A 1,153,433-nucleotide genomic window follows, 5' to 3' on the forward strand; every position below is an offset into this window, starting at 1 on the left:
GTTTAACGTGAAATGAAAGGGCTCATGAAAATGTTTAGGATAGATATAGAGTTGCCAACTTGAAAGGTTAAAAAGTAGTGGCTCTAAGCAATGAGGTTTAGTTATTTCCCTCGGGAGAATTCCATGCACCACGCTGACAGGACGTTGCTGCTGATGTTCAGTCTAAATATTAATGTGCTCCCATTGCTTCTTGTCCTACATCCCCGTGATACTCTACGTTACTCCTGCGTGTCTATACCTTTTTAATATGTGCACTGTTTTCTACTCTCATGGCTTTATTTCTCCAGTGATCAAAATACTTGGCCTTCTGTTCTGGACAGAATGTCCAAAAGAGAGGATGTTTGCAAAACCAAGTGTTTTCAAAGCTACTTCTAGAACATTTATTGTCTGACAGTTGGCAAATGCGAACACACAAAAATCCTGCTCCTCCTGTCCTCTAAAGAATGAATGGAACCTAACGAAGCAAGGAGACTATCTTAACTATGGTTAAAGGCTATAACAATAGGCAGATTTTCACCATCATTGTTGAATAAAATACCATGATGTACTTCTCTTAGGGTATAGCTTAATTGATTTTCCTCATTCAAAGATGTGAATTGGAATAATCGTGAAAAGTGTGAATCCTTGAACATATACCAGGCTTTTTCATTAGCAAGCTTCTGCATGTCCTTCTAAGTTCTATATTACTAAAAACTCATGTCATAAAGACAACTATCCGTGGATGTCTGCACTTGCGTGAGTCAGTAAATTGTTTATTTTCTCAGTGGGAGTTCACTCAGGACACTGAGGAGCTATTTCCTCCTAATTAGTTCCCCAGATTCCTCCTATAAAAAAAAAATCTTAGGCTTCAAGGAGTCTGTTTGGGTCATTATTTTCTTGATAAATGTACTCGCCACCACTCCAGATTTCCCAGAAGGGATGCTGCAGGGTAGAAGAATGTTGTGTTACACGTTATGTTCCATGATTGGTTCAAATTACTCAATTTACCCAGTATTTTCAAAAAACAATCCTAAATCATCAGTCAGCCACATCCTAATTTCAGTGCTGATGCCAGACAGTCATTTTTCCTCAGAGCATCACCGAATAAGCTCTCCTCAGCTTGTTTCATACTTTGATGAACTAGATGGCTGTGGGGACTGGTACTGAGGTTTGAGACCTTTCATTTGAGATGTTGCTAGTTGTTTTCATCGTGGATAGCTTTGCATGAAAGGAGTGGGCAATGCTGATTTTATATGTACTAGGCAAAGATTATTCACTTTTAAAATTTACCAGCATACTTTACCAAACTACTCTAAGGCGTCATCTTGTCAGATATGTATGCTACACAAGGTGTTTTATCTTGGCTAGTCTTTGATGGGAACCCACAATTAAACCTAAGATAGTGTAGAAAGAAGATGTCATTATATAGCAGGTGCTAAGGAGACAAGCAGCATTGTTTTGGTCTTTAGATCAACAAATACTTCACCTCTATGGTTCAGTATTGTGAAGCACAGCTTGGCGTTTTCATTTATTCTATAGGCCCTCATTCAGTCTAAGTTTTAGGCTGCTCGAAACAGGTAGGCTGAGCTCAATTCCCCAGCCTAAACTGCACCTCAATACCTGGATTCTGTATGGGCCTTTAGAGGCACGTAGGCAGTTGGGTAGACTAGGCCCTATGAGTTAAGTAAAATTACAGATGTACAACACTGGACCATAGCAGGTGTATTGAAATGCTCACTGCAGATATACTCATATTTACATCCATGCCAGCCGTACAGCAAAATATTTACAAAACAAATGGTTGTCAAGTGCTATGGAGCTGATTTTGCAGCAGCAGTGCTCATCACGTGTTTCTGTCACCGAGGACTGCTTAACCTGCAGGTGGCTGTGGAAGGAGGCAAATACCCCCTTGGGATAACTCATCCTTATACTAGGGCCACTGCAACACCTATGCTGCAAACAAATGTCTGTTGTAGTACCAAAGCCCCTCTTTAATCTGCATCATTTTGAAAAGTTAATATTCCCAAAGCAATAAGAAAATAAGAATAATTTTTGCTTTTATTTGGATTTATTATTTTGGGACATTTGCTTGACCAGGGCCTGATTAAAGGCCTGCAGATAGAATAGAAATGCACCTTTCCATTGATAGAAAATGCACCTTTCTTACTTCTGTGATTATGAAAATAGCTTACAGACATGCCTCTTATGCCTGCAATCATAAGATATGCAACCCTTTCTTGCAAAGTCTCTGAACTACATATGTGCAACACAAACCCAGCATGATTGTAAACACTGAGAACATTTTAGAATAAAGAAAACAGGGAGCTGAGGAAAACAGACACAGTGCAATTTGTATTTAATATTAAGAATTGAATTACAACCATTAGATGCCTTGTTATATTTTTCCTCTGCTAGAAACAAACTGAAGCAGCAGCAATGCCCAGCTCAGCCACGTCGGAAATGCAGCCACACTGACTGCACCCTCTACTGGCTGCTGTACAGATGATTTTGATTTTCTCTCACTATAGGAGAAATCCTAGAATAATAACATTTGCCAGCAAAAATGTTATGGTATCACTATTAAAAGTAATAGGAAATGTTGGTGTCCAAAGAAAGGAAGTGAAAGGTGTGAGAAATAGAAAAACAATGAATTCCTGAATCTGCAGAAACTCGGTGGAGAGAACCACTGTGCTTAGCTTCTCCAGCGAGGGGATGCTGAAGTTTGCCACAGGTTAAGCAGTATGGCGCTTGTTGTGAATGCCAGGCACGTTGTTCATTAAATTCTGCAAATGCCAGATGTGGAAAAAGGTGGCATTCTGCAACCAAAACTTTCTAGAAAGTTGCAAATTAAATTCAAAGTCATGTCTTTCTGGAGGTGGGATTCAGCTTAGCATCAGGTATGTTATTACAAAGTATTTGAACAGATTTCACTTTTAGATGTTTCTAGAAGATTTTGTTTAAAGAACAATTAAGATTTCAAAGTCCATGCAGAGTGCATGACCATAGTATATGAGGACTCTATATTCTCCGGGGTTATGATATTCATTAAATAATAGGCTTCTCCAGTGCTATAGCTCTTTTGCCTTTTCTTCCTTTTTCTTACTCCCTCTTCTCTTTCTTTTCCTGTATGTAGTTAATGTTCAGTGCAGGATGCAGTTTTGGAGACACAGTCTTCCTTTTGTAGAACAAAAAGTGGAATGTTTGGGTAAACCCCCTCTCCTCGCAACTTTATGCCTCGCTTTTGACGGGGATAGACTGTTCTTCACAGTAGTCAGTCTGCCTAAAAGGATGGCAGCTCAGGCACCCTGAGGTTCTAGTTTGTCTGTTGTGGCAGACACAGGTATCCAAAGATATTTCACACAGAGTAAGTGGTGCCCTTTCTGTTTTCTAGAGGGACTTGTCAGCTGGGTGCTGTAGATCCTCTGCTATCGCGCGTCTGGCTAGAGATGCAATGGCACATGATCTAACGCGCACCTATTATATAGCTAAAACAAAACCTTTCAAAATATGTGATGGTCTGACACTAAATAATTAAAATGGCTAGATTATACAATAATGCTAATAGTGTGCTCTAAATAATGACTTGTTGATACTAAAGTGAGATTTTCAGAAACCATGAGCTGCCTCCCGTCTACTTTCTTGAAGGTAATTGTATTCAAAAAGATTGGTGCCCTCCTAGTACCTGCAAAAAATAACTGCCCTTCAGGTTCCTTAGTTTAGGACCTCTTTAGGTCTCTCTGCTTTGGAAGTTCTTGGCAAATTGTTTACTCTCTGCTTTGTCTGTTCTTGCCTATACATCGAGACCGTGTGATTTGTCATTGCATAGTGAATCAGGCTCCAGAAATCATGAGCTTTAAAACATATGAAGATAAGCAGGTGAATGTATTACCGTTTGTATGATAGTATCGTAGTAAAAATACCGTATCCTGGATTTCCCATCACTTCTGAGGCTGATTAGTGTATAGAAAATGCAGGAATATTTCTTTTATAGAATGCTTTTTGTTAATTCAGTACTTTCTAATGCGGATGAGAGGAGAACTTCATAAACTCGTTGTATGGGCTCATCTACAACACCGTTCGTCCCGCACAACCCTCCTCAGAGCCTGGCCTCTTTCAGAGGCCTCTCAGTGCCCCGCAGCAACGCGGCCGCGGCGCTGCACCTGCAGACCACGGCTCCTGCCGGCACCAGACAGCTGGGCTGGCAGGGGCGGCCCGGCTCCCGCGCGGAGCGATGCTCTGCCGTGTGCTTGCTCCCCGGCCTGAGACTCCCCTCCATCCTCCTCTGCCGGGGGAGATGGTCTCTGCCTCGGAAAAATGGATTAGGGAGAGAGAAAAAAAGAGTAGGAGAGAGAAGACTGTTTGCTCAAGGCCTCCCACGAGTCACGGGCAAAGCCCCTGACTCCGAATCCGGCACCCAAGTACCAGACGGCCCCAGCCTCTTTTGAATGCAGCTCACGTAAAACAGGTTGAAAGTGGTTCACTGCTTTTTAAGAGCGTTTTCAATTTGCATTTTTTGCAGATATTTTTCGGTTGTCAGGAATTAACTGGGACACCGTGAGTTTTAATTAATGAGATCAGGTTATTTGGTGCATATAAAGAAATTTTTTTAAGAAATATCTCACAATGTTTGACTCTGTTGGCCAGTCGCCCTAATGACAGCCAGGCTAATTATACCGGTCACTGAGTTATCAGTGCAATTGTAACTGGAGGCAAGCAGACTCCAATCAAGCAAGAGAAACTGGAAGTAAAATAATGACATATTTCACAATCATCTTATTACTGACTCATTTAAATAAGGATCTAAAATGTTTTATCAGTGCTGAGAGAGCATCAAGATTTCAACAAGTCTTAATTCACAAAACTTGAAGCTTTCCTGGCTTATGGAAACTGGCTGGTGAAGAAGTAAAAGATGTTCCTCTGTAAATGCATGCAGAAAACAATTTACTCTTTTTACTCGCAAATGCTAACAACCCAGCCTACCTTTTTTATTTTCCTGCTGAGGGCAGCTATTAGGAGACAATCAAAATTCTCTGATAAGGCTCTTCTAACTTCCATCTCATTATGCCAGAGGTGAAGATGGTCCCTAGTTCTCTGTCATGTAGTTACTGAGTCAAAAAGAATAAAACCTGTGTGTAATACTTACGTAATGTAATGTAAAAACTGCATGTAATACTTACTTCTTTAGGAAATGTCCCAGTATGCTTTAAAATTCAAAGAAGGAGTATATAATATGTACCCTTTTCAACTATAGATTTAAACTAATTTAATTAAAAAACTAGAAATGGGTTGGCTTTCACACAGTGTAGCCAGAAAATTGTTTACATAAATGATTTCTGTAATCAAAAAATAGCTTCTAGCCCCATACTTTCCTATATCTGGTCACTGCAAAACAAGGTATTAATAGATTCTGTCTCCAAAGAGTAACTGAAATTTTGGAAAGGGACAGAGTCATAAAACTCCTCTAGACTAAAAGTATTTGCAGTCCTATAAACAAGGAAATGGATTTTATAATTAATTCAGAAATCCCTGGCAAGCGCAGCAGAAACATGCAGTGTGTTGTAATCTACTGATTAAGTTCCAGGAAGAACATTGGCAATGGCTTTCTTTATCAATATTAGTCCTTCAACAGCACCCAGAAGAAACTGAAATGCGGAATCCCAGAACAACCGCGGGTGGAAAGCGCTGGGCTCTTCCAAGGATCTGGTCGAGACAAGGCAACGTTCGGAGATGACTGAGCCTGTAGGAACAGGGTTTGTGTCGTCTTTGTGTCCTATCTCTTGTTTTCTCTTCTTGTGTCCTCAGGAGCTGTGTTTTAGAAACTCAATACTCTAACAAAAATTGCTGGAGAAAAGTTTAGGCTGAATGAGCATCTGAAACCTTCCAGCAAAGCTTTTAATCCAGTAGGATTCGACTTCACAGAATGCTTTGCCATCCAGGAGACCATTGGTCATGGCTGTTAATTAAATGAAAATGCAAAATAAATCTACAGCGCAGAGATACAACATAGCCAATTAAATATTCTGGTACAAGGTGTTAATGATAAAAAGCTAATGTCACAGAGGACAATCTGTATGATGTCAGAATACAAATCCTACCAGATGACAAAATGTATGATTCCTATCACAGGCTAGCGGGAAAAGAACGGCTGACCCTGACCACTGAATCCATGAATTGCAGTAGAGGAAGCAGTAAGGAAGTCAGGGACATGAGCCTGCATTTGGGGACTTTTTCTGGAAGAGAGTGAATGCAGCTGAAGTTGTTACTCCTAGACAAAGTGCATCTTACTTTCTTGACTGTGATATTTTCACTGCATATGGAAGTCGGGCCATTCCTGAGTGATAGAGTTTTTTGCCATACAAGCAAAGCGTGAGCATCACTAAATTTGGCCGCTTTGTTATTAAAGAACAGTATTAAAGAAAATAAAACATAAGCAAGTAATAACGAGTGCTTGAAGTGACTGAAGGACCATCTGGCCCCTCTATCCTCACGAAGAGTCTTCAATGACTAAACTGTGAGAAAGGACTGCATTAAGTGACTCTCTTCTTGGTAGGGTTGAACCAAATTAACGGCAATAGCTAAGCAGTTATGGCTAACTAAAGCATGTTATAGACAGGCATTATACTTTCATTAAAGATCTGGCAACCTAGAGAATATAAATTGTCAGATTTAAGATTACTTACCCTAAACAAGTTTGATGAAATCGAAGAAAATATTTAATGAAGTTACTTGCAAGAAACCTTTAATGAGCTATCTTGAGACAAGCAAATTAATGTTGTATATATCTAAATAATCCCACCTTTTCTACCTATGAGGAAGGTTAATTTTTTTCTTGAAAAATACAGTCTGAACAAGTCTATGTTTAAAAAAAATAAATTAGTATCTTAAGATACATCTTTCAATATCTCATTAAACCTGTGTCAGATAAAAACCAAATTCTTACTGGTAATGCTTCAGATCCTTCGTATACTTCAGATGTGTATTTTACCTTGGTTTGCTAGTTGGCAGTTTCTTTTTTTCTTTTTAGCTTTTCAATGTACATTTTGCTCTTTTTAGTGGTTAGGTACTTAGATGAGGGTTGTATGAAGTGCTTAATGCTCTTCTTAAACCTGAGAGAATGGAGCAGAGAACGGAGGAAAGAGTTAAATTTCAGAGTATTGGAAGACACTGGACTTTGACATTTCCATGGATTCTCAGTCCATGGAAATCTTTATCTCTCTCTTTCTGTTGCTATAATAAGCAAAAATAATACATCTCGGTCAGGACTCCACTGAACTAAACAATGTTGTCCTTTTAACTAGCTTTGCATTTCTTTAATTTTAATAAAATTTAAGCTCATTAGCATGCAACATATTAAAGCATATTTCGCACAGTTGATTGACTACAAGCTCTTCCTCCTCTTCTCTCTCAAAGGAGTTCAAACACTCTTAAACATACGTACATACTTACATATAAAAACATAAATAAATGCCTGAATAGGCCACTTAGGTCTTTAAAGCAAGGACGTATTGGATGTAGACCCTGAGTCAGTGTCAGACGTTATACTGATAGCGCAGTAGTACCAGGCGTAAGGCACGTAGATGTGTGTTCAGGCACAGCTAGCACCATCGCATCCCAGCACCCGAGCAGTTCGCCGTGCGCTGTGCTCTCGCTCCCGGCCCCGTGTCTCCCTCCCCAGAGCTGCCCAGGTCTCGGCTCCATTTACAGAGGGAGGGAAGAGCCGGTGCTCCTCTCTGCCCCGCGAGGTCTCGGGTGAGAGGGGAGCTGGTCTGCTGGTGGGGCCCATGGCCGGAGGGAGCAGGGAGAAGCCTTGATGCCCGGAGGAGGGGAATAGAGTGAAAGACAGCGGCAAATTTAAGGAAAGGGATCCCACTGGAGACTGGGCAGAGGGGAAAGTAATGATATATATAAACTGATATCACGTAACACTGCTGTGAAAAGGAAATGCAGAAAATGTTAATGTGGTTGGAGAACAACTTGCCATTTTCAGGCAGACTAAGATGGGTCAGGATCAGGTGGAGGCACGGTGGCCAAAGTACTAAATTTGTAGTAAAAACTGCAGAAAACAAAATGGAAATTACCAGCCCCCCCAAAGGTGTCATAAAGGGAAAAATGGGTAGATCTTTTTTATATAGTTAGCATGGGACAGTACCGTGCTCAAATGGTTCTTCCTACCTCTCTTACAGTGGCTAATTACAGGCAAGTTTCTAAGTGCACCCTGGTATTCGGGGTGCTCACTGAAAGAGCAGCTGTATCCTGGTATCTGGCTATTCTTTCCTGGGAGCACACTAATGGGATGTTTACGCTATGGTCTGGGGAACCCAGGGAACTACAGACATCCTCCTTCGGGGAGTGGGAGGAAAACTGCCCGCAGCTGGATTCCAATGGCTCATCAAGTGGCTCATAAGGGTGTATTTATTTCATGTCAATATTATTTCTTAGATTTCAGTGCCAGAAAAACCAACTCAAAGAAAAGGCTCTTACGCAGATGGACAGTGGCAGAGTAACTCACTGGCTATTGCCCTCTTTGGTGGTAGATTTTAGGCTATTGGTTGTTCCTTGGCTGGAGACAAGTGGTTGGTATTCATAGATGACCTGTGTATGCAGATTTTCTTTCTGGGCTTGAAACCTTTTTCCTTCCCTTGAGAAGAACATAAAAACATGCTCAGGATTGCTCAGTCAGCAAAAACTATGCTCTGCTTTTTTCCCTCTTATTTTTGAGAGCCTTATGCTTTCAGCAGCAGTGAAAGAGTTAAATTTCAGAGTGTAGGAGGACACCAGATTTAGAAAATTAATCTGGGAATATTGTAATTATTGATACTTACCAGGTAAAAAAATGTGTCCAGAGCAGAATTATTCCAGCCCACAGAAATGTCACAGAATCAGCTGCTGCTGTTTGCTGCCAGTCTTGCCACGGACACCCACACCCGGAGCTCAGTCGGGGTTAGAGACCTAAATAGCTTGGAGCATCCGGAACTGGCCCTGATGCCAGCGGGATGTGCGCTCAGGTGAGAAGTGTAACAGCTGATCACATTTTTGGGCACCTTCAGACCCTGCCTGAGGCCACATGCTTGGAGACATGAGTGGGTGTGCTCTGCCTGATTAGTGTCAATATTTTAAGGCGAGGTAGATGTTAACACAACAAAATACAGATTTCTAACACAAACGTGAAGGGGAGTCGCTCCTAAAGCAACACGAGATGTTAACGAGCCCTCTACAAGCGGCTTAACTCAGGATGCTTCCCATCTTTTAGTGCGTGGTTGTGGCTGTCCTTAGAAATGAAAGGTCCTGTCCGAATTTGAAGGACTATTTGCCTTCCGATGGGGTCTTCCCTTTCCCCCGCGTACGCAGGACCGTCACCCTTCCTTCTCTCCCGCGGTCCCAGCACCCGTGCAGGCCAGCGTTTGGAGGATACCGGAGAATATTTTTTTCTCCGTTTACACCAGAAAGTAGGCAACAAAAATCGTAAAAAAGAAAAAAATATCCAAGAAGCAGCACTGGGGGGGGGGGGGAGGGACGGTCACATGCCTCACGCCCGGGCAGCGAGGCCGGTGTCGCTCGCCGCGTTACCGCCGAGCCCCGCGGGTGCCCGCCCGCCTCCCACCTCCGCGCAGCCCCCGCGGCGGCGGCTCTGCCCCGGGGCGCAGCGGAGCGGAGGGGGCCGCGGCCGGGGGGGGGGGGGGCTGCCGCGGCCCGCGCTGTTCGCCGCGCCGCCGCTGGGGGTATCTTTGTACCATTTTTCATCCGGCAGCAATTCGGAGTGGAAACGTGCGATGGGGGAAAAGCGGGGTGCTCGGCGCTCGCCGCCAGCCGCGCAGCCGGGATCCGGGAAGGATTAACCCCCACCACCACCACCACCACCCCCCCGGCCCCAGCCCCAGCCCCGCGCGGGGCAGCCGCCGCTCCGCAGCCGCGCAGCCGGCGAGGGGCGCAGGCGGGCGGCGGGCAGCGGCGGGAGGATCAGCGGAGCGCGGCCGCGCAGAAGTAGCGCCGGGCGATCGCGCTTCCCTCGCCTGATGCTCGGATTGCAATGGAGGCGGCTCGGCGCCGGCGGCGGTGAATTCCGGATGGGCATCTCCAGCCCCCCCCCGCCCCGCTCTGAGGGGACAAACACAAAACCCGACCCGACTGGGAAGCGTCCGGGGCGCCGCTGAGGAACCGGGAGCTCCGCGTCTGCCGGGCAGAGCCGGCGGCGGCGGCGGGTCCGGAGAACTGCGGCTTCGGCTGTGGCTGCGCGCAGCGGCCGCCGACTGGTAAATACTTTGCTGCGCTCCGCGCTGGGGGCTGCGGTGCGGGGCCGAGCCCAGCCCAGCCCGAGCCCAGCCCGAGCCCAGCCCTGCCCGAGCCGGGGTGGCGCTGGCCCGAGCCCTGGGGCCGGGGTGAGGGCTGAGCCCGTGTGTGTGTGTGTGTGTGTGTGTGTAGGTGTGCAAGTGGCCGAGGCAGCGGGTCGGGGTGCTGTGCCCGGCCGCGGGCTCCGTGCGGCTGCGGCTTGCGAGCCCGAGCGGTGCCCGGGGGGAGCCGGAGGCAGGCGAAGGCAGGGACCGCGCCGGTGCTGCTGCCGCGGGGGGAGAGATGTGCAGGGCGGTTTGCACACACACACACACACACACACGCTGCATCTGTCCCCAGCGCGGCTGCATCCCGCCGCCGGCTCCCCCCTGCCCCGCGGCAGGCGCTGCCCGCCCGCCCGCCCGCAGCCTGCGCGAACTGCCCCCCCGCAGCAGCGAGGTCACCGCCTGCTCCCCCTGCCCGGGACCCAGCCCCGGGCTGCGCCTCGGATGCAGCCGCGCAGCGGTGCCTCCCGCTCGGCTGCCATGCCTGACGGAGGGCTTTTTCCTTTTTTTTTCTTGCTTTCTTCAGACATCTTCTTGCTTGGGTGTTAAGTAGTTTTTTTTTCCTGACGATTGCACTAGAGCCTCATCTTTACGTGCTGAAGGAAAATCGATTTTCAGCAGGTTTAATTAAAATTAATCAGGCAAATTACTTAATATTAATTGACTTATAATTAAAGACAGAAAGTTACCTTGGAATCAGGAGAAAGGATATCATCTCAAATCATTTTAAGGATGCCTATGATTCCAGAGCAATTACATTAAAATAATTGTTTAAATAAAACAAAACAGAGCTTGATTAAAGTGTGGTGTTCTTGCTGCTGCAGGTAGCACGATCTGGACAAGCCATTTTCTGCCCTAAATTTCCTCATCTTTTTAAGCAATATCTTTTTAGTTTGACACTGTTTTTGTTTTCTGGAAGGCTACTTGGTTTCAGCTTTAGCAACTATGGCATGAAAAAATCCACTAGTATAAAATGGAAATGCATCTTATAGATACTATAAATACCAAAGTGAATGTTTTCAGGACATTCAGATGTTCTGTGAATTTGAAATGAAGCAGGCTTTTTTTAACAGTATAAGTGTAAAAAAATTATTTTAGCAAATATTTTTTCCACCACTGCTTTCCACTGTGGCAATATTTGCATTTATACAGAGCCTTAGTGGCCACCAAACTGTACTGGTAAATTCACAGATAATTCATATTTGAAAACATTTATTTGTGGCCATGCTGAAAACAACTTTTTCTGGGTCCCTGAACACCTGGTGTTTTTTTTTTGTTTTTTTTTTTGTTTTTTTTTTAACAGTAGCAGCATTTCTGATGCATCTACAGATTATTATTATTATTGGAAGGAGCAAAACTGTAAGCTTTGAGAACTTTTTTCCTACTTTTTTTCCCCCCTGGGCTGGCTTAATTGAAGCAAAGGATACTTAGGAAATTGCATGTGCTTTACTACAGGTAGCTGGCAGGTGAAAGACCCGTGTATGCTATAAATAGACACTCCAAAATACAAGCGATTATTCAGGGCCGTGATTTTCAAAGACGCTGATCTCCCCTGACTGCACGGGGACCTACGCAGGCTCGCCAGCCGTAGCGAGCAGCCCCTTCTGCATCTTTGAAATCTGATTTGCAGATTGGGAGCCGAAAGCCCAGTAGCCATGTTTGGAAATGCCGGTTGGGTTATCCGTGTGTGTGTGTGTGTGCGTGTGCGTGACGCAGGGCTGGGGACGGCTACTTCTGAGTTACTTGTGACAGATGTCTCGGGCCCCAGCAGCAGGCTCCAGCAACGCTGCAAAGGGAGTTTTGCAGTGAACAGTCAGGGGAAGGCAGCTCCATGCGAGGAAATCCCCGTTATTCTGTATCCCATGCGGACAGCACGCAGGCTGTGGGAAGGAAAAGGAGGCTGACGATAATCATGCTAAGCGTGCTGGGAAGCAGGATTTGGCCCAACACCTCTGCTCTGTGATTAGCTGAAGTAGCAAAGAAAGCCACCAGAGACTGTGCAGGCTGCTAAGACAGTAAGTTGTGTAGAAGTGAACAGAAGAGCGGGCCTGGTACAGCTTTGGTTATCTTACCCTTTTTATAGAGTGGATTAAGAAAAGAATATCCCAGCTATTGATAATTAAACATCCCTAGCAGAGTGGGTCTGCTCTGGAGTATGTGGCTGGAGGTGGAGCAGTCTGCTGAGGAGGGTTATTTAAAGACCGCGTTAGGGCTGTAGGCAGATAAACTGATGTGCAAATGAATGGAGGATTTAAACATGGTAATGGTGGTAGTTTTATTTTTTTATCAGTTTGCATATTTAATGTCCACTGACATATACACAAGCACACACCATTATGCTGTTCAAATGGGGTCTTGGGAAAAGAGAAAAAAGCCAAAGCTTAGATATGGTCTCAGTTTGTAATGGGTTGGCATGCCTTTATTAAAAGCAAATATACATTCCTTACTAATAGAGATGTAGAGCTGTACTACAGACCCTTGGGCTAGCTTTGAATTATTTGTGTGATGTTGTATTTATTATGTTTTTAATCACACGAAAAAGAAGCTATTTAAAAATTAAATAGTGAAAAAAGAAGGGGAAAAAGAGACAGGCACTCTCTGAAAGCAGATAATGAGAAGATAACACTTTGCCAGGGATTCAGTGGCAACCTTTGCAGGAGATTTCTTTTAATAAAGGATGGGCATTAATAAATCTGATCCAGTAAACAGTGCCATTTCTGATCAGTCACAGATATTCAGCCAGGGCAAGTACAACAGGTAATGATAAAAAATAGGTCCTGACTGATGGATAAATGCTATTATAGAGCGTATTTCCATTACTGTAGCCCTGTTTCTGCATTCTGGAGGAACGTATGCATTTTGAATGGGCTTCCTGCTACTTCCCCGTGGCAGAAGAGTTTGTATGGAAGGGAGGCAGCTGAGGGATGGAAAAACAGGAGCTGATGAGGAAACTTCATCAAGCAGTGCGTAGTGACAGCATACCCTGTAGCTTTAATGACAAACGATGACATTAAATTCCCCAGAATGACTATCAAATTATCACAGTCACAAGGAGGAATTGCACTGACTTCTTAGTGACTCAGGTCCACATCTCCACCTGCCTCTGAAGACACCACGTGTTTTCCAACCGACTTTGCTTTTGTAATTATTCATTGCTAACTAATGATGGGCGGCTGCATAGTACTCAGAGATAAAAAGTGACTAGTTGGCTACTACTGCCATGATCACATTTTTCTGTGCGCTCTAACATGCCGCTTTTCACTAGGAAAAAAGGTGGTGTAAAGGGAGATCATCGGTGTGAAGCATGGGACACGTTGGCTGGTGTACACGTGGTTATGGTAATCAAGCCACGGAAAGGTCTGGGCTGCATACATCTGTCCAAAGTGTTTTTCCCATTGCTGTGGGCGAATGAAAAATGAGGCCATTAAAAGGAAAGTGGTTGGAGTCCCCTTCCCCCCTTTGGTGATTTCTTCTGTTTTGTCCTCTGACATTTCCTGCACAGTCTGTTTCGGGGCTGCCTTTGGGTAGTTCCTTACTGAGTTTCCATTGATGCTTGGCTGGGTCTCTTGCAGGATGTTAAGGGAGAAAGTACTGCTTTAGAATTAGCTACACGTGATTGTAAAACCATAAAAAATGATCAAGGATACTTTAAAAATATTGTATTTCAAGTGACTCATATCCCTTTAACCAAGCAGAGAACTAAATGGGCAATTTAAAAATACATTTTCTGAAGCTACTCCGTCACATCCTGCCTGGAGATGCCATTAGTCCACTTGTTGAACTGGCTCTGGCAATTTAATGAGAATACATTTATGTTGTATTCTGTGCTTTTGTTTAGTCCCATCTTCTCTAAAGCTTTCTGCTTCAATATCTGAACTTAAAATCATTCTTTGTATATAGCTTTAACTCCTTCCTTCCCAACCTCCTCCTCCGGTTTCCAAAAACAAACAAACAAACCCCAAAAACCTGAAAGGGGATAAGTGTTTTTTATGCAAATAGCGTTAGAAATATTCATGGGGAGAAAACGACAACTTACTTAAGGGAAATATCTGTATATAGACATGCTGAATATTTTTAGTTCTTCAAACCAGTATAAAACAGGCATCGTGGGCTGGACCTTTTCTTTCTTCAGCCGGCTTCACAAGGATGTGTTACTTCTGTGGGGACTCGGGCCCTGAGACTGTTGTCAGGAGACGGGTTAGGGAACACTTCCCAGCGCTGTCACCGTGGCCAATATGACCAGGACGTGATCGCAGGGAGACCTGAGACTCGTTGCTATGACTTCAATAAATATCTTTCTCACAGATAGTGGTGGAAAAGGAAAACAGGACATGGAGCTGAGTAATAGAAGCTAGACGTGAAGTCAGATGGAAAGAGTAAATCTCTGCAGACATTTAATGGTGTTATATTCTAAGCTTTTGGGAAATTTTATTTGAATTTTTTTTACAACAGTAAATATAGTCCGTGCTATATCTTATTTCTATTTCATGTGAGAGGAAAATTTCCCATCTATGGCGTGACACTTTACTGCTACCATTACTGCAGACTTTATAGATCAGAGATGTGTCAGCATGTTAGCTTTAGCTGTAATGCTTTTTTTGTGTGAAACCTTATGGGCCTTGCAGCCGCTTCCTCATACTGACACTCATAAAACGTTCAAGTTCTCATATTTATTATTTAATTTGCTTCCTATATAAAGCAACAGAGCACTTCAATACATGAATGTGAAGCCAAAAATGACAGGCAGGCGTGAATGGGCCTAATGAGTTTTAATAATGCACATATTAGAAACTGCTAAAGGAAGTTTAATTAAGAAAAACAAGTTAAGCATGAAATTCATTTTGGAAGAAACACAAGTAAAGTCACAGCTACAGAAACGCCGCGTCACCAGAGATGGGATGGCAAGGGGGCAGCTCCATGCAATGCCAACGTCTCCCTCCAGACGCAGCATACGCTCTGCGGTTCTCCACGCGTGGAAACGCCATTCGAGAGCACTTTTGAACTTGAGTTAAAAGTGTCAGGCTTGTGATTAAGAAATTATATTTATACCTCTGTGTTTTTCATAATGAGCTGGAATTTGATCTCAATTACGCTGATGCAGTTGAGAGCAGAATCTGATCCAGTAAGATAAACATTTCCTCTTTTCTGTGCCACATGGAAATTGTTTTTTTTTTTTTTTTTTTTTTTTTTAGTTCATCAGACTGAAGAGCTAGGTATTGATCTAACTTCACAACAAGGGTTTTGCATGCTTTGGAAGTGTTATTGTATGGTATTCAGATAAAACAATCCAAAGACAGAATCTGAGTTCATTGAAGCATCTGTGTTTTCAGAGTAATCTCTCAAGAAATGGTAATAATTGTATTTTAGCTTTGTATCTTGAATGCCTAATGCTCATAGATAGGAAAATCCAAAAACTGATATCTTATGAATCTGATACAAAAGTTTGGGCTACGTGATGAACTTGTGTTACAGATAGTATTATCATTGATAGTACTACTATTATATCAAAGGTAGTGAGCAAAGTCCAGTTTACATGTCTCACAAGATTAGCCCCAGTGAAACAAGGGTTGGCCACAAATGCCTATCAGGTCATGAACTTCGTTACTAGTTTTAGTGCTGAATTTTTCACCTACTAGAGGCAGTAGAGGAACACCTAGTTTCGGTGGCTTCTGTGTGAGTTCTGGTATACTCTGCAGTAGTGATCAGGTGGGCAGCCTGCGCATGCTTCCCAAAGTGCTAATCCAAGAAAGTTACATTCGTGTACGTTTATGGCATGCACAACGCAGATTTCAATACTGAAGATCTCAGATGAGGAACACTTGGGATGTCTTTTTCTCCAGTTTGACCTGTGATTAACAAGAGTTCAGTTAATTTCTAGAGTAGGTCAGAAAATCTTCGTGTCCTGAAGCACACTACTGCTGTCCACAGAATCGCCATCTGATCAAGTAGCTGAACAGTTACAGTCCTCAAAAGTGAATATAATATGTGGTCCATTTAAGAGTTAACCATAAGCTGCTAAAAGGAATAAAGGTTCACTTCAGTGCCCATTATATTCCAAGCCAGTGCATCTGTCATTTTTAATTTAAATCTGTATTACTTAGCTGTCTAAAACTTTACACGTAAGTGACAGAGTTACCCATTCTTTCTGTTATGGGTAAAATCACCATTTTGTTACCTACTTACTGTGCAAAATGTCAGACAGCTAAAGTCCACATTAGAAAATTGCAGCCAACCCCTGGTAATATAAACAATTACTTAAGCTAAGAAGTAGAACTGTTTTAAGAAAATGATTTATTGATATGAGTAAATGGAAGATAATAAGACTTAAGTGACCCTCCTCTTGTCATAGATTTAATTTATGTCTAATTCAAAAATAGCTTAATAGAAAATTATGATAAGAAGTCTTGCTATTTTGGCAAACTAAGATGCAGAAATTATTTAAAGGGATCTTTTGATCATGAAAATACCAATTAATAATGAGTTAGCGTTAGTGGATATATCCACTAATTGGGAAGAACAAAAATATAGTGAGGCTGAAAAATGCATGACTATTTAAACATGAGTCTTATCTCATCCACTCAATTTAATTTAACTTCCCATTAATATATGTTTCACTGTGTTGGATAGTCTATTTATATTTATATATACATGTATATATACATGTGTGTGTATATATACACTTTTATATCTTTTACTAATTTGTTTGTAGGGTTTTGTTTACAAAACATAATTTTAAATAGAGGCAAATGTGAGAATTGCATTGGGTAATCAGAACCTTTGGTCTGTGAGTGATACAATTACACAGCTTAGAGCATTTGGAAATCCTCACCACTATGGCTGTTTGCTGACCTGTGTAGCATAACGCTTGTAATCCCCTACTCATGTTGGGTGGGACTGTGACCCCATCAACATAGCTTCTTATTCGTAGTATAATACTATCTAATACCTTTGTCAGCAATCTCAGAAAATCTCAGAAAAGGTTGTGCATTTCAATAGGTTTGGATTTGTAGCAGCTTCGTGAAGCTCACAGGCCCATAGCTGCTGTCAGGTTGAGCGACAGCGGCACGCAGAAGCTAGCCGTGCTCCACCAGGCCTGGACCTTTCTTGGTGTACCTTGTCAAGACTGTAGTCTCTCCTTACTGTCTCCTACACCTGTTTTTAAAACGCAAATAATTCATTTCTTGAATTAAACACATGTAATTCCCTTAGAGTCACCAGGTATTTATGGAAGTACCCAACAGCAGGATCTGCTTCAAAATCTTCACTACTACATAGAGAAAATATGACGTAATTGATAGAAAACTTCCCTTTGCTAACTTGACATGTGAAAGAGGAGGTGGGAAATTCTAGGAATATCTCTTGAGGATTTGTCTGATCGTATTTATAGTTGGTATGCCACGCTGATCCAGTGTTTGCCCTGTGCTGTAGTCTTTCCCTTAGTGACTTCTGCTCTTCTGGCCACCTTCCTCTTTGGGGTCATAGCATATCTGAGCATTTAGATTTCCTTTTGGTGACATGAACCGTCTTCAGGCTTTTAGTTCAAAGTAGAGATGGTTGCAGGTAAAAATCGATGTAAATGTAGTTGGTTCTGCAGAATAGCATTTGTGTTTTGCAATGAAGTGGCATTGTGCAGCTCTCAAAACACAATCACTTTCTATGAATATTTGTGCAATTGGGATTTACTAGCAAAATTGATGGGGAAAAAAATTTTTAAGCTTGAATATCAAATCACAGAGCGCATCTTCAGCTAAAAAGAAAAGTGCCGGTGGTACAAAGCTATCATAATAATGCCTTTATGTGTACAAAAGCTGGCATACGGCCAGAAGCTTTGGGTCCCAGCGAAAGTTGTATTACTGTGTTGGAGCTATTGCAGGTGGTACAGTTTAAGATATCCCTTAAGATTTGAAACTATGTGAAAGAGTAACAGCGAGGAGTTTGGCCGTTGCAGCCTGCCGCAGATCTGACCCGTTGTGGAATGCCCTGTGTCATTGGGAATGCAGAGAGGCTTCGAAGCTCTCTCGGCCTGTTACCTCCTCAGCATGCGAAATGCCTCTCGAAGGTATTTGAGAAGCTGAGCTGTAAGGTAATTTAAATTCAGAAAAGAAGATAATAAAATAATGGATGAAATAGAAAAAAACGCCATATAATATCGACTGTTCTAAAGACCATGAAAGACTTTATCAAATACATTTTACAGTAGAATTCGTTTGCGTGACCACAGGGAACAGTTGTGATCCTCACATCTAGGCTATAATAAAATCTGAAAATGCTTCTCCTCCTCCTCAGATTCGCGATATTCTGATGCTGACACCTTATACTTTGCCCCAAATCGCTTGCCATTACTCTTCAGTTTATCCTCCTGCCCGTCTCTGTGATCATTCCTGCTCCTGTTTATTGCTTCTCTCTTTCTTCCTCTCTGTCTCCACTGGTTCCTGGTCAGTCATTTCAAGTCCAGACACCAGGGGAAAGTCCTGTGCAGAGTACGTGCTGGAGGACTGAGGAAGCCTTTTTCCAACACTGATGCTGAACGTAAGACATGCTCCAGGCAGGCGTCCCCACTTGCCTTTGCGCCTGGCGCTGGAAATAAAGTTCTGGCATGAGAGTCCCAAAAGATTTGAATAATCTCCATCTCCTTATTTTTATGAGTTTCTGTCCTTAATGTTATAGCTTCAGGGCAGCCAACATTGGGCACAGCTATCTCACCTCTTTAAGTCTCAAAAACAAACTGTTGCTTAACCATTAAAAAAGGAAGGTTTGTGGGGAAGAAGGAAAAAAAACCCAAAATTCAAGTTACGAATACCATGCAAGTCTGTTGATTTCAATGCTGGAAGTGCTTTACAATTTACTGCCTCTTATAGCCTATAAATCTATTGGCTGAAGCTAGCTAGTACCCAAGAGTTAATTAATCAAAATAGCCAAACTTGGTATTGAGTTATATTCCTATCATTTTAGCTTCCTGTGTTTGTCTTAGAATAAAACCTTATTAAATGAGTGACAATGTAGAATGTTTAATCGCAACAGAGCTGTTCAGCTGTTAGGTACAGCATCCAATGTACAGGCTTAAAACTACAGCCCAGCTGGAGGATTTGCTTTAAATTTACATATATAATATAGTTAGTTCAGGATAAGTTACAAGTAGCCCCAGTCTCACAATCTAAGATCTCTGTTGCTGATAAACTCACGTGATTTGTAATGTAATTGTCAAAACTTACCATTTTAGGTATTCTCTTAGAATAGAAGAACAGGTCTGAGACTTTTGGGGGGAAGAGGGCTAAAGGAATTGTTAGCAGTGTCTTGGTAGTTTTCTACATTCAATAGACTCAGCAGCCTGAAATGAAGAAGGACACTATTGTTTGGCACAGCTATGTTGAATTTGGTTTCTTCCCAGACCTTCCCCAGACCAGGTAAATTAGCAGGGTAGCTACTGAGATTAAGTTCATGCTGTTTAGAAGTGGAGAGAGCATAGAATTTGAGAAAGAACGCAGAATGCACTTTTCCACTGCTCACCGAAAAAAAAAAAAAAAAGAATGGATTTTAAGACCTAATGGAAAAGATTAAAATGTATGGCGGTTTTTGAATGCCACTAAGGTGTAAGCTTGCATCTTTCCATGACCTCCTACTGTACTGCAACTTACAGCAGCAAAGTTGTACCAGGTGCGTTCTGCTTTCGCACCAGTCTGTATACTGTCTTTACTGTTTCTCAAGAAATACCTTCCTGCCTGCAAAATCTGAAATGCAACAAAGCGACGATCTTCCGAGAGGCAATTGTCTGGATGCCATTCCGTGCAAGTTTATTAAACTGAATGTAAACACATTAACTTTGGGGAATTATTTTCTCTGACTAAATTGGTGTGTTTCTAGCAAATGCTGAGAATCTGAAGCCCAAGAATGAAGAATATAAGACTGTTTGATAGTGCAGTTTCGCAGCAAAGGTGTTAGAATTAGCAGAGAAAGAGAGGGAGAGAGAATTGTGGCAAAGCTTCATCTATCTCCTTATTGCCTCCTGAGATAGATTGTTCGGAGCTAAAGGAACGCTAGACATGAACCAAATCTCCTGCTGTCCTATATAGCTTTTACAATCTCCTTTTTAATAACCCAAACTGCAGGGTAGTCTGACTATTAGACAAGCCATTCTTTTGAATTCTCTCTACAATGTGTATAGACATGATAAAAAAACAATTCTCATTAAAGCTGCCAATGCTGTTTCAAAAGCAGGTGGTTTAAAATGTTTCCTATACAAAGCAAAACACATTTCTTGTGCATTACAGACTGCTTAATAGGGAGCATAAGATTACACTGCTACACTGTGGATAGCACTGCATTTTAAATAATAGGATATTGTAAACTGTGTTGTAAATATGTTTAACAGGAATATAGAAGATGTAATGATATGCACTGAGCAATTTTCAGAAGTGCTGGAACAGCCTTGGATGACAACCTTTGAACTGAACTAGTTGAAAACAGAATCTGGAATTTGAGATTATATAGTCTCTGATCCTAACCGATTATTTTTCTAGGAGACTGTTCAGTCAGTATGTGGATATATGAAAGATAAAGTTTTTACTGTCTTATGGGAGCATTTGTTGTTTATACTGTAAATTAAGGCTGGTAGGAATTGAGTGCATTCATAGTGCATTCTCATTTTTCACTGCTTTTGGTAGTTTATAAAGAGTGCGGGATTGGTCTGAAATAGGAGTTGTGATATACAAGTCCATCCCTAACCTGCCTGTTCATATGCCTTTTCAAATCAGTTTTGAAAAACACATTGAAATTCAGTCATGCTCCTATGCAAATGATGAGTTTGCCATTCATGTCCACGGGAGCAGAATCTGGTCCTTCACTGCTGTTCTGAACATTTCACTCTGCCAAGATTCAGGTGTTTTTCATTAGCTATCAGAAATTTATGAGGTAAGAAGACTATAAAAAGCACAGTAATTCAGCTTATCCTTACAAAGATATTCCAGTTGCTTCAATGTTTGAATCAGACGTTCTATTTGAAAATGGGCAAATCTTTCTTTGTGGTATAATCTGCTTTTAGTAAAATAAATTGCGTCTGAGCATTCAGTATGCCTGTCTTAATTTCACTGTGTCTAGTGCTCTAAGAAATAATTACATTCTTTCTGATAAACCGACTTCTGCAAACAAGGTCAAAATTGATTATGGGCTGATGAAGTTAAATAAAATATAAGATAAACACTTAAATAATGTGACCTGGCAGCAGATTTTTATTCTGAAAAAGGTGAATTTTAAAAACGCATTTTTTGGACACCTCTTTCTTCTGAAAATCTCTGTAAATTCAGTGGGCGACATTACAGATAATCCAGTAATCAGAGCTTCACCCACCATCCCATGGAACCATGAACTAGTACAATTTTACTTACCTGACTCTAGCAACTATTAATGTATGTACATACCTTGTAAAACATCTAGTTATCACTCTGCTCATATTAGCTCTTTCATACTAATGATTTATTTTCATTTTCTCCAGGATATAGACCTGCAGCTAACTGGATTTGATTTATAAGAGGGGATTCTACAGTAAATGGCCGCTCGCTTCATATTGCTGCTATGGAGAACAGCATTGTCAATAGGATGTAGTCTGATAAATAGTGCTGAGTGAAGATGCAGCTTCAATAAGTGTGAAATCAATGGAAGATACTTACCGCGTGAAAAGCCTTTTGAGATTTTTCTGACAGGCTCCTATTTAGGAAACTTGATCTCTTTCCTTTGGTCGCCCTGTTTTTACGCCAGTGGATACAAATAAGATCGCTTCACTGTAGTTACACAACTAATGTGGGACCATGGCCTTTCCAAGATCCGTGTGGCTGAACTGTGTATGGAGAGCGATGGTAGTCCGCCTGTTGCACATGGGATTGAATGCCACTTTTGCTCTTTGTACACTTGGATTTTTGCTTCACGCTGCAGCTGTGTCCTCCCAAAAATTGGATGATACCAACCCCGTGGTGACCACCAACTTTGGCAAGATAAGAGGGATTAAGAAGGAACTTAATAATGAAATTTTGGGGCCTGTTATTCAGTTTCTTGGGGTTCCATATGCTGCCCCTCCAACAGGGGAGCGCCGCTTCCAGCCTCCTGAGCCTCCGTCTCCCTGGGCAGATATCAAAAATACCACTCAGTTTGCTCCAGTGTGTCCCCAGAACATTATAGAAGGCAGGTTGCCTGAAGTCATGCTTCCCGTGTGGTTTACTAATAACTTGGATGTAGTTTCCACCTATGTACAAGATCAGAATGAAGACTGCCTCTATTTAAATATCTATGTCCCAACCGAGGATGGTGAGTTAATACAAGGCGAAACAGGGAGATCTTTTTATTTTCCTGTTCTAAGTTCTAACAATATTAATTCATGTTTACTGGTAGCATGCATGGCTTTCCGTGTTTGCATGCCAGCATTTTATATGTATGCATGCTGCTTTTCTGTGTGTGCATCTGTCTGTTATTTTATTTTTCTGTCTATACTCATTGGTTTTCTCCCACAGCACGTGTATTTTAGGTCAAAGTTGGTATCTAATTCTCATTGCCACCCGCTGACTTCTGGGAAGATGCATCAACATCTTATCCATTGCATGTGCAGGCACAACAAGTTGAGAATCTTCCGCACCTAATAAAGCAGGCCATATTTAAGTTAGATAGCGGTGTTGCATGCTCCTACTGTCTGTGATGGAGCTCCATGTTATTTTCTAGTCTTCTATTCATTTTTCAGTCAAAAGAATATCCAAGGAATGTGCCAGAAAACCCGGCAAGAAAATTTGTAGAAAAGGAGGTATGTATAAAGTGGACAAAAAAAAAATGGGGGAAAAATCAAAACCTTGCAAAGGAAGAACAAATAACACGGCTGAAAGAGGCTGATTTACTGATGTTATGAAGTGAACAGTTAGGGAGTCTCTTGACCTTATAAAGCCAAAAAGAGGTTTAAAGAGAGGACCAGGTAAAGCAGATGAGAAGATAACATTTATGAAGCCTGAACTCGGTTGCATCTGATTGTTTCTCTTTCACCGTCTAATGCTGACTCTGTTGACAGCTTTCATCCTGTGTCTTGGCCTCGCGGTTTAGAGGAGAGTCGCTCGTATGTAGATATAATATATCATATATGCATGCACAGAAGGTGGCCCTGGCACAGCTGCCACTGAAGGGGCTGGCAGACCTCCACAGCCCTATATGCCGTGGTGTAGCGTAAAGGTGATTGCATTTACCGCTAAGAAGAACTGAAAAGCTAAGTTGACGTCCTCCATGATACATTATGTTCTTGGAACGGTGTTAACTTTCCTGGAACGTATGTATGAAACACTTCTTTCTTTTCTTTACACATTTTAAAAAGTGAGGGCTGGTTTCCTTTGTTGTGTGATTACGGCTTTCTTTATAAAGCCAGAAGTCTCTTAATACGAGCGCTGGGAAATGTTAACATGTTGTGACATGATACTTTTGGAATTTGGCTGCTTTGGAAACTTGGGAAACTTGGCTTCTAATGTTTCCGTGTTTTGTGGGTAGTATGGGAGAATTTGCAGATTTCTTTGTGAACATTTGCAAATTCCTAAAGCCATTGATACGCAGTATAGAAGCTGTATTTTGGTACTCATTTAAAGCCGGTATTTGGTAATAAAGTACTAATTTTGTACTACTTTACACATTTGTTTTACATTAGTTTCTTTAAAACAATATCTTATTTAATTGCTGGACTACCTTTAAATCTAGAATACTTTCTAGGGTAAACAAAGAGCAGTGTGGAAATACACAGTTGTCTATTAGCTATAATTGATATTTTTAATATCAGTTGCCTATATGTCCCTGATATTCCAGAACAAATACATTTTAGGAAAGTGTCATAGCACAAAATTGTTCAGAGTTGGACAAAATTAAACTCTGTAAACTCAAATTAGGTTTCTAACACCGCATTTAGGCATCTAGATAAAAGTGGCCGTATTTTCCAAAGTTTTTGCTCATACAGCTCCTACTGACTGTTAATTTTAGCTAATGTTTAATTATTAATTCCTAATTGTAGTTGCTCAACGTATGTTTATTTAGATGTCTAAATCTACTTTCAGTAACTTAAATTAAGGAAATTTGTTTTTAAAGGGTTGGCTTTGAGTCAATTTTTAATGTTTCCTATTGAGGATTTTTTGCACAATACTGTAAAAATGACATTGTTTTCTAGTTGAATTCCCAAAGTTGGAAACAAAGATCATCAGTGTGCTGTGAGCAACGTCACTTCTTCATACACATCATTCAAGTTAGAATAACTGCTGTCATTTATATGCATTCAATTAATGTGCAGCGCTGCAGCAGTTATTACGCAGTTCATCAAGCATGTGTAATCAGCTGAGCAACTTTCACTTCCTATCACCCAGACGCTGATTCACAGAGTCATAAATAAAGATGCAGATCTCCATCATCGTTCTCAGAAGGAAGCTTTTCCTATTAGAGAGTAGAAAGAAAAAAATCGGAAAAACAGCCAAAATAAAGGCAGGGAGAGCCTAGTAGCTGAGGAGAGTCATGCGTATTGTCTTGTGAGTCTACAGGAGTATTAAGAGAGAGTTACTTGAAATTCAGTAGTTACCTTTCCAGTTGAATTCATTATCTACTGCACCGTACAGGAAAAAGCAGCAGAATATACCTTTTCCCTTTGATGAGGGCAGACAACTCCTGAAGGCCTTCTGCTTGGGCAGTTGCCATAGCTGTAGTAATCCTTGTTCTCAGGGTAACTCACTCTCTGCCCCGCTGTCCCTGCCCCAGGTTGTGCCTGGGCGGCATGGCCTCCGCACCGAGGAGCAGAGAGGAGATCCTATTGCACAACAAGGCTGCAATAGGTAAGTGGCACCTTAGCAGCAACACCAGCTTGGAAATAGCGTTAGCGTTGTGTGAGGAAGAAGAAGGAAGAAGAAATAGCCACTCTTTTACTGGTTTTAGGTTGTACTCGTTACCGTCAGTTAATAATGAAAATTTCTGAAAAGAGAAAATACAAAAATGGACAGGTAGAGTTTTGCACCATCTGTTTAATTAATAAAGAGTATATAAGTGCATGATAAAAGGTATGTAAATGCAGTGACTGAACCACCAACAATACAGTTTTATATTGTTTAATGCTTTCTTGTTACATGAAGTAGATCTTATTAGATAAATCAGTAGCACCGTTTAGTTGAGGCACAGAAGAAAAGTCAAAATTTTAAAGCATAGGAAGTAATCTGATGAATATAGATATGGAAATGAAGGCAATTTTATCTCCAAGTCATGTTAGACGTTATAGCAGGAATTGTAACCGTTACCATGTGTTGGTGCGACGGTGATATGCACGCTGCAGAGACTACAAAACGTTGGGATGGCAACGGGGTGAAATAGGAACAAGGCAAGACAGCATCCTTCTTGTTAAACATGGTTACTTATATTTCAGTATAATTTACTGATTTAACAATGAGTACATGAAAGTCTGAGGTTACTAATTGTGTGTTATGGATATGCATACAGCTAAAACCCCCTCTATTTTCTAGGGTTGGTTTTAGGAAATCTATAGAAAGGCATCGCATTAAGCCTTCCCTGAGAACTGCTTCTGCCGTTCTAAATTTTCACAGACCCTAGGTTACATCCTAGATAACACCCTTTTACCAACCAATATTTTTTATATCCTCGATCATGCGGTAATTTCCTGAAAGCATGTCAAACATTTGCATCATTTCTAGGAAATTCCTGAAGACTTTTGCACTCTATTTGGTGTTTCAGATCTCCACTTTACTTTTATAGACCCAGCATGAAAATTTTACTTCTGTTTCAGAGTGACAGGGTAACTCATTATCTTTTAGGAGGAGCGTACATCCTCCTTAGCTGCATGCCTATATTTTGTTTAATATTGTATATCCAGTTCTTCACCTTGTAACAGAGATTACAACATGAACAGCCACTTTAAAAGCTAATGACAGTTATATAAATAATGTTTGAAAATCATCACTAATGTGACCACTAAAAGAAACTCCAGCTATTCTGTGTTCTGCACTTTGGTGTGATAGTATGCTTTTCGTTATGAGCCTGTACAAAAGCCTTCATGTTGCCTGAAGGTATCTGTATTCGAAGATGTGGAAGTGTGGTTTTCATAGAGAATATAATTTCTGCTGCATGTGATGGAACTGAGCCCATACAATTTTGGATAGATGAGTATTTCTAGGAGAATTGCGAGTGGAATAAGGAGAAAAATCTCTTGTTCCTTGCTTGTATATATCAACTGTTTGGGAATTACCAATGGCTGAGAGACTGCGCAACAGAGATTTCTTCATGGGTGGACTGTGTTTTTTAGTCTAGCTGGTCTGGACTGGTGCACTGAATACATTTTAAATGCAGAGAATCATGATCCAAACTACCTCATTTGAGAGTGTACAAGTAGGCAGCTCTATTAATATTTATGTCTGCTAATGAGCTGCTTGATTTTCAGAGAGCACAACTCCCATCACCATACTTTTGGGGGTATGGCAGTAGACAGTAATGTATATACATACGTACAAATACACTCATGGAAGTGAAATACAAATTATAGTGATATAAACTCATCCTGCATTGAAAAGTCAGTTTTCAATAGAGAATACCTTGCACCAACTGTGATTCATAAGCGCTGCCGATAACTTCAAGGCTTTTAAACTTAGCAGTATGAAACATTTTGTAGACATCTAAGTAGAATTGATAAGAGCCTAGTTAAGCCTGTTCCCCTTTGTTTCTATCAGATGTTTCTTCCAGTGCAGTTTAATTACCTCAGAAATGTCTAATTTATCAAATTTTGGAAAAAGAGAAATTTTACCCAGGGAAGAGCTGCTCTTCAGGTTCTTTGATTAGTTCCCATTGCTACATACTCTTCCTTAAATAAAAATTGGCACTGGCTTAGCTAAAGTTGTATACAATGAATGCTCTGCATTCTTCAGGATTCTTCATAGATCAGTGAGACAACCTTTTGATAGTCCTGGACTAAATCTTGAGAAAGGCAGAATGACTCCTTCAGCTGGTTCCCACATTAGATAACTTCAGCAGCATCTGAGGACCCATCCGCTATAGTGAGAAATGCACATCAGCCTCACCTGGTTTGTCCTTTTGAAAGGTCAGATTGAATGAACAGGAAAGGGCAAAAAGAACATCTTGGGATCCCTACCTGAAGGCTAGTCATACCTATCTCCTTCTTACCCCACTTTTATTTACTTCTTGTCTGGAAAAAAAAAATGTCTACGTATGCTTCTCTACACATTTGATCTTATAGTAGCCTCTCAGAATATTTTTCAAACTTATATTTTGCCCTTTTGTCATACAATGTAGAAATAGGTTTTCTTTATTTCTTTTATATAACCCTTTCTTTAGAACTGTTAGTGTTTTTTCTCATGTAATCTAAAAATCCCTTCCCAGAAAAGGAAAAAATAACTCTCAGAGGTGATTTTTTTTTTTTTTTTTGCGTATGTGCAATATGTGCAGTTCCTATAGACTTTTTAAATGAACTTATTTCTGCACACCTTTTTACAACTCCTAAAGTCAACTAGAAAAGTACAGGCTTAGAACTGGTAAAATTTGTATTTCCCCAGCAAAATTTGTCAATTGGTTGTCAGATTCTTTTATTCTAAATATCTAATGTAGAAAATATACCAAAGTAATTGGCTTGTAGATATCATACTGTTAGAAAATGATTGAGATATTCTTTCTCCATAAAGACATATTAATGTTTATATAAATGAGAAGTATGAAGTCTAAAATGTGAGCCTCTCTCACTGTGGGCCCAGCTATGTCAAGTTATTTTGCATTTCCAGTGAGCTAAGGACACACATTTGCAGACCATTACCAGAGCTTGGGGCAACTTGATTGTGAGTGTCCCGGCTCACTGAGATCACAGTGCGTATCGTAATTGGGCCACTGTGAAAATTCATAAGCTATTATTTATGTCTGGAGTATATTTGTGTCAGTAGATGCCTGTATACATTTAAAATTCTGCCTCTATTTGCCCCCGTTGGCTGCTGGCTGAAGAGCTCTGAAACTCATTCTGATCTCCTCAGGCCAAAATTCATTCCCGCAGTATCAGCAGGCACAAATCTAGTCCATGATCCCAAACTCTAGTGCCACGTACTAAGAAGCGAGGATTGTTCTATTTTTCTACTGCAAGTACTGTTTGTTCCTGGTGCTCATTCCTCGGATACCACAGCAGCATTTCCTATTGTACCAGTAATACATGGAAGAAGATAATGAAGCAAACATTGTCTTGTACAGACCTTTTCATCCTTTCACAATCTAAAGCTGTTAGTGTCAGTTAGCAGCATTTTTCAAAGATGTGCAGTAGGTTTATGTCATATTTGAAATAACATAAAATGCTTTAACTCTGATGTATTTTCTATGGCCCTCTGTCTGGGCGAGTCAATGCTTGACAATAGAAGACTTTGCAGACTGCATTTTAGGACTCCAATCATCTTTAATGCGATCAACACTGGTCAAAGTCCTCTCTAAATGTCTGACTATTTTTTTTGCTCGGGCTGTAAGCTTCTGCTGACCGTGCAGTCACCGGGCTGTCCTTGCTTTGTTCATGCACCTTGACAGAGCTTGTAACTCTAACAAGTCTTAAATTCTGGTCCAGTTCCATTCATTGTCCTTTATTTTACGGCATACTTTTCATTTTCTACATCCTCCCACACATAAGCTCTAAAATAGTAGTGCTACCCAGATAACACTAAGTCAAATAGAGCTGTTTTGTGCTTCTTCCCCTTTCCTTTCTCGATTTGGACCAGTTGTACGGAGGAAACAACCATGATGTGTGTTTTTTTTTTTTAATCTGCTTTTTCCTAATTTATCACTTAAAGACAGATTGGATGAAGTATTAGAAAAAATAGCTATAGAAGTATATGTGTACTTTTTCAGAAGGAACATTTCAGTAACTAATACGACTTTTGGATAACTAGGATTTTCTGCTTTCTTTTTTTTGTCATTTTTTTCCTTCGCTGTATTATTGTTATTCTTTTGCTTTTCTCTGTGTTCATGCTCTTCATTTCTTTGTTTCCTTGTAATACACAGGGATACAAACATTCTTAGTATTTGCATATTTTTTTAAGCTTGAAACATGGTGCCTACATGTGTCAAGGCATTCTTAAAGATCATCTCAATTACAGTGTTAATAATCCGCTTAAAACTTGAATATTGCTCCAGTATCATTTTACATTTTTTTCAAATTCTTTTCACATATAATTCTTTAGCCCTCTTCATTTTTACTTGCTTTATGTTGTCAAACTTACATGCCTTACTCCTCCTTGCACCGATTTATTTTTTCTCCACTTTGATATGTATAGTATTATTAATTACACTCTGCATTCAGAGCCCCACTGCTTTAATGAGCTTAAAATAAATGAGATTTGTTTTTGGAACGTCAAATCACATCCTTCTGGTTTAATATTAAAATCTGTTATTTTATTTTTTCATGCTTGTAATAATGAAGTTTTATCCTGAAAAGCAGCAGCACTGAGCAAGGCAAGAGAAGTGGGACAAAGCTGACTTTAAAGCCACGTCTGTACATGCCTTCTAACACCTTGCAGGGACCAGCGTGGTCCCTGGCTTAAGTCAGAGCCACCCCAGGGCTGCTTTAAGTGAATCCGGAGATTCCTGCGGATCGCTTGCTGGTTGCGGGACATGTGGAAGCTGCATCGTGGCAGGTGCTGGAGCTGGTTTTCCCTTCCACGTGTTTTTCATGGTATCAGACTCGAGCAGCAACAGCAAATCATGTTGCTAATTCCTCTGCTGTGGGAACTCTTTTCTTAATCATACTAATAATACAGTAAATTCACAGTAAGTTCAGTCTTAGGTATGTGACAGGAAGGAAATTATCTGGCTGATTAACTTCTCGTTCTTCAGCTGTTTAAAGGTCAGGAAGTCCTTCACCGTTGCCTTGTCTGAACACTGAGGGGGACCAAGGGGGAATAAGCCTTTGGGTGGTTTTTTTGTTGTGTTTTCTTATGCAATGGACAGTAGATCCCACCAAAAAGACACGTATTGGGAGAAGATCATGGGCAGCATCGCGGGTGAGCGCCGTAGCAGCTGGGCCGCCGCGCCGTGCCCTGGAGGAAGGCTGGCATCCCCTCGCAGCTGCCAGGAGCGTGGCACAGGCACTTTTCCCCCAAATATTTAGCGGTCCAGAACCTGCCTCCTCTTACTGCGGAGGAATCGCAACACGGTTTTATGCATTTGTAAGTGCTATCCACATTTTTTTCTCTCAATGATAATTCACAGTCCAGTCTCGTGTGAGATGCTGAGTTGTCGCAGGATTATTAGGTTGTATTAACTTCGGTGGTTTTGGATCAGGCCCCACAGGGGCAAAGTACTGAGGTCTCTTAGTATGATTTAATATTTGTTTAAATAACTTCTTTAGCCTTATATTATTTTATAATGTGTGGAAGAATCATTTTATCATACTTGCATAGAGAAACTAGTAAGATGAAATCTGTAGGAGAGAGACAGTCATTTAATATTTGTATTTGTTTTCTGGCAAGCTTCCATTTATTAAATTTCACCCTTTTTGTAAAGGCCTTCTTTAATTATTAGGTGAAAATCAGGTATTTATGTAATTATCATAATTATATCTACACATCTGGTGTACTTGCAATTATTTCATTAAAATTGTAATTATTATACAGTTATAGGGGATAATGATGTCCTTTTACCATGTTGCAGAAGCCCTAATTAAACTGTGGCATAAATGAATTGGAAGTGATTTTGAAGTTTTGAATATTGTTTTATCAGAAGTGATTCATCCGCATTATGAACTGGCAGTCAAACCCCTCCAAAGTTATTTTGAGAAAAGATCTCTCAGAGCTCATGGAAGAGGATTTGTCTCCATTGCCTGTCATTACTTTCTGTTCTCTATATTCTCACACCTAAAAACTGTCTGTAGATTTTTTTAATGGAAAGGTATATTATGTAAGAAGAAGATTGCATGGCTTGCTGAATCTTTCTAGAAGGCTCAGCCTAGAGCAAAATAGGATCTACATGAAAGAACGTCCTGTACTCAACCACCCTTCTCCTTCTGCAGGAAGGGAGAAACCAACAGCTGGTCCAGGACTATGGAGGTTTTCATTAGGTGCTGAGTTTTAATGGAGGGCCAAATTAGTGAAATTCAAGGGGCTGGGGATAGAGAGAGAAAGTTCCTCTTGCAGCACAGGTCCATATGATGCTCCAGGCCCAGGCAGCGCATTAAGCAGGACAGACACAGAGGAGCCCTCCCCTAGAGCAGGTGGGAGATGAAAGGCAAGCATTACAGGTATCAGAATTTACCAAAACCTGAAGATCGTGGATTTTTCCTCCTCTATTGTGTTAATGTCCTGTAGGATAGTGATGAACTCTCATCTTTCCCTTGACTTAATTTTACAAGTCATTGAAAATGAGCTAAAAGCATATGTATTTTTTTGGCTTATTTTATCATTCTGTTACTTTAAAGCTAATATAGATTGTTCCTAACCAATGGATGTATTGCAGTGCAGCTGTGGCCTGATTATCAACCATGCAGCCATCCTACCATGACACCTGCCGTAATTTTCTTTCTAAAGACAATACCCCTCCATCTGACTGTGCTCTGGACAGAGCTACATATGAACCAGCTGGAGAGGCTGAAGGTCTTTCTTGCACCTGGTTGCTCATCTCCCATCTCCAGCTTCTCCTCCAATCTTTGCTCCCAGTTTTGTTAGCAGAATGATCCATGCAAATTCTTCCTATTTACGTCAGATGAGTTAGATGAACCTTCTATTTAATTCACTAAATTTATATCAGCTGACCTAATCAGTGCAAAACTGATTAGGAAGACCTTGGGGGATCTGCTGTACTGCTGAATTTTGAGGTTATTGCTGTCCTGTAAAAGGATGGCGACAGACCTCCAAGAGGTGGGATATTTTGGAGGCAGCTATGCTGCCTTGCATCGCACTGGGCTGTGGAAGGACAGTGTGCCCAGGGCCTGGAGGAGGCTGCCTGGTTGCACCGAGTTGTGTCGCGGTTCCCTGCTGAGGTAGCTGGTATGAGAACTGACTTATGCAAATATTTGTTGCTGTTTTTTAAGGACTTGCTGCCCTTTCAACAGAAACCAAGCACCCTCGTTGCTGTCAGGTGGCATTCCAGTGCCCTGGCAGGGTATTTTCTAGTCTTTGCCAGCACTTCTCTTTGCTTTTTAGTACACTCTTCTCTAATATATTACTATTAGTGTAGTGAACATGCAAATCAAATGTACTCTGAACCAGTGAGAGTTTAGCCTCTAAGAGCTGGTATTCCCAAAGTAATGGTCTTGGTTAAAAGGTTGACCCAGTGGTAAGGAAATAAGAAAGGTGCATTTGTGTGCATATACATTTATATGTATACAGTCATACTCGTAAGCAGATTTGAAAGATCAGAGGAGGGCTAGATCAGTTTGTCATGTTTCATTTCAAAATTAATATTAATTTATATGTTTTCGTATGGATATGAATTTATTTTAAAGTGCTAAGAAGATATAGGATTTTCTTTTTTTAATCTGAATTTAGTTGCTGAAGGCCAGATCTAAGATACTAGGGAAGATTTTACACACCTACCTACTCTGAGACCACTTCTATTAACGATGGTGCCCCATGATCTATATATAGCACTTTGGATCTATGAAGTATTACTGCATATAACTTTATATGACTGCTGTAGAGGTAGGTTTATTTCGGGAAATTTCACAGGAAATCATCAGGCTGTAAACCTAGATTTCAAAATCTTAGTCCTTTGCCTGTTTCTCCATGCTGAGCTCGCATGAAGCAGCCCTTTATATGAATCAATTAACCACTGCAGCATGTGGAACGGCGAGGAGAATTGAGTTTGTGTTCTACACTTCTCAGTCGTTAACCGAGACGTTCGTTAATGGCAAATGGATTACTTACGCTCTAAACAGTAACTTTTGAAACAAAAAATAATTGCTATACTTAGGCGCTGAAGCACCTGCAATCTCTTTTATATGAAGTCTGTAGATTGAGTCTCATATAAAGTAAGAAAGAAAAAAAAGGTGCCTCGATTGTCTTTTTTTTTAAAGTGCCATGAAGCTCTTGGTTTACTGGCAATTCTTGCAATGTTTCAGTTGCAATTCTTTAAGTATTGAAGGTATTATCTGTCCAAAAGCACATTATTATACCGGATCTTAGGAAACGTGTGCTTGAGTTTCATAGAGATGCGGGCGATGCTGAAGAGGCTGCAGTGAAAGCCCCCCATGCTGAAGCTGGGTCTGCGAGCAGCCATTCCTCCCTTCCCCTTCTGCGTGCGTCACACGATGCGTCCTTCACACGTGGGAAAGAGCGTCGCCCCTCGGACTGTGAAACAGGCTGATTTTGTTTCTTTTTCGGACGTTGCTTTGGAAGATGGCTACTAAAACGTGGTTGGCATGAACGGGAGGTTCACGTGCAGCGGTGAGCGTGGAGGCAGAGGAGGGGCCGAAAGAAGCGGGAAGGGGCTTTGAGCGAGCCGAAGGCTCCCGACGCGTGCCGAAGCAGGTGTGCGCTGCAAGGCAGGGCCCAAACTAAGCACGCGAGTGGGATTTAAATGCTTTTCCCCTTGAGGCGAAATAAGAGGAAGGCAGCTTAGAAGTCCACCCTGCAATTTTAAGCAGGAAAAATGATTTTTCTCTCCAGAGTCTGCAAACTTATTAGTTGTTGTTTTTCAGCCCAGAGGTTTGACACGCTAAACTACAAGCTAATTTGGCTGAGTATCAGCACAACAAGGAGCAGGCAAATGAAAGAGGAAGAAACAGATGATTTACTAGAAATGCTCCATATTCCTTACGTGTTTGACAGTTGCGCTGTCCAAGTGGTCTGACTGTCGCAACCTTCTGCGCAGTACTTGGGCATCTATCGTAGGACCTCTCAAAAAATACATCTGACCTAAGGCACAGCAAAAACTAGCCCTTGATATTGCTTGATTAAAAAATAGATAAAGTCAGCAGTAGGTCAGATTTTGGCCCGTTGTTTGAATTATGAATATTCTTCTAAATGCTGTCACTTCCTTAAAGAAATACAGCGGTTTCTTTGAATTTTAAGTGACTTTGGATTGAAATTCTGTGTGAGTGATTATCTGGCTCAGTGAATGCTGTTATTATTAGCAATTTTGGGTGTTAACTTCTTCATTCCTGAAGTCTCTCTAGCTAAATGCAGTGTGCCATTGCACTGGCACTCAGGAACTAAGAAGGTTAAGAAGCCATTGAAACACATTCAGGAAATGTCATAGTTTTCAGGCTGATGAAGTGCTAGCTTGGAAGAGAATGAAGAAACTATAATAATAATTACCTTTACTTTGCGCTTGCAAAGGAGACAGTTTGAAGGAGAGCAGGCCATAGACAGGAGCTCACTTTTGGTTCTGGCCCCATTAGTCATGTCACATCTCCTCATTGCTCCTGTAACCCCAGAGATGTGCTGTGTAAGTGGAGTTTGGTTGCAAAGGGGAGATTGACAAAAAGCCAGATCTCCCTTTGAAGTCATTCTGGACCTCGCTAGCCTTTTCCCCTTCCTTCACTCCTCCCATAGCCCAGCCGCATCTGGCCCTCTCCCTCTTGTGAACTCGTGTGACTCTATTTCAAGTATAGATTCATTTATTAAATCTGGAGATAAAGTATAGATCTGTTCCACTGATCAGATGCTAGAGTGATTAGAGCCATTGAAGTACTTGGAGAGATCAATTAGATTAGATCATCAAATCATTATAAGCAAACTTTTAAAGACAAAGCAATGGAAAGTAATCCCATGTCACTGTATGTCTTTAAAGAATAGTTATACTTTGTTTGCTTGCGTGTTTTTTTTATGTGAGTGACACCCACGGTGGTAGGAGCCTTGGCTTCAGAACTGAGCTTCAGGGCAGAGTCTATACGTAGCGAAATTCTCTGTATGATGCTGTTCATAGGATAAAATGCATTATTGCATGTTTTCTAGGTGAAAAATACATGGATTCTTTTTTCTTTGAGCAGTCGGGCTTGTTATTAGTCCCTTGAGGGAACTAATTTGCAATCTCTGGGGTTAGGCGGGGGGACCTGTTCTCCCACCATCCTTCATCATCCCTGTTATCTCATTCTCTATAAGTTATTTTGACTGTGTAATCTTATTTTGACTACTTCTGTTGCATAAGCACAGTATTATGAACCAACACTAGCTAATTCGGATAAATGCGATTATTCCTCTAGATACTTGTTTTCAGGGTTCCTGTAAAAATGGTTGTGCAGTATATAATAGTCCACTGTGTCCGTCCTATGTCTTGAAGTAGTTTTTTCTGCAGCCTGTTGTGTAATTTCTTTTGTGTGTGTGCATATATAGATATATATATAAGCCTTTCTTTATACATATATTTTAGTAAGTACTGCAGCCAATGCTAATATACTGTTTTCAAGAGAGAATTGGCAGAATAATATACATCAAAGGCAACAATTAGCGAATTTTCATTTGACTTGTTCAGCCTATTAGGTTGTTAAATTTTGCATAGAAAATCATTAGCATGTTTAATTTGGGAAGGAAGCTCTTGGAAGAGGAGTTGTGGACGTAAATCAATCAATGAGGAGGCTGTCATAAAGTATTACAACAGCAGCTAGCACTCGGGAATATAATGAAATATTTTCCCATGTTATTAATTGTAAATGCAAAGAACTGAAAAAGATTGTGGGATTATCACCGATTTAGGAGTTACAAAGCCAGCAGAAGCTTCATCGTAATAGTGTCAAAATCTAGAACAAGATTGTATCCAAATCTTTTCTTATTGAACACTTTTATAGAAGTGTAGTTTTAAGATTGCAGTATTTCTACTGTTTTTTAAATGAAGGTGAAGGACAGCATAATCTGGTCTGAGATGACAGAGTCCGTGGTGTTTAGGTAAGGTCCAGGTTAAGAAGGCCTTATTCCTCTGTGTGAGCTAGACTAGTAGGGTGAAAAGTTTGGAATCCTTTTTTCCCCCAAAAAGTGAGTTCAAGAAATTCATCCCTGTTGCATCATATGTGACGTTGCAACTGTTATGAGTTTTACTTGCTGCTTAGGAATTAGCTGAAGTTGAAAAAGTGGGAAAAAATGCACTTTACAGGGCTGGGTTTCTTTTTTTAGTCATCTTTAATGGGAGCATGTGACTTGACATCCTGGTAGTTTAGAAATAGTTATCTGGTATTAAATACATCCAAGAAGGTTTGGATTTTGACCAATAAAAGTCAAAGAGGAAAGGTCAGAAATCAACACTAAAATAGAACAAATATTAGCTAAAGATTTTGTCATGTAGCAGCTAATCAGGGCTTTTGTGTGCCCTGCTGTGCCAATATCTATTCTGAAGCTAGTCATTATGTCTCTTCTAAAGAAGAACTAATTTTGAAGACTTCACTGCACTAAAATCAAGTAATTTACTGCCCTCGACAATTATTTTTTGCAGTGGTTTTATGATGTTTTGTCTGATTAAGCATTCAGTGCTAGACATGTTAGCTTCTGGTTTTGTCCCTGCACTTTTCAGGTTCAAATTTATTTGAGTGCGGTTACTATTCTTTGGTGCTGGGGCACTTGACTGCCTTCATCAACTGGGATATTTAGCTGCAAAGCTGACGTAAGCATTGGGATTATATTATTGATAACTGTGAAAGCACAAATCTCTGCAGAAGTCCTTTCCGTTGTGCTCTGGTGGAAGCACCTGTACCTGTTTGCACTCGGGGGATAAATTCTTGGCTGCATCCAAGTCAACCTTCATTTGAATTTTGCAATTAATGAGACCAAGCCCAAAGCTCCAGATCTAGAAGATAAACAGACTTAGGTTTAGAGGTAGATACTTCTAGAGGTTAGAGGTAGAAACATTTTGATGTTTTGTAGAAGATTTTGAAAATTGTGCCTGAGAGGGTTCAAAAATATTTCTGCCTTTTTTTTCCTCCATTTTTATTTTCTCTAAGTAGTTGTATAGCTGTCTTGTACCACAGCCTCCCCTATAGTAACAAACCGCTTTTACCTTTCTCCATATATTTTCTTGGTTTTCTCATACCGTACAGTCATTATTCTGTCTGATTTGTGCTTATTTCATGTTTCCATCCACTTCTCCTGCATCCTTTTCTTTTTAGAAACACCATGTCTTTAAGGCTGAAAAATCATGAGCTATTCATTTGCCACAATCTCCTTTAAAATCTTCCTTTATACTGAAGATGGAGAATCTGGGACAAAAGAGTGGACTCCTGCGAACAGAGCTCGTGCAGGGCTGAAATTAAAACATCCCATTCTTTTTATCACATGATTATATCTTGAGCCAGGCTGTTTATGATGCTCCTGGGCTGCTTTTATGGTTCACGTAGCTGGAGCAATGCTTCTTGTCTTTAATTCCTACGCAACTTAATCCTGATCTTTCCTAAGTGAAAGTATTTGTCAGTCAGCTACCCCCTATAGGGTGAGAATCAAAACTTATCTTAGCCCATGAAATATTTTCTGCCTCCCACTTGACTTGCTGCCTTGCAGCTTCCAAATACAGGGAAAGAAAGGATTGCTGCAGCTTTTATTAATTATTTACGTGCTGTTATCAAACATTCCTAGAGTGCTGTAAATTTACAGGCTTTAGTGCAAACTTAGAGAAAACAAGTTCCCTGCTCTGGAGAATTTACAGTGAAGAAAAGACAACAGAGGTGAAGATATAGAGCCGGTGGATGTAGTAAAGCCGCGCAGAGTGCAGGAGTCTGGGTAAGGCGGCACTGCCGTGGTGCCCGGCAGGGAGGAGCGGGAGAGCAGGAGCGCTCGCGTGCGTGCACAGAGTGCAGGAAGAGGAGAAAGAGGCAGCAGTAAAAGCCAGTAACAAATTACGCGCGGGGATTACAAGGAAAGCAAAAGGATTGACCTGATTTGTGTGTTTACCACTCAGTGTCTTAGCGGTGCTCTTTCGGCGACCGCATATAATCATTTAACTCAATGGGTGGCAGAAGCAAGAGCATGTTTCACATCGGGACCTATATGATCAGACAGGTCGCTTGCTCCCATGGCTAGCTCGCCTCTGAGCTGGCTAGTAGTTTCCTAAAATCATATGAAACAATGGAAAATGGCCCATTCAGAGGGATTAGCAGCACATTCAGCCCCTAAGGCAAGGCCACCTTTGGTCCAGCGATGGTAGCCCCTGGATTTCCATCCGTCCCAGAGGCGATGGAGTGGTGGCACGCTGCAAAGTGCTGCATCGGTTGCACTCTGAAGCTGTTCTTGAGCTTGTGTAAAAGCATTATCGTTTTCATCTTTATTAATAAGATTTTAATTTTAGATATATGAAAGGATGAGCACAAGGAATAAAGCTGCGTATAAACAATGCAGAGTAACCAGAGGTGAATAGGCTACATTTTGCTTACAGAAACCCACTAATGCTGACATTATTTCCTGGTGTCGTGTATTGTATGGTACTGTACGGAGACTGTGGTACGATTGCTGCAATGGAGATCACATGAATTAAGGGATTATCATATGGTAGAATACATGATGAAATAATTGGCAATAGCAAAGGGGGGAAAAAAAATACAAGTCCCTGGCTAGCAGAAGCGCTGCCTGGGTGAGATGCTGTCTCACCTTGTTCTGCTCAGAGCAAAGAGCTGCTCTAACCACATGCTCAGGCATCATTTCTTTTCTATCAAATATTGTTCATCCTACTAAGGAGCTGCACCTATACATTCAGAGACTCAGTCTGCACTTATTTAAGGCCCTCACTTAAGGGTGCTCCTAATTTTAAGCAGGTGAGAAGTTGATTAACCTGGGGATTATTGACGTGCAGTTCAAGATAGCCGTTAATTTAAAGACTTGTCTGATGGCAGTGCTGTCACTGACTACCGCGAGAGCTGGATTCGTCCCCTTTGCTGAAACTGGAGGGATGATTGCTAAGGACCCTAAAGCCTCTTGATGTTGCTTTGATAGTTTAAAGTGGCTGTAAAATGTCTGTAAGTCTAGTTATAATGTTGTTATAGCATAGGCATAATTACCCTCACTTTAGGAATTCTGAGCAAGCCACATATTTGTGTGTTCTTTACTTTCACCCTGGATAGTTAGAGCGAAAGAGACATTGCCCATAGTGCTGTTGTCCTTCTCCACCTGGAGTTGCATTTATTTGCTCATTTACTGTAATTTTCTTTTCACTAACTTTAAGAGGGGATATTTTAAAATACATGAGTGGAGTGTGTGTGTCTAGTCTGTGGACAAAAAGATCAGCCAAAAGCTATACAAGTGAATAAATGCATAATCACCAACCTCGTACTTGCCTGTTATAACAAAATAGCACTAAAGAACAGAACATTTGACTGTAATGTAGGTTGCAGTTACTTTGCTGCCAGGGAAGCAATGCTCTTGAGACTGTCATCTATTGCAACTTGAGGGATTGCTAATTGCTTTTATGAAAGCACAAACTTCAATTATATTTTTAGTGTGTCACCTGTACAGCTTTATATTTGCATGTGTTTAGAAAGGCGTTCGTGTTATGCTGGGGGAAAAAAAAAAAGTAGGAAACAATCCCGTCAAAACTGCATTCACGTTTGAGTCATAGTGTTAAACATGCCCAAGCTACAGAACAAACTGTATTGTACCTATCGTGCTCTCAGCTCGGAGGAGTGGGAAAAATGCAGCGTTTCAGTGGCTGCGAGCGCTGCCCACCCCTCCGGCGGGTTTGCACCCGGCGCCGACGAAACGCCGCTGCCCATAGCAAGCGCTGATCAGTTGTTAGCGGCGTTTGGTGCGAGACTTCACAGATGCGGTGAGGCGGCCCGGAGCGCTGACTGTTCACGCAGATGCTAACGCTTAGCAGTTTTAGTGGAAGAACCAAAGTCCCTGATAACTGACTTTGAAAGTGGAGCGGGCCTTAGCAGCACACCTGGGTTTCACCTTGAGCAGTGGAGAAATTCAGATTTGGATCCAAACTGTCTGCCCTGAGCCAATACCTCCTTCAAAGAAGAGAGAAAAACGACTTTTATGCCTTTCTTGGAGTCATCATGTCATTTGTTCTGGCAGCAGATGTGACAAAATCATTGTGCTTCAAGTTTTCTATGTTATCTTAGCGACCCAAAATTTTTAAAAGGAGGTTTAGGCTGTGTGGAGTGCAGTGGCAACTGAATTAATTCCAGTGTTTCTGTGAGCATGACTTTTCAATATCCATATTCATTTTATGGTCCGTGGTAAGCAGGGATGAACTGCTTTATTATTCTGCTCCTTTTAGTGAATCAGAGTAATTCCTTCTGGTAATAAAACAGAGACCTGAATTAGCAAAAGTCTGATCCCTAATTGACCTTATCTTGCTGCCAGTCTGATGTAATCCAGATTCTGATGTGATCTTGCCCTCGTTTCTTGTGAATAGTGAAAGAACTCTCATTGATTAAAAATTCAGCTTTCTAAAAAGCTATGTAACTTAGAAGGGCTAGGTATTAACAGCAGAGTGGCCATCGGGCATTTTCCTCTTCAGGAATATTTTGTAGAGGTTTTTGCAATTAAAATTATTTGTGTTTTTTGAATAGAATATGTTGCTGCTTTCTCTGTGCATTTTTGGATACGTCTGTGTGTCTGCATGGACTGGTGAAAGTCTGCTCCTAGTGCCAGAGAGCCGCTGAAGGACTCTGGTACCTGGCATTTTCCGGAGGCAGATGTAGATTTTCCTTTCCTCTTACCATTTTCAAGCAGTAAGCAAAAAGCTGTGTTATATTTTTAACAAAATGGTGTTCAGATTAAATAATTATAAGACCGACTTGTAGTAACCTACTGATAACTTTGTGCTTGGGAGTTACCTTGTAGTAGCTGAAGTCGTTGGTAAAATAGTAGTACGGAATACATATGTTCTATATTAAAGAAGTATTGTTAGTTGAAATTAATCTTAATTTTTAGATTTTGTAAATCGAGGTAATACAAAATCAAAGCTCAGAGTATGTTTTAGGGGTTTTAAATACTATTAACTTTTATTAAACTACAAATCTCTAGATTTCTGTATTTCAAATGCCCTGTCACGCTCCAACAAAGGATTGTCTGAGACTAAAATTGACTTGCGTCCAACTGAAATCAAAGCGAACTGATTTCTTCCTTTTCGTTGCTCGGGCTGACAGAAACGCATAAAGTAAACAAGCGAGACAAAAAATTAAATCAGCTTTGAAAAGCCCTTGCTACTCTAACATGTTGGATGGTTTTAGGAATAAAGATATCCAAAATTCTTTTTGGCACAATTTCACCATTAGTTGTCGCAGTTTTTACTGCTGGTAGTGCAAACAAGGACGCTGTGGCAACACAAATACAAGGTTTTTTTTAATCTCTCTCTCGCTCATGTATACATATATCTTTTAGAAGGAAAAAACCAGCTATTAACTGTATGATTTTATTATCGTAATTTGAGATATGCTGGCCCAAGTGCCTCATACAAACATGAAAAAGTAATTATACCTATGATGGGGGAGAAAGATTAAAAAATGGACCATGGCTTTTTTCATGTGTATTAAAATGCTAAACCTCTCAACAGTTTTTATCTTAACTTTCTTTTTGCTTGTCTTGGGCATAAGGGAGTATTTGATTTAGCTAATCCTGGAGCTCTGCTTTTTTGGGGTCAGGAAAAAACACCTTGGTTCCCTTCATCCAGGCGCTACCTTTACTTAGGAGAATAGGAGTGACACCCTATGCTCTTCTTAGCGTTCTTCCATTCAGAACCTAAAATTAATCATCTCAAAGACAGAGAGTTAAAATTCCTCATTTTTCCGGACTTCTTTAGAGTTCTCCCAGCCCACATCTCTAATGTGAAAAACAAGAAGAAACTCTGCTTTGGAAACCTGAGTGACTTTTTTTTTTTTTTCCCCTCACTCCACACATAACAGGGGACAAAATGACACAATCCTTCAGTTTCTTTTCTTTTCTGGTCATTAAACTGGCTCAGCCTCTTTGTATTTCTTTTTGGAATGAGAATTTCGGTCATAAATCACAGCAGGGAAAGTAATGGCAGAAGTTGTAAAAAAAAAAAAATAAAATTGTCTTTTAAAATGGAATAACTGACAGAAGCTGAAGTGTTGGTAGCAGCAAACCGCAATGTAAAGTTAAAGACTAGAGCAGAAGGTAGTCTGCGCCTTTGAACAATAACCATAAATATTTACACTTCCAAAATAATTAATCTTTCATGATACATGACATTCATGGAACATACTGTGTGGATACTGCATGTCTCTATTTTTAAAAATAAGAAAGAGCAACACCTTGAATCCCAGAGTGCTTTGTGAACAAGCATACAGGAGTCATCAGCCTCTCCGAAGCAGTTCCTGCTCAAATGAAATGTGGCAGCTGTTTAATAACGCATAGCAACCATGGTGGAGCCCAAAGTGGCAACGGGTACATCTGCGAGAATCGAGTTTTCAGGATGTTGGGTGTGAACATGGGACTTTGGGCATGTCCTGGAGCGGTCACTGTGTTCCTGATGGGCACCCCAGGCTCAGGAGGTGCGTGGTGGCAGGTCCACCATCGCTTCTGGCTGTATCTGTGTCACTGGACCTTCTGTGGCCATCAGCGAGGGGTAGTGTTAGTGTCCGTGAGTATCGTTTGCATTCCCATCATGACACATGGCGGCTGCTTTTTCTTAAGTTTGAACCATTTAAAATCATCTGTGCTGGTCTCAGCTTCAGGATGGATTTTGTTGGAAAAGTTCAGGGAAGAGCTCTTAGCTGTTTGTCAAAGTAAGATTAAGAGAAATGCATCATTTTGTCATGCAAAGAAAGTTGTTGCCTGAGGACCTATGTCCCTCCGTGCTCTGAAGCAGGTATGGGGCAGGAGGTGAATGTGTGATTATAGGCAGTCATTTATATTTGCATAATAGGCCAAACTAGATCAGTTTAACTTAATTCTGGTGTTTCCTAACCTCTGAGTCTTTGACTTAGGAGCCTTAATGTTATTTCAGTAGAGTTTCTAGAGAGTAATACAGATGAAGAGTCCCCATAGGTCCTGTAAATCTCATAACCACATGGAAAAGCTCACAGGAGAAGCTTTTGAGAAAGAACAGGAAAATACGTGTTCATACAGAAATGAGGAAATGTCGTCTTTATGGTAGCTTTAAGAAGAACTCCTGTAGGCTATCACAAAGAGGGCAAAATCTTCATCCCTTTGAAATCAAAGCAATTTAGTTAAGAGTTTATGTGATTAGCACAGAGAAGAGACCTGCCTGCAGTACAGGCAGAAGCCAATTTCTGAAAGAACCATTACGGTGACATAATTCACAATTAAATTCTGTAGATTTTTATAGTAATAATCAATAGGATGCTACCATGTTTCTCATGGCAGAAAATTCACTTCATAACTATACTTATTTGCATTATTTATAATCCAAAGCCATCGTTCAAACTTTCTTTCTGAAAAATTTTATCGTTTTCGTATGTTAACTGTTGCCGAATGATCGCGTGCGTTCACTTGAATTCTGTTGTGTCCTACTGGAGAAAATGTAGTTACATTTTCTTATGGATTGTATTAACACTGGATTAAGAAAGCAGCAATAAGAATTATCTACTTGATCTTCCACAATTAAGCATTAGTCTAGTTTAAAGCTTTACCGTACCAGACAGTACAACAGTGCAAGCTCTAATTAGCATTGTAGCTAATGCATAAATTGGTGTCCATATGAAATAAACATGCCAAGGAGCATAATACATGTATTATTTTAATGCTTGTGGGGATTTTGTTGTGATATTAATTATAATTTGGGATGCCAAAAGATTTATATAGATATCCTTCTTATTAATCAAGTCAAAATACACTAATAAATTGATTTTCCTCCCCCTTCCCAGTTCTTAGAATAGGAAATCAGAAATGCTGCCCTCATCCTGCCCACTATATGAGACTTTAGAAAAAATACCATGAGCAATTTAAATTTGCCTCTTTTTCCTAAATTTTTGGATTCACTTTTCATGGTTTTCAGCAGTCACAAAGCTTAGAAATACATTAACTGAAAGTTTCATGTAGCCTTTGGCTTCCGAAGCTGGTGCTTACGGGATGACGCCAAGCATGGGGAGGCTGGTGACTTAAAACCACGTGAGCACCAGTGTCAGTGTGAAAGTGGTCGTCAGTCGCTGCCGTGACACGGCCCTCGCTTCTCCTGGACCCGTGATGGTGGTTCCAGCCTCCCCCGGGATTGAAACAGGAGGAAAAGGTGGATGCGCTTTTCCTTGAGGGCATTTTTAGATGGATCCTTCCATTTTCCGGACTCGCCTCTATGCAGCGGGGAAGCCCTCTGCTAGAGGGAGTCCGGGGGTATCTGCTGGGTGTTACTGCCGCAGCCCGTGAGTAGACAGATTTAATGTGGTAAATACTTCTCTGTTACCTTAATGAAAGCCATAGTTCCCCGTATCGCAGATTTTATTACAGGAGCATCCCCTTTGCTTGTGAAATCTCCTTCCCGTCCTCCTCTCGCTCCCTTTCTTCCCTTCCCCCCAGCAAAAAGCACATCATACAGTAGCAAAAACAGCAGCGCAATTTCCAGTACAGAACTGTACAAGGAAGAAAGGAGGTTAAAAGCCCTTAAAACATATGGCGCGCTTTGGTTTAATAGGAAGTAGGAGGCAATCTCCACAGGGATGCAGCATGGGTTTTGAAGCATTTGTTTCCCAAATACCTTTTTATGATTTTTTGCAACGCAGACACGCAGTAAGTGAAGGTAACTGGAATACGCGCCGTGGTGTAATATATGCCTTCGGTAAACGTGACAGTGATGAGTTTGGAGGAAGGAGGAGGTGGTAACAAAAACAAAGACAAAAAGTGCTGTAAGGGCTGCAGAAATTAAATGCAGGTGCCATTTAGGGTATTGCTGGAGGACCTGCTGATATTGTTTACCTCCCTGCTGAGGTAGAAATCTTTCTCCGCTAAAAGCCTTCACAAGAGCGCTGAGGATATCCCCGTGCAGCAGTGTATTACAGGACACACGTTTGAGAGGAAAACTGTTAAAGCCACCTCTTAGTTTTATTGAATTATTACTGCTCTGAGCAAAAATATACTTCAGGAAAAACCCAGCTGTTAAATGTAGCCCTTTTGGAGGGAGCGCGTTTCCTTCAGCGTGGCATTTAAAATGTATTTATCCCAAAATCAAACAGTGCAAGCTGCAGTACTGGGTGTAAGGAACGGATTAAAGATCGGGATTACTTCTCTTGTAAGGCCTGGCTGTGAGTGCAGTTCTTCAGCGCTTCAGACAGATCCAGGCAAATTTGTTGTTGTTGCTCGCTGTGGCTGTGGCCTCCCCTCATTTCTCTTGCTCCTGAGGGGTCTGCTCTTTCCAGTAAGCACCAAAATGCAGGACTCCTTGGCGTCTCCTCCCGGATCTCCCAGGAATATTAGCCATGCACACAAGGATGCATCATGCGTAGGTCATCTCAAGGACAGCCGGCTGCGGCTGACACTGCTCCGCAGTTCGGCTGACTCGGAGCAGCAATAAAGCGAGCCGAGGACCTCGGCTGTTTTGAGCCTGCTCCTCGTTGCATGGTGCAGACGTCTGTGACAGATGTCAGCCAGATGACTCAGAGGTTGGTAAAGGTTAGTTTGTAGTGCTGCGGGGACACCTGGCAAGCGGCTGAATCAGAGGTTATAGATGATGGAGTAGCTTATTTCCATTTCTTTTCTACCTCCTTCTCTCTCTCTCTCTTTCTCTTTCTTTCTCTCTCCCTCTCTCTCAGGATGAAGTGCGTATTATCGATGCCAAGGCAGGATAATAGAGCCTTGAGCATCCTGTGGTAGTTAGTGGAGCACTTTGGCAATTTATTTTTCTTTTATTATAAAAGAAAAGGACTCCAATTTCCCTATGCTTGCTCTGTCTGTACACAGCTTCTGCCCTTAGGATACAAAGGTAGAAAATGGAGTATGTTCCTATTAAAAAAAGAAAAAAAGGGGGTAAAAAAAGGTAGGAATTGTAAGCATTGTCTAGAAGCCCTCACAATATTGTGACTGCTGTGGCAGGTGAATAATGAGCCACTATGCCGGGCTTCCAGCTAAATGGGGCTTTGTCCTGTCTGCGCTGCCGAGCCGTCCAGAAGAATGCCGAGCAGTTTTCCAGTATACAATGAATCACTCAGTGAGGCCAAATGACACTCTCCGAACACTTGTCCTAGATATTACAGCTGTTGAAGGAAGCTGCTTATGAAACAAGGGTAGGCTCAGTCCCATCGTGACCTTACAGTTTCTGCGCCGTAGCAAATAGTTGGGGTAATTCTCTGCAGAAATAGCAGCGTTGCTTTTAAACCCATAGAGCTCTGCAAATGAAGTTACTGAAGTGTTAGAAAGATTTTATTTGGGGGCCTGATCTGGGAGGATGCAAGCAGTGTGATAACCATTTTGGGAGAGTGCACAAACTTCATGAGTGATGTAGGTATTTCATTCATAAATTTGTCAAAACATGGGGAAGAGATGCCAAAAAAGGGAAGGTAACTCTCTCCCCAGCTGGGAAACGTGTGACAACTGTAGCACACTTGGTGAAAAGGACTTTTGCTTAGATGCTCAGCTACTAGTACAGAGGGAGCTGTATGTGTATGTAGGAATAGAAGTGGGAATTCAGGAAGTTTTGCGAAGTAAAACAGTAAGTTTGAGTTATGCAAATGTAAAAATCATCTTCTCACTCTACTTACTGTGTGAAAGAGTTCTAGCTGTTGTTGCTTGACCCCTAGTAGGGTGATGAAATACCATAATCGAGCTATTATCGCTGTTCTTACAGCTCCCGTGAACAGTTGCATAAGCTGTATTTTTCGTGGCTCTGTATAAGCTCTCAGGATGGTCTGGGAGCAGCGTACGTTCCCTCTTATGACAGGGGCATTAGCTGAATGGGAATATTTTATCATAAATTATATTTGCTTTCAATTTCCATCCATTTTTTCCCTGAAAATTTCTGTACGCTTTAAAAGTAGAAATAGTCATAAATAAGCTCATATTGCAGCTAGATTTGGAAAACAGATTTAATTTGAACACTCACCACTGCTGCGTCTACTTCTTTACTTTGTGGATAATCAGTTTCTTGATATTGGTAACTCGTATTATGAAAGTTCACTTTCGTTTAAATCAGTTTATGTCAGGACGTACTATGTCACACTGATTCACAATATTTACATACCTGGAAAAGTCAGAAAACAGGTTTTGCTTGTACACAGCCTTGTTCATGAATAAATGTTTACTTGCAAAACAGTATTAACATACCCTTCTTAGGCAGACAGCTTTTGGAGAAAGAACAAAATAAATGCCATATGTGTATGATGTTGGGTCTCTGCTAACCAGATGTGAGCAGTTTCTCATAGTTAGAAATTATTGCATGTATCATTAGCTGGCTGAGGTCTTGCACTTTTTTCTCCTCTCAGAGATGTAAACATAGGATATCCAGCAAATCCTGTCCATGCTTTGGTTATATCGTAATCTGTCACCGAACTGTTTTTGGGTTTTGTAACAAACAAGAGTTGAATATGAATTTGCTGAGATCAGGAAGCCCGACTGGGATAAATCACATAGGGGCACACACAGTGTTAGCCGGGAAAAATACACGTGCACACACAGAATTGCTGTAGATTATTTACTCTAGTGTGTAAATAAGTGTGCATTTAAAAGCACTTCTGGTGAATACCTTGTGTGCTATATAACATGGAAACTCTGCACCTGCGCATCCATTAGGAAAACGGGGAAACCTGATGCTTGGGGTGCCGACTTCCCCCCCCCCCCCCGGGGTTTGGGGTGTCCTGCCTGGCCCCCAGCCGCTGCTCCAGGAGGATGTAGACATCCCGGAGGTCCTGTGTCAGGCTCTGAGCAGGTCTTCAACATCCCGCGGCACCTCCAAGGCGCAGGGTGTCTGTATGTAGGCAGCGGATCCCATCGCCAGAATCGCAGTGTTTCGGGAGCTGGGCAATCTGGTAGCGAAGCGTTTGCTCCTTCTGCCCTCGATGCCGTGAGATAGAGAAAGTATCGCCTGCGAAATGTCGGGAAATTCTTCTCCCTTATCTCGGTCCCCTCCTGTGAGGCAATCAGGATCCTTCTGAGACATTTCAGGTTGACTCCGTTGCTCTTTTAGCACCGTATTGCAATAGCTTCATTACAGTCGATGGAACTATGCCGTTGAGTAACTATGCGGCAATGGGAGAAAAGCTCAATATGGCTGTAATAAAAGGCCCAATTTTGTCATCTTTACATGCACAGAATTCCCATTGAGTTCAGTGTAAAAGGAAACAAGAAAATCAGGCCTAATGTGGTCTGTCTAAATATAGTTCTATCTGACATGTTTGACTTTTATTTTTAGAACAAATTCACTTTTAAAGAAAAGTACAGAAATATAGGAACATTTATTCATTTATATATAGGGGAAAAGTGAAATCACTTCTGTTCTTCTGATCGAGTGCCAGAACATTATATTGTGCCTGCCAAACCCACGTATGTAGCTTGGCCTTCGAAGTAGTCAGCAAAGCTTTAAATGAATAAAAGACATAACAAAAGCCTTGTTTGAAGTATAGCAGGAGAATGTTGGTGGTTGGAACTAGCTTTAAGGATATCAGACTTTATTCACCTTTTAGGTTATATTTAAAAGATTCAGATGAGAGAGAGTTAAATTTTGGCCCGAAATGAATAAGGTTATTGTAACTTTTTTTATGTTACAGGAAGTATGGCATGTACTACACATGTATTTGCAATGTCCAAGAATTGGCACTGGAAAGACTCCAAGTTTCATTGTGCCTAAACTAAAGCAACAGTTTACAATTGTTGTTTTGTGATTCCCCCCCCCCCCCCATTTGTGCTGAACGCAACGATAAAATAGATCTGCAGAAAATCTTCCTCTAACAAGAACGGCAATGTAAAAATAAAACACCAGATGGCACCCGGGAGCATTACTGAGCGTGCTGCAACCTGAGCCTGCACTGAAAATGGTACTGGAATAGGTTTCAAACGAATAAAGGAAATGTCTCCTCTTGCGAATGTTGAGCACGTTTATCTCTCGTTTCCCTTATGTTTCTTGCAATACTTGAAGTCTTCTAGAAGAGTCTTGCATATTTTACAAAATAATTCTATTTGGTATTATAAAAACCCCATATATTTCTGATCTTATAACTATATAAAAATCAATAAATTTCTATTAAAAATGTCAGGCTACAAAGTGAAACATTGCAGAGACAGACTGAGTAACTTCTTTGGCACAACACAGAATATTTGTTTTGAAAACAACTTGGGCCAGGATTGAGATGAGCTGCTTCCATTTAATGACTCTTGGATTGTGCCTGTCTACTATGAACATCCTGTCCAAGCGAAGGGACAGGGTTAATAGATCATTCACGTCATAAAAAGGATTCTTTAATGATATCCTTGTATTTTCAAAATCTGATCGTATTCCTTCTCGATTATGTAGTTGTTTCATAGATATTCTATAGGCTAAACCTGCCAATTCCTCTGCAGTGCTTTTGAAACAAGCTGAAATCTATATTTCTTTAATAATATAGATTCTAGTACTTTCCAAGGAAAAATGCAGTTTAAAAATGTGATGTGTTACTTTAAAATATATATTTTAATTTTTAATTAAAAGCTCTTGTAAAAAGTAAACGATGAAACAGAATTGCCATTGCATAATTCATAAATGCATTATTTCCATAATTATAGCACAATTTTTATATGCCTTGCACTTCATATCATGTTTATGATATTTATATCATTTAACATATTGATTTATTTTGCTGGAATAACCAAACTCCCTACTCTTTTATTTGACAGACAGAGAGAAATCTTTCAATTGGTTTAGGGTTTGGGTGCTGTTCTTGAATTACAAACTGGAAGAGCAAAATTTGTTTTGGTATACATTTGAAAATAAATACAACCACAGTAATGTGTCTGATGCCGGCTCAGATCCTGCTCTTCCACAGATTCTGAGAGTTGAGGGAAAATGGGACCTGGCACCAAACTCCTTCCCTCATGCCTCAGCCTTATCCATTGCTAGAAGTGAGAATGTCTGTAAATTGAAAGCGATCACTGATAAAAGACTATATATATGTTTTAAAAATAATATATTTGTATGTATGAATTCACATCTTTCCATAAAGTTCAAAACATAGGTTCAAAAATGTCCACATGGATCATTACCTTTTCATAACAACCGGTTGTCCAAGGCCTATGCACTATAATATAGAGAGAAATGACTATCTCCGTTATGTGAGGACTGATTTTCTTTTTCCAGTGAGGAAAGCTTGTAGTATATGTGTTGTCTTTGATTTCTGACGGTTCATGAGGAGTAGTGCTGTATTCCAGAAGGCACAGCACACAAGCCCTGGGCGAGGGGGATAGCCATATGGGGATGGATTAGGAAGATGTCACCTTCCTAGAAGTGTGAGGGCTAAATTCTTCTGGGATCACTTGGAGTGATCTTAGATGCGTTTGAATGCATCCGAGACAACGTTTAGCCCATGGAACTTTGTATTCTTGCCAAGGGAGCGGTAATGCATGTGGATGAGACCTGTAGTTCAAATGAGGAGGCATCATTCAATAAGCGGGCCTCTGAATTGAATTTAAAGTCTGGGTACCATTCTTGTTTTCCAGTGCTTTTGGTCTACTTCATGACTTTTGGAAGGTCATTTTTAATCTCAGTTTCTCCTACTCTTTACTAGTTCAAACACTTTGTAAAATCTGCAGGGGAAATGACGTGTGCGCGCAGTATCGGACCTATTTTAGTGCGGCATAATAATTGTACTGCCAATGTTTTATCTAATGATACATGCTGAATGTCAACCCGCTGTGAAAGATTCTAGTTTTCATTATTGTCCCAGTAAATTGGCCTGTAGTTTGTACCAGAGTTAACACGTGATCCAGTTTACCTTCAAAACAGTAAAAAGCTTCTTAGATTCTTCAGAGGAGCATATCAGAGCAAAGCTGTAGTTTGCTCACATTATTCACAAATAACCTACAGTTTTTCTGAAATAGGAGAACAATCACTTGACCCAGGAGGACCTCAGCGGGAAGGAATAATATGGCCGTTGCCTGGATGTTCTAAGTTAATTGAATGAGAACAAGTTTCCTATAAGTAATTTAGTAGTTGCCAATAGTATTGGACTGAGCTTCTTGCTTTCCCGGTGAATCTGCATGCAAAAAAGCAGTGAGAGCTTCCTCACACAGCCTTCACTGTGTCCCCTGCTACATTCACCTCCAAGGATTTTTCCATTATCGTGCTTCTACCTTTTTATTAAAACACCAACAGCATTGCTTTTTTATGGTGGTGTTTTTGATGGAGACATCTATCAAATACAAAGCAGCTTCGGGCCATGTTCCTGTTTTACACGAACCGCTGGATAACTGATGGCATCTACTTTAAATCACTGCACATGCCATTGCAAGTTCTTGAACCACCCATTTGCCTAATGGCTGTGTTGCTTACGAGAACTTAGATAGAAAATAGGGTTTTTTTTTTTTTCCCCCTCAAAATAATGCTGAAGCAATTTGATGTTCTAAGTTGCCTGAATGCTGAAAGTACCATTAGACCCTTTTGGCACGTGAAAGCAGAGCAATGGGAAAGCTACTTTAGAAAATCACATACAAAATGTATTCAGAAGGGTTTTTTTCAAATAAAAAGGTACTGCAAAAAGGTGTACTTCTTATATATTGAACTAATAAGTAGTTCAGTAAATCCTTTGCAAACTTGTCAAAATGTCATATCCAGGTACTGGATTGGAAAATTAGTAACTGCTGAAGTGTGTGAGTGTTTAAAGGTGTCACTGTATGTGGCAGACTGGTGGATTTTAGCTTCTGGCTTAAAGGAGAGATGTTAATCATTATAGCTGATATTTAAAATGTCAGAAAACCTTAGCACGAAGATAAAAGATTTAATAGGAGACTCTGCTTTGTCATGTTGCCTCATAGACCAGAAGGAAAATCAGCACCTGTTCCTTTTTTTTTTTTTTTTAATCCAGTGACACTGTAATAGCTCAAGTGGTATCACAAAAGCACATGAACTAGCAGAGCGTGGGGCTGTGAGGTGGAGAAATGGGTTAGCTCTTGACGTGTAGCTCCCTTTTCTCGTATTTCTGTTGTAGCTCCTGTGCTCTGTCCTAGCAGTGTCTGGGGGCTTTGCACCCAACGGTACTGAGGGGGAAGCATGGCTGGAGTAAGGGAGCCACAGCTTATCGTTTCCATCCTCACCTGCTACTCTTCTCTTCTTCTTTGGCTTTGGATGAGTCTTTGAAAAAATATGGGAAATTTTCTTCTTTCACAGCAAGTTTCTTGGCAAGGACTGTGACTACCTCTGCTTAATGGTTTCTAAGACAGTACTAGGTAAGCAAAGCTGCAGAATTATTTTACTCCCACAGCCACTGCTTTCAACCTGCTTAGTGAGAGCAGTCTTAGTGCTTGGAATAGTCCAGAAAGGGAGAAGGGAGAAAGCTCATCTAAGAGGGTTTATTTTTTTGGTTTGTGGGGTTTTTTTTCTTTTCAAAAACAGCCGGAAAAATGCAGTCAAGTAGCCTGAGCCTTAAATTATTTTAATCTGAGCACAGAGGCTCTGCTCTGCCAGGTTAATTCTGCTCATTTTTGTAAAATTAAGCAAGTCAGATGTTAAATTCTCAGCTTTGATATTAGCTGGCACAACCTGCTGTTCAGGGACACCTGAGGGATGGTATTTGTTAAACACTTCACAGATAGAAAATGATCCCTAAGTATTGAAAAATATGACCATATTACCCTGCCCAGAAAACAGCAGAATTACATTTTGTGTAAACATAATTTTTATATTGGTTTAACTATTTCAATTAGGGCTGTTTCTTTTCTACCGAATTTATTCAACAGCGCAAATGTAGTTATTACCAGATGAAGTTATACTGATCCACATTTTTCATTTTTTAAAGATGACAGGGTTCAGTGAAAGTGTTTTGTCTCCTGAGTGTTTTAATGTGCTAGTAAATAGACTAAAAGACAAGATTTTTGCTTTTGGCAAGGTAACGTAGAGCCTTTGTGCTTGGTGTTCCAGCCTTGAAAAGAGAATGGGAGAAGACTGATGTCTTGATGAATGCTGATTGACACTTATCTTGCCACATTTTTCTATGAAACAAGCTACTCTTCCTAAAAACAGTAATGAAGTTTCAGGGCTGTTATCTTGGTGTCACTCTGAAGAACGTTTTGAATCTCAGCCCTTGTTCTAGGAGGTCCGAGTGGGTAGATACCTTCCAGTAGGCTGGGTGGTTTTGGTGGGTCTCTGATGGCCTGTGAAGTCAGTGCAAGGTCATCTTGGTGCCGTTTTTGTTGGTCTGTGCTCCACATTTGTGCAAGTCTACAGCTCAAATTGTTGTTAGTTAATGACTTTATTGGCAGCTTCAGGGAAGAGATAGTGAACGATCCCTGGATGCGGTCTCTGAATATCTCTGTTAAGCTGGGGCCCATTGACATAGCAGTATTTCTTTCTGAACTTATTCCATAAGCCAAAAGCTTTGATAAACCAGGAAAATAATCTGATACTTTTACCAGGCAATGCACTTAGGTTTATTTTACCCAGAGGAAGTAGCAATATTTCTACAAATGTATTTTCAGGTATGTTTTAAGCCTATTCCACTTGACCCTAAAAAAAGGCAGTTGTTTTGATGACTTCAAGTCAGAGATGTTTCTAGTTGGCTTTCCCCATTCCTTTCAGACAGCAGACCCTTCTACTTTCCTTCTTGTTGTAAGTGGCTGTTTTTATCTCTCTCGAGTTGCACCTCTTTGTACCTCTGGTAAGCTGTCACTTTACTGCGGGAAGAGACAGCGAGGCTGAGCACCTTGGTCTCGGCGCTCGTTCCCGAAGGGCTGCGTGTAAGTGATGCGCTGCCCGGCGTCTTCTGTCACCCACCGGCTCAGGCGTCACCTCGCCGATGCTCTGCGTTGTGACAAGCCACGGTGAGACTGAAACCTGAGGTTGCTTCCGAGCCCAGGTTAAGTGTGCTGCACTCGCAGCTGCTGTCTCCCTGGGACGTTATTACAGCCTATGTGCTGTGGGAGATTTTTGCTTTGTTTTTTCTTTGTTTTTTTTTTAAACATGATGTAAAGGAGATAAAAGGCATATGTTTCATTACAAAATTGTCCACTTTGAGCAATGGCTTAGTGCTCAACCGTATAAAATTACATGTAAATGTGTTTAGCTTTGCTGCCATATTCATGTGTGTTGCTTCCCATTGCTTGCTCAGAGTAGAAGAACCTTGGCATTATTCTTCTTCTGACAATGTGCTTCCTCTCACTTTCTTCATTCCCCTTAGCCTCCTCTTTTTTTCTTTCCCCTAGTCATCCCCCATATTACTTTCCCACTAGTTGAGAAGATGGATAGTTCCAGAGCAGAGGGTATAATATTTATACTATGAAATTATCTTTACCAGCAAGTTTAATGAAAGATCTACCACATCCCACTAATTCTTCACAAGCTATCACACATTGGAAAATAGAGCCCAGGCCAGAAGAGGAGGTCAACAAGCGATAAAGGGCTGGGCATATGGTTGGCAATATACTGAGAGCAAAGGATTCTTTTCTGTAATATGGGGAAAAATGTTGAATAAATAGGAACACATAAAAGAAAGAGATCTTTTTCTTCTCTCAGTGATGACAGTGGATGCTCTTGCTATGAGTTGTATTTCCCAAAGACAGGAAAATGAAGTAAAGGCAATTTCTGCATGAGTTTCATCAGGATCAAAACATTGCCTATAATTTTTTGATGTCTAAGACAATTTTGACGAGTATAAACCTGACAGTCAGTGGTCAGAACACATTTAATACATCTTTCATGTGCTGAAGATAGTAGGTCTCAGGTCTCCCTGGGGTAATATGATGTAAAAGATATTTATGGCGCTAGACCATTTATTTATTACGCACAGACCATTAGCTCTCTCTAGAAGCTAGACTTTAAAGACCCGTGTGAAAGGAACACACTCTTGAGATGTCCATAATATGCTGCCATTCTTCATTTTCTTGATGCAGTTTTCTGTGGCTGTCCTGCTGATCACGTGATGTACAATTAAGAGAAGACCTCAGAAAGTCATAACTCTGAAAAACAGATCTTATTATTTTTCACTAAATATTTTGAGAGTTTCGTTACTTAAGTAAAGTGTGGGGATGAAATCTTAAATATAAAAATGATTTGTTGTAGTCAGTTTTGACAAACAGTATTCTCTGGTGTTTCAGTGTTTTTAAAAAATTGGCACAGAAAAATGAAATGCTAACTATCTTTAGGGAGCTTTTTTGTATTCTTTCTGTCTCTGTTTTCCAATTTTAATAAGGCACCTTTACAAAAAAAAAAAAGGAATAATGAAGCAATATATAAACAACGTTACAAAGACAGTCTATTCTCATTAGGTCTATCACCCTACTATTTTATAGATAGTTTTTTTTTATATTCTGAAGATAAGTTTTGGATTAAATGCCAAGGAACTATAGAATGATACATATTAATGGAGAATTAATGTCACATACCAAATTGTGTTGCCATTTGAATCATACATCATGCAGTTCGGTGCCAGCAGATTTAACAATCATGTCAGCCGTTGTTATTAGATCATCTAAAGGGTCATCTTCCTATCTGAGCTGGGTAGTCTAATAGCTTAGAGCATGCACACTGTAAAAGATAATTTGTGGGATCTCTGGTGATCTTCTCAATTGAGAATCAATTACAGTAAGTTGCTGTTAATGTGACAATAGCTATAGACAAAGTGAGACACACTTGACAGTTACTAATTACAGCAGGCAGCCAAAAGAGCTCTGTAGAGATACGAGGACAGAAATGGCTAAATTAGTAAACTGTGTTGACACACTAGCTCAATATTTTTTAATATGCGAGCATAGCATATTCCCAGGTCTAGTGAACCTGACAGGCGTGGGTTACTGACATTTTATGAAAATGAAACAGAGAATATGATTTTTGTACAATTAGAGTAGCTCAAAAGTAATTATCCTAGCAAAATGGAATAAGCAAGCTGTCCCAGTAGGGGAAGCTTCCACTTGTCTGTGCTGGAGCCTGAGTTCAAAAGCAACCTCCAGCTGGAAGCTCTTAGACATGGGGATGCCCCCCAGATAGGGCTCCTGTTCCTTAACCAGCGTAAACGTGGGCTTCTGTCCCACTCCCTCGCTCCTCGCAGTCCCCAGTGGGATTTCTACATCATTTCACTTTAAAGCAGGAGTTGGAGAGATGTAAAACTGGGGTGATTCTGCCCTGCTGTATCTGCTGGTGGAGCCCAAGCTCCCTTGGCGTATGCCCTTCTTCGGGACAGCGTCCAAGAACAGACCGTATTCGGATGCCTTGGGTGGAGGCAGGGAGCTTTATTTCGTTGGGTTTTTTTGCTCCTCTTGTGATCTCGTATGAGAAGTGCCAAATGATCTTGTCGTGTTCGGGGTGATGCAGCGTGTGTTTCATTTGGAAGCGTGTATGCCCACAGGAGGCCTGACTGGTGCCTTGCAAGATGGATCTCGACAAAAACCTGACCCAGCTACGCGACTGTTTTGAAACCGAATCCTGTATGAAAATCCCAGGATATCGTATCTTCTGATTTGCCAGAACAATTGTGAATATTTTTTTTTAAAAATAACTCTGCGATTTTATGAGTGGGAACTTGTTATCCTTTACCACATCGTGAAATTTCCCTTCACTTTCTTTGCAAGCATTTTTTACAGCCTTGGACTTCTAATTGGGAAAATTGGGACTTCTGTAATGCCAGTGCTGTATTTCAGCCAATGGAGGAGTCTGACACAGCACTGAGGTCAGCACTTTCTGTCGTGTTTATCACACTGTTTTCAACCTCAGGTTGTGCTGAAATCTTTCTCCTTTTTCCTGTGGTCAGCCCTGCCAAATCACATCTGCTTTCTCCTTTGCAACCTCCCTGGAGTCTGACCGTGCCTCACTTTCCATTTCTGTGCACTTATTCCCTCAGAATGACATAAAAACGTTGCTCATTCTCTGTCTTGACCTTTTTCTCCCCTTGGCAAGCCTTCTGGCTTCTCCCTCTACCATCGCACCCAAGTCTCCTGCGAGCAGGGCTGGGACCCCGCAGTGCCTGCAGGCAGACCATGCCCATCCCTCCTGGATCGAACGTGATCACGGATTTCTCCCCATCTGCTTTATGAACTCCCAAGCTTGTCATTTTTTTATATTGTATCCCATTCCGGCACGCTGTGTGAATGCGGAGTATCATGGGGCTAATGCCTTTTTCTGCCTCTTAAATAATAGCTAAGGCTTATCATAAGGTTTATCACAAACTGGCAGCCTGTGCCTGAAGTCACACATTTCATCAACTTTTTTTATTGCTAAATTATTGACCAAATGCTCTCTTGTCTAACTGAGCATGAATTAGCAGCACAGATATATTTAGCTCTCAGCATTGCATAGGCTCTTGAAAAGTATTTCCTCACTACACAGGTAATTTTTTTTATTTAAATTATGCATTGCTTTTCCTAGGTGGAATCAGAGGGCTGCTAAATGAACTATACCAACAAGAAGGGAAGGCAGAGACCAGTAATGTTAATAAAAATGGTCTCCAGCCAAACAGTGTATGTGAACTTAAGCCGAGGGTTGAATCACAGATTCACAGTTTGTAAGATCAGAAGGAAACATCATAATCTAATTTGATTTTCTGTCCACAGATCTTCTTCACCCAATCAATTCTGTGATAAAAATCTTCTGCTTCTAACCTAGGTAGACCCAAGATGTTAGGCTGTGTTGCTTTTAGACTTAAGACTGAAATTTTTGTGTTCTAGATTCTATAATCTCTGAGGAAATAGAAAATATTTCACTATCTGAGTGGTGGATTGTTCAAAATCGTTCAAATGATGGTAGTTTGAACACTGTTATAAGCTTGAAATGTGAGAAATCCCAGAAGAAGCAGATTAAGGTGGAAAGCAGAGGGCAGAGCACCTGACATGGAATTTGCCTTTTTCCCTTCTGCTGAAGCGAAAGCAAGCTAAAAATCTCAACATGCACAATGATTTCTCCCTTAAATATGAGTCTGAGGGACTTATACTGCATGTGTCTCCATTTCCCCCCAACTGGATTTATGTAAAATGCCTTTTGCTTTCTATTTTGATGTAAAGAACTCTTGCTATGTGTTTCCATTCTTCCCTGAAATACAAAATAATCTGTACATTTCTTTAAGTATATGTTGCTGTGGAGGCCTAAAATAGTTTTTCCATATGAAGGTTTCCCCTCGCATTGAGGCAGCTCTGACTGTGGTGTGCTCTGACATTTTCCCCTCGCTGTAGACTGCTCCGCATCTCTAAAGGCAGTGAGCCATTCTGGTCCTGATGTGACACGACATGACAGGAAATTCCACCGAATAAAGGAAATTATACACTAGAGATGTGCTGAACTGACTGAAAACAATTTGGACACCAGGGGCTATGGAAGGTGCTGAGAAGGTTGGGAGAAATGACATTTTCTTCTGGATTTTATTTAAAGTGTTTTGATGTACACCTTGGTGTGGAGCAAGGAGTGCGAGTTCCTCTTTGAGCTGTACCCCTTCAGACCCGCTTTCTGGAGGATTTGCACATGCATGAGAGTGAGCTAAGTTAATAAGGTCCCTATAATTGATAACAATTCTTTATGATTTTGACTTATATAAAGGTATTGGAAAAGATACTGTGGAAAATTGTGTATCCTTATTTTCAAAGTGCGTTTTAGTGCATAATATTTGCTCAGAACAGAATGGGTGATGGAAGGCGCCCAGGTTTAAAGTCACTCTCATAATCAAGCAACTGTTCTGCTTACTGCAAGCAATCACATGCAGGGATTGCAAAACAAATCCTACGTCAAATGCACAGCAGGTGATCAATGGAAAGCATTTGTTAAGGCTAATTGTGCTTCATATAGTGATCAAGAATTTCCTGCGCATAAATCTAGCAATGGAAGACACAGTTTATGTGGAAAAAAAGCTTAAATGGATCCAGAGAAAAGGTGAAGACGTCTAGTAAACAAATTGAGCATTATTTGTCATTCATGTCCTCCAATGTTCACAATAAAGAAATTTGGCTTGATTCTTCTTTCGCTTTTACCTTTTTTAAATCATTGTACCTCAGCTTCTTTTGTGAGGTACTTCTGATTTGTGAGACAAAATTAGTGTCGATAAATTACGATTACCATTTTGCCTGAACAGTAACAAAACATACTTTTTTTTTATAATGTGCCTTTAAGAATGTAAGCTGTGTGGATGTGCTGCTGGCAATGAGTAATGATTCATATCATCGCAGTGAAGACTCGTTTGTCTGTCTCATCTTGTCATGTAAATGTTTTAAAAAAACATGGAACAGATAATACGGCAATCTGGCAGCAATCTACGATAAAGTCGGTGAGTCAAAGGGTTCTGCGTGAGAAGAGGGCATTTACGTAAAGAGTGTGCTTTCCCTGATGCCATTTCGATGATAGATGTTGTAGCATCATTGGCTTTTGTGAAGCTCAACAATCTTACACCCGCTGGCAGTTGGTCAGTGCTATTGGGAAAAGCAGTGAAAAGCACGGGATGAAGATATCTTTTTTTTTTTGAGTAGTCTTGCTTCTTGCAATAGTATGCTCAAAGTCCCCAGAATAATATAAATTGTTAGAATAATAATATAAATTGTTGGAATAATAATATAAATTGTTAGAATAATAATAGAATAAATAGAATAATAAAAATTTATAACTATATAGAATAGAGTAATATGAATTTTTCAGGTAACACCTGAAGAACGTCATTTGAGTCTTCTGTTGACACCTTGTTCAGAAAAAAATTTCAGTCAAGCATTTAAGCAACCACAGATCTAGCTTAGCGATTTGGGAGAATCAGACTAAAGCTGAGCTTAATTAATATGCTTGAGATTTCTGCCTTGCTTTCACAGAAATCAGATATGACTATTAGCAGGTCAGTGAAATTCCTCCCTTGTAAGTCAGATATTGTAATCAGTTCTACCTTTGTTTGCCTGCATCTATTGGCAGAAAACTGTCCATAGTAATTCTGGGTTTACACCAGGATTTGGCCTGCCAATCTTACTAGGGCTCCTGAGTTTGATGAGAGAAATCCAGTTTCCAAGAATCTGTCAGTGCCTGTTCAGGTTGCCTACTATTACCTATTAATTTGATGTTTAGATGTAGATTACAGTACTTCTTAGAATGTCCGCATCACGTGAAATCCAGTATAACCTGAAAATTAAAATATACTATTAGTTGGATGTTCTTCAGTAATGCGCAGATTTTAATCGCATTTCTGTGGAAAAGTACACACTGAAATATTTGTCTCAATAGAAATATAAAGTAGACTGCAACTTTGAATGCACTCCAAAGCAGATAGATAGGAGATGTTCTTGGAAAATAAAGATACTACAGTTTATGCATATTGGGCATGTATTTCAGCATATGCATATTAAGCTGATCAGTACCTGGCAGCTCTCCTTAGGATATTTATAGAGAGATTTTCAAAGGCATGGGCAAGGTGCTTAAGGAGCTGGCCCAAAAGACCTATTTAAAACAATGTATTGTCTCTTGTAGTCGTCAATGCCAGATGCTTCATGGGATAACAGAGCTTTCTGTAGTTGGACTGGACTGTCACTGATGGGTCGGTCAAATTCATGTTTCGCACATGACTAACTTTACACCTCACTCTGTGATAACAAGAAGCCACTGTAATTTATGTAGCCATTTTAAGTTTTTCTAATCGGAATTATCAAAATCTCTTTTAATAAGTCTCCTTAACAATTTTGTGTGGAAAGTATAATGTACAGAAACATATATTCCCAAAACGTAGTGATACACTTTGATTTCATTGTTCGTGTTTCTGGTTTTACTTGCAGTTGGAGAGCCTCAAATTCTGTGAAGTTGGTAAAAATAATTCTGCCCTGTATGTGGCTTTTTAACAGTGCCGTGCATCTTTTTGCTCCCACGCGGCATTCTGTGAAGCGATCTGCTAGTTCTGGACAGGATTATCTGCTTTTGCAAATTAGAAACCAGATCCAGCCATCCACAAATGAGAGATTTTTGAGCATCTTTAAAAGGGGAGACACCCACAAAAGAGAGAGCTGTTGGGCTGTGTGTACGTGTGTGTGTATGTGTGCGTATGTGTAGTATATGCATACATAAAGCTAAGAAGATTGCTCTAAAGAGATATTTGCATCCTTTTGAAGAGATCTGAAGTATCAGGCAGAGAGCAGTGTAGATGGATATATATTTTATGGTAGGAAACAAATCTGCATTATCAACTGCATAATAATCTGTAGAATATACGTGACTAATTTCACTGAAAACTCTGAAAGCACAGTCCACATGATAAACATTTTCCTTATTGTAAATTAGGTATTACAACTCTTTTTTCTGAGATTACAACTTTTTTTTCTCCCCTGTAGGTCTCATTAGCTTGGTACATGTAATTCATCTATGGACACATTTTCTTTCTTTTCTTTCTTTCTTTTCTTTTTTCTTTTTTCTTTTTTTTTTTTTTTTTTTGAAGAGAAAGGACTTTTCTTGCATCTTCTCCAGGGCTATAGGGAGGAAATATATGTTGCAAAGAAATGATAGAACAAAGGATACATATCCCTCGCAAGTTCAGTGAATAATTTTTCTGTGGCCAGTTCTGAGTACTATGTAAAGGTAATATTTAACATTTTTGTTGTCATTGGAATGTTATTTTCTTTACTTAAAGATTAAGTGATATTTTTCTCTTTTCTGGTCATCCTGTATAGAAGTATAATGCTACTTGTTGTTGGTTTTGCTAAGAGCTAGCCCTTGTCAGGTACTCAGTTCATCCTCTCGAAGCACTTGATTCTTTTGTCCCAAGTTCCTTTGATCACATGTTCTGCTGAATTTTAATGTAGGGCAGCATATGTATACAGCTCGTATTTAAGGGGTTCTCAGTAGCACCTAGCTCATGAAACACTGTCCTCAAGCTCTTTGGAATTACTTTGCTGTATAAATAAAACAAAAGGAATAAGCCTAAATGCCAATATTAATTCACAGTGTAGTTTAGCATCTGATATTAAGTGGTAAGTGCTACCAGTGAATCTATGGAGACGGTATCATACTTTGTAGGCTAAGTACCTTTAAGTAGCAGAGGGTCTTTCAACATAATCAGTAGAGAATATTGAGCCTGGCCAGAAATATGGGATTTGTCATTAAATTTAGAGGCTTCTTTAGCTCTGTGAGTGTAATCATGTGTGCAGAAGACTAATTGTTAATGGCATAGGCTTGATTGTTCTTAGCTTTCCTTTGTTTTAAATGGACTGGTCTGCTTTGTGAGAAATAATTAGGTTTTATAGTTCTACCTGCATTAAGTCTTGTTGATAATCTTACGGTTTTACCAATTCAGATCAAGAAAGCAGTTAGCTGCAGTGATGGTGTTTTGTCTTAAATCACCCACAATGCTGTGGTTTTTCCTCCTTTTTCCTTTATATTCTTTTTTCTTTCCTTGTGACAATAATAGATATAGGTTCTGTAAACTGTAATGAGACAATTTCAGTAATTAATAAATGAAAAACATTTGGGTTTGCAACACGTCTGTTTAGAAGCATAGGTTTTCCTGTTGGCACATGCTTTAATGATTTGTAGCACAGTTCACTTGCGCCTTTGGAAACAGAAAATGCAAAGCCTCAAGGCAATGAGAAAGTGTAATGTAACCATATACAATTTCCAGGGATTTACAAGCTCAGTGTTTGACCATGTTTTTTTGGTTGGATGGCTTATGATTGTATTTAGGGATTAATTAGCTTTCTGGTAGTTGTTCATGTAGAGGACAGATTTGCTTCTCTGTAACAAGGGCCTTCCACTGTTTTGAAGTCTCTAGTGCAGCCCCTCTCACATGTTCTTCAAGCTTAGCAAATCTCAGAATTAGTATAAGCTGAGGTTTTGTGTGACAGCAAGGGACTGTAGGTCAGTGATATTTAATAGATGTATTGCTTGTAGCTTCAGACGGGACCTTGGCTTTTTTGACATAAGTACCAAGTCTCACCATGTTGACTAATATATCTTGGAATGATTTTAGAGTGAGATTCTTATTTTGAGTGCTCGGTAGGGAAAAATAACAATATGACTGAGAAGTCACTGTGAGATGCATTTCTCTGTGTACAGGGTGGAAGCATATATATCTTTTGTTCAGGTCGGCATTTCGTGTTTCCAGACTTGTCTCCCACGGGTCGCCAAGGATGTCTGTGTCATTGCTGCGGGGTGTGCATGCTCCACAAGTTGCCGGTGCCCTCTCTCTAGGATGGTTCTAAAACACTGGGAAAATGCTTAATATAAGACATTTTTCTTTCTTGTAGTAAGGCAAATTCTTTAAGAATTTTTAATCGTTCACCCTATAGTAGTTGGTCCTGACATTGCTCTAACAATATACAAGTATGTTCACCAGTTCTTGAGTAAATTTTAATTTTAGAAGTATTTTCATCCTAGAGAAAGAACAACTACAAAGGGGTTGTTCAGCTGTTAGACTTGAGGGAAGCTTCGCCCTGCTGTAATGTTTGTAGTGTACCACAGATCGACATCTATTTACAAACACCTGCATTAAGTTGTAGAACGAGATGGGGAACATTAAAACATCAGAACTATAGCCAATTATTAAAAATTACTGGGTTCAATCATCCGAAGTAGAGAGTCTATGCAATATAGGACCCTAAGTGCATAGGAGTGCTTTTAAAAATGTCCTGCCCAGCCCAAATAGGCTCATGGTTATTTTTCCAGTTAAGTCCCTGTGTTCCCAAAGTGCTGCTTTGTCTGTACAACAGATGCAGCCTATTTCAAACTTAAGCCTCTTTGGGATCCTCAAGAAAGGCGATGCTTTGCCTGCATCTCTTCAGCAATCCTATTCAGCTGAAGCACGCTGAGGTGGTTGATGTGATGGCTGCACAGAATATAATGGCCAAATCGGCTTTCTTTAAAAGCACAGTTAGAGTGGGGCTTCTGAAGTTCATGCAGTATTTCAGTAGATAGAGCAGTCATCCAGGCTTGTGAGACTGGAATTCTGCTCTTTACAGCCTCCGGGAGCTCGAATTCGACCTTTAATCTCCCGTTGGAGCGGTGCCTTAGGTGTTCAGGATTGCGAGCATTGCCCGTTCCTTGTTAAATCTCTGACATGCTGCGAAAAAACCCTCAAGGTTCTTGGACTGAACAGACACAGTATGTCTGTAGTTCAGTCATTGAGGCATTCACCTCGGTTAGCAGAGATCTAGGTCCAACTCTTAATCCAAGTAAGGTCGCCGTTAGAAGAAATCAGCAATGTAAAATCTATGAGCAATCCCCAGAAAAGGGATCAGAACCCAAATCCCTCTTCCTCGCTGGATGTAAATAGATGTTTGAACCCCCAGATTGCAGATTATTCTGCTCCTCTTTGGTTCCAGCTCATCTTGAAGTCTTTTCCGTGCAGTCACACAGTGTAGAGGATGCTTCTGGCTGAGAGCAAGTGGTTGGAGCATTATAGAAAAGGGTAAAAGATGTGAGCTTGAACCCTTTCATGCTAAGAATGGTGTGGAACACATCTCTTTTCCTCAGTAGCGTATAAAAGAAAAGTGACACTTATTGCTTCTTTCCCATTATGCTTTTTTATAGGATTGACACTCGTTCTTTTTTTTTTTTTTTTTTTTTTTTTTTTAAAGAATGATTTAGGTGCATAAATGTAGTGATAGAGGATTATTTTGGGACTGGCTGTAGCAATTTAAGAAGTAACCACTACACTGCCTTTTTGTGTTGTTACCTTTTCCCTGTGAGTGATTACTGTCTCCAAAGCAGACATTTTTAGTCCCTGTTGATCCAGAGTCAGTCAGGTTAGCCTGAACCAGCATTAAAGGTGATTTAAGCTAATCTGTTTGACTTGTTATTGAACTGGAATTGAAACATTCACCCAGTCTGATAATGTGCCTCTGCTTTGTGAATGGCAGCATCTAACAGAGAAGTATAATAAGGACACGGCAGAGCATTAACTTCTAAACTCTCTCAGCCAGCTGCCCGGGAGCCAGTCTGTAAGCTCCCTAAGTCAAAGAGGATGCGAATTCCTGCCTGATGCCGGCAGCCCTGAGCAAGGTGCCCCAGCCCCGCGGGGAGGTGTGATTTATGGTGCTCTTCTCTCTTCCACGTTCCCCAGTAGCCAGCGTACTGCATTGGCTATGGTGCATCGCTCCAAGTGCCTAATTTCCTCACATATGCTATCAAAAAATACCTATTTGAAAGCCGCAGGATGCAGTTAAGAAGTCAGGTACTTAAATGTTAGGTATATGCATGGCCAGAGTGGATGCGCCTGGGTGTGTTTGTGTATTCAGATCTGCATGGCTTTTTTTCCCATTGACTGCATTTGTCCTACAGTATTTAGTGAAAACAATGAGAAAAAAAAATGACCAAACAAATAGGGTTGTTTTATCCCACCAGTATGATAGAATAGTTAAATTAATGGCTAAATCTAATTAGCAAATGAAAAATTACAGCTTGTCTGCTGCCAATACTAAAGCCAATGGACTGTGAGATAGAGCTATGGTTACACTCCAAAATTATCTCACCATTGTTGAATCTTAAGGTGGCTTTGCTGCCTGCTCTCGGAAATAAAATAATCCGAGCAATTATGCTTAGTAATTTGTGAGTGGTTTGAAATGTAGTGGCTTTTACTATAATAAATGGATTATCGTATGTTGACAAAGTAGAAGTTTAATTAACAGTGACAGATAAAGCTCTTACATTTAGAAGCTGTTTATATTAAAAATTACCTGATAAAAGGGTTTCTTTAGCGTTCTAAGTACTCAGTTGTGCATTACCATCTTGATCTGCTACCATATGTATTCATCATTGCCTGGACGTTGTTTGGAATCACTGCAAGTTTTTCTGAGACATTAGACTGTCATAATAACTGATAGATCAATGGCTTGATTTACATATTCATTACGGAGAAACTGCTTGTTTGCATCAACATAACTTACAGTTTTATGCGTTCTTTGTCTAAAGTTAATTTGAAAATATTAATTTTCCAGTGACAGCTCGGTGCTCTTCCTGTTTAATCACTTAATTTCCCTTCCACCTGAGACTGACATTGAGTGAAATGAATGAGAAATGATAATTTCAAGATGCCATTGTCCTTATTGACTAAAAGCAAACACACAGCCCAAGAGAGGTCGGGGTAGTACAAAATATATCAATCACAGAAGCAGAAGTTAATGACTGCTTTATAAACAGGGAAAAGCATCTTTTCTTTAGCAATATTTTTCTCTAGGGTCCTAATTTTCTTAAAATTAAAGATTAATTTTTTAGAAAACATCATTGTAAAAAAGGGGGGGAAAAGTGTCATCTGTCAGAATCAGAAATACCATTTCACTGTGCGTATCTTGTTCTCAGCATCATATTCAGCATCATCTGGATTACACTGCGTCTTAATCCTTCAGTGACTGGAAGTTGCAGGGAGGCAATATTGATGGATCCCAGGGAAAATAGTCACTGAAGTACTTTCACGGATAAAAAAAAGTGATGGCATTTCTCTTTATTTGTTAATTCCCTAGTTTTCGTTGATGTTATCCTTCTCTGTAATTCAAGATAGTGAAGATGCCCAAAGGAATACAAATCAGTGAAGAAGATGGAAATCGATGGCAGGGAGTGGTTTATGGCTTTCCATGTTGTTGCACTTTGTATGATGAGGGGACGAAGTAGGGAGGAAAAAAAAGAGGAGGTAAAATGAGACAGTAAGAAACTGGAGACCGTAAAAGGCAAGAAAGAGCAATGCACAGGAACAGAACCAGAGTGCGTGCCCAAAGGACAGTAGTCTTGGCAGAGTTAGTAGTTAAATCAAAATATCAGAAGCGCTAGCAGGCACTTAACCCTTAGGTAACATGCTCAGACCTTTTAGCAACGAGAAAAGATATATAAAGTCATCTTGAACTTCCTTCCCTGCTTGTGTCTTTTCAGATTCCTGTTATCAAGACTAGTTCTTATTGTGTTTGCTGGTGGTATGCATCCAGTCTTGCTTTAAAATAATGCTTTTATCTGCCCGTTGCATCCTACATCAACACTGGAAGCTCAGCCCGTTGCCTAAGGGTTTCTCCATCGAGATCTCTTACCTCTTCCTGGCTGAGCGGCATGTAGCGTTACTGCTGCTAGTGAGGATTATAATGATGTGAACTGACTACCTACTTTGTTTGGTAAATGGACTTTAAGAATGAAAATGAGATTTTTTTTGTTTTCGTCTGCCATCAGTTTAGCACATCCATCAGCCGTGTGCTGATGGAGACAGTGGACATGATTTTAGCCTCCAGCCTGTTACTAACTTTAGTTTCGTAAAGGTTCAACCTAGTTCACTTACTTGGCTTGCCTCTGCTGCATGACTAAAGATATAAGAGAAAAATGCTTAGCATTCCAGCATCTGTTAATTTAGCTATTTAAAGTACAAATGAATCAGAGGAAAGGTTTTTAAATCGTTTTATTGGAGGATTTCCTCCACTCCGTGCTTGTGTGCTTGTGTTTCTATATTGAAAATGATTTAAATTATTTTAAAAATTCAAGTTACAAAGCAGCCATTAGAAAACGCTTTTGGGTCAACAATTATCCAAACTCCGATAATCCAGCACTGTGCTCCGGAGCGCCTGCGAGTACCGTCTCGGTTCTTCCCGTTAGATCAAACCCCACAGGCTGCTTAAAATCGTCGTATGTCACGGATGCCATCCAGGCAGCCAGAGCCTCCATGGAAACACACTGCCTCGGTAGTTTGTCGGCACTAAAGCAAATTTAATTGAAGTCGTTTTGGTGGTATTGCAGGACATAAAATTGGAGTTGTTCCTTATTCTTATTACGTATTTAAAAATATTAGCTTAAAGTACTCCCTAATAGTTTCTTACAATTTTGCTTTGGTTTTAAAAAAACAATATCGTTGAGTGTCATTTGAGGAAAAATCCTGTGGTAACTAGAGTAGCTACAGAGATTTTCACTTACCAGTCTACGCGTTCACTGGCTTTTCATTTATATCTTTCTTTTAAAATGAACTTGTATTACAAGATGAAGTAGATGCATCTTCTGTTCAGGCTTCCCTTCATGTTCTCAAGAATTTGTTGTTCCTTTGGGTGATTTTGCTGTTAGCTTTCTGCTATTTTTTTTAAAAAATGTTGCTCCGTACTGTGAGAACAGGGATGCGTGCCACACTTGCATTCCCCTTTTCCCCCAGTCTGACCAATTTCTCCAAGTACATATGTGATGTGAATATTTCTTTTTATTTTGGATATGGATATGTCATTTGCATTTGTGTGTGTGTACATGAACACCTACTCCTGCATATGCATATATATATTATTATGGTTTCATATTTACGTAAAACCAGAACCCTGCACTTTAACATCACCCGGGAGTACAAACACGCGACACAGCACAGGGCACCTCGGCTGTGCCCTGATGGAAGTTGTAGAAGTTGAGGAAATTGCAGCATACAAACTTTCAAAGTTAATGTTACCGAACTGCACGTATTTGGTGAATATTTCATAATAATCAGGATTTCCACAGTAAGCCACATAAACTTATTATGAACGTTGGTGGATTAAAAAAAAAAAATCAAACTTGCAGTGAAGCCAAACTGATGTTGCTAATACAAAATTGTAAATGTTTGGGGCTAAATTCAGGGGACATGTGAATAACAGCTGGCGACAGCCAAGTCTCTTCAAAATTTACTAATGCATTTTCGAGCGCGTTTTCAATTAGCTGAATATCACAGCTGCCTCCGACACCTCAGGACGTCGGCGTTCGCTTCGCTCCCATGCTGGGAGGCCGGAGGGCTTGTCTGTCGCGGGGAAGGGAAACCAACGGGAAGCTCGAAGGCAAGGGAGCTGATTGCCTTTTTGTTTCCTCCCATTCCTCCTCCTTTCTGGACATACAAATGACATGCAAAAGGATTTGCATGAGAAAATGTATGCAGATAATTTGGGCTTCTGTTTACGTCAATGTTAAATTTGACCCGTTACAACTTACAGTTGCAATTTAAATCTTGAATTAATGCGGCTGCTAGCATCTATTTGATTTTTTAATAAAATAAAACAAGTAGGAAAGAGATGTTTCCTGCATTTGTGACTTGGTGTACAAATGCTTCCATGGAGGTTTGGAGGTAGATACCTCACTAGGGTGAGCAGGACTGGAAGACAGAGCAGTGGATCTGATTGCCCAGTTTGTTCTGCAGTTGGAAGCCTGGGAGAGGGCAGGGCCCTGAAAAAAAATAACCCCAAACCCCAGCTTACTACCTCAGTTGCCAAGTAAGAAATTTGTAGAAGCACTGAAATACAGGATATGGTCCTCTTTGTAGCAGAATTATTAAGTTAGCTATACTTTACTTCTGTTGTAAAGATACCCAGTACCTATTTTTACTTTATTGTATTTACAGCGTGCAGTTATGATTGCCTTTAAAAAGCTGTGGGGTGTGAAATAGAAATATATATTTTTTTACATTAAAGCGTTCAGAATTGCTTTTCATGAGGAGTCTGTCAGTGGTGCTAGATAATATTGAAGTCAGCATGAAGTTGTTATGCTAAGAATTTACTTTTCATTCATTTTCCTTGCATTTATATTTGAGACCTTGATAAAGGTTGAGAGTTTAGAGGTGACTGATACAATTATGAATGCAGTGACTGTATAGTTAATTGGCAGCACTTTGAATAAAGGTACCATTTATAAATTATTCATTGATATGTATTTCATGATTAATAGGTGGAGCTCTGTTCTTCAGCTCATTGAAGAGCATATTCAAATTGTGTTAGTAAATTCTTAACAGATGCTGCTCTAACAAATTGTTATAAAACACATTATAATGTGTAGATATTATCAAAGCAATATATATCACTTCACTGTTATTCAGTGTCACTGTTTTCTTATATCATTTCTTGCATCAGTGTAACACTGAATAAAGTACACAGACACGGGCATGTTTCTCCCTTTTGCTGTCTGCTCCTGTAGTCGTCCAGTGAGTAGGTATGTAGCTATCAAGGGTAGCGAATTAACCTCCTATGACTCTCTGAAAACATGAAAACGTTTGCAGTTCAAATGGTTACGTAACGCTCATATATTAACCTCATATATTTGATCTTCTGAAGGGTCACACAGATTACTGACCTACACAGGGCCTTGCAGCCCGTGCACAAGCCCCTTGCAACTGCCCCGCGGTTTCCCTTGAGATTGCAATGTTGGAGATTTAGTTTCAAAACAGTTTTAGAGTTATAGAGGCAAGAAGGGCTTGGTTGAGGATACAGGGAGCACAGGCAGCTCCCTAGAAAAGCAAAATTCAAGTTGCCTGTGGAAAAACGAGTAGGGGACGGGTGTGGAGAAAGTTTCAATGTGCTGCAGACCCAAAAGCAAAGCCTCTTGATGTGGTTTGGCAATGGTTGCTGTTTTGGGGATTTTGGCTCTTTGATGTCCAGCCTTGCTGCCAGACACTGCTGCATTTGCAGTGAGGGAATTTGTATCATCAACCTCCACAACAAAAAAAAGGATGTTTACACAAGAAGCCTCTTCCAGAACAGCCTATGCAAAAAGCAGCATACCTGGAGTCAAATTTTCCCAGTATTTCTCCTCTTAGCTTTCAAACGCGTTGCAGGCTTGCTAAACTCATCGTTGGAGGCAAACTTCCTGAGATCCAGCGTGTCCCGAAAGAAGTCAGTCTGTGCCACAGCAACAAGCATAAGACTTGCCAGCGTGTTTCCACAACCACTGTAAAAAATAGTCCTCCTGACACAACTATCAAAATTCATGGATTCTCCCTCACACTCTGCCTATCTCAGACTGTGTTGTCCTTCAGCCTGTGCACCGAATGTCCTTGGGGAAACGGCGGGTGAAAGCAAACAACCCTGTGCATTAAAATGAGTTCGCCCAGACAATTGATGAAAAACGTATTTTTTTCCCCAAACAACCACTCTTTTTTCTAGCCTCTCAGGCTATCCTCAGGGGAGGCCTGCAAAATACCTTTAAGAGGCTATCTGGGGAGCAAAAATTCACGGGTCGACTGGATGCTAAAACCAGGAACTCAGCAGAGGTTTTGTCGCACCTGCTAATTCTCATTGCTCCCTTCCCATTAAGTCCTGTCGTTCTCCAGGCAACAAATTCCCATCTCTTTCCTCTTTTCCATTGAACTAATGTCTGGAGCACCTTGATTTAGCCCCTTCTGTGAATACTGACCATCTCTGCCCTTGAACTCTCTAAGTAACATCCATTGAACATGAAGTTTTTCTCAGCTGTGTTTAGCTTGAAGGTTGCTGCTAACAAAACTGAAGAAGACAAGCTTTTGAGTCTCATTTTTTTTTCTCCAAACCATATTAGTTGCTCTAATAAAACTTTCCTTACAGACTTGACTTCACCTCTGTTCTGAGATGATCCCAGCTAGAGCAACAACACTATTACAGAAGGGAAGGTGAACTGTGAGCTGTTTTTGCCACTTTTTATGGCACCTTGGTGTGCACGCACGTACGCGCACACACATATATAGATATGCATCTGTACGCATGTACATACATATGTACATCCAGACAGGGCTCGAATGGAAATTTAGCCATTCCTGTGCATGTAGCTGTCATGTCTGATAAGTGCTAGTTTTGCTGTTGTGAGAGCATGGGTATAGCGTGTGGTCAAATACAGGACACCTTGAACTGTGAGAACATCTTTTTTTGTTCAGAAACAGGAGAAGAGTGCTTAGAGAATGAGGGAAGTTCTGCGTACGGGTCGCACAGTCACGGTCTGCTCCAAACGCTCCAGCTGCTGGCTGGAAACCTGAGTGTCCGTGCTGTGACTCAGCATCTGCGTTTCACAGCTTGTAATTCCCCGCACGATTTTGATATTTCTTTAAAATAATGGTTAGTTGCACAACAATCTGGTAAGTGACTTTTCCAACACAACAGCTAAATGTAAATTGCGAAAATGTAAGCGAAAAGTTGTTAAATAATTTATAGTAGTAAATAATGAGGTTTCATAGCAAATTTTTCTGGAAAATATTTTTATAAGCAATAGGTTAAAAATCCCTTTGGAATATTCAGATGCCTGAACATAGAGTATTTTTAAATTATATTTATTTAGACTATATTTATTTCTTGTTTCTTAAAAGCAATGTCTGATATACTTGTTATACAAAAGATAATGGCAATATGGCTCACTGTAGCCTATTGGACTTTGGTTGAATCCAAGACAGTAAATGCTACTTAAAGGAAATAGGTATATGTCAAATTGGGGCTAACACTTAGCCTCCAAAAAATCCAGTTTCCTTAAACAGTCTTGGCATTTACATGGGAAAACACACTGCGTATGGGTGGGAAGCTTCCTAAATAACTTAAGGATTCCTCTAAAGTCGCTCACTGGCGTTCATTTAAAAGAGTGTGTGAGTGGAAAACTATTGCTGAAATAGTAGCTCTAAGGGGGTTTTATTTTTCAGCAACTTCTAGAGCTCTGTTTACAAGGAAAAATGGTTGTTTTTTTTTTCTGCCTAAATGCCTTGCAAAACGAATGAGGGATTTGCAGCAAACTGGGTCCTTTTCTCCTCTCACATCGTCACCAGTAATAAACTTGGTAGAGCCTGAGCAGTGCTGTGACTTCCTCCCGAGCATCCCTGTTACCCGCGGTCCCAGCTCCTGGCCCCCGGCCGGTGCCGGTGACTGCTGCTGCGGCTGATTAGGGGTCAGCACACAAATACCTTGGTCTGCACGTGGCTGCCTCAGCTGTAGCACGAAGAGAAAGGCGCAGGGGAAAATTTTGCACCTTTTCCTAAATTTTTAGGGATGCCCATGCTCTAGTTCTCTAAAATAACAGCCCTGAGCTTTGCAGCGCTTCTGAGCCTGTCAGTAAGAAATGTGTCTCCACCTCCACTTTATTTCATGTTTCCCCTGCGCTGTCTTGCCTGGAAATACTCAGCCCTCTCTAATCAGGAGAGGAGGAAATTGTTGTTTTAATGAGGAAGAATATGAATTCTACCGTTGACGAATGTAAAGTTTTTCCAAGAGCTTTATAAGAAGGACATGAGAATAATTCAGTTTGGGCTATTTGTTAATCATCTTTTATAATTAGGAATTTTTGCTTGTTCTGTCCTTTGCCTGTCTGCAACTCCCAGCTGAGTAATTGCCACGTATCTTTAAAAGGATATCCTAGCAACCAAAACATGGGGAAGGCAATAAATGAGAAAGACTACAGTCCAGCAGTTTATTTTAGCAGACGTTAATCAGTGAAACTGCAGCTTCGATCGCAGAGCCTGAATTCATTTCTCGTATTTGATTTTCCCTCCAGCTACTCTTACAAGTTACTTTTTATTAAATGACTTCTGATGAGCAGATGGCTTTAGCCTTCTCTCAGTCCCGTCCCATCACTGCATTGCTGTGAACTGTAGATTAAACAAAACATACTCTGTCTAAAGTAAATTCGAGCAAAGTAATTTTATTTTTTGATGCTGTACTATCTCTTGTACTTACCAAATACCTTCATTCATTAGCAAAACTTAATGTAATTTAGGCTGAAGTGTTAATTTTATCTGTGTCTAGATAGCCTATGAGAGGTTTCTAGAAAACTGAAAATATCAATATCGCTAGCAACAAAGAAGTTATGAAGTCCTTTTCTTTTTCCAGCACTGAAAGGCACAGTCTATTATCTCTGGTACTCTCTTACCTACTTTCCTTCTCAAAGGAATTGCATCTTTTGCTTCATATGTTTGATAGAGGCATAAGCTAGCAGAAATAGTCAGCTGAGCCTGGGTTTTGAGGGGACTTAGGGCTTGGGGGTTTTTGTTCGTTTGTTTGCTTTTGCATTAGTTGATCAAACTTCATGGTAACCTGCCACTTTGAGGTGGTTCTTCTAATTCTTTCACTAGATCAACCAGCAAGACATTTTTTTATCCCAGTGCAAGGTGATTGATAAAAGTGGTCTCTACTTGGATAAGAAATGAAAAGTCTTACAGACAAAATATACAGGCTTTGGAGTCTGTATTATCACTTGTGTGAAGCAGCAGTACTGATGAACACAGTCAATTGAAAAGAATGAATTTGTGAGCCAGCAATAAATGGTATAAGGCGGTCTTCTACCCTGAACCTACAGGAAGCTGTTAGGAGATGAAGAAAATTATGCTTAGAAAAATGTAGGTCTTAACTGGTCTTGTTAGGAGAGTTTCTCAGGAACAGATTTTGCATGCTGCTTTTCAGAATTAAATTATGCTCAAGAGAGGGAGGAAAAAGAAGTATTTGCCAAATAGGTGTCAAGTATGATCACTGAAATTCTTTGTATCTTGTTCCAAGTACATAAACAAGAATCTCCTGTGCATGTTTTTAAGGAAGCTTTCAAAGTAGGACACCTGAGCCCTGGAGGGGACAACTCCAGAATGACACCTGAGCAGTGGAGGAGAGGGTGGAGAAGGTTCATCATACTCATGCTACGGAGGAAAACAAGTGGTAGTCTGCTTGCTGGAGTTACCCACTAGAGCTCAGCCTTGGCTTTTGGTGGTTGTCCTCCAGGGATCGTTCTGGAGGATCTCCACTGGTGCAACACTGCGGCTAGGACGTGCAGTTCCCCAGCCCACTACTTAGGAAGGTCAACTTTCTTTTGCAGTGGTCCAAACAAGGAGAAAACAGCTTCAGGCTAGAGGAATGCAGAGATTTGTCGTGGATGGTGTGGGAGCACAAGTGTCAGTGTTTTCTTTCAGTGTTTCCTCCTTTGCATAGTCACAATCTGGTGTCAAAGAAATGTCACAGGATCCTCTCCTGCTCCATTTGTTGTTGCTCCTACTCACTGCCCTCTCATCTTTTTGCCTATAGCTGCACTTTGCATTTCTTCCACCTTTCTCTTCTGCTGTCGCAATTTCTCCTCTTTGTTTCTTGCCCCTCTCAGCATAGATACATTTATTCTCTCATTCACCTTTTTGTGTTTGGTTCATATTCTACTTTTATTCTCCACGTTTTTCCCCTTACCTGTGAATTTGTCTGACTCGTTTTTATATCCTTCTATTTTCTGGCCCTAAGTTGAGACAGCTGCCATCTGACTTTTCTTTTGTGTGATGTATCTTTTTTACCCCATTCTTATTTTCTCCAGTGTGTGAAACGCACTGAACTGTGGAGTTGCCAAGAACCATCACACAATGAGGAAGAGATAAAAGTATCAAACTACAAGAATATACTTAAGCTCTGTGTGCTGCAACAGACAGGACAGTCTCCCTGTAGTACAGCATACTGTATAAATTTAAGACTAATTATGATATACGTTGCTTGTCCATTCTTGCTTTCTCAGGCTTACGGTCTCATTTCACCTGTGAGCAGTGCCCTTTCTCTGAATAACCTTGTGCTGTAGGCATACCTTTTTTATTTCTGAACATCTTTATCAGCTGTAGGACAGCCCTGGAAAAGAAAAAAGGTAAGTTAAAAGAATCGAACAATACGAGGCTTGAAAACGAAGCCAATAACATAAAGTTTCTAGTAGTTTTTGTATTGTAAAATTTGGCTTTGGGGAAATGTTAGCAGTAATGGGTTGGTAGATATTTATCCTCATCAAAGAGGTGCTTTCTGTTTTGAGTAACTATTTACATAAATGTATGCCTAAAACAATTTTTTTAGAGTTTGCACAATCCCTATTGCATTCATTCATCCCTGTTTCATTTCTGCCATTGCACTTCACTATCTGCTTTCTAACTGATTCAGGAAGAGCAACACACACCAGTGAAACCACCATCTGCATCGTTCCAAAAATGTTACGGATCTTCTGTTACTGAAAAATGGAGGGAGGGCTCTCCAGTAACAGTACAGTTTTGGATTAAAAAAAGAGTAGTATTAGAACTACACATTTTGCATGAAAAGTTGTATTGCCCTAGTATTGCCTAAAAGATGCAAGGGAAGTTTGAAATTAATAGCAGCTAATGTAGCATAACAGAATAGGAAGTAAGATTTATTGCATAGATCAGGCTTACTCCTCTTTGTTTCTTTCCATATGAAAACAGAAATTCTATAAATGTGCTAAGGAAACTAGTAGTATTCTTTAAATAAAATAGTCATTTTTCTTTTTTTTAATTTTTAGGTATATAGGGAAACAGGTACTCCAGTCATTCAGTATATGATAACATATAGGAACTTTAAAAATAGGTAAAACTTCCTACATAACTATTGGGAATGTGCATTTGAAAAGAACAATTGTGCAATGTTTGCAGGCATAATATGAGTTAGGAGAGCAAAATTCTGGGCTTCAGACTGTTTGACCCAATTCCATTCTCTTCTGTTTGGGATGTTTTATCCTGTCCTCATCACTGCTGCCTTCATTTCCTGAAAAGCAGTAAGCAGTGTGACCAGCATTTGTCAGGTAGGAGTATCTCTTTGTGGACAAACTTGATGGGATTTTAAGATATTAAGATAATTTTGTCATTTTTTTTCTCTGCTATCGTATGTCTCTGTTTTTTGAATGCACTCTCAAACAGATGCGTCTTCCAGAAAAAAAAAAAAAAAAAAAAGCCAGTAGTGAGATGTGAAGCATTTCTTAGATGCTGTGAATGTTCACAGCCTTGCTTCAGCCTTGAGGAACAGTCTGTGCCCTGCAGAGATGTATTCTGGAATGGACTTCTTGGCCACAGCCTTCATCTCAGGCTTTCAGGTGACCTGTTAGATACTCTGGACTTACACTGCTGTTAAACAGTTGGGAGGTGACAAAAGCATGCCTAGCTGCGAGCAGGTTACTGCTCTTCAGAAGAAGGACTAGCCCCAGCTGGAGATGATAGAAAATGTTACTTGCAGAAATAAACTGAGAAGCTGTGCCAAACTGAGCATCAGGGAGGAATCCTGGAGGACTCCGAAGTAGAATAAATTGACTGTCTTGCAGGTCTGTGCAGAATGATGTCCCTCTCGCTTGGGTTCGGTTTCAATTACCTGTTCTTCTACAAACTCATCACTGCCGATGTGGTCCCAGAAAACCCAAATATTTATTTTCTTGACTGTGCTGTCTGACTGTATGACTTGTCCATATAAGGCACCTCTAAAAATCACATCATTTGAAAATCACTCTTCTCCCATTTGGGGAAAGACTGGTGCTTAATTCATAAGCATGCTGCTCAGAAGTTGCTGCAAAACACAGTTAAATGAAGAGGAGTGGAAGTACTTGCTATGCTCCATTTGCTTGGAACAACTGCATCTCATTTACAGGAGAGCCCATAGTTTTGCAGGAGTTGAATTCAGACAACTCAGCCTTTCAGGTCTTTGAGAATAATGCAGTAGACAGTACTCTTCATTTAGTCATCTCAGAAGCATTTTGTGATTACCTGAAGTTTTAAGAGACTGGGCTCAAAAACTCAGTTTTCTCAGGATTAAGCAAAGCCATCTCCTTGAATATTTGTCAGGCTGCGTGCCACCACTCTCTCTGCTTCTCTGCAACTTTCACCCTGGTCAAAAGATGTAACACATCTTTTAAACTCTTGGTCAATTTATCAGTTTACTTCTTCTGAGAGGTGCAGCAGATATATTTGAAATTGTTGTCTCCTCCACAGCACAAGCTACAACTGAACTTCACTCTTCTACTGTTGGGTTGCTTTCTAGATTCACTCTGTGCAGCCCATTAAAAACTGTTTGTCGACAACAAAAATGATAGGAAGACTGAAGAAGCTTGTAAGTCTGTTTGTAGCGTTCAGAGTGGTAGTACATGCTTCTTCTTGGTGTGCATATTGGCAGGATCATCATGGATATAGCCAGTGCAACAGGTGTTCTCATTTCCAGAAGAAAATGCTCTCTTTCATTCCTGTATGTAGCTCCTGACTCCTTTATGGAAGTCTGCAGGGAAGAAGAATTTACATTAATAGATACAGCAGCAGTATTGGACCTTTAGCTATGAACTCTAGAAACAACAAAAAAAAACCCCTTTCAGCTGGTTTAAGTGTCTGAAGAAGCTGAAACTTGAACTCGACTATCATGTTCTGAAATAACAAAATGCAAATCTGCAAACAGCTTCTTACAAGTCTTTCTTTGGAAGTTGATACCCTGGGTCCTTATTTATTCTTTAAACTGTACAAGCTAGGAACATAAGCTGTGTAGGTGTTAAGAAAAAAAACAGATTACATTACAAAGCGAGATGCACACTGTTTGAATGCATCAATAATTCCATTTTTCTCCTGTTTTTACAGCAGCCCTGAGAAAGATGCAAATGCATTCGGATTTCTTCTGTTTATGACAGATGTACATTAATATAAAACTTTTTTTAATGCACACATGGACAAACCAGATTTTATACAGAAATAATTGGGCTAATTAAAATTGAGTGAATGTTTTAATCGCTTTTTTTTTAATACAACAACATATTTTCCACCTGTATCAGCTCTATGCCTTATTCATTTAAAGATACTGGAAAGAGAGCAAAATGGCTGACTGTATTAAATCAGGGGAACTAAAATTTCTCCAACCATTTAATATTATTTTTTGTGTGTGTTAAAATACACCCCGTTCAAACAACATGGTTTTGTCATAACCTTTTCCCCATGTCTTCTTCTACATACAAAGTCAGTTTTCAATGTGCACATGCATGAGCATAATTTGAGGATAATGACAACCTTGGCAAATGCACTGAAATTTAATTTTGCTGATTAATAATGAACAATTCATTTTTAGTATGAACAATTACTTGTCAATTAATTTCACATTCTTATGCAGATCATAGCTAGTTAGCTTACCTTGTGTTCTTCCTTGGGATCAAGTGAATTATGCGTTCACTTTCATAAAATGGAAAATTCACCTTCTGCAATTGCGTTATAAATGAAAATAGATTCTCCCCCTTAAGAACAGATTTTTGTTCTTTTTTGTCTTGCTGCTCTTAGTGACTGGTACCGGATTCATGGCATGTTCAAAACATCTATTGATTTCAAGGAATACTGTATCAGATGCTCATTTATATGTGCTATCATCCGCCTTCTTCTCTTACAAAGTGACTCTTCTTGCTCATCTTTTCAATTTGTACAGTATCCTTCCTTGCATCAGTGTTACCCAACTAACACTTCACAGCTTGCCATACTTTGTTTCTGTCCGTTCTATTCCACTAACAGCATTATGCTTCATATTCTTTCAATATTTATTGCTAATAATGATTACCTGAGTCCTGCTGTACGTGTGGGAGCTTTCCGGCTCTGATTAGTGACTTTTCAACTGTGTGTTGTGAATCATGTTATTAGTGTTAAATAAATGTAAGCAAAATGGAATTATTATATTTAACTTGGGCTTACTTCTCATGAAAACCAAGGTTTTTTTCTTCGCCACAGCAGGGATGTATGGAGAGTTTGCTCAGCTTGCTTGGGTTGAATACTGGTCTGTTGGAGTCAGTGGAAGTTTGCCGTTCTCTTCTGCAGGGCCGTAACTTCCATTGCTGCTTCCACCCCCTTCTCTTTTCAAATAAATTATCAGTATGATTCAACTCCGGCATGGTCCCAGCAAACCCTCGCTTCTGCTTTCTTCTCTTTCCTCACATCTTGCTCTTCTCTCCCTCTCCAAAAGCCGCCGTAAGCGTTCCTGCTCTGTGTTGCTGTCCACATCAGGAGACTCTCAGCCTGTTTCCAACTTGCCATCAAATTTTGCAAGACCAGAGTTTCAGTGATCAGTATGTGGCTTTGCGTTTTATGCCTCTGGCTTTAGGGAGGTGCTAAAGTATTTAAGAAATGCCACGAAGAGAGTAAATGCAACTAAACAGCTTTGGAAGTTGCACTGAACTTTAAAATATTGCCGAAGTTTGCATGGAGTCCTTTGAAGATGCAAAAAGGCCTCAGATCTCCTGCAGAGGGAAGATACTTACTCAGACCTTCTGTAAAGTTTCAGTCCTTTAGTTCAGATTTACACAGATTCCTTCAGACTCCTGTCTCCACCACTGTGCATTGAATATCCTTTCATTAAAATGTAAAATGCGATGTCTGTTGCCCATCTTGGAGAGACAGGAAAAGACGACAAACTAAAATAAAATACATTCTTCCACTGAGAGGAGAAAAAATAAACAAATAGCAAGAAATTGTGCTCCAGACTGCCATCGTAGCTCAGAATTTCTGCTTGGATGAAAGGGAGTTTCATATATCGAACCTCTGTATGAAACACTTCAGGCATGAGACTACATCAGGGCAGTGCATGGATGATGAAAAAGCAAGATCGTGGCAGTCCGTGCAAAGCGAAGACATGCGGCACCTTGTCTGAGAAGTGCTGCACGAACAAGGACTGCTTCTTTGGGGAACTTTGGAAGAAACTGTACATTTCATATCATAGGGGCTTTTTTTTGTTTTGTTTTAACTTTTATGAACTTCATTTACATTTTAGTACTGATGTCATATGTATGAAAAATTTTCCACCACTAACTGCTTCTCTATGGAACTGATACTATCTCCTGGAGTGTTTTTACAAAGAAATCTTATAAAAGAATCTTCACTTTTTCCATTTTAATACACCAAATCTCAGGAGATATTAAATTCATGTCGCTGGGAGGTTGATGTGTTCCTTGCATAATTTAACCAGCGATATTACTCGTCAGCCTTCTTAAAGGAATAACAGTTTCAAAGCTCTTTTTCTTGTTCTCCGTTCTGTGATGTGGGGCTTTTCTACATCCTTTGCAAGTTAAATAAAAAACCTTGAGTCTTGAAACAACACTGCTTTTGCAGCACGAACTAGAAAAGAAGAGATGAAAGTAAAGGTTGTACATGGGCTTTCAATGCATGAAGTTACTGAAAAGAAAAATGCATAGTGATCGAAGAAATCAGTTTTTCTGATGATTTTCCTTTTTTATTTAGTGCACGTTTATAAAAATAAGTATACAAAAATGAAAGATGATAGGTAAGAATTTAACTATCACACTTTTCTGTTAATCGTTCCTGTTTTTTAGCTAACCCTTACTAAATTAACTTTGTGGCAGGACTCAAGGCAGTACAAATTCTTTCTGAGAATCTGAAAAGCTATAATCAGCTACCTGACAGTGTCCTTTCTCTACCATGCTCAACAGAGTATCCCTGAAACCAAAAATACTTTTATATTTATTTATATTTTTGATCCACTTCTAGTGGACACAGCAGGAGTGTATGGAGCTCTCTGTGCCAGAGCTTATGCATTCAGCCCTCTGTGTGGATTTTGTGCATTTATCTGTATTTGAGAGACAGAGACTAGAAGGTATTATGCTGTGAGATGAATAATCTGCTTAAATGGTAAAGTACCAGTAAGCGGTATTGAAAGCAATGAATGCGTTTCTTTGATGGCCATTTCCTATGTGGCCTGAATAATCTCGCTAAGGACGGGCAGTATGGCATTTTAGGCTCAAAGGAAATTTCTTCTCATTTTGCAGGGGGAGTTTGTCAGATGTGACATGACAGTACTTTTCTATGTAATTGAATGGGCTATTTGACGCTGACAACTTGGTGAACTATTTTTCGAAACGGAGTTTTCCATTCTTGTTTTGAGGCAGAGAAAGTTGTAGACAGATAACGCTCTCAGAAACCTGTCAGCTCTATATTGAAGAAACTAGTATTGACTGTGGTTTATGTCAGTATTGAGGTGTCTATGGGAGCTGCTGTTTGAGGTTTAATTTTTATTTTTATGCTTAACTTATGGCAAAGACATGTTTATTCTAAGATAGTTTTCAAACTAAGGCTTACAAATAGGGCAGAAAAACATTTAAGGTGGGGTTTGAATGCTGGAGGAGTTACTGGCCCAGCAAAATATTCCATGTGTAGAAACTGCAGGAGAAAATGTAGAGATGGCTTTGAAAAAAAGGTTAAACTTGGCATCATGGTTGAGTCAAGGAAATGGGTCATGATGCAACAGCAAATTAGGGCCCTGATTCTCTGCTGAAAGCAATCACTCCTGCTCCATTGAGAATAATTGAGCTTTGTTGATTTGTATCAGCTGAAAATCTGCCCCCAGGGCTTGTTCTTCTCCTGCTCTGTGCTATAAACCAGGAAGGATTGCACCAAGGTCCCTGGTGCTGCACTGGCATAGATGATTCCTGAACCAGGATCTCTGGTGGAGCTGGTAAAGTTACGGGTGCTACAGAGCATAGCGGTAAGAAGCTTGTGCCTGATCCCTTGAAGAATGGGGAGCAGTAAGCACATTAATAAAGCCTGAGCTAACTGGAAGGAGTCATACCAGACTTTCAGATAAATAAGTGTAACTTCAAACTTTTTTATATTTAGTATACTAGATTTTTGTGTGCTTTCCAGACCTTCACAAAAATGTTATGTAAGCACTAAATATTAGTGCTGCTGCTAGAGATGTTAACAAGCACAAGTGTTTAATGCAAGTGAATAGCATTTTTTGTTCTTCATCACTTGACTTAGCTTTGCTACTCTTTTGCATGACTAAGTTTGCAATTGTGTGCCTTTAAGTGTGTCTCAGTAGTCTGAACAGTGATGAAGGTGCTATTGTAAGGAACATGTGGGTGTACTCATCCACAGGAACATTTTAAAAATATATATATACACCAGATGGTGTAATGAGGTGTGTTTCAAAGGCAAAATATTTGCTCTTTGGAAGTGTCTCACAGTTAAGGATAAATTTCATCTTTGAAAAAGGCGGTTTTGCGGTTTCTAGAAAGAATCTGATTATTGAGAGAAGGGGAAGGAACCCAACAGGAACATGGGTATTTTATAGCTCATTTTTGGGGCCCTCTGCATTTTCAAGAAAATCTCTTAAAGTGCCTATTTAAGACTTGGAGGCTGTTTGAAAGGTAGTCTCCCATCAGGACAGTTTCTGTCCGTTGTTTCTGCACGTACAGTGTTGCGTTTGGCCATCTATCTTCCTTCCAATTTAGTAGGCAGTTCAGATTCCCCTCTTGTATTCCTCACAACACTGAAAAACATTGTGTATGAAGCTATATGACTGTATGTTTTTCCTAAATTACTGGTAAAAGCATTATAAAGTAGTATTGGGCCATCAGACCTCGGAGCAGCACCTCCGGTCTGCGATGAATACCGAACAGTAACTTCTGGAGTTGTCAGCCTGGCATCGTGGTATACTCAGCTAGTGCATTTAAATGTGCCACTTTAATTCTGGGTAGTGCTGGTTTTTTTATTAGAACATCGTGTGCTTCAACATTAAATGTTTCAGAGAGCTTATTTTGTCAACTAAAGCTGATAACAACATCTTGGAGAAGACTTAAAAATATGTTTATAGAACCAAGGTGAACAACATGACATTTTTCTCTTCTAATTCCTTATGTCTTTGGTCCCTTGGCAGTCAATAGCTGTTTTGCTCAGGATTAAAATGAGCCTAATGAGTTACAGGTACAGAGTTCATTTGGTTTACTCTTTAAAACTTTTCACCCAAACAGTTTCTTTTATTACTCCTCTGGAATTTCTGTACTATTCCAAGATGTATTTGAAATCACCTAGTTCTTGTATAAGATCTGGATGAAAGTTCTTGCTTATTTTAAAATCCACCATTAGCAGATGTCTAGTTTTCTTTAGGTAATGTAGGGATAAAATCCACACTAAATTAACTCTGTAAAGTATCCAGATATCTGCTATTTTTCTAGATATCAGCAGGAATACTTGCTGAATGCTTGTGTTTTCCTGCATCTTTTCTGATATCTTAAAAATCCTGATGTAGTAATGGATGCATGCTTCACTGATAGATTCAATTTCCTTATTATTCTGCCTTACTCTTTCTGCCATGCTTTTTTTTTTCTATTTGTGCTTTCATCTGTCTTTTAAATTTCAGTTTTTATTCAGTGCAGTCAGCTTTTTTTCCTCTTACACTTTTAGAGAGTAATGTTTTTTTCTTTTCTTTTCTTTTTTTTTTCCTGGATGTCTTTTCAAGTAAAGCACTCTTCTTCTATAATCATGAAATTATAGGGTTTTCTTTTTTTTTTCTTTTTTTTTTTTTTTTTTTTTTTTTCCCCCCCAGAACAATGAAGAAGTCCCAGTTATCATGGATGTTTATGTATGTGTCTTGTTGGGAATGAGTTGTGTCTGTACATAGCAAACATAACCAGTGATCATTTGCATCTTTAAAGACATTTAATAGTGGCGGCGTAAGATAACGAGGATATATCCTCCAGACTGATGTCACCTTGGATAATGCCTTTTTCTTCTCTTTATCGTAGCTGTGAAATCCTGCTCTTTGATCTAATCTGGTACTTGGTAACAAGCCTTAATGATTAGTGCTGTCAGGTATAGCTGCAATCTGTTGCAGGGCCTGGACTTCTGATAGCCAAATAATTTGGAGCAGTAGCGCTTTCCCTCTGCATCCCTTGTTAGGTGCTCTGTTCTTCCTGGCTGGAAGTGTTTAGAGGCTTTAAACCCTCCAGTCATACGAATCCTCCCACCAGATCTTGATAATTCTGATTATGTCTAATTTTGCCTCCTGTATAAACTTTTAAATATTCCTCTTGTTTGTGTGTGGACTTCTAGCATTGGCGTACGGACAGCTGATGACTTTGTTTTCCTTGCGTCCCTTGATAATGTGATTCATTAAGCAGTGACGCCTGCAATACGAGCTCTACTTTTGACTGTTAGGACTTCATTTAACCTCTCAATGTCCTTGCCTTTTACAGAAAGACTAATACTCTCCTGATTTGTGTAACCAGTCGGTCACCCGGAGGATGACATTTTCCCCTGCTGGGGTGTGGATAATCTCCAGATAAAACTTTTCCAGTTGCTGCAAGGTGATGCGAAATCTCACAGCGCCCAAAGGGGTGGCAGTGGCCCTGCATAGGTGCTCCGGGCTCCCCCTTCCCACAGAAACTGGCAATTTTTGGATATTCCTTGTATCCGCTATTGTTATTGGGGTCTGGTATATCCCGTTTCTTTGCTGTCTGCTCTGCATGGGAGATTCCTGCTGGTGTGGCATAGCCTGACTGCTTCCTCTCTTTAGCCTAGCAATTTTTGATTGTTTTATGGAAAACTACAGTTAAATAATGCAAGCATCTATTCCATTTTTCCCCATTTCAAATTTATTTTTTGATATAATTCATTTAGGTAACTTTTTTTAGGTAACTATAAAGCTTTGTGTATCTTTTCTACAGGCCCAGGAATATTACCAAGAAAACAATACATTAAAACTATATAGAATTTATTCTCAGTACATAGAAGGAAAATGTTTGTTATTATAACTGGGAAAAGCATTTGGCCCATACCCTGCTATACGTTAAATTGGGATAGCTCCTTCAGCGTATGTCATAAATCTGTTGATGGTGTTTCTTTGAAAAGGAATTACTGCTTTAGTCAGATGCTAATCTCCCATCATATTTTATTATCTTTCTTATTTACACTGCTACTTGGATTATAAAAAGCAGTTAAATAGCGTGAATTAGCAGTTTGTCAAATCTAAGTTTCGGGGTGAGCAGGCTCCTGCTCAGGCTTCTCCATCCCTTTGCAAGACGTTTTGTTTTAATGACGGCTGGTAAACAGCGAACAAGCAAAAACTCCGCCGAGCCAGACCCTCCCGCGCCGTGCCTTTGTCGGGGACAAATTTTTCCAGCCAAGTTATAAATCCCTGGAAATAGGCGTGAGGGATGGAAGGGGTGCGGCGAGCTGACGCTCTGGCGCGGCTCACCCGGCATGGTGCTCATGCCGGAGGGGAGCTTCCCCGGCAGCTTCCGCGGCCGCTCCGATTGCCTCCCACATCACGTCTCGGGCGGCAGTGGCGGTGCTTTCGCCCGCGCTCGGTTGCCAGGGATACACGGGCATCGCGAGCCCACCGTGCCGTTGCACTCCGAGGCCGGGCTCCAAAGTGCTGCAGAGAGCCTATTTTCTTTTCCCTGTATGTATTTGTAGGAGGATACATAGAACAGAATAGCCGGAGCCGTAATACGAGGCAACCGTGGGAAAAAAGTCTTTTTTTGCTCTCTCTCCGTGCCGTGGGTGCCGCTCGAGCTGTGTGAGCCGGCAGCGTGCAGGAAGCGGCTGAGCTGAAGCAAAAGGATGACTTGTGTTATTTTATGGCTTTCTGTGCTTTTTTTCCTTGGGTGAAATGGAAAAAGGGGAAGGAAGCGGTTGCTTCAAGTTGGATGAATCGCTCTGCCCTGTGTCTGTGTTAACAAAGAGTTAAACGCTGGGAGTGTTTCAACATGTTTTAGTTCGTATTTAGAGATTATAAAGAGTGGAAAAATATGTTGGTGTTATTTTACCAAAGTGTTTGCATTTGCTGGCAGAGGGTCTGTGTTGATGTCATTCCAGTGGACCCTGTGGGTTCCCCTTTCCCCCCTCTCCCCCGTTAGCAGTGGTTTTGCTTAGAAAACAGAGCTGCTTTGGAGATGGCCTCCAGCCCCCGGGAGGATGAACCGGCTGTTTCAAAACACGTGTTTTCTCTCTAGCTGCTATATTGCAAGTTTTTTGTGCTGACAGGAGAGAACCTTTTTACCACTGGCGGTGGTAAAGCTTTTGAAATGCTGAAAGTTAAGTTAGTGGTGGTCTTTTTTTTTTTTTTTTTTTTTTTTTTTTTTTTTTTTTTTTTTTTTTTTTTTTTTTTTTTTTTTTTTGCTTAACTCAAGCCCATGCTGCCTGTGCATCTAGGAGCCCATGGCAGGAGATAGTTTCCATGAGCCTTATAGCTGCTATGCTGCACCGAGCCCCAGCGGTGCCCTTCTCTGGTTTTGACCCTCTCTTCCCCTCGTCTTCCAGGTACGGAGGCTTTTGCTGGGAAGAAGTTCCTCGTCCCTGTTTAATGGCTTTGGTGATGATTTCTGTTTCTGCCCTGGCACCCTGTGGGGGGAGGATTCCCCATCTCTTTCTCTCTGCTTGGGATCAGCCCCAATAATTCACAGCTCCAGCAGTGCAATTTTACAGTAAAGTAAAATACTGTCAGGTCAAAACCCATGGCTGCACTCGGTGCTGGCTTTTGTGAGTTTGTCTTTGAAGTCCCACAAGCCTTGGATTTAGCCATATAGTGAAGACATGGAATGAATGATTATTTTCCGTCTAGAAAGTAAAGAGGATGCCACGATTTATTTTGGTGAATGAGAGAAGCGAGTGCTGCCTTTTAGCGTTTTCTGTGCTTTGAGGTAGATCTGCAGTACAGTAAGTTCAAAACAGGCTTCTGAGCATATCGTGCTCATCTGCTTGTTTAAAAATGGATCCCGTCTCCTGCCTACGCAGACGATGGAAGTATCGTCATGGAAGTTTTAATGCAGGCTAGCTCCGGAGGCAGAGCCGAGGCGGCGGGTGATGCTCTGGAGCAGACCTCCTCCAGGAACACTATCTTGGAGCTTTCTACTGTGGGTTGTGTAGGTGATCTACAAGATCAGTCTGGTATCACACCCTCACGTTTTGGTGCAGAGTCCTTCGATGTATAGCCTGTGTGTAGAGCATAGCAATGCTGTGGCTGTTGTTAACATACTTACGTCTGAGGAACATCATAAAAGACATTTTTCAATAGCTGGAGGGTTTAGCATAGATGAGGCAGAGATGGAAATAAATGGTTAACGTTTAATATCTGTAGATATTAATATCATGATGTCCGTGTGATGTCTTTTATGTGATAGTGATCTCAATAGGTAGTAATCTCGATCTCTCTTTTTTATGAAACAGCCACTTCATTTCACGTATTGCTTTCACTTACACACCTGAACCTACTGTGTAGTTTTGCGAGCGATTATAAGCATGCTTATATTGTTTGGCAATTCCTTGTGTTTATACTTCTTGAAGGAAAATAGAACAGGAAAGTCTAGGCAAGTAGCAACACTTAGTGCAAAGCAGCAGTATGGAAGAGGCATACCTATATACCTCCCCTGAGCTGCTGCTGCTGTCTCGGTAGGGAAAAGAGAACAACTGCCAGCTACAAGTGAAGAGGCAGAAATTAGAGCAACTGCTGAAAAATCACTGAAATTAAGGACCTGCTCGTTTAGTGTGATTGGAGCATGTAAATATTAACTCCAATGATGACAACATGTAAATTGGAGTGCTCAATAAAATTTGAGCACATGAAACTGAAGTGCCACAACCTGCTTTATTGATCATTTTTAGTCATCTGCATTTAATTTGCCACACTATTTACATATGCCCTCCTGTAGGTAGTTTATAGCAGCATTTCCATAAGAAGTCACCAGTGTTCCAAAATTCAAACATATAGGTACATATAAACAAAATAAACATGTGGGCAAGAAGTTGTCTAGAGCTGGGAGCTAATTAGGATCATGGTTTTTTTCTTTTATTTAACTATTTCTGCAACACTCTCTAGCTTTGCAGAGAAGACAACAGGATAATTTGCATGAAAAGCATGAAAGCAACAGGATAATTACAATATAACGTTAAGAGTTTCTGGCATACTTGACTATCATTTACTAATCAACCTGGATAATAACTATAGACAAATATTGATGTCTGGTAACAGCTCAGTTTTATAGCAAACTCCTGAACCAGCTGAAAAAGAGCTCCTGTAGGGTTTAAGCTGCAGTGAATTTGTGAACCTAAATGAAAACTGATTTAGGAGCAAGCATCTGTTTTGTTACATCCTCAAAATAGATTTAGGAATCTTCATAGGCCTGTACTTTTTGGTGGTGAGCTTTGCATTTCATTTTATTCTTTCTGACAATTTGTAGGCATGCTAGACCTTTTGGTCCCTAAAATCTCCCTTAAAAAGTAGAATGGTTTTAATTTATGTTTTGTCTTCAATACAAGGGTTCAGCAAACAAAAAGCAAAAATACCACAGAAGTGGATCAACGAAAATGAGAACGTTTCCTAGCACACTCAAAGGGTAGCGTTTTCAACTGATTCTCTGTTCTTCTTGCCAGAAGTCTGTTTTTTCTAATGCTTCTAGATCAGAAACACTGGTATTGAAGTTTCAAGTTTTCAATGCTATTTCAACAATATTTCAATATTTCAACAGTGTTATCTCCCTGATTAACATATCCCTACTTCTATAAAGTATGAGCAGAAGTGTATAGTGGATTGTCTCTGGCATGATCAGCAGCTGTCAGTAATATAAAATCTTTTCTCCCATTTTTAACACTTAAAAATCTTTATAGAGAGGAATATCTCCAAGAAAAATAAATCCTAGCCAAATGAAGGGGAAGTAGCCTGGCTTCTCCTAATGCCAGTTCCATGCTGGTCATCTGGCTTATCCCTTGGACTGTTGTAGCAGTGCTTGTCTTAAATACCTTAATGTTTCTTGATATATCTTAAATAATTCCTGACTATAGAGCAAAGGGTTTTTTGGCGAACATATTTCTAACAGAATTTTCCGATGTCCTGTACAAAAAGGCATGTTGTGAGGAAACCAAAGAAACATTTCTGTTTCTTTACATCTCGATGTGCTGAATGCATCTAAGTACAACTAGATGGTGGTGAGTCTGCCAATTCACAGCATATCTGCTGATGCTCTCTGGAAGCAGGGCAGGGTACTTGGGTGGCTTTCCTTGCTATCCTGCTCTTGATAAAGTCCTTGCCTTCCCGAATTGTTAATAGCGAAATTATGCAATTTTGTAGGATCCCAAAAAGAAAGGAGTTGTGGACCCGGGTGGGATTGATGACCGTATCCTGGCAGGAGGCTGCGAGGGCAGCGCACCTGGGTAGCGGGGTCTCCGGCGGGCAAGGGGGCACGGCGTGGCAGAGCAGGTTCTGCGACAGCTGACGAGCTTTGCTTACATTAGCTGCCGATTTAATAAAAGCCAGGCGGAGTCGTGGGGACCTCCTGTCACTTTGTCAAAGCCCCTGCGCAAGAGGAACTCTGCACGGGGAGGGAAACATTTCTTGCAAATCCATAATTAAATGTCAGGCTGCAGAGTGGGCAGAGCTATAGAAAATATAAATGACTCTTCGGGCAAGAAGCACTGAGGAATGTGTTTTATAGACTTCTGGAAAAACCACTTACTGTTGATGAAATGTGTGCTGGACCCTATCATTTTGTAAATATTTTTTCACCATCATAATGTTAAATGACAATGTAATAACTTGTATCCAACAATCTTAATAGTTATTGCTCTTTTTTTTAACTGAGTCCTCTAATATATAGAAATGTATTTCTTGCTATATCTCAGGACCAAATGTGTTAAAAACCCTTCAACATCGTGGCAAACAATGAGAATTCTTTGGCTTTTCCCATTCTAATATTACGGACTTTGAAAACCGGCTTGATCAGAGGTTTGTCATGAGAAGACACTCTGTTCTGCGCTACAGAAGCACTTGGTTATTGCAAAATAAACCATCTGTGTCATATAAACACCTAATGAAAGTGAGGGACAAAATAAGACAAATCACAGATGCACCCGATCTTTAAAGCTGCTTTAAGCAGCTGGGAAGAGCTTTGTGCAATTCGGGATGAGAGCGATAGGATCTTAGGCTCCCGGATACTGATAAGCTATGTGAAAATAATGACGTGGGAGACTTCGGGGCCCATCGCCTTTTTCTTTCTGACGATGCTGGAGCAAAAGCAGCAGCTGCTAAACCATACTTCTCTTAATATTGGGGGGAAAAAAAAATCTGAAAGCAAAAAACAAGTCAAAACCTTCACATATTCCCAACAAGTCTGAAGTCCTGAGCTGTGGGACTGTAATACCACTTCTGGTCACTGACTGCAGGTGTTGAGTCTCTGGCGTTTGTCTTTACCTTGACAGTTAGTACTGCCACGTTAGTATGGTGTGCCCACTGCTGTGTACCCTAAAACCGATCAATTAAATTGTTTGGAAGGGAAGGATGGAGGAGATTAAATATTCTGAAAAATTAGAAAACTGAAGGAGAGAATGATGGAGCTAAAGAAGGAAGAGAATGGGAAGGCACATAGGAAAAGTGGGGGCCACAGCAAATGAAAGGCTAAAGGGGTGAAGGTCAGTAGGATAGGATGGGGAAAAGGAAAACAGTGAGACTAGAAAGGAGTGGCAGGACAGAAGAAGATACGGAAGAGGCTGTGGAGGTAAGGGCAATGGAAAGGGAAGGTGTATGAGGAAGGCTAACACATAGAAGTGGGGGAAAAGCAAGCTGAAGAAAGAAAGAGAGTAAGGTGGAGTTAGAAAGGGCTCAGTATCTAATCCCTCAAGAGTCCAGCATACAGCCCCATGGTATTGGCAAAGCTCTTTATCTCATCTCTTATGTTTCTCTTTAAGTGCTAATGAGTCCTTCGAAAAGGCAAGGACTTTTCTGTGGTCACCTTTTCTGGTTCAAGGGAGTGTGCTCGGTCGCAGCCAGCGTGGGGAGTTGCCTGTATTGCCAGAGTATCCGTGTGACTTCTGAGTGTGGGTTAATGGCATCATTGTACAGCCTGATGTGCTGGTCTCTATCGATATCCGCTCAGCTTTTGTATCCGTAACCAAGGGATAGAGGGGCAGACATTGAAAAAGTCTCTAAAACTACATTATTATCCATGTCTGTGCTGGTGCAAGGTAGCTTCCTGAAATAAATCTTGTCAGAAAATAACATCAAATATTCATTTGGCCATTTATCTTCCAAAAATTTAACAGCTAAAACCACTACAACGGGCTCTGATGAGCTCCCTGTTCAGTGGAGGCTTAATAGCTACGTTTCTTGCATAGCATTGGAATTTCAGCATCTGCTCTTTAGACCAGCAGGATGGCCTGGATTTGCAGTTTACTTTAAAATGCCAAATAAGATCTGTCCAAGACAGAGGTTCTGTGTTACAAAATTTTTAACATAGAAAAGCTTGCCTGCCTTTGATGGGATGTAGGAATTGTAAACAGTCCTTCCCTTAATTTGCAACAAAGGCATTCAGAATGAGAGACATTAAAATACTTAATTGGAGAAATCTACAGGCTGTTATCAAAACTGTACACTTGTTTTTGTTGTGAAGCTATATATGTGCACAAAGATCCTTTGACACAGAACTGATTACAGAACTGCGATCCTGGGCTGCCTCCTTTGAGGAGTCCGATGACCCAGGCTAATTGGCAAGGCTGGATTTAATAATTCTGTGTGTTTGGTACATTTGTGAGTGCTTGTCTTATGCATAACTTTGGGAAGTGGCATGTGAGCAAATATGCTTTACTTTAGTACTAGGATGTTGACAGTTGCTTTCCGAGGTCTAAAATTTATTTTTCTCATTAATGTTTTATGTTGATATTAATATTTAAAACATATCAGCTAACAAGATTAGGTTGAATGAAGAGAATACAAAATGTGTTGTGTAATCAGTCAAGACAAATGGTTTAATTTTTCCCAGCTTAAGCTTCTTCCATTAAACCGTGTTATTCTGTCATGCTGCCATGCTTAGATTAGTTATTTTAATGTTAAATTTTGTCTGCTTTTCATATGTGAGATTAAGTAAAAAAATAAATGTATTTAGCATTTAATTGGATTCTTTCACTTAGTTAAATAGCTATTCCAGTGTATGTTCAATAATAGTTAGATGTATTGCAGGTGGAATTATATATCCCTTCTTCCATGGAAGAAGATGATTTGTCTAAGATTAATGTATCTTATTTCACCAGATACCTATCTAGTGCTCAGAACATCTACCACAGTTAAAACACTCAGCTAAAAACTTCTTCACATCTGGCTGTTGGGTAACAGAAATTCCTTGCTCCAAATCCTTTCATAAGTAAGAATACAATGGCCATAGCCTGCACCAGATTTGGAAGCTTTATCAGAGCTTCCTTCCATCACTCTTCTGTCAGTCTTTTTAAAGACCTGATCCAAAGGTCACTGAAGTCAATGAAAAGACTCCTATTGACTTCAGTGGGGTTGGTTTACTTCCCAAATGCCAATGAATGAATGTGGGCTTTGCAAGATGCCTGGAGAATTTTAAAAATCCTGGGAAAGATGAAAACATGTTGCAGAATCTTTCTCAGCAGCGCAGTCTCATGAGTTCAATTCCTGTTTATATCAAAGGAGCTCCAACTTTGCTTTCTCAGTTAACCCTGTGTAGTTTTTCTCATTTCAGCTGGAAAAATGATTGACAGAAACAATCAAGAACTGTTCATCACCTACCTTCATTTTGGTTTAGCTGTGACCTAAAAGCAAGAGGGGATTTACACTCATGACCTTCGATTATTGCATAGTGTAACGTAGAAACCCAGCTAACCGCCACAAGGCAGAGCTTCAGTGGCAGGAAACAGTTGTGGAGGGTTTTAGTGTGTTTTTTTTTTTCCTTTTTTAGACTTTGAACTGTATTTGCTAGGAGTTGCTTTTATGTCTGGCTCACAGAATGATTTCTGGAGAGAGAAACAGTCTTTGCCTTTGCAAGATCTTAGGTTGCATAGTTGCTTAGCGGAGGTTACCAGCAGACTTCCAAACATCTCTCACCTCTTAAGAGGTTGTACAGTGTCCTTTCCAGCCTCTCCCATCCTTCAAATTTTTGAGTTCAAGAGCAACTTTAAAGGCACTTCATGTGAACACTGAACTTTTGGGAAGAATCACCTCTATGATTATTATCCCACATGCAACACAGAATGAACATTGATCCCAACAGTTTTACTCACTGAGACGTGTTGAAACCACCATCGCTGCTACGTGGGAAGCTTTGGGTTGTAGCCAACTGCAGAACACCTACCTACTCAGGGACTTGTTGCAAATTGATGATGAAGATGGGCAACGCCATCCCTTTGCAAAGCGACGAAATGCAATGATCGTTCTTGGGCATCATCTCTTGGGAGGGTGCTGATAGATTTCCCTGGGTTGCTTGTCCTCACTGCAAAGCCACCTATAAATCCCTCTGGATCGCTTGTTCCAACAAGGAAGGGTTAGTAAATCCCCGCATGCCCCTTTCTCCACCATGACTTTGCCTAGAGCTGTCTGCGAGCCGCCTTTCCCACTCTGCCCTGCGCGGATATAGCAAGTGCTGAGACTGGTGGCGTGGGGTAAGGGGAGCTTCCTGGCAGGCAAAGCTGTAGCAGCGCGGCTGGAGGATGTAGGGCACAGGGATACATCCCTGTGTACTTAACCGAACAGTGATGAGTATGTTCTATCCTAAACTTAATATAACGTTGGTAAGATTAGATATCTGTGGATACAAAGTGTTCACTACAGTAAAGCTAGTTTTTAATATCAATTACCCAATTTAAATGTTATCCAAGACTGTAAATGTTTATCCAAGAAAACTTGCCAAACGGTATTGCTTTATTTAGAGGCTCATGTTAGCATCACAAATCCCTTCTTCTGATTTTTTTTTTTTTTTTTTTTTTTTTTGGAAGTCTTATGTATTTTCCTTCTCTTGAATTAGTTTCAGACAGTATATCAGGATACTAGTAACTATTATTTGTAAAAAATTTTGAATTTTAGAAGCTTTGGTAAATGATACTTTGGTGTGTTGTGAAAGAATAAGACCTAATTTTCTGTTATTCTTCAAAGAAAAATAAAGCACTCATGGGTATGACAGTACTTAGGGTGATGCTAGCTGTGCTTTTCAGAGCTGTCACAGTCCATTACACCGCGCTCCCTCTGTGGCATGTTAAGCATTCATAAATGTTTGCCAGATATTTTAGAGATTTTCCTAATTCCGGTTTATGTTTAGGTGCTTGATGGGCTGAGGGGTGTTGTGTAAAAGCTCGTTGCAGGCTGTTAGATTGCTGTTGCGGCATTCACAGCATCCAGGGAAACTTGCTGTCCTGAGATAGACTGTTAATCGAGCCTGGACGTGCCGCAGTCCTCGGGTAATTCAGTGAGCTAACGCTGGCCAGAGAAAGCTCAATTTTGGATCTCTTTCCTTGCGCGGTTGTGACAGGTCAGAATTCATGGGAGGGCTGGGAGGACATCGCGGCTTCATCAGGCGCTTTAATGAATTCCCCAAACATTGCCGACTTGCCACCGTGTGATGGATGAGTTTGTTCCCCCTCGCTGCTCGCCCTAATCTCGAGGACGCGTCAGCCCGAGCTGAGCTGTCTCCATTCAGGAATACCCGACCACGTGTTCGGGAGCTCCCCGGGCCTCCGTGGTGATCCAGGCCGTTCAGGATTGCTCGTGTAACATCGCTGCGTGGAGCAGGGGCTCCCCGAGGGTGCCGGGCTCGGCCGGCGAGAAGGGGTGAGCTGTGCTGCCTTCGCGGGAGTGGTGGTGGTAAAAAGGGCACGGTTTTAGGAAGGCTGCTTGCTGGCCTCAGCTGAACACGTACCAAAAGCCACTGTTTTAAATGTTGTGTTGCGCCCGTCTGTAGGGATTCCTCTACTGTCCTCTTCCCCAAAATATTTCCTACTTAAAAAAGCATTTAGCAAAACAACTAATGTCTGACACATTTGGCTAGTGTCCTTCCCTACCCTATCTGAGAAAGCAGAAATTGGTTATGCAGTAACATGTTTTGCTTTGTTTTATCTTGTCTTTAATGCATGCTTGTGGTCACTCTCGTATGTCTGAAGAGACCTAATAGTTTAGGGCTACTCTGCATTTTCAGTAGCAGTTTAAGAGTTTTGTGATGGTCGCTAGGTCCTGTGCGAGCCTGTTCCATAGTCTCATAGTTTTCTTTTCAATATAGCATTTGAAAATGACTTATAAAATTACACAGATGTAATTGCAATTTAATTTTGTACCCGAGCAGTAAGACCTAGCAGTAGACTCCAGCTGCGGTGCCAGGGCAGACAGGTGAATGTCGGCTGGAGTTCAGGGAGCTAAATTAGCATAAGGTGAACATCTAGAATTTGATTTTTTTCCTAAATAATGAATAAGATTTTGGAGTGTGACCTGTTGGGCTTATATGTATGAAGTATAGGGTAACAGCAGTTGCCCGCGAAGTGCAGAGTACTGTGTTTCTGTTTGTTGTAATTTGTTGTCTTTGTGTTTTTGAGTGCTAAAGGCCTGGAATTACAGTTGTCACCACAGCCAGAGACGGGTATATAGTGGAAAAAGCTTTTCAAATAATGGTTTGAAAAACACTTGTTTTCATCAGCTGTAATTAGCTACTGAAAATTAGACCCTCTGAAGAAAAAAGGCATTTATAGTGTCTGTAGAGGGGGGGAAAAAGTCCCAGCCAGTCACAGTATTCTCTAAAAGACATTCAGACATTTGTGTAGGATAAATACACTGTATACTAGCACAGGCAATGGGTAAATTGGATGTGTTTTCATGTTGCTTTGGTTTTAACAGCAAGTCTAGGATGTGGTTGGCGTGATTGCTTGTGTAACATGGATGGTCTTCATGCTCATGATGTGGCAGCCGTGAGAAGCACTGTGAATTAGAATATGCAAGGAGATACTCAGAATTTAACTGGAGAATATTTTATCATTTCCAACCCTATTAACTGCATTTTGCAATTTACTGTCTATGAAACAAAATCGTCTGTACGTCTACTGAAAAGCAAAATGATCCAGTCTAACTACTTCCAGTACTGTGTATGGTGGGAAAACCTGGAAGAGTTAAAAGCAGGGACAGACCGTATGACTGCATTATGGCCTAGGATCTTTATGGTCAAAAATGATATCACACGCAGATTCGTTTTCATAGTAATTCAAATGGTGAGGGGTATGCTTTGCCTCAGATGCAAATACACCTTGACATGCAGTTCATTCGCCATCTGGGTAAGACTTTTATGGAAAATACTGGAAGCATCAGTTCATTTACTGATTATTTTTTAAATGGCTTCAGACTCTGTATATGCAGCACTAGTTCATTGAACTCTTGTCAGCACAAATATGTAAGACAATTGTTCCAATAGCATTCAATTATTACAATTACAACCTTATTATATTGCATCAGCTTTTTGCTCTTTGCAGTTAATAAATAGCATTCAAGGCTTGTTTATTTTTTTTCCTGTGGCAGTGAAAGTATTGCCTTATTTAAGAAAAAGAAAAGCAAGAGCAGAAAGCATATAAAATATGCAGAGAAAAGGCCATTGAGAAATTTTAGTGATGTGGTAAAATGAAATGAGGGCTCATTTGCTTCTGCATAGCTTTTCAAAGCTTGACTCTGTATTTAGGATTTGTGACTGCTATCAATTTACCATAACTTCTCCTGTTATAGAGTCATAAAAAAAGAAATCCATGACTAGTAGGAGAATACTTTAGGAAATGAAAGCCACTGTTTTTAGTTCATTGCTTTATTTCTTCATTCTTTCCTTCTTTTCCTTGCAAGTTTATGAAGTGATATATAGTCACTAAAATACTAGTTTATTTTGTTGGCAATTCTAGTCAATGATTTCTTCCATCAGCTGATGTAGTAGGAAAAAGCAGGTATGATTTTTGCATGGGCAGCCTTTCCTCAGGTCAAAGTAACAGCAAACTCCATCCTAAGTAGAAGTTGGAAAGAACTTCTTTTGGTTTACTTTAGTGGTATTAATCAGTTATACCAAATTATAAATTTTTATATTCAGCACCTGGCCTGCCAGGCCTAATAAAAGATTTTAGCTGTCTTTATAAACCTTGCACTCCTAACATCTGATCCTTACAGGCATAACACTCCCTGTTTTAGCTGAGCATCCAAAACTGCAGCTGCCTGTCTGAAATACTGCTGCAATTCCAGGCCGCTGCTCTCATACGTAGAAAACATCTTGTGCAGTCTCGGGGCTCCCACAAGAGCTCATGTTCACGTTGGTAACGGTGAGTAACCTTACGCCAACAGTTTCTGGATCCTGTCTCATCTCTGCTGTGCTTCTAACACTGCGTAACAGTCTGGAGCGCAAAATATACATAGAATATATGCAAGTATAATGCGCAAGTATTGCTCCTAAGACTTTTGCTTGATCAGAGCTAGAGGAAAAAGCTTAAGAGAAAAGATATAAAATATTATAATGAGCCCAGTTGTAAGCTAACTCAGAATTTATCTTCAAGCTACACCTAACCAAATAAATGCAAGTCCAGCTATTTCAGAACAGAAACATGAGTGAGACACTTTAGTAGCATTTATTTCCTTCACTAATTTTTCAGGTCTTGGGTCTCTGAAGCCTACAGAGATGAGCTTGTATCTTTGTATCACAAATACTCTGAATGGTTTACACTGCAGCACACATATCAAGTTTTAGAAGTTGAATGAATATCTCTTAAAAAGAGAACACAGCCCGGTAAAGCCGGATGGTATGTCATGACTGTATTTATTACCTGATCGTCCTAGAGGAAGGAACAAATTTCTGCCAGGACCATGTCATGGTTGTCACTGGTGCAAGCGTTTGCTGAGGAAGAGCCTGAGGTTAGATTTGCCGTAAATCAGGTGGGATAGGTAAAATAAGTCGCTGCCACGCAAGTGCACAGACATCACGGAGAAATATGTTTGTGTGTCTGTGTATTACACATGCAGACACATGCATGTGCACATTCACACATGTACAGTCTTATTTTTTAACCGGAGTGGCTCGTTCCTATTAGAATGAAGACATCTGAAAGTAATCTGACTGAATATATTCCTGACATTAAACGCTTCCGCAGTGTTTTGTGGAAATAGGATAGAATCGTAAGGAAGAATAGTAATGAGCTTATGTATTTATCCTATGTGAATGAAGGGATGAGTGTCACAAGTGATCTGTCACTCTGCCTGCTCTGAGTTAAGGAGCCTTTCCCCTCAGGTACCTTTATCCTCACTGTGCTGTGGGCGAGGCTGTAAAACACCCTGGTGAATATTGTACTGGGAGGGGTCCTGCGCGGTTGCGGTCCCATCACGTAGCGTAGGAGTGTGGATCCCACTGAACAAGATTGGTGGGGAGGCTACGGACCTTCTAGCATCCTCCAGGAGATCCACGCTGGCTCGCAGCACCACAGCGGTGCTGTGGGGAGCAAGTGGAAGAGGGTATTTCACTGTTGTGAAACTTCTGCCTGCTTTCATGATAGCAGTGTTTCCCATATAACATATCCTTTGCATTATGCATCAGGGCACGTGGTTCTAAGCTGTGAGATGCTTGTCTTTACAGATTGGCTTGAAGTCCATTTTTGGATGGTTTTGCAAGCGCTATGAGACAAAATACACAACTAATTTTAGGCGGAAGCCTTGGAGCATCTTAATCTGAAAGGGGAAATGAGATTTTGAAAAACATTTCAACATGAATGGGATCAATATCTTCTTTGTGTTTTAAATGCAAGAGAATGAAGCTGATTTTCATTAACTGTGAATAAACATGGATAAAATCCTGTATCTTATTAATAGCTCAGTCCCATATCTGCTCTTCTTCTTGATTTTTAGTAGTGCTGTTCAGATGAGTATAAGGCCTATAAGAAAAGTCTTTGACACTTCACTCAAATAAAATTCTCACGCTGACTCTGACTTCTGTTTCGGCAAGGATGGAAACACTTGTCCCTGTTTTCTGTAACATTCATTGTAATAGTCTTAGTGCATATTATCATTATAACAAGCAATGAGAATCAATGCTGCTTATTAATGTAATATTGCACATTAATGAGCCATGTTCCTGTATCATGTAGAAGGCTATATCCTTGAGATGTATTTAAATAAATAACATTAAGAAGAAAGAAACCTTCAAATAACTAAAGGTTTTAACTTAAGTCCCTAAAAATCAATGAAAATGGAAGCTAAATCTCTTGCTTATCTGTTAATTCAGCACTATGCCTTCTCTGGGTCAGTGTTATAGCACATGTGGGACAAAATATCCTTGAATGATTTGGTACAAGATTCCTGTGATAGACAGACATAGGGAGATAAGGAAAGATAGGCTGATAGGTCCAAGCAGTAACAACTTAAGCTGCAGTACTGATCTATGTTACATCTCCCACAAATTTTGAGGTTATATAGCTTTTTAATTTCGTTTCTCTCTGCTCTCTGCCTTCTTCTAATACTGTTCTTCCTTTACCTTTACGTTTCTTCCACCTTTATGAATGCTGTGGTGCAGAAGTGGATTTTACTTTCTCAATGTATTTATGGTCACTGCAAACTCCTCCGGGGTGAACCCAAGCTGAAGTCCTCTGTGGAAATAGTCCTGTCTCCTGTAATCATAAGTGTCATCCCCGAGGTTGACAGCTTCAGAGTTTCTGGGGAGCGTTATTCTCGTGGGATGTTACTGTTGTGAAGAGGGGCACTCCCACAGGTATTTTAAATCAGTTCCGTAAAGGGCCTTGAAGTGTAACAGCAAGACCTTGAATTTGACCGAATATTCTGTGGGGAATCGGCGTAGAGCAGGAAAGAGAGGGATGATGTATTGTCATGTGCGGGTACAACGAAAGAATTAAATAGCGGCGTTTTGAGATGACTGAAGCTTTTCGTTCACATACAAAAAAACCCCTGCATGGTTTAACCAAGGCATCACAGAAACACCATGTCTTTTTTGGCTGGCAATATTGTGTGTACCTTTGTTCTTCAGCGTAGGTCCATGCCCACCCCCTGTATAATAGGTGTAACTTTCCACTGCAAAGGTATTAATTTTGCAATGAAGCCTACCTTGAGCTTTGCTTGGTGGGTGCTTATTGCCTCCAGGAGCCCTACGGAGTGGGAGGTGTTTGGTGTGTATGATGTTATGCTTTTGGTACGTGTCACCTTGACGGTTTCTTAGGTGTTCTGGTGCTGTTAGTGCTTCTTGCTAAATCCTGTTTTAGATTATTTGGTTTTTGTCACTTAATTGTGGTTTCAACTTACTGTGGAGTTTGTACACAGTGACTTTTTTGTGTGTGAAAAGCGTGCTAGAGGGAACTATGTCTTTGTATTTAAAGTTATATGTTTCTTAATTAAATATTTTATAAATAATACATCAAAGGATTCATGGTGAGGTGCTGGGAAAGAAAGAAGCAATTGAATAAAAGTATGGCTGATCATTTAATACCAGGAGGACAGACAAAAGGCTTCCCTAGTAAAATTTGTGTCATGAACCTGAATCTCTAGCCACAGTGATTACAGATGAAATGTCCCTATCCTGGGCAGCCAACTTACTCATGGAATAGATACTTTTTCACTGCACAAAACTTGTATTGTTTGTGTTATATTCTCAGGTACCTGCCCTGAACTGCTCTGTGCAGCTGGAAGTGTCCCAGGGCATCCAATTGCTCATAGCAATGATTTTGGTGATTCAAAATGAGGTTCATGGGGTCTCTGATCTCAAAGTGGCATTTAGAAACCTTCAGGGGCAGTGAGGAAGCAGCATGCTCTTATGCCCCCCCAAGAAGTTTGGTCTACCTTGGAAGATTCTCCTGAAAAAGTCAGTTTCGGTGATTGGCCTCGCGGGTGAATTCCTGATTTGGCAGCTACGTCAAAAAGCCGCCCTTGAACGTTCATGTTCTGCTTGTCTGTCTCTGCACCGATATTGTCAGCCCTCGTTTGTGCCCACAGGGCGTCGGGGTCACCTTCACGCCTGGTAGGGAGCGGGCAAGCCGAGATGGGCTGCTCCTCTTTATCGGAGAAGCACAGGAGAATTTGTCTTTTGGGGACCGTGGCGAAATTGCGAATAGCTGTGAGAGGATTATTTGTTCCGAGGGGTTTAGCTCGCCTCGTCATTGCAAAGCGTGTGGATTACTACCTTGCAGCAAGCAGGGCTGCGGTGTTAGATTATGTCCCAGCAGGATCAACAGGCACGCTGTAGTTACCCCGTGCGTGCCGAAGAGTTCTGCTGTGTGCTGGGAGATGGGTTACGGAGAACATCCAGGCAAGAGCCGCATTTAACTCAGCAGTGAAGAGAAATCCTATAAGCATGAGGCACTTGGATAAATGAACACTAAGCAAGTAGAACTGGACTTTTTTTTTGCTATTTTAGGAATAGCTTCAGCGAAACTGACTTCTATAATCTGAACGTCTAGCTCAAAAAGGTGAAAACAAACCAAAGGAGAGGAATAAGAATTTATAGTTAGATTATCTTATTTCTTTAGGCAACCAGTATTGGTAATCCATTAACATTTTGGTCTCATTGAAAGTTTCTGCACTGCCTTTTTGACAGAGATGTCAAAAGCAACTCTAAACACGCTCTAAAATCACAAGGAGTTATTACAGGAAAAGCAGAAGCATCTTTGTGATAGATTTAAAAGACTAAGCATAGCACTTATTTTCTTTATTCTTTAAAATACATGTACTTACTTCTTGATGATATATAAAATCACCCAAGATGCAAAGCATAGACACAACTTTTCAAAAATCCTTGGAAAGGACTTTCAAAATCAGCTTAAAGGATAAGATTGGGGGAAGGGGGGGAAGGAAGTGGTCGTACAACATTGTGGTCCCCATAGAGACCCTTTGTTTGAAGATCACTTACCAACCGTAATGATAAATTGAAAGTTAATCATCAATCGCTGGGATAAAGTGTTCTGAACCGCAATGATAAAGACCTGGATTTAATTTGCAGTATCTCGATTCCTCTTCTTATCCCTCTGTACTTAGCCTTTCAGAGAAAGTGGCAAACAATTCTCCCATGAACTCTTGCAAAAGCGGGATTATGATGTTTAGGACTGGGACTTCAAAAGGGAGAAGAGGACGTGAAGATTAATCAAAGAGGTTTCCCAAGAGGGACAGCTGACAGCAAAGACTCCTAGACCAAAAGGCAGAACCAAGCTCATGAATTTTGTTGAGACTTGGCATGCTGTGGTACCAAGACCTGAAAATAAAGATAAAAGAATGCTCTATTGACGTACTAATAAAAAGTAATTGACTACAAAAAGAAGAGCGGTCTGTCTGCTGCGGCCAGCACAATGTTCAGATTAAAAACAAGTGAGGAGAACCGTATTGGAAGGATGGTTGGCAGGAAACCTGACTTTTAGTAGAATTTTCTATTAAACTGGAGGTAAGGTTTTTGCTCAGAACATAAGAGATGTTTGTAAGATGGTTTCAAAAAGAGATCGGCAGGGGAGTCTGCAAAGATTGACGTGGAAACAGAAAGATGAGGTGTAGGAAGAATGCAAGGTGATTTGCATGACAGGAGCCTGAAGAAAGGCATTTCAGCACATTTCAAAGGAGTCTCACCCTTAGCAGGTATGAGTGTCAGTTGTAATATTTGAAAGGAGTATGCTGGGCTCATGATTAGGCCCTGCAGCAGCAGCTTAACTTGCCTTGACAGGGTATGGGAAACAAAGGAGAGAAATTCATTCCTTTTGGATACATTCCTTTTTTTCCACACAGTTAATTTCCAGGAAAGCTGGAAGGTTTGCTTTTATTTGTCTTCACTGTGGTGGCACATAGTGACTCAAAAAACATTACTACAGCTTCTCCTCAGCAAGCCTTGTGAAATGCTCCTCCGTATCTTTTATTCAGTACTCTTTCTTCAGTTAGCTGGAGAAAATGAAAGCTTTCTTCTTTCAGGCCTTGCCAAAAGCCTGTGAATGTCAGTGAAGGGAGCCTGCCGGGACTGAAGTCGGGGGGACTGAAGTCTGGATGAGAGGCGAGTGTCCCACCGACGGTAGCATCAGCACCGCTTCTGCAACTGAGTTTGGAGAGCTCTTATTTAGACACAGGTACAGGCCACTTTCTAGGGATACGCTTTTTTTCCCTCAGTATAGCTGACATATTAAGCTTAAGTTATAGTTTTTAGCAGAACAAAGTCTCTGCAGGCTCCTCAAAATGAAAGATAGAAATGACCTGCAAGACTGCAGGAACAAGACCAACACGCACAATATTGTCCCCGGTGGAAGATGCAACAGATGACAAATACATCCTGTGCTTTGTCTTAGCCGAGGAGTCTGCAGCTCCACGTAAGGGATATTGCCGTACTATGTCACAGTTAAATGACTGAAAATCTATTTGAAAAAATGGTACAATATAGAGGACAAAAGTGAGAAGGCAGAGAATACATGTGTTTGATTCACGCTTGTAGCTAAGTCAGCTGCCGCCTGCGGAAGAGGGCTCGACAGGGATGTTACGGCTGCAGATCTTCCACACTTGCCCAGCAGAGGTTATCTGTGTTAACGGGTTTTATTCCCGCAGAGTGAAATTACTCTGTGCTGAGTAGTTGTGACTAATACCGAGTGGGAAGGCATTATTGTGACCTCTGAAGGAAGATGAAGCAGCATGAGTAGCGTTTGGATGTTTACCTTTCCAGTGTTTTAACAATTTCCCATTTGGGGAAAGGAAAAAGAAACCTAGAGTCCTTTCAGTATTTCCACAATTGTAAAAAGAGCCATAGAAATGAAGCCGCACAGAGTAAGAAAGCAATTAACAGCAGAAAAAGAGATAAAGGGTATCCACGTCCAGTGGATGTAAAAAATCTAATTTTTCTCTGAGAATCTTTATAATAGAGAGGTTAAATTATTAGATTTCATAAGAAACCATTTAGGCTGTCATTTCTTGCTGAGGTCCATTCTTGCATTTCTGCGTTAATCGTAGAGTTACTTTTCTCAAGGTCACCAAAAAATGCAGAAAATGTCAAAGCTTAGTGCAGATGACTGGAAAAAAAGATGCATGCTGTTGCTTGGCGTGGGAGGAAACAACTTAGTAGAAACAGGAATAAGAAATAATATACTGTGGAATAACAGTTGCATTAAGTTACTGATAAGATAAAGATGTTGACCATTTTCCCCAGAAACATGACCGCCGAAGACCGATCGCTAAAGACTAGAGTATCCCCACATCTTAGCAAAATTATATAGAAATAAACAGTACACTGTTAACCTTCTTCAAGGATTTTGGCAAATCAGACAGATGGTGGATAAAATGCAACCTGTTTCTCAGTGCTCAAAGTGTGTGCAGGATTGGTGAGGAGGAATGCGCAATGAGATGAGAGACGAGATATTTTTAAACCAGTTCTGCCACAGACTCTTTATGCAACCTCAAGCAAACTATTTAATCACTTGCTTGTTTTTCCACTTGCATGGAAGTGCAAAGACATCTCTACTTCACTGGTGAGTTGTGATTGTAAATTCATTCATGTATGTGAAATACTCAGATACTCATGAGTGTTGCAAGAAGAGTAATAAACGCAGTAAATGCTGGAAGTGGAGAGAAGTGACGGAAAAGTGGAACTCCCTTCTGTGCCCCTTTAAATTTCCCACGTTGGTTCCCACTCAAATCTCAGAAGCTTGTGAATCTATATAACTCTGAAAATTGTAATTAATGTTAACTTTGCACAGTAGCTGAACCTTTGACTTGCTTTTCCTTCTGCTCAGCCTTTAGAAGCTGCACAAAGCTCCTATTTCTGGCCATGGTGCAGGAGAATTGTTTGTTGCCTGAAGTCAAGCCTAGGTTCAGTCTTTAAATTCAGTGCTTCTGCAGTGGGTGCTCCTGTTTCTCTGTTGTTATCGTGCCGTGCCTGAACCTGGGGTTTGATCTCAAACAGTTCACTGGCATAACAGTTTATTTTCTTGTCTCTGTTAGATATCTGTTCAGTTTCCTGTTTTCTAAAGTCAAAAATTAATTTTAGCACAGTTGTATCATGTCTTACATTCACAGAAATGAATCATTTCAGTTACCATCTGTTGCATATCTCGAATCTTTGCATTATGCTCCTTCTAATCTCATAGCCAAAAATGTATGTATTACTCCAAATACTATTTCATTATATGTTTAGCAGGACCTGCCAGGTAATGTTAAATTTATTCTCCCCTTAGAAAATACATGATAGACATAGGTCTTCAAGTGTAATATTTTTGAAATTTCTGTAGAGAAGGTTTTTTCCTGCCTTTGACATTATGTGTAGATTTACTGAGATTAACTACAGAATTGCTTTCAATTGATTTCTATTTCAAAATTTAGAATGATGACTCACAAAGTGCATAGCTTGATATTTTTAAGAAAAGGCTTTCTCTTGTAATGAATTTACATGCAGATTTTTTAAAACCCTTGTTTGTTGCAATGCTGTGTGTGCTGTGTTTGCAGAATTTATCAAATATTCATGGGGTAATGGGCTGTGCTCTTGCAAGCGTGAATCCTTTCTGTTGCCTGTGCAGCAGAAGAGCAGGGGAACTCGCATAGCCTGCTGCCCTCATTTGTGCTAAGATCTGCATTAGCAGGTCAGGCTTTCCAGTCCCATAGGATTTTTTTACATGGGTAATATCTCTAGAACATGCTTCGTTCTTGTTTTCAAATATCAGCAAGGATTCCAAAGTCATCCCTACACTTAAAGGCTGTGCTGTTCATCCTAATAACACTGAAAAAAAGAGATAAGGCAACATGTTCTTGATGAGGAAACATTTGCTGTACTATGTACCTGATAGGCAGCTGCTATTTCTCTGTAACAATTTAAATTTTCAGGAGTTCAGTTCACTGTTTCAGTATAAGAATCTCGGCGAATGCTGGCCATCTTTATAAATATATATATGTGTGTGTGTGTATTTTTTTCTTCTTTCTGAGAAAACAGCACATAACCACGTGGCATACATTCCTCAGCTTTCTTTCAAATAATCCTCTAATACAGCCAGGAACGTGTGGAGCCTCTCTGGTACCTCTTAGCCTGAAGGAGGCTCTCCTTTTACACTAAATCAAATTGTATATAAAGGACGTTACAGCCTTAGTCTTACCCTTAACAAAGGGAATAGGAAAATCCCATTTTAACCTTACTTATCCTTCTGCTGGAATAACTGTAGGAAACATGCAGCCAGGAGAAGTCAATCCCCCTTTTCCCCTGTAGACCTCGTGCCACTGCCTAGGGAAAGGATAAGCCTCATCCAACGCACTCTCCTCTGCAAACATCCTCTTATTTCCATCTCTTCTTCCTTACTCCTCTTGTCACCCTCCATTAATCCCTTTCATCCTCAAAAGCCAAGTGAAACCTACATCTGAAGTTACTCTTATCCTTTAACTCTTCTAAAATAAAATGCTGCAGCTGCTTCTGAAAAATGCTTTATATATTTGTATGAGTGCCTGTGTTATTTCTAAAAAGATCTCAGGCATCTATGAGAGCTCTGTAAACTAGTTATTTTTAATGGCAAAATGTTGACCTAGGGTCTGTGCGTGTTTCAGGAAACATGGCCAAGCAGAAACTCATCCCTTTGCAAAAGGTTACCAAGGCTTGTAAAACACCTAAGTTCCACTTAGGCTTGTAAAGTAGAGCACAGCTGCAACTTAATTTTTTAATATGGGCCTTGTCCTGGCTTCCTGGCTTGATTTTCTTTTTTTTAGAAATTACTGCATTTGCTTTCAGTCATTTGGAGGCATTTCATATAACCAGGGAGTCATGGTTTACTAAAATGGATCTAGAGTTCAAAAAAAATCTGCAGTGTAAGTGTTATCTTTATCATGTTGAGGTTTCAATACAACAGCTAGCTGCCTCACTCCTTTCTGGATGTGATCACCAGCCAAAACATAAAACTTCATTTAAAAATTCTGTAATTCTCCTTGATTATATCAGTTGTTACTATTAACAAGTAAGGAGACAAAATCTGCAGCACATTCCTGATAGTCATCTTGATGTGGTTTTTAACTTTTAAAAAAAGAGAACAGATTTCAAATGTTGCTGGAGTAACAAGTTTCCCCTTCACAGATACTAATTAAGCCTTTGACTAATTTACTTACTTTACTGCTAGATGTAGGCATTTTTAATGTGTTAATTGTGATGGTGATTTTATTCTCACATTTGCATATTGAAAGAGCTTACTATAGTATCACACTGCTGGAAAAAAAGGAAGGATGAATGATTTTATAAAACTTGCAGCATGCTAATTTATGTCTGTTAGTATGTCCTGAAGTGAAATTAGCTGTTGGGGAATTTTTTTCTTGGTTGTCTGCCATTCTGCTGCCCTCAGCTTCCTTAAGCTCTGGTCCTGCAAAATATTCAGGTAAAAATGGCATGGTTAAGGTGTGAGCAATTCCTACAGCTTTAATTACACTAATGTTTCAGAAAATTCTACACAAAGCTTTAGGCACCATAACACAGAGTTAGTAATCTAATTGAAAAGCACCAGCGTTGTTAAAATAATAATTAAAAACAATCAGCCAGCAGCTATCTACAGAAAATCTCTCTCTCTTAAAACACACTCTGAGACTCCTGAATTCGCGCTGAGTAAATATCTTTTGAAGATCCCGTCCGCTTTAGTGGGATGAATCCAGCGCTACTCAAAGGAGCTACTTATGTGTTTGAAGCTACTCAAATGCTTAAATGCTTTTCCAGATTATTGCCATAGCCTTGATTTCCAATCTTGACAACGTCTCTCCTGCTTAGGTACAGGAGGTGGTTTTTGTTTCATTACCTTGCTTTCTACAAGAAAGCAAAATGGGCTTCTTTGAGTCTGAGCAATGATAATTGTACTATTTTGAAAAGTTTCACTTTTGTTCATAAATTAAAGAAAAAGGTAAAAATCAATAGGTTTAAAAGCAGCTTGCAGATGGCATATCTAAGCATGCTTTTTCTCTTTATTTTCAACACTTCAGCATGTTATATTGGCAAATAAGTAGTATGTGATCGTTATGGCTTAGTATGGCTTCAGTGTTCTGTCTAGTGTGTTTTAGGAGCCGTGATTTGCCTTTAATTACCGCCTCAACTTCTTTTCCTATTCACTGTTAGTCACCTAATGAGAGTTCATTTGATTAGCTTAAATTAATGCTATCAACTGATGTGTTTGCAGATTTGAGCTTGAAACGTTGTGTTTCAGGCAATGCGCTGTGCTAAGTATTCAAAGATTTTTGTTAGGGAAAATTACTTTGGATGGAGGATGTCTTTACGCAAAATGTCCTCCTCTGCTCACACTGGAATCGAGGAAACCCAAAGGTTGTTGATGCTGCTAGAATTGCTTTGTACAACTTCCCTCAAAACAGAAGTTGAGAGGGAAACCCGATAAGCAAGGTTGTCCTACCAAGTACTGATTCATTAGGTAATCACCTGTTATTCGTTATTTAAGGCACAGATGCAGTCACGTTGTAGGTGCATATCTGAGGACGACTAACCTCCTTGCGCTTTCTTTCCATCTCTTCTGTCTCCACTGAGACTGGACATCCCTGTCCGCTCTGGGCGCATGACCCGGCAGACGCACATCTGCAGGACATTAAGGACAGAGCAGCCGGGAGGGAGCCTGCTGCAGGCGCCAGAGCCATTCCCATAGTTCATGGCCGAGCCCGTGCCGGGGTGTCTGGCTTTAATGGAGATAGCGTTTCCTCTCGGAGGAGGCTGTCAGTGCCCGCACCATGGGGGCTGTAGTCTGCAAAACAGGTAAAACTCTGAGAAAGGCTCTATTTCATTCAGTATTTGTACTCTTGACTTGGTATCTCACTTCTGGACTTCATCAGCCAAAAGCATGAAAGCAGTGAGGAAGATGGGAGCTGCGAGCTTCGGCATTGGTTCTCCAGGGGAGCTGTTCATGTGTTTAAGTTTGATTTCTATGAAACACAGCTTGCAGGACTAGTCTCTGCTAATGAATTTAGATATATATCTTGCAGACAGACATTTCATTGTGACTCATCAAGTAAATCATATTCATTTTCCAAATTAGTACTGTATGCATATCAAATATGTACTTTCCAGACAGCTGTGGTCCGATAAATATAATTTTCTTTTTAAGAAAATTGAAATTCAAAGTTAAGATGAAATATTGAAGTAAATTTTTAGCTAAAGGAGATTGGAACTTGTTTTTCCAGTGAGAAATTCTAGCAGTGAGGTATGTAATAATTTTTTGGCCCGAGCAAGTAGTTTTAACAGCGGAGCTGTAAATGGAGCCTGTTGCTACCTAAGGATTTCTAAAGATTTTGTTCTCTATTCATTGGTCCCAGTAATGAACAGTGATGTCAGAACTTCACTGGTTTTTGTTGATTTTTGGGAGGAGGATCTTAGGAGCCTGTAACTCAAGCTTGAAACCCAGAATAGACTCTGCGGTTTATTATTTGACATAACAGATATGACAGATGCAACTAGTTGGAAGACGTTAAAGGTTCAGTGAATTTTGCATATGACAAGTACATATTCGAATCACCCATCTGTGCTTTCAATAACGTGCACTAATATTCAAGACAATAGTATATTAGACACATTATATAGACATAATGCTACATAGTGTGTTCCCTTTAATGAGAGTTTATAAATCCAGTTCTTCCTGCCTGCATGAAATGGGCTCCACGCAGAAATCAACAACAATTTGGCTAGTTTTAAAATTCGGTTAAACACCCCATTTGCTTCCCAGATTCTTATTATCTGCAAAATTATTTGGAGGTCCTTGTATTCATCACATCACCTGCCTGTCAGTTTGCAGGTAGACTTTCTGGTCGGCTTACCAGAGTAGAAAACATTTTGTTTCAGTTGCCTGTGGTCTTGAAGTAACTCACAGGCTGGTGGTTGCTAAATGCATATCTGGAAACAGAAATGAGGCCCAAGAGGGGTTTGTATTCTACAAAAAAGGTAGAACTGCAAGAAGGTCTTTATTACATTCGATATTTATAGTCCTGATTTACGGTTAAAAAAAATTCAGCTGGTTGAGTTTTGAAGCAGTTAAACTGAGACTAAGCTGTCAAGTAAACACAATATGCAGTCTATTACTAAAGCAAGAGAATGAGTTGTTTGTTCTAAGAAGATGATTACAAGAGAAGGGATAAGCTGTTTTGGGAAAAGCAAGAACAAGCCTGAAGATATGATTGTGTCAAGAAACGAAATTGAAATTCTTACTGGGTTTCATGTAAGGGATGTGCACTTTCTTCTTTTTTCTTTTCTTCCTCCTTTCTTGCCTGCCTCTTTCTCATTCCTTCGTGGGGTGGGATTCAGCTCCAGATTAAGACACCTAGATGCAGGAGTGAACAGGGAGCTGCCCGTGTGTGAGCTTGCTCCCTGACCTCCCTGTACTGTTTGAGATGTTGTCCCTAACATCCAGCACACCTACACGTACAGGTGTCTACGCTGGGGTGTGACAGATTGTTCTGGTGGCAACACCGACTGTGTCATCTCCATGGCTTGTGTACAGATGGATTTTAGACACCTAGCTCACATGTGGACACCTACGTTTAGGTGTCCTTCTGGCTTAAAGCCTATAATTTACAAACTTCTAGCTCTTCCCCTTGACTTTAGATATCCCACTGTGGAGCTTAGGTCACAAATGAAATGCCAGTGCGCTCTGACTTAATCACGTTATGGCGTTAAGTACTTGCTTTCAGCAAGTGGTACCAAAGGAAGATATCGGCCCAAAGAATGGCACCTTAATTGTGACAGTGCCAAGGATGATATATGTAATTGCAATGTAAGTTAGTTCTTGAGGAATTTTGAGCTAGCTAATGTCATTAAAAACAACAGAGACTTGGCAGCCCGTGGTTTAGTCCTACCTCTGCAACAGAATTATGACCATCGCTGAGGTCTGAACTTTAATCTACTCCATCTCAAATTACTCAATCGACTAGAGTACAGCTAGCTCATGTGTGATTTGCCCTGATATCAATTAGATAGCTATTGCTGGGAGGAAAGCTACTATAATCGATGGTTCCAGTTACCAAACACTAAAACCATGGTCTGCTAGAAGTCTGGAAAACTTGGAGGTTGGTTTTATTCTTCTGGTGTGTCATGGGTTGGGACAAAGTCAGAGATTAAGCTGAAAGGCTGCAAAGAAGGGAAAGGCAAAGGCAGAGTCTTGCAACTCTTTGGGAAGGGATTTCAAACGGAGCACGCAGCACGCGAACTTTCTGAACTTTGTGCAAAAACACAGTGAATCATAATCTTATATATACATAGTTTTAATTTACAAATTATACCCATTGTGAAATTGTTTCTACTACTTTACGTCAAAGACATAAATCAGCTCTGCTTTTTAACTGTTTCTGACAAAATAAAACAGATCATTAAATGCCTTCTGTTGAATGAAGCAGTCCATCCATGCTTTCTCTATATGGGAGTCTGATTACGTCTATAAACATTATTTCAAAAAAAAAAAAAAGTGTAAGATCACTTAACAGTGATAAAAGAATAGCACTGATCTATCAAAATGTTTTGTTACAATGAAAAGACTTACTGAATATCACTGTGCAGTGATCCTGACCAGCATATTTTCCAGGAAACTTAATTTCACCAATAAAAAAAATAAACAATTTTATTATTTATTTTAGGGAGTTACTATGAGTAATAGGATCCTTTTCTTTTGCTTTGAGAGTACTTTTTCTGCATCCAGTCTTTGTCCTATATATCCAAATTATGCACAGAAAATCCAAGAAGAGAATTATAAATGTCACTTTAGCAAAGCAGAAGTCATGTGTGACCATATATATTTCTAAAACTTTCTGCTCCATCTAAATCACAAAGTTAAGGTACGTTTAGCATATACCCTCATGGTTACAGCTATGTCTGAAGACAGAAGGTAAAAGCCAGAGTCTGTTGAGGTTAATGAGATTGTTCCCATTGTGGACATTAAATACTTACTATGCATTTATGGCTTAGTTAATAATCCCATAGACAATGAGCCAAAATGCATTCATCTAATTTTACCAGAGCTTTATTGATTCCATAATGCTACTGAACCAATAATTTTTTTAAAGGAAAACTGTAACTTTAAAATTTTGCCTTCCTCCTACTTTCCTCCTGCTGCAGTAATGGCCATTCTCACTTAGTGATCCTGAAGTGAAAACCAAGCCTGAGACTGTGCTGCTGGTGGGTCCCTGAGCATCTGTGCTCTCCTTCACTGCTCCTCAGGAATAACATTTGCTTTCCCTGTTTGTTTGGTACTTTGACAGTCTGAAGTACTTTTCTGTTGCCAGGAGTTTGTTCTGCCCCGCAGGCTGGAGCTTGGATTATCAGCGGTGTTTTTCCTCTAACTTTGGTTGACTTGAGAAAGGGTTGTAAGGACTGTTTTCTTGCTTGTTTTCAAAAAAACTCCTGTAGAAGTGTTTACTCTTGAAACAGCAAATATTTAGTTGTATCAGGGACTATACCATAAGATAAATTATCGCTAAAGATATGAAGTGATTAAGTCACTAACTTAATGATGTTGTATGTGTAGTTGTTATGAAATGCCTTACTTAATTACTGGTTTTATTATCAGAGGGACCTATGAATGAAACCCCAGGCCATCACTTGAACTTGTTCACACTGTTTATGTTAGGACATGAAAGTATGTTTTACCCAATTAGGATCGGCCTTAAGAAAAGAAAGATATCTCATTATAAAAATCCTGAAACTGTCGAAAAAATCGATACTGCGATCATAAGTAGACTTCTTGGGGGGGGGGGGAGAAAGAAATTGAGGTGAGAATACCTTTTGTCAAATGCTGAGGAACCCTGTGCTTTTATCTGGTGTGCATTGTGTTGCTTTCCTCGGGAGGGTATTGTCATTGTCAGCAGATAAAGAATTAGAAATGTTATATTATCCCTAAACTGTCACCTCTCACCTAGATGACTTTGGTGAAAATGGGAGCACAGGCTGCTCTGACATTTTGCTCTTAAATTTGCTATGCTTTTCCAAGTAATATATTGTAGACTCAGGCTTGACATTTTGTAAATCTATTCTATTTTATTGATCATTTCCTGTTTACCAACTTCTGTGTTAAGATAATCAATTATTAAATAGAAAGCAGGAAGGGAAAGTTTCTACTGTGAGAGTTTTGAGCCTTCTGTCCTTATATCAGAGCCCACTGTAGCCGTGTAAATATACGGTCCCAGGTATCAGCTCCTGTCTGCGACTTCTGCTGTACTAGAAGTGATGGGCTGATTGCCTTTCATGCTCCGCTCAGTATAAGGACTTCAGCTGTCCATTTGGGAATCCTTAATATTGCATGCAGAACAAGTCAACTGTAGTTTCAAAACAAGAACTACGCTGCTATTGAAAACATGTCAAAATGAAAATATTTTTCTTTATGACAAGTATTTGATCCTGCTAATCCTAAAGTGCCGGCTGTATTGTTCTTGTTTTGTGACTGCTCCATTGCAGAGGTGTTTTGAGTTTTCCTGCCTAAAATTAAGCTTTGCTAAAAATACAGTATGTAAATATGAGAAAATATGTGAGGCAAGGAAACTTGCACTTTTCTTCTGACAGCTTCTTAAATAAATGCTCTCCCCTCAGTTCTCCCATCACTGTTTCTCAGAGCTGTGCACTTTGATTCTGTCAAAAGGTGTGGTAAGGAGAGCAGACATAATTACATTTCTAAAAACCAGGGACCAATTAAAGCATCTTTTCAGGAAGCCTTGAAAGCTTTGGATAGTGGAGAAACATGTGAGTTGAAGTATCTTTACTTTTTTTTAAGGTCCAGATAAATGGAAAGACTGTAGTTCTGAACATTAGGTTATGAGTATCAGTATTTTTTTTTAATTTTCTTTTATGCATTTCTGTTGATAGTTCAGTAATGCTCAGAGCTTCAGATCTGTAGGAGAAACATCTCTGTGTTAAAATGAGACAGAGGAAGATTTGAGATTCTGTCTGTATATGTAGCCATATATAGCAGAAAGAAAAGCATCCACATTTACCATCCTGGAAGAAACTCCTTGGATGTTCAAAAATGTTTCAGCATGTCTCTATATGCAAATAGATAGAAGAGAAGCAGAGTATCGGATTTTGAGGTGTTATTGCTGCCCTTGAGCTCACTTGAGACAAAACTGGGTAGGAGAGCAAGAACAAGGAAACCCCGTGCCGTAGGTACCAGAGTCAGCATCAGATCATTGGGGATTTCTGGCCACTGCTGAAGACCTTTTGGTTTACATATTTTTTTTTATGAACTCAAAGGTATGAGAGAAATTGGATTTCTAAATACTGCACAGGTAACAGTGGTGCAATGCATTATATAGAGCTGAAAAGCATGTGGCTTAAGGCCAGATGACATGGAGCACACTGGGGAAAGGGGCAGGAGAACTTATTTCATTCCGAATTCTATATGGAAATATTATGCACAATTAACTTGATTTTCTCTGCAATGTTCAATTACATGGTTACATGAAGAGCATTTTACTCCGCTATTTAGGATATGAAACTGGGTCTCAGGAGAGCTGCACTGTACGCTCAGCTGTGCCATAAACAAACTATATAGCTGCTGCAAACACAGCCTCTGCAGTTAATAGAATTAGTTGGGGATAAGGCTTTTCCAGCAGAGGGAAGACTGACAACGCTTGTCCCTAGCAAATGTTATCGCTTGTGCAAGGATCCCGCAGTTATCCTAGCCCGTCAAGGCTGTTCTGGACTGCTTACTCCTTCTCAGAGATGTAAACATCAGAGATGTAATTTATTTGACAAATCATTGGTTTGGGCTAAATCTTTTCCATTTCAGGTCTGAGAACACAAGGGGATAATGAAATAAAAGCTCAAATAAGATAAATTTTTTAAGTATGGTTTTAATCATATTTTGGTATTTGAGGCAAGTGGTAGCAGAGGATGCATTCCCACAACGTATTGTTGTTGATAAGCTTCCTACTTGCATCTGAAAAAAACACAAAAAGCAACACAAAAACAGCAGCAAAGAGTCCAAACTTTACCAGTTTTACCTAAATTGATGGTGGTTTTTCAGTCGTTAGTGTCTCTTCATATATCCTTATGCTGTAAAAGCATCCTTCACTTGCTGCATCCTGACTTGCCTTGCCATTACAGCAGCAGTATAGAGACCTTTGCAAAGATGGTGGAGATTGGTATTGATAGATAGATGGCAGTTATAAGTCTTCCCTTTGGAATTTGAAATTTGGACCTTTAAATTACAAGTTTTCAGCTCTAGTGCGTGAGCTAAATATGATCACTTTTTAGGCATGTAGCCTAAAAAGTGGCTGTATTTTCCTTAAAAATAGGAAGCAATTTCACTATGAGAGTTGCAGAACATGAATTTAGCATTTTGTTTTTATGTATGCAAATAGACTAAAAGGTGATGCATTTAGAGAAAATTTAATTTAATCAATGACAGATCTTTGATAATATGTTCAAGAGAGTGAAATTTTATTTATTGATTAGATTTATCCACCGAATAACTGAGGGAAGTTTTACCAGGCAGAAATTTGGCACACTCAGTCCTGCTTAACTTTAATACCTGAGTTGACCTCCTCGCCTAGATGCAAATAGGAGCAGCAACTCTGTTAATGTTAGTGGATCTGTCTTTATACTATCAGGAGATTTAGCCTGTTGATTTCAGAGAACTTACTCGGATGCTTAAAGTTAAGCACGCGCGTAAGTCACGCTTCATTAGGACCTGCAGCATAGTCATTACCTGTGGAGAGAGGGAATTGATTCATGATCTTGCATTTCAGGTGGTGGAACAGCTGTGTAATGTTGCATTGAATTCATTATGGTTGTGTGTCACCCTGCAATATGAGTATCTGTAAAACAACATGAATTATTAATACAAGCAAAATGTTAAGAGCTCCATGGACTTGTGATATAGGCAAGTGAGGTGGCACTAGAGAGGTAAATGGTAATGATCAGTGCCCTGGAGCAGCTTACACATCTCATTCTTCATGTCTGCCACCTCCGAGGCCGTGTACTCCAACTGCTGGTTTTTCCTTGAATGCATGGGTTTTATTTTTCTCTGTCAATATTGGCCAGGAGAGTCCTGGTCCACTTGAAGCATCCTTTCTCAGCTCATGGGAGGGACGGCCCACCACCCTTCCTGTCAATGGGAAGGAAGTAAATGCGTGTCTTCCTCTCCCCTCTCCAATGCAGCTTTTTTCCAATGGGTAGGACAGAAGTCAGGACCTTGAATGATTATCAGACCGTTGACTCTTTCCTTCCACGGAATTGCTTCCTCCTTGTAGCACGTATAGTCTGTGCAATAAGTTATGTTTCCATTACGAGCTCGTGAGGCTGAGCAGACAGCTCGTATGGGATATTAGCTTTGTGTCGTGTGAAAAGTACCCACGCTGTCTTTGAACCTGTCCTGACAAATCTCGCTCGCGCGAGTGGTACCGCTGGGTCGACCCTGCGGGCAGGACACTGCCAAGGCACGTGATGCAGCCGGGCATCCCGGGGGATTGGGCAGGTGAGCTCCAGGCACCTGGGGGCCGGGCTCGTCTGCTGTGCGGCTGGGCTCCCGGACGTGCTGCCCGGCCCGGCACGCTGTCCTTGTCCTGCCTGCTTTTCTAGCAGTGCCGCATGGCCCCGTGCAAGGCAGCTCCCATAACCGAAAGCCTTCTAAAAGGGGAACGGGGTTTATAGGGAGGCCCGTTGCAAAGGGAATGGGGTTTATAGAGAGCCTGCAAGCAGGCTTCACTTGGTCTTCTCTCTGTAGGACACGTGAACATAAAGCGCCTTAGCCCCTGCGAATACCCTGAATTTTCAGGCCGCACGTAAAACAGGAGGGAGCAGAGGAGCGAAACCCTGTTCCCACTCTCCGATTCTCATCTCGCTTAAATTCATATAAATCTTGCGTTCAGCAAGGAAGCTCCTTTGGGTTTCAGAGAAATCAAGATCCAGCCAGCGTGATTGATCTTGTCAACAGAGAGGTCCAGGATTAGCCGTTCTTCTGCGTGACACTTCAGCGGTGTGTTGGTACAAGAGACACAGCAGGAGCTGGTCTTGAAGCGTCGGGATGGCTCCTCTAGTGACAAAGTAGTTATAGATGGAAATTTTCAAAGAAAGTTGGCAACCCTTTTGTGCTTTGTGCCTGTCATTCACGCGCCAATGCAAATTTGATTTACTTGCAGCTCTAATGACAGTCCTTGATTGTCATCACAAATCGGGTAGTAAGAGGTGAAATTGCTGAGATTTGTGCTGTCATTTGCTTTTAAAACACGCGTGCAAATGTTATCATCGCAAAGAGAAGACCACCAGGGCTTAGCCCTGCTCCTGTGCCCTACTAGTGAGCAGCGTATGCAAATAAAAGGAATTTACAGGGGAGCAATAACAAGGAAAGAAGCACAAATGTGGTGAAAGCAAGCCAGTGACAAGGAAAAATACAAAGTAGATTTTGTCTGTTGCAACAAAGTGTGGTAATAGAAAGAGGTATTTTTTCAGTTAAGTGTTTCTTAAGACCCAGCTGCCATTTGTACCTTCTGAGTATCTCCTCTGTAAGGAATTCTAGTTCCTTTCTTTCCGCTGCCAGCTTTCTAATTTTTAAATGAAAGAAGATGATTTTATAAAATTATTCATCAGATGACTATTGTGCTGCATCTTTCCAATTTGTCATTACACTTATAAGAGAAACTATTATATGGTTATATTTTAATTTCAGCATATAAGATTTAGATTTTAGAATTTTCTTCACCGACAATGTTGAGGTCTGAAGATTGTTAATTATAACTCATCATTAATTTCTTTTAAATTAAAAACATGAAATAGGTACAACATGTTATTGTGCTTCAGCTAACATCTGCTAGGCTGATAATTCAGCACAGATTTTTCTAACTGGAGAGTCTGTATTGCATAAAAATGATAATTGAAATAACAGAGGATTGGTTATTTCACATTTGAACCTCAGAAGGTAGTGCCTATAAAGGTAATTTCACTTTAATGCTCAGTTAAAAATGGAACTATTAAGGAAGAAATAGCAATGGATGGATGGAGGTTTATCTAGGTTTAAAGGTAAATCCATAATTGTATTTAACATGTGTGCACCAACAGATTCCACAGTGTTGCAACCCATTTAGTGAATTATCCTAATACCTGTATTATTGCAGTATTTTGCCTTAATCTCACCTCTTTCCCTTTACGGAACAGACGACTTAACTCAAAGAATGACTATTAGTATGGTGATTTGTTTTAAATTACTTGATCCGTGGAGTCTACCTAACCTAATGTAAGGGGTCCTTTTTCTTTCCCACTTTTTTCATTACCAAAAGAGAACATTTGGCCAAAACAATAGATGAAAACATAAGCACAGATTTATTACGTGTAGAGGATTTGTACTGTTGTGTTATAAAATGGTGTCAACTTGCAGTATGACTCTTTTAATGATGAATAGGTTTCCCAGGCCAAAAAGCTAATGACATCCGCAGCTTCCCTGCCTCCCACACACACGTGCTGCAAAAGGTCACAGATAATTTCTGCCGAACCGAGACCCCAAAGAGAGAATTTATAATCGGCTTTAATGTATTTGGGAACTAAAGTATGTTAGTCCAGCATCAGAGAGGACGATAAAAAACAGTATTAATATGGCTGGACTTCAATTATTTCAGAGCACATAATTACTCTTCAGCTAACTGAACAAGAAGCATGATATTTCGCTCCTTTTGAGCAAGGAAAGCCACCTACAGACATAAAGGGGTCAGTTATGGAGATGTTAAAACGCATTTTGTTACCTCCTTAGCAGCAATTGCCATACAAATAGAGCGAGTATTTGAATAATACTTTCAATAATGTGAGAACTGTTCTCAAATTAAATGAGTAGCGTGTTCATAAGGAGCTCCTCCTGCACTCAGCTTTCCTTTCGCTTCTACAGTGAGACTGTTCACTGCGTTTCGGAGACATAAGGTGCAGTAATCGCTTTTCCTTCTTTTCCAGCTGACATAGGGGTCTGCTTTCCCATTAGCATTAATGAGAGTTATAGGCACGCAGCACTGGGAGACTAGACCTTATAGAGCCTCTTGATAAACTAAACTATCATTGGTTTGCATCAGTGTTTTAGAGGCTTCAGTCCCCCCCCCCCCGCCTTTTTTTACGTTATTTATGGTGCTTGCTTACTCTGCTGATATTTAATATTTCTTTATTGTATAAACTTTAGCTAAAATTTAGGCTAGCACAGTAAGGCAACGTATCTGTTTTGAAGACTAGCATCTTTAAGATAATAAAACAATCTTTTCTTAATGGATGGCTGTTTTTGTAGTTGGAACAGACAAAGAATGGAAGGAAACAGTGAACCTTCACCGAGTGTGAAGAGAAACTACAGTGAAACAACAGGGGAAAGTAATTGTGGACAAAAGATACTTTTTTAGTAGTCATAATTCTGGAAAATGTGTGCCCCCCACCTTTTTTTCTCTGGTTCCTAGTCTACCATGTCTTAATATCAGAATTTTCAAATTTAGTTTCTGGCACCTGAGAAGAATCTTAAAAATTAGGGAAAAATCCTAAAGAAACAAATAGTGAATAAACCAATAGGGCTAAAGAAATAATTCTAATTGAGGGATACATTTAACTTACAAAATCATAAACTTTCTGTAGAATATCAATTCAAACTTGCAGAAAATAACCAAGAACTATAACTGCTACACAATTCCAGTCCTGATTTATTTTTACTTAGAAAGGTTACTGGTGTTGCATTTTGTTGGATATTTCCGTAAGTTTTTATTCTGTTAAACTGGTAGTGATTTCAGCATGTTGCTTCCTGTGAAAGAGCACAAGACTTCAATCTTTACTTATGATCCTGCAAACACACCAGTAATATTTAGTCAATGAAGTCTGTTATCCACAGAATCAGAAGCAAAAACCATTCCTTACTGGTTTAGAGTGAGATTTATTGCTGAAACAGGGGGAAGCCTCATCCAGAGCTTCTCTAATACCACTTCCATGATTTTGGAGAACCTCTTCAGTAGCTAGACATGAAATGGGCAACATGCAGCACAAACTCACAGCTCTGCCGCTGCTTTGAGACTTTAAGGTTATACCACTCTGTGTTGCCAAACGCTGTTTTAGACAGCCACGTGCATGATAATTCTTGAGCTGATGTTTCTTCTAGGGATTGCAGAAGGATTTACAAATACAAATTAAGTTTCACTGCATACCTGCATGTATTGGAAAGGTATAGCTAATAGGTGAGTAGTTCTGCACCTGGTGTTTGAGGACTGAGCTGCGTTCTGGTTTCTAGATCTCGTACGTCATTGTAAATGCAGGAAGCTGTTATTCAGGGCTACAAAATTTGCCCAGAGCATTTGGTTTATGGTCCTCTAGGTTAGCTGCTGCTGAAACGTAAGGAACGTGGTCCGTCATATTCGCAGATTGGAGTAAACTCAGGGCAGAGGTGATGTCTCACGTCCCTCTTGGCAGAACACCTGCGTGGTGCCTGGTGGGACTGCTGCCTGGCTCCATCAGGGATGAGTCCTCCTGCTTCGGGCATCTGGCCAGTGCAGCCCCCTTACTGCAAAATAAATATACATCTGTGTAAGAAAGCACGTTTAATCTATGACAGCTTGAAAACAGTCCAGATAGTCCCTTTGCCAAAAGGTGTCTGTATATAATGTGTATTGCTGTGTGATTATAGGGAAGATGGTTCAATCTCTGACTTTCAGAGAAACTCACAAGGACATAAATACCAGAATTACCCAGGCTGTTTTTAAGCACCACCTCCAGTAATGCTACACCATAGTGTAAAATCATGTATGGTACAGAATCAGCCGTGTGTTGAGATGTTTGATGCACTGTATGACTGTTGTTGAGATCTGGAACTATGACCTATATGAAACACCACACAAAGGCCATCTATTAGAAAAATACATGTAACATTAATTTTCTTGGTTCCATCCTAGAAAAGAAATTGTCCCTCTCTGTGCTACTTTAGAGAAGTGTATGCCATTTGCCTTTGCAGATGCTACTTTGTTCTCTTCTGGAGATTTTTTTTTTTTTAATTTTAAGGCTTCAAGATTCCATTAAAATGTGTACATATATATAATTTTGGCTGTGTCTGGCTAGCTATGGTTATTAAATGCATAGCTTAGAATTTTAACATCTTTCTTCCTGTGCACTGTGCTGAAAACCCACCATGAAATTATTGTTATTACTATGCATATGTCTTTTGCTTTTCTAGCTATATGTGTTCTTTTTCAGAAGCAAAGTTGCTGTGGTGTGAGAATGATGGGCAGCGAGTCATTTCAATACGTGCATTCAGATAGGGCCACGTTACCCAGCTATCATATATTGTGAAGATTACATTCAGGGCTCCTTATAGGAAAAGCTACTGCATTCACCGAGGTTCTGTGCTAAACAACTCTCTGCAGTTGTGACTATAAAACACGCTTGTTTAATTTCTGATGTAGAATTCCAGTTTTATGTGTTTACAATGAGTTTAAAACTACACTCCTCACTTGATGTAGTAATTAAGGTATTCAGCTGCGGTTTTCAGTAATATGGTCCAGTTCCTAAATTTACAACCCTCCTGGGTTATTTGTGTTTCTCAGATCCATGCACCTGGTACAAACATCTTCTGAATTTTTTTTAAATGCTCCAAATACCTAGTACTCTGCTTAGAAACTCTACATTTAATGTTGAATGACTAATATCTTGTAAAATAACAGAATTAGATAGAGCTTTTAAAATACAAATGTTTTAATACTCCTTCATGGTGCTTTAGAGTTAACGCATGTCATTTGCCTGCATCTACTGCAGATATCAACACACACTGTTCATCTCTTTTTTGTTGTTGTTTTTGTCTATTGTTACTTTATGCATGAGAAGGTTCTTGTTTTCTGCTCTGTGCTTGGCTGGCTTTTCTTTTTTTCTTAGTCCTGTGTTTGTACTGATTGCTTTTTTGCATGCAAATTACAGAATGTCATGGAAATGAGAAAGCTCTGAAAAAAAGGGAAAGATAATGCTGAGTTCCAACTCTCTTTTATTTGTGCGTAAGTGTGTAAAATATATGACAAAAATATTTTCAGTATGACCTTTGACTTTCCTTCTGGAGTATATTTTTATTACTCACTAAAGGAGCAGGCATTTTTCCCACTGGAAAATGTGATGAATCTATTAATACTTGTTAATAATATAGGTGCTGGGCATGGAAGAATTTTGTCTTGCAATCCATTTACGGAAAATGGAATTATGATACTGTCTGTCCTGCCCTAGCTAAGACTGAAATTCCATGCTCAATGCAACTTTTGTATACTTTGGGTGAAACCCTAGTCCCATTGAAATCAATGGCAAAATTGTTGCCTTCATTTGGTCTAGGACTTCACTCTTGTTTCTAGTTTACTTATTTCATGTTTCTTTACAAATATCTCAGCAGGTAGTCAAAGGTTTTAAGGGAAACTACAGTTCTATTTAAAACAGAATGTAATGAGTGTGTCAAAGAAAAAGAAAAAAGAAAAAAATCTAAAGCCAAACCCATGCTTATCTTTATAAAGCATGAGCTTAAATGGTTGAACTTAGAAATGTGAATTAGCATTTCACAGAAATTTTCTTTTAACCAACTGTCGAGACACTTATTAGCTACCTTATTGCATCAAATGCAAAAGAGAATTTGGCAGTCTTTGTCTCTGCTATTTCTAGTAACAAAACGCAATTAAATTAAGTGGATAAATATGGTTTGTCGTGGGTATGCTTTTAGTAAACAAAGCTTTGATTCTTCATTTAAAAACAATATAGCACTGGGCACTATTTGATTCTCGTGCTAGATGTTTCTAACAGCCATACCCCCTAGGGAAGGTTTTGCTGTAATGTTTGAAAAACATGACTTAAAGTTGGTTGTTATAAGCTAAGATTTCCCTCCCTGCAAATGTTTTTCTTGAAACATCCATGGGAATTTAATATTCACTGTTTTTTTCCTCAGTCTTGTATATTCTTGAATTGTCTTTTTTTCCTCCATTTTCTCCGTTCTTAATCCTAGGTCCCCTTACAAAGAAACAGACAGATGATTTAGGTGATAATGACGGTGCTGAAGATGAAGGTATTTTTTGCCGCCAAACTGATTTGCATGACAAGGATCCCTGAAAATCTTTTTTCTCCCCTCTTTTTTTGACTTCTTGTCTTCTTTTGAAGAGTTTTTTTTTAATTCCCATTTTTGATGTGTTTTGTCTTCTTGCTTGTTGTTATACATATATATATATATTTTTAATTTTTTAAAAGAAAGAATGTTGTTAAGTTCTACGTTTTTAAGCAAAACAGTAACAATATTTAAAGAGGAGGGTTTTTTGTTTTCTTGAAATGGACTTTTGATATGTTGCATCCCACCTTTTGACTGAATTTTGTCCATACTCTTTGAACTAACACTCTTTTAAAGTTTCTCTGTACACCTTTTTGCATGTTTTCTAACCCTATGTATTTCACCAAGTACAAAGATGTTTCTTTTTTTCACCAACTGATCTCAGTTTGATAAACATATAAACTGTTGTGTTTATAAAAGGGAAAATAGAAAAACTCTTAGAAAGTGTCTCTTAAGCAACCGAATTTCCCCAGATACAAAACCTTCTCCCCTTACATTGCCATGAACAAATACGAATAAATGTCAGACTCGGGCACCATCCTGTGACCGTGGACGCAGCCCTGGCGTGGTGGTCTCAGGTGGTGGGGCTCTGTGCAGCACCTTCGACTTCAGTGGAGCTAAACTGGTGTCACCCAAACGAATCTGGCCCGGTCTCTTTTCTACAGCACCGGCACGTAAAGATGCCCATCTGCTTGTGCTGATCCTTAGAAAACACTACTAACCAGTAAAACCTAAAGTTTGAAATGTCGAGCATGTTATTTTATGAATTACGTTCATTAATCATATAAACTATGCAGATTTGATCTTTTTTTTTCCCCCAGAGCAATGGAAAAGATCACATGGAGCTCACATGAGTGGTCTCGTCCCTTCAGGCTGATATGTTTCAAAATTCTGAATCTTAAACACATAGTTTATATATTTTATGGTCAATGAGTAAATCAAATTGCTATATAAGACTGTTTGAGTTGCTACTTGCTTCTCTGTTAATATATGTTTTTTTGGCAGATATTAAGAGAAAGCTTAACTTGTAAACCGTAAGGCTCATAATTAATTTTCGTCATACAGTACACTAACTGCTTTAGTCAAACAGAAAGTTGCGGTCTTACCCTGAAAGAGGTAGTAAGACAAATATGAGCATTTAACTATTTAACTAATATCTGAGCATCGAGTTTACAAATAAGCCCATGAATTTTTATACTTATTAATCTTGACCCTCTCCTAAATGTGAAAATTAAGCATTTTAATGAAAGCTGACCAGTTGGTTCAATATTTGAAAGAAGATCAAATTGAAAAACTTCTTTGAAAGCTGTCATACTGTTCAGGGATGAGTAGAGAGATGGTGTTAATCACAGATCTACTTAGTTTTATGAGGCCAAGTCATTTTTAAACATTAGTTCATGAGAAAAATACAGCAAAGGACATTTTTGTGTATTCCCTAAGACCCGTGATATTGAATTAGCCACTATAAAACTAAGTCTGACTTGTTTTAACAATCTTTTAAGGAACAGTTTGAAATCTGGGTTATTCATCCAGCAGACCTTAATGGCTCTCCTAATTTGCTGTATAATTGCCAAGACAGATGCTAATGGCTTAACATTTGTTGAGTCAGTTGCTGCTTAGACACGTTCAGAAGAGACTACTCAGAGAGTTTGCTAAAATTCAGTGGAGAGCGGTTGCTATCAGAAAGCAGTTTAGCATGTAGCGGCAGGTGAGAGCAGTGATCTCCGTCCTAGAAGGACAAGTGTCCATGTCATAAACCCCCCCGGTCTCCCACGTTGACAGCTGTTGTAGAGAGAAAGGACTGTAAGGACACAGCAGTGAAACTCGAAGGGAAAAAAATGCATTTACAACATTAATAAATCTCTGTAATTTGTAGGCCTGGGTTTAATTCTCTCTGGCATACAGGTGACAGTTTTGTTCTCCTTCTCTGCGCCAGCAGAAGAATGCAGGCAGTAATTAGACTTTCCTGCTTCTGAGAGTCACAGAGAGACAGGACAAATTTAAATTTTTATGATCAGTAGACACTGTGAAGGCTGCTTAAAGGTCTGCAGGATTAGTAGAAACCCCGTATGCTGACCGGGATCAGACAACCTGCATTTTGTGACCTGTCCTCCTCCTGTGAAGCTCTCACCTGCTCTAACCACGGGCAGAATTGAAGAGCTGAAAAACTTCGAGTCGTATGTATTTGGTGTAGGTGCAGGCAAAGAGCCAGGTAAAGGAAAAAGCCATCTCAGCTGTCAAGGTTTCTGCTAACCTGTCCATCAACCCCACCATCTTTCGACTGCCCTCTTTCGCAGTATGAGATAGCTTTTAGTCCATACAGATTCTGCAAATGAAAACATAAAACAAACATCAAACTGAATGAATTATGCAGCTAAATACTAGGGATAGCGAGCTGTATATGGTGAGAAAGGACTGCCTCCTGTGAGTGCAGCATCCATGCTACATAAATAGATGTCCACAAATTCCTGAAGTGCCCAGGACGCGCGCTATGCTGCTTTAGAAATTCAAAGCTCCCACTTTTATTCCATATAATATCCCTTGCCTGAAGAAAGATCTTCCACAGCAGCTGTCTGGCTCAGAAGGTATTCTGTATCGTGTCACTCAAACATCAGACTCTGATTACAAGATTTCATTTTAAAACACTGTCCAATAATCCTACTCCCCTGTGCTACATGCCACTGCCATAGCACTGCGGTCCCAACCTTGCCAGCCCAGCAACCGGAGTCAGTAATCAAACTCGGATCTCTGGCATGCGCTGCAACCAGTAGCCCAGGGTTAATTAGATCATTTTTCATTTTTGTTTTCAAAAGACCCAAAGGCAGTAGTGCACATTACAAGCTAATGATCTGCAAATTTGCAGTTTAAAAAATGAAGGTGTTTTCAATTTCCATGAGTGCAAAATGTGCGCAAAGTCAGAAAATATATAGATGTCTTCCCCCCCCCCCCCCCCCAAGTCTGTTGGAAGACTTGTTTTTGTGCAACCCTTTGGGGTCTACACTTGAAAATTACTTTCCTATTTTCCGAATTGAACTACCTGAGCAGGGAACAAAAGCAGAGTGGTGCAAAAGCAGCTGCAACCAGTGAGCATTAGACTTTCCTTTCTTATAGCAGCGATGGATTTGCCTATTTGCTGACATACAGCTAAGCAATATCTAGTGTAGATGCAAAATTTAATTTCAGGTGGCTCAGCAGACAAATAAGCTGCCTCTTCCCCATATGTGCACACAGTCCAGACACCAGGCTTGGTTTAAAAATTAAAATCTTTTAGGATTTTTATTGAAGTCCTAATTCTTTTAAGTTAATTTCTAAGGTCATTTAATTTGGATATAGCAAAAACTGTGACTTGTTATGCACCCTTAGTTCCTGTATGCTAAAAACCTGAGCGTGACTTAAATAATATGCAACACATCATTAATCAGCGGATGTACTCACTGCTCAGAACCGGGTTTCCGGGTAGTTAGTGCTGTGCGACACATCCATGAAGGACTGCTCACAGCCAGGTCCTTCTCATCCACCGTTCTGTCATACACACCTCACCTAGCACATCAATCTGCCGGGCTTGGATCCTTACGTAGCTCCCAGTGCTATCTGAGCATCTCCGTTTTTAATGTATTCAGTCTCCTAACATCCCTCTGAGCTAGAGGAAAGCTATTATTCCATTTTTAGCAGTGAGGAGCTCAGACACAAAGTGTGAGGAATGCAGACACCACGGCCGCAGTAAAGCAAGGAACAGAAAGCATATGCCTTGGGGCTGGGGCCCCGCGCTGTAATTTCTGGCTATTTCTACTCTTTCCTTCTCCACCCCGATCTTTTCTGAGAATTAGGACAATCAACAGATGTTGCTGTTTGCTCACAGGCTGTTACTGTGTGATCACGCTGATCATTTAGTCCGATGCTCTATTTTATATGGACCGTTGGACTTCCTTGAATGTTTGAAATTCAATGAACCAGAGCACGTTTAAAATGAAAACAAACAAAATCCAATTTTGAATTTTAAATTGCTAATGATGCAGAATCCACCTGCAAATCCCTTCTCATGTTTAACAGACTGTACTTCCATGGGTGCAAGCGAGGAAGCACATTTCAGAACTGAGGATCTTCTCCAGAAAACCCTATCACTTGATTAGTATTAAAATAGAACGCTAACTTTAGCATTTCATCTGTTTTCAGCTGTCATGGTAAGAAATGGGGAGAGAAACAATCTTTCAATTTGGCACTAGTTGTACATTTTTGGACATCAGAGGTCAGTAAACAGCAGAACACATTTGTCTACCTCACACAGCAACCACATGCTCCAGCCTTAATTATAGCTTCTAACGAGTTCCAGCCAGGCTGGAGCAACACAACTGTTGCCACTTAGGATGGAGTCACTGACTGATACGCACAGACGTGTATTCCCATGTTTGCTGTTCATACTGTCGCCCGTTCACGTTAGGCTATGCTTCCAACTCCCAAGCAGTACAAATTCCAATTTCATTTGCAGATTAAATCTTTCAGTTTATATTTTCCCTTTAGACTGAGAACTTTAGTTCAGATTGTGATGAATTTTTACAGTGATGATGTTAACACTTGAAAACATGCATAATAAAAATTCTGACACACCTTTAATTTAAGCACCTCTTTGGGCTCCATTAGACTTATATCACTACCAAGTATTGCTCATACAGTGGAGAGCCTCTCAGCTTTTGCTGACATACTCATATGTCATGAATATGACATATGTTCATATTTTAATAATTTAAAATTACTGCCTCCTTGGCTGCTGAGGTCCCACTCTAATTATAACCTACTCCAGATGCTTTCCTGTAAAAGCCTGACCAAATTCTATCACTTTGTGTTTTATTATTTTATACTTATATTTATATACTTTTATATAGTCCTCCATCAGGATCTCAAAGCCCTTTCTCTCAGAGAAGGGTAGCCAAGTGTTCAGGAGTGCACAAAATGATCCACTGGTTTGACAGATACAAAAAAAAAAGGAGATAATTCTGTTTAGTTGAAACTTGGTGGGAGCTGACTGTATTTTAAATAAATGAAACTTGGCCAAAACTTCCCTGCTACTCCCAAGAGAAGTTCAGTAGGCACTTCAGTAGTTTCAGGACATATGGCTTTATATTGCATGTAAAAATTATGGAATTAATGGAAATACTAGCCTTGATAAGGGCACTGACTTATTAAAATAGCAGTGCATATATGAGATTTGAACTGAAAGGTCAAATACATTAAGAAGTGATTAAGAGAGCTGCACTGATTGTTACCATGCTCTACTTAAATGCTTTAGGAAGAAAGATTATGGAATATCTACACTTTTGTCCGTATAATGTTCTATGTAAGGAACACATATTTTAGAGTAACCAATCTAAGAAGTTTTCTACTGTTTCAGTGATGTTTCGTGTTCAAAAAACAAAATTGACTCAATATTCAACATCAAAACGTCACAATTTTCTATAGCATCAAAGCCATTTGGAAAAGCACTGCTCGCGACAACGGTGCTAAACTGATTATATTTTTGTGCTAAGTTGTCTCTAGGTAGGCTTTCTTCCTTCCCTGTTTTGGTTGTTCCCTGCAAATTACGCTTGTTAAGTCACATGGCCAATTCACATCAGCTTCAAATGACTGAAGCTGTAATTATGTTTTGTTATATATGACAATTGTGGCTGGTAGTCACAGTCAGACTTGGTTCCCTGTTGCGTGATGTAACAAATGCAGAATAAAAGACAGCCCTATTCCTAAATTGCCTGAAATGTAATTAAGATCAGACATAAAAAGTAGATGCAACAAACATTAGAAAGGTACAGAGCCGAGGAGATGATGGAAACCATAACAAGAAAGATCACGTATATGCCATATAAATATGATCTGCTATACAGTAAGGCCTATTTAGTTGTTATGAACCAGCAATTTAAAATCAAACAAATCACAGTACTCAAAACTTGCGTGTGAATTAAACAGAACAGAGAGAGTTGAATCTGAGAAGGATTTTGAACAGCACAATCTCATGCATATGCCTCTGAAATTGTTCATGTTTCTACTTTTTTAATTAAACCCACACTTAATAAAAGATAATCAAAATAAGTACACAACTAAAATCAGTATGTAGATCTACACGTCTTGGCAGAAATGGCACATTTGTGCCCCTGCTCTTCAGGCCTATTCAGAATGAGCTACTTACATGAATAAACTATTCATCAGCGTGAGAAAATGTTACTACAGTTTAGGGAGAGCACTCCAGCACATGAGCACAAAGCACTGATACTAGACTGACGGTTGAAAATGAAACAAATTATCAAATCATTTAGGGTCAGATTTTGAAAAGTAGTTAGAAGGAGCTGAGTGCGAAAATCTAATTTATTTTCTTTGGGAGCTGACACTTAACTCCAGTAAATGCCTTTGAAAAACACATCTTACTATCACTTTTTTACCAATACAGTATTTCACCTCGCAGAGCATTATCTAGCACTTTCTCCATTTTAATTTAGAAGGATGACAGAGTTACTGTCTTTCAAGCAGGAAAAAATCCTTGATTATGGTGTCATTTTTCGCTATGGTCTACTTTTTTGCTATTTTCATTCAATTTTATTATTTCTAGTTAATAACCTGCACTGTAGTTAAACAGCCCTCTCCCAGCTGTATATCTGCACCTTTCCAATATTCCTAGCAGTAGACCTCACGTCTGTTGATAGGAAACCACTGACTGTAAGGCTGGACTCCAAAATGCAGCTATCTCTATTCTTTTTCTTTTCCAGATAAAGTTATGCTTCATAGGGAGATCTCCATAGCTTCCGTATAATCCGTAGCACAAAGTGGCACTAGCTTTCGCTGAATTTTGCATGACTCTGCGATAACCTCGCCGAGGTCTCCGGGAATAGATTACAGCCGCGACACAGAGAAGCACCACCTTTCTTCTGTGGAAGGGGTTTCTCTTACGACTGATGCCTTTGGCAAAGCGGCGTAGGGAAAAGTCATACTGCATCTCATCTGATCTGACATGGCACAAAGGCAAAGCTGAAAAACGGTCTTTATTTATCTGGCTATAATCCCGACAAGTCTATTATTAATAGGAAATAACAAAAGTATAATATAGACAGAATTTAGTCAGAGAATCACTTCTTTATATGACAGATTTTACTCATGAATGTGTGTTTCTTTTCTCAGATAGATAAAAGACACCCATTCTTTTCTAAATATCCCAATCTTATTTTCCAGATAAACAGACCAGTACTACCAACATTTCATTACTGTTCACAGTTGGTGCTCTGTAATTCTATATAATTTTAATTAAAGAAGAATTCTGAGACAGTCTCCCCCTGTGCTACCTCCAAGCATACAATTAACTGTGTACAATTTCTGCTGGGAACAGTCACACAGTGATTTCAGATTAATAATTTATTATTGCTTCCATATTTGTATCCAAAAAAAAAGCCAATGATGCATAGACTATGAACAAACCATCCACTGAAAACAGTATATGAATTTGAGAAGACTTTTTTCCACGGTGCAGGTTTTAAACCTTGGGAGCTCATAATTCTGTCCTATGGAAAATGAAGATAAATAATCTCCTTAGCTTTACACCCTGAAAATTGCACGTTGGAAAGCCCTCAGTGTACGCTTGAGCGAGGAAAGCAATACAAGCAATTTCATGCACAACCTTTCATCATCCTTTTGCTCTTGAATAAGATTGTTCTAGTACTCCCAATACTGAAGATCCAGTTTCTGATCCCCACTGTTCTGGCATTTTCTTCAAATTAGAAGCAATATCAAAATAATAATTGCAGCTGGCTTTCTATAAACAGACACATCTGTGCTGTTCTTTCTCACCAAATACAGAAAGCAAGGTTTTAGTTTAACTGCCCTCACCTAGTCATCTTCAGAGTGCTTCAGAAATGTTGCAAACACCATTACGGAGAGCTTACCTGAAAGCGGCTGAACTAAGAGTCCTCCAAATCAAAGGAATAAACAATACATCTGAGCTTTCTAGCACTGAAGTGGGTGTTCAAGGGAAGTCACTTCAATACTGCCATACTGATAAAAAAACCTTCTTCAAACCCGAATATTCAGTACAGTTCCCAGCTGTGTCAGGCAGTGGAAAGTAGTCAGACACCTAGTAAATTAGATCGAAATATAAACAAATCCAGACATAAAGTAAAAGTTTAAAGCTACCTCTTGGCTGATTTCTTTCCACCCCAACAAAAAGAGTGTTTTAACCTTTACCTCCACAGCAGCCCCCAGTTACCTGCCTGCTGCTTCCTAAGGAATTGATAGCTGGGGAGGACTTTGGGAGGACTTCTGCTCACAAGGAGCTCACAATTTGCACTCAGCTTAGACATCCAACATTTTGTCAAGAGTAGATGTATCCATTTGCAAATCTGACTATTTAGGGAGATACACAAATAAATGTCTTTACTAAAAAATAACAAAAAGCAGTATGTCCTGTTTCTCATTTTGTTGTCTGAGGGAACAGTGGAGCTTCTAGAGAGATTTTTAAATGGATGTGAAGAGATACTTGAGTTCAGTGTCACTTTTTTTTTTGAAGCTGCCTATTGGTTTGAGTGCTGGGAAGGGATTTAGAAGCATCGCTGCAGGCAGCTATTTTTGCAGGTAGAGCACACAGCCCCTTTCACAACTCTAGTAAAATAAGAAGCACCCACTCTCCTTAAACTTCAGGCTACCCTGGTTACAAAATAATATCCATTTGAGATCTAAGCATTAAACAGCTTCAAAGTCATTTATCCATCCTTTTTATAAAGTAGTGATCATATTGGATCAAAGAGCATGTCAACAACTTACATAGGAGGACAAATCTTATTTAGCTTAATTAAGTGAAATGCCTTTAGCTGTGTGCACAGAGATGGGCTGAGCTTTTCAGAAGTGTTCAGGCTTTGCCTAAATGAGGTCACACTGACATTAGTAGCTATTTTATGTCAAATTCATCAGGAACAGAATCAGACTGCTGACCCATTGCGTTTGAGCAATCATGTTACTATTTCAATTTTTTTTCTGCTTTTTTGAGGCCAAAAAAAAAAGTGTTTCAAAAATATGAAAGTCAGTTACAAACAAGCTAGCAAGCCACCAGAAGACACGGATGCCCAACACCCTCATTTCTTTATTTAATAAATGTTGCTTGAGAAACACTTCAAGAAAAATAACCCTACTAAAAAGAAAATTAAAATATTGCATGTATCCTTTTTGGTACTTTCTCGAGATAAAATGTGTCTTAATATTTTTTCCAGACATTCGGGACAGTGGGGGACCTAAGCCTGTGATGGTGTATATTCACGGAGGGTCCTACATGGAAGGCACTGGAAATTTATATGATGGCAGTGTTCTAGCAAGTTATGGGAATGTGATAGTCATCACAGTCAACTATCGCCTTGGGGTACTTGGTAAGAAGCTTTCAGCTTTCCATTAATCCCTGCTATCTGCAATGCAATTCATGTTACGCATGAGAATGTATTTTAAAAAAAAGGGGTTTTTTTTTGGTTTTCTTTGATTTACGAATCTATTTTGTCAAATGAAAGGGTTGTATTTTGGGGATGCTATAAAGGCATTGCAAGTATTACCTGGCAGAACCTGCTGTTCTGCTCTGCATTTGGTGATGTGAAACAGGTGTTCCCGTTGCCGAGTTGTTGAGACAGAAGGGTTCGTTTTCCTGTGAGTAACATGGTGATGCTTTACTTCATAGATAGGTAAATGAGGTTTAATGTTAACTCACAGATAACAGGGTTTTATGTTGGTAGAAAGAGATTGTTTTCTGAATTACCATGATTTTCCATACTGCAAGAAAGCAAAGAAGGTTATAACAAAATTGATTATTAAGAGTTGTTGTTTTTACCTGTTTGAGTTTCATTGTTATTTTAGAAAGTGTTGCAGGTATAATTCAAATGTCTCTGGTATTTGTTTCTAAGGCCAAACTAGAGCATGAATGAAGAGTTAACTTTGATTGTTTTAGCTTAGGTGAATAGCATATGCTGATGTTGTTGGTAGACTTGAGTGGTATCTCTCCGGTAGCTTGTATTTCCTAAAAGATTACGTTTTGCTATTTGTTCAGCGTAGTCCTGTTTATGATAAGTTTCATAGCTCTCGCGACAATGATACACTTGTTTCTGTTTTCTTCTGCACATTGTGTTGAAATGTTGCATGCTGAAACTCGGGAAAGTGGGAATTCAATGCTGGAATATTATGGAATTCAGTACAACGATTCAGAACACCTACATGGGTACAAAGGTGTTACCTGTACCCTGTTGCATGGCTTGGGGAACCGGTTGTCCTTCACAGCAGCGAGTCAGCTCTGAAGACCAGGGAGCTCTGTTTCCAATTTGCGGGCATTAGCAATGGCTGGTGTTTTGGTTTTCTTATGTGTGGTCATTTTATTTCAGCAGTGTTCTGTTTCTGTGTGTTTTGAATTCAATTAGCATGATCCCCAAATTCACCGGTTCTGGTTTGCTTGTCTGGGTAATTTGCATCTATCATCAGTTTTGTTTTTATTAAAAATCCAATGGATTTGACTTCTTATTGGAATGGATTTTGACTTAGATCTTGAGATTTAGTCTATTGTAGTTGTGTTTTACCTGGGGCTGAATCATTTCCAAAGCGATCGTAACTGTTTTTTGGTGGAGTTTATCTCATTGGGATCCAGTTGGAAGTTTCGTTTGTGATGTACTTCTTTCAGCAAGGAAATCCTGATATTTTGTTTGCTTCTCTCCCTCCTCCTGTCTATCAATTTATAGACTGACCTCAAGTCCTAAGCACGTGTTAGTGTAGCAGTTAATATGTGCCTCTAATCAATATTTTATTTTTTTATTTTTAATATTTTTATATTTTATTTTGTCCAGCGATACAGTATCCATTATGTGAAAATATTGTTTATTTGTGCAAATTACTGAGGCTGATTCCTAAATGTTCTTGTAGTTGCAGTGTTTGGAAGTGCAAGTTGCTTGAAAGATGAAAATTAATTCACCTTGGTTGATGATAATGGCTTTTTCACTTGTAATTTTAACACTGATCCCTGAGGTAACCAACTGGCAATATCTTACTGACCTTGGGAGCATTTCATTTGTACTCGTGCTTTTGTGGTCCTTTGGACTGTGTGGTCTTTACAGAGCCTCAAGGGGCAAAGAACTAATTTTCGTTTGAGTGGGACCTATTATAGTAATACCTCTAAAACTCACAGCAGAAACCAGTGATTGCTATGAATACCTGAAATTACTTTCAAGTCAACTTTTGTAAAATAATCCTGTATCAGGCTGGTAGGGTTTTTTCAGTAAAATAAATGCACCTTTTAACGGTATGTAACATTCATTCATGTATTTTATATCTGGTACAATGCCTATCTGTCATAAACTAAATAAATAATGATGACATATCGCTAAATAGGCAGTGCAGAAACACGCTAGTAATCAAATCCGAGAATTTGCACACTTTGCATTTTTTTTTCTGCCTTTCCACATTATGTTTCCTGGTCTTAGGATAACCATGTAAGAGATATGGTGTCCTCAAAACAAGAGTTTTGCGTAATCATAGTAGACACAACTCTTCCTTTTGCTGTTTTGAAAGTGTTGTTGAGCCCCGTGCAGCAGAACATTGCCCTTTGCCATCACATTGGATGTTGTGGTTGTGCAAACACATAGCCAAGAAATTCTCAGCCTCCTTTACTTGAATCACATCACAGAAGGTGAGAGGTTGTGCTTCGCTGGCTGTTGCCGGTGGGAGAATGAGATCTCACTTTACTGCTGTGTAAAACGCCTGAGTGTACAGGGAGACATAATACAGGGATTTTTTTCCACATGAGAAGATGTAAGGGACAACCTAAGGCTTATCTTCTCACTTTCCTACGAGCTTTGTTGCTCTGGGTTTCTTGTATCCGTCTCTGTGGATGTATATCTTAATATAGGCAATCTGTGCATGTCCTAGGAGCTTTGCCACTGTTTTACCAAGATTCACACTGTGAAATTTCTTAGCAAGAAGGCCAGTTAAATAAATGTTTAGAGTTGCAATAGAAACTTCTTCATCGAGACCAATAGTGATGGCGAGCAAGGATCTGCTGCGATGTTAGATTCTTTGCAATGCTCTTCTAAGTCAACAGTAAAAGGCTTTTAGTGCAATGGAGGTTGTTTTTCTGTCCTGAGCTGAGACACTCATTGTCCTATAGATTTGCTTTTGCAACTCTGGTTGAGGACCTTCATTTCATGGAGATGCTTGACTTCTAACTAAAATGTTAGAAATCACTTAAATGTATTCGATAAAGAGGAAACAAAGAAAAAAATGAAAGAAGTATGGAGAAACTGCACTTAAGCCAAAAAAAGAAAAAGCCAATTTCCTAGCACAACTTTGTCTTTGTCTGAAACATGTCTGAGAATGAGAGATGACAATATATTGAAATGAAAAATGAGTCAGAATGATTTTGGAGTAGCTGCCCATTTCAGGAGCCTAATTCCATTGTAATTGACTGGAAGGTATTGTCTTGTTTTGTTTTCTTCTACTTCTAAGTAGAATAGAATAAAATCACAGATTTTTTTCACTCCTTTCAAATTAGATCTGAATTTTTCAGTGTTGCTCTGATTTGTCATGACTGATCCTTATTTTGGTAATTATTTATTTTGTATTCTTCCCAGTGGATAGGTGGTTTTAGGTTTTTTTTTTTTTTTTTTGGTCTTACTCTTCTCCTTATTTTGCCATGGTGGTTATAATTCTTTTTATACTAAAAGTATTAAACAGAGGATATCTTGCAAACGTGTTTCAAACTCATCTAGGTAATTTAGATATTGCCATTTCAAAAATTGCTTCATGGTAGATTAAAACAGTTTTAGTCAATTGCATAAAGATATTTTGCTGTATTAGTGTCCTGTGTCATGTAAGCATTTTATCATGCTTTATTCTGCAACCTGAGGTTGAGTTGTATTTCCTCCTGAGAGTAGGCCTCTTCCCTTTATGAGGGCTAACCATTGCCCATTAATGTCCTAGTGACTATTCAGTTTAAGTAACGGTGGCATAAGAAGGTTTAAGTTATTTAGACATCAGAGAAGATAAAAAATACAGTAAGATTCTTTTTTCCTATATTGCTTAGACTGTGGAGTTTTCTTTTATAGTTCACAATTTAATATCCAGTAAAACTGGGAAAATGTTTGATCATTAGCGTCCATGACAAGCACATCCATTATCTTTTTATGATACCTTAAAGGTACTGTCAGGAGATGGCATTTTATTCTGGCTTTGCTGTACCACCAAAGGGTCTCTGATGAGCCTTCTTCTATTCTCCATTTCCTAATATGTTTGAGTAAAAATGATAGATGAGTATAAGATTATATATTATTGCCTAATTAAAAGTACATTAGATTGAAAGTAAAGATGGGAAATTAATAGCAAAACACATCAAAATGCTGCAGTCAAAAATCGTTCATTTAAGCTTTCCAAACTGGGAGAACATTCAGGGAATATAATTCATAAACACTCTAGAGGACCCTTGACAGCTGCGTAACCAGTCTCCTTTAGATATATAAACATGAAGTTGTTGATAAATGAAATTTTAGCATTTTGAGGTTACGCTGTAGGGAAAGCATCCAGAAGGTGCTATCTGAAGACCACCGTATCCTTGGGTATCGCTGTTTCCTGGTCTGAAGCTCTCCAAGTGAACTTCATGCTGGATAAATTCAAGAGGTTAAGGTAGTGGGTGCACTGCAGTTATCTATTACCTCTGGCGAAGTACTTCCCAGGTCTGATTTACAGATGCCGACAATTCTAAAGCTGTGTTAGACAACTCTTACTTAATGTAGTAAGTAACCTCGGGACCACCAGTTCACAGGAGACTCGAGCGCAGCTCACCTAGATTTAGTGTCCTTGTTTCACGGGTCTGTTAAGAGAATTAGCATTCGGACCTCCGTCCTGCTGCAATTAGTGACATTTTACTGGCTTTTCTGTGCGGTAGTGCCAGCCAAAGGGAGGCACGTCCGCAGCGGAGCAGGCAGAGGGAGATTGCCCCACTTGAATCTGCATCATCAAAATGACAAAACGGACTTCCAGTCAATAACCTATTGTTTACTGTATACGTTTAAAGGGTCAACTGCAGTGCACAGCAGGCAAGATATTTATGAAATGGGAACCTTGAATATATAGTGCACTTTTAAAATGAACCGTTTCTTTTCTATTTGTGCTTTTTCTAGCACAGCAAATTGACATTATCCATCTGTTTAGATAGATGGATACACACCCGCTTCTCTGTTTTCTAGGGCACAAAGACATCGTTTTGTTTACCATTGAGCAGGTTTCTATCTTGGTACAGGTACACTTTAAATAACAGCTTTATTCCAATGTTTGTGACTAGATTTATTTTTTGGTAAACAGAAAAATAACAAATAACAAACTTAAAAACTGCTTGTTTTGGCATAAGAGTAATTTGTGTCATTTCCGTAGAGAGAAATTACTTTTTGGTAAGATAAATTCCTCGATCAATATTTAATCATATAATAAACTCTGCTATTTGGCAAAACTGAAATACTTTATCTTTGAGAGCATAATAAACTTCAACTTGATAATATATGCAAAACAGAAAAGAGATATTCAGTGCAGGCAAATTACAGACGTCTTATTGCCTCAGGAAAAAAAAAACAAAACAAAATCTTTGACCTTATTATCTTGGATGAAGTAATTTACAATTCTTGTCACCTAGTCATGGCTAGCTACCTTCACGTGCCTGTATGGAAGATGTGACCAAATTACTTTTTCACCATCACTGATCCATGTGCAGAACTTCTAATCTGCAATATTACAAATGTTAAGGGTATACAACATAATCTGTACCATACACTGTAGAGTATCCTTAGTCCTTGGTTGCATCGTGATGGGAGACCTGCCAGGAAGCCAGGCTTGTCCCCTTGCTTTTAAGCAGACAGATTTTAGGCTGCTTTACCTTCACCAGGTGCCAGAAAGGATCTGTTGGATGTCTTACCGCAAGCCGAGAGGTGGGGATGAATTAGGAATTTTATGCAATGTGTATATCAGTAAGGGCGCTTCCAACACTGAAATAATCCTCTGAGTTTCCAATATTCAGATTTACAGCCAAGGCAGAAGGTCATGAAGAAGTGCACTAGAGCTCAGCACCTGGGCCAGATCTGCCGCTGCCCGTGGTCTTGGTGGGCCAGGCACGCTTCGCTCGGGAGTTTTACGCTGCTCTGTCTTCTCTGACCTCTGGTTAACACCCATAAAGAAGCAAATGGAGATTCATTTGACACTTCTGATAGTAGGAGCAGGACAAGTAGATAGTATATTTCTGGATTTCCAGTTCACTGTATTTAATTATGTACATTAAAATAGTCCCAAGTTTTCTGAAGCTTAAATATAGAACTTCTGTGTACTGCGAGGCTCTGGAAGAAATGAGGTAACTTGACAGTGATTTCTCTTGCAAACGCTGCTTTCATTTTTTTTAACACATTTCAAATGTATAAAATTGCTCAAGTTTTGTGGTTTTTTTCGTGTGCAAAGTCGTATACATACAGAGGTACTAGCTTAAATACTGACCCGGTATGTCTTTGATGTAATACCCCGTGATACTTTTGCATCAATTTAACAAGAGCTATATTTTACAGGTTGTAACAGTCCTTTTTAATAGTTCAAGAGAGTAATACGAACACTAGATTTAAAGGACCCAAAACTCTCTTGGCAGCAGTACAGGCAAGAGAGGGTCCTAAATCTTTTCTTCCATTTAATGGGCGATCCATGTGTAAATGTCTGCCTTATTCAGCCAATGTAGAAAATTGTGCAGTAAAATGTAGCAATTTGCATTACTTTCCAACTGAGAATAAATAGGAGACCGAGTTGTTTGATATGCTGATATCTTACACCCCATGATGTACTGGCAAACAAATGCCATTTTCATGAAAATTGAATCGGAATACATTAATACATGACAAACTGCTAGAGCCTATGAAGGGCTAAAGCAAATGATGTGTATTGGTTGCCATCCCTTATTAAGCAAAGTATGAGAATTGCCTTCAAGCAAAAAAATAATAAATACCAACATCTTTGTAGAAGTATTTTGAGTATCTATCTTTTGTGTTGTGCATGTTGTAAGCTAAATGTACTTTTGAAAAAAAAAAAAGATTATTTATGTATCTTAACTAAGAATTTGAAAGGTCTTCCCCATTTTGCAGGGGTTTATTGTTGCTCAAAATGAGAAGCAAGACAGAAATTGTACTTATGGGGGTTTTTCATTGTTCTGCAGTAATTTTTCACTGTGTATGTGTCAAGGTTCTTAGGAGATAAAATGAACAAGGTGAGGCAGCCTTGGTCTCAGAGATTGGCTCCACATTCAAGAATGAAGTCTGTAGTACAGAAGTACAAAATGTACAGAGAAAAGAGGCATAGTGCCATATAGTTCCAAATCACTTCAAAAAAAGGAAAGTCAAACATATCCTTAACCTATTTTCCATATTTAGGTTCTAATGTTCCAGGAATTTGGTAAGCATGTCACTGATTTCAACCAGAAACAAATGGACAAATTAGGTTCTTTGGAAAAAAAATGTTTGTTTCCATCTCTACTTGTAGCTAAAATACTTTGGACATTAGTTTATTTGCTTCTATACCTGATTCCCCAAAACTACTATAAAGCAGATCTAAAATTTTGCTTTCAGCTTTAGCAACATATTGTAGCTCAACTGAAAATGGTTTAGCACTTCATCTGTATGGCTTTATTAAAGCATTGAGACACAAAAGGGTGTACTTTATGCAGCCATTAATGCATGCCCCATGTGTGTTGTGAGGCATGAGGCCAAAGGCCCTGTGCTTTCAGCTACCCGTGAACCATATTAATGACCCTGTAAAATATGCTCCTGAGCATCCTAATACCATTATAATTACTCACTTTATTATTACATGCCTCTTTGAAAAAAGTTCTCTAAATATTTCCCTTTCCCTTTCATATAGTCTTTAAATAGAAGAATAATTTATGGTAGACTGAAATGGAAATGTTCACAACAGTAAGAGTATTAACTTTCTTTTCACCATTTCTTTTTGGTAGCATAAAATTTTCTCTCCTAACACTTGAAGGGCTTGCACATCCTGTGTGTTAAAAGTTTACACACCCTTTTATCATGAAGTTTCTCCTGCTACCGTAATTAATAGCTCTTTGGATGCAGATTGCTAGGATTTTGTTTCTCATTAGCAACTTGAATTTATATGAAAAAGAGACCTTAAAATGGAAACTTACTTACTATTTCATACATTTTCTTTTTAATAGAAAAGGAAAGAGAAAGAATTCACTTGGTAACTGCTAATATAGTTCTTTTCTAGTATGTTTTTTTCCAGCTGCAGCTGTACTTTACAAATGTTGTTGATAGACAGCATGATACTACCTGTGTTTTCTAGCAACCAGAAAACTCAGAGTTCGAAATAGTGCCTGAATTCTGTCTTTGCAATTCTCTCTAACCTAAATGTTCTTGAAGTGATGATCACAATTTGAAATTTAAGGCTGCATTCTTAAACAATTTTAAAATAAGGCATATATTTCTGGGTTTTCTCCATATGCACATAATGTTGGTTTTGCATCCTTTGAAAGTTCTACATAGTTTTTGGCTGGTTTCTTTTCATGAATATTTCATAGGGAGTGTTTTGATCTCTGGTTCAAATTCATTCATGGCAGCAGATGTTTTTGTTGTAAACAAGTTCCTTTGGAAACCAGTGTGTGCAAACAAATTTACAAAAAGGTGTATATTCAGTAGGTGTGGTGGAACCAACAATTTTGAAAAAATATTAACTAGAATAAATGCTCAGTTTTAATCTTTTTTTTTTAATACTTGCACCAAATATCAAAAACAAATAGCCTTGCTTGGCTATAGTGTATTAAAACTGTAGCAGAGGGGCAGAGATAGTATGGATAATCTTAAGGAAGTGGAAAAAGCCCTCCTCCCTATTCTCAGCTTTCTGCAGATCATGCTTGCTTGTAAACCACTTCTAGTTCCAGGTTCAGAGTGGTTACCAGTGCCTGCCATTACCCATCATTACGAGCTCCTCACCCTTGGGAGAACCTTATCCATTTTTACTAAGACAAACCACAAACAGGTAACGAAGAAGCAGCTGTGATAACATGCTGTGTCCGTCCGTAGGAGAACTACCTGGGGCAGTGGCTGTGAAGGAGACGGGTGTTTTGTTTCTGATACCAACAGCTCCAAGAAAAAGTGGGGCTTCCCCCGCGCCCCACACCATTATTCCAGTTATTGTAAGCACCTTTGTAACCTACCACTATGGAAATCATCATAACCTTCCAGTGTGACTCTGGCACAATATTCAATATTGCAGTAGCAGTATGTGGGTCTTTATTTTTGTATGACTTTCTTATAGCCCTCAACAAAACAATTTTGAAAAATGTGCCCAGGTAGGTGTATGCCCCATTAATGATTGAATTCTGGCATTTAGATGATGGAAATAGATAAGTGAAGTTCCTTTCCCAAACCATACAGAGGAGAGCTTTTGTCATGAGCCATGCACTTTTAATTTATACAAGCGCTTAGTCAGTCTTTTGGTGCTAAAACTTTTGAGTCCTTTAAAAGCTTTTTTTATCACATTCTCTGTGGTTCCTCAGTGTATCGTCCCTGGAGATCTGCAGGAGTTAGGTAAAGATAATCAATCTCACTCTGAAAGAAACAAAATTACTTGTGACGATCAATGTGTGCTAATAGTTACTTGTTGTTAAAGTCATCCTGCAAAGTTGCAGAACCCAGCAGAAACATATTCAGAACATGGTTCTTAACTTCTCTCTGCCAACTAAGCAATATGCAGGAAGCCAAAAGCAATGAAAACAAGCATATGAAAGGCTCTGGCTTTCACTAGCTTCAATTTAAGTTTATATAGAATGAGGAAGATTTTTTCCCCAAAAAGATATCTACACAGGAAACTAAGAAAACTGGCATTACGGATCAGTTTCTTTGAGAAAATATCCCTGGAACAAGTGGTTTTGTTTTGTTTTGTTTTTCTTTTCTTTTTTTTCCCCTCTTCTCGAAGCTGAATTTACTACGGGTATTCACAAAAGATACCTAAAAATGAAAACAGACACCTATTGGAATTTATGCAGCAGTCTGAGCTGTTTGGAAGCTAAACTCAAAGTTAAAGCCGTGAGAGCCAGGCACCTACTGTACCAAGGTGCTGTACTGGGTGGGCTGGTTCAGTTGCCCACACGTGTCTAAGAGCGCTGGAGCTGCCCTGGGGTACTACATCCAGCCTCCACCCGCTGCTGCGGAAGGGTGCCGTGGGGGTGTCTTGCAATCGTCTTGCACTCAGCTTGCACAAATAGCTCCCGGGAGCCAGACTCTTCTCAGTGGTACCCAGGGAAGTAACAAGAGGCAATGGGCACTGATTATACAGGAAATTCCACTTAAATGTAAGAAAAAAAATTACTGTGAGGATGGTCAAACCCTGGAACAGGCTATGGAGTCTCCATCCTTGGAGATATTTAAATCCCAGCAGGACCAGGTCCTAAGCAACCTGCCCTAGTTAAGCCTTCCATTACCTCATGTGGTTGGGTTACACGGTCTCCCGAGGTGCTTTCCGACCCCAATGATTCTGGGATCTGAAGGCACAGGGATGGGATACTCAGGACTATGAGGGAACAGATGATTTGTTCCCTAGACATCTACCTGATCTTCAGCCTCCTGCCTATCTTCTTAAACCTGTCTCTCAACAGACTGGACTCTAATGAAAATGAATTAGCCCATTTTAAGTACTTCAGACAAGATGCTTCTCTGCAAAGCAATAACTGTGGTACTTCCTTTTTTGACATGAGTAGATGTATCACCTATTTTGACTTGTTATGGCTTCAGACATATAAGTACTATGGCTCAGAGGCACAGAAAGGATTACTGCCTATTTTACTGTCACAGTAGCGTTTGACAGCTCTGACAGTCGGGCAATGAATCTGTTTCCTTCTGTGAACTGTAGAGTGGGTTATGTCCAAAGCAGAGGTGGAGAACCTTTTTCACACTGAATACTAAGCCTTTCAGACTCTTTCGGTGAACCCTGCCTATTATTACCTATAAATTAAATGTTAGGAGATGAAGAATCACATGGTCACAGGCTATAGCATGTGAAGTCTTAAGCTGCAGCTTTTTCAACTGAAAATTGAATTTGCTATAAGGGAGCTGTTCCTGATTTTGGGGAGTCCTAAAGACTGTCTGCAAGAAGTTACAAAGGAGTGAAAGACTACTTTTTTCCCTTCGTTTTCATCATGCCCAGATGTTTCCTCTATGTCTTTTCACGCATCTCACTGCTCCTTTTTCCACACAGTTCTGCAATTCCTGAGCACATATTTTTCACATCTCTTGACACATATTGAAAAATCACATGTTGATGAACACCAATTTCTTAACTAAAATCTGCCCACGCCATGGGTGAATACATCACTTAAGGTTTTAGAAATTTCACTAATGTACCCTACTTTTTGGAAGCTGATCACGCACTAAAAGCAGCAAAAGGGGAAAAAAATAAATTGCCAATTACAGTTAATAGCTTTCTGAATTTGACATGTATAAAGCACATTGAAGGCGCTTTTAATAGCCGCTTCTTGGTAAATTTAAGTAGTGAAATGCTTTGGAATGAAGGAGTTGCAAAAAGCAGGTTAAATGTCCTGTGCTTAACAACTTGCAGAATTTAGAAGGCTGTTTTCAAGACATCTTTGGGGATTTCTCTCTAAGAATACACCTGAGAAGTGGTTTTGTTTTCTTTTCCCTTAAAAGAGTGTGTCTACATATATCTGGTATCTTTCACTTCCTTAAAAAATGTCTCCCTAGAATAATGTTAGTTTGAAAAGGACACAAAAAAGAGAAGCAATGCTAGTGATAGACCTCATTATTTCATTAAGTGTTTTCATTAATATTTATTAGCTTTTTTGGTATAAATATTGCTAAGGTGAATCAAATGAACACACTGAAATATATTTTTCTGCTAAGCTGAAAAATGATGCTGTGCATTAATCACTTACTTTTCAGAAAGAGTATAATGGTAGTTTTAATGAGGGAAGAATGTCAAGAAAAGCAAGGAACCTGTTAATATTATGTTAAGTCAAGAAATAAAGAATACTCGCCAAAACAGGGCTTTCTGAACAGTCCTTATATTTGTATTTTTCAGTGCTGTGTACAGCACATCAAGTACAGATGAAAGGTTAAGAGAGTAATAAACAAAGGCTGGGATGTGATTTTGATGGGTAGGCTGCACTTTGATCTTCAGGCTATAAAACAATGCTACCTGGGTCAGCGCTAGCACTCGGCTTGACAAACAATCAGTTGTTTGCTGCAGTATAAAATTCACAATTCCTTATTTTATGCCATGAGGGGGGAAAACTCTTGTGCAATACCAAAGCAGGGAAAGGGAGAATGGAAGTGTTTTATCATTTTGTGTAATTAAACTTGTTCATGAAATATTTTCTTCAAAACACTATGAGCATTAAAACATGTTCCTCTAAAAATGGCATTGTATCAAGTACTGAACAACACTGATGATCTTGAAAATCCTGTAATAATATATGAAGTTATTGAAAACCAGGAATGAAATTGAGGATTATGTGATAATTTAAAAAAAAAGCTTCTTTTATAGATAAAATTACATTTATTACATTGCAACCCACTCTTCTCTGTTATAGTTTCCATTTTCTGCTACACACTCATCCCTTTGGAAAGATTTCTACTTCTTTTTAACTTTATTACTTCCACTTACGCTTCCAAAGCACAACTAATTGCTACCAGGTCAGATTAGGACTTCACACCCGTGCAAAGGAGTAAGAGTCCCTTTCTGCCCTCTGTTAAGTCACCCAGACCCTGAGCAGAGGGGAGTAGGAAGGTGTCCTCCACAGAAGCCAGGTAAGCAAAAAAGCCAAAGAGGCTTCTTCTGGAAATGAATGAGAATGCTTTATTTCCATGAAGAAATCGCATCTCTGCTCTACGCCACTACTTGCAGACCAGAGTAAAGCCAAATAACGGTGATTACTAATGCACTGGTTGCAGCAGGTAGATTATTTACTTGTACATATGATTTGGGCTTGCTAGTGCCAAAAGGAGTTGGGGAGCATGGGTGATTGCCAGGGAGAGCTGACATCTGACGCTGAGCCATTTGCGCCTCACTCCTTGTCCGGGGCAACGCTCATCCAGCCCCTCAGCAACGTAAGGCTCATCCCTCATCAACGTAGAGCTCGCTGTCGCAGTCCAGGCCGCGTGGATAACCTACACCTTCTCCTTTGATAACTCCCCAGTAAGATCTTTCCAAGATTCCTTTACACCAAATTTTTCTCTTGCTTACATGGTACAACTACAAAGACATGTCGGTGACACTGTGATGGGTTCACGTCACTCTGAGCAAAGGGACAATTTGGGACAGAAGGAAGAATATCTCATGATACACAGAAAGTACAGCAGAAAATCTAGACCCATAGAAAAGTTTAATATTCCTTCTCTTTTTGTATACCTGGCCTTCAGCTGCTAAAATAGTTTTTGTGATTTTACAACTTCTCTTTATTTCTGTGGTTCCTGATCAGCTAAAAATATGAGTAGTTCTACTGATTGCAGTTAGATTGCTTACATGTATAAAATTAATATATAATAGATGTTTATAGAATCTGCGCCTTGTAGAACACACTGAAGAAAATAATGAAAGCTTGTTCTTAAGCAAACTGGAAAAAATAAATAATTTTTCTGCTTTCAATCTCTCAGTGCAGGAAAAAAGTGTGCTTTCAAATTTAACCATATTTCTTTTATATGTCAATTACAAAACAAGCATTAATAATTCTGAAGCATTTATAGCAAAATTAATTTCCTGTTCTTGAGTTTAATAAAGCCTTTATAGTATTTTACAGGACAACATTCAAAATGGTCTGTATTTATAAAAAAAGAAACTGATAATTTGAAACAAAGGTTTTTTTTCCAGTTGAAAGCTACACCAATACAGATTTTTTTTTTCATGTATAAGATAGTTGTAAGATTTTTAGGTACTGTCAGTAGATATATCACAAACATGCAGATTGATTTTAAAAGTATGCCTGTATCTTTTAATGATGGCATTGATTCTAGCAAATCTCAGGCAATAAAAAACTCTTTAATTTTAACTGTGTTGGATCAAGCCCCATATTTGTAATGTGATGTAACTGTCCACTGCATTCATGACATCTGGCAATATAATTCTTGCAAAATAGTATCTTGATCATAAGGAAAGCGCTAGGTTATAATTTTCAGTGTAGGAGTAACCATCAGGTAATGCCTAGTCAGGAGCAAAAAAACTGTTCATAGGATTCACCCAGTCAAAATGAGCAAATTAAAAGTCAGAATGTATATTTATTTATATTTATGTAAATGCTACATTGCTCCTGTCATGGTGATGTTCACCTGAAGTTGAAACAAGCTGTTGTTACTGACAGGAGACTTCCATTTCAATCTGTTAGAGGTTGAGGGATATGCATATTTATTCCACAATTTTTCCCCAGAGATTGCCACCACTGAAAATTTGGCTAGCACAAAAGAACTGATACCATAAGTTTGAGCTGGCATCTCGTATCATAGCATTGTGACAAGCAGTTTTGGCTTGATGTATCTGGAAAAAACATTTTTAAGGCCCTTTACATTTGGAATCTCAGCAGAAGAGACAATTCTGGAAATACCCAGACTTTTAAAACTCTCTCTAGACTTCATAAATGCCATGCATATCGTTTAGCCCTCTGTTAATTACATTGGGCCGATTCATTAGTGACTTCCTCTTTTGGATCGTTACAGAGGTGGGTTGTGGTTTTGGCTCTGAGCGCTCCTATGCTGTCTGTAGGTACTGCCCAGATGTTTGGGGTGCAAGAAGCAGATGACTATACCACATCCTATGGTACGTTTTCATCTTGATTGCATTTGTTTTGTTTCTCAGCCAGTGAGCATTGGCCTCGCTGCCTGTCTGTACACAGCGGAGTGGAAACCATGAGGGGAATGATTATTACTTGCTTCTTGCTTGTTCTACACTGAATAGCAGGTAGCAGTGGCATTTCCTTTCCCTTGATCCCCCGGCTTACGCTCAGCACTTTACACTAGCGAGTGCGTAATACTTAAAGCTATTGCAGCACAGAGTGCCCTCGGAGACTCGATTCGAGGATTTCATGTCAAGGAGTTTGAGTGCTGTGCTGAACCGTGTGACACGTAGGGAAGTTAATAAAGGACCAGTGTAGATCTGAAAGCCACGCTATGCTGCATCCTTGCATTTGGAGGAGTAGTGCAAGGCAAATCTTAGAATGCAGCATTATCATCCATTTATTTTCTAGGAGGTTGTGTTCAATTTCTTGTCCTTCATATAAAGAAGCTTAATTCCAAGTGAAACTAAATCAAATATCATAGCCAGGCTTTTAATTTTCCCCCCAAATGACTCACCTAAGCCTTTAGACAGTAAATAATGACGTCTGAAAAATGATGACCATGTTGATAAGTGTTACTAACCAGTTTAACCTGTTGGTCACTGGGGTGCACGTTTTTATAGGGTAAATATTTTTTGCTACTTCTTGCTGGTAAATGCTTTCAGACTATAAATTTGTATATGTTCTGCATTAATAGAAAATGGTAAAATCAAATATGTACTTGAAATTGTTTTTCCAGACAGTCCTGTTGCTCAGGACATTGAGTATAGTACTCAATATTATTTGCAGAAACCACCTATGCCAATATTTCTATTTTTGTTTCAGAGAATAATTAAATTGTAATGCCTACAGCTATCTCAAATAGTATCAGTAAAGTAAGTTGCCAAAGTGAAATATGTCACTGCATGAGGGATGGCACAGGGAAAATAATAGAACAGTAATATCTGAGTTATTCTTCTAATCGGCTTAGGTTCATTGTTGGTTTTAGTAGCCAAGTTATATGGTTTCTAGAGCTGTAGTGGAGAGAAAAACAGAGGGAAGTGAATGTAACAGGGATGTGTACAGATAATGCCAAATGGCATGCCTGATTTGATATCAGTGTTTTGAGTTTAAGAATATGGTGTTTCTCTCAATACCTCTTTTTCTTCCTGTCATCTCGAGGATTTTGCAGCTCTCCTTTTTGATGACTTGTGCATCTAAAAGAAAGGTTCTCCCACCCCCATCACCATTAGTTCGGTAGATCTAGGTGTCATCTGCCTAACAGCGTAATGAGCAGTAATAGCTCATAATGACCATAATGAGGACTAACAGCTGAACATGTCAAATATACTGGAAAAAAAGAATAGTTCCCTATGGGACTCCAGCCTCCTAAAAGTGGATTTGCACAGTGCTGCTCTAGATAGCAGTGAACTGCTGAACTGCAGTGCAACCACAGCCTGTTCCAAAAAATCCTTTGGAGAGGAAGCCAGCTTATAAGTCACATTTTTTGACATTATATTCATTATAAAGTGAGACTTCTCAGAGGACTTTGAAATAAAACAGTTATTTGAGTTTCCAGCCAAACATGAAGGGCAAGTTCTTTTTAACAGGGCACAAATACAAGAGAAATCTAACCCTGGCCACAAGGCAGCATACTAATTTGGCTCCAGATAAAGGTGGAACAGAATTTTATGAGAAGATTTGGGGCATTTAAGATCAGCTGTGTCCCAATATGTTACCTTTTCACCCTACATCTATAGCACAACCAGGTCTTAGGAGTAGCTGCAATCAGAGAGGCTGCATGCCCTTCCCACTACAGTGTCTGCAGTTACAGGTGTCCCAAATTAATTCACTTGATTTGCCTTGCACAAAAGTTCACTGATTTTGCAGTTCTCATATTTCAGACCTTTGCAAAAAGACCTGTTGTAGTTTTTTTCCTTTATTTTACTGATCCATTACACTAAAAGACCTTCTGGATTTACCTGGAAATCTACACAGGTACAGATATCATTGGGTGATACTGGATGGTCCTCTATGTGAGGAATAGTAACAATAATACTATTTTATTATAAAATGGTCTTTTTTACTTCTATACAGAATCAGCTACATTTTGATCCATTCTATTCCAATTTTTCTGTTTTACTCCTTGTGTTACTTTCCGACTTACACATCATTAGTCTTCTTCCTACTGAAATGTTTTAATTTAACCGGTCTTTCAGCAGAGTTTCAAATGAATCCATGTCTAGTCTGAATGTCACTGGCTATGGTAATTTTTTGTAATAATTTATTTTGCTTTGGTGTGTGAGACTTTGAAACTACAATGCAGTGCCTGATTTCGAGTCCCTTAATGAACAGAGTCAGCAAAATTTTAGGGAAAAAAAATGAGATCTGTTATCAAATGTTTCCTCAAGCAGATTTTAGGCATGCAACATGTTACTGCAGTAATGGCATTGCCTAGAACTGCTGCAGTTTTCTTTAGCTCAAGGCAATAGCTAAAGTATTCATCAACATTTTAAGTATGTGAATGTTTTTCTCAGTAAGTGGTCGAGTTTGTTTCACCTCAATTAATTGCATGCATGTGGATATGTTTACCACATCAAGGCCTAAGAGTTTAAGAGTATCAACATCTATCAGACAAAGAACAGGAAAATGTAAGGGAATATAAAATGCTCTTTCAATACACAGAGCAATGTCACTGAGACCTGATGGTATTCAGTGAATACTGAGTCAAGCTTTTGACTGCACCAGCTAAATATAAACCATGCATAACAGCAGACTACATAGATTTCTGCAAACATTTTCTAGGAAACCTATTTCAGGGGAACTTTTTCGAGGAATATCTCTCTGTAATGATTCCTAATGGGAAAAATTGTGACTGATGCCATAACTTATTGGTTTAGCTGGTATGTTAGAGAAGAAATCAGAAACTTCTCTAAAAACTTAAAATTATTTGCTGTAATCACTGTATTTGCAATGTTATTCATATTAGATCATAGAAGTAGTCTTGCAATAATGACACAGTGTAATTCCTCTGTGCCTACTGCAAAAAAGGTGTGTATTTGTGTTTATGTGTTTGTATATTACTGCATGTGCATACATATATAGGCAGACATATATGCTATTTTTTCATTTATTATGCAGCAATATTTGGCATATACTTGAGGTATCACATCACTTTATAAAACATATTTAAACTTCATGATTTCCCTGTAAAATAGGTATGACACCTCTGTGTCAGGGAACATACAGGAAAAGAGGTTTTCCAGATATCCAACCCTGGGTCAATGGGAAGCAAAGGTGATAATCCCACCTAATAATCTAATTACAATTGAAAACACTGGGAAAAAATAGCAATCTGACAGACTGATCAGCATTCCACTAGTTCAGATATCTCATATGCTACTGTTGCAAATCTCTAAGTTTATGAAAGGATAAAACATAATTGCAGGAAATGGGCAATTTTTAAGAAAAAGATTTCAAGTCTTTCAGAGAGGGAAGTCTTTTAGAATTGTATTTAATTTATAATTAAATGCAGTATTTTTCTGCAGAAGTATAGGTCCCTCCAGAATATAAAAAAGGGACAAGTACTTTAAGTAAAATTATCTATAATTAGAGGAGCCAAACATTTGATGTGACATTTTTTCTATCTTTTTCTTTGACTTCACAGATAACCATCTGCTTTAGAGCAATTTTTCACACACTGTTGATTCTGACCAGGAAAGGATTTCTTTTAATAGCATCCTATTTTTGAAACTTGCACGGACTAGGAATGTATAAAAGTGAAAAATGCTTTAACAACTTAGTAAAAATAGATGAAGTATATTCCTACCTGAAATCAAGTTGTGTTTTGCTTCCATAAAAGCTTTGTGAAAATCTATGGGAATTATACTCAAGTAAAAAAATGTATCCCACAGTAACTAGAGACCAAAGTCTCTGAAATTCCAGTATCTTCTGTGTTATTGCTAACGGACAAGTGTCAAAAGAAAAAAAAACAACAATCAGATATTGGACTTTTCTTCATCTCCAGGTCCTAATTAGAGCATGTCAACATGAAATGTGAAAGCTAAGACTATTTTTTTCACTTTCTAACTGTTGTTAAATCACATGTAAATCATGCAAGTCCAAAGCACTTGACTGTGTAAAGATCACTATAGATGATATTCTTTGCCTTTCTTTACTCAGAATATGTCTACATGCAAATAGTGGTTCCGTGTGTCTTTAAAATCTATTAACCTGTAAATTTGGATAATCAAGGGCAAGTCCTAATGAGAGCTGTGAAAGTCACCAATGTTCTGGTGATTTTCTCATACTTTCCCATTTTCCAGCCTCAGGTCTGCCTATTTCCCTGAGGAACTTAATGGGGAAACCAGCTTTCCAACTATTTTTAGGTTGTCCTATGCAAGTGCACTAGTGACACCTGATCTAACTGCATCACTTGATCTAAGAGCCACTGTCCAAAGATTCTTGCTGTAAATAAAATCCTTTTTACAGGTGTTTGCTCACCAGAATGGAAAACTTCCAACTCTGAGCAAGGTTTTGCTGTGTTTTTAAAGAGAGAGGAGAATAAAAATATCAAATTAAATCCTGAATGCAGTCAGCTGCAAAGAATGCTCTGTGGACCAGGTGAAACAGAAATTAAATGCAAAGGAAGATGAGTCAGTTATGCCTTGAAAATAGAACTGAACAGCTTTTGATTAGGAAAGCAGAGATGGTGTACTGTTGTCCATTTCTATAACTGATTATTACATAGATCATTTCACATCTTCTAATTATATGTAATTTGTGAGACGTTTGTCTTGGTACACTGGTACTGGTACCCAGCTAAAAAAAATCTTGTTACTCTATTATCTGTAGTGTCCTAATAACTTTTACAGGTGCTTCCATTTGACTTTCCATCTTAAACTGAAGCAGAAGGAGCCATTAAGGTGATCTTCTTCTTCTATTGTTAATATTCACCTTTTTTGAGGCAGAAAATTAGAAACTGTATTAAATATATGAACATTATACATTCGTGTTCAGTGTATGAGCATTTTTATGCTGACCTTGTTCATTGTGAGACAAAAGCCTAATTTGTGTTTGCAAGTTAGAGTACAGACTGGGAGGATTTGGGGGGAGGCAGAGTTGGTTTTGGATTTTTGTTTGTTTTGTTTTTGCCTCTGGCTTTTGCTTCCCAAGACAGTGCTAAGCTATGCAGGCAGAAGGGATAACTTTTCTCCTGACTCATAAAAATTCTTGAGAAAATCATTCTTTTTTTTGCTTTTACAATGGCACGGAATACACCAAATACTGGTTTTTTTCCATGGGTTTTGCTTTCTTTTCCTTCAGGGAAAATTACTAATAGACTCTGTTTATTTCTAGTCCGTCCTGTATTTGTTCCTCTTTGAGATGAGTTTTTAGCAATTTCTGTAAGAACAACATATGAAGAATGGCAGAAAGTATTTTTACTGCAGCTCCATGGTTATAATTGGGAAAAGGTGGGAATACAATAGTGTGTGTCATTTAAACAGTTTGGGCAGTTTGGCTGTGTACTGCTAGCCAATTCCCCTTGTGGGTGTGAATACTGTGTACATCCAAGTGAGACCCCAAATGTCTTTTTGATTTTAAGGCAAGTATTTGCCTCCCTCTTGTGTCTTACCTTCTATTTGGAACTATATTTTAAGGAGCTCCAATGGAGGATCCTTGACTGAAGTCTTACACCCTTGAAATATGTCCATGACGTTAAGCTGTCCATGACAGTACGCTACCTCCCCGGGCTGAGCTAGCAAGCACTAAGCTGCCTGGCAAGGGCAGCTTCCTGCCGATCTACCTAGGAAGACCTGAAAAACTCGGCTCCCTGCACAGGGTGTTCCAGCCAGCTCCACTTACTGCAGCTTTCCAGCCCATTTTTTATGGCATCTCGCCAGCTTCGGTGGAGACCAGGGAATCCTCAGATGGCTATTGAGTGAATGACTCAGGCTTCCACTTTCCGCCGTAATTAAATGGAAGTTTATTGCCTCGCTCCATGTTGTTTCTTTGAGAAGCCCAGCTTAGGTGTCGTAATAAGGGTGGTTAATTGCTTTGTGCCAGTCCGTGAGAGAGAGGACCTGATTTAACTGGTCCCTTCTGGCCTTGAAAAGACGAGTATAGGTATTTGCAGGCACCTAACTTGGAATTTGGCCTTGCCAAAAGTGAGCTGGCGCAAATCCTTCACACCCCAACTGCTTCTACAGTCTCTCCCCATCTTTCCTCCAAAAATTTCAGATTTTTCTCTCTTGCATACAGACCTGCCCAGTTTCATGAGCTGATCGTAAGCCTCACTTGACCTCTACAGACATATAATTGTACGTTTATCCCCATCTCATGGCCTGATAGATGTTTCCCACTCTATTTTCATTTTTTAGAGAACTGTCTCTATTTAACCTGAAGGAAGTAGAAAACTTTTGTCTTTGCAGCCTGGGCTTCATCTTCAGGTTGTTGCACATCTCTCTTGCTTTTTCTAGTCTGAAAATTTTACTGCACTTACTGTCTTGAATACTCTATATGTTATGTAAGATCTAAATGAAGGCCTTTAAAGGAAAAATGGATATTCATATTTAGATTTAAAAGACCAAAAGAATTATGCTAAAAAATCCAACAGGTATTTGCTTCCTTAAAGCACATTAAGATCAAGGATACCTAGTTTTCGCACTATAAACTCACAGTTCTCCTTCCAAACCCCCCCCCAAATAAAATCCCAGATTCCCAGCCAACCATGGTTCTGCATAATTCAGTCAAAGCTGGATTTGTTAGAAGAATGTACGGTCCCATAATTACATCAATAATTAGGAAGATAATTTTATTGGTATATTTGCATATATGATTACATTTTTAATGAGATATAATTTCTGCTGAATAGTACATAATAGCATATTTGCATAACTTGTTTTTATTAAAACCACTTGTTTGTATATCTTTCTTTCTTTCTTTCTATTTTTAATGAATAAAGAGGTTTTGTGGAAAAAACTTGTTGCCAAAATATCTCTCTTTTCCACTCTGAAAGAAATTAGCATTTTAGAGTGCAGTAAAAATTAAAAAGAAATTTGCGTGAGAGTGACTTATAAACAGTCATATAAACATATTCCATTATTTTTGATCCACATGCCTTTAATATAGAAATCAGTATTACAGAATGCACCAAGGTCTGATGATCCCTTTAAGTAGCCAAGGCTTTCTTCCATTTTATCCAGCTTCCTATCGTTAAAATAATGATCACCAAATGTAATTCATCAACATCTCCCATGAAAGGAGTCTTGAATATAAATATTTTGTTTAACACAGGACTATACTGTTTCATATTAAAAAAAAAAAAAAGAAAAAAAAAAAAGGTATCCACTGGAGTGAAGTTCTTCTCTCACTCTCCCTCCACTCAGGTTCTCTAAGAAGGCTCAGGAGACTCAGTACCAGAGACTCAGGATGCTGCTGGTACAGCATTTAATATCAAACATGAAAAGAAGAACAGTTTCTGTAATGTAGGAGAAAGGAATCAGAATGGGTTGGTTTAGTTTCCTATCAACTTCTTGTTTAAAAAAGATGGTGACTTAGTTTCTTGTTTTGTAGAATGGAAAACTGCTACTTATTATATTTGTTACAGAGCTGTCATCATTCATTAATGTTCATAAAGTGTTTCAAGATCTTTAGAGAGCTATATCCTGTAAATGAATAATCATTCACTCCAGAAAACCAAAGGTATTAGTATTAATAATAATTATTATTCCTTTTATATTTATTGTTACCCAAATTGAAAAGATGTATACTGTTCTTCTCTTCATTTAAAACAAAACAAAACGGTTAGTTTTTACACTTGCACTCTAACAACTGTATAAGGTAAGACTGCTTGCAGTTTCTCTTTTCAGAATATATCCATAAATTCAAGTAGGAGAAAAACATTGTTATTTCTTGTTCTGGGATCTTTATTACACCAAATAACAATAGCCTTGGATTTAACTATTATATTTGCTACAAAAACTGAGCCTCTGTCAAGCATTTGATTTGATTTGTTTTGTTCAAATACTGCCATTTAAATAGGTATTCAGTGCATTCTGCTTCCCATTTTCAACCTTGCTGTTTATTAAAATGGGCCATGATTTTTATCACTGGTTATCCTACTGTAAACACACTACTTTAATTTCCAAAGGCATCTTCCTTCTGGAGTACTGTGGTAATCCTCAACCCACACATTATTGATTTTCATTTCCTTTTGAATGTCAATTTTAAACCTTTAAGTATTGAGGCCAAATTAATTTTTTATATGAGGCTCATTCATCATATGGAGTAAATTGTCTAGAATAGGTCGTTTATGTAGTGCTGGATATTATGCTAGAACACTCTATCTCTGAAAAAAATGCCTTCCCTCTTGGCTTGATTCCTACTCTAATAGTGTATTAGAAATAGTTTAGGCAAGATTAAGACAGGCCCTTTGACAAAACCTTGGGGAGCAGACAAGCATGACCTGTAATAGATATTAATTGTTAGAGATTATGTTAACTTCAGGATGCCTATTTATGGATTTGAATATTCTGCTTATGGAAGGTATTGAGTTAAAAGCCCTGGAGAATGGCTATTTTTTCTCAGACTGGTTCCTAATCAAGAAATCACAGTGAAAGCTTCCATAAAGTATCCCCGCACAGAGAAGCAAACTGATTTTGACAGATCACATTTAAAGGGAAAATGTATTTAAGACCAAAAAAAACCCTCTCGCAAACATGCTTGCTTTCCATCAGTGCCAGTTGTGGTAGTATATCTGCAAAATGGACACTGAGGCAAACTAGGGAAGATCACTAGTACAGGTTTATACAGCTAGCTGATGATCACAACCAATGGGTCGTGCACTCATTTAGCTAGCCAGGCACTAGACAGGGAGATTTGGTAGATTTTATTCGATAATGCATATTAGCAGCAATGCTGCACTACTAAACTATGGCATACGAGGAAAATTTGAAACTGGGAAAATACAAATACTGTGTGACTACTTATTGACTTGGTTTCCAGAGAAAACAAACATTTCTTTAGTGTCCTTCAAAGGTTTCTTCTTCACTTGCTATTAACAGAAGTTTAGTACAGATTTTATTTTTATCAAGTTTGTCCTGTAAAATCCAATTGTTTTCTCCTCATGGGCCACCAGTTGGATAATACAATAACTTAAGAAGTATATGGTAAGGAAATAAATCCCTAGTTAGTTACATTTAGAAATAAGGTACTCTAAAGTTTGCACATCAGAGATCAGAAGGTGCTAAAACAAACACAGTATCTGGCTGTACAGTGGGTCTGAATTTGGAGTTGAAACTACTGTGGAGCCAGTTTGCTGTTGTGCAATTTTCTATTAATTTAATGCACTGTTCTGTTCACCCAAGAAATGGCTTTGAATGTCTGTTTTAAACTCTTCTGTCCAATGAGGTCATGTAGCTGGTGTTGAAAGACAGGTGTACGGAAGACTTGTCCCAATCCCAAACTTTTGGTTGTTGCTATTGTTAGTTTATTTGTTGTTGTTGTTGCAGTTTATATGTTGTTTTGTGGTTTATTTTTTATTTGAAACTTCTGTTTATTTGAAACCAACGTAACTGGGACTGTTGTGCTATTCTAAAACAATCAACTGACCTCTGTCGTCGTCTGTGGGCTCCATATCTCTCAGCCTAAACAAATGAAAAGCTCTGATGGACTCAAGCCAAAAGGAATAATGCAGGGAGAATGTAATAGTAGGTGAGTATCGCTGTAATAACTAATATCATCCTTAACACACTGCAATTAGACTACATTACTGGTGTACATTATTTAAAGCAAAAGAGATGAGAATATAAGGTACAGGTCATTTTCGTAGTCTTTCTGAGAAGTACAAGGGAAGGATGCTAGACAGCCATATTTTATAATTTTTATATAGACACAGAGAATTTGAGTATTAGTCAAGAATCCCACTACGCCCCTGCTTTTAGTTGTGAACGTAACTGGAAAAATCATCCTTGTCTCTTAGTTCTAAAAATGAGATACAAGCATTAGTTAATAAATTTGTTGCAGTTCATTGCTGTGACAGCTAATAGATGTACATATTGGCAATTTGCTTAGTAGATTATCATTTACTGTCACTTTTTTAATTAGAATGTGATTTTCCATTGTCTTTAATCTGTTTGCATTACAGATGACAATTTTCTTTTCCTTTAGGGTAATCCCTTACTACCAAAAAAATAATTTTACCCAAACTGTTACATCAAGAGAAAAAAATGCAAATTGTAAGCATTTCAAATCCCAGTATTTGGAAGCTCTTTAAGAGCCGCATCATATTATGAGACATTGATCTATCATAGTTCTTCTTGCAACACTCATTTCAACCGGAACCATGTTTCACACCAATTACAAAATAGACTCTGTAATTGCTTTGACTCGCCAGATTTCAGTCATAATGATAGATAGGTATCTATCATAGGAGAACATTTATTTTACTAGTTGGAGGAATATTTCTGGGAGATACAGTACAGCTTGTTTCTCCTAGCAGTTCAAAAGTTTGCAACACTGGCCCATCACACAAGACTGTCCTCCAACTGGGGATGCCTTAGTTTTTGGATGGTCAGCTTGAAACAACACAGCTGTGATTTTTGGAAATGCTCTCTTACCGTAGTTTCAACTGAAGTCAACACAAGTAAAAAGTGCAGATTTATGCTAAAAGCAGCTCTTTTTCCTTGATTAGCTTTGTCCTGTCATAGCAGGGAATCGTGAATCTTGAATGTATAAGCTCGCCATGCTCAGTACCATTCAATGAGCATTCATTTAGCACAATCCAATGAATACTTCTTAATTCCTCTATTTGTGGTTTCCTGTGCAGACAACTGAACTCAGTTAAGGAAACAGAAAGCCCAGTGCAAAACCTGAACACGGACTGAGTGCAGAACCTGAAAAATCCAGAAGATCCTATGAGGCACTAACAACATGAGTAACGTTACAGTTCTTCACGCTGGTAACTTTGCTGCTCTAGAAAGATCAGTTCACAACTGAAAACAAAGTTGTCCTTTTCTCACAGTCTTTTGGATTTGGACATAGAAGTAAAACAAAACAAAACAACCCTAACAAATACCTGCAGCACTTATAAATGCATCAGTAAGAGCCATAGGCAAGGGGTTTATACGGAAAACCCACAGCATCTTCTGCTTACATGCATAGCATGGTACAAAGGTAGAAGCCCTCACCTGTACCAGCTGGAATAGCAGAGACGCCCCTTGGGAAGAAAACCATATAAAAGAAAGCAAAACTCATTCCACCACATTGTTTTGACATAAACAGCTTTCTCGCACAAGATTAATGTTCAGTTTTTCCCCAAATGACTTCAGGTAGATATTGCTAGCTTTAAGACAGTATGTGCCAGCATGTGTCTTACTTTCAAGAGTTTATAAAGTATTCTGAGTTACAGATAGCAATGTTCCATATCTTCACAAAGAGAGCATTTAGAAAACAAAGGGAAAAGAATTGAATATTCTCTGTTTATGCTTAACTTAATGGACTCTAGCTTAGATAGGCCCCAAGGAATGTGGTGTAGTGAAAATAGCACATTATAAAAGAGATAATCATCTGAAGAAATGTCAGATGGCGATTCAATGGAAGAGGGAAAAACAAGGCCACAGATTATCTCACTTTCCTCTCTAGATACTTTGGGATGTGAAGCTGGGAGCTAAGCTGGCCCTCTCAAAGGTTGTGGCAAGCAATAGAAAATATTTTCCTATTGAAAAAGGCAGTCATTTTCTTAAATTTTCCTTCACTGTCTTGATTTCTCCCTGTTTTTAGGTGATCCACCTTTGAGTAAAAGTAAAAGTAGCTTCTTAGGAAGGTTTTGTTTGGTATTACAGATTTGCCTCTTTTACAACAAAGTACTGCAAATGGTAAATACTTTGGCAGAATAATACTTAATGTGACATTATACAACTCAGAAAATTCATTCAAAAAGTGGAAAATATGGAAATATATAAGCTGCTCTTGGCAAAACCAATCCCTGCTCTTCTGCCCACCTCCTCAAATGTCTGTGTTTGCTGTCCTGGAGAACTTATATCTAGTAATTATAGCCATATTGCACAACAGAGACCATGAACAAAGACATCCTTTGGGCTAAACTCTAATCTCATTTTCCACATGCTTATAATTTTTTTATCGAGAGGAGTTTCACATTTTAATAGTGATGAATTTCAACTATATAACACTTACTACAATGTATTGATACACCTACTAGAGCTTACCAGGAATGTTTTTTTTTTTTTTTTTAATTGCAATATATTTACTTTGTCAAAAATCTATAACAGTTATACTCATTAACAGTTGAGCAGAAATAATAAAAAAGTGGATACAAAGGGAGCTACTAGCAATTTCTAACAAGATGAGCTGAATTTCAGCAGCATGCATAAACAAACCTAAGTCTCACTTGGATGAGTAATATTACATTTTCATAATTTTGCTTGTTAATTATGCTAGCATTATGAAGGCTTTTAACCACTGTGATTGAAACAGTTTCAGAATCTTGCCATTACTACAATTAGGACTTAAGGCAGAGAAGGCTGAAAAATCACAAATGGGGAGAACAGTTTAAATTCTGCCATGCACTGAACAGAACTGAGGAACTATCTTGGAAATCAAACTCTTTCCTCAGAATATCCAGTCACTTTGTTTATTGTTTTACCCTTGCACTACTGCCATCATTTCTGCCATGCTATTAATATGAAAATATATATAAAAACTAAATTGTTCACTTTATGCACCTGAATAATCCCAATTGACATCCTTACCTTACTTAGGAATTTCATTGTTTTGATTTAGTGAAGCCTTTTTTAGTGGAAAATCTGCTTTAAATACTAAATTCTAGTGTTCTTCATTCATCCCCTTAAACTAGTTTCTCGTAAAGCTCATTTATTTAAACAACAGGGTTATTTTAAGCATGATAGCGGGATGGGAGGTATGAGTTGTAGCCCTCGCTTGACCAAAGACTTGTTCTATTTTATTCTCATCCCTCCTTGCTATCTTGCCTTGTAACCTTGGTTAAGTCCATTAACCTTTTTATGAAGCACTTCCTATGTGTTGTCTTTTCAGATTTAGGTGTTAAGAACAGGCATGTACGCACAGTATGTAGCACAATGGGGCCCTTAATGTTCCTGCAGTCGAAATGGCAAATAATTGAAGTAACCTATCAACAGCCAATAAGCCAATGCAGAGCTACCCAATGATCCATGCCATTTAATTTTCAACCTAGTTAATGTTATAATTATTTTCCTCCCCCTTTTCTGCTTGGTGTTGTGACTGTATACATGGGGATACTCAGCTTGCTTTCTGCATCAGGCCTGCTCTCCGCTCTAGCACAGTTTGAACACAGGACATAGGTGAGCTGGGACTTGATCTGAACAAGGTAAAAGACATTCCCCAGAAGTGCTTCACATCTATGACCATTGAATTATATGTGTTTCCTCTTGTTGGGTATTGGGCACTGTCCTTTTCAAAAAAGTTAAAAATCACTGAAGCGCTGTTGTATCCTTGAATACAACTGTGAATCGTGTGGCCATTTGAAAGAGCAAACATGATCTTTCTGTGTTACAAATGTCCTTGCTCCTATGTCCTAAGTGGTTGTCTCCATCTCCTCTAATGATCCATCAGAGCAAAAATTTGATAAACTTCCTATTTTTATCAGATTTTTTGATGAAACCAAGTTTTTTCATGTTTTTGAGTGACTGCATTTTAATTAAGAATTTTATACTCTCTTAATCTTCTTGTTTTAGAATTATGTTTCGTTGACTTTTGTTAGCTTTTATGCTATTAACTATTTTTGATAGTAATATTCATAACACAAACCTCTATTTTAAATTCATTACTTCTTCCATTCATTATCTTATCTCTGTATGTATGTCTTTTTTTAAAAGTGTAAATAAAAATTCATGAAAGATAAGTCAAAAAAATATTTAAAGAAATGCATTGCTGGATTTGCTTTTCTTTCTTAAATTGCTTTATTAGGTGATTTAATATTGTAATAGTTACGGATAGATTTGCTTTCTCCTTGCTTGAACATGTGCTATTTCCTTTAAATAGTTCACCTTTTTATTAAACTAGAGAGAGAACTGCCCATATGTTACAGTGCTGGATAAAGATAATGTCCACTTTGAAACTGTGGGATTTGTCTCATTTTTCCAGTATCCTAACATGATTTTTCAGCTTTTATTAACATGATGTAAATCCCAATTTTATTTGCACAAGAAGGGCCAGATATCTTCTTGAGGTTACTTAATACACAGAGTCCAGAGTAAGCTTTTAAATCCAGTCTTATCATCTCTTTTATAGCACTGTTTATTTCTACCAAAGTTCATAAATCGCTGCTTGAAACTTCCATTGTTTATATGCATATCTGCACCTTTCAATGTAAATTAGCATCTCCCCAATCGAAGCAATCTCTTTGAAATGGTGGCTTACTTAAATGATTTGAGAATATAGCCTCAAACCTTTTATGTGCTTTTTCTGTTGAATAGGAACAGGTTCCTCCCTGATGCTTCCCCCCCAGAAATACTTGGATAACTTGCAGCTAGCGGATTTAATTTGCAAAAATAGCATATATGGATACATTGCTTGGTGATGTTTAAAACTGATTATTTCTCTCAGTTTGCAGCCTGGAAGATTTTTGGGAAAATGTTTAGCAACTTTTGAATGGTTAATACTATTTCGATGTTTGAATCTCTGTTTTTCATATCTGACACATCTGTATTTTGAAGGACAGATTCCCTTGTACGATCCCTATACTTACAGCTTGACAGTGACTAAAACTATGGAATAAGTATGGAGGACTATGTAGCAATGTGGTCTGTGTTTGTCTTATATAAGTTGTTCTTTCCACAGAATTATTATCCTATGATGGGCCTAAAGTAAAAGAAATTCAAGTCAACTGACCATATGGGTGGGTTGACAATATGATTGAACTTAAAAAAAATCACATCTCGTAGGTCCTAAAGAAAAACCCACAAACCATTCCTAGGTCTGTTCACTGTAAGTTGAAAGCCATTCTTCTAAGAGGAAGCCCTACTGTTAGTCTTTTCATCAAATTATAAATTCGTTAGGAATGTTGTTTTGATAGCTTCCTTCTTCATTCCAGCTCTGTCCATTCCTAAGGACAAAAAGAACATTAAATCCTATTTTTGTCTTTAAGTAAAATGTATCCAGAGCCCGTAAGGTTCCTCAGGCCCAGCGGCAATGACCCTCCGTGCAGTACTCCCAGAGGTTTGGGGTGAGCTGCTGTGGCCGCAGGGCATATACCAAGACAGTTCCTTGTCCTACTGAAAGCCCTGCAGCTTGCTCCTAGGACTTTGGTCTTTTACTGCAGTATGCATTAAATTTTAGCAAACAAATAGAAGTTCTTCAACCTGCTTACTGCGTTAATATTTCATCAGGTTTTTCCCTCATAAATATAGACATAGTCTAAACACGGAGCAAATATAAAACTAGGTACTCAGCGGGTACAATATTCTGCCCAAGTCCGTGAACTAGGCTGCTTTACGGTACCTGGGCTTCCTCTGTAACCTCTACTACTTTATGGTACTATACAGCACACTGTTAAAGTCAATGCTGATCTCTGGTTGCAATGCACCCTGTTTTTTTTCACAGAATTTTTTTGTATTTACTTGATTGAATTGAAATACAACAAACCACTGTTTAGCAAGTCATACTGATAATAAGGTATGTAGCAGTTTCATGTAGAATAATCTACTATCCTGTCATCACATTATGGTTTGTATGGAAATACAAGAGCAAACCTGAAGGTCTGACTGGGCTTCCAAGTCCTTCCACTTCATGATTAAGGACTATATGAAAATGTTGCACCCTCGCTAGGGCTAGTGGCACAGCCTGCCTATTGGCATGCCAATATATTTATACCTGATGTCTTCTATGGCAACACCTGGTGGGTTTTTCAAAATACAAAAACAAAGTATTTGTTGGGTTCTTTTGCCTTTTCATCAGTATTATGATAAACTATACTAAATCATTATATCAATGTTAGGATTCCTTTCATCCCTAACATACTTCAACATTTTCTCTCAATCTAATCAAATCTGTCAACCCTTGATTTTCCCTATGCTTTTCGTTTCCATTGCTAGTTTCCTCGAGTTCCTACCTATAGGTTTATACTCATTACTGAGAATGCCCCTTTTCCTTCCCATTTGCTGTAATATCTTTTTACATAGTTTAAATAGCTGCATTCAGTTTTGCTTTAAAACATGCTGTATTGCTTTGTTGTCAGTTTTTAGAGAGTTGTGTTTGCTGATTACCAGTTTCCAGTTTTGAGCATTTAGGAGAATGTTCTTAAGCGGTTCACAATTATAATTCATGATTTTCCATTTAAATTGAGCATCTACTAAACCATTCTCAATTATTCATTTTTTTCTGCTTAGCTGTTTCTCCCAAGCGATTTGGTTCATAATTATTTTCAGCTTTATGGAATTAGTCCTTTTAAAAAAGTAGGAATGTATAATATGCTCTGAACTTTATTCTGTTTGCTTATAACAAAATACATTAGGCCATAGTCACTGGAAATTAAGTCACCATGAATTTTTTGTTCTCTTCATTTGTGAAGACCAGGTCTGAGGCCATGGTTATATGCATCTGTAAAAATGATCTGGCATAAAAATTATTTCTTTAAATGGGTTTCTTTCTCTTTTTGCAAGCAGAATTATTTCACATATGCAGTTCAGATATCTAACTACAGGAACAGATGTATTGCCCTAACTCAGAAGCAGTAAATCTTCTTCAGAAAGGTGTCAGTGCAGCTCGGGCTGAGAAGGAGAAAGCAGATGCAGGACGGAGGTGGTAACCTTTCATATCAGATATGCTTTCCTCAGAATAGTAACATGCAACCATAGCCTACTATAGAATTCCCTCATGTTAGATACACATTTTTGAGGTAGGTTTTCTCCTACAATTTCCAAACTTCTATTTTATTTCCAGCAGAAGGAGGCTTTCAGGATTTGACCTTAGAATTTAACTCTCATGATTATACGACTGTTTCTGTACATACCACAGTTAGGTGTTAACATACCCCTTCATCATGTCCCCTAGGGTGTTTGATGCTATGTAGCAGATACCAACAGGGAATTGCATCTTCTGTTCAGCTATAGTGTGCATCCATAAGCATTCCAGATCTTTGGTTTCCATCACCTAGTGTCCCTTACTCAAACAGAACTTACTTTTTTAATCAGCTCTCCTATGCTAAAAGACTTACGTGATCACACTATTGCATGTGTTTCTGACTGACTCCTTCCAAATACCTTCTAAATCCTGTTGGCCAATTCCAACCAAATTTGGCATATAAATGGCCATCTCAGAGACAATTGGTTTCCTGCAAGTTGGGCTCCTGTAGGCTAGGATAGTTTTCCAGGTAGAAGGAGACTTACAAGTGCCCTGTCTATAGGAAAGGCTTATTAGATGACAGTGGGGGATAAAGCTGTATTACAGACAGATCTGTAAGAGACCAGGCTTCATTAGTTACACTCACATAATTATTGCTGACACAGAATATTATTCTCCCTCCCCACTGCCATTCAGTTCTCTCTAAAGGGTGATTTTAACATTGCCTTTCCAATCTTATTTTTCCCACTAAGTTTCAGTGATGTCAGCCAGGTTACTTTTGTGTTCATTAAGGGGCAATAGTTCCTCTTTATTTCTCAGGCACCTAGCAGTGGTATGAAACAATTAAGAAATGTCTTCTTTCCACATTCTGTAAAATCTTGAACATATTCTGTTCTCAAGGTCTTACTTAGTCCTAAATGAATGCTCCTTTTTGCTTTTTATTCCCAATTGTTATTTTTTAGAGAATTTTCTAACTCCAGCCAGCCCATTGGCTTTCTGTTGAGCACTCATCCCTGTAGATCCCACTAACTGGTGTGTCCCTGGTATCTGGGAGTCCAGGTTTTAGTATGTGCTAGTACTGTGCATGCGTTCTGTATACTTTTGCCCCTGCTATAGTGAGGATGTGAAAGGTTTAGTGGACCCAGTTCCTTTTCAGTGCCCTTAGTGAGATATTTGTATTCTGCTCTTTTCTTACAGTTTTGTTGGTGAAGGTCTTATCTAAGTTGAAATTAGGCAGTGCTGGGAGGTTTAGGGGTTTTTTTTCCTTGAAAAAAAAGGTCTCATGTAAATCTCTTTGGAGTTAAATTCAGTGGAGAGTCATGCTGGGCTAGCACAGAAACCAGGAGGAGTACAACTGTGTTAGTGCAACTCTCTGTCTGGGTTAAGTAGCTTTGCCAAACAGCAGGGCATAGGAGCCTGATCAGAGGACTGTGCTAATTCAGTTAAATCCTTTTCCATTTTGGAAATGTCACATTTAAAGCTACTGTATTTCTGTGTAGTGCTGTATTTTGTCATGCAGACATACCCTGATAAATCTTTCAACTGTAAGGTCTGTGGTCTGTTCACTGATGAAACCACATTTTTCCCCCTCTAAACCATCCAGATAGCACTGTACAGAATAACATACAAAGTGAGGAACCCAGACCCAGTATCTCTGCTTTTAGCAGATGACTGTTATGTACATACATACGTGAAGGAAAGTATAATACAATGACATGTTTTTTGAGATTTCTGATCTTTACATTTTTCTAGCCCCAGAAATAACATGCAGAGTATGACTTCAGTTTCTGAAACCACAAAGAACGTATCTTTATCCTCTGCTTTTAGCATTCTTGTATTTTTGCTGAGTTGCAGTTTGTTCAGTTTTTAGAGAACTGAACAGGGCAGATTGCTGCCTTTTGTTTTCACCTGGACTATTTTCTCTTCTGTATGCCCAACAACTGTTCATGTAAACATGTAAAAGGAGGGAACAGAAATCTACATAGATCTGTATGTCCTGCGATTAAGACAGCTAATCCAAATGTTGAGCTTCTCATATTTTGCTATTCCTAAATTACCTCCTGGACAATTTGTTTTTGTATAGTTGGAAAAGTGCTGAAGTCCCTGGTTTAATCTCCCAGTGAACACTTTGAGGGAGAAATGGTTCTTATTATAGCTTCTACTCAAATCCCTAGTTCAAGTGTATAATCATAGCAAGTATTTGTGTCGGTTCTCTGCATGTGTGTAACGTAATAGCAAGTGAAAATCAGATACTGTTGGTTTTTACTTTCTGAAGCCCACAGAAGCAAAGGGATTTATTTTTCTTAATTGTGTAATTAAATAGGATGTTCACTATGAAAAGCTGAGTATTCCAAATAGTTTTAGTAGCTTAGCAAGTTCTTGGAAGACCTCTGAGTTGATGTGAATAGAGTCAAACAGAGAGGAAACTTTGTTTAACAAAATGCAGCTTGGATGGTCTTTAAAAACTAATTAACTAAATGGATTGATGTTGGGGTCACTGGAACAGATGAACATAGCAGTTGTGAGTGTTGCCCTCCTGCCACTCTTATTCTTGCAAAGCAAGAGCTTGTGATTTTTTTCTAAAATAGAGATAATTTGATGAAAATCAGTCTTCCAAACCCCAAAACACTGTCTGCTTATTTTACAACATGCCACTACCGAGTTTGCATAAACTACAGAAAGGTCGTCTACCTTTGTTCCCACCTACTTAAGCAGCATAGATGTAACTTTGGAAATGATTCTGGGGGTGGTTTGGTCAGGGCTCAGAAGCTATTAGTAAGCAGCGCTTCTGCAGAATTGATTCTTGAAGATACATCTGGAAGATTAGATTTAAAAAATGATACTGAAACAATCCTCTGGATGTGGAGAGACTGAGATCTAATAATGAATGGACAAGATAATACTCAGGGAGTGTTAAAGAGAAGAAAGTACTGAGGAACTGAATGATTACTTTGTGAACCCAGATCAGACTGATGCATTCCTTGGGGATTGTGCATGTTTCCTGGAGTGCAGGGATGCACTTCCCTTAGGAAGATGCTGCAGTTTGAATTGCAAATGACTAAAGCCACTATTCTTCAATGTATGCACAGCCACACACATGCACACACACTATAAATAAATAAATATATATATATAAAAGCAAGCAATGTGTTATAGTGAAAAAAGTAAAGCATCTCACTTCTCCTTTTACATGCCTTTTTACCTCGGTTTTATCCGTAAGCTTATTTAAAGTCTTTTGTTCTCTCTTGTGACATTTTTATTTCCTGGATGCCTGGCATTGCTTTTATTACTAGCAGCCTAGACTCCCTTCTTTCTTTGCCTTTTTCTTATTTTTACTTTTATTCTTTCATTCTTTCTTTCTGTTATTTAATCAGCTCTTCTTTCTTGTCTCTCCTCTCATACTTTGCTTTTTGAGCTGCTGGCTACAAATACAAGACTGAAAGGGCAAATCAATTAAAAGAAATGCCAGTAGCTTTATGACTCTTCAAGGAAAGAATAAAGAGTTGTTGCCAGTCCTCTCGGTCCAGTTATGTCACCTGGGAGGCTGACAGTTCATCTGCACAAATATACTTTCTACTTCCCCTCACTGGAGGAGCTAATGGTGTCAGGAAGCTTCTAGGACATACCCCACTCAACCTGAGAACCAAATAAACCCTTAACTCCTGCAAAAGATTATCCAGTAAATAATCTTAATCAAGGGATTTATTTATCTTTTTTGTTTGCCCTCCCTGTATTTTGGTTTCACGTAGTTAAAATGAGCCTGCAGTAAATTCTTTTTTTCTAAATCCAGCAGAGGAAAGCTTTGTCTTTAGTTTTTCCAAGATGCCCCTAGCGAAGCTGCTCCATGTAGGACAGTACCTACTTTGCGGAAATAATGCTCTTTTTTTTTTGTGTTTTCCCTGTATTTACTGGTGCTCAGGGCTAAAGCCTTAGGCCGTTCTTTTGGATTTTTACTCTTTGAATGTCTCTTTCAACTTCATCTGTTGTTTCCTGTAGGGCCTTTGATGACTTGTGCATCAAAACTGCAGGTGAAAAGCTTCAGAGACTGAAAAGTGAGGTCTGCTTTTTGTTGCATGGGATTTTTACAAAATTGCCAATTAAAAAAAACCTCAATCAAAACTGTTCAGTTTCAGAGTTCAGTTTCAAAATATATATATATATTTATATATAAAGCTGGTTCAGAAAAAAATATGTATTATATATATAGGTGCTTTCTCCATTGCAGTGTATGACCTTGTAACATGACATATGGAAATGAACGTGCTATGAATTACTGGTCTTACACTGTAAACACAGTGAGTTTACTGGTTTCAGTTCCAGTATGGCTCTATATTTTGCAAGGGATTTTAAAGAGCAAGAGCATTTTTCTTCTTTAGACACCTATCCTGCCAGATTTTATTATGTGCCTACAGATCTGTACTATTATGATACTGTGAATATACTATGAACTGTTACTTATCAGAGCTGAAAGCCCCAAAACTTTCCTTGAGCAGGGCTAGTATTTGCCCTAGGTGCTTTTTCCAGCCATTCTACAGAAGCATGAATACACTGCAGAAACTGAAGTAGTTTTTCATTTAGAAAATAACTTGCTATATAGATTTCAGTAGCGTGGAGCATTTAACCACAGCCCCAAACTGAATGTTTCATGAGCCCCTGGCCTCCTTAGTGAGACTGGCAGTGTATTTTGCAATAAGGTTCCGCACCTCATTATGTGCCAGGTATATCAAAAACAGTCTTTCTGCTTGATATTTTATAGCAATCATTTTTTTTAGATTGGCAAATCTTCAGGCAGAAAGAAGGAAAACCTAGACAACTTTCCTGTAATTGTTGTTTCTTATTGCAGGAGGGGATTATACATAGTGCAACAATGTTGAAGGTAAACTTATTACTAGATGCTCTGCTAAGAGTTCTAGCAAGCTCTTGCCTATAATCTATCAACTATAAGGCCACAGTAATGTTCTATGAATGTAACACAGTTTCAATTTAAAAAAATCTGTTGTTGGAATCATAGACAGAGATGGAGGAATTCATTATAAAGATGTAAACATGTAACTAAAAATGCAATCCTACCTACTACTGTTATTCTGAAAGAAGCAGACATAACCCAATATTGATGTTCAGACTGTTGCACCTAACAAAACAAGTTTCTTTTTGAAGCAGCTGATTAATGAAACTGGAAGTAACTTTGGGGAGAAAATTGATGACATTTCCCACAGGAAATTAAAGTAGCAACATAAGCAAGTTATGAATACTCCATTTATGTAGAATTAATGAAAGATAATGCTCTGGTAATTACAGTAATATGATCATATTTAATTTGAAAGATAGAATGAGCTTCCAATCCATGATCTTTATACCTTGGTATGTTGTTTGGAAACAGACCTCATTTTAATTAGTGGTAAACATATATAAATTTTCCTGCGTCAAAGCAGAACACATTTAGGACCATCTTCACAAAACAAGGATTATGTCACTTGTTTTTTCAGGACTGTATCAGTTTGATACCAAACATATTTTGGTAGCAGGAATCATACAAACATACATAAAACATATGTATTCCTCCCATCATTGTTGCATTATGCAATTGTAAATGTTTTATTTAAATCTTCCTTTCTACCACATTACTTCATTAGCTTTTCCAAGCTTCTAGTTTACCTAGCTCTTGCTGATACAAGGAAGTTCCTGGGCCTCACACAATAATCTAAGCTAGTCTTCTAGGAAAAGGTAATATTAATTAACTGGTGGTATCTCCTCATTATGTAATTAACTCTATGACTGAAAGGAGCAGCACCTTTTTTAATCCCATGCATATTATCAGCCACTAGGGGACATCGAAGAGTAATTCAACCTGTGCTTTCCAGTCCCTAGGGCTGGGACTTAACCTTCATTGCTCTTCTATTTTAGCCTTCATTCGCACAGATATCTGACACCCCAGAACTGCTTCCAAGCTTGCACCTTCCACAGGCATAACATGGCATTATCAGCTGAGCCGGCGGCACAGCTCTAATTGGTCCCGACGACTTGCAACATCCCAATTAAGTGTCACAATGAAAGCAGCAATTTTAGCTTGTTTAATAACAGACTTCAAGGAAGCAAGTCTTTGCCTCAAAGGTTCTTTTAATAAATGTGAAGGAAAACATGAGAGAAGAAAAAGCTAAACAGAAGTATAGTTACTCTTTTGCAGGTGATCAAATGGCAGAACTGTTAGCTTAAAAATGAAGATTTTAATACTTGAAGAGAGTCTCTGCAGAGTGAGAGTCACACACACAGCCTACATATGCCTTCACATACCGGTGATGTTTGTGTGCACACTTACCTAATATACATGCCTTGTTTTTTAAAAAAATACCTGAAACAACAATTTTATATTTATTTATAACTGGTTGTTGAAAGTCTGTCCTGGACTGCATCACAAAACTCTTCAGATGAATTGGGGTTTTATTACATGGCTGAGGAGGGTGGAAAATGACGAAAGTAACAACTTTGAAAGACAAGAACAATTTTTTTCTAAAATTTAAGTTCTCACTATCTTCTCACAACTAGGGCCTACTTATTCTAATGTACAGATAGGTCTGTTGTGCACACTAGTACCTCTCTTACAAGATGCATTTGCAATTAACTGGAGAATTTACATAATGTGGTAGCAAGAATAAAATTTTTTTTTAATTAACTACTTCTCGGTAGTGATTATTTCATGTCGACACACACCTTCCTAAGAGATAGCGCTGCTCTTCTTTCCATGATAATAATCCTTAATTACTTTATACAGCTGAATACGGATATACAGATGCATAGCAACATTAGATCAAGAGAAAGCATTAAAAACCTTCTCTATAAAATAGTGACTTTCTAATGGGTGGTACTGGAGAGATTAGAGAACATGACAGTAAGAAGAGTGCATAATTTACAGTGCAGTAAATCAGCAAGTAGATCTTTGCCTGAGTGCAGTATGACAGGATGTGTCAAGCTATCTTAGCAGGCATCTTTCCTTCCTGATCTCACTTTCTATATAACTGCAGTATAAACTCAGGCATAACTGGCTCCTTTTATAGAAAATGTTGACAAAAAAGTCAAGAATACACCTTGGAAGTCAGGATGTGTGTCCCCAGCTTTTGCTGCTGTATATCATAAAATCTAATGGTGTGAATATGAAGTCCTAAGCAAGACATTTCAAGTGGCCTCAATTTCTTTAGAGATTTTTTTTGTTTGCCTGCCAAGAAATAAAAGGTGCTGTCCAATCTTCCATTGGCTTTTGCTTTCAAATTCAAGCCATTTTATAATGGTGCTGTGGTAGTTTCTTGAGTTTGAATCTTAGGGTCTGCTACTGTAGGTGCTGGTAAATTAGATAAATGAACAAACATAATACTAGGAAGGGACCTTTATAACAGATTTGCTGCTAAAAGCATCATTGATAAGGAGCAACTTGTAAAAACTGAAATAGCTGTTCAGTGTGAGTCTGTATAATATGAGAAGCTTCTATTTAGTGAGCTTTAGAATCAAAATGCATGCATATATCCTCCTTCAAAGAATCAAGTCCCAGTGTTACAAACCAGAAAGTATCCTGGGAAGGGGATAACTGGGCACTGCAATTGCTGCAGGTGCAAAGTTAGAAGGGAGGAGCAAAAGGGGAGGAGTAGGGACAATTAGGAAGGGAGGGTATCTCCATCCCTGCTTTTAGTAGGGGTCTTCCTTTAGTTAAAGTTGCCTGAGGTATTTCAGCTAGACCCACCTCATCAAAAGAAGGTAAATCTGATATGGGACTGTTGTATGGTAGAGGGCTTCTTTGCTGTTTTTTTCTAATGGTTTTACTGGTGGTAAACTGGTTTACTAGTGGTAAATAGTTAAAAGACACTTTTTGTTAATAAATTGAAATTGGGACCTGTAGCAGTTCGGCCTTTATCTCCAAATTAGTAATATCACTTACCCTTAGACTGTAGTATAGATAAGCAGGCCCATTCTGCTTGAATATATCAAATGTTTTATAGGTTGTAATAAGCTACCTTATAGGGGTTAAGTGGTGGGTAAATTTAGGAAGGTCACACAAAATGGGGTGACTATAACTTCTGAAAACGAAAGAAACCTCAAGTTGATCTGCCAGGAAACTGAGATGATAGTAAGAACAGGAGTGTGTAGAAGGGTGGTAGTGAGATCAATAGTATGTAGGTTCTGTTTACAGCAGCAATGAAAATTATTTGGTTTGTGGATGATTGTCTACTATAAAGACTGCTGAACAACCAGCATGCATGGTATATGTAAGCATGGGGACAGGTAGTTTACTTTGAACTATATACATGCAACAGAGTTTACCAACATGGAATGCTGATGTAAGTGCTTGTGCTCAAGTCAGCTGTGCCAAGTGGCCTTAAACAGCTATGGTCAGCAGGTGGGGATTTCCTCATCTGCCCTATTCTTCATGCATTAAATTAAGGGTGCTCGGATATCAGGTTGTGGTCTGGGAAGGCATATAATTACTCAAGGTTCAGCTACTGCCAGTTATGTACTAGTAGGAATTTATGTGATTGGTGATAGAAGTTAGAGCTGGTCTTCTGCTTCCTTTACTTCTGCCAGGACCCTCATAATTAGGAGTTTGCTGTTATCCCTGGAATTCAGGTACCATGTACAATCAAGGCCTGATGTAAGATGTAAATGTTTAAGGCTTTATTATGTTCAGTCTTTTTTTTTTCTTTAATTACCTGCTCTGTGGCATGAGTTGCTGTGTTTCATGTTGGTATTTCAGCAATTTTAACACTAGACTGTTATGGTACTTAAGAGAAACAAACACTATTTAATTGCTTTGCCCTTTCCTATACTGAATTTAGAAGCATTGCCTTGAAAAAAGGGAGAGTGGTGCTTTATTTATTTATTTACAAAAATCATTTAAAGGCTGATCTTTCATGTTTGTCTACACTTAAAATTACTTCCTAGTTGTAAAATGTGTGTGTGATTGTATTTATAGTGGAAATATTGACAAATGTTCAGCAAATTACAGTAGTAGACATTCAAAATACTTAAGCAAAACACTGTCCTGATGCCTCACTGATTAGAGCCACTTCTTCAGCATCCTGGTACTGGTAAGCATTATGATAATACTGCTAGCTGATACATTTCCATCAAATACAATAAGCTGTGGATGTGATATTTTTAAACAGCCTTCTCCAAGCATGGAGTATCTGGGGGAAAGAAAGTACCTCTCAACATAGGATCTTTTCTAGGTACTAGTCTGTAGAAAGATGGGATTTTAAGGGGAAACTTGCGATCCATAAGTCTGTATAATGTCTAGGGCTACTCTCGGAACATAGTGTGCTTGTCTGCAACAGGAGGATCTAAATGCTTGCACTGATTTTTGGAGCAAGAAAGACTGAAGAGAAAATAGACTTTTCCTGGGACAGTCATGCTAGCTGTCCCTTAGATAAATTGTTTTTACAATATGTTTTTAACTTTAGCACCTGTTTTCTAATTGCATGCCTTTAGGCTATTGAAAGTTTTTTCCTGTGTTGGCCTGAGATTTTGACCATTTATCTCTGTTGCTGTTATTAGAATGTGCATGATTTATGTTCTCTTTGCTTAGGAGAGGAATTGGACAACATTGCTTAATAGAGTAAATGTGTTATCACATTATAATATCCGCTTGTGAATGTAAAAGGTATACATCAGCACTGGTATGGATGGAGAAGGCGAGATACACAATAAATATTTTACAGCAAGGAAGTTGTGTTTACAGAACTGTATAAGCTTCAGGGATTTCATGCTATAAGAGTGGTAATAGATCCTTGGTGCACGTACCACTCAAATTTGTAATCAATATAAGCAGAGTGCTGTGGCATTCTTGCATCTATTAGATTGAGTCATTCTAGGCAATCAGATTTACATTTATAAAAGCCTCTTGTTCTGTGCTATACTGTCTAAAGCTAATGTAAAACGCAAAGGACTGCGCAGTCTTCTGAAATTGAATGATCCCTCACCTTGTTCAGCCAGCTACACGTGATGTTTTCAGCAAGAGCTCTTATTCCAAGTATATGAGTTGGCAGCTTGAGAGCCTCAAGGCACTGAGCAGTACAAGAGCCATTAGTGGATTTGCATATTCATCCATTACCATGGAGCCAAGAGCCAGAATACGTCACGTGAAAGGAGGTATAGAGTCATATTCCCACTAAAGAGCTTGATCAAAGAGCAAGTAATCTTTGAGAACTGGTAGCATAATTCTTAATTATGCCATTAAACATTCACAGTAGTCCACAACTGCAGTTGCTCTCCTTCAAATATCCAAACAAAGTGTGAACTAAGGGGGTCTACATGTTTACAGTGAGCCAGCATAGGATTTTAGCTGTAATCTCTGGGTGTTTTGGCAGAGCAGGCAAAGCTATTTTTGCCATCCTGAGGCTGAGCAGCTCCACATCATTCTCTCAGGGGAACAGCTAGGGAACTGAGCTTGCTGCAGGGGAGTAGTTGAGGGCAGATGCTTTGCAAGGGGATTCTTGCATCCTGACAAAAATCTTTGCCCTAAACACCTCAACCTGCAATCAAAAAAAGCATAGCTCTCCAGAACTACATGTGGCTGCTTTGCCCACTTCTATGTGTGCTGCAAAGCTACAAATTTGCCTCAAGCTGGTCTCTTGAGGTCTGGCAGAGATGCTTCAAAAATTGCTACACCTGCACCAGTCTCAGCCACAGATTATAATGCCATACCATACTTGGGGTTTGGGGAGGGGGAGAGGAGCTAGATCCTGTGGCTACCAGTCCTGGCACAGATTAGACTTGGGTCCCTCCCCCCACTGCATGGTATTGTACTGCATTTGTGCAATGAGCACATCCAAGTAGGGTGAGATTGGTAGCTCTAAAGCACGAAGTTGTTGACTAGAATTTTTCTAGGACAGTTTGTCAATTACATGAACTAAGTGATGATGTTTGAAAGCAACACAACTTCTGGCATAAAAATGAAATGTTGTGAAAAACTTAATCTTGTCCCTTGTTCTCTGAGGATCCAAAACAGTCTTTACATCTGCTGTCTGCAGAGGTCCCATAAGGATCGCTGGCCTTCACAGCCAAGAAGGCTGCTCTGCATCTGTTCTGAGAGGCTAGATCCCTTTGAAGACATTAACTCTGTCTGCTTTAACGAAGGCAGGTCAGCCAGAATACTGACTTTCACCTTCTCTGCAGCTTACTAATTGTATATCTGCCCTGTAGATGTTAAGGGAATTTCCTTAGACAGTTTAGTAAGATGCATGTCTTTTGTCCCAAGAGTGTACATAAATAACAGTGGACAGTCAGCAGTGTCCACTCTGCATAGAGATTCTGTTTTCTGTGTAAGCTTTCTTTTTTTTCCCCTCTGAATAGCTTGTGAAGAGCTGTTTTACTCATTAGTTGAGAGAGACTTTAATTTGATACCTGCTCTGAGAGGAGTAACTTTTATCCAGTAAATCTGATTTGGAATCTTCACCGTCACACTAAGTGCATACATAGCCGATACATAATATGGATCATAATATATGTCATCACAGAATGGTTGGGGTTGGAAGGGACCTCTGGAGATCTAGTCCAACCCCCCTGCTCAGCAGGGTCACCTAAAGCATGTGGCCCAGGACCCTGTCCAGACAGCTTCTGAATATCTCCAAGGATGGAGACTCCACAACCTTGCTGGGCAACCTGTTCCAGGGCTCAGTCACCCTCACAGTAAAAAAAAAAGTTTTCCCTTAGGTTCACATGGAACTTCTTGTGGTTCAGTTCATGCCTGTTGCCTCTCGTCCTGTCAGTGGGCACCACTGAAAAGAGTCTGGCCCTGTCCTCTCTACGCCCTCCATCCAGATATTTATGCACATTGATAAGATCCCCTCTCAGTCTTCTCTTGTCCAGGCTAAACATTCCCAGCGCTCTCAGCCTTTTCTCGTATGAGAGATGCTCTAGTCCCTTAATCAGCTTAGTGGCCCCTTGCTGGGGAGCCCAGGACTGGACACAGCACTCCAGGTGTGGCCTCACCAGGGCTGAGGAGAGGGGAGGAGCACCTCCCTCGACCTGCTGGCAACGCTCTTCCCAATGCAGCCCAGGGTAGCATTGGCCTTCTCTGCCACAAGGACACATTACTGGTTCATGGTCAACTTGTTGTCCACCAGGACTCCCAAGTCCTTCTCCACAGAGCTGCTTTCCAGCATTTCAGCCCCCAGCCCGTGTGTGGGGTTATTCCTCCCCAGGGGCAGGGCTCTGCACTCCCCTGTATTGAACTGCATGAGGTTCCCCTCTGCCCATCTCTCCAGCCTGTCGAGGTCCCTCTGAATGGCAGCACAGCCCTCTGGGGTATCAGCCACTCCTCCCAGTTTGGTATCATCAGCAAACTTGCTGAGGGTGCACTCTGTCCCCTCATCCAGGTCTTTGATGGATAAGTTGAATGATACTGGACCCAGTATTGACCCCTGGGGCACCCTGCTAGTTTCAGGCCTCCAACTAGACTTTGTGCCACTGATGACAACCCTCTGAGCCCTGCCATTCAGCCAGTTTTCAGTCCACCTCGCTATCTGCTCATCTAGCCCATACTTCATCAGCTTGCCTGTGAGGATGTTACGGGAGACAGTGTCGAAAGCCTTGCTGAAGTCAAGGGAGACAACATCCACTACTCTCCTCTCATTTAACCAGCTGGTCATCCCATCATAGAAGGCTATCAGGTTGGTGAAGCATGACTTTTTCCCTTTGTGAATCCATGCTGACTACTCCTGATCACTTTCTTGTCCTTCATGAGCTTGGAAAAAGTATTCAGGATTAGCCGCTCCATCACCTTTCCAGGAAACAAGGTGAGGCTGACTGGCCTATAGTTCCCTGGGTCCTCCTCTGTAGCCCCCTGGATCCTCTTGCTCTTCTGCAAAGTTGTGTACAAGGCAGGAGTCTATTAAATGAAAACAAGATGGTATCAGACAACTCTATTATAAAGCAAGTCAGTTTTGATTATTTTCTTCAAGTTGTTATAGGATGGTGACATCATCTTAGAAAAATCTTCCTCTTTATTTAAGACATTAATTTAAAAAAAAATCATATTGTTATTAATTACATTGATTATGGGGCCTCTGTTGTATGGACACAATACTAAACAATTGCTTCTCAGAAAGGCTGTGACTTTTAAAAATGCAAAAACATGAGGGAGGAAAAAGATTAAATATCATGTTCATTCTAATCAAGCTGACAGTTTGGGGTATTTCCAAAATCTTTGCTTAAAAACAGAAGATTTATAGGGAATGATAAGCAGGACGGGAAAGGGACTTCAAAGACAGATTATGTGACAGGAGATAGGGAAGAGAGAGAAAGAATAGCATTCATTGCAGGGGGGAAAAAAGCTAAGATGAAAAGGCTACCAGAAGTGCGGCTCAGAGAAGATAGGATCCTACAGTATGCATTCCTAAATTACTAAGTCTTAATCAATAGAGTCAGGACTAAAGGAACTGGTACTTTGCCTTCTTTAATGTCAAAGTAGATTTTTCTAAAGAATGTGAACACAATTAGTCTGTCAAATAACTTAAATTGTCTCAAAACAGTCTTAGAGGGGGCAATGAATCTGCAGCTGCTTTGTGTAAGAGTGAACACTGCTTTTACGTAAATGTAATTTTAATGAAGACATGAGTTGAATAAAAGTAGAATTATTCCACAACATCAGACACCATCCGGATCTGAATACTCTGCAAGGTTTGGCGTACCAGTTTCATAACAGAAGTCATAAGAGTCTATATATAACCATGGAAGCTAGCAATTTATTTCTGGCTAATGTATACTCACATTGAATAAAATAACAAATAAATTTCATTTAAATTTATTTTAAAATATCTATACTTCTTCCACCTGTGGTAAGTCCAGTACACAGTTGGAACATGACTTCTAAAAGCCGTTTAACTATTTAACAGCTAACATAGTATTTTATCTTTGGCATCTCACGATTGGCACACACACAAAAAAAGGATGACTTTTGTCTAAAATGTATACTTCCTAAATGGTGCTGAGACCCACAGGAGAAAGTATCACAAGCCCTAAAACTCCCCTGAACAAGTTGCATAGGTATTAATTTAGATCTCTTGATGACAGACTGGTTTAATAAGAGAAACTGCATCTACCTGTATTTGCTTCTGGATGCAACAGCAGTAGTGGCAGGTTTAACTCCATATATGGAGGAAAAAAACAACTTGGAATTTTCACTCAGTGTAGAATTACTTTGCTTTTATAGCTAATGCTGCATTCACATGCCTTTAGCTCATCAATCCAAGTGACCTGATACCTGGTTATAGAGGAGGGGAAAAAGATATGTACAGGAAAGTTTCCCTATCTTTACTAATTGCTGCGTTCAGAGAGTCTAGTATCTTCCTTATAGCTTGCATGACTTAGCTGGTATGGAGAGCCTTTTAATCGAAGACCTGAGTATCTGTAAGAAGAAAGCTGGTCTGACAAATTTTACCACTACCTACACTAAAGCCATAACAATTTGCAGGGGCATTTCAGGTCTCGAAGGTGGGAGATACTGAATGCGTCCAAGTTCCAGCGAGTCAGTGGGTGTATGAATTCCCTAACGTGCTGCAGGATCAAATGAGAACAGGTTAAGACGCAAGTAACAGTGAGTCAAATAATTAAATTGCTTTCTTTTATATTGGAAATAAGTCTCACAGGAAGCTTGCAATTGAAGTAGCAGCAAGGATATCTCATACTACAAATGAATTAACTTATGGGTTTCTACCTAGAAAGATCTTCAGAAAAGAAGTGAAAAAGTTAGGTTTTGGGTGGTGGGAGGGAGGAAGGCCAAATTAGAGCAAACTGTGTGAATGTTATGAAAGTTATCCTTTAAAAAAGAACACAGTAGAAATGTATTAGTCTACAAGAAATAACTGTTTAGGCCACTACAACTGGTGTTGCTTCCCCTTGAAGCTTTAAATTTAGCAGTTTACATCAGCTATCAACTAATACAATAACTAGACCTAAAATAAACCCGTGTTAACTTCTCCTGCGCTACAGTCTCAAACAAGGACCCATGCCTCATCAGACAGCACAGAGAAAATCTGTTTAAAAATGAAACTGCCCTCCGGATACTTTGGCAATCCCTAATCCCAGTGGCGGGAAGCATTTATCTCCTCCCAGTACTTGGGAATAAGATGCAGCTGATTTTGCGGGCGGAGACAGACACGCCCAGGCAGGTATCCCCTGAAATGGGGATGCGGAGGGGATTTTAGGTGCCGCTTTCCGAAGGGCGGGAAAGCCTGCAGGCAAGGCGGGCACCGAGGGGAGGCCGCGTGAGCGCCCGCGGTCGCTATGGCAACGGCCGTTACCGGCGGGTAGGTGACGCGGGCCCCGCCCGCTGCCCCTGTTGTCGCCGCTGCTCCTCCCGTGCCCCCCGCCCCGCTGTATTTCTTCCACAAAGCGCTAATATTTATTCTCACTTCTAAAATGTGTTCTGCTGTTTACTAAGTAAGAACATCAGCTACGCTGATAAGTCCATAAAGTGTAAATATTTAGTTATAAACCACATTTTTTATCATTATTAATCCAGGACTTTTTTTGGGGGGGGGGGGGGGATCCAAAACATAGTACCACACTTCTTCCTAAGAGAGAAAGTGTAAGAACAGTGTTAATCTTCTGGAGACTTTTTTTTTTTTTTTAGTTTAAACTGCCAAATGTAAAAATTAATGAGGTGTGGACTGTAGGAAGATGCAAGCTTTAGCATCCGTCTATCAACAGTTTAAATATGGGAAAGGAAAATAATTTACTCGACTATTATTTGATTGTGTGTTTTATTGGTTCATAGCTTGGTTTTGAGAGGCACTTAGTAGGTTGAAGAAAGAGGGCACTTAATATCTGGCAAGACCAGCCCATGTGTCGCAATCTCTCAAACATTGCTAGTTTTCAAGGACAAAAATCAAAACGAAATATTGCTACTGATTTTTTTTTCCAAGTTACAGCAAAAAGAAAATGAAGTTAGCAAGGCAAGCATGTGTAAAGAGGTTCAGTGGCCCAAAATATAAGCGCTTGCAGTACAAATTTTGCATGACAGCAGAAATTGTTTGCTTACTCTGAAGTTGAATTTGGTTTGGTATTATCAATAGAGTTCAGACCCAAATGGGAATACAGATTTAGAATCTGAATGTTAAGGAGGCTTTGATTTTTTTCTTCTGTTTCTACCCAAAAGGCAAAATCCTGTATGCCTGTTTGAAACTTTCAAAGGAAAAGAATATTTCTAACAAGGGTACTTGTGTTTTTAACATGCAATAAGAATTGTTCCACTTTTTCATTCTTCCCCTCCAGAACTTTGTAATACTCCTGAAAAATGTTGGAACTACTGGTTTTGCCTTTTTTTATTAATACATGAAGCACATTATTAATCTTCATATTGCACCAAAACCCTCAATCTTAATTAACTTCTTTAAGGAAGGACTTCATTCTGTGCCCATTGACATTAATTAAGAAGTTCCACTGGCTTTAGTTATTAGACGCTGTATTTGCTTGGGGCTAGATTCACCCTGGGGAGAGCTGCAGAATTAGCCGTCAAAATATCTTCCACCTTTTTCGGCAATACGGATGCTCCATTCGGGACTGCCAGGAGCCCTCTACCTACATGGCACCCAGAGCCCAGTCTGCTGAGGGGCCTCTTTTGAGGGGCTGGTGGCTCTGCCACCCCGTAGTGGCCAGAGTTGTTGCTTGGGAAACTGAAGACTGTGGTTTAGCAGCCCTCTCAGTGTGATGGGGCTCAAACCCCTATGTCCTGCCTCCCAGCAGAGGTCTCTGGCCTGTGGTCCCTGCTTACCAAGCCTGCCCAGGCTCATGGGCAGGAGCAGCTGCTCCCAAGAACCAGCGCCAGGTCTGTGTAGCTCCCTGCACTGCAGCAATCAGAAAGGCATCAGAGTTGGACTTTCCAGCCCACTGAAGTCCACACTGTACACATCTGCTGTACCACAGCTTTTTCTCTTTCTCCATGTTGCCATCTACCATTATAGTGGTTGGCAGGATCTGCAGAGCTGTTGAGCCTGGAGTGTGGGACCCTGTGGGGCTGTGTGCAGGTGGGGAATGTGTTTTGCGCAGGCAGAAGGAAGCAAGGAAGATGAGTCTGGCTTAATTGTTGTGACGTTTAGCTGGGAATGGCCAGTTCTGTGTTTCAGTCATCGTTTACTGTTGTGTATTTTGGATTAGAAAGTCATTGGACAAAATCCAAAAATAATCCTGGCAACAAGGACCATAGCCTGTAGCCTGCTTGTTGAGATGGGAACAGTTTTGTACAGGAGGAGATCAAGTTGCTGCCTCCAGAGTCCTGTGGCCAGGAGGATGGTGTGGTGTGTTTTCATGTCTTACCTCCTCCCCCCCAACAGTAGAAGAGGTGTAGGTATTTTAAAATAGCTAGTGTTAAGTTCAAATAGATCTTTTTTTGTGGCTATGTCTCCAAATCAAAGCATACTGCATCTTGAATCATGTACCCTGCCTAAATACTTAGAAAGATATAGTCTTGAAAGGCTAGTGGCATAGGTATGCCGCTTTGCATGGGAAAGTGTGGTCACTCTTTTATTATCCTTTTTCTTTCGTAGTAGTAGAGGGGAATTTTGCCTTGCCACGCTAAGAAACTGCAAACTTTGTGCATGCGTGTTTGTGTATACATGTATAAATAAGTTTAATTTTGAGAAAAGAACAAAGCAATCTCTGTCCTCATTGGGAGCTTACTAAAGGAAACTGGGATTCCAGTTGCACTCTTAAGTTTGCCTATATGATAATATAAATAAATATCTAGCCTAGGCAGCAGCAATAATTGTTCCGTACGTCTGTCCAGTTACTGTTTTGTGCTGCATAACACACTCAGACACAATTTTTTCCCATTACAGTGCAAATCCACGCTTTAGTCTGGCAATTTTCTTGAACTGTTGCATAAGCAATACTGGCGTAGCTATATGGATTACAAATACGTATGTAAAATTTTTTTTGAAGTGTACCTATGTGATGGCTGTTGTGGAAAATACTAAGACTTTGTATACTGCATATGGTTGATGACATAGCTTTATTAAAACTGAAATAATTGTACTTTTATTGTTTATTTCCTTTATTGATTAGCAGATTGGCTGTTCTTAAGGTAATGCCAAAAGAATTGAGCAAGAGGGAAGAATAAAGTCAAAGCCTGTGCTATTTTTGTCTAATATTAATCAAATGCATTTGGAATACAAATAGTAGACCTTGCTTCACTTACCCACTTTATGCTGATGTAATTCCATCAAATTTTGAGGAGTTTCTTCTCATTTACACCAGTGTGAGTAAAGAGAAAAATCAGGTCTTGCATCTCTAGCAAAATGCAATTTGTTTGCCAGAAAGGATGGATAAAATGTAGATATCACACAGGCAGTATGCCTCTAGCTGCTGTGTTTACCACAGACAGCTCAAAGAGAATTATTTAATCCTTGTTTGCTTAGTAACTTCTGATAAATAATTCAGGAACGTATGGCCTAAAGTTTTTTTGTTTTTTTGTTTTTTTGTTTTTTTTTGTAAGGCAGTGCCTGAGGGAGAAACACAATTCTGTTCCAGTTTTAACAAGGAACCAGGAACCCCAGCAGAGTTGTTAGAGCTGTATTCAAGCTCTTCGGATGTGTTTTAGTCTAAAAGGTACAGTGAAATGCACAAGAGGACTTCAAGATATTTCAGGGGGAGTTGTCACAAGAGGAAATATACCTCTGTGCAATGCAAGTACTGTGTGTTTATAGTGAGAGAGGTAACTAGGAAGCTGGAAGACAGCTCTTTAGTAACGGGTCTTAATAGTGTAATCCATTAAAACAACTGTCTAGAGAACAGTGTCTCAAAGACACTTTTTTTTTTTTTTTGCCTTATTGCAACAAGATGCTTAATACAGTCTTGCTAACAGTAAGTGCTTAAAATTAGCTTCTCTTTTCCCCCTTCTCTGGTTCTCTCTATCATGTTAAAAAGATCCTGATTAAGCAATGAAAATGGTATCATTAGCTTTGGCTACTTTTTTCCTTCATGCTTTGTATTTATGGGAAGTTATTTATTTATGGGATCAAAACAATTCTGTTGAAGACAAATTCAAGCTATTATGTTGGTTGTCAGATGGATACTCTTGGATACTCTTATTACTTGCATCCATTTACTGCAGTGGGGTTTGCTCTGAGTGAATATGTTGCTAAATATGAATAAGAAGGCTGAATCTGGTCCTTATACCCTTGATTTGGAAGAAAATTAAGTAATTGTAATTGGTGGCAACCTAAGGATTATTGTCTTAATTAAAAACTACTTGTTCCCACTCTGTCAAGGCTTTTGATATCCATACCTCCAGTGCCATATGCAAACCTTGTACTACTACTAATGAACAACTGCTTGTTTAGATTTAGAGCAGAATCCTGTTTGTTCTCCTCCAATTCTCTGACCTGAATTTTGTTTGGTTTGCATTGTAGGAGTGTTTGAGATGAAGATGCTCTTTCAGCAACCCTGTACTTGCTTTTCTTTATCAAATATAAAGAAAACAGTAAAGATGACGCTGGCTTTTATGCATCCTTCTGTTAGGAAAGTCAGTCTGGAACAACTGGAATGATTTACCTAACACTTTCCATATCTTAGCAAGTGCAACAGGATGGTAATTTCTAGACTGTTGTATTCTGTACATGATTCTGATTTAGATTTCAGTTGTTACATTAAAAATAGATATTTGTGAAGAGGGAAGAACAATAACATATGCTAAGGGAAATTTCATAAAAAGACAAAATATTGTTTCTATGCCCTTGGTACATAACTTGTATAGAAATTCTTGGAGTATGGATTTTTGATAGAAATGTATAGAAATTAAATCTCTAATATTATGTAGAAAAAAATGAATTATCAATGAAGTTTTATTGGTTAAGTAGAAAGAAAGAATCTTAAAAATATTATATATAATCTGATGCACATAAATGCCCTAGATTTTGGGGGGGGTTATGTATATTATGGTGCCTGATTTTAATGGACTTGTGGAAGTAAGGAATTTGGAAAGGAATTACTTATCGGTGCAGAAAGCTCATAAATGGGGGGGAAAAAAGAGCAAATTTGGCAGAAGGACAAAGTGAAATGTGGATGCAATATTTGTTGAAACATTTTGCCAGGCTCTCCCAGGCAGGCTGTTAAAGTGCAAGTATAGATGACAGCTGTGTATCTCCAGGTGAGGCTGATTTCTGTTTGAAAATCTGGTTTTGTTCTATGTAGGTGATTCTGCTGTTTGAATTCCAATAAGGAGAAGCAGGACTGGCATGATAGTTTATGTTCAGTTTCTCCCTGTGTATTTATCAACAGAATTCCCATTGAGACTCTTTTTTGACACTGTTTCCTGGAAAATCCTTTGGTATCTCATGCTGTGCTGCTTTCAAACCTGAGGTGTAACAATACTCTTTTAATATCTCCATCTGTTGATGCAAGAAGATCAATGCTGTAAAACTGTGTATTAATTTAAACCTCCGTGTATCATATTTTTATTATGTCTTTCTGGTGTTGTAGAGGCAGTTTGATATAGGATCCAGTTATACCTATAAACAGTCCCATTCCTTTGGGATTTTTCTGCAGCATTCAGTAAGATACTATACCTGTGCATACCTTCAAGTATTATAGTACCACTGAGCTTGGGAATTAGATGGCTCTAAGCACCTTTATGAACTAGAACATATGTGAGGAATGCACATTGCCAGAGTTGCTTAGCTCTTGTTTTTATTTACAGAAAGTGTGTTTTTTCTGAAGAAAGTACAGCCTTGATGACTTGGAAACTAGATTGTATCTCAAAGAGCGTGAACTTTAAGAACCCAGTGCTTGGCTTCATGTGTGTAGTTACACTGGCAGCAATGACATTGATACCATGCTTAAGTATGTAAGTAAATGTTCACAATATCAAGACCTCATTTTATGAGAGGTAACCCAATATCAGGAAAGTATGGGATAATAGTTACAATGTGACAATAATCTGTTTGGGCATGGAGCCTTAAAGATGGTCTAGTTCAAAGAGATTTTTTTTATATGGTACTTAATTTCAAAGTGGAGTTCTGGTTTTAACACTCTTTGCAGTTTGCAATTTCACCATCCATGACCCAGGTACTGAGCTGGTCTGAGATCATGTGTTGGTACATGTTTTGATAGCTCACCATTTTCATTTGCTGATTCACCTGTATGTTTTAACTGTGACTTGGAAAACGTGACAGATGCATCAAGTATAGATCTGTATTGTGTGTGAGGGCTTGGGTGCCCGAATGTGAGTCACCTTGTGTTTACATATTGCCAAGTATTTAGAGCCACACAGACTTGCACCACTTTGAGTGCAAAATGAACCATGTTTACTTAAACTTTTCATTTTTCTTTGCATTAGCCACAAGCTAAGAATGGGCATGTAGCCAGTTACTCTGTGACTCAAGTGACATACAATAGCTTGCTTGTGTCCGAGTCTGCAATGCTGAAGTCATCACCCACAGATCAGAGCAATGCTCTTGTACACAAATGTGTATCTCGCATTAGGAAGGACAAGTAAACTTTTGGAGAAATTCTAAGTACACTGGAATAACTGGGGTAGTTTGTTTAAACATTAAAATTTAAAGTTCTTCAATGAATGATTATAATGCACAAGTACTCTGAAGCCTCATTCTGATACAGGCAAGGAAATGATGTGGTCTGCAAGATCCAGCTGTTGCACTTAGCGAATAGATCTCTCTCCCTCTCTCCCTCTGAGAGTAAATTTTGTCTTCCCCATATGGCAGAAAATTCTGAAGTAGCAAGAGTTAAAGCTCTTCTGAACTGTGAGCTTCCACATTAAACCTTGATTACAATTTGAAAGTCAGATTATATTGTATCATTTGCATCAGAAGTGTTTCTAGAACTGACAAATGATAATGCCCGGTTGTTCTTGATTCCAAGTGAGAATTCTTTGCATCTACTCTTGTGAACTTTCTACCTAGCAGGTTATACTAAAGGCTTTCTCTCCCTTAGTGCAACCACAAGTGTGACACACACATCTCACCCTTCAGAAAAGATTTGTATATATGGCTTAACATAGCTAAGCTTGTAACTTTAAAAAAAAACAAAAAAAAAACCAAAAAAAAAAAAAACCAGTTACAAGATCTTCTGTAGTATTTCTGTATTACAGGCAGCTTCGATCTGTTGATAGAGACAATTCTACTTGGAGGAAATAAATGTACCTAAGCAGAGACTACAAAGTGTGTGAGGATGAAGCTCTGTTTGATACTATGGAAGTTTTCATACCCTTTTCACATCTTTTGCTACTCTAGGAAACAATCAAAAAACCACAAAAACTCAAATGTAAGGGCACAGGTAAATTACTCTTGCATTTTGCATAGTGATTGTTTTTGTAAAACTGCTGAAGAAGTCAGGAAAGTCTAGGTTTAAACAAGGGTTTCTTTTCATGGGTGAACAGCGACAGTTTTCCAGACACACAAGGAATTTGCTAGAGGCAGAAGGTAAAGCTTCCCTTGTCTTTTTCAAATAGTTTGAAGATGCTGAATGAGAGGGGAATGTTCTACGTTTATGTGTATACAATTTATAGCTGAATAAAACTTAGAGAGAGTGAGATAAGGTCTAGATTTCTAGGCCAATCCTGTATCTGTTAAAACCTCTAAGTGCAAAGACAGCATGTCAGAACACTTTTATTGAAACAAAGAGCAAAACTGTGAAGATGAGGATGCGCCATAGAACTTTGCACTCTTTCCTCCTCCTCTCCCTCGCCTTCCCCCCCCCAGTTTGTTTGGCTGCTCTGCTTGGATTCATCTTGGTTAAGTTCATGTTTCACTGTAGCTGGTTACAGTGAGGAGCCTGTTCCTTATTCACTGATTAGTTACACAGCTGTGTGCCAAGTGTCTGGTGGGTCATTTGTCCATTTTAGAATAAATTAATTCTGTATTCTCCGAATATTGATAGTTGTGAATTTGCCTTTAAATAAAAAATAGATCTGTTTACCCCTACTTTGACAAGTGAAAAGGTCAAATAAATGTAAAGAGGAATATAGATGCTCTTCGTTTTCCCTGATTGCAGTGGAATAGCTTCTTTAAGTGATTACTGACATGTGGGAGAAAGGTAGCGAGTTTCTGGACCTGACAGACGATTGACAAGCTGGCCTTCCATTGCTGCTTGTGTGCATCACCACCATTGGGATCAATGGTTCTAATCACTACTTGTAGAAGAAAAAAACCCCTCATAATTAATGTTTAACGGATTGTTTAGAGTTATAGTGAGGACCTTGTCTTGTGATTGCTTATGCAAGTGGGCAATTTTGTTCATGCAGATTGAACTTGGTGACTTCAGGGAGACTGCTCACAGTGGCTTGCACACTTGAGGCTGCCATGTGCAAAGTCTGGCTGCTGGAAGTTTTTTAATTATCCATTTTTTAATTAAATATTGCATCTCAAAAATATAAATTATATATTTCTCCAGAGCCAAAGGAAAAATAGTTGAAGTGACTTGGATAAAGGTGCTGGAATTGCAAGAGGAACTGTCATCTTATTTTCTAAGTGACATCAATTTGTGTGGCTAACATTTTAGTAATAAAAAGCAAAATGTAAATCTGTAGCCTGCTGTGAAGGGAAGTCTACAGTTTCAGTGAACACTGCAGGATCTACTCATACATATTCATTAAACAGTGCCTTACTGAAAATGAAATTTAAGTACTTAAGGTAATGGAATAAAAGTGGTTGAGAAGCTATTTCAGACATGTTCGGAAACAGGATAGAAAAGAGATAAAATAAGTAGGATAAAGTTTATGACTTTTTTTTTCCAACTTAGGTGGGAAAAAAGAAGTATAGGGTTAATGGCACTGAAATGTCTTGCCCCACAGCTGGGGGAGCCAAACTAGTTTCTGATGAAACATTGTTGAACCTTAGTCTGCTTGGGCCTTATATTCAATTATATCCTTCCATATCATGATGTCAGGTTTTTACTTCTCTGCATGGAGAACAGTATGAAAAGTATTGCATCTTTCATTCAGAGACTGAAAGCGTGTCGTCATCGTCGTCGTTCCCCCCCCCCCCCCCCCCCCCCAGCACACACAGGAAAAAAAGTTGCTTTTACTTTTTACTTAAGACCTACAGGAAAAATGGTACAAGAACAGGATGAATAAAATAGGCACTACTGCAGTTGGAAATGGTTTTCGGTCTTCCGTTTACCCACACAACACTAATTATGCCTCTTCAAACCATTGCTCTGTACTCCAAGATGGGTGGTACATACTCACAGGAGGAACCTTCCTCCATTATTCTGTGACTGGCCAATATGAAAGTTCAGCTTCTGTGAGTTGAGCTGCTCCTGCATCAGCTCCCTCAAATCAGTGGTAGTTTTGTGGCCCTCGCACCTATCTGGAGATACTTTACCAAGGTAGGCAGATTAGGAGTTTGGTGGCTCTAGTCTCACCATGTGACCAGTGGAAAAAGCATGAGCCCCATTCCCCTGGGGCCGCTGTAAGTCTTTCTAGCGACCATGCAGGGAGACACAGCAAGTGTGCTCCTGTCTTCGGTGTCTCTCTAAATGGCTCAGTGTGTTGAAAGTGGCCGTTAGTGCCTGTAGGTATAACACACACATTGTATCTCAGGGAATGCTGCACATCTAACCAGATGGCATTTCTGAAAGTTTTGACAGGATCCTGAGTTAGCCACAGCTTTGAAATGTAACTGTCAGTGCTGTTTCCTTAAAATAAGTGTGCTGACAGATAATACTGGGTTTCTAATCTCTAGAGCTTTGTTTTATTGGACAGGGTAGATTTTGACATCAGGGGAACTCTGATCTGCAGGATGAGATAGATTCAAATAAAAGATTAGAAAAGAAAACTTCTTTCCTGAACAGTGTCCTTGAATGAGGAGATTTTTCTCTCTCCTGCTTTTTCAAATCCAGCAGTTTTCAGTGGCTCTGTGGGTTGCAGAATCTCTGTGAAATTTGTGTTCCCGGATAAACGTGCATGTTTGTCCCCCAAGAGCTGACTGTAGTTCTGCTCCCTGCTCACCTTGTGAATCCCAAGGCTGTAGGCTATTGGCGTCTCACTTGCTCTTCCTGCTCCATTTTGCACTCCAGAGGTTCTCCAAGCTGAGAAATCTCTTCTAGCAAGAGTGCAATAACTAGAAAAAGTTTTAAAAGGGCAGCTGGTTTCACACAGTGTGATATACAGCTGCATTTTTCATAAATTATAGCAGACTCCTCTTGAGGAACTGACAGGTTAGGTGTCCGAGCAGCTCCTTAGGTAAACTGAGGTGTGGACACTCGGAACAGTCAGGGTTGGTTTGGACTGAATCAGCTGAATCAGCCTTGTGGATGTTTTTGTCCTGTTTCTGCACATGCTGCAAGAGGGATTCCTGCCAGAACTGGATCTCTCTTAGAAGAAAATATTTAGGCGAAATCCGTGTGGTTAAATTGAGTAGACTTGCCCTGTTTGACTTGAATGATACCTTGGTAGCTGAAAAAACTTGTGGAGTGAGAGTGGCTCCAATGCTATCCTTTGAGTTAGCTTTGCTGTAGTCTGTCACATTAAACCCATTTCTCATGTCTTTGGGGCTTGTTTCCTCCCTATTCAGGAAAACGTTGTTCATACCTTATCAAGAAGTTATTGTGGAAATAGTCATGAAAAGGTTAATCTTCCATATTGTTAAATAATAGCATATGGAGTTTATTGTATATTAAACCATCATGGCCCTTTATTTGACACGAGCTATGAGTAAATAATACATGTTTCCATACCATATAACTCTTCTTAATTATTTAAGAGCCTGTGTTGGCTAAAAACATTAAGCACATCTAATTAAAGTTGTCATGCAAGGCAATTTAATTTTTAGGTTAAAAAAAAAACTTAAACATGTTACTGTATTTACTGTCATTTTTAAATAATTGCCAAGAAGGAGAGAGATGAAGGCTTTTAAAAACATTAATTAAAAAAAGAAGTAAATTCTTTATATTTACACAGTATCTCTCATCAAAAGTGCAGTCACAAGGATCCTCTCCTGATGGCTGGCCTTAATTCCTTTCAAACATTGTGTAAGAATCTCTGAACTCAACAGACTTGCAGTATCATCACTGGGAGGACCACCAAGTTCAGTTTCTATTTAAAACTCGTTTACCGCTTTGCTCCTGAGCTGTGGCAAGGGGAGGGCACAAGGTCTGCAAACTGGGGGCAAATATGACAAAGCCCTGATGGCAGCTTTTGCTGTTTTTGCTATTGCTGCTGCTGTGGTTTCTCAGGCAGAGCGACTTCATGTCCACAGCAGCCGTAGGAAGGAGCACGGAAGGGGGTAGGAGGAAGTCCTGAGGGAGTGGAGGAGCAGCTCCTGGTAGGCAATATCCAAATAACATTCTTGAGTTCTGATGGCAGTCATCTCGGAAGTGTCATACAGCACCTTTGTGCACCAGTGTGTTATGCTCCATATTCCAGAACACTATTTAGATATTAAAACAAAGTTTTAATTTTTGTAAACCATTTCTCTAACAGTCTTCTGTTTTCATCTGTTAGTGTTCTGTGAAAACTGTGAATATCATTAAATAGGCACTTTCCTTAGTATTACTGCAGACCTTTGCAAAACAAACATCTATAGCTTTATAAGTTATGTATTTCATGCCAAATTCTCAAAAAAAAAAAAAAAAAAAAAAAAAAAAGGTGGGGGGTGGAAGAGGGGAGAACCTGTGAAAATACATAGGCTAGGACATATGTTTGGAATTACAGATGCAGCAGGTGAGTGCTTAGTTACTAGTCTATGCTCAAAATTATTGTATCAATCAATTTTGACTACCCTCTGGAATTCTGACCCTATGATTTCAAAATGAAGAGTTGCAGATGTTGAAATTAATAGAATAAGTTAATGCAGATACCAGCCATAATCTGTTCCATGCTCTTTCCCACCCCAGCTTCCTAAAAATAAAGGGTTTTTTGAAGTTTTCTTGTGGTTATTGATTTATCTGCAGAGCTGTCATTGTAGCTTACTTGTAGTTGATTGTAGCTAAAGTTTCTAAATTGTCATTCTCAGCTGAAGAGGTACCACAAGATTGAAGAAATGACCTTTACAGTGTAATAACATCCTTTAGCCGTCAGGAATTAGTGTATTGCATCTATCATTCTTTCAGGCCTTAAGGTATGTGCCTAGTGCTGTTGTGCCATTCCTGTAATAATGTTACAGCCTGGAGAGAGATGATTCTTCCTCCTCGGTGCAGTTATCGCTGAAATTGGTACTCTTGTTTCAGCATGATGTTATTACCGTTGTGTGTTATGTAGACAGTAGAATAATAAAATGGATTTTTGAACTAGCTATATAGTTTTATTGACTTGACTTTATCAGGTTGGTTCACTGAAGTTCTTGCTTTAGCCTAATTGTTTCCTTGTGATATTTGGTAACTCAAATTCAGATTATGTTGTTTAGATTAAGCAAGAAAGTTGAAGACTTGAATTTAGGCTGAGGTTTTACACACATAATTAAAACATGATACAGACTTTCTACACTCAGGATATCTTGTTACTCAAGAAACTTAAGTGTCTGTTGAAAAGAGAAATATGTATTTCCTGGCTCAAAGAACAGTTAGTTGTTTCTAACAATGCACTTGCAAAACTTCATGCTGCAGCAAATAAAAAGGAATTTACTTTTCTAAGCAGTTGTAAATGACGAGGCTTTTTACCGCATACATTGTAAATTGGTGCGGATAATAGAAAATAATGATTCACAGTGCAAACTTCAAAGTGCCTCATTTAGGCTTCTGAGTTTAAAGTAAAGAGGGTTTAGCATTTGCAAATGGATATGTTTGTGTAGATGATCTTTTAAGTTCATTAAGGTGCCCAAAGCCTTAGGATGATCTTGACAGCCCTGTGATTGTTAGTTGCTCCTTAATAGAGGTGAAATGTTGGCAAGGAATACTGAAACGAACGTTCCCAGTAGTCATTACTACTGTCTCACGGGGGAAAGCACTATTAAAATCAGGACTAATTTTGTGGGGAAGGAAGTAGCAGAATGCCACAAGCTCTGACTATAATTGGAAGAGAAACTAGAAAATACGTATCAATGTTTGTCATGAATGACCAGCTGAAACAAGTTTGAATGTGCTTTTCTAGACCATTCTAGCATGTTAGTTCAGTTCATAATAGCACATATTCTATGGGTTAATGCTAGCACAAAAGGATGAGGTAACACTTCCTAAGACACAGACTGTTGCTGGGCTTTGTGAAAACACATGGTAAAAATGTCTAATGCTATTGTGCAAGAAAAAGGGAGAATTCTACTCCCTGTACTTGTAAGGTGCCAACTGCATCGTCTTCAGGGCACTGTCCATGTGTAGGTAGACCCACTGTGCCCTTACCCACTTGTTATTTTCCCACATCAGTTATATAGCCTTATTTATAAGAATTCTTAAATATAGTATTGTCATCTTTGTAATAGTTGTGCCCACTCACTGCTTCTGTACTCTTGGGTGTGTTGTAGGAAGTGTTATATCTCTAGCTAAGTAGGATTTTAAGGCTCACTTATTGCCTCTTAGAGATCCCTGTCGTACTAGTCACCTCCATTACCATCTCCACAGCTAACTGCTAAAGTCTGAATTTAAATCAAAACTTGTTAAATGCTTGAGTGATTTTTACATCAGATTTCAGAGCCAAAGAGTTGTATATCATAGAATTTAGGACACTCTTTTTTTAAAAGGGTATCAGCCTGCTCTTTCACTTCACAGTGACTTTTCAATAACTTATTTAATCTTTGAGTTGAAGGAAGAGAATGATGAGCAAACGCAATAAAATACATGTATAGATCCATTGTGCTGAACAGTCAGAAGCAGTCAGAAACATCAGATGACAGTCTTACTCTCAGCTAAAGTTAAATTCAAGTCAGTGTTAAAATGTCCATAATGTGTTTTTTTTTATTTGAATCAGAAATTTGGTTGTTATCTAGTTTGAGAACATGCCCAGTTTGTTTGTGTGGGGTATCAATATGTGTGGGGTATCAATAGCCTTTTGAACAAAGAAAGAGTGAGTCACCCTCAAACTGGAGGAGAATGACAATGGGCAAATGCAGATAAATAATAAGCAGAAGTCAGAGGGCAGCTATCCCATTGACAGTAATATTATGCTTCTCTTTGCATAAAAGAATAACAATACAATTCTAAGGTTAGACCAGCCACATTTTCTTTCCAGAGAAAAGTCTTAATGGGTCTTGGAGAACTGATCAAAACAAATACAACTTGTTCCCCTCAGGACGGCGTTGGTAAGAGTGAAAACTTCCTCCTTGTTGCCTACTACATTGCAAAATCGTTTCTATTACTGCTAGAGATGAGGCACCCACTTGGCTAAGAGAAACTGAACTCCAAGCTCTAAGGCTTCTCAAAAAAAAAAAAAAAAAAAAAAAAAAAAAAAAAGTGCAGAATGTATTGTTTTGCTCAATACTGCTCAACTCCTGTTTCATTGGGAAACTGGCCTTGGGGAAAAAATGTCAAATGTCTCTCTGATTCTAGAAATGCTGCTTTGCATGAGTTTTCCAGAAAGCAACTTCTAAAAGCCATCAAATTCCTGAGTTGAAGGATGAGCTTTACCTCCAGTCAATTCAGTCTCCCTGCATTCGTTCAGTCTGTTTTTTCTTCTGGCCACTTGATGCTGCCGCATGGAAGAGCTCCAAAAGTTCTGAAAAAGGAGTTTGGCCAGAATATGCTGCTTTAGCAGCTCCCTTTCATTTCTAATGTTGCATTTCATCAGTGTGAAAACCTGTAGCTGTTGCAGCTATTAAAAGTGTAGCTGTTAGAGCCATTCTCTGTAAAATGGCTTGGTACATCTGTAAAACAAACAAACCCCCAAACTCTAATAATAACTAAACCTTTTTCCTTTTAAAAGTCTAGGCAAGCAATAACAAGGCAGGACTTAGTTTTGATCATATCAAAATTTTAGTCAGGGGAATATATTAGGCCTTACATGTGAAATTTGAATCTAATATTAATGTTTTATGTTCATAAGTGAATAGTAATTTACAAGATGTGCTAACTCTCTGCATGGTGGTTTTCTTCCTTTGACTATTTAAAGAATGAAACTAAGTAGCTCTTAGTATGTTCCTATCCATTTATCTCTCTGGCTAAAATCATTCATTGATCACTAATCACTGGTAATTGTTTGCACACAACAGTGTTCACATATAGCATGCAGCATATTGAGGATTATCGCTACGATAGGAACTAATCAATGAAAGCTGCTCGTAATGCTTTTAATGAGGTGACAGAGAAAGGCTTTTTTTTTGTTTACTGCAGCAATAGATTTGTCAAAACAGACGTAGATATTCACAGCCAGCAGGAAAATGGTTTTCGGCATTAGATCCCAGACACCATTTTTCTCTTTCTCTATAATAATATTAAAGTTGAAAAACGATTATTCTGGTCCCCCTTTATTAAGCAAGCTATTACAAAGCAAGGGAAGGATTTCTGCACCTTCAATTTTCCACCTAATAATAGTAAAATATATCCACTGTTGCCTTGACAATATTAATGCTATTTTTTTTAATGCCTAAAGCAACAAGCTTTGCCAGCTTCCTTGCCAGCTTGAAACAAATTGTGGTTTTATATTTTAATATTAAGACAAGGTTTTTTACTGGTTTTTGCTGTGATTAGTTAATTCACAGACGTGATATTTACCAGTGTAATAGGCATATAAGTTAACTAAATCTTCACAATAACCCTTGAATTATTCCTGATAATAGCAATATTTTGCCCTGAGACACAGTTATTAACCCTAGAACTTCAAGATACCTTAAAATAAACACATTGGGGAATATTAGTCAGGTAGACAGAGTTAATGCTATTGGCTTGCATTTTATCTGGTTTATCATGACTTGTTTCTGGTGTAAAAGCTTCAGGCATGTGGACACGGATATTTTTGGAGGTGCTGCGTTCCCAAAGGGGGGGTGTGTGTGGTGTGTTTGTGGGTATATTTTTATAACAGTGAATGTTCAGCACCCCTGAAAAATAGATGAGAATTTAGTCGTTGGAATGTGTTCAGTTTCACAATCAGAAGTGGGATGCAAAAGTAGTGCTCTGCAGGCACCTGCTCTGACTGGCAGACTGACAGACAGGCTCCCTGCTCGCTCTCCCCAGAGAGTCTGGAATCTGCTTCCTCGGGGAATGGCGAGGAAGCAACTAAACTGTGCTGAGTTCCAAATTCAGTGCACGCGCTGTTGCATAAGTTTAATTATTTTTAAAAACATTGAATGGTCTTCATTGCTAGATCCTTTAGGTAATTTTTTTTATTTATTCTGAAAATATTCCAAATGCAAAGGAAAGCTAGAACTTCTTAGATTATGCAGATTCAAAAAGACTTAGGGGACATCTATAATATTTGCATGTTGGATAGCTTGGTGTGCTGCCCCAGTTATCTGGAGCTTGATCACTGTGTGTAATCATAATTTGTTCATAAAACTACCCAGGCCTGTCAGCACACTGCCTGAAATTAAGCTGCTTCTGCTTGTGCAGAGCTTATGAAAAATTGAATGGCAGTTCATTTTCACAAAACATGACAAACATAAAAGAAATTATGAATTAATTTTAAACCCTGCTTAGCAGAGTCTTATCAGTTTGATGGAATCCTTTGTCTTACAGAAGTCTGGCGTCAGAGCTGATATGCTTAATTAGTATCAAGCATCTCAAAATGTCTGTGATTGACAGGTTAGATCACTTGGTGTCCTCCCCCAATCTCCCCCTGAATTGCAGTTTGGAGTATAACTGTTTAGTTAGGGAAGCTGACTAATGTAACTTTCACACCTTCGCATCAAATTAAACATGCAAAAATGGAATTGCAATTGCAGATGAAGCAAAGACTGGTAAAACCCATGAAATCAAAGATAAAACTATATGTGCTGCTGTTCATTCTCTAAATTTGAGATTACTGTGCTCTGGTCTGGGAACATCCCTCATCTGAATGTGAACATAATATACTCCCGTCTACCACTTGGAGGAATTAACCCATTCAGCACATGCAATCAAGAGCTACAGACTGGGTACAAAACATATCCTGTAAGCACCTCGGATGATATAGAGATTAAACATTCTTTCTTTTATCCAAGACTTCTTCCTGGATGTGAAGGGTGCCTAGTATCAGTAGGATCTGAAAACAGTAGGAACCTCATACAGTTAACTTCAGAATTATTCTTTCCAGAAGTGTAATTGGTGACACTGGTACACAAATAAGAATTTAGACTAAGTCTCAAGCTTTGATTAAAATGTATTGATAGGCTCTGCTTAATTGGGCGGGGGGGGGGAAAGTAGAATAATAACATTTAAGAATGTTAGAATTGTCTGATTCTCTTTTCCTTACACTGATGTGACCTGTTAAATTGTAGAACAAATTTCAAATCATCTTTAAATGTGTCTAACTTCTGCATATTTTAGCAATGTCCATAGAGAAAGGTAGGTATTGAGAAGTATTGCATAAAGTTATGTTAATAGACATAAGGGTGTGTGGGGGTGTTCTTTGTTTGTTTGGGTTTTTTTTTTTTTAACTGAAGTTTAGCTTAAATCTAGCCATGTAGCAGTCAAACTATAGTGGAGAAGAACTGAGTTTGTGATGCCAAACTTGAATGAGGAGCAGACTTTTACATGGGATTGCTTTGATAATAGCAATGGCCTACTTCATGCGTGTGGATTTTCTTTTTTTAAAAAACCTACAAAGAGAGGGGACAAGAATGAAGTAATTACCCTCAAGTATTTGAAAGGAACAACAAGGTAGTTTTTTTTCTTCTCTTAAACCCCAGGAGCCTGATTTCCCACTTTTTTCCCTCCCTTTGCTTCCATTCTCCAAAACTCTCCTGGCACTGGGAACCTTTCATATCAGCTTATGTGTAAATGGTCATACTTAATACATCTGTACTGAGAGTCAGGACTTTGAACTGACAGTATAATAGTTATAATTATGCTGAGGATTATGGTGAGAAGATAGTAACATCTCTCAAGTTGTTCTGAGGCTGAGCTTCTGTTGAACCATTCCATGACTTTCATGGATATCCCACTTGCAATGTGCTTTGGATATTGCAGTTCCACTTACTGTGGTCTCAACATTCCTGCTGGGGGAATAGTGTATTGCAGTTAACAGACTTCTCTGCATTGCAAGATGCTCTTTCATCCTCCTTGTAGGCACTTTATATGCTTTGTCCATATTGGGATGTATATTTCTTGCTCTCCAAAGTGAGACTACTGTATAGCGGAGGAGCACAATCTATTTCAGGAAAGCTAGATTCTGTTACCAGAAGAATGTTTTTATGTTGGTAGCTGTGTTCTCCCTTGAGAACACTTGGCTTAACTCTGAACTCAGTTGTCACTGCTAGTCCTCATTTCTCATCATTTCTAGAATTGCTGTACTGTAAAAGTCATTTCTGAAATATCATTACAGATTAAGACAAAGCTTTTTCTTTTTCTATTATACAGCTGAGAGCGCTTTGGTATGTCTAAGAAACACGTTAGTGTCAGGGGAAAAAATGTTTTCACTTACCTTACATTTCAGATTTAATAGCTACTAAAAGTATTTACTCATTATGTAGCTACAAGCATAAAAAGCCTATCAAATATGTATCATTGGTAATGAGCATACTGCTTATTTTTTAAATGACAAGAAATGTAGCTAATGAGGCACAACTTGGCAAATCACTAGAAAGTGCCTAGTTCTTCAGTCCATGTGCTCAGTATTACAAACTGTGAGTCACTCCTTCCTCATCTTAGGAAGTTAAACATCAGGGTTTGGGTTTCCTAGGCCAGTGCAGGGATGGATCTTGCAGGTGTCTTTATCTTTGAAAACTTGCTACTTCTTTTTTTTAACCTTCATACATTAAAAAGTAGAAGAGCCTTATGATAGCATGAACATCTTATTTTGTAACAATGTGTGTGAAAACTCTAACTTCTGTTCTCTGTGCATCCGAGATAAATACTTGTTAGATTCCCGAGGGCATTGTACCGTGGAAGCTTTATGCTTAAGCACGGAAGCACATTCTAGTGAAACTGTGCCTAGGCTTAAACTTGAATGTTTGTATGGCAAAGATCTCAGACTTGATGATTTTACTTCTGAGGAGGATGCTAGGTCTTTAATGCCTGACATCATGTAAATTCCCTTTTAAAGGACAGTGTCTTTTTCACTTCCAGTGGAGCATCAGCCAAGCAGTGAGAGGCTGCCATCAGCATCATGCCCTCTGTACTGTGGAATTCTGTCATCCGAGGGCTCTCCATCTGAGCTGGATGGAGATGGTCAAATCCAATCCTCTCCTGCTGAAAAAAGGCCTGTATTTGCAGGCTGCCTCAATTCTCTAGAAACATCTTACTAAAAGTGTTTTCTTTTACTGCTTTTTAGCAAATGGCATGTTTCAGAATAGTATTTCGCACTCTAAAATGGTCAGTCTGATATTTACTATGATTTTGTATGATCTTGAGTGGCTTGTGATTAAAGGGAAGTTGGGAGCTTTGTTAAGGCACTTGGCAATTTTCAAGTGGTTTGAGTGTCAGAGTGGTGGAGTGACTCTGTGTACCTCTGATGCAGTAAACCCCTAATGAGTAGAGCCTTCTCAGTCACTATATGCAGTTCAACCTTTTAAGGAAAAATAGGGAATTTGGCACAGGCTTTATGTCCAGCTATGAAAACTAGGGTCTCCAGTGCTTCCTGGAGTTCCTTTTATGCCTTTTATCGCTATTGGACATTGACCAGAAGGTGTGATAAACTAAACTTTCTCTCAGATTATTGACTTTGATGTCTGAGTCCTATTCCTACTAAGCTAAGTGTGCTTAACTTACAGTCCTATAAATATCTGCCAGTCTTGGCCTCAGCGGGAACATTTTCTTCCAATCTCTAAACAGGCAATTTGTCCTAAAAACGGAGCTTCTGTAATAAACAACAGGGAGTAGAAGAGGGCAGGACAATTGCACAGAGCAAAAGACTTTGAAGCACCTGGCAAATATTTGGCTCTGCAGTTCTTCCCACAGGAATGTAATCAGTTCCCTTTTCCCACCATCTGGAAGGCAAAGTGTGTTTGCCAGAAGAGCAACTTGCTCTGCAGTCCCCATCCTGTCTTCCTTCTGTGTTGTGTGGGTTGTCTCTCAATCTCTCTCTCTCTCTCTCTCTCTCTCTCTCTCTCTCTCTCTCTCTCTTTTTCTTTTTGTCCCTGCTTGCTGCCCCCTCCTCCCCCCCAAAAGGGGCATTTCCTTCCTTTATCACTTTACAGGCTGATCTTGAATCCCATACGAGGAAGTAGATGGAGGTGGGAGTATTGCAGGATGGATAGTCCTCATTTTGGTATAGAAAACATGGAAACAAATTACGTTCTGCTTAAGCTTTTTCCTGATTTGAGAGCATGACATGTGTTGACCTGTGGAAAATAATGTTTGATCTTGGCTTTGAGATGAAGCTGTGCTTTTTGTTACTTCAAATCGTACTTGAAATCTGCTTCCAAATGACTTGGTGGAATTCCATGGGGACAGCTGAAACACAATGTGCTACAATAGCATATGTGTGTTTAACTATCATCCCTTACCCAGAACGTCCCTGTAATGAAATTTGTGATTACATTTGATCACACTTGCTAGCTAATGTCATACTTGAAGCCTGGTGTCCTCCCTTCCTTTTTCTTAATATGGTTAAAGTTCTGAAGGTGGTTGGTTTATAGATTTTATGGATTGATGGAGTATTGTAAACATGCAGACAACTTTAAGATTGTATCTTCTGGCCTTTTGCCAGAAGATGCAATTTTTTTAATATAAACTTTTTTTCTATAAAAAGCACAGCTTTTTATATAAGTGGCAAATTCTCATTTCCTAACAGTAGTTCTCCAAGTTTGTTAGAAGCATGTTTGAATGCTTCTGCTTATGATGCAGGTGCAGAGTTGCGTGATGCAGTATCATGCAATCTAGAGACTGCATGATGTGATTGCAAGAAATCTCCACTCCTGCGTGCATGATGGGAAACTGGGAGGGGCCATGGAGGATGGTTAAACTTGCTCGTGGTTTGGACTTGGCCTCACCCTGAAGTGGGTGGTCATGTGGTTACCTTCTACTGCCCAAGCTGGCTAAGTGAATGGAAGGGATGAGGTAAAGAGGGTGAAAGTTTATGGGACTGACGCTGTGAATGGTGATGTCGGTGATACTACTACAGTAGCTCTGTTAGGAGCAAGCCTTCCTGTTAATCGCACTGTAGCAAACTTAATTTTTTGAAAGTGATTTAATGACACTTAATTAAATTTTCCCCATAGTAATAATGCATGCATCTTTAATAATCATAAGAACTTCTTCCTTTGCTTGTTCTTTGTCTTGAACAATTCTTTCTTAATGAGTTGTCGTATATAGTAAGTATGTGTTAATCAACAGTTGTTCAGATACACAAAATCATGGTAAAATATTAATATTGCAAAGTCAGTCTTTTTTGGAAGAAGAAAATGTCCTTAGCTCAAAGCTAAGCTTGACTGAAGCAATCTGATTCCAGCTTGTCCTTTAATCCATAAATAATGGATTTTAAAAACAGAAGGACTGCTGTGAATTAAGAGCAAGAAATAATCAAAGATCCAAACTGTAAATAAAATATTGCATAGAACTGCTAATCCAAGGTTGATTCTGGGAATTCTAGTCTGGTCTTCCTTCTTCTGTTACCCTTCTGTATTTTGAACTGAATTATTGGTAAGTGCCAGCAAGTCCATAAGGAAAATTACTCATTTCAGTGTAGTAGTGAAGAGCCAACTCATTTCTGTTTGGCCTGTCTACCTAAGAAATGGACAGGTAACTTATCTTTGTATCTTCTTATTTTTAACATTCCCACCTAATAAGGAAGATAGCGGGGGGTACTTTTGAGAGAGGACTAGAGATCAGATAAGAGTAAGATCAATAGATACTCAATTTGCCAAGCCTAGACTGGCTGAATCTTGAAGTCTAATACCGAGATCCCAAAGTCAGCACAACCTGTCAGGGATGTTGTTGGTTTAGGTGGCAATTAGTCTTCTACAAAGAGCAGTAGAGGGGAACTGAAGGCCATTTGGCTTAACTGATTATTCTGTAGTTTGAGATGGTCCAAGTAAGTATCCAAGCTGCAATGTCCTGAAGTTCCCCCTCATTAGTTCTAAATGTAGTTTTTATAAATCAAGTCTGCCTGAGCATGTTATTTTGGTTTGGCACGCTTCTCTTAGTACTGCATCAAGGAAGGTTAAGAGATGAAACTGAGACATTTTTGGGCAGTCTGTGGGATGCAAGTCATGAGCACCTTACCAGTGTGTTACAGCTGTCACCTTTTTTCAAACACCATCCTGAAAACCAAATAAACAACACTCCTTTGAACTTGCTTCCTTCCTGCTGGTTGCTCAAAATCTCATTTAAGCTACATATCATGTCTCCTGGTTTGGCTCTTTTTACAAAAGAGGAATGGGAAATTACTGCAGAATCAGTAACAGCCCAGCACAAGAGCTGGCTTAATGATGATGCTAAAGAGGTGCTGATCATACCTATTTTTAGGAACACCCCACCGTGCCTATCTTCCTGGTGCAGGTGTTGTGATGGTAAAATGGACCTCTGCCTCCTGCTAAGCAGCCAGGCTCTGTCTTTCAGAGATCGCTTGTGGCCTGCTAGTGTTAGGACATGGCAGAGGAAAGCCGGGTCAAAGCAATGAAGATCTTCTCCCATACTATTCTTCATACAGTGATACAAGAGAAATGTAAGGAGATAGTGGTACGTGCAGTCCAAGCCGCACGTTTGTCAGTGGCTTTCCCCCTTGTTCACACACCTTCATACATAGCTTTACCTCTTGGCTCCCCCTGGAGTTCTGAGCTAGTGGGGGGTTGGTATTCGGAGAGCCCTGGCCAGTACCGACCTGCAGTCGCAAAGAGCCCAGACCCCCTAGCTCCAGCCTCCCCTGGTGTGGTATTTGTATACCGAATGTGCTCTCTTACTCAATCCAAATAGATCTATTTTTCTGTTTTGCTGCTTTCTCTTTGCAAGTCATAATTTTGTGGATTAATGGCATTTCTGAAGCAGTCAGATAACTGCAAATAGATAATGAATTAGAAATGATGCTTAAACTAGGCTTTTTCCATAATAACAACAATAATAAAAATTGGGTCAAATAATTGCTAGTAAAGTGACACTGGTGATTGAAAATTTGCTCGTACGCAAAGCCTTTAAAGTGCTCAGCTGTATATTTTTTAGAAGAGGAGAAACTTTGAGGAGCTGTTCTTGCTTAAGGACTTGCTAAGTATATATCTTAATTTGGTTTAAAAAAAGTTAAATACAAAAACAATAACTTTGTATAAGTCATACTCTTAAGTAACCAATATATCATGGATAGATTAGTTATTTGGAGTTAGACTTCTGGCTTCCTTCTTAGTTTAAAAAAAAAACTTTCAGTGGTATATTTCAGAATTTACATGTTTGTCTTCATTGAAGTAACTCTACCTGAAAAGTTTTTAAGGGAGTTTCTGCTGCAGAAATATGAAGAGCAGCAACAAGAGGAGGGGAAATAACAGAAATTACCACAGTAGATTTAAGGTTGCATTGGAGATTTAAAGTTAGCAGAGGCAACAGCATTAATCATGTCCTGCATTACTGCATCAATTACCTGGTTCACTGTGCCCTCAAAGAAAGAGGTCTAATAAATTGTCTTTTGCTGTTGGAGAATATTAGCCATATGTTTATAGGAGACTTTCATTTGCAGAGATATGAAATGATGTTTGACCCAAGTGCTTGTTAAATATGAACGAATGAAAAAATGTATCTATCCACAATCTTTTGAGAGCCTTTTCAGAAAAAAACTTCAGTTAAATCATTTGGTGTCTCTAGATATTTTTTCATTATATTAAAAAAAAAAATCTGTATTTTGTGGTATAAGAAATACATGCATATTCTAAAAGTTAAGCCAAGCAAGTAGGATTTCCTGTTTTCTATGCCTGTTGGGTTCAGGTTGAGACAGGAAATTCAAAGTGTGCACTCTAAAATATTAATGCCTTGGTTGCTACATGTCATTTTAAAAATGTAGCAATGAAGCTGGTGACCAGATCCGGGAGGCTTACAAAGGAGAGCAAAATTTAGTCATTTGAATTTATTGTAACCTATTAACTTGTTGTTGCAATAATTTGAGATAAGGGACAATTTTTTTCTAAAGATATCTTAATGCATTGAACCTTTGTGAGTGTTTGCAGGTCTATGTTAGGAGGAAAGTGTGCTGAAGAATGGTGCACTTTTTCAGTGTGTCTGTTTGGCACTTATGTAGGAAAAATTCAGTCCTGACTAGTGCTTCTGGGTGCTACTGGAATGCAAATCTTAAAACCTGGTCTGATGCCATAGCCTGATCCATACAATATAATATGCAATTATATTACAGTTTCTGGTCTTTTCATTTGAGTAAAAATTGTAATTATAAATCAGAGTAACAGAGTTTTCCCACTGGAAAATATACATATTCCTAAAATAGCTTTCCATATTCCAGTCAGTCCCAAGAATTATCATCAAGCAATTTGATTAAAAGAGTCAGAGCTGTGCTACTGGCAGTTTGCTCCATTTTGGTCGAGCCTTTATTAAAATTCCAATTAAAAATCACCAAGAGCAAGGCTGCTGTTTGTGCTACTTGTCCTGGCCGGTGGAAAGTTTTTGCTTGTTAATTATATTTGAGTATTGCTGTGTAGTAAACCTTGTAGCACTAAGGCCAGAAAGGTATACAAACAGGATTAGGGCCCTGGGGCTCCTGGATAAATTCTTGTTAGTTTCTATAACAGTATTTGGGCATAGATTTTTGTGTGCATCTCCACACACAAGCACACGCATATGGGTGGCTATATTTAGCAGGAATTTGTGTCCTTTCATATATTAAAGGATTAAAATAGCAATAAACTCTGTCTCGGTAGCCACTTACATGTGTTTGAGTTGTTTGCAAAGGATATTCTGACATTGGATGTCCCTATAAACATTAATGAAGTCAGGCTGTATTTTCCTGAGATTCTTACAAAATTAATATTGGACGAAGTTGTGTGTGAAGTATTGTAATGGAGGAGCAATGTGACTATAAATTTTAGAAGCTGTAAATATTGCATAAGGTTTGCAGCCAGTGGATACGGTTAACAAATGCATGTTAGTGGCTGGCTGGAGATAAAGCATTTGAGCGGCTAGTCAGAGGGACAACTGTGATCCTAAGAAGGGCTATCAGATGTGTTTCTAATCTTGCTTCCATGAAGCCAAAGGGATTATGAGAATAATTATAGCCTGTTAGAGTTTGCTCATTAGAATATTCATACAATGACAATAATATTAAACTTGCATCTTTTTGTTTAGCAAGTATACAGCATTTCATATGGGAACTTGAATAATTTTCTATCACTGCTTAGGAAGATGCATCTGCTTTGAGATCAGATTTATTTAATTGTTTCCTCCAATTTGTGTTTTGGCATGAACTCAGTTGTCCACAGTAGTCCCGAATGGCCCCGTTTTCACTGGTCCCAGCCCTGGAGAGCTTGTTGGATAGCTTAGCGGCAGCATGCTGCTAGTACGACCAGCCTTTACAAAGGAACCTCTGATGTTTTGGCCCCTGCCTCCTTCCCGCTAAAGGGCAGTATGGGCTGGATATTGACTCCTCAGAAGGAGCATCATCCTCGGGGGCAGAACAGCTCTGCTTCTGCCAGCCAAGCTGAGCCTGCCCCTAGGGAAGGGGTACATGGACACTGTTGGTGTCGGTTCTAATCCGGGCTGTGACTAAATGCATAATTCCCTTGATGGCTTTAATGAAGTTAACAGCAGTTACTTACCATTATACGCAGCGTTTGCTGTAGGTGACAATGGTAAGATTTGCTGAATTCACAGGTTTATGAAGTGTAGCACTAAAACAGCTTAAGGCTCCATCAGTTCTAGTTCTTCCATTAAGCATAGCTGCAATCTGCAGAATGAATATGGATGGCATCAGAGAAGGTTATGCTAATTAGTTTAGTTGAAGTCATTCCGTGGATCAGATTGTGTAAATTAGTATTTTTAATTCTAATGGGAGGAACAATTGAATGTAACTCTAAAATCAGAGCATCATAAAAAGATATTGCTCACATGGAAATGCGGCTGTATATGATAACAGTAATGAACGGTGTACAAGATATTTAGAATATCACCTTATAGGGAGATATACATGAAACTAAAACCTGAAAGATTAGATCTACTCTGTATATCTAGGTATATATATTTGGTGTCCTACTGTAGAAGTAAAATGTTGTAGCTATTCATGTGTATAGTACAAGAACCTGAGTGTTATGTCTCAAATTTTTAGAAATTAAATTTTGGCATTTTAGCTTTGAAATTAGGACTTCCAGGATGATGCAGAACCAATTGTTTCAAGCCTTTTTTTTTTTTTCTTTTTTTTTTTTTTCCTATTTCACTATAGGTGCTCTGCTCAGTTGAGCAAGTCTTTCTATCTGTGCAATTAAAAGTACCATGCATATCTTTGCCTCTACGATATTTATATACTCTGCTTTTTTCACAGTGACATGTGGAAGCCCCAGGTTAACTTTGCTCCACAGAGAAGCTTTTTTTCCTTTCATTTAATGCTACATTCATGTATATTTTCCTTAGAGGTATTTTGAAGTTCCCAGGCATCTCTTGCACAGTATCTGGGAAAAATCAGAAAGTCCTTTTCTTTTTCTCTCAAACTCTGTCTCTCGCTGTCTTTTTTTTTTTCCTCTCTCTTTTCTCTCTAGGAAACCCATTAATCACTGAAATCGCAAGAAATTTTATCCAAGGAAAAAGTTTATCTTTCTAGATAAACTTTGAAACTTTTCTTTAATCTTTCTAAAATATTTGAGTCACACTGATGATGATCAGTATCTATAGATGACAAATTACAATAAGGACTTCTTACTCTGAAGAGAATTTAAATGTAGGAATGGAACAAATACACTTAAATTAAATGGACAATTCTAGTGTGGTGTGTGTGTGTGTGCGGGGATGTTTATGACTCTTATGTGTCTCATCAGAGTGCCAAGGGACCTAAACATGCATCAAGAACCACTGTTATAAAAAGCTTAAAGTCCAAGCCATAAGATAGCAAGTGTACTAGGATATATCTGAATATCATTGAAGACATGATTGCAGGATATTTAGATGTGCATAGATCATGGAAAAACACTGTGACAGTTCAAATGAATTAGTTAAGCAATTTGTACTCCACCATCACTGAACTGCTACCTATACTAGTTATATTAAAGCTGGTTCAGGTATGTCAGTGGTAGCCCAGATAGACTGTAAGTTCACTGAAGGAAGTAATTTCAAGTAGAACCTGAAATGTCACTCAGACAAAACTTCATTTGCAGAAGAGATTAGCCAAAGATAACCATAAAGTGGTTGAGGATACAACCCTGAGGAGCCGCAGAGAGAAGCCTCTGGAGAGCCACAGAAAGAGGGTTTGGACTGGCAGGAAGAGAACTGTGGCAGAACAGAATAAAGGAAGGAAAAGACTTTAAGCCCTTACTATATTTAAGTGTGCTATCGTTTAATCATTGTAATAGGTAATGCAAAAACATATATGTAGGCCCTAACAGTACTGGGGGCTTAGTAAGTAAATCTGTAATCCTCAGAGGACTTTTGCACTGTATAACCTCTTGTTGAGCCAGTTACTCTCATGAATGTTTTGTAGATAAGATGCATAAGATCTGGTGAATTCAGAAGAGGGCTTTTAAATAGAATTTCAACCTTCAGCAAGGCCTTCCACTCAGGTACTGTACCTTTAAACCTTGAACACTTGGTATGATTCACCTTATAGGCATAGCTTAAGGAATTTATTGGACTGAATATTTCAAAAGCAGCCTAATGCAAGAAGGCTTTAGCTGTCTAAAACAATGTGATAGCCCTGGTGAACTTTGATTTTTATCTTGAGTTTTTGACACAGGTATCACCATGGCTTAAACTGCTGTTTTAAGGGCAGAGGCTGTAAGTGTATATGTCTTCTTTGTGCTAATGTTTGTGAAGATGAACATCTGTTAGACTGCACAGGTTATGTCTGTTAACCTGACATATAAACGTTTATGAAAGGCAACCCAGTAGGATTTTTTTCATCAAAGACTAAAAGGTTTGTCTGCTTTTTCTCTTTGACTTGGTAAAGAGCTTGCTTGGATTCGGTTTCTAATTAAACTTCTTTTATATTGGGATGTTTGTTTCACAGGGAGATTATTTGCAGTAATGCATCATGGATAAACAGACTACAGCAAACCACAGATGAATCTGTCACTAATTCTGGCATTATCAATCACTTTTTAAGCTAATGCACAAAATCTCTGAAGACAAACATTTAACTCTATTCAGTGTGATACTGTATTCAACTGTTGATAAAGAGGTTTTTTAATGATTTTGGATATGTCACGCTCCACTTAGATTTCTCTAGCATTTCCATTGATAAATACTGAGGCATAACTGTCATTTGCATGAATGGAAGCTGTAATTATAAATGTACTTATGGCCTATACTGAAGTCAGACTGTAAAGAGGGATGTTTGCTCATGTAGAAACATAAATAACAGTTAGTGTTCACTCTTCAACATGGAAATTATATTCCAGACCGCTCGAAACACATTTTGTTTTTTAAATAGTAAGAGGAGGCTGAATTTTAATATTTACTATGCTGCAGTTAAATTGTTGATCGTACTGTATAAGTTTGGCAAGAGTAGTGTATCCATTTACCAAACGTGAGAAACAAGTGTGAGAACAGGCTTGGCAAATTTACGGTTTAAACAATAATGAAGGCCTGCCCCACTGGAGAGGACTGATAGAGTCTAGAAAGACGCTGTTGTCCTCAAAACCATGAAGTAACTTTTGAGCTAATCCAAAATTGGAAAAGGTGGAAGGGATTGGAAGCCAGGGTAGAAATTCTTTAGGGATGACCAGCCAGAAGAAAGGGTCTCAGGTCTCCATTTCAACAGTGGGAAGTCTCTAATAGGTTTAGAGACTTGCAACCTGCTAAGGGTTTTGCCTTCAGAAGTGGAACTTGAGTGCTTTCGTGTAAATTAGAAAATGTTCCAAATGTAGCTGATCTGAGTATAAAAATGTACAAATACACAATAATAAATGCACTAAATGGAATCTTAAGTTGGCAAGGAAGCACTCAATTTCCATTCAAATTTTAATCATTCAGTAGGAAATATTGACGCTTATAGCAGCCACCAAAATACATAGGCATTTGGGAGGTGGTGAGATGCTTAGCGATGGCTTAATTTGGACACTGGATCAGTTCCTAATCGTGGAAGATTTACTACCCAAAAGAACAGCTGTACCATGATGTGTTCCCAAGTGAAGGTGTGGAGATGTATTAGCTGCTTGTTTTGTTGGCATTATTTGAGGAGCTTAGACTGAAGCAGCCCTTTAGCTAGCCCAGAGGCTTCTGAAATACCTTGAGGCCGTATGGATTTGAGAAATGTGTATCCCTTTCCTTTAGTTACTGTAGATGTTGGAGTGCCTGAGAGCTCCAGCCATAGTCTTAATGATACTATGAACAGTACAGAGACTGAACTAAGATATTTCTCAAAGATTTTACAATCTAAACTTCTTCCTTCTCAAGTGCCTCATAAATGTTATTCCAATGAACAAAACGGATCATTTGATAAAACTGCTGAGTAATGCCATCAAAATAAGGCAATTGTCCAATGAAAAGTGTATTTCTCGAGTTTGAAATGAGCAAAATAGTGTCTCTGGTGGAATCTTCATTTTTTATTTTCAGTATTGATTTTTAATATTATTTACTTCAAAACAGTGTTTTGTAAGTACTGTATGAGTTTGTCATCTATGCAGTCACAGTAGATGCAATTTCCAGGCTCCTTTTAAAAACATACTAGTACCTGCTTTGATTTCTGTGATGTACATGCTGTAGATGAACTGTAACAAAATTTGTTAAGTGAGTAACGTGGAGGATCTATTTTATAGCCAGATGGTGTACTTCATATTCTGTATACTAAAGTTGGCACTGTGGGTAATTTATTGCAACAAAACACATGAATTATGCATAGTCATTCTCCACAGCCAATAACTAAAAAAGCTTTTTTTGACTCGCTAGGTTTTCAGCTAAATACTGTAAACAAAGGTCACATAGAGATTTGTTGTTTGACCATGCTTCAAGTTGTTGTCAGCATTGGGATTAATATCTTTCAGTTTTTATACTGCTGCTAAAACATATTTTAACCAAAATGAAGTATAGGCATTCTTTCAAGTAATTTAAAAATGAACGGTCCATTTGCTATTGGGTGACAACTGAATTTAGTTTCCGTTCCAGTGTTAAATAGCATTCCCCCTTTTTAATGACAATTGAAGTTGTTAAAATTGCTTGAAACACAAAGCGACAAAACTGCATCATATTTTTGCTGGTATTGCCTTACGTAACAAAAATTACATTGTAACTTTTATGTTATTTAACTTTATAGTTATCTTTGGTGCTGAAAATCTTTGGAGTAAATGCAATGCTCACAACCAGAAAATAGATTCGAGGCCTTTTTAATTAGGGTCAAAGGACTGAATTACTCTGAATTATTGGACCACAAAGTCCTACTGGAATCCCTTGTGCCATTCTCTGCAAAGTTCTCCCCAGAAGTTGTTGCTAGGAAACAGCATCAAGTGTGTAGCTGCTGGAGAGCAGCTTCTCCTTTACCCTCTGTGACAAGTTCAAAACTGAAAAGAAAATACTGTGTTTTACCAATATTTTCAACAGGTATCTATGTGCTTATGTTTTTTTGAAGAATAGTCAGAGATGTGACGGATGTCGTATAGGTGGATGAAATGCAGCCCATTGGAAGCATAGAGGACATACTGTCACTTAAGCTTAAAAAGCAGCTCTTCACTTACTTTTATGATTCAGATTGTTGGAACAATTCCTCAAAACTAAAAGTTATGTTTCCAGTTTCCAAATCCATTCTAATTGGTTTGATGCATGAATTAGCAGAATAATTGATTGACACCAAGATCAGTAAGCAAACAGTGAGCTAAAAGAATCAGATTAATGAAAACATGTGGTAATTACAACTGTGAAAAAACAACTCAGAATTTATAATGTTGCCTGGGGGCAAATAATCAAAAGTGTTATCAATGAACAATTAGTGTTAATAACAATCTCCTCCTATGTATAGGATTACCATGCATAGTTGCAGATGTGTTTTAAATGAAAGATTTATTGCAAGTTTCCTGCCTAAAATGTGCGACGTGTTAAGAACATTGTTTGTGATAACAAATAAAATCAAAGCAATTCCTGCAGAATGCTTCATGGCAGAAGATCAAAGTTTATGTATGCTTTTCATTTACATTCTAAAAAAGATTAATTTCATGCCCTTCATTACATTATATTAATCGTTTTCCCTAGTATGTGTGTTATTAATGAATATTCTTATAAGGACTGTCAAAATACTGGTTTGTTAATAATTGAAGTAAAAAAACTTTTATGGCTATGAAAACCTCTACATATCGTAACAGCATCAAAAAGTCATGTGTGACAAAATGAAAGTAGGAAATGCCTACTGCATAAAATTTAAAAATCGGTCCCTGAGGGCGGGTAGTTCTGAAGAGCCAGTGTTTTGGGGAGTGCAGCTCTTTATCTCTCTAAAATCCCCTTTCCTCCAGCACAGCAGCAGAGGGGTCCAAGACCTGTTCAGAAACATAATGAGAGCCTCAGAAAGCTGTGGTATGGAACAGTACTGCAAGAAAATCTTGAGGAAGAAGGAAATAATGATGGCTACATGGTTGCCATTTTAATAACAAATTCTGCTGTTAATTATTCTCCAAATGCATTTTTGAAAAGCTGTAGTTTATTCACTCTCTTTTAAAGTTTCTGTAATTGCAAAACAAAAGTTAAAAAGTTTTGTATGTTCCTAGGCAAATAATGTGATATTTCATGTGTTTGTGCAAAGCTTACTCCTACAGCTTTCAGAAGAAGCAAATTATCCTAGCCTTGCCTTTACCATAGTTTAGATGCCTAGAAGCTTACAGGCCGTGATTCTCCAACTTCCAGATCTCACTTGCCCTTTGAACATATGCAAAATGATGTGAAACAAAAATCCAGCATTCACTTCAGCAAGACTAATTTCTTCTCTGAGTGCTGGAATCTTTACCAAAACCACACTTGAGCTTGAACCCTCCTGCACCAGCTTCTGGGTACGCATTGGCAACGATGTTGAACAGGGTTTTTACTAGGGAAGGCTTTGGAGTAAGGCAACCAAAACAGTGCTTTCATGAAATTACTTTAACATGTAAATGGAAGTGAACAGTCAAGATAAAGATCAGGGAGAGAAGAGGAAGCTTACAGAGTTTAAAAATTGCTTAAAACTCACATGCTTCATTAATGATTGTACCTGCTCATCACAGTTTTGTGTTTGTGTAAGTGTATGCACAGACTTTGGAAGTAAATCTCCTTTGGAAGAGGCAGTTGTATTTTTAGTACAATGATCAGCTACAGCCAAAAATAATAGGTTTTACTTGATAAGCATGCAAGATAGAACTAGACACTGCCTTGCCCAAAATGTATAGTTTCTTTTGTTTTTAAGTGAATGGCCCAAGTAGGGTGAAAACCCCAAGTGTCAGTCTCTCTCTCGCGCTCTCTCGCTCTCTCTCGCTCTCTCTTTCCCCCTTCCCACCCCCCCTTCCTTCCAAGTGCCTGGAAGAAGTGTTCCTTGGGTCATTTGACAAATTGTTGTTTCAGCCTATTGTACTTTCCTACAAAATAACAAATTTCTGCTTCCATAGAAATTTAAATTCTACATTTTAAAGAGAACTTTTCTGGCTTTCAAGATTCTGTTGGAAAATTTCTGTTGAAATACCACTGTTGATAATACAGTTGTTTACTCTACTGGCAACATGATTAATCCTCACTTTTAATGGTAGTTACAGCAATATTCACTTCCTCAGAATAATGTCATTAAGATTTAAACAAGGAATTAGTAAACAACTCTCAGCTGTTGTGCAAAACATTTGTGTAGTAATGCATATTCATGAATATTTCATACAGTAACACTTTTATTAATTTGGTTTTTGCAGAGAAACAACTAAATGATGTTTGGCAAATAATACAGTTTTTCATGGCTGGTGTCAGTGATATATGAATCTCTTTATGCGTACTGTCTCATTGAGCATCATAAAAAAGCTGATTTACAGAAGCTTTATGTGTCATTGAGGTAAATGGTTTTTCATGTGTGTTCTATATGTAAAAGGACTAAAGAATCAAGGTCAAAGAATTATAGAAAAAGAACCTAGAGAGGTTAACTTGTTCATTCCTTTTCCCAAACATAGCAACAATTCCTAAACTGTGTAATCTCTTCTTGATTTCAAATAGTGGAGATATCAAAAGTCTGAGGCAGTCTATTCTTATGATTAATTGTCCATACCATGAAAAAGCTTTTTTCCTACTCTCTAACATATAAAGATCCAACTTGGAGTTGGCACTGTTTTGAGGGGATTGGACCAGAGGACTTCCAGAAGAGCATAAAAATCACAGAACCATTTAGGTTTGTGTATACCAGAATTTCTAGCTCTGCAATTCAAGACCATTGCTATTTATCCTATATACATGCTAGATATATTATTCCCTTTATCTTTGCAGCCACCTCTTACACATTTAATGCCAGTGCTCTAGGTCCCCTTGGTCTGATACTATTTTCACTGTAAATTCCTGGAATTCTTTTATGTTGTATTTTACAAACTTGTGGTCCACCTAATCCACCACCTTTCTTGGAGTATTCATAGTTGGTTTGGGTATGCTTTATTGTAGGCCTTATTGGTAATCAGTAGGACAGAAGGCTTAGTTTGTGTCTAATATACAAAATATTATGTATATAATCCATTATAATACCTATTTTTTTCTGTAACAGTATGATACAGCTGAGGGATGTTCAGCTTATAATCTATTACAATTCCAAGATTTTTTTTCTTCGAGAAGATGGCTACACAACCAGCTGCTATGCATCTTGCATTTGCACAGCTGGTTATTCCTGCTGAAAGTATAAAGACTTGTGACTTACCCTAGAATCATGTTCTTTCACTTCCTGAGACCTGTACTGTATTTCCTTGTCTTGATTAAAAAATGTAAAGTATGACTGAGTGAACAGCATTTCTGAAGTCAAAATATGAAGTTACTACTTCCCATCTCACCTGCAAGATGCAATTATCTTATTTGAACTGAAATAACATTGATCCATGTCATGGTTCCAAGTGCTTTTAGGTAGTTTGATCATTTTGATTCCTAGAAAATAAAGTCAAGCAGTTTAAGGTTCCTTGATTTTTCTCTTTTCCACTTTCTAGAAAAAGCAAGTGAGTAGGTTTACTGAACACTGAATGTGTCCAGAAACTTTATGCATCCTCCAAGTTTTGAGAGGGTGTGGATTCAGTGAGGTGCTAAACACTGTCATATCTCTCAAGCAAGTTCAGCTAAAAAAATGTTTAAAACCATATCTATAAATGAATTGTTGATCTGGCATAAAATTATACAGCTGACATAACAGGGTTTATATTTTTTTCAAGCAAGCTGGACATGCATGCAGGCACCTTTTAAGACTTCAGTAGAGTATCAGCCTTGAGGGGAAATGGGAATGTTTTACTAGTGAATTTAATTTAGGTATAACTAGATTTTGTGGGGTGGTCAATAAGCAGAACCTGTTAGTCAGACCAGTGAGGGCAGCTTCAGTCTTAATTTTGGTGCTAATTTAATTTAGTGCTACTCCAATGAACTTCTAGAAGGAAGAAAGCTGTTCCTTAAGCTTTTTCTGCTTAATGCCCGCTTAACTAGCGGAACTATTAACCTTCTCTTGTAAGAAATCAGATTTGATTTTTTTCATCACAATAATTTGATAGAACAATTCCACTTTTCATGCTGAGAATACAGGCTAGGCTTCACTGATGTTTACAAAATCCTGTAAAGTTTTTTTTAATGGACTTGGGCAGGGGGGAGAACTTTAGCTTGGCTCTTTACATACATGAGAGCCCCTAAAAGAGGGGAGTAATATGAAAGAGGAATAATGTGCTCAAGTTGGAATATCTTTAAAGAAAGTGTGTGGTGGGTTTTTTTGTTTATTTGTGTTTTAAGAAGTTGTTTGCATCCCGAGCTGGGAAAATACAAACTCTTCTCAAGCCAGGGAATGACCTGGATTGTATGTTTTATACCTCTTAACGTACGGCAGATCCTTACACACCCACCTATGCATATTGATTTAGTAAAATGGTTTTGCAGGCTGATACAAATCAATATTTGAGTTGAAGTTCAATCATGTTTTTTATGCTTAACAGCCCAATACAACTTTCTTCCATCAATTTGTTTAATGACTTTTTTACCCTAATACTTTGATATCCATCCAGTTATTGGTAGTGTCTCTGTCTAACAAAATCTGTGAATTGTTCTTACTTAGTCATTAACTAAGCTGTTTAAGTGTTAGTTGATGATTTTGTTGATGCATGATTTGTTTTGCTTAACCTAGTTAAACCATTTCTATACTGTTGTGTGCAGCCATATACATGAGGCTTTAAGCGAACTCTGGAGAGGGTATGTGCTTAGGAAGCATTTTCCTGTGCACTCTGCTCAGGAACGGATTATGAATTTGGGACTGGATCAGGTTAGAAGTCAAGATCTTTGATTTTTGTTCCTTTTCCAGTGACTCACTTTCTTCTCCTCTTTTGCCTTCATTTAACTACTCAATGAAAACATTGAATATAATTGTCAAGTGTTTTTCAGAATTTTTAATTAAAATATAGAGCAATCCTGGAATCATAACACCTGTACTACTATAGGGGAGTGTTTTTAATAAGAAAAAAAAATGCATCCAATTATGCTATTTGATGATCTTTATGCCTTGCCTCTATGGCAACTTTCCATATAGAATTTAAAGGCCTCAGGATTGTTTACCAACGAAAAATATTAAGAGTTACTATTAAACTTGTACCAGCTTTACTTCAACCCATTAACTCTAGCAAAGTCCTCTTACAATTCATCGATGTTCATGCTCTTGAAATACTTGTATATGGTAATTGTGCCTTCATTTAGTCTTTATATAGTCAAGCTATACATATTATTTCCTATAATCTTTCTTCATAAGTTATTTTCTCCATGCTCATAATTACTTCTTTTGCAGTTCTCTTTTGCCTTACAATTTGTTAGTCTTTTCCTTGTGCATAAGCAGCTGGAACTAAACGCATTCTTCGTGATGCAATTATGCTAGTGTTTTATAAATAGAGAATAGCACCTTTTTAATTCATCATGTGATGCTGCATCTTTTCAAGCAATCATTTGCGAAGAAAAAATATTCATATGCAGTTATAGCATATTGTTGTAGACAGCTTGGATTTAGAGTATTTATCTTCCTTCCCAGTGAGAAAAGTGCTTTGATTTTTTTTTCCCCACATTTGTTAAAAAAGTGAGGCAATTAAAATGAATAATTATAAAGTTTAACAGAACAAGAAGATCTCCAATCCCCATGGATAAGTGTAACCCCTCCCCCTCCCCCAGCTCTTGTTAAAGTATGTAAATAAGCAAAGGACATCCTGCAGCCACTTTCATTAGCTTTTGGTATCACCAGGAAAATCTGAACATTGTTAAAATGTGTGACCTATATACGGTGGAAAGGTAGCTTTTCAGTTGTCATGGATGGAAAGCTTGAGTTTTGTGGCAGCTATACCTTAAAGACCTTATTAATAATCCCAAATGAAAGGATTTATGGGCAGTTGCCTGTTGTGAAATTCAGATGACAAAGTCAGGGTCCTGATTGCCACCTCCAACTTGGAGCAACTGTGTGCTACATACATGTGCTGTCTATAGTATCGCTGGAATGAAGCCCGAATTAGTTAAGGTGAGTCATAATCAGCACTGTGGGCTAGAGAAACCAGCCTATCACACCTGCTTTTTTTCTTTTTTCTTTTTTCTTTTTTTTCCCCTCCTTCTTCTAAGTTTGTTTTTTGGAAATTGTGTTGTATTTTCCTGAGCTCTGTCGCAGTATCTTTTGGTCAGTAGATGGAGTAGCAGGTTATAAACTTGTCACTTTTCCCATGTGGCGTAGCTTTGACGCTTACTTGGGTCGATAATGTAAAATTTTAGTTTAGACATATTTAATTTATATTAATAAATTCAGACCAAATCCAGTGGGCTTTAAGCATGTGACTAGTTATTTTTAAATTTAGTATATAATATGAGTGGTATTGGACATAAATTAGTAAATGACCAGTCCCGTAAGCAAACTTGGATAAAGTGAATGTTTGCGAGTGTTTAACTGATTACACCAGAGTGTTTAACTGAAATGGAAACAGATTTATTGAGTTTTTTTGGAGAGTCATTCTAAAAGTAACTCAAATTAGAAACCATTGCTACTTGCATAAATTGTATCAAATTCTGCATGTAGTTACACCAAAATAAATTCAGATTTCCTTTCGTGTACATACAGCTATTAGCCGTGTATGCCAGTAAAACTCTGCAGGAAAGGAAGTTAGCTAACATACTGAAGAGCACTGTAGAAAGATGATCCTTCAATACATGCTGCTTGATTGAATCTTAAAGTATATGAAAAGGCCCTTATGCTAATCTCAAGCATGAACTCAAGAACTAGCAAGTCAGTTTAGTAATTAAGAATCATATACATTATTTAGAATCTATTTAAATTCAGTGTCTTTGCATTGCTAATTAATGTTTTGCCCAACACCAGCCACGTCTATGGTGAGTTGGCATCCACCCCTGAGTGGAAGGAGCATATGCAATACTGCTTATAAGGCATGCAATATATTCAATGGAGTTAAATTCTCTTTGAGCTGTTACAGAGCAAAAGCTGGTACTCGGGCTGCTTTAGGCTGTAGAGGCTACTTTGGCTCCTAGAAGACCTGGGAGTATTTATTTTTTCTCTCAGAAGGGGAGGGGGGTGTAGATGAATGATGTGATGTGACTTCGGAGGGGGCTTTCTTTTTTGTGAGTCTTGGCTCAGAGGAAGGTTTTCCTAGGCAGACTTGCATGCTAGTTGTCTTGGCCATATTGACCAATTCTTTCTGTTTTGTTTCTGTGTAATGCCTAGAATATCAATTTATATATTCAGACCAGTAATTTATTGGACTACATGCAGTAGATATTCCACTGTATTCTGGATGAAGCACAAAAGCTTTGAAAATCTCTTGAAAGTATCTTATACACAAGATATAAATAGCTTAAATAGCTCTTCCTCTGGTATTTACAGCATAATGCAGAATGCAAAACCATTTTCAATATGTGCGCCTTACCTTTTTTTCAAATACAGCTGAAAAATATAGGCATATATCAGTAAATCTGCCTATTGTATGCAGCACATGTTCTTATGAACTGATATTCTTCCTGTAATACAATATAGTTACAAATTCTCCTCTGACAAATTTTGAATACCTTCTGAATTGCTTATTAGTTAAATGGTTTATGGTTGGTGAAACACAATTAAAAAGTTGAATCTGTGTGAGCTAAGGTTTTGCTTCATCAATATTTCCAGTTTTCTGAATGAAAATTTATGAATTTATTGATGATTTATTGTCTCTTTGGAAAATTCATTTTGTGCCAGTAGAGCATTACAAAAGTCACCAGATCCAGCTTTTATTGAAATGAATCACAATTTTCTATTTGATTCAAGTCAAAATGGTACTGGTTCTAAAATATTAAAATGCAAGATCTATTACTGCCTCCCACCTTTTAAGCGAAAGAAAATTACAGGGGACTTTACAGCAATTTTTGTGACGTGGTGGGATAATCAAAATTTAAAGCTTCAAGGTCAAATATACTTTCATGGGTGACTCAATTACTGCTCAGTTTGATGGCAGTAGAGGAACAAGGGTGCTTGAGCTTTAAGATTGCTGGGTTTTCATTATATAACTGGAGCATATTAACAGGAAACTGTTAAATACAATTTATGTGTGAATAACCCAATTGGTAGGCACATTGGCTCCATTGTGTGAGGGATTAAATAAATGTAATACTTTCACATTATTATTCACTGAATAGAATTTTTTTTTATTAAGTTTTGGTAAAAATGTGCATAGCTATATTGTCAAAGTGACATGTCTGTTTGTGACATGTCTGTTTCCTTAAAAATTAAGGCTATTCTGAAAAAATTGTGCTCTAAAATTTATAATGCTAGTAGTTGAATTTGGGAGTTTTCTTTTTCTTTTGCATATTCCATTTTCACTTGCTTTCTTCTGAGCAGTCTGTATGCTTGTAATTTTGATCCTCTTATATGTCTCAACAGCCACACAATTTATAAGTCCTTGGTAAATACTTCCGTAAATCTTTAAGTGTTCATTTATAAACCATGGAAATTTGTGTCATTTTACAGCTGAATAGATGCATAAATATGAACTCTAGTGCCAGTTTAAAATATTCTCACCGCCATGCCAGAAGGTCATCACTGGTTTTACATTTGATGTCATAGCCATTTTCAGAAATCAAGAGTCTAAATTACCTTTATTTCAGCTTATGCCAATGTACTCTGCCTTTCTTCTGTTTGTCAGTCTGTAATTTACAGCTGCATTTGTCACCTCTGTTTCTGGCCCAGGAGCTTTGCTAAATATACTTACACAGAGTAAATGAAACGGTGTCTGAATTGTCCTTCTTTCTTTCAGTGGGTTGGCAGAAACACTCTTTCTAGCTGGATGACTTTCTCCAGCAAATTGTTTGCCGTAGTTGTTAATCTTATTTTGTTGTCATTGTCATTTGAGAATCCTAACATGAGATACTGCATTTTAATTCCCTTGGAGAAAAACATGCAAATATATTGTAATGAATGCAAGTTTTGAAATAGTCCTGCTAATGTAAAAATACGCTCAAATTACTGGTGAAAGTTTAGCCCAATCAAACAAAATATTAGCTATAAAAAGTAGTTATTAAGGTAGTGCTCTGTTCTGGACACTGTACTGTACATGAGGCTTTTCCATCAACTGCTGTGTAGGCATAGGCACCAGGTCAACACCATGCAGCTTCTCAAACAGTGGCTGGGATCATCCAGTTACTGTGTGTCCTTCTCCTCCTGATCTTGCTGATCACGTGCTGTGAAGCTTCGGGCAGAAACCTCTCCTTGGCTTGGTTGACTTGCTGTTACTGGCTTTACACCAGATTCGGATGCAGGTCCATATCTAGCAATTCTGAAGGCTGTTATCATCCTTATGCCTGACAGATGTATTGCCCTACTTGACATCTAACAACAATTCATCATTAGCATTTTAGTGGAATTTAAGCCATAAATGTGAAACAGCATTCTCAGAGCATTACTGGAGAAAATGCTGTGTTCGTTCTCCTTCAGTTTTGGAAGTAAGAGCATAGACATATAATCCAGCATTGTTTAAAACAAGTTTAAAAATCAGAGAGAGGCTTAATATCTGTAATCAGATCTTCAAGTTGTTTCTTCCTAATTATCTGGTATTTTATTACTTTCTAATGCTGTATATGCTATATCTGAATATAGCATATATATGTTCTTGAATTATCTAGACAACAGAATTCAATGTGAATGGATTTGTTTTACATTTATTTGAAGATTCTAATAATGGTTAATACCTACAATTCTCTTGTAAAAGAATAATTTCAGTAAATAAGCCCTTAAAAAGGATCAGAAAAATATCATGCATGTTTTTCCTTATAATGTATTTCCTCAGAAAGCATAGAAGGAAGGGCACTACAAAAAAAATCACTAAGGAGAATAAAATAAAATAACCTAGAGGACAGACATTCACCATCATCAACATATTTATGATTTTTCAATATTTCACATCCTCAGTCAGCAAAATACCTAACAGCCGTGTCCACGCTGAATTGATAGGAGGTCACGTGAGAGCATTCTTGAAGGTAAAAACTATTATGAGGTTTCCTGCTGAATTAGGTCCATGTCTTTGAACAAAAGATTTACTGATTCTTTCTATTTTTTTTATGGCAAAGTATTATCTAAGTTGGCAGGCAGCAAATGAGGAAAGGGAGCTTGCATAGGTATACGTTTCTCTTTGAAGGCCTCCATGCTGAGGCAGGACTAACACTTTGGTAAATGAGCTGTCATTTCTCTCCCTTCTGCAGTCTGCAAAGCTAGTAATCTTTAAACCATATTGGTCCTCCCTTGCACTCTCCAAGTGCAAAGGGACGAGATGGCAAAAATTTGAAACAGAAATAAAAGCATTAAGCAGATATTTCATTAAGTCTAATGTTAGATAGGTCTTCTAGATGTAATATTTTGGCAATGCTTCACTCTTTACTTAATGGATGCCAAGCATTTTAGCCTCTGCCTAGTCACCGCTAATAAAAACAACAGAACTTCAAATGCTTTCCATATTCTTTTATTGGGTTGAGAAATAAAAGCCTCATAGCTTTGTTTACTTCCTTCCAGTTTCTTTGCTGTTGTTTTTGCTGGACTGTGGTCGGTAAGAAAAGTGCTTGTGTAGACTGGATATGTGTGAACACTGGCATGGGACAAAATCCAAGATATATTTATCTTCCAGAAAGCATCAAGCTAAAGCCAAGATTCAACTGAGTAACTTCTTTCCCTTCAGGAAAATTAACATGTGCCTTCTGCAAGTTTCCTTCCAAGGGATTTCTGCAGCATTCCGCTGGCACATAGTTACTGAAATTATCCCTGGTATAATTTACACGTGGATTCAAACAACATAAGTTTAAAGGTACCCTTTCTCATCAATCAGTTATCCAAATTGCAAAGCCACTGTGCATAATTTGAGTCAATTAGCAACTTAATAGTTTGCAATTATCTTTATTGTTGCTTCCCTGTGTAAGGAATGTTGGAGGAAGCAAAATTTGTATAGTTTTATATCTATATGAAAATCTAAGTATTTTGTCATGAGACCACTGCAAAATGTGATTTGACTTGGAATTACTTCCGGTATCTGCCAAAAAAACTTTTGGTAGATAGAGCAAATATTTTGTTCCCTTTTAAAGGCTGTTATGAATTTCTTTTTAAACTTTTACAGATTGTTTTTAAAAATGTGTATTTCCAGATGTGATAGTTAATGCTGTAATTCTGATTAATTATGTCAATACAGATGTCTGTTTCATGGAATATTCTTCCAAAAGTTGCAATTAGATCTGCTTTAGCAAGGAAATCTATTACAGTATCTATTAGAGGAAGTCTGTATAAATATGTAATGGATTCATTTTACATTAGCATCCATGCCATATTCTAATACAAGTGCTAATTTGAATGCTTCAGTTGATTTTAAGTTACTGTGAATGTGCTACAGTAGTGTCTTTCACCTTAATCTTCAATGGTCAAAGCAAATGCACTGCTGTTTGAACATGCTGTTCCTCTCAGATCATTCCATGAGCTTGGAGTACATAAGGCAGAAAAAATTGCACAACTCTGGTTAAGAAAATACGTTTCTGCATGGTGCCTTGGAAGTAACACATAGTTCTGTGCAGGGGGATGGAGTTCTGTTGAAGTAATAAAATAATTGAGAATTTGTGCAATAGCTTTAATAATTGAAAAGCTTGGGTCAGATTTATGGTTACCTGAGCATCTAACCATGCAGCTGGGCATCAGTTTGGTTTTCCAAAAGGCACCTATCCAAGCAGTGGATCTAACTCACTTTAAAATCGACAGTTGTACCCTGTTTAGCTGCCTTTTAAATATCCCTGCACATTCCTATTTACTTCTGGAAATTGTGCTGTTTGGGTGTGAATCCTATGAAAGAAGCATTACGCCATTATGTCAAAGCAAAGAGATCAGCCTGTTTTCTTTGCCCAATTTTTATATGCTACACAAAACAAAAAATAGCAGGCCCTTCATGCTGCTTAGGAGCCCAGTTCTCAAAAAATTTTATCAGTTTAATCAATAGTAAAGTTTTGTCTCAAACTCTCATGAGTGTCATTTTGAAGGAAGGGGCCTCGTGAAAGCTGGGGCCGTGTGCCCTCATGTATATTTAAATGCCTATTACCTTTTTTTTTTTTTTTTTTCCCCTGTGTCTATAAACACACCATGTATTGTTCCTGGAAATACAACTACAGAAAAATGCTTTTTCTGGGAACAGTGTTACAGAGCAACGTTGATTGGCTGACTAATTAGTGTCATTCCCAGCAGTACTATCTCCGGAAGAATTTCCGAGAAGGAGCTGACAACATGGTGAGTCGGTGTATGCCCAAGCTATGTTGGCATTTTACTCCCCCTCCCATAACTCAAAGTTAGGGCTGTGACAAATGGCAGTTATGAATTTATATTTTTTCTAACCATAATTAGCTGCAGGAGAACTCTGCTGCTTTCAGTTCAGCCCTGGATCATATTTTATGGCTTTTTTTATAGGAAAAACACCAAGAAACTGAACACAATACCAATTACTTTAGTTGGCTGCCTGCATGCATTACTTCTGTGTGTGTAGAACGCTAAAATATTAAATCGGTCATGTACATCTAATTAACAAAAAAAGTCTGTTGTTAGGGGTGAGAATTGATCTCACTGGTCCTGCAACACATCTCTAAATCAACCTATGATGTATGAAGATATCTTAAGATGATAATTAGTGGAAAAATCTCAAAAAATAAAACATAAAAAAAATCAGCAATTGAAGTTCAGGCAAGCAATGAGCATAACTAAGGGAAGTAAAAGTAATAATTTATCATTCAAGGTTTAGTTTAATTTTTCCATGGTTGGAAATGAGACTCCAGAAGGTAGTCCGCATCCTTTTTTTCCCAAGAGGTTAAATGTTCTTCAGTTAAAAAGATCCAGGAATGCAGCTGCCCATGGCAACTGTAACGTGTGTGTTGATGTCTGATGAGGAATAAGGAAGCGTGCAAACACTGAGTATGCACTTTATCAAATAAAAAAACAATGTTGCAGGTAGCCCAGTTGAGCTACAAGTGCCAAAAGAAGACTTAAGGCTAGAAATCAACACTAAAAGTGCCTGTTGCATTTAGCAATTTGAGAACTGAATTTTAAGAGTACATCCAGGTTTCACTCTTGCGTGCTGGCTGGGACTGGCTGTAGCAGCACATCTAAGCTTGCGACACTGGGTTTGGTAGGAAGGACTTGATAGGTGGGGGCCAGGGTAAGCTGCTTCAGATAAGGTTGGATGATATTTGAATCCACTCTTGCTTTATTCAGAAAGCATCTTTTGTACAGTTGAGTACAGTTTAAGCTCATAGTCTTCATCTGAAAGTTCTGTTGTGTTGATGTGTCTATGCTAACATAGTTTTATTTGCAAAACATCTGTTGTTCTTCTGCTCTTCCCTAAGGACTTTTGCTGATGTAGCAATTTGGATCAGCTGTTGATATGGTTTATTTATATGTTTGTTTATTGGCAAGATTTTAAAATCAGAAAATCCAGTTAGGTTGGATACAATTTATGCAGCCAAAAAAGAAGAAGAAGAAGGAAAAAAAAAGCTTAATATGCCTAGATGGCTAAGATAAAATAGAATGCCAAGTGTGTTTTCCTAGTATGGCTGTATCTAAACAAGAGTCTGAACTCTTGGTGGTGTTCATATGTTAAGGAAAAATATGAGAATCCAGTTTTGTTGTGCAGGCAGGTTTCTAGGGTGTGGAATACTGATGCAGGGTTTCAAGGTGCTAATTTTGGTTTTGCTGTTGGTTCATTTGCGTTTTTGGTCGAATAACTCATCGTTCCATTTTTGCCTCAAAGATGCCTGAGAATATAAAGGTTGGAAGGCTTGTTGTGTGCAAAGCTAAATACATCCTCAGTGTTTGTCTGCGTTCCTAACCTGAAGGACTCTTGTGCTGCTGGTGCCCTTGGTGGAACATGTCAGGATAGAATTTTTTTTCATCCTTGCAAGGATGTGACTTAATTGACGACTAAGCCAGATTGTTGGACAGGCGTGATACTGATCAGGGTACTGATTTTTTTTTTTTTTTTTTTTTTTTTTTTAAATGTGGCTGCCCTTCTGTTCCCAAAAATTCACTGTAGAAAGTAATGAAATAAAACAGTGAAAATAGTTGTGAAGAATCAGTCTGAATTGTCTGCAGCTTATGAATTTAAGTTGCCAAGAGGCCTTCTGCAGTCTCACCAGTTATCACTTTTGCACATGTTGAGCCTTTGCTGCCTGCCAGCAGCAGTTCAGTAAGTTCTGCACAGGATTTTCTCCTGAATCAATCCAGTCTAAGCCTATAGTAGAGCTACTGATGTATTTTAATGAATTCTGTTTCACATTTTCCCATTTATACTGCAGTTTATATACTGTCCTTAGAGATTTCTGTATTCATCTTATCTGGCTTTAGAAGAGTGCTGGAGAATCCAGTAAATGACAGCTGCTGTGTTTTTAAATTTTTCTGCAAGGTTTCTGCAAGATAACATTGCAGGACTGGAGGGTTCTTTTTTCTTTTCTCTTTTTTTTTTTCCCTCCCAGAACTGAATCCTAGGACAAATTATTCTGTTGTTTAGCAACTAACAGCATGTGTACAAATTTCCAACAACATTCAAACCAATAAGAAACATGCTACAAATTACATAAAATGAAAAGGTTGTTTTTCCAGTGAAATACTTGATTTAGGATAAATACCACATCTTAGATACGAAGGGGACACCCTGAGTCATGAAGCTTATGGTCGCCAGTGGCACAGCCAACCAGATCACACCACACCATTAATATATGTGTCAAGCTGTTTTAAAAGCGGTTATTTTTTTCACCTCCACCACTCTTACAGAAAGGCTGCCTTAGAAGTTCATTCAGACCCCTGCTTCTCATTGCTAGTATTTATTAATGACTATTTGTTCTTATGCTTAGCTTTTCACCTCCTGCTTGTGTTTATTCCTTTCTTCCTTTCTTTCCACCCACGGTGTGTTTTCTTTATAAAATAGGTCACTGGCAATTTTTTAAAAAAATGTTCTGTACAGATGATGGAGCAGATTAATAGACTAAATTACAGTAGCAGCACAGGACCTTCAAACAGAGATTCTTCTTTTCAATAACTGAAAATCTGGTTCTTCTTGTCCAGAAAACAGAACAAAGAATACAATTAGTATTGTAAAATCTCAGTGAAAATCTTAGTGAAGCATTTAATTCTTCAGATTTACCGTGGCACTGTGCAGGAAAAAGTGATGCACCAAACTGAAGGTCTAGATATGCTCTAATTCCTCTGTGGCACATATCCCAGCAAGCATCCTTCTATCTCAGATCTGTAGCTTGACAGGGAACAGCATCAATGCTGAAGCTTTTTCCCAGTTTGTTTTCTTGCAGAAATGCTTCTTAGTTTTGGGGTTTATTTGTTCAAGAAAACCACTTTTCTATTAAATTCTGCAGAATGCCTCAGATGAGGGGATACTTTACTTTTATGGCTCTCGATAAACAGTTTCACTGTTATACCCCACTGAGAGCATTGTCTTCTATTGGTAAAATCTGAAGTTCTCCAAGTACTTATTGTGATCACCTGTTACAGACCTCTTTCCCTCCTGTATGAATTTCATGTCTTCTCCCAGCCCAGGGACAATCTTGGAACTTCTAAACTCGGAACTCAGAAAACATAATTAAACTAATAATGTTATCACTGGAATATTTTCTTTTGCAACTGTGTCACATCCGTGCATTACAACTTCTAAATGCATACACATCATTTAAGTGCTACTATCTCTGGAGCACATAGGTCTAACAGTGGTCATCCCACTTGCTGTAACAGTAATGTACAAATTGTAAGAATAGCAGCTTCACAGAACTATGTCTCAAGTTGCATAATTCCAAACATACGCTTACTTTGTTTTTGTTATTCATTACAATTGCTTGACTTACCTCTTTATGTATTTTCTTGTCTCGCCTATGCCCAATCTGTGTAATCCAAACTGAGCCTCCTGAAAGTGGTGCACAAGGTGATACGATTAGTTTGAGAGAGAGATAGGGGAGGTTTGAGATATCATAGAATTCTTTCAAAATAACACACACACAGGTAAAAATCAAGAGCAGATCAGGTGAGGAGCAAAAGCCTAGCATTTCAGTTCCAGTCACTCCCATATTCAAGAATGAAAAATATATTCCCTGAAACCAGAATTTGAATAATATGTATGGTCTACTTTTCCGCTATGCTCATGTTTGGCATTCCTTTTGTTGGTGATTCTTCATTTATTATGACTTTATTTGCATCTTTTTAAAGTTAATTTAGTGCCTAGGAAAATGTTGAAGTGACAGCTTTGGAAACTGAAATTGTTTCCCGTTCCCTAAAAGGAGGACAATGTAGGCAGTAGTGCTGTTCCCACTGCCCTGACCTGGACATGGCAAGGGGCATCAGTGCCCTGAGGGCGAATGGGTCTCGATTTCATTTTTTTTGTCCTGTTAAAGAAGTTTTGTGATGCAGTTACTGCAGTGTCACATAAATGAATGATAAATCTTATGTTACCAGTGGCTGTCTAAATCATTCTTCATTGAAGAGGAAGGTAAAATCCAGTGGTATTTCATGCTGCATTTCCAATTTTTTTTTTCCTTCCCCTATAATAACATGATATAATTTTTCATTTTGGAGCTGATGCTTATTTCCTAATGATCTTCTGAAGAGACTGGATTAGGGATTATCACTGCAGTAGATTCTCCTGTTTTACCGAGCTATCGTCTCTGGTCTGTTCGCGTAGTCAAATCTCGGTGTCCAGGGGAACGTCTGGGAAAGAAGGGCAGGTAAATAATAGGAATAACCAAAAGGAATATCTAAAGTTATAAAAGTATGCTATAGTACATCACTTTGGGAAAAACTGCATGCAGATTCCACATTTTGAAAAAATGCAAATTTTTGAAGAGAGTAGAAATGGCTTTAAATAGTAACTGTCAGAGCTGAGTGTGGGGGAAGCTGCGTGTGCTCCATCTTGTACTCTGTAGTAGTGCATGGTAGCGAGGGGTGTTGGGAAAAGGTAGCCAGGGATACCTTAAGGTTCATCATAGCTATTTACCATAAAAGCCAAAAATTATCTCTTCATTTTAACAATAAACTTCAGTTTAGGAACTTGTAGATTGAAGTATCAAAGCAAGCTCTTAGCTTTTCTTTAACCTATAATGTCTGCTGGTTTTGTTCATCTGTGTATGTAGCCATGTGCATTCACAGCTTACGGGGGATGCTTATTAATAAAATTTTTCAGGAATTTTTCTCTAGCTTTGTAGTGCAGCCAGTACTGTTTTTGTACCTGGACTATTCCAGTAACTAACAAATATAAGACTATTAAATAAACTTGGAGTCATTTTTTTGTTGTTGGAAGGAACAGAGAATAATGAATCATTACGTGATAATTTTTTTTCTGAAAATCAGCTTTTAATCTCACTGGCTACCATTCTATAAAATGACACATCTTGGCCCATATGGTTACTGTGACTAGAACCTATGAAGAATTATTTTTTTATAGGAGTGTTGGCTGAAGATGAATATGTGCTTTGTATAAAATTAGGGTTATGCATGCGTAAATATATAATGCGTTACATGCTATAAATGCTAGTGCGTAAGATGTTCTTTTTATAGCACAAGCCTTCCTTACAATTTTGCTGTGTTCAGTAGACTCTGGCTTTGCTCTCTATGAAGGGAGGATCTGCCTCCTGCCTCCTGTTGCTTGTCAGTAGGCCTGTGAGTCCTCTGTTAACATTGCATTGGGGACCTCACTACTGATTGACTCAATATTTTATTTTCATCTGCTTCACCAGAGATGAATAAATGCAGTTCTCCAAAGTACTCTTCCACTCCCCTTTGATAGCCCAATTCTAGACACTGTATGCTATAGGGACAAAATAATCATCATGCTTTTTAAGTTGTTTGCCTTCCATTGCTAAAGTTAAATATGTTTAAAGAGTGAAAGTTACCAACTTGAAACCTACTATCTGCTCCTGTAATGAAGGCCAGAGGGAATTTAACCCTAATCATTTTCTTCTTTCCTGGAAGCAAATGAACTCACTATCAGTGAGGATACTGGTCCTTGCCAGTGAGCATGAACTTCAGAAAATTGCCACTTGACATTGGAGAGCATTGTGCAGATTCTACCAGCAGAACCAGAAATTGAAACAGAGTCCCCAAGAGCAAAAGGTTTAATAATGCACTGAGTCTGTCAAGCAATTGAATTTAAATAATGCTATAATGCAAAACACTAGTTACTAATTACTACAAGAAAGGGAATTGCAATAGAAACTTCCATCAGTTTGTTATAATGCTGTGGCAATATTATGAGATTGGCTTGGTCTTGCAATATAAAATCCTGATTTCAAATTGATTTTAACGAAACAAATTAAGCAAGCAGAAAGCCTATTTGGAGTGGACACTTGAAAATAGGAATTCAATACTTGGAGAAAATATAAACTGTCTAGCCATCTAATAATAAATACAAGAAAAATGTGTTGAATCGTTTTCATGATGCAAGTAGGCTGTAATTCTAAGTGGTGCTGACCTCAGGTTGTGACCCACAGCCCAGGAGTTTAGCTGTCTGTCTCAAAGCCCAGTTCATGAAGCACATTTGTGTGACTGGCTTAGTTTTACCGGGGAAAAAAAATAACCAGTGTTGAGCTGCGTGGGAGTCTGTAAGCAAAAGCTGTGCAAGATAAGAAAATTAACATCAGAGAAGTGAAATTACTGAGATGATAATAGCAAATCTGGGACTCGAGAAAAATGCTGACATGAAAATATATAAAAATCAGGGGAAAAAACATGGTGAGAAGGTGGCAGCTGCACAAGGTGGAGGATCAGCCCATTGCAGAAGTGGCAGCGGCTGGCACGGCCTCTGCCAACGGCCCAGCCAGCAGGGACTCGGCACCCGGCTCTGGCGAGGTGCGTGTGCTGGCGTGTAGTCTCATAGCATGTTAACCCAAGCTGTCTTCTGTGGCTATTAACCAGTATAAAATTGTTTTGTTCCTAAATTGTATCTAATCCTGCTTGCAGAATGTGTGTGTGTGATAAAAGGCGCTCAAATAAATGTGACGCAGTAGAGGGATGGTTAAATGGTGAGGCTGAATACTCAGCCCTCCTGAGAGTTAGTTTGTACTGCTCTACTGCTAGAATTACACACAAATAAATGTAACTTGAGAAAGAAAAGCAACTGGTCAGTTTTATCTTGACTGCCTTCTGTATTCAAGGTGATTTTCATTTAATTCATGCCAACCAGTTGCTTTTAAAGAACCCTTTTTGGTTAGTACACTCAATTTTCCTTGTAGGCTTTTGTTGTTAAAGTATTTAATGTGCCCTAACTTCAAAACAATTATGGTATAAAAATAGATAGGCATAACATTGAGCTACTAGGCTAGCAGACTGACCCAGTAAGAAGGTTTGGAAACAGGACAAGGCTTAGGAGGTGGAGTAGCAACAGTTGATGGAAAATAAGGGTACTAAATGGAGTAGGAGGATTGAGCTAGGAAATACGCTTTTAAAACTAGGAGGTCAGATCATATTACATTCTCCAGAGAAAGAAGAGATATCAGTATTTTAGGTGGGCAAAGTGGCAGAGGTTGCACTACAGTATTACAGATGCTGAGGAGAGGAAGAATAATAAAAATAAGTAATAGTCTTTGAAGTAATATGAAATGGAACAATAAAATATGAAAACGGAAGGGCTCATCATTTATGGTATATACATAGCTCATGAGCAGGCATGAGAATAGTTCCTATTCTTGAAAAGCATTCCGAGTTTCATGAATAAGAAAATTTAACTTTGTTGATGTGGGGCTGGAACAGAGACAACATGACAGAAATGTATACTGTAGAGAAACAGATTTACAGTTTTCCTTCTGCCGTACCTCTGTGAAGTGGTTTCTCTCCCTTCTTGGAGAGTATCACCTCCGCTTGATTCTTTTTTTTTTTTTTTTTCCTTTCCTTTTTTCCCCGTCTCCTTAAGGGATCCTGGGCAGATCTGCCATGAGATGGCAATTTCCTCTCTAATTTGCAGCTGCATGCTCTTATTAAAATAATACTGTTCTCTCCACAAAACAACTGCTGATAATGCTAACTGAGAAATGTGGAGTATGGGTGTCATTTAAGCCTTTTGTCTTTTGGGCATGGGCTAATTTCCTCAATGCATTAATTTGTAACAAGTTAAGGCACGTGGCTTTCAGTCAATAGGGTCAGTTCTGAAGCTTAGAGCAACATTTTTCTTGTTCTTCAGAATATTGTTGGTTCTGTCTAGGGACTTTATTAGCGGAGTAACAGGATTCTTTCCACAAGTTTTTAAGCAAGAAGGGAGCCTCGTTAGCAGTTTGTAATATGTAAAAGTGTGTGTAAAGTTTGGATAGCAACAAATGAAGAGCCATATGACATTCAAAATGGTGGAATACCTTTTGCAAGATATGGCTGAGAGTTTACTGCACTATCTGTATTAATAAATTACTAAACTAAATTATTAAAATCTCTGCTCTGCTAGGGTGGTATAGGTATGGTGTAGATGTGTGTATGCATACATAGTATTGATGGCATTAAAGTGACTGGATTTTAACAAATACGGAGTTATGTGCGTTGTGTTACAAAAAGTGGCTCTTTCACTGAAAAGCATCTTACAGCAAACACAGTTTAATTTGTATCAGAAACTAATCTGCAAGTAAGTGACTCCTGCCGTAAGTGACTCCCTCCTGCACTTCCCAGGTCATGGAAGAATCTTAGTCTCTTAGTTAGAAAAGGACTTACTATTTCCATATTTGAAAAGCAGTTAGCACATCCTGGTAATGAAGATAATATAGAAATTGATCTACTGATCCCCCCCCATTGCTGTATGTACTAATAATGAAATTAAGACTCAGCAGGCTCCTAGTTCAATTAGTTGTTTTGGCCGCATCAATGTGTGTTATTAGCTATACGCTTTCAAAAGGCTTTGATCTAGTAGTAGCCACTTGAGCACAAATGAAAAACAGTTTTAGCAAAACAGGTGTATATAGCAATAGGGATTCTTACTACTAGTGTGTTGTTACTCTATGAGGAAATAAAGCTAAGAGATGGAAGATCAGCGAGTCCGAGAACATGACTATGACAGTAAATGTGTGCTGCTTGTAGAAGGCTTTAGGAAGTCATTTTTTATTAACATTTGCTGCTGCTGTGACACTGGTGAATTTGCAAGCAAGAGGCTTGCAGAAAAGGTGCTTTTGAAAGAGGGCATTTCTTTATGTTAACTGGTTTTGAATACCAACTTATATGTCTTTTGAAGACTTAAATTATTTCTATTCCTCTAAGAGAAGTGGCCACGACTTTCTTTTTTTTTCTTTTTTCTTTCTTTTTTTTTAAAAAGCCCTATTTCTTCACAGTAATTAAGATAAAGCTGGTTAAAAAATAGTCTTTACACTGTATTTTTACTCCTTTGGTGTGAATGAAGGTGTGTTGGAAACGGCTAGGAGTAAGCCACCAGTCATAGAAACATAGGATAATTTAGGCTGGAAGGGCTGCTCATTAATATCAAAAAAGGGAAGATAACATATAGCTCATACTTGGTATCATATACAACTGATGCAAGTTTTCAGTTTGTACTTTACTGTAAGGAAGTGGTTCTCACACTTCTTAGACTGGATTCCATCTTTCTTCTCTGAAGGCTTTGGCCTTACTTCTGTTCCCCACAAACATATGTAAATCCTCGTTCTCTAGTCTGCCAGAACCCTGTTCTGCAGCCTCCCCATTCCCCCCAGAGCATCACCCATCCTGCCCTTCACTTTTAAAAAATAAAATAAAATACAGATATTTACACCTGTATTTTCAGAAATATGCCCTGCACTCTGATCAGCCCAAGTCCTATCAATGAAATTATAGAATCCCTGAAAAGTTAGCTTTGTAAATGATTAATCCAAATGAACTAAAACTTAAGTAATAAAGCATGGAACTGTCAAAACATGTACTGTTTTATTATATTTCCAGTGAGTTCAAGAACATTTTTGCTCTTTCAGATTGAAATCAAGCCACAAACTGAAGTTTCATCTTGTGTTCTCTGTGCATATATACATAATATTTCCCCCATCAAACCTTTCCCAGTAAATTACTCTATTGGAATCTTACTATTTCAAACATTTATATGCTGTAGACATAGCAAAGTCATTCTCTGTCTCAATAAATCTAAAAATCTTGTTATTTATCCTGCTATACCTGAACTTCATCAAATAAGAAACAGACTTTCAATGTGTTTCAGAAAGTATCAGCTCCTTCAGGGAATGTATTTTTTAATATAAAAACTGCATTAAACAACACGTTATTTTCTGTTTTCATACATTAATTATTTGCTGATTGACATTGTGAGTTGGTCCTATTCTCCTCCTGCTTATTAATTACAGTCATTCTGTTATCCTTCTATAATTTCATGACAATGCTAATGAAAGTATTGGGAGTATAGATTGATTTCCGTGGAGTCTTATCTTTTTGTAGTTTAGGGCCAATTTAAATCTAATTAATTAGAAGCAAGTCCTAACTTTGGTACTTTTATCACAACAAAATTTAGAAGCTTTGATTGATTTGAGTTCTCATCGGATGTTTTACGTTTCTGCATTTGCAGTATTTTATAAAATAAATGGCCAGCTGGCTTGTTGGGTGGGGATGCGCAGTTGGGGGATGCTCAGTATATTAAAAAATGTAGGGAAAGAGAAATGCCCTTTTCTAAATAAGAGAAAGAAGATACAAAAGTTTTAAATAGGGAACAGAGGCATCTGCCTCTAACTAATTTATATAGTGTATGTAAACCTCCTACTAAATGGCATATGGGAAGTCTAGCTGTACTCTCTAAAAATAAAATCCTAGAGTTCTCTATTAGTAGCTCTAGCTCTAGTAGTCATTCTAGCAAGATACTTAAAGTGCAAGACACTTTGCTGTGCAAAGGAATGGTAATTCACAGTCAACTCTTTTAGTCTGATATTCATTGGTGTTGTTGGGGAAGAAGTGATGTCCTTCACTGGTTGTGTCTTGCTTAATCCGTATCATATACTACTATTTTGTGATGGTGTAACTCCAGTGACTTCAGTGAAGTTATGTCTACTCTGTAGAACTGTAACATCAAACTGAAGCCCTCAACTTGAATTTTTATTGGAAGTTGCATCAGGTATTATCCAGCTTTACTTGCCTCTTTCTAAAATAATTCTTTTTCACATCCATATTCCAGTCCTCATACTTCAGATGAATTCTGTAATTTAAATACAAAATGAAGTAAATCTGCTGTGTATTGGAGCAAAATATGGAGAAGCAGAGGAGACAAATTCCTAGAAGAATAATCCATTAGTGACTGAAGCACCATTCTAGCTCAAGAAATCGGAGAGCTGCAAATTGCCGGAGGCTGGGGGAGTATTCTAGGGAGGTATGACTAGTACTTTTTCCTTGGGGTTTTTGTCCCTTGCCTAGCTTGGAGACCAGACTTTTGGTGTGACACGATATGGGATTTTTTTGTTCTTTAAGTGTATGAGAGTCTGCATCTAAGAGATGTTGCTTTCCAAGACTCTTTCATGGGTAGTACATCTCATAACATGCTTCAACCTCAGGGGTCTCTCTAAAAGCTTCAGCTACCCCTTCTGTAATCCAAATGTGTATATTTATCCAAACTGTTTAAGAGTATACCCAATTTCTGATTTTGTTGATCTTTCTGTAAATCCAGAACAATTTATTAGTTACTTCTCTGAAAGTCATGAAAGCAGAGTTTGACCCTGGTAGTCTTTGTCCAAAGGAAGCAGAATTCAAGTATCTATGATTTGCCCCCTGTCCCTCCCTTCCCCAACTTGTCCAAGATCCAGGGTAGTATCAGGGACTGCATTTGATTCCTGGTGCCTCCTTTTTTATAATAGCATAATACCTAAAACTGTATAAATGTGGCCTTGCATTTGTAGAACGCTGTGTGTCCAAGGATTTCAGAAATCTTTACAACTACAGCAATCTTTATACTCTCCCATGGGAGCGCAGTACGTATTATGCAGTTTTTACAAATGGGTATATGGAAGTAAAATTAGATTAAACAATTTGGCCAAGATTATAGAGTGATGTGTCAGCGACAGCTCTGGGAGTGGAATGCAAGGCATTCAATCTAATTAGCGGGTCACTGGAACTCTAGTAGCATATCATAAGTTATATATTTGGCCCTTAATTCTCCTCTCAGATTAGTTGTAAGTGTGTGTAACTGCACTGACTTCAGTGTGTTATTCCTGATTTTCCCAATGTAAGGAAGAAAAGAATTGAGCATGTAAAGTGCGCTTAACATATCTTTGCATGCGTATACCTACACACGATGCATGGAAATAGTCTAGGTAACATAGACTGAAGATCCGGCACATCAGAACTAATCTGATATTTTTAGACATGACTGCAAGGTTTTCAAGCATTAATTAGTTCACACACAAAAAGTATATGAGGTACTTATTAGATATTTGTTTGGAACATAGCACAATGTGTCACCAGTAACGAAGGTGCAATATATCCAGCGACTTACATTAACCAAAACTGAATAATGTGCTGTACAGCATACATGCTTGAGTACAGAGATGTTTTGCATTTATATAGCACTTTCTGTATAAGAAACTGAGATGCTTGTAAAATGGGCTTAAGCTTTGGCAGTGCTTAAGCAGTGTTATCCCAATTTTACATTTGCAAAATTACAGAGTAGAGATTGAACTATTATTTCACTGATTTAATAAAAAAAAAAGTGGTAATTTGGAATATAACCCATGATCTGATACTCATGTGATGGATGTGACACTGGAAAAATTTATAATGTAGTAGATGGATGAGCATTACAACATTGTTGATGACCCTAGCTTTTTTTCTTTAAGTTTTGAATAATCTTTCTACACAGAAAAATACTATTATTTTTCTCAGATTATAATAGCTCCCTAAATGACCTATTTAATTCATTTGGTTGCTGATAGCTTGAGACATCAATTTTTGTCTTAAAATGATTTCTCAGGAGCAAATGTGCAGTTTATGACATGGTCACTTTTTGTGTTTTAGTGGCCATTTGGGAGCCTTGCCAAATGCTAAGGTTTTATTTCCCCGCTGGGTTCTCTGTCTTTTTAAATGAAATCTCCCTATCTGTTCTGGAGGTGTTGGAGAAGTTGTCACCGGGGATGTGCTGTGACCTTGGTGTTGTGTGCCATTTGTGCATCATTAAAAGGTTGTAATGAAGTTCTGCCTGCACACAGATTGTAAAAGGTCAAGCAGAAAGTTGGGAGCCAATGAGATTGGGAAGAAAAATTGTGCTAGCAGCAGAGGTTGAGGGATTCATTATATTGATGCTATGGGGTTTTCAGCAGAGTAATAACTGAGTTAGCAATAGAATGTAAATCTTCTCAGCCACTTAGTCTGAGCCTGCTTCCTCTTGATTTGTGGGGATATATTTTTACTAGAGTACAGGAAAAGTCATTATGCTTTCAGGAAAGCCACTGGAACTAGTTAATGCATTGTAGGTAGAAAGAAGATAAACAGAACTGTATGTGGCTCATCTATAAAGGCATGGCATCAGTGACAGAAAGCAAACAGTTGTACCAGATGAAACTGTTTGTGTAAATAATTGGAGCTGCTACATCACGTAATTGTATGTTTGTAGGATTTGGTTGGCAGGTTATGTTGTATATATGCAGAATGTTGGGATAATAACTGCAAAGGCTGGCTCTGTGGGTCATAGCAAGGGAAGTGGTTGTGGCCTTCCAAAATCCCATATATGTGGGAAGGTATCCTTCGGTCCCATAGACTTCACTCTATTCTGAAAACCATTTCCTGAAATGGCTTCTGTTTCTCTGAAAACCAGCTCCTGCGATTCTGAAAGTATTAAGCGTTCACCAGATACAGCAATATTTAAGAGACCGTGTGACTTCATTCCATTATAATCTACTTCAAATTAATTTAAGCTATTGTGCATTACAAAATAAAGTGGAAGAATAAATCTAAACTTCAACTGCCGTGCCCTTAGAAAAATTAGGGGTAACTAAAATATACAATTTTACATTCCAGTTCTCTGGATATGCTAAATTATGTTCTGGCATAATTTCTCACCATCTGCACATAGAGAAGAAGTTGTATGAAAGGTTGTGGGTTTGTTTTATAGTCTAGCATGCAGGGTTTTCCTCAATTGCTCTATTAAATTAGAGCTTTTTTGATACATATGGAAAAGTTTGGCAGTTTTAATAATTCTCCACATTAACAACTTGATCTCCTAGAAACTGGTTGCATCAATGTGGAAGAAGCACCAACCTGGTGTTACCACTCTGAGACTTTTAGTTAAATACTTAGATATTCAGATGCTCAGTTGTGGGAACTAAAGAAAACAGTTATCTCTAATCCTCATCCATTATCTATGGAAGTCACCAAGAGTTTTTTTCCACTGCTGCCTTCAGTGAGTGTTACAAGAGCCTGCAATATTATCCTCCAGAGTCATCGCATTTCATCCCTGTATTAATTAATTTATATTATTTAGGGAATTATATCCAAAAAGAGGAAAATGGCCAAAAGCTGGTATCAACATCACGGTTCTCTACACAGAGGCTGAGCATTTTGTGCACTTGAGCAGTGTAGGAAGGATCAAGTGCCTAATTCCTAAATGAGCCTAAAAAACTACATGTCAGTGTTCATCTCTTTTAATTCCTGGCAGGTGATCTTGTAACTAATCTAATGTGTCAATTACAGCCGGCTTTGAAAAAAATACTCAAAGTATCTGGAGGGAAGAAAATACGGGGACTAGGAGGGGTTATTTGGCATCCAGTCAGCTTACATCAGATCATTGTAAATTACCTGTCACATTATTCCCTTTCTGAACATGCTTTGTTTCAACATCGCTGGCTGAGCAGTTACATATTTTGTACCCTTCTTCTGTCACATTTTCACACTTGATATGCCGTTTGGTTTTGTTCTAGAAAATACCATCTCTGTACAGGCTGTGATAAAAGAACTTGGAGGTTTTCACAGAAAGCGTTAATAAATATTGGAGGCATGCTCTTTTGTGCATTGATTATGCTAAGGTGTTTAATTAATCAGCAGGCAGTACTTTAATGGAGAGAAATGTTACTGAAGAAATAATAATGGAGAATTACAGAAACTTTTTAACATCAGCACAAAGATTCCCTCCCCTTAAAAATTCTGTGAACATGAAACAACCCTGCTAATCCAAACTGTTAGTTGTGGATGCTTTTATATTTGGACACTTTTATATTCAGTGAGGTCCAAGCTCCACTATTCACTCGTATCTCTACAAGTTTAAATTTCAACCCCCAGATTCCTATAGTGTTTCTGTCAAAAATGAAGGGGCTTATGTCCCGGTATGGCCCCTCTTCTTGAGGTACCCCAAGTCCGCCGTGGTGCTTTTGTGGCATATGTTCTTCTGCGATGCTAATGCCGAGAGCCCGGGTCTGTGGCATTTCAGGTACAGTCAGCTGTGACAGGCTCCCAGAGGTATCTAATCTGTTCCTTTGCCCCAATGGGATCCATCACGCTTCTGTCATTCCTGACGGATGTTAACATCCATTTTTGTAAGCTTCCAGGGAGAAGACGACTGTAACTACTCCAAAAAACCCATTCCTGTGTTTAACTATCCTTATCATTAGATAATTTTTCCTAATAGTTAGCCAAAATCTCCCTTGCTTCAGTCTTATTCCCGATACTACCTTCCATGACAGAAGGATTAATTGCAGGAGTTGCTTATATATTGGCAGACTGCTAGCAAGTCTCCCTTTTATAGTCTCTTCCTCAAATATTTTCTTTCATGTGTTGCGTTTCTAGTCATCTTTTTGATGTTTCCTGAACAGTTTTCTATCCTCTTTAAAGGTGGTACCCAAAACAAGATGCAGCACTCTAGATGAAACTTTACCAATGCTTATGAGAGAAGAGGGGATCTTTTTTTTGTCCTCGAAGTGATGCTTCTGTGTGTACATCTTGCTTTATGAGAAGGCTTCCACTGAACATGTGAGTTCTGGCTGAAGACCAAAATGCAGATCCATTCTGGGAAGTAAGAGTACAAATCCCATTGCGTAACATGCTCGCTGCTTCCCACTCGTTTCTACAGCAAATGAACTCTGTTCACAAAGCTAAGGAGTCTTAAACTTACTGTATCTCAGTCGAACCAGGTTAATTGATTTGCCTTGTATTTAATCCACAGTAGGTGCATACAAATCTTAATTAGGTGCAAATGCTTTCCTTGACTATTCCAGTACTGCATTTTACCTCCCACTTGGGCTTCCAAGGGTTAAGAGCACGACATATGCCAATATAACCACCATGTTTAGATACACATTTCCTTATCTTTACCCAGCCTGCTCCGCCTTAACTGTTTTAGCTTCATAAGAATATAAAGGAAAAGGCTGTAGAAAAGTAAAAACAAAGGAGTTACTAAAGTCATCAGCTGTTGCTCTGTGAATTCATATACGGCAAAGCTCTGTACACTAAGTAATGCCTTCTTGACTAATTATTTCTAAATCAGAATTGTACTTGGTTGAGGCACAATATATTTGGTCTGACGTATCTGAATGGCTTGTTTGCACTCAAGAATGTAAATTACAGAGTGATTATAGTATTTGCTATTTATAGTCACTTCTCAAGGTGTACATTGCGTTGGGTAATAAGGCTTTCACTTATATTTGTCAGTACTCTTTTTGCTGGTATGTTATAAATGTGTTGCTAATTACAATCAATTAAGGTACATGAGACTCTATGTCATGGTTCCCACTACTGCATCATTCTTTGGGTGAGTTATCTGTATTGTTGACAGTGTAATTGTTTCAATGCCAGAGAGTGCACAGACAAAAAACAAGACACAAAAAATAAGGTATGTTGCCAAAAGTAGCACTTTCAGAATAAAAATGAATGATAAACACCTGTGCCTTGAGTTGTTTAGAATACAGAAAATCTGCTTTCAGTTGGTTTCTTCCGCTCACCCAGCCACTGAAAAATAAAAACTGCATTTTGATTCCTTTTTTCCTCCTGTCAAAAACTTTACTCCCAACCCAAAATTAAAACACTTGATATTCTGGGACTACATGGAAAGCTGAAGTATAAGCAGTTGTTTGCGAAATAAACTTTTGCTTCAGTTCAGTAGTCAGGAGATGTTCATTCTGAAATTGCACACTTAATTTTTTTTTTTTTACCTTTTGTATTAGAGTGAGATTTGCAGTATATTTTGGTTTAGCTAATGTAGTTTATTAACACACACTTTCTGCACAGTGTGAAAGCAGATGCATTCACAAGTTTGTGGGATGCAGAAATGTTATTCTCATAATAACCATATACTCTTCGATTTAGGTCAGTATTTAGGGATAGGCAAATTTGGGGTTTAGTAGAACACATGATCAAATGTGATCTACTGCTGTAATGGCTATTCTTCAGTACAGTTACAAGTTCCAGTTTAAGTCATATAGATTGTTTATTTCAGGAAAAAAAATGGGGAAAGTGCTATACTATTGGTGTACACATAGTGCTGAATCCTCTAACCTTCACGACAAAAACTTGTTGTATGGAACTTTATCTAGTTTATCTTTTTTTGTCTTCTCCTGAAGTGCTGAGGACGATGGACTTGTAATCCTATGGCTAGTGTTAAATACAGCATAGTGACCCGATTGAAATGTTGTTCTGACATGTTACGGTGTTCTGGAGTTCGGATCCATGCCAGGTTCTCCATTTTGTAGCATACCCAATATTTTGTAATCCTGTTTTTGATTCTTAAAAATACATCATATTATTTTTGGCAACAAATTGTGCTACAGATTATGTGAGTTTTGCAAAATGACTGAGCTTCTCTTGAAGCCAATTTTTGCAACAGTATGTTAATGAAGCTTGAAAAAAGTCTACGTTTTCATGTTGAACCGTATAATAGAGTTAGCACTTCAGTGCCCAAATTATCTAAGTGGCAGAGAAAGGGAGAAATCAAGGGCCCTACTCGCAAAGCAATTGAATTAAACAGGCTTCAGATCATATCCAGAATCTGTGCTTGTGCTACTTCTATGATTAGACAGAAAATTCTTTCCTGTAGGGCACCGTTGGGCTTTTGGAGTTACTCGTCATATTCCCCATCCCAGCTCTGCTCCGCAGGACCCCCACCTTCTGAGCCCATCCCATCCGTACTCTTGTTCCTACTCTACTTCTGCCAGGAGAGTCTGAAGGGAATGGTGCCACATTTAACATTATTAGCTCTTGTTGTGGCCTTTGTGAGTTGCTGAGATTTCAGAGCCTCCAATTCCTCAAGCTAGTGCTAATGGGCGAGTCTGGAGCAGCAAGTGCTCAGACTAGCCAAGTGCTTTACCTAGTCCTTGTTTAGCAGGAAGCTATTGTGAATGGATGTTTTTGTTTATGGAGACTTGTCATCATTCCTATTGAAATCTAATGGTGTTTTGCTGTGAGATGGGGTCATCAAGCTATTTATTAGCTTGGTCAGAAGAGAAATAAAAGCGTCTTTGGGACCCATCTGCAATATTTTGTGAGTACCTGTTATTTAATCACCTCGCTGCTATGTTCAGGATGTTGGTTGTCTATATTATATTTTATTTAAGTGTATAGGATTGTATGTGGTAATGATTTCTGCATTCATAGTAATGAAACACTAGCTTCCCTACAGTATCTGAATGTACTGTGGCTCAACAGCATCGAAGAGACTTATGACACTAAAACCCCAGTTGCTGATTTTTATACCTTTGCTGCCGCTGAGTTTCTACATGATTACTTAACCAATTAAAACTGGTTTATTGCTTTTAATTACCTGTCCGGTTTAGTTTTTTTCTAATTTATCAAATCAAGCTAGAATATTTTATACGTGCTTACTCTGTTGCTAACAGGCAAGGTAGCTACATGCCACGTTACCTACATGTAGCTAATGGTATCTCTGAAAATAGCCTTATTAGAGTGGGGAGGAAGCATTTTTTTAAATGTCCTGTCAAGGATGCAAGACTCAAACTGTGACCTGTTTTACAGTTCCTTTATGTGCATTCCAGGTAGTAAATATCAATATTTGCAAACCTTGCACTTCTAGCATCTATGAGAAATCACATTCTTTTCTACACGCTTTTGTAGAGGAATCATTTTGCACTTACTTCCTTGCTGAATTTACAGGAAAATTAAGTAACAAGATACTCCTCTCAGAGCTGTGTGCTTACTGCTGACTTGTTGACAGAGGATGGCATGTGAGCAGCAAGGGAAGATGGACCAAGTGCAACTCTGCAGGGCTCAGAGTGCGCATGGATGTGTGCGGAGCTGCTTCTCACAACTGCCCCATCTTCCTCTTCTCTTTTCATCCTGACATTATGAACAGTGTGTTTCCAAATGTTGTCTGAGACTTCTCTTCTGCCGTTCTGTACTAGATGTCAGTTCTATATTTCCTTTATGTTAAGGAAAGCACTTTGACTGTTTTCTAGGCAAACCTCAGAATTAGTCCTTGGTTCCCCCTGGACATGTTGACAATCATCAAGGCAATTTTCTGTTTTATTTCTTTCTCCTCCTATTTCTCTAATTGTTCTTTCAGCCTGTCCTTCAGGAAATTCTTCTCTGATGCCCTCCTCTTTGAGAGTTCCTTACAGCTATGTCCTGCTTGTTTTCTCTCTTCCCACTGCACCTTACCTTTAATTGGTTTCATTTGCAAATACTAACTTAAATAACTATTTCTATGATTGCGAATCATAGCCCCATGTATAACTGTCATCTGTCCAAACTAACACCCCAGCAACTTCAGAAGTGCCATGTGACTGTTAAGCTATAGACTTAAATTCATCATAACTAAAAGAGAATGCTTGCTCCTTTTCCTTACCCCATTTCTTTCTTTTTTTCCCTAGTTGCTCTTTCACTTGATGAAGATGGATAGCACTATGTTGTGCCTCTGAAAGCTTATTTGAATGGCTTAAAAGGCATGTAAATAATAAACTTAGAAGAGTGAGAGCTGTACTTTAGCCATATGAAAACATTTCTAGCATTTATTCTTACTTTGTCTTTCTCTTTGGTTCTTTTATCCACTTGTCTTGATTAAACCAAGATTTTAAGGTCTTTGGGGAGAATCTGGCTTAATAGCACCTAGCATTAAGCTAACCTGACCGAGACTTCTAAATGATGTTGTAATGAAAATAAGTCAGAATATAGTTGTAACAGTCCACGTGGAGCTTTAGAAAATGATTACTCTTGGAGAATTATTGAGAGTTTTTCATAGGATTTCAATGAAAAACTAAAGTTGAAAGTCAGATGAAACGTGTTCCATTAATTTTCAATAGTCATCTTATCTCTGTGCAGCTTAAGACAAAGAGGCACTGCATATTCCTCCTTATTCTCTGGAAAGCCTTCAGCTTAATCCTGCAGGCTGCTTTGAATCCTGCTCCCAAACCTAGTAAAACTCTTTAGTACAGGCTGAACTTGAACCTGAAGGAACACCGTCTTTGAAGGCTTGATATTTAGTACCTTCTTCTCTAGTGTCCCTTAAGGCTGCTTAGCAATTACGGGCTGCGACCTCAGTGACTTCAGAGGAAATATTTCCTGAGATCACTTGTAGCATGTTCAAAGGGAAACAGCCAGGGAGTCTAGAGAAATAAGTTCATATCACAACAGATGACACATTGTTCAAATGGGTTTGCATTGTTCATGTGCACCCTCGATACACAGCACCCTGAAGCCTACGGCAATTGCACCAAGGAATCACACTCATGGCCAGGCTTCAAGATATTGCACAATCTGCTTAGAAGGGGAGAGGATGAGGAGGGGGAAGTAATTTGCAACCATCAGCCTTCAGAAAATTCTAAACTGTCAGCTGCAACTTTGAAGTAGCAGATTTCCCAGAAAACAGCCCATTAATCAATTTAGACAGCAGGAGATGCAACTGATCAGAGCAAAGACTGGGCCCTTGATCAAAAAACACATTTTATTTACCTGCATTTGTACATGTTGTGAGCTGGTTTGAACTGAGAGGTAGAGCCCTCTAACTTTGCATGCTTCAAATACACAGTTTGTAGAAGCCAAAGAAATTTATTTGATGGCTCTTTATGGGCTTACATATATTGAGGTGACTGTTTGCGAAAAATTATCTGCCTCTGAAAAAGCCCTCCTATTTATTTTTCTGTATTGGTAGTTCAGAGGAACTGCAAACTGCTTAAGCCTGTGGATGTATTGGTCTTACCCTAACAGAGAGACACTCACTTTTTTTATGATCACAAAATGAAGGCCTTAATTTCAGTTACACTTCTAGTGCTTTACCTGTTTATAGAAGAATAAGCCTTCAGGATTATTAGCCTGGCATCATTAGGAACAAAGCAGCTGCTTGAAAAAACAAACAAACAAAAAAGGAAACATATTTAGCTGGGATATACAGGATTCAGTAGTGGTTGCTGGGAGATGGCTACTATTTCTTTCTTTTATTGTGCTTTATGAGTAATAAGAAATGAAACTTGTAACGTTCTTGAAGGTACTATTAAGTGGATTAGGTGAACGGAGGAACATAGCAGAGGGCTTTGGAGAATTTGTGTTTGGGGATCTGCTGTGGGGTGCGTGGTTAGAAGCAATAGCCTGTCCGTGGTTAGCAAGCCCTGTTGTCGGGCAGTCTGTAGAAACGCTTGCAGAAGCATGAGGGCACAGTGCTGTTTGAGACCTGATGGTACCTGCGACACCTCAAAGGGCAAATATGACACAGACCTGGGGGGAACTCGTAGCCTTTTCAATCAGCAGTTGGAGTGGTGCAGGATAGTTTGCAGAACCTGAAATAAGACTGGAAAACTGAATCCTGCCTTTCAGGTGAAATCCCAGTCTTATTGGATTAGTGGGAATTCTACCTAAGAAATTAGTATTTATGCCTTAATATATTAATACCCAAATTTCTGAAGGTGTTAAAAATGCATAGTGAACCTTGCTTGCTTGCCAAAGCATGGATTTAGATAGCTGAAGGTATCCACCCTTTTTCATCAAATGACTGGCCCAGCTTCCAAGTTTATGGCAAAGCTAAAAGGACCTTATCCAGCAGGTTTTTCTGCTACTATAAAAATCCACTGACTGTAGTCTGTGTAGCCTCTACAGATACTCCAGATTTGCATTGTATCCACTATTAACATAGAAGAAGAAGAGAAGGATTGACTGTGCCAGTTCCCTCCTAACATTTATTGCTCAATTCAGATATTTTATGCTGTACTATGCAAGTTCTCAAAACTGTTTTGAAAAACAGGTCTGCCTGCTGGAGGATGAGGAAGTCAACTGGGAAGTTAGTATTTTGACATAATAAATTAATCCCTCTGCCACCTCCAGGAATTATTTGTCTCGTGGCTATGCATAAGCAAATTTATTTTAGATTTCTCACACACACTAAGCATGAGTGTTTTGCTTCCACATATGATTAATCTACTTTTTTTTCTTTCTCCTAGCTTATTAGTGTCCTAATGTCGCTTTCAAACTGCACAATCCTAAATGGCAGGAATGGAATAATCAGTTGCTTTAAAACTCACCATTTGAATGAAAAGTGAAATATAGCTTAAACTGGGCCTGTCTTCTTCATGTGCTTTCTCTCTGTGAAGTCCATACAGAGGTTTTGCCTTCTTTATTTGCAGGCTCCAGTGAATCTTTGCTTGTGTGCTCAAACAACTTTGCTTCCATGTTTATGATTTTAATAACTGCCTATGGTAAATAACCTTGCACATGATTCCTATGTGTACTAGGGCTTATGTTATTCATTGTTCCCATTATATCAATCTAGCTTTATTTACGAAGAGTGCAAAAAATGTTCATCTCTCTGCTTTGTGTTCACCCTCTTGAAAGTTCAAATTGTTAGGGGTAGCTTTGCATTTGTGTGTGAATTCTTTCATGTATGTTCTCCCCACTGATGGTGCTTCGTCCGCTGTAGAAATATTGTCTCCATTGAGACTCATCTCCTTGAAATATCTTCTCATTTTCTAAAGGATGAAGACAAGGTAAAGTAGGCTGCCTTAAAAGAGAAGAAAAGAAAACAATACAGTAGTTCAAGCTTGTCGTTCTAGAAGAATACGAGTTACCATGTGGGAGCTCTTCATAAGTTTACATTTGGATTTCTTTAATAAAATTCAATGAGAGTTTTTAAAGCCTTTTCAAATCATATTAGTTATAGTGCAACCTCAGTGAAAACTGGAATGACACCAGTATGGGTAGAGTAAGAGTAATTCAGGTATAAAGTATGCACCAAAACATAAATTCATTCTTTTTTAGTCCAACAATGCAAGACAGTAACATGTCTCTTGAGTCACATGCAGGAAGAATGGGGAGAGTAAGCTAGCACAATCTACCCCCTTCTCACATTTGCTTAAAAGTCAAGCCATGTCTTTCTGTTTGGGCAGCAAAATCTTCCAACAGCTACATCTCTTCCTTGCTCAGGAGAAGAACAGAGGCAACCTCGCAGTGATGGCAGCAGGGGAGAGCAGAAATACACTGTTTTTTTTTTTTTTTTTTTTTGAGCACGCATTTACCTTCCGACCCCCGATATGTGAATGCTTAGGTTTTAACCAGTTTCCATCAAACTTTGATGAAGAAATTCTAATACTTCAGGAATACATCTATGTACATGCATTCCATGCACTTTTTTCCTATTCTCTTTGTTGTTGTTGCTGCATTTTTTGTAGCAAGATAACCTCACAGACTTCACTGGAGTGCCTCCTGATTTAAGTGAGATCAGGATCAGTGGTGTCCTACTCTGGGGCCAATTTTGCTGGTTCATCTGCTGGGTTATGCTTTTCTGACTTCACAAAATCACTTTAATTCCAGTTAAACTGTTTCATTTTACCAGTGACCTCAAAATGTGTTACCCTGGTTATAAAGAAGAAGGTTAAGGCTTTAAGGTTAAGTTCTCTTAGAACTAGCTCGTTCAGTTAGGGGACAAATCCTGAACTACTGTAAAATGGCATCATAAAAATTGATTTTAAGGGAGTTATATTACTTTGCATCAAGTGAGGATATAGCCCTTTGTAATTCTTCATTCTGATTTTTGCGTGGGTTGTATCATTGTAAGGTAACAATCCATGGCATGCATCTAGCAGCTAGCGCAATGGAGAGACCACAGTGGGGTACAAATCAGAAGCTAGTAAAGTTTACTTAGAGACAAGCTTTGAAGGCAGTCAAAGAGCCACTGGTAGAGTTCAAATGCTCTTTGTCCTGGAAAAAGAGAGAGTCCATTTCTTCTGCTTTTTACATTAGCATCTCCTACCTTGCTGGAAGGAAAGGAGGGAGAGCTGTAATCCCAAGCTCTTTTTAACAGGAAGCAAACACTAGTGAACCCATTGCTCTCATCAAAACTTCTAGCTATATGGGAAGAAGACCCAGTCTGAAGAGGTGTTTCCCAGGTTTTTACAGGCAGTTTACACCCCAGAAAATATGGGGTAGCAAAGTGAATTTCTCCTATGTTGTTTTCCTCTTTACTTCCCACCACCCACAACCACTGCAATGCAGTATAGCAGATGTTGCCAGCTTGTAGTATAATACCTATAGCAAAAGATCTGGCTTTGAGCTGCTGGGTACCAAGCAGTTTGCAACAAAGATGAAGTACTCACAGTTCAGCTCTCAAGTTCACAGTGCTCAAGCAGTCAGGCACAGGATCTTCAACACTTGGGAACTACCTCTTTACTGTGAAAGAGTTCACCAACAGCAGTCTCTACTACCTAAGAAGGAGCGTAGGTATCATCAGATCATTACAGGACTACCACAGCAAACTGGTTTGCTTCCCAACCCATAGAAAAGTGTTCTAAATTTTTCAAATAGGCCATAAGTCCTTGCTTCGTTCTGCTTGGATTGAGCTTGTAAGAATCTCCTTGCACTAAACCGATACTGTCTTCTACTTTATGCTGTTATTCTGGACCTAAAAAGACCTACTATTAGGTAAGCATCTCTTTTCTTCAGCAATTCTTCCAGTAATTTGGAGAGCAAACTAGAATTAGAAGAGAATTTCCTTTTCTTTAGTTTTCTGGACAGGAAGGAATGTTTTGTGTAGCACACTTGCTCTCTGCAGCCCTTTCAGCTAGTGGCTTTTCCATTCTCTTTGCAAATTAATCTTATTCTCACATTCAAAGAAGCTCTGAGGCTCACTGCTTTTTCTAACAGACAGATACAATTTCATCTGTACAGCATACAATAGAAAACAATGACAAAGAACCTTTGAAATCCGGTATCAGCTTTGACCCCTCCTTCTTATTCCTGCTAGGTCTATGCCATTACGCCAACACTAATCTAGGCAACAAACTTCCAGCACACAAATCTGCCCTCTTTACTATACACAATTGCTTAATGGAAGCTTGACATTTTTCCCCATTCAGTCTATGAAACAATATTTATAATTAAACACTGGTGTCATAGTGTTTCCTTTATATACAAATATATAAGAATTATATTCTATTGCTGTCATTAAAATTACCATATTTAATGAAATGTTAGTATGTCTGGCAAAGTAGGATGGGGGATAGAATGTGAAGATGTATATGTAGAAAGCGTGTGTGTGTATCTCTATATGTCCTATTACACAACACTTAATAACGGACAGATCTCAGAATAGCATGTAGGATTCTAGGAAGCGGAGTTGTAAAACATCCAGTTAAAGATGCAATTCCTAGTCTGAAATTTGCCCTACTAAATAGAACAGAATAGGCCATAGAAAAGAGATGGCTTTATTACAGGATGAACTTAGTTACACTATATAAGCAGCACTTTAGAGCTTTTGGGCTTGTTCTCCCTGGTGTGAAACATGGCTGTCAGCCACAGGCACTGAGCAACTATGCTATTTTGCTTCAGGATCTGATTTTCTTGTGACTGACTAGACCGATTTCCATTTACAAAAATCAATTGTTTTATTCTTAATTTTCTATGTTTTCTCTGCAAATGAAAGTATAGTTTCAATGAAAGTTATATTTTACTACTTTTAAAGTAAATTTAATAAATATGTGCCATATTTACTACTACTGAGACTGAAAAATGAAGAAAATTATACATTAAGGGAAATTATAAATAGAAAAAGAATTATGAGGCCAAAATAAAGATATCGGAATGTCATCCTGTCAGTATCTACTGTTAAATGCTGTTGGTGACATTTCATACTATAAGATCTTCTCAGAATCTTAGTTTTTGTCAGTATTTTATAATGCACTAGAACAGTATATTGTCATCACGTACTTCAGTCTGGAAGGAACTGAATATATGGTAGTGTATCTTGATTACTTGAATTGTCAAATTATCCACAATTGATGCAGTTCTACTGTTCTTTTCAGCATGAAAAGTTCTCACTGGCTTCAACAGCAATTCTTTGTATTAAACAAACAAAGGATACTTACTCTGTAACTGCAATAAGGCTTTTTTATATAAGCTTGTTTTGAAAAGAGCATAAATTATTCTTGAAGGCTACTCCACACATTTGTTTAAGGCCTGATTCTACAATTCATATGAAAGAAAAACACTTGTTGATAATCAAAGGCCGAAAGTCTAGGAAAGAATACATTTTCTTTCAAATAGGAAAGCAAGACACCAAACTCCTATGGGCTTGGGAATTTCAGCTTAAAGAATTTCTTCCTGAGTTTGAATCATGCTTGGTAATCTCTCATGTTTTCAGAATGTGCAAAAATGAACAAATATAGTGAACGACAGCAATATCTGAGATATATGTATACAGGGTATGCCATAAACAAAAAATGTTAAGAACCTAAATGTAATAAATTGATTATAATAATTTATTGTATAGCTTTAGTGCCACCTATATGCAAGAAATGGTGCAAGAAAGTTAAAACACATTCCTAGAAAATGCTGTTCATTAAACTGGTTCTGTCAGCAACGTCCACCCCCAAAGTAATCGCAAATAAATTCATTAAGTGGGAAGCTGCCAACTTAATATTAAGTTATTGTCTTCTAGTATAATGACATAATATTAATTTGTCCTACAAAGAGTTCTTTCAATTAGCCAGCTTTACACTAAGACACAATAGCAGTTTTCTATTATACTGCTTTAAATGAGGTTCTTGCAATTACATTTTGAAACTACTTTCATCTTAAAAAAAAAAAAAACTTTAAAATCAAGGCTCAGAAATTACAAAAGTTACTGTTTAAATGCCTGTTGGCTTATCAAGTTTTAATTTTAAATCATAGAGAGCTTGAGCTGATTTTCATTTTGTCACTCCTATCTGTTTAGTATTTCATTTTGTGCACATCACTTGCAAGATTTAAATCTCAGTACTTTGTTATTGAAGTTTGGAGTTTGGTTTTTTTGTTTTTTTCCCAGCATGACTCAATAGCTGAAGGATGCCAAGTGAAATCTCATTCACTGTTGGTACTAACTTGCTACACACTAACCATTAAGTTTTTACAGGAACTCCTGAGTTTCAGGAGTGAGTACTTAGTTCTGTGGAGTAATTTTTTTTTTTTTTTTTTTTTTAATATCCAGGTAGTAAGAACAAGTTGATAACCTCATCTATGCTGCCATAATGCGAAACTGCAAAATGGAAAGTCTCTTCGTAAAATCTTTGCTGCCTTAAAAAATGGTACAAAAAACCTATATCATTTCTCCAAAGACAGCATGAAATAGAAGCATATAGTCCTGCCAAATAAAAGTAATTCAAGCGATCAACATTTGCCATAAAAGCAACCAAATGTATGCTTTCATATTTCAGTGTCTTTAGCACTCTAAATTACTAATAATGGTTTTGTATTTGAGCATCAGATGCTGTATAAAATGCTGTGTTTTAGTAATATATGCTCATATTTGGCCCTGGCAGTAAGAATTGTACAGGAACTTTCATGTGAATCATTTAATGAAGGAATTTCTGAACATGATGCAGTAACATGGATGGAGGTAGGTCAATGACATGTCAGAAGGCCAGCAGTGTTTGAAATGGTTGTAAGGCCTTAATCTTCTGTCTCCTCGTCTTTAACAGGTCAGAGACAAATAATGCAGATAACTGCTATCAGAATATTACTGCATTAATGCTGCAAAATATAGAGGGGATTCATATTTGTGTTTATGATGACTGCTGAGGAGTTACTGTATTAAAGCAATGTGTGGATGGATCCCATACCATTGCATATCATTGGAAAAATGCAAGTACAAACGCTATACAAATACTATGCCCTATAACAACTTACCCCTCCAGCGACACATATAAGCTTCTCTAACTGGCATTTCTGCTTCAGAATGGGGCAGTCCAGATCATATTGGGATTCCTGGCACTGCTTCTTGCACGAGTACTTTCTGCGCATACTTGCAAAAAATGAGCCCCATAAATGACAAAACTCCCTCTGACTTCAGCAGGGCCAGAATTTTAGCTCTGGGATGAAGACACCAAGATGACTGCTCTTTCTACAGAGCTCAAAGGAAGGTGTTTCTAAATCCTTTCCCTAGATCATGCTTCACTCAGAATATCACTTGAAGTGTCTATAAGCAGTTTTCATCTGAGATTAATGAGATAAAGTTGCATGTTACAATGGGATGGCCATACTGCAAAGAATCTCTCTTTTTTTAGTTGAAAAATATAATAATTCATTTTCCAGTTTTTCAAGGCAGAGACTTTAAACACATCACTGATCACTAAGCGTTGTTTAAGTTGTCCTGTAATTTGAGGTTCCTTTTTATGACAGATCCGAAATAGATCTTGAGGAGGCCATAGAAAAAGAATACCATCTCTTTAAAAAATCGATAGCTTTCAAGGCTCAGGATGGCCTCTGTACTGAGATTAATAAAGCCTGACAATACATTCTGAATGCAAGCAATGACTTCTATTACAAGGGGGAAAATGAAAAAGCTGCTATTACTGACATAGTCAATAGATTGCACCTCAGTGTATACTGTACTTTCTACATTTTTAATATAAATGTGTTCAGTTTCAGAGACAAGAGCATTATCAGCATTCATTTTACTTGAGGCAATAATGTGAGAAGTTGTGTCTTGTGCAATAAATAAATAACCTGTCTTTAAAACCATTTACCCAGATTGCTTTTCCGAAATGATTATTTAGAGGTGCTCTCTAAGGTGTCATATACCAAAACATCCATGGTATAAAGATTTTATAAAATACAATTTCTTTGTTTTATACATACTATTTTTCAGGGGGGTATTTTTGTTTTGCTGATTCTAGAAGTATTATAATGGCAGTCTTGTACAATGGTGGGATGGCATGATTTAACATGGTAAGTTGTAAAACGCAGCTTGAGGCCTTCTGTTTCGCAGAGGTTCTCTGTGGTTGTGAAGACTTGCCACTACAGGCAAAAAATCTATCGTGATGATTGGCAACTGTGCCTCTTTCAATTTGAGATTTATCTCTTTCTCCAGTCACAGTTTTTGGATTTGAAAGAATGGAAGAAATTATCTTCTCTCTATAAATGTACATAGTCAGATCTTCATAATCTTTGTAACATCCATTTGTTTTAAGTAATGGTCTTCTCTATGTAAATGGATCAAGTTAGATGGCACTTAATTATAACATAAAATTTAGAGTTAATTCATGCATTGTGCAGATTTCTTCTTCCTTGTGTCTGACTTGGCAGGTACATTCATGTGAACCAGATCTTTTCAACCTGATGAGAAGGAGAGTGAAAGAAAGTGTATATTGCATGTGCAGCTTATAGAAACATAAAAATGAGAAATAATCACCAAATTCTGGATTACTTCTAACAATATCTAACATTGAATGAGATGTTTTGTACTCATTTTATTGATGAGCTTAACAGATTTGTCTTTTAACACAATCAGAACAATGGGCCTGATACAGCTCTTAGGCCTCTTTTACATCACCACAAATGTGCTGATTTCATTGAAGTGACCCTTAATTTACACTGTTGTAAAGAAAGAAGAATCAGGCTGTAAATATATTAGGGAGGAAAACATAACTGTCTTAGACTTCTAGAGACTCTAAGGAGAAAACAGAGGAAAGATTTATTTAGAGTGGCTCAGGGGTTGTAGCTAGCATAATAGGCTATAACTGAGCACGGGAAATTTAGGCGGACTGGAAACAGCATGGTTTACTGTTCCGTGGCTTAGCTATCCATGGCTCAAGGTAAAAACTTTGTTGGTTAACAGATGGACACATTTCTGACTATAGTATAAAGAAAGAGGTGGAGGTGAAGATATAATAGTACCCTTTATACATTTCTAATTCTTATTATTCTGGTACTAGATTTGGTTTCTAACTCACAAATCTTCCCTTTCTGATGCATTCTCCCAACTTCAGATGGCTGATTTTGAATGTAAACCTAAAAGATTGTTCTTTTCCTATTCAGCAAAGAAAATCCTTTTTCACAAGTAAGGGTGCTCTGCATAAAGTCTTCTGGAATACTTCCTCTGGGTGACCTGGGAGACCAAATTTAGATATACTGTGGAAGGTAAAACTATTACCATTTTCTGTCCTAAAACTCAGCACTGATCTGATTATTTTTGACTGTGATTCAAGGTTATCTACCTAATTTGTCTACAGTGCAACATGTGTTTTCCCATGAGAAACATATTAATTCGGTCGTTGCCCTAGGGAAATCTAAACAAAAAAGATTACATACAAGAATTCTTCTTCATAAGAAGGAACACCGTATACACAATAAATGACAGACTTGTGTTTAGAAGAGTGTTGAAAGCAAAATGTTTTGAGTCTACGCTTTCCAATATAAATTGCACACTGCAAAACATAATGTTCTGCATAATTAGATCTTGCAATTTCAGCATCTGGACTGTTTATCAGCCTGTAAGAGAAGTGCTAAAAGCTCTGGATAGTAGTAACCAGTGAAAGAAGGTGATGCCCACCTACAGAGCTGTGGTTGCATGGACTCTTACTCAGGCATTTCCCATTTCCTGCCTGACAAAGTGCAGGGAGTGCTGGTTTCCTAGTGCTGTCTTTCCCACCTCTCCTATCTGCAACTTTTGCATGGGCACAGAAACCACCAGAATTGGAGAAGCAGTGACACTTCTGATGGTGATGTTGTCTGCATCTATTCAGGGATTCAGCTCTGAGCTGCAATTAATGATTGCCCACTCATTTCATCTGAAGTGCAGTCATCTAGCTAATGACAGCATTTCTTTGGCTGGAGCTAAAGTGACAGGCAGAATGGAGTTCTGTGAATCATACCATCTATGTGCAGGAAGAGATTATTCTAATTTCTAATTTGGTGAATGCATCACAGCAGCAGAGCTGAGAGACCCCTTCTAGCTCCTCCTGCGTGGAAGGACAATATGAGGAAAATTCCTTAACAAGTGCTCTTGTACTGTCGTCCCTATTCTCCCTCCCTCCCTCCCTTCCCCTTCCTTTGGATTTTAATGACTGAGCAGCCTGAAGTTTAATTGTGCTAGATGGGTAATGGCTAGAGTACAAACTTGAATACTGTAAAGGAACATTAAGACATTGACTGTTAGCATATTTTCCAAGTAACTTCTAAAGGTACAAAAGGTGTTATGGAAAATTGAGATTTACAGGAATAAAGACAAACCTTATAGATTCTTCCTTGGAATTTTCCTTTATTATGTCATGTTTTTGGTTGGTTTAACATAAAGAAGACTGTGTGTAAACGATCTTGGTTTGATTCTGTTGAAAAATTCTTTGAAATGTGATTTTTGCTGAAGAATGATATGCCATTATTTCTATTTATTGTTCTCATTTAATATTTAGGTTTAGTTTAGGTAGCTTTGATATTACTGACTCAACTTCAGTGGAACTCAGGTATGAGTTTCAAGTACAACTACAAATCCCATAGTCTGTTGGAAGCAGAATGTGAAAGCCTGCACAGCTTCTATTATACCACAGAGAACTAGATAGTCAAAGCTATCAAGCTTTTTAAACTATAAATCTGACCATTTCTTCTTATTTGTCAAGAAGAGATTAGCTCTTTTGAAAATACAATTATTTTTATATAACATAACAGTGGATGGTGCTCTACTGGATTTTGCTAGCAAACAAACTCAAAGAAAATTCTTGCTTATCTAATTTTACATACCCGGAAAGCAATTTTGAGAAATAGGAATCATTGAGTAATATCTTTACCGGTGCCATAAATCAGAGACTGATTTGCATACAAATGAAAATTCATACCAAAGTGCTCTATAAAGTAATAGTGTCCTAAGTTAGTGGATCAACATTAAAACATGACCCCAAGCTTCCACCGTGGAATCAACCAGAAATCAGGAGATATCTTCTATCGGGATTATTTTCTCGTTTTGGACTCTGAACAGTTTCCCAGCAGGATAAAATTATTCACTAGTCTTTGAGACAATGCTGTAGCTCTGTAAGCAATTCATTAAAATATTATCATCAATAGTATGAAAAATACATGAAATATTCAGTAGTTAAATCACATCGCCAGGTCCTGATTGTAACCTGTAGCAATGCTAATTCGGAAATGTGAACTGAGGTGTGTGAAATAGCACATTACGGAAGACAGAAGTGAACTGTCTGCTTTTCTGAGAATCATTTTATCAGTGCCTTTAAAAAGAGGAAGGGGTGAGTTATGAGACAATAAAATCAAGTTCTATCAAAGAATGATATTAGCCTTCTTAGAGAAGACATAGTGATGAGAGCTTACAGAAATGAAACAAGGCAAAAAAAATCCTTAAAAAAATGGAACAAATTCTGAGACAAATTTGTGAGGATATTTCATAGGCAGTGGATCACAAATACAGAAGAGGCCATTTTAGAGTTAAGAGTATTAAACTAAATCCAGGCAACAGTGGTCAAGCCTATACCACCTAATTAGAGGTTTCAAGAAGGAGTTCCATCTACAGAGAACAGAGGAAAAAGCCTCCAGTTGAAACAGATTGGAAGACTGCAAATGGGATATGTAATTTTTATTAAAAGGCATACAGCAATTTTCCCCATGGTAAGGTCAGCAGATGAAAAAGAATTATGTGCAAAGTTTCAGAAATGGAATGTGTTATTTAGAGCAGTCCCTCCCTTTAATTTTTGAGTGTCTGAATGAGTGTAACATTAATTACACATTTGCTTATTTCAGTGAAGACTTCTGTCTGAGCTCGATTTTTCTTTCTTTCTTTTTTTTTTTAACCCTTAATTAAGTATCTAAGCATCCCTGCAGTCCTGTTGACTTTATGCCTACTTCAGTAAGCACTACTGAATCTGCATGAAGATTATTGAATCATGCTGAAGGCTGAATATAAATGTATGCTAAAACCTGTATGTGTGGACATAAAGGGTTTTTAAATATATTTATATAAATCTTAGAACTGTGACTTTTTAATTATTTGAATGAGTTACATATTGAGTAGCTTCGTTGGCGAGCTAATACCATTGTTTTTTTGAAACTGTATCTACATTATATCTAAATTACAAAGTCTACTCCGGTGTATACTGGTTATCGTATTAGTTTGAATGAAATTGCGTCTATACAGTTGTTTGTAATTTGTCTCAAATAAAACAGCTCATTGGTGTCACAGGCCTCAATCCTGGTTTCCACTTACACTGCCAGTTCATAATTCACAGTAATTGATTGATCCAGTCCTTAAGCCCCCTTCAGAAATAACTAAATGAAACAACAATATCATATTATATGGTGTCCATGGATCTAAAGGTCAGAGGGCTACTAAGGAAGGATGTAGATGTTTGCCTGGCCAGTGCAGCCATTTTGTGGTGCAAAGACAGATCCTCCTAGAAAAAGATGCAAGTCTTTGGACTCTTTATATTCAGTGATTTGGGAAGTCAGAGTTTTACTTTTTTTTTTTAAGGCATTAGTTATGGCCAAATTAATTCCATTGTTCCCTTTATTTTATGTTGGTGTATTTAAGCATCTTAATCTTTGTAAGAAAGCAAGCCAAGGCTCTCTCCACTTTTCTCCTTTGCAGCTATCCAACTCCTCTGTCTTCATTGCTGGAAACTTTGAACTGATCCATCATTGCAAACAAGGTGAATTTAAAGTCCTAAATCAGTTCCTATTTCAGACATTCAGTCGGGAGTGCCTCAGCAGCAATCAACCCCCACAGTGTTTGACAAACAGCTGTGATTACGTTGATTGTACCAGACCGCACTGACCATTTTAGGTTCCCAGGTTAGCCTTGCGAGAAAGATTCAAATGATCCTGAAGAGGGCATGGGAAGAAGTGTCTGGAGAGGAAAATGGAAATCAGTGAGGAGGAAAGTGGCAAAGGCAAGAGGGGGAGAAGGAAGGTTATTGCAGAACTGTTTGTAAGACAGGGTCTGCTGCTGCCAGAGAGCTTGTTAGATGCTAAAATAAAACATTGTTTCAGGATGGTACAACAGGCCAAATAGCTTCATCTTTAGTCTGCTTTGCAGATCTTGTTTTCTGTGCACAAACTTTCTTCTGCTCTACTTCCATGTGTGCTCACTAACATTTTAATTTAATTTCTCACTGAGACCACTTTGTTAACTCAGCTGTAATTCTTCTGGAGCTCCTCCACAGAAAAGGGGTGTCACTTCTTGGAGGCTCTCTGTCCTGGCTGGCTGCCCCGCCTTATGCAACAGCGACTCAAAATCAATGATTTGGGCAGCTTTGCTACACTAAAGGGGATAATCAGCCATGGTGGAGCCTGCTGGATTGGCCAAAGTCAGACACTTGTAGAGAAGCTCCCCAGGAACTGCATGAGACATTCAGGACAGAGTCTCAACCCACAGCTGTGAAAGGAGTCGTTAGAGATGCTTGGTGGGAAAATGTTTAACAGCTGTTAGCATTCTCCCTAGGAAGTTAAAGCCTTCTCAAGCTGTTATTGTCTCTTAAATGAAGAAGACTATATATAGAAAAAAATAAAATATGGCCTTTGATGTTAGCATTGTAGGCAGATTATACTGTATGTATATCATATGTTTTCAGTATATTAGACAAATTTGGTACAGCTTACCAAGGACAGCATAGCAACATTTTAGAGGCTAAGCTCTTCTCAGGAGTAAACAGCACAGCTTCATCAGGGGTGATGAAATGTCATGCCCATTTCCTCCATGGCTGCACTCTGGAGAAGAAAATCCATTTAACACTTACTCTGCCTTCCTATGAAGTCCTTGAGTAAGCATGGAGTGCTAGCTTGGGCATAAAATGGGTAATATCTGCCAACATTGGCTTTTAATTTAGAAGTATGTACGTCTCCTGCAAACCTACTTACAACTGATCCTTTGAAATCTATGGGAATGTAAGAAGCTGAAAACATTAGATAAATTAAAATAGCCTCCGTTTACCTTCATCTGGGCTGTGTGAGATGTGAAAGCTATGTCAAAATTTGAAGGTAACTGGTTTTAATTTCCCTCATTTTGCATATAGTCTCTGAATGTTGCCTACTGTATGTCATGCCACCAGATGATTATCTTAAATTCAGTCTACTCTGGGGAGTGTTCAAGGGAGCTGCCAAACTACTGTTAACATCCCAGTGGTATGACAGTAATTTTGCAGTTGGTCAAATATTTAACACAGTGTCCAGGTATTGTGGTAGATTAGTATTGTATATTTTGAAACAATCAGCTTATTGGAATACAAATGAGTGTATTGTGGCAGTATCATTCTTCCAAGCTCATATTTCTCTGCATCATGGTACAGCAACATGCTTTGCAAGATTAAGAACTCTTTGTTGAAGAAATCTAGGGAGAAATTAGCAGAGGACCTCAGCTCCATCCTATAAGATGAATTAATTTGGCCAGGTTGCAAGGAGTAATAAATAATTGATCATAGGATGCATAAAGTGTACTATAATCGGTGGCATTAGTTACATCTTTGATCAGTGATAAATTTGGATAAAACAGAAAACATTGTCTAGTAATTAATTGAACATGCACTGTAAAAACTTTTCAGACTTCTTATTTATAATATTATCAGTAGTAAGCTTCAATATACCTATTGTTTAAAATGGAATGTATGTTTAAAAAGGTCTCTATTGAAATGTGTAAAACCACCTGTTTGTTCATTAAAGCTAGATGTTAATTCAGACTGGAATACCTGCCAATCTTCTCACTAAAGAACCAAAATATTTCTCAACATAATATATATGTTATCATAAGTAATCACTGTTGCTTGACTGCATCTTATAGAAAACGCAGTGAGAATGTCATGCAATGTCATCGTCAGGTAATTAAGGCTGTGATATATACCGAATTAGTATCTGTTACAATTTCAGCTGCAAGATATCTGAATCAAATGTAGTGTGGCAGGCAAAACTTAAGTGAATATGAAAATGCCCCATTTTGCTTACAAAATCTCCCAAAAAAAAAGAATATTGTGAGTCTTGTTCTGTTGTGATTAGAGATAAAACCAGAGAAAGCTGATTGCTTGTGTTAACTTATTGGTCTCAAACAAAACAAAAAAAAAGCATTCCCATAGAGTGGATTATCATGAGCAGTGGCTTTTTCATATACGCTTCATGTATATAAGGATGTTCTAAGCTACAAGTGTTTTCTGTGTGTTCATGCCAAATTGCGTGGCTGTGCTTAACAAACTGGTCATTTATGCCACAGTTGTTACAGGCTATTAAAACCCAGCGTGAAATACTTAGAGCGTTCATCTTGCAGTTGGCAGCAGTACTGTAGGCTGATAAGTGCTGGAATCCTGAGATTGTCATTGCCCCCCCCCAAAATAAAAAGCTTAGGGTTTTAGTGTATACAAAGAACAGGTATTTCAATAATGTAGTTAGTTTAGCTAAATGCACATTAGTGTCTTATTTTGGAGAGAAGGGTGGTTGTCAGAGAATTCATGCCCATTCCTCGTAGTTTCATAAAATGGGCTAAAAGCAAGGATGGCTATAAAGCTATCGCTCTTCTTCTTTTTGCTGTTTATTGAGTGATCTCTTTAATGGACTAATCATCTCTGCCTGTGATTCTTGAAATGACAATTTTGCAAAGGAATAACACAATCATCCTGTCAATCACAAATACACTTTCTTTCAAGGGCAGGAATTAAATAAACAATAGTAATATTCAGTTGCTAAATTAGAAATACAAAACATAGGAATAGAAACTTCTCTGGAAGAGAGAGAAAGTGGAAGGCTAAGACCTTAGCTAGGGCCTGGAAGAGGTTTGTAATTGTGTTGTTGTCCTGGCATTGACTGGCTGATTGAACAGCCTTGGAGGTGTCCGCAAGCTGTCAGGCCAGGGAATTGGAGTTAATGGACACCTAATATCATGATTGAATGGTAAAAATGGAGCCTGATCTCTTTGAGGTTGGAAAATCAATAGTCTATTAGATTTGTCAGGATGACAGGGGGAGAAAAAAAGTGAGTGTGTGCTGTATTTGCTTGCATTACCAGGGCTGCTCTAATTAAGCACCCACCTCGAGATGGAAGGGACCTGCAGAATTGAAGAGGTAATGAGATTCAGGCTTGAAGTAAATGAAGTAACTGCAGCATAAGGCATGCTGACAGACAATTAAACCTCTTTATCAATGCAGCTTCTTTCTAGAAATAAAATCTCATATGGCAGCTATAAAATAAGGCTGAGTCTGGTACGATGGTAAATCTTACTGCAGCTTGTGATTGTGTTTATTATTGTTCAAGTTGTTTTGGAGTTGTTTTCATCAAAATTGTAGATGCACTGGCTAATGTCGAATTTTAAAAATGAAAGTTTCTGCTCATATGAATGCATGTCCTGCCTAAGATTACTTTGCATCAGACCTATAGTCTTTCACGATTAACTGCTGATACCTGGCAAGACACTTGCAGCGCCTTGATAGCATGGGAGGTCTGGGTACCTGCCAGCTGGTTCAGGGGCACAAGGTAGTTCTCACTCTTTTTCTTTTTTCCTTCTTGTCATCAGGAGGTAATGGATCTGCCTAATTTAATCAACATGTGGAGACCTCCTCCAAACCTGATAGTAAATGTAATACTTCTTACATTGTGAGAGTTAGAAATGAACCCGCATTCACTGGAGTTCAGTGCCGTATGGAATTGCTCAGCTGCGTTAAACCTTAAGCTCTCAAGGGTTTCAGATAGTGCATATACACACACAAATATATAGTGTTACTGTCTCAAGTCTCTTCCCTAATTAGTGAGGCTGAGCAATTAAAGGGTTTGTGGATTGAAGGCTTCTTGTTGTAGGAGTACTTTCTACTTTTGCAGTGAGCAGTGGCAGCAAAGGTATGCCTTTTTTTTTTCACAGAGTTTAAGCTGATTGCTGCTGGAGGATCATGCAAGTGTGCAGAGACCTCCAGCTGTGGTATTGCATCATTTTTCAGAAGGCAAAATTCTGGGGGAAGAAATTCCTTTACCTTACAATTCCACTTTGCTCCATACCTGAAGTGATTGGCTTCAGTTTGCTGCAACGAAAAGCAATCTATTGTATGCTCTGTTCCCAGAGGGGGAAGGCAGTAGATACTGTAGAAAGGTAATTACAATTTGAAGTTGAAAATGCATAATTTGGATTACTTAATACTCATGACCTGCCATTTTCATTAACTAAGTTAATTGTAATATTAGTTGCTGAATGCTCCAAATGGCAAAATTAAGACAGGTCTATGTATACATATCCACAGCTGTGCCTTTACTTTTCATTTTTGCAGTAATTTGTGAGGGAATTTGCAAATGCTTCTTCGATCAAAGAATGTGGTTTTGTCTTCAGTGACTGGTTTGTCTGGACTCTTCTAAATGATAACTTGCATGAAATTCCTAAGTAAACTCAGAGGCAACACCATATCGTTTATTGTGCTGAGTTGTATTTCTGAGAGTAGAAGTTTCTACTAGATGCCTCAACCTCGGAAACTTTATGTAGCAGTCCCTAGTACTTTTGTTTTGAGCATTGTAATTGTTAACCTGCTAAAATGAAAGGCTGTTCTACCTTACTCTATATTTCCATTATATGTCTCTAATATAATTTATATTGGAATATGAATTTAAATAATTCAGTGTATCTAGAGAAGTATAGGAAGCATTTTGCAAGTGATATAACTATGCCTATAAATCTGCTGTTTCTTTCAAGCATCTGCATGTATCCTTTGCAGCTGCACGTTCATTTTGTTGCCTTCCCTTTGTTATGGATTCACATTGATTTGAAGTTACAAAATTCATTTCTACTGGTTACTGTATCTTATTTGACTTTATCTCCATTTAAAGCTCCACTGGTTGAGCTTCATTTCATCTCAGAATCCTTTCTGCTTTGATCATATTTATTTTTTTCATTAACTCATTTCCATTACTGCTGTGGTCATAGCAGGCTTAATATAAAGAAATTAAGTTTCAGACGGTAGCTCTCTTCAGACGGTAGCTGGACTTTTCCCAGCTAATGCAATCTCTGTTCAGGTTTAGAGGTGGGGTGGCTGTAAGGTCTTCACATTTTCTACGTACAGAATTGCAGTTTGATCCCATATCTTGTTATAAGAATTTTATTACATACCGTGGTCATTATGCTTATGTGTTTGTTATACAGATACATGTCATATATGTCTGATATCTCAAATATATGCTGAGCATGCTTCTGGCACTATTTTTCTATTAGCTTGTTTTAGTTAATAGATCAAATGAATAACAAGTGACAGTGGTTTAAACTGAGCACTTAGTATGGTTTGCTTTCGCATCTCCTGTAGCTTAGAATACAAATGGATATGGGTGTGATGACCTTGATTTAATCTTTGGAGAAAGTTTGTAGAACATTAGTTCATCTTATTACAGCTTGTGAACTTTTAATCAACTCGTAGGAGGATCTGGAGCAAGTGCCTGATAGTGAAAGCGTTTGACATTTTCTGTTAGTGAATGTCTCACTGAGGGGGCTGATTTGCTGGGAACCGCACGCGCTGAGTTCATGTGGCTCTCATAGGCAGTGGTCGACGTCTCCCTCAGTCAGGTCTTGGAGCAGCAAGGATTTAAGTTTAGGTCTTACTGTTGAGTTTTGTGACATGGTTTGTACAGTGCTTACTCATGTTCTCTCTTGACACTAACCAGTCAATATATTGCTATTTCATTTGAAAAATAAAATGAGAGGATGATATACTCAAAGGTTTGGATTTTGTGTTGTGAAGTGAAAATTCCTTGTCAGTCTGATGCATTCTCTTAGAAAAGGAATTTTGTGCTCACAATTGCATAAACTTAGCTTAGTAAGACAATCTGTGGTCCCTAAAGGTGCAAAAAATTAACAACTTTCAATCAAAATGTTGAACTGAACCATAGCGAATGTGACTTCCTGCAGAAAGTCTGGACCAACTTTCAGTTACAACTCTTGGAGTCTAAATATACAGAACTGCAAAATGAATAAAGGGCCTTACTCAAATGCAGTAGTCACCTGAAATAAATATATTGTAATAACTTTAATGTAACAATGTGATATAAACACTCATTCTAAGAATTAAACAGATTAGCTTTCCCTGGAGGTGGCAAGACTGTATATTTTTAAAAGTAATGGATAGACTTAATACAAAGCTTAGACCCTCACTGACAGCAGCACCGATACCTTGGCAGCAGCTACCTGCTATTTATACCAAGAGAACTGCAGCTTCAGTCTCCCTGCTTATCTTAGTTTGGCACTTAAGAACTGGAGAGAGAGAGAGAGACAGTAGACCCTGATACATTTGTGTTGATGTTGGCAAAATACATCTATTTCAAATGGAATACTGATTTTTGACAGTCTGGCTGAAATGTGATCCATTAAAATACATATATCATCGTAGGCTAGTGCAAACGTGGCCTTATAAATCATTCTTCTGACATACTGGTGTTTCAGTGATTTTCCTAAACACTGTAGTTTTCAATGTATGCTTTTCATGAGAATTCAGTACTGCTCTGTCAGAGTAACTATATTAATGCTTAACAGGAATGCAGGAAAGCCTGCTTATTTGTTTTATTGCACTGGGTAAGTAGCTAATGCTCAATTTTTCTTTATTTAAATTACACCTTAAATATAAGAACAACTAAGATAATATTTCACAAGTTCTAACTTGTGCCTTTAAAATGATTTTCAAATATAGCAACCAGAATTCCTTTGACAGTCTTCAAAAAAATACTTTTGATTTTCTCTTAAATTGAGAAAAGGAAAAAATTCTATAACATTCTAACATACTGATAAACATAACAAATCATAATAAAGAAATCACATTGTTTTTAAATTCTGGAAAATTTCTGTTTAACTTTTGAATTCAATGTAGCTATAAATAATCATTCTATATTTTTACAAATCAGAACAGATAATTGAGCTGGTTTTCATTTCAAGTGCTAGTCCCTTTAGAATTGAGTCCCTTTAGAATTCAGAATTAGCACTAATCCCCTTAGAATTTAGAATTTTTTACTGTAGATTTTGTAGTGGCTCTCCCTTAAGTCCTGGATAAGTTGTTACCAAGGCTAACCAGCACCGTGTAAAGGTATGATATAGTCTAATCCAAAGGCCATATAAGTAGGCAAAAGTCTTCCCTTTTGCTTTTCTGCATTTTAGGCAAAATCTGTAATTTTTAGTTTCCATATCTGTTCTTCCTGATCATTGTGAATGTGTTTTCTTATCTGCTTGCATTCTTTTGCCAAAAAGGCTAGATCATTAGGTTCAGCTCTCATTTTACAAGTCCTGCTTTTAGATTTAGATGTCCAAACTACTGATGAGTTCAAGACAGATTTGCTTGTAAATAATGCCAGACATTTCTGGCTTGACTTGAAAGAATTGAGGGAATTAAAAATATCTGGCTATGTAAAACCTTACTCACTAGACTCAAAAGATTATGAAATTATAGTTTAATATGTATGTACTCCAAAATTTTAAAGCATAATATAGATAATTCTAGTAGCTCTATAAATACCTAATTCAGCTCTTCAGGTGTATTTTTCTGATGCTATGTTCATTCCAACTGTAAATTTAAACTAGACTGTGTCAAAGAAAAAATTACAGTTTGTCACAAAAAGGAAAATTTAAACCCATGTCCTTTTCTTTATAAATTATTAGACACATAAAATGTGTTATTTTCCCCTTAAATTTTAAATTAATTTAATGTCAAGTTCAGTGCCTTCTGGATACAAGGTTTTATGTACTTTTCAAGGAGGATTTATTCACCTAAATTTTGCTTCAGTTTAAGAGAAAAAAGTTGTTTTTAAAAAAGTTCTCGATGTTTTCAAAGAGGCATCTGAAGGGTGCTGACCAATTTGTGTTTAGGATCATAAATTACATTCCATTAGGCTTATTAGAATACAAATTGTTCTTTTCAGAATTTACTTTAAGGAGTATTAGACATGACAGAGCATAATGAAGGTGAATCTTCAATGAATATATTTTGTGTAAAACGGATCCATTTCGTGTTTAAGAAAAAAATGTTTGCTTTACGCAGTGCTTTCTGCAATGCAATTTATTAGCATTTTGTTCATAGGTATTGGAATTTTTCCAGCTGCATTTGGTTGAGATTATCTGACCTTGGATTTGGGTTCACGTAATACATTCTCGCCAGTCTTCTTGGTGTATTCATGCAGTCTATACATTTTAAATAGAAAATATTGATTTGTTTAGGTTGTGAAAACAACGTATCTAAAAGCGTTTTACCACTTGTTCTAAGGAAATAGAAAATGACCATTTCACTTCTTTGTCAAAGACCCAGCTTCTTTTGATATTGCACATGCTTGTGTTATCTTTACCATGTAGCCTTAATGAATGCTTTATCTTTGGCAGTAATGTGCAGAGCATAAGTGATATTGGCCTTGGAGGGCTTTTTGGCTTAATTTGCTGGATGCAAAGCCTCTGTTTCCAATAATTTATTATGTTTCAAAACTGTCTCTGGGAATATAAAATGAGCACCTGAGGTTAGCTTTTATTTATTTCCAATCAATTTTTGAAGGCATGCTATTTTCTGGCGTGACAAAGTAGGTATCAATCAGGCCACGTTTTTTTTTTTTTTTGGCCTCCCTTCTGCATTGTATTTAAAACATTAATAAAATGTATATGATCTTATATTGATTTGTATAACACCTTTTGTAAGCTTTGAAGTACCTAGCAGAATTTGTAAGCATCCGACTGCCAGTGTTAATTTCCAAAAATAAACTGATGGCAGATTAAGCTAAGTATTTAATCACCCCCACACACACACACACACACAAAAAAGCAGCCTAACAAATGATCCTGCTGAATCTCTCATATTAAAATTGATTCTCTTGCACTGGATTTCAGAGTTTTTAAGGTATATATTAGAGAGCTTAACTAGTAAATTAGAAGACAAGATAAATGCAATGTAGATAAATTAAAACTGCTGAGAGAATTTTAACCAGATTTCTACCTATTTATTTTGTTCTATACTGTGTAGTAAAAATGAGCAAAAAGAACGTTATTGGAAATACAGGATTCTGATTGTGTTGTTTTTGTTTAACTGGGAGCGGAGAGTGGTCTAATGATTGTGGGATTTGACTGATAATGTACACAGATCTGGACTTTATTCCTATCTATAGGGCTTAAGCACATCAGTGTACCTCTCTGCAGCCCCTCCTTTATTGCTTCTCCCATTTAAGTTTTTAGGTACTTCAGCAGGGTTTATCACTCACTAGGCTCTTCTTCAATGCTTACTCTAACCAGATCACAGTCTTGCTGAGAACCCCAGATATTTCTATGAGACATTGAAAAGAAAGGAAAGGAGCATAAACTCTCTGTGAATACAAGCTCAGAATAGTTTTTACCTTGTCTGCAGTTCATGTTCCTGCGCAGCGAATGCCTCTTCATGTACTCACCGCAGTTACTGGCTAGCTTTGGTCATTTTTCTACACAGATGGATAAATGGGGTAAAAGCCCAGATGAAAAAGCAATGCTATAAATCTCCTTTATCACCTCCTATGGAAGCTAAACGTACAACCCGCAAAATATATGTGCTTTACTTCATATGCCGAAGTCATCCTCTTGAAATCAATGGCACTTCAGAGGGGCATAGATTTAAACGCGAGCATCAGTCCTCACCGGACCTCACTTGTGATTTATGCGTGTGCTTCACTGAGAAATTTTGGCCGTCTTCGTACAAAGATGGTTGGGTTGTTTCCTGGGGACCTCAGGGCTGCTGCAATCCAGAAAGCTACGGAGCAATTGCAGCCAAGCCTGGGGCAGATGAGCCACCTGGGAGGGCAGAGGAGGAAGGGCAAAATTTTTCCTGACTCCACTTTCTCTTCCTTTTCTATCTTATCTAATCACTTTGAGCTTTCCCCATCCAAAAGAGTGAGTTATTCTCATTCAAGTTGTAAAGATATTTGGCCTTTTTAATTTTAAGAGACTTCCTGTTTTTTTTTTGTGAACTTGCTGCAAGGAAAAGGTCTAGGCAGATTTACCTCAAAGCTTTAGCCCAGCAATGGTCCTATTGCAAGCTATTGAGGTGATTTAATTTTATTACTTCAGTACACTGTTTTTATAAGAAAAGTTGGTACATCACACAGTGCTTTGATGAATCCGAGCACCCTTCTCTCTTATTCCTATTTGAGCACTTAGTAGGCAAACTCCTTGGATGCAGTTGTAACACACTTGGTATTTTAAGCTACACTGTAACATGTAAGATTTTTTTAATATTGATTTGGCTTCATCTGCTTAAGTGACCTCTGGACAGAATACTATATTTAGCTCTGAACTTTGCTTTTTTTCTTTTTGTGTATAAAGTGCCTGAACTAGATTTTTGTGTACATAAGCCTCATCGGACACTCGTTGGCATCAGAGAACCAAAGTATATTTTTTCCTTCCAACTAGGGAAGCTGAACGCTTGGACCAAAGGCTCTCATTGAAAATAATTCCTTAACTAATCACTTAACTTGAAGGCATTTGATCTGTGTGATCTGAACGGAACTGCTGATAACTTCAGAGAAAAAGAAAACTGTGTTAAAAATCACTTTCTCCTGGGGACGAGAGTCCTGTCAGTCACGTGGCAATTAGAGGTTTGGAAGCACGCCAGCCCATCAGGCAGCGTGCAAGTTCTCTGATGCCAATTGCATTAGCTTTCCTCCACTAATGTGCTGCATAGCTAGAAAAATAAAAGAATGAAGGTCAACACACCAGCATGTACGGCCTGTTATAGTGAGGGCTAGTCATCATGTCTGGGGGAATGAAAATGCATCTGAGTTCAGGCTGTGGGCTGGATGACCTACTCCTGCACCCAAGGTCCTGGGATTTCATCCTGAAGTCCTAAGTGCAATGGGTGCTTGTCAGAGTCCTGTCCCGGGATGGAATTTACTCTGAAATTCCTGAACGGGCACAGTTTGCCTTCAGCCACTGTCGCCTGCTATTTACGTGGAGATGCTGTGGGCTATGAACTTTCTGCAGACTGTAACCCGCTGCTGTACTCTGCTCTTACTCTCCCGGTTTTGTTCGCTGTGAGGGCAGCAACACACAGGAATCGGTGTGGCTCACAAGTGAAAACCCACGCTTCATGATTGAATTGAACGCCACCAGGCAAGAAGTCAGGTACCTGCTTTACATACTTCTCCCGCAGGCATCTTGTTACGGAGGTGTGTTACAGAGATGGATGATAAACCCACGTGTCTACTGAGTTAGGTTAGCCATAATAGAGTAGTACCGCTACAGGGATGATAGATGATCCAAGATGATCGTGTGTTTGCAAAGTAATTAATTGCTGTGTCCTTCTCCCCACACACAAGCAGGGAGAAAGAGCCAGACTTCTCCCCCAAAAAACTTAAGTATGATACTTGTTGGGAGGCGAAGCTTATGAATTGAAGCAAAATATAAAAACAGGAGTTAAGCATAAGAAATAATCAAAACACATCAAGGTGATGATATCTGAACTGTATCTAGTAATCACAAAGCAATTAGTTTAGATATTGAAAAACCTGAATCTAGCACCTGTCCCAGCCCCAAAAGAGCATGAGAGCCTGCCAGTCTGTGCTCCATCCTACCCAGGATATACCAGAAATTTCCACACTTCTTGTTTCTCGCCCTGCATGCACAACACTATTCTTTGCATCGGGTGTGCTGTGACAGGCTTGGAAGACTGGCACCACTGCTGACACAGTACCGCAACCTTGAATTCGCTCATCACTACAGAAGGAACAAACTATAACTCCCCAGGTAGCAGTTGGTGCCAAGTCTGGCGTCAATCAGCTTGTAAAATTGGTTGATTGACACCGGAATCTACCTTGTGACTACTAAAAGAACCAGAGGAGCATAAAATTGTGGGAAAGAAAGGAAACTCTCTGATACTGAATGACCAAAAATCTAATAGGTTATTTTTTTCTTAAACTGTTTTTAGTCCAAAGGGGGAAGGTTTTGTCTTTTAACCTCTTTTTTCAGTTCTACTTTGTAACAACCTCATAAGAGAGATGGGATGTAAGGGTGGGGAACAATTTGTAATCTTTCCTCATGACCATTATGTGCTAAATTTGCCCTTCAAGCTTGAAGTGACTTTGTTTTTTAAGTAATTATAAGGGGATAGACCTCCCAAAGCAGGGAACTCTACTGTAGTTCTTTCCTTGTACTGATGATAATTAATGCTCATAAAACAGGGACAAGGGCAATATTGCAACAGCTGCCCTTGATAAGCTTATAGCCTTAAAAGAATTCTCATTTCTTGCCTTTTAAATAACCAGTGTTTGATTGCACAATATTATCTGGCATGGAGTGAATAAAAGCTGCATTATTTTGTCAGTTTAAAAGCAGTAACAACGTGAATATGTAAACAATGAAGGAGGAGCATACTTTGTCATTAAAAGGCAGATGGTGGATGACGTGGAGATTGAAGTGCAAGAAATATTGGTGTCATTTCTAATTGCCTAATTCTATTCCTGTTGAATGAAGAGATGTATCTTCGGTGATTTCAGTGGTGGCAAAAGGTGAATTATATATAAACCACAGATTTGGCCTGAGAATAAATCCTTTACTTAGCTACGTGCAAATCTGAGTCTTCATGTTGCAGCTGAGAAATACCAATAATAGCAAGAGGAAAAAATATTTGCTGTCTGTAGGTCTTGGGGATATGTGTGTGGGGGGGGTGATCAGTGCAATATTATTATAATTATTAATTAATTATACTCCATTCTAATGGAGTATAAATTTGTTACTACACTCCCTTGTTCTCCCCTTTGCTTCAGCTCGTACTTTCTCGCTCAGACTGCGGCCACACGAGCAGTTGATTCCTCATTTGGCATAAATTAAGGGCTGAAAACCTTTGAGCAGAGGGCAGGAGCAAAGGTATGAGGGTAAGAATTTTTTAAGTGGTTTTGCCATCAATGGAGGTTCTTTCTGATACACTCTAAGAGGTTTCTCTTTCCATCCTTGATCTTCTCACCGCTCTTCATTGCCATGATGCATTTTAAAATTTGTCTGTTTCAGCAAATTCTGTTTCAGCTCTTAGTGTGGTGACTGTGATGGGGTAAAAACATTCAGACAAGAAACAGAAATGAGTAGCTGGAAGCAGGACCTCTCTATTATTTGAAGAGGTAAACTGAGTTACTGCTTTTTGAAATTGTGCTTAGTAAATCCATTTCCATTTAACTGCCCCTGTGGCTAAGAGAGTAAAATTACAGTTTATCCAAAACCAGAAATATGCCAATAAATGTGATCCTCATAGAGACATTGCAGTCATTAGTAACACTTTTTCTGTGCTAAGGAAGGAGAATGTAGCTGAGCTAAAAATACTGTAATTATACAGTAGCGCTTGAAACATTTAGGAAGATATGGACACTGATCAGCTAAAAGCAGTATCTTCTCCTGCAGTGTACACAGTTGAAGCACATCACACATTAGCTTATGCAGTATTTTAGTGATAGTGGTTTTCTTTGAGTTGGAGCCAGTAGAAATGGGGAATATGAGATATCCAGAGAACAGAGAGCCAGAAGAGATGTCCTGAAACACAAGGAGGGACAAGAAGGGAGGTGGCAGGAGATGGGAGGCGAGGGTTGAGTGTGCTGGAGCCTCAACGTTGGTTGCAGGAGATGACAGAAATTGGGGCATGTCGGAAAGGTGAATAAGAAGCCTGAAGATCGATTGTTTTGGTGACGAAACAGGCTGGGAGAAGGACGGGAAAGGAACTAGCTGAATTGAGTGCAGCAGGAGGCAGAAAATGTGGGGTAGTAGAAAGTATTTCTCTAGAGCGAATGGCCCTTCAGAGCCTGGGATGGACAACCCCGAAAGGCACCTTTCTTTCACTGTACCCGAATGTCTGTGAAGCTGCTGTCAGGTTGTCCTGTTCTTCTACCAACCATGAAAATTTGCTTGCGAGCTTCAGAAAGGATATGTACAGTATGTATGTGGAGCATATATATACTGGTTTTCTTAGCCATTGACAGCCTCCTATACAATGTGCTGCCCAGCTTTTCTGTGTTACTTCTTGTTATCTTTCATGGCATAGCCTGATCCTACTCACACAGAGGTCCACTTTGTGGAATGTATGGATCAGAGCTTTCTTTTGGAGAGGGAGTGTACTTCATGCATATGCGAAAGATTGCACAAGCAGCATCAATTCTGGCATTTTTAAACGTCGGGATGATTGACTCTGCAAACTGAAAAATGTTTTTATGTCACTTTCTTGGGTGTTAATTATATATAACACAAACAAATATGCATATTGGCAGAACCCTTTGTGGTATACATCATAATAGTGTTTTACACATGAGTAATCTATCCACAAAGTACAGAGATTTTAGTGCCAATAATTTCAGAATTAGACATCTTTATTTAGGTGCCTAACTTTATAGTTAGACAGCTATTATTCACACTGACTTTACTGCAAACTGGAAGCCTATCTGTAGCTGAGCATTTTTGTAAACAAGGACTGTTTCTTAGAGCCTGAAAATGTGAATGGATTTTATAGTTGGAGCCTGAGTTTATAGATTTGCTCAAGAACACAAACTCATTCAGTAGAAGAATCACAATTAGAATTCTCTTTTTTTCAAGGTCTCAGTCTTGCAGGAGGCTGAACATTATTGACATTAAACTCATATTGCTATGGTATATATAATCAGAGTACACAATGCTCTGAAGAACTGAGCCGTAAGCATAGAATTCACTAGACTAATGCCTTTGGAAACACTTTGCTTTGCATATAGAAGGAATGATCACACATCAAACACCTGGCAATTTTGAGGATCCTGGTTTCATAAGAATAACATTGCATACTCTATTACCAGAAGAGTAAGAAATGAGAACACGGAACAGAAGTGCCAAAAGGAATCCTTAATATCATTTTTATGAACATCTGTCATTTTGTTTAAGTACAAAGAAAAATGAGCTTATGCAGAAAGAAAAATCAGTTCTAAAATGGAGACTATTAGTACCTTTTGCAGAATGTTCTTATTTTTTATTGAGCCTTTTACTGTATGCATGAGAACTTGTGGCATCCTTTTTATGGCTCTGCACAACCTCCACTGTGCATTCGGCCTTGGTATGGAGCTGAGAGGAGTTGGCTTACACATAAGGACAAAAAGAGGTGTAATGAATCATGAAACAAGCCTGTTTTATTCAATAAGACATTGTCTGAGCTTTCTTTCCACATGAAGAACTGGCCATTTGAACAGAAATGACCTGCAGAATTTTTGCATAGAAAGGAACCTAAATGCATTGGGGCTTATGCAGTAATAACTCTGTTGTTTCATGATGCTGTGAGATTAAATTAAACAATACTTGCATTTGGAAACTTACCTAGTACAAAGAACAATGGAGTATTTTCTCCTGAAAATGTCATTGATTCCTTTCTCTGGTAATTGTTCAAAACTTTTATATTTACAACACGTTTGTTTTCAGTAAAAATGTAGGCAGAGATGTCTGGCACAACACAGAATAAAAGATTGAAAACTTTCTGAGGAAAGCAAGTGCCAACATTACATATGCTATATAAAAAAATCTCATAAATAAAGTGCTGCACATACACAGCAGGTAAGAGATGTCATGTGTATACAATTTAGTATCTGACATTAGTTTTTAAAATAGAGTTTATATAGTTTATGTATTACCTTCAAGCTGTGAAGAGATGAAAGAATTAATCTTTAGAAAAGAATTATTATATTTAATAACATTTAGAGGCATTGGTGTATCTATAAAGTATATGGCTTTCATTGTGCTATATAAAGCACTGAGTTATAGCATGCCACTGTTGAGATGTCATTATTTTAGAGATTGGTGCATAGAGTAATGGTATTTTTGCTTTTTTTTTGAAATTAGATTGTGTGGTACAGGTTTCACAACAGGTCTTACTAGGAGGAAGGGAACATTTTCGTTGTGGGATTTGAAGATCTTCTACCACATAAAGGTTACTTCTATTTTTTTAGTTGTCTTCAAGCAATGGTATGAAACACTTGTACTCTTTTTCCTACCTTTGCAGCATTCTAGCTCTAATAGGAGGTATAGAATTTTCCATTTAGCCTTTCAACACAACAGCCTTGGTAGTTCAAGGTATACCCTTTCCTTTATAATTTCTGTACTCACTGGTGCTTCTGGTGGATTAATTTTAGAATAAAGCATTGCTAGAAGACATTTTCCAGAGAGAGTTTTTGTGGGCCTCTATTCTTTAGATGCAGGGCAAGACAGTGTATGCTGCCTGGTCAGGAAGGCTGTGAAGTTCAGTGTATCAAAACTTTGGTTTTGACAGTCTTTTAACTTTTGGATGTGACTTTCCACATAGGAAACACTCACTGAAAGTCCAAGTGCAACAAGCTATCAAGTCAAATTAAAACTAGAAATAAAAACTGAAAATGAAAGATTTTTTCTTTCACTCCAGAGTAGAATACTGGCTCCAGTGCACATCAAGGTCTGACCTTAATGCTTTCCTTGATAGGCTGCTTTAATAGAGCACGGAAATAAATAACTGAGGAAAGTGGAAAAGGGAGAGAGAGCTGCAATCCACAGCAGTCCTATGATTCATAGTTGATGTTAGAAGAATCACTGCTGGACATGTTGCTGCCTCTTTCATCACTCTTACACACTTTAATGTGTTTGATTTATTTTTTTGAGCTATGTGGTTAGTCATTTTCATTATGAAAGGTCAATTTTCTGTTCTGCTGAAATTTGAATGTTGTCCACATTTTTCCCCCAATGTTATTACATCAGCTAACATTCTTATCACCCCTAATGACAAGATTTTGTAGAGTGTCTAACACGCATGTTAAGAATACATTCTGTCTGGAGAGTTCTTCTTTTGGTTCTTAAAAATGACCTGGCTACATGTTCTCGGTGCTAAAACACTGTGAAATGCTAATAGCCATCTTCAAGGTTTGAGAACCTTCTGCTGCCAGTAAATTATGCTAAATGGGAATTTTGGATCTTTGAGAAGTGACCCCCCCCCCCCATGTTAGTAAATTCCAGTTGATTTAAGTGGATAAGGTCACTGAGTTTGTCTAAAAGAGCATTTAAAAATAATTGCTTTTGAAAACTTAGTTTCTTAAGCTGGCATTCTCAAACTTCGTATACCTTTGGTGCATGTTGCTCCACAGACACCTCTTTCATATAGAGGTGATTCTCCCCCTCGCCTGCATTTTTATCCACAGAGTATTTCTGTGATGATAGCAGCAGCTACTGCCTTAGGAAAATCAGAGGAGAATGATGGCTGGGTTAGGCCTGAAGCTGTAACTGCCGCTCAGGACACCGTGGCTGTCTCTGCAATGGGCCTGTAGGAGACCTTTCATTTTCCCATTGTGCATCTCAGTTTGGTTGTCTGTAAATGGAGTTAATGATGCATGGCTCCTCTTAGAGCACTCTGCACCTTACAGGTGGAAAACACTTGTTTGTTGGCATCTGTGACTTTTTAACAGTTCTTAATTCATAAGCGTTTAAACCACTTGGAAAAGTGTTAATTGCATTTCTGCTCTTCCACACCTCCTCCTCTCCCATCTGTTGCCATCTTCTCCCACCTTTTCCTATTGCCTCTTTTCTGAGAAAGGTGGGTTTGATTTGTTCCTGCCCAATGGCCCAACTCTTTCACTTGGCTGCGTGCCTGCGCCTCCACCCTTCCCCGGTGCCTGGCTCTGGGCATCGCTACGTGTCCCAGCTCCCAAGACTGGGCGTTCACACTTGAACCTTAATTCCCTTCCTTTTTGCGCCACAGAATATTCTTATTTCTGTTGTTGGTAGCTTTAACCCTCCTAGCACCAAAGTCTGCCGAGCAGCGAGGTTGGCTCCGTCGTGTTCTCCACTGCCCCGCTGGAGCCTGGGTGCATTTAAACACAGTGGGTACGGCACAGGCAGATGGTCCTACTCTGCCAGAGAGCGCGCCGTGAAATCCATAATTACAAAACAGCTGAAAAACACCCACCCTTAACAGTTCTTTCCATAACAGCTCATCAAAAGCTGTGGTACCCCCGGTATTCCAAGGACACGATAAGTGAACAGAAGTTCAACATACCAGAACAGATATTCACTGAGGACAAAATTCAAATTTTTTTCTGTAGTTGTGTGTGTATTTTAATTCCTTGGCATTACAGAGAAGCTTGTTTTCTAATTCACTGGGGCTTTTGTTTGTTTCTGGAGACTGTGTGAGGTTTCTGGTGTGGGTGCTCTTGGAAGTTGGTGGGATACTGAGGGTTGTCAAGGACATAACACAGAAATGAAAGAGAAGAGCTAGTCAGGAATTTGCCAGCAGAATGCTTTTTCCTGGAAAATGCTGATTCAAGGAAGCTCAAATGCTTCATGGAAATTCTTTGGGGTTTTTTATGTATAAAAACACAGATTGAGATGTTAGAGGAGTTGGTCTGCCTTTTCACCACTACTCCTGATTTGACATAATAATGAATAACATAATTGAAATACTTCGTTTTACTTTTAAAGTCATTTTAAGGGCGCCTGTTATTTATTATTGATATTTTTTTGTCAAAATGTCAGAATCTTCCATTGTAAACTAAGCTGGATACATTTTAATCCTGAAAAAATAACATGTTTTAGTCAATGCTGGGTGGCAGATGTCTTTGCTTTAAAAATGAAATATTTCAACTCTCGTGCTATAGTTGACTATACCAATAATTGTAGTACACTACTGCTGACATGGAGCACAATAATATAAACAAAGAAAATAAAGGGCAATGTCAAAATGTGTTTAAGAAGTAAATCAAGTTGAAAGCTGAAATTTTCCAAAAGGAACATCATTCAAGATGAAACATTATTACGTTGCAATATGTTTCCACATGGAAATTTTCATAAATATTTTGTTGAAAATACTCAGATTTTGAGAAATGATCATTTTTCATAAATAAAAAAGTAGTTGTTGAATAATTTCCAAAAAGATCTGCACAGGGTGCTGTTCAGTGAGCCACTCCTGCAAGAAGAGACTGGTCCAGGCAGTTTTACATTCCCATCTAGGCCTGTGTTAGGAATTCTAGGTCCGACTCAAGAGTTCTAATTCAGATAACGTTTAGGAACACACGCTCTCACATTGCTGTCTTACATTGTTAACTTCTGGCACTTGTCTATGGAACGTGGTTGCATGGCTTACCATATATTTTTAAACCTAATTTAAGTTAATTCTGTATAACTTCTCATTGAGGCGCTTTCAATTTTGTTTTAGGACTGGTTTAATTAAATTTCACATAAGTCAATTCATATTGATTTAAATTACCTGAAATGAGTTTGGCTTAAGCCCAAACAACACAGTCTTTTGCACCTGTTTTACGCTAAATTGGTTTAAATTTATACCAATGGTTATACTTTTGCCAACCGTCTGTTGTAGTCAGCACACAGGCAACTCATAATTTCAGGATCTTGAGCAGGACCAAACAGAAAAATAATCTGAGTAAGACTACTTGTATATACTCGGCTCTCAACAGTATCGTTTGTGCAGTACAGTACCACTTAATCCATATAAACTTCTGGGAATCTCATCAATTACAGATGTTTGATCTTCCATTGAATCCTAATTTCCCCATGCATAGTACACAATCAAATAAATTGTCACTTTGTATGTTATTCTCAGTTTTTAAAAGATCAATTTTTAATGCGGCTCTTACTAGAACTCGCTGTCTTTTATTTTACTATTCTGACACACTTTCCTTTCTTCCCATGATTTTTAGTGGGAAATACCAATTTCTTGATAAATAGGCAGAACTTGAAGCAGGAATAAAAGGTGGATCCTCTGTGGTGGGGAAAGGCAGGTGTTTAGGCTAGACCCTTATTCTAAAATTTTTTCCGTATTTATAGAGGCCACTACTCTCAGGATTAAACTGAAACTGCTGCTGATTTCATCTGGACTTTTCCTCTGTGGCCATTTAAAAAATGTAATTTAGGACAAAAGCAAGTAAAACTATGTTTGGGACTTGGAGCTTTTTGCTAATTTGATCTTAAATTCACTAAGTCTGTAGGTAAATATTAGAGCTAATTCTCTTCTCACATCACTGTAAACTAGAAGAAAATAAAATGAAATGGAAAGGAATGACTTGGGATTTACACAGCTATAGCTGAGGGCAGGTTGTACCCATGATGAGTTTGTTCCTATAAAAGAAACGACTGACAGCCCCTTCTGCTTGTAACCTAATGAGATGAGTACAGATAAAACAAGGTGTACAAATAGCTGCAGAGGATAGTGGTAATTGCCTTTGTACCCTGTATACATGTAGACAGGTATTTTAACACGCCTATGCCGGGCAGTCTCATCTGAGTGCTTTATTAAGACCATGCAAGCACGCACACATCTGCAAGCTTAGGAATTTCAAATGCAAAGTAACTTTTGTGTGTGTGTGTGTGTTTGAATTTTGGGGAAGGAAATGCAGTTGTTTAACTATTACTTTTTTTTTCCCCCATGTTTTTCTCCTTGGTTTCTCTCTTTTCCCACAGAAAGAATGTTCTGGTGCAGGGCATTTGACTGATGTAACCTAGTGTGTATGAGCCATATAAATGGTAACAGAAAATAATGTGCTGCCATGGTTTGATATAACATTCAATACTGCTGGGTTAATATGCATTGCAATGTAAATATTACTGTTTAGAAAATAGTTGACCCTTTCTAATATAGGAGGCCACACTACATTGTATCAGACTGTGCTCTGTCATGTTGCAACATGAAATGAAGTAACAAGAAGTGACATGAACCTTTGTAAAATACCACAGTGCAGTAACCCATTTTTAATTCTGTCAGTATAAACTATGGTAGCAGGTAGAAACAAATCAAGTATAGCATCTGAGCAGGGAAATATTGTTAAAATTACCTACAGCCCTCAGTTAATACTTGGCTGTCAGGACATCTCTAGTTGACCTGTAAGAATTCAGATTCTTTTTAATGTGGGCAGTTGTGATTATGATTGTAGAGATTGCCATTTTGGCATTATTTATTGTTACATCATATAGTATTGTGTTATAGGTAACAATACAAATTGAGTGTTGTTAATTTTCTTGACTCATAATCCCATAGGCCCACCTTATCCTCCTCTCCTCCCAGGGCTGTAGGTCTGAATACTACAGTGATTTGATTAAGCATCCCAGAGGCTGACTCACCGTTACTCACCAAAGCCCATTCCTGCTGGCGTGAGAAGGCTAATCAAGGTGCCTGCTAGCTTTCCTTCATAATACTTCCCTAAATCCCTAGAGATTAACAGCATCTAGCTGTTATGGTCATGACGTTTCAACAGTCCTAGGGCCTCTTCCACACATGAATGTTGTCCTTGATGCCAAACTATATGAAACCATCCCGCACGAGCAGTGCAAGCACGGTGAATTTTATTGGACACCGTGCAATTAACTGGGCAACAACCCTAGGAGTGTGGAGATTGGTTCACCAGCAGTGCTGCTGTGTAGTAAACCAGTAGATTCATTAGAACTGGTCTTTTTGACAATAAGTGGTGTTTCAGGCAGTTAACGATGGATTTCAGGCTCGTTCCGATGGCTTTATCAAACTGAGACTCAGCAGAGTTGTGGACAATAATCTGCAGCTCTTGCGCAGAGGAGAAGTTTTCCTCCTAGTGAGGAATCCCACTAAATGCAAATCCTTGTGCACATTTTGATGCTTGCAAATATAGTCCCATTTCTGTCTTCCTGTCTCTTCTGTGTTTTGTCTTCTGTGTGTGTATGCAAATGTGTATGCGCATATAAAAATCCCAGTTTTACAGTGAGGTTCTTTGGCATACGTTATGCAGAAAGTTGGTCTTCATCACACTGCTCTTAATATATATACATATATATATATATATGAATGAGCACTGAAATAACAAAGCTGATCCTTCAGTTTATACCAGTAACAGCTGCAGTATATTAGGGCTTTCTCTTTCATCTCACCTTTCTGCTGCATCATCTTTTTTCTTCTAATGCTTTCTTTTCCCCAGTGAAAGGAAGATGATTTCACTGGAGAACAAGCAGGTGAATCTTGCAGTCTGACCTGGGAACAGGAGGCTTGGTATTTTTCCAGTTTAAGAGATTTCATACAGGCAGAGCAGTCCAGGCTTTTGTGTGTGAACATGTTGTGAACAGCATAAGAAACAGGTCTTAAGCTGCAACAAGGGAAAGCAAAAGTATCTAAAAAGAGGATGGTCAAACATTGGAACAAGTTGCCCAGAGATGTTGCGTGATCTCTGTTGTTGGAGATATGAAAAACATGACTGGATAAAGCCCTGAACAACCTGATCCAACTTCAGAGCTAGATTCAGCTTCGAAGCTGGCTCTGCTTTGAAAGGTCATCTCTCCCAGATGGCCTACAGAGTTCCTTTCCAACCTGAATTATTCTGTGATTCTCTGCAGCAATTTCGCACTGAATAGTATTTGGTGACCTTCTCATCCAAACTGATTTGCTGTAGAGACCCAGTGCAAAGGGTTAAACTAATTTTGTTTAGAGTTATAAAATGAACGCGAACTATGGTCTTAGAAACATCACATACTGTTGACTCATCCCCTAGCCATCTGATATTGAGAATGCTTCTAAATGTACCATGAAGATATTTTAAGTTGTACGTTTCCTTAGAGTTATCTAAAAACTGGTCTTTGGTAAACACTGAAAATCATATTCTCTTTAGTTCATTATCTTTTTGCCTTTACTATGAAAGAATTAAGGACGAACACAACTTGCTGCAGGCCATCAGATTTCCTCTTTGACCTTGTCTGATATAATCTCATTTGTTTGTGTTCAAGACTGCTTAAAAAACTGAACCTATCCTGCACAAAATAAATATAGGAGAAGAAATCTTGAGAAATGCTCTTTATTCTAAGCCCAGTACGCTATCTTTATTCGATAGAGCTAAGTATTTGACTAGTTTCTAGTTTTGCAATAAACAGAAGCTGAAATGTAATTTACCAGCTTTTCATGAATTGTTTATTCATAGCTACCCTAGGGATATTCCAGTACTATTGAATTACTCAGTATGATGTTGACAACTAGTTTCTTTTTTTTCCTCCTAATTCCTGATATCTGTTGTTATCCAGTTTTTAGATCCGAGAACTGATTATCAAGGACGTGTGAGATTTTTTCAAAAAATGTGCAGGAAAGTTAAATGTAATGGGCCAAATTCTTCTCTGAATTAAAGTGGTGCAGCCCAACTCCTGACAGAAAGACAGAATGTAGGCAATTAAATATTATTGCAGGATTGTTTTTTCATGTGTGACATTGCTTTCTAGATCTCCTAAAAATACTCTAGGGTTTGGGGGGATTGGTTTGTTTTTCTCCTCTGTTGAAGTAGTGATACAATGCACTTCTGTAATAAGAAAGGAAAAAGCGAACATAAAAAAAATCCCTTGACATCAAATTATTTTTCAGGCGGTTAATAGGGAATGCTATTTACTTTCTCCAAGAAATTCACAAGTGAAGGTAAGCTCGTATTCCTAGCCAGTAATACAGGACAGAAAAAAACAATGTTTTTACCTAGGCTTTGGAATGATGAGTTAGGACGTGCTGAAAATCCTGAGGACTGAATCATGCCTGGTCCCCCAGCCTATATGGAGTTTATGGAGGGATTTCACTGGGACAAAAATGTCAACCCAAAGACAGGGACTGAAAATAACAACTAAGACCTAAGGAGGTAAAAATATGTAGAGTAAGAGGAGAGTACTAATTAACTACATAGCAGCTTCGGTGTCCACCCCAGAAACATATGGCAGTTAACCTTTGATAGAATAGGCAAGACTTGCTTTCAGCAATATAAAATTAGAAGTGGTGTAAATGATGAAGAAGAGAGAAGACTGCTATACATATTTTTCAGTTAATGGTGAACAGCTGGAGGTGAGAAATTTCACAGGTTAAAGATAACAATACTCTTATTTTGTTACTTTTTTTAAATTGCAGCATTCCTTTAAAAAAATTGTAGCACTAATTAGTTAATGTCCTTAAGTTTCTATGCTCTAGATGAGTGCAATGCTTAAATATGTGGTTAAAATTAAGGGTGAATTTTTTTTCTAAAGCAAGGCCCTGAAGTACACATATAAAAGTTAATTAAAGGTAAATTATATTATGAATATTTTCTAAGTGTCAAAACCTTCATGTTGCCAGTTACCCCTGCAATCTACCACACTATAGTTTGCAATTCCAAATTAAAAATAATCATATCCATTTTGTTCATCAGGAATCAAATACTGAGAGATTCATTGCACCATATACTTCTTACAGTGATATACAGTATATCACTGGAATTATTCCTAATTCTTCCTTCCTGCCTCTACCACAGTTGCAGAATAAACTACTGTATCCAAGTCCCCCATGATTCACAATGGCTATTGTGAGAACTTGTACATCAGACAACATCTGTTATTCACTTTGGGTATTTTAAAAATAATAATCCTTCAAATGCAAAAAAGCTTTGACTAATAAACATCACAATTTGCCATGGGATGCTTGGATGTGCAAAGGACCAGGTTCAGTTTCTAAAGGCTCCCCACTTTAGCAAACTCTTACCGAAGGTAACTCTAGCTCCAGTCCTGCTCACAGGCGGTGTGACTAGGGTTAACCAGGTAGCTTTTCGTTTAAGCAGTCATCCTGGCATTGCGTAGGCAGGCCCTCATCAGAGGGCCCCGCCAGAGCTGGTCTCAGTGATCCTAGCCCTGTCAGTCTTTGCTTCTCGTGACAACTCCCATATCACCAGGGCTCTTGTCACAGCTCCTCCAGCGCCTCGTGACGGCGGTCTCTGCAGTCGCTCGGCTCGCGGAGAGCGATACGTGGCAGCCAGACTCCCAGCGCAGACCTGACCGACAGAGATGCTCCCGAGCAGTCCTTTCCCTTTCTCTCTTTGCTCGGAGCGTTGTTACTCAGACATTGCTGCCAGTAGCACTACTGAGGATAACCCGTCCCCTGGACGTGCTGGGTGTTGGATATGTCTGTGTGGACATCTCATTAAAGCCCTGCTGCTTTTCTGTTTTCAAGAAACATTTGTGTCCACCCCATATAACATAGTGCAAATTTAGCCTGTTCAACCAACAGGTGATTTTTCTGGTGTTTACTCCAATTTTTAATTAGTTGATGGGTGCTGTGTTGAGTCCTCCTCCATTTCCATAAGCAAGAAATAACTCCATAAAGTTATTACTTTCAGCTTTCCTACCTACTTCATGCAATTACTTCTAAAGACGCTGTGACTAACATTCTGTAATATGCAGCCTTTCTTTCTTTATATGTGAAATCATTCTCGTATTGGATATGCTGATCTAGTATTTGAATCCCTAGGTCTACAGAAATCACATTTTCTTTTTTAACCTTCTGGTGACACTGCTTAGAGTTCTTGTTTATCCCTGGCGCTTTCGGCTGCAAATAATTCCATCATAAATGTCCTGCTTCATTGCATTCCTGTTGAAATGATTAGGTAGTGCTCTTGCTCGTTTTCTCAGTCTTGGCTATTTATTATGGCCAAATGGCAAATTTGGAGGATTCTCCTCTGGAGCTTTGGCCCATGATTTTAGCGGGGACAAAGCTCTCGTTCTGGAATTCAGCATTTATGCAAATTTGAGAGTTTTGTGTATGAATTAGAGAGTGTGAGAACAAGGTAAGCTCTCATAAGTACTAATGGCCACAGTTGTCTTGTCCACTCCTGATGAAGCATGAAGAATAATATTCTGTTCACCCCCCAACTTCTAAGCGTGAAGGCAACTTAATAAAAACACTTCTAACATAGACTATATAGCTTTCAGATCTCTGCTGTCTGGCCATGAGTGCTCACTAACAAATGGTAGTGGAAAACCTTCCTTTCCTTTGGGGCATCTGTCCAGGTTTCTGCAAGTCTCATGACACTCCATGACTCAGGAACCTGTCCCTGGTCATCAGCAACTGTCAGTAGTGAAGTCCCCGTCCCTTGGAAGTCTCAGGTCACATAGTATATAGCTCTAAAGTTCAAGTCTTCACACCATAGTGCTGTGGAGTAATCCAGATTTGGCAGGGAGGAAACTGTCCTATTCATCACTCCAGCTTCAGAAGTCATCTTACCCTTTCCTCCTGTGTATCTTGTCCTGTACTGTATGAAATGCAAAGTGCCTTTGAGAAAGTGTCATTTATTAATAAGATATATTATTTCAAATGTTGGCAGGTTATGTTCCAAAAAAATTCAGTGCGTCCTTACGTGATGAAACACTGCACAATTCATGTCTCGCCTCATGCTACTACCTTTAGAAATGGATGGGAATGAGTAATTACCCATAAAGGGGAGGCATTTCTCCATTACTTGGAGAAACTATTTGGCAGTGATCATTTAGGCTTTAAGTGCTTTTTAAAAAGCCAGTACCATTAATTTAGATGCTAGTTTTAAAACTTTAACAAGTGTCCCTTAAATTCTTCAACCAATCTCTTATAAAATTACTCCATCCTCTTAATTCATCATTGTTTACTGCTGTCTGCTCCATAATTAAACTATTATTCTAGAATTCTTTATGTATCCCAGAGTATTAACAAAAACATGAAATTAAGTATTGCTATGAGTACTCTAAAAGATGAAAATGTTTCCTTTGTAATCCAGACAAAAATTGAAAAATGCTAAGGTGCTGCTGTGCCACAGACATCACGTCATGACGTGCTTAGGCTGCGTTTCTCAGCCTAATGAATGGGAGTGGGGGGCAGCTTGCAGCTCTGCCTACGGTTTGTTGCTAAGAGCTTACGACCGCTTTTCCGACATGCCTGGGGTGTGTGGTTGTGCGCGAGACCAGAATGGGGCATGGCCACCTCCAGCCGGAGGGTGCCGTGCCAGCAGCGTGCGTTGTGCCCTGCGGTGTCGGGGAAAGCGGCACTGCAGCACCTGTTTTTCCCTGGATCCCTCCCATACCCCTGCAGTGCACAGCTGGGTTTTCAAGTTGCATTTAACCTGTATCTGCAGGACTTTTCGTGTTGCATTCAGCAATGTTGAAGTCCTCTGCTTTAGAGACCTCTTCTCTTCAAAAGTTACTCCATTAGTTGACCTCACATGTGGTGACTGGCCTAATAAAACCTAGCTATAAACTTCATAAAGCTGCAATTCAGCTGCAATTGCAGATTTGGGAATTTATTTCTGATGGTCTCAGAAAGCTGGACTTTTCGGGAATAGAGAAGGGCCATTTCCTTTTTCTTTGCTGTGTTCCTTAGAAACATATTAGAGACAGCGATGCTAGTTACAGAAAACATAGCTTGTGCTATAGAAAGAGTGTTTTTAACACTCTTGTGTTAAAAATGTAGAAATGTGTAATAGAAATGTAGAAAATACATTTATAAATTTTTCTTCATTCTCCATAGATGCATTGAATTATTACTTAACTTCTAGCAATATAAACCAATATACAAGGATTTTACATGCAAATTATTTTATATGCTATTTGATCTTCTGAGGAGTTTATTCTCAAAGAGCTGACTTCTACATTAGGACAACAAAAGTAGTAACCACTTGAATGTATGGACTACTCCTGACAATAGCACATCCTAGCTTAAGAGTTTCATTTATTATTAGAACAGGATTTTTATGTTGATTGATTGTCCTAGCAGTCAGGGCCTGGATGCATCAAGGATGTGTTTTATATATACGTGTGTGTGTGGTATATTTATCTATATATATTATATGTTATTTATGTAATGCTAATTTATATTTATAGGACTTTTCCATGTGCCAAAAAAACCCTCCCTGCTTCAGCTCTGAGTAAATTTAGTTAGATCAGATATGGTCAAGTAAAGTGATTTAAACTTGGGAATTTCAAATACAGGATGAGTAAAGAAACTTGCTGGCGAAGATAATGGCAAGAACACCAGCATCATCTAACACGCTAAGGAAAGACCAAAAACTATCTCTAAAGCATGTGTAACATAGCAAGAGAATGATATGCATACATCAGGGGATATAACAGGATTGTCTTTCTTGGAGAGGTGGTAGAGATCAGATGTAGATTCAGTAAATCAGTTGTCCTTCTGCCTTTACTGATCAATAGCAGCAGTACTGTACCTAGCTCAGCTTTTAGTCTGTGAGTATGCTTTGGCTTCAACTGAGGAGAATTTTTGATGAACATAAGGCCCAATTTTCTCTTTACTTTGTTTTTTAACCATCACTCAATAACTTTATCTGAGCATGCCAAACTTAGTGGCTTAAGTTAAAAATAAAAACAAAAATAAAAGAATTTTTCCTCCTGCAAATGTAACTGGCATGCCACTGAACAAAAGAGCACAACTTACCAGTATGGTACACGTACTATCTGGTTAAATAGGAGTTCATTTAGTTCTACAGGTTTCATTTTGTTCCCTAGAAAATGTTCAGACAGAGCAGGCTTCCTAGTTTAAATTTATATTTCATATAGGATACACAATTGCACGCTGATTTGTAACTGCTATGGATGCACTGAATGAAGCTGCAAGTTTTGTGGAATGAAAGGCAAGAGCAGGGTTCTCACCCAGTGGTTTTTGGGAAGCCGTAAGGATATCTTCCTTAATTGTAGTGAGCATTGAACTAAAAGGCTGGAATGCAACCTATTGCAAAACTACCACACAGAGCCTTTCTGTTACAAAATATACAATGAGGTTATGGGTGTTTTTGTAAAGCAGACTTTCATTTCTTAAAGGGTTTTCTAATCTTAGTATAGTGTGGGTGGGAAGTCGGGGAATTCTGTGCTTCCTGTAATAATGCATAGCAGAAGTACTTGAAAGTGGAGGAGCTCAAACTGCTTTCTGCACTTAGTACTCCAAATAAATAGTCTTTGCTAACTTGGTAAAAGTGATTATTATTCCCTGCGCATCCCTTTCTGGAGGGAACATGGAGACTTGCTGGTGTGCTTGAAACAGCATAACACCCCGTCGTTTTACAACTTCAGCTGAGCATTAATTAGTCAATAGCTTTACCACTAAGTGTTACGGCATTGATTACTAGGTTGGGATTTGAAAATTTTAAAGCCTTCTCTCAATGCCTGCACAGTGCACCTCTCGCAGATTTGGGAGTGCCCAGAGCTCAGGTTTCCATACGTCTCCAATTCTTCCCATCCAGGGTCTGAAGTGGTTGCAACAGATTTTGTGGATTTGACATTCGGAAATCTTTGGTGGGTGTGATAGAATAGGTACCTCTATTTGGCACAAGTGAGATGCGGGGAGACATCCATAATTAAAGAAGTGGGTTTGGGGGCTGGGGAGGAGTGCCGTTTGCGGGTTAGGACTGAATGATGCCTGTTAGAGCTCCGAGCAGTGAGAATTAACAACGGGGGACTGTAGCCTCTAGCAGAGGGGCTGGAGAGAGTTCCTGCAAGTAATAATATTTTGAACCTTTTCACCTCTCTGGTCGATGAGCATGAGTAAGTTTTTTCCCTCCTAGAAAAGGCGACTGGGGGTTTAGCTTTCTAAGAGCAACGTGGCAAAAAGTATTAGCAATACTTACTACAAAATCTGTGCTAAGATTTGATGAGAAGGCAACAAGGAAAATCTGAAGTGCCCTGAACTGCAGTGAACTTTGCTCTTTCTTCAGGGCGGGCAGGAAAGCCCACGTGCAACTTGGCGGCTTTGCTGGGCTGATCAGGCTGAGTGCAGGTATCAGTGGAAGCCTCCATCTGTGACAGAAATGTATATGCAACTCCCAGGAAAGATCCATGAAAGCAGTGGATATTTAAAAACACCAGAAGAAAGATAACTGCAGTTGTGCTTTTTCATTATAAACAGGATCCTCACATTTAAAATAACTATCCCTGCCATAGTCTTCAAGAGAAGATCAAAACCCTATCATTACAACATCAAAAAGCATATTCTGAATATTTTTTTCAGTGAAAAAAACCCCTTTGCTATGTCTTTTTTTTTTTTTCCGAAAGACTAAGGCATTCAGACTCTAGGGCGGAGGCTGTTTATATCTCTTCTTTTCAAAAGAGGCTTGACAGCTGATCCCAGGAGAGGGTCTCACAGTCTTTAAAATTTTATTAGGCTGAAATATTTGGAAATTTCAGGCTAGACTTTAGCCTTTGAGGGAGAGGATTCAATGGCATGAATCTTTTAAGCTGCAGTGCTGCAAGAGATGATTTCAGCAATTTGCAACAGACCGTTTGTCAAGGGGACAATGAGGCATTTGTGAGCAATATATGATGGGAATAAGCTTCAAATTTTTCATATCGCAGTGTTGGAATAAACACTGTTATGTCTGTGTGGTTTACATGGTACTTAAAATAGCACAAATAGCCTCCAAGGGAATATAAAGCCACTTTTTAAAATATAAATCTCAATTTCAGGTCATGCTGGACAAAGAAAACAAAGCAATTTAAGAAAAGCACTTGCAAAATTTTTATCTGAATTTGTAAGCTAATGAGGATGGGTGAAAGCTGGCCTAGATTTTGGGCTGCCTAAAAGAATTCATTTGAACTCCCATGGCGTGGCGTTTAGTGACTTTTCAGCGCTTAACGTAAGGTCAGGTTCCATTGCTTCTGTGCAGATTGAGAGGTAAGAGGACTCATTAGCATAAATTTTCAGCATAAAGTCAATGTGAATGTGAGTAAGAAGGTAGAGAGGGAGAGAAGAGTTTAGCACTATTATACTACTGTGAAACCTGTCTTAATTTTGCCACCATGGGACTCCTACTAAATGGAGATTTATATAGGGTCATAACTATACAGTAGAGCAAGATTTATTCAATTTAGGAGACTTAGGGCGGAGAAGAGTCTGATAGTTCCTTATAAAATTTGAACTTTCTTGCAGGTTTACTGGTACATACTATGCAGATGCTTTGTAGCATTCACAATGCTTAATTTATACTCCAGTGACACATATTTTCACTATGATTTTCAAGAGCTAAGCCCTACTGAGTGTTTTGATGATGTAAATGACATCCAGACCTATTGTAAAATTCTGCAAATAGGGACATTGGGATCCGTGGAAAACAGTTTACATTGCATTGTGTTATTCCATTCACCAGTGGAGTAAAGCACTGTATGGTGCAGCATCAGCATGGACTGCAGATTAAACAGTGGAAAATAAAGTTAGCAGTTTTTTTCCCTTCTTCGGGGAAGATCTGTAGTGGTAAATATAGTGCCAATAGAGGAAAAACATAATGTTAAAGTATCTCATAATAATGACTTTCCCATTCATCACTGCAGTAAGCCAACTGTTCCCCCTTGGTGTCACAGCAGTGGGGAAATTTCAGCTACAAGGATCCACAACATCTTTATCTACTTTCTGTCTCTGAACAGACCCAAATGACATAATGATAGTGCCTGGTGCTATGAAGTGCAAGTTTCGGAATCCGTCTGCCCGAGCTGCCTTCTCAGACACTCTCTTGGTCATTACCAGGTACTCAGGATAAAGATACAGACTAACCAATCTCCCTGTTCAGGCTGACATGAAGTACTAAAAATGAAATTATTGGAGAATTAGATAAAATTTACTTTCCTTACAGATAAGTATTTAAAAACTAAGCTATTACAAGATAGGTAGTAGGATTGCTCCAGCTTACTTTGAAAACTGAAAAAATGCACAAGCACTTTTTTTAAAGCTGTTCACAAAACTCAGTTATTCCCATATGCTGCAGAATATTATGCTGTAAGGACTATATGTACATCACTGCAGAGATTAGGCTGTCCTGAGCTATTTTAATTCCACTGTACTTTCAGCTTTCTTAGATGTTGCAAATACACATACCTCCTCTCGCAACTTCATTTTCCATTGCCGTTTATTTTCCAATGCTTTTCTTAATTATGCCAGAGACAGCAAACATGTTCATTATTTTACTCCATCATGCTCCATATAATACTTGTGTGAAAAGTCTGCCAAATTCGCCCTTTAAATTAAATTGACCTGTTTTCATTCTTTGCTGTGCCTGCAGGGTCCACATAGAAGGTACACGGGTAGCATCTTCCAGTTAGGAGTGAGTACTTCATAGAAAGGAGAAGCAATATTAATTCCTGTCAGCTCTCGCTCAGAAATGTCATTCTTGTATTTTAAGAACTTGAATGAAGCATGTTGCCAGAGAACACAGCCAGACATTTCAGAAATGTTCATTATGTTAATCTGCTTCAACTTCTGAATATTCAGCTCGAAGAAACTGATTTTCCAGTTGTGTTTAGCAGTCATCACTGCACTCAAAGATAATAATTGAATTGGCATTAACTTTAAAAATCTAATAGAAGTCCTTTGGTGGTGAACAAAGAGAAATTGGAGGATTCAAGGTTAGTGGAACTTTTGAACAATTAAGCTTATAAAAACAAGTGAAACTGGTCCAATTTCATTTTGAAATACGTTTTCAGTTTTCGGTTATGATTTTCCTGGTGAGGTCCTGGAAACCTGCCAGGTGCTCTGTTAACCCCGCTCCTGTGCACAGTCTGCTGAGCAGAGCAGGCGTCTGTTCCCTTCGACCCTCCCCTCCACAAGTGCATGCGGTGAACGGCAGTCGCAAATCAGAGGTGCCAGCCTGGCCCCGAGGCCGCACGTGCAGGACGGTGGCTGGAGCACTGCCGCCTGGCACCGCTCCGGGTTGGCGTGGGGCTAGTTGGATCCCGGGCAGGAATCCCCTGCAGCAAGGACCCCCAGGAGGTTCGGGGGGACGCTGAGCCGGTGCCAGCACGCGGGCACTGTCAGAGCTTCAACTCCGAGCTGCCAAGTATCACCATGGGAGGGTGGCCAGGTTGTGCCTCGGGCAAAGGGCGTCTTCGTGACAGCAGCCGAGGAACTAAATGGGGAGGAGAGCTCCCTGGAGACTACCAAACCGAATGAGAGCTCTGTGCGTGTTTGTTCTCAATAGAAAGAGATAGCAGCAGGAGACAAATGACCTATTAATCGTTAAAATGAAAGCCAGCATTTATAAAGACCTGTACCATTTATAACTTCAGATTTGGAAGATTTCAATGAGTCACGTAGTTCACTCATGATGCAGAAGTAGGAGACAGCTAAGGCTCTTCTAGGCCCTTTCAGTATTTTCGTAAGGAAGAATAAATGGCCATCTATGCCTCTTCCTCTGGATTTGTTGATATAACTGGAAGCAAGTAATTCAGTAAGTCTTGAATTATATTTGATATGTCCCTACTAAACTTTCCTGCTTCCATTAGTTTGAGACAGACTAATGAGACGAACAGGAGACTTTCAGAAACTTGGAATTTGCTCATTTAGACCCAAATGTGATCTTTCTTCAAATATAGGAAAAGTCAGTCAGAAAATATTCCGTGCACATCATGTTTTGTGCCATATCAATCCCTTGTGCTTAATTACTAAAGACATTTTATGCAAGGATGGAACCTTTCATTTTTTTAAGAGTTCATCTGCTTTTGCTGCTTTTCTATTGTGTGAAATCAGTCTCTCTCCAGCAGCAAGAAAATACCCAGTGTTTTTCTCATGTTGTTTTGAACATTTGAATGTTTTTCCATATTTTTAGTACCTCTGCAGAATCCATATTATTCTGCTAGTTTTACCTTTGGAGTGATTGCACCAGGTTATACAGTTCCAGGTATATTATTCAGTAACCAGAGTCATAAAAACTATAGGAACATCTTGATCACATTATCCTCCTGTGTCACCTCTATTATGTCTCATTCCCATTAATCCAGCAGTCATGTCAGTTCCCTATTTGCACCATCTCTTTTTTCTCAAGTCCTTCACTACAGGTGCTGCTTAAACACTTTACTTTCTGCTACCTGAACGCATTTGGGCATAGCTCCATAATGTAGTGTCTCAATAACATTCCTTTCGTCTTCTGCTCAGAGAGAGAGGCTATTTGAATGAAATGTCTTTCTGAATGGAGAGCTTTCTCTTGTGCCTACTGGACCCCAGTAACCTTAAATGTTGGCTCATAATAACCCATTTACCAGGTCTATGACTGGAACTGTTTCTTAGCAATAAATATACTTTCACAAAGTTCAGACCTAGCAAAAGAGATCTGTTTCGACACTCCATGCTTCCAAGAGCGCTCTCATGATGTATCAAATAATCATATAGTATGTAGTGGCACTCTTATAACACCCAGCAATAATATATTAGCACAGCATCATTGCTCAGTTGATGTTCTACATCGTCGTAACAATGGCAGACAGGAAACAACACGCTTCAAACAGCCTTCTGTCATTAATGTTATTAGAAGGAGAGTTTTCAGATGGTACAAGTATGACAGAAAATATTCATGGTTTCTCACTGCAAGTTCTCTGTATATCTCTAAAATCGTTATTAATGCTGCTGATGATGTAATTGCCGTGAATTCTTAGCAGAAACCTTATTTCAAGTTACAGCTCAATTTGTTGAAAGATACTATTTTGCCCAGGTTGTCATGTTTTTTGCTTAGTGCTACTATATTTTATCCTTTCAGCCAAATCTTACAGGCAAAATAAGAATATTTTGATATTTACAGCTGCAGTATTACAGTATTTTTTGTCTTCAACACTTGAGTTAAAAACTGTATCTAAGGAAACTTTGAGTCTGGGTTGCTGAAGAAACAGGGCTTCTGTGATGATTCTTCCTGCTGTCTCTGTTGTGCCGCCTCCAGTCTGGTTTCCCATTCCAATCGGTTGCTAATCCGTTGGCCAGTTTCAGGTAGATACCACTGAAGGTTAAAGATCTAAAAACACATTAAGTTTCAGCATGGTTCATCAAAATGAGAAGCCAGATAGGAATGAAAGATACAGTTTAATGCTGTAACTGAAGGAAACATTACCATGTGAGTTTAACCCTGTTAGCAGAGAGCAAAGATGATAGGAAAGCACATTTCATAACTCCTGCAGATCATGGAGATACTTTTGGAGTATGAACCTAAGAGAAGAGTTTCTCAGCTGGCTGTTATGGGCAGATCCTCAGCGTAATGACCACAGCTATTAACTTCACACCTTTTAGCTTCCTGCTAAGGTGCACAGATTCATTTGAAGCGGTTGTCTCAAAACCTCTCCGGTTCCATTATTGATTACCAAAACCCCAATACGTGAGGTTGGTGAAACATCTTGATTGTCAAAGTAAATCACTAAGTGACTCTTTTGAAAATGCTGTTAATGGACAAGTTCACATGTAGCCACAGGCAGTTAACACGCTGTCTCCTTTTGATATTTTGACCTGGATCAGCAATTTAAAGTTAATGTTTGTTATCATATGCAACATCAATTTGTGTTGGTTTTGATCTTTTCAATTGAATGAGACTTTTCTGTTCTGCCGATAAATGTTGGACATGATTTTGTTTGGATCTGGTGTTCAAATTCTCATAATCCAAAGAGGTTTTTATAATTGTTACCTTTACTATGATTGCCTGAGAGAAATGGAAAAAATTCTAGTGCTTTTCAAACATTCTCTCCCAAAATAAAAGCTGAAGAAAAGTATAGATACATATTTTTCTTCCTGTTGCATTTTTGGAAGAATAGTTTTAGTCAAAATAATTGTATGGAGATAAATAGAAGAAAAATGTTTCTAGATCCAAAAGAAGGCAGATATCCATCTGTCTTGAAGCTATTGTCCCTGTATTGAGAAGCCGATGACCTGGGCAGCCCAATCTCTTTGGGCTCTAGAGCTTGTTTATAGGCTGGTACGTAGCATCATTTGAATAGCAGCTGTAAATTACATCATATGGACAAGTCCAGAATGATGTATTGGTTTTACAATGTGCTCTGTTCTTAAAAAGGAATTTGTTTCAGTGTTATTAATTTATTGTAGTTAAGGCTTTAGAAGGAACTTAAAACACAACAACCCTCAAGCACCTTAATTGTAGTTAACAAATGTCTCATTCATCCAGTGTTTTCATACATAATATATCAACCTCTAATTTCTGTTTGAATTTAGTTATAATATTCGTTGAGCTTATTTCTTCACAATTTAAAAATGACAGTTGCATTAACTTAATAACCTTTACAGAATAAATGAGAGAGTAGCAATGCCTTTAATAAATGTTGTTCATAAAATACAATTGTTATGGGATACTTAATTAGAAATAGTGTGGTCAAAATAAGAATAGAAATGAATAAGATAATGTTTCCTTGTTAGCAGCAACATCTTTGCCGCACAGAGTAATTGAAATAATTCTTGGTATAACGACCCAGATGTACTCTGTATTTTGTAGCAGTGTTTGTCACCTAACCTTAGCAAATTCAAAAATTGGTCAATGTCTTAATAACAACATGAGTGTGATGTTTTAGAGAATATTGTTAATACTCTGTTCACTGGGGGAGTCAAAGATGTAGTTATGAACCTGTGAACCTTACAGTCCCATGTCTTCATCCTGGCTATCCTATGTGGAAAGGAAATTTCTTTGAAAGATCATGATGTGATATTTTTGTTGAGAAGCTGGTGCAGAAACATGGTCAATTTGCCAGCTAATATTCATGTTTCCTATTGGTTTGGGCATAAAACACATATTACTTCCACGAAAGGCCTTTTGGGGTGAATATTTCTTAGTAAGATTTAATAAAGACATTGGATGACCTCATTTAGCATTTAGGAGGACATTAGGATTTGGGACAGCAGTAATGACAAAGGTGGCGTAGTGAATGAAAGAGAAATGCTGACCAGTGAAAGAGTTTAGAAATGAGAGCTTGGGTGTTGCACAGCATTTGATAGGAGAAGCGAGAAGGAATCAGAAGATAGTTTTACGCAGTTCATGTTTAGTTACTGAGGTGCAACAGTTTGAATGCATGTTTATGGATGCATTTTTTTCCTCTTTTTTTCTGAGTCTTCAGGTTTGCCCCTTCAATCAATTAAATCTACTTGAATATAATAAATGGTAGACAATCTCTGTGTGAATTGCTTTTAGTGAAATATGTTGGGGAATGGTACTTAATTGTAATAAATGACATAAAACTGATAGGAAAGCTTCTGATATAAAACAATCACTTCAAAGCAGAGACACTACTCAAAGCAATTTTTTTGGCTTTTAAGTGAAAGATCATCTCTTGTAGGTGCTGGTTTTAATTGGTTCTTTTGGAGATTTCTTTAGACATTGATTATAAATTATAAATTTACTTATATTTAAATACACCCATTCACTTTGAGTTGGCCTGGAACTTGAAGCACAGCAATGCTGTGTTCTTAAAAGTGTTGCTGACCATGCTGTTGATTAGACTATCCAAAGCATTTCATGAGTCATCCTGTTCTTTACTGGTCTGTAAAAATTATAGTGAAAATACTGAGGTCCCAGTGAGCACCATAATGCTGCTGATTGGTTAATACAGCATCTGTTGTATTGCTTGACTCAACTGTGTGGAAGAAACACAGAAAATTATCTCAACTTGCAAAAACAAGTTCAGCATTTTGCTAAAGACAAGTGGCAAAAGAAGAAAAAGATTTGTATTTTGAGGAAACAAAACATTACTCAGTTGAACTGTTGACCCAGCTTAATGATTGTGTGAAATACAAGAAGAACAGGCAGAAGATCTTATTAGACAGTAATAAAATATATAAATGAAATTCTAGAGAAGCTAATTTTCACATTGTTTGTCTTGACACTGATTATAAAGAAATTCTGAAGTATCAATCTTGTAATCAAATCCTGATGACCGAAAATGCATGAGTTGAACAGTGAAGCATCACATCTACTTCCTTCTTCCTCTTTTTAATCTGAAAGATTTTAAAAATCACAGATCCTTCCCATTAGTAATTTGTTGACTCATTATATTTGATGATCTCAACCAGGAAAAAGAATATACAGCTGCATCCGGACAGTGTCGTTCATGCTTTCAAAAGATGTTCTCCGTAGACCCCAGATTAGAAATAAACATAGTCAGTTGAGAGATTCAAATAGAAAAGCAGGCCAATATTAGTAAAGTAAATCTAAGCAAAGATAAATTGTTTTCACAAGTATCTTATGAAAGAAAAACCAGACTGCTCATGGCAACAATGCTGAACAAAAGAAAAATATTGATGCCTCAATATAGCAGTAAAAAGCCTTAAAAATCAAGGGAAAGATAGCCTAGTGCATTTTTTGGAGCCTGGCCTTGGACCTGTTACAACAAGCCCTGTTAGCTCAGAGATGTGTGCTCTCGCACAGCTACTGGAACTGGAAAATGCTGCTGCAACAAAGCCAGTGTGGATTTCAGTACTTACACTGATGGTTTCTTGTATCTGTGGTCAGAATAAACCACAGGAAAATGAAACTTTGAGAAAGGGCTTGCAGTTCAAAAGTCTTTAATCCGTGGTAATATAAAACGTTTTGGGAGTTCCAGTTCAAAAAAAATCTAGCCATAGAAAAAGTGAAGATACTGTATTTGTGAAAATAAAATGTAGTCATGACTTAGGAAGACTCGTTAAAATCTTCAGGGAGCATATATCTAAAAAAGATCACCATCAGTGACTCCCCCTGTGTACTCTGAGAGTACACAGTGTGACGGATGAAAAAGGAGGACGATTTATGGGCAGAATTACTTTATTTACATTTTCTGGAAATGAAATTAATAGTGACCAATGCAGACAGTTTCAATACAGAGTAGGGACCAGTCTTTTTACCACTTGTATTACCCTGAAGAGCATTATATAAATAAAGCTAGTCCACTCAAGATTTTTGTGGATGTTCCCTCTGTTTTCTAGTGGGAGGTGGCTTAGACAGTACAAAAGAAATAGGCCACGGGTGAATAATCAAAATACACTGGGACTCAGGCCCCAGTAATATATCTTTACATTATAAAGCAAAACTATATTGTAACCACAGCGATGAACCATGGTGAAATGATCAAGTATCCTGATATGACTGCAGTTGCAATGAAGATTGGGTTCTTACAGCTGACTGTAGCACAAAACATCCAAATGAAAAAGTATTTGGAAAGAGAGTCATTTTCCATTGTTTCCCTGCATTTATTTTACAATATATGACTATATTATCAATATAACTTCCAAAATTTGTGTTTATTGAAACCTCTATTTATTTCCAGATATGGGACCTCATTACACTAATAGTATACTATTATGTAAATGTATTTTCTATAAATGTCTATTATCTGTAAGTAGTTTAGTCTCTACATCCCCAATGTAATATATCAAACAATAACTCATTTGTCAAAGAGAGACAGTTCATTAGTATTCAGCAATCATTTGGACAGAATAAAACAGCAACAGTATAAAAATTGATGTTGCGAAACTTAACAAATGAGGGAATAAGGAAAGTGTGATTCAGGAAATTGCAGGCCTGCCCTCAAGGGCCATTTTTAGGTCACTTGTCTGCATTTTAATATTACATTTGTTTTAAAGAGAGTCTCCAAGTTATTAGGTTGGGAGGGAAGCCAATTTGCAACCATGACTTCAATATCCAGGGGGTTCAGTAAATGGGAGCATAACAACGCTTGGGACAGAGTCAGGGTGAAAAAGGTGTAACACAGCCGACTGTGGTATTGTACCTCAGTTTTGCAATTAAATTACCAAATGGCGTAAACCTCCACTTTTAACATGTTTAAATACTAAGAAAATTGCTCCTAAAATCTGTTACTTTTTAAGACAAGGGGGGGGGGGGGGGAAGAAATGGGTACATGTCTCTATAGATTTAAATTATGCTATTCCTTGTATTCACTTTAAAATTCAGTTACTGCATAGATACATATAGATGTGTTTTGCCTACCTATAGCCAAGTTTGATAAGATGTCAGATTTACAGTTTTACATTAGAATTCTACACAGCCATCAGACATTGTGTAGTTCTCAATTCCTTGCGTGGCATTTAGCATCTTCTCGGACCAGCGGTGTCTGTTCTTCTCACACGCATGGGTCTCTCTTGCGCTGGTGTGCATTAACTGAATTACAGGGATATTGAATTCTTACTTACTTATTTTAGAGAGGCATTTACATGGGAGATTTCAAAATGTCTGAAAGTGCCTCTTCTCTCATCACTGCTGTAAGGGTTGTTTGAATATGAATCTCTTTTATGTGCGGAGTGTGAAGGACATTGTATATGGCCTTTAAATACCTTGCTAAGCAAAGATGCACTTTCTTCTCTGACTCACAGAAAATGTCAGCAGCAGATTTTGTGAATTTGTACATATTTCTACATATTGCTCATCTCAGGTCAAAGAACAGCACTGGCAGAGTATGCTTGCTTTGGCTGCTCTGGCTGTCATCCTTGTACATAGAAAAGAAATGGGCATATTCTGAGGCAATCCATTGTTTTTGACATGCAGTTTGTGCACATTTTATTTTTAATTGTTTTTTTGACCTGAAAATAAATGAACCAAATAGGTAGCTAGGTACTGCGAGGAAGTGAGTTTTCCTGTATGCTTGATCCAGATGTCTCTCTTGTCAGGCTTATTCATGAGGATGTGCCTGTTCACTTGATTCAATATTCTCTTCTCCTGTTATTTTCTTCCTAAAAGAACTGTAACCTCCATTCATCAGGGCTAAGATTAGCCATCTACAGCTTTTCCAAAAATACCAAGAGCTACACAGTTGCTGTTGAATCAGAATTAGAATAAAACCTTCTTATAATGCTTTCTCTTTTATATTCAGCTCTCTCATTTCCATCCTTCACAGCTAAATCGGGTTATTTAGATTACAGCAAGGTCTGAACCAACTCAGATGAACAAAATTATCTACAGAGCCTATTTACATTTCTTTAAGGAAACACTACACTGGCTTTGTATTAAAAAGGTTTTGAAAAAAAAACCCAAACCTAAACGTGATAAGCACAGAACTTTTGTCAAGAAACAATAAGCTTAAAACAGAAGTTAGCTTTTTTGCAATAAAAAATTATTAGACTTTCAGAACATGGTGTGTAGATGACAGTTAATTAAATGACATGTTACAGTGGTCACTTTTTATAAAAATTCAGATGATAATAGTTGCACAGGGGTGTTTGAAATACCTAGGCTATTCTGACTTATTGCAAATTACCTTCACTAATTCAATTGCAGCTGCAACAAGCATTTGTAAACACTGGGCTGGTTTTACAAAGTACCAAATATATATGCACTTGGAATTGGCCGTCTGAAATAGGCTCCCCGGAGGAAGCTGTGGTGCAAACCAGCCCCGTGAGCCCCTCTCTGCACGCTGGGCCGCCGTGATAGCAGCGGCTGCCAAGCGTGTCCCACATGGCTGCTGAGGGGCGGCAATGCCGGGGTGCACAGCTGGCTCTGCTGGAAGTGCCCAGCTGTGCAGCCATCCATTTATATGCCAGGCCTCCTCCTTGTATTCTCACAGCACAAAGCAAGCCAGGATCTGAATTTCTTTCTTTTTTTGGGGGGGGGGGAACCATGAAAACAGGATCCAAATCTGGATTATTAATATTTTCTTAGATAGTAGGTGGTACCCGAAACGTGGCCCTTTGATTTTTCTTTAGCTACAGTAACTTCCTTCCACGTGTGTAGTGTCTATAGAATGAATTTAAAAGAGGCTGCCATTCTGTTTAATCAAAGATGGATATTATCAGTCTGTACGTGAAGAAGGAAGTCCCACTGCTAAGGCTTTAAATCTTCATTTTTCCAGCCTCTAGTCTCATGATGAAAGAGATGTACATGTGCAGTCAATCTCTAAAAGCAGGAAAATTTTTAATTTAATTGTGTCCATTCTTTTAATAAAAGCAGTAATTGACAAAGTAGGATGTTTCTGATATTGTGGAAATGTGATATGAAAATATTTGATACGTGAAAAATAACCTGCCATTTGAAAGGTAGTGTAAAAAACAGACAGTTCAGAACAGATGCTATATAGTGATACTCTTTTCAAAATGTCATCTCTGCTGTCACGCTTGCTGTGCTGCTTTGGTGAGCAAACAAGAAATGTTACAAGTGCAGCTGATGAGCAGGCACAGACCATGCATCGATGAGACTGAAGCAGTATTTATCTTTGGGATAATGCAATACTGAAAAATGAAAATCCAGCCTTTCATAAATAACAGTTTGAGAGGTAATGAGTCATTCATGGGCAGTCTGCTAATGACTGACCGTGCACCTATCAGGTGTGGATTTACAGAAGGCCCTAGCATAACCAAGCTAGTAAGTGTTTTATTTATTATAACTTGAAATGTCACCTAAAGGCAATGTCTGGTTGACTTGTCTATATTATCCCTTGTTACTGTCATTTCAGAACCTTTGGTTTGCTTTTCTTCCCTTTCAAAGGACCTTCGTTTGAAACTGTCTGTCTTTCAAGTATCTCAAAGATTTTTGCAATCAAATATTCTTGATTAAATGATATGTATAGCTTTTTATACCAGTAGTCTTCCAAATAATCCTCAAAAGAGAGAATTGTAATCCTCATCTTACATGTGGGAAATGAGTCTTGGAGCTATGATCTGTCTCCAGCTAAGAGGAAAGGAAACACCTGTGCAGCTGGCAGATGAGGAGAGGCTTGCCACTTACTGCTGGAGAGATGCTTCGTATCCCAGCATGCTGTAGCATTGCTCTTAAATAGCTACATATCTCTTAAAAATCATGTATTACCCAAAACAATATATATTATCTGAAACAATAATATATACAGAAGTTGTGAGATGCTCTCCATAGTTACTTGAAAAGGAGAAGGGCCAAAATCAAGGCATGTGCAAGTAGGCAGGTTACTTGCATTTGTTATGCTAGGTTTGAATTTAGCCCTAGTTTGTCTATTGAGAAAGAGAAGACTGAAACTCATAAATACTTATTGGCCTCCTAGTTGGGATGATTTTTTTTGCATATCAGCAAATAAATTTGTGTATATGCCAGATGTGTATTTTTCCATTGTGTTGTTCAAGCTGCTTGTGTCAAATTATGGGACCAAATTCAGAGTTGTAAGAGTAATAGTTGCTTTATAGCCCAAAGGAATATTGCTTAATCTTACAGTGACTGAATTTGGTCCATACAAAAATGTGGTCCGTGTTTTTGGTTCCATTGCAAGACAAGGCACGTATTCATCCGGGGATGATGTCCAGGCAGGAGCAACGAGGTTGCTCCTCAGATGTTTCACATAGGAAAACTGGCAAATAGCTAGTTCATTCACAAAAGAGTTTGTGGGTTTTTTTGTTTTTTTGTTTTTTGTTTGTTTTTTTTTTAAAGCTGGTAGTTAATCTGTCCAGAAACTGAATTGACAGTCTATTACTCCCAGAGGTGATGCCTTTTTGGAGCTATCCAGCTGCCTGGCAGATGGCTTGCTGCCAGGCAGACACAGAAAGTGCCTCTCCACCTTCTGCATCAAGTGAGTCTCTTACGGAGTTGGTGAAGTTCAGCCAATTGCTGCTATAGATTAATATAGAAAGCTACTAAATGGGAGCTGATAGTCATGCAAATGAAGGCAGAAGGCCCAAAAATGGGAACTCTACTTCTAGCAAGGGAACAATTTGAAATCAGGATTAGGCTTTGCGGATGCTTAGCTATTGATGTTCTGCAGCATATCCTCAGCTGAAGTTCATAGAAAGCTTATTTAATGGGGAATAAGAGTCCTGAGTTTTTCATGTTCACAGTCTTGCATCTGTGGAGGTATCACCAACCTCGAACTTTACAAACCTTGAATTAACTAAACTTCAAACAGATTTATTGCAGATGGCTCCTGCAAAATCCTTTTGGATTACCTGCCTTTGGATATCATTTCCTAGTCTAGAGGGGTTCATTAAGGACAGATTTAATTGTGTTAGCTGGGAAAGGGCCAGCAAGAATAGAATTTTGAAAATTGTTCATTTTATTATGCTTGATCTAGTGATAAAGACTTACCTTTTAGGAACTACATGGTAGCATACCTTATGTATCATGGCATTGTTTAAAAGCAGGTGCAAGAACCTTTCAGTTATTGTGTAAGAAATTGGCCTGCACTTAGAAAGCAAAAAAGAAAAAACAATTGCTGCAGTGTGTGCCCCTCTTAGTTCTCAGCTGCAGCAACTCTGTATTTTCCTCTGAGGAAAGCCTGGAGATTCAAAACATAGCAGTGGAGCATTTTGTTTTGCTTCTGCCCTCTAGCCCCTTTCAAAATACAATTAGCCTGGGGTTGGATCTAAGGTTTATTTCATTGTGATTATAGAAAGAAGAAGTAGCGGTGTTTAGAATTACATGATTCACTAATCATACCATCCCCCCCGCCCCTTTTTTCTTTTATTACAAATTGGCTCCAAAGCTCTTAAGTTTTTTTTCAGATGTATTTAATCTAAATTTATGCAAGAGCACTGTAATGAGTTGTCTTTTAGATTAGAAGGGTTTTTTAATTGCTTTCAACATTTAGCCCCTGATTGGGCAAAGCACTTGCACATTAGGTGCTTGGGCGCTCCAGCTCCTTGCTGAATCAGGTCTGAGGAGTAAATGCAGAATTCTCACCTGCCTCAGGTTTTACACCGAGTGGAGCACGGCCCTGTGACCAGCCATCATCTTGAAGCCATTTAGCAGATATGTGGTAAATTGGGGCCCTCAAAAGGGCCAGTAGCACCATTTGGGCAGCAGATGCCAGGGTCTTTCTTGAGCTCAGCTATCTCCATGCCTGTGTAACCCCAGGTCTGTGCCTACATGGTACCCTCTTGCCTCTAGATTTTATTCCGCAGGCTAAATACAGAAGCCCTGCTAAGTTGTTTGAAAACGCTTTCCACTTCAGATCTCTAAATGTCTTACTCATTATTGCAAATGAGAAACTTGGGAGTATTTTGACAGTGTCAAGCATCCAACCCAAATGCTCTTTGTAACATCCCGATCCAATTTACTTTGACTTCAGTGAGTACTGAACCCGGTTTCAAAGGACACCTATTTCCAAGCTGAAGCAGCGTATTGTATTTCATGGACAAGGACTTGCCAGAAAAAGCGGCCCAGCACAGGGGAGTGTTCAGCCCTTCGGACTGTAGACTAGCTTGTCTAGCAGCTAGTGATAGTCTGACAGAAACTTTTCAAATATTGAACTCCAGTCTCCACTGATGAAAATTTAGTGCTTTAAAGAGTGATACCTTTTTGTTCATCTAATGCTGACCTTTGCATGTTTCAGCGGTTCTGTATTCAGTTGCCGTGTTCTGGAAACCAAATCTCCAGCCATGTTCCTTCCTAAAATGTGTGCCTCCACTTGTGTGAACAGATGCTTTCGCAGCTGCGCTTGCACATGTTAGCAGCCACAATGCTAAAGTGCGTGCAAGTTTTAGAGTTTATCCCCTTGAGCTTTCATAAATGTTCTTTTCAGGCTCCAGTAGCACTGCTGGTGTGTTTGCAGATGTCAGTTGTGTTGAAGTATGTTTGCAGGCTTTCGTGGCTGCACGGGATTGATGAACACAGCAACTGGGGGATGAATAGCAGGTGCTGAAAAACCACCCTTTTTGTCTTCTAGTTTTCTAGAGCACTTCAACTGCAGAACTATTTAATTATATTACAAATATAGCTGTTTTTTGTAGCATTATAAACATGAATATCATGATTGAAATTTTAATCTTTCATGGATTGGATCTAGCCATCTAATAGAAAAAGAAAAGACTTATTAGAAACATTTTCTAATAATGTGTTTTTAATTCTAAAGGCTTTCAAACAGCAGTTATCTGGGAAATTCTAACTGGTAAACAGCACAGATGTTTCTTATGCTTCTGCAGCTGCCTTTAAAGATAATGCCACAGTACATAATGCATCAAAGTCTGAGAAAAAGGAAATCAATCAGTGTAGAGACTGATTGTTTCAAACTGAAGCTCGTGTTCATGCTTGGATGTTGGAGTGTTGGGAGCCATTTTCCCTCATTATTTGGGAAGACTTGCATGACTGGACCCTTTGATGAGCCTAATGAATCTAGCAGAACTAGAGAGCTCTATTGTGTTAATTCCTGTGAATGTAGAATAGTGGCTATATCAATGTCTATTGGGATGGACAAGAGCTAATAATCAGGGTGAAATTTGGTAACTTAATCGTGTTGTGTAATGGGTTAAGTTTATTTTGTTGGCTCTGGGAAATAAAGGGAAGTATGAAAGGATGGCAGTTCATGACATAAAATGCAAAATACTTCAACAAAGCCTGACCCTCGCTTCTAAGGTCTTATTGAAATCACATCAACATCCTTTATAAAAATGCCTTTTTCTAGAGCACGGTACACAGGATCTGAAGCATATTGTGCACTCGCATTCCAGGTTCTCTAACCTTCTGTAGTAATTGGCAGCTAGCCTGCTTCAAGGGTAAAATTTATAAAGCAGAGAATGCCTCCCATATGCTGCCCTTTTAAGGAAAGTCTTCTCATTACTGGAAGGCAGGAACACAGTGATGGTAAAATACTGTAAGGATCATTTATCAATCATGCTATCATCAAGGCTGTAGAAACACAGACCTGGAGAAATTAGGCAGGGACGAGCTCTATTTTTCATCTTCATCTCCCTGTCTTTCACCAGTGCAAAACTTTCTAGTGCTTTATGTCTCTTAGTTTTAAAAGTTCAGATCAGTGGGGTTTCCACCATTTCCTTTTGGAGACTTTCCCTCATTCTTAGCAATTCCCATAACCAAGAAATGTGTTTGTTTCCTGGTCTGATGTTGGTGCTAGTGTTCCTAGTGAAGTGAACCTTGTATGGCAACCTGACTAATTCATAGTCTGCCATGTATCTGTCATCCCCAGGATGTTTTTTGACCAAACTGTGAAATTATACCTTGTGTTATTTACCTACTTCTTAACCGTTTCCAAACTCTGCCCCTTCTATTTGTTTTTTCTCTGTATGCCAGATGAGAAAGACATGCTGTCACACCTGGCTTGTATAGTCCATTTCCATTGCTGAACAAGTGCTGACCTGCGTGTGCAGAAGCATCAGTTCTGGCTGCTACATGACAATGCAAACTTGGGATGGACTTAACTGGGGTAGAAGTGGAGAACTGCTCTAACTTCTGGAATATCACTGTCTTGTCTTCTCTCATTTCTCCCTAGTTTGCTTTTTTTATGAAGCTAAGCTTTGCTGACTGTCTCTATCTTGTTGCTGCTGTGTTCACAAGATCCTTCCCTGTTTAGTGCCATTGGTTAATTTAGCTGTTATTCTTCTTTCTTCCCAATTATTTGCAGACTTATTAAATGAGGTGGTAAGCCCATTTTGTATGATACTCCCTTCAACACCCTGTACCACCAGCGTAGTTCCCCAAAACACTAAGTATCAAGAGCTCATTCCATGCAAAAAGAAATCTTCAGGTCATGTGCACAAAGCTGTTAGAGTATGAATGAAAGCAGCAACCAGAGAGAATCACGAGCAAGGAACAATATTCAGTAAATAGTATTCAGTCATCTCAGGTAAATGCTACCTTCAGCTGTATGTTGATGAGTCACAGATGTGCCTTTCTACTCCCAGCCTCCTGACATCCCTTTCCTGACTCCAGAGCCTCTAATTATTGGGAGAGTGAGAGATTTGTTACTTTATCCTTCCAATTTCCTCTTGTCCCTAGCAGAAGTATACATTCCCCATCTTCTAATACTTCCTTTGTTTTGGCGTTTTATTCCAAGTAGATAGTTGCAGTATTTTTTTTTTCTTTTCATTGAATGAAACTGGTTCAGCCTTTATCAGTTTTTTTTCTCCTGTTCACTGGGTTCTGGAAATGAGTAGTGAAATAACAAGATTAGCCCATTTCATTGGCCTGTAGTATAGGGAATGCCAAAGAGAAGGAAAAGAGGCACTTGTTAAGGCTGTCTGCAGGCTCAGGAGCTGTCTTCATTTTGCTTTTGTGAGTTTATTTCAGAGTACAAAGTTAGTAAATCAAAACAGAGGTTCGGTTCTGCAGAGGGTAACAGTATCCAAAAACTATACTTTCTGTTTTCCCAGACAAACAGTTTTTCTTCAGACAATAATTTTTAGGGTGTTTTTGTATTTTTCCCTCACATTTACTTACCTATATGTTTAGAATCTGTAAAGTCTAGGAGTATTTTGTGTGAGTTAGCTAGCCACAGATAGACTTCTGCATTCTGAATACTTTGCTCTTGATCTTAATATAGTGTAAAAAGACATTTTTAGATAGTCATTGGGATTGTAGTGTGACGTATTAATCGATTAGCTTGTGTTTTTTAAGTATTATACAGTGGTCTCTAAAGGGCATTGTGTCAGTCCATAATGCCATAAGAATTTGTATGGTTTACAGATAAATTCATTATATGGAGCCACTCATGTAGAGTGACATGTAGAGGGCAGCACAAGTGGGATTTATCAGTGCGGGACCCCTGAGGGCTGCACACAACCCAAGAAAATCCAGTCAGAACTGCAGGAAGTTTTTTCCGTCTCTTAATCGGCATTGCAGCACTGCAGATGGATATTATTGCCCACTACTTAAACTTTATTATGCCATTTTTCTGTCTGTAGCCCTTTGCCTTGCCAACCCACCTTGAAGAGACGGCAGGCAGAACCATATAATACTTTTTACGACCTTAGCATCTGCACTGTTTTGTCGCATGGAAGATAAGTACTATTGTGACGATGGAGAGGAAGCCGGCAACCCTTCGAGTTTGTTTTACGAGCACGGTTTGCCCTGTGCACCAGTCACGAGAGCTGTCTGATCCTCCCGAATGGCTCTTCGCCTGCTCTTAATGACTGAAAACGGAATTTGCAAGACTGACTCCTTTTTTGAGGCTAATGCTTTTAAAATAGGAGGCAGGATGATCTAGGGCGAAGGACCAGGTGTTGGCTGCATCTGAGCTCTGCTTTGGACGGAGGTGCAGATTCATTGTGTGACCTTGCATTGAGTCACTTGACTTCCAGTGTTTCAGTCATGCTATAAAATTGACTAAAAGCAGGGCTTAAACCAGACACTGCATCCTGAGTAAATAATATACTCAGAGAAAACAGGGGGATTATGTTTTTGTATCTTAAAATACCTTTCCTGACAGAGAGGGTGGGTTTGCTATGGATGAATAATCTGTTAGCATAAATTACTGTTATTTTCAATGATGGCTTACCAGGTATATGTATCAAAGAGTGATACAGTCTGCTTGATTTTATGGTACATTAACTTTGCCAGAATGCATTTATTATATTTAAAACCTGCTAGGTACCTGCAGTGGGAACAAAGATTGTATAATTATTTTTTCTTTAGCTTGTGGGAAACCAAGTGCTTTGAATATAAAAGATTCTAGGGGTGAAAAGTTCATTCTTTTCACCCCTGCATGGCGAGAGTATAGGCAAAAGGTAACCTGACTACTTATTTGAAAGTGGGTGACATAAACCAATGTAATGATGAAATAACTGCTACTGACACTTCTCCCCGTTGTATTATTGGATATAGTAAATAGATGCAATAGGTGAGCTGTGGAGCAAATCGTTCATTATTTTATAATAAGCGTCGTCCCCAATCAATTAATCACTTTGGAATAAATAGCTTTGGGGTTTGGGTTTTAAAACATATATGCAGGATTTTGCTGCAGCAGCAATAAACAGCAGGAAGTGTACCAGTGTTTAATACCTGATTTAAATGAGGAAATGCTGTTTGCCTTTTCTGATTTAAAATCCTGATGTGTACAAGTTTTTTGTATTAAATACAAATTATGTTCCCAATTCTGCATTAGGTCATCCTTTCCTCCTTTCCTTTAGATGACTGGGACCTTAAACTTTTATATTGTACACAGATATAATGCAAAACAGGTGATTATAGATATACATGTATCTGTAGGTATATTTTGACACAGATACAGGTCTACATTTGTACATCTTTATGTATATATGTGTACAAAATACTTACATTATAGAAATAAAGCTCTCAGATACAAAACAGGTCAGAATGAAGGCTGAATGCACAACCTTAAATTTGACTCCCATGGTGCTACTCAACTATATGATCATTTCATATTTTTGTTAGCATCTTTCCCCATCTAGGCCACCAGCTCAAGGAGCTGTAGATCCTGTTACTAGCACAGGGATTCCTTCTTTTCTTTTCCCCACTGTTGATGATAGCAACTCTAGTCTGTGTTAGGTTGCATACGTAATGCTGTGAAGTCGTTCATATGCCATCAGAACACTGTATAGCAGCACAGTTTGCTACCTTATCCCCTAAAACATCTTTAACTGCTCCTTATTTCTGTTTCTTGCCTTATGAGTGTCAACACAGGACATACAAGGTCCCTGAACTGAATCTAGCTGTAAATGTTGATTAGCAAATGTCCTAGTGCTTGACCTTACCTTTGGATATATGGTTCACATTTGTGTGTAATTAGGTATGTGTCTTAAGGATAAATTTAAATCACAGTCTGTTCTTCTGTGTATGAGTGCATCTTGTATCATTCATTTTCTAAATGCATATTGCAACACATATCTGAGCTTCCTTAGTGTCTCTGAACTGATTTGAATGTAACGGGACAGATATTCAGCCGGTGCAAAGCATCATGATGCTATTGACGTCAGTGGCTTGGTTTTAATTGGGCCATAATTTGCACGACTGGGAATCTGACCTGTTTGTCTACAGCACACAGCAATATTTTCTTATTCTTCTACCTCAAGTAGTAGTCAAATGTGCTGGCTGCTGTGCTAATCTCTTGATTTCCCTGTTAACTTAATCGTGTTATCTTTTCTATATTTAAAAAGGACGAGGGGCTCCTTAGATTTTTCAGGGTTTTTTTTCTTTTTTTCCATATATTTCTGGAGGTACTCATAGGCTGAACTTTATACATTTCTTAGATATGTTCAACCTTCAGTTTCTTTTCAGACTGGTAATTTGTATAACATATCTCAAGGTTAAATGTTACTAAACCAAATAGTAATTCTTACAGACCTTAAGATTGAATCCAGAATCCATGCAATAAATAGAATTGTTTTCATCAAGTTCACTGGATTCACTGGCAAAAGGGCAACCACCTGCTGTTGAAAGCATTTCAAAATCCCCAAGAACAAATTCATAGGAAAGGTGTGATAAAGGTTTGAATTTAGGATGGCTTTTCCATATGATATGGGTCTTGGGTAAGTTCGTTTTTACGTCACAACTGTGTTACTTTATTATTTGAGTTCTCACGTGTATAATAATAATTATGGCTCCTGATTTACTATTGCCTTACTCTAGTCAGTACACTGGTTGTCTGTGTGGGGGGAAAAAAGGTGTCGGTGTGGATACTATGATGTGCAGAAAGCTCTCCAGTCAGCACCGAAACACCAGTGATCTTGATATACGAAAAACTAGTTAAACTCACCACTACATTTTGAAGGCAGAGGGCAACTTTGTAGTTCCACACGTCCTCCTACGCTTGGAAGAATTAGAGTGATTACAATTGTGCATATTGAAAATGTAAGAACTCCCCCCCCCCCCCCAACCTCCCCAAGCAATAACAAGCCAAGGAGGACAGTCAGCACTGTGTGATCAGGCCATGGATGTTGTCTTTTGCTCTGTGAAGTGAGGTACTACCCAAAATATAGGTGAGCTTGTGAGAAACAGCTTTATAATCACCTACAGAACTGCAAATGCAAAAGTACCAATGAAAATAGTATATGACCATATAATTAAAAATAATGATGTGTTGTATTACATCGGGGTCCAAATAAGCTTTGCACAGAGGATTTGTTTTGTCATTTACTCATGTCTAAGTGTTTGACTGTCCAGCCACAGCATTCTTTTACTGGACATTTTTTAGTACATAGCAACTTTTCTGCATGCTCTACATCTACTTTGACATAGTTCTGGGAAGAAGGACGAAGGTAGAAGGAACCATAAACTCTCCCATGTGGCCAGTTCCCAACAGCTATCAGGAAGTGATTTACAGTACCGAAGTAAATATTTTTCATTCCTTACACAGTATTATTTGTGTTCAGTCAGTTCTAGCGCGAGGTATAACAGCTTGTCTACTATGATGTATACATGTTGTGCAACTACAGCAGTACGCAGCAACATTTAAATGTGATTTAGAATGAAGCAGAGACCAATATGTATGTGTTAGTTTTTAATGTATATAACCAATGCTACAGGCAAACCTAATATAAACAATATATTTAAACATAGAGTTGAACAAGTATTGAGAATATTGAAGGAAAGAAAAAAAACAATTCAAGATTCGATCAGATCCAACCCTATAAAGCCCATGAGAGCTGAAGACTGAGTTACTGATTCCAGATGGGGCACTGTATTGCAGCCACTCTAGTAGTCTTCCAAGCTTATGGCAATGAACTGTAATTCTGAGGAGGAGGAAGGAAGGATGCTTAAGGTAAAAGTTCTCATTCCTATCCTAGAAAGAGATATATTCTCTTAAAATTATTGACACTAGTTCTAAATGTTTAGAGACATACTTTACTTATTTGGTAAATTATATATGATTTTTCCATTAGAAATAGCAAAACATTTTTGAAATCAGTAGTTTTCACAGTTCATCTTCTACTTTGAATTTGACTGATGGAGTACTGAAGAAAAAAAACATGCGATACTTTTTTTTCTCTTCTGGAGGTGAAGAGCAACAATGTAAAGCATGCTACTCGACTGGTAGTCATTGAGCCACTGTCTTCCATGCTTAGTCTATGCAGTCATCTCTTCATTGCTGTTTTCAGAAATTAACAAATCAAAAGAAAAAAAAAAGAGAAAGAGAGATGAACTTTCTTTCTTTGGCAGTTCTTTATGGGTAAAGAATAAATACTTTAAGTGTCAGGTGATGTTCTATCCCGTTGAGTACAAATATAAAGTCACGCACATCCTGCATTAGAAACTGAGCAATCATACAAAGATTAATCAAGCCGACACATCAACCCATTGTATCACACTGATCCTCTACTAAAAACAGCTGGTATTTTGCTAGCAGTACGTTGCCAGAAATGGGACATGATTCTATATTGCAGTGTCAGAGATGCCTTTGTTAACTGAAGCAATCCTCGGAGTCAGCAGAATTGATGTTGGGTATAAATACATTTTCTGACAAATCTCGAGCCTCCCAAGAATGAATGCCGTTGCAATCTAGCAGATGTGCTTTACATTCGGTAAACTTTTTCAGGATGTTGCTTGAGATCTGATGGTAATTACTGATGTGTCATTTTGGGTGTGATGTTGAGCAAAGTCTATTGAAACTCAATTTATTTCATCAGTTAGCACACAACTTACTTTATACAGTATGATAATGTTCGCTCCAGAATATCAAAGATGAGTGTGTAGTTGCTGAAAGTCTTCAAAATATGATGTATTTCTCTAGCTATTTCATTGCTTAGATTTGCCAGATCCTGTAGCTGTGAGAGAGGACCTACAAGAGGTCTGCATCACTGGGTGTGACTGGTCTGACACTTCCACCTGGGTAAAAGAAAGAACCTATTTCTGGCCTCATAGTTCAGAGACCGGTTCAATGACCTCTTCCACCATGACTTTCCTTTGTAATCTTGGGCAAATCACTTTCCTTCTTTGGACTTTATTTCCTTGTTCCTATGAAATGAATATTTCCACTACCTTATTATATAGGGTGAGGATAAAAGCATAGCATATTGTAAACCACTCTGCTACCAGAATAATTCAGGACCACATATAAATGTTGTAGAAAGGAAGAACAATAATAAACCATTTATACTTTTTTTTCTTAACCCTAAAAGGAGCAGATCGTACCTGAAATCTAGTGACCAGAGTAGACGGTGGGACTTAGGCTTGCTTACAAGCCATCTGGAATTGTTTGACTTAGAAGAGGGAGAGATAGGAAACTTTGTGTAAGGAGCTCCATGAAAATAAGGTATCCTCTAACTGGCTGCTGCAGGTTTTGTGAAACTTTTTTTTTTTTGACGTTTATGACACTGCACCAGCATGAGCAGAGCTCTGCTCTCCTCTGCTAGGCTAGTGAGAATCTGTGACTCATGCTGTTTTAGTAAACTCTCTCCAATGTCATTTCAGCTTCCCAACTTTTAACTTCTTTTTCCACATGCTGATTCCTTTGCTTTACATACGGCCTGAGAGCACTTTTTGTTACGTCTCTGACATACTTAAGCCCTGGTCTGTGGTGGGTTTTTAAGCCATTTACGTAATAAGTAACCAGCAATAATCACCTGTTGATACCTACTGTCTGCAATCTTTATTTTTAGATGGTGGTCTTTGGTCCTATGAGTTCATACCTGCTTCTTTCAAGTGAATGATGTACATGAATGAGGATTAGTGGCATAGTTCTGGTTTTAGGTGGTTACCGTAGGTGATAATATTTCTTGGCCTATGAAAATGAAATGTTTCCCCATTGTAAATAACACAGACACCATTGTACTGACTGTGGATAAACTGTTGTTTTTTATTCACAAGCTTTGCATACATAACATAATCCTTTGAGGGCCCAGTTCTTGCACTTTACACCCATTGGGTATATCTTCCTATATAATAATGTAGGTTGTTTTCAGTTATTTAGCAGGAATCAGTGCAGAAGAATAGAGCCCTAAGAAATGAACATTAGTTATCCCAAAAGGGACCTAGTGAGAATGAAGGTATAAAAGGGTCTACACAATTTAATTCGTGTGCCATCTGTTTTGGGCAAAATTAGTACAGATTAGATTTACACCAACCCATCTGAGGTTGAGAAAGTGCCTTTAGAACCTGTAGGATTTGCTAAACTGTTTAAAAATAAATTGGTATCTTTTTACTTAATGTGTGAGCGTTGTGCATATTGATCTACTTTGTTGTAAGATACAAGAATTGTACTGGAATATTCATAAATGGAGGAATAGAATATTGATGCCTATGAGCAAGCCCTTCTTTGCCACAAGATTTCTTAGGGTTTTTTTTTAAGTGCTTGACATTCTTGTCCCCTTCTGAGCATTGTTTTGTTATACATGACCATTTTGTATAAATTCAGTTTTTGCTCTGGGCTGAGAATTTTTCCCTGTGACCTCTGACTCCTGTTCTTTCTCTTATTATGAGAGTTTGGCTGCATTTGGGTGTTGTAAGCTTCAAGACACCTAATGTCATCCAAATGTGAAAAACCAAAGAATATTACTTTCCCATAAAAGAACCTTCCTACTCAAAAAGCTGCATAATTGTATTGTATCAAGGTATTACTTTATAATTGTAGAATAGCTTTCCAAAAAAGGTGAAAGATTTTAAAATACCTGATAGAAGTATGATATAATTTAAGTTTTGTTGTCAGTCTTTTCCTCACTTTGGTATTTATCAGGTCTCTATATTCTTATGGTGAAAAGACAAAAACTAGTCATGCTAGGTGAGTCTGTTGTAAGTGTGATGCTCTCTGATTAGGCATTATTGAATATCTGGCTCCCGACAGAATATATGGGGAGTAAATGTAAAGTTAGCATCTTCAACTGTATATTTATCTCAACTGGACACTCGTTTTCTTTAAATGTTTTTTGTTGCAGAAATCTCTAAATGTAGAGCAATCTGTTATTGAGAGTTGTGTGACATATGTACACACATTTTTCTTTTCAAAGATTTCCAGAATCTTACTTCTGCTTCCAGTCATCTCTCATACTTATCTGAAACATCAATTATTCCCTACTATCCATTAAGTATTACTTTAGCCACTTTGTTGATGCTGTAGATTTGATGCAGTATCTATGAATGCACTTACTACTGTCATGCTTTTACATATCCTAAAAGATCAAGCACATGGAATCATATCCTTGCTTGTTTGAACTGACAAATTTTCTTGACTGCACTAAAATTACTTAGATTTAGAATAGCAGTGAGCCCGATCTATCTGTAGATATGTATATGTGTATTTTCAGATGATGTAGTGGTAATGGATATGATACTCATGACGGAACGGAATGAAAGGCTGCAGCATTTTATAATTTAGGTGAGGCTTCAAGAAGAAATTTTTCAAAGAATTCTCCAATTGTAACATAGTAGAGTGAAAAAAAAAAGTTGCCTTTTAGCAACTGAATAAACATTTGAGATCATTATAGGAGCTGGAACAGAAAGCATCTCTTTTTTGTATTGGTGCTTTATTGGTGATGAAACTTGGGTTAGTGAAGCCTTGAAGATCAACATGCTGATAGTGTGTTTCTGTGCATGCCCACATGTGTAAAGTGTTTCTTACTAATACCTTTAAATAAAAGTATTTGGGGTTTGCTTTCGTAGTATGAGGGGGCTAAATGAAGACAGAAACTTGGAACTTAAGAGTCCCACAACGTTTGTTCTTCTGGTACTGCAGAAGCCTACTTTGGGTTAATCAGTAATTTTTCACACATGACATCTAATCTCTGAGTATAAATTACTTTGTGCTCTTAATATGCCTTAATTGAAGTGCACCAATGTGAAATTGCAAGAGTTAGAGCTGCAGTGATTCTAGCCTCAATTAACTTGGATGAATTTGAGGCTTTTCTCCTTCCCCTTCATTGACCTGAGGACAATTCTTTGACAATGATGACTTGTATTTATTTAAATTGTTGCTAGAAAACTTAAGAGGATAGACATGTGACCAGGGTTATAAGGATGCTCCAAAGAAATACACAAGAGCTGTATATATGATTTATATGTTAATATGTATTTTTTATGCCCCACTGTTTTGTTTAACAGATGTGTAGTCAGTGGTGGCTGAATCACTCAGGATTGCACTGGAAAAGAATAGTTTAATAGCAATGATTTTTTTGTAAATGAAAGTTACCATCTCTGTAACAGCTACCCTCATCACTTTCTTGACTTTTCTTCGGCTCCCTGCCTTTAATTCACAAAATGTATATTGCAGTCCAGTAAAACCATTGTGAATGAAAATCACTGTGAAGCATCTTGCCCAATGGAACAGGAAAATCAGACACAGCAGAAATCAAAGTTGCTACTAGGATAGACAGGATGCTGTATAAGAAGGGAAGAAGCATGTGGCGATCCAGTCATTTCTTAATTACTTAAGATTTTTGGCTACCACAGCTGATAGATATTTAGCAGAAAATTAGATTCGATGCCCCTGTCTATGTATATATGCTCTTAAGAATGTTTCTGGTCTTCAGCTAATAGCGGTGAAGACAGTCTAAGAATCTAGCTAACACAAGTCCATGGGTGAATATGGTTGTTTTGGACATATTTTGGTTACCAATCTCTCAAAGTTTTCCCTTGGGGTACAGAAAGTCATACAGCAAATGTGTTTGCTAGTGAAAGGTTTGCTTTTCTTAGTGATCATTGGCCACTTAGAAGTAGTCCACAGACCTTTGGTGGTCCACAGATAACAAGTTGAAAACCGGCTATGTTTCTCAGCTTCCTTATTAATGGACAAGTCCCTTTTTCTGAGTAAGAATAGACTGGGCATCTCTGCTTTCATAAAGACAAATGGCAGCTGCAATAACAAGTCATGTGATATATAACGCAATGTCATGTAATTATGGGATGAGATCTGTGGTGTGCTTCAACATGCCTCACATTTCTTTACGATTCAGACTGAAATTGAACTGAGGCTTTTCTATTTACCTTTTTTTTCCAGAAGTTATTCTTAAATGCAGGCTAAGATAGCCATAAATACGGTGTCTTCAGTGAGACAAACATGCTGTTAGTTGTTTAAAAGGGCAGAGCAGAATGTGGGCTTTGCAGTCACAGTGCCACATCTGCACGTCACAGCAAGGCGGCAAGTGGGGATACGGTGCCACAGGTAGGTTGTGGAGTCAGTCAGCCACGTCGTGTCTCTGGAGAGCACAGCAGATGCTTACCGCAGAGGCTGGAGTATTGCATTGCACAAGGATTCGTTAAGTGATAACTTGGTGGTGTGCCCCAAGCATATTTCAGAGAGCATAGTGAACGTACGTATCTTCAGATGAATAATCAAAATCCAAGAATAATACTGACCCTGATTAAATAAGATTAAAATTGGGGGAAAAAATCAAATAAAGAAAGAGAGAGAGAAAGGAGATACAAAAGCTTTATTTCCTGGGTGTTCTCAAAAGTTAATTAAATGCCCAATACCTTTAAGGAGTCTGTCTGCACTGATCAGGTTACAGAAGTCAGATCTTGGTTATTTAACTCTCATACGTTGTTTAACTCACACATTAAAAAGTCAGAAGGCATTTTTCTGATGATCTGGTATGACCTTCACCTGTATCGTACTGTTCAGACTTGCCTGAATTAAATCTTACCAGAACAGTGACACGTTTTTAGAAGACCTCTGCTTCTGATTTTAAAATGCAAGTGATGGTATACTGAATGCAGCCCTGGTAAATTGGTCCAATGGTTGTTTTTTTCTATTTGTTTTCAAATAAGGAGATTTGAGTCCACAGTAAATTAGCACCTTAATTTCTACGTTCTGATTGAAAGATTGCACTTTCAGTAGCTGCTAGGCTTCTAACTAATCTAACTGATGTCTGTATACAGTTTTCTTGAAGATTTCTGACTTCCCTTTCATCAGCTCCTAGAATATATGTTACCATTGATTGGACCCTCTTTGCAAAGCTCAACACTATGAAGACGTATCAAAAGAATGAAGAAAAAAAAAAGGAAAAAAAAAAGGCACCATGGTATTGTCCCTCTCAATGGATGTCATAATTACAATTCTTTTTTTATTTCTAAAATATGAAATTTCCCTTCTAGTGAAATTAAACCCATCCTTTCTGTCATCCACATATATATTTGAAATTCTGAAAAACGGAATGCTATTAATGGAAAATTTGTAATAATACATTGACTGATCATTATTAAGCAAAGATGATTTCAAGGCCTAAGCAGGAAAAAACTGTTCTCTAGCATATAACAATCAACTGAAATTTACTACATAAAATATGCTTTTAAAAATCTAAATTACAGGTACGTGACGGTCTAAGTAGTTTCTCATACTAATAGTAAGCCCATATTAAACAGCTCATTATATAGCAAACATTTCTCAAATATACTGGGTATAAAAATCTTCAAGCACCTTCTGGACTGTCTTGAGCTAATGTACTGATTTTACCTAAATCTTGAAGGAAAATGGAACGGACACTTTTTGATGGGGTCTCTTTTCATCTTTAAAACCTTGCATGTTGAGAACATTGGTATGTGTTAACTGTCCATTATAAGATGTTATCAAGAGCTGTAGCTTCTGTGTTTAATTATATCACCTAAAGTTAAAAGTTATGGGCCACTGCAAGAAAGACTGGTGTATCTTCTTAAGAGCTTGTTTATGGTTTTGCTTCTGAAAATGGGAATGGTGAAAGGCAATAGTAGAGGACAGATATTGATGCAATGTGTTGTGGGTTACTTAATACCATATTGCAGTACTTGAAATAAGGAGGAGCGGAACAGCTGTGCACTCCTCCCTGGAGAAGACAAGACTCTCTCACCCTTGGGGGACTGCTTTCCTCCGCTGAGTAGGAAGGGTCGAACTATGGCATTGGGCTAAGACTAGAGGTATTTCAGGTGGGATCTTCAAATGCTATGAACATGGCCAGACTTCACTGTTAGTAAAGTCAATAGCAGGCTCCTAATGATTTGAAAAGAGAAGATTTAGGCAAATAATCAAGACTTTTACACTTCCCACACACTCTTCCATGTATTATTTCCTTAGTATTTGGGGTTTGGTTGAAGCTATGTTTGGTTGTTGGGATTGGATGTATTTGAAAGGATCAGTATATGCGTGAATTATACACTTCATCCTATTAATAAGATTCGGTTTTGCCCATGCAGTCTTCTGGGAATTTTGATTTTATTTATATTTTTGTTAAAGTTCTCAAAGACTGTGGGGTCATGAGAGCACTGCTATTGTATTATTTAGTACTATAGTGTTGTTCATTATTCTGTGGAAATTTTACACATAACTTAAAAATAGTTTAAGCTAGGAGTTGTGTCACCCTAGAGCATGACTCAGCTGTGCGCTAACAAGTATGAATTTTACCTTGTGGAAGGCATTAAAGCAGATGTTCTCTGCTGGCGCAGAATTGGTTATTTTTCTCAGAGATGAAAATATTCATAGGTATCTTATCTTTTTAATAGCAACCACCATCTTTTTCTGTATTTTTTAAAGAAGAAAGGGAGACAATCACATCAAACAGTCTATGCCAAATGTCATTCATCAGTTCTTAGGCTTACCTCCACTCTCTGATACGTGTCAGCACATAGCTCTACAAATCCTGTAAAATTTGTTTCTGCAGCTGTATCTGTAAGACTGGAATTACCTCCTCCTTCTCTTTTTTCCCTTTTACAACCCTTTACAACGTATCCAAAAATGAGTATTAAAATGACTGCTAGTGGACTAACCACGTTGGTTACACAGCTGTTTTAAAGTGTCTCTGAGATTATTATCGCACTTCCATTTGTTTCCTCAGTAAAGGTCATCTGTCGTAGGCTAGTGCAGAGCTGGTCTCTTGGGTGGTCGTTTAGGACAGGCGTAGCTGCACTCACAGGAGAGGTTTGACACGCAGAGGGCAGCTGAAGCCCCTTTTATCTGCACTGAAGTCAAAATGTCCTGGACGGTGAGAACTGCCTAAAAAGCACAGGATCTGTTCACACTTCCCACGCCAATACCAAATACGGTGCAGCCAGAGAAACGGGCCAGCGAGGTACTGTGTAACCACGTGTGTTGACCTGCTTCATCGCGTGGGCCTTCCCCATGCCGTGACCCCACGTGCAAGCGTGTGCTTGTTACGGGGCCAATGCATGAACGTTTTGCACATAGGAAATTCCTATTCTTAATTTGAGAGACTGACCATATGGGGCATAGTACAGCAGACAGAAGACAGACATTAACATCGAGGAAAATAACCATTGGCCACATGAAGTTAAGGTCTTTGAAGGCACTCTCAGTCTACTCACTGAAATAAAGACAGAGTCGCTCTTTTCTCACAGCGTTCAGAGAATGCTAGAAATTATAATTTCAGACTGCTTCAGTTTCTATGTCAGATTTGCCAAGAGTAGCACAGTAAATTTAAGCAACTTCCTTGCTTCCATAATGGTTGAAGATCATCTACCAGGATGAAAAACAAAAAAAGACTGTCTTCCTTCAGAAATTTGGCGCAAGCCATTTGAAGTGCAAGAGTCACACCCAAGCAGACAGTCTGCGTTTTGAGGGAAATTTTGTCTAGGGAGCATCTCATCATTTAAAGGACTGTGATACAGCCTGTGAAAAAGAGCTCATGTTTTGGAAAAAGACTGAGGGCTAGGCCGCTCTGGGTTGCGCCAACCTGTTGGGGCTGCGCCAATGCGTCTGTAAGAATGGAATAAACTGCTGTGGTGTAAGGACACCTCACACTTTTGCAGTATGCCTCTATGCTGTGCATCGGCAGTGGCAAGTGACAGATGCCAGAACCAAAGGGCTGTAAAGGTCTTGTGTTACTTGCAGTGTTCGGTTTGTTTAGCCTCCCACAGGAAAAGAAACTCGATAAAATGCAAGGAGGTGAGATCTTCCTTTGCTTCCAAGAGCCCCAAGGAAAGGCCACCTTTTCTGGTGGCTCTGGTGAGTTCACTAGTACTAATTCAAAGGATTCAGTACTCTGGGAGGAGTATTAAAAAGTGCAATACTAAAAATAGCAGTGCTGAAAACGCACACCAGAGCATCACGCACTCTTCTCTGTGTAGGCTTCTCAGATGCCAAAGGAAAAGGACATAGTTATAACTTCTTATGTTTAGAACTGATTAAATTCTGCAAATTGTTTACTTTGGTGAAATGAAGAGGAATTTCCAAAGGCTACCTACTGGAGAACAGCACTGGCCAGAGAAGTTAGTACTACTGGTATTCTGAAGTAATTCTACCTCACAGTTGCAGCACTTCAGAGTTTAATAAGTTAATGAATTATTGCAGCTGTTTTGCATTGCTCGCAGTACGGCTTATTGTTCATAAGTTTAACCTTGAGGTAGTGTTACATTTATAGAAACACAACTTAATTAAGACAGTTAAAATGCTGAGCTGTTTCCTAGTTTTTTTTACAGAATGACTGGGGTTACGTGAGGAGTGGGAACAACTGTTCATAGAAATCTTTTCAGATTCTGAGGTTTGGGAGTTTGGGGGGTTTTGGTTTGTTTTTTCTAAGTCAGCCCTATAGTCCAAATTGAATGGATGGATTTCATTCTGTAAAAGATACTTTGGTTGAAAAAAACTCAAAATCCACAGCTCTAAAACATCTGCAGTTAAAGTGGCCTTGCATGAGAACCCTTCCTGGTCCCTCCCATCGCTTTGATCAGTGCTGTATTGCGCTTTCAGCTGTGTTTTGGTAGTTGTAACTGGATTGTGGCAGAAACTCAAGCCTAAGACATCCCAAAGTGGAGCTGTGGGCCAAAAAATCAGTTCAGGCTGTTTCTGTGGAAGATACTTGCCTGTAATTTATAAAGTTTCTGATAAAATAACCAGAGGATATAAACAAGTTTTCAAGCAATTTATGTGACCAGGCGCATACCCTCACTATTAAGTGAAGAGTGAATGGTTTTCAAACAATATATGCATATAACGTACCCCTGTTAATGGACATTTTGCAGCAGAATGTCTGTCATATAACTGTTAAAAAAAATGCAGTCTGTCCAGCTGCAAACATTCTGACTTACTAATTTATCTCCTATACATAAAATTGAAATACAATCCATATATAAATGCAGTGTCTCACATATCTTTAAGAGCTAGTAAAGAGTACATAATGCTCTAGCATGATACTTTGCACATCTCATGGAGTTAAAATAAAATCTTACACTTCTTAAATCATTCATCTTATTACTAATACGTAAGCGGCAGAAAGCTACAGAAACAGAAAAATACTTTGCTAATGTCACAGTTACTTTATTTTTTGTATATAAAATGAATTTGACACAGAACTTCTGTTTGAGCAGCGTTTTCAGAAGACTTGCTTATCTATTTCTTGAACAGAGGTATATTGCAGACATCTACAATGGAATATTTTTCTTGGACTAAATGGTTTATCTTTATCTATATCTTCTCTGAGGGAATTCCTGGTCCTTTTAGTCACCTTACCTCTTATCCATGAGTAAAATATGATATTAATGTTAGTATGTGCTGGTCAGCAAAGCGAGGAGCAGTATCCTCTGCTTCATGAAGATCACATATACATTAATGTTCACAGTGCTGCTGCCCACGTAATAGGTCTGGATTGGTTAGTTGATGTTAATTCAAGAGAGATGTTTAAGATGAAAATAAATGTGCTTTTAAAATTTAACCATATTACTTACAATTTGCTTATATTGCTCACATTTCTAACTGAATAGGTTCAGTGTAAAGGGCAAGTTTTCTGTAGCTGGCAATTAGGGCAAGTTTTCTGTAGCTGGCAATTAGCATTTATTAATAGAGGGTGTCAAAGCGAAGTCCTAACCAAGCAACTTGCAATCCGGAGGGAATACATACTCATCCCTCAAAATATCTCTCCTGTGTTCCTCAACTATGCACTGATGTGTTTATACTTTTCAATTTAACATTTGTTTTTAGAAAAATAGAAGATGACAGTTGACTACCTAGGGATTTGTAACTGGAAACATAGCAAAATTATTGTAACACATGCCTAAACAGGTGGGTAATGTTGAAATCTGAAGTGTTACTCCTGTCAGTAACACAGCCCTTGGAAAACCCCGTTAAGCATGCCAGACCAGTTTGTATAAAATGGTTTGTATTATTTTTAGAAAAGTTTTTGTACTTTCTTGCAGGCAGATGGTTTTTTCCAGCGAGACATTTTGCCCTTATTTTCATCCAGTTGCAAAGGTTATTGTGTTATGAAACACGTAGATGCACAAAATGTATCAGAGGGAAGTTCTGGTTCTCTGTGATATGAAATGGCACGTATGTATCCACCAGCCTGAGCCTACTTTTTACTGGGTCATCAAGTTTTACAATAAATTTTAGGAAGTCCTTTACATTAGGATGAATTCTGTCCTGGCCTTTCCCTCTGCATTAATTTGAATGTTCAAATTAGGTCAGAGCTTGAAATAATTGAATCTACTAAGATTCTCAACAAAACATTTCAACTTTCTCTATTCTATTATTTTATCTCCTCCTCAAAACCACTGAAATTATACTGTAAAAAGATTTATCTAAATAGCAAGCATAAATTATTACCCAGGCAGATAGGCCCATATAGCATTAAATTTTATTTAAGACGAGCTATAGGACCTGCTTTTGATACACTGTGCCTATTTGTCTAACAGTCATGTGACAGAGAGTTCGTCCAAATGAACTTAATAAATATCTTTCTTAAACTCACAAAAGACCCACATTCTCCTTTCCATAATTCTATTAGAGTCTACTGCTTTGGATAGATAAGAGATAACCTTTCCATTCAGAATATAATATAGCAATTGTGCAGCTGATGATTGGAATATTTCCAGTGGAAGGACTTAATTATGGAACAAAATTAGCTTAATCTGACCTTTTTAGAGAGTAATGCAAAAATAAGGTTTTTTTGCAAATGTCTTCCTGGAATAACTAAAAAAAAGGCATACTTTAGCTCACTTTTTCTACAAGAGCAAAAGGTGGTAGCATAGTCGTGTTCTCACAGACATGACAAGCCAAGGGTGTTAATAAGACAGCACTGCAGGGAGGGATAATGTATTTTAATGTACTAGCTAATACAGTTGAAAAAACAGACAAGCTTTCAGACACACAAGCCCTTTTCAGGAAGAGCAGCCTCACCTCTGTGACTCTAAATTGCCAGCTTAATATCTAGTTATTGCAATGATCATGTCCTAGAAATGCCACAGATGGAGAAATAGATTTGATATTTGTTTGCATGGTATCTATATTAATTACATTTGGAAAGCTCCTCTTGGGATAAAGACAAAACATAATGGCACAAACTCTAATTTTATCTAAGTGGTAAATAGCAGTAAGTAGTTGCACCCACTTATATTACCGAGCATGTATGTTGCTGTGTTTTAGAGCATTTCTATATGGATGTTTAGTGAGATGGGTTCAACTACACTGAGGCATTCCTCACTAAAAAAAAAAAAAAGCTGGAACGAAAAGCCTCATCTGTTTTGTCAGTCGTATCTCTGATTTCATGACATCTTGAATGCTTCTGAGCCATGGTGATGATACTGCATACAAGGCAAAATGCATGAACAGGTGGTGATATTAACAGGCTTCTTATGGTTCTGAAAAATGAGATAGAAATGTTTCATGTCATGAAAGTCAACATCAATAATCATCCATCTTGTGTAGATGTGGAAGTCGGCCAAAGTGGTTCTTGCTGAGGAGGCGTGACATATTTCTTTTGCATCAGAGCTGTTGCTCTGGACACAAGTCATAATTTGTCTAATATAGATAAATGAGGCAAATATTACTAATACTTCCTTTTTTTTTTTTTTTAATAAACTGAAAGCTCCCCCTTCTGGCTCATTTCCTGAACTGAACGCAAGTGTCCTGGTGTCTGCGTTCCCTCCTGCCCTCTGTTAAAGATCCTTTTCACAAAGAATTCTTTAATACTAGTTTGTTGGTAATTTCTCAAGATTTCCCTTTTTGGACTGAGCTTTGAGGCTCGATGTGAACTTAATTAACACCAGGGAAGTCTCCTGAAGCTTTTCTTACAAATTTCATTTGTTGCTTTTCCGGACAAAAACTTAGCTGCTTCCCATTTTGCCGCATATTATACAGATTACAGAAAACTTTTTCAGAAAGTGCTAGTGTTTTTTTCCCTTCAGAGCAATCACAGTGTGTCAGCTATAGCCCTGCCATCGATTTTCCTAATAAATGTCCTGGAATCACTTTAAGAAATCTGCAGGGTCTCTCTAAACCGACACTGCAGCCCTGCCGAGTAGCAGGACCTGCGTGAGCCCAGGGGACCCGCCAGCCGGGGACGGGGGGAAGCGAAGGGTCACTTGTTCAGGGCACAGGTTAGGGCACAGCTCTAACTGTTCTTGTCTCAGGGATCCGTGTTTCAAGGAGCCATTGTCAAATTTTCCGTAATCCCCTAAATTGGGGCAGTCACCTGTGTGCTTCACCTGGGGAACTGGTATGTCCCTGATTTTCCCCGGTCACATGCTCATGCAAGGAAAGGGGAGGACTGCCCTAGCGCGTGCAGCCGTGGGATCCCGTCGTTCCCGTGGATTCCCAAGTTTTAGTTTCCTTACAGTCACTGGTACCATTCCTCAACTCCAAGCAAGTTAACAAAGACTAGAGAAACTAGTTAGGAAGCTTTCACTAGATTTGCTGTCGTAGATTCAAAGACATCCTCTACCAGTGTCTTTAAAAAATTCTTGGGTGGGGGCGAGAGCATTTTATGGGAGCCTGAAGGCAAAGGAATGACTGTTCCTGTGCAGGAAGGACTATATTAGGGCTGTTTTTTCACTTGGGCATGCACATCAGCCTTTCTGTCTATATAGAAGACAGCGAGAGAGAGCAAAGGAGAGTGGAATAAAATCCTCTCAACCCACTACTGAGTTGTAATAGTAAAATGAAATTGAATTAATTATATTTACGACTTCCTTGGTGGGCTTTCGGTGAATATCTAAGGTCATCAAGATTGTATTTTCCTCTATGGCAGTGATGATACTTTGCTTTTTTATGCAGTTAAGCAGTAAATGTGGCAGTTTTTAGCTGTGAACTCACGGTTGTTTTAAAATCCAGTAGTAGAATAACAATTTACTACAGCTACACTGAATGAAGCATGCCCATTAGATTTGGTACATTAGGTCTGAAAGTGGGAGAATTGCTGGCCTGGCACCTTGTGCTGCTGGCCTGTTTCCTCTCCGCGAAAACAAAAATCAGGCTTGACCTAGACAAACAAAGCTGCTTGTCCTAAATGTAGCATAGCTCAGCTATGTAGGCAGCGAGGCCAATTAGGTTTCCGAGCAGTTTACAGTGGAGAAGGTCTGTTGGTCTGAATGTCTACGCATGCGTCAGAATACCAGATGTAAGCTTTCCATCTGACGCTAAATCAGAATAATCAAGTAACAAATGACATATGCATTTTATACATAAATGGAAGCACACACATGCACCTAGCTATATGTCTTGTTAAATTCTTACAGTGTGTATGTATATGCACATGTGTATTTCTTCTTAGAAATATCTCAAAAGCTGCTTTTACTGTCACAATGAAACAGTAGGAGTCCTATGAAAACGATTTTATGCTTTTGCCTGAAAAAATACTGTAAACTTTTCTTTTGAGAAGACTATCTGCACCAAAGAAAGTTTAAATCAATGCAACTTAAACTAGAATAGAAGATCCATTAATATCTAATTAATATGGAGATAATTGTTTGAAGGGTTGCCTTTCTGTGCAAAACGTGTACTGAAAAACAGTCACATTGTTGATTTAGTGAGTGCTAAATGAGTTTCATATGCAAATGGAGGCAGTGGGTTTCTTCATAATGCTCGTATTGTTTAAACATTTGTTTATTAAGCTGAGAAAATTGGAAATGTCAACCAACGGGATCCAAAAGCAAAGCAATGTCTTTTATCAACAGAGACTTTCTCCAAAGTTTTTATTGTCCACCTTTTAGAGTCAGCAGGCTCGAATGACAAGAGTAACAGCAATAATAAATACCAGGGTACCGCTGCGAGTAAAGCGTAAAACGGCTGTTCCTGTACCTGACGCCTTCCACTGTTTTTCTTCCCACATCAGTAAAAGGGAGCAATTCTTGTGCTTCCTTGTTTACCCCGAGCTCTTATCTTTTTGATGCTAAAGAGTCACTGGAGCAGCTTAAATTGCCTTTATCCTTTTAATGTAGATTCAATTAACTCAGGTTAACGGATACAAGCTGGAGTCCAGGGAACTGAAGAGCTGCTCACGTTGTTCAGCCTAGCCCGTCCCATGATATAAGCTGAATTTTTCTTGGGGGGGGGGGGGGGGGGAGCAGCAAAGCCAATGGGGGAAAAAAGGAAAGGAAGTGTTGTGGTGAATTAAGGAGTATCTTCCCCAAACACAACGTATAGAAAAAAATGGACCGGTTGCCCATCAGGCACATGCAGAGCTCATGGTTGCATAGTGGGCTGCGTAGAAGTATAAAACTGCAATACACAGTTCACCAAGTCGCTCAGAAAAATGTCTGTAGCATATCTGTTTGCCAAACATTTACTCTTAAACTTAGTGCTAGCAACACAAAATCTTTGGGAGTTACTAAGTTGTGTCCCGTTCCATACTGAGATGAGTACTTGGCCTGTGGTGTTTCTTTAGCTTCCCTACATTAATACGTCATGGTCAAAAGAGTGAACACCGAAGAATTTATTCTAGGAAGAGTACAAAATGGCAGATTGTTGCCCAGTGAATAAAGAAAATGATGTAGTTACATGATACTTAACTCCATATAGTTTTGAAGTATTACTTAGAAGATTGCAACGAGATTAGTTAGAAGAACACTTGCTAACCCTTTCTTTTTTATTTACATTCACAGGATTTTTGAGCACTGGCGACCAAGCAGCAAAAGGAAACTACGGCCTCCTTGATCTAATTCAAGCTTTGCGATGGACTAGTGAAAATATTGGGTTCTTTGGTGGTGACCCATTAAGAATAACTGTTTTTGGATCTGGTGCAGGCGGTTCATGCGTCAATCTGTTGACTTTATCCCATTATTCTGAAGGTAACCGTTGGAGCAATTCAACCAAAGGTATTATGCAGGTTGCAAATTTTGACAATTTTGGTGTCTGCATGCCACCGCCATTAGTACTATGTGATGCTCTGTATATTCTCTTTGTTCCTATGAACGGTTGAGTTCAGCTCAATATTAAGCGAACTTTTTAAAGGCTGTACTAGCTGCCTTCTCCCTCAGCTCTTCTGTGCATGTTTAAATTTTGGGTCACTTTCTTCTTTTTCCTATGGAGCTTTGTAGAAGCACTTTATAGCAGACTTCTGAACAGCATTTGCTCGGTGCACCGTTTTTGTCTCTTTTCTCTCCTACCTAAGGGTGTCCTCTTTGGAAAACCAGTCAGTCATGCTCACAGTAGATGAGGTCATCTATATTCAGTCAGTCATGAAAGGCATGTTTAGTTTATCATGAGGAGCAGAATTTAAAGAAAACTAAAATGACACAGTTTCTCTTTTCAGGCGAACAGCTGAAAAACTTAAAACTATTATCTTGTGCGAAGGAAATGAGTGCCTAGTTCAGAAATCTTTTGTCTGAAACTGCATGGATTTCACTTGCTGTCATCTAATAAAAGAATGGTTGAATGTTTTGCATGCATGATCCAAAATTGTCAAAGCATCCAAGTTGCAAATGGATTTTCTTCTATATGTTTTTTACTATTCCTTAACTAACACCTTTTCTCTCTAGTTAAGGCAGACAGCAGGAAATTAAAAACATGCTGTTTGAGGCCCAAGAATTTTTTCCTGTGATTTTGGCACCAAAGTTCCATACAGTTTTTCTCATTTGCATGGCTCTTGCTTATTGATCACATTATTTTTGTCTCACTGTTTTCACACTTTTTTATCTGTATTGTTTAGTTTTGCCAGGGACATCATACTGTGTCCTGTGCATAAGATCCTCAACTGATTTATACTGCTGTATCTCTATGGGGGTCTAATTGGCCAGTCCTAAAAAAAATAATTCCACTGACATTAAAAGAGTTGCATTTACCCAAAGCCCTGGTCAATGGAAAGATTTCCATGGAGTATCAGTTTGTTTAGATCAGACCTTATGCTATTTTAAATGAGAGAAGAATCTAGCTTTTACATAAAAGTTCTACTGGAAAATAGTCAGACCACGGTTTAAATTTAAATATCTACCTGCTGTTAAATATGACATATTTGTAAACTGGCCTGTAAGAACAAGCTGTAAGCATGATGTTCATTATGCTATGCAATCTCAGGATCACACTGCGCAATTGGTTTGTCCTCAAAACTCACAAAAAGTAAGTTTAGTCATACAGGATTTAGCTTAGGGCTGAACAATGAGACCTGGTTTCTCTTCCCTTATCTCTTACTTGATCTTGAGCTTATTGACATAACCTGACCTTAGTGTGATATGCCAGTATCTACAGTATCTGGACAGTCAGGTGCTACCTCTTATCAGCAGACTTCACTCTGTCATATTCTAACACAGCTACAATTCTGTCAGGAGCTGAGTTTGTTTGGGTGACTGACATGATAATTTGCCAACATAGTGGTTCAATGGATCTGGAGGGGCTTTGACAGGGGAGGGCTTCTAAAGATATGTACTTAAGATCTAATTGTAAAAGTAAATTTTTCAGAGTTTCTTTTATGAAAGAAGCAAAACCACATTTCATTTAATTTTGGATTAAACAAAACAGCATGATGCACATACTTGTTACGTTCAATTTAGGAGTCGTTTGAACCATCATTTAAAAGATTATTAAAATAAAAATTGGTCAGCTCCGAATAAGAAATGTTCTTCCAAATTTTCAACTGTGTTGAAGTATGTTAACATTTTCAAAAAAACTTTCGAGTCAACTTATTAACCGTTCTTTTTGGTAAGCTGTAATGTCAGATGCTCTCTTTGCTTCCTTCATTTCCCATTGAAAAGATCTCTTGGTAGTTGAGAGGAAGCATTCAGCCTACTTCAAGATGGTGCTGTTCATAGCTAGCCATCTGCAAGTGGGCAGAACAGCACTTGTCTTTAGAAAGTGCTCTGAAAATGTGGATGAATAAATCCAAATTATTATTATTTGCTTTGGTGAGACTCTGAATAGGAGCCACAAAGTAATACAGCCCACTGAGCGTTTAAATCTTCTTTACATCAGTCTGAAGCCCATAAGCTATAATAATCATATACATTATCAGATAGAAATGTAGTTCCCCTTCCTGTATGAAACCAATTTCTGCCAGGAATTATGTGACAGAATGAAAACAATTTTTCATACTGTTGCTCATTTTTCACCATATGGTTTGAGAGGAGACATATTTTCTTGAGTATTCTTCAAGAGAAGGAATGGTGTTTTGGTTCATTTACTAAGATAACTTTATGGCCAGTGGACTTGACCACTTTTAACTTAATCCAACATTTAATGTTTATGCAGCACTTAGCAAGCCAAAGTGTTTATATCAGCATTTTCCTAATCTGTAGCTTGCTCTTTCTGTTCTTATTCAGAATTATTTAATAAAGCAATAAAAAAGATTTACACAATATGCAAAAAAGAAACATTATGAAGTATTATGAAATACATCTTTGTGAAAATTCACCTTTTTCATTTTGTTACATTTATTACAATGCTTAGATCCTCTGTGGTAATTCCACTGACTTTGAACTGCTAAATATCTGACCTTGCAGACATGCACACAATTTTTAATTGCTCTATATCTCAAGTTCTCTCTTATTTTTTATTCATACCTTGCAAGGAAATAGTATCTTGGATATGATTCTTCTCATGAATTTAGGGAGAGGCTTGAGTTTACATATTTCAGTGCCTACACCTATCTGGTTTTGAAACTTTGAGATTTGGCCCTAACACAGTCTATAATGATTTTAAAATTCCTCAGAAATTTGTAAAATGTTCCTGCCAGCAATTAATTGTAACTAACTTCTGAGTATGCAGAGGCTGATACTGCGGTAGAATCTGTCAGGGCACATCTCTGAAATCATTTAGAGGCTGTGGAAGTTTTTTGATTTATAATAATACGTTGTTAAGCAGACATGTTTTGCATTACTGGAATCAAATTCTGAGGTAAAGTGAGCACCTTAACCCCCTTTCCTTTGGTGGGAGTTTCCAGCTATTCATCAAGCATTGGACCAAAGATACAAGAATACATCCTTAGCAAAACTGAGTAGATGGGGCCAGATCTTACTGCCAGTTCTTGAATAGCTGCACTGAAGTCAATGGAATTACTCCAGTTACCCATCACCATAAGTAAAATCACATTTTGACCCATGTATCTTATATCAGTACAACCTACCTATGCTATAAACCATTTTGTGCTACCCACAGTGAGCTACAGGAGGTACGGTCCAGTACAAAATATTTTCTAGCAATTAGTGCAAAATATGTACAACTGAAATGAACTGAATGCAATTCCATGAAATGCAAAAAATTAGAAAGGCCACGGGTGCTTAAGTATACTCTGAGTTTCTGTTGGGCTGACATTAGAGATCAGCATTATAGGAGAGTGATTCTTCTCCTTTTTGCTGCACAAGGTTTAGATTCAAAATCCCTCTTGGAGCTGGAACTAGCCTCATCAAAACCAGTGGAAAACAGCAAAGAAGGCCCAACACAAAAGCGAGCACAAGAAGTATGGGAACTGGGATGCAGACTTGATTGCATTAAATTCATTGGAAGAAAAAAAATGATTGACTCCAAGGCAGGGAGGCTTTCAGTCACAATGTGCTCAAGAATACTTACAGAAGGGAAAGGAAAAGTCAATTTAAACAAATTTTGTTATTTCTGTGAGTGGAGTTCCTGGTCCAGAGTGCTAGTTAAACTAGCATAAATTCAAATTAATTGCACAGAAGTCTTTGAGTTTTGCTCAGGTTTACGTGCGGAGCAAGATTACACTCACTTTCCTAAATGAATACCTGAGCACATTTAAATCTCTGAATAACATGGCTAAACAGTCAGTGTAAAATATATCTCTTTTTTTTAATGCGTGATCACCATAAACCTTCATTAAGAAAAAGACTCTTTCTAAGAAAAGATCTTGACTCTTAGATAAATTACTTAAAAATTTAATAGCTACCTCATACTGTGTCATCCAGAACATAAACTTTACTGTAATACAGAATACAAAAGCACTGCACCTCTCAAGCCGAGTTTAATCCCAAAGAGAAGAGAGAAAAGCAGTATATGTGGTTAATTTCAAACAGAGTCATATGTGTGCATGCTGCTGACGGCTTGAACAATAGCCAGAGATTCAGAGATTTGTTGGCTTTTCCTCCAACCTATTAATTATTTTTAATGGTAGGATTTTTTTTTTTTTTTGAAAGCTAATAGTATTATCCTACATGAGATAATGCCAATTCTTTTTCTTCCTGAGTTCATTCTGAAAGTCTGACTCTCAGCTGGACTATACAGCAGTAGACTCATTTGCTTCAGTTTCTGCACATACTGCATTTCTTTTGTATACATTACCTGTAGATACAATGACAGTCAGATATCACCATCTTGTGTATTTATCTATTACTGAGATTGTTTTTCAAGTATCTCTTTTGTTAAGTTTTCTATCGTTTCAAAAAACTCTTTGAATCTTTTATGTACGTAGCTCTTCAAGGTCATATCAGTAGTTTTAAAATATTTCTCCCCACAGGACTTTTTCAAAGAGCAATAGCTCAAAGTGGAACAGCTCTCTCCAGCTGGGCAGTTAGTTTTCAACCTGCAAAATACGCCAGGATGTTGGCTACAAAAGTTGGTTGCAACATGTCAGACACTGTCGAGTTGGTAGAATGTCTGCAGAAGAAGCCTTATAGAGAACTTGTTGACCAGGACATTCAACCAGCAAGATACCATATAGCCTTTGGACCAGTAATTGATGGGGATGTGATACCAGATGATCCTCAGATATTGATGGAACAAGGAGAATTTCTCAATTATGACATAATGTTGGGAGTTAACCAAGGGGAAGGGTTGAAATTTGTTGAAAATATTGTGGATAGTGAAGATGGCATATCAGCTAGTGATTTTGACTTTGCAGTTTCTAATTTTGTGGATAACTTATATGGATACCCTGAAGGAAAAGATATATTGAGGGAAACTATTAAATTTATGTACACGGACTGGGCAGATCGACACAATCCTGAGACCAGAAGGAAAACATTGCTGGCTTTGTTTACTGATCACCAGTGGGTTGCACCAGCAGTGGCTACAGCAGATCTTCACTCAAATTTTGGGTCGCCTACATATTTCTATGCCTTCTACCACCATTGCCAGACAGATCAGGTACCTGCATGGGCAGACGCAGCTCATGGAGATGAGGTTCCTTATGTACTAGGAATTCCCATGATTGGTCCTACTGAATTGTTTCCCTGTAATTTCTCCAAAAATGATGTCATGCTAAGTGCAGTGGTGATGACGTACTGGACAAACTTTGCAAAAACTGGGTGAGTACCAGATAAAGAATAATCTTGTATATAAACTCGGGACCTAACTATGCAATCCTTTCCCTTGGTTATGTCCCTTGGGAATACTTCTGTATTTGCATGCACAAGAATTGGGCTGGACATTTATGTTCTTTATAACGTCCCTCAGCTCACTTGCACATTCCAGCAAAAAGAGGGAAAAATATCTTTGTGACCATTCTGCATGAAGTAATTCACAAATTACTTTCTACATAAAAATAATTAAGGGATCCTCTGAAAAGTGCAAAGCTGAACATATATATGTGTAGTTACAAATGCTTACATCAGTAATTAGCTTTACTCCAATACTGATGATATTTTGATCCTATAAGATAGGAAATGACACAAATATTGCATCAAACATAATATAGATTATTTTGATCATTTATTTTGTTTTAAAATGAGAATTCTGACTGTAAAATATGTGATTCAGAACTTGAGAAGTATCAACATTTGCAGCAATTTTCTGGTAGTTCAAAACTAGATTTCACTGGTAGTTCACAACAATTTTCTACCTTCAGCTATTGGACTATGTTATGTGTTTTACTGGCTTATGCACTGCTGTGATCTTTCACCTCTGGAAGGCCACAGATACTGCATATGAATAGAAACGCTGAGCTTTAAGCTACTAAAAAGAGAAAAAAGCTTAGCGGCCTCTCACACTGGTCTCTCAGAGACATTTGTCCACATCACCACACCACTGGCAAACTGTCCTCAGCAGTAAAAGATTTCAGTGTGAGAGATACTGCCATTTGGGGAGCAAGGGAGGTCGCTGAAGTCAAAGTAAAAGAAAGTTGTGTGTGTGTATAATGTTGTTTCTAAGCAATGTTTTTAAGGCCTCTAATTTTAGGAAGCAGAATCTGCCTCTGTCAAAGGCAGATTGAAACATTAAGTGTAAAATGTTAATTTTATAATTCCTTTTGCAATACTGTGTAACATTTCAGATTTTCTTTTTCTTAGTGACCCAAATCAGCCAGTGCCACAAGATACAAAATTCATTCACACAAAACCGAATCGTTTTGAAGAAGTAGCGTGGACCAGATATTCTCAGAAAGACCAGCTGTATCTTCACATTGGATTAAAACCACGAGTGAAAGAACATTATAGGGCCAATAAAGTGAACCTTTGGTTGGAACTGGTACCTCATCTGCACAATCTTAACGACATTTCACAGTATACCTCTACCACAACTAAAGTGCCATCAACTGACAATACTTTCAGACCAACAAGGAAAAATTCTGTTTCTGTTACTTCAGCCTTTCCTACAGCCAAACAAGATGATCCCAAGCAACAGCCGAGCCCATTTTCAGTGGATCAAAGGGACTATTCAACAGAATTGAGTGTTACCATTGCAGTTGGCGCATCTTTGCTGTTCCTGAACATTTTGGCCTTTGCAGCACTGTACTACAAAAAAGACAAGCGGAGACATGATGTTCATAGGAGATGTAGCCCACAACGTACTACTACCAATGATCTTACCCATGCACAAGAAGAGGAGATAATGTCCCTCCAAATGAAGCACACTGACTTGGATCATGAATGTGAGTCCATCCATCCACATGAGGTGGTTCTTAGGACCGCCTGCCCCCCAGACTACACGCTAGCTATGAGAAGGTCTCCTGACGATATTCCCTTAATGACACCCAACACCATCACAATGATTCCCAACACTATACCAGGGATTCAGCCCCTACACACATTCAACACATTTACTGGAGGACAGAACAATACTCTGCCCCATCCTCATCCCCACCCCCATTCACACTCAACAACCAGGGTATAGCCAGACAAGACGAAACAAACTTTATTTTTTGATGGATTACAGTAGGTGATATTACTGAAGATTACTTGGCTTTCAACCTACAAGACTCTTACTATTTAAATATGGAGGAATATTATGTGAATATACATATCAAGAACTTTTGGGGTTTTGAAAAAAATGAATTGTACATATATCAAATGAACTTAAGAAACAAACAAAAAAAAAAACAAAAACCCAACTGTTTGCAATTGCTTGAAGCAGTTGTCCTGAATGATACTTTTTCATTCACATTCAAGTATTAATTTTTTGAAGATTTAAGTTAGATAATGGAATTAGGCATGTGCAACACAAACAGGAAAGAACTATGACTGAAATTTAAAATACCTATAAATATGCACAAGGGACACACTAATGGAATGTCAGATAATTTTCACCAGTTTTTATTTGGACCTGTTTTATTGTGTAGACCATATTTACATATTTGAATAAGTACACAAAGCACCAATGCTGTTAAGGCCTTAGAAAGGGGCTCTTGCTGAAATCTGCCAGTCAGACAAAGAAGTTTTACAGCCTGGCAGGTACAACGTTATCACATAAGTGCTGTCAGTATAAAAGTTGTGGGAATAAAGGAAACTGGATATTTTTAGCACGATGTGCATGATAATTTATATGCTTGGTGGCTGTGCTGCTGATTAAGCCGTAATTAAAATTCTTCTCATCCCATTGGAGTTTTTAATAGAAGCTTTCTCCATCAATTGGCACAACCTAAAGAAGATTTTTAAAGGGGCAAAAGTAATTACAGTAAAATATTTCACAGTAGCTTCAGTAATAAAAGGAATTGCAACAGTTCTTAAAGGTATTTGATGGTATTCTAGGTATACAGTGGTGAACACTCGCTGATATGAATCCCAGAATAGAATTCTGTATTGTTCGTGTTCTTTTTCTTTTCCACCTAAACAATTTCTAACTTTAACATAACTGTAACTTTAATGGAATCTCCCTTGATGAAATATTTATAATCTGCTGTTACAATTTATTCAGTTCAAATTGGTAAGGTAAAGTGTGTCCAAAGATTCAATTGCAGTGATATTTTAAAATATCAAGATGCCCCAATATTACCACTCTGATTACAGCTCTCAGTTTATTGTTTGAACTCATGTTGCATGTGACAAAGTTTACTTATAATACTTTAATATAAAGTTAGTTCCCTTTTGGCTATACATTAGCTTTGCCATTCGAACGAATTCACTAGACAAGGTCGCAACAGCGTAGATAAAAGAGGGTAGGTAAGGATGGGGAGAGCGCCAACAACTGGAAATTTTAAAATCTGAATACTGCATATGTTTGTGTGATTTTAAATGAATGTTCTAAAATCACAAGAAATTTTTCATTCCCCTGTTGCTTTCCAGTAATTATATATGACGGTCCTTTCAAAATGTTTGTATATGTAATCAGATGTACATTTATATAAAAGAAATAATTGAGATGGACTTAAGAGCACATCCCTGATAAATACTTTCTCTCTTACCTGTACTATATTTCTATTAGACTAAAGTTATGTGATTTTTTTTTACATTTTTTCAAATTACTAGCAATTTTGATAGTTTGTAAGATAATGCGAAGAACTTTCTCTGACAAACTAACTGCAGTAACAGAAACATTTCTTTTCAGTTACTCTTTTTCAAGAATGAAAGCTTATTACACACAAAAAATTGTATACTACTTGATGGAAAATTACTTTGTACTTCTTGGCCATATTACTGGTCACTGAGTGAAATAAAGATAATCTGGATAACGAATATTATTCCAATGCTAAGAGACCTGATCTTTGCTCATTAAAGAGCTAAAATGTTTATTGCTGTTTTGTCATTTTTTAATGAAGTAATGGTAACTGTCTCAAATAAAGAGTAATATCTTAAGACCAGTCTGGTTTTTGAAGACATGAACATGCCTTCTACAAATAAAACAACTGCATATTTATAGGCCAGTCCCATCTAAAACCATTTTTTACAAAAATATGGGCATTGTGAATCTATGATGTCATTGTATTACACACAAATCTCCAATAGTTTTTGGGAATAAGTTAAAAATGTAAGTATCAAGAATGAGAAAAGCAAAGGAACAGGCCTAATTGAAATAAATCTGCAGTATTGCATGACAGGAAAATTCACCTGGTTTTCACTGTTTGGGTGATTGAACTTTCATAAAATGATTGCTAGAAAGTTCAAAGTGTTTACTGACATCAAGCACAAACTTTAAAACTGTAGCAAAATAAAGTACTACAATCTCAGTCATTTTATTTAGCTAAAAAGAACAGAAAGCCACATGTTTAATTAGTGCATTTTACAATCCCCGGTTTTAAAAGAAGCACTTTTTGGTAGAAGTATAAAAACCAGTCTTCAAAATCCAGGGCGGTCTGTGTGCAATTTCTGCCTGATGTGGTTGTGCTTTTAGACTGTGACCTGCCAATGTAAACCAATAAAAAGAATTGTCTGCCATCTGATAATTATTGTTTAATAGGAAGATTGTATTTTGCTATGTTGATGAAACAAAACAAAAAAATACAAAAACATTGATGGCCATAAAACAAGATATACATGAAATATGATTTTATGTGCTTTTCTTAACTTTATCAAAACCAAAATAACTTTCTACTCTACTTTATTTGTGGCCATATATCTATATATCTCTATATATACAGTATCTGGTAGTTGTTTACTTTTATTAGTTACAAAATAAATGATTTAGGTAAACCAAGCATGACACTACACTTTATTTCTGTCAGGCAATAGTATTTTAAATGTGAAAGATGAAGGCAACAACACCAATTTTAAAACTCCTGTTTGAAAAGGGTTAATTCATGTGATGCAGATACTGTGAATGATATTTTAGTGGCTACTTTATAATTACATTACAGCAGCTAGCTTTCTGAAAGTAAGGTGGTGTCCCGCATTTTAAGACGACATTAAGAAAGACCAAGAGCTGTTTTAAAGCTGAAACTTAACAAAAAAATAGAAAATGGTTTGAGAATATCTTTATTATGCTTCATGGAATATCAGTTTGTTCTTTTTAAAATATACATTTATCTGTTTGAGTTGTTTTCCACAATAGCCTAAAAGAAAGCAAAACTGAGTGTGATATTTAATTTCTTGTATCATCCTTGGACCAGATTTCCAATAAAAGTAGGATATTAGTCAGTCTTTGGAAGTTCAGTAAAAATATAAAAAGCCTGCATTTATTGCTTTCACACTTTTGTAAATATGTTTGCAGACCTTTTTAAGAAAATGTATTCTACCATTTTGAGAAAAAAATAACAATGGAATCATTGTCTCGTTTATCTATTAAAATTACAGGCAATATAATGTGCTGTGCTGACATTTCTAGGAGAAATAAAGCAGATAAAAACGCATCTTGCTTAATGGTATCTCAGTTGGTTATACATGGTATTCCCTGCCCACCCCTCTCAGGGCGTGGATGAACTAGCTGCATATAATGTTCCACAGAAAAACACAATTAATGTTGTTTTCGTTATCTGTTCTAGATATGGATCCTTATCTTGCAATACTTCAGTTATTGGATACTTTGGTTATTGAAACACCCAGAAAACAGGGTGGATAGAAGTCTTGACAAATAAACATTGTACAGCTTTAAAGACCCGACTGCACAGAAAATACTGGGGTTTCTGCCACGTACACCACTCCAGCCAAGATAGCCTCTGTCACAGATTTCCAAAAACATGAGTAAAGAGGGAATTTTAGCTTTCTACACTATGCAGATTAAGTTCAAAGGTAAATGCAGGTGCTCAGTGTTGAAGCAGTGCTGATACCTCGTTGTGCATTCCCCACTGTTATTGACCAGATGCTCAGCCGATGAATTTTTTTTAGCACCAGCTGAATTAGTATTTATCATAGGACCATTGAAATCAATGAAGCTCTGACAATTTACACCAGCTATAGATCTGCTTGCAGACCTTTAGCGTTCATCATGGCTCATCTCACCTTCCGATTTTGCGTATCATCTCGCGCACACACACCCACTCACAGAAATTATTACAAATATAACTGCCAGATCAATGAGCACTATCAGGCACTAAAATATGCCTATAGTTATTTGTATGGAAGTCCGAAATGTCCAGCAAACAGGAGGCTTATAAATGAAAAATCCCTGCTAATTAATTTGTTACAAAGAAAAGCTTCATAACAGTTTGCAGCATTAACATGCTACAGTAAATTTCATGTTAACAACTTAAAAAGAACAACAGAAAAAGAGAGAACAGTCAATTCTGTGCCTGGTCCTCAAATCCAGATGTTGACCTATCTCAACTATGTCAAAGATGCAAGGGCACTTTATACCAGCTGTAGACCTGGTCTTGGTAGGCTGTGTTCTGGATGATCAGGAAGCGAACAGGCATGCACCTGAGCTGCACGCTTGCTGCAAATTCAGTACAGATACAGCTGGGTTTACTCTGTCATCTGAATTTTCCCCTCCCAGTGCTAACAACTCCAGCCACTAAGCATTTATGAGATTAGCTTCAGAATTATGCCATTTAAAAAAAAGAATAAATATGGAGTTCTTAGTAAGTCTATATGTTTGGGTATTTAGTATTCATGTTTTCTGCTTTACAGCTATGAGAGCTGGTAACGTTTTGTTTTAAATGGAAGTTGGTAATACCAGCAACTCTGGTTAATAATGCTGGATCTCAAATAACAAGAGGTTACTGAGAGAGTATGTGAGCTGATAACACTGTAACTGTGTTATTTAAAAACAACAAAAAAGTAAAATTCTGCATGTAGTGATTCTGGCGAGCTGCTCTGGAAGTTACTGAGAATTTTGCTGTTGACTTTACTTAAAGAAGGATTGGTTCAGAAATCTGTGTGTGAACTCCTGTGTGTTCTGTATAAAAGTTAATTTAAACAGCTATGACCATGGTTTCAGCGAGTCTGTGGATGCTTCTAGATCTCCCTGAGTTACTTATCTATTTGTATTTCTGCAAAGAGGAGTGTGCATGATCAGGTATTCCCTCTGAACTGGCAGAAGGCAGATCAGGTCTTTCCAAAAAGATATGTTGTTGTGATACTGCAATGTCAAACCTCAGCTAATATACCTCATTTTTTTCAGCAACTTTCGTAAGCTTGGTCATAGCACCATGTCAGTGTGGCCACATGGCTGCTGGACTGGAGCTTCACTGTATCTCAGTGGTATGGAGGATAGTAAGAGAAAAAGTGTGACTGTGAACATGGATATTTGCAGGCATTTGTATGCATATACTTGATATAAATCATCACTGCAATAGGTGGAGAACTACTAATGTTCCAGCTCCTTAGCAGGAGGCAGTTTCAGTTGGCTACCCTTGGGAGAGTGAGGTGTACAGCATACCTATTTCATCCAATTTTCATCAGTTTGTGGAACTGCAGTAATTTAAAGCAATTAAGATGCTATAAAAGGTTCTAAAAATAATTTATGGTTTATTTGTCTCCAAATACACTTTCAGAAGAATTCATGCAATAATTCACTGACTGATGATTAGCTATACTTGTGCAGAGTTATGTTTTTCTACTTGTCTCAAAGTTATTCCTCCGTAGTGCTGAATCTGGCTAAGCAGATGAACAAATTTTGCTCTGATTTACATCCAGGTAAGTCTAGAGCAATTTCATAAAAGCAAAAACTTGGATCTTCTCTAAAAAAAAGTAAGTGCAGTCCAGAAATGATTACTCTTGGTCAGCTTTAAGAGATTCCCATGTTAAACTATGAGCTAATTTTTTTTAACATTTATCAATTTTCCATGAATGTATTTTTCTCTCCCTCATCAGTTCCTGGATGGAACACACAACAGCTTTTCACAGAGGATGAAGATAACAGGAACCATTGGTTTCTTCCCATGAATCATGACTTCAGTGTCCAACAAGATCAGAAAAAGTAATAGAAGAAAAATAGCAAGCTGTTTTCTTTGTTTTTCATTTCTTTTGTTTTCTTTCTTTCTTTCTTTTTCTATAGTCAAGTTCTGGCATCTTGATTCTTTGAAGGATCACCAAAAACCAGGAAAGGATACAACCAGAAATGCCACAGCCAGGAGCCTTGTGGAGAAGTTTCCTCTCTTCTTGTCCAGGAGGAAAGGGCAGTGTTAACTTCATGAAAGAAGACCTCCCCAGAAAAACACTCCCAACTGTAGCTCTGGGAAAACACCAAGGATACTCTCACTTTCAAATTCTACTATGTTTGACAGAAGAAGAAAGATAGTCTTGTTAAATTTAATAAAATATTGGTAGCGTTTGTATATTTGGGGTTTTAATGACTTTCTCCTAAAAAACAGGTAATATTTTGTCAATAATACAGTTTATCTTAAACTTAAAAGGGCTACTTAGTTACTAGAACTTGGAGTTACTGTGATATAATACTGCATTTGTCACCAGTTTTGCTGCTTCTTCTGCTTCCATTTGACAACAGAGTTCAGGGATTTTTTATTTTAACTGTAAATTCTCTGTTTTTATCAAGTTGCTACAGCATGGACTACTGCTAGGTACAGTTTGTTCTAATTCTCTCATTCACTGTTTACTTAACAATTATATCATCCATCCCAATTCTGATGCTATGATTAATTTTCATTTTTTATTACATATTCTAAGTTTATGGGGGGGGTTAAACTGCTTTTTTTATAAGTGTGATTTTATCCTTCGTCATGCCCTCTCACATTCTTACTGTTGTCTTATGCAAATATTTTAAATATTTTAAATTTAAAATCTCTTTTCACTTATTTTTATTAGCATTCTTGTTCCTTCAGATTGGAATTGTGGTCTGGCTTGTTCTTCTCATAATTGCATATCCAGGAGTACTCAGAGATAATCTTTTTTCTGTGAGTGTAGTGTTTGGGTACAAACACTTACTCAGAGTGGCTTTGGAGACTAGACTCTGCTCTTGACCCATGAAATACCAGCCGCAGAGAAACTGTTGTTCTGGATGAGAATAGAAATCCATCTACTCTAGTATCTTGTTTGCATTACTGTAGCCAAGAGCAGTTGCTCACAAGGAGGTACAAGAACTCCTTCAGTCAATAATTATAGGCATGTGCCAGGAAGTTTACAGCCATCAGTGAATTATCGTCATGCCCATGCCAGAAGGTAATCGGCCCTTCGAAAAATGCTGGACGTGCAATCTACAGGTCCATAAAAAACAGCTCCTCAAGCCTAGAGTGAAGGTAGGCACGTGCCTCCACGTACAAGCAGTGACTTGTAAACTCTGCCCTTTGTCAGACAAAAAGTCAATTATGGAGGTTATGAACATTTTGTAGCTCATGGCCACATTTCAGAGAAGCATTGGTGTATGCTTTCCTGACTGCGCCGACTTTAAGACAGATATTAAGTGGGCTTTGTCTTGGTGGCTTTATTCATGGTACAACAGTTCCATTAGTTGAGCTCCAGCTGACCCCACTGAAGTAAAAAGCAAGGTTTGCATGGACTGCAGCTGAGAAAGATGTGCACCTGCTGCTGCTGAAGGGAGTGAGTTACAGGTGTGGAGCACCAAGCCCAATTTTCTGCTGTTTGGTATCTTGAAGCAGCCCTTCATCTCCTTCTTAAAGAGCAGCAGGAGGGCTCAGTAGTTTGGATAGTGTTTTTGCTGTAGATTTTTGGCTGGGCATAGAGGGTTATCAGGATGAGCTGCTGCTTCTCTAAATTTAGCTACCAATATTGAGTACCTTGCCAAGCAAGCTGACTAGGCCTAGCTTGAAGGCTATGGGAGGGTGAATTTTAGTCCTGGGTAAATTATATTCTATGGGTGGTCTGTTTTTCCCTGTTGACTATAGAGGGAATCAAAAGCAGATGAGATAAATGCTGTCTTTTCTCTCCTTCAGATTCACTTAACTGGCCTTAGAGATTCTGAGTTTTGTTTCTTTCTGAGATAAAGCACTCTCTTTTCCTGTTCATTTATTTTTATGTATGTATGCTATTTATATATTTTTTTAGTTATATAGATCAGAATGATAGCTTTTGACACCCAAACACAAAATTGTTTATTTTATTACAATAGTGCCTATGGCTAAGCGAATATGGCCAATAGTGATAAGAATGAAATACAGAAGACTCTGAAGAAGCACAGTCCTCACTTTGAAAACCTTAAAGTGTAGAAACTTTTTAATGGTAAGTTTAACTAAATATTGGAGTGGGTTGCCTATGACCTCTGTAGCACAGAAGATATTTAAGAACTGATTCTGCCTTGGGATGGGTAGATGGACTGAAGAATTTCTTCATATTTCTTCCATCTCTCTCTAAAGAGCCCCAGGATTCTTAATAGCTAAGATAGAGACTTTTCTGTGATTTACAAGAGTTGATAGTTTCACAGCATTATTTTATTTCACGTTAAAATATTTTGTGAGCAGTAAGATTAGTTAGGGTTGAGTTAAAAAGTGGAAAGGCAGAAGACCACAGGAAGTCTTTAGGGGAGAGAAAGCGGAGGGAAAAGGGGACTGGAAGAAATGGACACTTGGCCCAGAGGAGTGAATATCTGGCACTGAACCGTTCCCGAGCAGTCTGACACAGCGGCAGAAACTGAGAGCGCTGGCAGCTTTGGAGAGATGGCTTTGCTTGGCCAGGCTGAGCCTCTTTGGCCAAGTAGATTGAGTCTTCTCAGATGTTAGTACAGGTTTAGCTGTGTTTAGCACACAATATTCATACTTAGCACAAAAGACTAGCTGCTTATTCTGGTGCAGTGAGGTGTTTTATGTAGCCAGGGATTTCTCACTCTCCTGTTTCAGGTATGTTTGTAGGCTTCAGACTTTTATCTAAAGGCCGTAAGGAGTGGTAGAAATAGAGAGAAAGAGCACACATGTGAAGAGGAGGAGAGTTATTTTAGCAAAAACTGCCCAAAAGGGAAGGGGGTTTTCTTAACTGTAAGCAGCATATCAAATGTATTTCTGTCAGCTTAGCAGCCTCTAGTTATGTCACAGTTAACTGGTTTTGGGAGACTGCACTATTTCAACCTGTGTTGAGCATGAAGATGTACAATAGCTGGATTTATGTCAAGCACTTGAAGATGGCTTTATATGAATATATTTAGACTTCTGTGTCATCTCTGACATCTATTTGATAAGTGTTAAGTTCACAAGCATTTATAAAATATGCTCTGGAGCTATACCTCATCAAAATTATAGTAAACTTATTTTACTGGAGAACTGAATATTGTCTTGCAAATCAGATTAGTACTATAAAAAGAACTATGAAAAATGTGATTTTTTTTTTTTTTTTTTAAGAGAGGAGCTATATGAATGTTCAGCTGCATTTGCTCAGACCTCTGAACCTCATGTTGCAATCAGATTAACTGAAAAGGAAAGAAAACCAGAACAAAATAAAACTGACAGCAGTATTTGCCACACACTGAGGTCAAAGAGGTGCAACAACTGACAAATATTGATGACTTCATTGCCTCTTGAAAGTACTAAACACTATCTATTTAGGAAGGAGATCAATATGAAAAGCATCAGCTAACGGGGGCTACCTGTGGTGCAGCCACCACTAAGGATACATCCAACCCTTTGATCTGCAAGGGTTCTCTGAAGCTGGTTTCAAAGACAGCTCGGAGGCCAAAGCATGGACTAACAGCTAGAGGAGTCTGAATGCCAGAGAAGAGCAGTCAGAGCATTTGTGAGCCTCTTTGACTCTGACATCTTCCAGGAATTCTCTATTTGAAGAATTTGCCATGAAGTTGTTCTTGCCATGAAGTTGTTCTAACCTGTATGCACCAAATATAGCAGGCTTTGATTTATGGTGGAATCACTCGGTTCATGCATTGGCATGATTATGTTTTGTCCATGATCATTTAGCCAAAAGGAAGCTTTTTTGTTACTGTAATCAGACTTTTACTGATGTGTCTGTAGCTTCAGAAAATGCAAGTACGATGCAAGCCCGAGGAGGATAGGCGAGGAGCTTGTGCGGCATGCTTACTTGGCATGGCAGTAGCTTTGTTTGGCTTTCACAAAGTTAATGAAGAGTGCCTGTAGGATATTGGGGAAATCTTGGCTTTCATCCTTGATGGTTGAGAAGTTGCTCTGCTACTGTTTGGACAGTTAGTTTCTGCACTCAAATTTGTGTTAATATCTACTCTCTTTTTCTCTCTGTTCTTACAGGTATGTGTTGATGGAACCAGGAATCTTCAATGTTCTTGTTCTACTTCTGAGCTTAAAGATTTCTTTGTTTTTTTCATGTTTCATAAACACTGCAGCCTTCATAGCCACCCTGTCTGTTCCTCTGCAATACGAAAGACTCACTGGGAAATGAAGCATCATCATGAAAAGGCTGCGCTGTCACTGGAGAATGTCTCTTCCTGCAGGCTGGACACATGGCCGTAGCCCACGGAGGCCTTCAAGGAGCCTCCTTACGCGGCTGTCCCACTGTCAGGCTGAAACACAGCAGTAAGGAGCAACCGAAGTGCTCATCTCGGGTTTTTATCACTGCCGTGAAGGTAAGGAGTGTTTGGATCTACGGTTGCAGCCTGTGTGCAAAGGAAACTGGGACAGCAAATTAAACCTTGGTTAAATCTTTATGAAAAGACAGGCAAACATCTTCTGAGGTTAAAATTTTAATTTTAACTGCTGTTTTGCTGCTGACCTTAGTCACAGATGTTATAACAGAACTGCTGCATGGGGGTGACGGTGCCTGGGTTGCTCAGTTGTTTGCTTCCAAGTAGGGCAAACGTAGCTGCTGCTTGAGCCTCACCTTTCCTGCAGCCTGTGTGATCAGTCACTAATCCCGCAGCTAGGGAGATTCACTTCCTGAATGTTCATTTTGGGTCTGTGTTGCTATTTTCATAACATTTCCATATGTGAGAAAAATGATCATCCTGTAAAGACCTGATCTTGGAATTTGCAGACTGCAAATCTTTGGCACCTTATGTAGCAAGCTGCATAGGACAGGCTGCTTTTATCCCAAAATGTGAAAGTAATTTTAAGATGTGATCAACTAAAGATACTTGGATAGAAGAAGGAAAAGTCTTATTCAAACTCGGAGGAAGAACTTCTATAATAAATTCACCAGTCATCTGTTTCTTGGTTTAAAAAAAAAAAATCAATTTTTATATTTCTTCTGGTCAAATTTAGTAATACCTTTAATCTATGGAAAGGTAGCATATTTTTCGGAATTATTATTGCAAAACTATATTGCAATTTTGATTCTGAATGACTCTATTTTCCTTCCTATGTACTCAAGAACAAAAAGGAGAAAGAAAGAACAGCAATAAAATAGCATTATCTGTAATCTCGGCACTGGCTGTTCACTAGACGCGGGTCTGGGATGCCTATCTGAGAGATGCACCATCCAAGAACCACAAGCTTTTTCAGTTCCAGCATGAACAAATAGCAGCCTCAGAGTTGCTTTGAATTAAATCGGCCGTGGGAGCCCTACGAGGCATCACGTTGCAAGAGCTGGAGCCTCTGAAACGCAGCAGGGCACGTGAGCTGGGCGGTGGCGGCAAGGGGACAGCAGGACCTGAACTCCGTTTCCGTGCCAGCCAAGTGCCTACAGGTGATGGGTCGGGCCAGGAGGGCGCAAGGCCATTTCGCTAGTGCCGGCAGCCGCACTCCTTTACGTGCCGTCCCTCTTGCTCTCCTTTGAGAGATTCATAGCAGCATGAGTTTGTGCCCAATTAGGCAAGAGTTAAAAACGGCAATTAAAAATACTAACGTTTAATTTCCAGTGTGGAGACGGACTGGAATAACCCCAAGCAGACAGCAGGGTCAACAGCAGGCATGGCCTGTAAATTGGCTCTGTCTGGTGCGAGGGAGCCAGGCAACTGCTGCTGAGGCAGGTCCTGTGACAGATCCCGGCTGCAGCCCTCCCTCCGCCGTGCAGCTGATGATGGGCTGTTACTTAAAGGTCTGGCGAAGCCGCGCTCGGATCCCGAGCTCGTCAGCAAAAGCAGCAGGAGGCAAGCACGGATAATGGAAACAAATGTACACCGAGAACTGGACGGGTGACACCGGCGCGGTGGTCAACAGCGTGACGCGCCCTCAAACATATTGCTGCAAACAGTGTAAAGCCAAAGCCGACCCGCGACGCTGAGATAGCTGCCGCGCGTTTATCGCCCGCCGTGCTCGGGTCCTGATGGGGCAAAGAGGCTGCGTTACGCTTTTCTTCCCCCGTGCGGGGTGTCACGGTTTTAAGATCCTGCCTGTCCTTGGAGAAAGGGACTGTAAAATTGCACTGACAGGTACAGCTGGCTGGAAGGAGGGAAGCGGCAGCCGGCGGTGGCGGTGCTGCGGGAGGCTGAGGAGCGCTGACAAGTGCCACCAGCAGCCGGAGCCGGGCAGAGCCCGGGGGAGCCGCGGGAGGCGGCCGGGATGCGCCGGCCGGTTTGGTAAGCCTCACGGACCACCAAGCGGTCTCCTTCCTATTTGTAACGAAGATGGCTTTCAGGCAGTGCTTAATGAATCGCTTTTCTTACAAATAAGTAGCAGAAAACATTCTTTAATCAACAGACCCCCTCTCCTTGCATTGAAAACAGTTCCCCCTCCCCCAGTTTAAGAAAGTCTCATTTCCAGGTGTTGCATATGCACAGTTCTCAAAATAGCTGAGAATTTGGAAGCCATTTTATGTATTTCTAGGTTTTAAAGAACTTTCTGACAGGGAGATGGGATTGAATAGAGAAAGGTCATAAAAAGGGAGCATTTCATTGATTTACTACTTGTGAGTCCAAGATCAGCATTAGGAATTATTTGGTTCTTTTTTTTTTTTTTTTTTTTTTTTTTTTTTTTTTTTTTGGGGGGGGGGGGGGGGTCCTACTCCAGACCAAAGTAGGTGGTAACTTTACAAAAAACCAACACCTGAATGGAAATCTGCTGTCGCTATTACTTGACCCGCTGGCGCCACAGAAGACGGCTGCCGTAACTCTACGTGCGCTTCAGCATCGGCTGGTGACCGGATGGGCTCTGGGAGGCCAGCTCTCCTCGTGAGCGCGTGAGGGAGGCGGACGCGCGGCAGAAGTGGCACCGCCGCTCCCATAAGCGACACCGTTTTCTCTGGGTCGGCATGAAGAAAACGCCATGAAGTGGGGGAGGTGCCAGGAGGCACCACCATTAAGCAAGACTTGAAACCAAGACCTCGTTAAAACGGAGACGCCTTGCAGCGCAGGTACAGTAAGTACGTGGATGCGGCCATGTGCGTGCGGCTGAGGAGCAGGCTCTGAGGAATCCAGAACCTCAGTGGGGGAAGACGGAGGCTTTCTGGCTCTCTATGACACTTGGTGCCGTTGATAAATGCTCTTGGGTATCTGTGCGTTGCACAAACCAGTTCTAAGTAATGTGGATACCACAGACAGGATCCCTGTGGTAGGACTGGCTCTTCATTCGGGGAAGCTTTTCTCCGCAGGTTCACGTGACAGAGTGCTGCTCCAGGGCCGGACGCGGAGGCCTGTATCTTCATCGCCTCGTGCCAGAACATCGTAGCTGTGGTCACCTTCATGGTTAAACTTCTAGCCAAGGTACCGCTTCTGGTGGCCCAGCTGTCTTCCTGCTAACAGTTAAATCCCGGGGAAATGCTCACATTGAGACTTAAAAGAGGAAGATTCACAAGCTGGAATTAGGTTCTGCATTTCCCATTTAGCTTCGTGTTTCGACGAGCAACTGTTCTCGCAGCACTGTTTAAAAATAAAATGACCTCTTTCTCTCTCTAACTGCTGCCATAATTGTCATTCCCCACCAGATGCCCTAGCTTCCCGCTGCGCCCTGCTGCTACCGCTGCCCCTGTGGTCGCTCAGTCCAAAGCGTTTCTGAACAAGAGACATGCTTTTGTGGAGCCTGGCAAAGCTTCAGAAAGGAAAAGGAAAAATCAATACTGCTTCAAAGCAGAGCCTTTGCTTCAGTGAATATGACACTTGCCCTTTCCTCACCAGTGGGAAAAACAACAAGGACACTTACACCTGCAATGGAAAGAGAATGAACAACAACAGAAAGACCTTCCAGGTTTGACTTGTAAAGGGAAATAACTTTATAGTCATTGTCCCCATTTGGCAACATCAGAGGCAGGTGCAGAGTGTTAGGCGGTGCAGGCTGGGAATGAAGTGGAAGAAACACAAAACCAGGGGGAAAAAAATGAAGGTGAAGGAATTCAGAGCGAGTGATAATGGACTCCACTGAAGAGATGGAGAATGAAAGACATGGCACAAAGGTGAGGTCCATGGCTGCACAAGCTAATCCACTATTAAATGTCACCTGCAAAGCTAGACCGCCATATTAAAAGGACAGTCTGGTAAGTTTTACACCATTCTTCACAGCTAATGCATATGGCCATGGTATTGGAGACTTCTCTAGTGGCTGCTCAGTCAGGGCTTTGTTAGTGCAGGTCGGAAACTTGCCAGCAAAATTTGTCTGATGGGGGAAAAAAAAGTGCTCATTAAAGAAATGAATGATTTTGCAAAATCATTCAACTTTGATAAACTCATGATGTTTCTGAATGACTTAAAAATATATAAATTAAGTGTAAACCTTAACCAGTGTGCTCCAATGCTATTATTTCATACTGAAGTTTTCATTAATTTCATTTTTGTTTGACTGGTCATTGTTTCCAGTTTCTTTTTTTTTTTTTTCAAAACTAGCTTTTCCAAGTTCTTAATTTCATTCTGTTTTGACTATGCCACTCTTGAGCTCGTTTTCCAAGTTATTTTGTTCCGATGTTTCTACTTCTGTGTCATTCTTTGCATGTAACTTGGGGCCTTTTTCTTTCGGAATAACAGCTATTGTTTCAGTGGGCTCTGTGCACTTGTTGGAAAACAGTCTCTTGTAAACAAAGTATTTTCCTCGCACTAGCTGCAGCTGCGACTAGCTCTGTGGTTTCTGGCCGGTGCAGGGGATAATTTGCAGCATGTGCTCTGGCTCCTGGAGAGGGGACCCGGGGCCGAGCCCTGTGTCGGTGGCCGCCGTTGCAGTGGTGTAACGGAGCAGCCTCCGTCCCCGGTGGATCCCGTCGCGCGGCTGCCGAGCCGCCCTCGCGGTGCAGCAGGACAGGCAGGTACTCGCGCGCTGACCCCTCTACTTGTGCTGGGGGAGAGATCTGCAGCTACAAGAATCAATAAGAACTTATCGATTTCTCAGCACTGCCATAAAGCTTGTCCGTTCTTATCTCCAGTTTTCAAGCTGAAAAGGGAGACTGTAAAATCATGATTGTCTTAGACCTTCTTTCTTTCTCTTCCCCCCCCCCCCCCAATCCCCTACTAAATGCTCTCCCCACAAAAGACCATGCTGTGTTTCTGGCAGTGCTGCCTGGCTGGGGAGCCTTCTGCTTCATGCAGGAGCTGTGAGCCTCTATTACGGGCAGAGTTCTCCGCGTTCTGCTTTGTAATACTCCGACCTGGGAAAATAGCTGCTTTTGAAGCTTGCTAAGTAAGGCGGAGTGCAGGGAGGATTGTCCCAAAGGCCAAGGTGAGCGACTTCCCTGGAGCTTTACTCATCGCTCTTCGTGCAAGAAAGGGTAGACAAGAAAATGCAATGAGAGTGAAGAGATGAGTACAACTCCGGATATTGCAGCATCAAAGCTGCTTCTCTGGGCCATTGTAGCTCCCTTTGCGATTGCAGTTTGTTTCCTATTCTGGGAAGAAGGTAGGTAGCTGTCATTCACCTGAAGAACAGGGGAATGTGCCCCTCTGTTCAGCATCATCTTAGTGGTGAAAGTGCAGCAGTAAAAGGTTGAAGCAATATTTCCATTTAATATTTAATTGCACAACAACTGCCATACCTTTCAAAAGGCAAGCGGGCAGCTGTCTGCACCTGGTGTTCACTCAAACTACTTGGGAAGTTTGGCTTCACACTTCTGGGGATGGATTCAGCCATTTGTCAACCACGTAGTCAGTTTTGATTATATCCCAAGACCCTGATAAAATCCATGGAATGCAGTCACAGAGCAAACATATCCGAAAAGATCCACCCAGAAACCAAAAACACAAGATCCCCATGTACTGCAGAACACAGTTGGATTTCCATGGTTTCATCAGCTATGGTCAGCAGCATCACTAAAAACCCGTATTAGATGAATACAAAACAAAATTTTTTTTTATATGTATGTGTGTGTATATATTATATGTATGTGTGTATGTATATATATATATATATATATATCCAGAAGCACCCTATAACATTTGAAGGCTGTGGGTGCCCTTGTTTCTGTGGAGAGTGAGAGCTTTGGAGCTCAGCTGTCCCCCTGAGAAGAGAGAAGATCCCCAGCTGCACTGATTTTGATAAGAAGGTGTGCAGTATGGCAGGTAAAACTGTCATGTCTGGTGGGTATTTGAGACTGCTGACAACTGTGTATTTGTCATTATCTGTATTTACGTTGTGTTACTTAAGGCAACAGATTTGTGGCACAAAATACTGTGTGGCCACTGCTTCCCGCTCTGCCAGCCAAGGGGCCAGGCAGATCAGCTGGTAACTAAGAAGCAGCATGTGGCCCATCCGACATACTATTGCTTGTGACTTTCCCTGGGTTCGTGGTTTCTAGCACAAAATCCTGAAAGTTCAGTGCTGTTACAGACTTGTGCTTCTGGGCCCGTTGCACCGAGGCTGCTGAAGCAGGCGCACGTGTGGAGAGTCTTATTAGTGGGGTCTGAGGCTGAGGAGAGGGAGAAGGAGAAGGGAAACCCTCCTTTGTGGCCAGCTGGTGGGGTCCCCAGATGAGTGTCCTCTGGGGCTCTCTGCAGCGCAGGATGGAGATGTTTCTTGGCATGCTTTTCCCCTGTTACATATTTTTTCACTGGGATGAAAACTCCCAACTCAAACTCCCTACTGGATGTTCTTGTTTATGGCATAATTAGGGCTGATTTGGGTATGTTAATTTGGTACAAGTGTAGCAAATTGGTTGTTAACCTTCTGTGCACATGTATTATTGGATAATATTATTGAGTATTTAAATGACTTACCTGCTTTGCTCTGCACTATGTTTTAGTTTTCTGCAACGTAGACTAGCATCTACAAAAGAGGCAGGGGCAGAGGAGTGCTTGTCACACCGGGGGCAGTTGCTTCCCACGAGACCCTGCTGTTACAGCGTTTTTGGGGTCTGCCAGGTGCAAGGCTGCAGGCACAATGAACAAAGGCAGGAGAACAATAAGGGGAAAACACTGCCTCAGCACCTTATGTGAAGGATTATAGCATTGCAAATAGCAGCCCCTCAGCGTCGCTAAGGCACTAAGGTACCTAAGGCACAGTGCAACAAGCCAAATTCAATTCTAGCATAAGCGAATGCAATGTCATCATGCTCAAAATCTCATCTTGGTCTTAGACTCCAGTCTGTGGTCCAGACTATGGCCTTGCAGGTGAATATCAGACTGTAGCCTTTACATCAAGCTATACATGCAAGCCAATATATACTTTGGGGTTTGTGCTAGATTTTTTAATATGGTGTTTATCCAAAGGAAAAAGAATATAATCTTTCCTAAATAAACCTAAACTCACCTCTTCCCTCCTTGCCACTCGGAAGTCAGGATTCTGTAGCCCATCAATCATCTACTGAGTCACACAGACGTGCACAAAAAATATCCCAGTGAAGCCGGTGAAACAACCCAGACTTTAGAAATGGACATCTCCAAATTAAGCATGTTCTGCAGCTGACCCCTCGGCTATTAAAGCTCATGACTCTTCGCTCCGCTGCTATGGTTGCTATGGCAATTCATATAGACAAAGGCAGTAGCATTTCACGATCCACCCAGGTAAAAAGCTAGGACTTAAATTTTACTCGGAAACAAACAGGAAGCTGATATAGATACCAAAGAATGGACATACTGTGCTCTCTGTGTCTAGCACCCTGTCACAGCCAGGCAGCTGCATTCTGTACGAGCTGCGCTTTCCTGCTTCCTTTGAGAGCCCATTGCAGCAGCTCAGACTTGGGGGAAAAAAAATAAAAATACTCCTTTAAAGAATGTGGGAAAATGTCTAAGCAGACCCACACAACAGCTACTTGGATACTGCTTTTAAAAAAGCAGATGGTGCCTTAGAAGAGGAGAGATCAGGTAGGTCTTTTTCAGATTCTTTGACATGATGCTAAGCACAGAGAATCTCAAGCACCTGCAAATGCCAAATCTCTCTAACAGCAGGGAAAAAAACATGTGGACATGGCAGGATCTGTTGCATTTTGGAGATAGCAGGCTGGACCTTTCATTTCCTTCTAATTAGTGAACCCATTATGTTCCTGCTCCTGAGACTATACCACCATAAATTGCATTAGAAGATGTTTCTCAGTAGACACGGAATTGGAAAAGACAACAGAATTGTCAACAGCTGCTTCTATACAGTTGCATAATCCTAGTTTTCTCATCTCTGAAAAGTAACAAAATCAGTGGTATAAATAAGGGATGTGAGAGGTGGAGACTGTAGATACAGCACGCTAAAACTTTGGTATGTCCCTCATGAACTTCATTGCAAACCACAAAATATCACACCAGACAATAAGCAAAACGCATATCTACATCAGCACCTCTGTCTAAGCATTTGTGGGATTTTCACACTTTGAGAATTTGACCAAGCCATTATTATTGCTAATTTTGAAGGATATCTTTTGAGGGAAGAAGCTGCTGTACCTCCTTTCAGGCCATCTTGCAAAGCCCCGAGCTGACAGAGCGCGGATACTGTAACATTTCATTTCCTCGTCCTGCCTATACATCTTCCTTCTCGGAGAGTCCGGGTACACCAACTAAATCAAAGGTAAAAGAATTTATGAAACCCAAAGCAGCACTGTTTTTTCGGAACGACATCATGATTGTATATGGGTACTAATAAAAGGCAAAGGTTCCCTGAAGCTGCAGGCTATAAAGCGTAGTTGAGAAATATGATTAAGACAGAGTTAAGCTGTATTAAACTCTGAAGAAAAAAGCATTCCACGGTGACGTGTTAATAGATCCCAGGAAAGATTTGTTAATGGACTAAAAATTGAGAAGCTATTTGCAGGCAGCATTAAGAAAAAAGACAGTCGCTATTTCTCTGCAGGTGTAGTTTGCTTGCAGACGATCAGAGTGAGACTTGACGGGGACTTCGCAGCGTTGGTGCGGGGCTGTGCCCAGCGCGCTGCGGGCCTGGGTGCTGCGTGTGCTGCACCCACTGCATCGCCTGCTCTCGTCTTGCGCAACGCAGGGGCACGTCGCAGAAACGCGGAGCAAATGCACGGCCTGTGCCTCGTGGGTGCAACACGGCTTACGGCTCCCCGCGCGCAGCCCGGCGCCGGGGCACCTTGCAGCCCGACCCGGGGCTCCAGGCGGTTACACTGCTGCGAGACAGACACCTTGCAGAGGTGCCATGAAGGATTTCACAGTAGGTTTGAGATGTGCAGTTCCTAACTGGGACTTGGTCCTCTGAGGAGATGATAGAGATTTTACTCACTTGAATTCCCAGTTTTAGGTCTTTCGTCACCCTATGAGCAAAGCACGAAGCCTTTCCTTCTGTTGCACTGAGCAAACTGGGATTTTAGCAGTAGTTCTCTGTGAATAAAATCTCACGATTTGGGCCTACGAAGATGGTTTGTGACGTGGTGATTTCCTGAAGACTTCTTCCAGTGTGTGAAACTCGGAGCATGTCACAACATATATTCAAATTATGACTATTTTGCAATTAAAAGACACTACAGGCAGGTAATAGCTAAAAATGAAATGCGATGTCATCAAAATCTGAACCTTGTAAGGTCAGTGAGCCCAATAAAATCTTCCTGTGGCTGGTATGAGATACTAAAAATTACAGTTATAGCCACCTGAAAGCAATTGTTGTAAGGAAAAAAAAATGGCAGTAAAATGTTTGTCTTGGCCTGATCTCACTTCTGCGATCTCCTTTCCAATTTGACATATTGGCAGCAACAAATGTTGCTATATTTCTGAGCACACTTGTCTCTGAGAGGCAGAAAGCGCCAGAACCAGGTACGACCGTCTCCTCTCAGTTGTGAAAGGCTGATTTACTATTGCTGCATTATGATAAAAGGTATCGTACACACTGTAACATGCTGGATAACAACGGGGGGTCTTAACTCATCCCTTCTTCCATCTTTGGCTCAAGCTTTGTTTTCCTAATCAGATACTTTTAGGTTCACCCAATATTAAGTGCAAACACAGCAAAGGCAAATAAATCAAGCATCTTTCTTCAGATTAGCTCTTAATCTCCTCTGGGAGTGGTTAGTTTTGCATTAGTCATCAACAAGCATTTTTAAAACTAACTTTTATCTTCTTGCCCCAAACACCATGAACAAATTTTTGCAATGATGTAAATATCTAAAAAATTAAAAGGTTCTGGTTGCTTTTTCAGCTTCTGCATCCATGACCTTGGTTCTAGGTTATTTCTTTTCTCTACTTTCTTTATCAGACGCACCGAAACGGCTTAGATTTCATCACGTAAACTTTAACCTGCATTTCATAGGCCACGAGGAAGCAGCATTAGTGATTTCGGACTTGGCTTCTGGGAGGATTGGGAGTCCTAGAGAACAGGGGTGATTAGGACAACTGAAAGCAATCAATCCTAAAGCCTAAATCCTTAAGTGCTAGAAGACCCCAGAAACACCCCATGGGGAAGCCCAAGGGGGTCGGCCCTGGTGACCAAGGCTCCCACCAGGCCGCTATGGCCAAGTGTTTCACGTTTGGGAGCTCACGTACAAGCTCGCTCCACGTGACTCAGGCTCCTGTTGGGCAATTGTAGCCAAGTGTTTTGCATTTAGCAGCTCAAATAGGGGCCCATGAATTACATTCAGGTGCCAAAGTAGAAGTGGGTGATTTTAATCCTGTGGGTGCTGGCAAATGCTGCCTGGAAGCAGAGGGAGGGAAACAGTGGCTTTTCTGGGAGAGTCTGTGCTTTGGGGAAAGAAACTTTCAGAGATTGGGGGACAAAACCACAAATTTGGAGGTGAGGCAGGATGAGGTGGGGTGGCCACAGCTCCAACACCTGGGTCACAACACACAGGTGAAACCCATCTTTAGGAGAAGGCTTAAAGGAGTGAGGCAGGCCCAGGTCCTGGGCCACAGAGGAAGAACGTGTTCTGGAGTAGGGCTGGGTGCTTGGCCATCTTCATGGGAAGGTAGGGTAGTGTTTACATGGTTACTTCTTGGGCGCTCCTGGAAGTGTGTGATTTTTAGTTAAGGTCTACTAGAAAATCTGTGAGGGGAATGTTTTTGCCTGCTGAATTTGTTGGGATTTTATTTTTTGCATTATTTGTTATGAGCCGTAATGTGTGTGTGTGTTTTTTTTTTAAAGACGCTTTCATTGTTAATAAACCTTTTTTGATAAAAATTAGCTTAACAGTTAAAGTTTAAAATTAGCTTTTGCTTTTGGCTTGTTTGCTCACTGAGGAAATAACACCACTTCTCTCATTGTGTGTGTGTGTGGGGGGGGATGGAATAACTTTTTATATCAATATATATGTATGCATATATCTTTTTAAGTGAGAACAGTATTTGTGGCTAAAAATAGCCAGCTTCTGGTGAGCACAGTAAATCCTGAAATTATGTATTTATCTTTTCCTCTTATTTTTTTTAAACTCACGATAGAGAGGAAAGCTATTTAGCAAATTGGGTACAAAACTAAGATCTATGTTTTAAGAACTGCAGGGAGTTGGGAGAAAATTGGCTCGTGTGATGAAGCGTTATTCAGTCCATCACACATGCGAACTCCAATTTTGCCCCTGAGGTGAAGAAATTGGTCTTTTTGGGTTTTTTTTCTTTTTCTCCTTTCTATATAACCTTGTAGCTTGCAGGATTTTCATTGCATGCACTGTTGTGCCACTCTGCAGTGCCTCTGATGCCAGTAATGACTTGAGATATGCAAAGCACGATGGGGCAAATAGATATCTATTTGCAGAATTAGGCAGGTAAAGATGGTACAAATAAGATACCACTGTTGGCCAGTTCTGCTTCCCATGTGGTTCCTCTTTGCAATAGGAGAATGTTTGGGTTGGCTGGTTTGCTTGTTTTGGCCTGGGCCCCTTTAAACTTCCTTATTTTCTGCATACACAATTAATAAAAACTGGTGGTGTCTGGATGAGCTTGTGTGTGTGCACAGGGCCAGCCTAGGAGTCCTGTGTGTTGTGCAAGACCTGTTTAAAATATTGGGGACCCCCCAAAAAGGGCCCCTTTAAACTTCCTTATTTTCTGCATACACAATCAATAAAAACTGGTGGTGTCTGGATGAGCTTGTGTGTGTGCACAGGGCCAGCCTAGGAGTCCTGTGTGTTGTGCAAGACCTGTTTAAAATATTGGGGACCCCCCAAAAAATTGAGAGACCAGGTCAGCTCCAGTTATCTGAACTGGTGACACTGGTGAATTGGTAACAATTAATTGCTATGAATTGTTAATGAATATCTGCTGAGATGCTGGGACGGGTGCACTGGGGGGCCAAGAGAAGCTGTCCTCCCAGGCAGGGCTCAGCAAATGGTGCTTCTGGTATTCTGGAAGAAATGTGCTTCTAGAGGGGGTGGAGAGCAAGAGGAAAGGAGGATGTGCTGTGACAGCAGCTCTTCAGTGTTTCCCTTCTTTCATGTGCAGCTTATTACCTTTAGTTGCCACAGTGATGCAGGAGTGACTGTGAGTGATGTTCATTGTGTGCTGTGAGGAAGATGGTGCTTGAGTTCTCCTCTTTGGCTTTCCAGCACTTCTTGTTGCTACAGAGTAAGATTATTTTCTTGCCTTTTCCTGTTCCACTTCAGAGCTCTCTAAGAATACTAACGGTGCTCTCGTTGTGCTGTGCTGGGCTGAACATGAGGCTGCGAAATCCAGCTGGTGCTTGCAGAGATTCCTATGGAAAAACTGTCCTGGCTTCCTCCTCTTAACCATCTATAAGGCCAGCCATGCTCTGTTCCAAGATATGCATTTAAAAAAAAAAAAACAAGTTGTGAGAATATCATGCAGAAGCTGCTGCTGTACAGCTCTGTAGCTGAGATTGATGTTTCGAGGCTGTAGTTTGAAGATAGAAGGCAAATGTTGTGAAAGTTTTAATACTTTTCTATGTAAAAAGAAGAAAAAGGTTTTATGGCGAGGAGAAAAAATAACTTGAACGATATTCTGAGCAAAGGAGCCAGAGGGAAGCTGTATGTATTTCAGAGAGACAGATTGAGCAAAGAAGCCTGGCAAACAAAATCCTTGTAGCAAAGCTGTTGAGGCAGCATTGTCTTAGAGCAGTGAGACAGCGATGCTTTCTCGTGTTTCTCTGCATGAGTCAACTTGACCCCGAGCCATTGTTTCCTATGGAAGTGGAATAACTTGATAGGAAGCGTGAGGCAAAATTATTAGAAGTCCTTCATCATTGCTTCCTGTAACCAGAAAAGTAAACACGGACATCAGCATGTAAACAGGATGCTCAGCTGTAAATTGGAGCAAGACATAGCTTGTTCTACATTCAGCTTTTCCCAAAATAATTCTGCTTTAGTAAATCAGGCGTTCTGTATGTGTATCCTGCTTTAACACATTTCAGATTGCTGTCAACGAGCTGTAAGTTTTTAGCTGAAGGTGTTTGCTAAATAACAAGCAAGGCAAACTGGTTTTACTAAATCAGATTTTCTTTGTTTTGTTTTTGTTGCTAAACTTCTGTATGGAATATGCATTTTCTTCTGCATTTGGATAAATGGCACTAGGGATTTACTGTTTCATTTGTGGATGTGGCTGTTCCTATAAAACAGTCTTATGAGGCTGAAAAAAACAGTAAGATGGATATTCTAGTTCTATCATTGTAGAAGAAAAAAAAGCAAAACAAACTAAACCTGATTCTTCCCCCCCACCCCCCGCCCCATTTTTCTGCTGGCAAGAATGTGAGTTCTTTGGTTTCTAGACAAAACTTGCTACATCTCTTGGAAACTATGGTTTGAGGTGGAAATTATGATTTCCATGGTATGCTAAAATGACTGAGTAAAAAGGGAAAGCACGAAACATTTGGCTGCACGGGGGACCTGATAGCAGCCTTCCAGTATCTGCGAGGAGGTTATTGAGAAGGCAGAGCCAGGCTATTTACAGCAGTGCGTGGTAGGAGGGTGAGAGAGAATGGGCAGAAGTTAGAACACGAGAGGTTCAGGCTGGATATGAGAAGAAACTTCTTCACCATTAGGATAGTTGAGCACAGCTTGCCCAGAGAGGCTGCACAGTCCTCGTGCTTGGAGACTTTCATGTTACGACTGAGTAAAGCCCTGAACAACTTGATCTGGTTTCATAGCTGACCCTGCGTTGGGCTGGAGAGTGGGCTAGAGACCTGCCGAGGTCCCTTCCAGCCTGTGATCCTGTGTGGGGGGGAATAGGGAGCTCAGTCCAAAAGAGTCTAAAATGCTCAAATTTCAGCTCCTGTGAGGTAAGGTGCTTTCTGAATGAGACTTCACAACCTTTCTAAATTAAATACTTCATCTAAACTATGTTGCTTGTGTTCTTCTGACTGTTTTTCTTCTTTTTCATTTCCTGTGGAAAATGGGCAGCGCTTTCAGATCCCAATCTAACAATAAAGTTTATCTAAACTCGATGCGTTTGTACAAACTCCCTTTTTGCTTGTATGGGTAGTCTGCACAACAGATTGTAGCCCAGGAGCCTGGGGGACTTTGTTTTTCTTTAGACTATCCAGAGAAGATGATTGTGTTCTTAACAGTCGATAGACAGCAGGGACAGAGCAGGTACAGCACGACCTGGTCGCTTACTGCCTCCTTAAAAATCAGACCCTGTTTATGTAAATTAAATCTTGATGAATTTCCAAAATACTAGTCTCATTAGACTGTTGAGAAGGAAGCCAGGTAACTTGCTTTTTGACAGTAAAGGTTAGAAATAAACCACTTTAAGTTCTCCCTCTCCAGATATAACATGTTTTGTAATATAGGCTCATGCAGAACAGCTGATGCTGTGAATGATGTTGATTGGAGGGTGAACTTGGTGTGCAAGATAAGCTGTAAATATCAGGAAGAGTGTTGATGGAAAAAGAAGGGCAGTTGCTTGCTTGGGGCTTCACCTGTTCTGGTTCCCCCTGCCTTCTTCCTCAAATTGCCTTAATGCTACAGTTATAAAACAGCAAGCTTACAATACCTGTTTGTGTCTCAGCTGCCCTTATTTAGTTTCAGGTAGAGAAGTGCAAGGAGGTAAAATTAATGGGCTGTGAAGGCTTGTTTCTTTGCCGTTCAGGTGTGTGAGTATCGTTGCTAACACTAAGTATTTAAGAGCTTGCAAGTTCTCAGTCTTGGCACAGCTAGTTAGAGGGAGAGCACATGAAGAGGCTTTTCGACTCTGGTATTGATTTACCTTGGTTGGTATCTAGGTGTAATTTGCACCTTGTCTGCACTGATGAGGGCAGATGCATGTGAGGAGTGGTTGGTTTCCTGCTTTTAGCAATGCCAGTGCTGCAGTTGCCCCTGTGGCAGAGATCTGGTGGCTGTTGGTGAAAGTCATGTCTTAACAGGTTTAACTTATGCTGCAGTTCGTTCGAATACAGTTGATAACTCTCCACAAAGTGTTTCAAAATGAAAATGTTTGTCCAAGGACGTTGGTCTTTTCAAGCCTATGAAGAAAAGGGAGGACTGGGGGGACCCAAAGGAGCAGCTACCAGCTGGTCTTGGTCTTCTGTGATGTGAGCATTTTAAGTGATAGACCATAAAGAACAATGATGATGTTTTCAGCCCAGACTATACCCTTTTGAGCAGTCGCACAGCCTGTAGAAGGGCTGTGGCCCAGTGCCGTCTTCCTCCAGTGAATCACACCCTGGGCAGCCGAAGAATATTACACTAGTAGCAAAAACTGGGCACTCTGTGTGTCAAATTTCTCACTTACAGCGCTGAACTCTTGTTTTCTACCTGCTATGGAGAAAATATTCACTTCTCTGTGTGTACTCTCAAATGCAGTTCTAATGGGGGGTGCAGAGGGAAGCGAAGGAACCCCAGAAGCATGTGGTCTGAGACTGTCCAGTGATATTCAAGAAGCAGAGGAAAAAGCTCCTTAAATTGAGAACAGATAACAGAAGTTTGATACATTTGTTTACTGTGAGAGATTGATAAGTGTTATGTTTGCTTCAAGCTTTATATTCTAGGAATGCTTTTCCTTAGCTGGGTGGGGGCTCCACATGTCTCTGCTTTCCACACGTCCATGCTGATATGACGGACCCTTCATTATGAAAAATGGCATGTAGCTTAGAGTTTAAAATAAAAATATGGCATTAAAATTCCTCATTCTGGGGTGCTCTGACTCAGGTTTTAATTAGAGGAAGAGTCTCTAGTTAGCAGTGTAATGTTTGAGGATGGTGCTGTGTTCCTTTTATTGTTAATTTTTCTCTCTTAGCACAAAAAATCAAAATCTAGCAGTATAGAGGAAGCCAGTGACTTGTTTAGTAAAAGTTGTAGGTAGCTATATGGGGGAAGAGGCTAAGGGATAAGACAAAAATGCAATCTGAGTTAATTGGTATAGCGCTGTTTGGATCGCTTGGCACTAATCCCCTCTTAGAGGATATCCCCACCAACAGCTAACCTGCAAAAAAGTAGCCTGCTACACAGCCCAAACTTGCTGGTTGTGGGGTCCTGGGAGCTCTACACGAACGAGGCCAAACTGCATGAATCTTATTGTGTAGCTTGAATTCTATGTGCTGTTTAAAAAGGAATGCAGATGTCTGGAGGTAAAGAGCATACTGCCCCAAAATGTCTAAAATCTGATAGAGAACGGGCTGTACTCTGCCATTCTAAAAACTGAAGTGCTAAAATATAAATATAGCAGGTAACTTTGTGTATACAGATAAAAACAAATTCTGTGCAACAGTGCCATTCTTAGTCTTTGCACAGTCAGCCTTTTTGCATACCGCAAAGTCGGACAGCCTCTTGGTACAGCTGTAAATATTCACACTTTCAAGCTGCTTGCCGAAGCTTGAGTTATCCAGCTAAATCTTTTTATATAGATAAATATATATAATGAAACTTCCTCTTCCCCAATTCTCCTCTAATGATGCTGTTGTTCTAATGAAGTGATTAGACCTCCTTATCCCAGCTAGGGATGCTTCCAAATGAAGTTGAAATACCCATCTTGCTGGGATTATCCTTTAGAAAAAAATTAAATGACCCACCAGCAAATACATCTGCTTTAATGTGACGTTTGTTGTCCTTGCTTTCTCCTACCAATTCTGTAAGAAACTCTAATCTTGCCCTTGAGTAATGAATACTGGCATTTTTTTTGTTTTGTTTTGTTTTAAAAAACCCCTTTGTTGGTAAGCCCTTCCTTTGCTTTCCTATAAACTCTGAAGTCTTTTAATCCTTGGAAGTATCTAAGTAGACTCGCCCACTTTGGGGTGAGGAATGACCATTCAGAGCAGGACTGTCTCACTCTGTGCACTTGTGCTCAGTATGAAAGTGAACTGACCAGTAAAATTAATTTACTATATGATGGCATCTCCAGGCCTGTGTTAGTTTGTAAAGACCTTTTATTCTATTCAGGTTACTACCTTAGCAGTCTGGGCGTTGTAGATTTTGCTTAAAAGCTAATTTAATCATCTGTAGTTTGATAAAGAGGTGCTGAGGCAGTATTACCTCTCTCATGGTTTTCTCTGGACCCCTTCTGCTTCCCCATATTTTAGCTGCTCTTAGTTTTATTCAGGCCATCTGGAAACACAGTGTGTCTCCAGTTACTGCCCAGTACTTCTCCCTTTGCCCAGCATTTAACAGAAAAGTGAGATTTTTTTTCCCATAAAACTTGGCATGTCTGTCTTTATACCACCCTCAGCTAAGGATTTGTTTATCCTGATTAGAACTAAAGCACATGGACTGCCAATGCTGGTGGTGAGAGATCAAGTGGGAATTTGGGATCATGTGTTTTAATTTAAATTGCAGTCACAGAGGTGTGTCTAAAGTTAAAATGTTTAAACACATTCTTTACACTGGCCTGCGTTAGGACAAGCAAATTGGACTACAAGCTGTGTCTTAAAGAAAACCTGGACCCCATACAAACCCCTCAGTTTACCTGCTTTAATCCGGGTTGGGCTTTGCTTACTGGCATGACTTTACTCTTGCTATGACCAGCAAATGGGTAGCGCTGGAGAAGCAGATACAGTTTTGATGAAACTTTGCCTCACCAGGGTTGCAGTTCAATGTCTGTGCTATTCTGACTCCCTGTGTTACAGTGTTTTTTTCTTAGACAAATATCCAGAAAACAATGAAGAATTACAGCTATCATACTATAGAAAAAAACTTTACTGCATGGATTTCATCCTGGCTCATGTAAATCTTTGCTGCTTGTAGAGATATATCGTGACAGGGTATTAACAGACATGCTCCAGTCCGTGCCAGTTGCCTGAAACTCCCTTTGAAATGGGTTAGGCGGGTTGCTGCTGTCCTCTGTGCCGTATGTTACGGACCAATGTGAGTGAACAAAATAGCATACATTCCTACACCAGGTTTAATCGCTTTACATTTTTAACTTATCTAAAGAGGGTTTGCCTTCATCACTAGATTAGGTACAGATTTAAATGGAGGTTTCATAAATATTCTTGTGCATAGGATCCTGCTCTGGGTACAGTGAATACGATAGGGGCAAAGTCCTTGGAAACAGCAAAGCGGCCACAATATTAGCACTCTGGTATTTTCTAGGATTTTTAGATACTTGGGTCTGAATTACGGCAGGCACAAGCCTCCTGACAGCTACTGAATAAGGCATGTGCAAACTCTGCAAGCGTGACTTGAGGCAGGCGCAAGGAAGCGCTTCTAGCTCAGCATGATGGTTTTTACATGCTGTGGATAACCTTTCTCTCCTAATCTCCTAAAAAGCTAGGAGGTTCTGGAAGGGAAATTGCTGTTGAGCACTGTTACCTTCATTTGGCTTTACAGTGACAACAAGCTATGTCGGAAACCTGCAATGCAAACCGTAAGCTAGATTGATCTGCTCGTGCTCAGAACGGTACAGACGGGTTCTCTTGCTGCCAAGAGCAGGACTAATGACTTGAGTTACTGCTTCCCGCTAGAAATAGAGCAGTCTGAGTCTAGCCCTATTACTTTTGCTAGAATAGCATACGGCTATAAATATGTTTTTGCAGTATTTCGTTATTTGCGCCAGTCCCCTGGTGAGCTAAAATTGACATGTTCTTGATTTTGTTGATTTATATTTGAAAATTGTAACACTATTTTATCAGTTTTGATTTAATTAGCCTGCTTCAGGGAGAGGATTAACATAAGTATAGCCCTATTAGTGTGTACCCAGTATTGTATAATAGGGGACTTTGTGCCAAACAAACAAGCAGGCCCTGTCCAGAAGAGCTTATATTCTAGCGGGACAAACAAAAACACACAATAAATATGAACATGGCACAGCATGTGGCCATCGCAGTTGGCCTTACACAGAGAAGGATTAAATTCTTCCATTTCTGTGACTTGTCCAGGCAGTTCGAGTGCCCCAGGGTTTTGAGGATAAAGTTTTGTTTCTTTCTATGGTTTGTTCCTTAATACTCTCCTCTTTTAAACGTAGCTTTTGTTGCAATATACTGAATGTTCAGTGGATGTAGATACCTTCTTAACTTGCACCTTCCTTCTTTTGGAATCTCTTGTGATGGTTTTGCTTCCAAGTTACAATATCTCTCCTGCCACCACTGATGTTCCATATAGTCACTTCATTCGTATGGCTCATTTAATTAGGTAGCTCTATAAGGACACACTGTACTAGGCATAGGCCCCAATGACTTTCCTGATGGAGGCAAAAGCTTCAACTGATTAGGAGTTTGAGATGTTTGTTTTAATCTTTTAAAAAGTTTGTGAAAAATGATTAACTACCCAAGAAAGTAGTCTTGAAAACAAGATGTATGCTACCTCAAAAAAGTAGATGAAGATGTCTCTAGAAGCTAACTAGGCTAATACTTGATTTTAAAAATAAACGAGATACTTTCCTATAACTAAGGAGGAACCCAACAGCAAAAACACTTGGACGACACTTCCTTCCCCCTGCCCTTTACCTTCTACCTCCTCTGACAGCCAACTGTTTGGGATGAATCCTTCTCACAACTTGCAAGTTCCTTTTTTATGTGTTGTCAGAGATAAGATGATTTTGAAAAAATAATGATGATAGGGATCTGCACTTATTTGTCGCTGATGATCATATCTGACATTCTTTCCTGGTATCCACTGATATGTCTAGAAGACAAGTACAGAACAAACAGTTTTCTCTGCTAGTATCTTCAGCATAAAGTATATACTGTGCTGTTTGCCATGAGGTTTTGGACAGGATTCCACAAACCTTGGAAAATATTAGTAAAAACAATACATGCCTGGGGAACAGTCTCTGCTCTATCTTTCAAGTTAGTACAGTATGAGTAAAGAGAAAATGAGTCCTGTGAGATTGAGAGCTCTTTTCAGATGTCAGTCTTTCAATTAATTCTGTAAGGGCATAGCCTCTTTAACAAAAGACTGTATATCTTTTCCTGTTAAGTTGAGTGGTGACAACACCATTATTCTATGGTGAGAGATTAAGATTCTCCTTTCCATAATGAAAGTTTGCTGTATTAACATGATATGTACTGGTATATGCCCTGTAGCAGACTTAATTTTATTTTAATCTGGGCATTTAAAAGAAAAAAATCCCTGTGTATATATTTTTTTTAAACTTCTTGAGAACTTTTAAAATATGGTGAACTATTCTAAAGAAAGTCTTTAAGACTGAAATCTTGGTGCTTGAAAAACTACTAACAAGCCTTCAAATCTACCACTAACCCTTAACGCTATCTCTGTCTGAACAGCTTAAATGAAATACTGTTCTTGGGAAGGGTAAGAGGATAATACTTAGTTTAACTGCACTTTATTTGGTACTTGACAAAATGATCAGTTGTAGGACAATCATTAAAATCATAGGCTATAAGCTACTGTCCTTTGAAGTAAATTATACGTTGCAAGATATGTGGGTCTTTGTCTTTTATCACACCAAATGGAGTGCGTCTAAGCCATCAGGATTTTTCAGGTTCCCCCTTATTTTCCTTAGCCTGCTGTTTTTTAATAAAATGTTTTGACTAATAAAGAACTAAATCAGCACAAATAAAAAATAGAGAGTTTTTCTAAAACTGTTTTGCTCTGGGTGGTGGTGGTTGTTGGTGCTGACCATAATGCAACTCCTGATGAAATAAACCAGTTATGTAGTCAGGGGTTGTACTCGGTCTTCTGCCTGCAATCTCCTTCAGTATTTATCTTTTTGTTCAAAAACAATTGGAGGTCAGGTTGTGTAAAGAAACCCCATGAGGAGTTAAATGATAAAGACCCAAAAAGGCCTGGAGCACTAAAGTCTGTGGTGTTTCTCTTCCATTTGGAACAAATTACCTATCCCAGTTTCAAACCTCAATGGGGGTGGATATAAATTGTTTTTTTTATTTAGCCTTAATGCTGTGTTAGCCACCCTACCTGTGCTCTGGGTATTTGCTGCAAGCGTGAGCTCTGCGGGATGCCAAATGACCACTTCCAGTGCTGTTTCTGTTCTGTTTTATTGTGCCAGCCCTCCTGGACTAGCAGCTGAATGGGGCTGAACATGAGGTGGAGAGACTGAGTCGAGGGAGAGTCTTGGTCCTTGCTGGAGAAGGGAAATGTGTGTGTCTCATGGCAAAAAGGCATAGGAGGAACAGAGACTGTTAGACTTTGAAAAATGGGGTGGTTAAAAAAGAAGTTATTCTATAAATAAGATTAAAGGGAATTAAATTGGAGGATTAAGGCTCAGGTTCTGCAGTCTCACTTTCTGTTTCAATTTGCAAATATCTTCTAAAACCCAGCACTGAAGTGATTATTCTTTAAATAAATAAAGTAGGAGGCAGGTTTTCTCTTTCATGAAGTGCTGTTATAAGTTTTATCATAAAAACTGACTCTTGTAAAACAGCTCTGAGTGTTGTGGAAACCTACTCATTAGAGATGGTGATTATATGCACTTGTTTAAATCTCTTTAATGAGTTGGGCTGTGCGATCATCCTGAAGTGTACACCTTGAACTGGCTTCATATATTAAAATGACATGTGGTAGGAACCCTAAATTCTGATCTTATGGAATCGGTGACAAAACAACTTGCTTTTAGTAACTCATGAAAATATCCATAACAGTTTCAAGGACTTAATGATAAATGGTGCTTCCTGTGTTTCCCAGGAATTCTAAAATGAGAACTTTGATTATAAAAGTTTACCAGTGATGCTATGGAGATTGTTTTATTAGGAAAGGATTCCTTTAAAGATGGTCTTGAGGTCAGTATGGGCATGGGAGTAATTCTTTAGTGAAGCTTCTTGTTCTCTTTCATGTTCTTACAGTATGGGAGAAGGATGACACACTCTTGCTTAAACAGAATTTCTAATTCATGTTGAAATGTCTTCCAGTCCTGTGAAGTGTCTGTGTAGAGGCCTTTTCTTTTTCAGAGGTATTTAAACTGCTTAAGCTGTAATTAATAGAATTGTCTAAATACATTGCACCACTTCTGCTGATCCTTTTCTAAGTACTGTGGAAGCAATACTGCACAGCTTCACAGTCCTCCTGGCTCTGGTGGATCCCAGTACTTCTCTGTACGGTGGGCAGAAATGCACCCCACAAAACCGGAGTCATGTGTTAGGGGTCCACTGAGGCAGGCATGCTAGATGCTTAAGATGCTCGATACATGACAGACAGTAGCTCTAGTGCATTACACGGTGCATTTAGTTAATGTCTTAATTCTCTAGAAGCTATTCCTATTAGTTGACTTTATAGGTAGATAACATCCATTTTTATTGGGCTGCAGTATGTTTTTTTCAAAGTTCATTATTTAAAAGGTCATTTCCAAGGTTGCTAGGTCTAAAATGACCATTCTTGGCAGCTGTCCTAACTGTTTGTTCATTTCATTAATTTTCTTGCTGAATCATGTATTAGTTTGGTAAAATATATACATCCAATTAATTCCTCAATATAAAAAGCAGAGACTGCTCATATTAAAAAAAAAAAAAAACAAAAAAAAAACAAAAAAAAAAAACCCCACCCCCCCTACCCCTTAGACCTTCAAACTGTACTCAGCAGGTGCTTTTAATTGTTTTTAGTTTCTCGTTTCCCCAGGTGGGGTTTCTGTTATTTAAAAAGGTTTTCAGCCTATGCAAGGAAGCAAGATTTGACATTCCAGGCATGCCTAGAAGTCCTGTTGGTCTCTGTGGCTTGCTTGATTAAAAACTGCAGGAGTGGACAATAAGGGGAAGGATTGTAGGTCCCCTTTGTACCTTTAAAATGACAGCGTGAATGCCCTCGTCCTGCAGTGGAATACACAGACCTCCCAACTGCAGCGATCTGCGCTCTCAAGCAAGTACTCAAAGATCAGCCTTCGCAGTATCAGCCCAGTGCACAGGCTTTTCCTCGTCTTCATAAGCTAATGAGATTTTTATACTCACACCTCTGTTCAGCATGACCCTCAAATGCAGTCTCTTAACCATCAAATAATAAATAATGTGGCCACAAGATGGCACTTTTGCTTTGTGTAACTTTTGAGGATTAATCACTTACCAGGCTGGTTAAAAAACCCAAAACAAACAAAAATCCCATCCCAAAACAAACCCAGCGTTACCCTACAGAATAAAAGCAAGCTTATTCATATGAACAACAACTTATATTCTATAGTTAAAAATATCAAATAAATGACTCCTTTCAACCTAGCCTTTTTGTAAAGCAGAAGTGTTTGGCAATGTAAGAGGAATACTTGCCATGGTGTCTAGGCAGAAAAAGCTTATACACCATCCATATACTTGGGCAGGGTTAATAGCAGTGATAGCTGGTGTGATATCAAGTGAAGCAGAACAGCAAATACCATTGCCAGCTTAACTCAGAGTAGTATATTAGTACAAATAGAGAGAGTGGATTCTCACATCAGCTTTAGCAGAGAACTATAAATGTTATAGTAGGCTTTGCACTGGTTTTCCTAGAATGCCTTGTTGATATTCCATGACCATTTTGGCTTTCTCTCGTGCAGACTCCAACCCTGTGCTCTTTCGCTACAGTAGGCCTTGTTGTATACGTCAGCAGCCCACCTAAGGTCTCTGGATGGAAAAAGACTGTTTTGTTCAAGGATGCTACAGCCATGGGCTGTTTACAGACACTGTTTTGGTATTTGGGTCTAGTATGGTTTCTGAAGACGCATTAAGTCAACAAAGTCTCTTTAAGGTTAACACTGAACTCTTTTATGTTACCAAGAACACTTTCGAATTATTTAAACAATACTTCTGAGACAAGATACATACTCCAGTGCTCTCCTCGCATGCTATTTTTATGCATTTATTTCCTTTCAGAAAGGCTTTATAGAAAGTTTAAGTTTACATTTGATTGCTTTGTAGGCTGTTTTTTGTCAGGTCATGTTAAGTTTTTGCAGAATATAATTGCCTGGAGTTCTCTTCTTCCCAGTATAAATCTATTTCTGTTTTTCTGGATGCTGGGGCATCACTTGCTTTTTGTGACTCATTTCTGGAGTGTGTGAGGGTCCTGATTCACCAATAAAAAATTTTCATTTCCTTGCCAACTGACTCAAATCTCTGCCTTTGGCTATACTTCCATACTGTGGAAAGTGAACACTTGCTTCTCCTGCTGGCTGTTATCAGGCCGATTCCATGGAAGAACATTAGAGGAGAGGGGAAAAACTATGAGAATGGCAGCAAGAAGACAAAGATTAGGGCAGCGAAGCAAATGTGCTGGCTTTAATAAAAGTATTTAAAAAAAATAGATTTGAGCGACTTTGCTATGTGTGGTAACTTATTGCTCAGGGTAGTTAAGAGGTGTGTCCAGAAATATTTGACCAAGATACAGCTGAGGCACCAGACTCCAAAAAGAGCATAAGACTCCAAAAAGCAGGCTAACTCCTGATGTATTTTGGACCCTTGTGCATTATGAAGGCAGCGTGGGCTCATGGCAGGCATACTGAATTGATGCTGAGGGAAAATGTCTCAGTTGCTGTGTTAGCTCATGCTCGTGCCAAGCTCCCTGACTATCTGCACTGCCTAGAACTGGTCTGTATGTGAAGCCAGTCAACTGAATTTAGCAAGCAGGGAAACTGGGCACTGTGATGGCAGAGAGAATGTTTTGAACTGAAGTCAAAAGTTTTGGGGAGAGTGGGTGTGAATAGCTTAAGCTACCTGGCACAACAAATTCAAGCCTGTACTTAAACTGCCTAACAAAACTGGTATAGCCTGGTCTTAACCTATAGGTGGTCAAGAGAAGGGAAGAAGATAGGAAGGAGCAGAGCTGGAATAAGTTGTTGTAGGAGAATAAAAAGCTGTGAAGACTAATTCTTTGAGAGAAACTTTATTTGTACACCTAAATGCTTGACAGAATTCTGCTCTTTTAGGCAAGAAAACCATGCCTCAAGTTGCAGGTTTTTTTACTCCTGCTTCTGCTTAATGTTGGAAAAACTGCTTTATTAATGAGAATTGTAGATTAGCTCACCTGCTCCTCAGTGACTGAGTTGCTCTGTGCTTTCTGAAATTGCTTTCTGAGCTATAGCAGTCCAACTAGACTTTGCCATTAATACTCTATTAGCAGAAGCTACTTCTGTTGTAGATGCCTGAAATTCACTTTTCTGGTAATGCACAGGCCATTCATAGGGAAGACTTTCTTTTAAAAGACTTTTTTCTGCCTTTGCTGAAGTAGCTGTTGGTTTAAGATGCTTTGTTTTCTTTCTTTCTCTTTCTCTCTCTCTCTCTCTCTTTAATAGTAGCTGTTTTACCATGCGGTAGGGAAAAGCCTCCTAATTATTAGTGTGTTTTCTATGAGGAGATGTCATAAATGCCCTTCTGGGAAATGCTTCTTGACACTTTTTTTAAATGAACACCTCCACCACGAGTTGTTAGTGTACACAGTACTAACCCTGACTTCAGACAGTGAAATTTAACAGGCTGTTGTTTCTCCAGCCTTTGCTGGAGACAGATGAGCTCTGTAGCTTGCGTGACAGTAGTCCAGATTATGGGACAAACTGTGGATTTGGGACACAATGATTGGCAAAATGCTTCCAAGCAGAACTAAGTCATTAATCTGCCTTGAAGAAACCCCTTTTTATATAAAGGGAGACAGAAGGGTAATAATAAACTGTGTTTCAGATCACTGTTTACCTATGGGCATTAAGAGGCTTCAAGAAAGCAACGCAATTACTGCAGTTCAGACTACTGTAAAACTGTAGGGAGAAATGGGCCACTTTTGTTGCTTGATGCTGATGCAGCCATGCTTAAGAACTGCTCACAGCATTTCGCAATGCCCAGGCTATTTATTTGTACAAAAATGCAGGAAAACCTGGCAGTCCTGGCCTGCTCCTGGTGAACCTATTTCCATCCCTCTTCCGCTGGCTGGCTGGTGGGCATGGAGTAAGTAGTCAGATAATCTGTGTATGTACAAACCACGTGTATTCCAAGTTATCGCTAAAGTGTCTTTTAAAGTTAAGAGGGTCAAAGACCACCGTATCTGTCAAATGCTGTGGAGCTAGAGGTGAAGGGGAGGGGGGGCTGGAGTCCTTCCCTCCAGCAGCAGCCGCAGGTGCGGGCTCCGCACCCGGGACGCGGCCAACCGGCTGCTCCTGCCCGAGCTGCTGGGGCCCCTCGTGAAAACCTCCCCGCGCTCCGCTTCCTCCTCGCTGCGCCCCCGGCACGGCGGGGCCCCTCGGGCCGAGGCCCTTCAGCCCCCTCCCTCCCTCCCTCCCCCGGGCGGCGGGGCCCCCTCAGGCCGAGGCCAAGCCGGGGAGCGCCGCGGCCGCCGGCCCCGCCGGGCAGAGCGCGCTCGCCGCTTTACGGCTGCTGAAAACCTCCCTCGGCGGGCGCGGGGCGGCCGTACGGCGCCGGGGCCGCGGCGGCGGGCAGGTAACGGCGCGGCGAGGAGGAGGAGGAGGGAGGCGGCGGCGGAGGAAGGCGGCGCCGCGGGCCGGGCCGGGGCTGCCGGCAGCGCCGCCGGGCGGGGTGGGGGGTGAGGGGCGCCCTCGAGTGAGTTACTCGCGAATCCCCCCGGATTAGGTAAAGCGGGGCGAGGGCCCCCGCGGCCGCTCTGCCTGCGCGCAGGACCCCCCCCCCTCCCCGGAGCCCTGCGCGGGGCCGCGGGTGCGATGGGCTGCGCCCCGCGGTGGGGGTGTGCGGGCCGGCGGGACCTGCTGCGCCGAGTCGTTCAGTGCAGGGCTGTTTTATTGTGTTTTTGTTTTCCGCTCAGGTAGATGTTTTCGAAAAGTTGGAGGCGGCGTGGTTTCTGCTGAGTTTAGGAAGTGAGCTGTGCGTTGGCTGCTTTCGTGCTTAAAAGCTTTCAAAAGCCGCGGTGACGTGCAGTGTCTTAAAAACTTGCTGGAAACCATCCCGTGAACTTCATAAAAACTTTCTTTTTTTTTTCTTTTTTTTTTCTCCCCAAAGTATTCTCCTCCTTCATTTATATACACTCAGGTTATCTGGAGCACAGATGCATAACTTCATTGGTTTCGGGATAAATTCATGTCTGTAATCCTGCGGCGGAGCTCACGGTGTCTCGGTTTCCCCATCCACGTGGGGCTCAGTGACTTCCGTAGGACTCTGTGGTTAGTGTCTCCCTTAACTGAAATAACCTCAGGAGCTGTGATTAAAGCTCGCTCTCTGAAGGCTTGGAGTTAGCACGGTGATATAGGTGTGCTGCTGGCTTTAGCCAGCTTTTGCAATGTCGTTGCTGAGTCATCTAGACTGAAATACTCAGGGAAGAAGTAAGGAATTTAGATTCTATCCTGATACACGCAGCCTATATCCTGTTGGCTTATTTATTACATGGTCCAGATTTCTTGCGTTTACAGGCAAGTTTATTTGTTCAGTGGTTAACATATGGAAAGCATTAGGTGACAAACTGTAACAGTGCCGGAGTCCTGTCCTATGAGCTATGCTATATATACATATATGTGTATATATATATGTTTTTAGAATCTTAATCTAAAGAACTCTCATATGAGTCCAAGTGAATCCATAATCCAGCTTTTATTTCCAGTATAGGCAAAGTGAAGACTGAAGAGTGGCTTCTGAATTTTGGTCATGGATCAAATTCATAGTGGTTTAACTGTATGATAATCTACTGTACAGTTAGAAGTTGACCACTTTAAACAAGCCAACGAATTGTCTCTTGTAGCACACCTTCTGGAGTTTTTTATAGCTGTAATTTTTAAACTGAAAGCTGTAGAGCTATACACAAAACTTTGTCTTTAAAAAGAAAGATCTTGTAGAAAAACACTTTCCTCCAAGTTTTGTCAGGCTTCCTTGTTTTAAATTTCTGTCTGAAAAGCTTAAAAATATTTTTTCTCACCCTTAAAGTACAAGTTTTATGGAACGTTTTTCTCTTGCTGAACGTAGAAAATGGTGTTAGCTGAGGCAGTATTAATGAACCATATAGACTGATAACAAAGCAGTACTTGTGTTTGTGCTGATGGGAGACTCTTCTTGCCTCTTTTGAAGAGTTTGGCCTAGGGTATGTATCTAAAACAGGAGCAACACTTAAGTGGTAAAAATGCCAGAATCTTCTAAGCTGGTAAGAAGATGCTCATGGTTCATATGGGTGTCACAAGCTGCGGATTTGTTGCAGTAACAGCTTCCCATGGTCATGCTATGTCATATGACTTCCCACTCTGTTAATCTTTAGAGCTAAAGTTTTAGCTTGTCAGTTACTGTGGTACCTGCCTTCTCCCTCCTCCCTGTCCTCTCCAGATGACTGCTGGGCATGAATAAAAACTAGATAAAGATAGGCTTTTAAAGTGCTTCCCCTCCCCACCCTTAAGTGATGGTGCATTTAACCCTCCAGGGTATGCGTGCTGCAGATCTTCATTATGATTAATCTGTCAAATAGACATCTTCAGGGTATCCAAATCTTTCATTGACTCTGGAGCTCCTACTTTGAACACTCTTTTGCTGGTCCAGATAATGTTCTTGTGGTAGAATATACTTGTTTAGTATGGAATCAGTGCATATGCCATTCTTTTTCTGCTGTGCCATTTAATTTGGTGTTTAGGTATGTGCATGCATGTATGTATTTAGGTATGTGTATGTAAATACTTGTACATATGTTTATGTGAAATCTGTTTAAGTAGTTGTATGCAGTGTAATGAGAGGAAGTCATTCATAGGTGCCTTTGGATAAGTGATTAAAATTTAGAACCAGGTGCCCTGTAAGTCTCTTTCCTGGGCAGATAACTCTGTTGGTTTGCTGTTTTGTAAAAAGAGGATCATAATGATTTCCTGAAGACAGGTGTAATTAATCAAACCATGAAATCCATGAGGTATCTCCAGCTATGGGATGCAGAACAGACACTTGCTGAATGTTTGTTTTTCTTCTTTGGGGGTATATTTCTTCTTTTCTTTTCTACCATGTGGGAATGCATTAGTGCCATTCTTGTTTTCTTTGGGGTTTGACTTTTGTTGTTCACTTGACCTACTGGAAGAAGTAGCTTTTTTTTCCTCTCTCTCCCCTCCTTAATTCTTTGCCTGATGCATCTCAGCATACACTAGTGTGTTTTTAGGAAGATCATGGGAATCATTCATTTTATTACTTTACTATATGCCAGATACTTCTGTTATGGGGCCTTTTAAAGAGGGGGGCCAGCTCTCTGTGTTTGTATCTTCTCTAAAGATAATTGGCAATCTAGCAACCTCTGGGTCTGTGTATGGACTACCAATAGCAGGATTTGTTGTAGGAAACCTGTTCATGTTGGTATAAGGAATTGGGATTTTATAGACAGAGCTTTGCTCTAGCACTTCCGTGGAGCATGTGCCACAGGATGGTTCACAAGACTGCTGGACTGGCCACCTCTTTCTGTGGCAAACCTGCTCTGTTGATCATTAGGTCAGTGATCATGTTGATCATTGATCATCTGTTTTGTATGGTTTAGTGCTGAAGTTGAATATTGCTTTAAAGAGAATAGAATTGGAGTGTGAGTGTAGGGTATGAAATGTTTGGCAATTATCTGATTATACTTCAGTCCCATGGAATAACATTTGGGCGAGGGTCCATGTTTGTTGTGTTCCCTTCCATGATGCAATACATCATTATGAAGTTATTACAGTGGAAACAGCGTCTTCCATAACTGAGGTTTAAGATATTTTTGTTGGGACCTCCTGTATCATGACTTTCTGAAACTTTTTTTCTTTTGATTGCAAACAAAATTTCTTTGAACCAAACTCTTCAGGCATGGTGTGTCTCTTCTCCCTTTGTCCAGTTACATTACTCTTGCCAAAAGTTGAGTAGGTGGCTAGAGCAGTCAAGTTAGCACTTGCTTTTGTTCCAGATTTTCTGTGTTTTTTTCCTTCTCAGATCTATGTTGTTTCTAGATTCTAAAGCTTAGATTTCCAGAGTATGTCAGCATAAAAAAAAAAAAAAAAAAAAACACATTATGCTATTTAAGGAGGGTGGGGGGCGTCCCCCCTAAACCTGCCTACTTCCACCATGCACTAAGATTTTAGAGAAAAGAGGAGAAAAAGTATTTTCCTGTTTTTTTGATCTTTAATTTTCTTCAATATTTTCATGTTGCTTAGATGCATCACCAAAATGACTGAGCTGAAATCTGATGCAGAAATTGCCTTCACTGAGAAGTAACTCTCAGTGTTCTAAATGGTTTTTCCTTTTTTCTTTCTCAAACTTGACTGGGTTATGAACAGTTGAAAGCAGTGTATCCTATTCTTAGATCCTTAGAAACTTGTGCATGAAAGCACCTTGATTCTCCCCAAATCTACATCTACTGGTTATGTTAGTTGTGTACGCTTGGTTAATATAGCTGTGCAGGAAAGAAGGAAAGGTCATTGTTTATACTTCAGTAACTCTGCAATTCCTAAAAGCAAAAATCAAGTCCAGCTCTTATGGCCCAGGCCAAGTACAGGAAGAGAGAAATGCTTTTCGATGAGCTGGCTCATAGCCATGGGATCTGTTGTTCTGCCAGAATCTAGCCAAATGCTTCCATGTTATGGGATTTTCCTGTACAGGTGTCGGGAGGGGAACCCAAACCTAGGGTTTTAGGACCCTAGGAAGTTTAGTAAATGCATTAAGTAAAAAAACACCCCCCCCCCCCCCGCAATATCTGAAGACTTAGTTGGGAAGTAGTCAAAGGTTCCTGAACAATGTTTGTTTTGTTTTCTTGCATATATGTGTATATATATATATGTATTTTTGTATATATGCACTTGCAGTTCTGTAGGCATATCTAAGCAGAACAGAATATCCGTTGGAGTCAGAGATGAATAACTGAGAATATGCTGTTATTTATTATTGATTCATTAGTTGTGTAGTATTGAAGATCAAAACCCTGACTTTACTGGTATTGATTGTTGCCTTGAATTTTACTGCAGAGCAGTTGATCTGAACTCTCTCTACTGGTAAACTCCGCATTCCTCTCTTATGCTAAGCTAAAGGATTCAGCCCTCATGCCATTTTTCTGTGGTTTCTGCTTGAAAATGAAAGTGAAATTCCACCCAAGCATATACATACGGGAAAAGAGAAGTATGAAAGAATCAGCAGTGAGACTAAATTGGTAGGATTCTAGGCCTTTTGTTTTTTTTCCTCCTTTTGTTGTTGTTTTTCAGAGCTACTTAGCTATTTTGCAGTTAAGTAAGAATTAATTTATGAGAAATGCTGAGGAAGAGTTGAACAAATCTCAGCTGTGCGTGACCAAGTGGAAAATTTGCAGCATCTTTGTATTTGACATTAGTGAGACCACTATGAGAATACTATGTCAAGTTTAGGTGTTCGTACTTCAAGGAGGATTCTGAAAAGTCGGAGAGAATTTGGAGAACTGTAAGAATGAATAAGGACTGCAATTAGCTCCTTAGGGAGAAATTCCAAGAGCTCAACATCTTACATTTTATCAAAGAAAAAGGCAAGGAGACACCTGATTGCAATGTTTGTGTGTGCGTTGTGAACAGAAATTCTACGATGGAACAGAAAATGATGGTATAACAAGATCCAGTGGCTAAAATCTTGAGCCAGACACATTTGCAATAAAAATAAGAAACATCCTCAGCAATGAGGATAACTTATTGCAGGCTATGAGGTGATGTTTGTCAATGGAAAGCTTTAATTTGAATATGATATTTTTCCTTTAAGGTTTACTTAAATAGAAATTAATTCAGGGCACATGATCTTATCTTACAGAAGTCAGTCTAGATGGTGATAGAAGTCTGTCTTAATATATGAATCTGTGTAAAAAAAAAAATCATGATGTATGGTTCTTTATTATCGTAAGATGCTACTGGAATTACATCAGAGCTCACAGCCGACTTGAGAGCTTAAAAGTGAGTAAAGTACGTGGAAGGTTGGGCTTGTTTTAGAAGTTCTGTACTGAAGATTGAACACTGTTAAGTCATGTTGGCTACAAAATTCTTAAATAATGGAAAAGTGTCCAGAAGGCCAAGGTGTAGGGAAAAAAAGTGGAAGAAAAAAGCCAAAAACAAAACTCGTTTTCATGGGTTAACTTTCATACAATGGAGCACTCGGGTTGCTTTGGAAAAATGCTGAGTACAGCAGATTGGTTAAGAGAAGAGCCTAGTACTGGGGGGGGGGGGATCATTACAGTGTTTGCAAGGAGGGATTTGTAGATCCTGCAGTGATTTCAAGAAAATCTGTGTTATAATGCATTATCTCCTGTTGTGAGGAGCCAGCAGGAATGTTCTGAGGCTTTTGGCATGCTCCATTTTACGTGCTTTTAGCAGACTGCACTTTAAGGTCTTCAATTTAATGGAGGTGTAGCAGCAGAGGGAGAAATAAAAGAATCTCAAATCTGAGTTGTGAAACTTCCTTTTGACGTTTAAGCTTGACAGGAAGAGCAGAAATCAAGTTGAAGTGCAAGTCAAGTAAGGTATGACTGTCTTTAAAGAGGGGCTGAAGAGTTTACAGGGAGAACATCTTGGAAATCAGCCTTAAATAGAATAAGAGGATTGTTCGGGTAAATGAAAAAGGACCCAAGCTAACCCACATCATTCTTTGAAATCTCTTTAGCTATTGAAGCAATGATCAGAAGATTGATTAGAAGAGAGTATGATTTGGTGAACCAAATCATGTATGCAGCAAGGGCCAGCTGATTATAATATTGCAACAAATTGGAGTAAGAAAGGATGGAGGTTGAAAGTTTTATGAGACTGAACAAGACTGTGCTTCTTGTTTCACAAGTGGTAGTGTACTAGTAGTATCCAGAGAGTCTTGTGATACACACTGAAAAGAAAGCTAGATATATTTTAAAATACTGATCAGTGTAAGAATTGGAGAAAGTTTTTGGATTTTTTTTGGGGGGGGGGTGCTCAGTCAGTGAATTTGAAGTGCTTTATGGAAAAAAAAAAACTGGAGTGAAAATTACTTAATGGCTTAGAAACTAGTGGATGATATCTCTGTCTAGTAGTATTGAGAAAAAGGGATTCAAAATACTGTCATTACAGGAAAACCAGCATGAATTAGCTTCAAGATTTTTCAGTATGGCCAAGCATCTCTTTCCTGTTAATATCAGCAGAAAGCAGTAGGTGTGTTCATATTTTCCCTTTGGTCCCCTGGTTCTGTTTTTAAATGGTTGTTTCTTATCTTAAATTGGGCTTATATTTAGGCGCTTTATTTAGTGTTCTGGGAAGTTCCATAAGGGCTTTACCTTTAATACTTTATATTTACATTCTATTAGGAATTGCCTAAATTTGTTTCAAGCTTTGTCTTAGTGGCTGATTAAAAGATTCGTAAGTTTTATGAAAGAAAGGAATATGCTCTTTAAATACACTGACTATTAGTTCTAAGAGTACTGTTAAGGTGTGTGTGATGTTGGCTGGTGTAGGCCAGGTTTGTGGTTTGAAAAGATTTACTTTGTTAAAACCTTGATGTGAAGTATCTATGCAGAGTGATGGATTGGAAATCCTACAAAAACTTTTATTTGAAGAAAACCATGTGCATACTGGCAATTTTCAAGTAGACTTGGGTATATTTATCTGCCCATTATAGTTCTTATTTTACGGATGAATATGCTAAGTGCTATTCAGAATTATTTGGCCATATGTTGCTGTTTTTACGGAACTTCACTTTGCAGGCTCTTTATATAAATAAAATTATTCTTTTCTACCAAAAATGAGATGGCATGTTGTAAGAGGAGAAGAATGTTATTTCAAATGTTATACCTTTTGCAGAAGAGCAGATGGTCTTTGTATGTGGGGCTTCAAGTAAGTTTTACATTTTGTTGAAGCTACTACTTTCTTCCAGATTGCTTAAGTGAAATTAGTGCTTTTAGCTTTTCCGGAGTATACCAGGTATAACACTTGCATAACACTTGACTTTTCTAGTCTTTGGGAACCTTGTTCAATCATCACAACTTTACAAAGCCGATAAAAAGCAGTTCGCCAGCTCCTTCAACCCCCTTGGATGCCTCCTGTCCATTCTCATAATCGTCTCTCTACAGTCAATTTGATGCTCTTTGCGTGCACTAAACTTGGTACAAAAACCTGAATAAATGGTTGTCAGGTGATAAATATTTTCCTATTTGTCTTTTAACGTGAAGTTTGAAACCCCAGAATGACAAAAATGAATTTGGCAGTGAAGTCTCGGAGGAATTCATTGATGGGAACTGCAGGCTATGTTGAAATATTAATTTATTAAATATGCCTTTTTTGTAAATGTATGCTAACAGGTTTACATCTGTGAATCACAAAACATCATGCTGGGTGAGGCTAAGGGCAATGATTTACATTGTATTGCTGTGTAAATTAGTTAATTGGCTTTCAGTGGTATTCCCTTGTTTAGTTTGTTTTTTTGGAATGACAATACTGGGGCATGTTTAAGAACATACTTCCTTTGCAATGATTTGCAGCAAATAACATAGCTCTAGAACTATTTTAGTAGGAACAAATCCATATGAATTTTCTGCCACAGAAGCTCCCTTTCATGAATATTTGTAAGAGTAATTAAACAGAGGGGAGGAAAGAACATCAAACTGTTGTAGGTATATACTCAGCATGTACAGTAAGCAAAGAATTGTGATATGGACTTTTATAGAATATTGTCATCTTCCTGTTGGTTTTAACTCTTGCTGTGGGAATCATTGCAGAGCATCTATGGTATGAAGGAATTAGCTCTGAGGAGGAAACTGGTACCTCTGGGATCACCTACATCCATATATAAAAGCAAAATGTGCTCAGCTTCAGGCTAATGTGTTAGATTTATCCGAGACTGAGTTATGGGAGTCTATTCAAATATCAGTGGACTTAATCATTTAGAGGTCTCCGAGAACAGCTATGGAAAATAATTGATGTAATTAAAGGAAGCATCAGCTTGGTCTATTAGAGGAGATGCTTGTGATGCAGAATATCCTCTTCTGTTGAGTGGTACATTGGATGGTAGAAAGTGTTCAGCATCAAATGGGGCTATAACAGCCGTTCAGACAGTCCATCTAGGAAAAAATGCAAAGTTCTGATTGAAAAGGCAAGGATAGTTGTGTGGTATCACTAATGTACTGCTGAGCACTGCTGGTTGGTTATGTGTGTGTTTACCTAGCGAGGTGCTGCATGACTGTATGTATGTGATACTGAATGAGAATAAACCCTCTGTGATATTGTTTATAAGAGTACTTGAACGAGGGACAGATGTTGAAATATTCGAAGAAGCCTGGTCTTGTTTTCAGTCCAAAATGCTGGCCCAGAGCTGAGATTTGAACATATGTTTAACATGCAGAACTACTGGTTATTCTGTCTGCTTCCTCAGACACAGACAAGCATGTGAAAATTTCCAGTTTTGTCCCAGGATGCAGAGAGGACAAATGGAAAGATATTTTAAAATCAGATTGAATTCTTGAATTTCTTATATATTCACATATGTAGGGCAATGCTATGCTTGATGAGTGTCTACCCTTTGAAGGGCACATACTGTGTGTGCAAGTATCATTGGCTCGTGGTTTGACTTTTCCTTTATGCAGATTAGAAAAAAACCATAGTGAGCAAAGAGGTCTTAGAGGTTATGGAGAACATGATGCTTCCAGGAAAAAAAATTATTTTTCATCTCTGTAGTTCTCAATTATTATACTTTTTGCAGTGTTATAGATTGCATCTTGATTGCTGAGTTGTAGCTTCTATTTTACTTGCTTCATCCACCTACTTTTAACACTTTCAAAATGAATCTCTTCGGACATGCTTTTTGCTTTCATTATCTGTCAAAAAAAGTTTTGTTTTCTTCATGGTTTCTAACAGCTGTTTTTAATAAATGTGGATGTGAAAAGGTATGCATTTCCTATGTGTTCTATCTGACTTTTCTGCAGTATTAATGCTCCCCTGTAACAAAAAAACAATTGTGCGTAGACACTTTAGGCTTTCTGATCCTATGCCAGCACTTTAGAAGTCTAAATTTGGAAGCTGAGTAGATCATTAGCTTTGAAACTATGAAACCTTAAATCTAGCAAGTTTGCACATGTATGTTATATGGGTTTTGGCTTTTAAACCAGTTCCAAAGAACACTTCATTATTCTAGAGCAGATATAATCTGCTGTATGAGGAAAAAATAGAATATATTTCAGGTCAAAACTGCTTTATTTGTCTGAAGGTTGAAAAATTCAAGCACTTGAGAATCAGAAACTCCCCAGAGCAAACTTTTTTCCCATTATGTGATTTCAGACATAGGATATTGTGTGACACAAATATATATTTTTTTTCTTCAAATGTTTTTTTCCTTCTTTGTTCCTTGTTCCCTTTTACAAACAATGTGCTATCTTTAAATTTTTGAGAAATGTATGCATGGTTGTAGCACATAAATATCAAGGTAGCTCAGATTTTTTGGAAACTGGTGTGCAACATGGCATCTTCATCTGGGTTATAGGAATATATATATATATGTAGCAGTTAAATATTTTATATAGCAGTTAAGTGTGCAAGCTTACAGGGATTTATTTATATATGTGTTATCTTGATTAGATAGTCTTGTGGCTTTGAAATTTGAAAATAGGTCCACAAAGGGCTTAGGATATTTACAGAAATTCTGCCTAATTCCTATCCTAAGAGAAATCTTAAATGCATTAAGGGAAATTTGCTTTTTAAAAGAAATACATAGTTTTGAATCATTGAATTGTAATGTCAAATTATGGGCAACTGAACTGCTTAAGCTAGTCTCTTGCAATGGTTCTTAAAGTCCCTCTCATGCACTGTATGTATAGTGCTAAGATTGAGTCATATTTTATTGTCTAATTGACTCAGGCTTCGAAAGTTGTCTTTCTACATTGTTATATGAGAGGAGGAACGGATCTACTGAATATGTATTTGAGAGAGTGAGGTGTAAGGGAGCTATTACCCAATCTTTGTTTTGGTAAAATACTTGCGTTCTGATGCACGAAAGGAGGAGAAAAAGCACTAACGTCCAAATTATGGCTGAATTATTTTTATAGTCAGAAAAATACATACTCTTGACACTGCCTCTTAATGTGAAATTTGTTTCTATGTGTTTGATATGTCATCCAAGCATCAATGAGAGATTTGAAAGTTGTCTCTCTTGTTCTGTGTCTCTCAAGATTAGGTATAATCCTTTTTCTTTTCTAGTGGTTGGTTGGGTGTTTCAGTTCTGAACCCCTGTTCTTTCTGTGTTTAATAGATGCTTCTTATGCTTTCATTGTTTGAAAGGCGCTAATTAATGACACTTCCTATAAAGATGAGATGAAAGAAGTCTTATGAAAAAAAGAGAGGGAAAACTGTCTTGTCTTGACCTTTAGTGCTTAATTATTTTTAGCACCAGTTCAAAAGTCTGAAAATCAGTGATGTCCAGAGAAGGCATAAAAGCGTCAGTGTAAAAGAATGCAGTTTAGTTTTTTGGAATTGAAATAAATGTGACTTAAATGAAAACTGTAAAGATGTTTAGGTCTTAAAGTGACATTAGCAGAAATTTGGATTTTCTACTTTATTAGAAGGCTTGCATTTATGTTGTTGGTTCTAGAATAAATTAATTGGCAGCTATAGAAGAACTTCAGTTTGTTAAATAGTTCTCCATGTGGCATGTTTGTCCACATACTGTATGTTTTTCGCTTTGGAGGAATGCCATCTGAAAACTTTATTCAGTTATCTCGGGCAATGGAAAGTCTTCCAACCTGCTGCTTGAATGAACCTCTATTTAAAGTGTGGGCTGGCACCAAATTATACTGATTTATGAAGGAAAGTGGGGGAAAAAAACCTCAGTTTTCTTTGACACTGTATAGAGGATGTTGGCTTACTCGGGCAGGAGATGTGCTTCACAAACTGGCTTAAAATGTAGACTGCCCCTTGTCCTGGTATGTTTGGAGTGTAAACTCGGGTAGATAATTTGCAAACAGAAGGAAACCAGCAATCTGGAAACGGGTAACATTTGAATGATGGAAATCTTGACGTGGGAGTCGTCTTGTCTTTATTAGCTAAGTGACTCTCCTTAGCCACGTTCAGTATGCACCTAGTAGTTAATTTACGGGAGCAAATGTTAATATTGACTCTGTCTTATCTGATAATCTTATTTAAACCATGGCTTTTTTAAGACTATTCATTTCTGATAGTCCTACAGGCACTAACTGTACTATAGTGTGCTGTAGTGGATGTGTGTACGTGATCTGTTTCTCTGTTTAATCCTCACTGCTGCAGTATAATAACCAGGGTCTTCAGAGATCTGCATTGTATATTGTTAACTATTGCAGCAGGTTATAAATTACAGGGAAGTGCTGATGAAAATTAAGCTGACCCAGGGGTACTGCAGAATCAACCCTGAGTCCAGTTTATCAGGGCTTCATATTACGGGAGAACTATGGAAAGAGAGAGTCAGTGTTTATCTACAGTACTGTAAAATGAGAGATTTTGGGGCTTTTCCAGCAGGCGTTTTTGAAGGGTGTTAGCATTTTTGTAGTGCTCGTGTTTTTTACGTACTCCCTTGGCTGTGTCACGTGTGCTGAACAGGAGGTCAGAGTCAGCCAAAATAAATGTGCAAAGTCTGGAGCTTACAGGATTTTGCAATCAGCTGTAGTGAAGTTGTTCAACTGTGTTTGAAAGTTTTTGTTCTTTTTTAAATTTGATCTTCCTTTCATGATTACGGTTTAATACTTCAAAAAGCTTATTTTAAATAGTCTGCTACTAATTGAAATATATGCCTCAATGAAAATGCTAAAGAGATGCATAATTATCAGGCTAGTGTCTTCCCATTACTTAGATGTAAAAATCTAGACAAGATATATTCCTTTCCCCGATCACTCACCTCTTGACTTCTGGCCTTGTTTTATGCCCAAGTTGTTAGGGTGAGGAAGCCTTAGTATAATAGGCAAAATAAGAGACTCTGCCTGCAGTATGTACAAATCCAAAATAAACCACTATCTGAGGTGTTAGGCTTTTGAAATGGCTGTTTTGGTCATGCTGTTTTGGAGGTAGTGAAACCCAGATATCTGGATGTACAGCTTGACCCTCTAGTGAGTGCTTAAGCAGCCAGGGCTCTCACTCAGCAAAGCATTCATATTTGAGATTGTGCACTTCCTTCTATGAACTGAACTCATTAAAGGAAGTGGGCTTCGTGGAGAACATTTGCTTAAATCTCACTGACTTCAGCTCTTGGTGAGGAGGTACTTGTTTCCTGAACAAGCATCTGTGACCATGGGCTGAAAGAAGGTGGCAAGCTCGGCTGGCTATAACTGCTTCATAAATAGCTAAGACAAAACGTGGGTGGTCAGGATGCTCGTTTAGTGCTCTGAATGTTTTAACCGTCTAGTCTGGCTTTCCTGGGTGGAGAGCCGAGAGCTGATGCAACACCCCTGGTTGTCCCCTGTGCGGAGTCTCTTCCAACGCTCGTGCCCAGAAGGCTAGCGTAGCCCTTGCACGAGGGCGGTACTCTGATTCGTACCCTACTAATGCAAGGATACAAAATTTGTGCCGCCTTGCATCAGTGGGCATCAAAGGAATCCTTTTAGCTTTCACTGCTGTAACAGGTATGCCGAGGAGGAGAGAGTGGGGGCTCTGGCTTATTGTTACACAGAGCAGAAAATCCTAAAGGTTGGGCTGGAACAGTGAGTACCTAAGAAAAGTTGAAATTGTTGAAGTGTGTTGCCATAGTACAATGCCAAGGTGAGATTCACAAAAACATATTCCAGCCAAGGAAACTGGAATGTATTTTTATTCAGTGCTTTCCTTCAGAAGTGGCTTTCTGAATTGAATTCCCAGTGAGAATTTGTGAAAATTTTTATGCATAGGTAACAAAGATTCATGAACAGTTTATTTCAGTTTGATTTGCTGATCTCTATGTGAGTACAGTAGCTTTAGGCAGGCCTATAAGCATTTAAAATTTTTTTTCATAAAATTCAGCTCAGTAGTAGTACTATCAAATTCTGTTTCCTTTTGACACGCAAGGACCTTACTTACATGGATTGCCCAAGAGCTGCAGCTCCGCAGATCAGTAATTCATGCCTGCTCTCATCTGGAGGTCTCTGTTGTTAGACTTCAGTGCACTCAGGGTCAGACATGCTGCAAACTTGATATTTTGAAGAGAATTAATTTAGTGGAAAGAAATCTCTGCAAGGACTTTGAGTGTTTTGTGTTGCTGTTTTGACTAACATAGACCTGACAAATACAAGTTAGTTGCTTCCTGTTTTGTTTTTCCCACTTAAATCATTTGATACACTTTGGAGCAAATGGTCACCAACAGAGGTGTAAATTAATGCTGATCAGCTTACAAAATGATTCATGTAATTTGAACAGTAAATCAAAGTGTAAAAAAAACCCCAACAAAATTAATATAAATATATTTTTAGATATATTACTGAAACCTATTTTCTCCTTCCTAGTTAATTGAAAAGTGTATTTCTCTAGGATCGGAATGAGAATACCAAGGTAAAGCTAATACCTTATCCAAGTGGAAGTTATATTACTGCTACAGACTCTATATGGCCATCATTACCGCATAAAATAAAGCAGGAGCCACTGGGGCGAGCCGGGAGTCTCCCTGCGGCTGCGAGTTGTGTGGAGCTGCCCGTGTTCTCCGTGTGCCGATGGGATGGCACCGCTCAGTGTGTTTAACGGGACTGGGAGATGTTGGCCCCAAGAGGGGGAGATGGTGGTTTCTGGCATTTTAGAGGTGCAAAGCATTGAGTATTAGTCTTTAAAGCCATTTCATTTTGATTGAAGGACTCCCAGATGCTGGGACATTCGTCATACTTCTAGGTAAACTGACCAGTGGTGCTAAGCACAGCAGACTAAATAATGGACACATTATTTCTAGCTGTAATTTAACTAGTTTCAGCTGCTGCAAGCCATTGGGTGTTGTTACGCCTCTGCTATGATACCCTATGCTATTTAAACATGGTGCATGAGGAAAGATGCTAAGAAAAAAAGAGCAGATTTAATTTCGCACAGAAGATGAGTTTTCCTGATGCATTAAAAAGCCATTTTTATAACCCCCCCCCCAAAAAAAACAAAAAAAGAAACCAAAACCTTTTCTGAATGCATTCAGAATTGGTCATTTCATCTCATTAAGAAGGCTATTTATTATTTATTGCTGTAGTCTTACTTGAAGGCAGTGTACCTGCCAGCATTCCTCCTCTGCTTACAGAAAGAGCCAAAGATCATTCTTTTTAAATCTTTGTGTTGTGCTTGGAGTTCATTCCCAGTTGACTGAAAATCAATTGCAGCCAAATCCAGAAGAGTGAGAGGATAATACTTTCCAGAGCACAACCATGTCCTGATTTGTGTGGCCTATAATCTCTGCTCCTAAATATTTGATTTTTTTGGTTTTGTGTTAAACTTGGAGTATTCTAATCATCTGTAATCCAGAATGCTCTGCAGAATTGATCAATTGTTGTCATTATGTATGATTTGTTATCTGCAGATTTTACCAGCACTAAAGATTCTCCTCCTCCAGGTCCCTGGATTTAATTATTTGTCAAATCCCATTTAAAAACATGATATTCCTGGAGGATTGTTGCCAACTTGCATTTATTTGCTTTCTTCAGTTTTTTAATGTATCCAGTGGTGATATTGTACTGTCTCTGTAAAGATACGGGAGAAATTTCAGTAAAAAGCAGTGAATTAGATCTAACGTATTACAATTTTTTTGCAGTCACATGATTTTAAAGACCTGTATGTCACAAATTATCAACCAAAATTGTAGCCTTATTAATGGAACGAGTTTTATCGATGGCAGTGTATCAAGAATGAAATTTGTTGCGAAGACGGTTGCTATGATTGTGAATACTTGAAAATGCAATTAAAACAGACAAAGCAAAGGCGATATAAATGAACTCGACTGTTTTTCTCTACTCAGGTCACTTGTGTTGATTTGAATAGCAGCAGGACTATACCTGTTTGTAGGAAATAGTCATGGTTCAGATATAAAGGCTAAAACAGGTAATTGTGGAGATAATGGCATGTTTTGTCAGGCAGTGTTAATGTCCTACGTGCTGTAACTTCATGCTGATGTGGTGTTAACAACATCGTAGCGTATCTGACTTCCCCGAACCGTGGTTTGTGATCAGTGGTAATGCGTTCCTCTGTGCCTTGGACTTCTCCCATACCAGACCTCAATGTGGTTCTGGAACGGAAGCTCTTAATGATACTGGAACGGAGGACCTTCATGATGCATCCTCTAGCTTGGCTCTAACTGGAGTAATCGTTATCAACACTTCTTAGGTTATTAGTAAAGCTCTGCAGATAATCAGTGTGTCCTGTGCAATTCCTGCATCAGGAAACTTTGGGATTGTTTGGGGGACTGAGTTTTAGCCACTGATAAACATCTAGTCTGGTTTAGACAATGATGTTGTTGCCAAAATTGATTCTCTGGCAGAAGGATGCTTTGGTTTATCACCAGAGGCTGCACAACATAAATGAAACTACGTTTTTGGGTCTGTTTGTGTTTAGCTAGAGATTCATATTCTGGATGCGTTTTCCTTGTGAACAAAACAGTTAAGTTGGGAAGTGTCGTTGCAGGCTGGATCACAGGGAGGAGCTGTTTGTTACAGCTTTTGTGTGTTAAATTGGCAGATAAAGACCGATGAGAGTATAGGGTATTGAGTTAGGAAGGAGATAGGGAGCCAAACGTACTTTGTCATGACTGGGAAATACTCTGCTTCAGCAGAAAAAGCACTCAACAGATTTAAAACAGAGCAAAACAACAACAGAAAAACCCTTTAAGAGTAAGCAAGAAAAATGACTAATTCTTAAAATGTAAAATGCAAGTGTAGTTAGGCCATGTTATGCCAGTGGGGATTTACAATGAAAAATGAAATATTGCAGTATAGGGCACAGCTCATTTTTGAAGAAAGGGTAGTGAATGGATGCCTAAAACAATCTGATGCTAGGAAAAAAGTTCAGGTTCCCTTCAGCTAAATAGATTGAAGAATATTTATAGAGAGGAAATGCCATAGTAACATAAGCTTCAGTCCTGTCCTGGATTTTTAAAAGGCACAAAATCAACAAAATAAACTTAATGGAAGACTTCATTTACTTGGAGTTCGTGAAGTTTTCATGACTCTGATGGTGGGACAGGCCCTTGTGTTAGGGGGATGACGGGAGATGAAGTTCTTGGATAGACTTCTGGACTTAGTATTTTAAAGTCCCTTCTTGATGCATGACAGGCTACTGGAAAGTAGTAATTCCCTTGTGCACCAAGCAGGTTGTAATCGTACAACTGTCCATTAACATACTGAAAAGCTTGTGGGTTCTTAATAATGTAAGAACAGTCCATACCATCGGAGTGCTGAAGGCATTTTGTTTCCTTTTTAAGCAGTACTCTTACTATACCTAGAAGACAACCCACCTCACATCATAAAGACGATTTGTGTATGTTCCCTGATATGATGGAGTGAAAGGGGAAAAATCCCTTTGTAAAAATTCTCCACCACTCTCTCCATAATCTCTACCTGAGTGAGCCTCAGCCAAGTGAGAAAATGAAAAATTATAACCTGCCAAGCATCGGTGGCAGATTGAAATGAAAAAATTGCAAGTTAATAACAGTGATGCCTCAGAAAAATTTGCTGGCCAATTTAACATTGCTTTATCCAAGGTCACATCTTGCAGCTGATTATTTTTAGTAATTTGCAGATGAGGACTCTCAACGTTTCTCATGGCAAATCAAGATCAGGGAAATGCTGGGTACAGTTTAAAACTCAAGGTTATCAATCTTTTCAAATAGAAAGTAAATGATGTTCCCTGCTTATTTGCTTAAGACTGGGCACAGAAATCGTTTCCATTTTATTGAAGTGGAAAGCCTATGCTGTCCTTTATGGCAGCGATGAAGTTGATGTAACATGAAAACTCACCATAGAGTTAGGTGACAGAGGGGGCTGAAAGTAGGAGAAAGGAAAACTTGGCAGAGTTTCTTTGTGAGAAGATTCTTGCTTCATCTTGCTAATGTGTATGTGATGATTTTTGCCTGATAGTGTTGTAAAGAAAACAGATTGTGCAGCTTGTAGGTTTCTGAAAGAATATCAACCTGTTGCAAACTAATGCACCATAAGTGCATCAAAATGGAGTTGTGTGAGATAACCCGAGGACTCTGAAAGGATAGAAGGTATTTAAAAAAAAAAAAAAGGTGAACTATAGCAGCAGTTACAGTTTCTTCCAGTACAGTATGCACCTGCATGTAAGGTTACATAGGAAAACTTGCTACCAAATTTGCTAAGCATTGGTGAACTGTCACCCCCCTTTAGAATAGATTGTCTTTCATCTGTTGGATGCATCACTGGTTTGGGGAAACTACTGCTCCAGGTCTGTGGTCTGATGGGCTGTGTAAGTGGAAATCCTCTGTGCTCTTGTTTTGATGTGGCTCTGTGGCCCTTTTCAATGAAGGGTATGAAATATCCTGTTACGCTGAGTCCACACAGTGGTTCTAGGGAGAATTTGTGGTTTCACAAAAACTAAAATCTTGACTGTGGGGAAATTGTTTTTCAGCTACTGAAATGCTGCTCTATAGAAAAGAGTGCAGTGGTTCTGCCTAAGTCTGGCATGGAAAGTGAAAGCCATTTCTTTCTTGAAGTTTGAGGGAATATCCTGTTTGCAACTGCCCTGTTTTTTAACGTATAGGTCTTCTGTCATTAAAACAACTATGAAAGTCCTTAAGCAGCCTAATTCAAAGATTTTTCCATAAGTGTTTGGTAGTGTGTATGAGAGCTCTGCGAGCTAGTGGGATTCTGTGTGGAGATCTCCAAAGGTGTCACTGAATGATTTGCCAGAAGAGGATAGACTTGCAAAAGGTGGTGTTGGCAATTTTTAAAGATCACTGTTGTCAGAGGCTGTGACTTAAATCTAGGCTTCTAGGACTGAGTCTGCTGGATGTTCATTCAGTAGGGACTTGATTTGAATCTCCAGCAATATTTCGTATTGTAACTAAGCTTTCCATAGAAGTTCCCTATCAAATCACTCGTGTGCTGTCTGGCTTTTGAGATTTCACAACGTTGCTGCTTGAGCACTGCTTAGTTTTTCTAGCTGTCATGCAGTGCACCATATCAAGTTAGTTCATCAGCCCTCATCTAATGCTCATTGCTGTGAATGTATCAATCAATCCTTATTTTAGTATATGTAAAGTAAAATTTTTCTTGACAAGCTCTGTCCATTTCATTATCTCTTTTTCCATCACATAACTGTCTTTTAAAGTTTCTACATTTCCTCAAACTTTTATATTCTGCCTTTGTTCATATACATCAGGCATTAGGTTAATATGCTGCGCTCCTGTAGCAGAATGGGACTGCGTCTTTGCTGACGGATCCAGGCAGTTGCAGCTGGCAGACCTCTGGACCTAGGAGCAAAAATGCAAGGGAATATGAGACTTCAAACTCGATGTTTTCCTGCCATGTTATTTTTACTTCAAATTCTTTGAAGTAGCTTAGCTTTAGGATATTTATGAAGCAAGCAAAGCAAAGAGGTTTTAGTATTGCCATTCTCCAGCATAACTCAGTCTTATCATCTAGTGTTATTTGATATCTGATATCCAAATTCTGACAGAGTATGCTCTGTCCCAAGCTAGATAGAGCTGTAGTTGTTGGATTATCTTCATGTTTGAAGTGTAATCCTTTCACTGAACTAGGTGATACTTTTCCCATTTACACTAAGCCTGCTTTTCATTTATCTAGAAAAGTGTGACGTGTCTATCAGATTTTAAGTATACACACTTGTATATGCACCCTTTCCACTGTTTTTTATGGCAATGTAAGGAAATCTTAGTACAAACTAAATTCTTTCCCTTTTTCTGTGAACATACCTCTAGTGTGATAGTTTTGTTTTTAATCTTGCTAAGAGATCAACATAAATGAGAAGAAACAATCAATATCTGCACACAGTTGGGCATGAATTTCTCCATATCTGCCAGAACAGAACTGGACTAGTTGCCCTTTTCTTCCTTTTTATGGGAGCAATATGGTTTTGCGCACTTGTTTTGCATGCTTTCCGTGGGGATGAAGTTACAGGCACAGCTTCCTTGTGCTTGCTCGCACACAGCCAGCTATATGGATTCGTAGAGTACCTCGTGGATGCAGGAGATGGTATCTTTGCAGTCTGACTTCCAATTTTTTGTGAGAAGAATCGCACAAAGTGGAGCGTTACGAAGTACAGACGGGCTGGCAACCTTTGCCTCCTGAGAGCATGTACCAAACAAGTTGTTTGCCAGCTGAGAGGGGGTTGTGGCATGCGCATCTCAACATCAGGCTGTTTTTTGCTTGCCATTGTGAAAAGAAAGAGCTTGACTTTCGCTTTCACTTTTCAGGAAGTTTGATGCCTGGAGGCAATCTGTGCTGTCCTCAGCCAAATGCTAATAATAGGCTCTAGGCACCTTTTGCGCAACGATGCGCTTAGTCAACAACTAAGTTGCATGAGGCAAAAGTGGACTGCACCAAGGCAGGAGATAGAAAGGTGAGGTTAATACAAATATGTGAACTATTTTTAGGTTGGCTGGACTAGATTAAGACCATGTCAAACATGTTAACACTTTAAAATAGAATTACAGAACTATGCTATTTTTTCTGCAGAAATCTTTTAGACTCTTTTACACTCTTTTTTTCTTTAAAAAAAAAAAAAAAACCAAAAAAACTTCTTTTAAAGCCCGTTCTCTGTGACAGGCGTTTCTGTGTAGGGGTTTTGGACTTACAACTGTGCGAGATGCAAATTATTCATTGTAATTGGCCTTTCTTGCCTTAAAACTCATATAGCTTCTTGCAGACTGTTGGGGTTTTTTATTTTTTTTGAAACTGTTTCAAAACGTCTGATCCTATGTACACATACTTGTATGTATTTTTGTGGTAGGGTTATAAGTTTCAAAAGCTAGCAGTGCAATGATGGCAAAGATTCATGATTGCTTTAAAATAGCTTTTCTTTTTGAAGTTGATTTGCTGATTATTAAAGCGTGCGAAAGGAGTTCCCTGACCCATTACAAAATATTCTTTTGCCAACAGAGAGCACAGTGCATTTTGATGATGTTTATAACTACGGTACTTCCAGAACGATTACTCCGGTAGTTCATTTTCCTATTGTTGGAATTATATATGCATGTTGTATTTAATTGAAAATGGCATGCTTGCTCTTTGCAGCGCGGGAGGTGCTCATTGGGCTTAACTCAAGAGCAAATGTGCATTTACTCCTCACATAAGCAAACATTTAGATATCCTGGCGATATCTATCTAAAGGAGAATGCATTTTATATGAGCAACGTGTGTTCTTACACTTGCATGAAACACCCACAGAACTACAGAGCTATGCTTTTCAAGTTACAGTCAATCCAACCACCAGTGGATGCTGAATGCTTAGTATTTGTTTATTCAGCTACCCTAGCTCTGTCTGCAAATCCGATAGTGGTGATTATGAAGCTTTGAGTTGTGGCAGAAGCCCATTTGTGGTCAGGTGTTGGTCTTTGTGTCCTCAGTTTCATGTGTCGATGTTGCTCCAGTTTAATTGATATCAAGTGAGGTTCTAGCTCAGATGTACCAGAAAAGAAAATGTATCTCACACCTTTAAACGTGTGTGATTTATTTAGCTCAGGACAAAGTGAAGAATGGCAAAACCTATGATAAAACATATCCTGTTCTCTGACAAAGAGATGATTGAACTTCTCATTTGTAACTAAAAGACACCTGATTGCATAAAGCTGAAAGAGGAAGAACACCTATAGAGGATGAAGAAAGACAGGGAGATATACTTTGGTGTAGAAGGAGAAGATAAATTCATGAGTGAAAAAACGTGTTAAAATAATGGTAGGGTGGTTGTGGTTTGCCTGTATTAAAATCAGGTCTGTAAGTCAGAACTAACATAAATCCAGCTTTTTGTATAATAGATTCAGGCATTCTAGAAGGTTAAGTCGTCTTGATAGATAAGTGAATTCATTTTGTATTTCAAGGTTAAATTATCCCAATTAAAAAAAAAAAAAAAAAAAAAAGGCACAAAACTTTATGTGCTTTCTGGATACATAGTTTAAAAGCCAGAAACTGATATGAAGTTTTGGGCAAAGATCAGTATGTTGATGTGACGTCCATGCATTTTATTTTGAGAGAGGGAAAGGCGGCCTTTGGTCATTCTTGTACTGGATAGGAAAGAGCTATCTGAAGCATGTTGGGAATGCTAAATATTCCATGTTTCCTTTATACGAGTAATGTTATTGGTGTAATGATTCTTTTTTCCTTAAATTCACAGCTAAAATATTGTTCAGAGAGTGAAGCACCATTGATAAATGCTAAGTTAGCAGTTATTATTTATTAATGTGCAGTGATTGTGAGTTGAAATAATGCTGGGTAACGCATATAAATCAGTTTTATCATCCGACCTCATTTTTATCCCTTATGTTATCTTCTAAAAGGTTGTATAATGACTGGTATTAATATTTCAGCCAGCTCCAGCTACTTATTCTCTGTGGTTCTGAATCCTTCCAGCGTGCCTTGTTGTGAGGTGGATAAAATGCTCCCTGTGATGGCCTTCCACGAGCTCACCCCGTCAGCTCCCAGACAGGTTTCCTTTAACTTGTGGTATGGCTGGGACTAGCAACTGGAGTGAAGGTTGTCTAGTGTGAGCAGAACTGGGAACCAGAGTGAAACTCCGGTTTGTACGTCTGGTGGATCATCACTGGATGGAAAAACATCTTGCTTGTTACCAAGGTGGGCAGCAGTCACTCAGCACATGCAAGATCTTCTGTGTTGTGTGGGACTAGCCAGCCTTTTCGAGTTGTTAATGCCCATCTTTTTAGTAACTAAATTTTAAAAAGTAGCCTTTCTTTCATCAGCACTCATAACTTGTTTTTTTATATTCAAGATAAAATTTGTGTGACCTTGTTTAAAAAAAAAAGTGAATGAGTACAAGATCAAATTCTGTTTTTCTCTGTAAAATATGTATACATAGTATATCTGAGAAGTGGGGGGAAAAAATCCCTTCCTACAGGTTGAGACTCTTTCCTATCCCTTTTAAACATTTGAACATACTCTTTACATGATGCTTAAGCCTTCAAGTCAAAGTTACGAGCTGCTTTAACCAAGTTTGAGTCCAAAAATGAGACCCAAACCAGGACAATAACAAAGTGACACGAAGATTGACTACACTGTACTTGCTGGATAAAGTGAAAACTGCTGAAATATAAATCTTATATCCTGGGATTTCACTGCCTGCTGGAACTAATCTCATTAACTCAAAACCACCTGAGGCTTAAGAGATATACACTGCCGTGGGAAATTATATTTATCTCGTCCTAGGGGGAAATCCGTTCCCTCCCCCAGCTTACCTTACTTTTGACTTTGCCATTCTTGAATTACCAGGTCATTTTTCCCCCATGGGAAAGTCGTCATGGCTCACAGCAGTGTACTTACTGTATCTCAGGTTCACTGCTACGTGAATGCTCAGTTCATTGTTCTTAAATAATTTTGTAAAGAAAACAAAGATTGGGAAAATAATACTACCATATGATAGCAGTTTACTTAAAGATAACCCCCCCCCCCCAAAAAAAAAAAAAACCCACCAGTTTCTCCAGAGTTACAGGCACAGATTCTGAAATTAAAAACAGGAGGGAAAACAGCTCGTTGGAAACGTTCAGGGAGTTTTATAGCCAGTGTAACCTAAAAGTACTGTTTAAAGAAAACTCAGTATTTTAAAAAAAGAAATTAGATGACTCCAGTAACTGGAGTCAGAAATTTGAAATGCAAGGTTGCAGGTTTAAATGCTGTTGAGCATTGCCAGTGAGACAGCTGTGTAATCATGTGGTTCGTTATTGCGCTTTTTGGATTGGGGCTAGATCCCACATGTCTATGTTCAATACCAAAGCCTGGCCAGTAGAAATATTCCTGTTGACACGAAGGCACTTTGGGTGAGGCCTTGTCTGATAATCCTGTTGGACTTTGCAGAGGGACAAAACGACCTTGTTCAAGTGTCTCTTAATGCTTGACCATTTACAGAAAAAAAAATCGATTTTGGGCTACCCATTAACTGCTCAAACATTAAAGGATACTAAGGAGAAATGTAACACGAAAGCTGAACTAGCTCTCAAAAGCAAACTTAACTAATGGCCTGAGCCGGTTTGCAGAGCGCCTTTGGCAGCAAACGCATCCCCGGGGAGCCTGGCCCGCGGCTCCCTGCTTCCGGAGGAAGATAGCCCAGGGCACGCTCGCGCTGGGGAGGGAAGCTGTTTGCACATCTTTTGCAGAAGTGCCCTAATACCGCTTCCTCCTTTTCCTTTCAAGCCCAGGAGCCTGTAGCTGGCATATTCCTGCTAATGACAGCTCTGGTGACCTGACCTGTGAATCTTGGGATAGCCGGGGAGACGGACGTGCCTGTTGCGCTGAATAAGAGAAATGACCGCTCAGTAAAACTGTACGAGTTCTGCAAAATCTAGTTCTGCTCAAAGAAACGGCTTGTGGATTTGAGCAGCTGTGGTGTCAAAGTTCAGCACTGATAGTGGCTCGTTAGCCCTAAGTCACCACATTAACAACCAGCCATTTGAAGTGTCCCGTATTAATAGCATGCCTATAGGGACAACAATAAATACAGTTGCAATTGTAGAACAATTAAAGTAGTAAATATGATACAGTGTAGTGCCCCATTCCTGTCTCATCCTTATGGCATGAGTGGAGCCCAGGATAGAGTGGCATGGCACCCCTCTGGTGTGTTTATATGGTGGAAAATAGGAATGGAAATTTGAATTTTCAAAGTGTCATTTTCTCCCTTGCAATAAAAGTGATGTGTGCTTCAGCACCGTTTGATTGGAGTAACTGGTACCTTGCATGAATGTTGGACCCTGTTTCTTCCATGATGGGTGTCATGAAGTTTGGACACCATGGACCTCGCTGTAGGCCAAATTTACAGAACGTTTCCCTGGTCTTGAAAATAAGACATGTTTGAGTGTTTTCAACATCTACAGAGGGGCCTGCTTTTCTCCTGATTTACATCCAAGGCCACCCTGCAGTTTCAGGGAGGGTTAAACAGGACTTAGAATAAGACCCAGCCTAACTGAACCTTTACTATGGTAAAATGTCACACTTGACTCTATAGGGAGGATGTCATAGCTGTGAATGATGAGCAGTGGTTTTTTTTTTTTATGTTGTGAAAAATAAATAGGGTGAATGTTGGGCAATAAGGATGCTTGATTAGGGTTGTGGGGTTTTTGTTTTTTTGATTGGTGGTTATTTGTTTGCATATTGGACCCACTAATGGACCAATTCATGCTTGATTTAGCAGATTTTAAAAACAGATGCATATTAACTATAATATACTTAAATATTCCTGGTACTGTTACTAATAGACCAAGTCAATTTGTGCCACAAATAATCCGGTGTATAGTGCTCACGTATTGTGATTTGTTAGGATGCCTACCTGAGTTCTGTGATAAATCACACAGCAGTTTATTGGATGAACCCTAACTTTGTATGCAAGGCAATAAAACTTGCAAGTTAAGCTTGAGAAACCAAGAACAAAATGCAGGGAATATTCTTACTTATATTTTAATGGACATTCAAATTATCTGGTCTGTTGGCATAAGTGTCCCATTAAAGCAATTTAAGGGAGTATGATGAAATACATATAAGCAAATAGTAACAAAGAGTATTCGTATGTCTGGGGAAGAAACATCCATGTAAACTTACCTGGCCGGTTGTAACTGAGCTATATAGTGCTAATTATGTATTGTCATGTTGTGGTATAGCTATAAGAGAATTTGACCAAGTATTGTTGTTTACTGAACAATGAATAAATCAATGGAGTAATAAAGTGATTATGGATATTGTGTTGCTAAAATAAAGACTGTACTGGTGTTTGCTTCCTGAACTCTACCATACATTTCTTTCCATTCCCACACTGATAAGTACTGCATACTGTAGTTTATTTAGTGATGTACAGGCAGTTAATTCTTAAAAGAGCTAAGGAGCAGGAACCTGACACCTTGAATGATTTATGTGTTTTCTATGTAAGCTTGTTTCTGTTTCGTAACCTTTAAAATGTGGGTTTTAAGAGTGGTATCATTAAAATTTATACTCCCTCTAGTATGTGATGTTAGTCATTATTGCTCTGCTATGCCTCCAGATCACCTGCCTGAATTATAAAACAACCTTCCTCTGAGCTAAGTTCTCACTTTTGCTCGCTAGAGTAAATGCACGTTGACTTCATTATTTCTCAGTGGTGTTCCCGTCCTGGAGCAGAGGTCAGAATCTGGCCTTTTCTGCTTTCCATGCAGATGTGAAAGGTTGCTAGGAGTAACTGTCTTTCTAGGAATGAAATAATTGTCTCTTAAGTTTTGAGAATTGATATTAATCACAAGAAACTGCCACAGAACTTGTTTTGAAGTGTACTTTATTTTTGTTTTGTAACTTGCATTTTATCAGGATCAGAGTGTGAGTGAAGGATTGAAATTCGTCTGTGTATTGATATGCGCAGTAGGTGATTGAGTGTTGCACTGGGCTTTTACTCGCGGCTTATGTTGGCAGACCTTCTAGCAGATTGCACAACAGAGGAATTAACTTATTGCAAGATCCCGAAGCATGACTTACAATTCCACCTTCTGTCTCTATGACATCTGGGATACTTTTCTTGAAGTGCAGACTGAGTAGTTTTGTTGTGGATGTCTTAGGGTTTATGGGTTTTTTTTTTCTTCCTCAAACTTTAACTCAAGCAAAAGAGCTGGGATTGGAGCTCTTCTTAGCAACATCAATGGAAGAGTATTATTTAAAAAAAGCTTAGCACTGTTCTATTGGTCTTAATGAAGGATAAAAGACAATTTAAATGGGGCCTGAGGCTGCCACAAGATATTTAGTAGTGTCATCTGGTTGCATTGAAAGAAGATGTGTGATGTAGTATGAGAAATCAGGTTTCAGCAGAGGATAGAAAAATTGTTGGTGGAAAGCTTGAATGCCAGAATTTAAGTCCTTTATTAAAGATGAAAAATGTAAATTGACAAAAGTAAGTGTTGTAGGCATGCATTTTTTTGTCACTGTTTTGAACTGTTTTTATTTCTGGACTGTGCTTGATTCAGGTTAGCCCTTACAGTATGATCCTTTATTGGTCTGTAGAGGATGCAGGTATGCAGAAGGACTGATTACATCCTCCCCTTCTTTAAGACTGTGGCTCGTGAGTGTTTCTTGCTTCATTTGTGTGGGGGCTCTTCTCCATAACTAATGCCAAGGAACTCCTGATTCTATAGAAACTTTTTAATATATGGAAAAGTTGAAAGTTCCTCAGCATATTGTATTGCCTGTTGTATCATTTAAATAATAATTCTAATTATTAAAGATCATAGCTCAGTTCTGCTAATCCCTATCCCTAAGAACGTATCATAGTACCCTCATGTTACCTTGGGAGATGAGGTCTGAACACAAGACACATAGTACGACAGAAATGCTGAACTATGTTCTCATCTGTTGTTTTGTCTGGATTTATAGCTGCAGAATAAATGCAGTCAGTTGTTACCTCTTCAAGCCAATGGGTCGTCTTGGAGCATTTGGGATAGTGCTGCACATTTAGTTGCAATTATTAAAATTCCCCTCTCTGCTTCTGTTTCCAAAATGGTTATTTTCTCCATATTTCTAAGGCAGGTTTCATCTCATGTTACAAATGTCCCTATTTATTTTCACAATAAAGAAAATGTGAACATCGGGGGTTCTTGCATCGAGTCCTTCTAGTAGCACAATTCCTAGGGTGGGAAAGGGCGCTCTGTGGGATATGTTGCCATCCTTCCTAATAGCAAATAAGGTCTGTTTTAAGAGTCTGGTTCCCCCCTACCCCCACTGTGGCTAGTCTTTGATTAGAGTAAAATATTACTCTATACCAGTAGAAGTTTAACTTTGCTCTATACTATTTATTCTTATTTTTTAAAAAATGTCTGTAGAAACAGTTTATCCTCTCCATTGTGAGAGGGCTTCTGTACATAAGCATCAGTGAGGTAGGGAGGAAGGTAGGAAGGAGAGCTGTGATGCTGATTAGAGGAGGCCGAGTTGAGTTTTTCATAGGGTTAACGCTTTCCAAATTGGATGATAGAAGATTGAAAGTGAAGGGCACACTCCTTGTTGCAGGAAAGTGTTAGAGTGGTCCTAATGCAGAATCTCATTAAAGCAACTGTCAGGATTCCTCTATTTTACCATCACCTCCCCTATTCTATAAGAGGCAACTGTCGTTTTGAGTGAGCGTACTGCCAAAGAGGCATTTACAAATAAATGAAAAATGTCACAATTGATTTTGCTCCTTCTGGAGTACTGTGTGTCAGCTTTGTCACAAACTTTGTTACTCTCTTTTTCAGATTTTTTGGCTGGACGTTGGAAATTGCTTTGGATGGCTCTGGGCTTCTTTCTGTTGACCCAGGGTAAGTCCCCTGGATTATGGCGTTTAATTAACATTTGTGCACCAGTTAGATAATATTGCTCTTTCAGTGCTTGCGAACGATGGAACACTAGAAGCATATACCAGTGACCTGATGAATGCATATCAAAGCTGCAGGATACAGTCAGCTGTTGAGGTGCTACTAACGTAAAGGTTTCATTTCATTGTTTGTTCTACGTAGATGTATATGTGTATTACGGTAATTACCTGAGAAATATTGCATGCAACAATGCTAGCTGTATAAAATATACATAGCTATATTTTTTCCTTTGTTTCTAAAGAATATATAATATTCCTAAGTTGATAGTGTTCTTTTCCTCAACTTTTATTTATAATTTCTCACTCATTTTCAATATATAGTTATATAACTATTAAAGTGCCCACTGTTGCTTGTAAATGTATCAAAAGGTAAGCCAGTTCTGTTATTTATTTACACATTTGCTGGCTGGATAAGTGAACCTAATGGGCATTATAAATAGACCCATTTAATGCAAAAATGTTATCAGGAGAATGCAAATCTGTTGGAATTTCATTATAAGAAATATTTGAAATGGTTTAGATGCAGCGGAGCATCTAAACTACTGTCACTTTTAATAAAATATAATGTCTGATTAGTTATTTTCTCCTTGCACTTCATTCTTGCGATAGCAATCAAAAGTACACGGAGTATTTTACTAAAACTGCAGTGAAAGAGAACTTCATTAACATGTATAGAGTTGCCTATGACTCCTTAAATAGGAGTTGAAGGTTTTTAAAGACAGATCTAGTGCTACTCTTAAGTGTAGTCTTTATTCTTTTTCTTCCTCTGTGATTTCCAGTGGTGATGTGCAATTGTTTAAGAAAGGTAACATGCAAATAGCAGTAAGAAAAGAGTTTATTACTGCTTCTCCATTAATTTCAAAAGGTAAATTCACATTGTATAGTAAGAGTTGTTTTATGCCTCTTTGTGTGGGTACCTCTGAAGAGATTCAGCAGATTCCCACAAATTTTTCAGTCTGTAAATGGTGTGCATTCTGTATTACAGGGCACACTTAATTTTTTTTTCCTTATAGCATATTTTTAAATGTTATTGAGGCTTATCACTATTGCTAATAGACTTTTTAAAAACAGAAGAACTGATGAAAATCATGTTGCTGTCATTCTGTTCTTACTCTCTCTAAACGCTTGGGAAATCCAGGAAGAAATTGTACCCTTCAAGGGAAAACAAGAACAGGGTACAGCATTACCTGCTCTTTGTACAGATGTATTTTCTATTCCTTCTTCATTTGGGATAGTAATATAGCCTAGGTAGCTTAAAGTTTTTACACTATAGAGATTTCTTCGCATTGATGTGTGAATATTCGTCAGCTGTTTCTGCTTTTTTTTTTTTTTTTTAACCCAGAGGCTTTAGTCTTTACTATAGATGGAGGATTACAGGTGTCAGTCAGTTCACAGCCAGTTTTTACAGCTGTGATATACTTCTGGCTTCATTAAAATTAAATGTGTGGAATTTGTTTTAAAATGAATTTTAAAATCTATATCTAGAATACCTGTCAACGTTCCTGAGATTTTTAGAGTTTTTGTTCTTTTAATTAGAAACTAATATTTGGTCATTGAAACTACCAAAGAACACCCTTAATCTGTGCTTTGGATAGACTCTTTTGTTTCTGCATTAATACAAACTTTGGTGTCCCTAATAATCGTATCGTATTATCTGTGGTAGGCTGCCCCACCTTGCTTTTATTTGTTTGCTTTAAAAGAAAATCTGAGCGCCAAATCTAGAGCAGAGACTGAAAACAAGCTCTGGCAGTGTAAGAACTGATGATATTATAATTTCATTGAATAAACCAGACAGTTTAAGGCTGGTGTGTGTGTGTAATTAATATTGTTACTATAAAGAAAAAGGAAGGAAGTAAAAATTAGAGGTGAAAATGCAATAGAACTCTGGCATTATCAGTTGTAGAGACTCACCCCAGCCCCCCAGCTCAAATCACTGTGGTGCATTTACTGAGGGTTATGTTCTAACTTTAGTGGGAGGTGGTCTAAGATCTCCATTCATCAAATAGTAAACATGGAATAATGAAAAAGAAGAAAAGAGAGAACACACACAAACCCACTGCTTATTTAGTTTGCTAATGAATATGCAAGTAGGGGGGGTAAGCCTAGGAAAAGCCAAAGGGATACACAAAGGCACGTACTCCCATGGGAACTCTTTCTGGCTAGTGTGGCAAAGGAGAGTATGCTGTAGTAGTAATACAGGCTTCCAGTAAATTTATTTTCAGCCAGGAACAAGGGAAGAGGGAACTGAACTAAGAGTTGTGTCTTTCTGTATTTCTGTTCCTATACTGCAAATTAAAATGTTATAACTATCAAAATTTCAATTCACCTGAATGTGTTTTCTAATAACTGGACTTTTCTTGTGGTGACCACAATAATTTATTTGTTTGGCTTCTGAATCCAGAATATTCTTGCAACCCCTTTTTGTATAAAAATGCTTGTGCGTCTTTTTCCTTTTGAAATTAATAAAGCAGATGCCCTATTTCTTGATCATGGGAGACATACCAGTCTTGTAGTTCATTGAGATGACTCATAGACACTTCCCACTCCCCAAAGACATGACTTCATGGGATGAGAAGAAAAAGTAATTGAAAAAAGGGGGAAGTGAGGGAGAAGAATATGGTCAAGTGGAGAAAGATAAGGTTTGGAGGAGTTATTATTCATGGGTGTCTTTTAAGTTATCACTATTTCACTTTTGAAATATACAAATAAAAATCTGAGGGTCACTTCTCATTAAAACAAGGCTGATTTCCAACCCTTTTGTTTTGATTATGGAACATTGTTACTCCTTGAGTGTCCGCACTATTCCACTGCCTTCAATGAGATCACTCATGGAATGAAGAAATGGTTCCTTGCATCTCCGTATCGGAGGCTTGCTGCTGTTGACTTCTCTTTCTGGTGCTTCTCAGCCTGCTCTGTGTGGCTGCTGCCTTTTAGTTATAAAACATCCATTATCCAACTGGTATCCTGTGAACTTTTTTGCATAGATGCTTTATAAATAGCATTGCTTCAAGTGGTATAAAAAAATTAATAGCAGCAAGGGCACATGAACAGAAGCTGCCCACAACAAAGTGCTAGCAAACAATTTGCAATTGCTTGTGGCTGAATGAGTTGGTTTTAGTTAATTTGCTCTTCAGACAGCAATAATGAGGTAAAATGCATCTTACTCATTTTCATTGTGGCACGGTGGTCCAGCCTGAACCATTTAATTTTACAGGGCTGGACAGGGCAAAGGAAATTGCTAATCACTTGGTTAGTTGATCATTCTGTCACTGTTGTCTCTAGCTGTAATGTGTTAACAATGATCAGAGATTAAATGTCAGAAAATCTCCAAACTATATAGGAAAATACCGTGAGGTAGCTTAATGCAAAATAGTTTAGTTGCTGTTTTAATCAGCAGACTAAAGGTAGGGGAGGAAGCTCACATGCTGATTCCTAGGGTCAAAAAAACCCCTTTAATCAAAATACAGTGGTGTGAATTGCATGTGGTATGATCATTGATGATGATATATTTGCATGATATATTTGGAGGTGGAGGGAAGTATCTTTGACTACTACATTTCCTTGAGTCATTATTTTGGAAAGAACATCTTGGAAATTGTTTCAATGCTTAAAAGTATTAGCAGGACTTAATACATTTGAATTTTTTTACCTATCCAATTTTAATATTTATTTAAGTGACAAAAGATAATTGCTGCTAACTTTTTTCTTTTTTTTTTTTTTGCATTTACTAGAACAAAATGGTTTCAGATTTCATTCAGAAATGGTTCTAAAGTACATATGCCTGCATATAGATTTGAATCACAGTAAGAGAATAAATGAATTACAGTTGAGTTAGTAATATTGGTTCCATTTGATCAGCAAGTCCTTAGGAACTTCGGAAGTCCTTTGAGAGTCCAAAGTCCTTTGGAAACTTTGACTATAGTTAATAATGGCTGAACACAACTCCTCTTATTTTTTTATGAGCTCTAGGAACAAGTTATGCAAACGTGTTCCTGATTCTGTTGGTCTTCAGTGGAGCCAGGCTTTACCACAGTGTCTTCATATAAAGAAAACAATTGCAGGCTTAATTTATTTATGTATTTTTCTTCCCCATTAAGGATTTGCCCTTACTTTCCACAGCTTTTTGCTAAAGAGCTTGGATTAAAGCTCTTGAATTTAGTATATAGACATAATTAAGATTTTAACGTTTGTAAAACTTGAATTGTGTGTGGAAGGCAGAGAGAGATTGCAACGGCCTACTAGCACTGTGCATCAATGCTAAGATGATACATAAGGTGAGCGACGTTTTTTTCGACAGAAATGTGCTGCCATTTTAAAGCTTTACCTCTTGCTTTCTAAAGGGCATCATAAAGCAATTAAAGAGGACCATAATGCAATCCTTAAGGATTGCATGCTAATAAGAGGGATGAATTAATCTTTTCTGATTGTGTAATAGTATGCAACTCACCACGGAAATACTGTGGAACTACAGAATAATCTGTAAAACAACATATAGTTTTTCTAGAATACTTGTTATAAAGGTCCTAGAGGGCTCATCCTTCTTCTGGCGATTTTGCTTGTAGCAAAGGAAGTGAAAATATTTATCTTCAAATTAAAAATTGATGAGGAATGCTATTTGCCTTGCCTTAAAGAAAACACATGTAAAATATACTTATGCTCAGTGAGGACTGAACACTACTAGAAAGTTTGTGCCAATGCAGATAGGCTCTTTTTCGCTACAGATGATGATGAGTTTTTGCAGATAGTGTAAACTAATACAATGATGCAGTTGTATGCTGTAGACTTAAAGGCTGAGAATTCTAAGTGTTGTATTTCCAGAGCTGGATGGAGATCTGGATTTGTCTAGCTGGGACAGTGTTACCAAGTGGTCTTGACTGTTTTCTGTCATTTTTTTCTTTGTTTAGTGGCATAACTGATGTTCTAAGTGTATTTGTAATAGAGAATTGTGTTGACTGGAAGGGGAGGGGAGCTGCCAATGGAGAGCTTGGATGGAGGAAGACTAGAAATATTATTCAGTGGATGCTTGTTGAGCAGACATGGTTCTGTGTGCAAGTCCCTCTGAGCTGACATATTCTTTAGCTTATCACGTGGGTTTAAAAACCCTCAAGGATGTTATTTTGCTGTCTTTTTGTTTTGCCTGTGTAGGACATGTTTCTCATTGTCGTATGAAGGTAAGACACTTGCAAGGTTCTTCCTGTTGCGCCAGGCTTGTGTGTTTCTGCTGTTCTTTTGAGTTCTGCTCATCAAAGCAATTCTACTCAAGTGTTGAAAGCAAGTTGTTAGTTCTCGGCCTGGTGCATCCCTAAATAATACCCTTTTTTTGAAGGGTAAACCAGAAGCTATGAAGTGTCAGTGTAGCTCTAGCAGCTTTGGATGTCTTATAGTAAGTCCTAGTTCTGTTTTCTATGTTTACTCACTTTAAATTACTTTGAACATTTTGGATGATAAAAGAGTAGAAATCTTAACAAGAAAGAGGAAAAACTGACTTCTTATCCTTAACTCTGTGTTTGATCACAAGCTTCATTCTTCACTGTAACATATGAAGCTTGCAGGGTCTGACAGTGCTGGGAAATTCCCTTGACTGTTGCCTTGCTTTGGACTTTAAAAGCCAAACAACATACATAGAAATCTTATGTCATAGTCCTGTTTGCTCTGATTTTCACACTGATTATGAAGAGAATCAGGTCAGGTCTTGTAGGATTTAAGAGTCTGGTCTTCTCACTGATGCAGCTGGACTATAACTGACACGGTGTGTTAGCTGCTACTGGACCATGGTATAGCTGTAGAATAGAGGTGAAGGAGGAGTAACAAAGAATATGATGAAATGTGCAAGTCCAATGTATAAATGTGGCCCTTATGCATTGGAGGCACAATATCCCCTTAATTTCTGTAGGTCTATGCTTTGCATCAGCTCAAAGTTGGTAAGGATGAGAAGCTCCTAATCTCTCCAGGGAGGTATGCATAAGGATGTTAACTGAGTGCATCCACTGTGAAATACAGTAATTAATGCTCTTATTCTAAATGCTTTAGCATTGTGGGTGGGGTGGGAAAGCACTGTTTCTATGCCAAATATTCTCAAGGCTTTGTTTTCAGGTAATGCACAAAAGTCCATCCAGTGTGTTTTAGTCTTTCTGTTGCCGGCATTCCTCTGGTCACATGCTCTTGAAAGTTTGTTTGATCCCTTATCTTATTATGGCAAAGGCTTTGGAAATGTCCAGCAAAAATTTGGAAGTCTAATTAAAAGCAAACAAAAAAAGAATTTAAGCCCAGCCTTGACATCCTTGTTCAGTCAATACTTCGATGATGACCTTGCAGTGCCTATGTGGCTTAGCCCAGAGGAGGCTGTGACTGGCTCCATAGGTGCAAATTAGAGCTGACGACCCCTTAGATTGCGTGATCCTGCAGTCAGCCTTTGGTTTCGAGCGTGTAGCATAATCAGAACTTGCTTTGTTCGTTGATAAATGTCTAGAGCAGTGTACTAAACAATGATGATATATATTGGTTGTTTTGAAGAATTATTTCTCATATTAATATTGAAGAACTTAAAATACATAAGAAGGAAATGTAAGTAGATTTTTGTGACTGCTGTAGTTCAGGGAAAAGACTTAGAATTCAGCAACTTGAAATCTCGAGGGAAAAAATACATTAAAAAATTCTTTAGTTTTGTCTCCTTCTGTCGCTCCCATAGGGAAGAAATGAAGTAGTGGTTAAGGGAGAAAAGAACCGTCTTTTATTTTTTCCCCTCAAATGCAGTGTATTTCAGAATGATACAAGTGTTTGTTTTAGAACAGTATCTTAACTTTTACTTTGTGCTTTCACAGAGCTGAATAACATTCTCAGGCAGAGATGGAGACTTAAACATTTCTGTTGAATACCTTAAACTTTTGTTCTTGTTTTCTCATTGGAAAGAGTGGATGAGTGTTCACTTGGGTGGATAAGCTCTCACCTTCAAATCCAAATCAGAATATGTTGCTTGTTTAATTTTAGACTAAACTGTCATAACAACCTCTGCTTTTCCTGTAGATCTTTAAAAATCTCATTATTTATATGTACAGTGCAGAACCTCACTGTTTTCATATTAAGTATGATATAAAGACAATGTGTGTTTATACACAGCAAGCTCAGTGCTGTATATTTAACTATTCTTTAAGACTATGCTGTTTTAAATATAGTGCATTCAAATTTGGAAGTAAAAATGTTTTTTGCATCTTAAGACCTATGAAGTGTATAATCTTCTCAGAGGTTTGATATTTAACAGGAGCGGGATCAAGCACAAATGCCTGGGTAGTAGAACTCACATCAAGAAATGATCAGCAATACTGACCAGTCAGTAACCAGTGAATCAAACTGCAGTTCAAGCTGGTTAGTCGAAAGACTACTTTATGTAACACAGCCAATTCTTTAATTTTTTTTTTTTTTTTTTTTAAACTACAAAGAATACGTTTATATGAATAAAGCTTCCTCCTCCTGGTGAAGTCAGTGATGCAGATCTTACAGATTTTAACAATGTCATGAATCTGTCTGGTGGAGATTTGGTTTATATGTCAATATGTAGTACTGTTCACAGCAAAATATTTCACAGTCCCAGCATGAATGCTTTAATTACTTTAAGGCATTATGGAAATAATGCCTTATGGCATTATCAATACATTATGGAAAAGAGCTCATCTCCAGTGAGACAAATTTTGCAATTGGTTTTATCCTCCCAGAAGGTAATTGTGCAGGTACCACCATTCTATCAGGAAGCTGTAACTGCAAAATGATGACCCAATTTTTTGTTTAGAACAAACACCCCTATGCCACCGAAAACACCTGCGTAGTACAAAAACAATATTGTGCTTAAAATAACTCAGATTTCAGCACAAACAGAGAGGATAGTCAATAAGTAAGGCTTGCAGAAAATTGAACTTAAAGGCCTCAAGGTTTCAATGCACTGTTTAGAGACAACATTTTTTAAATTGTATAAAGCTAGGTAAGTACGGGAGTTGAGGGTAGGCAGTTGTAGCTTTTTGGGAAGTTTCTCATCTAGAGTTAAGTATTCCTGTCACTTTTGCCTCTGCCTTCTCCAAGGCCAGCTATGCTTGCTGTCTTAAAACACTTTGCAATGACGGTTGCTGACTTTGCTGCAAACCTTATGGATTTGCTGTGAGTTTATGTTGAGCGATGTTTATTAGAAGCTTTATATTAGCTGTGGTTTTTATTAAGTATGACTCCTTCAGATAAAAAGGATCCCTTATCCTAGATAATACTATCACTGTTTTTGATCATACAAGTGTCAATCTATCATTTGCTGAAAGTATTACAGATTTTTTTTAAAAAGTATAATTTCATGAGCTTAACTTATCCTGTCTGAAAGGTGGTTTTGTTAATGTGTCAATTCAGAACTTTTCTTCTAAAACAAGGTGACACTTCACCACATTCCCCAAACATTTCCCCACTTACAAAGTGCTAGGCTGAAAAAAGTAAATGCACTGTTCCTCTTTTTCTTTACAATGTAAGTAATAAATACCTTCCATTCCTTTCTTTTCTAGGCTTCCTAAAGCTTAGTCAATCCATTTTATTCTCTGCTGTTGCACTTGTATGCTCACTTCTTCATTTATCCATTATTTCCCTTCCTCAACACCAATATAAAAAAACATCTGCCTAGTACATGCACTTTAAGGCACAAATAGTAGAAATGCACAAAAGCAAGTGGCAGAACTAAAGTGGCTAGCAGAGGTGGACCAGAAAATAGGGGGCCCTTGGCATTTTACTTTTGAAAGGTTTGATAGTTGTGGTGTGTTTGCATTAACACATTTACAATAAAAAGTGCAGTAGTCTTGTTTTATAGCTTTTCAGCAGTTATATTGCTTCCTTCAACCAAATATGAAAAGCTTCTTAGTTTTTTTTTCCCCTTCATTCAGTGATGTTTTTCCTCATGCCTTAGGATCACCTGGAGCTTGACAAATGCAAAAAAAATTCTTCTGACTTGTCTTCAAGAAATGCCTTAGATATTCTCCCTCCTCCCTTTGCATTAAGAAATACCTGTTCAAATGTTTTTGTAGCGTCTTTATGATAGGTATTTCAGATACCTATGGCTGAATAAATAAAACCACCTTCCTAGGTTAAGGAGCTTGGGATGGGCTTTTTTTTGTTTTGTTTTGTTTTTTTTTTTTAAATCTGCTGCAGTACAGAATGCAGTGGGTTGTCATAGTATAGAAGATGGTCTGGTACTGAAATGAGAACATAATTAAGATTATTTTTACTGTCCTCAAGACTAGGAACAAACTTTCTTAAACCTTTCCTCTAGAGGTTTTACACCTAACAAGCTCTCTTGAGAGAAAGGGCAGCGAAGAAGCTAAGCTATCAACTCAAATACTGAATGGCTGCATTCCCCTGGGCTTGCTTAAATTTGAAAGTAGATAGGAATTGTGAAGAAATATAATGCAATCTAGTAAAGAAGCTGCAACATAACTCCAGTGGACTCAGAAGCAGTAATGTACACATATAAAAATCTCATATTAACCTAGAGTATAGATAACATCATAAAACACACTAAAGCTGCTGTAGCATGTCCTCGATGCATCTTCTTCAATGTCCTGTGATGCTGAGATTGGTTTATGCTGTAAATTCTTTGGAATGGTAACCATGGCTTTTTTTCTGCTGTGGAAAAGGCTATGTGCACTTCTCCTGGGCTATCCATTCACGTTAGATCATGACATGCTACTAGCAAGGTGATCATTTTGCTCAAAAATAGTCAAAAGGTGTATGCTCTTGGTCTTAGTTTTATGACAGATTAAGGATTCACTAAGTCACTCAATACTTAGTTGTGGTCTGTTTTTTTTCCTTGCCAGAGAATGTACAGGTGTGTGTGATGGATTCATAATGCTGTTTTTTTGGGATTTGAAGTGAATGGAAAAAAAACAGTAATCCTTGGACATCTCAAATGCTTTCAGTTCCTCTCTTTAATCTGGAAAATTTGTTGAAATATTGTTTTATTGTAGTCCTTTCTCAGAATTTCCAAATGTCTTTCAATAGAGCATCAGTAGTAGTTTGCAGAGTCAGAGGTCTTGTCTTTCCACTTCTGAAACTGATTGAGGTATAGCAACTTATGGGGGTAGGGTTTTTGTTTAAGAGGGGACTTGGTAGTAGGTTGATGACAAAAAGCATGCTTGAATTTGAAGAAATAGATTTTCCAGAAAGGAGCATTTTACCTGATTACTTTTGCTGGCTTTCCTTGGATTGTGGAAGATGATACCTGAAGCAGATCCCTTTGACTAAGAAAGAATGCAGCTCTTAGTTGGGTTATCTAGAGCCCTTGAAATCTGTACTATATGCTCGAAAAGGAGCATGCAATGCAGTGATTCCTAGATTTAGACACAGGCTTTGAAGCAGCAGGGGAAAAAATCTGTCAATTAATGCTGTATACTTCTGAACATCTCTCTTTCATCTTCCCCTTACTAGTATACTGCATGGTCCAAGTGTTCTGACAGGATGGCAGAGCATCAGGGAGAGTCTCCATAATGAGGTCTGGATAAAACTGGCCTTGCTGTGGTGTTGTGTGTGCGGTGTTTTTTCTTTTTGTTTTTGCCTCAAGTTGGCCAGGCACAGAGCAAATCTGGTTTGAAGTCACACAGGCATGAGTTGGTGGTCCTCTGCCTAACTAATATGCTAAAGCATTCACATGGGCATTGGGTGATATGATTATCTGGCTCCTAGGCAGAGCTGGCTTACACTGGCCTGGCACAGACCGCAGCCCGGAAAGCTGGGTTCTTGCAGCTACCTTAGTTGACCTGCTGTTAGCAAGTTAGTGCGTGAGTTATCATGGATTCCTTTAAGGAAGACCAGAGCTTCTGAGGACCTGACTTGCAAAGTTACATAGATGCCTAGTAGCGTTTTACAAAAGCACTAACATGCTTCAATACAAAACCTCGCTCGACAACCTGATGATTCTCATAAACCTTCAGAGCTAGGTAGGAGACCACTTTAGATATTTAAAAAAAAAAATTCCACTGAAGATCTGTCCCTCTCATTATGCACTCGCGCATCTTGGAAAATCAGACATTGGTTTTATTGCTGCCTTCCATATAGGACAGTTCTGAGGATTTTTACTTGCAAGACTAGATCTGCGTTACGTCGTGCCCCCAAAGTCATGAAACTTAAAGTTCTGATTGAACTGTACAATTCCTTTAGAAAACTTACTCTTTTAGGATATATTACAATCTAAGTGTTTTCTGAAAGCTTTCAGGGACGTTTTCTTGTAAGTTTTAGATTTCAGGGACTTTGCTGTCTTCATCGAAACAGGGATAATACAGGTGTGTGCAGGAATGCAGCAGGGATCCTATTACAAAAATTTCTGGCTGGTCAGGAAAGGCATATTTACAATTTTGTTGGAAACGCTTTTGTGGTTTGGTGACCCTTGCTGGTGAAATCTCTGCTGTGAAAATCTGTGTGTGCATATGCGAGAATGGAATGCTGCCAGGTTGTTTTGTTGTGTTAAATCTTAAAACTATCAGATTCCTTTTTAAAATAGTGTGATAGTAGGGAAGAGGCTCAAAAAATTATAGGCAAAGGGTTACGAAGTTGTCCTCACAGACTCTATTGAGCCCTTGAAAATAGAATTTCATAGTTATCCAATGTGTGTGCATGTGTGTCGTCTCAGAGACGATGCGTTATCTAATAACGGGTGTAAACAAAAATGTTAAGGAAACGGAACCAGTTTTAACTTCTGGAAAAAGAAAGTGAGATGAGTATCAATTTAAAAGAGAACTTAAGTCATACTGAAAGTATTAAGATACCCTAGTTTTGGCCAGATGTGAAAGAGAGAGTGAATGAGTGCAACAAGGAACTCGGACAACTTAAAGAATTAACGTGTCTTCTGACAGTAGAGGCATATATATTTAGCAGGAGCTCAGGAGCAGAGAGTGAGCCAGCATTGCACATGTATTCAATCTCAGCCTGCTTTCCAGCCAGAACAATAATGGTTTCCAGATTTACTGGGAGAATTTTTCTTCAGGCTGTTGATTCTTCTCGTATAGGGTTTCCTGGTCAAAAAGTAGTTAAATGGGGTCAGTAGTATTGTTAGGTGTGGAGAGAGCTGAAGAGCACTCTGATATGCAGCAAGTCAGATAGGGCATCGTTAGCTACGAACTCCCAAGCTGCAGCCCAAATCTACAGCTTCTTTGTCTCACAACCCAAAATGTAGGTGCAACCCTAATGTGGAAGACAGGAAATGCGGATCAGATTTCAGAGGGTGCCTCTTGTTCCTGGGAGGCTAGGAAGAATCTAGTAGAAAACCACTTAATTAAGTTTATTCTCTTACTCTTTTACAAGGAAGAATGGTCCTCGAATAAGGAGAAGCTATTAGCACCTCCTAGAAATACGTATGGCTTTATTAAGGACTGTGTATATGTGTACACGGACTTTTTTAATATGTATGTATAAGCAAAAAATTTTTTTCTATGGAGATCAAAAAGAGGCAAAACTGGAATGGTTATTTTAGAAGACAAATGATATAACTCTGATATCTACTGAAACAATGAAACTTTATAGTCCATTAGTTTTGTATGCAAAACTCCTATAACAATATAATTTTCATGACTGTATTAAAATGTCATTAATGTGTTTAGTAACTGGTCTTCTGTGATCCATTACAATAATAGATGAAATTAGATATGAATGGAACCTGTATTCTAAAAGATTAATTTTATTTTCAATAACTGTGTGTAACCCTCAAGTCCTAGTCTTGAAAGCTGTTCTATTTGGTAGTGTAACAAAACTGGTGATTTCAATGTCTGAAAAAATTAGTATTGATAAAATCCAGTAAGTGTTTAATGGTGAAGATTTTTCAGAACAACCGTTTTTGTTGGTGCTGTATTGCATTGGTGTGCTGTGTTGCCAACAAATCGATATAAATGTAAATGAAATAATCTGCTGCATCCCGCAACAGTGGGGAATTTGCTGTGATATTGGCTTAAGTCTTTTCTTATTTACAGCATAGTAGGTCACCCCTAATGAATTTCTTCTAACTTGAGTTGGTATAACCAAAAGTGAAATCTGTTTCCTGAGTAGGTTCTCTTTGTTAAGGAAAGAAAACTGCATGTTTGTTTTGGTATCGTTTCTAGTGAGCCACTTTGCGTGCGTGTGCTCTCACCCTGCAGCTTAGGCAATGGGAAACAGCTTGTGTGCTTTTTCCTCTTCCACCTTCAAACATCTGCAACAGCGCGGAGACAAACTGAGACCAACTCTTGTTTCAGAGAGAACAGTAAAGCGGAAGAAATAAGAAGGTGTAGCTGTGTGTGTACTATGTCTGCACAAACAGTGGCTCTAATATTTCATTAATGCCATCTAAAGCAGTCCAGAATCTTAAACTGACACCTTTCCATGTCCCAACACAAGCTTCCATATTGCCGTTTTCTAGGAAAATGACAAAAAAGCCTCGCATGGCTGCTCGTTTCTTCCTGTTGTTGGAGAGAAAAAACCACAAAAGTAGTGGCTTCTCTAAGCGACAGAATTTTTTAGACATACTTACTTTGTGGCACACTTCATAAAAGGGAAAACAGCTAGTTTTACTCTTCATTCATTTTTTGTTTTGGAATGAGCTCCCCGTGAGGATTCAGGCAAAAGTTTCTGATGCCTTTTACTTTATTTTCTGTTGCCTTTTGCTAATCCTGGGGGGGGAGTGTGTGGGGGGGTAACTTTATATTACAACTCATGCTAATCTGCATTACTGTCAGGTTTCCTTATTATTGATTTATAAGGTTGTTTCTCCCCTTCCCCCTGCCACCATAGGTTGTGTGAAGGTTGAAAGAAGGCAACACAATAGAAGGTGCATGGGAAATATTAGCACAAAAAAGTGGAATTTTATTGTGTCAAAACTCTTGTGGTTTTGAAGTTCAATAAAAGCGGACACTAGAGACAAATAGTTGTCTAGCAAGATCTCCTGCATCTTTAGAAATCTCAAATTCAAATGCTGTCTTGCATCTTCCCCAAAAATCCAGATAGTGAAAACTTCTGGTGCTGCTATTGCTGCTGTGAATGTTAATTAACTTACAATTCTTCTTTTTTTAATAGGAATTGCACAGTTTATCTGAATAAGGCTGTTGTTCACCTGGTATTGCTCTCCCTAACCACCGAAGCCAGCGACAGAACTCGCATTGATATCTGTGGGAGACGCAGTTGGCCCTCGCTAAAGCAGGTGAGTCTGTAGGTGCTGTGCTTGCTAGGGCTTTCTGTCGATGCTGTAGGTATGTTCTTTATTCTGCTACCTGTCTTTCTGTTTTTTACGAAAAGCTTTATTCTGGAGGCTTTGTTCTGAAAGATTTCTTTATTTCTCACAATGGGCACATTCATTTTTCTCTACCCGTTCCATGTCCCTTGTGTTTCTAATTAACGTTTCAAAATCGCTGCCTGTCTTCTGTTCTGAATAATCTGTGCTTGTCTGCATTCCAGTAGCACAGCTCTAAAACAGTACATGCTGTGAATACAATAGGAATTAGTTTTTTTCTTTTTCCCCTGTTAGCTAAAAGTAAATAATTTCCATGTAAGGGTTTATTTGCAAACTTTAAATACACTTAATAACTTTATCTGACAGACCTGGAGTCCTAAGAGCTGGATTAAGCAAAAGTTTTAAACTCTTCATCTGCTTACTCAATCTAAATATCTTTGGTTAGTTAAATACATCATGGCTCTCTAGGTGAATCTAGAATGACAAAAGGCAAGCAGTAAGTAAATGTCTTGAAAGATATGCATTGTTTGTTAAAATGAGCGTCGCCTAGAAAAATACTCTTAGTCTGCTAATTCCCTGCTTGCTTGCTCTTAAGTTACCAAATCATAAGTGAATATAAATTTCAAAGCCAAAGCTACATCACTGGAAATATTTTGCTGGCTTTTCCTTCTACTTGCAATTTTACTGTACTGCTTTTTTAACTTAATCATGTAAGGTAATTGAAATAATGAAAGCCATCTGGGCACCATCCTGGGTAACCTGCTCTAGGTGACCCTGCTTGAGCAGGGGGGTTGGGCTAGATGATCTCCAGAGGTCTCTTCTGACCTCAGCCATTCTGTGATTCTGTGAATCAAGGGGTAGGGCAAAGGCAAATTGTAGCTAAATGCTTTGAAAAAATTAAAGCTTCATGAATTAACTGATTTTTTTCAAAATTATCAGAGCCATCTAAATAAAAGAAGCCATAATTTCCTTAAGGAAATACCTCTTTAACAGGTAGTCATCCTCTGTTTTAATTGAAATTTTCTGCATAGGATCAAGCTATAAAATAACCGGGAGCGCAACAAAGTAACCAAGATGTGAGGTGGAGATACTGTACATAAACCTGTTTGTCTGACATGAAGAAAAATAGGACTTCTTTTTTGTTTTGGTAGAAGACACCAGGCTGGCAGCAGCAAAAAAAAAACCCAAAACCAAAAAAAAAAAACCTTTTTTTTCCAGATGAGTTCTTTTGTCCATTTGTCAAAGTCTTTCTCTGGGTCTAGAGATGCTTCTGATGTGGGCAAGACTTTCTGTAATGTAACTTAAGTATTACCTTAGTTATCTGTGAGTTCCTAGCTCTTGTGCTTGGTTGGATCTGCTCTTACTGTGAGCAAGCCCAGACCAGAGGGAGATAGGTAGCAGCACGTCTGAGGACACTTAGCTCATTTATGGCTCAGTAAACATGCAGAATGAGGGAGATGACAGGGTGGCCCTCTTCATGAGAGCTGTGAAACAGATAATTGTCTAAAGCTAGCTTACTTGGGAGTTAACGGGCAGAACCATGCAGATAATTCTGACCACAGAAGAGGTCGGTATCACCTTGGTCTCTGTTACCAAGCCCTGATAGATTTATTTACGCATAACACTTTTTATTTCCCATAAATGTGGCTGTCTGTAGTTTTATTTTGCAACATACAACTGGTACTGTAACTGAAAATGAAACCAATAAATTCAACATTTGGAATTTTAAAGCTGTATCTGTAGTGCTTATAAAGAGGTATTTAAATGTATAATAGAGCTGACTCCTAAAATAAGAATACATTATAAAGCCACCCTTCATGAAAACATAACTCTTGAAATTGCATCTTCTTTGATATTTAAGAAGCCTGGTGCCCAAGATACAACATTAATAACTTGACAAAGATTAAACACAGAATTATTGATCTCTGAGCTGCAACAGAACGTTGAAAAGAGTTCTCCCAGTAAATCTTGGTAGTCAGTAGAGCTCAAAATTTATTGTTTTTACTCTACATTATTTTTGGATAAACTGTGTGGCTTTCCAGAACTTGTTTGATAGCTGTCAGTTGCTTGTCTGTGTTTCCCTTTGCATAGAAACAAAAACTTGAGCCTAACAGCAGGCACCAGAATTCACTGGAAGCAGTAATTGTCTTCTGAATTGGAGAGGTTTTATCAAAATTCTTGAACTCGGGTACCAACTTGGTGATTTGACCTATATACTGAATGTATGGAGGGGAAAAAAAAAAGATTCCACTAGCTCTGCAAATCTCATGGTCATAATTACAGCAAGAGAAATTAAAAACAAATAAACCAAGTTATGGTATTGCTGTTGGCTGAAGTATTTAAACCAAGGTTGTATACCTTTCTAAAAGATGTGACCTAGCTCAGCTGGATGCTTGTAGGCTTGATGCAGAAATTACCAAGTTATGTGGCCAGTGCAACATAGGTCAGTCTAGATGATCACAGTTGCCCTCTATAAAGGCTGTTTGTCAAAAGCGTATGTTCAGCCGAATGAATCTGAAGAAGCATGAAATAGCAGTTGTTAGAATTGAGATGCCAATAGATTACATGGGTTGAAATAAGCAGATAATTGTGAAACTATGTAATTATACTGGATGGATAAAATGAATGGCTTCATGAAACTGATGAAAAAATTGCTGGTTTCATGGAAGTGCTCAAGTAACATTGATTGATTTATCTTTTAAAACCGGAAGTCTCAAACTTTTTCACATATATGAGTATTGTGGAACTAGTGGACTTTTTTATAAATATCCATTTAGTATACAAAACGTGACTCCACACATATAGTTTTAGTCAAAGCTCTGCTGTGTTTAATAAACTCAGTAGTCTGGGGAGGGATGGGAAGGGTTGAGAAATCTGAAAACAGGCTCCCAAGTAGCATACCACGAAGTATGAATTTGCCCGTGTGCACATCTGCATTTACTGTTTCATGAACTCACTGTTGCACCTGAGTGGAGTCAAGTGACACTTCAAACAAGAAACCCCAAAGCCCAAACAAAAAACCTTTGTATTGGCTATTTGTGCTAGGAAGAGTTTCAGAGATACTGATGCTTTCAGAACTTGTATGGTAACCTTTGAGTGTAGCTTAGTCAACTGAGATTTTTTTTTATTAAAGTGCTCAGTAAGAGTATGGCTAAAGCTTTAAGTGATACTAGTGTTAAACAGAAGTAGTATGTTTAAAATATATTGTTTTCAATTTAGTCAGGCAAAGTGACAGTTACTCTAGTTTCTTGATTGCGTAAGATTTAATTACAAATACCTATAAATACAGATGCTTTTAACTCTTGAGTGTGTAGTGCATTTGTCTTGTTTTCTGAGTACTTGCGTTGTTCCTGTTGATGATATTTACAGGTGAAACACATTGCTAGTCTAGTTTGACAACCCAAATTTTTCCCTCAAAATATCCATAAACAGAGCAGTAAGTGGCCTAGGAAGATGTAATTTTGTGCATGGTTGGTTATTTTGAGTACTACATTTTAATCTCAGATAAGCAGGGAGTTTATTTCAAATTTTATTTAGTTGGTGCTGTAGTTCCACTGTTTGGCTTATGCCGCTGAACCTTGTCGGTCCTTGTCCAGTTGCTTTCCATGTGGCTCTGTGTGAAGTAGCTATCTGCCCAAAAAAACAAGCTTACAGGAGTAGTGCCTTGATTTGATAGGAAATGTCCTCAGTTGCTTGCCATGAACCATAATCACCTTGAAATATGTCAAAACTTAGTGACTTTCTCTCTATACCTGGAAGTATTTAAACAGGGATGCCCATGAGGAAATTGAACAGAGCAAAGCAAATTGAATTGGGTTTAAGAATTCATGACCTTTCTGTCCTACATATCAAATTCATTTTTCTCAAATAGTGTTCATACTGCACTGCATATTAATTGCATATTGCGTATTCTTTATTCATAATATACCACTGATGATAACACAAAATTACATTTTTAATTCCCAATGATACCTTAATTTAATGTTTCATTTACTTCTCTTCTTTAACTAATCTTCTGTCCTCTGAACAAATTTGATTAAAATCATTGCATTTATTAAAAAGAAATGGGCTAAAATATATCAGTTTGGTCCCACAAGGAGCCAGTGTTAAAACTTCTTTCCTGGCGTTTGCTTTCTATTGCATGAGAGAGGTTAGGGGAGGAGATGACTGATTAAAGCTTGGAATAGCTAGGATATTGAGAACTGAAAAAACTATCTGCTCTAGTCGCTGCTTCCTCGTTCTCCAGGTAAGTCAGTCTCCTCTTTCTCTTTTGTATTCTGAAACTCTAATAATTACTTTTTTTTTTTTTTTTTTTTTTTTTTTTTTTTTTTTTTTTTTTTTTTTTTTTTTTTTTTTTTTTTGAGATTTGAGATGGGACACGGGAGAGTGAGGAAGGATAGCAGGTGACCTGTTCTGCTTTCCTCTTTCCTAACGCTGTTTGCCAGGAGGCCTTCTTTAATCTGCAACAGCCCTCAACCAGCAGTGGGGAAAACTCATTCTGGGGGACTTCTGGGCTTGCTTCCCTTTGTGGACATGAGCCTGGGCAGAGTCAGTGACAGGGACCTTTGGGACAGGGTAGTAGAGCCATGTGAACAGTCCAGCTCTGACTTTTTTCTTTTTTCAAACCCCCCCCCCCCCCCCCCTTCTCTCTATTCTGTCCTGATCAAAAGAGCCCATCTCTTTTCTGGTTCCAGAGCAACCAGTGAAACCTTGTATACGTAGGGGCATAGGATGAAAGCTTTCCATATTGAGTGTTTTCCTTCCATTATATAAATGGAATTGAGGAGCTATTTCACCCTGAGAACATCTAAAAAAGCACTGTTCCTACCTTGGTTCTTTACACACTGAAGTGAAGACTTACTGCAGTGCTGTATAGATGAATTGCTACGGCTGTGAATGCCGGTCTTACCATTTTTATGATGAAGTCAGTATGTTGCAGTTCATTTGTGCCAACATACAGAGTTCTGAAATCTTGCAGTACAAGCTTAGGAAGTAGTTCTGGATGGATGCCTTGAAATCGTCACTTCTAAGCCTTTTGGGGAAACGGGAAACTGGATGGACCAGGAGGTTCATAAATCTGCATCGATTCCTGGCTGAGATTATTTACCGATAAAGCACGTTACTAGGTCTTCTGTCTCTGTACAAGACAAAATTTGAAGTTTGTGTTACCAGTTAGAAGTTAATGTCTTGTAATCTGTACCTTTACACTTGTTTTTACTACTTTTGCTTTGATTAAATTGTTAGTGGTTATAAACTTCCTAGTCTTCCAGTGAACTATGTGATTGTCTTTGCCCATTTGATATTACCCACTTCTGTGTAATTAGGATGTTGTAATCTTTTTGCTTTTTGGTCTGTTAGACTGAGTTAATGATATCTTCTTAGGAAGTGTGATATCACGTTATTAACTGATTGGCTAAATTGGTAGGGAGGAGTTCTCTTATTAGTTGGTAAAATTTAAGTATAGGCCTTTGCCAAAACTAGGATTATGAAGAAGCACTCTTCTGTTGAAATACTTGCACTTATTTTTATGATCGTCTCTGTCTGTGTCTCTGATTAGTTGCATTTAAAAAAGATCATTTGCTATTCATATAGTGGTGGAGCTTTTTTTTGGAAGTGCAAGTTGATGAAACTTAGCACTGCCTGTGCTGGCCTTTCAGAGTCCTTTGAGCACCCATTAAGTAGGTTAGCTGCTCATTTGTTAAACACTTCTAACAGTGTGAATTAGCAAGTATCTGCCTCTGCTGTATGTTTCCACACTCCTTATAGTCATTCTGATTTTGCATTCGCTTTTTGCTTTAGCTCCCCCTGTTCCCCTATGCCTCCATGATCCTGTGAAGAAGTAGCAACGCTAATTTTACGATACCACAATTAGTGCAATATCTCCATAGCATCAGGCATCATCAAGAACTGTTTCTTGGTCATGAGTGCAGCAGCTTGTCTCCTGAAGTCCAAGGCAACTCTAGCAGTCCTTCATTAAGGAAGGAGCAGATGGTGGTTGGGTGGTTGCGTCACGGAGATAAGGGCCTTTGGACGGCTCACTCCGCTGGCAGAATTGATCCTGTGCAGGGTCCGTGCATGCTGCTGTGCTGAGGAATTGGATGGGATTCAAGCTATGTATGACTCTCCTGTTCACAAATGAATTTCAGCCATGGGGAATAAGGACTCTTTCAGCTCCAGCAAAGAAGCCTGGAAGTTTTTGTTGTAATTGGGTGAAGATTCCCATCCTGGATTCGCAAGTGTTTGTGTGTGTAGAAGAGCACTATACAGTAATTGTTTCTTCAGGCCTCATCTTTGTAACATGTAGATTGATTGCTGTAGACAGACTAAAAACTTTGTTAAGCTTTCCTACCACGTACTCACTTCCCTACTATTTTCTACTAGGAAATAATATAGAAGTATTCACTGGGTGCTTGGAAATGAGTAAGGTCTTTGAGAAATGACATGCTGAGGTTTCCTGTTTTTAATTTTAGTACACTCATTAAATTAGCAAATGTCAGATAGAAGAACAGGTACCGACAATACAAGTTGATTTTTATCCATATGGTCTTGCTCCTGTCTCGCTAACATTTCAGTAATTGCAGCTTTAATACTTGTGTGAGGGAAGGACATGTCAAAAGAGATGTGTAGTGTTCTTCTTGAAAATCAGTGCTCAGAAGAACTGCCATTTGGATACTGTGGCTGTTCTGTTATCTAGGAAATAATGTGCCAAAGTACTTGCTGTATTACAACAGAAAACCTCATAGCATTTTTGAGGTTGAAGGACTGCAATTAAAAGTGCTACTGCTCCATGCCGTCTGACAGTTGTGAGTAGTGGGCCTAGAGGTAAAACAGGAGGTGGCGGCAAGAGGCAAGCAGATTTGACATTTGTAAAATGGATGCAGCGTTGAATCGATCCGCTTATTTTCTGTCACTTAGACAGTTCTTTTCTGCTCATCCTTGTCTGACAACCCTCTATAATTTGGCTCTATCTATATTACTATCTTCATTTCTTGTTATTACTTCTTTCCTTCTTTTCTTAAAACTTTGAGTAGGAGATCTGTCTGAGGGGGAAATACAGCTTAGATGCTTACAAAAGAAGTAGACTTGGCACTTCAGACAACTCACCACTGTTTCTTTTGCAGAGCTCTTCTGATCCAGTCTGTCAAATGATTCCTTTCCAATTTGTGTAGCATTTCAGTTTACACAATTGCATGTGAAAATGGTTGCAGAATTAATAAAAATTAAGCATTGCTACCAAGAATGAGTTGAGAGGAGTTGATTTAAAATCGATTCTTTATTGGTATCCAAGCTTCTCCTCAGACTAGGTATCACCCTCTTGAGAATTACAAGTAGATTCTCATTCATGTTGCACGCAGAAAACCATGCGTACATCAGTGTTTGACAAGATCTGATTTTATAGAATTTTGCAAAACTATTCCATAAAGAAATTTGCCATGATACTATGGGCATAAACCCTTGGTAATGCTACTGCTGGAAGACGATCCCTCACCAAAGGAAAACTGCTTTTAGGAGTTCTCGTTTCTCCCCTCTTAGTCTTGAGTGAAACATTGGCAGTCCGCGTGGGAGAAAAAAATACAGATACAATAATGAAGTTTTTATCACCAAGTAATTGACCTAAGGATGCACCAACTTAATTGTTGGTCCCAGATGAGCTTTTTTTGGTGAAGGCAAAATACTGTGTCTCAGGCATTTCTCCTGTGGGACCTCGATTATTGGTTGAGACTAGAACTCATAAATAACCTTTGTAATATTAATTTTGATGATACTTTTACAGACATTTGAAATAATAGGATTTTGGGGATAACATTTTGTTGTTAAGTGATACTGAGTAAAGGTATTTTCTCAAACTTAGTGATTTACCTTTAATAAAGTTTAGACAGGTATAAGTTCCTGATTTTTCATCTATGTATTCAGTGTCTTTGAAAATGTTAAAAAGAAGATATTCCACATCAGTAGCGTTTTAGGTACCTGTTTTTCCTCAGACGACGAATTGACTGTACTTGTTCTTAATGATTCTAGCTCTATGTCCTACTGACACACTTTCTGAAGAGCGCTCCTGGACAGTGTATTCTTCCTTATTAAAGGCTTATATATTTGTCAGTATTACAGTAAGATCTAGAGTCCTTGGCTTAGTTCAGTTTTGGCCCCTATTTTTACAAGGCATTATGTAAACTGTAGTGAAATTCCCAAACCCATAGAGCTTATTGTGTAAATGCACCCAGCAGATAAAGGAGATGATTAGAAGCAGAAGGAAAGAGGATAGAGACCCACTGAAGTTTGTCTGGCAGACCATTGGAAAACCCAATTTTCCTGGATATGAAATTAGTTCCTGATGGGCAGTGATGCTTCTCTATGCATTAAACTAATATTAAGAGGCTTCTGCTTGGGGATCTGACTTCTCTACTATATTTTATTGCCAAGGATCCTTCCGTAAAAAGATATTTGTCCAAAATAACTTGCATATTGGATTTATGATTAGGTGCAGAAGGCTGATGGAAAAGAAAACCCTGTTGTGAAGGCTATGGTATTGCTACTTTGTAATAAATAGTGGGGTTTAAATTTCTTTTAGTTTGAGTAATGGATAATAGAGCTAGATCAACACCTGTACATCAGATATAGTTCTCTCTAGTTTCTAACAAAAATGGTTTGTTTCATAGTTAAGATTTTAAGCATTTTTTTTATTTGGGTTTCAGGTAGTTGTCAAGAGTTTACAGGAGAATATGCACCTTCCTGATTACAGTCGTTCAGTATTAATATCCATGTGGTTCTGCAGAGATTTTTTTCTTTCTTGCAGAGTAAATGCCAATAAATGAATAGCATTCATTTCCATTCTGTTATCAGGAGAAATGGAAGTTGAAGGTGCTTTTTTTTTTTTTTTTGTCTACAAGGATGGTATATACCTAAAGAAGTGGACTGTATACGTTCAGCACTGGGAGTAATGAGAGCTTTGCTGTGTGAGCACCAGTAGGAGAAAAAAATTAGCTTTTTGGAAGGCTTTTCCTCTGTTAATTAGTACATGCATACTTAAAGATAATAAATGATAGCCTTTTTCATGGGGTTAGAAGAAATATCCAGATCAAAGCTTTTCTATTACAGAGCAGATGCATAGTAGTTCTTCAGCTGGTATAACTTGGCATGTTGATGACATTGATTCATTAGCTAATGACCTGGAGTTTATTCAGGGGGTTGTTTGCTGGCTTTTTCAGAAGATATGAAGGGGAAATCAGAGAGACCACTTAATTATAAGATGTAAAAGAGGGCAGAAAGGAGGATAAGGTAGTTGTTAAAACACGAAGAAAAAATGTAAAAATAACACTTTAACCATACTGCCTTGTAGTAAGATTACGTTCTACTGTCAGTGTATTGCAGGAAACCATATGCCTGCTGTCTCCGACCGCAGCACGGAGATGTATGGGAATCTCACCATACACCACTCTGCTGGTCCCTTATCTAGTCTAGTGTGACAAATAATTCCGCTCAGCTTGTCAGCGGTGACAGCTGAGACTTTTTGCTTAGACGCCTTGGCAGTGCTTGTATTAAGCAGCCAGGGCCATACACTCCATTAAGTTTTTGTAAAATGAACTGTCTGCTACTTGCCGTCTCGCTGATAGTGGCAGCGTCTGAGCTATAATCCTCTCCGGCTGCTCGAGTGAGCGCCTTCAGTCACCTGGCAGGTAGCGGATCGGGCAGCGCTTAGTGGAGAGTCTTCAGGGTACGGTGCTGTCAGAGGTGGATGCAGTAGAGTTCGACTCACAGCAGACACTTTAAAAACTGGCCAAGGTATATTGCAGAAGAACAACAACTGATTTGTTAGGTTTTTGAAACAGAAGCAGGTGAAAAAGTAATGATGAATTTTGATACTCAAGCAATGGACATGTGCAAATAAGGTGCAAGCCACCACTGTACAGAGATGTGGGAGGTGGTCTGTGTACCACTTAAATCTCACGATGCCATTCCTGTGTACCCCAGCTATATCATAGCAGATATGTTTGAAAATACAGTGACTTTTAAAGGAGAGTGCACAATTCAGGAAAGTCCATTTTTATGGGAGAGAAATACTGGTAGAGTTGAGTTATATCTGTAAACGTAAGTGTAGCTATTTACAGCCTAATGATAAAAGGAATTGAAAGTCTGTTAATGATTTCTTCATGAAATACATGGGAAAATTGCAGAACGAAGTCTCCTTCCTTTGTACCTTTGCGATGTCGAGGAACTGAATGATGTTGCAGTCGCGCTTACCCTCTTCGTGTGCATCGTATCTACCACCATGTGTGGTACTATTGTAAGCTGTGCTTCACTCAAACCAACTACACTGACTTTTCCCAAGTCCTCATGTACTACTGCACCAAAGTTCTTTTGGTATCTGCATCAAGAAGTTACTTTTAGAGCTAAGTGAAACAGCTATAAAAGTTTGTTCAACCTGTGTTAAAACTTGGCATGAAATTTCTTACCATAGGAGAATATAAATTTCTTACAACATCCGATTTAACACTTTTTTCCCCCCCCCTCCTCTTTGGTGTTTGCAGAGCTTGGCAACTTACAGTATAATATGTGGAGTTATAACAGGCATCTTAGGCCACATGTGTGTGTTTGCATTTCTAAAACGCTTGAAGTGATGGAACCAATTTATATAATACATAATGCGTGGAAAAAGCACATAGTGAATATGAAAAGAGCAAGGCTTGAGACTCTGAAAGAATGGGGAGCCACAGGCCAATAACTAGCTTAACATGTGGAAATGTGCACTGAAAAGGATGGATTGAGCAAGTGAAGATGGGATTATAGCATGATATGTTACAGCTGGTTCAGGAGAAGGATTGGCATTGAAGCTAAGCCTGATTCTTCAAAGCCTGCCAGTGGTTAGAGAAATGGAAGCAGAACTTTTTTGCTGAAGTTTATATATGGATTTTTTTGCAGCCTATTTATGCAATTTAGGAGATGTGGTGTTTGGGGAGAGGAGGTGTTTTTGCTTCTCATTCCAGTATCGCTGTATCCCTTCACCCCCCCCCCCCCCCCCCAAGTGGTTTTATTTATGAGCATAGCTTCTTACATGGAAATTAATATAATAAGGTGAGAATTGTTAGAACTGTATATATGCTGTTGGAGGACTGTGTTGTTTTTTGGAATAGTGGTATAATGATAATGCGCTCTCACTTTCTGATACACTGAAGGCTTTAGTTTGAGTAGGAGTAAAATCAAGTGTAAGCTGTAGCCATAATTCAGAACAGATGTAGGTCCTAGTCCCGCGCTGAAATCTGAGCGGGAGGAAGTGTGCATCCCCGAGGGCATTTGTTTGGGACGCGAGTCTTGAAGATGGAGGCTGAAAAAGCAGAGGGCCGCGGCTGGATTCCTGTCTCCTCTCTACCCCTCTGTGTATTAATTTGTAGTCAATTATCTTTACATGCTCAGTGCCCTTTTTCCTGCGCTGACTTTAAAAGTGTCTATTTGTATGAGTGTGGGTGTGAGAGTTGGATTTTGATCATCTTCTCTTTCTGCAGAAGCAACTTTTGATGCCAGATTATCAAAAAACCTTTTTGTGTTCATGCTGAGATACTGTGTCAACATCTTCTGTGAATGAGTATTTTCATAACAAGCCCTGATAATGGCAATAGTAGCTTACCTGTAAACTATGCAATATGTAGGCATGTATCGCTGTAATTAGAACTGGGATTAAAAATATATATGTTTTTGGACGTTCATTTCAAACCATGTGATGAAAGGATGTGAATTTCTTTATTTTGGCCGGGAGTGAGTTTCAACAGTAGTATATTATTCTGAGCTTCAAAACAGAGATGTTTAAAAAGAGCTTCATTGTAAATTGGAAACAATGCTTTCCTATTGAGTATATAATTGGACTATTTCAAAATAATTATTTCCTTGCTTGTATTCTTAAATTGCCATTTTCAGGTTCTGTTTCTTATTCTTTATGGAATGATTTTTAAAATTTTTTTTCAAAGCAAGAGTTTTATCATCTTTTTATCCAGACTTATGAAGTATGATTGCATTTTTAATTTTAAAGAAGACACTGGCTATTGGAAACCTAATAATGAGTTGAAATTAGTTTCAGCTTTTAAATGAGCCCTCAAATTGCCAGACAGCTTCTGATTTTTTTTTTCCTAATTACCTTCTTTCTTTGTATAAGTATGCTTCTCTTGCCCACTACGTATTAAAGATGAAACAGAAAATAAAAGACTAATCTGTTAAGCCCTGATCTTGAAAGATGAGCTTGTGTTCTTATGGGAGAAAGGCCTCGGTGGTCACAGCAAGAAAGCCAGCGCCGGTGACTCAGTATTGTCTACATCAGATACTTGAAAATTATAACCTGTATCCCAAAGAAATCGTGAGACTGCCTTACAAGCCGAAGTATTTAAGGTAGGAGTGTATAATATCTGAGACAAAATTCTTTTCTGTTTTTCTCTTACTTTTCTTAGCATATTTTAAAGTTGTTTGGGTTTTTTTGCAATCATGGGTCTGAAATACAAAAGTATTAAAGAAAGCACATGACTCCATGAGATGTAATTGAAAGAAAAATGATCCATTATTGTGACAAAATTGCTGGAGTAGTCAGAATTTGATGACTTTTTTGCATTTGGCATGATTTGTCTTTTTAAAAAAAAAAAAGGGGGGGGTGGAAACCCTACTAACTTTAAAATCTTGACGGGTAGGAGCTGCAACAGTCACTTACCAGACAAGGCTTAAAATTAGAAAAGTGTGTTTCTTTTAATTGGCAGTCTCTCCCTAACCTCAGTCTCATAAATTAACTGTTCTTAAGTACTAATGACCTGGGAAAGGCATATGTTGTATCCAGCTGTTAAATGTTTTTTTAATGCTTCCTTATTTTATAGCGACAGTTAATTCCACGGTACTGCCTGAAACCATTTGGGGAGGGGGGGAATTCCTAATGCTGTCCTGAAATGACAAACAAAACAGTGATAATATGCAAAAGAGGCATGAATATGTAATATTAGTTCCTAATTTTGTAACTAGTTCTAGTACCTCTAGGTTAGAATTGGCTGATGTGAGCGTTGCAGCCAGATGCTTGTGCCAGCCTGCCCTGCCCGCTGCCGCTCCGCTGTGCGGTCCAGCGCTGTTTTCCCTGGATCTGACCTCGGGATTCCTGCTCTGGCCGAGGGGATGTTGAGAGCATCTGCCAGGGCTGGCTTCCCCTCGCAGCATGTGACGGTAACTAGGTCACGGTCTCTGCATCTGATCGCCAGTCATTGCTCTGAATTAGGTCCTTGTTCTTAACCCAAATGTTGAGAGCTAAAGCACTCATGTATCTTCCAGATCTCTTAGGAGACTTTTGGCGCTCTGTTACGCTGCCTTTTCCCTAAACAGCAGAAGGAAGAGTGTTTTTGTTTTGTTTTTTCTATAATACCTTCTTATTTTAGAAGTTAAGAGCAGGAGATGATATAGTAGTTTTGTTGACAGTAGCACAGTCAAATGATGGCAAGTCTGGATTAGTGATATGCTCGATGGGCCAGGTTTTCCTTCCTTCTAGACATTTGTGGTTCAAGCTACGATATGCTTTTGGAGGTATTGGACACCTCTGGAAGTTATGTAGCTAGCAAAGGTCTAAGATGCCTCCTTTTTAAGTAGACGGGGTGGGTGGATAAAGGATACGATTTTAAGCAGATTTTGCTGACCAGGAAGAACTGCATTGCACATGTCTGCTCTCACATGAGACAGAACAGAAGCAATGGAAAAAAAGATGCAAGATCACTTGCCAGAAGTTTCAAGATGTTATCACATGAGTTGGTGTCACTTGTTGGGCCTTATGATACAGAGAGTTTAATCTTTGAAGCGAGACGATTGTTAGGATTGTGACCAGATTCTCATGCAAGTCAATGAGCGTGGAACAAAACTTGGCCAGTGGGAATTCATGAGAGTACTTGTATTTATTTGTAAACATTATAGTAACATGAGTGGAGTAGTAATGGAAAACAGTTGCCGACTACTAAGAACAGTGATCCATCTGATGTGCATTGACAAGGCTGCTGTTAATAGCTGTCCCCTGGGGTATGCAGTAGATATCTGTAGGATCTTAGAGGGGATGTCTTACTCGATAAATATTCTCATTGCAAAATGACTTGTATTGTTAAATTGATTCTGCCCATTTGTCTCTACAGAGATGAAAACACTAAAATACATTATACTGAAATCATAATAGAATTATTTAAAAAAAATCGGAAGATGCACACTGAAAAAGTGTTCTCTGCATTTAGACACTTTCATTCTTTGGTATGTTATCTTGTAGACTGAAAAGGAAGAAAAAAAAGTTGGAAACCTTTGTTCTAAAGTTTACACTGTGACAGATTGCAGCCGTAGCAGGTTTTAAATAACTTTATATCATTGGCTTCTGTTTTTATAACTGTCTTAACCTCACTGTACAAATTGTGCCATGAATAAATGCACAGGTATGTTTTTAGATTGCATGATATTCTCATTGTACATTTGACGTTTTCATGATTCTGGGCATTCTTTTAGTTTGTCTTTTCTATACTGCTATCTCTGTCAGAAAACAGTCATGAAATGATTTATTTCTACTCCATATGGAAGTGCTTCATTCAGAAGGATTATATGAGGGTTTTAGTGCTGACTTCATTAGCTGTGATCCTATTTTTTTTCAGATCCTAGCTGGGAGAACCAGTAAAATAATGTTAGAGAATTTTTGTACATGTGTGTGAAACTATGTAATTTTAGTTTTGCAGCTACAATGAGTGCAAAAGCAAGAAAATAATTTTTTTCGTTAATCTACTTAGTCTTATTACACAAGAGAACAAAGAATTTAGAATAGAAATTTTTAAAGCTTTGTACTGTGGGGAGCACTGGGAATGAATGTCATGTCCAGTACTTAGCCATCCCTTCCAGACAGCATTGTATGTAGCGAGAAATACAATGCAGCTGGAACAGCAGAGAAGAGTTCTTGCCACATTTTGCATCTCTCCTAGGAAGGAAAAAAAAATGCTCTCATTTTAGGGTGCTGGAAGTAGAATGGAGACTGGTTCTGTTATGGAAACAAATCATTTTGCCCTTCCTGTAACAGGTTGTTGTTTTCACCGCTGTTCTGTGGTTTTTTTTTTTTTTTTCTTGTTTTCCTCTCTCCTTGCCCCCCTTCCAAATACACTGCAGCTGTAGCTGTCACCAGAAGCTCGCTGGTTGATGGTAGGACAGTTCTGTAGTTGTCACTCCTGAAAAGATGCAGAAGAAAGCAGAGCAGGGAGGTTTCACCTCTGCTGAGAAGGGACCTCTAAAGGATCCTCAGACATGGAAATATTCCCCTTCTGCTTCGAGTGGAGGAGAAGCCGAAGTCTGTCCTGCTGAGCTGGGAAAGCTGCATAGTTGTGTGTTTGAAAATAGGAAACGGCTAACTTTTGAATAATCAGGGCCTAATGACCAAGGCTGGATTTAAACTGAAGTTAATACTTATGTATTTATATATTTACTAGCAGTATGGTTTAAATCATAAGACAACAGATTACTTCTGTCACTAACGCCCGCTTCAGCTGACAGACATCTTGGTCGTGTCACCAGAGAAATCTAGGAGCGATTTGCGTGTAGCCATCACATTGTGCAGGTTGTAGCGGTGGTTTCTTCAGGTTGGGTGCGGGTACTTGCACGGTTGGCAGAAATACTGGCAGCAGTCTTCAGGCCTGGATCCATCAAGATATGCACATATTCCTAACTTTAGTGCCAACTGAAGTAGCTCAGCCTCTCACAGAGTTGGGATTTTAGCCTGCAGCTTGCTCCAAGGTATTGACCGTTGGGTTAGTCAATTTTTGGGGAGTTTCCTTGAACGTATGCTGAACAGCATTGCTGGGACAGCCGTGCCACTGGCCAAAATAACGTTGCTGTTGTCAGTATTGGACCTCTCATCAACCTCATCTTATACAAGATGGTTCAACTGTTTGCTTAAATAAAATATTCTTGGCGGTTATGACTGCATTTGGAATTGCTTTTGCAAACCATGTTAGGAACAGTGACCCATTTACCCAGGAACAGGGCAGCAAAGTCTGACTGAAATGGAGCAATGTATCCATGAGGGACCGGGCGCAAAGGCTGACAGCTCCAGGCAGACATCTAAGCTATGTCTGCCCGTTTTAGCAACTACAAGAAAAGATTTGTTTGGGCATCTGTTTAAAAGGGTGTTTGATTCAAGAAGTTATTTGTTAAGTGGTGCATTTTGAATTGGAGGAGCAGGCTTCTAAAGTGGCATTATACCAAACACTACTGAATCATAGGTCTGTGTGAAGTATTTGCTTTGAGAGGATCTTTCCCTACTGACAGTAATCCGGTTTTAAACCTCTGAAACTTCTGTGAAATTGCAGCAATTTTACTGAGTTTTGTAGAATAAAATTTCGTATCAGGAGGGAGCCAGGAGGCTGTGGATGCTTATTGGCCATGATATTAACTTGCATTTAGCTTCAATGAGAAAAGCTCTTAAGCAGTGCTTAATTTCTAGCACAGTAATCCTTGTGGCTGTCAGTGAAACTATTCTCATGCTTACTCTTCAGTACACCTTGTGTTGTATGGATTTGGGTATTGCACAGTCCTTTACAAACTGTTTTATATGCTGCCATGACGCATCATCTATAATTGGATATTAAAAATAGAAATTCTGATATGTAACTGGTTATAAAAAAAAAAATAGACTGCTGCTTTTTGATTCATCGTAGTTTTGAGGCTTAGGTGAACAAACGCTTGTTATTGGCACAGAAATACGAGGCTAGAAGTTCAATCACCAGCTGAATGAGAACACCAGAGCTAGAGCCGGTGTCCGTTCTTCTGTACCCAGTGGCCACCCAAGCCAGAATCTGTTCTCTGCTGCCTTTAAAAATGTCTGGCAATCCGGTCTTTGTCTCATTTCAGCTGGGCAAAATCTTGTTCAACCTAGGCCAGGCCTTAGCTCTGTTGTTTTCGGCTGTCTGGTCTCCTGTACAGGTGTCACTAAAATAGTGTGTCCCTTGAAACCAAAGGAGAATCTTGTTTGCTAATGTTTACGCTGCTTCTTCAGGTCACAGCGTCTTTCCGCAGAAGTCGCTCTCCTGCGTGCTCAAGCCCGGACAGGAGTAGCAAGTTGCATCACGTTCTCGGAACAGAGCTGGAAACACAGTTTTGGTTGCTCTTCTGTATCACTTGCCATAATCAAGTGGCAGGAAGAAAGTGAGCCCCAAAAATGATGATTTATGGTAATGTAAGATTTCCACCAACTCTCTGAGCTTGGATCTTGTCTGGTATGGTGTTGCAAAGGTACTGGAAACCCCGAAGTTAAGTCTTGTAGAATTTGAGTAAGAAGTGTGCTGTATTCTGCTGCTGAATTATAAAGACTTGCCGTAGCATGAGGTAAGCTTTTTTAATTGCCCTATGTCAAAGGGAATTCAGAGAACTGACCTGTGTCACAGTAATTTGTATTAAAGCCATCAGTATGATACATATCTTTCTGAATATCCTTGACAAAGATAAGTTTTGTGTGATGTGACCAGCTTCCTTAAGAAAACTGCTGAATATTCGTTGTGAAACAGTAAGAAAACCACTGATTCCACCCGTTCCTGGGAGTCTAAATTTTAGGTTACTTAAAAATCTGTAAATGTTTGATCTGAATAGGTTATTGCAAACAAATGGAATACTACTGTGCTGTTCCTAGTTATTGCATTTATTCTTCATAGACTTTTTTGCCAATGCTACAGTTTCATAAAGCTTATAAAAATAATTTTGGGTGCAAAAGAAAATATTTTTAGAAGAGTATGTAAAACAAATCAATTCTAAGAATACTTAAAGGTAGAACTGAGCATTCCTCAAGGAATGCCCCTACGCTTTGTCAGCATCGAGTATAACAGTGCTTCTGAATAAAAATAAGTATTACATTGACAGCAGTGATTGCTTAAGTCTGTTTAAACTAATGAGGCCACTTGAAGAATAAATCTGATTTTTCTTTTTTTTTGTGTGTGTGTGTGTGTGTGTGTGTGGGACCTAGACAGTAAGCACTGTGCTTCAGTCTGTGCAATTGTCCTCCAAATCAAATTGCTTAATGGCAGAAATTACTAATAGCTATAGAGTAGCTCAAATAAAGCCCTTCAAAATACTCTCCAGTGCTTCTTTGCATGGAATTTTTATATATAACTCCCAATAATTTATTCTTTCTGTGGTTAGCTTAGTTTTCAGCATGGTCTTGACCACACTGTAAAGCAGTATAAATAGAGCTTTTTGCCTCATCCAGCCAGTTACCACCTCTGAATAGCTGAAAGTCTTTGAGGAGCCGTATGCTGCTTGGCCATGTAAATAAAGAATATATCTGGTGGCGTCCTGAGCTCCTGCGTGCTCTTGCCTTCTGAGGTCAACATCAGCCTGTCTTCTGATAACATTTGGCTATCCTACCTGTTAGAAAGATGTAAAAACTCAGCTGGGTCAGAAAGATCTCTATAGGCAATAATAATTTTGTTTTTCTTTTTGAAGATTTTTTTTTTCCAGTGTAGAAGGGTCAAAGCTAAAGGAATAAAAATTGACAAATGTTGTGGTTTTTATGAAGTTTTGGTTGTGCTGAATTAAGAATCCTTTTACAATTATAGTAAGAAGTGTTAAGATTCACTGAGCTGATGCATTATGTATAGTAGACTATTTTTTAATCTCCTGAGAAATCTGTATGATATGAGGTATATAACTTAAGGAGAAGAGATTGAGGAGGGAAAAGGAGGGAAGACGGCGTCCCCACCCCTCCAGATACGCGATTTGAGACTGCTAGGTGTAGTATTGTGTGGTTAAGAGTAGTGCACATTGTGGCAAAAAATGGAGAGAGGAAATGGTGTTTTGTGGGTGCCAGCCTGTGGCTCCTACTGTACTGCTGTAATCATTGGACTTAGGTGCTTCTGCCTTACGAATCTATTTCTGGTAGAATTCCCTTGCAGAAAATAGATTTAAGTCCATCTCTGCCTGAGGATGCTTGTTGAAGCACTTCTATAAGGCCAGTCCATGCTGTGAGATGTTAACCATAACTAGATATGATAGCTGTTTAGTACACATTTTATTTCTACTTTTTGTCTATAATTAACAGAATTATTTTCAGAATTAAAGAAGGAATAACGGGCTGATGGCAGCTGTGAGTCTACCAAACAAAGAAGTTGAGCCTTGAAATACTACCAGGTAAAGCCAATAGAAATTTCAGTGCTGCCAACCAAATGGGGATTCATACAAAGATCCAAAGGCTGGAGGGTTTTTGGTTTCGTTTTTTGTCTTGTACCTACAAGCTAGAGAGCACCTATGAGCTATAGGAAATTCTTATTAATCTCTTGGTCTTGTTTGTTTGGGTCTCCTGCCCCTGCTTCTCTCTGTGTTGCAGGAAGCCAGCTGCAACAAAACTTGGTCTCTTTGGGAATTTTTGATTTGCTCGAAGGAGGTTCCTTAGCTGCCCTCTTCAGGAACTGCATATGTAGCAGCTGAAGCTAAATGGAGATTCTCTTCTCTTTTGAAGAGAAACTCTGCTTTGATAGTCTGCTAAAGGTTTATTGCAGTTGTCCCCTTCAGTGCAAAGTTAAGGGAATTTTGCTTTTATTGTGGTAATGGTAGTAAAGGTGCTATGTGTCATTCTGCTTCTGTGCAGTTCTTCAAGAAGAATTATTTAAATTATAGGCATGATATTCATTTGACTGGGGAGCTACATAAAAGATAGGAGGATGGAGTAGAAGCATGAGTAGGCTATCATGCTCGTGAATGGCTGTGTTCAAAGCATCAGATGGAATTTGTTGGAGCAACTGTCAGTAAAAACTAATTAATCAAAAACTCTTAAACATACCCTTTTTATTTTGGTGTCTGTTAGAATCCTGTGAATGTGGCATTAGCTGATTCTTGGAATTAATGACTAACCTGACGTGAAAACTTTGTACCATTGACCCTTGAAATTCAGTTATTGTTATGATTGGCTTCTTGTATAATTTAAATCAAATACGGATCTTTAGTTATTCTAAGACTTCGTGTTTTTCAGAACTTCTGGAAATTGAAGTGTGGGGGTAGGGGTATTTTGCATGTCTTAATGATTAGAGAGCAATGCGAAAGCCAACAGTTTGTCCAAAAGCTCATCTTTGCGTGTGTGTGTTTAAAAAAAAAAAAAAAAAAAAAAAAAAAAAAAAAAAGTTTTTTTTTTTTTTTTTTTTTTTTGAAACTGGAGGTTAAATTCTAAATCTGTTGAGGTAAATGATCAAACTCCTGTCAACTTCAACAAAGCTGAGACTTCACCATAGAATATTCTGTGTTTTGGATGTCATGCTTGTGTGTTGAATTAGAGGGAAAGAAGAAATTAACTCTAGAAGCTTAGCTCATCATCTTGCCTGAATTTAATATGTATACATGCATATACAGACATATATGTATATATACACGTATGTATGTGTGCATATATATACATATAGGTTATATTTACAAAGGAGCACAATCTTTTCACAGCAGTTTGCCACCTATTATGTGTATCATGGTACATAAAGGTGAACCCCAGCTCTGTATTTAATTTATTGTTGATGTGAAGTTGACACTTAAGTATCATAAAACACTTTATACTTTTCAGAATACAGGATACATTCATTTATGAAGAGTACAGTTTGCCTCCAACACTTCCATTCTTCTGCTTCAGAGCCTCTAATACTAATTTCTAAAGCTTTTCATTAAATTTTCTGACTTGCTCAGCAGTGGTCAATAAATGATGTGAGTGTTGTATCAAAAAAGCAGGTTCTAGCTAAGCCCCTGGAGAGATGTAAGCTGATTGGATTCTGGTCATGACTGTAATTGCAGTGGGAGTGACGAGCCCTGCAGTCTGCTTGATCCATCGCTGCGCTTTTGATAGAAGATGGGGCTTGATAGAAGATGGGGCATACTAAATAAGGTTTCGGCTACTGTAATTTTTTTAACGTTTATAAAAACTATTGCAGTCTTCTCTTTGTGCGAGCTGGTGATGCAGAAGTACTTGATTCTTCCTCCTCTCTGGAGCTGCTCATTGAATGGTTGGGGTGTTCCTCTGCCAGCCTGGTTCCCGTGTGCTCATGGAAACTGGGATGCTGACGCCATTGAGAATAAGGTTAGGGTGTATAGCAGCAAGTGACAGTGCTTTTTATTTTAGGGCAGTTCATGTTTGAATGAGCTTCTAGGACTCCTGGTTCTCTGCAGAGCATTAGAACAAGAGGGTTGGTTACTACTACCTCAATCCACTCGGTGTATATACCCTCTTTTTAAGGACTCCCATCTCCTTCCAGAAGAGAAGAATGTAGTATGATCTATTATCATCTAACGCTTATGTCAGTCCTCTGTTTAAATTAGCTTTTTTCTTTCTTTCTCTTTTTTTTTTTCTTTTAGGCATTAATTGTCATGCTAGCTGTCTCCTTGTAATAATTGAGTCTGCTTCACAGGGAAAGGGAGATGATCACTGTGGAATGTGTTTCAAAGATTAAAAAAGAAGCCATTTGTAAAATTGCACTGTCAAGGAAAATACTGGTCAAATTCAAGTAATGTTTTTGACTCTTGTATGTACTGTTTTACATAAAGGTAGTTGGCTAAAAAGCAACAAGACCTGGAAGATTTTATAGTGCAGGGGATGAAACTCTAGTTTCCATCTCCAATGTATAAGAGCTAGGACAAATGAGGTGCAATTCTGATCTTATTGGAGTCAGTGGTTGCTTTCCTGTTAGCTCGGATAAGGTACGATTCATATGTAGTTGAATGCTCTGGAATCAACATGTACGTAATGGTAAGTGCCTTATCAGAAAGACATTTAAGCATAAGGGAACTTCTCATTAAGTGTTTTCCTAAATGGGATCTAGGCAGTCCATGGATTTTTGGATGAGGGTGATAGTGAAATTTTCAAGGCCCATGAAGAAGTGTTTTTGTACATAGTGATCTCTGCTTTTGCAAAATGCAATCCATCCAAAGAACTTAAACAAAACGAGAAAAACCTCTGCTAATCGTGCAGCTATTTTAACTAGATCATATTATTTGAAGCCATCAGCTTGTAAAATTGAGACACCAAAAGCCACCCATCATATAATTTTCTAATTGTCTATTTAAAAAAAACCCTCTGAATTTCAGTCTTTGTAGTATTGATGTACTTATGTTTCTTGTTTCATGTGTGTAAGTTCATATATGTAATAAACTCTAAATCGAACGGGACAAAAGTTTAAAAAAATGAGACAAGTAAATAGATTCTTTTTTAATTTTTCTTTCTCTAGATCTAGCTGTTTATATAATAATCTGTTGGGTTAAATAACGTCACCAGCCTGCAGATGCAGAAGAAGTAGTAATCACTGTAATTGCGTTATCTTAAAGAAGATGGATTTAGCCTTACCTCATGAGTGTGTCATTGATAGGACAATGCTGTTTAGGGTTGTCAGGAGAATCAATATTGAAATACTGTTGCACTGGTCACTAATATCATCAGTAGAAGTAGATGCTTTCTGATCGGTGGTGATGTAAGGGGATACGTGACTTGCAGAGAAAGGAGTACTGTGAAGTATAACGTACCTTTTCTTGAAAGATTGGGCAATGGAGAGATACTTTGAATAATTGAATGCGCTATCTGAGGGTAGAGGTCTAGGGAGGGAGGGATGAAGTTGACATTTTACAGTTACACTGTGACATACATTTTTCATAAATCCTCAGTTGTAGCTTAATGAAGTGTTTTATTTTGGACACTGGCGTTGCTGTTCTGTGTGTGCTGACAGCTCATTACGTGCTTATTGTGGTAGGTGATGGGATGGGTGTTGAAAGCCCTGGATTCAACAGGGAGAGTGTTTGGTCTTGCCTTATGATATAATGTTGGCTCTGGTGCTTACTTCAAAGTTTCAGAATTGCATCAATTTACTGTCCCGCTGGACTTGATTTTGTCTGGTGTTAGTCGTGCCAACTAATGCAAATTGTAACTGGGTGACAGGTTGCTGGAGCCAGAAATACCTCCCAAGTTTCCATTCTGCCACTGAGAGCTTAAGGTGTAAAAAATTTATGGCTGACTTGCCCAACTTGTGCCATCGTGGGGTGTTCAGTTATGGATCTATGAGGCTAGCGTGATGTTTTTCATTTTCTGGACTTGCATGCTGTTTTTCATTTCAGTGCAGTTTCAAAGCGTAGTGTTGTGGAAATGGTGTGTCCCCTATCTCTTAAACGTTGTTGAACTGCTGCTGAGAAGCCTCGAGGTGGGGGGGAGGGAAAAAGCCAACCGAACTGAGCTGATGAAGTCTGTGCTGCATTCTGCCACCGGTTCACAGGGGTAATGAGGACTTCACGTAATTCCAGCTTATTCTAATGAATATAGCTTTCTGTGTGGTCAACAAAATTATACTTGATTTTTCCACTGAGGTAGTTCTGTGGGTTTTGCATGTTTTGAGGTTACTTGTGTTTTGTGATAATTTGTTGGAAACTTTAGCAGAATGTGCAAAAATAAATATGCAGGTAGACATCGCTAGCCATTAGAAATAATTGAAAAAGTGTTTGCAGATAACCATTGTATGCGTGCTTTTCCTTAAAGTTCTTTATTATATAATTCCCATGAGAAGAATGCTGGGGGACAAAATGTGGTGTAGAAAGTTTTACCAAAATTATTACTACTTCCTTATAAGTAATGCAGTTGCCATTCTCCATTCTAGGTAGTCTTTTTGTTTAGTCACAGCATCATTTGCATCAGTGCTTAGGTAAACTGTTAATGGTGAGGGGAAAAAGTACAAAAACAGTTACCGTGGTAGTCACTTATGGCACCCTGTTCTTCAGTCCAATAAAATTAATGGTTTAACTTCTCAGTCATGGAGTTGTTAACATGCAGATCTTTTTTCACTGTTAGTAAAGCTGGGTTTCCTAGAGACAGTCACCTTTTATTTAATTTTTCCTTTCTGATTCCAAGTTCCTGCTTAATCCATGCTGTCCTGCATTCTTTCAAAAATACAGTACATATACATTTATGTATAAATACAATCCAGTTAATAGGGGTCAGAATTTGTCACCTCACGTTGCTTGGAGCGGCATCTAACGCAGTTTCTTTACAGCACGTGGCCCTGCTTGCTTCAGCTTGAGAATTTAGCTACAGTGGGGCTGTGCTAACAGCTTGAAGGTGATGGGGCCTCATCTTTTCCAAGGGCTATTCACCAAGCATGGTCCCGTTCCCCAGAAACTGGGGGCAAAGTGACAAGGCTGAGATGAGTTTTGATGTTTTAAAATTTATTTTTGAGAGAGAAGAAAAGCGAAGTAAGGCAATATATAATGTGTAAAACGTGTATAACTGTAGAAATAGAAAGATAACTAACAAACATTTTTATTACTCAGTTTTAATTTTATCCTAAAAGCAAAAATCAGAGGCTGATGAGAAGTTCCAGTTTCTTTGAAGAAAGGCTGACTTGGATCAACTGTCGTTCTCCTGTATTATTTTTCCCAGTGTTGCCATTGCTGCTAATCTTGCCTGTCGCTGCTTTCCCAGATGTCTCTTAAATCTCCTGGCTTTTTTCAGGTTTGCTGAAACTGAGGGTTAGACTAATATCCTTTTCCCTGAGGTATACTTCTGACTGTTTGCTTCTGCTGGAGGGAAGAGGTGAGAGATGCAGCCTACTTAATGTATTTACTTGAAGTTTTTCTCCTTGATGATTAGTGCTTGAGCTTACTAAAAGTGCGAATCCCAAACTCCCTTTAAAATATAACTCAGCCTAAGTAGTGGTTAACTGCTTCAAACTTTTCTGTCAGTGATGGAAACCTAAAAGACCTGATGTGTTATGGCATGAATGTCCACTTTCTCCTACAGATGGGCTTGATGGGATAGTTTGCTATACAAGCAGGAGGTTATTAAAACATATATTTAAAAAGTGGTGAAATGGTTTTAAATTACTTTTAAAGCATTTCTTATTTAGAGGTGAGCTATCTTTTTTTTTTTTTTTTATGTACCTATCAAGCTGTTTGTAAGCCTAGCTGGATGCATGATTCTTTGGGCTAAGAGCTTACCTATTTATTTTGCATCCAGATGAAAAGATTGCTATTGATCTTTATTAAAAGATAAACTGTGTGACTCTGACATGCCAGTTAAATTTTTTTAGGCGTGTTTCCTGCTCTTAAGAGTGCTGTCCACGAATACACAAATAGGAAAAGAGACTGGTAATGGAAATGGGAATGTAAGACTACGTGGCTACATATCGACTAGAGCCGAAAACTAAAAAGTCCGATTTTTCATGTGTTTCTTCAGATTCGTTTGTCTGTAAAAATAGACTTTTGACACAAGAACCTGAACTGAGCAGTTCAGCTGACTGAAGCAGGTCTGAAAGTTTGCAATGAAGCAAACAGACCCTTGCCCATATCACACTTTTTTGCCCTTCCAACCTTTTTAAAATGTCATAATGCTCAGAACAACCATGTGATAAACTGCCGTGTGATTAAATTCACTGGTTCACCTGTTTGTTTTATGCGAGTGCACAATATTTATCAGCTTATGTATTCAGTGTAGGTTTTTGAAAGACTTGCAAGTGGGTCGCGGTATTTGCTTTACAGATGGATAAGGAGAGGGGTAGGGGAGAAGGTGTGGGTGAAAAAATATGCTGAAGACCAGCCAAGAATTATGAAAACCACAACTTATTGTATGCCTGTGGTCACAGGCAAGTCCTTCAGTCCTTTTTCAGTCTCAGTTGCTATCTAAAAAAGCAGTACTTGGAGAATAATATTTCTCTTCCACACAGTCTGATTTGGGGAAAAATGATGTTGACAAATGACTCATTCTGATAGTGTGGAAATGCAGAAGGCGTGTGGCAAATTGCAATGACGTCCTTTTTGATTGTGGGTGGAGGAAAGGAAAAGAGCATCCTTGGTGCAAAGCGTTTCCATTCGGCTGCATTTTTATAGAACTACAAGACAAAAACAAGGCGCGAATGTCTCCAGGATTGTTCTTCCTGCTGAATAATCAGGATGCGATTGAAAGACAAAACAGTCTTTTAGCTGTATTTCTCCTTATAACAAGGGTTGGGAGGAGAGAAGACAACCCAGATCTTGTGCTCTTGAGGTCAGTAGTAGTATAACATCAGAGAGCTCAGTGTTTATTTGCTTCAGGTGGAGCAGTATTAGTGGAAGCAAAAGGAAGGATGTTAATTAACTAAGAGATGTGAGTACTTGCTTAAGTGGAAGGTGGCAGTGTTGATTTGAGAAAACTTACTGAGGAAACTGGTGTGTTTGGGGCTAGGGAATGTTTTGCAAAACCAGTGAAGGAGACATGGGAGGCTGGGCTTTGGAGAGAGTGACTGACAGCGTGTGGCACATAAATGTTGGAGTAGATTTTCAGTGTCTCTGTTTTCCAGCCAACTGTCTGCACCTGTAGGGATGCCCTGTGTCAGCACGTTCCTGGCAGCCAGAGGCTCAAAGGGGCTGTAAAAGTTGTGCTCTGCATTCAGTCAGGGTAACTGCTCCGAAAACTGCATTCCAGTGGAAATGCACAGGTCAGTATAGTTGCTGATTTTTAACTTTTTTGTTATAATTTTTTTGCTGTTGAATTTGATTCTGCTGATTTCTCTTATTTACAAAAAAACAAAATTGCTCAAAATCAGTTGTGTGCTAAGACTCAGCAATATTAACACTGACAAAAGAAAACACTTTTTTTTCCTGTAGCTGAGACTTTCTTGCGTGTTGGTTATTGTTGGGTTTTTGCAGGGGAAAAAATAGAAGGCTGTGAAATTCTGTCTTCGTGCCCATTTAATGGGAACTGTCCACTTTAAGAGTCATGAATAAATGGAACACACACAATGTTTTTACATGTAATTACATCATTTGAGTTTTAGCATCTGCCTCCTTTTTAATTTGGCAAATTACAATTGATACAAATTGTTATGACAATGACAGTAATTGCAGATTGATAAATTAAAGGAACAAAGATGCTGAAACTAATTTGATCACTTCCCTAAATCATCTCAGGCTGCAGTTGTACTGAAACATTGCCATTTCTTGATTTTTGTGCAAGTTCTTTGTCACTTCCCTGCTGCTTTTCAATATTCTGATTTGAGCCCGTTACTATCTTAGCATGACATTTGGCCTGGAGTTCTCAGCTAGGAATGAGAAAAGCTACCACTGTTCACTTCTGTGCAAAATAGTTGGGCAGAACCTTTCTGTATCTGGCAATTGTTGTTCTCACCTTTCAAAGAGCAATTTCTTTGATTTGGAGAATATTTGACCATCAGAAGAAAGCTGCAAGCAATACAGTTTGCCTTTATAGGGGGTGTATGTAGTTTTGTTGGGGTGTGTGTGTGTGCATGTGTGTGTCTTTTCATTGTTAGCTTTTGAGGATGGTCTCATTCACTTTTTGGTACACTGCGGGATCCCTTGTTGAACTAGTTAGTTCCATTCTGACTTAGGGCAGACTTTCCAATATTGAAAAACTGATAATACCTAGTAAAACACTTGTCTTTAGAGAGCGCATCTCATGTTATAACACTTCTCTCTAGAACTGTATAATGAAAAACAAAGTTCCTGCTTTCCCATGTGAGATATGTGGTGGTCTTTTCTACTGGAAATTCTCCATTGCTGCTTCTCAACTCAAAGCTAAAGGAAGATGCTTAAAATTTGAGGATAGAAAATGTGTCCATCAGGTGGATGCACCCCATACAACTCCAGGCCTTGTTTTTTCTTATATTTAAGCATACTTGCCAACTAGCCAAAAGAAAAAAAAAAAAAAAAAGAGGCAACCCTTCAGAAATCCAAGAATGACTCGCGAGGTTGCTCAGTGGAGAGGTCAATGAAAGCACATCCCAAAGGATTTCTTAGATATTAGGATGCTTCCCCATTTGTTTTCTCCTATCAGAGGACCCGCAAGAAGGATTTCACTGCAATTTGGGTGTATTGTTCCTGGCAAGTTTCATCTGGAATTTGTACTTCTCAATTCTTGAGCGTGTGTCAAAACTTTAAGCTCTGTTGTATCCTGAAATACTGTGACACTAACGCAAGTAACTGAAGATACTTCAAGTAGCCAAGAGAAGAAGAATTGCTTCTCTGTTTAAGAGGATGTTTTTTGTGTGTTTTTTTTTTTCCTAGCATTCAAAGATTTCACTGAAAGAATAAGTATTTGAACTTAGCTCTGTACACCGTTCTGCCAACTGTTGAGTTTATTGATGTGTTCTCTAATTTTGACCCAGAAAATTCAATATATCGAGCTGATGCAATTACAGGTTCACAGATGTACATGGGGGGTGCATGTATCAAAATAATAACTGGGTTCTTATTTAGGACCATTATGTTTTCTACAAAAAGAGATATCTGTAATGAAGGATGACATTAATGAAAGTAGGGGAAAAACTCCATGCTAAATGTTTGGTTATTGTATGGTAGTGTTTTATATTGTAGTAGGTATTAATATATTAAATTGAATATTAAGGTTTCATTTTCAAGTTTAGACAAAGACCATTCTGGTTAGGATTTTTTCTGTTCTATCTGAATACTGGGTATTAACAAAAAGTATGTGTGTTTGTGGCTGGCAATTTTTGTGGGCATGCTTCTAGATTTTTGGCAGGCCTTTTCAGGTTACATAAGCATCACAGAGTTTTAATACATTTTCTGAACTCCCATGGCCAATTTGTCAGAGATTGTCTGCAAAAATCAGTGGCGTTATTCCAGAATAATGCAATACAGAAAAATCTTGTATATAATTGGCAAAATAGGGCATAGAAAATACCATACAGCAGATTCTGTGAGTCAGAAAAATAACTTGTTTGCAGGATATCTTGGATAGAAATAGTTCCATCCAAAATCAGTGCAGTTCTACTAGATTTTTCTCAGAGTAAGAGGAGGATTTTGCCCCTTATCCCATTAGGTTGGCCTCTTTCGTCCATCATAATACCTAGTATTTCTTTAACTTTTCACAGACAGCTTGACAAAGTATACAGCAGTACAATGACTTTTCAATAGAAAGGTGCTTTTTGATGCAACTAAGTACTTAAAATAACAGTTTAATACAGTTACCTTTATACATAGTGGTTTGTTATTCCAAGCTACTAAAAATAAATTTGGGAGAAATAAGGTGTGGTTGTCCATTGAAATATCATCCTTATTTATTAAATCTGATTACGTTAAACATTGTGATAACAACTGAAGAAATTAGAAGGCTCTTTGCCTTTAATATTGCATGCCTGTGTGTGTGCGTGAGCACATCTTTGCAGAGGGATGATGGTGGCAGTGCGATTTAGAAATAGAGCTGGGACACAAACACTTCCACAACTCATTTGGAAACTCTCACGCTAGTTTTTAAATGAGCTAATTTAGACACTACTGACAAGATTGCTTCAGCTGTATCAGCCTGACTTTGGGCTGTAAACCTGTCTGAGCAGCTGGTTGAATACTTAAATTGGCCTGAAGTCCCGGTGTTTGGACTACTGTTGAAATCCAGTCCTGTGTGATGTATGCTGTAGTAACTTCCATTCAACAGTGAAGATAAACTTGGAAAATCAGACCCTAAAGGATCTGTGTTTTTTCCCTTTGTATGTTTGCTGTTTTTCTGGCGTTTCGAAGGAAAGGCTTGTCAGTGTGGAGATCTGCATCGCAACAGATGCAGGTTTTCAGCAAGAGGTCTGGTTGCTTTATTATTAGGGCAAGTATTCTGAGAAAAGGATCTGTTGCAGTATGCTCTTTTATAGAAGATTTAGGTACTGCTCTTGCCAATTTGATAAGCAATAATTAGCTGGACAAGAGGCTAAAAGCCCCATTTTATGGAGGATGTGTTTGAGTTCGTATGGCTTTTGAAAACCTCTTTGGAAAAAGAGCTAAATTGTTACTTTCTTCGGATTTCTGACGCTACCCGCATCCCTGTGAAAACTGCAATAATAATCTGTGCTTTTTGATAGCTTCTTTTACTTTCTTGTTAATAAAGAAAAACCTTCAACTCTGCTTTCAGTGGGGAAATAAATGTACCAAGCTAATCAACAGGCTGACCTTTGCAGCAGCTGGGCAACAAATGCCTGCAAAAACATTGCTGGTTTTATTCTATCCCTCCTGAACTTTTTTTCATGAATTATTTTTATTTCCAGTAAATTATATATAAACTAGAGGACAGCAAGCACTTGTTTAAAGAGGGCTAGGATCACTTGCCTTTGATCACATAGTGTCTTGTTGATGAGAGCCTAATGCCTCAAAGTACTACATGTTCTCTTTTCCTTGTTGGGGGGAGGATGCTTATTAGCCTCCTGTAAGATGAGGGACTGCAAGAGTCAGTAACTGAATGTTGTTTACTGCTAAATAAAAGCATATTTTGGTTCTCTTGTAGTATAGAAAAATCTAATTTAGTGTAGTGTAATATTTCAAAAGAGCCCTTTATGAAAGGGGAGGAAGACACTGCAAGAGGGAGATACTCCATGCAGGAAGCACAGCTTAAAACTATGACATGGAAAATACTGACTGGTTGGGAGAGAGATGTAGTAGGTTGTCCACTGCATTCAGCTAAGAATCAACATAGAGAAGTAGCAAGTGTCTTTCATGGGCATCGAAACAGTGGGTCAATTTATGATTGCTGGAGCAAAGGAGATGGAAATCGTGCTCCTGAGAAATGAGGATTTTCTTGGACTATTTGAGTAGTTTATTTAGGAGACAACTTACAAATAACACAGATGAAATTTCTTGGATATCCATAACTCATAGCTTTTAATACTTTTGTTCTGGTTTGTCTCTATTCTCCCAAGCCCTCATTTAACTTGTAAGACACAGGATGGTCTTTGTAGAATGGAAATCTCTTAATTGCATCAAAAATAGGCAGATGAAATTGGGCTTACCAATAGCAGTCATGAATAACTGGAGAAACACTAAACCCTGCATAAGACTTCCCCTCCCTGCATCCAGATATTGTCAATGTAATAAAAATGTTTCTGGAAACATGTACTTGAGGGGATTTGGCAGCGCCACTCTCCTGGTTGGATTTGTGGCAGGCAGTGGGAATTTCAGCATGTTGACAAGGTTCAGCATCTCAGAGACAGATATTTGCCTAACACCTTTTGAAAAATTGCTCCCTGAGTTTCCTACCTTCAAACTGCTTGTATTCAAGGGCACTTGTGGATAAATATATCTGGACCCCAGGGTTTGCAAGGGTTGTTGTGGTGAGTACCATAAATATGCATTATGAGCTCTGAGGAAAAACTCCAACCATATTTTTTTTATCCATGTTGAAGAAACACCATAGCGAAGCGCTCAAACTACCTATTAACACAAAATTAAAGATGTTTTATTCATAGTGACAGGTCAGCTTGTAAACATGGGTTTACTGTTCTGTTTTATCTTGTTTATTTTGCATCTACACTAATCCTTATCTGCTTGCTATAAACTGACAGCTTTTAGGAAATCATCCATGCAGATTGGACTGTTTTGGATTATTTTGGTAGGGTGCCTTCTGGGACGTGATTTTGGGGAAGTGCGAGGTACCAACAGGTTTAAGCAACATCAGTAGCAATGAATATGATAGCTGTGCTTTTTCTTTTGATGTATTATGTAAAGTATGTGGAACTGTATCAACTCTAGAGTAAAATATTAGGGTAGTCTTGCCTGGACAAGGCTGACATGGGCCCCTTCAGCCTGAGAGTGTACCCGGTAGCACAGCTGGGAATGATTAAATACAGCTCACTGCAGACTCCTTGCTCATCATGTAAGTAAAGTTAAATGTTTTTTGGAGGGGGGGGGGGTTGAGTAAGGGGTAGAGGTGCTGCCTGCCCCTAATTGCTGTCAGCTGTGGGTACAACACAGTGCCTGTTTCCAGCTTGGGTTGTGTGCTTGGCCTGTGCTGCACTCTTAGTTAAACTATAGTTGGTTAACTTAGGTGTTATACCCTGGAGATAGCTGTTGAATAGCGTTGTTCATTTGAAAAAACAAAAAAACAACAAAAAACACCACTGCATAGTCTCTGCTGCTTTTCATTTTGAAATAAGAAAATGATCTTGGCACAGGGCATTTCCTGGGGATTAATGACTGGCTGGGGTTAATGGCCCTTGGCTGCGCTGTGGGCCATCAGCTCCTCCCTGCTGGTCATTAGTCTGCAGGAAATGCCCCGTGCCAAGATCATTACTGTTGTATTTGGGCTCTTTGAGAGCCGGCTTCGGGAACCCGCACCGCTCTAATGTGCGAGAACCTGCTGGCCGCTCCTCCATCGCGGCCCTGCGCATCCACCCCCAGCTCATGTGCAGCTTCCAAACGTTTCACTTAATGGAAAGTGGCTGTAATGCTTTAGGTCCTCAAAAAAATATTTCACTGAGCAACAACTGTGGTAATGCTGAACTTTATATGGGGAAAACAAAAGTTATCTCCAGCAAACAGTGTATGCTTGGGGTAGCCCGTGCCTTTTAACGCAGCCTAGAACAGCAAGTGAGGCGTTGTGCTTGGCGCGGGAGCTTGGAGACGGTCCTGAGATGGTTCCTCTGTGCTTTCTCCTGAAAGGTAGGATTTGTGGGCTTGTGTGCTGCATAAGCTGTGAACTACTTCAGAGAAGGATCTTTCCCATCTTAAAGAGCTACTTGCTTTTGGGGGAGGGGGGGGGGGAATTTCATGGGTGAGAAGAAATGCACCACGTTTCTCTTTTTTTCTTCTTTCCTGATAGTCTTGTAAAAGTAGGTTTTTGATGTGAACAGTGCTCAGTCTCCCTGTGTACCTTCATGTTCAGGATGCACAACATTTTTTTCAAGGTTCTGCATGATAAGTTAATGGAGTTTTGCTGTGCTCTGCACCGAAATCAGTTTAGGGTTGAGTACAAAACTGGAAGAAGGAACGCTTCTTTCTCCAGCTACTAGGTAGGTCAGTTTGGCTTTGTGGCCCTGAAATGGCAGTTCATGACTCTTGTCATATTTCCTTGTAAAGTAACCACCACTCTTCTACTTATTACCCACAATTTCTTCTTATTAGAAGATTATACAGGAAGTAAGGTTATAAGGAAGTGGAGCTCATGTGGTGAATAGTAAATGCAGTGTTGAGGTGGTCAAATGCTGATGAAAATTAATCCCGTGCCCCTGCCAAATGTCCTGCATGACTGTGTGTTTTATTTCTGTGAGCTAATGAAAGTAAAGATTTTGCTGTCATCTTTTTCTTTGCTGCCTAAATGCTTTTTCCTTGCTCCTTTCTTCCTTTCCATCTGCCTTGGTCTGAGGTCTGCAATGTCCCCTGCTCTTTCCTTCAGAAGCTCTGGAAATAGGCAATCTCTGCTGTGCTCTCCTCCGTTTTCAGATGTCACATGCTGTGAAGCTTCTTTGGGTCAACAAGAAGTCTTCATAACAGGCGTTTCAGATCCTGAAAATGCCACAGTGGGTGTGAGATTTGAAGACAGCAGAAAGCTCAGCAGACTGTCACGTCCGCGTAGACCTTTTGATGGATTTAGTGGGATTTTGGTAAAGAGAGGGGGAGACATTTGACGAGGACAAAAGGTCCTGGATCAGGTCTACATGCGAACTTTTACAGATTATCAAATTTGGTGTGGGATTTGGAATATTTGAGAGTAAAAGCTTATTTGCAAACCACTCTTCATGTCTGCGGGTCAAAGCTTATTCCTGTGATCTTAAAGAAAACTCTCTGAAGCCATTTACTCTACCCAGTGAATAAGAACTGCCAGGTTGAAATATTAGAAAATGTGATGCAACAAAAAACCCTGGGCTTACTAATACTTCATAAGTAAATAACACTGTTACAGCTACCCAGGTTGTATTTTTATTCCGGAAGAGGTGATGATTTCTGCTCCATCAGTAAGGAATGATAAATCCTGCTTCTCTTGTAACAAGGAAAAGAAAAACCTTCAAGCATACTCATTACCTGCCATGGTATTGGCTTTCCATGCACTTTTAAAAAACAGATACGTAGTTGTTGCCGCTTCCAGTGAACATCATTGAATAGCTGAGAGAAAGTAGGTAAGTCAGATTTTGGATGCACTAGAGACTCCATTCGTGAAAGAAGAGAGAAATACAGGGGCGAAATGACAGGGCTGGCTTTTTATTTATCTAAACTAGGAAGATATAAATGAAGGGGAAAAACTTCCCCTTGTAAGGAAGCTGTGGCCCAAATAAACAATGTTTTTAGTTTGCTGCTAGTCTGGTAAGTTCATCCTGCTCTGGGGCAAGAGTGCAAGATAATTGCATGTTTATAGGTAAAGCATGGTACGTGGCAGCATTTTAACCTAAATTAGAGTGACTAAATTTTCACCAAACTGCATCCTGCTCAGGGGCTCTGACATTCAGAGTCAGGTGAAGTTAACAGAAATTTCGCTGCACTCTTAGGAGTGTAAAGACTTGGTGCAGGGGGGAGATGCATAGTCTGCAGGCCTGACATTGCTGCTGCTGCTTGTGCAGCTGCTGGTAATGTTACAAAGTCGTTTTAATGCATCAGCATTCTCCTTGTTAACTGTTTATATAGATGTAAATGATTTTCCAAAGTATATACAATGGAAAACCAGACTCTGTGCCCGTATTTGTTAAGAGGTGTATTTGTAACAAACTTTGAAAAGTCTTAAAAGTAAGTATTTATTTTTGTAAAATGTAATTCTTGAATATTGTTTATGTTGCCAGGTATGCCTGAATGTTTTATTTTGTTAGTTTTTAGATGTGAAATCAAATAGTTACTTGTTTTTGCCCTTTGGATGCTCTTACCATCCCAGGTTTTCAAATAGTTATCCACCTTACAGTTGTGTTTTTTCATCTGCAGCATAAGGCTTAAGACTTCAGCATCATATTTGAGGTAGGGGTTGTGCTATGATTACTAGATGGTTAGAAAACCTGTCAAAAACTAAGTTAATATTACTTAAAGATTTCTTTATGAACTGCAGATAATAGATCAATTAAACTGAATTTTAAGCATTTCTAAAGCCTTTTATTGGAGCTAGAGCCATTAAGACCATAGGGAAATTGAGTTGGTTGGGATTTTCTGATGTGCGCAACAGAATGCTGATATTTATGATTATTATATACTACATTTACTGAGCTATTATGGCTTTATCTCTTTGCAGAGATCATGCAAGTTTTACCTTGCTGTCATGTTTTTCTAATTCTCTCAATGCTTAAAGAGTGCTATATGTACTTCAGCTGCAAAATCAGAGCATGGAATATGTGGAAGTTTTGTAACAGAGCAGGATCATGCTGATATTTTATCTACTATATGCGGTACTAATTCATTCCAAAGAAAAGTTATTTTAGTTACTATTTTTGATAATAAATACTAATAGATAGCTGTCTGTTTCTTAGCTAATTTTAGCCACTGTTTTGACGTTTTCTGCCTCCCAAACACTTGACCCTCTTTTGTCAATAGAAAGATTGCAACTATGACACCGACTTATTAATTGTGGAAAAATAAGTGACTGTCAGTAACACTTCTAAAAACTTGCTAGCCAGATACTTCTCCATATATGTGTGTTGCTTAGTTTTGTTGCCTTCAGCAGAAATTTATCATTCTCTTTGAAATGTGGAACATCTTAGAGCATCTCTTAGCATTTGCAAACCCCATGATATCAGGAGAACTCAGTTTGCAGTCATAAAGAGAAGCAGTCATGCCCAAGAGACATCACTACTGGACTAAGAAAAATGTTTGCCAATCAGCAATATATAATGAATAATGAACAATATTTGTCATCTCCCTGAAAGTGGGACATTGCAATGCAAATGGGACAGCTGTTATTCTTTAATTGCAGCTGGATTAATAAAATGTAATTTTTACAGCCCATTTGCAATATACCACTGGGGAATACATTTTATTACCACTTTGGGTGTCTTTTAGTTAATAAATTTGTGCCTTTTGAGCATAAGTGTTTGGCTTCAAATCCCAGATACAAGTTTATTAAAAATTGTAATAGTTCTTGGAGACTATAAAATGAAATGAAGTGCACAAAATGTGTGTTTCCAGGGCTTGAGTTTAAAACCATTTTTTACTTGACTAATTTCAATATTTCCAATGCTAGAAAGTATGGAATTTAAATAATTATTAAATATTTAAGCAATGAGATATATGACATTATTTCCAAGAGGCGATTTTTAAAATCTGAATTATATTTGTTTGTCATTATAGATTCAGAATGACACTGTTAGGATGTGGTTTTAATTAATTTTTAAAACTTGAGCAATGTTTATGCAAAGCAGTAGCCCTGTGGTACAGCAGACCTAATATTCAGAATGTGGAACTTGTAATATGAAGTAGTGAAATGGTCTGATTTACAGAATAAGGCTACCTTGGCCTCAAAAATAGTTGAGAAGCTGTTAGGCATAAACCAGGTCTTGCCAGTGATTGAATGGAATCTTCCATTAAAGTCAGGCCTATATTAGTTCTTGGCTGTTGGTAATTTGCCTTTCATTTTCCCAGTCGAGCTTTCTGAGCATCCATTACAGATGCGTTTCCTGTCTCCATTTAAAAAAAGAAAAAAAGAAAAAAAAACAATCCCCCCCCCCCCCCCCAAAAAAAAAAAAAAGCTTCAGGCAACCGGGTTTCCTGAAAGCATGGAAAGAAGCACTGCTCTGGATGGTTTTCTACGCTTGTTTTCTGGGTCTGTTTGCCCGTCTGTACTTAGCCCATTCAGTTGGTATGAAAAATGTTAGAATGAAATATTTCCTAATTCTGGGTTGTGAGATTTTGGCTTCTACTTCAGTCACTTTCAGACTTTAAAATTGCACTATCCAAAATGGAGAGAGGACCAGAAGGTACATCCTGCTGCAAAACAGTGGCTAGCTTCTCTTTCCCTTGCTGGTTCTGCTGTTCTTTAGGCAATCTAAGTGAATAGATTTGAAAAGTGTTGATATTCTGCACTTCCAAAAATTGAATAAATTCCCCTAGAACTGGGACAGGATTTGTTGAATTTGGTTGTTTTTTGTTGAGTGAGTTTGTTTTGAAATTTGTCTTTTAAAGCATGATACCCGGTGATTCCTGGGAAACTTTATGCCTTTTACAGCATAGTATTATAATTCATAATATCTAATTGATTAGAATTGAGCAAATATTGTTAGAATGGAACAAACAAAAATCACAATTCTACTACTAGTGTTTTAAGGGAACTTGGTAAAATTGTGCTGCCTGTCCTTTGGGTTTGAAACAAATGTTCTGCTAACAGCAATTACTGAACCCTTAATCTAAGTCCTGTTCTCTTCAGTGGGAAGGTTAAAAGGCCTAGAAAAGCTGATGCTCTGCCTTGTCCAAAGAAGCCAAGTGTTAGATTGGTGCCAAAAAAAAAAAAAAAAAAAAAGATTCTGCTCCTTCGTGGATAAGAGTAGTGCTTACGAATGTAGGTGAGCAAAGTACTTGCGACAGCCAGCCCTGCTATGACAGTGATCTCCCCTGGGTGTAGGAGGCCTTAGCAGGTCTGATGTGTCGCAGAGAGCTTGTAGACCAGATCTCTGGCAACAGCATTGATTTCATCAGTGGCTTATAAGCTGAAATGCTGGTCATACGTTTGGCAGATATTAATGAATGTGAGGGTAATATAAAGGGTAGCATCGGAAGGATTATCAAAAGTATAAGTTGCAGAGGAAGGTTTTGTTCTGGAAGGCAGCTGCGTGGGCTGGAGGCTCCGTGTACCCAGAAAGTGGGCCAGCTTACGAATTTCCTGGTGCAGTAATCGGTCAGCATAGAAGACTTCGCTTGAAAGCAGAAAAAACAATGAGCAAAAAAAGCTCATACTTAGCAAAAGCAGTAATACTGGTTATCTCATGTTTAATGCAGCAGGTGGGAAACTGTGTGCTTTGGGTATCTAGCACTTCTACATCATTGCAAACTACTATCATTTAATAAGTGGCAGTGTTTACCATGTTTATCTTAGTACTGACATGGAAAAATAGTTTAGCTGTAGTATTTAGCCATATTTTGGGTTAAATACGTGCCTGTTAGTCATCCTTTTTAGATTTTACTTTGAAAATTAAAATGGGGCACAGCTGGAAGCAGAGGTATGTCTTTGAGAAGGGAATCAGCTGCCTTCGACTGTTTATTTCAGTCTTGTCCAAAATAATGACTCACAGGACAGAGGATTAATGGAATATGCAGCCTTGTTATAGATGAGCGTACAATTTAAGACAAGACTATAAGGTGAGAAGGGAGAAGCTCAGAGAGAGCTTACTTTAAACAAACACCAACTGTAATACATCTGTGTCACCCCCTGATTAATCCTCTTACCTCTGAGTGCTGTGTGCATGAGAGGGATAAAAGATGAACCTAGCCCTCGGTTAGGGAGGAATTTGCTTGTCTAAAGTTAAGAGCAGTAAAAGGGACTATGGTAAATTTGACTTGTTACTACTCTATCTGTTTCAAGGTTTGAAGGATCATACGTTGCACAAAGGTCCTGGAAGAGCCTGGTTTTATCTGCTTTTTTTTAGAAAGCTCAGTTTTTGCCCTCGGCCCCATAAGTGGGTCGGGTTTGGTTACCCCGTGTCAAGGGTACAGCGTAGTGGACACATCTTTTCCTGGCTGTGTTGAGTGAACCTCTGGAGTGGCTTACTTGCACGAAGACTGTACTTGTGCCATATGATTTTTAAGTCCTTAAGGAGCTTTAAAACGCAAACTGAGCAACCGATACGAGCTTTCTGTTCCTTTTGCCACACACAGTATTTTCTCTGAATGCAAATTGGAGCGAGTGAGGGAGGTGTTGGTCGCTAACCCTGAGCGCGGCAGGGAACGAGCTGGCCTCGGGACGTCGCCACGCGACTGTCGGTGAGCAGGATCCATCTCATGTGGGCACTCGCTATTGCGCCTTGGCTGTGTGAATTGTGGCTGAAACCAGGCTTTCTGTTAGACATCTTGACATATGCCTTGCGAGCTACTCAAAAAAACCCCTATAGTGTGTGGTTTTTGATCAGATGCAGCAATACAGAGGTGTATGCTGTTTGTATCAAGTAATGTGCCAGTGGGAATGTGACTGGAGGATCTCCTGTGAATTAATATTTTCTAGTAATTCATTATCTAGAAAGTGGTGTGTGTGAATTAGGGAAACCTCTCCAGGAGTATCTCATCACCTGGAGAAGAACTTTAGAAGGTGGAAAGTCTATTAAGCTGCTGACTCGTGTTTGTGCCTTTTGCAAATTCTCCTTTCTCCTGTCTTTATTTTCAGAGACATGAAGAATGGAGATAGTGATTTAAAGCAGAAAAGTCATTTGGATTTGCTTGCGGTGTTAGCAGACAGGTTTCTAATTTTTTTTTTTTTTTTTTTGAGGCACTAAAGAAATTGTCTGTGAATATTAAGTATCGCTCTGTCTCCACATTTTTTAGCGTTTGCTGCTATGGTATTATAGACCCATTATGAATACAAAGATGCTTATGAAGTGTTAAGGATGACTGTTTTTAATTTCATGTCAAGACAGACTCCCTGCCATGGTGTTCAGCTGAGCCATTGCAAGTGAGCCTCGCCGTGCTGAACTCCCGCGCAGAGGACTACTTTGTGACATGAGTGTTCTTGTGGATTTGAAGATTTTTTTTGGTTTTTTTTTTTTTTTGTGTTTTGTTTTAGTTTATTTTGAAATGCAAAACAACTGGGCCTTCAGCCACTTGGAACTGTTGGAGCAGTTTTGCCTGGCTGCTTTTTGGGCCCGCTAAACTGTTGTGTGAAATCTTGGCTGTTTAATTCAACCTGATAGTGAATATCTATGGACCTTAACAGTTCCATGGGGGAATATGTATTTATTTATTTATATTTGTTAGTAAAGGATGTGCATGACCAGTTATCAAGCTTTCTTACTAATGCATTTTATAGCAGAGTTTCTTGCATCTTTGTCAATGTTATATGTGAACAAAATTTCTGTAATGTCTTAATATTAATAGAGTGTGCTGTAATAATAAAGTCAGCAGGAAGATAATATTCAGGAAACAATTTGGTCACAACTAAGTTAAGAGGGGGAAAAAGTGCAATTCTGACTATTAAATCTAATCTGATTCTTGTTTAAAACACATGTGGTGGAAGGAAACGGCAGTCTTCAGGAAGCATAAAATGCAGTTAACCAGCAATAGCATTTAGTCACTTGCTAATACTGTATGTGATTTCTAATTATTCCTGTAGTTTGTCATTCTTTAAGATCATCAAATCTAATTGTCCAGAAAATTTTTCTTGGATCATCATAGTCTGTGGCTGTTTTTACTGTTGTTGTTCCAGCTTCTTTTCAATCACCCTAATCTTTCATGCTTCATTAAATCTTAAATTAGACTTTGATAATAAGCCTATTTTATTAGAATTATCAAAAGAAAAAACATACGCAGCAAAGTTAAAGGGGAGACTCCAACATCGTATTTTTTTGTGCTTAGCAATTCCTCGAGAGTTATCAAAAACAGGCATCCTTTATTTGCAATTAAATACTCCTCATTTAAAAATCGTGACTAATAAATGTCAAGTGCAAGAAGAGCCCTAATGTTCAGTGAATGTCCTTGGATAGTTTTTAGGGTGAAAATGTGTAAATAATGAAGGTTGTTGGTTTTTGAAATGTTGTAGGGTTGCTTTCAATACAAAATCCTAAAGTTAAGCACTTCAGAATAAGCCCAAAAATCATTGAAACATTTGGCGAGCTCTTCTGTCCCTACTGGAAGCTCTTGACATTTATGGTAATAAAAATGAAGTTATCTATTACATACTTATGTCATTCAGCTAAACGCCAAACTGGCACTGTGCAAGTGTAAAAGTTGTATATATTAGAGCTGTTCAGTGAAAGTTTTCTGGGTTTGGTGGTGAGCTTTTTTTTTGTTTTAAATAGACTGAAGACCTTTGAGGAAGCATTGACGTAGAGCCTTTGAGAGGGACCTGCAATGAGGACTATCCTTAAAATGTTCTGGTGAATGGGAAGTGCAGTTTGGTTGCTGTAGAGCAAAGGATTTGATGTCTTTTTACTTGGGCTCTCACTCTCTCATATATGTCTTACAGTCTGTTTTGGGATAGGTGCCTTATGCCCTTGAGGTCTTTTTTTCTTGAAGGTTTGTCATAGACCTCGTTTTCATTCTTGGTTGAAACAAATGTATTTTGAAACCCTCTGTTTCTTTGTGGAATAGAGTGTCGTTTCTCTACTTCATGCTAAGCTCAGCTTCCTGGTTACTTACCTGAATCTTAACTAACGAGCATAACTCAAATATTAAAATTTAGGAGAGTATCCAAAGAGAATAGTGTTTAGAGACAAATTTTAAAATGTTACTTTCCTGTTGGGCAGGATTAAGAAAATATAATTTTGTACTTGCACAAAATTTAAGGGCTACAGGAACTGGGTCTAAGCTGTAAAAATAAGTATTATCATTACAATTAGACAAACAGACTTATAGTTGAGTAAGCAGAAAGATACGGAGTAGACCCCTAACATGTTTTCTATCCTGTTTATTCTTGTATACCTGTAACATTTGGGTACTTTCCTGTCATACACTGAGAGGATATCTAGCTTTTTGTAGGTTTTCTTGCTTGCCTTTTTTTCCTCCTTAAGAAAAATTATTTGTGGATTTTGACTTTTATGTAAGGATGTTGGTTTTTTTTCAGTTAAAGATGCATCAAAAATGTAGCTGCTTGAACTAATTTGCAGCATTTGATGTAACTACTGTCTTATATAGTAATAGCACGGTAACTGAAACACAGCAATAGTAATCACATTGTAATTGAAAGGACATCTCCTTTCAGTGATGAAACTCCACTATAAGACCTGAATTTTCTTCCCAATATGTAGAATTTTTGCATTGCACGGTCCATTTGGCAGCGGCAGGAATGACTACAATAAATTACTGAACAAATTACCAGAGGAGGCTCTGGCGCTTTATTTCATTGTGACTTTTATATGATGCACTTTTTAGATACTATTCTTAATTCAGCTAATAAAGATACCTCAAAGGATGCTATGGAAACATATGGTTTCCATACATTTCAAAAGAGATATTTTGCAGCATATTTTCCAGTTTGGTAAATATGAACTTTACCCTCCCTCCCCTGCTTATAAATGCAAGCCTGTTCAGTGTACTTTTCCGTACATTGACTTTTTTATACTTGGACTTTTCCACAAGTGCCCGGGAGAACAGCGTGCATTCCACTGTTACTCGGAGGTAAACTGCCTTTCAGTGTAGCCTGTTTCAAATTAAACACAACTTTGTATTTGTTCCGCAGTTCTGGAGAGCGGAGGCACCCGTGGGTATTTGCTGAGCCTGCTGGGGGAGAAGTTAGTCTATACATCGAGGGAGGACTGATGCTAATTGGACTTTTCACTTTGATAAAGTCCTTGGTTTAAATGATAACATGCGGGTCAGCCACATCTTCAAAACAAAATAAACCTTTTAAAAATCCTTTGCTGGCGTTACCTAAGTGTTGAGCAGTTTATGTATGCAAGTATGCTCTCTTGTGGCAAGCCATTTTATTGAATCCTCCACCAGCTCTACATTTTGGCAAATTTTATTTTAAACCATTATTTTTTTTAAAAGAGGCACTATAAATTGTAAATGCAGTGTTCTTTCATCATGGCGCATATTTAGGCAAGGTTTACAGAGTAATACACTTGATAGGACTACAGATGTGGTAGGTGTGGTACCCATTTCAAAGCTGTCCTCAGTACAGAGTGATACTCAGCCCTCGAGCAACACCTGACTTCTCTGGTAGCATCCAGCTCCCAGTGGAAGAGGATGCTGCCTGGCAAGCTGTGATGGGTGACTGCGGTGGAGATACTTGGGTAACTTCTAAACATGAGGTGGAAAGGGGGGGCTCTTCTGAAGTGTCTTTACGAAGTGATTTGTGCTTCTTATTACAGCTAAGATGCTAATTAAATGAGACAATCTCAGGAGTTTAGTTGCTCTTGAGCTGAGCAATAATCAATAGGGAAAAGCAGGCTTTGCCCGTGCCCTGGGCTGTGGGTGCTCCAGGGTGGCCTGCGAGGTCCTCTGGAGGTGCCCTGCTCGTTCCTGCTCCGTGCCGACCGTAAAAGCTTGCTTGCTCTAAACTCTGTCCGGCTTGCTCCCAATATGTGGGGCAGGATTTGGGCCTGTATTCCTTTGTTCAGTATTACAATAGTGCTATCAGTTGTACGCATAAATTTTTAAGAGGCATAAAAAACAAATACATTTTTTCAGTTGCCTTCTCTTGAAAAATTCAGTAAGATTGTTTCAATCCTCGTGATTTGTCCAGCATCCATGAAGTATAACTTAATAAAAAGCTAAGATATTTGTAATCCTCTAAACGTTTCTCATATTGTAGCTGGGGTTTCTCCTCAGATTCTCACCTACAGAACAATTTACATGTGATTGCCTGGAGCGAGGATACAACAAAGTGTCAGTAAAAACTTTAGGTTGTGTTCAAACAGGTGACTGCAATCCTGTGAGTCCTTAGATATTTGTGTTTAGCTTGAATGGAAATAAAGTTCTAAAGGATTTCAGAAAATGTTTCTTGAAAATCAAGAAACTGGAGAATCAACTTAAACACCCGGCAGGCTTTATGTGGGCAAAGCTGCCTTTGACTTTTGTGGAGGGTTTTGGCTGCCTGGCAACTCAAAGATCCCATTTCTGTGGCTGTAGGGATGACTTAGTGTACTGTGCATGCACATTTAATGTCAAAACAATCAATTATTCAGCAGGTGAGGGATGGAGTAGAATGATCTCATTTAGCAGAGAAGTTAGATAATGAGCAGGATAGCAGGAGATGGGATAAGAGCATGCTGAAGTGACACCTTTTCTTTCCTGAAGCTTAATTTAGTTGGGGAGATCAGTAGTACTTCTTAAAAAAGAAATTTTTGATGCATGCATTTTAGGTTTTTTAACCTATCACTTAATTGCAGTTGTGTTTTCCTTAAGGAGTATTGAAAAGTGCAACCATGTCTTCTAGTTTTCTTCAGTTTTTACCTAATGTTAAAGAAACAGCATGTTTAAAAGGTTGGGCACATGACATGTTGACTCAGCTCCTCGTAAGAGCTTAATAAGACCCTGAGCAGAAACCTGTGCTAGAAGCTTAATATAAATATTTTATGCAGAAGTTGAGCAATACTTTAAGGGGCAGAAGCTGCAGTGGAAATAGCATCAGCAGTTTCACAGTGTAGAAGACAGATAATAAATTATACTGTTTACAGTGATAATTTCGTGTGAAATGGTGTCAGATAGGAATCTGGTGTTCTAAGTTGATGCTGCATTGCTGTACTTTTATACACAAACACGTGCGGGTGATGATGTGTTATGGGATGTTATTTAATGTAGATAGATTTCCTATGAAGACTCTGTTTTAACCTGTAGCATATGTGTTTTCAGCTGGAGGCTTTTGCTATGGGACAGGTTTCTGTGCTGGGCAGTTGTTGAATCTCTCCAGTAGTGCATTTTGGCTTCTTTCAAGTTGTCCCTTTCCCGCTGTCTTCCCCTATGCTTCTCTTCTTCCTCCAATACTTCAAAAAGTGTTTCAAAACACAGTAGTATTTTATTTGAAGTTTCAAATATCACCTACTAAAGTCAGAAGTACTTTATCCATCTTTTGATATTGATTCAGCTTTCTGTAGTATGAGCTTGTTTTAAATATAAGATGCTATACTTTTTTCTTTTCTTTTGCATTTCTCGGTTCAATATGATCTCTTTAAGCTTTCATTCAACTTCTTGTTGGATCAGACTTTCTCTTTTTTCATACCAGACTCTGCTAACAAGATAAATATGGAGCAAGGCAACAGCAGCATCCATCTTTATCCCCGAAGTGATGTCCCTTTAGGACATGCAATGACACATGGATTAAATAATCACAACAAATGTCTCCTTGTGTTTTAAATTTCTAGCTGTTCAGTGCTTGACTTTGCAATATTAATGTATTTTTGTTATTGTGCAGTTCTGTAGGCAGTCTGAAAAAATATATTCAATCCATGTAATGGGGAGTCGTAGCAGTGCCCGCAGAGTTGACCAGTGGCTAGCAGAACGTCTAGGAATTACGGATCTGTAAGCAGACCCTCTCGCATTTGAAAGAGCAAGACTAGATTGTTGTGTCAAGATCAGGAAAGGCTGAGATATGCACAGCTTATTAGTGAGTTCACAAATGCTTCCATATCAGCAAGAGAAATTTATGGTTTGGAATATGTTAGGCTCTGTAATCAGATTTTTGGAGAAAAATGTTGGCCTTGAGCCTGATGGCTCTCTGTTGCGTCTAACCTTCTGCTCTCTTCTTTGGCTTCTCCCTGTTTTCTCTGCCTCTTCTCCCCAGCCTTTCTGGGCCCAATCTGCTTCTGCTATGCTACATCCTCCATTTCCCAAGCTTGGTTTCTGTTCCCTTTCCACTCTGTCACGCTGGAAAAAAAGAGAAGACCCACATCTCCACATTGCCCAGGCTCTAAGTGCCAGCATGCTAAGGTAAGATGTCGTGTCGTGTTTATTGTTGGTGAGTTAATGAAACCGCATTTCAGAAACCTGGAAAAACATCTTCTCTTGGGTTGGGAATTTCAGAATTTTGACCCACGAAGTAAGTCTGGCAGTTACAAGCATTTGAAAACAGATGTCATTCAGTGATAAGCTGGGCAATGCAATGCGTAGACAGTACTGTCTAGTATTACTACTACCACCTATGTAACCTATGTGAAAACAACTGTTTTCTTTTTTTCCCCCTCTGTCTTGATGCCAGTTCTTCTTTTAATGTCTACAATGCTCAGAAGTTGCATTGCTGTGACACTTTTATTATTTTCCTGGTGTGATTTTTGAGCTTGACTGTTCTTAGTTCATATTTTTCTATATATAAAAGAATAAATGTCCTCTAAGAGGAGGGAGGGGGAGCTGTTTACAGAAGCTCCTTTCTGTAATAGGTTAATTATGGATTAATACTACGGATCATCTAACTTTGGGCAGAAAGAGAATCAGATGGGAGTTGTATCAGAGTTGTGATCGAAAATAGTTTGAGAACCTATTTTAAGAGTGATGTTTTCTTTTCTCTGTGTACACCATCTCTTTTACCTGCCAGAAGAAAATGGAAACAATCAAGTATCCTCCTTCCACAACAAATAAAATGACTGCTGTGTTGGAAATAGCCAGTCACCAAAGCTGGAGACAACTTTTTCCTCTAAGTTGGTGATTTGCAAACAGTTAATTGATTCAGTCATATGCAGAACAGTCCAGTTTTGGGATGTCTTCTGATTTTGCATGTCTGCTGGCAAGGTTTTCTGTACATGGAAAAAACGTCAAGGATACCCATTTTTGCAGCCACGTTCATCAGTTTGATAACAGTTCATTCTGCGCATGATGCTATGTATGATTATTTCAAGTTAATTGCTTGTTTACTACAAGCAAAACAAACATGCTCAATTTCTCTAGGGAAGTAGTGTGAGACTCAGAGTACGGTGCTGGTAACATTTGACATTTTATGCTTTTCAAAAACTAACTTAATTTTTATATTTTCAAGAAAACACTATTGGTGTTGGAGGGGGATTCTTAACAGCATTCCTATCTCGTGAAGAAATTATTGAGCATCTGGAGTTTCTCATATTACATTTTTTCACTTTCAAAAAAGAACAGATTCTATTCTCTGATCTCTAAGATCAATTCCTCAGTTGATAAATATTTGGAAATTATTTTAAAAGCAGAGTAACCAATTATGTGTAGAGCCTCCAGGTGGGGACTGGCACCTTTTGCATTGGTTGCTGTATGCATATAGCTCAGTCTCCCGACCTGATCTCTACCTGAAAGAGCTTAAAACATTAATGCTAGTGGCTATGACTGTAAGAAGGAGCACAAGTTAACAGCGAGAGAGCTGGGTTAACATAGTAAGCAGTAGTCAGCAGCTGCTTATCGGTGGTTAAGTGTTTTTTGGATGTTGTTGCAGAGACGAATAGAGGCTTATGGGGCAACGCTCCACACTGGCATACAGCTCTGTTCACATACATTTACTAGTTCTTGAGAAGTGATGGGTCGAAGCAGAGGCAGGCAAAGGCTGAAAGGTGGTGCATTAGAATTAACAATTTCAGTGTATCCCCTTCAGGTGGGAGACTCTTAGGCGAAAGGTGCATCTGCAGCAGAGCCGTTCATGCTAGATAGAGTTGTGAATGCTAGGACCTCAAAATATCATGAAAATAGGTAGCTGGGTAAAAGAGAGAGAGCGACAGTTTATGATGCCCTTAGAAAAAGACACAGCATGAGCTTTAGTTCACTAAAAAAAATGCAGCAGGGAGGAAGAAGTAAGAAATGTAGGTGAGGTAGGGGAGGAGAGGTGAGACAAGTCCAGTCTGGGGGCACATCTTCAGTCAGAGCTCGTGCTATATTATGCAGCAGGGACTTTGACCACAGAACTGTAGGAAACAAGCTTTCATTTGTTTTCACTATGCCTTGTTTAATATGGCTGCAGAAGTTTAAATCGCGTATGCGGTGAATATTAGCAGTCCCTGGAGAATTCTGTATTGATCTGTTTCTTAATAAGTGCATAATAGGCAATCAGAGCTTTCCGGATCTTCTCGCAATGCGTCTTCAGCAGGAGTTGTAAGTCACAGTGCTGCCAGTGGTTGTGTCTTGATCCTGATTCTACAAACACCAGATTAGCCCTTTTCTTTCCATGGAGACGACTGCTGAATTACTTGGTGTAACAGAAAAGAACCAGGTTCTGTGTTTGAAATGATAAGTGACCATTCCATAGCCTTCTAACAAGCCAAGATACATCCTTGTGTTGTTAAAAATCTCCTTACGGAATGAGTTTGGTATGTGTCTTAGATTATTTTTCTTCAAGCATGAACAAGAATGTTACTTTCAGCTTTTTAGCCAAATAGTATGTTCTGTAATGGTTATTCTGCACTTTAATTTGTAAATCCCTTTTGTGAAATGGTTTATGATGGGATATCTGTTTTGGATGCTGAACCAGGCAAGACTGCTATTCTGATGTCACCTCTGTCCCACCTACTGGAACACTGATTTTAATAGCATATGCTCTTAAATCAATATGACTTTTTTTTATTGGTACCTGCTAGTGACATAGTTAAGTCTGTCAGCAGCTAACTACAACCACAGTGAAATAATGCAACAGCTTTAATTAGAAACCAAGCAAAGAAAAGCTTTCAGAATTAGCTATTGCTGCTTGAAACCATGTGCAATACTTGTCTCCTGGACTATAGCAATTCATAATCACTCATGTAAAATAGGTGTTTTATCCTTTGACTTTGGGAGTGTTCAATTGATAGCATAAGCTAATAGAAATTTGTGAAATCGTGATACCTGTATTGTGTGTAAGTATTTATTGTGCAAAAAGCAGTTCTTAGTTATATGACTTTGTGTGTTGATTCTGATTATTATGAACAGTTAAAATTAATTGCACCAGGGAAAAATAAAGCAACAGCATGGATGACAAACTTCTTAGCAGTGCTAATATGAGCTAGGGCTGTCTGAATCATCTGAGTATCCCATGTTCTTTGGCTCAGACCAAGACAGTCCTGCTTTTTTGTGTTGTTTCTAGAAAAACCTGGGTAAATGGCCATTAGGACAGAAAATGCATTTTGATTTGTGCAGGAAGTAGAAGAATTTTGGATGTTTTGAGCAAAATGGTTAATGTTTTGTTTGTATCTAGTGTAATAAATATGCTGACTAGTAATAGGTCAGCAAAATTCATTGTGACTGAACTGTTCAAGAAGAAATAGCTTCTCATTTTCCCTTTGCTCTTGGGCAGATGGTAGGCTGCTAGCACTACCGCTCGCCAGGTGCATCTCCTTGTGCCAGGGTTGTCTTGAGGAACCTCTCGTTTGTGAGTTTCTTTAAAATGATACGACAGTCTACCACCGGACCAAAGTTTGAGTAGTCCAGAGTGTCTGTATGGAGAAGGGGAAATCTGAATTTAAGCAGATTTGAGAGACAGGTCCCCTGTCCAAGGCATGTCCGAACCCCAAAACTCTAGGCAGGATTGGTTTGGGAGTTGCTCTTTCTGCCCTGTTGATGTGGGCCACTGAGTGCTGGTGGTTTCAGGTGGTGAGGAGGTGACCCTCTGAATGAGGGTGTCCCTCCCCGGAGGGGTGTTTCACACGTGGTACCAGGAGTGTTTTGGCAGGGTTTTGCAGTCACGGAGTATCCTATGTCAAGCCTTGAGTCTGAGTGTTGATTCAGGCGACTATGGGTATCTGCTGCCGTTCTCTCTTTGGCGTTGCTTTTTAGCTGCTTTATAGGCCCCTTCTCTTTCTCACTGCCGGCAGCCGAAGATCCCGCTGTGGCTCTCCAGCCCCTCGCTGTTCACTGGACAGTCTGTGCATGGCACAGCTAGAGGCAGGTACCCAGTGTTAGGTGTTGTGAAGCTCCTAACCCACCTTAGGTGCGTGCATGGGTTTTGGGGGTGGTTTTTGTTTTGTTTTCTGTTTGTTTTGCGCTCCGGTAGGTCTGGCATATTGCCTGCGACTTCATCAAAGTTATGATTGGGAAATCTGGCGGGGAGAGAAAGGCAGCTCCTATTTAGCTGTGTAACCTAAATAACAGGTCTCTAGGGGGATGATGAGTGTAGTGGGAGACATGGAGTAGTTCAGTGTGTAGGAGACTGAAGTATTTTGTGTACGGTCACTCTTGCAGGTAATTCTTTCATATCCTAGTTTTAAAAGTGGGGTTTTAGGATGGGGGGGGTCTTCATTAAATGAGAAATAGCTCTACAAAGGCAGCCATTCAGACATCTCGCAAGCTGTGAAAGTAAGTTTGTAAAAAATTAAAAAAAAAAAAAAAAAAGAAAAAAAAAGGAGGGGGGAGACACAGAATCTCTCCTTATCCACTTCCTTATCCCTCTGTGAAAACATAAGGTGTCTGTGTTTCCTAAAAGATTAAGCTAGATAGCACAATTTAGGACTGGGCAGAAATACCTGACATAATTCAGAATCAGCCAGCTTGAATGCAGTCTGGTTTCATTAGCGCACGGCGCTGAGTTACGGCGGTACGCGTAACATGCCTGAACGAACTCATTGATTAAGACTTTGTAGGTCTCTATACCACAAAGTATTTTGCTATATAAAATATGTCCAAGGACTGGCTCTATGCTGTTTAGATGCCAGCGCTGATGCTGAATCATCTGTTCCTGGGCACAGGAGGAGATTTGGACTTGCCAAGTGCCCGAGGCCGTCCGTGCCCACAGAGTCCCCGCGGCTGGGGCTGGAGACCCCAAGCTGCACGTGCCTCCGTGGTGGTCGGAGCTCAAGGAGCAGGACTGAAGATTTTGTAGTGAGGAACACACAAAATGGGATCAGCCTTTGCAAAGGAGCCAAGAATTGCTTTCACTTTAAAAATCTGCCTCCCTGTTTGCTGGGGCAAGGTAGAGAGGTCCGAATACAATTTTTGGACTCTTCTAACTTGAAAACAACCTTGAGACCAAGTGGGTAAGTTTCAGTTGGAAGTGGTTTTATTTTCTTTTTTTTTTTTTATTGCAAGTTTATGAACTCTGCTGATAAAAGGAATTTAATAAAAATGCTGACAGACCATTATCTATAGTTGTGCTATAATAAACCCTCTTTTGGTGAGGTTTATAACTTACAAGTTGCAAAATACAACGAATTATTAGATGAAAATAGTTGTAAAGTCTGGAAATCGACTTTTTGCTATTTTTATGCTTTTATCTGTTTATGCGTAGAGACACATACCTTCTTTTCACAACCAGAATGAATCTTGATGATATATCCAGGTTAAAATATAATCTGACTTCTTTTTTGCCAAAGGATAAAATGCAGACTAATTCAAAGACTAGTCTGTTGTCTTTGTTTTATCACTGAAAAATCTGCCTTTGCTCTCATTTGCTTTATTTCTTGCATTTGGAGATACTGAGTGTATGAACCTTCCTTTTCATCAGAGTGTAGCTTGATGATAAAACAAGGTGTGCGTGCCCACTAAACCTGGCAAACTGATGCAATGCTCTTGATGTAATTTTGCAGGGCATACAGGACCTATTACAAAGCCTGTTGAAATAAATGGAAGTCCTGCAAACTTCAGAACATTTGGGATCAGGTTTGAAGTGAACAGTATCACTGAGTGCATCATTACTGGTTACTTTCTGTTTTTCTTCAGTCTTATCCTTACCTTGGTCATCTTGTTAGCCTTACGCACTCTACCCCTAACGCTGCACTTGCTGCTTTGAAGTACAGAAATGGGCCTTATGCGCAGTTTGTGGTGTGCTCCAAACCAGCAAACGCTTCTTTTATCTCAGTATCAAAGACTCGGCCATGGCTTTAACATTGACAAGAGGCACTTGGAGATGGTGCCTGGCCTTTTGAAAGCGGTGAGAAAGAGACCCTAGGGAATTGCATTAGGAGCAGAAGAGGTAGATAACAGCCTCTCCCACCCCCCAAAGACCCATTCTTCTGCCTTTTGATATTAGAGGCTTTTGTAACAAAAACAGTTTCTTTGGTCTCTTGCTGTCAATTCACAGCAGCCGTCTTTGTCCTTTGGTTTAAATAGTAGATATTTTTAGTTATTTTTCTCTAAATATTTAAAAGCAAATTGCTGGAGTTTTAATCTCAAAGACAAAACATGACAGCAATACGGGTTCACTTTTTCCTCTCCATTTACCGACTTATACTGCCTCTTCCTTTTTTACAGCCCTTTGAGGACCAAAGATACAGAGTGAAGCAGTCAGTGCTGCACGTGTTGGCAGCAGAATTGAAATTACTGGTTGATTCCTGACAGCAACCTGGCAGTCGCTAGAACAGTGTATTTATCAAATTGCACGTGCTGCTGGGATTTGAATTGCACTGCTTGATTTCATGTATTGATTTTTCTCATATATATAATAAATATACTGCTCTACCAGTAATGTAACAAGTACTATGACTAGATGTTTTCTGGAAGATTTAGATTAAAAACTTAGCAGTTTTTTAGGGTTGGGTTGTTGTAAAGGGCTTGCAATGTTAATGCTTCATACAGACTTTTCATTGTAGCTCCTTCAGTTTTTGATTCCTTCTGAACTGGCCAGATCTCACTGACCATGAGGTGGAAGGATCCTTAGAGACACTTGCTTTTCTTTCCAGACTTGACCTGTTGCATCTTTAGAACCTAAGTTTGAAGTGATAAAATAAGAAAACTGATATAATCAACTGTCGGTATGAACTGGTTGCTTTCAGTGGCAATGTGAGGGGTTTGTTGATTTTTGTTTTTTTTTTTTTTTTTTTTCCCTGATGAAAAGCATGAGGTTTTTTGAGACCTCATGAAAACGGAAAAGATGCAATATTTTCTGTCGTGCAGTGGTCTGAGAGCTTGATAGCGATCGTAACGTTCTCTTGTTGCATTTGCTCAGGGTTTCTGATTTAAGGGCTTACAGATGCAGCAATTTTGAATCCAAGGTTGAAGTCTCATAAAAAGTATTGAACCTACCCCTAACTTCTAGGCTTCTAGTAAATAAAGTAATAACAATTAAGATGATGAAAAATCAGTATCTCTATACTACCTATGCAGACTTGGCGTAAAGGAAGGAGAATCTTTCAATATTCACTGTTTGATCTGCTTGCAAGTCAGATTTTGCCACACATCTTTAATAGAATCTGAACAATTAAAACACTGAGTGCTTGAATAGCATCACGAAGATAACGTATGTTAATAAAATATAACATTGTGATAAAAATGAGTTTTCTTAGCTTTGGGGGGTGTAACCTCAGATTATTGACATGTACCGTTTCATGAAGTTGATACCATTTTTCTCCTGGGTTGAAGAATCCTCGTATTAATCATTTTGCTTTCGGGTTCTGTGTGCAGACTTTGGATTGAGAGCAGGAACTTTTTACAGGCTTCAGACAATATTGTGGAAAAACTATGATTTTCTTTAAACTCTTCCTTCCATCGACCAGGGATACCAGTGCAGCTTATTGCCTATAAAGAACTGTGTAGAAATCTGAAAGATATATGTCGATGGAGAAGGTTTTTTGATAATGGCTTTTCTTCAGCGAGAGAGTGGGAGAAATCCATGGTAGTTATCAAAATTTACTGCAATCATGCTTGTGTTTTATGTGTTTTGAAATCAGAGAAGTAAATGAAAGGAGTTGGGATGTTTCAAAACTGTTGAAAATCATGCTAGCAATAATGCTAGACTTGTTCTGATCTACTTTTATTTTGATGTTAGGTTATAACAGTGGGTGAGTAATTCAGATAAGCAGCAAAGCCATCCCATTTTCTTTGAAATAAAAAATATTTTGAGCTTTTATACTTAGACAAAGACAATTTAATTGCAGTAAACCCTCCTGCCAAACAGCAAAAAAGTCAATCAAAGAAAAAAATTTTGCTCCTGGAATCTTAAAGTAGATTGTAGCTCTGTATTTTTTTTTTTTTTTTTTTTTTACCTGCAACCAAACGTGCACTTCTAATGAGGATATCTTGAACACTGATAATGATAACAGGAGGAATGAAGCAGAAGCATATACCTGATCATGTCGATGTGTGAGCTGTCGGCCTTCGCAAAGAGTTTGGGAGAGCTGCGCAGCTGGCTCGGGTTTGTATTTTAGGCCATTGAAGGTGTTTTCTTGGCAGAGACGAAGCTGCCAGAAATCATCTCTGTTGTTTTACTCCCGGTAGGATTTTCACGTCGCACAGCACCTGCCTAACCAAATGAACATGCCTGTTCAGTGCAGCCGGCCAGGCAAAGAGCACATCTGAGGAGACAGTAAGAAAGAGATCTCCGGTGATGATGTGTATGAAAAATTGCTGTCACCAGGTGGAACATTTCAGATACTCAGAATAAAGATTTCCTGGGGAGCAGCTGAAGGTGATCGGGGCTGGAGTAGGTACGTTGCATCTGCCAACGTAGCCCTGCCGTTACCGGCTGCCTCTGAACTGTGCCCTGATCTTTCTCCTGCAGCACACTGTGTGTGTAGGAGCGCTTAGCGGCAGTGCGGTCCCAGTCACTGAAACAGGAGATGATGTTATGCCAACACAGAGAGCTAACGGAATAAAAAGCTAGTTTGTTTGCTCCGGTGCTCTCCAGCGCTCGCTGCTGCGTTACCGTGACTGAAAGGTTTGTGCTGGGATGCAGGTTGTTGCCTTCCCTTCAAGGATGCAAAAAGCAGATACCTATGCTGAAGAGATGGGTGAACTGCCACGTGTTTTGGTGACACGTTGATAGCGGAGGCTCCTCAGAGGAGAAAGCTTTTAGATCTTTGCCTGGACTACAGAAGACACCGCTGGCTTCTACCTGCAACACACGTGGGCTGTGTGTTGGGCTAACCCGAGCCACCTCTGCGGGAGGCAGAGCCGTCCCTCTGTGCTCGGCAGGCTTGGATCTAGCAACGCGCTAGCCCTTTCGGGAAATGAGGGATTGTGTTTGGGAGCTGCATCTCTAAAGACTTGGGAGTAAAAACCAGTACCTGTCGCTTACCACTGGTCCCTTAGCTCTCTGGTATCCTTACTTACTGCTTTGTCCACCGATGTTCCCTCCACTGCCCATCTTGCTGCAGAATAGCTTACTGAGAAGGACAGTTTAGCTTTTGCTGTTGGTTACTTCTGACAATCTGTATCACGATGTGTTTCCTTTTGTATTATGCTCACTGATTTGTAATCTAGCTTGATGTTCTCCACTTGAAGCGGCATCCAAAGAAGCCATCATCAGAAGATATCTGAGCTGTTGTGTAGAAGATATCTGAGAAAATCATCAATAATTATTAAGATCTGAATGAAAATGTCTCTGCTGCCCTACTGAATTGGACTCTTATTATTGTTTTTGCCATCTCTCTGCCTTGGCTTAACGCGCTTAAATACTCTCATGGAGCAAAACATTTTGCTGGCTGCCTGTTGCATGATCTGCAGGTGCACAGGCCTATGCCCAGTGTCCTGTGATGCAGAATAAGTCAGTTGATTACAGTTCTGTTGCCTTTCTGAAACCTGTGATCTTTAGGCTCTACTGATATTTAAGGCCTACCAGGGTAGGTTGTGTGTGTGTCTAAACAATTTAAATTGAAATTAAGTGTGCAGCCTCTATCGAGGACAATTTACTGTTCTGTTGAGAAGGAAGAATATGAAGTAAACTATTACCCCTGAAAATTTCCCTGCAATTTTCTTTTGCATAAGCTTAAATTCTGAGTAGAGAGGTTGTCAATTAATGTGCAGATTTTTTTAATTGGCTATAATAAAAAGCTAATTGGTGTTTTGCTTAGAGTGAATTAAGAAAGTGTTGCTATAGAAACTTTACATGTCTATAGTGTTCCTCTACATAACAGTGAATATCATGGTCTGATGACCTTTCTGATCCAGCTGTATGGTCAGGGAAAAAGTGATAAATTCAGGCTTGCTGCAGTTATTTCTCAGGAGTTTTGTGACTTTGCCCATTTCATTTGCATGAAAGCATCTACGACGTTGTATTGTTGAATTTCTCCTGTGTCAAAGCATATATCTGGGTCTCGGAAGACTTGAACCTTTGTAAATTTTCAGTGCTCCAATTTTAAATGTGTAAATTAATCTGTAATTGGTAAAGTATAAAATGTACTAAGAAAATACCATTCTCATAACTTGAGAAAGTGTAATGATGGATTGTTAGTGACAGAAGATGTAATCTGTTAGCTGTTTGTATTCCTCCTTCCTCTCCCCCTGCTTCTTTACCTGCTAAGCCTCATGTGGAACATGGGAATTAAGTTTTTAGGAATTCATTATGCTTCTTTTTTTTTTTTTTTTTTCCTTTCCTCCTTGGGCCAGTACTTGCCTATTTGCCTACTTAAATTATTTCAGTCATGATCTGTGCTTTTGCCAGCTGCTGGAAAGTTAAAGATATATATGGCATGAAAAAAATGTACTGAAGTGAATTGTGAATGTAGTACTTGTTGCACAGAAAAATTATCTTTAATGGGACAAGCACCTCTAAATTGTCATGTGGGAAAAACTAAAATATGACTTTTCTTCAGTGTCCCAATCTTGAATCTCTCATCCTTACTATGTAAATGGACAAAAAATATTGGCCATTTTTTAACTACATATCTAGAAGATGCAGGATGAGAGATCCTGCAGCTGTTAATCATAGTGACAGAAAGTATTCTGTGGGTTTTTTTTAATTATGGATGTCTAAATACAATGATATAGACAAAAATTTCAGCCTGTTGCCTTACTGTGGAAAGAGTTTACTGTGTCCTTTTTCTCTCGTTTTCAATTTAAAAAAAAAATCATTCTCCATCTGCAAAATTTGCTACTGCAGCTTTTCTTGAAACTAGTTAAAATACAAAGATTTGAGGGTTTGAGTAATTTAAAATTTTGTTGCCCTTTTCTCCTCTATCCTTGTTGGTGCTAGAGATTCTTCTAAGTGCGCAAATTTAGGATAATCTTTGAGAATTGTCTGGGATTATAGTCTTTCTGCTGGCTTCTTCCTGTACCTTGGAATCGTTATTGAATTGTATCTTAACCTAGTGGCTATTCTTCCCTTGATACACGTATGTAATCCCTATTAGCGTTAATGCCTTCTTGAAATGCTTCCCTCGTATATTGAATATCTGCTGCTGATGTCGAAACCCTAAAGTCTTACGAGTTGCGTGGAATGTGGCTATCTCTAGGGCTTAATGGAAAGTTGGATTTAATCTCATAATTCGCCTTTAGAACAGTAAAAACCGTAAGACAGATAAAATATTGTAACGTGAAGCTTTTACCTGAGATTTGGTGAGGAAATAAGCCTGTTGGTTGTCCAGGGAAAGGGATGTGATATTTTTTTTTTTTGTTATCGTGCCTGTTAAGAACTCAGCTGTAATATGTGCTTACACAGGCAGTGTAATTTCAAAGCATTATTTTGAGGAAAAGCACTACAATATTGAATTTATGACTGTCAAGGAAAGTGCCTGTCCTTGATCATTCTTATCTCCTTATTTGTGTTATATACATATCTTATAGGCCAGACCAAAAATCTGAAAAGCTCTTGGGGGAAGAGTGGTCTAGTGTCTTGGGTGACTTGATTGCAGAAAGCTCTGAGCAACCTGATCTAACGTTCTCCCTGCTTTGGATGGGAGGCTGAACCAGGTGGCTGCTTGGGCCCCTTCCAGCCCAAAATATCCTGTGAGTCTCTGACAGGGTTCGGATTGACAGTCGTAAGGGAACTGTCTTCCTGGTGCTCTTTTTCCATTTTTGAGTTGTGACTTTGCAGGGTTATCTTGAAGGCAAACATAGTAGTAACTCAAGTATGAATATTTATAGTGATATCTGTTGTTTTGTGTGTCTGCGTGTTGTTTTTTTTTTCAGTTGTTATTTTTCAAATGATTTATCTTCAGATGACAGATTCAATTGTGTCCTATTTTTCATGGGGAGAATAAAAGCTGGAAAACAAAATTATTTAAAGGATAATTTTGGTCAGACTTTTGAATACAATCTATGAAAATACAGAAAAGCCTTTTCATTCTTCACACTCCCTATTTCCCACCTGTCTTTCCTCATAAAGAGAAGGTTTATTTTAAATATGCGTGCTACAACCGTTATGTTGTATCAGTACAATTTACATGAAAGCCTAGTCCTTGGTAGAGAGAAACTGCAGTCCTGCTAAGAAATGCTATCAAAAATTATGACAACTTGGCTACTTTTTTTTAAATATTATTTATGCAGTAGCAACAGCAGGTTATTAGTGGTGTTATCTGTAGAATCTCTGTAATAAATTGTGATTAGTTGTGAATTACTGTGGTGTATGTAGAGACTCCAGTGTGTGCTGAGCTACCTTGCTTTGCGTCGGGGAGGAAGACATGGACACTTCTTGCTTTCCATTAAGAGAGGAGGGAGACTTATATGGCTAATAATGAGATTACTAGTGGGAAATAGATGAAAACTAAAAATGATTAGAATATCAGTTTTTTTTGTAGTAAGAATATTTCTGCTGTACTGATAGGAAAACAAGGCACAAGAAGGTTGATTGGCTGGTGTTTTGTAGTAGATCAGAAAAGGTGCCCTGGGTTCCCTGTACATAAACCTACTGCTTTACAAACCAGACCCTGCTGGATGGGGAGGCCTTGCTTTGGCATTTGAGGCAGCACATGATCACTTTACTCATTTGAAAGAGAAAAATATTTCGGAAGCGTAAACAGCATGTTTATAAATATTTTGGCTTCTGCATGGTCAGGAAAATGCATCTTCTGTTTATATTCCCAAGTTGCATCATGGTAGAAAGTGGGTTTCCATTTTTAATGGGTTGTATTATGAAACGTGATGTGTTGTTCTTCTGCAGAGAATTGATCTAGAGTCAAGATTGAAAATATGCCTTCCTGAAAAAGTCTCTACAAAAGTGATCCTTCCTGTCTCGGCTTTAAGGTAAGTGAAAAACTTCTATCAAATACCTGTTCTAATGTTCTGTTTCACAGTTGCTCTATTCGAAAGATACCTGAAGATGTTGTATGCTCAGAAGAAAACTTATTTTAAGGAGTTAAGTTGGAAAACAGTATTTAGTCAAAACAAAGTTCAGGCATGAGCCAAAAAAAATTAGGTCAGGCTTTGGTAATTAAACAAAATGACAGTGGCATGAATGCTTACGTGTCTGACATAGTGCTTTGTCAAGTGTTTGTTTTTGTCTAAAAATTGAATATGCATATGAGGGAGAGATCACTATAATTGAATGGAAAATTTGAAATTAGAAAGGCAGCAAAGTATAAATAATTGAAAATCAGGTTGCAACTGTAGCTTCTGTATTTTGTGAGCTTAGTTGCAAACAAAATGACTAGAAGGGGAATTCACATTTTTGTTCTTCTTAATTTTGCTTTCATGGTACCATACCCCTGGTATAGAGAGCAAGGCGGAGATGATAACACTGCAATAAATAAATATCTGGAGAAAATTAAGAGCCAAATCAGACTGTAAATTTCAACCGTCTACAGCTTTCATTATATATGTATATGCTTTGATTTCTCATGTATATGGAAAATGTATCCTCTAACAGTGCATATTTTTTAGTCTTTTTCTGCTCCAGAGTTGCTTAACTTACTGTGTTCTGTGGTAAGATACGGCAAGCTTGTTTTGTCTGTGCAATCATTGCAGAAAATAATTATTAAAATAACTTGCTAGACACTTAATTACTTGCAAGTGTCACTAAGCATTTTTAATCTCCACTAAATACTCCTTTGTCATAGCCATACTTCATACGGCTGTTCATTATGTCTTGTTCATTCTCTTAAATCATCCCAAATGGGTAATTCTTAGTTTGTGAAACTTTTTGGATCCAATTGCCTTGCCATGTCTTGGGTATGAAGGAATTGGTGAGATTGCTGGGTTCGAGCCTTATTTTCTCCAAGGTTAACTAGTCCTGCTAGATATAATTGAAGCCATAACCTATTTCATATGCCTAATATTAGGGGTCATGATATTGGGACATGCCATAAAACTATTTTCCAGATCACACAAACTTGAAAAATGCACTCGCAAAGTATGTTCAGTTGTGTATTTTGCTTAAAGGCATAGCTCTTGCAATTAAGAGTCAGATGCGTTTAGAACCACACCAGGTTTGATAGTTTTGCTTGTGAAAAGAGATCAGAGTAAAGCTGTCAGTGATACTTTGAGAAGGAGTAATGACCCTTCTTCAGTGAGCACACAAAGCTGGCCATAGGGTAGGAAAGCAACATGTATGTGTGTTTTATAATTGATTTTGTTCTGCCTGCTGCTGCTGTGTAATGGGCTCAGCTGTATCTCCTTAAGGACAGGATTTGTGATTCATCCCTAAGGGCTCTACAGAAATTGTGAGTATTCCTTAAGGGCTGTGGAGTTATTTAAATAATATGCTATTTGTAATTTTCTGATCTGAATAGTAGTTAAATGCAGATGGTTGTGTACTCAGTGTAAAACTTCAGATAGATTTGTATTAAAATTTAGCATTTGGGATACTTGGGAAACACCAGAGTAATCGGAGTAAGTCTCTAAGATGGCCAGCATGTCTTCCTCTTAGCTAATAATATTGAACTGTAAATTAGTCATGGTACCAATACAGTGTTAATCAGTTAAGGCCTTAGTAAGTTGTGGGTAAAGACAGTTGGAAGAGTTTGTAAGGATGAAATCATGCAACTCCAGAACTTGCAAAAATATACTGGTAGAATTTAATCAGTCACAATTAATTAAAAAAAAAAAAAGGCATTTCCCAGCAGTTCAGAGCGGTAGCTATGATTAGCTGTTTCCACTCTGTACTTCAAATAACACTTCCCGTGGGCAGGTTCAGTGACTATCCTGATGCCTGTGGAGAGTTGGGCTTGCAGAGAGGTTGCTATTCATGAAGATGAGATCTCCTTCAGCCTGTTTGATGCCTCCGGCACTGGGCGGATTTGTATCATGATGATACTGTGGTTTAAACAGTTTAGTGTCCCCATTAGGCTCTGCCATCAGAAATGTTTGTAAACAAACAGTGTAAAGGTTGGTCAGTGTTGCATTGACTGATTAGTGAATAGGTATGAGTCTTTTTTTATTATACCAAAGTAATTGCAGTGTAAACTGGACAGCATAAAATCCCTTTCCTTGTGCTGTATATTTTGGGTAGAAATTACAGAATTTTCATCTAGAAAGAACAAGAGAATATTCAGTTTTAGTCTATGAAGTTCCTGAGCTGCATGGACACAAGCAGAAGAAATTCTTGAGAGACATGAAAGCTCCCCATGATCCTTGGAAAGTTGCACAAAGAGCGATTACACCATTAGAAAACGTTTGCCCTGTTTATAGCTTGAATTTGTCCGAGTTTGGCTTGAAACACTGAAAGTGATACTCTTTTCCCTGCCCACCTGCAGAGCCTTAGGCTATCACATTTCTGATCCTGGTTAGTTATGTAGACTGCTCATTAGTCACACCCTGACTTCCACTTAGATGAAGGAGATAGATAAGCTCCTTCAGCTTTTCCTTTATAAGAATATTTTTTGGTCATTCTCCTGGTGGTTCTTCTAATCATCTCTAATCAAGCTCCTTCTCTAGGGACAGTTAGCAGACCTGAAAAGAAAAAAATGTGGTGGTCTCAAAAATAACAAATATGGAGACCATGCAACTTCTCTGCATAACTAACCTGCCAGCTCCCTGTACCTGGAAGTTAGCTTTTTCCTTGAAGATCGGCAGGTGGGGGAACTTCTCCTTTGAAAGTAGTGCGTATTTACGTTGATATTAAGGAACCATGGTGCAGTGCTTGAAGTGTTGCTTTGTTTCCATGGAATACCTTAAAGATGATGTGTTTGTACTTTTGAGAGGAGTTTTTCCTATTCATCTAGACAAGATTTAGAATAGTGTTTCCTCCTGTTGACTGTCATTCTTCTGGAGTGAAAAAACTATCATCTGTATTTTTTTTTTTTTTTTTTAACAATTTCAAAGGGTACGTTACTACTGTCAGCATGTGATCTTCACTGTCAAATAATGGGTGTTTTAGAAGATTTCTGTTAATGCCGACTTTTAATAGCTCTTTCTCGAAAGAGCTGTACCTTATAATTATGTTCTATCTTTCACTACAAAGCAATTATATGAATTGTGTGAGTTGACTAAAATATATTAGCTATTAAAATTCAGAATGTTACTTTTGATCAGAAAGGAAGTCATCTTGTTTAACATCTTTTTTTTTTTTTTTTTTTTTTTCCCCCCCCCCCTCCATAGATCTAAAGGGTAAGAGTGTGCGGGGAGAAAAGAAAGGAAGCATGATGGTGGTTAATGGCTAATGAATAAACCTAAGAATACAGTTGTGGTTGCCTGGCAACATAGGGAAGGATGTGCTGAGGACCCTTGTGAATATATAGGAGCAACAATTGGCTCCTCTGAGCTTAGGAAGACTGACTTCTGCATTTTTGCATACTTGATTCTTAATATCTAATCATAGCTGGGTTAGGTTCATATTGCTTATTTTGCCTTTATGTATTTCTGTTTGTTTATTTAAGAAGAAACACAGCAAGAATGGAAGCAAATCAAAGCGTTGATTGAAAGGAAGAAAATGTGTTGTGAATTCTGTCCCATATGGTTATTTTGCTTTCAACATGAAAGCCACATTTAGCAAGAGATTTGCCTAAAATTGCAAGCTCGTAGAGAGATCTAATTCCAGATGAAGGTATGCTTTTTAAGTCCAAGAGCACTCTGGAAATGGCCATCAATACGCTAAATGCTCAAAGGAGTTGAGCTGGGGATTGTATTGTAATTGAGAGCTTAAGATGATTGAATTCTTTGGGGTCTGAAAACACAGTTATGAAATGTCATATCTTCTTTGTTTTCCCACTCAGCGTTATAATATCAGGCTGTGAACCAAGTACTTGAACTTAGAAACCTTATTTCTTTTCTAGGAGGATATTTACTGAGGGAAAAAGTTGTAACTGGCTTGCGGAGACAGGTTGCTTCATCCTATAGCGTGTGTTAATTTTGGTGTCGCAGAGGAGCAGGGTTTTTTAGCCCTTTCAGCTCTTGAGAATAACTTTGCTTCCTAATGATTAGCTCAAAGCTATAGGAAAGAGAAGGTTAGGTGGTTCTTCTGCCCTCCTGAGCTGCTTTATGTGGTGTGTACTTAACCATTTTGTGCCTCTGTCCTTTCCACCAGGTAAAAGGAGGATGATGTATATACAGCTGCTATGGCAGGTGATCTTGAGAATTTTTAAAGGGAAAAATATCTCTCACATCAGTAGGAACAGCAGTCATTTGCAAACTGCTTGCTTCTGTTATTATTTTTATTTTGTTATTGGGTTGTTGAGATTTATTTTTGTTAGTAGCTGTTGTTAAGGCAGAAATTTCTTAGCACATTTAGCACATCATGAAACCTGACCAGCTGTCAAAATAGATAGCGTTTGCATCGAAATGTTTCAGTGGAAGTTGTTAAGAAATCAGTTATGTTTACAGGGTACTTCGTAATTATCAGACTTTGAATAATCTAGATAAAAATAATTTTTTTCATCCACTTGTTTATTATATACAAGCCATTCTCTCCCTCCCTCCACGCAAACACACAGACATAAGATAGCAGCTAACTGTGTAGATTTGCTTCCTTGTAACTGGAGATACTCTGAAAATGAGATGAAATGTTTCAATTTGAGTAGTAAAAACCTTGAGGCAATAGTCATTAGCAAAATTGGCTCTATCCTTCATCCTTTATGCTGCAAATTGTAGCTTCTGATTTACTCTCTATATATTTATTTTTATTTAATGCTCTATACTTTCACGACGGGCCTTAAGCTTGCTACAGGCTATTGCATAGTGTTTTGCTTCTTATGATGGTTCAGGGAAAGTTCTGATAAACTATAGTTCTAGGCTATATTTCATGATAGCCTGTGTTCATAAGAGCAGCTTTGCTCTGAGGTTCTTCCTTTCCATCATCTGTATGTTCTGCGAAAGTCTGCTGGTAAAATTGCTGTTAACTTAAATGCAACTGGCATTATTGAAGGAACTGCATAGTGTGCGCTAGTGTCACACAACATTTGGATCCAAATATTTAAAATTTTGGCTTAATTCACTGTATAAATGAAGGAAGAGACTTAAAATTTAGGATCTGTGTTCAAATCCGAGACTGCTAAACTGTTTTGTTCTCCCTGTCCTCCCCCCCCCCACAATAGCTTCTAAGCTATTGTGCTATAGCACAATACCTTAAAAAGTGTATTGCAATTCAAACGAAGTATGGATCAATAATTTTTTTGTTGGTTTTGTTTTGTTTTTTTAATTATGGTAGTTGTAGTTTCTCAGTCTCTACAATCCAGTCATCAGTCGCTGTTGGAAAAAATCTGTTCTTCAGCTTCTGTAATGCTGTTAGAGGTGGCTTTTTGTTTACAACCAAATTGCATAATGTTAAAATTTAATCATTGTTATTTGTTTGCCTGCATGCTTTTGTAAGGCATGCAAGTGTAATAATTTTTTTTCTGTATTCTTTTGAAATACTTGCTGATGTCTTGTGAAATTTCTGTGCTAAAAATAAGTAAATGTTAGTTGAGAAAATTTGAATGGGGTAGGTTATGCATTAAAATGATAGTCGGAATCGACCAGTTTTGACACTTCCAACAGTTTTTTTGTTTTTGTTTTCTCCTACTGCATCATACTGTAGTAATTTGCTTTTTCTCACAGGATTCATACTCTCAGAATTCTTTCTGGCTGCTGTGCTGTTTTCTTTGCCTTATGTAATACCCTGTCTGATACTGAGGCAATTTATTGATTAAGGCATATGAAATAAATGCATGGAGTGTAAGCAGGGGAAAGGAGCATGTATTTTAGATCTCATTTCCTGTGTTGGTTCTGTGTTAAAAAGTATGTAAAAATATATTAAGCAATGCAATAACTATATACTAGTAAATACAAAGCTGACAGCTGTGTTTTCCGAGAGTACATCACCAGAACTGAAATTGGGAAAAATAAAACTTTACTGCAGATTTGGAGAGAAAGGGAGAACAATGCTAATCTAAAAATCTTTTGAGAGAATAAGGTTTTGTTGCTTTTACTCTCTCTGGGAACATACAGCTCATTTCTTTTTAGGAGTATTGCATAGATAATTCAGAGACGCAAACAGCAGTGTAGAATATTATTCTGTCCTAGAAATGTTTTAGACAGGAGGTTACTGATAATTGAGCTAACCACTCTGGGGGGAAAGAATGAAGAATTTTTCCAGTGTGAAGCCAGTGCAGTTGCAATGCATCAGCTCTGCTGTCGAAGGCACGCCGGGCCGGGGCGTGAGCCTCGGTTTGTGTAGGCCAAGTGCCGTGTCACCTACCCGTCTGATTGTGCAGGATAGCTGCTAAAGGCTAATGAGATGTGCTTTACTGCAGACTAATGAGATGTGCTTTATCTGCAGGCAGGGGTAAGCAGATGTCATGTGGAAGCAACTCAGTGGAGAGGAGGAGATGGAGTTATGGAGCACTGAACCCGGCTCTGAGCGTAGCTCGCGGTGCAGCCCATCGAAGAGGCCGAGCTGAGCTAACAGCCTGGCTGTCCTGTGCCTGTGCTCTGCACTCCTTTGCCAGCTGATTAACTTTGTTAAAGTAGCAGAAAACTCAAAAGTGATAGGAAAAAAGCAGGTAGCTTTTTGCCAGTGAAGCTGTAGGATTAGTGAATTATCTGGCTCATTGCAGCTTCAGAGGAAGACTGCAGCCGGCATGAGGGAGGCAGCAAGTCTGCTTGCCGTAAAGGGAAAAAAGGGGAGCAGCACTATTGCTTTAGTGACTTTTTTTTGTCGGTATGCGCCCTCATTTGCTAATAGGCATGTGTGTATCAACAGCATGTGTCAGGCTTCTCAAGCGGAGACTCGCTGTTCAGCCTGGATGATATGACGAAGCTGAATTTTCTTGCTTTGCTTGATGCAAAAGGGAACGGTTTGCAGCTTTTGACACCCAGTGGGATATATGTATTTCAACTCACTACGTTTCATGAAATGTCTCTCTTGCAAGTACCATGAAGTGAGGTAATTTGTTGGTATAGTATTGATTTTCTATTAAAAAAAAAATATTTACCTTTATCTTACTGTTCTTCTGTTGGAACAGTCTTTAGTGACTGAAAATAAGATTCCTGTTTCCTCTTCTGTATGATGATACTTCAGAGTCCAAGTCTTGCTTGTCTTGAAAATCTATCTCCTTATTAAATCGCTGTTTCATATGGTGTATTTGTTGTAAAAGCTTAGATATGTGGCTGGAACCTAAGTTGAATTAAACCACAGCACTCCCTGGCTTTGCTAGATATGTCTAGAGATACGCGTTCACATTGCGGAGATCTAAACTCAATGTCACCCATTTCTGTGTTTTGGAGAACACATCTAGGCTCTAAAAGAGTAAGGATAAAATAGTGAATTATTATTTATTTATTAATAGATAAGCTTTTGATTCCTTTTACCAGGGTGTTTAGGCTTCATACCTCCTTACGTGATCTTTTAGTAGTAAAATTTACTACTTAGTGGTGCAAGATAGAGTTCAGTGTTGGTTAACACTTATAGCACTGGTTCTCTTGCCAACAAATATTAGAAAAGCACTTTTCCCTCACTTTCTTTTTTTCTCGTCTTTTTTAAAACTGCTTACTTTCATCATTCAATTTATCCTTTGCTTTCAATTATAACTACAAGATTCATCAAAAGTGGGGATGGTAGAAATTAATCATGCAGAGATTCTTGTGTAAAACACACAACGTATTTAAAAAGCATTTGTTTAAGTCCACTGCCATTATAAATAATGGAGTAGATTGAAAGGCAGCAAAATTGTTACCCTTTCTATTAGATCTGATATACTCTGCATTACTATTGTTTGCAGGCCCAGATAATAAAGTATCGTCTTTCATTCATCAGCTCTTGAAACTTCTTTGCATAATTTCATTTTCTTTAGTATTGAAGAAACCAAAATAGAAGAAAAAAGACGCTAATTCTTCTTCTTTTTTTTTTTTTTTCCTACCTTCCACAAACTGACTTCATGCTAGTCTGTGCATAGCTTTGGCTTCTGTGCATTCATCTTTCAGCTACTGAACAGTGCACCCGAGTTATTTATTTTCCATGGACTCATCTATATTTTCATTAAGTAGCAAGTGTAGAAACAACAGAAGCGAAGCAGAAGGCCACTGTTGATTTTGATTGCTAATAGTTTTTGAGGTTCAGTTGCTAAAATTGTGTTGAATGAACACTGAGGAGTAGGAACTTATAAAAGAGAGATTTAAGGAACTGCTTCAAAAATGACATTTTGACAAAGCACCTGTTTTCTGTTCAGGGGAAAAATACCTCTTTGCTGGAAAGCTGTCAGTGTTCTTGTTTCAGTTTTGAGAATTAGGTCATTGAAAGGGGAGACGGGGGAGAGAGGTTTTAGTCAGTTCCTTTTGGTCATAAAGCAATCAAAAACAGGGTCACCAATTGAACTTTAGTCCTGGAGTCCCTGTTTACTGCGTTACGTTTGCCCGTCATTTCAGAATTGCTAGGTCTTTGAGAGACAGAGCAATTATCCACAATTCGGGTATTACAAACTGTAATGTATGCATTGTTAACAAAGCATCAAAAATTAATGAAAGCTCCGTGGATGTTTTGAATCCTGCTGTCTTCTGTGTATCAGTAGACTTCCCTGGGCATACAGTTTCCTCACTGAGCAAGGTAACCCCTTGCTTGAGTTGCAGGTTGGTTAGCTGGTTTGCTGGATGTGCTTTTGAAATATGAGATCTCCCTTGTGTGCCTCAATCCACCAACAAATTAGCCAAGAGGGTAAACCACTCCTGTTGGAGCTGGAAGACCCAAATTTTAGTTCTGTTTTGTTCTGTCCCTGTCATATGTTGCAGATTAGCGTGTGGTGTTTTGGAGCCTTTTCTCTTACCTCTTTTTGAAAAACACTGCTTTTGGACCAAAGAAATTTTCTTAGTGGAAGACTCATTAAAGTCCTCCTCCTCCCCTTCTCCTCCCCTCTACAAACACTGCTTTCAGCAAAGTGATTTTTTTCTAATAGCAAGGAATTTTTTGACAAAAAGTTCTAATTGTCTATAATCTGTGCTTAGAAATAAATGAGAACAAATGGACTTTGATTCCCATTGAACTCCAAAGCAGTGATTAGTTTGCATCTTTACAAAGAAGTTTAATGCCACTGTCTCTGGGTAGCTGGTGAAAAACTGTTTACCAAAACTGGCCAAAACATGGTCAATTGGAGATTAAGCTATGTTCCAACACACTACTGCCCGTATGCCATGACACTGATAGAGGACTTGAGAAAGAACTGGTCGAGCCAGAGGACTGTGGGATGTAAAAGTCTCATCCCTGACTAAGTCTGTCTCGGGTTTTGCTCACCAGTCAGACATTTGGCACAGTTCACATTTTTAGGAGCAGGAGGGAAAAATATTACTCTTGTTTGGAAAGTCTAGTTTCACTGTGGTGTAGCAGTGCAGGACCGAGTTTGGAAACCTTGTTTGGAAACCACATTTGGAAAATTACCATAATGGAACATTTTTATCTTCTGGCAAAAGTTGCATCTGTTGCATAGTTGAAATCTTCTGCATTCGGGTGGGACAGGCGTATGGCTGGGCATGTATTTGCCTGAAACTCACACAATAGATGTGTTACTGATTAATTTTATCCAGTGACTCAGTTTGACTGACTTTCAGAGCAAAGAGAAACTGATCTTTTCTCAGATTCCACTTGTTAAAGGTGCTTTAGTATTTTGAAGAACGGAAAACAATTTTATATCTAGCTTTATGAACTCCATATTCTAATAATTTAGGCTCAGTTCCATCTGTGTCTCATCTCTGCCTGTCTAGTGCTGTCACTTTTTCACTAGTGCATCATTTGCATAAACACTGATAGCCTGTTTCACTGTGGTTTTTGAGACTGTTTATACTTGCTTTTGTGTTTAATTGGTTTTAATTGGGGGGGGGGGGGGAGAGCAGAAGGGAACAGCTTCCTCCTTCCTGCCTTTTAATTGAGGTTATAGACTGAACAACTGGCTGTAGTTGTGAGGCTAATCAAGTATACCATTCCCCTAGTGTAACATTGTCCATGAAATAAATAAAATATTCATGTTATTCTTTTTTGAAAAACTACCAACCTTGCATATCAGTCTCTGCCTGTCCCTCTGTTTTTGTGTGAAAGAGATGCAATTGGACATGTCCCTTCCCTCCTAGCCCTCTTGCCATTGATTATCCCTGTGAAAAATGCCAGTCTGTGGTCGCAGACTGGTTGTCACCACAAGAAACTTTGTGGAATGGTTCTTTGCCATGACACAACTTAAAACTCTCTGTTAAGAACTACCAAATTTTCAAAGACTGGATCATAGAGTCATCATAGCTAAGCATTTTCTAAGTATTTACAGTTCAATTCCAGCTATGATATGTATTATGTCTCTGCAATTTCAGGTGTAGCAAGTGTCCTCATTACTCACTTTTTGGGAACATTGAAACAGTATGTTGTTTAGGAAAAGAACAGTCTTTGTTACATTTGTACAGTATCTATTTTCACTTTGAAATGCTTTACCAATAATGAATGACAGCACCTATGCCAGGTGTTGATGATGATACTTGATTTGCATTTTTTCCATAAAACATCTAGATTCTTCAGCAGACACGAGAGAGTCCACTAAGTATTTGGGGCAGCACTTAAGGAAGCCTTTGCCTGTGTGAAGGCTCTCAACCGTGAGGACCTCTCTTTGGGTTTGCAGAGGTAGGCTAGAAAACTTCTACACGTGATATTAATAAGCCTTATTACTATTGGTGGAGAGCAGTCTGTTCCTAATAGCGTTGTACTTATGCTTGTACTCATAAATTGTATTTGTAGTATGATGCAATGATATACTTGGCACAGGTCTACCCACAGCACAGCATCTAGTTTTTCTGTCTTGCAGCGCTGATTGCTGTTGTCATCAAGTTATATTTTCATTCATTCACTGTCAAATGGACTCGTTAGACTCGAGAAACATTGTGATTGCTGCATCGTAAATATATAGCGCAACATTCTTTTCTGGGAGCAGAACAAAAACCCAACGCTTGCACGTTTGGGCCTTTCTGGAGAGAGCGGATGAATGCTTTCTCTGGAAACAATCCATTTAAATCATTGCACATAATTGAGCACAACAAATGGTTTTACAAGAACATAAAACTGAGCTAGTCATTTCTCACCATTAGTTGCTGTTGGAAGAGGGAGTGTGAAAAATCTTGAGTTTCAGTCCTTTTTGCGCTGTTCCCACCCGTAGGCTTCTTTTCAACAGAAGAGGTATTTTCAGCACTACCACTCATCTCTTAAATTCTTAAAAATATAAAATAAGAGTCAAGAGATGGTGATGTGATAAAATGTTCAAACTTAAACTATGAAATACTTTTGTAGGTGCTAAAAGCCTAAAATCTGAATCTTGCTTTTTAAGCAGAGTGTCGGTACTCAACAGCTAAGAGTAACAGTTATTTTTGTTGCTTTAAACCTCTGTTCTCATTGAAAGTAGTAACTCTTTATGTGAGGGAAAGACGCTGAAGAATACTGCCTTAAAGATAGATAAAAAGGTTGTGTTCCCCTTGTCAAGACTGATACAAATGATTGACTTCTCCCATGTTTAGAAGTTTCAATAACATAGGATATTTAAAGATATCTGTATTTCAGGACATGTCCAGTTTGTGTTCAGAAAGGGCAGAAATGCTTTAGGTGCTTCTGTCTCAATGGTGTTAGAGGTCTGTTACAGGCACAAGGAGACAAATTAGCACAATCTGTATCCGTATCACTTGTCCAGAGAGATTTAACCTGTTGATGGTGCCCAGGTTTCATTCTGAAGGAAGCTAGGAGTTTGGCTTCAGAGGGTCCCATGAAGTGAGCTGCAATTCGAGGAGTGCGGATGACCAGTCCACTGGGCAAGCAGAAGCTGGCGACTGTAGATTTTAGCCAGGTAAAGGCCATGACTTTAGGCAAGTTGGCTATCGATAAGAGATGTACTGTCTGTCTAGCATCTTGGGCTGTCTCAGGAGGTTCTGGAGCAATTCACTTGAGAATAATTACCTGGGTGGGGGATAAGGTCAGCTAGTGCGTACTTGCTCTGCTAGCTAAAATCATAAGACGATGGAAGATTATACCAGTCTTCAGGCTGTGTACTAGCTGGTTAAGAGTGAGACAAAGAAAGAAACCATTGCCCAGGAAGCAAAGGGAGGATGAGCCTGGGTTGCAGTATGGATGCATCTTACCTGTGCTCACTGTCCTTTGAACTAGGGCAATGTGCAAAACGACATTTTCAGGAAGCCAGTAGATGATTTGGTCCTTTGAAAAGCTGGCCTGGAACTACCAGCCTGCTTCTCTTGCAGTGCTGTGAGTGGTCTGCGGTGGAATTTCCCCAAGCTTGCTGGTTAAAGAGGAGTCTGTTCTGGCTCCTCCACTGTCCCCAGGAAGTGGTATGTGCACCCCACATACTGGTTCCCAATTGAAGCCAATGGTAAATGGTTACACTTGCTGCACTTGCCTTGTTTGAGAGCTGGGATAAGAAAAGATCAGTGCCCACAAATTTTCCTTCTCCTGTCTTAAGTGCATCTGGTTAACTTTGAGCTTCAGGAAGGTCATGCCAGTTTCCTTTTGTGTTAGGGACCTGTTTGAAAAGCAGGAATAAAGATAGACCCCTCAGTAAAATCTCAGTGTCCACTCTTGCATGCTCATTTTCTTAATTGTGCTTCTGGATGCTTTCAGGTAGGACCACTTCAATTTGGCACTTTGAAGCAACCACCAAGCTAGTGAAGGTTATATTCATGCATTTCTCTGCACAAAGAGAAGATACAGATATTTTAATATTTTAGCTGAATGTTATACTTGTACTTTGAAGCAGATACTCAGGAAACTGGTTCAAGGAAATTTTCAGCATTGGGTCTAGGTGTCAGCATGTGCCCTCTGCGCTGTTGGGAAGATTCCCCAGTTCTCTGTTGGATTTGTCCTGTTTGAACTACCTCAAAACTGGTCTTAGGGCAGCTTCAATTTATTGACAGAATAAAATCTTTCAATAAACTGGGATTTTTATGAAGGATGAACCTGATGAAAGATAGGAAGCCCTGGCAGTAAATTTTGGGCCTGGAGCAGAGACTGAGGATTATGGGGCGGGGGGGGGGGGGAACCTAGGGAAGGCTCAGCTAAACCAACAGGAATAGAGTAATGAAAGGCTTACCAAAAGGTTTTTCAAAGCTAATAAGCTGATTTTTGCTTCTCTCATTGGTATCTTGGTAAAAAGCCTTTTCTGACTGAAGAAAAGTATATTTAACCCAACTGATTTGATAATTGGGCAAGAATAAAACAAGATTTTTTTTTTCTTTCAGATCTCCTTGATTTTTGTGAACCAAAGAAGTATTTTCTTTAGCAAAAATCAGATTTTTAAGCATGGCTAAAAGCTAGTTGTAGGTATAGATGAGGAAACTGCACAGTGTGTGTGCATTAGGCTGCCAGAAAGCTGATAGTGCATCAGAAAAGAATCACTGAAGGGCATAAACATTTTTTTCATTTCCGTATATGTGATGATTAGCTGGGAGGAGTGTTACTTCACACTGTTTGTGGGGAAAATCCTAATAAAAATGTTTTTTTTTATTAGTATTGTTTGCTTCAGAACTTCTGCTTTAAAGGTACACTTCTACCTATTCGGAGTTGTATTGAAAAATTAACCATTAGGTGGAAGTGCTAAAGCCCAGCCTGGAGGCAGAAGGGCAGGTGTGCTTTTTCGACAGAACGATCGCAAACACATCAGAAGTTTGATTGATTTCTATAGAAGAAAAGAACAAATATTACCTAACTTGAAGTCTGGATAAAATTATCTTAAAAGTTTGTGTCGTTGCGCTGGTGGAGTAGGGGGAGGAGGAACAAAGCAGCCTTTTGTTCACAGTCTCTTTCTGTTTCAGTCAAAACAATCTCAAAATTACAGTGTTAACCTCCAAGGAAAACGCTTTGCTTTATCTTTGGGAAAGCCAGGGGAAGGGCGGTTTTGTTTTCAGGTTTTGCTTTTTTTTTGCTTTTTTTCCCTGGAGGGAGTTTGCCGGTGGCACTGTATCGGCCGCGATCCCTCCCTCCGCGGCGAGGAAGGGGCCCGCAAGGCCTCCGTCCCGCGGGGGTCGGCTCGATAGGCATCGCTGAGCTTTGCCCACGACGTCCACGTTCGGTGATCTTAAAAACTGATTGTGTGTTTTCTGCGGGCTTTGGCGTTTTGACCAAAACACCTGCCGCGGTATGGTTGGGACGGCCGCCTGCCGCAAAGCGAAAGCGAAGGGCGGGGAAGGAGCGAGCGGGAGAGCCCCGAAGGAGCCGAAGCGGCGTTGCCCGAAGCGCGCGGCGATCGCAGGAGATCAAAGGCAGCCGTGATGTCAGCTCGTGGCCAAACAGGTCCGGCGAGCCCCGTGCCGCGGGAGGCAGGAGCGCGGGAGGCCGGACCCTGTGCAGCAGCCCCATGGAGCGGCCTGGCTCCTCGAAGAGCAGCTCCCCGGTTTTTGAAATGGCCGAGGAGGATGCCAGCGCGCCGGCCACGTCCCAGCAAGGTGAGCGCACGCTGCCTGCGAAACCCCCTTGCCGGTGCGAGCTCTGGGGCGTCCTGGTAGTCGCGGCGTGCGGGAGCTTGTATTGCTTTGAGCTGCTGCCGCGCGTGCCGCTTGCTGCACACACGGGCTTGTTCTTGCACACACATGCGTTTTGGGGAGAGGGGAGAAGAAAAAAGGACGTCCACATGGCTCAGCTATAGAACGCGTTGTTTTTATAAAATGCTGCGTTAATTCAGAGGGATCAGAGAAGGTGCGACTATATCATTTAGCACTGCCTTGTTGACAAGGATTGCTTTAAACTTAGATTAACCTGTGCACACTGAGGTTACGGCTCCGCAGCATGGTTTAATGCACTGCAGACATTCCCGGACAGGAGACGCTTTGCACTGTTCTGCACAAACCAAGCGCCTTTGCACGCGAGCAGGGCACCGCAGATCCAGCGGGAGCAGGGATCTTCTCCTCCCTTGTCAGTCCTGTCTTATTCAGTGTCGTCTCCCCCCTCCCTGGGCTGTGCTCATGTAACACTGACGTGTGTTAAATACCCCTTGTGAGCACTTGTGCGAATAACTGTTCTCAGTCCTAAGAGGTTCTTGATTTTCAGTCGACCCTGAACACCACAGTTCACGAGGTTTGCCTAGGCCATGGTCTGCATCATTAATGTTAAAGTTTTGCCGTAAGAAAGATTGTTTTCCCTGTAGCCCGTTTTTCTTCCACCATCCAATCTTGCTCCAAGAGACTGCTTTAATGTCCCAGGAAATATTATTTTCTTGACATATTATTCCGTTATTCTGCATTCTTAGTGTTTGAGTGTTTTTTTTCCTTGACATTCAGCCTGTGTGTGGTTGTGGTGTGTGTGGGTTTTTTTTTCTTTTTTCTTTCTTTTTGGTGGTATGGATTTGCGTTTTATTTTTGTTTTTTGTTTGGCTTACCAGTCTTTGCCTGGCCTCTTCCTCATGCTTTGCATACCAGCCATAGAGAAAGCTTTGTAACTATTTTGGGATTTGCAAGAATCCTGAAGCTGCTTAAAAACTTGCAGATGGTTTTCCGGGAGCTGCAACAGTGAGTTTGTGGTCCGAGGGAAGCTGTGTTACTACCTTCCCCTGAAGGTATTCTTTGTGCATCCGCAAACATGGTATATTGGGAGTCAAATATATGCTTCAGACCTCTGTTAATCACTAAAAACTCCATTAGTGGTGGGGTAGACTTCTTTCATGGAGAGCTACTAAGGTAGGAAAACTTTTTTTGATTTTTCCACTGCTTTTTTGTTCTGTGTGTTAGTGTGTACATACGCACAGGAAAAGTATACCATCACATGCAGTTATTTTCATCCAGATTTATATTTTGAAAAAGCAATAATGGTGTGACTAACTTTTTTAATTTACAGGTTTGAACGCTATTTCCATGATGCAGCAATGAGAGAATTTTCATTCTGTTTCTTTTTTCCCCCCTTTCTTCTTTGAGGATCTGACCGAGGTTACGGTGGCACACTATTGAGAAATGTATTTAGCCAAAGTCCCATCTTGGTTTTAATGATGTAGGGACGCTACTTCATGATGTAGGGATGCTATGTCACTGATGCTAGTAAAATTTAATGGGTAACAAACGATGTAAAATGGTTTCAGGATCATCGCATTTTATATATGTCTTTCAAGAGGCATGGCTCTGGTCCTAACTTAATTTATGCCTTTTTTTTTTGTAAGTAAGCTTAGTCAAATGAAATTTCTTTTGATTTGCATTAGTGGAGATGCAACAAGAATTAGGGCTAAAAATACTTTTAAAAAAATTTCAGGGAATATACACCAAATATACACAATGTATGTATGCAAATCAGTGTAATTTCTTCAGTTGCCAACAGTCTTATAAACCGTGCTATTTCTGAGTTCATTTGTTTTTTAGAAACCTGGCAAAATAATTGATGATTTAACTCATATTTTTAAGAAAAACAAAGGAAAAATTAACATTACTCACAACACCTGTCAAAACCATTGCTAGCAAGACAGCTTGCATTTCTTTTCATGTTGTGCTTGTATGACCAAGCAGAGGAGCCAGGTTGCCAGCCCTGGAGCCTGGCTTTACTTAGTTATTAGCCAGCGCGATGCCGCCTGGGCAGCGGGTGTGTGGACCTTCTTGCTGCACTGTCTCCATGTGTCCTGGGTCTACTGCGAAAATCCCTTTTTGAGGATCCAGGGATGTCCGTCCGCTTCACTCCTTGCCTTTCCCTGCAGCCATCTCTTCTAAGGGCACACCGTAACCGTCCTGCGGCAGTGGGGTTTGTGCGCTAAAGCCTGCGCAGAGATGGTTATCTGACTTCACCAAACAGCTGTCGGATGGGGAAGGAGGCTCGAGGCTCTAATTCCAGCCTTCTGGTCAGTCAGTAAATATAAGGTCACTCCACCATCGCAGCGCTTTGTTTTGGAGTGAGTACAGTAACTTCAGAGAACAAATTAGCTGTCGGTTTGGTTCTCCTGTTAGGATTTTACCTCTTCTGCCAATATTTCGGACTTGCGTTTCCGCTGGAATTTGCAGCGTGGGTGTGACTGTGGGAACGATCAAAGTAAGCCTCGAACAATAGAGTTTTTGTCTGCTGCTCATAAATTGATTCCTGATTCAAGCGAGCACACGGAGAGCCCTTTAAAAACACAAATACACTGCCGACTACCTGGGAATACCTTTTATTTTTATGTGCTCTGCACTTCGAATCACGATATGTTCCTTCACATGAGTTTTGTTTCCAATTTTTCCCTTGTGCTAAGTAGTGTTTACTGGAGAATATGGTAATATTAGCCCCACAAGATGCAATTACCGTAAATGTTAATTTTACATTGTACATGGGTTGTAATTGATTTTACCCTGTATTGTGTTGCTAGATGATTACAATAGTTTAGATTACTTGCTAAGCGTGGGTAATGCCTGCTTACCCCTGTGACCCGCCGAGGACATGGTTCAAGTTGACCAGTTCAAGTTGGAAAGCAGCTTATTCTTTCCATTCTCAAAATGCACATTAAGTGAGCAAGAACAGGAGAAATCCTATGAGCAGTGTTCAAATAGCATCCTGTTTTTTTTTTGTTTTTTTTTTTTAGGGCTCCCTTGTATACTCTTTATAACTAAATCCTTTTATAAATTTTTTCTTTTATTATACAAGTCTTTAATATAAACATATGATTGAATAAATGAAATGTTGATTTCCAGAAGGTTTGGATTGGGTTCCTTCTGCAGTTGATCTGGGCTTTGGATCAGCTCCAGAGTGTGTGTACCTTAGGGTTTGTTCTTATGTTCTGATGTTGATTTTTTTGTTTTGTTTGTTTTTTCTTTGCCTTTTTTGTTTTTTGGGTTTTTTGTTTTTTGGGTTTTTTAGATCAATATATATGTAGTTTCATGAAACATTTACAGACTGGGCCTGAAAGAAGCAGTTACTACTTTTTGCTGAGAAAAGGTGGTAGGAAAACATCAAGAGCCTACATAAAGAACACGTTGTGCTTGCACGGACCGGTGGGAATCGGAAAGGGAATGGCCCAGAAAGTGAATTTCAAAATGATTTCTTTTCATTGTGAAGCTTCCCTTTCTTAGAGAGGACTTTCCGGCCAGCAGGTCCACTGTACTAGCTACCCTCTACGAGGGAACAGTCCTGTTTCAAGTTAGTGTGTTTGAGAGGGACTTTGAATAATGCTAATGAGTGCTGTAATCAGTTGTACTTATTAACTGGGGTCCTGTAACAAAAGGAGGTAGCTCTGAAGGTCCATTGTAAAAATGCTTTTTCCCCCCCTTTGTGTCTAATGACCTCAGTCCTCAGATTTCAATGCCTGTTTGCTCTCTGGACAATTATTAGTGGAACATCATCCGGTGCCTTCTCGGCTCTTTTCGAATGATAATAGCGAGGGTTTTCTGTGATAGCATTTCTAACACAGATTGGCTCTATTCACCAACTAGGTACGGTAACAATGGGTAATTTAAAATAATTCATTTTATTGCTGCCTCCTGTAGATTTTTGACTTTCATTTCTAAGTGGTGAATCTAGAGAGCTGGAGAAGTACGCACTGATCACTGTCCTGGTGCTATGAAAAGTATGAGATTCAAATAGTCCTGCAGAGCCATCAGCAGCTGGATCCGCACAGAGCACTCATTTGACTTCAGCTGAAGTCGTTCCAACTTTTTTTAGATGCTTTTAACTCTTCTATCACAGGTATGTTATTCTTAGCTTTCATTTCCCAATTTAAACTTGTTGATGAATCAGGGTTAGGGATTTTGATTTTTACAGAAATAGCCTTAATAATACAAGCATATTAAAACTGAGAAAATTGCATAAATTCAAGCACAGTAATATCCCCCCAAAAGGGAGAATCCACTGCAGAAATGGACGTCAGTCCTCAGACTTCCAGCTCCTAATGTTCCAAATATTTGTTGTTTTGACATTGCAATCCTTTCCGGGTTTTGGAGGTATGTGGCAGATGACTGCTTCCTAATATGTATGCCTGAAAATGAAAAAGGCAGCAACAGCTTGCTGCAGTAAATAGAACAGAAATTGGAAATACAGTTTTATAGTAAAAGCATGATGTTTGCAAAGTGTCCGAGAACTTTTTCACATAATTTTGCTTGTAAAGCCAGTTTAAATCTTGAAATTCTACCAAATGTAGAAATAACCTTCTGGCAGCCGTAGGGTCTATCAGATTACGTATTTGCCACTCTAGGAGGCCATCCCGGGTACATTGTTGTTTTTTTCCCCCAATACTTTGTTCCTTAGAGTGTTGCTTAAAAAGTGAACAGAAGCATGGTAAGCATTATATTTATTTTGGCTAATCCTCTACTTCTCTTCTCTGAAAGTATTTTGCTTATTGGAGAAAAGTAAAGAACTGAGATTGACATATAAATAGGGGTTACCATCATGGTTTTAGCAGTTCAGGCAAGTGAACACGATTTCTGGAAGGAGCACTTCTAATAAAAGGGAATTTCACTATGCTTGAGAATTTGATTCACGAATACTTCACAAGAATGTACTTGGCCATTTTTCTTCTACCTTCCACTTGAAGTTAAATATCTTTGGAAGTTTTTACTCGCATGGGTCTTTTTTATATATAACATCACTGGTCTACCACCTCGCTTTGCACTGCACAAACTGGATTTTTTAGGACAAGTTTTTGACCTCTTGTGATTTTGTGTTTTGATTTCTGATAACAATTGTTTGTCCCTGGAGCTCTCTTGATCACATTTAGCTGCTTTCCCTGCAGAATTTTTGGAAGTAACTTTACAAAATACCTCATAATGCTGGCATTTTAGTCGGAATACACCTAGAATGTGTTAAACCTTATGTAAGATTTCCTAAATTATTAGTATTGTGAATTCATGTTTTTGTATGACTGAAGCAAAAGCTTATTTACTCTTCACTCGCAATCTTATTGGTGCCTTTCATGCAGCAAGATCGAGTGTCTCCGAGATCACTGGAACTTTATTTGCCTCTATGTAGGCATTGGATACCACAGTCTTGGTGAAAAAGGTGGGGGATTTTTTATATATAACACATATATATATGTTTCTCTTCGTTCTTCTGCTCTTACTAGTGGTTCAGGCTGGCTCTGTGCTTCTCCAAATTTTTGTAATATACCTCATGTAAAGTTGTTATATATCTTTAAGTATATGAAGCAATTCTGTTTTGGCCGAAGGAAATTTTAATGAGCTTTGCAGTCATCTTCCATCTCTCACTCAATTTTTTCTCATTGTTAAGCCAAACAAGCTATGTGGGGGAAAAAGGCTGTGCTGCTTGAATGCAGCTCTTTGAAGATATTTATGAATTGTTAAAATAATAGCATACTGTGAGGCAGTGAAAAGGAGCGTGATAAGCAAAGTGCATGTGCCTTGAAAAGAGGCGATGTGCACTGCATTGAAGAGGTTTATGGTGTCTTAGTGATGTTACTTACTTTTGTCGTGCAGGTTTCAACAGTTGTTATGGGCTTCACAATGAGGCTTGTCAAAATTTAAGATGCGTACGAAGGTTTGGAGGATTTTGGCTACGGTAGCCATATTTGCCAAGGATATGAGGCTTATGGAATTACGCTGTATCAGATGAATTTGTGAACATTCTGGTAAATTGCAGGTATTTTATATTTTCTTCCAGAATAACGTTTTTTTAGAAGACAGGTCAGCTGGTTTATGTAGCAGTAAATCTAGCCTACGATATGGTTTAGGTATGGGGTGGGAGCAAGCATTTGTTTGCCTTAGAAGTGCTTACTTATTTTTCAGTGACTTTAGATTTTCATATACTAAGATTATTTTCCAATCAAAAACTTCTACAGAAATCTGTGCAACCCTGAGGAAGTGTGAACGTTTCACTACTTAAAGAACCAAATACTGCCAGGTATTGCTAACGGATAGTTGTATGCTTGTCAGAAATACTGTGATTTCGTTGCATGTTCTGTGGTATTTCCTAGCTCCCATTATTGCAGAGAAAAAAAGAACTCTGGAAGGATACGTTTCAGCTGTATTTAATGTCTGTATCGTAATTGTGACAGTTTTTAGGAGTCATGGTTATTGGAATGCATGGAGCTGGGAACGCCAGGCCTGCAAAACTTCGTCTTTCAAATTTACAGTCAGCGGTCACTCAGAGAGGCAAGAAATGTTCCCCTGATCTGCTGCTGGGAAGTAACTGGAGAACGTTGGAAACCAGCACATAGCACCTATTGCTTTGATGATGCTTGTCGTGTTCTTCTCTTGAGAAAACTTTTGCATTTCAGAGGTTGCATGTTCTGCACAGTAGTGCTAGAGCTTTTGCTCGAATTTTTAGTGGTTTTTTTTTTTTTTTTTTTTTTTTTTTTTTTTTTTTTTGAGACCAGTCTCCACTGTCACTGTTTGCTAAGGCCTGTGGTAGGGTGCCTGGTGTCCTGGTGCTGACCCACATGGTGCCTTTGGACCTACATCAGTGCTCTGGTTCCACTCTTACAGAGGTCTTGATGTTGCTGCCTCTGCATTTTTACAGCTTCATGTTCCTGGTTATAATTTGGCCATTTAGTAAGGCTTTTCTTAGCATTCAGGAGAACAAGTGTGCCTTAAAAAGTTAACTAAATCCATTTAAATGGAAGCAATTACAGAAAGCAGACCTGAGGTTTTTAGCTGAATGTTATTAGGAATCTATAGTGTTAGGCACAGTCTCACAGTAGCTTGCTTTGACAATTTGTGTATATATTCATTTTTTTCTTCAAACAGTAGTTGTGTAAAAGTGGCATTTCTGCTGCCTGTGTGCACTCAGATTTTTATGTGCTTTCATAACAGAAGTTTACTGCGCTCTGTTCTTGCTAGCTCTGCAAAGAGGGGCTGAGTCACTGTATTTGTTCTTGTGCTTCCTCAGCAGAAATAACTTTCTAGTTATGTTTTATTTGTGAAAACACAATCAAAGTAATGGGCTTGCACTGGTGTCAGAGGGTATAATTTGGCTTGTGTTGCTATTAGCACTGATTGAGACATATGAGCAAGAAATAATCCAGTTTGACTTCCACAGCCCAAGGCTGAGTTTGCAGGGCTGACACTTATGAAACAAATATACATCTTTTCACTTCTAAACTGAGTACATTTGGTCTGAAAGTCAGTGAATTACAGTAAACCTGAGTCTTGGCAATGTTTATTTCACAGCAGAATCAATTTTTCTCTCCCCTCATAGAGGTGATACATAGTCGTTTTTGGATCAACAGAGCTCTCTGTTTGCTCTCCTTTCTGTCTTGAGGTCTCTTCTTAGTATGCTTGAGGTGGGAAAAAACACAGGTGGACTATTCAGGTCATAAATATAAAGTCATCCCAATATACTAATAATTCATATTACAGACATGATATTATTCCAACTGCTGGCAGTATTGACTGCTCTGGTGCCTTGCATGCCTTCCCTGTGATCCCTTCTATAGGGAAGGCTTCATGGCAATTCATCTCTCAGGGACTATAAATTCGGTTTTCTTAATCCATGGGCATTCTGGCCATCTGCCTGTAAACTGTAGTTTAGCTGATGGCTGACTAATGGATAATTATATGAGCCCAGGTTCTCTACATATCTAGCAACAACAAAATGTTTGTAAGTGTTGCTTTGCTGATGTAGAGAATTTTTCCTCTCTGCTGTTTCTATACTTACCAGATTACATGTAAAAACCATAAAATGCTTTATATTATCCATAAACATAATAAAAAAATGCTACACCATATAACTTTGACTTAGTCAATAATTCTAGGCGTAGCCTGAGGGGTTGAAAAGAAAATTATTCCTGTTATACATTTTAATTATGCCATAAACTTTGGGAAATAGCTATTGATCTTCAGCATCTGGCATCAGAAATGTTGCTCGCTTTTTCTGGTTATTTAGCTTGTGAGTAGCATTGTCATATAGGATAAAAATAAATGTCAGAGGAGATGAAGATGCACCATATGCAAATGAGAATATTTTGGTTTGTTTATATACTAAAAATATTTTATTGCTGAGGAGGCTTTTTTGTTCCTTTCTTTCTTGATTTTTCCAGCCATCTCCAGAGAAATTTGCATTTCAGATGCAAGAAAGCAAATTCTATTTCTGTCAAAAGACCCTTTCTCACCTTGGGACCCTGAAGTGTATACAGCGTGTTTCTTGTCTTACAGAGATGCACTTAAAATTACACCTGCAACTCAGTTCTTTGTTGTTGAAAATCATGGTTCCAAGGGCCAGATGAGACACGGGCTGGAGCGCAGTTTCTGTACTTCTTGCTCTAAGCCTGTGTTGTTAGTTGATGGGTGAAAAAACCCAGTGTACTCTCTTAAGCCAGACTGAGTATTTTTGAAGGTGCAATTTTGATCTGATATGAAATCAGCTGTAAAACTAGCATTGTGTTTCAGCACAGCGAGGATTTACTCACAAGTCGCTGTGTCCTAGCGCTTCACTGAGTGCTGCGTCAGTGTATAACTCAGGGTAGAACTAGAAGCTGGTTTACCAAAGCCAGAACGTTCATTTTTGTCTGTTTTGCAAGTCGTCATTTTGGCAAACAGATGAAGCTTAAAAGTAAGGTGATGAATTACAAATTTCCCTGTCAAACAGGGAGGGGGAGGAAGAGCTCTTCAAAGTTTGAACTTCAGAGCAGCCTGTAATGAGTGTCGCATTAGAAAAGCAGACTCCTTTCCTAATTACGATAGGGTCTAGAGCCAGGTACCTTCTGTTTCATGGTATGTCTGTATACGGTTTGCGAAGTTTGATTTTAGGTGAAAGAAGAGGGAGAACTGAGGCTATCCCTAAAAATAGTAGTAATCTTAGGTGTCCGGGAGTGCAAGGTACTCTTTCACTGAAGTTTCAGTACAAGGGTTCTCGTAGGGAGAGCTGGATAAAGCTGCGTTTCTTTTCCCCAGCTAAAATAGTCTTTGAGGAGATGCTGCTTGGTGCTCTTCTGAGGTAAGTGGAGGAAGATAGTCTTGCCTGGCCAGGAGGACTTACCTAGCAGTAAGGAAAGCTCACTGAGGAAAAGTGGGATAGAGAGCTCCAAGGAACTGGCCCTTGGAGGGGTGATTGAGGGCCACCTGGTCGAGGTGGCGAAGAGAGGGAGACTGTCGGACTCCCAGAGTGGGACCTGTGGGACTGAAAAGCGTGCATGTTCTCACGTTCGCTCACTCTCTAAATGTCTACATGATGTAAAGCAGTGAGGTAGTTTGAGGGTTGAGCCAAGTTAAGTGATATTTGACTTGGCTCAATACAAAGATGCAGCGAACCTAGTCTTTGTACCAAATACCAGCTCTATGCACCCACTTAAAAACAGGTCATCCCTGGTGTTGTTTTTTATAAGCTGTAGCACGTGAGTAGACTGCTCTATAAAGGAAACTCTCTCGAAAGAGACTGTCCTTTTTTCACTGTGTCAGCAAAGGCTGGATGCTGCTCTATCACTTTATGCTTGCTTGTTTGTTTTACTTAGATTCTCATCTTTTTATCTTTGTGCATCCTGTGGTGAGAATCGGTATCAAACAGAGCCTGAAATTTCCCAAGCTTTGGGCACGTTATAGTGATGCTGTGACCTCTTATCAAATGGTAAGCTAAACAAACTAGGACACCGGCGCTAACAAAGATGACTTTAGCGAGGCAGCTTGGGGTAGCTGTTGCCAGCCCTTCTAGGGGAAATTGCTCCCTCATGGAAGTATCTGCCAGTTGCATGTTCATGCTCGAACCCATCTAGCTGACTTTGCTCTGCTCTGCCTTGAACAAAAAGAGTCAGAAAAATATCACTGAGGCTTGCAGGCATGTGAGACGACCAAACGGCCGGGTTGGGTTCCAGCAGGTAAATGGTGACCTATTAAAAACACATAGAGAGGCAAAATGTGTTATATGGGCTGCGAGTGTTTTGCTGGGCTGAACTTTGGTGAGATGCGAGCAGTGATGCCTGTTCTGAAGACTTTCTGTAGACTATTCTGACTTCTTGGTTTAAATCTTTTGATAGACTAAATGTTTAAGTCAAAACATCCATCTGCATTTTCTTTCTGGAGCAGGACTGTGGTGGAATCTTTCTGACTGCAGAGTCCTCTTTGCAAAAATGAAAGCACAAGAAACCCGAATTTTAGTTTATGTGAAGAGCCCCAATAGTCTTTGAATAATTTTTTGGTCTGTTTTCATTTTTTGGAAAAAAGTGAAATGTACACATTTTTCAGAGGAGGAGAAATCCCTTAAAACACCCAGTTGCATGTCTCAAAAACTTCAACCCATTTGAGAGCCAGGAACTGCCTTGATTTTTCACTTTTCTGCAGTTACTATTTAGCCATTTAATTTGGGTCTTGTATTGCAAAAAAGTTCTGTCAGCGATGTGTTGAGCCATGTATTTTGGTGACAAAAGAAGCTTAAAAGCTTGAAAAATGTAAGCTCTAATTTTTATGTAGTGTGTATTGTTTCTGGCTGGCAGGTCAGATTTGTACTGCTTCCATATGCAGCAACTTAAAATTCATGTTGGTGCATCTCTGCAGTTAATGCGCTCAAGCCAGTAAGCCAGAGAACTTATTTTTAGCTAGTGATAAGAGAAAATTTGTAATAATAAACTGTGAACTAACCTTAACATTTGTAAAAGATGTAAACATTTTATGTTAAAATTGAATTAACTTCTTGACTTTTATTCAATTTCTAATTACAGTTTGGTTACCTAAGACATGCAGTTTATTCAGTTTTGCTTTGGAGGAGCCTGTATTTCGTGTAAGATAGCATCCGCTCTAATAATAGATGACTGCTACTAAATTTTGTAGTATCTACATGTAGGGTGATTGGCTCTTTGATTGGAAAAGAAAGAGGAAAGCTGTAGACTGCGCCTGTTAAAGCGAAGTGCTGGGCTGCACTCTGATACCAGCCTTCGAAGACTGGAACCCCAACAGGGCTAAGACAGAAGAGCTTTTGGTTGGGTTTCTGTATGGATTTGGGTAAATCCCTTTCCTTGCTTTGTGTTGCTCGCTTCTCTTTTTGCCTCAGGCTCTCATTTGAGATGCTGTGGTCCTACTTCCTGAGCTCTGTAGGCATTGTGGGGTTAAAATATGTCTATAATTCTTGCCTTTACCTTAGAGAAGGTAAATATGATAGCAGTAAGGGCTACTTACAAGTGCCTTTGTAGCTTTAAATGGCTGATTTCTAGCAATAGAAGAGAGTTCAAATTAAATGGAAAAAGCAAAGCCTTCTATACAAAAAGAAGGTGTCCTAAGATGTTGAGGTTAGAACATGTTGAGATATTAAAAATCTGGAGAGGGTATAAAACTTGTAATATAATAGATGGGAATTTTAAGGTTGGATGTGGAAGATGAACAAAAAAAAAATATGATAACTTGTTCAGAAAGCACTTTCACAGCAGTTCTAGTCAGGTATGAAAGCTGGCATCACCAGCCAGCTTTATTTGCGCTGGTGGGAACAAAATGTGGAAACCTGGAATAAGGGAATAAATATCCACCTTCCTGACTATGTTTCTTGTTCCAAGACAGACTCTTCAAACAGCTAATTGTTTTGTCCATCTGAAATGCTGTAGGCACTGTGCTAATAAGCGTTATAAAACAGGTTTAAGTGCAATTCTTAATGTAATTATTCTCTTTTTCTCCTTTCCAAGTTATGTAGGAGATCCAGCACAGGTTTCTAGGTGAAAGACGGATTAATAACTTCGTTACACTGTGTTCCAGCATAGTTCAGTGAACGCTTCTCCCTTGTTCACAATCCGAAATAGAGTTTTGCAGCATAAATATCTCTTATCAAATACAATTTCTCCCTAAATGTGAAAGCTAAGATTTGGTTTATAAATGCAATGTTTGTTTGTTCTGATACTGCCATGTTTTGTATTTTTAAGGGTAAACTGCATCCTCCATCGTTTGCGTGTATGTTTTAGGTTTGGGAATGTCGCGGCCCGAAAGGAGTCGTTCAGGACGACCTCCCTCCCCTTGGGGCCAAACGACCAAGTTCGTGATGCCCTTGGACTGAATTAAGGTGAAACGACACCAGCCAACCGGTTTTAAGATTTATTAACACAAAGATAAGGCATGTGGTCAAATAGGATAATTCAATGGCGAATACTGCAACTAGCTAGACAAAAACAGATCTTACCAACATTCAACAAAAGAGAGGGGGAAAGAGAGAGAGAGAGAGAGAAAGATATCACCACCCGTGGATCCAGCGGCGTCCTGTTGGTCCTCTTCCTTTGGGAGTCTCGGCAGTGGGGGGGGCTCCCGTCTGGTGGTAGGTGGGTCCTCTTCACCCTGGGTGTAAGTTTTGGTGGTGCGCGTGCAGTAATTACAACTCGAGTTGGGTCCGACCCTAGGTTAGCTCGGAATGACACGCGTGCAGTGGTTACAGCTCGAGTTGGGTACCTCCACAGAGGGACCCTGAACAAAGAGGTCCCTGGGCAATTATAGCTTTTTCAAATTAAGTTTCCCACCCCCCCACGTGGTAGTTCAGACCAATAGTAATTTTTGAGTCTGGGGTCTCCTGCTCCTTATTGGATCTCATCGTTGTTCCTAGGCAGGCTGTTTCTTTTCTCCCTTATCTTTTCTGTTGCAGTTTCTGCAGACAGGTGTGTCTTCCTTCCTATAGGTGTGTCTTCCTTCCTCGGGTCCCACCATCATCTCTCAAGGTCTTGACAAAGAGGTGGTAACTCCAGCAATTAGCACTGTTTCAGCAGTGCACAGGAATGCAAATTGCTGGTAACTCCCTTATCATTCCCGCCTGCACCAGCTCTGGGGCCCTTTCTCACCAAACTAGGGAGTGCGGCCTAAGGCTTCAGCAAATTTAGCCACTCATGCCAAGCAAGTTTTATAGAAGTTGTGCTAAAAACAGATCCCAAAGTCTCTGCCCGACTGTGGTCTCGTTCAGTGCAGGCTCGGTGTGTTCCGGGTGGTCGCAGGGAGACCATCTCAGGGGTCGCAGCAGCCCAGTCCTGTTTCCGCCAGGGACAGATGGCTTGTTCGGGGTTATGGCCTGCCTGCACCCCATGCACCAAGAAATGTTTAAGGCAAAAAATTCATTCATCTGTCCGCCACACCACCCCGTGACTTAAACATTGATTGGTACGTCTCCTTCCTGAAGTCTTCATCCACAGTGGTGATATGAGATAGAGAGAGAGATATCAGAAAGAAGTATAGAAAGGGTAGAACAAGTCATGGGAAGAGTAAAAGGAACGATACAGGTTCAGGTAAAAGGTGCTTAACAGTGGTTACACAGAGGTGTTGCCCAATGCAAGCTCATGCTTTAACAATTTTAGCAACTTTTAACTTCACAGAACACACATCAAAATTGAGTTAACGAAGGTAAGTGATTGTTACAACAGGTATAACAGCTGGCAAATGCGGTATGGATGTCAATATGCAATTTCCTCCTTCAGGGTAAACTGGGAATGGGTTTAAATGATGGGTACTGTGGTTGGCTGTGGCCAATAGATGGCACGGATTTTCTTTATGCCGTCGGGTGAGGTGGTAGGAACAAATTGCATGTCGGATTAATTGAACAAAGCAAGGAATTGTACAAGGTAAAAACATTAAAGCGGCAACTGCACCTAACAAATACAATATTAACTGTTTCACCCACGGTGCCCCCGGTAACCAGGACCACAAATTGCCACTCCAGCCGTTCCAGGTTTGGACGGGGACATGGGCTATTTTTCTGATATCTTTGGTTAACTGGAGAACTACCTCCCCTACATCATCTATTTCTAAACAACAGTTGGAAATATTTAATTTCCCACACACCTCTCCCTCTTCAGCTAACAGATAGTCTAAAACCATGCGGTGCTGAAGGATTGCCGTGCGCATCTGTTGGGACTGCAGAGTTAAAAGATCTTTTGCATCAGCGGTTTTGTTGGTAATAATTTCTAGAGCCACTTTTAGGTTGTAAATTGGTTCTCTTGCCCCCGATATTAGTTCATTAGGATTCCAGGTTGCAGGCCCGTAATGTTGAACTATTCGTTCAGGAGGCCACTCATTATTTCCCCATTTTTGCATCTCACCCAAATCTACCTTAATGGATTGCGTCTTACGGGCAACCCTTCTGTCTCCGAGGTTATCATATACTTTTATGCCTAACCAAGGTCCGCCTGTTTCTGGTAAAAGGAAAAACAAAGGTCTGATAATCCCCGTATAACAAATTCCCGACCACCCCGCGGGTAAAAATTTATATGCTGTGTGTCTGCAGATCCAATAATGCCCCTTCTTAGCTCCAATGCCCTGAGCAAATGGCCCGTTTATCCCTGGTGGGAATTGAAAGTAAGTTGTGTCTCTGTCGCCCAGAGGGCTGAAAAATGTGGTTGCCCCATCACCTATTTGGCCGGTATAATACCAAGCCCCAGAAGTGCCTTCCCATTTGCAGGTTTGCTTGTAAGGGGGATAATTGGGTCGTTGGGGAGTTAAAGTTTTGTTTTTGTTTGACCAGTATCCCTCAAGTCCCCGATGACACCCCGTTTCATTGAGCCACATCCATAGGTGGAGATTCCTGTTTTTGTCGAGCGGCTTATGAGTGAGTGTCCATCGACATTTACTTTCCCCCACTTCGATCCCTCCCTCCTGGGTACGAATTAAACAATATTGCTCCATGGCTGGAAACTGAATTGGCCAGGTCCCACTGTCGTCCCACATGTCGTCCACGGTTTCGCTGTAATTGCTTACGATCTGGTCTGGGGTGAGGGATGTGGATGTCCACGGCCAGCTTGATAACCCTAGCGGTCCTCCGCAAACCCAGCAGTGGCTTAAATTGAAAGTTTGGCTTACTGCTTTCACCAGCAACACGAACTCGTTGTTCTCGAAGAGATTAAATGAGTTGGGGGAAGGTAGAGGGAGTGGTCGTTCGTTGCCCTCGTGAATGCATCCTTGAATCAGGATGGTCCAGAGCAGTAGGTGCATCTTGGTCAGACCACCACCCTTGAAAACATAAATAAGAACAAACTCGCTCCTCAGATCAGAAGGAGGGAATAATCCATTTTGTGTGAATCTTGTGGGTTTTCCCACTAGCATCTTTTGCTCTCCAAGTATATTTATTATTCTATTAACCTCCCAGCAGTTTTGCTCCCAAAAAGGAAGCCATTCCGGGCAGCCTTTGAACACCATATATGAGTCCATGTAGATGTGTACAGGGGAGGTAGCCTGGCCTTTGCATTGGAATACGCTCCACACTGCAGCCAGCTCTCCCACCTGTGCACTGCCCTCTCCCTCTGTAATGATCTGCTCCTTAGTCCCCACTTGCAGCGCCACAGCCTGGTATCTCCAGGTTTTCCCTTTCTGCTTTGAGGAAGCATTTAGGATCTGATTGGAAAATGGGGGAGCTACTAGAATTACAGAGGGGAGTTGGGGGGTTTCTTTATTCAAGTCTGCCTCATCTTGTATATTTAAAACTTTAGCAGCTCCCTCTGTTACGGAGAAGATTTTGCAATAGTGCTGTATTTGTGTGTACCATTTTCGTACAGAGGCTCTCTGAGCCACCCCGTCAGGGGGCGGGGTCCCTGCCAGGACCGCTTTGGTCACCTTAAACGGACCTTGGAGAACTATGGGTTGCTTTCGAATAGTTCGTTCAGCCTCCCTTAGGGTGAGGCTGACTACAAACAGCCCCTTCTTCCATGTAGTGTACTGTTTTTCAGCGTCATATAATGGCCTGGCAATAATTGAAAAATCAGGAATGTGCTTCCTCCAAAATACGAGCAGCCCTAGAGCATGTTGCAGGTCCTTTTTGGACTCCAGCATTTTAATTGAGTCTAATGAGGACAGGGTATCCGGGGGAATGCAGGTCATCCCCCCCCTCCACCAGATTCCCCAAAATTTTACTTCACTGGAGGGAGTTTGGATCTTTTCAGACGGAATTGTCAGCCCTGTCTGCTCTAGGTGAGCAATAATGTTGCACTGTGTTCTCTCAACGTCCTCTACCTGGCTCCCTCCCATGAGCACGCCGTCTATGTATTGATAAATTTTGACTCCCACCTGTATGGGGACAGTTTCGAGCTCTTGTGCTAGCGTAGGGGGATGCTTGTACCCCTGAGGTAGTTGAGTGAACTTGTATTGCTGTCTCTCCCACGTGAAGGCAAAATGCTCTTGGTCCTCAGGCTGCAAAGGGACCATAAAAAACATGTATTTGACATCGATTGTTGCCATCACGGGGTGGGACTTCTCCTGGATAGTCGCTATTAATTCAGCAATATTTGGCACAGCAGCCGTCAGTGGGCCTGTATTGTTATTCAGATGCCGATAATCAATTGTCAATCTCCACTTTCTGTTTGGTTTACAGACTGGCCACACAGGGGAGTTACAGGGTGAGTGAGTGGGAATAATTATCTCCTGTTCTCGTAATTCAGTTATTACAGGGGCAATTCCCTCCCTTGCTCCTAATGGCAGAGCATAGGGTTTGACATTGATTATTTTTGAAGGAGGAAGTGCGGGTGCTGACTGAAGCAGCCTCGTCGAGGCTACAGGGAGTCCAAACGTCCACTCTTTTCCTCCCAAGTCTACCCAGGTACGGCCTTTTAGTAGGTCAAGTCCCATAATATTTGTTGGCAAATCTCCTAGTATCATTGTGGTTTCAACTGGAGATTCATCACCTGGCAGCCAGCATTTAATTCGGGCTGTCGGTTGTGGTTTAGAATTACCAAAAACATCAGTGACCCAGATTGGTTTCTTATCGGCCACTATTCCATTGTTATCAGCAATATCCTTCCGAAGAGCTGATATCTGGGCCCCAGTGTCTACTAAGAAAGTAACTGGAGTTTTAAAGGGCCCTAGTGGGAAAGTTATCAACAAGTCTCCTCTGCTGTTTTCTGTGAGCCTCCTTAAGTGGACCCACTGGCCGTTCCCCGGCTCACTTAAAAGGGACAGCTTGGGGGGTTTTCCCGACTCCGGGCTTTTAAAATCAATCAGATCAATTTCCTGGGGTGCAGACGGGGTTACTACTCTAGGTTCTTGGGATAAGGGAGCAGGATCTTTGGGATTTGAGGAAGATGGGGTTCCCCTTATCCTGTCCCAACTTCTTACCAAACTTTCCAGGTTGGGAGTTGGTAACCTATCCATGACTTCTCTGGGAATTCCCTTTGAAATGCCTTCTGCCCACAATAATTGTCTCCTGCTACCCGACACCCGTACCGGTTTCCCAGGATGTGGGGGTCGCGGCGATTTATGTTGCCTCCCACTTTCCTCAACTCTTCTTATTTCTGCTTTATGCTTTGTTTCCCCCTGGCCAGTGAACCCCATACGCCTTCCGTAATTAATTAGTTCCTGTGCCACTTCCCCCCAAGTCATGTCAGGGGAGCCTCCCCTTCCCCTCGGTCGGAGAGCTCGTAATCGGTCTTGCAGCTGAACAGCATATAGCTTTAAAGCATCAGGAAGTCCCCTGATCAGAGGATGTAACCTCTCGGGGTCTGCCACACACTGCATGGGGGAGGGCTGCTGCGGAAGCAGCAAACGGTCATGCATCAATTGGAGGCAAGCAGTTTTCTGCACGCTTTCCAAAATGTGGCCCGCTGTGGGTGTTTTAATAGAAAAAGGGTCTCCTCTTTCCATTGGGTCTAATCCTCCTGCCCAGTAGGCTACCCTCTGGGTCAAGGACCATGGTTCCCTATTATCATTTGTGGTTAGGAAGACTCCGGGTCCCCAATATCCTCTAGCCTCATCTTCGCTCAGCAGAATGCGATCCCCCCCAGTGAGGGAGACTCTCCACACATACTCAGTTTCAGTTTCCCGGGAGCCCCGGGAGTATTTTTCCTGTATTTTAGCCAAGTCCTGAGGGGAATAGGGGATAATATGCGTGGTATGTTGTTGAATACCCCCTTGACCATTATCAATGGTTTCAGTTTTAATCAAGGGTCTCATTACTACGTTCCCATCTCCAGGATAAAAGAGGTTCCTGCTCTCTTCTAATTCTTTAATTGGATATATGGATTTTAGATCAGATGCCTGTTTTCCGTCTAGTTTTGCCAAATTCGAGAATCCCAGTTCACTATCATCACACCCCCGCCTGTTTTCTTCCAGTTCAGACCGCAGGATTCTCTCTCGGTCTAATGAGTCCGATAAGATTGTTTGAAGTCGCTGAGTATGGTTGCGCTCAGCAGCGAGTTGACTTTGCAAGTTTCTCACCTGTTCTTGCAAAGACTCAATTGTCTCTTTGTCTCGACTCCGCGAGTTTCTTATCTGTTCTTGCAAGGACTCAATTGTCTCTTTATCACCTTGCCTCTCCCTCTGGGCAGCAATTAGTGCCGCCCCTAAAACAGCACAAACTGTCGCTTTTCCTTTCCCGGTTTGTAGTTTTCGTTCCTTTGCCAAAAGAGTGATCCTATCTGCCACCGCCTTTGAGTCATGCCAATTGTTTTGGGCCCAAGCCATGCCAGGAAGAGAGGGCAGGGCTTTATAGCCCTTCAATTTTTCAAAGAGAGGATTATCCTCCATTGTCTGATCCTCAAATCGATCCCGACAACAACTATCACACAACACAAAAGGAGACTACTCCAAGTTATTCAGCCTACTGTGGGTTCACGTACCCAGTGTGGATCTTTACAACAAGATCCTCTGTACTCCAAATTATTCAGCCTACTGTGGGTTCATGTACCCAGTGCGGATCTTTACAACAAGATCCTCTGTACTCCAAGTTATTCAGCCTACTGTGGGTTCACGTACCCAGTGTGGATCTTTACAACAAGATCCTCTGTACTCCAAATTATTCAGCCTACTGTGGGTTCATGTACCCAGTGCGGATCTTTACAACAAGATCCTCTGTACTCCAAATTATTCAGCCTACTGTGGGTTCACGTACCCAGTGTGGATCTTTACAACAAGATCCTCTGTACTCCAAATTATTCAGCCTACTGTGGGTTCACGTACCCAGTGTGGATCTTTACAACAAGATCCTCTGTACTCCAAATTATTCAGCCTACTGTGGGTTCACGTACCCAGTGTGGATCTTTACAACAAGATCCTCTGTCCCCGCTCCTGGCAGGCACTTCCCAAGGAAGGGGCCACGCTAAGGGCCCTGGTCCCTTCTGGTAGGTTCAGTATCTCAAGGGCATCCTGCCGACTACGCCAATTATGTCGCGGCCCGAAAGGAGTCGTTCAGGACGACCTCCCTCCCCTTGGGGCCAAACGACCAAGTTCGTGATGCCCTTGGACTGAATTAAGGTGAAACGACACCAGCCAACCGGTTTTAAGATTTATTAACACAAAGATAAGGCATGTGGTCAAATAGGATAATTCAATGGCGAATACTGCAACTAGCTAGACAAAAACAGATCTTACCAACATTCAACAAAAGAGAGGGGGAAAGAGAGAGAGAGAGAGAGAGAAAGATATCACCACCCGTGGATCCAGCGGCGTCCTGTTGGTCCTCTTCCTTTGGGAGTCTCGGCAGTGGGGGGGGCTCCCGTCTGGTGGTAGGTGGGTCCTCTTCACCCTGGGTGTAAGTTTTGGTGGTGCGCGTGCAGTAATTACAACTCGAGTTGGGTCCGACCCTAGGTTAGCTCGGAATGACACGCGTGCAGTGGTTACAGCTCGAGTTGGGTACCTCCACAGAGGGACCCTGAACAAAGAGGTCCCTGGGCAATTATAGCTTTTTCAAATTAAGTTTCCCACCCCCCCACGTGGTAGTTCAGACCAATAGTAATTTTTGAGTCTGGGGTCTCCTGCTCCTTATTGGATCTCATCGTTGTTCCTAGGCAGGCTGTTTCTTTTCTCCCTTATCTTTTCTGTTGCAGTTTCTGCAGACAGGTGTGTCTTCCTTCCTATAGGTGTGTCTTCCTTCCTCGGGTCCCACCATCATCTCTCAAGGTCTTGACAAAGAGGTGGTAACTCCAGCAATTAGCACTGTTTCAGCAGTGCACAGGAATGCAAATTGCTGGTAACTCCCTTATCATTCCCGCCTGCACCAGCTCTGGGGCCCTTTCTCACCAAACTAGGGAGTGCGGCCTAAGGCTTCAGCAAATTTAGCCACTCATGCCAAGCAAGTTTTATAGAAGTTGTGCTAAAAACAGATCCCAAAGTCTCTGCCCGACTGTGGTCTCGTTCAGTGCAGGCTCGGTGTGTTCCGGGTGGTCGCAGGGAGACCATCTCAGGGGTCGCAGCAGCCCAGTCCTGTTTCCGCCAGGGACAGATGGCTTGTTCGGGGTTATGGCCTGCCTGCACCCCATGCACCAAGAAATGTTTAAGGCAAAAAATTCATTCATCTGTCCGCCACAGGGAAGTACCAGCTCTTCATGCTCTGGCTCTGTTGAAGGTGGTTCTTCAGATCAGCAGAGGACATGGCAAGGGTCCATAAACCTTTCTTTTACCCTTTCGCTCTTCAGCTAAAGGCTGGAGAAAGACTGATTTTGTTTTTACCTATCTTAATCATGTATCAAAAAAAAAAAAAAAAAGCATGCTCTTAAAAGCACAGGAGTTATTTGGGCTGTGATTTGAAACCCATCCTACCTGTCAGCTTTAGGGGTGGGTGGGTGTGCGTGTACACGTACAATATGGTGATCTTGAATTGGCTGTAAGCCCATTCCATAAAATCAGCAGCACAAACAGCAGATAGCCTGGCGGCCTTAGGTATATACTTTTATTTTGCTAGGTTTTGCCCTTCCCACCGAGCGTGACTGAGACAAATCAGTAGGGCGCAGTGAAGAACAGCTGTATGATTCCTTGTTCTCTGTGTTTTGTGGTTACAGACAAAAAGAGGTTAATGTTTACACTTTTTTACACATTTAGCATGTTACTGACTTCAGCTGATGTTTCTTTCCTTTTAAATGTGCTTCTAACCTGGACAGTTGGCGATGTGCAGGGTGGGAGTGATGGTGTCAGTTCTCCAGCTGGCCATTAGTTGAGATGCCTTTCCTGAGTAGAGGGGGTAAAGGCATGGCGGGGGGGGGGGGGGGGGGGGAGTTTCTTCTTTAGACCTATCCAAAAGCAAGAGGAAAAAAACAAGTCAGAGTGACTCTTAACATGCAAAGGAGGCTTTGTAGCAACACGCACGCAGCCGTAGGTTGTTGTGTGCTTTGGTTTATTTTATTTACACAACGAGGAGAGTCTTCTGTAGCTCTACTTCTGTTTATTGCCTTGTCTTTAACATGGACCGAACGAAAACATTTTGCTGAACTTAATAATGTCTGTGCCCTGGTTCTGTAGCAGGTATGATTACTGCTGTATTTCTGCTAACTGAGTATCAGGGCCAATAAAACCTGGTTTTGGTCCATTTACGAGGTCAGCTTTTGGGCTTAAGAAATTCAGGCCATTCTTTTCTAGGTTGGTGCCAGCTGCAGCTCTGAGCTGGGCTGCGACTCCTAACGCAGTGGTGAGGAAGCAGCTGAGAGACGCAGGAAAAAGCACCTCCTCAGTTCGAAAGTGACTTCTTAAATAAGATAAAATGGGCTTTCTGTTGTCTCAAAGAGATGTTTGTTTAAACCCAATCATGAACTTGGACTTAATTTGGCATTTAATTTTATTCCAGTCTTCTGTCAGGGATCTGCATCGGGACCGAATGAGTAAGAGCTTCCACTCTATGGCAGGCCTTGGCTGGGGCATCTTTCAGCCGGGAATTAAGTATCTCGGGAAAAGGAGCAGAATTACTGGTGAAACAGGCTCATGAATATAGATATTTGCCAGGTTTTAAAATGATGCAGAAACTTCACTTTGCAGCAAGTCTCTAGTTAAGTCTGAGTAATCTAGTTTGTTCCAAATTAGATCTCAGACATCAAAACTGAAGCTTCTAAAAAATGTTCTTTTTTTTTCCTGCTTGCTTTTCTTAGCTGTGCAAGTCTGGGGGCCTGGCTATGTTCAGTATTTTCATATGCTCTGCATCTGAGTGAAGGCAGGTTTTAAGTGGAGATGATGAGATACAGCTGGTACTTTTTAAATTATTTTTGACCAGATGTGAAGAAGGCCTGCTGAAATTTCGTGGCTCTTGCTGTTCTGTTTGCGTATTCCTAACGCGATATGCAAACACAAATGTTTGAGAATGAGGCTTTGAACCAAAACCAACCATTAAAACTTCTTGTGAATTGCAATCATATACTTTAACAGATTATAGGTATGATATGCACAGACATGCACACATTTTTTACTAACTGCATTTATCCAGAAATTCAGTTAGTCCCGGATATCATAGTTTTCATTTTTTAGAGCGAGTTTCATTACCTGTAGATTTGATACAAATTTTTTCCTGTTGAGACTGCAGAAAAAATTAGAATGTATATTTTCTCTCTCTCATGCTCCATTAAATTCACTTTATCTTGTGTGTATTTCTTGTTCAGAATTAGAGGAAGGGGCACCCAGTCCATCCAGTGACCATGTCTGACTTTTGGAAGAATAAAAGAGGGAAAAAAAAAGAGAAAGAAAAAAGATGCCGTGTGGTAGAAGCAGCTCTATCTGTCTATGTGCTTTGAGTTAACCTTGGATAGGTAATGCTTATACCTGGAGCGCGATCAGAGGTTTTTGTGCATAAGAACATGTACTGAACACTTTGATCTTAAATTCCAAACTTAGTTCTGGAACATAACTGGGATTAGATAAATTACCCTGAAGTCTTTATTAAAGGAAAAAAAAAATCCTCTTGGAGTACTTCTGTTTAACAAACTGCTTTGTAGCAGGCATTTTTTTTCCTCTTGTTTTCTTGGTTGTAGTCCTAATATTTTATGATGAGCTAAAAGGTTCTAATTAGCTACGCTTTTCATTCTGCATTAGTCGGTTTCATTTTGCTGTTTGTTTGGGAAAGTTAGCATTTAGTTCTCTGAATATGCACATCTGTTACAAAGATGGAAATGTGACAGAGGCATGATTGCTTACTGTAATAGAAAATTAAAATCCTACTGTAATAGAAAATTAAAATCCTGTATTTCATGGAGTAGAATGGAAGCAGGGTGCTCAGATGAGATGTTTGAAAAAGCAGCATCTTAAATGTTACTTGATCATTCAGATATCATTTGTAAACCCCGTAACAGTGAGGCATTTCAGCCATTCTAAATTACTAGTGTATAAATGTTTAAATTATGCCAAGTGTAAAGATAAGCATTTCTATTATGCTTCAGAATTGGAAGATAATCAGTAACTTCCTATTCTTCATAAAGTTCAATTTCATGCAAGAGTAATTGATGTTTTCGGATGCAGTCAGTGATGCCATGGCTTCAGCAGTGCTCTCGGTTGGTAAGGCAGCAGAAATCGGAGATGAATAATTTTGAGGAATGTAAGGTTGATTTACTGAGGCTGTTGTGACAGTGTATCCAAGCTCAAGTGTTATATTAGCCGTTTTATGTATTGTCATAATTGCATAATTTGTCATTTGTATTTTATATACCTAAGTTTGTTCTCTTTAGCGTTTAGTCTTAAATCATTATAGGCAGATTTTAAATTCCATGTGAATTAGCATATATTTTTGTGAGTGAGGTCGGTCTTTGTAAGAACTACTGTAGATTTTGACTTTGGCCATTAATAAAGTTTTGGTTTTTTTTCTCAAATTAAAAATCCAGTATTTCTTAACAGTTCTTCTTTTTATAATTAACTGAAATTAGGGCACAATGCAAATGTGATTTAAACTTAATAGTCCTATTCCAAATTCTTTTCTTTTTTGCCATAATGAATGATTCCAGTGATTCTTACTACTCGGTAATTTACATTATTTTCCAGATCGTTTATAGTAGCAGTTTACTCTTGTTGATTAAATGTATCACTAAGAACCTTTCAGGAGCATCTCTATTGCCCTGTGACTGCTGAGGTGCTATGGAAATTCACTGGAAATGACAGCCTCGCTCCTCTTGGGATGTCATCCCTTGTCAGAAACATGACGACTGGCATCTCAAAATCAAAATACAAGATGCAGTAACCCACCTATGGCATGGGGCGTTGTTCTTGTCTAGAAAACCATCTGTTTTCTGTCTGGATTAGTATTCTGTTCTTATATTTCTCTGTCTAGCAGTGACTGGCAGAAATATGTTTATTTTGGTAGTAATGGTTTTCCCAAGAAGTCTATTATATTGTTGTTGTATTACATTTACCATATTATCGGAAAGCTGTGAATTGAGTCCAATTACATGCATGGTTAACTGCAAAATAGAAGTTACTTCAGCTAGTTCTGAAAAAAATGGCAATCTGACCCTTACTTCTTTTGTTAAGAACTTGCTATTTAAAAAAACTATTACAACTATTAGGTGTTGCACATTAGGCAAAATATCCACAGTGAAATTGTATGGTCCAGTCGTCCTTTCTATGCCGATATTGTCAAAGATGTACTTTTTTATGCATTGAAAAAAAGTGAATATGAAAATAGGGTTAAGATTTTTTTTTTCTTTGAAGAAACCCAGAGACTAGTCACGTACTGAAGTTAGAGCAACAGTTTGGTCTTCATCTGATCACAGTAATTAGTTATTGTATTAAATTTTGTTTTAATCACTAATATTGGAAAAAACTAACTTAAAAGTTGTAAAACAACATTAAAATGTTTTTGTAAGAGTACAAATTCCCACCCTCTGTGTATGTATCTGCTGAAGGATGCAGGACTTGACAAATGCATAAGGGAGACAGCAAAGAAGTCTTGTCTTGCAGCTCGTTCTCTGCCACTGAAAATGGTAATACCCATGATCTCTGTGTGATCGTGAGCATGTTGTATGCTGTCTGCTTTGGTTCTCATATCTGCATACTATTTTACATGATAAATATGGGGAAGAGAGTCTGAAGTTGCCAAATTGTACAATATGGCAAAAAGGAAAAATTAAAGTGCTGCTAATTGTTTTGGGGCTTTTTTTGCAGTTTTAACTCCTAATCCCAAACCAAATCTTTAATTTTCAAATGGAAAATGAAGTGTTGGGGAGATAAGATTGTATTATCCAAATGCAATGATTAACTGTGCCCTGTTTGCTTGTATCGGGTCTGTTTGTCTGGCACAATACCAATAAAGAGGCATCAAACTTGAGTGGTTTCATCCTTGGGGTTATACCCTCTTGACTAATTCTGACAGTATTAGGATAGGAAGAAAAATAACTCTATAGGCATTTCCAGTATTGTGCATATTCCACAAATAATTAAGGCTTAGCTTGTCGTTATGTCTTACCATTGATTTTTACTATTGGTGATAGGGTGAGCAGGCAAGCATATTTCAGTCTTACTCTTGAAGACTCTTGTGCATTTTTTAGTAGCAGATCCTCAGCACTGTTTGGAGTTTATACATATTTTATTTATGTAATGGAGATGTTGCTGTGCCCTGTCTTTCCTGCCTTCTGAGCTATTACGGCTGTGTCGCATGAGGGAAGGGAAGGGGGCTTTGTCACTTATGAGCTACAAACTTCATAAACTGATTACAAAAATGATCAGTGTGCACAGTTTGCATACATTAAGAAAGCATTAAATGCTTATTAGTGCTCTGAAATGCTAGTTGTTATGAAGCTGGCTGCAGTTGGCATACAGCTTGTCTTTCACACTTTGCTTTGATGCAATAATGTCAGTGTAAATTAGAAATGGGAATATCCTAAGAGCAAAAAGAAACAAAATCAGTATTTCTTAGCCTTTTTTTTGTGGGGCGAAAGATCATCTTCTCTGTTCCTGTTAGAGACAGAAAGCGATCCCTACCAAAGACTCTTTTAAGTGCTTCAGAACAAATTATACCATAGGGACTCAGCTCAGGGTTATGTCTCAGTGTTAACATGATACCATATATTAAAGTGGTGAAACGATGCTGGATCCCAGCTGAGTCGCGTGCTTCTGTGGGAAGGACAGACGTGTGATTGAGTCAGGTTTTTTTCTAAACCTGGAGCCTGAAGTGACATGTTTGCGTCCCAGCTGGGATGTCAGCGACCTGCTGTCATTTTAGTAATTCCTCAGAGCGTTAAGGGCATGAAACTTGGCTTTGTCAAGGCTCTGCGCGTGCACAAGTGGTTTCTGCTTTGCAGGCGCTCGCTGCACGCAGGACCCAGCCTGCCCCAAGCCTGCAGCTCTGCAGCTTGAAACCAGTCAAGTCTGTAAATGCAAACTCTACTTTTGCCCCGTTTCTTTCACCCTTTCCTGACTTTACGATCTTAAATTGTAGTGTTGGTCAGGTTCAGGGTAACTAAGGCTTTGGTGAGTGTGCTGATAAATAACGAGCCATTCCATCTTACTTTAACAACCCCGTGATATATTGAGACTGCCAGATTGTGGTCGGGGAGCTGCACTTTGCTGATGTGAAGTCACCCCTAGCTCCAGCATCTCCTGTCCATTGCTATTCTACCGTCTGCTCTGCTGTTCAAAGGTCATTTTGGGTTGTTTCTCTCTTGAGAAATGTGTTGTGTGCTGGGTACACAATATTACAGAGTCCTATTCAGGAGGTGCTGATAACAGCCTTGATATGCCAGTTTGCTTGATGCTAGATTGTGTTTCCTGCTTTGCAGGCCATTCAGGGTAGAAATCAGGCTAATTTGCTTCAATTTAAATGTTAATGATCCTTTTCTGGATGCAGAGGGAAGCACGCACAAGCACTCTGTGGAAATAAAGATTTATTTTGCTCTCCTGGCAATCTTAGCGATAAGTTTTATGCCTAAGTATCCCTTTTAAATATTTGACTTGCTATTTGGCATTAAACTGTTTCTTAAATAGACACCTTTTTAAAAGCATTGATCAGAGGATGAAATATTTCAGGCTCAGTCTGACAGTGTATGAACTTCTTATTTCAAGCCAGTATGATAAATAAACAATGGTGGATTTTAAATGTTTTTCACACTAAAAATATCAGCACTATTTGCTTTTCTTGCTGTTGTCAATTTTTTACTAGCTCCGTGATGACTTTGGAAGCTTCAAAGCATTTTAGGAATTTTTGGGGGTGGAAATGTCAGTATTTCATCAAATTTGCAATTCAGCTTTGTCAGGTGCTTTATTTTGAGAGCTTGAACTAGCTGTATTTATGTAATAGTAAATTTTAAGAACTCTTGCTTAAATTATGTGCTTAGTGTGCTCAAAACCGTGGTACTATGCCATGAAACAGCCTTTGCCTTGAGGAGCTTTCTTTTTAAATAAGTATCGGAGGCAGCACAGTTGGGTAAACGTGGTACCAACGAATGGGTGGAGAAGCAGGAAATCCAATGTATCGTTAAAAAGCAATAGGACTTTGGACGTCTTGGCTCGTTCCCCAGCTCCCTGAGCTGCGGTGCTGTGTGCCCAGCGCTCTCGCGGTAACGCCGGTTCTGCCATGTCCTCCGGCGATGGGGTTGGCGCTAGTTGGAGCGTGCTGCCGTGGCAAAGGCACGAAAGGGGCCTTCGGATTGCTGCGTCCTGCCGCCCTCCGAGCAAGGGAGGTGGATTTCGACTTTTTCGGGATTGTCGGGATTACTGGGCTCTGTCTAGTGGATTGCAGCAAAGCGCAGCTGTAAAGCTGCTGGGGCAAGCGAGTGCTTATGAATACCGGCGACGCTTTAAAACTTGGATTATAGGCCAGCCTGGGGCTGATGAGAAAGTGACTCTTCTGTTCTTTCAAACCTTTGCAGAAGTACTAATTTTTGTATTCCAGGTGGCTGCTGCCTCCTCTCTCCTTTCCTTCCTTCCATCCTCTCCATCCCACCTCCCTAGAAAAATGGGTGGCTTTAGACTGACTTTCTTTAAAAGCCCATTCTGGGACTTTTATCTCCCAGTTGTCAGGTTTATGTAACGAAGAACAGTGGAGAAAAGACACACTTACACATCCAAAGATCATGCTGGATATAATGAGGTGAATGTAAATGCAAATGGAAGGGGTTTACCCTGTCATGGTGCTCATGTACCTTTGATGTCTTCCCAGCAGGCTGCAAAGTTGGGGAATCTCCCTCAGATTTTATTTGCTAGCTGTTTTTTCTCCATGTTTACCTGCCCGAAGTGCCACAGTGGTTTGTGAGGCTCAGTCCTTTTAAGGGGCTAATTCTTCATTAAACAAGGACAGTTTTATGATCTTCTGTACAGCGTTATGAAGTTGCATACCACAAACAAATGGCACAGGCATGTATTACCAAAAATGCTATATACATTTTGAACCTAAGAAAATGCATTTTTTTCCTTTAAAATGAAGGTGCTCTGGTAACAGCTGGGGCTGCTGTTATTTTTTAATTTTGTCATTCCAATATTCTTTGTGGACAAAGGCAGTAAGATGCTAAAGTCTTGTAACACTTCCACACCACGTTTGCTGCTTGGGATGTTGTTTACTGGCTTTGGATTAGGTGTCTTAATTATGTGATTGTTGTATTCTGGATTTGGGTACATGTGTCTCTCTGCAGCGCTGCAAATCTGATTAATATCAGCCAAAAATACTGAAGTCGTTGGTCCTTAGCGCACAAAGCTGTGCTGTTGTTTGTCAAGATAGAAGAATGCGTCGGTAATAAAATCATTTCAAATGACTCCTCATAAATATGTAAAAGCTAAAAAGCTGTGAATTGTTTTATGAATTTTAATGGGGTGGTATGTTACAGCATTATGTAAGAGGAAATGAATGGCATAAATTACAGTAATGTATTAATTCATTACTTTTTTCTGTAACTCATTTTATACGTGTGAGCCGTATCTGCATGCAACCTAGATGATTCATTGGTCGCACACATTGTGAATCTCCTGCTACAACACTGAAGCTCATCCGTTAGCAGCCTGAAATGTGGTAGCATTTTTAATAGTGCCAGTCAAAACTATGGTACTGCTTCAGGAAGAGGCTGAGGAAGTCCGCTCTGTCTAGTACACAGTGTAGGAGAAGGGCCATAACACGAAGTACTGGCTCATTTTAACATTGTATTAGCATTGCTGCGGTTTCCTACTAACTATTTTTGCATTAAATTTTTAAGTAAATAACTGGATAAATGGTAATGTGGAAAGTAACCTTAAGTTACTTGTGTACGTTTCATCTGCATTTATCTTGTTGAAAAGGGCATAGGCAATGGATTGTTTGACAAAGTGATATTATTGCTTTATATAGTTATTAATTTTATTTTGGTGCTAGGGGTAGAGCATTGCATGTGTTCTCAGTGTGAATTCATGGATAATGATAGATATAATACATAATTTGTGATAGGCAGCAGTGAACATCAGTGTTTTTTCTCTTCCTGAAATCCATGATCAAAGCAGAATCCAGTACAGGGATGGAACAGAACAGTAAGGAATGTATTCAAGAGGTCATGGCATGTATTCAACAGGTCAGAGATATTACAACTGTTTAAAAAAAAAAATCATTTGAGCATAGCTATGGCTCTAGTAGAAATAGTTAGAAGGCTACAGAAGTGAGACCTGTTTGCTGAACTGTGGAGGTGATTATTACTGGCCAGCTTCCATGACTTCCTTTAGCAGTACAAGAAAAAAGAGGTTCAAAGTAGAGTCATGCTGAGCTTCAGCTAGATAAGTATCCTAAGAGGAAGAGGGAATATGAGTAGAAATGAGCCATGGACTTAAAGCTCAGCAGAGGTGTTTTCAGCCTGGGTCTGTGGGTTTGAGGTGTCAGTGGACCGTATTTTAAGGATCCACGAAGGTAATGAAGAAAAAACTTGTGTCACTTTGCCTAAATTCCCTGTGCAGGACTCTGCACTGGCAGGAGAAAGTCTCCAAGATCAATAAACTGAAAAACCACTGGGTTAGAATTTACCAGACCCATCTTTGGTTAGAATTGCTGTAAGATGAATTACTAATAACTGGATATTAGAGTACTTCCCTACCAACATTTTAATTAACTGCAATTAAAGTTTGGATCGCCCTTACTACTGACGACATCCTACAAAGTTCTGTTGGTTTTTAAATGATTCTGTGGGTTTTGTTTTTGATTAAAATTTCCTGTTGAAAAGGAAAGCCCCAAAAGATTCTCTGCTTCTTATTTTAGCCATCTTTAATGGGAAAATCAGGCTTTGAAAGGTATCTAAATTTTGCAAAAAGCAGAACCCAGATTCTCTGGTGTATTCAAATATGCACAAGCAGGCACTGTATGGCAGCTAGCTGGAAATCAAACATCATGTCACAGCTGTAAAAGGGTATCACAGAGTTGTTGTAAAAGACATTTTCAGAAGTAATTTCATTAAAGTATTAACTGAAGACAGTGTTTAAGATCGTTCCTAATATCAAAGGTAGTTAAAATAATTTATTGAAAATCGAGTCTAAGCACTGATTAATGGATTTAAATCAGTAACTTACTGAAATCAAAAGACTCTCAGCAAGTTCATTAACTTTTTGGTCAGTCCTGAAAAAAAAAATTAATAGTTTTTCCACAAATCTCCTGAGCAAACTTCATTCTATGATTTTCTGTTCATTTAAGTAAAACAAAGATGTGTCCCAAAACATTTTTTTTGAAGTAAAAACAATTAATTTACCTTCTATCCACCATGTGCAATGTAATATGAGATAGTGATATGTGAGCTTTTCAAGAAGTGGAGCCATGTCCAGATCCCGGGCTGGTGCCTCCTGCAACATGCAAGGTAAGAATTGTAGATAACTGCACATTCACACTTCTCCATGTCATTTCATGTTATGCGATGTGGGCATCGCTCTGAAAATTGCTGAGACAAATTCCTTTCCCTTGAGCACACGTTTGCGTACTGCTGGAAGCAGTGGTGTGCAGGAGCAACGTTGCTACGTAACCAGCTAGAAACATTTATTTTCTAGCTGTACTTATTCTTTCTTCTGGATATGTTCACGGAGAAATATTTTTGACTTTAGAAAAAACTTCTAGTATCCTCTTGATTTGCAATTTAAAAATAGATGTATTTTCATTCTAGGTGTCCATGATCAGCTTCAGAGTCAGTGGCCTGATTTGTTACTTTTTGAAGCAATTTTCAGATATTTCAGTGATTCCTGATATTTTCTGGTTGAGACACATTCTCTAATAGATTTGCCCAGGTTCCAGCTAGCTCCTTATATGAAGACCATGTCTGTCATCTCAATTTCCTTTATGCCAATTGTAACCCAAAGAAGAGTAGCAAACATACAGAAGAGTCAAAACAAATTAAATCTACAAAGAAAATCTGTTCCTAAATGGGAGACTTAAAATAGGCTTTAGAAAGGAGACTACATTTTTCATTACAGTTGTACCTATTTTTGTCTTTCCTGAAATGGCTAGAACTAATATCAGAAATTACATGCAATATCAGTAGGCTTGTGGGGTTTGTTTTTAGAAAAGAAAAAGCTCTGCAGCTTAGAGATAAAATGTAATGTAGTAGTTGCTAAGGTAACTGCATGTTTTCATGAATAGTGGAACAAATTAGGTGAGCAAAACAGCTGTAAATTGTCAATACATAGGTTAAAGTTGCCCTAAAGCTGCAGAAATTAACCTGTTCAGACCTACTAGTCAAGCCAAGAACGTGAAGAGAGAATGGTGGTGTTTATCTGTTTGTAATGCTAGTACTTCGGGGAAAGCTGTCACCTTTTTTCTGGGGAAGCAGAGGACCGCTGTGGTGGCACTTCTTCAAAGGACGTGTGAACAGACACAAGTCCAGCACATGCAGGACATGAAAGCTGACTGCTTTTGTTTCATCTCGAACAATAGCCTGGATTTGTCTGCCTGCTCCATTATATGTGCTAGCCTTATCGTCTGCTTCTGGTGACTGACCTGTGCTCTGTAATTAATTTTGGAGAAAGATGAGCTGAGTAGTTTTGCTCGGAAGGATGGGACCCACTGTTGTTGCCGTATGTAGCTGGATGCGGACTGATGTGAGCCCTGAGTCAAGGGTCAGGAGTGGCCAGCTCTTATTTGCAGCTTATGTTGGAGGTATTTCAATTGCACTCCTAAAAATAACATGCAGATTTGGTCCTCATCTTGAGAGGTGCTTGTACTGACTGAGCCCTCCCCCAGCTGCAGAAACCCACACCCAACAGAAACCTCCCACTTGCCTGGAGAGGTGATGTTGCTTCACAGTGATATAACTATTATTACTTCCATCCTATACAAAGGTCTCTGAGACACAGAACTGGGATAATTTGCTGCACTAAATATTCCGGTGGCGAGTCAGGGAATAAAATTGTAGAATCACGAGGCTGTACTCCTGAATTTCATCCCAATTTCTTACCTGTTGCCTTTTGTGTAAGAATGTGCAAGTTGCCTATGTTGTCTTTTCTCAAAAAGAGCTTGGACAGATGTTCATGCTGGACAGCTGCATTTGTTGTCTATTTTGTCAACAAGTGCCTTATTCCTAATCTGTTAAGAACATAAGTAAATAAGTAAGCAGACATCTGTTTATCTCATCCTCCATCCCCTGCCCACAGTCCTCCTGAATAAGAGGTCCATCTGTGTTGTGGGATGCAAGGCCAAAAAAGGGAAGACCTAGAAGATAAGATTTGAGAGTATGATGAATTTTAAATGTATGCTTCCAGCGAGGTCCCGCCCCAGTAGACTGCTGGTTCTGTGTGAAAGCCTGGAGATGGAGGAGCAGGATTCCCCTTCCCAAAGGGCGTTGCCTTTGCCGCTTTCTGGGAATAAACAGAAGTCCTGCCCCTTCTTAGAGCCAAACATAGCAGCGATTTCCTCAAATTGCTAATTAAAGCTATTTAGTCTAGGTATTGAGTTAATATAGTTGAATTTAGGGTTGTGAACTGAAATGAAACTCCAGTGACTTACAGCAGCTGAGGATCTGGCCCAGCAGGTGCAGATCGTATAGCTTGTATATGGTGCAGACAGCCAACACGGGCCCGTTCCAGAGGTTGGCCCTGTGGTTCTTGGAGTTCACCTACATGTGGAAGCTGCTCTGGAATAAGGTAGAGAGTGGACTTGAATGGAAAAGCTATTCCTGAAAAATTCCATTTTGCCTAATCCACTTCTAAAATGGAGAAAGCTGTTGTGGAAAATCTGAAAAACAAAGTCCTGTTTTTTAGACTAACTCCCAATGTAAGTTCAGGCTCATCTCTACGTCACTGTGTCTCTGCACTTTCTTAAGAGTGTGGATTCACAAATTCGCCATGCTGTTGGAATCCTTACTGCTTTTTCCCTTTGTTTCCATTTCACTTTGGTCGCACTTTTGACAAGACCTGCTTCCTTCCCCTCCTTCACATGAACACCTGAATTTACCTCACTTATTTCCTGCCCTTATTTATGCTGCAATATGGGCTAGTTAAAAGCCCGGAGAAGAACAGCCTTATGGGAAGGAGGTGGATACTTTATCTCCTGGCTTGGTTTGGTCACTGTGTGGTCTGAGGTAAGCGATATCCTCTTTCTATCCCTCACTTCTTCATGTGTAAAATTGGGATGAGGCTTTTCCCATGTCATCACTCTATGTCCATCTTGTCTGACGGTTGGAGCTGCAGAGCAGAAGTTGTTACCTCTTTCTATGTAAATGTCCAGCTCATACGGTGAAGTAGCGATCTTTGCTGTGATCTTAGTATATCTAACAATGCAAGTAATGACAGTGTGGGTAGGTTAAAGTGGCTGGAAGTCTGCTTGACAGAAAAGAGTTTGCAGTAAAGATCTGTGGAAGGAGAGTTAACTTGCTTAGGATAGTGGTGGAGGGAATGTCACTCCCAAGTGAACATGTCTTGAGAAATGGCAGAGAGCCACAACTGGGCAGAAATAAGTCTGATGAGACAACAGTTTTTTTAAAGCAGTGGTTATATTCTTTCTTCTATCAAAAGACATCAGTACACCATATATCTTTAATATTTTCTGACTAACAGTTTCTATTAAAATTAACCCAGTATTTGTGCTCTGGTTTATCTGTAAGATGTGCATTGAAAAAAGAAATCAGAGCAAGAGGTGAAGCTATTCCTGTTCTAAGGGTTTTAATGTTCAGTGTGCTCAGTCCTGGAATGTGCTTTGCTCTTTGGACATTATAGCCTTTTTGTTTGTTTTTACCTTTCCACGCATCCAAATATTAAACTATTAAACAACTTAGTCACATTGCTAAAGTAGTAAGAAAAGTAGACAATAAAACATTAATGGAGTGGGAAACATATGTTCTTCTTAAATTAGTCTTTCCTCATAAAGTTAAATATTTTTTATCGCTTATGCTGGATAGTGAAGTTAACAAGATTCAGTGCAGAAAACAGGCCGAAGCGGTGTAAATTATGGTTCCATGTAGTTCTTTAGTTTTACTTAGAACATATTATTGAGGGTCTTTTTTCTCTATTAGCCCCTGACATTGTGCAATAACAGCATAATGATACACATTCAGAAGATGGATTTATAGATACATAACATCAGATTTAATCATTAAAGCAGGGCACAGTATAAGATTTTCATGGAATTAATTTGCTGGGAGCTTCAGAATTAAATTGGGGATGTGGCATTGGCCAGCGTACCTTTATCACCATCTGCATTATCAAAGCATACGCTGTGTGGTTACGGATCAGACTGCTTCTGTTACTGTGTTTTCTCACAGTCCACAGCAAGGTTCAGATCTTAAAACCAAAATAATTTTTGAAATCTTGTGATAGTGGGACATATCCAAAGGTCATTACTGAAACAAACTCTCAGTGAAATCAATTTTTTTTTGCCTAGGAAAGGAAGGACAAGTATTTCATGATTCTGTCTCAGAAACAACCCTGATATCCATCACGGATGGACTTCTGCACCAGTGATCAATCTTCCTCATCTTGTAAGGCACGTTGTAAAATACTGCCATAGGCAAAAACTGTGCAACCACCTACTTGGGAGAACGGAGAGAGAGGGAGCTCTGCGAGCAGTCTTCTCCAGACCATGTACTGCTCAAGGTTGATCAGCTTGATCTGAGCAACTTAGACGTGTCAATGTTAGAAGCTGTAGCTGGCCTGCTTCCTCCCACCACCGGTTTTTGGATAACCCGTAGCTTCTGCCCCATATACAGCCCTTGCTTGTCGTGGGAAACAGCTTTTGCGTGAGGGTCGTGCTCTCACCTGCTCAAGAGCCATGGCTGTTTCTGTCTGTGAGGCACGTAAGTAACAACTGATTTGCACCTAGTTAGGGCTGAACTTGGCCCAATTTGAACTCACAAGGTCCTTATTCTTTGGTGTGTGATGTAGTGGGCCAGATTCTTAAAAAAGGAGCAAGTAACTTCATTTAAGCCACTGAAAGTATTTGCTAATTATGCACAAGTAACCAGTAGGAGAGTTTGGTTCATGTATTAAAATTCTGAATTGTAGCTGCAAAGGTAAGTGTGGAGGTGCAATCTTATGTTTAGTAATAGTTTTCTAAAAACTTTGCCTTTGAGGAAACTCCTACAATTGCTATTATTGATTAATTTTAACAAGTAATTTTTTAAGCACTTAAAATTTTTTGATTATTAGGTTTTGTGTTTAATAGTGCAAAGTGACCTTCTTTAATAAGACCTTTTCTATGAACTGTAGGACATTAAATTATTTTTTGAGTGCCTGACTAATTCAAAAGATAAGCATAAATAAGAATTAACTTTAGATTTAAAAGTGAAGAAAAATTACTTTTGTCAAACAGGGAAACAAGGCGCGTACAGAACTAGCTGAGTTTCAGGTTTGCTGGTCCGTATACAGAATCTAAAATACTCTGTTGTATCTGCGTGGAAAGGAAGAAATGCGTTTTAAAATTAGGCAGGTAGTATTTTATACAGGATTATTTGGTCTGTCCACGTGCAAGCAAGCTCTTGTGGACTTAATTCTGTGAATCAAGCTGCACTCCATTGACCTTGCGGTCTTGAGATCTGCGAGCCTTACCAGCTTCATGCTTTGGGTTTTCTGTTGTCTTTTCACCTCTCCAATTCAGTTTTTTAAAACCTCCAACTTATTTTCTTACTACTTGGGTTTTGTGGTAGTTTTCTGAAGTGACACTGGCTGGTGCTAACCGTGCAAATAGCTAACCTTTGGGTGGGCTTTTCCTTGGGTCCGGAGGCGGTGGGCAGCACACCCGGGTTATCCTCGGGCTTTGGCTAACAACTGCTGGGGTTCTTTACAGGAGTAAATTATAAAAGTGATTTGCTATGTTTAGCTACCTCTCCCAGCTCAGAAATCTCCCCCGTTTCATTCCTCCTAGCACAATGATTGCTAGGGTTTCATATTTTGGAGACAGTTTCAAATCCAAATGGCTGTGCTTGGAATTGAACCAGGAGCTCCTGAAAGATTTTATAAAAGTGAGAATTACATTCACCTGGCACTTAGCTTGTTTCCATTCCCTCCGTATTTTCCACTTCACCTAACTAACTTTTGCTGTCTCCTTGAAGCTAGTGGCAGTCAGAATTGCTTTTTAGAGTGAGATTCGAGGCCATATAACAAGTAAAGTGTTGTTAGTGCGGGGCCTCGTGCAGACCCATCAGTTCTCATCTTCACCTATTCAGAAGTGAGAAACGGAGGTGCTGCCAGCTATCCCAAGGAGGGCAGGACTTTGGGCATCATATACAGCCCGATGAATAAACAAAATACTGCTTCCTGCAACTCTCCTGTTGGTTATTTTAGGTGGTAAATGCTACTTACGTCTCAAAATGACACGTGCCATGTCTCTGTACCATGAAGTATGCACATTCAGATGGTGTTAGGAGAGTAGGGAGATGCACTGAGTCATAAAACATGGATCTTTATCAATGTATTATATTTCACTCTCTGTTTAAAACACTTTAAAGTCCAGAGGCTTTACTTTTATGACATCCCTTTTCTCCTAGTGAGACCATTGATTTCTTCTCTCTAGGCTTCCTTTAATGGTAATGGCTCGCTTTCTTTTCAGTCCCTTCCTTCCTTACCTCGGTTGTTTTATTGTTAAGCATTCCTCAGTTTCCTTCCGGAGAGCCCTTAATTATAATCCGTGAACCTTTAATCATTCTATAATTCCAGCAAGGTCTCTTGAGGAGATAAATCCTCTCGGTTTATGGCACATGTTGACACCTGCATAATTTCTGCAGTCTCTCAGATGAATGGTGATTATTTCTCAAAAGAACAATCTCAAAGAACTTTATTGGAAAACTGTTCGTGTTATTGGCCTCTAACAGGAAGATCCAGACTGCTAATAGCTGTCAGTCTGAAATAAATACGCTTGGAGTCTATCCAGAAAATAGTTTTGCTTTACTAAACAGAATGTATGATTTTATATATGTAAGTGCTCTCTTTGCAGATGGCAAGGTTTACTTGGAAGAGTGCAACCTAAAAATTAAAACTAAAGTTAAGAAATTGCCTTTTTCTATTCAGTCTTAGGATAAAGCCCGTTTGTGATGTATAAATGGGAGAACTGGCATCTTGGTCAAGCACTGGAATTTGGGCCTAACAGCTAAAAATGATACCCCGTTTTTTTCCTCCTGTTTTATTGGCATTTCAATTATTTACTGAATCAAAGAAATACCAGGCAGGTGACGAAAATGCACTTCCACTGAAAATGAGGTAGAGTGATCATATACTGTGTTGCTATGCATAAAAATGGGGGGCGGGTGGATGGACGGAAAGGGCAAGTGTTTCCGTGCTTGCTGATGATGCACCATCACAGTGAAGAGGAGATGAGGACGTGTAACGGAGGTGCACAGACCTCCAAACTGCACATGCTTTGAGCTGCAAGGAAACGTAGGCTTTTTGTGTAGGTTGTTTTTCCTTCATAGGCAGGTCATTACTCCTGAAGTGCCTTGGAGTTCCTTAGATCAGACAAATATTTTCCTTGTAGGAAGCTTAACCAAAAACAGAAAAAACAAACCAAAACAAAAAACCCAGCGCATTCACTATGGAAACTTCATTCATTATGGAAACTCAGCCAGGGTTTTAAACCTGGGTGGCAAATCATGGCTATTATAGACAAACAGGAACTATGAATTCAAGAATTCAAGAGACTATGCTGAAAACCAATGAAATAAATTCTGGAAAAAAACCCTTGCATTTTTGAAACTCCTAACAGTGGTCATATTCCTGAAGGCTTTTGCTGAGCAAGAAAATCTTGTGTTTAACCCGTGTGTTCATTTGAATATTGTAAATGCTAAAGCCTGTGACTTAAATGTGTGTTTTGAATGTGTATTACTTTGTTATAATGAGGAAGTGAAATTTTCATTCTGTACAAATGTATAGGAAAAAATTATTGTGTATCATGTTGTTGTCGTAATTAACAAAGCAAACTTGGAGGTGGAAATGCTTTATAACGTGGTAGGGGCAGGATTTCAGAGAATTTAACAATAACTCTCATGTTACCCTTAACTGCAGAAGTAGTGTTTTCTAACAAAATTACTATTTTAGGGAGAGCTATGAAGGATAGAGAATGGGGAAAGTTGGATTTGTGTTTAAATATAACATACTGAAAAAGGGATGCTCTTAATGTCCGAGCTGGGTGCTTGTTATCTTTCAGATTGAAGCATGTCTCCTCCTGTTTTCCTGGGGATACACAGGCTTTAAAGGCAGGGGCAAGTTGTGTTTCTGGAGTGATGTGAAGAAGTAAAATGCATTCTCTGAAATAATCAGAAAAAGGGAATGGTTTGGTACTATGGATTTATTTACAGGCTGGCATCCCAAGTCAGAGACAGATTTGCAAATAGCCAAACATCTTGTGCATAAATGAAATGGTTATCGAGAAGATGATGATAATTGGCATAAATAAAACGGTTATCCAGAAGATCTAAACATCTGAAAACTGAGGCAAGCCTTCTTACAGGTTTGGAAACAAGAATCTGAAACTGTGTTCAGGTTAATGTGTACTGTAAGCATAAGAATTGAGTGCGAATAAGCTGTTGTAGACCGATGGTTATTGTGGACGTATGTTTAAGCTTTGCAATGCTCATATGTGGAGTGTGAGGCTGAGATTAGAATTGAACCGGTTCATCTTGCAGACTGGAAGGCTAAAAGCTGAGATAACGGATCTAGGGGTCGTGAACCTCCTGTGTTACAGGACTTCTAATCATACATAGTCCTGGAATTGTAAAACAGCTCTTGTACATCTGAATCGCTATCTGAAAAGCTAAAATGTGGTGGACTGGGAGTATTGAATATTAGAACATCTAGCACATAATAAACTATTAGTATGGTTGTACAAAATAAATAGTGTTTTTTTGAAGAAAAAATTAAATAGGGATGATAAAAGAGAAAATGTTTAGTATAAAGTGGTATTTTATCAGTTAGATTATCAAAATGCAATATTCAATCCAGAATCTCAGCTCTTGAAAGTTCAGAGAAGCCGCATTGAGCTTCCGCTGTGTGACAGGTGCCAGTGTCTGAGCACTTATACTTATGTGCGTTTTTCCTGTCCTTATAATGCATCACCTATTTATATTAACACCTTCACACCACCCTGCAGCACAGCTCCTTTCTAATCAAACACTTGGTTACAGGTGGCCTACTAAGAAGATGAATGAAATGCAGACTTTATTGGCCACAGTAGAACTTGTAATTTGATGGCTGAAGTTACCTGCAACCCCACCTTTGAGCACAGGGTCTGAAGGCGCTTGATCTATGAGCGTGCTTAAAGAGGGTAATTGCCTGAGAGAGGATAGCAGCATCTTGGGTGACCTGGCGCTGGGCCTGCCCTGGGGAAGGTCAGAAGAGCAGTTGCCTGGTGGCACTGCAGAGGAGAATGTAAAGGGCTTGGAGGACAAGCAGAGTCATACTGCTGCTCTTTTTTCCCCCTCTACACAATTTATAGGTGTAATCTGAATATGACCTTCCTGTAAGAGTAACAATCTGTTGTTTAAACACTGATCCGAGTAAGGAATAGTTGCATCGTAGCATAGGTATTTTTTTTTATTCCCTGAATAGTACAAATCTCCTTCAAAGATGCACGGAGGCCCATGTGGCAGTCCTTGCTCCTTGTTCTTTTATACTTGTAGGTCCCAATGGAAGCAGAGTCAGGTAATAAATCAGTGCTCTGTTTCCTTCTTGCTTTCCTTCAATTTTGTGTAGTCTTGGTCTAAACTTTTTAATAAAATGGATTTGTGTGGCAAGGCTCCTCCTAGCTACATGTTTTTGCATTTAGCAGTAGTGGTGGAGAACCCACCCGTTCACGTAAAGATTTTCTCACAATTTGCACAGGGAAAGGAGCCCGACAGCAGATGGAGCAATGAACTATTTACATTGCTGCGTTCTGACATTGCATGTGCTTTTTATTTCTTATTCTCTCTTATTTCTTATCTCCTTTTCCCTAGGCTGTTTAGATCAATTGTCAAACATCTGCCTGGTTTACAATAAAATAAAATAAAACAGGTTGGGATTTCTCTTTGGAAGATTAATAGGGTTATTTTAGTCGGAGCAAAGTTGCCAGCTCTTGTAAAAATGGGAGGAGAAGGGTTACAAATTCTAACAGCTATTGATTAATAGCAGATGTATATTCAAAGGAATAGAAGATAAACTGCTCTTTGCAGGGATTTGATGGATAGGGCAGTTGCTTTGCGGTTTCCCGGGAACGCGGCGCGGGGCATCTCCGTTTGGCTCCGGAGGGTGTTTCCCGCACACAGACTTTCCATTGATTACGTGATGGGCAGCATTGATCAGTCAGTCCCAGCTCCTGCTGCTTCTGCCAACCTTTTTCCGCTATGAGCTGTTTGGAAATGATTTCCCCCCGGTTTGTTGACGTTTCTATTATTCGTTTGTGCTGTTAATGGCTGACTTGAAACAATGCATGTCTTGAGAGAAGACAGTCAGCCCGCCAGGCACGCTCTCCCTATCAATTACTCCCGCTTAATGTTGAAAGCTTCCAGCAGAGCGTATAATCCAGTGTTTTGGTCAATTAGTAAATCAGTGTAATCCAAAGCAAAAGATATAAACTGCACAGAGACTAACTGGGGAACGGATTTTATTTTATTTTATTTTTTTATTTATTTATTTTTAGGAAAAGGTAATTTCAGAAGTGCTGCTCGATGCTGTAACCAAAAAGTACCAATAAGGGTAAACTAAGTGCTAGATTGCTTTGTATCGCATTCATTTATAAAGAGACCCCAATCTTGTATACAATATCAGGAAAGAATATTGTTGGCCTACCATAGTGCTAGTGTGATTTTTGTTTGCATTTTGTGTGTTGGCTACCTACGGATAGATAGGTACCTCTTCTAGGAACGGTAGAGGAAGAAGATAAAGTAGGAAAAGAAGAGGTTGACATTAGAATTGGTAAGGGTCTTCATAAAATAAATAATGTGTCAGAAAAATCCTAACCTACTTCCTGCAGAGGAATCTTGAAGTGTATCAGATGCTTTCTGCAGCATAACGTAACATAAAGCGGTACACACAAATAGGGGAGTTGGTCTGAGGTTTCATACTCTTTTTCATGGGTACTGTGCTTTTTAGTCTTGTAAAATTCAACGCTGAAAATTTTATATATATATGTATTTGACAGATTTGAGGTGGTTCACTTCAAAGAAATTTGGGCTTATTTTTAAAGATTCCCTGTCATCTTTTATTTCTGAAAGTGTCCTGGCATTTTTCATTTCGCATTGGGGCGTATATGACTGCATTTTAGGACTACTGCAGGCTTCCTCATATGAAGGTGACATCAGTTGCAGATGCCTTAAAATATCAGGAACTGTAGAGAATCAGCTAGCTAGATACTAACTTTCTGGTGGGTTGACAAGCATTTTCCTGGTTATTAGCAATAGGGATCCAATTAACTTACAAGTCTCTTTCAGACCGCAGAAAGTAGTGTCCTTTTTGGTTTGGTCTGGTGTTGCCACCAGCGATATTCAAAGCGTCACAGCATTACATCGAAATCGGCCGGGCTGAATGCTTTCAAGGCATACAGGTCTCTGTGCAAGTCAAGCAAGTAGTTACTACAAACACAAATGGATTGAATGCTTTTTCAAATTTAAAATGGACAAAACTGATCCATAGCAAGTAGCTATTTGAAAGTCAGCTTTTTTTCCCTCTGTTACGTGTGTGTGAAAACTATATAGAAGATATTGGGTTCTGCTGCTGTGTCAGTGGACCGCAGAAGGATGGGCATTAGAAAGAGTATCTGCTCAGCCTCTGATGCGATTTTTGACCACATCCCTCAGCCGAAACACTTTTGCCAATGGTGCTTCATTAGGAATTGCTGCAGCAGCCCCAGGTACGTTGGCTGAATTATAACACTCCTTAACTGATGGGTGGCTTTGGATGAAGGGAAGAGAAAAGACTACATGACTGTGTGAAAGTAAATCTGTTGCATGATAAATTACACTTTTTTCTTCTATCACATCTGTCAAATTAAAATTGCATAAGCATTGATATTACAGTTTCTGATTTTCAGTGACTGTACAGCTAAAAGAAGTGCCTTCAAGCAGAGAGAAGTTAATTGAATGAAATATTTAAGCATTCTGCTTAACCTCCTGATGTTGCCGGTGAGGTTTGTGCGCTGTGCAGGTGTTGCTAGTGATGGATTGCACTTTTGCTACCGGAGGAAAGTTGACTGGAGAGTCTAGAACTGTCAAATTCCTACAGATTTGCTGTTAATGAATGAAAAGTTCTTTCCTTAAATGTGATAATGAAATGCAGAACAGAAGTACATAGAGTGATTTGTTTTAATTTTTGACGCCTCACGGCCTGTAGGCGATTTGTTCAAGCATCTTCCTGTTTGAATGAAAATATTTTGTAACTAGAAGCTGAGGAAATAACAACGGTTGTCAGAGTTCTGACACACACATAAATATTAATGAAATATTTCATATAAGCTATGGTAAAGCTTCCTTGGAAATTCAGGTGGATCAAATGCTTTGTTAGCGGAGAGTTCCTTTGTCATTCGTGTAGTATCTCGCCATTGCGGAGGAACGTGACTGTTTTTCCATGAACATTTTAAGAAATCTATCTGTGGATCACCTGGACTCGTCTCTAATCCATTTCATAAGGCTAACTCTTTCTCTGAATTTCGTAAGATAATTTCCAAATTCTAAAATTACTTTGAAATGTATAAGTCACCGTCATTCATACACTTTTAGACAATACTACAGTTCAGAAGACAGGGAACATATGGGTATTTTTCAGTCATGTATGGAGAAATAGCGACTAAAGGTTCTGCAGTTAAATACTGCATTATTCAGGTGAGAAAATAATTTGATTAATTGTCTTAATGTTTTCAGCAGTCTGAGCTTAATTGTCTCTGAAAGCTTTCTGAGAGCTTTCCTGCAGCAGGCTCCTCTCTGTGCTCCACTGCAGCCCCGTGTCGTTTAAAAGGAGCTGCGATGTCTGTTGTCCGTCCTTCGGGCTCTCCGCCTGGTCCTTCTCGGCGTATCCCTACCTGTACTTTGAAGCTGCGTCGTGTTAACTCGGGACGTTGTCTTCTGATCTCTTGCAAAGCAATAATAATGGAAATATAAAGATCTTCCTGATTCAGGCTCCTCAGGCTAAACCACCTGCTAGCTGCGATTACCTGAGGGTTTCAATCGCTGCTATTTTCCCATACCGCCAGACTTCAAAGGCAATGTAATAAATGTTACTCTCTGTTAATGATTCATTGTAATATAGTGTAGTGCAGTTTCTGGTTTCTCTTGTCTTGCTTAGCGAGGCAAGGAACTGGCTGGAAAGTCATGTAGGAGGGCGGGGGGGTTTCTGTCTCTCTTCAGGTAAAAAATGCCAATGTCGCAAAGTCCAAAGAAATGCTTTTATCTGTTCTTGATCAAAAATCTATCCAAAATTTGAGCTACTCTCTTCCTTTTTTATGTAATATAAACATACACTTTTTAAAAGAATTTAAGAATTTGTATGCTCACCGTTCTGACCATCCTTCAGGGTACTTAACCAAGAGAACTTTGTTTTTTGTAGGCTTACTCTGGCTGTATCCTTGACTCTCTTCTTTTACTGTTTTTTGTTTCTTCTGTTTTTTCCCCCCGTCATTCTCCTCCCCTCTCCCTTGAGCGCGCATCCCTCAAGGCCTCTTGAGTCGCGCAGTTAACGTTACTCACAAGTGTATGTTTTGGGCGGTGATGACTCCCTTGTGCTTTAATTGGAGGCTGCTGCCACTTCAGCTGTCTCTTTCCATGAAGAGACTACGAGATGCTTTATGTGCCTCTGAAATGAAGTAGTGGTTAAATCTCACCCATTCAGCTTCAGTAAAATTTCTTGCAAAAATATAGCAGTAAATCTCAGTTGCTTAATTCACAAAGGTTAAGAGACAGCCACTGGGGTTAGAAAAGGCACGTTCTTTTAAATATCGCTTTCAGCATCTGAAATAGGATCAGCTGAAGATATAGTTTAATCAGTACAAGTAAACATGAAATATGACAAAAAAAGGTGATAACAGTAAAGAGGGCAAGTCCAAGAAACTATCGGTGTTATCAGGTAAAAAAACCCACACTTAACAATCTTTGTGGTGTTTCTGCGTTGTAAGATCTCATTTTAACTACCTTAACTATAAGCAGACCTGAATCTGATCTTGTAACTCTCATTGACTGATCACCCAGAACTGGGTCCAACCTCCACGTAGTCTCAGTGAATTCAAGTTTCAGAGATGATCTTTTTGCTGCCTTAGAGCCAAGTTAGCTGGTGATATTCGACAGGAACTCTAGACTTGGAGTCTAATCTGCCTTGGCACTGAGCAGCAGAAGTATTCGGATAGGTGAGAAATACCCTCTGTGTGTGTGTGTGTGTGTGTGTGTATATATATATATAAATATATATATATACAAAAATAAAATTTGGAGAGGAGCTTTATCTCAAAAATCAAAGTGAAAGCTGAAAAGACCAGAACTGAGAAGTCCATCCCTCCAGGATTCATATTCTTGTTTTAATTCTTATTTTTGATTCTTTTGATGTACAAAATTTCTGAGTACTTTTGTACGTACCTTAGTCATATTTTGGAAAGTTTGTCATCATTTTTCTTAGTCTTCTAGTTGTAAAGTAGTTTGTTTTCTTATTTTAAATCAATAAAAAGAAAAATTACAAAGGCATAAAGGTCTCTTTCTTCTCTCCTAACAGTGAAATATGCATGTTTTTCATTTGCTTCTAGACCTTAGTACTGACTTAGAAATATTCACTTCTATCTCTCTGTTTTCTATTCATGTATTGAATCAATTTTAACTAAAAGGCTGCCTCTGTTAGAAACTTTCAGCATTATAGCTTTCAGTTCTACTGACATCCATTATAGCAGCTTTTTACAGCACACAAGACTATTGCTATAAATAAGCTTTTTTCTAATATTCATGTGCCGTATGGCATTTCAGGTTTCCATGTTGAGCTTTGTGCTTTCTGATACTTAGGTGCTGCTTCAAGCTTCCATCTTTTGTCCTTATGAAAGAGGTTATCATCCTCATGCAGATGAAGAAAAGATGTATGTTTTTGTGTGCATGTGGTTCAGCTAGTTTTCTGTAGCAGCGAGAACTTTTAGAAAATAGCTTACTTGTACCTTACGTGTGTTAGAAGGTTGCGTTTATTGTATTTAGGAAAAGGGCTTTGTTTGTAAGTTCAAGCCATCTTCTCCAGAGATGTCCATGTTGGCTCTTCCTGATGCTTCAGCAGCCACATCACCTATAAGAAATGGTTTACAACTTTACAATTCTGAACTTTTTGGATTTATCTAGTGTTGCTGAGGAGTAAGTTGGAATCAATAGACCACAAAGCTGTCAATAGTAGATTGGAGTTTCGCAATTTCCTTCCAGTCTGGTGGTGTGCAGAAGCCTCAAAATGTTGCAACAGGGATACAGCAAACCTGAATACTCAGACTAATGTTCACTGAGCATGTTCTTATCGTATGGGCTTTTTGTCTTTAGTCTCACTTGAGAAGCTTTTGCTTTTTCCTCTGTTTTTTTCAGTGCTGAACCCTTCTTTCTTGCATATGTTCATTACTCTGTTCATGACAAATTGAATTAAGATTTTTTGCTAAGGCCAGACTTCTGATGGCATCTAAAAATAATTTCAGGACCAACAGTGTAATGTCTTTCAATAATTGTTAAATATGAGTGAACTGACTAGGCTAAAATAAGAATCAGGCCAATTAAGGCTGTGTTTGAGGATAGTGATGCTTGTAATTAGCGATGCATAGGAAGTGTTTCTCTCTCCCTTTTTCCTCTCCTTCCCTTCCATAAGAAGGCTGGAGGTGAAGGGAAGGAGGAGGCACCTGACAGCTGAATGGCAGCTGAATGCTTACTGGGAAACCTGAGCACTTAAGGCAGGGATTTTAAATCCGATTCTCCCCATAACTTGCTCATTGTACTTGTTGCTTTGGGATTTCATTTTGTTATTTTTCCATGAGTTTAGGAAACCTTATAGTGAGGTTTTCAGAATCTATTTCTCTGAAACCTCTTGGGTTTTGAGCAACCAGTGCTTTCTAAGGGGAACCAGTTTTTCTTAGAAAATCCTAATAAATCCACTGTCTGTGGTGGTGGGGAGGGCCATGTTATTGTGTGAAGTGCCCTATTAAGTGTTTTGAAGGTCTGTGATTAGGAAGTGTGGCCATAACTATATGGTAGCACTTCTGCACTATTGTGTCACCATCCTGTGGAATCCTAACTAGGAGGGGGAAAAAAAAATCTTCATTCTATCAAATTTTAATTCTCCTTAACCAGGTGAGAAATCACATTATGAATTAGGTTGTGGATGTCCCATTGTCTGTACATGCAGCTCAAGATGGAACAACATCTAATCTAGAGTCACGAGGCTCCCTGTATAAATAAGGATCTGTGCGTGGGGAGGCAGAGATGACTGGAAGTAGGGAGGTTTTGCATTGGTATGAACTTGGTCTTCATTTTGCTGTTTTTTTTTTTTTCTAATATTTATTAGATGTCATGGGGTGGTTGAGAAAAACAAGTCAGTATAATGCATTTATCTGTAATCTGGTTTCTCAAGAGAGCAGTCTCAGTTGAGGAATGAAAGCCTCTGAAAAACAGTCCCCTTCATAGAGGGAGTGACATGAGATATTGTAAAACACGGATCATGAGCACCAACAGGAGATACTGAGTGTACCATGCAGGCTACCTGAAGATGATGATACTTATTCTTTATGAGGTCTTTTAATCCTGCAGTACTTGTTTCTTTTATCTCACCAATTTCTATCTTAAGTATTGTCACTTCTATAATGGCAAATTCTTTGTGTGGTACATGATATTACTTTGTGTACAATTCTTTGCAAATCTAGTCCATTTGAATGATGATGATTGCTTTTTTGGGGTCTATTTTGGAGTCGCTTCCTTTTCCCCTGATTTAGAGATACCCATGTTGTAATAACGTGGATGTTCTGCTACTATAAAACAGAATACAATGTTGAAGGAAATAGCATGAAAACACTGACTGTTCAGAAGTAGGGGCCTATAAATTCAGAATCCACCCTGGTCGTGTTTGTGAAATGGTGAAGTCTGCAGCAGTGCTGAGTGCTTGTCCATTCCCGTTGGTCAGGAGTGACCAGGCGGATGGTAGAGTTGTATAATCTAAATACAGAAGTATAACTTAAACAACAACAACAAAAAAAAAAAAAAAAAAAAAAAAAACACCAAAAAACCCACTTACCTTAACCTTTCTCAGTGTGAACTGATTCCAAACTCTTCAAGGTTTTCTTGGTCCTCGATTTTGTATGTCATAGCAGTCTCTAGTGTCTTGAACGCGGTGTAATTGGCTCCCAGCTGTGAGAGCAGTATTGGCTCTTTTTTCCAGTGTTCTGTACAAGACATGGGTTTTGGCAGTTGCATCATTTGAGTTTATTGGTAGGAAACCCTATAGACTATGTCTTTATTATACCATGGCTTTCTTTTTACAATCAGTGAGAATTTCCCCTGGAAGGTTTCAAGAATCCAGCGTGGATATATGTTTCCTATTCACACAGAGGAATAAAACCCAGCATGATCTGACTTTGTCTTTGCAGTAAGTTGAATTTCCCCTGGATTTCCTGCAGTTACACACTGAGGAGTACGACAGAAAATGGGCACAAACAGTGACAATACTTTTGTAATATTTCCTCATTTGTGCATTATACCTTTTGTCATGGCAAGATGCTGAATGCATCCAAGTAAGGACAGCCCCTTAGAAAAGATTTTAAAAAAGAAAGGGATTCTGGTATTACTAAATTAATAACTCTAAAGGATATTCACCTAAATGGGTTTCTCATCTAAATGGGTTTTGTATTTGTTTTTATTCATATTTTAAATCACCTCTACTTAATTATTAACATGAATTTTGACTCTTGGGACATTTTTTATAGCTGCCACCAGTGGCAAGAATGTCATTCCAAAAGTGGTACATGATATTACTGTCTTTTCAGCGTGCCGTTTGGACAATAGTCTTATTTAATGGGGTAAGTGGAGAGATTACTTCTAAATCAAGATCACCTTCACCAGACCAACTACTACTAAAGCTCCCCTTACAGCTTAAAGCATTATTCCCTTAATGAAAATTCATGGTAACAGCAGAGAGGGGAGTGGTGGTGATGTGCCTGATAGTATATATTTCACAAATATGTTTTATGAACTTGTGTCACATGAAGCCTTGGGAAATCTTGTACACATGAATGCTTTCACAAATTATGTTTATCTTGTACGTGCACAGGAACAAATTATATATTTTATTCTCCAGGGTATCTGAGAGTGGTTCTATCCTTGCCTTAGTCTGCGCTAAGAAATACATCAGTGTGTTAGCAGGGCTCTGGCCTTTGCAAGGTCGCTTCAAATGGGTAGAGTATGAAATTTCTTATTGCGACTTGAAAGCAGATGAATCCAGGTAGTTTCATCCCTTCAGTATAATGTGAATTTCTTACTAGTTCAGGAAAAAGTAAATAAAAGGACTAGTAGAAGTGTCAAGGAAGAGATGAAAACATTCGTCCAAGTTCTGCTGTTACAGAAAAGGAAAGAAAATCATAGTTTTGGGAGGAGGAAAGTAAGCCTAATGACAGGTGTGTAAAACTGGCAATTCTACCTAAACATCTTTCCCGACAGAAAAAATGTTAGACATGAGCTCTGTGCAATGAATTGTTCAAAAACATTGCATATCTGAGTCAGTTACATGCAACTTAATTACAGCATTATATATTGGAGGCCTTCCAGCACAAGCAGCACTGTCTTTCTGCCCTCCACGCCACTCGGGAACAGGTAAAACACCATGTCATATCGTTCTGCATATTTAGGGCTGTATTTTCTAGTTCTGGAGATGCCACACTGCCCAGAAGCAAACTTTCTTCTGAATTCACTTTTTAGAAGAGTGTTTTTCCCACTTTAGAAGAGGTGTAATTCACAGTTCTGAGCGTAAGGCTTAAAGTCATTGTTTGGGGATTAATCACTTTATCAACAGAGGGGTGGTCACTGTGAAATAGTGTCTGGGAACCATTTGGTACATTTTGCAAATCTCAGAACTAATTTTTTGAGATTTTTCAGATTAGCTGCAAGCTCTGGCATTTCAGGCAATGATAACAGAAGCAAAACCATCCGGCTATGAGTAACTCGCTGTTTCCCAATAACCTTCCAAATAGGATCAAATGGGTTTTGCATAACTTTCACAATGACTTTGAAGAGCATTCAAATATACCTCTTGTGTTGAAACACTCTTAGACTTCGGTTTCCCACACATCAGCCGGCAGTGTGTCCTAAGCAGTCCTCTGCAGGGCATTCCCAGACTGGTGTGTGAGAATTTGGTGGTTGAACCACTCCTGTTTCTTCGGTGCAGCTGCCAAACCAGTTGTTTTAGCTATCAACTTTCTCTTTTAATCTTTGCTGTCTTGGTTATTCACAGGTACTAAAGAATGAATGTTACTAACTCAGATGATGACAGAAGTACTGCATGCAAACTTGTTTAAACTGGGTATGTAATTTGAAATTTATAAGGGGAATCTTCAAGTGGAAGCAAGTTCTCCACCGGTAGTTTTATAGGTCCTGTTAGCTTGTCAATCCATATTTGAAAATAAAACTTTTATAGTTTCTTTTCAATCCTGCGTTAGAGACTTTTCTGAATTAATAAAAATATTGTTACATTTAATTTATTACAGACAGGGAGATGAGACTTTCAGGGGCTGCCAAATACGTGGAATCTATTTTGGCACAATTGTACGAAGCAATGCAATACATGATCAGTCCAGGAGGATCTGCTGCGTATGTACTCTGCATGCCTCCATCTATCATAGCCCACAAAGCACTCCTGATATAAAGATGAGACCTATAGTAGAAGAACAAATGCCACAGCTATAATGTGCTGTAAGAAGACAGCAAGAGCAATGAAAGCCATGGCTGTTACTTTGGTTATTTGCAATAGAAGGAAATTATTACATAATTTTTAAGTAGTTGCTGGGATTGGACTGTGAAGAGGAAGGACAAAACAAAAATGACAACGGTCCCTGCCACTTTTGAGGTGGGAAGATGCTTCTTCCCTGTGGTACTGACCACATCAATGTATCTCAAGGTCTGATTCTTAATGAGCAATCCCTCGGACTCCCTGCAGCTGTGGGAAAGCTTCTCAGCAAGTTTTGCAGGGCTTAATTTTCCATGCAGGGTTGTTCCTGTTTTTAGTTTGGAGAGAAAAAATAAAAGTGCTACTGATCAGAGATGTTGGAGAAAAAAGGCTGCTGATGGACATACATTGAGGAGAGGTTGTCAGAGCACGAGCTATCAACCCTCATATGGAAGAGGGTCTCAGTGTGTCTTAGGTGGTGAAGGAAACTTCTGTTCCTTGGAATGTTATTTAAGGGCTTTATATTCCTCTTAACACACATCATTCTGCCTTTTTTTCTGTTTTAGAGAGGACGATGCTAGGGGAGTATATTGTCTCCCTCTTTGTGAAGTGATGTAGTAGATGTAGTCCTACAGACAAGATGCCTTGCCTTCAAGAGGTGGGTGAGGTTTTTTAGCAGTTGAAGGATGGTAAGGATGAGGGAAGATCTTGCTCTTAACGAGCTTGTTCTAATCTAAATTGTTAATCAGCTTTGGCTTGTAGTTAGCAATTGTTTTAATCATTGTCAGGTAAAACCACAGATCTAGATGCCCAAGTTTAAGGGAACTAAAGCTAAAAATATTTGAAACTTTCTTTGTGGGTTTGATAATGCTGTGCTTATAGTCGGTCTTGCCTGTAAACTATATAATTAACTTCGTGTGTGATAAGCTTTCTTTAATGTTCTCTAATGTTCTTTAAAATCACTGTAAATTCACAGACATTGGAGTAGTAATCAGAAAACTAATGGAGAAATGTAGCTCCTGTAAGTATTTTAACTGGTATTTTCTTTAAATGTGGCAATATGTATTTGAAATGTTAGGAGTCTGTTTTACAGTCTGTTTTTGTCAGGTATTAAATGGAAAGCTTGTCCTTCAAAAATGGGTATTGATGAATAGTAGTAGTGAGGGGAAAAAAAAACAAAAAAAAACAAGGCTACAGTTGTTATTCAGCTCTTGAAGAAACAATTACTGCAGTTTTAAACTGAGCATGAAACTAAGTTTTAGGGCAATTTAAAAATAATTAATCTCAAATAAATACATAGTTGCAGCATAATCTATGCAAATCTATGTAAATAGGTAGTTTTGGTGAATTAGAATGTAATATGACTGAATGGACTGTTCAAGATTTCATTAACTAAAAAGACGAAAGACCTTGTTTACCAAGAGGAATATCCTTTACTCTGTATCAGTTGCTGTAGGTTGTTAGCTTGGTCCAAAATGATCAGCTTCTCATTAATCATAATAATTAGAGATGGATTTAGTGAGCATTAGTGCAGTTCTCAACCTGGCTAATAGCTGTGCAGTCCAATATCTATTAACATAAATGAAGTAAGTTGGAGACAGGACTTTACAGAAAGGAGGCAGAAGCTTCAGGAGCTTTCCTGGATCCTCCCCAAATTGCATGAATTTAGCAATGATACGTTGTCCTTCAGTAGTTTGCTTGCTTTGTTTTGCTTCATTCTCCTCTTTTCCATCCCCCAACACTAGTAGTGATGGAGTTCAGTTCTTCTAGAGAAGAATATGTGTAATAGTTTCTAACCATCTTTATATTTATTTAATTTATTTAAGACTTGGATAGTCAGGGGAGAAGGGAATAGAGAACTTACCAAACATGGGTAGTTATACATTTTTATTTTGTACATATTCTCAGCAGTAGATCCGTGTCCTTCATTAATCTGGAGGCTTTGGGCCAGTATGGCCAGCACATTCAAGATTTCATGTGTATGGAGACAGTTTACCTACGAGTATTGCAGCTCAGAGGTCTACATAAGAAATATCGTGTGCAGTGGTGTCTCCTTGCTGCTTTTTACGAGTAGGGGGAGTGAATTTTCAGTCTGCTAAAGATGTGGAAGCTACATGTGTGTCTAGCTTTGTTTCACAGAGAAGGAAGTATAAAATGAAATGGTGTAGAGGAGACAGGTTTTCCCCCAGCTTTCAATTTTCTGTACCTTTCCTTTCCTGAAGCCAGTAGCCTTTGGGAGTCTGTGTTTTCCCATTCTGCTTCCCATGGCAGGTTAACACTTGCACGTAACAAAATGCTCGATGGTGTGGACTTCTGCTGGCCTCTCCCCGGACAGAGGCTGTGGGTCTGCCTGTGCTCGTGTGTATGCACAGGGGAATATTTCCATGGGCTTTCTGGGCTTGCTTGATGAACCCCCTCGTTTTTGAGGCTTGTGTAGTTGGGGGAAAGCCTCAGGTTTCCTTGGGATTAGAATCAGTTTCTCGTTATTAACCTAATGTTTCGAGGCTTCCTGAAATGCCAGATTCTTCCAATGGCCTGCTTGAGCTTTGGGGTCCAAGCTTTGCCTTTTTTTTTTCCGAAGCTGCCTTTTAAAAATTTGCAATAAAATAGTACATTTAACAAGATTAGAATACTCATCTCTGAAAAGTAATTTTGAGATCAACATTTTTTTTAAATTAAAAATCTCCTTGTGCACTTAGCAGCTCAAAAAAATACGCATATGTATCTCTTTCCTATTTCCTCCACCAAAAAAACAGTAAGCAAACTGATCCAAAAATCCCCAAGAGCGATCAGCTCTTTCCTCCTCAGTTTATTTTTCCTCTTTTAAAAACATAGACACACACCTGAAACGGAAGGCTTGTTTCTTGGAACAAGCTTCTTTCTGACCTCTTTTTCCCCTTTTTATAATGGGTATGCATGCTTAGCTCTGTGTTGAAAATCATATTGATAATCTAAATACTATTAGAAAACTTTAGAGATTATTTTGCAAAAAATAATGAGGGAAGGCAGCAATTGCAGCTTTCATATATTTTGAATAGCAGTTCCTTCTAATGCAAAATAGACGACAGCTACAAAGATGATGATTTCCTACCCAATCCTGGCTCCTGGTTGTAAATCACCTGATAAAAATATCATTAAGTAGTAGGTGTGTGACATGTGCTCGTCAGTCATTCCTGTTATTCTACAGCAGCTTTGCAGCGAGCAAGTTTTGAAATAAGACCAGCTTTCCAGTGGATGCTCCTCAGGGTAGGTGGTTTCAACTTTGCCTCCCTTGATTTGAAGAAGACAGGCCTGTCTGCAGTTGTAAATTCTTTTGGAGCATGCCTTCACATGCAACTTTTTCATACCGTTTTGGACAGTCTTAAAAGAAATATATACCTGTAGTTGACCTACTTAATCCATGCAGTTATTCAGCTTTGGGTGTATGCACATCTTGTTCTTGTTTCCTTTTTTTTTTTTTTTCTTTTTTCTTCTCCTTTCCAGTTTGGCAATAATTTCATTACTTGTTAAAAATACCGTATGTTTGGTAAGGGAGTTTCAGTTTAGTATTTCTATTGTTGCTGTTGCTGGCCAGAAGGGTGGAGGCAGAAATCAGACTACTGTCTTGTAAAGTCAAAGCTCATGCACTGCTTTCTCAGAAACCCTGTTGGATTAATTTGGATCTTTTTAATAGCATTTAGTAAAAGAAACCGAGTCCTGCTGAAAGTGAGTGAAACATCAGTGATTGTTCTAATAAAAAATGCACCCGTTTCTTGCAAAAGGTAGTGTCATACTGCAACTTCTCTATGAACCCGATAAGAGGCTTTCAAGATCCAAGGGATATGTTGTGCCTAACTGCTACCTTTTGTGTGATGCCAGTTAATTTTCCTCACTCATTTCTTTTTTCCTGGCTGTAAAGTAACAATATTCTTTAAAGCTCCAGTTTGCCATCTATGAAAATTGAATGTTTCAATAAATTAAATTGCATCTGTGCAGCTTTTATTGAGCGAAGGCTCATTCCTGCAAGATATTGTATGCTCTATGATCCAGGAAAACATATTAACATGTTCAACCAGAGGCGTGTAAGCAGTTTTGCTGAAGACACTGGGTCACTTGTTCTTTGCTGTGTAATTTAGTACTAGTATTCTTAATATATTGTATGAGCTATACCTTATTCAATGCAGTTAAAAATCAGCAAATGTCCTTAACTACTAAATATCAGATGCATATAGATTAGCCAAGCCAGAAGTGACCTTGTATGTATTTGTTTAATGATCATATCACCAAGTATAATTTTTTTGTTTTTTGCTTTTTGATAGAGTTTACACTTTTCAGTTGTGGTTTAGGCGCTTAATAGCATATGAAAGAACAGGGTGCTTGCTTCTTACTGTTAAAGATATACAGGTTGCTGTGCACCTTTGTACAACACTGAGAACACTGAGAGTATTTTATAGACAAAATGCAGTATCAAAGTTTTGGGTTTTTTTTTTAAATGCAGTTGTAGTAGATTTTGGGCAATATTAATACGTGCAGAGAGCAGTGCACAAGAATGTAATGGCTAACTTAGTTATGCAAATTGTTGTATAAAGTAGTGATCTAGTTGTTATCTAGTGATTTGGTTGTAGCGCTTCTGACCCTGATGTTTTGCTTCACATTTTTCTTGTAAATGTTGCTTTTGTAAAGAGTCCCTGTAATATATTCTTGCCTCTGTTTTCAGAAGCGTTGCTTTGCCCTTTGGCTATCGTAGGGAAACAGCTGTGATTTAAGACATCAACTTTGCTATTAACATCAAGTGGCTGCATAACGGCTATGAATCACTTTTTATGAATGTGCTCTGACTAAATCACAGTACTCATTAGGTGTAGACGGATGGATATCGGGGAGTGATATAGCTAATACTGCTTTCCGAGATAATGAAAAAGTTTTCACCTTCGCTTTTCTTTTTATGCTGGCCCTGGAAATGGTTACTTCCTAATACGACTGCCTGGAAACACGCAGATGAAAATCGATCTTAGATAGAAATACCTACAAGGTTTTTTTTCTATCACTTTAAATCCAGTTATATGCTCAAAAATGATTTCTGTAAATGAATGGTAATTATTCACAGTTCAGTGCCAGTATTTTATTGGACAAGAGCAAATGAAGTTTTCTCGAGTTGGAAGCTCTCTTGTATCTGGAGACTGGTGTTTGTTACTGATGTTCTCCTTGCGAGGCGTGGAGATTGGCTGTAGTGAATTGTACAGGAATATACGGAAAACTGGTGACTTCCCATTTTTTTAAATAGACGATAAGCTGCTTAACTTTTATTCCTGTTCAGAGCATAGGCAAAAGCACTCCCTAGGCCTTGGTGAGTTGTTTTCACGTACTGACAGCTGTCAAGACAGGCCAGTGAGAACTTCTCTTAAAATTTTTTTTAAGTTAAAGAAAAATCCAGTATACTAGTTTTTTTGGTATTGATTCTGCAGTGTTGACAGAAATTAAATTGTTGCGTTAGCACAGATAATCAGAGCTTTGTTAAAGGGTAATGAAAAGAAAACAAATGGAGGAGCTATTGGAAATGGCTCTTCAGAGTAGAACTTACATAGACCTAAAGAGTCTATGCATGTCCAGTGTTCAAATCCCAAATTTCCGTTTTACCAAAACAGCGCCTTAAATATCATGCCTGCCTTGTACATACTGTCTGCACAGGGGAGCATTTAATCTTTTCTGAGTTATTTCTCTTTCTTCCAGGGAACGTATTTTATTCTTCTGCAGGAGGACCCAAAGATACAAGCAAATTGCCTCTTGGCCAAGCCATATCTGTTAGCATCCCGACAACGTATTTTATTCTTCTGCAGGAGGACCCAAAGATACAAGCAAATTGCCTCTTGGCCAAGCCATATCTGTTAGCATCCCGACAAATACAACGCCCCCCAAATGAGCTAGGTTTTATCAGCTCTTTTAGGTGATTTTTCACTGTAATCAGATTTTTTCATAGTTGCTCGCCAAACACTAATTTCAGTCTGATAAAGTTTTCAATTTATTCTCTGCACAGAATGCTTATTTAAAAAATCGGACTGAACATAAAATGCCTCAAGATACCAACCTCATTAGAAGCACGTATTCAGATTGATTGGGCTGATACTGATGGCGATGATGATAATAATTGCATTGAAGTAATGCCTTAGGATCCTAGCCATAAACAAGATTCTCATTGTTGTAGGTAAAGAAATAAAATCAGTTCTAGGCCTGGGAACATTTAAATGCAGGAGTAAAATGAGGAGCAATGATAGCTCGAACACAGCATTTTTTGTTTGTTTGTTTTTTAATAGCTATTTGGGTCCTGACCAGACACACTATATTCCATTATTAAACACCTTCAAAGAAGCAAAATATCTGTAAAGAAGATGAAACATTCAAAATAAATGATTTAAGTTGTATGAAACGCTGTCATGCCAGGGTATGGCAAGTTCTGCCCTCCAGTCTGCAGGAAGCAGTTGATAAAGCAATGCAATAATGACTGATGCAGGTTTCAACCGCAGTAATGCGTACAGCGCTAGGAATAAGCGGGGAGCACATATGCCTGTTTGAAGGATGAATTGAGGTTTATACCAAGCTATTGCTTTTGCAGTCAAGCAGATGTCAGTGGGCTTGCTTTACAGGATATCATGATATATGAAACTGGGGCTTTTGAGTAGTAAAAATTACTCCTGTCAATTCATCTTTGTGTATGGCACTTTGATATATCATTCATAGCTTAATTATATTGTCATAGTTGAGAGATTAAAACAAAAGCCAGGTTGACTCTTGCTTAAACCTCTCTCTAAAATAATGCCGATAGGTGAAGGGGGAAGAAATCCATAAGATCTATCTAAAATTCCATTATAATGTATTGTGCCATCAATAACAGGTTCCTTGCATGATGCGGTTTCACATACTGCAGATAAGGAGATATTCAGCAGGCCTGTACTATGTAGGAGCACAAAGCGCTAATACCAAACATACCGGGAGAAAAATGGAGAGGATCGTGTCCTTTATATAAGCCCTGAAGTGGCTGGGGTTTGGGTTGTGCCAAAACCAGCTGGAATTTGGGCCTAAAGGAGCACCAGCAACTAAACAGAGAAGCAAATACATCAGGGCAGCTTCACAGGTGGGTGGTAGGAAAGTGTCTGATAACCTCACCTGGGAAGTCAGTGGTGTCATCTCCCCAGCGGTGGGGACGATGGTCTGTCCGCCTGGAGGGCGCTGCCAGCGGGTGGGAGACGTGGCCCGTGCGCCTGCCGTCGGAGGGACTCCCGTGCCCACGCTGGCATTGGACAGATTTTTGGGAGTATTGGCTTAGTCTCAAGTTGTTACCAAGGAGAAGCATGTTTCTCTATTAAATGGAGAGTTAAAAATGGCCGAACAAACTCTCTGATCAAAATAAATTGCAGTACGCTGTTTAGGCATGCAGGTTTGAGGGCATATTAATTAATTCCATTGACTTAAGCAAAATCAACCAAAAACCAGAGGAGAGTTTGCTGCCTTCTCAGAAGCTCTGCCAGGCTTCACGCGTGGGCATTTTGTCTGCACAAAACAAGCTGCTCTCATATGAAGCTCTTGGCTGAAGAGAACTGCATACCGAAATGGGCGCCTCATAGACATCCACGCGGCATCCGGAAAATCCGTTCGCTTAATCTCACAATGTTGAATTTTTTCATTTTGTATTCGGCATATTACTCCTGTAACTCAGGTTTCCGGCTGGTACTGTGATGCAGCAAAATACAATTTAAATACCAGACAAATGAACTATAAGATAAAGCTGTTGATACAGGCTGTTGTCTTTACCTGTTGCATGTATTTTCTATATGTTGATCCCAATGATGTGCTAAGGTGTGCGTGTTTGCTCTCTTCAACAGCTTTTTGCGGTAGCCATGACTTGGTGCATTGGATGCCTTTCAGAACGGTAACGTTGGGGTGGGCGAAGGGTTGGTTGGTTGAACTGTGGGGTGCTGGGGTGAAGGTGTTGAATGGGCAGGAGAGGAAGCCGACGTTGCATGCGGAATCGTGTCTGTGGATGCAAATGCAGCTGTGGCACGTGCAGACTATATGCTTTACAATATCCGCAAGCAAGTAGATTACTGAAATATAAGTAAAAGTTTGGGCATACAATTTTGTTTCCTTGCTTTACCTATAAAAGATTAGATTATTTGGCATTAACTTCTGATCTGACTGAATCTTCCACCTGGACCAATGTAGTGTGTCTGCCCTTCTTTTCTGGATTTTAGTTTGATGAAGTTGTTAATGCTTCTTTCACGAATTAAAAAAAAGGTTAAAAAAAAAAAACACCCACCTGCTTCTGGGGTAACTGAATGTGGTGAAAGGGTTTGGAATCTAACTTTTTCAAATATTTGCTTTGTTAAAACAAATTCTTTCCGTATGTGTAAAGTAATTGTACAATTTAGGCAAATACCTTTTTACCCTTTCTATAGTTTTGGAAAAGCAATTCATTTGGTATGCTATAATTTTTTAAGGGCACTGTAATGAACTGGGATATTGCTACAAATTATGGTGTGCACAGCACGCGTATAGGTGAGAATATTTTAGGAAATCTGACTGTTCTCTGTGTGAGATACATGTAATAATAAATCCATTTACCAAAACGAAACCAGGAGAAGATGCTTTCGTCTGAGACCTCTCTATCTGGTTTGGAGTCAATTTAAAGTTTGTCTAGGAAAATGCGGCGTTGTCCCTCGCTGAAACCACAGTTTGAATGGAGGTAGACATGGGGGTTGGTGCTCATTATATGAGTCAAGGACCTGACCCTGGGTGGAAATCTCTTCTTCTTTATTTAGAAGTAATTTGCTGCCCCAAAAGCACCTTTTAAATTCTATATTTGTGACATATTTGATTGTTGTGATTTGGGTGCATTAAAATAGGATTAAAAATTTTTTCCATTACAATTAGAGACTGGCAGAGAAGAGCTGTTCTTTTTGTAGAGCTTTTCACATCTGCTCTTATTTTACTACTTTAATTGTCTAGTAGTGTATCTGTGTGCTCAGGATAAGATTCCTTTGCATTTTCTGGAGCAAACTGTTAAGTAGGACACTACTGAATAATACTGTTAGTGTGGACTTGGCTTGACCTGACGATACTTAAAACCTATTGGGTGAGTTTTTGTCTATCTTATTGAGATATAATAAAATCAGTAAATGTTGGGTTTTTTGCTGCATGGGTAATTTGCTTTAAAAAAAGGAAGAGATGGAGTCCAGTGGTGTGTGCTGATGGTTGGCATAGTAATATTTCTGTTCCTTTAGAAAAGCATTCGCTGGGCAGAAGACCAGAAGCAACAGCTTACCCACTATTAATCTCTCTGTGGAATATGTAATCTTCTGGTTTTGGAGGGATTTGCTAATAGAGTGGTTCGCCTGACTAACTAATGTTTTCTGAAGAAAAAATGAACAGATTTGTTCATCTGCAGCAGGTCATTGAGATTTTTCCCTTTCGGTCTTTATATATTTATTATGTTTTGTATGTAGTAAGTCCTATATTCAGAATGTGGCGTTACATCATAAAATTCATTTCATTGTAACTTCTTTTTGTTTTAGAATTTTTATTCCGGATAGCTCCTGCTCAATATATAATTAAGGTGACGGGCAATATAAAACACTGATTAATCATGGATTCTGTATAGCTTCCACACGGTCTGAAGCACTGTACATTCAGAATAGGTATATACAGAAAGCACACTTTTATATAACGTTAGCAGTGGTCAAAAGACACCAATGCTGTGTTGCTGAGATATGGCTATCAGTTTATAGTACTTTGTTGCTTGGTGATGTTTGGCAACAACATGACACAAAATTAATGATAATAAGGACTCGTTTACAGGGGGGAATTGGACTGTAGTTAGTATGAAACAGTTTTTACATTTGCAGTGCTAGTCTGGTTTCACCAAAGGAATGATTTAATATACAGTTGACCTGTGCTACTGCTATTTGGCTCATGCTATAGAAATGTGCTGTAATCGTGTTTGCAGGTGATACCACCTATGGGAATGCCTCTTGCTTCGTGGAGAAGGAAATGAAGAAGCACTTCTGTGCTCTTTATTATTATTTTTTTCTCCTGTTGGGTTGGCCCTCTCTTTATGTTTCAGCCGTTCCCTTCACAAGGCTTTACTGTATCTTGTCCTGAGAAGCAACGAGTCATAATTTGCGCTTAAGACTCGGTATCACCTATTCAGAAGGCTAAAATCTCAGCTTTCTGTAAGGAAGTGGAGGAAATAGACTTTGAAGAGATAGGGACTGTGACGTCTGAAACCCGAGGAAAAGGAAAAACCACACTCTTCTAGGCTTCTAGCTTCATGCTGTGCAAAGCTTCATAAGGCTATAGTTTTCCCCTCACGGAAACTTGGGAGCTGTGACTACATCTGGCCTGACCTAATAGTAGGATTAAGATATGTTGTCAGATGTTTTTAGCTCTTTTTCTGGTGTTATAGCTGAGCAGCATGAGAAAGGCAAATATCTGATTGGGGGGGGGGGGGTTGTTCATTTTTTTTTTTGGTTTTTTTTTTGTTCTTTTTAAGGGGCCGGCTAGTGTATTAGGAATGTAGTCGATCTACACCCTGTAACTTAATTGCTCTTAACTTAAATAACTCCATCTGGAGTTACAGCTTGAAATGCATGCTATGCAAGAAAGCCCCATGGACGGTTTTTCTGCAAGAAAGAGGGGTTCTTCAAGGTATATTGATTTTGGTATTTTGCCCCCACTTTTATTTATTTTTTTTAATTTTTTTTCCCTCCTGGCAGTGTTCCCTGGTGACCGCTGCTGAGATCTGCTCTCCTGGGGCCCAGCTGATGCTGACCTGTTGGCCGACCGCAGCAGCCCTGCTTGGGGGTTCCTGCCTAGCGTTGCCCCTCCAAGGCTGGGGGCTTTGGGGTTGCTGGGGCGTTTTTAGGTCAGATATCGTGTTAGCTGCGGCTGAGGGAAGTTTGAGACTACACTGTCCCGAAAGGGCTGGTCTGATCTATCCGATCGTTTCTCTCCTGCTGCGCTGGCTTTTCCACGCGCAGCTCGTTCCGAGTGTGAAAATCATCTCGAAATGTCCTCATCTATTGAGGTCAATAATTAAATTCCGTTTCCATTCTGGTACAATGTACGGGTAGAGTTTGGAGAGGTTTCTTTGAATTTGGTTGGTTTTAGTTTCACTGTTTAGGTATGCTTTGCAAATAATGACATTTATTGATATTTTGAAAATCTTGCCCGATTTTTTCCAAAAGCTCCGACTAGTTCTGCGCAGCACTGCTGGCGGTGGGAGCTGGGGGCTCCCTAGCCCGGCAGTTCCCTCGTTTACCCGACTGCGAGAGAGGGAACTTGAGTAACAAGCGTTATGTCTTGGCCAAAGATTAGAAAAATGAGTATTAATTATCAATCAATTTAGAAAAGGACACAAGCTGTTCGTGTGTTTAGTTTATTTGTTGTCCTTAACTCGGATGGCTTCGCATGTTATTTTGCAAATAATGTATTTGATTATTTTGATTAATTCAGATGATAAACTCTGTTACAGTACATGATTTCAGTAGGAAATTTTAGGACCAGACCAGAGGACAAGCCGCTAAAACGTGAAATATTTCCGTGGAGATATTTCTGGTTCCTGACTTGCTGGTGTATTTAATAGGGGCGGTGGGCTCATTCCTGAATTTCCCTGTAAGCTTTTCTATGAACAAATATTCTGTCCGAATTTACCTATCTGTTATAGGGGAAATGCAAGTAGGAGTAACCTTCTCTCATAGCAAACCTAATATTTAGCAATATTTTCAGATGTTGAGAAGAAAAATAGATTTTGTTGTCTGACTATGCTTATAAATTACTGTGCTTTTAAATTACTGCAGAATTACTACAGTGAATTACTGCACTGTAAAATACGACTACTTAGTGAGTTTTGAGGATTTTTTTATGTACATGCCTCACTTAAAGGATACTGTAACATTAATCAGATTTATTTGAAAGGTATTATTAGATTTTGTGTACTCTGCACTGAAAAGTGGCGTATCTTTAGCAATGATTACTCATAAATCCTGCAATTATTCAAAGAATAACCTTGTGATTAGTAGCATTGACTGCATTATCCTCTGTTATTACAACAGTATGGAAGCATTTTCATAATAACAAGGGATTTAATTGCTGTGAAGATTTATTTGCAGAATACTAAACACATTGGTAAGCAAGGCATTTGAATTGTATGTTACAAGCGCCCAGAGTATTATCAGCTAATTAGGTACTGGAAGGGCATATGTAATGTTAGCTAAGGCTGCTCAACTTTCCGACACAGCTGTTTTTCAGTATTAAAGTGGTTTGAGCGCTGACGTTTACATGACTTCTCTTTAAGTAGGTTTTATTTTCTTTTGTGAATGGTTTCTGAAACGTAGTTTAGGCAGTTTGCGGGGAACAGTGCATGAGTAAGTTTTGCAAGGAAGCTACTGATAGATATCTAGAAACTTCTGTAGAAGTGCTTGCGCCAGTGATAAACATTACAAATATATAATCTGTTTCCAAGAAAACCTGATCTTTAAACTAACAGCAGCTGTATTTTCTTAGGTGTGGTGGGAAAGTATGACTGTGGGTTGGTTTGTCCAGGTGAAGGAGATGCCTTAGCAGGAGTCTGATGCTCTAGGGAGGTCTAGGCTATTAAGTTGTCAGTTTTAAATCCCGTGTGCTGTAATGTACTAATCAAAAGCGTGTGACAGCTTTATTGTTACTCTTAAACCTTTACAGAAGGAGGATTCTCTCCCAAATCCTGCCTATTTAGTACACATCTATTAATTATGCCTTGTGATATGTTTTGCTAGTTTTTTCTTCCTTCCGGGCCAGTGTCATCTCTAGAGTTCTCTTGCTTCAACTCTTTCTGCTACATTTTATCCTCTTTCCTTTCAGTTTCTCAATTTTTATTGAATTTCTTGGCAGAAATGTTAGCTCAGACAAATATGTCATCTTTATTCAAACCTTTGATGGTTTATCAGAAGCGTTATCTGCTGGCGTGCTGCTGAAGGTAGCCCATCTGCAGGGAGAGTTTTTTTTTTTAACGAAGCAAGTGTTTTATCATCTAAGAGCTATGTTGAAAGTAGATAAAAAATGTATTATTAATGCTTCACAGAGAAGTAAAACTATTGCTAAGCAGGACCGTGTGGATTGTAATTTCATGAATAAATGCCTTTTTCTTTGTAAATGGTACGGCGAGGGATGGAGTGGGCTCCCCTAGCCCGGGAAGGCATGTGCCAGCATTTAGTATTTGCTCCTTGCTTGATCTAGAGTGCCAAAGGGACGGGCCTGGGGGTCCCATGCATAGAGGTCCTGGTGCACGTACTGGTTTGGGAGTCGTTCCTCTCTCCTTCCTGCTCAGCGCTGGATTGAATGGAGCTGATTAAAATCGCAGCTGATTGAGGATGCGGAGGCGGAGAGGGAGCGTGATCCTTCCCGGGCTGCACAAGGCAAACGTGGCTGGGCCTGGTGCGGAGGGGTCCTGGGAGCAAGACAAGTCCCCAAAGGCTGTAAATGTCCGGAAAGCTGCCGCATTGCCTCCCGGCTGGTGGCTGGGGGAGAAACGCAGCGGCAGGTTTTCTCTGAGTGCGCTTCTGGCAGCGCTTGTGCGACGGTCATCTCTCAACATCCATGGTCATCCCTGAACCTCATTTTCTTGCGACAGCCCCAGAGCTGACTCTGTGCTTACTCCAGACAAAGTAGCTACAGAAACATAACCGATTTTATCCTCCAGTATGCTACTGTGCCAGTGCAGCATAGTAATCTTGACATGCATTACTGAGTTGACTCATCATATGTGACATTGGTGGGGTTTTTGTTTGATCGATTATTATTTGAAAGTTGCTTAAGGAATCCTTTAATTCTCCCTGCCGCAGCCCCAGCGCTAGTCCTTACCTGTCCAACGGAGCTGTACGCTTCCCGTGCTTAGGTGGGGATGCGTTTCACAACTGCAGCTGAAGGTAAATGAAGGGCAAAGGATTGTGTTGAGAAATGTTGTTACTGGTAGACTTCACTGAGAAAATCTCTTGCAAATTTAACATTTTTATGCTTTTCCAGCAATTGGTGTGCCAGCCTTTCCGGGGCATTGTGATACCATTTGCATCTCTAACATCTATAATTAATATGTGAGTGCAGCATCATTTTAAAGATAGAAGATGATGAATCACAATGAGGAATTTTATTTCTGTTACGTATAGTACCCTTCAGCCACATTATTCTTAGATTCCAGCTGTTTTATAACTTTTTGATAATAGCACAGGGTGTTTTATTCTTGGAATTAATTAGAGTTACATCTTTATAAAGTAGAAATGCGTACTTTCCTTCCTTAACTAAGTTAAAAACAAGATGTTGGCAGTTTATGATTCTACCGTAGATACTTTAAAACCAAATGTGTACGTACACACACACACACACACACACACACACACACACACACACACACACACACACACACACACACACACACACACACACACACACACACACACACACATTAACGAGCTGTACAGAGGGGAAACTCAAAGTTATGTTCTGTGTTGCAGGTACAGACATGGAAGGGAGAAGCACCACCCTTAAAGTTGAGCGTATAGCTAGAAAATAAGCTCGAGTCGAAGAACAATATGGTTTTACTGTTTTGCTTGAAGAAGCTATTAACTGGTAGTACATGTGAGAGTTTTAAAAGAAATTGATTTGCTTACTAATGATGTTTTCTTGCTTGAATAAAGTTTAATCATATTGGTGGGAAACAAAATTGATGAACCTTTAACATCATGTGGTAGAGAGAGGGTGATTAGAAACCATTAGCCTACAGTTTGGAAGACAGAAATTTAGATTAAGCACAACTGAAACATCAATTTAATCTAATTCTGTTGAAGTCATGGGGATAATCTGCTGCAGCAATAGCAATCTTATTCCTCATTTGCAGTTATCAGAAGAGTACAATAATTTCAGTACAACTCTAGTGTAAAAGTTATCAATATACTTTTTTCTTCTTTGCACCTGATGCAAATGTGCAGTCTCAGTCACAAAATGTCTTCCTCCTCCTCCTGTCACATAGCTTTTTTTCTGCTGCTGCCTGTCAACAAAAAACCCTAGATTTAGCTTTCTAATGCCAAGGAAGTGAGATCCTCAGCAGTTGAAAGCCTGCTTCAAACAATTTCACCAAAAAAAGTTGTGTTTTTTTTTTTTTTCCAGCTGGTTTACAGGCTTGAGCAACCTAGGGCACCTTTTTCTTTGAGATTTTTCTGTATTTCTTTCAGGAAATGCGGAAAAGCTCAAATCATGTATGTGCTTTTTCACTTTCTGCAAGATTGTGGTCTGGATGTTCATCTCTCTTCTCTGGCAGATTTAAGGTAGAGACATGACCTCAGGTTGTCTTTTCCCTTTCCCACTGCTTTCCCTGCACTTGGGCTAAAAGGAAGATCTCTTGGGGAGTGTCTGTCTCTTTTGTTGACACCGTTCTGTGTTGTATAAATACTTCAGTATTCATTGTGCTGTTGAGAGAAAATGTGTTTTTGTGATGGAGACTCTTGCTCGTTGAATCAGGCACTTTCTTGATAGGAAAGGCAATCTTATTTATTAAATAATTCATTCCTGATTCACTAGAAGACTGTTTCTGGCTGCCAGAAACAATGATAGATCAAATCAGTTTGGTCACTGAATTAAAAATCTGTTACTGTCCCCTTCACTGTGCAGCACCAAAGCGGGTGCTGCTGGCCACGTATGTCAACACGGTCCGTCCCAGCCCTCTGCCGATGGGTCTGTTGCGCCTGGAGTTTAAGTCCTTCTACAATTTAAACTGACGTTTTTCAGCAGAAGGCCCAAGAGATGGTGTCCAATAAAGCTTATGAAATTTAATTTGTATCTTCTACCAGCGGTATCAAGTCTTGCTTAATGTACAGGTAAGTCTTTGTACTTAATGCACCTATCTTTTATCCTTTGGGCCAGAGGGGAGTCGTGCTGCTTTGGTTAGGCAGGGCTCCACGCTTGTGATTAGTAGGCAAGAAACCACTTTGGTTAGGCCAGATCCACTGAGGTGGTCAGGTTTTTCACTTCTAACTCCCAGTTCCCAGCAGCTACTCTGAAGATAGTGACCTACATATATTTGTGTGGATCTGGACGAAGCTTCGTGCAGTCCGTAGAGCAAGTGCGCTTTTGCTGAGAGCAAGAGCCTCTCCTGGGATGGTAGAAGCTTTCTGTTAGGTACTCCTTGCTGAAACGTGTGTTACTGTCTAACTGCAGTGGTGTGCCATTGTTCTAACACCTAATTTATATTCAATCACAGGTTTGTGATCTGCAGTGTTCTGTCTAAGCTGAAGTACTTCTATGAAGGCTTAAAGCTTAAGAGGTCTAATATTGTTGTAACTCTGCACCAGGAACGATGAGAGCTTGAGTGGTGCTGGCAAGTTAGCTGCTACGCAAATAAGTCTTCGTGCAGTGTATGAAAGGACTGGCGAAGGTCTCTGCAAGGTGCTGTTGGTATCATAGCAAGAAGGATGTACAGATGGCTGAATGGACTGGACATAGGGCACTGCAAGCGGCTGGACCTCAGGGCTGTGCAAAGTCCCTGGGTAGAAGGATTAAGCAAACCCTGCGAGGAGCAGGCAGTGCTGGATGTCCCTTCGAGGACGCCACAGATGGAGTGCTTAGGCTCTGAAATTAGTCACCGTATTACAGAGTCCGTATGTGTCTTTGCACATGTATGTATGTATGCATCCGTATTATGTACATACACTCTTATATGTAGCGCCTAAGTGAAGAGTTATACCCTCTGTACCGACTCTGAGCTGCGTCTCTTATTTACATCAACGTTTACAGAGAGCAATTCCTGAGATGGAAGCAGAGTATCTAAAGGGCCATATACACAATCAACATAGCAAGACTAACTAAATTACTCTGGGTTACCAGAGACGCAATAATTGTCCATCTTTGCACAAATGCAGAGATATTTGATGTGGCTTAGCCTGAAGTGAAAGAGGGCTGAGCTGCATCATGTTACCTTGTGTTCTGTGGGCTGAGAAGAGGTGACTGCACAGTTACCATGGCTCAGCTGATGTGGGTAAGATATTGAGCTGTGACAACTTGATGGCGTATCTGAGGTCTAACTGCACATTCTGGCTAAATATCCCTATTAATGTTTGCAGTATACTGTACAAAATTCACGTTGGCTTCAGCTTGCATGGTAATACACAGCTTCTGAAGGTCAGGTCCACCATAGATTTTGAGATTATTATACCTGCATAGATAGACACCACTGAAGTAAAAACTAAGCAACACTAGCAGTTTTAATAATACTGCTTCTTACAAATTAAATGCTTTTCTGTTTTCATGGCAGTTAAATTTCATCAGTTGTGCACTAGGGGATAATCTTGGACTGAGATGTGCTGGCTTGCTATTGCAAAGGCTTTCTGTTGATGGCATCTATCATTCTCTGATTTCAGAGACCTTTGTTATATACCTGCTTTGGTGATGTAAATCTATGAAAAACTTGTTTTCTGAAAAATTTGTGGTACATAATGCCCTCAGATGATTTACCCAAATGGATGGTTTTCTTCTGTATATAAAAATCAGGGCTAAAATGTATTTCCAAAAGAAATCTATCGCTATGATGAAGCAGTGCAGTTATTCACCTGTGTATTGCATTTATTACAGAATTTCTTTAAAAGAAAACTTTTTATTGTTCTCATATACAAAAAAAATATCGACTAATTAGTGTGTGTCAGACTAATTAGTCTGATAAAAACTAACAATCAAATACAGCATGTTTCCTTCCATGGGAACATGCAGTACTTTTAAAGGTCACCATTTAGCTGTATACCTCCTCTTATTGCATTTTCTCAAAAAAATAAAAAAGGAGGGAGATTGAAGGATGAAAACTCAGATCTCTCTAATGCTTAATAAACTTAACCTTTATCATAGTACTGAACTTAGTGATCCTGCATGAAAGAGGAGTGCATGCTGCTTTAGAGGCATTTGTGCCAACTGTTAGTTAAGCATTTTTGTTTGCTTTATGGATACCACAAGGAATATTTATTAAAATTCTTCAGAGATTAGTAAATATAAAGAGATTAAAGCAGCTGAGTAGGAAGGAGATAGCTCTTCTACAAGGAGGAGTATGTGTGGATACAAGCTGCCATAGGGGATGCATATTGACTGCGATAAGATTTCTTTGTGAGCAGTCATCTATGTACATTCTTAAGGTGCAGATTGATCTAGAAACATGATTTATAAAGTATTTTATTCAGGGCTTTGCACTGTAGCAAATGGTTAAAATTTGACATAACAGAAAAGAAATACTGGAATTTTTCTGCTCGTATGCTCATGTTAGAAAGTCTCTGGAAAAAACAATGATTTTGAAAAGGTAAAAAGAAACCCTATAAAATATACTTTGCATAGGGGTTTTCTTAAAGCCCATCAAACTCAAAGCTTTCAAATTTCATCTCTGATCAGGTATCTTTTATTGCTGCATTGTAAGGAGTTAAGTATCTGTTCTCAAGCAGACTATAATTCTTCTTCATATACGATATGCTAAGTTGCTTTAGGAGGTAACTAGAGAATGAAATTGTTTTTCTTTTATTACTGATGCAGAAGTAGTGCCCAGAAACTTATTGGTTCCATAAGCACTTCTAATGCTTCATTAAAATCATGCTAACCATGATAGATTGTAGGATCCTATCTTTTACGTCATGATTCTCATCTGTATTAAAATTAAGTTCGTGTTTTGATAATTAAATATTAAATTTACTGTATTCATCAGTGGATTAGATCCTTAGCAAATATAAATTTGGATTTTATTTGCAGCAGATTCTGATCCTGCCCAAAATACATATCCTTCCTATGGCTCTTTTCCCAGAAAGTCTTAGTTACTCTGCCACGCTGTGCTGGCTGTGCAGTAAGTGGGTCCTACCTCTAGGTTGTCCTCCTGTCAAAAGCATAAGGAAGATCCTAGTGAATTTAGTGCAGAAATACCAGATCTTTAGGGGGGATAGGGGTGAGAGGGTTGTTAGTATCCCCCCCCCCCCCCCAATTTGGTGGTTTGTTATGATTATGGCAGCAGAAACATTTAATAAAATCACCAAGTGCGTTTTCCTAATAACCAGGGGTAGTACAAAAGTTGTTTTTTGAAGCTATGGTGAAGCAAGGTGAGTACAAACTTCAGGCAATATTTTCTTCATTTTCAACAGAGAAGAGAAGGACAAACAATACAATATATGAATTTCATTTCCAGTGCATACTTGATTCCTGTAACTCTTGAATATGTGCTAATACTGTCCTTGATGTATCATGAATGTGGGTGTCGTCTTAGAGGACTCCTTTCCTAACAACTTTAAAAAATATATATATATGATGAATAAACTGTAATAGATGAATAACCTCATCTGACTTGTGTGGTAGGAGAAGCTAATTAAAAGTAGCAGATGCCTATGAGTTATAAGGAGGAAAAAATAGGTCATTTAAAAAAAGGAAACAAGTACAGTTAGTTGAAAGTGTCCATCAGGAGTGATAGCTAAAGGTGTGATTCAGAATTCAACCCTAAGTATACATTTAAGCATATGTTGCCTTGGGTGAACCTTAGTGTTCAGCGGGAAGCCTGACTTTCCAGCGGATAGTTAGCTTTGGGAAGATGCTAGCTTTATCGTTAATACAGTTAGAGTTCTGGAGATTAACTCTCAAAGAATGTGGATTGTCACCAAATATTTTCACCTCATTTCTGTGTTTTTGCCCTCAGCAGACAGCTTAAACGTTGCTCAGAAAATGGAGAAAAGACACTACAGATGACGAATGCATTTACCATTCAGTAATGAAAATAGGGGGCATAAGAAAGATAACCGAGTCACCTGCAGTTGCCACTTTCTCCGTTCTGCCTGTGGTTCCTCTCGTTTTGCGTCTCTGTCCATCCTTTCCCAGCCCGTTGCGTCTCTGTCCATCATGCTGCTGTATGCAGCGAGCAGCATCCCAGGTGAAGGAACAGTCTGCTTGCTGTCCAGGGATCACAGCCCACCTCCTTCCCGTTGCTTCCAGAGAAAAACCGAGCGCAAGGCAGGGCCGGTGGGGGAGATAAGGACGTCTGGACAAAGAAGCGTAACCGGTTGTCCCCTCGTTGCACGCACCAGTACTAGTCACTGCAGTTAGCATAGAGAAATGTATCGGCAGTGGTAGTGGTGGCCGTTTGAAGACGTCTCGCCTGCGCGTTCGTGCGGGGGGTGTCAGTCACGCTTAACATCCTGACTTGCTTGTCAGTGAGTACCGGTGTTCCCAGCTGCCGTGAAGAGGGTACTGGAAAGGCTCTTTTGTGTTTAAAAACTCTTTTGTCATTGTCAGTTTTCATATGAAAAGCATCCATCAACATCGCTAGTGGGAGGAAGCTGTGCCGTCTGTGTCAAAATCTAGTGCTCCTGGTTAGTGGGTCTGTGGTGCTGTATCCTTATTCTCCCTCAGGAAACCGCTAGGATCACTTGTCTGACACTGTTGGCTTACGGCACTGTAACACGGAGCTTACTCCAAGGGCTGTAAGACCTGGTGTTTGCTCTCCATGAAGTGTATTCAGAAGTCAGAAAGCTGCTTTCTGGCAGAGTTTATTTTCCGGAGAAATACCTGCAAAACTTTTTGCTGCCTTGTGTTCCTTTAGAGATGAAGTAAAAAGTGCTGGCAATTGCTGCTTTAATTTTTGTGTGGGTAGCTGCTTCATTTATGTAAGTATTACTCTTTTTGAGAAATACCTAGAAGATACAAAAGTGAAGTAAGTTCTCTGCTGGAGCCTAATGCTGGCATTGGCGAATGCCCTGCGTCTCGGCGCCTTGTCAGCGTGTGTCCCTGGCACCTGCTGGAACATGCCTTGCTGCTGTTCTTACAAATTAACTCTTCTGCAGGCACCAGTTGACAGCATGAAGTCAATGTCCAACAAAATTAGTCTCAGTGGAAAAAAAGGAAAGCTCCCACCAGTCAAGCCTCTTCCTGGAAGCCAAGGAAAAATCATGATGATGGTATCTGACAATTCTCAAGCAACGAGTTAAATGGACTTAATATTACTGGTAAGAGGGGGAAAAAGGAAACATGGTAGTATCTCAATTTGAGATACGTGAACATGAGTAAGATCATCACCTCTGGGGAGTGCGTCCATATTCCTACAGCTTCGAATGACTTCTTGAGTCAAGTCAACTCCTTCTCCTCCTCTAGTTGTACCTTGTTGGGGGTCTGTTTGGTCAACTATAAAGTTTCTGGTGTGCTGTGGCCTGTCCCAGTGTCCAGGCCCTTGTGCTGATGGCAGAGGGTTTTACCATGCTTTGGGCTGCTGACCTTGAGGGTCTTGATTCCCAGTAGCCAGATCCGCTGCAGCGTTGCCGCCTTCTGAAAGGTCTGAAATGCGTCCCTGGCCTTTTCTGAGCTCCACTGGCACAAAAGAATAGTTTATTGAATTTTCCTCTGCTTACTAACCCCTCCCCACCCCCATTTTCCAACCAAACCAACCACAGTCCTTTGCAGAATTTTCCTCTGTTTCTTTTATATCCGCACTAGAGGCTAACGAGGTGGGTTTGAATGACATCTCCTCTGCTGTGGAGGGTTTGGTCACTCCTGTGGTTCCTCATACGGTAATGTGATAGGACTGCTGCCTTCCAGGGCTGGTTCAGGCATTTCTCCAGGGAGGAAGAAAAATTACTGAGCATAATTGCAAATAAACATGTTTGGGCCTGACCCAGCTGTATAAATTTCTGTCCTGTGCTGTTCTCAGGGAGGAACTACTATGTCCTACATATTTCTAACCACAAGATTTATGCAAACAGTGTTTCTGTTGCGGTGGCTAGAAGCAGCTTTGGTCAAAGTTCCTGGATGACAAATGTGTGCAAATTTTTGCTAGCATGTTCAGTGCTAAGCCGTTAGTATTAAAAGCAGGTTTAAAAGTATATTATTTCTGAAGCTGCCTTTAGTGGCCAAAATGAGATGTTGCTGAATTTGTGAAGGAGTTGGCGATTATTGCGAAACTCAAAATATTTTTTGCATGTTACCTGTCTGGGTATGCAATTAAGTGGCTATTCTTCCATTAAACATTTTGAAAATGTCGTTAAACCAGCCTTAACTCATTGTGTCTCCACATTTGTGTAAAAGGACTCATTTTCACTGCAAAAGGGACATATTTATCAGAGGGAAAGCTCTCTAAAATATGGAGAATTTCTTTGTGACTTGGTAATAAGGAAAGGTGGAGCTGTGTTCATGCAGGGTATCCTGTTCTGCTGCTGCACATCTTTCATACAGCTCTGACCATAAGATATCAAGAGTATTTTTCCATGGCTCACTACTTATGTGAATAATCAGCTAACACTGTCTTTTGCAATAGGTTTGATTTCATAAAATTCAGCACTGGAATGGTATTAGAGCTTACGAATATTTCAGTCAGCTTTACTATAATTTTTTTATACTGTGCTGGAGTGAAGCCATAGTCTGAAATAACTTAACATCATAAGTGGTTCTAAATGAATGTTCTTGCAGATTATTTCCATCACATTTGTGGAATAATAAAAAAAAAAACTATTCCCACCTAAATAATTTTGAAGTCTATTACCTTATGAGAAAATAGTCATTTCAAGTTTTAGCACCTGAGTGATGCTGAACTTTAGTGATACTAATAGGTAGGTAACAGTGTTGAAGAATAAAATCACTGCCTTATCAGGAAAAAACCCTTTCAGTACAGGCTTAAGAGTTCAGCTAATAGATCCTGGATAGGCAGAATCCAATGCACTGCAGCATGATGCTGCAATACCATGGTCTACCACTTTCTGGATGTGGACCTGATATAAATTTTTTATAAACATGCACATATATATGTGTGTGTGTATGTATGTATAATATTCTTCTTACGAATGTCAACACTGTGTCTTTATGTTTACTAAATTATAATCTGGTTTTGGATCATGGGCAAAGTACAGATAAATCCTGCAGATGGCTTTTGAAGAGAATTAGGGAGAGCTGAGAGGTATAATACACAAGGGAGGATTATTCTTTTAAGAACCTCTTCTTTACATCTTGTTTCCTTGCTTTTAGATGCTTTTCTAAGGAGAACAGAGCAAGAACTGTGTTATGCCACCTCCTTGCTCAGGACACACCAAGAAAAAGTTGCAACGGCTCTGAAGTGCTTTGTTTGCATAGCTCAAAGTTCAGGAGGAAAAAGGGTTGGGTAGATACTAACTCTTTCCATGTCACAGAACATTGACTATGCCCGTACCCACGTTCAGAGGAAACTAGCTCAATTGTTAAAATAGTCAATAGAGGACTGGCCAAACAGTACAACCCCACTTAAAAATCCGGTTATCTAAATTCATGTGAATGTTTTTGGGCTAGAGTAGGAGAAGATAATATCTGTGTACTTAACTACTTATTGCAGTGTCTTTAAATAATATTCTGTTCTGAGCTGCTTTGTATTCTGAGCCACAGCATTGTATCTTGTGAGTGGGGTTTTGCTCGAATGTTATAAGGGTTTATGCATTTTTAAATGAGATTTGATTTATGTAACAATTGCTGTGAGAGAAAGGATTTTGGCTTCTTAGTTTTAGATATTTGCTTTTATGGAAACTGAATACTTCAAATGATAACAGAAAAGTGTATCTGTAGTTTTCTATAATGCCAGTAATGAGGATGGAGATGGACATACTGAGCTGATTTCCTTTGTTAGCATTTGGGAAATCCCATACCTTGTGGTACATTGCTTGTATAATGTTTAGGATTTGACTGAACCTACAGGATTTGCATTAAAAATTATCTTTTTTTGATGCCAGCTTTAGAAAATTCCAAGTAATTCACATTAGTTATTTTCTGCAGAGGGCAAGACCTTCTGTTGTCTTCAGGCATGGTGGAGCCTGAACCTTGGGTGCCTTCCTCAATGCATGTATGTCTTCATCCTACTTAGGAGGTTTTCCCTTATCACACGAACATTCATGACAAGTAAAATACAGAAAGTTCTGTTCAGCGTCTAATTTTGATCACATCGTTTAATTTAATCATAGTGTTTAAGTTAATTAAATTTAATGATTTAATGTTGTTGTGATGCTTTACGGTGCAGCCCTTAGGTTCAGATTGCTCCGTGACACCTCTACGAGCTGTTGCTTGCTGGAACGCTGTAGTTGTCACTTAGTGAAACTGTTTGTCAAGAAACATCACTGTGTGCTCGACCGGTTCTCTTGTTGTTCCATGTCCGCATGCTGTTGGCTCCTCCACGGGCTGTCTGCACTTTCGCCCAGAGCTGGTACAACCCTTCCTGTGGTGTTCATGACCTGCTCGCTCTCTCCCATGTCTTGTTTTGAGGGATAGGCAGCTCTGAATTGCACTCGGGGCTCTCTAGGAGTCTAAAGAGATGCTCAGTTTAACCTAACACAGATTCGTTTTTGCCCATTTTCAGCATATATATAATTGCAGTGTTTGCAATGCAAATGTACATTGGAATGCTGCTTTGTGTTAATGAGAAAATATTAAACAAGTAGCTCTACAGTGAAGCAGAGCTTTAAGCCATCTCATTTGTTTTCATTTTTCATAGACCAGAATACAAAGGCAGCAGAGAGAAGTGAACGTGCTCTCATTAAGGTGAAGAGAGTTGACATTCTTCATGTGATAGCTGAAACAAAAATCTTTCTCAGATATCCTTCTGAAGTTTAAGGACTTGACTATCTTATGAAATGAAAGTATGCATGGAAAAGAAGTGATTTTTTTTTTCCTGCTTTCTGTAGTTTTTGTTTTGTAATAGCTGCCAACAGGTTGTCTAGGCTGACAAAATTATACATACGACAATACAAAGTACAGGCTTTCAGTTGTCAGAGCAACCTATATATTTTGGAGCAATTGGTAGCAGGGTGGATCCAGTGAGATTTCAAGGTGATTTACAGCAATAAGAGAGATGAGAATCTAGCCTGTATTACCACCCACAGGAGACATACAAATGGATTTTATGGAGTGTGTTTTTTTTGTCTTGACTTTTTTGGAAGTGTTTATTAGGGAGGGAGGAGAGGAAAGTGAGGTTGCCTAAAAGCATGCATTATCTTTTAAAGTGATATAAGTTAAAGAGTTTTTAAAAGCACTATTTTAAAAATTGTTCAAGGACATTATTCTTTAGCTTTCTTTCCCTTTCAGCTAGTAATGATGATTGCTTATAATTCCCTGTATTTGAAAACCTTCTTCCTTTAAAAAAGAAAAAATACAATGTTTGGAATACTTGAGTTGCATATGCCAAGCTCTTTATTTTAACATGTATTACTGGAGTTTGCAGAAACACTTTATGAAGGTTTTGGGAAGCTGCTGTTGAGCTTGCTGTACCGGGAGTCCTGGCAGGGTTTTGGGTGGGGGGAGCTGCGGCAGAGCCGGGCTTGTGACCCTCGCCCGCAGCGCGAGCAGAGCGCGTCCCTCCTCCCAGCGAGTCTTTTCGGTGGGTTTGTTACGGGTACAAGCGTTGAGCAAGCTGTAAGTCATGTTGTGTGCAGGGAAGCATCCTTTGGTGATACAATTGTGATACGATAGTTGGCTCTGAAAATGAGAATTTCTTTTTTCTTTCTCCTTTAGTCCTATCAAAAGATCGTTACTGTTTCATTAAGTTTTTGGTCTGGATCTTTAGATATAGAAATCTAGTTTTGTTTCTGCCAAATGTTTCTAAACTGGCAGGTCGTTTACTTGGGTTACAGGCTAAGAGAAGCTGAGTAAATGCTGAGAAGTTCAGCAAAGCTTTGGTGCATATACAGTTTGCATGGTGTGAGGAGGACGGTCCTCACTTTTCTAGATCCAGGGTGTTAAGATCCTCACTTATACCCTTGCAACTGCACACTTGCACTCCCAAGCAATCTGTTAATTGCTTTACATGTATCTACACTGCACACTATGGCATCACGTATTTGGGTGTTGAGACTTAGGCACCAGAAACAGTATAGCTGTGCTGGTTTAACCTTCTGCCCTGGCTAAAATACCTCCCCCCTGGAAAGCAAAAACAATTTCTTGCAAGACTAGCCAAGGACTTGCAGTTCCAAACGTGGTTTAGCATTGCACCAGGCACTGCAAGACGCAACCCGGGTGCTCCAGCTCCCCGTTGAGCTTTAGCAGCAGCAACAGCGCTCTGCAGCGAGGACGCGCCGGTGGAAACGCTGCCATCAAGTTCAGCGCTTGCATTTCACCCAAGCTTTTGTTTATCTTAACTATTTGCATTTTAAATATCAAGGATATTCTTATGTCTCTTTACCATATTGCTGTGTCTCTTTACAGTGTGTCAAACAAGCCGTGGTTTTGGTGGGAGTGCTCGAGCGGTTCTGCACATGGAGCACGCGGAGATGCTGCGTTTCCCTGTACTTACTGCTGAAATTCAGCTTCCTCACGCTCGGTCCATTAAGTCCCAATCTTCTGAAAAGTAGGGAGATTACTAAAATAGTAAGATTAATAGGGTCAAAAATGGAAATGTTAGTGTGTGCTGAAAAAAAATCAGCTTTCACTCATAGAATAAAACCCTTGTCTTTGCACACAGCAAATGTATGTGCAAGTGTGGTTCAGTGTGTAAAATTATCTGTTACAGTGCCATATTTGTATGTATTTTGTTGAGATATGGTACGTGCACATTAAATCTACCAAGAAATTTGTGCTTTTGAGTACTCTGGACTTTTAGTCTGTCTTTGAAGATGGGGATTTAGCAGTTTCATACTTTGTTTTACCAAGATAAATCAGGAAGTTATATTAACGTACTTGGATTCAGTTTAAAAAAAATAAAAGCACCGCTACTTGCTTGAACGTGTCGTGTCTGACCCAAAGCTAAAAACTGGAGGGGAATATTTTTGTTCTGTTTTTCTTTATAACATAGCAACCTTTTCAGGCTGGGAAGAGAACAACTCGGTAGCACTGGTGTGCAGATAGATTTATACAAGAACGTGTCTTCTCAGCTTGTGCCAAATCAAGAATATTATTTTCATAACAAGTGGCAGCTAGAAAAGATTTATTGATTTCCTTACCTGGGTTTATTTGTCTGAATGCCTAAGCAATCACGGGGAAAAAAAAAAAATCTGTAAAAATTGACAACGATATCTGGTCTCTAAAGAGTTGAAAATAAGACGGTGAATTTTGGTGTACGTAGGTTTTTAATATCCCCTCCAAAAGGGGCAATTCACATAGATGGACTCATAATGCTAAGAATTTGCTTGCGATTTGTGTATTTGGAGCATTCTAAGAAAGGCTAGAAATGATGCTGAAAATGTTTATTGTGTTAATGTGGGTATGAGATGAGCTGGAGGGTTTTTAAAATTTTGCAGATTTTTGCGAGTTACTCTGAGCATTTTTCAGACGCTAACGGGGAAACGGTTAGTGCATTTATGTACTTAGGTGGAGGCATAAACAGCTGTGTTCTGCGGTGTCGACAGGGAAAGCAGAGCAGGTTATTTATACCTGTTTATAAGTACTGACTTCAGAAGCCAGTATTTGCACCTTTTATATAAATATATATTGTGAGTATAACTTTCTTTTTGAGGGAGGAAAAAAAAAGCGGGGGAGGATCGAATGGTCAGACATGAAATGATCTCAGAGCTCTCAGGAGTCAATGCGAATATTGGATGTTATTAGTTTGAGCATGTAACTTCCTCGCACAGCTTTAGACCCTTAAATTTCTTCTTGAACTAGTGAAAGGGATGGCATTGCTTTTTGGGTGTCCTTTTATTTATTTATTTATTTTTAAAGCAAGAATTTCATGGTGCATTATGACATCTGTCTCCTGGCTCAGTTTTAGATCTGTAGATGTACTGCCAGCATCTGTTGTCCCTATTGCTGAAATAGTCCCATTCATGAATGTGAATATTGCTTTATTACTCCATTAGTCCTTTTGAGGAAGATCAGTGGGATCAGCTGGAAAATGTGCTAGTTGGTACAGCATTAGAGATGTACGTGGTGGTCTACAAATGCCATGATTTGGTTTGCTTGCTTTAATCCTCCCACCTTGGGTTCAGAAAGCGGAGGGAGGATGATTGACCTGACAGATCTGCTGCAAATTTAATACCTCAGCATGTTTTGACTGCTGTGTCAGTGTTAACGTGGAAAGACACATACGTCGTTATAAAGCAATACTTATATCACGGAATTCAGGACAGTAATAGCTTTCCTTCTAGCAGCTGTGCAAGAAACAGCATATGCGCAAGGAGACGGCGCGACACTTCTGTAGCCACAATTCTTGTTTACAAACTGTTGCATACAAACTGGGGTGCTGACACCCCTCCCCGCCTATTAATAAAAAATGATTTTGCTGCTTTTTTTCTGCAAAGACTATTATTTTATTTTTTCTAGGAATTGTGTGATTCCTTGTGTAAACATGGCAGAAGCAAAATATTTTGTCCTGACATTCAGTAAGTGTAATGTATGCAAATTTATGTGGAATATATTAGTGCTGGAGAGCCACCTTGTTGTAAAAGAAGTATGTTGGCCATATCTTCATCAGGAACATGGGCAAAATTTCATTCAAAAATATTAAAATGCATATCATTGCTTTATATTCATAGTCACCATTGCAAACGAATTTAAATAGGAAGTTTTAGTATTATAATAAAGATTTAAAAAAAAAATCTTTGAAAGCATAATAGTTTGAAAAAAATATACAATATAATTGCTTTCTTCTGTTTTTATTTTCATATGCACACAATTTCCGTATATTGTGACCATGATGGGATGCAGAAATTACTTGATCTTGGTTTGCTCCAGAGGCTGCGGCGCCCAACTATAGTTTAGCGATGCGGCTGAAGCCCCGGTAGCTTTAGCAGTTTGCCGTGCAGGGTTGTAGCACGGCCCGTAATTTCTTCTGCCCTGCGTGCTGCAGACCTGCCCCTGCAGAGCCGTCTGGCTCCAAGCCTGAAGCCTGGCGAAGGTGTGAACTTAAGAAAACCAAATGGAACAAAAAATGTGAAAAGAAGTTTTCATTGCCTCCCTTTGGCAACTCTTTTTCTTTCCCCCCTCTGTTTTGAAGGTTTGCGTCTGCTGCCACTGAGTAAAAACCTGGTCTGTGTAAGAAAGGAAACTGAGGAAGGTCTAAAGCTTTATTTTGCATTTTAGCAGGGTGGTTGGGGGGGAGGTGTTTTTTTGTTTGTTCTGCTTTTTGGGGTTTTTTTTGGGGTTTTTTTTTTCTTAGGTTCATACAGCCATTATTTTTAAATGTACTGTGTCCCTTTAGATGCAGAGCCTCCCTGCTAGTGTAATGCTCCTGTTCCTTCAGAGCATGGTATCTGCCTTCAGCATGCTTCATCCCACTGTGTCACCTCTGACCATTAATGCAAATTGGAGGCCAGATAAGAGTTGCTCTGGATTTAAATTGGAGCAATTCAAAGCAGAATCTGTCTCTGATTCACATTAACAGCTGCGAGTGGGAGCAGCATCCTGCGCGGACAGCGCGCTCCAGCGAGACCGTGTTCCTTCACCCGTGCCTCTGCCTGTGCCACCTCCTATCTTTACTGCACGATTAAATGAACTTGATGCGGTAGTTAGTATTTTCAGTCAAATTCCAAAAAGAGTGAATTTGGGAATAAATGAGGAATCATATTTGCATGCTTGAATATCTTTCTCTTCAAATTCAGTGCTTTTTTTTTCCTTTGTAATTGCACTAAACTGTTCCACGGCAGGCGCGATTGCCCTGCTTGGATGGTGGAAGGCGCTCGGTCTCTGTAGTCTTGCTCCTTGGAGCACCTGAGGTGTGACAAGAGCACTCGCCTCCTTGGGCCTTTTCATTCGGAGGAAGCTCGGATAAACACTGAGAGGGTATTTGCTCATCCATACAGTGTTCGGTAGCGGAGCGAGATTTCCACGTAAAGGCACCGACTGTCAGGAAAGCAAATATCGTTTGCTGTGATTCTTGTATGCTTGACTAAGTCAAGGTGATATTTATTTCATCATTGGAGAGCCCGCGTGAAGGACGTTGCTCCCATCGCGAGTGTCAGGAGGCATCTTCAGCACCTCGCAGCAGATGCCCTGAGCTCCTTGCTTTGATGAAGTGCCTTTTGTCAGCAAGCGTGCGCGTGGAAAATTAGCACCAAAGCCCTGACATTGAATGTAACTGAGGAGGTTAGTGTCGGCGTGTTCATAAGTATTACCCGTCATTCGAGATGTGACACTGCTATAGCGGCGGGACCTTGGGGACTTCAGGACGTCGGTGCTGCTGTCTGGCCATGGGCAGCCGCGAGGCAGCCTGCGGCGTGACGTCGACCCCGAGATGGTGGTTCTGGCCGCTGAGTTGTGCAATAACGTAGGATGGTGGAAGGACGGCAGAGGATCCAAAGCTGAAGGCAGCGTGCCGAGCTCCGGGGCGGGCTGTGGGAGAGCAGGGTCGCGGCTCTCTGGGAGGCACAGCCGGGCCCCGGTGCTCCTCGGCCGGAGACGCCGCTTTTCCCTGGTCCTTCCCGCCGGCTGGGGCCTCCGCGGTTGCCTTCGTGAGTTCTTCGGTGGAGCGTTCCTGAAAGCCAAATGAGCTGGTAACAAGAAAGGGGAAAAAGCGAGCTGAAGAGCTTGAAGTATCAATATAAAGACAAACCGAACACAACAATTCCTGTTTTCTCCCTTTTTGGAGTACTATTTTTTTACTTGCTGAAATGCTGTTCTAAAGGGTTTTGAAAAATTCAGCTGTGTTGCTCCAAAGACATTCATGCTAATATCCAGACTCACATGGCTGAGCTTATTTTTGAATATCTTAAGAACTGAAAGCAACAATAAATCTAAATAATCACTTTCGAAGGATGACATTATGGAGTCAGGGTGTGCCTTTTTTCCAGGCTGAAAGCTTTACGTAGTCATCTTGTTTTCAAGGAGGTGTTTGTTTCAAGAATATAATTTTTGAAACATTAAAATATTCTCCTTCAGGTATTTTAATATTTTTTTAAATGTATGTATTCTGAAGGTTGTAATGAATACAACTAGCGTAATCCAAAGTGCACAGCATTGGAGAGCTGTGGTTATGGGTGTGCAGTTTTCATTTCATTTTTTAAGCACAGATGAAACTGGAAAGATGCCTTATTACACCAATTTCATTTGAAATCCTTCTAATCTAGCTTTAGGGAATATTATTCATAGTTAGAATAGAGAATCAATGGAAGATAATATTGAGCATTGAGTGTGACTATTTTAGAGAAATGCTTTTACTAAAGCAGCTTGGAAAATGCTATCAAAGAAAGTTGCAAATATTGAAAAGATTAAGATATAAAACATAATAGACCCATAAGGACTGAGTCTAGTAAAACGATACCTCCGGTTCTTTAGTGCATTATTTCCACTCTCTTGCGTGATAAAGAATTAAGAAGGGAAAAACACAACTGTTCTGTTCGAATAATCTGGCGTTAGTTCAGGAGTTAAAGCCAAGATGACTGAAAAGTACAATATGCTAAAGACTCATTCTCCAATTTTTTTTTGCATTATGGATGTAAATATCTTTTTGATTATGGGGATTGGGATTAGGCTTGTGCTGTATAGCACAGCCGGAGGCTGGACGCACATCTGAGAAGGCTGTCTGCGTTTGGCTGTTGAGATGGTATTGATTTGCAACTCTTTTGTACTCTCACTTTGCAAATACCCAGAGGAAAGCTTGAAAATATATCGAGACTCTCATAGAAGTAAATTCCTCTTTGACTTTCATTTAGGAGTAGTGTATGTATTTGGCTGACTTGGACTTTTTTTGTTTGTACTGAAGCACGATTCCAGCATTTGTTCTCAGTTGTAACCTGGCTGTCTAAGGAAAGTAGTGATGTGATGCATCATCCTTTCCTAATATAATGCTTGGATTTCCCTTTAAGAATAGGGTTGTGGGTTGGAATACAGATCTGAAAGCATTTGGATTGCTCATGAAAGCAATGCACAAAACTTAGGAAGCCAAATAGGAAAGAATCCACATTTGCCAGGAGTATGTTATAATAACTATGATTAATTGAAAATCAGGTAAGACTGTTCAAAATAATACCAAGTTGATTATTTTTTCCACTGAATTTTCCCCAAAAACACTTTTGCAGAGATGGGGGATCATCTTTCAGTATCACTGTCTTTCAGTACAGGTAATTGTGAGAGAGACGTTGGAAAAAATGGCACTAATTTAAGTAAATTTTTGCTTGGATTTCAGCCAGTAGTGACTGATCCAGAACTTGCTGAAATCGGGGGGACTGTTCCCACCAACCCCATCAGGCCTTGGGTCAGACCCCGTTAGGCATCTCGGGTCAGACTCCTTCTGCCTTGGCTTCTGCTCTAAGGCCGAAGGATTTTTAGTAAGACTTCGTTAAATAGATTATCGTAGGATCTCAAAGGACTTCTAAGGGTGGAAAGAAGCATATTGTACTGATAGGTAGGGCTCAAAAACCCATTTAACTTTTATTTATCAGAAAACTATGAAGTTCTTGCCATTTTCACAATAAATGGTAGAAAACAGCTAGAAATAAATGAGTAAATTAACAGTAATAAAGTTAGGGAAGCATGAAATTAAAAAAGTGATTGCTGTAATAAGGTGTAAAAGTTTTCCAGGAAAAAATAATACCCTGTTAATTTGGTGAAAAACAATATTAGTACTGTTTATTAAAGAGGAATACATTTTTACTGTCAGTATCTCATCTGTGAGGTCTACGTACATTTCAGATTTACCTACTATATTCTATTTGATTATCTTAATGTACTTTGCAACTGTTAATCCATTTGTCCTTCTCATTTTACTGGTAGGTAAGTACTCTAGCTTAGTTTTGGGGGGGAGGAAAAAAAAATAAAAAGAAAAAGAAAAATTTAAACTGAGGATTATGAAAGTAGTAGTTAGGATCCTTTAAGAAAGGCTTTCATTTTAGGTGGCCCAAATTATTCAAGTCCACAAAAGGGGTTAGGTGTTTGCAGATAGCTCAAATAGCATTTAGTTGTTTCAGCCTGAAACTTTACCCAGTGACAGCTCATGGCAAAGTATTTCTGTAGTCCTTGAAACGGGGACTCCCACCTCCGTCCATCCAAGTGAGTGCATGTTGCTTTTTCCCCTAAATACACGTGTGCTCTGCACAAAAACAGTGAGTTTAACAAGGGGCTCGAAGAGGAGGAAGAGGGGAAGAAAAGGGCAAAACTGAGACCATATAGTTCATCATTACTCCAAGAGATGGGGTTTGGATTTGAATTATCTCAGGAGATGAGAAAATTGAGTTGAGACTCTGCAGAAACAGCTGAACTTTGCAAGCTCATGGCTAGGTCAAGAGAAGTGGACAGATTGAGGAAAAAGATCTTTTTCTCCATCAGTCCTGGAGCTATTCCATAAAACACCTGGTGTAGCCTAATTTTCTCTTCCATCAATCCTGCACAGCCACGGACATGAGAATGGGAATGTGTGTGTGAATCCAACTGGAGTGTCGGTCTGCCACCCCCCTGTGTCCCCCCCCATTTGTGAATTTTATCAGTGGATGGATCAGTGTAGCCAAGATAAATGTCGGATAAAGAACAGCAAAATACCAGAAAAATCCTGGTTTGTGTTATACAATCTGTGTATTTTATAGCAGGGTTATTTTTGTATACAGACATGATTAATACTGTTTCACCACAGTAATATTTCTGAATAACTGTTGAGGCTCCTTTACCCAACCTTCTTCATTAAAATGCGGGTAGAAATGTCCTGATAAACTTGGAGACAGAAGATATGCAACGGAATGCCATTTTAATAAACTGTTTTCATGAAAACAGTGTTTCCTGGCTGAATTAGTAATCAGGTTCCCTTGAGGTCCTCTGCTTTCGCAGTTCTCCAGTTGGCTGGTTTGTTTGGTGTTAAACAGCTCGAACAGATCTGGAGAAGCAGAAGGGCTCGATAAGGTCAGAATAGCGAATGACTGCTGAAAACGCATCATTTTCACTAAAAATGCGTATAATTCTTTGGATGCATCTTTATTCATCTTTTTAGCTCCACGTTAGAGTCTCACATTTCTTGTATTAAAATGTCAGTATGGTTTTTTTTGATAGTGAGCTTTCCAGAGCTGATCTGTATTGTTTTCTTGGTTCTTGCCCTTTGGATAACCTTTAATTATGGGTCCACTTCTTGCGGGCACGCCGCGAGGGTTTTGAAAGGGACTCTTGCAGCGAGGGGAGAGCGTGCCGGGCAGCATTACATTTCCCACGTGTTACTGTCGGAGTCGCATCAGATCAGTGGCACATTAAGTGATAGGCTGTCATATTCTTTTGGTATGGAACAGTTCCCATGAACTCGCATTAGTTGTGTCTTATGTAATAAGCCTGTCTTTAGACCGACGTAGGGATGTTCACGTTCAGAGCCGAGCAGGAACAGCCCATGTTGTGTTTCTACCATTGCATCCGTGTTTTCCCGCGCATCCATAGCGCTCGAGGAGCGAGCGCCGCTGCTTTTCACGGGCGCTCGAAGGAGCTGGCACTTCTCCGACAAAACATGTTCTCCAGAGAAACTGATGGCACGGACGGAGCATCAGAGATGGAGAATTTGTCCCGTGGCACAAAGAAAGTGTGGACTGGTGAGAAAGCGTTTAACTTTTGCTCTGCGAATCACCTCAGGCCCTAGGTCTGATATTTCTCCTATATATACTACCACGGGTGAAAGGCTTGTTTTTGGTAACGCGTTCTCTGTGTGACCTTTGAGGAAAATTAGTAATTTCTTTGTTTAGAGCGCAGATCTTGGATCTCGGAATGTTTTCTCTTAAATGGAGTGTATTGCTTCGATATCAATGTCGCATTGTCAGAAAGTGGCACTTTGTTAAGATAATGTGACCTTTAGAATAATAATCTCTCAGTTCTTTATTCTGTCTTAGTACGGTGAATCTCTGCTTTAATTCTTAATGCTCTCTGTTAAAGTAGAGAGAAAACATAATTGAGGTATTTTTATTATTTCCTGTCAGCTTTGTAAGTTGTTTTTCTTCATAAAATGGCACAGGTGTCACTTCATCCATGAAAAATTTGTTTGCTGACTGTAAAATGTACATCTATACTGAAATGTAAATTGGAGAAGCATTTACATATTTTTTTAAAGAAGGAAAGGAACTGATATAATGCTATCAACTGCTTTCTGATTAGATGGCTTTTATGGAAAAAACAAGTGGACAAAAATTGCCCCGTAGGCTTTGTGCGAGGCTGTCTGCTGTGGGAGCAGAAGGCCGATGTTCTTGGAAAGGAACCATTTCCGATGAGCGTAGGAGACCAGACCGTCACGTCCCCTGGTAACATATCTGGGGTAGACATACAGATTTGATGTGAATACTGGCAGTATTGAAATTTGCTGGTATTGTTATTCGCATTACATTCACAACAGCTTTTTTGAGGCTTCAGATTTTTTGTTTTGAGTCAGATAATCCTTATATTTATCATTCACCAAGTCAGAGGCTTAAGCTTGGTCTCTTTCCCATTTTCTTTCCTGGAGCCGCTCCATTTACTGTGAGTCACACAATACGCCTTGGGTCCACGAAATGGACTTTTATATTTCCATAAACTTATTCTGGCTTTGAAAAATTGGTAATTGTTATGAACAACTACCAAAAAAGTCTAGCTGGAAGTTTTCTGTCCAGCTGTGCTCTAAACCTGATGTTTCGGTGTTTACCACGTGTTCTTTTTCCTTTTGTGTTATCAAACCTGCAGTCCCAGGCGAAGGCAGTACTGCTAGGAGTAGGAACTGGAGGTGTGCTTGAGTACTTTAATTTTGCTCTCTGTCACGATGTAATTCCAAGTGGAATAGAAATATAATAGCTAAATACAGCTATTTAGCCACACTTCTAAATTTTTGAAACAAAATTGAAGAAATTCATGTCACATCACTGGAAGGGAAGGGATGCATCTTTCAAAGCATGGTCTTATGGAGTGATGATGTTTCAATAATTTTTAATGTTGTAATTACATGAAGGCCTTCAATATTAAATACGCACAAATATTTTAAAATATATGTTTATATTTTTTTCTGAGCTATTGCAGAATCCCCATATAAAACCTTGGTATTGTACTTGGGTAATGAATTAAAGATTTGTGCTGAAATTTAGAAAGTGTAATATGCATGTTAACCTTTTTGAGGCGATCAAGGAAATAAAGAAATAAAAGCAAGTATACTATTTTATATTTTACTTGTGCTCAAAATTTAGAAGTTGAGTAGTGTGTTTAACAGCAGCTGTTTCTTACTGGCAATATTTAATAAGATTTCTGAGAGACATATTTACTTTCAAAACTCTCTTAAATTTAAAACTATGGAAGTTTACAAAAAAGTCAGTCATATGGGGATTACTTCTGATACTGAAATACGAGGATAGATTTCTGAGAGAAAGCTCCTGCTAACCTGTCAACCTAAATATCAGCAGTAGAGCTTGTCAGAAACCTTGATTTTTTTCAAAGGAAAAGACATTATACAATCTAATTGCAAGAAAAAGCTGAATCTTTCCTAATGTTTATGTATGATCTTTGCTAATGGCAAACTTTCAGGCCTTCCAAAATCTCCACTAAATTTCTAGTATCCGGAAATGTTTCTTACTATGGACGTATTACAGGATGTTAGAAAGTGCTGAGGAAAAAATATATACAAGTTGTTTTTAATGATAGCTTATTTTCATAAAGCTGTTCATAGTATTTTGAACAAAAATGCTAGACTAATTGGAGATGCATAGAATTTGTTAAAGCTAATAGTTTAGTTTAGGCATCCCTATCGGCACTTAAAGTGAGTCTCCCAGATGGTAACGCTATCATTAAAAATTCATTTTGTAACCACTGGACCTGGCTTTAAAGAGTGTTGACCTGCTGAGGCTTTCTAATGGTGTATTGTTGCTCTAGTTCACTGCTGAAGTGAATCCAATGACTTTTTCAGCTTATGGCCCACTTCTGTAAATGAAAGTGCCGTTTATTTACTTTAACATATAGATTGTAAAACTAATCTAGTTGACACATCATGCTCTTCTGCGTGTGGCGCCCGTACTGCTTTGGCTCGGCGAGGATACAGGAAACCTGAAGAGGTGCATAGATCACCTAGGTATCACTTAAAATCCGATTCAAGCTTAGGTTTGTAGTTGCCATTGATGGCAAATACTGGGCCGTACTCCTCTGTGGGGCACGTCTGTTGAGCTGATAGAGTTATACCGGGCATGAGGTTGTCCCGTTATGCTTTGTAGGGATGTTCACCAGTCAAGGGAATGAGAAAAACATAATAGAAACATAATGAATAAATATTTTTTAAAAAGAAAGCTTGTTTAGAATTTGCATCTTTTTGGAAAAGGCTTTTTTTCTCAACTTTGGCATTTTATTGTGAAGCAAGGTGGATGTTATCAGTCCCAAGCAGACAAATAGTCTGACCCTCTCCTGAATTCGTGGCAACTTAGACATAACTTTTTTGAGAGATTTGTTGTATTCTGAGACTGTTTTATTTTCTTTCTAGTTACTTTATCATTTAAAAATATTTTCTTTGATTACAAGTGATGTTTTTAATTTTAATGAAGTGTAGATATTTCTGTTGTGTAATTTCTGGAGCTGGGAATGAAAGCAAAGCGGAAAGTATTGCCAAAAGTCGGCGAACTGACAGTACTACTTTCTGTTTAAAAAAAAAAAAAAAAAAAAAAATTTTTGTATACAAAAGAGCCAATAATATGTTCTTGGAATTATTTTAGAAGCATTTTGATTTAGAAATTTTTTTTCCCCCACATTACTTCAGATGCTTTTAGATATTTTGGAATGTTTTTGTTTTTTAAAAGAACTTGGGATTGAAATGTTTTCTTTGCGTCTACATTTAAGTTCAAAGTAGTAGGAGGACAAGTTTGTAGCAGAGACACCTTTTTGGAGGATGTAGACACCCTGTCCGACTCGGGTCTCGGTTGCAAGGCGCAGGAGCTGGCGGAGGCCTTGGGGCCATGGAAACCCTGTGTCTGTGCCCGTGGCGCCGCCAGACTCGGCCCCAGCAGGGCTGTTTTTACAAGCTTCAGCTTAGCCTAGTTTTGTGCTCACTTGCTTCTCACGTAGTCGGGACGCCTCTCGTTATTTTGCCGTGAGAACTGCTGTCGTGGCTCTCGAGTGCTGGTTCTTGCTTGTAATCCGAGTGACGGGCTGTCGGCTCATCGCTGCCAAGGAGGGAGCGAGAAAGCTGGAGTGTTTGATGTCTAAGGTGTACGGGTGCATTAGAGAGTGACTTCGCACCTTGGGTTTGGTAACAGGAATTACTCTTAGGGGTTTTTTTGTTTTCCTTATTTAGAGATAGCGTTACTGCTACCAGTTCCTTCCCTGGTGGAGTTTGACCCTTGGGCTTTCGTGTTTGTGCTCCCCCCCATTCGCTACCATGAAGTAAACTTTGAACGGTGAAATCCTTTACCAAACATCAGCGGCTGAAACATTAGGGTGTTCCTCTGCATTAGATCCGTCACTGTTGAAGGTGGACAAGACTGCAGAAGAGCTGGCCCGGGGCTCGCTTTACGTGTCCTTCCCGAGGCCAGCACGCGCAGGTGGCCTGGAGGCTCTCCTTGTAGCCAAGGTAGCAAGGAGGCCGCGAGCCGGTGGCGTGACTCTTGTTCAGGCTGTGCTAAGGCAAGTCCTTGCTCCGGGTAGAGCTAGTCCCCATGCATGGGCTTGCGACGAATCTGCTGTGCTGGGAGATGGCCGGGTGGCAGTAGGTACCTGCATCGACCATGCCTATCGGGATGCTCATAAATACAGACTCCTCCTTTATGGAGGACTTGCATACTTCTGATTTTCTGGAGGGCAGAAGCAGGTTGTTTCTCAGCTGGCTACGCTGGCTTTGTGCTAGGAAGTCCTTCCCTTGTGCCATCTCCTCTGTGGCTGCTTTAAGGCTGCTTAGTGTCATTTTGATATTCAGAGCCAAAACGCCTGATGCTGTGGGGCTAAGTATTTAGACCTGACAGTTATTACCCTCAATTATATGTCCTAATAAGGTATCTGTTGCTGCAAAATTGTTTAGTAATAGTGTAGGTTAGTCAGTAAACAGTAGGTAATAATTTGCAGGTATTCTTTATGTAGCTATTCAAAATGTATATATGTAGTTGCGTAAATATTTGTGTATGGTTAATTATTTCGAATAACTTATGTACAAAATATCTTTAAAAAAGAAAGGAAAAAAAGGAAAAGAAAAAGAGGAAAAAAAAGGCATAGATGCCTTATGATGTGCAGGGATTCCAATTAGATTCCTTGACTTCAGAGTCTGTCTTTCAACACACTGTTATAGGCAGAATGAAAGGTGAGTTAAAGGTTCATTAAACAGCATTTAATTAGGAGAAACTAATTGTCTGATGTGGTACATGCCCCAGCACACTCCGACCTAATATCTCGTGTGTGTTAAGATCTGAGTGATGAGCACGGCACGTCTACATGGAATTGCTTTCATGATGAGGTTTCTTTTAATATATTGTCCTCGGTTTATTTAGCGTTTTAAGCTACAAATGTATAAACCCGTTTGGCATAACGCTGGGGATTTTGATGTTTCTACATCAGTGACCTCTTGTGATGCTTCTGTTGTGTTTGTTAACTTAGGGGAGAATAAATTTTGAAAAATCACACAATAAAATTAGAAATAAACAGCAGCAAATAAAAAGTATGTGGCAGAGACCAGATGACGCTGCAGTCAACTGTGGTGTTTGTCTTCCTGCCTTATGAAATTTAACATTAAATAATATACTTCGTGTGTTGTTTTATAACATCACAAAATACAGAACCCAGCTCCTGTCATCCGTTGCTAGTTTGGAGTTTGCCGAAAAATGGAACTAGAGGAATAAGAATTATTTAATGAAAGATGGAATTTTGTCTTAAACCATAAGGTTACTTTTTTCCTCAAATTAGGCCCCAGCTATGTCCTTTGTAGACAGAATTAGTAAAATAATGTAATAGATTCAGACAGTGAGCTTTTTGTTTTAGATATATATAGTTATTACTGATGCTTTGTGTCTCAGATATAATGATCTTTCAAACTACTGTTACATGAAGAAAAAATACTCTTCTGTGACAAAATCAAGTTATTTGAAATGTTATGAGTACATTTGTCTTACTGTGTTTCCTCACTACATTTCTCCATCATATGTTTTCCTTTCCAAATGATGAAAACTTTTGAGACGTTTTTCCCTTTCAATCCTCATTTGCATAGGCAGCATGTTAACCAGACCAACATAGACTCACCTTTTTTTTAGTTCCCTTATGAAGATAAACCCCCTAGTCCCTGCTTTATCGCTGATATCATGCCTGTGTACCTGTCTGCTTCTCCACTTTGATGCAGTGATTCTGTGCTTCTGCATAAAATGGAGAAATAAAAAAGAGCAAGACTAGCATTTCTTTCCTCCTGCTAACACTTCAGGAGTATCGATGTTCTCTTCTGACTCAAGGGCATGTACTGCGAATCCGTCTTTCTGACCTCTTTCTATCTGCAAAACCGATGACAGATTTCCTTGTTCAGTACTATACAATTATAGTTATTTTCATTTCTTAGACAACTAGTTTATGTTGCTATTTTTTTTATCTTAAATTTTGTGATAGGAATGAAACATGGTATAAAGCTTGCAGTTTATTACTGCTTCAAAGTCCAGACTAGCTGGAAAATAATTGCCAATTCAAGAAAAACTATTACATTGTAATGAAAAGATCAAACTGGATGTCACTTATTCCCTCCCTCTTCCCTTTTTTGGAAGCATAAATAATGTTTGCTTATCTTTGGAAAGCTTTGTTCATGTTCTAGGAGTTATGTAATTATTATCTGCTCTATCACCATCTGCTTACACATTTTTTTAATATTTATTTCCTCTGTGTCTGCCCATCCATGTGTGTGTGCATGTACACTTCATAATTTCAGTCAAATGCTAAAAAAAGTGGTGAAAATACTCAGCTGGTAGACTGGGCAACTTATACCTTGCAAGCAGCCCGTCTTGATTGTTCTGGGTATAATTTAGCATATTTTCTCCAAATCTAATTATTTTGTTTCAAAACATGGCAGATGCATGTTTATGGTTGTCATAATAAAATATTACTTCTGGGATGAATACATAAGCAAGGTCATGTCTATAGATAAATATTACATATTTTCCTAATATGCCATATACTATTTTATTTAGCTCAGCAGTTGAATTATCTTTAAGTGAAAGCTGTTTCAGCTCATTAATCCTTGTATTCTACACTGTGCAATATGGGAATCTTAAAAACCAAGAAACTAATCTGGATGCTCATAGGAGGCCTGCCAGAAAGCGGGATTTAGATTGCAGTGCTGAGAGCTTCAAGGGTATGTTTCCCTTCCAACTTTAAGACATCTCATTCAAATTAACTAGAATATTTAGAGGTGTACAGCTGGGCATGTCATCCAGCAAAAAAGTAATGCCTAACTTCAGTTTAGGGGGGAAAAGAACCACCAAGGATACAAAATCTTCATGGAAGAAGGACAATAAAAGGCAAAATCTGGCTCCAGTGAAGTAACAGCGGAACTCCCCCTAGCTTCATTACGGCCAAGATTTAATTTAGTGTGTCTGTTGATAGCAGTTCATGTAGATCTTTGAAAACATCCCGTGGCTCCAGGTCTAGTATTGAGGGGTTTATGGATTACTGGGTTATATCAGCCTACCCTTCCAAGAAACTGGATACCTGTTAATTGAATGAGTTGTAGTAGTTGCTGTTTACAAAATGCAGAACGTGTTGCTGTTAGGCCTATACTTGGATCTCAAGTTACAGCCCTTTTAAGTCCATTGTCAGTCTTTGTCTTTCATTGAAATAGTGGAAATAGATAATGTAAAGTCCTGGTGATCATTGTCTATATAAGGTTTGGGTTTTTTTTGTTTTTTGTTTTTTGTTTTTTTTTTTTTGGAAAAAAACACCCTAATTATTAAATATGAGGTATATAGGTGCAAAACACTGAGTTCTGATGCATGATGGAAAGCTACTGCTGACTCGATCCTGCTAGATTAATGTATAGTGAGAAGAAACTGAGCAAACTAGTAGCCGTGAATGCTGGTGAAAGCTGGAAGCGCAGCAGTCCACAGGAAGCCTGGGTTGCGTGGCGATACGGAGGAGCGGGCATCCTGCACGGATGTAGGCTGTTGCATGGACCTGTGTTGCGCAGACATCCGTAATCTTGGACCTTAGTGACAAACTGCGAGGTCCAAGCTCCTTCATTAAATGAGAATTCATTCTGCTTGTGTTCAGCTGTATGAATAATCTGTGTAAGTGGTGATAGTGTTGTAGGAAGACTTAGCTTACGATGCTATCAGCATCGCATAACATTATCCTGATTTTTTTTCAATTTGTTGCTAATTTGGGGTGGTTTGGACCTTGGTAAAACAGATTCAAACCATTTTCAAAGTCATTAAGCCTCTTTTTCCATTGCTGTACTCAAAACCTTTGAAGTTAGTACCATCTCTATATTTCGTATCCTAAAATATTTATTTTTTGATTCTCATTAATTTAAGCAGACTGCCGTCCTCCTTACTGCTTTACAGAGTGCTTATTATGGAGGACAAATACATTTTAACTTTGCTGCCTGACGTTAGAGATGTATACTTGTGTGTATTCACCCAAATGAAAGCAGCTGAAGTAAAGCCGCCTTCTTCCCCCACGTACTTAGTTCCTAATACTGTCACTGAAATTGTTAGGTTTTGATAATCTGCATCTCTAATGACAAAGTCTTCTCCTTACTTCAATGACAACTGCTTCAATGGTACATAAAAGCGTTTTAGAACGGAGGTCAATGTCTTTTATCCCAATTTTTCTTGTTGAGCTCAGCCAGCGGCTTAACAACCGATCTGGAAGTAAAATCCAGTTCTCCAGCTCTTTGCAGTAGTCGCCTACTAGGTTGCAAAGTTTATGGGCATTTAGCCAACCATCTTTTGAAGTGTTACATCCACCTGTTTTGACGTTAATCCATAAGAATAAATTCCATATGTAGCCCCAAACTGGTCTTTGTGGGTCTCTAAATTACAATGAGAATAATTAAAATGTTTACTTTCATGTCGCAGATGGTAACTGCAGTAGATAATTGTATTATTGCAATTATTCTGGGCTAAGTTTTAGCCTGAATGATTTTGTAACAGTACCCAATATTTAATTGGCTAAACTTACAGGTTTTAATTATTTCCAAGATCTAAAAGTGAATGAAAAAATGGAATGGGATTACAGGTCTAAAGAGACTTACAAAGAGTTTACACATTTTTTACACAGTAATGTGACCTAATGATTTTGGGTAAGTTTCTTTACAGTCAAAGTGTTAGGCTTTTGGCATGCCTTTGCAATGATTATGTATGTATATATATTTTGGCAAGGTCATGAAAATAATTAATGCAACTGATTTTTTTATTTTGTTCTTGTATATTCTGACTGTACACTTTACAATATATAGCAGGCAGGTAAAGCCTTTGAATGCGTATGAAGCAGATTCATTGCTTAGACAATTTTATAGAGAATGAAAAACAATTTTTAAGTGATGTATTGATTGCATGCAAAATTTAATGCGAAATTGAATAGAATTCTGTTTGCTTTATTATGATAAACAGTTGTTTCAGGCTGTATTTGGTAGTACAAATATTCTGTGACAAAGCTGTTTTATGGCTTACTGAATGTTACTTTTTCATGACATTTGCCTGGCATTTAGTCTCCTAGCAGCATTACTTTTAAGTGCCATTGAAGATCTTTTATTTTTAATAATATCCCTGTTCCTAAATAAATTATAAAAAGCTATGAGAAGCATTTAAAATAGTTCATGGTGTTTCCTAATGCTTTTAATTTACACGGAAATTATAGATATGGCCGCCTATCTAAAATACAGGGAATTCAGTATGTACTCTTCTGGAGGAAGATAGCACTCAAACTTTTACTCTTGAAATTTATGTTAATGTAACTGCTTTTGAATGTCATTTCTTGATTTATCTTAATTATAAATTTAGTCATTTTAAATTTTTCATTAGCTTGGGTGACTTTTTGCTAGAGACTGATTTGCCTCTCTCTTTCCTTGCTGTAAATCATGAAATACTCTGTACTGTGAAGCCCAGTGGAAGAAACTTCTCTGTGAAAACTAGCATAAATGAAGAAAGTTTTACTGTTTTAAATTGCATGGCCTGATCCTCTTTCCATGGAAGCTCATGGGCCTCTTCTGGCTTCTTTTTTTTTCTTTTCTGGAGCTTGAAATTAGGTCATGTATAAATAGAGCTGATGAAGTTGTTTCATGAGGGAAATACTCTCACTGAAAAACTAAATTTAATGAAAATGTCCATTTTTCAGTGAGGAAATTTTTTTTTCCTTGCAATAATAACTGACTTGTAAAATAAAGCAATTGTTCAGTTTTGAACGCTATTTCTGGGGAAACTGTAAAAGATTAGTTTTCCATTTTTGAAGTGCAAGAAAGTACATACAGGGTTGTGGACCTGTATTTTATCCCTGTTTCTATACTTGTTCGTTTAGTGATATTTCAGAAGGGAAGGGAAGGCAGGGGAGACATAATAATAACTAGAGCCATCTACACAATTTCCCAGAGGCCTGGGTAGAGCCAGAAGTGAAGGATAATCTGTTATAAATTTGCTTAATTTACGAAGCCTTTTTGTCATCTTTTTGTCTTTTACATCCTTCAAGGATGTACCAAAATATTATGAAAGAAAAGAAGGAAGGCAGTGTGTCTGTGATTCATATTTTAGTCCAAAAATATCCATACAATGATAAAAATACTCATATAGGAATTGGCAGCATTTGTGGTCGTTATGTCATTCAGTGTCATTAATACCAATTTCATGGACTCCTTTTAACAGTCAGTTATGGATAATATTTTCACGGTTATTGTGAAATTGTGTTCTTGATAAAGTAGCTTATTGATTCTCTTCATTTTATTGGTTCCTTTTTGAGAATGTACATGAACATTGGTTTTTTTTTTTTTTTAAAATGGTTCCTCACTTTGTACAAGCAGTGATTTGAGAAACCAGTGGTTGAGCTGATACAGAATCAGGTTGGCAATAAGGTCAGTAGAAAGCTTTGCAGATCTAACAACACTGAAGTTTCCTTGAAATGCTCAAATGTTCTTTAAAACACAGTTGTCTCAAGGAAGGAGAGTTTCCATCCATCTCTGTCACTGGGAAAGCACAGCAGGTACAGCCCAAACAGGGGAGCAATTAAGTGCCTTACTGCCAGATGAAGGAAAGCCTCTGTCCTGATCGTTGTCCTCTCCCTCCTTCCTTAAGGGTTTGCTTAATAGGGTCCCTTAGAAAGGAAAGGGTTGTCTGCTCAGGTCTGGATCCTGCTGTCTTGTTAGACCTTTCAAAAAGTTGGCATATTTGCTGTGTCCAAATCTCTTCTGCTCCTGGAAGGAAATCCTGCAGCCTTCATGTACTTGAAGGGTTACAAGTCAAGCAGAGAGTGGTTTTTAGCAAACTGCCAATCTGCTGTGCTTGCTTTATAGTTGTAGTTGCTTCCTTTCCCGTGAGCTTCCAGCAAATGCTCATACAATCTGATTAACGTGGTTCACATGCCGAGGACGCTGGCCAGGGGACTGCCATGTCTTGCTCATGGAAACGCAGTTTATATGCCATGCCTGCTGTATCTGTGTTAGGGCTTTCATTTATGCGTTCCTTTCTGTCTGTCCTCTCTTTGTTGTTTTAGTCAGAAATGTCCGTGTGGAGTGCAATGACTGGTTATATTACTTTTTTTTTTTTTTTCTTCCCATAGTGGTGTTATTTTTAACCATAAACAGATGCATCTGCAGTAGAGAGAAGGAAAGAAATTCCATACATTTGTGTTTGTGTTGAACCCTTTAGCTCTGAACTTGACCTGTTGTTCATGACAGTCCCACTTTGAGTGGAAAGTTGGGTTAGATGCCCCCAGAGGTCCCTTCTGATCCATGTTTTTGTGATTCTGTGACTCCTGTTGACTTTTCAGTATGAATTTCCAAAATTAAGAGAATTGGCATAATCGTATCCTCACATCTCTTTAAGAAGCTTTAACCTATTTTACTGAGAAATGAATAGTTCTGTTTCATAGCTAGAGCAGGGAAGAGGGGACTTAGTCTTCAACATTTTCCAGGAGTATTTTTGGATTAATGTTGCTTTTTAAAGAAAATGGTAGAGAGGAGGTAACCGCACATGCTAGTGGGTCTGCAAAGTGCCCTTAGTGGCTGGTCATCCCCTGCACCTCCATAGTCTGGTAGCCAGATGCTACCCCATGCTGAAAGCACACCAGCAGTCTTTAAAATGCATATCATCCTCCAGCGTTTAGGAATATTGTTTTCTTATGTTAAGTATATTTTTATATGTGAGGAAGAAAAGAATATGGGTGTTGCAAATATGGATCAGGAGTTTATGCCTGTGAATCATAGGACCCATGACATGTCAGGCAGCCAGAGATGCATTATTTACAGAGGCATATTATATAATTGTGCCCATCTTACGGCGATGAGTCATCAGGTTACGTAAAAGCAGATCGCACGTATACGGGTGAGGGTGACTAATCACTGTGGTGCTGCTGACTGTTCTGGGACTTGGACTGTTTAAAGGTTCGGTGTCAGCAAATTGTCCTTTTCTGAATAATACCGCTTTGTTGAAAAGTTCCCAGACGTCTCTAGTTGTGTTGCACGAGAGCAAGTGCCCGAACATGAGCATCCAGCATCATATTTTGACAGCACCAACATGTGTTTAGTTGATTGTGTAATACTCAATTAGTGCAAGTCCTCAGCCTTTCTGTCAAGTCTTGTTTTGGATGACAAGTGAGAAAATACGTCTTAGAATCAGGATACATTACACAGTTTGCAGCCTACTTTAACTCAGTATACCAAACTATAGAAGTTTCCTGAAAATGTCCTCTTGATTCTTGTCTTAATGCATGTTTTGTTTATCTTCAGTTGTTTACCTCTTTAAATCAAAAAGTACTAAAGCATAAAGAATTTAAGCTCTAATAGCTATGCGCAAACTCTGGCCTAGTCTAAAAGATCGTGAGGGTTTATTTGAAAATATTTGCTCTAAAGGAGCTGGTGTCTTTATTTTAGATTGCCAAGGATGTATTATGTTCCCCTCTAAGGCCACTGTATTCATTGCTCGGAATTATTATGTTTACTTTTTAAGAAATTACTTTAACTTCACTAGTACAGACTAAATAATAAGAACTGTTCAGAGTTCAGCCTAATAACAGTCTGATAAATTTTGCACGTTTAAAAAAAAAAGTTTATCTGTCAACTTGCACGTGTCAGAAAACGTCTGTAACGGGGGTACGCAGAATTGAGAATTGAGCTAGACTTTTAAATATTGCCCTTCTCTAGTTTATTAATCGTGATGCCCTCATTCTCAGACATCTCTGCAAGGCTGTGAAATTTGCATACAGTGATGATAGGGAGTCTGTCCAACAGATCAGTGCTGTATCTTCAGCCGTTAGCTGTATACCCAGGAAGCATCTATGTATCTTGACTCCCAAGACTAAGGTCGGTGTTGGGTGTGGCTTAGCAGAAAAGAGCATCAGTTCCAGCTGCGATTGAGTTCTTGAAGGGTAACAGCAAAGTGCAACGTTCTGCTAGAAAGGTGTTGAAAGCATGTACACCACTGAGTTACAGCGCTTTACATACAGATTTCCTTCCTCACAGGTCCTAAATGTGTTTGCAAAGTGAGCAATGCTCAACTAAAGGAACAAATCGGTGTTTAATGAAAGATGCTCCTGCACTGCACTGACTGTCGGGTAGGGAAAGGCTGTGTCAAGCATGGCAGAACCGCGTTACAGAGGTGTGTGCAGGCAAAGAAGCAGAAAGAAGGATGCTTCCTTTGAGTTTTATTTGCAGAAATCTGCTGAGGATTCCTGTGACCCGAACTAACGCACCTTGCGCTTTGTGGCAAAGAGAAGTCGTAAACTCATTTCAGCACGTAGACACTGGAGCGTGCAGGATGCTGAGTGTCACACCACGTTGTCTGTGTGTGAAATAACACGTCGTGATAAATTTGCGGGAATTGTGTGCCCTGCAAAATTACACCTCCGGGCAGACTCAAATGACCAAACTCTGACGTTTCTCAAACTCGACAACTTATTTTGGTAGAGATTTAGGGGGTGAAAAAAAGGCCAAAGGTCACCAAACATATTACCACTCCACTCTTTGCCTATAGCTATAGCAACCCTAAATCTGCTAATGTTGTATCTTAAGGCAAATTTGGTTAGGTCCTAGGAACAGCGGCGGTGGCTTGAAGGCTTCATACGTAGATGCTGGGTTGCTACTACCGAATGGCTTCAGTGCATATACCCTTGATTTGCCGGGGCAGAATCGGGACTGGTAACGGATGTGGAGGTAGATTGCCTTTTGATAGAGTTACGGAGTGTTAGTGTGCCTCGGCATGGCCGTATGGGTATAGAAATGTGCTTTCATAATCATGTTCTCTTGGTTTGCTGTAGCAGTTGCCTTGGCAACGGTACTATGTGTACTTGAGCTTTAACATTCTAGAGTTCACCCAGAAAATAAATTTGGCATGCTTGTGGAGTAAACTTGCTTATTTTCTGAATTCTTTGGACACAAATCGTTCAAAAAGGCTGAAAATTATGTTACTGCCATACTCTGTTTTCTGCTATAAACCATGCACAGAATCATTAAGGCCATCAACTATCAAAATATAGTAAAATTCCAATAGAGCTAAATTGTAAATGTTGCCATCTTCAGCTCCATAATATATTATTTTTAAGGGCCCTATGTCACTGTCAAAGTTGATAAAACTCACTCAAACCTCACTGAGCAAGAAATGACAAAAAGCTTTTTATAAAATATACTTTGAAATGAGAGTTTTCTCATAATAACTGACCTGTTTTTTCTAGAGCAAGTCAGAAGACCTTAGGATGGTGATAACAGAATCTTATTGTATTTGTATGTATCAGGCTTTTAAATATATCATTTAAACTCTGGTTCCATCCAAAAAATTAACCTTTAAATGAGATGTTAGGGCATCATATTTCCTACATCTCTCTGATTTCCATGTGAAGCTTTAACGAAAGGAAGATATCCGTTTGCAACGAGGAGGTTTTTACAGAATTCATCATAAGCTCTGATAATCTCCCTGGATCATCGCATGCTGTGTGTCACCAGGGATAGCAGGGAGTTTGCAGGTCAGGCTCTTTTCTGCTGTCCTCTGTGCCTGTGTCAATCCCAGGACCTTCAACGGGAGCCATAGAAACAGGTTGTTGGAAGTAGCTGTCATCTACAGCTGAGACCATAGCTCTCTTGTGGCAACAAAAATTGTACAAAAGTTCATCAGAAATGCAGGTGTTACTGAGGAAGCCTTTTTTTAAACTGATTTTTGAATATTCTTGTTTTTGGGGGAGGGGAGTTGGTTTCTTTGGTTACCTTATATCATATATAGCCATGTAGACATCTTGAAGTCTTTCTGTTTGGGATGACATGTCCTTAAAGTGCCTAGCTCGCTTAAGAGCCAGTTTTCTTTTTAGAAGAGACCTGAGTACATCTTTGTGCCTGGAATCTGCGATTTACTGAAACTTGCTCTCCGGACCTCATGTTTGCAGATCTGGCTACATGGTACGTCCCTTCATCGGGCTGGTGTATCCCTGCAGGAGACAGACCTGACTTCCAGGGCTGAATTATGTCAACCTCTTGCTTTTGTATGGGTTAAGACTGCAAAATCTTTTGTCCCAACTACTCAGAAGGAATCACGCTTTTTCCAGCACAATATCTTAATTTTGTCTACGAGCGGAGTCTGTGTTCGAATGAAGAACTGTTAATGTTGCTGTTGTAACTAAAATAGTGGCTCAGCCTGTGTCCCAAACATGAGGAAAGCAAGAATCATTGTACAGAAAATTAAGGAAAAGATGATGGAAATACCACATTATTTCTTGAATTGCAGTGCAGTGTAATATTGCTGTTGTCAAGTCGTTCTGCAAATGACTTGTTGCGGGGATTTATAATGCTGGAGAAGAAATTTGGCTCGGCCTGCAACTTGGCATCAGCTGATTTAAGAGTGCAGAGTTGCTGTCGTACACATTTTAAAGACTTGGGTGTGTGGTGGATGTTTATTTCAGGAGCAAGTACGGACATTTGCCCTTTAAACAGGTGACATTATATCCATTTGGGGGGTCTGCCCAGACACAAAATGATTACAAGGACTTAAGGCAAAAGCCCTCTTAATGGAGAGTACTGAGAGAGGAGAAGATCAGAATGAAAGAGAACCATTAAAAATGAGATTAGCCCACAACCTCGGATTTTGCTTTTTGTGTCCATAGAAAGAAGCAGCAATGCTTTAGTGCCTTTCCGTGGTAAATCTTGCCTTTTTGGTAATGAGCACTAAATGTCCTGAGAAGGCGTTCGCTACGGGCAGCGTGTTCAAGCTTGCCACTCCGTTTGCTGTGCATAAGCCTGCTAATTGTCTCAGCTATTTATAACGGGGCTTAACTGCAGCAGCAGCAAAGATAAGGGGCTTTACTGCAGTTTAGTCACCGGCTTTGGTCTGTGCTTGTTGGTTTCACAAAACGGTGATATGAGCTGACCTTTCTGCTGCGGAGGCATTTGGAGGAGGCGCTGATACAGGTGCTGCCTCTTGCATGTGGTCCTTGTTGTATCGTTTTCAAAGGCTTCGTTGATGGGGATTCGAGCAGGAAAGATGCCACAAAAGAAAATTCTGGTTGTTTCATTACATGATGCACCTATGTGCAGCATGTAAATGCATGATTTTTAAGGTGAAGAAACGGGTGGGTAGATTAGAAATGGGCTCTCTAAGGCAATAACGATCTGATATGTCACTTGATTTCCTATGTGCAGTTAACCAGGAGGATATTTAGCACTAATTTGACATCTAACTTAACCATTCTCCTCACAAATAAATGGATGTGTAGAAATGTGCGTCAACTTTCTTGGGCATCAGCTTTGGTGTCATCAGTTTTCTACAGTTTACGATCCCTTTTGCTGGCCTGGTAGAATGGCTTTCAAGTTTACTTGGTGCAGATTCAGACTTTTTATCTTTATAATAAAACGTGTATTTAACAACAATTAAACGTTGAAACAGCTTGCTGGCAGATGGGGGGGGGGTTTCTATCTCCTGAAGTTTTCAAAACTGTCTTTGAAAAATATATTCATTTTATGGTCTGTGTTTTAAAGACGACTGAACTAGACTATGATAGGGTTATTTTTCTTGGCTTTATACGGCATCCAACTTTCTATTGTCTATTTTTTACTTTATTATTCTCTATATAGTGTTTTTCATCCTACTAATTCCTACCTAAAATTGTTTTTATTACATAACATTTAGGCCAAGCTACTGCCTTAACCAACCAAGTAATAAACTAGGCTGTTAATATACATTGAATTATAGGGAATGAATAATTTGTGCCTTCAGAACTAGAAGACCATTTTTTTAAAACATTATTGGCGTAGTTAAATACACTGTGAGCCATGATATCAGATACTTTGTGGTAAGTTATGTCCTTATACTCAAACAAACAGTAAATTTGTCAATCTTATTACAAAAAGGGAAGACATTAACTGAGGTTGTTCTTGTTCTTTATACTCTTTAACAAAAGCACATAATTGCTAAGAAGATCCCATACACCAAAGGCTGGTCTTAAATATAAAACAGAAGTGAATATTGATCTTTTAGGTTTTTTTTTTTTTTTTTGCTAGTTTTTTTTCTGAAATGCGGTAACTGGGTTTGGTGCTTTGTACAAAAATTGAATGGCTGAAATATTAAGCTATGGAGTGTGGTTACGACTCATCTGCATTAATAACCATTTAAAGAAGTTTCATAAGAATTTTTATTACGCGCTTACGTGCAGTGATTTAAATAACCTTTATTAATTCACTCCATTGAACAATAACATACATTTTTAAAATGTTGTAAAAGTGGAGAGAACTTAACTACCACCAGTATGCAATGGTCTCCATTTAAAGGCTCAACACGATTGATATTTGCCGTGCAGTGGGATCTGAAATACTGCCTTTAATTCATATTCTATAGGTAATATTGTAGTAACCTGTTAAGAGTTTATTCATTTGGCTAAAGCAGCTTGTTAAATGATCGCAGCAATTCTAGAATCAGATTGATTATTTCCAAAGCACAGTAATGATTTGTTTTGCTTTTAAAGGGGGCGGGGGGGGGGGGGGAAACGCTTGTATTTAATTTCTAATTAAAAGCAGTACAAAATGGAGTTGTAAAGTTGAGATTGCTGGACAATTGTTGTCATCTGGTAGTGTCCTCTGTCACTGACAATTTGCAAATTAATCCCTCCATCAACAAAACAGAAGAAGACAGAGTGAAAGGGGAGTTAGGTTGAAAATTGGCTGGACAAATTTTCCATAGAGTATTTTTTAATGGCTTGATATCTGTTTGGTGTCTGGTAACAAGCACAGTGCCCCAGGGATCAGTTTTGGAGCCCCTGTTGTTCAGTATCTTCATCAATAGCCTGGATGATGAAGCAGAATGATCCCTCAGGAGATCTGGAGGTGACACTTGCTTAGGGGGAAGAGGCTGACGTGCTGAATTGCGGAGCTACAGTTCAGAGGAACCTTCACAAACTTGAAGGTTGGACTGTGAGAGGAACTCCACCAAGCTCAGTGAGGAGAACTGCAGGTTTCTGCCCCAGGGCCATGATAACCCCCTTGATCAGTGTGGCAGGACCTGACCTGAGTCTCAGCCTGCCGAGAAGAACTGGGTTGCAGCAGATGCTGAGTGGGAGTAGGAGCCAACAGTTAGCTTCTGTTGCAAGTCAGGCAGCACGCTGGGCTATCAGGAGGAACGTGGCTAGCAGATCATGGAAAATTATTGCCCCCTGGTACTGTAAGGCCACACGTAAATCCTGTGTCTGATTTTGCATCCCCCAGTTCAAGAAGGATGTTGAAAAACTGAAGGGGGTCCTGCAGGTAGGTGACTGCTGATAATGGGCTTGTTTCTTCTGGTGAAGATGGGAATCTGATAGCAGCAAACTACTTGGAGAGGTAGTAGAGACAGCAGAGCCAAACTCTTCTTGATAGGGGCAGGTGATAAAAGAAAGTGCAAATTGTGGCTTAGGAGGTTCAGGCTCACATTAGGAAAAGATGCAGGAGGAGGGAGGAGGAGGGTGGAGCAGCAGTGAAACACCTTACCCAGCGAGGTGCTGGGATCCTCCATGCTGGGAGGTTTTCAAGGTTCAGGAGGACAAAGCAATGGTTTGCCTGATACGATACTGGCAGCAGTCCTGCTCTGAGTGAGGTACTGGGCTGGATAGCCTCCAGAGGTCCCTTCAGACTAATATTTTACGAGTGTATGATCCTATTCACTTGAAGAAATTAAGCATGTATTATTTTATAGGACTACAGCTACAAGACCTTTGCCACTTTGATCTCTGATCTGCAAACCAATGAAGCATATGCATAATTTAAAGCATGCATCGTGGCGAGATGCACAAAGGCACCTCAGAACTGCAGCACTTACACGACTGCTAAGTTGAACAGGATCTGCAAAGACTTGAACTATCTTTTTGCACATACTTAGGGAAGATACTTTTGAGAAAAAATTTTGGATGCTTAAGGACAGCTAAAATGATTTTGAAAAGATTCCTTGTGGGTTTTCCAGAGAAAAGCATGCAAGTCTGTTCATTCAAAAATGCTTAAAATTATGCAGTGTTGCCTTAACTCCTTGGACAAAGTCTCACTTTGAGTACATTGCTGGAACAGAGGCAAAATGCCTGTGGCTGTGCAGGTTTAAACCATTTGTTTACTCCACTGGATTTTAAAGACAAGCATTTTTTTTAATCACTATTTAAATAATTAATGAAGCTTATTCACACTAATTTAGATTCTTTAGTTCATCTCAGCCTAAGCTCTGTTGCTTCCACTACATACAGAAGAATTTGGATCGCAGGTGGAGGATTGATAGGACAGCTAGACTTGAAACACTGCCTGAAGTATGTGCTCACTTGACTGTTGCTATACTGCCTGAAAGTCACAGGCAAGGGGTTTTTATATGGCTTTATGAGGAAATAGGATCTGTAAATTGGTATTGTATAGAGCAAGATAGTTTCTCGGTGAGCATTGGACTGGTTCGTTGTATCAGGGCTTTCTAATGGTTCCTTCTCCTCAAAGAGCTTCAAAAAGCTAAACTCTACTTTGCCATTAAAGTAGGTTCATCTATGATGTGGCCTAAATAATGTTATCTGGGGGTAGGTCTGTAGAGGAAGAAAATGTCTTCAAATTTAAAAAGGGAGGTATAATGTAGTGCTGTAGTCAGTCAGATATCCGTCACTCTGAGAAGTTTAATATCTGTATTTGCAGTTTATTCTAATTGACGGTTCTGTCTGGCGTTTGAAAAGCCCTAAATTACTGGTGCGTATGTGATGGACTGCCCAAGTATGGATGAAAACGGCACCGCGCTGTTGCAGTCTGTTAAAAAATGATTTGTTGAAAATTGACTTGGGGAGTTTGTCCTGGAGGTCAGAGCTGCGTTTAGAGGGCTCGTGCTTCCCTAGAAGTGCCGCAGATAGGCCTCGCTATTAAAGGAGTGATTTTGATATACGTACCTGGCAATGATTTTGATTCATTAAAATGGGAAAAATAAGTGGAGCAAAACAGCTGGGGCAATTTCTAAGTAAATTCATCAGTCATTCAGGAACTATGCATTTAAAATACCTATAAATAATAGAATGCTCCTCCTACAGGGAAGCCTTTTATTGATGGGTGAGTGCGGTGTCACCCTGAATTTTCATTTTTAACTTACCATTTCCTTGTGTTTAGAACCAGATCAGGCAAGTTATTTTATTTTATTTTATTTTATTTTATTTTATTTTATTTTATTTTATTTTATTTTATTTTAACGTCATTAATTTGTATGATGAGTGAAATGAAATTGATACAGTTGTTACAGCTTCCAAATGGCTTTCAGGTACTAAATGATTGTCTTGGAAACTGCATGTGCCTTCACTCAGTTTTTAATATTATCTTGGAGATTGGAGACTGAAAAAATACTACAGTAACTTTTGTGTTTTGCCACTGGTATTTGTAAATCCCCTTTACTCATATTCTTATAGTATGTTGTAGCTCTTTAAGTATCTTCTCTCCCCTCTGTGATGATGATCATGGGAGTGATAATGCTGCAAAGGCAGGAAGGAGGAGGGAAATGGGGAGAAAGGAAGACTGTGAACCCAGTTTTTGCTTTTAGACATAGATGCTCAGTTCTCTCAGGTTTATGAAGGAGACGTAAGGAGACAAACACTTAGATTTTTCCATTGCTTTAGCAGATAAAAAGATGGCCTACCACAAAGTGAATGCTGACCAGAGGGTCCAAGGTCACTCTCCGTACCTTGACAATGATGACCTCCAGGCCACGGCGCTGGACCTGGAATGGGACATGGAGAAGGAGCTGGAGGAGCCGGGCTTCGATCACTTCCGCCTGGACGGTGCAGCCCACCATCCTCTGGGGAACGCGCAGCGCCCCGACCTCGATCTCGAGCCCATTCAGCCGTCCACATCTCCTAAAGGGAGATTCCAGCGACTCCAGGAAGATCCAGACTATGTCTCGCATTACACGAGACAGGCACCAAAGAGCAACCGCTGCAGTTGTCAGGTGCTTAAAGTACTTTGCACTGTTATGATTTTATTTATTTTGGGGATTTTGGTAGGATATTATGCACACAAGAAATGTCCTCCTTCCTCAACATCTCCAGAACCAAATAACCCTCATGTCTACCAAGAGATTCTCAAGGAAATCAAAGCTGAAAATATTCACCAGATTTACAGGTATGTAACCATGATATGTTTTGTCTAAATGTAATCAGGTGCCAATGTTAATATTTCCTGTGATTTGTTTTATGTGCTATCTGTTGACAAACTGAATTTTTCTTCCTGTGTTCAGTTTTACCATGATGCTTGGGACACTTTCCATAGACATGTATGGGAGAAAGAGAGAATGAAACTAGAATGATGTGCAACCACATGTGGATTTGTGTTAGTCACCCTGTTACGGAAATATTCTTACTGTAAGAGAGTCGTCATTGTTTTTGCTTTAATAACATTCTGTTGCTGAATATTAATATTACCTTTATTGTACACGAACTGGAAAACATAGGCAATTCAAAGTAAGTGGGAATATGGAGAAATCAGCTTTCTAAATCCAGTGAGCTGTGGAATGGCATTATTGAACAGCAAGATTTTTAGACTTAGTTTTGTAATATTCATGCTTTAAGAAATCCCCATTTAGTCGCAATGACAATTGAAGTGGATCCTGACTTGTTTTTCAGTCTATGAGGTGAAGTAAACCTTTAGTCTGCATGGGTGGTAAAGTGGAAAAAATTGAAATTGCTGAACTCTGAAGGACTCTGATTTTTGAGCACCCAAACAGGCAAATAACTCCTTTTCCCAAGCTATTTTTTAAATTTACCTCATCGTAAAGCCAATGTTTAGGTCCTTAGGACCTGTTTTATGGGTATAAAGTGTTGTAAAACACTGAAACCCCTGATTGGCCTTGAGATATATAGATATATATATATAGATACATATAGATAGATATGTATATCTTTTCTTAATATGGGCTATTTCCACTCTTTGGAAAGTTTATATAGCACTCATCACTGTGGTATCGGAATACACCATTGGCCCAATATAATCACTTTCTTGTAGCAGTGAATGTGGAAGAGACCAGGTTTTCTGTCCTACCTTTGAAATGTATTTCTATATGAAGGAGGAAATCAGCTTGCTTCAGGCTTATGGAACTGACCCGAAGCAGTGGAAGGGGTTTTTTAAATCTTTTTTTTTTCTTTCTTTTTTCCCCCCTCGTGATAAAGGAAATGCATTGATGGCTTTTTGGCCCCTGCAGGGCAGAACTGACCGAACTTACGTACCTGAGGTTACAAAGGATTGTTGTAGCGGAAATCTAAAGAGCTGGTCTAGGTGTATCAGAAATAAATTGAAAGCGTTCTAACATTCTTTTTTTATTATATTTGATAAGCGAAACTTAAAAGCCTTGAAGTGGTAGTACCGTGTCTCAAGCCAAGACTTACTAAATTCAAGGGAAAAAAAAAAGTGTGAAAGGCTTGATGTCAGTTTTCATGAGCTGATCCATCTCTACTTGATGGATCTAATTATTTCCATAAAGAGAAAGCTTATAGTTGATGAAAAATTGTGATTTTTGAGGGGTAAAAATTCAACTTCTTTATCAGCTTGGAAAGGAAATTAGACTGAAGTCTGTCATGGGGCTCAGTCATGAACAAAGCATTTGAATAAGCTGAGCTCTACAGATTTGGTATTATAAGACTTACAACAAAATACAGAGAATTCTGTCAGTCTTATGATCATATTCCAATACTTTATGTTTTGGGGTTGGGAATAGCTTTTCGTTCCTTTATTTCAACACTGTTTGAACTATTTCAGCTAGCTATTAGGATGTTAGTGAGAATCTGGACCTGAAAGGAAGGGAATTATATGAACACTTTGGATGTTACGAAACTTAGGTTTCCTTTTATTCTTATTTCCTCATCCTTTAATAAACATATGTTTCTTAAAATTTGGTAGTTTTTTCAACAGTTATAATCAAGGATGAATTTGGCTGCTTATCAATACTGTATATAAATAGATGAACAATGCTTCTAGTATGGTGCAGTACCCAGAAGATAGATTTTCTTAGGCCAGCATTTTGATCGAAGGCAGAGTTGTGTGCGCTGTAAATTGCATGTTGTGTTAAGTTGCTTTCCCGCGACATCTCCTTGGCAGGAGTCGGAGCTATCGCAATGAAACCTGTGTGCATGTAGCCCCACAAATACAGAGCACGCGACATATGTTCCTTGGGAAAAAAACAAAAAACCCTGACAAAATCAATATATGTTATTGTAAGACTTCCTTCAATTTAATATACTTTGAATTATGAGGCTAAGTGGCAGCTGCTCAAATTGCAATTCCTAAATGTTACTCAGAATGACATTAATTTAATTTTCTTAGCTTACTACTTGGATCAGACTCAATAACAGTGAGAAATTTTGCTAACAGTCCTGAAAAAGGAATTAGGAGAAAAATGCACACAAGACACAGCAGTGCCAATCGTATTAAGCAAGTGCACCTCACCTTGATGTGCTTGGAGATCGGGAGTAGGAACTTTCTGTTAGCATGAAATCCGCTGCAGTCAGGTGAACCTTGAGTATTGGGGCCTCCTGGGCTTTTCTACAACTTGAAGTGCACCAGGAGACTCCCCTTGATTTCCCTAGGATTTGGGCTGGCTTCTGTGCGAGTTGAAGGAAGCTTCATTACCCAAGGATATGTTACGGAACGGAGGAGCACGTGCACGGTTTGCTGAAAGAGGAGACTTGGGCATTCCCGTGCAGCTGCTCCACTTGAGGTTCTCGGTAAGAGTTGAAGTGCTGCCCTTCTGTCCATCCCGTTCTGGCCGTCTTCGTCAACTGATTCCATTTTAAGCATCTTTTACAACAGGCATAACAGAAGTCATTAGGTAGCAAAACCCCCTGTCTTGGCTTTTGTTCTTTGAGCTGTCGAATAGCAAGACTTCCCGAGGAACATCAGCACTGCAGAGTTGCAGTGTGATTTAGCACAGTTGCAATTACTGGCTTTGGCTAAGTTGTCTAATCATGATACAGCCTAGGTAATGATCATCTCTGAAAATTTTTTAAACATCCCACCACCACCAGTAAGGAAGTGCTGACAGTGTTGACATTAAAAATAGAGATCAGTTCACTTTGGTCCTGGTGATTCAGAGTTTCAACAGGACTAAGAAATGCCTCACGGGCGGAAAGGACTCAGCATAAACAGCCGAAGGGCTCACCTTCCCCAGCTTGTTGTCTCATGTGCCAACAAAAATTGGGACAAATGTTGTTAATAATATTTAATCAGTAAATCTAATATTTTAGAAGTCTAAATGTTAGTTTGATGAGATCTTTAAAAGAGAAACATACTGTTCTGCAGTATGGGCAGAGCCAGCACTGGTAAAAACAGCCATAATTCTACCAGCATCATGAGCTGATGGGACTCTAATAGCATTACACCAGTTGGTGCTGTGAATATATTTCTCTTCACTTTTCCTTTGGAAAGATGTCTGAGAAGGTTATAGCTCCAGTCTGCTGTATCTTGGCTCCTGCCAGCATTACAGGTGGATGTGAAAAGGGCACGTCCCACATTCGAAAGAGCCCAGATGGAAGTTAAGAAACAGAGTATCTGGAGCACTGTTTAAAATTGTATCTGTAACCAGTAGAACCAATTGGGGCAGCGTAGATGGACCAAGCTGGTAAGGTTTGTAGCCTGAAAAGTAGGCTCTCCGTTAGGATGGCTAAGTCAAGACTTCACGGTCAGAGAGCGTTCTCAGAAGCGTTTTGGAGATGGTGCGGCAGGAGGGCATAATTAGAAAATAGTCATCTGTGTTGGATTCGGCAGTCTTGGTAGCCCCCGTGGAATGCGTGTGCAGATCCTAAATAAAATCTCTAGAACAATGAAAATTCAGTTCTCAAAAGTGAAGTCTTAAGTTTATGATAATGCTTAGGATTCTAAGATATTGAAAAATACGCTGACATGCAGTGATTCTAAGCGTACTGCCAAATTTTCAAAAGTAAATGAAGCCAATTTGCAGTGAAAATGGCCATGCTTAAACTATTCTTGAAAATGGACTTCTGCTTTCTAATATCACTTAAGTGCATCTGAAAGTTCACCTGTTTTCTCCTCCTCACTGTGCATAAAGAGAGAGACGCTAAAGATGCATGTTTATCCTGTTTTTGTTGCACATCTGCCAGATGCGGTTTAGCTATATAATGTTTATTATTACATAATTGAACTATTCGGCAGATTAGTGTTTATAATGAGTGGATTGAATTTCTGTTGCCAAATTAAAGATCAGCCTGCCATTTGTGCTGTGCCGTGTCAGTTCCTTCCCTCTACCTCTTAGGCAGATTTTTCCTGCCCTGTTTTCTCATGGAAAATACAAGGGAAAAAATATAAGACAGTAGTGACGTTCTGGTCTCAATGAAGTTAGAGGGAGTATTGTCACAAAATTCAGTAGTGCTAAGATTTTGTTCATCATGTGTGGTGTTAAGCTTTCACATTTAAGCATGATGAATATTTAGGTTTTATGCAAACAGGACTTCATGGGATGTTTCCCATTAAGGTTTGAGTTGAATGTTAATAGTGAAATCAAAGGGGACAAGACTGTGAAAGCATGAAACGCAGCCAAAATACCATCTGTAAGACCTCTAATATTGTAATAAGTACTACTGCCCGCTGTGACCTCTTTTCCTTAAAGAAAGTATTTTGTACTGTATTTTTGGCAGTGCAAAGTATTTGAATAGAAGAAATATAAGAAGTGGTATTTGCATTTTGTATGAAGTTATTTCAAGTTTGTTGCTCCAAAACAGCTAAAAATGAAACAAATCCTAAATTTCCTGTGAAATATGGAACTACCGCCTATACTTAATAGGAGGTTGTAATTTTGTTCTGACTTCCCTAAATTAAAACAGATAAGCAGAAAAGATGAATGTTGAATAGTAAGTGGAAAGAAAAGTAGGCAGTTGTGTTGATATGATAATTCTAGCTATTGCATTTTATTTATCAGAATAGTTTATTCTCCCAAATATTAAGTTTAAAATTCTAATAGCCTTATACTGCTTTGCTGTGTAGCTGCTTTCAAGGATCGTAGATCTCAGTGGCTATCGTAGATGCAGTCAACTTGGATACTTTTTTCCGTGGTTAAGAACGTGGGGCCACACACTGAAGGATGTTTTGCTCTTGTTCTTCGTCTGGTCTATTGCTTTTCATTCTGTATATCTTTACTCGAATGCTATTTTTGCTATGAATTTTTTTTTCCCCCTTGAGCAACAGGGAGGCTTAAATCCCTTCATAATACATCTAGTTGTAAGTAACTGTCCTTTGGAGGCATATCTGTTCCTTCTTCCAGCTGGTGATATCACCTGCGCTTTCTCACAAATCCATCTGTGGTAGGAATCGATTCATCGCTGGTGCCCGGAGAAAAGGAGTTTACCTCACTTTCTGAGCGTGAGATAGGAAGCTGCCGTTCCGTACCCAAATGTTTGTTGTCTCTATCAATTATATTTAGCTCTGTTAAAAACTTGGAGCTTCAAACCTTTTTTCAGGTAAAAACCTATGAAACATATACCTGGCAAGCAAAATGAGCCCAAAACTTCTCAGCAAAATTAAATTCTTGTGATTTGCACTGAATTACATTTCCAAGCTGCTGCTTGGCAAAATTTTATCTGCTGTCCCAGGAGTGAGGAATCGTGGCAGGAGCAAAGCTTTGTCCCTTGCAGGAGGAGAACGAGGAGGGAAAGGAGAAATAAGTGATTTTGTTGTGCTCAGGGGCTCTGGTGGCTGTTCCTCCTGGGAAGGACCAAGAGACTCTGTTGAAAAGGGGTAAGAATAATGTCGAGCAAGTGGAAGTTTCCCACCTTGCTCCATCGCTACCTTGCCGATAAAGAATGGCCCTTGGAGCAGGAGGCAGCAGCTTTTAGAGAAGAAAGATGCCCTGCATGACCCAAACAGCTATCTCTGGAACCATAACTTGATAAATTTAGGCTATAGATGTCCAGTTATATCAGGTTTTGGGATTCCTCCCCAAATAGGGTGTATCTGGACCTCAGAGGTGTTAATAGAAAGTGTCTGTTTTACAGCTCTTTCATTGGTTTCATTTGATTTGTTTTTGTTTTTTTCATTTGCCAAACATAGCTCTTTTGTTGCTTTTTCTATAGAGGGGAAAAAAGGAAGCATTATATTGATATAGTGCCTGAAAAGGAGATGCAAATTTGTTCCTCTTAGCATCAGTCACAGCATCTGCTTATGAAGTTCCTCTTTCTTTTTGAGTAAGAACAGAATTTCACCGCAAATGTCTTGGCTTATTGTTTTTCAGCATGGTAAGGATACATTTAATGTTTCAAGTGCACTGTGTGGTTCGGTGAGAACAATTTTTCTCTCAGTTGATTATTTTTTGTAAGGGTGACCATAAAAATATATTGAATTTTAGATGTTAGATTTGGGAAGTCATTTACAGTAAAATCTGATCGTGTATTATGTCAGTGTCCTTTGTAAATGAAGTATACTATGTTGCTTTAAAATAATTTTTCTAAGTGATATACCAGCGTGATAGAGTAATGAATTAGATCCAATAAGCTGTATGTTCACATCGGCACAATAAATAACTGGTCCCTTGATGAATTTTCTTATCTGTCCCAGCCTACATGAATGGCTTCTGTCTTATTGCCTGTTTCTAAAAAACAGCATGCCGTTCTATGCTATAGAAAGAGCATCAAAATTGGGCCAACTTATGAGTTCATAAACTTGTTAAATGACAAAAAGTATCTAATTTTGTCTTAGAGATGTATGAAAATAAGAGGCATTGTCAAACCTCTGAGATGTTTGCTCCAAGAGGAGAGGCGGGAGGGTTGTAGTGTGTTGTGTATGTCCTGCATGGCTGTAAGAGAAGTGAGAATGATGCTTTTGAGTGTTTTAGCACAGTTGTGTTTTTCCAGGTTTTTTTCTCTTGTGGAATTGCAAAGTGTGTGGATGAGCTAGTTGGGGATTTTTAGAAGTTCTTTTTATTGTAGGTTTTTCTTTCTTTCTTTCATAAATCTGTGATTCAGTATCTAGTTTTAATGAAACATTCAGAGGTTCAGGAGGGAAATGTGAGAGACGGTGGCAGGGGACAGCTGAACGCTGCTGAGGATGAGGCCCCTGGGATGCAGTGCCCAGTCCTGCCCTGCATGAGCTGCAGCAGGAGCTGGCCCTGGATGTCATATGTGAGAGTGTCTTTTTGCAGAAAATCTGAGTGTTGGTCCAGAGCCTCGCATTTCCTAATAAAAAGCCATACCTGTTTTTGATCATCTGTAGAATGTAAATTAATTTTGCTCTAATCACTTATTTGTTGATTGCATAATCTGAGTTATTTTAGAAGTAGAGTTTGTTGCCTATTCGCCTTAAACCCATTTCTCAGGATTGTTTCTGTTGCAGCATGACAAACTGGAAAGGTAGTAAAACACTTGTGAATCACAAAGTGTAAACGATTTTTGTAGTGTTTGGTATAATTTTTTTATACTTTTGGGGAGTGGTAAGCTCTGTACCAGACTATATCTGAAAAAGAGAAGCCCTTGTCTGGACAATCCTGCGTATCCAGATTGCCTGAGTGCTTCTGCACCAGCGACAGCCCAAAGGCAGCGTTTAGGGGTGCGAGACCTATTCGCATTGCCACTCGCCAGTTTTATAGGTGTCATCGACTCATGTTTCTTTTAACAAAAAATAATCTGAAGGAAAAAGCGTGTGTGCTATTGAGATGACAACCAGTTTTAATTGCGGGCCAATTGCTTCCAGTGGCAAAGTATCAGGGGATGTGGGAATTGGACAAAGCTGTTCTTCACTGTCCGGTCTTCCCAACTTAACACAAGAAGACTTGGCAATTTTAGCTAGTGGTCCCAGGGACATACTTAGGAAGATAGCAAGAAGCTCAACCTTCCAGAACAAAACCCCCTTAACGATTTAATTAGTGGCACTAGATGTGCTGACTGTCTGCTAATTGCCTGAACCACGGCAAGCGTTTGCTCCTGCTGGGTTAATGGCCTTGGCTCTCAGCGTCTCTGCGATACGGCGTGGTTGGACGGTGGCTGCGTTCCCTCCAAGGAGATGGTGGCACAGGGCGTTGTGAAGAGCCCTCTTACCAAATTTCTTGAGGACCCAGCACACGCGAATGCCTGCTTAGGATGCATCTCTCATCTGCAGACGGTAAAGCTGAGGTCTGCTGGTGCTCCTGAGATGCAGCGTTGGAGGAGAGAGTTGCAATGCCACGGTGCGCGCTGCAACAATTAGGAGTGAGTTTCCTGCCTGTATACATAAGTCAAATTAACAAGGCCTCGAGGGGAAAGAGCTTTCTCAGCCGGGTTTGGTGGTGCTTTGACATCAAACTCCCCACAGTCAGCACCTATGAGAGCTCTTTACTGGCGGCTTGCTAATAAGTCAAGTTGCTCCCAAATTTACCGAGAGCAGCAGGACGACAATTAGTTGTGCAGTATTAAGTTACTGTTCGTGCAGCCTTTGTAACTGAAGGCTGCTAAGGAGTGCTGCTAGGGATCGATCAGAGATAATGAAATTGATATCGTCTGAATAATAATCAATTTTAATAAGTGTGTTCTCCTGTGGCCTTGCATTAAGGGGCTTCTCGTCTCAGTTCAATTCTCTTGGAAAGGTGATGAGTTTCTGAAGTGTAGTAGCTGCTGTTCTGAAACAAATATAAAAGGTATTAAAAAGTTGGGGCTTTTCCCAGTAATATTGTGACTTTTGCAGTGGAAGACTTCAAAATTAAACGAGCTCACTGGATGGATTGGCTTCTCTGAATTTCTGAAGAGTGCTCTTTACAGACAGAAAGGTAGATAATTCTGTGTATATGTATCATTTTTCTCAGTCTCACTAATGGACAACCTTTAAACATGCAAGTCGTCCCATCCTTAATATAAGCTTATGTTTCCCAAGCACATGTGTATTTGGCCCAAATTTATATACGTGCAATTTCTTGGTGAACTAGTGCCTGTCTAAATTAAAACATTGAGCATCACTATGCTTATTTTATGAATATTTTTCAAGGGTGAAAAGGCTGAAATATTCCAGTGAAATGGAATTTTACGAATTCATTTCTTTTCTTTTAGTGAACTGTAAAAACTGGAAAGCAAGTTCACGTGTTGCTCCCAAAACAAAGTGTTCTAATGGCTCAGAAGCAAAATTGTTTGGAAATTGCCTTTCTTGGGAAATTTTAGGTTTTTTTATTCCAACTTGGGATTTTTTTTTGGTCTGTGTGTTGACATTTACATCCAAAACAAGTTCTGGTCCTCAACTAACTTAATGTCCTAGTTTATCTTTTGCAAAAGTTAATTGCTTAAAAGAAGGGAGAAAATTCGGCACCTTTCAGCTGTTGGGAAATGGTCGGTTCTTTCCTATTCTCTGAGGCTTCCTGTACCAGCACTATTAGAATCATAAAGCCCACTATATGCAATAGTCTGAAGGTCTCTAATTTGTAGTGAAAAGATAGTATTTGAGGGGTTTGTTTATTTTACCTTTTTAACAAGCGCTCCCTATTCCTGTGGCCGTTGTGATCCCATCAAGGACCGACTTCTCTCCAGTCTGGCAAATTTTAGAAAACTCTTTGGAAAGGCGTTTGTGTGAAGTTTAGTATTTTTGCTGCGATATCAGTCTGGAGAAGGGAAGTGGTTTGGGAGTCTTTCCTGTGGAAGTTAGGATATGGCTGAAGAATGATGCCATAACCCTACATAATATGATATAATCCTACATAATGTAACATGATTGAAGTTTTAAATATGCTTCCCTGACTCAGTTATCCCATACTTGTGCTCTGCTCTCTGCAATGACACATTTTGCTTCTGTTCAAGTGCTGAACTGGAGCCTGTAGGCTGGAGCAGCCTAGGAGTTAAAATGGGTACGGAGTGCGTGAAAGTGTTAGCATGCCTTTGATGGAAACCTTTTGCTTTGTTTGAGCAGGGCAGCTGCGGTTTAGCAGAAAGCTCACGTATTTGCAGTCATTATTCTGACAGAGGCAGGAACGTGTTCCCGGTGGTTCTGGGATCTGGTTCCTCTTGAAGCTGCATGAGGCAGCGCTGATGCGGTGCAGATTGGGATTAGTTAATTATTTAAATAGCTGGGTGAATGCTACTTGTGAGCAAAAGGTGGCAGCTCTGGGAAGCTGCTTGTTTTGTGGCCATTTGTGAGCAATAGCTATTGAATACTCTTATTTTTAATAGATGCCAACCTAGGTAATGGGACCAGTGATGTACATTATTAAATAAATAGACAAGCGTAGAAAAAAGGCCATACAGCCATGAGTAAAGTTTCCATCCCCGGTCAACTATTTAGGGAACAAAGCAGGAAACTGAATTATTCATGAAGTGCTTAGTGTAAGGCAAATGGAAGCTGCCACTGTGCTGCTGGCAGTGCAAATTGTGGCTTAAAGAATACAAGTAATTTTCTTCTGTATTACCAAGGTTGTTTTTCATTGCTAATATTTCTAGAAACTATTTAAGAAAAGGAAATTCTGACAAGGAAGGAGTTAAATCTGTGTAGTTTCTCAGAATCCTAGTGCAGACCCTTGGGGGGGATTTTGGGATTTTGTTTCTAAATTATTCAGCCTATGTGCTAAAAAGATAAATAAGACATTGTGTTTTGGAAGTTAATACAGGTATTCCTTTTCTTCTAATGGAAAATTTAATCACTTTTTTTTAACTTGAAATAACTTTCATGAAGACCATTACATATTGCAGAAATATATATATGTGTGTGTGTGTTTGTGTATATATATATATATATATGTATATCTCCATTTATACATGGGTTTTTGTGCATAAGTGAATGCAGGTATTTAATTTTGTATATTAGCTGAGGTTCTGTCACATATGCTACTCATTTAAAAACTTCAGCTTGTTTTAGTGTTTACTATCATTTCTCCCCTGTGATAATGGCTGAAACTTGATTATTGTTCTAACCCCAAGACCAAGGCTTTTTTATTCATAAGTTCTTCATAACACAGTTACCGTCATATTTAAGTTCTTACGGTTTCAAAGGCCCAAGTGATGAAGGACTCAGTTCTGCAATGGAGCACTGAGCCTCAACTACCAGTAAAGTCAGTAGCATTTTCTTAGCATTGCATGAGAAATACAAGCTAGATCTGCGTTGGGGGTGCTCATCGCCTTCATATTGAAATGGATGTTATACAAAATAAAATACTAAATTATAAAATTGCATTAATTTGCAACGAATGTTTTAGGTCACTATTTCAAATGGTTCCCTGTTCCACATTTGTTTTATGAGAGTAAATGTTTTAGTATGCTGGGTGTATAAGTGAGCAGGGTTTTTTTTTGTTGTTACTATTTTTTAAAGAAATGTAATGCGCTGAGCAAAAAATGTTTCACAGTGGAAAAACTTCAAGAGCTCAGTCAATTTATCAAAAAGAAGATTGAGTGGTTAGTTGATCACAGTGCAGAAATACTCCCACATGGAAATAGATACCAGGGCTCCTTAATCTAGTGTGGGAAAAACAAGAAGCAATGTTTGCAAGGTGAAGCATAAGGTTAAAAATAGAAATAACCGGTAAAGGTAAGGTGATAGGCGAATGCAGCAAGTTTCATCACGACTTTATTACCAAGACTGGGTGTTCTTTAGTTGTGGAGCTCGACGCAAGCCAGAACGTGTGTGTGTCTGTGGCACAGAAAAGGCTGGGTGAGGTGATTTAATGGTTTCTTTTGATCTAAAACTTTCTGAATCTGTGTTTCATCAGTCTTTTTAAAGATTTCCCAAAGCGTACTGAGATCAGTTAAACTTGTTATACATACAAAAAACATACATCTTAGAGGGTAAGTTTGCAAACTCCTGGTACGTTTGAAGTGGCATTAGTTCCTCAGAAGGTAGCGCTTTTCTTTTGACTAATAGTAGTGCATTGATAATATGAGAAATTGGGCTGCTTTGAAATATAAAACCTGAATCTTGATCCTGCTTGAGCTCCTCAAAAAACCAATAGGAATTCTCTTGAAAAATAGCAATGTTAACTCTGAATTTTTGACTGTATTTTAAGATTATAATCACCATCTGTGAACTAGCAGTTGAAATACAGCCTGCATGTTTTAGTCAGGACCTTCTGTACCTTTGAGGCTGTGCAACAGGAGACGACAGCCTGAGGAGCAGAAGAGGTAAATTCTGCATGTATTCTGTATCACTTCTTTAAAAAACAAAAACAAACAAACAAAAAAAAAACCCCAAAAAACACCACCCAAACCAAAAACCTTTGGAATGAAAGGCACTGTGTTAATGCAACATATGCCTGGTCTTTTTACATTATGGGTCAAGTAAACTAACAGAAATTTTAAAAGCAGAGTGAAAATATTGTATTCTGCTCAGTCATACTGGGGGCAGTTTGGCCTTGTTCTATTAAGTAGCCCATTAACAGAGAAAGAAGTTTTTAAAATATATGTATCAAAGCCTAAAAGGACTGCATCTGCCTCTGTGTCCTGTCATTTATGGTCAGATGAGATCAGGTTCTGCAATGCTTCATTGATCAGCTTCTAAAACTGAGAGCTTTGATGGAGAATGGGAGCATTAAACTTTCAAAATGTTGCAGTTACCACTTACTTTCCTGTGTTATAAAGTTGCTTTAAATAGGATGTCTGAGAAGGCTTGATATTAATATTTGCTTTTGATTAATAAACCAAACTAAACCAGAGGATTTGGCTTTTGGCAGTAACAAATGCTGTGGCCGAGCCGGGTGGTGTCCCGCATCCGCTGGAGCTCTCTCGCAGGGACGCACAGCCCCGGGAGGCGCTGGGGGGGTTATCTTGGATTTGCAGCTCTCAGCCGGCAAAACTTGAAAAAAAACACAACACGCTGTTAAAACAAGAATCATTTGGTGTTATTTCCACAATACAAAGCTAAATAAATTAAATCCCGCTTTAGTGTTACGGATTTGGAAATTGGTTTTACATGCCTTCGTCACATCCTGACTGGATTAATCTAATTCCCTTTTTGCAGTTCTGCCAGCGTTGCCATTGCAGAAATTGCAGCGTGTCCAGATTGCAGCTGTGGCAATGATCAGTGAGTCCCTGAGGAAGAGCGAGTCTCACCGAGTTTTAAGACTCTCTCTTGAGTCTATTTTCTCCTGACTTGGTATGTCTCAAAGTTAAAAAGGTCTCTCTGTTTGGGAGACAGTTAATTGGATCAGGAGGAGTCATACCCAGGGGTAAATGCTGGAGGTACGATTGGATCCCCTTGTCTTCGTTAATGTAATTAAGCCTGACGCTAAAGATCAAATTATCCTTTACAAAATTAGGGCCTCAGGTAAGCGAGAAGCTCTTTAGGGATGGACGTTCTCTGTAGTGCTGCCGCTGCCTCGCTGGGGAGGCCGTGGGGGCCGGCCAGCAGGAACGGCGGTGCCTGGGGCTCCCTGGAGGACAGGGATGTCCTCCAAGGTTCAGACCTCTCGGGCTTCTGCTGTCCTGGAGCCGGAGGGTTCAGGGAGTGGCTGTACCAGGGTAGGAGAAGTCATGGCTGCAGAGCAGGGTGAATGATGCGGCAGTGTCTCACGCAGACTGCCACCTCCCTCCAATTGCCCCTCTCTCGGGAAGGGACCTAGACACTGCTCGTCCAGAATAAGCAATGCCGTTGCCTTTTTTTCTCCTCCTCATCCCATACACGGATGGCTCCTTGGCACATGAGGAGGAGGGCAAGGACTATGGTGTTATTTTGCAAATGTGTAAAATGCCATCCTGATGGCCCAGTGAGGTATGGAGGGACGGTGTTTGCTAATACAGCTGCTGTAAGAGGCCGAGTTTGCGTGTCCGTGCTGCTGCTATGGCTGCGCTTCCACGCTCTGGAATAGTGCTCCCGAATTCATCCTCCCTCGCCTCTAGCGCAGCTGCTCCGACTCGCTGGCGTCTTGGAAATTGACCCAAGGTTTGGTTCAAAATTTTTATCATTTGCGGGGACGAAATTTTTCTAATGGAAGTATGGTATCTTATGTACTGAATTTAAGTCCGTTGTCAATTGGCTGTCTTTGCTGTTACCTCTTCTGAATCGTCTCGGAGAAAACTCTGGGTCCTCGTGGGGCTTCCAGGTTGAGCTGGGCCCGCTGCTCCAGGCAGATGGCGTGGAACAACCAAGGGCCTCGGGGGGACTTGGTCTGAGCCGTCTTTGCTGAAAGCTGTTTCGTTTCTCCCAACCACCTGACTCGTATGACATCCACTCTGGTTTTCTTCATCTCGGATAAAAACAGTTGACGTTTTTGCCACACCTTTAAAACCACAGGATGCTGAATTGCTTTAAAAGCTTGCTCCAAATAGCTTTTACCTTCCAAAGAATTCTGGATGTTTGAGTTTGAAATGCAATTATTGAAGAACTCAACCTGCCAAAAAAGAATTAAGATTAGGTTATATGCTGAAACCTTTTGGTGCATAAAGACATTGTAAGTACTTGTATTTATTGTATGTTGAACAGGGGTTGCAGGCTGTGCTGTATTTTCTGACTCTTGGCTCAGCAGAAATGCAAAACAGATTTATCTAAAGATGAGCTTGGTGGTTGTTTGCCGTTATGTCATGAACAGTGACGTTGGCCGGGATGAGGATGGCGCTATTTCATCAATAAATGAAAATGTATTACCTCAAAAGAAAAGTTGTTACATATTCTAGAACAAGGGGAAAGTGACTTCATACAGATAAGTAAGGATAGTAGTAATGTCGTAAGGCTTACCATACTTCATGCACAAAGTGTTTCTTAGTTTCTTATGGTGGACTGCAGTAGAACAGGGACACGGGATGGATCATAAAAGTAATAAAAAGATAACTTCAAAAAAAGAATGTAATCTTACAGAAAATGACAGGGCAGCTATTCCAGAAGTAACAAAAGCGTATCATAATACCGTCTATCTAAAATCCTTTAAATAGATCACTTGATTGTAATGGAAAATTAGTGTTCTTTCCTAGATTCACCTCCAGCTATAAGGTGCATTATTATAAAAGCTTTGTGCATTGCAAATAATATACTAGCTTGTCTTTCAAGTGAGTATACTCTTAAAATTTGCCAGGAAAACTCTTATTTTTCATCATCTCCATGATGTTTTAAATCATGGAAATAGAACATCTTAAAGATTATTTTTCATTATTATTATAGCTGAAAGTGATATCTGTATCTGTTTGCAGTTTTTTGAGACAGTATCTGAACTGCCCTGTGAATATTTAGAAAAACATAGGAAAAATCAAGTGACTTTGACTTACAGTATTATCTGAGCCCAAAAAACTAGCATTAGCTTTGAGAGAGACCATATTCCACAAGTTTGGGAAAACTGGAGTGAACATTTGCTTACAGCTAATTATAGGGCCCAACTTTTATGTAATGAAGCTCTGCAGAGAAGTCCTTGCTTGATCTTGTAGGCTGCGTAACAAAAAGTTTTCAATTTGTTTTGCCTGTTTGCCAGAAGACTTCCAGACCTACTGGAACAATTATATCTTATCAGCCTTGAATATGTAGAAATTTAAAAGTACTACTCCACCAAATAGTTATCTCTATAGTTGCAATTTTGTACTTGGTACATCAGAGGAGGATTAATTATTTAAGGAAAATGAAGCTTGGATGAAGAGGAGAAAGACTCCTTGACGGCATTCTGCTTGGATTCCTTTCAGAAAGTGCGTTTGGTAAAAGTGTTTTGATTTCACCAGATGTAATTACCTTTATTTGAGTCTTTCTTTAAAAACAATGTTAGAACTAAATAAGGGGCAGGGTACAAATGATTATGTGAGCAGTATTATGCACTGGGAATCAGAAAAGGATGAGTTCCTGTTGTTGGGATCCTTCTTTAAAGAAATAATCAGATGTTTTATTTTAAATTATTTTTTCGCCGAATTTCCTGTAGAATTTTATCTTAATAACTTCCTTGTATAATCAGATTTGAGCAGAAGAGAGAAGCCTCCTAAATAAGGGTTCAGCTGTGACTGGGTTTCAAATCACTGTGCTTCCAGTATAGATAGAGGGAACTTAAATTAAAAAAAAAAACAAAACAGGAACTATGAATTAAAATGAGTGAGTAATGATCTGAGAGGAGCCGCAAACCATGTGATGAGCTAAGGCAAGTGACGTTCTTTTGAAGGCTCCTGAAATTCCTCTTGTTTTCCCCTTGTCCAAGAATTGTAATCCCCCTAATTTGCCCCCATCTTTGAGACCTTCTAAACATATTACTAGGTAGCATGAATAGTGCCTAGCCCTCTTTGAAAGGAGATTTAAAACTGCTTGATTTCTGTTTCAGCTCCCCTAGTATACGCTCACTTTCCTGATGTTCCTAGAGCTCTCCTGGACTTGCAACACTGTGACTGAATTCAAAATCTGTCATTTAAATTTTAATCATATTTATGGCATAATGGTGTGACCTTGCATCGTTTTAATGTTTTCTGTTTGTTAGAGAAGATGCCTAGAAAGCCTTGGCAGACCTAAGCAATAAGGAGTAACAGACTGGGAGGATTCTTTCTTTTAGATTGGGGGGAAAAAGTTGGCCATGCCTAGGCCTGGCTTTGGGACGGCGCCCAGGCAGCTCACCGCAGGCTGCCTCTCACGTTGCTACGCACCTGCTTTTTAATATTGCTCAGAATAAGTTGTTCTGCACATAGAAAGACTGAAATAACCAATGCCATGAAGTGATTGATTTCAGAAATCTGGTTTGTCAGGGATACAGGCTGTAAAGTCTTTGAGGTGGTGGATGCTTTTATTAGGTGACGATACGGTAGCCGGCGTTATGGAGCCTCGAGCACGGTTTCTGCTGGTTTGAGCCACCAAAATGCCAGCGACGAATCCTAACAGTGCCTCTGGTCTGCTGAACTCAACACCTGCAGGTGCAGCTTCTGCTGCCTGCGTGCTGAATGCACGCTTAGCCAGAATTATGTACAATGACAAAACTGTAAGCACCGAATTGGAGGGAGGGTGAAGATACGGCTGCCAATAAAAACCTAATTGTGAAAGTTGAAGATAAAGGCTGAATAGCCAGATTTGTATCAGAGATTGCAAAACTCCTGAAACTTACTGTTTTTACTACTTAAAAATGTTTGGGCTGGGCACTTCTGTTTATTTGCTTGTAGGTTAAGAGCTTATAAACTATGTCTGAGCTTGGAAATCAATCATACAGCTAAGTTATACATCCAGGAAAATGAGTTTTCTAGTGCAAACCTTGACTTTTACTATTGTAGTGCTGCAGAACACTGGCATCATAAAGGCCCTAATGATTTTGGCCTTAATTATGTATCTAAACACTTCAGTTGATAGATGTCCACTCCCCTTTAGTGGTGGAGGAGACTTAAAGGTGGAGGAGTCATTCGTGGAAAGAAGCTCGTGCTTTCTGTTTGGCTTTGTGCAAGACGCCTGTTGATTTAATAATTAAGGCGTGCGGCATGAGAGGTTCTGCGGCTGAAGCGCACCGGGCACCTTTTGAGAAGATTGGTACCCTGTGGCTACAGTTAATTTTGTTTTAAATATGTTTATTTTTACTGATACCAGAGAGTTCAGCTGGCGTTTGAATTGCTTCCCTGTCGAAGATAACTTGCTTTCAAATGGCAGCAGTTGAGTGGGGTATAAATAGAGGAAAAAATCCTCTGCAAAAATGGTACTGTATGTAAATCATCATCTTCAGGCAAGCAGTTTGCTGTTAAGTTGCAAGTTATGTCTTAAGAGTTGAATGATTTATGGGTTTGATTATAACGTTTAAGAATTGTGCTGCACATGCCTGTTTTTTAATAGCTTTTGTGTCATCGGGCTGGCAAATATTATGTCTGCGCATGAAAGTGAAGTTAAAACTCCTAACCGTATCTTAATGCAAGATTTGGAGAGAAATGGGTTTCAGAGGCGTTAATATTTTTTATGTCAGGCAAATGCTAAAAACTGATTCGAGTGCTCAGTAGCTCAGCGGAAACGTCAGGCTCGGGCGGGCGGGAGAGATTACGGCGAACCTGCTTGGCTGTGATGCATTATTTGCTGATGCTGTTTTCTTGTTTACATAGCGGGATTTGCATGGCTTGGTGCGCCAAATATCGGGCTGCCGAAAACCACCTGCATCTGCTGAGGTATTCAGAGAAAAACGCTGGAGGCTAGCCAGGTTTCAGCAGTGCTTATGCTTACGTGTTTGACGGTAACATCTGGCAACCCAGATGCTGGATTCGAGAGAGCCGTAATTATTTTGAGGGTAGGGAGAAGTTGTCACACGTAGTTATAATCATGCTACTATCACAGGTATTAGAATCAAAGAGATCATTTTGTTCTCTGCTGACAGCATATGTTTTCTCAGCTTTGGAGATGTGCTATTTTGATGCCATGCAATATGCAGATTAAGAATTACCTTGTTTTTAAGCGTTTTGAAGGGTAAAAAGGAGCAAAGAGAATGTAAATGCAAAATGTTTTGTTTCTTTAGAATACTAGTTCTATTGCCATTGGGGTGTCTGCCAAAATGTTTCACACTATGTCCTCGAGCTACTCATAAATAAGACTATTGGATTTTATACTAATGAAAGGAATGTGCCTTAGTTCTGTTTATCTCAAGTTTTAAGTTTTTCCTTTTCTTCTTCTTTTTAAACTGTCTGCATCACTTTTCAGACACAGTGTTGCTGGAAGAAATATGACAGGTGTGATTTGGGGAACTCATGTATTTACATAAGGTATTGTACAATAAATATTTAAACTCCGCTAAAAGAAATATTTAAACTCTGCTAACAGAAAAATTCTGGAAATTTTAATTCAGTTGGCCAATTTGATATCAAGAGTTTGCATCCCTTTTTATAAGAAGAACCTTTCATTGAAAACTAAAAATCTGCAATTGTTACTTCTTGATTTGTTTATAGTAAATACCAGGTTTTCTTCTTAAAGCTCTACATTTGGACATCTGTGGGAGTGGAAATGAGCATCTTGTGGAATTTCTCAAGTCTGGTCTGATGCACAGCAATGTTTTAGCATTTTTCTAGGCTCAGGCTTGCAGTAATAACATGAAAGACTTCTTAACTCAAGTTTCTAATGGTAACCAAAGGCCGGACTTTGCTGGCTAAATCTTCCTCTTCTCTAGATCTAGAGGAACCCAGCCGTGCACTTGCTGCTCTTTGCACTCTCTAGGACAGATCTTGTTCATCTTACACCTGCATGGATGTGAAGAGAATTTGGCAAAGTGGAATTGAATACGGGAGTCCCAAACTTAGACTATAAGTACCACCGAAGTCCTCCCAATGTCTCATCCCGCACATTCAAAATCTGAAATTAGTGTAAGAACATTTTTATAATACTTGTTTTTATTTGGCATTAGAAATTGGTGCTTTGCTTTCTTTAAAATATGACTTTACTTATATCTTCCTGAAAAGTGGGTGTTCCTTATTTAACCGTTTGAATAACTTCTGGTTTTGTTTTGCTGTGCTCATGGCTCTACTGGTGTAAGAATCTGCCATTGCAGCTCTTGCCGTTCATCTCCTTCCTTCCCCGGCTCTGGGGAGAGCAGCACTGACTATTGCTCTAAACGTTCTTGCAACACTTCCAGCTTCGTATTAAGTGATTGTAATCAAATTTTATTTTTTCAGCTCATTCTTCTAGAGGTCAGGAATTATTATTTTACAAAGAAACGGCTAGATGTATTCTGAGGTTTTTCTGCCTTACTCTGCAAGCTTGGACGCTGGTCGTGGCCGGAGACGGGAGGCTGGACAAGGGGGGCGATGCACCTTTTCAGACCCCTCAGCTCTGCAATGCAGCTGACTGTAGCTTCACAAGTGCTCAGGCTGCCAAGAGGGAAGTGAAACGATGAGCAGACTGTGTAGTTATTTCTAAAATAGTCTTATATTACTCTTTTTTAGCATTTGCGTCTTGATCTATGGAGAAGAATAAACTGCAGCTATTTTATAATCTTATCTATTTGTTTAAACAAAAAATGAAAAGTGTAGGCTTTTAACTTGGACTGTAATTGAAAGCAGACTTCTTTATTTCATGGAACTGCTTCTAAGATTATTTTTATTACCTTAAAATTATTTCTGTCTTTGGATGAGTGCAGTTCATTACATATAAGAATTCTCTATGTTTTTTCCTTATGACTTTCAATGTGATGTAATGTAGTTCTCACATCTGGAATGATCAGCAAAAGATACTGTTTTCAGAAACCTGTAGGATTTTGTTTTTAAGTGGTGTATTTTGTTGCAGTAAGTATGAGCGTTACACCAAAGGCATCAGAGGCAGACCTTTTACTGTACCTTAGAAAAAACTACTGAGTTTTAACTGCCTTCCGCTGCCAGTCGCGGTTGGGCTCACAAGGGCAGCTGTGAACGCATGCCCATTGCTGGTAAGCAAGTGCTAACAGTGTTTCTGACTTTACTCAGGTGTAGGAAAAAAAATCGAGTTGTGCTGAAGCAATAGTAAGACTTCTGCAAAAATCATTTTGTTTCCATTGCTGGTATACAAAAAGCGATGTTGTCTCTCTCTCCCTTGCCCTCCTGCAGGAGGAAGAGCAGCATAACTGTGCGGAGTCTTCCTCCCTCCTGAAAGACAGGAAGGCCCAAGAAATGTCTTTTGCAAATTATTTGCTTGTAACTTTGGTGCAGCAGTATAGGAATGCTTTTTGTGTGTGGAGGGGCTTCTTTTAAATACTGTCTGTAATGAACATCTACCTAAATGCTGCTTAAAACCAGAAAAGGTTGAAAGTGCATGTCAGGTAGACGTGGACAAGCAACAGATTTACTGCGGGAACAAAACCTTTTCTCAGTGGCAGAGGCACGAAATGTAGAAATAATCTGTTCTTTGTTACAGGATTCCTCGAAAGTGTAAAATTTTGTCCTCATGCTTTAAAAATTGGCTGGTTGCTTCTTTGATGATAACACTTTTAGTAATTTTAGATTTGTTTTCTTTAAGGTTGTGAGAAGTAGAGTTATGGGAACACTCATGATAATCTATACTATACTTACTGATCCATCTACTGCTCCAGAATATTAATAATTTTAAATATTTTTCTATTTTCATCACGTATGATAGAAATTACACAGTGACCTGAATCTTGCTTTTCATTAACCTAATGTTAAATCCTGAACTTTTCTGCTGGAGTCACTTTGGCGTTATACTGAGGTCTCGAGGGAAAGAATTTATACCACCTTAATTCTTAGGTATCTGATTTCTGCTACAAATATTGGTTGTTATTGAACTGTGTGTAATATATGGCCCATAAAACTTAATATTTTTATTTTCCCTTCATTTTTCATAAGTTACTGTGTTTATATTCTGGGTAAACCATTGCACTTGCATTCCGTTACATCTTCTAGATTACATTATCCTTGGGTGGATAGCTGAAGAGACATCTTTTTGCAAACTAAGGAAGAGGGTTTTAATGAATCCTGAATATGCATTCAGTACTTTAGTTGGAAACTGTGAAGACTGCCTTTATTCGTGAGAACAGTGTGCAGAACACCAATGTAAATGATGTAGAAACTTTACTATGAATCAGTTTATATCTGAATCCCTGCCAAAGTAGAGCAGTTTCACTGAAGATCATAACCAAAAAAATATAGTGGTGTGCCCATTCACTAAAAAAAAAGTGGGAAGTTGAAGACAGCTGTGTATCTTGCCACATAAAGCGATGCTCTGCATTTCTGTGTGCAGGTGGAGCGCGTGTATGTGGTTTGGTCTCATTTATGGTAGTGGATTAGGGTTTTTGCTTTGTTTAGGTGCACAGTTCAGCTATGGCTTAGACATAGAAGCATGTTCCTTCCTTACGAGGATGTTATTAAAGATGGAAGCAGTGGATTAAGTTTTGTATCGCTGTAGTGTGTTTAATCCCTGTGCAGAATCAAAGATGTGATTAAGCAGTCTCCGATGTTGTGGGATTTCTTCCCAGAGCAATGAGAATGGGGTCTTTATCTTGGGTAAACTTTTATGGTCCTTAACACCACGCAAGAGCGAAAGTGGGCAGAAAAGCTCACGTGGGTGGACGCCTCTATTGCACCGTACCGGGCCTTGAACATTCGGGTACTTGAGGTCTGATCGTGATTGATGAGTTGAAGGGGAATGTTGTCGTCGATATACAGCAAGGGCTGGAGAATTCCTGGTTTTTCTGCCAGTTGTCAGGGACAAAGGACGGCACGGATAATGGTGGGTCAGCTTTCCTGCCATCCAGCAGTGCTGCACGGCCCATGCCGGGCTCTTTCTGTCCTGTGCCTACCTTTACGTCTCCCAGCGCTACAGAAAAGGATGGTGTCTTTACATGGATGAAAACTTCACGCCACTGAAGCACTTCACCAAGGGGAGTATTTGAAGATCTGCATATTTTGTGTGTGACTCAGAAAAGGAGCTGCCTTCTGATTTAGGCTGCTGTAATTCTGCCCTCCAGACCTCCTCTCTACTTTTAACTTACCTTTGTCCTAGGCTTACGTTTTCCTTTGAGGCTCTAGTTATTGCCAGATTAACTCAGTGATCTGCTAACTGTGCTTGACACTCACTAAATAATAGATTGGCCTTCATCTGGTGGGACAATACTTTTTTTTTCTTCTTCTTCTTTTTAGTTAAGACCACCTTTTACCTGCTTTACTAACTAAGCAGTGCTCTAAGTCCTTACTGGTCTCTCACTTTTGCACTGTGGTGTCCATACGTTATTTTATTTTCTAGTGGTTTGCATTCCTCACGTAATCATTTTCTCATTCAAAGGCTGCCAGTGCTGAAGTTTCCCGGAGTGAGTCGTTATGTAGGTTTGACTTGACTTTGATGTAAGCGTTATATTATTTTGCTGTATGTTGCATAGGAATGGATGCCAAGAGACACATATTTTGCAACTTCCTGATGTGGTTTGTTGATGCAACAAGCTTAAGCAATTTAACATCATTTTCTGCTCTCTAGTTTTACTGCTGCTGGATGAAAAGGTCTGTTTAGTTTTATTTTCCTGTTTTATTTGTCGAGAACCTTGTCTTTGATCTGTACTTTTGCAGCGCACTGGGTCAATTTTTAGTTTCGGATGCCTCTCAGTAGCCCTGATGTAACTACACCAGTTAACCCACAAAGAAAAATTGGGTCATTTTTACGTCTTCCATGGAATGCTTTTTCCCTGTGGTTGTATTAACATTGTGCAGCTCATCTTCAGTTGAATTCCCGTGCCATTTGCTAGCTTGCATGTCAAGGCCCTTGTAGGACATGTTCTTGCCCCAGTCTGCTCCTGGCATTCTCCACAAATTTTTTCTGCTGTGGAAAACATGGTAACCCCTTTCTTACTCTCTTCCATTTATACATTAAAGTTCTGCAGATGCTTCCTATTCTGCATTATTTGAAAATGCTGCATACCTGAAATATGGTTTATATGCTTACATGTGATTACATGATTATGCATTCATATTGTAATAAGTGCAGATAAATGACACTTTAAAAAAATGTATGATCCCCAAACATTGTTTGTAACATGCTCCTCTGAGTTACAGGTCTGTTTTATTACACTGGAAATTTGCTTGTAACTGCAGGATTCAGAAGTATAGTTCCGCCTTTCCTTTTACCTGTTGTCTTATGGTTGGGTCTTAATTTCTTTCTTTGCGTTTGAAATGTTCTTTCTGTGATGGACAGAGGATCAGAAGAGCGAGACAGCCTTGCTAGTGAACTGCCTAGGCGCTCTTCGTTGGGCAGTTGGGCGAGTTGGCTGCAGTGCTGTCATTAGTATTTCCCTGGACAGACCACCAAGTACGTGGGTTTGGAGCGATTGGTCTGTGAGGCCGTTCTTCAGTTTGCTTATTGTGTTGTTTTGGTCTTTGCTTCTTCACTGGAGCCAACAAGCTAAAGCCTCAGAGTACAGTCAGATCTGCTTTATGAACTTGAGGCTTCATGCGAATATAGTTTATGATCTTGTGATCCTAACATTCGTGTTGGGCATCTGCATATCCATATTAGGAGCTGTACAACTTGGAATATTTGATTTAAAAAAAAGAAAAAAAAATGGGCAGGGTTTTTGTTCTGTGGTGTTTTGTTTTAGGATGGCACTTAAAGTCTTACTAACAGTTTTCAAACAAAAGTAGGAGTTGCTTCTTTGTATTTTTTTTAAGGTATGCTGGAGTTTATTTGAGGGCTATTTCTGAAGACTAGTTTTGCTGGCCTTGCTGTAGTGGATCTGCTAATTTATCAGTTAGCCTCCCTCAGGGGTTTAATTGCTAGATGCTCTCTGATGCTCATTAATCTGGATTCAACACCCTTCCAAGACCAGTGTGGATATACTGTGATACTGCTGCTTCAAACAGAAAAATCTCTGTAGTCTAAGAACACTAAGAAATATAGTGGCTATAATGCGTCACAGCAGACATCCTGATTGGAATGGTCTTCTGTGAGAAAAAGAAAAGTAAGGACTAGTGAAGAACCATGTCATAGTTTTCTAAATATTAAAAGTATTTTTGCCTGCCTATGTGCTCATATCAGTTAGTAGTTCATACTGTATCACTTAACACTGATGATGCAAAATACTCCATTTGAGGAAATGTGAGCTGGTATTTTCAATGGCAACAATATGCTGAGTAACTTACAGTCAGTTCTGCCTGGTGAGCATTCACCTTGATATTATATAGTAGAGAAACTTTATTCCCACTTATCTGTAATTCCTATCTCAATTGCAGAAGGTAGATTCTGAGGATAAGACAGCAGAACAAGCTCTCCTGAAGCCAAAGTTCAGATTGTTTTTCACCTAAAGATTTTTCTTTTTTTTGGACAGATTTGGGTGAGAATCTTGAATGAAATTTGAACTATAACTCGGGGTAAGGTTGTGTCGGTAACAAACGTTTTTATAAAAATATTGCATTTTTATGTGTGTTGCATTTATGTGTGCTGTGAAGAATCAAGGAAATGCAAAATTTGAGATAAAATTTGAAACTTTGTATTTCATAATTTAGGTGTGCCAAATAACAAAAGAAAAAAAGGTGTCCGGAGTCCAGTATAGCCATCTATAGCATTGTTAATTTGTTCAACAAACAGACAAAAAGCAGGAAGACGTGCATTACACAATTTCAGCATCTTCTTAACTCTCATACTAAGACTGTGGAAATTAGTCTCACTTCTGAAGATCCATAAACTACCCAGAGCAGGCATGTAATTGAATTATTTTACTACCTTCTGTTCCATGATGATGCCAATGCATGAGAGCATGCTGTAGGAATTCACAGTCAATAATTATGGCTCAATCATTGGTCGTACTATGCCTTGAGGAAAAGGATTTCTGACTTTTCTGCAGAAATTTTCCTTTTATATAGGCAAAAGTTCTCATTATCCATCTAAATGCATAGTTCTTCTCTAGACATTGCCTTGCTGCTCTTCGCAATTTTATCTTGTGAGGAAGTGTTCTACTGCATTATTATTTTTTTCATCCATCATTTTTTGTGATATTATGCATAAAAGAGGAGCGAGTTAATTGAAGGGAGAGGGGTAAGGGCATACAGCCACTGGCGGTGGCAGATGTGACTTCTCTGCTGGGCCGGTACCGCTTCAAAGTGGCCCGTGTGCCGCTGGTGGTAGCCCGTACCACGTTATGGGGAGCCTTGGGAATGCTTCTGTCGGAGATGTCGTATGGAAGTTTTGCCACACCTGTAACCTAATCTCTCTTGTCACCCAAGCTTTCGGAAAGAGAGCCTAATTTACAACTGGGAGTGAGGTTTCTTTCTCACGTGGCATGTAGCCTGGGTTTTGCTGGCAGTAGTAAGATTTGAGCTGTGTCTGCAGTGTCAGGATGGTTTTAATATCACCTTAAAATCCACACGTGCATAACCTCTGAGATCAGTGGCCTGTGCGGTAAACCTGGGGAAAAGGTGAAATACATGGCTACTTGTAAGAAGATTGATTACCCAGAGGAAAATGCTTGAATATAAGCTGTTATACTGGATATGTGGGGCTGTTCTGTGCTCGGCTGCCTCCAGAGACTCCCATTTTCACTAGCTGTTATAAAATGAAGCGGGGACTTCCTGCTGGATTATTTTAATGCTACTTACAGATTTCTCTAAGGATCTAATCCAGAGAGCTCTCCCAGGTATTTTTTTCCAGAGCTTAGTTATTTCAGGCTTTCATGCTTAATTAATAATACTAGTATAGCCATTTCTCTCTTCTTTTGTAAATAAAGCTTGGGTTGCAGATTGCGTAGAATCATAATTTAATACAGAAGCTTATTTAATAAACAAACTCTCTTTTTATCATGGGCCTCATTGATCTCAATGCCATTCCTCTAATGGGAAGATGTTTCCTCTTAAATTTGTGGTGAATATTGTTTATTAACTCTGATTTAAAAAGAAGAAAAATATACCTGTTCTTCTTCTTTTTTTTTTTTTTTTCTTTTTTAATATGGCTAAAGTTTAAATTCAAATGGGTTATTTAAAAAGAAAATGTGAAGTTACATATTGCATGTTCTGCTCATACAGTAGAGCACTGGGGAGCTTTGGGTCCTCTGACTTGGGGCTTGCTAGAGAGGCCAACACAGAGCCTATTGGTTGTGCTCAAATGAACGGTTGGCCCCAAACTGGATTGTGTTATCAAAATAGTGTGGCACGTGGGGCATGTAAGCACAAAACTTAATGAAAAATAGAAAATGTTCAGTGCGTAATAGCATCAGTAATTAGGGAGAGCACGTTTTTTCAAATATTTGCTTACCATAAGTCTGAGAGGCTGTTTGTGTTGACAGAAACAAACTTTCTACATTATTTTGGAATTTTCTTTTAAAGCTATTTAAGCATATTTACTTTTATCAATATACATTAGGTTTTTATGGATTTCAGAGGGATTGGATTTTATTTTATGGCTCATGTAATTGCTAAACTGCTTTTGATGCGTAAACCTGAAAACCACATGTCTTTTGTCTCCTTTTTTTTGCCTTGAGTATTAATGACATCTTCCCCCCAAAAAAAACAAAAGAAGAAGGAAAAAGCCCCTCCCAGATCTGTCTCGGGTAAATGAAATTGGAAGATTATCAGCAAAACCTACAAGAATAAGTTGATAAAATATCATTGTCATATGGAAGTTGGATGTTAACATAGTATTGATAAGATTTAGCCAAGTTGTTGCACAGTCTTTTCCAGTGTTAATTGTAACCTTTGTGTGTATGTATTTGGCAATTATTTTCTTCTGCTAGTAGTTTTAATAAATTGTGTGTAGCACATTTACTTAAGGCCTTATTTTCATCTTGTTTTTTTAATATTCAATCAGTGATTGCAGGAGGTGTCAGAATGGCAGCCCTAGAAAATGACATCCTCTACTGAAATTCTTTGGAATTGTTTATTCCAGTTATTGTGTCTTATTTTTCTCTGTAAGGAATTTTAGTCTGCTTTGCTTTAAACTACAAAGGTTCAATGTCTTATGCACCAGTAGGCTGAAGATATTTTTGATAAATGGATCTTTTTTTCCTGCTTTTTGATTGACTTTTGACTGGCTGATGGCCTTGTAAACCTGATGGGCAATGAAAGCCATTCTGCGCTGTTTAAAACCACCTTCCTTTTTATGGCTTTCTGGTGACATAGTATGATGCTAAATTCTTATGCTGGGGTAATTCGTAGCACTTTGGGTAGACTTTGAGTTAAATGCTTCCCCCCCCCCCCCCCCAAAAGATCATTTGTCTTCAGGCGATCATGAATTTACATGGCTGCTTGTTTGATTGAAATTTTGAGCTGACTGAAATTTGCAAAATTTACATTTTGGAGAAAATAATTAAAAAGGTTGTGTTTAGATAACGTATGTTTTTAATAAGGCTCAGTTGGTATTTCCACTGCGTTCATTAACCTCTTGGCTGAAACGAAAGATCGCACCGTTTGGAGCCGTACCGATTCACTCTCTAGCACTCTCCGTCCTTGTGAGATTCGGTGGATCAATCATTAATACTTGGTGACATTGGTATGACAGGCCAAAGTGAAAGTCTTCATTAAAAAAAAGGTAAGAAAGCTTTTTCCAGGTGGAGGCCGCAGGAGCGCTGGGGTTGCATGGCCCTCGGCGTGCCGCGCGCCGGGAGGGCGGATGCCGTAGAAAGCGAGGCGAAGCCTGTCAGCCCCATGCGCGGAGGATATATCTGCTTTCAAAACTATCAATCTGCAGGTGCCTGATAAGACGACCGAAGGTAATCTTGAGTTGAGAAGAGAGACAGAATAGCGGGATTTAAGAGGATAGGGGCGAGGCGAGGTAAGCGGGGAAGATAGAGTGGGGGATGATGGATGCCTACTCCCACCCAGCGCGGCGGCGTGTGTCTGGCCGTGCCGTAACGACCACCGGGAAGGTGGTGGGTGTCCGTGTGGCTCCTGCTCTCATGCCACCTCTGTGCCCCGGCAATGCACCTGGGGGTCTCGCAGGGCTCGGGCCTGCCGGGCCGCCTCTCCGCTGCCGTTCCTCGATGAATTCGCCTGGAGGCAGTTTGCATTTTGGGGGGGTAGGTTGTTTAGTCTTGTTTTATCAATAGATCCCTTTTTTCCTCCCTAGCATTTAGTATATTTTTTCACACGTTTGCATTTATCAAGTGTCTGGTGGTGAGCTAGTCTCACGCTGTCCTGTGACACCTCTTAAAAAAAAAGGCACCTCTTTGCTGTAGATAAGGAGGGAAGCAAATGACTCTGAGGTGCCTTTTGCCGACGTTTCATTTGTCTTCCAGAATGAGCAAGGTAGTTACCTTTCTGCCAAAATTAATTATGGATAACTTTGGAATTGCTTAATCTGTCAAAAGCAACAAGAGGAGGGGGAAAAAAATCTATTTTCAGTGCTGAAGGGACTGGGTTAGTAGGGAGCAGAGAGGTTTTCAGGTCCCCTAATGTGTTGACTTTCAGAAGTTGGTGCAGTTTCTGCCTTCATCGAAAGCGCTTGGCTTTACCGTGACTTAGCAGGGCCTCGCTAGCAGGCAGGTGGGGAGTTGCTCCGGTTTTCCGCTTCCTACGGTAAACGCGTCCACAGCATACGCGTTGCAGCAGCGCCGCCCCCTCCCCAGCCTTTTCCCTCGCTATTTCACGAAGGAAACTTCAGTATTGCTAATGCTCTTTAGAAGAGTCAGTCTGGTATCAGCTAGGTATCGACTTAAAATCTAAAGAATGTAGTTGGGTAATTACATAACTTATTGCTCTATTCCCAGCACGGTATCAAATGACCGATTTCCTTTCTCTTAAAAGAATTTATGTATATCTTTTTGCCCGTGACAGCCAGCGAGGGGCAGCTCGCCGTCTGGCCGCGTTTTTGCGCGCTTGGGACGGGTGGAAGCCGGCGGGCGGGCTGGGCTGCGCCTCCCCGGTGCCGCGCCCTGCGCTCCATCCGGGGGTGGGATCCCCGAGGAGAGGGAAGGAGCGGGCTCGCGGGGACGGGTAAAGCCTTTCGCTGACTGTTGACTGAACAAGGTGAATCTCCGTAGTCGGAGACTCGGCAGCCTCAGGTTTTTCCTGAATAGAATTCTTGTTGTTTACAGTAGTTTTCTTTATATTACAGCAAGCAAGCGGTGCTCAGACGTAGCTGCTCGAGTCCTTTTCCCTCTCATCAGCGTAAATCAGCGTTGGTTTGCGGCTCGCCGTTCTCGTTACTCCAGGTCCCTTTTTCTGCATCGCTTTCCAGAAGCGTAGATCCGGTGGCCTGGCGCGCAGTAGTGGTCCAGCTAGTGCAAGATGCAGGGTATTTGTATTCGATATACCGCTTTTATTTATTTATTGCATCTTTGTCGTACTCGGGCTTGGGCATCGAGAGCCTGGCAGCTGCCCTGGGCTTGGGGGGTGCTGACTCCCCCGAGAGCGGGGGCTGCGAGGAGGAGCAGAGCTGGCTGGCAGCAGATTGCCGTTCCCCTGAGCCCCCAAACTGGCCCAATTTTGCCGTGCAGGAAAGGTTGCACCGTGCTGCTGCAGCCTGCTAAGCGTTAGCTCACAGGTTTGCTCAGAGCACATGAGACCGCCCTCCCTCCGTGCGACTCTTACTATCTTCAGGATTTTTCTTTTCTTTTCTTTTTCTTTTTTTTCTTTTTTTGTATCACATAGGGTTGCCAGCGCCACGTGCCGACGTGATTTGTCTCCCCCTTATCGTTTCTTGCTGAAACAATAAAAGTAATTCTATTAAAATAGGAATTCTTTTTAGATTTGGTATCTGGAGGGCTCACAGGTCATTCTGGCACGGTCTCCTTTGTAATCCTAAGAACCAAGTATTTTTTTAATAAAAGCTGAAAATCTGGCATCGCAACAGTATTGCAGGAGCTAAGGCTTAGAGATGCATGCAAAATAGATTTGCACTGGCAAAAACTTATTTGTTGCTCTAGGCGTTTCTATGGGAATTCAAGAATAAAGTTGGGGGCGGGAAGCCTTTTTGTGAACCACGCGTGCCATTTCAAAGTAATATTTGCTTGTCTTGGTAATGGTTTTAATGTTAGACACTATGGGCAGGATTTTTGCAGAATAACTCCGATTTTAAGCACATCAGTGAGACAGACAGTGATATCATGTCATCTTGTTATGTTTTTGTTTTCTTACGTGTCCACTCTAATTTGTGTTAACGAAATTGCTTTTAGCTGCATTTTATATTTGGAGCACTGACTGGGTTTTTTTTGTGATGTGCCTTAATATATTTTAGGCATTGTGAATTATAGCAGCTTGTCTGTTCAATACAGTCCATAAGGGGTTCGCATCCCTTCTAGATTTTTTTAGTTATTGCTTCCTCCTTCCTGACTGTGTCTGTGTTAGGAGACTGAGAAAATAATGCTAACATCAAAATTCGTGTGTTGCACAGTCCGGTCTCAAAAATAACCGATGACACATTGCCTCCTTATGAGCACGGGTGGTATGTCATGTTCGCTGTGCATGCGTCAGCTGGCAACTGCAGGCTCTAATTTTAATAGCGATGCTAATGCTCTGCTTAGCGGGAATTATTTGATAATCTGAGCTCTAACAATTTGAGTTTTTAAATTTTCAGCCCATTTGGAAATATCTCCTAGGACGTGGGAAATCAGATTATAGTTCATCTGTCTCTTTCAGGGTGCGTGGGGGGGGGGGGTGTAAGTTTTTTATGTAAGCGTCTGCTAAGGTTTCGGATGTATCATTTCTGTTTTCAGCTACATGGGAAAGATGTATAAAAGTTTAAGTGGCAGTCGGGATGCTACTGTAAGAAAATATTTTGTCATTGGTCACCTGGATTTGCAGGATGGGGAAAATACTGATTTCAATTGATTAAAAGAATTTTGTTCAGTATGGTTCACTAACACATATTCTGATAGAAAAAGGTCTCTGTTTTGGTAAAACTGTCTTGATTTGATCAATTCATGGGAGTAATGCAAGAGCGGGTACTACAAACCAGTTGTTTTCAGGATTAGAAGGTTTTTGAAGTATGCTGCAAATAAAGCTTTCTATAAGCCCTGACATTTGATAGGATGTTTATAGTGCAAGTTCTTGGCACATTGTGGTGAGAGTTGTGAGAATAGCTATTGTATTTTAAAGAAGTTCAGGAACATACCTTTTTAAAAATTAAGCTAGTAGATATAAGGCTTTGATTAATTTAAACTTTACCCCTTGTGCAGTACTGTAACTTTCTGGGCTTTAATGCAAAGGCACAGCTTTGCTCTATAATCAACACAGTTAGACAAAGTTCAGTGTATGTGAGGTGATCCTGTAATTATTTTTTTTAATCTGAAGACCTTACCTTCGGTTTCTGACCTTGTCGGAGAGTGGATTTTTAGTGGCTCTGAAAATACTACTGTAATTGTCTTATTTCCGAAAGATACTGAGGAGGCATGAACTTAAAATATCATCCGTGGGCTCAATAGTTTGTCTGTGTCTTAGAAAATACCGCTCCTCGGTGCATTAAAGTGCAAATGGTCAAGGAAAAATAATCTTTGCGAATGAGAAAAACAGGCGCCTGCTTTTGTTTATTTAAACTTCTTAGTCTAACAAAAGATCTCTTTTTCTTCCTTTCAGTCTTCATGTGTTTCTGACAGCTGTGACCCTGCAGAGTTAAAGGGGCATTTTACAAAGAAACCTAGAGAAGCAGGTGAATACGTTTACCCAGCGGGACAGCCTAATGTGTGTTTTTTTCCCCCTCTTAACACAGGCGCTAGCAGCATCGGAAAGCTGTTGTGGAGCTTTCTCCAAGGCTTGGTTGAGTGATGTTGAGTGCAGAAGGCTTCCCCGCTGCTGGAGCAGCCCCTTGGCAGCCGGCTCTGCTGGGGCTCATTCTTCATCTCGCAGGAGACCAGCTGAACTCTAGCTAGACGTGTCCAAGGGCCGGGAAAGCAGGTTGTGTCGCAGGCATCTGGGTTGTTTGCTGTCATCAGGAGCTGCGCTGAGCTCTTGCGGGGTTTTGGCCATCAGCCTTCAATTAGAAAATAGCAGATGCAGATGAAGCAGTTGTCCAGGCTCTTCCATTAACAGCTTGTGCTGTGTGTGTGTGTGTACACACACACACACACGCACTCTCTTACATGTATGTCTGTCTGAGCATTTATACTTACATACATATATATTTATATGCTTATATATATGTGTGACTTTTGAACAAAGAAAATGCCATTGTTAAAATTAGCTTTAAAACTGATTATTCTGCTACGGTTATGACCTGTGATTATGATCTGTGTAATAGACATGCTCTTTTAAAGGCATAAAAGCAGGTATTTTGTGCTTACAGTTACCTATTTTGGAGTTTAGCCTTGTTTGGCAGCACGTGGAGACCTGTGTATTAATGATCATTATTTCACCTATCGCTGTTCTGGAAGCAAAATTGATAGAAACAGTATACCTTCGAATTTCTTTAACAACATTTTCATTATTCATTCAATAAAGCAAATGTATGTTTGTGTCTTAAAAGCTCATGTAGGTTGTTGAAATTAGCTTTAGTTGCAGGACATGATACATTTCATTAAGTAGAGACTGTTTGGGCTCATTTCATCTCTTTTTTCTGGCTACTTACTGGATTTTTAACCTGGTTGCTGGTGTCAGTGGGGTTTATTTCATCTTATTAATAGCACACCTTTAAAGAGGCAGGGCCCATTCAACTAGAAAGTGTTGACGTAGTGATTTCATCTCAGAAAACAGAGCAGCCTGTGCCTTCTGTGAGTGCTTGAGAAGTGCTGAGAGTTGTCTTAAGTTTGGTGGTTTGGCAAAAAGATTGTGATTAGTCGTAGAGGACTTGCTGCAGAAAAGTATTTTGGTAGCTAGAGGATGAGCCAGGTTAACAAATATATAGTATTTGAAACGCGTAAATAAACCCAGCCCGTCTTGTTTGAGCTACGTTAGTTGTTCCGTCAACGGAGCTGAACAAACAGGAATTTTCAGGCGGAGGGCGGAGGGGTACGGGAGGGTTGGGGACGATAATCTCCTTGGCTGGAACAGCTGGAGCTGGAGGGATGCATGAGTCCATGGGGGGAATTTCCATCACCGCTAAGGTAGCGGCACGTTTAAAGGCAGAGTGTTTGGTACATCTCTTGAGACCAGGGCTGAGGCCTGGGTGGCTGGAAGAGGATAGACCATTCGGGGACTTGCCAGGGAGGTGTGTCCTTGCTGGAGAGGCACGGCGGTGCTGACGAGCCAGCCTGCTGCTAGGAGATTTCATTAAGTGGGTAGGAAATAGGATGCTGAAACCAGCTACTTAACTCTTTATTAAAGCTCCTACATATGTGACCTGATTTTCAGTGCTCATCATCTTATACTCCAGATGTCAATTTATTTATTTATATGTTTAAATATGGATCTGGGATTCTAACATTACCATCCATTTAAAAAAAACCAACTTGGCTGTGGCTAGTTTGATTAATTCGTTTTTTCCGGTTACTGATAAGTATACTAAATATACAACTAGAGAGGGTAATTTTGTTGGTGATTTAAGAAATGCATCCTAGCAACGTAGCATACTAAGCTATACAGCTATTATTGTCTTTATACAAATGTGTCATAAACTGCATATCCTAATATAGTGGCCAAAGTGAGTAGAAGATAAGATAAGGCAGAGCGAGACTATTCTCATTTGCCATTTCTCCAGTCCGTAAATGTTCTCATCTGTCTCTGGATAACAAAGAGTTATATGAAATCTTCTCATAATGAAACAAAAAGAAACTCCTTAAATATAAGCTGCTCTTTTGTTCCTCCAAAGCAGAGGTGGCATATTAGTCATGAAGTATATGAGCAGTATTTCTAATAAAATTTAGAAGCTAATTATCAGGGTAGCAAAAGGTTTCACCCATTTTATAAGAATTTGTGTCTTTTATTAGCCTAGGGAGCAAACTTTGTGTCCGCTTGGACACCGAATGCCAAATTATTATGGAGTAATTATTATATGAAGCAATTATCTCAGGTGGCATCTTTTTTTTGTCTAAAATTTTAAAACCACAGGACAAGAAGACAAAAAATGCTTTCCAGCAGCTGGTCTACTCCTCTCCCCACTCACTACCTGGATGCTGTGAGTAAATTAGGATTTTACGCCAGCATTTTTGGTGTATTTCCTCCAAGTGCCTTCTCCTGCGCCCCGTGGGATGGAGGGCTGCTGGGGGACGTGCGTGGGCAGCTCCCCTACCAGGCTGGATTCTTTTTTTCCCTTGTCGCACCAGCTGTCCCTTCGGTCCCAAGGCTCAAATACATATTTGATTATTTGCTTCTTGATCCTTTCAGTATATAAAGTAACATATTACATTAAAATATTGGGCCGGAGTTGGCAAGGGGCATTTCAGGAGTGAAATGCGGGAAAGGGAAAGAGCAGAGGTGAAGCCACCAAGGATGACGGGGTCACCAAAGCAGTTTGTGGAGGGAAGGGGAGGACAGTGAGCAGAGGCCCGAGACAAATTCTAACAAAGAACAGTAAAATAAGCTGTGTAGCTGCTATGAGGTGGTGGGGGGGGACCCCAGAACCAAAGCAAACCGCAAAACCTTAGAAAGAAGAGGTGGTAGATGGACTATTTGACCACTTCAACAGTGTGAGATTGATTGAAAACAATAATGAAGCCAAGAGTTTTAAAGTAACTGTGGGTTTTTTTGTTTTTTGTTTTTTTTTTTAACTTTATCTTAATTCACACTGTCTGGCAGGTATTTGGGCGTCTGTAGCCTTTTCACTCTATCTGTATGAATACTGAAACCCTGCATTTATATATCGTTGCTTCTTTTAGCTAAGGAAATTTGGCATTTGAAACAATACATAGGAAAGATACTACCAAATGCAATGCAGTGTGGAGGCACAGAGTCTTGTTGCACTCCTAAATCTATTAGGTGCTTTGGAAAATACTGCTTATATACGTGCTGCCACTAATACTATATTTTGTCGACAAAACTATGAACTTCACTGCAAATGCGTAGCATCTTCCCTCATGTTCTGCGTTACAGTGATTTCAAGTAAAGGGAATTCTGAGCTGAGCTACATGTGGTACTTACTTTAAGTGGTAATCAGATTGAATAAAAATCACAGTTTTTTTCACTCAATGTTGTATACATTTCCAGCTCATTATTTCCTTCAGCAGCGGCTCGCAGTAATGTGGTTTTCCCACTCCTTTTCGCCTTCTAACATGCCCTGAATTGCTCAGTGCTCGTAATGATTTTTGTTTGTACTTAAAGTGAAGTTCATAAGTTTAAAAGTAACTTGATTAAACATCTCACCAAAACTCAGCAGATAATAAACACTCTCCTAATTCTCTTTGTCATTGGCCTGTGTGCAGGAAGAAATTGAAGCAGTTGGTCTAAATTTAAGCATGTTTATTTTGGTTTAGAAGTAGCTTATTTGGGTATCATTTTAGCTGGGGGAGGGAAAGAGAGCCTACGGTTTGCTCTGGGGTAATGGGCTATGGCTTTGCAGCTGTGGAGTTACTGAAACTGCATGTGGGCACGCTTTCAGCCAGCCGAAAATGCAAAGGAGTAACAGGCTCAAATGATTTCTCATTAAATACAATAACTACTTTAAAATAAGTGTCTACGTATGCGTTTGCACCCGGGTAATTTAAATCAGTTTGTTAAAACAGATGTGTGCAAAATCTGTGACTTGATGTTACAGCACGTTGCTCTCGGGAATAAATGCCCAGGAACTGTTGAGTTTTTCCATGTCTTTTTTTCTAATCTTTTTGGCAGGATTCTGTTTATAGTACAAATGTCAGCACTGACAGCAAATTCATAGGAATAGGGGCTCTTAATCTGAACTGCTTGGAGGTGGGGAGGGGGAGGAAGGTGAGGAACGAGTAGACTATTCGTTAGACTGTTTGCAGGGAGACCGTTGTATTCCCACGTTCACTAAGGAAGATGTATTTGTTTGGTGAAGATTTCCAGTAAAATTCAATTCAACTGATTTTTACATCCTCCAGAACAAAGACTTTACAGATACTTATGTCTTAGTGGCTGTTGTTTCAGACACTGTTATGGCTAATTGTCATTTTTTACTTTCTTGTCTGTTTATACATTTTTGACTGTACCTACATTGGTAAAGCTGTTTTGGGTCCCCCTCCATGAAAAAATATAAAACTGCTCTTCAAACTCCTTATTAGTTTTTTCGTTTCAATATTTGTCTTTTTTTTTTTTTTTTTTTTTTAATGTGCCAGTGAATGTGTCAGTTGTTAGTGTCGCCGATTTTTAAGAAACTTGGGATGAAATGGTGTGGCTGTGGAATCTGTTTAGGTAGTTTGCTATGAAGAACGCTAGTACTAAGAATACTAGTATTAGTAACGTTAATAACAAATAGACCCCCTGCCTCCCCAAATTCCTCCACCGAGGAGGTCGTTTCGTGGATGACTCTCTCGTTGCAGCGCAGAGACAAGAAGCGATGCTGGATGGCCCTGCCAATGTTCTGCATCTTCTGCGGTGCAGGTCCACGACCACACGCTGAACGTGCACTGCCTGGTGAAAATAGGCACCGCTGCCAAATTTCTGAATGCTGTTTTGTGTCTTTGCATGTATACAGCTTATTTAATACCACGTTAGGAGCAAGCTGAGACTCAGAATCATCATATCTTTGCAAGGAGAGAAAGGAGAAAATACCCTGAAACTTACTCTTGATATGTAGTGCTTCTGCTTTTCTTTTTGCAGAGATTTAATTGATACTGCAGCTTCGAAGCAGAGCACTTTCCTCTTTACTGCCTAGCAACAGCCTCCCCCCTCTGGCCTTCAGGTTTAAGCATTCACGTACTGCAATAGCCCGTTCGTACTTCCAGCAAGCAATTCAGGTGATTGCACATTAACGTATGTTGAATACTAGGGGGCATTTTTCAGCCTTGATTCCAATTTCTGAACATCTGCGTTTTGCTGTTGTTTTTGTCTTTTATTTGTGTTTTATTCAATCAAAAGTGGCGTGGAAATTTGAGTTTGATCATAAGAGATGCTGAAAAAGAATTAGATCATTTAAGTGTTGCTCCATGAAAACAGCACCTACTGTTCGTGAGACATTACTCATTTTTTAATTTTGTTCTCGGATAAAGAAGGGCCCAAATTCTGAGAGAAACCCAGAACAGGCAAGAAAATATTTGGGAGCAGATTGCCTTGGGGAGCAAGTTATGCTTTTGGAGTTGTGAAGTAGAAAGAAGAAATATCGTATAACAATGCAAAAGGAGAAGATTGGGGCAGGGGATAAGGTTCCTTTCCTGTGATTTTTTGAGGACTGCACACTGTTGTACCTCTAATCTGTTTTGCCATACGCAGCAAAGCATTTTAATGCTCCCTTTGGGGATGCAGTTTACTGGAGGTGCCTGGACCTTTACAGAGCAACCAGTTTGGATACTGGTGTGGAGGGAGCTGGCAGAACTTGCAGAGAAGGGGAGGCTGCTGAGAGGAGTGAAGTGAGCAGATAGACCTCAGAAGTGGTAGAAAGTAGGACCTCAGTGAGGGACCTCAAGTGAAGTGCGCAGATTTACTGCAACACCAAGAGTGACTGCAAATGTGCTCGACTGAGAGCAAACCTGCAGGACTCTCCTTGTAAACAGAGTGACTTTGGAAGCCAAATAAGAACCTCAAAGCAACCCTAAACTTAACACTAGTAGATTCTTAGGAATTCACAAGAAAATACTGAGTTTTGCCTACTTTAAAAAGTCGATTATTGAAAGCCCATCTGCTGTTTTGGGGGGACTCGCTTCAAGGAAAATAAGCAGGCATATCTGCCTCAAAGCTCTGGCCAGCTTGCTATCTATGGGCACTGATGCACAGTACAGACATTACCGTGAGGTAGACTTTGCAAGAGCTCTGCTTTTTAGGCCTTGCACTTACGTATAACTATTTATATGGGAGGTATTTCTGGTCCCAGCAAGCCTGCCTTGAAGCGAGTGATCCTCCTGCGGTCTCTTCCAAGCCTCTCCTTCTAAGATGTTTTACTTGCTCCTTTGGAAAGAGCTGTTGTATCCACATGCAATTAGATTTGCAGTGTAGCATAAGTAGCTTCAGGGCACTGTTTTGGTTATCAGAACTGAAGGGTCAATTCAAAGATATCAGTATTTTCAGTTAAAATAAATTCAGCTGAAATGCAGTTCATGTGGTGAGATGGAGCTTATCTGAAATAAGCCATGTGGTGTGACATTCAGGATAACATTTCCCTTGCATAAATATGTAGAAATGGTATTGGCTCCCTTTTTTTTATTTGCAGATTTTGTTTCCACTAATACATCTGACTGATGTATTAGTTTAAAATCTGTACGTATGTATTAGTTTGAATATTTTCATGAAACATCTAAGTTGACATGGTATCAGTAGAAATTTCTCCAGTCCCAGTAGAATTGCACTAGTAAATTAACAGATATTGATAAGAAACATACGGCTGGTAAAGGAGAGGTGGTGGAATCACGGAGCATCTTGTGGTTGACTGACTTTCCTGTATACAGGGTTAATTTTTTGAGATTCATGGTTCAAAATGAAGGTTTTACCCTATTCTTTATTTTAAAAATTAAATATTTGGGGACTTATCCAATTCCAATTCAGTCTAAATCTTCAAATAATAGGTAGCTTTTCTAAGCATTGCTGAATTTTTTGAGGATTTGACTGAGCATGCCTTCCTAACTCCTCAGTGTCCTTCGGGAACTGGGGTCCTGTTCAAAAGTTAAATTGTGCAGTTTAAACAAAGATGACCGGTGCTGTCAGCATAACACGCTGCATTCAGTCTAATTGCTTTTCAAGTCCCAGAGTAGCCTAATGATTGGGAATTGGAAGGAATAAAATACTGCCAGCTGGACTAAGGCTTTGAGAACTTCTGAGCAGCAGAATTGCTGTATGAAAAGCAAGGTTTCAAGAGGTTTTGATCAGTAGGTTTTCTGTATGAAAAGCATTAGTAAAAACATCCATTGCGGTTCACATACATTCTGAATTTGTCTCTTGCTCTAAGTTAATGGAATTGTCTTAGACACTAAAAGATACTCTTGGACTTGATTATGTCACTGCTCACATGTTGCTGAGACACTGACATACTCCCTGTGGTCTGCGAAGAAAAGAAAATTATATCGTTGCGAAGTCTTGCTGGGGCAGCGCTTTACCTGTTAAAACAGGGTTATATGCAGACACTTTGAACATGGGAGATTTCTTTTTGTTGTCCTCCTCTAGCCATAGTATCTGTGGTCCTTGGGGCTTTAACCAGCTGGAACATGCCTAACCCTGTTTGAAGCTCAGGGCCTGACTCGTCTCCTATATTAGGAGAAAGCAGGAGTCAGTCCCTTTGTAAACAAGAGGTGATGAGACCCATAACCTCTAAGAAAGAATATATTCACTTTGCTGTATTAAAAAGAGAGGCTCAGATATCCTTGTGTGTTCCAAATAAAGGTTTAGCTTAAGTCATACTGAGTGGCATTTTATCTTAGGACACTGGACAAGTTTATTTAAAATATTATAGCTGGAATTGGGCATAGACATAGACTGTGGTGCTATACACGTCTGTAATCCTGCACGTTAGGTAGGAATGGCTGTGCTGTGTTTCTGTGAAGTATAGCAACTGTGGAAGTTGATGGGGGGGGGGGGGGGGGGAAGGTGGTGGTGATGACCTTCCTGATTTTGAAAGAAAATGATGTTATTTTGAGAGATCTTGGAAAACAAGAGATTGGTTACTGGAGAAGGAGGTTTCCCGTCTACGTTTCTCCATTCTGTGTCTACTTGTAAAGATTTTTTTTTTTTTTTATTGTCAGTTCATCTGTTGAACACAATTTACTGTATTGAAAAAGAAATGTCTGAAGGAGTAGATCAGTTTTCGCTTTAGGTGTTTGAAGACTTGAGAGCTCAGTAGTAAGAAGCGACAAGATTTGCTTGCTTTTCAAAAAGGAGCCTTTCACCTCAAGTCTTTTTTAAACAAGCGGAACAAGGAGTCACGACAATGACTTCTTTTGCATTGAACATACAGTTTAAAAGTGTCTCATCTCTCCTCCTTTGACATCTGGAGTTAAAGGCCTTTGGGATTTTGAAAAATAACCCATTGAGGGGGTCTCAAACTGTCATTTTCCACCTTGAGATTGCTGTGGTTCATCAGCTCTTCTGAAAATGCATAGTGATCATCCTTTTCTTTTTCAATATGTATCTCTAGAAGCGTGGGGGAGAAATGCTAAATGACAGTCATTCTCATCTCGTTCTGCACTGGATAGCCAAGCAAGGTGGATGGTGCTGAAAACGGAGGATTAGGATTAAGGATGACTGAAATGAAGTATAAGATACTTTGATAACAGAAGACCACAAGTCAGGCAGGTCAGGCACTTTGGTTTCTCCTTGCCGCTCCGTCGCCGCCCGCCTATCTGCCCTCAAGTGGATGGTTCATCCTAAACTTCTCAAAAACTTGATGGCCTGGTTTTGTGGTTTTCACTCCTTGGCTTAATACTGAAGTCCACTGGCTTTCAGATTTTGGATACGTGATTGTAAGTGAACAGAAAGTAGTGATTTAACAAGTTATGTGACATTCGTCTGAGGCTAACATTGGAATCTTAGGCACCTTGTGTGCTTAACCATTCCTCACCCTGGGAGGCGGGAAGGCAAAATTAAAAGCATGAAAACTGACTGTTCATGGTGACAAATGTGGCTGCTCTCAGGTCACTGTTTTCTTACGTTGAGCCAGATCTTTAGGTGAGATTAATTGGTTTAGTAGCATCATGGAAATGTTTAAAGAAAAGAAATTTAAATAGCTTGTCTTACCTATGAGAGACCCATCATTTGAACCCGAATCCCCGTTCTGTGTGATTATTTTTTGGGCACTTTATAGGCCTCTACTTTTGAAGCAGTATTTGCTGTTTGAATCACATATTCACACATTTGCATCCCTGAAAATGTATAGCTAGTGCAAATTGGACCCCTGAAACTTAATTAGCTGCCTGGTTTTATAACTTCCATTTTCAATATTGTTACAAATTGCACATTCACACATGTATTAAGTATGTCTTTAGTTTTGAGAGCCTGATGTATTCAGAGCAGTTTATAGCAAATTTACAAGCCAGATTTCAAATCATTCTTGTGTGCTTGTCGTAACGCGTTTTGCACATGTTCAGTGTCTCTTTGGCTGACGTGCAGAGGGTCCCACTCTTCTGTTCTTTGCCCAGCGATTTCTGGACTCAAATGCTCGTGCACATATGCAATATTTTTGGGACCTCAGATGAGGGATTTGTATGACCAGGATTTGCAGATGCTGCTGATTCATGACACACCAGGAATATTAACTGCATTGCTTCAAAAGACAATCTGATACCGTAGACGGAAGAATCTAACAAGAGTCTCCCTTGGGCTGGGAAGCAATTTATACCTGAAGTTCCTTCTGAAATTATGACTGATAGTATCAGGAATTGCTAAAAATAAGAATAAAAGCATTCAGACAAGATAAAAACTCACATAATTTCTGCAGGGTGAACATGTACTGCACTTGTTAAATGTATTTGCAGACAGATTGGTTGTAGACAGGTATTTATTTTTCAAAACTTGCTATGGATTAATTGAGATGGCTTCTGCAAATGTCAGTCGATGATTTGTTGATGGATATACTCCTTGTGTTGCAACAGAGTTAAACTTTTGCTCATCATCTGTCTTCCATATCTGTCCTCTGAAAAATGTAAGAGCTAGGTCTCCTGAAAAGCCATATTTTCTGCAGGGTCTTGCTTGACAATATAGGACTCATGATACCGTGTATCGCTGTCTCAATTTTGTAGAGGACAATCTCTCTCTTTTGCTTTTAGGTTTTTTACATCTTGTTGTTGACATTAATGTGTATCTTCACAGTTATCTTAATATACGCATGGATGTTTTCATTTGTTAATTCTAATGGTATTCAACTTTCAAGTTTAGAAGTTGAAAATGTGAGCCCAAACTTAAATCTTGTAGAAATTAAATCATTTTCAAATTATTAAAGTGTGCTTCTTGCTGGGTATGATGTTCTCATGTAAACTTCTGCTCGTAAGACTGCTTCAATTGCTATGCTTCCAATTCAGTAACATTATTTTGAATAATTTTCTTTTTCTTCACCAATAGTAAGATGTAATCAGTAACTTACTTGCTGATGGTGAGCCTTTACGAACTAATATAAAAAAAAAGAACAAAGGTAACAGTGTAAATTTGAAGAACCGTCAAGCACGAATAATAGTGTTGTTGCTCCTGAATCAGTAATTTGTTGTTGCTTAAGGTCAAGTATAAGTTATAGCTGAATTGCAAATAAGATCATTGTTTTTTCCCATTAACAGACAATCGTAAGTAAAATGTGATGGACTTTTGAAATTTGTGTGAATATATTGAGCTGTTTAGTGCTATTACACTAAAAATATTTTAAATACATTGTTTCTGTGCCTAATCATGGTGAAATACTGGGATTTTACCATTGCTGTTTTTTTCCCCTCAGTAAAAATTTGTATAACTGAAAGTTGTTGTTTGACAACAAAATGAAACAGATCCCCAAGGAAACCTTTTTTGGCTAGAGGTGGCATGTTACTGTGGAAAAAGCAAATATTCTCCAAGAAGCTACAAACATTCAGAGTTAGAGATTTTTCAAAATTCTGAGCTGAAAATAATCAGAGACTTGGAGGGTATTTGGGGGATTATTGTGTACACCAGCATGTTTTTTACCCTTTTCTGAGCAGTGGTTTGATCGACCCTTATTTGAATTGAGTGGGGCCGTTCTTAGGCCTGAACCATTTGGGAGATTTGGGTGCTGGCCAGGTGTTGGCGTACCTGCCGCGCAACGGCCTTGGGGAGCTTTGGAAAGCTCGCTTATGGCAGGTTTCTCGCTTAGCGGAGCTTAGTGTGCAGGAACAGCTAATTGCTTGCTTTTCAGTAAACTTTAGGAACACAGAATGGAAACATCAGAGTCATTTTTCAACGCCTTCCACCATCTGCCTTGACACGCAAGGTTGGCCGGCATCCTGATGTTGGCAAGGGAGACTTTGGACTATCTCACTAGTTTTCTTTAAAACATGTAAAAGGGATTTGAGTGTCTAATGCAGTAGGCAGTAACAATACTCTTAAGTCCTGTAATGAGAAAAAACCTGTATAAAGTAGCCCAGCATAAACTGAGATCTGAGTGTGTTCGTCAGTCCCATGACACCAAACTCCTCGAAGACAGGCGGCTTGGCCTGCGGCTGTTGTTCGCGCGCTTTCACCGTGATGGAGCAGGGTGTTTTGGGTCACTTACCACTGCAGCAGTCCACTTTGGCGGGTGGATCGAAACGTGGTACAGACATGTTATGAAGTTGTGTTTTGACATGTTTTTTGCCTGCAGACGCTATTTTCTATATAGAAGAATAACTTGCATTTATTTCACAAATAAACATGCAGTATGTTAAAATAAATGAAAAGCATTTTTTTGTTAAAGGATAGCATGACTGAATGTATAGTCACTATTCTGTTATCTGATGTTAAGTATTTTTTGTAGTTCTGTGAAATGCATTTATTCTGTATCTATGTAAGATTAAAAAAAAAACCTGTCATAAATCATCCTTTTTATGTTAATAGCTACAAATTTGTTGTGAGCCACAAAGTTTGAAAACAGCTTCCCAGCTGAAAAATGGGTGAATCAAAATTCCAAAACTGTATTTGTTCTTGGTTCTTATTTAAAATTCCACTAACTGCTTTATCAACAATTTCAGTGAACTGGAAGGAAAAAAAAGTAAAAGCTAATGGTCAAAAATTGGGAAAATGAAAATTAGATTTACTTCTAACTGTTTAAAACTGAAATCCATGAGTTTTCTTTAATAGGTAAGTAAATATAGGGCATTTTCCACTCTTGTTGAGATACAGGCACTTAATCTTTAAAATAATAAATAAAATCTTCTTTTGAGGTTCTTCATTTTTGAGGAAAAATTTTCTTCCTATAGATCTGTAAGATCAATTCTATCAAATTCTGCTACAGTTGAGAGCTGTCTGTGACAGTTCTACTGCAGTGGTTTCCAAGGGTTTGGGGGGGGGGGGGGTTGTATTGGTTTAATAGGATTGTCTGATAAGGAACTGTCACACAGTTAAATTATTCTGTCTTTTTCCTGGTGGACTGCCCTACTGTAAGTTTTCAGTATCCTTTGAGTGGTATTTCTCAGTGTTCGGGTGTAACACTGGCAATGAAGAGCTGGTTTATTTGGAATATCTTTTTCCTCTCTTCAGGAAGCTGTGTTGAAATAAGTGCTGTTATAGCAAATGAGCTTCCATTAAGTTGCTTCAGCTCCACGTTCCCCATGGTTACCAATTTTAAAATGAAATTCCTGTATTTTGTGTTCATTTATCTTTTATAATCATCTGTTATAGATTTGTCTTTGAAGCTGCAGAGACTGCAAAGAGCCCAGCTTTATTACAGGTGTATTTTCAGCTTATTTCAAATTATTTTCTTAGCTTTAGGACTTTGAACTTTCAACTGTACTGGTCGGCTTGTCTTAACTTGCCAGGACATTCGGCAGGTCATTCAGTAAAATAATCTCACAGAAAGCCTAAGCATATATCTTCATAAAAATTTTCTTGATTTTTTTTCATGTTATCAAAGTGGGAAAACTCTACCTTATCTAAATGAGAAAGTGTATGCTTTGCAAGTTTTAAGCATAACTTTGTACCTTTTTCAGCTCAGGAACCTAACATATTTGAGGTGGAGCACAACATATGTTGAAACAAGCTTATGGCCTGTTTTATCTACCAGTGCTAGACCGTAATGGAAAGAGCAATGGGAAGCTCCTCGAGATCATCAGACAGCAACGCAATATTGTTCTGACTGTTGCCGTTACGTTTATTAATGTTGATTCTAACTTGAGACCAAATCTTGAAGTCCTTGGTGGCTCCACTTCAATAAATCATGCAGATTTACAGGAACTGAGGTCTGACCATTAACTTTGTCGATATTCCCATTGATTGAAGCTGAACAAGTAGCTGAATAAAGTATCATTTTAATGTAAATGAATAAAAAATTTGGCTGACGTTATTAAAAGCAGTACTGGAAATGGAAGTTGGCCATCACATTGCTATTGATTCCTACTAAGTATGCAACAGCTTGCAAAAAGTGAGAAACACAGTCATCCTGAGGGCCTGTTTTCCTCATTTGCTTAGATCTTAATACCATGAATCTTAATGCCCTGGCAGTTTTAAGTAGTAAATTAATTGACATTGGTAACGGTGTAGAGAATGACTACGAAGTGCATGTGAAGTGCTGGGTTTTCTCTTTAGCAGCCAGGAACGGTTGTCAAACAAACATTATGGTGTTGTGAATTTGATCTGTTTTAGGAAATGCTGTTTTTACATACTATAGTTCTTATCCAAGTAGCATGTAATAAAAATAATGAGACAAACTGGTCTCTGGCTTTGAGTCCATGCAGTCAGCAGATTTGTATCAAAGATAAGTAGCTCGGCCATTGTAAGAAATAGTGAAAAAGATCTTGGTGTGGTGTTGTTCATAAGACTCCTCAAAGAAGCCTACCTGCCGAGTTATTTTAATCAAATGTGTGTCATAATTTGCAATGTGATTTTAACATCCTGTAAAGAAATTACGGAGTAAATAGTGAGCATGTTCATTTCTTTGACTTAATCAGATGTGCTGTCACACAGGTTTCAAAGACATGCTTATTTGATTATGGAGTGCAAAGCAACTTATTGAGGGAGCGATTTGATTATTGTATCTTCTCCTTTTATTAATTCCTTTTAGTGAGACTGAATGCTCATTGAAATGTGCCACAATATTATTGGTATGGGATACGTTTCTTGCGGTTATTTATTAATGTTTCTATTGCCTGTGGGAAATGTGGACGTTCTACTAAGGACTGCGTTAATCAAACAACTTTCTGTATTTCTGTATTGTCCAAGTTCATATCATTGCAGTAGGTGGGCACAGGAGACGAAACTGGAGCCTAGTAACGTGCTATAGATTGGGTTAACTTGTCCATTTTGCGCAGGCTGCTTGAAGACTTATTTTAGGTAACTTAAAAAAATTAAACGTGAAGAATGACCTGGGACAATTATTCCTCCTTACAGAATCTCTGAAACCTTTAACCTAAGGTCGAAGTTCAAACCGAAGGAAAGATTTTGAGCTTCATACACCAGTAATCGTGCCATTGTAATGCAGACTGTGATACAACCCATCTCTTTAGAGCATTTTTTAAAACCCATTGGATGCTGAATATTTATTTCATCCCTATAATGTGTCGGGCATTAGATATTTGAATGCAATAATACTTTATTTGAGCTTTTTCTAGGCTATAGTAGAAAATGTTACAGTTGGTACATTGTTTAGGTAGTAAATGCTGGAAAGGCAGCTGTGCACCTGGTGGGATCCTCAAATACCTATCTATCCGTCGCAATAATGGTTTTAAAAAGCCTGTACGTGATTCAGCCACTGCTTTTGATGTGTGCGAGATGGCCTAGGCATTTTTCAAAGTTGCGTTAGGGACCCTAAGGCATCTCGATATCTTTTGAAAATTGGTCTTTTTGTGAAGGGAAGTTTGTGAACAAGAGTTTCAGCGAGTGTCTGTATCTCTGTGCTTGGAAATTAATGGCTGTGTGATCCTTCCTCTTGCTTCTCAGTCCTGCGAGGTTTGCAGACTTAACGCGGTTGAAAATCCTGACGCAGTTCAGCATCTAGCTCTTCAAGCTTTTTGCTCTATGTCTGAATAATGCTTTTGATTTGAACATTTGAATAATGCCGATTTTTGCTCGTGCTGTACAGGCACTTTATATAAGTAAGGAGAGACCTTTCAGGTGTCCCTGCCGTGTCTCGTTCCTCTAGTTATCCTTAATATACTCTCGACGCTTGGGCTCTTTTGGCGTTTGCTGGGGGCGAGGGAAGGATGATTTTTCAGTGCTGTCCTCATGTCCATCCCTGGACCTGCCCGGTCGCAGGTGTTGAACAGTAATACAAACCCTGTGATATAAGCCCAAACCAACCCATCTGAAGTCTCTGCTGGCCCAGGGGGTAGGTAGTGCCAAAATAATTTCCAGGCTCCTCTTCTGTGCTGCTTGCCAAGCTGTTGGCTCGGGTAATCCTTTTCAGGTATGAAGTCTGAGGGAAATTTTCTGACAGAAAAGATAAAATTTGGGGAGACACTTCCATTCTGCTCAGCAAATTTTTGCTTTATTTGATGAATTTAAGCCAAACATGTAATTATAACTAATTTTCAGCATCACTCCCTCCCTGAAGTCCCTGAAATATTACTTCAGATTACATTCTTTTACATTAAATGGGTGGTTAAATTGATGCAGTATCAGAAACTTGATCAGCATCACAGACATTAATTTTGAAGCAATTACCGTGATAATTTCTGTGGGATTTTCTACATTTCAGTTGGATGCTTTTCCTATAAACGTTTATTCCTCATTTTTATTTCTGCAAAAGAGGGTTTGGTTTTGTTTGTTTGTTTTTGTCTCATAACTCACAAGGAATTATTTGCAAAGAAAATGAAGGACAATTTTTTGCATGTTCGATCCCGTACTTCACATAAATGAAATTATGGACTGCTGCACGTTGATAAGGTGCGAGTGTCTTGGGGGAGAATAAACAGAAACTTGTGTCTTTTTTTCCCAGGGATTTGTTGCAGTTCCCTAGAGAAGAAGATACAGATGTCGCAATGAGAATTCTGGCTCGGTGGACTTCTCATGGCCTTGAAGATGTTCAGCTAGCGAATTACTCTGTTTTGCTTGACCTACCGGGCTCCTCTTCAAACACAGTGACTCTGAAAAACAGCGGTGACTGCTTTTATCCTAGTGGACAGCAGTGCAACAGAGAGGCCAAAAAGCTTCGCAGCCAAGAGCTCCCGTACTCGTATGCAGCGTACTCGGCCAAAGGGACTCTCGAGGTAACGCGACCATTTGTCTCTGTCGTTTTGGCGAAATAGAAAACAACAGCGTTTGTTGAATTCGGCTGGCAAAGTATGTGTGGTCGAATGCCCAGCCTGAAGATAACTAAACATATTCAGGTAAAATAAAATTGGCCCAAATCTCAATTCAGAATTAAAAATTTGTCAGACCTGAAGGCCTGATAGGATATCTCGAAAAAATAAGCCTCTGAGTTGATGAATTAGCATCTATTGCTTGTCAACAAAAATATCCTGCGTATTAGGATCGGTTAGTTGCGAAGTGAAGGGAGATTCTTAGCTCATCATCTTTCGGCCTCTTTACTGTCCTCTCTGGCTGCCTTCCCGTATTTGCTGCCCAGATACTTTGGGGGCATATGAAGGAGCAGTCCTTTCCGTTTACCTTCCTGAAATACTATAAATCTGAATAAACATTTCTGAAATATAAAAGCTGCAATGTAAATTTCAGTGTTAATTGCATTCCTGTTTTCTCTCTCCTCTATAAAATATTGCGTGTTGCCCACAATGATGCAGGGGTTTTTTTAGTCTTGGTTCATTTGATTATTGTTTAAAAGATAGGTTTGTTTTCATGACTTAGAACATTAATAGACTGAATAGGAATAGACTGCGATGGTTTTTGAGTTTGGAGGATACGTCCTCCAGAATACCTTTATACTTTCTGAATATCTTAATAATAATTATAGCATATCAATTATTTTCTAGCAGTAAAACGCAGTAGTAGTGTGTTTTCCTTTTAGAAGTGTTTGCCCATAATTCATAAAATGTTAAGCACTGTGGAGATCTTCTTGTAATGGGTCAAAATGGGGAATGTTGCATGATGCTAACTATTCAGTTTTATGAAGTATTAAAATATTTTGAAATTTGGACTGAAATCCAGGTTTGGATTAAAAAGAAATCTGAGGGTTGGTAGAAAGTCAGACACTTTCAGTTCCTTGTCCTAAAGTCTGCAAGCTTCAGCATCTCTTAAAAGCATCCAGGACTTTTAGCGCATGGGATTCCTGTCATATAGAGGGGTGGAGTGGAGCTCCTGCTCCCCTCTGGGAGAGAGACTTCTCTCCATCTCCTTTTTCTGTGCACTCTACATGCCTACTTTCCAGGTTGAGTGTCCTGCTCATTGTTTCATTACAGCTTCTGTTCCAGGGCTCCATCACTTAAGAAAGAAAAAACAAAACAAAACAAAAACAACAAAAAAACCTTTAAATTGAGGTTTGTTTTTAAGAAGTGAAATGAAGTAGGCCAGAGCAAGTCTTAACCTTTATGATGTGTGCTTAAACTCTTCTTTTTCATGGACCAGTAAAAAGTACTAATGAAAAGGTTTGGTTTATATGTCAGAAAGCTCAATATGTAATATTATTTTCTTGTACTAGTCTAATAAGACTAGTAAATGTAATGAGATGAAAATACAGTTGTGGCCTGCAAGATTTATTTCATGAATGTAAATACTGTTACTAACAAATTCATCAGATTAAAGGGAATCGAGCATCCCAGGGAAAACCACTGATGTACTTACCAGCTACACATGTACCAGGTTCAGTTATATTTCAGGATACTGTTCTCTGTGCTTGGATTCTGCAGGGATCAGGACTACGTATATGGTCGAAACACTCATCATCAATAGGGTGTAGCTTGGCTTTTTCAAAACAGAAGCCAATACTTGAGCCAAAGATTGACTGCCTGTACACGGTTTTTATGGTCAATTGTTTGAGATACCAAGCACCCTCCCACCATTTCAGATTTTTTTTTTTTTGTTATTATTCTTCAAAGAGTCTGCCCTAAGTGTCTTTAGATCTGCAGAGCTTTGCCTGAAAAGGGAGAGCGACCTATTTGTTTAGGCTGTGGGGAAATCATCTGAATAATTTTCTTACAAATGTTTTACAACCGTCATGGAGAGTTTCTATTGTGTGCCACATAATTGGCTGACTTGCTAAAATTGCTTCAATACTGCTGCTTCATTATACCTCTTTTGTATGTTTGGTTTGCTAGAAGTTCAGGCAAATAAAACCATTAAGTTATTGCAGTGTGGCTACCGGTAGAGCTATCGTTCTACTTTCCTTGTGACAAGGTTATTTGTAGAATAGCAGGACTCGTTTTCTTTGAGGACCTGTCATGTCCATTCATCATATGGCCATTGTATATGAGCTGTCCAATTTGTGCTTCCTGGTAACAGTCTAAACAGCATTTGTGATATCTTAAATCTACTTCAAAAACCTACTTAGTGCCATTGTGATGGATGGTGCACTTTACTACTTCTCTATAATTCATCATGCCCTGAGAAGGTGACACTGTTTACCCATCATAGTGACAGGCAGGACAGCCTACTGTTCTGGAGAGAGCTGTCTTGTCAGGTTTGAAATAGATATTACAGTGGTTATGTAAATAATGTACATAGACCAGGTCAATTTAAGGAAAGAATGACTTATGTGAAACATATTTTTAATAAAACTTAGCTGTGAACTATCTTTTATAGGATTTAAACCTTTTGTTTGATGAAAACAAGAAAGCTAACTCTGGCCAACGAGAGTAAATAAAAAGGGAAATTACATCGCATCCAATTTCTGTGTTAAAGCAAACTCCATTGTCAAACAGCAAATCTAGCGAGCTCCGCGTGAACGCAGCCTACTGCATCCAAATGCGGTCCTCGCCTCTGCCTCGGAGCGCTTGTCTGCCTGAGCTGCGGCTGCGTTTGCTGTCTCCGGCAGAGCGGTGACGGGCCGAGCCGGGGAGCTGTCAGCGTGGTGCGCAGAGAGGTGGCTGTGAACCTGCAGACATCAAGCACACTCCTCTCAGTACCAGATTTGTGCGTTGTGCGACTGTAGGTGCGTATTTCAGCCCATCTGTTAACATGCACAGCAGTGATCTCCAGAGCTTAGTGAAGAGTAAGTAAGGATTTCATCTCGGATGGAACCGCAGCAGAAGGCTGGGTGATACCGAGGTGATCTGGGTGCGTTGTTTAAAGTAGGCCCACTGAGTACCGTGAATTTTAGGAAAAGGCAAGTGTTTAGTTTTGGCTTTGCAATATTCATCTGCTCTATTCCCTGTTTCTTTAGTAACTGTAAAGGGAGAATCTTAGCAGATGTAATGGTTGGTGTGTTGAGACAACATTTGGAGATGGCTAATTAAAATGAAGATTATATTTACTCTGTATTCCCTCACTTTCTGAAGTTGTTTGTGTGACCTGAATTTTTCCTGACCTTGCTTTCAGAGCTTTAAACTTACTCACTCTTTGCTTTATAGAAGTGTACAAGGAACTCCTGCCAATGCTAAATCTGCTGTAATACCTTTAACAAAATTGCAGATGCTTGGTTTCCTGTGTTACGTGGCACTGCTCACGCTACGCTCCAGTTGACCGACTCTTTGGGAAAAAGCATCTGTCTGCAGACTGCTCCGACTGCCTGCTAGTTCCTTTGCTGTTCCTTCATCCTTTCCTTTTTTTCGTCCTGAACGGTCTCAGCCAGCCCAGGAAAACATCATTCTCCTTTCCTGGACCAGCACCTCCTACGCTGTTGGTTGGTTCAGGAGCTGGGAGTGGGTACAGAGACAGCGAAGGTATCGGCATTGACAGCCCTTGAGATGGGAACACACATGCAGGCAGGGATTTGAGGGGTTTTGTGGACAGAAATGAATCATCCCTGTCTCTGAGGCACTTCTAACACCCGCATGTGTCTCCTTTCTGCTTTGACCTCTCCTCTGTCCCTATCCCCTACCTGCTTAGACTCCTCCGCTACTTTGCCTCACCTCCGTGCTGGTTCTCTGCCGCCCTCTCTTCCAAGGGGCTGCTGATTTTAGGCACGTTTACTTCCAGGCAGGCCAGCGATATCTTTGATTAGCTTGGAGGGGCTGCAGGAAGCCTCTGTACCATTGAGAGGAGCGGAGAAGTGAGGCTGCCAGCCGTTTGCCTCTGCTCGAATCTCCCATACGCAGAGGCGATTTTCCACGTCTGTCTACAGCGTATCAGCCTGCTCTGGTTCACTTCAGTCGGTGACATTTTCTCTGCTTAATGAGAGCTCACCACAGAGATTAATGCAACCCAAAACAATATAGGAGGAATAATCCAGTGTGCTCATCTCAGTTTGTGGTGATCTCACTGTTTTTTAATCCTGGTAAGAGGGGAATAAAGGAAGGGGTGCTCAGATCCCTGTCAGATCTCCCTTTGCAAGGAGAGCTGCTTGCTTGTTTCCCTATCGCATTTTCCCATGGCTGTGCCGAGATGTACAGCATCCTCCCGTCCATCCCCTTCCTTCCCACGTCCTTCTCTCTGCACAGGTAGACAGGAGCCTTCCTCTCGGCTCTCCTTGCGCGCTCGCTGTAGCTGTCTGCTGGGCAGGCTCCCCGTCCGGTGCCGCGGGCTCCCTGCGCTCCCCGCCGAGCCCTTGCCGTGCGGCAGCACCCCTGTGTCGCCTCGCCGCGCTCCAGCTCTCCCGGCTTCTCGCTCCGCATCAAAAAGCTACGAGCAGCTTCCTCCGGCAGCACTCGCACCAGGAGCTCGGTGACCCGACAGCTTGCTTCATTTGATCGCATTCGGCTTCGTTGTGCTGGGAATGTGATTAGCGTGCCCTTATTAACTTAGCTGCCCTCTAGCTAATCAGTGTTAATTTCCTTAACAGTATTTCTGAATTAAGATTGGAGTCAGCAGGTTGGCCTTAGAAAATTTTAAAATATTATTCTGCTCCGGGTTATTCTGGTCCCTAGGCAAAATTTCCAAATGAGCCTTCTGAAGCATGCTCACTTACGTATCTCTTTATTCCAATGGCAGAGAGTGGATATAATTCAGATTAAATAATCACAGCATCTCACCCTAAGTCTTTCAGTCATTTTTGATAGCACATTGGTGCAAAATATCAAGCTAGAGGGAATCTTGATACAAGTGTGCGTTTAATTCTTTTAGGCATGCCAATTTAGTTCATTATCATCTCTATTAACATTTTCTTAAATTTCTTCTCTGAAGAGACATGTACTAGCTAAAATGAATCTTTAGCTACTGAAATCAGTTTGCAGATGGTTAGGGCTATAGGTTGAAAAACACATACACATGAGAAGAATCATGTGATTTTTGTAAAATTTACATGCTTTAGAGGGACTTTATTTACCTTTTATTTATAGAGGAGTTTCTCAGAAACCTCTTCCACAAATAATCTTAATTTAGACCACTGCTCTGCATACCAAGTAGGCAAAGCAAATTTTCAAGGCAATCTAAGAATATGGATTTTAGAGTAGAGTTGACCTTTAAATAGAAAGCAACAGTCAACATTAACTAGAGCACAGCTGCCAATCCATTACAATTAAATATAGAAAGCTGTGAAATGCAATGTGAAGGTTATATAATTTAAAATTGCAATCCAGCACTGCAAAAACAATCACTGAAGAGATTTGCTGTGGAAAATCTTGTCAGTTTTCTGGCATATATCATATAATCATTAATAAATAAGTTGCACATTTCCCTAAAAATAACAGTAGTAGTTTATCATGCACAACAGCTCTGTTAATATTGCTGCAAGATTTTGTATCATTGAGGGGCAGGGTTTCAAAGATGCAAATGGCTACTACTGCAAAACCTTTGACTGAGAATACTGTACTAATACTGGCACTAATACTGTACTGATGTTTTAGTTGTATGTTAGTAATCCTCTTTTACTAATAAGTAAGTTAGTGTAATTAATAATGAGGAGCCTTTTTCATTGCAAAAAGCCAAAGGTGAGGAATCTGGATATCTACAGATATTGTGGATATAATTTGGAGCAGGCAAGCTGCAATCACCTATTCAATTCAGCAGGTTATATTAACCCAGTTACTCTTCTTTCATGCCCACGTGTTGTTAATGACATTTGGTGCAGGCCTGAATACTAAATACTCCAAGTGAAATGGGAATCTCTCTGCAGAATCACGAGGCACCTTTTGCTTAAGTAGCACTAGCTTACTGGCCGCTTGCATTTCCTTTTTAATGTCTTTAGTCAATATGAACCTACCTACGACATACCTGTCTTTCAGTGCCCTAACATCATATGATGAAATTTTCTTTGCTCAAGTTTGCAAAGGCAACGTCCTTCGCAGAGGGGGAGCGCCCAGCAGCCTGCACTTTCTGCTGCGAGCTATTTGGTGTGTTTTTCAGGGCTCTTTTTCTTGATCTTTTTCTTTTCTTGAAATTTCTCCAGTATTTTGAAAGCTTAAACTGCCTTGAAGGGATCTTGCTTACGGTAAAAACAAATTCCCTGCAATGGAGAGAAAATAAATAAAGCAAACACTTTCAGTAATAAAATGACTAAGGCGAGAAAGGGGACGAGAGAAACAACTACAACTTTTATAATGAGAACTAACAATAGTAAAATAAAAATATTTTTGAATTCATCAATCCCTGTCCTACAAATATGTATGTAACTTCAGTGTTTAAAAAAAAAAAGTAGTAGTGGTTTCGTGCATAGACTATAAGGATCTGGTTAAAATGCTGCTCATGTTTGTGCTATTTCTGAATGACTATAAAATACAATATCAATTAAACCCTCATTTTTTATTTTATTTTTTGCGGAAGAGAAGCAAGTACTAAAAACTTTCAGGAATGCTATCGGTGTAAAAGCTACTGCAGCTGGAGACAGACCGCCTTAACCTTGCCTGTATCCCTGCTGCATCTGGGAGCACGACCGCGGGTGTCTGACCCCGACGGTCCCCACCGCCAGTCAGTCACCCGGGGGCGTACGGGTTACAATCGCCATAATAAAAACATGAACTTTTCTGAAACAGGGCACTTTATTTTTTAATTTTCAACATGGAGAAAAAGGCTAGATAACAAATGTATCGCATGTAGATTAGAACTGGCAGCTGAAAAGAATCAGTGACTATTTTAATCTTCGAAGCAGCATGATGAATCTTAACAGTTGAAACCTTGGCAATATGTTTTACCCTAATAGTTATCTCTATCTGCCAGTGTAGCTCTTACAGTAAATATTGTACAAAATTTTGTCAGAATCTTAAAAATGTATTTCCTGTAATATAATATCAACTCCTTGAATGCTTTTCTTCAGGACCCTCTTTCCCATTATTAAGATCTTTTTAGTATTATAAAATGAAAGTAGTATTGAGAATTTGAAACAAGTCTCCAGATTTGCTCTCTTTGTATTAGGAAGTGGTGACATGATGTCCAAATACGATTTTCTAATACCACCACTTGAAAAGAGTGAAAATAAGGTCTTACTAAAAATAAAGCGAAGTGTAGATGGCATGTTGTAACAATAATCTGAACTAATTGAGGATAAAGATACCGTAATAGGAACAATTTGATCAGGATAGATTTCAGCTGTCTGTCTGACATCAGCACAGAAGAATTTGGATGTAAAAGCGCCCAGGATATACTTGTTAGAGGCTGCTTTTGGGAATCGTAGAAACCTTGACACGGAGCCTTAATAGTAAGAAAGACCAAAAAGCCAGGAACACTTCCCAGAAAAAAACCCTTTGAAGCAAATATCTTTTGAAAGCTTTTCAGAGGAGAATGAAGAAATGTGCAGAATATAGTTTCAGCTCTGATACAGCTGGTTCAAAAATATATATGTAAGAACTGAATTCTTAAAAATGTGTGTTAAAAAAAATAAGATGACCCAGTTACTAACCGTAGGTAAGTCTGAGCTTGGTATCCAGGTGTGGTTAAAAATGAAAAAAAAAAAAATCAATGCAAATGAAACAAAGCCTGAAAGTACGTTGGTCTTCCCTCTTTCTAGAATAAGGAGTGATTTTTATTGTCTGAGGTGCTGTCTCTTCCAGTGAGTACAGATAAATCTAACGACTAACATCTCACATAATGGATATCAGTTACTGTGTTTATCTCATTCATTAAGTGGGCCTTAATGCGAATTAATCTTGAGAAATACCAGTGCTGTTCCCATAATTATTTCTTATGTTCTGTGCTCCGCAGTTCAGAGCAAAGGTGATTAATCCATCACCGGCTTGTGGCTGGCCCACGAGCAGGTGCATGCGCAAAAGATGCTTCGAGGAGTTTATCTTCATTCCCCCGAATGATGTTACCACGCAGAGAGTTGGCCTCGTCTCCCGTGAGCTTCAGTGCTTCACGCTGGTGCCTCAAAGAGGCAGACGGAGGGGAACAGGGGGAGAAGAGGCACCGCAAAGGTCCAGCTGCCAGAGAGCACCGCTGCTGCACCGTGCCAAAAAGCACATGCCGCAGTGTCCCTGTGGAGCAGACCCTTTCTCCGCTGCAGCAGGTCACTGCTTTCTGGGCCCAGTCTTTGCTTGGGAGCATGTTGGAGGGCAAAATAGTATGGAAAGCTAGAAATTACATAACAGGCAAATAAACTGCTATATCATTATTCTAACCCAAACTTTTATTCCTGAAGATTTTTTCATTTAGCTGTGAAATTCTTGAATCTTAGGGTAAGAAGAAAATACTACAATCATGTAGTGATACAAGCTAAACTTCTAGAAAGAAATTCTATCAATCAGCTTGGATAGCATTTTAGGCACAGGATCTGATGGATAAAACTGATTGTTTCAATTCATGTTTCACTGATGATCTTATTGCTGCTGTCTTATTGCACGTAGAGTTGCTCTGCCTTGAACTTCCATTTTTCAATTTTCTCTGCTGAAAATTAAGGTAGTATCTTCACATTTTATAGCATTTCTGGCATAGATATCAAAAACGTTAAAGAGAATATTGAGGGAGTCTTTTCTGTAGATGATGCATTTAGTGCATATTGTTAAGGGCGACCGTAGTGCGTTTTTTGTCTTGTCTATTGAATGAGGTCTCTTGTGTTTTTTGAATTTTGGGAAAGGGATCTCTTGATGTTGTGAAATAGTGGCTGAATGGGAATTTGGGAGTCCGTTCTAAGCCCCCTGTTACTGGTTTCTTTTCATCAACTGTTCAAGACCATGGGCAGAAGGGGTAATAACAGGGCAAGAGAAAGAATTGGGTGCCGCTTTCTGCAGTATCTGACTGTTCCATAATAATATCCTTAGCTTCTTTTACTGAAAACTACACTATGACCTACCACTACTATAGTAATACTAAGCACTTCTCTCCTTTAGCACTGTAAAGGAGGCTGAATTGGGTCGCAGACTGTGTGGAAGAGATGATGAGCTCCGTTCAGTTCCAGCTCATAGCACCAGCCAAGTCCTTGCGGTACCAGTGAAATGGGCTGTATGAGCTCCGAAGTCGGATTACGCCTTCCCACTGCCAATTTGTCCAGAATCCAGTGTCCCTGTGGGAGAAAGGCAAGCTATTAATTGAGCTATAGCAAGGATACCTGGCAGGGCCTTATCCTGAGCTCCCTTGTAATCCTTGCCGTAATTCATAAAAATAAAGTATTTTAAAGAGAAGCAGTAGCTATTTCGTGAAATAAAGGATAATGGTGCTGCCATATGGAAAACCTTTAACTGACTGAACAATGCTGAATGGAGTATCCCAGTTAATGACAAAAAGACAATTCCAAAAAATGAGTAAATTTTAAAAAATAAAATGAGGAAACCTGGAACTACAAAGAACTTGTTTTTCTTCCTAGTACACTGTTACTATGCATGATTCCTGAAGCGCATAATCCATGTCTTTTGTAAGATAAGTCTGCTTTCTGAAATGTTAGGTGATTGAAAAATGGAAATATGTTACTTGTTTAATCAGATAGGGCTATGCTCTTCTTGCATACAGCCTTCTTCATATTCATCTTGATCAATCCTTTGGGACACTTGAATTTATTATCACTCAAGTATATTCCCTGTTTTCGTTGGAGTCTCTTTCTTTCATCTGAATATATTTGTAATTTTTAGAATTTATTTTTCCCCAAACCTTTTTCTAAAGAAATAACTTAGAGACATATACATTTGTGTAACGATTAAAAACAAATTAACAGTGGATATGAAAAATGTCCTATTTCTTTTCACAACTACATTTTTGCTTATCCAGATTTGATAAAATGATGATTTAACTCTCAGATCTGTGTTTACAGCACTACATGGTTGGGCATCTCTCTGTCTGATTATATTCAAGTGCATTATGTTTGGCCAAGCAATGACTGCAAGTACTCTGTAAAAGAGCATTTATTATACTCCGGAAAATTGGGTTCTTGCATTTTTGAAAGTTCAAGTGTTCTCTTGATGTAGTGGATAACATCCTCTTCTGCAAATGGGTGCATATCTACATCTTTGAGTTAGATGTACATTTTGTCTTTCTGGATCTATGTACCTGCAATAACAACAACGTAAGTTTGAGGTGTACATACGTGTGTGTATATATGAGCATTGTGCATAGAAATACAGCCAGGCTGGACATTTCAGTACAATGTGCGTGCACTAATACTAGAGTTGATTGGGAAACAACCAAATATCCTATGAAAATCACACTGTATAAAAATGTGTTCTGAATTGTGGCAAAAATTGGAAATCTGAAAACCGTAAAGCTATTTTGTAAATATTTCTATTTTGACACAGCCAGACTAAGTAGCAAAATGAACCAATTTAAGAAGGAGGAAACGTTACTCTCTATGCAATTAAAATATGAAATATAGTTAGGAAATGAAATATTTCAATTCTACTTAAAAATAGTCAAAAGCACTTCCATGAAACATTTTGCTGCAGTTAACATGTTTCTTCTGCCGTTGATAGATAGTGTGTGCATTCACGCGATGTTCTTAGGACCTGCCATCTGAGCTGGGAGATTATTTTCTTTCTCAGTATGTGTAGGTGCAAACTTGTGCGTCACTGTGTCATGATGGGCTGTGAACGGGTGGAGTGGAGTGTCCCAGTGCCGTCTGGTATCCTCTCCTGCCCCGTATGGATCGAGCCGTCTATGATAGCTGGCAATTTTGCAGTTTCTGCTGCAGTCTGCAGACTCCAAGTGTGTAGGAAGTGCTTCCAAGCACCTGCTCTAAGGTGCGAGCACCTTCTTGAAAGACCCTCAGCTGTAGCTGCTGCAGGAGGGAATGCCTACTTTTTGTTCCACATCTGGTAAGAAGGCCATTGAAGGAGAACAGTCTTCAGTCTCTGGATGTTGTGTTTTCATTCTTCGTGTCTGAGAGTAGCCAGCAAAAACCGCACTTCAGTGCAGGCTGCTCTCAAGGGTTCGTTGAATTCTGACATCAAGTGACTAGATCCTGACGTAAAGCCGCGTCACTGAAAATTTCAAAGCCAGATTTAGATCACGCTATTACAACTTACTACATACATATGTATCTCATGATTTATTTTTAAGATGCTGCATTAAAGCTGAACGATTCTGCATGTTTCTGCTAGGTTGGACTTGTGAGCTTTGCAGCCTATTTTTATTCTTTTACGATGCCGGAGAGTTCTTCCTTAGTCTGTGTAATTTGTAAATGTATATTTACATGAATGCTCTTGAGTAAGCCAAACCAAGCCAGCTGGTACACGCAGATTACTGTTTCTGCTCAGGGAGGTACCATCACAGGGGCTTTATGCATTAGGGGCTATTGGTAGTACATAGCATTGCAGTTAACTCTTATTAAGAGGAGGATATAAATAATAGTGGACACATGTAAGAAAGAATCATTAGATTCTAAAGTGTTGTCACTGGTGAGCTTTGTGAGATGACATAATCAGCACTACTTAATGAAAATTGAAAGTAATAAGATTTCTGACATGATTTTAAGCCTAAAATTATCTAATATCCCTGAATGTTTTATAATCAAAGCAAATTTCTTAGAGATTTTAAAATAAGTACCAATTTAATATAACTGAAAATTAAAATGTCTTCTTTCAGAATACCTGAAAAACTAGATTTGCATTTAAAGCCAAATAGAAAAGATGAAAAGGGTAGGTTTGCCTCGTTGGATATCTCACTGGAAATCATGAGTTAAGGAGTTTAACTCAGATACGAGTTTTGCTTTCTGCTTAAGGGAAACTGTGGAAGAATAAGATTAGGAACAGAGGGCAGAGGGGAAAAAAATATAAATGAATTAAAAGAAGAAGAAAAAAAGTTGAGAACAGATATAGAGGAAGGACTGTAGAGGACAAGCATTATTGGTAGGGCACTCACTTATATCAGCTCAGGTTTAGTAGGGGTTTAGTTGGTAACTGTAGAGCCCCAAAGAGGTTCTTTTCTGTCGGCTGTAAACAGCTTCCGTCGTAAGTCACCCTCCCTGGGAATTAGAAGAAAAAACCTGCTATGAGTTTGCTCGAGTATGACCTGCCTGATTAAAAAGAAAGCAAACAAGTTAAACCCCACCGTGTCTTTCTAAAAATTACACTGGATCAACAAAATTATCCTCCGGGAGCTCCATCAGCGGCGTGCTGCCTGCAGCGGAGCTGAATGCAGCCTGTCAAAGGAGAAGCGGCAAGGTAGAGATGATGCGGAGGGAGCGAGCGTACAAAATGGGTCTGCGACTAAATGCAGAGTCCGCAAGCCCAAACTCCATCAAACTTTGAGGTTAAAGGATATCAATTTTCTTCCTGTTTTGGTATAGCAGTACTTGAGCAAATTACAGTTTTAGGTGTCGTTGCAATGCAGTGTGCAATTTTATGTAATAAAAACTACAGATGTGAAGAATCCTTTTCTACTAAAAGTTGACACTGTGAATCATGTTGTATTACTCCCTGGGATTTTACTGTATCTGAGTGGGAATACAGAAGCAAAGGACGATAACTTCTAGAGTAAGGTGCTAATAACCATGAAGAAAAGATATCATCAGTAATGTTTGAAGAAAAGTAACTGCTGGTAGGTAAAAACAACTAGTTATGTAGTGAACAGCTAGTTATTGAATGTATATGGTTCTGCCCCCTCCCATGTGAAGCAGTATTGAAATTCTGGGATCCAAATCTGCCTGGACGCTGTGATCAAGTGTAATTCTTAATATCATAAGATTATTTTTCTACTTCTGTTTTTTTAATGGGATATAAAAGGAAGCTTGAGGATAGTGGATTCTTTTCTACTAGAAATTAAAGTTTGGATGGTGATTGTCCAGATTTGGTCAAAAAAAAAAAAATTTTACTTGTAGTCACTTGCAGGGTTTCACAGAGGCATTTCTGTGTAATTACCCCAGATATATCTCCAAGCTTTCCCAGCCAGTCTGGGAATGTGAGCATCACAGGACACACAAAATGTAGTATTTTCTGCCAGAAAACAGCGTGCTTGGATTTTGAAGTCCTGTACCAAATGGCTCACAAAGTAAATAGATGGTGGAAAGCTCACCAAGAGATTTCAGAAGTAGTGTCATTTTGAAATTACTGTAAATACTGGAGTGTAGTGTTTACATCCTGTCACACAGAAAGCTGTTTTAAAGAAAGGGTTTCTTAGTTTATAGCAAAAACAGCTCAATTAAAAATGATCTTCTCATAAAAAAACAAAACAGAACTCTGTATTCTCAAAAATGACTGTCATCTGCCTCAAATTCTTTCCAGATTTCTTTTTCTGTCCTATGTCTGATTTGTGTTTATTTGACAGAATGCTGAATTACATCCTTGCTTTGTCAGATCTCTTCCTTTTTGTTAACGCTGAACCTAGCAACATAAAACACAGAAGAAACTTCCTGCACTTGCACTTGGCTTCAGTGAGTTTTGAGAAAGAATAGACTGGTTGTAATCATACTGACTTTCGTTACTGTAAAAGAAGTCAATACCTAAACTGCACTTTATTTTCTTAGTTAAATCCTCAGCCTAAACCTTCCTTGAGCTAGAGGCAGTCCCGAGATGCGTGCCTTTAGCATGCGCTCGCTCTCCTTCTGTTTCTGTGTCTTCCCTAGAATCAAGTGAAGAGAAGGACAAAGGTTGAACAATATGTTTCAATATTAACATTTCTGTAGAAATATGGTAAATACATGCAAGATGGCCAAGTGTGGCTTGGGTGGTAGCAACCACTGGGAGATGGCTCTGGTTCCCTGATTACTGACCAGATGCTTTTGTCTGGAAGCAGCAGCAGCCCTGGCTAGAAGGAGTAGCCAAGTTTACACCAGCGGATGATTTGGCATGGCTTGCTTAGCTGAGCACCGCTTGGTTATTTCTCCTTTTCTTTCCTTGCTTTCCTCTAATTTTAGACGAGAGCTGCTTTTATGGTTGCAGAGGTCTCTCCACATTTGTGGATGACCAGTTTTGATGTGCAGCCAGCTTGAGCTTGCTTTTTTGCCGTGCTGAGTGCTCTCCTCAGCCGCAATTTCAGAGTTGTGCAAATAAGCTACAGTGAAGTGTTTAATTAAAGTTAGCCTCTTGTCCTGATCACCGTCTACTGCCTTCCCACATACAATTGGCAAATACATTTTGGAATTTTTACTTTGGGCAGGATGAATATTTGGAGGTTATTTGGCTTTGATTGATCATAGATTGGATGTTTGTTATCTTTATTAGGTGAACATCTGCAAATAGTAATTGAATGTCAAAGGAGAAATAAAGGGCACTGAATTGAATCAATGAAGGCAATGTAGGGAATAGGCCGGGACACTTGCTGCACTGAGGTGTTGATACTTCCAGAATTACATTCTTGCTCTTCGGAGAAAGCGTATTCCTCAATTCTGAGGAATATGTAGGCCTAAATAAAGCATATAGAGAGCATTTAATTTTTTTTTTTTTTTTTGCTAAAAAAGTGCATATATTTCCTTCAAACTTTGAAAGAAACTGCCTGAACTGTAAGCTTTCTGAGCTGTGACATTAATAATACTAGGTAACACTAAGAAAAGATGACAGTGATTTTTCACCACAACCATTTTGTATACTTGTGTGGGGTTTTTTTCTGCCTAAGTTTACACCCTTCAGATAAGATTTTTAGAGATGGCTCAACACTGACCTTAATGTATTGTCTTAAGGAACAAAAGTAAAACTATTTGCTTGCATGTGATGCGTTTCCACCCTTGGATTCCCAGTGTTGATAGCTAGAGCAGATGCTGGTGACGGCTGCCTTCTCCTCTGCGCTGACTCCATCTGGATTTTGGTGGGTGTTGCAAACATCTATGGCTAGTTGTGCTGGGTTTGAGTTTCGTTTTCTAGGGTTTTTCTCCTCAACTTCTTTGCTCTCTTGTGTGCCTCTGGCAAATAGGCTGCAATCTGCCCCTTAGCTTGTTTATTGGAGGCAGGTGTATAATGCATGATCCTATGACTAAATTCCTTTCTCATACAAATTGGCTAAATTATAAATATGGATTGTCAACCATATTTACCTTATTATTTTTGACCTATTTAACTTATCCTCTGTGTGTGTGTGTATTTAATTGCCACACTATTTGCCAAGAAAGGAAAGCTTTAAAATTGTACTCAACATCTTCAGGACTCAAAGGGCCACGTACTTCATATAATTATTCACATTTTTCCATTCAAAAAACTGGCTTTCTCTAAAACAAATAAAAATTATCATGACCGGATGAAGCATGCTGTTTTAATTCTCTTTGAGAGCTATTTAGATGAGACTGAATAAATACCTTTGACTGTCTTGGTGGCATTTTCAGAGTGATTGACTTTGCTGGTTTGATGTGATTTTATCCTAGTTTTTAAGACAGAACGAAGGTAGAACTTTAACAACTCATTGAGCATCATCTTGGGACCTAGAAGCTAAATAATAAGCCTAACATAACATAATTACTTTTTTTAAAAAAGATTAGTTTTCTTACCTGCCCTTACTTCATTTCATGCATGGGGGAATACTGCTGAACTCCATATTGCACACCACAGTTTGCTCTTCAATAATCATATCTTTCCAACAGCACAGCATGAAACAATTCAAAGAGTAAGTACCCAATTCAAATGAACAGAACGACTCATTGTTTAATCGTTTTCCAGTTTTAGGGTAAGAGGATTTTACCCTTGCATATCTAAACCAAGTATACAAGTGGTTTTTGGCACCTGATAAAAGGATGGGTTCTCTTTTGTTTTTAAATAGCATTATCCTACCAAATGAAAGTGCTTTGTCCAATATGGGTAGCTGGGGGTGGGATATTTTGCTTTTTAAAATCTAGAATATGCAAAATGAGGATTATGTCATGCTGTGAGCATCTCTAAAATGGAAAGCAACAATAGAAAATCCAAACTTTTCTTTTTGGAGTTGTTATTTAAGAATGTTGTAGCTAAAATAGGGCTTTACACAACTTAATCTGAGAGGATTATTGAGAGGGTACTACTCTTGGGATACAAAAGGATTCTTTAACATTATTTTAAAGGCTTTTAAAAATTATTTTCATGCTAGAACAAAGGGGTCCAATTAATTGCACCCCAGTATATTAAATATAGTTAAACCATAACTGGCAATTCTGAACCAGCAATGCTATATAGTATTTGATGAGATAATGCCATTAAGTAGTGCAAAACTTCTTTATTACAAATTTTACTAAAGTCTTCAAGCACTGAAGAAAGGAAGGGTCATATTTAATGTCATACTTAAAACTGTTGTTATAAATGTAATCTTTACCTGTTAGTTTCTGGACAGTACTGCCAAAAAGTTATGACCTTATCCTAAACTTTTACATTTAATTATTGACTTAGTTTAGGAGAGGAGGGCTACTGTGTAGTTTTACTTGAGAGTATTTTACTCCTGTTCTTTGTAATTTTAACTAAAATTTAGATCTGAGAGTAGCTGGGCAAACCTCCAGCTAATCCATGTCTGCCGGGCTCTCCGATGTGATGTTACCGGGATGTGATAACTTATTTCAGTGGATATGTGCAGTCTTTTTTACCCATGCTCCCCAAAAGGGTAAAATTAAGGATCAATGAACTGTGATAAAACAAGTCCTTGGAAGTTTTAGTGAGATACAAATGTGCAATTACCCCTAAAGTTAGGACGGTGACAAGGGCCTTAGGTCAGCCTTATTTTCAGGCAAGTGTAAAAGAAAGACCTGGGATAGATCATGCTGTGACAATTCCGTCATGTGGAAGATGTGTAGTGGAAGCACATGTAACTCACTGTCATAGTATACCCAGCTGCTTTTTCATTATATAACTATTTCTTACATGCAGTCTCAATATACCCCAGTATTTAATAGCTTTGGCATAGGGGCCTCTTTTTCAGGATACAGAGCAAAGAACATGGTCTTGCAGAGTATTTGGGGCAGCAGTGAGTAAAGTTGTGATCTGCACGTGATTAAAAAACGAGCCGTGCTTTCGTAGAGCTTTGCATTCAGCCTGCTCCTGCTGAGCTCCTGGTTGACCGGGAAAGACCAGTGAACAGCTCTCAAAGATGCCATTTGCCCTAAATGCAGTAACAACTGTGCAAACATACCTTATTTTCTTGGTTTTAGAGCAGTGGATGGCACCCTGGAGGAACAGCTGGCAGAAATGATGTGAGGAGAGGCACCTGAATGTAGATGGGCAGGCAGCTCATTTTCACACAGGCGTACTGTGGGAGCATATAGTTTGATACTTCATTATACCATATCTTTGCGTATCGATTTGTGCCTCAGGAAAATGCAATGTAGTTTTCTCTCATGAGTGATGAAAGCTCTGATCTTCAGTTTGCTTGAGGGTAAGTGGGAGAGGCGTTGCATCCAAAGGAATTAGATTAGAAGGCTCCCCAGAAGTCAGACTACATATACCTCTCAAGCCATAGCACTTTTGGGATGCTGAATAGTTGTTACACTTCAGTGTATCTATTGACACTTCTGTACAAAGTAAAATAAAGGTGAGATGTACAAAATGAGGCAAATTTTGTGTGAACTTCAAGGAAGTGCATTGGTTCGCTCCCTTTCCTCGTTTGATATGAGCTGTTGATAACTGGGTTCCTTGTGTGAGATGTCTTCATGTAGGAGCATCAGATTGGCTTCCACTAGTATAAAAAAATCTCCACTTGCTTTTATCATCCTTTTGAAACAAGATGATCACAGAGGAAAAATTTACATTGGATTTCAGCCTGTACTCACCATTTGCATTTTCTTATAAAATAGTTTTCATGTTCTTTAGATATTGAAACCCCACCTGTTTCAAAAGAAACTGTATAAAGATCAAGATATTCTGTTCCTGCGCTTAAATATTTGGTGTTAAATCTGATGTTTGCTTGTTACAGAAGTGTTTTATTACTTTGGCTGACCTTTCTAAATACTCGGTTTATGCGAAGCTGCTGACATACTGTAGACTTAGAAACTTGTTAAATTTGAAATTTAAGAGAATAGATTTAGGAATACAGGGACCCCAGCGCCTACATCTTGTATGAATTTCACTTAAATGTTGAGGCACAAAATCAGGCAAAATATTCAGATGTAGTTGTCAAAAGTTAAGTACTTTCCTAAAATACCTGTGTAGGAATCTAGTGAAATTTCACGCATCCTACAACTCCAGAACAATTGTTAGATTTTGAACAGTTTGTGTGGAGGTCTAAAATGAGTAAATTGCCTTTGTCAATCAGTCCACACTTAAGTTACCTTAACTGAACTCACTGAAGAGGAGAATCTTTTCTGTCTTGTACTATTCCTCTTTAATTTTTACACTCGTGTAATATTCTTTTGTCTTCTTCTGCTTGTCTTTTATATGAACACTGTGTAAGGATTTAGAGGTTCCAGAATTTCCTGGGTGATTTTCTGATAGCTTCATAACATTCTAAAATAATAGTGTACAAGACTGATTATCATCATACTTGGTCTTCGCCCAGAGTTTGTTGTCATAAGTATATGAGAAAAATACCCTCAGTCACTCTTAAATTATGAAAGAAAAACCCTTTAAAAACTCTTGAAGTATTTTTCCATCTCTGCCACTGCTTGACATTTAATCATTATTTAGCCCTTTATCACATCATCTTGCAGTGTTGTAAGTAAAGAGCTAAAGATCTGCATATTCTAGACACTTTGGATGTAGTTGGAAGTGATCTAAATAATTTTTTAAAAGTATTGATAGAAACATTTAAGCATCAAAGTGGTGTAATCAGTCGTCATTGTGGCGATCTGAGCGTAATGCTTGGATGACTGATGGATGATAAAATACTTCAGCTATTACGCTGGGTTGCTCACAAAGCATATGGGATCACCTAATAAAACAGTATGTTGATAGAGGATGTATATCTAGATATTGCTGTAAGTGACCAGGATAATCATTCATGCTTTTCTGAAATGCTTTGCAAGGCTGTGGTTTCATTTAAGAAAATTCATAGAGGTGAACAAATATCCCTTACGTGGTTTTAAACGTGCTCCGATAGTTAATGAGGGAAAATTCTCATCCATCCTAGTCTGATGCTGACTTCAGTGGGTGCAGAGCGCAGAATCAGCAGCTCCCGGTGGTTTTGTTTAAATTCGCTCACCCGCTCAAGCAGAATTACTACAGCTTTATTATACCATTGGTAAACAGCATAGGGGTTTTTATCACAGCATAGGAATTGTGATTTAAAACTGCGATAATAGAAATGTATTGGTCAGATCTCTCTCACAAGCTCTTTGGCATGGCGAGGAGATGGAGGTGAGGGTATGGTGAATTCTGACCAGTTTTGGTAGTTCCCCGGATAATGCCATCCCTGTGGACCCTAGCTGTTGAATGGTTATAGGCACAGCCTGAACTTTGTTTTCTCTTTGCAGGCAGAGCTTGTCGATGTGCAGTACGGGACCGTAGAAGACTTGGTCCGGATTCAAGCCATTACAGATGTGACCAAAAAAATAGCACTTTTGAAGCTAGGACAATCACCTTTGCTTTATAAGGTTAGTTATGTGCTTGCTGTACTTCAACTGATTGATTGATTTGGTGTTCAGTTTCTAAATATCAAAACAAGGCCTTTCCCAGTCTATCACGTAAGTCAAGATTTATTGTCATTCAGATTCTTAATACAACCTGATTGGATCTAGGGTGGCTATTATGTCTTACTGCTATTGATTTTGCTGCATATGTTACAGTGCACGAGTACTCTGGCATCTTTTCCCTGAGTGTACTATAAGCCTTTTGGCAAATAAAGAAATCCCTAAAAGAAGTAACAGAGCCCGAGGGGGGGAGGAGTGAAAACAAAAAAACCCCCTGAGATTAGGAATAGCTGGATCCTTGTCTGCTAAAAATGTACGTGCAATACTGCACTAAAATCTTTTATTTCAACATCATTGTATCTATTACTTGGCCCACTGGCTGTAGTTTAAGCATGCCCTGAGATGAAGCTGAGCACCACATGTGCTTACCTGACTGTAAGCTTTTGGGGGACTTTCCAACCTAAAGTTGAGCGCTTTCAGCCTTGCTACAGATGTGCTGCTGCAAGCACGTTCTGAGGCTGTAACTAATAGCACATGCTGCAGGAGGAATAACTGTATCGTTTATGCAGTTGTTTAATAAATGACATTTTAACCTGATTTCGTCATTATATAATACAGTCTTGCTCTATGGCAATGGTGTTATTGCCGTCTTAGTTCTTTCTGCCGCTCTGCCCGGCTCTGAGGGAGGAAAGGCACTGAGCTGGAAGACAACATGAACTTTTGTGGTGTTTTCTGATGTAATTGTGTAAGCACACTATCTCGAGAGATATAGATATGTATATAAACACTCCACCATTATTGGTCAGTCACTCTGGTTAAAGCACAGAATGGGATGTCTTGGCCTATGATAGGGTTACTGCCGGTTCAGAATGAGCATGCTGTTTTTTCTTCCGTTCTCTTCTTCCTTTTCTTTGGTTGCAGTTATATGGGGAGGGCTGTGCGTGGCTGTGTCCATGCTCCTGTGCCTTCAGCATTGGCAGAGAGCGCAGAGATTGGGCTGCTTGTGCATTAAACATGACAGACTCCACATATAAAACCCATTTACACTCTTTATGTCAAACAACTGCCTTCTCTTGCAAGTATGTCATAAATAAAAATGCTGTTGTGCCTTCAGAAAATACACTAGCCCAGTAAATAATGAAAACATTTTGTGCCCAATTCAGAGAAGCGTACTTTTCATAAAAGTCCAGTAGCTCCCAATTTTATCATTAACAGAATTTGGAGCTGCTCTCTTGGCCACAGAAAGCACAGTCGAGCCCAGAACACCGGTTCAGAAAATAACCACTTAATATATTTTCCTAAAAAGAATAATAGTTGCCTCAGTAAAAATGCCCTTTTCAACTCAGTAACTTCAGCTATTTATCAAAATTATTTGGATGCAATCTAATGATGTTCATGAAAGGTCAGTTACTGTTGCTGGAGTTTGGCTGTTGTGCATCATCTCTGCCAGTAAGATCATACACGACGTTTCACTGCTGCCTGGCAAAAATAATGAAATAGCAGTTGGGGCTCATAAAATACTAATTTGATAAAGATACAAAGTTTGCTGTAATATCATTGTGTACAGCGTCTGTAAGACTGACTTTTTACCAATTTAATCTCTGTTCCTCTAAGGAGATTTTAGGAGCTTTTACTTTGGATTGGCTCTAGGCTGGTCCCAAGCGATAAATGCTTATCAGTGGTTGAAGTGTATTAGCTGCCCTCCTGGTGCTCGTCTTCTGCTCTAGTTTTATTCAGACAGAATCCACTTTGCATGTTCAGAGACTGTTATGCAATATGAACCAAAGGCTGGTAAGTGGGTTGATCAGGAGATTCACTTCAAAAGCTGTGAACTCCTGATCTGAACTGAGGTGGCAATGCACCCGCACATACTTGGCTTCACTCTGAGAAAGCTCACTGAAGTCTTTAGGGGGGAACCAACCAATCCTCCAAAGCAACGTTTTGATCTCTGCTTACTTGCTAAAGATAGGAAGTTCACTTTATTTCTTATTTCTTCTTTTTGAGGTCGTAAACTATCCTTTTTGGAATATAAATTGCAAATAGTGTCTCTCTGGCTGGGAAATAATTGTAATCTTTTAAAAGTATCAGAAAATATGTGCTAAGTTGTCAGAAATAGATTCTCCTTTCACAAGGAATATTTGTAAGTGAAAGCATATGGAATATTTGTAAGTGAAAGATGAAGATAACTTTAAACAGGAAGTCCTACTGGTTTAAATAGGCTCAATATCTCACTGCTGAATCTACTTTGTGTGTATTTTTTTCTAATGTTTATGTTTCTATACTAACAGAGTCTCAAATTTCTGTTTCAGCAGACACTTCCCTCTATTTGCCTATTTTTTCCTTATCTCTGACTTCCACGTGTTTGGGTTTACATCACATGGAAACAGAAAGCTAGTTCCTAACAGAGCTGTCACTGTATTTTTTTCATTGCTTTTCTCCCTAAACTCCACATTTAACTTGCATTTTTCACATTTTAATGTTCTTCAATTTCTCATTATTTTTACTTTATACGTCCCACTCAGGATTAGGGTCTTACTTTTATAGGTCATGTACCAAGATGTATTAAGAAGTTTCATCTTCGTACCACAGAGTTTCTCACCATGTCTTTAATTTTCATTTTCCCCTGCATGTGTATACTTTCCACTTCTCTCTCTTTTACTGCCAGCTAGTCTGTTTTTCATTTATTCTTCCTACTTTCCCCTTTTGTGTTTTTATTTTCTTCTTTTTTTTTTTTTTTTTTAATCTCCTCTCTTCTTTCTCTCCATATTGAGTCCATTGGAAAAAGACTCAAAGAAATAATAAGCTGCTGCTGGCAGAAAACTCACCCTGAAAACCAAAGAACATGTCTTGAGTCCTTACGTCACATTAAGTAAAAAGAAGTATATTCAGATAGAAGGCAGTTTGTACAAGATGATAGTTTAAAGAAATATGCCAAAATGATAGAAATTGGTATATTTGGAAAAAAATTGAATAACTGGCAATATTTTTTGCTATGGAGGTTTAGTTTGCTCTTTTATGGAGATTTGGTAAGTTATAAAACTTGGGAGAGGGTCAGACTTGAAGCTGATTTGGAGCTTTTACGTTAAGACACTCAGCTTGGGCCTGCCTCTCGTATCTTCACGTGTGCTTGCTGAAAACAGCAGATGAGAGGGAGCTTTGAGTATAGAGATATGGAATTTGGAGTATACAGAAAAGCTGGAAGTTTATGTACTGTTAGAATATGCAGTTGAATCCTTAACATGAGGAATTTCTCTTGAATTTGGTACGGTTACCTTCAAAAATAAATGCTGCTTTGGGCAAACAAGATTTGTAGAAATCCAACCTTAAGTTATTTCTGTAATTAATTTTAGAGACCATGTTGGAAGGCCTCAGTGCCAAGGAAAGTTTGAGAAACCACTGCTCTAGAACAGGTGTAGATCTGACACCTGCAGTTAGGCAGCTTCTGCCTTTGCAAGGTTGACTTAAGGCTGGATACTTTTTAATATTCTTTAATAGTGATGTGGACATGTATTAATACTTCGAATATGAACGTCAGATATTATTGGGTTTCTTGTACTTTGCATGGAAACAGATCAGGGCAAGAGACGTGGCGCTTACGGCAGTGGGCACATTCACTAGAGCCTAGGCAAAGCCACCCAGATGCATCCTGATCCCTTAAGCTGGACCTTTTCAAATAAAGAATAGGTTAATACAGCTGTATGATCAATTATACATATAAAAAGGAAGAGCATGGACTCTACTTTTATAGCGGGGCAAAGAATCCAAAGAGAGCACAGACTCTGAAAAAAACAGGTAGAGCTCACGCTTTTGTGATAAGGAGGATATATAAGGGGTATATATTCAAAGATCTATTAATAACAGAGTAGAGAGGAGGGTTTAGCAAGTGGTTTTATCTTTGATATGGCACTGATAAGATCAGTAAGGGAATAAAATTCTGCAGTCTGTTTTAAAATGAATATTAGAAGTGGGAGAAAAGTCCTTGCATAAGTTGGATCCATAAATGTGGGGAAGGATGATGAAATTTATTACTAGTGATCAAGCAAATCACTTTTGTGATGTGCAATATCTCCTTGAGAAAAGAGCAGCTTGAGTTGTCTGCTCTGTTTATAGACAGAAACATCTTCTTCCAGTACTATAAAACGTGTGGTGACAAACAGATTAATTAAAATACCTTATTAGCACACAGCTATGCTGCCCTAAAGCTCATCCGAGCTCATGACTGTGAGCACATAAAAAAAAAAGCAAGAGGATTTTTAATTTTTTTTTTTAAGGGAGAATTGCACAGTCATTTCAATATGCAAAAAGTTTTTCCAGCCTCCGGGAATACCACAACCAGATTCATTTTTTGAAGAATATTGTGAGTCTTGATCGTGATTTAATCTTTTGGGCTTGAGATTCAAGAAAAAGCCATAATTTCTGTCCTAAATTAACTTTTAATAGAGTAACAAGAGCCCTGAAGCCCAAACCACTTCATCTTTAAAATGTTCACATATTAACATTTTTTTCACATCCATTAAATGAAGATGTTGTTTTAATGTGTAAATATCTGTATTTATTTTAATAATTTAGTGCCTTCATAAATATTCATAAAATTGCTTTTTATCTGTCATAAAGTTTAGTAAATGTGGATGCTTGTATGTTTATGCAGAGATTATTGGCAGGCACTTATGGATGAGAATTTACTAAATGACAAATACTAAAGAGTCTTAAAATAAAGGCAATTTGCAAAAGGCTTCTGTTTAATAACTGTTTTAGTTTTAAATATATTTACTTTGGAAAAAGTCATTATACTTTTCTACTGTCTACATTGTTTATTTCATTTTTATTTTTTTACTTCGGATTTTTCCCTCTGGTACTTTTTATGGCTAGCACATAACTGTGAAGATTACATTTTAAATCTCTGTTTAACTAGGACCAACTTTTTCTCTCTTCTTTCTCCCCGTATATACAGATACACACACGTATGTATGTACGTATGTATAAATTATATTGAATGAAAAGTATTTTAGGGATTGTTAATACCTCATATATGTTTTTATTACTATGGACACTATTTTTTTATGTAGTACAATGGAATTTTTTCAAAGGTGCTTAAAATTTTTAGATACCCAGCTCCCATGTGAGTGCTGTGGGATTCATAATTTTATTATATTTCCTCCCACAGTGCTTTTTGTAAATTTGAGCCATATGTGTAGGTAGTGTGGATAAAAGTCATAGAAGCATATAAAAGTAGACTTGGAGATCTGCATCTGAAGTGATCATCTAGTCCATTCTTCAGGCAAGATCTGCTATGCCTACTGTCATTCCTGGTAACTGTTTGCCTACTTTCTTAAAGATTTCCAGTACAGAAATTTTATGATCTTCCTCAGTAATGTTTTCTAGCACTGCACCATTCTTTACTGCACTACAAGCTTATTATTTTTTGTTCTGTCCACTGGGAATGTAGCAGAAAAATTACTCCCTTTTTCTCCACAGTAATGTCTTCTGTCCTGCTTCTCAGTTTTCTCTTCTTTAGACTGAATAACCCCAATTCTTTCAGTCTGTCTTCATGTCACATTGCCTAGACCTTTGGTGGTTCTTTCTATCCAGCTGTCTTCAATTTGTTCAAAACTTTCTTGATGTGCTTTCCCTAAAAATTACATTTGTAATTTCAGCTGAGCTTTGCCAGGACAGAGTAGAATGAAGGAGATAGATGACTCTGTCTTGCTTCTGTTTATATACCTCAATATAATGTATAACATTTTTGCAGCAGCTTGACATTGTTTAGGTTGTTGTTATCCCCATGCTTTGTTTTGGTCAAAAATTTTTACAAAACTTCTTCCCATCTTCTGTTTTCACAATTAATTATTCCTGTCTCAGTGTAGTAAATTGCATTTGAATAACATCGTATTTCTCATATCTCTGATTTTTCATCATGGAAAATACTAATCTTATTTCCCCAAATTCTAGTAGTTCCTTTTGAATAATCTGAGTTTACTTCAGACTGATAAAGATCAGATTTGTTGATGCAGAATTTGTGATTTAGCCAAATTACTATATTCCCACAAAATATGGTAGTTCTTTGTTTTGTCCTGAAGGAGCTACTAGTTCCCTTGTGGTCCATGTGTTTGTGAGTCCAGTCTGAAGAAGGTTCCCTTTTAATTGCTTTCTCCGCTTTCTGTATCAAACCACCCTGTGCCGTGGCCTTCTGAAAAATTGCTGGACAATAATCTGTACTGAAAAGCTGTTTATATAATTAAGATTTCGCATTGCCATCAAATCCTCTGTTTTGAATGACTCTTTTTGTCACCTATTTACCTCATCTTCCTGATTTCATGATCCATGGACTGCTAAAGCCCAAGCTAATTTGCTGTTTAATGATCACTGAGAAAACTGCTGTTAGTCTTGAGGAAAGACCATGTGGCTGCCTTCATCTGAAAGCGTATCAAATTTAACGGAGTGATAGGCGTACTTCGCAGCTTTGTTCCTCTTGCTTTGACTGATAACAAGACTTTCTTGTCTTTCTGAGTAGGAGCAAGCCGTAATAGTGCATTAGAGAAGCCTGGACACCCCCCGCCTGCACGTCAATTCTGCTGTGTGTTCGGGTGACTAAGGATCCTGCCCACCCCCAACCCACTGCTTACACTTATCTGTGAAAAAAGTTTGTCTCTCTGCACAGACTTAGCACTTAATTCCTCATCCTCAGGTCATAGTTTAAAATTTTCTTTGCAAATTTAGTTTAAAACATAACTTCAAAAAATGGTAGTACAGATTGTAATGTATTTTTTTCCGCTCTTTGTGGGGTACTAGGAGAAAGCAAATTGCGAAATGATATCGACCTGAGAAACCTGTAATCGGCGATTAAAAAGAGTCAAAAGAGTGGTTTTGTACTGCTGAATGAACCAAATCACACTGAGCTCTATTGTTTGGTTTCTCGGAGGCTGTTGCTGCCCAGGAATATTTAAAGTGAGCATGTCAATTCGCACCGTACTTATTCCAACATCCAGTAATGGAGGGATGATGTACTGTGACCTGTACCACCTAAAAGTGAAGCAATGCTAACGCACTTATAAATCCAGTCTGTATCTGTCCAGAAGAATACAAAATAGTTCCCAAAATTTTGATCTTTTAGGTGACTGCACAGCAGTAAATAAAAGTAGAGTAAGAATTCCTTCTTTCTGCAGTATAAATAGGGGAAAGTAATTCATTCTTGTAAGCACCAAGAAGAGTATATAACGGGTGGGGTAGTCGAAAAGCAATTGAAAGCTGGAAGGAAACAACGTCACACAACTTGTCAACGTGCTCAAGTAATGAAGGTTTTGGTTGCGTCAGTAAAGGGGCTTTTGGTTATTACTCGTTTCTGTTTTGATTACAAAATCCTGCATTTGTTTGAATGGAAGGAGAAATGAGCTATTAGTAGAGTAAATGAGGGGACATATAAGTTAATGAGCAAAAGTGGATACTGATTATTCTGCATTTCTGGTTCCACAGTGTTTTTCCTGAATGTTTTGAGAATTCAGTGCTGTTTTGCATACGTACTTGTAGTCCCAGCTCAAATTCCCTTTCTCTCTGTTTCTTCTGGGTTGATACAGAGGTTTCTGAAGTCCCTCTGCGAAATCAAACCCTAAATTTTTAAATTCTTAGCTATTCAACTGGGTACCATGGTCCTGTTATCTTCAGTAAAGCTTAGCACTTAATTTTCACTTAGGAAAGTAATTCTAAATATTTGTATGCTCAATTGGATGTTTAACTGCACATTAACTGCATATGCTAAATGCATCCTTTGAAAAATCAGTCCAGCCCAGATTATGGATCACTGTTTCCGGAGGAAAGGGGCTGTCCATTTTATAGCACACCTCCTCATATTAGTATAATAGGCTTAAATTGAGTGAGACTGTAAGTGGCTTCCGTTCAACACTAGAGGTTGGCTGACTCATTAAAATTTGATACGGGGGGGGGGGGGTCCTTTGAAACTCGTGTCAGATTTTAGAGGTGTGAAACCCAAGCATAATTTTCTATTTTATCAGGCCCTTAAAAATGAGTAGTAAATGCAATCATCCGATTTACTGTCTGAGTGCTATGTCCTGAGAAATGGAGCAAAGTCAAGCGAAATGGCTTTGCTGCGAGGCAGTTGTTCTCAAGTAGAGCAAAGAAATCCATAGCCTCAGTTTGGACCTCACAGCCTTAAATCCACACAGCTGATGAGCTACTGAAGGGTGATAGGAAAGACTTTGTTTCTGCTGTAAAATCTAAACCTTTTAGCTTTGGTCTTTCTGCAGATGCACTAGCCATACTTCTGCTGTGGCCTTGGCACTTTTGCTGCTGCTTATGTAAAGAAGTATGGGCTTCTCTTCTGCCTGAGCCATTAGTTGAGCAGGTGCTTCACGTTTCTTGAGCTTGGGCTTCATGGAAGAGCCACTGCCAGGCAAATTATCTGGATTTCTCTTCATCTCATGTTTCCAGACTGTGTTGTGTGACTTTCACAACAGCTGAGAAAGTGAAAAAGAAAATGGAACTGTAGAGATGAGGAATGGAATGAACAGATAAAAACTGATTCTGAAAGAGTAGATCTGTCTCCGGGTTGATTCTTTGAAAGTACCAGATACAGAAACATACGGAATAGTACAAACAATACCATTATTCTCCAGGATTGCCCAAGCAATTCTGCAAAGGATAACTATAGACCAGTACTGTACATGCTGGTTAATTCAAATTTTCTGGATTAGTGACCAGAGGACAAGGTTGTCTGTCTTCTGGCAACAAATGCTATGTAGATACTCTCCTCATTCTGTTGTGGTTTTGAATCGTGTAGTGCATTCTGTAGTTGTTGCTGGTTTATTTTATTGAAGATAAGCTCTGACTTTTTATGCTTTAAGTTTTTTGGGTTTTTGTTTCCTTCTTGTTTCCCAGTAGTTATTTCTTAATAATCAGTTTTTCGATTTACTTGCCTGTGAACTGATTTGACAGTTATCAAAGTCGTCATTGCTGAACAAAGTTTTTATATAAAGATTTTTTAATGGTTACAAAAAGTGAATAGTTCTGTTCCTAGAATCAACATTTTCTTTGATAAATCAGGATGTCACAGATTGTGTCTGCTTAACCAACTGCTAGAATGATGTTCATGCCTACTGTCTCTTTCTTTTTTGTCACCTCTCCTTTAAAATGTATCTAATTTAACACAATTCAGGAAAAAAATGTTTTGGCAACCCAGTAAGTTCTCTGAATAGAAATAGCTTTGAAGCTGGTCCTACAGTTTGGTCAATATAGCCAGGTCCAAAACTTAGTTTGATTTGCATTTAGGTTATGTTTAGAGATTCATCTATGAAAAGTGGTTCACAAATTCAGCACTTGTGCTTTAGATATGAAAATCTGAATTCTGCCCTTTCAAAGACACTTGTGGTTTGCGCTGTGATCACAACTTTGGGTAGAAACGTGGTCCTGCTGAATGCTGATAGCCAGGCTTTTTGCTGGCCTCAGTGGAACCAGGTTTTTATACTTTTTATATGTTATATTCTACAGCCTATGGAAGTTTTATATTATTTCCCTAGGTTATTTGATGTACTCTCTTCAGATCTTCTGTAGCTGAATTTTGTGGAACATAGCTGGTGAAATATATGACCATTTGTCCTTAGAGTTGTGGGAGGTTTCTCTTTCTTCTTTTAAGGACTTTCTGCACTATATTCTTTCCTTTTCTTCCCATTATATAATGCTGAAAAAGTGCTATAACACCAAAGTCAGAATTTTATTCTTAGCCTTTTGGGGCCTGTATCTGTTTACAATGACATTTATACGTGAACATGAATCTGAAAAGGGCTGAGTCTGTCATTATGAATATAATTGGCAGGCTTTTTGCAACTACAGCAATAACCACTTGGAATGTTTCATTTAGTTTGATTGTCAAAACATTAAACTAACTTTCTGTGCAGAAGGTGATTCTTCTACAATTAACATATTCAGTAACATAAAAAGATTGTGCATTTCAGTAAGAGAACTGAGGCATTTTAATTTCATCTTTAGGTTTGAGTGAATAATTCACAGCAAGCAACTTACTGAAGTTAAACTTATCTTTTCTGTTAACTCTAGAGCTAGCTGTAAATTGAACTAAATAAATTGTGAATTTATATATTATCCTACTATATTTTGATGTTTCTAAAGTGTTTTTGTGTTTTTTTCCTTAAGTATTGAATTGATTCTGAGCAATTTTCTGTTAGCAATTGATTCTCCACATTTGAAATTTGAGCTGTAATCATTAATGGTGATTGATTAAAAAAGAAGAAAAAATTTTTTTGATGCTTTTTGATACAAATAGTCAACCAAGGATGTTACATAGAGTAAGTTTCCTGAGCTTCCTGATATTTGTTGGGAGAGAAATCAAAGTTGCATGAACACAGTGAACATTAAGCTAAAATTGGTGAGGGTTATTTCCTAAATCAGCTTAGGATGCCATGTAATAACGAGTATGTTTCCATTAGTAGTTCCAAATTTCCCATCACATTTATATTTTGTTTTTTTTCTTTAAATCAGGTTCTTCATCAGATTAAAAAAAAAAAGCCATAAAACATTGCTTATGATGGCCTTGTAATTGTAAATAATCACAGTATGTGCATTGGCTGCGATTTGTCAGCGCAGCACACAGTTATGTCTAGATACAGGTAATATTTTAGATAGAGGACAGAGTATTTGCATTTTGCGAAGGTTATAGGAGTGCCTGTGCTGACAGTCAAGCCTGTTATTTATGACTTCCCACTGCAAGTTATTATGCAGGCATCATAAGAGCTCTTGCCACACTGCCTCCGAAGTGACCTTGAGGTGACCTAGAGAGCCCACCCTTTCAATAAGAAGGAAGCGTATTTTTCATTTCTAAGTCAATCTTGGTTTTCCCTAGAGTGGAAACTGATTATATTGCCTTTTATAGCAGTATTCAGTTATATGTGATGGTTTTATGATATAAACTGTCCATTGGGGAACTGACCTGCTAACTCATTTCAGTGTGGCCTCCTGCTGTGATCTCCGCATAGAAAAGATAACATTTAATCCACTTAACCACCTGACCTTGTCCCATTCCTACTTATCATATTATAGACTATATGAGACACCAGGCAAATCCAAATCTGTTGGTTCAGGTGATGCTTGGATTCCAGTTTTAAGAAATCTTTATAACAGATCAGAGTAGCCCTGTGCATCTGACTACTATAGACACTGCTCTTAATAAGCAGGTATGTTAATTAAATGACAGATTCACTTTAAGCCATTCAGGTGATCATATAGATATCTGATTGACTGGATCTGCTGTTTCTAATGTCAGATAAATTTTGAGGTTTACACACACTTCATTGGCTGTTGCTGTGTCTGGCAATGTAAGGTATCTCCGCTGTAATATTGTGTACGTGAAGCTTAAAAAATGAGAAACTGGGAAGACATTTAGATTAAATTAGGAGAATTACAACCTAGCCTCCTTTTTCTGTGTAGGAACTGTATGTAGCAGCAATCACATTCAAACCAGTGCATCTTTCTTGTTACGATGGATCTAAGAAATAGAATATATACGAGTATCATATCCGTACGCTACTTTAGACTTTGCATTAAGGGAAGTGTCTTTGACAGGTGGCCAATGCAGCCATTGCGTTAGGCAACAAAAAGGGTGCTTGAAAAGCGATACAGAATATGATCAAAGTACATAAAATTTTACTGAAGAGTAATTATACTTCATTCCTTTTCAGTGCACTGTGATTTGTCATAGAATAGCTATTTGTGAGATTGACATCTTAGCATTTTAAAAGATGCGTGCGAGGTACCATGCCCAGAAACTTTGGTGTGCAACAATTGTCTGTGCAAGATAATCTGTTTGCAAATGCCTGTGTGGTGGTGTTTTTTTCTGCACATTTTTGCATGTAACTTTTTCTGCAAAATTTGTATCTTTACTTGACAAATGGGTGTCACAATGTATTTTGCATTTGAAAGTGAGTTTAGTATAAAAACGATCATTTATTGATTTTGCCTGTTTGCCAGTAGACCTGATTGGGATGAATTTTGAGGTGTGTGTCTGTGTATGACAGATCTGTTGAAGACTGCAAGGACTAAATGTGGTGTTCCCAAAGTTCTTTATTTTCTTTGAGGGTGGATGAAGTCCTTTCAAGGAATATGGATTCAGAAAGTAAGGCTTGCTTCTGACCTACTGAAAGTGCAGAATTCTTCAGTGCTTGTTGATAGCAGTCATAACAGGAGAATTTTATTTTTCAGAGATTTCAAACTCCATGCAGTGAGGTTTCAAGCATCCTGTTCTTGCTCCAGAAGAATACTGAAACACAGCCTTAACTTCAAGCATGTGAATACTTCCTTGCTTTATTTAATATTAAGAACATAATTAAGCATGTTGCTTAATGTGTTTTACTGGAACAATTCCCCTTTAGCAAAAGAATCCATGTTTGCTCTTTTTATTCAGGTAAAGCTCTCATGATAATGAGGTCATGGCCATAGTGTAATACTGTTTTGAATATGATTGAAATATTATCATCATAAACTGTCATGGTGAAGTGCACAGTCTCTCATCCAAAATGATCAGCTAGCTGCTTAGTCTTCTGTCAGTAAGTTCTTTATTGACTGGAAAAAATTTCTCTGTCTTTTACCACGAGAACATAACATAAGAAATGTCCTCATTCAGCCTAGTGTCCTTTTCCTGACAATGGCTCATACTTTTGGGAAGAGCATGAGTAACAAAGCAAGTACAAAATAATCCTTCCTTCAGAATACCTATCACAAAAAATGGCAATCTGTGGTGTTGTGACTCCTGAAGTGGAGAACGTATCTGGGCTATCTGGTTTAATTGTCATGGTGAATATTCCATCTTCCCCACATTTATGCTTACCTCCATGATATCTTGTGTGGTGAGTTCCACTATGTGCCTACATACGACTGATACAGAATTGAGCAGACATTTAGGAAAGCATGTATTCAGAACTCTGGTAATACTTTACCACTTATTGCAAAACAAAAACGGATGCAACAACTCCCCACAAAACATACCAGCTTCACTCTACGTGTGAACAGACCACAGTAAATGATAGAAATCTGAAGGTACCAGCTGCATGCTAAATGCTAGTCTTCTCCCATTAAGGGTCTTAGAAAAGGATATGCTTTGTCTTTTGGCCCCAAGATGAAGAGATAGTGTGATGAGAAATAGTAATGCAAGAGTCTGTGGTCCTTATATGAATAACCTGTAGTAGGTGATGGTGGGTGTTGGTTGGTTGTTTTCTGAGATTTTAAGTTAGTCTGCCTGCCCTGGCCAAGGTGATATGATTTGGTTCGTCGCTGAAGATACAAATACTAGGAAAAAAGATATCTTTATCATTGTACAAAGCATGTTCTCTGCTCAGTGTTTTCTGGGGCATTTATCATTCCTATTATCATATTCTCTAAATGCTCTACAAGAGGCAAAAAAAATTGTGTGTGTCTTGTTCTTAAAGAAGAAGCAACACTTGGTATCTTCTGGTGTTGACCTGAGTCTTCGAAACAGCACCATATTAACATTTCAGGCAATTTGATTTCAAACTGTACACCTTCATTCTGGAAATCTGTTAATAATTATTTTTGGACAAAGCTATATATCATGGATCTTATAATCCATGTACTTTAATTTCCTAGCTCAGACCAGCTGGGATTTTTATGCTGATGGATAATACATGATGTTTATTGCTTTATGAAATTTAGAGGAGGAAGGATGATCTGAAGTGATAATGTCAGTAATACAAGCATGAGAATATATGGCTCTGAATTTTATGGCTATCTGAAGAGAATTCTTGTACATATTAGTAAATTTATGCATTATAAATGAAGCTGAACAACACAGGCTGCATATAGGCATAGAAAGCGTATGGTTATGGAAATTGAATAAGTAAGCAATATACCATAATTTTAGAAGTATTAAAGAATATAAATATATGGAGGAAATGTCATAGACAAAACGTTTTTAAAGTAAGAAGACATATAGTTCAGAAATTTTATGTTCCCTGAATTCTTCTAATATCCACTTCATCTGCTACTTCTGGAGGCAAAGAGCAGCAGTTAACCTTCTTATTAAAGAAGAATTCATAAATTGCTGCAGGTACCCACTTATTAGCCTTGTATCAGCATCAATACAGTTCAGGACCACCTTCTTCCACAGTCAACCATGAGACCTTGGAAAGCTTCCTATCTTCTTTTTGCATCTCTCTCAAATATGGGTGTGTGTGGGAGATTTTGGAGAGAACTTTTCTCCAAAAGCTACAGACTTTTCTATTATTTGCACCAGAGGAAAGCGGACTTTTCTTGTGCTTGACTTTCATCAGAAACAATGTGGGTTTGTTCCTTCACGTCTTAAGTTGTCTTAAATGATAGACCACCAGACCTGGAACTCTCAGTTAGTAATCTCATGAGTACGTGCAGTGTGGAACCTGCAGAGATTCACTTTGTCCTTGTCGTCACTAAAGCAATTAAATTCTTATCTTTGACTGTTGTTTCTTCTTCAGTTATTTGGGTTGAACTGAAACATCTTGACTTTGAGCTATATTGTTTCATTGTCCAATTTTTTGAATACATTTGTGAGTGTCATGAAAATCAAATCTGGCTGTTTTAGCAGTAAGATGTAGTTCTTTCTGCAGTGATAGGATTGAAAACAGAACCTGTAATAGTACACTGTCATACGTTGTAATCCTTTTCAGATCTCACAAACAATTAAAATATTTCAAGGAAACATATAAAATTGAAATTCATTTTTTTCCAGAAAATATTAAATTGGTGCTGTGTGTAACAGAGAAATGAAAATAACTTCAAGTACTTTGTTGCTGTTGTTGAAGGGCTAGCAGAGGAAATAGGTTGATCCAGGAAGACTGATCATTAGTTAACAGTGCCTTCTGGAAAATCACAGCTATTGTGTCCCTTATCAAAATTGCTCAGGTCATCAGAGGGAGGGGAAAAAAAAAAGCAGGGGAAAAAAAACCCAACCCTCCATCCCCTCCACACGCACAGCAGTAAGTGTTTTATTTTAAAAGAGTCCAAGAAAATTCTGGCTTGTTACTGGAAAGCAGACCTCTTTGCTGCTTTTTCCTCAATACTTTCTGCCCTCATTTGACTCATATGACTTCTGTTCTACAGCTGGAGTGAAAGAGTCACTTCATTCTGATATATATATATCCACTTTTCTAGAAATCAGTAAGAACCTGTAGACTTAGGAGCCTCTTTTACAGTGTGCCTTTCCATCACTGATTTTGTTGACATGGCTTCTGAAAGAAAGATTGTACAAAGATTTCAAAAGAAGTTATAGAAATGCTTATACTCAAATCCAGAGATTTTAAGGCTGGAACTTAACATCAGTAACTTTAAGTTCAAATGATTATAAATGTTTTTAAGGCAGACTTGAAAGTCTAAGATGTCTTTTAACAGTCAGTGATTATCTCACAGGGTTAGAAGAGTTGAGCTGTGTTAGAGAAGATTTACAAGGCAGCACTGACAGTAAACACTCAATATCTTCATGGAGTGTTACACGAAGAGCTTATTGTTTTCAGAAGTCTTGTCTGAAAGGACAATTTAATAGATGCTGTCAGAAAAAAACAAAAGTAAAAAAAAGCATAAAGGAGATGTAAAATCCTTGTCATCCTGCTTTAGTTATCTTAACAAAACTGTTCAGCTGTTCAGGGTCTCCCATTGGCATATAGGCACTTGCCAGAAAGATGGAAATTACTCATTTTGTTTTGCTGTTGATTGTAGGGCTGAGTTGTCTCTAGTCTTATAATTGACTATTCGTTCTTTTATGTACTGAGTCTATTTTAAGATTAATCTTTAGCATTTACTATCAAAGTGAGTCGTAACTTGTGTATGTACATTAAGCATTTTTCCATCTGCTGAGAGAATATGGTTCTTTACACTTAAAACAGTTACAAAACCTGATTTTTCTAGTTTATCAAGTGTAGTGTACATCTACTGAAATTGAGAAAATTACATTGGTGTAAAACTGGTGCAATGAAATGCAGACACGGCGATTTCTGTAGCTATTAATAGCCTAAATATAATGGATGTAGTTACATTTTCCATTAATAACTGATACAAAAGTAAGCTTGCTATTTAACCTTGAATTGGTTTTCTTTTCACCTTTTTGACCAGTTGCAAGCAATGGTAAGTGCAAAGATTAGTCATCACTGCCAATCTGTCATCAGAGAAGAGGAATTAACAGGTGCCAGCAGAAATTTCTATTTATGCTGTTTCACTCCCTGCTTCAGTTGTAAAGATACTGCATGAGAAAATGCTTGTCTGAACTTGTACTCTTCCCTGTTTTCTATAGATCCCTATGCTGTGCTAAACACCAGGGGATATTCATATCGTCTTCATTTCTGTGTTAGACAATTCATTCATTAGTTGGCCTTGCAGTGTAATACTGTGTTGTGCTTATGTTTTTATTCTTTTCTTTTTGGAGGGCAAGGTTGTATAAGCTTTAAAGGCTTTTACTGAAAGTTCTATCTCAAGAGAAAACAATAGTGTAACAGAAATTGATTGATCATGGGTTTCATTGTATTTCATTTTAATTTATCTTCTAACTCCAGTATTCGGTGTTTATGTCATTTAGAAGTCAGTTTAGTGAAGTTTTAGGAGCTGTAAGTAGTGCTGAATCTTTTCAGTGGGCCTATTAGAGAGAAATGTATTTGCTTTTAACATACAAGGCTTTGAAAAATATTTTCTTTCAATCTCTCCTTACCTTCCCCAAGAAATTGTCAAAGAAAGAAGAAAATGGCCTCGTGGATTTCATATGTGAAATTAGTGTGGCTGCTGTCCATGACCTAGTTGAGGAGAGAAGTTGATGGGGAGCAATCTTGCTGTTAGCATATCTTAACCACCCTTTGTATGACCTTGTTTTGCTAATCACTGCATAAACCATCTTTATGACAAAAGATTTGGCATATTTTTCATGTTTTACATTTTTCAGTCCATTTTTGATGTGAAGGTAAGGGCATAATTTTGGACTCATGTTCTGGGCCTAATTGTTTACTAGTGCTATTGTGGAAGAGCTAGTGAGGGGCTTTTATTGTTTTGGGATTGACTTCCCCCTCCTCCCTTTTAATGATGGTGAATGAATGACTGAGGTGCTTTGTGATTGCTGGTCTAATACAACTGACATTCCTCTTCTCATCAAGTGCTTCATCCTTGGACTTTGTTCATGTAGCTCTTTCTACTATTCCATTTTGGCGAAATAGGCTATATAGTAGATTGGGGGGGAAACTCTGATTTACTGATGTGCTGAATAGAAAGCAATGAAAAATAAAGGACACAGAAAAGGAAAAAGCTGCAAATGTTGACTTTTTAGCTGTCGCATCTTTTGTATAGATTACCTTATAGATTATTAGCATACAAAAATGGTACTTGTCTTTGTTGCATATTTCACTATAGAACCTAATGTTAAATAGGAAAGATACACTCATGATATAGTCTGTATAGCATAGTCAGTGACAAAGATCTTGTGGAAAAATTTCCAGGTGCTGATATGCCAGTCATGGAAAAAAAATGTAAACTAGGCAAATGTTCAATTTGGGGATTTCTAGGGGAGCTTGGGAGTAGAGATTAATACTGATAATTTATAAAGAACTTTCAGAGCTAAGATTTTTAATAACTTCTTTAATATTTATGATTTTCAAAATAATTTTATACACTGGGATGCATTCTTTATAATCGTTTCTTTTATCATTCCCGGCTTATGACTGTTTTTCTAATAAGGAAGATAAATAAGTTCATTTCCAGTATGGGTTTACTTAAAGGCAGGCTAACAAAGTAGTTAAACATTGCTCTTTTCTATAAATGAAAGTAAAATATTCATCAACCAATTAATATTATGCAGTTTTCCCAGTTGATATATAGATATGCCTGAGGCTTACATATAGCATATTCCGCATCATTATATGTTGTAGAAACAAAATTAAACCAAATGTAAATTTGAAAATAAATAACAATTGTTTTATACAATAGCTAAGGAGACTGTTATATTATGTTCAAGGCATTATTTTAAAAGCATGAAACCCTGATGCAACATAATGCCCCAGAAAATAGCGAGAAGAGAATCTGCTTTGTACTTCCAAAGGAATAACATAGCTTTTTATAGACTCTCTCAGGACAGTAGTTGGGAGAATAGTAAAAAAAGTGAAGGGGAAGTTTTTTGCACAGGTCTAACAATGTAACAGACGTCCTACCATGCAATTACTCAAGGCAGCAAATGTGCCTTAATTAAAAATCTACGACCAATTGTTATGTGGGTTGTGAGAACATCTGCTAATTTCTTGATAGGTACCATAACATCTACACTCATGGAGCTAGTAAAATCAAAATCCTACTTCAATCTGGAGATGGTGTATCAGAAAAGACTTGGGCTGTTTGCATTTCAGCATTACTAGCTTTCAGTGTCAGTACTGGAAAATATATACCAAAGATACACCAAGAATATCCCAGATTTGAGCTACATCTCCTCCGTAAGTAGAGAAAAGATGGTCATGAAAAGAAAGACTACACGTTTACATTGTGTATGATGCACTTTGTGGGGAATTTAGATAAGTAGGTATTTCCATTTCTATTTATGTACTGCTAATTAGTTAAGTGGCAATTTTAGAAACAGCATTAGGATTTTTCCAAATTATTCTCTCCTGTTTTTTGTTCTGCTTTGGTGGTCTGGGGCCATTTACTGTCCAAAGCCTACTTTGGAGAACTGTTCGTGAGAAACCATACGTAAATGTGCATGTGGAATTACTGCATAGGTTGAGTGAATTATAGGAATAACGCCTGGAATCCCTGGGAGTAGTTTTAATAAACTGCTGTTTTAACAAAACGGTGTAGGGTATCTGGTATTACTTATGCATTTTTTTCAGTATGCCTATCATTTGTGATAGCAGATCTAGCATTAGACTTTGAGGATCCTTGGCTGGAGGTTAAGATGCAGGTTTCCATCCTTTCCTGTACTCCCAGAGGACGATTTGCACCACTACTTAGCTTTGAGGGTTTCCCTCATGGGCAGAGGCCCCTGCCAGGTGCAGTGGTAATTTGAATGATTTCAGAAGACAGATGCTTGCAATGTACCCAGGTTATGTGATTTTTCACTTAGTGTACTGCATATAATCAAAAAATAAAGACTACTCAACCGATGACGCTGGAAAGTGGAAAAACAAGCTTGATGCGTATTCGCTGATGTTTGATTGCAGGTAGGATTTTAGCTTTTTTATTTTGTATGGCACTGCTAAGTTATTGTCGTGAGTGTGGGCTCAAATTCAACGAAAATTGACTCATAAATGTCAAGAGTATTAAGATAATTCAGTTATTTAATCAGAGATAAGTATGCCAAAACCCAGACTTAGGTAAGTATCTGCTTTGTTAGTTTTCGGTTGAATGCATCTCTGACAAATGAGTAAGTAACTTAACTAAAACACACAAAACTCTTTTTTATGCTTCCTTAATATTTGACATCTTTGTGCTCTAAAGTGTACTGGTCTTAATGTGGCTGTTTTGTGATACAGGCATCGGTCCACTGGAAATGGATTGCAATACTAATTTATTCCAAATAGATAGCCGATAACCCCTGGAAGAAATGCCAGTTTCACTCACTGCCACCCACAGTGGGTCTAACCACCTCCCTGTAGGTCAGTCCTCATTCGAATAGCTTACAGTATATTTTGAGGCTGAAAAATGGAAATCACGATATAGGATTTTTTTTTCCCCAAAAAATATCTATGCAATAAATCAGGGTTGAATTGGGGACTTAGGAGCTACCAGACTGAGCTGCCACCGCACGAGGTAGGAGCCAAGTCCGGGCAAAGGTGCTGCCCTCTGTGTTAAAGCAGGGTGGGAACCTGCTCGCCTGTGTTGTAAAGCTTCGGGTACTGCAGCCTAAATGCTGTTTAGCCGGATTGAGTTAGTGAGTCATCATTGCTATGGTTGAGAGAGAATGATGGTGGAAAACCTGCCGCCAGCTAAGGAGGTGTTCCTGAGCTGAGGGCCACCCTCCCCTGAGGTAGGGCGGGGCCAGGGTGTGAGGAGCAGAAGCTTGAGGGGTTTGAGTGCACCAATCAGGAAACACCCTGCCCTGAGCCAGAGTGTGATTGGCTGAGTGTGGCCAGGTGTGCCCACACCTGTCCGCACTCATTAATCTGCCCGGCAACTCAGATGTTTCTAGAAGGGGAGGCAAGGTGGGCGGTTGTAAGCCCGGGGCTGGTAGTGGTGCTTGGTGATGGTGGCCGTTGTTGGCAGCAGCCTGGCTTGACTTAAACCCTCAGGGTTGAGCACTGCTCTTTCAGTGCAGTGGAGACGCTGTTCGCCTGCAGCCGCGATTTGTGGGGAGGTTTTGGCTTTCTGAACAGGCTGGACTTCCTTACAAACATACAACATGGTGGAGTGTAAGGGAAGCAAAGGCTGGCTGTGCTGCCTGCCGCGTGTGCAGACCTGCAGGTGGGCGCAGCGTGTGAGACCCCACGTGAAAGCAGGTGCTGCACTGTCTCTTTGGGTTATAAGTCACATAGAACGCAATATACAACTCAAGGTCTGCTCAGTTCATCCCTGATGATTTACCAAGGCTGTAATTATTTTCTTTAGGAACTATTTTTTGTATAACGGATGTTCAGCGCTGGTCTCTCAATAGAGTCTGAATACAGTCTAAAATAACCATAGACGTGTAAGGAACAATACTTCTCATATGAACAAGGAAATGCTATTAGCTCCTTGGAGGTCGTGCAACTGGACATTCAGCCTGACTTTTTTGTTTGTTTTTGTTTACTGAGTGTTTACTGATACTTACACAATGCTCTACTATATGCTTATTTAAAAATAAGTAGTGTTTCCTGAAGACTTAGGAATGCAGTAGCAGTAAGAAAGATCTTGTGTTATATACTCATCAAATAATGAAGCATTTTTTTCTGGACTGTAAGCAATTCAATTGTTTTGTTTCTGAAATAAATTAAGTAAAGCTTATTGAATCCAATCAGCCCTTGTTTCTAGGGAATTGTAGTTCAATTTCATTTTTAATTAGAACATTGTGGTTTTCTTAGCAGCAGTAAGCAAGTTTTGGCAGTAAAATATGCACTCAGTTTGTATTAAAAGTTCCTAAAATCTGGTGTTGGGAACTGGCAGTATATTTGACTTTAAATTTAACCATTCAAGTGAAAAATTTCTTACTGTGAAAACTTCCACTTTTAAAAACTGATGTTTTATAAATTACTTCCCTTTTATAAAACTAAATTCAAGATGATCAGGCAGCAAACAGAAGAAAATGTGGGACGAAATACTCATTTCTTTATAAGCTTAATATCATGTTCAGGACTGTATTGGCAAAAAGTTTTGCCTGTGCAAGGATTACAGGCAAGCTGCTGCCCGGTTTAGAGACCAGGGGAAGGGGCGGGGATGTAATTTGCCACAATTTTTTTCCTACTTCAACTACTATAGCAGTCCAGAGATTGGTGCCTAGATTTCCACTCACGGTAGTAGACTGTAGGCTGAATTGTGAGTTGGGATTATACACCAGTGCTTGGAAACCCTTGATCTGGATGCAATTCCGCTAATTTGTAGTAACCTTAGTTTACTTCAGACTTAATTTCTTTTGGATTTATGTGGGATTCTCCCACCTTAGCCCCCATAGCAGCTGCTGTTCTTCGTGTGTGTGTACTGTGATTCAAAGTGCTGGTTACATCTTGCATTTTCTTTGCTTTCGTTTTTCCTTTGCTTTATGGTTAGGTAGTGCCTCATCTGTGCTGAGAGAATGCTGCTGGATTTCTTTGCAAAATACAGGTACTCTAAGGCAAGGTGGTCAGTCTGTGGTTATTGAACATAGCATAGTTCATAGGAAGTTTAAATATGGCTCCGTTACAGAAAGCATCCTTACCTATGGAAAAAGTTTCCAGCAAGGTTCAGGCCAACATTGCTAGAATATGTGGGAGCCAGCTTTTGCACCAAGCTCAGACCTTTGTTTGCAAATGAATTGTGAGACAGATAGCAAGACATTGGCGTTTTCTATCTGTGATTTATTCTGTGTTTCTTACTGCTGTTGGCATTGTGAAGATTATAATATATGCCTCAGATGATGAAAAGGGTTGGCTAAATGTGCAGTAATGGATACCTTGTAGATGAGAGCTATCTGCATGAATGCTTTGTGTGTTTCATTCGATGAGAGTTTAGTTGCTCTCCTGGCTGACAGTCACAGTACAGAAGACAACTTACCTTATTCTTTCACTTGTAAAAGCTGATATTCATGAACCTTCTTCACAAATCAGTTTTCTTGTGGTTAGTTCTTACTTGCGGTAAATCTGCTACCCTTGAATAGTGCTTACTTTTCTGAAGTATGTAGATTAGTAGATTTATGTACAAAGTGGCCTTCCTTCCTCACTGCCATAAAGTCCCGTCATTCATAAGCAAATTTTTTATAGTCAGCTTCCTAAGACTTCTTATCTTTTCCTTGTGCTTTTCCTCCCTCATTCTCTAGGACATGCAGGAAATAGAAAAAGAAAACTTCCTTTCTCTATAAGTCATCTTTAGGATAAAATTGTGAAAATTTAAAATTATGAATGACAATTTCAATTTAGAAAGCGGTTGTTAAAAATGTCTTGAGAAATCTCTTAGTCATCAGTCTCTTTCCATAAAGAAGTGAGTTTCATATTACCGTTCTTTCGATGGCGAATATTTCAAAATTTGAAGGCATTGCCATGATGCAAAACAAATACTTGATTTTTTTATTGTTCAGGTAGGTAACACCATATATCAGGAGCAGTTTGTTTAATTCAAATGCAGTACATTTTCCACCTTTTTAAACTGTTACAGAGTAGCCTGTCACTTATAGGGTCACTGTTGGCCACATCTCTAGCTTTTTGCAGGTTTACGCAGCCGGATCCTTTTCCCAGTCCTCTTTGTTCAGTATAGCAATAGCTTTGTTCCTTAGACAAGCACAGTGTTTGAGCTGAATAGGAAAGATACGTTTATTTTCATCATCCCAGTGCACTCAGCCGTTAAGCTGGCTATGTCCTCCATCTCCTTCACTATCTTGATGTAGCACCTTGAGGATGGATCAGCGAAAGCCTAAACATCTCGCGATGGTATTTCACTGCAAAAATCTTTTGAACTCTGCCCTTAGATATCTGTGATGGGAAATGTAGTAGCATGATCAAACATTAAGTATAGTGTTCAGAAATTAAGCTAGAGCCAAAGTGGACCTTTGCCACCTTACTTGTTAAAAACATGCAGATTGAAGGATCTGTATAAAAATGTAGATACCAGTATCTGGTTTTTTTCAGCCTTTAGTCTTGATTGTGATACCGCTGGAGCCCCCAAGTACACTATATTATAATAGGTGATTAAGAGGATGGCAGCATCTAATTATATCTGCACTAGGCATGATCATTTTTAAAACTCAAGGAATCTGTTTCAGAAATAGAAATACATGGTGTCAGTGAGGTCTTCCAACAGTTTAAATGGCACTTTACTCCTGCTTGGTAATTTTAGGTATTGCCAATTAGTAAAATGAGAAGGGTGTTCCATGCGGAGCCTCATGATTTTAATTGGAACTTCAGTAGGAAAGAGTAATTAATAACTTATAGCCTGTCCAGCTAGTAAAGCTGTGTCTCAGATTAATGAACCATGTCTTTTGCACGTTGTACTATGAATCAAAAAATTCGCTAGTTAAAGACTGTCTGGTTGCTGTTATTTGTCTAATTAATGTTGATCAGTGTGCTGAAGTGTAATGACAGTAGGAGATACAGATCCTGCAAATGTTTGTGAATCTGTTTAATTTTAAGCTCAGAGTAGTTTCATCGGCTTCAGAGAAACTTAATTGAAGCATGTGATTTTTGTTTAGACACTCCATACATATCAAGACTTTTAATATGTAAGATTATCTGTCTACATCTTTGTATAGATAACATAGAAGGGGCAGAGAAAAGGGAATGATAATTATAGGTAGGCAGTTAACATATAAGCAGGAAAATCCAGTAAGTTTTTATTGTATGAATGTGCAATATCCAGGTCTTAATGTGTTAACACTGAGTGGGCTTGTAAATTGAGAGTCTAGTTTTAGAAGGAGGAAAGGTTTGACCTAAGTTAGATAGCAGAGGTTGTATATTATGCTGGAGTAATAGTGTGATCCAGTATGAATTTTGCTGTACTTTCTGTAGATGATAAAAGCCTTCATCGTCTAGTGTCTAATGAATTGTGGTCATTTATACTAATGCGGGTGTTCTTTGAAATATAATTTTTGTAACTTTTTGTCCATTTGGAACAAACAAATGGCATAAGGCACCAGGCAGTGCAAACTGAAGTTATTTTTTATGTTGTTTTTTGCTATGAAACTGTTGATAATATTGAATTAAGAATGGAGAGAGATACTTTTTTTATTGTACCACTTAAAGCTTTGGTGCTTTTGTATCACTATACCAAAGGAGCTTCTTGCCCAAAGCTCCTCAGTTCCTTCTCAGTTAATTATTTTGACTGACTTAAAATTTCAGGTTTTCGTATAAATAAATTCACAGGGTATATGGTCTTCATGGAGCTGACAAGAGTGATAGATTTCCAGATTATGGTATAATTGGTTCAGTTCCGATTTATGCAAAAGCTTCTTTCTGCCATATTGTGTGATTACTGTAAAAAGGGCTTTAAGAACATGTGGGTGGTCACAATGAGTAGCCTAATGTTATTTATTAAGTGGAAAGGGTTAATAGAGGGCACAAGAATCTTGCTTCTTGTTAACGGTTCTGATGTTTCCATTTTCTTCCCAGACATTGTGGTTTGGGGAGAAGGACCAGGCATACCCCCAATAGCAGAAGAGGCAGATTCTGCTCTTCGTTAGGTCATAGAACTGAAGTAATGCACTGATTTGAATAGCTATGTATCAGTTTTTCTGAAGGAAAAGGATTTTATATTATGTCTTTAGTTGGGTTAAAAATAAAACCTCAGATATTTTGTGCTGGGGCTCTTTATGGCTGTTAAGATGTTGACTTTATTTAAGATGAAAATGGAAACAACAGTAATTGTTTATTGTGGGCATAGTTGGCATAGTTGTGATGTCAATGTCCAAAAGTTAAAAAGCAGCAATTATAGCTGAAACTTGAAAGCTGTTCTATAATTTTGCATGTGCAACGCAACTTCTCACTGGAGATTGTAGCCATGGCAGCAGTGGTTGCTACACTTTGTGGATTAGAGATGTGTAGTTATTTTCTCTCTGCAAAACAGAGGAATTTAAGTGATTTTTGTTAAATACAAAGTTTTAAAAACTCTTGTTGAATAAATGACTGCATATGTGTATTTTACCTGCTATATTATTAAATAAAATCAGAGATGAAGAACAAGATGGATGCTGGAAAAGGCCATTGTTACTATAAATCCTGGCTGTTATATACTTAGCTATGATGTTTCTTCCTCCTCTTACAGTGTTCCCACCCCTTTTGTTGTACTGTTAAATCCTTGGCTGAATATCTGTATATGAACATAAAAATGGGAACAGTGCATTACAATAATAAACTAGCCTTCCATTTTGGAAATTTTTATTCCTGCGTGACGTATAAGGACTCTCATTCATTTTTAACGTTTTAAAAAACATGTGCTACTCAATTATGATCTCACTGTGTTCGTCTGAACACCTGTACACCTGCATATGATACACCTGTATTCGTCTGAATAGAGTTGTCTCAAGGAGACTATCCTTTTTCATTTAGGGATTGCTCATATAATAAGATGTGTAGGGTTATACAGGTGATTTTATGGGGAAAAAAAAATGGTTCACCTGCGTTTGTTTATCTGAATTCAGACTGTAATGTGGTGATCTTGGCTAATCACAATATTAGATATGCTTACATACAAAAATGGCAAATAAGCATAGTTATTTTTATACCTTGTTTCTGTCATCTTAACTTTCAAGAAAAGCAGAACTAAACATGAAATGCTTTTGAGGCTTAGATTGAATGCCATATAGTCATGTAATTTACATAATTGTAAAGCCAAAATAACTGTGCATAAACATTCCTTAAAACCATCAGCTAGCAAATAAATTGAAAAGAAGATACTCAGAGAAGGGACTAAAATAAGGAGAAGAATGACTGAACCGAGAAATGGAGGTACAGTACCAAGTTCTCAGGTCCCAATAAAGTCCGACTTGTACACTTCAGAAATATACTATTACATTTAAACATAGTTTTAGTCATTCCTCAAATCTCTTAATAGCCATTTGGAAAGTCATCAGTAGAGTGTAGTGAATAGTAACATAATCTTTAAAAGCCAAAATTACTTCTGTCTGAAGAATTAATGAACTTCAGTGTTGCTGCTGTAGTCTTCAGTCAATTCCAAATATGCAGAGCATTAAAGAGAAAGGTCATCTCATTTCATGGGAGTATTTGCCACATTACAATTTGATTTCATCTGATACAGCCTAAAATCTCCTTATTTTTTTAAAATCCTCTATAAAAGGGAAAGTCTGGGATTTCTCAGTCAAAATGATTCTGTAGGCTACTCTAAGCTTTGGTGCTTGGATGCTTTTGTCCTTAACTTTGGGGAAGCCTACCCAATTGACTGCCCCAGATCTATAAATGTTTGGAAAGGCTAATTGCCAGTACCAGCTCAAGCTGAGATGTTCTAATAAGAGTAAAGACTGTCTGTCTGGCAGGAGGCAGACTCCAGAGATTGGGTAAGCTAGATTGGTGGGGGGTTTTTTGTTGTTGGGTTTTTTTTTTTAATGATCTAGGAACTCCTGTGTTTTCTCTCTTGAGTGAAGAGTAACTGTGCAAGAGTGATGCAGTGTATGCAAGCCTCTGTTACGTGCTACACACCTTTATGCATGTCCTTCAAGAAGTAAACTAACCAGGAATATCGTACTGTTAATGACAAGGAAAATATGGAAGAGCTGCTTTAAGGAGATTAGTTTCAAAACTAAGACATTTACAAGGTGGTATTAATATCGTATGAAAAGATGTTTTCAAGAACAGTAAGTTTAGCAAGTGTCTAATGAGTAGAAATAGGGCTCTGTTCTGGTATTTTTTTCTGTACCTTGTTGAATCATGACCTATACCTCATCTGAATATAATCTTTGACACAGCAAACTTGTTTGAGGATTGTATCACAATAAAAGAAGTGAAGATGTAACAGTTACAGATTTCAGTTGCAACTTTAGTGAATAGTAGCATTGCATTTCCTCAACACACTGTATATCATTTATTTTTAAATAAGAATTAATTTTGTCATTAGCCTTTGAAAATAGCTTTTCATATGAATGGGGAAACATGAACTTGAATCAACTTTGGTTTTTAATTTTGTCTTTTCAAATGATAACTGCTTTAGATTACAAGCAGTTTGGGACCACACCTGTCTTTGTTCTGTTTATGCAGTGCGTAGTACAGTGAGAGCCTGATATATGATTAAGCCCCTATCTCAACAATAATTAAAATAAATAATCTGTTTTGTTATGGTTTTTGTTAGTAGTCATCTGTGCCTTTTTGTTCCCTCAGCTTTCTCTGTTAGAAGATGCAGGGTTTGGCGGTGTCCTTCTTTACATTGATCCTTGTGATTTACCAAAGACTGCAGAACTTGCTGATAAAGCCTTTATGGTTTCCTTGAATAGTGGAGGCGATCCATCAACACCCGGCTATCCCAGTAGTGGTAAGTACTGTTCTGGGCATATTCAGGTAATCGACATTTTAAATCCGTGTGGATTTCAAGTATGGGAGCTAAAACAGTGGGCCAAATCCTGTCTGAAATAGAAACCCAGAGTAAGGGAACACTCTATAATGGCAGCATAGTCCACAGGGTGGACCACAGGTGGCCCTATTCTAAAGTTTATTTTGTTGCTTTTTTGTATTAATACTAATTCACACACTGCCCCATTATTCCTGCCTGCATATTCTTACCCTGTGAAAAAAGCGGTAATCCAGTGATTTCTGAACAGGTCCTGCTGGGTCTGTCCCCACTGAAAAAAGTATTTTTCCCATCATTCTGTATCTTCTACTTTCATGGTAATGGTAGTGGAAATTTCTGGACATTAGCTGCAAGTGCAGTATAACCAGAAATTTGTATTTCAGATGATGTAAGAACAGTTTATAGTACCTTTTTGCAGTTGCCACTTGAATAGGATATATTCTTTTTGCTTTGTTTCAGTTCACCCTGGATAGACTTGGTTATTAGTTATGCGTCTCTAAATAAATAAATTTTCCAAGTATGGGAAATAAAGACTTGAATAAAAAGAATTATGCACTTAAAAATAATTTTATTTTTTGAAAGCAGTGTTAATAAATTGGAGCAGCAGCATATTTGACTTCTATGCACTACTTAAATCTTTGTTCTGGAAGTTCAGTGAATGTGTGTTCTGCCTGTCTACTGTCTTTTCAGCTTTACAATCTTTTTTACTATCTTAACTATTTGGAAATGTATTACGCAGCACACTCTGAGTTTGTGACAAGGCTTCATCAAGAATATTTGGTCCACTTACTAGCTTAGACATCTAAAGTCTGACTTGAATTGGCACTAAATCAACTGAGGCAACACTGAGGTGCTTCATGACTAGAATGGCAGAAAATAGAAATATTTGCCTGGTTGTCAAAGAAGGGTGTTAGCTATTCACAGCATGAAATGCCTTGACAGCTCAGTGGGAAAGAAATTGCACATTTTCTCAGTGTCTCGGTGTACCTGACCTAGTGTTCTTAAAAATGTCCTGGGAGCTGCAGAAGTAAATGTAACACTTTTCAGGCTTTGTTCTTGTTCATTTCATGGAGCTCTTTGAAGAATGGTTTGTTGTTTATTAGTATAGCTGACTCCATAATGTTTTATTTACCCTACATGAGATGTAAAGTTAATTAAAACAGATACACGAACGTGAAGATGACGCTTAAGTGTCTAAACCTCATATGTTGGTTTGCTGACAGTAAATATTCTTGCGGGCTGTGTGCATTCCAGTCTCTCATTTGAGAAAAGCCTTGTTACTACCAAAAATTGTGATATCCTTATAGATAGGTTGATGGATTCTGCTGGAACCTTAGTGTACCTTGTATGTGCTTTCAAATCCCTGACCACCATTCATAAGCAGGAATAGGCTATCATAATCCTCAAACCACTTATGTTTTCGTCATTCAATGTAGTGATGCTAGAAAGAGCTCAAAGGAGCACGTGGGGAAACTTTTTGTTATAAATCTGTCTCTGAAAGGTAGATGAGATGGAAATAATTTGTGTGTTTCTGATTTTTTTTTTTTTTTTTTTTTTCCTCTGGAGACTTGTGAATCAACTTGGTCAGAGGTAACTGACGCCTGCAACACGTACAAATAATTCTGGAGCGCAAACTTTCACCTGAGGGATGTGCTTGCATATAATGTATTTAAACAGACTGCATGTAGAATAAAAGTGCCGGATACCCAGGGCTGCCCATATCACTTCGATTCAGTGTCACGCACACTGCAGGAGATTTGCAGTGGAAGCCCCCGCTTAAGCTACTGGCACAGATTTGATACCATCTGCACTTTACACATTGCCAAAAGAAGAACTGTAACTGTTGCTGTTTGGGGACTGCTCTATGACCATTATCCTGTTTTACTAGGAAATTCCTAGGAATGTAATTGATCCAAAGGAAGCAAATGGATGAGATAAGCTTGGTGTTAGCCATCACATTACTAAAGAATGAGAGTGAACAAACAATGTTGTACTAGTTGAATAAGATGCAGATGATGTGAATTTCCATGCTGCTACCTGTTATTTCTCAAATTTTTTTTACTCTGAAAGCAGATTTGTCTGTGGCTTCAGAGTATTGCAATGCTTCATTTTTTCCCTGCAAGAAAATCTTCAGGAAATGATAATGTTTATGTATTTCTTTTTTTTTTTTTTATGGTATTTATGTAATAATTCAGAGAGAACTTTGGAGCTCTCTTGAGGTTTTAACTCAAATCATCTTCTGTTTCATGAAGATGGAAATGCAATACTTCTGCATGTGAATTATGTTAGAATAGGCAGTAACAGCTGGAGGATGGGTTTGAGATGCCTAATACTTGTGAGTTGAATGAGTTTGGTTTTGGTCTCTATTTAAAAGGAAAACTATTTAAAAACTGATAGGAAAAGAGAAGTCAACAGCTTTTGGTAAAAGTTTCTGCTGCCTTGTTTGATAATTTGTGATTCTTCTCATGTTAAGACTCTCCCAATCCTGTGTCTCTTCACCACCATGTCAGTCCTGGAATAATTGCCTGAGCCTTTTTTATTTTTTAGTGTCAATTCTCTCTGCCTGATTCTGGTTTTCAGGCGCTGTCCTTCTCTGTTTCTATAAATCTTTGTTGTATTTTGCTGCTTTGGAAATGAAACAGATCCAGTGGTTAGGTCTTGAGCACATGTAATTAAGAAGGTTCAGAGGGGGATAAGAGACTTATGTGGCAAAAGGTATCCTGAAAACAGAGTTTAGAAGAATAACTTAAAAATAAGAGTGACTTCCCGCATCTTTTTTACATTTTCTGAATGCTTTTTTCCACTTTCTGAATGCTGCATTTTCTTTCCCCTGCCTTTGTATCAGAGGTACATTAGGTTTCTCTATTGCTATACTTCAGAGCCCTTTTAAATCAAATCTGTTTCCACACAGAAAAATGGCTCAATAAACAAAAATATGGACAGAACCTATTTGTCAATCTTAGTATGTAAATAGGAAAGTGTCATTGTGATAAGCATTGAGAACCCTGTCCCTGAGATAAGGTACCTTGTAATAGAATTCCTATCTGTGCAGTGGGGGACTAGAAAGTATTTCATGAAGAATTCGTCAGACAGTATCATAGAAAATATTTGTGAGTTTAAAAACGCTGAAATATAATGCTTCTGAAATGGTCTTACTCAATCAGACAGTTTCTAGTGTAATTTTTTTTAAAGAATTTTTACGCAGAGGTTATAGCATTCAGGCAAAGTAGTATATATAAATATTCAGAAATAGTCCGTGCTTCAGGTCACTGTGAACAGCTAGTTGTGTGAGCTTTAATACAGATTTGGGTGAAAAATCAGTGATAATACAGAGGGGAAATGCACAGGGTCCCTGGTATTGTAGTTGGTGAACATTGCATTTGTGTAGGGGCAATTGACACCAGCGCTCCTCAGACATTGCTCTTGGGATTTGGCTACACAAGAAAGACTGGAATCAGTGAAATCTTGATCACACATTTCTGAGCACTGGTCACGGTGGCTGTATTGGTCCTTGATTGATCTTGCACACAAAGAAAGTCCGAGTGCTTATTGCACTAACTTTTTGTTTTTAACTGTACATCTGTAGTGGTCTTTAGTTCTATCAGAGCTTTTCCAAATCTAAATAACAACTTTTACATATTTTCTTTTTTTTCAAAATCAGAACCTGCTGACTCATGCTACTTTCTAGTGAGGTAGGTTGCATTTTCTTTTTCACAGCAATTTAAATGCTTCGTACCATATAATTCTACATCAGATTGGATCTCTGAGGTTGAATTGAGAAGTTTAGGCTTTCACTGAACATTTACAATATAAATGAGCCATTGGAATTAAGGTGAGGCTAAATATACCTTTCTCTGAACACACTAAAATGATCTACATTCAGTTTACTGTTTAATGGATAAGGGTGGTGATGGGAATACAGTTCTTCATTATTTAAGGGCTAGAAATTAGATTTTTATTTTTTTAACTTTTTAACGTTCCTAGGCTGATGAGAGTGGGAATAATAAATGCTCAATAATTCTGAGCATTAGGGCAATTAATTCCATATGTGTGTGTGTGTATCTCTATACACATATAAATGTATATATTTGTATATATTTTAACTGAAAATGACATAGAATAACAAGTCATTTCAGAGATGATTGGCAAGTTTCATGAGGCAGTATGTGGTTATTTTCCTCTTCCTTTCTCTCTGAAGCCATGTACTGTGATCTCTTACATATCTGAGGAAGTTTGCAAAAGCAGTTGTCTGAGTGTCCTAATAAGTAGGCAGTGTTTCTGGCTTGTGTTTCTCATTGAATTTTTCTCACAGCATTTGAAAACCTTTTGGTTCATTTTTATTCATGAATTTCTCTGGATGTACATTTATTTTTATTTTCTCTATGTTTTTCTTGGAAAACATAATGGAAGCTATGTAATATTCTGCCCACAATATTTCAGTGGACGACTGAAGGCTAATTATTGACAAGTGTTCATTCTGGGCACTCCTAATCCTCAGTAACAGGCAGAATGTTTTATTTGCAGTGTGATTGTCTCTCTAATATTGTAATATTCTAATATTTTTCTTATTGTGGTGTATACTTAAGTAACAGTTACAGATTTCAGGCTGTGATAAAGGATCAGGAGCAAAGCCTAGGACTGAGGCTGCAGGATGTAAGCCTAACAGATCAGTCAAGAGAGCAGTTCTACACAGGTCTGATTATTATTCTTATAAAAATTCATTGCTTGAAGGGGAAAAATATGGTGTAGTTTAAAAGCCTTAATATGTGGGCTGGGGAAAGCACTGGCTATGATCAGTAGCTATAGTAATTGTTTATGGTGACTTTTTTTTTTTTTTTTTAAAGGTAGCATGCAGCAGAAAATGAGCAACTTAAGTGGTGCTCATTGCAGCAGACTAGCCTGTTGGAATATTCAGAGGTGTTGGATTTTGCATCCTTGAAGAATGTTTTAATGGTGTTCACCATGTTTTGATAGATTTCAGCAAAAGTTAAAGAACACCATCTATGCATCTTAAAAAGCCCTGGACGTTTACCTCTTTCATAATGTGTCATTCTTTAATTCAGTTTAGCCAGTTCTTCTGCAGTGAATACAAGGAATTACTTGAAGTAGCTGTAAGTGTTTACATGCTGTGATGGAAGTACTTGCCTGCTTTATTTTTAGTCAGCCCTATCATTCTGTATGTTTACAGGCTTCCTGCCTGTCATCTAAGTTTGTCCTTGCAGTCCTCTACTTTCTGATATTTTACCTCTTTGAAGCAGACAGTTGAGCAGAAGTTATAGAGACAATAGAACATTGTCCAACAGTTTTGACCACGTGTATGCAACGTATGTTCTAAAATGTTTTGTTGTAAAAAGTCATGATGACTTACAAGCTGTGTTCAGCCCTTGTTTGTGTGCTCTTTCAAAGAATTGTACCATACAGAAGTCAGATAATTTTTCTACATTTGTCTTTGCAACTGTAGAAACGATCTCTTGGAATAATTTTATTCAGTATTTAAGTTTACTTTCTGCTAATGACATCAGGTAAATTAAAAGTGAGGATAGACTCAGTGTAAAATGACAGTATGTGTTCAAAGGCTGTGGCAGTGGGTTTTTGTATTTGTCTTCCTTTAGGGTAGACTGAAGCTGAGGAGAAAGAAAGTTTACGGTACTGTATTTTAGTTCAGGTGTGTGTGTATATATTCATATATATATATATATATTCTTCAGCAATTTATTTTCTGCTTATGGCATAATTTCCAGTGGTCATCATAAAAAAAGAAAAAATCACATTTTATCATAACAAACCACACTGTACTAGCTGCTACACCGTTTTATTTTCCATATGGAAAAGTCTGTAGTACTGCAACAGAGAGGTAAATCTTCAGAAAACAGTGACTTTTGAATAGTCAGCATAGTAAGTAATAATTTCAGTGGATTTTCAATAATGCCTTGACCACTAAGAGTTCAAAAGGTATTTAAATTCATAAGCTGCCTCTTCAGATCTGGCAGCATACAATAAAACAAGTGAATTTGTATTTAAATGCCAAATTGTATGGTCCGTGGTGTTTTTTGTTTGTTTTTTCCCTCCTTAGCTTTCAGTCAGGATCACATGTACTTAAAAAGTGAGAAAATCAGTTGGCCAGCTTAGATACCAAGTTATTTTACGCTCACAAGTTTGAGATATAGGCTTGTGTATTATACAGCAGACAACATTTTATCTTTTACTGAAGCTCCCTATAAATTTAGCTTGGGGAGGGGGGGAGGAAACTGCCTTACTCACCCCCCGCCAAAAAAAAAGATTGAATTTAAAATGCAGTGATCTTACGCCAGAGTAGAGTATTGGAGGATAGGAAAAAGAATACTGCTGGTGGTACTGCAATAGCTTCCTTGCAAAATTTGTATCTTCTGACTCTTGCAAAGGATGTACTGAGCCTTGTAGTCACAACTTCCTCAATTTCAAACAGAAAATTATAAAAAATGTGAATTTAAAAGAGTAGATAAATGTGCAGTTGGCAAACACTGAATTGAACACTAGTTGAACAAATTTGAACACCAAACACCTCAACACTTCCTAGGCTATGGAATTAGCTTAGAGGAAGATATATACTGCCTAAAGACTCTGAAACCTCTTTTGTCAGAACCTACACATCTAGTTTCTCATCCAGATTATCATCAGGATTGTTTTGCTTGTGAAGCTCAAGTTGGAGAGGACTCCACAGTATTTTTGAAATTTTGGATAGCTGCAAACTGCTAAACAGTCTTGACACCCTACAGACCATTTTTTAGTAAAACCACTCTGAGTTTCTGTTCCAGCAAAAATAATATTTTCAATGGTGTTCAAATTAATTTTTTTTAAGCTCCACAACTCAACAGGAGTTCAGCATATTTAAATCTTTTTTTTCTCAATCTTACTTAAAAATAATCCCTTCATATCTTGGCTGACAGCTAGTGCATCGTATCTCAGCTCAGTGTAATTTTGTGTGAGTGAGCTATTGCTATATTACTACTTTTCTCCAAAAAGGGTGTTTGCATTGAAAATTTTACCTGTTAACTTTAGAAGCACTTTTATTATGCCCTCAGGAAATGGCAGCCATCACTGCAGAGCAGTAGGTCGAGCTGCTGTGTTGGGATCTGCTACTACCAAACTCTGCACACTTGCAGCGTCCAGTTGACATTAATTGTCTTCGCGTGGGCTGAGAATCAGAGATGAAGGATTGCTTTATAGCATCAGGGAGTTTTGCGAGGACTGCGAGTATATATAGTCTGGTTGTATATGGGAGTGGTGTCAAAACGGCAGATGAGACCCAGGTCAGGTTGTTGAGGAAATATTTTATTAGATTGCTGTGTATGGATAAGGAAAGAAATTACTTTTGTTTAAAAAGGTAGAGGGATGGATGGTTGCTCATCTCCCTAGGTCGCAATGCATATTAATACATTTCAAGAACCAGCTAAGCTCCAACTGTCAACTAGAGGCCAATTTTAGGGACCACTTGCTCTGTTGCCAGTTATCGGCTGGTTAACTCCCCTCTCTACACGCCTGCTTTGGTTTCTTCTAATCCTCTGTCTTGTGTAGCCTTCTCCGATGGTTTCAGTGTGTTTCAGAAGGGGGGTGTTTTTTTTCAGGGGGGTGTTTTTTTTCAGGGGGTTGTTTTCAGTGTGGGAAGGGGTGTGTTTTTTTTCAGAACCCAATTAAGCTAATGGTGCTGGAGTTTCTTTCATCCAGCAGTGTCTAGCCAGATGGGCAGGAAATTTTAGCAGCAAATGAAATCTGAGATTATAGCAAAAGCATGGATAGAAATAGAAAAACAATGCAGTCCCTTTCAGTTTTTTGCTACTTCAGCCTGTAAATGCATTTCTTTGTTCACTTCAGCTGAACTACTTTCTTATCCTGATCTCAGGCTATTCAAAGTTGACTCCTCTTTGCTGCAATCAAGCGACACTAGTGTTGCTGATGTTTTGGGATCCAGAAAGGGCTTAGAGCAGTAAGTGATTACCTTTTGAGTGGAATCCTTTCCAAGGCACCAAAACTTTGGTTAGGCAGTGCGGGAACTAGAGAGAGGAGTGACACAGAAAGCTAACACAGGGTTCAGGTCATTCTTCCTTTCTCTAGTGTCTATCTATGTATGAAACTTAAGCCTTGCAAGATCACAATGGTAATTACAGTAAAACAGCCTCAGTGTCCTAGGCCTATTTTCCCTTTTCTTCTGAATAGCTGAGTCTCGTTATTACCATCTTCCATTTTGGGTGATTGAGAGATTAAATCAGGAGATACTGTGCATGCTGAACAATGATACTTGTCAAGATGTAAAAGCTTGTGCCTTAATATGGCAACCTGCCATACTGGGCAGGGCAACCTGCTGTAGCTGACCCTGCTTTGAGCATTTGAATTGGACTAGATGATCCCCAGAGGTCCTTTCCAACCTCAACTATTCTGTGATTCTGTGAATATGACTGTTCAGGCAAGCTGGATTTAAAACTGGCTGGTATTTTTTTCAATGAAGGGCAAATTCATTCAAGAAAAATTTTGGGCGGAATGTATTTGTCAATTTAGGCCAAATTTGTTTTTAGTTTTGTTTTTAAAAGGGGATTTTAAACAGCCTTTTTTTTCTTTTTACATTTTTTAAAAAAAGTCTACTTTCTGTTTAAAAGTTGACCTAATATAGGGAAGAGAGAAAAGTGTTATGTGGCTGCATTTTCATTTTGTATAGAATGCAAGTGTTGTGGGATGAACCAAAGTGTATGTGTATTTTTTTATGCTAAAAATAATAACATTTTCTGTTTTGGTTGAACCTGAATCAGTATTTTTTTTCTTTTCTAGCTTTTCATTTTTCTCACTAACCTGAAAAATCATTTTTATGATCATGAAAAATTTCTAGACTTTGTTCTATTACTTGCAATTAAAAGAAAGTTTGAAGTTACGCAAAGCAGTTTACTTATGTGTTTCGAGATGTACATTTTAGAGCTTAGTTGACCCAGTTCACTATTGCCTTATGTCTTTTTCCTATCTTTTCTATATCTGCAAAGCTAATAAAAATATCTGTGTTTTGGAGGTGACTGTGTTTTACTCAAGAGTTTGTACTGCATAGAGGAGAACTCGGAGTAAAAGGCAGGCATTTGTGGTAGGTGATATTTGTTATTAATGATGCTGTAACTGTCTCAAAAAAAGAAAACAAAACAAAAAAAATGAACTCTGGTGAGATGCAACAAATAATTCTGGCCAAATAGAAACTAAAGGGAAAAATACCAGAACCAAAATGATTGATTGCAAGGTATCTCCCCTCACAAGAAGGAATATGTTAAGGAACTGAATGCAATAGACATATATGTACAAATAAAGGCATATATTTGCTAACAAGGGTTAGTTAACTTTGCCATGTGAGTGTATATGATGGTGTATTATCCTCTTAGCACTCTTGTACACAGGTTGGAATACTACAAAGTAACTCCTATATATTGCAAAGTTAACACCTGCAAGTGCACCTGCATAGTATGAAGAGCACTGTAAAGTCAGCTGGCTGATTGTTTGAGCAATTGAAGGTGTAATTAGTTTTATAATTGAAATTTTGTTAGTGTGGTTTGAATAGTGCAAGCCAGTATAAAGCAACTCATCTTTAATTCAGCTTGATCTCTGTTCCAGCCTGCTGCTAACCATATTCAGCAGCTGCATAAAAAAGATAATAGTACCTCTTCCCGCTCTCAGACAGGTAGAAACTCCCCCAGAAGTAAATCTAATCATCTTAAAGTGGAGATATGAAAACTATTCTTTTATTACATAAATATGTAGTATTATATTACACGGTAATATTCTACAGAGTAGTAGAAGATAAAAGTCACTCATCACGATGTGGTTTTGGCCAATTTTCAGAAGCATTTCATTCTTTCTCATACCTTTTTCAGATTTGCGTTGTTTTCTTCTCCTCAGAGACAGTAGAATCTTCTACCCAGCGGGGAACAGAGAAGGGAACAAAAAAGGGAGAGAAGCTGCTGTTCTGGTTGTTTAACTGGTTGGCTAAGAAGAACATTTGAGTGGTGAAGGAAGCTGATGATCTGAGAGCAGGATAAACAGTATGCGTTCTCATCTGTGCTGAGAACCATCAAAACGGGGGATGTGATCTCAGTGAGAGCAGGTTTCAGGAGCATGGTGTTCCAGGGTGTGACTGCGATTCTTCTTGAATGCCATTAATGAGATAGCAGCCCTTGTCACAGGAGAATGAGTTGATCCTGCAGAATGATAGAATCATAGAATGAAGTTGGAAGGGACATCTGGAGATGATCTAGTCCACGCCCCTTGCTCAGAGCAGGTTCAACCAGAGAGATTGCTCAGGAACTGTGTCCAGGCAGGTTTTGAGCATCTCCAAAGATGGAGACTCCACAACTTGTCTGGGCAACTATCCAGTGCTTGACCATCCTCAGGAAAGGATGAAAAAGAAGAAAAAAAAATTCCTTACGTTTAAATGGAGTTTCCTGTATTTCAGTTTGTGCCTGTTGCCTCTTGTCCTTTCAGTTGATATCACTGAGAAGAGTCTCGCTCAGTCATCTTCACACTCTCCCCTCAGGTATTTTTATGCATTGATAAAATCTCCCCCGAGCCTTCTCTTCTCCAGACTGAACAATCCCAGCTGGTTCAGCCTCTCCTAATCAGAGAGGTGCTCCAATCCTGTCATCATCTTTGCGGCCCTTCGCTGCACTCGCTCCAGTATGCCCATGTCTCTGTTGGAGTGGGGAGCCCAGAGCTGCACCCACTACTCCAGACGTGGTCTCCCCAGTGCTGGGTCAAGGGCAGTACTCCCTCCCTTGACCTGCTGGCGATGGCCTTTCTCGTGCAGCCCAGCAGGCTGTTGGCCGCCTTTGCTGCAAGGGCGCATGCATGGGGTTATTCCTCCCCAGGTGCGGGACTTTGCATCTCCCTTTGCTGAGCGTTATGAGGTTGCTGTCAGCCTGTTTCTCCAGCCTGTCGATGTCCTTCTGAATGGCAGCATGTCTATCTGCTCTATCAACCATTCCTCCCGGTTTTGTATCATCTGCATACTTGCTGAGTGTGTGGTCTGTCCCATTGTCAAGGTCATAATGAAGATGAGCAGTACTGTGCCCCATTTTGACCCCTGGGGTACACTGCTGGTGGCTAGCTTCCAGCTGGACATTGTGCTGCCGATCACTACCTTCTGAGCCCAGCAGTTCAGCCAGTTCAGTCCACCTCAATGTCCATTTATCTAGTCTCTACTTACCAGTTTGTCAATGAGGATGTTATATGGGAGACAGTGTCAAAAGCCTTACTTACCCCAAGATAAACATCTACGGCTCTCCCCTCATCTGCCCAGCCAGTCATCTCATCATAGAAGGCTGTCAGGTTGGTCAGACATGATTTCCCTTTCGTAAATCCATGCTGACTACTCCCAGCTACCTTATTGTCCTTCATATGTTTGGAAATGGTTTCCAGGATTATTGGCTCCGTCAGCTTCATGGGGATTGAGGTGAGGCTGACGAGCCTGTAGTTACCCCAATCCTCCTTGTTGTTCTTGAAGATAGTGACATTTGCTTTCTTGGCCTCACAGTGACATCAGCTAAGTCCATCAGTAACTCGTGGGTGCATCCCATCAGGGCTTACCCTGATGGGTGAGCTTACCTCTTCCTCTGTAGCCAGTGCTCTCTGGAGCTATTTTTTTCCCCTAGTCATCCTGCCCAATGTCATCCTTCTGATGTCACAAACTACACTTCTTGCTACAGCAGTTTGGATGCTGATGAATAGTGGTAGACGAGCCTTCTTAGGTATGGCAGGATGCAGGGTTACAAAATGCATTTTGAGAAGATAAGTGGAGTATCAATGTCTGGTGAGGTCCTGTGCATGAGGGGAGCTTCAACCAGCTGTCTGGTTGCCCGCTGCTATATGGCCTTTAGGAGTGATGTAATGGAGCACTGCAGGCATATGTGCTCCCTAAGTGCACTTGCTATGAGTGTAGACATGTTGACTCCTTCCTACTTAGGCACCATAGGAGAAGACTTCTTTATGCATGAGCGTGCATCAGTTTTGATGCAAAACTGTCCTCTCCTTTCCCCTAGTCCAGCAATTTAAAATGCTGTGGTGATTGTTCTGTGGAAGCCTAGAGCTTTGGGAAAAGGAGAGCACAGGAAGAAATACTTGGGAATAGAGATGGCCAGCTGTCAGTTGTGCCGTACAAGAAAATTTCAGAAATGTGTGGAAAGTCTGTAACACTGTGTTGTACTGTGCAAGAAGCTCGTCAGGGAAGTACCACCAAAGTAGGCAGTCCCAGCTTACAGTGCCTCTTGCTTCAGTGCTTGTGGGGTAGTTCTGTTTGCAGTGGTGCTGGTCGGTGTCTGCTGTGTGATGCATACAAAGATAGATCAGGAAATAATCACTTTGTTGCCAGATGCTTTTGTTTTCTGACATGTTTTTCATATGCAAAAAACTAGGCTACGAGAATGATATGAATAAACCTTTGAAACTTTGGTAACTGTTTCAGTTTCAATTAGGACAAGTATGTGTAGCTTCAAATACCTCTTGTGCTAATTTCAGATAGCTGACAGGTGGGTCTATTGAATCAGGAAAAAGATGAAGCCTCTTGGGTTATTTAAAACCTCGCTGAAGTTATAGATGTTTTAGAATAGTAATATAATGATTTGCATATTTATTTAAAACTGTGCTATAGGGACATCCCTTTACAAAATAGGTAATGAAGAAATGCTTGTGCTGTCTGCTTGGGAGGTAAATTTTTTTTCTTACAGCAGATGTCAGCTAAAGCTGACACTTTGTGACAGCCTATTCCTTTTTGATATAATACTCATAACAGGGGGACTGATTTTAGAACAGCTGGCCTACTCATGTTTTAAAATGCCTTGTTTTTTCCTCATTTCCAAGCATCAGCAATCTTTCAACTTGTCCACTGTGCAGCTTTTTCCAGCCCTAGTTTAATCCAGGACAGCAAGGGATTTTCAGCAATATTTTGCCCACTTTGATAGAACTGAACCAAGCATTGCCAAGCCATTAGCAGTTAAAGCACAAGCAGTAGTAATTTCTGCGTTGTATGGAATCTGTTTTACTTTTCGTAATAGTAAATACAGTATATAGACGAGGTAAAGCTAAGAACTCATTCCCTAGGCAGCTACCTCTGCTCCCTCCCTGAAATCACTGTATTAAATGTGACTTTGCGTTTCAATGGTGAGAGGCAAAATAGTCCTCTGTGCAGTAGTAGTATGTGCTGCTAATCCACTGAACAAACATACATCGTCTAGCATGCACTGTCTTGTAGAATCTTTTTAAAACTGCTCAGAATGAGCAAATACAGGCTTTGAGAAGACAGTATAAGTAGAATATATCTCAAGAGTTAGAAGTAGGTGGCTAAGGTTATATAAAGAGAGAGAGTTATATAAAGCTTATATAGGTAATGCCATAAAGTATTTCTAGTGTTAAAATAAATAAATAAATAAAAGTTGGGGGGGGGGGAGGAGAAATTCAGTAATACCAAAAATGTAGGTGTCAAATAACTACTGTTGTGGTTGGTTTTGTTTCATACTTGTGTTAGCTTTGTAAGCCTGAGCTCTTGCAATCTTCTTACCACTTTATTAATATTAGCTTTCTTTTTTTTAAGGGAAAGTGATATCTTGTAAGCCTTGCGATAGTGCAGGAAACATAGAAATGTAGCTTGACTGCTATCTAATTAGAAGGAAAAAAAAAAGCAAAATCCAACAACAGAACTTAAATGAGGAAAGCCTCTGTGAATTTTAAGCTTCATAATTGTTAGACATTACTCATATTTTTTAAATAACTTTTGTTTGGAATTAGAACAAATCAAAACTTAGAAAGGAAGTGTTCTTAAAACACTTAGTAAAGACAGGAGCAGCATTCTAAACTGGTCAGCGGTGTTTTTTAGAAGTTGCTGTTTCAGTTTCAGATTTTCTGTTTCTGACAATATCATCTTGATAGACCCAGAACACTTGTGTTACTAGAGTCTGGATGTATCCTCTGATTTATACAATGGACCAGTAACTTTGAACTCTGGAACTCTGATTTAGGAATCAGTGCCTTAAGATATGGCTTAGTTACGTCTCGCATCTGCTTTGTAATTTGAAAAGTTAAATTGCAAATCCTAGAATAGATTTACAAATCCTAAAGCATATGTCGAAACATTGCGAGAGATTTACAAATCATAACATAGATCTTAATAAAGTGATTTTTAGTTTTACAAAAGTATATTCATTTCTAAGTCTCTGTGATCCTAGCAGAACTCATTCTGGAATTTTGATGTCTGTTCTGTTTCGGTCATGTTGTTCACGATTTTTTTTCCTACAGGACTTATATTTACTAAAATACTATGTCTCAGTTTTTCCTTTACCTTCCTAGACCAAAAGAAAAAAAATTAGAAAACGCTGTCCTCTGAACAGAGAGAGAAGTTGCTATTCATTAGATACTATGCTCCCAAAGTACTGTGCTCCTTTGCCCCAAGCTTCATCTTCCCCCAAAAGAGTGCAAAAGAGGAATTAAAATGTCTGATTTTTAATAGGTGATAAACGTTATCCTTCTGTATTCAAAAAACATTTCCTGATATTTATGTTATAATAGAAGCGGGGAACTGAAAGGTGCATAAAAGTACTGTGAGAGTAAGACGTTTGTCTCGTAGTGTACCCACCTCCCTATGGGTCAGATTTTGAAAAGACATGTTAATGTTTTTTCTCACCTTAAGATGAGAAAAATCTGAAATTGAATTTTTGATTGCCTTTGTTCTGATTTATTGTGCTTTGAATATATGAGTACTGTGAGTATTATATTTACTGTTAGGGTGGCTAGATGCTGGAACGGATTGGCCAGAGAGGTTGTGGAATCTCCATCTTTGGAGATGATTCAAAACCTGACTAGATACGATCCTGCGTAACCTGCTCTAGTTGATGCTGCTTTGAGCAGGTGCTTTGGACTAGATTATCTCTGAGGTCCCTTTCAACCTCAACTATTCTATGATTCTGTGAGTGTGAAGCTAATTTTAGAATAAATTCAGGCTGGCAGCCAGTTTTTTGTTGTCACTGGAAAAAGAAAGCTTGTATGTGATCTAGGACAGGATGGCCTAAAAGAACTCTGGGGCTGTGGATAGCCACAAAGCCCCAGCACATACCCTGTAGTTCTCCCTTATAGTAATATTTTTAGAGAACAAATTTGTATGACAGGAAGGGAAACAAAATAGCAGGTTAAATATAAGAAGTTAAGGCTGAACATCTTCTGTACAGTCTTGTCCTAACCTAACCTAAATTCTGACCCAAGAAATTAATCAACCAAATGAGATATGAAATAAAATACAATGGTGGCAGCAGCCCAATTTTCTTCCATATCAGCTGGAACCCATCTCTTTTTTAAAAAATCAATTATTACTGTACGTTGTACATTTCGTTTGTCTTCATTCTTAATCAGTGATTTAAAAGACTTCCACCTTTCTGAGACAAAGAATGAGATGGTGTATTTGTCAGTAGTATGCAGCCATTTAAATCGATCTTGGCCTGGCGCTGAAGTAGGAGAAAGCTGCTGTGAAACCTATTGTAATTGGCAGACAGAGGAGTAAGTGACTGATTCAACACTTGTAGTAAAGACATGTCAATCTACTGCAATTCCAACACAATGGTGAGTATTCATTCATGACCCAATCTAAGGAGTGAAAATAGAAGTAATTGTCTGAATTTGAAAAATGAGTTGAATGTTTTCTGTGAGAGCTAAAGTTTAAAGAGAGAATTAAATGGATGAAACATGGATATTCGTATTATTGTAGGGGATTGCAGACAGCAAAGAAGATCTATCTAACAGTACTGGCTGCTGTGCAGTGAGGATGAAATGTATTTTTAGAACAGATTTTTATTAAAGACTTTCTGACACATGGTGAGGCATGCTTTAGTTATGTGACAAATCCTGTAACCCTTAATCACGTGAGTTGTTTCTCTGGCTGGAAGAAATGGTCTTGGTAGTTCATAGTTTTTGAGGATGCCAGAGAAACTACACAATTTGAACAGGAGGTACATCTGATGGCTCTGAAATACAATGATGAAGAGAAAAGGATAAAAGAAACCTCAAGAGGTCCTGCAGTATTTGTATTAGCTGCTGCAGCATCACAGTAATCTTCATGATTCATGTGTGGAGCAGGATCCATGAAAAGCTACATGGAGGATTTTTGGAAGTTCAGTTATAATGGACTTCATCCTGTTCTGGTAGGTATCACTGTTAAAACATGGGGTTTACATTTAATTTTTTAGCACACAAGCTAAAAGACTGGAAGAAATGACTGTGGTGTTAATTCTGTGTGTCAAGATTTTGGGAAGAGGAAAAGCCATTTTGAGCTTCAAGTTTCTGCTCTCTAATCTCTCTAGCTACAGTAAATGCTTATGGATAAAATTGTTGTCGGACAGTCGGATTCATCAGTTGGGTTTTCTGAAATATGGGACTGCTTGACTACTGTTGCAGATCAGGTCTGCTATCAGTGTTTCGAAATCTATGGGCATGTATATGTATACAGCTGTTCTTATGTCCGATAGCCCAGTAAAGCTGATCCAACTTTGTTACTTGTAGCCATGCTGCTAATGCACTGCCATCCCTATAATAATTGGCTCTGATAAGAAGGTAGGTATCTTCACAGTAACTGTGTTGTACTCTACAGGATACAGACACGATCTTACAATATAGCCAGATTCCATGTGCTCCAGTAAGGCTCCAGACACCTACTGCTTTGTGGAGGGGCAAAATAGTAGTTAGGAGGAGGAAGAGTGTTAAAAGACGTTGGCAGTGATATTAATAGAGAACCTAGAGAATCTGCTTCTCCGTCCTGACCAGTCCTTCTAAAATTGGCTAAATTCCTGTGGAGCTGGAAAATCGAGTAGTGTAGGGTTCAAGTCCTATTAGTGTTGGAACAGAAGAGTTAGAGCTCTAATGTTTAAGAAAAATGATTCCTGCGTGCTGCCTATTAATACTATTGTGTGGAGCCTTCAGAGGATGTTATTCCATCCTTTCACTTTTTCAAATATACCCGTTATTCTGATGTTGTATACTTTATACATTAAATTTTAATCATCAAAGTGATCGTGGATGTAGGCGATAATAGAGTAATTACAGCAACACTGATAATGGCTCTTTCTTTTGATTTCAGAACATGCCAACATTAAAAAAAGTTTAATTTAGGGATGAAAAATGCTTTTCAAAATGCCTACAGGGAAAGTGAAAGACATTTTCATCTAGCCAGTAGTCTTGTAGCTCAGGCAGCATGGAAAATGGTTGTTGGAAAATACTTTTAACCCATGAGTTATTTGCTTTTTCAGGGAGTTACTTGTTTCCTGATTTTTCAATTAAATTCTGATCTCTATTAAGATACTTTTGACAAAAATTTCCAACTAGCTTTAGTATTAATACTTACAATTAATGTTAAGATTTCTGACTTTTGAAGTATTTCAGGATCATGTTGTTAGTTCAATAATTTATTCTTTTGCTGGCGTCTGTTGAGTGATGGATTTTTTTTTTTCACTAGTAGAAAATTATTTTTAAAACCGTCTTACATCTCATACTGTTTTTTGTTCCACGTACTATATTAATGTCTGTAATTAATCTGTATGTAGTCTGTTTATTCCTCTGAAGAATGAGAAATGTAAGCGGTGTCAAGATAAAGGTTTCAGGGATCAGTTAAGAGAAGTGTTGCAATGCATGCTTAGGTTGTGTAATTTGTTCAGGGTCTGGGTCATGCATTTTCTACTATAAAAATTGGTGGTTTATGTTATCAATTTGTATATCAGCTACCTTAAATTTAAATTGGTATTGCTTTCTGAACTATATAATACACTGAAGAATTTTCTTGAGGTTATCTTTCCATTGGCATCATCCAAATCCTGCCAGTCATTGTATTTCCGTTGATTTTCATGAATTTTGGATTATCTGTCTAGTGTCAGAGAATTATCAACTAATACTGAAATTGTAATTTGCTGGAGGTACTTAGCCCCATGGCAGGCTATTTGCATTGTAATTTCAAGAGAGAATGACAAAGAACAGATTTATGCCAACATAAAAAGTGTGTTTTGAAGGATAGAGAGGACTGGAGATGTATCCATTATAGCTTTTATGTATGGCACTGAGGGGTCAATATAGCCTATTATGTGGGGCAGTGGACTGGTCACCAGCTGTTTGGGCAGTGTTGGGCAAATGACTTCCTTTTCCTATTGTTGTTAATATACAGAATGGGGATAACGATGTAAAAACAGTAAAGGACTTGAAGCCCTTAGCTTTCGAAATAGGTTTATTGTTGATGAACAAAGGTGTGATTGCTAGAACTCTGATGGACAGTTTTGTAAGCCTTTGGGACAGAGCTCATATTTATTAGGTGTTGATACGTTCTCCACCATATAATTAAGCTAAAGAAAATTCTCAAAAGAAATCTTGATTGTAATTGTCTTTATTGGACCTGAATCTACATTTTCTAATCAGATCTGTCGTTTCAAACAGTATTCGAGTATTTAAAACGATAGCGATTCATGTCATTTGAACTGAATGTTTATTCTATGTTATCGCTGTCATTGCTCAATTCACTTGTGATGCACATATGGCTTTTCTCCTTCCTGCCACTACCATGTTACAGCAAATAAGCACTTGCTATTACTTGTATAGCAAGGACTCAGTTCACCAAGTTTCTGTTATTGTTTCTATTATTTCTGCACGCTATGTACATGTGAATTCTAAGTCTTAGCAGCAGCTCAATGAAGGTATCCAGTCAAAATACTCTCACTGATTCAGAATTTCAAGGTCTTCCGTAAATTTGGTATATACCTGGTTTTGGTACCAAAGTGTTCGTTTCTTGTGCAAATGGATATTTATGTGTGTTTGTCCTTTGCGTGTGAACAAGACACTGAAAATGTGTCTGGAGTCAGTATGCAATTGTCCTTGTGGTAGATTTCCAGTAATTTTTTCCAATCTGTACTGGATCCAATCCAGTGCAGACTTTTAAACTTACTTCAGTAAGTGCTGGATACAGCTCAGAAAGAAAAGTATTTTAAGTAATGTCGGTCAAGTGCTTCAGTTCCTATTCAGCTTTAAAAACAGAAATTCGACTTAATTTTATGGCATAATACTTATTAAAACTTATTTTTTGGCATATATAAAGGACACTATAAAGGAGTTGCCCATATTACACAATTTGCAATAATCTATATAGGTCTCCGAGTCAGAGAAACTAACTGAAGGTGTTTGGTTCTTATGACTATTTTAGTAAGTATGATGGCAACAGTGACACTCTGATTCTTTCATTCATTGGATACAAGAACAAGACACTGTTTTGCAGGACTGGTATTATAGTATAGTGGTCTGCAAAATGACTTCTTCCCTCCTTTTCTGTAGATTATGACCAGAATGCAGGACAAAGATAAATCCCATTAAAGCTGTTTTAGTTTCACTAGTACGTCACAAGGCAAAGTTACAAATGCATTACTATGAGAGAATTGTATCTATAAAGGAAAAAGGCTTAGTCCAGTTAGAAATGTGTTAAAAGCACATCTAGAAACATTCTGTTAGTTCTCTATGCTTGAGATAAGATCTCCAGATGTGCTCCAGCATTCACTTAACCTCCTTGCCTTTTAATTTCTAATACTTCTGAATGTCACCTCCAGCATTTGCATTTGTTTAATGGGCAATACTGGAAACATACACTTTATTATCATTGTTTATGCAGACATAATTTCTTCATTCTCCTCTGTTTCATGTGATGTGCTTCAGTGTATCATTAACCAACAATGACGAAGGAGAAAGATTGTGATATTAAACAGGTAGAGATGAATAAATAATGATTTTAGAGATGGTGGTTTTTAAAAAGTTGGTGAAACTGTTGATTATTGCAATATTTCAATTGCTTGAAGGCATATTCAGGATATAGATTTGGTTTGCATGTTAAGCAAGGATTAAGCTACAGTTAAAATATTGAAAGTAGACTACATTAAAGAATCATCACTGAAGAATCAAAATGAGATACGATTATTGTTTCTTGATTTCTTTAGAAAAATAACTTTAAATAATTGACAGATTATCTGACTAGCAAATAGGTGTGTATTACCTACAGAGTTTATGTATCTTGGAAAGGTTTGCAAGTAAAAAAATGTAATGTTGAAGAATTACAGGATAGAACATTGCTTCATTATTGGCTGTTGTATGTTTAGAAAACAAATATTTAGATTTGTGAATGCTTGAACACAAAGAAAAATAATTCTTTGAGAAAAATAATTTCTCTATTCATGTTTTATGAGTTGCACTGAGTGATGCACAGAGTTAGTGATTTGTCCTCCCTGGCCGTAAAGTTAGTGGAAGAGGCACATACTGATTTGTGTGTTCGCTGTTTTTGTTGATCCTGCATTCACTATTTTGTTGATTGGAATATGCTGCTTTGTTTTGCACTCCTTGTAGTTGATCTGATGCATGAATTTAAAGAGATTATGAATGACACTAGAAGAAAAAGAAAGTTGATATGCTAGTTCACTGTGTTGACTTCTCGCTTTTCTTTTTTTGTAGTAAACGAAAGTTAATGACAGTTTTGTGCTCAAATGTAGTTTAGAAATGTTAAACACAGTAAACCCCTGCCTCTCCAATGTCTTAAAACCTTTAAGTGTTCAAAGTCCGCAAAGAAAAATAGTTAAAATGAAGATTAGGCCTTATCATATTATACCTTAAAGGGTGCAGAATGGTAGTAATATCAGGGTAACATAAGAATGGCAAGATAAATTCAGAATATGGGGGAAAGGACACATGATGTTCACTGAAAACAGAGACTAACGGGTATCAGTGAAAGAAACTGTCTTCAGTCCATTTGGTACTTGTCCATTATTCGACCTGATTATTCAGTTTCGATGTTCTATGATATCCTAGTTTTCTAATAACCCCTTTTCCAGTATATTCCTCCTCCACTGTCCCCTTGAAATGACTGCTGTGTCTTCTCCTGAATTTGATACTGAATCCCAAGCATTCTCCAGAGAACTTTTAATTTAGTCTACCAGTAAGGCAGAGGGAAGGACAATTCTGAGGACAGAAAACCTGCTATAATTTCCACCCTTCAGGGTGAAAACATGTTGTTCTGATTAGTGCTGACAAAGTTTCAAGGGAACACTGCTTGTTAAAAATACTCCCATCCCCGGAGAGCCCTTTAAAAATGTTTTATGAGGCCCTCTGGGAAGAAGCTATTTCATTCCTTCTGCAGCCTGAATTGTTTGAAGGGTAGGTGGTCTAGGGCTTAAAAAAAAAGAAAAAAAAAAAAGTCTCGAAGGACCTGATGATGATCAAAATGAATTCTTCCATAGTCCTTTCACTGAGATAGCCGTAGGCTGGTGACGTTCCAGTGGTACGACATGCTGGAAATGCCCGGTGCCTTATTGGGGGAGCCTCAGTAGCTGTACAAGGAGACATCTTCTGCATTCACTGGTCATTTGGCTGAGCAAACTTGTTTACTAGGAGACTTTTTTTTTTTTTAATTTACAGTTGAAAACAAATTTTTGCATTGTTCTGTCCAGTGACAGGATTAAGCAAGCGTTCACCTGAAAGTAAAATCAATCAGATGGATAAAAAAAAAAACATACTAAAGCTGGGTATAGTCTGCACCAGTCAAAAATGAAACTAATGCTGAGATTTGACAACTGGCTGATAAGAGAGAGCAGAAAAAGAGACGTAGGGGTGCAATTGGAATATGCTGTGTGAAATTCTGTGGGAGAGAAACTGTGCTTTAGAGGCTCTTCGAGCTTTCCAGAAACTCTTCAGAGCTCACATTTTCAAGAGGAAGACAAACTGCTGTTCTCTGAGGTGACAGTTTTCTTCTGCTCTGGCCTCCTTCCTCATGGGCAGAGCAATCCCTACAGGAATGTTTATTGCTTTTGTAGTCTATGTTGTATGTTTTCTTCTGTCAAGCTATTAATAAATGAGTCAGAACTGCCCATCTCTTACGAGTAACTTCAGTTGTTCATCGTTTACGAATTTTTGAACCGTGTCATATGTTTCTGAAAGCACCTACTTATAGCGAGTGTTCATCAATATTGTAATATGCAATTCATTTTAAAACTTGTCCTGGGCATGCATTATTTCCAGATAATTGTTTGTTGGTCTCTGCTGAAAATATATTTACTCCAGAGGCAGAAAACAATGGCATATGACTTAGATCATTAAGCCTACTTAATTAAAAATAGATAGTGAATTGTCTAATAAAATAAATGATAAATAACTCTAGTCTCAAAGTTTCTTTCCCCAAATTTAATAGCTAATAATATATCAGTAAAAGCCTGTGTTAATTTCTGAATGATACGGTAGCCAAAACAAAAATAAACTTGTGATGAATACTATTCAGAACATGCTGTCTTAAAGTGTAATTTAGTCAGTTATAAGTCATTTTAAAAGCAGAACTATAATGAAAGTGCTTCTCAACACCATAGCCTGTCACCGCTATACCAGATTGTTACTGAATCAGATAGATAAACTGCGATTAGTATAAATGCAAAATGATGAAGCGATTGTGTTGTGGCTTACTTCAGTCAAGCATAGTCTTCTCTTCATTCTGCTTCCCTACATTAAAGGGGTTTTGGTCGTGTGCCTTTTTTTTTCCCCCTCTTATCCTTTAGTTCCGTGCAGAAGTCTATTTTGTGTCTCCATCCATTTGTTACACCAATTAAATTTCATGGAAATTCCTGTAAGATGAAGAGTATTAGGAGTTGAGTATACTATTATGTAAGCACAGCTCTCTCTTCGTCATGGTTATGCACCAAACAATTGCAAAGCTAGGATTTCTGTGTGGTCTTTGAAGCCTGTCTGACTTTTAGTGGAAAGATTCTAATAATGCTTTATCTGATTAATTAAAGTAAGTGGCAAAATTTGCTTCAGGTATCTGACTGCGTGGATTTGAGCATCTGATATCCAAGGTAAACAGGGTGACTGAAAAAATGTCATCTTCGTGTGACCTCATTACAAGTGTGTTGGTTATAGCTCTTTGAAAATATCTGTAGTTTCGAAACTGAAGTGGTTTACTATTTTAGCAATTAATACAAGAGGCATTTTCTCAAACTCCAAAATCTATTGTACCTGTCATTTGGGAGACTGAATGCAAACTTTGGTTGAAGTTCTTTACCTGCAAAAAAGGCAAGAGAAAAGTAGGAGTAAAACAAGCTGAATGATTATACAAGTATCTATAAAACACACAAACACAGACCTAAAGCACTTATCTGTACCAGACTGGATTTTGATAAATACATGTCTATTCCAAATATGTAAAACATTGGTTTCTCTTTTGCTAGAACCTGATAGATTTTCTTCATATATTTGGTGTTAATTAAAGAAAAGGAAAGAATTTGTGAGCTTACATTTGGGGGGGGGGGGGAGGAGGAGGGGGCTTGTATCTTTGAGCTTCTACTGAACTACTTTCAGTAGGATTTCCCAAATAATAATCAGCATGATTTAAGACTCAAAGGATCACTTTTTCAACTGAGTTACCTTTCTTGTTGTGTACCTTGTATCTCTGACTAGATGTGTGTATGAACTCAAGTACTCATGCCTCTGATGTTTGACTGTGTGTTGCAGAGTACTTTCTTTAAAAAAAAGAACAAAACCAAAAATGCCAAAAACACGTTGATGATGCTTCAGTCCATTGATCAGATTGAGGTTCAGTAAGTTGTCCCTTTAACTCACCTAGAGACCATTATGTTATAATTTCAGGAACAGACTCTGTCCTTGTCCAGAAAAGAGATTTAATTCACATGCCATCTATTTTGACTAAAGAGAGGAAAGAACTTCCTGGCATCTGGGAGGGGAGAGGGGGGGAAGCTTCAGATGTTTCAGAAATTCAGGCAAAATGTCAGTCTGAGAAAATCAGGCCAGTGATTTTTGTGTTCCACTCATGGAATATTTTTCTTACGGTTCCCATCAGTTTTTTTTTTTTTAATTACTACCTAGTGTTTTTTATTTTTGTGTTGCTAAAGAAAACTCTTTGAAATAGTACAGGTTCCCACTGTTAAATGTTCCTTATAGATCACATTTTTTCTCCTTTTTTTCTCATCTTTTCAAAATCCTCTGACTGTATGCTTTACACAACAGGTGGATTATTTAGTGTAAATGCTACCAATTAGAACGATTTTCAAACCCAGACTTTGTGTGATTGAATAACTGAGCTCCAAATGTATGAATATATCTGAATGTTTGAAAACATTCATGCATAATTGTAATGTAAGAATAGAGAGGTTTGAATCAATGGACAGGATATTACCTGATGTTGTTGCAGGTCCTGTCTTAGCTTTCTGACCTGAAAAGCTTCAAAATTAAAAAGTACTTCTGAATATATTCACAGTTCAGTCATGACAATGATGAAAGCTAGTTTAGGGGTAATATTGTGATTAAATTTGGGTCATCAAATCTAGAGATTTAATTTCCAGATCAATTGCAGAAAGTGCGACTTTGTCTAGTTAATGGCAGCAAGAGTCTTGAGTTTCAGTTCATCTAAGAATAATTTGAATTATTTAAAATTAGAGGGCACCACATCAGGACTGTCTAATTAATTTGAAAATTTTGTTTTTTTAGGTAAGATTTTTCAATGCCAAATTTGGCTGTAGCTTGCTTCATTTGCCCCATTGTCCTGGGCAGAGATTCCTTCTTCTGTCCTGGTTTACAGATCCACTGAAGGTCTGTTTCTTTTGTGGTGCACCTAACAAACAAAATACAGCATTCAAAGCAGACCTTTTGTGGCTTTCCTCCACTATTTTATTCATAATTAAACTTCCAAGGTAAAAGCAAAGAACAATTCAGCAAAGGCCATTTTTATTAGTATGGCACATAGTGTCTGCCTCCCCCCCCGCCCCCCCCGTGTATTTTTAGTAGTCCTAAAAATAATATTCGCATAAATTCAATTTATTATTTAATATGATTTATATAATTTTTAATACACTTCAGTACAACTTTGTATGTGGAATTTAAATTAAATGTTGTTTAAAGCTAAAAATTTAACAGAAATAGTGTTCAGCGGGTTTTTCTGTCCTGTCCAGGATGGTTTACATAAAGACAGTATTCCTTTCACTTCTGTATTAAAGTAGGAATTAGCATAATAAAGTCCCCAAAAATTTAATGAGGAAATTGGGATTTGGAAAAGTTTCTTAAAGTAAGTCTAAAATATTTGCAGATCCTCACTGAAACTCTATGCAATATTGCTCATAAAACAATTCATAACGGATCTTGTAGGCTTTCAGCTCTGCAGTAATACCTATGATATTCTGAAAAGTTTACATTTTTTCTTCCAAGGGGAACAGCTGAATTTTTGCTAAGGAGTTTTGTCTGCTGAAGTCAAAATTTGAAGACACGTACTTGGGGCCATTGAATGAAATAGCTTTTCATGCTTTCTGCTTTGCTCGTGTGTTTTTTAAGAAACAATTGTGTTTATGATTGCAAAGTCTATCAACAGAGTTTATGTTGATGTTGATGATTGGTATGCTGATAACTCGCACCTTTTAGCTCACAGTCTCAGAAAGGTATTATAAGTGTCTAGCATAATATGAAAGAAAGAGGGTCCTGAGATGTGCATCTCCTTCATCTTGCCATGGTCAGCTTCAGAGTTACGAATGGACTGCCCTTACCTCATGAACAAAAAGGGTTGAAAATGTGTGTAACTGCATACATACAACCATCTTACGGGGATACTTCAGTAATTCTAGGTGTTCAAAATGAAATACATCCTGTCACATGGCAAGTGGAGGATAATAGTTGAAAACTTTCAGTTATGCAAACTTGAGGATAAAAATGCAGACTTAGCTATAGTGTACTTTTTTGTAGTATGCAATATTATGATTTTTTCAGTATAGTAAGTTGTTAATTAATCTTATTTTCTATTAATTTGTGAATGTAATATTGTATCCCAAAATGAACTGAAAACCAAGATACAATGCCAGAGTTCTGAATGTATTTGAAATATTCCTATTCCAATTTCAGTGCTCTTAAAAAAGAAATTAGTGTATTATTTCCCTTTCAACTCCATGGTGATAAACTGTAAATGGAAATTTTGTGTATTTCTTTGGTTAAGGCTTTAGTGGCCATAGGGAATAAATACAGACTTTATAAATAGGTCTTTTGGCACTGTTCAAATGTCTTCAGATAAGAGATGCTACTTTGTCTCAGATTTTCATCTGGAAAACATCTTTTCTGTTTCTTCCCCTCTCGCACTATGCCACAGGAATCTTTTAATTGCCAATGAAATGACAGAAAAACGGGTCCTGGCCTGCTGTACTTCAGTGGTGTAGCTTCAGGCCCGTTCTTCACAGCTGCAAGGATTAAGTACTTGCTTTTGTTCTGCACCAGTTACTAAATGTATTCTTACCATAAGAACAGAGTAATACTTCTTCTAAGTAGTCCACCTTTGTCTCTGCCATACTTCTCAGTAGCTTGTTATATGCCTTTAGAAACATAAAAAAAATAACACTTTATCTTATCAGTTTTGACCTTTCCCATTTGGCAAACACTGATTATGAATAGCTTTGAAAATGGAGAATGCCATTTTAGTGGGGTTTTTTTCTTCTTTCTGAGGACAAACTAGTATGTCTCTATTTTGTACACTCTGCTAATTACTCATCAGGGGTTGCTGATATCAAGATATTGACACCATTGCCTGTGCTGTTTAAAATGAAGACGTAATGAGAGAAACTCCTTGAGTTAGTAAGTTGGGAAACATAAACAATAAAATGTACCTCTTCTGTTGCTATAATACTTTATCCTTAAAATACCTAAAATAGACTCTGCCTCCTGTCTGGTTGTCTGTATTGGTTGAAGTAGACGTTAGCATGTTGGGGGCACATGCTTTTTCATATATTTCATGTGTTTGTACCAGCAGAGTATTGACTGCGCAGGCTGTTTTGTTCCTCACCATAACCTCTGATGTTCGTTACTGCACTTGAACGAGGATGACAAAATGGACTCCTTCAGATCTCTAAAAAGTCTATCCAGAAAGCTGGTTAAGGAGTATGCTAATTTCAAACACTTAAATTTTCTTAGCTTCTGTTAAACATTACGTTAAGGTGAAAATACCCCTTGTAAAATAGGTGGGGCATTTACCAGAAGTCCTTCTAATTTGTCTGATACATTATATTCTTAAGGTTCTCCTCATGAAATTCCATTTTTTATTTTATAATAGCCAAATACATACCAAAGTCTTTTATTTCCAAATATACATGAGACTGCCCCCCCCCCCCCCCGCTTTCAAATTGTGGTTTAAAAAACTGATTTTACCCATTAACAGTATTTGCCCAAAAACATTGTATTGTCTGAAGGTGAAAAGGTGTCTTTCAGTTAACTAAAATGGATATGTAAATATTTTTACAGAATAAAAAGTGAGAGAGAAGTGCTTGGAGGACTAAAATTTGGGGCATTTGAAGGTCCATGGGCGTCTTCTGTTGGCCTCGAGGTCAGAGCTTAGTCAGAATTTTTTTTGAGTTACTGCAAGGTCAAATCAATGGAGATTAAAAAAAAAATCACATCTGTGTAGCTTGTGCAACAGCACTTCAGAAAACATTTTTAAGTTGGGTGTTTGGGAATTAATTCAATTTGCTGATGCATGTCCACACGTCCTTCCCTGCTGTCATTACCTCTCTATTCTTTTCCTATTATTATACAGAGCTTATTTTCCCTTTGGATTAGATATTGTTTCCTATTTTCATAGTTGACTGGTAAGACTTAATAAAACTCCGCTGAAAGAGAGAACTCATTCTTTCTACCTTGGATCAGTTGTTTGTTCAACATAAAATATATATAAATACAGCTGTCACTATTGCTTAATTTGTTTTTTAACCAAATACTCAAAGTATTTTACAGATGGTTGACTTTTGTTTTTGATATATGCATATTTCACTGCTAATGAGATAAAATACTTCAGACTATATTAATCCATCCATCATCTCCTTAGTGGGGTCAGTGATCTTCAAATATGGGTAGTGATCTATAAGAGTATTGAACTGGCTAAATGCCTTTGGTCTTGTTAATAGCAAATCACTGCTGTCTAAATTAGTTTCTGTTGCAGTAGACAAAATTTGAGCTGAGTTGTGCCCTTCCTTATATAGCTTGCTTGTTCTGTTTAAAGCTTTTTCCAGTAAGCATTTTGAAGAGGGTAGCAAAAAAAAAAAAAAGAAAAAAAAAGAAAAAAACATTATATACTGGCTTTCTGCTATTTGTTGTTCAGAAGTACAGTATCTGTATTCATTCTTCCTAGACTTCCTGCATGACAAGTCATTAGAAAAAGGCAGCCAGGTTGCTTGGTTACATCATTCAAAATTACAAAACAATGTCTTTAGTACCCCCCCCCCGTGTTTTTTTTTTTTTTTTTTTTTTTTTTTTTAATCAAGACCAAAATCTACCCTTAGTTATTCACAGCTGAGTGGCTGTTGCAAGAATTTAAACATTCTTTTTGACAATTCTTACAATCTCTGCCAGGAGGTTTGGTAGGGAAGCCAATACCATTCAGGCTGTGCATGCTTTTTTTCATCCTGATGGATTCATCTTTTCAGACTATATAGCTTATAGTATATATAGATACATTCAACAGTATCTCCCTTCTTGATCCCTATAAGCTGTTGGACAGATTGGAGGGATTCCAGCAGTGAACTTACAAGCAACCTGAAGTACTTTTATAACTGTCATTTTTGAAAGGTTATCTTTTCATTGACTTTGAACTCCTGAGAGTGGAGGTGGCTTTTCATTTCGGTGTCCTGGAGGTTTGAGTTAGACCATGCAGGAAAATAGAAGCTGCTGGCATCAGAACAAGTGGTATCTCTATATACTGGTAGAGAGCATTTGATAAGCTAATGCTTAATTTAGCCAGGCTATTAGAAAGTAAGTTAGCTTGCAGTCCATCTGTTGTCCAACTTCAGCGTTTGTTTTTAGTTTATGTGCTACTTTCACTTAGAATTGGCGTACTTCATCTTTACTTTTGATAAACTGATTTTATATGATACATTTTTTTGTGTGGCCTCTACCTTTTTACAGGAAAAATGTTATTATTTGAAGTCATGATTAAACTAATGTAAAAAATGTTAGATTTATTATTTTATATAAATATTATTATAATTAATGTTTAGATTTATAATTGAAAATGCAATTCCTTTACAGTATAGGAAGGATACGTTTCTTTGCCTTTTATTTATATCAGTATTCAAAATGCCATTCTTACGTTGTTCTATCTCATAGCAACTTCTTTATGTTCATATATCTGCCTGTAAGCAGCCTTAAGCTATTTTACACATTTTTGTTAAGAGTGAAATCAGGTGGTTTTTTCCTTCCAGACATTATATGCAGCTTCAAGCCTTCCTTTGATAGGTGCTAATATGAGTTCCTTCATTCTTTAATCTCTGCTCGTTCTGTGATATGAATAGGAATTAATGCAGACGCTCTTCCTCGGTAATGTGAATGGTCATAAAACAATGGTTTACAACATGGAAGGAATAAGCCATCACAGGCCTAATTTGACAGTTACGTTTTCCATTTCTTTTGACTCATTGCCATGTTCATCAGTTCCCAGTGACAAGTGTCAGTAGCAATATGGCCCTATCTGTTACCATGTTTTTCTAAAAATGGCTTCCATATTAATTTTATATGTTGGAGCCACTAATCCTAATTTAAATGTACATGGTGAGATTTCTATATCTATGTACACCAGAATATCCTCTTTAATGCAATAAAACTTTAATAGTAGGCCTAAAAGCCAAGTCGATGCTCTAAGAAGTGGATATAACAGTTTCTCTCTAGTTTTTTTGTGTCGAAAGTTGTTTGTTACATAGTGTTCTGGAAACTGTTACTTAGATTGTACCATTTTAGTGGTAGAAGTATTTTTCTGCAAATATATCTATCTTGTATAATTTAAAAATGTGCAGAGATGCATCTGTGATTAAATGGAAAACTTGCTGTGGTTTTGTTTGAAATTGGCATTTTCTTTCCATAAAAATTGACATTAAATATTTTTTTTATTGTCAGTAGCTGTCCATTTCAAATTCATTGGAGGTGTGTTTAGAAAAAGACAAACCCAAACACTTTCAGTGACGGGATGGTCACATTGCTACATGTATTTTGCATTTCTGATTCCAAAATTCCATCTTCCTTGGCTTTACGTACTATTTTAACTGAATGTGATACTCATCCATCCTTCCTGTTCTAAATTGTTGTGTAATTTTATTGATAACTTAAACAGCTGCAGGATACAAGTGGCAGGTGAAGTGATTCTAATGTATAAAGTCTTTAAGCTCTTCAATATCATTAGAATAAGATATAAATTTGAGTTTGTGCTGCTGGGAGACTAAGGCTTTCAGTTATTTGACAGCAGATTTTTTGTTGTTGCCAATAGAACCAGCAAGTTTTTCCCTGCTACGCCGTAGTACTTTAATCTATTGTTACTTTTATGCTTAGTGAATATTAGTGCTGATTTGCAGAAAAAGTTAATGCCATTTTGGTCTGAAGTACTTTCCAAATATATATCTTGCATGATTGTCATAAATGGTCCTATATACCATGCAGCTGGGAGTATGATTTTCAAGTTGGCTCTATCGCAGCTGATAGCAGTGCTGTGCTGGCACAGGATAGCCTGAATCCCCTGCTAGAGGGAGGAGCGGCTGTTGAGACTGACCCCATTGGGTCACCTTGGGACATGCTGAACACTTGACCTAGCCCTGTCCCCATTGAGCTGTTGCCGCTGTTTCTTATCTGTAAATCATTCATTGAGCCACTCTGCCTATTTCTGGAAAACGTAGTATGGCTCTTGGCTACAGCAGGAGTGCTGAAAATATTAGTATGTAATAACACTTGTGACTGGGAAAACATTATTTCTGTTAAGGAAAAAATGCTTTTGATACCAGCAGTTTTGTGTGCCTTCTGTTAAGTGCATAATAGATGCTTCAGCATGTATTCAGAGTCTCTGAACTCCAGAACTCATTATGTTGTGAGGTTCTTCAAGAAACATTGAGTATGAAATGGATCTATGTAACTAAATTCTGTTTTCTCCTGTGTGTTTCAATAACGTTACTTTGGAAAGAACACAGTAGATTAGTTGTAATATATCCTAATAATGAGCCCAAATAATAGGAAAATAAGACTTTACTACTGCAGATTAACACTTGATTGTTTGAAATCCTGCCTTGAGAAAAAAAAAATCTATTTAATGTAGATAATACCAGTATTGGCTGCTATGCACAACGTTGTAAAATAATTGACAAATCCAGTTTTACTCAGTTAACCTGCCATTTGAAGATAATCTAAAAGTAGCTGGCTTATTTTTGGAAGTACCAAAAGTACTTACTGCATTGAACTTCTCTGGAGTTAACCGTGCTGGAAGTATACATGAATGTCACTAGTTCATGTCAGAATATTAACCTCAGTGTAGTTACCTGCACACTAAGCACCATAAATAGATTATTTAACTCAAGGTTTTGAAAAATAATGTAACAATTCAGTGTCATTTTCATAAACTTATTTTGTAAGTCCTTATTTCACTAGAGGTTAAAATACTTTTTGAAAATGAATATTCCTCAAAAAATTTTACATTGTTCACAGACATCAGACTTCTAGTGATATTTCAGTCTTGACTTCAAAATCTTAATATTTGTTCAGCCAATCATAAGCTACTGTAAACTGACTGCAATAAAAATATGGTAGTTTATCCTAGTAGATGATCTGTTCCTGTGACTGTGAACACATGTTCAGATTGTACAGATGTAAAACAATATTATAGGCTGTTACCTGGGGGAAAAAAAGATTAACTTAATGGATAACAAAATGTTAACATCTTGGGTCAGTTTTGTTTTGCTCAGTAATAGTTATCTTTTAAATTTATGTGCCATTGAGTCCTATTAAGGTAAATAGGAACTATGGATTAGTGAGAAACTTTGGGGTTGCACTCCAAAAATTTGACATTCTCCCTTTATGAAAGGAAGGGAGATGGGAAGAAATCCTACCATGAGGTAATTTAGGAATGTGTTCCTTAAATGACATATAAGAAGCCATAGATATTGCATGTAGGTTACATAATATGAATGACCTTTCCACCAGCTCCCCCCAAGAAAACCTCACAGAACAAAAATGCCACAGAATTTACTCTTTCATAGAAAATATTGCCAAGGGGAAGATGAATATTTCACAATTCAGGGAAGGTCTTGGTGATTTGTTTTTGAAGTGAAATAAATTGGAAATCTGCACTTTTAAAATCTTGAATTCCATTCCTGTAGATGTCTATTGTTGTAAAAGCTTTGACAACAATTTTCACACTTTTTTATTTGAATAAATTGCTTTTAAGAGATCTCTTAAATTAGACTTTGAACTGGAAAAGGCATAAATATGTAGAAAAGTCTCCATTGTCAGTATATTTTATATTAGCCAGTCTGTCATATAAATAAGCTTGACTCAACTCTGTTTTTTGCTTCAAAATTCATTCTTATAAATGTAGACTGTGATAATCCATATATGTCAATCAAGGTTCTTGCTGCAGATCCAAAGAATACAAAAGAACTCTCCTCTTCCCTCGGTGCATTTATAATCCTTATTCACTAAGGGTGACAGCTTACCTAGCATACCAATCTTTTTTACCTGGGTATCCTAAGAATGGTTACAGCCACCTTGCAGAAGTTGTTTCACAAATGAATACAGGTGAGCTGCGTACTAATCCTTAGTATTAAATTTTAAATGGAAAGTTGTAGTGAAGTCTGAGCTCCGTGGTTCCTGAGCATTGATGCAAAAATTGTCAGCAGTGATTTGGGATTCTGTTTCCACTTGCACAGCTTGGTAACACAGCCATGGATGGAACAGAACACGCGCGAGTTGCGTGAGGTGGCAGGTTCCAGTTTTGTCTTCTGCTGATACTGCTCCATAAACACTCTGCTGATATTCTTTTAGAAGTACTGTTTGCTTACAGTAGTCATTAACTGTATTGTCCAGCCTTATTTTGGCAGATAACTTCTACCTGAAGAGAAACTGGATTACTAAAGAGTAACTGTGTGACTGTGCTTTTTTTATAGGTGTGGTTTATTATTATTTACTTCATTTCATTTTCTTGAACAAGATGAGGAGGCTGTAGAATTTGTAAGAACTATTTCTTTTTCCAGGTAGATTCTAGTTATCAGATACCACAGTTGTAAGAACTTGCTTCTTTTGGCAGGTGGATTCAGTTTATCAGATATTAAATGAATTCAGTTTATCAGATACAAATGCCCACACTGTGATTTGAGGTTAAGATGTGATGTTAATATGAACACTTCTGACTGCTAGTGGAGGGACGTTTTTGTCTAGTATATGTAAATGTCCTTCTTGACCACTTTCAAAGGAATAGTCTTTGGCCAGTTGGACTTCCCCTGCAATTTAAATTATGTTATCATCAGCCTTTCTCTCTGTTCTCTGTTGGTCACACTGTTGTTGTAAAGCTAAATGCATGTAGTATACTTCAATGACCATTGAATTCCCTGTGTGCCTTTTCTTTGGTCTAGTTACCTGAAGAGGTAGAATGTGCTGTTGCACTTTTCAGCCTACTGGTGTTGGACTGATAGGTGATAGGTACCAGAATTCCTGTCTTGTACTAGATGTCTGTATTCAAAATTACAAAAGATTTTAGGACCCCCCATGATGAAATGTATTTTACCATAGGTAAATGCTTATGTATACAGGAATTTATATATAAAATGTTGACATTTTGTTCTGTTTCTCATCTGAGGAACTCAAAGTTAATAATACTGGTACATAATAATTTGTAATAATAAGTAATGAACAAAAAAAACTATTATACCCATTTTTCGTAGTATCTGCAAAAAAATCGGAGATTGAAGTCTGATTCTGCGTGAAAGTCTGATTCTACTCACTGAGGCTTGTCATTGATTTCACTGGTGCTGAATTAAGTACCTACAGAAAAATATTTAGTTGTACAAGCAGATTAAGCCTTTTCTGGATTTTAGCTGTACATTCCTAATAGGCACATTCTTGACCACTTTCACTGTTGCCAAATTAAGTACCTACAGAAAAATATTTAGTCATACGAGTAGATTAGGTCTTTATCTGGATTTTAGCTGTACGTTCCGAATAGGCACATTCCTTACAGTTTACTAGTAGTACCGCTTACATGAAATGAACCTGAGCTAAGCAGTAAAGAAGTGGGTTTTTTTTTTTTTGTTCTTTTTTTTTTTTACTGAGTTGGGGATTTGCGGAGTTGCTTTGCTGAAATCCATTTCTTGCATATTTTCAGAAAAATTGAAAAGTTTGCAGTTATATTTTTGATTTTATCACTTTAACTTTGTGTTACTCCAGTTTATTGTCTTAATTATGGGTAGTTCGTGTAAATGATTGGTGTTCCAAAGTAAGTTGGCACATCTTTGTTCTTACCACGCTATTGATAGCTGACGGACATTTTGTTGCAATCGTATTACTTTAGATTTTGACTGAACTTATGATTTGTAGACTGAATTAGGAATGATTAGTAAGTTGAGATAACTGGCGTCATTTTATCAACATACAATTTGGAAAGAAACCTCTCAGAACTTTTTTTAATGTCAGATACTTTTCCCAGAACAAATATTTTTACTTTTCACAAAGCCAAAGTGTGACTTAACTCTTTAGCATAATAGTGTGCTAAACTGAAAAGGAAGGAAGGAAACAAACCTCACAAGAAGCACCCAACACAAGAAACAAACAAACACGGACTCTAAACTGTCTGCATGGTAAAGAACGATGGAAGCAGTTTGAAGATTATGTCACAATGAATAATCCATACTGAAATTGTAGCTTAATTTTCTCTTGCCGTTTTGAGATACCTGGATACTGTTTGACAGAGAAATACTTTTGTGAAATTTTAGGGCAAAGCAATCTGATTGTGCTTGCAAAGACATTTTGCACATAATCTGAGCCAAATAATTGTGCCATCAAGCTAATAACTGATTGTAGCATATGCTTTGGAAATGCATTTAGTTTTGATTTAAATCATAGTGCTTCTGAGTAAGTTTTTCTAGTATTTTGCATTTTAAACAATTACTTCCAGGTTGTTCAATTGCAAGTGTGTTCTGCATAGAAAGGCTGCATCTGCCAGCCTCTGTCAAACCTCCGAAATAGCTTTTGCTATGCCCTGTACATTATATGTAGCCAAGAAACACCACAGATGAAAGTATCCTTGGTGTAGAATTTCACTGAATGACGTTAAAGCTAAATAGGCAGTTATGGTTATAAAAGCTGCTTTGAAGAGGCACTTCGCGTTTCAAAGATTGATCTGAATTATTTCAGTCTCTTGATTATTCAGTGAAGTATTTACCTTGCTGAGCTGAAGAACTTTTCAACTCTAAGCTGTCAGCCTGAGGTAGTTTCAGGTAGATTCAGGCAGTTATCTGACCATAATGAAATGAGTTTCTCCTGCAGAGAAAATAAGGGTTTGCAGCAGCTCGTGCAAAAGATGCCATATGTATTTCTAAGTGTTCAGTGTTGAGAGATGGGTTAAGGAGGATTCAGTATAGGCAGGATTCAGATCAGTCATGTCCTTCAGGAGCTGCCCTGAATATAAGGTTGAATGAGTGTGTGTAACTCAGGCGCAGTTTCATTTGCTTTCGTGAAACACTTGCGAAGTCCGGAGAGAACTTCAATATGAAGGACTTGAACCTATCTAAAGGTTACTAGAAACAAACAAAAAAAACCCCTAACAGTAATAATTGAGCTCCTGTTTTCTGGTATGGCATTAGAACTGTGGAAAGTATCTTATTTTGACAGCCAACTGCAAATTTTGCTTTTGTTCCAAAACCAGTAGCCAATTTGGAAAGAAAACCAAAAACACTAATTTGGGAAGGAAAAACAAAAAGGTTTTTCTTTAGTAAAAATTAAAACATTGCATTACAGTATTTTTAAAATGACCTCCTAGCTACTGGATTCCAGCTGAGTTTTGGAAACGCTAGGTGCTGTGACCCCCCACAAGTCTGAGATTTACTGAGCTGTGAATGACTCCACTGGTGGTAGGGCAGTCCTACCAGTTTCCTACACTTTCCATAGTTCTGAAGCAATTGTGTAAGCTGTCATTGAGCTTGAGATACTGGAAGGCTGGTTTTCTCAGCAGTTGTCAAATGAATTGTGAGGGAGCTGGGCCTGTAGAAAACCATATCATTGGCATCTTGCCCACGTTCCAGTGGACATTCATCACATCTGGCTTTTCTCTGCAGATATTGGCATCATTAAGAAAAACACAACAGTATGCTGAGGCTGACAAACAAACCTTGAAATAATTGCTTGCATACTATAGGAGACAGAAAACTATTGAACAGGTTTTAAATAAAGTATAATTAGACCAGTTAATCTAAGGCCTAATCTTATTCTGCTCAATAACCTGTGGTGGGAAAATAATTATTTAAACAATCAAGTTTGAACGCGTAACTCAGAATCTAGTTTTATGATTAAGTTATATAGGTTCAGAGATGCATAAAGTTTCATCAATACAGTTCCTGTACTATTTAATTATATGTAGAGGAGAATTCTGTAAAGGAACAGAGCTATTAGCCTCTGGCAAGTTCATAATAATATTTTAAATAATTGACGTAATTGATAATTTCAGGTTTCCTTTTTCTGTGTTTCCTCTTAGATGGTTAACACTTCTCAAGAGTCAGTGCCACTTTTTCAACTGCCACCCCGCAGTGAGATCAGATATTTATGAGAACTGGGTCGTGTAAGGGGCCTTTTTTTTTTTTTTTTTTTAAGAGCTTTAATTTCTGTCATTTCTGTGTTTTCTGACACATCAGTGCAACTAGAACACTCTGGATTTTTTAATATATGTTATGGAGGTGAGAAGAAGTTAGCAGCTTCTTAGCAGACAATTTCGTGACAATGTGCTCCACACTGAGAATTGAGATATGATTGTGTCTGTCAAGAAAGTAAAGGAATGTCTTTCAAATTGCCTCCTTGTGCTTAGTTCTGTGCTGCATTTTAGCTTAATTTTTGAGGTAAGCAGGACCTCAAATTGTTTCACAAGATTAAAGCAAAACTGAATGAGCTTTAGTTTTAATTAAAGTGTGGTTATAATAAAATTAGTTTATGTTCGCGCAGTTGGTAAATTTTTACTTGTTTCACAGCATTCACTATCTTCTCTGCCTAATTATATTGGTGCCAGTGTAAAGGCCACATATGATGTAGTAGAATAATAAAGATCAGATCTGTCTACAGACTAAAGTAGTATTTTTGTCCTCTGCTCTGTTATTACTTAAATATTAGACTTGTTTGTTGCAGTTTAGCTGCGAGCAGTAAAATGGGATTATGAATTAGTAAGCTAAAATCATGTTAAGGAATACATGAATTTTAGCTCTGTTCATTCATAAAGTGTTCATTTAGTTCCATCCGACTGACTTAAGTGCTCTCATTACAGCCTAACATTTCTGAGACTGAAATGTTAGCAGTGAGTGAGAAAATACTATTTCCTCTCTGAGTGGCTATAATTTTTTTTTTTTTTTTTGTTAGCAGAAAACAAGATACTTGGCAAATTCCAACTTTCTTATAGCGCTGTTGGCAAGAAATAGTTTATTATAAAACTGCAAATACTGTTTTGCACATTTGTATAAAATACAGTACCTGTAACAATGAGAAAAAGAGGTTCGCTATTGCGGCGGCAGTCACGTAATACATCAAGCGCCGCTTGGTGGAACAGTGTCAATGAAATTTACAAACGTGGCATCTATTTATTTTTGCCCATATTGAGAAAGAAATGAAATAGCAAGGAAGTGATGATTACTTGTCACACATTCCTCTTACAAAAAAGCCTGCTTTAACCATGTTGTTATAACATTCCATGTTTTTTTTATTTGTATTCCGTGGTTTCTTTCATTGAATTGTATTTCAGTATATTTGTGCTTCTGTCTATCAATACCATGGAGTCAATAGCATCTATTATCTTCTGTAAAGTTCTGGTGATAGTTTACTGGCTTCGTGCCATTGTAGCCTGAGGCAAAAAATTCCTGGAACTGAATTATGACAGTAAACTCTAATAGAATAGAAACTATATTAAAGGTTAAATTTTCAAACACATTTAGAAGCAAGTTCAGTGCTGAATAGGGTTTACATTAGTGGTTAACTGATGTGGGTGAGTGAGTGCTGTTGCTTTCCCATTGAAAGACATTCTGCGTGGGGCTATGGCACAAATTAGCACTCGTGAAGAGTCCACGCAGTCTTTACCTCATATGACTGTTTTCTGTGTTTCATTTTATGAGTCACTTGCTGTGTGTTTTACTCAGTTGTGTTATGTGTAAAATGGAGATAGATGTTGCCTCTGCTTCTGTGAGATAGTAGCAAGGTGAATATCTTAATGAGTAGAAACTACTCAGTTTTAGCGGTGGTGGGGTTGAATATATACATGAGATAAACAGGTTTAAGATTTCAAGTTTTGTATAAGGCTAGTAAGAAACCATCCTCCTGAATTTCCCAGTTTTCTTAGGTTGTATCAGTGACACGAATATTTTCTGGAACATTTCTGAGGGCTTTGTAACATCCTATGAATTAATTGGATTACACAATTGGTGAGGATTGTCTTGGAAGGCAATTTTTTTCACATACATGCATATTGGGTTTTTTTCTTAATGATGCCAATATAGATCGTATCCTAGAGAAAAAAAAACACATAGATGAGGGAGTGTAGAGCCCAATCGACTACCTATTTTCTCTTGAAATTTCTTACTTTTGATACAGATACTTTATTAAGGGCCTGTATGCGTTGTCCAATAGAGTACAGCACAAGAGATCACCGAGATGCTGCTGAGCTGAACTGGTGTATCCACAAGTAACTGTGCAGAAATGTGCTACCTTAGGTCTGGAAGTATATTACTGTGTTAGTATGATATCGCATCTGAACTAGTTAGCTCTGTGTATAAGAAAGATTTATTTGTCCAGACTGTGCTCCCCAGAGACATGACTCTACTGTGTCTAGTTCTGGAGCAGTCTGTCAGTGTCAGCTTGAGCCTTTTCATTCCACGTGACCTGAGGCTCTGCATGTGCATGTGCATGCATTTGTAGGCCATAATAGAACCTATTTAGGTAGATGTACCATCACACTTAGTTACTGAACCAGAAGCCTGTACTGCATGATTTTATCATAAGATTCAGACATATAAAAGGCTTCTGAGTCCCAAGTGTTTTCAGAACTCATGTATATTTGTAAGTCTGACTTCAGACTTTTCAAGAGTCTCCTTGGTAGATGCTGAAACCTGCGGATGCTCAACATCTTCAGTTACCTTTTGAAAACCTGAGCTCATGTCTTAGAGACAAGGAAAGTCCTTGGAGATATCATAGAAGAATAAACTTTAACAGCCATTAGAAGGGAGAGGCGTATTACTACCAAGCCACGTTTATGAAGTTTTCTGGAGACCACTTTGGCAATTACAAATTTTATCTGTAAGATAGCTTAAAAACTGAAATAAAGGATGTTATGCTTGATACTGACCTGCAACATAAAGAGATTTGGTATAGTGGTTTTATACTGTTTGGTTAAAGTTTCCTACATGGACCTCCTGCATGTTTTTAATGAAGAGGACAGTCTGGTCCACTGTGGTTACAGCTTGTGAAAACAATTTGCTTGGTCCAAGCTATTTGTTAGTTCTTGCAGGGAATTAGTGGGGAAATACAAGTATCTTCCGTAGTGTGTTTTTATATTCTTTTCCAGTATGACTGTCTTCTTAACAAATAAGAGTTCTTTAAAAATATTTTGTGTTCAATGGCTTAGTTAAGGTGAGACTGCTGTAAGAAGATAAAGATTTGAGTAGGAATGGCAGTCAGTCTGCATATGTTCTGTGTGCTTCCAGGTATCATTTAACATTCATTAAACTTCAGTGTACCAGTCAGAATGGAACTAGAGTTGTATTGATTTCTTCTCCTCTGCTCTTTTGGGCTTCTTCTAACCTGTGTTTTGATGTAAAAATAGAAAAAAAGAAAAACAGATTTCCTGATTTGCCTATGACCTAAGGTAGCTGTGCACCTTTAACACTCTAAAAGGAACAGAGGATGGCTCAGTGCTGCAGTGTCCTTCTGAAATGAGCTGGCAATAGTATGTTCTTTGAGAGAGCTGTAAAGAGTCTTGTCTTGTTGTTCCTTTTAAAAGGGGAAGGGTAAAATTAGTACTGAAAATTATTAAGGAACATGTATAAGTACAGTATGAACAGCACTTTAAACCTTGCTAAGAGAATAGGAAAAATGAATGGAACTTCTCTGTTTTGCCCTCTGAAATGTAGTGTTTCAGCAGACTATTCACATGTATAGGCAGAAAAATTTAACGCGTGATGATAGCTAAATTAAAAAGAGCTTTGAAATCATTTGAAGAAAAGATAATAGGGGTTTTGATGTTACAGTATTTAATCAGCTGAATAAAAGTGTCTGCTGACTTTTATCTCATTATCTAGTATCAGTATCTGCTTTTAGGGGTGGGGGAAATGTGGCCTAGTTTAGTGTGCCCAGCCTGCTCTATGACTCCTGTGGTATGCTGTGTAGATTGGTTAGAAGGGAAAGATGAAAGGATAATATAGTTAGGCATTCAGGTCCAGAGAGGAAAATGGGCCACTAAAAATGCTTTAGGAAAATGCAGTTACACTGGTGCCTTTCAAAATCAAAGCAGCTCAGAATGATAATTTTTGGGTTCACCAACTAAACTGTTTGATTTTGCATCAAAGCAGATAAGTATTTTAAATTATGCAATGAAGAATTGAAAAGATTTTTAAGCTATAAAGAATTTTTAGAAATAGTTTAGAAGATTACTGATTTTAATGATGTTAAAAAAAAAAAAAAAGAAAGAAAAATACTGCCTGCTAATTCTAAAACCTTTAAATGGGGAAAGGAAAATGTGTAAAGACAGTTGTGTGTACATTATTGAGATAATTCTTGTCGAGGTTGGAGGGGCCATTATATAAGTACAATCTGAGGCTTTATCTAGCAAGTTAGTAAGAGACGTCTGTATTTCTTCAAATATTTTTATATTTTTGTTCTGTAAAGTTCTGTATTGCTTTTCACTGTCACTTTTTGTTGCTTTAACATTATATTTTCTTTCCGTCATCCTTAGTTGATGTATTCTGTCAGTGTTTGGTTTTTTCAGATTGTTCACTTTTTATGGACCTGAGATCACAAAACTCCACTAACAGGCTACTGCTGGTGGACATACTAGTTCCTATGTGAATAAATTTGCTAATTCGCTACTCAGTGAAATGGAGGTAAAAATAAATAAATACATAAATAGCGGAGGGTAATTTAAAAAAAAAACCAAGGTAGTGACTGTGTGATAACCTTGTGAAAAGAAATTCATTAAAAAACAGAAAAAAAGTTGGAACTCTTTTCTACAGGGCAAAGCTACAAGGTAGGTAATTCACAGCTGTGGAAAAATAAGCTGTAGCTGAAAGTGAGAAGGTTTTATACTCGAGGGCTGCTTCGAGCTGGGTAGGAAAAAGGTTTTATACTTGTGAGCTGCTTTGAGCTGGATAGGAAATACATTTTACAGATGAATGTACCTTTTGTCAGTAAAGAGTTGCTGTGATTCAGAGAAGACAAACATCACCAAATTATCTCTGGCTTTTGAAATGAATTTCAAAATATCACTTGGATGATCAAAAGTGACTCTTTCAATTTCAATTAGATTTAAGTCAGTTCAAATTGGTTATACTATTCTTATTTTCTGTAAAATATGAAAAGTTCTATTGGGCACTAAATAATCTCCCCTCATTATATTTTTGGAATTGCTCTTTCTAATCATAATCATTAAATATTTACTTTAAGGAATAAGCCCAAGTATCATTTTTCAAAAATATGATGAAGAATATGTCATCACCTTACAATTTAAAACATGATCTTAAATACAGTATTCTTAAATGATGTTGCTTCTCTACCCTTCTTGGAGAAGAAATTAATATTTTTAAGAATCGCCTTATTTTATTGCTTTTTTAAAATTTTTCCTTGTCTCCTATTTTCCTGGTTGACCAAAAATGCCAATCGCCCTTGAGAATTTCAGGGTTCTAGCATGAGCATTAGCTAACTTTGCAACTATGTCATTTCAACAAAGAATTATTTTGAATGCTCATCTCAGGTTATGCAAGTTTAGCATCCTCAGTGAGGATGCAAAGTTTCTTGCAAGAGGTGATTTGGGAATCACTCAGAGCCAAGGAGTCTGATGTCTTCGTGCAGTTTTGAATGAATGATTATATATAAAGGTGATTGTGTGCACAAAATATAATCCAGTTCCCGTAGGTGTTTGTGTAACAGCCTTCTACGACTGAATACAGTTCAGTAGTCATCATCAACATAATAAAACTTTTCAGTTACCTAAGCAGCTTATTAACATAATTAAATACTAGTGTTTTAAATTCTGAGGGGCACTGCAAATAGCTTATAGCTTGTTTGTCCTTTTCTATTACTCAGAAAATGAATCGATACATGTTACAAGGATCTCCATGGATTCAAAGTTTCAGGGTTTTCAGAGGAAAGCTCTCCCATGATTTGTAGTATGAAGGGGATTAAATAAACATCTCGAGAACACCTGTATCTTCATTCTGGAAAATAGTCATTGGCGACTGACTTGCTAGGGTTTTTCTTCAGCAATTGTAATCCAGTTATTACTGGTACATGAGCAAATGGTTCTACTTTAGCTCATCTTACAAATGATATCGAACAAATGCTTGCTCTCGAGACACTGAATGAATAGTCATCCTCCAAAAAGCATTGGTTATGAAAGTTTAATATTAACTCAGCATTTGGAAAACTTTTATTACAGTGTGCTTTTTTTTTTTCTTTTAAAGCACTGATTCTTCTTCTATGTATTTAGGCATACTTTTGTTTGAATTTGGTGCAAGACTTATAAAACAAGATGTAAACAGAAAGGGATTTTTTTTAACTGTGTGCATGGCTTTGATATTTATAGCCATAATTTTGCTTGAACGTGATCATCATTGCATTTCCAGAGGCATGCTTCACTAAAAAGAAAGTTAGGATGCTATTGATATAATTTGTATAAGTAGATAGGCAGTGTTATTGAATTTGTCACCATCTTTTAGTAATTTTGACTTTAAAATCACATGGTTAAAATTAACACTAAAACTTTCCTGTTACTTTTGTGTTACAACTAACTGCTAAAACAAAACCCATGTTTTAATTTTATTTATTTTTTCAGAGAGAATATTAGAGGCTTGCTGATGGCTTATTTTTAAACTATTTTCTTGAATTATCTTGAAATGCTCATGGGAAAAGGGAAGCTGAATATACTTTTCTTGATAAACCAAACTAAATGAAAAGGTTAAGGCAGTGTTGTAGCACATAAGGGATGCTTATTGCCGAGTCACAGGAAGCTGTTAGCAGGGTGCTTTTATTTACCAAACATCATTTGTTGGATTTGCAGGGGGAGAGGGAGGCAGGAAAAAAAACCAGCAACATTTCTGGTCTGATTCCCCAGTTATCCAAAAGATCCAAACCCTGCATTTTAAGATACTGAGGATTTTTTGAGAGCACAGCTATTCTCAAGTGGGATCTGTCCATCTGAATTGGAAAATGTAAGATGGATTAAATAATCATTTTCCACAGTAATCATCATTTTGGGGTGAAACTTGATACATATAGCCATGTCCCTTTTAGCTTAAGGAGTGATACTACAAAATACACCATTATCAGTCTATCTCCACTTTATTCTATGGGCTGTATAAGGAGTCAGGGCATGGCATCACTGATCACAGTGCCTAAAAGAGGCACTGCACCTATTTGAGGCTTTGTGGTTTTTGCTCTGCATGCAGCATCGCTCAACACCAGATGAGCGGGCTGCCATTCAGAAGGACGTCGACAGGCTGGAGAAACAGGCTGACACGAACCTCATGACGCTCAGGAAAGGGAGACGCAAAGTCCCACCCCTGGGGAGAAATAACCCCATGCACCGGCACAGACTAGGGGCTGACTGGCTGGAAAGCACTTTGGCAGAGAAAGACCTGGGGGGTCCTGGTGGACACCAAGTTGGCCGTGAGCCAGCAATGCGCCCTTGCAGCAAAGGCGGCCAACAGCCTGCTGGGCTGCACGAGAAAGGCCATCGCCAGCAGGTCAAGGGAGGGAGTACTGCCCTTGACCCAGCACTGGGGAGACCACGTCTGGAGTAGTGGGTGCAGCTCTGGGCTCCCCACTCCAACAGAGACATGGGCATACTGGAGCGAGTGCAGCAAAGGGCCGCAAAGATGATGACAGGATTGGAGCACCTCTCTGATTAGGAGAGGCTGAACCAGCTGGGATTGTTCAGTCTGGAGAAGAGAAGGCTCGGGGGAGATTTTATCAATGCATAAAAATACCTGAGGGGAGAGTGTGAAGAAGATTGAGCCAGATTCTTCTCAGTGATATCAACTGAAAGGGCAAGAGGCAACAGGCACAAACTGAAATACTGAAATACAGGAAACTCCATTTAAACGTAAGGATTTTTTTTTTCTTCTTCCTTTTTCTTTACAGTGAGGATGGTCAAGCACTGGATAGTTGCCCGGACAGGTTGTGGAGTCTCCATCTTTGGAGATGCTCAAAACCTGCCTGGACACAGTTCCTGAGCAATCTCTCTGGTTGAACCTGCTCTGAGCAAGGGGCTTGGACAAGGTGATTTCCAATTTTGGAGTTCCCTTCCAGCCTCAACAATTCTGTGAATTCTGTTATTGTCCAGTCCCCTCTGTTTAGGGGCCATTAACAGCCTTATACAATATTTGTATAATTCTGTTTACCTTGTTTTCAGTCTTTTCTGGTAATTTTTATGAGACTGTGATCTTTTCCAATGGGGATTATTTTCATAAGTTTTGCAGATGATGGCATGTTTGCAGTTCAGAGTTCCAATATGGAAAGTTGCTAATTTCTCTGAGGAGAAGCTTGACAGATGGCAGTCAAAAGAGAAAGTAAGGGGGATTATCTCCCCCCCCCCCCACCCCAAGTAAAATGCTAACTCAATATCTACAATTATGAATGAAGGATTTCAGAAATATTTTGCTGATATATAAACAAGTGCGGTAACTGGGAGCTATAGAGTGAAGCAGAATGAATGAGAAAAGAAAACAGTCTAGGCCACCCTGATTAAACATTCATTAGTGTAGTATGGAAACACAGAGGAGAGAAAAATGTAACCAGATTGTGTACCTTAATACATGGCAATCCAGAATGCAGCTTCTGTAGAATTGTTGCTTTTAATCAGTATATTAGTACGGAGTAAAAGTAAATACCCTGTACAAGCATCCCAAAATGTTCCAGAATAACAACTAAACAGCAACCGTTACAGAGGTATTAGTCAATGAAGCATATGTAATCTAACAGCTTTTACATATGGGAAGGCTGTGAAGATGTACTCTGGGTTTGCTGCAACCCTTGTGTGAAGGGAACCATAAATATATGCAGAAGGCTGATTCAGTATTTAAAACAGTCCTTGGGCTGCAAAGGGATCCTTGTCACTTCTGATTCTGATTACATATTACTGTGCATGCGGGCATCTGTCCAGTAGGGCTTGACCTGTGATTAACAGCTCATTTCTGATCAGTCATTATTCAGCTATTTTATGAGTATGATAGATGTACAAATTAGTTCTTTTATAAGCCAGACTCTAATACAGTAAGGAATTTCTTTTTTCTGTGTGAGAATTGTATAGTCAGGATATAATTTTGCAAATCTAAGGCGATGTGGTGCTCCTTCACAAATCAAAGTGGAAGTTTTAAAAGAAAAAATCCTAGAGAAAATGGAAAAAAAATGTTTTGAAAGCTGTGAAGAACTTTCCATTGAAGTGCATTGAATTGATACCCATATTTGTCATCCCATGCCCAGGAGGGGCACTTTGTGTCCCAGAGCACAAGAGTGTTCCTTGTGGCTGATGTTTGATAATACAAGGCTTTGGCAGGCTTGCTTGTCAGAGGAATTTCTGGCACACCTTCTCCCTCCTCACCGCAGGATACCTACACCTCCTACTCTCTTGATTTGTCTGTTTAAAGGACTGTGCCGTGGTATTGATTGAGGAGCTGATCTGCTTCAAACAACCTCCAGAAGGTTTGCTGTCGGTTAGCAGCATGACTACTGAAACAGTTGCGTTGGCACAACTAATGCACTGCAGTGAGGGGAGAGGAATGAGTAGCAAGCTGCGGGAAAAGGAGCGACTTAAGAGTGCATTAACCACATGTCATCAAACCAATGCCAAAATGTGATTTTCCATGTACTCAAACAAATATGGAGGAATAAGCTATATATTGTATTGCAAAAGAAGCGTAGTATACTACAGAAAACATAGGCAATTTTATTTCAAGTTACCTGTCAAAGGTATACAGGCAGCATGTGATTCTGAATCATTGCAGTGTTCACTATATGCTCTAAACAAAATAACTGGTATCCTAAACCTGTCACTTTCAGTGTTTTCTTGGAGATTTTTCTATTTCCATTCCATTTCCTTATAGCATGTTATAAGGCTTTTATTATTTTTAATAACAGTAAATCTCATTATTATTACTGTGGGTAAGTAGGACTCCTTGCTTGGAGAACACTCATTTTCAGGATGGCATGTGTAACGTGATGCTTATTCTGGCTGCAGTGGACGTAATTCACCTTAAGCAAGACAGTTATTTTGCTTTTTGTAGTCTTGATCATTAGTAAAGGGAAAGAAATCTGTGTCAGTGTCTCATTTTTGAGTTTGCTGGTTGGTTCCTCCATACTGGCCATTGCCAGTGTAGAAAATGAAGGTTTATTTCATGAGGGAACAGGTTATAGGGCCAGCCTATTAATTCTTGAATGAGCCAGAATTTGCTTATTTCTTGAGATGTTCAACAGGAAACATAAATCATATAGTCAGTGCTTTTTGCCTTATCTGCTAGCGTGATTTAATGCTCCCCCCCATCACCCGCACTGAATAGATCCCTGTACTTGAGGGTACCTGGATCCTTGTTGCAGGAGGGACAGGAATCTTGGGCTATGCCGAGTTCTTCTGGGCAAGCATAAAGTAACCTGACCAACACCAGTTACTCCCTATACTAATCCCTGCATCTCTGTCAGTCTTTCTGAAAGCACAACAGAAGGCTATAACCACCAATAGTTCATTAGGTATTCTCCATAAATTATGGAAAACTGCCTGCCCACTCAGAAGACAATAACTGCTGCATTATCGTCGTTGCTGTTTTTCTCAAGGTGGATTGCAGCCAGACAAGAGAAGGCAACTAGTGTCAGAAATTATATCAGATGTGACTAGAATATGGTACTGCAGATAGTAATGGACTGGGATTGGAAAAGGCAGCTGTAAAGGTCAAGCATTGTAGTGCCACTTTTAAGAAAAACTTTTTTTATCTTGAAGGTAAAAAGTGTTATGGAAGCAAACATGAAGTATTCCTGTTCAGGAGTAAATGTCTCTCTATAAACTGTGTTATAAACTATTAAGCATGGAATGATTTTGTGCAACTTATGCAATACTGTATTTTTAATGGCATCTTTCTGATTCCAAAATTCTCACATTCAAAAAAAATACCAAAAGGGATAATCCAACCCTGTGGCAAAGTGTAAGGGATCCAGTGACCTTTGCTGTGTCCATTTCAAGAGAGCAAACCAATCAGGGAAGTGAGTAAATTTGGGCTGGGGCCGTACTTGATCCAGTGTGCGTAGGCAGTTGCGATCAACCCAAATAGCTTTTACACACAGACCAAAGGACTTTTTTTTTCAGTGAAATTGGTAAGGAATTTTATAACTCATTTGGTACTTGGGTTCAGAATGTTTCATTATATTTCAGTTTTAAAACTTATCTCTGTCAAATTTAGTATATCAATACGATTCATGGGCACGCACACAAACGCACACTTCCCTCCAGGTTCTAGTTCAAGAAGAGTATAGCGCAGTCAGTAGTTCTGGGAAATATGTTCTGGGGAGAAAAAAATAGGTACCTTTTAAACATAGACTTGCAGCTGTACAATTCCTCAAGTCATTTTACTCTAAAAGAAAGGTATTATTAAAAAAAAAAAGAAAGAAAAACACCAAATGTATGCCTGATACTTAATCTTTAGAATGGGACCATAATTCTAAGCATAACAGTAATCTTTTCATGCAGTTTTGTTATATTTCAGTTAGTTAATACTTTTGCATATTTTGGGAAAATACAAAATATAAGTTGATAATAAATTGGTTGAGTTGATAATAAATTTGTTGAAGGGTTATTTTATCTTAATATATTTGAATTCTAGAATTACTGATTTGGCATAAAGATTTAAAATTTAAGTAAGAAATTCAGTGTTTATTTCTGCAGTCCTTAATGATACTTAATATCCAATTTAAGGCTCAGATAACATGGATGCAGCATTCTGTGGCCAGTTATTTGTGGCTAATGTTCTTCAGTCTTTCAGATGTTTGAGCACTGATTTTTTTTTTTTTTTTTTTTTTATTATCCTAATGGTGTGGTCTACCTATATTGCTAAACTTAGTGAAGGTTGAAGATGCTAAGCAGGTACTTTGATGTCAAGAGAATGTGGAATTGGATCCAAAACTAAATAGCGAAATTTTGAAAATTTTGGGTTGAATTCAGCATGCAAGCAAAGAAAAACTTTGCAAAACCTGAAATTTATAGTTTTGGATATTCTGAATGTTATTTTAAAAAATATATTGCAGGCTGTTTAATTTGTCTTGTGATGGATACAGCATGTGGCAACTCTGTAGAGCATCTGCCATTTTTGTCAAAGGAATGTGTAGTAGTTTGCGTGTCACATGGGCCAAACTGCTCTTTGCCAGCGAAGAGTTTCTTTTAGTTCAATGAGCAGGTAAGCATTCTCTCATACAAGAAGTCTGAGAATTACTATGCCTTTTGTTTCTTACTACCTCCTGTCGTTAGCAGGATGTAAGAATATGTTTTTAGCTCTTTGTAGTATGTGGAAGAATGGCTTTTCCCATTTTCATCATTTAGGAGTAATACAATTGCAGAGTATCTAAAAGGAAAAATTTTACTTCCATGTCAGTTGGTTTAGAAGACATGTTACATGTTTTGTTCTCTTTTGGCCACTCTTATGTTATTGTAATGATTAGCCACGATAGCAAGGTAAGTGAAAATGGGGATTCAAAATGATGAGAATATTGAGAAAAGATTTGTATTGCTATTTTATTAATTATTTTTAGAAGGGAATGGGGGCAGTAATTAGATTCTTCTCCATCAGTGTGTCAAAGCAATTTTCCCTCTGCAAAATAAATATGTTGCTTTTTATTCCATTCATCTTAAAAAGAAACAAGAATAACGGTATCTTCAAAGTACACTAAGTAGATTCAGACAAAGTGATTTGTACTAAAAAGACAGAGGAGTGACAACTTTTTCTCTTTTTTATTGGGTAAGCACATTTCCGTGAGAGGGAGGGAAAGATGACAATACATTCCAGACTGTTCTAGTCTGGACACAATACAGTCTATATTTTCTTCTAGAGATACCAGCTATGAAAGCATTTCTAGGTTTTATTTTTAAGGACAACAGAAAGCTGTTTATGGTGACAGTCTTGGATAGTTTGTGTTCATATTTGCATCCACTCCATTGATAAAATGCAATGTAAACAGAATATGCTTTGTAAAGGAAACCAACCGCTATGTTATGTGGTTTTATATGTATGTATCTATCTATCTATCTATCTATCTATTTATATATGATCTTGTTTATCACAACTGCGTGATATTTTTATTTTTTATTTAAACTCTTTTCTCTAACTCTTGAAGTTGTGTGAATGTGTGGAAATATTTATAATGTTTTAAAATGTTTTTATCTGACAAGAACGTGAAGAAAAAGTAGAAAATGCTTCTCGGATGCTTCCAAAATGTCAGCAACCAGGAAACAGATAAGTAGTCGTAGTATGTATTTTGCAGGTTATGTCTTAATTTCTAAACAAGTTTCGTGGTTTGAATACTTTGAATACATGGAATTGGCAATTCAGTCAGCCGTATATTCTCTTCCAGTGTCAAGTACCTGAATATAGTACTTGAAGATAAGAAAATGAAATCATATGTTAAAAAAAAAAAAGCACTGGATCTTGGAATTACTGCATTTTTGCCCAACATGCTTCCACTTTCCAAAGTTCAGCACCTGTTTCTTGTGGAGTGAAACCATGATCATATGTTCTGTCTCCTCCATCCACTGCTCTGTATGCAAGACACAACTGACCATAGCTATGAAGTCTTCTGTTGGAAGCATGTTTCCAGTCTGTCCTGCAGACCCTTATTTGGCATACAACTTTAGATGCCCATGATGTGACCTGGCAAAATGCCACTGTCCATGGTCTGGCTTATATGCTTCCAGTGTATTAATCAGTGTAGTCTCAGGAAGTCTTTAGAAAGTGTAGTCTCACAATTAGAAAGTTGAAAGGTCATATTGATTTTAAAAAGTAATAATTAAACATATAGGAGAGAAGTGTTGTTTAAGAATGCTTGCAATACTCTCAGTAGTTACTTTTCTGGGTGATCCTGGCTCCCTCTAAGTACTACATTTTCTGTAAAAGTGCATAAACATTTTCAAGGTGCTGCCTTCTTTCTCGGCAATATCTCAACTCACTACATAGTTCTAAGCATCCCTTGTCCATTTGTGAATGGTGCGTCATGAGATACAAGCAGCCACAATGCTGTTGTAATTGCCAGAACATTCATCATTTCACTATTTCATTGCTTGTAAAGCTGCTTTGAAAGTGCTTAGTTGAGGCTGCTGTTGAAATCCCTAGTTCCAGACTTTCAGAGCTCTTTTTTTACAAAAGAGAAATTGGCATTTTTCTCTTTGCAAATTTTTCTAGCATTTTTCTTCTGCATATTAATACCAATGACTGTAGTGAAACAAAGTACTTCTGAACTGACGAACGTTTCATGCTGTAATTCTGGTGGATAATTCATAGAGATCTGAATAAAGACATCACAGGAAACTACTTTTGCACTTCTGCTCCATGGACATACATGCTAGATAGTGCTCTTCCCTTGAATAATATTTTCCTGTACGAATTATTTTTCTCATCCATGCTCAAACACTGGGAGCTTATACCTCCCAAGATACTCTCTAAGTCTGAAGTTATGATCTTTTCCTTCCTATTAATAAAAACCATTCTAACCTTCATTTTGAATCGTATGATCAGCACCATTTTTGATATGTGTAAATATGAATGCCAACTTCCTTGGAACATTTATTTTCTTTGCTTTAGAGAGATGGAGGAAGAGGTCTCTACTTGACTTTATGTACAGAAAAAGATGTATATAACTTTTAATATCTAAACATTAAGCAGATGTGGAGCTTTCCACAGAGTTTCTTGTTCCTAAGAGCTTGGAGAAGAGCATCAGCTTTTCAGGATCAGTGTTCTCTCGCTACCAATTTACAGCGAGAAGTGACAGCCAGAATCAATTTCATTTCTCTTCCCATGTTCAAAGAGAGAATCTAGGAAGGAAAAGAAGGTGGCTCAGTCCTGGCTCAGTTGCACTTGGTGGCTTTCTAAGTTGTAACAGATAGGTACATTTTTATATCAGAGGTTTCACTGTTTGAATTCTAGGAATCTGCTTGGACCAAATTCTGCGAACTATACTCATACTAATAATGCCATTGAAGACAGTATGGGAAAACAGTAGACGTTGTCTTATGAAAATGTGGTTCTTTGTGGAATTATTTATCGAAACTGAAGAGTAATGTGCAAAAAGAACAACAAAAACATTTAATGTTTTTGCTGTAAAATGCACTAGTATGACAGCGCAAGCCTTTCCCAGCAGTATTAATCAAAAGCATGACAGGCTGCTTTTTGAGTCGGGAGAGAGTCACGTCAGTATCAGAAGTGATGGGCTCACTCAAAGTGTTCTAAACTGCTGTTGCTGATGACATGACACAATAGCTGTTGCAATTACTGTGATTAACTACAGTAATGTGATTTTGGTATCTAGAGCCACGAATTAGCTGACAGAGTCGCCCTGTAAGCACTGTACAGTCCTTTTCAGTCTGAGCATGTGGTTAGGCGTAAGTCATGGATACCAGACAAACTGCTTTTGCAGGGGAGAATAAAGAAATCATTGTTATGAGCTCCATGAGAACCCGGGGAAGCGTACCAGCTGCTGAATATATCAGCAGAACTGGAGTGGGGGTGTGTATATGTTCAAAGTGCAAATGATACAAATATCTACTATGTGTCAGTAGATACATCTTTGTTTTCATCATGGTTAATACAAGATCTAGCCTTGTCGAAGGGCAATGCAGAAGATACTCTGGGAATGCAGAAGTGGAAGAATACCTCTTTCACAAAAATGCTTTGAACTAGCTGTTCACTCCAGGCAATCGAATAAGAGAACCGTCTTATTTAACCAAATGCACTTTATTCTGTCTTTTATGCTGTAATTTATTCTCATAGCATGCTGTAAAGTCTTGCTTGAAGTGTCTATTCTTAGCATAAAACTGTTTGTCAAATTTCCATTAAGCTTCAGGTGAAAAATTAATGAGCCATTCACTTCAAATATTTCAAAACTAATACTGTTTTATTATTAATGCAGCAGAAAGTCAAAGATGTGGGTATGTACGATTATGGTTCAGCGTTCAGTCAGACTTTACATTTTTTCATAAATTTTGGGGGCTATCATTAAAACTGTTTTGGGTCATAAAAGGAATTACTGTAGTGAATGTCATCAACAAATTTTTTTAGCCACTTTCATTCATTAGCTTTTTGGTTTTGTTTTAGCTGATCTTTGTAGAGGACTATTTTAATAAACAGATAATGGTTAAGTACAATACCCTTTTCAATTTATCTCTGAATGTGGAATTTTAGTAGAAATGAACAGAAATTTGATCCTTATACCACAAGCTTTATATTTAGAAAAAATTGGAAAATAAAAGACAAATTACATAATACAGTGGGGACCATGCATGAAGTAGTTTCTTTTGACTAGGAGAGTAAGATATTGTGACTTGCTGTCTTTTCTTTTGTGTACTCTGATTTCAGCTGTGACAGAAGTTATTGAAATGTTGATGAAGTTGTACTTGGAATGTGGTACACAACTGTTACTGTTATGTACTCCGAGTAACAACCTTTCAAGGATCTCAGAATATTTTACTAACGCCAGTAAGTTATGTGATAGAGTGGGAAGAAATGCTGGTTGCAAATATCTGTTCCAGTTTGACTAGTATAGAGACTGAGGTTCAAGGTTTTTGTGTGCATTAAAAAAACAAAACAAAACACAGTCACTGTAAAAAGTACAAATGTAGTCCTCACTTTGTATTTCAGAAGCTTTCTAAAAATTCTCTCTTGTCATGCTCCCAAAATTAACTTAAGGAGCATATTTTTCTTCTTCCTGTACTCCAGTATGTTCTCTAGAGTCTTTCTTAAATTAATGCTGGTTTTAAACCTGGATTGTTGGCGCTTTTGGATTGTTAAAATTGCACAGAGGAAGGGATTCAGTTTCTTGGAAGATTTTGATGCTATAAAATTAAAATTCAAACAAAAACCCAAATTTATATTATTTCCAAAGCATTTTTTGAGCTCACAGAATCTGAAAGTGCTATATTCTCCAAGGAGGCTGGCATCTGGTGGTGCAGCAGCTAAAAAGAACCTGGCAAAGTTCTTCCAATGTATGTTTTTTAATGAAGTTAGGCTACACTGTGTTTTGTGCATGGTATAGGACCAAACTCATTAATTTTTTTTTTTTTTTTTTGGGGGGGGGGGAAGGAATAGAAAGATTGGGCTTAAAGTAGTAGCCCTGGAATTCTCAAATTTTTTTCCAGTGTGAATTGTATTTTATGGGGGAAATTGGTCTTGGATATTTACCTTCTATCTCCTGATCCTGATGCAGATAGCTTTCCTCATATTACTTGTAAAAACGAGGTGCACTTGTGGCAACTGAAGAAGTGGCTGGCAAAGGGAAAGTAACTTCTGCATTTTTTCTTAAAGCAATTTTTAAATAATAATTCCAGCACTGCTTTTCTATTAAATAGTTCAGAAAGTTCAGTTATTAGAGAATCATAGAAAACAGGATTGGAAAAGACATCAAGAGGTGATCTAATCATCTTCAAGGAAAGGTTCAGCGCTGTCAGTGTCATTACTGACAGATGATTGTCTAGTCTATCCTTTAGAAAGACTTCAGTTGAAGAGATTTGCCTACCACCTAAGTCAGCGCTTTCAGTATTCAAGTATCCTTACAATCAGAAAGTTTTTCTTCCAGATGATATAATTGCCCTTTCTATATTGCAACTGCACGTTACACTGTGAGGTGAACCATTGTAATATGTGAGGTTTTCCCATTTACATTGTTCCTGAAGGTGTATCTTTCACAGTTTCTTCAGGTATGCAGCTCAAGTTGCGGTTAAATGGAGAAAGGATAGATGTTTTTCATTTGCAATGCTTTGAGCTTCATTGCTCTTGTAATATAGTATGCACACTGACAAACACTAGACAGAAAATAATGTCTCAGCTACAAGCTTCTGATGGACATTACAGAATTCATTTTGTTTCCAGAAACAGGCTCTCAAAGTTTGACAAAATGATCTGCTGTGTAGTAACAACTTTGAGGACTTTTTCAACCCTCTTCAGCTTTGCCAAGAAAACTCTTTTCCTAAACTAAGACTTTTTGAACCAGTTTCACTTTCCGTTTATAAATTTATCACATTTTAAAAAGTGAATACAGAGTATTTTTGCTGTGCATTAAAGATGAGCAACAGGGTTTTTTTTTCCATAATTAAATGTTATAGCCTTGGCTGATTTTTGTCTTATGATTAAGAGCATCCTATAACAACTCTGGAGTTGCTAGCACAAAAAGTAGAAGAGGGGAGGATGCATGTGGATTTTATAGAATGTAGTTCAGTAACAACATCCCTGCTAGTAATGTTTTAGAAATTTATTAGGATATATGTGCTGCTGATTTCTCTTAGCTTCTTTACCTTGTGATTGTAGGTCAAAGAATGAAAAGGATGCCTCCTGGCTGTAAGGAACTCAGTATCCACAGAAAACGTGGTTTTCGTTTAGCAGATTTCTCAGACAGTCCTTGCGTTCTGAATTCTAGCTGGAAGTTTGCAAATAATTCAGGATGGGCAGGCATACTGAAAGGCTTTCAGGGGTTTTGCAGATTGTTTTAGGGCTGCTTTCTGTCCCATGCTCTGAACCTTCTCTCTTTTTCACAGTGGGCTTTTAGTCTCGCAGGAGTATTCTTGATTTCCCTGGAAAGAGGTGGTGCCTTTGTTAGGCTAGCTGAAAGAGTTGGGAAAAACAGATAAGTATTTTGTCATGAAGTGCTTCAGAGCATTTCTGTGTCCAGAGTTTATCTTCTTCCAGGTCTGTAAGTTGGTCTCACAGAATGTATTGTATCTCATCAGAACCCTTCCCCTACTTAAATCCTGGAAAGTCATGTGTATGAAAAGTCTGTTTCCTTTTCTCAGCTAGAGGGAGATTTTAAAATATGAATGAATCTTTTGATACAATGAGGTTTGTGCTCTTCCTTCTTAAGGTTTTGAACATGTCATTGAAGAACTGATGGTTTCTGATCTGTACCTTCCCCCACTCTACATGCAACTAACTGTTCAGTAAGCTCTTATTCCAGAACTCCTTCAGTTGAGCCTTCAACCATCCATCGCAAAAGATATCCCTTCATTTATAAAATAAATCATAGACAACTTAGCTGAACTGAGATCCACTTTGAATATATATGCCTTAAAGAGGAAGGTATTCATGTTTCCAGGCTCCTGGGTATATGCAAGGAAGGGTATGTCTTATCAAGTTGTCAGTATGTCACCAATCCTCCTTGGTGCATCCTCCTTGGTGTGTTTCTTCCCAGAGTTCTCACAAAAGCTTCAGTTTGTGTGATAGCCTGCCCCTTAAACTGTGTTAGTGCTAAGTAGCACAATTTTTATACTAATAAAACATTTTTGTGTTCTCAGCAGAACAAGCAGCCTTATCAATACTGACATCGTTCAGTGCAGACAAACACTTGCGCTGGATTTCAGTCTGTTTTAAATGTCCACTTTTCCCTGTAATGCTATGTTCAGTTCATACCTGAGTTTGAAATTTGTTGCTGATGAGTAATTCTGTTTTTCGGTGATTCCTTTAACCATATACAGTCTCCAGTTTTTGTTTTGCAGTTGCGTGCAGTATAATGTCTGCTTGGACTCTTCAACAGTTTTGTCTCGTGGAACTATTCTCCTGGATACTGTACTATATATGTGTAATTTTGTGGTTGTTAAAGGGATTTTTTTTTTCTTCATTAAGTTAAGTGTGAAGGAATGGCTGCTAATCTAAACTAGATTTTGTAAGGTTTGTTAGACATGTGCTTTTTTGGGTGGTTTAAGCCTTATGCAGAAGATAAATTTTCCTAGGTTTTATTTACTAAATTGCTGTTCATTTTCTGTTATTTAAGATGGAATCTACCGACGAAATCGATCGAACCTCACGACGCTGTTAGTGCAACCAGTTTCTGCAGTGCTTGTCAAAAAACTTATTTCCTTACCTGAGGACGGCAACAGAAAAGATAGGTGTATCCCCCTTGAACTGCCAGCCACAGGTAGTACTTTTTTAAATATCTTTTTCTCCTAATTATGAAATCCTTCAAATACTCTAAATATGTTCCTTGTAATGGTATATAATTAAGAGGTTTAGCCAATTATGAGTGTTATGGGTATGTTTTGTTTAGCAGCTTTTTAGAAGTGACCGTGTGAAACTTAAAAGTTATGTTCCAAAAATCTGCTAGAAGAGAGTTGAGTTTTTTCAAAAAAACAAAAACAAAGCTATACTGCAGAAGTAGAGGTACTACAGAATAGTCATTAAAAAAAAAATGGGCATTCGCTCTTTAGCAACCTAACTCTTGTTACTTCTAACATTTAGTTTCAAAAATGATTTCATTTGCCAGCATTCATCAAATGTAAATCAATATCTGGAGTAAGAAGTCTCAGTACAAGGTATTAAGCTCTAATTCTTGTTTCTGACTAAAAAAAAAAGTCCCACTGTCTTTATTCATCAGCACTAGGGATGATGTTAGTGCTGCAGCAGTTTGTTAGGCCTTGTTGGAGTACTAAGAATGTGCTTGAAACATTAAGGCACCAGTAGCAGTTTTAAAGTTATGCTCTTTTTCTTCTTTCTGCCTCTGGCAGAATATATTCTGTTGTTCTAAATTATGATGTGCATTTCTGTGTTGTTTAATTTGTAACTATTTGCTAGAGGATAAACAATGCATTGATGTCTGTCAGGCACCTTTTCCTCCCAGTTTCACCAGCAAAAGGTTTCATTGTGATAACAAAAAAAGTAGAACAAAATGCCTTGAGTAGGGCTACGTGTAAAAAAAGAATGCATTCAGAGTATCTCTTCAGAGATAAGACCCTTAGCAAAGTCATACGTTATAGCTCAAACAAACTTCATATTGATTTGGAAAAAATGTGAGAGTGTAATCTTCCAGCAAAGATACTGCACAGTGTTATGAGGAAGGAAAGAACACCTTTCGGGTCACTTTCCAGAAGAGATGTGTGTATAAACAGTAATGCTGCCTTGATTTGTATTTTGTACTAGCCTATCTTTCACCAGTAAAACACAGAACAAACTGTATCTTTTATTATTTTGACTGTTTTAATTAATCTATTTGAAGCAATGGTTTTGGAGGGGTGAAGGCAGATTAAGTTAGCACACTATTTGCTTTGCTAAGTACAATGATGGTAATAGTAAAAGCAAATTTGAAGTGCGTTTTAAGGGCAACCATTGTAATATCATGTATGTGCTTGTATCACTTGTTTATTGCTTTTGGAAAGTTAATGTGGATTAGGAATACAATAAAGGAAGTCATAAAAAAGGTTGATTAATTTTATGACTTGTGTTAGCATTTGTGTTCTACATACTAAAAAGAAAAGCAGTAAGATCCTGTGCTTCATGGCTTAAGCTGTTGAGTTTAAGAATGACTATTGCTCTCCATTCATGGTTGACTGGATACTTTAATGAGAACTGATCTTCCCCAAAACCAGTAGATAAAGTCTATTAAAGGGGAAAAGGGCCTTTTTGGAAGGGAGAAATGCCTAACCATTCCAGGTAGGATGTGTGAAGCTTGCTAATATTGTGAGAATTTTCAACAGCTAAAATGCTGAAAGGAAAACATGAATTTGGACTGGCAAACAACACTCACTTTAGAATGAGAAAAAGCTGTGCTGAATCTGGTTCTCAAAAAACTTTCTTTGGAGATTGAAGGGCAGAATCTAAAGGGTACCTTATTCTGCTTTTTATGTAATGGTTGTAGCATTTCTGATTTATTTCCCTGAGATGACAGGAATTCTGTGTGTGGGGTGATATCTGGAAAGAAAGACACTATGATGCTCACAGGCTAGGAAGAGTCTATCCATGTCCTCCATATTCTGGGTGAATACAACAGCTTGTATCTGGTGTCATGCAAAGCTGCTTAAGTGCAGTTCCCTGGTGGGATTTTTTTTTTTTTTACTCTTACTTTGTGTAGCAAGGAGTGTATACAATAACAAGTCTTGCATAATTTTGGAATGCATTATGCTATATTGTGCTTTGATATACTTTTGGTGTGCTGAAGCATATAGTGTGCTGAAGCATTCAGAATCAGCCTTAATGGAAGAGATAAAAGACTGGTCTTGTGATAAGAAATCTTACATAACAATGTAATAATAGCTAAAGAGATTATGCTGATCAGAGCAGTGTGTATCAAAACAGCAAAGGCTGAATTTGAGGCCTTCCAGTTGATTTGGAGAAGCTTGAGAGATATTTCACTTCTGACATAGAACTCATCACTTAACTGTCAAAAGAGATGAATGAGCAATTCAGATGATTGGTTGGCTTAAAATTTGTTAGAATAAAATGATCATCATTTTCTCATCAGTATGTTTCAAAAAGCTGAACAGCAGATTCATCAGTAATGATTAAACATTTATATATAGTTTTCTCACATTGCCTCTTTTTTTCCTTAGCCTTGCAGTTTTCAAGAGGCATAATATGACAGAGGGAGTGGGAGGATATGGAGATGAACATCTGAGACACATCAATTACTTAAAACCTACAAGTAAATAGTGGGAATTAAAGTCAGTTGTAGAAACCGAGTTGCTTTTTGTTTATTATGGTGCATCCTTATTAATCCTCATTAATTTGCAATTCTGTGCTGCTTTGAACGTTTGCCAAAAATGGGCAATTGGTAAAAAATTTAAGAATAAAGTGTTATAGAGAAGCCATATACTTCTGAAGCTTTTATTTTTTTACAAATATATACAGCATATTTGCTAGAAAGTAATGAAGTTTGCCATAAAACCAAAACATTCTTATCAACATAAATGAAGAAGTACTGCTGTGCTGCAGTAAACTTCCTTGGTTCTTGTTTGTTCAGTTATCTGCCAGTTGGCAGATTTCAGTCATTTGCAGTTCATCCCAGTGAATCTCTTGAGTATTTAAAGTAATTCTGTCTGGTGCAGTTTCGTTTACAAGGTGCTTTTTCTTTACTTCTGGCCCTATATTTTGGTGTTGAACAGAAAAGTCTTGTAGGTTAATGGAGGAATCCTTAGAAGTATTAGAGACAGGTGTTTAATTTTCCTCTTTGGCTTTAAGTATGAGTTTTCATACTCACTGCTTCACGTTAGTGGAGATAAAAGACTAGGATTTCACTAGTGATCTCCACATGTGAATGGCAGAAGGGTAGACCTGAGGATTTCACAGATCAGTTTGCATGCTTCAGTATGTTTGGTTGCCTTATGAGATATAGGGAAAAAGATGTATATTTTTCAGGGATTGAACTGTCGTCTCAAATTTGAGTTATCAGACTTGTAAACAGGGATATCAAGTTGATATTACTGGAAAGGTTCTCAGCGGAGATTCTACCAAAAGCTCTTGGGTAAAACAAGATAGCATGGTTTAAGAGGAAATGTGTTCACATGGATAAATAGCTTTTAAAAGATAGGAAACAAAAAGTAGAAGTAAATGTTTGATTTTAACAATGATATGTTGTTTCTCTAGCAGCCTGACATAAATCCAGCCCTATGTCTCTCTCCATCTGGATCAACCAAAAAAATGGGGAGTGTATTATTTCAGAGAATATCAGTATAGTTAACATATACAGAAGATACTATTTCTTAATACCCTTCACTGTGAAGTAGATTCATTTATTTATATCTTAATCTATAAAATGGTAAAACCAAAGCACCAGTAGTTTAAATAACTTCAGTAATATCAAACAGTATGTGAATAAATAAAGCCAGTAGAGTGAATAAATAAAGCCAGTAGAATGCACTCAGATCAAAATACTTTTATTTTTGGTAGAAGCGTTTGAGTTTGATCTTCTGTAACCTTTTTTAGCCTACAAATTACAGACACTGATTAATACTGAATCATTTTAAAGGACTGGATTGCAAAGCTTTGTTGTAGGCTTTGAACAAATCCATACCCACTATCAAAAACCTAGAGTGGAACAGATAACTAGAAGTCTCTGAGTCCAACTGAAGAGGTTTCTGGCTAACATAAATAGCTAAGAATTATTGAAACACTCTGAGTACCTATTTTATTCCGCTTTATGCAGTTCTACATGTCAGATGGTCATTATAGTTTTATAGTCAACTCCGATATTGTGAAATTTGCATCATTAATCGTACTGAAGGCATAACTCGAAGATGCCTTTAGTTTCCATATAATATGATCATGGTCCAAGACAAATGAAGTTCTCTGCCAGGTGCTGCACCCTAGTGCAAATCAAGCCTGTCGTCCTTTCTGTGGGAAAAAGGGCATAAAAAGATAAAAGATACATTCTCACATGAGGTATTAGGTTGCAGCCTTGTGATGCTATCATGTGTTTCTCCTTCATAGCTTCCCTACTTGTCAGACCAAAAGAAGAATACCATATTCTATAAACTCTAACTGTGCCATCATTCAATTATATCAGTATGCAGAGAATCCCATAATTTCTAGGTGTAAAGATTTGCACTATGAATATCAATCCAAGAAAACAAATAGAGAAAAATGCTAGAATGTAGTGTGTCAATGTAAGTTACCACGTCGACCAAATAGATATTCATTGTACTTAGCAGTAGAAATGCAGTGATTTTCTCCAGATACTACCTGCTGCTGTTTCAAAGTAGTATATTTAAAATAGGGAAGCAGATGGAATATAGACATACTGTATATTGAAACAGAAACAGTTATACTCTTGGACTTTCAGTTTGTGATCGCTTTAAATTCTGTTCTCATTGTTAAATAGAAATACGTGGAAACAATTAAGCTTAAACTGCATGAAGCTTTTTTTATATATATATATAATTTACCTCTCTACTCCTACCTGAAGCTTTCAAGGCTTCCTCTAACAGAAATTATAACTGAACAAGATACTTTTTTATGTTTCTGTTCTGTGTCCTTACTTTGCTGTGTAATGCTTAGGATTTGATTGCTTATAAAGCAGCGGCATGAACAATCGCTGGAAAAGAATCTCCGTGCAAAATAGTGTGAGATTGTGGAATTCAGCTATAAAATACAAACCATTCTCAAAATTTGTAACTGTCTTTGATATTGAGTGTGACACATCTATTCTGTTTCACATTAAGCCATCTCAATTTAGAGCCTCCTTAAAGAACTTTGTTCTAGACATCATTTATTTTCAAAAACTTTCACTTGAGTAGATTTATTTTTGGATTTCTCTCTCTAGATCAGAAAATTTGATCGAATAAGAAAAAAATTACTCATGAAGCTCTTCAGACCAAGACTGGGCTTGAGGACTCAGGGCTTATGAATATCCATATAAAAACAAGATATATTGTTAGTAGACAATATAGTTGGTTGATGTATCAAAATCTAGTAGAGAAAAAAGGAATATCAGATTTGAAAAAAAAAGACTGAGTCTCGGTGGTGTGTTGCTTATATAAAACAAAGACTTTCTGTTGCAGAAATATTGATTTGTGAGTTTTGACATATTTGTACACAAATAATTTTATAATTCAAGAATTCTATATATTGTCATAGCTTCAGTGTTGATTTTTGCATATGCATTTTGAGTGTTGCACAAGGTATAATTGAGGTTTTTTTCCAAAGATAACTTATATAAATTATCAATCACGTCCTGTTTTTACAAGTTCTTTTTTTTTAATGTGTTTAAGTTATGTTGCATGTATTATTTTGGTATGAAAGTTATATCCTACATAAATGCTTAGAACATTTGCATTTTATTATTTTGAGAATATATGTCTGAATTACTTGAAAACTGATTTAAAATATGAAGTAGATCACTCAAAATGACTTATGTAACACTGAGCACTAAGGAAGATACATTTTTTGCAGTTAAGTAAGGTTTCAAAAGCCCATAAACTAAACAGCTTGATATGGCATTAGTTTGGATTTTTTCTCAGTAAGTTTCTCTAGAAAGTGAAGGATTATTTTCAAATTATGGTAAAATCTGCTGTTATATATGGCTTTTAATGTATACTTATTATATTGGCATAAGTAACCACATATTGCAAATACTGTGTACCAGTCTGTATTATTTGTTATAGTATCACCAATACAAGATAAGAAATCTGTAATATATTTGATTACCCTTTATATGCAAGTAGTTTGTGATGTTTCTAAATGGAGTACAGTCAGTTCTTCCTGTTCCATCATGTTTTGTGGGATTTAAATTTATTTTAAAGCCTCAGGTAAGATAACTGTATAAAATTGTAGCTTTCCTTATTAAACAATTTTTTTGCCTATAGTGGTGTCTGAGAAGCTTGGTAGCACATGCTTGAAAGTTAGCAGTTGCGTTATTAGAGCTTGTCATAAGGCTTTTCAATGACAGGAACAAGAAACGTGAGGTAATTTTATCCTGACTACTCCAGTTGAATTAGTGCACCCTAAAATAATTTAGCTATGAATGTGTGATGATGATTGAAAGATTTACTTTAATTGTGATTTAAAATTGACGCCTTTTTATTCAGGTTGTGCTGATTTCAACAGGAATTATATACACGTGAAAGACTGAGTTACTCCTTTGAGTCCTTATTCCTGAAGTTTATTCCACATAGTTTGTCTTTGCTTTCTTCCGAGTAACTTCTCTTTTTACAGTCTAGGGACTATGTTCTGCAAATGCATGAGTTCAGTTAGTTTTTGATGCTTCTGTGCTTGAGTTAAGTGTGCACGTGGGGAGATTTCCATGTATTTGTAGCAAAAATCTTGCATAAGGAAGTTCAGTTTTCAAACCCAGGTTCCTAAAGATGCTTTTTAAAGCCCAGTACTCAAAGGAGCGCTCAGACAGACTAATTATAGCTGTTTAGTACGAGCAGTATTTGATTATTTTACCAACACGCTTGAAAATCAGACTCAAACTCTGTCACTTCTCCACATTGTTATGAGCTTGGGGTAAGGTTGAAAGTGAAAAAAGGAATGACGCTTAACTCATTTCTTTGGCCACAGGTAGTAATTTTGCCTCTTCTTAAGTTGTAGAGTTCCCAATCAAATGAGCAAGAAATAACCAAGCATTTTGAAAAGTAGCTAAGCAATTGTGAGAGGGGCAAGTAGTTATTAGCTATGAGACAATTTATAGGTTTCAGATCAGGAAATAAATAAATCAGAAATACTGACAAAACAAATCTTTTTCCATTTTTCTACTTCAGAAGTGGCTTTTGGTGTATATATGCTTGAAGTGTATCTTGAGTGCTGTTAAGCTTAATTCTCTTCATAGGTTTCCAGAGAATGCGGGAAAAAAGAGAGAAAGTTGTCAAGACCTTTAAAGTACAGCATTGAGAAGCAAGATTTGTTGTCAGAACTGTTTAAAAGGGGATTAAATTTCACTTCTGCTGTATATACTAAAGAGAGCACTTTCAGCCTTTTCATCTGGTGTACTAAGCCTTTAAGCCTAAGTCACTTTAAGTGTGCTACCGTATTATATTAACTTGAATATCTGATTCCAGAATATATGTATTGCCAGAAAAAAAAGCTACTGTTTTATTGTCAGTTGAAGACTGGATGGCTGATGCTCGTTAAGGAAAAACGTGAAGAGCAAAGTTAAGTCAGTTGTCTTCAAAAGGATTTATCTTGCTCTTTGCTGAAATGGGGCCTAAGGAAGCATGCCATATCTAAGGCTGAGTAAGTAAGTTGGCCCTAGAAGGATTGTATGGATGAAACTGGATCTTGAAGTAATTTGCATACTATAGGGGAAATTTAAAATACTCATGGATACCATGAACTGTTTTTGAATTTTTCAAAAAGATTAAAAAAAATCATAAGTAACAGTGCTGGGACCCCTTTGGATTAATTACTTTAAAAATTAAATATTTTGATAAAATTCTGGACTATCTGAACTTCTGGAGAACAAACAATTCATCATCACATGATGTTAATAAAATTTAGAGTAACATGCATCAGAACAAAGTTAATTAGGACTTGAACCCCGATGTATGCATGACAGATCAAAATATTAAAGTTGCTATGTAGGTTATTGCAAAGAGTGCAATGTGATGTATTTTTAATGAACTGTGCTCAATTCACATATTCTTTACTGTTGCACTCTGGTTTATAAAAAAAAAACAGTACTCACATAGAGAACGTATCTATTGATAGCAGAGATGGTTTTGTCTGAGTAAAAAGTAGAGTAAGAACTGTTGGATAGTGACCTACATTTTTTTTTAAAGAAAGATTCTGGCTGTTGTTATGCTTGTTCCAAAAATCAATGAAGAATAGTGAATGAAAATATACAGAATTTTGTTTTAATAGAATTGTAAAGTAAATTTATCAGCTGAAGTACTAGCAAATGAACCCTGAAGAACATTAGGATAGAGATGCATTGTTTTTACTTTACATGTTGCAGTACACTCCCCACTTCAGAATTCCTCCTGTCTTAGGAAACAAAGCCTGGAAACAAATTGTTAGGAATACAGCAGCGGGAGGATGAGAGCCTGGGCGACAGGGAACAGAGCGATCCACGCAATGTTGTGATTCTGGTCTGTGGCAGCTGGGATATGGACATTGAAGGGACTCTGGCTCAATTACAGTTTTAAACACAGGTCTGTCACAGGGGTGGCACAATCCTGTGTGGGTGTAAGAACCTCCCAGAAGAGTCTAGGATGACACAGGGGTTATTGGCAGACAATTGCTAGCATTTAAGTTAGAGCTGTTTGAGACATTTCACTCCTTAGATCGAAGTTATGACCTTTCAGCTAAGATGAATGTTAATACAATCTATTATAATGCAGGCGAAACATTTTAAAGGTATCTGCATCTCCCGGTAATTAGATGTTTTGTTTGCATTGCCACAAACTGCAGGAGAGTTAGTGTGGTTAGCGTGCCCCATCTGGGGGACAGAGAGCGTGGCAGTAATTCTCAGCAAAGGGCAGTTAGTTTTTTAAACTATTCTCAGACATTGACGTTCCTCTGTCTTTATGCTGTGCTACAGTCTCAACTGGCGTAGCTATATTGGCAGGTCCCTCGTATATCGGCAGTTTTTTGAAGTTTTTCTGCCTCTGTAATTATACCATTTCCTCTTTTGATACCAGCTAAGCCCATAAAAGGTCTCTTCTGTTGGCATGAGTGCACAAGTGTATCACCACCAAATGCTGTGCTGGCACAGTGGTTAGTGATGCCGAGGTGCAGTTTTCCCATCAGAGTCAGCATAGCGTTTTCCAGAAGACGAGTGTAATGTAAACCAGACATAAATTTTTGAATGCCATTGAAAGGTTGCCTGGGTGAGCATTTAGGCTAGGTAAATCTATGAAGATTAAGACAAATTTTGTTACCATAACAGTGTGTAAATCTGCCTTTTCATTTTTTTCTTTTCTTTTTTTTCTTTTCTTTTTTTTCTTTTTTAACTGTTGTATTCTGTCAGCATGTATTGGGTGAATTGAATGATCATTTAGCTGCAGAAGCAGAGCTTGCTTCTCAGATTCCAGGTTTTAATCCCCACTACTAAAATGGGAGTAAGAAAATAATGTGATGTTATTTCATGTTTTAATCTCTGGTTCTTCTCCAGTATAATTTTATTTATTTATTTATTTATTCAATGTGTAAGGAGTTTTTCTGTGGCCTATAGATTTCTTGGCTGGTTAAACAGCAGCTTAACATGTTCTTAGTTTTCTTCCTCTTTTTTTTTTTTTTTTTTTAATCTTTTAACAGAGAAAAAAATAATCAGTCTGAATATTCAGTCAGTCGCAACATACAAGACAATTTCTAATGTTATTGGATATTTAAAAGGAACTGTATTTCCTGGTAAGTAGCCCTTTGTCATTTGTGTTGATTAGTTATTTCATGATAGCTGGGAGTCATAGCTGGGATCAGGTTTCTGTTTTGCTATGTAATGTACTAAAATAGAGGAAAAAAGAGTCTTTGTTGCAGAGATTTTGTGATTTGATTTATGGTGAGACAGACCATAAGAATTAGAGAATGGGCTCAAGGGGATGTTATAGTTAAAATGGGCATATATTATACAGCAAGCAGGAATTGTACTTGGACCATAGATGATAATTGTATTTTTATACCAAGTGACTATGCTGGTGGCTTTAATAATAGAAAGTGCTGTATGGCATGATTTGAATTAGTATGTGACCTGTCTGTATGACTTCAGAAAAGGCATTGTTATAATTTTGTAATAATTTTGTAATACATAAAAATATATATGTAACAAATAAAAAACATGCACAGAATTATATTTGCAGGGAGGGTATGGCTTTCCTTATTACAGGACCTCCTTCAGAAAAAATGGGATGATGAGTTCGGGGGGTTTGTTTTATAAATATGAGCATAAAACTCTGTATGATTCAAATCCACAATACCCCTGCCTAACTGAAATGTCTTACTGAAACCAAGGTGTAACATGATCTCTGGCTTAGTTAAGAATCTAATATTGAATGTGATTATAGTGTACAAACATCTGTGATTAAGTTCTTAACCAAATTTGAAGATCTGCAGCCTTATTTTGTGTTACAGCCGTACCTTAAGCTAGTTCTGTACAATTTTAGAAATCTTTACTATTCTGTTTGAGAATTAAACAAGAAGATCTTAAGGTCAATTGTGGCTTAAAACACAAATCTTCTCTCTGATCTGATGCTGTGTGTAGTAAATATGATAATCAGGACATCATAGGAATCAAAAGCATCTTGAGTTTACTTTGTCTGCAGGTGAATTTGCCTAAAAGTTTAAGGGTTCCTGCAACATAGATGAACACTGTCAATGATTAATCTTTACTGACATACTGCAAAGTATTGGTGGCCCAGTCCAATTCCTAATGGGCAGATAGCCTCATCATCAAAACCATCATCACAGTTACCTTGATTAGGACTCAGCTATTAGCTTCAGAAGAAAATTTTCATATTTTGCTATGCCTTCTTAGGAGGTGAGCCAGTCACTCCATATTTTAAATGATGGAATGAAGAGTACGGAGAAGCTTTCAGTTTATCCATGTTAGTGAAATAATGACCGAGCTTCTTTGTGTGCTCAATGCTGCACCTTTCACCAGAACAATTTTTTTTAAAAAAAAACAAGATAGAAAACAATTAGCACAATGGATTTAATTTCAATAAAGGATTTAATTTACTGCAAGAATTAGAAGTTTCCAGTCTTTACTATTGCTAATGTTTTGCAAATAGCTGTCACAGAATTTGAAAGGTAGCAACTGCCATGTTTAGACATACTCTGTCTCTTGAATTGTGAAACAGAAGCAAGGCAAAAAATAAAAAGCATGCATCAACTTATATTTAATAAATTCTTTATCTTCTCCATACCTGAATCTTTCATCTTTTTATTGCAGTCTTGTTAAGATGCTGCTTTTTAAAGGTACATCAGTATATGGTTAATTTTAAGGATATATAATGAAGTGAAGTCAGTAGGACTATTCAGATGCCTACAATTACTCCCATAAACATCTTGCTGAGTAAGGACTGTAACAACTGGCTTCTGATGTAGACATAAATTAAGCACGTAATGCACTTGGCCAACATTTATTCAGAATCAACATTAAACCTTCAGTTGTTTCTTTACTTTTCCTGCTTGATACTGTAGCCATGCCTTCTCAACTGTTAGAATATTCAATATTCTAACAGCATTTGTTCTTTGACATTTTGATGACTTTTTACTTGTTTCATACACCTGAACTACTCTCCTTGATGTTCCTGGGAATGCAGAAAATCAAGTATATTTTCAGTGTAGCTTATCGAATGACTGTAGAGTTTCACCTAAGGTGGATTTGTGTGTGTGTGTGTGTGTGTGTGTGTGTGAAAAGGCCCTGCCTCCAACACACACACTTGATGGTGATCTTTGATATTTGATGTGAGGCATAACAAAGAAGCAGAGCATCTGAAATTCAACAAAGAGCTTAAAAGATTCAGGAGCAAGAGAAATGTGATGGTTGAGATAGCCTTTTAAAAACCTGCAAAACATACTGTTGGTTTTGTAGCTCTGTGGAACAAGGTTAAAAATGGAGTTATAAGATGAGAATATAGCATAAAGAATTTTTTTTATGATAAATGCTCATTGTCCAGCCCATCCCTGCTATGAACACTATCCAGCTCACTTTCAGGAGTATCTGATGGATACTTTTTCTCCACGCGTAGTCCTTTCTTTCTCTTTTTCCTTATCATGCGATCTCTGTTTTTCTACTTGCTTTAGCAAATGATTATGAAAGGGATGCTTCTGCCTCTCTAAGCATGACCATCCTTTCTCCTATGCTTTTACTGTAGTCATCTGCTTTGGGGTGATTTTATGTGCATTCAAGAGGGAGAGGTGTGCAAAGATGAAGAACTTCAAAAGAGCCATTAGCTGTTATCTTTTACCCCTGTACCTTCAGCTGGAGTCTCCTACAATAGGTTGCTGCTTATACCTTTCTTCTCCACCATGTCCTCTACTATGTTTCAGAAGGTCTCTTTTGACTCCCTTTTGCCACCATGCTTTAGTGGCACTTCCTCTAACCGCCTGGAAGGGCTTCTCTCCATTCGTGTTCTGGATTCCTAACATCGCTTGAGTTTCAGATCCTGTGACTTCTCACTATCAGTTCAACCTGCGATTAATTTTGTTATGATGCAATATCTGATTATATTAGTGAGATTGTATTTTGTTACATTGAATTATTATGTACACTCAGATTTCTGTTTGGCTCACAAGGTGTAAATTTTATCAACCATCTCACCAGATGAAATTGTCATCTGAGCAACTGTTAGAAGCAAATTTTCAAAACTATATGCACACTCATGCGTGTGCACCCTCCCCAAGCAGTCGATTGAAAACGTGTTGTAGCTACATAGCAGATTTGTTTTTAAAGCATTTTTGATCCCATATAAAACAATATTGCCATGTATGATATTGAATAAAACTGGTAAAAGTCCAGTTTGATAAAGAACAGTTTTATAATCAAAGTATGTTGTGTCCGGTTAAAAAACGTTTATAGGCAGTAGTCTCTGCAAAAATATGCCTGAGGATTATATATTTAATTTTATAAGCACTATAGGAAGTGGGCATTTTACCACATATATATCCTGCTACATTCCAGCATACTGGCAACAGTGAAGAATGAATCTGTTTGGCTAAAGTAAGCATACTAACAGAAAAACCAAACACACTTTGCAGTCTTTGGAGTACTGATGACACCCAAAGATTGTCGTGGTTCTGACATCGCTTTATAACTACTCTTCTATTTCTGTCAGTGTACTGAAATATGGAAAGAACACCTTTAACAACGCTACATCTGGACTTCATAAAGAGGCTTTGTTAAATATCAAAGACACCCAGTAAGGAATCCTTCAGAGGATTCTGTTGTGAATTGACCTCACGCAGCAAATCTAATAGCTGAATAAGTCATTCAGTGTAACCTTGTGTAGACTTCTTGACGCATGTTGGCCAGACCAGTGGTTCAGTTGTTTAATACCACATCATCTTTATGGAATAAAAGAAGGTTCTTTACAATAGTCAGTAAGTTTCAGATTATGTATTATGTCTTGAAAATTGAAGATTTCGTTTAGTGTCTCTGAAAGATTTTTTTTTTTAATCTTGTTTAATGACTTATGGACTAAACCTTTTCTAAATTTTTCTACAATATTTCCCTAAAATTTATCTTTTGGTAGAAAATTATTCTGGTTAACTATACATATTTTCTTATTTCAGGTCGATACCTCTTGCTTTTCATTTTATAGAACACTTTCTTCCAATGTCACCAAAGTTGATAGGTCTGACTTAACTTTTCTGTATCATTCATTATTTTTATCCCTCTGTCATGTCTCCTCTCTAAACCTGCAGTCCAGGTCTTTTCAGTGTCTCCTTACATGGAAGTCTAAGTCCTGATTTCTAACCATTCTGGTTACCTGCTTCAACTGCTGTTTCTACAATGTCTTTTTTGAGGTAGGGTGGTGAGCACTGAACACAATCTTCCAGGTGAGGGAGTACTAAAACTTTGTGTATTTTCTCTGTTTCTCATTATACTACCATACCTTTTGTTTTGTTTTTTGAACATTTATTGTATATTGAAGACAGTGTTTCCCAATTGTCGTTTGTGTGTTTTTGTAACACTAACATGAGCATGGAACTTTATTACATTATCTGTATGACAAATGTCCCTGCTATAAAAGCAAATAAAATTTATGAGAAGAGAGAATAATAAGCAAACAGTGAAGGGGAGGGCACAGGGTTTAAGTTAGGGAAGTATCCATGTCAATTTATTAATATTTTTTTAAGTAGTATTCAGCTTTATGTATTTATATCATAAAGTTGTCTTGCACATGATCATATAAACTTTTGTTGACAGCATTTATTTCCATTAATGATATTACAGACTACTAATACAATTCATCCTTTATTTTTGTAATTCTTTTAATGTTAGTTCCATGACAAATAATATTCCCTTTTCTTTTTCTCCACATTTCAGACAGGTATGTCATCATTGGTAGTCATCACAACGGTCTGAATAGCTATGATGGACAAGCATGGGCCAGTAGCACTGCTGTCATTACTGCATTTATAGAAGCCTTGATGTGGAAAGCTAAGAGAGGCTGGAAACCTGACCGGACCATTGTTTTCTGCTCATGGGGAGGGACATCGTTTGGGAACATTGGTTCATATGAATGGGCAGAGGTAAAATAATTTTAGGAATAAGTATTGTAATAATGATGACATTTGTTGAAACAAACATGAAAACGGTATGGAACAGTGCTTATATATAGAACCATTCATTAACTGGTCCCTGACAACTCTGTGTATACTCTCGTTACCATAACAAATGCAGTGAAAACATCTATAGAGGCAGTTTCTGTGGAACAGATGATGTGTGATAATGGGGTGGTAAGTTGTTCTTATAGCTGTGAAGGTTGCAGGGTGGTTATGTACAGCATCTCTTATGAGCTGCTTCCTCTTGCTAATTCAGCAGAGGACTGTAAGAGAGGACATAGTCCGAGTAGAGGAAAAGACTTAAAATCTGGAATAGCTTAGAGGGCATTTTCTCCTTCTTGGAGGTTCAACAATTACAAATTTGTTATTGATAGGCTTACTGTGGAGAAAACCAAATCATGAAAAAATTGAATGAAGGAAGAGAACCATACCATGGTTTATATTAATTACATAAACATTTCAGTGTCTCTGTGGTTGGTTCTGATTCACTTACCACATATTTGTGCTTAGGAGTTAGATTCAATCTGACACAGACAATTCTTTGGGCTGTTAGTGTCAACAGAATAGAAATCATCCCAATGAAAGAAAATACCTTATCATAGTACTGTTGATCACATATGATTATATATTAATTGATCAATTAAAAAGGAGTAGCTAACAGAGAGGTTCATGGCTGCTGAATTAAAACAGTAGATAAAGTGAAAAGTTAATTTTTATCATTTGTGAGAAGCACAGATGCTGTTTTCTAAGTTTCATACTTCCAACATGATTATTCTTCAAAAACAAGCGGGGGTGAAAAAGTCAAACTGAAAAAATCCAGACTGGAAGCGAAATTTATTCAGTTCCACTTCAAATCAGCTTTACATCAGATGTAATTGCGTTACACCTCTTCTGTTACATATAAAGAGCCACTTCACGCAAAGAGTAACTCATTACTAAGAAGGCAAAGGTGATCTTTTTTAACAAAGATAAGAATTGAAAGAGTTCATACATGCTATTTCCCTGGTTTAAAACATAATAAAATGACACCACTGAGGAAGTTATGCAATTCACATCTGAATTTGGACTCTAAAAATTCAAGTACTTTTAACTGTTGATAATGATTGCTTTTGAAGTTTGTCTTCTGTCAGGCATCAGTTTAAAAGGCCTTCACGTTGTTTCACAGTATGCAATGTTTTCATTTTGGGGCTTTACAAGTGTAGTCATTTTTAATTCCTTCTAGGCCTGTTTGTATTTCATTGAGATGATGTGTGAAATGGAATTATAACTTCTGCTACAGAGAGAAGTAACGCTAAGATACCCTTTGAAGATCTTAACAGCATATTGTAAGAAGAATTATTAAGTAATACTCAGCAAGCCACAGAAGACAAAACATAGGGTGCAATTTTTCCTTTTAAAGGAACTGAAACAATAAAACAAATCTTAATTATAACCACACATAGTAATAACCGTTGCTTTGCTTGTGTTGTAGGATCTCAAGAGAGTTCTTCAGAGAAATGTTGTGGCTTACATTAGTCTCCATAATCCAGTCAGAGGCAACTCAACTTTACATCCTATTGCATCACCTTGTCTTCAGCAACTGGCAGCAGAGGTTAGAAATAAAGTATTTTCTTTTATATATGATTGGTGAGGTTACACAGCTAACTGCCTTGATACTGGTTGATTTTAGGTAACTACAGGTGGAGGTTGGTTTGTTTAAGCATTTTAGCCTCACAGTTGCACATGAACACTTTTTACTAAATAAACAGGCTGAACTTTATTTAAAAAAAACAAAAAAAAAGCAAAAAAGTAGAACGTGGATTAAGAGAGCAGATAGGATAACCTACCTCAACAGTTCATTATACAAAGTCTCATTATACTTGCATGCCTTTCATCTTTCTCAATTTTTCGCAGCTTTAAAGTAGTGTATTTTCTATTCATTAGCACAATTCAGACTTTTTTCTTCCTAATCCAAGACTGTTTATCAATTCACGTTTAACCTATAAATTTACCAAATGTAACATGTGGCCTACAGGGAAAATATTACGGTTCTATAATCAATATTGTGTAAAGGACATAGGTCAGGTTCAGTGCTCAGCTACACCACTGTAACTAGTCTTTGGTCAGGATATTCCATAGTTATGCTGGTATAAGTGCATATAGGTTTTAAACCAGTGACCTTATTGTTGTTTCTATTAATACGTAAAATGAAGCAGAAATAATGTAAGGCACATACGACATTATAAAAACAGTTTAAAATAGCGTGCTTAAAATGGAGTTCAGTTTGACTTTCATAAAATAAGCATTTTAAATTTTTTTCCATAAATTGGCCAGGCTAATCCTCATTAGCTTATTTTGATGTTTCTTTGACTTGCCTCTGTGATGTTTCTTTGACTTGCCTCTGTGATGTTTCTTTGACTTGCCTCTGAAGCAGTGGGTACTAAACACTGATCAAAGCAGCATTTTGAATTAAGTGGAGTTTAAGACTGATCTTGCTTGGCAATTTTTGTCTGACTAAGTTTAGTAAAATGACTTGATATCAACCAAATTGTTCATTAGTAATATTTTAAATACTTCTCCTGTCCAGTGGTGGGATGGTAATTTTGTCATGAGAAGAAGTGTTTCACAGTACTTGCACAAAATAAAACAAAGATGCAAAATCATTCCTTTTAAGGAAAAAAAAATTACAAATTTTGTTTGTGGAAAATAATTTATAATGTTATATGTATTGGTCTACAGGCTCTCTGGATATGTCAATTATGTGTATATTTTAAATAAAGGCTTAGCTACTGTGTTTTCAAAAAATACGATTTGGATAGATTGCTAACCTTTTGTAGTGGTGTTTGAAGTCCTTTCTCCATGAAAACAGGTGTTTGCTGTTTAAGAAATAAATATATTACATTAGGTCCTTGAGGTATTTGTTTTACCCTCATTTTGTTTGGCTTCAAAAATATGATCTGTGCCAGTGATGCGAAAACTGTAAGCTGCCTGGAGCTGTGCAGGAAGGACTACCTTCTTTTTTTATCTGCACCTATCACCTTGTTAAAATTTCATTCTTTTATTCTAATATATACAGTATTAGTAAGAGTGTTACAGACTCGCCCTGTGTTTTGGAAAGAAAGCGAAGGAAATCTCTTTTAGACCTCTGCTTTACTTCTGTGGTACGTTTGGATGTGAAGTTTTTACATTTTATGATTCTTTTTGTAATAGCAGTCCAGTTAATTAGCTTGCAGTTTTGTATTTCTAATCAGACATGACTAAAACTTCATTTTTTTTCTTCCATTAAACCCTCTATCTCACTTCACATTCTTTAATGGCCAAGGCTATTGTATAGAAAATATATCCATTCTGCATGTTTCCTCTGAAGCCCCATTAAAAAAAAAAAAGACAAACTATATGCAAGGTTGCCTGTATACTTTTTTTTTGATAGTATAATTTGCTATTAATGCAACTGTAATATAGTTTGTGACATTAAAAAAGAATTGTAGGATTTACTGCTTTCTAAATCTGGCCAGAATTCTGAATCCATGTCAAATATATCAGCAGTGATGGAACAGCCTGGCACAGATCTACCGTTTGTTCCCATGAGTACTCTCAATTTGCCATGTGTCTAGAACACTTTTTACAGAGGATTGGTCTCCTTATGAAGAATAGTGATATTACTTCAGGCACTTGCCAAGAAAGCCATATAATTTACCTCAGAATTATGATAGTACACATGGAGTAAGAGCTGTTGTCTTGGAAGGCATCTTCTCTTGCAGAAATTGAGAGTGCATTCACACGCGACTCATGTTAAGAGAAGCCGACTGCAAGGAAGCACTTAAAAAGTCCAGTAAGAGACAAGGAGAATCGTAATTTGTATTTAATAGTTCATCATAAGAGTAATCCTCTGAACATAGGTTTGTTAGAACAGAAAGGGAGATGAAACAGGAATTTAGAATGAACATTATCAGTAAATTTCTAAATGGGAATGGAAAATGGCCAGTGTTGTTTGGCTGGATATAAGCATTCCGTAGTTTGCGGACACCTGGAACGTAGCTCGGTGTACCATTGGACTCAATGGTAAAACTCATACTTCCGCTTCTAGACTTCTCCCCAGAAGAGGCCAACTTGGTTTATTTTTCCTGTTCCTAAACAGCGTTGGTAGCATTGCAGCACTATTTTGAGGAGGGGGAGACCGAGAGCTGCTCACCATTTGTGCTTGACCACTAAGGACAGAGTTGTATTTTGTTCAGTATTGCGCTGTTGTGCTAAAATTGTGTGCGTTCATTCTCAGTAAAATAGAAGAAAAAAGTTAATGCAGGTTAAGTACTAGGACTCTAAGACAAACAACGAAAAACAAAAATTTGTCCTGTGAAAGAAAACTGAGGTAAAATTGGACTAAATATGGACTGCTCAGTGAATGCAGCAGGAAATATAAGAGGACAGTAGCTTCTAGAGACCCATGGAGAAATGGCAAAATGAGACAGACAAATGCATATAACAGGGTTTATTTTCTGTACTGTAAGTATGCAGCTTTTCTAAACTGAAATCTTCGACGTTCCACAAGCATTCTGATCAGTGCAGCTTCCAAAACCCTTTTTTTTCTTAATTTCTGCAGACTGTAGGAGAAGTAAAAAGTTTGAGCTGAAATGTAGTTTGTATTATTATTCTACACTTGCAAATAAAAATGAAATCAGAAACCTGATGAGTTGGGCACTATGTGAGATTTGGTAGTTAGTGAGAGAATAGGAGAACTACTTGGCTAATTAACAGAGACTGTGAGTTCTTAAAGACATTTTTACATAAAGGATTACATCTTTATTTTATATGAAGGTTTAACAAGGAAGCTACATAAGCAGTCTGCAAATAGCAATTTCATGTGCCTGTCAGTGGTAGTGTTCAGTGGGGATTTTGTTTGAAACACTGAATTACTTGAAGAAACTAATTTAAATATTTGGATTATTTAACCAAAGAAGAATTCAAACAATTCTGAGACCTTGAAATATTTAATTCATATCTTTTTTGGTATAACTGTGCTAATTAATGTCCACATTAGTAAGAGGGAGATACTGCCAAGTTACATTTTTGCCTACTATTGTTTTGTAAGGAAAGTGTTTTTTCACTTGCTCTGTTAGTGAATCACCACTTGCTGGCAGAGAGTCATTGGTAAATTGGGACTGTTTGATGCTGGCATTCATTCTCTGTAAATAAGGCCATTAATGAATTTTTCTGTATTTAACATTTCACAAGTATAAGTTGTTATGAATGCTAAATTAATTGTTCTTTTCTTTTAACTGATGCTATGGTCATTGCTGATCAGACTGTGAAGCTGCTGTTGTTGCTGAACCCGAGAAAACTTACTGTTCCTTTCTCCTGAGAGAAAACCATTTAAACATCTAGTGAAGAAGGAGTTGAACACTTTCTATATCAGAAATTAAAAATGGCTGTACCAAGTAGACTTCATGCTATTTGTTCAGTATTGCTTTCTACTAATGTAGTTAATAGCAAAAAAACACCTTTACGTTTAATGGTGGCGGTATTGGCAGGAAACATTTTTTCTTTTTGAAAAAGAACCAAAGATAAATTTCTGTATAGATGCTTGTTGCCATTATTTTTTTGTTTTTCTTGAAAGATCTTTCATTATTGTCAATATTGATTCTTCCTCTCCCACTTCTGTGTGTTTTCTCATTTATTTTGTTTTACCTTCAGCATCTCATAAAGAATCTCCAAGCTTCATATTTCAGCAGGTTGTAAAGAAGAAAAAAGCATTAAAATATTATTTTAATTGCTTCTTGCATGCTATATAGTAGATGATTACTACTTCCTGGTGAATTTTCAGGTCTTTACCTGTTACTGCTTTCAGGATTATAATTGATTGATTGCTGATATTGTTTTTTTTTTTAAATTTGTTTTGACAATGGAAAGAACCTCTTGACAAGCAAAGTTTTATGCTGTACAGTCTGTCTCAGAAATTGAAAATACTTTAAAAGAACACTGTTAACATAGAAAATAGCTCATTGCTGGCTCAAGATTCTCCTTCTCCGGTGTGAAAACCAAGGTTTCCTTTTAATGGTGGATTTGATTTTGGAGTCAAAGCACCAGATACTTTGCATTTGTTAATAATGCCTTTCTTTTTTTTTTTTTTTTTTTTTTTTTTTTTTTGACAGAATACTTATGTGTTGCTTTGTCCATTCGGTTGTTTTTCTTCACACTTCCTCCAAATTAAATAATTTTAATAAGATAAAATTCTGATTCAGATGGTGATCATTTAAACTTACTCATCCATTTTGAAGTTACGAAAACGCTATTGCTGTTAAGTTTGGGAAAATGTCTGTGAATAAGGAAGAGAGTGAGCGAGCTAGTTTATATGCTGTGATCTTATTAGACATCTTCTGAAAGTTCTTATTTTTTAGTAAATCAAGCTTTCTGCTTTTATGTCCTTCCCTATCTTTACAAAAATTTAATTATGGTATTAATGTCTTCCACTAAAAGCCTAAATTGTGTATGATTTCGACAGATACTTTTTGTTTTCAAATATAAACTTCAAGTTTTGTACTGACTGTAGATAAAATTAAAGAAATCTGGATGTTTTGTGTGGGAGATTTCTCTAATTCCTTACCTGATGTAGAATAGATTTTGGTTCTAAGATTGTATTGTCTAATCTAATTAAAACTGTCTAATGTAATAAGCTGTATTACACAGTGGAAGAGTTTTTTTCCTTTCAGAGTCTTTATCCAATCTACGGTATTTGAAAACTTGCCTTCAATTCTGTCTAAATATTCCTTTGATCAGTTTCCTCTTACTGCTCTTAGTTATTTCCCTTCGGAACTGAATTTTTCATGATGATAGAAAGACGTTTTTATAATGACAGAAAACCTTTCAGGTAGAGAGTTTGAAAGTAAACTTCCAGTACTTATGAAAGATGATAGATTGACAGCTCTGGATATTTTAGATCATTTACGTAACCATGGGTAATTGAAAGCTCACTGTTCTTCTCATCGTTATTAGCTATGTTAAATAACCGTGTTTGGTTTAATAACTGTTTAACAACTAACTTACATTTTAGTTACATGCCTCAGGGGGTTTTTTTTTAAGCACTCAGAGATGTTTACATCTTAAACTCAAAAATTTGTCATGATTTTTTCCTTTAAGACTCTAAGTGTTAGTGCAGTTAAATTTCTTTTATGGGAAAACAAAAAGCTACTTGATTTAAGCCTGTTAATGGAATCTCTGTATGTGTCTGTTCCATAGATATAATAAATACCCAAATCGGGGGTGGGGGGGGAGGCAGGAAGGAGAGAACAGACCTTCAGTCTTAGGCATTCAAAGGAAAAAATAATTCTTTATAAATTTAATTTTTAATGTATTTATTTTTTAAGAGAAGACATCTTTGTTAGGAAAGACTTAGTAAGAACCGTTAATGAATACTGACAAGAGTTTGCAATGGCTAAACCAGACATGCCTGAATAATTACAAGCATCAGCTTGAACAATTCTAGGGGGTCCCACACTCGTTCATTTTCTTCATGCTCTGTTGATGTTTTTTCCACCAGGACACTCTGGTGGCATGGGTGACTTTTGCAGTGTGAGGTATTACCAAATAGGACAAGACTGGAGATTAGCAGGGCATTTCATAAACTGGAAATTAGGAATGAGCAGGAAATTTCTGAACAAATATATAATTGTAACTTTCTATGGCATCCTATCAGAAAAAATTTCAAACCAATTTCAATATTTGAAAAGTCTCTGTATTTCCCAAATCATTAATGAGTGGTCATTAATCACACATTAATCAGTGATGTAGTTGAGATGCATTTTTATTTAGTGAGTCAAAGAAACATAGTTTTACTTCTCCTGTCTTTAAGTGCACACAGAATGCAACTTTGCTGAATATAACGGGAAAATTTTACTGCTGAAAATATTGCTGGCAGGAAATAGTTTTCTTGAAATTTCTGTAGAAAGCTCGCTTTCAGCAGGTAGAAGGTCATATGGTTCAAATCTTTGCCTCTTGAAGAATAGCCTCCAAAGTGACTTCAAAACCTGTTTTGTAGCCATCTATTTTAAGACTTAATTGCTGAGGCACTACTTTCAAGAAGACGCTTCTAACATTTAGGTTAGATACTATTTGACTTTGTGTCATCTCTTCCTCTTTTTGGTCAGATATATAATTACAGATGTATAGTTACTTGAAGAAGGTTGAATTCTCCACCTTCAATAGGGAATTTGGCATTAGAAGTAGTGAATGGTATCTTTTTTAAAAAAAAAAAATTGGAAACTAGCTTCTCCCTCTGAATTTTAACATGATGAAGAACATGGCAGTAGATCTGAGGCTTGCTGGGTCATCATAACTGCAGGTGCTGTGACTCTTTCCAGGTGCTCAGCTGACAGTGTAAGCCCCAGAGAATTCATATGGCTATTTTTGTTTGTTAAAAGCAAAACTTCAAGTTTGTTTTGACTGTTTTGAACAGTGAAACAGTTAAAATGCTTACAGTGTTACAATGCTAAAAGGCTTTATTTAGCCACAATAAATACTGGGGAAATGCTTTTAGAGTGCCCCAAGGAACTTCTCTATCAGGAGAGACTTGATTTACTTGGTATGGGAATGTCATACATTGTGGGAATTCTTTTTCTTGCCCAATTCAGTGAATTGTGTGTGTTATAGATTTCTTTTTTTCTCTCTCATATATAAAAACTGAGTCAACTCACTCACTTTTTATGTTAAAGCAGAATGAGTCATCTTTTTATTTAATTGAAGAGGCTGTTCTTTTTCTTTTCTTTGAAGTGAGAATGCTTAGATTTAATTTCAGAGGTAAAGATTGAAAAAACTGCAGATCAGATTATAATTTATTGCTCTTGAATGATATCTTATTTTTAGAGGCTTTTGAACTGCCCTTTATATACAGTCATTGATTTCAATGTCTGGAAAAAAATAATATTTATTATTAAGATTAATGAACAACTTCTGTTTTCCCCTGAATATTTACTCACTTAGCTGATCTTCCTGCTGTTTCATGTGTTACCAGTGTTTGTGATGGTCAGGGAAGGAATTTGCTACGTTCTGGCCAACAAGAATTATCAAGATCACCTGCTAAATCTTGTTAACTGAGTTAGACTCTGGAGTCCAAATATATGTCTCAGCATTTATGGAAATGTTAACCTTAATTTATCCACATTTTCCACCATGGAAAATTGTTTAATAAAGATATGTTCTGAAAGAGTTTATTTGCATAACTAAAGCTATTCAAATAAACTTCTCTCATGAAATGGGCAAGTGTCAAATTTACTTTTAAAAATCTTATAAGTTTAGTACTTTGTGTAAAAAAACAAACAAACAAACAAACAAAACCAAAAGGGGGGGGGGATTTGAAATTCAGTTGAAAAGATCATTTTAACTCTGCAATGATAAAGTTATAGTCTAGCAAATAGTAACCGATGAACAAACCAGAACGTAATGTTATGTAGAAGAGACTGGGCGTGTTGGCTAGTATACATGAAGTCCATGATAGTATCATTTTTGAAATTTACTTTTCATACTATTTACAAAACAAGTTATTTGAACATTGGTATTTAAAGAAAGCTTGTCTTATAAGATGTATTCTATTGTTTTCATTTTGTTACTGCTTTTGATCTGCTTACCAAACTTTGTGTAATGATTAGATTTCTATTTAAAACAAGTAGCAATAGTTACTCGAAGTTGTCACTCAAGTTACTTAATTAATTCCAAATACCAGAGAAGTGCCATAAATCATATTTACAAGATATCTTCAAGTAAGCCTGTAGAAAAGTTGCCTGCACAGCTAAAATGCCACTGAATGTTCAGACTGAAAGGTGCTTTGGAACCAATTAGGTGGTAGTGGATACTTCTTTGCTGCTTTTGGGAATTGGAGGAAAAAAATTCACCTAAAATCATTTTTGTCTGGTAAATTAATGGATTATTGTTGTTATACAATGAAAACGAAACACAAAGATGTAGTGTTACTTTAATTTCTTTTATAGGAAAAAAAAAAGAATTTCGTTTTACTGGTTCTAAATATTACGAGGTAAATAGGTGAGATGTACATATAAATGAATAATGTAAAGCACCTTTGATGATACAAAACTGCAAGGGCTTCAAGCAATCCAGCCTAATTTATCTCTTCATACTACTGCAAAAATAAGCCTCTCTAGTGTGTGTTCAGTTTTCAGTCTAAGAAGTTCTACAACTTTCTTGGATGATCTGTTGTAGTCTTTTATCACTTTAATGTTTGGAAAGATTTTTTCCCCATCTATTTAAGTCCTCACCATTGCAAATTACTTTTTCTTTTTTTCCTTCCTTTCTTCCTCTTGTGATTTTTATTCTCTTTGTAACAACCTTTTTACATATTGAACAAATGTTATCATATCTTCTCTCAGTCGCTAATTCTTTCAAAAAATACTGTTTACTTCCACCATAGAATACTGTAGAAGTGTAAATGGTACAGGGCTTCAATTAGAGATGGACAGATTCATGGAAGAAAAATCCATTGGTAATTACATACAAAGATACCACCTTGTGGTTTTAAGAACTGCCTGAGCTATACCTAAACAGATGCTGGGAGAGTGGTCAGGGGCAATGTTACTACACACTTCCCGTGTTCTACCCTTTCTTACCCATCTAGAGCTGGTGTCTGTAGAAGACGGGATGTTGGTCTGGAAGGATCTTTGGTGAAATCAGTATGTCTGTTCTTTACCGTGGGATTTTTTTAAATTTTTCTTTCTTCTCTGTTGCATATTCTATTTTGATTAGTTTTTGAAAAGTGTTGCATACAGTGACTTCAGTGTCAGAAGAAAATAGTCTTCTTAGTCTCTCTCAGGTTAGGATATCTCAAAATGTACCTTTAGTGTAGTCACATTATGCTTTTTGACTCCTGTAACGGGCCAGCGTAGTCTACAGTAATCCTCTGCCTCACTGCTGCTTAGATACTTGTATTTAACCATTTGAGGTCTCCTTCGTAATGCTGTTACCATGCATTTGTTTATAGTGAAATATATCTTGTTGATTTCCATTTTCAGTTTCTTTAATTTTTAATCCCAAAACATTAAATCCCATTTAGAGTTTTGGCAAGAGGTAATTCTCATTACTTGTGTCATGCAAGTCACTTCGTGGGAACACAGGTTTTCAAAGGAGGAACTAAACACAGGTCTTAAACTTTGCTCTGACTTTCTCCATTTTCTTTCCACTGTGTAGGTAGGGACTCATGTTAGCTAGATGTCTAATGGTGTGCACCTTCCCCTGCTGTTGTCAGCAGTGCTGTGCTTGGATGAGTATTATAATAGAAAATAACAGTCAAAGGCTGTTCTATTTATTTTAGTCAATGACAGTAGTTGAATTTTCAATCTAAATCTAATTTTCATTATTTTACAAACATCTCAGAGTTTGCACAAGTAATCTATGAATGAAATAGATATCTAATATATGTGATTAATGTTCTGATCATAGTTTCATGTGGTGATTTGCTACATGTCATAGGCCTCAGCATGTGGTTTATGTCTCAGTAAATTTCTCATTAAGTAGCAAGAGCAAGATGAGGTAGTGGCTCCTTCCTTACTACCCACCTTATTTCCCTTTTTGAGATTAATATTTCTCTCTCTCTCTCTCTCTCTCTCTCTCTCCTTTTTTCTTTTTTTTGAAATAACACTGGCTTAGGCCTGTTGTTCTTTGAGTAGAAGACTGAGCAAGTTAAACTCTGCTTACCTGAAGCACTTACCTAAGCTATCATAAATACATCAAATTAGAGCACTTACAGATGTGGTCCTCAGTATAGTAAGGTTAATTTTTTATCAGAGCTGGGCTCAGATTTGATGAGCATTTCAAACAGCAAACAGTATTTAATGTGTCACTTTTCACGGTTAACCTGGTTTCTCAGTTAATCTATAGACCTTTAGGTTGCTATCTAACATTTATTTTTGCCAGACAAAACCAGTTGGCTGCAGTGGGCACTGGATCAGATCCCTGATAAGCAGTGATTTCTTTTATTCCTGAATTTTTACTGCTCCCTTTCATATTACTGTCAAGGTTAGAGAGCAAGAGACAAGAGAGCCATTAGTATCTCAGGTATGGGACAAGAGGAAGCAGTGCTTCTTACAAATGAATAGCCAATCCACTTACTAATTTTTTATTATTGTTTTTATTATTGCTGCTAGCATGATTACTTGTGATGGGTAAAAGATGAATCAAGTAGTTTCTGTAAAATTCTCGAATTGTGAAGTTGTTTCTGATGTTCACAAAAACAGAAAGAGGTGCATAGGTCTGTTAGTTTTTTAGACATAGCAAGAAAATTACACCCTTTAAATGCTAAAATGTCAGCTTCAGAAAATTGATACATCTTCCTCAAAAAGTTGGTGAGATTTAGTTTTTGGAATGAATTAATATGTCTCAGATGAGCAAGTGAAGTCTTCATTAACTCCAGTGTTTGTCAAAGATTACCACTTGAGGCACATTGCTCTTCAGCTAATATTTTTCATTGAGTTCAAATGGCAGAAAAATGTATGTAGAGTGGAAGTGAGAATCACAAATCAGAAAAACAATATGAACAGGTATTTCATTTTTGTTTGTTGTATGCTTGTATTGCTGTAAAAAACAAACAGAATCCTGATTTATTACCCAGTGAAGTAATACCTCTTGAGAGCAAAGTAAGGTATTTGAAATACATCTTTGTAAACTGAAGTAGCTGACTAGCCAATGAATCTGGAACAAAAGGCTTTCCATTAAACAGAGTTAGATTAATTTGAAAACAGCACATCTCATTGAAATGCTTTTCTCTTCCTCTGGAGTTCTTCTGTAAAACATTTTTAAAATTTCTCACTTATACACGAATCTCAGTCTTGCCTGTGATTCTGCATAGATTTTTCTTTCTATATTAGTCCTTAAATGTTATTGTCACAAATAAAGGACATACTAAGTCTGCAAAATGCTATCATCCTTACATTTATTATTATTTTCCATCTCGTTGTTCTGATAATGGAAAAAGAGGTTGAGGATGCAATTCTGGTTTCACTTATATTTCTTTAAAGTTCTGTAACTGGTGATTTACGTATATTTTTTTCCTGATTTATATTGTTACAAAAGAGAAAAGATTTGGGTCCTGACTCTTGAGTTATTTCCTTGTAAGACTGACAGTTTTCTACACTAGCACTGAAAAGTATGTCTTTCATTCTCTGTGAGAAGAGCATTATGTTTGTGTTGACAGAACCACAGAAGGCATCTGATCCTGCTCATCAAAAACTGGTTGTCATTGGTATCAGCTGATAGAGGTAGACAGGTGACATTAGATATCTTCTGAATGATGAATCCATTTGTTAGAAGAAAAAAAAAAAGGAGTGTCATATAATCTTTATTTAAATTAATTCCAGTATTAGTCTTCCTTTTGCCCCTGTTTGTAGGGTGTGTAAAGGCTTGCATTTAACTACATATTTTTCTCCTCCTGAATTAGTCTTTTTTCCTATTCATGAACAATTGAGAAAAAAGATAAGGAAGATGGTGTGTGGGTATGTGTGTGAAGTTCAGAGGAACTATCATGGTGGAAACAAGTATAATAGCATCTGTTTTAGGAGACATGGGAGATCCTGAGTAGCAGAAAATCAAAACAAGCAATTCTTTAAAACATAACAGGGCAGCCAAAATTCAGTTTCTTCTTCAGGAATTTTCAATGACTATGTGCAGAACTGATCAGTTCAAGGATCTGCCAAGTGCATATGGCACCTTCTAGTTTTAGGTTATCAGTTTAAATCCATACCATGTTTTTAGCTAAAAATATTTTTGTCCTGTTCACTGTCCATGATTGGTCTTTGTATTGATGATGTGTGTGTGTGTTTTCCTGCCTAGCACCACATACGCACTTTCCTCTTTTCATGCTCTTTCTGCAAGTGTCCTTTAGAAGAAGTATGCACTTGAGTGCCCGAATTTCTGTTTGTTTTGTTTTTGTATGGCTCAAAATCTGGACCTTACAGAACAAAGCAGAATAATAGAATCAACATAATAGTAGGCAAACAGATTTTTGCTTTTAAGCAAGGCCTTATCTAGCTGACTTTTAGGTGATGCATAAAGAAGACTGAGATCAGTGCTCCAGCTAGTTATATCTGCCTGATTTTCTGAAATGGTGAGGTTACCCCAGGCAAGGGCAGTACTTGTCCACATAAGCGGATTTATCTCCACAGTGTCTAGAATTTGAGGCAGGGTTCTTCACTACTTCACTGCTGCTACTGTTGAATAGATGTTTGTCCTTAAGACAAAGGAAGATAAAAGGTGGACTTGAGGCACGGACAAAGCAGGCAACTACTTAAGGAGACAGTGTGGGGTGGTGCTTTGCCAGTGCTTCCACTGGGGGTGAGAAGGGTGGGAATTAGTTGCTTTCCCATAATGCAGGGATTGTTTTAACCACTTCACGTTTATGTTTCTTACATATGCTGGGGATGGAGGAGTGGGAAAGCATCCTGGGAGAGTATTTTTTTGCTGCAACTTCAGAGTTGAATTTTGCTGTCATTGGCAAATCATTAAGATAGCAAAATTCACCTTTGCCTACTCTGCTGGGAAGTCTTGCTTGTGCTTTGACAGCATCTTGAGTGCTTCTACTCATCTGGTCATTCTGGGTCATCATGTTGTAAGGTCAGTGGTTTCCAAAATGGGCCTTAGGCCTGCTGACATGAACTTGATGAGGTTAGTATTTAATCCTACTCTTAAAAGAAGGTGGTAAATGAATAATCATAATTTATATGCTTTTTTTTTTCTCCTGACATTCCACATTTTCATGTCAAAGCAAGCACAAGTACTATGCAGTGTTTTCCCTGTTTAGGCAGATTTAGCCTGAAGACCCTTGTGCAGCACTGCTTTAGTAAGTAACACTGTAGCTCAAGGCAAAATATTCTTATAACTTGACTTATAGCCTGCCTATGACCTTTTAAAAAGCGAGCTGTGACACTAGCTAAAAGGAGGAGAGCTCATATGTGACCTTTAATTGGAACAATGTGCTTATGCTCCACAAAGAATACACTCTACCTTGGGCTTTAACATACATATTTTGGTCCTTACTCTGATTTCCTGTAGACTAACTTACATTGAGAGGAATTGTATGAAGACTAGTACAGCTACACTGGTGTAAATTTGGGATAGGATGTGAGAGAGATTTGAGGTTCTTTCTGTACAGAGCTAAAGGATGGATTTTCAGGGGAGTTGGATTTTTTCCCACAAATACTTTCTGACATAGTCTCATTTTTTAAAGTATTTTTTTAACTCAGTGGGTACTGTATAGTCCTCTGTGATTAACCCCTGAGGTTTCAGTCAATTGCATCCCACTGTTACTCAGTGAAATACCTTCCAATTACTAATTTGTTGAAGGACCACAAAGCAGAACGTGGAAATATTTAAGGAGCCTCTGAATCTCTAGTTTGGTAACGTAGCATGAATATAGCAGTGTTACGCCCCACACTTTGAAGAGTTCTGTATGAGACATCCTGCCCAGGATATTCATCTTAAGTTAAAGAGCCAGCTATATCATCTGTATCAGCATGACGTTTGGCTTGACCCTTAAAAGATTTACCTGTATCAACTTCTAACTGTATGAATTCAGATCAGTATTTTTCACTAGATACATTTTATCCCTTCAGCCTCAGTTTCCTATGGAGCACAAGCTCAACAAGGAACTCTTGGAATTTGATGAAATCCTCATTGTTGATTTCATCAATATTATCATTCGAGGTCTGGGACGAGAGCTCGTTAATTAGCCAGAGCTCCCTCTGGATGGCTGCTTTTGCATCATGCATTAGCATTTTAAGGTTATCTTGGGTCCACCATCAGAGCATTTAATTTTAAAACAAATTGATAGCTTGCATATTTTTATTCCCTATGATGATATAATAGTTTCAACAGAGCTCAAATTCTGGGTCTAATTATGCAGCACTTCATCTTAAACGTGAAGGAGATTTTCAAAAATACAGATAAAGGTAGATGTTAAACTCCATTGACATTCAGTTGGAGTTAGTTGCCTGAGTAGCCTTTCTGACTTTGAAAATCATATCCCAAGAGACCAGTAGAATAGAGGTAGGGAAAAACAAAAATGGTCTCCTTTTTATCAAAGGTAAACTGAAAAACAGAGAGATAAACAGGAATTACTCAAGTCACAAAGAAAAAAAGGGGGGGAATTCAGTCCAGGTCTCCTGACAATGGAATATAGGGATTTTAATTCTCAGTCTCCTTTTCTGAATTTGAGCACTTAAAACATTCGGCAAGAGCTCATTAATCCTGACAGTGCCCTAAAAGTAGCTGTGGGAGTTGCATAGTATAAGAGGTTAATACAGGATCTAGCTAAGTTGTTGAAAATGTAAAGTGCTCCATTCAATAAATGACTATGTTGAATGAAACTTCATAAGTATCTTTTCTGTTTATGTATTATTTGTGACTGTCTTATTCTCTCAAGTTCATTTGTTGTTTGAAGTAATTTGCAAAATCTTTCCTGCATTGGATCTGTTATTTGTAGATGGTCTGGAAGCAGAACACAAGCATCTAATATTCAAGATTTAAGTTGATTAATTTGGAATGGAAATTTTTTATTATCTCTGGATAAGTTTTCTAATGCCTTAGCATTATGTTTGCTTCATTTTTTTTTTAAATTATTTCTTTTTTTTTATCAGGTAGCTCTCTCCAAATACTTTTCAGTACTTGCAGTACCTTCCTGACAGGCAGTGTTCTCAGAAAACTCAAATTCAAATTACTCAGTTGTACTTGTTTTAGTAAAATCTGTGAATTTAGCAAAATTGAAATTAACTGTTGATAATAGATAATAACCACTTCAGTAAGGCTTTACCTTGGTTATAATGGAATGTTAAGCGCTCTCTTTAGTAGATCTGAAATTAGACTTCAGACTTTGCTTTTTAAAAAAAAAAAAACATTGAAGTTCAAAAAAATTTGGTCCAAAGGCTCTCCTAGACTCTGCTTGCATGTTTGTTTTAATTTACAGAGTTTCATGGTGTATATGGTCTGTGATCTTCTTCTCTGAAGAACCCGCATTACAGCCTGAAGCTGCCTGTACTGGTTACGTAGGAATCAACAGGTGAAGCGTGACCAAAGCATGCTGATGTTAAAGATGAGGTCCAAAGGAACAGCAGGGCTCAGGACTGGGACGGGGGAGAAAAGGAGGACATACCAGTGGCCAGATTTGGCTAAGAAATGGTGGGGTATTATCGCTTTCAGGTTTGCTATGCAGATGAATGAGAGTGGAAACAAGTCAGTTTTTTAGAACTTGTGTCAATATGTACTGTGTGGCAACTCGGTTGAAAATAATTCCTCATATTAAAATTCCTTTAATGCTTTTAGATGGAAATCCTCAGCTCACTTAATGTAGAATAATACTGTTTATCTCTTCAAATTGAACTCTACATAAGAAGGGTTTTTTTTTTCCCTGTAACTCCTTTTAGTTCAGCATGATTGCCTCCAATTGTAACCTCTTCTTTATCATTTTGAGAAGTCAATCAGCCTCCACTCAAATGTGTTAAAATGAAGCCCTTGAAGTGAAATGTATAGCTTTAGGAGATGGACTAAAATTCATCTGCATTCCTGTTTTTGATCGCAGTCTTTAAAAAGCCTTAGAAAGAATATTCTGTGAGAAATAAAGTACTGAAAATTCAAACTAGGTGTGTCATCCAATGCCATGCAACAAGAAGGCAAATGTTAGTATAACGGATGATAATTATCAATGTTTCCTTGTCATGTCAACATGCAGATGCATAGAGACCCAGAGTATTTGGTTATAATGAGTGCCCTGTGATGAATGTTCCTTTGCTACTTATGTCTTAGTAGCATGAAGATTAAGAGAAAAATACAGTTTAAGGAAAGGATATGTGAGTATTTTAAGCATTCTTTTTGTTTCCACTGGTTTACAATGCAGTCTTTTTGTGTTCTCCATAAAAACTTGTTATTTTTCTGTTCTTTTAAATGTCCAGCTTTTGTACCAGCTTTAGGTCACCATCGTTTTTTCCTTTTTTTTTTTTTTTTTGTTCTTTTTCTTTTAAAGATCCAGGATTGTGACTCTTTTTGATATACTGCTCATAACAGTATCAAGTCATTCTAATATACTGCTCATAACAGTATCAAGTCATTCTAATCTGTCTTTCCTTGTGACTTCAAGTATCATATATTTTTAATAGACTTATCAAATAATCACAATCATATCATATCTCCCACAGCAAATATCTAGATTTGTTAAAATTGCTCTGTTTTCATAGCTTTTGAAACTACTATTTCTCAAGAATATCTGCTGTTTCTTGAGAACATCAGCAGAGCTGATGGTCATTCAGCACCTCTGAAGAGATTAGCATTTTATTTTAAGAGGGCAAATCAAAGATGTGCATTGATGAACAGTAATAAGGAACATATACTAGGGGCAGCCATGGATGGGAGGGGATTTGGTGTTTTCTCATCAGTGATTTCATCAGCTTATTAAATCAACAAGAGGTGAATGCAAACTCTGAATTATGTGGGGACTGGGTTCATAGTAAAAAGCTGTAAAAGATATTTGCTCATGCTAAATTCTAGATCTGCTGTGACCATAAGTCCATTCTAGTGTTTTTATTTATTTATTTATTTATTTATTCCACACTCAGAACTACAGGGAACAGAGCTTCCCAGCATAAAAATAGGCATGAAGATATATATGTAATGTTTTCATCGTATTTCAGTTCATACCAAGGGAAATATATCACAGTATAAGTACATCGTAGTGTAACAGGATTCATGGCCCTTAGCTTGGCTCACTCTTAGATCAGACATTTTTTGGTACCTTAATTTTTACATGGAGCTATTAAATGGGATTTAATTGCTTCATAGAGCCATGATTTTGTTTAGTTATTCAAGCCACAATTGTAATCTGACTCCCACCATGTACATTCAAGATGGTAATCCAGAAAATGGAAGAGGTTTTAGTTTTGTGTCTCTGTAAGCCAGACTCGCATGCATCTTTTTCCTCCTCCTTCAGTGCCGTGTTGTTTTATTCTGTTTCTGTTATGGTGTTAGGGCTGGAATAGATGCTTATGAAGCTGTTGTTATGTGCTGCTGTGTTTGTGACTTAGGAGGAAGGAGGTTTGAGTTCCCCTGGGAAATTTAGAAAATGGCCTAAGAAAACAGTCACTGACCATTATCTCATGTACTTTATTTTTACTGATGATTTGGCTATGGCAGTCAATGCAGAAAGCAGCTCCACCAATAGATGCTGCTGCATCTTTTTCTAGTATTGATTTGTTTGCTTGTTTCCATTATATTGTTTCTGATGCAGGATTTGGGGTAAAAATAAATTGTTACTGGTGTTCTTCTAGTGTCACAGTAAACACCTTGATATAAATATATATATTTAATAACTGAGCATTGCAAGTGGTGGTTAGTATTTTTAAAATAGTAAAAGCATTCTAGCCTAAGAAACATGTCGTGCAGAGGAGACTCACATCTCTGAGAACTGCAGTGACACTGAGCTGCTGTTCCATGTCGTCAAGACTACTGGTGAAAAAGGAGCTTAGTATTCTACTTTGTTTTGGCACTTGATGCTATAGCTTTTTTCTTAGCTTCTCAGTGCAGATAATGAATCTTAGAATCAGTTCCAAAAAATGTATTAATGTTATTAATGTAATGAGGAATGTAGTTCTTCAAACAGCAGAGGAAATGACAAGGCAGTGGGGAAGAAAGAAAAAGGGCATCCACGTAGTTGTTCTTGCCTGTTAAAGGGACAAAGGTTCTCCAAGTACCATGGTCTTTGGGAGATGGCACTTCTGATCTTAAGCTTTAGTCCAAAAAGCTAAAATGAATGTTGTTCAAATGTTCTCAAATGTTGGTTACTATACTTAGATACTCTGAGTTTATGCAACTTACTATAGTTGTATGTATGTCTGTATCAATCTATCTGTATATCTATATAAAAGCCGTTACTGTCTGTAACTTCTTACAGCTGAGGCTGGATATGGAATTCAGAAGAAGTAGCAGATCTTGGAGTGCTACCTGCTCCCCTTATGCTTTTCATTATACTTTTGCATATGAGGTACCTTCACTGGCTAATGCTGGCCATAAAAGAAACCTCTTTCACACAAAACCCAGGCAAATCCTTTTACCCTTTAGATAACTGAATCTGACTTTGGTGTTTCAGGATCCCCGTTTTAGGAATCCAGCCTGTGAAACAGAATGTCTCAGAGCTTGCTACTAATCTTAAAGTTGTCCTTAAACTAAGTTAAAATAAAACAAAACAAACTTACTGGCAAGATTCAGTTACCTGTGACAGAGCAATAAATCTGCTGTTACTGAGATTAACTCTGAATCTTTGTCTCAACCAAGAATATCCAGCAAGCTCAATGCCTTCAGATGCAATAACTGAAAGGAGAATTGTATTTGGAAGCCCATCCCTTCTTTTATTTGTCAAATCCTTCTTTGGAAGTGTGTGTGGTGTAGTGGCGGGAAGACTCACATCTCCTCCCCTAAGACAGTCTTTTAAATCAGGCTCACTCAGAAAATAATAGCAGAATTTCTCACCTCTGACTGGTGATTGCCCATCACTCTTATATATCCATTTATAGTCATCATCTGACCAGAAGATGAGAGGATGGCTAACAGCTGTCCCAGGAGTGGGCTGTACCTAAAAAAAAATCATTATCATTTTCCTGAGATTAATATTCCAAGATGGAATGAAGTGGATGAAAATATTTCACACAAAAATGTACATGCTCTCTCATATTTTGTAGGGACATCTAATTTAATAATCATGTAACATGAAGTTATGTAAGGAGAGTTAGTTCATGTAGCTTGCCAGTTTCTCTTGCATAAGGTCCACTGTAGGGTAACCGATGACGATTAGTGATAATAGTTGGGTTTGAGTGCTTCCTTCCCTCTCTCTGCAGCCTAGTATTTGGGGAATCTGACAACTGTGAAATCTGAGGCTTCTAGAAAGGTTTTGTAGGAAAAGCCCTGAACTTCTGAGTTCCAGGCTTGTCCGGTCCTTTGGGTAGAGTGCTCTACTGGGAGTCAGCCAAGAGGCTATTTTTGATTCCTGGCTCTGCTCCTAGCCTCCTTTTTGCTGCTGCACAATTCATTTCACAGCTCTGAACATTAGCAATAGCAGACTGATTCTTGGAGATATGGACACACAGCCTTCTGTAGTCAGGGAGAAACACAGTGACCCAGTGCCTTTGTAAATCAGGTTTTTAATAATATGGCTGGGTTTAGGTAGTCAGATTGTAGACATAAAGGTCTGGCCAATTTTGGCCTGTATCTTCAAGCAAAAGAGTTTGCTTTTTGATTGTCAAGTATCTTTAGTCAGAGTAGTATTTAAATACTTAATTTACTTACATAAAAGCTTAAAGTATCTACAGATACAGATATTTTAAATACTTAATTTACTTAAGTTAAAATTTAAGTACCTACAGAATTGTGTTGGCAGGTATTTTTCAATAATAGATAAGCTGTGGAAAAGCTTGCTGTATTCAGAAACATTTCAAAATTGGGACAAATAAAATCTATTGACTATTCAGTCTGATTTAAGTACAGAATTATAATAATTTGTTGTTGAAAAGTCATATATATGTCGATCAGTCTTTTTATAGTCTTCTGAATGACTGGTGCATAAAATTTGCTTCCACCTGTATGCATCTTCGCCCTGTTATGACATGTATTTTAAGTAGTGGATATATATTACATACTGAGCTAATAATATATTACATACTGAGCTAATACTTTATGCATCTTTTGAAAACAGAAATCTCCACCAGACAGATTGAGCCAGTTACTGTTTACTTGTCTGTGTGAAGTTTAGCCTCACAATATGCTTTTAAATCTGTTTTTAAAGAGTCTGTAGATAGGACTTCATTATGAGTTATGTTTTAGTGAACTATGATTAATACCAGATTGACTTGATAAAATAGTTCCTAACTAAATACAAAAATGAGGTGGTAGGTCTTGGCTAGAACTAGGCAATACTCAGTATAAATTAACAACTGATTGCTTTTTTAACTGGAGCTCTTCCATAGGCATTCGAGAAGAAAGAGGCCCTAGAAATTCTTGATTTTGTTCAGCGTTAACTGTGGTAAGAATTTTTTGCTTTGGTTTTTGCCTCCTGAAATGACAGTCTCAGATTAATGTTATTCTAAAAATGTTCAGCCTCTCTAAAGGACCAGCTGAATTTTGAATTAGTTTTTACTGCATCAGTAGCATTCTCAGATTAACTAATAGAGAATCATAAAAATTAGAGAGGAGAAGACAAACAGGTCATTTTGTTGAACCTCAGTCTTCCTATATGAACACTGCATTTTTAAGTTTGCACAAAGTCTGTGATTTGAACAGCAAATTTTCCATAAATTTGTTATTTTCTGCTAAAATATGGTGTCAGTTCAAACTTAGTGGCTTACGGGAGAATAATTGAAGGACATACTTGCAGTGTAAAGCAAGGACAGAGGGATTGTTTCACGTCCTGAGGCAAAACGTAACTGTGTTGTCTAAAGCAAAGGCACAGGATGTAACCAGAATATTGTAAAGGAGTCTGAAATAATACGGTAAAACTTCACTTTTATGTTTGAAACCAAATAGATAATGTAATGGAATTAGAGACGTTATTAAACAGCTGTGGCATCCTGTGGGGGAACTGAAGAAGGGGACAGATGAAGTTGTTCTCTAGAGTCTCATGATCCTGTAAGCCCATGGAGCCCAGAATACATCAAATGAACTGTTGGTAAATGAGCTATGTGACCCAAAATATGGAAACTGAGGATGTTCCAGAGCTAGAAAAGTATTAATGCTGCATCAGCATTAAAAAGAAGTGTGAAGACCTTTATAACTGTAGATTGATTAATTTTGATAATAACCCAAGATAAAATAAAGTGATAATTGATTTGAATATAATGTGAAAGAAGGAAGGCAATTAATGCCTGTCATTTTTTTCACAGAGAACACATCTCTTTTTCATGAAGCTTTTTCATCTTCCAAAGGAATTTTATATTTACTCCATAAAGGTAACTGCACAGACTTTTATGGAGCATTTTTTATGGTACTTTATGGAATGCAGAATAAAAACAGCACTTTAGGATACTAGTTAATCACATGGATTCCAAATTTACAGAAGTTAACTGATAGTTCTTCAATAGGTATTACCTGTTAATGGAGATCATCATTGAGCAGGGATTTTTCTACCAGCATTTTTCAGGCAGCAGCACTAGATTCAGTACTAATCAACACTTTCATTACTTATCTGATAGAAAATGACTGCTCTTAAAATACATGACTGGTATAGCATAAAGAATAGCATAAGAATCAAAAACCGAAAACTAAAACCGTACAGACTCAAGTGTGAACTAAAGTGCAGCATTTTAAGAGTGAGGACAATTAAATATCACAATAAATTACATTTTAAATGATGGAGTATTCATCTCAGTTTCTTTAGATAGAGATTGGCTTTTTTCTGTAAGGTATTTTCTAGGCACATGAAAGCAACTGATCTCAGTAAAAGAATGTTCTTTTTTTTAACAGAAAATGTTCAAGTAAATGATACAGTCTTCGGGTTTCACTTCAGACCCACAAATCTCAAATCATTGCAGAAGGGATACAAGTGAATATGGCTATGTCCGTATATAGTAGGACTGTGATTATTGTCATTTAAATACCAACCATACCAACAACCAGTACTACGTAAATCATGTCATGGCACTTACTCTGTTGTCTGTATTTTGAAAATGCATGTGCATGTGCTTGACTTTGTATTTGTGAATAACGCTCTTGAGCTTAGGGAAACAGTTCATACCCATGAAATTATTTGCATATGCAATTGTAGCAATGGGGCCAGTGTTGTATCTGTGGAGGCTGGTAAACGATAAACTCCGCATTTTCTTAACATAATTCAACTTTGTTTTCGGTCCTTCAGTGCTTCATGTTAAATAGAGATCAGAATATTCGTGTTAATTACTATGCATAGATTTTGGAAATAGCTCAGATAATAGTCTTAGTCTTTCAGGGTGCAAAGGGAAACATCAATGTGTGTGACAAACTTTGGGGAATAGTTTGCTCTATATGTTCTGGTGAACATCATCTTTTCAGGATTGCTTGGACCACATAGATCAGTTTCTTGTGTCTGACTAAAACTACATTTTATCCAATTAGTTGAACTTGTTTTCCCAAACCTTAATAGTATTTCATAGCTCTTGAAATCAAAGTTAAATAAATTTTTGTTGTTAACCAGAAAGAAAAAGAGATTTGGCTGTAGTGGCACTAGTACTTTCCTGCTCTAGCATTTTTCTTCTGCTTTACTGCTCCTGAAATAAAAAATTATTTCTGCCTAGCACAGGGGCGGTACAGGCAATATGTCCTCATAGCATAAGTAGATAGAGTTGGAAGAATCCGGTCAGGGCAAGTATTAGAACACTACACCCTGTAAGTGAAGGTTTACAGTGGTCCTTTTGTCCCAAAGCTTTTTGCACTGCTACTGTAGAAAATGAAATTGTGTAGCATCTTTTGGGTCATTTAATTTATCTCCCAGTGGAACCAGAGAAAAGTATTTGTGGTGCTGTCTGCCACACTTTAATTAAAGTCTGCTTCATGATTATCTTTCTGAAAAATGCAGTTAATACAGATGACTTCACATCTTAAGTAGAAATACTGTTTATTATTGCATTTGCTCAATTCCCATAAAGTCCATGAGAGTTTTGTATAAAAAATATGATGGTGGCATATTGACTTTTATGTTCTGTGTGGACTAATAGGTGTGACTTTCCTTTTCAAACACTGAAAAATACTTCTATTTTGTGACTGAGGAGAGGGAGTGATTTGTTCATGCATAGTTGCTATCAAGAAGTGTAAATGTCAAACCAGAGGTCTTAGGTCAAAGTAAAGCTAGGCCAGCAGTAAATTACTTTGGCTTTATTCCAGGGTTATACCATTAGGGGAGATCTGCAATAATTTAACAATGTGGCAAGAAAGTTCCTCCACAGTATTACGTGTGATTTTTCTGTGGTCTGTTCCAAAAAGTTTATTCCCTTATGTATGTTATAATTGACCTTACTCAAGTCTTCGATTATAATAACAAAACAGAGCATGTGAATAAAATGAAAAGCATAAAAGAAGCAGGGATAAGCACACGGATCTTGGTTACCATAAATCAGCATGAGTATATTGACGTCTCTGAAGCTATGCTAATTTACAGTGGTAGAGCATCATGCAGAAAATGTCACTGAAATGACCAAAGTTGTTTTGGGGCTTGGGAGGGAATGTTAGAACTTGTGAGTCATCCTCCTATGTGGAGTATGTCCCAGAGTGAACTGTGGCTAGTCAGATTTTATGCTTCTGAGAATAATACCTTCTGCTGTTCCAAGCAACATCTAAAATTTAATTGCTTGTAATAGAGAGTTTTTTGAGTCCAGTAAAGAGAGCACAGCACTGTGGTACTGTTTTCGCTAAATGTTTGAGAATCTATGTGGAGAGAGAATTCACTGTAAATTCCTGAATAAAGGAATAAGCCTACATTGTGTGAGTAGTAAAAATATACATATATATATATATATATATATATATATATATGGGGAGAGAGAGAGAGAGAGAGAGAGAGAGTGTTTGGTAAGAGTAGATTATTCTTTTCTAATGGTTGCCTTTGCATTATTTTGTTTTGGAGAAAAAATCTAAAGGTTTATATGAAGTACATAATTCACTTTAATAATATTATGGAACAGTATCATTGGTACTGTATTGATGCTAAACTAAGCTAACCAATGCTCTGTGGATTTTAAAGAAAATACATATTTCCTTACATTTGAAGTATGAACCAGTAGCACAGTGAGCATACAAGACTGGATTTTATAGCATTCCTTGTTCCTGATGATACTCTTCAAATTATGTTGTGCACATAAGTGCTATAATTCTAGATCGCAGCACAGTGAACCAATTCACTGCAGGGATGAAAGGGTAACACATTGATTTTCCCTGGGGATCTGATACGTTGGACGTTCTGGGTCAGCTTTATGATATGGCTCAGCAGGATGTCTTTGGTGCACTGATTTGCACTACGCATGGCGAGTGTTCTTCTGGGGAGTTCCAGCAAACTTTTCTAGTAGAAATATTATAGACCAGTCTAGTTCAGAAAGAAGAAGAATAACGTGTGGATGCTGGTAGTTTGGGGGAAGATAATTAGAATGCTTATAGACAGCTGTAGTGTTGGCAGGGGGATGGGAAAGAGAGACTATAATCCCACTGTCGTGAATTATTGAAAAATACCCATTTGACAGGTGTTAAATTGAGCACCATTAAGTTCAGGAAAGTACTACTATTAAACATTTTACGTGATCAAAAACAGTTGGAGTGCATGCTTTAATTATAAATGCAAACGTGCCCTACTGAAAAATATTTTGGATTAAAAAGTAAATTGAAGAATATGAGCTATAAAGGGAAAAAACAACTCCCTGTGTGTTCAGTGTAGTAGGAGCTGGGATGGAGATGGTTTTCCTCTCTTAAAATAAATTTCTTGCTGGGTGTTCGTCATAATGCACTGTGATCGTAGGCTGTTTTCTGAATTTATCATAAATAGAAGTAGTATATTAAACATTCAAGCTGAGGCTGTCGCCATGGAAAATAAGTCATTAAAGTTACTTGACCTTAGGTGCTGGAGAGCTTTTTTTTTTTATTTTTTATCTGTGTCAATAGCAAAATGTGGGAGAGGTTTTAATGTAGAACTTGGTAGATTTTCTGGTTGATGCATCTAGGAGTCTGGGGTAAAATGATACTTTGGAGAAACACAGCTAACAGCTATTTTCCGTAATTTCTTAATTACTTTTGTTAAACCTTGTAATTCTCTCTATATTTTTCAGGTACTGAGATGTTCAGAGCTGTTGATGGCATTCTAAGTGCAGTCTTGCTACTTATATCATTTATGCTATGTAATTTTAGCTCTAAATATTTTATTGTGCTGAAATTCTCTTATCAAATGGGAGCATACTGCTTGATTATTACCTCCCATGTAAAAGTCATGAAAATTCCCAGCAGCTTGTTCTAGGAGTTAGCAGCAAGTATATCTGAGTTAGGGTGGCATGTGACTTCAATTTAGGTATAGGAAAGATAAATGTAATTCAGTATCATGTAAAAAGCATCAGGATTCAGAGAGAGACTCAGTAGAAACAGATGAAGAAGAAGTCCAGTAAAGAAAACTAAATGCACACTATATAATTTTTTTAGTGCCTTACTTCTGTGTTTATTACAAATTTGAGGTAAACTTTGCATCTCAAATGTGGTTCAATCCTATGTGGTTCCATAATTATAAAGATCTTGCGCTGGTAGTTGATTTTTTTCTTAAAATAAGACAATGTTTTAAAACAAGCAAATACTCCTTAACAGAAAAGAAAGCCCTGAACATGCAATGCAGGCTCATGCTTGTCTGATGTTTCATGATTGTAAATTAAATCAAAAATAATACTAATTTGAAAAGTAGTACACCAAACATACATCTTTTCCCTGCATTATTTTATGACTACTGATATTATAGCTTCCCAATTTTGTTAGGAAATCACCATTAAAAGATCAAAATTGTTTGAAATTTTTTTGAAATCTGAAACTGTAGTTTTATGTAGTAGCACTTCATGCTGCTTAGTTAAGCTTAATGTTCCTTAGTTCAATGGAAATCTGATAAAAGTGTCAGAACTATGTCTTGATTAATCTCAGTTTGATCTGACCTTTTCTAAGCATTGCAGTTTTCACAGTTTTCAATTTACTTTGCCCCGCTGTGTGAAAAAGGTCTTTTCCTTGATGCAGGGTACCTGTGTACATTTTCAAAGAACGCGTCTTTCAAAGCAGTGCAGTTAATGTGGCAGTTAATGCTTGTGAAAATAGAATAGTCTTCCCACACAGGCTAAAAAGAAGAATTCTCTTGGAATTTCAAGGTGCAGTGCTTTTGCATAAGAAAATACAGAGTACGCTGGGGGATTTTGAATGGGCTAATGGAAATCCCCTGGCAGCTGTAGTGATCTGCCTGAGAATCACCTCAATTGTGATGGGTGTCAGAGGAACTGAAGATAGTAAATTCCATAGAGATTCCCTGTCCCTGGTGTCCTTAAATGAATATTTGTTGTTCTTGTAGGAATTTTTATTCCCTGGTGACCGATGATGTTCAATAAAATGTGTGCGCGTGTGTGTGCATGCACACATGGATGTAAAATGGGCAAATGTCTCATTTTACTGTGAAAATACCAAAGAATCAAATCTAGGGAATTTTCTGAGAATTAAATGCATCTTTTGTGTGACTGATTTTGTAGTGCTAGAGAACAGTTTCACTAGGAGTCTTCATGTTGCCCTTGAAAGTAAATAGTACTCAGAGTTTAGAATATTAGTAATGACACTTCATACGTGTTTAAATTACAATATTCATGAACTGAAATTAAACAATTGTGAAGACATTAAGGATCCAACATTTTATTCCCTTTTTTTATTAAACTTTTTATTCTAAACATAAACTTAATTAAAAGCAGCAGTCTTTAATCACTACCACAGAAAATTGGTTTGTGTGGTTTTAATCATATTTATCGTATTCTGAACACTTATGCACTAGGTCTAAAAAGTGATCTTTGTTTCAGTGTCTGTACTTTGTCATACGATTGTTGACTGAAGTGTGTTAACAAGCAGAATAAGAAATATCAGATGAAGCTGTTTGGTTGTAGTTCAGTATCTTGTACAGCATCAGCAAATCAAAGCTGATTGTGAAACTGGATTTTAAATGCTCCCTGATCTCTGCAGTCACTTCCAAAATAGATATAAAAGGCATGCACAAGCATAGAAATGACTGCTTTTTAAACTATTACTCTCTAAGGTAGATCATTATACTTTGCCCACCCCTTTAAAAATATTTTTATTACGGCTTAAAAATGGCAGAGTTGATCATACAAGTCCTTTTTGTAAATAGGCAAATACATCACAGTAGTGGTGTGTAACATTTAGCCTGTTTAAACCACAACTATTCTCTGCATATAGTATATTAGTTATCATTGGCACATTTAGGTTTTCTTTTCTCTTTCTCTGATGCAGAGAAAGAATGAGCAGGTATAATTTGGAATGATGCTTTTGTACATGCTTGAAACGTGACAGTTTGACAAGACTCAGAATTGGGAAATGCTGTGCGTTTAATTCCTGGTTGGTTGGTTTGCTGTGTGATGTTGGGCAAGACCGAAATACAAGGTACGTTGCTTGCTGTTAGCGGTATGAAAAGCACTTTGAGGTCTGTAGAGGAAAGTGCTGTATGAAGTTCCTCTAATAATTTTATAAACAGCTGATTTGCATTAACAGTAATGGTCCTAATACATGATCAGTCAGCAAAAACAGCAAAGCAGGAAGTTTAAGGCCAAATCAGATTATCAGATGGGAGATAACAGAGGAGTGTGTCTTCAGTGGAATTAATACAAACTCCATGCTTTTTTGAATAGGTTTTGGTAGCCAGGGTAGGCAAACAACTGGTAATATTTTTCATCAGACCTTCTTCCTCTAATGATCTGTTTGTCAGAGTGTAGCAGGTTTTTATGGATGAGAGATGTGTACTTATTTTGCTGTGCAGCTTCTCTGGCCTTTCCTGCCTGTTGATGATGATGATGCATAACACATTCAGAGGAACTCAGATACTCATCTGTTGCCTTGTGACATGACAATCCCTTTTCTTTTTCCCCATGGGTTTTCTCCTGCACGTACACACACACACACACACACACACACACACACACACACACATCTAGAAATCCCCAGGGAATCGCATGCCTGTTTGATAAGCATTGTGCCATGCTGGACTAGGACTCAGAACTGGATGCCTTATTTTGCCTTCTGTCATAGAATGCACTGCACATGAAACAGGCACTACAAGAATCATTTGGTTCTGAATTTGATTTCTGGACCCTGTTTCTTTCTTAATCATCTTGTTCACAGTTAATTTAAAAGCATTGTTTTCAAGTAGATATTGGGGGGGGGGGGAGAGAAGATTCCCCTTCTAATAAATATACATTTGTAGGTTTTCATACTAATTCAGTTTTCAGAAGTGTATCTGGGAGATACAGGAGCACTTCTGTTGTCTAATCTAGTCTGCCTGGGGCCTTTTACTGCATTTTTCCACAGCCTGTGGTTGATTTAATAATAGATTCTGTGACTCTTTGCTTAGATAATTTCCCTTCGTCTAGATGGTCTTAGGCTTCTGCTTCTTGAATGTGTTTGTCTTGCACCAGTTACTAACACAGATGGCTATTCAGCTCAAGAAATAGAGCTTTATTATTCATAAAGAGAAAGCTTCCCTGCTGTAGTTCTGAAGCTGGTATCAGTGATAATTTATAAGGAAAATAGATCATTTTTTATTTGTCCTGTTGAAAACTACTTAGACATGTTAATCAATCTTCAAAAGCAGCTAAGGTTTTGAATCTTCAGCTGGAGCCACTTTAAAGGATCACAGAATCACGGAATGGTTGAGGTTGGAAGGGACCTCTGGAGATCATCTAGTCCAACCCCCCTGCTCAGGCAGGGTCACCTAGAGCATGTTGCACAGGATCGTGTCCAGGCGGGATTTGAATATCTCCAGAGAAGGAGACTCCACAACTCCTCTGGGCAACCTGTCCCAGTGCTCTGTCACTCCCACAGTAAAGAAGTTTTTCCTCATGTTCAGATGGGATTTCCTGTGTTTCAGTTCATGCCTGTTGCCTTTCCTCCTGTCACTGGGCACCACTGAAAAATAGTATGGCCCCATCCTCTTTTTTTCTTGCGTACATAAAAGCTAACATTTAAAGGATCACTAAGTAGGATCTGACTGCACATGGCGAAGTAATGCATAGCAATTAAACTTTTTTTTCCAAACTGCGAACTCAGAAATCCTTTTGCATATATAAAAGGAAAAACTCCTGTGGATTATCAAAATTAAAGTTAAGCAAATTATTAAATTATGAAGAGATTGTTTTTGTAAATGACATCATTTTAAACAAAAAGTAGTGAATATGTCAGTGAAAAAAATTACAGGGAGAGCATGCCAAAGTGGTACAAGGTTGCTATAACATGCTGATTGACAAATTTGTCTGTCAGTGAAGAACTTGTAAAATGTTTTTAAATCCTGTGTTTAATGGCATTTCTGCAGATTTGCATTGGTGTAGGAAGATAAATGTATGATCCGGTGGAGATGAGCAGTGTATGAAGCAGCATGGTGTTATCGTTGAGGCACTCTGAACATGGGACAGTGAAGCCTCTGGCCTCTAATTATTCTGAATAACTGCAAGTCACTACAATTTACAGTTCCCTCTCTGAAACTAAGTTCATTTAAACTGTATCTGTTCTTATGGATGTCAAATGACTGCAGGAGGTGGAAAATACCTCATATCCAGGACTTGAAACTTTGTTCACTAAACTATGCTGCAGAAGAACTAACATCTGATTCCAGAGATCAGCAGCATACTAATAATTATTCAAAATTTTTGTCTAAATTGATTTAACGCCCTCCTCATATCTGTATGAATACGTCCAGACCTGCACTCTCTGCTAGTACCATTGAGGCCACTTTTTTTTTGTTGTTTTTGTTTTCCCTCCCACCAGAGCAGTATTTCGAGTTGATTAACTGAGTGGTGATCATGGACTTTGAAGGTAATCTCTGTCAGAAATGGGAGTGTCTTTAGCGCAGAAAGCTCTAACAAAAATTTAGAATGGCTCTTCTAGGGAAGGATAAGGAAGAAAGGAAACGAAAGCTGCAGACCATCTGAATCTCAAACTAGTGCCCCTTGTTACCCTTGCTAACATTGCCACTATTTGTGAGCAATAGTCTAATAAATACGTATTTGCAGGTGTGGTTTCAGTCGCGTGTCTAGCTGTTGGGTTTAATTCCGTAAAGCTGGTATTAGACATTATTTAGTATTACTTTTACGTGCAAAACAATAATAATACAAGAAATAACCCCATGAATCGGGAGGAGGAACAGATTTTAAATAGTTGATGCTAAATAATCTTAGAGAAGTCTTACCAACTTCATTTTAAAATATGTATTTCATTGAAGGTTCTTTGATGAGACCAGTCAGTAGACTCAGAATTGCCACAAACAAAACAAGGACTAATTATGTAACAGCATTTAATATGCTGCTTTGCAGCTTGGTGTTTTCATACAGTATCACAATGTTTACAGCTTGCTAGTTTAAAGATACATAAACATATGTCCCCAAGTTAAATCAAAGGGTCATTACTATTTGCTACAATAATGTTATGTAAGTGTGTGTCTCTCCTTCACTCTGCTTTAGACATGAGAGTGCATAAGCAGCTGACCTGCCTGGAAATTTTCAATCCAATCTGCTAAATCAAGTATCTCCATTCAGCTGCATAAATGAAGTTTAATCCCATTTGAGACGTGGCATCCTGCATTCCTGCAGATGCTATTTTAGTAGGATATGAGGTTCTCATATGTCTTACTTTAAGCCTGTGTGAACACCCCAGGACATTTCCGGTGGCACTGGATACCTACATTTAGGCAACTGAATTGAGCCTGAAGTGTGCCACCTGTCTAGTTACTGCCATCCAGCCTCCTCTCCTTCCCATAGCTGCCATCATTTCACATGCTAAAAGCATCTAATTTTTCCTCTTATTCCAGGGAGTGGTTCCTGGATTTCTTTTCTTATACTATTTAAAAAAAAAAAAAAAAAAAAAAAAAGGCAGGGTGGAGGAAGAAGCTTCCTTTGCTGATCCTTTAACTTACCTTCTTGGCACATCCCACTTCTCTGTAATCTTTCAGTTTCCCTTGTCCATTGCTTTTGTTTAATCTTCAAATCCCTTTTTCATTTTGTGGTTCTTCCACTTTTTACGATGAACGAGAAGACTGTCCAACCCCTCCTCCCCATCCCCACCTCCTTCACACACACAAATCACAGCAGCTCTTGCTTGCTTTGATTTGTTATTATTTGTGGAGTATATGGCATGCTGTATGATGGGGCTGTTATTCCAAACTTTCTTGCATTGATCAAGTTAATAGCTTGCCTTAGTTTAACAACATTTCATTGGAGGGAAAGTTTTATTAATTGCAGGACATTATTATTCTTTATCTTAATATAGTCCATTAATTTCGGGAAACATTTCATTGTTTAATGAATGCAAAGCATCCTGCATGAACTTTACAGTCATTGCAAAATGCTTGAAGAATGCTGACATTTTAGAGTCTGAATAATGAGGAAAATGAGTTGGAAAAGGACAATATTTTGCATGTGAAAATATTTCCCATATTAGTGTAGTGTTAAATATTTATTGTTGAGCTATACGTACAGTGTTAATCATCATCAAGCATTCACATGTGTCAGGACAGTGGAAGTTGAATAGGCAGTTAAACTCTTCAAATAGTAGAAGTATTAATTTGAACATTGCTGTCATAAAAATAGAAATATTTTACCATGAAGGATGGTGATCTAAATCACAAAACCCCACACATGTTGTTGTATTCTTAATCTAAGGTTTAAAAATTTCATATGTAAAATTTCATACATAAAAATTATTTCACAGATGTTATACTGAGAGAAAGAAAGTAAAAGATTATTTATGAATAGTAAAAATGGGGTGTAGTAGAGCTTTTTCTGATGGACAGAGTGCTGGGTAATGGGCAGACCTGGATTTCTAAGAAAGGAACATGTCTGTTCTGTTCTGTTCCTGGTATGTTAACAGAAATGGGAGTTGGTATATATTCAAAAATAATTGAGTTGGTCATTGTTTTCTCCTCTTAGAAACAGTACAAAAAGAGGAACAGTATCAAAATGCTCTGTTAATTAGCTGTATCTCTGCAGTAGAAGAAATAATATTTCCATTTCTTCTCATAGTTAACCTGTATGGAACCTCGTTAACGTTTTTGGCTCTGTAACCTTGGTAGTTTATTGTAAAACTAATCTGCTTAGTAGGATGACAATAATGATCCAGCTTTTTATGTTCTTGACACTAAGGCAACACATTTCAGGGTGCAGGTGAGATGGCAGTAATCGAAAATACCGTAGAGCTTGATCTCTACATGTACACCAGTTGACTTGTCACAGATTAGAAGTTTCAAACATTCTTCACTGTGTGAAATATTATTCATTATGTGAAACCTTGTTTTCCCTTTCTACTTTGCAGTGACATTTTGTTTCTTCTCAAACATGTCAATCCCATGATTGCCACTCAATTGTATAAGCAATCTCCTTAAGTTTCTAATTGCTGTCCCAAAGATAGAGTCCCCTTGAAGATCATCTCCAGAAGCTATCGACGTAAATGGAAACTTTCCTTTTAATTGCTGTATGTTTTTGTGCTGTATTTGAATTTTATCTGAAATTAAATACTGCCAAGATGTATGTGATGTTGTAATTAAAATGTCTGAAAACATCAGCCTCAAGATAGCTGTGAAAAAAGGAATGGATAATACCTTATTTCTGTTTGAGACAGTATTCTCTCTGTGATGTATTGGTTATGTTAACATGGTTAATCTAAAATTGAACAGATACCTGTACAAGGTAGGAAAAAAGGATACGACACTGATATCTGATGTGGGATAAAATGTCCAGAATCTTGGAAAAAAAAAATTTCTTCCGAGTGTACAATTTCAGAAATCATTTGCACAATGTAACAAATGTGTGTTTCTCATAAAATCTAGCAATATTACGAAAATCAGGAACCTGAATATCAAAAACTGAAAGAAGGAATGATTTGTAACTTGAATGCATTAGCATATTGGTGAATGATGAAAATATGACTTTACCTTCCTGCAGTATATCATAAATGATTGGGGACGGGGAGGGACAATCCAGTGAAGGCAAAGTTCGTATTTGTAAGTACTTTACCTAAAATATTTACCTAATCTAAATGTAATGTCTTGTGTAAATGTGGTAAAATCTGAAAGGAAAGCAAGCTTTTCCAACCTATGTGTTAGACAACTAAGCTGACTGGTACCCTAATGTAGATCTTCTGTTTTTCAAGAGGTATGAAGGATTTAATTCTATTGCAGAATTCCCAGATTTAAAAAAAGAGCAGAGAAAACAATTTTATATTAGCATATAGGTAATATGTCTGCCCCTCCTTCTTTAGAAAGGGATCTAGTTGTTCATGCCTCCATCTGGATTAGGCATCAGGAATCTAAACAGGGTCTACAGCCACTTTCTTTGGATTTTTCATCAACTGCTGAAAACCCTCATATCATCTTCAGTCTGGAATTCCGGATATAAATTCCATGTCCACTCTGTGCTTTGGTCTGCAGCTTACAGTATGCCTTATCCGAAAGTCCCATAAGAAATTCTAGATATAAATAAATAGAAAACATTAAGTTTTATGAAGAATTCTTAAATGAAAGATTAATGCTTACATAATGGATTGAGAAGTATAAAGATCTAGATATTTTTTAAAAAAAGTTACATTCATTTCCCTGCTCAATTTTCTTACCTCTGTGAGGTATTTATTATGCTTATGGTTCTTACCATGTTGCCAGGTTTCACTTCTACTGATTAATCTAAAAAATGAGTTCTGAATAGCTGCGCTAGGAAGTTGCATAAATTCTTAACCTGAGTAGATGTACTTTACTTGGTAGCATTAACCTGAACACCTTTGCTGCCATCATGTTTAATGACAGCAGGGATCAGGTCCCCTAGAAAGAAGGGAATCTTCAATTTAGTATGTAGCTTACTTTGGGATCATTGTGTCGTCTGCTCTGTTTGGCTTTGATACTGAATTGTGTTACAAGAAAGTCATTGGTCATTTAACTTTGTGATTCCTTGGGTAGGTAATTCTGGTTTTTGTGTGTTTCAGAGATTTCCTATTGAACCTAAAAGGTGTTTGACATCATTCAGTGTACTTTTAAACATTAAAGGAAGAAAAGACTACTCATCGTTATTTATGCAACTTAGCCAGATGTGTTGGCTAGTGTAAGGAAGTAAGCATACAGTCTGATCTACATCATAGAATAGTGCCAACGCTTAGACCTCCTAACATTCCTGAAAGGAGCAACCACTTAAGTATGAGTCCTCTGTCCATGCCTGTGTGTAAAGTTATATGCATGTTTTTATGTGTGGATGTGTGCTGGAAAATGTTTCTGACTTGGAAAGATTGTAGAAGGTAAACTGTGGTTATTTAAAAATAGCCATTGAAATTAGTATATACTTTGGGCTTTTGCTATTTCTGTTGTAGCTTCAGTTTTTCAAATATGGAGTTACTGACTTTAATGAGACTGTGTGATAGAGTAATGGTTCAGTCTTGGGGAGCCCACAGAGTGAAGACACTGAAAGGGGCAGGGAAACACAGACGACTATGTATTGCAGTACGTGGCCAAGAAACCCAGCTATTTGAAAAGCAGAGCTTGCTTTATCTTTTTTTGGTCCATCACAAGAGAGTTGAACACGTTAATCAACAGCCCACCTGTCCCAGTACATAGAGTACAGGATCTGGCTGATACCAGAATAGTAGAGAGTGGGTGGATTTGCATGTCTTTGGACAGCTGTACTGGAATGTTGTTACATGCCTTCGCAATGTGTTTGAAAACTTCCTTCTAAAGGCTGTAAAGAAAGAGCAGAGAGAAGCACAGGAGCAAAAGTTGTAATTAAAGGGATACCATCAAGTTAAAAATCTTTTTAAAAAAATCTAAGAAAAAATAAATAAAAAAATCTTAAAAAATCAAGTTAAGAAAACTTCTGTCAGAAATGTTTTGACAACTGTGACTTAAAAGTGATGTCTGATATTGCTGCTACCCTAATATGGCATACAAAGCCAGGATTTTGGCTGCTGTAAATCATGTTCTACTGATATCTTTAGAGGGGATATCATTCACGCAGAGGTAGACTAAACATACAGAAGGGATATTTTGTTTCTCCTTTGGCTATGAAGGTCAGTCTTTTGGGGTGGATTTTGACACAATTGTGCCTTGCATGAGTCTAAGAATGGTGGGAAGAAAAACATTTAATAAGAAAGAGAGTAGCGTTATAGCCACCTTTCAAAAATACTCATAAAATAGAAACTATTTCTGGAAGTTATTTTAAAATAGTTTAGGGTGAGAATCTGGGCCCTTACCCATACTGGATAGTATCTAATTGCATGCTTCATAGCACTGAACTGAAACTGTGAAGTAGTAATTATGCTAATTTATATATGGAAAAATACCAAGATTTGGCTCTTTGTAACTCTTTAAACATTTTCATACTAAACCCAGGAACTTTAATACGTAAAATCTGGTGTATATTAGTATTAGAGGAGGACAAATCTCAAACTATTCTTGTAGTAAGCTAGTGATTTAGTAGGTGGGTCTGAGGAAGTCATGTTATGCTATATAAGCTGCCAGCCTAATGTAAATAATCTTTAGTACTTTAACCTTTTTAAGAGTCTTCAAAAGAAACCTAAGTCTTCTATAATAAGTGTGGAAAGCTTTTGTGCCTACTGTTTAAGTGTTTAATATCCTGGTGTATTTGAAAGCTACGTTATTATGTGGCACTCATACCTAGTCTTGAGGTTATTTTCCAGTTTTCATCTTAACATTTATTGCAGTTGTGTTGCTAAGATTTGAGCATTAAATACTTCTGTGAAAGAAATGTAAACATGTCACAGGGTAGAATTGTTTTAAGCAATTACCCAGAAAATGTGTATTTATGTATTTTCAGCCTTTTCATTCTATTTTTCTCTTAACCCCTAGTCTGCAATTGCAGCAAGTTCTTTACATTGCCAGCTTTTCATGAAATGTGGTATTTTGTGTATGATGATCTGATTAAACGTTTTGCTATTGGAGAGCATGCTATTAACTGAGTAAAGGACTGATTCCTTTGTAGACACTAAAGATCTCATAGCATGCTCTGAAAAGGCAGCACGATGACTTCCCATTTCTGCTCAGTATGGGTAATTTCACATGCTCACCAAAGGCGGCTTCCCTTCCCTTGCCCTTCCTACCATTTTAATTAAATATGACATTCATTGGCCTTTGAAAGACTCAGACGTTGCAGCACACTATTTATTCTTTGCTATGTCCTATTGCAAAGACTGTAATGTATATCAGTAGAGGATGAAGGATTTGTAGCCTTACTTCCTTCTAAGTGAGTTTGAATTAGCTAACACCTGTGAGCACCAGTATAAGTTCTGGCCTGTTTTTAAAATGCTTCAGGCCTAAGAAAGCTGTGCAAATGTTAGCTATTGACGTGAGTTGGTAGAGTCTGCTTACAAGTAAGTAAGTAGAATTTTGATTTGTGTTTGTTTTTCAGAGCCAGAGCTTCAACTGTGTGGAAAAGACAAACTGTCCGGGATCTAATGTGAGTTCTGTGCAGATACAGGGGGATTCAGATTATTTCATCAACCATCTTGGAGTACCAGCCACGCAGTTTTCTTATGAGGACGTCAAAGCATCAGAGGTAGTTACGAATAAAAACAGACAAACTGAAGATAGCAAAAATAGAATTAGATTTTCTTAGGTTATATCCTTCCATACCAAATGTGTTGCAGTGGAAAGTTACATTAGTACATTTTTTTAGATCTTCAGAGGATTTCCACAAGACTTCAAATCACCAGATTTTATAGGGGTACAGCATTCAAAAAAACAGATAAATGTTTAGAGCAAAGAAAAAATTGCAGGACAGTATGTTAAGAATGTTATATTACTGATAGTACTATAGGATATATATTATCTAAATGAACTTTCCAGGCTGCTTCCCACATAGGAGAAATTAATTTTAGCATGGGTTTTTTTTCCCGTGTGGTAAGACAAGGCAAGACAACCTTTAAAATAAATTTTATATCTATCTTCATACTATGGGCCAAATCTGAGTCTGCGCTATGTACGCTGGTTGTAAAGATCTCTGTGCTTGGTGGGAGTCTTCAAAACACCGTATTGTTTATCAGGCCATTGCCATCTGTTATCCGCCAGGTAAGTGAAAGGAGGAGACCAGGTTGGAATTAGACAAGGGTAAGGTGTTAGGAAACTTTGTCCTTCCTCATTCTTCACTACTGTAGGTTATACTTGTACCTGAACAGCTCTAACTTAACCTCAGTTGTTTCACTGAGGATCAGGAAGCCTAGCATTGATTATTTCAAGAGCCACAGAATGGCTCAAGTTGAGAAAAAACACACACTACTATTTCTTTTAGACTTCCACCTTATGTATCCAGCTGTTTCTGAAATACATACATAAACATATGTATGTTCTATCATATTAATATGATCACACAAGTACTTAAAAATTCCAAGGGGAGATTTTGTGTCCCCAAGTTGATCTGTGCTATTGATATCTGAAAAACAGACACTTCACTTTGTATCAAACTAAACACAGCTAATCATTTATAAGTGAAAATTTGCCACTTAGAGTGGTCATAAAAAATGGTGTGTGTTTTCTTGTAAATGCAGCTGAGTTGATTTCATATTCCACTTATTGCCCTTCAGTACATATCTACACATGCACATCTTTCCAAGTTTAGCAACAAAGCTGAAACTGTGTAGTAGAACTGGAACACTTTCTGACACTGCATGCTAATATGCTTCTACTTCACAAATGCCAAAAAATACAGAATTATGCCAAATACTGAAGCAGTTGTCGTGGTGTAAATTAAGATAGATGTAGGTAAGAATTTATATAAATCAGGAAATTCTTCCATTATTACACGTATTAGGCATAGTATTTTGTTTCAGATTAAATGCAGTGCAAAGATTATAAAGAAAATGGGAAGGCAGAAGCTCTGTGAGTGCAGTGTTTGTGACAACCTTGTGGTCCAGTGCACACTTCTGCTGTCACTAAGTGGCTGTTCTATATAATTTTCATTCCAGATCTAGATACAGAATCTGTAGGGCATAAGAAAAAATCTACAAACTTGAGTATATCAACACAATAACTCTTTCCCAGCAACATTTGCAGTATGAACTGCTGTTTTTCTATCCTACAAAAAATGTTAACCTTACGGCTATACGATTTTGTCTCTTAAAACGACTCAGCAATATAATTAAACTTAAAAGGAAAATATTTTCATATTTTTTTTAAATATCACACAGTACATTTGATTCTCTGTTGAAAATTTAGCTTTTATCCTTCTTACAAATTCATTTCCTAGAAATAAATTTACTATGGGTGTAATCTTCAATCTTGAAGGTCATGTACTGCACCTCAGACTGTAGGATGTCTTGACCTCATGATACCTGTTTTATGTAAGAAATAGATCTGTTAGCAAAATGTGTAAATTTATGTTGGCAGGTACCTGAGATTTTTATATAAGTGGTAAAATTTGGATTCTTTGATATTTATTTTATTTGTTATTTATTGTAGTGCTTATTAACTTTTCCTTTAAAATGTCATGTCTCATATAGTCAGCTATGTTATACCAGACAAGCAGTCTGGGGACAGTTTTCAGATTCTGTTTCTCCCATCAAGCAGGAATAGTACTAGTCTAAGGCAGATGGAAACTTTTCAGGAAATTATTCAGGCTTTGCAGCTGTACTTTTAAACATTGCAGGAGGTTCTGTTGTGTGGGTTAGTGACTTAAAATAATCTGTTGAGGTGTGGAGAGGGTTTTCTTTATTTTTTTGTTGCCAAGCCATATAGCTTTTTAAACTGTGCCTCATCTCTATGGTAACTGTGTTTTTGATACTATTTCTGGTTAGTAATTCATTGGTGTGGATCTGTAAAGCCGGTGAAGAGAAACTGTATGATAGAGGAGCTGGGAACTCTTTCCTATCAGTTGCTTTTAAGTAATTTTTGCTTTTTGTTAGCTTTACTGCAAAACTAGATTTGGATTTGGGAAGACAGATTTCAGAAAGTGGATGTTTTGAAGTCTTATTGTAGACTATCCTTTTAGCAGGTTGCTTTCCTCTCCTGTCCCTTTCACTTCTGTGACCTACTCAGGAAGGTCTTTTATTTTGGAATATACACCAGTTGTTTGTTTTATCCATCTGTTAAACAGCATGCAGTGTCACATAAAACTGATGTTTTTCATGTAGGAACCATTCCACACTCAAAAATCCCTGTTTTTACAGCAAAATAGTTCAAGATCTGTGCCTTGTAGTCTGTTTACAGAGCAGTAGTTACAGGTCAGCTCTAGAAATGCATTTCTTACACAGTAAGCATAATGCCAGTCCTCAGAGAGAAGGTTGTAAAAACTGTTCATTGGCAGGAACCTGAGGAGTAAATAAAGGTAATAAAGTTGTAAGAGGAAACATTCAGACCAGAAGAGTAAGTAAAACTGTCTCACTTGAAATTGCCCAATACACCGAAGCACAGCCTCAGGGAGGGGAAATCTGCATGGCAAATGCCTGTGGTCTGATCTGTAAGCTAGTAAAGTGCATTCTGAGTACTCAGTCACTAATATAAAAATGCACTGAGTAAAATGCAGTTTGTTTATTTACTAGCAGAAAATACACAGCATTTTAGTCTGCCAGTAACAAGTAAACTTGGAGGACTTTTTCAACTGGAGAAAAAGTAATATTCACTCAGTTTTCAGGGATTGTTATGTAGCTGCTGAAGGAAGCCTTCCTCTCCTGACCTCTGCACTGGCTTTACCAGTGAGAGTAAAGCCTTCTTATGTGAGGGTCACATTCTGATTTGCAATGTATTAAGAGAAAGGCAGCATTTAATTCACAAGACTGATCAGCTGTTTCTAATACTGCAGATGCTTTACTTACAGAAGGAGTCATGCCAAGAAGCAAGCAGTTTTCCAGGCTATTCAAGTTAATGGTTCGTTTCCATCCGTGTGACCATGCAGAGCCTCCAGGAAGAGAGAAAATGCTGAGCTCGAATCTGAGCTTCTCTGCTACCTGGAAGCCCATGACTAGAAGTCTGTCAGTCCTCATCTCAGTTATAGTATTAGACAGAGGTATCTTAGATCACATTTTCAGCTTTCTCACTCTCTTATACTACATTAAGAGCTAAAATATCAGTGGAACTTCTTGATCATATAAACATTGATACATCAGGAATGACAATGCAAAGAGTAAATTTTGAATAATTTTTTGTATGTGGAGGATTTCTATACTCTTGAAAATATTAGTAATGTTTGTATGACTGTTGTTTTCAAACCAATAAATGGTATATTAAGTATAATATGTAAATACTCTCCATCGTGTAGTATACACATTTGTATAATGGAACAGTGTTACCTCTTTGGTAAAAGGCTTCAAACCTAAACATGAGAATGATTCTAAAAGAGTTATTGAAGTGATGATGATTTTTTTATTGAAAGGTGTGAAAATTTCAACTTTTGGTACAATTTTGTTTTTTTATCTACAGACTTTTCAAAAATTTCTGTGGAAGATAAATGTCATCACAGAGCTAATACTGGAGTTGTGGCTGTATTCAACAAAGTAGATTAGCTCTACTTGAGAGACAGAGTAAAATAAATCTCTTGGGGATCTGAGGGGTTTTTTGCCCCATTACGTTTTAGCTGCAATAGAAGCATCATCTCTTATTGAAAAAACATAATTTAAAATGTAAGCTGTTTACACAGCTGCTTGTTATAGAGACAGTCATTTCAGTGGATACATATTGAAAAGGGGGCTAAATGTGCTGGGGTACATTTTGATAAGGGCTGTTTCCAGCTGCTTATGCTAGCAGTTGTTTAAGACTGATGTGCTCAAATAGGCATGTCATTTGTGAAGGAAGAGGGAGGCATATCCCAGAGGATAATTCAAACTCTAAGATAAAAATAAGTGCTATTTTCTACCTGAAATTTCTAATCCTGCTGTTTAATGGCCTCATCAAATGTGGACAGGAGAAGAAAGATTGTGCTATGCTGAGGATATGTGTGTCCATATTTGAGGTATATGGACAGAGGACACGTGATGTTCTGTACTGTTGTAATTACTGAGTCAGCTCACTCATTCAGAAAACTTTCTGCTGGTTTGCTTGAAACAGATTAACGTTAATTTTATCTCTTAAAATGTACCTGCAGAAAAGATGCAACACAGCGTTTGCAGTAGAGTGTCAGTAGTGTCTCTGGCCTTTCTCAGAAACTTGTTTGGCATAGATACTTCCTTTCATTTTTATACTGCATTTATCAGATAATACCAGAAACAACAGCATGGTATGAAAAACTTTGTGTTTTACTCTGTCTTTAGTCATAGTTTTACCAGACAGAAACTCTGTCAGAATTTCAGACATTTATCCATACCTCCTCTTTCAACTTTCTTCTGTTTCTCTTATTTTTCTCCCCTGTTTCTGTAAGTTTTGCTTCATTTTTCATTCTGTATAAGCTTCATCCCCCAACATTTTCTCTCTTATTGGTGGACCACCTTGAAAATGTAGTTTGCTCTTGTTTCATATGAATAACCTTGCTGTGGCTGCCTGATGGTTGGGTATAAGAGAAGATATAATCTGAATTTGCCATGGTGGGTATAAGAGAAGATATAATCTGAATTTGCCATGGTTTCAGTTAGAGATTTGATTGTTTCTTGAGCATTATAAATTAAATGACATTAGACTGTTCAGCATTTTGAAGACCTTCCAGTCATTTGCAAACATAAGGTGGTGCAGGAGTATTTTGAGCTTTTTTCAAGATTGAAATAAACTGTTACTATCACATTTTTGTGGTATAGCAGTCTACAGTTTCATGAGGAATCCAATTTTTAAAATTATAGCTAAATAATTTTGTGTGTTATCTGCAGAGTAGTTAACCTTCTCTGTGTATCCCATTACATAATGATTCTAGTCTGATAACACAGAATCTTAAATTCCTTTTGTAGTAACGTGGCAGGTTACATCAATGTTAGCATTATCATTTTGTTATGAGAAAACAATTTAGTGCACAATGTTTAAAAAAAAGTGCTGTCTATTTTTTATTATTTATTGATAGGTACATATTTAGTATGAAATATTTAATGGTAGCTGTCCAAGTTGGGCTATGCAGGGCTTACAGAACTTTTTTCTTTTTACACCTAGGCCATAAAAATTGTTTTCCGTATCTTCAGTCAAACTTAAGTACAGGCAGGAAGAAGTGTAAAAATTACCTGTCACATTATTCACAGGCTAGACCAAGACAGTGTAATACCATGGACCACTAAGCTAATTTAGAAGAAAAATGAAAAGCGGTTTCTTTATAGAAGGCATTTGTATGTAATATATGTAGAAGAGTTTAGAATTTTGACAGTTTGAGATTGTATCCTCTTTAGAGAGAATGCATAATGATTTTTATTTCTGTTGAAATATGCATAACTTTTTGAAGGTAACTTTCAAATTTCATTAGAGCTCTTAAAAATGATTTTTCCCCCACACTGGTGTAAAACAAAGGCTACTAAATCTTAACTCTTCAATGAATGTGGCTTCTCACGCATTTTACCATCTCCTTCCTCTTCCCCCGCTTCCTCCTTTCCCCCCCTCTTTTCTTTCTTTTCGTCATTCTTTGGGGAAGTTTACTGCAGCTTCTTGATTTCACTTTTACGTGCTTAGGCTTGATATATCATGCACTTCTTTCAGAAGAAATAAAAAGCTAACCAGCTCTTTGTTATCACGAAAGAAGTGGAGGAGCTGTTCTTGATGGAGAGAATTTAGGGTCTAGTTTACTGAGGAATAACTCCCGTGTCGCACACTGCTTTCATTTCTTTCATGTGTTTGTGTTAGTGTAGAGGGGAAACATAGGCAGCATGGAGTGCTCCTCGCTGCATCTGGCTTGTGTCTTAAAAGACTGAATGGGAAACTGGTGCTTATCTGTATTTTTGTCTGAATGGGGACAACACCAAATGTCTTTAAGTTGGGGGGATTTTGGTACTAGTGATTAGGAACTCCATTTTAGTCCTGTGTTATGAGGTCCTCCAGCTGTTTTATTTCTTGGTTTTGTGTCACTTTAAAGTTTTAAATTGAACGTACAAATTCACAGAAATCAGGGTGGCGTGGGGAAATTCTGCATTGTGGCAGTGTGTAAAGGTTCAGGGCCCTCTCCGTTAATCTGGATAGGCCACACTAAAATCTAAGCTCTGCCCTCTGCTGCAGCTTGTTGCCTGGTGTATGTGGTAGCACAGGGGAGCAAGGTGCTCCCTCACTCCTTGTTCACTCTGCCCAGCTAGGGTTGTGAGGACCTCTTTGATTCATGGGTTGTTAGAGTATAAACAGAATCAACAAACAAAAGACTATTTTAATAGTTAGAATGTGTGGTGTAAGGACCAGTATTGGTTTAACTTTGTTGCAGAGAGCAGGGTGATTTTTACCCAGGTGAAAAATAAACAGTGTTTCTTGAATTCTGTGTTGATGAGTAGCCCCCAAAGAATGTAAAGGGATTCTTAAAGAGAATATGGGGTGAAGGGTGGGGTGAACAAGGTTCTTGCCACAAGTTGTGTTTTATGTCCTAAGTGGCTGAGAGCTATCTCTGCCTTAAGAAGAATGTAGACCTGTGTCCTGTAGTTTGGAATTTGTTCAATATTTGTATTTAATGGCAAATATTGTTAAAGAATTAACAGTAAAAGTGGGGACTTTTCAAACTGATTGAAGGCCTCAGTCTGCGCTGACTCATGTGATCAAAGTATTAGACCTCTGGTTCATTGATTTAATCTGTGTAGTTCCAATAGTCTAAAAGAGAGAGAATTGTAATCTTGAAAAGCAGAGGAGTGTATGTCCCATCAGTACCAGTTAAAGCTGGTTATTCCATTTTCCATTGACTAGTCCTTTAGGATCAAACTTTTATCCTGTGATATGTTGACCTGATCAAGCAGCTTACCAGAGTGAGCTCCTGTCCAGAGACATCATCATCTGGTCCCCAGAACTACAGTCTGGACTAATTCTGATCCAAAGACCATCAGTTACTAAGAAACCTTTTCTCTTTTTCTATGATTTTGCTATTGTCTGAGGAGGCCAGCACTATGGATTCTCGTATCTTGCACCTTAAATATGTTAATATATGTATGTGCATATCCAAACTAAGAGTCCTGTGTCAAGTTACTCTGTTTTACACTAGGTTGTTAATATTTTTTTCTAAATGAATCACACTGTCCTTGAAGGAGACTTGTTGTTGATAATGTTTCTGTAATAACTGAGGGAATAAGTGGAGGGGGAGAACTTAGTCACTCTGTAAAGGTTGACTTTGACGAATTTTAGCAACACAGAAGGAATAACGTTTTGCATTCCCAGGATTAGCATTTAGTAATGATTAACCTCATGTGTTAACCGCACCATGAACCATTGTCTTTGTCCCACTGGTGCCTGGGTCATTCTGTTCCCTATCATTATTGATTACTGAACTGAATCAGTTTCAGGTCTGACCTTGACATGATATTTATATTATTAATTTTAGTTCAGTGAAAATGTCTAAGTAATTAGCATTAGTGAGAAGTTTAAATTAAGTGGAACTTGTAGGAAGTGCTCACAGCTATTTTTATTTTCAAATTTGCAACTTCATTATCGATCGTCACAGCAAAGGTAATTCCGTAGAGTAATTGATGGCCACTGGCTCTATTTCCAGATGAGAATACCTATGTCCATAACAGTTATAAGTTCCCCAGCGCTGTGTCTTATATTTCACAAAACAAGCCATGAAAATAAAGCTTATTTCTGCCTGTCAGTGAGCTATGATCATTTCTCTGGCTGCCAGAATTTCTCCAAAGCTACTGTTTCTTTGAAAGAACAGTTTGTCTCTGATACAGAATGGGCTGAATATGTCAACAAAACTGAAAACAGTCAGTAAACAATGTTTAGCTTCATGAGAAGGATGGGTAATCGCCAGTGACACAGCCTCCATCTTTTAGCTACATCATCTGAGCTGCAACTTACTCAAGAATGTAAAATGTGTTTTAATATGAAGCGGCTGGATAGACTGTGAACAAACCTTGATAGTTGTCACTGGAAATTTCTGACAATATTCTTTTACCTTCTCTCTAACAAGGTTCTTGTGAAGCATTATTATATATGTATTTTTAATGAATTGAGGTGGCATTATGGAGGGCAGCACAGCCTGTGATCTGGCTTTGTCAGCAAATTCCGTGCAAAGCAAGAAATTTAACTGCACACGCATACACACCCATCTGTGTGTGCATATATCTAAGCCAATCATGGTTTAAAAGCAATCAATTTTTATGTACTGTTTCTGATCTTTGTATTTTTAATCCAGTTATCTCAGTATTCTGTATCTCATCATTAATCCTGCTGGTACTCCAACTACAGATCTTTTCCTCCTCCTCTTTTGTTATGTCCTCCAGTCTCTACTCTTTCCTGTCTCAAGATTTCTGACTGACTACATGGATGATCTACAGCAGGCTACGCTGTTCTGGTGAATTTTATGCTGTCTTTCCTCTGTTATTATTTATATCCTCTTGGACTGCCTGTGATCAAGTACCAGTTCATTTATTGGATCTAAATGTATTGATCAAGGGCTTCAAGTAGAAGCAAACAGCATCATGGCATCATTTTCTTAGAAGGATCAAGGCAGGCCATAGTCTTGCATTCTGTGATGGAACATTCACCATGGGTCTAGCGTTGAGAACATAGCTTGTACCCAGCATTGTGCATCAGCATCTCCCTTCTCCTGTGGCATTAGTCTTGCAGAATGCATTTATCCTGAATGATTGCATATGTGAAAAACAGATGCTATGGTAGCAGGCAGGACTTTGAATTCAAGCTGGAAGACAAAAGAGTGGATGTACAAAAAAAAGTGTATTTTTTTTCAGCCTTAGCTGTTCAAAGCAGAACTTCCGGGCTTGTAGCATATGCTAAAATGTCCTTAGAGAGAATTAGCTCCACTTGTTTGACCCCATTATTTCAGAGGGGCATCTACCAGAGGCATTCCTACCCTGAATGGAAGCTGTATTTTCCATTCTATATCTAGACTGAAAGGAAGTTTGCATAATAACAGTGTGTTAATGTGATTATCTGCAATTTGGTAGCCTTTCCTGCTGAATAATGGTTCTCCCTTTCTTATTTAGGTTCAGCCTAGTCATTAGTAATATTTCATCCACTACTCTCTTCCCAGCTTTCCTCCTCCTCCCCTTCTTTCCTGGTATATATTGAATTTTTTAAGGAGTTACATAGCTGGTAGTTGCCCATGAGAAATTATGGAAGATGTTCCATGCATGTATTTCAAGAGAGGATTGAAGTACAAATGTGTTTAGACTAGCAGAAGCTGAGAGATATTTGCAAAGGGACAAATGTACATCACCGTCAGAATGGTTTGCTTGGGAACCCAAGATGGTGAACAGAGAGGTTGCATTTTTGTCTGTGGACAAGAGATAAATTGCCAGTGTGTTTATCTTGGGACTAGTCATGAAGGAAGGTGCAAATGACAGATACTCATGTGTCTTGCCTTTTCCACTTACGGGTTATAATGTTTTTCTAATAGGTGTGCTTTTTTTTTTATTCATACTACATTTCTTCTGACCATCATGATTTCCTTTTTTTCTGTCTGTCCTTAGGATATACTAGTGCTTTTTAAATCCTTCAATATATTCATGGGTTACTCACTTTAGTAGTCACCAGTAATACATTAAAACATTAGTCTGTCTGAAGTGCGCTCTTACATATTCCCTTGGATGCTAATTTAGTTGAATTTGGTAGTGAGTGCATGCTGACATTGCTAAGGTTAATGGCTCAGTGTTTTACAAGCGAAAACACATTTGAGTTTCAACTGTATAAATTGTTTTATTGAACAATGTGAATATATAGTTACTTAATCTCATGGTAGAGAGTCTTTGTTACTTCACTAATGCTGGTGAAACTGATGAGGTCCTCTTTTTACCTGGCATTTATTGCATGAGTTGGATGCCACCCTTTGAAAATAGCATTGTCTCCCAATTTGAATCATCTTGAAGGAATAACGTTTTTCTGGCAAACTCGTCTGGTATGTCTTAGAAAAACCTTGTGTAGAACAGAACAGTGGTCTGGAGCTGAAAGTGAACAAATCATGCAATAACATACTAAAGGAAAAAGTTATGGGTTTGGTTTTGTTTATGGATTGTTTTCTTTTTTGCTAGTTGGTGATTATCTCCTACCAGGAAGCAAAAAAAAATTATATTCTTTGTAGTTTCTATCCAAGCTCCTATGACTGTAGCTAATGCTTTTAATTTCTGAGCCTTATCATCTATTACTGTGGGTACTTTCTTTTTAATGTAATAGTGAAGCACAATGATTTATACTGTTTCATCACTGATTAGTATGGAAAATTAGTTTTTTGTTACTGTGAAATAATGGCAGGGATTGGAAGTTCTCCAACAGGATTTAAACTAAAGGTATGAAGAATGTCTCACTATATGGGGAATTGAACTTCTTCATGATGTTCTGCTGATCAAAAACTGGAGATCCATCTTGAGCTGAGAAAAAAATGTTGTGGACATTACTCTCATGGAAATCATACTATGACATCCAAACTGTGTTTAGTCCCAGCAAAAGCATAAGAAAAAGCAACCTGGCAATCCACTGGCAAATGTTGTTACGCCAAAGGCTGCCTGTGGAATACAGTGATAAGATACAAAAATTTCACAGATAGATTTCTTTGCTCCAATAGACAAGAATCTATTTGGTCTAACAAATCTTAGTGCTTTGATGTTCCATATGATCCACAGTGCATCCAGGAGGGGAAAATCCTTTATATAAATCTGCCACAGTGTAAAAAATGCACAGCTTCTTTAGCCTTCACACTGCCTGAGTACAGATTGTTGCTGTAAACCCTTTCCTTGCAGACTCTCACAGGTTCTTCATCCTCTTGGAAGTGACTGAGGGCTGTTGAAAGCTAGTGGAAGACAGACAACCTGGAGGTGAATGGGATCAATGGCACATGGGAAAATATGTGAGAAGTTTGCTTAGGCATAAATTACTGCTTCTGTTTGATAGCTTACTAAAGCATCTAACTACTGAAAACAAATATTACCTCAGGATAGAAGGCACCCAGTTATCTATCCTCCCTGGAGGAGTGAATGGCATATTGTATTCAAGATAACATTTTACCATTGTTGTTCTGAGTGGCTAAACTCAACAGAGCCTGAAATCTTCTGGTTGAGTATCTAGAAAGAGTATCAGAAACTGTTTTATGTCAGCAGATAGTAGTAGTGTGGCACTCAGTTTTGTCTTCTAATATTTAAAAAAAATCTCAAGATCACTGGGCTATCAAACAGCTGGAATTTGAGTCAGTTATACTTTTCCTGATGAGCCTTCAGTAAATGAGAGTAAGGTAATCAGTGGTTAGTTGGAAGTCAGGATAAAATGCATGAGAACCTTGTAAGGAAGTTTTGTAATGTTTGCTACATCTTATTTAGCGTGGCTGTTTAAAAACCATTTGATAAGGCTTTTGGTAAATATTTGCTTTGAAGACATTATTGCTGGTTTGTTTATGGGGGGGAAAGTTAGTTTGTATTGTTACTGATGGATGCGAGCAGGCTCTCATCTAAAGGTTACGTAGCTTGATTAGCGTGGTGGTGTATTTTCCCTAAGGCTTATAGCATTAGCTGGAGCCTTTACTGCACAGCTGCACAGTACAGCAATCTTCTCTGAGTGAGTCTGCTTGTATATAACTGGTTTAGGATGGAGACAGGCTGAATTCTGCCTTTTAAACACAGTGTCCTGCATTGCCTCTGTATTCCACAGCAGTTTGTGGAGGGGGAGGAATTTCTTTACTGTTAGCATGCAGCAAGGTAGACTGTTACCAGTACTCATGCAACAAACACATCTCCAGGTTGGATACCCAACTCAGGGAAGGTGTCCTTTATTTGACCAATACGGTCAAGGTATCCCATTGCTAGATTAGCCAGTGGAACCTGATCTCATTAAAATCAGTGGAAAGAATCCTGGAACTTTTTTTTTGATTATTTTTGACACAAGATGAGCCTACAGACTTCCTAAAAATGTTTTGACTTTTGAAAACTCAGATTCTTCTAATCACTATGTGAAAGAATTGCTTCAGACTTTCGGAGATAAATGGTCATCTCCTGGTCTTCCATTAATTGAATTGAAACTGAGAAGGTGATGTAGAATATTGTGTGAGTTCAAAGAGTAGCTCATATTTTTAGGTGATTTTAGGTTTTAATCCTTGCAACATTGGCTTTCTAAATGTGCAAGTTCTGTAGGCCTTTAAGATAACTCAAATAAAATACAATTTAGAAGTTAGTTTTCAAAAGCTGAATTAGGAAAGTTCTTGCAAGTAATAAGTCACCTGAACTGTCCTTACTTTCTGGTAAAAGAGAGCAGTGAATTGCTGCACTGTTATGAAGGAATGGCAGCTCTGTGAGGAGACGTTTTGAGTATGTAGCTAAGACAAAGAGATTTGGCAGCGACTGTGCTGCCACTTTTGTTACTGCTTTGGGAATACGTAGACTGTACAGGATCTAATTGAGAATAATTTCAATAGATACTTAACACCATTAATCTTAGAGCCAACCATTTTGCAACATTAAAAAGTTTCAATATGAGCTGCTTAAGAAAAATCTGTGCTCACTTTCATCTTTTCACCATTAAAAAGGCAATGATACATAGTTAATGAAAATCAATTAAAATGTAAATAATTTTTTTATATCATCTAGTCTTCGCTGTCTGTTAGATCTGCTGGCCTTTAAATCACAGACATACAAGGGGTTATACTGGATTTTTTAACATATTTTTCAATAGCTCATGGATTGCTGAAACAAAACTTCCCAAAAGGCTTTTAAATCCTCACCACTGATTCCCTTGGAACTTCTTTTACAGAATACGGCTCTAAACCAATAAAGCACTTAACTTGGCAGCTCCTATCTAGTGGATATAATCGAGTGTTAGGCACCAAACTCCTTGAGGCTCTTCAGTGAATTTCTGTCTTTTATACTGCCCCTATACAAATATAATTCTTACAGTACTGAATGGTCTTAGCGTGAGAATGTTTTTCCCTGGAATACTCCTTTAATATTATAATCATACATTAAAAAACAGAAGTTATTAGAAGAAGAATAAAAATAGTCTGGTATAAATTTAATGGGTTACATAGGCATTTTTCCTTTCTAGATGTATGTTTCTCCTGGTAAGCTCATCTAATTAAAAGCTTATCTACAGTACAGTGCAGGAGAGAGTCTAGTGTATCTGAGGATATAGAGGAAACTTTTCCCATTTTTCTCTGACTGGTTACCTTACCTGCAGCTTACAGTTTCTTCTTGCATTGTAATTTCTTGAAAGTTTCCAGACTGTTAATATGTTGTGGGTTTTTCCCTCCCTTTCACAGTTGCTATTTATGTTCTTGCCATTGCTTACTTCAAACTCCAGCTTCCGTGGTGTTCTGGAGAGGATTAGTTCAGAATGGATTATTCTACTATAATGCCATATTTGAGCAGAAAAGCATTGAACATAATTGCAAGGCTATAGGGAGGAAGACTTGCTTCCTTCATTTTCTTCCTATCAGACAAGTTATAGTAAGAAATAATCTCTCAGAGAAGCTACATGACCAAAAGCAAGAGAAATACTGTTTGGGAAGATGTGGTGGTAGGGAGACCAGCGGAGTCCAGAGTCTGTGCTGGGAACACATAGGATCCCACCCTCCTGTCCCTAATTTCAGATCAAACTGGAACTGAATTTGTTCTCTGGCCTAACTATAGTAGGTTGGACATTTGCTTTTCATACAAATGAGGTGTCTTGGGTACCTTCACTGAAGTTCAAGTATGGCTTAGTATAATTCAGTGTATTTTTCAAAAAATAATGTATAAATAAGATGTAATAAAAGCACCCAGTTCATTGGTGTGTTTTATCTGTACTGAATCTGAGCTGAGCCACCTGTTTCTAACCTTCTGAGGCTGTGGAAAGTTCCTCTGTGAAGTTCCAGATTTCTGGCTTGGGCTGCTTACTCCAACTTAGGGTGCTGATTTTGCCTTCAATTTGAGAAACAGCAAGCTAAGACTCTAGAGAGGGATAAGTTTATGCAAGCATCCCAATATCCTAAAAGTCTCTTTCTTTGTGCTGTGATCTATGAATTTATAGCTTTATAGTGATTATTTTCAGTTTATTTTTAATGCAAGGAAGAAAACACTGATTTAAAGGATATGAGTAAAAAGTACTTAAATACTTTTCCTATGTGCAGGCTGGAGTTTTTCTGGCTACACGTGAGTTTAATAATAAAATAAATTGTGCATTCCGATTTGGCGGGCATTTCTTATTTCTTCCTGCATTTACAGCTTTCTTCTAGTGACGTCACAAGGTTAGTGCACATCCTCAGCAGGAAGCTTAAGCAGAAAATAGGTTTCGTTTTGTTTATTAAAAGTTCTTTAGTAAAATAAATAGTAAAATTACCAGATAAAAGGCTTTTGACAGAAATTCCTCCTTTCTGCCATGGCCATTTTCCCACAGTAGGGACTTCTCACTTGGGATGAGACTTCTGACTCGCGTACTGCATTAGGCTGTCACAACTGCAAAGCTCTGCTTTTTAAAAATAATTTAAAAACATGCACATGTTATGTCTCTAAATAATAATCGGTGGAAAACAGTTTTTATACCATTTTATAATCCTTTGTAGATTTGTTCTGGAACGTTTAATTAGGTGCCAAGACCAGTTGTTATACAGGGAAAAGTCAGTCTGCTAGTGAGATGCAGAGGTATGCATTTTCTTCTGGTTACAGTATTTGCAGCTTCAAGGACCTGTATTAGTGTGAAGCACTGCATGCCATGCATTAATCCCTAGTGTCATTCCATTGATTTAATTTAACCTGTGCGTTTGAGAGCCACACTTTGGCTTTGGTATGTTCTGTGCTACATGATCCACTTTTCAGTAAATCTGTTTAAAAATCTATTTCAGACTGTAGCACCTTCTGAAAGTAAAAGTTTGCCAGATGGCTGATAATAAACTGTATTAGTCTGTGAGATGCCTTTTTCTGTTGCTCTTTTTCTGTCACTTCTTCCAGTGAAACCTCTGATTCAATCTCTTCTGTCCTGCCGGAAGAAAGTGGAAGATGGAGAAGAGATGGCCTGTTAGCCGATATGAGATGAAACACCTGTTTCACAAAGGAATACAATTGTATGTTTGCTGCCAATGCAGCATGTGCCAATTGCTTGAGTTAGAGTAAGATGGAAGAAGGAATCAGTGAGAGCTTGCAGAGGTATTTTTGTTCTGCTCACTGCTCTCCCTTTATCTTTTCTTCTGATGTGTCTTTTCTCCTTCATGGTGTGGCAGATTTTTGGCACTGGTCTCGAATATAAATGCAGACAATTCCTCATGCAATTGTAGACCCCTGGCTTTCTGGGTAATAGTTTTGGGTACTAGTACAGCTTTCTAGTGTATGCTGTGCAGGTGAATTCAACTTTCCAACTGGACTTGTTTCCCAGGTTGATTTTGATGGTGAGCACTGATTACTTGCTTTGTGTTTCAGTGTCAAGACACTGCATGTTTGTGTGCGTGCGTCAGGTTGCTGTAAGTCTAATCCTTGTGCTGTTGTATTACAAAAAGGCAGAAAGAGCAAAACATGTTAGTAGCTCATAGCACGGATCCAGCCTATATATGTGGATGGGCAACAGATTATATTTTTAGTGCAGCGTATTCTCATGCAACAGAGGCTTTACACTGCTAAACTGCCTTCTACTAGACATTATTCTTTCATCTATGTGAAGAAAATGTACAGCTTTCTCTTGGCTTTTAACCTTTCTCTCTCCCCCCCCCCCCCCCCATTTGCTTTGCAGAGTTTAGCACTTACGGCAGGATTAGCCTGGAATGTCTGTACTGCTCAGCCTGTTTGGATTTCAGAAAGACTTTTGTTCTGCTGACTGCTTCCCCTTGATCATTTCCTCTCATGTGTCTTTTGCTTTCATGCTGTTAGACTTCATGCTATCCTTACATTCCTTCTGCAAGAATATTAAGATTATGGTCACGATGTCCTGGATCTTCCTTTTTCAAACATTCTTGCAGGACTAGCCAGTGCAAGGCCTGTTTAGAACAAATACCACGTGTGTTGTAAATGCATGTGTGCACGTGTGCACACACATAGGCTCCTCCCTGCCCTCACTTCTAATAAGGACATATTTTGGTTAATTCTTAAAGGATGCAATAGGAAGGCATTTGCTTTATGTTTTCCCTTCCTTCAGGAAGGGAACTTCCTTGGAGTTGCATCAATATAGTATAGATATCCTGACTTTTCTCACTTTAAAATAGTAAAAGAAGCTAGAGCCATATACTTCTAAATTCCTGATAAAATACAACCTACGTTAGATGGGAGAGAGAAGGGTTGCATTTAGCTGAAGATGCAAAAGGAGGTCTTACTTTCATTTTTTGTGGCCAGATACCATAATCACCCAGGACGAAGTGAAAACTGTGGATAACAAATGGGCACAAATATTGACGAGGCTGAAGTCAAACTGATTAAAGGAGTCTGGCCTGAAGACTTATTTTTTTCGGATCGATCGTTATTGCTGACTGAGAGCGATCAGGCTTGCAGGCTTTGTAGACTGCTTAGATGCTGAATGGTACTTACTTTTTCCCAAACACACTGGAAATTTCCTTCTGTCTTCTGTTGTTATCTAAATGCTGTTGGTGTAACTTCAGCATGAGGAGCTACCCTAGAACCCAAATTCTGTAGTGCATGGATTTGGAGAGCTCTGGAGACAGTATTTTCATCCTTTTGGAGGGAACCAGTTACGTCCTCTGGCATTAACTGGTGTGTATTTTCTGCAGGTTGAAGGAGAGAGGTAATTCCTTCTATAAATGCTGGGGAGAATTCAGCAGGCAAGAAAAATGTATGCGGGTGTCAATGAGAGCATATTAAGGAATTATTAGATAGCTTCTTCGAGTTTCCTAACAAATAATTTAACAGTTTCCAAAGCAGTAGTCAAGCAAACAGCAATTTTGCTATTGTAGATGCGCCACTGTGCCAGCCTAGTAAACAAGAAGATAATTGTCTGTCTTATGTACCACTTAGCTATTTCCAGTTCTAAGGCTGGAGAAGCCTACACTGCGTAGTAGAAGTTGATTTTTTTTTAATGGCAGCAAAACTGATTCCTAAAATATGGCTTGGTATTTACTGTTTTACATTAAATCACCAAAAGTGCTGTGGGATTTTATTCATGCTTTAAAATGCATTGGGTGAAAGCTGGAACATAAATCGAAGGTATGCCATAACTAGGTGCACAAGAGATGGCAAATTTAGTACCTTTATAAGGTGAGCCATTCTGTTCAGTTTATTAATTGAGGAAGGATAAGATAAGTTAGGAAAATGAGTCTAGTAAATCAGAAGTGAATTTTAGTGTTCATCATAAATAAATGAGAGGAAGCCAGGTTTGGGGTTTTTAGGCTTTTCTTTTTTTTTTTTTTTTTTTTTTTTTTTGCATTTTCGATCCCTATTTAATCATTTCATAAATCAATTAATTACTGTCAGGAGACCTGAGGGCAGCAGGAAATTGGGTTCAAATTAAAAAGAAAAGGAGGCAATTTGTTTTAAGATTGAAAGTTGACTGTTCAGTCGAAGTTTAATCAGAAGTGACCCATTATTTGAAAAGTGGAACATCAATGTCTTTCTAATTTCGCAGAATGCTTCATTAAATTAGTATTGAAAAGATCAGGTTAACTGATCATTCGAAAAGGAAGATGAGACAAAGGAGGTTTGGGAAGCCAGCTTCCAAATACATATGCTATACCTGTCCCTTTCTCTTCTGAAGAAGCTCATAGAGAAACAAAAAGTAGTTAGTTGGGAATTCAGGGATTATTGGCAGTGTCTTTTCTACACCTAGTATGAATTGTATTATAAAAAGGTAATGTACTTTCAGAGGCATTCCTAATCCATTTGGATCACTCGGTACCTGCAGAGCAATCTACAAAAGGCAATAAAGAGCAAAGAGGAAACGTTCAAAGGCATGAATGGAAGTTGAGCATCTAGATCTTAGGATCTGTTTAACTTTATAGTGGTCTAGCCTTGTAAAAGTCTCTCGATAAATGAATGTTATCATGAGATTATTCAGTTCCATAATATGTAGAACACTGGGTACGTTGTACAAAGTGAGTGTAAGTTATTACCTAGCTGCTGGGTGGAAAGGCAAAACGAAGGGGCCATTAGAAGTCCCCCTAACCCTTGCTATTACTGTCTATTCCTTGCCTGTCATGACCTGCATCCTATCCCCAAGTTGCACTACAGTCACTACTCCTGTGTCAGCAGGCGTCTAGTCCAACATCTTCAACAGCGAGAGTTTAGATGATGATAGTAGTTATCTGAATTCTCCATGATACTAGTGCCTAAGTAGAAGTGAACTCAAATGAATTTTGTTTAGCAAATGAGTGTGGGAGAGTATGAGGATAGCAAGTATAGCTGCAACTCCTGCTGTGGGCGAAAAACATTAAGGTATAATATACTTGTTTTTAGTGCACTTCAGATTAGCACGTCTTTTTCTTAGTGTGAATTTACTAGAAATTTGCTTAGCAAATTGGTGTTAAAAAACCCACTGATGTGAGCTTGCTGAAAGAATATATGAGGAGGCTAATTCAGTTGCTCGCTGTTGAAAAGTGTTGCTCTTGCTGTTAAATGCTGAGAGCAATCCTGAAACATCATCTAGACCCGTATCTCTGCCACACATGTTGAGGATAAAGAGGGGTCTTCTGTTGTTTGGAGAATTCATGTAGCTTTCTCTGGTGAGCATAATACTTGAATGTCAATAAAAGACAAGAGAACCAGAATATGCTTTCTGTTCTAGTAGTTTGTTATGGCGATATCTTTTATTTAAAAAAAAAAATATAAACATGTCCCATTATAAGTATAGAGCAAGATATTTTAGATGTCCACAAGTTACTTCAGATAGTAATCTTGGATCAACTGTTTGTGAGTATTATCTGGGTGTGTATATACAAACACATGCAAGTGCACAAATACATTATAATAAAAATTATCTATACTATGTATAAATATATAACATAGTAGTCATTTGGTGTATTTTGTGTGCACTCTGCAGCACACACAAAGGTTTTGATTGTTGTGCAGAAAGCTTAACCATGTGTGAAAATGCACAAGCCTGCTTAAAATAGTGATTCCGTATGACTCTCTTTCAAGATCTTACTAAGCAGAGTCTTGATTCCATCATTAGCAAAATGACTTGCCACTTTTGGTGGCAGCACGTATTTTGGTCTGTTTGCAGCTCGTTGCTTATATATGTTGTGTTCCTTTAAAATGTAGCAGTTGAGGTGGTAGAAGAAGCTACCCACTTACCATGCCCGACTGCTTGTGGTCTGGGCTAGGCTGGAAGCCTTTGGAAGGAGGGTTGGTTGCCCAGTGGCTTCCAGGGAAGGAACGTACTAGTCTGTGAGTTTTCCAGAGCATAGCTGTGGCAACTGGGCCAGTACAGGAGGGACACAGTAATCAAACAAACAAAAAACTTCCAATATGGAAGGGACTGATGAGAGCAGCAGGGAGCATATTCATAGTCTGACCACAGGATAGATGAAAAACATACCTCTTTTCCTGAGGACCTGGACGGGGGATGTGCAAAGTTTGCTGCAGATCAGAAAGCCACTGAATAGTTGTTGGTCTGCGGAAAAACCTAAAAAGAATGACTCGCTCTGCAAAAAAACACCAGGCAAGATTTATTTACAAAGCCTTTTTTATATTTTTATACTTTTTCTTTTTTTTCTTTTATTTCTTTACAAATGCCACTGCCTTAGATTTTGTTTTTATAAAACATAGTTTCCATGAAAAATAAATTTTGTCTTTTCAGTTGATTGCCTTTCTGAAGATGTCAAGGCTGATCCACATTGGAGCTCTAGTTGACTTGGGTACTGACATACCACTCATTTGTGTAATTCAAATACTTACGACCTAACGCTTTATTTCATTTAAATTGTGTAAGGAGAGCAAGAACTCCCGCTTCATGAATAAAAAAAGGAATATGCTGTTCTAGAATACCGGTAGGTTTCCTAATATATAGAAGAGGAGAATGCAGGCCTAGGAACTGAATAAGTACTGAATCACTTCCTCATTAGCAGTGAGAGAGAAACTTGATACGGTATTTTAAATTCTTCTGAATGTCACAATATAAACTAGGCTACTTCTTCAAGGAGCCAAATTTTATCTAGCTGATGGCAGTGTTTTTGTTGAATAGTTAAAGTCAGTTAAAGTCGGCGCTAATTATAATTTAGCCTTTGGATAAACTTTTTCCCAAGAATTTTATAAAAGTAAGACTACACAGGTGAGCACACGTGGGCACTTAGAGGATGAGTCTTACTATCAAAGCCAGTAAATACAAAGGAAACACTGTTCTCTCCACGAGGGGAAGCTGCTGGTCACTTGCTCAAATGCTTTATGCTTGCAGTTGAAGACCATAGTGCATTCCTGGTGTTCTTTCCACTCTTTTCATTAATATTGCTGTTATATGTATCTTCATTATTTCTGTGTTGGCTATATTTCCCCTGTTCATAAAAGATTAGAGGAAGAAATGCACTTAATATAATTCATAAATTCTTAATGTGATCAGTATCTATGGGGAAACAAACCAAGAATAGCCATCTTATGATTTCATGGAGTGAGCTGCTAGTCACCTTCAGGAGCTGCCATGGGTTTCACTTTTGTGTTTTTCTTAACTTCTTGGGCCACTGTCATCTTACCTGGTTACCTTCAGGCAAGCAGAAGATTCATGTGTAGGGAAGGAGTAGACAACATATTTATAAATGGGTAAAATCTACAAGTAAGGAGAAAAGTCTTGTCTGGTGCATGGTTTTTAAAAGGGGCAGCCTGTTTACAGCATGGTATTGATAGGCAGTTGAAGATCAAAAGATTCAGATACTCAAAAGTTTCTCACTGTGTACAATGTCTGGGGTGTTTCCATCTAAAATTAGAAGCTTTATAAAGATACCTCTTAATTTAGGTATATATACTTTCAATGTTTCTATCTTTTGTTGTTGAGTATGGGAGGAGGAGTGCAGGACTCCTACAATCCTAACTTGTGCACCTCAGGTATGTGTCTAAAGTAAGGAGGGATAAGAACAGGTCAAGTAGTGTTTCCTTGCTATGCATGTGTTATCCATCGAGTCTCAGATTCCAGAGAACGAGTATTTGTCTAGATGGGGCAATGATCTGATCTCTTATAGCAAATCTAATTCAGTAATCATTCCCTTCACTGATTCTCAGTAAAGTATTCAAGATTAGCGTAAAAATGTAGTTGTTTCTAAGTTACTGATTGCAGTTTTGTGAATGATGATAAATGATAAAATCCTGCTGTATCAGAATGACAGTTGTCTTTACCTCCCTGCCCGATGAAATGACATGATTCTGTAAATTAGTGCACAAACTTAAAGATAGATAGGTGTTATGGATTAATTTTGAAGTATGTGTTTTATTTTTATAATAAATGACTATGCATCTTCTCCCTGGGATCTAATGAAAATGACAGTCTTCTGAAGGGGAGAATGATTTTATTTATTATTCTGATACTTCTGTGACAAATTATAAAACATAGAGAGGCATGACTGAACACAAAAATTTGTATGGATCAGTGCTATTTTTTATTATTACTATTTATTTTAAGTGGTAGATGTTTCCTACCAAAAATAACCCCCTAGAACTGTATGGAAATATTGATAGGATATTGATCATGCCATCATAAATCTGTAGAGAAATTAAGCAAACAGTTATCGGCAATGTAACGTACTTTTTTTCAGGCCTACCTTTCACTGAGTCTTCTTGAACGTATCTGTGAAACACGTTACACTGTTTAAAGCAGCTTAAGTTAGCTATGAATGTACTAGCTCAGGAGGTGGAGGGAGTAAAGAGTCTGTAGGGAACTATAGGCCTAAGCTGAGTAGTTTTGAGCAGGGCATATTGGTGTATCATGTCAGTGATATGATTATAACGTGTTTGTGTCCCATACTTCTTTGGGAAGACAATGATGCTGCGTCAGTTTAATGGCCAATTAAGAACTAGCTTTTGGGTCTGTGCAACGCACTCCGTTGTGTAGTACAAACATAATTCTGATTGAGCAGGGATATTTCAGATATCTCCACTTTATCCACCAGCGCTACGTGAGTCAGATATTTTGTATACCTCATTCTGAGGAAGAGGATAGTTTCTTTCTCTACTACTTTTGTTTGAATTGAAGCTAACAGCATTTTTTGCTGAGCTGCTGTTTTTCTTCAGCCTTTGTATGGCTTAGAACCCGCCTGTGAAAGAGCAAAGCTCAGTCACATAAAAAGAGGTTGTACAAGCCAGAACAAAGCAGCTAAATTGAGGAAACCAGAGAGAGAAACATTTCCTGAGGTTTAAAACAGTAAGTCCTACAGATTGTTTTTAGCAAATGAAAAGATGGTGGAGGGCAAACCTTGCAAATCAGTCTTGTTGAAGCTCAGATCAGTATTAATATTTTTTAACCAGAACTTCATTCTGCTGCTGCACAACATGGAGTCTCTGAATGCAAATAACTTCATGGCTGTTGAAGAATGAGTTGAGTATCATTGTCAGGTTTAATGCTCTTAAAAGAGGGGCTTTGCTGCTTATGTGTACAGATTATGAGTTGTTTTTGATAAGGACAGAAGAAGTATTGAAGATCAGTAAATGTCAGAAGAAGGAAACAGAAGAAATGTTAGTCTCGTAGGTATGGGAAGCTGGTATTTGACAAGGACATGTTTCCAGAACATTGTCAATATTGCCCAACAGTCTGGAAAAAAATCCAGACCAGAGAAATTATTTGTCTTAAATAACAGGAGTGTTTTAGCTGGACTCTGGACTTCTATGCATTTTATTTGGAATTCAATCTGAAGAGACTCTAAATGTTTTCCAAAATGATTTTTATAGAGATGGAATCATACTATTATCCTATGATGATTTAGGCATTTCTGGGCCAGGGATGTTGAGAGCTTCTTATTGCTGCTATTACAATTTTATATGTATTTTGATAGGGCATAAAAATTGTACTCAGAATTGGGGCACTCTCTTACTGAGTCTTACATAAAACTCTAGAACTAGCATATGTAAAATGTTATGATTATGAATCTGGCAGAATATATTCATTTCACAGCTCACACTTCTCTACTTAACCTTTCTTGTTGGATACATTTCTTATATTCTTACTGTTGTGCCTGTACAGAAAAAAACTGTAGTGGCAGTAAGAGAAACCTGCAACATGTGAACTCTAGGACTAGGCTAACTTAATCTGAAACTGAATCTGCATGCTGATCCTCCCTTAGAGATCCTGTGAGGTTTGTCAGATAAAGGACAAGACTAGCTCCCCAGCACTCAGAATGGAAGACATGCTATGTGAAAGTGTGTTAATGAGAGGCTTATAGTCCGTTTACGTTTCCCTGCCCACCCCTCTGGTAAGCCTGTGTGTGATTCTACATGGCACACGATGCATTATACTAAATACAAAATCCAATAAAGGACTTTTGGATATTCAAGCTAAACACTATAGTATTATACTTAGGTGCTAGCATCCAAAATTAACATCAAAATGCAGAATAAGATTTATGGGCAAGGAAAGATTCAGGCCTTTTAAAAATATGATATTGAACTTGATTGCCTAGAGCTAACCAGAGTTCGGCACAGGGATTGAAGTGAAGTCTTGTTCCTCTTCAGAGCGTAGGATTGGATGCATCTCTGTTTATATGTGCATTTGAGTGTAGAATCTACTTTGAAGAGTAGGGTTGCGTAAGAGAACTGCTCATAACTGATAAATTTATAAAATGGCATGATAGTCATGTACTTCCACATCCTGCTGCTGATCTCTGAAATAATTGTGGCGATAGTTTCTGTGCTTTTGTACTGAACTCATTGCTTTTGGGTGAGCGGTGAGTGTATTTATGCTTACCAAACTGAGCACCTCAGTCCACCAAGGTGCACTTGTACACTGATTTTTCTATCCCAGTGGGATGGGCACTAGGCATAAGATGGGCACTAGGTTCCTGGCGTTTCCAAGAGGGGCAATTCTGGCTATGCCTAGTAGCCAAAACTACAGGCAGTAGGGAATACTTTCAGGACTTACGTTGATGTAGAAAAAACCTTTCTTAGTTTAGTTTTTGGACTTTTATACCAGGTTCAGGGATGCAGGTTCAAAATTATTCACATATTAGGTAACTTGTGCACCTTTGAGGTTTGGAGTTTGGTTTGGTTTTGCTTCTTTTAGTACACACCTGGATATTGGTTAGTTGTTTTCTTATGACAGCAAATATGCAACCTGACTGTTTGCTTTCTTATAGTAAAAGGAGGAGTGAACGTCTTGAACAAATAATACATTATGTTGCCTAGTGTTAAAAAGTGGTAAGCCTACAGGATATGCTTTTAGGGAATTGACAAAAATCCTCAGTTATGTAGATGGTATTACTGTGTACGGAATTAGGATGATTGTAGAACATAAAAGCATATACTGTGGTTATTGTGTTTATATATCTCCTGAAGACTAAATCGTAACTTATTTAATAAAATGTCTGATTTCTGCTTAGAACAGAATGAAATCCATGTGTGGTATTTTTTTTCTTACCCTAGGTAAAATTCTTTGCTTCTTTGGGAAGCATAGGTACAAAGACCACTGTAATTCCAGAAGCAAAATCATAAAAAGTTTTTCGTTCCTCTTTTGGAGACTTGGAATGAGTTAATTGTATCAGTGAAATAAAGTCTAATAATCAGTGAAACTTTAAAACAGTTTGAAGACTTTTGAATCTCTGAACAAAATCCAGTAAGCCTTTGAAGAAGTAAATGCATATGGAATCCTAAAAGGCTTCTTATTTCTTTTTCACAGAATTCTAGCTTTCTCTTTGAAGCTCTTTTTCCTGTACATACAACAAAACCTGAAGAGCTGGATCCGTCTTTCAGACTGCATGAGACCATTGCTAAGGTAAAAGAAATGGAGATATCTCATTTATGTGTTCTTTCTTTCACATGGACAAATCTGAATTTGTGAATCATACAAATAATTTTGAAATTATTTCTTTTCTGTGAGTATTTGTTTTTTAGTTAAAAGTTGTGTAGGTTTTCCATTTAGACTGTGAATATTCTTTACTGTTATTTTGGTCGACTTGCATAGTCAAAAACAAAACTTTTGTGTATATGTTCTTCATTTTATGTGATTCTGCTTTATGTTAAATTATATTTTGCACAGCTGACATTAAGCTTGAGGTGTTGGAATGAGTGTGGGGCATTGAGCCCTACTCAATAGCACAATGTAGCAAGTTTCTTATCATCAATTTTGACGGTGAGGAATGGGACTGGGGGCTCTCTGAGGGCACCTTCACATGCACAGATGCTGAGTTTTGTGAGCTGTCACACTGTGCTCACAAGGGCAGAAGGTGGTTGCTATCCCAGGATGCCAGTGTGTGGCCCACAGAGAGGAGGCTCCCGAAATTGATGTGTTCTGACTCCCCTCTCATTGCTTTAGTGTAATATTCCCTCCATGTTATTTATTAATACAGTCTACCTCCTCTCTCTGAGGTGCTCTTTCTTCGCTACATCAACTCAGTAAGCCATGGCTCTAGGAAGATACAAAACTACAAATGAGTTAAACTTTATGGATTCATGCACTTTTTATAGTCAAGATTTATTATAAACCAGAAATATGCAGACCTCATGAATTGATTTATTTGTGTATTTGGAGTTAACTTCTTTTAGAAAAGCAGCTGCTGTTGAAACACTTCTTTCGGCAACAAAAATAAATTCACGAAGATCAGCAGTGTACAAATTTAGCAAGACAGATAGTAACCGATCTTGGTTTAAAAAAACAAAAACAAAAACCCCCAAACCAAAAATAGTATATATTCATAGGCACGTTTTTTTTCAATCTTGGCAGAGTTTGATAGTTAAAGGAATAGTTACAAGAGAATAGATTTCTCTTAAGTCTCTTTAATAGAGTAGATGGTTGTTAAGCCGTTCTTGATGCCAAAGTGACTGAAAAGGAGATCTCCAAATGTCTTCCCTAAGATTGAGGGTATATATGTGATTAATTACTGCGTAATTAATGTGCAACTTACTAATTAGTGTGTGATGGGCTATGTATTCTGAATAATCTATATGTCAGTATTTGCTCTATAATGTTGACTAACAGAATAATACTTTAAGAGATAGCTGACTTGAAGTATTTTGATACCATTTAAATCATTATAAATGATTTAAAGTAGATTCATTGAACATTACAATTTTCTTTGATAAAACTTGATGAAGATTGCATTGTAATACTGCTATATTTTCATTTTGCTTTTCAGACTGCAGGCCAGGATGTTTTTGTAAAGATAAATAATAATAGCTAATAATAACTATTACTACTAATAATAAATATAATAATAATTTGTTAGATTCTGTCATCTGTTTCAATCTGAAATCACTTTCTTTGGATGAATGTCCGGAAATGTATGCAGTATTCTGTATGAGGCCTTCACACAGCTTTGTTCGGCGACATTTATTCTTTCTTATCACTATTGGGAATACCTTGTCAAATACATTTTACATGGTAGTACTGAAAACTATATCCCATTGGTGACTGAGTCACTCTTGGATTGACTAATTCATCCAAGCCTTTTTCTTCTTCTGAAACTTCCATTGGATGAGCCCTTGCTTTAAAGCAGAAACTGTTGCTTTAAGTCCCTAAGATTGTGACCTTGCAGTCTGCATTACTGTTTTATCCTATTTCTGTTGCTCCAGTACTGAGGATCATTCAGTTCTCACAGGAGGAACCTAGCACAGGAGATCAAACATAACTTTAAAAAAGACAACGGATAAAAGACAGGTATTAGCTGGGGGAAATGTATATTTTCAGCTGAGATCTGAAAATAGAGAAGAAGTGTGTAAAAAGACACTATAGAAGGCAGCTATAACTGGATGAGCATTATAGTGGCTAATAAAATACCATCTCAGAGACCTCCTGTCTTGAATTTCCCCAGCTAATTCAGATACCCACCAGAGGACTAAGCTAAAACATTAAGGTTCTCCCTGGTAGACTTGTATTGATCCAATTGCCTTGTGCATTGCAGTGTTATACAATCTCACTCATGTTACATTATAACCAGTTAAATTGTTTATTTAAAAAAAATCAAGAAGGAGTATAAAGTGTTTGTTTTTAAAGTATCTTTTTTTACCAAGAAGAATGTTGTACAGTATTTTTTTTTTTTTTTGCAATTGCATAAACTCACTTTCAACAAAAGGATTATGAAAAAAATACTTGGATGGCAGCAGAGTCTTCTGGAGGTGAGGGAATCCCCCAAACTGAGTTTTTCACTGAATGCCAGGTTTATGCCTGGGGTGATAATGTCACGTCACCTTCTCCCTGGACAGACTCTCTTCTTTCAGGACAACGTTTGATTCTAGTGGCTGCATGTTAGTACAAATGAGCTGTTGCATTTGTAGTCAGAATTTCTAAAGAGTCATCTTAGTTAAATCTGACAGCTATTTCAGAAATTTTTGTTTTTTATACTGTCTCTGACTGCACCATTCTATGGGCGATCTAAAAGGTGGGTGTTTTTTTTTTAATTCTTTAATTCTGTCTGGTTACCATGGAGAAGGAGAAAATATTTTAAGGTTTAAATAGAGACATAAAATTTTGAAAGGAAATATTAAATCATTTGTATAGTCTTTCAGAGCACTAATGTATTGCATGACATTTAGGATAAACTATGTGCTTGGCACATGTGAATGTAAAGAATAGTATGGAAAGGAGTAAGTTGGTACCAGAAACCTTAATATGAGAAGTTGAATAACAGAAGAATTGATTTAGAGCCAAGTATTTCTAATTAGAAATTTTTAATGTTTCCACTCAGAAATGCATTTCCATGCGTATGTGTCACATTTAAAAAGTTCTCTAAGAGAAAATGTGGAACTGTGTGAAGATCATAGAGCAGTAACATGGGTACTGGTAAAACACTGACAATTTGCCATGGCACTGATGTAGGCAAGTAAATGAACGACAGATGCGAATAGGCTTCCTGACTTTCTCTTTTTAAATATGGATTGACAAGGCTTCTTTCAGAAACAGACACAAAGAGCAGCCCAAAGGACCATTAAAACCTCTTAGGATGTTCTTCATTGTATACCTTTGTTCTACCATATTTTTGTACCTAGCATTTCATAGGCACAAGGACTGAAGGAAGAAGTCCCATTTAGCAAAGAACTATTAATGACTAGGATGAAAGGATTCTAGGATTAAAAAATAGTGCTCAGAATATCTGTCCTGTTTTAATCTTCATCTCGTCTCATGCTGACCAATTCCATCACACCAAATGTCTACTTGCACGTTACTATTCACAGAGTAGAAAATTGGGATTTCAAGTGGATGTTCATCCTAGACTTTCTTCCACAAATCTGTATCATTATCTGTATCATTAGTAGAGTCTCTAAGTTCAGTTTTCTCTGAGAAGGAATCTGTGCTTAACTAGTTGTTCCTCAGTTCTTGTTCAGTGTCCTTTGCTGCCCTTTCCAGGGAGGGTACATAGGAAGAAGAAGAAAAAAATGGGAGATTGAAATAAAGAAACAACAGGCTACCGAACAGAAAAAGAAGCAGTGGGAGAGGGATAGCTATAGTATTCAGTTATGACTGAGAAAATGCTAAATTAAAAGCCAAAATAAAATATGTATTGGAAGAAAGATTAAAATTTGACTTTTTAGGAATGAGGAATGGAAAGAAGTAAAAGGAAATATATTGATATTAAAAACAGCATTTGCTGTTTTAATTTTTTTCCTAATCTTCATCAGATAGGCTTTACCATCAATAACAGAATAATAATCAACTAGAATGGTCTAGAATTACTGTGTGTGTGCTGAAATTGCTCAAGACAAGAGCTTTGAATGGACAGGATGGCTTTTCATGGTTGGACCTTTTCATGATATTTATAATCCTCTCCGTTATCAAAAGAACATATTTAGCTAGATATTAATTACAGTGAAAGAAGGAGAGACAAAAGAAAATACTTGAAAAGGTAACTTTTAGTTGCAGAAGCTCTTGTGTTTTTCAGATCACTTACTAGTCTGGAGAATAACAAAACCTTTCTAGATTTATATAAGTGTGTGTGTGTATATATGTATATCATCTCTATGATCAAAACTCTAAATATGTTCTCTTTACACTGCACACATTGATTTTCAATGTGATCCCTTTAAGGGGAGAAAAAGTTTAATGACATTTTAGTCCTATGAAAAGAAATAACACATATCAGTTGACTTTTAATGGATATGTCTGATCTACTAAAAGAAAGGAAATTTGAGTCACGTGGAGATACAGATCTTTTAAACAATACCTGGTCTACTGCATTCCATTTTTGATGGATTATCCATGGTCAGTGTATGAGTGCTAGTAGAATTCAAAGTATTATACTGTGCACATGAATGACGCATGGGACTTGGTGCATTGACATTTTTTAGTTCTATTATAAAGTGAATTATTAAAATATTTTTTATGTTTAGCAGTTACTATATATGCCTGATGGTCTTCCTTGAGCTGATATAGTTAAAAATAAATAAGAGATGTACATTTTTATTTGAGTGAAAGAGGAAGAAGTGGATGAAAATATAGACACATTATATCTGCTGACATACCACTCTATCTTGTATCTTTGAAAATAGTTTTGTTGACTTTTATGAACTTTAAAAAATTGCTTTTTATGTGGACTTGAAAGTTGCAAAGTCAAGTTGTATTCATGAAGCTATAGAAAATCTGATTCCATTCTGTGAACACCTGGGAAACCTTAGTGTAGCTTACAGTTTGAATCATTAAGGCTTAGTTTCCTGCTGTAGTCTTTAAAGTGAAAATACCACTTGTATATGCTTGTTTAAAAAAAAGTTGTTGTATAGTTAACTAAGCATTGTTAATGCTATCCTTACTCTCAAGTCTTTGTATTTTTATTGTGGTACTCTGAACAGATGAGCGCAAGCTATATTATATATATATATATTTTAAAAAATAGAAATGTATACATTTAAATTACACTGCAAAGAATTTTCATAGTGAGAAGTATTTTACAATTTCTTCACATAATAAACAAAATATAGATCCAGTGAATATACCTTTAAAATGTGGTAAAGATATTGTTACTAGTACAGAACAGAGCTGCTATCAACTGAATTTATTCTTGAGCTGATATGTTTCTGAAGCTCCTCTTCTTTTCCCCATGGGAGATATAACATGGACAAATTCCTTTTCATTCACAAATACATAATTAAATTCAAAGAACTTATTTGCCAAAATAAAAGTTTTTGCTGGCTATATATTTTGCGTCAGAGAATTGTTTTACTGTTTTTCCAATACATTAGTTTCAAGGAGTTACACTTTTCTAAAGATATATCTTGCACACTTACTTTCCTTTACAGTTTATAAGCACATGATTTCAGAAAATAAGCTGGTCAAGTACTTGGTTCTTTATTTAAGCTGAAGTTAGTCATCAGAATTGACCTTCACCAAATCAAGCACATTAAAAGTACTTTGTTGCTAAAAATGAAAAGAATAAATAGCTAGGTTTGTGGCAATTATGCTATACTAAGAGGCAGACTGATGTAGCTTTGAAGTTGGACATACCCATACAATACAGTGTCAGGTGACTCATGCTTCTTTATGTTGACCTTGAAATTCTGGCAGATAGCAGTAAAGTTTCTTAGAGAGTATTAAAAATCCTGTCAAGAATTAAGGTAGTATGGCATTTTGGTTCAAAGATGATGATTCTTGGCACAGTCCAATTATATTTTCTGGTTAGTCATGAAGTGGTGAGAAGAAGCAATTTTGCACACGGAAATCTGAAGATATATGTGAACCTGAATGCGTGTACTGTTTGCAAATTGGTGATCTAATTTAGCTCACTGCTGCAGCAAATTTGAGCTGATTTCTCCACTGATAAGAGAGAGCTATGCCAGTTTGTACTGGGTGAGAATATCCTCCCCCTAGCACACTTTTTTTTTTTTTTTTTTTTTAATACAAGATACCATCTGTTGTTTTGTTATTGGCAAAGAGGTGCTTAGAAAATTCATCAAAAATGTGCTACTTTCTGTGCTGGGATGATCTGCTGGTTTGTCACATTAGACAAATGTGAATGTTTTAAGTTCCTGTAGCACACACTTTTCCCTTCCGTCCTTCCTTCCATCCTTCCTTCCAAGTTGTTCAGTGTTCCTTACTAAAATAGTAAGATTAAACCTGGCAGAGCCACAATGTCTTAATATGTACAAGAAGACAAACAAACAAAAATGTAAATAGCATGGATTTTAATGTCAAGTTTGTTCCAGCTTCCTCCATCTCTCCTGCCTACATTTTGGCAGTAACTTTATAACAGAACTTGACAGATCTCTCCATTCAGTTAATCAATCAGGTCAGGTCCTTGGCATGACACTCAAAACAACTGCCTGGCAGTAGGTTTTCATAGCTGCAAGTGTCAGAGTTAGCTTGTCCCTAGAAGTTACACTTCTCAGCTGGAAGTTAATGCTGCTCAGCAGGTACATGCCAGCTGGCCATGTGTATGCTCCATTGCAATTGCAAGTAAAACAGATTATCTTAATTGCTTCAAAAATTTTAATTCTTCTTTTAAAAAAGATATATCACACACAAATTGGTTTTATGTTAAAAGACTTAAAATTTGAATCTTTTGTTATATTTAATTTTTCTCAGAAATGGTTTATAAGAATACTTGAAAGTGTAATTTTTTTGTTCTTATTTGAGAACAAATGCATCTTTGTTTATCTTGAGTTATTTCTCAGGATGAAAATGCCATACTATGACCTGCTTTATTCAGGTATGTATCTGCTTATTTTTGCCACTGTTTACCCAAATATCAAATAGTCAAACCCTTGTGTACAGAGCTGCAGTAGTACAAAACATTGTTATTGAGCTATAATGGCTTTGAAAAGTGTGAAAATCCTTGTCATTTGTCAATTTTTCCATGATACTAGATGAAAGAAATTCAAATCGTAGGAAGTTCAAGCTGAGGAAAGACCTGTGAGATTTTGGAGGTACAAGTTTTGGAACATAATTCTCATACTGTATGTCCATAGTTGATAGCATACTGTTTTCTGAAGGTGAGCAGCATTCTGCCAGATCTGAACTTCAGATTTTGGTGTGTTTAGAGGCTCGGTACAAGGTAAGGCCTACAGCCAGGAAATAATATAATATGTTCATATATTAATGTAATTCTTTCTATTCCAATGTTCACTTAATTCGATTATAGTATCCAAAATCAATAAATAATTTGTATTTGAAAAGGGAAAAAGCTCTTTAGTAGCGCACCACTGAAAGAATATATTTATTGCATATAAAAGAACATATTTCACAGCTGCTTATTTGAGAAACTTTACATTTAAAATTACAGTCTTTGTTCTTTTAGTGACCAGCTGAGACCTGACTTGAGTGACTTCTGCATCTCTTGGAACATTCACAGTAATTGGTATTTTTAATAAACAGCATATATTCCTTGAAGCCAGAGTTACTTTATCATATCAAATTGAGGTTTGGAAATTGAAAAAAGTTAAATTGGTGGCAGCGAGACATACTTGTGCTGGATGTTGATTATCATAAAAGCAATATTTACTAAATTGAATGAATTACTAAATTCATTCATACATGGCTGTGAAGATACTGTAGAACTGAAATATCTGAAAAAAGAATTGAAACATCTGAAAAAAGTAGATGTTAGGAGAGTATTATCTATTACCAAACTTCTTGTAAATTGATGAATATAGTGAAGAAAAGTTTGACCTATTTGGGGTCTGTCTTTTTTTTTAAAATATATGTTAGATATGGCTAAACCAGTACATCAAAGCTGTTTGATTTCAGAAAAGGGTTGTGTTACTTCTTGGTTCATATATACCCTCTGGAGTAGGAATAGCCTCGCTAGATTAGAGCGAAAGTCCATTTCATATAGGAGTCTAGCACTGATAGTGACAAATAGCAGATTCTCGAGGAATAAATACACAAAAGCCAGAGAAGCATAGCATGATACTTTCTCCAGTATACTTTCACCAGTATGCTATCCCGCTTTCTGTCACTTACCAGTACAAAATTTCTGAAGCTCTTAATTATGCTTTCTCAGCAGTTTTCCAATCCATCCTGTATGAACTTACGTATGCCCTTTTGGATTCATTTGCATTCTGACCTCCATAACATCCCATAGCAACGAGCCCCTCAATATAATTTTTTTCTTTTATTTTAAATTAGCTGCTTGTTCATTTCCTTGGTTCCTTCCCAGTGCTTTTGGTGTGAGAAATGATAAATAAACATCCTCTTGTTTACTTTTGATATCAGTTGCTTTCTTCTCTCAGCTGAGTTGTGTTCATAGTAACTAATTAGAGCTCTTGTTATAGATAAGCCATTCCTGTCTAATATTTCCTGTTACCTTTTTCCTTTTCTCATTTCTATAGCATCTCATTTCCTTCAAGGTAATTAGAAGTTTATACCATATTCAAAGTATTGGAGTGCTGTGGAGGCATAGAGCACAATGATATTTTCTTCTCTTATCCTCTCCCAATAATCTACAACATGCTGTTTGGTTTTTGGGCTGCTGCTAAGCATTAACTGTTTATGATAACTTGAATATTTCTTGCTCGAATGACGTTAGCTAATTTATATGTCATGATTGTGTATGCATACTTATAGGTTATTTTTTCCCATGTGCATTACCTTGTGTTTTTCAACACCGAACCTGCCATTTTCAGCCCAGTACTCAAATGTTGTGCGATCTGTGTCAAACAGGACACAGCGAATGGGAGTCGTTCAGTCCTGCCCAGTTTTCAGTTTGGTAAAACTTACTTGTCACTACCTACTGCTTGCTCTGTGCTTTGGTTGTATGACCACTGAAGTTGGTGGAAAAGTTTTTTGCTGTTTTTGGCAGGAAATGATTGGAAGCCCTTTGTCTCTCTGAGATAAATAGGGCTTTAATGAATCTGATATGTGAATGGTGTGATACTGAAAAACAATGAAAAGATTTCAACATAATGTTTATGTGAGATTTTGTGTAAGATCAAATACTCAGCTAATTACGGCTTATACAGTCTGAACAGCGGTGCTGCTTTTAACTTCATGAATACTTCGAAAAGGAAGAGATTCCTGAATGTGGCAGGCCAAATGAGTGAGAAATGTGTATCTATTAAGGAGATGGTTTTTCCCTTCAGACTAGAAGTCAAGTGAAACTCCATTGTCATTGAATACACACTCAGAATAGTGTACGCTATTCTTCAGTAATTTTCATCATTGTTACTCAGGAATTAGCCTCACAGTGTTTCATTTTAACTAGTCAATTGGAGGAATTAACAGGAAGTTTGGAAATACTTTTGAGTTATGCTTAATAGGGTAACCTAATAAGACTTAGGGATTGCGTAGTTCTGAAAGCTTTAATGGCATTCCCTCAATAGGGAGTTCCACTGGAGCCACTTACCAGCTTATCAGGCTCGGAATAATAATACTCTTTTATTGGGCCTTGCCAAAGTAAAAATCAAAGTGTTGAAAGGTATGCCAGAAGCGACATAATAGGCTGTATGATGAGCTATGGCTGCTGACAGCAGACTCTTGAGAAAATTATTAGTGATGTTGATTATTCTATACACCGATTATGTGCTCCATAAACTAGAACTAACTACTATAATGCAATGAACTTCTAAAATTAAATCAAAAAGCAATAGAGAGGGATGTTTTCATTTGTAGGGGAAATACCTTTGGGTTTTTTGTATGACATACTATAGTAGTTCCATTACTTTTTAAATATAAGCACTTTCAAGATGATGAGAGATAAATTCTTTTCTTGAAGTAAATGGAATGAAAAGCACTGGACTGCAAGACTGTTGGTAAATGAAATTCGCATTTTAAGCACAGACCGGATACAGCACAGGAATTTTGATTTGAAGAATTCTCTACTAACAGGATCAAACTATTCTTTTCTTTTGAAGCATTGGCAGGATAAATATTGCCACTTATCCATTCTCTATTTCCATTGTTTCTCTAATCCAAGGATAGGGAATGCCCATTTGTGTTGGGAATGTAGTGATCTCAGTATGTTTGGTTGTTCCTTTCTGTATACTCTGGCTGAAGTAAAACTCTGTGGTTTGGTGCATGCTACCTGTGCTAAATATTTGGGTATCAGATTCCATTTCCTCTTCCTGCATGATGTCTGTAAGTGAATTCTTTTTTTGTGTGTTTTTATATTAAATAAAACTAACTATGAATATATATAACTGCTATATGAGACTACCATGAATTACTGAATACTGGATTTATGCAATTTAAGATTATACAGCATATTTGAATTAACAGGAAAGTGGCGAAACCCTTACAAGCCTAAAGACTGAGAGGGCATATTTTGAGAAAGTAGAATAATAGTGTGAAGAACAATAATAATGCTGTTTTCTGCCAGAGTTTAAAACCAAAACAAAATCTCATTGTAGTCAACGAGCTGGAAATTTCTGTGCATTTCATTCAATCTTCTGTTGTGTTTTTGGCAGGGATGCAATTTTTCCTAATATCAAGTGGAAACCCTTTCACAAACCGTGCACAGCACATCTCTGTTGAAAAGTTCTACCGGAAACATTTCTGCCAGCGCATTATTATTGGCATAGCTATTTCAGCCACGTACATTCACATTCACTTGTTTGTGCTACAGCATGCGCTTTTGGTATCAGATTGTTCTGGGAAAGGCTGTGTGGCATTGTGCTCAGGTATCCCTGTGACCTCTGCATCAAGGCAGCTGGATTTCCATTGATGTATCCTCCTTTTTCATTTAAAAAATTTCCTCTGTGCAGAACTAGAGGATTTGGCAGAGTTGTTCAAGTTGTTCTAAACCACAGACACAGAATATTGCTCCAGAGTTGCTGCACGTGTGCAGAGGTGCTTGCATGGTGCACACAATGCATCTAATATACTCGGAAAGCAGAAGTCTGGTGCACCCAAACTAAAGGCATGTGCAAGCCAAGTGCAATAAAACCTTTGTCTTTGGAAAGCCCAGGCAGATACATGGCAACCTCCCATGCATCACTGTGTGGTGTGCTAACTGGAAGTCTTTGCAGAATGCCACGACTTCCCTCGTGAAAATGTCGCACCTTGGAGTGTCAATTTCTACAGTTAAGGTCTAAAGTTAACTTTCTTCAGTGATCTGTTGCTTTTCAGGTCATTTTTAAAATTCCATCCCATGTGCCAGTCTTTCCCGTCGTTTATCAGTCTCTTCATCGTAACTCCAGAGACTAGCGTTTTGCACCGACCAACAGAGCTCTTATGTCTTTTTAAAGACATACTATGTTACAATTTTGGATTTGTAAAGCATAAGAAATTACCACCACATCAGGACCGCAAACAGGAATACTGAAGAGGGTAGGCGATAAAAGTAGTGAATGAAATTAACCTATAACAAGAGTGGCAGATCTGGGCGTTGGAAGCAAGAACCAGGCTTTGGGACCAGGTTAGTGTGCATATTTGGGACAACCTGCTGTTGATACTGAATTTTTAGATGTGGAGTTCAGCCTTGTTTTTTGAAGACGTCAGAGTCATCTGCAGTAACATTTGGATGCTCTGTTGCAAATCCAAGCATCTGTGGTTTTTGCCTGAGAAATCGCAGGATTTCTTGGTACAGCTCTTGATTTTTCTGTTTGTCCTCCCACAACTGGCAGCAATTTATGGTGTTCATCTACAGTAAGGTGCTGTAGCAGGCAAATTTTGGTACTAAAATTTGATAACATAGGCTCAGCATAATGCTCCAATTGCTGGATAGTCTCTCTGTAAGGTAAATTACTTGCTTTCCTTTACTGATCAGCCTCTCCTTTACTGGTTCTGAACATCTTACTGGTGTTTTATGGACTAATGGCATCTGAGATGTGCAAAGCAGGACTGTTCTCTGTGATGACAGTCTGAGTTCACACAAACACAAACTTGTCTGAATTTTTCCACAAAGAGGCATAGTAATATTTCACTGGTATGGTTTGATTTAGCGCATATTCTCTTAAGCACACAAGTGAGAGTTTTTGTTTTACCTTTAGCCTTCTTGCATGAAAGAACATAGAATCCAGTTCAAGCAGTGGGTAAATACAAACCTGCAGATAACTCCCTTCTGACAATGTGTATTTTATTTTGTAGCTATTGTCAGCAGCAATAAAAACAAGAGCAAATCTGGTGATATAAACTAGTAGTGTAACTTTGAGGATGCTGTATGAATTGTGGTGAACAGGAAAGTAGCAGCATTCAAAGAACCTGTCTGGGGATTTTCTCAGCATTAGGTGTAAAGAGGCAACTTCGCTGGTAAATCCATGAAGTGTTCTGACAGACAGTCATACTGCATTTGATCAGACAACATACTCTCTATCTGCTCTAACCTAGTTAGAGGAACCTAGTTAGAGTAGATACGCTTAGAATTTTTCAGTAGTTCTCTGTTCCTAAAAACAAATATCCTCAAGGACTGTTGCACTTTACACCTGAACTCTGATGGATAAAGACTAAATAATAAAAATGAGCTGAAAATGCAGAACACCTGATAAAGCTGAAATGAACCAAGTTTAGTGACCGACACCATTTTACTTGGTTTCATCAGCTATTAAAAAAAAAAAAAAATCCACATCTTTCCAGCTGTTGACTTCTTCAGAATGGACAAGTGTTATAGGACAAGAACTATTTATAATTGACATTTTTTTTCATGAAATTGTGGAAAGATGTCATGACTAGAGTATTCCGAGACTGTTTCTGGGGGTCTTCCATGAGCTGCTGGTACTTAGCATGCTTTCAGCTCAGAGAAACCTGACAACTGTGAGAATATTAAAATAGTTAGGAAGCTGTGGCTCCAATAAATAAGCTGAATGTACAGGAAAACACAGCCATCATTAGTGGCATGATTTACTCTTCCCATGGATTGTCTGTGTACGGTTCTAACTATTCTATTCTTTGATTGCCAGGAGGCAGTCGAAGAATAGAATAAGTTCGCTAAAGCTACAGGAATACATTACAGGTTACTTCCATTCGCTTTCTGATGTTCTTTTATGTTCTTTATAACTATTATGTTTAAAGACTGTGTTCTTTAAACAATGTTTTCATCAGCTGCTATCAGGCTGCTTCTTAACTAGGTTTCTGTTTAAAACCGTACAGTTCCTGATACCTCTTTAAAGCCTTAATTTTACTTACTAGCTCTCAAGATTCATCTGGCAGCTGTCAGCAACAGATGAAAAATCATTGTGTCGTTTTTCAAGCTACAGGTGCAGTCTAAGTAAAGTAAGCAAACACATGCCAACTCCATTTAATCCAATCAAAATACAAGTTAACCATTTAACTATAAATGCACTGGTATCATGTGAAATCTTATGAAAAAACTCAACTGTTGTTTGTACATCTTATGAAAGCCATTCTTTACTCCAGATTACATCAATTTACCTAAACAAAGGACGACAAGGTGGGAATGAGAGAATGTACATCTTTTTTTTTCCCTTTCTGTAGAAGAGACAATGAGATACTATGGTTCAAAAATTGTTCTTATAGTAACTGAGCAACTACTTATCTCATCACCTGACTTCAGCATTAACCCACAGAATCAGGTGATTTGTCTGAGGCTGTACACAAAGGCTGGGGCATAGTTTGAAGCTGCAACTAGATTTCTGAAGTTGGAGTTCAGCACTGGTGTTTGGGATTTGCTGGAATTTCCGACTGTCGGCAGTGACCCAGTGGGGCAGTTGTCTAATACGTACACAAGCACGGTGAGTGTCTGTGTTTGTGGGACTTACCTGGGTTGAAAAGAAATGACAGTACCTAAGGCAATAACTTAGTTTACACTGCCTTGTTTCACTTATGTTAAGACTTGTAATCATCCAGTTGCATCACTTGCCAGTTACTGAGTGCTGCATTGGTGACAGATCCTCAGCATAGCTATTCATGCCAGACCTCTTTTTTTTGCATTTTCTGCTGGTTGATGCACTTAACTGTACAAAGAAGACACTGCATATTCGTTACACAAGTCCAGTGATTGTTTTCCGTTTTGTCCAATAATGGCTTTATACTGAGTGATGGGCAAATTTATTTTATATCCATTGCTTTTATTAGTAGTACTTCTGGTTATGAGTGTGACATTTTGTTGAGCACCCAAATTTAGGTACTTCAAAAACATAACTTTGTTTTGTGAGATATTGAATAATTGGACATATGCATGCATTTTTTTAAAGAATGTTGAAACAAATATTTTTATATCCAACCACTGAAATTTGACACAAGTCTGAAACTTGCTGCTGTATTATGTAGGAACACGTATGCTGATATTGGAATTTTCCCCTATGTTTCCTACAGTCTATTCTGCAACACATGCACACATTTAGTTATTGAATTAATCAGAGTACAATTTTATTAACCCATTATTTAGTATCATTAGTCCCAGGAGCATTTGTTATTGGCTAATAAGTATTTACAGCTGGCAAAGATTCAATAATTATTTTGGCATACATATACTGAATTTGGTGGCTGTGCAAGGAAGATGAGTCCTCTTTTAACAAGAAACTAACATTTTAGTGATATATTTCCTAATCCTCTGGGTACTCCAGAAGTACCTTTTCTGTTGTATTAACTCACTGTTCATCACTTTTTCTCTCTCCTCCCGCAAAACATGACTGCCAGTGCTTATGGTTCATACACCATTTAATTAGATTTTACTTAATTAGAGTTTATATTATGATTTTGCATAGAACTCCCTCTTCTGGGGGAATTGTATTCGTATTAGACAAAGAAGTAAAATCAGACAATCCTTTCCCGAGAGCATGTTTCTTCTAACAATAATGTAGTAATGCCTTTTTTTTAATGTTAACATCATCCACTTTGCATATGAGGGAAGATGAGATAAAGTTGGTGGGACTTAAGTGTCTGCTTAAGTCTTTATTAATGAGACATGGAAATTATCTGCTTAAATACTATGGATAAATTAATTCGTTTTGCAAAATGATACAAACAATCTCCAGAAAATGTATTTTCTATTAAGATCTCTGGGATGTTAAGTATATATTTGTTCATTGTATTTTTGAGACCATACTTACCACTAAATTAGATATACAGTTGTATGATGTGTTACTGAATGTTTGGATTTTTTTTTATTCTGTGACATAACTAGCAACACATCAGAGCTTTACAGATGCTGAAGTTTCCTGCATACACTCAGTCCTGTATTTAAAAGGAGACTTTGAAAAGAGTTTAGTTTTCCTTAAGGAACTTTAAAATGTCACATTTTTTCCCAAGAGGCTTAGCCCGATCCACAATGCTCTAAATCTTGTCTTTAAAATGTCAACACCTAATTTAGCACCCTAATGGATAGCTGAGCTCTGCTGGAATCCCCCTCTTGGTGCTGAGCATTTCTTGGAACTGTGGTCCTAGAGAGAGGAGTATAAAAACAAAATTAAATGCCTGTACAGTAGATGATAAGAGCTCCTCAGAACCGACATGTTGTGCTCTGAATTAGAGGATGCCCACAGGTACCTACGAGTAAATATTAAGCACAGACTTGTATCCGACTAAAAATTCTGCTCTTTTCTTGAGCATGGGAGAGCCCTGAACAAGGGCTATTTACCAGAGTAGACTATTTGGGATGTGGAGCTCAAAATCTGCTGCAAAGCACAGACCCTCTAAGAATTACTTTTGTTGTACATCAACACTGTTTAATGTAAAAACAAGCAAACACCCACAAAGCTTGTACGTTGTTGGAGGTAGAACTGTCACATAGTGCACTAAACAGTAGATTACAAAAACACACTACTCTTTTTTGGTTGCTCTGTTTCCAGGCTCCAGTGAATCTTGGATTCTTTGCAACATCCTCAGTGTTAGGAATGTGTGATGCATGCACCTAGACGCTGTAGCCTGAACCTTGCAATGTATTTAGGTAGTGGAAATTACATATCCTTCAAGCTACAGAAGGAAATAAGCTGGTGTCTGACAACCTGTGGGAAAATGCACTGATATATAAGGGTGTTAAATGCAGTCATCACTCTTTCTTTGAGTGGTTGTGTTTTAACAGGGATACAATTACAAAAACATTTTCTTAGGCAAGTCTACTTTTCAGAGCTGCTCCAAGTAACTTTCGGCCAGAAGACAGCCTAGACTAGAGCAATTCTGGGTATACACACAGCACAAAACTGAATGTGTGTGGGAAACTGTGACTTTAAAAAGGAAGACATCTCATAAATGTATATGTCCTCCAGGTTGCAGAGGGGTAATTTTTTTGGACTGTAGTTCTGGGATGTTTTATTTAGGTGCAGAATGTTGGCCTTACTTTGGACTGTATTATGTGTCTGTCAGGGTAGTGGCATCTTGCCCAAAGTTCGTTCTGAATTGCCAGACAAATACGAGTTGTTATGAGACTTGCATCTCATATGGTTCTTCTGTCATTCCTCAATTAATATTCAGAAAGATGACTTTTATATTTTGTTAAAGGCTTGTAGGAATCCATGTAATTCAGAGTGCTTTAAAGCTTAAACATTGAATATAAATGTCATTTATCATGTCTGGAATATATGTCATAATTTAAATCAATACGAATAATAATGACACTTCATGGTTCAAACTGTGAAGCTGAATGCTAAGTTTTCATAGCAATAGTTCAAAAGATCACAGTGCAATGCAGCCATGTGTATAACTACCCTGTCAGTAGCATTAAGAAATAGGCAAAGATTCCAATTAAAATTCTTGCTGTCTGTTTCCGATTTCAGGACCTCAGGTTCTTCACAGCAAAGATTCATTTTTAAAATTTATAATACCTTCTTCCTGTACATTTTTTGGTTTCCTCATTATTTCTGCATTGTCTGAACTACTTCATTATCTGTAGAGTAAAATACATGTCCAATAATGTCACTGTCATTTTCCCTAACAGTAAAGTGAAAGTGGGCTTATCTAATGTTGTCTTCTTGAAAGAATTTGTGTCGGTTTGTTTTGAAAATTCCTGGAACATTCCGTCACTGGAGATAGTTTCTGTTCACAAATAAGGCTCTCTTACTGCGCACTGAAAGTTAAATACTTGAAGATATTTTCTCTTGTCTATCGTAGCATATCACATCTCCACTAATTTCTGGTGAAGCCATCCTGATTCTTGCTAGTGTAAATCAGGGAGACTAAGGCCCCATGAAAATTTTGTAAAGGACTGGTTTTGTTTTTGCCCTTAAATATAATCTGATTCCTTAAAGTGGCATAACAGTATTGAAAATAGCATTTTTGCATAATTCTCTCCTGACTACTAAGAGCTGATGTGGTTCCCAGTTAAATTTGAGCAGACCTATGAATATAAAAAGGAATGTTCTGATTTACTTATTTACTGTCTTAGATTGCTTGCACTATTAGTCACATAGGCAGCATTTTTAATCGTATAGGACATTATCTTTTTATTATTTATAAATAGAAAGTAAATGAGAAATCAGAACCAATGCTTAAAATTTTGAAGTTCAGGACACTCTTATAGCCTACTGAATTAAGAGTGACTAGCCACTCGCCTGTGGTTAACTCTCAGTTAATTGAGGGACATAACTTTTTGCCAAAGCTAGTGGTACTGCAGGAACGGCACGGTGTATTGAAATCCAGATAGTTCACCAAAGGATAATCAAGAGCTCTGTGTACCTAATGCCACTTTTTTATTAATTAATTAAGGATGTAGAATTTGAGAATTTTCATAGTATATGAAAAGTACCTCTGAAAAATGGTGATTGTAAATTTGTTATATACAAACCTACACACAAGAGCAGAATTTTCACTATGGTTTTAAAATACAATTTTTTAAAGTCAGGCATGCTCAGTGTTTTTTTTTCCACCAAATTCCTTATGATCAAGATTTTTGAGGAATTCAGGTTCCAAAGGTTCTAGAAGCTCGAAGTTACAGAGGAAGGTGCTTCTGTAAATCCTTCTAGCTTCTTGCAAAAATTACATTTTTGGAAGACTGGCCTTCAATTTGTAGTCAAGAATTAAAATAAGCAGCCAGAACTTCAGATTTCAGTATGTTGCACCATGAAGTTCTGTACTTGCTTTCACAGTAAATGTGACAGTAATAGGAATCACTGGGCCCCTTTCAAAACTCCCGAACCTTAGATGGCCTTCGTTGCAGATGTTCTGCGAAAATCATATTCTAGTTGTAGATAATCCATATTTGAAAATCTTGCTGTGAATTGTTCTGTAACTCTGCTTGTGTATGAGAATCTTGAGGTACTCTCAACAACAAAGAGTTTAAAGATGTTTTTGAAACGTCTTCCAGTCTGCAACTCTCTCCTTTGCTCTCAGCCTTTATTTTCTTTTGTTCTGTCTCCTAATATGTTGATATGCAGTTCTTTAAATAATGTTGTAAAAAAATACTGCCAAAAAAGGACTGATATTACCTATGGTTACTTTTTTTTTATACGTCGCTGACATAAAAAATATTATTCTTGTTTTTTAATATGCATGAAGGAATTTTACCTTTTTTATCAAAGCACTTAGTTGGTAAATCATACTTTTACTGGCTTAATTGAATTATGTATACACATACGCACTTCACAAAATCCAAATCATTTTACAGAAAAATGAAGTCAGAAGTGTTACTGAAGGTTGTCTACTCAATGGTATTTTCTGTATCTGTTTATCTTTGTAAGGAATTATAAGTGTAACAGGAATGTTTTTCATTTAAAAATAGTGAATCTGGAAAAGCTCAACTTTCTAGACCAACATGCTTAGTTTTACAGTTTATGGACTGTTTTTATCACAACTTTCTGAAATATCCAAGGAAAGAAGAAATTCACTGACTTCAGCTCAGATGAGTGTATTGTTGCAATACGCTGGGATTCTAGGATTTTTAGTGCTTATTTTTTTAAGAAGTGCTTTTAGAAAGCAAATACGAAGCTTGAGCAAAACAAAATATTTTTCTCTGTGAGTTGTTTTCATGGTGTATCTTTTGTGGACTCTGTTTTTAAATTACATGTTGTTTGTACCTGTTCAGTCACATCTGTCCAGGTGCCAGCCTGTGTTAGTCTCTCAGATTTCCCTTTTTAAAAACTGATGACTAGTGCTCTCGGTCAGATAAATGAATATGATGTTAACGGATGAGCCCAGTTCCAGCTTCCACTTAGAGTGCTAGTACAGGGTACTCACTGGAGTTCAGCCTGGTTTAGACCAGTGTAAGACCCAAGATTATAATAAAGCATGCATATAATGAAAAATACTGGTCAGATTTTCAGCTGCTCACAAAGTGTTTGAGCCCATAATTGCGGATGCACTTGCAGATTTTCAGGTGCAAAATGAGAGGCAGCAGCTGCAGATATGATTCATTATGTTTCAAAATAAAATCTGCTTTGTGAATGTAACACCTATTTGGGAATTAAATTATAAGTTGTATTCTGTTTCCCTTCACCAGTGATCCAGTATGATGCCATATTGACACTGCTGCGCTTGAGAAGGGAATTTAACCCCACAGCTTAAAATGAAACAAAGGAACACTTTAAAGGCTAAGACTAAATACTTATTTTATTTGTGCATCTGAAAAGCTTGATTAGGTTCAGTGGAATAAATGCTTGCTACAGAAGTTATAGGTATTATTAAAAAGTAAAATTGATTGGATCAATATAAAAAGGGCTAACATTCCTCTTCTTTATTGTCACTTGAGAAGTGAAGAACACTGTCTTGTGTCTGCTGAGCTTATGGCTGTGCAGACTATAACCTTTGATTTTTGGAATTTGTTGTATGAGAAGGAGAGGATTTGGCAAATGAATTTTTTTAATAGGAAGTCCATATGTAATATAATTGATTTAAAACATATTTAATTACTTAAAGATGTAATAACCTTAATAAAAGTATTAGTTTCTAATCTTGTTTGTAAGCATCTTGTTTCTAAGACAATTTATTTACCTTACTGTGGAAGAACACTATTGTAATTTAAGTTTTCATTTCAACTTTTTTCCCATTATCTCAGGAAAAATAAAAGTTTTTAAAAATAAACCAGATCTGCCAAAGAACTGGGATGAGACCTGGATTATCGTTCAGATGCATGAACCTACGCAATTTCAGCAGTTTTGTGTTTTCTGGTATGACATATGCCGCTTGTTTCAACAAGCGGCATACAAACAACAAACCAGTCTAGGCTGTGTTTTATTTCTTTTAGCACCAGTATATCACCAGCAGCATTCCTGTTGTTGGCAGCACTTGATTACTATCTACTGTGCCAAGAGTAGGACTGATAAAACACCAGGAATTTTTCCACATGCTCAGATGCTCAGCTTCCCCTTTCACATCCCAGCTCAGTAGACTCTGGGGTGAACTGGGCTTATGTGTGTACTCACACCTCATCTTCATAATTCCTGGTTTACCTGACAATATGTATGTGGCATACTCTGCTAGAAATCCTATTGTTTTTCATGTAGTCCATAAATTTGTGATGTCAGAGAATGAATCATCCTTATGTACTGTCCAGAACCGGGAAGCAAGAAGGGTCTTTCACTAGCAGAACAATACACTTAAGAAAGACTGATTATTTAGTTCGTTTCTTTACTGTTTACACATTTTCAAAACCAGTTCTTTATCTTCTTTAGTTGCCTTGTTTTATCTACTCTTCACTGACCTTCATCATCTAGATATTGTTTAGTGTCTATTAAAAATAGATGGTGGCCAGCAATAACAATAGCATGTCAAAGATGGCTAGCAGTAGCTGCAACAAAAGCAGGAAAGAATCTTTATGTAGAGAGCAACCAAAGTTTTGGCATTGAGTTTAATGGAATTTCATCTATGGTTTTGACAATAAGGATCAGAAGTTTTTGTGCTTTGTTTACAGACTTAGGTCCCACACAGCAATTCAGTCACAGAATTCATGAGCAGAAAACAGGTAGGTGTCTGGTTATAAAGAAGGGCAAAACTCTCTTTAGGATTATTACCTTCTGTTTTATGGAATATCTAATCTGGAAGGTTTTGTCTCCTTTTCTGAAAGGGAACTTCATGTCGTACCTACAGCACTTAATGTAATGTGTTGAATTATGTTTAATATAAGCATTCTAGTAGCTCAAAGATTACTTACTTGTCTAAGCATAAACAGGAGAAAATGGGAATAATTGCATTTTACAGAGGAGTAAGGAAGCGAAGTCTCTGAAGCTAAATTTGGTGACTAAAGTACAATGATCTTTTGTAAACTCAAAATTTATATTTTCACACAGAACATAAGATACATATGTATAAATGGTTTATTTGAACCAGGTATGTGGTTTTGAAGAAACTCTTCCAGTCATCCTCACTTACTGCACTTTGTATCATTGACCAGTCTGGGATCGTGAGAGCTTTCAGCTGAAACGAGACGAAAGAACACACAGCAGGAACATACCTTGTGCACTGAAGTGTTGTTTGAGCTTCAGTCCACAGGACAAGATGAGAGCTAGTACACAAAGAAATGCCTGGAATACAGTGTGTATACCAGGCCCTCTCCCAGTCCAGGTAACTGTTTTACTCTAGAGATCCTTCTGGGACCCACTCCTTTTGGGTTGCCCTACTTGCTAATGTAGATATAGCTCTAGTGTATTATGAATTTGCGGACGATAATGTTGCCAGGATGCATTTTGAAAGCAATTACTACTACGGAGGTATTCTATATTAGGGTGAAATCACAAAAGTTGAGTTATACACTTAATGAGTGGTGTTCCTAGGCAGAGATAGTGACACTGTAATAGTTACTCAGATCTGTTATGTTGATATTCTTGAAATTATATAAGCTAAAATAATTTCTCCATTTCACTCCAAGGGGCTGAAAAAAGATTGGGTATAAAAGTATAGTATCATTAGCTCAAATATGTACTATACAGGCCTTGATTTCTCAGCTGTTTCTTTCAAGTGACTGTCTTAAATATGCAAAGAGCCCTGGTTTTCAGTGGAGATCTTAATGAAAAAGCTTTTAAAGGGTATCTCGGATTGTTAACTCCTTAAGTCAAGGACTGTATATTGTGCTTCCCATTTTTCTGTACAGCGCTGGACACCTTTACTGGCGTGCCACAGTGACTGGGTGAGTGGTCTTATAAAGATGTAAAACAGACCAGTCGCTAATTCAGCAACATAGGTGATATATTTCAGTTTTTGCCAATTTAAAATCTAGTTCTAAAATATACCTTCTATGTTATGAAGACATCAGTGTTTTTTGTATTGTTCTTAACAGGTTTCTGAAGTTTTATTGAAGCATTTGTTTTTGATCAAGTGTCTGAGATAAATATTCAAAGTCTGGGGCATGTTTCAGAGTAGGGTGTCTTACGACATATGTGCTGCACCACTGAGGATTGTTGTGATCAGGTATAGAGAAATTCCTTTGGCACATACTTAGCTAAAGGTCTAAGTCTAACTTTCAGGTGAAAAATGCCTGTGATACCAAGTCTCTGAAAGAGATGCCTCCTACAGTTCTGTACTGTCTGTTTCATTACAAATTTAATTGCAAAGCAGTGTCTATCCATGGTCTATTTAATTTCTTATGACACATTTCTCTTGGAATTAAACCACATTTTCAAACTTGGCTTCACTAAGCTTTCCTTCTCCTTTATTATCATAAATTGTGGTGAACCTGTCTTTCTCTTTTAGGTTTCCTCCACCAGTTTATTTCTTCTATGTTTCCCTTCTCCCCCTGCCCCCACCATGCTACGTTTCTCTGTATTTTCTGTACCTTCCCTCCTTAATTTCCCTTTTTCTGTTTGCCTCCCCTGTCATTGATACATCACTTCTGATTTACTGCAGTGTTCCCTCCTGTCACCTGTAGTCCATCAAATGCTGAGCTGAATTTCAAGTTCTTAGCACCTGCGCTTGGAACTGGATTTTCAAAAGACGTTAGAATCAATGTAATACTTAAGATAATAAGTACCTTCAGTTCGGTGCTGCTGACTTTATACTTTCACAGTTCCCTTAAGCCAACCTGAATGCTACCACAGAGTCAGCAGGGTCAACTTTGCAAAATAATCGTTTGGTTTTGTTGTTGTTTTTGCTTTTGGGATCTGTTTTGTTTTCGGCTCTCAGATCTGATTTACCATACAAGCTCTAGTGCCCACATCAGGGCAGCACTGGGAAGTGCACACAGAGTAATGTAGAAGTAGTAATTTCAGCAACAGCTTAGTTTTTAATAGGCTTTGAAATTGAACTGTAAGGATGCTGGAACTAGCCTAAGATGGATTAGTTCTGTGTCTACACTGCTGCAAGTTGATTTTTGGATCTGCTTAAAATATGTATCTTAAAAAAAAAAAAAGTCATTTCAGAGGTTTTTTTGTTGTTATTTCAGTAAAATTGTAGCGGTATCTTGACTGAACTTGACAAATGATAACAAATTGCTACTTTTCAACATAACTAGGATGCTTGTGGGTGGAGTGTGATTCATTCTGAACTTTGAAGGAAGACAAGAGAAACAAATTACATAGCCTTTTATGAAACTCATTATTAAATCTGAACTTCAGAAATTAACTGTGCAAATTCTGATTGGAATTTATAAAACCTAATTAAGAGTTAATGTGTAAGGGCTCTATTTTTAATTTTGATGCTAATGGCTGAGTCCCAAAATCCTGATTTATAAATCTATTGCTTGTATTCTTACAGTGCATAGAAAAAAATTTCTAAATAAAAACTTTGTATTTAGGATTTATTGGTAAGATTTGCAAATCTGTTAGAGACTTTATAAATCTGTTGAAAGGTTTGCAAATTTGCCTTAGGGTCAGTAAATCCATTTGGGCAATATTTGCTGAAAAATCTAAGGGATGTGTATTTCTTGACTCTTTAAAGTAAATGTTTTGGTGAAATCCATGAAAATGTTCGCCTATTCTAAACTGTTGGTAGTATCTGTGGTAAGTTAATGAAAGGTAAGGTCTGAGAAGGTAGATTTGCATCTCCCAACATTGTTATGTAAATGTTTCATTTATTTACCTTTAATAAGTTTGTTTCATAATGCAGCTTTGTGTGTTGCTCATTACCTAAAGAAAAATTAGTTCATATGCTCATCATTTAAAGAAGCTCTGCGTCAGTTTGCTGTGTTGCTTAGGGTAATTAGAACCAATTCTTTTCAAAGTTTGCAAAATTGAATGTCTCCTGAGGGTGTAAATTGCACATGTATAGGACACTTAGGACTTTTTTACATGTGAGACAGGTGAGTGCATTTGATTTGAATACAGCATCATCTGAGCAGTTAGGGCAGCTCCGGAGAGGCCTGCTACAGTAACAGTAACTAACAAGGCAGTATGGGGACTACAGTTAGCTTAACTGCAAAATTACAAGTACAAAAAACAGTACTTCTGTTACTAGTGGTTTTCCCAGGGACACCCTTGTTGTCAAATATATTTGCATAGCTTTTCGAAAATATCAGCAGTGAATTAGGCCTTGCAGATCCCATGTGTCCTTTTGCATGCCCGAGTCCTTGCGCTGTACTTCCAGAATTCTGGTATTCACTGGCAAGGTTGGAGTCTGCCATGAAAAAACGTGAAGAAGGTAAGGTACTGAAGGGATATTCTGAATTGCTAAAGGCTGTGTTACTGAATAAAGCACTCCCTGTTGGAACCAACCCATTGCACTAAATTGCATAATTATGTTGTCTACAGTGTTTGTGTTAAGCCTTCTCAAAGCATTTTGCTTGTTAATTAGGTTGGAAGCATCAGGTTCTTTAGACTGAGAAAATTGTTACTGGTCTATTATGCCACATACTGGTTTTTTGGTTAAAAAAGAAATAATCTTGGATATTGCACATTCAAGATTAAGAGTGATGGTTTATAGCATACTGGTAATACTAATTTTATCAGGCACTAAGGAGAAATGTATCAGCATATAGGACACAAGAATCTATACATTTGGTAGTGTTTTAACAGAACTGATCTTTTCTTGTACTAGGTGTTGTTCTGTCAATTAGGTACAACACCCTGAACATCAAACAGAGCATTGCAGTGCTGGTTTCTAAGTACGGTATCAGTAGAAGACAGTATTTGCATTCTTTACATAGAATGTTGTTGTTTGAAGCATGCAGGAACAGTATAAAGTGGTTTGACAAGTGCTTGGTCTAGTGAGACATCTTTATAGAATAAGCTAATATAAATGCATAATAAAGAGTTCTGGCAATAGAAAGGCAAAGTGAGGGGAAGAGTACTCTCGCGTTTAAAGCACTATTGTTGGACTCGCAAACTCAAGTTTTAGTTCCCAGCTCTCCCAGAGAGGTTCTGGGTAGTGTATGTACCAAGATCCAGTCAAAATTGCGTTGGTTGCATTGCATATGCCTTCCTATGTTGTTTCCCGGGATGTTGTCTTACTAGACGTGTAGTGGAACTTGTAATCTTAAAAGAAACATAGCGTGTAAGATCTGATCGCGTATTACTGAATCTGGAAAAGCACATTAAGATTTGTGTGAAAGAGATTTGGGCCTGAATGTTTAGCTGGAACATACAATGGTCGACCTGGATGGCTTGCAGTGATTATTACCTGTGGGAGAAGTAAATTGGGAAAAGCTATGATTGATGTTTCTCAAACACAAGTCTTCAGAAAAATACTGTTTTTCAGAACAAAAAGGTTTGTGGTAAACTTTTAGTTGTCCAGTTTTACCAAATACAAAATATTCAAAAAGCATTTTCTGAGGAATTTTTTTTGTGGCAAGGCAGAAGAAAAAGACTTGAAAATGTATTTTGAATGTTTTTATGCAAAATGTCCATTGTTGTCATTTAAATGAAATTAATTGTGTCTTCTTGCCCTATTCTAGAGGCTATACAAATACATAATTAAGTAACGTGAGGATATCAGATGAGGACATTGTATCAGGAGATATATTCATTTCAGTTTGTTGGGGTCAAACCTGTCAGGAAGGCAGCCAAGAAAATGTATCATCTTATTTCTAATAAAACATCCACTGTCTTCCCATAACCTGTATTCCAGCCCTGAAAGTTTTGTTTGCCTCTGATCTTCTCTCAGATGCTTTTTGTGAAATGACAGTTTCTGTTTTCTTCATGCTAGTTCTAAATAGGTGGCCAGTCCTAAAGTGCTAGCTGAATACCCTACACTTGGGAAACATTAGCAGAAGCAGGTGAATCAGATGATGGTTCTAGGTGATCATATCCTGCTTCTCTGCTTGTTTGCTGCAAACATCAGCATTAACTAGCCTTTCCAAAACAAGAGAACTGGACTCTTCACAAGACTATTATTTGCACAGTACTAAACCAGTAGCTTTTATTTTAAATGGCAGCAAAATGTAATACAGTTTGCTAAGAAGTATATGATGAAATGTCACATTGCATGAGGTGGTACCCCATTCCTTATAACTGCAGTATGCAGTGCTTAAAATCTCCTTGAAATAACTGTTCCTCTTTGACTCTTTGGTGGGAGCTTTCTTCTTGAAGAACTCATGATGCTAGAGCAGCACTCTGATCCTGTGATCAAAAAAACCCACAACCCCCCACCCCCGCTAGCCCGCAATCTCAAATATTAGCAATTGCCATTCTTAGATAACATCATAATGAATAAGGGATGGTAAAATTATATGAGCACATTAAAACAGGTCTGTCTCTTAGAATCAAAGAACAGATCTTGCTGTTTAGTTAAGCTGCCATGACAAATACAGTAAAAACATAGCAGCATCAAAGAAAGTGAATCAGGATAGTATATCTTTATTGCATGACTGGGGAGAAAGCAGTAAACTCAAATACAAATGACATAGCCTTGCAAAAGAACCTGAGATAAATTACTGGAATTTTGGAATTTTAATAATTTTCATACAGCCAAATAAAGAAATGCTTTGAAATTGAATATCAGGCCCTGCTTTCCCTTCCCAATTCAAATTTGAATGCCATTTATCTCTAGTGAAAATGTGATCCTAAAGAAAGTACTTTTCAGCTAAGAAAATAATATATTAAGTGAAATACATGTGGAATCCTTGACTGAAAATCTTTAGATTGTGCAGTTTGATTTATGGTAATTAATTGCAGGATGAGATTGGGCCTTCACATAAATGTCTACTCATCTAAAAGCAGTATGAAAAATGCAGACACAGAAAGATTCTCCTGTAAATGACATGAATGATATTCTTCTGAATTTGATGTTCCATCCAGTGCAATCATTTTGATTGGCATATCTAAGAAAAAATTTAAGTGTTTTTCATACTTTTTTCTTGAGATAAACTGAACAAACTTGCTGCTGATGGGAGCTTCACATGAGATCCTAATGAGGCAAAGAGAATGAAAATTTCATTTTCATGCTGAAGTACCAAAACCATAATGACATTGCATCCTGGTTTCCGAAAGAGTATAAAAATATAAAACTTTGCTTGTAACTCAATAGAGACTATGCATAATGTGGATAACTGAATGCTGACTGTTGAGAATATTAGTTGATACCAAAACTTGTCCATCTCCTTCCTTTTTTTCTTTTTTTTTTTTCTTTTTCCCTCTTTCCCAACCAAGGTAGGAAGCTTTCATTCTCATTCTCTTTTTCTGTTGCAAGAAATAATATCTGTCCACAGGACAGTGTAAAAAGGGTTTTTCATATAGAACTTCTAATTATTTTTCTCAAATTCAGATAAAGTATGTTACAGATATTTATTTGAGTGTTCTTTTCTGAACTGTCATATCATAGAAACCGTATGTTCTAAACCTTTCATTTACATCATTATTCTAAATTAGTAAGCTCTTTGCTATTCCAAGCAGCCCTGCTCCATCAATCAAAGCCACATAGAATTAGCTAAATGTGAAAAATCACTATTAGGTGAATTAAAAATGAAGTAGATTTTATCAGAAGTGGTGAACTTTTTTGAAAATTTCAAGTTTAAGTATTTATTTCAAAACTTTAGAACATCCTTTGCTATGAAACTTCAAAATCTTTCCTTTTTTAATGTTTGAATTTTTCTTTGAACCCGTATAATTATAGATACTAATTTCTTCTCCAATAACATCTTACCGTATTTAACTTGCAATACAACATTGACATATCTCTGTTAGTCGCTCCATTAAGAACATTGCTGAATTTCTTTGAAAAGGCTCTTGTTCCACTGATTTTCTGTTGAAAATTGGATCACTCCTGTTAAAATCTGGAGATGCAAAAGCAATTAGCTCCATGCAGAAAGATTACTGGAATCTCCTGTACTGTGTAAGAAAAAAAAAAAAAAAAAAAAAGTACTCTAGTAACATGGTCACAGTAGGAAAGAAGAGAACAGCAGTGTAATGGTATTTATGTCTTAATCGTGAACTTTCCAACTACTTAAAAACATTGATACCAAACCCTGTCAAAAATGGACATATCTCCACAGGGTGTATCCAAAACAAGATAATGTTTGTGACCTGCAGTACACGAATTACATGTTAGAGGCACCTTCTTGTTACAGCTGTGATGAAGCAGCAGAGTGGAAAACAAAGTGATACCGTCATAGCCTGCATTTCTGTAATATGGCAGGATATGCCCACGTTCTCGTGGATAATGCCATGCTAAGAATGACAGACTTTCTCTACAAAGCATTTGATTACAGCTTACTTCAAAGAGTTTCATTTTTCCTAAATAACAATATGTAGTTAGCAGATAAGATGAACTTTCAATGAAAGAATTAGGTAATTCTTTTTTGAAAATCTTGTTTCTATTTTATTTGAGCCAGTTTCAAATGAATGTGTTTGGTGGGGAAGGACCAGAATACTCTGGAGCTATTTGCTTTTCTTAGCAAAACAAAAGTAAACAAAAATAAATCTTAAGATATTTAGTACAGTTTAATGCCTGAATCTATAGTGAATGCTTTTATCTCATCATGCTGTTAGAGTTATTATATCATCAGTCTCTCATTGACTAGCTGTCAGAGAAAAGAATCAGCAACTTTTTTAAAAGAAAAAAGAACTCTGCACGTAAGGAGAATGAATTTTTTTCCTTTTCATGCCTGCTCCTGGGCTCTCACCCGACTTGTTTTCCACACCACGTTCCAGAAGAGTGAAGCACTCTTAAAAGATACCTGGCTGATATGAACCAGCAAGTGTAAATATACCACTGGAAGAGACATGTCCTGGGAGCTGGAAGGGCTTGACTTCGGACTTAGCAGTTGTATCCTGACAACAGAAATTATTTTCCTACTTGACAGAGAAAAGAGGTTCAAACATTGGCAAGCAGTGCAATTCCGACAGCCTTGTGACAGGTCTCTTGCAATGAGGTAACAGAAGGCATGGACACGTTTTTAAAAACCAAAGCTCTAATTCCAAAATCCCTGTCCTGTACAATATCATTCATTCAACCTGTCCAGAAACAGAAGATATTTTAGTGTTAATCTACTTTTTATCTTCCATTTATCCCTGCAGTAAATTGCTTGTAGGCTTTCCTGGTGGGCTTTTAAAAGCAGTAGAGATCAATGCTTACAAATATATACAAAGTTTTTTAAATAGCAAGCTCATAGAAGGTATTAGTGTGCATAACACATTCCAGAATATATTCACTAGTGGTGAAGTGATGCTATTTATGAGCTTTTTTTTTTTGCCTGTAACTCTGCCTGTCCTAGGTTTCTAGGGGAAGGTAAGGTTAAAGAGTAAGGAGTGCCTTGAACATGGTTATTTTCTTTGGTTTTATGTCGATGGACCACTGTGCTGAGTGCAGTAGTCTAGCCTTGAGCAAAGGCCTAATTCCAAATAGCCAGAGCTAAAACACTGGCCCTCAGTGATTTTATACATATATGTAAGGTACTTTAATACACTTCTAAATCTGAAGGGCACATGATGCGTTCTGTATAGTCACGAGCAGTACGTTTGATTTTCTTTTTTTTTACCACAACTAACTGCTGATAGGGTTAGCAAACCATTGGTCATACTGTGGTTGCCTGCTGTTTGAAGATACCAACTGTCTCATCTCAGATGCTCTATTTACACAAAGCACGGTGAAAACCCACATTACTTGCAAAAACAGCCAGTCTGAGAGTTTTGATTACTTTTGCTTATTGCTGCATTTTTATGATGATTATCAGCAGTTGTATATTTTGTATATGAATAGTTCTGTCTTCACACTTAATGATTCTTACAGTAGTTGAGATGCTTTAAAATTAGATCAGAACCCAAAGCAAGAAAGTACAAGTCCTAGTGAGGAATGAAAAAACGGACATGGGTATTGCTCAGTGCATTCAGGTTAATAACTTCTTTCTGGTCACAGTTCAGGTTATGCGATTTTATTTTGTTCTAGCCTTTTGAGAGGAGAAAAGAAGAAATAGTAACGAGAATTTCACAATGTTCTTGCACTGATTTGAGAATTCATTTTTTCTGATTCTGTGGAAATATTTTGTCCAGTAGCACAGCTAATGTTTAGGGATAATTTTGCTACACAGTAAGATACTGTTTGATAAAAACTAGTACGCATGCTAGTAAGTAGGTTTTGGTCTTTGAGGTTTTTTTTGCAGAAGCTGTCAGGAAACACGTTTTTACAGGCCCACTGTATTTTTCTCCATATGCTGTAATTTTCACTGTGTCACCATACTGAAAACAGTATAATTACATTTGTATTTGCTGCTTATGCTGTCTTTGTGTGAGATACTATTAAACGTCAAACGTGAGTTTGCGATAATTATGAACATGTACAAAATGAAATCTGTTTACTGACTTGCCCCTGTTAAGTGGAGAATATACATATGCTCAGGATATGACTTACAAAAGCTATGACTTATGCTGCTGAAATAGGTTTCATGTCATTAAAAACCTTCCAGTTCTGTCATTTTCAGCTTGAATTGGTTAACTGAGGTGGGTCACAGAGGTAGAGCTGGTCTTTTGAGAATGCTGTAGGAAGAAAAACAAAAGCTCTTTGCCCCAAAATACATCCTTTACTTTTCATGACTTTCTAGTATCTCCTTTAAAGCTATTTATATCACTATGCTTCTCTTGTCCTCGAGAAAAGAGATTTTCAGTGAAACTTCTTAGAGCTTTAGCACTTCTAGAAGAAAGCAAGGACATAGTTGACTGTGGTTAACTGTCACAGTCCTCCCACTGCTATAAAATAGTGTTCTGTAATCCTAGGCAGTGATCATTTCTTGGATGCAAAGCCTCTACAGACTGAAAAAGGCAATTCAGTATTATGCATAAACTCGACTGAAATCAGTACACTTACTACATGAGACTAAGATGAGTCTGCAGATTAAATTCGTGTTTGAGGAATATGGCAGCGTGGCACTTCAGATATTACAACATGATTGTACTCTCTGTCCTCTTAATTTGCTTAACTGAAGTGTGTCACACTGTCCATAAATCTTTTAGGATACTGCAGAATCTCTTCATTGACAGTACTTAGGTAGGGCTCTTTGGTTGCACTTAAGGTTGCTTTATAAGCATCCTTTAAAAGATGCTTTGTAATGAAGAAGCTGCTAACAGGCAGTTTCCATATCCTTATTCCCAGTTATTTTTTCCTATTTTCTCATAGTCTAATGTAACCTGTTAGAGTTCTGTAAATGACTCTTAAACAGAGGACTGAAATATATAATACCTTGCATAATCATGTGATTCTCTTCATTAGCATGTGCATTACTTGCATGTTCCAGAGACTCAAATACATAACAGCAATTCAGTCAGTAGGCTCACCTTAATTTTCTAAATAACAATTTAAAAGAGGCTCTTACACATAGAGAACCCTCCTCCAGAAGTGTATTCTCATCATCTATTGTGAGAGACTGTTTAGTTTATTTTCTCTGCTAACAGCATCAGGTACCACATGTTTACTTCGGCATTTGTTTTTGGCTTGGGACATGTCCGTTCGTAGTCATGTCATGTCATGTATGGCTGCATTTGTTCTAGAGCCTGTTGGCTGTGTATTCATGTGAGGAGCTCTCCACTTTAGAACTCAACTTCTCCTTGGTGTGAGCATCGGTCTTTTGACTCACAGAGATGTTTCAAACTCAAACGTTAACATAGTTTTAAGAAAAATATGGAGAGGGAATTGTGCGGCAATTTAGCAGCCATGGGGATAGTGGGACGTTCTGACTGAATAAACTGAGGATTTGTTATACTACATAGATGAAGTTACTATAGGCTGCTAAATTGTATCTTTTTATGTTTTAGACTCTCCATAAATTTTGAAAAGGGCACCTAGAATATAAATTGGATACTTCTTAGGTTAGCACAGTTGAGGAAATCCATTGAGTGCATTGCACACCGTGGCATATGCTGAACTGCTGTAAATGTGAGTTCTGACTGTTGTCCCTCATTTCAGTTTTAGTACCCTTCATGTTCTCCTTTTATCTTCACTGCAGCAAAGCAGAAGAATAGACAGACATTGATGAGTTATTCTGCAGTCACTCTGTGGCCGTGTCACTTGAGCCAGAGCTGTACTTAAGTGGAAGAATGCAAGTGAAAACCAAGTAATTTACATGTCATATAAATGAGTTGACACTTTTCTTCACAGAATTGAAATCAAGAATTGCAGTTGTGATTGTCCTATCATTACATTAGATTCCTTGTTGTTATTGTTCTTTTCAGAAGAACAGAGGCATTAACCTTATTTTATCAAATAATTTCTATGACTGTGTTCTGCCTGCCCAAATTTCACTCTATAATTCTAAATTGATCTCTTAGTGCTCTCCATGGCAGACTGCTACAGCCTGTGGTTGTGAAAGGTTTTTTGGATTTTATATGGCATGAATGTTGCTTAATGGTACGGGTAGGTAAGCTATGCTGTGTCTTGTTGCATTGCTCACTTGATCCCTTTTAGTTACTGTCTTTCTAGTGCATGTAATTGGTGGGGGGAGGGTGTGTGAGGATGACAGTACCCCAGTTAACATCTCAAACCACCCAAGGAGATTCTTTGCAGACTAAAAGCCAAAATTACTCCTGGAAAATGTTACCCTTTTTTTTTAAGGTTCAGTTTCAGTCAGACTGCCATTTAGCAGTAAGCCACAAGAGAAGAGACTGTGTTAAGAGTTCTACTGACCTTCAGTGTTTAGTATAATGCGTGTACATAGTTTGGATGACTGGACATAATTCTTTTTATTTGTGTTAATTGAGACATAATTTGTGACATCACACATGAGTGACTATCTTTTCCCCCAATTATGAAAACAGAATGGAAATAAAATGTTGTAGATGAGGTACTGTGAATCATTATGGTCACTGATGCCAGCTGAAGTTACATTTCAGGATATATGAATCACCTATCCTTGTTAGCTTTAAATAAAGGCCTTTGAGGTCATTTAGTACATTCCCTGCCAACACAGTAGACTTTGTTTCTTTTTCTTCTGAGTTGTATTTAAACGCCCAAGAGAAAGGGCTTTTGCCGCCTTACTCAATAAGTGTTTCACAATCCAGTCGGACTACTCACATTTTTTTTTCTTTGTAGTATTCAACCAAAATCTTTTTTTTCCCCCTCAATTCCATTGCTAACTTTTGGTTGTTTCTTTTAATTCTTACTAGGAAACTTGAATTTCCTATAACTACATGTTCTTAATTTCTGTGGTAAAAGAATCCTTTATTTTGAGATCAAAGGATTCTGATATATATTAGCACTTTAATTATAAGCTACAGAATGATAACTGAATGAATAGGGCTAAGGCTCATTTAGACTAGCAGGGCTGACAATTAAAAAGGCTTTTTTTTCATGACTTGCAGCATAGCCTATTCTTTTTTTTGTTAAATATGGCTATTATTGTAATTGAAGATTAATAATCACTAATAGCTGCCGGGATCTTTTTAATGTCATATTCTGCACAAATAAAGTATAAGCTCCTTGCCTAAATAGTGCTATGATGGTGAAACTGATGTACAAAAGCTAAGATAATGGGGACCTGGTTCATCAGTGGCCAATGTCTAGGCATCTTTTCTGTGCAGAGTGTCTGTAAAACACTAGTATGTCCCAAGTTTGTGATATTTTTGTTTCATACTACGCTGCTGTATGCTGCAGTATGCGATTACAAGTGTACCTGGCCTTAGTTACTGGTGTCTGCTGCTCTCAGTTGGGAAGTCTTCTAGACTGACAGGGCAATCCACACATCCCAGCTCTTGGAGCAACCTCGCGGTGGTGCCAAACTGTGATCACTGATGAACGGCATTTAGGAACTCCCCGAATCCATGAGAAAGAAGTGTGATCCTCTATGAGCATTGTATACATAACAAGATTTGGAGTGCCCTTTCCTTTTCTTTCCTTTCAAATATTTTGAGAGGTCAGTATTCATAATTTGAAAGGGAGTTTAAAAGGTGTTAAACAACTTACAGTTTATTGCTTATTACCTATTGCTTTTGGCTACTGAGTGTAGCTACATCTGTCTTTTTTAACATACAGAAGAATTTTGAGATGAGTTTTTCTCTTTGATCTTTGGATGCAAGCACGCACATACACACACGTGTATGCATATGTCACTCTGGATGCAGTCAGCAGTCGTCCTAATTTGTTCACTATATATCAATGTCATATTCTGATGTAATATTTCAGTTTGAGGGACAATTTATTTGGTAATTTTACATATTGGGGAAGTTGTGTTGACTATACACTGATTACAGTATGCTGAAGGTCATTCCTCAGTATTTTCCTTTGATATATTTTCATTCTATAGTGTTTTTAAAAATCTATCCCTTTCCCCGTGGCATCATGGACAAACTACTTTTCTGCATCTTAATCTTCTCTTGTCTTGACATCCATAGTGTTGCTGCCAAAATGATCCTCCTCAGCTGTCCTTCTAATCTTACTATCTCCTCTTTCAGGTATTCCCCAGACTCCTAGTTTTGTTGTGCAGCATAGTGCAGCTTATTTTTCTTCTTTCTGCATCTTTTGCCTCTGTTTCAGGCTCTGTCTCTTCCTCTCTCCAGTCTCTACAACAACATCCCTTTCATTTTCTCCTTACAGTACAGTCATCAGATCTTCTTCCTTGTTATCCCTTACGTCGGGAATACTCAGGCAGAACTTGTTTTCTGCCCATGTTGAGATCTCTTCCAGTGAACTGATTTGTTCTAGAAAGCTAATCCAAAGCTGGAGACAAATAGGCATGGAATCAATAGGAAGACCATAAGCTGACAAAAACATGATGCTTACCAGGGAGGTGAGTCCTGACGTTTTAGTTGTTTGTACAACAAGGCTTGTCAGATAATCTTGAGTAACCTATGCTGTTCATATGCCATACATGTACTTCTTTGTTTGATGCTGTCAAATAAGTTTAATATGAATGATGAGCCTTTTAGAGCAGAGGATGTCTTTTTTTATTATTTTCTGAGACATGTAGTGTATTTTTGGTGACACGAACAGTTATTATTAAAAAGATACTTAAAACAGGAAACAGCTGGAGCAACCACGGTGCAGTACTGTAGGTAAACATTGATTTTTTTTAATGGTAACTGCTGTTATTTGAGCAAGTAGTAACGTTTTCTGCAGTGTTTTAAGATTATATGTCCTTAAAATTTGCTTCTCTATTTAATCTTTGTTGTTGCCGTTATATCATGCAGCCTTTATTGTTTTAATACAGAGCCCACATAAAGATAGGGTGCAGTGGATTGAAATAGCCATCATAATTTGACTGTCTTAGTAACAGGAATATTACTACGACCCAGACGTGGCTATAAATCTCAATTCTGCCTTCAGATAATTTTAGAGTTTTATTGTTAATGTCCCTTACGATTTTCAGGGTCAGTCTATAGTACAATACATTCTTCTGAGTTTACTTCCTCCCTAGTTATATAAATATTCTGTGATGAGAAACATTATTTGTTAGGTCTTTATTCATTGTTGTTCAGGGACAGCTTTGAAAGGTGAGGAAGTTTCTTTTTCAGGTAAATCAGTAGCCTCAGGAGCATGCCAGCTAATTATAAAATACTTCAGCAGGTTCATCAAACTGACCTGAGATTCCCTAAGGCTCAAAGAGTTTGTCAGACTTGGCATTTTCCCAAAGCCTGAGGGAAGCTTGCTCCGTCCCAAACATACTCGTCTTTAATTAGTGTTTTCTTTTTAAAATAAAACAACTTTCCTTGTTAAGTTATATTATTTAATTACAGGAGAACGTCTCATTTAGTAAGCATTCACTCCTCTTTTTCAGATGTAGATTTCAAATTATTAATGCAAGTCAACTGATTACTTCTTATTGTATGTATCTTGCATGGTATTCATTAAAGATTGAATATTCCAGTTATACGGAATGGAATAAATAAGCTTTTGAAAAAGAAAAGCAGTTTGAAAAATTCAGAGAAATTTCATCTTTGAATTATGTCACGAGCAAGAAGCTTAAATGCCTTGCTAGCTTGATAGCTATTACGTGAGTGTGTCCCAAGAGCAGAATGTAATCCTAATTCAAATAATTGGCTAACAGAGAAATTGAGCCTCTCTCTGTGGTACTGCAGTGACATGTGTTTCATATCTGGGCATCTGAGGGCAGTCTCAATATAATATCTATCCATTTCTTCCCTGAAGAGGAGGGTGTATGTTAATCTTTATGGGTCTTTTCTGTGAGCTAGATACTACAGAGCTATGTATTCTCAGCTTGCCTTGGATCTTCAGCACTGTGCTTCACTAGTGTCTCTCCCTCAGGGCTAGTCTGTCATCTGTAATGAACTTTCAGTGCTCCAGTCCTCACTGATTAGGGTGACCTAAGTGGAAAAAACTGAGGTATCTGTGCATCAAAAGATGGCAGTAGGGGATAGAACAATTTTTTCCCATGAAAACCATTAAATATTGTAGCCTAACTGAGGCTGGGGGCCGGGGAGAGGTGGAGGCTTTGATATGTAATACACTCATGACTTCCTAATGCTTATTCAGTAGAGTCTGTGCTGAATTGGCAGTCCAAGCTGCTGCCTCTGATCTGCAAGGAACTATCGCCTCCACCCTTCACCGAAGCTTTTCTTCAGGTTCTTCAACTCCAAGATTCAGTTTCTTTTTTCCACTGTCCCTGGTTCTCCCCAGATCTTGTCACTCCTTCTCCAAGGGCTGACTGCTGCCTGGCGTATGTTCTTTCAGTATGGGCACTCAGAAGACATCATAATTGCAAATCAAAGTCAGGCAGAACGCAGGGTAGTTTGTTATATTGATAAGGCTCCTGGCATAGCATTCGCTCACCCTCTTGTCACAAATCTCTACACTGAGTCTGGTCTTGCACATTTTGAAGGTCATGCTGTGTAATGAGTTCTGAAGGATGGTGGTGTATTAACGCATCTCAGTGTCCAGATGTCATGATCATTAATATTGAAAAAATGTATATAAATGAAATTGGGGTAGACAAGGGAAAATAGAACAAAAATATATTGTCAAAATTATGGAAGAGAAAGAAGGAGTAATGGACATCAGAGAGAATGTCTGTTAGGTACTGAAGCAGATTACATGCATTATTTTAATTAAGAGAGCCTAATAGTACATATGGTTTCCTTTGAATAATAATTGCATGGTGATGAGATGTGATTAGAGACTTCTTTTTATGAGTTCAATTAAATCAAATCCATTTCTGTAAATGCGGAGTGATTAAAAAGATGATATCAAGGTCTAAACTGAAAGCTATGGTTGAAACTTCCTATTGCCGATTTATTATTGCACTCCTCTGATGACTACTGTCTAGTTTTCTTAATGCCATAAGTTTCCGGCTGAGTGCTACAGATTCAACATGAGAACTGACTTTACACATCAGATGGAAATTTGGCAAGTACTTTCATGCCCTTGAATGTGTGATCCAAGAAGTTGTCCTAATTCGGTAAGATTCTGATGTCATGTATGTATCTTGGAGCATATGAGGAGATACTTTGATTAATTAGGACTGAAGGCAGCATACTGTTTGCTATGCTGAGATTTATATTACTGTAGAGTGCTTGTAAATCTGAGTGATCAAATGCAGACTTTACTGTTACTTTTTTTTGTAATATTTGTTGCTTGTCGTTACTGTCTGATTCCTGAGACAGGCAGGACCCAGACAACTGTCTGGCAATTATTAACAAAATTATCAATTATCTTATTAAATCGCATCATATTGTGCTTTGATTATCATATGTCTCATGAAGGAGAGGGTTGGTTGAGCTAACGTTCTGACTTGAGTCTTAAACGCATACAGGAGTCAGGAAAAGAACTAGTATTTAGTAACTGGCTGCCACTCAGCCAAGGCCTTTAATAGCACTGAAGAGCATGGTGATTTCTAGAACTACTATGTACTAGATGCCCAAGCTGTTAGTCATGGTATCCTGTGTTTTCATGTCAGTACATAGGAATCTATACTGATATATCTTGTCTGTTATAATAGCTAAAATGACATTTACTTTAAGTATACTTTACAGTTTAAACCAGAAAAAAACACTTAACATTCTTGTTCTAACCTGTATTGCAATGTCACAGTTAGCTGGTTGCATGTTTTATCCTCAGAGTGCCTGTATTACACATGCAAATAAAGAAAAAAAGTTTAAGGTCGTGAAGATTTAGGCAAGATGCAAGTTCTGCATGTGATCATTGCTGTTAAAGATCTTTGTCTCTGATATGTGCAAATATATTTTGCTTCATGTTTTACTATATACTTCTCTTTCTACCCCAGCAATAGCTGAATCTATTTCCTCAGGACTGCCTTGTAACCAGCTTTAAGCAGTTAACTTTGCTTCTTTAAACAGTCTTGCACAAGTTTCCCCCTTCTCCTACTGTGTCTGAAGTGGGTTCACAAAATGGAAGCCTTGAAAAGGTCACTTTTTGTGCAGTGACAGCATCTCGGTTTATGGGAATGCTATGTGCAAATTATTGAGATTTAAAACAAAACTTCCTGTGTTTGTCAATCTCGAAACCTGCAATTGGTAACCAAGGCAACCTGACTTTAAAGTTGGAGATAAAAAAGAACTAATGCCAGAACAAACTTCTAAAATTCTCTTAAAAAAAGTAGTATGAGGGTTTGTAATGGTGTAAAGATTTATATCCTCTTGGTATGAGCGTTTCACCCAAGTTCCTGTGAAGCTCTTAATGCAGAAGGGCATTCTGATGTGTTCTTGTGCACTTTAGCTTTAGCTTTTTTTTTTTTTTTTTGCTTTTTTTTTAACAAGAGACTTGAAACTAGTGTCCCTGTAAGTTGATTCATTTGTTATTTTCTTTGCACCTGAATAGTGTAGAATTTGAGAGACATAAATATAAAATACGTGATGATAAACTTTATGAGATTGCCGCTGCCTACATGCGTGCATACTTCAGAGACATGCAATTTCTGTTTATATGCAGGAACAAATAAGAGTAAAACACTTAGAAACTCTCCCTTTATAATTACACTTGTACACTGCTACATTTCCCACACAGAGGAACTGTGCTTTAGAGTTAATTTCAGTTTCCCGTGCAGGCATTTACACCGCGTGTCCTGCACAGACACGGGCTTATTCTGCCTTGGTTCCGGATGAACCGAGCTGCTGCGGTGCCGCTGCCCCGGCCGGGCTGCGGGGAGAGAGGAGGCTTGGTCACTGCGCCTGGCACTGCGAGGGCGGTGGTGGCTCCTCCGTGCCCAGGGCATGGGCTATGAATGGCTTGTTAAGAAAACCCAAAGAGTTTAAATTATGTATGTGTAAATGTCCATATGTTAGTAGATTAACACAAGTATCTTAAAATATACATGAAATATATATTTACGTATACTTTATATAGAATTTAAAACTCAGGGATTTCTAGTCATACACAGAAGACGAAGTTCAGCGACATACAAGTTTCCTTTTTGTGCAACTGATTTAAGGCACTGGGATGAGTGACCCTTCCCAGCTGTAAATGAAATCTATAGGAAAAGTGCTTTCAGTGCCTTATGTGCTCTATTTTACTAAGTAGGCTTAGGTTTTAAGGAAATTAATCGCTGAACATTAGAGAATAATTTTGACCTTAATCTCTCAGTGCCTCAGAATCTCGTCATGAACCATGTAGAAAAAGCTGTATGCGATCATGTAGATGGTGTAAATGCGTGCCACCTTAACAGAATTACTTAAATGTTGTTTCTTGTGCATAGTATACATACAGAGGGAGAATCCATGTTTTGTTCACTAATGCTTTTACTTCCCAATTCGTATTTTCTGTACTGAGAATAAATAGGTATGCAATGATGAGAGGGGGTGTTGAAATAGTGTTTGTAATATTTATAAAACCTCATAACTTTCATACTTTCCTTGTTCAGAAAACAGCTATCTGTTAGGAATTATTACGCTCTAGTTCACCTATTGTAGCCATAGCATCATTGTACTCTTCTCTCCGAGAGCCCTCTACTGACCTAAAATGCAATGTGTTGAACTAAACGTCAGATATCCAAATATATCCCTTGTCCTGAGGTAGATTTGAATAGGGACAGAAAACCCTGATGGAATTACTCAATTTTCTGAATTTGAAGTTCTGAATCTTGTGAAGTTGACAGCTTTAGTTCAAAAGAAATATGTGGGTATATGGCCAGATTTCTATTCTGTTTCTTTGTCTGAGCAGGAAAACGTTCCTGTGGAGCTTCAGAGAAATAGAAGGTCAAAAAACTGGTAGTTTTCTCATGCTCCTGCCTCAGTCTGTTCTTCTACATCCTCAGGAAAGTCCGTTAACATTTTATTGTGATCAATATAATAATAATAAGCATGAAACCTGATTATGCAGGAAATTTTTCCAAAGTACATTGAGATGCTAGTGTTAAAGATGCTCATTATTTTATTGTGGGTCTCGCAATTGCTGTTGTTCATGCCTGTAATACTAGGTGCTGAAATCATGTTACTGCCTGGGAATCACATTTCATTAAAAAAGCCTGCATTTCTCATACCTGCTTAAAAAAGAATAATAATAATATGAAGAAAGTATACAGAAAGTCTGAAAAAAACGTCAGAAAGAAAATTCAGAACAGTTGCCTGTATTATTAAAAGTATATCTTTGATTTTGAAGGGTGGAGAGGTTGGGCAATGATAAGTATTTTCACATTTGCAGTTGGTTAGGATTCTGAGAGGGGAGCTCACTCAACATATTCCGAGATTTAGCCCTTATTGACAAGCGTGTGGACACAACCATTGCTTATGCTTGGATTTATGTCAAAAAATCTCTGCAGGTCACTGCACTGTGCAGAAGGAGACTTCCCAATGCAAAGAGATAACCAGCTCAGGAGATGAGATGGTGCAACAGCCAGTCACAAAAGCTAAACTTTTTCATTCACTTAAAAAAAAAGAAGAAGAAAAAGAAGGAGGAGAAAAAGTGCTAACAAGGTCATTTTCAGGATGCCATTATTGAATACCCTGAACAGCATGGTGTTTTTTCATGCTCTTTCATCAACCATGAGCTTCATAGATAACGCATGTGGAGGGAGAGGTGCATGGTGTGGGGAGGAACGTAACTCAAAAAAATAATAATGCCTGCTTTCAAAGAGGGAAATGGAGGCCCAGAGTTCAAATAAGTTGCCCAGTGTCACACATCGATCAATTATAAGATTTGAGTGTGTGGATGGGAATCTTACACACACAGGTCTACAGCACTACCTACATTATATTACCTGCTTTCTAATAGGAATTGTCACGCTTTTGGTAGATCAGTTGCTGTGGTATGCTGAAAACGCACAGATCTCAGTAAGGTAAAGTGCTTTAATATACATCAAATAAAATAATATAATAAAAATCTGAAAAAGACAGCGTGCAGGAAAGAATAAAAGGTATGTTGCAGAAGTATGTGGATTGAAATACCAAGTTGTTGCCAGGGCACAATTCCGGCTTCAAGTATCTGTTCCTAAGTCACTTCAGCAGGTAAAGCTGGAGTACAGCACTGCCGAAGAGCAGTGTTCACAAAAGGGTAGTCATGGCAGTTTACCTCATTTTTTAAGTTAGTTTTGTTTGTAACTTTGCTTATGAATGGTTCTGAGATGTCTGTTTAGAATTTAACCCTCTTAATGTAACTAATGATGTCCTAAAGTATTACAAGGACAAGTTCAGCACTTACCCCTGCTGAGATTTGCATAGCACACAGGCTAGATTTAGCGCGCACTTCCAAATTTCACTAGAGAAAAAACCAAAACAAACCAGCATGTGAACCTCTTTGTTAAAGAAGCTGCCTGCACACCATATACTGTTGTTTATTCTGGAAGATTGATCTCTGTCAGTAAAATATGTTTTCATTTTATTCATCTTCCAAGTTTCTGATCATATGATAGAGTGGAAGACAGGTTGTCATCCCTGCATTGTCTGTCAAAACCATATAACATGTAAGACATGTCTCTGCAAGACACAATCAATAGCAGCATGCCCCAAAGGCACAACTGAATCTGTGCAAAAAACTCTCTTGGCTGAGCAGAGCCTTTGGAGTTTTTGTATCCTGGATTTTTAGCATTCAGGTTTTTTTAAATTCTGCAAACCAGTTGAAGTGCTTTGAGCTGTTAGGTAGACAGTTTAGATACTTGAAGAAGCAAGTTGTCACATAGACTGTTTAACCCACTGATAAAACAGATGTGATGTATTGACAGAAAAAAAACATTTTGTGTGATAACCCCCCCCCACACACACACACACTCCGTTTTAGTTAGATTTCCTCATTTATAATGTGAAAGAGCTAACAAGGTAAAAGATGATCCTAATTTATGTAGATGTATTGTGTGTACTTAATCCAGTTACTATTTTATGGTCGTACAGTTTTCTGGGAGTGATGCAGATCCACATGATGTCCCTGAGAGCTGACTCTAAAGTGAGTTTAGGTTTATAAGTTGGGTAAAATTGCAAGAAGAAATAGAAATAGTCAGCAAGTTGTAACACTTTGGAGGAGGAAACAATGCCTAGCTGCATTTACGAAGAGCATCATGTGGTACTGAATTTTCTTTTAACATCAGCATTTTTTGGAAGGGCTTTTTTGGCTTTTGAGATTGGAAAAAAGATATGAAAAAGATCTGATCAAAGAGAGAAAGGCATATAATGATGTAAAGGACTGTAAGGTAAAAGACTGAAAAAAATGTCACCTTGCATAGATAATTGATTTAAATCTGTTTTGAGTATTCAGATTTGTTTTGCAAATATTGTATAAATCTACAATTATCATTACGTTTTATATTAATATTTATCCCTGAAATAATTGGAAGTTCATTAAAAACAGTTTAGTGAAGAATACCTTTCCCAAAGTCAAGTGCAAGGGAAATGTTATCCATTATTTTTTCATTTAAAATTGTAAAAGAAAGCATTTCCAAATCAATTAGCATTTGAACTATAACATTTTTCTTTAGACTGGATAATTGTGCATATGTTGGATCAATTATTGTGTGTATTGTGTGTGTACTGTTATGTATAAATGTTGTTTGAGAAGTTGTCATTAGTGCTATAACCAGTTCACTGTGGGAATGGAATCAACTATGTTACTTCAGTGTTTCAGTTCATGAGAAAATTGTCATCTTTACTCTTTCCTAAATTATTCTTGCCTTGAATGATTCAATAGTTGGGTTGAACCATTTTTGAAAGGGAAAAAGGGGGTAGAAGCTTGTCTTTATTTCCCGTGTATATTCAGTGTTGTACTCAGGAAAATGCTATATTCCCCCCCCCCCCCCCAAAATATATACATATATATATACACACACACATACACATACACACACATACATATATATACAAATATAAATAAGAAATCAGTGGCCTTTTCTGTCTTGCTGCATTACATGGGTTTGATAGATGTTTCTGCAGTGTTGTTACTTACTCTGTTCAAATCAATGCTCTGAGGTTTCCTTTGTGTGATGGATTTCTTCCAGGTTAAACTACAAAGTATGTGATTTTAATAAACACCCCTGTTACTTGTTAACTAGCAAACAAATGTCTGTAGTATTATGTACACTGGCACTATAAGGTTTCCAAAACGCTTCAGTCATAAGATTCTTAGCGTATAGTTGTATTTGGATAGGTAAGAGGAAAAAATATTGGTCTTTTGTAGCCAAAAAGCAAAATAAAAATTCTTGGGAAAATAGAAATAAGAGGAAGAACAGCAAAAGCCTGATCCTGTAGGACATGATGAAAAGGAAAGATGCTCTTCTTTAACACGGCTTTGATGCCTCAGAAAAAAAACATTTTTCTGTACTTTTCTATTCTTAAACATTGCAGTAACAGATTAAAAAGAATCAGTAGCAGTGTATAAATGTTCATATCCCAAAATGTACTGAAGCCATGTATAAAAAAGTATCTTTCATTAAGATTCACTGAAGGCTTTTACAGGAATTGGGAGTCAGGGAAGAGTTAAAATATTTGATGTGAAATAGTGGTACTTTGTTTTTATTGTGTTTGGGCTCCCTTCTGTTTAATAGGTTATTGTTTTATAGCTACAGTTGCTCTTCCATAGCAACTTACAGATTATTAATATTTTGAGCAATTGCATCCTGAAGGAGTTCAGTGTAAGGACAAGGAAGGATTTTGCAGGGCGTTTGGTCATTTAGAGCCAGTTGCTTATGGCCGGATTATACAGTGCCCGTTCTGGATATGGGTTATTGCACATCTCAGTTGGCCCTAACAATTTTCATCTCTCTGCTTCCATGGCACCTCTCTGATACTCCAGAGAACAATGTTTTCTAGTGCTTTCCAGCTCACAGACCTTTTTGTGTATAAGCACTGACAGCAAATGCAATGGCCTTCAAGCATTAGTGTCCTATGCTGTTAGGATGTTTGGAGAAAAGCCATAAGAGGTTAGTGCGTAATATTTTAACATGGATGTCCAAACCGAGTGTTTTTCATCTTCCTCCAAGTGCACTCTTAGTTCTTTAGTTTTCCTGATCGCATCCTTGACATATCCACATTCCTTTCTACTTTTTTCTTCCACTGTATGTGGTCATTCTTCCCCTCCATGCCTTTTGCAGTCTTTTATTCTCTAGGTTTAAATATTAATAGCTTAACAACAGGTCTGCGTTTAAATGTAGGTTGCAGTTGGATACATAGCATGCTGCTTTAGTCTCCGTACTCAAGTGAGTGGCCAGGTTAAAAAAAGTATTTCTTTAATGCTTTCTTGGAAGTGTTGTTGGGGTTCTATTAATCTTTCTCCAGGAAACTTGTATTTTTGATATTACCCTGTCTTCATCTGCTTTCCCAGAAGGGGGTTTTCCTTTTCAATTGCTGTACTATTGTTTTTAATATCACTTAGCACTGTTGTCTTTCCCTACTGCTTTGTATTGTAGAATTAAAATGCTACTTTCAGCAGAGCAGCTCTCTCATGGCTTTGAAGGATAGATATTATTCTAACCCTTCTAACACCTTGGGAAGTATTGTACAATATGATTCTATTCAGTCTACATTTTTATCAGCACAATCAACATTACCTGCAGCCGTCGTTCCATTTTAGAGTGTAGCCCTACAGCTGTTTTTTTCTTTTTGCAATATCAAGATATGAAGGAGATGAATGAAAGTTTCTTGCATGTTTTTGTCAGTGTGTTTTTATAGCTCCCGTGAACAGTGATGGACTTGGCAGCCTGGAGACTGAAATCCTGTGTTTAATCACAAGCTAGGTATAGTACAGCAGAAAGGTGCATTTCTATACACGGCCCCTGTAACATTTTTGAGTCTTGAGCTGGAGAGCCTTTCCTCTGTAAGGGGAAAAAAGTGCCCAGGCCAGTCAGTCCCTGGTCTCATCTCTGTGACTGCTGAAGAGAAGCATTCATGCCATTGAGTTTCATGACGTGCCAGTGTGTAGCCTGGCATGGACTGGGTTCCCTTCCACTCGTTTGGGAAGTTCTTGTGGAAAATTACGGAGAGAATTTGTTTTGCCTAGTTTGGAAGTTGGTTATCTGTTTGTGTCAAGTTGTTACCTATCTCTTCAAAAGGTGGTAGGTTTTCAGGTCAATTTGCTTTTAGCCATGTGATTCCTAGCCAAGGGTTCGATCATTAAAGAGTATGTGTTTATATATATGTGTGTGTAAATGTATGTATGTTTATGTTTTTACATGTGTGTTTTGAATCAAAATCTCAAAATTTGCTGACTAAAAAGGAAACCTAAGAAAAACAATAAACATCATTCCTATTTTTAGAAAGACAGTTTATTTGACAAAGCAAACCCAAAGCCCATCAGTATTGTAAGACCAAAGGGAAAGTACTGTACAAAATTCTTGTATGTGGTCATAAATCATAATCTCTTTATACTTACGTTGTACTAGACGAAGGTCTAAGTCATACTCCTTTTCAAACAAATGTTTATGGGGTTTTATTCAGCTTTCTGTGAAAATCCAAAGTAATGAAAGTATGTGCTATTCCAAAAGAAGTGCTGGCTGTTAAATCTGTTAGACGTTATTTGACTCTTTTGTGTGTTTTTTTTTTTTATATATGTATTTTTCAGCTGACAGGACAAGTGACTTTGCGAATTGCCAGTGAACCAGTTTTGCCATTTAACGCCCTCGACATCGCGTTAGAAGTTCAGAACAGTCTTAAAGGTAATTTTTGTTAGAGGAATATGTTCTCCATTTGGCTGTATTTGCTGGGTATAGGATGAATAGTGTGATATGAAGGTGCCCCACCAAGATTGTAGAGTCATTACTACTGTGTGACTTGTTCATTTGTAGTTCTCTGTGTTGTCTTGTCACCTTTGGGGGCTTTTGGGGGAGCTGATGATAAAACAAAAAGCATTCTGCAGTCTTTTTGTACTATATTGAGAATAGAGCTTTATTAAGCCTATGGCCCTGGACTTAAGCAGCTTAAGTTTAGCACAGTTCAAAGGGTACAGTGGTACGTTCCTTTTGCAGCTGATGGCTGTGCTTTTTTTTTTTTCTTTTTCAATACAGTTGGTAGTAACTGATATGTTGTGAGGAACTTCTTATATCATTGCGATGTTCTCTGCAAGTGCCCAGACTGCAGAACAATAAACCTTCCTATTGCTTATGAAAAGAATGGTCTTTTTAACTTCAATCCTGAGGACTAGGGAGAGAGAGGATGTCTAGGTTCTCACACTGTCCCGTTTCACTCATCCATGTCCCCCCCCCCCCCCAATTCAGTATAATCTATCTTCCTCCTCCCATTCTGCCCGTTTTCCCATACAGCTTCCTCATAACCCAGCGTATTCAAATGAGATCCAACTCTCCTTCCCTTTTCTCAGACACTAGTTGAAAGGCTGGATGTGGAGAGCAAATGAGCTGCTTGGTGCTGGAAGTTTAAATCTTTTGCTAATTTAGCTGCCAGACTCTAACATAATTCCTTGGACGTGTGCAAACTGAGGTACTTCAGAAGCTGATAGTTGGGTCAGAATTGAGCAAACCTAAAAGGAATAGCCAAAGGCACATCCCTGACAAGATGCTGCTGTTGTCGTCATTGTCATTCCCCCCACTCCATGAAATTTCAAAGCATGCTCCAAAGCATGCTGCTGTTCAGACCTGGCAATGGGAAAGTGTGGGATTTATTTTAACTGAGGTAAAGCTATGTTGTTATTTCTTCATTTCTGATTTTGTCTCAAATAAAAAGCAGCCGTACTGTGCTAAGGCCTTTCAAAAAGAATTTTCCTATTGATTTTATTGTCCGTTGGGCTTTCTTGCATTCTCATAGTTATGCATAAATACTTGCATACCTGAGTTGCACTCTGGTGCTTTCCTAGACCTACTCACATAAGGATGTGTGTATCTCTTAATATTTATTTGTATTGCATTTATATATGCTTTCGAAGGACTCAGTTCTGTAATGTGCTTGGGTGTCCTTAGCACCTGTTAAATTCAAGAGGACTTGAAGTTATTCAGCACTTTATAAACAATTTCCTAAATTCAGTTTGGGCTCAATGGCAGGTTTTAGGGAACCATCATCTGCTACGTGTCTATATCTGGCTTGAGACCTATTCCTCAGAAAGATTAGGCGAACAGTTAAGCAAGATATGCTCTCTCCTTCACTTGTACCCCGTAGAACTCTTAAAGACAAGCTACTGCTTTTGGGTTTACCTGAAAAGAAGGGTTGTGTTTGGAGATACGTTTCCTTTTGTGCATCTGCTGATGGTCTGATGTTTAACGCAAAACCTTGGGGGTCATAAATGTCATGAGTTGGGTTCTGAGATTGAAATCCAGCTCCCTGGGCTATTCAGGCTGTTAAGAACAGAGTAGACAGATTGTCTAGTGATAACACACATCCAGAACAAGAAGATTTAGATTTCTTCCTGGTATCTCTGTTATGTGCTTGCTGCATGATCTTCAGCAAATCATAACTTTTCCATGCTGGAATGACAGTTATTTGTGGTTATTTACACATGGGGATTTTGTATGGCTTAATGTTTTAAGTACTTTGAGAATTTAGAATGGAAAGTGCAGTAGTAGCACAGAACAGTATCTTACAGTATCTATCTGCTAGTGTTACAAGACAACCCTGGGAAGCTCAGAAAGAATGTTTGAACTAGGTAGATTAGGATAACTTCTAACATAAAGTATAAAACTTGCTTAGCATGAGTAGCTAAATTTGCTGAAGCCTTAGGCCACACTCCTAGTTCAGTAAGAAAGGGCCCCAGAGCTGGTGCAGGCTGGAAAGATAAGGGAGTTAAAAGCAGTCTGCATTCCTGTGCCCCACACTCCAAAAGGGAGGATGTCAAGGCTTTGAAATAAGGCCTGCTTGGGCACCAGGACCTCGGGAAGCAAAACCTCCACTCACTGCTGAAACAAAGTTAATTAAGGGGTCTGGACTATCTCCCCCTTGTCAGGACTTTGGGAGATAACACCTACTGTCCCTGCTGGGGCAGTGTTAATTGATCTCCCCTCATCAGGACCTTGAGAGACAGGGGTGGGACCCAGGGAATGAAGAAATCACTAACCAATCAGTGTAAAAGGGAAAATTGCAAATCTGGCAATTTGTTTGTATAAATGCTACTTGAAAAGTTGGGGGGGGGGGGTGCGTGCTTGATTTGTGGGAAACCACCGAGCACCCAGGCTTGCGCAACTCTGAAGTAAAGAAGCAAATGTCTCTCCTGAGTGTGTAATTATTGGCTTATTGCACACCGGGCAACGAATCCGTTTTTCAGACAACACTAGGATCTGTCCGATCACAGATGTGATTTTTGTTTATTAGAGAGATTTGTAAATAGGTGGCAGTTAAAAAGATTATTCTCATCAACTACACACTGCAGTTGTGCAGTGTTTGTGCCTTTAATACATTTAAAGTCAAGACACACTGCAACTTGAATCAAATACAAGAATATCTTGCTAAGCCTTGCATACTATGAAAACCCAATTTATCTTTTGAGGTCTGGAGCAGACAAGACATCAAATCCAGTATGTGAATGATACAAATGGTTGGATTACCTGTAAGCATTTTTATTGAAAACATATTCATACTGTCAGCTGAATGCTTTTAGCACTGCAGATTGGACTTCCTCCTTGTAGCCTATCTTGCATGGAATCGAGCCTCATTAAAATTTAGTATTTTACAGCAAGCTCTGGGGATTGATGACAGAGGTGTTAAAGTGTCTCGTTATGGATCAAAAGCCTCTCTCTAGCTTTGCACGTGACTGACTCAGCAATAACAAGTTCAACATGCAGCTTGCAAAGAGGCAGCCAGCTGTGATGCTAGCCATGTCTCTCACTTAGGTGCTGTTCGCTACAGAAGCTGACACAGTTTCATCATTAAAACTCACTGGACCCACCTAGACTCTGGCAGAGCTTGCAAAAATTGCTCTGTTGCCCCAGCCTTAGATTGTGGTTGAGTAGCACCAGGCACAAGTGTTCAGATTTCCAAGTCATGGATTTCAGCACACGTCAGGGAAGCTGCTGAGCAAATTAGATAAGCTCCAGCCTGCCTCTGATACGTACTGGCTGAGAGTGGCCTATGAAAACAAGTTAACTGGGGATCAGATTTTCTGTTTTCCTCCGTATAAGGAGGCAAAGGCCATGATTTAGAGCTCCTCTGTTTCCGCAGTGCCAGTTGGATTTTTTTCCCATCAGTTAGGCCCTTTCTTCTCTCCAGAGCGGATGCAAGTTTCACAGATGTTACAGTAGCTGAAGTACTTGTGATGCTAATAGAAGGCAATGTTAGTGGAAATTTAAAAATAATCTGTTTTATGATAAGCTGTGTCTAGGAAACTTTGCATGATTTTCCACAGCCTGGGCTCAACCCGTACCTTTCACAACATCAGCCTGAACTTTCAGTTCTTAAATGAATGCAGAAATATGACATATTTTTTGTCATTTGCTTGATGGCCTCAAACTCATTGCCTACAGCTATCTGCTGCTCTTCAGCTTGGGATCATTTTACCTGCCTGACCATATTTCCCAGAGGGTTTATGGTGCTTTTCAGAATTACTTCTCCAGCTGTCTGTAATGTTCAGAGAGTTTCCCTCTCATTGTCTCCACCCATAATTTTTGGCTCTTCTAGAGGTGAAAAATTCAGCAGTTACTTATCATACAAGACCATAATGATGAAAATATCTACCCTGTCATGAGACACTGACATCTCTTCAGTGTCCTTTCAAGGATGTTATGTGTTAGTACTGGCAAACCTTCCATCAGGCCTTGAAGCAACATAGAAAAATCACACATTTTCCATGGATAAAGCAGTTGGTACTAAAGGGAAAGTATAAGCACCTGTTCTGTATCAGTAGCCTGTATATGGTACAGCAGCTCTGTGCAATGGCATTGATAACGTCTTCCATATTGACATGCATTATAATATGGCACAACATGCCTTTTTAGTAGCATGACAGGCTCTCTGAAAAGAGGCTTGTTGTAGCAACAGCAAATTGGTTTGTTTTGGCCAGTAGTAATCAGGGCAGCAAAATTCAAGCTGATGGCAACATCTTTGCGCTGAGGACATCTGTGGTTTTGTGTTTCTGCCCCCTTTAGGGTATTTCCTACAAAGCTTTCACATTCAGATTTTCCACTGCCAGGGCTGATCGTCCCAGTTTTGCACAGCATGAAAAATCCTCCTAGTGAATATGACAGCACACTCTAGCCAATCCCGACTGCCCAAGGTAATCCAAACCTGGAGCAATTTCTCCCCTCGCTCACACACAAATGCATGTTCGCACACATTTATGGAAAGTGAGTGCCATGCCTTAAACTGCTGATCTGTCAGTGCCCAATCATTCATTGATAAGTACACCTGGGCAAGTACATTGATACCAGAAGGCACAAACATGATTTTAAAATGTTAAATCTCTAATATTGCTTTTTGTAAGAGCAATTGGTTACACAGGGAAATGCTATTGTATTCAATCCATCTGTAAAAGTAAGTATCCATTTGATGTAACCTCTTTTTGAATAAAAAACAGTTGCATTTAGCAAGTGTAATGAAATTCAACTGTATAATTCAGTAATCAACAGCATACAGACTCTTGAGTCTCTTCCTTATACTTGCAATTTTATTTATTTAACAACTAAACAATGAGCTCAGATGATTCATCATGATTCATACTGGGGAAAGGACAAAGAATAGAAAATATAATAAAGTGGGGTTGTTTTCTCTTGAGTGAAGTAACACTTGCAAATTTTTTTCTTTTCTCTACAGAGGTGTCACAAGATGTTTAAGGCATTTTTAGTTAATGCATCCTTTTCTTTGAAAACCATTTGCCCTTCCACTCTCAGCTTCTTAATTTGTGCAAAGCATAAATCACACTTGGCAGGCAAGTTCAGTGTGTTGTGATATAATCTACTGACGCCCTTAAAGCTATGTCCTTAGTTCTCTGTGATAACAGTAGTCTTAGACATTTCCAAGTTTTGTAGTGAAGTATTAAAAAATGGGACTGTGTGTTTGTGTTCATAATGAGTGCTGGTTTAGAGTGTGATGTAAGCAGTGCTTTTTCCTCATGACTGTAAAATAAAATCTAGGGCCTTAGGGGCAAAATGCATCCTATGGGGAAGCAGTGGGAACATTTACTGGCTTTTTATGTTTAAAAGAGTGGTCTGAATGGCTTCAGTTTCAAATACAGAAGGATGTATTTTCCCTTTATCTCACATTTCCTGTTGAAAAGGCATAGCTGACATTTACAATTGCTTATGTCATAATCAGAATAAAAATTATAAATATTGTATGATACTTGGAGAATTAAGTGCTCTGTTGAAACTAAAACAGTGTTTCTAATAGGTTGAGTTTTAACCTTCCATACTAACACAAGTCCCAGGATAAGGTGCGCCCAATACCTTGTATATGCATGGAAATTGTAAAAAGGTCATCAGCTGCACAGGTTATGTTTGCCCTGGGTCATCTCAGTGTTTTCATCATGATATATGTGATTATCATATGCTTGATGCAGATAAGGGATTTTTTTATTAGTTTTTATGGACAAAACCTGTTCTTGGTAAAATTTACTGTTTTGATGATCACTGTATGTCACATTGAATAGTGGAGAGTTTGTTAAAGTTCTTTGTAGAGAGACCTGAGTTTCATACTCTCATGGCCAAACTCACTATCAGAATGCGTTTATTAAGCAAAAGAAAAAGAATGGAAAAAACAAATAGAATGTAAAATGCTAAGGAAGACTTGTATTTAACAAATATTCTTAATTCCTTTCTGGTTTAATTGTAGACAATTTTTACTGGGGAATTGCCATGAAGAATTTTTGCCAGATATTCTCCTAGCATTAGTCTGACTACTAGATGGGTCTAACTACTACTTACCTAGTCTTGAGTGCATGTTTCTTCCAGAAGGAGAAATGATTTTTTTCTCTCTAAGGAAAAAGTAGCAACCTTGAATTTGTTCTCTTTCATTTCTTGCTCCTATCTGATGTCAGATCTGCTAGATGAGTTTGCTGGAAATACAATCCAGCTGAACCTTACTCATGTTGTTGGGTTGATTTAAGCATATATTTATCAACATTAAAAATGAAGTTTGTACGTAGACATCCCAGACAGCTCTGTGTGTTTAAAAGGCAGTATCATACAAGATGCTGTGCCCTTAGAATAAAATAAGTCTCTTAACTGGATTGTATAAATAGAATGAGACAGTAATTTTGTGAAAATGTTTCAAGAAAACAATTGTGCAAAAAATAACAAAGATATGTTGAGTAAATTTGGGCCAAAGTGTGGATTTCCTTTTTCTTTTCATTTGCATCAGTAAGTTGTAGTTGGATTCTGAAGCGTATTAGCAGAAAAAGAGCAGTTCTAAGTAAGGAAATGCATCTAATGAAAGAAAATTACATCATAAAGATCAGACTTCTGTTAGTCTGTAAGTTTAGTGGTTAAATTATTGCACTTATGATAAGATTCACAGTTTAATGGAATAATTAAACTGACATTTGATCGTTTAGGGTGATTGAACAAATAAGCAGAATTTTGGATGTGAAATTTAACTATGTTAGGCTAAAAACTAAGACCTGACTTTAGATTTCTATGGCATTTTTAGACACAAATCTGAAAAAGCTCAGATTTGAAAGTTGAGAATATTGCTATTTTGCAAAATGTATTTCCAAGTGCATCAAGCTTATGTTCTTGAATAATATTTTTCTAAGGCATCAACCAAACTTAATCAGATTTTTGAACTATTTCAGACCAATTTGAAAAAATACCAAGCCTGCATATCAAGATACAATGTTGCTTGTTATCTATTCTAATAAGGGAAGGGTGGACTGGTCAAGAGTCATTTATAAAGCAACCTTGTCCGAAACCAAGACTGATGTAAAACACCTCATCTCACCCCTGTTCCCACAGGGAATTTCTGTTCTTTGTTGAAATTCATCTTTGTAGTTCAGTAAATCTGACAATTTCTCTCACGCCAGCATCTGTCTCTCCATGATAATGTATTTCAGATCATTTCATATTGCGCTACATGGGAACGTTAGTCAGCTGAATGGCAGGAGTGCATAGGGGGACCTATGAACGCCTTTCCCTTTGCTGAAGTGTATCTGATAGCAAATATCTTCTTCCATAGAAGAGGGAGAATATGTCAAGTTCAGGAGCCTCCTTGAACAACTTAGTTTTTCCATTCTTGTTACACACCCTGTTGGCCTCCATCTGTGTATAGTGTGAGAAATAAGTTTATACGCTTAATTTACTATTTATTACTCCATTTATCCATTGGACAAGGAATTTTAACACACATTTAAGTTGTGTCTTAAACTGCCTGTTGAGATTAATCATCTCCATCAGTAAGATACCAAACAACTTTTAAAACTGGATGATTTGTTTTAGTTAAATCATCATTTTAAAGCTTTAAGCTTTTTAAAGCTTGAATTTGCCTTAATAGGCAAAGTGAATCCTGGTCATAAAGACTGCTTGAAAATGGCCATTTCATTCTGGAAATGTTTTTGCTGGTTTTGTTTGTTTGTTTGTTTGTTTGTTTGTTTTTGACTTTGCATCAGATTCAGACTCCATTTTCTTTCTCCATGTGCTGGTATGAATTTGACAATCTGTGCTCACAGTGGGAGAGGAGAGCATGCTCTTCACCTGCCCTACAAGTGGGTATATACTGCACACTGAATAGGCTCCAATTTAGGCATCACACAGTTTTTTCTGGACTGTGAACCAGGAAATGTCTAAATAGTAGTGTGCTTCAAAGTGCTGTAAGCTTTTATTGTTTTGGTGTCTGTGTAGGATTATCAACGTAGTAACAGTTAACACTGGTTTTGAAAATACTGGCTGACTTAGAATATATGTTTGGACATAAATTGAAGTGTTCGTTGGCTCATTGGTGTGTGATTTACATGATTATCTGTTAAATTAAAAGGAGCAATTTCAGATTGCCTACAAGTGCTGTTAACTGCTAGGATTCTAAAATGATGGACAACATTCGATTAAACTCTGCATATAGGGATTTTCTATGCACCAGCCATTGGAAAATCTGAACACAAGCCCCTCTCCTTTCAAACTTGGGAGCAATAGTGTCAGAAAGCACTGTGTAAGTACTGTCTCAGAAGCAAACTCTGTGGTTACTGCCATTTAACCATAGCTTCCTGCATAACTGGTTTTTCAAAGGTAGATTCCAAGTGGTACCCCAAAATAATTCCACATCACTTGTAAGATCCTAAAATATCACAGCAAAAATTGATCCTCTGTAAAAAATATATCAGAATGTATGTACAATCTATGGCTTTCCTTGATCCATTACATGATTCTTACAAGGGAAAAAAGGGCCCAGGCTTTAATTGCATTATTTATTTTATTTTGTAAGCAAGAGTAATAAGTGATGTTCGCTGATTCGCTTGTTGGTAACTCTCCTTCTCTTATTGTTTCTAGGCGGTCAAGTAGACACTCAGCAGTTGCTTGCAGTGGCATCCCGTCTGAGGGACACAGCAGAATTGTTCCAATCAGATGAGATGCGCCCGGCTAATGACCCCAAGGAGAGAGCTCCAATCAGAGTCAGGATGCTTAATGATGTGCTACAAAGCTTGGAGAAAAGCTTTGTTGTTCGACAAGCTCCTCCAGGACTTTACAGGTATGGTGTTCCAACATGTTCTTCATTCAGCTACTTAAGCTAAAATGGTAATCTCACGCTGCTTGGTTTTCAAAACTGTCATGCTTTTTTGAAAATACGTCAGTGGGAATCCAAGATTAAAGCTAATTTTTCTCCTATTTCATCCTTTCAGCAGAAAATATAAATGTGTTACAATACAAGAGATCATTAGAATGCCACAGTGTAGCATTTCTGTCATGACATCACTGCTAACAAGATGTACTATGTGATGGCAACTCATGCAGCATGACAGATACTTGTGTTAGACAGTACAGTAAGCTTTCAAAAGAAAATATTTTGAAGTCTAATAGTACCTGACAAGCTTCACCTATATTTTATTAAAAACTTCTTGCATATCATTGAAGACTTGGAATTGCACAGGATCCTGTGTGGCATTATTTAACATAACTAAATATATAGCAGTGTTCTTAGGAGCTTTTTAGTCTATTAAAGATAGTACAATGGAGTGAACAGTAAGGTCTTAGTTGCCATTCATAACATCCTGTATCAACTTAATATTATTCTCTAATGTGTATTCAGCAGCTTTGCCCAAATTGATTTTAAAATGCCATGATCATTTTATCTTTTAATTTGTAAGAAGGAAGTCTGCAGATCTGTATCTCTCACCATAGATTCCTCTACAAAAAGCCTTTGGTCATCAGTAGCTTCACAAAAGTTTTAAAAGAAAGAATCGGCCAGTTCTGCACAGCATGATGTCTGGTCCTGCGACTATGCAACATAAAAAATAGAGTGTATGTATATGCTTGAGTGCAGTGTCTGGAGGACTGTACTGCGGCCCATCAACATAGTGTTTTATAGCTTGACCCCATGGATCTGTGTTGCACGCCCTGGGCCGTAGAATGAGGGCATGCGGATTGTTTGAGCTTACCAGGCCTGTTGGGACAGTTTTGAAGGACTCTGCAGCTGAACAAAGCCAGCGTTCAATCCATACTGCCCATTAGGAGGGGTCCCCAGTTAGAACTCTCCCTAAAGCCATACCCAGGTTTTACTTTAGGGGGAACTGGTGAGGTAACTGGAAAAAGAGCTTGGAAGTGAACTAGCATAAATATACAGTAGACATTAAGGGGACCAGGGCCCTAGAATGAATGAGGGATTGGCGTTTCTAAGCAGCCTAGATGTACCTACAGTCAGAGCTAACTAAAGACGTAAAGCAACTCTTTGTTGCAGTTGGTGGGAAAACACTGTCAAATGTCTTAACTAAATTGCTACAAGCTGTTGTTTCAGTTGGGTCCAAAATAGATAGATGGAAGACATAGATTTTGGGAGAAAACTAGAAAGCGATGGCATTGGGAGGAAGAGATTCTTTCAAGCATTAGATATGGTCTTTTAACAAAACCAGAAAAAAAAAATTGGTAATTGTGGTGAACCCTACAGCATCAGTGAATAAATACCCAGGGCTATAATAAAGAAAATATAATAAAATTTTGGGAGGGATTGATTTACTTCATTCCTTCCATGATTGAATTTATAATACAAAGAAATACAGCAAAGTGGGGTTAAATAAAATCTAATATTCCAGATTTATCAATGCCTGTCTTGCTTCTTTGAACTGGTATGGTGTTGCAAAGGAACCATGAAACTGTTGAATATAATATGACAGTGTCGCATCACAACAACATGTTGCTGAATGTGGCCCAGTATATGCACTTGTTCTTTATTTGCAAAAAATAAATATTACCAAAACTTGGGATTCCAATGCAAAGATACGAAAATCTTCTCTTATTTAAGTTTTTGCATTAATTGTCATGTTTGTTACTCATCAAGATGTAATTGCTAGATACGCAGGTATAATGTAAATTAAGTTTTTCACCTTTCTGTTCTCAGCAGCACTTCAGCACAGAGTGCATTATTCACACTGGCAGATTAGATAGTGTGGAGGTGAAAGTTTTGTAATTTTTTCCCCTCTTGATTTCATACATTTGATGCAAGATTTAACAGTAGACCAAGAAGATAATTCACAGTTTGTGGCAACACGTTGGATTTGGCTTTACTCGGAAGTAATCTACCTAACATCAACTCTAGTATATAACAAAAGTAAAGTACACCTTCTGTATCATCTTTTAGATACTTATCTAGAATGAATGTGTTCTTACCCCATAGCTTTTGTCTACTTACATAGCGTACTGTGCAAATGGATTTTAGTCTGTACGTTTGATACGGCTCACGCTAATGTGCACATGTATCTGTCTTCTAACGCTGAAGGAACCTCAGCCAATTTGTTATAGATACTCTGCAGGTGACTCCTTCCCCCTTGCCCCCTCCACCCCAAATCAGGCCATGTAGAGCTCTGTATTTATGAAGCTAGCATTTAAAAAAGCATGTTTTGATAGCTTTTTATTATGCTGTATACTGCAGTACAGACATAGCCTGTAGTCAGGATAGGGGCATATCTACAAAAGGAGACATGATAATAGCATCCCTGTTCTATCTTAACCTTTTAAATTGCCTTGCTAACACTCAGAGGAGAAACCCTCCAAGAATGATGGTTATACAGTCTTCTTGCAAGAGTGCTAAAACTCATGTTGATGTGTCTTTGCTGACATTGCCATACTTATTGGATAGATTATGTTAGCACGTGCTATAGAAACCTCTTGTTTGTAGACACTGCTGAGAGACCCAAACTAACCTTTGGATCTTTGAAAAACTGTAATGCAAGAGAAATATAATAGTTATTCATTTGGAAACTCAGAATATGTTATCTTGAGTCAAGGAGACGTAACAGCATGGAACTTATTTTACTGTGTCATTTTTCAGAGTAGAACTATTCTGTTCTGGGGCAAGAGGTAGCCATATAACTGAGGTAGGTTTCTCACTGAGCTGACAGTAGTGTAAATATGCACCCATCACTCTTCTAAAGCTGTTTGACGTGACTAGAGCATCGCAGAGAGAGGTGTGACCAGCAGTTATGACAGTGATTGCAATGCAGAGTAGAGTGGTGCAAGTTAGCTTTAGATTATATTAGTATTCTTGGAGCTCCAGCTAATTTACTGTGCTCAGGTATGTAATAGTAGTGTAGATATACCTTTAATGTAAATAGAAGCAAGGACAGTTGATAGATTTCTGACTTCTTTTCCTACCGTCAACAATATTCAAAACAGTTTTTTCGTTTGGAGAAATTGACCTAACAATATGTCTTTATTTGAGTTATTTTCACATTCTAGAAACTGGAAGTCCTGTGAAGTATTAATTGATGCAATTATATAAATTGTGTTCTGAAACTATAATTGAATGGTATCATGGGAAAACTAGAAGTACTTAAAAAACCTGACATACTTTTTTGCTTGAATAACTTTAAACTTAGAAAAGACATTTCTTTTTGTAATTTGGTAAAGAAAAACAAACAAACAAAATCAGTCTCACAGCTGGGACCTTGTACGCCATGTTTCAGCCCAGTGGGAAAATTGATGGGCAAGTTATAAACCCTTGAAATAGTGGTTTATAATGGAAATGCTGGCAGCCCTTTAACTATAGCAGCACAGGCAGTGCAGCAATAAATACTATACTTCATCTGTAAACAGAAATTTAGGATGCAGTTTGCAGTCTTGACCTTCAGGCTCCAACTGTGTTTAGATCATTAAGATTCCATAAATACTGTTATTTACAGCCTTCTGAAGGAAGAATTTGTGTGCACAGTAAAGCACGTATTCTTCATGAAAAAATGATTGCTTCCTGTATACCCATTTGGGCTCATATTCTCAACCTCAATCAAAGTACTTGACAAAATTTGCTGAAGTTTAGACATCATTTTTAGGCTTGTGCTTGTCCTAATTCACAACTCTTTCGATCTGTACTGTGTTTTTTCTTCTAAGAGTTGAATTAAAAAGAAAGGTGGGTTTTTTGCTTTATTAGGAGAGGTAGGTTGCAACCTACTTGTGCCTGTCCGCTAAAGGGGGACTAATGCATCTTTTCTATATCTCATTTGTGTGGTTTGTAAGCTCACTGGCATAGCTGTAGTGTCTTACTACATATATGTGCTTGATGCAATAGACCCTTCATTGCAGCCAGTGCCGTAAAGCACTATTCTGTCATAATTGATACATTATTCATCTATAGTGAGCAATAAAATAATTCAGGGTTACTAAATAGAATTCAAATGCCTTTGGCTTCTGGTAATTATGTTAGGATGTCCTTACTAAATTTAAGTAATGGCGATTGACATTGACAGGTTGTTCAGTATAGTGTAAGTAAACACTGTAGTATAGGTAATTATCCTTCTTACCTGAACTTCATGACATTGAACTGAAAATTTCACAATAACAGACTTTGCCCATGGTTTTCTATTTCCAGCTGAGCTGGAAATAGACAAGTACAGCTTTCATCAGCGTATTTTAGTCTTATCCAGAAATTGGGCAGAATGAAAAATAATGGTTTCAGGATTATTATCCTGCTTTGCAAAGGTTAATTTCAAGCTTGATTTGAGGTTATGATTCTGAGTTTTATTGTGTCTTAAGAATTTATCTGAACCCCAATGGTAACCCTGAGTAGACTTTCTATTTTCAACATACATATTTAGGAATAAAATAGGATAGCTATTGGTTACTTTTCATTAATCTTCCTTTGCTTCTCATTACATTTTGCATAACCTTGCTAATTTTGTGATTGATATTTTGTCATTTTTTGATGGCATAATCAGTAAAGGTGTTATATATGTTTGTTTCTTTTAGCTATCCATTTTCTCTCTTTCTGTGTTTATAATCTATATTCATGTTAAATATTTCCATCCTCTTTATTTTGTGATATTCGTATTTTGATATCAGTATTAATAACCATAGATTACACTGCAGTGGTATGGAGAAAAGAAAGATAAGAACAGAGGTTCCATTACATTAGGCACTGTATAAGCACAGAATAAAAAAGATGATTGCCAACATATTGTCCTCTAAATGACATGGTCGGCCTCAGCAGTAATATAAAATAATTCTATAAATGCTGATAAATATTTTTTAAAAAAATTCTTACCTTCATCAGTATTCACTAAAGCACATGTATTTTCCTATCAAGGACAGGAGAAGATATTTCATATCTGTAGTCTAAACAAAGGGTGCTTCAGCCAAAATAAACATGGATCAAATCGAAGACTGGGGGCAATTTCCCTACAGTGAAAGCAGCTTGTCTAATAAGGTCAAGGAAGTGCTAGCCGACACCTGTTATGATACTGATTAACCAAATCTCTGCATGGCTTCTGTGAGAGGACAACAAAATTAATTTCTGTAAGTGAATGTTGATATGTTAGGTAATCAGGCAAATGCATCCATGCCGAGTGATGCATCTCCTCTTTGTCTCTTTTTATGAACATCTTTGTCTTCTGTGCATCTGCTAATCTTTAGAACTCTTTCTAAAAGACTAATGTTAAGCTTTTGCATCTCTTTACAAAAATACCTATCAGAGCACTAATATTGGCAGTATCACAGATAACATGTCAAGCAAACGTCTTCATGGTTTTTCTAAATGTTGAGCTCAGATGGTAGGCATCAGCACGTATGCCTACCATAGACCATTCCTCCTGTTCCTACTGTATTTTACGCTATTTCTTACATTTTGCTGGTCACCACAGCCTCTAACAACCTGTCAGCTTCATTTCTCTGTCAAGTCCATGTGTACGTTTTTTAGGTATATGTATAGAGAGGTTATATCTTTTTGTTGAAAGGCCTAACACTCCAGTGGCATTATAAAAATAAATAATAATATTGCAAAGAAATGAGGTAATAGGGAGAACTTCATAGGATATCAGAGCACATACAGCACAGTAAAAGATGTATTTTCTTTCTGGATGTGTTTCATTTCTTCAGGTCTGTGCCTACAACTCAACATGATTTTGATATTAGATGGATGCAGACTTTCATGGAATACCCAGTGATGCTTCCACCAAGATTTCCGAATATAAATGAATCACTAAAAACACAGTTTGTGTCTTTAGTCTTTAAAGGTAGATAGCAAAAAAGGCATACGAGGGCTTAGGCTGTCACTTCTGCTCAAGTTAAAAGGTAGTTTATATTCTTACTAGACCATTGCTTAAGGAAGAGGTATCTTATGACTGATGGTTCTTTTAACAATTTTATAGAAGATTCAAAGTCAACTTGTGTAAAGTCTCTCATTGCAGAGGTTCATCCTCCATAGCCTCGCAAGTTTGTCCTGTCCATTAAGGCTGTATGCAGCAATCACCATTTTTTATGGAATTGTTGCAAGTGTCATTGTGCTATGTCTAGTAGAGATAATAACTGACATACCTAAATACTGTAAAGGTAAGAATAAAATAATCTGTGTTTTCGAGAAACACATTCAGCAGTTTTTCATTGCTCATCTATGTATGTTAAAAACTTCTTTTTTTTTTTGCCTCATTTTTACATGGATACCCAGGTATAGCATTGGCATTTCAGTGGGCTAAAAAGTAACTACAAATCAGTGCATTATAATATACTGAAAAAATACTCAATATAAGCAACAAAAGATTGTAGGTCCTAAATTTGCCATAATGAGATGAAAGAAGCTTTTAGTACCATGCAAAAATGTCATTTGCTTTGTTGCTAATCTCATCGCGCTCAAGGGTTTGTTGTTCACTAGAACAAATATTTTTCTTTCAGATCGAGTTTTGTTATATTTATTCCTGATACATGTACAGAGGCTACTGGATTTATTTCTGTTTTGCTGATAAACCGCAACAGATTCTCAGGTGTCAAAATTCACATACTCTAAGACTTTAGCTTCTAGAGATAAGTTTAATAGGAAGATTAAAGTCTTATTAAATCTCCGTGTGTAAACAAGAAGCTCATTGGATTTATAGAGGATAAGCATTAAAGATGCAAACATTTCTAGAGACCTGCTAATCTTACATAGTGACATGGATAAACATGTAATACAATGTCATTTAAAAAAAATAGCCAAGAACTGCTACAGTGCCGTAATTCTGTCTCATTATATAGGTGCTTTTCAGATTTAGCTTTTAGTTTTGAACTCTTTATTTGTGGCTTCAAATAGGAAGGTTTTTTTTGTATTTTCTTTGCTGTAATGTTTTAGACAGTTTTCTTCTGTGAAGACTTTACTACTGACCTGAACCGACCACATGCAAACTAATTTTTCTGTGTTCTGCATTGTATTGTATGGAGCAGAGAGTTGATAAGGTGTGATGTGCTGATGGTTCTTAGCATGGGAAATAGTGCAGCAACTCATGTAGTGTTCACAGGAATAGAAAGTATTGTTTAGTCTCATAATATTATCTGCCATATGAAATTTGTGAATACAATACTGGAATGCTGCTGTCAATATGTCTAAGACGTGTAGTGCTTGGTAAGCCTCAGGTTGCTGCTTACTTGGAAGTTGATTTTCTCTTTGGTAGCAGACAGTGAATGAATGGGTCAGATTCTTGGTTTATATGCTCCCCTAAGTAGATGCCATGTGTCTTGTGATCAGGATTTGTAGTAGTTGGTGATAATTGTATTATGAGTCAGGGTATCCAAAGTTTTTATGATAGAGACAAAAGTTGTTCATACCGTAAAACTGAATAGACAAAAACTCATCTGTGCAGGTTACCTCCCTTAAAAAGTAATTTATAAGACTATGATTACAATTTATAATCATCAAGTTATCTTTTCAATCTGAAAACCAGAGACAAACTAGTTACAATTAAGGACGTGACAAGCCATTATTGAGTTTAACTAGATTGGTACATCTGCATCTGACTATACACATATATATATATGCACACACACACACATACATACATATAGATATATATACATATATATATAAAAAACAAGCCATACAAAGTAATGATGATACCACTTCAAATCCCGAACACTCGATTTTAGTAGCATTTCTATAGCTACCTTTATCTTTAAAAAGTGCAATAACATGTTTGATGCACTAATTTCATTTTAAAGTTATAGTTTGGTTCAAATTCATACATCCAAGTCACCAACAGAATCAGGAGTAGCTGCCTTGGTATAAGGTCGGCTGGGAACTGTTTTACTCACTGTATTCCTTTTAAAGATTGTACCCAACTGTTTCACACAGGTGTAGGGGTTGATGGTGGTGGATTTTCCCTTCACTTGAGCAGCCAGCACAAGACAGACGTAATGAAGATCACTTCTTATTCCCTCAGGTGGTGCAGAATACTCAAAATGGGATTTGAGGTACTGGGAAGATGATGTGGTCATGAATCTGCTCATTCAGTGGTACAACATAATGTAGCAATGAAATTAAGCTGTAACTGTGAAGAGCACAGGAAGCTGTCCCCAGACACCATTCGCCATAAGTGCAGTGCCCCAGAAGAGGTGTAGTTAGGAAGGTGCAGGGACTGTTTGATTCGTGATGAACCTGTAGAAACAGTCTTGCCAGTCGTGTGAGAATTCCCTGTGCAGTGGGTAACTTTGGGAAATACTCTGGCCTCGTCCTTCCCAAAAACTGGGGGGTAACGAAGAAAGCGATGTGATTATTCACTGAGTAGACCAAATAGATACAGTTTCATCTGTTGAAATGTGGATTCTTTCTTTAATAGTCGTCTGTGTGTGGAGCAGCACATTTACCATAGCATACATCAGTAGTAATTACTAGTTTGATAATGCGCTTAGAAATTCCTGCTGTGGTTGTGATTTTTCTCGTGACTGCTAATCATGCTGAATTATGCCCTTTCTTAATACTCAGAAGAGGCAATGATGTGAGTGTAACCCATGCTCAAAACACCTGATCTGTCTGAGTGGCAACTCAGATGGCTTCTCCTTTGGAATCACAAGTACGTATAATGACCATGAAGTTGTCTTGTAACTCTTTCACTGCTTAAAGAGAAATTAATGCGTAAGTAATACTGAATTAGACATCTGCAGAGATGTAATTATGGTTGAGTTTAAAGCTTATTTAAACAGGGAACATGAAAATCTTTTCATTACACCTGCAAAAGTAGAAAACCATTGTAATTGGGGATTATGTCATGGCCGGAAACCTGCTTTCTCACTTCCCTGGTATGATATACATATCTACAGTTTTGTCTATAGTGTGCATCACACCCATTATGTTTTTGATATGGTGAATATTATTATGTATATTTTAACTTAATACAGCATTGATGGCCCTGAAGACAGCACTTCCTCATTTATCCAGGACATACACTGCCTCATGCTACCCAAAAATGTGCGGTAAGCATGTTTTGACCATGTGAAGTATCTGGGTTTTTTTATATTATGACATTTATTGGAATAGGTAGCCTTATTAGATTATTTTTTTTAGCTTATTTCACACAAGTTGTTATTCTAACTGTGAAAAGCCTCTCAGAAGGCTATTCACTGAGCACAGTGCAGAGCTATCACACCAATTCTTAGCAAGTCTTCTGGCTAGGATACAGTTTCCATTCAGTTTTCACTGCTGGCAGATCTTGCTCAGATCTGTGTTAAATAGGTCAAGAATATTTGATTGCAGAGAGAAACTGTTTGTGATTTTTTGTGCAGTTTTATAAAGTATTAGATTTCAAATTTACCAAATTTGATAGAAACTTAATCATTTTGTACATTATTTCTATTTTTTTTATAAACAGTGGAGCCTATAACATTATTTAGATGCAAGAAATATATGGTCCCACATTTTTAGTAATGACAGATAAAAGTTAGGAACCACTGATGTATGTTTGAAATACTGGCTGGGAACTTTTCTTGAGCAAAATACGAAAATAAGAGGAATTCATTGGTACTAAAAAGGGCAATAGTTAATATGTAATACTCAATAGTTAATATGTAATACTCCTTCCCACAAGATACTACCCAGGCCACAGTGCTTAGAAATTTGGTTGCTGAAATCAGTAACAGGAAAACATGCAAGTATATATGACAAAAACATGCAAGTATTCTATGCCTGCATGTTGTAGAATTTAATAATAAAAAAAAACTTCAGACATTTCTTCAATGGACATATTGCCACATAATTAATTTTTCATTAATAATTACCTCTTACCTTAATGCATCTTCTGATTTCAGCTATGATGATGTTGGTCTTGCATATCTTGTGGTGTGGAGTTACTTAAAATTAGTCTGTACCAGAGCTGAAAATGGAGATCAAGCCAGTTTATTGCATCAAACACTGGACACTGCCTCTTACTGCTTTGTTTAGAAATAGTATTCCTCTCTAGGAATCAGATGTTTTACATATGTAATTCCTAAATAAAAATCACTATGAAGCCTTCAGAACATCAGCTGCGAGCCAATTTGAAATAATTTTATTAATTCACTTCCCTCAAGTCCTTCAAAATAGTAGCACATCTGCTTTGAATTTGCTTTCCAGATGGAGACATCCTCAAAACAAAAATAGTTTCCTCCAAATTATTCAGCATAAGCATATGCTTCTTCATTTGAAAGGCACTAGTGTAGCATAAATCAAAGAGCAACATGCTCTAATTTGTTACCAACAGCTATCACTATATTATTTTAAATTTAACAAAATATCATTCATACTATTTATTACCAACAAATAACATTTTAAAATACAGCTATTTTTATTTTGTTAAATGCATAAATCACTCAAGTATGGATGCAAGTCTTTGTTCTAAGAAATTACAGAAAAAATATTACAGGATTTAAAAGGAATATATGCATTTCTGTAGAGGTACACGTCATTCTCTGATCAGTTGCATATAGGTGTTGAAAGCCCTGTGGCAAAGAATCTGATAGTGTGTTAAATTTGGGGGATAGGTCATGAATTGCTAGATAAGTCCTCTTGATTTCTGTAAAACCCTAGAGAAATTGTGGGTGATTAGAGAACTGCTCCTTAACAGGTATAAACAATCACATGTTACTTTTGAAGAACAATTGCATCCTAATCTTCCTTTTTCTTTCCAGTTCTGTTCTTTGAAGTCATTCTGTACTGTTGAAGTTGCAGAACTGATTCTTCTTACTTACCGATCTTATTTATTCCAAAGAAAGAAAGAACTTTATTGAGCTCAGCACATTTTCAACAGTGGAAAAATTGAGTTAAATGATAATGTTGAGGTTCTGCCCTTGCAAGCAGGCATATTGTATAAGCCAGATTTTACTCAAACTCAGTCTTTAAACTAGTTAGACTTCTTAATTCTTACTTGAGCCTGTTACAGAATCTCAGTTCTTTTATGATTAGAAACTTGGGTCCAGCTTCCAGGCTTCATTTATTTGTGCTTGTTTTGTATGTATTTTCAGTTAAGGGCCAGCATGCCAGCATGTCCTTTAACTCAAAGAGTAAGTGAGATTAAAACAAGGTATTGCACAGGTCTATAGATCAGAACATAACTTAGCTTAATACCTAAAAGTAAGCAACTAGTAACAGTTATGTGTATATCAGTTTTCACAGTGTATGTGTCAGCTTGTGATGAGTATTTTAGTCTATATTAAGCTAGAATGCAGGAGATTCAGTAGGTGGAGGTCAAGATCTTCATCTAGTCTAAGATCTGAATATTCCTTATGATGTTTGATGTCAAGGCTGTGTTGCAGCCACTTGGGTTGTGCTCCTTGATCCTCCTGCAGAACTGCCTTTAGAATCAGTTTTGTCATTCCTTTTAGACTTACCCCACCTTAAAAACAGTGGATAGAGAAGGCAGAGCGAAGCAGGAGGAAGAAGTGGACAGGCGTACTCCCTTTGCTTACAGCTTGTAACACGCAGGTGGCATCCAAACACCCAATAAGGCCAAGCAGAGTAGGGAGTGTAAGTTCTATTTCAAACCTCTGCGTTCCAAGTGGACTACTCTGGGGAGGTGAGGTCTTCTTGCTTAGATTATTTCCGGATTTTTCTTCTCAATATTTATGTGAACATGAGTACAAATATGAACCCTGATCCAAAATCTTATTTTATGTGGGTGATTCTTTCCCTTATCCAAAATTCCAGTAAAATTATATGTGGAAATGCTGTGGCATAAGAGAGAGAAAATAGTACAATTAAATGGTATACGAAAAGGATATATGCTGCTGATTAAAGCCTTGTAGAGATGGAGCAGGGACATAGCTTTGGACCCATATTCTACTCAGTGATTAGCTGCTGGGATATACTGGAAGCTGTTTTGCTGTCATAAGCCACAAAAAGTTCAAAGGAAGAAATGAAGTAATTACTATTTATTTGATGAAAGTGAAGAAGTTCAGCTATGGGTTGTTGTAGATAGTCGCCCATTTGAAATCTCTTCCAAGCCATTATAGAGCACTGCCCTATTATCAGAAAATCAAGACTAACATTTGGTTAACTTTATTTTATGACAGTTGTTTCTGTGGACAGGAATTACTCAACGATCAAAAGAATCGTTTACTTGCATGCTTCAGAATACAAGTGAAAGTGAACGTTTGCTGTGAATGATGGGTTTTGGTCATAAAAATTTCAGAAAACAACCTCTACTCAACTTGGTTTCTTGAATAGATCTTCCAAATCTTTAGGATTCAGAATGCTTGTACAAGGAATTTGGGATCTAGTAGATGAATCTATAAAGGTCACCAAGATAGCTTTAAATAGTGTCGTGGGAAGGTCTGTGAGCAAAGTTACTGTCTGGGCTGATAAAGTCTAATCTGATCAGGCCCACAATACTTTACAGACAGGGGATCCTTAAATATGACTTGCTGAGTCTGTGGGGACGTAGGACAGTGGAGGCATAGGCTGACATTTATAACTAAGTTGCCCTGAAACCTTAGCTGTTATATTTCTGTCTTCTCTGGTCATATGGATGCTGTTGGATCTAAAGCTCATGTTGCCCCAGAGTCAGTGACTTCCACTGTTTGATCCAGCAGGAAATTAGCTTTGTAGAAAAAAGTTTTTCCTCTGTATCCGCTATGACATGCAGTGAAAGTTCACCGCTGCATAAATTTTGTCCTGATAAAAGATAGTTTCATGTGGCTAGCAGCTATAATTTTATAATATTCCCCTTCTGCCAACAGAGTGCTGTGCAATAAAATAGCTAAGAATATTCCATAATAAACTATATGTGACTGTCAGTAAAGTTTAAAAAATAGGAACGAAGAAATACTGATGGAGATCAAAAGGATTAGGGACCTGGAAGAAGAAGGGAACCTTTCTGTAACTTCACCATAAAATTTTCTGAGGTACAAACAAGTATAAATAAACTAGTATAAATCATCTGATGCCTTTTCTGGGGTGGAGAATTTGTAATATTTTATTTCCTGCGATAAGCCTGCACTCTGTGGAACTAGAAGTCCCAACATGTAAATATTTCTATTGGAATGCATTTATTTATTTACCCAGTTACAGTAATATAGTGTTTTACAAATGTGAATGAAAACAAGATTCCTAGATCTAAGAAAAATACATTCAAAACTGAACATTATTGGGGAAATAGAAATGCACAAACCCCCTGTTTTGGTGCTTTTTTTCCCCCAGAGAGGACAAGAAAAGATAATTCAGAGATTTATAAAATTGAATTTGTGAGGGTGCTGAAGCAGCTCTAATCATAGCACATTGAGTTATAACTAGAATAGGCAGAGGGTGCCCATAGCATTTATATATAAATATTCCACTGAGACAACCTGATCTCATTTCTTGTGGGACTGTATACTGGCTGCCATGAACTAATGGTTTAGTAATCACTTTTCTTTTCAAAAACTTAAGCATTGGTTCTTAGATAGGAGATCGTTTGTAAGCAACCAAATAATTCAGCTTGTGTTGTACATCACTCGCATACATACTTTTCTTGTAAGTAAAATAATCCTTTTTCATGACAAGAATAATGCAGTGATCTACTTTTATCTGTACTCTCCAGTTGCTCCAATATAATCTTCAGAATCATTGAGTAAAGCCATTATATTATCTAGTATGATTTATCATTCAAGAATTTGTCATATTCATTTCAGTTTGGTGACAGTGGTATTACATCCATACTTGTGATAATGAAAAACAGCATTTAACCATAAAGGCATTGTGTTCATCAATAATGCATATATTCATAGACCTACAAAGGGCTCATAAAAGTTATAGATGAAGTTCTTTTGGAATTCATTTTATAAGTTTCTTTTCTTTAGTTTACTAAGGCTGACTCATTTGTATGGAGATACTTTATCTCTTTTATTGGTACTGCCTGAAGTTATTAATTAGGTTTTCTAGTTTGGTGTTACACTTTGCAGGTCACTGTTACGTGTCATTGAAACAAGCCCATTAAGATGAGTGATGTGTGTTGTAATTTTGTTAATGTCATCAATAACATGTTACACTTCCCTTTTAGGAGTCTCTTTCTGTTTTGAGTGAGTCAGGCTGACTGTATGAATTACCTGTATAAGATCAAAATTGTTAAAGATGAGGGTAGACACTTAAGCAATTAGGCAAGAGCCTGGAATTAATGTTCTTTTAAAGGTGTAGGCTACAAAAACAGTTTGCGTTAAGAAACGTTTAAGTAATCGAACTTCACAGTATAAATGAAAGCGTCTTGGTATTCTTATGCATGTTGTAGTCACACAGTGATATCTTGTGCCAGTGACAGGGCTGGGTTTTATTTTTCAGTAAATGTGTAATTTTGAATGAAAACTGTTTTCTGACTTGTAAAGGCTTGGAAGTAATAAACTAGAATAGTCATTTTTTTCATTTGATGAAGCTTGGACAGAGAGAAGTAAAATTGTATAATGCCACAAAAAAGGTGTCATGGCTTGCAAAGTAGATAGGTAATTGGAAAGTATAAGATCCTGGGGAGAATCCATAGCAGAAAATTTGGAAAAACAGATACTGTACAACGTTACTTATTTTAGAGTATTTGCATATATAAAAATGAAAAATAGGTTCTGTCATACTATGCAGTCAGGTATGCCTAAACCATATTACTATTGCAGTAGTTAAGATACTCTTTTAAATTATGATAAAAAACTGGTTGTCTCTTTCATTCATCAAACATCTAAATATCTCCCATTAGATGCTGATTTGTACTGTAGTTAGGTGGAGTGGGCTGGGAATATTTCTCTTTTACAATGGACCATCTGCCATTGGAATCACAGCAGTAGAATTAAACTGTTTTAACAACCTTGTATCTTTTTTGCCTGTGTGTGCCACCTTCGGCGCACATCTGAAGATGGGATAGGAAAAGATGAGTTCCTCTTCACCTCTTAAATTTATTTTCTCAGCGATCCCCAAGTGTTCCAGTCATCAGGTCATTCTCTCTTTCCAAAGGGTTAGGTTCATAGCAGTCTAAATCAGTGTCACTCTGCTGGTGGTTGTTGGCCTATGATGGTTTTACAAGTTGAAATTACCACCACTAACTGAGCAGAGGTATCCTCACACAGCTGAGGGTGCCAGTGCTCTAACCTTTGGAGTAGGGTCCTTTGCCCAGGCAGACTTTCCAGGCCACCAGACAGGACTGTTGGATCTCCTGTGAGGAGAAGATAATGTGATTATCTCTAGCATTGCCCCTGCTGTTGAAGGGGAGGTTGTACAGGCCTCTTCTCCCTGTGAGTACTATAGAGGAGAGCTCTTTGGCAGCCTGATTCTGCTCACACTGGTCTTGGCGGGAGTCCCTGAATTGATTTCAGAGGGAGCAAAATCAATCCCTGCTTTGAAACCTACAGTGCTAATACTAATAACTAATAAGAAAGACTCTAACTAATCAAAAAGGCCTTACCACAGCCTTTCCTTAAAAATCAGCCAACCAAGAATTTTTCTGGTTCTCAGCATACACCGTTTTCATTTCCTGTATCATGGAGAACCTTTACGGACAAGCCGTAATAATACAATTTCCACCACCTCTGAGTGGAAGCTGCATCGTATTCGCAAGGAACAGTAGCATTAGCTCTGAACTGAGGAAGGAGGCACATGTCCCTGTGTGGCTGCAGCTGTGCAAGCTGAAGAAGTTATTGCCACATCTGCTTGTTACTGTTCTTCTGCTGAAGGTTTCTGTCCCCACTGAGCTGTTCCTGCAAGTGCTTCTAACCTGTTTCAGTCTCAATGAACTGGGTCAGCGATGACCTACTGTTTAAACTGTGCAAGCTATGTGTTGTGCATGAACTGTTCTTTCCCCTGTATATTTAAATTGATTAGTTACTGCATTGCAGAATACTCAACATAGCTAGATGTATTGCTGTGAGGGGATAAAATGCTTACCATTTGTATGGCACGATGTTAATGTTTTGTTGGGATTCCTGGATGTATACTCAATATAGGAGGGTAAAATATAAAGACAGTAAAATTGTGTTTTGAGGATAGAAGTCATTTCATATCTTTGAAAAACATTGCCCTTCATTCAAAGCATCTTTTCAAACTGAGTAACATGGCTAAGGATTGTAGATGTTCTGTGATATCATTTATTCTGCTACTTCATTACCATTCTCCCTTGTAGACTGACAATTTAGATGACTCTTAGAGTAATCTGCAAAAGATACACTTTTGCGGTCATCTGTCTTATAGGTGAATATACTTGGCAGTTTTATTACTAATTTGGAGTTGCCACTGGGCCTGTCCTGTCATGCAGTTAAGTCACTAATGGAGTGTATGACTTGCCCTGATTTCTTGCTGTTTTCATTCTGTGGAAGTACTCCCCACCACCCCCAGTCCCCTGCCATGTACTTAAGGATAAAGTCCTCCATCATATCACTTGCAGCTTTCCTGTTTTGATTTTCACTCACTTGTTTACCATCAAAGGAGCCCCTGGGTGGAGATTTATGATATTTACATGCTCTTCTAATTAGGATAATGATAACACCTGCTTTTAGATAACATTTATAGCCTGCTTCAAAGTCTCATTGAAATCACTGACTAACTTTGAATTCTGAGCCTTCAACACCTCATACAGACATTTCCAAGGAATCTACATTTGCATGTATTTTTATACAAGTCATTAAAAAAGTCTGCCAGATATTATCATAGAACAACACAGATTTTGTCTCATAAGGGTTTAGCTCTACTTTTCACTTATTTCCTTTGTCAAGTATGTGACATTAAAGATGGGTTGCTCTTGTTTGGGTGTCACAAAGGATTATTGATGAAATAAGGCTCTGCTGAAGGCAATGAGTGTTTTACCATTGACTTCAGTGCAGCTAGGATTTCACCTCTGAAGTGTGAACTAAGTAACAGAAGTTGATAGGAAAAGAATATTTCTTCCATGCCTAGGTCCAGAGTAAAAAAAATAAATTTTTTTTAAGGAGGAAAAAAATAGAATCCAGCTGAGACATGAAATACTTCTTGAGGGGTTTGATGGGCCCAGGCTCACAATTTTGATAAAATCTTGAATATCCAAGGAGGAATGTGAGATTTCTTGGACAAACTTTCTGAATGTTTCAATGTAAATACACTTAGATCGATAGACAGGTACAGTTTAGAAAGCCATAATAAATATGGAGTTGTCTTTCAGTTTGCCACGGGTCAGCTTTACTATACATAATATATATCATTTGTAAAGTGTAGCGGATGCTTGCAGGGATCCTTGATGATTTCTGATGAATCATTTTGGGTAAAAGGTTCACAATTCTCCATTGTTCTCTTTTAGAAATATTCTTTACAGACTAGATGAAAGGACAAGCCAGTTCTCAGTACTGCTAGAGGCACTGGAGCACTCCAAGCTACATCAGTCAAATGAGACCATTCAAGCAGCCTTGTCAGAGGTGCTGAACAGCATCAATTCAGCTCAGGTTTACTTCAAAGCAGGACTTGATGTGTTTGAGACTGCCTTGGCTGGAAAGAAATGAGAGAATTCTCTGCATTCTAAGACGTTTGTTTACAACTTGCAAAACACAAGTTCGACTCAGACCAGAGGTTCTCTGAGGATGAAACCTTTCTCAACTTTTCTTTCGGTCGGCGCTTAAAGGTACTGCAATGCGTGTTTTTATAAGTGTAAAACAGTCTTTTGCACTGTTCACGGTATATCTCAAATATCTTGTTTCTGAATGTATAAAACGTAATGAGAGGGAATAACACTTAAGGTATGATTTTTGGAAGGACATCTGCTGTATTTTTATATGTAAAAAATATTTTTATGACTAAGAGCTCAGTGTTGCAAAGTACTGAGCACGTCCTGCAATATGCTGAAGACCTGCTTCTTAGACACCCAAATTTATAGCCAGCTGAGCTTTCAATGCCTGCTGTTGATTCAGACTTCTCAAATAATTTGAAATCTTCACATAAATTTTTTCTCCAAGTTGAAGGATGTGGCATTTCCTTGGGTAGCCAGTGCTGGTGTTAATCAGCAAATGCTCAGGACACTCTGGTCAGTTTAATCCAACTTTCTGAAGCAATCTTTACTCCTGTGGAATAGTAAGAAATACCTCCATTTTAGGAACACAGATGACCTTTGATTATTTCATTTCGGTACAAAATAGAGGGGTCTTTTCCACTATGGATTCTTGGAGAAAAAAAAAATAATATGAAGATTTCAAATTACTTGAAAAGTTTGAATCAATACTTAGATCTGAGAAAAAAATATTTCGAATGTTTATGTTAAATAAAAGAACTGCCTAATCTTTCAAGGCTACAGGCCTGATAACTTTACAGGTTACCAAAACAGGCCACTTCAAGGTCTCCTTACATTTCCAGAGAGGAGTAAATGAAAACAAGAGCTCAAAGTTCCAGGTAAACGATTTCACCACTCGGCCACACCACCCGCCATTCCAGGCTGGATCAGACCATCAGTAGAGCCCAGAATATAGAATCTGGTTTGCTATCCAAAAGCACAAGCCAACCATAGTTTATACCCTACTAGAGAACCAGCCATAACCTCTGAAGGTACAAGCTGGTAAAGCATATTGCATGGCTAAAACGCAAATCTGTTGTTCATTGATGAGTCTCTGTACAAAGGCTATAATCACAGGATTATGTTGTTGGCCTGAAGCAGTCTGTGAATGAAGAGATCAGGGGGTTCAGTGTCCTGAACCTCCCTAAGGGGATAATATGCACACATGAGAATTGCAAGTCTGAATACTACAAACAGTTGAAATTGTTTTCAACTGATTTGGGGGGGCTTAGAACTTAAAAAAATTTAATTTCATATAGATTCCAAGAATTGAAGTATAATTTATTGATAGAAATTTGAAATGTATTGTTACCCATGTTGGTGTGAAAACATTCTGGAGATATTTCAAGTTGCAATAAAAATGGAGAAAATCTCTGTATTAGTGTAGAAAAATTTGCCCTCAGGAAAATTTCGAAGTGCACAATTTGGTGAAAGGGTGCAAGGTCATGAAGTACCACAAGACTTTTTAAAGTACATGTTCAGATAATGAAAAATATGAGTTGTTTACAGCTCCAGGTCTCTACTTCTCCAAAGTCCTTCGCAAACATACCTCTTATTAGCAGTGACCTGGTACAGAGTACCTACAGCTGTGCTATTGCTGCATTTCTTTGCAAGTCATTATAGCGTAGGCAAAAGCATCCCTGATCTGACTAGGTGGACTATACAGTTGTACAGCCAGAACTGAAGTGGCAATATCTTCATGATCAGCCAGTGTGACTGAGGGAACGTAGACGTGATTATCTCATATCTTTACTCTTCATCTGATAGGCAAGAGTATATGGTTACTCTTTTCTTAATGCAGGTAGTGATTCTGCTTGCTGCAGAGGGAATTCGACTTCTGAAAAGTAATATTTTTTCTGATTCTGTCATGCGTGTCTATCTCCTTGTTTTCCATAATTTTTATTATTATAATAATTAGGTGGTTGGAATAGTCGCATTTGAGCTGTATGTTCTTTATTTTGTGGTAGTTTTTAGGGATATACTGTGCACACTACATTCGAATTATAGTTTCTAATAGGGGCCACTCTTCTAATGGTAAGTTTAGCAACAATTTTTCCTTAGATTGCTAACTCCTTTTGGAGTCAACACCTGTGGTCTTAAATCCTATAGGGTCAGGTGCCATTAAGAGATAAAAAATAGAGACTAACATTTTCTGATGTCTTTAATCTGCCAGATGGATTTAATAACTGCTTCCTGAGTCTTAATATGTACAGTCCCCCAAACCTTCCTGTAATATAGCCCAAACTGCACTCACGAAAAATCAGTGAAATATTTAGGGAAGAGTATCCCTTGTGTATGATTTCTCAACCATGTAATTCCCCACCAAAACCTTTCTCTTGTTTTCTCACTAATGTCCTTCTATAACCACTTTAAAAACAGCAGACTTCAAAGTACTCCACCGCAAAGAGCACTGCTATGGTAAGTGTCTGTCTATTCTAGAGACAATCATATATTCTCATTGGGGAGATGAACCAGATGAGCTATTTAGGGACTTAAATGGATTGGTTTCAATGGCATCTGAGACTTTTAGATCTCTAAGCTTTTATTTCAAATGTTCAGATCTTATAAGTGAGTGCTCAGTGATAATATTTGCACCATTATAGCTTTGGAAAAGGCACTTTTGATCTATATCCTCCCATTGATTTTTTAAATCCTATCTATTGACTTTAAAAAAATTGATAGCAAGTTAAGCCCCTAAATAGCTGGCATATTTCTAACATAGAATTTTGCCCAGACAGCTGTGGAAGATCTAAGGAAACAGTGGAGGAAAAGTGTTAGTAAATCATAATAACTTACCCAGATTAAATTCATTCCTATATTGTGTTGAAGTAAATGCAACACCCTTAAAGGAAGCAGTATGTTTGCAAATTGCCTCAATGATACTAAAAATCTGTTACCTTTTCATAAGCATCAACTGCCAGAGACAGCATAACAAACACATTGATTGCTGAGCAGTCTAGTCATACTCACAGTGACCAGAAAATCCTTGCAGCTTGCAATATTTGTGTGTTGAGACAGTCGATAATAAAAGCCTAAGAAGATTTTATTAGTGCATATTTTAGTGAGTCCATAAAGAAGCTAAAGTATAATCAACTTAGATGAATAATAAGGACATGGGAGCTGGATTTTGAGTACCAACCTTAAAATAGGCAGTGAATTGCTTTTATCATCCAAGAAAAACAAGCCCGTTTTGATATACAGTATCTGTGTGAATACACAAATGCAGAAATACGCAAATGCTTTATATCTTCAAAGCATTGTACAGCCACTAATTTATTTGCAGTGATGTGATACATATACATAAACATAAATGTAAAACATAAGCACATGAGAAATTTAGCATGCACTTTTCACTGCTTCACTTACCTTTTAGAAAGTATTTCAGTCTCGAGGTGTAAAAGAAGGGACTTCAGCTGACCTCAGCAGCTGCAGCAGTAGGTGGGGAAAGGTTAAATCTCTTGGGCAGCTACTTACTTCCTTAGATGTAGTTTCTCCAAATCTCTTTCTTTCTTTCTTAGTTGTGAAATTATTGTAATTGCTATAATTGTATACCTCCAAAGGATAACTATAATTTCTTCCAGTGAAAACTCAGCAAAGGTCTCTGGAATTCCACAGTTAATATAATGGAAAGTTTGTGTAAGGTGATTAATTTCTCAGGCCATTTATTACTGGTACTTATTTTTAAGTTGTAGAGACAATGTCTTTATCTTTAGAGGGATTTTTTTTGTATGGTCCCTGGTTCCAAATCAGAAGCGTTCTATATAAATTAAGGGAGTGATTGAGAACAAAAGATGCATTAGAAAATGCAGGGAGCAAAAAGCAATACCCATTACATTTGGGTAGTTATATGCCATGAATGTATGTATTTTAACCAGACTTCAGGAGCACCATGCAATTCTTTGGCCTGTGTTGTGCAGAAAGTCAGAGAAGGTAATTGCATGAGTCCTTTCTAAGTATAAAAGCTATTACATGCTGTAAACGTAGTTATGTCTGGGCCTGTATTCTCAAGGGAGCCGTTAAGACATTCCTCAAAAGCTATTATCTGTGTTAGCTAGAAATGGGTACTTTTGAAGTAGATTATGGTTGGTATCTCAGGAGTCAAGCATGGAGTGGAAGATGGTCTTTCCCTTTAACTCTCTGTAGGATTTTACCAGTATGCTACCAGTCCCAGAGAGCTGAGTGATGGAAAACACTTCTCATTTTAAGATGCCTAGGATCTGAATTTTAAGAACAGTTAGTCTTATATAGCAGTCTACATGTTCAGAACATAGTTAGATGTCTTCTTTTGGAGCTCTGAGTCTACAAAACTTCTGGAACACAGACTCTAGCATTGCAGGTAAGGTAATGTAGAATGCATAGTTACTGACTGTCTTTAAAGTTAAATATATGGTAAAAATGACTTGCCTACTAACGTCGGGGTAGGATTTCATTCTCCTGGATAGTTTTTGGTGGCTTTAACCATCAGACTGCCTTTTCTCCCTCTGCCACCATCTTCCCCAATGCCCTTGCATTCAGCTTCTCTCACATTCTCATGCCACATGTTGACTTTTCCCATTTCTCACCACCTTCTTCCCAGTCATCCCCACTACTCTTCTGTCTCCATTCTCTTTCCTTATCACATCTTAGTCTCCCCATTAACTTACCAACTATTGAATTAATCCCTCTCTTTTCTCCCTCTGATCTCAGTCACCCCTTTTGTTCCCCATCTGATTCCAATTTCTTTAGCCAATCATTTCAGTTTACCTGTTACCTCAGTTCCCTCGTTTTCTGCATTCTCTCTTGTAGTTGTGAGATCTTTGTCCCAATGTGCTTCATCTCTCCACATCTAGATCTTGATGGAAAGTTACAGAGAGTGTAGGAGACCAGCTCACCTTCCTTAGGTTTAGATTCCCATTCCTGGTACAGCTTGCCATAATGAAGAGCTGAAAGTGATGGAAAAGTTCTGCTCAGATCCAGATGGATAACACATGAGGAGACATCATCTGCTAAATTCTGAGTATATGCAAACTGAGTATATTGCAAACTGCAGTTTCTCAATAGTAACTTGACTGAAGGAAAGTAGATTTTATTGGGGAAGGCAAAGTAATTTTCCTTAGCTTCTTTCTCTTTAATGAGTGGACCATTTCTGCAGGAAATTTTCTCAGAAAATTTCAGCATAGATAGGTAATGATCTTGAAAGTTTTGAAATGAAGCTTTTGAAGTTTGAAGAATAATAATGGATAGAAAAACTTAATCAGAGGTGGTAATACCAGCTCTGTCTACAGAATAAAATAGACAGTCTGTAAGCACCTACATTTTTCTGCAGTTGTGTGAGCGATCCAGTACCTTTCATTGCATGATGGCTACATACGATGATTCTGTGTGTAAATAGATGAGAATAAGAAAAAGAGTAAAGCAGAAGCAAAACGTGGCTACTGTATTACAGTGTTTTAAGTGATTAATAATGATAAGGACTCAAGCCATATGCACAAATATGTATTTGTACATGTACACTTGAACCTAGGAAGTGCCTAAGAATAGTGAAGACTCATTTAAGGAGCAGACAGGTAGCAGAAGATTTAATACTATCTCAGTTGGACTGTATTTTTTCTAAAATGATGGTGCTATTAAGCCTTAAATTATTTTTTCCTGATTTTAATCCCATTGCCTGTAGTTATTCCTACTATTGCATGTACACACTGATCGTAATTGGAGAATACTTAAATGTATAGATTTAGATTTACTGAAAGCTTATGTTTCCCCGCAGTCATACTGACTTGGACTGTTTCTTTCAACGGTGTTGACTTTACCATGGCTATTCTTATAGGTATTATTATACATGAATAAAGTGAGCAGAATTTGGCCATATTTATGGAATTTCTCCAAAGATTTGTTATCAGAATATTGATTATTTATGTTTAGCTTATTCTCTTCAATCTCTCAATGTAGATTAGTACAAACAAGAGAGTATCTTTCAAAAAGTGTACAGGAATCTCTCATTCAATGTTATGTAAACCCACAGGACAGAATGTAAATGTGTATGTGCAAGTGATGCATTGTAATCTAGTATTAATTTAATAGTTATTATAAATGTTGGCATGGATTAATGCACATGTTCTCTTATGAACTGCACAAATCGGAATTCATACAAGGGCTTAATTTAAGAAATGTAATCAGAGCATAGGTGTGGAACAGTTTTTTTGCTCTGTAAATGCAGTATATACTTAATCATCTGCCTAATCCATTTGGTTAAAAAGATTAGGGTTTTGTTTAAGCTACTTTTCTTTGATTTATTTTCCACCAAGCCTTTGAAAATGAAGTCTTGCTCTTTATTTTTCTTTTAAACGCTTGCTGCCTTTGATGTTTTTGGAAAGCTTATCATGTGCTAAGGCAGCGTAAGGTCCTTTAGTCTGATCATTCCTGTATTGTTTGGCAGCATTTGAAGTGTTTCAAAATGTTCTCTTTGGAAGAAGGTCATTTACTGACCTGTTAATGTATATGATATGATATACTTGGGTATTGCCTTTACCGTGCAGTGGTGTAGGTATGCAATATGGTGCTCTGGCACACTAAAGTATGAGAACAAATAGGTTTTTGTGGTAGTATTCCAGAGATGTACTATATTTTCCTCATTGGAAACTCTGCTAGTCTGAGCACACTGATAATATAGCAATGTAATACCAATTTCTCTTAGCACCCACTACAAGCTCTTATTACAGGTGGCATGTTAGGGGCTTGGCTGAGCTGTCCAATGTATTTCCAGAGTTTTTAAGTGATGTCCCTTGTAGCCCCGTTGAGTTTGTACGTAGCACGGTTCTCATGATCTCTGCATGACACCAAAGTGGGTTAGATAGGACCGATTTACGTGTTAGTTTTCTACAAAAACTGCTGTCACCCCCTACCTTTAAAAAGCTAAATATAATATTTTTTAAGTATTTTCCAGATTTTTGATGATGTTAGTCTGTATACTGAGGATTGTGAAAAAGCACACTAAACACTGTTTCTTCTCATGTAGTCCTGTTTCCTGTTCCCAAGAGCTGAAACATCTTGCAGTCTGTGAATCCACTAGAGGAGAAATAAGGAGATGCTTAATATTTCATACTTAAAGCAGATAAGATGAAGGCAAAATCACTTTGTTTTCCATGTGCAGTTTATGCAAGTTAGTAGGCAAAATACCTTTATCATGTGTATTATGATTTGGTATTCTGAGACAAACGGAAAATGAATGTAATTCCATATCTAGAAGAAGCATAATGAGTTCAGGGAACACTTCACATTCAAGCATCTTAAACCGTTGTGTACACTGAGAAAAAAAGCAGGAGTGAAGATACTTGGAACAGATATTTTGGGTAGTTTTAGTACAGATCTAGCAAACAATATTCTTCTGCCTAAAGCCAGGTTTTAAATTGCCTTTGTTACCTAGCTGCATGGTAATATATTGCATGTCTTCATTGCTATACCTCTGAGGATTAATCTAAATGCTATTATCAGTGATCATGTTAGTCTCAGCGTGAACTACTTTTTTATGTCACATAACACCTCACAGAGTTTACCTAATCAGAGGGAATGTGCACGTATTTCTGCCTTTTGTATGCAGAAGGACAGCTGTCGAGTTGTGTTATCTTTGTGAAGCTTTGACACAGAATGTGAAAGCATGAATGATGACTCCTTCATTCCACCTACTTCTAAATTTTCAAGTAGTAAAATTGAGTTACCACAACTGATAGCTAGTCAATTCAGAAAAAGAGTAAGTAACCAGACTTTTTGACCATGCAGTAATATAAACCTGATGTTTAACCAATAAATATCATATTATGTGGATATGTGCAATGAAAGGTTGATTTTTATAATACATTATAGAATGTTGAGTCTGAATAAAACAGCCTGTTTGCAGGATTAATTTACTTTGTATGAATTTTTACTTTCATAACATAGTATAATAAAAAGGTAGCATTGACTGTTAATGTAAGTAGAACTACGTACTTTGATTAAGAAACACATTTTATTTGTTTGTGCTATACATATGATTTTGCAGTATGTATCAGTATGTTTATGCAGAAGGCCCTGTGGACTGGAATGCAGTAATAGACATTTTGTGAAAGTGGTTGTAATTATGAATTAGACCTCATTTTTCCGTACTTACATTTTTGCTAGAAATTGAACTGGAATATGAAGATATGTGTATAATATACATTGCACTGAATGATTTGGAATTATGTTCATTTGCTTTTTTTGTTGGTTTTGCTTTCTTTTTTAATTGGTTCTGCCAGTGAGCTGTAATATATGCCTCTCAAGCTGCTTATTCAGTAATATGGATCCCGGAATGTTAAAACATAATAGAAACTGGGAAGAAGGAAAAAAGCAAGCAAGAAAAATATAGCTAGATAGAACCTCAGAACCTAGGATCTGATAATTTACTGACAGGTAAAATTTGAATTATCCACTTTTTTCAGGTGCTGGTGTACAGAAAGCCCAGAGATTTAGATAATTGATATTTCAGGTTGGAAGAAGTTTTGCCTGTGTGTTTTTGAAAATCAAGAATTTCAAAAGTTGATAGAGTGTTCAGTATGAGACTCAAAAAAAAAACCCAAACCCCCCCCCCCTGTTTTTCAAAAGGTTTTGAACAACCTGTAAGCTATCTGAAGAGAGAGACAAGTCAATTCTGAGAATCTTGACCATATGTAATACTCAGATCATATGAAATTCATATGATCAGGATTTTCCTGTATTTCAGAGGTCCTGAAGTTGCAAAGTAGTTATCTCAGGAAAATGTGAATGCCATGTTTTGCTTATAATATATGAGAACTTGGAAGCTTTCCTGTACTTAAAAAGCACTTGAGAGGTGTAATAATGAAATGGTTTCATTGTAAATGAGTCGATATTTCCAAATTTTATTTCCATTCTGCATTGTTTTACTTCTAAGCTGCTTTTCATTTCACCAGATTAAAAGTACAAATAAAATTGATACCTTTTTAATGTTTTCAGTAATGACTACAACATTAATTATTTTGGTACACTAGCTCAGTACAAAGTGCAGCTCTGACTAGAATATCTCATGTAATGTTACGGATCAATCTGTGAAACATATTCTTACAGATTATGTTTTTCTAAACTATATAAACATATGCTATGAAAATAAAAGCCAGCTGTACATCAATAATTTTATACAAGTATCTCATTTTCAATTCCTGTTGCTAGATCTGAGCAAGTCTACATTAGTGAAAAACAGAAACATAAGCTGTAAGTCCTTCGCCTGTCTATCAAAATCTGCTTCTGTGGCTCTGCTTGTGAGACTGGACATTATCCTCTTTCACTGGATATCTAAGCAAGTTTAGGAAGTAACCACATTTATCATTTTATAACAGTCCCAAGTAACCAGGCGTGGTATGGGACAGATTTGCCAAAAGAGGGGGATGTAAGCACGCCTCTCCAATGTTTTTTTTTTTTTGAAACTTTGAGATTGCTAAAGCATTTCTTCCTGCTGTGTTGCTTATCAAATAGTAGCATAGTGACCTATGTAAGGTTAGAGTCTATCGGATCATGTAATTTATGAAGGTATTTGCCTTTAATACAAAGTCTAAATACGGTAACCATGCAGTTGAAGTAATGAGTCATTTCACATTGTGACGGGGAAATGTTTATATACTAGGTGGATGAGCAGGATGGCAGTAGGAACAGACTGGCCAGTGCCTCTATAGCTGCCTGACGGGGGCAACAGTGGGTTGAAAGTCCTAAGAGTGCCAAAGCAGACACTGGGAAAGGTGGTTCTGGTTAAGAAGATTTCATTGCACCAGGTATCAGAAAACACGCAGTGCAGATCCGGCTCTTGCCCAGAGAGCGCAGTGGACTGATGTTGGTTGAAGCAGATTAGAGTCAGTGCTGAATGCTCTGCACCCTACAAGAAGCAGCGCAGCTCCACATCGATCTGTTTATTTTGAGAAGGGCAACGTGTGAGGTAGATAAGACTTTTAACACTAGAAACGTTTAACAAATCCTGTCTTTGAAGAAGAAATTCACTGCCTTGTGAGTTAGTTTCAATATTCTATCAGAAGAGAATATAAAAGTAACTGCGAGAGTAGTGCCAGGAGCTAAATCAGTTTTGTGATACTTGCTAACAGCAATTGGATCACCACCTTCTAACAGGTGACAGAGAGAATGGGTGATCCTAGGACTGGATAAGGTACACTAAGCTAGGTCTAAGTGTCTAAGTTTAAAAAGCCTTAAAGCCTGTGTTGAGCAAATATACAAAGACACCAAAGCAAAGATTTCTTTCTGTACAATGACCTTGAACAGTCCATTGACCTCTCTTCTAAGAAACTTCAGTCGCTTTCTGCATACAGTCTTCTCCTCTCAGCTGCGGGGCTCTGGGCTGTATCTCAGGTGTTGTAAACCAAAATCGCTCCTTTGAGGCTGCCGGTGTACAACTGAAAATATGATCCGTGTTTGTAGCTCAGCCTGAAATAAATGGAAGCACTTTTTGAGATTGCTGGAATATCTGATTTTAAGAGAAATCTAGTAAGGTTTCTAACCAATGCCTCCAATTCATATTTGGTGCCTTTCAGCTGAGGTCAGCGCTATGCCACAGATGAATTATCTTATAGTGTTTAGGGTTACTTTCCTGGCACAAAAGAGAACACCCTTCAGAACTAATACCGTGCCAGTATTTAATTCCTTTTAACATCCATGCCATCTGTTTAATAGCAGCTATTGTACTGAAAATCAGACCGCTGTCTTAAAGAATGACACGTATCATTGTGTTTAAGTGTAAGCTGTTTCTATACTGTATAATACAAACTTGTTTCATACAGTGTCCTTCTGTATCCCTTAGCGATTATTAAGGAGGAAGATGATGGGCACAGTGCCCTGTTGGGACTGTGTCAGTTCCTCTTATACAGGAAGAAGGAAAAATAATGCTCAGAAATGTACCATAATAGAAGAGTTGAAAATATAAAAGATATAAAATAAAAATATAAAAAAGTAGCAGGGGTCCCCTGGTTATTGGTCATGCAGTTCAGAATGGAAGTTAAAGAGCTAGTATCTAAAGTGAAGCGAAATGGGGGAGTTTTGTGTTGGTATTGAAGAGAGAAAATGACTGAGAAGCGGGTTTCCATTGATAGGATAAACCTGTGGAGGCAGTTAAAGAAGACCGAATGCAAAGCTTAAAGTTAAAAATTGTGGTCCAAGTTACAGGGATACATGTAAGTTGTAACATGAGAGGAGTCACACTGCCATGTGAGTAGTAAGAGTGTGAAATATCTAATACTGTGAAAAAGAATTGATGCAGCATACAGAGAAACAGAGGATTAAAGATTACTGTCCATATGTATCACAAGAAGCATGACATTTCCAAGGGTTTTTTTTTGTTTTTTCCTCTGAATAATGATAGAGCTCAGTGTCAGAATTCATGAAGATGGATTTGTGTCTAGCCCGGGTGACAAGCAGGTGTTTGTCAGTGTGGGACTCTACATGAAAGATGGTCAAATTAGCTGAGTAAGTTTCCACATATGTCATGTGCCACTGCATTTTCTAAGATGAAAGATCACTCTGATATCCAAAATGAAGATGCAGGACTGTGATGGGGGCCTTGATACACAGATGTTATTTACACAGTGAGCATGAAAAATTAGATCACACCCCCATGCATAAAGTTCACATTACAAATTATAGGAGGGTGACCCTGTAACGAACGCTGGCGGAGTTCACTTTCAGGACTCTGCTATTCCTAAAGCACTTGTCATGCTCTCCTAGCCAAACATAATCAGGGCCCTATGAGTGAGTAATAGCCTTGTATTCATACCAAGGCAATTTGTTATCCTGTATGTAAACTGACAACTTCATTATCATTCACTCTTATAAAATAGCAAAGAAAGCAGCAGTTGAAATAAAAACACAGCTTTTTAAATAATTCTTTTTACAGTATGAAAATCCAATACATAAATTTGCAGCATGTAACATATTTATTAATATATGAAGACTATAACTTGATGTTCCATGGCATAATTCACTGATGCTTTATCATTAGATTTAGAGGAGAAAATTAATAGTGGCTGGTTGTAGCATCATGTTTTTTTCCAGCCAGCCGTGCACCTCCTACTGTGCATTTTCAGATTGACAGAATTCAGCATCAGTTACTTTGCAGTGCTTTCTGTCCAAGGCATTGATTTTAGGTTGTGCAATTCAATGCAGCTTTGTAAACTGACTGCAGGTACTTAGTTCTGATCACAATACAGTGGAAAATATTTGACAGGTAATTGGTCTCCTCACAGTTTTTGTTGTTCTTGCCATGGGGGCTTCACCATCCGTATGCAATAAAGAATTGTCCATTCAGCTCCTGCTTGTAGTAATGCCTTTTCAGGGTGAGGGGAGTTCTTTCTCATCAGAATAATTATATTTACCCACCTTTTCTGTTATCTATTAATATTTCTGAGGAAAAATCTTTTCAGAATACATTAATTTGCTTGAAATTACATGTGTTGATGCCCATGATTTTGTAAATGCAGAATAAATTAAATGAAAGTCAATGATTGAACATGGTAAGTAGCTCATTAAGTAGTCATAAAAAAGGATTACATATAAGGTGTGACCCGGTCAATGGGTTGGAGATCCCAGACATTATGGCAAAGTAAGCATCATTAAGTGCAAATGGGAGGGAGACTTAGGTCAGTGGGGAGCGAGCGAGCGAGCAAGAGACCACCAACCATCTGGTTTTGTGGAAGAATGATGGGAGCAACTTGAATTTGAAAGGGCTGATAAAAGTCTTAATCTCCTTTCTTGAGAATATTTAAGTAGGTTGTGTGTATTTTAATAACATTTCTGCACCAATTCTCTTTCTGGAGATTATTGAGAGATATGACCAGGCTTCACCCTGCACAATTCAGGGATTTCTAATGTAGTCTGCCTGGGGGATTATTTCCAAGTACGTTATGAATTTATAAGAGGGAGCACTGGTTACCTCCACTGTGTGATGCTTTGTGAAAAACTTCTGTCATAGGAGATGATTGCACTCTAATACTAGTAGGACTCAATAATAAGTAATCCATACGATGAAAGCTATGACAGAAAGCTGTACTGAATCAGCAAATAAACCTGTTACCAAAACATGTCGACTCACGTAAATCTTTTATAAAAGTAGTTTTGTGATGTAAAAGTACCTCAAATTCTGTAACCTGGTCAGTGTCGTAACACCCTGAAGACATAAAAAGGTATTATATTTCCCTCTTTAATAGATGGGGAGGGGCTAAAGCAGAGGGAGTTTAAGGGGTTTGCAAAGGCCTGGGAAGGCAGGCATATCTGGGGCCTTCTGTGTCCCAGCACAGAGCCACAACTGCTGGACCATCCTTCCTAAGACTTCGACAGGGGCAGAGCTTTTGCGGGGAGAAATTTCTCTAGTCAAAGAGAACAGCTATACACATTTTTTTTCCCCCAAGAGGACGTACAAAGACTTAGGAATTCTCTCCCTGACCAATTGTATGACACTTTGGATAAATCTTTATATGCAATAATACTGAAGGACCTAAGTAATATATCACATTTGATCTGCGCAGGCATAAATCGTTATTCATGATACATCATTCATAACTTGATTCATTGATTCATCTTTAGACAAGACAAGGTCAGTGGAAAAAAATGATTAAGCTTTTTGCCCGCAGGAGGAAGAAGCTTAAACAACAAATTCATCTTCACATCTGACCTCATGAAATTTGACAGAGAATAGATTTTAAAAATAGAAGTAGACTTGAAAGCCAACTTTTACTCCCAATTACACTGGTTTAAATCCACACTCATTCTGCTGACTATGGAATAAAGGGAGAAGCCCGTGCGAGTCTGTGGAGTCCCTCCGGAGTTCCTATGATCGGAGAAGAATTTGATTCTGCGAGAGGGGACTTGGCCTTTTAAAGTGCTGCTGTGCCTGTGTTACTGCTGGACTTTCCCTTCGGTGGACTTTCTCCTGGAGGCTCCTTGACAGCAGCTTCTTGAGACCATGTTAAATAACGCAAAGTACAAGAGCACGTCATTTCCCTGCAGGGACTCCCTGCTCCCAGCTCTCTGTCCTGAGACGTTTGCCAAGCCTTCGCTGTTAGAAGAGGGCCAAACCTTCCTCGTGCACCTCTGCTGCAGCATTCGCAGCACTGGTAATGTTTGCTGTGGAGTAATTATCTTAAGAGGAAATAATACTGTGCTTCAGGGCAAAGTAAGGCAGATTCCTTGAAATAATTGTGTAGCTTTTGGCACCCGATTACTTATCCTGAACAAATGAGGATGGATCTTAGAGTCGTGTATGTGCTTAAGTATCCAGGGGGCACAGTAAAATTCAAGTGAGCCTCTATGCATTTATTCTAAGCAGAAGCAAACTTCTAAAGCGCCAAAGGCTGAACCCGATTGCGTCTGGTATAAATCTAAACTTAGTTAGTAGTTCTGTGAGTGATTGAACACCTTTATCAACCATTGAAATTAATGGAGAGTGAGGGTGCTGGATATGTTGAGGGCCTTGGAATTCTATTTGTTTTTAAGAGCTGGAAATGCAGAATTGTGAAACATAGCTGGAATCAACATTTTATGTCGATAAACCAGAAAAAGCCAAAGACTTTGATAAATTAAAAAAGAAAGAGATGTTAGGAGAGATGTGGTAGGGGGGTTGCCTGTTGGGGGGTTTGGAAGCCTTTGTTTTCTTTTTGGCTTTTTGTATTTCAGCCTGTTGTATTATAGAGTATCCCATCAAATGTTACAATTATAAGTGTGAGCTAGAGAGTCCTTGAGCAGTGCATTTCCTCTATATATCATTCTAAAAACCTGCGCTAAATAACCTAGTGCTGATTTCACATTTCCAGTGTTCAGTAGCCTTTAAAATTTCTCATTTCTTTGCTCTGGGATTGTGCTTTAGGCAGCAACATAAAACACAGAAATATATCAGCTCAGGGCACATAATGGTATTTTCCTATATCCCAGTTCTCACAAGGAACACCAGCTGTATTTTTTTTTTTTAGATATGAGTATACACTTGCTTATTTTTTACATAATTAATAAGTTTAAAGGTAAGTGACAACTGGGCAGCTAACTTATGTACAATCCCATTCACAGAAAAACAGAACATTACAACAAAAGCTAGAAATCAGAATTAAATGTTTACTTTGTGGATTTGCAAAAACATGTCTTTTTGGAATAAATAACCACACGGAAAAATAAAAATATTCATAAGATATCAAAATCCTAGCAAAATAACCATCGTGTGACCATGTAAATACATTTATATTAAAACTTTTCTTTTTTTTTTTTTTTTTAGAAAGAATTTAGCAACTTCTGATAGAGCTAATGTGATAGTCTCTTCACGGTTTCAAAAGATTTATGAGGCCTTGCTGGAATGTAGTAATTCATTATAGAAAATGCTTCCATCTAAGGCAGCAATGGCCAGATGACGTGTGCATGAACTGTTCAAAACGCCAGTGTATTAACGTGAGCTGCTGTTCAAGGGGACGAGGAAAGCGCTGGCAAGGAGCCTGCTCGGCTCCTCAGGTTTGAGCGAGGAGTGGGCCAGGGCCAGTTTATCCAAGACAGAAACAGCAAAATGACCCAGAACAGAGTCAGGAAGGGGAGACTTTTCTTCCACTTTAATAATACTGCATTTTGTTCCATTTAGAGTCTGCTGCCCTGCCAGTCTTGATGCTCTTAGTACTTATACATATAATGACCCTAAAGAAAGAGGAGGGCAGTGGCTGCTGGTGCTAACACGACCACTTAGCAATTTCTTAAGGATGTGGGGCAGGAGGGCAACACATTGATTTTGCCACAGCTGGAATTAGCCAGAATGATTCAATCTTGAAGAGAAAGGCCTTTTTCTGAAGCCTGTAGCGTTTGATTTGAATACTGTATATCATCCTGCATAACTGTCGCTTTGTGTAGAACCGAAGTGTCTCCTGAAGTCTGCTCTATTTTAAGCAAGAGAGACGTAAAGATAATCATTTGTTTAAAGCTAGCCTGTTTGTTTCTCTGCGTCTTGTTCTGAGTAGCTCCTTATGCAAAGATTTCTATTCTGGTGCCATTTAAATTCCTGCAGGAGATTCCTACCTGGTTTCAAGGGCACTGTGGCTTGACGCTGTTCTAACGACACCTTCCATTACTGCTTTTCTGTTTCTCACCCTTCCAAATGAAGTGCTACACTGATGCTGTTCAGCAGCTTGAATCAAATTCTTTCCTGATAAAACTCCATTGATTTTGGCTGAATAAAACATTTCCGTAATATTGTCCAGTTAAACTTTATTATTATTCCACGCTTAATTTCTCCAGCATGAAGCATTCCCATTCCCTTCCTTGTGATATTCTTGCTGTCAGTGCTTGGAAATTTCTTGGTTAACTGGTGCTGTATTACTTTAGCAATGCGTTCCTACATCCCAATCCATTCCCTTTTTATCCATTACAGAATATCCCTATTGATCCTTTTCTTCCTGGGATGAGCACTGTATAAAATCACACTCTTGCCTAGTTAATTTGTGGTATTTCAAAAAAATGAGAGTTTTAGGCCAAAGCCCTGTTTATTTAGAACCGAAGATATTACACTTCCTGAAAAATCACCCATACGGTACCCTTTAATTTGATGTTTTTTTTTATTTACTTTGTCAGCTATATTTTTGCTCTGTCTTTATAAATAAAGATGCTATATTAAACAGATCTCTGTGCTTATAACCTTAGTCAAGAGATGCATAATGATTCCTGCTCAAGCCTCTTTTACCATATTAGAAACAAAGAAAAGCAGTTTTATAGGTCAGTAGTGAATTTATGTAAGTCCAGTACTAAGCACATCCATTCAGTGTTAAAAAAACAAATAAAAGAAATAAATTGTTATTAACACTGTTTTTTCATATTTCATTTCTTGAATGAGTAGAGCCATGCTATAAAGATAGGAATATATCATTCAGCCAGTCTGACTGTATTTCCCAAGTGCTGTTAACAAAAACTATTAATGCTAAGACATGGTGCTCAACAGATAAGGTCAAATTCATTCTGCAGCTATAATGACATTATAATTAATGAGAACTCTGTATATGGCAAGAAGGGAGAATATTGACCCATTAATACACACTTGAAAATCAAAGACTGTCTGTCTCCTGGCAATTCCAGCACATGTTCAATGTTACATGCTGGCAACCTCTTTTTTCCCCCTCTAAATGAAGGACAGAAAAGCCATTTCAACCAAAGTGATTGAATGTATAAATGGTATTTGAAAGTCTGAAACTTTCAGAGGGTTATGTCAAAGCAGAAGAGGAGGAGCACAGAGGTACAATACGCTGATCGGCATCAAGGCTGCGAAGAACGACTCCGGCCTTTGGATTGGGTAAGTGCTTTGGCACATGCGGTAAGCGTCAACTCATCACATGTATGGGGAAATACAGCAAAAGTGAAATGCCTGGGGTCATTCATGAGGACTCAGAAAAAAGCCCTTCAAGATCCCCAGTCGCCTGCTCTATCCGCTGGAAAAACGGTTCTTCCCTGTATGCCACGGGGCGGCCTGCAGAAAACAGAGATGTTGCTAAAATCAGCAGGAAGGTGGCTGCTGCGTCCTGCCGCGAGAGGCAGAGCTCCAGCAAGGGCAGCACGGCAGGAGGGCTGGTCCCAGCTGCCACCAAAAGTGGGTGCCAAGCTGGGAAGAGCTGCTGGTTGCCACTGCCACTGCCTGGGAAGATAGGCTGTAACATCGTGCTGGTGTGTCGAAGGGGCCTCTTAGGTTTTAAACTTTTTTGCATGACATGGACATTTATTTATTTTTTTTACAGTTTTTCCTCCTTGGCTGTAATGTTTTGGCATGCAGTTATCCCAAAAGTCTGTGTGAGACCATCTTGCTCGCTGTAAATAGTCAGCATTTGCTCGCTGTAAATAGTCAGTAAAGCCTTTTTTATATGTATTATTCTTTTTAAGTTCCACATTTCCCCAAAAAGTTAATAAAGCCATCCCCGTGACATGGTTACACCAAATAAAACAGAACTAAGTCTTCTGTGTCTAATTTAAATTTATTTTTTATCTTATGTTTGCTGTTAGTGTTCCTTGTGGTATATTCAATAAAGCTAACAAAACCTGCCATCTGTTTGTTTATTGTTTTTTTAAGAATTGTTCCTTTACACAGATAGCTCACTCAAAAACCTCTCTTCTTGCACCAACAAAAATAACAAAAGACAAAATCCTTGTAAACGTGTTGTGTGAGACCCAGATGACCACTGTTGGGAGAAGAAGCAGAGAAGAAGAATGCTTGACCTTTTTGTTTTTTAATGAAAAGATATCAGTCTTAAAGGTCTTTAAATTCAGTATTTTCAGGAACTCATCTGTCACCCATAGAGGATCTGGTCAATAACAAATACGGCATTTTTGTATTCTTTAATCCATACCGCGACAGCAGGCAGGTAAGAATCTTCTGCATTCCACGATCACAGGGTGAGCAGAAACACTGATAATGCGTTTTGGCCTAGCTGAGACAAAAGGGAAAATTAATTGTTTGGTTAATTCACCCATCACATTGCGTAAACAACAGAAAATTATATTACTGCTTTTTCTGTGCTTAATTTCGTGTTGAAACTGCTTTGTCGCGTTAAATACTTGCTGACCTCACAAGAAGTGAGGTGCGTGGTGAATGTCAATGGGAAATAAAACGCCAGCTGCCTAGGCATCAGCTGGGCACTGCCAAGCGGCAGTGGGCAACTGGCTTGTGGCCTACTACAAACTGCATTTTCCCGTTATGCCCTTAGATCTCACAGGCAAAGCAGGCAGCACTGGGCAACGGGCACCTGGGAGATACCAGGGCTCCACCGGCATCTGCTTTGGTAGCTGCTGGCCTTCAGCTGAGCGTGCAGCCAGCGTCCTTCCGTAAGCCTTCATGGAAAACTTCATAACCAAATGTGTTTCCTCCAATATTTACGGTTAAACCTGGATGTGATATGGCGTTCTTCCAGAGGTACTGTACCTTTTAAAGTCAGCGCTGATTTTATCGTGGTAGTTGCTTCCAATGGCTTCTAGTTCATGTAGAGTTCTTGAGTCCTGGAAATCTTCTCAGATGGATGCATTACACTGCGTAAATGCAAGTTGTTATTTGTCTGTTTATTAGTTGGGTTTCTCTAATTAGCAGCCAGTTTCTCTACCCTTTAATGCAAAGGAAGACAAGCAGCCAGAACATTAAGATGAGAGAAGGAGCAAAAGAAAATAACATCCTATGTGCTTTGTATTCATTTTTTCTCATTGTTTCTTATTGCTTTCAGTGCAGTGTGTACAATTTAAGCAGTGTGTAGCATATCGTGCAGGTTGATCAGCTCTGAAGGGTGCAGAGATTGTGTGTATCAATTAAATACAATTTGTTTCATGAAAAACCTGTAATCTGCTACAGCTTTGGCTGATATTAACCAAGTTGCATAAAATTCTGTATGCAGTCTGTCTTGCATCTTCTTAAAGGAGATATACATATGAAGTTAAATTGCCACGGCTTGGGCCATGCTTAATTTTGAACTTTTAACTTTGACCAAGCCTGCAACTTAGAGCAATATGAAAAGAAAATACGAATTCCCATTAAACAAGATCAAATGCCATTTTCATGTTCTATGGTGTCTCTGTCATTCTAAAAAAAGTCACGCATCTCTAAAAATTATTGCTCTTTGGTTGTTTCTTTCTGCTCAGGCTGTGATCCCAATGGCATTGGAACTGATTAATTTTGTTCCCATACATTAAATCTGTTTTTAACAGGTTTCGTTTGTAATACTGACATTTCTAGTGCTGTCAAAATACTTTTACGTGACATTTTTAAGTTGCCCTGTATCCTAATTTAGAAATGAGCTGTAATATCTGTATAAATATTCTGGATCCTTAAAACAGTTTTTTTAGTTTCCTGGAAGCAGCAGTGTTCAAAGCTTTGGAACATGGCTCCAACATGGGTTTCTCCTCCAAAAAAGCTGGCTGGATGAAATACCAAGTAATCTTTGCCCAGTACATTGGAATAAGTGGCGAGTGCCATATATAAAGGTGTATGAGAGAGATCTGTCAAGTGCCGAGGCATGGCTGATACGCTGATGTCAGGATGGTGCATGCAAAGGGTAGTCCTTTTGTTCAAGTAGAGAATTTACAATTTAAAAATTTAAGAATTTAAAATCTGTCTGAAAAATAAATGGAAAACAGGCATCTAAATTCTTTCTCTGGCTTTGAAAGTCCCTGGCCAAACATTTATGTGTACTCAATTTTCTAAAGGGGTCAGATATCTCAGATTCAAAATACAATTTAATAGCATGCATGCATAATCTCGTGTTAAATGAGAGAAGATGGGTATAGCAGCATCAGCTGTGTGGGAAACCACGTCCAGTAATTAGCTTTCTTTCCGTTTGGCAACAAATAGCTGTGCAGTAATATTAGAAGAACATCACTGAAACTAATTTTCAGTAATGTGACTCCTTGATGTTACACATGCATGAATCCCATTAAATACAGTTAATTGAATTTTAAAAGGCCACTTGCAAATCACACATCAGGTAGTTTTGCGTATCACATCATCAGCAACATTCCTTTATGAAAGAAAAGCAGTAAGGAAGATTCGAGATAACAAAAACAAAACACCCCCCACGCAGCTGGTGACATTTTCTTCCCAGATATCCTACACGTTCAATGTGCTTGGTATTTCTCATGGGAAAAGGTTGCTCCTGGTCCGATTTCTATAATGAAGTAGCGTTTCATAAGAGGAGAACTATGAGTGTGAAAGATCAGAAGATGGCTCCTATATCAAGGGAACGGTTCTGAGAAAAAAAACTCACAGTAAAGCTGGACCAATTATGGCCTCGTCCTGCCGAGAGATATGAAGACGGTCAATAATCTGTGCCAGGCAGCTGAGCTGTGATCATCACGGAGGTCCACTGAGCTGCCACTCTGCAGAAGGACGGAGTTCAACACATCATATACAAGTCTGCAGGATTTGGACTGAGGAGGAAATAGCCACTGATTTGTGAAGCAGAAGTACACAGTTAAAAGCTAGTCCGAGATGTTCCAAGTTGCAACTTGCACATAGGAGTCTGGGGCTAGATTGTGGCTGAATCAGTAAGGGAGAGAAAATTGGGGTAAAAGAAGAGAAATGTCCTTTATTCTTTTGCCCTAGTGAAAGGCCAGCTTGTCACTGGCATCGTTATCTATAATTCTTCCTAAAATTCCCTGTTCCCCAAGAACCTACCCAGAGCTGATGCTGTGCTTCAACTACCAGCCTCACCAGCTCCTGTGAATTTTAGCAGTAGTTGTCTCAAGCGCACGTAATCATTGCTTAACTCCTAGTAGCTGTCTTTGGAAAGGAAATGCCTTGGGAGCCACGAGCCAGTTAAAAACACAGTCGTTCTTGGCTTTCTGTGCTGCGAATGAGAAAAGGAAAATTAATAATCAAAGCTGCATAATAAGCAGAATGGCAACTTACTTATGGAAGGTATATTTTCATCTCCAGCAAGTGAGGGAGAAATGACTTCTGAGAATACAAATGAGGAGAATCAAATATCTCACAATCTATGCGAGGAAATTTTTGACTGATCGGATAATGAGCTAGCTTTTAGTGATGAGAATGATAATGATTCCATTACTGATACTGATAACAATAACAATGACGGTGTGTGAGCTTAGCAACATCAAGTGGTTTGCATCTGATGGGATAATAAATTCTTAATATAAAAATAAAAAAGAGATATAAAAAGATACAGATGAAAAAACAGTAGAGACACAGAGAAACCTAACAATAATAATAAATGAAATGAAAAGTTAGAATATGGAATTGGTTATTTTTAGTTATGGAATCTGGCAAAAAAATGGCAAGTTGAGGAAACATGTTAGCAAATTGAATTCCAACCTAACCTACTATACTCAAGTTTGAATGCCATGACAAATTGTCAGGTGGCCTGAAAGCTGGCTAAATGTACAAGTTTTTAATGTCCTGATCACCTGGGGCTCTCTAGAGAAAGAAAAAGAAAAAAGGAAAGAAAGATTGCCAAAATCAGCATCCTTGATTTTTCTGGAGCTGAGAACTTGCTTTCTCCAATGACAGCTATTGAAACCCAGTTACAGAGGCTGAAATATAATCTACATTCCCTTGGTAATAACAGAGCCTTCTCGTAGACATCAATAGGTATTGGAATGGAACCAAAGTGATCAAGAAGACTGATAATGACTGAACTAATTAGGATAGCTGGTTATCAAATATACACCTTAAACAGTTTCATAAATCACAGCCTGCCAGATCCAGCCTCCAGGGAAGATTGTAGAGTCAATGTGAGAAATTAGGTTGATACTGAGAATATTATCATTTGCTGACATTTACCTTCCCTCCCTTTATCTAAAAATGTGCCTCTATTAATTCATAATCTTTGATAAGTAAAATATACATCAGAAGAATAATAAACCCAGTATTGCAATAACCAGCCATGTTAGTCAAAGCCACAGCTTTAATGAACTTCAAGTTCTCACTCGGTGCTCTGTAGGGAGGGAATCAATGGCCCTAATGATAACTTTTCCGCTGTTGAACAGAATACCCTACCTAACGCTTTGCTTGTCATCTGTCAGCAGTAACATTCAGGGAAGAGAAAAATCTAGTTAAATATGGACTAAATAAATTATTAGTTTCCTGGAAGAATCACCTTCTGATGCCCTGTGTCATCACGGCTGCAAGAATGGCCCGGGCCCACTGCTTACCGGTTACCGGTGACCACCATACTGCTGACTGAGAGCGTTTAATTGTAAGTGAGCGACTTCAAGCAAGGACTGGGTCATGAAAGAATAAAAGCATGTAATGAGTTTGAAAAAAAAATCACACTGTTTCTTCCACTCTTTTTCCCTGTTAGTTCACCCTGATGGAGAGTGAAAGCAGATTTAACAGAAGAGACCAAGCTATGGCAGAAAACTGGCATTTTCTCTGCACTGACTATTTTCAGCTGCTCTCAGCTGCTCTCATTATACTTAGTATTATAGAGCTATGCTAAGTCTCTTAAGCTAATAAAAAAAAATGCTGATTTACCTTTAATGTCGTTCCAAAATTTCCTATCTTGAATACTTGGTGTGGGTGCAAATGTGGAAAAAGTAGTCTCAACAAAGAAAAGCATTTATTCTAGAAAAGTTAGTCCCACTTTAATGGCATAAGTTACCAAGAGTGAAAATAGTATATTTCCTTTAATAAGATAAAATATCTGCTGACAGTGTTGTATTCCAGTGCATGCAAGTTAGTTGTTTTAGTAGCATAGACTATATGACTCGAAATGATACCTAAGGCTCATAAGCCTTAGGTGTGCTTTCCTTTGCATGGCACTGTACCAAGACACTGTCCTACTACATCTCTGCAATTTTTGTTGTTGACATACCAGTTGTTACAAGGCACTTAAGTCAGTCATTGCTTTTCTTTTGCATGACTGAAGTCATGGTTTTCTGAAGAAAGAAGCATGGAGGGAGGACTTACCATCTTAGCAGGAAAAAGAAAAGGTCAGTCTTCCAAAAGGTGGTTCAATCTAATCTGCTAGTCTTATATGCAGAGTTTGCTATCAAATTTGTCTATAAGCCAGCAGTGAAAATAATACAGTTATATGTATTATTATTAATTAATATTATATTTTTCTTCTATGTAATATATATTTCTATTTCTGATTAAGCCAACCTGAATATGTACCTGCTTTCTCTGTTCTAACCTCTTAACTTAAGCCTGTCCTCCACCAGCATTATAATATTTAAATGGATGCGATTGGTGTTTTATTTAATATGACTTGTCTTGGCTGAAATCTTACTTACTCAGGGATCAGTGAGACCAGAATTTCATCCATTTTAAGAAATGTACTGTTGACTGGTGTGATTCTTATATTATGCTCTTTTTTTGTATTCCTGTAATTTCTATGTTAAATTTTGATCACAATCTATTTAGCTAGGAATTTGTCTTTTCTCTAATGTGCATCCGACTGGGGTGAATTCTATATGCAGTGGGAAATGATTATGCCTAATTACATCTGTAATTGGAGAAAGAGGGGAATGTGCACTGGTATTATGCAGTGAGAAAAGAGGCTGTAACTATGTGAACTGTTTCTGTAAGACTGTTTTTAAAAGCTGATATTGATTAATAGCTTATATAAACTTTAGCATTTAAGCTTGGCAGTATCAAACGCAGCTATGCTTTAGCAAAATTTAACTATGAGGTGGATAACCGTAAGTAATCAGTAACAGTAGACAACTACAATACTGAGATAATTGCAAGAATGGCAGTGAATAGTAGAGGGCTATAACAATCTTACAACTGTAACGATGATAACAGTGGATAGCTATAACAAACTTCTCAGAAATGCAGTCAGAAAAATATTAGCAGCCCAGTGTCATGGTTATGAGAAGCATTCCCAAACCCCTGAGTTGTCACAGCCCTCTGGGGTCTGCAGGATGCCTCTGTTGGTCCTTAGAGTCTGCAATCACAGTGCGGGGGTCCCAGGAGCATCCCACTTGGCCTGTCGAGGTGGCCAAGGGAAGGTATTTGCTTCCACAGCAGTAGATTCTTGGCTGCTGGGGTCTTTGATACTGATCGCTTCTGCTGATCCCACCCTGTTGGTCTTTTGGGTTGTCTTTTATCCCTCCAAGAGGCCATAACCTATGGTCTTCTGTCCTTTACTTTCTCAGGTTTCCAGCCTGATCGTTCGTTGTTTCTGCTCAGTCAGTTCTCCAGACCAGAGATAACTGGTGCCTGTGTCGTCATCCTGCAGATGTTCCTCTGGGGAACAGGTTTGCCAGAACTGGCTCTCATGTAACTGTTCCTTTTCCCCTCATTCTGCAATTGCCCAGACCATGCTTCTGTGCATTATGTTTTCCTGTACTCTATTGATTTGTTAAATCAGCCATTTCTTAGTTCAACAATTCCATTATGGTTTATAGATATTCTAAGGCCTTATAGTTATGCTAAATCAGTGATTTGGTTAGTTCTTGTCTTGTAACAACTAACGCCAAATATATTTGTGCAAGGTTAGCAAAAATTATATGGAGGCCTACCTTGGCTTTAATGCTCCCCTCTCCCCTGCCATGGTGGCTAGCAACTATGTGTTAAGCTCAGTGATTCCCTTCACCTGCAATAGCAAGTTATGCTTGAGCTTGTCAGCCTGTCTTGGCTCATTGGTTCCCTTCCTCTGCTATATAACAGAGACATCTTTGCTGATCTTGAATTTACATCCTCTCAAACAGGACAACGCTTACAGAGAAGTTGCGAGCAGATGCCTCATCTTATACAAATCATTTTAGCTGTGTTGACCAACAGAGCATTTGTTCCATAGCTTGCAAAGTGTTTGTCATCTTCTGTGATATATATTTTTTCTGGAAATATGTAAATACGTAACTTTTAGAATTTTTTTTTTCAGGCAAATGGCAATAAAGAATGCCCGTAACCATAATCTTGAATTCCATTGCACACACTATGATGTTGGATGCTTGTATAATAAAATGGCATATGAGATGGGAAAATGATTATAATAAGTACATTTAATGCTTTAGCTGATAAAGCACCTACTGACTGAGGTGCTCAGGAAAAGATTTCGCTATAGTCCAATTACCCTGTGATTATTAACTTTGAGATCTTTGCAGTTTTCTCTAAAGAATGTGGCAATTGTTGGACACGATATATATGTAAATGAATCACTGGTATGATCTTTCTATTAATGCCAATGAAATGGCAATCTTAGTATTAAAAAGATTAAGATACTGTTATTACATAAAGATATATTATTACTATATAAAGATAAAGTCAAGACAGCCAGAGTAATTGCAATTTTTAACAGAACCTGATTTTTTATTTGCCTTTGAAAGCTTTTAATATATTTTGTGACTACACAGCAGAAGATTTTGTCAGAACAAGGCATTGGGGGAGAATAGTACATCATTTCTTTTTGTATACTTTACTATACTTGTAATGAACCTGGTACTACCAAACTGACTTCTCTACTTTTAGTAGAAATGAAAATAAGCCAGTTCATATTTTTTCGGCTTGCAGAGAGAAAACTTGTTTGAAATATATTTTACTATGGGGAAAGCATAGCATGAACAACTTATAAGCCTGAAAAATATTAGATGTGATTTAAATGAAGAATCTGTCAGACCTACTAAGAAGGAGCACACACATTTACTGCCACTTAGGAAAACACTCATTTGTGAGGAAACTGCGTGTGTGTATGTGGACCAAATATTAAATCTGCAAGCTGCTCAAAAGCATTGCTTTATAAGGTATTTCTTAACCTTAAGCATAAAATAGGACAACTTATTTAAAAAGAAATATTCTCTGCGATGAAAAATACAGGCCAGTCTAAATCCCCTTATAGGGGTTAGTGATATGCTATTTCATTTTAGATACTATTTTAAACATCCAGTGAGGCGTCTGTAATAAATGACTGTGATGGGGGTAAAACCATTCTTGACTGGTAACTCTGGACTGTGCCACAGCTTTTGCTAATGCAGATGTGTGTATTGCAGGTGAACCTCTGATTAAGTTCCTGCTACCAAGGACTGTAGCCCAGGGAGATACATCAGTAAGTCAAAAGCACCTACTAACTCTGTGCTTACCAAACCTGCTTTAATTAAAGCTCTGGAGGATTAAAATGATCAGTTAATAACTTGTCCAGATGTTGTGTGGAATGGCGGGTGACGTTCTTGTTGCAGGCGTGTGTTTGTCACCAGTGGGCCGTTCGCAGCAGTCACCAGCTAGTGAATAAATGGCCAAGGTTGCGTAGCGAGAACGACGTTTCTGTTTTCCCAAATTATGTCTCAGAAACACCTGTGAGAGAGACAAAATAAAGTATGAAGAGATAGTAGGTGCGCACAGGTTTTCTGAATTCTCTCCTTGTAAGGATGGGTCGACGGGGTGTCTTTCTGACACAGCCACACGCGGCAGCCTAAAAGACCATTAGACGCTCTTGTGATGTCCTCCCTACGGCACGCTGGTATCGGTGGTCTGCTGCTTCCTTGTGATGGGAGTTTTGCCTACACAGGACTACGATGTAGGTCCATAATTCAGAAGATAAAAGCTGAAGGCTTTCTCATGATCAGAATTGAAGCAGTGTACATATTTATTTTATTTTTTTCCTAAAAAAGTTTTAAAGCAATGATCCTGCATCTGTCAATGAAAGTTATTTGAAAAAAATGTGTGAGAGCCTGCTTTTATACGTATGTGTGTGTGTGTATGTATATAAATGTATATATATGCATATAAATATACACATATATAAATAAAGATATAAAAATAAACATATATATCAAAATAAACATATATATCAAAATATATACACACACAACCAGTGCTTTTATTCTGTGATTTTGAGTTGCATGAGTAAGACAGCACTTAAGAAAATGTGAATCTTTTTGAAGCATTTTTAAGATGTTTCTAATCAATTTCTTTCAGATTCTTTAATACATTCAAATTTTAACATCCAATTAAAAAGTTATTATTTTGAATGAAGGAAGAAAACTCAGTATTAAAAATGGAGCTAACATTTAAAGCATTGCTATAAAATGTTTGTCGTTCCTATATAGTTATTTACTGCTGCTCACTGGCTGACTTAATGAGTTAATTTGTTACCTGTGTATGAGCATTTATTGGTGTTGTCATTATTATGTGAGTGTAATTTTAATTAATTCCTTGCCAGAGTGTCTGTGAGTTCTGTGTGGAACACTAAATGTCAGACTGACTTTCTTTGTTGCCTCATTTGTAAATATCAAGATATCTAAATAGAGATGTAAATATTAAGATATCTAAAAAAAGATATCTAAAAAAGTTACTAACAATTACTGTAAGAGATCTATTGCATATGCTAAATTGAAAGCAAAATTCACCAGTGTGCAAAAGAACCTGTTAAGATTTATTCTGTTTTGTAATCTTCAAAATGTAAGGCCTGTGGCACATAGGACATGTTATCCAATATAAACAAGCAAAAATATAATGTAGGCAGATATTATTGCTGCCTATATATATTTAAAAATACATAATTAAAAAAAAATACATTATACAGTAAAGTATACAGTGGTGCTGAGGAAGAAAAGATTTTAGGCAGGCAGCTGCAGTCACATCTTTGCTGACGAGGTGTTTCTGTGGGCTCGCCGTATTTGTGTGTGAACTGAACTACTGAGGTTCAGCTCTTCGGACTGGGTTTATCAAAAGTGATCACTTTACAACATATTTTCAAGGTAAAAATGGGATGGGCTTTTCAAAATATGAGTATATGCATTAGACCCTTTTTCTCTTTTTCAAGTGTGCATTATGTCAGCAGAGGAAGTCCTGTATATCTGGATAGTTCCTGAAATATCATTAAAAGTTTAGAGTCTAGCGTAGTAGTAGTAGTAGTAGTAGTAGTGGTGGTGGTAGTAGTAGTAGTAGTAGTAGTAGTAGTAGTAGTAGTAGTAGTATGGCCCCAGGGGTCTGATTATCATCTTAAACTGTTCAACTCTTGCTAACTCTTACTGCATAACTGATAACACGTTTTTATTTACCCAATGATTAAACTTTACATCAAACAGATGCTCTGAAAACTGTTCTAAAAATATGAGAACTAAGAAAGGTATGGTGTGCCAGATGAACGTTTTGTGGAACAAACCCCACGTTTGAGATGTTATATGTTTTCCGTACGATATAAAGCTCATGAGTCACTGTAAGACTTTCTGATACTTTAGGGGGCTTTAGACAAAACCCTCTTGCTTTTGGCATTTTCTAGATTAATCTTTCCCATTTAATAAGCATGTCTTTTACACTTCTTGTACTGGCCACAGTAAGTTTTTACAACCAAATTAGATAAGGTCCTAAATATACTAAGACATTTTAATACAATTGCTGATGCCACCTTTTCTGAGGTTGTTGAAAAAATTAGTAAGAATCTCTAGGATGAAGCTACATCTAATTTCTAGGTGGAAGTATTTGGCACTGAATTATAATTGGGAATTTCTAATTTCTATTCAGAGAGATCACTCCTCTATGATTGATTATTCTAACTTGTTAGAATTTTTATTATCCAATTAGAATACTGTAGTCCCATCATCAGTTGAAATTTAAAATAATAGATATAAAATACAGGTTGGTTAAGACCATTTAATTAACACTAAAAATTGAAAACATACATACTTAGAAGTCTAACCATCATTTTAGGCTGATGAGGTAACCTGAATATAAATCTTATATAGTCTATGTTTTAAACCTTAACAGGATCAAAATAGGTTAAATCTTTTAATATTTTAATGTAATTTTCATCTTTCACTTAAACTGACAAACAATCCAGGAGCTGCCAATGCTTTTGTATAACTCTGATTGCAAATGAAAATCATGTTTCTCATAGGAAAAAAACTCACCCACATGGAATCTTTTGAGTGGTCCAGATAAGTATCTTCTCTCTTAATGAAGCTCATTTGCATGGTAAACATTCTTATTTCGTGTTTTCCTTCTGCAGTGTCTTATCTCAGCCTTTCATTTGCAGAATAAACAGGCAACTGAACATGGGAATTTTTTTTCCAGTAGAAACTGTTTTTTAAATCTAAGTGCATTACAGATCAAAGTGCTAATGTTTTATTAATTTCTCCATACTGAAGTTCATATTATATTGCAGTATATGGTTAAAAAGAAGCCAACACAGGTATGTTATAATGTTAAAGGGGGTAAGAAAAGAAGAGATTTCTTTAAGCTGCCTCAGATCTCTAAGATCTCTGTCTCTTCTAAGGTTTCGTGCCATGGTTAAGACACACATGAAGTGAGTTCAGTCCAGAAAGTTGCCATGTAATTCCTGCAAGAGCTGATGTCTGCAAATTGATTTCAGTTTCACCACACACTGAAGTAAATACATAATGTTTCAAAAGTTTTGCAAAATCTGAGCCACAGCTCTTTGAAGACTTGCTTATCAGATGGCAAGGTTAACCTACACGGGCATATAAATCCACACACGTATTCAGTCGGAGAATTCCAGTAGCGAAACAAAGTAGGAAAAGAGAGCTTGTCTTGTATTTCATTAGCTATTTTCCACTTACTCATATTCTTAAATTCTTAAATTCGGGTTATTTTTAATTTAGGGTAGTACTTAGTTCCCCTACAAAGCTGGGGGAACCTTTGTTCTATGCACAGGAGCTGCATATATATATATAAATATATATATGTAAAAGGCAGATTCTGCCCTAAAGAGTTTATAGTCTCAATAGACCTCATAAATGGTAGGAGAAAAGAGCTTTTATTCATATCCACATTTTATACCTGGGAAACTGAATCGTAGAAGATGTCACGAAAAGCCCATGAAAGGCAGGGAAAAGTTTCCAGTGACTTCAGTGTATTTGTGATCTCACATCAGCAAAGCATTTATGGATACGCTTAAATGATTGTCTGAAACTAAGGCCACACAAGGTTTTCAAAATAGGCTGAAAACAGTACTTCTTGTGCCAGTACTGAATGAATTACCCACAAATCCTGTAATTTTGCCAAACAGTATATCTATTTATGGGGGCCATTTGATCTTTCATGAGTTAGATGATCCCTTATGTATGGAAACATGCATCTTGCATTTCAGTTAAAGACCAAGGATCTGATTTGTAGCCTATGAAAATCAATTCATTTCTTCAATAGGGTTTGAACAGTGGCCCCAGGGAATTTTAATAATTGATGCAAGAATTCCACAATGGATCTATTGTTTAAGAAAGTATTTCTTCCTTGCTGCCACAGAAAATACTGTTATTGTAATTTTGTATGAGCCTCAGAAATGCCTTACTCACTCTGTATGAGTAATACACAGTAAAGTAGGTCATAATTTGGGGCATCTGAAATATCAGTTTTGGTGAGTCATGCATGCACAAGCCAAGGGCAAATTCCTGCCCATCAGCGCACACTGCAGATCTCCATCGCGGAGTCCAAATTCAGAATCTCCACTGATGTCAGCAGGAGCTCAGCCTGCACACGGGAAGGAAACGGGGAATTGACTGGGGAGCGGGAAAGTGACAGTAACAAAAATGAGAGGATTGCAAGTTATTTAAAGAGAGACCAGCCTGTTGCAGCATATTAGAATACCAGATTCATGTTCAGGTATGGTGGCTTTTATTAGCATCACTCTAGTGCTTAGCATTATTACTTATTTGAGGACACAGAATTCATTTAATGTACAGTCACAGAGTAAAATGGTCTTCCTTATCCCAGTGCATTTATTAGCTGATGTTTTCATTTGGCCAGATGAGACTGGCCTGGGGCAGAAAAATATGTTTCCAAGGCACCAGTCAGATTTGTGGTTTTGGCTAAAGCTACCTAACATGGGTGCTGTAAAGAGAAAAGAGGAAGAAGAAAAGGAAAGCAAGGTCAGAAACCTTTGGCATTCTCACGGGGAAGGTTATAGGGGATGCTCTGGCAGCCGAGAGGATTGAAAAGGTGGAAGGAAAACCAGGAGATAACCAAAAGCGAGACAGAGCCCGTTGGCTCAGATGCATTCAGAGCCCATTGCCCTACTGAAGATCATTTCATAAGACAGGACGTGCCAGGGAAGCAACTACACAGGAGAGGAGGAAGAGAGAAAGTACTCTGGAAACCAAGCAACAGTCTTGAGCCCTGTTCATGGATAAGGAGCATGTTCTCCTCCTCTCACGCCCTGAGCGTACTCAGCGGGAAGGAGTATATGTAAAACTGTGATGGTTTCAGGCATTTGAGCACCACAGTAGGTTAGAAGACTTAGCATTCAAACGACTTGCCCATCATTCAAAAATCTAGCTTGTCTTCAAAGTACGTATTAATCTGGATAACAAATTAAATTAATAGAAACTCTTCACTGAATTCGCAGTAAGTATTTAACTACTCATGCAAGGCAGGAAATAGTAAGTTTAGGAGTATAACTCCATTTTTAATACGTTGTGTTAGATCACAACTGACACCAAGCAAATAATCTGAAGCTGTAGGTGCAGTCAGTGCCGCAGCGTGTAAGCAGAACGGATTGCATTACGCCTGCCATCGCAGCCATGACTTCAAATTCTCTTCCCGTTGGGATTGAAGTTTAAGCCTTACTATCATTATAAAGTTAAATGGTTTTGCTGCACTGTCCAAAAGCAAATGTTGTCTCACTGGGTGCATAGCTGCTCTTTAAACAAAAGATGCATCTTGTGTGTGATGTTTAAGAGTTAAACACTCCTTATTTAATTTACTTAAAAATCACTTTCATTACTGGAGGCAAATCCCTGGGAATTTGTAAGTAAATGTTTCTCAGTTTTACAGCAGGCAAATAAAAGAATATTTGATGGTCATGCTTTGCAAGGATCATGGTTTGTTTTTTACATACTGAGGATCTTTCAGTTTTGCTTCAGTTTGTGTTAGGTGTTTCTCCATGCTCTGCTGACTGTAGCTGGGCAGAAAGGTACCTACAGACAGAAGTCCCACCAACGTGTTTGGGTAGCTCTGGTTTGTGTCATTGCCTGCTTCTGGCAGGGCTGTTCATTCTGCTGCTTCTTTGCAGATGACGTATGCTCACTACTGAAAAAGGTGTAATTCCCCTTTTCCCAGTGCTTTATTTTCTCATTTATTGCCACAAATCTCCCTTATTTGTCAATCTTCATTAAAAATACTGGTCTCTTATTCTGGACTTGGATAAACATTAGCGAATCCCAGTCCTTTTCGCTGGCTCTCATTTTCATAAATTCCCTAAAACGTGTTGTAGTGTTCAGCGGCAATGATGAGCCTCTTGCTTCTTGACCTTTGAAGAATAGCTGAATAAATGTCCTCTGAAGCTGTGTGATTTTTATGAATGCCACTGGGAAGTAAAAAAGCACTGCTGGGTTTGAACAGAAAGTGCCTCAGTCCTTGTCTGTTTTGAGTGTGCTGATGGGGTATAAACTCTTGGGTCCAGGAAAAAAAGTCCTGCAGTGTTGCTTATCATAGGACCTCCAAAACTACTTGAGCACAGCAAATAGCTGTTGATAATCATTTGTGTTAATCATGTGGAACCTTTGGCTGCTAAGGGAAATATCAGATGGTTGGAAACTTGGAGTTTTACCATTTTAGAGACCATCCCCACTCACTGCAAGGGAAAAGCTTTCTACAGTGATGAAAACAACGATTTCTACTGATACTAGAGATAATAAGAAATGGAAAAAATAGGATTGTTCAGGTATTAGGACGCTCACAGATTCAGTCAAGTGTTTTATATTTAATCCTGAGGGTTTATCACAGCTATGTGGTGGGTCAGATGAATTCCACCCTCTGTGGTTTTTTCTAGGTAGCAGCACAGAGAGCTCTTTCTAGAGGAAGGCTTGCCGTGAGGTGTGCTAACAGTGTGCAACAACCAATAATGCCATCTAGTGAGCAAAACCGAACCCTACACTGTAACACAAGAATTATTGTACCAGAGAGGCAATAATACATGTGTGTTATGTGCTCTTTCATTTTAGTAGTATCCGGGACTTTCTAAGCAGCTAACTTAAAAAATCGAGGAATTTAGGCTATTCCCTTATATGAGTAGGCTCCCGTGCTAACCATATCCCTTGAACTTGCAGACAGGATTGTTTTGTAGTTTATTTTGTAAATCAATCCCACCTGTCAAATACAGTAGTACATGGCAGTATTTTACCTTGCTGCATCCCCATGACCTTTCTTCTTCACCTTCTTATTGCCATTCTGCAAGTAAGAGTATGCAAATGCACCAGCAAAGGCATTCTTAGCAAATGATAGTCAATTCCACTTTATAAAGAAGGATTTATGGTATTATTTCTGTTACTCGTTATTGGCTCCATTCCTTGAGATGAGGAAGGAGCTATCTTTATTAACCTGAGCTAGTTGAAAACATTTCATCTATGAGCTTTTTAGAAGAAATGCATCTCAGCAACTCATGATGGAAGGCAGCTGTGCTAACCTATCAGCACTGCTATGACTTTCAATATATTATACTTAATAACAAATAAACATCCTTAGCCAGAAACAGCATCCCGCACTGCGACTTGATTACATCTGCAAAGAACAGTGTTTGCCCTGACTATTTGAATACAAAAAAGTGGGAGATGGCCTGAAAACACAATCTCCTTAAAGCCATACATGTGAAATATTTTTAGTCCCCAAACCAAGGGATTCTCGTTGTTCCAAGATGGTGCGAGCTTCCTGTTGATTGTAGTAATTGTCTCTAATCTCTCTGCCTAGCTGGGGAGAAAGCGAATGCCCTCTGGAAAATGAAGCTGAAAATTTTGCAGTAAAAAATGAGTCAAAAGGTCTTCATGAAAGTAATTATCGCTGGAACATGCAGTCAAGAGAAATAGTGTCTCTGGATTTCTTCATATCAAGACTGGCTATTGTCTGAAAGGTACTGCTCATAATTATTGTGCTCAGCAGAATGAATATGAGTAAAAATTTACCATGGTAAATTACTGTTATTTGTTACTAAATCCTATATGTTAAGGGACTAACTGCTATTTCTAAATTTAGTTTTAGAAAAAATTCCTTATGAATGAACAAAGGGATTGAAAAGCTTAGTACAACAGCCTGAAGCCTTTAATGACAAATTTTTTTTAGGATTGTTACATTACTAGCCTCTGCATTTTGAGGGCTATATGATGCTCACTGATACTAATTTGATGGTCTGTAATCTACAACAGGTCAGACTAGATGTATCTCTGGTAGATACCACCTGGGAGGCCACAGCTGGTACAGAACATATAGTACCATTCAACATTAATGGCAAACTGGGATTTTAATGTGCAAATGTTATTACAAGAACACATTTTCATGGAAAAAATGGTCAAAACCTCCCTCCTTACAGAATGAATGCATTTAAATTAAAACAGTAAAAAACAAGACAAAACAAAACAAACAAAGGCCAAGGAAGGAATGAGGCAGAGTCAGTTGATGAGTTCAGGTCATTAGTAGCATTTGTTTCTCTTGGGATTTTATAGAGTAGTTGACGTGACTCTGAGTTTGTAGGTTTTTTCACAGATTAAAAAATTGAAGCAAGTGAGTATCTGCATCTTTAATAGTTGCTCAATATTTTATCTTAGGCTAACCAAAGACTGGTCAAAGATTAGGTACATTTTACATGGCATCTGATGTGGTTCTGAGTATCAGCTCAAACGGACAACTTCATTCAAGTTCTCCTGTGTTCTTTTTCTCTTACTTTTTAGGAGCCTCTTTCTCCTTCCGCTGACTTGATTTGCATTTCCTATAAATCTCTTAAAAATTAATTAACATAAAATTGGAATGTTAAGCAGTACTGGACTATGAGGAGATTCCCATTGTATTTATTTACTCATTTATTTAGCCAGTTGCTTCCTATTCTGTACCCAAATGTAGGATAGAATCACAATTTTCTTTTTACGCATTCTGCACTGGAGGTGTTTGCTGACCTGAGATACCCTGTCTTTAGAAAATTAGTCTTTGAGGTTTTGTGATAAAAATGGAAGCCTTTTATGAGAATATAATCATCACAGATAATTAAAGAATTTGTTCATGCCATTGTATTGACCAGAATTCATAGCCTTGCTGAAGAACCTATCCAAGTATTTTGGATGTTCTTAGCTGGATTTTTTTTGTTACCAGGGTCTTGTTATGGAGTGTTGTGTTCTAATATAGGCAGCAGAGAGTCTTCCTCATTACTGTTCAATTGATTTATACATAAATGCATACATACACAGTATATATAGCTGATACAATAACAAGAGGGAAACGGAATGGCAAAACAGACATTTTGGTGTGGATACCAATATACCTGGAAACTGTTTCCAAGTATGTGAAGGACAAGAAGGTGACCAGGAGTAAGCATAGCTTCACAAAGGGGAAATCACGCTTAACCAGCCTGATAGCCCTCTACAATGGGATGACTAGCTGGTTAAATGAGAGGAGAGTAGTGGATGTTGTCTCCCTTGACTTCAGCAAGGCTTTCGACACTGTCTCCCGTAACATCCTCACAGGCAAGCTGATGAAGTATGGGCTAGATGAGCAGATAGCGAGGTGGACTGAAAACTGGCTGAATGGCAGGGCTCAGAGGGTTGTCATCAGTGGCACAAAGTCTAGTTGGAGGCCTGAAACTAGCAGGGTGCCCCAGGGGTCAATACTGGGTCCAGTATCATTCAACTTATCCATCAAAGACCTGGATGAGGGGACAGAGTGCACCCTCAGCAAGTTTGCTGATGATACCAAACTGGGAGGAGTGGCTGATACCCCAGAGGGCTGTGCTGCCATTCAGAGGGACCTCGACAGGCTGGAGAGATGGGCAGAGGGGAACCTCATGCAGTTCAATAAAGGGGAGTGCAGAGCCCTGCCCCTGGGGAGGACTAACCCCACGCACGGGCTGGGGGCTGAAATGCTGGAAAGCAGCTCTGTGGAGAAGGACCTGGGAGTCCTGGTGGACAACAAGTTGACCATGAGCCAGTAATGTGTCCTTGTGGCAGAGAAGGCCAATGGTACCCTGGGCTGCATTGGGAAGAGCGTTGCCAGCAGGTCGAGGGAGGTGCTCCTCCCCTCTCCTCAGCCCTGGTGAGGCCACACCTGGAGTGCTGTGTCCAGTCCTGGGCTCCCCAGCAAGGGGCCACTAAGCTGATTAAGGGACTAGAGCATCTCTCATATGAGAAAAGGCTGAGAGCGCTGGGAATGTTTAGCCTGGACAAGAGAAGACTGAGAGGGGATCTTATCAATGTGCATAAATATCTGGATGGAGGGCGTAGAGAGGACAGGGCCAGACTCTTTTCAGTGGTGCCCACTGACAGGACAAGAGGCAACAGGCACGAACTGAACCACAAGAAGTTCCATGTGAACCTAAGGGAAAACTTTTTTTTTATCGTGAGGTGACTGAGCCCTGGAACAGGTTGCCCAGAGAGGTTGTGGATGTTCAAAACTCATCTGGACGCGGTCCTGTGCAACACGCTCTAGGTGACCCTGCTTGAGCAGGAGGGTTGGACTAGATGATTGATCTCCAGAGGTCCCTTCCGACCTCAACCATTCTGTGATTCTGTGATTCTCTGTGTTTGTTGTCAGAAAATGTCATGATTCATATTTCAAGAGCATCTGCAAATACACATCTGCCAAATCCATTTTACTAAAAGCTTGTTCTCAGCCAAACACATTCTCACCCCTAGAGTACGGCATTTTTGATTGACATGTAGAAAAGAATTAATTATTACTTTAATGTCTCTACAGATTCATACATTCCCATTTTCCCCTCCACAATAGAACCAACTATCATGATTCACTCCTCAGTGTCACGAGGTAAGAATGACTTCAATATCGTTGCAGTACTATCTAACAGGAATATACTTTGCCATTCTGTGACCACCTTTCAATTCAAGACTCTGTAAATACTGCAAACCAGTGACTATTAACTTTTATGACAGATTTGTATGATAATCCATTGGCTTAGGAACAGGGAAGAGAAGGAAGAAGGATTGAGAAAGAAATTGAAGCATGGTAAATCCTCCTCTTATTTTTTGGCATGTGGGAGTCTACAGCATCTTCCAAAATCAGCAAAGTGTAAGTCCATATCAGGGAAATTAAGCTTTATTTAAGCTTGTCACATATACCATGCAAATAATCTCTGTCCCACAGTTAGCGTTAGAACTCTATCTTAACATCCCATCCTGCCATCTAATCTTAAGAATCATCTGATTTCAATACAGAAGTGAAATCATACCCAAAAGCACTGCAACTAAATGCAGATAATGTAACGTCATGATTTGCTGTGAGGATTATTTTGGGGTGCTGTAGATGATAAAGTACAGATCAGATCATCAGAACAGTAACTTCCAGGTACCGCTTAGTAGTATGAAACATTAGAAATGAAGGAAAATATCTAGATTCTCACAGTATTTGTTGACGCTTCCTACATCATCGTTTGTGGTAAATTAACAGCATTCTATTAATTTATATTGTGTTCTCTCCCCCGCCAGCTCCACTTCTAAGTTAATCAATTTTTTGCCAGAGAAAAGAATGTGGGATTAGCCTCATCTTGTTTAATGTTTAATTATGTTTTTATCTTCAAGCTTCGTCCTTAGCTTTTCTCTTTAAAAGTAGCAAACTAAACAGCAGAATGAGGGAAAAAATGGTTGCATACAACTTTTAATAAGGTTTTTGTTACTTTGCAGGTATCACTACATGTCACAGTTGGAATATATCTAATAAGATATACATAATGACACATTCAAGGCTAGAGTATTTCAGCTGAGTAAGAACTCATCTTTCTCCATACATGTGCCTGAGACGTTGTAGTAATGTGTTGAGATCCTAGTCCAATGAAGTCAGTGACAAAACTACAGGAGACAACATGACAGCAATGGAAAAAGACCAAAAATAAGGCTAAATAGTGGTCAATAGGCCAAAAGGTGGCCTTATCCACTGTAAGTAGCATGGGCTAACACAAGGTAAAACTCTAGCAAGTATGAGGCATTTGCTGTTTTCACATTTATTGAACAGTTTGGATAATCTCCAAAGGAGGTGAATACTGCAAACTATATTTTCTGTAGCAGAACTGTAGCTTACATCATTTATCATCTAGGAGATAACACCAGACAGATAACTCTTCTTCACCTGGGGAGAAATGCAAAGCTTGTCTGCTTGTGGAGCATGTGAGCAGGTGTTTTTCTTCCAACTGGGTTTTTTTTGATCATTGAAACCCAGCAATGGCTATAATTATGGCTATAAGGCCATAATTAACTGCTAGTATAATTCAGGAGGAAGTTGTTTCACCTTCCCTAAAGCCAAAGGGGAGCAAAACCATGGAGTAATTGCAGTGAGGGAAAGAAAAGCATCAGGGAAGTACAGAGTCCTTTCTGCAATGAAATAGGTATCTTTGCGTATTTAAAACACAACCTGTTGGAAACCATAAAAAGCCATTAGAAAGATTTTTTTAAAAACACCTTTATTCATTTGTTTAGATTGAAAGGCACTCAAAAACCAAAAATGACAACAGAAACCCATGTGCCTCATTTCTTTCCTAATGTGGGGTGAATTTCTGCATGTGCTTTCTGCACTGGAAAAACTAATGTCTGTTTTGGCTTACTCTTTCCCCGTTCTGTGGCATACCCTTCTGCATTGCGTATTAGAGAGATGGTCTCCTGCATATAAAGGATAAGTGAGTTAATAAAAAAGGAAGTACATAGGAGGCCAGAGTAAATGGGGCATATAATTTTTTCATGAACTGGTCTCTTAAGTTTCATTTTGCAAGTCATCATGATTTTCTACATATTTTTGAAAATATAAAATAGCGAACTTAATGCTTAATGCAAAACCTACTTAGCAATTTTTCAGTAAGGCTGTATATTGTTTTTTCTGTCAGAAAACACAGTCTTTGATAGACACTACCACAAATGACAGAAAAATAACGACACTTTGCAGTTATGAGATTTTGGAACACTGCAAACCTTCCTTCAAAATCATATATCTTAAAAAGCAAGTTATGCACCATTTTGTTCTGCTTGATAACATGCAAGCACAACCATCGTCAACTGACTCTTAAGGACAGAACATGACACTCAAAGAACACCAGTTACTTAAGACAAATATTGCTGTATATAAAGTAAAATACAACTATTAAGAAAGCTGGGGGACTATTAGCTTTCAAAAACTTTTGAGAAAAAGGCGTTTCTAGTATCCAAATGGTGTTTTACACCCCATTTTACAGTTGTGCAAACAGAAGGGAACAATTCTGCAACCTACTTACCAAAATCTGACAGAGGTAAGCAAATCTTGAGCCACCAGTTTGCAGGCTCTAGTCCATTAAGACCTCTTTTATACACCTACTGGTTTTTAGCCTAATGAATTAATATCGATATATCAAAGGAACAAAAGAAGTCCTAGATTTCAGGCATTTAATATTACCAGCTTCGGTTCTATCTGTGTGATTTCTATGTTTCTTTGATAAGCCATAAGCTTCAGAGCAATACATATATTTCAATTTACTGCCTCATTACTATCTTTGAATACCACCGAAATTTCCAGTATAATGCCTAGGCAGGTGTAAAGCGAGAACTACCTGGGTATATCATTGCTATCGTATAATACTTACACATAGTCCAATGACCTATCCAGGTGATAGCCTAACCACCGGTTGTAAGGCTTTCTGAAAAGGTGCTTGTAAACAGATATATTCCATAGTTTTCAAAGCACACAGCATATAGCCGCCTGCATTAGCAACGTCTCCATGACAACTGCTTTATAATTCATGCCACATAATATATAACTAACTTTGCTGTTTAAAAAAGCCTTTCCAACAAACTAACAAGGCCACATTCTTAAAAATTAAATGAATCTGAAGGAGATTTTTTTAGCAATCAATTAACAATTAAATAAAGCTTAAGGGACATTAAAATGGTAAGAATGACAATATTTATGGCTTTGATGTGATCATGAAATCTCATTCTCCACTTTTCTACCATGCTCACCGTTTCAAATCCCCATAATTGATACTGATGCAACATTTCAGTCAATAGTTATAAAAAGGAATGAGGAGCACAAAATGGCTGTTTGGCATTTAATAAGTAAGAAAGATCTCATGGAGCTTTGTATTTAGGTATTTTTTGCTAATCAATCTTGTCTTAACTTAAACAGTTGAAGTGGATGAGGGATAGCAACAGGTTTGGGGCTTGGCAGGACAGTAGAACGATAGCAAAGATAATGACAACATTTTTCTAATGTGGTTCAGACAGAATTAAAACTATTACAATGCCTTTCCCAACTATTGATTCAAAACCACATTAACGGATCAAATAAAACTGCTGCTATGAGACTAATAAACATTCTGGCAGGTATGAAGTCCAGTGTAACTTTGGTTTTGTAAATTTACCAAGAAGATAGATGGAAAGATGAATGGAAAGAGAGAAAGAGAGAGAGAGAGAGAAAGAGAGGAAGGGAGAGAAGGAGAAAGCGGCAGAGAAGGAGAAAGCTAGATAGCAAGCATTTATGGGCCATGTCCTGCTGTAAGGGTCAGAAAGTGGAACAGGGGTAACAGAGTGAAACATGTCATGTTTAATGGATTGTGAGCATCCTGTTACCATTCACTGTTCTAGTTTAATTGATGTCTGCTAGCAATTTTAATGTAAACCTCCAGGCGAGGAGACAACAGGCTGTAGGTCTCAGCTCCTTCCCTGGCAATAAGGGGATATCAATGTATTATGAGATCGTTCGGTCATTTCTCTGCAGACTTTTCTCTTCAAAATTTTCTTTGTTATGATGCGTAAAATATGTACTATAATAATTATTTTCAGGATTGGGGTGTAAACATTACACAAAATATCAAATAGGGAGCAATTACCAACTGGCAAGCAGAAGACTTTTGCTGGGTTACAAACCTTAAGCTCAGTTAAAGAAACAAGCAAAGCAAAGCACCACGTTCCTAAAATGAGAAGCTCCAGTTCAAAATGTGGAGACTTTGTCAAAAGTCTTGTTATTGACTTCAGCTTACAGATTTAATCTGGCAGTTAGGAAAAAAAAAAAAAAAAAGAAAGAACTAATTCCCCAATGAGACCTACTTAAGAAGCAATGCCATTAATGACCAAACAATAGCAGCTGTGCAGAGCTAATCCCAAAGCAGGATACAATTATAGCAGAAGCACATGATGGCTTTGGCTGTTTTCCAGATATCCTGGTTTACTGTGTCTCCTCCAGTTGATGAGAGGAGAACTGAAGTGGCTTAAGCAAAATATAAAATACGCAGCAACAGTTCAAAATGGGACTGATGTTCCACTTTCTGGGAGGTTCCAGGTATGCATTATTTGAGATTTACCTGACTCATGAGCAGAATTTAAATTAAGTTTGGATTACAGAGAGGTAGAATTTTGGATTGTAAATAGACTGAATTTGGTGTTCAGACCTGAGGAATTGATTGAATTCCTTATTTCACCTGTTAGGAAGGTTCAGGGGTGCTTTTACTATATGTAAATATGTAAATGTACTATATGTATCTACATATGTATTAGGGGTGTTGTGTTTGTATTGACTGTCATCCTCTTTGTCCCCCCCCCCCCAAAAAAAAAAAAAAAAAAGACAGTGGGAACTATGATTCTGCAGAGCTTGAAATGTAACAGGGGGAAAGTGGAGGAAGGGGACCTCTCGTACAGCATAAGGACAGCTTGATTTTCCACAGATAAAAATAATAAAAGCTCCCAGTAGGTCTGAGCTATAATTAGTGGTGGTAGTGAGGTGTTCTTCTTTTTAAACAAAAAAAAGAAAAGATGCTCTCAGTAAATTCTACAAGGTCCATAGTCAAACCTCTGTTTTTAGTCCTGGCAGTAGGTCACACTAGAAATACTAATATAAGCAAATAAGGAGACAGCTGCACGGTAGAATTAGCAAGCGATAATGCTAATGGAGTGACAAAGGCAATGGGGTACAAGTTTATGGTCGACATTTCCAATGAGTTTGTTGGGAGTTTTGGGTTGAAGAAAGACTGCAGGTTGGGTTTTGCAGAGGTTAGCATGCTCAGTAACAGCGACGTGAAAGCTTTCTAGTTTAATTATGTTGGCTTCTGACAAGAATTTTTTTTCTCCAGACCATGTCACCCCTTCCTTGAAATACTTGTCTTACCTTAAATATCTTAATTCTTTCCCTCCTACTTGCAATCTGCTCACCCCTGGCCTCCTGTTCAGATCGTTTCTTCCCTTGCACAGTCAGTAATTGCCCTATCAATTCTTCCTTTTTCCTCTTTCTTCTAAGAGCCACTGATGTGTGGCTCCACCTTTTTATCTCCCTCTCTTCGACTCTTGTCTTTCTCCTTGACTTCTAGACTGTACGCTGTCTGAACACACCGGGCTCTGTATGTTCCACAATGCCAAGCGTACTGGTGTTTAATAAATAACCGTGCAGCAAGCGCACGGTCACTGGAGGAGAATTAAACAGCTCAGCGAAATGGAGATACTGCTGCTCCTGCAAATCTAACTAGTAGCCAAATTCTTGTTGTTTTTCCTGTGTGCTGAAGAAACTCAGCAATGACACACACGCGCACACAAATGTTTACTTTCTATTATGCTGGTTACCCCCCCAGTATATATATAGCCTTGTGGTACAATGTAAATTCCTTTCAAGATGCCATTTAACAGGAATTTAATCTGTGCAGAGCACTAACAAACTGAAGCACAGCAGATTTATTCATTTAAGAGAATTATTCATTTAATTTTCACCATTTAGTATTTATATTCATTTACCATTCATTTATTCCCTTCATTTTTATTCATTTATTCATTTATCAAATATTCATTTTAATGGCTTTCATTATCACTACAGTAACTGTAGGGGCAGATTTGCAATAATTTTATTCTTTAAATAGGTTTATTCTTAGAAAATCTACAGAGCAGGGAAAGGCCACTTGTTCTGTCAGGTTTGTTCCCTTTTCTTTTTCTTAGAACTGTTTGTCTCTTTACTCCCTTTATTTCTTTAAAGTTCTCCCTAGATTTCTCATGAATTCCTTAATTTGTCTTATGACAACAGCTTGGTTCAGTGATATTAGACCAAATGCTTGTCTGATGGAAATTACTGAAATCAAAGCATGTTATTTAGTGCTTTGGACACTGATTTACGATCTGCTTGTCTTTGCATATATATTTTTCTTTTCCCATTACGATACATTTTCCTCCTAAATTCACCCCCTATTCCTTTCTAATATCAGTTCCATTTCCCCATAGGTTAGCTACTTACAAACCAGGCATCAAAGACCTTTTTAGCAACAGGTGCTTTGAACTACAGCAGAACAAAGTCTAGATTAATAGAGAGACTAGGTTCTACGTATTAATTTCAGTTGGAGCACTGGGAATTCGGGTCTTTTGTACAAAACCTTTCTTTTGCTATGTGGAAACACTGACTAATATCTGTTAACTTCAATGGTCATCAGATCATGTTTTTGATTAGAAGAACAACGATCGGATCTTCTGGTGTCTCTTCTATACTAGCAGCACTTCTGAGCTGGAATTACAGCTCTGCAGTCTTAGCTATAGAGGTTGATAACTGCATATGCAATTCATCCCTTAAAGGATATTTTCTTATGTGTAGTAAAATATTATCCCAGATAGACAGCAGGATATTGCTGGATGAACACCTACTTCTTTTTGGTGAAGAATTTGTTATTTGTCCCCCCCCCCCCCCCCAATCTTCAGTGAACCCCTAATTTCCTATGAAACTTCTCCTTGACTTTTAATGCTTTTCCACATCACAACTTTTAAAACAGTGGCAACTTCTACTCTCAAATACTTTAAATTTAGCTTCTTTCCTTAAATCATCCAGAGTATTTAAACTTCATAATCTTTAGGAAACACTAAATTCAAGCCACCTCCTTCCTAGAGTCCTTCACAGCGTATCTGCACTCTGAACTATATCAAGTCAGGAACTTTTGTGCTATTTCAACAACAGCAGACACCCAGATAAAATGGTGTACTACATCATGACTGGTTGGATAATGCCTACATTCAATGCTTATAAATTTGTTATCTTGCATTTATAACATCAAAAAAGAGTAAGTTCCCTGTTTTCGTAAAAAGCATCCCGAACTGGGTATTCGTCACTGCTGTATATTCAATAAACTAACCTGCTTCAGATATTTACCTTTTGAAGGTTATCTTTGTTGTTAGAAGAGCTAAAAGTAATTTCCTTTACAATGAAATCTTTAAGTTTGTAGAATATGGTGTGACCCTGGAGAAAACAGCTTCACACCCACCTTGAGGCTGCAACTCTAAGAACTACCGCTCTAGAGACCTTTTATCAGCTCAGAACACGTCTTATCTCCAGTTACTTTCAGCTGCATAATAAACAGTCATTTGAAATAGGTAATGTCTTCTTAAGGGCCTGTAATCCAAAGCCCACAGCTCTCAATGGAAAGCCTCCATTGATTTCAGGGACTGTGAATTCAGATATTTATTCCATAACACGTGGTGTCTGCTTAGCAAGTTTAGTAATAGTAAGACATGAGGAAATCAGCAAGCCAGAGCTATTCCAGTGGCATCTACTTTGTCAGATAAAGCCCTGGCATTCCCTGGAACCTCCATGTTTTGCAGTAGCATGCCTTCTTTAATTACCTTCCTGAGAAAGATATCATCTTCCCAGCTTCTGGGAACCCCTCCGCACCTCTGCAGCCCGGAGAGGAAAGCGCGGGGTGTCCAGCGGGCCGTACCACGAGCCCTGGTGGCTGCAGCTTGGAAGCCTGGAAGGGTCTCCGATGTTTCCTGCTCCTGGAGGTGGCTTCTCTGGGGCCTAGGCTGGGAGCATGGGCTCGAAAGCAGTGTAAAAAGTCATTAACAAAAATGTCTGGGTTTTGTGCTGAAACTAGTTTTCTTCAAAATATCAGAACTTTCTGTATAAGGAAGTTTTTCCATCTCAACCAGCTCAATTTGCCAAAGAAATTAGAGAAAGTGTAAATTCAAGTAAAAGAGGAAATGGTTGTGGCGGACAGATGAATGAATTTTTTGCCTTAAACATTTCTTGGTGCATGGGGTGCAGGCAGGCCATAACCCCGAACAAGCCATCTGTCCCTGGCGGAAACAGGACTGGGCTGCTGCGACCCCCGAGATGGTCTCCCTGCGACCACCCAGAACACACCGAGCCTGCACTGAACGAGACCGCAATCGGGCAGAGACTTTGGGATCTGGACTGTAAATTATTGTCCGTTTTTAGCACAACTTCTATAAAACCTGCTTGGCATGAGTGGCTAAATTTGCTGAAGCCTTAGGCCGCACTCCCTAGTACAGTGAGAAAGGGCCCAGAGCTGCTGCAGGCGGGAATGATAAGGGCGTTACCAGCAATTTGCATTCCTGTGCACTGCTGAAACGGTGCTAATTGCTGGAGTTACCACCTCTTTGTCAAGACCTTGAGAGATGATGGTGGGACCCGAGGAAGGAAGACACACCTATAGGAAGGAAGACATACCTGTCTGCAGAAACTGCAACAGAAAAGATAAGGGAGAAAAGAAACAGCCTGCCTAGGAACAACGATGAGATCCAATAAGGAGCAGGAGACCCCAGACTCAAAAATTACTATTGGTCTGAACTACCACGTGGGGGGGTGGGAAACTTAATTTGAAAAAGCTATAATTGCCCAGGGATCTCTTTGTTCAGGGTCCCTCTTTGGAGGTACCCAACTCGAGCTGTAACCACTGCACGCGTGTCATTCCGAGCTAACCTAGGGTCGGACCCAACTCGAGTTGTAATTACTGCACGCGCACCACCAAAACTTACACCCAGGGTGAAGAGGACCCACCTACCACCAGACGGGAGCCCCCCCCACTGCCGAGACTCCCAAAGGAAGAGGACCAACAGGACGCCGCTGGATCCACGGGTGGTGATATCTTTCTCTCTCTCTCTCTCTCTCTCTCTCTCTCTCTCTTTCCCCCTCTCTTTTGTTGAATGTTGGTAAGATCTGTTTTGTCTAGCTAGTTGCAGTATTCGCCATTGAATTATCCTATTTGACCACATGCCTTATCTTTGTGTTAATAAATCTTAAAACTGGTTGGCTGGTGTCGTTTCACCTTAATTCAGTCCAAGGGCATCACGAACTTGGTCGTTTGGCCCCAAGGGGAGGGAGGTCGTCCTGAACGACTCCTTTCGGGCCGCGACAATGGTTTATACTTTCTTCCATCTCCTTATCTTCCCCCTCAGTGTTAGAATGAGTTTCAGTCTGAGGGAGCCTCTTTTTTTTGGTAGAAGAGTCTTAAGTTAGTGTGAAGAGGTCTGATGTACGCTTTAACTCTCTGGTGTATGTACATCTTTTTTCATTAAATCTGAACATTAACCTGATGGCCTTTAGGCACAATACTTTCTGAAAAATTTCAGTATGCTGTTTATTGCTTGCTTTCCAACTCCAGTTCCTCTTGCAAACACTACAGGGACCTCATTTAATTCTGGGGCTATATTATCCTCCTTCTTTATTAAGTTTCTTCAAATATCCTGTCATGGTCTAATGTCTTTTCTTGTCAGCTTCACTCCACTTTATACACCTGAAGGATACTTTATTTATGTTTTTATTTCCTTGTTCTGAAAACTTCAGCCAATTGTGAATTCCCCAAATTTTTCAGCTCGTGTCTCCATTGTGTCAGTCTTTGTACTCCCTTTATAATACTCCGTACTTCTTAGGCATGCCATGCATTTTTTAATCATTATTTTAATTTCTTGATTTAGATCTAAATAGGCCTTGAAATACAGCAAAAGCATAGATGGTCTTGACCTAGAAAACAGAGAGAACCTGCAATAACATTAGAAAAATATCAAAACCTGGAGATGCATTAGCTTTTTTTTTTTTACAGAAGCTGTTAGACCAGCAGGACTTTGAGTAAACTAGTAGCTACAAAGCCCTCTGTGAATGATTTGAGAAACTGAATTCTGCATCACATAATTTATTCCCACTCATGCAAAAATCATTTTGAAATCTTGCTCTTGTGAGATCAGAACAAAGTTCTTAGAGATCAATAAGACACTGGATATTCAAAAGTTACTGCAAAATACATTAATAATCCAGCTTCCATTCCAGCACTGTAGGAACTCTTATAAAGTCCTAAAGTAAGTTCTGTTAAGTTCTTTCTTGAACCTTACTGGATTATTGAATTTCAGAAACCCAGGTTAAGAGCTTGTCATTACCTGTGGTGAACACTACGTACAACTCGATATATTTCTGCTTTCTAGTTATATCATACATTAGTAGTTGTAATTGATTTAGTATTAGTCTTGCATATTTGACTTTGTTTAACAGGTTATGCAGAGCAATAAGCATCATAAGTACTTGTAAGTGGATATATAGACACATCTACTCCTGCTTTAAAATGCTGTGTTGAGCTGGCTGTGCATGAGATACTCATATTATGTTCCTCCAATATATCATTTTGTTGGAATATTTGATTTTTTTTGTGTGTGTGTATTCATTCCAACTTTTCCCAAACAGTTTAGTATTAAATTTTTCAAGTGTCCTGAACTTTATTTAAAGTTGTTCATGTATTCTAGAGAGTGGCAAAGATACAGGACACCACCATGCCTTTCTCTAGGAATAACAGGCAGGTCTGAATGGGAGTAAGTAATGGTCTAGCTCAGGTGAATTGTGCAACACTTACTTAAACTCTCATGAAACTGGTGCAAAATCAAAGTTAAAGGATTAAATTCATCTCTGTAGACAGAACAACGTGTGGGGTAAGACTGGATATAATAGAGATGCTTTCTTAAGGGATCTCTGTCTTTGGTAGTACTAATGTTTGTCATGAAGGTCAAAACAGGCAAAAGTGGAAGAAAGAATTGGAGAATCAATGCAAAACCTGAGTAACCAAATTTGAGAGGCACTGAGTGGCTGTGACTCCAACTTTTAGGAGGCACCAGTGGATTGGGCTTCAAGGTTCAAGAAAGAACTTAACAAAACATACTTTAGGACTTCACAAGAGTTCCTACAGTGCTGGAATCTCTAAGAACTTTGTTCTGATCTCACAAGAACAAGATTTCAAAATGCTTTTTGCATAAGTGGGAATAAATTATGTGATGCAGAATTCAGTTCCTCAAATGATTCACAGAGGTTTCTCAGGAAAATACATATTTACAAATCTAGAAATTATAATAGCAGCTGATAGGATGTTACAACAAGTTTTTCAGATCCTGTGGTGATGTCTCTGAGGTCATTTTCTCCATCAGTGAAATACTAAGTTACAAGTAGTGATTTGAAACTGTACCCTTTTTGATTGCAGTGCATTGCTCCAGCATCCTTGCACTGCAGAGGGAAAGGAACCTGACCTGACAGCATTGAAACAGAGCAGGTCAACGGAGGCAACAGGCAACAGGTTGTTGTATTAAGCATGGGAGAGAACAGGTAGGAAACTGGACTAGAAATTGATGGCTGGTGTAGAACTCTTGTTATCCAGACAAACAGAGTGGACCCAGGCATGCGGAAAGGTCTAAGGAGCCTCATGAGGATTGCTGGGTAGGTACTTGGGGTAGACCATGACTTGGAGGGAGGAGATAAATCCTGGAGGAGATAGCTAAGCAAAGCAAGGTGCAAGAACCTAGTGGGTGAAGCATGAAAAAGAGGAAAGGGAAGGGACAGAGTACCTAGCGGTAGGGATCCTCAGCAGGAAATCCAGCTTGGCTGGAAGGAAGGCAGAAGAGAACGATGGGCTGCAAAAAGACCATGGTGTTACTCCTGTGTTTTTCTCCCCACAGACACCCTTGCTCACTGGCAAAGCTTCTTTCCCTTCTAACACTGATTGTTCTACGGAATAACCATTGTTACCAGGTGTTTCACTAGTTCAAATGGCAGAGGTGTATCCTGTGTGGCCTCCCACTCCCAGTTCCACTCTATGGATAATAGATTTAAAAAGAAAACAACAAACAAAAAGGTTATCATGCCCAGAATGCTGTCTTGAAAGAACCCTGACAAGACGTGTAAAAGAATTAAGGTATAACCTTCTGTTACAGGATCACCTGTTATCTTATATACATAAACATACATGTCCATAAATGAAAAACTAATGACTTTGGCACAGGACGTAGGTGGCACAGGTATAGACTGGGCAGTGCTTTTATCCTTACCTATGGAGGTTCTCAACAGAAGGTAGCAGTGTGATTATGTTTTTACAGATTGATAAAGGATAATCCAGGATAATCTTCAGACCAATTAACGGATGAACCCAGCTCTCCTGTGCTCTGCTGTACTATACTCACAGTATCCTCAGTAGTCCTTGATGCAATCTCAGTAGCAACGCCACATTCCTCACCTCTGTACCTAAGCTTGTAGTATTAAAATTAGAACCAAGCAAAATACTCCCAAATCCTGTATTTTACAGAATACTCATGAAGAGATAGATATGTATTCTTCCTTAATAAATATTATTTGTTCCTCTTTCTCTCAGTGAGGTTCTCTGAGAAGTTGATACTCATTTTTGCTGATTCTGCTGGTTAGTTCTTAGTGACCGCAGAACTTAATGTGTTCTGGCTGCGCACATGCAAGCTCACATTAAGATCTGTGCAGGAAAGAAACCTTCCACAAAACACAAATACTTTCACCAACACTACGTATTTACAGATGTGCATGTTTTCATGTTTCAGTATTCATGTATTCAGTATTCGCAGCACTGTTCATATACGGGTATGTCCATGTAGAACTCTTGCAACACTGCATGCATGACTTGGCATGCATTTGCAGGAATCAGACTGGAAACTTGCTTTCTTCAGAGTCAGTTGCTTATTTGTTAACAGAGAGTAAGCACGAAAGGGGTGAGCACTGGAGATGGCTTCAGGCAAGGGCAGATCTAAAGCAGAGGATAAATATGGGGCCATCTGGTGTGTCAGCTCACATGGAAAATCAGCGATTTTGCATGCAGGGCCAAATCAGTGACACCTACCAGAAACGGATGATGAGGAAGGAGGATTTTACTGAATGTGTTGCTCTCTGGAAATATGCCTGCAGTGTTTGGTCAAAGAGAATGAAAAGATTTCAACCACTTTTTTAGGAACAAAGAAAATATTTAGGTCTTTGCCGTGGCTGTCGAAGAAAAAGCAAAATCAACATTTTTTGAACAAGTCAGCTTTATCTTATAAAACCTGGAGGGTCCCATGCTGATGCCATAAGAGCACAGCGAGGTAGCTGTGCATGAAATAAGAACTGATGTACTACCGCTAGCAGTGTAATCTGAATACTGTGCTTTCACTGTTGTCTGTATGATTTCAGTGCTGTAGCTTTTCATCTGAACAGATAGTCTCTAAAACTAAGTATTTTCTAAAAGTAAAGATACTCTCTCTGGTTTCCTTTTGCGTTAGAACATTTTACATTTTGGAACAAGAATGATCCTATTTCTAGCCTGTGGTAGAAAAGGCATTTTTAAAAGCCTTACATTAGGATTTACCTCTGAGAAAAAAGGATAAAGAAGTGTAGTTAGTCTACATTTTTTTTTTATCAGAAACTAAAATGTACTCTCATACAAGAAAAAATAACTTCAGTTATTGTAGTCCCATAGGATTTCCAACAGGAAAGCAAATGGAGTTAGACCAGAAGAATACATCGAAGAGTAAAAACAATGAAGGGGAAAAAATATTTGTAAAACCCTAAGCTTTGCAAGATGAGCAGTTAGCAAAACAAAAGTGCCTGATGTTCCAACTGTGTTAAATGGAGATGAAGGCAAAAGGCATGACGCAGCCTACTTTTAATGAACTGGCCAAGATTATAGAAAGATAATTATACTTAGTATTAAAACAAAGTAATTTATACATGAAATTATATACAAACCCTACAGCAAAATGTGAGTGGCTGAACCACTGGAACGTTTTGAAAATGAACTAGTGTTGATTGTGCGTGTGGATACTGGGCAGATGCTGAGGTGCCACTACCATCTTCTGCTAGGATTAGGAGTGTCTAGCTGGAGGTGAGCAGCTGCTACAGCTCAATCCTATGGATAATTACTCAGGAACCTTCCAATAAAATCAGTGGGCATTAGCATAGCAAATCATTGGGGGTTCTCTGCACGGGCAGCTTGATAGGGTTTGGTTTTCTTTATCTTAATAGCTCTGTATTGCTTAAAGGATAAACACTGAGAATGGGCTGAATACATCCGTGGAGCTACACAGGCAGATATTTTGGCCCCCAACTATACACAATAAGTTTTTAGAATACCCAGTTACCTGGCTTGGATCATCCATGGGTTACCTGCTCTGACGCACTCTCGAATATTATTTATGAGCTTTAAAGAGTTTAATATTTTTAATAATATTTTTAATTAAATTTATTTAATAAAATAAAATAAAAATATAAAAAATTATTTAAATTTAATTAAAAATAAATAATATTTTTAATAATTTATATGTGTGTGTATCTACCTATAAAAGAACTTGCTCTACAGTAAGGCCAACATGCTAGAGGTCCTAGGTTTTCTTTATGGGTCCCTGACATGAAGTTTGCCATGAAGTTGAGATATCCTGAATCTGTCAGCTCTATTGCAGTGATCGTGTGAGTGCGTGTTTAGCTCATTCCCTGGAACGATGCAGTGTGGAAGTACTGGGCTCTCCAACAGCCTGCCAGGAATTCAGTCAAAGACGTGTGAATCTCAGAGAGGAGGAGAGAAACTTGGGGTAAAACATTTTGAGTTTAATGGATGTCATTTCCTGATAAAACTCTGCTTTGTTGAAAATATTTTCCAATCTAGTTCTACTTCTAGTGAAACTAATCCTTTTAGTGCCTACTTGCTGAATAATAAATTGATGTAAATTGTAATTTAAATCAGAACAGATTGTGATACCACAATTTTTTTTCCAAGGGACTAGAGGAGTTAGTCAGAGCATGGTACCACAGGTAGCAAATCTGGTTCTGCTGTTACTATGTTATCAGTATTAACTGTGCTATCAGCATCAGCTTCACTGAGATCCAAAGTTCTAGCTTTGAAAGAAAGCAAAATTTAACTCTTTCCCAAGTACTACATTTCTTATCTTCAGTTTTACAAGATTTAATTGCCCTGGCCTTTTGAGTTCTTTTATACAATAGCTATCAATACAGATTCTTCTGATTATTACAGTCATGGTTCACCTTCCTTTTATGCCACTGTAAATAAGGAATAACTTGCCTGAAGTCAAGAGAATTACACCTTTTATTTTATCAATATAAGTAAAAAGGAGAATCAAAACCCATATTTGTTTTATTCCTGGCTTAGCTTTCACAAAGTTCTAGATGCTAGAAAAACCCTAAAGAGAAAAGCAATGATCCAACATTTCCAACATACAAAACAGCAGCAAAATATAGATATCTGCGTTAGTTTATTTGTTGCTGAGTGTATATATGAAATTAGTACAGGGCTCTAGAAAGATATTAAAGGAAAAAGCTCTACGCAGGGAGCACATAAACAGTGCCAAGCAATTGGTGTTGTAGTGTGTTATTTGCAGTGCCTTATTTTCACAAAGAATTTCTGCCACCAAAAATGCATGAAAGCTCAGAAATTTCAAGACCCCCTGTAGTGCTGTGGGTTGGTTTTTTTCTCTTCTGTTGTTTAGTGCTGCTCTCAGTTGCTTGTGAGCAGTGCAGGCATAAATCCCGCTTTTTCCAGAGGGGGGTTTACATTCGGTGAGATTAATTCCTTTGAATGTCAACAGGATGGTACCGCAGAAGCTGTTACCTACTCTGTTTTCGAGTTTCCTGAAGGTGTAGCCTCTTTTGGGGGATGGAGGTGGGGACCCCATGTCTTCAGTCAGTACCTTAAAGTATTCCTAAAATTTCCGGTGCAAGGTTTTTCAAACTAAAGTCAAGGATAGCAAGTTGATAAGAAATGTTTACTTTTGTATGCTGTCCCCTTAGGCGATATTAGGGGAAGCCTCTCTTTGAAAGCATTTATCTCTATAAATGGGTGTTCCTTTCTCCTCCCCACCAGGTTCTTGTTTCTTTTCCCCTTTAAACAGATAAAATTCAGCAGCTGTCAGAAAGCAACCTTTCTCCTGGCCAGGCTGACTGCACTACAGGCAAATACCTCAGTGTTCCCCCTAAAATCCTGAATGGGCTTTTCTGTAGAGCATTTCAGAAGATCCAAGTCCCGCTGATCAGTAAGCATGTGCCCACAAACACTGTTTTAAGTAATTCGGCTTTTTAAAAGCCAGCTCAATCAGAGAAGAACTCCCCCCTCAACACCACCTCCCAGAGCCCTTCAGAAAAACTTGACCATTCAGTGCAGTTAGCTGAGATTTAGGAGACTCCACCCTGCTTTCGAACGCGGTGTTTAACAAAGTCTGCGTCTGCACAAAAAAGGTCAGTACCATTTTGCCAGTGCATGTTATCCAGGATTTCGGGGAGGCTGGGAAACCTTGTCCAGGAGGTGAAGCCCTCAGAGCAGTTGGTGGCATTGCAGCCAAGACGGGGCCACCACTGCCCAGGCCAGCTTCACCGGGCTCCGGCCAGCTGTGCAGGTGCCTCAGGGCCCCAGCCCTAACCGTGATGCGAACAAATACGCCCTTTTTTCCCAACTGCAAAATTAACGACACTGAAAATTTGCATAGATCCAAGACTTCTCTGACATAGGTGAAATCACAGAATTCAGATTTTGGTTTCTCTTTCCTACTAAGAAAAAGTAAGCAGTGAATTATCATTTTATTCGTACGAAACTGGGTAATTGGGGAAATGATTTTTGTTCCTTTTTTTTTTCATTGGGGATAGTAAAAAAAAAAAAAAATCTAATTTCAAAGTCTGTACCTTAGATTCATATGTGAAATTTTCATGCAGCCTTGTAGTTTTATTACAAGAATTGGTATACTTCACAAATAAATAATATAAAGTAAGACCAGATGTACAATATATATAAATTTTATCCCTCCTTATTATAGTATTTCTCACTTCAGAAAAATAGCCTGGGGATTAGCAAGAAAGCTAGTTACTGAATATGAGTCAGCTGATATGACTTGTGCTTTTTCCTTCTAGTCACTGCAGGAAATCTGGTTACCAAAAATCCAAGCTCATCGCATGGCACTGAACGTGTTTTAAGGCACCTGTGCCAGAGTTCAGTCCTGCATATGGATCTGCCATGACCCATATACATAGTACACCAAGATTATGGAAAAACATTAGCAGTATTGAAGTGAAGTGTGAGTAATTTCTTCTTCTGTCTCCCTAACAAGTGTTTGGGGCTCTTTGATTTGTTTTGAATGTGCACTCAATAATTATGCCAGGTGTCTGAGATCTAGCATACCTTTCTAGTTTAGGTATAGTCACTAGTAGAGTGGTTAGGTCTCAGGTTATTCTGATTGCTGGCCTACAAAATGATAAATGTTGGATAATGGAAAAAATCTGTGTTCTCTGTAACCTCACTCCTCCAAGCAGAGCCATAAGAGGATTTTGGGAATGGAAGAGAGCTCAGTAACATCTGCTCTCACCCATAACAATGTCTTTCAGTTGGTCCTACGCTGATAACTAAGTGCCATTAATTTACACAGGGATTGTACTTCTGTTGGGATTACAAGATTCAGATAAACAAGGTATGTGTTTTCTTTGTCTTTTGCCTTTAGCTTAAAAACAAATTGTGACTTTTATTTTGTTTGATTGTTATTGGGGGTTTTATGCTACTAGTCCTGACACCTATTGGCTTGTGAGTGGAGCCATTTAGTAGCTGAATGTTTCCATTTAGTTCCTGTCTTTACCTAAAGGCATAGAGTATGGTACGTGCCCATGTCAAACAGTATTTAAACCATCTTCTCATGTACAGTGTATTACATAAATAATGCAAGATTCACAGTCTCCTAAATCCTTTATCAGCTGGTAGCACAATTCTTGGAAAATCATTTCCTAGCTTAAGGTAACATGTTGGTTTTTACAATGAATCTACTCAGGGCTTTGCAAACAGCTTTGAGGTGAAAGGCAAGCTATGAATACAGTACAAAACTGGAGATTTTGGGGGGGCATGAGTTAGGTGAGTCTTCCATAAAATTCATTGTAGAAGAGGCTCAGTGGAAGGCCAGGAGGTGTAGTGATTGCGTGCAGAGCAAACTGCACAACAGCACTTCTTTCAGTGATAATATTCATCCCAGCTATACTATAAGGACGTCATCTCAGGCACATCAGCTCTGTACTGTACAGCTGTGTAAGTGTACCTCCTCTGCACAGTTTTATCTATATTTAAAAAAAACAGTCTACTCTTATGGTCTGTACCATGAGCCTTGCAAAATCTCCTACTTGTTATTAGCAAGTTGCTAATAGGGAAGCTTCATATTCATTTAGAAAGCAAGAAGCTTCCCAGCAGAAGTTCAAAAGGTTTGTAAGGAGGCTATTCTACCAAACCCAAGTTTTTGTGTTTTAATCAAGACTTGGCTCCACTCCACCTGGCTGGGTGTGATACTTTTATTGTTGCTGTGCTGTGGTTGGCAAAGCAAAAGCATAGAGAACCAAAAGATAGAGTAAGGACTCAAAGAAGAGCAACACTTGCCTGTTTTTCTCCAGTAAAGCTTGCTGGCTTTCTGAATAATGCTACTGAAACGTGAAGTCTGGTGCTCTATTGCTTTTTATGTCTCGTTTTTCTTTCCAGCGCAGTACTCTGCTCCATCAGTGTAGCTGTCAGCAGGCCCATTGGCAGACCTGCCTCTAAGCCAGTGAGTCAAAGAAACTCCTTGGTGTGTCAGCTGTGAACAGCTCCATCAGGAATGGGAATTCTTATCCATTTTGGGAGAACACGGAGATCCGGGCACTTTTCTGAACGTGCATCCCAGAGAGCTAGCAGTGATCTCTGGAGAGATTTATTTCCTAATAGCTCTTGCCTTGCCAGCTCCCAAGCCGACCTGTGCAGCTTTACTGAAGAATTAGCAACCCTGACCGCTGCGATGCCTCTCCTTACTGTAACGAGTCCTGGGCATCGCACAGTAGTTAGTACTCTGCTCCAAAGGACCATGTTGCACCACATAATGGATTAGCATCTCCAGTCCTAGCACGGTATTAGGATTAGGGACAGGTGCACAGAAATGGAAGAAAACCATGCGTTAGTCTACCTATACTGTAGATGAGCACCAAAAACCCTCTGTCTAACAGGGGGTCGTAGCCATGCAGATGGGCCTCAGTGCTTGAGTAAGAACCCGTACCACTGAAGACCTTGATCTGAGAATACGTGAAATGTAGGAGCATATGCAAACCCTCTGCTGTTTCTATGGGGACATCTACTCAGATTTTTTTCTTCATTCCTGTCTCCCCTGTTTCACCCTTAAAGAGTCTTGCCGAGCCACAAATTGAGGGGGGGATTAGCATTCCCCTGTGAGGATTGTTGCTCACCCTTCGTAATTTTGGGGCATAATGTGCTTTGTGCATGACTAAGTTCCTGTCTGGGTGGCAAACGGCACCTGCTAACAGTGAGCTGGTGATAAGCTCTTCATTAACTTATCGTGAGCTAGGCCCTCTCTCTTGCCAGGGTGGGGAAATGTATAGCTTTCCTGGTATACGCTGAGAGCGAGATGTAAAATTACTGTACAAATTATTCCTCCCACAGTTTATACCAGTGTAGAAATGAAAACAGTGTTATGCACTTCATTATTAGCTCTTGCTCGTTACTAAATAACAGTGGTAACCAACCACTGAAGGAGTGACTTCTTGTAAATATTTTCCTGGAGTATGTCAATAAGTAAAATAGGGAAAACAAGAATTTTTTTTGATAATTTTTGCAATCATTTTTAGCAGAAAAGCAATACTTTATCATAAATACGCATTTCACTGCAAATGTTCTATAAATAGACTTGACTGGCTGATTTTTGTTTGGTGCTTGGGGGGCGTTTAGGGCATAGGGTGGGAGGAATGGTTAGTATTTCTGAGGTATGTCCCAAAATGATTTCAGTATCTTATCTCAACCAAGAACTTTTTTTTTAATTTATTTTGGCCACCACCACGGACATAGCCGATTGATTATTAAAAGCAGAGCTGCAGAAATAATTATTATTAGTATCAATAGTGCTGTGCATCTAAGTGCAGAGCAAACATACAGTTTATCCTGCTATTTACCCATGAAATGATTCCCTTTCTTAGATAAGTAGAGCTAATCAAATGACTTGAGAGATCACACACTGAATCCAATGCAGAGCTGCAGAAACAAGTTTAAGGGCATGAAACTACAAATACGTATGACTATGAGTAACTTTACTCTTGGGAGTGTTTCAGTTGACTCTGGGAGGGATTACGTAGGGTAATAAGCTCTGAACTTCATGAAAAGTGTTTGCAGGACTGGTCCCCAAGCATATTCCATTGCAGTCTTCACATAAAATCACATAAATCTGTAGTCAGGGGCTTTTAATAAACATATTCTATGTCATAAATTACTTTCTGAGGAGGATTTTTAGAGGCATAATTTTACAGCATTGACCTCCAATAGACTCATAACATTCTATCATGTTAAATATATATTTAATAGCTTCAACCCTTTTATTTTAGTGGCCCAGTGGGCCTGAAGGACTTAGGACTGCAACAACCTATTGTGTCAAAGGATATTTAGAGAGGTTTAAAAAAATGCGGATTATTGACTTTATTATTGATGCAAAGGAGCCATTATAGCCTATCAGGAAATTAAATGCCCTTTCATAAAGAGCCCATTGCAGGCACCCTGAATTTATGGAAATGATGAAACTTAATGGCTCTGCAGGAATCATTACATCAGGTCTGAAACACTTTGGGGGATATTATTATTTATTTTCACATTCATACTGGTAGTAATGAGAAATTCAGGGTTTTTTTAGTAAATTACAAATATAAACATGTAGGTACAGAGTTTGCTCTATTAATTTAAGCAAAACAAAATGTACGTGCATCATTTCCTCCTTTCTACAAAGGTACAAAGTAAAACCAGCCCAGTGAAAACAGATGGCCATGCTTTGAGAGCTTTTGTAAATCCAGAATGTGCCAGATTAAAATTTACAATTTTTATTTTCACTTCTACATCTGATTTATGAACATTTAGCCACACTTCATCCCTTTCTGCTATAGCCATAATTTTGTACAGGTTATTCTGACATTTATTTTATAACTAATGAAAGATTTGGATGTATCCAGACACTGCATGGCATTGAGCCTGGAAATTGCTCTGCTGTCTTCACTGGAGACCCTTTGTAATTCAGTCCTAAATTCAGCCTCCCAGTGTAGTCTCTTTAGGTTGTGGGGTTTTTTTTTCCCCCTGTTCCAAGCATATGTCCCATCCAGGTGTATGTTATCAGGGTTTTTTTGTGTTTTTGTTTGTTTTCAAAAACACATGAGAATTTAAACTTATCTATTCCTTTGTGTCTAACATGGAATATTTGAGAAGAGCCTAATGTCCTGGAAGGATCCTAGATTTTCACAAGACTTTTTCCTCCGCAGGGACCCACACCACGTTTCTGGGACTAGAGTTGCTCCCTTATCAAAAATGACCACTTCATTAAAACCCCCTCATTGGCACTCTCAGATCCTAAACCTATCCAAAGAGCTGTCTCAAAGTCATTTATTAGAGCGTGGCTCTTCAGCTACTGTTTTTTAAAGGATGTAGGCAATTAAGATTTTATGCTGCATGTGGTGAGGGTTTGGCATAAAGCAAGTGTACGTATATGGAGGTTTGGGGCTGGCAAGCTCCAGTCTGTTGCATATCTTTTCCATGCTGTCTTGTCTCTTTGTGGATTGGCTATAACAAAAGATCTGCACCAAAGCTCAGAGCTAAGACGTGCAATCTCCCTGGCAGTTCATATTTTACCCAGATCCATATAACCAAGAGCAGCAGGGACTGTGGGTCCAAGAAGTCTGTTCTTCTGTTTCGCAGAGCCCACAGTACAAAATTCCTGATATACTTTGAGGCAATTATTTGCTTTTTTCATGGTTTCACCTGAAATTTCACTCCAGTTCCATTCAATCTTTGTTCTCTCTTCTCTTCTTCTTTGGCAAAAGATGAAATCCAAGGAAGGCTGCATTACCAGCCCCTGCTGCATGGTCTGTGGATAGATAAAATGTCCATTTTGACTACCTAGAATTGAAATGAAAAGAAAAACATTTGCAAATTTTCATGTATTTATCATCTCAAACACTGCCTTTTTCCTTTGTTTTGGAGTGTGCTTTTGAGCACAGCTATAACAATTAAAACAGCAATGTCATTGTGCTGCAGTTAGCACCATTTTCCCCCTAACTTCAGTAAAGCTTTCTCTAATTTCCTCACACAGGTGAGGCCAGTGTTGCCCTGATTTTTAAACCTTTATTATGTCCCCAGTTCTGTAATGACTGATGTGTACGCTGAAAATTAGGTGCCTGTGTACACCTTGATAAAAGAAGAAAATCACTGAACAGAGACAGCGCTTTGTAAAACACAAATTTAAGAAAGTGCTTAAGATCACAGTTAGCTTTAGGAATCTATTTAGCTTCCATTCAAGTCAATGAGCCTTATGGTTAGCCTTAAGAATCTTTTGTACTTAAATGCTGCTCTGAATAAGGTTCCTTTGTAAAATAATAATGAAAACAAAAAATTTTAAAAAGCTTTTCCATTTTTCTACTTGCCTACTGCAGGCTTATAGGTAAGTTAGTAATAATTACTATAATTTAATATAGGTACGTTCTGTTTTCTTCCCTGTTATTACTGTGAAGAAGCTTTATGCACCCGTACAAAAAGATTTAGGGCCCTTGAAATATTTGTTTCCTACTCTTTGATTTTAATGTTTTTTAATCAAAGGTGTGCCATAACTATAAAATAAATTCTTTTGTAGACCGAGACTGTAGAGAAGTCCCTGAAGTGCTTCATTTTGAGGAGCTTTGTTAGTCAAGGCAGAGGGCTCTATAAGCCACAAGCATTATAATTACCGGATTTTGCTCTTGTTGAAATCAGTGGCAAAACTCTCATAGGTTGCAGTGGCAGCAAGACTGAAAGGAACTGCTGTGCTTTAGTTTATTGTTCCATTTTCTGATTAACATCTTAAACTGCGTTTTGATCATGTAGCTCCTACTCGCAGAGAATGCCTGATGGTCTTTTGTTGATCTTTTGAGAGCACAACAGCTCATCGTGATGCTCAGCCAAGGCATCTATCGTTTAACTGTCCCTTTCAGTTACCGTGTTGGGAACGTGACGCGGTCCTGGCTCAGGTGGTCTCCGTTCCAGCTAGTGACCCGTCAACAGAGCTCTTAGACCTCTTTCCTTTCAGCATCGAGCAACGAATGTTTTCTGCACAGAATGTGGCTTTAGCTTTTTGTATTGAGTAGATTTAACAGGAATAAGGTTACTATCGTTCAAAAAGTTATTGTGCGCCAGCTTGGCCACGGTAAAAATTGTCCGGAAGAGGTAATCTTAGCCTGCAGGAAGAGTCATGCCATTTAACTAGCCTAAAGGTCAATGTGAGAAAATAAAAATGTGTCATGTTACCTTATGTTTGCTGCAATGCGTAGCGAAGGATAATTGCTGCGGTTTTAGCTAACATATCCAAAGTTGCCTGTGAATCTGAGCCATTTTGGCAATTCTTTCTCTTCCATTTCCTGTTTTTCTAATCAGATATTTTCTTCCCACCATGGCATTTTTTCCTCCGCTATTTTGTGAACTGCCTCATCTAGCTTTCATTAGCTTTTGTTCCTCACATTGTACGCAGACAAGTGTGCTGCACATAGTCTAGGATTGCTATTGAACAGAAATGGCAGCGGGAAGACAACTATGGATCTGGAGCAAAGCTTCTTCTGAAGATAGTGGCAGATAGGTGCAGGGGTCTTTTCCTTCTGTTAAATTATATGACTCTCTATTATGTGTAGGTATTAAATATATAGTAGCTCCCTCTCTCCCTCAGTTTAACTTTTCTCTTTCATTCCTGCCTCCTACATGTGTCATATGACATCCATTTGTAGTACAAAGGCAGTGTCATATGCTTAGTTATTTTTGCTGGTAGAAATATGAAATCAGGCCTTTCTCATATGTAAAAAGTAGAGCCTTCTTTATTGTAGGCCAATAAAAGTCACCAGCAAAAAAAGACTGTAGACTTTTAACGGAAAGAAAGCACTAACGAATAAGGATTAATTGAAAATTAGGGCATGAGAGACAAAGTAGGTCTAAGACAAATCAATTGCTGTACCAATAAGCCTGAGCTAGCAATAAATCAACCGCGATAGCAGCAAGATACATTGGACCAAATTAATCATGGGTGAAAACAGTTGAAAATTAGGGGTGAATAAATTAGTCAAAAAAGCATTTACACATGTTGAACAACTCTGCAGGTGACCATGAATGGAGCACCTATACAAAAGGAATGGCACAACTATACAGAAAGAATTTAATCTATACGTCCACACTCTGGTAGGAGATACAGTGGTTGCCTGTGCGAGCATAGAGAAACAAAAAGCACGCAGCTTTTCCTTGGGGATAGTAGGTTTTGTCCCCACAAGAACTTTATAATGCTCAGTAAAACCTTTGGGTCTTACTTCCCTCTTGCGCTGAGCACAGATGGTGCACGTGCCAGCACCGGCTCCAGCAGCACAGCGCAGGAAGCATGCTGCACCGGCACGGTGCCCGCAGTGGGGGTTTGCCAGCCTGCCCCTAAATGCACACGGATAGGCATGAAAAGAAATGCAGAGGAGAAGGTTAGGTGTCAGCACCCTGGCTGCTGTGTAATTTTATGTGCAGTGTGAGTGATAAGAATTTATGGAATAACTGTATGCTTCAACCCTCCTTTTTACAATGATGGTGAATGATTTTTTTTGTGTGTGTGTGTGTGTGTTGAAAAACAAGTCCAGTAAACAACATTACGGACTTCTTAGGCACTCATTTCCTCAGCAGTAGCCCTGAATGGAGTTTTTGTTGGCTTTTTGCAAGGTCAGAGATGGGCCTTGTGACTTTTCAGGCCTAGCATGAAAGAGGACACGTAGGAGAAAGTTGCAAGGTCTTTTACAAGGTAAAGGCCATTTCTTTTGTTGTTTTCTGGCATATAAAGTAAATAATCATCTATTTAATGTTACCTTGTTAATGAATAATTTGTACTGTTCTTGTTTTGTACAGTATTGTTTATCTAACCTCCACTGTGTTATGCCCCTGTGTACATGCAATAGGATAGCTTGGAAAAAAAGGATGTTGTGTTCTCATCATTGTTGCAAAGGAGTCAGCATTAGTTTCAGTTCTGAATTCTTCAAGATGAAATTACACTAACGTTTCTCTTCTGCATTGGTATTGCTGACATCAACAAGAACATCAGCTCTAATCACAGGACTGAGCTGGTCCTTATTAGCTATCTGTGAGGAGCTAAATCTTGATAAAGCAGAATACGCTGCAACTCAGCAGCAAAGGTGATGCAGTCTACGTAGCACTCCTAGCAGTTATTCTCCTTCCCTGGTGGTGATGAATGCTCACCAAGAAGAGATTAGATTCACTTCACTTGAGAAATAACCTGTTCAGTGCCCTTTCCTTTTAGTCAGCTTGCTGGTTTTAAGCAAGTTGTACCTGGCTGGTATTGGCATTCAGCTGATATGGCACTGGCAGTATTTGAAACTTGACATTGACTGTGAGCTGCATTCAGTTCTGCACATCCAGTTACAGTGGTTAAAATATTGCGTGATCTTAGATTTATTGTTGTTGTTTGTAATACGGGGCTGCATCTGAATTTAAACAGCTGAATCAAATTTCAGTCTAAATTGCCTAAGGCACAGCAGCTCTTCCTTGATAGTGACTGCTCCTGGTCCACGCTGGAAGGCTAAGCCACAGGTGTGGCATGCTACACTGCCCTGCACAGGGCACTGATGACCGCACTGCTGCGAAACCTATAGAGTCCAGGTCTTGGGCCAGGACAGTACTGACCAATGGATATATCACAGCTTGGAATTTCAGGTATGTACAGGCAAATATGTTTGTAGAATAACTGATAGGCCAAAAACATGTTTTAGGCTGACCTGAAGCTATTTGAGAATTTCGGAGTTGAATGCCTTTTAATTAAAAACAAACCTATTAGTCTGATTGTTTTGTAAGTAGGAGGCCCAGCTTCAGTTTCCTCCTACGTGTGTGAGTATCTGAACTCCCTTTTCCCATAAGAACTGCCAGTGACTCTGCAATATCATACTGTAGGTGTAGTTTTGTTCTCCGTCAATTGAACCTGCCCTGCTTTGTGTAATAGAGTGAGTTTGTGCATCAGAAACTGGAAATCATATTTTTTACCTCTGTAGTGAGCAGGCTTTAGGCTTGCTTTGTCTTCACTCCTGTCTGTGACTATTACATTTAGTGCAATACCTTCTACTGAAGAAATTGAGACTAACCTCCACATGTCTGCCATTAACCCAAGATACATAAACTTACTTGATCCCTTTTGTGGCCCTAACCATTATGCTGTTATGTCCACTCAGGAAAAGGAAAGACATGTCCCAGATCAGCAGTCATGGGTTTAGTACCAATCAAGTCAGCAGGGCACTTGCCTCAATGCATTTTGACCAGCAGTGGGAAATCTAGCGAGTATAGCGAATTGGCGAGAGAATGATGCTATGCAAGTGCACCGTCCTGTCGTGACGAGTAACGTTTTCTTGGTTCTGTTCCGTAAGATAGTTGGTATGGATGCTATTGCCTTAAAGTGCCTTTAAAAGCCCATTGGGCTATACTCTTCTTCCTAAACCAGAGTGCCAGTGCCTTTTCTGAAGAGTTGTGTGGCTAATGTAGGTCTGGCCGCATGTACTAGAAGACGTCGCTGTGGCTACCAAGAGGCAGCAACACTGGTCAAGGCGTCGTAGCAAGGGCATTTACCACTGCAAGCAGCCCAGTGTTCGTACTCTCTCTGGTCAGGAGCTGATAAAACCTGTGCCTCAACTACTTGCCAAGGTTTGCCTTAGAAATAAATCCAATCTGGTATGACAGGAAGAATTCAGGAGTCTGTTGCCTCTCTAAGCAAGGATGAAAGAATGAAAAGATTTACATGTAGGGGTGAGAAACTTCTTCTTTCAAAACTTCTCATTACAAAGCTGTAGTTTGAGAAATACATAACAATGACGGCATATTTACTTTGTGTAGAATTCATGGCATGATGAGGATAATAAGACCCTCCAAGGCAATAATTGCTTCACTGTAGGGTGCTTCTGCATCTCAAATTGCTCAGCATCTGGGTTTTAAATCATTTGTGCTCCTGGTGGGTAAAGCTGCCAGCTAAACAGGCAGGCAGGCAAGTAGCATTTTTAAACTTACGCAGCATGATCAAGGCATGTGTGCATTTAGGGCTCTGCTTATTACTGTCAGGAGTTGTTATCTAAACCATGGAGACAGACACCAAAATAGATTCTCTATGATGCTTTTTTTAATAAATTGTTTTCATTCACAAGGAAACCAGCTGGCCTGTGGTTCCAGGTCTGGTATTGGTTTGGATATTTCTCTCTGGCAGACTGTCAACAAGAAAGCTCTGCTTGGGAAGTTGAGAAAACGTGATAAATTCCACGGTTGTGCTTTGGTGAGCAGGTAATTCTCCCTGAGTGTTGTGCTGAAGATAATGAATGCTGTAAGTGGGAAGAGGCTCTGCTGTATTGTATTATCAGCTTATAAAATAGAACTCAACTTGGTAAGAAGGGAGGCCATTCTAGAAAGAGAAAAATATTTATTGAAAGGGAGTCTGTGTTTAATTTTTACTTGGGGAGGATTAGGTTCAGTTGAGGAATGTTCTGCCTTTGGTACATCCGTCTCTACTGTAGTTTCTGAATACTTACTAGGTAGCTCCAAATGCAGACAATTTCTTCCATCCTCTAAGCTAACATACACCGAATATGTCATGGTGCACGTGGGGATCAGTGTTTTGGCTTCTATTTTTGATGCTTCTGCTGTTGGGAAGAACTCTTTGGCTTGGTGATTCAGAGATGGCTGGAAGTCCAGCTTGAAACCACAGGTCCACACCTCAACTATCCGAATGGCTCAAGTGCTGCAACAAGGAGAAGGCTCGAATGGCACGTTCTGTCCAGATCAGAGCTTGCGGTTTGACGCCTTGTGTTCATGCTTTCATAGCTACCAGTCCAGATACTGGTGTTTTGGACACCGAGTTGAAAACCCACTGTTGCCCCTGTGTCTGTTGCGTCCCTATGATAGGGCAGGTGTCTATCCAGGCTGCAACCCTATAGCACCCTCTGCCAATCCAGCTGCTCTGAAACTGTGGGCTCAGGAGAGACTCTGGTGAGGTTGTCTTGCCCCCCCCCCCCCCCCAGCAGTGGCAGCTGCTTTGGGGTTTTCTTTTATTTTCTTGGTTATTTTTAACTTGGATCAATTCCCCAATCTGGTTCACTTCACAGTCACACAAATAGTTGTACAGGCGTAACTGAGGGAGGAGCAAGAATTAGCGGGGGGAGTGGTGACTGTACGCAGCAGCCTTACTACAAGAGGAGAAATGCTTGAAAGTCCCCTAAACCATGTCAATTTGAAGTGGCCTCATTCTGTCTTTGTTTTTTGTTGTGGATTTTCCTCATTTTTTTGCTACACAATTTTTATCCCTGTACAACACATTAAAACAACGTGTTCTTCTTGTAGTAGGACTTCCAGTGCTGATCTGTCATCTCAAAAGTTGTCTGCTGACTATTCAGGCATTTTAAAATTAAAAAAAGGCGGGGGGGGGGCACCTTCTCTGTAGACATCTAAGCTGTGTTAGCAGGCAGTTGAAAATTAACACTAGTATGTGCACCACCTGGTTCTACAAAGGCAAAGAGAATAATCACTTTCCTGATTACTAAGAAATTCTGGCCAGAAAGCTTGCTTGCTGACTTGGTCACGCATGCAGAGTGATGGGACCTGCGGTTTGAGGGATTTCATCCTCTGCAGTCAGAGAAGAAAGGGGTGCCAAGCAAGCTGGTGCTGCTGCTTGCTGCTTTCGTGTTTTGACTGGTGGAGCTTTGTGTTATCTGCAAGGTAATTTGCGTCAAGGTATTACTTGATCATCTTGAAGGTATTAATTATGGTTGCACCCGGTAGTCTGTTGTTTGGCTCTTGGGGCTACATACTTTTTTTGCATTTTACGAGAAGAGGGCTTCTGTCACTTGGAAGGCTATTCCAGTACCTTATAATTCTCCATGTCAATAATCTTTCTTGATATAACCTTCTGTTATTCTCCTGAGATCATGTCTTGTCAGCTTTCATCCTCAAAAACAGATTTTTTTTTTTTCTGGAAGAGTTACGAGTGTGGGAAATAAGGGGTCAAAATAGTCATTTGACTATGATGTTTATTAGATTTTGGAAGAGGTTCATAGTTTGGGCTTGAATCATCTTGAATCAGTAGCATCTTGAATCATCTTTTATACTACTGCGAAGTGAACACAAGACATGATTCAGCCTTTTTTTTTCCTCTTTGGGCAATGATATAATGATATGGAAGATGTACAGGAGCCAAACCTTATTCTTACCAGTAAAACACAGATTTGCTGAAAACTCCAGTGCTCCTGCTGCTCTCTATAGGCAGGGTCCTGCTTTGGTAATACATAGATCCAGGGTAAAATGGAGGTTGCTTGGTAGCTGTGAAGAACAGTTGATTCATATGGTTTATAGTTCAGTTTGTGGACCAGAAGCTGGGCTGCATGTGAACTGTGCTTGCAACTTTGTGCCTGAATGTGGAGCTTGAAAAGAGCATTAAGACCCTTTTAGTCTTAGTGAGTTAACTGAGTAAGTTAAGTGAGAAAAGTGGTTGGTCCCAAGCTATATCCCAGTATAATGTAGAGAAGCTTTCGTTTGCTTCTGGGGCACAGAGAAACCTTGCTTTTACCCCTTAGTGTCCAGCAATCTGTTCACCAGGAAGCCAGAAGTGAATGGCGCAGGAGCTGTTCCAGTTATTCTTTGTCCCCCAGATGACAACTTTCAGCAAAGGGAATTTTCATTTGGCCGGATCCGCTGGACTGCAGCCTCGTACCTGAGGGCAGAGAGGACTGAATTCTTCAAGGTGTCTGTTACACCAAAGAAGTGATACAGCCTCCACCAGGTTAAGAAAGTGTCTAGAGACCTGCCTCTGAAGAAACTTTTTTCTGCTTTTATCTGTATAGGTCTAAGACAATTAATCAATAAGCCAGGACACAGGGTGAAAACATATGGTCTTTGATATTTAATAAATGGATTAACAGAGTCCACCGCTTAATATTCAGCCTCTGCCTTAGGAGTATAAATTAATAAGCATTAGGTCTTTTTTAATGAGGAATTTTCCCTTTTAAAACCTGAATGAATTATCAAAAGGAGCTCTGGCAGAATTTCAAAGACATTTTCTGACCTTCTAGTATTCTGGCCTGCATGAATTTTTAACAAGATGCTATATATCTGGAAGGTCTATTAGAATTCGTCTGCATGAAATCTCTCTGCCCTCTAGCCCCCGCACCCCCCCCCCTTTTTATAATCAGACAACTGAAGCAGAAAAAGGAAAAGTAGCTATAATAGTGAGGGAATATTTAATTTATGTAAATGAAGTTTTAAAAAAGAGTCCTCATTCAAGTTAATAAAACCCCACACATTGCCTTTAAATATTAATAGTGGCTGGCAAAAATCCTTTATTTATTGTGACATTTTCAGTTATATTCATTTTTGAAGAGTATCAACAATGTAAAGTGTTCCAAGATCTGTTTGAAAATGCATATTTTAAAGTGTATAACACACATAACAAAATTAAATGCACATGGCTGTATGTTCAGTCCTGTAAAATATCCTTTTTGCTGGTTTCTATTCCCTAAAACCCTTAAGAAAATTTTTGATCTCTAAATCTATTTGGAAAATAAATACAATAAACCAAAGCAGATGTTTTTAGTATTTGTAGACTAATTTTCAGCATAATGAAGAAAGCTTATTGTCATTATTACTTGCTTTATTTTCTTAGCGGCTTGCTTTTTGACATTTTGAAAATGCAGAACATCTTTTTTTTTTTTTTTTTTCCTCTTTTTTTCTCTCCACCAAAAGGTTGTAGTTATCTATGCAATTTTTACTGGTGATGCCTCCTAATCTAAATGCCATTTCAAAAAAATACTATATGCATTAATGGAAACTGAACTGTTCCACTTCTCAAAGTTATATTATCAGTTCCTTCTACAGAGGGGATACTCGATTAGCAGGTTACTACTCTGAATCACTGTAGCAGACTCCATGCTTCAGTAGCTCACTTCTAGTTTCTATTCAGTACCATGAATTAAACACCTCTTCATGGAAATACCTGGCTTTTTTTTTTTTTTTTTTTTTTAATCTTCTTCACTTGGAATCTACTGAACAAAAAGCTTTTGCTCCTGGAGAGGTGCTTAATGTGCAGCTTGTTCAACACAGTGTGCACTATGAAAGAAGCACCATTAGTCTGTAGTAAACAGATGAAGTGGTTGTCTTTTGCCTGTTAATCAATAGTGGCAGAAGCCACTAATAGGATTTCCATGTCACCATTTCTTTTATTTCACTTGTTTCAGGGGAAAGTTCCCTTCTGAGTTAATCCTTCTAAGGGCAATACATCGCCAGGGTAAACCCACTGGAATAGTTGCCATCGACAGAATCGCACCTTGGATGGAGCTGAAAATAATGCTAAAAAACATAGCTTAAAAAAGCTGGCTAATTATTTGCTCACGTTACTTTGTCAGGACAGCTTAACTCTGGAACAACTTCACTGTAGGTTGGTTTTCAGAAGGCAGCACTGAGCAGGCATAATATAATACCATGTTTTAAATTTTCTTTGTGGGGATGAGGGAGATCCACAGCTGTAAGGATGTCTTGATTTAATTGTCGACACTAAGGACTGCAATAGCTTGTGCTGGAACTTGTCTACTTATGACAGACACTTTCAAGGGCACAAGGCAAAGCTAGGTGCATCGCTATCATCAAAGGTCACCAGGAGACTGTATCCGCTTTGTAGCTTTCCACTTCTCCTCGTTGTGTCTGTCTTTCATCTAATTCTGCCCATGCAACTGGCAGCGTTTCTGAGGATTTTCCACCTTCCAGCGGATAACCTGACAGTTCCCTCTCCGTTCCCTGGTGGAGGGAGGGCAGCAGAAGGGGGGTGGCACTCTGCAGCAGGTGTTTTCAGCTAGAGTAAGATGTGATGCCTGGTGTGAGAAAGAGATTCCCATGGGCCATAAAAAAAAGAGTTCATTTATGCTAGTTTTTATGTAGAACATGCAGGTGCAAAAGGAAGAGGCAGTCGGACTGACGAGGCGAGAGGCTACACAATGACAGTATCCCCGAAAATTAAGGTAGGGAAACTAGGGAGGATCAGAAGAACCTCTCGGAGCAGGCAGATAGGTGGCAGGAGCCCTAAGGGTGATGTAGCAGTGCAAAGGGGAGACCTTTGTCTTAGACTGTGCTGAGCTAAACCTGTGGTTTCTGATCTCAAAATATACAACTTCATCTTTCTTTGCTAATGCCAGAAGTAAAATAAACCTGAGACAGCTATCTCTGCCATCACTAATGTCCATTATATATAACATGAAAGTGCTTTAGCACAGGCTCCTCACACAGCACCGAATGGGCTTATCCAGATAATTTATGCTTGTATCCCAGGGTGTTGTATGCGACAGTATGCGTTACACAGCCTGACGCTGCCCAGGCAGACTGGTGAGCAAGCCTTTGCAAAACTCATGCCAGAAGGGGTTTACGCGGTGATCTGGAGAGGACGCACACTTGATTGCAGAGAAACAAAGAAGTGGAGTTTGTTGGTAAATGCTGGTAAATTCGTTGTTTGTTGGTAAATAAATCGGGTTATATGTCTGAGACTCCAACTTTCTACTCAAAACAGTACTGCCTGGAGTGGTACTGTATGATAGTCATGAGAAATCAGTTCTACTAATAAGCGTTGCCATAGGCCTAAGTTTCTGTCTTTTTTTTTTTCTTTTTTTTTTTTTTAATGTACGCATGCTTAAAAGAGAAAAGGTCAATACACGTGAGAAAGATATGGCTATACTCTCTTTCAGTGCAACTCCAGCAACCACAATTAACCAGATAAATGATATGTGACAAATTCTGCAGAATTATCATTAATTGTGTGCATTGTAGTGCTTGTGCGTTTCACGTGTGTCTACGTACTGCAAGACAAGTGACACAAAGATGTCTGTCTCTGCAAACTCTGAGCTTGTACTGAAAGTAGAGCAGCCACGTTACTGTGACACTCTGCCTGAGGTAATATATTCTGTTTCTCAGCATAGTTGATTAACCTGCAAGAAAAGTAGCACTAACATGTCCTCAAGCCAACAAATTCAGAGTGTAGCCAAGGTATTTGTACAGAGCACTGTGCTGTGGTCATCCATGGCATAGCCATAGCACTGTGCTTTACGTGGGTAAAACTATGACCATGCTGGTTCAAACTTTAGTGCAGTAGAAATGCATAGTGAGAAGGTGCTTTGTGCTTCCAGATATTTTCAGTCTAAATGCAGAAAAAGATGAAAGTTTAAAAGGGGCCGGGGGGGGGGGGGGGGAACCTTGCAATCGCAGAGAAAAGGAATAGTAGAACTGAAGGGCTGGACCAAGTTTCCTGATTTCATCCTAGTGCTGTCTGTTAGACTAAGTGCCTAGAGAAAATAATGCTGGAATTTTTAAAGGCACCCAGAGATGTTAATCACCCAAATCTCATCAACCGTATTTGGGAAATATTTCCACTCTCCTTAGTTTAAACAAAGAGACCATCAATATCCACTCAATTAAGTGAGGTCTCTGTGACAGTGCTATTGACTGTAATGGAGGGAAATGTGCTACACAGATGATGAATGGTGGAATAATTAAGAAACTGCTGTTTTTTCAACAAAATATTATATTCCCGCTAGAAAGGCAATACATGTGGGGCTTTTTATGCTGAAAGTCTTTTTGTAGCATGACAATAAGGGGCTAGGGACTGCCAAAAGGGATAATTCTGTGAACCATCGTGTTTGTCTGTAAGAACGTTGTAATAATACTGTACTATGCCTAACATTTGCAGGCTGCATAGGGCTACATTCTTAGATGGTATTTTTTATGAATAAGCCACTGCACTTACAAGGTCTAATTTGCATTAAGTAAATTAAATGAGCAGTTACCTGCTTGTATGCAGAAAGTGTAAAACCAAGAGAGCTGGGCAGTTGAGAACACTGACATTTGCATACTGAGCCAAGACTTTCTCAGAGGTAGCCAAATCTATAAATAAAATTAAAATCCTGTTTTCAGGTGGCTGGCCCAGCTGCTGCCTTTGAGTTTGCCTCTGCCTTTGTCTTTTACGCTGATTTTGCAGCATTTCTGTACATGGTATGACTTCTGATTTATGCCATGTGACAGATGGCCTAATTGGTTTTTCTAGAGTTTAGCACGGCTATTGGGTTGCACGTTTGAAAGAGTAGGTAAAGCAGGGTGGCACAAAGCAGGCTGCCTGCTGTCTCTTGTGCAGGCTGCTCCTGTCCCCTTTCTGCAGGAAAGCAGGGATGGGCCTTCCCCAAGAGCAAGTTTTGGGGTGCCAAGGCTGGACAGGCAGTGTGCAGGGGGGAGCCTTGGGTGGGGAGCGGCACCCAGGGGTGACCACATGTTTCTGGGAGAATCAGACTGGAACAGAGGTGGATAGGTCTTATGGGGAGAAGAGAAGGGGAGGTTTGTTTCTGCATCGTGCATAATTCCACTTGCTGGTGGTCTGAGTTGTCCCTATTTAACAACCTCCCTTGCTCTAGCTGCGATTTGCTAAAATGTACTTTTAGAGACGGGGAATCTTGTGAGGGAAAGGAGTGGCTTCAGCCCCGGGTGCTGCTCGTCTGGGGGCACGTGCAGCGGCTGCGCCCAACCTGCCTGGAGAGCAGCTGGCTCGGGTAGGGATGTCCCTCTTGGGACCTCAGGGCTTAGCTCTACCGGCTTCGCACTTCTTCAAGTTCTGGTTTCACCATCTGCGGCAGAAGGTGGGTACCGTCATGTAATGTCCCAGTGTTCCCTGGAGTCTTCAGTAATTTAATCCAGGCAGGGAATTGCGCGTTCTCTCGTCTTTCCCAAGAGGATGAGTTAATGGCTGTTTGGGCAAACACTGCTATCGGAAACTCTCCAGCCACTGGATTTCTAGTGCTCAGTTGTGCTGTTATATTAGTGCATTTATCAGTTGGTTAAAATTTCTGGGGTAGAAAAATGGAATACTTCTAGAAGGCATATCAATAAGAGTACTTTAAAAGAATAAACAATGACCAAAGGAAATACAGTAGCTATTAAGTGCAGAAGTTGAAGCCAAAGGTTTTGGTAACCTACCCTGTTTTTCAGTTTGTCCTCCAGTGCCGTAGGGGAACAGTGCAGAGAGGTTCTTGCTTTAGTGTAGCACAACAGTCTTCGGTAGTTCTTGTACAGTGAAATACAAAAAGTGTATCAAAGTGTATTCAAACAGTTGCATTATTTCTTCCAAAGGAGGAGACAGACTGCAGTTATCCTCCGTGCTAGATAGTGAAGGCAGCTGGGCAAGTGGCACGTGCAAATGAAACCGTGTGAGCATGTTGTCAGTCCAGCATTACCTGTGGCCTTCCTGCTGAAGACTTAAAACCTGTTGACACAATTTCAAATAAAATCGGTAATTCAGTCAAGTAGAATCTGATTCTGCGTGTTACCTTTGAAATACATGCTGCTGAGTCCCTTTATAGTCTCTTGCATGTGTTTAGTACAGGAGACTTAAATATGTGGTCTTGCAAAACATCTCTGAGAAAACAAGTGAAGATTAAATTTAATACACTTCACTTTAGAAGTGTATATATACTTGTAGTTTATTTCTGTGGCCATAGCATGATATTTCTACTCTTTTGTTGCTTGTTCTGTTTCTCTGATGGGTTTTGGCTGATGAGTGTGTCTACACATTCCTAAGCATTCGTAATGGAGTTACTTTGGTGGTCAAGAGAAAGTGAATTTTTAAGTGTTTACGGACATGTGTTTTGATTTTTTTTTTTTGTACTTTTCATCAGATGGGCTGACTCTTACTGTAGTCACAGGATATTTGCAATGCATTTTAAAATTTAAAATTAATGGTATGTAATAGGACTGCTACTGAAAAGTGAGGCATACCTGAAGGGAATTGATTGCCCTGTGTGAATAAGGTTGCGTTAACTACGCATGGAAAACCAAAACCAATTTAGGAATAACTGAGTAGCTGCATTCCATGTGCAGGGAGTGGGAAGAAACAGCAATTTTTTGATGTCAGCTAAGAGACTGGGAATAACAAACTTTTGACTTCTACCTGTGACTCAGTATGTGTCGACTCTGAAGCCACTTGAGTGCCGTTCATTTACTGCACGTCTTCATCCTCCTTTCCGTTTTCCTACTCTCCATTTATAGGATAGTTGAATACTGTGATCTTTCTACAAATGTTGGTTTGAATTTCAAGAGGTTTTGCTTTGAAAACTGTTACCACGTTCTTTGTTTTTGCTTTCTGCATATGCTGTATGATTTTGCTGGAAGGGAAATTCACATGCAAGACTTTTAAAATAATTATTAGGGAATATTAATAGAGGATGAATTTCAAACTAGTATATACAGCCTTTCACACAATCTATTCTAAGTCATATTCACTTCCAGTCATGAGCTAAAAATTTACTGTGTGGTGTGCGTATGCCAAATGGGCTACTATACAGACTTTAAATACCAGCTCATAAATTGGGAATATTATTATTCAAAAATATTATTTCCAGAAATTAATTAAAATTAAAAATAGATCTGTAAACTAATTGTTGACCTTTGCTGGCAAGAATTTGCATATGGAAAAAGAAATATCTTTCTCTTAAAAACTTGCTGCAAGTCTGTTATATTAGATACCTTGGCTACTAACTGGAATACTTGGGTTTAATTTCAGTGTTGAGCATCAAGTCCTGTTCAGGTAGTAAGTGATATTATTTGTTTTGCCATTTGGTGACAAGCTATAACTTTAGTTCCAGCAGTCAATTGGGTTGAAGAAACACTAAAGTTTGCACAAAAACTTAACTGCTTTTTGGACTACAGTTGCCAGGTAGCTCCATACTAACTAAGCAAATGCAGAAATTCACTTATGAATGACTTCAGATGCTTTTTTGTTTATGTGTGTTGACATATGATCATATAAAGACTTGGGATTTTTAAAAATTCTGGTGTGATTCTTCAGGAAAAAAAAATCGAGGGTAAATTTTTTTTTCCATTTACAACTTTTTTTCAGAAAGCTCAGTTGACTTTGGGTTTGCTTACTTTACGAAAGCTTATTTGAAGATACCTTGTCCAGGAGAGTCCTGGTTTTAGACTGTGTCAGTCCTGTTCTTCTCACACACTTGATGCTATCTGTGTTCAGAGAAACTACTCACTTGGCCAAGTGCAGGTTTTGGAGCAGGCTTTTTTATTAACTTTGTTAATGCCAAGGAGATGCTTTGCTGACGGGAGGTTGAGAAGTGCAAAGTGCTACGACTGATTAAATTTAGCTATTATTTTGTAAGGAAATAGGTGGTCCTGGTCTCAGAGTTCACCAATGTTTGGGGCCTTGCAGAGTTATGGTTGTTCTTCCCTTAATGGGTAGGGAAACAACTGTGGGTGGCTTCCAGGCTTGTAGCTTCAGGTCTGCTTCTCAGTTTCTTGGAGCCATCTTTGTTAGCTTTTTTTCACTGTCTGTTTGTTTTCTGACCCTAAATACGTCTAGGCTGGTGGGTTTTTGCACTCTGCATGGTCTGTACGTTTGATCCACGCTTGTAGTCCCTTCCTCACGAGTACTACTTCATTTGATGTAAACTGAGCCCTAGTTACCCGTGTCCGTGCTGTTTTCCAGTGCTCTTGTACGATGCTTGGGCTCGGGGAGTGCATATGGTTTCTCTAAGAAATTGCAGGGCAGATTTCGGGAGAGAGCGATAACTGACAAAAACTTCAAAAAAGAGAGGACAAAAGTGAAGGGCTGTAAAAGGGCAGGGGCTGGGGGAGGCACGAAACAGAGGACTTCCAGGCTTTGTTTCTTGTCGCTCATAGGAATGCTGCGGCTGAAACCGCTCTGCCAAAGGGTTGCATGGCAAGATCAATAGCAGCTAAAGCACTTGCATGAAATGGCAGCAGCTCCTGAACTCAGTCTGCTGTCACTTAAATAGGCAGCAGGATTTTTCACAGAGGAGGTGAGGCTGTAAGGACGAAAATATGAATCTGCAGACATAGTGCAGACATTTTGACAGGGGTCCAGTGCACCAAAGGGGAAAGAAAAACCAGCCTGCTCTGTTGTTTCAGGCCCTCTCTGCTTTAAAGGGACTTCATTGTGCCTCTGAGCTTGAAAGGAGTCCTTAGCACACCTAATTGAATTTAACAGGGTCTGTAATCATGTGCAGATCAAAGCTTTGCTTGATAGTGGCCATTAACACCTTCTAGTATAAGAAAAATGATCTTCAGGTTTTTTGGAATAAGCCAGAGGATGTGTCTTGCTTGGCCAGTCTGTTATTGTTGGTATGCACATTTGCTACTCAGCAATTTGGTTTTTGTTCTCTTTCAAGGCTGGTTTAGGTCCTCAGCCGGCAGAATGCACTCTTAATTATAGCAGCTGAACATGTAGCTCAATATTGTTTGTCTTTATTTGGTTGCAAAACAGGCGTGTCTTTTGGTTTTGTCCTTTTTTAAAGGAGAAAAGCCCTAGGGACTCAGGGAGCAAATACATCAAATAATGTAGGTTTTGGTATTGCATAGTTTTATTATATTTGTAATTTTTTCGTCATTCTATTTCTCACTAGCAGTAGCTCTTGTCTCAGAATTACACAAAATCTACTGGGGATAGGGAAACAAGATGTTTAAGGAAGCAGACATCCTTCTTCAGTTGCTTTACTGGTTTACAGAAGAGAAATAGTAGCACCAAAAGGAAAATGAAATGAAATGCCTATTTGTTCTTAAGATAATATGTTAACACTATCTAATTCCGTGTATTTATCTCCAATCTGTATGACTTAAAAGATTTGGATATAGTAAGACTGCAGAACAGCAAAACGAAGAGGTGATAAAGAAAACATTGTTCTAATATAGTGTATTTGACAAATTACCTCAAAGACAGAAAAAGGTGCATATCTTGTTTTTCTTTTCCAATGCAGAAAAAACCCATATCCTTATCACATCACAATCTCTTAACGCTGCAAAGTTTGTTCATAATTAAAATAGTCTGTGTACCATTTGTTTTTGTCTCAGAACATAGTCCATCTTGATTTCTGTGAGACCAGAAGTAATCTCCAGTTCGTGGCTTTAAAACTGATTTCAAATGGTTTTTTACCTAAGTGCTGCTGGACTGGTATAATGCCCATTTGTACCAGTGGTCTTACCTGATTTTGTTGTGTTTGGTGTAGGTTCTGCAGGATTTAAGTAAAATGTTCCTGCGAATGCATGAGTCCCCTGATACTTAGGGAGAACTTATTCACTTGCACACAAACAATTTCTCAAGATTAAGTTTAATGGCTTTAACAAGAATTGACATGGGGCAGCCTAAGGAAAAACCTGAAGTCTTTTTAATAGAGTTTTCCTGTACAAAACTCATGAACTTCAGAGGATCCACATCAGGTCTGTCCTTGGCCTCCATTTTATGGGGTTTATGTGTATGATTAAAAATAAATAAGCTTTTCAAGTTGACACACAGGCTTAAACACGCTTTTTAAAAATGGCTCCATTAAATTAAAAAGTACTTGGGGCATAAAGGGACATGCATTAGGGATAATTGCAGTGCATCTGCTATGCAGAATTGTACCAGTGATACTACTGTAGCAAAAGGAGACAGCACTGAAACGGTTTAAATGCGATGAATGCAATTTGCACTCAGAGGATTAAAAGAACAGCCCGCAAAATGTCAGTTCCCCAAATAGCCTTGTGCATTGTGGCACAGGTTTGCAAGAGAGCTGGGCCTGAAGTAGATTTGACATATCAAATGCTTCAGTGAGATAAGAAAGCAGTTCTATAACCCAAATAGAGACGTGAGAATATTTCAAAATGTCCCTATTGAATGAACTGGCAAATCAAAAATTCAAGATCAGATCAAGTCAACCAGCAGCTATAGTAACTCTGTAAAGGGTTGTTTGCTTTCTCTTTTTATTATTTATTAAAAGGAGTTCACTTTAACAGTTTGACATGCTTCTTGCTGATTTGGCCACAGTTTTGAATTTTATCTTTTGTATATTGACTGTTAATTTGTCGTACAAACAGGAAGACTTTTCAGCCTTGGTCACATGCAGAGTCAACGTGAATCTTTCAACTAGCGTACCATCTCGAAGCTGTCCAAAGTGGCTATTCGTACTAAGGTAACTGGTAAAACTGCATTTCTTTATGTCTCTTGGATTTAGAGCTGGATGAAGAGAAGGTAGTAACTTATCATTACAAAATAACTGGGAAAAAACAGTAACTTTGCATTCAGAATAAACACTTTAAACTAGGCTGAATAAAGTATCACATGCCTAAAACAGGCATCTTCCCAGTATGATCCAGAGCAAAACACAACAATAATAAAAACTTCTGGAAATAGTTCTTACCTGAGCCATTTAGAGTCAGGTAGCACTCAAGACATTGCTACAAGACTCACAGAAAGATTCTGTGTGTCTGGTGTTACTTCACATCTTAACATTATCCTAGATCCCCTTTCTCCAAAAGCTCGTGTCACCGTCTGCCTTGCAATGTACTTGCTAAAGAGGAAGAAATAAAAGGATAAACCATGCAAACGAATAGATGCTTCCTATCTTTCTTGTGCGGCGTATCTCAACATGTGACTGCTGAAGGAAGTTGAGACGGGCAGGGTAGCTGAGGAGTGGTAGGAGGTACAATCGGTTGCCTTTACAGGTTTGTTCCCAGGAGTTACCAAATCTCTCCTGAAGAGTTAGATTTGAAGAAAATTCAAAGAGCTTTCTTTCCTTTGTCCAACCCTGTAGCCTGTCGGATGAGTTCTCAGTTTGGCTAAGTTCCTGGAAGCTAAAAGTCACTTACACAGACGATTTCTGTCAAGGACATGCTTAATCAGCTGCACTCAGGTAGGAGGTAAGAGCAGCCCTCTCTGGGCTTTGTAGTGAATCTTCGTGTAGACAAGCAACATGTTCCACCGGTAGCTTGAAAGTGCCTGTTCTTTTTGAAGCAAACTCCATGGACTCTAAGCTATATTCCGAGTTACTTTGATAAATGCATAACTTAAATATTCTCAGCCAGAGAAAAGTTTTAAAACTGGTGGACCACCTTCCCCAAGCTAGTAAAAGCTTCATGTCACTTGCCCTTATATTTCCTTTTTTCCCACATCCAGGTCTAAAGGAATAAAGCCCATTATACTTCAAGAGCTGTGTTTTGATTCCTTTTATGTTGTCTTTTTTAAATATGGATGTTATATGACAGTATTATTGTAAATGTAGAGTGATTCTCTTTCCTTTAAAGCCGAGATCTATTTTTCATTTTAATGCCTCTGCTAGCTTCACATTGCCTACTCTGCAAGATTTCTGTGAAGATGTAGTGCATCTGCTTTTGTGAACTCTGTCATCTTCTTCTCAAATGTAGAGTTGATTTTAACTTTGATATAAGAAGGGCTTAGAGTAAAAAAACTCCCTCTGCCACAGGAAGTCCTTATAGTTTTTGTTAGTATCTTTCTAATTACAGCCTGTGTTTTAGTATCATTGCATCCTGTTTGACTCTCAAATTGTACTTCAACATGTAGATATTTCTGTTTGACTCTCTTTGAACAATGCTTGTGCTTAAGATGCTAGTGTGACTTTATAAAGTTATCTGGGTACTGTAGGCAGTGCAATCTTATTCTTTCCACTTTGTTCTGCTTTGACTAGGAAATATCACCGGATTGCTACTTGATAACTTTGGATATATATCAGCTTCTTCATAGCATCTCCTGTGGGCTTTACAAGTTGCTAAGCTTATGTCCATTAGAAAACATTCATTTCAGGTTTTAATTATTTTGGTTTCATTGTTTCCCTTCACATTTCTATAATGCTAGCAGTTTTTGAGTGCATCAACTGATGTATCACTACAGTAAACATAGGAGTTTTGTTACTGTGTCAGGACAGTCCCTCTCTTCCATCCTGGAAAAATTTGTATTCCAGAAAAAATATCTAGGTGGAAATAAAAATACATTGGTCAAGTATTTTCTGAAAATACTGTTGTTCATTATTTTGGGGGAGGGCAATAGTTCTGAAAAGTTGTCTTTTTAGGAAACAATTCAAGACAATATATTGACTTGGGTTGATCAACTGAACTTCCTTGTGGACGTAAAGGTATTGCACTGTATCCGTTATCACATGAGAAATTAGTGCAGCAGAGATCAGTGTGACCAGCTGTTCGTATTTGAGGCCTGCTAATTTTTGATCCTTAGCTCAAAATAGTGTTTACATTGTTTAGCCTGCAAGGCTTTTCCATTTGGTGGAAGAATAGGTTGACTTTTTCCCCATCCACCTTTTGACTCATTGTCATAGCTGAACCTGGATACTCTTTTGATACTCTTCCTTGCCTTGGTGAGAAGGTTTATATGTTAATATTAGACATTGGCAACGGGCAGTCATAAGAGATCAGTACTATTGATTTATCCTCTTAAGAAGTTTTGACTGTGTCAGTCTGGCTCTGAGAAGCTACCAAAATGTGCCTGAATCCATATTCTTACAGAAGGGGTAGCAAATGGGGTAACAATGAAGAACGTGGTTGATTACATCTCGTTACTACTGCAGGTATTAGTGCCCTGGCTTTCTGACTGGTATAGAAACGTTCTGTGCTTCTGAAGACTGTGTCTTACTCTAATGTTTTCTACTAACCTTTTCAGATGTAAACAACCAAGAGAACTTGCTAACTTCAAACCACATATTTGCTCGAGTACAGGTATCCATGCAGGGTTTTGGAGTCACTGGAAACTCTTTCTTTGATTTGCTCAAGTCTGTATGAACTCTTATTTTCCAAGCAAGTTCCGTTCAAATTCTGTACGTGAATCTCTGTTGCATATTGCAGGATGTAAATGCAACGTATTGCTTCCAAAGATGAATTTTGGGTCATTGAAAATATGGTTTACTTCATCGAGCTCATGATTGTAGGCCCGTCTAAGGGATGAGTTCTGCATGACACAAGGTTGGTTGAAAGAGTTTTTCAAAGGAATAAATATAATTCTTAAGATCATTTTCATCATTTAAAAAATGAAAGTAATGTAAAGTGTTGCCATTAAAGAGATGAATTTTCCACTGGAAAGTGGATAAAAACTCACAACAAAGCCTGAAGATTTTAAAGAAAGGTGAAGAAAATGAAGTCAGATTTTACTTAGCAACACACAGATTGTAGCCTCCTCAGGCTTTGTGTTCAGGTGCCATCAGCATTAGTGGTTTCCCTGTTTTGATGGGTGTTCGTCCTGGTGTGGGCTCCCAGTGCATTATGAAACACATTTAATGACCTCCTGGGCAAGAAAGCGAAAAACAAAAAGCAGACAATTTTATTTGTAGGGGCAACACAGGTAATTTCAATAGCACTAACTCAAACATGGAGTGGCTGCATGAATCACTCTGCACTGTTTGTTATGATTTCACAGTTATTCTTACTCTGGTAGCTGTATATATGATACAATTAACCCCTGGCAACTAGACAATAAAGTTTAAATACTGTTTTCTTTTTAAAACTAGCAGAAATACAACATTTTTTAAACGAACTGGAGGAGAACTAAACACTGTCCTGAAAACACTCTGCTCCCCTGGAACTAGTGGTCATAGTGTGTTTTGTTCCCTGCTATTCACTTTGCTATAGGCAATTCTCAGCATTTTGACCTAGATAAATTCATTTTTCTGGTGCAGTCTACTTTAGGCCTCTACTTTCAGTCCCTGTACTGATTCTCTTGCCTATTTCACTTATAAACCCTTTCTATTCTTTATTTTTGAGTTTTGCCAAAATAAAAGCCAAAAATGCTTTTAGCAACATTTTTTTTTTTTTTTTTTTTGAGTTCATAACTGAACATGATGTGCTGTGATTGTTTGGAATTACAGTCATTCTTCAGGATCATCTGAGGGGGAAATACTTTTGAACAGTACAATCTGCTGTAATTTCTCCTGAGTCAACACGGTTGCAAACTCTTCAGTGGTAGGAAAGAAGAAGGAGGTTTTTAAAGTATTATTGATCACTCATATCTTTATATCTCTGCTGTTAGGTAGGAGTGCCATAAGGCCACAGTGCCCACTTGTATGCCTGTGCCTTTGCCTATGTAGAATCAATTGAAATAAAAAATGTAAGGTTTTACACTAGATATACCAAATGCTGGATTGGATCCAAAATTGTATGGAACAAGATCAAACTAACAAAATTTTGGGAAGTGACTTACTCAGAACTTACAATTTTAATGACTGTTTCCAAGCTAAGCTGAAGCCCTGAATCTCAGTGGAGTCCATGTAGATGGAAACAGGGCGTATCAAGATTCTCAAGCAAGAGCTTGTTCACATGATAAAAGGCAAATAATAAAATCTGGAGACAGTTTTGATTTGCAGAATCAATCTTTGAAGCTCTAGGAAAAAAACACCTTCTGATAATTCTGAGGAGTGTAGATTGTATAATATTTGCTTAGAAAGTATTTGTTGCCTGCTTAATACTACAAGTTTAGGGGAATTTTATGAGAATTTCTGATTTTTAGTAAGCCACTATAAACGAGACTTTGTGTGGCAATATTGTTTGCACAATAGCATAATAAATGTGGGACATGTAAGATGGAATTAGCAATTTGCAAATACTGCTTCCTAGCTTTCTAGGCATTTGGTAGTTTCTTGATAGTTTCTACAGTTTTGGTTGTGCTGGAAGTTGTTTGAGAGTATGTATGTGCACAAAAGGGTCACATCCTTCAATGCGCTATGTACCTCTCAGCGCATTACCCCATTGCTGCTGCGGGAAAAAAGGTTAAATTTCACTGTTTATTATAGCTTAACGGAGTTTAGCTTCCTGAGAAATGCAGTAGATGTAGGTTGTCAGATGGTGCAAGAAGAGTCAAAATATCTATAAATTCCTTCATCTATCACCATATAATGAGTAATATATTGCACTTTATGTAGGGATTTCAAGCTTGATTTCATTTATGACAAGCTATTATGATATACATGTTGAACATGAGAGTTTTTGCTATCAGAAAATGATGAAAACTAAATAAGTTTATAAAACTGATTGTGCTTTTTCCTGTCTTTTAAGCATTTAAACGCAGACTGAAATCCTATGAAAAGAGTTTGAGGAGAGTAATTAATTCATATTGGAAGAATACTTTTTATCTCTATTTTCAAATCGGTGTGGGCCCTGGATGTTGCAAAGTCACTTTTCTCCTTTCCATTGCTCTTGGTTTATGTTTGTAGTTCTTACACTGATTGCCTTGAGAGTGTTTTTTGACTGGTTTCGTGTGTATAACTCCCAGCATTTCAGCCCGTGTGAGCTGTGTGCTGCTCAGGCCAGCTGCTGTGCAGCTGAACTAATTCCGACCTCTCTGCATATTACATGTCACAGCACCAAGACAGACCAAGCATTTATAAACCATGTGACAGATGTGGGCCTGTGCTATGTACCTTATGAATGCAGTAAGTATGTATGACCTGCATATTGGGATATTTACCTGTTAAATCAGTGGGGTTGCTAGGACACAGGCAATAGGGTAAAATAATGGCCTTGTCTCAGAAAAGACATTTCAGTTTGGCTAAGAGACAATACTGACCTAATAGGTGGGATGATTCTAGCCCAAGAAGTTCAATGAAGTTATGAAACTTGTTTTTTCCTACAAGGTTGGGAGTTAATGGATCAAAGGAATTAAAGATGATTTAAAAGATTGTCTAGAAGGGAGGCAGCTGTATCGGGTAGCTGTTTGTGGGAGCAGATCCCTGACAAGGTGCATGAGGAAGTTAAGCCTCCTTGGATTTCCTTAGATGATGCTAACGTCAGGGAAAGAGATGTGTGAATACTGAAAATTTAAAATCTTTTTTACTGTTGTTTAAGATTAGTCATTGCTCAGGTTCTTAAAATAATGTCTCTGATCACCGCACTGAAGGCTGGTTACAAATTTACATACACATATATATATTTTTAGCCCAGAACAACATGGTACAAGGGAGACAGAGTAATCTATAAAATGGAAGTTGTGATACTTTTTTGAATGCTTTTTGAAACCTATAATAACCACTTGCCATGTTTAAGCACCACAAATTAGGTCCCAACTCTGAATATCTCTGGCCACTCTGAGCAGTACGTTACCAAACTTGACTTTCAGAATTGCCATGAAATAAGTTGATTATTTGTGCTACTGAGTATTTTCCTGTTTTAAAGTATTTTCTGTTATTGTAAACATATGTGAATATAAATTGCTTCCTTCAGCACTTCTCAAGTTGCTACTTTGTGTCAAAACAAGTGGGTGTTTGTGCAAAAATAGTAAGGCTTTGGGATTATTTTTGGTATTCTAACTATAAATGTATTTCAAGTAAAACTTCATTCTTTGTACCAAGTTTTTCTTATGGAGTTATATTTAATAGCAAAGAGTTTTTTTGTTTTTTTGTTTTGTTTTGTTTTGTTTTGTGTGTGTGTGTGTGCGTGTAGTAAAATACATCCAGATTTTGGACTCTTTTCTACTGATAACTGAGTTTAGTTCCCAAACATACGTGTGTGTGTGTGTGTGTGTGTGTGTGTATGCATGCGCGTGTGTATACAGATATATATTTTTTTCCTATGCTACAGGGGTCCAGAAGTCAATAGTTACAAGTGTTAGAGAGTAAGTTTCACATGCAAATAATGTCATTTCAGTGATAAGTGTTTTGGTTGCCAGTATAAAAATAGACGCTTCCTGATACCTTTGTACCATGTCACTTATTATTCTACATTAGCATCTGTGGAGTGTTATTTAATGCTCTTCAGCATTGCATATATGGCTAAGTGGCACAATGAGCCAGAACAGACTGACAGACCTTGCTGTCCTTTCAGCTGAAAAGCCAGTGCTTGATGCAGTAGCCCTGAAAGAAGCAATCAACAGATTTACAGAACAACACAACACACTAACTTTTACTGCCTGTCCCCAAATCATAATACTAAATTATGTGTTAAAAGGATATTAGGAGCACGGTCTTTGGAAAATCCAACTTGCATCCAGTTTGCATTAGCATATAGATGAGCTGAAGTCTCAGATGAAGCACAGCTTAGATGAGTTTTCTAGCATTATGCTGCCTTGTAAGTTAGCTCTGTCAAAATGCAGCTTTGTGAATAGAGCCTTACACACATGTATTTTTGAGGTGCTGCAAGGAAGTGAGAAAAATGTAGCTGCAGACAAAAGGGATGGCAATGACCTGTCCCTGTATTTCCTTACCTCCTGTGCCTTAACAAAACAGGCTTGATATATGTGCACACAGCTGAGCATCATGCAGAATGCCTTCCAAATAAGGCAAATCTATAGCTTTAGCTTGCTTTTGTTGCCACATGGAACAGCATTTAACCTTTCCTAACATATAAACTATTAGGTACAACACAGTTTTTGAAAACTTTGGTAGAGCTGTAAGTGTCCGTAGTTACATGTCTTCCATGTGTTCAGCTAGAACACTATTCTCTACACCATGGCCTAGATATTACCTGAATAATATTGCAAAAACCTCTTCAAAATAAATATAAACAGTTATTTATGTAATAGTATTTTTATAGTTGTAGAATAAATAAATAGTACTGTTTGCAATTAGATGGGCTCGAACTGTTGGCAGAACCCAGAAATGGGGTTGTCAGACAAAATGCGGTAGATTATTCTTTGGATGATGTAAGCCTGAACCGTACCTGGCAAAGCAGTCAGGCAGTGGCAAGTCATCCATTTGCTTTGGTGCTGTGGACTGCTTTTACTAGTCAGTCTTGATTATATCATTTGAGGAGCAGTGTGGGAGAAATACACATATCTGTATGAACGATTGACATAGCGCTAAAACTTGCGGGGCCAACAGGGAGTCCTCTCCAGCGAAGCCGGGATCAGCGCAAAGGTAAGAATTGGTGCTCAAATACAGCACTTTTCTCCAATGTATTCTGTAGCTGCAAAGAACAGGAGCACTTCCTACTTCATCTTCCTATTCCAGTGTGAGCCCTGTTCAAGCGGGGATGCTCAGAAAGGCCTTCTCCCACCAGCTGTTGTGTGTTCTCTTCCAGGTGAGCTATAATCAAGAAGATAAGGATTTTACCCCACACCAAATATTAAAGCAAATACCTGGTACTATCCAGAAGAGAGATACAAGATAGGAATCATTATTTTTCTGAATACTTTAGGCAAGGGTAAAGCTTTTATTAGTAGCTTCACATCATCACAATAAGAGATAGAAAAGAATTAGTAGGCTATGGATGGCAGTGTAATGAATTATTAATACCAAGTAGTTTATAAAAGTTAATGTGTACTTACATTTGAAGTTCTCCTCTTTGAGCATGTGGTAAGCCAGAAGATAGCTTTGCTGATTCAAGACTAATCGATGCCTAAGGGATCTGTTAAAGTCTTAGTGCAGACCATTAGGGCTGTTTGCAAGAGTCTTACTGAAGTCAGCACACAGTATTAGTCTGTCTGTTGGTAGAGGGAGAACCTATTTGCTTGCATTTACTTTACTTTAAGTTTACACAAGGGCAGTAAATGTGACTTTGAACCTATCATTGCTTCTCATCCCTCATCCTCACAACATGTATTACCAGATTACGCCAGAACAGTGCTCTTTGCTTTTCCTTCTTGCTGAAAGGCAGCAAACCAAAAACAAGGAACCAAAAAATTCCGTAATTTCTGCATGTGTTCATTCATTTATTACTATATTTATCACACCTTTCATCCAGGATTTCAAACAGGCTGGCAATGGATTTGCATTCATGAAGCTACATTCTGATTTCATGTATTTTTTGCATAAACAGTCCGATTGACTCAAAGATGACTTTGACTCATAAACTTTATAACAATTTCAAAAACCTAATCAAAAGCCTATATTTTTCCCTATATCATATTGCCAGCCTTGTAAATAGCAAAGTACTGGGACATTTTGCTCTACTTCAGTGTGTGTGTGAGATACTCCACTGGGGAGGATCCAAAATAAGACTTTGGCTGCTTATTGCTAACCCGGTTTCAAGGGGGCAGCCTTTGTTGCCTTTCCGGCACTCATGTATTTGGGCATCTCTCGAGGGAGAACGGATTTCTGGAGGGGAACTACCCTTGGCAAAATCAGAGAGGCATGTTGTGTTCAGTATTGGTGGAATGAGAATAAGAGAGAGACTCCTGAAGTTCTTGCATGCTGTTGTGTTTTTAAAAGTACAGTAAGCATGCTCGGTTCCTGATCCTTGAAGGTATTTAAGTGGATATATTTTCACAATATATTTCACTCATTTGAAGAGTAAACTTACTTTGACATGCTGTGGTGCAAGTTAAAGTTGAACTGGAAAGTGAGAAGACAGGTGTTATCCACACAAATGTTGCCAGGGAGCAAACCTGTTTTGTATGCCCCTTTGAGAATGAACAATCTTTAAAGAATTTCTGGAAGTTTTAGTCATTTTTTTTGTTGTCGTGTATGTAGAAAAGCCATCTCTGATCAAATAAATGCTCTTAAAATTACTGGAATGCAGTGAGAAAAATAGGAAAAATGAACAGAATTTTGTGTTAATGGTGTTGAGGGGGATGAGATGCTGGTCTGACCAATGCCCTAGACATCCTGTACTGACATGTTTAATCTGCTGAATTTTAGTAGGGAGCTTTTTGTACACTTTTTTCCATATATAGCTTGCCCTGTAGATATAAGAAGGTATTTGTTCCACAAGAAACAATAGCAACCAGAAGTGGAAATTACTGTCAGCTCATCAGATGCAATTGAATAATAATGAAAGCTAATGCAAGATAACACTCAAGGTTATTTTTAAATCTTTGTAAAGGTCAATGTATTCAATGGTATTCAATTCCAACTGCTGAAAGAGTTGCTCTGTTTAAATATGATGCCCCTGTTGTTTAGGAAATAAGAGATCTACACTAGGAAGGGTAAACAGGACAATGACTTATCTATGTCTTCTCTTCACGGAATTTAGGAAAACATCACCAGAAGTGTCAACTGCTGGTGTTTACCTTCAGTCTCAGGAATTTGTGTCCTTCTCCCTCCTTCTCGCATTGCTAAGTTCATTGCCAGAGAAGGAGCTAGCTGCCTCCCTCGTGGACCTTTTCTACCCCGAGTAGCCATGGAAAGGAAAAACGATCTCATAGCCCAGACTGGTCTAATCTCTGGAAGCTCTGGAGATGTCACTAGGTAATCATTTAACTACTGTAAAAATGTTGCTATGTAAATGTTGTAATGTTTATGTTCCCTCATAGTCAGGACTTTTGTCCTTGCTGTATTTCACTATTGTGCTGGTAGCAGGAAAAAAACAACTCGGAAACAGAGGTGAGGAGTAACAGGGAGGGGAAAAGGAACCCAAACAAACCCAAAATGCCACAATAGAGAGAGACCTACTTTAGCTAGCCAGAGGTATGTACGACACCTCCTTTATATTGTTGTTAATTACTCAAGAATATTACTGGTGAACCCACCAATATCATGTAGAAAATGGTACCCCTGAGCGTGAGACGGAGAAGTGCCAGTGTGGACCCTCATGCTAATGCCAAGTCCCTTCCTTGCCAGTGGGATGCTGGGGGGGGGGGGGGGGGATCAGGGTGTCTGCACCAGCTGCAATAACTGCAGTATCTTATTGCGTATGACCTAGTGGTGCAGGCGGTGGTGTAGCCAAAAGAAGGAAGGGCACAGGAAGACACAGAGATTTTAGATGTAGTGCTCTGTAAATTTTAAATTTACAAATATTTATTCCAAAGTTTATAACTGTTTATCTTTTCTTTTTGTAATTCATGGTGATGATAATGGATTTGCGACACATGATTGATGAGCTAAAGCAGTTCTGCAGGGAATCTCAGACTTTTCTGTTATCCAGATGGTCAAATTATCTGTTTTGCATTTGGGCTACTTACACAGCGTTTCATGTATTTATTTGCAACTCCATGTATTAAAGACTATGAAAAATGATTACAAAGGTAACTTCACAATGTTAAACTTACAGTAAATGATTCTCAAGTAATGTAAGATTAACTAAGCTCCCTTTGAGTGGGAAAAATGTTTTTACATGAAAGCTTAGCATGTCTTTGTAATGTACACAGGCAAAGCAGTTTAATACAATAATGCCTAGAGACAGCTTTGCATAAATATTTAGGTACCAGACTCGCTTTTTCCAGTGGGAAATAGGCATTTAAATGCCTTTGAAGATCTTGGCCTTAAGATCATCTAAGAAGGCGTAGGGATTGTACAAACTTGCAATAAGAGACAGTTTCTACTTTCTACTGTTTGAATAAACCAGCTGGATAAAGGTTAGGGACAAGAAAGAGAAAGTTCAAGGAGAGCAAACAGTTGGATGGCAATAGTCATATTAGGTCTGTAATTTTTTTTCGGCCCTTTCAACATTAAAAGACCAGATAGAAGGAAAAGAGGAACTAAAGAAAGAGAGTTCAGAAACAGTTGGCAGAAACAACCAGGCAGCACAGAGACCATTAAGAGTACAGTTTTACTTCAGTGATGTCTGTTATGTGTCCATTTTGCTGTGCCTTGCTCTAATTTGTCTGGTTTTGATGAAGAAGAGAATTTTGATTTCCTGGCAATCAGGCAAGAAGCAAGTGAATAGGAGGTGTTCACACTGTAATTTGAAAGAGACATTCAGAAATTAAGCTGGAAAACATACAGGAATTATGCAAATATAAAAAATTACAAATATATTGTGTGTATACATGCCTGTGTATATGTTTAGGCATATATATACATATGTGAAAATCATGGATCATGTGGCATCAAACGTGAAGCATACTGTTCTTTTGCTTTTTCCTCCTCATGAAATAGCTGGATAATGCGATAGGTGTGATACGTAATATTGCTATCCGGTATTTCCTGCTCCTGTGAAAGAGCTGCAGCTCTGGAGCATTTGTCTGACAGGGCCTCAATTTTTGCTGGACAGTTTAGGCCAGTGTGTGTCACATAGCAAAAACTCTGCGTGTAGTTTAGGAAAGTCTGGTTTTCTTACGATGCTCCAACTCTGAATAGGAACAGTGCTCCTCAGGAGATTCAGAAGGAAAAGTAAGTATTTTGTTCTATTCTGTGCAGAACAATTAAACTCTCTCCTGTGTGCTATTGCAGAGTGAAAATTGTGCAATACATTAGAAAGTAAATAAGCACCAAGTGATATTTTTGTTTTGGGGCTATTTGTACATAACAGAGAGAAATTCAAGTTCATGTAAATCTGTGAAGATGCCCGGGAATTGAAGTTAGAGGCAGTGCAAGTTGCACAGCAAATGGCAGTGCTAACAGGAGTCATGCAAATAAAGTTGTGCAAATGACAGTGAAGTAAGCTAGAAAATCACATGCAAGAGAGAAGTGACAACATAGGGCTTTGGCACTGTAGTAAGGAATGCAGAGATTAAGGCACTAAAATTTCCACTGTGGGGAGAAAAAGGGCATGATCCAGAAGCAGGAAGGATTCCAACTAGAGGGTGATCATCTGTCTAAGCTTAGACACAGTAAACTTGTTTTGCAACGGGGGTCCATGCTACAGTGTCTTTCATTTGCAATTAAAATCGGCTTTTCTGGCAGTTCCTCTGTCCTTTGGAAAAGGGGTCAAGAGTGACAGAGCGCAAAGATTTTCAAGAGCAGTGGAGAGAGTGCAGTCCTCTGGCTCATCTGTGCTGGAAAGTCTCGGGGAGGTCTTAAATCACGGTGTAATCACACTGTCTTGAAAGTATGCAAATAATTGAATAATATTCTCTGCAAGTCCTTTTAAGACCTATTGAACAGAGCTAGTTTACACATGGGATCAAAATATGCTTATCTGCTTTCAGAATTCTTGGAATTGATGCATTTGGGTATTCACTTTTGCAGTTTTGCTTACTTCTGTCTCTCTAAAGTGCACGTACCTGGAGACCACTAAACTAATCATGGAAATTGCTGAATAGCTTTTCTTTTCCCATCTGTGGTTGAGTCTCTGCTGCTTTGTTTTCCATTTTGTGTTTGTTTAAGCTTCTACATTTTACATTCGATTAAATGGATTTATAAGAGCGGTCTTTTGTAATTCGGTTGGTATTTGGAAGGATTTCTTTATTTTAAGAGGAGACTCAAGAAGTGAGGCTGAGAGATCTACGTTAGAAACGAAACTGTCAGGAGCAGGATCTGATTATCATCCTAGTTAATTCAACAAATGAGAAGTCGAGACAATGTGTTTATGGAAAAAATGTCCCCCTCAAACCAATTCTTTGCATCTGTTGCAGAGACAGGACACCAAAAAAATGAGCCCAGCGTGGACATAGCTGTGCCAGCAAAGGTGAGTTGTTTAACGGTGTATTAAAATCCTGCCCATGAACCAGGGAAACTGTAATGAAAGAAAATGCATTTTGCTGGTTATATTTGTATCCTGCATTGGGGCTGCACAGCTGCATAACTTGTGTCGGCTACATCAGACATGGTGCCTATTCTACCACAAACACTTCACGGTAGAAGTCAAGGTTTTTTAACTGCATTTTTATCATTACCTTCAGATACTAGAACTTCAAATTAATAGGTGTGTAGAGACATGCAGTTTCAGCAATAGTGCACAGATACCAGAGCTGCCTTTACCGTAGGAGATTTGGAGTCACGCTGATGGTCAGCCACGGTAACTGATGCAGGTAGGGGTGGTGGGAATGCCACCTGCAGCCACATAGTGCTCCATGCAGAAACGGAGGAAAGAGTGCTCAAGGATGTTTTAAAGCTGGTATGACTCTGCCGGTTGCAACAGAATGATTATCACCAATTAACTCTGGTCCAAGGAGAATTTGGCAGAGCATTTTTTTACGTATTTCTCTGCAGGTTTCTGTACATTCTTCCTATTATCGAGTAGAGCAGTGTGAAAGAACAGCATCATGTCCCTAGAACTTAATAGTAAAGAGAATGTATTTACAACATGTCTCTGAACAGCACTGCATGGATGATGGAGCACTTTTAAAAGAGTATCTGTGAAGGAAATAAACCCATTAATTGAACAGAATTATTGTGCACCAAAGCTACGTGTTTGAGAGGTCTCCACAGTATTCAAATAATTATTGAACCATTTGGCACATCCCTAATAAAAACCTTTATCCATTAGCCCCATTGGTGCATGCTTAGGCAAATTAACTCTTTTATGCGTAGAGCTAAAGAAAATGGTGTGTTATAATTAAATGATTCTTTTGGGGGCAGTAAACCTCTCTTCAAACAGCTTGAATATTAGTGCAGTCGTTTTTCTTTCAGCCCTACTAATCACAGCAAATTTAGCTTGCACAGCTAGAGTCGGGGTGCGTGTTACAGGACACTCTGGCAGTGGTAATGAACAAATCCCATAAGTACCGGGGTTTGGTTTATAGAAGGTTTTTATCTGAAGCTAGTGGAAATTTATCTGGACTCTTGCTGTTCATGAAATCAGGCTGGTGTTTTAAGATGTCTGGTACTTAAAGATATGTTTAGATCAGAGCCTAACCGATAGAAGCCTCCCATGTTACTGCCTTTGGGTTTGACTGGGAGGTCTAGGGGATAGGAGTATGCTCATTACGCTTTTTTTTTTTTTTTTTTTTTAAGTCAGTCCCTCCCTCCCCACAATTTCTAAATGATTTGAAATTTATTAGAGTTGCTCAGATTCTGAGTGTTCCTTATGCTAGATGGAAAAAAACATCAGATCCTGCATCATAATGGAACAAACACATGGATTCTTGAAGAATATTTAGGCCAAGGCTTTTTGAAGTGACTACTGGCACCTGGGAGCTGATATTTTGAAATATGCCTGGTTTACGGAAAGTGATGAATGCCTGTTTTCTGGAAACTGGGCTCTACGGACATGACCCTTTCTGACTTTTGGTTGTAAAGCTAAATGTACCACATTTAAATGATAAAACCTCCTGAGACTTCACAAAGCTGCTTACAAAAAAACGAGCATAAATGCTAAGACCTTAGCTTTTTTGTCTAGTGCGTAGAAGGTAGTCTTTATATTACTATCAATTTTAGCCTTGGATTTGCACGGATATTTGTTGTAATTAGCAGGATGAAAAATGTATATATACTGCCTCTTCTTCACTGTGGTGTCTTCTACTGTTAATCACGCAGGTGGGTTCCCTATAGAGCGGGGCAGATAACTGCTCTCCAGCAGTTCCCATGCAGTTACCCAGATGGCTGCTTCGAGCAGCAGTCCGCTGTTGGGAACTACATCATGTTGTTGACAGTGAGGATGTGCCAATAGCAGCTCTTTTGAAAAAGAGAGCTTATAGGTACTGTGAATGCAGGGAGGCCCAGCCGTGCCTGCCCTGTGCTGTTACATCCCTCAAGGGAATGAAGGGTTCCCCCATGAGCCAGTGTCATCACCCAAAGCAGCTGCCCTCACTGGTAAGTGTCCTGGGGCCTTCAGCTATATGACGACTTCAGTGTTTGCCCTCCGAGGTCAGGAGGGTTCCCTGTCCCTAAAGTAGAATTGTTCGAACAGGTCTTCTGATAGTCTGGAGCGTGAATAAGATTAGGAGGAAGGGGTGATTAAAATACCCACCGAGGATGGACATCAGTTTTGACATCCAGTATGCAAAATGAACAGTTGCTGTAAATCATCAACTGCTGCAAGCTGCCTTCAGTTTGCACGCGTGGCTTACATCAGTGGGAGTCCCAGGGTGTTTTGAGGGTGCAATACGAAGCAATACAATCCAAACCTAACAAAGCTCTTCAGGGGATGAGTGTTTGCAAATGAGCCATCCACACTGTTTGGCACTGCTTTAAGAGGGAAATGAGCACACTTAAAACAACTAAATTGACTGGAGCATGCACATGGGCATCTCGGGCCACTGGTATGGATTCTAGAGTATGATGTGCTCATTTTGTATTATTGATGTTCCCATTGTACTTAAATGAACAAAAAGATCGTTTGTACTGATCAGGCTGTGCACTTGTAGAATGCTTGAAAAAAAGGTTTGTCTTTTCCTTTAAGGTATCATCCTACAGTCACCTCTAAGGCTAGTGCAGCTTCGCTGAGAAGAAGAAAAGGTACCCCTGCAATGGCAGTCTCACGGTTAGAGCTAAATTAAGGGTGAGTCCAACAAACTGTGCATAGAGTCTAAAGGGAGGCTGAGGTGGGCCTCTAGCTCCACTGATACCAGGTAGTTTGCCTCATGTAGGACTCTGTCCCTGATTCAATATAATTTACACTTCTTACCAAGGCCTTGGTATGTAAGTCACGCTAATGTTTCTGGTACGCATTTACATTTCTGCCACCTTAGACTTTTTGGATGTTTATTTCCACCCAAGAAGGACAGCATTCTCCTTGGTCCTGGTTCAACACTGATTAACACTATGGAGCGACTTTTAGTTGGTCTTCCTAGACCATCCGAAGGTAGGAGGAGACATAACTTTCAAGAAAACATAGAAGGTTGTTTTTTTTCTTTTGTTCATTGATTTCATTAGATGAAAAATTACCCATTTTTCATCTGGTGAAGGCAAGGATTTGCAGAAATAACATTATCATGCAATATTGCTGCGTTCTGTATGTCTGTGATGGTCATCAGTTCACTTCTGGAGAAGTGAAGCTTATCTCTGGCTGTAATTCATAACCACTGCTTTCCTCCTTAGCATCAGCAGAGTGCTTAACCTTGAGGTAACCAGCTGTATCAGTGGTGATGCCTGATGTGCAAGTGCACTATTTTGTAATGCAGCGGTTGTACCCAAATGTCCTACCTTACAGGCTACAGTACGTTTTCTAGAAGGTGAAGCATTATTTTCCATGTCTCTCCTGGGATGTATAGAAAGCCTATTGAATTCTTTAAAAAGGTGCTATTTAGTTTGCGTGCCAGTCTGTTGTTGTTATCAGGTACCAAGGAAAATGCACAATGTAATGTACAAAAAAGGAAATGATGTCTCAGCACTCTGTAAAAATAACTGTTGTTCTACTTATTTTGAGATGCCCTATGAATGCCCAAACAGTCATTTGGCATCTTATGTGAGGGCTCCCTATTTCCACATCCAGCAATGCTTTCCGGTAATGGGCAGACCAGAAACAGTTGGGAATCACAGGTGCCACAGTGTGGGGTTAGGGGTCTGACTTGAGAATGAGTAATTTCAGCCCCAAAGGGGACTAGGAACGTTTGTGATATTCAGAAGCAAAAAAGAATTTCTTCCCTTTCCCCTTCTGCTCTTTCCCCAAAGGAAATACTCCACGCACCAAGTTCTCACTGAAGTTCACAGCTCAAACTGTGACCAGATTTTAGCACTTCACAGTTCACCTTGTAGCAACTAATGATGAAGAGCCACAGTAGTTTTAACTGTTCTTAAAGTGACTAAACTAACTGTACTTAAAGTGACTAAAGCAGCTACTATTACAACTGGCTGGAAATTTTCTGAAGGACTGTCTCTCTCTCAAAAATGAAGGTTTATTGAAACTGAAGCATGTGGAAATTGGTTGAGCCTTTGACAAAATTTTCAGCATGATGTGAAGGTAGGTTTTAGGGTCCTCGAAGCTTTTACGTTCCCTACTATCAAGCTCCCAGCTCTCCAATTTCTGGTCCCATTGATGCCTGCCAGGTGAATACTTGTTGCAGTGGTGGGGAAAGAGGTACTGAGCTCTTAAAAATAGCTTTTTGGCAGTTCTTCTCTTCAAAATGTAGTTCATATTATTCCCTCACCTTGACACCCAAGATATTTTACACACAGTTTATTCTAAATGTGAAATTTTCCATGTGGGCTGTAGTTTTGGCACAAATGTAATTTTTAACTTTCCGCACTAATTAACAAAATGATTTCATTAGCTTCCCATAAACTTTTTACTAAAAGCATTTCTCAGGGTAATTAAACTGTTTAAGCAATTCAGCTGATACTGTATGTAGTTTTATTTACAATGTAGTTAGGTCTACTGCAAGAAGCACGTAAGCAGTTAGAGACCTAATTCTGGTGAAGTGTCTTCCGAGTTTTAGTTTGGGGCTTTTTGTGCCTTTAGTCCCTCCCCATCTAGTTTTTAAAGAATGAAAATAAAGGAATACACAATGTCTTTAAGATTGTTTCAAGGAGAGAACACTGTTTTGGGAGCAGGATTGATTTATATTTGCATGGGTTGCAGATGGAATCATTTTTTCCCCGCACTGAACAGTGTCACCTTGTCTTTCAACAGGTACTTGGGATTCCTGGTTTCCTTTTCTACCTTAGACATTGATTCACTGTCTGGCCTTAGGTGATCTATTATCACACTTTCCAATCTATGTGCCTGTAGCTATAGTCAGATACTTAAATAAGCGATGGGAGGACTTCTGAAAAACAAGGCATTTATGTAATTGTGCAGCTGTGGAGTCCAGCCCTAGTTCTGCAGAAGTTCAGGATGCCTAATTTTATACTGATCAGTGCTGTTCACTTAAGCATATGCATAACTTATAGTAGGAAGGGGAACCGAGTGCCTAATCTGAAGTAATAAATTTTGAATGTTTTGTCATTCTCTACACAAGTCAGTTTATTTGTGTACACAATATTTCTTCCTTATCTCTGATTCTGCAAATACTGTCTTCTCTGTGAGTTTTGGCCAAAGTCGCTAGCAATTACAATGCCTGCTGAGTGTGTGAGAGTGGGGAAAAGCTGATTAGCTAGTAAAGTGATGCTGTGACAGTTATCAGCAAGAAAAAGTGAACAATTGATTGTGAAAGGTTCTTTACTGTATGATGAAAAATGTATAAAAATTTAGACAACAGCTACTTCACTTTAATAAATAACCCTTTGGAGAAAAAGACACTTTTAAGTATTCAGCTCCACAGCTCTTCTTTGCTCTCACCGTAACACAAAACGTTTACTGAGATGTCCCAAAATTCTCCTACAGATTAAGAAAAAAAAAATCACAGTGGACATTTCTTGCGTTTCCTTAATGATGGAAGGGGAAGAATATGTATATTTATATATCTGTACATATAATCTTGCAAGTGATTTTGTTTGTATCCTCAATGCAAATAAAATACTGCAGACCAATGCTGGTGGTGTAGCCTGGATATGTTTTTTGAAGCAAGTGTTTCTGGGGTGGAAATAAGGACCATCTTTGTGTGAACAACTTCCATCCATTCCATCCATTATAAACCTATTAGAGTATGTGCAGCTTTGCCTGCAGGTTACATATATGCCCTCCTGTAGCATACATCCGCTTTACACCCTCAGTTCATTTCCAAGAATAGCTCAGATTTTTCCAAGCTTAAGTAAAAAATTAACTTATGCATGGAAATGATCATGGCTTGTCTTAAATTAAAAAAAAAAATTCATTTAATACTGTGTTTTCTGAGGTAAGTTAGATGTGGTTTCCTGTATTTAAAATGATGACCCTTTCTTTCAAATTGCTTATGATGGTTAATCAGCAAATCAAGACATACTTCAGCTCTAATTAAAGTTCAGTAGAAACGCGGAAGGGTAATGGACGTAGGATAGGCAATCATCTGAAAATTGAAAAAGTAGTACATTGCAGAATATGTTTACGGCACATTTGCGTTTTCAGGGGCAGCTACACTTGCTTCTGCTGCACCGCTTATCATGAGTTTTAATAATTAGCTCCAGTGTAATTAACCATTAAATCAAGGAAGTTGTAGTCATGTTTCCTTGATAAGAGGTTTCAATATTTCTGCATTCACAGTATTGAAACAGTTATATCTTTATTTTGAATTACTCTAGCAGAGCTTATTTACATTCAGAAACGCAAGTAAATTCTACAGCCCTCAGTATTGTGTTTTTGCTGCTTCGGGTGACATTCATTCCAGTATCCATCAATGAAATTCTCGTAGGTTGGGTTCTTAATCATGTACCTATGGGGCCAGGCCAACCTGGATAGTTAGAGGTTATGTGGTTTCATGTAAGTTGTGCCGTTCTCCAGGAGCGGAGGGTCAGGTCCTGTCTCCATCTTTTGATGAGTCTTGTTAAATGTGAATCTGGGCCAGTCCTAGGCGGTGCTGAATCCTGCTGCTGCTGCCCTCTGATTACTAGCTGTGTTTTTTCTCATTGTTTCCTTGACTGCGTGATTATAGTAGCAAACGTGGTGAAGCACACAGGGCTGGATTTGTTGCTGGTGTAGTTTTAATAATTTCTGTTCTTCATGAATTTGGCATGTGGTGTAGAAAGATTAAGCAGCAATTTAAGGGGAGGAAAAAAGGAAGGAAAATTCTTTTGCCACAGATATATGCTTACATTTAAGAAAGGTCCTATAGGATGGATGTGGTTTTGGTTTGTTAGACAAGACTTTTTTATATATATATATATACATAATAAATTATAGCAGAAGGAGTGTAAATGATCTCTCTCTATATGTATAGACTGTACATGAAGCTCAAATATTGTAATCTCTTTCTAAATAGTTCATAATTATTTTCATAATCTTTTTATTTTGGACTGATATTGAAAATATGTTGTTCTTGCTCAGAAATTAATTCTTCCTCCTCCCCTCACACATTTTCCTTAGGGGAAAATTCTGACAAAATCCATTTGACTTATGCAGAAACAGAAAATGGAAAAATCTCTCTTATTGCCCATGTTTTGCATGCACAAAGCAAAAGCTGCACACTCAATGCATTTAGTTTTAAAGTGAATTGGACTGAGATCTGAGGAGACAGGGCTCTGCTGTTGGGTGCTTCGCTGGCTGCTTTGGTTTCTGGTTTCTCACTGCCAGCAGTAGTTGAATAGTCAACCTCAGAGCTGGGTTCAAGAAGCTTCCAAGAAGTCTCATGCAAAACTCATGCAAGTTTTGATTCTTCCCAATGCTATTCTGGGCGAGGGGCATGCAGTGCTAAAATAAACAACTTGTTTTAGAAAAACCTTATTTTTATCATTCATGAGGTTCTGTGTCACTATGCTCACGAAAAAGCTCTCTTTGTAAAATCCTAGCAGCACTATTCCGATTGATCCAACTGCTCCGTGTTCGTTAAATGGAGAGGATGGCATGAACCACCTTTGTAAAGAGATCCGATGATTTGTAGACAAACAATATTACTTCCTAGCAGTGTATTGCAGCTTTCAGAGTTACACAAGCCATGAGAGTAGGGGATAGCTAGCGAATGCTGCCAGTGAAAGAGAGCCTGTCATCCAGAGACGAAGTCACATGCTGAGCCTTTTTAATGTGTTAGAGTTAGCATACAAGGAAGATGCAAGTAAGACTTCTGAAGCATTTCCATTTCTAAGGATGTCATCCGGGCTGGAGTTTCTCCAGTGAAAAAGGGCATGCTCTCTGCATGCTGCTAGAGCCTCCGAGAGGCGAGGTTCTGAGTTTTGTGCTGGTTGCCTTTTTTAAAACCAGATTTGCTGATCTGAAGTTTGCTCTCAATAGCAGGTATATACCACAGTGAGTGACAGGAATGTTCTTGCAGAAGATATCTGTGGTTACATGTAAAGTGAAACTTGTGTAGCATTTCCTATTCATGAGTACTGTTCCAAAAGATGTTTATATCTTATTGACAGAGGTGGGCAAATAGTGAAAAAAATATTTTTTAAGTAATGAAAATGCAGGAAATTCTGTAGAAATGAAATTTCCATGTTTTACTCAGATCTAAAAACTAAATAATTAACAATACAAACATTTATTGAATAATTAAAATATTAATGAAAAATTCTAAGTTAATGTGAAATTCATTGTTGAAATGATTTGACGAGGCTTGCTCAGTTTTAATCCCTGCTTTTCTCATCAGCCCATCCAAAAGGAGGGAGGATCTGACAGTTCTTAATAACATGAAACTTATGTTAAAATCAACAGGAGGAATTAATGTGCGATTCATATATATGTAATTCTGAGTGATTTCCTTTTGTTGAAGTTAGTTCACCAGGAATTTTTCTGGAATTCAGGATTGATCCTTTTAATTTATCTTACGCTGTAGATAATTTCCACTTAGCAGATGGAAGGGCCCTGATGAATGCAGCACTTGCTTTTTCAGCCCTCCAATAAAATTGGAATGACATAATGTGAATCTAGGAGCTCTTGTAATCTGTGAGAAGTCAGGAGAAATTGTATTACAGTAATTGACTTCAGTAGGATTGAGACTTTCTTCAACAATTCCATGGGGCTTTGAGTATTTTTGGAGTCTACTTTAAGGCATGTGCACACTGGTGGAAGTGGTGCTTCTAATCAAAATGGGCTATATTTTATTCAGACCTTGGAGACCAAGTAGGCAGAGCTAATTGGCTTATAACTGACCTGCTTAAAGGATGTCAAAATTGGCTGTTGGCTGCTCCTTTAAAATGTTAGTTTGATGGACTAAGAGTCTGGCAGCAAGGTATAAAATATTATGAACCCAATTCATTAAAATTGTCCCCATTTTAGATCATTATATATATTTTCAGTACAAATGGAACATACTTGCAATACAAAAGAAATACAGACATGTAATGCATTAACCCATCAGCCACTTCCTTCTCCCTCTCTCCCCTGTCCCTGAATTAAAAAAATTGAAATGATGTATGCAAATACATCAGCATTTGCAAATAAGGGGGGGAGCAATGGGACATACAGGTTTCTCATGGCACTGTACAAAATAAGTGTGTAAAAGATGACGTCTTTAAAAAGCAGCGTCACGGGCTGGATTTCCATATTCACTTCCATGCTCTCTGGTTGCCTGCTACGGGAGAAGTCAGTGCAAGAGGGATGTGCGTGGAGAGCCATAGTGACATCAGAAATCTGCCTCTCTTCAGTTCCTCAGGGAGGGCTTTTGTTTATTTGGAGAATAGCTATATTTCACCTTTTGCTTTTTTTAAACCATTAACTTTTTGCACTGGCAGGCATACAGCTGTCTGTTTTAAGGTGACTGATCTTATTTGCTGCATTTGCAATGTTTGCAGGATTACGTTTTGATAGTGGCACAATTAAATGAGGGTGAGATGCACGTCCTACGTTTGTAGTTTGTAGAAACTTCCATGAGCGGTCAGCCTGCCATCTAGGAGGATGGGGAATTGGGAAGTTTTAGCCTCTTGCATGCACATGTGTTTTGTGCACACGTATGTGTACTTCTGAACTGAGCACTGGCTGGTCTGGAGGAAGATGCTGCTCTGTGCTCTTAAACTGAGCTGTCAGCTTAAGCTCAGGACCTAAAGGATTATTTTAGTTAGGAAAAAACAGTGTTAGAAGTGGGTACCCTGATGCCATTACACCATGTTTACTATGCGTTTACAGAGAGAGAGGGGAGAGAGGGAGAAAGCATGAGAGCAAGCAAGCTGCTTCTCTGAATGCAGAAGGATTTGGACAGAAAAAGGTGTGTGTAGGGGGGGGGGGGGTTGCTTGCAATTCACCCTTCTAAGTAGTGTTTATGCTAGAAACAATCTCAGTAGGATTTACTTAGGTCACGTTCCAAACTGCTGCATTTGCCAATGTCCTTGGTTTTCTCTGCTTCTTTCTCAGCTGCTCCCTTCTCTCCATTGCAAACAGGATCACACAACTCTGCTGAAAATAGCCAGCAGCCCTCCAGATGCCTGTGGCTCAGGTGGGCACGGCTATTGCTGTATGATATCTTGTTTTTAAGGAGATGATATTTTTTGTGTACACAGGTAATAAGATTATCTTTTACCAGTTCCCAGGAAGTGTAATTCAAAGCATACATGGTGGTAATACTGCCTTACGAGTTGTGGAAAGCACTGAAGGGTGTTTTACGTGCACCGTGTGCAGCAGAGCTCCTACATGGGCCTTTAACCTATCCACACGATAGAAACGCTCTGGCAGAAGCGGTAATCTGGGTCGCACAGGGCATGGAGTGTAACCCCCCAGCACGGAGCGGCGTAGCCTGGGGCTGCCTTAGCAGCCACCGGGGCAGGGTACCGCAGTCCCTGCGCTCTGCAAAGCGACCGGGCCTTTGGCAAATGCCAGAATGTCCTACAAGGGCTGAACCTCACTGAAATCCTCATTAGCTCTTATGCCAAATGGTGCGTTCAGCATCTTTAACCTGAATAACTTAGCCCCTTTTTCTTTGTTCACACATTAAATAGCTCTTTCACATTCTGCGTTCGAGCGCAGAAGGCTCAACATAATGAGCACCAGCCTTCTGAAAGAGGCAATGTGTTGGGGAGGGTTTGCCTTTTGTGTTTTTTGTTTTTAACTTATGCTATGTTGCAATTCCAAATGTAGCAGGTTTCAGGGATGTTGCTAGATGCTTATATCATCTATGTGTTCCTTAACAAACGGTTTGACAGTTGGTAAAGTGAGAATATCGTTCTTCAGTTGTTGTGTGCTGCTTTTGCATCAGTTACCCTGCGTACACAGTGAAAGTCACAGTCACAACGCATTTGCATTTTTTTGCATTTAAAATCTCTCTTGGGATGTAGGTGGTTCAGGTGACAACCTGTGAGGTAAATAAGTCTGGCACCATTTACAGGAGCCTTGCAAGCATCATGGCAAAAATAGTAATATAACGATGATCTCCCTTGTTGGTCCGAATTCAGCCTGGGGTAACGGTGGAAGCCTTGTTGCCTGTGCTCGTTGTTCTGTGTTGAATGGTTTTGACACTGTTCTCTTCTGCAGTGGTCAGATATTCAATTCTGAAAGAAAGCCACAGCAGCCAGCGTTACCTGGTGGCTTTCTCAGAGAACGAATGACCCCTTGCCCCTTTCGACACACCTTCATAGACAAGGTGAGGCTTTCCTTTTCCTTGGCTTGTGTAGAAGGTCATCTTCCCGCTTAGTCCTGTCTCTAGCATCGCAGCCGGGCTGTGGGGGGGTCAGGGGAGGATTGGAGGCTCTGGCAAATGCTTGTTAGTAGGCATTTCAAACCGCTAATTCCAGTGGCTGAATTAGTTGCAATTAAAATGGCATAGTTCAGAAGAGCAATGCAGGATTCAGACCATCTGCTACATGTAGCTTCTGGACTTTCACAGGTGGGAATAAAAATACTGTTAATGGGTAGAAGTAGCTAGCACGAGGGACATGTCTCTAGCACTCCTTCAGATGTTGTGGTTTGTTATAAGTAGATAAGTATGCGTGTATATAAAAGATTATATACATATGTATACATAGAAATATATATATAGGAAATTTATAATAAAAAGCAAGGCTTAACCAAGCTTTGGAAACAGTTTCAGTCATTTTGCAAGAGTAATGGGTTGTAAGAGAGACAACATGTCCTCAGTTGTCTTTAGTGCATTCTTTAAAGAAAGATGAACTGTTCTATCTCCCTGCATTTCATCCAGCCTTTCCAGTGTTTTCTTTTACTAGCAAAACTTTATATTCTTTCATCCTCATGACTAAATGCTCCTTTCTCCCATCGTTAACAGTGTAACACCATTGGATAGATGTAGAAAGCTGCATGATTTGCCTCTTTATTCTGTCCATGCAAAGTGCTGCTGAACAACCTGCTTCTTTCTATATCAAATTCATGCTCTTTTCTACAGTTTTACCTAATTTGTGGTTCTAGCTGGTTTAATTTGCACATTATGCCCCTTTGAACCTTTCTGACTGATTTGAGGCTTTCATACTAATCATTATCTCCTAGTATTTCTATAGTCTACTCCCTGCCTACCTACCTTTTTTTTCCTTTCAAATTTTCCTGAAAACTCATTTTGTTTTTCTCTTGTCATCTCCTCCTCAGCATTCTGCACACCCTGCCTTAGCTGGACCACCTTTTTTCCATCTGTCTTGGGTATTTATGGCTTGGATTTTGTCCTCTGCTGTGCATTAAATCCTTTGGTGTTCCCTAGCCACCCTTGACTGTGTGATTTTAATGGGGCTTGTGCAGTGATTGGTGTCACAAGCTATCTTAAGCTGATTTTTTCAACTGTCCACTATTGGGCTAGTTTATCACTTCCTTGATCTGGTGCGCATACGGGTGCCCCAAAGACTGCTCCTAAGAGCAGTGAGCTCATTCTTTGAAGTCCGTGCCTCATTCGGATGCAGGGCTACGTCGGCGTTCCTCCTAGGTGTGCCTTTATGTTACCAGATGGGACCTGTGGGGAAAAAACCTACTAGGGAAGGCTTGTCCCTCCTGAGAAGCACATGTGCTGGAAGTGCAGGGAGAAGCATCTGCTGGTTGAATGGCACCAGCAGCGCATTTTGGAGCTCCAGGTAGCCTGCTCCATCGGCAGACTACAGAGAGATTCTGAATGGGGATAGCTGTTATCCTAACTGCCTTATCCTGGCAGTTTCTGGGCTGCCGCTTCTCGTGAGGAGTGTGATTTGCATTGCTTATCTGCTCCGACCGAGTGATTGCCTCTTCTCGGAAGAGCTGAGGTTCTTCTACAGTCATGAAATTCTTCCTGCCGCAAAATACGGAGGAAGATGAAAAGTGAAATTTGAAATTTTGTTAATCAGCAGGTAATCAAACCTAAATTGGAAAGTTGCAAAAGTGTAGTCAGGCATAGCGAGAATCTAATTACATATCTTCTTGTAGCACGGAATAAACTCCCTGTGGGACGGCTGCACTTTTTCATAACCTGCACATGCTCTTAATTTCATCTAAGTGACAACACATCAAGGCAAGTTCTTTCTGGTGCTTTACTTGAGTCCTTGGCTGTCCCTTGTAAAACACTCCACGCTGCTGTGGCACAGATCATTAGCAACATGCTTTATGACACTTTGTACACATCTCGAAGGTAAGTCAGAAGACTTACACTGAATAATGAGCTACAGCATCTCAGGTTCAGCCAACTTATCCTCATAACAACATCTGTTTTTATTAACTGGTAGTAACATATGATGTAAGGCACTGTACAGCTTTCTTCTATAACTTGTTTCTAGGAATATTTATCAGAAACACTGTGTACAGATCGCAGATTTATAGTTGAGCTGTAATCACAAAATTTGCAACATCAAGTGCTGTCCGGTCATGCAATTTTTCCTTCTGTGGCCTGCAATGCTTTCATGTTAAGATGGTAGTTAGACTAATTATAATATCATTTTGAAAGCTTTGTGTATGTTCGGTTGTGGTATGTAAGACAGTAGCAGGTTACAATGATACAGTATTATAAAGTGTTATTAGGTCAGAATACAGACCTGATACCATATCTAACAAAAACACTGGTGCAGTTTGGCTGGTTGGAAGGCGGTTGCTGAGCTAGTCTGCATGGGTATTATGGGGAACGGCTTCATACAGCAGGATATTGACTGCATAAACAGGTTGTGTTCAGTGGGGACTCCCAGCTGTCATCAGTGCTCTGTGGCTCTAGATTTTAGTGAAAAGTGTGCACACTGTCCCTGGAACCTTCCTAATGAAGTGCTTTTTGACCTTTTGTTGGAAAGCGTTATAATAGAGTTTGTCAAACAGTCATTAAAGATCTGATAGTTCAGATAATTAATAATGACTTTTCCTTCAATCTCAAATTCACTTTTAACCCATCTCAAGACTTTTCTTTATTCTCCAAACTGTGCAATATGCTCCAGTTCCCTTCCCTGGCATTGCTGCCATTTCCTTTTCTCTTCTTGCATCATAGGAATGATATTTGGAAGGCAGTTTTATCTGGCACATGGTATCTTGTCTAATGACCTGGGCAATCAGCAGAGGAAATGATTAGGCACTGAAAGAGATTCTTGGAATTCATGAAAGATAAAAATATTGATCGGAGGCTGGTTTCATGATTTCTGGGCTTGTGCTGCAAATATTTGGGTCCTTCTGTGCTTGTTCTCCCCTTCTTCTCAGTCTTTTGTATGCTTGTGCGGAAAACCAAGCGCTTTGAAAAGTTCTCATGATATTCAGTGCAAGCTGTCTTTCACTTTCATTCAGTAAGTGCATAAGGCTAGTTATTCTGTCCCAAAGTGGGGGAGACTTTCTTTACACTTGTGTGCACTCATCCAGGTGAGATTTGGACCCTTTGCTCTTCTAAAACTTGTGATTAAAAAAAATAATAATAATTTTTTAAATTTAACTACCACAAGCATTTATGTTCAGAATGGCGTTCTGGCTTTAGTGAGTTTGCCTATAACCTAGAATTTTCAATGGCTAAGTTAACTGTTGCTGCTGAAAGACATTAAGGCAAGAATAGCTTCATCTTGGTAGACTGAAAGGCTGGTTCACTTGAATCCAAATCTCTTGCAAAGCAGCTTGATCTAAACTTTCTTGGAGCTGTAATATGAGCTTTGTGAAGTAAATATATGTAACTTTTAATAAATCAAAGCAATCATCAGTCAAAAGGCCCCAGGATTTACAAGGATGTTTTTAAAGGGTGTTTTTTTTACGATTTCTTTTTCTCTTAACTCTCTACTAAGGTTATCTGGAAAGGTGCAAGGCAATTGCATTCATTTTGAGGTAGGCAGTGGGGGCACCTTTACTGCTTTTACTGGCAGCGTGGTTACTTGTCTGATTTTGTGTCACTGAGCCAAACTCTGTTCTTGACAAAATGAAAGCCCGAGGTCAACCGAATGTGGATTTACAGTGCTGAGCGTCAGAAGCAGCATTGCAATGGGCACTGCCTAGAATCCGTTATGAGAGCATTTTGCAGAAGCTGTCCTCACTATGTGCTGTGGACACAGAGGTTTTTTTGGACTCTGGTGACAGATGCCCTTTGGGAGAAGCCTGGCATGACATCCTGCTTAGCATAACCGGTAGAATTTGATAAATGGTTCTTGTATCAAGCCTGTAATTTTTAACTGGCTTAGGAAAAAAAGATTTTTCGAGTCTTGAGATGATGGAACATCCATCATATGCCTAATTTAATAGTTAATTACCCACATGAAGTAATATTCTTTACACCTAAATATATAAGTCCCCAATTTTCGATATCTGGATTTTGTTCTGACTTTGCTAGCTATTTTAAAGAACTCTTTCTGGTCAGAAATCTATTCCCCTTGTAGGAACTTGGAAAGGTTGACTAAACCACTTCTCACCTTGCTCATATATATGATGTTATAAATGCGCTTTCCTTAATCTTTTCCATTTTTTTCTCAATATTTGCATAGTATGGACTAGGTGTACTGTTACAGGAATAGTGTCTGCAACTTATACCATAGAATACAACCTTGCGCTTTTCCATTATTGCACTGTGCTTACATATCGAGTTTCACCTCTCAAAGCGAATTCATTTCACAGGCACTCAAATGACTTAAAATGTTTTTTTTGGGAAAAAAAAAAAGGTATAGAAAATCTGGTGGAGAATTCTGATATAGTTATTGTGACACTATTGAAGTCAAGTGTTTAGATGTGCAGTTGGACCCTTGAAGAGCAAAACTGCTTTAAACAAGTTTGAAATGGATAGTGTTTTTTTTTTTTTCCCCTCTGCCTAGATGGTAGGATAAGGATATGTGAGGACTCTAACGTGTCCCCACTCCAGTATTGGGCAAGACCTGATGAAATCAGGACTTGACAATCTCTGGTGCAATAATTTTCTTGGGAGGAGTTGGAATAATGTAGAGCAGCCCTAAAGCTGTTCTTCCTGCAACTCAGAGGCAAAAACTGACAGAGGTTTGGGAGATGATGTACTTGTATTTGTACTGCTGCTCTTGGTGGCAGTGAGCATTATTTTGAGGATCTGTCACACTAGCTTCCAGACCACGCTTAAAGCTAAGATGTTCAAGCTACTAGGCTCAGGCATATATAATAAGAACATTCAGCTTTCCTCACAAAATTTATAAGGTGCCTTCTATTTCCATTAACTGAGATAATGCTTTTTTACGTTTGATAGCTACCGTGTGTTGAATATACCCATAATTCTATTACAGGTGTTACAGGTCCCTCTGCTTCACCTTTAAATATCTGTAATTAGATTTAGAAAGAGAGTCTTTCATTTTTATTTTTAAAATGGCATTTTTCTGTACTTCCTAGAATAGTTAGACCAATTAAATTTTTCAAGATAATGGTGTTCTGAATTTGCATCTATTTTTGGAACATTAATGATATTCTACAATGCTTGCTGTAAAAAATCAGAGACATATGCAAGCATTAGTATGTGTTAATTAAATCTAAGTTAACATTATATTGTTAGTCAGAGCTCTGCAGTATGTGTTTACTAGATAATATCTTTTCTATTATTTAGCCTAGCGGCATTTCCTTATTAATTAAATGGAATATATTAATTTTTGTATATGCTAGATAGAATTTGATTCAGTCAGGTCAAACTTCACTTCTGTCCACATTATGCAAGATCAAGCCGTGCTTTACACAGAGCAGAGGAACTGTGTAGGGTGACCACGTATGATATGCTGTTTGTCAAAACGCTAAACTGAAACTCCTCTTGGTAAATTGGTTTTCCACAATTTTTCATAAGGATTTGGTTTTATCCTTAAAAAAGTAAAAACCCTATGATCTGGAACTGTAGCCCTAATTTACTTACATGATTGCAGACAGTGGCATGTAAAACATTTTAGTTCCTAATTTGTAAGTTCATTCAGATTTACACTATTTGAAAATGTCGGCGCTGTCTGGCAATAAAAATCATATGCTGTTTGAAAGACATCCACATCTAATTGCAATAGGCAGTTAGATTTTTTTAAAGCTATTCTTCTAAATAGGCAAACATGGTACCTTTCAGTGGTAGTGTGCTGAACAAATACAATAAATTGTCCATTAGCTAATTTAGAATAATTAAGTCATTACTTGGGTGAATGGAGGTGGAGGAATAGAAATTTTGGCTGGAATTTGGAAATGACCCCGTACCTCCCTAGGACTCATCCATGCTTTTTCCTCTTGAATTAGTAACATGTTCGCAATAAAAAAGTATGGAAGTATAGCTCTGAGTCATACAACCTCTTAGCTAGAGTTAGTCCAGAATTTTCCATTATGTGGTCTTCAACAGAAAGCTTGGGAATTCAAGCTGGATATGGCACACAGAGTTTCTTTGCGATTAAGGACTATTGCAAACCGAAGAGCTTTGGTTTGGAAGCTTCCTGGGAGTCGCAGACTGAGCGCTGCCGCTCTCCTCGTCTTCCTCGGCCAGGGAACCTTCTCCAAGTCACGCTGCTGTGGTTCGCGAGGAGACAAGGCTGTGGTACCTCCCGGGGGACACCGAGCTGCCCGAGCAGCCAGTCTGTGCAAGCGGGGAGGGGTGTGGAGTCCTGTAATGTTACAGCAATGCTTCTGCATCGAGGTCAGTGACATGCACGGATGTGTAATGGAGACAGAAACAGGTATTCTCACAGTCTCTGCTTGAGCGGATTTCTAGCAGTATATTCCTGTTACGTGTATGTCTTGTTTGGTATCGGTCTATTTGCAAGAAGAGAGCATCGCTCAAACTGTTGGCTGGCACTGCTGAATATTCCCACTTTGAAAGTCTGCTTTACTCTTACAAGGAAAGACCTGTGCTGGTTCACTCACGGTGTGGTCCTGAAGCTAATTTGTTAGATCTCGCAGGCTGCTGCAAGCTTACTGAGTGGGTCTTGCACAAGCAAGGTTTTGCACACGCAGATTTGAAAAGCAGCTGTCAGTAGCAAATTAATCAAATACGCTGCAAATCAGACTTTAACAAAGCAGACAAGAATAATCCATACAAAGCACTGATTGCCCAGCCCTTCCCCCCATCAATGATAAATAATTTACAGCCATCACATGTTCCTTCTACAGCTAAGTGCACAGGCAGAAAAAGAAACTATCTACATTTCATCATCAGCTTAATCAAGTGAGTGTATCAGTAACCTGCAGTGAAACTGATTGCTGAAGAGCGGAAGAGTTGATGTCTGTGTAACAAATGATTTTGAACCTTAAATTTCTTGTGTTTTATTTAATTTTAACTAAAGCTTGTCAAAACTAGGATTCCTTTTCTATGAGAAGTGTTGGTATTTCAAAGAGATTTCCTTCCAATTTTGGAATAAAATTTTAAATTTCTTATCCAAAGAAAATTTTAAAATACTCAGAAATACCTAAATGACCCAGCTTTTTTTTTTCCTTTTTTTTTCTTCCTAATGTGAAATAGCAGCCCTTGACCCTTGGAGGAAAGGGGATCCTTAAAGTCCAACAGCCTTGACTGAAGCAAGGGGCTTCATGCGTTCAAGTCAGCTCTGCACTGCACAGCACGGAGGCTGCAGTTCTGGAGTGCTCCTTAGAGCAAAAAAGTTCCCCAGGTTTGCAAGCTTCTTATCATGGAGCTGACAGCCAAAATCCACATGGTCCAGGTAGAAATAGAGCTTCCAGACTTCGGATTGGAGAGGGGGACACCAGCCATGGTCTCCAGCCTCAGAGTCCCAAAGAGAGAGATGCCAGAAACGGGGATGTGGAGGATACAGCTGCAGGGCGGATTTGGCTGTTCTTGCCTAATTATCTATCTGTATGAGAAATGTCTCTGTCGTCCTGTTGTGGACTTTGAGAGCAATTTCTAGAGCAGTGAAATTCTAAACTATTGTTTTACTAGGTATTTAGTGGCAGAGAGTGGGAAGTAAGCGGGAAAGCTAAAAACTACTGCACGTCAGTTGGAAAATATGAAGGACAATAAAGGATCAGATTTTGTTTAGAAATTATATGTACTTGTGGCTCCAGGGTACAGAAGTCGGAATAACAAAAAGACTTCAGGGGCCTTTAAAAATGTGTTCATTATCCAAACAGCTTCAGAGTCATGGTTCGTCTGAATTCTGCCTCTGAGTGCTTTATTTTTGGATGATGGACGCGGTGAGTAACTGTGCGCACTTCATTTGGAATGATGTCCTTTCACTTTCTTCTCTAGTCTTTTTTTTCCCCCCCTCCTCGAGATGTCCTCTGGCCTCTTTTCTTCCTTTGCCTATATCCGGATATGTTTTTTACTTTGCTAGGTAAAAGACGATGAAGAAGGCAGATCTGAAATGCTAAAGAGAGATCACATCCTGTAAAAACAGAAATGAAAGTTAAGTGGGAAAAAATTAAGGGAAGGCACAATGCACGGGATATAAAGGTTTAAAGAAGGCGTAAAAAGAAACCTTCAAAAACAAATTTTCGCTTTGAGAGGTATTCCATCAAAATGTTCTTTCAACTTCTTTTATCTCCTGGGTCTTCAGTGAATTATGTTTTGAAATTGAAATACTGCCCTGAGCATAGGTAAGCTCAGAAATGAACTGAGAACTAACTAGAGATGCAGAATTCTATTTTGTGGATCCTAAATGCTCTGCCTTTTTTTTTTGCCCACTGCGCTAGAGATATGCTGATTTTCCTAGTTCAGAGATGCAGGTAATTCTGGAGTAATAGATAGCAGCTTTTATTTTGCATAACAGAGTTAATTCCCTGCACATGTTTTGATGCTTTAGGTTTTTCTCAGTATCAAATTGCAACAATTTGCCTCATGTTTTATAAAACATACAGCATAAGATGCAAGAGTGCACCAAGACACTGACAGTCTAGCAGAGGCAAAATAGTCAAGGCATCCTGAGTGAGACGTGGCTACACATGACAAAGGTGAACTCTAACAATTATGAATTAAAATTAGAAGTACAGGATTATAAAATATGTTGTCTAAAAGTAGATGTATTTACAGTGGGATAAGAGGGACAGAGAGACTAGTTAGGTGCAAACGTGGTGCTGCTGCTGTATGTTTCATATGATCCCACTAGGCCGGATTCTGGCCTGGATCCAATTGAGATCAGATAAATTGTTGAAATTAGTGGAAATGGACCAGTTTATAGCTGTGGAAAAAGAGATAAGAGTCAAAGATGTTGATATCATTGTAGCTGTATATAATATAACTCATTTTGGACTAAATAGAACGTTAAATACTTCCGTGCTTCTCTCTGTTGAATGGAATACACCAGTTATGGGCCCGAGCATCCCCAGGTATATTTTAATACGGGAATTTATTTGGAAAAGGGCTCACTGAGGATTCTGTGCTAAATTGTCTAACAGAAAATAATTTAAACTGAGTCAGGGTCTCACATACTTTACTGCCTTGCTAAACCTGCAACTGGATCTGGTGAGGTTTGAACAAAGACTGTATTTATATAGCTAATATTTTTTAATGGTAGCATGAAAACATCGAAAAAGGACTGCAGCTGGTGGATATGCTGATGGAGGCTAATGATGTGAGAAGGCAAGTGGGCACCCTTTAATTATAGGATCAGGATCAGGGTTTCCACACTCTGCCTGTGTGGAAAAGTTTTAGTCTGAGAACTGGATCCATGAGTTTTTGGACCTGGCCTAATGTGCTTAGTATTGTCGTGTTCACAGAAGTGATTTATGATTCTTTTTATTGTTGCTGTGATTTCAGGTAATTTAAAAGTCCTGCACACAAGTAGAAGTTGGAATGAGGAACTTCTTGTCCAGTATCCAAATAAGGATTCACTTAGTGTTGGGTCTGCAAATAAACCCAGGTAAGAATTTATTAAAAAAAAAAGAAAAACAGAAAAAAAAACAAAAAACCCCCCTCAAAACTATAGTTCTAAAATCATGAGAAATTTTCTCTCTTTTTTCCTCTACTTAAGGGGACAGAAAAACAAAAAGGCTGTGGTAAGGAGACTTTCTAGCTCTTGGGTAGATGATAGCTGCCAGACACAGCCTCAGTAGGGTAGGAAGCACTTGCATTCCTCAGCGTGCAGCAAATGGGAAATGACAAGTATTTACTGGGTCAAAACACTTGATTTGCATTCAAATAAGGGTGAAAGAAACCCCATTGGTTTGGTTGCCTGATTTATTGGAGCCTAGAATTTTCATTTACAAAAGCTCCTCCAGCTCTCAGCATTTCTCCTGTTGATCTCGACAGACTGTGGGGGTTGCTGGCGGCGTGGGTGGCCCTCTCCTTTCTGCCGCGGTGCGGGTGGATGTGCACCCCTGCTGCACGCGCGTCTCTGCAGGGTCGACACCACGGCCCCGTCTGAAAGGGTCGCGCAAAGTCAGCCGTGCTGCTCTGGCCAAGATGCTCTTCATACGCAAATAGAAATTGTGGGTGGAAAAGAGAACAGAAGAGAACCTCTTCACAGATTTTTTTCTTTGCTTTTTGTCCTCTGAAGTAGCTCACGTTCTCATGCTGAATTTGAATTCCTGATAAGAGGTTTTCCAGAATTTCTTCACAAAAATATACAAATGTTCACAAAAATGTACCTTTTTGCAACATCACCTCCAAAAGCGGAGCATTACTGTACAACACATTCACAGGAGACGGGCAGGCAAATCTTCGTGGTACGTAAATGAAGCCCTCGAGTCAGGAGATGTCTCTTCTTCCAGCGAGGGAGGCAGATTTCCACCCCTATAAGCATCATGTCCCAGGAGCTGACGTGCCCTTAGCTCTGGCAGTGAAAACCAGGTCCAGAGATTAAACAAGGAATCTCTGAAAATCATGTATCTAGACATTCCTCTCAATACTACCTTAAAGTTTGAGAGTCTAAAGCCACGTTGTTGAGGAAGGTAGAACCAGAACGCTTTTCTCCAATATTACATTGATTTTCCATGCTAAATCCTGATGAACTTCAATCATGTTTTTCCCCCTCAAGTGATCACTGATTAATCTAAAAACTGTGAAATTAAGTTGTTTGAACCAGGAATTAAAAATTTCCAGCAATTAAAAACAAAGAAACAAACCAAAACAGCCACCAGCATTAGAAAGTGATTAAACATGACAACAGCTGAGACATTGAAATTAGTTGTCCTCGTTCCAAAGGATTCGTAACTACTATGATGTGTTTGAAGCTATTAAATGATAGTTAAGCTGTGTTATTATTTGTAAAACAGTTACTTTTGTATCTTTGGCCCACTGAGTGAATGTCTTGCACAGCAGGAGGCTGGAAGATAGCAAGCCTAATCATTGTCATTTTACTGTACAAGAGGCAATTTTAGAAAATGATTCCTTAAATTATAAGATCCAAATGAAGACAAGGTTCTGCAGCTGGGAACTTTTTTCCTTTTCCATCATTAAATGTGTCTTGCTTTTGGATTCTGTGAACGTGGGGCGGTTTCACTACTGCTACTCTAAATATAATAAAGGAAATTTAAAATTTTGCATACTTAATAATCATTCCACTGCTTATTGTAAGCATAGGGATGTCGTACAGTGGGCTAGCTTTAAGTGTTTTCTGTAGGAAATCAGATTTGTTGAAATTAGCATTTTGGATGTTAGGCAGTGGATACCTTATATGCTTCCAGTAGTCTAGACATTTAATCCGGACCCCTAGTTATGCAAACAAGATGAGTTTTACTGCTGCTACATACTGTTGGGAAGGTTTTAGGGTGCTCTTCGCCATAGACACATGATCCTTTCTCCTCAGTGTTTTGCAGCATATGCTGATATAAAGAATATATACCATTTTCATGTGTTTTGCTCTAGACTCAATGCCTTGGTTGTTTTTTTTCTATATGAATTGCATAAATCATTCATTGGGCTCCCAGTTCATCCAGATCATTCTAAATATTTTGCCACCCTCCTCTGCACTGAATTAACTTTCACCTTTAGTAAAATGTCACCTCCAGCTGGATGCATTGCTGTTTACAGCTTACAAAAAAAGCGCTCAAAATAGATGCAAGTGCTGAGGTCCCAACGTATCCCATTCTGTTGGTATTTTTCCTTCTGCGCAGTGGTTGTAAATGCATTACTCATTTTTATCTGATAGCATTTTACACCCACAGTGCACAGATGCAGATGACTAGCACAAGGTGCAAGGCAGAAAGAATTAGGTTTGCAACATACTGGGATTCTCGTGACGGACAGGAGCTGCCGAAATCTGGATTCTACCTTGTGTTGTTAACTTACTTTCCATAGGACATGCCTTTAAAAGGCTGTTGGTAGGAGAGAGATTCTGTCTTGTGCATAGAGGTGGCATCTCTCGCTGTCAGCTAGTAAAAACGAAATGGGGAGTCCAAGGAGTCGTCTGGAGAACACAGACAAATAATTTAGCCTGCTATTAAGCTTCAAAACTTTCTCTTTTCTCCATGCTGACTTTCATTTGGTCATCGGCATTCTCTTAAAATGATCGTTGCTGCTATTACCCGGAGGTGTGTGAAACTGCTTGGTGGCATTAGATCACCCGTTATGTATGCTGTATCACCGAGGATTTATATACCCAGCAGGTGACAGATTTGAGGAAATACTGCACACACGGCCAAAACGCAGAGCACTGCAGCTGTGCACGGGGAAGAGTTTGACAGAAAAGCGGGAGGGATCAGACGACTACTAGAGTTGCTGGAGGGGAAAGTTTAATGACAAGCTACTGTGACATTTATGACCAGATTGATTATGAAGACTGAATAAATCTATGGTATATTTCAAGAGCATTACTGTACAACCATCTGATATAGGGGTTGCCATGGTAAGTACAGATTTTCTATTAACCAGGAAGGTGAATAGACTCATAAAACCCATGAAACTTGTTAGTGAATAAATTGCATATGAGAAGCACCTCTATTGACCCCTGCGGAAATTTAATATTTTCAAACAATGCTGTAAAGGCTTCTCCTGGGTTATTTTTGAGAAACAGTCTGTGGTACTGTGAAATCAAAATGTGCCATTTCTGGTATTCCCCATGTCTTGGACGACAGCTTAGATAGATTGGAAAATCATCACTGAGCTAAAAATACTAGTGGAGGCATCAGGGTAAGAAACTGAGTTACTGAATATAATTAAATAGGACTTGCTCTTCAGCTTTGATACTCAGTAAGGCTTATATCTTTAGCATTCCAGCTTGAGAATTAAAAGAAATAAATATGGCCGGTTTATTACTTGATTATATAACTTGTGAGAAATATTTAAGGAGGCTAGTATAAATAGAAAAAAAAATTATTGCTAATGCAACCTGAAGTAAAGAAACTGAGCAAAGAAAAGCTCATCAAGCATTAAACGATAGCTCATGCACAGTTTCCTTTCCTCCCTCCCTGAGCTGCATGTAAATAGAAAAGAGTAACCTTCTGCTTGTGCATTGTAACCGCACTGAAATAAAGCAAGGGTAGAAAGGAGGGTAAAGCTATGTGGCTTCTGACTTAAAACCAGACATGCAGCCACATAGACCTTGATGTGATTTGCTGGGAGAGGGAGTGTGCAACTGTGGGAGCTTTGCTGCACTGTTGCCAACTTCTGCATAGTTTGGCACTAGTTTCTTCTACGGCAATTTTGGTTTGCAGTAGAACCACAGCCTTACTACCCAAGACTATGATTTTCAGCCGTTCTCAGGGGGTGTAAGCTGGTCACTACTTGATGATCTTGGCAAAGCCCAGTGCAAGACAGAAAATGCGGTGGTATTTCGCTAAGAGATAGTCCTCTCGGTTGGTGGCAGAAGTTTGTGCATGCTGTGTCAGTAAAGGGTCAGGTCAGATGCTGACTTTGTCTGGACGGTAGCACGTTGCAGCTGCGGATGCGTTAGCTGATAGCACATGCTCTTTAGGGTAATGGAAGGCAAAAGCTTCAGCTGTGTCCCCCTGTTCCTCTTTCCCATTCCACCAGAGGGTCTCCTGTTTCCGCTTCTCTGTCCAGGGACTACCTTCACACTGGCTGCTCTGTCTCGCAGGCCACTCTTGGTGTTGCAGGTGCAATTGCTCAGGCAGAATAATTATTCGGTGGTGGCACTGTGCAGTAGTGACCACACAGCACGCAGTGGGGTCTGACTGTCCTGCAGCCTAAGTCCAAAGAGCTGGAGCTGCAGCGAGGTGGTTTATTACATGCTCCTTTGGGTATATTTCTGTTAGCTGTCACCTTCTGTCATGCACTCTCCTATTGGTTATTTATTTTATCCATATGCTAAGCACCTGCTCTAACAATTAGCAGCACCGTGTATTTTGTTCATACTACCTCTTTTCGAATGCTATATGTTCATATTTCCCAGTCTGCATATCCTCCTCCAAGCAATACCACAGGTGTTTCATTTAGACTCCGTTAGTCCTTTGAACTGCAGAGGTTCAGCTTGTTAGCCCGGCGTCTCACTTCTTATCAGTCACACTCAAGGTTCTCATTACTCCAGTTGCACAGCTACCGTAATTAGATTTTATATTTTTAGGCATTCATAACATTGCTTTAGTGTATTCTATGCTATCAGAAGCATTTTAGACAAGCCAGAAGACCAAACTAATTAAAATGTTCCACAGAGACTTTTTAAAGAAGAGTTATTGTTACTGCTAAATTGGTAAATTCATGCATACATAGATGTTGAGGCCAAAAAGGACCAACAGGACAGGTTTGTCAGGCTTCCTGGGTACTGGAGGTTGCAGGACTTCACCCAGTTATACCTGCTCTCAGTCTGTGATGTCTGCCTGTGCTCGATCACCTTTTGGAGAAGATAAGCCAGGTCTGGCTTGAAAGAGGGCTTTTGTTTTGGTTTGGTTTTGTTTCTGATTCGAGGTCTCCTTTTTGCTCCTGGAAGTTCTCACCTCTCTGCAAAGGCGATACTGAGATCTTGGGCTTCTAAGTCTGCTTCTCAGCAGCGGATAGTCTAAACACTTTGCAGAAACTGTGAATAAGGTTACCGCCGTGTGAATGGACTGTGGTTTCTAATCATCATGCTTTTAGTTAAATATTTGTAAATATTATTTTAATCTGTATTTGTGTAGTTTAGGTTCTAATGGCTATTTTTTGCTACATTGCTTTCTAATACTAGAAGTTTCCTACCAGAAATATAACATTTGCCTTTGTTTCCTTTCCTTAGCAGTTTCATTCTCCTCCTATAAATGGCTGCTGTCATATTCCTCTTCTCTTAGTACGGCGGTGTCTCAGTACGTGATGGGTTGAGGCTTTCTTTGCACTCTATATGGAAGATATTCATAGATATATTACATACAATATAGTCCTTTGTGACCATTACAGAAAATGGGTGTGGAAGGGACCCTGGGATGCTGTGCATACCTGTAAGATATTTAAATACAGGTATTAATATACAGATATAGATATAGAATCATTATTGACTCTGTTTTAAAATGGGGCTCTCTGTGCAAGAGCATTTGCCACAGCAGTTCTTTAACAGCATCTTTTGAGATGCAACTTATCTGTTGTATGGGTCTCTGTGTGGAATGGATGATTTTTAGACAAGAATGGTTTTGAATGCTGGAGGCTCTAAGTGTTTATTGAACAATATATTTTCTGTCTCTGTGTAGAATAAACTCTGAGTTGTTGAATTTCATTGCCTCCTAAAATAATATATACAGAGTTTATTTATATTTATTTTGTAACTTACATAATTTGTATTTATATCTATATATTTTGTAAACATTTCAACTGAAACAGAAAAATTACCTGGTATTGTGGTAGGAGGCTCGTTTCTCTGGGAAATCCAGCTTATAAAATGAAGTTCACTTGGAAATTAGTTACAAGAGGTGTGAGCACTCTCCAGCCTTCCATCTCAATTATTTTGCCTCTGCTAGCACTGCAGAGAGTTGCTTTGGGGAAATGAACGATATTGCATTCTACCAGCATAAGCATATTCTTCTGTCATTCACTCACTTATTTTCGAGTTAGCAACAAAATTAAAGGTATGTTTTACAGGAAGAACTCAGTTACTGAAATCTCTAAATGGAGCAAGTAGCAGTAAATATGGGACAAGTGTATAGTGATAATATTTAAGAATAATAACTGCCATGCAAATTTGCATAAATAGCTATTTTTCTTTCAGAATCCAAACCAGAACGTTTCTCTTCCCCTCCCTGTCTAATTGAGTGCTTACTGTTGGATTTCCATAACTAGCAGCTATGGTTTGGATAGCACAAGTGTTGACTTCTGATTTTCAGATTACTCTTTGAAACCAGTACTGTCTGTGTTGTACTGTGTTTTGACAACTGATTTTCCAAGAGCATCTTCACGAGTGAGTTAAAAGCCACAGATTCACTAAAGGTCTTTTTTTCAATGGAACAGTGGCTCCAAACTCAAGGGCTGTAAGCAAATATATACCTGAACTGCAGCATTGTTTTCGTATGGTGAAGTACTCTGTGTCCTTGAGCATGCACAAGGAAAGTTTCCTTAAAGCGTATTTTTTTGTCACAGGTTTTCATAAGTAGGTATTCGCCTGCAGAAAAACTGAAGTTTCTTTATCAGCTGATGCTCCTTGTGCTGAATCCATCATTTGTGCCTCATGCATCTCTGCAGAAACAGAGGTGGACTCTAGCCAAGTCTGTAGAAGCACCAGAGGAGTCTTTTCTTTTACACCCTATAAAGAGATTGATGTTGTGTTCACTGTAGAAACCCAGAGACTGTTAGTGGATAAACAGCTGGGTCATACACCAGTATGCTAAGTATGCTCCCACGGGTTGCCATTGCCTGCGCTGTTCTGTTATTTTCGTGGGGCAGCATTTAGAGAACTCCTCAGCTTATCTCTGTGCTTTTATATGCTTAAAGCAATAAATAATTTGGTGCAGCTCTTTGCTGGCTACTTAATGGGCTGAAGTACTCCATCCACGCACCGTCCTCCCAGGAGCTGTCAGCAGAGCAGATGGATGAGACAGCACCGTCTGTCAGCTTGGAGACTCTCCCACACAAGATTAGGACAGGTAAATGCTTTGCTCTTACTGCAGACTTTCAAGATGATTTGCAAATGGCAAAAAAAAAATACTTATTTGACTTAATACCGCCAACCCAGAGCACAGGCAGTCACTGTATGCTGGAGGAACTGAGGCAACGTGCTTTGACATAGGGAGATCCCTAACCCCATCAGCAGCTGAGAACTACAAGCAGATGTCACTTGAAAATTCTCACAGATGGTCCCTACCTTTCACTGGGGTGGAGCAACGTCAGGGACTGAATAGGTTCATCTTTCTCTTAGAAATCCATGACACACCAGTTTTTGATGTTAGCACTTTCCTCACAGAAACTGTCTCAGATAGGACTTCACAGAACTCTTACTGGTGAAGCTGGCCTGCAGATGGGTGAGAGGCTTGTTTAAACCTAACTGTGAAATATTTGCAAAACTAGACATGTTTAGAAATGGAGAAAAATGAAAGCAGCTGGCATTTTGGTTTCTAAATTTCAGTACAATTTTTTTCTTTAAAGATAGGAAGTGTGAGGAAAAAGGTTTTCTAGGTCACGAGTTAGGCAACTCAGTCAAAGATCACTCAAAGGAGAATGATTACAGAAAATCTGTCTTTCCAAAGTGCATTTTGCTTCTCTTAGTTAGCAATATGTAAATTTATTTCACACTCCTCCCTTATTTGTTCTGTATTGCAGATCATGTGTATTTTTATTGTGGTCTCTTACAGTTCAGTCTTTGTCCCGTACTTTTTGTACTGAGGATACACCCTCTGTACTACAGTGGTAAGTGGTGTTTTGTGCTCAGGTGGGGCTGACCACATTCTGTGCACATATTCTGGGCTCTTGTCTTAGACATGTTGCATTTGCTCCTTTCTCTTTTTTGTTGTCCACCCTTCATATGAGGTTAAGGTCACTTTTCCTGCAAATGGATGGTTTGCTTTGTCCAGCAGAAATAAAAACTTCCATTGTTATTTCTGCCACAGCAGCTCAGCAGAGGTTTCTGCCTATTTAAGATTCTTGTAATCATTTCAGTGATTTTTATGTGTATTCAGGGCGATTTATTGATGCTTGAAAAGCAATATATCAAGTGTCAAAGACCAGGTGTAAGCAATGCCTGCATGTATGTGGGCTTTCTGTTATAAATCCTATAATCAATTGTCACTGAATGATGTTGAATATTTTTCTTTGTGTTGCAAAGTTTGCTCATAAAAAGTGTTTCCAAGAGGCTCTACAGCCTTAGTGAATCCAGCTGTGTCTTCTGCACTCCTTTGTCCAAAGCCTGCTGATCGCAGGAGTTACCTGTCAAAGCCAGGAGGGTTTGGGTCAGGGTCTATGTGCTAGTTCTGGTTCTTCATTTGAATTCCTATCAAGCATCTTTTGTTTTTGCAGGCTTTTCGCCCTGTGTCAGCTGTCAATTCTTCGTTTATATTGAAATAGTTCCCTTTGCTAAAGCATTTGTCTCTAAAAAGTATGCTGCTTCCTGAAGTTTCATAATCCAGAGACCTCTCTGGGGACCGAGCTTCCATCATATTGAGACAGGAGAAAGCAGGAGGCACTGATCCAAAAAGAGCTTGTGATCAAATGTGGGGGGAGGGGGGGAGGCAAATGATGGCCGTGTAAAAAGCAATAGAATAATTATGGTCATCTTCATAGTTGGTGTTATTAGCACAGTAGCAGCCTAATATGACAAAGTATCTTTTAGTAGCCTTTTTGATTATTTCTGAAGCACTGATCCAGCAGTGTGCTGCTGTATGGTGACTCTTGCTTAGCTCCCAGGAAAAGAGGAGGTGTTATCACAACATGGCTTCTAGAAGATCGTAATTTGGGTATTGGATAGGAAAAAGCAGTTGTAGCTGGCACGTTCAGGACAGCTAAGAGATATGGCTCTTCCTTTACATCCTCCCTACACAGTTAGGAGTCCCTCAGGAACAGCAATTCTGTATTTCCCTTTCTGAATGTTGAAGAAGATGAGCATCAAATCAGTTATCCTTCCGAGATGAATCTTTCTCCTTCTGTAGAAGTGCATCATTTCTGGTAGGAGGAAAAGTTCTTGGTGAACGTCGAACAAACCTTAACAAGAAATGTCCTTTGGAGGGTAGGAGAAAATAGAAAGCGTGAAGAATCTGGGATGAGCAAGTGTTTTCTCTTCAAAAATTAAAATTGCTGGAAGAACAATTCCCTCTAATACTTGCATACAACCCTTTAACCAGTGAGATATCATAGTCATTCTTTATTTCCTTTCTCAAACATAGAAAACAAAACAAAAAAAAACAGTGGAAAATCTTACAGCTAACTCCACCCTTCAACTTGACAGATTGTGGCTCAGATTCAGCAAACTTAATAGGCTATTCTCTAATCAATACCTGGCATAAATCCAGACCATCTGCCATGGTGCATCTAGATTAAATAGGCACAGACTGCAGCACACTTTGCAGTCCTGGTACTTGGGTTGTCCAGAATTGGGACCTGGCCATTTCAGTGCCTTTGTGGTTCCCATGCAGAATTTGTCCCACAAAAACAAAGGTGCAGCAAAGAGACTGATTCAGTGTTGGATCCTGCACCGTTACTGAGTCAGGTGGTAGTTACGGTGCTGGCTCAGACTCTAGAGCCTGGAGGTGCTTGTTTCAAGACCACCAGGTCATATGTAACTTTAGAGGCTGTTATTTTTAATATGGCACAATATCCCTATTGGAATGTAGTGGAAAATAAATAAGAAATAAGAATAACTTAATTTTTTCCTTTTCCATTTTCCAACATACTAAACGCAAGCTGAGTTCTTATTATCAAGGCAACAAACCAGTCAGTCAGGGATTTCTGAAGCTATATCAGCCCAGGCTTACTAAAGAGTATTATCGAAGTAACAATTCTTCCTCGCTTTCCTCAAGGCTGTTGACAGTACTCAGCAGACCAGGTAAGGACATCCCTGTTTATCTTAGTAATCACTTATCATAGGCATCATTCAGTAGGTGCTAAAAATCTCTAGAAAATAGTACCTATATGACAGGTATATAAATACACCACTTGCATAAGAATCCCTTTTAAAAGTTGTGGTCTATATTTTGGCTCGCTCCTTGTAGACATTTTTTGGATTTACTTCATGCAGAAAATCTCTTCTTGGATTCACTGCATTCTAAATCAGCAGTGCTACACAAAGCCTTCTGAGGTCCAAACTGTCCATAATATATTGAATATGGTAAATTCTATAGACACATAATGCCTTATTTTTATAAAATTTTCTTAAAACATCCTGAAAATTCACTTAGAGCATTAATTAAGCTTGAACACTTGCATACAAAGAAATGCTTCCTTCTCAGCATTACAAGAAAGCAATTAGTTAATGCTGGAGGCAATGGCTTTTGCTAATCAAAAGAACTGAGCTTATCTTGTGTCTGCTTAAGCAATTCTAGCCTGAAAAAAGGGAGAAAGCAGCCATATTATTGGACTATCTATTAAAACGAAAACATGCAATGCAACACAATTAATTGTTAAAAGCAATAATATACTTTAATTCAGCAGCTCTATTCCTAGTGCAAATATGTTTGGAAAAAGACATGGCTATTGCTCAGTCTTCCAATGACATATTATGCGAATGACTTTTCAAACTCAACTTTGCAAGTTTATGCTTGTTTATGTTAAAATAAAAAATATCAATGTAAATGCTGTATAGATCACTGGTATTATATTTTCACTACTTTTTTTTTGTTTTCATTTTAAGTTTCCTTTTGACAGTGCCTTGCACCTTGAGTTTATCATCACATATTTTTTTTCTTCTATAAGCTAGATCTGGTGAAATTTAAATAGAGCCCTTCAGGAAGAAAATTCTTTTTCTTTTGTATCATTGGATTTGACTGAATAGATAACATTCTTCAGACTAAATAAATTATTCTTTTTGATGTATTGAATTTATAGGACATAATGGAACTCAGAATTAACTTATTATCTTAAAGTTTTAAAATATAGCTATCACCTTTCAAGTTGAAGACCACAGGCACCACAGCCTGTCTTCATACACATGTGTTTTCAGCCATAATAATTCTGAATCAGTCTTTATATGAAACATCCCTACACAGGCCTTCTCATTACTCATGTATAAATTCCATTTATAGTCCATTTATAGTTCTTTTCCATTTATAGTCCTTTTGTTCCATTTAAAGTCCATTTACTGTCCTTGAACTTGGTGAGATCTGATCTGAATTCCTCACTTTGCCACAGATTTTTTGCTTGTCCATGTAAAGTCACTAAATTTACATAAACCCAGGATGAGTCCTTTGGAGGAGAATGGTGCTATTTTCCACTCAGCCTTTGTCTCTTGATATCTGACTGTAAACTTTGAGCATCACCTGCAGTATATGGCTCAATGGTAAATACTCTTACTGGGGATCTACTTCTTGCTTCAGAAATACAAACATAAGATTTAGTATTATAGAGTTGTCTCTATCAGAATAGCCAAAATCCCAAACCAAAGATTACATGTTTAATCTCTTTGATGTCTTCTGGTAGAGCATTTGTCTTTGCTGAATACAGAGAGATTGTGGTAGTTCGGCATATACTCTAAAAAGCATTTCAGTATTCTTAATGGTAGGTTCACTGGTGATAACCAACTGTTAATTAGGCAGACTGGTAAAAGGATAACATTCAACACTCGCCCTTGTCTTGGGACAAAGGGATGGGCTGAAAGACTTCTTGTGGTCCTTTCCTGTCCTGTGCTTACCTGTGTCTATAATAACCTGTGTCTATAACTATAATATAGGAAAAGGCTCTTCTAACATTCTTTATAAAGAGAGAGGTAGCATCCAAGAACTCCTAACTTGTTTTCTTACAGTCCCCACACTGTGACTGTTGATTAGAGAAAAAACATATACAAGCTAATGTTTTGCCTAAGATGCGGTATCTGCCTCCCAGATTATCAAAATGTCAATGAATTTTTTTTCAGTCTGTTTTCCTTTCCCTAATAAAGTTCTCTATCTCTCTCTTCCTCTTTCCCTTTGCCCCTTTTTTGTTTAGCTCTCTCTCAAAAGGACAAAAGGAGCTCACCAGCCTTCCTCCTGCAGTGAATGACAAAAACTCCAGATAGTGTTAAGCTGACACGGACTGTGCTGCTTTGCCAGTCTCTGAAATGTCATTGCCTGGGCAGCCTGCTGGGCTCAGCTCAGAGTCACGGTGCCAAGGCTGCTAATGAAAAAGAATAAAGGTTAATGAAGGAATGGGGTTATTTATCATCTGAAATAAAATTGCCTGTTTTTTATCTGCAAGGTTTGTTCAAGGCATAAGGTTTTGATTTTTAACGCTTTGCTTTTCCCCTTTGCAGTGTATTTAATTTGTAAGCTAAATCACAGTGGATGCACGGGACCTGGCTGTACTACTGCAGTGTCCTGCTCAGCTGATTTCACTAACGGTTCTTGAAGTATAAAGGTGCTAACGGACATAAGTGAGGTTACCCTAATTTGACCCTGCATGATTAGAAGGCAAACTGTGATCTCTTCCATGGCTCTGTGTCACTGGGTGCTGTCTGGTCTGCCTAGATCTAGTCGTAGCAATGTGACTCCTCTATTGATTAGATTATATTTAAACATTTATTTTTTGTATTTCTTGAGCTACAGCAGATGAATGCACTGACTTGAAGAGTGTGAATGAGAGATGCAAGGGCTGATCAGGAGGAGAAGGTAGGACAAAGATCATTAAGTAATAAGGTCTTGCATCCTATAAACGCACCTTCTTCTGTCTGTCCATCTGTGCAGCGTGACTGTACTGTAACCCTAGCACATCTGGACACTGTACAGCTCATCAGTGCAAAGACCATCCATTACGGATCCACTCCCTCCCGATATGCTCTTGCGATTCATCACAATCCTGCTTTTTTTCTCCACGCTACTCCTCGATCAGATGCAATCCCCACACAAATACACGCTCTTTGTATGATATAATGCGACACTGCGATTGCACTACAGCTAGTTTTTCCTGGTTTTCGTCTCTGACAGCGGCTCAGTCCTTTTGATCGTGTGAAGTATATATACCTTTACTCTCCACCTTCTACATTCATTTTTGTCACTGCAATCACTGCACATCAGGATTTTTGTCAGTATTTGCATGTCAGGTCCATGAGTCTGGTTTTCATGGTGACTTCACAGTTTTAGGGTAGTGCAGGTACAAGCCCACGTAGTTTTCAACTACAGCTGAGATGGAGGCAATTAAGTATATATCCTCGGGTGGCTTCTTATTTTAGAACTATGAAAAATAATCCATTTTTCAAAGCTAATGATCTGTGTTATCTCCTATCCCACCTTCCTTTAGTAGTCCTCTGAAAAACGCACTGGGAGCCTGACAGTAAAATTCTCAACAGTAGAAAATAACAGGTTGAAGTCTGACAGCTAGAAAATGTTTTTTGCTGTAAGTCATACTTTTATCAGTGGAGAAGCCTGATAAAAGTCTACTTTTTATTTGTTAAAAAGCTGGTCCCAGCATAGGTGATTACTGTAGTTACCACAAGTTATTGCATCCCCTTTTATTGAAAACTACTTTGCCAGCTTTTTTCTTTTTCTTACTGCTTTGTTGAACAAGTGAAAAGAAGTAGCAACGCAATGTACTCTGTTTAAATTGTGTGAAACTAGGATAAAAACGTATAAAGGGGTGTGTGTATAAACATAGCAATGCACACACACATCCATGCATACATACTGATAAACAAATTTATCTGTAGACATGTATTATATAGCGATCAAAAAGACTGGGACTCGTTTGTCAACAATTACTGAACTGGAGATCTCCAGAATTAAAAATGAGAACTACTACAAGTTTAACTAAATGGTACTCAGAATTTGCTGTTCTAGGATGTTATCCTTTGCTACTTGGAAAATGAGAGAGATTTAAAATTGTTGCTACCTGATAATAAAAATCATGAGTGGGAGAGTAGGGGGAAGAAAAGAGGCTTTTTTTTTTTTTTTTTTTTAATCATTCCCTGTCATCGGTATACCATTACCACTAGAGCACGTAAATGTTCTCTTTTTAAAAAGGCAGCTTGCCCCTTACTTGAAGAATAGATTTATTTATTTTTAATGACATTTTGTAGAGCTGGATAAAATACCAAACCAGAACACATGCCCAGCCGTAAAGGGCACTATCTAACTCTCAATTAAGTCACTGGAAACCGTCCCATTTACAAACAGTAAGAGCTGGCGCTGGCCCCGAGCGCCGTTCTGGACTGTATGGTGCTCATGGTAGCCTACAATATGAGGGGGGAAATGTAGTCTAAGTATATGTCAGTATAGCCAAGTATCATATAAAATGATTTCATAGAGAGTTATATGATGCAGTAAAAATGAATGACAGTAAAATATAACCAGGCTTACTCTATAGCAACAGTATAGAAATAAAATAATTTAAAGCAGAGTAAAAGAAATAAAAATAGATACTATTAAGGAGAAAGTAGAATGTGACAGTGAGGAGGAAATGACCATGCTAAGATGGGTTGTTGGCTGAGAATAATTCAACACACAGCTCTATATTTTTACTTTAAAAAAGACAGTATCTAGAGCCTTCCTCAAAAAATACCTGTATGCATTTGAGACTAGCATAGAATACCTTTGAAACAGAAGAGCAAAACTCCCTTGAAGGCAGCAAGAGCTTTAATTTGCTTCGGAGCAGCTGTGGGTTCACAGTTCTTGTGGAGGTTCCCCTGTCCCCCCCACAAACTCTTTAATTTTTATAGAGATCTTGTCACAGTCTACTCCGAAGGTGACTCCCCCCGGGCATAATATTCCACCACCCACTGTGGCATGACTAAGGCCGAAGCCGTTACTGTGTGGAGATGGATAACTTGTCCAGTGTGAGTGTGTGGCCGCTCAGGGGTGCGGTGAGCAGCACGTGCCAAGGCTGCGTCCTGTGCGCCAGATCAGGCGCTTGGTTCGGATCGTGCTTTATTATAAACCCTTTACAGCTGATTCCATAGCCATTCCCACCAGAAAATTACTTTGGCTGGTGCAGCATCCCCATCGCTGCTCCTTGGGGTTGATGAATTAAAGGCAGGAGAAAACGTTCCCTTCCGCCCCCTCAGTGACCCATATGTGAGGAGAGCAGTTTCTGCAGAGGTATCTGCTCTGGTATTTTGTCACCCCTGTAAAAGGGCCATGTATATGGCACCGCTTCACCTATGGTGGGGCAGAAGAGTGTGAAGTGTGTGGTTCAGAGCAATGTTTCCTGCCTTCTCCATGCTTTAAACCCTTTTGAGGGGTGGGATGAGATGGGGATGAGAAAGGGGTTCAAGTCTCCTGAACTTTTGGATCAGGCCCAAGAGGCAAACTCAGTTTTAGGCATACTTGTAAAACACAGATCCTGCTCTCCTCATTAGGGCTATTCACAGAAACAAAGAAAAATGTATTTCCTTTGATGTTGGCTGCCTGTAATTGTAATTAGATTTCTGACACTGAAGCACCAAGTTCATGCTTAGAAAAAAAAAAAGTAGTTTGCTTGTTCAGTCGCCTGTTGTTCACGAACCTGACTGAAGTCTGCTCCGAGAATAAAGGGCATCACAGAGGAAAGACTTCTCTTCTACTTAGGGGAAGTATGGTCTGATTTCTTTTAACTGTGATTTAAATTAGTTCGAGCCCTCTGGCCAAATTCATCCCTGCTCTAACTCCTCCTAGCCACTTCAAAAGATGAAAGGATAGATGTAGTCCCTTGACTCTATGAGCCATAGTTAAAAGACTGTGGTTTTCCTTAGGGAGAGAGAGGGGGGGTTTTTAGGCTATTCATGAAATGTAGTTTATTTATCCTGGATTATAGAAACCTCTGAATTAATCCAGAAAATCAAAATCTTCATACATTTGTATCAACATTGTTGATTTTGTTTGAGTTTAATGCTTTTCTTGTCATCCCTTTCTGTTTCTTTTAATGAGTTTTATTTTCTCTGCAAGAGCATGTACCTGAAACACCTATATTTGATTGGAGCTGCCATCCGGGATAGTATGTGTGGGACATGTGGCTGATAAATCCATGCATAAGGTTTGTCAGTTCTGCTGTAGCTGCAGATAAGGATTTCTTTCTGATGAACTGTTGATTTTCTCCAGGTGTGGTAGAATCACAGTGCTGCAGGTTAGAATCGGTGCCCTCCAAATGCGAGGACTAAAATACATCCCCAGCTCAAGGTGACTTTTTTTTTCTTTTAGAAAGGGCTGAAGATCAAACCACACCTGTGATAATGTCTGAGATGATCACAATTTCCTAACACTTATCCCAGCTACAGTCCAACATCTACTACTTCACTGTTAAGAAAAATTGAAAATAATATCACTGAAAGGGCTGGTGCATCTCTTTCTTTATGCAAGGCTAAGAGTCAAGAGCAAAATGGATTTTGTTGCGCATGTTGAGCCTGAGGGTAACCGTAGATAGACGTGAGCTGTCCCTGTGTGTACAACCACTGGAACCCGAAGTGTGGGGCAATCCTACGCAACCGCACCGGAACTGGCTGGATGTGGGCCGGGTTGGGTGCACGTACTAAATAACCACAATTCGCCTAGCATTTATCCTAGGCTGTTTATGCCTTTTTTGCATATGAATGAACTCAAAATTATTATTCTTACTAGTTTTGTTAATGTGTTACTGAAGAGCAGACAGATCCTAGGTCCCTGAGGTAGAATCTTGTTTCTGAGACTGTCAATCCAAAATTTGAGCTAAGAATTGCATCTTTTTTTTTTAGGCTGCATTGGCAATAATTTAGGGGAATTTTCCCTTTCTGCTGCTGTCAGGGGCATGGTTCACCTCGTGAGTGCATGCATGTGTAAGCTAACCTCTGTATAGTTGTGCCTTAGTGTCCTCGATCTGATTCTTCATACAGTTCAGTCTCCTTTGGGTTTAATATAGGGCTATGTAGGAAAAAAAACCCAACAGTTTATTATGCATAGAAGGTTAGATTGGATTATTTGATGTTTCCTTCTGGGCTTAAGTTCCTTGAACCTGTATAGTCCCTAATAAACTGTACTCTTGTTAGGTTAGATTAAATCATTGAAAACTCTGAGGTTAGCATTCTATTATCACAATCAGATCACAAATTTGATGAACTTTTTACTATGCAGATGGTATTGAGATCTAAGTGAGTAACTAAAGGAAAACAAGGAATTTTGAGAGACTCAGAGGAAGCATTGCAAATGTTCCAGCAGTCTATAGAAAAGAAAACAAATAATTATTAAGAAAGGCAAGACTGTAGAGAATAAACTTCACAGTAGACTTTGGAATATTTAGGGATTCTTTGTAATGGGTATATTTGTTCAGAATCCCGTAACTGAATTAAGAGGATTTAAATTTGTATTTTAATATTGGAAGACCCTATTCTGCGCTGGAGAGAAAAGTTAATTAAGAGCTGGTCTGGATTAGCATAGTGATGTTCAAATATCCAATTACCAAGACAAAAATCTGCAGTTTGTAGAGCAGTAGAAAATAAAAGCAAGTTGCATGAGCAAGACAGAAATCAGTGGTCCTCCTCCTGGAAAATATGTGCAGGAGATTCATGGTACTTATCAGGGTTCAAAAGCATGGGATGAGTCCCTTGGAAAGGAAATAGGAACTTCCTTACTATCCACCAGAAGTGTAAGTATCAATCAAAAGGTCTTAATTTTGCATTTTTAAAGTTTGAGTTGGTTTTCAAGAATTCTGTGGAATATGACATACTGTATTATTAGGCCAGCACGATTATCCCAAAATCACTTACAGACATCGCTGACAAATATGGCTCTTGAAAGTGTGATTGTGAGAAGACACTCTGTGCTTCTGAAGTGGCTTCTTTAGCAGTACTTGAGCAATTGACATTGTAGAGTAATAAGACATTATCTCCAGACTATCGAGAATTAGCCAAGTAATTATTTCTTGAGCTCTAGTTCTCTATAAATATTTAGGGGCTTTTGCAGTGCAGTTACATTTTGCCCTGTAAGGAACATATCGTGATTGCCATTGCTCAGCAATCAGTGTATTTTTCTGGCACTTTTCGGGCAGATGTTGGAGCACTTTGCCAGGCAGATGTGATGTTTATTCTACTGTAGTGCCAAGCTGGCCAGAAGCCTTGTGGCTGCAGTAGTACAGTGCTGGGCCTGAGATCATATACTCTGCCTTTCAGCAGGCCTTATTAGCTCGGGCTTGGTGCCATGCTGACTGTGGCTCTGCTCTGGAGCTGACTTGTGCCCAGCTGGCTGGGAGTGCAATGAGAATTTTCCTCAAACACCATGTAGACTTACCCGATATCTCTCGCCACCCAACAGCTCAGTCCAAATCTCAATGAAGTCAAAAGAACAATTCCAATTTATGTCAACAGTTCTTGGATCAGACCATGTGATGAGAAGGTATTTGCCCCAATACTAGAGTATGCTGCTGTAGAAGGCATTCATAAGTAAGACTGAGTTTAGGATGAGCATATCCTTTCTATGTCATGCTCTTCTGTTGAGTAATTTTCTTCCCTATTGTAACGTTTTATCTTATTCTCTACAATTACAACCCATGCAGTATTGCCTCACTTTAGTGTTTCACCCATGATTATTTTTAATCTATTTTAACCTGTTTGCCTACCTCTGTCTAATACATTCTGAACTGCCAGCCAGTTTTTAACAAATCTAATATAGGAGTGGTGGTCTCAAAGATATTAAGTTGCTAGAAGTTTCATGAAAAGAGGCAGTGCAGGCAGATGTGAGGAAGATAAAGAATTAAATTGGTGCTTGTCAGTGAAGGAATATCAGTTTACTGGCATTAGAGCATGAACATGGAGATACCCATAGAAAAAGAATTTTGATGAGAATTTATTCAACCTGGAATAATCCAAGGATAAAACACAAATCCAAAAAAGGTCAGGCATGACTATGGAATAGGGTATAGGGTTTTTTCCCCCCTACTTATTTAATACATTTTCTGAAGCATCCATGTATTCTATCATAGAGATTTTTCTGGTAACTTCAGTAGATATGGAAATAATGAAAAGTATTTTTAAAAATTAGAACAGTGAACATTGTATTGGGGTCCAAACAGCTAGAAGATTCACCTAATATTTCTCTGTTCACTCTATTGGGTAGGTTGAGCTGATGAGGGTTAACAGCATGATTATTTTGGTTTCTAGCAGTGAAGCAAAAGATCAATCATTCCTCTACTCTTCCAGGAATCTGAATGAAATAATAATAATAATTAAATATATTGCTTGAAACATTTTCATAACAGTAAGTATGGTATATTGAGTCTTTCAGTAACACCTATAAAAGAATTCTCAATTATTTTGCTTTCAATTTTCGTGTTAGATAGTGATGAGCAGATTCCCAACCATTTGAAAGCTTATTTTGTATAAGATTTTAACTTGACGCAAAGCTGAAATGAAACTTTAATGTCTCTATTTACTCCCTGTCTATACTTCATATTACTTTATTTTATTTTCCTTACTTTTTCATCTTACAGTCACCAAATTCATATATACTAAGCCATACAAAAAGAGTAAGCATAATTATGCTTAGCTAAACTATTCACGTAGTAGGTATCTAGATGAATCTGTGCATAACTGGAGATTTTACCATTTTCTGTCTAGGTCTGTAAGTAGTTCTATTTAAATACATGGGATGCTATATATGGCCATAATCTTGCAGTGATTTCCTGGAATCTTTCCAGGTAAATGTACCATTATCATGGACATTGGTAGAGAATTAGGATCAAACTGAAAACATGAGGTAGCAAAACTGTATAACTGAACCACGAATGTAAGTTGTTTATGAAGAAAACTTACTAGAAGTGACATATGATGATAAAAACTCAAAGTGAAATCAAAATAAAAATGTTATTTTTAATGCTGCCTTCTAAAATATGAGAAAATCTGTATTTGTATGAGTAAATTATGGTGATTAACTGAGGTAAAGTTTTTAATATTTTTTCACAAGAATATTTAATTACTATTGTTCAAAAACAAACAGAATAAACACCCTTTTCTACAAAACTGAAATATGTCTGAATTAAGGTATTTCCAGTTTAAGCCACTAAATTTCTTTAATTGTACTTTGGTATTCAATAAACTGGATTTTTAGTATAGCAAAACAAAATTCTATTTCTAACCCCAACCACAAATGGAGGCAGGGAGAAACCCTTCTCATGATTTCCTTACGAAATTTCAAACTGCATCACTTTTTCTTCTGACGTATTTAAGCTCTTAATTTTGCAAATTTACCTGTTAAGCAGAGCATGTCCTGGATAGTCTGGCTACTCACAACATGTAACTTTAAGCAGGTTTTTTTGAGTCTAACATTTAGGCAAAACTGGCATTTGTAAAATCCCTGCCAAAATCTGCAATATCCTTGCGCACCCACTTCCAGGGGCAGGATCTCCTGGGGCAATGTGCCTGGTGCCTATGCTGTGACTCAGGGCCAGGGCACCAAATGTATAGCCCAGGGCGAACCTTCCTCACCTGAGAGAGCTAAAAGTTACCTTCCATGAGCTGCTTTTAAACAGAAATGAAGACTGACCTTGCCTTTTTCCAAAAGATTCTGGACACCTGTATTTAAAACACTCTTCTAGGAGTTCAAACCCCAGGATGCAGAGAAGCAACTTGAACTTGATGTCCCTCACAGGTGTTGCAACACTCGGTTAGTGGTGTGGAGGAACAGTAGGTAGTGTCTCCATGTTGTTGTCCTCAGAAACATCACTATGTCCCCATGGTAAGGAAAAAGGCCCTTGTAGCAGAGGGACTTGGTGTGGCAGCCCGCAGCTGCTTGTGGGCAAGGCCGTGGTTCAGAGGGACCCTCTGGGATTTCTAGTTGTCCCAGCCTAGCTCAAGTGTGAACTGGGAAGCTGGAAGTGGTGCTGCAGTACTAATCATCTGAGTCAACTAGTGCTCTTGAATCACTTTTAATTGAAAATATATTAAATCAATCACGCTGAGCAAGAGCCACGGTACGCTATGACAAACTCTTGCCTGGAGTTAATGTTTATGGCCAGTTTTATAAGCTGCTGAAAAGCACGACATATTGCTACACCCTGAAATATAATGGTGTCAGTGACTGCAGCTATAATAAACTGCAGAGCCTCCTCCCAACCTTTTGGATTAAGTAATAAAAGAAAATGATTAAGTGGGCAATTCCATCATTTTTCTTTTGTTGAATAAAACACCTTTTTTTTTTTTTTTTTTTTTTGACTCTTTAACAGAGGCGACCATGAAAATGAATGGTCTGTCTTCACCCAAAATGATGGATAATCCTCCTAGCAAAGCATGACAATGATAGACAGGCATCTTCTGAAGGAAGAGGTAATAGAAAAGACTGACACTTTGATAGGCACCATGATGAACAAGCCCTCGGGGGCTGCACGTTAATAGGCTAATGGGAGCGTTCTCGCGCTCTCAGCCCCTTCCATCACCTCCATCAAGGCAGGGCTGTGCTCCTTTCACAGTTCCTTCAGCACCAACAGAAATAACCTAATAAATATAGGACGCACACATTTTGTAATGCAGCCACGTGCTTGTTCTGCATATTTCTTAGCACTGTACTAAAACAAGGAATAAAAATGCTTTCTTTACTTAAGTGAGATATAGTGAGTGCCCTGTCTGCTCAGCTCCTGTTATAGCCTTGGCTTTACTTTTTCCTCTTCTATCCCTCAGATGTTGCTTGCAAATAATAATACGTCCTGTGGATAGTGCATGTGTTGGGTTTAATCTCGTGTGAAATATGTTGTCATAGCTCTCTGCTGAAGCTGGTTGTGGGCCACATTCTGAGGTTGACTGAACTAGAAGATAGCCCAAGTCGTTCCACTGGCATCAACAAAACGCGTGGCTGATTTCTTAAAATTTGCTGTGATACTATTTCATTCTTCCTTTCTTTCCTGTCACCTTGCATCTCTCCCTGTTAGAAGTCTGGTCAACTGCTGACAGAAATATTTCAATATTATGAAAATCAGAAATTAGGATTCATTTAAATGTATTTCTTTTATTGATTTAAGCTTTTATTTTTCTTTCAGTTATTTTTTTCTTCATAAACATGTAGCATGTTTTTTTCTGATAATACGAAGTCACTAGTCTATTAATGTATATTTCATAATTTGCTGCATATCTTCTTTTGAGTGATTTTCCTTATTAATGTCTGTTAAGATGTTAAGTTTTCAAAAGCCTCACTATCTTGGCCTGGCAGTTAAGCTAATATATGCTGTCATTTTTTTATATCACCTTTTATGTTATGGAATGTCCTGAATTGAACTAACTTTTTCTTATCCGGTTTTCAAAACCAACTTCAAGAGCAGGTTCTGTTGGGTAGGGTTTGAATCAATGGGATTGGACCATTTTATAATAGAATTGTTAACATATAGGCAAACTAACATGAAAAATAGTAGCTGAGGTAAATGACTAATAAGGTAAATAAATAAATAAACAGAAAATCCATGATGTCAATAATGTACGCTTTACCTCCAAAAGAAAATAAGCTGACATTTCAGATCAAAAGAATATGAAATCATAGTTGACAGGAAGACTCACTAAGGCTAGAATGAAAAGTCACAATGATATACTTGTTTATATTGCTATTAGTAAGAGATAAGGTATAATTCACTGTATAGAATAGTAGAGGACAAATCAGCTCTCTGATGTGCTGCATGAATTTAGACATACAAATTCCCTTCTCTATGCTTATCTTTTCCCTTATTCCCTTATTTCTAGTGCTCCTAGAGGTGAATTCTCAATATGTCTCTGTCTTCACATGACACATTTCTTTCTATCCTTAACAGACATTAATGTAATCTGAACAAGGCTGGGGTGTGGGTGGGTGGATGGGTGGGTGGGTGTGTGTGTGTGTGTGTGTGTGTGTGTGTGTGTGTGTGTGTGTGTGTGTGTGTGTGTGTGGTTTTTTTTTTTTTTTTGAATACATGACAAATGCTTTTTATTGATGGATTAGCAGGACTTAGTCAAGTTAATAAAAAATATCAAGTTTATAGAGAATCAAGGTGTACTGGAATTGTAACGAATATAATTAAACTCTTTTTTTTTTTTTTTTTTTTTTTTTTTGAATGGGCAAATGTTTACCTTAGGTATTATTTTTCGTGTTTGCTTATTTAAGAAAATTCTTTATTAAGTGTCTCCATTGCTTTGCCTTCACATATAGGAATATTGCTGGACTTTAGTAGAACAGAGCAGAATAAACTAGTTATGGGGTATTATGCTGTTATGTAAAATACATAACTGTTATATCAGTAAATGTAACCCCAAAATTAGTGCAGACCAAGTTGACTTACTTCACTCTCAGGTATTACTGGGATTTCTAGCATATGAGTGCAGGCTGCTAAGCAGGAGCCTTGTGAAGCTCAGCTTGGTTCTATGGAATAAAATCCTTTGCGGATGAAAGGAGGATCACAGATTCCATTACGGTGTTGTCCTTCAATCCAGCATCTCGGCACTGAACGTAGGATTAGGCATATGTTAAAACTAAGTCAAAACACTGTCAGCACAAAATGCAGCACAAAATGTGCCCTTGTGGAGAGAGTGTGAGGACAAACCACAGGTTGGAAATGGGGGAGAAGCTGCCTCCTGTTACTTTTGGAAGTTATTCAGGTCCCAGAGGATGAAGATGGAGATCACAGCAGACTGTGAAGTTCAGCCTGTCTTATTTTTTGTCATGGAATATTGCATATTTATTTTAATATGTTATTTTTATAAATCGGTCACTAAATATCTGTGGAAGGTATCCCCCACTTCACAACTGAGAAGATGCAGTCCATGTTCCAGGGAGCTCACACACTACATCGAAGAGCAAGAACATATAACATAGTAATATACAGCTAAACTGCTTGGAAGAAGCATAATGCAGAACTAAGCTTCACAGGTACTGCAGCTACCTGATTTTCTGTCTGGTAATGAATTGATTAATTTTCTCTTTTACTTGCAGAGCCTAGGCGACTCATGTCAAGGGGCTATGCAAACCTGTATTAGCTAATGATCTGCTAAAAAGACATTTATCCCGCTGGGACAAGTCACTACATGTTTTTGTACCTTGATTTTTCACCTGTAAATAGAAAGACTGACTCTAACTTTGTAAAATGCCTAGAAGACACCGAACGAGGTTGGGGGGAGGATTCTGCACTGCTGCGCTGTGCTCGGGTGCTGCCGGGGCACCAGGGAAGCGCAGGCAGATCTGGCGGCTGCTCGCTGCCCGTTGGGCACGTGCTGGCTGCGATGCAGTGATCCTGGCAAGCCCGTTGCAGTCCCTGTCCCCTTGGCATGGGAAAGGAACAGTGGGGTTGAACCAGCTCTGTGATTTACCACTGCCAAGAAATGTGGAGCTCAGTGGTGCTTCCAGCTTTGCACAGATACTCAGGGTTGTGGAGCCTCATCCAAGCAGGCTTCACCTGTAGACTTTTCCTAGAGCTTATGCTTTTTGTGCTGTTTAGCCTAATAGGTTATTCACTGGGACTTGTAGCTGTAACCACAATTCAAGAAAAAATAGTAATGAGCTGAAGATGTCTGTGTTTTTACAGCACACTGGCATACATGCAACCCATGGATACTTGAAAACAAAAATGGTTTTGAAAAAAACCCACTACACCTGCAGTCCAATGCACTTCCCAGATCACCGGTTGTCAATTATTTTCTTTTCCAATGTGCCCCCCCTTGCCGGTTATCTTCTTAGTTTATTGCTCTTTCCCACAGAAAAAGACAGATGATATTATGCTATGTTTTAAAAGAACAGTGTGATCTGAATGTTAAATTCATTCATATGCCTGTGCACACATATATCTCTATTTTAACTGCAAGGCAGATATTTCAAATGTACCAGAGGATTTTGTCATTTACGTATGAAAATTAATTCATAAATCTTTTTTATATTTACAGCAGTCCTGACAGAGCTTATCAAAAATGAGTTGCCTTATGGAACTATCAATGGATTAATAAAAAGAATCTGATCTAATATTCATGACACAGGAGACAAATGTAAACGGCCAGGCAACTTCATCTTTTTATTGTTAGAGAAATGTTGTTTTTTTCATAACTTTTCCTTGTAGATTTTGTTTTCTCATTTCATAACTGCTTTAACAAAAGAACTGTGCCATCAATTTTACTATATTGCATTATTCATGTAAAAGAATACACACCAAATTCAATGCACAAAGGAAAGAAAAACAAAAGAATATACTGTATTATTATTCATATAAAAACAAGAAAGCCTTCAAACTCACACTGTCCTGTTACTTTTATGACCCAATAATATTCTTCAACTGTGCAATTCTTAATGTCCAAATGCATCCTGCTGCCCAGTTGCTCAAAGGAAGTCTTAATACCTAATTGTTTATCCTAACCATCTCTACTGCTTGATTTTGCTCTGAGACACAAACAACCAATAACGAATTTGGGGCAAGGATCACCCTCACGTTCAGGCCTGTGACCTGAACTGCTAGTTGTCATGAAAGTTATTAGCTTGTTGTAGAAGGAACATGCAAGTTAAACCTACGCTTATTAAGGGAGTGGTTGTACTCATGCTGGGCTCCAAAGATGCGTATTGAAAGCCATTTCTGTGCTGATAACATTTACTGTAGGGTGAACTTGGAACAGATCGTCCTTAGCTCAGCCCCCAGAAGCCTTCCTACCTGAACTTGAAAGCTCTGCTGAACTCCCTGCCCTCATTTGCCTGTTACCATTTACCTCCTTTTCTAGCAGTGATTATATCTTTTAGGAGAGCACATGTGCCTTGCTGCTGGTATTCCAGAGTTGGTAATCCCAGAATTCCTCGTTCCTTACTTCTACTATTCTGCATTTTTCTCTTTCTTCCACCCATATGTAGAGGCAAGCTTGGATGGAGAAACAATTTGTAGATAAAAAAGGGTAACTGCCTCCCCCACAAAGACCTCCCAGACTCAGTTTCTGGTAGCCTGTTTTTGTGACTGGTCTGTACTGCTGCTGCTTGTGTACTTCAAGGTAGGCACAGTGGGTGGGTCACGGGGGACGCTGCTGGAAGGTAACCTCAGTTTGATTAATGTACAGTAGCGGACCCGAGGTCTTTCCAAGAAACTTAGCAATCTCCCCTAGCTCAGTGCTTGGAAGTTTGTTGAAGTCTGTGCTTTGGTACTATACAACTTACAGGCTGGTGCTTAATCAGATTTGTAGGCCAGATTCTCATCTGCCCTGGGTGCAAGGTAGTCAGTAGGCAGCTTTATTGTACCTAGAGTTCTTGTCCTACCTAGACTTACGGTCTGTATTGCTCTTAGACTATAGCAGATGCAACACTAAGCTTTTCCAGTCACGGCTAGCATAAAGTGGTCTGCTCAAGTAGTGCTGTCTTCCATTTGAAAGTAATTAGTGTCCTCAGTCTTGCAGACATACCATTTACTTACTTTCTAATTTAGTAGTATACTAAGGACAAATTACTTTCCAACAGTAAATGTCAAGGGTTTCATAGCAACCAGAAGTACCTGAGAGCTTTCTTTCATGCTAAATCCCATCATAACAGTGTCAAGCCTAGTGCTTTGTACCATGTGTTGGTACTAGAGACTGAAAGCTGCATCCTAGCAGCAGAGTGGAGTCAGCCTGTGTCTCTAAAATCTGGTAGTGCACGCTAAAACCATCATCTGAGAGGCTGCACACTTGTTCTCTTAAAACTTGGGTGGTTTTTTTTGTTTAATTAATTTCAACAGTTGCTTATAAAAGATAGAAGGCTGTTTTAAGTGGTTTTTTTATCATCAGATCTTTTCTTTTGTATAATGGCTTGATTTCATGCTCAAAAGCTGTGAAATTAGATGTTACGGAAAAAAATCAGTCAATATTAGCTACTTTCCAACTATGTTCCTAAAGAAACCCAATAGTGACAGAAAACGCATTATGATCCAATACATGCAATTAGAAATTCAAATAAAAACATTCAGCTATCACTTTCTGTAGTTGTCAGAGATATTGCACCTATAGATGTCTCTTTTTGCCATAAAATGAACAATGACTGTCTGCATCCTTTTAAACTAGGGGTTCTCCTAGCTCAGGAGACATTCAGTGATAGTGAGGGCCAGGGAGGAGAAAAGCTGTAGGAACCTGTTGAGCTGTGCGCCGCTGTAGGCCCCACGTGGGTGACTCCTTGGGCTGTTAAAACACCTGGAGGGGGTGCAGAGATACGAGGTTATACCGGCCTGGACCCTGGCATAAAGTCATGGTTTCTTTATTTTTATCATTCGGAGCAATGGCTCTCCAGCTGATGGGTCCACATTCCTCAGCCTTGGTAGGTCCACTACTATGTTAATGTGTATTTTATCCCCTAGAAAAGCGAGTGACCGTAAGAGAGCTCTTCTATGAACAAGAACAAGAGCTCGTCCAGGTGCTTGAATGCTCTCCGAGGAGGTGGAGACAAAGTAAAACACAGGAGCTTAGAGACATCTTTTATTGATGTTTTGTAATTTTTTTTCTGAATAGTTATTACAGATTAACTATTTAGTTCAGGTTTTATTGACCGAATCTCTACAACCAGGCCTTTATAATGCTTAGACAGATTAGGGGGTTTTGTTCACGGAAACAGGTTTCCAAAGCACCCTGAGGAACAGTGAAGGAGTTGCCCTCGGGCTGGCAAGGTTAAATATACTTTTTTTTTTAAGAGAGTACCTTAACAAATAAAGGAATTTGCACGTTACTTGACATTGCCTGAGCGTCTGTTTCCTTTTTTAGCTATTTTTTTATGTATACCTTTTTTCGAAAATAATTTTATTATCTTAAATGAACATGTTCATTTCATACAATATCTCCACTGTTGCTAAACATTTTATTTCCTCCCCTTCATTTTCTCACTGTTCTTAGTTTATTAATAGGTACTCGGGTTACACTCGTGGATGCCATGTATTCAGATGTGCAGAACATGATTTTCATCAAATAAAGCAAGCGTCTCACAGCAGCAGATTGTGGCTGTGAGGAATTATTGTTTGAATTTTGGCTGTATTCTTAATACAGCCTGAAGTGTTCCCTGATTTTTAGATTTCTTTTAACTGAGTCAGATTTGGGGAGATGACAGATTGGGCTCAGTTTGCTTTCACCTAAACCATTATATTCTTGGCCATGCTAGCAATAAAAACAATTATTTAAGTCTTTGACTGGCAGCTGTGCTTAACTAAGTACAGTTATAGACTAGAAAAATAGGCTAAGGATCTTTTAAAAATGTTTTATGAATTCCAAATTTGCTTGTCACACACCACACTATTTTTGATAAGCTTTAAATCAAAACTGAGACTGTGACTGATAATCCGTAAAGAATAAGCATAGATATTTAAGATTTCTAACAACTGAAGCATGACAGTTGCAGAACTGAAGCTGACTCTTGTAAGATAATAAATCCACAGAAATCATGGGAACACAGATTATTGCATAGAAAAGACCAGTATAGAAAACTAATAGGCAGGAGGATGACCAGGGAAGAATGTGACCATGAAGAGTAAAGGAAAAATTATGCTGGAAAAATTTATAAGAAGCAGAACAAGAGAATGAAAGTATAAAAATTAATTTGAATATTGGTACTCTGGCAGAGGAAAAAAAAAAAAGTTTCCCTCAGGCTGCTGTCCATCTGGTGCCCAGTCTGTGTCGTACCAACCAAGGTCATCTTAACAAACACATAAGCATATTCATAGCTAACAAGATTTGTACACTGCATTGTTTTTTGTGTTTATGTGATGTTTATTTAATTGGCCATATTCCATTAAAATTAAGCCGTGATCTCATAAGCTTCTGTTCCACGTCTGTGAATTTCCTATTTTTCTTCATGGTAATTTTAGATTTTAACCATTTCTGGTGACCAGCAGGAGGAGAAGCTGAACTGTTCACGGTTTTAATGAGTAATGGTAAATGATTGTCACTACTGTGGTCATCTTGGAACTCTGCAGTAGGCTGCTGGAGAGCAAAATATTTTTTCAGTCACCCTTTCAACATTTGGGATATTTGAAAAATAACTCTTTCAAAATTCCATCATCATTGTAATAAGGTAAATTGAGTTGCCTTTTCTCTCCTCCCTTTCCAGATCCTTCCAAAAATGGTTGGAAATCCATATGTGCTTTTTCTGTAAGAAGCGACTGCTTTTCTCCAGTGCTATGGAAAAAAAACATGATATGTGGGCTGCTTATACAGCTTACTCTGCTGCAAGCAGAATCATTTCCATATGCCCTCTATGGGCCTCGAAATCTGACCTACGCTTTTTGCTTCCTCCAGTGCACCTGCTTGCATTCAATGCCTTGACTCTTTTTCCCAATGTTTTCAATGGCAAAACTTAATCTAGATTTCATTATGGTAAAGATTTCACTAAGGATCTGGAAAGAAACAGGGTTTTAAAGCAGTGTGATGATTTTAAAGTCTCTAAAAGTAACTGAGTAATGTAAATGTAAATGAGCAGTAGAATATTGGGACTATTTCTGCTCTCCACGCTTCAGAAAAAACAAAATACATACAAAATACAACTACAGGATTGTTTTGCAGGGCAAAGAAAATGCATTCCAGTGTGGATTTTTATTGTTTTTTTGGTTGAGAAAGTTAAGCCTATATAAACACCCTTCTGTGAAGAAAATGTGAAATACTACAGGGTTCTTTAATCCGTGGGAGAAACATGAGACCCAGTAGCTGGGAGCTGAAAGAAGGCAATTTCAAATTAGAAAAAAAAGCACGTGCTATCATTTTTTGTTTCTGTTTCACAGTGATGGTAATTAAACTTTGGAGTAGGCAACACTGAAGTAGAAAATGGTAGACATCATCTCTTGAGGCTTTGAGATACAGTCTATCCACTTTCTGAAAGTTATTTTTTTGGCTGAACGCAAGGTATGGAGCTCAATAGCAGAGGTAATTGGATGGAATGTAAAGGATCTGTGAAACAAAAAGTCAGTGTAGACGAAATAATCTCCTCTCCGGGCCTTAAATATACAAAAATATAGATTACATTATTGGAATGTGTTTGTTTGCTATACCTATGGTTTTCTTTCAGGCTCAAAAGAAAACTTGCACTCACTGCAGCTTGCATCACTAACCTTTAGGAACTCAAAACAACGGTCTTTACTGCTTGCTGAATTGTCACATACTATATGTTTCTAAATCCATCTGAAAGTGCAATTTCCAATTCCTGATTAGCACTAGGAGCCCAGTCAAGGATGACAGAACAACATCCAATTTTGTTGATTGCTACTATGATTACAATAGTCAAAAGCTTTATAAATGCCATCCTACAGCCTAAATCTCTTGAGAAACAGCCAGTTGTATACATGTTGTATTGTAGTGATTATTGATGGAATAGGGTGATAGCTGGGAAATTTTTTAAAGAAGTCCTAGGACTTATTTACAACACAAAGCTATAATGCACAAGCCTGATTTGCTGTCTTTAGCATGAATCTCCAAGGATAGATATTCCCACAAAGCACTGCGTAGGAGGAGCCACTAGAGACAGGTTCATTAGCTCCACTCCAGAAGTCAAGTATTTGCTCAATTCCAAGGACAGCGTGCAGATTTTGATCTCAAGTTTCCATGTTCTGTGTGAGAGACTCAACAACTGCGTTTAGATTGTATCAGAAATATGATGGCGAGAGCATTCCATGAATATTGGTGGGGTGGCATTAAGGTAACCAACACTGAGTGCAAATTGCCATGTCGAGGAACTTACAGGATTATTTCTCGCAAGGATTGTCTGAATACTGTTGCATGAGAGACACACAAACACAAACATAAACAAAAAACACAAAAATCTTTCAACCTATTCTGCCTAAATCCCACTTTTCCTTGGTATGCCTTGCTTGTCTTCCTCAGACCTTCCTACCAGGGTGCAAGTGATTCCAGTTCCTGGTATGCCACAGTGTTTCCTCTTTCAAGCACTTCTTGTTTTGATTCACTTTGTTTCATTTTGTATTGTTCTTATTTCTACTTCTGATCGCCACTGAAGTCCTTTCTCCCTGAAGATATACTCGTCTGGTATCTGCTTTTCTCTGTGCTCCTAATTTTTCAGATTTTATTTATATCAAAATGGAAAATAAATATAATAAATGACTTTGTGCCTGCAGAGTGTTCGTTGGAGGTGTTTGTTACAGATTTTTTTAAGAAAATTGTGTGGTCTCCTAGGCCATTGTCTTTGCAAATGAATCAAGTATACCAGAATAAACCATTCCTGACTAAGCTGTTGTGACTCCAAATTTGAAAACAGGCAGATTGCTGGATTTTGGCTTTTCCCAGCTCCTATCTATCCCAAAATACTTTCTCATGGTCAATGTTGCTGTCAGCCCTTACCTCTATGCTCTCCTTGCTTATTTCGTTACATCCAGTTACAATGGGAAGAGTAGAGCTTCTTAGAGAAAGGCCATCAGTGCTTTTACTCCCCTAAAACTTCCCCTTGGATGGCAGACTTGTAATGGATCAACCAATCAATCCTACCTGATCTGACCCTTCATGTCCAACCCAACCCATTTGTAGGTTTGACCTGACAGCTGGTGGGGATCCCTGAAGTTTGATATAAGCATCACGGTGTCTTCAGGTCGCAGCTGGCTTACCGCATGGAGAGCCTGAATTCTGTGGGTAGACAGTGTTTGTGAGAGCGCAGTTAATCTTTTTTCATTCTTCGTGACGTCGTATCCTAGCTTGTGCAGCTTGTTTTAAATTAAATCTTCTCCTTCTACCCGAGCCTACTATATAGGTACTTCTAGGATAATAAATTGTCTCCATTAGCACCTCTGTCATGCGGAACAAGTGTCCTCTTAGTTCTGGCAGCATTTTTGACACCAGATCTCAAATGTGAATTGAATTTTATATAAATTCCATGCCATGGGTTAAATGGTCTCCCTTGAGGAATGACCAGCTGTAAAGGCTCCTTCTAGTGAAGTTTCCTGAAAGAATCCTAACTGTGGGGCTTAGTAGTGGAGTTAAAAATGAAGAAGCAGATTTTTGGTGAAAGAATATTTTATCCAATGTATTTTGTCACAGTAATTTCAGCTGTCTTATGCATAAGGAGGAAGGCTAGATAAAATTTTTAAGAGGCTGTGCTTTTCTCCTGTTCTACATTCCTAAATATCAGCTCCCAGACATGAAACTTGGCACAGTGGTGTCAAGTGGTTAGATCAATCTGCTTTCAAAATCTTAAATATATCCTTCCTGATTTTCAAAATCCAGTCAGCAACACATATGGCACTCCAGCTGTATTTCTTCTTATACACGGTATCTCTACAGAAGACACAGCAGAAGCTCAGGGGAGTTTTTCACTCACTTTAGTGCTGCCCAGGATTTCACCCACAGAGGACTATTGACATCTCACAGCAGCGCCTAGTATTAGTTATGTTCCCAGCAACACTTCTTTGGAAAAAAGCACATGGAAACATCCTAGTTCAAAGGTCAACAATTCCCCTCTCCTTCCTCCTCCAGAGAAAGGAATTGGATGAAGTCATTGAAGCTGCACGTGTTAGAAAATGCAGATAGGAGCACTTTGCAATATAGTCTTAAGAAGAGGTTTCATCATGTTTACCAATACAACAGCTAGCATGGAGTTGTGATTGTGTTCTTTCTTAAAGAGAATTAAATTAATCCATTTCCATGCTGTGAGCTGCAGAAGTCTTACCTTACCTTATATTATTCTGCCTATTAATACAGGCTGGAAAAAGCAAGGCAACTTCAAGTTATGTTAACTGTCTGATTTGTAATGCAGCCTACCTCTGCAAGGACTGCAGCGTTCCAATTAATTAATACCAGATCATTATCTTTAGATGGCAGGCAGATGCTGAGGTTATGCTGTTTGTGAACCCTAAATGTATTTTTTTTCTGTGAAGATCAAGAGCACTTGCTATATAAATTGTAGATCCAAGGTGTAGGCCTTCTAGCAGTCAATTGGTTTTGTAATTATCTTAGTAATAGTTCTCAATTATTATTCAGTAAAGGTCTTCTTTCCTTTGCTAATGGGTCATGGCACCCTCTAGAGATCCATAGATGGGCCAGTTCTCATTTTTCTCATGTAAATGACTTGCCATCTGCGTGCCAGGCAGGTTCATCTAAGCCAGTTCTGAAAACACTGATAATTAACATCAAAGTTTCAGGTTCCGACAAAATTGTACAATTGTTTAAAGTATTTCAAAAGATAGGCTTTGTTTATTAAAATTATCAAGTCTCTTTGGTAAATGCTGTGGACAATTTTGTTGCAAGTCTCTTGAAGTAATACAGCAGTTAAAAGTCCAAACTGTTTTTTTAATTAGATCATATATATTCTACCTGCTTATCTCAATCATATATCTTTGATTTAATTCATAAATTACTGTATTTGCAGCACATACTAGAAAAACTTTTCTTTTGATATTACTTGCAGTCTTTAATGGTAACATTCAAACAGACTACTGGTGTATACAGTAACTTTTCTATCTTTTGGAAGGTTTAAGTATTTCCAAGTCTGTTATTTTAAGCCAAATGTTTCAGGATTTCGGTATGTTTTTTTGTCTGTTAGTGTAACTCCTGTATATGTTAATTCAGCAATACTTTGTTTTCTCATAACTAAGGTTGAAATGCAAGATCTTCACTGTTACAAGCAAAACTTTTTTCAGAGGACTAGTGGTCATGTACAGTAGACTATCACTAAAAATACAGACTTAGATTTTAATAGAAACTATACTTTAATTGGAGGTGCCTATGCTGAGTATTCATGCTGTCAAAGTCGTCACATTTGTTTTTCTGGGGAGCTTTACCTGGAGTCTGGGAGACCGAGCTCTTTAGCCAGTGAAATCCTCCAAAGAAACTGCACTCTCTTAAGTGAAAGGTAGGTGTAGACCAGAGACGGTATGCAGCATCCATTTATCCTTCCTTTTCGCTCTTTTATACCAGTAGTGCATGGAAACAAATGTGAGGCCTGAACTTATACAGATATAGGCCTACATATAGGTGCAGGTGTATGTGTAAACAAAGCCAGATTTAAGGCCTGAAGCTTCATGAATATCAACGAGAATTGTGGTGTCAACCCACTGAAGCAAACGGAGAGGGCTGAAAGTGCAGTTTCATGTGTTACTTGTTCTCCATTCAACACTTGCTGAAACTTTGTACATAATATCCCAAACCTTTGAATTCTTCTTACGAAACCAGAATTCCTACTTTTGTCCATCTCTTTGCTGTTACAGACATCACAGACTGGAGGAATGGAGCTGAGCCAAACAGCTAAAATATCAACATTCACAATCAGTCGTGTCCTGTTGCTTTGGGCACTGATCTCCCTAAATAGCACTGCTGATTGGAGATTGGGAGATCATGGTCTGGTTTTATAAGCAAGAGACAAGGGCAGTAAGAATGAGTAAAACATGCACTTTCTCAATTTCTAATCCTGCATTTTGTAGTTGTTTCTTTTGTCTGTCTACTGCCATTCGTGGTGTGTGCTGCCAGCCCACGTACTAATGAATCAGGCTTTGGATTTTTGAACCTAAATTCTGAACAAATGGTTTTGGGTTTGAGCAACGATCATGAAAATGATTTTACTCTATACTGCATACATCCAGACACATCCATGTTAAATCCAGCCCAGGTGTTTCCAAAATGATTTGATCATATGTAGGGCTCCTTGTGAAGTGACCCCACTCCATCCCTATAGTTGATGCTATTCTCTCTGGTGATGCTGATTTTGTGCCTCCCCTTCCTTTCAGCAGGACTTTTAGCAGATACTTATAGTTACCAAACCCTGATACCCTTCTTTGTGCCCCATCCTAATGCTGACCCTCCTACCTTTATTTCTGCCCCATCATATTCCTTTCTGCTGTGTGAGTACCTGGGGAAGTTCATGTTACTAGCTAAAGTTGTTAGACTTGCATAAAACTTCTTTATTCCTTTCGCTACATCATGTTTACATTGCAGACTGTGCTAACAATGAATAAAATGAAAAAGTTAACAAAACTGATAAAGTCATCGTTTGCTTCTACTTTATTGTAACAGCCATGCTGTAATTGGTGCTGTTTTATATAAAATTACCATATAAATTGCACCATCCAAATCTGCAACAGAAACAGCAACAGTGCTTACAATAAATGGCAAATCCCTGTTAATTATTGATAGCCTAATAAACAAACCATTATAATTCATTCTTATTATTCATTATTAATAATAACTCTTATTTAGTATTCATTGTGCAAGGATCAATTATGATTAACAGTTCTAAAAATGAATTGTCCATATGAACGTTTCTATTTTCAGGGTCTTTTCCACTGAAGAAGTGGCTTTCCTTATCAGAATGCTCTGTGCAATCAATAGGACGAAGAGTGACCATGTCTGAACAGCTAGTCCAGTGCCCTTACCCTCGTTTCCGTAAAAAGCTGTTACAGGCTCTGTCAGGGGCAGTTAAGGCTACTGTTTCTTCGGAGGCCATTCCTTGCTCCTAAAGAGGCTGGCTTATGATCTGAAGCATGAAGTTATATTAAAATAGTATTTTCCTATATGGGGACATCCATAAAGCATTCTAATCTGTACTTGAAATGTTGGTTTTTTAGGGTGGGATTTAGACGACTAAATAAGAAATATAATATAGGCATATACAAGTGATCTAGTTGCTTTAAGCTCTTTTTATACCTGATAAAAAAATCTAGCCCATGCCATTTAAAGTATATTTCAGATCATCCTAAAGCAGATGTCTGCATTTGGTCAGATGAATAGTACCCTGGAGCCCACTGAATATATTAGCTCAATTCCCATTGACTACAGTGGGAAGCCACAAGTTCAGATAGAGGCATCTACATTTTGTAAATAGCTAAAGTTAAATGAGATGAATCTACCCTTACTAGTGATAATATTTTGCTTTACTGCCTAGCTATATTGAAGCTAGAGCTCTTCTTTTTTTTAAAAAAAAAAAAAAGCCTAAGATTCACTGACACATCATAATACCTTTAGTAAGTCAATAGAGGCTGAATTCCAGGAGCTACAATGACAATATTTCCTTATGTAGGGTCTGCAGCGTGACTTAGCAGGTATAGTGGGAATGAAGCCAAGTTTTCCAGAAATGATACATGAATGGAGCCGTTGGTATTAGCATAGTTTTCATAGACATGCAACCAGCCCAGTGTCTCTAGCCTGCATTGCTGGCGATCGCTTTTGCCATCTGAGGATCAGATGGAAATGGCAGAGGTTGTCGTAACCAGCTTTAGGAAGAACAGGACCAGATATATAGGTAGCCAGCGCTGTAGTGAGTCTTTTCTTTTTTCCACCACATTTTCTGTTGTCAGATTTCTATTTCAAGTCTGGTTCAACACATAATTATCACTATGAAACAGAAAGAGAATGCTAATTTCTTACAACGCAGGCCGAGGACATTTACTAGCAGTTGCCTACGTACTTTGTCTCAGCTTTAAGCTTCTGCCTAGACTTGTGCTCAGCTCTTGCTTTGTCTCTTGTTTCAGGTTTCCAATGCCCTAGTAACTCCACTGTATCCTCTTTTAGGTGTTATTTGGTACGATTTCCATCCATTGTGAAATGCAGTGAGAATATTGATTATTGCTGGCTCGCGCCCGTGCAGGATTCTCCTGAGGGTGCTCTGGAAACGGGCCGGAGCGCCAACAGTGAGCGGAGTGGAAGAGAGGGCTGAAGTACGATCCCAGGGTGCCCAGGTGAGGCCGCTCTTCAGATGTGACCGTATTGCAGACTGTTTTATAAGGAGTTTCAAGTACACTGTCTGTGGAAAGCATTCTTGAGGTTTCCAGGGTTGCTTGACACGTTATTATTTCTGCATATGCACTTTTGGTTTGACAAGGGTTCTCCACTGTCTTTCCCCAGTGCCCACTTTACAACTTTGAATGTCTGCTACACGCTGTGTTTTTCCATGACGTGCCAGTTCTCACCAGCTGTGATTTTCCAAATACGGTGATACAGTATAAAGCAGCCAACTGACTTGTGGAAAGATATGTGTTCTTGTGCCAAAGAGAATTTAGCATAATGATTCCAATTGCAAATATAAAACATAATCTCAAAGAAGGATGAGAGAAGAAATTCAAAATGTATATAAATATGCTAGATATAAATATTTTGATATTTTAGAAGCCTAAACTTCAGTTCTTCAGATAATGTCGTACTCTACTGTATATATAGCATTTAAGACATCATAAACAACTAGGGTTTTTTTAGCAGATAAGTAATATTTCATCAGGTCTGTGGGCATAAAGTAGGATTTAAACCATGTAGTTCAATAAATATTTAGTTCCTGATTCTGATGTTCATTGCACTATATCTGGAATAATTCCAAAAATGCTATTTAAAAGTCCTGGTAGGAGAATGAAGACATGATGGTAGTCTGAGTACCTTAATAATCAGGCATAGCACCCTTCGGGCGGTTGTGCAGGCCATACTGAACTGCCACTTCTCAGCCACCGCTTGTACCGCCTGCGGTAGGGCTTCAGCACGCCTGGCTGCACAGCTCGCGCTTTCCTACGGGGGTGGCCACACATCTCAAATAAGAACAGGCTTTCATCTCTTTTTAACTCATCGCTAGCCCTTTGCATCCAGTCATTAGGCAGTTCTCCCAGCTGCCTCGTAAGGTAATTAATTATTGATCTCACCCCTGTTTTGTAGATAATGAAAATACCCATGCTATGTTTCAAGAAATGAACACTTTTACAAAATCTGGGTTTTTTTTCCTGATCATGTGATCAAATATTCAGCCTTGGAAAGGTATATTTTAATTAAGTTTTGTTGTGCAAAATTCTGAGTATAAAGGGGATGGAAAAGCTTGAAACTTTGCTCTTGGTCAGGGTTCATGACTGGAAATAGTTCTCAAGGCAAAATTTCTCTCTGTCATGGAGACCCCTTTGGTAGATTGAGGATTTTAAAGAAGAACCTGTTCTACAAGCCATTCGATTACCTGGGGCCATAGGCTGGTACATATATGCGTAAATAAACTGTGTTAAAATTAGCGTATACCCAGACTCTACAGCTTTCATTTTTTCTTCACCAAGAGGCTCATTGTACAATAGTAATAATAATTATTTCTTACAGAATTGTAGCTTATGTTCAAGGCATTTTTCCAATTAATATATTTTTCTAATTAATCTATTTCTAATTAACTCTTACGAAGTCTTTCTGAGGGAAAAAGAGCTCACAAAATACTATCTGAGAGTAAAACTGGGACCATTTCCTATTGTTGAAAGCAGGCTATGAAACAATTATGCTATTTAGATTTACTTTCTATATGTCAGCAGTATAAAGAATACAACAAGAAGTCACCATAACTATATGCACTTTTATTATGCAGCCTAACTAAAGAAGAGTACTGTGCTTAAATGTAAACAAGAAAGTCAAAACTGAAGGGTTTTGATCACAGAGAAATCAGTTTTACCGTGTGCTGTAAATATTACAGGAGCAGCAGCGTGCTTACATTCCAGAAGCCAGATAATGTAGAAAATGAAGTGAGGAATATAATGAATTGTAATTTGCTGTGAAAACAAAATAGTCGATATAGTTAGTCTCATTTTTGTATTGATTTTAAATAGGCACTATACACATTTTGATCAATTTGCTGGAACCTCAAATCATGGAAATATAACAACATTGAGACATAAAAGCTACAACAACTCTTGGAAAGTGTCTTTGTTGCTGGGGCAACTGAAAGAGCTTTCAATATTTCTTCAACTGACAAACATTTGCAGTATTTCCCCCCTAGTGCAGGAGATGGTGGCTATTTTGCATAAACATACATTTAAGACTTTAGAAAGCCAACTTTGAAGTTAATCCAACTGTTAGTATTTGTAAAGGAACTGGCGTGTCAGGAAAGTCTGCCTGTCCTTCAGCTCGCTGTGGCAAATCTGCCATTGCATTTAGCAAGGCAAGAAATAACCTTTTACTTTGGTTGTGGCTAATCTATTCTCCCCATTTTCTTTTGTGTATGGTATAATTATGAGTTTCATTATAACAAGTATTGCATTTAAATATTATGTTTATCTGAAGACAATCTGGAAGATCTTATATTTTCAAAACTCATTTCCTCCTTCTGTAATAAAACTATATATTGGACATAGTGTGGCACCTGTAAAATATCCAAATGTCTAATACTTAGAAGGTAAAAGATGAAGAGTATGATTTGCTCTTTTAGAAAAATGTGAAGACTGGTTAGTTATTATGCAACTATGCTACTAGTTAAGCCCAATATATAATTATTTGACAATTTAATGGCTAGCTATTCAATAAAATTTGCCTATTTGCCAGACTAAAACTTTATTAAAATTACTCTTCATAGCTTGGAAATGATAGTCAGGTTTTTCTTTAACTAACTTCACTTTTCCATTTAAGGCTTTCACAAAAGTAGATTTTGATAACCTAGGAAAGCCAGACCGTACATTTTGTGAATGCCTTGGGAAAAAAACAGCACCAAGGCAGTTATATTTTAGATTTTTACCATAGAGACAAGTTCAATAACCAGGAGAGCTTTCCTAGGAGAAAAGAAAAGAAAATCGACTACCCTCCCCCCTCCAACCCAAACTGAATTAGATGAAGATGAATGAAAATTAGTAGGCTTCTTAGATGTTTTGGAATGAATAAGGAAACAAATAAAAGGCAATTCTCTTTGTTTCTCTTTGTTGTGACATACATTTTTGTGAGTTCGTGTGTCTAAGATCTGAAGCCTTTGTGAAGGAAAGGAGCTTACATACAGGTCTTTGTTTTAAAAAGAAGTTTTTCTTTTATTTGAGTATATGCAACTTTGGAATATCATACTTCTAGTGTATTTGATGTAAAAAAAAAAAAAAAAACTTCTGTCACTTTATAAGCTACGTTCCTAGGTTGTATATTAGCTCAATAGCTTTGGCTAGCAGCATTTTAGTTTTTACAAATGGGCATGTATATAATTAATTATGTCTGGCCTTCATCCACACTACCAGCTGAGTGGGCTTTTTAGATCTGCTGCATGACAGAAGCAGAGAGACCTGTCATTCGTAAAAACAAAGTATTTTCTTTAGCACTAAAAACACTGTAGTGAAAAATGTCTCCTTCCCTTTGCTAGAAATCAACAAATATGAAAATGTGTATTTACTTCTTTTTGGATAGTATTTTTTTTCAGTTTTAGTAATAAAAGCAAAATAGTATATTGGAAGTCCTCTTAACCTAAATCTTTATTGGTCTTTTTTTTCAAGGATTGAGAAAATAAACGTACAAGGTAAGGTTATACCGATTTATCTTAGCCCCATGAAGCCCTAACCATGAAAGTTCTGGTTAAATTTTAACCCATCCTCAGTGCAGTGCTTTGAGCCTGTCTCATTGATGCCATTTCTAAAAATTACAGCATTCGCTTGAGTCTAAACCGCTTGTTTTAATGATGTTGTCTCATCAAGTCATTAGCTGTAGAGCTGATAAATATGTTGTCCTGTTCAATACATTCTCAAATGCAAAGTTTCCCTCTCTAGTAGCAGTGCCATGTAATTTGGAAACTGTGTGCGCTTGGATAGGCAATCTAGTACGGACCTTGTGCACTGTCCAGCCCTGACATGCCTTTTCTCTGCTTCTCCCTCGCCTCATATCTAAAACGGATTTATGCTGGTGAGCCATCGACGTGATCGTGGGCCACCATGCTGCTCTGCTTTGGACAGTGGTTCTGCTCTTGTCTCAGGGCTCTCCTGAGGAGAACTGCTGCACTTGCGAGTTATACATTTGTGGGGGGGGGAACAAGTAGGTAATAGCGAACATTGTGTTAAGGGCAAGTGAAAGAGAAGAAGAAAGTTCCGGAATTGAAAGGAGTGATGGGATTAGGCTAAGAAAAGGAAAGGGATTACAGAAGGCACCTTCTGCTGTAGTTTTTACTGCAAAGGTGAAGAACGTCAGTGACAATAGGGTGGACAGTGGCGGACAAGTAACTGTAGTTAGTGGAAAAGAATTGAGGGATCGTGTTACTCCCTCTGAAAATCCATTTTTTCTTGTACAGAAGGTTTGGTAGTATCATCATACTTGGAGATACTGTGACATATCTTATAACACTCACAGTGGGAAAGAATCAAAGTCATCACCCTTCACTCCTGATGGTATGGGAGTGCCTCTGGCAACCTGATCCAGGGCAAAAGACTGGGTATGAAAACGGCAAACTCAGCCTTAAAATATTTGTCTAACCTTATAGTCATAGTGAACTCATCCACTGCCCCAAGCCTTTTTAGGAACCCAGATATACACCATGTTCAGTCTTTTGAATGGTACAGTTAACTGCGCAGTCGCTGTAGGTACTTCATGGCACTGACAAATGACCTTAGGGACTTAGTTAACGAAGAGCAAGAATGATAACAGAGTTAATGTATACCTTCTAACACTGCACACTATATTTTGTTTGCTTTTTAAAGTGGAGCCAAAGTGCAAAATTGGATGCAGGATTTTTAAAACTCTCCAATAAAGAGAAAACATTTTTTTGAAGCTGTGGAAGCTGCATATTCACTGGCATGGCAACTAATGCAGTTTGCCTCTCCAGTATTGCCATGAAGTATATTTAGAGATTGCTATATAAAAGGCAAATACATAACACATTGTCAAAAGCTACAGCACTGCTAAAGAAACCTGTGGTGAGTTTCCCTGGCCTGCAGAGGAAAATTGTATGTGGAACACAAGTACCATTCCAGACGGGACCTGATCGGATGTCCAGCTTCTTCTCACACAAATTCTGTGAGATCTGTCCATCCTAATGAGTATCTGTGATATCTTGATGTGGAATAAGAGCCTAAGCAAGACTCACTTTGCCAAAGAAAATGAAATTCTAAAAGGAGAAGACATTTTTTCCATTACAAGAAGGGTTGCAAGAAGCTACAAGAAGGATTTAAGTTAGCACGAGCACTGTCAGCCCCCATTCTTGCAGCTGTCTTCCAAGGCAGTACTGAAGTTGGAGATTTAAGTGAGCCAGAATGGCTAGCTCTGAATGGTAATGTGTCTACAGTGATGGCCAGCTTTGAGATGTTACTTTCTTCCAAGCAAATACAGGGCAGAATTAGTCATGGCTGAAATGCTGAATTTTGCAAAATGGGCTTGGGCCTTGGTTATTCATCACAGCTAGCTACAATTAGCTGCAAGGGAAGACATGGTTTTTGCAACTTGTTTTTTGTAAGTGAAGTTGTGGTGGTCCTATGTGGTTCTCATGAACACCATGATTCCTGAGAGTATCATAGTAAATAGGAAAAAAAGGGACATCTGCATTTTCAAGAAGCTTCCACAATGGTGTAAGATAATTTTGCGATTTTCAGGTATTTACCAATGCTTTTAATGGAATTATGGGATTTATACTATCATGGCACCCTATTGGTCTGTCCAGACCAAATGGCTTTTGTCTAAGCCTAATAATTGAGCTAGCCAGAAACATTTAATAAAAATGGTCTTGTGCCAGAAAAATTATGGTGTTCTCAAATACTTCATGAAAATGCATGAGTTCTGATTAAAAAATTTTAGGCAGCTCAATTTCTACTGTTCAGGATGGACTTTGATAAGAAGTAAGGACGGAACATAGTGAAGGAGAGAGAAAAGCGATCCAAGAATTAGTGAACTCAGGATATGGAGGAATGAAATTCAAATATTTATGCAGAAAGAGTTTTGACGTATATGCATGAAAATAAACTATAATATACATTACAAAACTACAGGAAAAGAAAATGAGCAATTTCATACAGATTTACTATGTAAAAATTGAGGTAGTATTTGTAGTTAAACATTTATATGAAGGAAAGCTGTGTGTGTATTATTGTACATATGATGAAGGTGACCCTGATTTAAGGCATTGACAAAGACAACATTTAAATATGTAAATCAGAGATGAACTAAGTTTAGGGAAGGTTATGAAAAATATGCCTCTCATCACCTCTGAACATGAATATATGCTCACTGTGCTAATACTGTAGGCTTCTTAGACCAAATGCTGATCAATATTTCAGTAGTTTGCATTGCTCTAAATTTGACTTCTGATTTCATCCCCAATTTTCCTTTTTTATATGTTTTTTTTAATGACCAAAAGCCAAATAAACAAGGGCCATCTGAAGGGAAAATTATTACTGTATTCCTCTAACAGACTTTAGATGTTCCTAAACATGTTGTGTTGTTGCTAATCATTGACCTGGGAACTGCCCAGCAGCATACAAGACCAGAACTTGGCCACTCATAAACTCCTAAGCATGCTTAATGTAGCACAAAATAATAACCCTTATTTACATTTTACTTAAAAATACAGGGCTTGAGAACTTTTAATGTGAGCCAAGAACGTTTAAATGCATTGATGTCTTAAAGTTGTTGCTAGCTCTATGTACACGTGCAGACTAGGCAGTGTGTAGTCAGTCATTGTTTTAGGAGCTCGTGTTTGTCACATAAGAAAACAGTATGGTTTTGCTCATGGAACTAAATCCCCTCGGGTCCTGGTTGTACGAGAAACTTTACTGCAGGTTTCTTCCGCATGACTTGCAGAAATAGCCTGTATGTTACAATGACAGGATGAAGCTTGACTGCTACAGCATAAATCTCATGAGCACTTGTTTGTTTGTTTTTTTTCTTTAAGATGAAGATGATAGTGTGGTGAGTGGTTTGTTTTCATTTCTTACATAATCCACAAGACATTTTTCTATTAGTTCAAGCACTTGCAACTCTGTCTTTTGGGCCCCACAAGAGCACTTTCATTATGGTGTAAATATGTTCCTAAAATAATGAAAGCGCTGTTATCAACCTTTTATTCATTTAGGTGCCCATGAAGGGAACAGAAAAGGCGCGTCTAGCTAGAAAACATGCTTTTACTATAAAGTGATAACATTAACACAAGAATCTCTGCAGAGCATTAGTCTGATTATTCTCTAATGTATACTCCCTTGTGTTTTGTTTGATAAAATACAGTGTAGGATAAGTGGTAGGCACATCTGTGAGCAGACACTAGACGCTCGCATTCATTGCTCCCCTTCATCTCTCATGATGCTTAGCACTCTGGGCTGATCCAGCAGAGTATTTGTACATCCTTAACTCCAAGCTGATGCCGTCTGCATTCTGTAGGGCTGAATCCCTCTAGGAAATAACAGGTCACTTAGAACTAAATGATATTATAAGAGCGCTGACTTATCTTGGAAGAATAAAAAACATGGAAGACCCTAAACATAAAGAAGCATCAAGTTTACCAAGTAGCAAGAATTCCCAAATTCTTCAGTTGCTACAGAGTGGGTAGCTGAGTCACTGCTTTGTTTTATATGATGCACACTGTGTTCCCACGTGGCTCCTCCTGGATCCATGCGAGCACAGAACATAGGAAAAAGCTTGTTCAGGAAGCCTGAAGTCAAAAGATAGACACAAAACAGATGCCAACATACTTCACTTAAGCAAAACTGGTCTGATCTTCCACTCTCTCTGAAACACCAGTATTCTGACTTCTTGGAAGAAAAGATTTAAAATATTTGCCCTTCCAATGAAATGAATAACCCCTAGAGGGCTTTTGGCTGTGTAAGAATCCGTCACTTCCCTAGGTTAGTTTGCCATGCTGGCTAGCTCTCTGTAATGTACTCCTTTTAATTTGAATTTGCCTAGCGTTAGCTTCTAGGCATTGCATGAAATTATGCTTTTTCTACTGTGTATGCCAACCATAAAAATGTACATTAGTGTCTGAAAACTTTACAAGAGTGGTTTGCAAAACCAACCAGGCTACTGGTTATTATACCAATGCTCCAAATACTAAAACATTTGCAAGTAGGTCTTGATATTAGAGACAAGGGTTAATGGCTAAAAACAAGGAGTTTCCGTGAAGCTTGCATTCACAGCATGGGCTCAGAACACGATCTTGTTACCAACCTATGTGCAAATGAAATAAAACAAAAAAGCTTAAACTTTTCCAAGCAAGAATATTAACGTTGATACTCTGCAGCCTGTGTGTTCTGCAACTAGAACCGGTAAGGTCTCTAACACAAAGTTGGGGTTCTGGGTCGATTAACAGCCAGTAGTTGTTCTTGGACAAAGATTGCACACTCATCTTGAATGCTGTATGAGTTAAAGGAGAGCTAATGAAGATTTGTGGAAAATGGCTTGTCATTTTTCCATTACTGCACATAGGATTAGAAAGGTGATGAGTTGCCTGCTGGAGGTTTTGGTACCTCTGAATACAGAAGACAACCTGCATGCAATACTTGCAGGCTGGCCATTGCCATTTACTGTAGCACATTGTTTTGATGTCCATGCCATTTCTTTTTCATCCCCCTATAACGCACACTATCATTTTTGCAGCCTGATCGGCACAGGCCCATCACACTTCCTGCTCACTGCAGTTGCCTTTCAGTATGCCAGAAACTACAGGCGAGAGGGAGTCAGGATCAATGTCCATTTTTTTCATACAAAAAAAGAAAAAAGGAGAGTGAGAGGGAGAAGTGCCATAGATTTCTTAGCCTAGAAACTCCAGGCTTGTTAAGATGCTCAAATTACAGCTCCATAAGTTATCCCCTGCCCCTTGCCTAAGTGCTGTTCTGAAGCTGAGGAATATATAAGCCAATGTGAATGAGTTTGGTCTATGACGGGAGAAGGTTAAGCTAAGTTGCATTATTTTATTGTCTGCATTCAAGAGCATCTAGCTTTCCCATAGCTTACTCATCATGTAACACTTTACTAAATTGTTAAGTAATGTGGCTGCATTTCATAAAAGCAACAATTTATAGGGTTTGAAAATTTGTCCTTATTATTTTTTTTCACTGACAGCAGATGTGATGAGGAGATTTATACCTTTTGCCTATCCAGGAAAAACAGGTAAATTAATATACCTATGTTTGGTAAAGAGTGTTAGAACTACAACTTTCTTGGTTAAAATAAAAAAAAACTAGTGTATTAAAAAATAGACTTAATTAGGACAACGAAATAACAACTTGAAGATTTTTCACCGTCTTTGGAAAGACTTCAAAATTGTCAAGACATTTCATTACAAAACTTTTTAAAGAAATAGCCTGCTTTTCTTTCCAAAGCATGAAATTGATTAATTTTAAGCTAACTGGGTAACGTTTACAGGGAGAAAGACTCAAATCAAATGAATGCTTTTGAAGTTATTAAAAAATAATCATATATTCTTTCATATTTATGTTTTATTTTTTATTTTTGCTTCTCATCAGTGTGAGACTGTGAAATTTCCTTCCATTTATTTCCAGATTTAAAAAAAATGATGTGAATGCAGTGATACTAAAATATGCCAGAGGAATACCTCTGATGTCCAGGTGCTTCTGCTTAGCCATACTGGAGACTGTCATTAAAAAAAAAAAAAAAAAAAAAAAAAAAAAAAAAAAAAAAAGTGGTGAAAAAATGGGCTTTGCCTGAAAAAAAAAAAAAACTGTTGATATTTGCTAATCTTGCCTTTTCTGAAAATGATGACAATCAAAATAATTTAGAAATGTTGTGATAGTGTCTTTTATTTATATATATATATATGTATATATGCATGTCAGTGTGATTAGTGCGCTTGTTCTTGCCCACGGATTCCCTGCCTGGATTGCAGTTTTCTGGCTACTTCACAATCTCACCTTTTCCCAAGCCACTGCTACACATAGGAGGAAACTTTGTAGTATGAAAAGGGAGATCCAGTTTGTACAGGAATCTCATCAACAGCCACCAGCACCACCACCAGTAAATGTCTGACCAGCTTTAATTGTCATTCCACCTACCCAAGACTGCTCCTCAGGTTCCTCCAAGTGAACTCCCTGAAAGCTTTTTGGTAGGTTCATTTCCTTGTCTGCTTACTCTCATGCACTGGCATTAAGAGCAGACATAGAACAAATTTAATACAGATTGTCGACCACTTTGGTGAGTAAACCTCTGGCTGGAACAAATCACTGCCTCTCCGCTGGAGCCCAGCTAAGGGGTGCTGTACACTTAGACATAACCTGACACACAGAGGGAAATTCCAGCAGAAACCCTTAGCACCAAGTAGTGTGTCATGATGTAAATGGATGCTTTCAGTAAGGATTATGGGAGCAGCAGCTCTGCCAGCTTAATGGGATAATTTAAAGCGATACATAGCCAATTTTCACTACCATGTAGTAACAGAGCAGAAAAGTAGCTAAAGTAACATATACATCATTGATTTTTATCCTTCTCAGGCAGTCTTCCTTAGTGCTTTTATGAAACATTCAATTGTTGTGGCATGGAGTATAACAGAAAGGCATAGTTTTATACTTTCTTACTGGGATGTTAATATCTATGTCACTATTTGCATGAAAACTGGTGTACTAAGCCAAAATTCCAAGATTTTTAAAACATATAACCATTCTTTTACTGATACCATCTGTCAGCTTAATCTTCACCTCCCACAACTCAAGGAAGAGGATACCTTCAGGGAAAGGAAAAGGAAAAAGTACTCATGAAAGTTCAGTAAATTGAGTTTAGAACACGCCGTTAAAATCCCATTTGATTAGATAGGACTTTTTAGTTATTAATTGTCAAAGTTGGAAAATAATTAAGAATTACTCTAAGGCTACTGCCACTCATCCTCCCTGAAGCATCTTTAGGGCTCACTGGCGAAGACAACGGAAAGCAGAACACATGCACAGCCCATAGAGAAACCAGCCTGGCTGAGAAGTTATGGGGGCTGCCTTTGGGAGTGCCTTGTTAGGTTAGATCCCCCCATTAACGGTGAAAGGCTGTGTAGCCTCTGCTCTCTAATGAAGAACAGCGAAAGAGTCAGAATAACATATGCAGTGGGCATGATTCCTCTTGAGCTTCTCATTTTTGCCATCACCCTGTAGATACATAACCTACGTACTGGTACTGCTTGGGATGATCTGCCACCTGGTACCCATCATTCCAAGAATACACATCCTTCTCCAGTGTATCATCAAATATCCTCTAAGCAAGCAAAATCATCAGGAAAAATGGAGAGCGCATCACCTGCTGCAGTTTATTCTGAAATTAGAACATATGTGCAAAGCAAGCACATCTCTTCTCCAAGATTATCTCAGACCTCCGCAATAGTGCAGGGGGCTACATGCCAATTCTTCCTTAACAAAATAAGAGGGTGTGCTTTCAAATATCTCCAGCTGTTTGCAAATCCTTTGACATGCAGCTATTTTACTAGATTGCCCTAAAGAAATTCAAAAGCTATTGTTCTCTCAAAGCCTCGCTATTGTTCTAATTTCAAAGACAAACAAATGCATCAGCTCTTTCATGTTTGTTTTTGTACAACAGCTGTGCTTTCCAGGCTTGCACTGAGGTGCTCCGCCTCTACAAACAGGTAGCTGGAGGTAATCCCGGCCCAGGGGACAGCTCAGGCAAGACCCGGCTCTATCTCCATTGGCAAGTATCGCGCTGCAATAGGAGTGAATCTGCAGAGGGGTGCTGATAGCTACGTGCTGCACATTTGGGGTTTACTTTGGATTAACTCTAGGCTGATCCTGTAGATTAAAGGCCCCTTAGCGACTGCGGAGCACTGTGTGCTCTTGGTGCGCGTCCCCCAGTCCGGGCTCATTCGAAAGGCAGCCTGTGCACCTGCAAGCGAAGCAGGGTACAGCAAGTGGAGAAGCTAGCAAGAATTGCTTCCAAAGTGCCCATAGGTGCATGCAACCTAAATAAACATATTTTATTTCTTAGATTGAAAACAGTGTGAGCTTTGGAAACACGCCGTTTAAAGGGCATATTTTAAATGAAAAGTTATTTCAAACAAACGGAAAAGTCAAACTGTTTCAATGTTAAAGTGCTTCAATTTTTTTGCTTTTTTTTCCTAGTGAAAGTCTGCAGTTTTCACTAGGGGAAGCCTTTTATACTGCTTTAAATAGCCAGCCAGAGGAAAAAGAGCAAGTAAAACAAGTATCTACTAATAGCTACTGCACTGTCCTGCTAACTAACTGGTGATGATGTGCCTTAGTACTGCAAATATAGGCCACAAACAACCCTGCAAAAATAAAGAAGCAAGGAGCCCTTGGCATGCAGGCAGAGGGTGCTAGTTGCCAAAGCCTCCAAGCCAGCAGGGAGGGAGCATTTCTTTCAGTTTTGCCACGGTGGGGAGGATAGGAAAGTAATTTGAAGAAGAGAAGGGGAAGGAAAACTGTAATTTTCATATGGAAAATTTTTATTTTGGCAAAGAAAACAAAAATGATTCCAACAAAAATCTCTTCCAGCAGCTATAATCCATGAGCAGCGGCCAATGCCTGTGACCTTCTCCAGCTCTTAACCAGGCAGACTGCGCTCAGAGCGTAACAGAAGTTCAGTACCAGACAACCTTGGCTGTTTTTCACTCTATTACCCAAACTTAAAATAAGCATGTGCTTAACTGGACAGGGTTGAGCAGTTAAAATAAGGAGCAACACTGTTAGGTTCTTACTTGCTAAGCTGTTTCCCTTAAAGTGGCCATTTTTGCTGCAAGAGCCACAAGATCTTTTTCCAACTCTCCCTACTCCCTTCCCACCTCTAGTTTTAATTTTCTGAATTACTTGGTTTATGTTTGCTTATCCATAATCCCAGAGTGACTTAAAGTGGTCCTGCTGAGCAAGTAAAGTTTCCCAGAATTAGAGTGCTCAGATTACTCTTCCGGTAATCTAATGGTAATAGGAAAAGGTATTCCATAACTGTTCCTGGCTTCGAGGCCTTTAAAAAAATTGGGATTCCTCTTTTGCTCTCCCTTTTCTCTTTCTTCCTCCCCATCTTTTCAATCAATAAATAATTGTCAGATTAAAAGAGGGAGGAGAGTTCTTTATGCATTCCCTTGTAAGTAGTTTCAAAGCTCAAGTAGTTTATCCTACTTCTATTTATTAATACAAGGCAGAGTCTAAAGTACACACAGACACAACACTTCATTCATTTAGCAGTGGCAGGTTAACAAGACTTTCTAAACAAAGAATATTAAACACTGTTCAATCAGTGTCATCCTTCACGTCTTTGTTGGGTCCATTATCTGGAATCTGAATGAGAAATTAAACTCTTGCATCAGATAATAGTCAGTCATTCCGATGTGAAAGAATTTCCTAATTTATTCTCCAAGGTGAAATGCTGCTCTGCACAGAGGACCAGCATAAGACAGACACACCACTTAAGAAGTCTGACGCAAGTCTATTCAAGTCTTAAACAACACGAAAGGCCCCGTGCTGCTCCTTTGCAAAGAGATGCTTTTCACTGGAAGACATCACATCACCTCCCTTCCAGAGAAGTTAATTGTGGTTATACCAAAGGCCAAATTAATTTCATCATCAGCTTACAAATCAAAGTTGGGTCAATAAGGACTATCATACCACTTGAAATAATAAAATCCCTTATAAGGTGAGGAATTATTTGCCCTCCCGCTAAAGTACTGCTCTTGGGAAATGAAATGGAGAAGGGCAGGGAATGGCAACCCCATCTATTTCATACGTGCTTAATGCCCTCCTACATATATATAAGCCTTAAAGCCAGAGCTGTCCAGCTTTTTCGCCTGTTGAAAAGGTGATTTGAAACTTCTGTTGTGAACATGCTGCTCTTCATTCTGTGTGTCGTTGTCTTATTTCTCTGTAAGACCTCCTAACCTGGGCTTTAACTCAGGACATGGCAAGTAACTTGGCACTTATTTATTGAAACATGTGCATAAGCCTTAAAACCATCAGACAGTTCCAGCACAAACATCTGTCATTTCAAAAGATAACACCCTGTCAAAATGCCCCTGAGCAGAAGTTCTTCCTGTAGTCTGGAACAGGAGCAGTAGCAGAGCTGTGGTAGTTAGACAGCAAGTATTTCTGGAAAGATGACAGCTGGGTTGTCACGGCATTAATGCTGAATTAGGCAATGTTTTTGTGTTACAGAAATGTAATAAGCAATTATTCCTACATTATCATATGTAGGGCTGCCAAACATCTGCCCGAGAGGTAAGATAAAGGATTTGAGGTCTGTACCACTTCTATTGAAGTTAGTGGGTTTCCATTAAATGTAACTGATGCTAGGTCTATTTTCACATGTGTCATATGAGGAAGTATCAGCTTGAACATTTGTCATGGAAAAAAGATATCAACCAGCAACATCTCCAAGGCAAAATTTTCCCCAGTATGAGAAAAGCTGGCAAACTAGTTACTGTAACTGCTGCTGCTGAGAACGTAGCTTCCTTATCAGTAGATTTAGCAGGCAGAGTAAAATCATATTTACTTAATCTTCAATGTTGGAAGTCTTCAACAAATTTCATTGTATTTCACATATGTCATTTTTATGCACTGCTAATAATAATAATAATAAACCCTGCAGTCTCCAAAGAAACTAAGTAATCTCTGGGTAGTATTTATATTTAGATCTGTTCTCTCCTTGAATCAGGAAATAAAAGAACTCAAGTAAGGGAGAAAGATACCACTATACTGAATAGCTTCTTTGTCAAGAAAAAAACATGTTAGCCTAAATTTGTCTCTTGGAAAAGAGATAACTGAAGCTGATATGATACAGATCTGTACAATCATAAATGAAGATGTTAGTAGGGAAAATTGTTCATTGTTTCTCATAATACAAGAACCAGGGGACAACAAATGGCCTGATTAGGTAATAAGTTCAAAACAGTCAGGAGATATTTCTCCAAGATCTCGTTAAACTGTGGCACTCATGGCTATCAGCCAGGAATATATGTGAGGTCAAAAGGCCAGCAGACAAACTGATGGGAGAAGAAAAAAAATCTATCAAGGACTTAAAAGATATATAATCTCTGCCTCAATCTCCAAGTCTTATATATTTCCCTAGGTGTGCACTGTTGGTCACTGCTGGAGAGTGGCTGCTGGTTTCAACCAGACCTGGTACAGCACATCTCATGTTCTAAATTACAAGGCTAGGAACCGAACTCACTTAAATTGTCAGGAACCAAACTAAAGTCAATGGAGCTACGCAGATTTATTCTGTGAACTGGACTCTATCATTTTAACCAACTATTGTAGAAGAGGAAATGCCTTAGGAGAGAAAAAAAGAAAGGAAAAAGGCTCTTCAAAAGTCTTTATTACCTTAAAGTATCAACATTACAAATTCCATTTGAAATACTTCTGTGGCTTTCTAAAGATTAAGATTCAGCAACAGTCTTGCCTCCTGGTAAAGCTGAGATAAGAGGGAAGTTCACCAAACATGACTGGTAAACCAAGGCAGGGGGTTCGTTTCAATCAGATTCCCTCTCTGAAAGCATATTGTTGAAATGAATATCTCATTGCTCTGGTTTCTTAGATTTCAGCTCAGATCAGTCAGTAACTCAGATGGACAGAACACAAAAATAGTGACTTAGGTCAATAGGAAATAAACTCACGGACTAGGCATATTAAGAAAGACTGGCGTGCTTCACCTTCCGTTTGGAAATGATACAACATGAAACTGACTGTTCCCTGCAAAGCTGCAGTTCTTTGAGTGCAATAACACCTAATCCGAGACATTGCTTAAACTAACCACTGAACAGAAGGCAACTGAGGCCACCTGAAATTAAACTATGTGCCACTAACATGCAAATATTAGGTAAACATTTAGATCAGTCACTAAAATCACTACATATTGTTTCCGATGTAAAACAGGGTCTGCTGCCTCTGCTTTATTATGGGAAGACCAAAACAGCGAGAGTGTGTTGCAAGGCCACTTTTCCAATTTCAGACGGAAATCTTTTGCATAGGCAGCTGGATAACTGCATGGTCCTGGTCACAGATTCCGGTTGCCTCCTTGCCAAGACACCTTTTCTCCAGCTGGCCTGCAGCTTTATCTTTCCACTGGGACTCTGCTGTGACTGCTCGTGCTAGCCTCCTCCTGACTGTCAAGGATGTTGCACTGGACGCACAAGTGTACTTGTAATGAACCCTGTTATAATTGCATCATCTGTAACAAGGTAGCTAAATAACATGCGTATCTTCTTATAATCAGTTTTGATTAAATATTACTTGTCTCACAGATATTAATGTTTTCTGGAGGGTGCATTCATTGTTAAAAAAATAAACTAGCAGCACACCTAAATCTTATTCACAGCATCTATTCAAGCACAAATAGCTATTTTACAATTGTTGCCACTATTAGAAAAGACAACAAAGGGCTACAGTATTATCTGAGCTTCTGGAGTAATTTCCTGTCTCACGTTAGGCTTGTCTTACCTTTCCCTTTATTGTCCAGGGAAGTATTATTTGTAAAACATTCCACAGTGTTCTAAATAGTTCTCCAGTTCCTTTCTCAGATCAGTTAAGAAGAAAATTACCTTTTTTTAGACAAATGCTGTTCCTTTCCTACCTCAGATTCTTAGTTTTAGATGTAGTGGAGGAAAAAGGTCTCCCTGCAAAGTCCTCCAGGGAGTCCCTGCCACATTTAGTCTTTGTGTAGCATTCTGTTTCTGGGGGTTTCTTCTGAATAACACCAGTTCTGTCTATTTTAATTGGTCCCTCTCTTATACATGTGCGATTTAAGAGAAGTAATTGAAACTATGGTATGTTGCTGGTTTGAACAGACAAGTATCTGGCGACGGACTTTCTGCTTATGAACTGCACAAGTCTGATCCAAAGCCTGGAGAAATCAGAGAATTCGCTTGCTGAGCGAATGGCCCATGTCCATGGCCCATCATAGCGCTAGAAATAGCTTTTTACCTCTTCAGTCGGAGTAGCTTTTGCCCTAATTCACACCTCTGGTCCTACCGATCAGTAAAGTAACACCCAGGTTACTCTAAATTAGACTGGCAGTCAAGGCCAAACACAACAGTAAGGCACAAAAAAATTACAAAGGTCTTCTGCCCGTGTTTATAGAAATGGATATATTTCATGAAAAACTATGTCTGCATCTGGAAATGCAGCTCTGAGCCATCACTCATTAAGCATCTAGACTCCCTTCTACAAAGGGGAGAGTCTGGGAGCCCTGGGAAAGGCTTTGAAGAGCTTTTGGCCGTGAGGCAGCGCCTTGCTTGAGGTGCTCCATCACAGTTTCCTAAAGCCTGTGGGAAGCCTTGCCCGCAGCTCTCCTGGCCAAGGCCAGAGCTGGCCGAGCTTCCACTCTGTGGCCTCTCCGGCTTCAGCAGCCCAGGAACTAGCAAACCCCAAAGGACTGGAAGACTGAGAAAGGTCAAGAGAGAGAGTTTGTTTGTTTGTTTGTTTTGCCTCACGGGTTTGCCCTGGAGTTGAGAACCTCGAAGCCACATGCATGAACTTGACAGACTTGCCAGGTCTCCAGGGGCTAACGGGGGCATCTCGGGTATGCAGGGCTACGAAATCACTGAAAATTTCTTTCAAAGTCTGTCTGCACCGCTAGGGATTTGAGAGAGCTTAGTTCACCTTAAAAAACATGTTTTGGTCCTTCCATACCATAACAGCACAGAAGTCAGTTCTACTACCAATATTCTAATCAAGGGCCTTTTCGTAAAACTCCAGTTTCTGGGTAGAACAATTTTGAACATGGCACATTACCACAGAATTCAATTTCCTAGACATTGCTGGTGTTGAGTTACTCTTGCTTCTAATAGTGTGTGCTTACACTCTCTCATTGCATTTCGCTTGACAGAGAGACATTTAGAACCTGAAAGCTGATATTTTTTTAGCCTAATAATTGCATGTTAGGCTCCTGCAAGTCTCTTCCATGGATTTATGCTTTAATTTCATTCTCAAAGTCTCAGTCTTATTAAGACAGAGTGATCTTGGGATATTACAAAGTCAATTACATGATGATTTTACTATTCCCGTTTTTTTCAGAACATTACAAATTATCATTTTGTTATTATGGTCTATGGTGGAAACCTATTCATGGCGTTAGCAATAAAACAGGTGCTTGTCATTTTGAAGATTCCAGTAAAGGTATTTTAATGTATTACTCAGCAGCATGAGCTAAGTGTTCTCTAATAATCTATATAAGATGTTAAAGAAGATTTTTCTGCTCAATTATAAAAATAGACGAGGGAAATTATCACACAGTTTCAAGACTGGATGCTGTTTTCATGTCTAATCATACAGCAGTTAGTCTCTGGCTATTTCTCTAGTGGTAATGGGATGTGACCCCAGTAGCTGGTTCTTTTCAGAGCCAGCGCTCCTGGCAATATCCGTGCTGAACAACATTGACTGATAGGTTACAGTAGTATCAGTCTCTTAAGAAGTTCTTCACACTTGGGAACTGCACCATCATCGAAACCAGTCATAAATAAATAGGTTGTATCTTTCTTATTTTGCAACCAATGCTACTAAATAATTGAGCAGTGTGACAACATACCCTATAAATATCTTTAAGTAAATGTAGTTGACTAGATGCATTTTCTGCCTAAGGAAGAGGATTTTGGATTTAGGTTGAAATATTACTATATTACTTAAAAAAGTAGAAAGCCCAAACATTATAGCTGTGCACCTGAAGTGATGGGATACTTGAGAATATGATTGGTAAACAGTTACTTAGATTAATGAGCAGGATGTCTGCAGTCCTCTAAAGAACATCAGAGATCATACCTGAGATAGATCATAGCAGAGACCATACCAGAGATCACCTGAGATATTGCACAGTGAGGATATTCAGACCAGAAGACTAAGAAATAGAAAGCACAGAAGGTTGCCAATAAATGAAGCTTGATGCCATGCTCAGTGTAGTCATAAATGATTTAAAAATTATTAAAAGTGAGTGGGAGAAGCATGACTAGAGATAGAATCAACAGGAATGTACACAGTAAAGTGAATGAGGAATTGATTAAATGTGTATAAAGGGGGGCTGTGAACAGCACTTAGACCTCGCCGTATGCTGCCAGGTTATCAATACACAGTGTTACACTTCTTATTCACTGTTCTGCCTGAGTAAAGGAATCTGTAGGGCAAATCCAGGCCCGAATCAAGCCTGTGCTTAGAGGTTACTGAGTCAGTGTGCCTGGCTGGTGTGGGAGGCAGACGTTGCCGCCCTGACGTCGATACTGGGTGATGGAAATGACGGGCTGTGGGTCAGAGCCACCGAAGAGCCAGCAGCACCTGGTGAGCAAAGCAGCCGGTGGAAGGAAGCAGCAGTCAGACCAGAGCGAAAAAGAAATCTGATATTCAGATCTTCAGAAACTTTCAGAGGTCAATTAATGGCATACCAGCTTGATATGAGGTACTGCCTCTGTTTACCAGTGCTCCCCATATACCTGCTACCTGCCCATATGTTAAAACCAAGCCCTATACTGGATGGTGTTGGTCCGCACAGACTGCACTTGGTCCCTCCCAGCAGAAACACGTGCCAGGACTGCACGCCACTTTCTGTGTTACCCAACGATCAGTATCACGCCTGAGGATCGGTTGCCACTAATAAATTTTCTGCTTTTGAAGGAGCCCAAAGCAGTGTGTGCGTGTGTGTGGTCTCTGCTAGCCGCTAGCAGCCTGATAGCATTTCAGGTGTCTGGTCCTTTGTAACCAAGATTTGTCCGAGGAACTGTGGAAGGGCAGGAGGATGTAGCATGGTCAAGGACTGTAGGTGGGAGGCATGTGCGTGTTTGGGGCGAGGGCACACACCTTGCAGACTTCTCTGGATTTTACATGTAGCAGTAGCTGTCCATAATTTTGGGACATTGGTCTTGGAGGATGATGGAATCCTTGCCTCCTACCTCAGTTCAGGCCTAGGTAGATGGCCTTTCCAGTCACTGATATCTTGAGAGGTAGTAGCTATTAATTTGAATTAGCTACCACCACAATAGCATGCAGTCTTGATATGAAAAGCTGTCAGGGAAGGTAAATGTTCAGGCTTTATAACGTTGACAGTGCCTCTCTAGGTAGCAACTGCTTTTGATGGAAGGTCCCTGAACTGCTTAAGATGTGTCTGAAATATAAAGAACGTGGTTGTTTTCTTTTCCTCCTAGCACTAGCTTGAGTGTTCGGTCACGTCAAAGTCGCAGTGTATTTGCTAATGACCAGTGCTAGCTGTGATGCTGAGCCTTGGCGGATGAAATGGGACAGGAGGATTAGGTCTAAATTGGCATATCCTCTAGGCGTTGGGAAGGAAAAGGCAAACAGAAAATCCAGGGCAGTGGCAATGCTAATTTCCTGCACTCGTTTGTCAGTGGTTGTCACTCAAAAAAACCACAAAACTAATACCAAAAAGACTATATCCACAGTGAAAGGATAATCCAGTCCTGATGCTTGTGCAACTACTAATACGAATCTGCATGTCCAGTCAGACTTCAGACCATTAATGGCACTGCTGGGCTGTGTGTCCAAATCTTAGGTTATTTTCCTTAATCATCCACTGATTTGTTTCCTCCAACAGCTTGTCAAATGATACAGTGGCAAGTTTTGGATAATTAAATTAATTCCCAGTATTTCTCCATTCCACTATGTTCCAAGAGGCAAACCACTTTTAATCAACACATTTTCAAGGAAATTGTAATTTTCTTTGTGTTAGGAGCAATGCAATATTAAGCACATACATACCTCAACTCTTGAGTTATGACTGCATCTTTGATGTTACTGATCAAATATTCATTTTCTTGATTATTCGAATAATTAGACGCTTTTCAATTCCTTTGAAAAGCTCAGAAAAAAAGGTAAATCCCTTGAAGGGGTGTTCAATATTTAGTTTACTGTCAGCAGAAGAGTCATTAGGCAGGTGGATAGTCTGACAAGAAAAAAAAAATTGTGTTTGTTGCAGAGGGTCTCAAATTTTCAAAGTGAATGCTTGGAAACTTTCACTGCATTGTAGCTACTTCTTGCTCAAATACTGAAGGCCAGATCCTCACTTGGTGGAACTTAACATAGTTCCAGTGACTTTAATGGAACCAGAGCCAGCACAAAGCAGGGGAATTGTGGCCTTAGATGAAATTCATTACACAGCTGAAGGCCTAGTCAAGCATCCATTCTGATTTGACTTAAAAGCTATTTAAATATAATGCTGTAAGGTATTCTGAAGTTCACCCTTGCAGAGGAGGTAACAAATATGCATTAAAAAATAGACTTAAAGATCATGTATGATTAAAACTAGCTATGTAAATACCTCGGTTTCTTTGAAAACAACAAACACTGGCACTGATGAAATCCCATCATTTTTAAGATTATAATTTAGCAATGACTTGAAAAGTAACATGTTTAGATCTTTATTACACTTAATTGTTTCAAGCTTTCAGAATATTGTGTGGATGTCATGGAGCATTAGAATAAAATCAGTTCAAAGCTCATGCATAATGTGCTGGAAATTTTTTGTTTGTTATAATTCTTAGCCTTTCATATTAATTGTAATCAGCAGAGAATGCAGGCTCTCGATGTCTTGCTAATGATAAATATAAATATAGCAACAGTATTTTCATTCTATTTATTTATTTATTTCACACTGGATGTACTCTATGCAAAGTATATTTCTAAAAAAAAGAATGATGGGAGCTAGTCAGTGCCTGTGCACTACACAAATGGATGTGTTCAGAAGGTATGTTGTATGGAAGGATAACGCATAAAAATGTTTCTGTCACTTTACCATATGGATTTTTGTTATGGCTCCATGCTTCAGACACTTACATAAGCATGCTGAAATATATTCTAAAAAAAAGAGGTATAAATGGCTTGATTTAAACAAAAATCCCTTGTTTTATAGAGTCAGTCATGGCAAGTATTATCTATAGAAAGGTCAGTCTGAGCTCTTTAAAATAAAATACTGCTATACGTATACAGAAGTGTAGGTTAAATTTTAATGTATATAGGTACACAACATGAGTTTAGACAAGAAACAGCGGCACAGATGAAGCAAAGACAATGATCTATCCAGAGTTTTCTACACCTATTCTTTGGGGACACATATATCCATTACAGCTAAATCATGGAAGGTAGAATAGTGACAAATGGGACATAAACGTATTTGCATGGTGTTTCAGACTCTATCAAAGGCCATAAAGGCCTGGAATCTCATCTTACCTCTTTCTACAACGCTATTCCTAAAGGACCCACAGGTTACAACGCTGCAGATAATATTTGGTGAGGGAGAGGGACAAGAAGCCCTCAGGGATCTGTGAGCAGAAGGTGCCCACACTCCCAGCCAAGGAGCGTCTTCCAAGAGCCGAAGGTCGGTGGGCCAGGCCGAACCGTCCACTATTACTGCCACAATCATTCCTCCGCTACAGAAGCTGGAATCGTCAAACCAGGAATACCTCAAGAAACCTGCTTAGCAATTACAGAGCGCTCAGGACATTGTCTCATCGTCTGAAACTATTCCACAGCAATACAGCACAGTAAGAAGAGTTAAAAATACAACCTCATTTTTTTTCTTTTTAACTTAAGTGTTTGCATTACTTTTACGAACATCTAAATAGTTAAATAACTGCTGAAGAAAAATTTATGCTTATCCACATTCAACCACTACCTTTTCAAGAGGCTTTTCTTTTTTTCGATAGTGAATCAGAAATAAAAAGATTGCAGTTGTAACAAAGAAGTCAAGGAGAAAGAGGACAACTGGGAGCATTAAAAGCAGGCAAATGTTTTTACTTTCATTTTGTTTTTGCTACCCTTCAAACTAAGACATGACCTCAATATATTCTTTCCTTCAACAATGATTTTCCATTTATACTGAAAGAATTCAGGGTTTCTATCAAGCTCGAACAAAATGCTAAAATAATTCTTTAAGCAATATATAAAAAAAATCATTATCTTGTGAAGGCCAAACAAGTTTGAGTGCCAGCAAAATAATACACTGGATCTCTCTGATGGTCATCATCATTGCTGACTAGCATGGATTTTGCATAAATGGTACTTATGGTACAATACTTCTTGTATTTTGCCATCAAAATACAAGTGACTGGCTGGCATTCAGTCTGATTAAACAGGGCCCTGCATTGAAAGCACTGCATGGGTTTATTGAGACTGAGAAGGCATTAGGTCAAAGGACCACATTATGGAAGTGCTCACTTGCCACAAGACTCCACCATTGACTCTGTTATAACAAACACAGAGCCATATGGTGACAGTTGGTGTCAATCCATATCACCTGATGTGAGGAGCAGCAGCCATGACGCCAGATGAGCGTCTGCTCCAGAAGCTCATAGTTCCTTTGCAAATAGTTCATCAGCAGGAAAGGTGACAGACTATTGAGCAGATCTGGTACACAGTCTCCCATTCTTTGAGTAGGGTCTGCTCAGGATGTAGAAGCAGTGTTTGCTGATTGCTTCCATAGCAAACTACAGAAAGTTGGTTTTTTGGGGTTTTTTGCTTTTTTAATAGGGCCTGTGGACATCCTACCACCTGGCTAGGCCAAAGAAGAAGGAGGGGAGGCCCAATGTCTCTGACACCTTAAAGAACTGGAGCACAGAACATTTATCCTCTCTACCAATCGACACACGCTCTGCATTTCTGCAGAAAGTATTGTCAATGCGTCAGACAATCGAGTAACATATCTAATACTGAAAGAACCTTTCTGAATCTTTTTTTTTTTTTTTTTTTTTTTTTTTTGGATCATCTCCGGATGGAGGGACTTTGAAATGTATTTAATGGCTATACTTTTCTCTTCCTTGTGTAGCCCTTTGTTACTGCAACATTTCACACAGAAGCCTACAATACTGAATACGAGCATGAAATAGAGCCACAGAAAAATGCTGCTTGAGAGCAGCCAATTAAACATGTAGCACTTTTCCATGGAGAGAAGTGGGTAAGTAAAATCCTAAGCGGAAATGCTACAACATATTTTTGTATTGTTTGATTTAACTAAACGCAACCTTCATAGTTTCCTAAGTGAGTGTTCAGAAAGCTGGTGCACAGTGCTAGAACAGACTTTGTCCTAGAGAAACTGCTGAGCACAGCTTTTGTATTGCTGTATTAATGCAGTTTATTTACTGTGAAATGTTCACATTATTGAATCCCACTTTTCTACCAGCTGGACATACTATGAAAAGCAAACCATTCAGCTTAAATAAAACAATACCATTGTGTTGGTAGGTCAGAAGGTAGCCTATTTTATATAATGAAAATGCAAATATGAACACAAGGGTTATTTCATGGATAAATGAAATTTACAGAAAGGTGGTACAATGTTTTTCTCTGCTTTTGCTCATATAATCATTACGTCATATACCAATCCAACCTCAGTTTGCCATATACCATACCTTTTATTGCACTGCTTTTATGAAAGAATGGAATTTCAAAAACTCTTATGAATGTTTCTTTTCTGATCTAGTACTTTGGTCACCAGAGATTATGGCATCAGATTACCAAAGGTCTCTGACAGGTGTTTCACAGACACATGCTCTTTGTTGAAGATTACTTGAGAAAATAGCTGTTTTCCTGCGGTTCTCTTTTTCACGTTGACGAGTATTTTCAGAACAGAATACTTCGTAGGCAGCTCTCAGCACTCCAAACAAGTAGCTGATGACTATGCTACTTACACAGTGAGTCCTCTGTCTCTTTCTGCACTCATTTCAAGATTCCGGAATGATATTAATTAGCATTAAGAATGAATATATAACCATGAAAACTTGACCTTTCAGTAAACATTTTTGTTGACATGATTTTTCTTTTTAATGTTCAAAAAGATTGGTCAACAGTCTTTTTTCTTCCTTTTTCTCTGCACACAATAAAACATGCAACTGACTGAAGGTTAGGGGGAGATGAGGGAGTGCACAACGGATCGGCCTGAGGGAGCACTAGATTGGGAGGACTGCAAAGTCGAAGGTTGGTCGATGGGGCACATAATATTGGGGGGAAGGAGCTGAGGGCTCTGAGCTGGGCAGATTTTTAGACCAGGAAGCAGTACTGATTCTGTGTGCTTGATGGTTATCATAGTAATCACACTTTAATAATTCGAATATGAATGCTGGCTTGGAAAAAATGAAACCATGCACATAACCTTGTCTCCTTCCCTTCCTGCCATCCTTGAGTTTGTAGCTTTCAGAAGTGTGGTAGACCAGCTTGAACAAGCTGCTGCATTTCTCGGCAGCTGCGTAGTCTTGTCTTACCTAAGACAATTGAATCTGTGAAGCTTTTGAGGATCACCTTCCACATTAAATCTGTTCTCTTCAGGAAATAAATTCTCTCTTCAGCTCGGCTTTTGCTGTATAAGTATACAAATCAAGATGTTTTTCTGATTGAAAAGGCACACAGAGATTGCTTCAGGCTATTAATACTGTGCTTGTGTGGAATAGAGATAACCAAGATTTTACTCTGCAGAGCTCAAAAGGGATAACGCACACTCTCAAGGAGTGCCGTTTTTCCAACACAGCATACCCTCTTTGCCCCCTAAGCATGTAAATAACGCTTTATTTAGAATCCTAGTGAAATTTGCATGAATTTCTGCTAAATGATGTAAAGTCAGGATTCAGTTGCTGCATTAAGGCCACAATACTTATAATTAGCTTACAAATTATAATTAGCTGACAAACTACACTAAAACAGTCTCAAAGATCTTGATCAGGATTAGATATGGATTAGGCAAAAGACTGTAGTTTCAGTCCAAAATTAATACTGAAATTGAAGGGGAGAGTCCAGACTAGCTTTTAACTTTATGCTCCCATCCTGAATAGCTTTGAATCTGAATTTCATTTTATCGTTCAGCACTCAAGAACTGGGGTAAAACAGTCTGTGCTGACTTTTGTGCTGCTGAGCACAGCCTGAAGCAGCTCAGCATCCCCTTGGCCCAAGAGCAGTTGTACACTCCAGAATGGATCATACCTGTAAGAGTATTATTTCTATATTCTGTTTCTTCTCTAGGATGTTCTATAAAGGTATTTCTATAATTCAGTGTGCTAGAACCACAGTGTTAGAAGACGCATTGCCTTTCATGCTTGTTAAATAAGCCTCTCCCAAGTCGGAGGTAAGAAGGTCACTATCTCCAGGAGGTAAGGGGAGGAGATAGTCCTGTCGCATGGGTCATTTTTGGTTGTCTGTCTGGAATTTTCCTGACAAAGCCAGTTCTCCACAGAACAAGGGAAACCCCAGAGACAGCCTCTGCAGCACTCTCCACTGCCGCTGAGCTCCTTTCAGTATTTCAGGCAGCAACTCTGATTCAGAATGAAAACGGACAAAGGAAAATGCGGAGTAAGGTTTTTGTGATGGGAGGGGAGGAGAAGAGCTCTACATGAGATTTACTGGGTTATGGGATAGCCTTCTGGTGGAAAGTTGTGGCAAATTAGCCAGAATATAGTACTCAAATATATGGCAGGAAGCAATTCCGCAGAGTTATGGCAGTAAGCAAAGTGGTCCACAGGTCTTTTTCATCTGACAGTTTGGGAATGAGTCTGTGATGGGTTTCTTTCCAAGCACAGGCTGTAGCTGGTAAGCAAGGAGGGAGAAAAAAGTCAATATTTGTTTTTTTAAAATGTTCTCTGTATTTTGTACCTTAGCCACTAGGTCATCCTTCTTGTGTGCGTTATTACATAAGCCGAGGTGCCTACTTACCCCATAGTGTTCTGGAAACAACTGCAACTGGAAGATAAAAGCAGCAGCAGCTTGGAGGTGGTGGCAGGAAGCAGGGGACAATATCAAAAAGGAGGAGGGAAAGGAAGGCAGAACCAAGTAGTTCATCTCCTCACTCCCCTTGCTGGCATACAAGCAGTCAGCTCGAGAGAACATTTTTTTTCTAGCTGTGCTCAATCTGCTGCAGTTTTAAATGTCTCAAGTGATAGGGAATATTTTCTCACTACTTACCGGGAAGTTAGAACGTGTCAATTCAAACTAATAAATATCTGGTTTGACTGTGACATTTACAAGTTGCCTGCTCCTCTGTGCTCGGTGCTCAGCTTAACAACTCCCATTCGGAAGCCAGTTTCTTAATTATCTTGTCTTCCCTCCCCAAGATTTGCCAGGAAACCTTCTGATGATAGCCCGCCTAGATGTGCTACACCAGCGAGGCGTAGCTTTGACTTTGACAAGCTTTCCGGGCTACTGAAGACGGCTCGCGTGGTATGAGCAAATGATTCAGCACTTGCTTCAACACTTGTTCTTGCTGCCCCCAAAAGATTTTCCTTAAAATATGTTTCCTTGAGGGGTTATTCAAGTTTCTCATCATACATTCAATGGAAAGAAAGAATAAAAATCTTCCCCCTAACAGTTTTCTGTATTATTGAAGGCAGTTGGAGGAAAAAAGCCAGTATCTAGGACAGGCTAGAATATAAATTAACATAGAAAGGACAAAAGGAAGCTCAACACAGTGTATTGAATCCAGAATTTTTTTCATAATGAATTACTCAAAACATTCCTGCTTCTTAAACAGACCTGTGCTCTTTTCCCTTCTTCACAGATTTCCCACTGAAAAAATTTATTAGCAGTCATGAGGCAAGAGGAGAATAGATCAAAAGATCTTATTGCTATGTGATTTCACATATTTTTCTCTCTCCTTCAACGAAAAAATATGGAGAAGAAATAGATATAAATTTTAGGCTGCGGACTGATATCTTGTGTATATGAAGAAATTAATTACAATTTCTTCCAAAGTAAATCCTTATGATCTCGTCAAATTACTATATTAAAAATCAAGATAAAGATATCTTTTCATGTGAGATTCTCAAATATAGGAAATGTAAATGAAATCTCATAAAACTAGCCTGAATGAAGTCTGCATTAAACTTATTCTGTGGATGATTCTACAGACACTTTGAAATTTTTTTTCTCGTTCATATCTACCATCACCTATACTACTGCAATAATAAAACCCTCAAGCCCTCCATCTTATTTGCTGTAACCATGGCACAGAGATTAGGGAGGAAACTTTGGAACAAAAATATTCTGTGATTCTATTAAAATATTTTACTCCTGAGCAGCCAAAGGAAGAACAAACCTTACTATGTTCTTTGTCAGAATAATTGCCCAGTGGATAAGGGAAGCGGGGGGGGGGGGGGGGGGGGGGGCATCTGTTTTTACCTTCGTAGAGCTACACGGCACCCACACAAGCAATCCAAGGAAATATGTACTAGCACGAATCAACATAATATGGCTACCAAAATGGCTGAAAATATACTTTCCTAAGAGATGTTAATACTTTGTTTTCAAGCTAGGAAGGTATTTCAGGCAGAGGTCTGTCAGTATTTTCATTAACTTAAATGATGGAAGACTCTATTCCTGTAAAATTTGTGTGTACGTATCAAGGGTAACAGCATTCTTGGAGCCAGAATTAAGATTCAAAATGATCCTGGATAAATTGGAAAGATGGTCTGAATTCAACGAGATGATATTCACAGTGGACAAACGGCAATGCACCCTATAAAACGGGAGTTCTCTGGCCAGGCAGTAGTACCACAAGAGAGGACTGCTTTGCCCTGTGGAGCTGAGGGAAGAGGTTTGGCTCTTCCAGCTCCCACTCGCCTTAACACTGGTACCTCTAGCACTCCCAAGGTGACACTATGCTGGGAAGAGGAAAAGTGTCAGTGCTGTAGGTGAGAGGCCCCAATGGAGGTCCAGATGCCTCGAGAGCCCACGTCCTCACTCTTCACCAAGAATATGCATGCGGGGTGCAGTTTCTTTAATTTGAGGTAAATAGAAGCTTAAACAACCATCAGTCCAAGCATACTGAATCCTTTCTCAATACAAGGTGATGGGATTAACTCTTTTCCTGAGGCCTTTCCGATGATTCCATACAAAATTAAGGCATATGCAAGGTATAGCTGCAGGCTGCACGGCCGTATAACCTTAGATGAAAACAGTAAATGTAAACAGCCTGATCAGAGCTAATAGACATTTCTAAGGGACAATGGTCCCTGAGATGCTGAGAGTATATGACCATGTATGCTTTTATCCACACTCAACAGAAGTGTCTAAAGATGGAAGTGAGGACAGATCTCTGCTTAGGCCCTGGCCCAGAGAGACTGAAGATTGCAGAGTGTTTATTTTGTTTAGAAGGTACTTAGAAAGGCTTTTAAAAACAAGCAGCAGAAAATGCAAGATAAAAATGTAATCCTATCCTTGTTCAAGACATATTTCTGTACCACTTTTTGCTCATGAAAAACACCATGGCACTTGTACAGAGAGATGAGGATGCTACAGAGCGGAACCATCACGAATCATACATTATTTTCCGCTTCAAACGTCTAAAAATTATCTACATTACTCACCAGGTTTGACACTTGCCATAATAGTCAAACAAAGCCTATTCTTCTTTCTTTTTCAAGAATCAGTCTGCAAAACCTATTTCATTACTGCTACGGACAAGACATAAGAATTATGATAGCATCCAACCTCCTATAACGATAAACTCCACACCGTTCTCTCCAGCCATTCTTTCCCACACTTCTGACACACAGTATAGGCTCAGAGATTTAGATGCTGAATCCCATGTAATGCTGCTAACCACAATAACAAAGTAACTCTGTTGACATATTTTAAGTCATTTGCAGTCACAGTTCATAAAACTAAGCAGTCCATACTAGGTTTTAAAAGATTGTGTGGGCTAACATTACAAATTTTTCTTTCATTTTTCAAAAAATCTCTGGTTTAGATATTTAATGGTGGGATTGACTCAAGACCCAAAAGCCTGTAACCTCAATGGCAAAAATGAGAACAGTATTCATCTTTAGATCTAAGCAAAATAAAGAACATAATTCCTTCAGGAAGGAGTAGTAGTTACTTAGGATGCATTTAAGAACACAGTATTAGGCACATAGCAATTTTAGTAATGGTCATAACCAATGAGAACTAGCAGGAGGAAAAATTCAAAGGGTACAAATAGCAGATATCTCAATTTTAATCAAAAATTATGAGGTTGATTACTTAACTGCCATTAACGTGGAACTTTCCCTAGTTTTTAGTAGAATTTTTGAAAAACCTTTCCTGAGTGTCTTGGTGGTTTATACAATGACTGCTTGGGCTGAGCAAGTTCCTAGTCCCAGTTAATTAATCTTTTAAAATACACATCAGGTCTTTGTAACAGTGATTTTGCCCAGCTGCAATTCCAAGCAAGTGGCATACTGTTGGATATAAAGCAAAAAGACTGGGAAACTCTTGTCCAGAAAAAAGGAAAATGGTTAACAGAAGAGAGAAAGCTAGGGAGTAAATCCGGCTATGATCCTAGATTTTAGCCTAGGGAAATAAAATAATAGGATGTTATAGGGAAAGGTCAAGGAATGAATGACTAAATGGCAAAAGAGAGTAAAAGCATAGGATACATTCACAGCTGCCATTTGAAATACATTTCCTTGCTTTTTCTGCTGCTGAGGAAAAGGCTATACTTCAACCAGAAATTAAACTACTATCATTTATATACTTCTTGTATTGAGAGAGGCCCAAGCAGTATTTATGCTGTACATCTTGATATTTTATGCTATGTGTGTTACATCATTGCTCCAGCTCATAACTGGAGCACTGCCAGCTGCACTAAAATACGAGGTATTTGGTATACTAGCTGGGAGCCCTGTGTGGATCCTTCCTCAACCTAAGGGTTTGTGTGTTATTGAAGTGCCTGATCCTAGCATTTGGTGCAGCCTGGAGAGTGCTACTGATGCCAACTACTTCAGAGCTAGTGATGAGAACTCCTGAAATGAGTTTCTGCCTGGTTTGGATGCGGATGAAAATTTTCTACAGACTGTGTTCTAGAAATCTGTTGAAGAACTAGAAATCCGTCTCCTGAGCATTTCTTGCCTGCATTTATGCTCTTTGCTCTTCTTAGTACTTCCATTCGTTTTGCCTTACTGTTGCCTATCCGCAGTCCCAGCACTGGCTCACCTCCCATGGCTGATCCCCACGTCCAGTAATTGCACCACGCCTGTGGAGTTCCCAAATTGACCCGAAACAGGATATTTCAAAACAACTGAACGCGGTGCAGTTAGGGACATCTTTTTAGCAGTTAGAGAGATCCATTACCAGTAAGAGACTTTGTTTAGATTTTCAGCTGGTATCTCTAAGGGGTCCTGAGCTCGAGGCCTGCTAGTCATTCCACAGGGAGTGACAGACCGACCCAACCAACAACCGTTTCCAGCCAACAGAATTACCAGACCTCTGGAAATCAGCAACACAGAACATAGCATTCACCATCCTGACGCAGTGCCTCCGATCTCAAGCTCCTGTGAGGCAAGATTGTGTTTTCTGAACAGTTAATATAATGCTGAGAGCTCGTAACAGGCACCAAAGGCTCCTGCATGCTGCCCTGTCTGCATCTACACAGCCCCCCACTAACCAAAAAAGGCCATTATATGAATATCACTGAATATCTGTCTTTCCTACATGGATGACTGTGGAGTGGAAATGACTATAATAGATTATAGCTGACTATAATAGGTTTCTGCATAGCAGTATTTGTGGATGAAGTACATTTTAGAAAGCAAAGAAGGCATTTTTTAACAAAACCAATAATACTTTTGGCAAAAATAAATCCCTTTCTCTCCAAAAACAGTTTGGGGAGCAACGTTGCTGCTTCTTCTTGGAAGCCTCCCCATTTTGGTCAGGTTTCTTTCTCCTCGCAGGAGGTTTTGCGCAAGATCCAGTTTCATCTCAAAGCTTTTCCCACAGAAAATATGTCACTTGGTTCTGTTAATGATTCTAATTAAGTCAGAATCTGCGGAAAGAAAATGCAGCCAAAGAGAATTGAAAACAATTCTTTTCACACTACCTAGTGAAAAAAAAAAAAAGATCCAGTGTTAAACTAGAGAAAGCAACAAGGCAACTGATGTGTCAGAGACACTTACTGTTACAAAAACCCCTGTAGCCATAAAACTTCACAGTGCATGTACTGCAACAGCCTCTGCACAATACGTAAGGCAAAGAAAATGAGGCTATTTTCCGAATATACTTTGCCCTCAGCACTGGCGACGAGACTGTCCATACTTAACCTAAAGCAAGCAGAATTATGTTTGCTTTAATGCATGTTCTCTCGCTATGAATTGTCCAAGCCGCCCTCCTGAAACTGCTGAGTTCTGTCTACCATTTCCACCTCCATCCTCTTCCCTGGTCTCCCCAGAGGATGGCGAAGAAACATAGCTGCTAAAACTAATGGCTTCATTTCCCAGTTCTGTGGAAACTTGCCTTAACCTGCAATATGGCTGTATATAGCTAACTTGAAGTATTGGTGTAGTGCTGAATTTCTTGCCCTTGATGAACTGGAGCTTGTGTCCTGTGTCCAGTACCCTGCTTGCATGTTCAGCTACCTGCTCCTACCCTATTCAGATGATGTCTGTGAGATATTAAGTGATACATTAAGAGATCAATTGACTCCTCTGTTTTTCTTTTCTTTTCTTTTCTTTTCTTTTCTTTTCTTTTCTTTTCTTTTCTTTTCTCTTTTCTTTTCTTTTTTCTTTTCTTTTCTTTTCTTTTCTCTTTTCTTTTCTTTTCTTTTCTTTTCTTTTCTTTTCTTTTCTTTTCTTTTCTTTTCTTTTCTTTTCTTTTCTTTTCTTTTCTTTTTTGTGTCTACTCCACTCTTGTGCTTTGAAGCATATGTCAGTGCCACCCAGAGTTTGAATAGCACCTCACTGAGGAGGGAATATCAGTGAGTATTACGAAGTTAGGTATTTAAGCATAATATCATACAATAACACTGTAGTACCTGAAGGAATATTCTCTGAGTCTTAGGATTAACTACAGATAATTTAAAGTTTTATTTTAAATAGACTGAAATACTAATTATTCATTTAACTGAAGTTCCATTTATGGCTAACTGTGTTTCAAATTACATAGAGAAAGTAAGTGCAAGAGGAATCATCCATATCTACCTAGCCTGTGGGCTGGCAGTAAATTCAGTCTATCAGTGATGTATTCAAATTAATACAAAATAAACCAGCACATTCATGAGGAGAATATTTTTTCTCCTTACTGAAGCTCAAAGAAATCAGACAGTAAAGAAAAAAAGAAAGAAAACCGTGGTATTACATCTCAAATGTGAGGCAATAAATTAGAAGATTTTTGTCTCTTCCCAAGGTAGAAACTCGAAGTAAATACATAAATAAATAAATAACAACAAAAAATCTGACACAGGCTGCCACTTCTTCCCACATTCACTCAACTAAATCATCCTTCATGCTTTGATCAATTTTAGGAGCAAACCAGTTTTCTTTCCAACCTAAAGCTCTAAGGAGGACCACCTATGGAGCAGGGAGTGTAAGAAACTGTTCTGCACTTCCCTCTGTGGGTTGGTACCCAAACCTTTTTGCCTCAGGTAATGAAGGACTGCAGAGAGCATGTTCATGGAAATAATTACGCAGTGCTGCAGCTAGCCTCTCGTTCAGTGCTAGTTTAACCTATACCCTGCAGGATTCCTGTTTATTTAAGACCTCTGAGTCTCTAGATTACTCATGTCAGCAGGAGTTGGACACTTAAGAACAGGAAGAACAGAAAACCACAACCTCGGGAGCCAACCTTGTCTGTCAATCAGCCCAACCTTGCCTAATCTTATGGCCGAAAGAGTCAGTGCAGGACCTCCTAGCACAGAAGCTAATGCCAAGGAAATTTAAACCCTTCCTCGAAGCATTACAGGCCCGTGCTCCCTGGCCTCACTGAACCAGACCTTATGAGGGGAGCACTGCTCCCCAGCTTACCTGCTCCCTCTCAGATAAGAACTGGGGAAGTTTGGAAAGTGCTACCAAATCCCCTTTGAAAGGATGTATCCAGCAGGCTGCTGGTCTTTCTCTTAAATTCATAGTGACTGTGGATTGCACATCACTGTGCAGCTGCAGGTAAGTCCGTTCACCTCTCTATTTATTGAGTCTTTGCATATTTAGCATTTATTTTCAAAGCTTTTTTAGATTAAGAACATTCATTCCTATGTGCTTGTATAGATATATTGTGGCCCTGATTTCAGTTGAGTTTACTGAAGTATGAAGAAATAACTAGAGAAGTCCCTCATTTCAGAGGCAGATAAAGGCTGAAATCAGTAATATAGCCACCAATTTTTATTACTGCCAATACATGTTGATTATTTCTTTCTTTAAGACACAGTCAAAATTACCTCCTATTGTACTATATAGAAGAAGTCTAGCAAACAACCTCAGCCCTTTACAACCAGAAGTGTGTGGTATAAAAAAATAGAAGTGATGCATGTTGAGACAAGGAATCAAATTCAATTGATTAATCCTGTAAGAGCACAACGACAAGATTCCAGGTTTAGAGAGTATTTAACCTTCTGAAATATTTTTTAGAGAGTGTATTATTACGATCATATTCACAATTGGCCTCAAATGAGGACATGGACTTGGAGCTTTTTCAGGGTAATTTAATCAGGCTTAAACAAAAAAGCAACAGCCAACCATTACAGACCAAGTCAATATAAACCTGATTTCCCAAAACTCATTTCAAAGTGACTTCCAGGAAACAACTGGTAGCTCCAAAATTCACAGGTTCAACTATAAATGTGATTTTCTTCAAGGTCTATAACTGGTTTTTTTTTGTTTGTTTTACTGCCATTTTCTTTAAATAAAATATTACGCATTAGATGAAGTTGTTGTGTTTCCGCTAAATCCTCGTTTTTTTTTTTTAATGTGAATCAATATATTTGGTAAGGCTGTTACTACTTGATAGTGACTAGAAATATAAACAAAACTCATTTTGTTACAAGAAAAATACACACATGGCATAAGTTTAATCTGCCTGCCTGCCTACCAGATGGAGAAAAGCACAGGGCCAAGTTACTGATAGAGTAACTATTTAATCACATCAGCTTGTTGTTGACTTACACATAAATACAAACATGACCACCTGCACTTTTGGGAACTCACCAGGTTTTCTCCCTACATCCTAAAATGCATGGAAGTTAATTCTTTATTCACAGTTTAGGTAGATAAATGATATAAGACAAATGAGATAATGTGGAAATAACATCTTTATCACTAATGGCTTTTATGGATACCTGTATCATAAGTATACTTTGGAGCTAAACTGCTCCCTTTCATAAGCTCAGTCTCCCTCTGACTGATTTTAAAGGTTTCAGCTAGGAGTTTTTGATGAATTTTAAAGGTCTATCAGGGTATATGGGATCTTCAAGAGCAGCAGGCTCTACGAGGCAGTGCTGCCGGTCCTGTTTCTCGAGTGAGTATCTCCACAGCCTTGACTCCTCAGAGGCAGTCTCCTACCCCAGCCGCCAAAAAGATTCTCGAGTGCTCCAAAGTGTTGTCAGTATTTCATAAATAATTCATAAAGTATTTCACAGACAACATCACTTACTTCAACAACATGTTTACTCAGGTCTCTGTTGCAATCAACAGATGTTTCAACATTGCCTTCACAGCACAAGGGTTTGGTCAATGTCAATAGGCATATCAGATTCTGGCTTGGTTTTGGATGTTTTTTTCCTATTTAAATCAATGAAACCATTCTGGCATAAAAGGATACTCAGAGGAGCACAGAATGGCAGGAGTTTGTCTCCCCAGAATATCTGAGCTTGGCTATGCAGTGGGGAGGAGGTATAGCTGCTGTAGCAGTACTCACTTGTTGAAATATTGCCTGAGAAAAAGGCAAATTCTACCCTTCCCAAGAAGCAGTGTGACTTCCTCTCTTGTTGCTTGTGCCACAGCACTCATTGGTATGAGCTTGCGAAATGAGATAAATGAGGCTCCGGGGACTATTAGGAAACAAGAGAAGGAGAGAGATGTGTTGAGGGAGAGCAAAGAGGAAAAAAAACCATTTTGGCCAGGACTGCAGGAATGCTGATATCTGCCTACCGTTACATGCATCCAGAAATATTCTGCAGATTTTAAAATTCTACAGTGTGAATTTTCTCTATCCCTCCCCTTTTCTTTTCACTCCTTTTTTGGGGGAGGATGGAAGGAGAGAAAAGCTGAGAGATAGCATAGAGAGAAGGGAAGAAAGGTGATAAAGCTTGAGTGATCCCTTAAAGATCTTATTAATACAGTAGGAAGATTGTTATAAACTCTACACAGACTTTTAACTGCAGCAAAAAAAATGTTTTGTGTGACAGTTTTCTAAACGTTTATAAGGTACATTCAGAGAAAAAAGTATCAGATGGAAATAGCGATATAAATATGATATCGAAAATAAGCTGCAAATTTCAAAGAAAAAAAATTACCTTTGGAACTACTTATCCTAGTACTTGATACTACTTACTCTAGTACCTGGTAGATTTTCTATCATATAAATAAGCACAGGATAGATTTTTGAAAGAAACACTGTAATTCAGGCAGAAATTAGAGGGCTGATACAGCAACACCTGGGTGAGATTCTTTGTTATGCAGACATTGAGACTAGATTATCATAATGGTTGCTTCTGGCCTAAAATGTATGAGCTTATGAATCATGGTAATGATACTGCAGCCAAGTCAATTAGCAGCATATATTCAATGAAAAAGAATTAATTATCATGTATTCACCTTCTGCCTTGATATCTGTAGAACTTTCTCTTGCGTCATTTGCCTATGCTGAATTCTTGGAGTATTTCACCCAAATCACTTCTGCTCTGGATTGAGAAACCTATAGAAACAAATCCTTTGGGTCTCCTAAAGTTCTTACCTCAGTTAATTTTGCTGACAACAGACACAGGGTATATAACTAAGCACTTTACACAGACTTTTCTTTCCCAGTGCTGTGGATATGTGGGATAGGTTACTAGGATCCATATAAATCTTAGATATTTTTCATGAGAACATATCAAAGACTGAAAAGCTAATATGGCAAAATGTGTATATATGTGTGCATGTCTGCATATGTGTCTGTGTCTGCAGTATATTTGTATTTGAGAGGATATAAGATTACGCATGGGTATGAAAATGTTTGCATTTGCTTACAAGTTGGAGTAAGGAAGATTGTTGGGTTGGAAGATTGTTGGGTAGGAGTGAAGCACAATTTAAACATAATATGCATTCAAATAACTATGGAGTAGAAAGTAACCACAGCAAAATAGCTCTGTTTCATAAGCTCTGATTGATTTGATGAGTTTTTGATGAACTTTAAAGGTCTATCAGGGTATATGGGATCTTCAAGCGCAGCAGGGTCTACGAGGAAGTGCTGCCAATTCTGTTTCTCAAGTGAGTAGCTCCACGGCGTGCTGCCTTGACTCCTCAGAGGCAATCTCCAGTCCCCGCCACCAAAAAGATTCTTGATTGCTCCAAAGTCTGTGCTCTTCATGAAGCCAAGAAAAGACAATTTATTATGATTTTTGCCAATTATGGTATAACTAGTTTTTTTAATAGAGCTGTTCTTTCAGAGAAGCACATTTTTGGTTCTTTACAGATTTTTCACAAAGCTCCCCACTGTGAGCTCAAACAAGGTTAAAAAGAGGATAGGAGAGAGTTCTGGCCCCTCTCAAATTCAAGAAATGGATTTCTAAAAGATGACTATTTACAAACATAGCTATTAAACAATCTTAGTAGCATTTAGCTCTTCCAGAAATGTCATGAAGAGGTATTCAGGCACATTGTCTTCCAGCACTACAACTGAAGTGAGCCAAATATACTCTGCCTGAGGCCGGTACAGAGATTGAAAACTCAGAATATCTGTTGTCCTGATGGCTTATTTTTATTCTGTCTAACTGTGGTCCTTTACCAACCATGGTGCTTTATTCAAGACCAGGAAGGGCTAAATAATTGGATTTTCTTGGCAGGTAACCTTTATAACTCTGCCAATTAATCCAGCAGAAAAAAATACACTGCACTGATCTGCTGTGAGGAGAAACAACTAAAAGATGAGCCAGAAAGGCATGGACCAGATCCAAAAAAGACAAGGCACCTAAAATATGGTGACATACCTAAATCCAAATGTGCAGTCCTGGGTCCTTTGCCCTCCCTGCTAAACTTCTGTTTTACTCAGGAAGTATTTAAAATGCACATATGCTTCTCTATTTCTCTTTAAAATTCCATACGCACCTAGAGAATAATTAGTATATTTTACCCCAATGCTGTTCACAGAAGCAGTTCTGGGATCAACGACTGGATTCACTCTCTCCAGCACTACCACCAGTGAGTAACATATGCTGTAAATTTGAGCCTGCTGAGCATGTACTCTACAGCTGAATTAGGCACGTCTGGATTTCCATTAGTCTGGCAGCTCAGTGGGAGTTACTGCTACTGAGGTGCTGGACATTCACAAATGTGGAACAGATGCCCAGCGTCCTGAAATTTAGCCTGACAAAATTTCTGGCTGGAAAAAGGGGGCTCGTCTGGGAAAACCATATGATAATCCTAATAGCTCATGTTCTGATGGATAGGCCAGTGTAATGCTTAGTCTTGTGCTCTCTGGCCAATTAGTTTTGATTTCTTTTCTGCACGGTGACCTGTCTCCAACAAGATTGTTTCCACTCCGTTCCCCATTCTCATGACATCCAAGTCTTAGGTACTCTTTTGAGAGAGGAAGGCATGGATTAAAACCCTTTTAAGCAGCTAAGAATACTGACCTTGGGCTTCAAACATCCTGAAGGAACAGACTAGCCTTTAGATTATTATATTGAAGGATGCAATGCCACACACGGTGATGTCGCGGATGGGGGACTGGCTGGGGCTTTATGAATGTCTTACATCACCTGGGTCACCTGTGTCACCCTAGGCATTTCTGTTCTGGATGGCTCATTGCTCCTTTAGCCTCCCTGGTAAATCCAAATTTAAGTCAATGACATCAGCATCACGAGAACTTTTTTCTTCAGGGAGCCAAGGTTCTTTGCAAGGGAGGGTTCAAAAAGGTAAGAGCTGCACTGAATAAACCACTTATTGGCTCTGACCATTTGAGTCAGATAGGCAAGTGGAGGAACCGTGGTTTGGATTCCTGATCTTCAGCTAGCATAAATCAACCTAATTCTATTGGCGTCAGAGGAAATGAGCTGATTTGAGCCAGCTAAAGTGTAGCATTACATTTCTCCCTGTTTACTTACTGCATCTTAATGACTGCCAGGCAAAGGCACCTGACTGGGGACATTAGATACAAACACTTTATACTCTTTACATTTTGTTCAGCTAAAGACTAAGAAAGACAAAGACATTAACTTACGAGGAGAAACCTAGGCCCCTGAACACTTAGCACTAATAAGGTGCTTTTCAGTTTCTAAGTGTTTTACAAACATTAATTAATTATTCCTTTCAACAACACTTGGTTATTTTCTGTTACTGGAGTGCATATTTACCAAGTTAGCTCCATTTGTGCACAGCACGTTGTTGGCAGCAGGCAGGAGAATAAATTGATCTATAACCACATGCTGTAATTTGCAGCAGATTTGCTTCACCAAACACCACCAGACAGCCACAGAAGCAGCTCAGAGGAGTGACCACTCCCTCCTGCATTATAAGCGTGGTGGTGATTACCTTACGTGTGAGAGTGAGCCGAAATACAAAACCTGCATGCTGCACAATTCAGCTAATTCCATTGAAATATGTCAAACAGGAGTAACCACCTTGATGGATCAAGACACCAAGCACAGAAATGACACAGAGAATAGGTAGATTTCTAATAAAACACATGAATGAAGTTGCCACTGGGAGACAGAAGACTTTCCTGCATGCAACAGCTTTTAAACATTCAAAATAAACCTGTTCTGCATCAGGAAGTTCTCAATAGCGCTCTCAAAAAACTGGAGAATGTGCTGTTAGCAATCCCAGAATAACCAAGAGCCACGCAGGCAGGAACATGACCAGGAGCCCCAGGTTCAGCTCCCAGCTCTATTCAGGTCAGACTAAGGACTTGAGCTGCAATGTCTGGCTTTCTAGAAAAGCAGCCCTAACCACTGAGCTCTTGCTCATTTTCACATCTCTGTCCTTCTCTCCCGCCTCCCTGCTTAAATGCCATGCTAAAGGGGAGGAATGCTTTCTGGCATTTTTGCAAGTTGTATCTAAACTGGTGCGTTTCCACTGGAAATTACTGTTTCACTGAACTGTGACGGACAATAGTGGCTATTACTGTAGGCCAGATAATACCTCTACAGTTGAAAACGGGGTCTTGGGAAGTGTTAAGTGATCACGTTTTAATTAGAGCTGCTTAAATTTTTCCAGTTAACTAATTTCTGGCATAAAATGCTGGAAGGTATCAAGTATAACCATAACTTTCAGCAGAAAGCAAGAGCGACCGCCCGCTCGATTTCCAGCTCACTTGCAGGGCGGGAAATTCCGCTTCCACCTCGCCCCCGAGGATGAGCCCAGGCCTCGGTTAATAGGGGCTGGCACACCGCAGTTACGAAGCTGAATACTGCACATACAGTAAATCTGATTTCACTCCGTGCTCAATGCAGCTTGTTCTACACACGACTTTCAAGCTCGCTGTTCCTCCCATCAGCTTTGGACTACACGTAACCTAGCTGAAGTCAGTGATGTGGCTTAGTGTCACGCACTCAACCTGGATATGAAATATTGCAGGACTGGGAACCAAATCTTTTAGTATCACTAATATCACACAACAGGAGTGATAGAGAACACCACACTTTGATACTCCAAGACATGCAATATAATTAATGAGCCATCTTCAGCCTTGCCTATACTTAAAATGTTTTGTCTACAGGTGGAGCTGCATGGGCTCACACTGGAAACGTGGCATGCAAAGGAGCTAAATTGGCAAAAGCATCATATTATAGCTCTCTAAACAGAAAAAAAATGTATCGGCCAATAGATTCTTTCACCCCTATAACTGTATCTCTACCTGGGCTTTTGTCAGCACAGCTATTTTCTCACAGTCCTACTCCGGAAAACTTTCTCGTGTATGAAAAGCCTGAGATTGGTGGCTGAGTATTATCTTCTACATGGATGTTTACAGTTTCCAGCATCTTCTCTGAAAGAATCTCACTGAAAGTAATACACAATTATTTACTGGAATCAGGCACACAAAAACTCAGTCTATTTTCAGTCTGAATAGTTTAAACTGTGCTGTGGGATCCTTTGATGGGGCGGCTGGGAAGGAAACAAAACCCCCTCCTGCTGATGCATTCTGATTCACCTCCATCTATGTTTGGTACAAACAAACAGGGAGGTAATCATACGTACTTCTGCTGTGCGCTCTGCAAGTACACCGAGCCTTCAGTTGAGAACACGGCACATTGCACAGTGATGCAAACAAGGGATTTGGTATTACGCGCATTCCAAAGCAAACACAATAGTCATTTATTTCCTGAAGTGTAGAGAAACAATAAAGCCTTTTTATTTAATTAAATATGAATGTCTCTAGCTATAAAAATAAACTGCAATTTTAATCTAAGAATAGAAATTTCAGTTTCTGATATATGGTTATATCCCAACTTCAGACTTAGGGAGGCTGTATGCATCTACTATTTTTCTGCATGTTAGCATTTTAATGTATTAATTAACTGAACAAATGTCTCTTATTCTAAAGGATACCCATTATTTATTTTTACAGCCTATACACAGACATATCAATACATTTTTACACTGATACACTGTAAAATAATTATACACTAAAAGCAGGGTAACTACTGGAATACCATATATTGTATCAGGATAAAAGCAACAGTATTCTGGATAGATGCTAAGTAGTTCCTTGCAACAAATACTTTCAGAGTTATAGAAAGGATAGCAATCAGTACTGTGCAGAAGACAATGTAATAACCTTTTCACATAGGAAGGGACATACCAGATTAACGGTTCGTCTCATCTAGGAACCATTCTCTGACCAATCTCTGACACTAGCCAGAACCAGAGACGTTCTAGAGGAAGATGCAAAATATGCCTGATAAATATGAAATTAAATGGCTACAATTAAACTACCTTTCCAATATTCATCAGAAAAACTTTAGCTCATGCTGTAAAACATAAGGGAGTTTTTCTGATACTGGGATTAAAAAAATCCCCCGAACTCATTCTAAATAATTCACCTGTGGATGTTCTTATTATTCAGAAAAAAAACTAAGTTTTAATTTTTTTCTGGGTTTTAGCTCAAGTTACATTGCTGGCAAAAAAAATCCACAAGCTAATTAAACATATACAGAATGGATTTCTTGTTATTAATTTGTCGCCTTTTGAATGCACTGAATATTACCTACCACCAGCTGAGAAATGTAAGCAATTTAAACAGTCTTCGTAGCAATAGTTATTGTACAGAAGCACCCAACCTAATAGTAATTTTTGACAATGTAAACCTGCGATTTACTCATGCCATGAAAAAGTTTTGCTTTTTTTAATTTAAAGAAATTCACTTAGTGTAGGAACCAAGGGAGAACTAGCACTTGCTCTTATGAATTTGTAGGACAGAGCAGGAAAGAGGAAAATATGAAACATGTTCGCTCTTGCATTTCTCAGAATGAGGGCATTAGATGTGTTTGCAATATAAGTAGATGAAGCCGACTGGCACCAAGCCCTGACAAGCTCCCTCTTTAATAAAGTGTGTTTCTCTCAATACCAAAATCTAATCAGCAGAACTTGCTTGATTCATTCTAAATGTACAACATGTTAAACATCGTAGACACTTAATATGTGAAAAGGATCATTATTCACAGACTCTTAATCAAAGCTCCATTTGGTGTCATTATTTGTTTGGTTTTACATGTTTCCTGCTTGCTTGAATGAAAATTTCTAGTATTGGTCACTGTCACAACTAGCTCAGAGAAGCTAGACAAGGAGTTGTGCTGCATTCAGAAATTCCCAGGCATAACATGTTTTTTGTTTTTTTCTTGTAAAATTCTGTAGTGTTTGCTAGGCTGTAAATTATTGATTTATTTTGGTGATTTACTTTGCAGCAAATTGAAGCTATGTGCAAACTAAATACAACTTCACTTAAGCTAATTAGGATGATGGGGACTATAAAGATCCAGCAACTGATAATTGTATTTATTTGACACGTATACTGTAAGCCAAAAAACATTCCCCTCTCTCCCCACCCACCACGTATTTCTTCAACAGTTTCAACTCCTCCGTCTATGAAAGTTTTAAGGTGATAAGTACGTGAAGCAATATGTATGTGAAGATCTCCCCCATATTGAGGCTGGGGAGGGTTTAGGCCAGTAAGTAGGGCTAGGGAAACAGTAAAGTACTCGTGTTTTTTTCCCTGAAAGTAAAAATACGATTACCAGTGTTTGTCATATGAAATATAGATTGAACTATTCTTCTTTTTCTGTACTTTTTGGGGCCACAGATGTCCCTGGCAAAAGCAGATTCTGAAGGCATTAGCACCCAGGAGAACTGTCTGACCAGTGTCACGGGAAGTCTGGCACCATGAAACACGGGACACGGGCTGCCGTGCATGGAGATTTCACCCTTGCTTCAGCAAAGGCAAAGTTCATTCCCTGGAGTTTCAGGGCCTGCTCTCATGGCTTTCCCAGAAAGAGAGGCATTTGGCTTTCGATGTGTATTTTCTAGAGATGAAAATATCCCACTGTAGATTTCTATCTCAGCATCAAAGGTCCAGCGATTGCATCTGGAGCAGGATGTAGCGGATCTGAAGAAAAGCCCAAGCTCTGTCATGGACACACAACATGGACATATTGGCTACCGATGCAGATATATTCTGGCTAACTTTTAAGCTAACCAGGTTGGCTACCTACAGCAGCAGCGATGTGTGAGTACCTGGATGGGACTCAGAGACCACAACATTCTGTAATCTTAAATCTACAGAACAGAAGATATTTAGATGCTGAAGCACAACTCTACATCAGGGCATGGGCAAGGAAAAAAGTTCTTGTTAACGAGAGCCAGAATCACAGGATACACCATTTCACGTTCCTATTGCTCTGCGCAGACCTTGCAGGTGGGCTCTGAGAGCAAGAGGCCGTGAGAGCCCAGAGCCTGCAACCGTAAGCAACCATTGCTCTCAAGGCTTTCAGACTCTCTCCTGTGAAACTGAGCACCTGAAAGCCCCGACTATAATCAGAAAACAGGTCTTTTCCATTACTAAGTTCTTGCCTAATGAAATCAATATTCTGGTCAGCTCCACCACTAGAAATAGCAGCTGCAGTATGTAGGGGAACATATTTCATTTTCCCAACTCCATGTACTGGTGTTACACAAATGAAATTTTCTCTGACTTTCAGGCTACATGAAATCTTGAAATTAAAATGAAATGTAATTGTCAATGAATGTAAAGTATTACTTTTTGGCCAGCTCTATTTGTAAATATGAAGTATACCAGACACCTCAATGTGTCTTTCACGACATCTCAAATTATTTTTCTTTATTATATTGTTGAGATTTCCGAAGCCAGCTGCTTAGGGGTTTTCAGTGCCCAAATTCCCACTCATTATTTCATTTGACACTCAGATCCCTTGAGCAGCACTGAAAAATTACTGAGCCTTAATATCTGTGCAAGAATTCGAAACAATAGCTACAATGAAGAAACTGGTCCTGGCACTAAAAAACCAATGAATATGTAAGACAAATTGTATCTGGAGAGAGTAAACACATTAAAACAGGCTACCAGTAGCGTCTTTCAAAAGATATACAGTGTAAGCTGCATACTTTTCAATAGCTCAAGGGGCTTATAGTCAATAAATTTAACAGGCTGCAACCAAAAAAATCTAAGTGAAAGTACAGTATGTAAATGGAAGTTAGAGTGCACTCTTCTTTTCAACCTTAGGACAGAGTTAATAGAGGGGAAATGACAAAATACATAAAAAGGAATGTACAGGATTTGACAGAGTATATTTTTTTTCTTTTAACTTCAAGGCAAACTACCAGACTATTTTGGTGTACAGATAAATCAAAGAACTTTTTTCAGTCTGCATAAAAGTCTCATTTTCAGTACTGGTACGATTAAGCTTCAGCTGTATGGGCATGTAGGGGATTACAAAGGAAGTAGTGTAAATGCTGACCTTGTCACAAAGAGATTAGCTTCAATGATTATATAGTAAAATAGTTATGCTTTCTGCACTTATTGTTTAAAATATCCATTGACAGTTTCTGTAAAGCTCGTGGATAGCCAGGGTAATAGGGTAATGACAGTAGCAGTATCTGACAGCCTCATCACTGCCTCTTGACATTATTCATGCTATTCTGATGCTTGGTCAAGGGAGTTGGATCCTCAGCCTTGCCAGATATGTTGGCAGTGACTCACTGTTTACGTGATAAAAGATATTTCCTTTAGGAATTCCCTTTATTTAAAGCTATACTAAATGTAAATGCATTGGACCATCTTGTCCTCGTGATTATATTCCTGTTAAATGATTTTTTCAGGACCTATCCCTGACTTGTCCCAGTGTGACGAAGAGCACATGCAGGTTGATTTTCCACTAACTTAACCCTCACGTTGACATTTACACTTGTTTAAGCTGTCAGTAAAATTGAACCAGCTGGACTATTCCCACCGAGATTCTCTTTTCTCAAAATTTTCTCTTAGTCTGCCGTTTCCAAAAAACTCTTGCTGGGAAGATGTTAGGTCAGCGAAGGATGGAGACTGTACATGTAGGACAATCAAGACCTTGGCATTGGATACGACAGGCCTGACCTGAAGTCCGTACTCTGTCTTAGTGGTGACTTTTTGGATTAAAAATCCTGCTCTGAAAGGGAAAGAGCAGCAAATGGTATGGAGGTACTGCAGCCTAAGTTGGTATCTTAATACAGAAGGCGACAGGCAGAAATCCCCTCTGTGTGAATAGTTCTGCGTTTCTCAGTGCATTCTAGCTAGTTTATTGTTCTCCAGCAGGATGAAAATAAATTCACCAGAAATTGTCATCTACTTGTCTCTGCTCCTATGAAATGGTAACGCATCAAAATTTCCTACTTACCCCGGTGATACCATTTGAAAGTTTGAACATATATTGGCAGCTGTATATAGTACAAGACAGTGAAGGAAGTGGCTTGTTTTGTTTGCTCAATAATTGCACAGACTAATCTCTGTTGTTAACTGTACAAAAGTAAAGTTAATTTTGGTTCACGAGACAAGCATGCCTGTATAAGGGACAGAGCACAGAACAAAATCATGTAGTTTACTGAGGGGAGGTCTTTTACATTGGTTGGGTACTTTGCATAAAGCAAAGTGCAGTCTTTTGTCTAACATACTACTGGCAAAGAAATCAGTGCCTTCTAGGAGGCTACAAAAATTATGTTAAAACTAGCAAAATTGATTAATGCTTAATTATGCTTAAAGCAAAAAGATAGGTTCTGACTTGCCAAATTGCTTCAGCTAAAGACATGGTATGTTAAGATTTTTCTTGAACAATATTATCTATTAAGCTCTATTAAGCTATGTGAAATAAGGCCTGGATTTCTTCCCTAATTTCATGTCAGTGGAAAGTGAGATAAAGTAGAGAGGAAAGACAGGACTGTATTGTGGATCTGTTTTTCTTTCTTTCTTTCTTTCTTTTTTTTCTTTTTTTTTTTTTTTTTTTGAGAAATACAGCACAAAACTTGCTTTAGTCAGTCCATGAAAGGTGGTCACCAGAATTGGCCAATAAATTTTTGAAAAAGCCTTTTAATCATAGTTAAGGGTATGTGTACTCTCAGTATGCCATTTCTTAGGCTAGACCTGCACAGCAGTTTGTGATTGCTGCATGATGGGGATGTAGCCAAGCAGTGGGCACGCCAGTCACGCTGGGCAGTGGTGGCAGCCTGTCCTCAGAAGCACGGAGCGCAGCTGCAGCTGGTGGAAAACCTAGGTCATTTCTACACTGAAGTGCTGTCACGGTGGAGACGCAGAGGACTGAGCCCCAAGCCTGGCTGTGCATGCAAGTCGTCGGGGAAAATAAACTGTCTATTCTTGATCAAGGGAGATGTGTCTGGACATGCACAGGATATGACAGATGAGTGCTTGCTACAGAAAGACATTAGTAACCAGCCAGCCAGGGAAGGTGACAGACTGATTAGAGGGGCCCGTGAAAATAAAAATCTTTCCATAGAGGAAAACTAATCCCTCTCTTGTTTTCTCTGCAGTTAAGCTGAGAAAGCCTTATCTCATTTATCTAATGAAAAATACACATCCACTATGGTAAATATTCATCTAAATATGGCTAGCAATGCACTTTGTCTTGTAATTACCTTCTCCTGTTAGAGCCCCTTGTTTCTTTGATATCATCGTCCTATGGATAACTTCATGACGACAGTCTTGAGAACAGAGAACTTGGTTTCCTCTAAGGAGAAGAGGAAGCAGAAGGTTTATGAGGACTGTGTTCGCCATGCCATCCCCGGGTGACTTACTGCACCATCTAACCGTGTTAGCTGATTTTAATAGGAAAAGGCAAAAGGCCAAGCAGCGGATACACTTGCTGTATCCACAAACTAGCCAGACAGGAGACTCTTGTGCTTTCAGATGGCATAAAAGGGTGAAAGATTAAATGCTTTTTTTTTTTTTCCTTCAACTGTTGCTAAAAAGCCTTTGAATAAGGACTGATTTTTCTTTTAGTGAACTTGTTCCATAGGTTTGTTTCCAATGGTTTTGGGCATATAAGGGCTGCTTTTAAAATTCATTGAACAACTTTACCTTCTGGAAGGAATTTGAACATGCTATTGCACACTCCAAAATAAATCAACTTGTACACTGCTCATTGTTAAAAAAAATCTGGCTCACTACATCTCTAAAACTAGAAATTTAAAACAGCTTTAATATAAACTCATTTACTTGTCAATTGTATTTACTTCAATAAAGAAACACTGTTTTAACTATAGTCATGATAGTTTCTTCATGAAATACATTTTAACGCAGATATAGGAAAGAACTCAGTAGTATTCTGAATTATACTAATTATAATTTCTAGCTATAGTTAGGCAGAGAGTATTTGAAATGGATAGGGTCTATCTCTGCCATTTTTTTTCCCAAATACCTGAAGTAAATGTAAATTATTGAACTGAATGATAAAAGGAGTTAGCATTCAATTAGACAGTAAGCTACCTCTCGGTCAAATGGTATCACACAGAGTAAATGAGGTCAAATGGAAATAGAATGGGATGTTTAAAAACATGTAAGAAGCCCTGAGTGAAATATTCACAACAAACAACATATTTTATTAGATTAGTTCTATCTACAAGTAATCTGTGAAGGATGAAATTTTCCAAAGCCCTTTGGAAGCCGGTGGGAGGGTCTCCCTAACCATAGACAGGCCAACACTGAAAAGTTCTGAAAAGTTTACCTAAGCTATCTAATTTTTAAATTCACGTGTTCATTATTCAAAACTATGCATATATAAATAATTTACTGCATAGTTAACGTTTTAATTCAGCGGATAATAAAGGAATGCAAACACTTTATGTGAAGATGTTCTAGCCAATAAATTATTTGTGAACCAGTTTTATGATTACATTAGTGGCTACTTGCTACTCTTGAGTCTCGATTTGTTTTGTGTCACTGGCTACCAAATATTCCATTGCATTGTTTTCACTTCCTACCTGGGTTTTATTTTTCTAAATAAATACATGTAAATAAATGTTAAGATAGTGGTATGAATAGAAACGAACTCACCTTTTCTTCCAGGCAGACTTGTGGATTTTATTTCAATATCTGTGTACATCATTTTGGAGTGTTCACTCAGTTCTGATGGCCAGAACGCCAGGAACCGACCAGCCTTCAGACTGCTGGAGACAAAACTGTCCGAGCAGAGACATTCTCAGTCCGGTGGAGAATTTTGAGTTGTCTCTTGAGCTGCATATGCATCCCACTAGGTCTGACAAAAGCACCGAAATAAAACCGCTGCCTCCCAGGCCCACCACATGCAGCACATCCCAGCTAGACCTTTCCCCCGACGCAGTGGCAATGGGCTGAACCCAAACGCCAGGTGGACGTTCTCGCACGAAGAGCCTAAGAGATGCATTTATATTTCCTTGAGCCCAAAGGTCTTCAGCACAATGACACGGTAATAGTTTTACAAGCGAACGCTATCTCACAAGTGGCTGGATATAAACCTGTTTTCAGAGAACTGCTTGCACTGCTGTAAGTCTGTGTCATCATCCCTTCCAAACTCATACACGCTGAAGGGGCCATAAAATCCATCCAAATCTAGGCGACTCCTCTTTTCAAATTATAATAAATGAAGTACTGCCGGTCAAACTTGATTCTAAATTATATCCAAGGACCTTTTAAATTACAAAATTACGACAGAGCTCAGTACCATCATTATCATTAAATGCCACCTCTGAAAAATACTCAAGAAATATTGCTGATTGTTCCTAGACAAAAGAAGTTACTGTTGTAGAGATATTACAATTACGGAGTAGTTTATATCATTTAAAGTATATATTTAGCTTAATTGTGGTAAAACCGGATAGTATTCTGTTGATTTCCTAATTGCTAGAAAAACTGCAAAATAAAATACATGTTTTGGGGGACGGAGAATTTGATGTGGTTTATAATCAACAACATTGTTCACAATGACGAATCTGAGTATACAGAAATTATTTCACTTCGCAGCACTGATGCTAACACTTGCTTTCGCACTCACTTTTCATTACCATTGCAAAGTAGTTTTCATAGACAGTGCTTATTTTAGTCATGGCAGAAACTAATGAATTTTTCAGACTTGTGTCTGGGTTTTATTATACTCCTATACAATCTTTTATTATACTCCTACAAAATCTGTTTTTTTATGTATTGTACTATCAAAGAGTGGGCTGAGAATGCCCTTAGTTCCCTTTGCATCTTTTTTACAACTTTATAATTCAGAAATTTAAACTTCTCCTTACCCATTATGAATTGCTAGCCTCTGAGTCTAGCCTTGGATCTCCCTCTGGGTCACTGTGAGTATTATTTACACCACAGTCACATCCAGAGCCTCTCTAGTTTGGGCCCTGTTGTACAAGACAATGTAAAAACAAAGCAGTAAATAGTCCCTTCTCTGAAGAGCCTGCAGTTTAATACATTTACAGCACTGATTTTAGTGAAGTAAAGAGACACTTGAGCTAATCCATTTCAAGCTAACATGCATATCTCTACTCTACTGGAGCGTAAGCACAGCCTAAGTAGGTAAGACAAGGATGATTGGAAGGGGAACTAAATAAGTGATAGGAAAAGGGAGACTCATAATTCCTCCTGCCACACAGCTGACATGAATGTGGTATTCACAGCAAGAAATCCAGCAAAGAAGACAAGACATTTTTATGTGGAACTGTCAGTCTAAACATAATTTTGCCCTTTCTGAAAAAACCTTCTCTGAAGAGACATGAACCCCACCAGAGTGGTTCACAGTCCTTATAGACGTTGAAGCTGCCGGTGAACCTGCCCATAAGGCAGAACTTGTGGCTGCCCTGGTGCCCAGGGAAGACAGCAATGTTCAATGCATTGATCAACTTTGTGCTGTTTTTTAACAGAATGTAGAAAAATTTGAACAGATTCTATCTACTGTTTTCCTGCTGCCTTTCACTTGGCCAATTCACTTCTCTCCATGCACCAATTTGCTTGGTGAAAACTAAGACCGACAAGGATCTTTCCTACCTCCACCTTTCCTTTGTAGTCCGAGATGTGCGAGTGGAAGGTGTTACGGGTGCGTGATGTGGGACTGCTGCTGTGTACAAAGCGTCTTTCCTCCTCGACTAGAGGGAGCTGGCTGTTCCCTTGGAAAGGGGGTCTGAGTGCCGAGCTGGCAGACCCTGTCACAAAAATCCTCCGAAACAATAAGGGAAATACTCTGTGTGTGCTCTAAGTTTGCTGCTCCTCCGTGGCACAGATGGGAGCTGAGTGAGGACCAACTAATTCAGATCGGAGGAAGGAAAGGACAGTTTAAGCCTTTCCGTGGGCAGGGAAGGGCGATTTAGCTCACCAAATGGGGGACTCAGGATCAGTTCCAGCGACATTGCCTGTCCCTGTCCAAAACCTTTTGTCTCTTTGTGCTTTATTTCTCTATTTGTAAAATAATATTAGCTCTTTGTACTTCATAGATTTAGACAGGACACGACTAACCTTCACAAAGTAGTCCTACAACGTGATAATATGATGGCAAAGAAGTACCAGACAGACGCCGTAGTGAAGAAACGCTGTAGAAAACTAAATGAGTTTGAAACAGTTGAAAATTGAGACCTTCACAAGAGTAAAACATGCTTTTTTCCCTCCTGTCAGCCACCGTTACAGATCAATGCTCCTTACCTATTCTGCACTCCTCTCGCAGCTTCACGCATCTACTATCCTGGCTGCCTCTTTTGGGAACGCTGAAATAATAACAAAGAGACAATAATACTGGCATTTTAAGTTGTAGTTTTGTTATGTAAATTGGTTCTAACTGATGATTGAGTGGCTAGTTTAAATAAAGCAGTAAATACTTGAAAGGCCTTTTTTTTTTGGAAAGACAGGCAAAGGTCACTATTTTTTTCCTCACTCACTGTGTTCACTCCAGAATAGAAGGATTTGGGATTGTGACAGCTACATTCTCCTCTCGGGGCATGGAAAAGCAAACAGGCCCTCCAGAGAGTAACGGAGATAACTGTGTGTGGTCAGGGCTGATCCCTTGCAGGATTCACATCAGTATACTCTCAAACTTTGGGAAATGCTGCCTTCCATGAGCACTAACAAATCTGCCTTTTCTGGGTATGTATCTATTGCAGTCATTATTGTAATTATGCAGCACCACTAGACATACATAAATGGGCTTTAAACCACCAGCTTCAGTACATCCTGGAGAAAAATCACTGTGGCTGCAACATCCCTATGAGAAGCTGAATAAGGCCTTGGGGGTTATTCTTTAATGAGCTCCACGCTAGCACAGAGAGACTCTTAGCAACATAAAACTAGTTAGCATACAGCCAACTTAAGTATCTGACAGCAGACAAGAGAGATCCTCAGATGCACAAAGGATCACAAGCAGTACGGCATTGGCAATGACAGGGCAGCGTGCTCTCATATACCTATATATCTAAACTGGTCATACTGCATATGACATCTGATAACAAAAAGTAGACGGAGTTAAAGCGTTTATTCAACTTGAGAGTGGCCAACCCTCTCAGCTCTGTGAGCCACATACTGACAGCCCTAAGGCAGCTACCGTGCATCTCCAAAGACTGAACGAAGCGCTGACCATGGGAGTAGTTTCCTGGTGGAAGATGGTAACTGCTCTGCAAGGATCCCGGGTCTCCTTCCAAGCAGGGCTAGCAAGCCAGCAGTGCCCCAGCTCACTCCTCTCACAGGCAGGGATACTGCTGGGTGCAGAGTGACCATCTTTGTCCCCCACATTGCAGACCACAGCTCATTTCAGGCTCTGTAAAATGGCTTGCATACTTTAAGTCTACATACTTTAAGGCCATACTTCAAGCCACTTTATAGACAAAGATAATATAATTTTTAATAGCATAACCTATAATATATTCTCCATTAACTACTGAAGTTCAATTTTGATACTGGAAAATCTAAGCACATTCTTTTAAGCTTTTACTTTCAATGATCATTTGATTTTTCTGACACGTGGCACGTCTGACTCAATGGTATTGGCTCCTCAGCTCTTAAATAATATTCTGCTTTCCAGAACACTAGAATGATTATATTTAGATGTCTTTAAAAAGCTGTAGTGACAGCAATTTCAATCAAAAAAGAGAAAAAAATAAGACTTTCTTTACAATGCATAGCAGCAACTGAAACAAGCCAGAAATAAGAAAGGGAAAACCAGTATCAGAACGCTTTGGTTTCATTCATACTGAAGTTTGTTGTGTTGCAGAAAAATTATATCAGCGCTATGTATATAAATTAATACTGCAGTAGATCACCATTGCCATCTCCTGGTAAATAAACCATATAACTGTATTCTGATGCTTTTTCTAAACAGTCATATATTGTACAACTGTAGAGAGATTATACCATAAAGAGGCAATAAAGGATTTAGGGTATTTATTGTGAGACTATTGTTGCATTTTTATTCTTTGCTCACACAAGACCTTTATAAAGAACTGCATTACAGTTGATAAATAGTGGCATTTGTTCTAATGCACCCTTTACACTGCAAAGAAATACTGCTAGTTATGACTCTAAATTAAGGTGAGACGATGGATATTGCAGTGATTGAAACAAATACCAGGGCTTTTTAAGAAAAACCCACCATAACCAAAACAAATATACACAGAGAGAGAAAGTATTAGTTTGCAATGTATTGTAATGAGAGAGACAAATACAGAATTGTGCTCCTGTAGTCAGCCAAGACAATGTCAAACAGTGTTAAGCAACATGACGACGCCAACAGCAGGGGTAACAGCACTGACAACAATAACATATCATTTCACTTTCTGGTAATTTTAATCCTTTTATTTTCTTGCCATTTTCATTGCCCTTCCCGGTGCCATTTTCCATTCCACTTCTCTCTCATCTATGCTCCCTTTTGTCTTTCTGCAGCTACCTGAAACCTCCTGTTAGTATTATATTTCCTCTCCTGCTCGGAGGGTCAAAGAGTGGGCTGATTCCGAAGCTACTGTGAACAATCCTTGCCCCAGAAAAACTCTCTCTGAGTCATGCCAAAGACTGCAAATACTCACCTTGTCAAATAATCTCTCACAGTCACGTGAGGAAGGCGAATGAGATGTGTCTACAACTCATTACCCTTCAGGCCAGAGTGCAGCATTCAGCGTGATGCTGAGCCTTGATAAATCATCCTTTCAATCAAATCAGTAAACGGAGAGAATTGCTATCTAACCGGCAATAAATTTCAGACACGTTTGGCAAGGAGTGACAGAAGAGTTGAACGCTTGTACCTTGCTTTGCTTGTGCATTGCTTTTGCAATGCTTCTCTCTGCAGCAGAGAAAGTGAGTCCTATCACTTGCAGGTGCTCAGCTACTGCCAGTACTGCCAGTTAATATGACAGGGAACAACCCCTTTAACAAGTTTTTGCTTTTTCCTGTAGAAGCAGAAGAAATGCTGGTAACATTCTGGAAAAAACTACAGCTGACGGTTTTCAGATAACGCTGAATTTTTTGAAACTACAGCTGCACCATGAAGAGCATCTACTTAAGAGTGGCCTTCATGATGGTGACAATGCAGTTTGTTTCTTTCATTTCACCAGCCACATATATGGACGGCAGTAGACACGCTCAATCATGAACATTGAAGATGATGATGATAAATGTGGGCAAGTGTAATGAAATTTCAGAGTTGCCATAGCATCAGCAACAGATTAACTGAGACTCAGAAACAAGTGTGAAGTTGCAGGGTGTAGATACTCGGAAGAAAAGCAGAGCTTTGGAATGAAAGTGAGAAGAGGGTCTTGAAGGACTAAAGAGAATACTTTTTTTCTCATCAACTCAGTACCTCCCAAGGGGTCTCAGAGTTTGGTTTTGAACTCACAAAGGCATTTAGAAATCAGTCTATGGCAGGTTACACTTAATGATCATAATAGCTATTAAGGCCAAATGGGACTAGAAAACATAGGCTTAATTATTAGACTATCCCAGGGGATCTAGAATCAACGCACAATGCTAATGGTATCTCCAGTCTTTGTTATTAGATTATGCCTGGAAACTTTTCCCTGAAGCAACACTGTAATTATTTAATTATTTATGCTATTTTCATTTGCTTTAGCTGTTTCCTGCTGTTTAAAAAAATCAACACTTCCTATTGAAGAGAAATGCCAAGGGTCAGAAAGGAGTAGAACTAATAGCTTCCTTTGGAAATGGCAATGAAAAATATAAACTCCTATATTCATGAAAAGGAGAAGACAGGTACAAACTAAAAATTGAGATATATTATCTTTGATACAGAGAGTGGCAGCCAGGGCTGGAACCGAAAAGAAATCAAGGACCTACTCATTCTAATGTATTCACAAGAGCATGTGTGTGTCAAGGAAACTTTGCTTTAAGAACACACTAGAATAAAAATAGGGAATGCAATTTCCACTGCTCTGTCTGTGATAAGGTATCGGTTTCCATGAGCAGCATGATAGTCAGAATGTGTTTTTGTTGCCTCCCATGCCCATGCAGGATAGAAAGATGAAATAAGAGTGCAGTGTATATCTGATCCCGTATGACTATTTTGAGAGCCAAGGTTGCTCTAAAACATCTAACAGATTTTGAATGTCCTACTGTCTTTGATCTGTAGCAAGTACGATACTAAAATATATCAGTGGGGAGATAATAACTCTAATTAGTGAATAAACCATTTCAGGCAGTGAAATGCAAGACGAAGTAAGGAAACAATAGTTGCAAACACTGGTCTGTGTAGTTACAGTGCAGCAGGCATGTGGCCTTCCAAGGTAAGAGGCTGGATCTGCTGTATTTGCTCTATCCATAGAATCATTCACTCCTAAATCAACTGCTTTCTAAGAGAAATCCTCTCAGAATACCAGACCAGGCAGCAATGCCATACCTTGTGGACAGTGCTGTCACGGGGTAGCAAACAAAAAATTAAAGCTGCAGTGTCACCGAGCACCAAACACATGCAGGACAAGGGTAATGCGTGTTGTGGTTAACTGCTGCTGGTGCTGGTTCACACACACACACATCCCTGCTTAGCTGACAACACCAGAACTGGTGAATAATGCTCGTCCACTGCCTTCCGTCATCTGCACATGTTGGAGCCAGTGCAGGAGGGTCAACCTAAAGCAGATTAGAGGTGCTTTCATTTGCACTTCTCCAAGTGTTAAATTCCCTATTAAGCAGGAAATACATTTTGACTATTCTCTTACATTTGCATTGGCTATTTCCTTGCAGGAAACAGTTTGACTTGGCATGGTAGAGTCATTAGCAGCAACCCGACTATCAGCACTTCCTACAAATCATCCAACTACAAAACTGAAAGCATGAGGACTCTGAGAGGCATGAAGTCCATAGCAGCATGAGAAGAAATCCGGATAGCCCAAGATCTTCAGGGAAAATACAGAAACATACGCATACATACATACATATAAATATATATATATACACGTGTGCACACACACACACAGACCACATCTCAGCCTACACGAATAACCATATTCTATTTTGAAAGCTGTCCATGCATCAAGAAGGGAGAAAAACTGATCTTTTTTTAATGGTTTTAAGCTCTAAAAATCAGGAGGTGGAAAATAACCATAAGCAAGTTCTTTGCACAATATAAGCAAGGGCTGTGAGACTGGCCTCCCCCTTTCCTTTGAGACTGCATTTGTAGTAATTGCACTTAAAATATATTCTTTAAAGAAAAGGAGTTGGTGCTAAGGGGGGACCAGTGATGAGATACCATTTCAAAGACTTAATGAAACACAGACCATTTCCGACTGTTCATCTTATCCTCCTATTCCACATTTTTGAGGATTGGGAGTTTACTATTATGGACTGCATTTTTCCATTAGCATGCATGGATGGGAAAACAAAGATTTGAGCCTTTGCATTCCAAAAGAAGGACATTTTAACACAGTCTTTGGGGCAGACAAGTCAGGGGTGCATCTGAGAAATGTAGAAAAATGTGTCTTCACAGAATTGACTGTACTATCTAACAAGACCTTTACAGCGGGATTATACTCTATGGCTTACAGGAGTATTGATCTGTGTACAGTCCTCAGTGCTGTTACATTCATTTTAACATTGATCTCTGTTTCATTACGTCTCTGTATCATGCACTCTCGGTGTCATCTCAGTGCCCCTCTGAACACCAGAGTGCCTTCTTTTGCTGCCAGGATGTACAGCCGCATTGTGTATCTTGCAATTCAAAATGTCCATTTCAAAGCCTATTTATTCACTCAAGCACCCCCCTTTTAAAATAATACTAAGAACCTACCTAGCCTTAACCCTCCAAAGACAGGTAAATTTAGAGTGACATCTACACTGGCAACCGATTTTTCTTAGAGGACTTTTTTTTTTCCTCTATGCATTGTTTGTGTTACCTTTCAAAGAAGCTTGAAAATACCATTTCTTTCCCCAACAGCTTCTTTCTATTCCATTTGGAAAACATTGATTTTGCTTCCCCCCTGTGATTCTTATGCAGCACAAGTAAACATGGCTCTGTTTAATATATGTCCAAGTCTGTGCAATGCCATCAAATTCACGATAGCTCTGGGAGAGGAACCAGTCCCTTTGCTGGCTTCCAGCATTGCTACAAAGCAGTGCAAAACATCACAGTTCCTGAATGTCCCGAGAGGTTACTGGTTTTGTCGATTTGGTCAGGCATGCCTTCTTCTCCAAGCACATGGCTGGACACGAGGGTCTCATGGATTCTGATGTCAGCTTTAATAACATGCTGTTGCTCAGTGGCAGTACGGTTACAGAAACACAAGACTACATGGACCAAATGCTAATTGCATGAAACTGTGCAAATAGAGGGGCGAAAAGATAGCCATTATATGTAATGGGCTAACAAAACAACATGCATGATCTTGGGCTCATCACCTAAATCTCTGTTCCATGTTTTTCTTATCATTATATCGATGCGATGTGAGTTAGAGATGAGTTTGTTATCTTCAGGCTTGTATATATGAGGAAAATGCCTTTAGAAACCTACCACAGCTCCCTGCAGGATTTCTCTCCTCTCATGCTGAGTGCGTCTTCAAGATCAAGTGCAGACTTGCTAGTTCCCACCGTGTCCCATGATTCTGGACAAAAAATATCTGATTTTATGCCAGCTTGGGGAGCAAGTGCAGGACATCTCAATGTTCATACTTTAGCCATTCCCTGTGACTTCACTGTGTGAGGTACTTCTATGTCCTATCCTTCACATCTTTGAAATAGGGGTAATATTTACCCATTTTAATGGAGAAAAATGCTTAGTTTTACTCTATTACTTAGTTATTACTCAGTTTTACTATGTTTTAAAACATATGTTTTAACACATGTAAACAAACTGGATTAAATGCCTATTACTTTAACCTTCTTCCTGGTTCCCAAGTTTTTTTCTCTATATATTCCCTCCTTCTGCCTGTACGCAGTGGCTCTTGCTTTTTCTTGTCCTCATTTCCACTGTCAACCTATATCCTTATAGCCACTTTCTTACTTTAAAAATAGTAATTCCATATTTTATTGCTGCCAGTCCAAGCCTCAGCACTTCAGCTACTGCAGAATGCACTGTGGACCCAGATCCAATGTTTAAAGATGGGAGTCTTTCCAATGACATCCTTAGGCACTGGCACTAGATCAGACACTATATGCAAGGGTATATTTCTCATATCCTTAGGTTAACTTCTGAAAGAAAAAGGCTCTATCCAGCTGGAGAGTTACTTACAAAGCTAATATTTTATGCATTGAGCACCAGAGTGTCGCAAGATGATTTTAAGTATCACAGCTGACAGAGTCATTCCACATAATGAGTTAGTTAGTTCCTTTAAAATGTTACCTCACTTACCACTGAAGCAACTAATCAGGAAAAGAACAAAAAAATACTGTTTATGCACTGCAATACCACAATGCATTACTGCTCACATCTCAAATTCCTTTCCTTACAAAGATTAGATTTCAACAACCCAGAGTGCTTTTACTTGCTTTCGCTGCCCTTTTTTAATTGCATACAATTGGAGCTGACAGACTAGCAGTCAGGCAGACATCACTTTCACAGAAATTACTTATAAAAGATTCAGTAGCTGTTACTGCAAACAGGCGATTTATAGAGGGGTTCCCTCTTTAAAAAGTATGGGCATGCAACCCTGCTCTTAAGCTACAGTAACAACAAAAAAATAACACTCCAGCTTCAGTTATTACTATAGTGGACATGAGCTGACCACAGAGAAACATGGTCCTGAGCAAAATAAAACATGCTGGCTGGCTACAAAACCACTGCTTGTTAACACACGTTCAAAGGATACATTCAGTATTTCCTTATTTATTTTGGAAATATGTGCAAGAATATCTTCCTTCTTTGCTCTGCCACATGTGGATTTGGGGCTTGCCCTAGCTAGCATGATCAGCATTCAGCTACCGGAGCTGTGAACGCCAGCCTTATGCCAATCAGCTTGTTCCTCTCTCCCGGATAGCAGAGCATCCTTTTCTCTATGTTGTGTCATAATGATGGTGCAACGGAGGAGGAGGAGGAGAAAGGGGATCCATTCTCACAAACAATTCACTTACCGTCATTCTTCTCTTCCCCCGTATTACGCCAAGTGGCTGACAATCAAGAAAGGTGCAGTTATTTGAAGTGAAGAACCTGCAATATTAACAGAAATTGTATTTTACCACAGAGATTAAACATGGAATTTCAAGGCCTCATTCATCAATGTTTTGCTTACATGTTAGAGGTAATCTCTGAAAATCAGTACAGTTACACTACTGGGAAAAGACAGTGATTAATGAGATCCTGCTTCTGAAGGGCATATTTCAGGCGAAAGAAACAAAAGTAGAATGGACAAGTGGCAAGAGGCAATGAGACAGTCTCTTAATTGAAGCTGTCCTGGACCAATTCAGATGGGCTATAGGCTTTCTCAAGATGAAGAAAAATGTTCTGGGCTTTTACGGTCTTTTATTGCATGGATGCAAAAGAGAAACGTCCAGTCTACATGTTCGCTATAACAATGGAAACGGTTATTCAAAACACATTTCTAATGCTGCGGGAAACTGCATAGACAAGGCTCTAAGCAATCGTATATTCTGCAAACAGGTCCTTTCATTCCCACCACATGTGAAGAGTTTTAAGAAGTTTTGCTGAAGAAATGTAATTGCATCTCTTTTCCCAACCTAGAGCTTGTCTTTGTCTATATCTCAACTTTTCAACACTCCTTTCTATTTGTAATCTTCCTTCATTTTACTTTTCAGTTGTCACCCAGCTTACTCCATGGAAATTTTATTTCCCCAAACTCCACTATTATCTTCCAGTTTCAGCATTCAACAGCTCAGCGAGCTGTCTGAAGAACTGGGGTTTTTTGCTCCTTGATGTTTGGGCACAGGAAAAACTTACAAACATGTTCTGCATTTATGGACTTCATAAAGAACTTCAATCAAATGTTTAACCACAGATATGAAGATAATGTATATATGCCCACAGAGCGTTCCCATAAAACTGCATGTAAAGCACTATCAGCACTTCAAGCCAGCAAGAAGTCTTTACCAAAAGAGTTGCCGGGCTTCATTACAGTAACCTTTGCCTTTACTTTCACAGCCCCCAGAGCTTTGACACCAGACACTTTCAAAAAGTAATTCATTAGCACTTATCACAACAACAATTTTCAGTCAAGAATGACTAATTGTAGAGGAGTGCCTTGATGGACATAGTGCTCTACTGCACATTCAGAATCAACAGATAGTGCGACAAAATCTAAACCTTGTGTTTGGGATATGTGACACTCAAATATTATAACAGATAGTCAAATAATATTAACTTACTAAGTTCCTAGCCTTCCACTCCAGCATTCAATCAAATACACTACTGACAAAAAGGAGGCACACTGAGATGAAAGGAGGAGAGAAACGGAAGGGGAACTGCAGAGGGAAAGGCAGAATAAGCGATGAAGTGAAGTGTTCAGCATTTTCGAAGTGTCCTGCCAAGAAGGGAGCATTACTAACAGCTGGCCCAGCCTCCACCATTTGGCAGACTATTAAGTTTAGCCAGATACCAATATTCTAAGTCCAAAAAATTTAGTTAGATGGAAGCATTTCAACTTGCAGGAGATTATACTATGCTCATTAAGTATGAAAAGGTTCTTCAGTAGGCGGAAATTAGTTAAATAAAACATACTTAGATGATCCTAACACGAAAACAGAAAGAACAGGCTGCAGAGAAATGTAGAATATCCCAAGGCTTCTGGCACCTGAGCAAAGGGAAAGCTCCTGCCCTTTCCCACGACAACAGTAGTCTGTGGTCTTCCCTTACTTGGGGCTGGGTGTAAACAAGAAGCAATTCAAGTCAAATTACTGGAATTTCAAAGGTATAGGATGGATTTATAGGAAGGGAGCATTTAGTCCCATGCTATCCCAGTCCCTTGATTTATTGCCTCTCCTGTCGCTCTTGAAAAGCTGCAGCACTGCCCAAAATGAGAAGGTGCACTGAGGAAGCTCAGCTCCTCCGGGAGCCTGCGCACGACACCCCTGCGTGCGAGGCACCCGGTGCTGAGAACATCTTTCACTTCCAGGGCTGCGGGAAGCAGAGCTGCGGTGGGGAAGGAATGAAAACCGATGCAAAGAATGCCACGAGAGCAGTGCTCACCACCGCTGCTGTGCTTAATGCAGCGCTGGCATTTTCATTACAATCTCGTATTTCCCAGGTTTTATAACTCAGCCAGGTAACTTTGCTGAGGGCTACATATTGGCAAGTGGCTGCGCTTGCCAAAAATGAAGGCTTTCCACAGCGCGGTGGGATGGAGTCGCAGTGCCTCCTAATTCCAGTGAGAAAGTGATTCTAATGTGAATGGAGCTGTACCAACAAGCAGCCTCTGCCAGGAACTTTGCACAACATGCCAGGAGATCCATCGCCACGTCCTGATGCGGTCGGCACGCTCCCTAGCTCCTCAGCCCAGAAGCAGCTCACTGGAATCCAGGACACAAAATCAAAACGCCAAATTTCTCCCCAGCCATCAGATATGACACTTGCTTTTGGACTTAGAAACTCTATTCCGAGCCACAAAATCTTATAACCTACTGATGCTACCCAGCATAGCACTCCACATTTCTAACGCAGCTGTTTTATGCTGATGTATGGGGGGCATCAATATTCAGCTCCGCAATTCTGACACTCTTTCACAACCCTTGTAAGAACGGGAGTGCAGGAGCTGTGAGCAGGGAAGCGGGCAAAGGCTCAGCCCCAGAGCTTTCCCACGCCACTTCTCCGCCATGCAATCTAAGAGAAGGGATCACAGCCTGGATCTGGGATTTAAAATAGTGCACGCCAACCAAAAGATGAAAAATGTGATGCATTATTAAAGTGATATATGCTCTAGTATGAATATATGCAGTTTCAGTAAAAAGTTAAACAGAATCGCCTCCACTTTTTCACAGAACAGTACCTATAAAAATCTGTTTGGAAACGTAACTGTAACTATTTTCTTAAAGATTCCAACATTGTGACCTTCTTGTGACCTTATCATTTTGCTGTGATAACAAATGAAAAATAGAATAATAATATCTAGTAGAAATAATAGAAAAACAGAACTAAAGAGTACCTTCATCTCCCACCCATTCTCTCTTTTCTCTTACAGCTCATTGGTCTCATCTGCATGAATGGATCTCATAAAGTTAACAGTTTTAGTGCAGAACTATGCTATTTTAAATGCACTATTTTACACTCTGCTTTTTAATGCAAAATCAGAATTTCTTGAAAAAGACAACAAGCCTTTACTGAGAAGAACACAATTTTGTAAAAAAAATGCTGGCTATATTTTTGTTCCAGTCTCTGCCTCTTTAAAGATCTAAGTGGTGTATACATGTCTTTGTTGTGTGATGCAGTGGTTACCATGGAAATTTATTTTTTTTTTTAAGTTTAGTAAGATGATGCAGTCAAAAACATAAATAGCCTGAGCCCCTGGCAGTGTAAATTGTACAATGGCATCCTGGAATAAATTTACATGGCTTTTTTTTTCTGTAAGCAGATATTAGACACTAATAATTCTTTGCGAACAAAAATACTTCACTTTCCTTAAGGCGGCAATTACAGTTTTTAACTGAAATTGCTCCTGGATGATATTAAATTATACAGCCCTTTATGTTCTCATAAGCTATGGTTTCTGAAAGACAATGATCCAAGCTGGAGTGTATGGGAGAATTTCCTGTATCACCTGTGTTAAAAGTTTTTTTTATTAAGTTTTGCAGGAACACCAACAGAGAGATTTACGCCATGAGGTTTTCTAGCAGCTTAGCTAAAAAAATTAGAATTTTAGCCTGGCATAACTAAACAAACTGTAGGCCTGCTGAGATCTCATAAATATATATCTATATAACATATATATGAGAGCCTGGAAGCCAGAAAATTCACCTGTGTCTTGATTAGGAAAAGAGTATTTTTAAAGTTGAAATTTGTAATTGTTTGCCAGAACTGTTTGATAACATAAGAGCGTAAGAACAGGGTAAATGCTGAAGTGAGTACTTCATCCGAGTGCTCCCCCAGCCTCCCATCATTTACAGTGCAGAGACATCCTGGGCCAGACACAGTTTTGAACCTACTCAGCAACCTCAGCAGACTTGTTTCCATGAGCTTATCCTTCAAGTCCCGTAAACTTTCAGTTTCTACAACATCCTGGGGCAGGAAGATCCACAGTTAAGCTACAAGGCTGAGTTGTAGCCATTACAATACTGTAATAAATGTAGAAGGTGATTTGATGAAAAGCTAAACAACTAATTTTGCAAACAATTCCATAAACAGAAGTAATGTGTGATATATGGACAAAGATAGTTCTAGCATGCTTGAGTAAAGCAAACAGATGAAGTTAGTAAAAGAGCATATTTAGAGGGGTGGTTTTTGGAGTTACTTCTCCAGGTTAATATTTAGCTATTGCACCTTGCCAAGCTGTGTGCTTGAAGGCACTAACAAAATATAGCGAGCAACATAGCTAATAAGCTGAAGCTACTTTCTCTATTGCTCAGTGTGCTTTGTCTTGAGCAGAGATGACTACTCTGATTTCAGCAGTGAAGGAATATGAACTCACTCTTGGTTTGCTTTCTACTGGGCAAACATATGGCTTCTCCACAATGATTTTAGACTCATTAGGATGAGCCTGGCAGAGCAACAAATGTTTAACTGGGCAGCAAAAGTGATCCAAGCCTCGTTCCTGGAAGAATTCCTAATACTGAAACCCCACCTATCTTTTCACCTGCTTCAAATTAGTGTAGCTCTGTTGATGCACGGAAACTATGCTAGTTAGTACCACTTGAAAATCTGATCCCTTCCAAATTCACCATAGGGGGATGTTTATCAATTAGCACAAGAAAAGGAACCTTCCCTATTAAACAGCTGAGTTTCTATGCAAATACTGGAAAGCGGAGCGTGGGGTTTCTGCGCTCAGAAAGTCATTCTCCTTGATAGCTGTACAAGAAAACTCTTTGAGGAAACGGGGCAGCAAAAAATACCTCACTATCCTGTATTCAATGAGCAGACTAATACATTTCTTCCAACCGGCCTTACTAATTTATAAACAGCTATGATCCTAGGTTGTTCTGGTCCTTCAAATTTATGATCAGAATAAAAGTACTCTCAGTTGAGAGAAAAAAAACCCTGTCTGCTCCAAAGCTTCATAACAAGTGATAAGTATTCATGGGACCATAGTTATGTTTTTTATCTTTCCTATGCTGTTTCAGTTTTTAAATTTTTTTTAATAACAGCATTTTAATTAAGCTTTAATCTTCATGACACTAAACTAAATTAAAAGGATCTTTATAGTGTTGCTTTGGTAACTAGCAGAAGGAGGAAAATTACCTTATCTGCTTGTTCACCATGTTGCACTGTAAACATCTTGGTTGTGATCTTTAATCTGCTCATTTTCACTTTTTAAAAAATGGCATGTCACACTGAAAACAATTAGCACTGTTGGAAGCACAAAGTGCCCACGGTGCTCTAGTGGGATCTCACTATGCTGGTTATGGACAAACATGTATAGGAGACCCTTTTCTGAAAGTGATTAAACACAAGCTGATTTGGCAAGACGCAAAGCAGGCAGAGATAGATGTACGCATCAAGGAAGTCCCCACCCTCTCACCCTTCCATCTGATCCCTCTAGTTCCTTCAAAAAGGAATCTGCAGCACAGTAAAAGTTATACATAAACTTCATATGAGGATCCCAAAGCTTCCTGTACGTAATAAGCAATGAATCTTCAAATCTTCTTTTTTATACCTAGGTGAAACAATACAAAACAATTTGAGCTGTCCAAGATTGCCAGCTAAACACAACCCTACATTATAACGCTTTAACAGAAACACGCTCAAAACATGAAAACATTCCTGACTTTGAAAAGCCTGTACTGCTAGAGCAATGAGATGCAGAATAGGTAAGAGGAAGAGGAAACAAATTGTTAGACCTTTATTTTAGCAACTAGATATCACTGGTCAATACAAATATAAGTTCTCTCCACCTTCAGACAAAGAGAAAAAAAGAAATACTTCATTAAGATCATTTTAAAAAATCAAACACTTTTATGGTGATCTCAGAGATCTACATGTCTGTTTCTCCTCTTGGACCTTTCTCTGTTTGATTAAATTCATTCTCATTAAGTGAGTGACACTCACTTTCATTAACAAACTAGCCCACACATGCTGGCTATGGCAGCCTGAAAAAAGTATTTATCCTAGCTTCTAGTAGCTATTAGGAAAGAGCCCTGTATACTGAGGGTAAATTAAGAGCCATACTATGTCACCAAAAGGCGAAAGGGATACGCATAGCATCATCATCTGAAGACACAGCATAATTCTCAGATCCGTACAGATAAGCTTTCCTAGCCACACGGCATAAAACAACTCCAATCCCTTTTCCTTAGCTTTGATGATGATGCAAATCCTTTCTAGGCAAAATTCTTTCCTCCAGTACTCATTTGCTATGAATCTTACCTCTTGAACACAACAATTCTGTAAGGGGGCTGGATATAAATAAAGCAAGATGGAAAACTCTGGCACCTGCACACCTGGTTCCCTGTAACTTCTGCTGCCAACCTCTGGGTCAGATGCACAGCCTGCTTTGTTTCATAACTTTCCAGAAGCGATATTTTTGCAAAAAAAAAAAGACTATGAAGTTAACTTCAAACAGAGGCAAAACTGACAGCCTCACTCCATGGACGTCCTACAGAGATTCAGCAAATTCTCATATACAGAATGGCTTCAGACTTATTTCACTCTACAGCCTGACTCTCCATGTGTATTTTTTCCAGTGTTCTCAGTTAAGCAGCTACAGCCTCAAGTCTATCACCATAATTATCAGCTAGGTCAAATGTTCACAGTTCTTTTTTTAAAAAAAATGTTTGGTCAGCAAAAAGGGTATAAAACATGCAGAAGTCCACAACAAAGCTGTCCTACAGCTTGAATGTAACTTATTTTGCATTTCAAACTTGTTTTGAATTTTAAACTAAATAAACATGAAACATCAAAGCCTATAAACCTAAGGCATGTAATAAAGTGCTGTCAAGCTGTGACAAAGTCAGTCTTTTCACCAAAGGCCCATCTTCTCCCACTGAGAGATCCTAAATTTAAGGCTGCACACTAAGAATGACAGAACAGGCAGTACTGAAAATCGAAAGTTCACAATTGGTGAGATTTCTCTGCTTTCTGATTTTGATGGACAACAAAATGGTTGAAAGCTACAACTCATTTAGAGACATGAGAAAAAGGACAGAAAATAGAACATACGGAATAAAAAAACCTAAGAACTTTAAGCCACTGAATAGAAAAGAAGAAATAAAATGACATTTTATTTTATATCACCTTATTTGTTATGTTATGTACTGTTAACACCTTCTCGCCCAACTCGTGTGCATTAATTATCTATGTTGGTCTTCCTTAAATAATCCATGCAAAAGCGGATTCTTAAACTAAGCTTAAATGTAGGTCTCATGACATAGCGATTAAATATCAACTAATTATGAAACAAAGTCCTATCATTCAATGTTCACTAAGATGGCTTTTCCCCAATGCCTTTTATCTAACATATACAATTGAGAAACATGTAAACAGATAAGCTATATTGATCTCACTAGCAACAGCCTGGTCCATTGTTATATAATTAATGGCTTTTTTTCCCCTTGGAATGTTTCGATGTAAGGAATATTTAAGCAGCAATTAAGCAAAATAAAATTACTTTGTTCAACAAACAAGTTATTTCAGCAAACCACCTGTGCCTGTAATCATGCCATAGGCTCTTTGCTGATTGCCGGTTTTACCATCCTTTTTATCATGCGGGGGGGGGGAAAAAGAAATACGCCTGTGAGTATCCCCTGAGCACTCTGACAACGATCTCAATGCTTCAGGGTAAAGTAGCTGTCAGAAATCAGTCAGATCAACGCTGAGAGTGCAGTTGAGCTCTTTGTGTATCCTTAGTAAACATATTTAGAAGCTAAGTATGCTATATGCTGCTTCTTATTTTTTCCAACATGTAATTATCAAATGAAACCTTTACTGAGCAGGGGCACAGGGTACAGACTGAGGGCATTATGCTCACCTACAAGTAGAGTGTTTTCTAAGGAGCATCTAGTAGGAGTTAGCATGACCCATGAGCTCCAAGAGCAATTGTGGTCACAGCTGGATTCCACCTGTTTGCTCTCTCTGACAGATGTTCAGGTCCCTACCACTTGGTAGGTGGTAACTACCAGCTAGATCTGAGCAAGGGAATAGCGCACGTTACAACAGACGTGCTTTCCTGAGGATGTTGCCAGGCTGCAGGAATTGTCTGAACTGTCAGCCTGTGGCAATAATGCACCCCGGAGAAGAACCCAGATATCTAGACCACCTCCTCCTGACGGTCTCCAGTGAACACAAACGCCCATCCATTTGTTTCAAGCAGTGATTTCCTTCGCAGAGTCTGGCACTTGCTGAGTCAAGAGAAGAGATGCACATTTGTCCATGCCAGCCTGTTCATGATGCGCATTTACTCATTAACAGCACTAGATGAAGCAGGCCATGCCCATTATGGCTCACTCCTACCCCCATGCAGCTGCGCCATTATCTATCCATGCAATGAGCTGGATCACGGAGGAAATCCAGCTGAAAAATGAGCAGTGTACTAAGTCTTTGCTGGGCACTGATTTTAAGCAAGACTGTCTTCCCATCTTATTCACCAGCTAAACAGAGGGGACAGCACAGGTTGAGAACAGCTGAGAAACGAAAGGCACAGCAACCAAATGTTTAAGCACAGCCTCAGCTAAGGTAGCTCCCCAAATATTTCTTCTGCAGCACACTCCCATAACAACAAGAGCACCCTACAAAGGACAGAAAACTGACACTGGCACAGGTCTCGTAGGCAGGAGAGTCTCTCTTCTACACTATAAGTTAGCATATTAGTTTATGTTTTAGCTGAGATAAAAAAAATCTCAACATTGTATTTTCATAATTTCTCTCTTCTCAGCTGCTGTACTGCAGGGGATGTCCTACTGGAAACTCATGCGTAAGAGTTTATTCTTCCCCCGACCTCAACCAACTGCTCCATGGATGTGATGCTCTGCTTAGTAAGTTATAATGTGATTTTCTTGTTAAATGTATTTCTTTCTTGAAACCATTCTGTCAGAAACCTAAGATGGCCATCAAGCTCCCCCTTATATTTAAAGAGTTTCCAGGAAGAATCACATATTATTTTGTTGTTGCTGCAGTTATTGTTTTTGCAGTAAAGACAGAACCATCTGCTCCTCTGAAGATGTGCCAAATTAGTTGAAAATAATTCATTCGGGTAGTCAGCGAACCACGGAAGCTGATGGTTTAAGGATTCTGGAAGGTTTCAACAGGGAACGCCAAGTGCACTGCACACAGTTTGGTTAGATTGCATTTAAAGAGGGGACTCCAAGCAGTTCAGGAATGTAACATCTAGACAAGGAAGACCCTCACCTTCTCTCTACCCCATTCCCACATACACACACTATAATGAGTCAACAGTCACATATCGTGTGATCAACGTGGCTCAATTCAAAGGAAAATCCTAACTGGTGGCAATGACTTTGGTATAATTCTGCATGTCAGAAATATGCTGAATGGCCAAGCGATGGCTCTTCTGTAGTTGCTTTATGTCCCCATTTGTGCTCTTTTTGTGAAGAACTGCATTGATGGCCACATCTAGTATGCGTAAATACCTCTCTGATGGGGAAATTTGGGCAGAGCAAATGTAGGGCAGCAGAAGCAGAACGAGCAAAGAACAGGAAGGAGGGGTGAGTAGTAGAGCTGTGGCTTGAGCACTTTCATCCTTTTTTTCCTTCCAGACCTAACCTGTGAGTTTCAACAAGATGATGACCTGCTTGACAAATTCCTGAGAACATGGGCCAGCAGCAAACGAACATTAAAAAAATCCTGGGGGCCCCCTAGTCCTTAACCATACCTATTTGAAATGGTTTTCTGACTAATGAGTTAGTAAATTAATATTAATTGGTGTCTGAGAGAGGAGAATTTATAAGTTTTTTTCTACTATGGCTTTTATTATGACAAAGAAATTTCTGAATGAATTTATTACTGAGAGGGTTAATTAAATGTTACCCCTGGATGTTTGAACATGGAAGAGTATGTCCCTATTCTAAAAGGAACATAATGCTTCTCAGCCTGGTATATTTATTTTGTTACTTTCTAATAAAGTTTAGCTTATTTATTGAAAGAATTATTTATTAGGTGCACTGTGAAAAAAAAGCCCCACAATCTCACGGCTTAATAACGTTTACTTTTACTTGCTTCTTAAACTGATCAGGATTTTACATTTTAAATAATGAAAACCTGTGTTGTGTTATTCTTTTTGCTGTAATAGATTGGAAACAACTGAACACAAACATGACTGATATTAAACACTGCTTAAAAGCAATGATGAGAAAAGAAATAATGTTGCATTAAACCACTGCATTACACCTTCCAAAGCCGTGACAATTGAACATGCATCATAATGTTGTTAAATAGCTTTTCTATCAATAGTGCTAGCATTACAATGCAGTTCTGTAATTAAATGAAGTTTCTTTCATCCTTTATTTATTAGGTTTTCAAGCCATAATAATAAAAAAAGATTTGCAGCTCTAATAAAGTGCCACAATTGCCATATTTCTTTCGTATATTATTAATTTGTGAGTTAATAGGCATTTGAATTTTCTCTATTTTGTTCATGATGAATTGGTACTTCATTGCAAAAAAACAAAAATGGAGAACAAATCAAAATATTTACAACATACTATAATTTTCTATGCAGTTTAATGTCATAATTAAGTAACAACTAAAATTATGCATCAATTTTGCATGTTTGTAGGTCACTCGGATATGTGGTTCACATAAACGACAATCTTCACACGAGCTATTATTAGTCACACTGTCAAAATTACATACCCCTAAAAAGTATCTGAAATAACTTTGCTACGTAACAAAATGAATTTGAAAAGTTTCCTTGTCTCGTGACTTAGAGACAAATGCCTTTTCCTCCTGGACAGAGATAGCTTTAGGTGTCCACTGAAACACCAAACACTCACTCCATCATCCATCAGACACTGAAGCTAAAGCCTGCCACCGGTCCAGAACAGACTGCTGTCCTCTCTGCGCTTCAAACCATTCTCTTTTGAATTAAAAAAGGAAAAATCTAGATCTCTATATATGTATTTTTTACTTTGGCTGGTTATCTTTTAATAGACACATTTGGATTTGTACTGTGTGAAATAATCCTGTCAGAGATTAGCAGGTAGAAGGAACCAGAGAGGCAAGATAACTTCAGACCCTCTCGCTGTCCCGCAGCGTGCCGCGGCGAGGCACAGCCGTGTCGCTTTCCTTTCTCCGACATGGGGCCAGCGTGTCTTGCGCTGTCCCGCACTGAGCTGGCCTCCGCGTGCTGCTTAAGAGGCCAGAGGAAAGAGGTGGATCCCTCTTTCCATTAAACTGCTCTTCTGACTGTATCAGGAGACAGTCGGTTCATCCAAGGGATGACCACCCAACATGGTATGCGAAAGGAATAAAAATACACGTTGCTCATCATGCTGATCTTGAAACAAATTAAGATGATTAGCTGCTAATAGCAAGGATACTGGACACACTGTAGTTAAGCATCTTGTGGTTTTAAAATAAAGAAAAGTGTTTAAGTTTGGTTAGGGCACAGGCTTACAGCAGTCTGACCAGGGGCTGTACCACTTTAGGATCTGACACTATTTCAGGACTGACAACTTTAGAAAACACTGGTTGCCAGCAAATTCCTGTTTGGAAAGAAGCACAACTTTTCAAAGTGCTTGTGACAGAAGACTGTCTATATAAAATACCTAATTTGCTGTTTGATTAGCAAATGAATAAAGAAAAAATAACAGCAGTGTATGGGCTGTGGAGTTATAAAGACAGCCTGCCCGGGAATATGGAGATTGTCTCTGGCCCAAAGTTAGGGTAGAAGAATGGGTGAGCATTAGCATCAATCAGGTAATGACCCCTGGGTAACTCTACAGAAAAGACATAATTGAAGGTGTTCATGTAGTCGATTCCAATTGAACTCTATTCTAACAAATAACTATTTCAATGGTTTATTTGTGGGCAGTGCAAGCCTTCTGCAACATAACTGTGAATGAGGACTAGCACTTTAACTTAAACCGCTTTCAGCCATTATGAACTTCTTGATAATGAATAAATTCAGCTCTACCTCACATCAAACTCCAGTTAACTAAGTTTGTCAGTATATTAATTTTCTGGCTGGATGTAGCATACATTTGGCTAGCATCAGAAGGTTAAAAGGCATTTCATTTCAGTCCAGCTCAAATACGTAGTAGGGTAAATGCTTTAATAACACATCTCCCATTAAAAAAAATCAACAGATATCCATTCTAAGCTATAGAATTTACTCTGCAATTCAGGATTCTGGAATTGAGCACTGAATGTCTATGTCTGTATGTATATGAATTGGACATCTCTATTAAACGGATGCAAATCATGGGAACTTTTTAACTCAATGGATAATTACGCCACAGGGAAAAAGTTAAGTTCATCCTGTAATTTGTAACAGTTGTGCTTATAGGAAACTGAGGCAGGACTGGAGCAGCAGTGACACCAATCATCGTCAATAAAAATAATTTAGTTTTAAGAGTGCAAGCAAATACCTAAGGCAGAAATCTAATCAGCCTTCTCAGAAGATAGATTGCCTTCAGATGCCTCGGGAGCCTTTAAAAAAGTTCATGGAAAATCCATGCCCTTGGAGAAGAGGTTCACAGAAAAAACTTTCAGCAAACCAGACTGCCTACTGGAAAAGGTGCAGCCAGTCTCAGTAAGATCTTCTGCAGCAATGCTTGAGCAGAACCATGGGAGAGACCTCACATAGATTTAAGAAGATGTTGCACAGCCATATGCTAAGCAAATGTTCAAAAAAGACATTCATCCACCCCCAGCACAGAAAGGAGGGAGTTAGCGATGTGGCTTCTCCCACATACGCAAGGACGCAAGGAGGCACATACAGCAGGACCCGTGAGGAGCCTACCAAGGCACTCTGAGGTTGACAACCCCTTGCTGGAAATGCAGAGCTAAAACAGAAGGAGAAAATAATCTTATACGTGCTTTAGTTTTTCATTATTTTCTCTTTTCACCAGAAGCTGAATCACTGTAAACACCAAGCTTTGTTTTTTAACTTTCAGAACAAAACACCAACTGCCAAAACATACACTGTTTTGTAACCTTTACAATGCTGCTGCCCTACATTCTAAAACACTTCCAAAAATCTTCATTTTGCTACCAGCTATCTGTTTTGAATCAACAGGTACATATCATAATTGCAATTTAAAAAATATATTTAATAAATGTTGTCCATTTGTATGCACAGTAACTTCCATTTGTATGCATACAATTCACTCAGTCTGTGGTCTATAACTGGCAAATAACACCACTTAACAGCTGTTAAATAGGGTAATCACCTGTTGTTATCCACAGGTAGCTTTAATTCAAATGCTAATTGCTCTCAGTGCTCTACTTACTAACCTGCCCCAATGTCAGATACTGTATGTGCTGCACCAGATGGATGTGAGAGGGAAATAGATTGTACTGTCCCTCCACAGGAAAAAAACAGAGTTATAAAAAACCTTGCTACCCTGGAGTGTCATGGAAAAGGTGGCACGAGAATTAAACAGTGATGGTCTTTTTGAGAGCAAGAAATACAGAAAAAAGGAATGAATGGGGAAAATGAAGACAAGGATTGCAAAGCAAATGGGACATTAAAAAAAGTCAGAAATAAGAGTCAAAGGGGAAATTTTGTATGAGACGGTGCTTCAGCTTACTTACAACTGAAATGAGTTAAGTCACCATTGGTAAATTCAATTCCAGACAATGTAGGAACGGTTGTTGCAGATGTTTGTCAGGTCCAGCCTAAACTAATAGGAAATGAGAAGTAAACTGCTAGAGCAGGTCAGATGTTTGTAAAAATGTAATTGTAAAGTAAAAGTTTTTGTCTGATACTGGCAAATTCTTATTTTTCCAGAGACTGTTAATTCTTGACCAAAAAAAAAGCCTCAAACATTGTTCTCCTCAGTACAAATACCTGAAAAACACACTGTACTACTCCTCACAGCAAGGAACTTTAAACTATTTTTTGCTAATTTATATCCAGTTTACCTAAGCCTCTTGCTACCTGAAAGTGCAGCTTCATGTTATGCTGAATCTGACCCAACTGTGTCACTGCTAAAGTCATGGTTTAATTCTGTCTCCTTTCCTCTCTTGACTCCATTGGCAAGTTCCTCGCCCCTTCCTCATATGTTGGATCCAGCCATTCATCAAGTTTCTGGAATATGACTCGCTAATCTGATGGGAAAATAATTTATTCGGGGGAGAGAGATATACAGGTAGAAGTCCGCAGTTAGACTGGGGTAAGCCTGGTGTGGAGCTATGCCCAGAACTCTTCTGTTTCTTGCTCCTATCCAGAGAAGATCCTGGCTGCACAGCTGTAGTTTTTATTTTAGGTTGCATAACTGTAAAAGGGCCATTTATTCAGTAACTCGGTCAGATTTTCACTGTACTGGGATGACTTCCTTGTGGTATTTTGTAAAGATTTGCTTTTTTTGTAGGTGGATGAGGCTATCAATCAACTGTGCAATAGCAGGATCTCTTTGCCCAGTTTCTACCCTTTGATCTGCTCAGCGGAGACAGTTCCATTAGGCAACAGAACTACCATCAAAACAACTCTCACCTTTGGAGCAGACGTGCCTTTCCACTGAAACAAGGTATTGACCTCTGGAAATGATAGCACAGGGCCACATTTTACTGTCCCCAACATTTTGTTTCAGTTCCACTAAACAGGAGATAAACATCATCAGAGGTGAAACTTGGCTCTGAGAAAGAAAACGAAGTATGCAAACATCGCATATTAGATAGATCAGCAACATGAGTAGGCACCGATTTCAGTAAAACAGGTCTGAGCTCATTATGAAGTGCACAGCCCGGGCTTTGGAGAAAGAGTGGTTCAAGATTTCCAAACACAAACCTTAAATTAAAAAATATATTAAATAATGCCCCAGTTCTCTGATGTGTGTACTCATGCTGAGGTGAGGGAGGGAGGAAAGTAGTGACTTACTAAGCCCAGTTCACTTTAAGTCTTGGTGTCCTGTTTTAGTGACATAATTGAACTGAACATCCAGTAACAAACACCATTCATCTGTGAATATTCAGTTTAACCAAGTCAATTATTTCAGCCATCAAGGAGAAAGAGGCACTTGTTCATTGGATTGTTATGACTCAAATTAACATACATTTCATTTTCATGACTGTTTTTTTTTCCTACATATTTTGCTTACAGGAGGGAAAAAAGGAAATAAGTGTTTCTCCCTCAAAGCCAATACCAATGTACAGAACACTCAACTTTCCAGATTTTTCCTGAAATGACACATGACAACATATATCTTCAAAAATGAACAATTGAATAAACAAGCCCTCCTTTTCTTAAATTAAAGTGGATGAGGAAAATTATGGCAGCTGAGGAAACAAACCTGTAAATACTTTCAAGTAAGCTCAGAAGAGATCCTCACCCACATCCTACTACGCAAGGAAGCTTAAGTTATCAGATGTAGAACACGAGATAGGTTGAAATTTTTCCTTACTCATAGCTGGAACAAAAAAATTCTACCCATAGGATTAAAACAAAGACTGAAGTGATAAAATTACTCTGTGAAGCAGAGCTTATGAGATGAGTTGCACAGCCAGCCTGCAACTGCTACCATGGATTTGCGTATTAAATGATATACAGCAGCTTCCAAGGGGAAGTTTCCATCTAGTGATGTACATAAAACACTGGCTATATTTTTGGCCAGTTCACTACTTTTCTGACATGTTCTCATGCAGCTTATGTCTGAGATTCACAGGATGCTTCTTATGGTCATAAAAGATTAACCTGATGCCTTCCCCAAGACACATCAGAAATCAGGGGTTTCATGCCAGAAAGTTTGTAAGGATCTGGAGAATCAGAAGCTAAATAATAATATTTCTGCAATGAGTGGAGAAGGGGAGAGGTAGTGAGCTTCTCAGGGAGAGAACTGAGGAAAGAAATGGTTTCCATATTCTTTCATGACTGGGCTATGTCATGCATAAATTTACCTGCCATAAAAATTGCTTCTTTTTATTACAAAAATTGTCAAGGGAGATGTGCTTTGATGAGAGACCCATAAGCACATCTTGTGACTGTAAGACTGATCTGGAACTTCTTGGAGAAGCTGGCACCAGTCCAAAATTGTCTGCTTAAATGGCATTGGCTTTTGCCTTCTTAACACCCTAATTGTGTTAAATGGTCAAGACTGGAAGGCAAAAGATGAGGGAAAGAATGCAAAAGACAAACAGGTGGAAACACTGACTTTTTCCAGAGGAGGAACAAAAGTGTTTAGCTCATTGTCTGGATAATTTTCTCATTCTGTTATCTCAGGTTCAGTTTAGTTTGGGAGAAGTGGAATGAAGAGTACTAAAATCCCACACAGAAGTTCACAATTTCTTGTAGATGTTACTCACCTCAAAAACTCTTCTGAACAAAATGGCAAAGCTGAGAACAAAAGAAAATGTCTTGGCTGCCGTTAAACATAGCAGAGGCGGTGCAGCGTGAACAATGGAAGTCTCAAACACAGATAATCACCAAGTACCCATGCAATACTATTACCAGGGCAACAGGCGATGTTACAACACTGGTGGCTGTTTTTAAGTACAGTAGATTTCTGAAGTGAGGAATCCTAGGTAGACGGACAAATGAGAACAAAATGAGCAGTTTACAACTGGAAGAAAGAGAAACTGATTTGGGAAACAAGACACAAGGATGAACAATGTAATTAAATACACAAGTATATCATTAAATGTCAGAAGATTTCAGATTTCCAAGTAAAATGCACTTCTCTTGGATTGTAATTCTATATAGTTGTTTTAAAACCTTATCCTGTCAATGAATATTGAGTAAACTCAGCCTTAGAGTCACTTCAGTTAACAGCCAGAGGTGAATTAAGCCTTTTCCACTAGTTTTGTTCAAGTCACCTGATGCAAGATGGGAGCAGCAGTTGACAAGGACAAGAGACATGACAGCAGTTCTGAAGATTAAGACCATGGAGAGAGATGAAAAGAGCCAGAGCAGAGATGAAACAGAAGTTAGAACTAGGATGCAAAGAGTAGGAATCAGGAGATCAACATTTAGAAAGGACATGTACCTGTTGAATTATCTAACCACGTGCGGGGTGGGGGAGGAAGCAGGTGACAGCAAAAATTAAGTGATGGAAAGTTTTGAAGAAGGTTAGATATCTGAAAGAATCTAGGTACTTTTCATGCTAATCAAACACTTCATTAAACTCATTGATCCTTCATTTGAGTTTGGCATGCAAATAGAGATTAGAAAGCTTTCACCACATTTCCAGAGCTGCTGGAAATCTGTCCATCTGTCCAGAAATAGCTCAAGAGGAGCTGCTCACAGTCCCCATTTTCTGAAGTGTATGGAGCTTTTTCTGAGTTGTGAGTTACGGATAGACAATTCTTTATTATCAGAGGTATTCTAAGGGCTGGTCCTAGGCAACACTATACTTAACAATTAATTTATTTTATATTGGGCACAATTTGTGCTCAAGTATCTCATGTCCACAGATTTTTATTAAAATGATTCTATAATGCTTGTTGTTTACTGTAAGAACTATACAAGTTAATACAGCAACAGATGCATGACCCAGAAAACAGACATCAGAATGAAACTCAAATATCCCAGGTCTGATCACTCTTGTTCAAAACTGTCATTCAAAAATGAAACATACCATTTTAAATTGGGCTGCTCAGCCATGATCTTATCATTGACCACTTTCACAAAGAGACATCAATTAACCTTTTTATTGCTGTTGTAAAAGAACCCTTCTCTACCCCCTTTATGTCCAAACTCCCCTTCACCTCCTCAGTTTTCAACCTGTTTCCAGAGGTTTCTCCTCCTTCTGTAAGAAAAAAAGCTAGATAAACAATTGATTTGGTACAAACCACTGTAAGGAGGAGGAGGACCTAAACCTCTAAGCCGATCTGCTGCAAATATAGAAACTCTCTATGCTTTAGAAGATCATCCTTCCCCAACTTTCTTGTTCATAGCTTCCACAAAAAATTTTTGAGGGGGTTAAGCAAAAGCCTAGAAACTACACCCACCCCCACACATACAATAGGGCACCAGAAGGCCACTGGCTGTAGTAGTCACGGTAAGCCACTGCTGAGTGACCTCCTCTTGCTCAAGGCAATATCTAATTTTACAGATAGCCTTTTATATTAATGTTCTTCCTTGTGAGTCTCCATTAACAAGTGTTGATGAATCACAATGATATCCACAGATCTCTAGCTCTGTGCCACAAGGTGCACCGCCCATGCCTGGTGGTACACGGGTTACAAATCGTGCACATAAACCTTTTGAGGGACTACACAAAGGAGGAAATGGTACCTGTATTGCATAATTCTTGAATTTCAGACCACTACTGACTGACAAGAGCGAGAGCCATCAACAAGTCCATCATAATTCTTTTTGGTGCACTCAACGGGAGCCAAAACCACCTTGTTTATGACTGCTTTTATCCTCCAGTGAAGCAGAGCTCTAGCAACTGTCATTTCCCCCATCCCTCTCTATATGTTGTTTCAGAAAAGGCACATGGGAAAGTATTAGCTCTTCCTGTGCACCCAGACCTAAGGCCAGATCACAATCAGATGCTACTTTCTGCCTCAGTTATTCAACTTTAGAGCCCTAGCTGAGAACTTCCAGAATCCTGAATGGCTTGAATAAACACTTTTTAAAATGATACTTTTGAGTAAAACTTTAGAACTATCACAAATTGAATAGAAAATATGCTGGGGGTTGGAATAAACTGGAGGCAGGGGGATTTTTTTCCTTTCAATGATGAACTTAACCTAGTATTAATCTTCAAACATGAACAAATACTTCTAGTTCCTAAATGAGCTGAGAACTTCTTAACTGCCAGAGTATTAACAGACATACTTAATACATTTTCTAGACAGCAATTGCTGATAAGTACTCACGGAATAAAGTATTCAGGGAGACATGGTGTGAAACCGGGCATGTCTGTCAAACAACCTGGCAAGTGAAATATTAAGAAATCAATCATATTTTAATCTACAGGCATGGAATCTTTGTAGTGTACAAGTAAAAATTGGTTCCCTTCTCTTATTCTTGTCGAATATGCCAGTTATTTTGTGGAATATAACACCAGAGATTTTGTATAGTTTTTATAAGACAAGAGGTTTTTTCCTTCTTTCAAGATTGCATAACTTTTCACATTCAGATTTCCCCCGAGTTTTACCTTTTTCAAAATTGTGTGGCTCCACAGACCGTGACAGCGTGCTGATTCACCTGGCAGCGTGATGCCAGTTCTGTTTATTATTGTTTATAATCTAACTGTTCAGATTAAGTGGCTCTCTTATTGAAAACAAACACAAATTCAACTTGGATGACAAATTTAGGGAGATCTGAGCTGTAGGGAATACTGTTTCTGGGGTAAGTCTGCTGGGCTAGCAGGAACCTTTTCTGTTACAAAAGAAAAAATATGGTAGAAGACTGCAGCAATAGCAATGTAATAAGGCTATGTGAACAAAATTTACCTGTACAAATTACTTAAATAGGAAGAATCATAACTAAGAAGGAATCTTTTGCAGCCCCCTCTCTCCCCTGCCTTTTCCTGCAGTCACTGATGGCCCTTCTGGACAAGGGAAGAGCTGCAAACCTCTCACACAACCTCATGCCTCTTTTTTACTGAAGGGAACTCCACTTCTGACTCCTCCAGACACTAAAAATGCATTAGGCTGCATTGATCAAGATGAGGTATCTCATGAGAGATACACCAGCCGGTTAAGGCCACAACAACAATGCAGACATTTAACACTGTCAGTTATCCAGGCTGTGTTATGCACACCCGTCTTTGTACCATCCTGCTTATTAAGTATCTACAATAATTCATGCAAAAGTCATCTTCTAAAAGAAATAATTACTGTTGAAGATTTCAGTTGCATATACCTAAGAAACTAAAGAGCTAAAATTCCTTTGTGGCATAAAGTAACTGAAGAGCTTAATATATTTTTTCTCTACAACCTGTCTTATCTATTTCTTATTACCTTAAGATGTGTTACAAGCAGATTTTTTCCCACTCATCTAAAAATTAAAAAATGTTTTAAAGCCCTCTAGTTGTAATGCACTAATTGTGAGGGTTTCTTCTACATGCTGCTATGACTTTAAAGTCTGATCCACAGTCATCATGATACTCCAGTTATTCTACTATGAAAGCAAAATACATAGTATTTCCTGACTCAGTCAATGGCAAAACCTCATTTCCTTTAAGTAGTATTTCTTCCTATTCCTCGGGTAAAATACTGAATCCATTGAAGCTCAAGTACTGATGGAAATTAAATTATCCTGAAAATAAAATCCATATTACTTTTCCCTGAGGAGGAGTAAGCAGCATATTTAACATTAATCACCTGTTAAAGACATAAGAGATAAATAAAGAGAAATGTGCAAGTCACAAAAATGAAATCTTTTCCCTAGTGACAGGGACTGGATTAAAAGGGTCAAGAAGTCCTGAAAAATAATTATTACTTCTCTACTTGCAATGATATCCACTTTCAAATGGGAATTTCTTGCCTGGATTCCCTTCAGTTACAATAAATTAATCACAAATAATCTTTTAATTCTTAATTGTTTAAATTGCCCAGAAGTAAAGTACAGAACTAGAATGCTGTTAATCACTTTGAAATCAAATAGATGATCTATGGGTATTCCTGTCATGTTAAGAAAGGTAATTCTCGTAAACTATAATTGGAATTGAGCAGGAAGTGTTTGGGCTAGAAGTCACAGAAAAAATATGATCCCAATATAAAAATTGTCATAATAATGTGACATATATGTGTTATTGTCTGATTTCATTAAACTTTTTGACCCAGAGATAAGTTATCAGAGAATTATACTATTTCATATGTTTCCCTTTACAAAACAATTTATTCATCTGGCAAGAGATGTAACAAGAGAAAAAATGGACAAGTTGCTGAAAAAAGAACAATGACTAACTATCATGATCTATTTCAATGATTCTTGTTTTCCTAGGTGCAGTCTGGCTTGTGTGTGAAAGACAAATTGCACATCATTCAGTTTTGATCATTAGAATTTAATGTAAAAGGAAAGCTAAATGGAGTTTAATTTAAGTAGATGTATATTCATGGAGTAAAATTACAGGCATCCAAAACTGTATGTCCTTAACTCTAGGAGATGAAGGAAAGCTCTACCTCGACATCTACCTGCATATGTCTATCTTTTTGTCTAAACTTATTCAGACACTCTAAGCACTGTGCTGAAATGGAACCAGGGTTGTATCCTGTTGCTTTTCAGTCTACAGGAAAGTGTCTTGAAATGCTTTGTGTGAAAATCTTCTGCACTAGAAAACAGAGGTTTAATACCAAAAATTTTTCAGAAAGAAGATCTGAAATAAAAGCCATTGTTCAAAATGCTAATTCAGAGTCGATAAGTTTAGCTTAAAATATCAGTTTTACTTCTATTGATACTCGGTTCTGATATTCCTGAGTTTGTTTTTTTATTTTTGTTCCATGTTTTTTTTCAGATTTAAAAACTTCATTTGATTTGAAAGCAAATGACTTTCAAGATGTCAGCACTTCCTACAGAGAAAATATTTCTGCTTCTGAAGAAAGCTGTATTTTTTCAACATTTTCTGCAGTGAAACCCACAGAATTCTGACTTACATTTTACAGACATCCAAAAAGCCCAGTCATGATAAGAAGAACAGAACTAAACACATGAAAAATGTGATGCATGTTTCAAAGGAGCAGGATAGCATAAAACTGAATATATTTCTATGAAATTCCTCCCAAAATGCATTTCTCCTTACAGAGCAGGATATGGGTTTGGTCTGCAGAAATCTTAGCCATTTTCTAATCAACAATGAAGTCTGAATATATTCTACTTTAATCAAAGGCCACTTTTTTCTATTTGTAATCTTACTAAACACCTATTGCTATGGGATAACTGCTCCCACCCTCCAAGAATCCAGATAGCTTGTTTTACCCTTCTCCAGGGAAAACTAGAGGACGGGCAGTAGTACAAAGCAGAACAAAGAACCTCATTACTGAACTTGATTTTACTTTGAGTTATTTCTCCTGAAATAGTACAAGCTCCACACTCAACTGTAAAGTCACTCTCTGAAACAATCTCGCTGTGCTAAAAATGATTCGACAGACATTCAGCTGATATAATTTTAGAAGAATTATGTCACTTACCACTGGCATGTCCGGTCACAGACGTGCAAGTAGAACAGTTGCTTCGTGATGGATTGCCCTCAGCACTGTTCAATAAAAAAGCAATCAAAAATCACGAGTAGAACAAAAAAATGTTGAGGCAATTTATGTAATGATAGCAAGAAGTGCCACATAATATTTGTAAGGGTTATCAGTCATAATTTACTAAGTGCAATGAAAGAGATGCTGAGTTTAGTTATTTGCATATGCAGGAATACCACAGAAGAAGAGGCAGCCAATTATATATACTTAGAGTATAAAACTTTACAATCACTAGTTTTTCCTTTGTTGTAATCATATGTTAAGTCTAAATGAGGATCTGTAATTGTAAGCCTGGACAAAGTCAACTTTTACCATTAGAAGACAGAGAAATACTGTTGTATTTTGGATTAGCCTGTCAGGCAAGGGATGAAAAAGCAGATTTTTTAAAACTGTGCTGTCCTGGACTTACCCCTCAGCACAACTAAGATTTAAAGGCCAAATCACCAAAGCCACACCGAAGGAGTCAAAGGCAGAGCCCAAAAGGTTTCTGATAGCTAATCCTTTGCATTATTCTCACTCAGATAACCAGTACCTCTTCATGCCTTTCCAAATCTGAATGTAGTTAAGAAATTTAAGTAAATGACACACACAGTGAAGATCTGTACTATACACAGTACAGTCTGCCCGGATATCATTCCCTTCTGTACCAACCCTTTATCTGAAGAGTCAGCTCCCTCAACCAGCGTGAAAAGCTCCCGAGAGCAAACCAGATTTCATGCACTTCCACGGTGAAGAGAGGCCAGAAGGTCAGGGGGTTAACATCTGCTATAAATACCCACAGGACTTTTTGGCCTGAATTGCAGAATGTGATTGCTTCGTGTTTCTGCACTGCACTGGGATGTGTCACACTATGCCTTACTGCATGACATAACGCAGACTAGAGGGTCGAATACATAAAAGGAATAATGTACCTGGATTTTCTTGCTACAGAAACATACTGTGGAAGCCTGCACATATGAGAAATGAGTATTTCAAACCACTAGTATCTTCAAGCAAGCTGAGTTCCAGTTCTTATTCAGCACGTCAGTCAGGTCTGGATTATACACTAGGATAGTGAATTTATTAAGGGATATATATATAGATATGATCTAATGCAATAGACTGCAAAAAAATCACTGAAAGATCAATTTTTGATTTGGATATTGAGGTCTTAGCCTGCTACTATCCCATTAAAGAACGTTTTTTCACTGAGTTCAGTGGAGCAAGAGTAAGACTAACACTTGCTGTTAAATGGACACTCAGCTGGTATCTTTTGAGGCACTTTGACCCGTTACTGGAGAGTGGCAGAGCAGTGGAATGCTCTGACCTTCACTGCAAGCAATTGTCAACACAGCAAGAGTCAAAAGCTTTTCCATGTGTCTTTCTCATGTATTTGATAAATGCCACATAAGACAGCAATTTTAATCTTCCCTGGGTTTTTTATTTGGGGATTTGATGTAAACAGAAGTGTGAGAGATGCTCCCAGCAACAGCTGAAGACTGCTTTAAATTACCTTAACTTACGACTAATTGTTTACCCATCACCTTTGAAAAACATGAGGAAGCTGCAACAATTAAGTCAGAAGGACCAAGAATAATATGTAAGACAGATAAATATAAAGAGAATCTGAGAACAGCAAGAGACCAACCATGAGGGTGAAGAGAGAATGTATATAACACCAGACAAGTTACAGTCAGATTCTGATCTCACGCTGATGTGACTGTATAGCTTCAATAGCTCAGTTGCATGTGTTACAGCCTCAGAATCTGCAAGTATATAAAGGCAGTTTTGAAAAACATGAGGTTGCTGCTGTTAAAGATCCTAAACAGTCCATATCATTCTACATATGAGCTCCTTTCTTAACCCTGTTTTGTTCTAATTTATAATACTTAGCCTTTATACAAAACAGGATCAAAAGGGAGATTCTTTTTCTGTATTTGAAATATATTATTATTTCCCTCTTTTCCTATACGGCATTGTCAAAATCCATGGAAGACATCAATAATGAGTTTACTTATAGCTCTAAACTGGACTGCAGCTTTCCCGTTCCAATGCATCTTGTCACTGTGACCCAGGAAAAGGATAGTAAGGAAGGGCCTGGTATATAAATAATGTGAAAATGGGATTCAAAAAGATGCCATGAAAAGCTAACATCTTCTGAGCTGCTAAAAACAATATCTTTGTTGCTGCCTATAGAGGGTTAAGACAAAACTCTTGATACAACAAATTCTGCATCTTGTAATGAAAATGGGTGGGAAGTGTGGATAAGGAGAAATCACTTATTATAAAAAAATATTCAAAGTCTGTGTATTTCAGTATCTGGTTACTATCTACTGCAAGGTGCCCAGCAAGGTTGTTTATTACAGCACCTTCTCGACACTACTGTCTAATGCATTACAACCAAAAACTTGTTCATAATATTCTTGATTAAAGATTCAGTCCTTTTACAGTACATTACTAGTAAAATAAAATATTCAGTGGCATGATTTCCAGACAATATATTTCTTAGAATATGAGTTACATCTCATCCGCCATGGAAGTTCAATAATGATCAGAGATGTCCTCCGTATTTCCAGCAGTAAGATGTTCTTACTCACTGCTTCAATTCATGAAATGGCATGGGTTATAGAGGTGCTAATGTGCTGTATTTCAAGAGAAATAGAGATAAAAAGCTTACATCTCCTTTCATATAGTTCTAATTTGGAAATAATCCTGCTAGCTTCAGTGAAATTATAACTGATGGGAGAATGAGGCCCAAGGTACATACATGTATAAGATGATGTAAATACTCTGGATGAATAAGGTCAGGTCTAAAAATGATTATGGCTATACAAAACTAGTGAAATACTGAAAAAATTGTCATTGCTAAAGGAGACATTAAATTGTACCTGAGACCATTAGTAGCATATCACCTATGCAGTGTCTACGTTATTTTAGTTTTAAATGTATTTAAAACTAATGCCTCCAGCTAAGGCATTAGCTTTTTGTAATATAATGCTGCTGCATGAGTAACTTTGCTTCTTTGTGAGTTGCTAAAGAGAGTACATCTAATGGGTGGCACAGAGTAATGATTATCAACAGAGTGATATGCTCCAACTGTGTCATACACCCACTCTGTGATCTCACACAAGCCACTTATAGTACCTTAGCTTCCCTGTCTGGAAAATAAGATAATAATGCTTCATTTGCAAATCAGTTTTAGAGACTTGGATGAAAGGAGAGACAATATACTGAACAACGTAATACCATTATTACCTAGAATTAAATTCAGGAACTGTTTTTAAGGAGTCTACCAGTTCCACAGAATGTCCCATAACACAGAGAAAGGATATACCACAAACTGCCACACTCTTTCAAAATGCTAGTCTTCCATATATACATACCTGTAAAAGTATGTACGTTAATTTATACACATGCTAATTTATATGCCATAGTGAGGGTTTGTCAAGAACAAGTCCAAATTGTGTAAATTATGAATATATGAATACACCAGTTAGAAGTTAGCCAGTTTTATCAGATGCTATACTATCATATAATTTAATATATGACATAAGAAAGCTATTTCACAAATATTCTAGACAGCTTTTTAATTGTGCAAGGTTCAAATGAATTTTAAATACAGTCTTAAGTGCTCTCTTTGGAGCCAATGACATTAGTTACAACTAAAATGTTTCATTTCGCATCCTGAAAGAGCAGAAAGGGGGAGGAGGGGGGAGGAAGATAACTCTCTGTTGAAGTGATACTTTAATTTTACTAAGAATTCATTATATTATTGTTATAAGATATCAAGAGCACTAGATGGACTTCTTGAAATTCTGCAAAGAGAAACAAATCATAGATTCAAGTTAGAACCAGCAATTGAAAATTTTGTTTGAATATCTGAAGGGAGGTTTTCCAAGTCAGCTTTTTCCTCGTTAATAGTTTCATCAGTCTTATTTTCATCAGATCCCTATTTTCATCTACTTTTACATAAACAGGCCATAATTTCTATTATTAGAGTTCCACAGACAAAATGGGCTACTTTCTATAATACAGCAAATAGAAGACTCTACTGTTATTATTAAGACCCTTGAGAGATTACACTGAAAATCATTCCATCATAATTTCTAACAAAAAGCCTCTTTGAAGCACAGTTGGTAAATATTTAGGCAGCTCATTAGATGGGGCTTAAGTTTCATTTCTCCACATTTCCTAATATGACTCCTTTCCAACATAAATTTCAGCTAAGTCTTGGCTTGCAGAAGCTACAAATGCTTTATGTTATTTTGCTTATAAAGTTACATTGTTTTTCTCATTTGGGCAAATCATAGATTCTCCTTGTTCTTTATTAGGGCAGTTTCATGAACTACCTTCCATATTTTTCAGAGGGAAGAAATAAAATTCATTATGTATCTCTGAAAAACTAAGATTTTGGTTTAATAAAGGTCTCGAGTTTGATGCAGTAGTTTAATAAAAGCCTAGCACTGTAACAACTAAGGAAGAAAATCATTAAGCCCCAACTCTGGCTATACGCAGAACTCTCTTTGTCAAGAACCAAATAAAAATTGACCAAGTGCTTCACTATTTGATTCTATTATACTGCTGTTACAGAGCTGTGGCTTAGGTTTAAAACCAAAGACTGTTAAGTGCCATTCACATACTACTCTCCACTCCACTCTCATGCACTTTCACTCAGTGCTCACTGCAAATACACAACAGACTTGACTATGTTGGGATCTCTCCTGCAAAATTTATTGCAACAAAGAGTATCTATTTAATTTACTGTTGTGTAACCAAGAGAAATAGAAAATTAGGACTGCTACAGAACATCAGTATGGGGGTACTACAGAATAATCCAACATTGCTTTCAACATTTTAACCTGTTACAGAATTTAAATACAGCAAAGAAAAGTGATAAACACTGGTTAACAAATCATCAGAGAACATTTTCTCTGAGGAAAAATCAAAGCAAAAGTAACATCTTTTGAAGATAATCAGAAAGTTTCAGAGAAGAATTAGGAGAAAATACTGACTTCTTTCTTCATAGCTGCATCTGAACAACAAAAAAACCCAGCAAAATGGTTTGAATGACAGTTCAACTGCTATGAGATACAACCCCACAGCTGAAAACAAAGTTTGAACTTTTTATGATTTTTACTTTTTAGTCAAAATGAATTAATGAAACTAGTAATGATCTTAAGCAACACAGGAAACTGAATACACTCAGTAAAATTAGAAGCAAGCTTGAAGCATCTTTGCCTGAGGCAACAGAAATGATGGATGATAGTCCAAGGAATAGTCTTTGTGTTCTGGACTACTAAATAAGTAATCTCATTAATCTTCTTGCAGCTTTCACCTTCTACTTCTTCTTTAGCTATATAAAACCTGAGAATTTTGGATGTTTTTGACTTTAACCTTTGATATTGCATAACTCCAACAGGTTGCAATAGGAGACAATTACAAAAGAACAGTGCAATGTTTGGTCTAGTATTTCAACAGGCAGTTTTAGTGCATACTAAAAGTATGAAATAAAGTATTTAATTCAGAAAAAAACCTAAACAATAGAAAAATACCCTTGAGCTGGAAAATTTTCAGTTCTGTGTTATGTTTTATAATAAAATTCTGAAGGCAGAGAACCAAAAGAAAACATTTGACATGATAAAATAAGTCATCAAGCAGGCTAGTCCAGGTGATGGAGTTCAGTCCTCGACCACATTTTACAAGACCGATATTGGGAAGACTAAGATAATTAATACTTCCAAAAAGTACTTTTATTCTGGAATTTAGTACTTAGAGAAATTAAAAGAGTTAGTCTCAAAGGACATCAGCAGGAAAAGACTTGTTCGCACCAGCAGCCAAAATTGTCGTCAGCTCAAATACACTCCTAACCCTGAGAGACAGATACAATTTTCCTGCATAACTGAGGTCACACGCTACAATTCTTCACAATAATTCATTTTCCAAAGCACGCAGCCAAATCTGACAGACACAACAGACTTTATCATACAGGTTTAGGTCAAGATGCCAAACATTACAGAGCTTCTTTTAATTAGGAAGAAGGAAAAAGCCGATGACACCTTGAAGTACAGTAGGAGCCTCAGATCCTACTGCACGTGTCTGCAGATACATTATTGAGAAAGTTCCTGGAGACTACAGTGATGGGTTGCACAAACGCCCATAGCTTTTTCCATCCAAAGTCCCAACTGCCTGCTTATACAGGAATCATAGCAGCTGGATAACGTGCTGTGTTCAGGTTTTTTTATTAAACATGTCAAACATTAAACATCCTATTCACAGCTGTACAATAGTAAAATGTCTTTACTATGATTTGAAGTTATCAAAAACCCTACAGTTTTTACTACAGGGAAAGAATCCAGCTGCTGCATGCATCTCAGTCTGATTCATTATACATCTTCCCTGTGTAACTCTTGGGGAACAATCTCGACCCCAACTATGCTGGCCATGGCTTTAGCTGTAAACTATACGCCATACTGAGGCTATGAGGCACTGCGTGATTGAAGGTACTTTGCATTAGATCATCCAGTAGATCAGCCATGCCCATGGCCTGGCCACGGACCCCATCGATCCCAGCCCTGACCTGCGGACTGACGTCCTGGCTTGGCTTCAGACCTCTCTCACCACTACGGACCTGCCCTTGATCACCAGAACGTGTCTGGTCCTAGTTACCCTCACTGGGCCTGATCCAGACCTCAACCTGCAGGTTGAATTCCCAGCTTAACCTCAGATCTGCCTCGTCACTGTGAATTTCCCTGATGACCTGGGCTTTTCCTTGAACCTGACTGCCAGCCCCAGGCCTGTCCCATTCCCCTGCCCAGGGGCTGCGGCGAGGACGCTGCCCTGCCGGCCACGTTATCCTGCTTGGCTCCGCATCCCTGAGGGAGCAGCCAGCCCAGACACACACTCCTCTCAAAATCGAATTGCTTCGCCTCACACTCCTTTCAATACCTCTAAAAAAAGCTTTGCATTTTCTTCCTTTATTTACATTAGAAAAGAAAGACATGGTTACGTGAAAATTTTAAAACAACTACTTAGGGCTTCTGTTCCCTTTTTGGCAGCACTGGCAGCTAAGAGATGGTGCAAAAAGCCAGCCATTCCTAGCACTTTTCCTTAAAAGAATAGGTTTCCTTGGCAACACACCTCCTGAAACTTCCTGGAGTACCTCACTTAGCTGCTCACAAGGACCTGCACAGCGACTTGGACACTCCTGGCCTCTTCACTCAGGGAAAGCATTCACTTATCAGTGCTTTACGCGCTGGGTTGCTTGGGGTTGTTTTCTAAACACAGAACAATGTGTTTATTACACAAGTGGGCAATATTGGGTCAAAAGAAATTCAACAAAACATTACAGATTTCTGACGTCTTTCTGGTGAAAAAGACAACCGCAGCGTGCAAGCCGTGGTCATAGGTCCCAGAAACTTTGTGGCATTAACTAGTGTTCTGAAAGTAAATGTAATTGAGGGCACCCGTGTAATGAGCAAATATAACCTCACTGCAAAAATACCTGAGTTCAAAAACACGCAGGGCCACAGCGGGCTCTTTAAAGTCAATGGAGAGTGACTCACTGAGTCCAACAGGAACTTCTGCCTCAATGCTGTCTGTGATAAACTGATACTCCTGCCCTTTCTGATGGCTGATACACGCCTGGGTTTAGGGTGAAATGTGCAATATGTATGCACGTAATTAAATAGAATTTAATATCTTCTGCTGCTCATGCTCCCAGGCATAGTAACAATAATATATAATGTTAAATCTAGGTCTGACAGGTTGAGGAATAGATATTTATTAGCCCAAAAGGCAGAAATACCTGTTCAGAAAGTTGTTTCACAAAATGTCAGACCACAACAAAAAGACGTGGATACGAATCCACACGCACACTTCTCTTTCTTCTTTTTCCTTTCAACAACGTTGCTGGGGCCAAGCGGTGACCAGTTTTATTCACCCTAATGATTTCAGCTTCTCTTCAAGTGCAGACCAGGGCAGTGCCTGTTGTTACTTACAAGATTGCTCCATTGAATCAGCTAAACTGTCTTGTTTAAAAATACCGCAGCATATGGGAGGACTGCAGAGCACATATCAGACTTGAAAAATCTGGAATTGTTCAAAGAAGAGGAGGATTTTCCTGTTCCTTACTATACTGCATACCCTTTGGGTCTTAAAGGATTGCATTTTAAGAGAAGCTATTGGTGACCTTCTACTCCAGGTGAACCATTGGTGAACATCTCTATCTCCACCAACAACAAAAACACAGGCCTTTGGAGATCCAAAGCACATGTCTTCCTCACACAAGACCACACGTACAAGGGGAAGAAGGCCCACCTACGAACCTCTGCTTATAACAGTAATGCTGTTTACTCCTAATGTGACTCTTATTTCTGATATTTGATCATGGCAGTATTTGGTGACAAGATGGAAGAAAGGAAGAAAAGGAACAAGTCTTTAAAGATTTTTTAGGGTTTAACTTCTGATAAGTTGTTTGGCTTTGACTCATTCTCTCAAAGGGAATGAAACTTTCACTGGCTTCTAAAGACAGGAGGCCAGGCAGCTCTTTTCTGTGAAGAGCCCAGCAGAAAACATTGCACTGCTCTGAGAAGAGCCCTTAAGACCATCTCATTAAAGAACTCCAAAAACAAAGACCAAGCACAAATTTTTCAGAATCCAAAAGGATGTCAAATTGTCAGTGCAGAAATATGTATTCTGACAGACCAACACATGCCTTAGTTGCAGTGAGACATAACTGTAAATTCAAAGTTTTTTTGATTCTTTGCCCTTTGGGGTTTTTTATTTGTTTTTTTTTTTCCTTGTCAGGGAAATCACAGTAAATGCACCTTCATTCTTACAATCAGACTGGGACGATTCCACAAGCTCATCTTTGTGCTGTCTTAATAGGTGTTAAAGAGTCATGAGCACAATTCAAAAAGCAAGGGCTCCACATTTAAATGATCTCACACAATCATAAAAAGAGATAGGATCAAAACACCCAGAAAGCGGTGTACGCTTAGCAAAAGTGTATGTTTTGCTCCAAAATTTAAGACACAAGATAATTTTGTGGGTCCTAGAAGCAGGATACAATACACAAGAAAGTTGCGTCCAGCTGAGCGAGGCACCACTCAACGAGCAAGTCATAAATAATCTAGTGTGTAAAACAGACAGTGACGTAAAACTACCAAAAGAAAAACTGTAGTACTATTACAGATGAGACTAAATAATCAGCTTCCCTAGTGGGGCTGTAAAAGATTCGTTCTCCCGCAGCGTATCCAACCATACCTTACACTTGTGTTCCTTCAGTCTGCACATGCCACACTCCAGCCGTTGGGCAGTCTTTGACCAAGAAAAGAAGTGGTTGATTTTGTGAGGGGAAGAAGTGTTGCCAACTGCTAAGATCTTCATCATGAGCCCAAAATATTTGTGTTTTTTAAGGACTCACCTGCTGAAGAGATTCTCAGTAGAGAAACTTAATTTTCATTAGAGAAAAATGTATTTCTACATTCTGCAAGGGAGAAAGCAAGCTTGAAAACAATCTCACAGTAACTGGAAGATTCAGAAATCAGAAGAAAAATTGAAAGAACTCACCTTTAGGCTTATATACAATGATTTTGAAAGCCAGCTATACAATTTTCTCCTTCTGAGAATAGATAGTACAGAGGAAGCAGGCCTAATACCATTTGAGGGAAGTGCTGTTTGGCTGTGCAAGAGAGATCTGCAAATATAAGTGCTGTATCTGCTCCCCTTCTGATAGGGATATTGCCTTGTAGTTAGGCAACCCAGACAGCATCAGTATCTCTTTCCCAGAGCTTCTGTAACACTATATTTATGTATGAGTGAATTTATACACTGGTCAAGACTTCTGCAAAGATTTTTCTCCTATTTCACATAGCTTATTCCCGAGTTAGCAAGCAAATCTGGTAGACAGACGATGTGCTGTTTGATCTTAGCCTTATCCCTCTCACCACAGCAGGGTATAGATATAGAAAAATGTAGTATTTTAGGGAAAAACTGAAGTGGAAACATTTTTAAATTAATAACTCAGTTTGGCCTGAGCTCTTTATAGAAGCAGAAATTCTTTACAATCTGCTTTATTTAGTTTTAGGTGAGTACAGACTCATTCTTACTCACTTGCCCTGTGAACTTAAGAAGCCAAACATACAACTGCTGAAATTATTTCGTCTGATCCATAGATGTAGAATATGGATGTTTTTAAACTTGGAAGTGAAAAAAGGAGATGTTGGAAGGTAAGAAAGAGTGGAAGGAAAATGTCTGGTGATTAAAATGAAAAATTATTCTGCACCCCCCTTTAGTTTTCTACCTTTGATCAGCACCAAATTATAACCAATTAACAGTTTAGTTTCAAGCCAAAGACCAATCTGTGTGGTTCTTCAGTTGGTACTGTCATGTGCTGGGCACTTTTCCAGCACAAATAAGGTTCCTCTGTTATAAGAAATTCTGTATTGACCACTTTGTCTTCATAGTCTGTCTCAACTAGATTTTGTCTTTTGCTCTCTAGAAAATGCAATAATGTTGCACCAAATGAGCTAATTTCACACCTGCTAGGTAGAATGGGCTTAATTTTACTCTCATTACCAGTAAGTCAAAGCTATTCTGTTGCACAGTGGGAGCTTAGTCTTCATGCTATAATACTTATTACCCCTCAGGTAACAATGGTAAACTATTCCAGAGTTCATTGGGTGTCCTTCAGGTTAGATTAAGAAGTACGTGTAAGCACTGGATATTTTATCTTTGCCTTTGTTATGGAGCACAGCCTTTGGTGTTGTATTGTCATTGCGACCTGCAGATCCAAAATGAGGTCATTAGGACTTTATCCCATTTGACTGTTTCTAATTTGCAACTGAATGTTAGACAAGAAAAAAGTCCTTTGAAAAGTTGCTCATTTCTTGGTTTCTAAGCCCTTTTGCTGGATCTTGGACAGCTTCCCTTATTTTTTTTCTGTGCAGCTTTATCACGGACAGTGCCTGACAGCTAGAATTTGAACAAATCTCAAGTAAATGTGGAATGTCTAGTGGCAGGAAAGGCTACATCTCAGACCACATTTTTCAGATTTGTACACAGCTGATTTTTAGCTGATAGTTCAGTAAATTGGTTATAAGGGACTTCATCACCAAGGTACCAATGAGAGCTGGGTGACAAGCTTCCATCTCATTCACTAGGTTTTTATGCAAATGCCAGCCTTAACATGCAGATCTGGAAGGGTGGCTGAGGAGGTGGATGAAAGAGGAAAGTTCTCAGGAAAACCACAGCAGTCACTGCTTCTATAGCATATTAGAGCCAATGTATTGGCAAAAGAGGTATAAACAAAGTTGATTCTTTTTTTTTTATCAAACATGCAGTGAATTAACTAAGTGTGAAATTATGGAAAAGGAAAGTTGGAGGAGAGTTGTCAAAATGAACAGGATGAAAATGAAAAACTGAAAGACCAAAGTGAAGAATGGAAAATAACGAATGCAAGGAAAAACAGCTGTGAAGAATGAGGTAAAAAAAAAACAGATAAAAAGGGCAATATGGCTGGCATAGTGTGGGAAGGAAAACATCAGAGAAATAACAGAGAAGAGGAGAGTAGATCTAGCCACTGACCCAAAGCCAATTTCTTCAAAGCTTAAAGAGTACTTTTCATTTATATATATGCCCTTCAGAAAACAAAACAAGGGAGGTATCAAGCAAGTGAGAGAAATACTGGAGAAGGAAAATAGTCTAAAACCAGACCTGAAATTTAAAAAATTGAAAAGGAAATGTGAATAGCTTTTAAATTTACAAGGTCAATAAGTTACTTAATGTTTAGAAGGTCAAAATCATAAAGAGATCAAAGAAGGATTTAGACGAATTAAGGCAGAACAGACACAATGGACATCATGGAACTGTTGCTGCCATTAGCTCAAGTAATTGCTGAAGCACCACTTGTCAGAAGCCAGAAGGCTGTATCCTGGGAAAAGACTGTTCTATATTTATCTTAATGGTATATTCTCTAAGCATTTGCTATCGGCCTTTGCTATGACCCTGCATGGCAATTCCTGTGTTACCTTGCAAGCCAATAAAAGTGTTTAGAAACTATGACACTGTATCAGCAAGCAACACGAAGTACACTGATAGCTTATGCGTAACTATAAAAAGTTTTCTACTGAAACAAACTGGAGGAGATAAGAGATTCTAGATTTTATTACTTAAGACGAAGGTACGCCTCCAATGATGCTTTTGGAATAGGAGTTACCTTTTTGTATATGCTATATATATCATCCCTGGAATTTATAGCCTTAAAAAGCTGAAAGATATGTAAATGTACTACAATCCCTTTTACCTATACACTGCTATTATAATCACAGTCATTTCCAATGTAAATTTTAAAGAAATGGCATAATAACATATTACAATTTTGTCATAGTTTAATTTTTATACACAATCTTACAATTCATATATTAAACACATAGTATACTTGATAAAGAAAACAAATTAGTCCTTTCCTCTTCATTCCCAAAGCTTCCCATCACAGGTTCAGATAATTTTAATTTTTGTGCCCTCACAATAACAGCAAGACACATTTCCCTTCCCCTAATGTTCCCCCACATTAAAGGTCAGCATTAACACTACTGAATTTCAAGCAGTGTGGAAATAAGTTTGAAAAATGTAGGTGGAAGTTCAGTTACTTACCCTGCATAGCGGATCCTTATTACAAATTCTGCTCATCTCCTCACTTGTAATTCCCATTGAAACTTCGTCTGCTACTATCAAAGCAATCTGTTGCCTAAGGTTTTCACTGCCATTCTTTACCCTTTCTTTCCTTCCTCATTCTTATTAAGCTATCAGTACCCAGATGCACTGAGCTGGGCAAAATACAGAGGGGGCCAGCACACTGTACCACCTTTTAGGTTCATCAAAACGGGGCCTGAATAAGACTAAAGGAATGACTAACCCTTATGAGGGCCCACTGCATTAGTCTGGCCTCTCTTTTTGCATTTTACAGAAGAACGTATACCTACAGACTAGTAGTCATAAGTTTTGAAAGGTACTGATTTTGAAATAAAAATCATTTCAGGCAGGAGCAGTTTATACTCATGAGACAGATCAGCCAGTTCACGCCAAAAGCATGACTTCTCAGAAGAGCTATGGCAACACTTACCTTGTGGAAAATATATGCATTTCCAACATTTTCTCTTTGAGTCAGAATGGGTAATTTTCTGTAGCAATGACATTCCTTCTGAGTCTCAGGACAAGAAATAATCTTAACAGTCACTATAAAAGTACAGACATAGACAAGAATTACAATCAACAAACGGTGATCCCAACAGCTCTAGTTTTAGTCACCTGCACAGTTATGGCACAACACAAATTGTTATTGCAGCACTAAGTTTTGGCAAGCAACACTGGTCCCTCTGTTCGCAATCTAGTTTGTGTGCGAGTTCTAGATGTGGTGGGCACAAATTATGCAAAAGACCTTGCCATGCTGAGAAAGGATTTGATTACTAATGTTTAAATAAGGATCCCCAGAGCTTCTCTTCTGGAGGAAAGGTGTTAAATGTTTGGCAATAGGATGACATGTCCTGCATAATGTAAACCTTTCAGTTTTACTGGGCACACAACATACATATGCCTTAAATTCATTAGTTCCAATGCATACTTTCAACCAGCATTAAATATACATGTAAGATGTGCTACTGCTGTGCCCACCAGTCTCTCCTCTCCTTATTACTTAATCTTTTTACTGTTGCCTTGGCTTTTACACCAGGTAATGTATCAGCACTTTTGTGAAGCAAGACTCCTCAAAAGCCCAGTACTTGATCTCTTCTTATGTCTGACTGTCTTCAATCTTGTCACCTCAGTTGAAGGCACAGTTCATGACTCCAAAGCAAGCTTGAATCTGTCCCTGCCTGTCTCCAACTTGTCTTTGTTTTTCAAAGAAGAATAGCTGTCTGGTCTGGACTTATTTTATTTATTGGGAGACAGGAAGGAGCAAGGAGATGAAAAGATATAGAAAGAGACCCAGTGAACAGGACAATTTGGCAGCTATTTTTACTGAAGACACACCATGCCACCGTGCAGCAATAAACAGCCTCTCCATGTCCCTAACAGGAACAAGCATTTAATACAGAGAGAAACTTCAGCTGACAGCGTCATTACAGGCTTTTAAAGGAAGAGTGATGAATATTACTTTTGATGTGTGCTGCAAGGGGTTTTATAAACCTACATGTGTAGAATATCTACTTCCAAAGCGTAAAGAAGTGTTACTACTTTCCACAATTAGGAATTTGCTTTGACTGCAAAAGCACTGCAAAAAGGATTAGGTGGTCAACACCTAATGGTTTCAAATTATCATCAAGAAAGTTTATAATTTTTTTCTTGAACACAGAAAACTTCCAGCATTATTTAAACAAGTTGTATATTAGGTACATCTGATCTTTTTGTTAATCATGTTTATTGAAAAATCCAAAAGTTCGGTAGTCAGGTTCCCACTGGAAGAAAGAACAAATTTTCCAGTGAAATATGAGACTTTCTCACTAAATGTGCTTGCAGAAACATGCTTGCTGTCTGAATGCATAACTTCATATCTTGTTTTCGAGTACTGCTGTCTGCCCATATGACTATTGTCAACCGAGAACAGCCAGAAAGCCTCATAGCAAAGGTGAGCTTTGAGAAGGAATAAATGTATGGTTAATGTAAATGCTTCTCAAGCATAAAAGACAACACAGGTAAAAGCATGAGGTATGGAAGAGAAAACAATTGGGTTTAGCATCACCATTGATATGAAAAGGGAAGTATATCAATCACACGAAAAGCAGTCTACCTTCTCGAGGACAGTGACAGTACAAGAGTCCTTTCCCACTGTCGATTTGGCCTTACCATATTTGTCTATAGGGATGCCTTACAAACACTAAGTACATACAAAATATGGATTAATATCTGTTCTAAGATTAAATAACTAGTTTGCAAAGACTTCTTTCCAAAGTAGCTATTACACTGAAATAACAGCCCTGTAATATAGCAGCAAATGGCAGAGTCGAGTCTCACACACTTTATAATCCACCTCTGTACTCACCAGTGGAGAAGAAAAGCCAAAAAACATAAATTAACCCACAAGAATTATAAACCAGAGGCCAAGGACGAACTGAATAGGTGTTTCAAATTTTTTTTTTAAATCGTAATTATTAGTGATATTAATGCCTCCACTGGAATAACAAATTCAGCAGGCAAATTAATAAAAAAAATCTCACAGAAAGAAGTGAAAATTGAAAACAAGCCACTACCATAACGATGTAAAGTAGTATTTGGGCCACCATGCTCAGGTGACGGAAAGCCTTTAAGTTCAAGGCACCTATTAAAATAGCAATGCTCTAACAGGACAGGATCCAAAGACTTCTAAGAGAATTATAACAGTGTCACAGAAATCAAATGTACACAACAGTTAAAATCCTAATCAGAAGCTTGAAGATATCCCTTCTCTATATTTTATGATACCCGTTCTCTATATTTTATCATAATCTTCAGAAAAATTTAACTGAAGGTAGTTGAGCTGCAAAATCAGGCTCACATATCCAGGAAAGGATGCTGAAAAGAAGAAAGAAACCCTAGAAGGTGTCAGATGGGTTTCATTTCCGCAAAGTATTTCTGAAAATCTTGTCAAGAGATAATAGGGCTTCTTTTATCCTTTCCTGGGAGGTGCTGTTGTGCAAGGTAAAGAAAGACTCTCCAGTCCGCCACCATGTTTACAAACCAAAACAGCTGAGTTCCCAAATGCGTCTTTTGTGAGACGATTGGAAAACTTCAAATGCACAAAAGTGGCACACGGGCATTAAGCAACTAGAAATCACTCCTAAAGCTTGTATGCACTAAAGGTGACCTCTAGGAACAGTCCAGGTGTTAACAAATAAATCAGGGTAATATATTTGAATCTGCACTGTTCAAAATGATTTATACAATGTCTTTCTGTTGGAAGAGAGAGAGAGCGTGTATGTGCATATGTGTGTGCATGTAGGATGGGATTCAAACTGTTGAAAGATAGGGATCCAGTGTAATTTTAGGTGCTGCAGGGTATCTGAGACATCTTCATGTAGTTGACAGATACAACGCAAGGTATATGGCAGACCTCTGTCCTTCTGGAGCAGCAGCTGAAAATTAGATAGGATACACTGCAGCACAAAAAATGGCACTAGATGTCTATCTTTAGGCAACTAGATCTCATGATAGAATCATTATATTTAGCACTGAGAAAAGTACTAGTGCAATAAAAGTTCAAAGAAGTAAATTGCAAAAGATCTTAATCTTTTAAACCTACGCAACACAACAAATGTCCTGCTTTAATTAAAGCATGCCAACACACCACTGAAGTGATGTTAAAACGAAATACTACGTTACAGATAAATGAACTCTGAGCTTAGGATGAACACAAAGTACACAACAGTTTGCATGGGCTGAGACATAGGGGACTGGGTTTTCTTAGGATACATATATTTTGATTCGATTTGTAAGCCAAAGCTCAGAAACACATTTTCATCTTAGATCCATTCACTGTTCTAAATTCATGCTGCTAATGGTATCAAGAGATGGACACACTGATATCTGCTTTTGATGAATTTAATTAATACAACAAAGGAAGGAATAAATATATAGATATCATACTTGTATGCACCACATGAAAAAATAACAGATTGTAATCCTGAGTTATTGCACAGAGCCTTAAAAACTAAGACCTCACTCCACATAAGCACTTAACACCACGCTGTATTTTGACTCTAAAGATTTAACCTAACTTAAACTGCTTATTATTTTTATTCTCTTGCATTTTTTTCATTTATTTGCATGCATAGAATGTGTCTGGATGTTTTGTGGGGCTACAAACAATTCGCAACAGTTTTATGAAGCACTTTCTGCTATCTTATGCTACCAAAGGCTAAAGAACATTTCTTTGAAATAAATGTCAAATTCCTGCTTTGGAACAGAGTATCAGGGCTCAACATGGTCAAAAGCAGAACACAGGCTCTCCCAAAAAGCCAAAGTCAATATTCTTTGGAAAGAGGCCTTTTAAGCATGAAGCCCCATTCAGAAATGGAATTAGAGCCTCAGCAAAGGTGGATCAATTTCACAACATTCAGCACTATGGGATCTGCAGACCTGCCCTTAGATGTCCAAAACCGTGTTTATCTGATATTAGAAAGACTAGTCAGCGTATTTTTCCCCAGGGTTTTACAAGGATTTTCTTGCTTTTCAAATATTATTTATCACTGAAAGTTGCAAATACATGTGTGAGAAATAGTTCTTACTCTTATGGCAAGAACACTTTCATGGTACAATGCTTTCTCTTTTTCTTCCACCCCCCCGCCCCTTTTCTTTCTGAGAATATTTACCAACAATTCACCAAACCTCATTATTTTGTAAATAATTATTTACAGTTTGGAAAAAGAAAAAAACTCTTAATTATGACTGGAGAACTAAGCAAAACAAGGCCAAAATCACAAAACTGGGAAAGTAAAACTTACCGTATAAATTATTTTTATACAGTTTCTGTGACGGATTACATTCCCTATCAGAACATCAAAGGCATTATCCTAACTAGCACTACAGAAGTCACTGCTGTAATTTGGATAAGACCAGGACAGGTTTCAAGCATGTGCACAGTGCTAGTGAAAGACAACCAAAAGGAAAAGGAGTGCACGCATTGGATTTTGTGTCTCGACTGTAACACAAGTCAACAAAAACTTAACCATGTTCAATGTTGTAAGAAGGAGGGGTTTGCTACTCAAGCCCAGCTCTGCCCCATTGCCAGAAGCTGCATCCTACAACACTTCTCAGAGCTGCTGAGCTGCGGGGGGAAAGCTCATACCCAAGAGAAGGCCTCCATCGCAGCAGAGCGAGCTGCTCTGAGGAGCCACAAGAGGAGTGCTTACCTCTGTAGGACTTGCTCACTTTCTGGCAATAACTCTTCCCACCTCATGACGAGTTACTAATACATGCCCTTTTCTGTGCATTTTGCATGCAAATGTAAGAAACACTGTCTGATATAGCAGTGGAAGCGATGCCATGGGGCTGCGCAGATTTGAATTCCCCATCTGAGTTATGGAGAAGTTGAGATTCCTACTGGCTGCCAAGGAAGGTGCTTGATGACATCAGTTAGTAGGGCACCTAAGAAGCTATCTGTGCGGTTGGAGGAATTTGAGTAGGGAACTAAACACTAGCTAAACTAGAGAACTAAATTTAATCAGATTTAGGAAGCTAAATGAAGGGAGCTGGATGATGCATACTTGCTTCTTGCTTGACACTTAGTGGTCTTATGCTCTTGATTTCATATTGCTTCTGCTCAGACATTCACTCTATCCTACACCTCAGATAAAGTAGAGTGTGTCCATGATACTTCCAGAATGCTAGAATATGCAATTTAGGGCATATCTGTTGATGGCTCACAGTTCAGGAGACTTCCAAAGGCACCCACATCATGTGAAACACATGGTGCTTTGAAGAGGTAAGAAAAAGGGTTATAAGAAGCTGGAGGCCAGAGAAGGAGGCCTCCCAGCTTTGCTGCATTATGTAGCCCTGGAATAAAGAAGCCCCTGACAAGTCTGAGGAATTATACCAACTTTTTAGGCCTCAGGGAAAGTATCAGATACTGATACATACTGAAAGATGAAAAAAATCTCAATCATTAGCTAGAGAGAACACTACTAACCCCATACATGAGGCTATTACGTAACTAAACAGAAAAATTCCCATTGGTATCTTCTTTAGCATATGAAAAGCTGAACAGTCCTCTGCATAGCTAAGCTGCCAAATCTGAAAATTAATTTCTGACACTGCCTGTGCTTCAACTCTGCATTATCCATCATTACTAATTCTCGTTTAACCTGAAAAATGTCCATCACTCTTTTTGCTAATAGGATAATTGGTGGAGAAGGGTTAAAAACATAAGGCCTTTTCCAAACAAGCAGGTATAACCTGGATTCTGCATTCTGTGCTTACAGTCCTAACATCTACCCCCTCTGCAGCTGCAGAGAGGGTGCAGATAATAGTAATAAGTGTTAAGGAGTTACACAGAGTAAGTTATTTTGTCCAGACTTGTCTAACACATGTAATAAGCACATTTCTACAAAAATCAAGTCATCACTGGAACTCCAGGAATCAAGAGGACTATGGCAGGCTGCTAATTAATTTTGCCTCTGTAACTTTCAGTAATAATTGGATCAGGAAGTGACATCTGCATAGAAAAGCAAAATGTAGCTCCATGAAGCTGTTGGGCCTAAGAATTTTCTTAAAATATTAAAAGGAATATGTTTTATTTGGGAATGGCAGGGTAACCCATATGGTCATGTCTTTTTAAGATAAAATATAGGCATTTTTAACAACTTGTTTTTTCCATCATCCCCTAAGAAAAAGTTTTCTTATATGATGACCTATCTGAGGTGTTCAAAAACTGATATTAGTAAGTGCCATTCCTCTTGGGAAATCACACTACCAATCCAAGCAGCAAAATGAAGGTAACGGAAGAAAATAAAGCAAGCTGTGGGGAGAAAAAGATAGGAAATGATAAAAAAAAAATCCATCAAAAGAGATACCAGTAGTTGCTTTATATGCAAAAAAGCCTATTCGATAATGAGGCCTCCATCAGAAGCTAACCAAAAAACTTTTTAGGTTTTTGCCATTTATTTGCTGGCTATTACAAATGAGACTACAAGTTTTATTTTCAACATTATAGCATCCACAGGTTTCAGTGAGTTCAAAGTCTCATTTCCCAGATGTACTACACATGATAAAATGCATTTTCAGGCCTCCTTTTTCTTCGTCTCCTCTAGTAAAAAAGGAAAGGAAAAAAAAGCTATGGCAGAACCGGCTCAGGAAAATTAAGCAAATTGCGCAATCCCACACAGCAAGGTTGCAGCTGAAATAAAACCCACATTTTTTCCCAAATATAGCCATGTTCACTCAATTACATAGGTAATCATCCAGGTAAACAATTAATACCTTTTCTGGTCTGTCTGTTGTTGGACTAAGTTTATTTGGTTTGCTACCAAGTGTAGAAGATGCCTACCCCAGGTCTCCTCCCACCCAGGCACATCCTATTTCTGTGTTGTGCTCAGCGCCCTCCTGCCAGGCTCCTCTTGTGTGCAGCCGGCACGCTCACCGCTCCGGATCGCAGCATGCTGCAGGCTTACGGCTAAGGGTTCAGGAGCAGGCGAGCTACAATCACGTAGGTCTCAAAGGGTTAACACACCGTGCTGAGAGTAACATAAATTTAGCAGCTCTGAGAAGCCAAGTGTATAATAGTTAGAGTGAGCAAACCATACTGCAAAAGAGCCCTAATTTCATCTAATTTTTGATATACATAACTCAGCGCTGCTTTTTTGTGCCATTGACCCTGCAAAGCCTGGACGGATCTTGCTTTCAGGAGACTCTCAGAGTAGCTGTAGCCTAGATCCTAAATATGTAGAGTCTAGCTACCAGCCCCTTCTGACTGACAGGACTGGGCTTCCCTAAAAACTTGCCTTGGAGAGCTATGGCCAGTACACCTTATACTCCTTAACAGATATCATGAACAGTATCAGGAAGCCCAGCTTTCCAATTCTTATTCTATCTACCAGTTCTTCCGCAGGTAATGGCCCCACATAAAGGTGAAAAAAATTGCCTGCTCCATGCTACCCAACCAGCATAGGTCATATTTGAACTCTGGGCCTTCTGACCTTTCATCCCAGGCCAGACTCACAGTCCCTAGGCCAGGACTCAAACCCACATCCACTACAAACCAAAACATCCTGTGCTACGCTTTTTAATATTTCAGAAATGCAGAACCCAAACCCCTCAGGGAACTTCGCTCTGATCAGCACAGCAAAGCTGAATGCCAAAATTCTGTTCATTTGCCATTTGCAAAAATGCCTTTGGCCTCTAAGGGCAACAGAAAAGAGATCAAAGTCAAGCCCCACTACATAGATCCCAGAAGAGAATTATCATAATCCCATGTTCCATCTTTTACCTTGAAGCACGAAGTAAATGAGAAAGGAGAAAAAATTATGGCTTAGTAGTGTATGCAATTAGCAATCAGAAGGAACTCATCCAATAAATTTTTCCAGACATTGCATAACTTTTTGGAAGACACAGTTAACCCTCTGTGCTACAATCGGCTCATTTGAGACATCATATATAATTACTTCTTGCAGCCATGACAACAATCCATCGCGACAGTTTTGTGTCCAGAAGCAGAGGTCCCTCGTGTTCATACATACTGTCACCACACAACTCAGAAACCTCTTGCTGGCATATGCAATAGCAAAAGTATTTGGGGGAGCAATGGAATCAGCATGCCTGACACTGTTTATTCTTTCCCAGATCTCTATACTACGTTTTGGTCAGGAAGGAGTGTTGCATTGACTCTTGTATATCTGAACTCTGGGCCAAGAGGAAAGCTTGCTGCAGTTCACGATCAATCACAATTACAAAGTCCAAACAGTCCAAGTCATGGTCTAAACTTCAAAGCCAATAAAGTATTGCTGACTTGCACTGTATTTTAGAAGAAATGCCATTTTAAAAGAAGGGGAGTACAAAACTTCATTGCATGTTTTATTCCTCTTAAACACTGCTGTCAATAATAGGAATCTTTGAAGAGTGACATTTTCCATCTTTTTTTTTTTTAATGAAAAAAAATGGCACAAGATAGAGCATTGCGATTCAGGGCAACTAAGAGAGAACTAGTCTAGAATTGCCAAATCATTGCATCTTTTGCTTGCAGACATAACCCCTTAATCAACAGACCTGAGAAAGCTGCTGAGTAAGGTAGGAAGGCATTATATTTTTCTGTCTAAGATTTTCCATTGCTGCAGCTTCTACTAGGTTTTTTTACTTAGAAGGATATTGAAAAGAGATGTCAGAATTGCATTCTGCATTTTAACTTGGCTGTCTTTGCATTCACATAAAAAACTATTAGATTAAAATTATTAAGGTAGTAGCTAAAAAGTACAGAATTACTCCCACAATAGGTCAAGCACCAAAGGGAACAGATTTGAAAGCAAGCAGTTATAATGACTTGTACCATGTTATCTCATAGAGCTGATAGGAAGGAAAGGCTGAAATAAAGTTATTCATTTAAATAACTAACGAAAAGGAGGTAAGTATAGCAGAAAACATGCCTGTAACGGACTGGGGTTAATTAGAATGAAGGAAACAGCTTGGGTCCTCCATTGTGTCTGAGCTGATGAAGACCACAGGCAGCAAAGAGCACCGTAAAAGGAGGTGGGCACGCCAGCAGGACAAAGGGATCTTACATAATGTTTAGGCTGCTGGCAATTTTAAGACAGCATAGTTCAGAGAATTGGCTCCAGAAAATTATGAGGCCAGAAGGTACTGGCTATTTTAAGACAAGACACTGTATTTAAATATAAGTTGAATTTTTTCTGTGTATTAATCATTTGTATTTTCCCTAATAATAATAAATTCTCAGTTCATGCATTTTAAATAAATCATAATAATTTTGTATTAATTTTTTATAATTATAAGAGTGAGAATAACATATAAATGCATATTTACTACTACATTTACATATTTAAATAAAAGTTCTGTTCCTGCTACCACAATCTCTTATAATATTTCCATGCACCAAACCTCAGTCAGAAAAATGAGTAACCTTTCAGTTGTAACAAAAATGGCTGAAAGGTCACCCCTTCCCCAAACTACGGTTAAACAGAATTCATCTCCTCAGTCTAGTATTACAGCCAGAGCAAAGTATTTATGATCAGTCCAATTAAAATAGTAATTCCAGGGGGAATGGCAGCTCTCCTAAAGTATAAAGAGTTCTAGTTTACTTGAAATCTCATAGAACAAGGTATATTTGCTGTTTTGTCACTGTGGTAACTTTCTATGATGTTTCATTGCAACTCTTCAGCAGATATAATTCCAAATAATGCAAAAAAATTTAAATATTTCCTTATACACTATTAATATAATTATCACATCCCACTGAAAATATATGAATAAGATCAAAAGATAATTTCTACACAGGCCAGTGACAGAACTGTATTTCTCATAAGGAGCTTTGATTCAACAGTTTTCTGCTTGCAAATGTATCTTCTTGTTGGGTCAAACAAGATCACCCATCCCCTTAGAACTAGATGCTGGAATTACGTCTTTTTGTTGTTGTTGTTCTTGCAGATTTGATAGTGTAGCAGACCCTCAAGCAAAGCTTTGTCTCTAGTTGCAATTATATAAACTTCACAGTTTTTACCACAAGTCCTTCTGAAGGGTTTTGCGATAAGCTGCAAGTATAAACCAGCAAGCAACTGCTGTTACAGAGATCTATTAATAGATATTCCTGCTAAAATAAAATAAAATACCACTCACATTCAGTGTTTTAAGGCATTTTAAAAGGAAATGATCAACTTGAAATTTCATTTCCTTCTGATTAGTTCAGACATACCCAGAAGGTAACAGAAAGGAGGATTTTTTTTTTTTTTCACCATTTCCTCTTCTCCTCTCCCCACATTCTCTCTGTTTTGCTGGTGAATCTACTTTGCAAATTTGACCGTGTCTACCTAGTTCCATCATTTTGTTGAGGACAAGACACTAGCGTAACTTCAATGTCATTCAAGGCTCTGTGGCTGAATACTTGCACAGAGATTTTCCCAGGCTATGCAGGAAGCAGCAGAGCAACATAAGAATTCAAAGAGATTGCAGTCAAGAAACAAACAGGCATGTACGCAAAGAAAAGTTAAGATGGGTAAATGTCAACTTGTTTGTTACTGCTGTTCAGGGTCTACCGAAAAGACCTTTCATAACAAGTATTACCGGAGGAGTGGAAAAGCTTCCCAGACTACACTAAGAATTTTTCAACAGTACTTTTTTCTGCAAGTAAGACATGCTGTTTAAAGGTTGCTGCATCTGGATTTTAGTGAATTTAAGAAGTTACTGGTTTTACGCTTCTTCCTGAAGGTAGTCAGATGACATAACTGCAAATTCAGGAACATCATTTTGAAGGCTGAGTCTTTGTCTTGCTTTGTCAGCAGTGTTTGCGAAGACTGAAGCTTGGCCAGATGTACCTGTCTTAGCCTGAGGATAGGTAGTTTCAGTGCTGAGAACAGTATAGCTGTAAGAAAAAAGAGCTCAGTCTGGACTACAAAACCCTTCTGAAAAGCAGAGCAAATATTTAGACTGCTATTTTGCACTGAAATCAGAACTGCTGTGGCTGAGAGTACCCAAATTAACTGAATGTGATTACACGCTAAAAATTCCTGTCAATGAAGTGCTCACATCCTATTGGTCTTGAAATATCTAGAAAAGTAGTAACTGCAGAGCTCACTCGCACAGAAAAAAAGAGTAAAAAAATAAGAATACTGTGCCAAGTTGCTGAGTGAAGATGTATGCAGCCAGCACAGTAGGGAAACTGCAGAACTTTACCTTTTTAATGATACCAAATGTAGAGCTAGTAAAAAAGGCTTTTATTTTCTGTTAAGTTTCTTAGAAATCTAACCAAGCAGTTAGTGATGTAAAAACAGAAGGCCTAAAGCTAATGGAAGTTACTGGCTACATCTGTTGTTAAACTCAGAAGGTCTTAACTTGAAAGTCACATTGTGTTTCAGAAATCCTTCAGCTGCTTTGTTCGGTGATGGCTTGTATGAATTTTCAAGACTTGCCTGACACATTGGGGATATTCTGAGTTTAAGACATACAGTAATGTTGGGACCCTGAGCAATACATGAATTAGAACAAAGGGAACAAATAATTGCTATTCAGGTAACATATAGAGTCCTACCTTTAGGAGAGACACATGACGCATACAACGCCTAAAGCCTTTACATTCGGCTTTCAGCAGCCATGTGCTCTGGCTCAGACGAAGCCAACCTGCCTGAGACTCTTAACAGATGCTGGGAAAACTGGAAAGAACACAGCGACCTTGAAAAAATATATACTGATCCTTGTAAGTAGAAGTGGGTATCTACTTGCTGCCTACTGAAGCTACAATACTCACATCAAAACACACCAAACCACATTTTGAACTAAAAAGGACAGCTGTAAAAGAGGAAAAATATGCAAAAGAAAAATGAACTCACCGTGTCTTAAGGACAGGTAAAAAATTGTAAAAGTAGTAGTGTAGGCATTTTCTCATTTAAACGTACCAGAAGTAGCAGATATACATTCAGTGTCGGTTATAGCAATTATGAGAGCTCTGGTGATGGACCTGTTTGGAAATCAGAAGACAGTGTTTGCTTAGCCGCTCATGTTTGGGATGCTAGAGGTAGCTAAAGAAGCTCGAAGTGTTAATGCAACATTTTATTGGCAGTGCTAGTTTCATGGTGATTGGTCTTGGCTGCAGAGATTAAAAAAAAAAAAAAGTAAAGTTATAAAAAACCCTCAAACTCTCAAAGCAATTAAATGCTCCCAAAAAACAGATTTCTGCACCTGTACATCACTCCTTCATTACAACAGGATCTGCTGCTGTTTCTATTAATACAAATCCTATATGCTGGTAAGAACACATGGACTAGCTCCTAATGAGCTGAAAAATTACAGGAGGAAGCTAGATATTCTTCTGCAGATTGTAAAATTAACATGCTTATGTGGAAGAAGTTTTTAGGACTTTATTTTTCTTCCAAGGGAAAAAATACCCTCTCTTCCCTATTGCAGGAAGATACAGCTGTAGTTAAAAGCACCAAGTGAAAGAATCTCAGGGTGAAAAAAAATCTCAGTCAAGATTTTTTCTGGCTTTTAAAGAATTTTCTCTCCTTCTTTCTTTCTTTCTGACAGTAGGTTCCTTTCCCAGTAATTTTACTTCTAGATTTTATCATTCCCTACTTTACCATACTTTCAAGTGCCGTACTGGGTGCAGAAGATAATCATTCCTGTGGCTATTTAGACGGAAGTATTGATAAAACTTTGACTGTTTTGAAGCACCTTTCATTTCTTACACTGATACATCTTGGCACATTTGTGTTGAAGTGCAACATTTTCTACACAGAAGCAGACAGCCTGAAAAAAGTAATTTCTGAGATTATTTCACATATTTTAAAAATCATGCAAACACGACCGTCATGCCTGCATTTAGTATTCACTCAGGATTTAGACAAAAAGTGCAAAAGACACTCTTTAAGAACACTTTGCCAGCAGTACCCAGATAGCACACGCAATTCCCAAGGACCCTCTGGAAAAAATGACGATTGAGGCAAAATTTGATTTAAAAAAGTGGGTCTATGGAACCATGTGGATTTTGGGGATAAAATCTAGCCAATTTGGATTCAGGCCAGGATTCTTAGAAAAACTGTTATCACTGATCCCAGGATCAAGGATTGCTGGCTGTCCTGCAGGCAGACAAGTATGGGGATGAGACGAAGACGACCCAGGGATGTAAGGAGCCAAGGAAGGATAGGCTGCCAGGACCAAAAGCTGTGGAAGACGGCTGCCATTCACCACACTGGTGTGGATCTGGCCTTACATCATGAGGACCAAGAGACTGAAGAGATATCGACTGACTTTTTATTAACTGACTTTTTATGGAGTAGGCAGATTTCTACTAATGGTAGGCAAAGTCATTCATAAAATTTAAGAACAACTGCTTATCTTTCCTTAGCAGCAGGCTCAAACCATCTGCAGACAAAACATCTGAGAGTGAAAAGACAAATGAAAAATTTCAGGAGATATCTTTCTGAGCAATAAATCATTTATAACTAACCTAGCAAAATTATTGTTTCAAGGCAGGCAAAAGGACATCTTAATAAAATATATGGCCAAATACCCAAAAGCTCCTCCACTTTTACTTCATGCATATGGCCTTTCAGCACTATAATTTATATTTCTACTGTTCACTTGCCCAGATGGGCTTTTATAATATCCTTCTCATAGTTCTCCAGGTGTTGCAAATAAATAAAACACTTCTTTTTTCAGAGAGATGAGAGCAGAGTAGGTACCAGTGAAAGCTGCCAAGAAATGTATTTAAGCAACAGCCATTATAAAAATGTATTGTAATGCCATTATGAAGCATGCCAAGTGATTCTGCACATTATTCAAATGTCACACATGACAAGTAAACTATGTTTCATATCCTAAAGTAGTTTCTTTTTATAAGAAGATGCAATATACCATAACTGCAAAAATAATATTTGTCTTTGGACTAAATTAATTTTTGTAGTAAATGGGTGCAACTATACTGAAATTGACTCCAGTTAATGATTCTGTCATTGTGTCAAATTCAGTAAAGAAACTTACAGAGTATTAGCATTAGATCCATAATTTGCCCAGAGTGCCCTATGAGATATACTGAGCTACTTAAAAAAAAAAAAAAAAAAGTGGGGGGAGGGTTCAGCGAATTTCTGGATAAGTAAATTGCCATCTCTTCACAGAGATTCAGGAAGCAGAAAAAAATGTAAGTTTGTTGCATGAATTATTTGTTGCAAACCATTTACCAGCCTCTAGACTACAGTATATTAATTTTTCAAATGATTTGTTCAGAATGAAGAAGAATGGAATACGTGAGAAATGATCCTGGATCCTCACCAGACTCGTACAAAGTGGACTCTGCCCACAGTCAGGCATTCTGCTAGATTACTGGGAGGGCATTAAACACTTGCATTTTATTCTTTGAAACAAAATACACTTTTATGTCAAGGCTATTCTAATTACTTGAATGTACTTCTTGAGATATCTTGAGATATATTTGGGTTTGTCCACAAAGTGCGAGTCCAGATCCATAGAGATGATTTCAGAGATGCCTAAATATCCTTGAATGTATGCCCAAAGTAGCAAAGTAGCGGTCTTCAAGATTTTTAGTCCATATCGTAGCTCATAAAATAAGTTTGGTAGTACTAGACAAATCCACATGCCTGTACAAACAATTTGCTACCATTTTTTAATGAAAAGGCCTAACACTATATTAGCACGGAGTAACGTTGATCAGAGAAGTGGCAGAAAACATCAAGTGTTTAGCAGAAAGCCTACTACGCACATGGCAATAAAGTCATCTAATGTTTAAGGGCACTTCAGAACTGTAGATGTCAAATAACTGTAATCCTATCCAGCAAACTGAATTGGTTGTCTTTGACAAAAACATGGATTTGGACTGAAATCTAACTTTTGAGAGGTTTAGGTAAAATTATTAAATTGGACAGAACTGTAAACCTGATCAGAAAGTCAAATGTTTAAAAGAAATTCAAAGGGTTCAAAAGTATAGGAAGAACAACAAAATAAGATTCAGCTTTAAAATATATGACTTAATATAACTTGAAAAAATTAATCTAACATGTACACACATTTCTTTTAGAGACCATAAGCAATGCTAACTGTCTTCAAATTCTCTCTCTCATCCTGTCAGAAAGAGAACCAAAAAAATTAAAAATATATATATTATTCATATTCTTTCCTAATTAGCAGCTAAGATTTGGATAGAAAAAAGTCAGACGGTCAAGGTTGTGAAATCGGGCATTCAAAGGTCAAAACATTAATAAAGCCAAGGTCATTTAAGAAATTTTAATCTCACATGCTGTTCAGGTTTCATTCCTGATGTTGCATACCTTTGCCGTTTATAGAACTACGTATATATCCATTAACAAACATTTGTACATATACGTACAGGCATACTAATGTAGATATATATATATATATATTCATGTCCCTGTGTCTTAGGGCTAGATTAGCTTTACCCTCAAACTTCTGAAAGGGCTTTCTTCCATTTTCTAAAACTGTGAAAGCAAGTAGGAAGAGTAACTTTGGTTCAGAGTTTTATATCCACAGTCTCTTCTAAAGAAGAATACCATTGTTATTTACACTTTGTAGTGTCAAAAGTGTGTGTGGGGATTGTCTGCATCTTTGTTTTTACAGAGAAGGCTAAAGTTAAGCCCTTAGAGACATCACAATCTGAATAGACAAAGAAAAGGGAAGAAGATGCTACATAAACTATAGAGCATTGAGATGTAGGGACATGACTAGTATTTAAAAGTTTATGGAACAGCTTTTTCTGGTAGTACTGGAGAAAAGTCTTTTTTTTTTAAGAAAAATAATGCTTCTTTCAAGCAATGTTAATGCTAAATGTCAGGATAAATGAACGTGTGTTTGAATATAATGAATGTTCAATCAATTCTATCATACAACAAAGTGGGCTCTTTTACCCTGTTATTATCTTACTACCATTATATTTTTACATAAAATGTAAATACAAAGAGCTTAAAAGAAACACATTTTTGCTTCATTTACCTAAGCATATTTACTGAGTTTGTTGTTTTTTAACCAAGTTTAAAATTATCATCATGATAATTCCTTTATTTCTATGCAAAAATCACATCACAAGTACTACATTACAGGCAGCATGGCAGTGTGTCTTAACATATTACATCTTTTTTTTCTCCTTTATTCTATTTAGCATTCCTGAAAAGAAGTGTGCCTCTGTAGGGTGCTGGTGTGTTTGAAAAGAAATGGTAATTCAAGAAGATCGGAAACGAATAGATAATTCACTGAAGAACTCTCCTCACCTCTTTTCCCCATATTATACTCTTAATATTCTTGAAAGGAAAAAAAAATCTTGTACTTACAGGTGTAACACTGCTGTCTACCACAGTAAAAGTTTCCTCACATCTAACAGCAACAGTGCAATTAGGCTAGAGCTTTTCCTTACACAAGGGCTTAATTAAACCTGGATGCTTGAAACATCCACTTCTTTTAAAATACACTTGGATACTTTCTGTGACTACAAGCCAGTATCTTGTATTTCTCAACACGCCACAAAGGACAGCCGATCATACTGAGTCTTTATGCATTACATTTTTCCACATCAGTCTGCTACTTTCAAGCCAAGCTACGTTTTGAAACGTTTCCTATGATTTGGAGGGGAAATGTTTATGAACTCACACCCACAAATTGGCCCACTGCTGAAAATGCTCCCAGTGACTGAGAGGTCGTTTCATAATTTTGGGGAGGATGAGAGTGGGGAAGGAAGTACACTTATGCTCTGAGAATAGGGATACTTTGATCATTTCTAGCAAATCAGGAATGACATGTATTTAGTTTTCTCTGGTGCAGTACTGATGTTATTCAAAGGATGATAACAGTCTTCAAGCCAGCCTAGTTTTGCAAAGCATCGCCACTCAGCATAATACTCAGTTACAATAGCATCCATTCACAAGGGAAATGTAAGATTTTCAAGAATCATTTAGGAACATGACTTCAGTTGACTCTGTTAAGTGTCAACCATGTTTTCGTTCAAACCCATATTTACTCCTTTCCCTCTCTTTCCTTTAGGGGTCCAGACAAGAGAAAGTCACACAACTGAAACTGCCACAATACAGACATCCACTAAGAGCTTCTGTGTTTTTGTCGCAGACACCCTTAAGAGAAGTATGTGTGCGGGCATGGAGAATGAGGACAACTCTTCAGGGGTTACTGGACACAGTGCACGTATGCACGTGGCCAGCAAACTTCCTATGCCCCCTGTACGTGCACTGCACGCTACCCAGGTATGAGCAAGCTGTTATTCTGGCTGGGTGACAGACACCCTGCCAGTGCTAATGCCGGCAGCAAAGCTCTCTCGGATATTCCCCTGGTAAATCTCCCAACCCTTCTTCGTCTTTTTTTTTTTTTTTTTTTTTTTAATCACAGCATCATAACCTGCATCATTTTGCAGACTGACTTCTAAGCTCTCATGTAGCAGCATAAAATTCAGTAGGACCCTACATGAGGATCACCGTATGCAGAACAGTTCACAGAACCAGAATTGTAGCTGTTAAGTAGCTCTGGACTAGAACTAGGACAAACTAAACAAATATTTCCAAACTGTATTTTTAACATACAGGAATGCCTCTTCCATGGTGCATCTGCCAACAATAATCAGGAATTGAGCCTTTGCCTCTGTTTATCACTGGTTCGCTTTATCTGTGCCATTGTAGCACCTGTTGTAGTTAATTTTAGGCATTATAAAATAACACCAATTTTTTTTTCATGGGAAAGCTTCCAGGAGCATTCACTTCAATTAAAAAATGAAACACTCTCTGTCTCACATTTATTGGTTTTGCTTGCCTCAGGTGGGCACTTCAGAGACTGAGTTTTACAAACATCCACAAACAAGTGAAATTATGTATGCCTCCACATTTACCTGTGCAGGGACAGCAAGCTCTTAAGCTCTTGCACACGAGTAAACTTAGATACAGCCAAATAAACTTAGACATACATACAGACAGCAGGTTTGACCTAGGTTAAGATACTGCTTAGGAAAACATGTAGGTACATTGTTCCAAAAAGCTTGTGCCAGAACTGTGCCAGAAATTAAATGATCCAGATTAAGACCTGACTGCTGTACATTGATGAGTATCTCACACCCAGTGCAACCACTGTGTGGAATATGACAAGTGAAAATTGTGTATGAACTCTGCACCCTTTCAATAAACCTTACAGTAGCAAGTTTTCTAGGAATTATGCTCTGGGCAAGGTGTGTGTGATGGAGCCAAGGAGATAGCTTTACCATTTTCTAAATGTGCCTTTCTCTTTTCTAAGTTGCTGTTTCTCCTTGAGACTTTCATAGTCCCAGGGACAGCCTCAGACTCTCCGCCTGAACTATGTTTATTCAATAAGGAAACAGTTGCAGCATTGTGTGACTTATCACAACCAGCCCACAAGACTTGCATGTTAAATATTGACTACCAAATAATCACAACAAGACATTCACAAGGAAAAGAGTGAAACAACTGAAAAAAACCCTCACAAAACAACTGATAAGCTGTGTGAAAGCATTATCTCATCTCAAAGGACAGTCTATGAATAGAAGACTAAATTCACCACTTGTTCCCTGAATTAGTGGCTCAGCTCCAAGAGCTAAATTAGTCAAATTATTCCAGAAAGAAAATAAGAAGAGTCATTTCAAAATTTAGACGAAGGTTCAAGAGACTTTGTTAGTTATGGACTTCTCATCTTTACCTGGTTTCACAATAATTTCCTGAGTTAAAACTCACTAAAGACAAAACAAAGACTTTCTTTGATTTAAAACAAATTGAAACATATTATATATGTGTATATATGGACATATTCTAGCTTTCTTTAATCCCTTGAAAGAGTAAAGCTTCATGTTACACCCAGTCTTCTGTAACAATGAATCACCACCAACAAAAATAAGCTTCTCCCCAACCCCATCTTTACCTGTGGGTTTCTGTCCCTTCCCTTGATTAGGTACAGTTACTGCATGGTTGCAGGAGAGGTCGTTTGGCTCACTGATATACTACTCACCATATCAATACATTCTGCAATGAAGCATATTCTGAGTTAGCTGTGCTGACCATGGGGAGCAGCTACACTTGCCTAATACTGTGAGGATCCTGGAAACTAGACCCAAATTAGTTATGAGCTACTACAGTTTCTGGTTCAGGACTCAAATCTTTCAGAGGTAACTCACGGACCTCTGTGCAGCACAGCTTTATGCCAGGTAGATATGACTTCGGATTTAACTGATTCCTGTCCATGGTCATGTGAACTAGTCTACTCACTCTAGGCCTAAATAGCAAAAGTACTAAGCAAATTACAGCTTGCACTGCAGTACTTAAAATCTCATTCAGTTCATTTCAACTTAGGCACACAAAGAATAGAAAGATCTGAAGTCAGAGGCTACTTTTAAATCCTGGGGCCTCTCTGGCTACATGATAAAGCTACTTCAGCTACAAGATTTCTGGAGAGGGGAAGGTTCAGCATACTGAGGCATTTTTGTGCTAAAACCAAGTTCACCAGCCAGCAGTATCATGAAACTAATCACCCAGGCATCTCACAATCAGATGCCCAGATGCCCTTGTTGAAAATGATGGAGCAGATTCTTTATTCTGTAATAGTTTTCACTAGCTACCAAGCTCCTGAGTACTTTTTCTTTTCATGCAGGCACTCAACTCTGCAGACTGCAAAAACATTAGGGAACCTCCTCTGTTTTGAAAAACACAGCATTGCTCATACTGGTGTCTTAGAGTAGGTGGGTTATGATTTGCCTACCCTGTATTAAATCAGATCCAACATTTATCTACTGCTGCAAGGTGATTTTGAGCACTTTTTAAAGCTGGTATGCAACACACATAATCCATGTGAACTCTTAGGCAGCCTTCCTGTTCTCGTGCTACTTAGACCATCTTTGTCTATAAACTGCATTGGAGTTTATCAACTGCATTTAAACTTATTTATGAAGTTATTTAGATAACTGAAGTCCAACAGGTTTTCTCTGCGTAGTTATGATCTTCCTTAGTATACGGCTCAGGGCTGCTGGCAACTGCAATACTGGACAGCTCCTGCAACCTGTTCTTAGGGTGTAGGTCTGATATTTGGTACCTTGAATTCCAACTGATTATCACAGTATTTTCAAAATATTTTTACATGTCCTTAACATAAAACTGAAGAAGCAAGGTTTTCAGATATCTTGTTCTCCACTCCAGAGGAAAGCGCATGTTCTATGTCAGCTGCTTTGATGCAAGAAACACTGCTTTTATGAAGTCCAGGGCAAGTCCTACTAAGGACACTGCTAGGATCTTACAGTAAAAATTATTTTTCTGCCTCATCAAGACCTCTTCTCACTTTTGTTGTACTACAAAATAGATTTTGATGTGTAAATCAGGCCCTGCCCTAAGCTTCTTTCCATTGATTTATCTGAAGTCAGGTGGAGTTATGGTATATTAAGAAAGATGACTGAACTTAACCATATCAAGTTCAATTTTACCGTTCTTAAATATTTGTCATTTACATGTTCTGTTGTGCAGACTATTAAACCATTCACATATCTATAGTGGAGGGGTAATACATTTTTAAAAGGACCTGTATAACCTTTACATCTTTAGCACTAGAGTCCTTACACATTGTATCCCCAAGCACTCCTTTGTGTCTTTGTGTTCCTGCCCACACACAGTACAGTGCAGCTTTCTCCAACTAAATCTGAGAAGCTGTTTTTTGCATTGATCTGTTTCTAACTTCAGACTTCACTACTTTTTTCAGCCTCTTCTGCTGAATGCATTCAATGAATTTCCCTTTCCTTATTAAATTCTGGACCCGTTAGGCCCACCAGTCTAAACCAGCCTTTCTAATGTAATACCTGTCTGTAAAAGCAGTTGATTTTCCCCAGCAGAGCATACTATACAGAGTGCACAAAAGGAAACATATATATCCCGGTTTCCTTTATATTTGTTATGTTTTGTATTGCATATTGAATGGCACAGCTGGGAATGTGCATTTCTCCAATCCAACCACCTTAACTGGTAGCTGGGGTTCTCTTCCTGATCATTAAGGTGACTCGTCTTGGTCTGTCCGGAAAAAAGCTGAGTAATGTAGAGCATGTGTGTTGAGTCACAACAGAGTATAGCTCTGTGATGGTTATCCACTTTCATTCTCTTGTTGCTGCC

The 1,153,433-nt window shown here is 38.6% G+C and overlaps 3 protein-coding genes and 2 long non-coding RNA genes across 23 annotated transcripts; 3 read left to right on the forward strand and 2 right to left on the reverse strand.

Moving 5' to 3' along the window:
• The first annotated feature begins 21,846 nt into the window (after nt 1–21,846).
• On the forward strand, nt 21,847–333,271 carry NLGN1 (neuroligin 1). 4 transcript variants are annotated; one of them, XM_064516617.1, is made up of 6 exons: nt 21,847–22,604; nt 123,034–123,093; nt 132,363–132,515; nt 323,400–323,612; nt 328,196–328,985; nt 329,964–333,271. In XM_064516617.1, exons 1-6 carry the CDS (start codon nt 22,112–22,114, stop codon nt 330,784–330,786), a joined length of 2,532 nt encoding a protein of 843 aa, XP_064372687.1. In that variant the 5' UTR covers nt 21,847–22,111; the 3' UTR covers nt 330,787–333,271. The 4 variants fall into 4 exon arrangements, with proteins under 4 accessions (XP_064372687.1, XP_025961564.1, XP_064372688.1 ...); XM_026105779.2 differs by having other exon boundaries at nt 323,400–323,585; XM_064516618.1 differs by lacking the exon at nt 123,034–123,093.
• A 34,044-nt stretch (nt 333,272–367,315) lies between these two features.
• NAALADL2 (N-acetylated alpha-linked acidic dipeptidase like 2) lies at nt 367,316–899,212 on the forward strand. 12 transcript variants are annotated; one of them, XM_064516624.1, is made up of 18 exons: nt 367,317–367,471; nt 395,255–395,317; nt 409,426–409,549; nt 434,043–434,123; nt 467,505–467,587; nt 587,423–587,921; nt 635,496–635,766; nt 655,191–655,310; nt 682,793–682,943; nt 739,242–739,385; nt 748,931–749,023; nt 753,663–753,868; nt 755,373–755,492; nt 792,034–792,180; nt 817,350–817,445; nt 863,586–863,679; nt 872,371–872,569; nt 890,010–899,212. In XM_064516624.1, exons 6-18 carry the CDS (start codon nt 587,431–587,433, stop codon nt 890,206–890,208), a joined length of 2,331 nt encoding a protein of 776 aa, XP_064372694.1. In that variant the 5' UTR covers nt 367,317–367,471; nt 395,255–395,317; nt 409,426–409,549; nt 434,043–434,123; nt 467,505–467,587; nt 587,423–587,430; the 3' UTR covers nt 890,209–899,212. The 12 variants fall into 12 exon arrangements, with proteins under 12 accessions (XP_064372693.1, XP_064372694.1, XP_064372692.1 ...); XM_064516623.1 differs by lacking the exon at nt 434,043–434,123 and having other exon boundaries at nt 367,316–367,471; nt 587,420–587,921; XM_064516622.1 differs by lacking the exon at nt 434,043–434,123.
• LOC135329156 (endogenous retrovirus group 3 member 1 Env polyprotein-like) lies at nt 494,619–502,762 on the reverse strand. The gene is made up of 2 exons (XM_064516620.1): nt 501,890–502,762; nt 494,619–497,485 (listed from the first exon to the last, which is right to left on the reverse strand). The coding sequence occupies exon 2, from the start codon at nt 497,465–497,467 to the stop codon at nt 495,875–495,877; it is 1,593 nt and encodes a 530-aa protein (XP_064372690.1). The 5' UTR covers nt 497,468–497,485; nt 501,890–502,762; the 3' UTR covers nt 494,619–495,874.
• A 78,468-nt stretch (nt 899,213–977,680) lies between the features above and the next one.
• On the forward strand, nt 977,681–982,647 carry LOC135329207 (uncharacterized). Its single transcript, XR_010390577.1, has 3 exons — nt 977,681–977,808; nt 980,637–980,689; nt 982,480–982,647. It is a non-coding gene; the product is annotated as an uncharacterized LOC135329207 (long non-coding RNA).
• Nucleotides 982,648–1,013,475: 30,828 nt separating this feature from the next.
• On the reverse strand, nt 1,013,476–1,086,713 carry LOC135329157 (uncharacterized). 5 transcript variants are annotated; one of them, XR_010390455.1, is made up of 3 exons: nt 1,086,414–1,086,713; nt 1,084,997–1,085,088; nt 1,013,476–1,013,738 (listed from the first exon to the last, which is right to left on the reverse strand). It is a non-coding gene; the product is annotated as an uncharacterized LOC135329157 (long non-coding RNA). The 5 variants fall into 5 exon arrangements; XR_010390457.1 differs by lacking the exon at nt 1,013,476–1,013,738 and adding an exon at nt 1,045,462–1,045,714; XR_010390454.1 differs by lacking the exon at nt 1,013,476–1,013,738 and adding an exon at nt 1,061,704–1,064,516.
• Between the last annotated feature and the right edge of the window lie 66,720 nt (nt 1,086,714–1,153,433).

Source organism: Dromaius novaehollandiae, chromosome 9 (assembly GCF_036370855.1).
Source record: "Dromaius novaehollandiae isolate bDroNov1 chromosome 9, bDroNov1.hap1, whole genome shotgun sequence".
Taxonomy (NCBI): Eukaryota; Metazoa; Chordata; class Aves; order Casuariiformes; family Dromaiidae; genus Dromaius; species Dromaius novaehollandiae.

Coding starts and splice junctions, on each gene's coding strand:
- NLGN1 (XM_064516617.1), top strand. CDS start 22,112: ATGGCCTTTCCAAGATCCGTGTGGCTGAACTGTGTATGGAGAGCGATG. Junction 123,094..132,362: donor TGACGGTGCTGAAGATGAAG/GTATTTTTTGCC, acceptor TATTTTTTCCAG/ACATTCGGGACAGTGGGGGA. Junction 328,986..329,963: donor ACAAACTTTGCAAAAACTGG/GTGAGTACCAGA, acceptor TCTTTTTCTTAG/TGACCCAAATCAGCCAGTGC.
- NAALADL2 (XM_026105713.2), top strand. CDS start 482,065: ATGGAGCGGCCTGGCTCCTCGAAGAGCAGCTCCCCGGTTTTTGAAATG. Junction 755,493..792,033: donor TTCAGCAACTGGCAGCAGAG/GTTAGAAATAAA, acceptor TTTGTTTTTCAG/AGCCAGAGCTTCAACTGTGT. Junction 863,680..872,370: donor AGTTCAGAACAGTCTTAAAG/GTAATTTTTGTT, acceptor TATTGTTTCTAG/GCGGTCAAGTAGACACTCAG.
- LOC135329156 (XM_064516620.1), bottom strand. CDS start 497,467: ATGCACCTACTGCTCTGGACCATCCTGATTCAAGGATGCATTCACGAG.